Source organism: Homo sapiens, chromosome 6 (assembly GCF_000001405.40).
Source record: "Homo sapiens chromosome 6, GRCh38.p14 Primary Assembly".
NCBI classification, from domain to species: Eukaryota; Metazoa; Chordata; class Mammalia; order Primates; family Hominidae; genus Homo; species Homo sapiens.
In genome coordinates, this window is record NC_000006.12 from 61475633 (window position 1) to 62629065 (window position 1153433).

The 1153433-nt window shown below is 35.3% G+C and overlaps 1 protein-coding gene and 2 pseudogenes across 7 annotated transcripts, besides 7 other annotated features; 1 reads left to right on the forward strand and 2 right to left on the reverse strand.

Moving 5' to 3' along the window:
- Positions 1-67037: 67037 nt before the first annotated feature.
- Positions 67038-810593, reverse strand: KHDRBS2 (KH RNA binding domain containing, signal transduction associated 2). Of its 7 annotated transcripts, NR_146870.2 has the most exons (16): positions 810226-810593; positions 701553-701680; positions 572246-572362; positions 502434-502580; positions 425612-425739; positions 419003-419201; positions 257050-257132; positions 221563-221621; positions 205255-205428; positions 203255-203315; positions 185650-185732; positions 183485-183518; positions 176623-176685; positions 130658-130813; positions 70752-70811; positions 67038-67235 (listed from the first exon to the last, which is right to left on the reverse strand). NR_146870.2 is itself a non-coding variant. In NM_001350622.2 (10 exons), the coding sequence occupies exons 1-10, from the start codon at positions 810314-810316 to the stop codon at positions 205331-205333; spliced, it is 1101 nt and encodes a 366-aa protein (NP_001337551.1). In that variant the 5' UTR covers positions 810317-810593; the 3' UTR covers positions 204329-205330. The 7 variants fall into 7 exon arrangements, 2 of the variants coding, with proteins under 2 accessions (NP_001337551.1, NP_689901.2); NR_146871.3 differs by lacking the exons at positions 67038-67235; positions 70752-70811; positions 130658-130813 and adding exons at positions 154602-154869; positions 231698-231771; NR_146874.3 differs by lacking the exons at positions 67038-67235; positions 70752-70811; positions 130658-130813 and adding an exon at positions 154602-154869.
- On the forward strand, positions 98471-98918 carry MTRNR2L9 (MT-RNR2 like 9 (pseudogene); annotated as a pseudogene).
- Positions 130025-130698: an enhancer, noted in NCBI's record as "OCT4-NANOG hESC enhancer chr6:62315562-62316235 (GRCh37/hg19 assembly coordinates)". NCBI's record gives its function as "activates a minimal SCP1, AML or CMV promoter by ChIP-STARR-seq in naive H9 embryonic stem cells {active_cell/tissue: H9 hESC(naive)}" and the evidence as "EXISTENCE:reporter gene assay evidence [ECO:0000049][PMID:30033119]".
- Positions 130312-130606: an enhancer, noted in NCBI's record as "tiled region #7997; HepG2 Activating non-DNase unmatched - State 24:Quies". NCBI's record gives its function as "activates a minimal TATA promoter and a strong SV40 promoter by Sharpr-MPRA in HepG2 cells {active_cell/tissue: HepG2}" and the evidence as "EXISTENCE:reporter gene assay evidence [ECO:0000049][PMID:27701403]".
- Positions 130912-131206: a silencer, noted in NCBI's record as "tiled region #774; HepG2 Repressive non-DNase unmatched - State 24:Quies". NCBI's record gives its function as "represses a minimal TATA promoter and a strong SV40 promoter by Sharpr-MPRA in HepG2 cells {active_cell/tissue: HepG2}" and the evidence as "EXISTENCE:reporter gene assay evidence [ECO:0000049][PMID:27701403]".
- Positions 465376-465875: an enhancer, noted in NCBI's record as "H3K4me1 hESC enhancer chr6:62650913-62651412 (GRCh37/hg19 assembly coordinates)". NCBI's record gives its function as "activates a minimal SCP1, AML or CMV promoter by ChIP-STARR-seq in naive H9 embryonic stem cells {active_cell/tissue: H9 hESC(naive)}" and the evidence as "EXISTENCE:reporter gene assay evidence [ECO:0000049][PMID:30033119]".
- Positions 810453-810542: a silencer, noted in NCBI's record as "silent region_17306". NCBI's record gives its function as "represses an Ori minimal core promoter by ATAC-STARR-seq in GM12878 lymphoblastoid cells {active_cell/tissue: GM12878}" and the evidence as "EXISTENCE:reporter gene assay evidence [ECO:0000049][PMID:35858748]".
- DHFRP5 (dihydrofolate reductase pseudogene 5) lies at positions 985111-985941 on the reverse strand (annotated as a pseudogene).
- Positions 1016686-1017186: an enhancer, noted in NCBI's record as "H3K27ac hESC enhancer chr6:63202223-63202723 (GRCh37/hg19 assembly coordinates)". NCBI's record gives its function as "activates a minimal SCP1, AML or CMV promoter by ChIP-STARR-seq in naive H9 embryonic stem cells {active_cell/tissue: H9 hESC(naive)}" and the evidence as "EXISTENCE:reporter gene assay evidence [ECO:0000049][PMID:30033119]".
- Positions 1110170-1110717: an enhancer, noted in NCBI's record as "OCT4-NANOG hESC enhancer chr6:63295707-63296254 (GRCh37/hg19 assembly coordinates)". NCBI's record gives its function as "activates a minimal SCP1, AML or CMV promoter by ChIP-STARR-seq in primed H9 embryonic stem cells {active_cell/tissue: H9 hESC(primed)}" and the evidence as "EXISTENCE:reporter gene assay evidence [ECO:0000049][PMID:30033119]".

Consider the following 1153433-nt stretch of genomic DNA (forward strand, 5'->3'; position numbering starts at 1 on the left):
TGTGATGTGTGCATTCATCTCACATGGTTGAACCTTTCTTTTCACTAAGCAGGTTGGAACACTTTTTTTGTAGAATCTGCAAACGGACATTTGAAAGCGCATTGAGTCCTATGGGGAAAAAGGAAATATCTTCAGATAAAAACTAGAAAGAAGCTTTCCGAGAAACTGCTTTGTTCTGTTTGCTTTCATCTCCCAAAATTAAACCTTTGTTTTGGTTCAGCAGTTTGGAAACACTGTTTTTGTCTATTCTGTGAATGGACATTTTGGAGCTAATTGAGAGCTAAGGTGAAAAAGCAAATATCCCAGGATAAAAACTAGAAGGAAGCTCTCTGAGAAATGGCTACGTGATGTGCTCACCCATCTCACAGAGTTAAAACTTTCTTTTCATTCAGTAGTTTGGAAACACTGTTTTTGTAGAATCTGTGAAAGGATATTTTGGAGCACATTGAGGCCCATGCTGAAAAAGAAAATATCTTGAGATGAAAACCAGAAGAAAAAAACAAACAATCCCATCAAAAAGTGGGCGAAGAATATGAACAGACACTTCTCAAAAGAAGACATTTATGCAGCCAAAAAACACATGAAAAATGCTCATCATCACTGGCCATCAGAGAAATGCAAATCAAAACCACAATGAGATATCATCTCACACCAGTTAGAATGGTGATCATTAAAAAGTCAGGAAACAACCAGTGCTGGAGAGGATGTGGAGAAATAGGAACACTTTTACACTGTTGGTGGGACTGTAAACTAGTTCAACCATTGTGGAAGTCAGTGTGGTGATTCCTCAGGGATCTAGAACTAGAAATACCATTTGACCCAGCCATCCCATTACTGGGTATATACCCAAAGGATTATAAATCATGTTGCTATAAAGACACATACACACGTATGCTTATAGTGGCACTATTCACAATAGCAAGGACCTGGAACCGACCTAAATATCCAACAATGAGAGACTGGATTAAGAAAATGTGACACATATACACCATGGAATACTATGCAGCCATAAAAAATGATGAGTTCATGTCCTTTGTAGAGACATGGATGAATCTGGAAACCATAATTCTCAGCAAACTATCACAGGGACAAAAAACCAAACACCACATGTTCTCACTCATAGGTGAGAACTGAACAATGAGAACACATGGACACAGAAAGGGGAACATCACACACTGGGGACTGTTGTGGGGTTGGGGGAGGGGGAGGGATAGCATTAGGAGATATACCTAATGCTAAATGATGACTTAATGGGTGCAGCACACCAACATGGCACATGTATACATATGTAACAAAACTGCACGTTGTGCACATGTACCCTAAAACTTAAAGTATAATAATAATAAAATTAAAAAAAGAACCTTTCTGAGAAACTGCTTTGTGATGTGCACATTTATCTCCAGAGTTAAACTTTTCTTTTGATTCACGGGTAAGGAAACACTGTTTTTGTAGAATCTGCTAAGGGATATTTGGAAGCCCATTGAGGCATATGGTGAAGAAGTAAATATCTTCATAGAAAAACTAGAAAGAAGCTTTCTGAGAAGCTGCTTTGTGATGTGTGCATTCATCTGAAAGAGTTAAACCTTTCTTGTATTTCAACAGTTTTGAAACACAATGTTTGTCCATTCTGTGAAGGGATATTTGGCAGCTCTTTGAGGCCAATGGTGAAAAAGGGAATATCCCAGGATAAATACTATAAGGAAGCTATATGAGAAACAGCTTTGTGATGTTTGCATTCACCTCACATAGTTAAACCTTTCTTTTGATTCAGCAGTTTGCAAGCACTCTTTTTGTCCATTCTGTGAATGGACATTTAGGAGCTCATTGAGGCCAAAGGTGAAAAAGCGAATATCCCAATATAAAATCTAGAAGGAGGATATCTGAGACTGCTTTGTGATGTGTGCATTCATCTTGCACCATTAAAACTTTCTATTCATGCAGCAGTTTGAAACCACTGTTTTTGAAGAACCTGTTATTGACATTTTTAAGCACATTTAGGCCTATGGTAAAAGAGAAAATACATTCAGATAAAGACTAGAAAGAAGCTTTCCAAGAGACTGCTTTGTGATGTGTGCATTAATCTCAAAGAGTTAAACCTTTATTTTGTTTCTGCAGTTTGGAAACACTGTTTTTGTCCATTCTGCAAAAGGACGTGTTGGAGCTTATTGAGTACAAGGGTGAAAATGCAAATATCCCAAGATAAAAACTAGAAGGATGCTATCTGAGAAATGGCTTTGTGATGTGTGCTTTCATCTAGCAGAGTTCAAACTTTCTTTTCATTCAGCAGTTTGGAAACACTGTTTTTGTAGTATCTGTGAAGGTATAGTGGGAGTGCATTGAGTCCTACGGTGAAAAAGAAAATATCTTCAGATGAAAACCAGAAAGAAGCTTTCTGAGAAAGTGCTTTGTGATGTGTGGATTTATAGAGTTAAACCTTTGTTTTGATTCAGCAGTTTGGAAATACTGTTTTTGTCCATTCTACAAATGGACATCTGGGAGCTCATTGAGGCCTATGGTGAATACGGGAATACCCCAGGATAAAAACGAGAAGGAAGCTATCTGAGAAACGGCTTTGTGAGGTGCTCATTGATCTTGCAGAGTTAAACTTTCCTTTTCATTCAATAGCTTGGAAACACTGTTTGTGTAGAATCTGCTATGGGATATTTGGGAGTGCATTGAGGCCTATGGTGAAAAGGAAAATATCTTCAGATAAAAACTAGAATCTTCCTGAGAAACTGCTTCTTGATGTGTGCATTGATCTCACAGATCTTAACATTTCTTTTGATTCAGTAGTTTGGAAATCTGTTATTGTCCATTCTGCAAATAAACATTTGGGAGCTCATTGAGGCCAATGGTGAAAAAGTGAATAACCCAGGATGAAAACTAGAAGGAATCTATCTGAGAAACTGCTTTGTGTTGTGTGCATTCATCTCACTGAGTTAAACCTTTCTTTTCATTCAGCAGTTGGAAACACTGTTTTTGTCCATTCTGTGAATGGACACTTGGGAGCTCATTGAGGCCAGTGGTGAAAAAGCAAATATCCCAGGAAGAAAACAAGAAGGAATCTATCTGAGAAACAGCTTTGTGATGTGTATATTCATCTCACAGAGTTAAACCTTTCTTTTCATTCAGCAGTTTGGTAACACTGTTTTTGTAGAGTCTGCGAAGTTGGGAGTGCATTGAGGCCTATGGTGAAAAAGAAAATATTTTCAGATAAAAAATTGAAAGAAGCTTTCTGAGAAACTGGTTTCTGAAGTGGGGATTCATCTCACAGAGTTAAAACTTTCTTTTGATTCAGCCCTTTGGAAACACTGTTTTTGTCCTTTATGGAAATGGACATTTGGGAGCTTATTGAGGCCAATTGTGGGCCACAAGGCACCCAGGTGCCGAGGCAAGAGACCAAGGGCATGGGCTGTTCCAGTATAATTAAATATATAAAATAAAAATAGTTATACTAGATATAGATCATAGATGCAATTATATATGAATATCATTAATCATTAGTTTGTAGCAATTACTCTTTATTCCAATATTATAATAATCCTCACTCTACAATCATAACTTAAGTAAAACCAGACCATACAGAGATAGGAGCTGAAGGGACACAGGGAGAGGTGACCAGAACACAAGAGTGTGAGCCTTCTGATATTCCCGGACAGGGCCAGCAGAGGGATCCTTCATCTAGCACTAACGCCAGCATCTGGGAAGACGCCTGTTGCCAAGCAGACCATGGTCTAGTGGTAGAGTCAGTGCCAAGTAAAAGTACCCACTACTTAGCAGACTGGAAAAGGGAGTCTGCCTTTCCCTGGGGTAGTTTAGAGAAGACTCTACATCCCCAAGTTTTGTGGAGGGCCTGACATCAGTCAGGCATGCCTGCAGCTATCCAGAGGCCTAACAGTCTCCCTGTGATGTTATGCTTCAGTGGTCATGCTCCTAGTCTGCTTTCATGTTCCATCCTGTACACCTGCCTCTGCCTTTTAGATAGCAGTAGAAAAATTAGTGAAAACACTAAAAGTCTCTGATATGAAGAAATAATGTTGTCAGCTATCTCCTCTCTCTCCACCTCGGCTGGCTGCCAAAAAGGGAAGGGCCCCCTCTCCAGTGGACAAGTGACCCACCTGACCTTACCTATCATTGGAGATGGCTCACACTGCTTAGCCTGCCCTTTTGTTTTGTATCCAATAAATATCAGCACAGCCTGGCATTTGGGGCCACTACTGGTCTCTGTCTCTTGGTGTTAGTGGTCCCCCAGGCCAGGCAGTCTTTTTTTTATCTCTTTGTCTTGTGTCTTTATTTCTACAATTTCTCATCTCCACACAGAGGGAGACACACCGACCCTGTGGGCCTGGACCCTAGAGCCAATGGTGAAAAAGCCAATATCCCAGGATAAAAACTAGAAGGAAAGTATCTGAGAAACTGCTTTGTGATGTGTGCATTCATGTCTCAGAGTTAAACCTTTCTATTCATTCAGCAGTTTGCAAACACTGTTTTTGTGGAATCTGCGAAGGGATATTTGGGATCGCATTGAGGCCTATGGTGCAAAAGAAAATATCTTCACATAAAAACTAGAAAGAAGCTTTCTGAGAAACTGCTTTGTGATGTGTGCATTCATCTTACAGAGTTAAACCTTTCTTTAGATCTAGCAGTTTGGAAACACTGTTTTTGTATGTTCTGCAAATGGATATTTGGGAGCTCATTGAGGCCAATGGCAAAAAAGTGAATATCCCACGATAAAAACCAGAAAGGAGCTATATGAGAAACCGCTTTGTGATATGTGCATTCACCTCACAGAGTTAAGCCATTCTTTTCATTCAGAAGTTTGGAAACACTGTTTTTGTAGAATCTGCTAAGGGATATTTGGGATTGCATTGAGGCCTATGGTGAAAATGAAAATATCTTCAGATAAAAAATCAAAAGAAGCTTTCTGAGAAACTGCTTTTTGATGTGTGGATTCATCTCACAGTTAAACCTTTCTGCTGATTCAGCACTTTGGAAACACTGTTTTTGTCCTTTATGTGAATAGAAATTTGGGAGCTCATTGAGGCCAATTGTGGGCAGCAAGGCAGCCAAGTCCGAGGCAAGAGACCAAGGGCACGAGCTGTTCCAGTATAATTAAATATATAAAATAAGAACAGTTATAGTAGATATAGATCATACATATGATTATATGTGAATATCATTAATCATTACTTTTTAGCAATTACTCTATATTCCAATATTATAATAATCATCACTCTACAATCATAACCTAAGAAAGAACAGGCCATACAAAGATAGAAGCTGAAGGGACATAGTGAGAGGTGAGAGGTGACTAGAACTACTGAATCAAAAGGAAGGTTTAAGTCTGTGAGATGAATGCATGCAACACAAACCACCTTCTCAGAAATCTTCTTTCTACTTCTTATCTGAAGATATTTTCTTTTTCACCATAGGCCTCAATGTGCTCCCAAATAGCCCTTTGCAGGTTGTACAAACACAGTGTTTTCAAACTGCGGAATGAAAAGAAGGGTATAACTCTGCGAGATGAATGCACACATCACAAAGTGGTTTCTCATATAGCTTCCTTCCAGTTTTTATCCTGGGATATTCACTTTTTTGCCATTGGCCTCAATGAGCTCCCAAATGTCCATTAGCAGAATGGACAAAAACAATGTTTCCCAACTGCTGAATGAAAAGAAAAGTTTAACTCTTTGAGATTAATGCACACAACACAAATCAATTTCTCAGAAAGCTTCTTTCTAGTTTTTATCTGAAAGTATTTTCTTTTTCATCTTCATCCTCAAAGCACTCCCAAATATCCCTTCGCATATTCCATGAAAACAGTGTTTCCAAACTGCTGAATTAAAACAAAAGTTTAAATCTGCGAGATGAATGCACTCATCACAAAGCAGTTTCTCAGGTAGCATTCTTCTAGTTTTAATCCTGGGATAGTCACTTTTTCACCATTGGTCTCAATGATATCTCAAATGTCCATTCACAGAGTGGACAAAAAGAGTGTTTCCAAATTGCTAAATCAAAAGAAAGTTTTTAATCTGTGAGATGAATGCACACATTACAAGGCAGTTTCTCAGAAAGACTTCACTTTTTCTCTGAAGATGTTTTCTTATTCGCCATAGGCCTCAAAGTGCTCCCAAGTATCCCTTCACAGATCCTACAAAAAGACTTTATCTAAACTGCTGAATGAAAAGAATGGTTTAACTCTGTGAGATGAATGCATACATCACAAAGCAGTTTCTCAGATAGCTTCCTTCTAGTTTTTATTCTGGAATATTCACTTTTTCGCCATTGGCTTCAGTGAGCTCTGAAATATCCATTCACAGAATGGGCAAAAAGAGTGTTTCCAAACTGCTGAATCAAAAGAAAGGTTTAACTGTATGAGATGAATGGGCACATCAAAAAGTAGAATATCAGAATGTTCTTTCTAGTTTTTATCGGAAATATTTTATTTTTCACCATAGGCCTCGATACACTCCCAAATATCTCTTTGAGGATTCTGCAAAAACAGTGTTTACAAACTGCTTAATGAAAAAGAAAGGTTTAACTCTGCGAATTGAATGCACACATCGGAAAGTGGTTACTCAGAGAGCTTCCTTCTAGTTTTTATCCTGTGGTATTCACTTTTTCACTATTGACCTCAATGACCTCCCAATGTCCATTTGCAGAATGGACAAAAAGTGTTTTGAAACAGCTGAATCAAATGAAAGGTTAAACTCTTTGAGATGAATGCACACATAACAAAGCAGTTTCACAGAAGCTTCTTTCTACTTTTTATATGAAGATATTTTATTTTACACCTTAGGCCTTAATGTGCTCCCAAATTTCCCTTTACAGATTCTGCAAGAAAAGTGTTTCCAAACTGCTGAATGAAAAGAAAGGTTTAAATATGCAAGATGAATGCACACATCACAAAGGGGTTTCTCAGATAGCTTCCTTCTAGTTTTATCCTGGGATATTCACTTTTTTGCCATTGGCCTCAATGACCTTCCAAATGTCCATTTGCAGAATTCACAAAAACAGTGTTTCCCAACTTCTGAATCAAAAGAAAATTTTAACCCTGGGAGATGAATGCACACATCAAAAGCTGTTCTTCAGAAAGCTTCTTTCTACTGTTTATCTGCAGATATTTTCTTTTGCACCATAGAACTCAATGACCTCCAAAATATGCCTTCACAGGTTCTACAAAAACAGTATTTCCAACCTACTGAGTGAGAAAAAAGGTTTAACTCTGTGAGATGAATGCACACATCAGAAAGCTTTTTGTCAGATAGATTCCTTCTAGTTTTTATCCTGGGATATTCACTTTTTTGCCATTGGCATTAGTGACCTCCGAAATGTCCACTCTCAGAAAGGACAAAAACACTGTTTCCAAGCTGCTGAGTCTAAAGAAAAGTGTAACTGTTTTAGATGAATGCACACATCACAAAGCAGTCTCACAGATAGTTCCTTTCTACTTTTTATCTGATGATATTTACTTTTCACCATCGACCTCAATGCACTCCAATATATCCCTTTGCAGATTCTACAAAACAGTGTTTCCAAACTGCTGAATGAAAAAAATGGTTCAACACTGTGAGTTAAATACAGACATCACAAAGCAGTTTCTCAGATAGCTTCCTTCAAGTTTTTATCCTGGGATATTCACTTTTTCCCCTTTGGCCTCAACTAGCTCCTAAATGTCCAGTCACAGAATGGACAAAAACAGAGTTTCCAAACTGCTGAATCAGAAGAATGGCTTAACTCTGTGAGATGAATGCACACATCACAAAGCAGTTCCCCAGGAAGATTCTTTCTAGTTTTTATCTGAAGATATTTTCTTTTTCACCATAGGCCTCAATGCACTCTCAAATATCCCTTCACAGATTGTACAAAAATAGTGTTTCCAAAGTGTTGCATGAACACAAACATTTATCCCTGTGGGATGAAAGCACACATCACCAAGCAGTTCTTCAGGTGCCTTAATTCTAGTTTTTGTCCTGGGATATTCCCTTCTTCACCATTGGCCTCAATGGGCTCCAAAATGTCCATTCACAGAATGGACAAAAACAGTTTTTCCAAACTGCTGAATCAAAAGAAAGTTTTAACTCTGTTTGATGAATGCACACATCACAAAGCAGATCCTCAGAAAGCTTCTTTCTACATTTTATCTGAAGATATTTTCTTTTTCACCATAAGATACAATGCGCTCTCAAATACCTCTTTGCAGATTCTACAAAAACAGTGTTTACAAACTGCTTAGTGAAAAAAAACGTTGAACTTTGTGAGTTGAATGCACACATCAAAAAGCAGTTTCTCAGATAGCTTCCTTCTAGTTTTTATCCTGGGATATTCACTTTTTTGTCATTGTACTCAATGTGCTCCCCAAAGCCCATTCACAGAATGGACAAATAAGTGTTTCCCAACTAAGGAATCATAAAAAACGGTTTAACTCTGTAAGATGAATGCACACATCACAAAGCAGTTTCTCAGAAAGCTTCCTTCTAGTTTTTATCATGGGATATTCACTTTTTCGCCATTGACCTCAATAAGCTGACAAACATCCATTCACAAAATGGACAAAAACCATGTTTCCAAGCTGCTGAATCAAAAGAAAGGTATAACTCTGTGAGATGAATGCATACTTCAAAAGGCAGTTTCTCAGAAAGCTTCTTTCTACTTTTTATCTCAAGACATTTTCTTTTTCACCATAGGCCTCAATGTGCTTCCAATTATCTCTTTACAGATTCTACAAAAACAGTGTTTTCAAACTGCTGATTGAAAAAAAGGTTTCACACTGTGAGAAGAATACACACATCAGAAAGCCTTTTCTCAGATAGCTTCCTTCTAGGTTTTTTCCTGTGATATTCACTTTTTCTCCATTGGTCTCAATGAGCTCCCATATGTCCATTCACAGAATGGACAAAAAAAGTGTTTCCAAACTGCTGAGTCTAAAGAAATGTTTACCTCTGTGTGATGAATGCACACATCGCAAAGCAGTTTTTCAGAAAGCTTCTTTCTACTTTTTATCTGAAGGTATTTTCTTTTTCACCTTAGACCTCAATGCACTCCCAAATATCCCTTCACAGATTCTACCTCAAATAGCTTCCCTCTAGTTTTTATCCTGGGTTATTCACTTTTTCATCATTGCCTCCAGGTGCTCCCTATTGTCCATTCACCTGACTGACAAAAGAGTGTTTCCAAACTGCTGAAACAAAAGAAAGGTTTAGCTCTGTGACATGAATGCGTACATCACAAGACATTCTTTTGTTGAATCAAAAGAATGGTTGAATTCTGAGGTAAAGGCAGACATCACAAAGAATGTTCTCAGAAAGCTTCTTTCTAGTTTTTATCTGAAGATATGTTCTTTTTCACCATAGGCTCAATGTGCTCCCAAATATCCATTAGCAGATTCTACAAAAACAGTGTTTCCAAACTGCTGAATGAAACCAAAGTTTTAACTTGCAAAATGAATGCACACATCACAAAGCAGTTTCTCAGCTAACTTCCTTCTAGTTTTTATCCTGTGATATTCTCCTTTTTGCCTTTGTCCTCAATCAACTCCCAGATGTTTATTTGCACAAATCACAAATCAGTGTTTCCAGACTGCTGAATCAAAAGAAAAGTTTAACACTGTGAGATGAATGCACACAGCACAAAGTGATTTCTCAGATAGCTTCCTTCAATTTTTTATCCTGGGATATTTGCTTTATCTCCATTGACCTCAATGAGCTCCCAAATGTCCATTCACAGAATGGACAAAAGCAGTGTTTCCAAACTGCGGAATCACAGGAAATGTTTAACTCTGTAAGATGAATGCATACACCCAAAGCAGTTTCTCAGAAAGCTTCTTTCTGGTTTTTATATGAAGATATTTACTTTTTCACCTTAGGCCTCAATGTGCTCCCAAATATCCCTTTGCAGATTCTACAAAGACAGTGTTTCCAAACTGCTGATTGAAAAGAAATGTTTAACTCTGTGACATGAATGCAAACATCACAAAGCGGTTTCTCAATACCTTCCTTCTATTTTTTATCCTGGGATATTCCCTTTTTTGACATTGGCCTCAAAGACCTCAAAAATATCCATTATCAGTATGGAGAAAAACAGAATATTTGAAACTGCTTAATCAAAGGAAAGGTTTAACTCTGTGAGATGAATGCATACATCACAAAGCAGTTTCTCAGAAAGCTTCTTTTAGTTTTTATGTGAAGATATTTACTCTTTCACCATAGGCCTCAATGGGCTCCCAAATATCCCTTTGCAATTCTACAAAAACAGTGATTCCAAACTGCTGAATGAAAACAAAGGTTTAACTCTGTGAGCTGAATGAACCTATCACACTATCACAAAACGGTTTCTCAGCTAGCTTCCTTCTAGTTTATATCCTAGGATATTCCCTTTTTTGACATTAGTCTCAAAGAGCTCAAAAATATCCATTTGCAGAATGGAGAAAAACAGTGTATACAAACTGCATAATCAAAAGAAAGTTACAACTCTGTCAGATGAATGCACACATACAAAGCAGTTCCTCAGAAAGCTTCTTTCTACTTTTTGTCTGAAGATATTTTCTTTTACACCAGAGGCCTCAATGTGCTCCCAAATATCCCTTCTCACATTCTACAAAAACAGTATTTCCAAACTTCTGAATTAAAGGAAAGGTTTAACTCTGTGAGATGAATGCAAACATCACAAAGAGGTTTTTCAGAGAGTTTCCATGCAGTTTTTATCTTGGGATATTCTCTTTTTCTCCATTAGCCTCAATGATCTTCCAAATGTCTGTTTGCAGAATGCACAGAAACAGTGTTTCCAGACAGTTGAATCAAAAGAAAGTTTTAATTCTGTGAGATGAATGCTTACATCACAAAGCAGTTTGTCAGAAATCTTCTCTCTAGTTTTTATATGAAGATATTTTCTTTTTCACCATAATCCTCAATGCTCTCCCAAATATCCCTTTGCAGATTCTACAAAAACAGTGTTTCCAATCTGCATTATGAAAATAAAATTTTAACTCTGCAAGATGAATGCACACAACTGAAAGCAGTTTCTCAGATATCTTCCTTCTAATTTTTTCCTGGGATATTCTCTTTTTCTCCACTGGCCTCAATGAGCTCTTAAATGTCCATTTGCAGAATGGACAAAAACAGTGTTTCAAATTGTTGAATCAAAAGGAAGTTTTAACTCAGTGATATGAATGTCCACATCATAAACCAATTTGTCAGAGGGCTTCTTTCTAGATTTTATCTTAAGGTATTTTCTTTTTCAACATAGGTCTCAATGTGCTCCTAAATGTCACTTCCCAGATGCTACAAAAACATTGTTTCCAAACTGCTGAATTAAAAGAAAGGTTTGACTCTGCGAGATGAATGCAGACATCACAAATCAGTTTCTCAGATAGCTTCCTTGTAGTTTTTACCCTGGGATATTCCCTTTTTTGCCATTGGCCTCAAAGACCTCACAAATGTCCATTCGCAGAATGGACAAAAACAGTGTTTCCAAAATGTTGAATGAAATGAAAGGTTTAATGCTGTGAGATGAATGCACACATCACAAAGCAGTTTATGAGAAAGCTTTTTCTAATTTTCGTCTGAAGATATTTTCTTTTTCACTATAGGGCAAAATATCCCTTCACAGATTCTATGAAAAAAAAAAAAAAAAAAAACAGTGTTTCCAAACTGCTGAATGAAAAGAAAGGTTTAACTCTGCCAGATGAATGCACACATCACAAAACCATTTCTCACATAGCTTCCTTGAAGTTTTTATTCTGGGATATTCACTTTTCTACATTTGGTCTCAAAGAGCTCCCAAATCTTCATTCGCACAAAGGACAAATCAGTGTTTCCAAACTGGGGTATCAAAAGAAATATTTAACTCTGTGAGATGAATGCAGACATCACAAAGCAGTTTGTCTGAAAGATTCTTTCTACTTTTTATCTGAAGATATTTTCTTTTTCACCATAAGACTCAAGGTGCTCCCCAGTATCCCTTTGCAGATTCTACAAAAAAAGTGTTTCTAAACTGCTGAATAAAAAGAAAGGTTTAACTCTATGAGATGAAAGCACACATCACAAAGCAGTTTCTAACATAGCTTACTTCTAGTTTTTATCCTGGGATATCTCTTTTTTGCCATTGGCCTCAATCAGCTACCTAATGTACATTTGCAGAATGGACAAAAACAGTTTTTCCAAACTGTTGAATCAAACAAAAGGTTTAACTCTGTGAGGTGAATGCACCCATCACAGAGCAGTTTCTCAGAAAACTTCTTTCTACTTTTTATCTTAAGATACTTTCCCTTTAACCATAAGCCTCAATGAGCTCCCAAATTTCTCTTTGCAGATTCTACAAAAACAGTGTTTCCAAAGTCCTGAATGAAAAGAAAGGTTTACCTCTGTGAGATGAATGCACACATCACAAAGTGTTTTCTCAGATAGCTTCCTTGAAGGTTTGTGAGACAAAAACAGTGTTTTGAAACTGCTCTATTGAAAGAAATGATTAAATTGGTGAGATGAATGCACACATCACAAAGCAGTTTCTCAGAAAGCTTCTTTCTAACTTTTATCTAGATATAATTTCTGTTTCACCATAGGCCTTAATGCACTCCCAAATATTGCTTCCCAGATTCTACAAAAACGGTGTGTCCAAAGTGCTGAATGAAGAGAAAGGTTTAACTCTGTTAGATGAAAGCACACATCACAAAGCAGTTTCTCATAAAGCTTCTCTCTACTTTTTATCTGATGATAATTTCTTTTTCACCATAGGCCTCAATGCACTTCCAAATATCCCTTTGCAGATTCTACAAAAGCAGTGTTTCCAAATGTTGAATGAACAGGAAGGTTTAACTCTGTGAGATGAATGCACACATCACAAAGCTGCTTCTCAGATAGCCTACTTCTAGTTTTTATCCAGGGATACTCACTTTTTTGCCTTTGGCCTCAAAGAGCTCCTAAATGTACATTTGCCGAAAGGACAAAAACAATGTTTCCAATCAGCTGAATCAGAAGAAAAGTTTAACTCTGTTAGATGAAATCACACCTCACAAAGCAGTTTCTCATAAAGTTTCTTTCTACTTTTTATCTGATGATAATTTCTTTTTCACCATAGGCCTCATTGACTCTGAAATATCCCTCTGCAGATTCTACAGAAGCAGTATTTCCAAATGTTGAATGAAAAGGAAGCTTTAACTCTGTGAGATGAATGCACACATCACAAAGCTCCTTCTCAGATAGCCTACTTCTAGTTTTTATCCGGGGATATTCGCTTTTTCGCCTTTGGCCTCAAAGAGCTCCTAAATGTACATTTGCAGAAAGGACAAAAACAATGTTTCCAATCAGCTGAATCAAAACAAAAGATTAACCCTATGAGATGAATGCACACATAAAAAAGCAGTTTCTCAAAAACCTTCTTTCTACTTTTTATCTGAAGCTAATTTATTTTTCACCACAGGCCTCAATGCACTCTGAAATATCCCTTTGCAGATCCCACAAAAACACTGTTTCCAAACTGCTGAATGAAAAGAATGGTTTAACTCTGAAAGGTGAATGTGCACATCACAAAGTGGTTTCTCAGATAACTTCCTTCTAATTTTTATCCAGGGATATTTCCTTTTTCACCATTGGCCTCAGTGAGCTACCAAATGTTGATTTGCTGAATGGACAAAAACCGTGTTTCCAAACTGCTGAGTGAAAAGAAAGGCTTAACTCCATGAGATAAATGCAAGCATCATAAAGCTGTTCCTCACAAAGTTTCTCCCAACTTTTTATATATAGATGTTTTCTTTTTCACCATAAACCTCAATGCACTCTCAAATATCCCTGCAGAGATTTTACGAAAACATGTTTCCAAAAAGCTGAATGAAAAGAAAGATTCAATTCTGTGAGGTGAATGTGCAAATCACAAAGCAGTTCTTACATAGCTTCCTTATAGTTTTTATGCTGGGATATTTCCTTTTTTGCCATTGGTCTCAATGAGCTCCCAAATGTCCATTTGCAAAATGGATAAAAACAGTGTTTCCAAACTGTTGAATCAAAAGAAAAGTTTAACTCTGTGAGATGAATGCACACATTGCAAAGCAGTTTCTCAGATAGCTTTCTTCTAGTTTTTATCCTGGGATATTCTCTTTTTTGCCTTTGGTCTCAATGAGCTCCTAAATGTCCATTTGCAGAATGGGCAAAAACAGTGTTTCCATACTGCTGAATCAAAGGAAATGTTTATATCTGTGAGATGAATACACACATCACAGAGCAGCTTCTCAAAAAGCTTCTTTCTACTTTTTATCTCAAGATATTTTATTTTTCTCTATAGGCTTTAATGCACTCCCAAATATTCCTTCACATATTCCACAAAAAGAGTGTTTCCAAACTGCTGAATGAAAAGAAAGATTTAACTCTGTGAGATGAATCCACACATCACAAAGCAGTCTCTCAGAAAGCTTCTTTCAACTTTTTATCTGATGATATCTTCTTTTTTACCATAGGCCTCAGTGCACTCCCAAATATCACATCATAGATTCTACAAAAACAGAGTTTCCAAACTGCTGAATCAAAAGAGAGTTTTAACTCTGTGAGGTGAATCAACACTTCACAAAGCAGTTTCTAAAAAGCTTCTTTCAACTTTTTATCTGAAGATATTTTCTTTTTAACCATAAGTATCACTGCACTCTGATTTATCCCTTCACGGATTCTACAAAAAGATTGTTTCCAAAATGCTGAGTTAAAACACAGGTTTAAGTTTGCAATATGAATACACACTTCACAAAGCCATTTCTCAGATAGCTTCCTTCTAGTTTTTATCCTGGGATATTCACTTTTTCACCTTTTTCCTCAATGAGCTCCAAAATGTCCATCCTCCGAATGGACAAAAACAGTTTTTTCAAACTACTGAATCAAAGAAAGGTTTAAATCTGTTAGATGAATGCACACATCACAAAGTAGTTTCTCACAAAGCTTCCTTCTTTTTATCTGAAGTTATTTTCTTTTTCACCATAGCTTTCAATGTGCTCCCAAATATCCCTTCACAGATTCTAAAAAGACAGTGTTTCCAAACTGCTGAATGTAAAGAAAGTTTTAAAACTCTGCCAGATGAATGCAAACATTTCCAAGCAGTTTCTCAGACACTTCCTTCTAGTTTTTATCCTGCAATATTCACTTTTTTGCCAATTTCCTCAATGAGATCCCAAATATCCTTTCGCAGAATGGACAAAAACAGTTTTTCCAAAATGCTGAATCGAAACAAAGTTTTAACTCTTTGAGTTGAATGAACATATCACAAAGCAGTTTCTCTGATAGCTTCCTTCTAATTTTTACCCTGGGATAATCACTTTTTCTCCATTCACCCAATAGGCTACCAAATGTCCATTAGCAGAATAGGCAAAAACAGTGATTCCAAACTGCTGAATCAAAAGAAAGGTTTAACTGTGTGAGAAGAGTGCACACATCACAAAGCGTCTTGTTAGAAAGCTTCTTTCTAGTTTTCATCTGAAGATATTTTCTTTTTCACCATAGGCCTCCATGCACTCCCAAATATCCCTTCATAGATTCCACAATAACAGTGTATCCAAATTCCTGAATGAAAAGAAACTTTTAAATCTATGAGATGGATGCACACATCACAAAGCAGTTTCTCAGAGAACTTCCTTCTACTTTTTATCATAGGATTTTCTCTTTTGCCATTGGCCTCAATGAGCTCCCAAAAGTCCATTTGCAGAATGGGGAAAAACTGTGTTTCTAAACTGTGGAATCAAAATAAAAGTTTAATTCTGTGAGATGAATGCACACATCACAAAGCAGTTTTTCACAAAGCTTCTTTCTAGTTTTTATCTGAAGATATTTTCTTTTTCACCTTAGGCATCAAAAGACTCCCAAATATCCCTTCACAGATTTTACAAAAACAGTGTTTCCAATCTGCTGAATGAAAAATAAAGTTTAAATCTGTGAGATAAGTGCATTCATCACAAAGCGGTTTGTCAGATAGCTTCTTTCTACTTTTTATCCTGGAATGTTTGATTTTTCGCCATTGGCCTCAATGAGCTCCCAAATGTCCATTCACATAATGGACAAAAAGAGTGTTTCCATACTGCTGAATGAAAAGAAAGTTTTAACTCTGTGAGATGAATGCACAAATCACATGAGAGCTTCACAGAATGCTTCTTTCTAGTTTTCATCTGTAAATATTTTCTTTTTCACCATAGGCAACACTGCGCTCCCAAATATACCTTCAAAGTTTGCACAAAAACAGTGTTTCCAAACTGCTGAAGGAAAACAAAGGTTTAACTCTGCAAGATGAATGCACACATCACAAAGCAGTATCTCAGATACCTTCCTGCTAGTTTCTATCCTGGGATATTCGCTATTTTGCTTTTGGACTCAATGAGCTCCCAAATATCCATTCACAGAAAGGACAAAAACAGTGTTTCCACTCTGCTGAATCAAAGGAAACTTTTATCTCTGTGAGATGAATGCCCACATCACAAACCAGTTTCTCAGAAAGTTTCTTTCTAGCTTTTAACTGGAGATAATATCTGCTTCACCATAGGCCTCAATGTGTTTCCAAATATCCCTTCGCAGATTCCACAAAAACAGTGTTTCCAAACTGCTGAGTAAAAAGAAAGGTTTAACTGTGGGATGAATGCCCACATCACAAAGCAGTTTCTCAGAAAGGTTCTTTCTAGCTTTTATCTGGAGATAATTTCTGTTTCACCATATGCCTCAATGCACTCCCAAATATCCCTTTGCAGATTCTACAAAAACAGTGTTTCCAAAAAGGCTGAATGAAATGAAAGCTTTTACTCTGCGAGCTGAATTCATATATTACAAACTGCTTTCTAAGATAGCTTCCTCCTAGTTTTTAACCTGGGATATACGCTTTTTCACATTTGGCCTCAATGAGCTCCCAAATGTCTGTTCACTGAAAGGGCAAAACCAGTTTTTCCAAACTGCTATATGAAAAGAAATGTTTAAATCTGTTAGATGAATGCACACGTCACAAAGCAGTATCTCAGAAAGCTTCTTTCTACTTTTTATTTGAAGATTTTTTTTGACCATAGGCCTCAATGTGCTCCCAAATATCCCTGCACAGATTCTACAAAAACAGTGTTTCCAAACTGCTGAATGAAAATAAAGGTTTATCTCTGCTATATGAATGCACACATCACAATTAAGTTTCTCAGATAGCTTCCTTCTAGTTTTTATCCTGGGATATTCTTTTTTGGCCATCGGCCTCAATGAGCCTCCAAATGTCCATTTGTAGAATGGACAAAAGCAGTGTTTCCAAACTGCTGAATCAAAAGAAAGTTTTAACTCTGTTTGATGAATGCACACATCACAAATCAGTTTATCAGAAAGCTTCTTACTAGTTTTTAACTGGAGATATTTTCTTTTTCAGCACATGCCTCATTGTGCTCCCAAATATCCCTTCACAGATTCTTAAAAAAAATGTATCCAAACTGCTGAATTAAAAGAATGGTTTAACTAAGCATGATGAATACACACATCACATAGAGGTTTCTCAGATAGCTTCCTTCTAGTTTTTATCTGGGAATATTGGCTTTTTTGCCATTTGCCTCAATGAGATTCCAAATGTCCATTCACATAATGGACAGAAACAGTGTTTCCAAACTGCTGAATCAAAAGAAAGGTTTTACTATGTGAGATCAATGCACACATCACAAAGCAGTTTGTCAGAAAGCTTCTACTTTTTATCTGAAGATATTTTCTTTAACACCATATGCCTCAAAGTGCTCCCAAATATCCCTTCACTGATTCTACAAAAACAGTGTATCTAAACTGCTGAATAAAAAGAAAGGTTTAACTCTGTGAGATGAATGCACAAATCACAAGGCAGCATCACAGAATTCTTCGTTCTAGTTTTCATCTGAAGATATTTTCTTTTTCACCATAGGCAACAGTGCACTCCCCAATATCCTTTTGCAGTTTCTACAAAAACAGTGTTTCCAAACTATTGAATGAAAAGAAAGTTTTAAATCTGTGAGTTGAATACACACATCACAAAGTAGTTTCTCAGATAGGTTACTTCTAGTTTTTGTCCTGGGATATTCAGTTTTCTGCCTTTGGCCTCAAAGAGCTCCCAAATGTCCATTCAGAGAATGGACAAAAACAGTGTTTCCAAACTGCTGAATAAAAAGAAATTTTTAACTCTGTGAAATGAAAGCAAACAACACAAAGCAGTTTTTCAGAAAGCTTCTTTCTCCTTTTTATCTGAAGATATTTTCTTTTTCACCATGTGCCTCAATGTTTAATGAAAAGGAGGTTTTATCTCTGTGAGACGAATGCACACTTTACCAAGCGGTTTCTCACATAGCTTCCTTCTAGGTTTTATCCTGGGATATTCTCCTTTTTGCCATTGGCCTCAATGACCACCCAAATGTCCATTCCCAGAATGGACAAAAACACAGTTTCCAAATGCTGAACCAAAAGAAAGGTTTATGTCTGTGAGATGAATGCACATATCACAAAGCAGTTTTTCAGAAAGCTTCCTTCTAGTTTTTACCATGGGATATTTGCTTTTATGCCATTGGCCAAAATGAGCTCCCAAATGTCCATTCACAGAATGGGCAAAAACAGTGTTTCCAAACTGCTGAATCAAAAGAAAGTTTTAACTGTGGGAGATGAATGCACACATCAAAAAGAAGCTTCTTGGAAGGCTTCTTTCTAGTTATCATCTGAAGATATATTTTTTTCACCATAGCCCTCAATGCACTCCCAAATAACATTTCATAGATTCTACAAAAATAGAGTTTCCAAACTGCTCAATCTAAAGACTGTTTTAACTCTGTGAGATGAATGCAGACATCACAAAGCAGTTTCTAAAAAGCTTCCATCTACTTTTTCTCTGAAGATATTTTCTTTTTCCTTAAAGGCCTTGATGTGCTCCCAAATAACCCTTCACAGATTCTCGAAAAACACTGTTTCCAAACAGCTGACTGAAAAGAAAGATTTAACTCTGTGAGATGAATGCACATATCACAAAGTAGTTTCTAAGAAATCTTATTTTAGGTTTATCTGGATGTATTTTCTTTTCACCATAGGCCTCAAGGCACTCCCAAATATCCCTTTGCAGACTCTACAAAAACATGATTTCCAAACTGCAGAATGAAAAAAAAGGTTTAACTCTGTGAGATGAATGCACAAATCACAAAGCAGTTTCTGAGATATCTTCCTTGAACTTTTTTTAAATCCTGGGATATTATCTTTTTCACTTTTGGCCTCAATGAATTCCCAAATGTCCATTCACAGAATTGACAAAAACAGTGTTTTCAAACTACTGAATCAAAGAAAGGTTTAACTCTGGAAGATGACTGCACACATCACAAAGCAGTTTCTCAGAAAGTTTCTTTCTACTTTTTATCTGAAGATATTTTCTTTTTCACCATAGGCCTCCATGCACTCCCAAATATACCTTCATAGATTCAACAATAACAGTGTATCCAAACTCCTGAATGAAAAGAAACTTTTAACTCTATGAGATGGATACACACATCACCAAGCGGTTTCTCAGAGAGCTTCCTTCTAGGTTTTATCCTGGGATATTCTCTTTTGCCATTAGACTAAATGAGCTCCCAAATGTCCATTTGCAGAATGGGCAAAAATTGTGTTTCCAAACTGTGGAATCAAAAGAAAAGTTTAACTCTGTGAGATGAATGCACACATCACAAAGCAGTTTTTCAGAAAGCTTCTTACTAGTTTTTATCTGAAGGTATTTTCTTTTTCACCTTAGGCCTCAAAAGACTCCCAAATATCCCTTTACAGATTCTACAAAAACAGTGTTTCCAATTTGCTGAATGAAAAGTAAGGTTTAAATCTGTGAGATAAGTGTGCTTATCACAAAGCGGTTTGTCAGATAACTTCTTTCTACTTTTTATCCTGGAATGTTTGCTTTTTTGCCATTGGCCTCAATGAGCTCTCAAATATCCATTCACATAATGGACAAAAAGAGTGTTTCCAAACTGCTGAATGAAAAGAACGTTTTAATTCTGCGAGAAGAATGCACAGATCACGTGAGAGCTTCACAGAATGCTTCTTTCTAGTTTTCATCTGTAAATATTTTCTTTTTCACTGTAGGTAACACTGCACTCCCAAATATACCTTCACACAAAACATACCTTCATACAAAAACAGTGTTTCCAAACTGCTGAATGAAAATAAAGTTTTAAATCTCCGAGATGAATGCACACATCACACCACAGTTTCTCAGATAGCTTAGTTCTAGTTTTTATCCTGGGATATTCACTTTTTTGCCTTTGGCCTCAATGAGCTCTCAAAAGTCCATTTGCAGAATGGACAAAAACAGTGTTTCCAAACTGCTGAATAAAAAAAAAGGTTTAACTCTGTGAAATGAATGCACACAGCACAAAGCAGTTTCTCAGAAACCTTCTTTCTACCTTTTATCTGAAGAAATTTTCTTTTTCATTACAGGCCTCAGTGAGCTCCCAAATATCTCTTTGCAGATTCTACAAAAAGTGTTTCCAGACTGCTGAATGAAAAGAAAGTTTTATCTCTGTGAGATGAATACACATCACAAAGTAGTTTCTCAGATAGCTTCCTTCTAATTTTTATCCTGGGAAGTATGCTTTTTCACCATTGGCCTCAATGAACTCCCAAATTTCCATTCACAGAATGGACAAAAACAATGTTTCCAAAGTGCTGAATCAAAAGAAAGGTTTATTTTGCATGCATCATGAAGCAGTTTCTCAAAAGTTTCTTTCTACTTTTTATTTGAAGATATTTTCTTTTTCAACATAGGACTCAATGCGCTCCCAAATATCCATTCACAGATTCTATAAATACAGTGTTTCCAAACTTCAGAATGAAAAAATGTGTTAACTCTGTGAGATGAATGCAGACATCACAAAGAGGTTTCTCAGATAGCTTCCTTCTAGTTTTTATCCTGGGATATTCACTTTTTTGCCATTGGCCCCAATGAGCTCCAAAATGTCCATTCACAGAATGGACAAAAAGAGTGTTTCCAAACTGCTGAGTCAAAAGAAATATTTAACTCTGTGAGATGAATGCACACATCACAAAGCAGTTTCTCAAATATTTCTTTCTAGTTTTTATCTGTAGATATTTTTTTTTCACCTTAGGCTTCCTCTGAGACCAGCACTTTCTGGCAGACTCTAACCCAATGGCACTAGAGGAATTAAAGACACACAAAAAAATATAGAGTTGTAAAGTGGGAAATCGTGTGTCTCACAGCCTTTAAAGCTGAAAGTCCTGAATAGAGATTTACACATGTATATGTTAACAGCAAACTAGTCATTAGCATTGTTTCTGTAGATATTAAATTAACTAAAATTATCCCTTATGGGATATGAATGGATGGGCCAAATTAAAGGAATAGGTTGGGCTAGTTAACTGTGTCAGGAGCATGTCCTTAAGGCACAAGTTGCTCATGCTATTGTTTGTGGCTTAAGAAAGCCTTTAAACGGTTTTCCACCATGGACAGGCCAGGTGTTCCTTGCCCTCATTCTGGTAAACCCACAACCTTCCAGTGTGTGAGTTAGGGTCACAAAGCACATGTCACAGTGTTGCAGAGATTTCATTTATGGCCAGTTTGGGGGCCAGTTTATGGACAGATTTTGGAGGGCTTTCTCCCAACCTGTCCCCATTCTTTGATTTGCAAATTGATAAAAGCAAAGGCAGCTTTGTCACAGTGAGTTCCTTCTCACAGGAGTCACATCCACAACTACAGACTACACAAAGAAAAACAACATAGATTAAAAGCACAATCATCATTGAAATCACAGAGCTTCCAAGTGTTTTTATCCATTTTAATGGGTTACTAGCTGCTAATTTTTCTTCAGCTCCTTTAAGCACTCAGTTTCTGGCATTAATGTGAGGTGTGCCTGGGATGCTTTAAATGTTTGTTCTTTTAATTTTGGCATATCCAAAAACAAGTTTGTAGAGTGTCCTTATAGATTTTTTTTATCCTTTCCCAAATTTTGATCTTATTAAGAGCATTTAATAGTTTCCGCAAATCCTTATGTTAAGCTCCCAGTGCGGGCCATATCATTTGAGGTTGAGGTGCCACAATACTGCCATGGTTCCAGATAATAGGAAGTTTTGTCGTACTTCTTATCATATCTACCATCTGACCACTTGGTTCAGATCATCTGAACATAGTGTGGCCACGGCACACAGACTGAGAGGTGCAATTCAAGCTAAACCTCTCCTTAGGGGAATGATTAATAATGATTCCATAGGAATCATTGTGCAGCACCTCTGCCTGTTCTGCAATGCAATCTTCCTAAACAAGTACGTTCATTTTTTCTAACTGGGTCCAATCCTGTTTACAAGTAGGTTTAGATGAATGCACACATCATGCAGCAGTTTCTCAGAAAGCTACTTTCTAGCTTATATCTGAAGATATTTCTCTTTTCACCATAAGCCTCAATGCACTCCCAAATTTCATTTTGCAGATTCTATAAAAACAGTGTTTCCAAAGGGCAGAATGAAAAGAAAGGTTTAACTCTACCAGATGAATGAACACATCACAATATGGTTTCTCAGATAGCTTCCTTCTAATTTTTATCGAGGGATATTTGCTGTTTTGTCATTGGCCTCAATGAGCTCCAAAATCCCCATTCTGTGAATGGACAAAAACAGTGTTTCCAAACTGCTGAATCAAAAGAAAAGTTTAACTCTGTGAGATGAATGCACACATCACAAAACGGTTCCTAAGAAAGCTTCTTTATACTTTCTATCTGAAGATATTTTGTTTTTCAACATAGGCCTCAACATGCTCCCAAATATCCCTTTGTAGCTTCTATAAAAACAGTTTTTCCAAACTGCTGAAAGAAAAGAAAGGTTTTACTCTGTGAGATTAATGCCCACAACACGAAGCAGTTTCTCAGATAGCTTCCTTCTAGTTTTTATCATGGGATATTCACTTTTTAGCTATTTGCCTCAATGAGCTCTGAAATGTCCATTCGCAGAATGGACAAAAACTGTGTTTCCAAACTGCTGAATCAAAAGAAAGGTTTATGTCTGTGAGGTGAATGCACACATAACAAAGCAGTTTCTCAGAAAACTTCCTTCTAGTTTTATCTGAAGATATTTTCTTTATCACCATAGGCCTCAAAGTGCTCCCAAATATCCCTTCACAGTTCTACAAAAAAGTGTTTCCAAACTGCTGAAAGATTAACTCTGTGAGATGAATTCCCACATCACAAATCAGTCTCTCAGAAAGTTTCTTTCTATTTTTATCAGAAGAGATTTTCCTTTTCACCGTAGGTCTCAATGCGCTCCCAAACATCCCTTTGCAGATTTTACAAAAACAGAGTTTCAAAACTGTTGAATGAAAAGAAAGGTTTAACTCTGCAAGATGAATGCACACATCACAAAGCATTTTCTCAGACAGCTTCCTTCTGGTTTTAATCTTGGGATATTCGCTTTTCTGCCATTGGCCTCAATAAGCTTCCAAATATCCAGTCACAGAAACACAAAAACAGTGATTCCAAACTGCTGAATCAAAAGGAAGGTTTAACTCTGTGAGATGAATGCACACATTTAAAAGCAGTTTCTCAGAAAGCTTCTATCTACTTTTTATCTGAAGATATTTTGTTTTTCACCATAGGCCTCAATGCATTCCCAAATATCCATTTGTAGATTCTACAAAAGCAGTGTTTCCAAAAAGCTGAATGAAAAGAAAGGTTTAGTTCTGTGAGATGAATGCACACATCACAAAGTGGTTTTCAGATAGCTTCCTTCTTGTTTTTATCCTGGGATATTCTCTTTTTTGCCATTGGACTCAATGAGCTCCAAAATGTCCACTCACAGAATGTAAAAATACAGTGTTTCCAAGCTGCTGAATCAAAAGAAAGTTTTATCTCTGTGTGATGAATGCACACACCTAAAAGCTGTTGCTCAGAAAGCTTCTTTCTAATTTTTACCTGAAGTTATTTTCTTTTTCACCATAGGCCTCAATGCGCTCCCAAATATCCCTTCACATATTCTACAGAAACAGTGTTTCTGAACTGATGATTGAAAAGATAAGGTTAAATAAGTGAAATGAATGCACACATCACAAAGCAGTATATCAGATAGCTTCCTTGTAGTTTTTATCCTTGGATATTCACTTTTTCACCATTGGCCTCAATGAGCTCCCAAATGTCTATTTGCAGAAAGGACAAAAGCAGTGTCAGCAAACTGCTGAATTGGAAGAAAGCTTTAATGCCTTGAGGTGAATGCAAACATCACAAGGCAGCTTTTCAGAAAGCTTCTTTCTAGTTTTTATCTGAATAGATTGTCTTTTTCTCTATAGGCCTCAATGCACTCCCAAATATACCTTCATAGATTCTACAAAAACAGTGATTCCAAACTGCTGAATGAAAACAAAGGTTTAACTCTGTGAGCTGAATGGACCTATCACCAAGTGGTTTCTCAGATGATTTCTTCCAGTTTTTATCCTGAGATATTCACTTATTCACCATTGGCTTCAATGAGCTCCCAAACCTAATGCACAATGGACAAAAACAGTGTTTCAAAACTGGTGAATCAAAAGAAAGGTACTATAAGAACAGTGTTTCCAAACTGGTGAATGAAAAGAAAGGTTTAACTCTGCCAGAAGAATGAGCACATCACAAAGGTTTTTCTCAGATAGATTCTTTCTAGTTTTTGTCTAGGGATATTTGCTTTTTTGCCAATGGCCTAAGTGAGCTCCAAAATATCCATTTGCAGAAAGGACAAAATCAATGTTTCCAAACTGCTGAATCTAAAGAAAGGTTTAGCTCTATGAGATGAAGGCACACATCACAAAGCAGTTTCTAAGAAATCTTCTTTCTAGTTTTTATCCGGGGTTTTTCTCTTTTTCGCCATTGGCCTCAAAGAGCTCCCAAATGTCCATTTGCAGAATGGACAAAAACAGTGATTCCAAACTTCTGAATCAAAAGAAAGGTTTAACTCTGTGAGATGAATGCACACATCTAAAAGCAGTTTCTCAGAAAGCTTCTATCTGCTTTTTATCTGAAGATATTTCTTTTTCACCTTAGGCCTCAATGCGCTCCCAAATATCCTTTCACAAATTCTACAAAAACAGTGTTTCCAAACTACTGAATGAAAAGAATGGTTAACTTGTGTGAGATGAATGCACACATCAGAAAGCAGATTCTCATATTGCTTCCTTCTAGTTATTAATCTGTGATGTTTGCTTGTCCACCATTGGCCTCAATGAGCTTCCTAATATCCATTCACAGAATGGACAAAAGCGGTGTTTTCAAAATGCTGAATCAAAAGAAAGGATTAACTCTGCAAGGTGAATGCACACATCATAAATCAGTTTTTCAGATAGCTTTCTTCTAGTTTTTGTCCAGGTCTAGTTGTTTTTTCACCATTGGCCTCAATGAGCTCCCAAATGTCCATTCACAGAATGGACAAAAACAGTGTTTCCAAACAGGTGAATCAAAAGAAAGGTTTAACTCTGTGAGATCAATGCAAACATCACAAAGCAGTTTCTCAGAAAGGATCTTTCACGTTTTCATATGAAGATATTTACTTTTTCACCATAGGCCTCAAAGGGCTCCCAAATATCCCTTCGCAGATTCTACAGAAACAGTGTTTCCAAACTGCTGAATCAAAAGAGTAGTTTATTTCTGTGAGATGAATGCAACATCAGAAAGTAGTTTCGCAGAAAGCACCTTTCTACTTTGTATCTGAAGATATTTTATTTTTCACCAAAGGTATCAATGGACTCCAAATATCCCTTCACAGATTTTACCAAAACAGTGTTTCCAAAAAGCTGAATGAAAAGAAAGGTTTAACTCTGTGAGATGAATGCACACATCACAAAGCAGTTTCTCAGATAGCTTCCTTCTAGTTTTTATCTTGGAATACTCACTTTTTCTCCATTCACATCAATGAGCTCTGAAATATCCATTTGCAGAAAAGACAAAAACAGTGTTTCCAAAATGCTGAATCAAAAGAAAGATTTACCTCTGTGAGATGAGTGCACACATCACAAAGCAGTTTCTCAGAAACTGTTTTTCCTTTTGTTTTTATGCTTTTGTTTTTATCTTATTTTCTTTTTCACCATAGGCCTCAATGTGCTGAAAATTTCCCTTCACATATTGTACAAAAACATTGTTTCCCAACTGCTGTTTGAAAAGGAAATTTTAACTTGGCAAGATGAATACACACATCATAAAGTGCTTTCTCAGAAAGCTTCTTTCTAGTTGTTATCTGAAGATATTTTCTTTTTCACCATAGGCCTCAATGTACTCCCAAATATCCCTTTGCATATTCTACAAAAACAGATTTTCTAAACTGTTGAATGAAAAGTAAGGTTTATGTCTGTGAGATGAATGCACACATCACAATGTGGTTTCTCAGATTACTTCCTTGCAGTTTTTGTCCTGGAATATCCCCTTTTTTTTGCCAATGGCCTCAATGAGTTCCCAAATGTCCTTTCACACAACGGACAAAAACAGTGTTTCCAAACTGCTAAATGAAAAGAAAGTTATAACTCTGTGAGATTAATGTACACATCACAAAAGAGTTTTTCAGAAAGATTCTTTCTGGTTTTTATCTGAAGATATTTTCTTATTCACAGTAAGCCTCAATGCAATCCCAAATATCCCTTCACAGATTCTACAAAAACTGTGTTTCCAATCTGCTGAATGAAAAGAAAGGTTTAACTCTGTGAGATGAATCCACACATCACAAAGCAGTCTCTCAGATAGTTTCCCTCTAGTTTTTATCCTGGGTTATTCACTTTTTCAAATTATGCCTGAATTAGCTTCTAAAGGTCCATTTGCAGAAAGGATGAAAACAGTGTTTCCAAACTGTTGATTGAAAAGAAAGGTTTAACTCTGTGAAATGAAGGCCCTCATCACAAAGCAGTTTCTCAGAAAGCTTCTTTCTACTTTTTATCTGAAGATAATTTCGTTTTCACCATAGGCCTCAATGTGATCCCAAATATCCCTTCAATGATTCTACAGAAACAGTGTTTCCAAACTGCCGGGTGAAAGAAAGGTTTAACTCTGTGAGATGAATGCACACCTAGCAAAGTTGTTTCTCATATAGCTTCGTTCTAGTTTTTATCCTGGGACAGTCACCTTAAGTCAATTGGTCTCAATGAGCTCCCACGTCTTTTCACAGAATGGACAAAAACGTGTTTCCAAACTGCTGCATCAAAAGAAAGGCTTAACACTGTGAGATGAATGCACCCATCACAAATAATTTCTCAGAAAGCTTCTTTCTATTTTTTATCAGAAGATATTATCTTTTTCACTGTAGGCTCAAGGCAGTCCAAAATGTGACTTCTCAGATTCTACAAAAACAGTGTTCCCAAACTGCTGAATGAAAAGAAAGGTTTAACTCTGTGAGATGAATGCACACATCAGAAAGCAGTTTCTCAGAAAGCTTCTTTCTACTTTTTATTCTAGGATACTCATTTTTTCACCATTGGCCTCAATAAGTTCCCACATGTCCATTCGAGGAATGGACAAAAACAGTGTTTCCAAACTGCTGAATTAAAAGTAAGGCTTAAATCTGCAAGTTGAGTGTGCACATCAGAAAGCTGTTTCTCAGACAGCTTCCCTCTAGTTTTTATCCTGGGATATTCGCTTTTTTACTAGTGGCCTCTATGAGCAACAAAATGTCCATTCACAGAATGGATAAAAACAGTATTGCCAAACTGCTGAATCTAAGGAAATATTTAATTCTAAGAGATGAATGCACACATAACAAAGCAGTACCTCAGAAATCTTCTTTCTACTTTTTACCTGAAGATATTTTCTTTTATACCATAGGCCTCATTGCTCTCACAAATATCCCTTCGCAGATTCTACAAAAACAGTGTTTCCAAACAGCTGATTGAAAAGAAAGGCTTAACTCAGTGAGATTAATCCACACACCACAAAGCAGTTTCTCAGATAGCTTCCTTCTAGTTTTTATCCTGGGTTATTCACTTTTTCACCTTAGGCCTCAATTAGCTCCCAAAGGTTCATTTGCAGAAAGGACAAAAACAGTGTTTCCAAACTGCTGAATCAAAAGAAAGGTTTAATTCTGTGAGATGAAGGTACTCATCACAAAGTAGTTTCTCAGAAAGCTTCCTTCTATTTTATCTTAAGATAATTTATTTTACCCATAGGCCTCAATGTGTTCCCAAATATCCCTTTGATGATTCTACAGAAACACTGTTTCCAAACTGCTGAATGAAAGAAAGGTTTAACTCTCCAAGATGAATGGACACATCACAAATCAGTTTCTCATGTAGCTTTCTTCTAGTTTTTATCCTGGGATAGTCGCCTTTTGTCAATTGGCTTCAATGAGCTCCCAAATGTCCATTCGCAGAATGATCAAAAACTTGTTTCCAAACTGCTAATTCTAAAAAGGTATTAACTCTGTGAGATGAATACGCCCATCACAAATAATTTCTCAGAAAGCTTCTTTCTATCTTTTATCAGAATATATTATCTTTTTTACCATAGGACTCAAAGCACTCCAAAATATTACTTTGCAGATCCTACAAAAACAGTATTTCCAAAATGCAGAATGAAAAGCAAAGTTTAACTCTGTGGGATGAATGCACCCATCACGGAGCAGTTTCTCAGATAGCTTCCTTCTAGTTTTATCCCAGGATATTCACTTTTTTATCATTGGCCTCAATGAGTTCTCAAATGTCCATTCACAGAATAAAGAAAAACAGTGTTTCAAAACTGCCGAATGCAAAGAGAGGTTTAACTCTGTAAAATGAAATGCAAACATCAAAAAGTGGTGTCTCAGAAAGCTTCTTCCTACTTTTTTATCTGAGATAATTTCTTTTTCCCCATAGGCCTCAATGCACTCCCAAATATCCCTTCACAGATTCTATGCAAACAGTGTTTCAAAACTGCTGAATGTAAAGAAAGGTTTAACTCTGTGAGATGAACGCACACAACGCAAAGCAGTTTCTCAGATAGCTTCCTTCTAGTTTTTATGTTGGGATATTCACTTTTTTGTCATTGGCCTAAATGAATTCAAAAATGTACATTTGCAGTATAAACAAAAACAGTTTTTCCAAACTGCTGAATGAAAAGAAAGGTTTAACTGTGTAAGATGAGGGCACACATCACAAAGCAGTTTCCCAGAAATCTTCTTTCTACTTTTTTATCTGAGAATATTTTCTTTTTCACCATAGGTCTCAAGGCACTCCCAAATATCCCTTTGCAGATTATACAAAACAGTGTTTCCAAACTGCTGAATCAAAAGAAAGGTTTAACTCTTTGAGATGAATGCACCCATCACAAATAATTTCTCAGGAAGTTTCTTTCTATTTTTTATCAGAATATATTATCTTTTTCACTATAGGCCTTAAAGCCCTCCAAAATACTACTTCGGAGATTGTAGAAAAACTGTGTTTCCACACTGCTGAATGAAAAGAAAAGTTTAAATCTGCAAGATGAATGCACACATCACAAAGCATTTTTTCAGAAAGCTTCTTTCTAGTTTTTATCCTAAGATACTTGCTTTTCACCATTGGCCTCAATGAGTTCCCAAATGTCCATTCACAGAATGGAGAAAAACAGTGATTCCAAACTGAAGATACAAAAGAAAATTTTAACTCTGTGAGATGAATGCACACATCATTGTGATGTTTCTCAGAAAGCTTCTTTCTAATTTTTATCTCAAGATATTTTCTTTTTTTACCATTCTTTTTTACCATTTGGAGCCTCAATGTGTTCCAAAATATCCATTCACAGATTCTAAAAAAACAGTGATTCCAAACTGCTGAATGAAAAGAAAGTTTTAACTCTGTGAGATGAATGCATATAACACAAAGCAGTTTCTCAGATAACTTCCTTCTAGTTTTTATCCTGGAATATTCACTTTTTTGCCATTGGTCTAAATGAGTTCCCAAATGCACATTCACAGTATAAACAGAAAGACTGTTTCCAAACTGCCGAATCAAGAGAAACTTTAAACTCCATAAGATGAATGCACATATCACAAAGCAGTTTCTCAGAAATCTTCTTTCTGATTTTTATCTGAGAATATTTTTTTTTCACCACAGGCCTAAATGCACTCCCAAATATCCCTTCGCAGCTTCTACAAAAACACTGCTTCCAAATTGCTGAATGAAAAGAAAGTTTTAACGCAGCGAGATAAATGCACACATCTCAAAGCAGTTTCTCAGATAGTTTTCTTCTAGGTTTTGTCCTGTGATATATGCTTTTTTGCCAAGCTTCTTTCTAGTATTTATCTAATGATAATTTGTTTTTCACTTTTGGCTCTATGAGCTCTTAAGTGTACATTCACAGAATGGACAAATGCAGTGTTTACAAACTGCTGAATCAAAAGAAAATTTTAACTCTGTGAGATGAATGCACATATCACAAAGCAGTTTTCAGAAGTCTTCTTTCTATGTTTTATCTGAAGATATTTTCTTTTTCATCATAGGCCTCAGGGCACTCTGAAATATCCCTTTGAAGATTCTACAAAAACATTGTTTCTAAACTGCTGAAGGAAAAGAAAGGTTTAAATCTGTGAGATGAATGCACACATTACAAAGCAGTTTCCCTCCTAGCTTCCTTTTAGTTTTTATCCTTGGATATTCCCCTTTTTTGCCATTGCCCTCAATGATTTCCAAAATGTCCTTTCTCAGAATGGACAAAAACAGTGTTTCCAAACTGCTGAATCAAAATAAAGGTTTAACACTGTGAGATGAATGTGCACATCATGAAGCAGTTTCTCAGAATGCTTCTTTCTTATTTTTATCTGAATTTATTTTCTTTTTCACGATAGGTTTCAATTTGCTCCCAAATATCACTTTGCAGATTCTACAAAAACAGTGTTTCCAAACTGATGAATGAAAACAAAGGTTTAACTATGCAAGATGAATGTATGCATCACAAAGCAGTTTCTCAGAGTGCTTCCTTCCAGTTTTTATCCTGGGATATTCACTTTTTTGCCATTGGCCTCAATGAGCTCCCAAATGTCCATTCGCAGAATGGACAAAAACAGTGTTTTGAAACTGCTAAACCAAAAGAAATGTTAAACTCTGTGATATGAATGCACACATTCAAAGCAGTTTCTCAGAAATCTTCTTTCTCCTTTTTGTCTGAAGACACTTTCTTTTTCACCAGAGGTCTCAATGGTCTCCCAAATTCACAGATTGTACAAAATATAGTTTCCAAACTGCTGAATGAAAAGAAAGGTTTAACTCTGTGAGATGAATTCACACATCACAAAGCAGTTTCTAAGATAGCTTCCTTTTGTTTTTCTGCTGGGATATTCACTGTTTCACCAATGGCGTCAATGAGCTCCCTAAAGTCCATTCATAGAATGGACTAAAACTGTTTCATAACTGCTGAAGGAAAAGAAAGGTTTAACTCTGTGAGATAAATGCACACATCACAAAGCAGTTTCTCAGAAATCTTCTTTCTACTTCTTATCTGAAGTTATTTTCTTTTTCAACATAAGCCTAAATACGCTCCCAAATATCCTTTGACAGATTCTACAAAAACAGTGTTTCCAAACTGATGAATGGAAAGAAAGGTTTAACTCTATGAGATGAATGCATGCATCACAAAGTGGTTTCTCAGATAGCTTATTTCTAGTTTTTATCCTGGGATATTCACTTTTTCACCATTGGCCTTAATGAGCTCCCTAATGTCCATTTGCATGTTGGACAGAAACAACATTTTCCAAACTGCTGAAACAAAAGAAAGGTTTAACTCTGTGAGATGAATGCACACATCAAAAAGCAGTTTCACAGAAAGGTTCTTTTTAGTTTTTATCTGAATATATTTTCTTTTTCAACACAGGCCTCAATGCGCTCCCAAATATAACTTTTCAGATTCTACCAAAACAGTGTTTCCAAACTGCTGAATGAAAAAAAGGTTTAACTCTGTGAGATGAATGCAAGCATAACAAAGCAGTTTCTCAGATAGCTTACTTCTAGTTTTTATCCTGGGATATTCACTTTTTCACCATTGGACTGAATGATCTCCCTGATGTCCATTCACAAAATGGAGAAAAACAGTATTTCCAAACTGCTGAATCAAAACAAAGTTTTAACTCTGTGAGATGAATGCAAACATCACAAAGCCGTTTCTCAGAGAGCTTCCTTCTAGTTTTATCTGAAGATATTTTCTGTTTCATGATTGGCCTCAATGCTCTCCCAATTACCCCTTTGCAGAATCTACATAAACAGTGTTTCCAAACTGCTGAATGAAAGAAAGGTTTAGCTCTGCGAGATGAATGCACACATCAGAAAGAGGTTTCTCAGATATCTTCCTTCTAATTTTTATACTGGGATTTTCCATTTTTTGCCATTGGCCTCAAAGAGCTCCCAAATCTCCATTCACAGAATGGACAAAAACAGGGTTTTCAAAACTGCTGAAACAGAAGAAAGGTTTAAATCTGTGAGATGAATGCACACATCAAAATGCAGTTTTTCAGAAAGCTTCTTTTCAGTTTTCATCTGAAGATATATTCTTTTTCACCATAGGCCTCAATGTGCTCCCAAATATAACTACACAGATTCTACAAAAACAGTCTTTCCAAACTGCTGAATGATAAGAAAGGTTTAACTCTGTGATATAAACTCATGCATCCCAAAGCAGTTTCTCAGATAGCTTACTTCTAGTTTTTATCACGGGATATTGACTTTTTCACCAACGGTCTTAATGAGCTCCCTAATGTCCATTCTCAGAATGCACAAAAAACAGTATTTCCAAATTTCTGAATCAATAGAATGTTTTAACTCTGTGAGATGAATGCACACATGACTAAGCAGTTCCTCAGAATGCTTCCTTCTTGTTTTATCTGAAGATATTTTCTGTTACACCATAGGCCTCAATGCTTTCTGAAATATCCCTTCACAGAGTCTACAAAAACAGTGTTTCCAACTGCTGAATGAAAGAAAGGTTTAACTCTGTGACATGAATGTACACATCACAAAGAGTTATCTTATATAGCTTCCTTCTAGTTTTTATCTTGGGATATTCACTTTTTCTCCATTGCCCTCAATGAGCTCCCAAATGTCCCTTTGCAGAAAAGAGAAAAACTGTTTTTCCAAACTGCTGAATCAAAAGGAAGGTTAAACTCTATAAGAAGAACGCCCACATCACAAAGAAGTTTCTCTGAAATCTTATTTCTACTTTTTGTCTCAAGATATTTTCTTTTTCACCATAGACCTCAATGCACTCCCAAATATCCCTTCAAATATTGTACAAAAACAGTGTTTCCAAACTACTGAATGAAAAGGAAAATTTACCTCCATGATGTGAATGCACACATCACAAAGCAGTTTCTCAGACAGCTTCCTTCTAGTTTTTATTCTGGGATATTCACTTTTTCACCATTGGCCTCAATGATCCCCCTAATGTCCATTCACAGAATTGACAAAAAGAGTTTTTCCAAACTGCTGCATCAAATAAAGTGTTTAACTCTTTGAGATGAATGAACACATCACAGAGCCATTTCCCAGAAAGGTTCTTTCTAGTTTTTATCTGAAGATATTTTCTATTTCACCATAGGCCTCAATGAGCTCCAAAAAATCTCTTCACAGATTCTACAAACACAGTGTTTCCAAACTGCTGAATGAAAAGAAAGATTTAACTCTGTGAGATGAATGCACACATCTGAAAGCAGTTTCTCAGATAGCTTCCTTCTATTTTTTATGCTGGGATATCTGCTTTTTTGCCATTGACCTCAGTGAGCTCCCAAATGTCCATACGCAGAATGGACAAAAACAGTGTTTCCAAGCTGCTGAATCAAAAGAAAGATTTAACTCTATCAGATGCATGCTCACATCAAAAATCAGTCTCCCAGAGAGGTTCTTTCAGCTTTTTATCTGAAGATCTTTCTTTTTCACCATAGACCACAATATGCTCCCAAATATCCCTTTGCAGATTCTACAAAAACAGTGTTTCCAAACTGCCAAATGAAAAGAAAGGTTTAACTCTGCAAGATGAATGTACACATCACAAAACTGTTTCTCAAGTAATTTCTGTAGAGTTTTTGTCCTGGGATATTCACTTTTTTCCATTGGCCTCAATGAGCTCCCAAAAGACCATTCACAGAAGGGACAAAAACAGTGTTTCCAAAGTGCTGAATCAAAAGAAATGCTTAACTCTGTGAGATGAATACACACATCACAAAGCAGTTTCTCAGAAAGCTCCTTTCTAGTGTTTATCTGAAGATATTTCTTTTTCTCTGTAGGCCTCAAGGCTCTCCCAAATTTCCCTTCACAGATTCTACAGAAACAGTGTTTCCATTTGCTGAATGAAAGAAAGGTTTAACTCTGTGAGATGAATGCTCACATGACAAAGAGTTTTCTTAGATAGCTTCCTTCTAGTTTTTATCTTGGGATATTCACTTTTTTGCCACTGCCCTCAATATCCCACAATAAAAACTTCAAGGAAGCTATCTGAGAAACCACTTTGTGGTGTGTGCATTCATCTCAGAGTTAAAATTTCCTTTCCATTCAGCAGTTTGGAAACACTGTTTTCCTAGAATCTGGCATGGGACATTGGGAGCACATTGTGGTCTATGATGAAAAACAAAATAAATTCAGAATTAAAACTTTCTTTTGATTCAACAGAATAAAAAAACTGTTTCTGTCCATTCTGTGAATGGACATTTGGGTGCTCATTGAGGCCAATGGTACAAAAGCAAATATCCCAGGATAAAAACTAGAAGGAAGGTATCTGAAAAATGGCTTTATGATGTGTGCATTCATCTCGCAGAGTTAAAACTTACTTTTCATTCAGGAGCTTGGAAACACAGTTTTTGTAAGATCTACAAAGGGTTATTTGGGAGCACAATGAGGCCTCGTATGAAAAAGAAAATAGCTTCAGATTAAAAGTACAAAGAAGCTTTCTGAGAAACTACTTTGTGATGTGTGCATTGATCTCACAGAGTTAAAACTTTCTTTTGATTCAGAAGTTTGGAAACACTGTTTTTGTCCATTCTGCAAATATACATTTGGAAGCTCATTGAGGCAAATGGTGAAAAAGCAAATATCCCAGGATAAAAACTAGAAGGAAGCTATCTGAGAAACCATGTTTTGATGTGTGCATTCATCTCACAGAAATAAACCTTTCCTTTATCAGCAAATTGGAAACACTGATTTGTAGAATCCACGAAGGAATATTTGGGATTGATTTGAGGCCTGTGGTGAAAAAGAAAATACCTTCAGATAAAAACTAGAAAGAAGCTTTCTTAGAAACTCCTTTGTGACGTTTGCATTTATCAGGCAGATTTAAAGCTTTCTTTTCATTCAGTAGTTTGGAAACACTTTTTTTGTACAACCAGTGAAGGGATATTTTAGAGCGCAATGAGGCCTATGGCAGAAAAGAAAATATCTTCAAATAAAAAGTAGAAAAAAGCTTTTGAGAGACTGCTTTGTGATGTGTGCATTCATCTCCCATAGTTAAAACTTTCTTTTGATTCAGTAGTTTGGAAACACTGTTATTGTCCATTCAGCAAATGGACAGTTGGGAGATCATTCAGGCCAATGATGAAAAAGTGAATACCACAAGATAAAAGCTAGAAGAATCCGATTTGAGAAACTGCTTTGCAAGCTGTGCATTCATCTCACAAAGTTAAACGTTTCTTTTCATTCAGCAGTTTGGAAACACTGTTTTTGTAGAATCTGTGATGGGATGTTTCAGAGCACTTTGAGGCCTATGATGAAAAAGAAAATATCTTCAGATAAAAACTAGAAAGAAGCTTTCTGAGAAACTCATTTGAGATGTGTGAATTCATCTCACAGAGATAAACTTTTCTTTTGATTCAGCACTTTGGAAACACTGTTTATTTCCATTCAGTTAATGGACATTTTTCTAGCTCATTGAAGGGAATGGTGAAAAAACAAATACCGTAGGATAAAAGCTGGAAGGAACCTATCTGAGAAACCACTTTGTGATGTGTACATTCATCTCACAAAGGTAAACCTTTCTTTTCATTCAGCAATTTGGAAACACTCTTTTTGTAGAATATGCAAAGGGATATTTTAGAGTGTCTGAAGGCCTATGGTGAAATAGAAAATATCTTCAGATAAAAACTAGAAAGATGCTTTCTGAGAAACTTCTTTGTGATTTGTACATTAATCTGACAGCTTTAAATTGTACTTTTCATTAAGCAGTTTGGAACCCGTTTTTGTCAATTCTGTGAATGGACATTTGGGAGCTAATTGAGGCCAAAGGCAAAAAAGCGAATATCCCAAGAAAAGAACTAGAAGGAAGCTATCTGAGAAACTGCATTGTAATGTGTGCACTCAACTCGCAGAGGTAAAACTTTCTTTTCATTCAGCAGTTCGGAAAAACTGTTTTTTAGAATCTGTGTGGTATACTTGTGTGTGCTTCGAGATCTATGCTGAAAAAGAAAATATCTTCAAATAAAAAGTAGAAAGAAGGTTTCTGAGAAACTGGTTTATGATGTGTGCATTCATCTCCCAGAGTTAAAAATTTATGTTGAGTCAGCAGTTTAGAAAACTGTTTTTGTCCATTCTGTGAATGGACATTTGGGAGCTCTTTGAAGCCAAAGGCAAAAAAGATAATATCCCAGGATAAAAACTAGAAGGAAGCTATCTGAAAAACCGCTAATTGATGTGTTCATTCATCTCTCAGAGATAAAACTTTCTTTTCATTCAGCAGTTTGGAAACACTGTTTTTGTAGAATCTGCAAAGGCATTATTTGGGAGTGTATTGAGGCAGATGGTGGAAAAGAAAATATCTTCAGAAAAAAACTAGAGAGAAGCTTTCTGAGAAACTACTTTGTGATGTGCGGATTTATAGTGAAGAGTTAAACCTTTGTTTTGATTCAGCAGTTTGGAAACACTGTTTTTGTCCATTCTATGAATGGGCATCCGGGAGCTCAATGAAGCCTATGGTGAATACGGGAATAACCTGGCACAAAAATGAGAAGGAAGCTATCTTCCAATCAGCTATATGGTAGCTGATTGAGGCCAATGGTAAAAAAGCAAATATCCCAGGGTAAATCTAGAAAGAAGCTATCTGAGAAACCACTTTGTGATTTGTGCATTCATCTTGAAGAATTAAATCTTCCTTTTAATTCAGCAGTTTGAAAACACTGTTTTTGTAGAATCTGTAAATGGACATTTCAGAGCACGTTGAAGCCTATAGTGAAAAAGAAAATATCTTCAGATAAATACTACAAGGAAGCTTTCTTAGAAACTGCTTTATGATGTGTGTTTTCATCTCACAGATTTAAACCTTTCTTTTAATTCAACAGCTTGGAAACACTGATTTTGTCCATTCTGCAAATGGACATTTGGGAGCTCATTGAGGCCAATGGATGAAAAGCAAATATCTCAGGATAAAAACTTCAAGGAAGCTATCTGAGAAACTGCTTTGTGATGTGTGCATTCATCTAGCAGAGTTAAACATTTCTTTTGATTGAGTAATTTGGAAACACTGCTTTTGTAGAATCTGTGAAGGGATATTTGGGAGCATCTTGAGACCTATGGTGAAAAAGAAAGCATCTTAAGATAAAAAGTAGAAAGAAGCTTTCTGATAAACTTCTCTGTGATGGGTGCATTCATCTCACAGAGTTAAAACCTTTTTAAGATTCAGCAGTTTGGAAAGACTGTTTTTGTAGAATCTATGAAGGGATATTTGGGAGCCCATTGGACCAATGATGAAAAAGTAAATATCTTCATATAAAAACTGAAAAGAAGCTTTCTGAGAAACTGCTTTGTGATGTGCACATTCATCTCACAGAGCTAAACCTTTCTTTTCATTCAGCAGTTTGGAAACACTCTTTTTGTACAATCTGCAAAGAAATATTTGGGAGTGAATTGGTGAAAAAGAAAATATCTTAAGATAAACAGTAGAAAGAAAATATCTTAAGATAAACAGCAGAAAGAAGCTTTCTGAGAAAGTGCTTTTTGATGGGTGCATTCACCTCACAGAGTTAAACATTTATATTGATATAAGAGTTTGGAAAAAATGTTTTTGTCCATTCTGCAAATGGACAGTCGTAGCTGATTGAGGCCAATGGCAAAAAAGCAAATATCCCAGGGAAAAAACTAGAAGGAATGTATCTGAGAAACCACTTTGTGATTTCTGCATTCATTTCACTGGGGTAAACCTTTCTTTTCATTCAGTAGTTTGGAAACACTGTTTTTGTAGAATCTGCAAACGGATATTTTGGTGCTCATTGAGGCCCATGGTGAAAAAGAAAATATCTTCAGATGAAAACTAGAAAGAAGCTTTCTGAGAAATTGCTTTGTGATTTGTGTTTTTGTCACATAGAGTTAAAACTTTCTTTTGATTCAGCATTTTGGAAACACTGTTTTTGTTGATTCTGTGAGTGGACATTTGGGAGCTCACTGAGGCCAATGGCGAAAAATCAAATATCCCAGGATAAACACTAGAAGGAAGCTGTCTGAGAAACCACTTTGTGATGTACGCATTCATCTCCCAGAGTTAATCTTTTCTTCTCATTCAGCAGTTTGGAAACCCTGTTTTTGTAGAATCTGTTAAGGTATATTTCTGAGTGCATTGAGGCCTCTGGTGAAAAAGAAAATATCTTCAGATAAAAACTAGAAAGAAACTCTCTGACAAAAGGCTTTGTAATGTGGGCACTTATTTCACAGAGTTAAACCTTTCTTTTTATTCCACTGTTTGGAAACACTGTTTTTGTCCATTCTGTGAATGGACATTTGGGAACTCATTGAGGCCAATGGAGAAAAAGCGAATATCTAAAGATAAAAACTACAATGAAGCTATCTGAGAAATTGCTTGGTGATGAGTACATTCATCTCGCAGATTTAAACCTTTTTTTTTCATTCAGCGGTTTGGAAACACTGTTTTTGGAGAATCTGCAAAGGGATATTTGGGAGCGCATTGAGTCCTATGGTGAAAAAGAAAATATGTTAACATAAAAAGTGGAAAGAAGCTTTCTGGGAAACTCCTCTGTGATGGGTGCATTCACCTCACAGAGTTAAACCTTTCTGTTGATCCAGGAGTTTGGAGACACTGTTTTGTAGAATATGTGAAGGAATATTTTGGAGCACATTGAGGCTTATGGTGAAAATATCTTCAGATAAAAACTAGACAGAAGCTTTCTGAGAAACTGCTTTGTAATGTGTGCTTTCATCTCACAGAGGTAAAGCTTTCTTTTGATTCAACAGTTTGGAAACACTGTTTTTGTCCATTCTGAGAATGGACATTTGGGAGCTCATTAAGGCCAATAGAGAAAAAGGGAATATCACAGGATAAAAAGTACAAGGAAGGTATGTGAGAAACTGCTGTGTGATGTGGGCATTCATCTCATAGAGTTTAACTTATGTTTTCTTTCAGAAGTTTGGAAACACTGTTTTTGTAGAATCTGCAAAGGGATATTTGGGAGCCCATTGAGGCCTCTGGTGGAAATGTAAATATCTTCACATAAATCTAAAAAGAAGCTTTCTGAGAAACTGCTTTGTGATGTGTGCATTCATCTCACAGAGTAAAAATTTCTTTTGTTTCAGCAGTTTGGAAACACTGCTTTTCTCCATTCTGCAAATGGACATTTTGGAGCTCATTGAGGTCAATGGAGAAAAAGTGAATATCTCAGGATAAAAACTGTAAGGAATCTATCTGAGAAACTGCTTTTGGATGTGTGCATTCATCTTGCACAGATAAACCTTTCTTTACATTCAGCAGTTTGGAAACACTGTTTCTGTAGAATCTGTGAAGAAATATTTGGGAATGCATTGAGACCTATGGTGAAAAAGAAAATATTTTAAGATAAAAAGTAGAAAGAAGCTTTCTGAGAAAGTACTCTGTGATGGTTGCATTCACCTCACAGAATTCAACATTTCTTTTGTTCCAGCAGTTTGGAAATGCTGTTTTTGTAGAATCTGCAAAGGATATTCCATAGTGCATTGAGGCCTTTGGTGAAAAACAATGTATCTTCAAATAAAAACTAGAGAGAAGCTTTCTGAGAAAGTTCTTTGTGATGTGCACATTCACCTCACAGAGTTAAACCTGTCTTTTGATTCAATAATATGGAAACACTGTTTCTGTCCATTCTGCGAATGGACATTTCGGAGCTCATTGAGACCAATGGATAAAAAGTGAATATCCCAGGATAAAAACTTCATGGAAGCCATCTAAGAAACCACATTGTGAAGTGTGCATTCATCTCACAGAATTGAACCTTTCTTTACATTCAGCAGTTTGAAGACACTGTTTTTGCAGAATCTGCATAGGGATATTTGGGAGCACACTGAGACCTATGTTTAAAAAGAAAATATCTTAAGATAATAGGTAGAAAGAAGCTTTCTGAGAAACTGCTTTGTGATGTATGCATTCATCTCACAGTGTTAAAACTTTCTTTTGATTCAGCAGTTTGGAAACACTGTTTTTGTCCATTCTGCAAACGGACATTTCAGAACTCATTGAGGCCAATGGAGAAAAAGCAAATATCCCAGGATAAAAACTACAATGAAGGCATCTGAGAAACTGATTTGTAATGAGTGCATTCATCTCACAGAGTTAAACCTTTCTTTTCATTCAGCAGTTTTGGAACACTGTTTTTGTAGAATCTGCGAAGGGCTATGTGGGAGTGCATTGAGACCTATGGTGAAAAAGAAAATGTCTTAAGATAAAAAGTAGAAAGAAGCTTTCTGAGAAAGTGCTCTGTAATGAGTGCATTCACCTCACAGAATTCAACCTTTCTTTTGATTCAGCAGTCTGGAAACACTGTTTTTTTTTTCATTCTGCAAATGGAGATTTGGTAGCTAATTGAGACCAAAGGCAAAAAAGCAAATATCCCAGGGTAAAAACTAGAAGGAACGTATCTGAGAAACTGCTTTGTGATGTGTGCATTCATCAGGCAGAGTTAAACCTTTCTTTTCATTCAGCAGTTTGGAAACACTGTTTTTGTAGAATCTGTGAAGGGATATTTTGGAGTGCATTGAGGACTATGGAGAAAAAGAAAATATCTTCATATAAAAACTAGAAAGAAGCATTCTGAGAAACTGCTTTGTGATGGGTGCATTCATCTCAGAGAGTTAAAACTTTCTTTTGATTCAGCTGTTAGGAAACACTGTTTTCATCCATTCTGCAAATGGAAATTTGGGGGTTCATTGAGGCCAATGGTGAAAAATCGAATATCCCAGGATAAACAATATAAGGAAGTTATCTGAGAAACAGCTTTATGATGTTTGCATTCATCATGCAGAGTTAATCCTTTATTCCCATTCAGTAGTTTGAAAACACTGGTTTTGTAGAATCTGTTAAGGGATATTTCAGAGTGCATTTAGGCCTATGGTGGAAAAGAAAATATCTTCAGATAAAAACTAGAAAGAAGCTTTCTGACAAACTGCTGGGTGATGTGTGAACTCATTTCACAGAGTTAAGACTTTCTTTTGATTCAACAGCTTGAAAACACTGTTTTTCTCCACTCTGCAAATGGACATTTGGGAACTCATTTAAGCCAATGGGGAAAAAGTGAATATCCCAGGATAAAAACTTCAAGGAAGCTATCTCAGAAACCACTTTGTGATGTGTGCATTCATTTCACAGAGTTAATCCTTTCTTTTGATTCAGCAGTTTGGAAACACTGCTTTTGTAGAATCTGCTAAGGGATATTTTGTAACCCATTGAGTCCTATGGTGAAAAAGTAAACATCTTCATATAAAAACTGAAAGAAGCATCCTGAGAAACTAATTTGTGATGTGTGCATTCATCTCACAGAGTTAATTCTTTCTTTTGATTCAATAGTTTTGAAACACTCTTTTTGTCCATTCTGCGAAGGGATATTTAGGAGCACATTGAGCCCTATGGTGAAAAAGATCTTCAGATAAAAATTAGAATGAAGCTTTCTGAGGAACTCCTTGTAACGTGTCCATTCATCTCACAGAATTAATCCTTTCTTTTAATTCAACAGTTTTGAACCACTGTTTTTCTTCATGCTGTGAATGGATATTTGGGAGCTCAATGAGGCCAATGGAGAAAAAGGGAATATCTCAGGATAAAAACTCCAAGGAAGCTATCTGAGAAACCGCTTTGTGATGTGTGCATTCACCTAGTAGAGGTAAACCTTTCTTTTCATTCAGCAGTTTGGAAAAACAGTTTTTATAGTATCTGTGAAGGGATATTTGGGAGTGCATTGAGATCTATGGTGAAAAAGAAAATACCTTAAGAAAAAAAGTAGAAGGAATCTTTCTGAGAAACTGCTGTGTGATGTTTGCATTCATGTCAGGGGTAAACATTTCTTTTCATTCAGTAGTTTGGATGCACTCTTTTTGTCCATTCTGCAAATGCACATTTTGTAGCTGATTTAGGCCAATGGCAAAAAAGCACATATCCCTGTATAAACACTGCAAGGATGCTATCTGAGAAACCACTTTGTGTTGCATGCCTTCATCTCTCAGAGTTAATCCTTTTTTCTCATTCAGCAATTTGGAAACACTGTTTTTGTAGAATCTGTTAAGGGATATTTCAGAGTAGATTGAGGCCTATGGTGAAAAAGAAAATGTCTTCAGACAAAAACTAGAAAGAAGCTTTCTGACAAACTGCTTGGTGATGTGTGAACTCATCTCACAGTGTCAAATCATACTTTTGATTCAACAGTTTGGAAACACTGTTTTTGTTCATGATGTGAATGGATATTTAGGAGCTCATTGAGGCCAATGGAGAAAAAGTGAATATCCCAGGATAAAAATTTAAGGAAGCTATCTGAGAAACCACTTTGTGATGTGTGCATTCATCCCACAGTTAAACCTTTCTACACATTCAGCAGTTTGGAAACACTGTGTATAGTCTTTGAAGGGATATTTGGGTGTGCATTGAGGCTATGGTGAAAAAGAAAATATCTTCAGATAAAAAGTCGAAGGAAGCTTTCTGAGAAAGTGCTTTTTGATTTGCACATTCATCTCACAGAATTAAACCTTTCTTTTGATTCAGCAGTTTGAACCAGTGTTTTTGTCCATTCAGCGAATGGACAGTTTGTGGCTCATTGAGGCCAATGGTGAAAAACTGAATATCTCAGGATAAAAACAAAAAGAAGCTATCTGAGAAACTGCTTTGTGATGTGTGCATTCATCTTGCAGAGATAAAGCTTACTTCTCATTCAGCAGATTGCACACACTGTTTTCATAGAATCTGTGAAGGGATATTTTGGAGTGCAAGGAGACCTATGGCGAAAAAAATCTTCAGATAAAATGTAGAAAGAAGCTTTCTGAGAAACTGCTTTGTGATGTGTGCACTCATTTCACAGAGTTAACCATTTCTTTTAATTCAGCAGCTTGGAAACACTGTTTTTGAACATTCTGCAAATGGACATTTGGGAGCTCATTGAGACCAATGGCGAAAAAGTGAATATACCAGGATAAAAACTAGAAGGAAGCTAACTGAGAACACACTATGTGATTTGTGCATTCATCTCACAGAGTTAAGCCTTTCTTTTTACTGAGCAGTTTGTATACACTGTTTTTCTCCATTGAGTGAATGGACATTTGGGAGCTCATTGAGGTAAAGGTGAAAAAGAGAATATCCCAGGATAAATACTAGAAGGAACCTCTCTCAGAAACTGCTTTGTGATGTGGGTATTCATCTCGAAGAGTTAAAACTTCCTCTTCATTAAGCAGTTTGGAAACACTGTTTTTGTGAAATATGAGAAGGGATATTTGGACCTGCATTAAAGCCTATGGTCAAAAAGTAAATATCTTCAGATTAAAACTAGAAAGAAGCTTTCTGAGAAATTGTTTTGTGATGTGCATTCATCTTGCAGAGTTAAACTTTTCTTTTTCATTTAGCCATTTGGAAACACTGTTTTTGTCCATTTTGTAAAAGGATATTTGGGAGCTCATCAAGGCCAATGGTGAAAATGCGAATATCCCAGGATAAAAACTAGAATTAAGCTATCTGAGAAACTGCTTTGTGATATGAGCATTCATCTCACAGAGATAAACCTTTCTTTTCATTCAGCAGTTTGGAAACACTGTTTTTGTAGAATCTGCAAAGGGATATATGGGAGCTCATTGAGGCCTATGGTGAAAAGGAAAATATCTTCACATTAAAACTAGAAGGAAGGTTTCTGGGAAACTGCTTTGTGATGTCTGCATTCATCTCACAGAGTTAAACATTTCTTTTGATTCAGCAGTTTGTAAACACTGTTTTTGTCTGTTCTGTGAATGGACATTTGGGAGCTCATTGAGTCCACTGGTGAAAAAGCAAATATCCAGGGATACAAACTAGAAGGAAGCTACCTGAGAAACTGCTTTGTGAGGTGTGAATTCACCTCTCTGAGTTAAACCTTTCCTTTTATTTGGTATTTTTGAAACACTGTTTTTGTAGAATCTGTGAATGAATATGTGGGAGTGCATTGAGGCCTACGGTGAAAAAGAAAACATCTTCAGATAAAAAGTAGAAAGAAGGTTTCTGAGAAACTGCTTTGTAATGTGTGTATTCATCTCACAGAGTTAAAACTGTCTTTTAATTCAGCAGTTTGGAAACACTTTTTGACAATTCTGTGAATGGACATTTGGGAGATCCTTGAGGCCAATGGTGAAAAAGCGAATATACCAGGATAAAAACTAGAAGAATGTTACCTGTTAATATGCATTATGATTTTTGCATTCAACTCACAGAGTTAAAAGTTTTTGATTTAGCAGTTTGGAAACACTGTTGTCATCCATTCTCTGAATCTACATTTGGGAGCTCATCGATGCCAATGACAAAAAAAAAGAATATCCCAGGATAAAACCTAGAAGGAATTTATCTGAGAAACAACTTTGTGAAGTGTGCATTCATGTTGCACAGTTAAAAGTTTCTTTTCATTCATCAGTTTGGAAACACTGCTTTTTAAGAATCTGTGAAGGGATATTTGGGAGCACATTGAGGTGAAAAGAAATTAACTTCAGATAAAAAATAGAAAGAAACTTTCTCAGAAATGGCTTTGTGATGTGTGCATTTATCACACAGAGTTAAACATTTCTTTTAATTCAAAACTGTTTTGAAGAATCTGTGGAGGGATATTTGGGAGCACATTGAGGCCTATGCTGAAAAAGATAATATCTTCAGATAAAAACTAAAAAGAGGCATCCTGAGAAACTCCTTTTTGATGTGTGCATTCACCGCACAGAGTAAAACCTTACTTTGCCAGCAGCAGTTTGGAAACACTTTTTGTAGAATCTGCAAAGGGATATTTGGGAGTGAATTTAGGCCTATGGTGAAAAAGAATAAAGCCTCCAAGAAATATGGGACTATGTGAAAAGACCAAATCTACGTCTGATTGGTGTACCTGAAAGAGACAGGGAGAATGGAACCAAGTTGGAAAACACTCTGCAGGATATTATTCAGGGGAACTTCCCCAATCTAGCAAGGCAGGCCAACATTCAAATTCAGGAAATACAGAGAACAACCACAGAGCAACTCCAAGACATACAATTGTCAGATTCACCAAAGTTGAAATGAAGGAAAAAATGTTAAGGGCAGCCAGAGAGAAAGGTCAGGTTACCCATAAGGGGAAGCCCATCAGACTAACAGGTGATCTCTCTGCACCTGTTGGGGGCCAATATTCAACATTCTTAAAGAAAAGAATTTTCAACCCAGAATTTCATATCCAGCCAAACCGAGCTTCATAAGTGAAGGAGAAATAAAATTCTTTACAGACAAGCAAATGCTGAGAGATTTTGTAACCACCAGACCTGCCCTACAAGAGCTCCTGAAGGAAGCACTGAACATGGAATGGAACAACCGGTACCAGCCACTGCAAAAACGTGCCAAATTGTAAAGACCATCAATGCTAGGAAGAAATTGCATCAACTAATGAGCGAAATAACCAGCTAACATCATAATGATAGGATGAAATTCACAGATAACAATATTAACCATAAATGTATATGGGCTAAATGCCCATTTAAAAGACACAGATTGGCAAATTGGACAAAGAGTCAAAACCCATCAGTGTGCTCTATTCAGGAAACACATCTCACATGTAGAGACACATAAGATAGGCTCAAAATAAAGGAATGGAGGAAGATCTACCAAGCAAATGGAAAACAAAAAAGGCAGGGGTTGCAATCTTAGTCTTGGATAAAACAGACTTTAAACCAACAAAGATCAAAAGAGACAAAGAAGGGCATTACATAATGGTAAAGGGCTCAATTCAGCAAGAAGAGCTAACTATCCTAAATATATATGCACCCAATACAGGAGCACCCAGATTCATAAAGCAAGTCCTGAGTGACCTACAAAGAGACTTAGACTCCCACACAATAATAATGGGAGACTTTAACAACCCACTGTCAACATTAGACAGATCAATGAGACAGAAAATTAAAAAGGATATCCAGGAATTGAACTCAGCTCTGCACCAAGCAGACATAATAGACATCTACAGAACTCTCCACCCCAAATCAACAGAATATACATTCGTTTCAGCACCACACCACACCTATTCCAAAATTGACCACATACTTGGAAGTAAAACACTCCTCAGCAAATGTAAAAGAAGAGAAATTATAACAAACTGTCTCTCAGACCACAGTGCAATCAAACTAGAATTCAGGATTAAGAAACTCACTCAAAACCACTCAACTACATGGAAACTGAACAACCTGCTCCTGAATGATGACTGGGTACATAAGGAAATGAAGGCAGAAATAAAGATGTTCTTTGAAACCAGCGAGAACAAAGACAAAACATACCAGAATCTCTGGGACACTTTCAAAGCAGTGTGTAGAGGGAAACTCGTAGCACTAAATGCCCACAAGAGAAAGCAGGAAAGATCTAACATTGACACCCTAACATCACAGTTAAAAGAACTAGAGAAGCAAGAGCAAATACATTCAAAAGTAGCAGAAGGCAAGAAATAACTAAGATCAGAGCAGAACTGAAGGAAATAGAGACACAAAAAACCCTTCAAAAATTTAATGAATCCAGGAGTTGGTTTTTGGAAAAGATCAACAAAATTGATAGACCGCTAGCAAGACTAATGAAGAAGAAAAGAGAGAAGAATCAAATAGATGCAATAAAAAATGATAAAGGGAATATCACCACTGATCCCACAGAAATGCAAACTACCATCAAAGAATACTACAAACACCTCTACGCAAAAAAAAAAAAACTAGAAAATCTAGAAGAAATGCATAAATTCCTTGACACATACACCCTCCCAAGACTAAACCAGGAAGAAGTTGAATCTCTGAATAGACCACTAACAGGCTATGAAATTGAGGCAATAATTAACAGCTTACCAACCAAAAAAAGTCCAGGACAAGATGGATTCACAGCCGAATTCTACCAGAGGTACAAGGAGGAGTTGGAACCATTCCTTCTGAAACTATTCCAATCAATAGAAAAAGAGGGAATCCTCCCTAACTCATTTTATGAGGCCAGCATCATCCTGATACCAAAGCCGGGCAGAGACACAACGAAAAAAGAGAATTTTAGACCAATATCACTGATGAACATCGATGCAAAAATCCTCAATAAAATACTGGCTAACTGAATCCAGCAGCACATCAAAAAGCTTATCCACCATGATCAAGTGGGCTCCATCCCTGGGATGCAAGGCCAGTTCAACATATGCAAATCAATAAATGTAATCCAACATATAAACAGAACCAAAGACAAAAACCACATGATTATCTCAATAGATGCAGAAAAGGCCTTTGACAAAACTCAACAACCATTCATGCTAAAAACTCTCAATAAATTAAGTATTGATGGGATGTATCTCAAAATAATAAGAGCTATCTATGAGAAAACCACAGCCAATATCATACTGAATGGACAAAAAGTGGAAGCATTCCTTTGGAAACTGGCACAAGACAGGAATGCTGTCTCTCACCACTCCTATTCAACATAGTGTTGGAAGTGCTGGCCAGGGCAATTAGGCAGAAGAAGGAAATAAAGGGTATTCAATTAGGAAAAGAGGAAGTTAAATTGTCCCTGTTTGCAGATGACATGATTGTATATCTAGAAAACCCCTTCATCTCAGCTCAAAATCGCCTTAAGCTGATAGGCAACTTCAGCAGTCTCAGGATACAAAATCAATGTGCAAAAATCACAAGCATTCTCATACACTAATAACAGACAAACAGAGAGCCAAATCATGAGTGAACTCCCATTCACAATTGCTTCAAAGAGAATAAAATACCTAGGAATCCAACTTACAAGGTACATGAAGGACCTCTTCAAGGAGAACTACAAACCACTGCTCAATGAAATAAAAGAGGATACGAACAAATGGAAGAACATTCCATGCTCATGGGTAGGAAGAATCAATATCAGGAAAATGGCCATACTGCCCAAGATAATTTATAGATTCAATGCCATCCCCATCAAGCTACCAATGACTTTCTTCACAGAATTGGAAAATCTACTTTAAAGTTCATATGGAACCAAAAAAGAGCCAACATTGCCAAGTCAATCCTAAGCCAAAAGAACTAAGCTGGAGGCTTCATGCTACCTGACTTCAAACTATACTACAAGGATACAGTAACCAAAACAGAATGGTACTGGTATCAAAAGAGCGATATAGACCAATGGAACAGAACAGAGCCCTCAGAAATTATGCTGCATATCTACAACTATCTGATTTTTGAGAAACAAGACAAAAACAAGCAATAGGGAAATGATTCCCTATTTAATAAATGGTGCTGGAAAAACTGGCTAGCCATAGGTAGAAAGCTGAAACTGGATCCTTTCCTTACACCTTATACAAAAATTAATTCAAGATGGATTAAAGACTTACATGTTAGACCTAAAACCATAAAAACCCTAGAAGAAAACCTAGGCAATACCATTCAGGACATAGGCAAGGGCAAGGACTTCATTTCTAAAACACCAAAAGCAATGGCAACAAAAGCCAAAATTGACAAATGGGATCTAATTAAACTAAAGAGCTTCTGCACAGCAAAAGAAACTACCATCAGAGTGAACAGGCAACCTACAAAATGGGAGAAAATTTTTGCAACCTCCTCATCTGACAAAGGGCTAATATCCAGAATCTACAATGAACTCAAATTTACAAGAAAAAAACGAACAACCCCATCAAAAAGTGGGCAAATGATATGAACAGACACTTCTCAAAAGAAGACATTTATGCAGCCAAAAAGCACATGAAAAATGCTCATCATCACTGGCCATCAGAGAAATGCAAATCAAAACCACAATGAGATACCATCTCATACCAGTTAGAATGGCAATCATTAAAAAGTCAGGAAACAACAGGTGTTGGAGAGGATGTGGAGAAATAGGAACACTTTTACACTGTTGGTGGGACTGTAAACTAGTTCAACCATTGTGGAAGTCAGTGTGGCAATTTCTCAGGGATCTAGAACTAGAAATACCATTTGACCCAGCCATCCCATTACTGGGTATATACCCAAAGGATTATAAAACATGCTGCTATAAAGACACATGCACACATATGTTTATTGCGGCACTATTCACAATAGCAAGGACTTGGAACCAACCCAAATGTCCAACAATGATAGACTGGATTAAGAAAATGTGGCACATATGCACCGTGGAATACTATGCAGCCATAAAAAATGATGAGTTCATGTCCTTTTTAGAGACATGGATGAAGCTGGAAACCATCATTCTCAGTAAAGTATCGCAAGGACAAAAAACCAAACGCTGCATGTTCTCACTCATAGGTGGGAATTGAATAATGAGAACACATGGACACAGGAAGGGAACATCACACACAAGGGCCTGTTGTGGCCTCGGGGGAGGGGTGAGGGATAGCATTAGTAGATATACCTAATGTTATATGAAGAGTTAATGGGTGCAGCACACCAACATGGCACATGTATACATATGTAACAAACCTTCACATTGTGCACATGTTCCCTAAAACTTAAACTATAATAATAAAAAAAAGAAAATACCTCCCATTGGGTTGCTTAAAGAAAGAGAATTTGTAATATCAAAGTTCTGGAGGCTCAAAGTCCAAGACTTATTGTCAGGCTTGGTTTCTCCTAAAGTCTGTCTTTGGCTTGCAGACAGCTGCCATAGGGTTGCATTCATTCCCACTTGGCATTTCCTCTGTATGCATATCCCTGATGTCTTTCTGTCTGTCCAGATTTCCTCTTCTTATAAGAACCCATAAGAGACCATTCTAATGGCTTCGTATGTGCCCATCCTAAGGGCCTCATAACCCAACCATATCTTTACAGGACCCAGCTTCAAACAGTCATATTCTTGTGTACTGTGGTTTAGGGCTTCAACATATGAATTTTGAGGAGTCACGATTCAGCCCATAACACTCACGATTTGTCACTGCAGACTGGGACAAACTGTAATTTATCCACAGGCAGCAGTCATGCCCAATCTAATGTCCTGGTACAATAATTTCTCTCTACTTCTTCTGTCTACTTTGTTACCTAGATTTCTTATGTTAATGTACTTGTTGAACTGAATGTCTGTAATTAGAAGATAACACAGGATAGAAGGTAAAAGTCAGTCTGTATTTATAGCCTTAGCTTCACCTATTGCTAGGAATGAGATCCTTGAAGGTCTCTTGCTTCAATTCTCTTATCTTTAAGATGGGTATAATAACAGTATATATGTCAAAGAGTTGTCATTTCCATTAAATGAGTTAATGTACATAAAGCTCTTTGCACCAAACACGTTGTAGTATCTATATAAGTGACTGTTATATATAAACTAATTTTATGCAACACATTTGTGTAATATGATTTTTAAAATGTATGAATGAATAAAACATAAGCAAATACCTAACTGGTGACATATTTTTAGAATGCCACCTGAAATAGATTATAAATACATACTTGTATTCACAATTCTTTTAACCTGATAGTTTATCAAATCTTCATTCCATAGCTATATTTCCTTTGAATTTCCTTATTTTGTCACTTCATTTGGATAATGTACATTTTCTCAGTCATCACTAGAAGCCCCCTACCTGCACTGCTTTACCTCCCACCAGCTTCTCCAAGGCCACTACAGAACTTGTCACCTAACTCAGCAAATACTATTATATCTATGTTTCATATATGGAAATACAAGTTTGGGAATCGCACTGCTATTACTCTCCCGTGGTCAGCAGGTTCCACTTCTCCTGCCTAATGCTCTGTGGATGCTTTACTGTCAATATCTAAGATGATTTATACACTTTGGGCTACTATTATGAGAAATAGAAATGATCTATTTCTCATTTCACTTTGTGCTACTCAGATCTGTGTCTATAGAAATGATCTTCAGGCTTTTGTAGGATTTTCTTATTTCAGCATTGCTGACTTTGGTCTTTTTCCTCTGTTCCAGGTGGTGTGCTTCCTCTATAAAGCAAGAAGCCTCAGACTTCATACTGTGATTTTCAGAATAAGAATGCAATAGACTCAGTACAACTCACTACTATAGTCTTCATTTTATCCCCTTGCCCTACTTCTCTGCTGACAACTTTGCTTCCTATTTTATTGACAACAAAAAATCAGATAATGCCTTCTTGTTTTTCCCCAGCTCCAAAACAAATAGCCTATCTGGACCTGTGCCCAGGTCTTCTGCTCCTTCTTCTATCACTATAAGTTATCACCAATCCTGCCCTCCCACTGGTTCCAGACAGCCCTTCCTTCCACTGGTTCCCAGACAGTGCCACCTTCTTGAGGACTTGGATCCTATAATGATCCCTCTTCTTATATCATCATCTTCTTCCTCTGTATTGGATCATGTTTACTAACAAACAAAACATAAAACCAAAAATATTTCCTTGACCCCAGGTCATTGTCCAGTTATTGCATTACTTGCCTGCTTTTCTTGATAGCTGAAAGACAGCAGAATATCCAATATAAAATATGCCACTTTGGCTTAAGAATTATTTTGAGCTGAAGGAAATTCAGAAGCAGATACAAGAAAAGTCTCTGCCTCTTCTCTGCTGGGACTCACAAAACAATATCCCAAAACAAAGGCCTCAGAAGCAAAAGTTTTTCTCTGAACTTCTCCAACCCTCCTGTATCTCAGTCCCATTCTCTGCCAAGGCTAGCCATAGAAACTAGAATCCCTCTTCCTCAAGTAGGGTTATAGAAACCAAGAACCCTTTTTTCCTAAAACCAGTCATAAAACCTAAAAATATTACTCTAACTTTCCCTTTGCCCTATCTTTGTAAAAGCTGGTCATAAAGAAATTATCTGACCTGCACTGTTTCACTGTGTCCTTCCTTGACCACCCATATTTCTACATGGCTGTCCATACTTTGTTGACCTTCAGCATAAAAATGAGCAATTTCCTCTGTATCTTTGGGTCTTCATTCTGAAGGCTACTGTGTACACGTGTTAAACACATTTACATGTCTTTTCTTGTACTAATCTGCCTTGTGCAAGCAGATTTTTCAGAGAACCTTCCAAAGGGGAAGTTCCCCATTGGCCCCCACACTCTATTAACCTAAAAGCAGGACCTACATTTAAAAAGTGTCCCTCCATCCCCCTCTACCAGGAAAGACAGGCTGATCACTAGAGATTACTTCAGACCATTACAAACCTGGATATGGAACCAGAGGAATCTATATAACAAACTTCACTAACTACCTTTTATCTACCATAAATTTCCCATATCTGGCCTCCCCAACACCCTTCTTTCTTTCTTTGAGTTGAAGATGCTGTATCACAGCCAGAGTTCTAGGCTGCCTTGTTGAGATATGCTCTTTTCCCCTATCTCCCATGTATATATGAGATATACATGATAAATCTGTTTGTTTGTTTTTCCATTAGTAAACTATCTTTTTCCTAGCTAAGAACTATGAAGGATAGAGAGAAAATTATTTTTCTCCTCTCCTACACAGTCAAATTCTCTAAAGATTTGTCTACCATCAATGTCTCCATTTTCTCACATTTCATTCTCTCTGGAATCCACTGTAATCAAGAATTCAGCCTCAACAGAACTTTGAAACTGTTCCTTTCAATGCCAATAGTGATCTTCTGGTCATAGCCAAAGGTCAGTTCTCACTTCCCTTATTCAACTTCTCAGTAGCATTGAACATGGTTGAACAATCCCTGTTCTTGGACCTTGCTTTACTTGGCCTGAACAGCATGGACATACCAAAAATACCACAAATTTTAGAGTCAGGCAGATGTAAACATAAATTCTGGATTTTCTACATTGTATTTGCTTGATGTCTCTGAAATTATTGAACCTCACCTCAATTTTTTACATTTCTATAAGATAAAGATAACAGTACTCTTCCTGTAGGAGTATTAAAGACAGTATATATAAAACCTCAGCTTAATTTATGGCACACCATAAGTACTCAATAAATGATAACAATAATCATTATTGCTTTTTTCTTTACTTCTTGCTTCCATACTTCTGTTTATATTTTTACATCTGTGTGGTAGGCAGTGTTTTATCCCCAAAATTTATTTCACCTGTGGAAATCCCACCCTAACCTTAAAATCCATCTCCAATTTATTTTTTCCATGAAGTCATCCTTGTTTGTTTCTGAAAGAAAATGACCCTTCCTAGGAATCATTAGTTGCTTATTTTATCTGTAATTCCTATAGCATCCGTGTTATATTACTTTAATTCATGAATGTGTTTTATTGCCCTTACTAGTTCTAAGTTTCCAGTGGGCATAACCAGCTATGTAGAAGAAATCAGCTAAAATTTGCCTGGTAGGTTTTATAATTTGATGTTTCAGGTTTGGAAAGTTGTTTAAACATTTGCTCAATATAGTAATACTACCTAATCAAGAACCCATGAAAAAAATATTGAAATTAAAAGAAAAATTTATCCAACAGTCATTGAAAGCCAGTGCCTCCAAAAAAATGGAAAACCATTCCATGTTCATGCATAGGAGAATCAATATTGTTAAAATGGCCATACTGTCCAAAGCAATTTACAAGATTCAAAGCTATTCTTATCAAACTACCAATGACATTCTTCACAAAACTATAAAAAAACTATTTGAAATTCATATGGAACCAAAAAAAGAGCCTGAATAGCCAAAGCAATTCTAAGCAAAAAGAACAAAGCAAGAGGCATTACACTACTCAACTTTAAACTGTAACTACAGGGCTATGGTAACCAAAACAGCAAAGCAGTGGTACCAAAACAGACACATGGACCTATGGAACTGAATAGAAAGCCCAGAAGTAAGGCTGCATACCTACAATAATCTAATCTTTGACAAAGCTGACAAAAACAAGCAATGAGGAAAGGACTTCCTATTCAATAAATGGTGCTGGGATAACAGGCTACCCATCTGCAGAGAATTGAAACTGGACTCCTTCCTTACTTCATGTATTAGTCAGGGTTATCTAGAAAGACAGAACTAATATAAAGGGGAATTTATTAAGCAGTACTGCCTGACACAATCATGAGGTGAAGTCCCACAATACACCATCTACAAGCTAAAGAGCAAGGAAGCCAGTCCGAGTCTGAAAACCTCAAAATTAGGGAAGCCGACAGTGCAGTCTTCAGTCTGTCATGGAAGGCCTGAGAGCCCCTGGTAAACCACTGGTGTAAGTCCAAGAGTCCAAAAGCTGAAGAACTTGGAGTCTGATGTTTGAGGGCAGGAAGCATCCAGTATGCGAGAAAGATAAAGGCTGGAAGAATCAGCAAGTCTGTTCTTTCTATCTTCTTCTGCCTGCTTTATTCTAGCTGCACTGGCAACTAATTAGATGATGCCCAACCAGATTGAAAGTGGGTCAGTCTCTCTCAGTCCACTGACTCAAATGTTAATGTTTTTTGGCAACACCCTCACAGATACACCTAGGAACAATAATTTGCATCCTTCAATCCAATCAAGTTGACACTCAGTATTAAACATCACACACTATATACAAAAATCAACTCAAGATGAATTAAAGACCTAAATGTAAAACCCAAAATGGTAAAAATATTGGGAAGACAACTGAGGCAAAACCATTCTGGATATAGGAAAGGGTAAAGATTTCATGACTAAGACCCCAAAAGCAATTGCAACAAAAACAAAAATTGACAAATGGGACCTAATTAAATTAAAGAGCTTCTGCACAGCAAAAGAAACTATCAACAGAGTAAACAGACAACATACAGAATGGGAGAAAGTGTTTGCAAACTGTGCATCTGACAAAGTTCTAATTTCCAGCATCTACAAATAACTTAAATAAATTTATAAGAAAAAACCCAAACAACCTCATTAAAAGGTGGGCTAGGGACAGGAACAGACACTTTTCAAAAGAAAATATACATGTGGCTAACAAGCATATGAAAAAAAGCTCAACATCACTAAGCATTAGAAAAATGAAAATCAAAACCATGATGAGATACCATCTCACACCAGTCAGAATGGCTATTAAAAAGTCAAAAATTAACAGATGCTGGCAAGGTTGTGGAGAAAACAGGAAAGCTTATACACTGTTTGGTGGGAGTGAAAATTAGTTCAACCATAGTGAAAAGCAGTGTGCTGATTCCTCAAAGACATAAAAACAGAACTACCATTCAACCCTTCAATATCATTGCTGTATATATATCCAAAGAAATATAAATCATCGTATCATAAAGATACCTGCATGCATATGTTCATTGCAGCACTATTTAGAATAGCAAAGACATGGAGTCAGCCTAAATACCCATCAATGGTAGGCTCGATAAAGAAAATGTGGTATATATACACCGTATGTATATGTATAATACAAAAGAATTAAATCACGTTCTTTGCAGGAGCATGGATGGAGCTGGAGGCCATTATCCTTAACAAACTAACACATGAACAGAAAACCAAATACCACACTTTCTCACTTATAACTGAAAGTTAAATGATGAGAACACATGGACATATAGGGGGGAACAACAGACACTGGGGCCTACCAGAGGGTGTGCGGTGGGAGGAGAGAGAGGGTCAGGCAAAATAACTTAGGGATACTAGGCTTAATACTTGGGTGATGAAATAATCTCTACAACAAACCCCTGTGACATAAGTTTACCTATATAACGAACCTGCACATGTACTCCTGAACTTAAAAAAAAAAAGAGAGAAAAGGATGGCTGGCAAGATAGCCAAATAGGAACATCTCTGGTTGGCAGCTCCCAGCGAGATCAATGCAGAAGGTGGGTGATTTCTGCATTTCCAACTGAGGTACCCAGCTCATCTCACTGGGACTGGTTAGAGAGTGATTGCAGCCCACGGAGGGCAAGCTGAAGCAGGATGGGGCATTGCCTCACCCTGGAAGTGCAAGGGGTTGGGAACTCCCTCCCCTAGCCAAGGGAAACTGTGCGGGATTGTGCCTTGAGGAATGGTGCATTCTGGCACACATACTATGCTTTTCCCATGGTCTTCACAACCCACAGACCAGGAAAGTCCCTCAGGTGCCTACACCACCAGGGCCCTGGATTTCAAGCACAAAGCTGGGTGGCCATTTGAGAAGACACCAAGCTAGCTGCAGGAGTTTATTTTCATACCCCAGTAGTGCCTGGAACTTCAGTGAAACAGAACCACTCACTCCCCTGGAAAGGGGATGCTGAAGCCAGGAGCCAAGTGGTCTAGCTCAAGGAATCTCACCCCCATGGAGCCCAGCAAGCTAAGATCCACTGACTTGAAGTTCTCACTGCCAACACAGCAATCTGAAGTCCACCTGGGATGCTCTAGCTTTGTGGGGGAGGGGTATCTGCCATTACTGAGGGTTGAGTAGGTGGTTTTCCCCTCACAGTATAAATAAAGCCACCCAGAAGATCAAATTGGGTGGAGCCCGTTGCAGCTAAGCAAAGCAACTGGAGCCAGACTTTCCCTCCAGATTCCCCCTCTCTGGTCAGGGCATGTCTGAAAGAAAGGCAGCAGCCGCAGTCAGGGGCTTACAGATAAAACTCCCATCTCTCTGGGACAGAGCACCTTGGGCAAGGGGCAACTGTGAGCACAACTTCAGCAGACTTAAATGTTCCTGCCTACTGTCTCTGAAAAGAGCCTCCAATCTCCCAGCACAGCACTCAAGCTCTGCTATGGGACAGATTGCCTTCTCAAGTGTGTCCCTGACCCCCATGCCTCCTGATGGGGAGACACCTCCCAGCAGGGGTTGACACGCACCACATACAGGAGAGCTCCAGCTGGCATCTGGCAGGTGCCCCTCTGGGATGAAGCTTCCAGAGGAAGGAACAGGCAGCAATCTTTGCTGTTCTGCAGCCTCCACTGGTGATGCCCAGGCAAACAGGGTCTGGAGTGGACATCCAGCAAACTCCAGCAGACCTGCAGGAGAGGGGCCTGACAAAAGGAAAACTAACAAACATAGAGAAATAGCATCAACATCAACAAAAGGACATCCACAGAAAAACCCCATACGAAGGTCACCAACATCAAAGACCATAGATAGAAAAATCCATGAAGATGAGGAAAAACCAGTGCAAAAAGGCTGAATATTCTAAAAACTAGAATGCCTCTTCTGTTCCAAAGGATCACAAGTCCTCGCCAGCAAGGGAGCAAAACTGGATGGAGAATGAGTTTGGCAAATTGCCAGAAGTAGGCTTCAGAAGGTGGGTAATAACAAATTCTTCTGAGCTAAAGAAGCATTTTCTAACCCAATGCAAGGAAGCTAAGAACCTTGAAAAAAGGTTAGAGGAATTGCTAACTAGAATAACCAGTTTAGAGAAGAACATAAATGACCTGATGGAGCTGAAAAACACAGCAAGAGAACTTCATGAAGCATACAGAAGCATCAACAGATGAATTGATCAAGCAGAAGAAAGAATATCAGAGATTGAAGATCAACTAAATGAAATAAAGCATGAAGACAAGATTAGAGAAAAAAGAATGAAAAGGAACAAAGCCTCCAAAAAATATGGGACTATGTGAGAAGACCAAACCTACGTTTTATTAGTGTACCTCAAAGTGACAGGGAGGATGGAACCAAGTTTCAAAACACCTTCAAGATATTATCCAGGAAAACTTCCACAACCTAGCAAAACAGGTCAATATTCAAATTCAGGAAATACAGAGAACACCACAAAGATAGTCCTCAAGAAGAGCAGCCTCAAGACATATAATCGTCAGATTCACCAATGAAGAAGTGGAGGAAAAAATGTTAAGGGCAGCCAGAGAGAAAGGTCGGGTTACCCGCAAAAGGAAGCCCATTAGACTAACAGCAGATATCTCTGCAGAAAACCTATGAGCCAGAAGAAAGTGGCGGCCAATATTCAACATCCTTAAGGAAAAGAATTTTCAACCCAGGATTTCATATCCAGCCAAACTAAACTTCACAAGCAAAGGAGAAATAAAACCCTTTACAGATAAGCAAATGCTGAGACATTTTGTCACCACCAGGCCTGCCTTACAAGAGCTCCTAAAGGACACACTACATATAGAAAGGAAAAACTGTTTAGAGCTGTTGCAAACACATATTAAATTGTAAAGAACATCGACACTATGAAGAAACTGCCTCAACTAAGGAGCAAAACAACTAGCTAGCATCATAATGACAGGATCAGATTCACACATAATAAGATTAACCCTAAACCTTAAATGTAAATGGACTAAATGCCCCAGCTAAAAGACACAGACTGGCAAATTGGATAAAGGGCCAAGACCCATTGGTGTGCTGTATTCAGGAGACCCATCTTAATGCAAAGACACACATAGGCTCAAAATAAAGGGATGGAGGAAGATCTACCAAGCAAATGGAAAGAAGAAAAAAAAGAGTGGTTGCAATCCTAGTCTCAGGTAAAACAGATGTTAAACCAACAAAAATCAAAAAACACAAAGAAAGGTATCACGTAATGGTAAAGGGATCAATGCAACAAGAAGAGCTAACTATCCTAAATATATAGACACCTAATACAGGAGCACCTAGATTCATGAAGCAAGTTCTTAGAGACCTACAAAGAGACTTAGATGCCCACACAATAATAATGGGAGACTTTAACACCCCAATGTCAATATTAGACAGATCAACAAGACTGAAAATTAACAAGGATACTCAAGACTTGAACTCAGCTCTGGACCAAGGGGACCCAATAGAAAACTACAGAACTCTTTATCCCAGATCAACAGAATATACATTCTTCTCAGCACCAGATCACACTTATTCTAAAATTGGCCATATAATTGGAAGTAAAAAAAGTCCTCAGCAAATGCAAAAGAATGGAAATCATAACAGTCTCTCAGACCACAGTGCAATCAAACTAGAACTCAAGATTAAAAAATTCACTCAGAAATGCATGACTACATGGAAACTGAACAACCTGCTCCAGAATGACTACTGGGTAAATAAGGAAATTAAGGCAGAAATAAATAAGTTCTTTGAAACCAATAGGAACATAGACACAATGTACCAGAATCTCTGGGACACAGCATAAGCAATGTTTAGAGGGAAACTTATAGTACTGAATGCCCACAGAAGAAAGCAGGAAAGATCTAAAATCGACACCCTAACATCACGATTAAAAGAACCAGAGAAGCAAGAGCAAACAAATTCAAAAGCTAGCAGAAGACAAGAAGTAACTAAGATCAGAGTAGAACTGAAGGAGATAGAGACATGAAAAACCCTTCAAAAAATCAATGAATCCAGAGGCTGGTTTTCTGAAAAGATTAACAAAATAGACCACTAGCCAGATTAATAAAGAAGAAAGGAGAGAAGATTCAAATAGATACAATAAAAATGATAAGGAGATATCATCATTGATCCCACAGAAATACAAACTACCATCAAAGAATACTATAAACACCTCTACACAAATAAACTAGAAAATCTAGCAGAAATGGATAAATTCCTGGTCACATACACCCTCCCAAGACTAAACAAGGAAGAAGTCAAATCCCTGAATACACCAATAAAAAGTTCTGAAATTGAGGCCATAATTAATAGCCTACCAACCAAAAAAAAAGCCGAAGACCAGATGGATTCAAAGCCAAATCCTACAAGAGGTACAACGAGGAGCTGATACCATTCCTTCTGAAACTATTCCAATCAATAGAAAAAGAGGAACTCCTCCCTAACTCATTTTATGAGGCCAGCATCATCCTGATATCAAAACCTGGCAGAGACACAATAAAAAAGGAAATTTTAGGCCAATATCCCTGATGAACATTGATGCAAAAATCGCCAGTAAAATACAGGCAAAATGAATCCAGCAGCACATCAAAAAGCTTATCCACCACGATCAAGTTGGCTTCATTCCTGGGATGCAAAGCTGATACAACATAAACAAGTTAAACGTAATCTGTCACATAAGCAGAACCAATGACAAAATCACACGATTATCTCAATAGATGCAGAAAAGGCCTTTGATAAAATACAACACATCTTCATGCCAAAACTCTCAATAAATTAGTTATCAGTGGAAAGTATCTCAAAATAGTAACAGCCAATATCATACTGAGTGGACAAAAGCTGGAAGCATTCCCTTTGAAAACCAGCACAAGAAAAGGATGCCCTCCCTAACCACTCCTATTCAACATAATATTGGAAGTTCTGGTGAGGGCAATCAGGCAGGAGGAAAGAAATAAAGTGTATTCAGATAGAAAGAGAGGAAGTCAAATTGTCTCTGTTTGCAGATGACATGATTGTATATTTAGAAAACCCCATTGTCTCAGCCCAAAATCCCTTAAGCTGATAAGCAACTTCAGCAAAGTCTCTGGATGCAAAATCAGTGTGCAAAAATCACAAGCATTCCTATACACCAATAATTACAAACAAACAGAGAGCCAAATCATGAGTGAACTCCCATTCACAATTGCTACAAAGAGAATAAAATACCTAGGAATACAACTTACAAGGGATGTGAAGGAACTCTTGAGGGAGAGCTACAAACCAAGGAAATAAGAGAGGACACAAATGGAGAAACATTCCATGCTCATGGATAGGAAGAATCAATGCCATGAAAATGGCCATATTGCCCAAAGTTATTTAAGGATTCAATGTTCTTCCCATCAAACTACCATTGGCTTTCTTCACAGAATTAGAAAAAAACTACTTTAAATTTAATATGGTACCAAAAAGGAGCCCATATAGCCAAGACAATCCTAAACAAAAAGAACAAAGCTGGAGGCATCACACTCCCTGACTTCAAACTATACTACAAGGCTACAGTAACCAAAACAGCATGGTACTTGTGCCAAGACAGATATAAAGACCAACGGAACAGAACAGAGACCTCAGAAATACTGCCACACATCTGCAACCATCTGATCTTTGAAAAACCTGACAAAAACAAGCAACGGGGAGAGGATTCTCTGTTTAATAAACAGTGTTGGGAAAAGTGGCTAGCCATATGCAGAAAACTGAAACCGGACCCCTTCCTTACACTTTATACAAAAATTAACTCAAGATGGATTAAAGACTTAAACATAAGACCTAAAACCATAAAAACCTTAGAAGAAAATCTAGGCAATACCATTAAGAACATAGGCATGGGCAAAGACTTCATGACTAAAACACCAAAAGCACTAGCAACAATAGCCAAAATAAACAAACAGGATCTAATTAAACTAAAGAGCTTCTGCACGGCAAAAGAAACCATCATAAGAGTGAACAGGCAACCTACAGAATGGGAGAACATTTTGGCAATCTATCCACCTGACAAAGGGCTAATATCCAGAATATACAAGGAACTTAAACAAATTTACAAGAAAAAACAACCCCATCAAAATGTGGGCAAAGCATATGAATAGACACTTCTCAAAAGAAGACATTTATGTGGCCAAAAACCATATGAAAAAAAGCTCATCACTGGTCGTTAGAGAAATGCAAGTCAAAATCACAATGTGTTACCATCTCACACCAGTTGGAATGGCGATCATTAAAAAGTTAGGAAACAACAGATGCTGGAGAGGATGTGGAGAAATAGGAACGCTTTTACACTGTTGGTGGGAATGTAAATTAGTTCAACCATTGTGGAAGACAGTGTGGCGATTCCTCAAGGATTTACAACCAGAAATACAATTTGACCTAGCAATACCATGACTTGGTATATACCCAAAGGATTATAAATCACGCTACTATAAAGACACATGCATATGTATGTTTATCGCAACACTATTCACAAGAGCAAAGACTTGGAACCAACCCAAATGCCCATCAATGAGAGACTGGATAAAGAAAATGTGGCACATATACACTATAGAATACTATGCAGCTATACAAATAATGAGTTCATGTCCTTTGCAGGGACATAGATGAAGCTGGAAACCATCATTCTCAGCAAACTAACACAGGAACAGAAAACCAAACACAGCATGTTCTCACTCATAAGTGGGAGCTGAACAATGAGAACGCATGGACACAGGGAGAGGAACATCACACACCAGGTCTTGTCAGGGGGTAGTAGGGTAGGGGAAGAATAGCATTAGGAGAAGCACCTAATGTAGATGACGGGTTGATGGTTGCAGCAAACCATCATGGCACGTGTACACCTATGTAACAAACCTGCACATTCTGCGCATGTATCCCAGAACTTAAAGTATATATATATATAGAGAGAGAAAACTCATGGCTCATAGAGATGTCTCAAAACTTACCTTGTTTTGACTGAGCAACAATATCCATGTTTTGAAAGAGAATAGACCCCTGAAGTCCTCTTTTTAATCTATAAATGTTTGTTATTGATTTTTGAGTATTCTGCTTATTAGATATAGACAATTTACTTTTAATTATCCAGACATGTTTTGGATTAAGCAATAGAGTAAAACAAACAAATGTACTTTAAACAATAAATTGCAGTCCTGCAACCTGAACTCACATGTAAAACAAAGAATGGATGAAATCCTACTTTAAACTCTAAATGCCTTTGCGTAAGTGTTTTCCTACTTTATATTCATAAGTAAATGTAAACTTTAATATCAATTCCATTGCAGCCCTTTCTGAAAAGATTTCTTTGTATTGTTGACTTCAGGGGTAATTTGTTCTTCAAGCACAGACAAAGTTATATAAGTTACTTAGGAAAATATCTCCATGTTAGATTGTAACCTACTGCTTTTCTTTTCATGGAAGCCATGCAAAGCTATATGTGGTAGGGTAGATTGAGGGAAGCCCAGCCAGTGTCAACCTGTTTCATGAAGAACTAATGATATGCCTGCATCTTTACTGAGGATGCTTTTGTTGCCAAGAAAGAACACAATTGAGGGATGTGGGCACTCAATGTCTGCCTGACAGCAGATGTGAATCTTTTCTAACAGGTACATAGCAACAAAGCTTTAAATAGAATCCAGCAGCTGTTAAATCAAGAACAAGAATATTTACTTCACTTTTTCTATAGTCCCATTATTCTGTAATTCAAACGTCAACTCACCCTATTTTATTTTTAAGCTGTAGCTGATAAGGAGCAAAATTCCTCTACTATCCAAAGGGCTTTGAAGGGTTCTAACCTCATTTCACAGATTAAGTTCAGGCAGTTTACTCAGATTCCTTTTTAGGACTAGAAACTGTTTTTCCCATTTACAGCGAACAGTTTTAAAAACGTGTATTTCAGGGGTAAACAGACATCATCTCTGAACAGAACTAGGTTAGAAGTAAGCTTAGAGATTTGTCTAGATTAAATTTAGATTTGCTTTCAGTTTCAAAATGACCCCATACATTCCATTTCAGGATTACTTTCTTTTTCTGCTGTGAGGTGGATTGGAGGCTGCCTTCCCTAAGATTTTCTTTTCATTTTTTGAGTATGCAAGTGACATTTTCCTGTTCATCCAAAGAATGAAGTAAACCCGATTAGATTTGTTCTCCATCTGGGAGCAGGAAATTAACTTTGAAAATGATTTAAATCTCTTGCCTGGGGAGGGACTTTTACTGCCCTGAGTTCAATAGTTCAATTTGACAGAAGCCTTCACCAGATTTCTAATACATAGTTGTGTTTAAAAAAAGGATGAAAATGAGGCTGCTTTAAATTTCATTAACTGAATTCTTATATCAGACTGAATTTGGAGGCCTGTCAGGCAGAATAAGTTGGCCCAGTAAACATTTTAAGTAGACAGATATTATTATACTAGTTTCAAAGAAGAAAAAAAATACATGCTTTTGTATATTAAGAGAAAATCTTTAGGACTGACAATTATGCATTACAATTTTTTTCTTATTTTGTGACCATAAGAACAGGCAGCATAAGCATGAAACCATGAAAACTGGTTGAACATGTTTAGAGTTTATTTTGGTAATCAAAACAACAAAGCTATTCTGACATACTTCTAATGATATACATAATAGTTGTGCTGAAAGATGACAAAATGTCCACACAAACAACTTTATTTTGAATATTTATTTGCAGATAGATGTCACTTTTAGGATTTTTTTCTCACTTTATTTGCACATATCTATAATTAACATTGATGATGACAATATTCCCAATGACTATGAACATCATGAAAGCAGACATTTGTCACATTCTCTCACGCACGTTTATGTTTATATATACCATAGTCCCTCTAACTGGGGTTTCTTTGCTTGGGATACTTTGTCCAAAGACAATATTGGCAATATTTGCATATTAAGAAAATATTTGTATATTTTTTCCATGAAAACATAGTAAACACTAATTGAACATCTTCTGTGTGCTAATCATGTTAGTATTGGTGTCATGAAATAATTATAAGGACTTGAATTAGACATTTCAAAAGCCTAGGGTTAATACCTTGACAACTAATCTAAAAGACACATGTTGATTGCTCCCATAAGAGAGGTGTATATACTGGGGTATATCTGAAAAGGCTTTCCCAAGAAAGTGATGCATGAACTAGGTCATGAATAATAGAATTGTGAAATATTAGAAAGATCTGTATAAGAAAAATTATATTCCCAATATCATTTTTTTCTTTCATGCATTCCCATCCATACTGTTTTCCCCTCAAACCAAGGAGTTCTTGTTCAGTATCTACTCAGCAGAAAATAGTTACTTTGGCCCAAGTTAGGCTGTTGCAGCAAATGAGTCTCAAATTTCTCTCTCTCTCTCTCTCGCCCTCAGCTTTGTTTCTTGCATCTAATATATGTCCATTGGGGATTGAGTACAGTTCTACTCTATGTCATTTTCTTTCCAAGACTCAGGATTATGGATCATATTCTATCTGGGATATCATCAGATTTATGGCACAGAAAAAAAGAGCAAAGATGGAACCATAAGATGACTTCTAAATCTTCTGCTTGGAAGTAGTACACATCACTTCCCTCTTTTTAATTGGCCAGATCAAGTCATGTTCCCAAACCAAATCTCAATGGACAGGGAATATAATTATCCCACAAGGAGTGGCTTGACAGGCAGGAATCCTAGATATTTCAAATAAATGAGACTATACCCAAAATTAAAACACATTTTATATGACCCAGTATCCCAGCATATATGTGTGTGTGTGTGTGTGTGTGTGTGTGTGTGTGTGTGTATATATATATATATATATATATATATATATATATATATATATATACATGTTAACCAGTGCAGGGAACATAGTAGGTGCACAATAAGTATTTTTTAAATGGATACATGAATGATTATATTAACCAAGAAAATATTATATGATGTACTCTGATGTTTCTAAGATATTGTATCTTTTGTATTATATTCTATTTTATTTTTGTAAAGTGCTAATCATGGCCCACTAAATTGATTTCATGAACCACAATTTAAAAGCATTCATTAACAAATATAAGAATGTGAAAGCAATATTATTTTCAATGCTTGATTCTGTTTTTTTTTATCCTATGAAAACACAGGAAACATTAATTGAACATCTTCTGTGTGCTAGTTTTGTCAGTATTGGTGTCATGAAATAATTATAAGGACTTGAATTAGACATTTAAGAAGTCCAGGGTTAACATCTTCACAACTAATTTAAAAGAAACATATGGTAATAGCTCCCATAAGAGAGATGTATAAACTGGGGTAGATCTGAAAAGGTTTTCCCAAGAAAGTAATGCTTAAACGAGGGCATGATAATGAATAATATGATTCTGAAACACAAGAAAGACTTATATAAGAAAATTATAAGTAGCATGCAAGCTTTTGGTAAGTTTGAAGAAGCATAAATGGTGCAAGAGAAGGGAGATCAGACATATTATTGGGAAAGTTAGGGTTTTACACATCACCAACTAGCTATTCTTCAACTACTAGATATGTCAAGAATTCCTGGTATGTAATTCTATCTTTAAAAAAGCAAGTGAAAACAGAGCAGGAAAGTGGTGGAAATCAGAGTTTTGTTTTATAAACAGGTCAGATTTAAAGGTAACAAATTCCTTATCTCACATAGATATGAGTTTCTTTTGTCTTCTAAGTATATTGGGCTGATTTTTTTCTTTTCTTAATTTCTCAGTTGGGATTTGCACTGTACCAATTATTTGGCCATAAAACAAATCAGCCTCCATTTTCTGATCTATACACATAAATGCATAACATTATATTTCCATGCCATTTTTGAAATATGTTTGGCAACATGTAACAACAACAACAAAATGGTTTAGATTTTTAGTCACATGAGATCTATGGGAACAGGCCAGAACAGATAGAGTGGTACAAACAAGAACGTTTAGGCTGAGATCAATGTGATCCCGTGGCATTTCCCTCATGCTCAAAGATAATCGCTGGGCCTTCAGTTATAACATCAATTTATCAAGAACAAGAGGAGGAGGAGAAAGAAACTAGGAAAATGGGGCAAGCCTATATTAGAAATCCCCAGCCAACTTCCACTTGCAAGTAATTGGCAACAAGACCATATTCATATCACGTGGCCTCTTCAAGCTTCAAAGGAGGCTGGGAAATAAAATTTTTAAACATATTCCTGCTGTGAATAACATTAGAGTTCCCGGTATTATAGGAGGAGAAAACCATAACTGCTACATCTTCTTACCTCGCAGGGTTGTTGAGGGAATCAGAATGAGAGTACTGGTGTAAAATGACTTGAAAAATTTCAAATAATTATGAGCAAGTAAACTATTTTTAAAAAGTAAGAAGTGTACAAAACTTAAGCTAAGCTAATTAGCCATTTCTGCCATAAAATATTTGAAAATTCCAACAGCAATACAAAAATACACACACATGCACTCAATCGTTCATACACATAGCTGCTGTATTAACGTGTATAGTAAAAACATGTAGTCATCTATGTGTATAGGCCTACATATTATTTACAGAAAATTAATATTAGTTTATAATTAACTTTAACACACACACACATATAAAATAAAGTAATGGTGAAAATCAAAGACACTATCTTTCCTCTTAATTTTATACTACTGAAGACACAAAATTTTCCATAATATTGTGCTTATTTCAAGATCTCAAATCAGAGTGTTTATTATTTACAAGGCATCTTTATTGTTTCCAAGGAAAACCCTGATACCAATTAATAATGGGGGAGAGAGGAGGCAGATATATATATTCACCACAAAATTCACAGACAATCTGCAAAACTCACAGAGTCAGAAAATTTGAGTGGAGTTTAGGAGATTTGGCCCTGCTGGAAACAGAAAAACAAGATAAAAAGAAGATATGATAACTCTCAGGTACGTAAAAGTATGCTATAGAGCAGTTAAATAGCAATTATTCTATAAGCTGATTAGGATAGAACATGGTATAAAGACCTCAAGGCTATGAAACTCCTAAAATAAACATCAGGGAAACTCTCTAGAACATTGGCTGTGGCAAAGATTTCTTGAGTAATACTCCACAAGCACAGGCAACCAAAGCAAAAATGGACAAATGGGATCACATCATGTTAAAAACCTTCTGCACAGAAAAGGAAACAGTCTACAAAATGGACAGACAACCCAAAGAATGGGAGAAAATATTTGCAAACTATCCATCTGACAAGGGACTAATAAAGTATATAATGATCTCAAAAAAACTCTACAGGAAAAAATCTCATAATCTGATTTTTTAAATGAGCAAAAGATCTCAGTAGACATTTATCAGAAGAAGGCATACAAGTGGAAAATAGATATATGTAGAGGTGCTCATCAATGATCATTAGAAAAATGCAATGAAATATCATCTCATCCCAGTTAAAACAGCTTTTATCCGAAAGACAGGCAATGACAAATGCTGACAAGGATGTGGAGAAAAGGGAACCCTCATACACTAATTGACTAAATATTAATTAGTACAACCACTATGGAGTACAGTTTGAAGGCTCCTTAAAAAAACTAAAAACAGAGCTACCATATGATCTTATCCACCAATCCCACTGCTAGATATATACCCCAAAGAAAGGAAATCAGTATATAGAAGAGATATCTACACTCCCATATTTCTTGAGCACTATTCAAATATCCGAGATTTGAAAGTAACCTAATTGTCCATCAGCAGATGAATGGATAGCAAACATGTGGTACATATACACAATGGAGTACTATTCAGCTATAAGAAAGCATGAGATCTTGTCGTTTGCAATACCATGGATGGAGCTGGAGGTCATTTTGTTAAGTGAGATATGCCAGGCACAGAAACACAAACTTTGCATGTTCTCTTATTTGTGGGAGCTAAAAATCGAAACAATTGAACTCATGGAGACAGTGAGGAGAATGATCATTACCAGCAGCTGGGAAGGGTAATGGGGCTGTAGGAGTAAGTGTGGATTGTTTGTAGATACAAAAAAAAGTAGTTGGAAACAATGAATTAGATCTAGTATTTGATAGCCCAATAATGTGACTACAGTCAATAACAATTCAAGTGTACATTTAAAAATAACTAAAAGAATATAATTGTATTCTTTGTGCTGCAAAGTATAAATGCTTGAAGTGATAGATATGCCATTTTCCTGATATGATTATTATGCATTGTATGCCTGTATCAAAATATCTCATGTTCTCCATAAACATATACACCTAAAAATTAAAATAAATAAAAAGTATAAGTTTTAAAAAAGCATTATTCTTACCAAATTAACTAGTAGCTTCAAATTAACTAGTAGCTTCAGCAGATTTCATAATCAGCACCTTAACTAAGAGTCTTATGGAACCGTTAATCTCATAAGTAAAAGTTGAGGGCTTTTTGTATTTTAAAATCATTTTTAAAAATTTTCAAGAGTTTAAAAATAAAATGTTCTTAGCCTCCAAGCTAAAATAGCAAATAGCAAATAAATAATAAAGGGCAAAGCAATCTTTTGTTTAAAATGCTTATTCCTTTCCCAACTAGGTTTAACTGGGGAAAGTGGTAGGGAAGAGAAAATCTTGAAATCATTCATTTACTTCCTGACTCTCAGGTGTGGCTGAATGAAAGATTTCCTGGGCACTACATTAGATAAGAGGCTCAGTAAGGAGTTCTTTACAAAAATTTGAGTTAGAATGATAGACTGGATTAAGAAAATGTGGCACATATACACCATGGAATACTATGCAGCCATAAAAAATGATGAGTTTGTGTCCTTTGTAGGGACATGGATGAAGCTGGAAACCATCATTCTCAGCAAACTATCACAAGGACAAAAAACCAAACACCGCATGTTCTCACTCACAGATGGGAATTGAACAATGAGAACACATGGTCAGAGGAAGGGGAACATCACACACTGGGGCCTGTTGTGAGGTGGAGGGAGTGGCGAGGGATAGCATTAGGAGATATACCTAATGCTAAATGACGAGTTAATGGGTGCAGCACACCAACATGGCACATGTATACATATATAACAAACCTGCACGTTGGGCACATGTACCCTAAAACTTCAAGTATAATAAAAAAAATTTTAAAAAAATTTGAGTAGGAAGCTGCTCCATGACTAGCTCAATGTTTTGTCTGGCTTAAGAAGTGATAATTGGGGCTGGGCATGGTGGTTCATGCCTGTAATCCCAGTACTTTGGGTGGCTGAGGTGGGAGGACCACTTGAGGCCAGGAGTTGGAAACCAGCCTGGGTAACAAAGTGAGACCCCATCTTTATAAAAATAAAAATACAAAAAGAAGTGATAGGCACTAGGCCATCATCCCCAGTTGCTTCTTCCTTTCCCAAGATAGATTTAGTCTTCTTAATTTAAGCCTTGTTCTTATTATGTGGATCCTCTGCTTCAACATGTGCTTTTGACATAAAATTTTAGGTCATTGTGAAGGAAGGTGGAGGGGATTATGTTAGCTCATACGTAAAATATTTTTAGCTAATCTCTGTGTGTGTGTGTGTGTGTGTGTGTGTCTTTCTCTGCTTGTATATATTTCTTTCTAATTTTCACACACATACATCAATTCATGCTCAAAAACAGTATATGTAGCATACTGAATATGTTGAGTGAGAAAAGCAAGGTATGTGATAAACTGAGATCCTCTCTGTTATAGACTGAATGTTTGCATCTGTGTCTCCCCCACCCCAAAATTTACTATGTTGAAGCTCTATTTCCAGAGTGAGTGTATTTGGAGTCTCTAAGGAAGTAATTAAGGTTAAGTGAGATCATAAGGGTGGTAGGTCTGATGGGATTAGTGGTTTTATAAGCAGTGACACCAGAGAGCTCTCTCATGAGTGCCTGCACCAAGGAAAAGCCAGGTAAGCACAGAGAAGGCAGCCGTCTTCAACCCAAGGGGAGAGGCCTCACCAGAAAGACGCATCGCTATTCCCTGATTTTGGACTTCCAGTCCCCAGAACTGTGCAAAAGTAAATTTCTGTTGTTTAAGCCATACAGCTCCTCATATTTTGTAGTAGCAGCCCAAGCTGACTAATACAGTCTCTCTAAATATTTCTTCTTTTGACAAACACGTAAAGATATATGACATTAAACCAAAAATCTTTATCTAGTATTTCTCTCCTTTAATCTGAGGAAGTTGCCAATGACAAGTTTTCTGACAAAATTTTAAGTATATCAATATTAAGATATCTATTACATTTCAAATTATATATTAATAAGTAGGATGTACATATTTGATCAAATATTAAGTATATTATAAAATATTTATGAAATAGAATGTAAAAAATAACAGAAAATTTTAAGAAAAACAAAACTTTATATAACCACAGGTTATTGTGCTAGGCCAATTTGTGTTCATGCATTAGGCTCACCTGAGATTATGTCCAGTAAATCCTCACATAATGTCATTGATAGGTTCTTGGAAACTGTGACTTCAAGCAAAATAACATAATGAAACCAATTTTACCATAGGCTAATTTAAACAAGAGTTAAGTTTCTATGGCATATTTCTAGTCACAAAAATAGCATCTTCAATTTCTAAAGACACCAAGCAATTCTAATATTAAACATTGAAATAAATTTGAGCTATACACACATTTAAGAAAGGTTAATAAAAAACAAGTAAGATAATTATTTATCCCATGTTTGGTGAATCAGTGAGTATCAGTGGTCACAGCGGTGGTGGGGTAAATCAAAGAATAAATATTCTCAAAGCAAAAATTATGAGGAGCACCTCCTACCACCACACAGTTCAAATACCAGCACTCACAAATAGGGTAGTGTCACTGACTGCTTTTGTACCACATCGTTTATTATCATGCATTTGTATGATTATTATATACTTTACAAATTTCTGTTTTACAATAATTTGTATTCATTCATTCATCCATTTTCCAACCAGATTATTCCAGTTCAGAGTCAAGGGTGACTGGACCCTATTCAGGCAACTCAGGGTGCAAGGTTGAGACCACCTCTGGACAGGATGCGATTCCATTGCAGGACATACATCCACACCCACACTCACTCAGATTAGGGCAATTTAGATAGGCCAATGAACCTAACGTTCACATCTTTGGGATGTGGGAGGAAACCAGAGTACCCAGAGAAAATCTACACAGATATAGAGAGAATGTGCAAACTCCACACAGACAGTGGCTCCGACAACTCTCAATATTATAATGAGAAAGCAATGTTGAATCAAACAACGTTGAGGACCAGCTGTATTTGTATTTTTGCCTCTTCTTGGAGGATAGGTTTGAGAAAATTGCCAATACATTCACCCTTACATTCTTTTAAGTGTGCATGCAGACTTAACTTAAAATTTGCTATTTATTAAACTTTCTATAATTTATTCCATAGTGTAACCTCATTATCTTCCTTCAATATTTTTGCTGTTTTCATAAAGGCAGGTTGAAAACAAACATTTCCATACTTCTTAAAGATATGTAACTAAATTTGATGGACCCAGCTAACAAATTTAATCACTTTATATACTAGTACCCAGGATAAGTAGACTCCTTAATGAAAGATACTCCTGTTACTGTGTGGCTGACCAAGTCATGTTTATTTTTGGCTTTGTGCTTTGGTAGAGCAGTGACTCTTAATCCCTGGTTTGCATCACTTCGAGAGTTTGAAAAAATACAAACACATGAAAACAATGCTGGACCAATTAAGCCAGTGTCTCTAGGAGAGGATGCCAGTACTCTAGGTTCTTAAAATCTTCTCAAATAATTCTGAAGTGCAGTCAGGGTGAGATCGGCTGCCTTAGAGGGACTTGTTTAAACTCCTATAAATTTGTTAATACATTTTATATGCATTCTTCTTCCCCAAAAAGTCCAATTTCTCTGTCAAGCTCTTGAACCATATGATAGTAAATTATGTTGGCCTTTATAGACAAGGGCTTGGAATAATTCACAGAAATCAAAGGTACAGCATTTTAACACTTTACTAATTTAGTAACACATAAAAGTAATCTCCAAATCAACAGGGAAGAAAAAATATGCACCAACTCTGACTGATCATTCCACAGAGCAAAGAATTTACACATCAATATTTTCAAGGAGACAAAAATCTAATAGGAACTGAAATGATGAATCTAATACTTCAAAAGAGAATAGAAAATCTGTTTTAAAGAAAATGGATTCTGAAAATACATAGAAATATTTCAGTATTTGGAAAGAGACTTCAACTAACTATGGAAAAATAACATTGAAGACAAACTAAGGAACAAGCCAAAACATGAGATATTTTGTCTAATCATAACACATTTTATGAGGGCTATATATATAGCAACAATTTTCCAATAATAAGGCAGGAAGCTGAAATCATTAGAGCTCAAATTACCCTAAACCAGTGCTCAGAAACATGGTTTCCATAAGAATCACCTGGGGATCTTGTTAAAATGCAGATTTGATTAAGTCTAGGATGAGGCCTGAGAGTCTGCATTTCTACCAAGATCTCAAGGGATGTAGAAGTTGCTGTCCAAGAACTACAATTTAAGCACTAGCAAGGCAAACTATTAATCTTTAAAGTCCTTGCAGATAACATTATCCAGAAGATAGTCAAATTTAAAATGTAAAGTGCATAATATGAACCTGCACTTCAAAAGCAAATAATATTTGATTCATTTTACAGCTTTGTCTCTATAACACACTGAGGGTCCAAATGGGTGACTACTAGATAGAGATTGAAAAACAGAAAACAGACGGACTCTAATTTTTGATTAGTGATATCAATACCATCACCACAGATAAGTTCTGGTTGAAAATAGGAAAAAGTGGAGTTATCTTTTCTCAAAAAACACAAATCATTGGCCATTAATATCAACCTAGACCAGGGTATGTTGGAGTTGGCCACTACCACTCAGGAGAGTAGGCTGCGTGCATCTCTTTCCAACTCCAACACCATAAATAGTTACGTCAGTTTGGTAGCTTAAAGATCTCAGCAAACACTTGGAATGGGGTCTTAAAAAAAAGTCCCCCAGAGTGGGTTTGCCAACATAGCATGGCATGTAGCTTCTGGTCTAACACATGATTCTGAAAGAAAAGAAATGTAAACATAACGTGAAATACGGTGAATAATGCAATGACCTTAGGATTGTCAAGATTAGAAGACAATAGGGAGATTAAGGAGGGCATCTTCTTGTCTAAACAATGAAAATAGATATTGGAAAAACCATAAAGTATGAGATATAAGAAAAAAATACAAAAATAACAAATGGATCAATCTAAATTGCATTAAACAGTGGTATAATGTTAAACAATGTGTTTTAGTTGTCTGTGGTACTGTTTCAAACACATTTGGTCTCAGGACTCCTTCACAGTCTTAAAATTTTTGAATAACTCAAAGAACATTTATTTATATGATTATTTCAATTGTTTATCATATTCAAAATGAAAAGAGACAAATTTTAAACTTGTTTGTGTATTAAGTTGCTTATGAATAACAGCAATAAGCCCATTGCATGTTAATATACTACTTCTGAGGAATAATTATATTTTCCAAGACAAATAAAATGTAATGAGAAGAGTTAGCTCTAATAACAGTAGGATCCTCCTGTTTGGTTCTGCCTGCCTTCTATTGCTATATGTTTTGGTGGAAGTATATGAAGAAAATCAGGCCATACAGAAATAACTACTAGTTGGAAGAGAGAAAAGCATTAACTTTTTCAGACGATTGTGAATATTTTTCTTGATTTTACACCAAAACTTGATAAGTAACCTTTTCAGATGATTATGAATATATTTTCTGATTCTACACAAAAATTGGGATAGTTTTAGTTTCAACCTAGCAACTAATCTTTAATAAACCATATCAATGAACTTTTTGTATTGTTACATTAAAATCTATTAGGTTATATTCTAGGTTAAATGATTCTTTTTGGTCATTTGGAAAAATTGTTTCACTGAGTTATGCAGAGCTTCCAAAGATTGACATGTTTTATGATGCACTATACAAAAACCATTCTTTTTTAATGTAAAAAGACATGAATATTTATTTAATCCCTCTATGCACAGAGTTTCTAAGTTTAAATTTCTTTTGAATTTTTATTTTAGGGTCAGCGGTACATAGGTAGGTTTGTTATATGGGTAAATTGCATGTCATTGGGGTTTGGTGTACAGATTATTTTGTCACCCAGGTAACAAGCATAGTACTCGATAGGTAGTTTTTCAATCCTCGCCCTCCTCCCACCCTCCACCGTCAGGTCCCAGTGTCTGTTTTTCCCTTCTTTGATTCTATGTGTACTCAATGTTCAGTTCCCACTTAGTAGTGAGAACGTGTGGTATTTGGTTTTCTGTTCCTGTGTTCACTTAGGATACTATCGTCCAGTTCTGTCTATGTTGCTGCAAAGGGCATGATCTCATTTTTTATGCTGCATAGTATTCCATGGTGCATATGTACCACATTTGCTTTATCCAGTCTACAATTTATGGACATTTAGACTGATTCCATATCTTTGTTATTGTGATAGTGCTGCAAGGAACAATATGAGTGCATGTGTCTTTATGGTAGAATGATTTATTTTGCTGAGGTTGGGGGATGGTGGCTTACATACTTAAAATGGGATTGCTGGGTCAAATGGTAATTCTGTTTTATGTTCTTTCAGAAATTGCCACACTGGTTTCCATAATGGCTCAACTAATTTACATTCCCAAGAGCAGCATATAAGTATTCCCTTTTCTATACAACCCCTCCAGCACATATTTTTTTTTTACTTCTTAATAACAGCCTTTCTGACTGGTTGAGATGGTATCTTTTTTTTTTTTTTTTTCTGTTTTTGAGATGGAGTTTTGCTCTGTCACTCAGGCTGGAGTGTAGTGCATGATCTCGGCTCACTGCAGCCTCCACCTCCTGGGTTCAAGTGATTCTCCTCCTCATCTTCCCAAGTAGCTGGGACTACAAGGCACATGCCACCACGCCTGGCCAATTTTTGTATTTTTTGGTGGAGATGGGGTTTTACTATGTTTCCCAGGCTGGTCTGGAACTTCTGGCCTCGAGTGATATGCCTATTGCGGCTCCCCAGGTTGCTGGGATTACAGGCGTGAGTCACCATGCCCATCCAAGTTGGTATCTCATTGTGGTTTTGATTTGTATTTCTTTAATGGTTAGTGATAAGCACTTTTTTCATATGCTTGTTGGCCACATGTATGTCTTCTTTTGAAAAGCGTCTGTTGTCCTCTGACCTTTTTTCAATGGGGTTGATTGTTTTTTGCTTGTGAATTTGTTCAAGTTTCTTATAAGTTTTGGTTATTAGACCTTTGTCAGATGTATAGTCTGCAAATATTTTTTCCCATTTTGTAGGTTGTCTGTTACTCTGTTGATAATTTCTTCTGCTGTACAGAAGCTCTTTAGTTTAATTAGGTCCCATTTGCCAATTTTTGCTTTTGTTGCAATTGCTTTTGGCATCATTGTCATGAAATCTTTTTCCATTCCTATTTCCAGAATGGTATTTCCTAGGTTATCTTCCATGGTTTTTTAGTTTATTATTTTACATTTAAATCTGTAATCCATCTTGAGTTGATTTTTCATATGGTATAAGGGTGGGGTCCAGTTTCAATCTTCTGCATATGGCTAGCCAGTTACCCAGCACCATTTATAGAATAGGGAATCCTTTCCCCATTGCTTGTTTTTGTCAGCTTTGTTGAAGACCAGATGGTTGTAGGTGTGCAGCATTATTTCTGGACTCTCTATTCTGTCCCACTAGTCTATGTGTTTGCTTTTGTGGCATACCATGCTGCTTGGGTTACTGTAGCCTTGTAATATAGTTTGAAATTGGGTAACATGATGCCTTCTGCTCTGCTCTTTTTGCTTAGGATTGCCTTGGTTACTCAGGCCTTTTTTTTGGTTCCATGTGAATTTTAAATTAGTTTTTTCCTAATTCTATAAAGAATGTCATTATATATCCCATGTGAATGGGATTGCATTTTTGATTTGGCTCCCAACTTGGATGCTGTTGTTGCATGGGAATGCTACTAATTTTTGTACATGGATTTTGTATCCCAAAACTTTACTGAAGTTGTTTATCAGCTCAAGGAGCTTTGGGCATTTCTATATTATATAGAAATAGCATTGAATTTATAAATTGCCTTTGGTAAATGGCCATTTTAACAATATTGATTCCTCCTGTACATGAGCATGGCATATTTTTCTATTTGTTTGTGTCATCCCTGATTTCTTTGAGTAGTGTTTTGTAATTCTAATTGTAGAGATCTTTCAATTCCCTGGATAACTGTATTCCTTGGTGTTATTCTTTTTATGGTTATTGTGAATGGGATTGCATTTTTGATTTGGCTGCCAACTTGGATGCTGTTGGTGCATGGGAATGCTACTGATTTTTGTACATTGATTTTGTATACTAAAACTTTGCTGAAGTTATTTATCAGCTCAAGGAGCTTTTGGGTGGAGACTATGGGATTTTCTAGGTATAGAATCGTATTGTCTGAAAACAGGGATAGTTTGACTTCCTCTCTTACTACTTGGATGTGTTTTATTTCTTTCTCTTGCCAGGTTTTCCAGTACTATGTTGACTAGGAGTGGTGAAAATGGGCATCTTGTCTTTTTCTGATTTGCAAGGAGAATGCTTTCAACTGCTCCCCATTCAGTATAATGTTGGCTGTGCATTTGTTATATATATGTCTTATTATTTTGAGGCAGATTCCTCCAATGCCTAGTTTTTTGAGGATTTTTAACATAAAGGGATGTTGAATTTTATCAAAAGCCTTTTCTGCATGTAACAAAATAATCATGTGGTTTTTGTTTTCAATTCTGTTTATGTAATGAATCACATTTGTTCATTTGCATGTGTTGAAACAACCTTGCATCCCAGATATAAAGCCTACTTGGTCATGGTGGATTAGCTTTTTGATGTGCTGCTCAATTTGGTTTGCTAATATTTTACTGAAGATTTTTGCATCTATGTTCATCAAGGGTACTGGCCTGACCTGTTATTGTTGTTGTTATTGTGTCTCTGCCAGGGTTTTGGTATCAGGATGATGGTGGCCTCATAGAATGACTTAGGGAGGACTCCCTCTCCTCAATGTTTGGAATAGCTTCCATAGGAATAATACTTGCTCTTCTTTATACAAGTGGTTGAATTCAACTGTGAGTTCATCTGGTTCTGGGCTTTTTTGGATAGTAGGCTTTTTATTACTGATTCAAATTCAAATTTTGAACTTATGATTTGTTCAGGGATTCAATTTATTCCTGGTTTACTCTTGGGAGGTTGTATGTGTCCAGGAATCTATCCATTTATCCTACATTTTTTCATTTGTGTGTATAGAGGTATTTGTAGTAGTCTCTGAGAGTTTTTTTGTTGTTATGGGGTAAGTGGTAACATCCCGTTTGTCATTTCTGATTGACTTTATTCTTATCTGCCCTCTTTTTTCATTATTAGTCTAGCAAGTAGTCTGTCTATCCTATTTATTTCTTCAGAAAACCAACAACTCCTGGATTCATTCATCATTTGCATGAGTTTTATGTCTCATTTTTCCTTCAGTTCTGCTTTGATTTTGGTTATTTCTTGTCTTCAACTAGCTTTGGGGTTGGTTTGCTCTTGTTTCTCTAGTTCTTCTATTTGTGATGTTAGGTTGCTGCTTTGAAATTTTTCCAACTTTTTTATGTTGATGTTTAGTGCTATAAATTTCCCTCTTGTCACCTTAGCTGTGTCCCAGATTCTGGTATGTTATATCTTTGTTCTCATTAGTTTCAAAGAATTTCTTGATTTCTGCCTTGATTTCATTATTTACCAAAAAGTTATTCTGGGTCAAGTTGTTTAATTTCTGTGTAATTATAGGTTTCCAGGGACTTTCTTAGTACTGATTCCTATTTTTATTGCACTGTGATCCAAGAGTGTGGTTAGTATGATTTCAAGTTTTTAAGTGTTTGTTTGGAGATTGTTTTATTTCCAATTGTCTGGTCACTTTTAGAGTGTGTGCCATGTGCTGATGCAAAGAATGTATATTCTCTTGTCTGTGGGTGGAATGTTTTGTAGATGTCTCTTAGGTCTATTTTGTCAAGCATTGAGTTCATGTCTTGTATATTTATGTTAGCTTTCTGCCTCAATGATCGTCTTATATTGCTATTGGGGTGTTAAAGTCTTCCAATATTATTGCATAGTTATCTAAATCTCTTCATAGGTCACTAGAACTTGCTTTATGAATCTGGGTGCTCCTGTGTTCAGTACATATAATTTAGGATAGTTAGGTCTTCTTGTTGAATTGAGCCCTTAACCATTAAGTAATGCACTTCCTTGTTTCATTTTTTTAAAATCTTTGTTGGTTTAAAGTCTGTTTTATCTGAAATTAGAAGAGCAACCCCTGTTTTTTTTTCGGTTTCTCATTTGCTTGGTAAATTTTTCCCCATTCCTTTATTTTGAGTCTTTTGGTGTCACCACATGTGAGATGGGTCTCTTGAAGACAACAAACCATTTAGTCTTGCTCCTTTATCTAACTTGTCAATCTACACCTTTCAATTTTAAGGGATATTTAGCCCATTTACATTCAAGGTTAGTATTGACATGTGCAAATTTCTTCCTGTTATCATTTTGTTAGTGGGTTATTATGCAGATATTTTTGTGTGGTTTCTTTATATTGTCATTGACCTATGTACTTGTGTGTTTTTGTCGTGGCTTGTAACTGTCTTTCCTTTCCATGTTTAGCCCTCCCTTCAGGACCTCTTGTAAGGCAAATCTCGTGACAGCAAAATCCGATAGCATTTACTTGCCTGAAAAACATTTTATTTCTTCTTCACTTATGAAGCTTACTTTGGCTGGATACAAAATTCTTGGTCAGAAATTCTTCTCTTTAAGAATGCTGGATGTAGGCTCCTAACCCCTTCTGGCTTATAGGATTTCTGCTGTAAGGCCCACTGTTAGCCTGATGGGGTTCCCTTTGTAGGTGACCTGCCCCTTCTCTCTAGCTGCTTTTAACATTTTTTATTTCATTTTCACCTTGGAGAATCTGATGACTATGTGTCCTGGAGGTGGTCTTCTTGTTTCACAGGGGTTTTTTTTGCACTTCCTGAATTTGAATGTTGGCCTATTTAGTAAGGTTGGGGAAATTTTCATGAATAATAACCTGAAATATGTTTTCCAAGTTGTTTTCTTTCTCTTCCTGTCTTTCAGGAATGCCAATGAGTCATAAATTGGGTCTCTTTAAATAATCCTATATTATTCAGAAGTTTTGTTCATTCAACTTTATTATTTTTTTTCTTTATTTGATCTTCACTGTGTTATTTCAGAAAACAGGTTTGGAGCTCTGAGATGCTTTCCTCAGCTTGGTCAATTCTGCTGTTAATACTTGCAACCGTATTCTGAAATTCTTGAAGTAAGTTTTTCATCTTTGTCAGTTCAGTTTGTTTTTTTCTGAAAATGACCATTTCATCTTTCATCTTCTGTATCATTTATTGTATTCTTTAGAATCCATGGATTGGATTTCAACTTTCTCTTAATTGTTGATGATCTTCATTCCTTTCTATCTTCTGAATTCTATTTCTGTCATTTTAGCTATTTCAGCCTGATTAAGAAAAATTGTTGGGGAACTTGTGTGGTCATTTAGAGGTAAGGAGACACTCTTGCCTTTTGAGTTGCCAGAGTTCTTGCACTGATTCTTTTACATCTGTATAGGCTGATGCTCCTTCAACTCTCGAAGTTGCTGTCCTTTGGACATTTGTTTGTTTCGCTTGCTTGTATCTTCTTTGATGCCCTTAGGGGTTTGATTGTCGCATAAGGTGGGTTCAGTTGACTGGCTTCACTTCTGGTAGATTGTTTTTTGGAGGGCAAGGCTCAGATCAACACTCCTGGGCTATATGCTTTAACTTGGGGGCCTGTTATCTGGCCCCCAGCTTTCTTCTCTGGCCCACTGAGGTTGGGAACCTGCTGTGCTGGAGAGGCCAAGGTTTTCCTGGATCACTCGCCACAACACTCTAAAGGACAGTGTTAGCCAAAGCAATTCATTGGGCAGTGGCAGTGGGGTTCATGCTCGTTTGCACATGCCAGCTGCAGTGGCAGCATTACAGGATGAGTTCTTGTCACCTGGGGCCACTGGTGGGCCTAGGGCTGCCTGCATCCATGTGGGCATTGGCAGTGGCAGCAACCAAGGTGCAGGATGGAGGAGGGAGACAGAGCTACTGGGGTCCATGCGCATTCACTCCTGCAGTGGTGGCAGTGCAGGGGCATGGTGCTGGCCACCTTTGTGTGTGCATTAACACCAGCGATGATAGCAGCATCGGGCAGGGGGCAGAGCTACTGGTGGCCATGCGTGCATTCACACTGGTGGCAATGGCAGTGCAGGGGTGGCGGCGGGGGTGCCAATGTCCATGCTAGAAAAATCACATTTTTTTAATCACTCTGGATCTCACCAAAAAATCAATAAGAATGGGAAAGAAGTCAAGCTTATGGTGACAAATACAAGTTTTTCACAATTCTAATTTTTACTCCAAAATTCAAATACATTCATTGGCAAAGACATTCTAAGTTGTCTTCTTTGAAGTGATAGGCTCACTTCATTCTTCTTGAGAAAATGCCTACCAAATACCCAAGTCTCAAAAACCATAGTTTGTCAGTTTTTCTTTCAGGAAAATATGGAGTTTAGCCAAAAAAGAACCTAATTCAGCTTACAGCATGGTGTTTTTCTTTCAGGAAAATATGGAGTTTAACCAAAAAAGAACCTAATTCAGCTTACAGCACAGTGTTTTTCTTCAAGATGTTCTGGGAACTTTGGTGTCTGGTACAAGTGCTTTAAGCCTTCCTCACCTCCATTTTCTCATACAGAATATTCAAAAGGCATGTACTAAAGGGTCAATATTTAATAAAATTAATAATAGTTACTGATTTATCAAGGACATCCGTAAGTGAAATTGAGATTTTTTTTTTTTTTTTTTTTTTTTTTTTTTGCTTTACTGAGAGTGCATAGTGGTGAAAAATTCAATGACTACCAATAAAGTTTGTTGCCAACAGCTTTATTTATGCTGAGGTGTTAACAGTTTTATTCATTATAGTTTTGCACCATCAGTGCAAGTTCCAACACAATAAAAAAGGCAAACAATATTGTCATATTATGGTAAAAATACTTTTGCCCTCATGTACCACCTGAAATAGTCTTGGGACCCCAGAGATCTGCAGCTGCAGTTAGAAGTCCACTGCTTCACACTAGTGCACCAGCACAGGATTTTGTTTTAGAATAGGAGCATAATAATATTGCATTATATATGCTTATACTTTTTTATAGTATTTTGTAGTTTAGTAATGCTCTTCACAGATATTATCTTACATTAATCACAGTATAATAGCATAAAGTTCCCATCCAATTTTTCTAGTAAATAAAAACAATAATGAAGAAAGCGAAATAAAGTGTCCAGAAATACAGATAGAATATATATAGAGAGTGTCTCTCCTGCCATGTCAGACAGAAGGCTGTAAAACAGCAATAATATTTTCCCTGAATATCTCCATTGTGAATGGTAGGACACTTCTGGAAGCTTTCATTGCCTTTCCTTTCTGTTATTTAGTAAAACACTCCTTGCTAGTATTTTGTTGAAAATTTTTGTGTCAATGTTCATCAAGATTATTGGCCTGTAGTTTTCTTTTTTTGATGTGTCTTTGTCTGGTTTTGATATCAGGATAATAGTAGTAGCCTCATAGAGTGAGTTTGGAAGTATTCTCTTCTCTATTTTTCTTAATAGTGTAAGCAGGATTGATATTAGTTGTTCTTTAACAACAACTGAATTTGGTAAAATTCAGCAGTGAAGCTATTGGGTCCTGGGCTTTCCTTTGCAGAGAGACTTTTTATTACAACTTTGATCTCTTTACTTGTCATTGGTCTGTTGAGGTTTTGCATATCCTCATGGTTCAAACTTGGTAGGTTACATGTGTCTCGGAATTTTTCCATTTCTTCTAGATTTTCCAGTTTATTGTCATACAGTTGCTCCAAGTAATCTCTAATGATCCTTTGACGCTGTATCAGTTGTAATGTCTCCTTTCTAATTTCTGATCTTATATGTTTGGGTCTTTTCTCTTTCTTAGTCTGGCTAAAGAGTTATCAAATTTTTAATCTTTTTTTTAAACAACTTTTTGTTTCATTGACCTTTTGTGTTGTTTCCTTTATTTCAATTTCATTTATTTATGCACTGATCTTTATTATTTATTTTCTTCTTCTGTTTTTGGGTGTGATTTGTTCTTGCTTTTCTAGGTGTTTAAGATGAATCATTATGTTGTTTATTTGAAGTTTTCTTACTTTTTTGATGTAGGTGCTTATAGCCATAAACTTCCTTGGCTGGGTGCAGTGGCTCACACCTGTTATTCCAACACTTTGGGAAGCTGAGGTAGGTGTGTTGCTTGAGCCCAGGAGCTTGATACCAGCCTGAGCAACATGGCAAAACCCTGTCTCTAAAAACTACAAAAAATTTAGCTGTACATGGTGGTGCATGCCTATCGTTCCAGCCACTTGGGAGATTGAGATAGGAGGATAGCTTGAGCCCAGGATGTTGAGGCTGCAGTGAGCCACGATTATACCATTGCAGTCCAGCCTAGGTGACAGCAAGAACCTGTCTCAACAAACAAACAAAAATCTGTTTTTGCTATATCTCATAGGTTTTAGTATGTTGTGTTTCTATTATTATTTATTTCAAGAAATTTTTCAAGTTTCTCCTTAATTTCTTCCTTGACCAACTGGTTATTCAGGAGTATATTTTTAATTTCCATTTGTTTGTATAGTTTCCAAAATTTCTGTTATTGCTGATTTCTCGTATTATTTTATTTTGGTCAGAGAAGTTACTTGACAGAATTTCATTATTTTTGAATTGTTTAAGGCTTGGTTTTGGGGCCTAACATATGGTCTATCATTGACAATGAGTCATATGCTGAGGAAAGGAATATGTGTTCTGCAGCCATTGGTTGAAACGTTTTGTAAATATCTATTAGGTCCATTTGGTCTTAGTGTAGATTAAGTGTGGTGTTTTTGTTGACTTCCTGTCTGGTGGATCTGTCCAGTGCTGAAAGTGTGATGCTGAAGTCTCCAGTTCTTTTTATGATGGGGTCTCTCTCTCTCTCTCACTAGCTCTAATATTTGTTTTATATATGTGGGTGCTGCAGTGTTGGATGCATATATATTTACAAGCATTATATCCATTTGCTGAATTGATTTTTTATCATTATATAGTGAACTATTTTGTCTTTTCCTAAAGTTTTTGTCTTGAAATCTATTTTGCCTGATATAAGTATAGAAACTCCTGCTCTTTCTGGGTTTCCATGTCATGGAATATTTTTTCCATCCTTTTCTTACCAGTGTATGCATATTTTTATATGTGAATTGTGTTTCTTGTAGGCAACAGATTATTGGGTTTGGGTTTTTTTTTTTCTATTCAGCCAGTCTATGTCTTTTAATTGGAGAGTTCAGTCTATTTAGAGTCAATGTTATTACTAATAAGGTAGGACCTACACCTACAATTTTGTCATTTGTTTTCTGGTTATTTTGTGGTCTTCTCTTCTTTCTGGTCTTCATTTTAAAGAAGGTAATTTTCTCTGATGGTATGTTTTAATTTCTTGCTTGTTACTTCTTGTGTATTCATTGGATGTTTTTTCATTTGAAGTAACCATGAAGCTTGCAAATAATATTTTATAACCCACTATTTTAAACTCATGACAACATAACACTGATTGCATAAACAAAGAAACAAGCAAATAGACAACTTATAAAAACTCTACACTTTAACTCCAACTTTTTAAACTTTTTGTTGTTTCTCTTCATATCTGATTGCACTACGTCTTGAAAAGTTGTTGTAGTTATTTTTTTGATTGGTTCATCTTTTAGTCTTTCTGCATAACATATGAGCAGTTTACATACCACAATTTCAATGTTATAACATTCTTTGTTTTTCTGTGTTTACAGTTAACAGTGAATTTTGTATTTTCAGATGATTTCTTATTGCTCATTAACATCCCTTTTTTCAGACTGAATAACTCCATTTAGCATTTCTTGTAGGACATGTGTGGTATTAATAAAATCCCTCAGCTTTTGCTTGGGCAAATCTTTATTTCTCCTTCATGTTTGAAGTATATTTTGATTAAATAGGCTATTTTAGGGTAAGGTTTTTCCTTCAGCATATTAAATATGTCATGCCACTCTTTCACAGCCTGAAAATTCCCACTGAAAAGTTTGCTGTTAGACATATTGGAGCTCCATTATATGTTATTTGTTTTTTTACTCTTGTTAAAAAATCAACGATCCTTTCTTTAACTTTGACCTTTAGAAGATTAATAATTAAAGGCCTTGAAATAGTCTTCTTTGGGTGTAGTCTGATTGGTGTCCAATCAACTTCCTTGTACTGGAATACTGATAACTTCTTCTAGGTTTGGGAAGTTCTGCTGTTATCCTTTTGAATAAACTTCCTACCCCTATCTCCCTACCTTCTCCTTAAGTCCAACAACTCTTAGGTTTACTCCTTTGAGGCTATTTTCTATATCTTGTAGGCATGCTTCATTCTTTTTCATTTTTTTAACTTTCATTTCCTCTGACTGTGTTATTTTCAAATATCCTGTTCTTAAGCTCACTAATTATTTCTTCTTTTTAATTCATTCTGCTGTTAAAGGACTCTGATGCATTCTTCAGTATTCCAATTGCATTTTTCAGATCAAGAAATTCTGCTTGATTCTTTTTAGTGTTTTCAATCTCTTTGCTACATTTCTCTGATAGAATTCGGAATTCCTTCTCTATGGTATCTCGAATTTCATTAAGTTTTCTTAACATAGCTATTTTGAATTCTCTTTCTGAAAGGTCACTTATCTCTGTCTGTCTTGGATTGTCTCTCATGCTTTATTAAGTTCATTTGCTGAGAACATGTTTTCCTGGATGGTGTTGATGCTAGTACATGTTCTTCAGTGTCTGGGTATTGAAGAGTTAGGTACCTATTTTAGTCTTTGCAATCTGAGCTTGTTTGTACCCCTCCTTCTTAGGAAAGCTTTTCAGGTATTCACAGGTACTTGGGTGCTGTGATCTAAGTTTTTGGGCACTGCATTCTTATCTGTATTAGGTAGGCACCCCAAACCCAGTACCGACGTGTCTCTTGCAGACTCAAAGAAGTCTCACCATGGCAGCCTTTAATAAGATCTAGAAGAATTCTCTGGATTACCAATTAGAGACTTGTCTTCTCTTCCCTTACTTTCTTTCAAATAAATGGAGACTCTCTCTCTCTCTCTCCTTCTCTGTTTCTGTCTCTCACTCTGTCTCTCTCCTGAGCTGCCTGAAACTTAGGGAGGAATGCCACAAGCACCCCTGTGGCTACCATCACTGTGACTCCACTGAGTCAGACCTGAAGCTATTACAGTACTGAATCTTACCCAAAGCCCACTGTATCTACTACCTGGCTACTGCCTGTGTTCTCTTAAAGCCCTATGGCTTAAAAATCAGTAGGTCCTTCTACGAAGGGCAGTGAGTTTTCCTGGGCCACAGGCAAGTTCAGAGATGCTGTCTGGGAGCCAGGACCTATAGTAAGAAACCTTAGGTACCTACTTGGTGTTCTATTCTACTGCAGCTTAGCTGGTACCCAAACCACAAGATGAATTTCTTCCCACTCTTTCCTTCCCTTTCCACAGGGAGAGGAGCTTCTCCCCATGGTCACCCCCACAACAGACACATGAGAGTATTGCCATGGTATCACTGATGTTCACTTAAGGCCAAAAGACTCTTCGGTCAGCTTGTGGTGAATGCTGCCAGACTTGGTACTTACCCCTCAGGGCAGTGGGCTCCTCTCTGGCCCAGGATAGGTCCAGAAAGACAGAATAGTAGTTTTGAGTCAGTCTACCAATCCACAATTTTGCCTACCACATATTTGGTCTTCATTTTATGCAAATCTATATCTCTTCCCTCCCCACTCCCAACAGCCTACTCTCTAGCCACTTAGATACCAAGATATTTGCTAGTCACTTCTTTTGCCAAAACAATACTTCCAGTTATTTCTTGGCTGCTTCACATATGTCTTCACAGATAAAATCACTATAAACCAAAAAAATGGCCAAATGACCATGTTTAACCAACTCTAGGAAAATTTTCACACTGTTTACCTCATAATGACATAAAATTCTGACAACATAATTTGACATCATATATTCAGTTAATTTTTCTTGCATATATGTAGGGCAAAAATATCATAAAAATTCAAAACTTTTCTCAAATCATCTAGGAAAATCGACAGTCTGTGAAGATGTGATGTTTATCCTAACTTCATGCAAGATCAGAGACTACTCTAGCCTGAGAGGCAAAATCAGGGAGGGAACTCAATGTTATCTAATTTGGACTTTGGTAAGTTATGCAACCAAGAGTTTCCAAGGGAATATCTCTGTTATGATCCTTTAGGGATCTTCTCACAGGGTGGTCCTCAAGTGTTGGCTGGTTTCATGTATATGCTTCTAGTATAAAGACTAATACATATTAAAAATAAGAGGGTGAATTCTCCCTGTTGAAAAGAAGGGAAGAGGTTTTCCTTTCCCCCTTTTTCTTAGAGTTTTTACTCTTTAAAACTTTGTAAGTACTTTATTCTCTCTTTGAAATGTATATAAATCCTTTAGGAAACCAGATAGGCCTTTTGTCAGTACTATGGCCTAGAAATGTCTTTCTTAGGGACCTCAGAGTCAATTATTTGAAATGCAAACATCAAGGAAGATAGAACCCCCATCTTCCAATCACTGTGGGAGAGCAGAAACCTAACTTTGAGGGTACCTTGGTCCAAAACACGAAACTATCTCCTGTAATGAAAGTATGTGAAGTTTGTTTTTCCTCTGGATAAAGCCACATAGCTAACACAGATGGTTACTCCAATTATGTGTTAAAGTTTTTATAAATTATTTTTGACAAATGCTGTCAAGTCCTCTTACATGAGGATGAGTTGTTATCTATTTTAAAAACATGTATATAATGCGTTATATCTGTTTGGCTATTTCAAAGGGAAAGATTTCCTTCTGTTTTTGCATTTTAGTGGATTACCTGTGCAGAACATACTGGCTTAATGCTTATTCAATAATAAGAGTGCTTCCTATCACCACCTTTGTCAAGAAGATTTCCAAGTTAGGAGAAGATATTGTTTTTAATTATATTTCCCTAACACTGGTTCCCCAGCTATCTTTCTCCTCTACCAGTTTCTTCAAGACTTTCTGGTATCAACACTAATAAGTATTTAGTGTTTTCAGGTTTGGTCCGAAATTGCTCAAAATCAAGTCTTAAAAATATCACGTTCTCAACTACATTTTATTGCTTTTGTCATGTCAATTTCCCTGCTACTAGTATGCAAATATGAGGTCCTTGGGAAGTTCTGCTTTCAGTAAGAATGTATTTGGAAAGACCATCTATGAAATCACATCTTATCTATACTCCTGAGTTAGAAGGTTTTAAACCTCCTTAATTTTAGGTATAAAAAGAATACCTTCTGACGTTCTCTAATTATTGCCTTACAGAGATTTCTGTTTTAAGAGGTAAACATTAATTCCTAATCTTGGGTTGAATTTTAACTGATTGCTGACCTTTACTCTACTAATGGTAATATTGATAGGAACAATTTAGCTTATTAATGAATAGAAACAAGGTACAGGCATTACAAATAAGAGTCACAGTCGATGGAATATGGATTTATAGGAATCAAGGGCAATTTTAGTCACAGCCCTTTTTACCTCCTGAAAGGCATCCTTTTTATCAGTCCTGTAGTTGCACTTTTTATACAAAATGTGTAGTCATTAAGATATATTCTAAAGATATTATTGTTGAGATCTAGTCATAGAAAGTACATTATACAGCGACGTTAGAGCCTGAGAGAGGATAAGATAGTTAAACAAAAAAGCTCACTGCAGTGTGTGAAAAAGTGTTTTGAAGGTCATTTGCACTTAAATAAAGTTTGCTTCTCCATTATACAAGTTAAAGTTTTAAAACATGCAGCAATAGAGGAATGAGAGTCCGCTTATGACCTTGGACAGTTTATTAGTGCCAGTAGTCCATCTTAGTTTTCATGTAATACTCATCATATTCTGGTCAAGAAGAAGGATTTTGTGTATCTCTGTGATTACTGCCACAAGATCGTCAGTTTGGAGAAAACAAGTAGTTGTCTCTGTTAAATGCCTCAGCCATGCAGAAAACAAATTTTTCTCAAAATCTTAAAAAGCACTAATCAGCTACTTCTTCTCTCTAGCTTTAACAAGCATGGCAATTCATTTAAGTTCAATTTAATGGGCATTTTATTAAGCATCTACCACATGCTTTCATGAAGTGTTCTGAATACTATAAAGGTAGTAGAAGGTAATGTTTCTGTCCTTCAGAAACCTTAATATTCAAACAGAATTAGAACAAACTGGGCAGAAATCCAGAAATAATTTTTCAACTTTTCTTGTTTTTTAAAATAATGATTTATGTTAGCTCCTCCAGGTGGGGCCAGCTTTACATGGCCCACATTTACATAATAGCTTCCCTTTTGCTTCTTTTGTTGTCGTAAGTCATTGTTTGTCTATAGCATTTTATGGTTCTCTGGTGAGTACCTCCCTCCTTTATATAAAATGAAGGTGATCTGGTATCTTCCAAAGCATAAATGTAAAGTTGAGGATAGTATCAATATCCGAGAGAATGAAAAAACAGAACTACAAGACAGAAGCAAGAAATATCCACTCCTGCCTCTGTTGCTCATTTATTAAGGACAGGGAGGCTGTGGAGCTGGAGATAGGGCATTATTGTGTAAAATGTTTCAGTATTGAATAGTGGCTCTCAGTTGGCCCTGACATTTTCCCTTTCTAGGTCAGGCTTGTCTCTCATAAATATTATGTAGACAAAAAAAGGTCCCATTCTTAATGGCCAAAGCAATCCTCAGCAAAAAGAACAAAGATGGAAATATCATATTACCTGACTTCAAATTATACTACAGAGTTTAGTAACCAAAATAGTATGGTGCTGGCATTAAAATAGACATACAGACCAATGAGACAGAATAAAGAAATAAATTTACACATTTACAGTCAAACCCAGAAATAAATTCACAGATATACAATAAATTCATTTTCAACAAAGGTGCCAAGAACACACATTAAGGGAAGGGACAGTCTTTTCAACAAATGGTGCTAGGAAAACTGGATATCCAAATTCAGAAGAATGAAACTAGACCCCTATGTCTCACCGTATACAAATATAAAATAAAATGGATTAAAGACTTAAATGTAAGACCTGAAACCATGAAACTATGAGAAGAAAACATTGGGGAAATGCTTAGGACATTGATGTGGCAAATGATTTCTTGAGTAAGACAGCAAAAGCACAGGCAATCAAAGCAAAAATGGACAAATGGGATTACATCAAGCTATAAAGCTTCTGCACAACAAAGAAAACAATCAACAAACTGGAAAGACAACCTACAAAATGACAGAAAATATTTAGAAGTATTCAACTGACAAGGGATAAAAACCAGGATATAAAAGCAACTCAAACAACTCAATAGCAAAAAAACAAATAATTTAATTTGTAAATGGGCAAAAGGTCTAAATAGATGCTTTTCAAAAGAAGACATACAAATAGCCAACAGGAATATGCAAAAATGCTCAACATCACTAATAATCAGAGAAATGCAAATCAATCCACAATGAGATATTATTTTACCCCAGTTAAGATGCCCTTTATCAAAAAATAATGAATGTTGGTGAGGATGTAAAGAAAGGAGAATGCTTGTACCCTGTTGGTGGGAATGTAAATGTGGGAGACTATTGTATAAAATGTTTATACACATTTTTATAACACAGGGAAAACAGTATGAAGATTCAAAGAAAACAGTATGAAATTTCCTCAGAAAACTAAAAATAGAACTACTTTGTGATTCAGAAATCTCACTGCTGGGTATATATCCAAAAGCAAGGAAATCAGTATATTGAAGAGATATCTACACTCTCATGTTTATTGCAGCACTATACACAATAGCTAAAATATTTGAAATAAATCTGTGTCCATCAACAGATGTATGGGTAAAGAAAATGTGGTGTGTGTGTGTGTGTGTGTGTGTGTGTGCATGTGTGTGTATGCAATGGAATATTATGCAGCCATACAAAAAAAATCCAGTCATTCACAATGCCATGGATGGAACTGAAGGATGTTTCATTGTAAAATAAGCCAGACATAGAAAGACAAATATCTCATGTTCTCACTAACATGTGGGAGCTAAAAAACTTGATCTCATGGAGGTGAGAATAGAATGATGGTTACCAGAGGCTGAGAAGTGCAGTGGGGAGGCGAGGATAAAGAGAGGTTGGCTAATGTGTACAAAAATTACAGTTAGATAGTAGGAGTGAGAACTAGTGTTCTGTAGCACAATAGGAATGATTATAGTTAACAATAATGCATAATGTATTTTAAAATAACTGAAGGAATGCATTTGGAATGTTCCCAACACAAACAAATGATTAATGTTTAAAGTATTAGATATCCCAATTACCCTGATTTGATCATTACACATTCTTTCTTGTATCAAAATATCACATGTACCCCATAAACATTTATAATTATTATGTAATCATGATGTAATCACCACACATAATGAATACCTTCCCAAGGTTAGTTTGACCTACGCCCAGGAATGAAAAAGGAGAGCTTAAAGGTTAGAAGCAAGATAGAATATGTTAGGTCTGATCTCTTTCACTGTCATAATTTCCTCAGTTTTAAATTTTGCAAAGGTGGTTTCCATAACTTTAAAAAACGTTCGCTCTTTTTTTGAGCCAATCAAACTATGTTTTCAATAATTTATTCAGGGATCTAAGGGCCACAGATCCAAGGGAAGTAAATGGGTGCTGACACTCACTTCTTAGAGTATGCATCAAAGATGTCCTAAACTAAGAGTAATGGCAATGTAAAAGAAAAATTACATCAAACCAGCTCAAACCAAAACAGTCAAGAAAGACTTTCTTTAAGACTAATGCAATAGGGAAGAAAGACTGAACCCAACTCTACTGAAACAAAAGTCAGCAAGATTTTTAAATGCTGGAATGAGCTAATGGGACATTACTAGAGGACTTCAGGGAGAAGGCTGGGGAATGTGATTTGGCCATCTGTGTTTGCTAGTTATCTCTTATTGAAATTAGCTCCTACTCTACCATACAGACTGAGAGACAAGGATGCTATCTGTTTCAATGATTACATTTCAAAAGGATGGATCCCATGTTCTTGAGAAAGATATTTCTGGGTTGTGGAAGATTTATATCTCAAAGGGGGAAAAAAAAGAATTTACAGCTGCAAGTTTTCTAAAGTAAATGTCCTAAGAAAAGGGAGGCCAAGGGCCTATATTCAAGAAGGTCCTAGATCTAAAGTTTAGTCAAGGTGAGGGGGAACATTAAGGCTGTCTTGGTCACAAAGATAAATGTAAAATACATCTTAGACTGTTTAGGTGGTTGAAGCAGTATTGCTTCAGCCTATTCGTTTGAGACCAGCCTCAGCAACAAGGCAAGACCCTGTCTCTACAAAAAAAGTAAAAATAAAAAATTAGCCAGGCATGGTGGTGTGCACCTGTGGTCTTAGCTACTCTGGAGGCTGAGGCAGAAGGATCACTTGAGCCTGGGAGTTTGCGCCTGCAATGAGAGGTGTTCGTGCCACTGCACACTAGCTTGGGCAACAAACAGAGACCTTGTCTTAAAACAAAACAAACAAACAAAAAAAAGGATTTTTTTCTTTCTCTCCCTCCTTTCCCCTTTCTTCTTCTTCCTCTCTCCCTCCTTCTCTTCCCTGCTCTTCCCTGACACAATACTCTCTCTTTCCCTTTCTCTTTTTCTACCTCTTTCTTTCTTCATCTTTTCTTTTTTAATCTATGAAACCAAGCCTTAGTACATCCAATACATTAATATAGTAGCCTTTTTGGATGTGAGGGTGATCTAGCTGTGATCGCCAGGGATGATTCAGAATTCAAATTTTTTTATCTATTCAGAATTTTTTTCCATGTTTTCTTCCATCATTTTGTAGTTTCATGTCTTAAATATAAGTCTTTAATTCATCTTGAGTTAATTTTTGTATATATAGAGAGATACAGGTCCAATGTCATTCTTCTGCATGTGGCTATCCAATTTTTCCAAGCACTATTTATTGAATAAAGTGTCCTCTCTTCAGTGTATATTTTTGTTGATTTTATCAAATATCAGTTGGCTGTATATTTGTGGCTTTATTTCTGGGTTCTCTAATCTGTTCCATTGATTTATGTGTCTGTTTTTATGCCAGTACTTTGTTGTTTTGGGTACTATAGCCTTGGATGATAATTTGAAGACAAGTAAAGTGATGCCTTCCACTTCATTCTTTTTGTTTAAGATTTCTTTGGCTGCTCAGGCTCTCTTTAAGTTCCATATGAATTTTAGGATGTTTTTTTCTAACTATGAATAATGACACTGGTGAGAGGGTGTGTTAAGACAGCAGATAAGAGACAGGGCTAATATGCAGCTCTGACTTGGATGAACAGAACAGCATGTGGAGACTCACAGTATGAACTTTTGTCCAAGAACCACAGTAGGAACATACCAAGAAAACAGAAAAAAATCACAGATCCTTTGAATGTTACTGCAAATTCTACAAGGCAGGTGAAAAACTGTGACTTCCCAAAATGTGAGAGTGGGAAACCTGACTTTGAACATACATCTCACTGGAGAATCTGAAAATCCACATCACAGGAGAAGGATTTGTACCTTACCTAGATCTTACATGGATTTAGGGAGCTGTGTGAAATATAAAAGTAGAAGCAGCAGTGGAAAGTGCCTTACAGGCACTCCCAGTCTCCAGCTCAAGCCCAGGGAAGCCATCCCTGACTATCTCTCACAGGGGCCCTCAGGGAAGGCAGCAAGGGTAACTAGAAAGGGGGTCAGAGGGCAAAAGAATCTTCCAACTGAAATTAGTAACAATTTTGACTGAGCATGAATTTTCTTGAGCAGAATCTGGGGAGAAAATGGGAACTACTGCAGATATAAGCATAGGAGTTGCTGCTGACAGAGTGGGCATATGGGGAAGTGTGAGGTCCAAAAGCCATGCTTGCTTTCTTGGAAGGGAAGCTCATGGCATGGGGCAGGGTCTGATTGGGGCACTGTGGGAGTGAGACTAGCCTCAACAACTGCATGGGAGCTGGGTGAGGCCTCTCGCTACTGGCTATCCCTCACTTCCCTGGCACAGCAAAGGCAGCCAAAATCCCCTCTGGAACATAACTCCATGGGTCTGAGAACCACCCTCCCGTTCCCCACAGTGGCAACAATAAGCCCTGCCCAAGGAAAGTCTGAGCCCAGACCCTCCTAATCTTGACCCCAGCTGATGGTGTTTTTCTACCCACCCTTGTAGCCAAACACAAAAGATAGACTCTCTTAGGGGCTTTATGGCCCTGCCCATCACCTGAGAAGCTAAAATACTTACACTGGAAAAATTAGAGCAAGCTTAGATCCCCCTATTTCTGCTGCAGCTGGTGCTCTCTTTAAAATGCCACCTCCTGGCTGGAGGCCAGTCAACTCAGGCCATTATAGCAACTCATGACAGACTAACCCTGATCCCAGAAAAGAGAAATCAACAGCTAATTCCACTGCCTGCAACATCCTGGCTAATCAGAGGTCCATGCGACAACTTCACAGCTAGCATAACCAGCATTCAAGGAAGCCAGCACACTAAACATATCTACAACCAAAGACTTCCACAGAGTCCATGGCACTCTCCTAGCACCTCCACCAGAGCAGGTGCTGGTATCTACAGCTAGAAGACCTGAAGACAGATCTCATTACAGAACTCTTCACAGACATTCTGCAGCATCAGCCCAGAGCCTGGTAGCCTGGCTGGGTGGCTAGATTCAAAAGAACAATAACAATCATTGTAGTCTGGCTCCTGGGAAGTCCCATCCCTAGGGGAAAGACGAGAACACCATGCCAAGGAATTACCCCATGAGACAAAAGAATATGAACAGCAGGCCTTGAGTTCCAGACCTTTCCACTGAAATAGTCTACCCAAATGATAAGGAACTAGAAAAGTAATTCTGGTATTATGACAAAACAGGGTTTTATAGCACACCCAACAGATCACACTAGATCTTCAGCAATGGTTCCAAACCAAGAAGAAATCTCTGTAGTTCTAGATAAAGAATTCAGAAAGTTGATTAATAAGGTACTCAAGGAGATCCCAGAGAAAGGTGAAATCCAACTTAATGAAATTTAAAAATCAATACAGGATATGGATGAAAATTCTCCAGAGAAATAGAAAAGAAAAACAATCACAACTTCCAGAAATGAAAGACACATTCAGTGAAATACAAATTACAGTGCAAAGTTTTAGCAATAGACTAGAACAAGTAGAAGAAAGAAATTCAGAGCTCAAAGACAAGGTTTTTAAATTAAGCCAGTCAGACAAAAACAAAGAAGAAAGAATTTTAAAAAACAAAGCCTCCAAGAAATTTTGGATTATGTTAAATGGCCAAACCTAAGAATAACTGTTGTTCCTGAAAAAGAAGAGAAATCTTAAAGTTTGAAAAACTTATTTGAGGGAATGATTGAGGAAAACTTCTTTGACCTTGTAAGAAATCTAGACATCATCTAAATACAAGAAGCTCAAAGAACACCTGGCAAATTCATCGGAAAAAAATCATCACCCAGGCACATAGTCATCAAGTTATCTAAAGTCAAGATGAAGGAAATAATTTAAGAGCTGTGAGACAAAAGTATCAGATAACCTATAGAGGAAAACCTATCAGATAAACAGCAGATTTCTCTGCAGAAACTTTACAGCTCAGAAGGGATTGGGGTCCCATCTTTAGCTTCCTAAAACAAAATAATTGTCCGCCAAGACTTTTGTATCCAGAAAAACTAAGCTTCATAAACAAAGGAGAGATAAAGCCTTTTTCAGACAAACAAATGCTGAAGAGTTCACCACTACCAAAAGCATACAAGAACTGGTAACAGGAGTTCTATATCTTGATACAAAACCTTAAAATACACCAAAATAGAATCTTCTTAAAGCATATGTCTCACAGGGCCTATAAAATAATAACACAATGAAAAAAAAACAAGGTATTAAGGCAACAACTAGCATGATGAACACAACAGTACCTCACATCTCAATACAAACATTGAATATAAATGGCCTAAATGAGCCACTTAAAAGATACAGAATGGCAGAATAGATAAAAATCCATCAACCAAGTACCTGCTGTCTCCAAGAGACTCGCCTAATATATAATGACTCACATAAACTTATGGTAAAGGGGTGGAAAAAGATATTCCATGCAAATGGAAACCTAAAGCATGCAGAAGTAGCTATTCTTATATCACACAAAACAGACTTTACAGCAACAACTGTAAAAAAGACAAAAAGGGACATTATATAATGATAAAAGGTTTAGTTCAACAGGAAAAGATCACAATCTAAATATATATGCACCTAATACTGGAGGTCTCAGATTAATAAAACAATTACTACTAGACCTAATAAATGAAATAAATGGCAATGCAATAATAACAAGGGACTTTGATATTCCACTGACAGCAATAGTTCATCTAGACAGAAAGTCAATAAACAATGGACTGAAACTATACCCTAGAAAAAAATGGACTTAACAGACGTTTACAGAACACTTGACCCTACAACTGCAAAATACACATTCTTTTCTTCAGTACAGGGAACATTCTCCAAGATACACCATATAATAGGTCACAAGACAAGTCTCAATAAATTTAAGAAAATTGAAATTATATCAAGTATCCTCTCAGACCACAGTGGAATAAAACTGGAAATTAACCCCAAAAGGAACTCTCAAAATATACAAACACATGCAAAACCTCTGGGAGACAGCATACATTGTACAAAAGCAGTACTAAGAAGAAAGTTAATAATATTACATTCTTACATCAAAAAGCTGAAAGAGTGTAAATAGATAGTGTAAGGTCACATCTCAAGGAATTAGAGAAACAAAAAGAAACCAAACCCAAATCAGCAGAAGAAAAAATTTAACAAAGATAAATTCAGAACTAAATGACATTGAAACAACAAAAAATACAAAAGATAAATGAAATAAAAAGCTGGTTCTTTGAGAAGATATACCAAATTGATAGATCATCAGAAATATTAACCAAACAAAGAAGAGAGAAGATCCAAATAAGCTCAGTTAGAAATGAAATGGGAGATATTAAAACTGATATCACAGAAATACAAACGGATTGTCCAAGGCTACTACAAACACCTTTATGAGCACAAACTAGAAAATCTAGAAGATGCAGATAAATTCCTGGAAATATCCAACTCTCCTAGATTAAATAAGGAAGAAATAAAAAAATCTGAACAAACATATAACAAGTAGCGAGATTGAATCAGTAATAAAAACAATTGCCAACAAATAAAAGTTCAGGACCAGATGGATGCACAGCTAAATTCAATGAGACATTCAAAGAAGAATCAGTACCAATCTTACTGAAATTATTTCAAAAGATAAAGAGGGAATCTCCCCTGAATAATTCTATAGAGCCAGTATCACCCAAATACAAAACCAGGAAAAGACATAACAAACAAACAAAAAAAACTACATATCAATATCCCTGATGAATACAGATGCAAAAATCCTCACAAAAATACTAGCTAACCAAATCCAAAAGCATATCAAAAAGATAATACATCAAGATCAAGTGAGTTTCATAACAGGGATGCAGCGATGGTTTAACATATGCAAGTCAATAAATGTGATAGACCACATAAACAGAATTAAAAGTAAAAGTCATGATCATTTTAATAGATACAGAAAAAGCATTTGATAAAATCCAGTATACCTTTATGATTAAAGCCCTCAGCAAAATTGGCACAGAAGGGACATACCTCAAGGTAATAAAAGCCATCTATGAAAAACCCACAGCCAACATTACATTAAACAGGGAAAACTTGAAAGCATTCCCCTTGAAAACTGGAACAAGACAAGGATGCCCACTTTCACCACTTCTATTCAACATAGTACTGGAAGTCCTAGCCAGAGTAATCAGACAAAACAAAGAAATAAAGGGCATTCAAATTGGTAAAGACAAAGTCAAACTGTCGCTGTTTGCTATTTATATGATTGTGTACCTAGAAAACCCTAAAGACTCAGCCAAAAAGCTCCTAGATCTGATAAATAAATTCAGTAAAGTTTCAGGATACAAAATCAATGTACACAAGTCAGTAGCACTGCTGTACACCAACAATGATGAAGCTGAGAAACAAATCAAGAACTCAATCCCTTTTACAACAGCTGCAAAAAAATAAAATACTTAGGAATATACTTAACTAAGGAAGTAAAAGATCTCTACAAGGAAAACTACAAAACACTGCTGAAAGAAAGCATAAATGACACAAACAAATGGAAACACATTCCATGCTCATGGATGGGTAGAATCAATATTATGAAAATGACCATACTGCCAAAAGCAATACACAGATTCACTGCAATACCATCAAAGTATGCCCATCATCATTCTTCACAGAACTAGAAAAAAAAGAAACAACTTAAAATTGATATGGAACCATAAAAGAGCCAAGCTGGGCATGGTGGCTCACACCTGTAATCCCAACACTTTTGGAGGCCAAGGCAGGCGGATCACCTGAGTTCAGGAGTTTGAGATCAGCCTAACCAACATGGAGAAACCCTGTCTCTACTAAAAATACAAAATTAGCCTGCTGTGGTGATGCATGCCTGCAATCCCAGCTACTTGGGAAGCTGAGGCAGGAGAATTACTTGAACTCAGGAGGTGGAGGTTGCAGTGAGCTGAGATTGCGCCACTGCACTCCAGCCTGGGCAACAAGAGCGAAACTCTGTCTCAGGAAAAAAAAAAAAAAGTAAAAGTAAAAGAGCCTGCATAGCCAAAGCAAGACTAAGCAAAAAGAACAAACCTGGAAGTATCACATTACTCAACTTCTAACTATACTAACTAGTTTACAAAACAGAACAGTGCTGGTATTAAAAAAGACACATAGACCAATGGAACACAATAGAGAAGCCAGAAATGATGCCAAATACTTACAGCCAACTGATCTTTGACAAAGTAAACAAAAACATAAAGTGGGTAAAGGACACCCTATTCAACAAATGGTGCTGGGATAATTAGCAAGCCATATGTAAAAAAATGAAACTGTATTACTCCTACTGTTAACCCAACACAGGCATGCCCACAAGGAAAGGTTAAAAAAAGTAAAAGGAACTCGGCAAATCTTACCCCGCCTGTTTACCAAAAACATCACCTCTAGCATTACCAGTATTAGAGGCACCGCCTGCCCAGTGACATATGTTTAACGGCCGTGGTACCCTAACCGTGCAAAGGTAGCATGATCACTTGTTCCTTAAATAGGGACTTGTATGAATGGCTCGACGAGGTTTCAGCTGTCTCTTACTTTCAACCACTGCAACTGACCTGCCCGTGAAGAGGCGGACATAATACAACAAGACGAGAAGACCATATGGAGCTTCAATTTACCAATGCAAACAACACCCAATAAGCCCACAGGCTCTAACCTACCAAACCTGCATTAAAAATTTCGGCTGGGGCGACCTCGGAGTATAACCCAACCTCCGAGCAACATATGCTGAGACTTCACCAGTCAAAACGAGTTACCACGTACAATTGATCCAATAATTTGACTAACGGAACAAGTTACCCTAGGGGCGTGGTAGCTCATGCCTGTAATCCCAGTGGTTTGAGAGGCTGAGGCAGGTGGATACCTGAGATCAGGAGTTTGGGACCAGCCTGGCCAACATGGTGGGTGTTGGCCCATCTCTACTAAAAATACAAAAATTAGCTGGGTGTGGTGGCGGGGGCCCGTAATCCCAGCTGCTTTGGAGGCTGAGGCGAGATAATTGCTGGAACTCAGAAATGGAGCTTGCAGTGAGCAGAGATCATGCCATTGCACTCCAGCCTGGGCAACAAGGGCGAAATACCATCTCAAAAAAAGAGAAAAGAATGAAACTGGATCCTCATCTCTCACCCTATACAAATGTCAACTCAAGATGGATGAAAAACTTTAAGATCTGAAACTATAAAAATTCTAAAAGATAACATTGGAAAAACTCCTCTAGACATTGGCTTATGCCAAGAGTTCATGACCAAGAACCCAAAAGCAAATACAACAAAAACAAAAATAAATAGATGGCACCTAATTAAACTAAAAAGCTTCTGCACAGAGAAAGAAATAATCAGCAGAGTAAACAGACAGCCCACAGAGTGGGAGAAAACATTTGCAAACTATGCATCTGATAAAAGACTAATGTCCAGACTCTACAAGGAACTCAAACAAATCAGCAAGAAAAACACAAATAATCCCATCAAAAAGTGGGCAAAGGACATGAATAGACAATTCTCAAAAGAAGATATACAAATAGCCAAGAAACATATGAAAAAATGCTAAACATCTCTAATTATCAGGGAAATGCAAATCAATGAGATACCACCTTACTCCTGCAAGAATAGCCATAATTTAAAAATCAAAAACTAATAGATGTTGGCACGTAAATGGTAAAAAGCAAACACTTTTACACTGCTGGTGAGAATGTACACTAGTACAACCACTATGGAAAACAGTATAGAAATTCCTTAAAGAACTAAAAGTAGAACTACCACTTCATCCAGAAGTCTCACTACTGGGTATCTACCCAGAAGAAAAGAAGTCATTATATGAAAAAGGCCTTGCACACATGTTTACAGCAGTACAATTCACAATTGCAAAAATATGGAACCAGCCTAAATGCCCAGCAACCAATGAGTGGATAAATAAAATGTGGTATATATACACCATAGAATACTACTCAGATATAAAAAGGAACAAAATAATGGCATCTGCAGCAACCTGGATGGAGTTGAAGACCATTATTCTAAATGAAGTAACTCAGGTAAAAAAGACCAAATATCATATGTTCTCACTTATAATTGGGAGCTAAGCTATGAGGACACAAAGGCATAAGAATGATATAATGAACTTTGGCGAATTAGAGGGAAGGGTAGGAGAGGGGTGAGGGATAAAATACTACACATTAGGTACCGTGTACACTGCTCAGGTGATGGGTGCACCAAAATATTGGAAATTACCACTAAAGGCCTTATCCATGTAACCAGAAACCACTTGTTCCCCCAAAACAAAACAAAACAAAAATAAATAAATAAGTGACACTGGTATTTTGATAGGGATTGCATTGAATCTGGAAATTGCCTCGGGCAGTATGATCATTTTAATAATATTGATTCTTCCAATCTATGAGTGTGAAATGTTGGTTCATTTTTTTGGGTTATCTAAAATTTATTTTATCAGTGTTTTGTAGTGTTCCTTGTGTAGATCCTTCACCCCCTTGATTAAGTGTATGCCTAGGTATATATATTTTTTGTAGCTATTGTAAATGGGATTGACTTCCTGATTTGTTTCTCAGCTTGATTGTTATTGGTGCATAGAAATGCTACAGATTTTGTATGCTGAAACTTTACTGAATTCATTAATCAAATCTAGGAGCCTTGTGGAGGAGTCTTTAGGCTTTTCTAAGTATAAGATCATATCATCAGCAGAGAATTAACTTCTTTTTCAATTTGGATGCCTTTTATTTCTTTCTTTTGCCTGACGTAATTAAAAGATGTTTTGTTCACAAATTTATTTAGGCATAATTAACACATTTATTCAAAATTTTGAGCTTTTGAGAAATAGCTTTATTGAGATGTAGCTGACACAAAATAAACTGTACATAAACTATATGCTTCGATAAATTTTAACTCAAGACTATCCCTGTTATACCATTATTTACATCACGATAGGGAACAAAGTCTAAAAATTTCATCATCCTCCTTTGTAATCCCATGAAGTACTTATTTAGCAACCTCCCACAAATTCTAATATGTTTTATTTTTATTTTCATGCAGTTAAAATACTGTCTAATTTCACCTTTGGAGAAACTTAGCTTGACTACTTTGTTTCCTATTTCTCAGGATCACTGTACATTGTTGCCTGATTCTAGTGTTCAGAAAAGTGTTGATTTATAGATCATGTCTAGTTTTTCAGATGGGAGGATAAGTCCAGTCTCTTTTACTGTATTGTGGGTAGAATCTTATGTAATTAAATTTAACAGTCTTTCCTCTTATGATACCTGGTAGTTGTGTTTTATTTAGCAAGGTCTCTAACACTCAGTTTTTGTTTTTTTTGTTTTTTTTTTTTAACCATCAAGTTTTCTTTTAGTACTTTTTGGTTTGTCTTTCTGAAATTTATTTGGAGTAAAATATGAAGTGTAGAGCCAGGATCACTACTCTTCACTTTACAAATGCTGCAGGTTGGTGTACCTAGCCCCAGCTACCCCATTCAAACCACCTTCTTCCACGCCTGTGTAAGGTTGCACAAAGTACTTGAGATCTCAGCCTGAACTGGAGGAGGAAACACAGATTCATAGCAGCAATTTTGTGAACATGAGGGAAAGGCCTACACCGTGTCAGAGACATTCACAATGCTATTTTAGGGTCACTGATCCAATACCAGCAAATTGCACCATCTCCAATCTCAGACTTTTGATATGGAAAAAAGAAAATATTAATATGTTGCTTAGAAGACTTTGAACGTTTATATAGGATGATATGAATATTTTTGGTAAATCATATATTTTAAGGCTTCTTTTCCAAATTATGACTTTTCAGCAAAAATATACCATGTGGATTAACAATAGTAAAATAAGAAATATACTAATAACTGAAATGTTCTTTATACAATATATGTTTTTCATAGAATTAGGAACAGAGTATAGAAATAGTATTCTTACAGTAAAATATTTATTTTTAACATTTTATTGTAACTGTTCTGGGGCAGCTAAAATACTACAGTCATTTTGTTTTTATTATCCTAACATGTCGAACATGAGAGCTGTAAACATTTTAGTTACGGAATGAGAGCATTTTCCTCCCAATTTTTAATTCAATGATGATTTCACAAAAGTTAAACTTGACAGCAAAATTAATATCATCAAACACTATAAGTAAATACTTGAGAACTATTTACTTTTAAAAGTCTCTCTTCATTAATAAAACTTCACTCATTATTTTTCTAATACATAAAGAAATCTCATGTCTTGAAGGTAGAAGACACTGGACTGACTCCCAGAAAAAAGGCTGAATGTTAAACGTCCTCAGCTTGGTTAAAACACTCAGAGCAAGAGAAGGTGGCAGGGCTGAAGGGTTGTGGGATGAATAGTGGGGAGATCAGGTCACTTTAAACAGCAAACACCGCAATTACTTTTGCACCAACCTAATAGCTCATTACTGGCACATTGCATCAACATTTTGTCAGGTGTTTGTGGTATTAGGTGCTTATTTTCACTTAAGAATTCAGAGTGATCTTTCCGCAAAACAGTACAGTAGTCAAAAGTGTGTGTGAGAGAGATTTTAGCAACAATTATGTGTCATGATTGCATTTGGAATTGAAAAGACAGTGTAGCTGTAAAATCCCGGACTTTTATAGAATGAATTTTGCAAGTCTCTAGTTTATTAGGTCAGCTTCTTGTATCTCCACAGCAGTAAAGCTTTCAGTCGGGTAAAATGTTCCAGATATCATTGCCCTCGTATTTTACAGTTCATCTTAAAGTGCTTTTATCTGCCAGTAAAAATTTGCCTTATAAAAACCAAATTGGATTCATCAAATAAGAAGTGGGCCTGCCCCATTGCGTTCGTGTCATAGTCATAGTGATAAGATATTTTTAATGTAATAAAGTTATCTTTTTACAGATTTGTCGGTAGTAAAGCGATTATAGTCGGATGCTTGGACAGTGAAACTATCTTCACCAATTAAATAAAGCAGATTCCAATTTACTGAGGGCAATGAGAAGAGGATTTTCTTTTTCTTTCCTCATTGTCTTCTTTAAAGAAGACAAATGTTAACATTTGGCTAGCACTTTCCTTTCGCCTCTAATATCTTATACTTTCCATGGGATTTACATGTTAGTGGTAATTTCCTCTCTTGGCCCAGGAGGAAGTTTGGTAATAGTTTTATCCCTATTCAAACAAACACAAAGTGTGACAGCTTGTCACAAACTATTAATTGTTTTTAGCCCCTGCAGCAGAAAGAGAGGGAGGTGGGCTCCAGTTTTAAGTTTAAATGCAGAATAAGCACATGCGTAGGCTCAGGATTACCAGTAGTATAGAGAACACATTAGCTATTGATAGAAACCTCCCTCCTTTGCTTTACTGTCCTCAGAACTTCTTTTAGGATCTTTATTCTGTGCCCAGCTCAGTTCTGCTCACAGAACTCTGACCTCGGCTAAACTTCTCTTCGGTAATGAAGAATAAACTATTTGGACTCCGTGTCTGGAAATGCTGGTATCTTCTTCCTATACAAATTATTAATACCATATTACAACTATCAGTAAATATGTGTGGTTGAAATAGAGATACTGGGGAACCAAAGCAAACTCCTTAGAAAGGTTGCCACAGCCTGAAGCTGAAAGACTGACCTCACACTTCTCATTTTGTTTTGTTTTGAGTCTCTATTTACTTTGTTTTCCACATGCTTTAGGTTGATCATTGTTTACTCAGTAATGCAGAAGAGATAGAGTGATAGGAAGAAATTACCATGGCAAATCATGATGGACTGATGACAGCTAGTGACCGAATGTTATTTGAAACAAGCCGCAAAGTTGGCAGGGTAAAAATTTATATAAGAAAATGCAAAATTTGTGTAATTCATCCCTGAGTTATGAGAATTTGGCTTAACCCTGAGAATTTCTCTTGAATAGGGACATTGGGTGATCTTCTATTAATCCCCTAAGCATGACTCCAAAGATTGAAATGTGAAAGGCAGGCTGGGTGTGGTGGCTCATGCCTGTAATCCCAGTACTTTGGGAGGCCGAGGTGGGTGGATCGCCTGAGGTTGGGAGTTTGAGACCACCCTGACCAACATGGAGAAACCCCGTCTCTACTAAAATTAGAAAATTAGCCAGGTGTGGTGGCACATGCCTGTAATCCCAGCTACTTGGGAGGCTGAGGCAGGAGAATCACTTGAACCCGGGAGGTGGAGGTTGTGGTGAGCCCAGATCAAGCCATCGCACTCCAGCCTGGGCAACAAGAGCAAAACTCCATCTCAAAGAAAATGAGAAAGGCTTCTTCTTGATGAATGAAAACAGAGATCTTACAGCCACAAAAGAGAAGATTGATGGGTCAAACTTTTCTTAGCTATGATTGAAGTAAACTTTGACAACTAATCACTTTTTATTTTATTTAAGAATTCCCAGCCACCAGTAAAAGTAAGAGGTGAAGCCAGCTGGGCTTCTGGCATGGGTTGGGACTTGGAGAACTTTTGTGTCTAGCTAAAGGATTATAAATGCACCAATCATTACTCTGTGTCTAGCTAAAGGATTGTAAAGGCAACAATCAGCACTCTGTAAAATGGACCAATCGGCACTCTGTAAAATAGACCAATCAGCAGGATGAGGGCAAGGCCAAATAAGGGAATACAGGCTGCCCTCAGCGGTTACCAACTGGGGTCCCCTTCCATGCTGTGGAAGTTTTGTTCTTTCACTCTTCACAATAAATCTTGCTGCTGCTTACTCTTTGGGTCTGCTGCTCACTCTGGGTCTGCACTACCTTTATGAGCTGTAATACTCAGGGTGAGAGTCTGTGGCTTCATTCCTGAAGTCAGCGAGACCACGAACCCACTGGGACAAACAAACAACTCCAGACACCAGACCATGAACCCACCAGAAGGAAAAAATAACTCTGGACACACCACTGTTAAGAGCTGTAACACTCGCTGTGAAGGTCTGCGGCTTCATTCCTGAAGTCAGCGAGACCAGGGACCGACCGGTCCGGACACATCTGAACATCTGAAGGAACAAACTCTAGATGCACCATCTTTAAGAGCTGTAACACTCACCAAGAGGGTCCATGGCTTCCTTCTTGAAGTCAGCAAGACCAAGAAGCCACCAGCAGGAATTAATTCCAGACACAAAAGTACAAACCTGACTTATAAGGCATATAATAAAAAATATAATACTATGAACTAATTTAGTACAAATAATGAAACATAATATAGAAGGTAAGCACTTTAAATCTACGTTATCAGGTTGGGTCTTAAAAAGAGGGAGAAGGGACATCAAGCATTTAGAAATCAATAGGAATTCCCCTTTTCTACTCATCCCCAATACAAACTCTCTGCTTCACTCAGGCTGTAGAACATGTTCTTTCCAAACCATAGGTAGATTTTGCCATGCAAATGTGCCATGCAAAAGTGCATTGCCATGCAAATGTGCATGGCCATGCACAATGTGCATTGTGTCCTCAAAATTGGATGCTTGTGTTCTTTTTTTCTGTGATTTGGTGGTTTAATTCTTCTGAGAAACCTCAATATCTACTAACAAACTTTTACTTTTGAGTTATTTTATTTAATCTGTGTTTCTGACCACAGAAATTAAAAATGTTAAGCAATATATGGCTAAATATATAAAAAACAGCAAAAATGGCAAAATTAATGTCAAATTTGAATTAAAAGCATAAAGCATCCAGGACAAGTAGTGAAGACATAAAACTTGTGAAATAATGTATATATAATATAGATTATAATATAATATACAATATACAATACACAATATACAACAATATACAATACACAATATACAATATACAATATACAATATAATATATAATATACAATATACATTATATTTAAATATAGTTAAAAATATAAGACAACTATAGTATTATAAGGAAAAATAGAAAGAAATAAATTGACTTCAGAAATCTGAAAACATCACTGTTTTTGAGACAGCCCAAGGAAACAGAAATGGATATATAGTATTAAAATGGAGAATCTGAATAACACTAAAGAGGCTTGTTAAAGAGATATGCAGATAGCTTTATACCCAAGATCAAAAAGAGTATATGAAGTGCTCATGAATCTTCAAAAATTTACCCTTTAAAAACTTACAAGAAAAATTAGAAATTATAGCAACCATATTCTCTAATTTTAAATCTAGACATAAGTAACAAGGGTGTAAAGGGAAAATGTTTCTAAACTTAGAGATTTTTTAAAAAGAAATAAAAAGGAATCTTAGTTTTCAAAAAAGATAATATTACAACTTCTAATTATTTAAGTAATAAAAAGCAAGTGAACCCCTTTTGGAATAGTAGTAAAGTTATGATCTAAAAGTTTTTATATTAAAAGTAAAAGTGAAAATAGGGTGGTAATATGTGAGCTAAGCATTTAACTTAAATAATTAGACAAAAGTAATAAACCAAACATAAGAACAATAAATAGAGGAAAATAAGAAGCAGTAAATAGTTATTTAGACTGAACAATGAAAAATAATTTTGCTTTAGAAAATGATACAAGCAAAAAAGCCTAGCAGGCCCATAGAAGAGAAGAAATTTAAAACAATAATATACAAATAGATACAGATGTTAAAAATAAAAGTATATAATTCCAGAAAACTATAAAAATTCCTAAATTTAATCAGAATAAAGTATAATGCCAGAATAGACTATTAAGCAGATGACTAAAATAGTGTTCAAAATATCACTAATAAAGTGATTCAGAGAAGAGGTGGTTTTAATAGATAAATTTCTTCAAAGTATAAAGAACAAAATTTCTATATCATACAAAATGTTCCAGAACTTAAAAAAGATGGGAAAACAGCTTCTTTTTACAATTTTATAAAGCTAGCATAACATTCATGATCCAACAAAGATAAATCTTCATATTCCTTATGGTAGTTATTATGTAACTTTTTTTTTTACTGCTTTTTGTTTTAGAAGCACAGAGATAAATTTAAAGCTTTAAGATATATATGGTTGCAGATTTGTAATAAACTTTTCTTGGTCCTGTTTTTCTCTAGACCTCATTTTACATTTTACTGTATAATTTATTTTATGCATTCTTGTATAATTATAATTTTGTATGTATTCTTGCTATAAGTCTTTTCAAATCTTTTCATAATGAAAATTGGACAAAATTAATTACTTTCTTCAAAAAACCATTTTATGTAAGACAAATTTTAAGCCCACAGAAAAACACTGGAATAGTAATGTAAACTTCCTATGTTTTTGATCTATATTCACTGATTGTTAACATGTAGCCACATTTTCAGTCTCTTTCACTCTCATAGGAAAATAGGATGCATATCAAGAATAAGAACTTTTCTACCATTCTACAAAATTCTGTCATGCCCTTTTTCAATGAACTGATATCTCTGAGAAGTATGATCTGATTTGTATCACCACTGGTTAATTTTACTTATTCTGGAATTTCACTGAGCCAAACAGTGTCCACCTTTTTTGTTTCTAGCTTATTTCATTCAGCAAAATATTTTTGAGATTCATCTATATTGTTGCATATATAAATTGTTTGTTTCTCTTTATTGCTGAGTAGAACACTATTTTGTAAAATAACACAGCTTATTTATTCTTTGATGGACCTCTAGGATGTTTACAGTTTGGGGCCAATATGAATAAAGCTATTATGAATTCAACAAGATTCTTTTTATATGGATATCATTTATTTAAGAGATCTTTATTTACCTCAATGAATTACTTTGACATCATTGTTAAAGTTATTTGACCATATATGTGTAAGTCTAATTTTCACTCTATTTTGTTCCATTGGCCTATTTGTTCATCCTTTGCCACACTTACTTGACTATTGTAGGTTTATAGCAAATCTGGAGTCAGGTAGAGTAAGTTTTTCAATTTTGTTCTTCTTGTTCTAGGTTATTTAGGCTATTCTAGTTCCTTTGTTTTTTTAAAATAAATTTTTAAATTAGCTTTTAAATTTCTAGAAATAATCTTGCTAATATTTTTATTGAACCTGTACTGAACATATGGATCAATTTGTGGAAAATTAATTCCTTAACAGTATTGAGTCTTCCAACCCATAAACACAGTGTATCTCTCATTTAGTCCTTTTTAAGTGAACTATAAAATGTTTCATAGTTTTTAATGTAGCTATCTTATGTATATATATATCTTTTATTATATTTTTGCATAACTGTTTAATGTTTTGAATGCTATTGTAGATGGCATTTTTAAATTTCAAGTTCAAATTTTTCATTGCTAGCATACATAAATACAACTGATATTTATATTCTTTGTATCCTGTGTCATTGCTATATTTAGTTATTAGCTTTAGTACTTTTCTCATAGATGTCCTTAGAACTTTCTAAATAACATTATCATGTTATCTGCATGTCAAAGATAAAGACAGTCTTAGTATTTCTTTTCCAATCTGCATGTCTGTTCCTATCTTTTCTTGTCCCATTGCACCAGCACTAGCTCTAGCACAATGTTAAATAGAAGTGATGAAAGTATACAACCTTGTTTTGTTCCTGATCTTAAAAAGAAAGCGTTTAATATTTCACTGTTAAGTATTACATTAGCTCTAAGTTTTTCATGGATGCTCAAATAGCTTGAGGAAGTTTTATTTCTTGTTTGTGGAGTTTTTAATATAAATGGGTAGTTATCAAAAACACCTATTTGTATTATTATATGACCTTTCTTCCTCAATCTGCTAAAGTGATTAACTATATTGGCTGATTTGCATATGGTAAACTAATCTTGCATTTGTAGAATAAACCCCATTTAGTAAAACGTTTATCATTTTTTGTATATTGATGAATTTAATTTGCTATTTTTAAGGATTTAGGCATCTACAATTTTAGGGATATTAAAAGGATGACTTAACAAACTAACAAGAGATTCAAGATCATTAGAATAAAAATATGGTAGCAATGTGAGTGCATACTTCTTGTTTAGTCATCCTACATAATACCTCCTCTAGGCTTATTTATTGACCCTTAGTGAACAGAATCTGAAGTAGAGATTGGGAATATTCAGTGGTATCAGAAATCACAATATAACAACTTTAGAGTTTTGCATGTTTTTTTCATGAAAACAAACAAAAAAATTTTAAAGCGTAATTTTTGAAAGCATAAAATTTGCTTTATAGAGGATTTTATAATCCTGTTGCAAATTTTCTTTTTCATATTGACACTTGAGATTTTTTCTATGTAGCTGTGTAAATTTATACCAAAATTGTAAATTTTCTTTGAAACTATTCTTGTATTCCTTTCATGGAAAAATAGGTAATATGATGTAGAAATTATGTGATTTTGTGGAGCGTCGAAAAGAGCTGCAGCAAAACAACTTGAATGCAATGTTATTTTACACATAACTAATCATTTTTACTTAAAACCCATTGTGGATTTGTGCCTAGGACCATCTTTCATTCAGTGCATGAAAGAGTGATAAAAAAAAATGTTCAGTAAAACTAGAGAAACCATCAGACAGAGCTGTGGTTTTTAAAAAGTCCTCAAAAAAAAGACCATAAAATAGAGAAAAATGGTACTTCATCATTTGTAAGCCTTCATCCAGTGATGAAAGCATTTTACAGTGTTCCAAAACTCATGCAATAATAATTCAGTGGTACTGACTACTGTCTCAATCATGACAAGGAAATACAAGGAAAGTTTGACTAAAATTATAATTATAGTACATGCTAACTATAGCTTTTGAGAAGCCATTTCACCTTTCTGAACCTCTTTCCTATTCTCTAAGATAAGAGGCTTAGAAAATACGATTTGCAAGATCTTTTCTGGACATCAGATGTACCACAACACTTTATAATAACTAATAATCATTGTGAGGACTCTGAAGCATTATAAAGTCCTGAAATGTGCTTGAGTCATCAAAGAGGTTATGGTAAAATTTTTTATTTTGAACGTTTACTGTTTTTGCCCACTCAGCATCTATTCTATCTCTTGGGAACAGCACTTAAATATTTCTTTGATAGTCATCTTACCTCACATAGTTCATTGCTTCAGGTTGATACCAAGGGCTCAAGCTTATAATAATTGGTATAATTCAATTTCTCTGATTTCAGTGGTTCACTGGGTATCTAACTGATATCCAATTAATTCAATTAGACTGAACCCCAGATCTCTTATTTAGAAATTAGAGAACAATTAACTTCTGTGCTTATCATGAATGAGAAAGCATGATAATCTGAGAGCTATTGGTAGCCTTCTCCAGACTATGAAGGGGAAGTTTGTTGATGGTGGAGCCAACACTGAGATAACACTGAAAAACAAAGAACCAGAATTTAGGTCACAGTCACTTTGTTTGAACTTCTAAATCAAGCCTTGCCATAAGACACCAGAACCTTTGGATTTTTTAGTTACTTAAATCCTTTATTTGCTAAGCCAGTTTGCTTTGGGCATTTGTTACTTACAATAAAAAAGATCCTGCTGATATTAATTAGGAAAATGCTTTGATTTAAGATACAGCTACACAAGCTTCAAGGAGCATGTGTCTCCCGATATGTGTATTTGTCCCAATATCAGAACATTGCCCCTTTAGTGGTGAGTTCTGTTTCTTTTCAGTGCATTTTCCCACTCTGCTTCTTTATGAAACAGATTGATTTTTGGGAAGAATATCTTCCACGTTTTCCACCTCACTTCTGGGACCAGTTTTCACTTTCTCTAAGGAAACTCCCTAGCTCTCTCTAAGTGGCTCTAATAATGCCTGTAATGACAGTGTCCAAGACTTTTGTGTTAACTCAGGCCAATCAAAGAATCCAACATTCTTGGCAAGGTGACTAGTACAAGACTGGACATAGGACTCTATAGAGGAATTAGAATTTTTCTTGATATCAATCTATGACATTTGTAAAGAGAAAGGTTTTTTTCTACTTGAGGTTCTAGTCTGGGAGGATTTGAGTTTAGGGATCCAGCGGCCATGTTCCCAGTCACTTGAAAGAAAATATATATGCAAAAGGAAAGAATAAAGCCAGCCCAGAAAAAAAAGAAAGCAGGAATGAGGGAGACGGAGGGCCCTGAAGATAGCATTCAAGACCCATATTCTCCACATGCCTGAAGCCAGCTTCATCCTTGAACTTCTCTGTTCTTCAGTTTGTTACATTCCCTTTTGAGGTTAATCTAATATAAATAGGGTTTTTGCATTTCTCAAGTCCTGACTAATAATACATGAGAAAACTTGTTCAAATTTCTTTGTGCATAAAGATACCTTCTGACTAATTTAGCTGCACACCCGTTCATTTCACTTTCTCCTTGCCATTTTTATTCTCTTTTCAGCATTTGATGCTGTCATGAGTTGGGAAAACTGAGAGCACTGCCTACTCCCCCACCAACACTCTGTGCTGCTTATCACTCTCCTGATAGCAAGCCTCCTAATGAGGAAGCAGCCACAGCTGGCTTTTTGCATCACAGCTTGGGCCTTATATCAACTAGACTTAGCAGATACTTCTTTTGGAGCTGCCAATTCAAATATACTAGCATGCGTATGAATTGTGTTGTAACTGAAATCTCACCATCATTTTCCTAACCATGTGTCCAGGGACAGTCAGCTGGTGCTAGGGAGACTATGAAGAGACAGCTTTTTTTTATCTCTCTCTCTCTCTCTCTGCAAACAGGTTTCTGGGGGCAGAACCTACTGTGAGAGCACATTTCCAGACCAACAGGAACATCTGCACTCGCCTTGTGTAATACTAGCTTAGTATTGCATTTTACCCTTATTTTTGTGGTATTTCAATAGAAAACCTACATTTTTCACTTTCAGACATTCAGAAATAACACTAAAGTTGGCATGGATGTCCCAGTCTTCCTCCGTGTGGAGTCAGTCTAATACAATACTAGCACTGTACTAGTACTAGTTTTGGCCCCAGAGTTGAGGCCAAAAAAAATGATATTTTTGATTTGACAGATTGTGGTTCTTTATGCTATAAGAACAATGGATTGGTTAACTTTCAGAATGTCGTTGGTTACAGAACATATCTTTACACTAAACTGTCTCTGTCTTTCTCCGATTTCATCTTTCTCTCAATGCCCTTACACTGTCCCATGCATACACATCATTTCAAATGACTAGTCTCTCCCTTCCAGAGATTGATGTTACTATCTAATTATAGATGCTTAGAAAACTAACGGTAGACATCTTTCCCATGTATGCATTCAAATCTGTGCTTAAGAAACAGCATTTTCAGGCAATGGACTTCTTCATCTTTTGTCACCAATTTCTAGTTCATTTAATTGACAGATATTTATGAACTGCATATTCTAAGCCAGACACCGTGGCAAGCAAGAAAAGGCCACACCCTACCATCATCAAACTAGTTGATAAAAGATGAGTTGGGAGCCCTTAGTTCCATTTCCATTTAGTTAAATGTCCATTTATTAGGGTTTTTAATGGATTATCCTAATTATGATTCATGTAACTACTGCTTGTTCACTTTGTAAATTTATAAATCTCCATGCAAATATGAGTGATTAATTGTGTCAATAACTCTAAAAGCAACAGTAAGATAAAGAGGACATTCATTGCAGCTGCTGCTGTCTGTTTTGTATTCATTTCTCTCTCCCTTCCTCTACCTTCTCCTCTTTTGAGGTTGCAGAAATTTAAGAAAAATTAAAGTTTCTTTAACCTCCATTATGGTGACTATGATTATTGTTGCATTGCCTGAGAATGTGAGAGTGATACTTTGTGGATCACATGATTTAAATTGGTAAAATTCACAATTATACTCAGATATAGTACTTTGTTAAAAAGTGGAATCCTAGCACTTTGCAAGGCTGAGGTGGGAGGGTTGTTTGAGACTGGGAGTTTGAGATCAACCTGGGCAACATAGTGAGACCCTTGTCTCTACAAAAAAACAAAACCAAAATTAGCTGGACATACATGGTGGCACATGCCTGCAGTCCCAGTGGCTTGGGAGACTGAGGTGGTAAGATCACTTAAGCTCGGGAGGTCACGGTTGCAGTGAGCCATGACTGTGCCACTGTACTCCAGCATGGCTGACAGGGCAAGACCCTGTCTCAAAAAAAAAGACTTGGAACCAACCCAAATGGCCATCAATAATAGACTCGATAAAGAAAATGTGGCACATATAAACCATGGAATACAACGCAGCCATAAAAATAATGAGTTCATGTCCTTCACAGGAACATGGATGAAGCTGGAAACCATCATCCTCAGCAAACTAATGTAGGAACAGAAAACCAAATGCTGCATGTTCTCACTCATAAGTGGGAGTTGAACAATGAGAACACATGGACACAAGGAGGGTAACATCACACACACTAGGGCCTGTCAGGGGGTGGGGGTAGGGGGGCAAAGGGAAGGAGAGCATTAGAACAAATACCTAATGCATGCAGGACATAAAATATAGATGATAGGTTGATAGGTGCAGCAAACCACCATGGCACATGTATAACTCTGTAACAAATCTGCATGTTCAGCACATATATCTCAGAACTTAAAGCAAAATAAAATAAAATAAAATAGGTATCAAGATTTTATAGATATCAAGTTAATTTCATGATTGCAGTTAGATGGTTCAGATAATTCTAGCTTTGACCTTTTAGATTCTCAGAAAGAATGAAAGTCACTAAGGACACCTTTTGGGAGACAGCTTGCCTATTCAGGACAACACCTAAATGTCTTCCTATAGTTAAGAGTAAGTATGTATTTCAGCAACTAAGTTTAAATAAGGTTTTTTTATTGTTTGAGTAACTTTTTCTAAGTTCAAGTAACATTTTCTTTACTTATTGTACAAGTTTCTCAGGATAATTTGACCTGAAAACATTATGAACTAGCTACATCACTCAAACATATTCAGAATACCCCTTCTTACTATTTGGATATAATTTGAGCAAACTGTGGACTGGATAGGAACAAGTTAAGGGTGCAAGGACTCCCAGTCCCACCAGTGGATGATTTTCTGTTTCTATGTCTTCCTTGCCCCAAGTATTTGGTAATAGAGGAAGAGAAATTCATTTGCCAAAAAGAGATGTTTGTGGATGTTGGAAAATAATCTTTTTAGTGATATTTCACTTGGAGTTTTATTTCCCTTACAGAGGACTATAAATAATCTCTCCCACATTCCCTATGAGGGTTATAGTCAGTCCCGTTCACCAACAGAGGAAGGAGGCAACCTTATGATATATTTTCAAATTCCCAAATGATCAACTGCTCAAAAACAGTCCCCCCACAGTAACAGAAAAACCTAGCACTGAATGGGACTCTTGGATGTGGTTAAGTGTTATGTATCCAAGAGGCATCTGCTGGTAAAAAAAAATAGCAGCCAAATAGAAACAAATATTAGATGAGGAAGCTCAATAGTTTAGCCTATTTAATATGTGTTTTTGCCCATTTTTTTTGCATTCCTGGATTAGTCATTCTGCTCAACAGGCCTCGGGGACTGGGATCTTGAAAAATAAGTTGCAATAATGAAAAAAGATGGGGACTATTAAAAGTATGGAGCACTTTTATGATGCAGAATTTCTTGGTATTGAGTTTGCACTCCAGAAAGCTACAAATACTAAAAATTCATTCACTACCAGACACATGGAGATGTCTTGGGTATTGTCTCTTGCATACATAACAGCTCTGCGGTCTCCCAAGAGACCATCAAGGTGACATTGACCTTGGTGCATCCAAAGTCTTATCTGAGAAAATAAATTCTGCAAGTTACTCTGAGATAAAATATTTTTGGAGTCAAATAAGTTTATCTATATATCATATACCACTATTAAAGACTCAAACATGATATATATAACATGTTATGGGATCTAAGAAGATATAAATTAAATAATCCTGTTTAACCTTTGTTTCTCACAGTAGGACTTCTCTTCTTTGAAACATTTAATATCCTGTGGGTTTACTTTGGGAAATAGGACTTATGTGAATTTACTTTCTGGTCTTTTGTCAATATTTATAAAGTACAGTCTATAAGCCAAACTACTTTTTTATGATGAGGGGACTGAGCTAACAATATGACATAGTTATTCAATGAAAAATCTGGAATTCATACTCTGGATATTTGGTGCCAAAGTCCAGACTTTTGATGATTACATATCCAAGGTCTAATTTTCAACATTAAATTTTAAGAAACTTAATTCTGTTCATAGTCATGGGATGCTTCATCTTTAGGCTTAGAGGAACATGAGACAAAATCCACAGATTAATGTTTCAAACCAGAATGAGTACTTTATAATTTACAATAAGAAATTGCCACCATACAGAGTAGAACACTCAAAGAGCATCATTTACATTCTTTCTATAGGTAGAGACATATGGGAAGCCAGAACACATTTAAAATGTTGCAGGATGAGAATGAAATCACAACAATTGATCACTGTTTCTCATACTGTGCTTCAGGGACTTGCACTTGTGGGGAAATAATGTGCCTTGGAATTCCTTCATCATTGACAGAGTGTCAAGTTTTCCCATAAAATTATCATCAGTAGCAGGGAGATTGCACCACAATGAAAAACTAAGAATATGTGCCTATTCACTTTCCCTTCTAAAAGCCAATGAAAATATATAACAATTAATTTATTCAATGAATAAATCCATAAGTATGGAGAAGCTATATAGAATGTCATTAGAAAACCAAAACCATTATGAAATTTCCAAAATATAAAAAGCAAACATAAATGGATAAATGAAAAGTAAAACAATAGGAAAACAAAATACAAAACATGATCTGAATACTTCTGAGGTAGTGATATTTCCTGTTGGAGAAACCATCCTGTTGGTCAGGATGATTTCACTGGTGAGCTGTATCTCGTGCACCTAGAGTAACTAAACTCTAGTAACTCCCTCTTTTCCCTTACTTGATCAAGCAGTGGTTTGTGTGTCCCTTGGTCACAAGATGAAGCAGGAAACCAGATCAGGGTCCACAGAACAGAATTGTAAAATCAAGACAAGGAGTTATTGATTTCCAAGAAAGACAAAGTTGCCTCTACCCATAAAACAATTTAAGTCACATCCCAAATTTACCACAGCCCTGCTCTTTCTTTTTCAGTAAACATCAGGGGCAAGCAGTAATCATCAAAGCAGGGAAGGGGTCAAGGTAAAACTTTCCCTTTGCCTTCTGAAAGTTTGCTGAAAATCAATTGACAAAGAGCAGATTAAAAGGAGAAAAGGGGCCAGGTGTGGTGGCTGACAACTATAACCCCAGTGCTTTGGGAAGCCAAGGCAAGAGAGGGTCATGTGAGCCAAGAAATTCAAGAACAGCCTGGGTAACATAGAGAGACCCTCATCTTTACAAACAACAGAAAAAACTAGCCCAGTGTGGTGGCTCAGGTCTGTAGTCCCAGTGACTCTGGAGGCTGAGGTGGGAAGATGGCTTGAGACCAGGAGATTGAGGCTGCAGCGAGGCATGATTGTGTCGCTGCACTCCAGCCTGGGTGACAGAGCAAGATCCCACCAAAAAAAAAAAAAAAAAAAAAAAGAGGAAAGAGAAGAAAAGAGCTACAGATTTTTAAAGTGCACACGTGTGCATGGAAGTCATACAAAATATGAAAATTCAAAGAAAAGGCCAGATGGTTTATCCTTTTATATCATCTTGAGGTTACAGTAAAAATAAGGGCCTGAACCATGGCAAAACAGGTTATGGGAGAGAAGGAGAAACAAAGGTAAGGCCAGCAAAGATAGTCTTGTTATGCAGATGAAGCCTCACAGGTAGCAGACCTCAGAAAGAATAGATGGAAGCCTGTGGTGGAGTTCATCTTTCCTAGATCTCGATAAAGGGGCAGGCCTGAGAGAAACTTGGTAGTTTATTTCACTGAAGTAGATTTTTCTCAACAAATGCAAATATTTTCCATAAAAGGCAGCTTTTCAAGGCTATTCCTGTCTGCAGGCTCTCTGAATAGCTAACTCAAAATATTTCAAAGAAGTATATTTTAGGGTGAAATATTTTTGTTTTTTTTTAGTCTCCCAGCTGAAAGTTTATTTTCAGAAAGTTTCATATATTAAGTTGGGATTGGTGGCTATAGAGAGAATTGGCTTAGAGATTGTGAGATAAGAGATTGGCGAAGAAAAACAAAAGCATGGATTAGGACCAGCAGCCAAATCTTCTTGAATCAAACTCAGTCTTGAGAATATGAGAATCTGTCAGGTCAGTTAAATAGTTGAGTCTCATTCCAAGAGTTAAACAGTTGAGTCCCATTCCAGGAGGTGGCATTGCAGATGAAAACACAAAGCTAGGCATCTATATATGATTTATGCAAACAGATCTTTAAGGGGAATTTCTATAGAAATAGAAGAAGAAGAAAAAAAGGTTAATGTCTGGAGTAGTCTATAAAGTAGTTTTTCTAGAGTCTCTGAAGCATCTTTAGTTGGATTGGGCAGGCAGTGGCAAACTGACAGATGTTCTTAGGTTGTAATTTCAGTCAAGTGTTCTAGTAAACTTTCTGCATAATTCATAAGTCAATAGGCGTGAAGGCTGCTTATAAGTTGCTATAACAATTTCTCCCAACATTTATGTCAAGTTGTCTAGTTTCAGTTTGTAGGGCTTTAAGAGAAGCAGTTTTAATCTCTAGTGATTTTAAGTCAGAAGGGTAGGAGAAAAGTTGGAAATGTTAATCTGGAGAGTCACAGCCAGATACTGGAGGAAACTAAAAATTTAGGATTTAGTCTAGATTTCAGATAAATAATAAAATTTCATTTTAAAAAGCCACAATGAGCTGGAATCTCATTACAAATGTACTATAGGTTTTTTTTTTTTTTTTGACACATAGTTTTTCTCTCCTTAGTCTCTCACTTCTACTTCTACCAAAGATAAATTATAGTAAGACTAATTTATTTGCAAAATAAATTTTAGTCTTATTATACTTGTCCTGATTATTTGTATAAAGTGCAGCAAGAATAGTACTTGTCATATAGATTATTTTTAAGTTAGCTTTACGGAACTTTTTCATAAGGACTTTTGAATTAGACTTTGGAAAACTTCTAAAGGCTTAGGAGCCAAACCAAAGACAGTGTCTGTAATATCTGTATGAATTGGGTGAATTCTTCTTAAGGTCCTCAAAATATCTTGAGTTTCCTGGGCCTGTCACATTCTTTACTTACTGCAAGGTCAGAAACTATGTAAAGGAACTATATAGACAAAGTATCAGGTTAATCTTTCTCCAAGTCTATTGGCTTTATAAAGTCAAGCTGAACACCTCAAAGCAGCCTGGTCACATTTGAAAATATGACATTCCAGTCAAAGCTTTGGTAAAATAACAGTATCTCCAATTGTGACTTGTAATAAAAGAAAAAATATCTTTATTGAGCTCATACAAATATGTATACTGCCATAAAATAAGAATAATCCCAAACAATTTACAAATTCTGGAGGGATTAGGTAGTGAAAAAGGTAAACATTTCAATTTTACTCACAAAAGTATGATTCATCCAATTCCTGTAAGCTACAAATTGCATAAAATAAAAAAGTTTTCTTAACTCTAGAAAAGAAAACATTAAAAAATGAGCAACAGTTTAAACAAAAAAATATAAAAATCATTTCAATTATTCATCAGTTCAGTCCCACATATTTAATTCTTACTGTGCTTGATGCTAGGTTGGTAATTTTATGAGTCCTGTTTTCTAATTGGAGTTTTCAAAATTCTTACCTAGTCCAATTGTATGATCTTAAAGTTGTCAGAAACCTGTATTTCAGGGTACTTTTTGTAGTCTTTTCCATAAACTTCCTTGAAGACACAATACTTTAGCATTTGCAAAAAGTTTTTAGGAAAAAAAGCATCAGAAGAAAGCAATTTACTGCAGACAAAAGGCTTAAAATGGCCATGGTTAGAGATGCAATTGACAAACTCCTTTAGTTATTTTCTGTGGCCTACAATTTAATATATCAGATTTTTAAGAATCTCATACAATTTTGGAACACATTTATGCAAATATAATGCAAAGAAGAGTCAACATTATTACTTTTTGGACAATGCTTCCCATATAACTTAACATATCAAATAAATATGTTTACTATCTCTTTTTCAGATGCCTCAGGGGCTGTCTGTAACATCCCAAAGTAAGTTTGAGGTCAAAAAGACTTAATTTTGATTTGTGAAATTTGATTTTGAGAAGCCTGTCAAATATGTCAAAGGCTTAAAATACTTGACCAAAATAGGATCACAAATCACTGTAAAATAACAGTCATTCATTTAGCCACAGTGATAATGAAAAGGTTTCAGAAAGCAAAAATCTTCACCAAGAGAAGAGACTCAGTTCCCAAATAATCAAAAGACATAACAAAATCAGCATCAGACATACAGTCTCTGTTTCCTTTTCTCTCTCCCCACTGTTTTTTGAGTTTACTCAAAGGAGGTACCACAATCTTTTACTATTTCTTTTTAATACTATATAAAATTCTTATTAAAAATCAAACTCTAGTTTTTCATTAGTGACTTTTGCTATTAAGCCTCAACCTAAAAACTCTTATAATAAAGCAATCCCATTGCTAGGTATCTATAAAAAGAAAGGAAATTAGTGTCTCAAAGAAATATCTTCAGGCCCATGTTTATTGCAATACTACTCACAACAACCAAGATTTAGAAACAACCTAAGTGTCCATTAAGAGATGAACGAAGATTTAATGTTAATGAATATTTAGTCACACAAAATTTAGAAATTCCCTTTCCCTAACTTTCTGTATCCATTTCCCCAACTTTTCAAAGTAGAAATCTATGTCATTTTTTTCTTCGCTGAGAAACAAAACTATTTTTTTAACAAACACACATCTTCATGCATTTATAACTTTCCTCAACAAAAGCATATCTTGCTTCTCTCATACACTTTGCATATAAAATTATTTCTCTTATTTTAATACTCTTAATTACATATAATAATTTAAATTTTGACTTTTGGTAGCTCTAATTTCTAGTGAAAACCTAGAAAGTAATTTTGAGCTGTTTCATATTTTCAGATGAATTGCATTTCATAATTTTTTATAAAAATGTTTTCTCAATTTTTCATTAATTAACAGATCTAAGTTTAGCTTTATGATATAAAACGATGTCAAAGTATATAAACAAACATATTAATAACTAATGTTTTAGTATTTAACTTACAAATGACTCAGACATTTTATGATTATTACTTAATTTAACATAACATGACTTTAATATTTTAAATTACTGAAAATAATTTTGAAACTATGACAGAGGTACCCTCCCAAATATTTTTTCTAGTCATCTTGGGTTTCAAGTACCCACAAAAGGCATCATCGAGGATGGCTGTGAAAGGCAGGACCCACCTGGGTTCTGAATTCACACACCAGGTGTGGAGCTCAGAACAGAAGACAGAGCTGTGAAGATGGCAGCTGGTGACCCAGGTGCTGTAGACACACCTCTCCATGGCCACCTGTCCAGATCTGAGAATCCAGAGGCTCAAAAACAAAGACATAAGCTCACAGCAAGATGTGTGCAAGGCTTCAGGGGAGCCCAGCAGGCAGCCCTTACAGCTTCAGCTTATGGAAAAACCAAACAAATATAAAAAAATTACAGAGGCAACAGTTTCATGATCTTAAGACTGCTAACAGGGGAAGCCAAAATCTGATCAATAGTCCCACGCAAAAAATTTTAAATTATTTTTAGTACTGAAAATTCTAAAGACATTTTATTTTACCAACAATTTTTAAATTAGCTGTATTTACCAAAGATTATCTCAAATTATATAGAAATATCATGTATACTTAATACACATAGACATGTAGTCCTATAGCTACTCAGACAGAAGCCGATCTTCTAGGTTTGGATAAGATTCTTTACTTGCCAGCTTCCAAAGAGTGTTTCTTTTCCTCATTTAGAACATAACTATTCTGATGACCTGTTTTATTGCTCTAAGTAGTTGTTAACTAGGCAACCCTACATTTGTACTTCTTTTTTTAATTTAATTTAATTAATTTATTTATTTTTCAAATGGAGTCTCACACTGTCACCAGGCTGGAGTACAGTGGTGCAATTTCGGCTCACTGCAAATTCTACCTCCCAGGTTCAAGTGATTCTTCTGCCTCAGCCTCCTGAGTAGCTGGGACTACAGGTGCATGCCACCACGCCTGGCTAATTTTTGTATTTTTAGTAGAGACGGAGTTTCCCCATGTTGGCCAGGATGGTCTCAATCTCTTGACCTCGTGATCCACCTGCCTCAACCTCCCAAAGTGCTGGAATTACAGGTGTGAGCCACCGTGCCCAGCCACATTTGTACTTCCAAAGGGATGACTCTTAGGTGAAACAAAGTAGAAATTTATATCTCAAAGACACAGAGCTTAGATCTAAATATCATTTTTTTGCCAAGACAAAGAACGGCATAGGTAAAGGCCTAGTTAAGGCATGATAGTCAGGAAAAGTATCTTAAACAAAAGTAAGATAGTTTTTTATGTAAACGTTTAAGTCAATATCTTTCTCATGTAAAAATTTCTGGTGGTTTAGGTACAGAGGAGGAAGATGCCATTTCAAATAAAGATTTTCTTTTTAGGTGTAAATTTCTTTTACAAAGAGTTTAAAAATAGCCAAATGCCAGAAAGTTGTACTTTGGGGACCAATTTAGTTGGGAGGTGACTTTAATTTAGATTCTGTGTCTTAATTGGATATGCAATTTAAGGCGGAGCCCATTAATGAATAAAGCTAAACCAACTCCTGACCCCTAGGGCTCTGTGAGGTGAACAAGGGACCCAAGAAATGGCCAGTGGCACCTTGATTGTGTTCCTCAAGAGGTCTCACAGTCACTGGAAGTCTCTTTTAGACCCTTTATGTGATAACTAGAACTCTCATATTTGTTCTTACTAATTCTTATCCATTAACCATTGAATGGAGAAAGTAGGGGTTTGCAGGGTAACTTATCAGTGATTAAAGGAAACTGGATGGGAAATTGAAGGTGGCAGAATGGGGGACAGAAGTAAATGAAAGAATGAGTCCTAGAGGAGCCAGTCTGGGGAGATCTTAAGCTTTCCAAAAGGACTAATGGAATTTTGCACCTTTTATATATATATATATATATATATATACATATATATATATATACACCAAGATTATTGCCACCGGGAAAAGAAGTGGACCAAAGGGACTAAACATTTAAGAAGGGGTTTCAGTTGCCAAAAACACACAAACAAAGAAACATGGGGAAATAGGATCTAAAGGAAAACATAGAGGTTTTTTTTGTGTTTTTTTTTTTAATGGCCTAATACCAGCTTTTAATTAAGCTGACTTTTGACTCTTTTAAAACAAAATTAAATATCTAAGGAGCAAATATTTTGTACTCTGAGCAGCCAGCCTTTCACTGGAGCAGAGGGAATGGGGGTGCTGGCTGTGGGAGCAGTGTCTCCCCCACCTCCACCCACCCCACTCCCTGCCACAAGACCCTGCTGACTGTGAGGAGTCTGCCTTGCCTGCTCACTAGTTCAGTTCCCAGTGGCAGTGGTAGCCATGTCTGTCAGGCTCAATATAGGAAACAAGATAAATTGGGGAAAAAGTTGCTACCATACTCTAGATATAAACCAAAGTTTTAAACAAGAGGTATACCTAAACAAATGACTCAAAGCCAAAACAAGCATATGTGAGACTGATAACATAAGGCCCTTTATGGCTTTAACCAATGCCTTTCCCAAGATTCAGACCATTCCCGATGACAGCTCAAAGAAAGGAAAGTTTTATTAGCCAAATGAGGTACATCCCACATTTCTGTCCAGTTGTATTCTATAGGGTCTCAGATTCTCAGATGACTGTCTACTCACACATACTCCATTACCAGTGTGCCCCATAGACAGAAGATTAAAAGAGAAAGTCAGTAAGACAGGAGATCAAAAACTTTTTCCTGGGGGTAGAAAGAATTGCAAATTGGTACCCAAAATAGTCAAGAGTTATACAAATATACATCCAAAGCAAGTAATTCAAACTAACTTTTATAAACGTTTCTTTCCTGACCCAACGGAATCTACTTAAGAATTTATTGTAGAAGTTTACATTTCAAAGTGGTAAACTTTACATCTCTCCCTGGTTCCTTGACCTAGAATCAAAGCTAGGCTGCAGCAGTGACAGCCAAATTCTAAACTCTAGAATAAAGGGTAGAGTGTCCTTTTTTCTTTTCTTTTTTTTTTTTTTTTTTTTTGCACATCAGGGTATTCAAAACAGGCAGTTGAGCATTGAGTGTACAAAGAATTTAAATTGTGTTTTTGTTTTTCTGCTTGTTTTTGTTTCTTTTGAGACAGAGTCTCAAACTGTCACCCAGGCTGAAGTGCAATGGCGTGATCTTGGCTCACTGCAACCTCCACCTCCCAGGTTTAAGCAATTCTCCTGTCTCAGCCTCCTGAGTAGCTGGCATTACAGGTGCCTGCCACCACGTCCAGCTAATTTTTTGTATTTTTTAGTAGAGACGAGGTTTCACCATGTTGCCCAGGCTGGTCTCGAACTCCTGACCTTGTGATTCACCTGCCTCGGCCTCCCAAAGTGCTGGGATAAACTTTGTTGTAAATCTGATTTATACGCTCTTTTTGATATTGCCAAGGGAGTTTCTGAGGCTGTATTCCAATAAAACAGCTGTTTAAGATGAGAGCTCTCTAAATAGTATTCTTTCATATATAGTCAGCTTATTTGTTTCATAAATGATTCAAGCCAATGAGCCTGTTTTCATACAAAGTCCCAGAGGTAACTTTTAAGATTTTGAATACCATGGACATGAGTGGATTTTTAAAAGTGGGTGCAGAAGATGTAGCCCCCCCAAAAAATTTTCTCAAAAATTCACTCCAAGAAATAAGCTAAGATAGTGAAACACTCTTGTTGCCACAGATGGTTAAGGATAGTGTTTGCACATATGGTGTCTTCAGTATTCCATGAATTTATGGAGGGTTGGCAGTCATAGAACCATTAAATCTGACACCCAGTAGGCCCTCCTAGGATTGAACTTTCCCAGGATTAGCCAGGCAACAAGGGTTGAGACAACAGAAACCTTTCATGGATGGGATTTCTTATAAAGACAAACTCCTGTGAGAACTTAGCCCATTCAGAAGACAGAAGGTGCTGCTTAATATCTGATGACTCTGTTCCCAGTCCTTTCACACTGGCCACTGGAAAGAACCTGAAAATCAGGTCCCCCAAATGGCAGAGACCAGTAAAGAGTGCTGCCACTTGGTCACAAGCCAAGCTATCAGGAATGTAGAACAAGATGAGAATGACTCTACGACAAATGACACAGAAAGAGACAAAGGAAAAAATAAAGACTATTTCTGGAAGGAAAAGATTCAGACAGTATGAAGATTCATATCAAAAAATTACATGACAGTTGGTACACTTAAGGCTAGTCTGCATAAATGCTTTTCACTTGTTAATCTTAAATTTGGAAAAAGAAAAAGAGACAAATAGTGATTTATTTATTTATTTATTTTGTACCATTCCTTGATGGGTTCCACAGGCTAACACCTGGGAATATGAGTGGTAAGTGTCAGGCCTCTGAACCCAAGCTAAGCCATCATATCCCTTGTGACCTACATGTATACATCCAGATAGCCTGAAGTAACTGAAAAATCACAAAAGAAGTGAAAATGGCCTGTTCCTGCCTTAACTGATGACAGTCCACCACAAAAGAAGTGAAAATGGCCAGTCCCTGCCTTAAGTGATGACATTACCATGTGAAATTCCTTCTCCTGGCTCATCCTGGCTCAAAAGCTTCCCAACTGAGCACCTTGTGAACCCCGCCCCTGCCAGCCAGAGAACAACCCCCTTTGACTGTAATTTTCCACTACCCACCCAAATCTTATAAAACAGCCACACCCCTATCTCCCTTCACTGAGTCTCTTTTCGGACTCAGCCCACCTGCACCCAGGAGATTAAAAAGCTTTACTGCTCACACAAAGCCTGTTTGGTGGTCTCTTCACATGGACGCGAGTGAAATTTGGTGCCGAAGACCCGGGTCAGAGGGACTTCTTCAGGAGATCAGCCCCCTGCCCTCACCCTCACTCCATGAAGAGATCCGTCTACGACTTCTGGTCCTTAGACTAACCAGCCCAAGGAACATCTCACCAATTTTAAATAGGATAAGTGGCCTCTCTTTACTCTCTTCTCCAACCTCTCTCACTATCCCACAACCTCTTTCTCCTTTCAATCTTGGCAACATCTTTCAATCTCTCCCTTCTCTTAATTTCAGTTCCTTTCCTTTTCTGGTAGAGACAAAGAGATGCGTTTTATCTATGGACCCAAAACTCCAGCGCCAGTCATGGACTCGGGAAGACAGTCTTCCCTTGGTGTTTAATCACTGCAGGGACGTCTGCCTGATTATTCACCCACATTTCATTGGTGTTTGATCACTGCAGGGATGCCTGCCTTGGTCATTCACCCACATTCCCTTGGTGGCAAGTCAATTGTGGGGATGCCTGCTTTGGCTGCTCACCCACATTGCAGCCCAGGGCTGCTCACCCAACCCTTTCTCTCCATTTCTCTACCCTCTCTTCTCTCCACTTTCCTGGGGGGCAAGCATCCCCCAACCCTTTTCCACTTTCCTGGGGGGCAGGCACCCCCCACCCCTTCTCTCCATGTCTCTACCCTCTCTTTTCTCTGGACTTGCCTCCTTCACTGTAGGCAAACTTCCACCCTCCATTCCTCCTTCTTCTCCCTTAGCCTGTGTTCTCAAGAACTTAAAACCTCTTCAACTCACATCTGACTTAAAATCTAAGCATCTTATTTTCTTCTGCAACACCACTTGACCCCAATACAGACTTGACAGTGGTTCCAAATAGCCAGATAATGGCACTTTCAATTTTTCCATACTACAAGATCTTGATAATTCTTGTCATAAAATAGGCAAACGGTCTGAGGTGCCTGACGTCCAGGCATTATTTTACACATCGGTACCTCCCTAGTCTCTGTTCCCAATGCAACTCATCCCAAATCCTCCTTCTTTCCCTCCCACCTGTCCCCTCAGTCCTAACCCCAAGTGTTGCTGAGTCTTTCCAATATTCCTTTTCTACAGACCCATCTCACCTCTCCCCTCCTCCCCAGGCTGTTCCTAGCCAGGCTGAGCCAGGTCCCAATTCTTCCTCAACTTCTGCTCTCCCACCCTATAATCCTTTTGTCACCTCCCCTACTCACACCTGGTCCAGCTTACAGTTTCATTCCGTGACTAGCCCACCCACACCTGCCCAGAAATTCCCTCTTAAAAAGGTGGCTGGAGCTAAAGGCATAGTCAAGGTTAATGCTCCTTTTTCTTTATCCGACCTCTCCCAAATCAGTTAGCATTTAGGCTCTTTTTCATCAAATATAAAAACCCAGCCCAGGTCACGGCTTATTTGGCAGCAACCCTGAGATGCTTTACAGCCCTAGACCCTAAAAGGTCAAAAGGCCGTCTTATTCTCAATATGCATTTTATTACCCAGTCTGCTCCCAATATTAAACAAAGCTCCAAAAATTAAATTCTGGCCCTCAAATCCCACAACAGGACTTAATTAACCTAGCCTTCAAGATGTACAGTAATAGAGTAGAGGCACCCAAGTAGCAATGTATTTTTGAGTTGCAGTTCCTTGCCTCCACTGTGAGACAAACCCCAGCCAAATCTCCAGGACACAAGAACTTCCAAAGGCTTGAACCGCAGTGGCCAGGCATTCCTCCAGGACCGCCTACCCCAGGATCTTGCTACGAGTGCCAGAAATCTGGCTGCTGGGCCAAGGAATGCCTGTAGCCCAGGATTCCTCCTAAGCTGTGTCCCATCTGTGCAGGATCCCACGGAAAATTGGACTGTTCAACTCACCTGGCAGCCACTCCCAGAGCCCCTGGAACTCTGGCCCAAGGCTCTCTGACTGACTCCTTCCCAGATCTTCTCAGTTTAGTGGCTGAACACTGACACTGCCCGATCGCCTCAGAAGCCCCCTACACCATCACTGACGCCAAGCTTCAGGTAACTCTCACAGTGGAGGGTAAGTCCGTACCCTTCTTAATCAATACAGAGGCTACCCACTCCACATTACCTTCTTTTCAAGGGCCTGTTTCCTTTGCCTCCATAACTGTTGTGGGTATTGATGGCCAGGCTTCTAAACCTCTTAAAACTCCCCAACTCTGGTGCCAACTTAGACAATACTCTTTTAAGCACTCCTTTTTAGTTATCCCCACCTGCCCAGCTCCCTTATTAGGTCAAGACATTTTAACTAAATTGTCTGCTTCCCTGACTATTCCTAGGCTATAGCCACACGTCATTGCCACCTTTCCCCCCAGTTCAAAGCCTCCTTCACATCCTTTCCTTGTATTTCCCCACCTTAATCCACAAGTATAGGACACCTCTACTTCCTCCTTGGCAACAGATGATGCACCCCTTACCATCCCATTAAAACCTAATCACCCTTACCCCGCTCAATGCCAATATCCCATCCCACAGCATGCTTTAAAAGGATTAAAGCCTGTTGTCACTTGCCTGTTACAGCATGGCCTTTTAAAGCCTATAAACTCTCCTTACAATTCCATTTTACCTGTCCTAAAACCAGACAGGCCTTACAGGTTAGTTCAGGATCTGTGCCTTATCCACCAAATTGTCTTGCCTATCCACCACGTGGTGCCAAACCCATATACTCTCCTACCCTCAATACCTCCCTCCACAACCCATTATTCTGTTCTGGATCTCAAACATGCTTTCTTTACTATTCCTTTGCATCCTTCATCCCAGCCTCTCTTTGCTTTCACTTGGACTGACCCTGACACCCATCAGGCTCAGCAAATTACCTGGGCTGTATTGCTGCAAGGCTTCACAGACAGACCCCATTATTTCAGTCAAGCCAGAGTTCTTACACAAGAGCCGGGACCATGCCCTGTAGCCTTTTTATCCAAACAACTTGACCTTAATGTTTTAGCCTAGCCTCATGTCTGTCTGCAATGACTGCCGCTGCCTTAATACTTTTAGAGGCCCTCAAAATCACAAACTATGCTCAACTCACTCTCTACAGTTCTCATAACTTCCAAAATCTATTTTCTTCCTCCCACCTGATAAATATACTTTCTGCTCCCCAGCTCCTTCAGCTATACTCACTCTTTGTTGAGCCTCCCACAATTACCATTGTTCCTGGCTGGCCTTCAATCCAGCCTCCCACATTATTCCAGATACCACACCTGACCACCATGACTGTATCTCTCTGATCCACCTGACATACACCCCATTTCCCCATATTTCCTTCTTTCCTGTTTCTCACCCTGATCACATTTGGTTTATTGATGGCGGTTCCACCACGCCTAATCACCACTCACCAGCAAAGGCAGGCTATGCTGTAGTATCTTCCACACTTATCATTGAGGCTACCGCTCTGCCCCCTCCACTACCTCTCAACCAGCCAAACTCCTTTCCTTAACTCAAGCCCTTGCTCTTGCAAAAGGACTATGCATCAATATTTATATGACTCTAAATAAATATGCTTTCCATATCCTGCACAGCCATGCTGTTATAGGGGCTGAAAGAAATTACCTCACTATACAAGGGTCATCTATCATTAATACCTCTTTAATAAAAACTCTTCTCAAGGCCACTTTACTTCCAAAGGAAGCTGGAGTCATTCACTGCAAGGGTCATCAAAAGGCATCAGATCCATTGCTCAGGACAATGCTTATGCTGATAAGGTAGCTAAGAAAAGCAACTAGTATTCCAACTTTTATCCCTCATGGCAGTTTTTCTCCTTCTCATCTGGTCACTCCCACCTACTCCACCACTGAAACTTCCACCTATCAATCTCTTCCCACACAAGGCAAATGGTTCTTGGACCAAAGAAAATATCTCCTTCCAGCCTCACAGGCCCATTCTATTCTGTTGTCATTTCATAACCTCTTCCATGTAGGTTACAAGCCGCTAGCCTGTCTCTTAGAACCACTCATTTCCTTTCCATTGTGGAAATCTATCCTCAAGGAAATCACTTCTCAGTGTTCCATCTGCTAGTCTACTACTCTTCAGGGATTGTTCAGGCCCCCTCCTTTCCCTACACATCAAGCTTGGGGATTTGCCCCTGCCCAGGGCTGGCAAATTGACTTTACTTACATGCCCTGAGTCAGGAAACTAAAATAACTCTTGGTCTGGGTAGACACTTTCACTGGATGTGTAGAGGCCTATCCCACAGGGTCTGAAAAGGCCACCATGGTCATTTCTTCCCTTCTGTAAGACATAATTCCTTGGTCTGGCCTGGCCTTCCCACCTCTATACAGTCCAATAATGGACTGACCTTTATTAGTCAAATCACCCAAGCAGTTTCTCAGGCTCTTGGCATTCAGTGGAACCTTCATACTCCTTACCATCCTCAATCTTCAGAAAAGGTAGAATGGACTAATGGTCTTTTAAAAACACACCTCACCAAGCTCAGCCACCAACTTAAAAAGGACTGGACAATACTTTTACCACTTGCCCTTCTGCGAATTCGGGCCTGTCCTCGGGATGCTACAAGGTACAGCCCATTTAAGTTCCTGTATGGATGCTCCTTTTTATTAGGCCCCAGTCTCATTCCAGACACCAGACCAACTTGGACTGCACCCCACAAAACTTGCCATCCCTACTATTTTCTGTCTAGTCATATTCCTATTCACCATTCTCAACTATTCATAAATGCCCTGCTCTTGTTTACACTGCTGGATTACACTGCTTCTCCAAGCCATAGCTTAGTACCATACCATAGCTGATATCTCCTGGTGCTATCCCCAAACCGCCACTCTTAACTCTTAAAGTAAATAAATAATCTTTGCTGGCAGGATATGCTGAACCTCTTTGGGCACTCTCTAATTGGATGTCCTGGGTCCTCCCAATTCTTAGTCCTTTAATACATATTTTTCTCCTTGTCTTATTCTGTTTAGTTTTTTAATTCATATAAAACCATATCCAGGCCATCACCAATAATTCTAAATGACAAATGTTTCTTCTAACAACCCCACAATATCACCCCTTACCACAAAATCTTCCTTCACCTTAATCTCTCCCACTCTAGGTTCCCACACTGCCCCAATCCCACTCAAAGCAGCCCTGAGAAACATCACCTATTATCTCTCCATACCATCTGCAAAAATTTTCACCACCCCAACACTTTACCACTATTTCATTTTATTTTTCTTATTAATATAAGAAGACAAGAATGTCAGGCCTCTGAGCCCAAGCTAAGCCATCATATCCCCTGTGACTTCCATGTATACATCCAGATGGCCTGAAGTAACTGAAGAATCACAAAAGAAGTGAAAGTGGCCTGTTCCTGCCTTAACTGATGACATTCCACCACAAAAGAAGTGAAAATGGCCGGTCCCTGCCTTAAATGATGACAATACCTTGTGAAATTCCTTCTCCTGGTTCATCCTTGCTCAAAAGCTCCCTGACTGAGCACCTTGTGAACCCCGCCCCTGCCAGCCAGAGAACAACCCCCTTTGACTGTAATTTTCCACTACCCATCCAAATCTTATAAAAAGGCCCCACCCCTATCTCCCTTCGCTGAGTCTCTTTTCGGACTCAGCCTGCCTGCACCCAGGTGATTAAAAAGCTTTATTGCTCACACAAAGCCTGTTTGGTGGTCTGTTCACATGGACACAAGTGAAAGTAAGAAATTCTTACCCTTCTGCTGACTTGTCAGGTCCAGTGTTCCTTTGACTTCAGCTTCCAGAAGAGCAGAGTGGGTTTGGTTATCTTGCTCACAGTGCCAAAAATGAACGGGCCAAGGGAAATCTTCCCTTTTGCCCTTCCCCTTCAAAGTTTTGCTGAAAATTAAAACTGACAAAAGGAAGGAGAAACAGGAGAAAAGGCATAAAAAATTTTTAAATGTGCAGAAGTGTGCGTGGAAGTCATACAAAATATGAAAATTCCAAGAAACGGCCAGATAATAGATCCTTTTATATCATCTTGAGGTTATGGTAAGAATGGGGGCTTAGAGCATGGCAAGACAGGTTATAGGAAAGAGAAAGAAAGAAAGGTATGGCTAGCAAAGTAGGTCTTGTTATGCAGATGTAACCTCACAGGTAGCAGCCCTCAGAAAGAATAGTTGGAAGACTGGCTGAGTGATCTTTCCTAGATCTGGATATTGAGGAGGGCTTCAGAGAAGGCCTGGCAGTTTGTTTTTCTCTACAGGTGCAAATATCTTCCACAAAAAGCAGCTTTTCAGGTTTATTTTTATCTGCAGGCCCTCTAAATAGATATCTCAAACATGTCAATAAAGTATATTATGGGGTTTAATATTTTTGGTTTCCTTTAGTGGTCAAGGGTTATCTGATTTAAATGTGATCAAATAGTCAAGAATCACTGAATGCATGGAGGAAATTAAAACCATAAAATAGAGTTATCAAATAAAACATAAGTCAAATAACACCTGACAAAATAGAGTAATATAGAAAATAGGAAAAAACTTCAGGATACGCATGATTAATTTTTTTTGGAAAAAGTTAGTTACAACAGACTATTATAATCATAAAAAAGGACAAAGTAGAGATTTTGGACATTAAAAGTTTGTTGAAATAAAGAAAAACAGAGGGAAGAGATGTAAAATAAGCACAACTAAAGACCATATCTGTGAGCTGAGAGAATAGCTAACATTTTCCCTAAAATTTCCATTAAAAATTAAAAATAATATAATACATAACATGCTAATACTGCACAATTTAATAAACACACAGAAGAGGGGAGCAAAAATTAGTTCAGATATAAAATAATTAAATATAAACATCAAGAGAAAAAATTAGTTGATTTTAAAAAACAATAAAATAGATAAGCCTCTGAAATAATTTTTTAAAAGAGGAATATAAAAATAAATTACATTAGACTTGAGGTAGAAGCATACATATGAGTTCCAAGCAAAAAAAAAAAAAAAAAAAAAAAAAGATGTGTGAGAAATTCTGTACAACTCTTTGCCAAAGATTAAAAAAATCTAGACAAAATGGATGATTTTTAAAAAAATTAACACTTACTGAAATTAACTCAAGAAGATGTAGAAATTATGAATAGCCCAAAAATCATTAAAGAAATTTCTTTTCTTTTTTTGAGGCAGAGTCTTGCTCTGTTGCCCAGGCTGGAGTGCAGTGGTGCAATCTTGGCTCACTGCAACCTCCACCTCCTGGGCTCAAGCAATTCTCCTGCCTCAGCCTCCCTGGTAGCTGGGATTACAGCTGTGCACCACCACGCCTGGCTATTTTTTGTATTTTTAGTAGAGATTGGGTTTCACCATGTTGGCCAGGCTGGTCTCAAACTCCTGACCTCAAGTGATCCGCCTACCTTGGCCTCCCAAAGTGCTGGGATTACAGGTGTGAGACACCATGCCCGGCCTAGAAATTTCTTTAATGTAGCCAATGATTTACTTCAAAATTGATCTTTAAACTCAATGCAATTCCTCCCTAAATCCCAACAAGGTGTTTCAATGCAACTTGACAAACTGATTTAAAGTCCACATTGGAAGACAAGAATTCTAAGAATAGCCCAGATACTTTTTATGAAGGACAATGAAGAGAATACTGAATTATGAATTATCAAAGCATATTATAGCTATATCAGTCTAACATTTCTGCTTGTTTTATATATATATACATATATACACATATATACTCACATACACACATACTCAACTCTCTCCCTTTATATGTGTGTATATATATGTGTGTATATATATACATATGTGTGTGTGTGTGTGTGTGTACACCTGTAAAGGGAGAAGAAGAAGCAATTCTATGGATATGTATGAAAATTTTGTTTAAGATGGTATTTAATTTTTTTTCTTTTTTTCTTTTTTAATTAGGTATAATTAAGTTCTGGGATAAATGTGCAGAACATGCAGGTTTGTTACATAGGTATACAGGTGCCATGGTGGTTTGCTGCACTCATCAACCCATCATCTACATTAAGTATCCCTCCTAATGTTATCCCTCCCCTTATCCCCCACCCCCCAACAGGCCCCAGTGTGTGATGTTCCCCTCTCTGTGTCCATGTGTTCTCATTGTTCAACTCCCACTTATGAGTGAGAACATGCAGTGTTTGGTTTTTTGTTCCTGTGTTAGTTTGCTGAGGATGATGGTTTCCAGTTTCATCCATGTCCCTGAAAAGGACATGAACTCATCCTTATTTATGGCTGCATGGTATTCCATGGTGTATATGTGCCACATTTTCTTTATGTAGTGTATTATTGATGAGCATTTGGGTTGGTTCCAAGTCTCTGCTATTGTGAATAGTGCTGCAGTAAACATATGTGTGTATGTGTCTTTATAGTAGAATGATTTATAATCCTTTGGGTATATACCCAGTAATGGGACTGCTGGGTCAAATGGTATATCTGGTTCTAGATCCTGGAGGAATCGCCACACTGTCTTCCACAATGGCTGAACTAATTTACACTCCCATCAACAGTGTGAAAGTGTTCCTATTTCTCCACATCCTCTCCAGCATCTGTAATCCCAGCACTTTGGGAGGCCAAGGCAGGTGGATCACTTGAGGTCAGGAGTTCGAGACCAGCCTAGCCAACATGGTGAAACCCCATTTCTACCAAAAATACAAAAAATAAGCTGGGCATGGTGGTGTGCACCTGTAATTTCAGCTACTCAGGAGGCTGAGGCAGAGAATCGCTTAAACCCAGGAGGTGGATGTTGCAGTGAGCCGAGATTGCGCCACTGCACTCCAGCTTGGGCAACAAGAGCGAAACTCTGTCTCAAAATCGGCAATGACGACAACAAAAACATTAAAGTTATTTCAAAAAGAGTAACTATAATGATGTATAATCTATTTACCATTTTTATGTAGCTATTTATAATGTTGGTGAATCCCTTTCCAAGATTGCTTCTAGTGCATATAATTTTCACATTGTCACAATTATATTTCATTCAAGGATTTAACATTTTTACATTATGTAGACTACGGGCTTCATAGCTATCATTTGTAAAATTTGTATGCTATTCTACCATTTTCTAAAATCAGCTAGTCACTGGTTTTTAGGTAAGTTTTAGACCCTGGTCAATGGAACTAGAAAAGGGTTAATGAATTAGCTTCTTTTGAGTTAGCTTTAGCTATTCTAAGTAGAAGTCATATAAATAATCCTTAAAAGCTAGGAGAAAGCTGGTAAATTTCCAAGCAGTCAATTCTAGCAGTGAGAGGGGAGTGAATATGTTTTAAAATAGTTTTTCTCAGAATATATCCTGAGGAATACTAATCTTTCACGATGTTCCAGTTTAAAAATTTTGAAAACAGGCTGGGTGCGGTGGCTCACGCCTAAAATCCCAGCATTTTGGGAGGCCAAGGCGGGAGGATCACGAGGTCAGGAGATAGATACCAACCTGGCTAACACGGTGAAACCCCGTCTCTGCTAAAAATACAAAAAAAAATTAGCTGGGCGTGGTGGTTGGTGCCTGTAGTCCCAGCTACTCGGGAGGCTGAGGCAGGAGAATGGCGTGAACCTAGGAGGTGGAGCTTGCAGTGAGCCAAGATCACGCCACTCCACTCCAGCCTGGGTGGCAGAACGAGACTCTGTCTCAATATATATATTTAAAAAAAAAAATTGAAAACAAAACTTGAAAAAACTTTGGCTACTATATTTTCCTATTAGGAAATCACATTCACAAATTATATTTCAATCTAGGGGAAAAATCATACCTATTTAGCATGGTTTTAAAAGAGATTTGCTTCATATATTTAAAACTTGCATTTGTTTTATATTGCTGTATAACAAATTATCTGAAAATTTAGCAACTTAAAATCATAAAAAATTATAATCTCACTTTTTTTGGGATAAGGAATTTGGGAGCCTTTTATCTGGGTGTTTGTGGGTCAGAATCTCTTATGGCTTTGCAACTAAGACAATGGCTGAGGCTGTAGTCACCTAAAAGCTTAACTGGTCCTATAGGGTCTGCTACCAGGATGGCGCACACACTTGTTGGCTGCAGGTCTTAGTTCCTCACCATGTGGACCTCTGCTTAGTGTTACTCAAGTATTCTCATGACACAGTAGTTGTCTCTCCCTAGAGCAAGCAATCCAAGAGAGAGAACAAGAAGGAAACCACAATGTCCCTCTTCCTTAATTTTCCCAATGCCTTCTAAGACAGTGTTTTTAAAAGCTAAACATTGTTCAAAACAAGTAGCTACAACCCTTATTCAAGAGGAGGGGACTTAGGTCTCACACGTTGAGAAGTACCAAATAATTTGTGAACACATTTTAAATCCACTACTATAGTCACGGAATCCACTCTTATAACTTAATAATACCTATTAACATGCTAAGGACCATTCTGGAAATACTTGGTTGTTGGGATTTAATACTGAAGAAGGCCCCTATGATATCTTTCTGATGGAGAAAATGGCAGGAATTGGCTGGCTATGTATTCATATCTAGATGGAAACTGCGTTTTGCATCTCTTTGGTAAAAATATTTTATAAATAATGCATAAGTGGGTTACTTATGACACTTTTTCAAAGACAGTGTAGTTAAATACAACTCAAAACAATCAATGACATGTAAACCCTGTATAAAATCAAGCAATTGGGACAGGACATTTGTTAGATATCTTGCACTTCTCTAATATTCACTAATTCTTTCATATAGTCATTTACCAATCTGTTCTTGAGAGCTTTACATTCACCTGGGCTATTGCATATACTGGTATACAAAGCCTAGTGAAAAAAGTACCCAATCACCTTATGAAAAGCATCATAGTTTTATAGAAAGAGACACATATGGAGCCATTTGCAAAGAAAAGGCTAAAGTAAATACTCTTACAGAGGTAAGACTAAGAGTTTGTGAGCAAAAGGATAGGATAAGTAAGTATGCCTGGAGAATATCTACAATGAAACCTTAAATTTAAGTTTTATCTCCTCTACTACTTCTGTTGTAACTTGTAAATCTTAGCATTTTAAGCTTTCATTAGAAGTAGCAATCTAATGTGTGAGTCGTTTATGTACATGGTGGAATTCATCTAGTTAGTGAGTCCTATATACAATCATTTGATTCTTTGTTCAAAATTTCAGCTTTTATTTTAGATACAGGGAGTACTTTCTTAGTGAGTCCTATATACACTCATTTGATTCTTTGTTCAAAATTTCAACTTTTATTTTGAACTTTCGTTACATGGGTATATTGCACCCAGCTACTGAGCATAGTACCCATTAGGTAGTTTTTCAACTCACCTTCCTCTCTATTCCTCCCTCTCTAGTAGTCTGCCATACCCAGTGTTTCCATGTTTATGTCCACGTGAGCTTAGTGTTTAGCTCCCAATTATAAGTGAGAACATGCAGTATTCTAGAAAGCATTATTCAGGAACAATTTAGCACATCAACCATATAGGAGAGAGCTAATAGAATCAGGTCATATCAAGTATGTGCTTGTATACATGTGCATATATAAATTATATACTTGAACATATATAACTTCTGTCTTGTCATGGCCATATGCAAAAAGTAAAGTACTAGAAAAAATCTTTAAAATATCCTGAAAATTTCCTATGTAATTTTTTTTCAAAGTTTGCTACAGTGAAAGCATATATGTTCAGTATCTCTACAAACTCTCTCATTTGTTCTCCTTTATGAGGCTAATGAGGACACTTTTTCTAGATCCTCAGAATTGCATATTATTTGTCACTTTTTAGCACTGAACATGGAAAGCTCAGATAACAGGTCTTTTTATAAAACTGTGGTTGAAAGAAGATCATAAAGTCTAAGATTTATGGCAATCTTTTTGGAAGGGAAAGTGGTTTGTTAGAATAAATATAGACCTTATGGTCATTTCCCAACCAGCTCAATATTGCTATCTATGTGGCACTGTTATTTAAACTCCTCATGTCACAGTTTTCTTAACTTTAAAATGGTTATAGTCATGTCTACTCTCAGTGTTGTTGCAGAAGGGCAAATAAGACAATGCTTCTAAATGCTTACCATAGTGCCAGGCACAAAAGAGTTAATAAATGACAGTGGCATTATCTATTATTTATTGAGCAACTATTTTGTCCCAGACACTGTGCCAAGCACTTTACATATATTATTTCAAAAATTCTATTAATTTATGGACAAGAATATTGAGAAAAGTTTAGAAACTTGCCCAAGTCATCAACCAATAGTAAAGCATTTTTATGGACCTAAATATTACAGCTGCACACCACCACACCTCTTCTCCATAGGCAAAGTAGTCTAAAACTGTTCAAAATGCAGCCTTTTTTTTTTTTTTTTTTTTTTTTTTTTTTTGAGACGGAGTCTTGCTCTGTCGCCCAGGCTGGAGTGCAGTGGCGCGATCTCGGCTGACGGCAAGCTCCGCCTCCTGGGTTCACGCCATTTTCCTGCCTCAGCCTCCCGAGTAGCTGGGACTACAGGTGCCCGCCACAACTCCCGGCTAATTTTTTGTATTTTTAGTAGAGACGGGGTTTCACCATATTAGCCATGATGGTCTCCATCTCCTGACCTTGTGATCCTCCCGCCTTGGCCTCCCAAAGTGCTGGGATTACAGGCGTGAGCCACTGCACCCAGCCAAAATGTAGCTTTTTACGTATTTGTTTATTGTTTCTTTTTACTGTTTCCTCCTATAGAATACAAGGGTCAGGAGACCAAGAACCTTGTGTGGCATATTTCCTGCGATAACTTCTGCTCCTAAAATGGTACCTGGCACTTACTAGTTGCTCAGTAAATATTTCCTGGATGCTTAAGTGAATGAATGTCTACGTGTAATACATAATTTAACAATCATTTTTTGTCAAATCTTGATAATATCATAGAATGCTTGAGGCCTTAGGAATCAACCTAGTCTGTTACCCTTATTTTGCACATGTCACCAGCAGCCCCGACAGATGACATTTGTTGTGTAAAATCACATCCTAATTATTATAGGATGAGAAATTAGGTCTCATATCTGTCCAGCTAAGGCATTTCTGCATCCACATTTCTTTTTTTCTTACACCCACTCCCTACTATTTTCTTTCTGCAGTCATTACAATCTTGCTTTATTTGGCTATAAGAAACTCTCAGTGATTTTTTAGTGTATGTAACTTTAAATGAAGACATTTCTTGATTCAGGGTATTAATTCTACTGAATAATGCAAATTTGTGTCTCAAAGAATTAGAGGAAAGCTGTTACTGTTCATACTAACCAATTGTAAATGGGAGATGTTTGGCATTCTACAGCAATCTTAGTATAAATTCTTCCCTTGAACCTACAAATAAATAAACAACCAACAGCAACATTGGGACATTTTTACTCAAGTAGTTTACCAGATGATATTTTCTGACCGTCTCTCTGTTTCCTAGATTAACTGGCCTACTGCATGACTAAATCATCCTCCAGACCAAAAATAATAAAGACAATTTATAGTTCAATTTATTTTGATTCAAGTCAAAAGTATTTTAACCCAGAAATGGTGCTTGACACTTTAAAGCACATTATTTTATTCGCTTCTTTAACAGCACCAGTAGCTTCATTTTGAACTTGAGAGAATGAGGTTCCCAAATAGTGAGAACCTCACTACTTACAGTCACATATTAAGTAATAAAGTCAGGATTTGAAGCTAGTTTGCTGAGGTTGTCTATTAAACATGTTGTGGTCTTACTCTCCTTCCTGCAATCTCCCAAGGTTATGGTTATGATGGGTGGGAATCAGAGAGGTATCATGTGCATTCTGGTAGTAACATAAATAGTCATGCTGACTCAGCTATCAGTTCACCTGCCATGATGATTATCAGAATGGATCTACAATCTGCTAATATTTTAAAAAAGAATCCTTTGCTAGGGATAATAATACTTCCAAAGATTTCCTAGTGTGACAACCTCAATTCACTACAAAATAATATAATTTTATCTTTATTTCCTCTGATTAAATTTAATTGTTTTGTCTGTATAACAGTAGTTTCATCTGTTCAGTGATTTTCTATTCAATCTTTTAGGGTGGGACTTAAATTATCTTGACCATTAATGACATTCTGGTCTACATCCAGATAAAAGGAATGGTGAAATGGAGTTCAGTTAGTCCACTGACATTTTTATTCTAGATAGAGGCATCATCATGAACAACAGATTCTTTTACTTTTTTCACAGAGTGTGGGGAAGTTTTTGCTGTATTTTATTTAAAAATTGTGAACTGGGGATTTTTCATCCATATTAAGAGCGCAGGTTCTGAATGCGGTATGACCTTGGTTTGGCTCTTGGCCCTGCAACGTAAGAGCTCTATGACTTAAGCAAGTGAACCTCAAGGAACTGCAGTTTTTTGATCTTCAAATAGGAATAAAAATCATCATAATATATTTCACATGTTCAATATCAAGATTAAATGAGTTACTATAGGCTGGGCATGGTGGCTCATGCCTGTAATCCCAGCACGTTGGGAGACTGAGGTGGGTGGATCATCTGAGGTCAGGAGTTTGAGACCAGCCTGGCCAACAGGTTGAAACCCCTTTCTACTAAAAATACAAAAATTAGCCGGGTGTGGTGGTGCATGACTGTAATCCCAGCTACTCGGGAGGCTGAGGCAGGAGAATCACCTGAATCCAGGAGGCAGATGTTGCAGTGAGCCGAGATCACACCACTGCACTCCAGCCTGGGTGACAGAGCAAGACTCCATCTCCAAAAAAAAAAAAAAAAAAGAAAGAAAAAAGAAAAAAAACAAGAAGAAGAAATGAGTTACTAGTTACTACAGATAATGCTCTTAAAATAGTGCCTGGCTGTTTGTAAGCATTAAATAAATATTATTATTTGGTTCAAGTCTACTTAGCAAAGTGCTGAACCTTTTCTGTTCTTTGCTCACTTTATTTGAGATGTTGTGAGTGGATATAGTTCAAAATTTAACAATACAAAAAATCAGAACTAAAAATAAATGAAGAAACAAGTAGTAGTGTTATTTCTTTTTTATACTCTGCCCACTCTCATCCCTAAAATCAGCTAACCTCTTCTTTTTCCTTGGAAATACCTGAATTCCTTGATGTTATTGATGAATGGTACAGATTGCATATCCCTAATTTGAAAATGTAAAATCCAAAGTGTTCCGAATTTGAAACATTTTGAGTGCCAACATGACGTTCAAAAGACATGCTCATTGAAACATTTTGGATTTTGAATTTTCAGATTAGGGATGCTCAAGTGGTAAGTATATATATTGCAAATATTCAAAAATCTGAAAAATAAATTGACATCCAAAACACTTCTAGGCCAAGCATTTTGGATAAGCAATACTCAACCTACATCCTACATGCATTACCTACCAGAGGAAAAATTAGAGATATGGCCCAAGTCTAGCTTAGGCATTTGTAGTATCATTTGGATAAATTCAAAGTTGACCAATCCATAAAAGTCTATGAAAAGGACATTAGGGCTGTTCCAAGTATATTATAAATGATACCAGTCATTTTTTCTTCAGAATGTCACTATTTCTGTTAAAAGACAGAATCCTGAGTTAGACAGATTATAGTTCTGTATCAAAATGGCATTTCCTTTCTGAAAGGAACTAACTATAGACAAACGTTTATGTTCCTGTGTCTCCTGAACTAGCAGCATCATTGAATGGGCTAAGTGAGAATGAGAGTTTAGGTGTAAAATGTTGGTGACTCAAAAGTGTAACCAAACTTCCTATTTCTTTTAAAATACACTATTAGCCTCCCCTATCTGAAGGCTTTCTGGAAGACTAGGGCATATAATTACACTGTAATGTTAGTGCAATAGTTATTCTTGTCCTCAATGACTATATGTGTGGAGTTGAGGGTAAAATAATTGGGCAGTGGTTAGCTGGAAAAATGAAATGGGATGACCCTATGCTAAGATGCTAAGAATGTTATAACAAAATTTTACTTTTACAATGAAAGAATATACATATATATATATATATATATATATATATAATGCTATTGCTTTCTAAACCATTAATAACATAAATTTTTTTAAATAATATTTGTAGATGATCAAGTGATTTAATTAATTTGATTGATTGATTAGGGTAGATTCTTGGCATCTGCAAAGGTCAAATATGAATGATAAACTTACATATATTGCACATGTAGTGTTGCCTGTTACTTTATTTCTTTTTGCTTGACCCCAACAACCCTTTTGAGAGGTGTATTAATGAGAAGACTAAGACTCAAAGGGGTCAAGTGGCTTGCAAAGTCCATTTAGCTGGTTAATACAAAGCATGTAATAGACCCAGCTCCCCGATTCTCCAGTTCAGCATTCCTCCCTGACTTCCCAGTCTAAGTGGAGAAAATTTGAAAATATTCAAGAAAATCCTCATTTGGAATATTATATTTGAACTTGCTAAAACTATCAGTTAAGATGACTACTTTAATTCTCAGGGACAACTTATTTTATTGAGTACTTTTTTTTTCTGTATTCTTTTTTCTGTATGTGGAACATTGGAATGAGATCACAAATAAAACTAAGTTCCAGTTGAGGCTACTTTCAGAACAAGAGAAATGAGGATGTAGATGCAGATGCAAAGCAATTAAGTATTTTCACCACACGTAATTGGACTATTGGGATTTAAAAATATAACTGATCTACTTTGATATATGTAATTGTTGGTTTTTACCTTAAATTTAGAAGCATTAAACTAGTTCCATATCACATTTTAAACTGTTCTGTCGCTATAGGTCTCTACACCTAGAATTTAAAGACTGATTCATAAAAAATCCTTTCATTTTAGACTTCTAAATGATCAGAATGGCTATCTGCATGCACTCTGGGTAACAATTTTGAAGGATAACTATGCTTTGATCTAGATTATCAGTCTCATTGTCCTAGTTATCTATCATCTTATTTTGATTATCTTCTTTCTAAAGTACTATCTATTATTAAAATAATGACATGATTATTTTGTTGCAGCAGTGCTTTATAACATTTATAACATTCTAATATCTTGTAAACCAGATTTATTTTGACATGTTAGGCAGTGAGGGTATGTGATTAGAATTAAATGTTAAAATACAAATTAAGAAGAATGTTAATTTATTTTATTCTGAAAGCTTATTAACTGAAAAAGACTGATTTTTTTTATCTATTTTGAGTATCTAATGTCAGCAATAGCATGTTCATAGCATACCTCATTAACTAAAGTAATTTAACAAAGAATTGTGTCCAAATGAATGCTAATAGCTTATAGAAGCACAAATAAAATTGAATTTATGTGAAGTATTTGCCTATGTCGAGGCACTAGGTAATTAATTTCTACACATTCCCTAGAAATAATTAGAGAATTTCATCAAGTTTTACTTAACCTTTGGATTTTCAAGAATACTACATAACATAAAAATTTTTTTAAAGCAATAAATCCTTTTTTCCCTAAATTGCTATTTTTCCAAGAAAATTTGCACTATTTTAGAATAATTTGCCATTTATTTCTTTAGCCTATCTTTGCATTGTTTTCCACATTGATACAAATTTTTAAAATATTGAAGGAATTTGAACCTAAATAGAAAGTCAAAATAATAAGCAATGTTTTTGTTGTTGTTGTTGTTGTTGTTTTCTAGCAATGATAACACTTTTGAAGGCAAATCAGTCTGAATGCCTGAATCAATTAATCAACAAATAGAGACTCTACCTTTTGTGGGGCACTATTTTGAGTCCAATTCTGTACCAAGCACTGTGTCTTTGGGAAATGACTGTCTTTTCATGATGATCTAGTTACCTAGAAGTTCCAGAATTCAGTCTACCACTATACATGGAACATTCTTTAGGCCGCATGCATGACATGACCAATTTTAGATTGATTATAAAGGATGGTTTTTAAAGACATTTTTAACATATTTTAACTTTCACATTACATTTTCCTGTTAGACAATTACTAGCCTTTACTTATTTATGTATTTGTCTATTTATTTTAACTTTTATTTTAAGTTCAGGGGTACAAGTGTAGGTTTGTTATCTAAGTATAATTGTGTCATGGGGGTTCGTTGTACAGATTATTTCATTTATCTCCCAGGTATTACACCTTGTACCCATTAGTTATTTTTCTTGTTCCTCTCCCTCTTCACACCCATCACACTCTGATAGGCCCCGTTGTGCATTGTTCCTTTCCGTCTGTACATGTGTTCTCATCATTTAGCTCCCACTTCTAAGTGAGAACATGCAGTATCTGGTTTTCTGTTACTGTGATAGTTTGCTAAGAATAATGGCCTCCAGCTCCATCCATGTGCCTGCAAAGGAAGCTAATTAGCCTTTCAGTTGGAGCTCTTTTACAGGGCATCTGCTGATATCTATAGATCCGATCTTAATTGTTTTCCCATGTATAGCTCTTTCTCAAATGCGTTATTTATTTATATTTATCATTTCTTGGGTTATTTTCTTATTAGAATGTAAGTGCTATGAGGGCAGAGTTTTCTGTCTATTTTGAGTTATGGTATATTCCTCAGCAGCACATTGAACAAAACATTTTCCCTGTCTTTGTGGAACTAGGCCATTTTAAAAAATAATATTGAAGAGTAAGTGAGCTAAGTTTGGTGAAATTGAATATAAAAAAAGTTTAATTAAAAATTTTTTTTCAATAGCTTTTGGGATACAAGTGGTTTTTGTTATATGGATGAATTATATAGTGGCGAATTCTGAGATTTTAGTACACCCATCACCCAAGTAGTGTACATCGTGTAGTTTTTTATCCCTAGCTCCCTCCCCACCCTCCCCCTTCTGAGTCTCTAAAGTCCATTGTATCACTCTGTATGCCTCCGTGTACTCATAGCTTAGCTTCCACTTATAGGTGAGAACATACAGTTTTTGATTTTCCATTCCTATGTTATTTCACTTAGAATAATGGCCTCTAGCTCCATCCAAGTTACTGGAAAATACATTATTTTTGTTTGTTTGTTTGTTTGTTTGTTTGTTTTTTGAGATGAAGTTTCACTCTTGTTGCCCAGGCTGGAGTGCAATGGTGCAACCTCAGCTCACTGCAACCTCTGCCTCCCGGATTCTAGTGATTCTCCTGCCTCAACCTCCCAAGTAGGTGGGATTATAGGCATGTGCCACCACGCCTGGCTAATTTTGTATTTTCAGTAGAGAAGGGGTTTCTCCATGTTTGTCAGACTGGTCTCGAACTCCTGACCTCAGGTGATCCACCTGCCTCGGCCTCCCAAAGTGCTGGGATTACAGGCATGAGTCACTGCGTCTGGCCTATTTTTTTTTAATGGCTGAGTAGTATTCCATGATGTGTATATACCACGCTTTCTTCATCCACTCAGTTGATCGGTACTTAGATTGTTCTCACATATTTGCAATTGTGAATTGTGCTTCTATAAACATATATATGCAAGTATCTTTTTCATATAATGAGAAAATGTCTAAATTTTAATCAAAGTCTGTTATTATGCATTAAGACCTTCAGTCTGTAATCTTTCATTTCGATTACTTGTGTAAGGGTTGTTGTGAGGATAAAAATATAGTTATGGATCACTTAGAAAAATGCTTACCACATAATAATTTTTCCATTGCTGTTGGCTATTTCCCCTCAAAACTCCACGTGTAGTTTTTATTTGCCTAAATCAGTTTTAATTAAAAATTCTATTTTAAAAATATGCAATATAAAATGAATCAAAAAATAAAACTATAAGCATTCAGAAGTTTAAATCCACTTTCTTAATTCCTTTTCACTGACTTTGGTAATCATTAAAAAAAAAATTCTTAATCTACCAGTGACCTTTAAGCAAATAGACTTAAGGAGCCTATTTCATTAGTAGTATTATTGATTCTTTTAATTGAGATTTTACATATTTATATATTATGTACTTAAAACAGTATCTATTCTTTCCAAAGTTCCTTTGCTGAGCCAGAGAGTATACAGTTAGTAATTACAGTGTTTTATTGAAGAGTCAGCATGGCTTCTGGATCCAGACTAACTTGAATTAAAGTTCTATCTCTGCAGCTTACAAGATGTATTGTTCTGTGAAGTTACTCAATGTTGCTAAGTTAAATTTCACCATTGCAAAAGGGAAACAATAACATTTACAGAGAGTAAGTGAAATGTGGTAGCCATGGAGTTGTGACCCTTAGATCTTCCTTCAGGAGAAACTGCTGCAAAGAGAGCAGTTGGGAAGAGCCTCCATCTGCTGCTTCTTCCCACTCAGCATTCACCTAGAGGCTACTATTACTCTAGGCTACTCCCAGCTGATAGCTGAAATCAGAAGGGACTTATAGCTGGGCTACTCCTGCCCAATGCAGGAGTTTGCTGATTGGCAATCTTTGCTTTGGGATCTCCACAGTGAAAGCTAAAATTATTATTTAAAGCTCCTGCTACCCATTCTTCCTTCCTTGCCTCACTCCATTTATATATGTTAGATCTGCATTGCAATCTGAAGTCTCCTTCTCTATTCCTACCCCTCTCTTTTATCCCTAATATGTATCTCCAATAATTCTCTTGCACTTCTGCCTCTCCCTTGGAATCTGCTTCTCATAGGACTCAAAGTGACCCCATTAATATAGAAGCAGTTCGAGAAAGGATGCAATATGATGGGGCTGGGGACTACATTGCTTACTGCCCAGCTGGCATGAAGGACACCGGCCTGAGTAGAATGTAGGGTACAGAAAATCCGTGGCAGAAGATGGAGGCCTAATTGCTGAAAAGGCATCCACTGATAACCTAGAAAACCATCCCGGTGGAGGGGAATCCCCTTGCCAGTACAATAATCCAGTCATTTGAAATATATAAGGAAGAACAATGCCTACACAGATGGTGGAGTCATACATTTATTACTAACTTGTATTGACTCCTGTAAAGGGAAAATTAGAAATGAAAACTAATTGTGGGTAGCAAGTAGTTAATAGATAGACATGAAACCAGAGGACTTTTTGGTAGCTTAGAAAGAGCCCCTTATCTCATTCAGTGAAAGAGCTGACACAGCTGAGTAGCAGGCTAAAGGTCCCACAGTTAATAGCTCTCAATTAAGAGCTCCGGAGACATTTAAATACACAGCCAAATGAGGTCTGTTCCAATAAGGGAAAATCTGGCCCACTGAAACATTGGATGGGACATCTGGGTGGATGGTCTGAAATATTTTTATACTTGTGGTGAACACACTCTAAAGTAACCCCCAATGATCCACGTTCTTGTATAATTCCTTCTCTTTTAGTGTGGGTAGGACCTCTGACTTGCTTCTAATCATAACAGAACATGGCAAAAGTGGTAAGATGTTACTCCTGTGGGTATGTTTCATTTATATAAGACTCACATTTTAACAGATTGGAAAGAGAGCTTCTCTTGCTAGCCTTGAAGAAGCAAATAGCCATCAATGAACTGACCACAGAGGGGATCCCATGAGAAGGTATTTAGGTATTCTTTAGCACCTGAAAAAAGCTTCACCATAGAGATAGTAAGAAGCTTCGACCTCAGTTATACAGCCAGAAGTATATAATTCATCACAGCCTGAATGAGCTTGGAAGTAGATGTTTTTCCCCAGCAACGTTTTAATTGTAGCCTTGTGAGAACCTGGGCAGAGGATCTAGCTAAACTCTACACTTTTGACCTACAGGAACTTTAAGATAATAAATGTGCATTAAGTTGCTAAGCTTATTGTAATTTATTACACAGAAATAAAAACTAATGTAGCATGGTAAATTCCTTTAAACCTTAACTGCTTGCAAAGGTGTTCACATCTCTCTATTAAGGGATTTCCCTATGTGTGAGGACACTATGAAGTTCTCTCCTCTGTAAGGCAACAGACACCCCTTCAGGAGTTGCCTCATCTCCCCTTTTTGGCTATTGGGTCAATAACCAGCATTAAATCTCAGCATAACCTGGCTAGAAACATGCTGAACCTGACAGTGGAGGAAAGAGATTATATCCAAAGGAACTGCAAAAATTCATTAACATGTACCAGATAGATTCAAGAGAGTGCCGATAAGATGGATTTTATGATTGCTTGATCAAGTAAGCCAGAATGTAAGTCTGAATATGCAAAGATGTCTTCATTGACTGGGGTGTCTTTTATTGGAACAAAAGATTTAACACTACAGCAAAGACCATAGGGGATAATGCAAACTCAGCGTTAGAGGGGCAGTTAGAAGCCTGGGGAAAGTGATGGCCCATTCTAAACAAAGTGGAAATGCCTGAGTTTCCCCGGCAGGAAGTGAACATGCTTGAATGGCTGTAAGACCCGAAAACCAAACAGAGGATTGTATTGCATGGAAGAGCCCAGAATACACACCATTCATTGAGGTCAAGAATGAGAATATGATAGGGGCATCTGCATCACCAAGAACGTCAGTGGTAGCTCTCCTCTGCAAGCCAGGGCTGATGGTCAGATAAGTGTTCACAGAACTGGCTTTGTTAATGGCAAAGGGAATAATGGGACCTAAAGAAAGAGAGCCAATTTGGAGGTGTTTGATTGCCTGAAGCTGGGAGATCACAGTTACTATAATGATTGGCAGGATAGGAAGGGCAGCCATGAGGACTTGACTTGCAAGAAATTATGGGGATGCTTATGGCATCTCTAGGATAAAATTAGATGGACAGTCAATGAGGGGGCTGTTTTACATTTACAAACAGAAGAAGGCAAACATGAAAGAACATGAGTCTAAAGGCAGTTGCCCTTATTAAAAGTCATGATCCCTTGCTCAGTTCCTGAATCCGAACATATTTTCTGGTATAATGCCTATTGAATAAGAGATATGGGTTCCAGGAGGAAGGATGCTGTAACAATGCAGCAAGAACAGACTGTAAAGGTTCCTCCAGTTCTGTGGCAAATCCTACAGTGTTGGAAATGTCAGTGGTGGGTAAGTATGCAGTATGGTATTTATAAGCCTTAGTGGGAACATTATAACACAGGTCTCTGGAGTTCTGGAGCCATCTGTGGCAGAATAATATATGCCTTCTGAGAAACAGCTCCTGCTGTGTTGCTGAGCCCTGATAGAGACATACTGTTGTCCATGGAGTAATAGGCAGCCTTCCACTCAGTATTACTTATTAGAAACTGGATTCTGTTGGACCCAGAAATCATAAAGTTGAATGGGTCCATTAGCATTCCATTTATTTTAAGATGGAAATAATACATCATTGATTAAGCCTGAGCAGAATAAGAGGGCAGGAGTATGAAACATAAGCAGGTAGCCCTTTTAGGGTTCATGTTACCCACCACAATTGCTTCAGTGCCTGTGCTCCAGCTTGCACACATGGCCTGATAGAGTTTGTCCCCTATGACCGACTGAAGAAGGGAAAATAGCCTGTCTAGCTTATGAATAGGTCAGTTTGATATGTGGGAGTGAACTGAAAATTGGTAGTGGTTGCATTACAGTCACATTCAGGGATGGCTTTAAAACACAGTGGAGAGAGAAACTTTTCCTAATGGGTAGAGCTGCAAGTTAGTCACCTGGTTATCTACTTTGTAGGAGAGGAAGAGTGTCATGAGGTGAAAACATATACAAATTCTTGGCTAGAAGCCAATGGCCTAACACTGGAAAAGAAAAAGTTTAGAACATTAAAGACAAGGAGGTCTGGGGTAGAAGTAGCAGAAAGACATATGGGAGAGGATACAAAGTTTGAAGAATTTTGTATCATATGTCAATGCCAAGAAATTTCCTACTACAGCAGAAGTCCTGAATAACCAAGCAGACAAAACGATTTGTCCAGTGACTTCAGAAAGCCTTTTTCATTGACCCTCCAGAGATGGCATGATGGGCAGATGAACAGCCTAGCCACAGTGGCCTAGATGTGGCTATACACTGGCTCTGTGGCCACTTAACCAAGGCTTATCCAGCTATTGGCACCTCTGAATGGTCAACCTTCCAACAACAAACACCAAGTGGACACTTGTTGACAATTCAAGTACATTGGTGTTGTTCCTTTCTAGAAGAACCAGGAGATCACCCTCACAGGGATAGAAATACTTTTATTACGAGTAGGGGTAATACTTATGGCTTTGAGTTTTCTTTCCACAGACTTAAGTCCGCACCATTTGCCTACTAAAATGTTGATCCACAGACATGGAATCTGTAACATAACATCCAACAAGAGGAACTACTTCATTACAAGTATGGTACAAAATTGGGCTACTGATTGAATCACATACCACAACACCCAGAGGCAGCTGGTGTCCCATAATGCTGGAAGGCACTTCTATGGCACCGCTGGAGTGACACCTTGATGGCAATGCTGGACAAGGGTGGGTTGGTATACTTTGGGACACGATATATACGCTAAGTCAGAGGTCTAAATAGGAAGGCTATATGGACCCAAGAACCAAGGGCTGGAGAAAAAATGGCACCCTAACCATCTGCCATTAGTTCTAATGACCCACTTGGAGGTCCTAGTCTGCAAAAGGGGCAAACTCTTGCCAAGGAAAACAGCAGAGATTCTGTTAAACTACAAGATAGAGCTGCTCCTGGGAGTGTTAAACTTTGTATCCAGAAGACAGCAGGAGAGAAGTCATCATCCTGGCAGGAGAAATTGAACCTGATCTCCCAAATGAGGTGTTTGCTTTTACCGTAAGGGGAGAGAGGTATGCGTGTGGAATCCAGGTGATCTACTTTGATGCCTTGTGGGATTCTCTTGTTCAATTTTAATGGTTAATTGACATGTGCAGCACTCCTAGTTTGAGAAAAGTATGATTACCTCAGGCTGACCTATCAGGAATGAGTATCCAGGTCATGTCACCAGGTAAACGAGCAGGACCTCTGGGACTAACTACAGAGATGGGGTTGTAATTTGTCTTCCTAACTTTCCTCTTTTAGAATTTCTCTCAGGGAGAGTGGCCCACAGGAATGAGGGAATACTTCCTGAAAATGTGTGCAGAGACTCTGAGGCATTCGAGATGGACTGTGGTGGCCATGGAAGTGTACCACGCAGATATCTCCTTCAAGAGAATCTGATGCAAGAATAGTTGGCAAATAGCTTCTAGTTGCTACATTTTTGGATGCATCACAGTGTTCATGTAAAGTTCATGCTCTTCCTGGGCTGTCCCTAGCCCAGGAATAGCCTGAGGACAGCAGAGCGACTAGGGCCAGGCAATTCCTGCCTGACACAGCACTAAGCTGAGAGCCCATCTTTGCTTTCGGATTGTACTGTTCACCCTACCCAAGCTCTCCTCTTTTCTTCTCTGTTTTCACAGATGTCAGACTTGCATCAGAAACTGGAGGCTTTTCCTGCTCCTGCTCCTCTTTTTTATTCTCTGCAGTTATTTCTCCCAGTAATCACTTACACATCTAATTCCGTCTTGGAATCTGCTTTTCACAGGATTCAAACGGGCACATCAGATAAGCCTATGAAAGTTCTCATTGTGATTAAAACTAAGCACTCTAATATGTGATAGAAATGGTTTATTTCTTAAACAACTTTCTAATAACTCCTAACCATGGAATTGTGAATAATTTGCATGCATATACATTTTGATTATGTGAGCAAATGGATATAATATTGCATTTATTAATTTGAAATAACAGACATGTTCATCTATATTTGCCACATGTCCATAATCTATTAATGAAGTATAGAGAAGCAAAATTCCAATATAGTGTATTATAATTTGTCATACAGTATATTCCTCTTCTACTTATAGACATACTTTAAAGGAAGTCATATTCCTTCTGGAATCCAGCTCTGATCATTCAAAGGTTGAACAATAAATAGCCTAAATAGCAATATATATTTTATATAGTTTTTAATTGTGCGACTGTTGCAGAAAAAGATAAAAAACCATATTTTTAATTTGCATAAAATCCTCTTCAGAGGTAGATACATGTGAGTATTGTTGCAGGTACAGAGGGTAGGCTGGTTGGTCTTCTGTTGTTTCTTAGCTGAAAACTGCAGTATTCTGTGACATTGAATTAAAATGAGAACATGCCAAATAGGGTAATTACAGCTAAGTTTCCACTGGTATGCAATGCAGAAAATACAGTGAGCATTAATATTTTTGACCTCATTACTTTTGCATTTGTCTAACAAGAAAGAAGTATTTAAGTCACTGCTATGTTAACTTTGGACTTATGTATTTTTTGAAATCACTCTTTTTTTAGAGATTTATCTGCTCATAAAAGATATATATTCTAGACATTTGGTTAAGAAAGGAGATGCAAAAAGAGTTATTTCTATTCAAGATGAAGTTAGTGTCAGGCTAAAAGTTGATTTATTTAGAAAAATATGCTGTCTATGTTCGGGTGGCTTTTCCTATGCATACTGTCTTGTCAAGGACTCTGCCCTCAACTGCAGCACTTGCTGAGTAGCTATGAAAAATGAATTATATATCATGTGACCTTTTACTTTGTGGCTGAAGCCACATCTCTAGTCTTCATTTCTCTCTCTCTTCAGTTTTTTTTTTGGAGTTTCATCTGCCTGCTGGAGTTTCCACCTGAAAGAGCTAAGAGTTACCTCAAATTCATTCTGTTGTGTAGTAAAGAATTTGGCTGGGGCCGGGCGCGGTGGCTCACGCCTGTAATCCCAGCACTTTGGGAGGCCGAGGCGGGAGGATCACGAGGTCAGGAGATCGAGACCATCCTGGCTAACACGGTGAAACCCCGTCTCTACTAAAAATACAAAAAATTAGCCGGGCGTGGTAGCGGGCGCCTGTAGTCCCAGCTACTCGGGAGGCTGAGGCAGGAGAATGGCGTGAACCTGGGAGGCGGAGCTTGCAGTGAGCCGAGATCGCGCCACTGCACTCCAGCCTGGGCGACAGAGCGAGACTCCGTCTCAAAAAAAAAAAAAAAAAAAAAAAAAAAAAAGAATTTGGCTGGTTTTTGTCTTTGGTCCTTGGGTGGAAGCCTCCAAACCCTTGGATTTCCCACGTGATAGGAGTGTTTGTTATTTATGGTTTATTAGCATAAACACCTGAGTTTATGCTAATGAGATGATTCATGGAGAACCTCTAGATAGTTTATGCTGATTAGATGAGTACAGATTGGGGCTGGCCATGCCAGAAAGTCCTATCATGTGATTACAGGGTTGGGGCTTTGAGCCATGTGATCTTGGCCTGACTTCTGGCTTAGAAGAAGAAGGAGGCTGAATTTTGAGTTCAACTTTATGGCCAATGAATCAATCAGTCATGCCTATATAATGAAGCCCCAATAAAAACTCAATACAATGAAGCTCAGTTCAGTTTTCTGGTTGGTGATACACATTGATGTGCCAAGTGGTTGATGCATTCTGGGGACATGGATGATTCATGTTTGGAAGCCTCTCAGATCTTGCCCTATGCATTTCTTTATTTGGTTGGTCTTGATTTTCATCTCTTCTAACAAAACCGTAATTCTGAATTTTCTGAAGTATTAATATAATTTCTTGAACTCTGTAAGTTGTTCTAGTGAATTTTCAAACCTGAGGGGTTAGTGAGAACCTCAAAAAACATAGCCGGTTGGTCCCAAGTATGGGTGGCCTGGGAACTCTAGACCTTGTGACTGGAGTCTCAAGTGAGGGTAGTCTTGTGGGGTCTGTGCCCTTAACCTGTGTAATTTGACCTAACTTGGTTTGTTAGTATCTGAACTGCATTGCATATTCTTTAGATCCTGAAGCATAATCCTTTCCCAGAGCCAACAAGCTTACCTGCTGAACTTTGTTTCTCTTCCCACATTGTCAGCCATGCAGTCTAATTTCTTCCCATAAACCTCTTATGTGCTTTGGCTTCAGTTCATGTCCACTGGTACATGTGTAGCCTTTTTTTTTTTTTTTTTTTTTTTTTTTTTTTCAACCTGGGCTGTTTCAATACTACTTAAACTGGCTTATCTTCACGGTAATCTATTCTGTATTTCCCAGTGAAGTTCATCTTCCTCACACTCTCTTCAAACTCAAATATCTTTTTCAGAGATGTCTAGCTAGTACCCACTGCAACATCTCTCAAGTAGCAGGCACACATGTATATGTTGAATAAATGTCTCCCTGTTGTCCAAACTCCGCAGCTGCAGGGGAACCTGCAATTGTCTCCTACGTACCTCTTCAACCTTATCTTCTCTTCCTTCTGTAAATGAATCCTGTGTTCCAAACCAATTACTTTACTCATTACTTTGCTTACTCTCAAACACTATGGATCCATCCCCTCTCCACTGACCAAACAGTGCCTGTCAAAAAGGCTCTGTCTCCCTTTGTACTAAGTTCCATCTCTGCTGTGTGTCTTTTTACAGTTCTCCATTCCTTAGGGATAGCTCTCACTTCTGAATTTTTGTAGCACTTATTGTATGCATACTTCCATACTGTATGTGTTGTGTTGTATGTGGTTATCAATTGGCTACTAGTCTAAACCACACAGGATTTGGGTTATTTTCTATTATTGCAGGTTATTTTGTAAAACTATACCATGGACTTATGAAAACAGGCAAATATAACTTTTTGTGATCTCAAGGACATATGTAATAGATGCATACGTTTTTCAGTTTTGCTGTAATAGTTTCTCTATTGACTGTCTAATTAGTACAGTCAAGTCTGATCTGTAAAAACAATGAAGGTGAGAAAAATATTTTAGCTACTAATTCTTAATATATTCTAATCAACCCAATAATTTAAATGTCCTTGAAATTGTAGAGATAGCATTGTCCATATTGTCCTGCTGATAGCCACAATTACAGAGAAATTCATTTGCTGATATTCATTTGCTGTTCTTCATTAGGGCATGTGTGATTTTTCGCTTACTTGCTCTAATCTAAACTTTTCTTACTTGAATACCCAGATAATAAAGGTTCACTTCTCCCACCATAGAACCAAGCAAAATTGCACCTTTAAGTATAATAAGGTGACCCCCTCTCTTTCTCAACAGAGAAAGAATCATGTCCCAAACATCATTTAAGCAATATAACATTTTCAGGCAGCTTTGCATCTATAATTTGGCATATATTCTTACACTACCATATGCCCATATATAACTGAAGACGAAATATTAGCATTCAATTTTTTCATTTTCTGGTAAAGAGAAAATAAGACTTCAGTCTCGCTAGTCAAAAAAGATACACGATTCAGCATTCACTTAATAGAAAGAGACATACCTTGTGCAGAAATGGCCCTGGTTTGAGAAAACACAACTTTTTAAAGAAAGATAAAGTCCTATAAGTGACTGCAGGGAATTCACTAAGCTTTTTGGGCAAATGGGCTCTGCAGCATTAGGTCTATATTTGCTTTAAAGAGGTTTATACATTCTGAACCTGACTGATCAATAATAATACTATTGAAAAACTATAACGTTATAAAGCTGAATTTTAAAGTGTAGAACACCTAATCTGTGAATAGAGATGAATGTGTTTGAAAATAAAGATGAAGTGAATAGTGAAAATTTACTTTTCTGCAAAGCTTTCTCTGATAAATTTCAAATTTCTTTGTAAGAGTCCACATTATTTTTACTTACTGTCAATGAAAATACATTTTTTCAGATCTTGCTTTGTCAAATATAATCTTGTAGTTCTTCTATATTCCTACACCTGAGCTAATGATTTCTCTCAAATAGTACTTTCAACCATTTACAGGTTTGTGGGTCAATACGCATTTTAAAATGTCCAGTAGGAAATCTTTAAATTAATTTCTATCAATTCAAAGGGATAGCAAAACTATGTGCTGATATAATAGTCTATAAAATGACATGGTGACTGAAAAGTTCAATTATTTTTACTATCTTATTCTTGCCTCTTGAGTTAGTTAAGCTTTATATTGAGCTAAAGAGAAATGAGACTAGTAGAAAGAAATACAAAAAAGTACATATTTTAAACACTTGTTTATTATCTAGTTTTACAGTCATGTGATAAGGTTTGGTAACTGAAGACTATCTTTGAATCAAAGTTGACCTCGGGAGTGAGCCAATGAACATTTTTTGTAGGTAGAGCAAAAGCAAAGGTGAATGGCTGCATTTTGGTGAAGGCCCCCAGCAGCAAGGTGAATGGCTGCATTTTGGTGAAGGCCCCCAGCAGCAACCACTGAAGGTTTTAATGTCTTCCATGGTGAACAGGATTGTATTTGGAGGAAAGTATCTGCAACCAAACCAGACATACATGGATTCAGAAAGGCTGCCTAGGAAATGTCTCATATGCAATCAAGCATTGTTATGGCAATGGTGAGTTGTATGCTTACAGAACAGAAATTCCCAAATGATGCCTGAAACAAGGAAGTGTAGAATAGCTACCAAAAAAGTGAGGTTTCCTAGGAGTCCTCAGACATTGAGCCAGAGAAGAGAGTGGCCTGGAAACAGTGGCAAGAGTATTGAACAGGGGAAAGATTTCATCACATTGCAAGGGAGGGGAGCTTGGGCTCTAAACATGGGGGACATAAACTGTCCCAAAGATGACATTTTGGAGTTTGGTGTATATTTTTAGTGCTGAGTTGAATAGTGAACTCTTATATCACGATTCTGCATACGCTATTTGTCTCTTTGTATTCTGTGGTTTTTTAGACTCTTCAGTGAGAGGCAGGATTGCTTTGGAAACAAATTGCTTTGTCTCAGCTTGGGTTCTCAAGTAACACTTCGTCTTTCTTTGAAGAATACCTGATCTTTTCCAAGGAAGTTAAATTTGATCCAAATTTTGGAAGTGGGAAGAAACATAAAGAAAGATAAGAGGGAAAGGCAGCCATTTACTAGAAGAGACATATCACTAAGTTTTTGGCATCAGGATCAGCAACACGAGACTTATTCAGGACGTGCCATCATTTTAAACAAACAGTTTATGAGCACTGCTTACATGCTAATATAATGTTAGATATTGGAGCTATAAAGACAAATAGTTTCCTTCTGCCCTAAGGAAACTTATATCTTTACAGGGGACACAGACGAATAAGCCAAAAAAAAAAAAAAAAAAAAAAAAAAAAAAAAGACAATACAGTGTGTTACATTTTCTGGTGGTAAGTTTGCTGGAGGTACTTTGGGAGAGGCATACCTAACCCACTTCAGGAGCAAGGGGGAAGGGTTAGAAAATATTTTCAAGGAAGTAGTGGCTGAATTAAGTCTAAATATCAAATATGTCTTTGTGAGTGTTTGTGTAAAGGGCTATCTGTTGAATTGCGACAAGTAATTATAGCAGTGGTGTTCAGAGATGAGTTGGTATTGTGTCTTGAATGTCAACCAGAGAATTCTGACTTGATAGAAATAGGAGATCATTTAAATTTTTAAGCTGGGAGCAACAATATGGCAGAAATCCTTCTAAAGCTTTGTGTCCATAGATCAATCAGATGGAAAGGGGATTGGAAATGGAGACGTAAGTTAGTTATTTTGTTAAACAACTTGAGTGTAGGGCAATGGAAACCTGAATCTAGGACGGTGGTTATGGGGAAAACACAAATCGTCTGAATGTGAGTCTGGATTCTGAGTTTGTCTCCAGTGGCTTTTCCTTAGGAATGGTCATTTCATCAAAACTAGAGGAGAGAAGAAAACTATAAATCAATCCGCAAGAGCATCCAACTGATAACTGGTTCAAAGACTATCTGTGAAACTCTTTTGTGATGTAAATATAGATTTTGAAAGGGACATGAGAATAAACATAAACAGAGAACAAGGTAAAAGTTGGTTTCTAGATGAAGGTACTAGTGTCCACTTACATGCCCTTTATCCTTTTGTTTAACATTGCTTCTGCTACTGTTTTTTCATCATTATGAAAATTTCTTAAAAGAAGATAGGACTATGTGAAAGGATTGGCACCAAGTATTATGAGTATGGCCAATAGAAACTTGTAGTCAAAATAAATTTTGATATACCTAAATGTTATTTGGATACCAAATGATCTTTAGAAGAAAGTGATATGTGATACTTTAGAAGAAAGTCCTAGTATGAGAATCTAGTAAACTCAAATAATTTATCATGATAAATATCAGTGCAGTAAAGGAGGAAGAAAACACTTAAGGAGACTTTATACTTCATGCATTGTACTAGGCGTTTTACTAGAATAAAAATACTTCATGAATTAGAATGTGCACAGATCATATTTTATTATCTTGGTTGAGAAATTTAGTAGAATACGTTAGTTCATCCTAACAAATAAGATTAAAGCATAAACAATTTTGAAAAATAATTTAGAAATCAAAAAGTAAAAGTTCATATGAAATTTAAAACTTTCAGGCAATTGATTGTGAATGGCATATTCTTGATTGCATGTATTTTCTACTTTTGTTTATATGTAATTCTGTTGTTGCCTATGCTTTAGGTCAATCCCTATGAAGATGGTTAATTTTCATTGCTCTGTTGGTTGAAGCTACTTCTTCTGGCAGGGTCACTGCACATTTTCTCAGGGGTGGTTCACCTCAAATTCATCGCTGCCACACGAAAATTAACAAAGCAGATATCCCACAGATCTCAGGTCACAATAATAGTTTTCCCATACATGAAGGGCAGTGTGCAATTACACAAATATAAATGAAAATTAATATTCTCTTTGCTTAAAAATTCTAATTTATCTCTCAGTTACCTCTTTTGAAGTATTCATGTTTTGAGGTTAAAAAAAGAACTGAGTAAAAGCCTACTTATAACAAAATAAATTACCCTTTGATATCCAGTGCAGCAACCTAGTATTTGAGAAAAACAGAACTCCACAAAGGCTTACTATATTCAGAATTTGACAAAGTGTGACCCATTTACAGAAGCAGAAAATGCACCACAGGTAATTTAGTGTTTCTTATTTTTCTTCCAAAAGCAGATAAATTGTATTTACCAGCCAAATAAAAGAACTGTTTCCAAACTTACTTGTTTAGAGAAAAATAGAGAAACAGGGGGGGAAAATACAATAATTTTGACTGAGAAAGATACTCTCGAAATATGAAATGTGGAGGGCTTCAAAAGATCTCATAAGAATGTCAAAATATGGGAAGTATTTGATGAACTTATTTTAAAAATAATTGTTGCTATAGATCCCTACAGACCCTTTACACACTGTGAGGATATTGAACAATTTACAGATGCCACATGTTCACACTGCCACTTTTATAGGTAATTTCTAAGATTATTGTCAGAATTTTAAATATACTGGAAAAAGAAAAAACAACATTAAAATACAAAATCTGCAATCTGGCTTAGGTATTCTCCTAAGTGCTCATATCTACAGTAGCACTTTTTCTATTTTTCTGCATGTGCCATTTTAATTTTTTCTCCTTTATGAGAACATCAACTCCTTAAAAATGGGGAACTCTGTCTTGCACATCCTCATGTGCCCAGTCCCTTGTACTGCACTTAACACATAATAGATGTATCCACACATGTTTGCCAAATATAAGAATGAGCAAACAAACACTGGAGCCCAAGGGCAATTCTTTATTAAAAGAGTATATATTAATATATAGATTGAGATACCTTTATATTACTCAAGTGTTGAAAATAGTTCCATATGTTCACTGATGTTTATATCTTCCAGAAGTCCTCTCAAAAAGGACTTACATAATACTCATTTGTATCATTTAAGTTTTATAAAGTACCAAAATAGCATGCCATTGTAATTAATACTGTAATTAATATTACTTTAAAAATTCTAAGTGGTGAACATTATGTTGATAAACTGGGACAATGGCAGAGACGTCATTTATTAACCACATTTTTAGATTTCACACTGAGCTACGTATGCTTTAAGTCTAAGTCAGAGTTGGGACTAAAATTGTTTTTGTTTTTTATTTAGTTCAATATAAACTTAAAATTATATAGAAGGATTTAAAAAGGCTTTCAAATGCAGTTCCTTTATTTGTCAACAATCACTCCCAGTGGCCGGGTCAGACAGATCAGATGTGGCTAGAATGACTTGTGTCCACAATGCTGCAGATCAAATTAAAAAAAAAAAAGTTGGAAATGGCTTTTGGGACCCTTGGAAACCACTTCCAGTCTAAAGCCACAAGGACAGAAATAATCAATAATGGTAGCCATTTGGTTTCATTCATTTCTTTTAATGAACATGCTCACAACTCACTAAAAGCATTCTTACTGGACTGGGATGGATTTCAATTCTCTGGTGACTGACAAAAATAGAGCCTTTGATGAAACCTGTGGTGTTGCATTGCTCTCCATTGTCTTTCCCTGTCCTAATAGACACTGGTGTTGTTTAACTCCGAAAATTGCCATCTTGGTAGAGACTGACAAACAGTTGATCTGTAACTATTAGCTAAATTCTCCCCATGATTTTTGATTCAATTTATTTTAGGAAAGCATCTACAAACTGCAGAGCAGTTTCAAATATGTAAAATCTGTAAACGTAGGCATAAAGGTCTCAAGAAAAAATGGGCTCAGAGTTGATTTAATCAGTGTATTAATATTCAATAGGATAATTTCCATTTCTGTAGTCACTGCCCTAGTTCAAGTAAGCATTAATTTGTATCTAATAAAGTGTCATTAATACTGTGGATACTTAAAAATTGCTTTTGATAAATGAACAACATCTGGCTTATTGCAGCAGCCTCTTAACTTGTCTCACTTTATTTAAGTTCCTTCCAATTATTATCTATTTTATAGCTAACTGCCAAAAAAAGAAGCTTTCTTGTAATTTTCCAACATGGGTAATTTCTTGCTTATGAAACTAGTTTTCTTTTTTTAACAAAATCAAAATTCCTGTGCTTGAGATGAAATTTTCTCCATCAATTTTCCTAGGTTTTCATTTCTTACTATCCAATTAATCTCATTACTTCATTGCATCAGCATTTTTCAAAAAGTATGTTTTAATTTTTTGATGACAACTAAATGTAGTCATCATTTTAAAAATGCAGTTTAAGAATTTCTAAAATAAGTATACCAGCCCATTGGTAAACAAAGAATAGAAGGTCTCTATGATTTCAGAAAATGCCCTTTTCTCATATCCAAGTCAGAATGACTTGGGCAAGAATGGGAGAAGACGTGAAGATAAAAGGGAAGTGATGACTGGTCTGTCTCTGTCAGTTGCTTCTTTTTCTCCCTAATTTTAAAACCGTAATGTCTGCAAATGAAAGGATTTAGTGTTCAAAGGGATAATACATCTTTTTAGAGGGAATGAACAGTATGGTTACTGACCAAGTGTAAATTTACTTAAGTGCACATTTAGGGGCTTCTCAGGGGTTCTAGTATTATGGTTGCATATCACCTGAAATTGAATTTTGTCCTGCCCTAATGTTTCATGTTGCAAAGGGGGAAATGAAGATAAACTGAAATGAATGACTAAATCTAGGCTTTTTAATAATTATTTTTCTTCAACAAGATAATTCAACTTAAATCTCAAGGCCTGGAACAGAAAAGGTGTTCTTTACATACCTACTATCCATGTTGAGGTTCCCATCACACAAACAAACTTTCAAAACTTGTTAAATAAAAATCATTATTAAAAAGCCTATATTCATAGTTTCTAGGTCACTGGAGATTTATTATTGAGAATGATATCATCTTTTCCTTTACCATTCTAATTCATCAGTTACAACTTTTCACTTTATGGAGTCGCAGAGAATCTGAGTACATCTCCCAAACAGGTCTAGCATCAGGTATCAACTGTATTACAAGAAATCAAGCTCAACAACAATTTCCAAGATCAAACATAGAAGAAAATTATAGAGTTAACTTTTTCACTTGTCTTCCTTTCTTATCCTATGCTGGGAAATACATATTCCACAATATTCCGTAGTTTCTTTCAAATTATGTTTTTAATGGAATCCCACACCTAAAATGAACTTTTTTGTATGGTCAAATCATTCTTCCCAGAACTGCCATTATAACATTTTGAAAATGATGCTTTATTCATTTCATTTACATGTTCAAATGACATCTGCAAAATGAGAAACATCCTCTTTACTTTACTTTCAAGAACCTCCATAATTTGATTTCTATTTACTGTATCAGGTTTTATTTACTAATCACCTCTAAAACATTGAATTCTATGACTCCTGAACATAATTTAAACTTATTAATTTGTCTCCCCATCTGGAGTTTAGCCACCTTCTCTGTTCTTGAAATGCTCTCCTCTTCTCAACCTATTCATATTAGTCCTCATACCTTTATGGACTTCCCTTGATTCCTCAAATGGAAATTGTTCTCATTAACAAAATGTATATAGGACTTTCCATCTAATCTTGTGACTCAATACTGCATGTGATTTTGCACTCAGCTCCCAGGGGACATTTGGCAATGTCTGGAGACAGTTTTGGTTGTCACAACTGGGCAGATGCTATTGGCATCTAATGGATAGAGGTCAGAGATGCTGCTAAATATTCCACAATATATACGATGGCTCTCCACCACTAAGAAGTATCTGATTCAAAATGTCAGTAGTGTTGCTGTTGAAAAATCCTAACCTAATTCAATCTTACACCTCTATTTCAAACCTGCCTATAATTTTACTTCTATATGTATGTGTTAATCATCTGTAGTAGAATACAAGCCTTTGAAATACTAGGACCACATCTCATGCATAATTTTATTTCTTCAAAAGGCCTAGCACAAAGGCTGGTATATGCATGGGCACTCAAAAATATTAAAAAACCTATGTGACATAGAATATCTAGGTCACTATTTGTTGAATAAACATACAAGAAGACACTAACCAATAAAGCTACATTAAGTTCAACATATACTTTTTTCTTTTTTTATTTATTATTATTATACTTTAAGTTGTAGGGTACATGTGCACAATGTGCAGGTTTGTTACATACGTATACATGTGCCATGCTGGTGTGCTGTACCCACTAACTCGTCATCTAGCATTAAGTATATCTCCCAATGCTATCCCACCCCTGTCCCCCCACCCCACAACAGTACCCAGAGTGTGATGTTCCTCTTCCTGTGGCCATGTGTTCTCATTGTTCAATTTCCACCTATGAGTGAGAATATGCGGTGTTTGTTTTTTTGTTCTTGCGATAGTTTGCTGAGAATGATGGTTTCCAGTTTCATCCATGTCCCTACAAAGGACATGAACTCATCATTTTTTATGGCTGCATAGTATTCTGTGGTGTATATGTGCCACATTTTCTTAATCCAGTCTATCATTGTTGGACATTTGGGTTGGTTCCAAGTCTTTGCTATTGTGAATTATGCCACAATAAACATATGTGTGCGTGTGTCTTTATAGCAGCATGATTTATAGTCCTTTGGGTATATACCCAGTAATGGGATGGCTGGGTCAAATGGTATTTCTAGTTCTAGATCCCTGAAGAATCGCCACACTGACTTCCACAATGGTTGAACTAGTTTACAGTCCCACCAACAGTGTAAAAGTGTTCCTATTTCTCCAAATCCTCTCCAGCACCTGTTGTTTCCTGACTTTTTAATGATCGCCATTCTAACTGGTGTGAGATGGTATCTCATTGTGGTTTTGATTTGCATTTCTCTGATGGCCAGTGATGGTGAGCATTTTTTCATGTGTTTTTTGGCAGCATAAATGTCTTCTTTTGAGAAGTGTCTGTTCATGTCCTTTGCCCACTTTTTGATGGGGGTGTTTGTTTTTTTCTTGTAAATTTGTTTGAGTTCATTGTAGATTCTGGATATTAGCCCTTTTCAGATGAGTAGGTTGCGAAAATTTTCTCCCATTTTGTAGGTTGCCTGTTCACTCTGATGGTAGTTTCTTTTGCTGTGCAGAAGCTCTTTAGTTTAATTAGATCCCATTTGTCAATTTTGGCTTTGGTTGCCATTACTGCCCAAGGTAATTTACAGATTCAATGTCTTCCCCATCAAGCTACCAATGACTTTCTTCTCAGAATTGGAGAAAGCTACTTTAAAGTTCATATGGAACCAAAAAAGAGCCCGCATCACCAAGTCAATCCTGAGCCAAAAGAACAAAGCTGGAGGCATCACACTACCTGACTTCAAACTATACTACAAGGCTACAGTAACCAAAACAGCATGGTACTGGTACCAAAACAGAGATATAGATCAATGGAACAGAACAGAGCCCTCAGAAATAATGCCGCATATCTACAACTATCTGATCTTTGACAAATCTGAGAAAAACAAGCAATGGGGAAAGGATTCCCTATTTAATAAATGGTGCTGGGAAAACTGGCTAGCCATATATAGAAAGCTGAAACTGGATCCCTTCCTTACACCTTATACAAAAATCAATTCAAGATGGATTAAAGACTTAAGCCTTAGACCTAAAACCATAAAAACCCTGGAAGAAAACCTAGGCATTACCATTCAGGGCATAGGCATGGGCAAGGACTTCATGTCTAAAACACCAAAAGTTCAACATATACTTTCTTTGATGACTTTGATAATTGAGCTGTCATTTGAAGATCTTTTAACAGTAAAAATCAATTAGCATTATTCTGGTAAAGAGAGAATTTATAGTTCAACATATATAATTATAGCTGAGAAGCAGAAAAATATTATAAACTTCAACATATTTTTATAATAGATGAAAAGTTTGGAGTTTGAGGTTTGCAGAGCTAATGTATCTATCTTTAATAGAGTTATCTTCTGTCTCTCCTATGTTAAATGTGTCGAGTTGTTGTTGTTGTCTTAATGTGCTACAAACAACTAATACTTGCTTTATGAAGTTCTCTCAGCTGCTATACAGTAGGTGCTGGTTAAATCAGCTCCAATTTGTTTGCATTCCTCTAAGTGGAGCATCTAGCTGTTGGGCAAAATAAAACATTAAATTATCTTGTGAATTTGCTGTAAATATTTGAAAATGATTGCTATTGGAATACATAAACAGTTTTTTAAGTTCCCTTATGAAATGAGCTGATGCATTTTGCTTACTAATTAAATATCTATGTTTACATAATGTCCTACAGTCTCCCATATATGGAAAAATGAATATAGCTTAGTGACTGCCTGCTCTAAAGGACACTGTTCAAGCTTTTTAGCTTGCCATTCAATATCCTGCCAAAGCTGTCCTCTACTTATCTTTTAGGCATATCTCTTTCATAAATATTCTGCTTCTGCTGAATTATTTTACTTATAATTTCTTGAATATATTTCTTACTTTCCTCACCTCTAATATTTATGTCTTTTTCCCTCTTAAAATCTATAGAATGAACATTTTTCTATCACAGATTGAGCTTTCTCTTTTTACCCTTCTCCCAATCCAACCTCCTCTTGAATTGCTGGTCACTGTAACTCATCCATCTCACATGCTAACTCTTCCAAAAAGGCCACCCCTCATCTTCCAAACCATACTTCTGCTTTTGAAATGATAGTCCCTATACTACTTAAGTTCTGCTGTCATGTTGTCATTTTATTTGTGCATTTTTATTTTTCCTTTTCCTCAGATGGTAAAGTCTTGGGGGTAGGGACCATGATTTACAGACATCTTTGAATCACACTCAGCACCTAGTAGTACACTGTCCTGTACATAGTAATTGTTCATTATACAGTAGTTAAATAAATGTTGAATGAGTTATGATAGTTATGATATTGCTTTAGAATTGGAAAATGGTGTGACAACCTGGTTATAAAACATAAAATAAAGTGTTTTTCTGATAAATAAATGTCCAGAAAAAAGAAGAGGGGACTGTTATAGATATAATAACCAAATAATCAAACCATAATATGTACAGACATAGTAACCAAAAGTGATGTGTGGACCTTGTTTGGATTTTGATTTGAACAAACTAACTGTAAATGGGCATTTTTGGCACAATTGGTGAAATGCGTAATGGATGATACTAAGAATCTGTGGTATGAGAAAGGCATGCTCATTATGTCAAAATAATTATCAGTTAGAGATGCATACTGAATAATTTTCAAATAACAAGTTTGATATTTGCTTTAAAATATTAGATAAAAAGTATGAGGAATAATAAAAAAAACTTGGCAGCATTTGCCATAATGTTGATAATTATTGCAGCAGAGTAAAGGGTACATGGTATACATTATACTATACCTCTGTAGTTTAGTGTAGGTCTAAATATTTCCATAAAAAGTTTAAATATACATAAAGTAAAATGCCGTAGAATAATCTTTCAGTCATTCATATTGTAGGAAAGTAATTATTCAGTTATTTAAGACACTGACTATAAGAGATTCTATGACTTGAATAAATTTTCATTTCACAGTGTGTAACCCAACACCTAAGACCAATTCAAATACAAAAACATTCCACTGGTCGCTTAATGTCCTACTCTTTTGTATACCACACAAGGCTATTGAATGCTTAGTGAGTCTGGATTTTCACTGTTCTCTAAGGACCCATCATTGTTACTCATAACTGTCTGGCTTAAGAAGGTTGGATTCAACACAATAGATAGTTGCTGACCCAAAAGGATTTACTCTCTTATCCTGAGAATGACCAACAGCCCTGTAAAAGACAGAGCACTTCTTTTTCTTTGCTAGCTGAACTGGATCCATTCATCCTCAATGTCACAGAAGAAAAACGATGTGATGAAAACCTTTCTTGAATAGACATACCAGAGATCAGGTAAGAAATTTTGGACGTGGCCAAGTAGCAAACAGTAAAGAAAGATGGCATTCAAAGGCAGAAAACAGATGAATTGGTGATTTCAACTTCAGACTTACAAAGTCTTTCAGTTTTGTTGCTACTTTCTTAGACAAACTCCTCTTTATTACTCCTTCAATTGATCTGAAACCTCTACTTGGTTATCTGTTAGTATGCTCAAAACCACCCCCACAAAAGCATAAAATCTAAGTTATATTCTTGTGTATGCTATGGGAACACAACCTCCAAAGAAGTGCTCTGCCTTCCCAGTTTTCAATCACCATTAAGCTCTTCCCTCCATTGTCAGAGATGCACCTCCATTTTCCTATGGATTACTTCAGTAAGTTCTGTATCAGTCTCTTGCTTCCAATATTTTCTCTCTGCAACACACACTATGGGGTGCTTTTAGGTTAGGCTTCCTAAAATACAGCAGTTAGCATGCCACTCTCATATTCAAAAGCTTTCACTGGCTCACCATTGCCTATTAAATAAAGCACATTTCTGTTCACTCAGTATTTCAGACCTCACAAATCTGTCTGAAGTCTACACTCTAATCTTGACTTTCTTTAAGCAACTTGAAACTGTAAACCAACTGAACTAATTGCAGGTCCCTGAAAATACTCTGTACTTTTGGGTCTCCATTCTTTCTTCCTATTAAAGCATCTCTTTTTAAACATTTCCACTCAAGGTATCCTCCAATTCTTCATTTCATCATCCCTTAGCATGTAACCTTGTCAGAATTAGCCTCTTACTCTGTAAGAATCTATAGCTTTTCATGTGTATCTTTCTTAGCTATTTCTCTCACTGGTATTATAACATGCTATGAGCTTCATTTCTCTGGTCAACCATAAGCTCTTTGAAAACACAACTGATCTGTTTCATCTTTGTATCCCTAGTCTCTGGCATAGTGGTCTGTACTTACAATATGTTTAGTAGACATTGGTTAAAGGGCTGATAGAAAGAATATTAAAAGTTCTATGCAAAGATAGAGATAGAGGCCAAGCCATGCTTTCACAAATTGAAACATCATGATATTTAAATTCTAGTTATGAGATAAATTATTATCATTCAATTAGGGCAGTGCTGGAAATTGGATTAAGTACATTCTTTGTTTTGTCACATTTAGTCCTCTCAATTCTACAATTTTAGAGATGTGGGAACTGAGATTTGGAGAGATGAGGTAGCTTGTTTGTATGCCGCCTGAGATTCCCTTTCTAATTATACTATTAACATGTCTACGGAGCTCTAGAGTTCTGATGACATACCATGAGGGACACCTCAAACTAAAACAGAAAATAATCCCAGTTCCTATTCCCTACTTCTGTAACAGAAAAATTTCTGTTTTCTTTGTTTCGTATAGTGAAATTTTTTATTTTTTATATTTTATTTGTACCTTAAATACCTGGAAGATAGGTCATTCACTTTTTTATTTGCCATTATATCACCTATTACCTTTGTCTTATACCTGATAATTTGACATATTTAAATCATTTACTTGAATGCACTGAAATACATAACTCTTCACTTAATGTACTAAGAATAATTTTTAGGCCAGGCGCTGTGGCTCACACCTATAATCCCAGCACTTTTGGAGTCCAAGGCAGGCGGATTGCTTGAGCCCAGGAGTTCAAGACAAGCCTGGGCAACAAGCTGAAACTCTGTTTCTATATTAAAAAAAAAAAAAAAGGTTAGCCGGGCATGGTGGAGTGTGCCTGTGGTCCCAGCTACTGGGGAGGCTGAGGTGGGAGGATGGCTTGAGCCTGGGAGCAGAGGTTGCAGTGAGCTGAAATCACACCAATGTACTCCAGCCTGGGTGACAGAGTGAGACTCCACATCAAAAAAAAAAAAAAGAATAATAAATTTTAAATAAAAATTATAAGTTGCATTTAATTCCACAAAGCAGGCATGTCATGAGCCTATGTGCCTACATAAATAATGCCATCATGTTCCAACAAATATGTTCTAATCCACTTTTGGAACTGTTCTAAGAATCAATATACGTCTCATAAGAAAATACATTTTATTACTTTATAGTCTAAATTCCTACTTGTCCCAAATAGTTTTGGTTCATTAAAGAAATGTTTTCCACCCTGAAAGGATAAAACCATTGTGAAAATACTTAAAATGTGGTTTTTACATCCAGTGCCAAAAATGACATTTAAAAATTATTTGGGAGATGCATGGCTCACAAAGGTGGCCACTTAAAAGAGAGCTTGAGTGTGTAAATACTGATATGTGTGCATGTATACATATATATTCTGATATGTATGTTCTGATATGTATATACATATACACACACTGTATATTTTTATTTCCCTAGTTATAGCTTATATCAGAAATATCAAGCAAATTCTGTATATAAAAGTTTCAAAAAGATTTGATATGAAAAATTTCTTCTGGGAATGAGAAAGGAAATTTTTTATGATAAAATTTAGCAAGGTTTCATGTTAAAAACTCTCAATAAACTGGGTATTGAATGAATATGCCTCAGAATAACAAGAGCCATCTATGACAAACCACAGCTGACATCATACAGAATGGGCAAAAGCTGGAAGCATTCCCTTTGAAAACAGGCATAAGACAAGGATGCACTCTCTCACCACTCCTATTCAACACAGTATTGGAAACCCTGGCCAGAGCAATCAGGCAAGAGAAAGAAACAAAGGGCATCCAAATAGGAGAGGAAGTCAAACTATCCTTGTTTGCAGACAACATAATTCTACCTCCAGAAAGCCCTATAACTTCAGCCCCAAATCTCCTTGATCTGAAAAACAACTTCAGCAAAGTTTCAGGACATGAAATCAATGTACAAAAATCAATTCCTATACACCCTAAGAGCAGCCATGCCAAAGCCAAATCAAGAACACAATCCCATTCATAATAGCCACAAAAAGAATAAAATACCTAGGAATACAGCCCACTAGGAAGGTGAAAGATCTCTGCAATGAGAATTACAAAACACTGCTCAAAGAAATCAGAAATGACACAAACAAATGAAAACACATTCCATGCTCATGGATAGGAAGAATCAATATCATTAAAATGGTCATACTGCCAAAAGCAATTTACAGATTCAATGCTATTCCTATCAAACTACCAATGACATTCTTCACACAACTAGTAACATTATTTTAAAATTTATATGGAACCAAAATAGAGCCCAAATAGCCAAGGCAATCATAAGCAAAAAGAACAAAGCTGGGGGCATCAAGTTACTTGACTTCAAACTATACTATAGGGCTATAGTAACCAAAACAGCATGGTTCTGGTATGAAAGCAGACACATAGACCAATGGCACAGAATAGAGAGACCAGAAATAAGGCCACACACCTACAACCATCTATTCTTTGACAAAGCCAACAAAAACAAGCAATGGGGAAAGGACTCCTGATTCAAAAATGGTGCTGGGATAACTGGCTAGCCTTATGCAGATGATTGAAACTGGACCCCTTTCTTACACCATATTAAAAATAATCAAGTAACAATGGATTAAAGACTTAAATGTAAAACCCTGAATTATAAAATCCCTGGAAGACAACTTAGGCAATATCATTGTGGACATAGAAATTGGCAAACATTTCATGAAAAAGACCCTAAAAGCAATAGTAATAAAAGCAAGAATTGACAAATGGAATCTAATTAAACTTAAGAGCTTCTGTACAGCAAAAGAAACTATCAACAGAGTAAACACAACCTACAGAATGGGAGAAAGTATTTATTTACAAATTGTGCTCTGACAAAGGTCTAATATCCAGAAATTACAAGGAACTTTGAGCAAATATACAAGAAACAAAAACAACCCCTTTAAAAAGTAGGCAAAAGACATGAACAGACACTTTTCTAAAGAAGACATACATGTGGCCAACAAGCATATGAAGAAAAGCTCAGTATCACTAATCATTAGAGAAGTGCAAATCAAAAAAATAAAGAGATACCATCTTATACTAGTCAGGATGGCTATTATTAAAAAGTCAAAAAATAACAGGTGCTGGCAAGGTTGTGGAGAAAAGGGAATACTTATATACTACTTGTGGGAGTGTAAATTAGTTCAACCACTGTGGAAAGCAGTGAAGCAGTGTGGTGATTCCTTGAAGAGCTAAAAACAGAATTACTATTCAACCCAGCAATCTCATTACTGGGTATATACTCAAAAGAATAAAAATTATTCTACCATAAAGACACATGCATGCCAACATTCTTTGCAGCACTATTCACAATAGCAAAGACATGGAATCAACCTAAATGCCCATCAATGAAAAATTGAATAAAGAAAATGTGGAACATATACATCATGGAATACTATGCAGCCATAAAAAATGAGATCCTGTCCTATGAAGGAACATGGATGGAACTGGAGGCCACCATACTTAGCAAACTAATGCAGAAACAGAAAATGAAATATCACATGTTCTCACTTATAAGTGGTAGCTAAATAATGAGAACATATGGACACATAGAATGGGAAAAGCACACATTAGGGTCTATCAGAGGGTGGGGGTTGGGAGAAGGAAGAGGATCAGAAAACTAACTATTGGGTACTAGGCTTAGCACCTGAGTGATTTAAAAAAAATCTGTACAACAAACTCTTGTGAGATGAATGTACCTACATAAGAAACCTGGACATGTACACTTGAACCTAAAAAAAAAAATTTAAAAACAAAAACATAAAACAACAACAACAAAATACTTTGGCAGCCATAAAAAAAAAAAGGTATTTGAGTAGTCCTTGGAGCTTTGAAATAGCAGATGGATAACCTATGGATATTTCAGGTTAATATTTTCAAAGTGTTTCCTTGAATGTTATCCCCAAAAGATGTAACTGTGTGTGGAAGTTGGTGGAGAAGAAATTGGTAGTTAAATGTGTTGGTCAGATACATCTCTGAAAGACCTAAGGAGCATAATAACACATTAAAGGCTTAGAGACATTTGTCAAGAAAGAAATCTTTAACATCATGTTTCCAATACCTTTGATAATGAATCACTTTTTAAAAATATAACCTTTAATAACATCCTCAATATCTACCTTAAGTAGAACCACAACAGTTAGGCTGATGATTGTGATGGTGGTATGGAGGGTGGTATGGCGGCATCACTCATATTCCTTTTAGTAAACACATATATTTTTGTTCCTTGAACAGTTTCCTGTGCTTGTATCCATCTTATCATTTACCAGTTGTATAACTGTGGCAAGTTATTTAATCTCTGAGTCTCAGTCCTTTTATTTGTAAAATCAAGATAACCTAATATCTATTCATAAGGTTTTAAAGGATTAAACGAGTCAGTCCATATAAAGTACTTAGAACTGCGTTCAATCACTCTATGGTGTGATCTTGGACAATTCCTGTGGCTCAGCTACAAAACATTAATACTTCCACATAATGGCAATCTTTCTTTCTGGCAGTTTTTAGTTATAGGAATGTTATGTAAATGAGCACACACTGCTATAAACAGAGGTATTGTTTTCTACAATGAACACTGAGCTCCCAGAGTAACAAGTCTCTTAACACAGTTTGTGTCCAGATCCCTTGGCTCCCAGATCCAGAGGAGTAGGCAGATGCTTTCAGGGCCATATTTCACAGTATATGTCTTTTCCTCCAAGGACAACTACTTTCTTTTCTTCTGTGTTGCTTTTTGTCAGTTAAAAAAATACAGAAACATCATTATTTGGGGTGTGCAAAAAAATAGCATTTGGTAATTATGGAGACACATGTCAATACATGTTATTCATTTGTCCATTATTAAGAAAATGATTATCCTGGTTTCTTGAACTTATAAAGTTGTGAAGAACATAGCCTCTGTAATTTGGCTTTCACATATGTTCAGAAAAGTCCTTGGAGTTCCCCAGTTCCCATATCATCTTTACCTCCCAGAAAAACATATTTCACTCACCTATGTATGCAACCAGAAAAGTTTATTATATATTTGAGCTCTTTTGTGTCTGACTTTTTATTAGCAAAGAACAAGCAGAAAATGAATATATATGCTACAATTTTATTTATTTATTTATTTTTTGAGACTGAGTCTCACTCAGTCGCCCAGGCTGGAGTGCAGTGGCGTGATCTTGGCTCACTGCAACCTCCTCCTCCGGGGTTCAAGTAATTCTCCCTTCTCAGCTTCCCAAGTAGTTGGGATTACAGGCACCCACCACCATGCCCGGCTAATTTTTGTATGTTTATAGAGATGGGGTTTCACCATATTGGCCAGAGTGGTCTTGAACTCCTGACCTCAGGTGATCCACCCGCCTCGGCCTCCCAAAGTGCTGGGATGACAGGTGTGAGCCACTGTGCCTGGCCCATATGGTAAAAATTTAAATATGCAATTGATCTTTATCGTCTTTACAACCTTTACTCTTATGAGTCTGAGGATAAAATAAGATCAATGAAAAATGATGGTGAAAGTATTTTATATATGGTAAATCATTCTGAAAATATGTTTACTGAGAGCAATAATAACAACTTAGTGTGTGAGGGTTTTCATACTTAGGTTTATAATATTACTTGTTTTATATTTCAAAGGAGGGATCAACCTTAGTATTTTCAAAAACAGATATCGACAAGTCAAAGAAACATGGTGTTTATGTAAGCTAATGTGTAATTATCTATAATTATCTATAATTGTAGATAATTATATAACATGATACAGAACTCCAATGTTTGTTAACCATTCCTCCCTGCCATAGATATGAATCGTCTTCAGTTATTAGTTGTGATGCACAGGATTAAAAAATAGATTATAAGATGCACTTAGTTTCTAAATTCTGAAATCAGGCGCTTCTCATAATCAATATTCAAAAAATTGCTGATTATATTTTATACAAAAAGTTTTCATTTAATGTATGACATGTATTGCAACCAACTTTGTTTCATAGCTAAAGAAGTAGAGGATATTGTATCATCATTTTTCCAGAGATCTTTTGTGGGTATGTTTGTATCACTCAATTAGCCTCCATGATCTTTTATGCATTCCAGCTATTTATTTTTGCTATGAAGTACTTATTAACTCTTATTCTACCTTAATCAGTAAATGCCATGATGTAGAGGTCACAGACTTCACAATATTAGTTAGTTTTGGTTTTCAATGGCCAAATTATGAACTATGAACAAGTATCTTGGTAAAAAATAGGTGGAAGCAATAACCTAAGTCATAACATGCTTGGACCAACCTTGCTCCCTTAAATAAAAGTAAAAAAATAACAGCACTGATATCACAAAGGGGGGTTCTAATTAGGAATAGAAAATCATCTCAGATTCAGATCTTATATAAGTTGACCTAAAATCCTATTTTTTCTTTTATTTTACATTTAAGAAATCAAAACCAAATTAATATAATAATATTATAAGATAAAATTTAAACTAGCCCTCAATTATGCCATCTTGAGTTTTTATGGAACTAGGTGCCTTGCTAATTGCTTGAGATATTTTTATATTATTCCATTTTCTCCCTATATTATTCCTGTGGTACAATACATGTGAGTTCAATATCCTAATGTCTTTGTTTAGATAAGGCTAGAATCTAACTTCACATTGAGAAGAAAGAATGGATAGTAATACCATCATCATGAAAATGAAAAGTATCCTAACCTTCCCCAGTCATTTGAAGTCCTCTATCACTACATTATCATCATGAGCCTTTTCCACAGCTATTCTAATATGTTCAGATTGCCCATTCATTCAGAAAATATTTATTTTGCCCTGTGTGTCAGGTGCTGTGCTAGATTCCTCGAATTTAGAGATGAACACACGTTCTGCCTCCAAGGACAGCACCATATGAAGACAGACAATCAGAGACTTTCAATAATATGTGGCAAAGCAATTATATAGAAAAGTCATAGAAACAGAAAACAAGGCGGTCATTCTAACCATCCTGACTGGGGAGGGAAGGAGACAGTTTTATCTCAAAGAAGCCAACGTGTGGCCTGAGTAAAATATAAATAGAAATTGATCAAGTGGTAATATTTGTATATTTTTCCTTTTTACTGGATCTCAAATTTTATAACACGTCAGATTTAGTGCGGCCCTCCTACCTTATTTTTAGGCACTCTTCCTGAAGTAGTATCATTGATTCTTTTGGCCTTAATTTCATCTCTATGCTAAGTATTTCCATCCCTATGCTAATTATTTCCATCCAGATAGATATCTCCAGGGTATATCTTTCTGAGCTTTTGTAGGGGATTTTGTGGTTGATCAAGGGGAAAAAAATAAAGGTGGCAGTAGCTTTACCGGGGGCTGCTTTGACAGGTTCTCACGTGGAGGAAGTCCTTCACAGCAGGAGTCTGTCTAGTAGCTAAGGGTCAGGGTCACCACTCAGAAGGGAAGGAGTGCAAGGGAACTCCTAGGAGAGAGGGGGCTTATGTGTTAAGGCAATGTTGCTCAGTGGCATGGTGGGGAGTCTGTGTCAAAGAGCTCCAAAAGGCAGTAGTGGCTTGGGTCTTTATGACCCATGGGATTTAGCTACTGCTAGCAGATGTGGGGTGAAGTTTTGTGGGATATGCAAAACAGCCAGATTTTAAATGGCTAAAAATATGTTTATGTAGCCTATTTTAAAAACAAATGCATGTGTAAACATTTGATTTAATCCCCTGGTGGGCTTTTGGGCTAGTGGGTGTCAGCCTATATTGAGGAAGTAACAACCTGGGGGCCAATACGCAGAGGCCATCTTTGGCTCATTTATATAACAGCTTCACATCAGTATAAATCAGTATAATCAAATGCCTATTTATCATCTCCACTGGGGTGTCACATAAATATCATGAAATTAACCTAATGAAGATAGAACTGGTACTTCAACAATTTTTCTTTCTTAGTAAATAGAACTATCATGTAAGACTTGAGGCAGAAACTTAAGGATCATACATAATTCCTCCATTTCCAATCCAAACCATCACAAAATTCTTTCATTTCTACCTCCTAATTGTCTCTCATCTCTAGTTATTGATAGCTACATAACCAACACTCAAGGCTAAGCTACATATATCTCTTGTTTGGATTACTCTAATGTTCTGCTAGATTGTCTTCTTATTTTGGTCATATCTCCTTTCCATAGGTTCTTCTTACAGCAACCAGGGTTATCTTTTGAAACATGTAGAGATCATGCTAGCTCTTTGCTTACGTACCTTGTAACAGTGCCCTGTTCCACCCTGAGAATATGCAAATTAGAAAAACCCTGCATCTTCAGACCTGTAATTCTCCCTCCAAGCCCCAGTTGCTCACCAGTGTCCAGCTACAGGCTCAATGACTCATGCATGTTCTTTTCCATAGCAGGGCCTCTGCACTGCTATTCTTTCTGCCTGCATTATGCAGCTCCAGCAATTTGAGTGACTGGTTCCTTTTCTTCCTTCAGGTGTTGCTTAAATGTCACTTCCTCAGAGATGCCTTATGTAATTTGCCTAACACTTCCCTCAACCTCCCCACCTCTCATCCCCATTATTTTCTCTCCTGCTTTCCATTTATTTCTGGCATAACAATGATTTCAGTTTGTAACTTAAATATTATGTGTTTTGTTTATTGCTCCAAACTCTCTCTAGGCTTCATGCAAGCAGATTCTTTGTCTGTCATGCCTTGTTCACTGCTTTTTTTAAAAAAATGTTTTTTTTTTTTAATCAGGTGTCTAGTGCAGTGCTGGCACACAGTAGAATCTAACTAAATATTTGTTAATTGAAATACAAACATAAATTCATAAAAATAAGTGAATAAGCACAGTCAGATGGGAAAGGTCTCTCTTTTTAAGGGTTAACGATGTTATTATCTTATGCTGTACAGTCAAATACATGAAAAACTTAATGCCTTTTTTTTTTTTAATTAGGCCAAGGATCTAAACAACTATGGGGACTATGAATAGCCCTTGAATGAACACATTTGAAAATCATAGAGTTAAACCAATTACAATTCCTTAGCAAGGCTGGGGGTACTAAAAAGTACATTGTAATCAGTTGTTCTCCAAATTTTGTAGACCAAAGAAGATAAAATAAGAGTAATTATCATCATTAGGTGTCTAGAAGATGTATGAGGAAAAGTTTTCTATTGGGGGTAAGAATTAGAAAGAAAAACTTTATTAACAGGACATAAAAATATCTGAGAATCCTGACTTTCTACCATGCTGTTTTACATTTCTGAGGCATCTCTGGCTATGTTCCCTTTTCCTTCTTACTATTTCCAATGTGTACATTCTCTCTGTTTTCCTTGCTTAGTCTTAATGGAAATTCAACCATTCTGTATTAGAAGTAAAGCTGTCTTAATGTGGAGATGGTGACAGAAATAATAATACAAATAATAAGAATATGATTGATAAACATTTATTGAGTGTTTCCTATGTGCTAGACATTATTCTAAGGGCTTTAGGTGCTCTAACTGGTTTAATGCTAAAACAAAGCCTATGACTTAGGGACAGAGTGAGCATTCCTTATTTGAAATGCATGGGAATAGAGATGTTTTGGATTTCAATTTTTTTTAGATTTTGGAATATTTGCTATAATAGATACTTGCTACATAATGAGATATCCTGGGGATGGAACCCAAGTCTAAACATGAAATTTATTTATGTTTTATGTACATCTTATATACATAGCCTGAAAGTAATTTTATTTTCCTCTTGGGGATGCTGAATAAACTATGTGTTTTGCACCTACATTTTGACTGCAACTAGTCACATGAGGTCAGGTGTGAAATTTTCCTCTTGTGGCATTATATGGTGCTCAAAAAGTTTCAGATTTTGTAGAATTTTGGACTTTGGATTAGGTCTGCTTGGCCTGAATTATTATGATGTTCATTTTACAAATGAAAAAACAGAGGCAAAGTAAGATTACATATCTTGTCCACAATCTCACAGCTAGAAAATTGTGGAACCAGGACTTGAAACCAAGCCTTCTGGCTCACAATCCTTGTCATTAATAACCACAGTCAATACTTACTCCTGTAATTATGTTCCACTCTTGTTTAGTCATCAGAATTTTTTATTTAGGAGGAATAAGTGCATATGCTATAAGTATGTTCTAAAGATATCCAGATTGTACTGGTAAAGAAGTGGGAGGCTGTAACAGTAGATATAGGAATGCCCAATTAGCTTTTTTGCTATACTACTTGGAAGTCATTAGCTTTTTAATTGTAATATTCATAGATTTCATTTGTGGGTAGCACCAACAGTGGACAGCAGAGATTTTCTTTACTTCCCCTTTCCCTTCTCCAGGTAAAAACAAACTGAGACATCTGGAAACTCCTTTCTAGGATAAGACATGTTATAAACCTATGAAATTTTGGAGTGGAGAGAAGAAAATTGGCTCGTTTGTTTTTCCCTGTTCCTAATTCTCTCCTCTCTATGCTTTTTGTTCAGTAAAACCTAAGATCTGATATAATTAATAATTGGAAAGAAATCTTCACTGTCGTAGATACATTCGTTCACCTTTTATTTATTTAACAAATATTTATGATACCTACTTCTGTTAGGCTCTGTGTCAGGCTTGGATCCGTAGTGGTGAGGTGAGTTGAGATGAAGAAAATCTGTGGAGAAAAAAAGAAGATGAAAACATGAAACAAACACAGATGTACGCTCATAGGTATGATGTGATTTTTGTATGTATTACTTATACATATACATGCATCTACTTTATATTTACTATATATTTTACATATTTATATATAATTTAAACTTATTCACTTTATGTGCTTATTCTATACATGTTTTACATGTGTATATAGTTACAAATTATCACAAGTGCTATGAAGGAAATGAACAGGTTATTTGACAGATAACAAATTATTAATGATGGGAACTACTAGAAGGGCAACAGTGAGTCCCTGGAAAGAGCCAAGTTAGGAATATTACTTGATTCAAAGAAAAGTGGCAAAGGGGACTTGAACTCCCTGTGCTTCATAGCCTAGCTCCCAGAATCCCTGGTCTGGAATAAAGGAACCACCCAGAGCTGTGTCCTGTGTGGGTGACCAAAATGCCCATGGATGTAGCCATGGGCACAGAGTGAGCACATCAGTGTGCTCATTTTGAAGGAACTAAACATACCAGCACAGATTGGTAAAATCTAGAAGACATTTAGTTTACAAGCCTCTGTTGTGAACATGCCGTGAGGAGATATAAAAGAAAAAGTACCTTTGACTGCAAAGCTCTGAGTCTAATTGGGTAGAATAAACAGATGCATGAGAAATGACACCGGAGGCAATGGACCAAAATGTGCAAAGAGAGCTATTATAAATGGAATAAACAGAGCATGGCTGAGCTCATCCTTTTTAAAGGAAATGAGTTAGAGACATGGCATTTACTTAATTGATGGTGGAGTCAGTGAGAATATATTTAGATGGACACTGAAAATAACAGCTTAAATTTAGGAAGACAAACACAGAGAGAGGATGCAATTTCTAGTGAAAAATAAGGTAAACAAGATAAGGAGTTGAAAAGCTTTGTTCTAAACTTGTTAAAGTGCCTCTGTTCCTCTGAAGTGCCTGTTTACCTTATGTATCAATGATATTCAACAAAGATAAAACTTCTGTGGACAGGGTATAAACACTAGGCATCTTCTGAAATAACAAGTCTGTTACATGTTTGTTAGTAAATATTCCTAGTTCTAAAAATATTTTAAAATAAAAACCTTCTATTTGAAAATCCTAATACTAAAATTTGTCCAGCATGAGAGGCCTTGGAACTTTCAGTGTTGTTCAGAATGAGCTTAACAAATACTATTTGAATGATTTCTAGGTGCCAAGGAAGTTAGTGGACACTAGGAATGCAAAGATAAAACAGTCCTTCCTTTATGGAACTTCAAGTCTAATGTGAAACTGAGAGACAGAGAGAGAGAGAGAGAGAGAGAGAGGTAAATATACCATTTCATAAAACGCTCTATGGAGGCACAAATTGAGGCTACAAATCAATGCTTCCCAGACAGTGACTGGGAGAGTTCAGAGAATACTACTGCAAGGATAGTTACTTGGCTTAGAATTTATAACATAGCAAAAGAAAGTAAAATAAAAAAGATCATTTGGGGAAGAAGGAGCAGTGTAATAGGACGGGTATACAGAAAAATGGTGAAAAAATTTATAAAATACTATTTTTAGAAACTCAGCAAGATCGCAATGTTTCAACATTCAAAGTCCAAAATAAGTTTAACAAATTCATGGAACACACAACCCTACTTTGGCAGCTTTGGATTAAGAATATATTTACAGGATTAATTTAAGCTTTTAAGATACTACGTTGCTTTGTGGCCCAAATTTCCTTCCTCAAAAAAAAAGCATAAGGAATAGAATTTTAGAATGATAATAACTAACAGGTCCATACTTCAGTCCTGCTATTCTCATATGTGGAAATAGATCTGGAGACCCTATCATTCTTTGTGAGTTACTAGAAAGGGCGCTAACATTTGATAGACCAACCACCTATAAATCAGTTCCTTTCAGTGAATTTGAGGGATGTGGCCTGAAGAAGGTTAATAATCGAGTATAATTTTTGAGTGTCTTGTGACACTAATGTTAGCAGAAACATAGAAAAATACTTTCTGCCAACATCTCAGGAATATAGTGCAGACTCAAGGTAGAATCATCATTTAACTAGAGGAGGAGAGCTGTAAAGGGAACAATGATTGCTAGTGTTCATGAACCAGAAATCTCTGGAATCTTCAGGATGGATACGGGAGAGAGAACTGCACTTCTGTTGTTTGCTCAAGAATCCAGTATGGGCAAGTGACCTGTGTCAGACCTTGGGTCAAACAGGGTTCAATTAGGAAAATAGGGTTCAGTTGAAGTAGTTAAAGGACTATAATGCAGGGGCTTAGTTACAGCAAGAAATGGGTAATGAAAGAGACAAGAAACCAATAGAGAAAAGGTTCACTTCTTGTCTCTTTCATTACCCATTTCTTCTCTGAGTTGCTCAACTCAGAAATTAGTAACAGGAGCAAGTCGTAACTAACCCTAAGCTGGAGGGACACAGGACAGGACAAGAAGATGCTTCTATAAATAACACAGGAGCCTTGGATTACCTGCTGGGAACTGGAACTGTGGCAAACTTGAGTCGTGAGAGGCAGAGTGGGGAAAAGATACAGCTGCTGCTGGGGAAGGCGCAGGAGGCAAAGTGAATGTTGGGAAAATAACCTGACTTCTACCTTTTTCTCAATCTCATAGGCTCCTGCCAGGGTACTTACCCCCAAATCCTCATTGGCAGAAGCCAGTTGCAAGCTAGCTGAGACAGCTTTCTGGGAAATGAAACCTCAGGGGTCAGATCTCCCTCCCGCTAACTGAGCCAGAGAAAGGGCAAAAAGTGGATTCAAAGGCAAACATGCCCAGAAACAACACAAAACCCAATAAGGAGAGTTTAGGTTATAGAAATCCCAGGACTATCCTGTGGAATAGGAAGGTCTGTATTCCAAACACTAGGTTCTTAGAACGTTTAAATACATACATACATACACACACACACACACACACACACACACACACACACTATTTATTTCTTGAGAAGGAGTTTTGCACTGTCGCCCAGACTGGAGTGCAGTGGTGCAATTTGGCTCCCTGCAACCTCCACCTACTAGTTTAAGTGATACTCCTGCCTCAGCCTCCCAAGTAGCTGGGGTTACAGGTATGCGCCACCACATCCAGCTAATTTTTTGTATTTTTAGTAGAGACAGGGTTTCACCATGTTGGTCAGGCTGGTCTTGAACTCCTGACCTCAGGTGATCCATCCGCCTTGGTCTCCCAAAGTGTTGGGATTACAGGCATGAGCCAATGTGCTTTGCCTAAATACGTATTTTTAAGACATATTTTTTTTCTGCTTTATGTGACCAGAAGGGCAATGGGAAAAGGGAACGTGTCCATGCACAACCAAAAAATTACTTTTAATTTGGCTAGAAATGCTCATCACAGAAGACAAACTGATTTATTTTTCTCTAAAAGAAATTGCAATGTTAATATCCTATTTTATAAAACTTAGCCTACATGTAAGATTTTTTATTTGTTGAAGTAGTCCATTTCACACATCAGAAAATCCTTGAATTGTCAAAGAAAGGCTTATTTGCCTAAATAACTATGTTGGCCTGACACTGAGATGTGGAGTTTGTTTGAAGTTTTTGTACATTTAGTGACCAGAGGTATTTTGATAAACGCCATTGCCTCAAAGTATTCAGTAGGAAGTTTGGGCCCCATCTGTGTTTGTTTCTGTAGGAGCAGTAACTGCCTAGAGAGAAATCTGATGTTCATTTCAGATATGCAGTATAAACAAAATTCAAGATGATGCCTTTAACATAATTATTCCACCTTTCATTTACATAGTGCTTTATGCATTTCAAAGAGATTTGATGTGATTTCATTTAACGGATCTTTACAAAACTTGTGGAAATTGAGTATGGGCTTCTGAGATATAAAAGCTCAACAAGGAAAATAACACTGAATTTAGGCAGTCTTTTAAGAGAAGATTGTAAAAACCATATAGCCTCATCTCTTGTTGCTACTAATAGAATATACTTATTGAGAACCTTCTCTGGCAGGCACTTTTTTGAGTGCATCATATATATTAACTCATTCATCATCAGAAAAATCCTATGAAGTTCTCATTTTAAGGATAAGAAGACAAAAGGACAGAGAGGTTAATTGACAACTAATAAAAGATTTGAGCCTAGGCAGTCTAACAAAATACTGTGTCTCTTAAGCAGTGTCTTCTTTAAATATTTACTCAGCAAGTAACATCCCTAATTACAGAGACGTATATTTATATTGCGTCTCTTTTTACTTCTAAAATGTGCATGTAACTCAGTGGTGTGCTGGTAAACTGGCTCTCTGCAAAATAATTAAAAAGTCCAGATTTGTAACATTCCCCAATTTCTATGGTATAAGTAGACACACCAGGGTCTACTTCAAGCTACCAAAATGAAGTCATTGAACTTTAGTTGAGAAGAGATGCACACGTTTGGATCCTATGAGCTTGTATGCGCCGGTGCCAGCACATCACTGACTGATTAAAATTACGGTTGTATTCAAGATGACGTATATACCATGCACGTGATGGCCTACTTTTGAAACATTCCTAAAACAGAAATTCTTTAGATTTTCAGCTGTTTTATGCCACCCAATATGAATTAAACTGTTTTAGATATGTTCTTATTTAATCATTGCTTATAAAGAATTATGTAATCATGTTTATTTTGGATTTGTTTTCTCCTGAGGAAAAACAGACTTGTCTAGGGTGAAGCAATCACAAGGCACCTGGAGAAAGGAGTGGGGAAGCCGAAAAAGTGCAACTACTCAAAAGATGGTCCATAGAGAGAGTAGATTACAGGAATCCTGTCCTGTAACAACAGCTTCTGCCCAAGCTCCATCCTCTGGATCTTACCTGTCCCTTTCCTGATACCAAAGTAAGTGGCTGTCATCATTATCAAAGTAGTCTCACACTGAAAATGTTTTTACACATGGATGTCCACAGCTAAGCATTGTAAGATGCCCTCGACTTTTACCCTTATTTTCAAAAGTAGAACAATGAAAATCAAAGCTTTCTATCATCAAGTCACCGTACTATTTTCCCATCTGTGTTTTGTTTTCATTCTTTCTTCTTCTTATTTTCACCCTATGAAACTGTTTCCAAAAGTATTGTAAAATTCCACTGGGAACATATGAACATCTGACATCGTTTCCACGACAACAACCAAAAAGCAAAAGAACCCTGGCTTGACTGGTGCTGGAAAGACATATGCAACATAAGCAAAATAGTTTTTGTGATCTTTTCACTGTGCCTTTAAAGCTCCATTAACACCCCAAACCAAAACAGTGACAAAACAAACGTGTCCTACAAAAAATGTTGGTTAGCAGATAGAGCTTGGGAAAGCTTTGGAAGCCTTTCTCCTGATCATTGGCAGGTTTGGTGACTTCAGTGCTCCCTGTGGAAGGACTGATCTGAGAAGAGTGGTTTACCAGCTGCTGTGGGCATAAACTTAGAACGAGAACTCTCCTGCTGTTAAAAAGGAGCTCTCCTGCAATTCTCATATGCCTTTTCCACCTGTCCTTCCTTCCCTTGTCTTTTTCTTGGAAAGAAAAAACCTAAAAGCTTTCTCCTATAAGCTAATGATTGTGAGTCTTTGTCAGAACATTGGTTCTGGGTCAAGAAACAAATAGATGAACAAACCAAAACTTTCATAGCAAAAGTTCTTAAGCCTTCAAATGGACACCAGTGAAATTTGCCCCACAAGGTGGAATAAATAAAGCAAATAAATCCAAATGTCTAATTCATTCAACAAACAAATATATATTATGCATAGGCTAGTCCACTATGCTAAATATCTAAGAATTCAAATTTGAATAAAACATAAATCCTGCCCTTTGGTAGTTTGCAGCCTAAATTGCATTTATTAGCTGTGATTAGATTTCCTTATTATTGATATTAATATAAATACTATAATATACAAGTTTTCAGGCAAGCTTTCAAACCTGATTTTCATATAGCCATATCACAGATATATTAGAAAATAATTGAACATTTCCAGGTATTTATTGTTTTATTTACTATTCCAGCCCAATCCAATTAGGAATGTGAAATGCAGATAAAAACCTTAAAGATAAAATTTTATTTTGGGCTAAATAAGAAAAAGAAATAAATGTTTCTTTTACTTTCTGTCCACATCTGACCTTCCATTCAAATCCTATCTCTTCTCTAAAGCCATGTTTTTATATCCCAGCCAAAATTAATTTTTAAAATCTGCATAATTAACTTATCAATATGTTACACATATATTTTAATCCCCTGGTTGTTATCCATAGTACACCTCAAAATCACCTGTGGAATTTTAAAAACACACATTTCCAGGTTCTAACCTCAAAACTTACTTAGTCAATGCAGTAGGGTCCTGACATCTGTAGTTTTAAAACACACCATGCATGATGCTGATATGCATACGCAGTTAAGAACCACTGTTCAGATTACACTATAAAATTTGGCATTTTAAAATAGTACACAATCCACATTTGTGGATTTATATTCTTGTATTCCCAAGTGAATTGTAATCATCTTTTGCATATAGGCACAGATTTACATTAACTTTGTTCTTTGCAGTATACAGAACTTACTCTGCACTAGTAAAAATTTCCACACTTTTTATTTGAAAATACGACAAGGAATTTCAACAATCTCTATACAACACTATTATATCTGTTTTTATATTGATATTCTTTATACAGTCGTGGAACAAATTTGATTATCAGCAAATGTTATTTATTCATGTTTAATACTGCTTTTCAGAAAAGTTCCTAAATTATGGTAATTTATAGAGAGTTTCAGAGACAGATGATCTCTCTAGCATAGTGGAGTTAAACTTACATTGGTTCAAATCCAAATTATCTTCTTTTTTGGCCTATGGTAAGGAGAAAAATAGAAGAAAATATGTTTACAAAAATATATAAAGTGCATGCCCTTATTAAGCACTCAATGCACAATAGTTAATATAAACATGAGGTGCTGAGTAAGTCCCTTTGTCCCCAAGAATTTTTCCTAGCATCCAGATTCCATGTCTTATATCCTGATAATCAAGTACTCCTAGAGACAGCTAGGGATAAGAATGTCAGAGCTGGAGAGGCCTGCTGAAACGAGTTAATGCCCCAAGCTTCATTTGTAACCTATGAACCAATTTAGGGCTCATAGTTAAAGCAATCATATACATTCATGGGGTTCAAATGTTCTGCCTTGCACTGCTGTTTTTAGGGTCAGTGATATAACAAAGGGAAAGTCCCAATCTTGCATAAACTAGTCACTCAACAAATCACAGTTATTTTTATTAATATAGTAAAATTAATATCCTGAACTAAAACCCAAATGAATTTTAGTTCACTTCGGTGTTCTTTTCTTGCATCTTAAAATCCACAGTCCTTATAAAAATATAGTTACAACATCTAGGAAGAATAGCAAATGAGAAGTATTGATAATCTTTGAGTGTATTAAAAAAAAACAAAGCTAATTCTATCAGCCAGCAAAGAAGAAGATAGCATAACCATCTTCTGGCACACGATGTTATAAAGTCAGACCTTCGTCTGGATTAAGGTTGGGCCCATTATGTGAGCAGGCCATACTGTTTAACCTCTTTAACTCTTTGTTTCTTCTAATGTAAAATGGGGGAAATAAAATACTTGCCTCACTGGGTTATTATGAAGAATTCATTATACATGAAAGCACTCAAAGTCTCTGACAAATAGCAAGCTTCCAATAAGGTTATTGGTTATTATTGTTGACATGTTATTATTATTTATAGATAAAACTACCATAATTTCTCATCCCTACTGGGACACATCTGAGAGTAAAATGTAGTGCTAATGATTATGACCCTAAAACAACAGGCGTAAACCAGGACGTATGGTCACTTTATACACAGTGTAGTTCGTAACTGACAGTGAATTCCAAAGAGAGTGTTATATTGTACAGGAGAATTTACGTGGAACTCTGAAAAGAGTTTGGAAAGATGTTAAGTATGGATCAGATTCAAGATGGTCATAAAGAGAAGATACTGTTTTCTTCCAAACTCCTCTGAGACAAAATGGAAGGAGGCACAATGTTTCTATAGTATCCATAACTGTTCTCAACTCTTCCCTAAGGTCTTTCTGAATATCAGGTCCTGGGAAATGTACTTTCATTAAAAAAATTACTTAAGTTCTTTTAAGAAAAAATTCCTGAAATATATCTTACACAATTTCCTATCTCATTAAGCAAATGTAAGTGTAATTTATACTCCCCAGGTAGTTATTTTAAAATACAAGAATATACAAGGAAGAAAACAGAAATGTATCTTCCAAATCATCTGTATCTCTGATCAGCCATACGTTTATTTCTCCTTTTGTTTCAGAACAAATTAGAATTAAAGGAAGGAACAAATAATTATAGTCCTATTCTACTGGGTTCTGTTCTACCCTACTCCATTCCATCCCATTTCATTCTACAAAGATTTATTGGAAGTCCCTATATCTTGGCCTTCTCCAGTGAAATTGAACTTCTCCTCTAATAAAAAAAGGTGATACTTGGCAGGATGAGTACAGTCATACTTTAGGCAAAGGCTCGATAAAGAGCCATCATGTATGGTGGATGACATTTCTTCTCCACAGAAACTTTTTGTCCCCCATCCTCCTTACTGTGAAAAACAGTGTGAACATTCATCACATTCTCTGAACAAAATATATTTTTTTATTAGTTGATTATTGCTTTTGTTTTTCTTTGTAATACAGGAATTTATAACCTCATGTTCTGATGAATAAGACACACAGAAATTGTGTGCATATGAAAGTCACCACATTACCACTATGCTGCTACAATGTAGAATAAAACTAAAAGAGTTTCTCACTGGTTTGACATTAATTTAATGTCTCCACTTAGCTTCCATCTGATGCAAACAGCTACTTTATCCATTTAAACATATATGTCTGGGTCCATAATGAAGTGTTCTGTACCTGTCTTGTAAGCAGAGTTCATAAATGAAATCACAAATAGATGAAGGGACTCACCTCCATTGTTAAAAACATTAAACCTCCAAACAGCCAGTCTTGGGTTTATTCCAGTTTTTCGTTTTTCTATCATACATCTTCACCTACAGTCCCAGATGAGCAGAACAGCTTTAAGCATTGTGCAATTACACATACAGGCATCTATAAGGCATTCTCATATTGGATGTCAATCAGTCTCATGGCAAATTTAATAACAGTAGCAGTTGTCAAGCATACCCAAAATAAACTAAATTATCCATCCAACCTTTTGTATTTAAGGGCTTTTTATATTATGTGTTTTAGAAAAACACTTTCACTTTCAGCAGTGTCCTATCTATGATCAGTCTCTCCTGAGAGGTTTTTTAAATAAGATGGAATGATTCACAATTGCTTCACAGAGAATAAAATACCTACGAATCCAACTTACAAGGGACATGAAGGACCTCTTCAAGGAGAACTACAAACCACTGCTCAATGAAATAAAAGAGGATACAAACAAATGGAAGAACATTCCATGCTCATGGGTAGGAAGAATCAATATCGTGAAAATGGCCATACTGCCTAAGGTAATTTATAGATTCAATGCCATCCCCATCAAGCTACCAATGACTTTATTCACAGAATTGGGAAAAGCTACTTTAAAGTTCATATGGAACCAAAAAAGAGCCCGCATCGCCAAGCCAATCCTAAGCCAAAAGAACAAAGCTGGAGGCATCACACTACCTGACTTCAAACTATACTACAATGCTACAGTAACCAAAACAGCATGGTACTGGTACCAAAACAGAGATATAGACAAATGGAACAGAACAGAGCCCTCAGAAATAATGCTGCATATCTACAACTATCTGATCTTTGACAAACCTGAGAAAAACAAGCAATGGGGAAAGGATTCCCTATTTAATAAATGGTGCTGGGAAAACTGTCTAGCCATATGTAGAAAGCTGAAACTGGACCCCTTCCTTACATCTTATACAAAAATTAATTCGAGATGGATTAAAGACTTACATGTTAGACCTAAAACCATAAAAACCCTAGAAGAAAACCTAGGCATTACCATTCAGGACATAGGCATGGGCAAGGACTTCATGTCTAAAACACCAAAAGCAATGGCAACAAAAGCCAAAATTGACAAATGGGATCTAATTAAACTAAAGAGCTTCTGCACAGCAAAAGAAACTACCATCAGAGTGAACAGGCAACCTACAGAATGGGAGAAAATTTTTGCAATGTACTCATCTGACTAAGGGCTAATATCCAGAATCTACAATGAACTCAAACAAATTTACAAGAAAAAAAACAAACAACCCCATCAACAAGTGGGTGAAGGATATGAACAGACACTTCTCAAAAGAAGACATTTATGCAGCCAAAAAACACATGAAAAAATGCTCATCATCACTGGCCATCAGAGAAATGCAAATCAAAACCACAATGAGGTACCATCTCACACCAGTTAGAATGGCGATCATTAAAAAGTCAGGAAACAACAGGTGCTGGAGAGGATGTGGAGAAATAGGAACACTTTTACACTGTTGGTGGGACTGTAAACTAGTTCAACCATTGTGGAAGTCAGTGTGGTGATTCCTCAGGGATCTAGAACTAGAAATACCATTTGACCCAGCCATCCCATTACTGGGTATATACCCAAAGGATTATAAATCATGCTGCTATAAAGACACATGCACACGTATGTTTATAGCGGCACTATTCACAATAGCAAAGACTTGGAACCAACCTAAATGTCCAACAATGATAGACTGGATGAAGAAAATGTGGCACAAATACACCACGGAATACTATGCAGCCATAAAAAATGATGAGTTCATGTCCTTTGTAGGGACATGGATGAAACTGGAAACCATCATTCTAAGCAAACTATCGCAAGGACAAAAAACCAAACGCCGCGTGTTCTCACTCATAGGTGGGAATTGAACAAGGAGAACACCTGGACACAGGAAGGGGAACATCACACACCAGGGCCTGTTGTGGGGTGGGGGGAGGGGGGAGGGATTGCATTAGGAGATATACCTAATGCTAAATGATGAGTTAATGGATGCAGCACACCAACATGGCACATGTATACATATGTAACAAACCTGCACATTGTGCACATGTACCCTAAAACTTAAAGTATAATAATAATAAAATTAAATTAAAAAAATAAAAATAAAAATAAAATACGATTGAAGATAATGACAAACATTAGTCATTACCATTAGCATAAGGCATGAGACACCATATATATATATATATATATATATATGCAGCTGGGACATGGCAGTAGAAATCTGACTACCTATGGCTTGGGCAAGCTTCTGACTACCGCTGACCATTATTTTGTAAAGTGAAACTGGTTAAGTCTGGTAGCAGTATCCTTAATGGCACGTGTATCATAAGACCTTATTGTTTTCCACCACACGGTATGGAGCTTAATGTCCTCTATTAACTGAAAACAAACAGTTATACTGCTTAATGACTGTTCAATTAATGTTTATGTGCTACTTTTACACCCTGAATTATTTGATGAATAAACTTTAAGATGTCACTTGAAAACTAAGTTTAATGAAACCTCAACTACTATTAAAAATTCCTGGGATTCTTATAGTATCTCACATTATCAGTTAGGGAGTAAAGAGCATATATCAATATTCAAAAATGTACACTCATGTAAAAATGAAAGAAAAATCAAAAGTTTGGAAAGAATTGATGTATGTGGCTTGACTCTTGCTGCCTTGTAATTGAAAATCAAAACAGGGTTAAAATAGAAATAACCGGGTCAAACCAGTCAAAGGTGAAACTTGGTTTATTATACCAGAAAGGCTTAACCTTTGTATTTCAATTGTTTTCTGAACTTGTAACACCACACTTACTGATCTTTCTACTTTTCTTATATAAAAGCTAGCATTTTAAAAGTACAAGCAGATTAGATGTTTTAATTCAACACCCTTCCTTGGGTAGAAGTTTTATAAAATTACTGAAAATATAGTATCAATGGAAGGTTGACATATTTGAATTTATGAGAAAAAATGACTTCTGAATTTTGTAGCATTTTGGATATAGCAGTATTATATTTATCCATTGTTATTCATTCTAATATATCCAAATACTGGGAAAATTAGTTAACAATACCCCTTATTGTCCCAAATTTAGTTGGGAATCATCTGACATAGGAAAAAAACAACAACAAGAACTGAGGAAAAGACAGTGCCCATTTCCTTTTGGAAAACAGGCATCCTTTAACACCATGCATGGTATTTGCAAATCCTGATGTATACATATTTTAACAGAACTGTAGCCATCTTCTCCTTCCTGTACTGTGGTTTTACAGATCAACATTAGGTTCATAAACACGGACAAATTAGATGCAAGTTTAAGAGATGTCAAGCCTTCTTGATAACTTCCTGCTAAGAACACAACTGGAAAATGACAAATTTATCATATACCTGATGGGTAGAAGAAGTTTAAAGTTGACTGCTTTTGATTACAAAGCAATGAGTTTTTCATTCTTTAGTATATTTTGCATTTCTTAAACACTGTTTCACTGAAATATATTTGGTTAAATTGATTTGAATTTGATTAGTTTAGCACTATAGTTTTAATATCTGTAATAAATAAAGGTGTGTCTATGGTGTTACAACACATTAAAAATATTTTGGCTGAGCAATTAACTTACTTCTAATTTTTAAATATATACCTATTGGATATTAACACAATTTATTTGTAATTTAAAAGATATACTTTTTCTAATTCTACATATTGTTAGCTAATATAATTCATGCTCTAATTCATGTCTAGTCTATTTTTGATGTTACATAAAAATTTGTGTTTGGTATGCATTTCATAAAGGAGTTGAATTATAAATTCTAATTTTACTTCCAATTAAAAATAAATATAGTATGTTTCTCCAGTTATTTTATAGCTAATTTTCATATGTCAGAAATTAAAATAGAAGAAAATATTTTAGGAAATAGAGTATTGGACATACGGTTTAGGTATTATCATGTTAATATAGGACATAAATCACTGGTTTTAAATGTTGCCAGAAGTATTAGGAAATATTTAAGTGTTTTACTACAATGTAAGGGTATATTTTTAAGTGTAAGAGGAGTTGCATCACTTATAAGTAATGCTTGCATTCTCAGAAAAACCAGGGAGAAGAAAGAGTTAACAGGTTGTTGGCTAATTCTGGCAAGTGTCCTATTTGAATAGATGATCAGTTCAATAGATAATACTTATTTCTAAACTTTACTGGCTTAATGTAGAAAAAAATAAACTTTCAAAACTGTGTAATCAATAAAATTAGAAGGTTGGTAAGTATATGATATAGAAAATAGAAAAATTACATAAATAATGTTCTATTAAAGTCTGAAATACAATCTTATTCATTTATGTAAGTAAGTGCTGGTAAAATCTGAATATCTTTTGAAGGAAAAAAAAATCCAGAATTAAATGTATTACAAAACTGATGTTCTGTGTAATATAAAGAATACTTTAATTTTTAATTATAAAGATTATTCACAGTTTTTACTCTAATAATTTAATTTTGAAATTTAATTCCATCATAATGAATAGTTATCAACAAATTAATAGATGGTGCTTAGTTCTGAAATTTCTGTTCTCAAGTTATAGTTTCACATTTTATACATTGAAAATAATTTTAAAAAACTATTATACTTAGGAACCAAAAGTCTGACAAGTTGAATAGTTATATTTTGATGTTGCTTATGATTTTATTAAGATCAAAACTATTAGTCATATATACAAATCACTTGAGAAGTGAGATATGTGTTATTTCTGTTACTTGATAAGTCTATGAATTGACTAAATGCAGCTGTAAAACATTAATGCTATCATAGCATTATTTTGAGAAAGAAGGTATACTTCTATTGCAACAAAATAAATCCTACTTGGAAAATAAATACAATAGAGCACTTATGTCTTCACATTTCTAAAAACATATCCAGAGAATAAAATAATGCCTAAATATTTACCAAATATCATTATCAAATAATTTAGCTTTATAAATAAATACACATTCTAGAAACATTCTTTAGCATGTAAAATATTATTATAGTATTTTTGCTGTGGACATTGTAGACATACTTGAAGTTATTTTTCATTTACACTGTGTTTCTAGACCCTTCCTTCTACGTTGCAGGATGAGAATAGGTGGTGGGGGAAATTTTATTACCAAATATATATATTTGTTTCACAATTTGCAACTTAGGGTCCACTTCCTAATACAAAAGTGCATTTCCTGATTCTTGCAGTTAACCAGAAATCTGTCTGCTTCTGAGTACACCAGACCCTGAAGTGTACAGCACAGTGGAACTATCTGACCACAGGAATGAAAATTCAGAAACTTGTGTCGAATTTGAAAATAGAGTAAGCCTAAGACTTTGAAATATGTTGCTTTTATATTGAAAAAGCTTTTTTTCTTATTAAACAATATAATACAGCAAATTAATTGTAAAACACTAAACTCTCTAATTATTTGCCATGTATTGCTTCAACAATGGTTTTGTGACAAATAGGTATTTCTGGGTCCTTGCAATGCACTTTAGCAATAAAGGTGGACAGAGATAAATTAGATCAAATAGTAGAATCCTCCAGATGGCTACACTTTCATGGAAGAAGCCCAAGTCTCTGAACTGCTAAATGAAATTGTTTAGTAAATTAAATTAAGATCAACTGCTGACCTGTTTAATTTAGACACAAACCTTCTGGGTTTTTTTTTTTTTTTTCTCAAAAGAAGGATTCTTGGTTGAAAATTAGAAAACTTCTGTGAATGTTCTGGCTTTTGCAAACCAAACAAAAATTAGACTTTTAAACTCATTTAAAAACGTCAATTATCCAATAGCCGCAAAGTACTTTTTTTTTTTTTTAAGATGGAAGGACAAATGTAAGGAAGTATATAAAAATAATGACAAAAGTTATGTTAATTTTTATCTAGTGGTAGAATAACAACTATATTCTCTTTTTTTAATGAAGTTCTTGTAATAGTAGATCCTAAAGAAATGAAATCACAATTCTGATATTTTAAACATAAATTAGAATGTTTCCATTTATTTATGACTGTCTCACATTTTTAATTAATTTCAATTCTATTCTTCCCCAGCTAAAGTTTTATGCAATTTATCAAAAATCATAAACAGTACATAAGAAGTATTTTAAGACCAGAAAAGATGGAAGCATATTGATATTTATTCATTTAATTAAATTTGAAAAATGTCTCTCTTCAACTTGGACCAATATACCAGTTAAGAAAAAAACCATTAAGCCTTTTCCTAAGAGGGCTCCAATTTTTGCATCAGAAAGGTAAAGCCTGGCTGCTTTTCTGCAAAATATTTCTTCGTCATCTTTAAACCAAGATACTGCAGTTGATGTCATTTTTCCTTATGTGACAGCTAGCAATATATTTAGCACAGCAGACTATTTGGCATTCACTGAATATTTTTTAACTAAATTGTCATGAGGCTACTTTCTTCTGAACCTACTTCATTTAGTCACAGGCTAGCATTACTAGCATTATTTGCAGGGTGAAGTGTTTTCTTGGGTGATACAATGAAATGGTAGAATTAGTGATGGAAAATTATGTGGATTCAATAAATCATTTGAATATTACTTAAAATATTCAAATATCTTGGAATTAAATCCTGAGAAAATTAGTGGTTATCTCCTACTTCTGAGGAATCAAATAAACTCATCACTAAGTTTTACCTATGAGTAATTAAGTTTTTAAAATACTCTATGCTAGGTATTTCCTATTAATCTAAATATAACAAATAAAAAATGCATTTTTATCGAGAACTTTATATTGTTAAGGCTTGCAAGAGGGTCTATTTTTTACCTCACAATATATAGTATTATATACCAAAATACAGAACTCTTAAAATGTAGGTTCAAAAACACTGTCTCTCAAACATCAATATATTTATAAAATAGTGTGGTAAAATGACTTTGGTATACCTTTGGCATGCATAGATTTAGTAGTCCTATTTTTTAATATCTCTGGACAAATCTTAAGGTGCATAATATGCAGTATTTATAATTTTCTAAAAATACAAATTTTATTTAACAGACAAGTGAGAGGCTGGTATAAATTTTTATTCTTTACCTAACACTGGACACAGACATTTTCCAAAATGATAAAAGAAAAATCTGCTGGTGGAAGTAAAAGGAAAGTGTGTAATGGTCTAAGAAAGTAATTATTCTGAGACAGAAAAAAGAAGCTCCAGATGTATTCAGGAGTTGAATGTTCTTTTTTCACTGTAAAGGGAATGCATATTTTAAGTATCTAACGTTATTGTTTTATGTGATAAACAGTACAAGATGGCAATTTATGAGAATTATTAGATCTCAGGACATTACATTCCCTAAAGGATGTAAGGAGAGGTGTATCTTTTGTTTTTCACATTACTATCTGTTTAATCCCAGCACTTCTAATGGATATCAGCTTTTAAGCTACATTCTTTTTCTTTCCAAATCTTTTTCCTTGTTTTTATATTCACCTTCACTTTGGTATCCTATTACTAAATATAATAAGGTATAAAATATATTTTAGTAGTGGGTATCATCAGATTGGAAAAGAGATAAATGGAAAACTCCATTTTATTTTTGCAGTCACACAGACTGGGACAAATCAATACAATACAGGATGCTGTTAGTAAACAAATAAGTAACCATGACTATTTTTCTAGAGGGACAATTTCCCATTTATTTTCATTTTTCATGGAGATTTTATGTTATTATATTGTTTAGGATATCTCAACCTCCACAAAGCCTAAATTCTATACTTAGATACACATAGCTTCCATTTAATCAATGGTAAATAGGCAAATATAGACAGGCATAATATACATGATGATTAGGGTTACTGTACAGGACTCAATATCTTGAGCCAATATCAACTTTATACTTAGGGTTGTTGAGAAAATAAATGAAATAATTCTCAAAAACACAACAGTCTTGACAGGTAGTATGCACTTAATTATTTAAAATGTCTTTTTCTTCAGATTATTATTATTACGGAAACAATTGTTAGTCTCACTTTCATTTTTACCCCTGACTCTTTCATTGTAAACAATATATATGCAACATCATTGTAAGGATTCTTATATATAAACATACCTTATAGTACCTATTATAAATACATCCAATATATATTTGCTTATAAATATAATGATGATTTCTTAACAACTTCTAAAGGCTACATTAGCTAAATATTTTAAAGAGAACATTATAAAAATGTTTAAGGTGTTTAAATGTTAAATATATTTAAACATATTAATATGTTTATAGACTTAATTTTTATTTACACGTTTGATATATATCTTGGATATTTTAAAGTAAAAATGTTAGCCCAAGAAAAAATAACTAACTTGGGGAAGATATTTACTAAACTTGGGAGAATATACACAAACCTGCATGATTTTAATTAACATAGCTCATAATTCTATGAGTATGTACTATTATTATCACCATTTTACCTATAAGAAATTTAAGCTTGAAAAGATAAAGATATTTTGCTCACACTCTAGAGTGTGTACTATGGATTAGTTCCATAGTACATGATACAACTTTAATCATCCCCGCATACACAAATCAACCTATTGGAAATGGGTATTAGCTTATTTTTCACTAAGAAACAAAATTCAGCTCACTTCTGAAAATTGAAATTGCATATATTTACACACCAGAATCCCACTTCAAATAAATAAATAACAAACAGCTGAAGAATGGAGGAGGAAATGAAGGAAAGAAAGACAAAGAAATAGAAAAGAACTATAAACCAATCTATTAACAGCTATCTCTGAGGAGTAGGATTATACATTTCTTATTTTTAAACTACATATTTACTTTACATACTATTTTTGTTTACCTTGAGAATGGACTACTTTGTAATCATAGTTGACAATGTAAAAACAAAGAAGCCCTCCAAAAGTACTAAGTTCCCATTAATTCTGTCAAATCCTAAGACAATCATTATTTGTACCTGAATTACTCACTAGAAACAAAAAAATCTTTAAAAAGTTATGCCAATTTGTGCTTCATTAAAGGTTATCAGGTGATAAAAGGATTCCAGAGAAGTTTCTCTGATGAAATGTGATATTACTTATTTTACAAATTATTGCCTTACAAGAAAGCATAAAGCAGCATATCTACATAAATTCTAAATAATTATTTACTGGTCAATAAATTAATTTATACTCATAAACCCCTAACAAGAAAGTTAAAAGACACAGTTTAAAAATTCAACATTAATTTCATTTTAAAGAATATCTTCAAGCAACATATAATTATAATTTTCCCTGTTTAAAGATATTTAAAACTGCCTTCATTCCAGTCACAGACTTTATTTAATGGTCTTTGTAAATTCCGTAAATAAGTGTTCATTTCTAATTTTAAAGTTTATACTTTGAAAAAATTACAGAAGTTGGACAAATCAGAGATGTTTGCTCATCTAGTTCATCCTCTTATACTTTATAGATAAGAAATCAAAATTTTATGAACAGAGATTACATATTAATGTTAACAGTTGTTATTTTTCCATTTTCATTAAATATATTTCTCTTTCCTTTTATAATTTCTGGTTTACAATGGACACGTATTGGTTTCATAATTAACTCAATAAACATTTCTCATTGTAGGAGCTCTGTTGAATAGATTGGACACTGCACTCTCCCACATAGCTGTCAATTGCCTTTCTCTTTGTCTTCTCATTTCCCCATATGGTATTGCGAAAATGACACAAGACACTGAGAAGATAGGAGCATGATGACATTACAGTAGTTGAAAAATTTCATCATGTCTAAAAAAGTAGACTGTGAATTTAGAGGATACGAAATATGGTGTACCATTGTGAGACAAAAGACAATGAGACAGAAGAGAGGGAAAACAGTAGAACGTTTTTCTACTGATGTAAGTCATCCTGAGAGGCATCAAGATGATAGAAAACCTGTGAGATCAAGCATCTCCAATTTTCTCCTGGGTATAGATCCTTCACTATATTCCATGGTGAAGTATGAAGCATCGTGGAACAGGAACTTAAGATTAGTGTTCAGTAACTAGTTGCCAATTTTTAAGTTGGTTCATTCTGTATTTTTTTGTGTTTGGGTATAAAGAAAGATAAGCCAGCTGTTGTTAGGGCAACTGGTAGTATATGAATCAGACAACTATTTCTCCTGTTTTCTCAATTCCTCTCATAATAAAGTGTAAGAGACTGAGAAAACAACATATCAAGTAGAGTGACTTTCTCCAATGCACACTGTAAATATTCTTTTGAATAACAATTAATAATTTCTACATAAAGAGACTAAGAAACTAATTTTAATGATGGATTTGGAAAACTGGTACCTGTTACCAAAAACAGCTATCTTATTGTTACCTCAGATATTTAATTGGAAACTAGAATTTAACTAGAATTTTGCCAAATGTTACACATTATATCGACAACAGGAAATGCCTTTTAAAAATATTTAACACTGAATGGTATCTTCACTTGGGTTCTTAACACATGACTGCATGGCTTATACAAGTATATTTCTAGTTTGAAATTGACCCTTATTCTTTTTTTAAATTTATTTATTTATGATTATTATACCTTAAGTTTTAGGGTACATGTGCACAATGTGAAGGTTAGTTACATATGTATACATGTGCCATGCTGTGTGCTGCACCCACTAACTCGTCATCTAGCATTAGGTATATCTCCTAATGCTATCCCTGCCCCCTCCCCCAACCCCACAACAGTCCCCAGAGTGTGATGTTCCCCTTCCTGTGTCCATGTGTTCTCTTGTTCAATTCCCACCTATGAGTGAGAATATGCGGTGTTTGGTTTTTTGTTCTTGGGATAGTTTACTGAGAATGATGATTTCCAATTTCATCCATGTCCCTACAAAGGACATGAACTCATCATTTTTTATGGCTGCATAGTATTCCATGGTGTATATGTGCCACATTTTCTTAATCCAGTCTATCATTGTTGGACATTTGGGTTGGTTCCAAGTCTTTGCTAATGTGAATAATGCCGCAATAAACATACGTGTGCATGTGTCTTTATAGCAGCATGATTTATAGTCCTTTGGGTATAAACCCAGTAATGGGATGGCTGGGTCAAATGGTATTTCTAGTTCTAGATCCCTGAGGAATCACCACACTGACTTCCACAATGGCTGAACTAGTTTACAGTCCCACCAACAGTGTAAAAGTGTTCCTATTTCTCCACATCCTCTCCAGCACCTGTAGTTTCCTGACTTTTCAATGATTGCCATTCTAACTGGTGTGAGATGGTATCTCATTGTGGTTTTGATTTGCATTTCTCTGATGGCCAGTGATGGTGAGCATTTTTTCATGTGTCTTTTGGCTGCATAAATGTCTTCTTTTGAGAAGTGTCTGTTCATGTCCTTTGCCCACTTTTTGATGGGGTTGTGTGTTTTTTTCTTGTAAATTTGTTTGAGTTCATTGTAGATTCTGGATATTAGCCCTTTGTCAGATGAGTAGGTTGCGAAAATTTTCTCCCATTTTGTAGGTTGCCTGTTCACTCTGATGGTAGTTTCTTTTGCTGTGCAGAAGCTCTTTAGTTTAATTAGATCCCATTTGTCAATTTTGGCTTTTGTTGCCATTGCTTTTGGTGTTTTAGACATGAAGCCCTTGCCCATGCCTATGTCCTGAATGGTAATGCCTAGGTTTTCTTCTAGGGTTTTTATGGTTTTAGGTCTAAGGTTTAAGTCTTTAATCCATCTTGAATTGATTTTTGTATAAGGTGTAAGGAAGGGATCCAGTTTCAGCTTTCTACATATGGCTAGCCAGTTTTCCCAGCACCATTTATTAAATAGGGAATCCTTCCCCCATTGCTTGTTTTTCTCAGGTTTGTCAAAGATCAGATAGTTGTAGATATGTGGTGTTATTTCTGAGGGCTCTGTTCTGTTCTATTGATCTATATCTCTGTTTTGGTACCAGTACCATGCTGTTTTGGTTACTGTAGCCTTGTAGTATAGTTTGAAGTCAGATAGTGTGATGCCTCCCGCTATGACAAACCCACAGTCAATATCATACTGAATGGACAAAAACTAGAAGCATTCCCTTTGAAAACTGGCACAAGACAGGGATGCCCTCTCTCACCACTCCTATTCAACATAGTGTTGGAAGTTCTGGCCAGGGCAATTAGGCAGGAGAAGGAAATGAAGGGTATTCAAATAGGAAAAGAGGAAGTCAAATTGTCCCTGTTTGCAGACGACATGATTGTATATCTAGAAAACCCCATCGTCTCAGCCCAAAATCTCCTTAAGCTGATAAGCAACTTCAGCAAAGTCTCAGGATACAAAATCAATGTACAAAAATCACAAGCATTCTTATACACCAACAACAGACAAACAGAGAGCCAAATCATGAGTGAACTCCCATTCACAATTGCTTCAAAGAGAATAAAATACCTAGGAATCCAACTTACAAGGGACGTGAAGGACCTCTTCAAGGAGAACTACAAACCACTGCTCAAGGAAATAAAAGAGGATACAAACAAATGGAAGAACATTCCATGCTCATGGGTAGGAAGAATCAATATCGTGAAAATGGCCATACTGCCCAAGGTAATTTACAGATTCAATGCCATCCCCATCAAGCTACCAATGACTTTCTTCACAGAATTGGAAAAAACTACTTTAAAGTTCATATGGAACCAAAAAAGAGCCCGCATCGCCAAGTCAATCCTGAGCCAGAAGACCCTTATTCTTTAAAGCAGAGTTTTGATCTACAGATTGACGAATAAAAGCTTGAAGTTGCTTTCATGCTTATTTAATCATGTGAGTGGTTTTCTTAAATGTGAAAATGGAATTTAGATTATAAATGAATTCATTTGTTCCACCAATGACTGTAGTCATGCTTTGTGGCAAGTGTGGAATACTTTCATCTATGTTTTTCTATGATGAAATCAGAATGATGAATGGGGAAAGATCAAAGTAAAATGACTGACTTCAAGTTAAGATGTTTTGTCATATCATTTTTTACATCAATATTCTTCATATTGCTGCAGAACAGAAATTATGTCAAGGCTACCTGGAATTCTGTCTCCTCTTTTTGATCAAATTTATTCAGTTAGAAAACTCCACAGTATTTTGGAAAATGTGTGGGTTATCAAACTTTGTTTTAAATTTTGGCTTTGCTATACATCTTAGCAGTGTGACACTACTTCCTCTTCTGTAAAATGAGTTTAATTATACTTCATTTGCATTCTTGTTCAAAGAATTACAGATGCTTCAAGTAAGTTTTTATGTGAAAATTCTAGTAACTTGTCCAGCATATATGCTCAAAAACCAGAAGATTCCACTATCATTATTGTTATTAATGCTATATACCCTTATATCAATCATAAATCATGTAATCAACTTTAACAACTACTATACAATTCAGTATTTTCAATCATTTACTTACTACATGATTTTTTTGCAGTAAAAGTTAAACATTGTTTTAGCAACAGGCCTTTTGATACTGAAACTTTGTATGTGATACTCAGCCAGCTCAAATTACTGATCACTTTTCTCTCTTCCCTTTAGAAACAAGACAAAACAACCCTACAAACTTCGGTATTACATGAACGAAAATATAGAGAGAATGATATAAGGAGTAACATTTTAAAATTTTATTTATTGTTATGTAATAGAGTACATATTTTTGGAGTACAGGTGATAATCTAATATGTTCGTATAATTTGTAAAGATCAAATCAGTGTAATTGGGATGTCCACCACCTTAAATATTTGTCTCTATTTATGCAAGAAATGTTTGAATTAATCTCTTCCAGCTACTTTGAAATGTATGATAGATTATTATGAACCACAGTCACCCTACTGATCTATCAAACACTTGGTCTTATTTCTTCTAACTATATATTTTTACTCATTAGTCAAACTTAAAAAGTTACATTTTAAAAAAGCATTGTAGCTTTTAAAATACTAGTCTATATATTTTCATGTAAAGACCTAAAAGAACAAGAGTAATCATTTAATAACATAGTTTTAAAAATAATTTCCTTTCAAAGAATTCTTGATAACCTTTCATATGTCATTTTGTGACAACTTTATTTAAAAACTGTTAGTGCTTCAACTGTTATTAAGCTAAATGGTCACAGTTCTATTAATACGGTATACTAAAAGTGAAAATTATCTAAATATTACACTAAATATTATCTAAATATCATTTTGTGACAACTTTATTTAAAAACTGTTAGTGCTTCAACGGTTATTAAGCTAAATGGTCACAGTTCCATTAATACTGTATACTAAAAGTGAAAATTATCTAAATATACATTAAATATTATCTAAATATTACATAGTGACCTCAGGGCACTATAAGACCTCAGGACACCACTATTCAGTTTCCTAAATGGCATCAAATTGATTCTGATGTAATCATATTTGAGTTCAGTAATACTTTTTGTTGCCCAGATATTAGTAGGCACAAATAATTTATTCTTAATTTTATTATTACTAAAATACTTTGTTTAGTTAGTCTGATTGTCTAGTTTTTAGCTAATCTGATTTGTTTATTTAATTTGATTTTTCAGTGAGGTTTCCAGTTGTTATGGGATCATCTAACCAAGAGTTAGAGCATTATCTGAAAATATACATAGACCACGCATACAGATAACTTTAAAATATGCTTAGGCTGCACTATTATCTAAAAACCTTAAAATGCCATGCAAGTTTGTGTCACTTGCATGAGGTGGATGTCAGACATGATGTTTGACAACTTTGGGAGCCATCACATTGAAGATCATGAGGGCAGACATGATGCCATGAACCCATATGGGACCAGCATTGTTTCCTGATACTGACAAGAGAAGGCATCCTCTGTTCGTGCATATGCTTGCCAGTTAGGACTACTTGCTGATGGTTTTTGTTCAAATAAAAGTTGCCACTAAAAGGATACTAACTTAAAGAAATTATCACTCTCTGTCTCTGGAGAAGCCTAGCATATTCATTTATGATTATTTTAAGAGTGAGGCAAGTTATGACTTGCCTATAAATGTCTCTGCTATATATAATTATATTTTTCTAAACCTTAACTTGATTTCAAACTTAAGTCTCCATTCCGCTGAGTGCAGAAAAATCATCCCAGCCAATTCAGATTAATTTTGATCAGAAGTTCCTTTGTCAGGGATTTATTTTTCCCCTTCTCTTTTTCCTGGCTTGGATTTAAGTTCTGGAGGCACTGGTGGCAGGGAGCAGCTGATCTTCTCACCTTTCCATGTTATTGTGTCCACTGACAACATCTGCATCCTGGCCAGCACTGGTCTATGTTGAAGCTACTGCATCCTCCCTGCCTTCCTGTGAAAGCAATTGTGTGTGCAGTTTTCTCTGCCAGACTTGCTTCACTCTTGCTAGTGCAGTGAAACATCCTATAGATACTTCTACAGGATTGCGCCTCACACAGAGTGGTGTGGACAACTCTGTGAGGCTTGCTGCCTCCCAGACTCCCCTTTAGTCAGAGGTCCTCTCTGTGTTCCAAACCCATCTGAGGCTTTTATTGGATAAGTGACACAGTGTATAGAACCCATATTAAAGGCCATGCTAATATTTTAGATATTGCTGCCTCTTGAGCTCTCTTCTGAGCCTGGACAACCTTTATCTTGCAGACATATGTAGGTAGGTAGTAGAAGTCTTTTATATCTACTGTTTAATGCATAAACTTTATGTTCAAAGTAAATCAGGCTTACGTTACTCAAAATGAAGTTATCTGAAAATCAAAATTCCCTTTCTTGCAAATCATTGTTTTTGTACTTAAAAATAATGTTCTCTTTTCTTGTTCAACACTAATTTTTCTGCTGCGATAACCCTGCCCTGAGTTAATGCATATAAAGATCTAGTCTGAATGGTGAGAGAGTCATAGGTTTATAAGACCACAACAACAATCAAATAATTACAGTGAATAAAAAGTCATATTGATTAACACATCAAAAGAATAACAACCTATAGCTGGTTGTTCTTTCATTGCTTTATCAGATCAAGCCCACTGTTTGAAATGGATAAAAGAGAATAATGAGTAGGATGTCTGGGTGAGAGATTCTTTTTCCTCTTGCTTTACAAAAATAGTGACAATTTTTATACTCAAATATATATGAAATGTTACTGATAAGTAAAATTTCAGAATTTAACTCTGTAATTTTTGATGTGCAATCTTGCAGAGAAAAGAACTTTAGTTGAAGCAATACAGTATCAAATAATTGTTTTAAGAGTTTGAATTTTAGAAAAGCTGTCTCAGGTGAAGGGGCAGTTAGTAATGATAAAATTGACTAAATGTGAGGTTTATCTTGTCTTACGGGGGTAGTTTTATTAGGAACAGCACTCATTCTTTACTTCAAACCTGTAATAGCTTCTTCTTCCTTTTCCTTATAAAATTTGAACAATTCAACACAGCACTTAGTGACAACTGGGAACTGACTTGAACCCATAGTATTTTCAGGCTTTGCCTTTTCTCTGTGTACTTTTGTAAGTCTGCCCCTCAGGGCCCACTGGGCTTCTGCTTTCCTCTCAAACACATTGAATTTTTCCAGCTGCACAAACTGAGACAGCCTATTCCCCTCACCAGGAGGTGTTGCCTTCCTCACAGCGAATGAGCTACTCCTTTCCTTCCACTCCACCTCATATCTCTCTCAGTCTCTGTCACTGCCCCCTTTTCCCCCATCATAAGGAATCTCCAGGCTCTCTCATAGCTCTCCTACAGCCGATCATTAAAGTTAACATATATTATGGATATTTATGTAGTAAAAACAGGACTAGACACAGAAGATTAAAACTTGGGGTTTAAAACCCTGCTTTAAACATCAGACCAAGTCGATCATTAAAGTTAACATATATTATGGATATTTATGTAGTAAAAACAGAACTAGACACAGAAGATTAAAACTTGGGGTTTAAAACCCTGCGTTAAACATCACACTAAGTCATTTCAGTTCTTTGAGCATCAGCTCAGCCTGTGGATTTCATAACTGTCCCTGCACTCTTTTCAGTTGAAGTTTATTGGCTAAAGTTTTCAACTTCTCGTGTACGGAAACCAAGTCTCAATTTCAAACAGCGATTTTACTCCGTAACTATCTGCTAAATAAAATGGAATGCTGGATGAGAAGCAAAAAGCTTACTGATCAGTCTAATGGGATAACTGGGGAAAATAATGGTAATGTTTAGTTATTTTATTTTATTCTTATTGACAAGGGATAGGTAAGGAGTTGGTCAGGGACTACCCTGTCCCTTCCCTTTATTTTAGCCAATGATTGTGAGTTCCTTCTCCTATAACCAAGTTTTATTGCGCTTTCTTTGTAAAACTAAGGAGAGGTAGAATATAGTAGTTCATAGCAAAGAAAAAGGCAGAAGATTAACTACTAATTCACAATTCACTTGACAAGCTTCTGATTAAATTCACAAAGTCTTGCCAGGTAAATACTAAATCATGCCACTTTATTTCAAAGAGGACAAAAAATACTTCAATTTCTTGACAACAACCTAAGCCTTTTCAGTAGTTCAACAAGTGGCATTAGGTGTTTTAGCTCATCACTATAGCTTCACGTTTTATCATGGGTTCATGCTGATGAGATTATCTATTTCAAATAAGACAAAAAATAAGCTTACCTCCATCCTTCTTAGCAAATCACATCGGTTATTCAATTATGTGTTCTTTGTTTGTGGGTACCTGAAATAATGAGAAGGAATAGAAAAAGAAAATTAAATATAACTCAACAGCATTTTGTAAAAGGCAAATATTTACAATTTTAATTGATGACAGACACACACTTCATAATACGATTAGCATGCAACTCCAGCTGCAAAAACTGAACAGCAATATGCCTAAGCTGGTTAGCAGCAAAAAAGTAAACCAATCACATCGACAAAAAGCCACCATAAACAAAAAAACTGTATTTAAAAGATTAACAGTTTTGGCATTCATCCCTAGCATCAAGTCTTTCACTTTCTTTTTTTCCATCAAAATTTAGCTTACATTTGAAGTTAGCAAGAGTTGCATTACTATTATTGTTAATTTTAGTTCTGTTTATTGCCTTGAGGGTTATATAATGTCAAATAATTTTGGTGCCTCTAGTTAATTTTAATTAGTTGTTTTAATAGCCTATAGACCTATTTGTTATATTTTTGTAGGTTTACTTTTTTAACTATCAGGAACTTAATAACTGAGAATATTTAACATTACTGTTGCATAGGCAAAATTACAGAGTTACTATTAGTGTTACCTGTTTAACGTTTAGTCATCCTTTGAGTCCTGCGACATATTTCCTTAATAATCATCAGCCATCAAGTCTGATAGTCTCAAAAGAAATATCAGCCCTCTAAACTGCCTTCTAGGGCGGTGATATTTAGCACTGAAAATTACAAATAAAGTTTTTGAGGTTGAATAGCAACAACTGGCCAGTGACACTGATGATTTGTTTGTCAAAACAAATTGTTATAAACTACGCGAATGAAGTCCACGCACTCCTTTGAGTGAAAACAATAAAGTGAATCTACGCAATGCTTACATGTTGGATGGGATATTTAATGTGCGGGGAAACTCAAAGGTTGAAGAACTAGGCATTTAGACAGTGGTAAGTGGTAATCTTACCTCTTTATACTCCATTACTCTTTCTCACGAGAGACATGCTAATGCAAACAAGTCAATCAGAATTTGTGTTTAGCAAGATAAAGCTTAGAGGATAGTTTAAAATCCATTTATTATTCTAAATCCATTTTTTTCCATTAACATGTTATACATTAGTGTTTACTAACCATGATTCATGTAACAGTTTAGTTTGTTAACTTTTAAATTATTTAACAACCATAAGTTATTAATACATTTTTAAGTATTACACAAATATCTTAAAACAGACTTGGGTTCATTTTTGTAATTTTTAAATAGAAAACATTTTAGGCATCTCTTGAAGAAGAAATAAAGCAGGCATTTAAAGCTAGAAAACAAGTAATTCCAAATTTAATTTTTACAAAAGTTTTCAGCTTTATTGACAAATTATGGCAAACATATTTGACAAATTGTGGTTTCCTATTTAGAGAAGCTTACACATGGAACTTTATGTGTGTTTTTTTTTCTTTTTTAACAAATACAGGTTAAAACACTGAACAAATTCAGTTAGCTACATACATACAGTAGCTGCTTGTTTTCAACCCCATTAAAACAGCATTAAAATTAAATTTACAAACTTAATATCAAACATCTTTGTCTAACTAACAGATATTAAAAGACAGGTTAAAACATCTTATCTACAACTTTATTATCAGCTAGTTCAAAAATCATATTACAGTCTTTTAGCAACCCTAAACAAAGTTTCTGCTAGTTGGTTGAGACTCAAAATCTGTTAACAAATTCATGCTTTTCCTCAAAAAAAAAAAAAAGAAAAAGAAAAAAAAAAGATTACACACAACAATGAAAAACAACCAAGAGAATATCATCCTACTGAAAGGTTTATAGACTATGCTTGCTAATGTCTTTTTCAGTCTGTTTTGTAAAATAATACTAGTGTCAATGTCACGCCAACAGTACAGAGGGAAATACTAGAAATATATGGGAGTAATCATGAGCAGTTATCCCTAGAATAGAAACAAACAAACAAAAAAAGGACTATTACTTGTCTTGTTGCTGTTTATGTGGAGACCACAGGCTATGAATTGTCTTTGAGGTGAGGTCACAGGTGGGAAGGACCTTCAATATCTACCATAGGGGTGTTCCCTGTATCCCCCTCTGGCTGACCTTTGCGGTGGTGCCTTCAAGCTAGAGCGGGTTGTGGCCCATTCTTCTGGTGCTGTGAAAAAGAGAAAGATAGTAACACACACATGACTTCACAGTTACCAAAAATAGTCATTTAAGACACAATAGTTGACCGAGAAAAAGAAAACAAAAGATCTCAACACCGAACGCTAAAGCCTATTTTTTCCACATCGTGAGACCATCAAAAAAGTGTGTGTATATAAATGTGTACTGTGTATTTATTATGTGTTAGATTTAAATGCCACAAAATAGAAAGAGGAGTATCAATGTAAACCCCTGCCCATAAAATCTTTTTACATAGAATTCTTAAAAATAAATAAATAAATTGGATATAGGAAACCAGTAGTCCTTAGCCCTTGAATAACTTGAGAATCACCTGGAAATATTAAACAATCAAAATAAAAGATAACTAACACCTGCTCTCTGTCCCCCAAATCTACTGATTAGAAAACTCTATGGGCTGGGACCTACGGTTTGGTATTTTTCAAATACTCCCCAGATGATAGTTATATGGTCCAGGGTTGAGATCCATTGTGTTAAATTGTATAGAGAAAGTGAGAGACAAGCAGAATATAGAGTAGAAAAAACCTTAAGCAGCAAAATCAGTAAACAAAACAAAACACAAAGATATCAGTTTTTCCAAGTAAACAACTCAGTAAATAAAGAAGTATTAGTACACCAGGAAAACTCCATTTACCTGCTAATTTTGGCTAGGTTCCAAAACATTGAGGGTAGTAGAAATCTATTATTCCAAAAAAGCAAGAAACAAGTAACCAAGCTTTTGAGTACTGTGGAAAATAGCTATTGTAAAATCTGTGTCCCCAGAAAAGAAATGCAATTCTTCTTTAAAATAACTCAATGTTGGCTTTATGGTGACATTTTATGTGATTCCAGCAACTAGGTTATTTTGGTCTCTCAATCAGAATTTAGTTCCTCATCAAGAGCAGATTTCATGCATGGGTGTGTAAAAGGAGGTGCAGACAAAGGAAAGAAGGTTACTAGAGACGCATAGATATTGATAATTGATATATAAAAAAATGGAAATATTAACTGGGAAACAATTGCAGATTGAGGGCAACTAATGTAGGGCATTTGCCCCCAGATAGTTCCTCCGATCATAAGAATTAGTTGAGAAAGACTACTAGAAAAGCATAAAAAATTTCAATTGTACTCATTATAATATAGAGCAAATGAAAACAATCTACTATGTAGAAAAATGATCAAAAGTTTATCATTGTTGGGAAAAATGGCACTTAAGTGGACAAATATTAGTTTTTTGAGAATATTCTCACCAGGGCATTATTATTACAACTGATACCTGATAATAAATAAAAAATTATATCTCTTTCACTGTTTAGTCTTTTATAGGATATAAAATAGGAGTAAGAAAGAAATAAATATAACAAATGTTCCCATTGCTCAAAATACAGGTTTACTTGGATCAGAGGTTGGCATACTCTGGCCTGTGAACCAAATTTGGCCAGCTGATTGTTTTATAAATAGTTTTACTGGAACACAGGCATGCTGTTTATTTACATATTGTCTATTGCTGCTTTCACGATACAAAGGAAAAGTTCAGTAACTGTGATAGAGATTATACTGCTTGAAAAGCCTAAAATATTTATACTCTGGGCTTTTACAGAAAAAGTTTACAGATCTGTGCTCTAGACCATGTTGTTTTTGGTGGGAAAATGCAGATGTTGGTCTTTCTGATGTAATCTTTTGAGGGCAGGAATTTATCCCCAAACCATTTGACTTTATCAACATAAAAATGAAAAGAATTCCATGTATTTGCTTGATTGGAACTAAATAAAACTGTTTTTGGTGTACTCAAAGGGAAAACACATTCAGTGTGTGCAAGCTTGAAAGTACCTTCTTAGCCTTATGTAAAATGAATATTTACACCACGTTTATGAGATAATCCAGGCTATATCATTGTTTTTGTCCTCTGATGGTAAAATGTATCCCAATTTATCATGGTTTTTAACAAAAAGAATGTACTACTTTTTGCTCCAATTATTCCAGAGTGTTAGAAATCCCTGGGTTTCACTCTACAGGATTTAAGAGCTGAGACAATAGAGGCTTCAAGTTTTCCCAGGAAATAGAAGTCCCAGGTCCTTTTTTAGATTCTGAATGTTCCTGAAAAACAGCTAAACAATCATGAGCGGAGTGACAGAATACTTGTCACATACACTCCCAGATTTTTTCAGAATTTTAAATTGACATAAACCTAGGGACTTGCTACAGAGGACATAAGTGTTTAATAACTACTCATCAACTTGGCTTCAGTTGACTTTTTCTAAATCTCTAGGGCAGTTAATTGATGAGCTAAAACTCTTCATTTCCTAAATGTTAGCCAACATTAGAATAGGGACTGTTGCTATTCACTGTTGTTTCCCAAGTGCCTGGGAGAAATTCAATGCCTAGTTAGGGCTGAATGTAGTGAAAGGTTACATGAAAGAAAGGATGGATGAATGAACAAGGGAACTATGCAGAAAGTTCCAGTGATAATTCAAAAAACAGAAACAGTTGAGCTAAAGAAATTTAACATTTATTTAAAAAACTCTTTAATTAGAAATCTTATATATTTGTTATAGAGTTAAAGATCAGACTTCTTACTCAAAAGGGTTATCTAAGTATCAAAAATATTTCACTATTGAATTCAATGAAGTAATCGTAGTGCGATCTCATTATTAAAAAGTACAAAAGTATCATATTTCATGGCACAAATATGTGCTCTTTTATAACGCTCTGCTTCTATGTGAATTAATACTATGCTCTTTCTCCTTGCTCAAGGCTAGGAAAATGGAAATTATTGTTAGTTCATGATACTTGTACGTGGAAAAGTAAATCGCCAGCCAAAGTGATTTCCTATCCAAGCAAAAGTAAGTTTCTAATTTTCCAAGATTCCATACCATTAGCAGAGGAAATTAAGGACTTATTTCACTTAATTCAGACCTTGCTTCCATTGTTTACATGTTCTTGGTAACAATAGCAAAGAGAGATCAGGAAAAGTATTATTTTTATTTGTGTCCATCTTTATCTTTCCTAATATCAGAATGTTTATGTATAGTTACACATTTACAATTGCCACATGATAATGCACGTCAGTTTTTCTTAGTGAAAATATGTTCTTTGGATTGAGATTGGAGAGTACTGAACCAATGAACGTTTTTCCAGTGCCACCATAGAGTGTGTCATTGAACTTTATATGGTTGGCCAAGCCCCTCATTGCTCACCAGCGATATTTAGGCCTCTGGATTTCTTCACTGCAAGTACCACATATAGAAGGGATTCTAACCTGAGTCCCATGGAACCTTGAGCATGGAAGAGGCCCAAACATAGGGAGAGACAAATCATGACTGGGTTCCTCATGATGGGAGTTTCTCTGAAATTTGAAGTTGTAAAGACCCACGAATGAACTTAGAATTTATCTGTCCTCTTGGGTCTCTCAGTAGACAAGCAGATTCTAAATATTTAAAGCCTTCCTACGAATTTTAGAGTCCTGTTTTTTTCTAGTCCCATGGTGTGGTCTAAGATGTCATTTAAAAACTCATTGCATCCAGTGAAATTTAGAAATTTCTTTATCCTTTAGGGAAATGATAAAATAAGTAAGATTCTCTCAATATCAGGATCATTGTCACATGAGAAGCACTGGCTAGGCTATGAATTAATCCAATAACAAATTCCTCCTCAAAAAAGGTACCAAATAACTATACGCCAAATTGAAATTATGGAATGGGTTACATAATTGTGAATCTGAAAATAGCAAATCAGGATATGAGAAACAGAAGTTAAGTGACTTGATCCAATTGCCACCCTTTTTTGGCTTCCAATTCAGGCTTTAAAGTATCATATATTATAAGAAATATTAGATAAATTTATATTTATTATATGAATAATAAAGCATCACTAAACACATTTTTTATTTATTGAAGATCTCCTATATGCCAGTTACTATACTATGTCCTGCATATAAGGACAGTTTAAGGGGCCCATAAAAGACACAGGAAAAAATGAACCTGAAATTTCATAGGTTATGACACAATTTTAATTGATGTTTTAAGAAAATGCTGGGGAAAGCACAGGGAAGGGAGGTCTAACTTTCATCATTCAGTTGAACTTGCATTGAACTCTAACATTTAATCATCTCAAAGAAGAGATTTTCTGAGCAAATATACTTAGTAAGAACACAGGTGCTGTTTAACTTATCTAAGAGAATTCACTTTCTTTAAAGACTTTCCTGTGTTAATTATTTTGTATTATCTGGCCTTGTTTCTAAACTGGACTCTAAGATCTATGAAAGGAGAAATCGTCTACAGTGGTAGACACTGAATAAGAGCAAATAAGAATATTTGTAAGCTGCATATAAATAAATGGTGCTACTAAATAAAAAAGGGGTTTCAAACCAATTATGCAAAATAAGTAAAATAGAACTTTTCAGAAAGGCATTATTAGCAATTAGGTTGTCATGTTGCATGTATACAGTATATGTCAATATTTCTTTCAAAAGTTCTATCTGTTTTTTATTAACTTAGGCTGCTATTTTACCCAGTGAATCAGGTTTTACAGACTGCCTAGAGTGCATCTCTATTTCATGGTAGTCAGCGTCACTGAGGAACATTTGACTGTGATAGAAGAATGTAAATTACCTAGGTAACTCCTGTGCATTAAATATTACTGTGACTTCAAAAGTTTCTGTATCTCAAATACTGTGCGAAATGAGGCCTATTAAGTGCTATGCATTTGTCAATGTGTTCTTATTTCTGCAGTGGGACCAGGTACCTTGGGGAGCATTCACAGTGGGAAAGAAAAATCTGGATGATTTTTAAAGTTGCAAAACTGTGTTCTCTGATAGTTCCAGAGATACTGAGGTAGTTGGGAAAAACATGAAGCATAGGAACGAGGGGTCAATTCAGGAAAAGTTGACATTATTTAAGTATCTGGAAAGCAAACTTTTAATGTTTATCTTTCAGGAAGTAGTTTTAAAATGCCACCTAAGAGGAAATTAATATTAGAGATCAGTTCAGAAAGGATAAAGGAGATCATGGAGCTTACTGAGTGCAGTCATGATACTCTTATTTTGCTATCTTAGATAGCTATTTGTCTGTATATCTGAAATATGGAAAAGAATCTAAAAAGAAGCTTGTTAAACCCACAGCAAAACGAAGGAAGCTCATGCGATTTTTGGTACACTGTAAATCAATATGCAAAAATCACAACTAAAGTAGGAAACCCAAGTTAGTCTCTACCATTACAAACCGCTAGTGTTTTTGCTTTGCAAATCATATAATGGCATTACGACATGGTTGATTAAAATTCATCCTGGCTTTGAGCCACTCAGTTTGTTCATCTCAGCTAAGTTTCTGATGTTTCTAAGGAGTATTATTCTATTTGAAAGCACCTTTCAAATATATGTTTGTTGTTTTGAGGCTATTTAATCCCAAAGAATATGTTAGGTTAGATGTTTTGCTATTGTTGCAACTCACTATTATGATAGCATCCATTTTATTTACTTAATGTTTAAACACCTATCATATTTTAAAAAACTCTATCACAACTTTGAAGGGCCTATCACAGTGCTAGGTGTTTTGTGTATATTATTAGCAAATATCACAATTTTCCTACAAGGTAGCTGTTGACACTACCTTCTTTTTAAAGCTGAGGAAACTATGACTCAGAAAGTTTAGTTGTTGGGAAAATACAGAATTTTTGTCTCTAAATGTCTCACTATCTATTCACCAACCCTTTCTCTTTTTCCTCTTTTTTTCCCCCTATAAAACAAGACTTAATTTATTTTACTTCCCTTAAATTATATAATTAGTATTAATTATATAATAATTAGTGTTGATTCCAACAACAATTAATTAGCCAAAAAAAATGAGATTTACTGTAGTTTTAATTTTGTTAGCAAGAATGTGGGCCGCTTCAACTGAATTTGTGAAGGTGCAAATCCAAAGTGGAATGCAGAGTTCTCTGCACTGCTCTGAGCATTTTAAAATATTAATGGAAATTTGCAACTCAATGGCTCAACCATTTCAACTGTACAACATGTATTCCCACTATTTGTAATTATATAGTTTATTATTTTAAGATGCAGAGGGTAACAGAAGAGGGAGAAATATGGGTGACCAGCATCTCTTTTCACAGATGAACATGGTGCATTATGTTCCAAGAAAAAGGGTTGCTAACTTTGAGTTCACCATCATTTGTCCTCTCAGAAAATTCAATCAGCTTCTGGGAAGCATTTACAACTTTTATCACTCTTTCAAATTTTTAATTAGATGTCCTCTGTTAGAAAAAATGTATCACTTGGGATAATCCATTCAGAGAGTAACAAAGGACTTAGCCTTTCTTTGAACTCCATTCTCAACCCTAAAATCTTACCATGCACATGGCAGGCACTCAGTAATCATTTACTCAATAAATTAATTATATTTAAATATTTTGCATCTTCCTTTCAGACCCATAGGCTTCCCTCAGATGGATTCCTTCACTTTTGAACGGTAGTTCCCAGAGTCTTACAGATGTTCTGCATTTGCATTACTATCCTGCCTTTTTCTTGTTGAAAGATTCCTTTCTGCAATCTTAAAACCATTTTTTAACTTTTCTGTATTTTTATATTATTGTGCTTAATATCTCCAATTTACTTTATGTATATACCTAATTTCCATATTATAACCTGGTTTCACAATTTTATCTTCTGTGCCTAAGCTTAGTTGGTTTGAATTACTGCTATATTCTAATTGTGAACTCAAGGAAGCTTAAAAAATATTCCTGACAAACTTCAGGCTGTGCCAAGAACAATATTCCAGGTAGTTTTGCATGTGATGCATAATTTTTATCAGCTTCTGTTTTCCCAGGTGAGGCCACTGTGATTTGCAATATTAGAAAGAATCCCCATAATTCAAACTTCTTGGTGGTAGTGGTGGTGTTTTCAAATTGCCTATTCAGTTCTAGTCCCTGTCCTATACATTATTGTATTTAATAAATTGACTCAATCTGTACCATTTTATTTCTAATTATCATCCATTAATAATTGAAAATTATATATGTCATTAAAATTTAAACAAACATATTTTATGCTTGACTCTGCTGTATAGTATCCTGCAGCTGTAGAATAATACAGGCCAGTGGTTCTTAACATTTTTAAATAAGTGTGTGTCTATCTTATTGCTATGGAGTTAATAACTCATTTAAATAAAAAGGAGACAAAGAAGCTAGCTAGAGAAAGGATTTTCAAAATGGAACATACAGAAAAAATGGTGAATGATAATTTGGCACAATGTAGAAGGTTATCTGACTAAAGTCTAAAACGTACTTTCATTATTGTCAAATAAAATGCTGAATCATTCAAAAGACTGCGGAATTCAGCTAGAGGCTTTTTGAAATGCACATAAGGAGTTTATAATATGAGGAATAACAGAAGGGAGAATAAAAATGGTGGTATAAAGTAATATGGTATAATTCTCTTCTCAAAGAATTCCAATACTCCCTTTAACTCAGTGAAGAAGGTAGGCTTGGTGACAGAGCTTCATAGACAGAGATTACATTTGTAGTTACCTGATTGTCTTACTCCCCCTACATTCTTCATTTTTCTACCTAAGAGCAGAAATGAGCCATAGTTATAGCAATTAGAGAAAATCAGGTTTTCAGCTCTACAAATGTTAATCTTTCTGTATGACCTACTCTAAGTGCAAGTGCCTGTGTTTATACCACAGTGTGCCTTTCCCTGCTTTTCCAGGTTGATAAATTGGCTCCCACCACTTGTGAAAGATCTTAGTTAGTCTTTGTCCCTGGTTACTGGGAGGTAAGCTCTAAATCCTAAAATTTCCCAAGTGATTGGAGTGTCTTTGTTATTCATGGTGAGCCCCTTCAACCACACCTTATAGTTTATACTAAGGAGATGATTCAAGATGGCAATGGTCATGCCGGGAAGACTAACCATAATATTAGAGTTTGGGCTTTGGCCTATGTGATATCAGCCCAACCTGAGGAGTGGAGAAGGCTGGATATTGATATGATTTAATCTATCATGTCTATACAATGAAACCATAATAAAATGTCTGGACACTGAGACTCCTGTGAGCTTCCCTGGTTAGCAATACTTTTATCTATTATTACATAATGACGTGCCAGGAGGATAATGTGACCCAGCAGCTGTCAGAACCTTCATGTTTGGGATCCTCTCAGACTGTGCTCTTGTCATATGTGTCTCTCTCTTTGACTGGTTTTGATTTGTACCCTTTTGCTATGATAAAACTATAATCATAAGTATAGCACTTTCCTTTTTCCTTTGAGTTGTTCTGAAAAATTATTAAACTTGATAAGACCGTGGGAACCCCCGAATTTGTAGCCAGCCGGTCAGAAGTAAGAATAGCCTGGAGTCCCCCAAACTTGTGAGTGTTGTATGAAGTAGAATTTTGTGGAAATTTTGTGGAAAACTGTGCCCTTAGTTTGTGAAGTTTGGCCTATCTATGGGCATCCCCTTTGTCTCTTTGCTTGCTCTCTCCAATCTTCTCAGAAGTGTAAATCTTAGCTCTTGGCCCATGATTGAACCTATCTGTGCCAGAACTTCTGGATACCAAAAGCCTCTTGAGTTATCTGCCTATTACCTGCTGCTGCACTCCCCTGAGCATGAGGGAGCTTCTACTGGGATCTTCCTGGACAATCGCAAACTTCAGAGAGACTGATCTAACTATTTTAGTTGTTGTCTTTGTTCGTCTATTTTCTGGCATCTCTTGTTACCCATTGAACTAAAGGTTTGATAAGGTACCAGTACGGTTAAGTCATTTGTTCAATACAAGAAGACACTGATTGTGAGTCATATATACATGTATATATACAGATATACATAGATACATATATATTTGCAATGTTGGGAAGAATCCCTGTAATTCAAACTCCTTGGTGGTGGTGATAGTTTTTTAAAATGCCTATTCTGTTTTAGTCCAGAGCATTTAACAATATTCTAGTCCAAAATACTTAGCAAATATGCCATCATTCAATAAATTATGATGCTTGATAAATCAAGTGTAGCACATTTATTTCAGACCAACGTATTTTGTCTTTTTTTCTTTTAATCATGCTCTCTTTTAATACACATAAAAATCTCCCAAATTCTGGAAATTCTGTAATGATTTCCTAAGGTGGCATATCCCTGGATATATTTTTTTTCTTAGCTGGCATACTTCCAAGTGGGCAAAATTTTTCACCATGTTCATATTTTGTATTCTGTACTTTGTGCTTTATAAACAATTCATTTTTCATATATTCTAAATATAAATCTATATCCTATTGAATATCCTTTCTTGTACATGATCTGTTCATCCCAAGAGTTCGACAATAAGTCACTCAACTCTCCCCTCCCTCTTAGCCAAAATGATTGTGCCATTAACTCAGCAGAAAAGGAAGTGATTAAAAAAATAAAAAACACCTTTCCTATGGCTTGTTTTATTGTTTCAACAAGAGAGTTGTTAAACACATGTGGACTATAATTTTTTGTTGACTCTACCTGTTGGGTAAATTTTTTAAAAAGTCAAGGTTGAGATTTAACTGTTCAACACACAATTGTTCAAAAAGGTAGTTACTTATGTTTATTACTACTTAAACTTACAGTTTTTATAAAGTGGACTTAAAATATCAGGTTCTCTAACAAACACAATGTTTGATTACAAAATACCCAGTGTTATAAAAGGAGCCTGCATATAAGTTATGTATCACCTTCAAAAATGCAAATGACTGGCACAGTTTGGCAATTCATCCTTTCAGTAGTCATGAGAAGCAGATACTGATAGGAAAAAATAAAAGGGCTTCAAGTACAATTTGGTCTTATTACTGTAAGAGAAATTATAAAGATAATTATCAAAAAATGGATATTACCAATTAAGATCATAGGATCCTTTGAATGTGCCCCCATGCATGTGGCTATCTAAAACTTATTCTCAACCTTAGCTTACAATGGAACCACCTATGAAGCTTTTAGATAATTCTGATGGCTAGTTCTCATCTCCAAAGGTTGTGATAGATCCAGTCTGGTATGGAAGCTGAACGTTCGTATTTTTTTCAAAGCTCAACAGGTGATCCTAAAATGTGTAATCACGGTTAATAATCTCTGAAACACTCAATAGCAGATTTCTTTCTCACCTAAAACTGTTGGATTAAGGAGTGCATTATTCAAAACAAAATTGAAACTGTAAATACTTTGAACCTAAAATAAGCAATACAAGCATTGATGTAGTGGTGCACTGCTCTTTTTCATTGTTTCTTGCCTAGGCAACATGCTCTGCACTTATTACCAAGGCTAATTGGATTAGATATCAATCTAATGGCAACCCCTGAAATAGCAAAAAGAGAAAGCTAATTTTAAAATTAATTTCACAAATGAATTTTAAAATACTTTAGAAGCATTATTTCACTAGGCTTTCTTCCTTTTAATTACAAATAAAGTTTAAAAATCTATATGAAAAGTAAAGCACAGTCCTATTTTCCCCATAACCTATTATGTAACAACTTTAATACAATAAATCTCAGAAAAAATAAATTATTTGCATATATTATTTTTAAATGACTGATAAATTATTGCCAATATTAAGAAATCTCATTTCCATTTGTAAGTCAATTTTCCCAAATTTATATTCTATTTACTATTAAAAATAGACAGTCTTTGTTCTTGAATTAAATGGCTGCCACAACTGCCAGTTAACTTCATTTTCCTTTGCTGTTTTCACAGATTAATCAATGCAGGCCTTATTTTCACACAGGGAAAATAATCATTCCAGCTCCTCAACACAAAATGAATACATTTGTGTTCCACAATTGACTTGAAGTGAGGCACTCAAATGCCCTAGAATATGGCACAAAATTTCTTTTTGCTTTCATTCATTTCAAGATAGTGTATTAATATTATCCTCCTTGCTTCCACACAGCTGTCATCTAAAATGCCACTAAAGAATGGATGCATAATTAACTCTTTAGCTCATACATTAAATACATTTTAATAAATAGCTCTTTTCTCAGAGAAGAGAATATTTCTGTCCATTCTTAGCTATCAGTCTCAGAGAGAACTTAGAGAGTATTTCTTATGTGAAGCAGTGCTTAGCCAAGCTAATGTAGGCACTGTATTTAAAATGCAGCCTTAGTGAATTATAAGCCATTCTGACTCATCTGAAACAATTATAGTGATTCTGATAAATTAAGAAATATTTTTAAAATGCAGAAACTGATTTGGAATTCCTGTAAGTCAAATATTCATGCTCCAAAAACAAATTCAAGTGATGAGAAATGTAATATTTAAATGTTAATAGTAACCAATTGAAAATTAATTAAATATTTAATAAATACCAATGCATTAAACATTAATATTTATAAGATAATTATATGTTAATAAGTCATTTATAATTTTAATATTTAGATGTTATTTACATTATAATGAGCAAGATAGTTTAATATTTAATATTAAATTATTTGCAAAGATCCTGAATAATTTAACTGTGATAAAACCTAAAATAATACATTATTTTCTCAAAGTCAATATATTTATTATTTCAGTGATAAAATATAGGCCCCAAGGAGACAAATACAATTTCAGTTTTCATACACAAAACATAATGTATGAAGATTTAGAATGAAGTGTCCCACTGAAGGACTGAATTTTTATTTCTGCTGGCTTATTTCAAATCATTTCTAGAGGAAGTCCAAATGAGAAGCTCCATCTCTGAGTCTTTGGAATGCAGAACCCTGCCATTCGGGAGAGCATTCCTTCTTCCTCTCCCAATGCCTTCACTTGTCCCCACAGTTCTTCCTGCCAATGTGAGCTGCAGAGGAAGGTGCCTGGGACAACTGACTCTGAGACTCCTCACATAACTCTCCAAGTCTAGGGGGTTGCCAGGAAACTAAAAATTGAGGCTATTAGTTTTGTAAAAATACAGACATTCCATTGGAATTTAGTATCAGTCTACGATACGACCACAATGTAACACAGAGGAGTTACTGATTCAGCATGAAAGTGAATGAATAACTGGAGATATGAGATTTATATTTTGGAATAACTATTATTGATTTAAAATATTGTGTACCATTGACTAAAGATAAATTATAAATAGATAATAGTTAATATGTAAAGTATGGACAATTAATAAAAATAATCAATTGATATTTGACTTGTGTGGGTCCTCAAATCACTGCTCATCATCTGTATTTACATTTTATCATCTGCCTATTTGGATATTTTATTATAAGCAACTTATCACCAACTACCTAATACCTAATATCCTACTACATGATATCTAATACCACAATCTGAGTGCACATAATGCATATTAATTTAATTGGGCTGCAAGGTTATGGTGCTGAGCTCTTACTATTCTTTGTCCTCTTACTTTGTCCTTGCTCTATTGCCTGCATAGGATATGAGAGCAAGAAGATTCTCAAAATTCAAATCTCATGACCATATGAATCTAGAGCAAGTACTTTAGTTTTTGGCTGTGCAAAAAGAGGAATGAAATTTAGTTAGTAAAATAGGTAAATACAAGTTATTAGGTAAAAATTGCTGCCTAATTAATATCTTCCTTATTCTGTTCAGACAGTAAAATCCCTTTCTACATTTTCCTTATTACTTTATTATGAAGAATTTATTGGCTACTTTCTATGTGCAGAAAATTTCTTGTTGGTAAGTGGTAATTTGGCCCAGAATGAAATTTAGTGCTTATGAGCAGTTAGTTCTCCTAAAGTAAAATGCATTACTTCTCTCTAGACTTTGCAACAGCAGGAGAACCAGACTACAAAGAAAGTACAATATAAGACTCGGGATTATAGAGGTGAGCCCTGGCCCTCCAGACCATAACCCTTGCATCTCCATTAAAAGGCTTGAGAAGCAAGAGTTGTATTTAAACACTTTTTCCAATAGCATTACGTGGCATTGACATTTCAAAATGTAAATAATTCCGAAATAGAAATCTCATCTCTTATCACCAGTGATCCTGCCAGATATCATCAAATTTATCCTTTCCTTTGATCTCAGTGCATGTAATTCTGTGAAGCTCATGAGCATGATTTTCCTCAAATTGATGTAGCAAGTGTAAAAAATGATTGTATTTTGCAAGTAAAAGTTTGATTTTTCAAAAAATGACTACTTACAAATAATAATATGCCTTCTCATCAGAACATAAGCTTCAAGAGATTGTTCACTACAACATCTCTAAGATTGAGATCAATGGCTTACATGTGTTAGCCATTAAGTAAATACTTGTTAAATGAGTAATGTTCTCTAAACGTGTATAAAATTATTACTTAAAATGGTTTAAAATCTGGTGCAAACTTTTATATGTAGTTGTAAGTTTCTCAACACCAAATAGCAGAAACCAAGGAGGGACAATGTCCACCCTGTACATCATCATGTTCTCAGAGACTAGTGATACCTATATGCAAATTTTCAATGAATTAAAGAAAGGCCCAGTTTGTGTCTTATTCATTGATCATCCTGTGTAACCAATTGTACAAGGCTTGCGGCCTCATTCCTATATGATTAAGAATGTGCTTGGAACAATAGAAATATATTTATTTTTGTGTTGAACTCAAAGAGTGCTGCAGGGGCAGGTGTGGATGCTCTAAAATGCTAGGCAATCTTACACCTCAGCCTGGCTGGCCCCTGGTGTGGCTTTGGAGACAGCCTGGGATTTGGATGCTAGTGTTTTTATTAAATACCATCTAATGCCTTTGACCCCTTCCTTCCAATGAGTGGAAATTATATAAGGAACAAAATTATAGCTGCACTTCCTATGGCAGCTTATCAACTGAGCCAGAACTGTGCAGACTTGTTCATCACTTGTATTTCTGTGAAATAATTTCTGAAATTATGTTAATTTGTTTTGGAAAATAGTTCTGTCTCCTATAACAGCAAAATATTAGGTTAATTTGATTAGTGCTAGAGAAACTTAGATTTGGGAGAGAGTAAGCCTGGTGCTCATTTTGGATTAATTATTTACTTTTTTTCCTGAAAAATAGTATAAAAGATCTCCTTCCCCTTAAAATAGTGAAATAGCAAGTGATAGCATTTTGAGAAATCCTAATTTAGGAAGGACGATTTAGGATTTAGGAAGGAAGCTGAACGCCTTTCCTTTAAACAAACTCAGGTTTAAAGTACCACATCCTGTTCTTTTTACCAAGTCTACTGAACCCTGCTCCCACCTCCTGACAAAACAAACAAACAAACAAACAAACCCCCAAATAATCAGACACACTTGAATTCACATTCTTGTTCTGTTACTGGCAAATTGTTGAACTGAGGCAAGGTACTTAATGCTCTCAGTCTTAGTTTCTCACCTGAAAAATGCAGATGACAATATAAGTGTGCATCCCAAAGTCTTATCTGTTTCCCATCCTTCTCTAGAGGATTCTAATGGAGGTTAGAGTAAACAAATAGATAGATGTATAATTTCTATAAGGATTACTTCTGCAATTGCTAATCCTTATTATAAAATGCTTAGTACAGAGCCATAATAGGTACTCCATGTGTGGTAGCAGCAATTAATAGTATTTCAACCACCGATGAGAATATAAGAACAGAAGTTGAGCTTCATAGCCATACTCTCACATTGACTTCACCTTTGTTGTTCAGTTTCCTCATAAAAATGGAGATAAAAATACTTAATATTTCAATTTACTTTAAAGAAATAAATACAAAATATCTGTAACTAATCAGCCCATGGTTAGCAATAATTGTGGTGGTGGCTTATTTTTCTCCTCCTATTTCTGGGCTTGGCCTTGTGTTAGTCAGTTTATGACTGGTTTTAAGGAAGATACTCTTCTTCCTTTCCTCTCAGCATCAGGACGTGCCCTTCGCCAGCCTGATGCAGCATCATATGAAGCCCCAAACACAGCAATAACCATTGTTTCCTTTTCTCTTCCCCACAGAGAGGAATAAAGTGAACATGGTATTATTTAATTTATTTATTTTTGTTAGAGACCGGGTCTCACTATGTTGCCTAGGCTGGAGTGCAGTGGCTATTCGCAGGCATGATCATTGCACAATTATGGCTTCAAACTTTTGGGCTGAGGCAATCCTCCTGTCTCAGCCTCTGGAGTAGCTAGGACTACAGTCATGCACCAATGCCAAGCAGCCTTGGTATTATTTTAATAAAAATTCAAGACTATAAATATTTAAATTAGTAACATTTTTCAAGGTGGTCAGCTAGTGATGCCATATATGTATTTTATTTATTTATTTATTTATTTATTTATTTATTTTTGAGACTGAGTCTCGCTCTGTTGCCAGGCTGGAGTGCGGTGGCACGATCTCGGCTCACTGCAACCTCCAACTCCCTGGTTCAAGCTATTCTCTTGCCTCAGCCTCCCGAGTAGCTGAGATTACAGGCATGCGCCACAATGCCCAGCTAATTTGTTTTGTATTTTTGGTAGAGACGGGGTTTCACCATGTTGGCCAAGATGGTCTCACTCTCCTGATCTCGTGATCCGCCCGCCTCAGCCTCCCAAAGTGCCAGGATTACAGGGGTGAGCCACCACGCCCGGCCACATATGTATTTTAAAGAATCGCAAACTATGTCTCAAACATGATGTACTGTATTGATATATCATAGAAATTCAATAGATCTTAACTGAGTATAATTATGATTAATTTTAAGTGGCATTTTAATTAAGGAATATATTTTTTAAATAAATTGATTTTATAGACTGACATCCTTATTGACTATCAATTTTTTTGAGCCAAGCATTATTTGGCTATGCATGCTAGAAAAATAACTTGAGAGTTATTTTATAGTAACAATTTCTGCCCTTAAAGTTTGTAAATATTTTAAATGTATGTTACTCTGATGATCTTTTGACAGCAGAAAAGACACAATATTGTTGCCAAATCAATGAGTCAGACAATGAACACAGTTAAACATACAAGACGCTATTCAGAATGATCACTGTTGCTGTTGAAAATGATTTATGATTGTGATTAATTGCTTTTAAAATTTTGATCAAAATTGATCTGTCTAATTTTCTGGTACTAGCTGTGTAAGTCAAATCTCACCCTGGAATTACATGAATCAATTTAGTCTAGACTTCTGGAAAAACTAGGGGGAGAAAGATGGAAATAATGTTTGAATTGTCGGTGACTGATGGATGTTCCGATTTCACAGTTTTAGTAAAGAAAAGGTCTTACCGTAGCTGTCATAGGCATCCTCACTTACTCCATGACCGTAGTCATAGTATTCAGGCACACTGCAACAAATTTAGATAGCAATCAATGTTACTATAACCAGGAAATTCAACCCAGAAACTCATATGGAATTTGAAGGCAAAATGTGTGCTGAGGTAATATTCCAGGAACTTCAAGGCATAAAACACAATCCTAAATAAATCTTCAGTAAGAAAAACACAGGTTATTGACAAGGAGTGCTATGATTTTTTTTAATGCCATCTCAGTATTTCTTTCTCTCTATCCACCAATTTGATAAATCAAATTTCCCCTAAAACACAAGTATAACACTTCAAAATCTGTCAAGAAGAGAGTTATAAAAGGCCTATTTCCAAGAAAAAGTGCTCTCTAAGATGACAATCTGGTCAATCATGTATAGCTTTTAATGCTGTTATCTTAAGAAATATGCATCATTTTTTCACTTTGAAACACTAAACTGTATTTATAATCCCCTTTATCCCTTTTACATCATGTCTGTGCACTCCCCAAATATATAAGCTATTTTGTTTCACTCGATATTTTGCTAGATGCTTCCATATTTCAATAACTGTCAAAGGTGTTCTTCCTCCATTTCTTACTCAAAGGAAACTCTCTCTCTGACTCACTCTGCTACCCCTTTACAATTGTCCTCACTGTTTCCTGCTGCATCCACTTCCCCCTTTAAGGCATAATGCCTATTAGCACTCCAAAGTCTTACGTGTTTCTTATCCGTAAAAAGCTCTGCCTCATCCACATAATTCCTTCTAGCAACTATCCCATTTCTTGAAAAGAAGTGACTTTACTCACTCTTTTCACTGACTCTTCTCCATAGGCATTTGAAGACAATCAGGCTGTCGTTCCACTGCTCCACTGAAACAGCTCTTGACAAGATCTTAACATTTTCACATTCAATGGTCAAGACTTAGTGTTCATTTTACTTTAGCACCATTTAACACAGTTGATTATTTCATGATTCTGCAAACATTTCACTTGCTTCAGATATCTCCTCTTTCATGGGTCTTCAAGTGCACTTCATTTCTTCATTTTTCCCTATGGTTACCTTCTCATTTTTCCAATCACTTATTCCTGGAGACCACTAGGGCTCAGTTGAATGTTTCTCTTTTCTATTCATACTTACTCCCTAGGCAGTCTCATCTGGTCCTAATGTTCTATCTAATAGCAAATTCACTTCGAATTGCAAAATATATCCAGAATCTGAACACGTCTAAACATATCCACAGCTATCACTGAGTTAAAGTTATTACTATCTCTCATTTAAATGAGTATGCTATCCTTCTAAGTGGTTTCTAGGCCCTGATTGCTCTGTTTCTATTATCGATGTAGCAGTCAAAGTCATTCTTATAGAAGTAAGTTAGATCATATTAGCTCCCTACTCAAAATTCACAAATAGCTTCCCCATAGTCTTTAGGAGAAAAATAAAAAATTCTTATTTTGCTTACACCATTTGTCCCCCCCTTGTATTTCTCAGACCTCATGCTCTAACACTTTCTCCTTGCTCACTCACCCTACTCAGGGGGCATGGCCTCCTAGATGTTCTCTGAACATTACAAACACATTACTGCCTCAGGGCTTTTTCATTTGCTGTTTCTCCTACCTGAAACAGGCTTTCTCTAAATGTCCAATTGTCCCTTTTCCCATTCTTTCAGAGCTCACTCAAATGTCACTTATGAGAGATTTCCCTGATCAGTCTATTTAGACCAGGGACCACCTACCTTGCTTTGCTCACCTTAGCATTCATTGATCATCACCATACATATTATATAAACAAACACACAAACACCCATTTGCTTATTTATTTATTGGCTGTTCCCCTCTTCTAGAATATAAACTTCTTGTTATAGAAAATTGGTCTCTCATTTATTTCATTTATTCATTTGCTGTCGTTGTTCCAAGCAGATTTTCTAGAACAAAGTTTGGCACATAAGAGCTGCTCAATGAATATTTATAGGACAATAGAATAAATTACTCATAGGAAGCCCAGACACCATTTAATTGAGTAGCCTAATAAAACCACGTCACAATTTAAAAAAATAACATGCAAAAGAGAAATTTAATTTAATTTAATTATTATTGGGCTAATTCATGTATTTTTAATCTTACTGAGGGATCTATAAATATTGATGATACATTATATTTTCCTTCAAATACACTTCTTGGTTTAAAGTTAGATGTCAAGCATTGCCCCCCTATATAATTCTTAATTTATAAGTTACCTCAAGGTCAGTAATTCATTTTAACTATATAAAAGTGTATCAAGACAATGGCTGAATATCAAAAACCAAATCATATAAGGGCTGAGGGTAGGGGATAGATGCCAAAGGGTTAGGATGGAAGGAACGACAGAAGGGCCTAAAATTAGATGTTCTCTGAATGTGGTTATTATTATCCCACAAAGCAATTCCATAGGTCTCATTATTTTAAGTACTTTTGATTTTATTGATAGTAAAGCAAGAGAAGCAGAAAAAGAAAAGAAAAGTCTATATATCAGAGATAAAAAGAGGGGCAGAGAGAACTTTGGTCATCCTTATCTTCCTTGGAGGCAATTTATAATGCATAAACTTCAACATAAGTGTAAAGAAGCCGAAAAAATGATTGCCTAGCTCAGCCCTCACTGCCCAACATGTTTACATTCAAACTGTCTAAAAAATTATGGTAATGTGTTCTCTTCATCCTTCGAATGACTTGAGATTGTAGAAGGCTAATGGCATTGGCTGGAATCTGGATGTGTATCTCTTCTTTCACATACTTGACATGATAAAAATGATGCAACCCAACTCAGAGTCCTCATATAGGGGTAGCAAATTCCTGAGAGTTGTTAAATTGATTCCTTAAATGATTAAGAGGTGGACTTCATGAGAAAATAATTTAACAAGCAGCAGTCCCACTTATAGCAGCATAGAGGAAAATGCTGGCATTAAGGGAAGCTTCTCCTTCCCTTGTCATCATCAATACATTTTCTATGAGTAAGCCCCGATCATGTTCCCCAAAGTGTGCTATGTAGCACTATAACAGCATCAAGTGGTATTAATATGTTTCTCACTTTTTATTTTAATTGCTTAAGATAAGAGACAGAAAAAGAACAGTAGTGGGAGAGAATATGATAAAGAAGCACAGTTATTGTCTATCATAAGTGATACATACACAGCAAGAGGGAATTTTAACTTTCAGAACTCTAAACAAGGGAGAACAGAGCATACTAGATATTTGTAAAATAATGGAAGATAATGGAAAATGATGTATAATAATCAAAATGGACTCTGCCACAGTCTATACCTTAGATTATTAAAATATAACTTCTCATTTCTTCCATAGATAAATGTTTACTTGGACAAATGGCTGCACTAATAGTGAATACACCCTTTCAGCTAGATGTGCCACCCTTTCAGCTAGATGTGCCCTCGTGACTAAGTTAGGACACATGGGATGTGTGCAGAGATGGGAGTGTAAATTAAGATCCTTTCCCGTTTAAGAATAATCTCCTCATCCTGGGCTTGTGCACATTTACCTTCTCAGTTGGTAGAAGGCATTCAAAGTGATGATCTAGTATCTGCAATGCAAACAAAGACAATGCCTTAAGAAGTCATCAGTTGCAACACGGGAGGTACCTCTGCCTCTAAAAGATCACATGGAGCAGACTTATTTTACACTACTGCTTGCCTCGGGGATTGTTAAGAGAAAAATACATTTTAAAAATATTATTTGAGTCACTGAATTTTGAGCCTCTGTTACAACAGAGTAGATGAATACAGGAATAACTATGTAGAAATGTGGAATTACCATTTATATCCCAAACTATAGGGCATTATCTTAGTGGGAGGGTGGTGGGTGCAAAGAAAAAAATACTTTAGGGTGAAAAACTGATGGCCCTTGTTATGCCATTGCCAGTGACAACTTGGAAAGCAGGCTATGGGCCTGGATATACTTTGCTCGAGAAAAATGTTGAACAAAGCCCAACTATTGGTGATCCTTGCTACTTTTTAGAAAGGTTTACAAATTATAAGAGCTCAAATAAGAATGGTCATTTTACAAGATGAAACAAAAGTGAACAGAACTTTACTAAGAGTGGCTTTTTCTGATTTCTGTGTTAGTTCTATAATTTAAATTGATAGAAGGTTCAAAAATTTGAGGCTTAACAGGATACAGTGAAGCTAGTTACTTCTCTATTTCAATCGCAAGAGATAATATACAGTGCTCAAAGATGTCCTCACATCTTTCCATTGGACTTTGCTACCATATATGACCCCTAGAACAATCCTTAGGCTTCCAAACATACACCAGAAGAAAGCATGCTGCAAAAATTGTAAAGTTCCCAAGGAGGGCATACTCTACTTTACTGGATTAAGATACGGCCATGGATAAGTCCATTTATCCACTGGGATAAAGAAGACCCTTCCAGGGTATCTGGCTTAACTCCCAGAAAAGAGAACTGAGGTTGCCAGATGCGCTTATTAAAAAGACAAAACAAAACAAAACAAAACAAAACATTTCACTGCTGTTTCTAGGTGCCTTTACCTCTTGGCAGGATTTTATAACTGTTATTGCCCACTGAGTCTTATGTGTTTTCTTCTGTTTTTCTAATGATAGTTTCTATTGCAGTTATTCTGTTCCCCTTTGACCATTTTACATTGTGTGTTTTGTATGGGGTAGAAGGTTGAGAATAAGAAAGATAATCTAACATTTTTCAGGTTGCCAAATTGTAAAGAACTACACCAATACTTAATGTGGAGATGTGCATATTTTCTAGAGGTCCTGGATTTTGGACTGGTTGCAGTAATTGGAATGAAACTTAGATTTTCTTTGTTGGGAAGAAAGTAGGTATTTTTTTTTTAACAGAAAGAAAGATAATCACTCACATGTGGATGACTAGAGCATTGGGCTATAGAAGACTTCTCGTTGTTCCCCTCTACAACCAATCTGTCCCTTATTCCATAAGAGATACTGATCAGCTCAAGACTACATTTTCTAGTCTCCTTTACCTTTGAGTGTCTATGTGCAGAGTGATGTTACTAATTTTTTACGACTTGTTTATCCTCTATTTCCTTTCAGTTTTCATGTAACTGGCTGGAAATGGCAATGGCTAGAGTAACTTTGGACTCATGTTAATGATGGCTTCTCACTAGCCTGGATCAGTGAATGATGCCATGGAGCAGAGCCCACCTACCTGCCCTAGCCTATTATGTAGGAGAGATAAACTTTTCTCTTGTTTGAGCCACTGAATTGTGAGACATCCTTATTATGGAAGCTTAGTCCATATCCCAAATAATATAGTTGGCAATTAATACAATCCCCTGAAGACTAACAGACATTCAGTAACATTTGTCGAATGAATGAATAAATGTTTTAATTTTAAAGACTGAAACTAGAGATCATTGTATTTGAACATGAATAATCTTAGAACATTTTAAAGGAAATTTGTTTATAGAACTTTGTGTATGCTTTAGCGGGATGTCCACTTATATTGACAGCAATTGGAACAGTAAAACAAAAACAACTCATGTCTTTTCTGATAAAAATAAAATTCAAATAAAAAGTAATATATTAATCTGCTATTGGCTCCTGCCTCCTTCACTCCACTTATTTACGTATTAATCTATTTCATTATTTTTAGTGTCTAAGGTCTAGAAGTCAAAAAGCCAAAATCGTGTGTAGAATTTTACTAATAATTAGATATATTTTGAGTCAATGCAGCTAACATTATATATCTTGATTTTAAGTATGTGCCACTTCCTAGAAAAATTATACCTGCTATAACCACCGAAGTAATTAAGTTCCAAATCACTGATAATTGCCATAATTTTAATTAAAATCTCTGTAATTGTAACAATGTGTTTAGAAACCTTAATCACTATATTTCTAGAATATAAAATAGAATAATAGTGAATTAAAAATTAAATAACCAGGTTGTATTTATATAAAATCCATTTGTCTACATTTATTCCTATTTCAACATGATTAAAGAACATGATAAATGAAACAAATGTAATAAAAATAGCAGCTTTCTGAAATAATGAAAAGTATACAGCCAACTTTTGCCAGTCAATGTCACATATTTTAAAAATTCATTTTATTATTTTATTGCATATATTTATGGTTTAAACACGAGCTTTTGATATACATGGTGAAATGGTTACTATAATCAAGCCAATTAACTTATGTTAAAAATATTATGAAATAACAATATGAAAATTATATGTGAGGGATATATATCTAACTATTTTTAGCATTTAAGGGGGTATTCTTAAATTTTGTTCTCATCAGCATTTACACTGAAACCTTATTATACTGTGCATTTATATTGTATTGATAGAGATATTAGTCAAGCAAAGATAAATTTTCAGCCAGGTCCCCATCCTCAAATTGCAAATTGATAGTGCCTTTATTTTTATATCCACTTATGTGTCTATCAAATTATTCTATTAAGCTTCCTAAAGCTCCAAGAAAGTGCTATTTAAAAAACATTAAAACTACTGTGTAGATGAATGAGTATAACACACATGTAGATATATCAACTCTCACCACCAACCAGAACCCCCTCTTAATGTCATTCATGGTATTCACTAAACACTGATAGATTGAAGGAATGGGAAACCTTTCACCAAATAGCTCAAGACTCCACAACTTCCATCCACATCTCAGTACTGTTGTATTATCTGCTAATTCTGATGGTTATCCTGAATCTTCCCTTGGAGGAGAACATCTATGATTCCCAGTGCTGAAGGTGAAGTTAACCAACAGTTCAACTTTATGCCTATGGTGGGAAACCTATACCTATGGAATGCTTATGTTGGAAAACCTATTTGCAGGTAGGTTTTAAAGATGATTTTCATTTGTCTATTCCTTCTAGACAAAGTCTTACCTTCCCATAGAAACTAGCTGCATGTGTCTTTCCCACCTTCACCTATCCCAACACATTCTTTCATTTTCATTATCCCTAACTATACAAAGTAATAATATAACAACCATAAAACAAAAACAAATGCCTAGTAGCTACATATACATACATTCAGTCTGTTTTTTAAAACACTAAACAACAAATAAATGGGGCTGAAAAAGGCTTCACGGAAATTACAGTCTAATAGAAAAACCATTAAACAAGTGTTAAGGAGTCATTAATTCATTCTTTTTGTTGTTGTTGTTTTTCATCGTATATGGAAACCCTAAAAATAAGTAGGAATTTCCTGGGTAAGATGGAATGAAGAAGCCTTATGGTAGGGGGTCAGCACCAACCAAGTCCCAGAGGCAAGAAAATGTGTGCCATTAGCAGCTACTTTGCTGGAGTGACCGCGTATCAGTATTAGGGAGAGAGGGGCTCAATATTCAATCTTGAGACATATACAGGGACCAAATCTTGAAGGACCTTGTCTTAACATGGTAAGCAGTTTGGATTTTATATTAGGAGCCATTGAAGACAATGAAGGATTTAAGAGGGAAGCATGATTATATTTTGGCTTAAACAGGTCACTCTGCGGGCAGTGTCTTTCCTTTTTGATGCCTTATCATCAACACCTGGCACATTATTCAACACATAGTAGTGCTCTACAAATATTTATTGTGTAAATAAATGTATAAGCAAATCATTGTAGTATGAATAATTTTCACAATTGATCTCTGCTTTGTGTTTTTACACCTATATTTCCTTTATATCCATGAACTTGGGCTTTTTTGTTAAATTAAAACGTGAGAAAATTGACATATTAAGATAAATGATTTGTAAACACAATTTATAATATCTCAGGTCATTAGATGCTACATTTAGGATCCATAATTAAAACTGCTAAATGTAGTTTTTATACAACTTTGCAGGATAATTCTGGGCTAACTTCACTCATCAACTCAAAAGCATTTTGAAAGGTTTGTAAAATCTGATATTTTGGAGGCCCAAACTCAAATGCATAGATTATTAAGAAGCAGGATTTGCTTAATTCTCTTTTTGCCAAAATTTTAATAACATCTGCAGTGAAAGAGAACCTATATCCATTATATGCTAATTCCTAATTGATTTTACTCTTTCCGACTCCCTACCCCTCTACCAACTGATTTCTGAATTTTAAAATAAGAGGGGGCCTTAAACAACAAATTAAGTAATCTGTATCTTTAACATTCTTCTACTTCTTCTCCCCTCCAAGAAACAAAAATAACCATAAAAAATATATATTTAATGCTTCTCTGGCACTTGGTACACACCAAACACTGCTAAGAGGTTTACATAACCTTTCTTATTTAATTGCCACAATTTTTGAATGATAGTATTAGCCCAAGACCAGAAAAGAAAATTTATTTTTAGCTAATTAAGTTACTTGTCCTAAACTAATCCAGCTTTGCAATTCATCCAGTCCATAATATGCATCCAAAATAGTCACTCTCATTTGTATTTGCATAATACCAGACTTAAAAAATGGGTAACTATTTACAGTATGATCTTGAGCTGATTGAGATTAGGAATATTAGATGAGCTGTGAGCTCCTCTCTACATTTAACTGTCCTGCTCTTCCTTCTCAGAAAAATCTCAGCTACCATCAAGAACAAGGTCCTGCCCCAAGCACACATGCTTCTCAGCACCCTCTCAATCCCTTTCAATTTTTTCCTCCTCTGGGAAGCTTTCTCAGATACCCAATAACCCTACAATGCCTACAATGCTATACACCTCCTATAAATAACATGGTATTGTTGAAAATCCATCTTTATATGTGCTATTATTTGCTTATCTGTCTTCCCTACTAAAATGTGATTTTCATGAGGTCAGGGCTATTTGCATCATCATTGTATTCCCAGGGGGCAACCCAGTGCCTGACACATAGTAAATGGAATATTGGCCAAATGAATAAACTGAAGTATTGGAACTTCTGTGCTTTATATTCATTCCAACTCTAAACAGCTACCTCCTAACCTGCAATCCTCATCCAACAACTCATTGCATCACCATTGATCACCACCCAGCCCTCCCTGTGTACTCTCCCTTTCACTACGCTTTCTACTTCGGGACCCTCATGCGATCTTATGCCACTGATCAATCACCTTAGCATTCAGTTCTATCTGGAACAAGCTACATAATTTCCTTTACCACTTTCCTTGACTCTTCCACAACTTCAATAAGAGTCAACTGTCTGACTATATTTAAGAAATGAGTGGGAGAACCTAAAGGTTTTGAGAAGTTTGTATCTAGAAAAGTAGACTTGGCTATTAGACAGCTCCTAAGTGATAAGGAAAAGATGCTACTCAGAGAGGATAAGACATGGGCTGAGAGATTTAGATAAGAAGACTGGAAACTATGCCAGGTAATGAGGCTTGGGTTTAAGGTATGGAAATTTGAGATCATTCTCTTTTACTACTTCTCATGGGATTGAGGACCAAAGCCTTTGCCTTCTATTTACCTAGACAATTGTGATCACATAAAAATCATTACATAATTCAATAAGTATTTAGAGTACCAGTACTATTCTGGGAATACGAAGTGGAAAAGATATATTAACATACCACTTAGATATGTTGGAATAAAATATATAAATGTTGCAAGGTATGCATGAACAGAATAATATTGTGAATGTTTTCAACCTACTTTATCTCAGTTTATGTGACAAAATTTATTTATAACCTATTATGTGCCAGACATTATTCAAAGTGTTAGGAAATACACAGTGAACAAAATAGGCAAAGATTATTTGCCCTCATGGAGTTCACAAGTAAAATACTATACAAGTAAAAAACAAAAACAAAAACAAAAACAAAAACAAAACAGTTATAAGTGCTAAGGAGAAAAGACTAAATCTGGAAGGGGGAACATTAAGTTTTGGGATAAAGGTAAAATTATAGTTAAAGTGGTTGGGAAAGTCTTTACAGATGACATTACACTGAAAAAAGACCTGAAGGAGTTAAAGGAGTAATCTTTGGAAATTCAGAGGAAGAGCATTCTAGGAAAAAAGAATAGAAAACATAAAGGCATTGAGGGAGGGGTGTACTTAGGATAGTCAAGGAATGGCAAGAGCCAGAGTGTCAGGGCAGAGGAAGCAAGAGAGAGTTGCAGATGAGGTGGGGGATCAAGGATTCTACTCCATGTCCACCCCTAAGTGCAGTCTTTCCCAAAGTTGTATCATGAACTCACTTGGCTGTCTATCTTCTTCATCTTTGCCATCAGGTCCATTCCTAAGCCTTCATTGACCACAAACTCTGTAAGTTCTATAAAGAAATTTCCAATATAAAAATAGAAGTTGTAACATTAGCATCAAAGTGGCATGACTGTTTAAAAATATTGGGTTTAATTCTGTTAAGGTTAAAAATATACATTTTCCATTCAAATGCTAAAAGCCAATTATTTTAGTTAAATGCAAAATTACAGTGATTTGGGAAAACATTAGTTTATTTGAAAGTAACCACATTCAAGCAAGCTTGAATTTTGATAACTAAATTAAATAAATGAGTAGTAGTCTCCGAATCCGGTCATGATTAACACTATCAATACTACAAGCTAGTATTAATACTAATACTGTAAGTAGATAGAAGTGAAGTTATATACTATTTATCGGCTGCTGTTAATTTCAAGGGATGAGAAATGAAATGCTCTGAGTCATTAAAATAGATAGGTATAACAAACAAGTATGATACATCCAGTCATAATGGAAAACCATGGGAAAGATAATATATTCTATACGTAACTGCTATTATGAGTTAATTCCTATAGAGTTAAAAATTCTTAAACAATCTCTTTTTATAATAAAATCACAGGTGCCAATATCATTGGAATGGACAAGCTATTTAAATATAAAAAATATATAGCTTATTTAGCCAGCATTTGGTGCACATATTTTAGACAGTTAATTTTTCATTCAAGATTTTTTCCATTTAGAAATTGGCCTTTAATCTGAGGACTTCAAGATAATTAAAACATACAAGTTAATCTCTCTGATATTAGAAATTAGTGCTCACATGTGTGATTATTTGCTTTGCTGAGAATTCAGTTTCCTTACATTCACATTGTTATGAAAATAAACCACATCAACCCTTTAAACTCCCTAAATAACTTTTATTTTACACATTTTAAGTATAGGAATATTAAAATATATTCAAAGAAGCAGAAATATCTCAACAATTTTTACTCAAAAATTGAAAAATTGATCATTTTGTGTACTAAAAAATATTAAATAAAATATATTGTCTTTTTGCATGTATATGTTTCAATCCAAATGCAAATACATCTCTCTGTGCTCAAATATCACTGGCTCTCACAGACTAACAAAGCAAAGATCATGGGTTTTATTAGTATATTTCTAAAGTATCTTTGAAATTCCATTAAGATTAAATAATTTTTAAATATTTTTGAAATTTTATTACTGTATTATTTACTTATTCAATGCATTCAATGAATAATGTTACATGGAAAGCCTTGTGCTACAGGGCAGTCATGTTTGTGTATAAATGTAACATAACTTTTTGTCTTCCAAAATTAACGAGTACACTAAATACATTAAACATAAATAGATATATAGGTATATTGATAGATAGATAGTAAACAGTATAACTTCCTGCAGTTGTTTTTCTGACTGGTTTGTTTTGAGAAAGTCAAAGATGTAAATCTCCCACTCACAGCCAACTTATTGTGAGACAAGAAAAGACCATAGTCTCATGATGGAGAATAGCGAAGTCTCCATTCTGGGTTCCACTTGGAATACAATCAGTACTTTTTCTAAAAATTATATACAGAATCCAAAAACAGTATTTGAAATTAAAATTGAGAATTGCTGTGTGTCATTTTGGACAAATCATTTAATCTCACCAACTCCCAGTTTCCTGATCTTTAATATGGGCAATAGTGATGTCTACTTGAAGTATCAATGAGATAACCTGTGATAGGGCTGTTTTAAGTGTCTAGTACATATCAGGTGCTCAATAACTATTAATAATTGGTATTTGTCAACTCAGTAAACATATAGAAGCAAAGCTTCTCTTTTTCGTATGCATAAAGGTTGCAGCACTGGAGAGATTTCATCTTCTTGAAATATTCTGAAACATGAAATAACCATATATGCCCTCTTAAGTTTTAGTTGATGGTATTTAATGTTCACAGGATGAAATATAGGCGGATTATTCATGAGGACAGTGACATATTTGCTCTACTCATAGATTAAGAATCAAGATAGATGATCTATATAAGGCATCTAGTGTAGAATTATGATCAGCTTTGCAATGATTCCTTTTATAAAAAATGGGTATTTTGCCTCATTTGAGGCAACTTCATACCTCAAATAAGAAGGAAATATATTTATATATGCTTTTGCTTTTTGAATATAACAATGTGCATACAATTCTGCAAATTATCTCCCTTTATAAACACTCTTCAATATCTTCTTTTCAGTTTAGCTTTTATTTTTTGCTTACTTTGACCCTTTATTACATGAATGAGCGGTGAGCAATTTTATAACAAAACACTAATCTTTTGTTTTATTATGTAGAATTATTATTAGAACATAGCAAAAATTTTCTATAAATAATGCTTTCCACTGACTAATTAGGCTCAGTGGTACATGACGTTATTAAATGAACTGTTACATGCTTTTGGTACAAGTATATAGAAGCTATTGAACCCTAGTTTGAAATGGACATAATTTTAACTATATCACGTGTTTCTTTGGCTGTCACAATTCATGAGTTGTCAGTAGGATTTCAGTGCTGTAAATATCAGTATAATCTCTAGTTACTTCAATACTTTAATCTAGTTGACTTTGCTACTGAATTCATTGGTGCAAGCTGCACTACAGCTGTGTGTTAATAGTGATTTATATTCTTCCTCATTCAAGTCCCAAATGGAATCTCACCTGTGTTTGCATGATGTTCCAAAATCACTTGTTACTTATTAAGAAAAAGGTTATTTTCATGCATCAGACTTTAGAAATTTAAATGACCAGAGTCTGGGGAAAGAATATGTGAGTTGACAACAATGATTTCATTTTGACAGTTTTTCTTTGTGTAAGAAAAAAAAATGTCACATTCACCCAGAAACTCTTGGCATGTACCGAAAGTCAGGTGAAGTTTTTACTGTTTTGTGATTAGAAGCATTATAAAGCCTGCTTACTACAAAACATTAGTAATAATGCCAAATTACTGCAAAGAGAAAGGAAATCAGAATTCTGTTTGTCTTTGTTTACCATCACTGCGGCATACTTTGAACTCAATTTTAATTATGTATTTTCATGTCTTCCTCTTTTCTCAGACTGTGAGTGATTATTCCTTAGCATTGAGCACAAGTCCATTTTCTATGTTTTAATTCTACCCAGCCTCTTCCCTGTCACTTCTCTCTTAATATACTCTGTATCAAGGCATGGTGGAGTGTCTCTTAAAGACCCCAGTTTTTTTATGACTCTATGTCCCTAACTATGGTAATCTTTTTCTACATGGAACTCCTTCTACTTGTTCATCCAGGAAGGTATTCATCATCCTCCTGAGATTCAGCTCAATGGTCAGCTTTGTGTTATGTATTTACCCACCCTCCTAGGCAAGATTCACCCTTTCTCACTTGTCTTGTGTAAGACTCTGCTCATACCTTCAGGTAGATCAGCTCTCATTGTACCTGAGCTCTTTTTTTTTTTTTTTTAATCTTGATCTCATTCTTTATCACAATGGTTTTTAACATCTAGTATGCATAAGCATTATAAGGATGTTGTGCGAAAAATGCAGGCCTCTGAGCCCCATTCTTCAGATTTTGATGCAACTGGACTCAGCAGGGGCTCAGAAATCTGGAGTTTCATTTACAGTGTTCCTAATGCAGAAGCCCGAGATCATACTTTTTAAAAACCTATAGTAACTGTGAATTAATCAAAGCCTGAGCAATACCTTATTTGTTTCTGCATACATAAGTCAAGAATAGTGATATTCAATAAATATTTGTTGAATAAATGAATGAGTAATTTAAAAATACTAAATAATTTCTATGTGAATAATTTGTAAGCTGACTGACAGTACAGACACATAGATTTGTGGCTATGTTTACAACTGTTCTTATGGAACTTTAACTACCAGTCAATGTCAATTTAAGGGTTGCTACTAAACTTAATTCTTGGTATTCTTTTTTCCTAAAATTTTTCCTGAATAGTACTTGAATAAAAATGATAAATATAAGATGTGTTAGGAAGTATAACTAGTATCCTGTTTTAAGAATTTATATTCAAAAGATAGTTCAAAACCAGCAATAAGAAGCTTAAACAACAAGGTGAAATGTCACAGAGATAAATGTGCATTTCTAGGTTTAGGTTAAAAAAATCAATTGTGAAAACTCAAGATAATGTTAGAACTGGTTTGACAATAGTTAATTTAGAAACAACCTAAGTTTTCAGTTGGTAACAAGTTTAATAAAACACAATAATATGACATAGCCACTTAAGAAAACTACAACTTCAGATTATGTTGAAGGACTTTTGAAGAAAGAAACACAGGATGTAATAGTGCCATTTTTTTGTGCCAGTCAACTCTCATCTGATATATCTCAAGATCACTGAGCCCAACTTTAAGATGAACACTAGGACCACTGGAATGGTTTCAGAAGAAAACATCTAAGATATTTGGTGAAATGGGAATTATGATATACCAAGAATAGTTGAAGGAAATCAGGTCTATGGGCAATTATTCTTGATACCAGTTTGTTACTGGTATAGTAATGCTGCATAACAAACAACTACAAAATATCAACATCATACAACAATAAGAAATTACTTAGCTCATGTGCTTTTGGTTTCGCTGGAAGTTGGCTGATCTAGGCTGGGCTTCCTGTACTCTGTTCTAGCTATGCAAAGAGCTGGGCTTGGCACTCCCTGAGGTCTGAGCTCCTCATGTGTTCAATCTGAAGCCAAAACTAAGAGAAAATCAGGCACATGGGGGAGCTCTTTTCACGGCAATGGCAAGAAGACAAGCGGAAACACATAAACCTCCTAAGACCTAGGTTACCTAGAGGTGACTTTACTGTATCAGTTGAGGCAATATACATTACAGCAAAAAGTCAGAAAAACATACTCTGCCACTTTATTGAGAGGTACTGAAAAATCACACAGCAAAGGTCATGAAAGTAGGGAGGGGTGAAGAACTGTAGCCAAGAATACTCTACCGCATTCTGGGTTGGATATTGACAGAGGGATATTTTCTTCTTTAAGCAAGGCTGACATGTGGATGCAAAAACAACCTAGATTCATTTATGTGTAGGTTTACATGACACATTAGAGACCAATGTATGCAAATGGAGATTACAAGGAGGTAGGTGTTGTTTCAGTTTTAGAGTTTCCCAATAAGCTGAGGTGTTTAAAAAATAGAATGAAGTATTTGGGAAGCAATATGATATTAGGACAGAGAGTCCATCTTTGGAACTGGACAGAAACCAGTTTAAAGTTTGGACCTTTTACTTATTAAGCTATAAAGTCCTGAACATGGCAAACATTTTGAATCCTAGTTTCTTTATCTGTAACATGAGGATAAAATTATCTACTTCATTAGATAATGTTTACACAGTACTTAATACAGGCATCTGGCACATAGCAAATGCTTAGTATTGTAGCTATTATTATTAGTAGTAGTAACGTTCTACCTTTAGATATGGTTGTGCCCCCCACCTAGCCTTTTATACTTCTCTTTTGCTTCTTTCATATGTCTCCTATAATTTAATAGTACTGAATATTATGTAACTCAAGTCCACAATTATTTATCCTCAAATTCCAAATCCAAAAGCTATAAAACCAAAAGTTTCTTCTTAAATAGGGTGTCTGAAAGAATTAAGCAACAAAATTCTGACCTAAAGTGATAAAAAGCTATTTATAATGATTTATATCTTGCTTAGTATAGTTCTTCATATATTAAATACAATAATATTAATATATATTTTTGGCCCAGATGTCACAAGTAGTGATATGCAATATACAAAATATGTGTTGTATTGTCTTTCTAAAATACAAAAAATTCTGAATATGAAACATCTGGTGTACAGCATTGCAACTGGAGGATTGTGAACCTATACTTTAATGTACCATATTTGTTAACCATTCTGTTTCTAGCACCTAGCAAAATAGCAAACCCTTAATAAACATGAACTTAATAATATATCAAAAGATGTTGAAGAAATTTGAAATTCTAATTATAAAAAATAAATAATATCTGTATCTTCTTTTGACTCTATCCTATATTTTTCCCAGATAAATTTGATTTTTCTTTTCTGAGGTTCTCCAAAGATATAAAGTGTGTTGTTATTAGTTTTCCAATTCTATGATTTAAGATCACAAAGATCTATCTTTTTCCATGTGGACTGCAGTGTTAGAAGAGAAATATCTTCCTTATCTATATCCTTGTAGTACAATTTGAAGTCAGGTGATCTGATACCTTTAGCTTTTTTTTTTTTTTCCCTTAGGATTGCTTTGGCTTTTCAGGCTCTTTTTTTGATTCCATATGAATCTCAAGCATATAGTAAGCAAACAGCATGGGACTTGTATACAATATACACATAGATCAATGAAGCAGAATGTAGAACCCAGATATAAAACCACATATTTACAGCCATCTGATCACTGGCAAAACTGACAACAATATAGACTGGGGAAAGAACACACCTTCTTCAATAAAGGATGTTAGAAAAAATGGATGGCCATACACAGAAGAATGAAACTAGATCCCTATCTTTTACCATGTACTAAAGCCAACTCAAGATGTATTAAAGTCTTAAATGTAAGACCTGAAACTATAAAAGCACTAGAAAAAAACTTAGGAAAAACTCTTCTACGCTTTGGTCTAAGCAAATAATTCATGACTAAGACCACAAAAGCACAGGTAACAAAAACAGAAATAGACAAACGGGACTACATTAAATTAGAAAGCTTCTGCACAGCAAAATAAATAATTAATAGAGTGAGCAGACAACCTGCAGAATGGGAGAAAATATTTTAAAACTATTCATTTAACAAAGGACTAATATCCAGAATCTACAAGGAATCTAAACAACTCAACATAACAACAACAAAAAAACCCCCAAATAATCCCATTAAAAAGTAAGCAAACACATAAATAGACATTTTTTCAAAAGAAGACATAAAAATGACCAACATCAACATTACCAATCATTAGAGAAATGCAAATTAAAACCACAATAAGATACCATCTCACATCAGTCCAAATGGCTGTTATTAAAAAGTCAAAAATAGCAGATGTTGGCAAGGATGTGGAGAAAAGGAAATGTTTATAAATTGCTGGTGGAAATGTAAATTAGTACAACCTATATGGAAACTAGTATGTAGATTTCTCAAAGAACTAAAAATAGAACTGCCATTTGATACAGTGGTCCCACTACTGAGTAACTACCCAAAGGAAAATAAATCATTTTATATATACGTATAAAAAATACCTGCACTCATATGTTTATCACAGCACTATTCACTATAGCAAAGATATGTAATCAACCTAAGTGTCAATCAGTGATGACTGCATAAAGAAAACACAGTATATGTACACAATGGAATACTACTCATCCATAAAAAAGAATGAAATCATGTATTTTGCAACAACATGGATGGAACTGGAGGCTACTATCTTAAGTGAAATAACTTAAACACAGAAAGACAAATACTGCATTTCTCCCTTATAAGTAGAGCTAAATAATATGTACCCATGGATGTAGAGTGTGGAATGGCAGACAATGGAGACTCAGAAGAGTGGGGGAACCAGATGGTAAGTGGGTGATGAGAAATTACTTAATAGGTCCAATGTACAATATGTGGGTGATGGTTACCCTAAAAGCCCTGACTTCAATCTATGCATAGAAGAAATTACAACTATGCATAGAACAAATCTATGCATAGAACAAATTACAACTGTACCCCATAAATTTATACAACAAATATAAAAACATCTCTCTTCTCTCACTACCAATGTGCAAGTGCAAAATAACAAGACCTGGAGGCTGTTTTTTTAACATGCAAATTGACTAAGAAACCAAAGAAAACAACGAACGCATAGAAATGTTGCTCAAAAAAAGGATGGAATGGCAACCAATGGAGAATTTATTGAGCTCAGATAACTACATTGGCCTGGTGCAGAAAAAAGATGATTTTTTCCAAACATGAATTTGGTCTTGCTAAATTCTAGGTTTGATGATAACCTAAAACTCTATCCCAATACCACTTTTTTTCTTTTTTCCTAGTGGTATATTTAGGCTTTCTTGTTTCCTTCCTATCGCCTCAGCTATATGCCCCAACACTTTCAAATATCTGATCTGCCTGAAGAAAATGTAATTCTATAGTAATGAATCATATTCTCATTTCTTTGTCTTTGCAAGTGATGAGGTCCTTGCCTAAGTTTCACTTAACATTACAATCTCAGCCTGGCATCAGCTCTTCTGAGAAGCCTTGTAATACTTTCTCTTCACCCTCTATCTGTGTGACCTCCCATGCTCCCTCATGTCCTCTAACACATCCTCCCAGCACAGTACTTATCACATGCTATGTGTTTATTTGAGTGTCTCTCTTCTTCTCTAATTGTTTACAAATAGTCCTCTGTATTTTAGTAAGTCCTTCCTACTGTGCCTTTGGAAGAATTTCCTGTATACTGAGTTTTTTTTTTTTCTCTATCTTGATTATTTTGTGTTGGACAGAATTTAGAAAATCAGGACCATAGCTATCTATAGATATATTTGAATCCTTAAAATGTTTAATTTCTTTAAATTAGTTGCCAGTATCTAAAAATCAGAGTATTGCACAGAAAAACTGACGTAGCAGGTTATATTTTTTTAAAATGGCTACATTTTTTTTTCCATTCTCGAACCATGCTGTCACCCACTGACAGGTAAAGACTATTATCCCTTCTCTTGAATCTGGCTGGACTTGTGAGGTGCTTGTAACTACTAGCATGAGGCTAAGTCATAAAAAGTAATGCAACTTCTCTTTTGCTTTTCGGGATACTCATATCTGGTACCCTGAGCTGCCATGCTATGAGGAAGCCTAAGTGACATGGAGAGGACTGTATGGGTGTTCCATGCAGCAGTGCTAATTAAGGGACAAGCTGACAGCCAGCATCAACTGCTATATATAATATGAGAAGAATCCCCAGGTGATTTCACATCCCAGCCATTGAGTCACCCTTGGCTTCTGAGCCTTTGCAGCTGCGGCCCCAGACATAGTGAAGCAGAAACAAGCCACCCTTGTTGTACTTTGCTAAGACTCCAGATGTATAAAAAAATTCCTGAGCATAGTAAAAATGGTTGTTCTATACTACTAGGTTTTGGGGTGGTTTCTTGATGCAGGAATAGTAACTGGAAAATCTAGACTTCCAGCTCTTCTTGGGGAGGAAAAGATAACAAGCATTACTGACCTTCATTTTTTTAAAAAAACCTAGGCTACATGGCCACAATATCCTAATGTTGAAAAAACGATAGTCGCTTTAGATAGGGCACATACATTCCAGTCTGCCACAGTCTCTACCACTCCTTATTGCATACTTTGACAGTCGTATACATTCACAAACATTCCTGATTCCTTAAATATGTTATTCATATGTTAAACTTTTTTGTGTGTGTGTGAAGCTAGGCTTCTCTTCACCTACCAGTGAAACCAGAATTTCACCTTAGGTTCTTTCTGTCCTTAATGCTGGGCTTTTTGCAACACATCAGGTTCTTTCAGAATTTAGGATGATCTAATGCTTCCTATTTTTGAAGCACTGATTGTGTATGGTTTACCCAATACCTTCTTGTTTCCTCCTGAGGAGTGTTTCCAATTCTAAATTAACCTGGTGAGGAGAAATGACTGGCATGTTGACATGCCTTGATCTCAATAAAAGATTAAGCAGGTTTCAGTTACTATCTAAAACACTTCCTTAGGTTTTCTTGAGAGACTTGTCATTCATGTGAGTAGAGAAAATGGTTTTTCTAACTCTTCTTATTAGAGTTTCATAAAAACTATTTTAATGGTATATTTTTAAATACAGATTGACTATTTAAACTACTTAGGCAAGTAGTTTAGTTATTATCAAAATTAACCTTAAATTAATTAAAAATCGACAAATACAATGTATACATACTGATAATTTGAGGAAACACATTGTTTCTTTCCTAAAACTAACAGTGGTTCTCTGAAGTGCCTAAAATAAATACGTCAAATAAGAACTAAAAAAGAGAGAGAGAAAAAAAACAGTGTTTATTGAGAGCTGAATTCTCATCCTGTGATGGTAAATTCAAACAATATCAAACCTACTGTTTATGCATGCAGAGGTCTGTAGATGGCAGGAACATACAATTAAATTGTAGAATAACTGTGGGAAAGTAATTAAATCCAATAACCTTCTGTAAATTCAATCTCATCATAGACTATAGCATTGAGACATTAGAGAAATAAATTACAAAACGAGGGCGAGTGACTTTATAGTGAATAGTGCCACTTAAATGAATAGGACAAGCTTAATATTATAACTTTTATTAAGTTACTGGATAACTGCAGTGTTTCACACTTTAGTTTTCATTAGAGGGATTTCTGTAGACTCAGTATCAAATATAAGGACTTACATTAAACATATAGCCTAAAAACAGTAAATAATTTCTTCTTTTTTTCTTGCTCAGAAGTATCTTTTGGTCAGAACTTTTTGCAAAGCATGCAGATAGCTCCCTATTTTCTTATATTAAATGCATATTCTCTCTGGCCTTTTGAGGTACATAACAGACGTCTGAATTGATTTAGGTTTTCAGGTAGTAGTATCTGTTGGTCTTTATGTCTAACACCGTGGAGTTGGCAGATATGGGTTCAAATCCAACATTTACTATTTAAATATATTATACTTGGAAAAATCACTTAACATTTCTAAAATTTAAATTTTCTCTATATAAAATGAGGAAAAAAATACCTGCTTCATATGTTGTTGCAGGGATTAAATGAGATAAAACACCTCCCAACACTTAGCGTAGCAGCTAGCACAAAATGATTGTTAGCTATTATAAACTGATAGCTCCAAGTAGTGTTTGAGCAAAAAAAGCAGTGGCTCCCATCCTATAGGCTCTGACCCTTGAGGAGCTAAGAAGTTTGTGCGAGGGGTTTGAGAACCTATTTTTCCACCAAATGTAGATATGTATATTCACTGTATATTCTTTCTTTTGCTTTCTCATAAATAAAATATACATTGTATTTAAAAGCATTACTGTTTCCATAACAATTTCATATCATTATTTATATGTTCAAGCAACTGGCACTAATATGTACAATTACTACTTATTGAAGTGTGATAAAAATTTTAGATGTTGTGCTGGATCTTTTCAATTTGCTGTCCCACTTTCTTTCTTGCCTCCATCCTGTTCTCTCCCTAGAGGATGACTAATGGCAACACCGTCTATTGGATTGGTTTTCCTCTGCTTCCTACTGGGTCCATCCAGTGGGAGTAATGGTAGGAGACTGGCAGGAGAAAGGAGAGTGAGATCAGGATAGAAACTCCCTGTACTTCCTCCTGTAGGATGGCCGTGGTTGCCATTCTGAAGTAGAGGTCTCAGTTCCTGTCAGGTGGCCTCTCCCACAGCTTTCTCTGTTTCCCTTTAATTTCTATTTTTGGTAGTAGAGCACCTCACCTTATGGATACTATCTTCAGGGGACTAAATTGTCCCTTGTGGTACTCGTCCACTGAAAATAGTTCCCTGGTTAAACTCTCCACAAATTATCCTAATTTAGGAGTCTAATTCCCCGCCCCCACACTGTTTCAGCCCTGATAACTACAAATATTCAAAAAAGGTTTTCATTCTAGAACACTTTATAATAATGCCTTATATTTCAGAGGGAGGTGTCTATCTACATCTATATCTATGTCTAATCTACATCTGTATCTATACATCTTTGCTCTCCTAGTACATTCTCCACAGAAGGGAGGCTTCTTTTCCTAGGTTGTGTGAGTTCCTCACCTGATACATTATTTAAGAAAAGCAAAGACTTCCATTTAAATATTTTGCCTATTATACCAATCTACAGTTAAAATTTTACATTGGAAGATTATAAATTTTTAACATTTCACATCCAAATTAAATTACTATTAGAATCAAAGATCTGAATTGGTCTTTTGGCTTTTATTTGCAATATTGCCACTTGTATCTAAGTAAATGAAAACCACTTTTTTTCTACTTGTATAATTTGGTTTGGTAGAGCTGTTTTTCTTTTTTTTTTAATTTGGACATTGGGAAATGTTGACAAAATCTTGTGAATTTCCATGATTTCAGAAGGTTGACCTTTGAAAATGTTAATGTCTTTGAGGAGTATGTAGAAAAAAAAAGGTTATCAGAACATGAACAGAATTTAAATGTTTGGTCCAATTAAAGGTGTTAATCCCAGGATGTAACTTGCCTTAAGTCAAAACTTCAAGTATGTGAGTTCCCCTGGAAACTGTAATACTAGCCCTGCAATTTGAAGCTTGCATAATCAACTCATCAATTTATTTCTTTACTTTTTCTCCTCATAGACACAGGGTAAGAGAAAAAGATGATGGTCAGAGACACCTTATATCATTGTCATCTTTACCAGTCATTAATGTCATTCAGTTAAGCTGCCTCCTATGGACTCTTTTTTTTAAATTTATTTATTTATTATTATTATACTTTAAGTTTTAGGGTACATGTGCATAATGTGCAGGTTAGTTACATATGTATACATGTGCCATGTTGGTGTGCTGCACCCACTAACTCGTCATCTAGCATTAGGTACATCTCCCAGTGCTATGCCTCCCGCCTCTTCCCACCCCACAACAGTCCCCAGAGTGTGATGTTCCCCTTCCTGTGTCCATGTGTTCTCATTGTTCAATTCCCACCTATGAGTGAGAATATGCGGTGTTTGGTTTTTTGTTCTTGCGATAGTTTACTGAGAATGATGATTTCCAATTTCATCCATGTCCCTACAAAGGACATGAACTCATCATTTTTATGGCTGCATAGTATTTCAAGGTGTATATGTGCCACGTTTTCTTAATCCAGTCTATCATTGTTGGACATTTGGGTTGGTTCCAAGTCTTTGCTATTGTGAATAATGCCGCAATAAACATACGTGTGCATGTGTCTTTGTAGCAGCATGATTTAGAGTCCTTTGGGTATATAACCAGTAATGGGATGGCTGGGTCAAATGGTATTTCTAGTTCTAGATCCCTGAGGAATTGCCACACTGACTTCCACAATGGTTGAACTAGTTTACAGTCCCACCAACAGTGTAAAAGTGTTCCTATTTCTCCACATCCTCTCCAGCACCTGTTGTTTCCTGACTTTTTAATGATTGCCATTCTAACTGGTGTGAGATGGTACCTCATTGTGGTTTTGATTTGCATTTCTCTGATGGCCAGTGATGGTGAACATTTTTTCATGTGTTTTTTGGCAGCATAAATGTCTTCTTTTGAGAAGTGTCTGTTCATGTCCTTTGCCCACTTTTTGATGGGCTTGTTTGTTTTTTTCTTGTGAATTTGTTTGAGTTCATTGTAGATTCTGGATATTAGCCCTTTGTTAGACGAGTAGGTTGCGAAAATTTTCTCCCATTTTATAGGTTGCCTGTTCACTCTGATGGTAGTTTCTTTTGCTGTGCAGAAGCTCTTTAGTTTAATTAGATCCCATTTGTCAATTTTGGCTTTTGTTGCCATTGCTTTTGGTGTTTTAGACATGAAGTCCTTGCCCATGCCTATGTCCTGAATGGTAATGCCTAGGTTTTCTTCTAGGGTTTTTATGGTTTTAGGTCTAAGGTTTAAGTCTTTAATCCATCTTGAATTGATTTTTGTATAAGGTGTAAGGAAGGGATCCAGTTTCAGCTTTCTACATATGGCTAGCCAGTTTTCCCAGCACCATTTATTAAATAGGGAATCCTTTCCCCATTGCTTGTTTTTCTCAGGTTTGTCAAAGATCAGATAGTTGTGGATATGCGGCATTATTTCTGAGGGCTCTGTTCTGTTCCATTGATCTGTATCTCTGTTTTGGTACCAGTACCATGCTGTTTTGGTTACTGTAGCCTTGTAGTATAGTTTGAAGTCAGGTAGTGTGATGCCTCCAGCTTTGTCCTTTTGGCTCCGGATTGACTGGGCGACGCGGGCTCTTTTTTGGTTCCATATGAACTTTAAAGTAGTTTTTTCCAATTCTGTGAAGAAAGTCACTGGTAGCTTGATGGGGGTGGCATTGAATCTGTAAATTACCTCGGGCAGTATGGCCATTTTCACGATATTGATTCTTCCTACCCATGAGCATGGAATGTTCTTCCATTTGTTTGTATCCTCTTTTATTTCCTTGAGCAGTGGTTTGTAGTTCTCCTTGAAGAGGTCCTTCACGTCCCTTGTAAGTTGGATTCCTAGGTATTTTATTCTCTTTGAAGCAATTGTGAATGGGAGTTCACTCATGATTTGGCTCTCTGTTTGTCTGTTGTTGGTGTATAAGAATGCTTGTGATTTTTATACATTGATTTTGTATCCTGAGACTTTGCTGAAGTTGCTTATCAGCTTAAGGAGATTTTGGGCTGAGACGATGGGGTTTTCTAGCTATACAATCATGTCATCTGCAAACAGGGACAATTTGACTTCCTCTTTTCCTAATTGAATACCTTTTATTTCCTTCTCCTGCCTAATTGCCCTGGCCAGAACTTCCAACACTATGTTGAATAGGAGTGGTGAGAGAGGGCACCCCGTCTTGTGCCAGTTTTCAAAGGGAATACTTCCAGTTTTTGCCCATTCAGTATGATATTGGCTGTGGGTCTGTCATAGATAGCTCTTATTATTTTGAGATACGTCCAATCAATACCTAATTTATTGAGAGTTTTTAGCATGAAGAGTTGTTGAATTTTGTCAAAGGCCTTTTCTGCATCTATTGAGATAATCATGTGGTTTTTGTCTTTGGTTCTGTTTATATGCTGGATTACATTTATTGATTTGCGTGTGTTGAACCAGCCTTGAATCCCAGGGATGAAGCCCACTTGATCATGGTGGATAAGCTTTTTGATGTGCTGCTGGATTCGGTTTGCCATTATTTTATTGAGGATTTTTGCATCAATGTTCATCAAGGATATTGGTCTAAAATTCTCTTTTTTGGTTGTGTCTCTGCCCGGCTTTGGTATCAGGATGATGCTGGCTGGTGAAACACCTTTTCTGATTCATTTGAAATTTTCCTGAACTAGCAATACCTTGCAAAATAACTGGGGGATTAATTAAAATTGTTATAGCTGCTGAACTTCAGGTGAACCTTTGTAGGATTGTTACCTTGTGAACCTCCTCTAGAATCTCTACTGAGGATGATATAATTATTCCATTTAGGCATCTTCCAGATTCTATTTTATAATCTCACAAATTCTATGTTCACTTATGCTAACTAATCAGTTAAAGTCCATTTTCTCTAAATATTTTTATCTTTTATCTTAGTTCTACTAAGTCACACATATTCTACTATTTTATTTTCACAATTCAAAATCAGCATTTCTTCTGATTTAGACTGTGACAGTGCTCATATAATATTAATATTGTTTGTAAATGCTGGAGGATGATTCTAATTATATATTTCTATTTTTTTTTTTTTAGATGGAGTCTCGCTCTGTCACCCAGGCTGGAGTACAGTGGCGCGATCTTGGCTCACTCTAAGCTCCGCCTCCCGGGTTCACAACATTCTCCTGCCTCAGCCTCCTCAGTAGCTGGGACTACAAGCGCCCACCACCATGCCTGGCTAATTTTTTGTACTTTTAGTAGAGATGGGGTTTCACCATGTTAGCCAGGATGGTCTCGATCTCCTCACCTCGTGATCTGCTGGCCTTGGCCTCCCAAAGTGCTGGAATTACAGGCATGAGCTGCGGCGAGGAAGAAGCAGAGGAAGAAGCAGGCTGCCATCTTTGATGTTTTGCAGCTTTCACTGGTGATACCTTCAGGTATGGGAAAAACTGAGGCAACTAGGGTCTGAAGCAGACCCAAGCAAACCACAGCAGGACTATAGACAAGTGGCCTGACCATAAAAAACAAACAAACAAACAAACAAACAGAAAACAACAATAATATCAACAAAAAGAACCCACAAAAACCCCATTCAATGGTTTGCAACCTCAAAGATCAAAGGTAGATAAGGCCACAAAGATGAGAAAGAATCAATGCAAAAATGCTGAAAACTCAAAAAGCCAGAGAGCCTCTTCTCCAAATGACCACAACACCTCCCCAAGGAGGTCAAAGAACTGTGCTGAGGCTGAAATGGCTGAATTGACAGAAGTAGACTTCAGAAGGTACGTAATAACAAACTTTGCTAAGCTAAAGGAGCAAGCTGTAAAACAATTGCAAAGAAGCTAAGAATTATAATAAAACAATACAGAAGCTGCACTGCACTCCAGCCTGGCAACAGAGAAAGACTCCATCTCAAAAACAAACAAACAAACAAACAAACAAAAAAACAACAATACAGAAGCTGATAGGCAGAATAGCCAGTTTAGAGAGGAACATAACTGACCTGATGGAGCTGAAAAACTCAATACGAGAACGTCACAATGCAATCAGAAGTATCAATAGCAGAATAGACTGAGTGGATGAAAGACAGAGCTTGAAGACTATCTTTTGAAATAAGATAGGCATACAAGAATAGAGAAAAAAGAATGAAAAAGAATGAACAATACCTCTGATTAATATGGGATTATTTAAAGAGAGCAGACCTATGACTGATTGGGGTACCTGAAGGAGAGGGAGAATGGAACGAAGTTGTAAACTTGAATATCATCCAGAAGAACTTCCCCAACCTAGCAACACAGGCCAATATTCAAATTCAGGAAATGTAGAGAACCCCAGTAAGATACTCCATGAGAAGATCAACCCCAAGGCACATAATCATCAGATTTTCCAAGGTTGAAGTGAAAGAAAAGTAATTTAAGGGCAAGCCAGAGAGAAAGACCAGGTCACCTGCAAAGCAAAGCCTATCAGACTAGTGGAGAACCTCTCAGTGGAAACCCTATAAGCCAGGAGAGATTGGGGGCCAATATTCAATATTGTTAAAGAAAAGAACTTCTAATCCAGAATTTCATATCTGACCAAACTAAGCTTCATAAATGATGGAGAAATAAGATCATTTTCAGACAAGCAAATGTGGAGGGAATTTGTCACCACCAGGCCTATATCACAAGAGCTTCTTAAAAATAGACTAAATATGGAAAGAAAAAACCATTACCAGCCACTGTAAAAACACACTGAAGTACAGACCAGTGATACTATGAAGCAACCATGTGAACAGTCTGCAAAATAATCAGCTAGCATCATGATGAAAGGATCAAATTTACATATAACAATACTAACTTTAAAGGTAAATGGACTCATTGCCCCAATTAAAAGACAGAATGGCAAGCTGGATAAAGAGCCTAGACCCATAGGTATGTTGTCTTCAAGAGACCCATCTCATGTGCAAAGACACACATAGGCTCAAAATAAAGGGATGGAGGAGAATTTACCAAGCAAACGGAAAACGAAAAAGCAGGGGTTGTAATCCTAGTTTGTGACAAAATAGACTTTAAACCAACAAAGATCAAAATGGACAAAGAAAGGCAATACATAATGGTAAAGGGTTAAACTCAACAAGAAGAGCTAACTATCATAAATATATATGCACCCAATACAGGAACAACCAGATTCATAAAACAAGTTCTTAGAGACCTACAAGGAGACTTAGGACTCCCATACAATAGTAGTGGGAGACTTTAACATTGCACTGACAATATTAGACAGATAATCTAAACAGAAAATTAACAAAGTTATTCAGGACCTGAACTCAGCTCTGTATCAAGTGGACCTGATAGATATATACAGAAATCTCCACCCCAAAACAAGAGCATATACATTCTTCTCATCATGACATGGCACTTATTCTAAAATTGAGCACATAATCAAGTAAAACATTCCTCAGCAAATGCAAAAGAACTGAAATCATAACAGTGTCTCAGACCACAGTGCAATCAAATTTGATCTCAAGATTAAGAAATTCACGAAAAATCACACAACTACATGGAAATTGAACAACTGATCCTGAATGACTTTTGGGTAAATAAGGCAGAAATTAAGAAGTTTTTTGAAACTAATTAGAACAAAGAGACAATGTACCAGAAACTCTGGGACACAGCTAAAGTAGTGTTAAGAGGGAAATTTATAGTAATAAATGCCCATATGTAAAAGCTAGAAATATCTCAAGTTAACAACCTAACATCTCAACTAAAAGAAATAGAGAACCAAGAGCAAACAAACCCCAAAGCTAGTAGGAGACAGGAATAACCCAGATCAAAGTGGAACTAATGGAGATAGAGACATGAAAATCCTTTCAGAAAACAATGAATCCAGGAGCTGGTTTTTTGAAACCATTAAAAAAATAGATCAACTGTTATCTAGCCTAATAAAGAAGAAAAGAGAAAAGAATCAAATAAACACAATCAGAAATGATAAGGGGGATATCACCACTGACCCCACAGAAATACAAACGACCATCAGAGAATACTATAAACACCTCTATGCACATAAACTAGACAATCTATAAGAAATGCATAAATTCCTGGACACCTATGCCTTCATAAGACTAAGCTAGGAAGAAATTTTATGCCTGAATAGACTAATAACGAGTTCTGAAATTGAGGCAGTAATAAATAGCCCACCAACCAAAAAAATCTCAGGACCAGAATCTCAGATAGATTCACAGCTGAATTCTACCAGAGGTACAAAGATGAGCTAGTAGTGTACTGAAAGTATTCCAAAAAATTGAAAAGGAGGGACTCCTCCTAAACTCCTTCTATGAGGCTGGCATCATCCTGATGCCAAAACCTGGCAGAGATACAAGAAACAAAGAAAACTTCAGGCCAATATCCCTGCTGAACATCAATGCAACAATCCTCAATAAAATACTAGAAAACTGAATCCAGCAGCACATCAAAAAACTTATTTAACATGATCCAGTTGGCTCCATCCCCAGGATGCAAGGTTGGTTCAACATACAGATATCAATAAATTTGGTTCATCGCATAAACAGAACTAATAGATGCAGAAAAGGCCTTCAATAAAATTCAACATCCCTTCATTTTAAAAACTCTCAATAAACGAGATACTAAAGGAACATACCTCAAAATAATATGAGTCAGATATAACAAACTCACAGCTAATATCATACTAAATGGGCAAATGCTGGAAGCATTCCTCTTACAAACTGGCACAAGACAAGGATGCCTTCTCTCACCACTCTTATTCAACTTAGTACTGGAAGTTCTGGCCAGGGCAATCAGGCAAGAGAAAGAAACAAAGCATATTCAAATAGGGAGAGAAGAAGTCGAACTCTCTTTATTTGCAGATGACATAATCCTATATCCAGAAAACTCATCATCTCAGCCAAAAAGCTTCTTAATCTAATAAGCAACTTCAGCAAAGCCTCAGGATACAAAATCAGTGTGCAAAAATCGCTAGCATTCCTATACATCAACAATAGACAAGCAGAGAGCCAAATCATGAATAAACTCCCATTGATCACTGCCACAAAAAGAATAAAATATCTAGAAGTCCAGCTAGCAAGGGAAGTGACGGATCTCTTCAAAGAGAACTACAAACCGCTGCTCAAGGAAATCAGAGAGGAAGCAATAAATGGAAAAACATTCCATGCTTATGGATAGGAAGAATCAATATCATGAAAATGACCACAGTGCCCAAAGTAATTTATAGATTCAATACTATTCCCATTAAAACTACCATTGACATTCTTCACAGAATTAGAAAAAAATATTTTAAAATTCATATGGAACCAAAAAAGAGCCTGAATAGCCAAGAGAATCCTAAGCAAAGAGAACAAAGCTGGAGACATCACGCTACCTGAATTCAAGCCATACTACAAGTCTACAGTAACCAAAACAGCACAATACTGGTACAAAAACAAACATATAGAACAATGGAACAGAATAAAGAACTCAGAAATAAGACCACACACCTACAACCATCTGATCTTCTGATCTTCAACAAACCTGACAAAAACAAGCAATGGGGAAAGGGTTACCTACTTAATAAATGGTTCTGGTAGAACTGTCTAGCCATATGGAGAAAATTGAAACTGGACCCCTTCCTTACACCATATACAAAAATTAACTCAAGATAAATTAAATACTTAAATGTAAAATCCAAACTATAAAAACTCTAGAAGAAGAGCTAGGCAATACTATTCAGGACATAGACACAGGCAAAGATTTCATGCTGAAAATGCCAAAAGCAATTGCAACAATGGCAAAAATTGACAAATGGAATCTAACTAAAGAGCTTCTTCTGCACAGCAAAATAAACTATCATCAGAACGAACAGAATGGAAGAAAAATTCTACAGAATGGAAGAAAAATTTTGCAACCTATCCATCTGTCAAAGGTCTAATATCCAGAGTCTACAAGGACCTTAAACAAATTTACAGGAAACAAACAACCCCATTAAAAACTGGGCAAAGGACCTGAACAGATACTTCTCAAAAGAATACATATATGTGACTAACAAACATGAAAAAAGCTTAACATCACTGATCATTAGAGAAAAATCAAAACCAAAATGAGATAACATCTCACACCAGTCAAAATTGCTATTATTAAAAAGTCAAAAAACATGCTCGTGAAGTTGCAGGCAAAAACAAACACTTTTACACTGTTGGTGGGAGCTTAAATTAGTTAAACTATTGTGGAAGACAGTGGATTGATTTCTCAAATACTGAGAAGCAGAAATACCCTTTGACCCAGCAATCCCATTACTGGGTATGTACCCAAAGTAATATAAATCATTTTATTATAAAGATACATGCACACATATGTTCACTGAAGCACTATTCACAATAGCAAAGACATGGAATCAACCTAAACCATGTTGGGTTGATTACCCAACATGATAGACTGGATATAGAAAATGTGGTACATATACATCATGGAATACTATGCAGCCATAAAAAGGAATGAGATTCTGTTCTTTGCAGGGACATGGATGAAATTGGAAGCCATTATCCTTAGCAAACTAATGCAGGAAGAGAAAACCAAAAACCACATGTTCTCATTTATTAACGGGGAGCTAAATGATGAGAACACAGGGACACACAGGGGGAGCAAGACACACTGGGGCCTCTTGGAGGGGGGTTGTGGAGGGAGGGAGGGCATCAGGAAGAATAGCTAATGGATGCTGGGCTTAATACCTAGGTGATGGGATAATCTGTGCAGCAAACCAGCATGGCACTTGTTTACCTATGTAATACACCTGAACATCCTGCACATGGACTCTGAATTTAAAATAAAAGTTGAAGAAAAAAAAAGATTTAGCTACAAAGATATTAATCACATATTTGTTTAGAGTTATGAAAAACTGAAAATAACTTAAACATTTAACTGTACTGGAATGATTAAATTGTGATCAAATCATAGAATGAAACAATGTACAGCCATTAAAGATTATGTTGTAGACATTCATTTATTAACATAGATAGATGTTCTTATGTGCTGGAGAGTTAAACTTAAATTTCAAAACAGTTTGCAGTATATGATTTCAAATGTAGGTAGATGTATTAACACACATGAAAGATAGATAAAAAGATGATACATTGATAAATAGATACTCCAAAAATGTTCACAACAGCTGTTTCTGGGTGACTGTATTTATCTTCTTCTTTTTTTACTATATTTTCTTTTTAAAAAAACTTTTAAGTTCAGGGATACAAGTGAAGGTTTGTTATTAGATTAGTTCAGCCATTGTGGAAGACAATGTAATGATTCTTCAAAGACCTAAAGCCATAAATACCATTCTACCCAACAATCCCATTATTGGGCATATACCAAAAGGAATATAAATCATTCTGTTATAAAGACACATGCACTTGTATGTTTATTGCAGCACTAGTCACAATAGCAAAGACGTGGAATCAACCTAAATGCCCATCACTGATAGACAGGATAAAGAAAATGTGGTAGATATACACCATGGAATACTAGGCAGCCATAAAAAAGAATGAGATCATGTCCTTTGTAGGCACATGGATGGAGCTGGGGGCCATTATCCTTAGCAAACTAACACAGGAACAGAAAACAAAATACCACATATTCCCACTTATAAGTGGGAGCTAAATGATGAGAACACATGGGCACATAGAGGGGAACAACACACACTGGGGCCTTTTGGCCTTCAGGAGGAGGGAGAGGATCAGGAAAAAGAACTGATGGTACGAGGCTTAATACCTGGGTGATGAAATAATCTGCACAACAAACCGCCATGACAGATGAATGTTTTCATTTCACTTGGGTAAATACCGAAGAGAAGAACTGCTGGGTCATATGGTAAATGTAGGTCAACTTTTAAGCAACTGCCTAACTGTTTTCCAAAGTGGTTTACAGTTTTACATCCCTATCAGCAATATATGAGCATTGCAGTTGCTCCACATCCTCACTAACATTTATTTGATAATTCAATCTGTTTAATATTAGCCATTCCACAATCTGTGTACTAGTATCTAATTGTGGTTTTAATTTCAATTTTCCTAATGAATAATGATGTTGAACATATTTTTAGACTCTTATTTGCAATTTGTATATCTTCTTTGGTGAAATGTCAGTTCAAATTTTTTTGCCCATTTTTAAAAGGCAGGTTATTTATCTGATTCTAAAGTTTTAGCAGTTTTTGCATATTTTGGATACAATCAAAGATATTCTTTAGAAATATATGTTTTGCTAATATTGCTTCACAGTTTGTAGCTTGCCATTTTATTTAATAACAGTGTCTTTTAGAGAACAAAATTTAATTTTGATAAAATACAATTGATTAAAAAATAATCTAAAGGCAAGCATTGAACACCTGATCTAATAAGAACTCTAGTGTGTATCTATTTCTATTAGAAATTGGCACGATATTAAAAAATTATTTTTCACAGTTTTCTGAAAAAAATAGTTTACTAATTAGTGCATGTACTCATTTTCATTTATTTTTTCAACAAATCTTTACTGAGAACCTCTAGTGTTTCAGAAACTATACTAGTATTGAGGATAAAATTTTGACCAAAATAGGCATTTTATCATTATTGTAATATAGACATTGGTATCACTGCAACTAATTTCATCACCTACTTTCTTTGTCCCTCTGGCTTAACAGTAAAGTATCAGAGAAGCACATAAATATTCTGTCAGTATTCTCTTTGAAGAATGAGGCTCTTATTTTGTATCCCCATGGTGTAGAACATATTAGGCTCGACATTCACATACTCAACAATTATCCCTTCAGTGCATACCCCATGAAAGACTTTGTACCTAGTATTGTGAGAGAGATGAGGCTGTATTAGAAAAGGATTTGGAACAAATAACGAAAATGATAGGGGACATGTACACAAATAATCCCAATGTAAGGCAGAGAAATAAATGCTATAGAAAAGTAAATATATGGTGCTATTGGAATTCAGGGCAGAAACAGATTATTCTCCAAAACACAATAAAGAAAATACTTTTTAGAAGAGTTGGCTTTTGAGCTGGGGCTGGAAGGATGGGAAGAATTTAGCTACAAAAATTGAGTGGATAGGAAAGGAGACAGGGAAGGCAGCAGAAGTGTGTAGAAAATGTCCCTTTACATATAAATTATACTTTATTAAAGCAAGTTTTATTCTAAAATTATTGTATACAGCCATTATATATATGTGTGTGTGTGTGTGTGTTCAACAATTCTAACATTCACTTTTCAGATATTCAAAGCTAAATTATCTTAATCTCATATTTTTCTTCTTGTTTCTTAGGGTCAGTTAAGCTCACTTAAATCTCACCAGAAGAGAGAATGTCCCTCATTATCAGAAAATTATTCCAAAATTTCTTCTATTTAATTGTAGCTCTACAGAGCTGCATCAAGGAATTATTTTAGTCTATTCTAATTGTGTTTGTCGAGTGTAGTAACTACACTTTCTATCAAGGGTTTCTGAAACTAGTTATGGAACTTTGTTATCACTATTTTTATGTGCTAATGTATAATGATAAACTAACAATTTGATTGAAAATATTAGCAGACAGTCTAAATATGTAGCCAATTTGCATATAATACTCGGTTCAATATCTGTAATGTGATGCAAAACTTACCCTAAGCCTAAATGACTGTGTTGTTTTCCAATATGTAATTGGGACAATTAAGATATTACAGCAAAAGCGCTTGGCTCATGATGGCTTCTCTATTTAGCTTACTAGAAATTAACCAATTATTCAGTGTCAGCGATGGTCATTTCTACAGTGATAACTTAAATCATACTTAGTTTTAAAGATATCAGTTCACACTCATCTTATTTCTAATTGCCCACAGTATTCCCTCTAAATAAAATTTATCTTCAATACTTTTACTGTGCTGTCACTCAGGCCACGGAAAATCCAAACTTCCACAATACATGTAGATTTATTCTAAACTATAATGACCTTTAAGTTGTTTTCTTCTTTGCCACCTCAAATATTACTTAAGTCCTAAAGGAGGTTTATTGCCAATAAAGTTGGTCAAGAAATGATCAATGCTATAATGATTTTGCAACAGTAAGTTCCATTGGCTTCTGTCAATCACATAAATGGGAAACTCACTTAACTCATAGATCCCCCTGTATTTTCCTGTGAAATTTGTAACACTTTTAAGAAAAAAAAGTGGGTGATTGAATTTTCTAAAAATGCATTTGTTTTACACCTATTTTCTTCATAGTTAACAAAAATAAAATCCACACTCAAAATGTTACATTATTATATTGTTTCTTCTTACAAGGTGTTCTAGAGAAGGTAAAACTATGGTAACAAAAAACAGATAGTTGGTTTCCAGAGCCTGAGGATGAAGGAGAAGTTAACTACAAAGGGCCATGAAGAAGCATTTTTGGATGGTGAAAATGCTCTATATCTTAATTTTGGTGGTCATTACACAGTAGTTTGCATCTGCCAAACGTATACAGCTGTATTCTAAATGGGTAAAGTTCATCATATATAAATAACATCTCAATAAATCTGACTTTGAAGACATAAAAAATCATTTATATCACAAATTTTGGGTCAATCTAACGAGATATATTCAACAATCAATATGAGACCTATCAAGAAAGCAAAGGAATTCTTGATTCCCTAAGATGTTTCAGAAATTTCCCTCTTTCCAGAGTACCAATGACATTTTATTATCTTTTACAAATAAATGTGATATTTTAGGAAAAAAAAAAGCTACATTGAACAAGTGCCTTACTTTTATTATTGTCTTTTAAAAAAATCTAAAAATAACATTTAGTTAAATACAAGCTTATTTAACGAGTTGATTGGTTGCCATAATCATCTAGTCTTAGAATGACACACTACTATTTCTTTGCTTGCAGTTGCAAGGTTATTATAGTTTAACTCTCACAGTCTGGTAAGCAACTTGATAATTCAGAAAGATAATGGAGAAAAAACACTACTAGAAATTCTCACATGATATAATTGACATTCAGATTCAAGAAACAAAATTGATTAGAGATAATCCTGAGAAGGCTGCTTTAGATAGCAAATGCCTTACCTTTGTGTTTGGGTCGCATAGCTGTTATCATAAGTCTCATAGGTCTGGTCATCATATTCACCCCCGTAGCCATCATCATAACCCTGAGACAAAAAAATGGTAGAAACACCTGTTAGTCAATTTGATTAACTTTGATCTGTTTTCAGTTAGCACAATTTTATACAATGTGATCTTGGTTTAGATTTCATGTTGGGTAAGTATCCATATATCACATTTTACTAGATTAATGATTCTCACATAAACTTAAATAATATTTCATGGATCAGGTATCAATGTTTATTAAACTCAGCATATCATTGAAGCAGCAATACCTACTCTAAGACTTATTTAGAATTTTCATCAATAATAATGACTATTTAAGAAATTCAAAATAAGTTTTTCTATTTGGGTATACAAGAACAACTGTGCTAACTTTATGGTGGTGTTAACATGTTTGTTACTATCCCACTGGGAATTTTTTCTTCTCCTTTTAATAATCATAATTAAGATAGAAACTATAAACTACAGGATCCTTAAACTGTAGTCAACTTTCAGTAAAAATTATGGAGTCATTACTGATTAAATAAATAAATAAAAGAAAAAAAGAGGGAACTAAAAAGGAAAGAAGGAGTGAAATAAAGACTTCGTGGCCGGGCCTGGCGGCTCATGCCTGTAATCCCAGCACTTTGCGTGGCCAAGGTGGGCAGATCAGCTGAGGTCAGGAGTTCGAGACCAGCCTGGCCAACATGGTGAAACCCCATCTCTACTAAAAAATACAAAAAAATTTAGCCAGGCGTGGTGGTGTGCACCTGTAATCCCAGCTGCTCAAGAGGCTGAGGCAGGGGGAATCACTTGAACCTGGGAGGCAGAGGTTGCAATGAGCTGAGATTGTGCCATTGCACTCCAGCCTGGGCAACAAGCATGAAACTCCATCTCAAAAAAGAAAAAAAAAAAAAGACTTTGTGTACATTATATGATTTTTAAATCTCATAAGTAAAATAATTATGTGTGATGAGACTTATTACTCGAGTAAATTACACTAACAAAGCTAATGCAGATTTGTCATAGCAGCATGTTCAAACAAGCTAGTAATTATACACTCCAGTTATCAATCACTCTGAATGATTTAGTTTTGTTTCTCTTTGTGGTCATTAATTTTAAACACTAGCCATCCGTCTCGATTATTCCCTACTTCTGGAAAAACCTTCAGGTTTTCTGTGCCTGGTGCTGGCGCATCTCTTTCCCTGGAATACACTTCCACCCTACCCTAGCACTTCATAAATTCTTTTCAGTCTGGAGGCTTACAAATCTCTCTTTATCTTGTTCAGGAGTTTCAGCAGAAAATACCTACATGTGAAATCTTTGACATTAGTCTTGACTAACACTTTTAAGCCCATTTAATGAAAAGACTAATATATTTATCAACTTAAGAAACTTCTAAAAATTTTATTTCCTTATTTCTTCATTTTCACGTGGTCTTACCATCATATAATGCTATTATTTACATACGAAGCTTTCTGAATCTAACTTCCATCTCTTGTCATTTTTCATTATATTTTTGCTCTGCAGTATGAAATAGTTTCTCTATTTGTTCCTTGAATACCCTAATTAGTTGCTATTGAGTTAAATTTTGTTCAATGTTCTAAAGTTAATTTTAGTATTTATAAAACAATTACATGCAGATTATTTAGAAATAATACAAACAAGCTTATGTCCCCAAAATAGTAGTTCCTTGTCTTGTTCTCCTTTAACCTTCAGCTCTCTTTCAGTATTTTCATCTATTATTTTAGTATTCATTTTTGTGTTATTAAGTAATATAGCTAAGTTATTGTTGTTGGATTTATAAATTTTGTCATTTTCTATTGGCTGTCCATTCAGGTTGTTAAATTTAGTTCTATTATTTCCCTTACTTATCTTCCCAATATAGTTTCATCATAATTTTTCATTAGTCAATATTAATATTATTGAGTGAGAATACATAATTGTATCCTCTTATGACATAAATTATTTAATATAATTCTGTTTTTATTCTCATACACCTTTTCCTTTCTTCCAACGTTAATAATTGTTCATTCATCTTATTATTTTCTTGGTTTTCCAAATATTTAGAAATGTCTTCATCAATTGTCCCAATGGTCATATTAAACTAGCAGTAATATTTCTAAGATTCAAAGACATCAGCTCATCCATAATGTTTTTATGTGTAACATGGAGACTATCACCTGAAGAACTGTGTCATTGTGCTCTGGTCCACATTGATGAATTTCTAGGCCTGAAGGCCAAGGTGTTTTCCTAAGGCCTCTTTCACCATTGTTGGTAGTGAATTTCCTTTGGCCAGATTCCATCTTTTCCTTGCTTTAATTTCTTGCTGAAACATCTCTTTCAATAACCTCTATTAAGAGGTATTTTGGAGAAAAATATTTTGATTCTTTCTTGTTTAGCTTTACACTGCCCCCCTACTCACTGTAGCTTTTGTTTTCATTTTTTTGGTGATAAATTTAAATTATACAAAAGTTGGAACAAGATGTTAATGGAAACTCATCTACCCTTCACCTAGATTCAACAATTATTGACATTTTGTCTCATTTGTGTTATCTTATATATATATTTTTTAAGAAACCATTTGCAAATTAGTTCCAGAAACATGATATTTTATCCCTAAATACTTCAGCTTCTATCTCCTGAGTGTAGGGACATTCTTCTACATAAATGTATTATTATTACTCCTTAAAAATCACAATAAATTCACATTACTGTGAAGTCCCCAGTTAAATTTCTACAATTGTCCCAAGCATTTATGAATTTTGTAGCTATTTTAATCTTGCATAGCTATTTTTCAAAAATCAGAACCCAATAAAGAATTTTGAATTGCATTTGATGATTATATCTGTTTAGTGTTTTTAGAGCTAGCATAGTTCCCCAACCTTTTATTGCTTCCCAAAATATTAACTTTTTTGAGTGGTCCAAACCAACTGTTTTGTACACCATTCCACATTCTGCATTTGCCTGATTATTCTCATAATTACATTCAGATTTAATATTTTTGAAAGAATGTTACATATGTGATATTGTATTGTACATTTATGTTACTGGAAATTTTTCAATTGTCTCATACTTAATTGGTTGGGTAGAGAAGTCTAGGCTGAAAAAAAATGACTTTTAATCAGAATTTTGAGAGCTTTGGTACAATATTTTTACTATTCCATGTTAAAGTTGAGAATTCCTATTACTTACATGTGACCTAGATTTGTTTTGTCTCTTTTTTATTTCTTCTGGATGCTTTTACAATTTTTATCTCTGCTGTTCTGAAATTACAGAATGCAATGCCTTTGTGTGTGTGTTTCTTTTCATTCATTGTGTTGGGTGCTCAATGAGCTCTTTCAATCTAGAGGCTTATATTCTTCAGTTGTGGAAAATGTCTCTCCATTTTTTTTCTTTCTTTCTTTCTTTTTTTTTTTATAACCCTTACTAGTGAGATTGAGTCTTCTCGGTTGGCACAGTAAATTTACTTTTTTGTCCTATATGATATCTCTTATTCTTTTTACTTTACTTCACACACACACACACACACACACACACACACACACTAACAACTGTTAGGATGTGGAGTGGATGTTTTGTGTTCTCAGGTATAGTTTAAGCATCCCATTCTTAGCCCAAGGTCTCATCTCCTTTGTGGTGGGACAAGGGTTAATACCATAATTGGAGCTTTCTGGAGCTGCAAGATTCAGGGCAGTCCAGCACTCTATCTTGAGGATCTGCCTGGTCAGTTATGAGGACATCCACAGGTGCTCCAAGGGGTGCAAACTTCTTTTTAGGAATCGGGCTTTTGGTCCTTCACCAAGATTATAAAAATATGGCTTTACTCACCTTTATTTCTTATGCAAGACTCAAGGTCTCTAGCTTCCAACAGGAGGCAAGGCAGTTTTAATTTGTTTGTTTTGTTTCACTTTATTTTTGTGTTTCTGTTTCTGAGCAGGGAGGTACAAGAACCAGGGATGGGAGTAGGTACTTGTCTTCAGGGCTCCAGGGCTCCTGAAATCCCTATGTTTCCCCCATTTCCATCTGTTGAAATGCTACTGATTCCTCAAGGTCATTTTACATAATATCATCTTTAGAAATCTTTTCCTGCTTCTAACAACCATATATTAACCCTTAGTTCCCCGAATTCCAATAGCATGTTTTCTCTCATTGTTCTTAAAATACCTAAACATATACTATATTTCTTTTTCTATAATTTTCTCTCTTTTTAGAATTTAAGTTTCTGAAAAGCAAGGACTATATCATAGTTTATCACCTTTTTGATGTATTGTAGTACTTAGCATAGTTTATCCCATAGAATAGTCATTTAACAAATATATATTGAATTGTTTAATTAGCCAAAGGAGACTACTCTTATCCACTGTCTAGATATGGATTAACACAAATTAATCACAGCTAAAAGATAAATGTTTCAAATGATAAATATATAGAGCTATTATCTCTATTTATGAAGAATATCTTTACTATTTGGCCCAGGAAGATTATTTCATTTTACTCCCTCACTTACTCTTTTACTTCTTTAAATGTTACACAGAAAATCCCCAGAGTAGATGGAAATCTGTCCTGCTAACCTAAACTTTCATAAAGCATATAGTGCAATGTTCCCCACATAGCTGTACTTACTGTAAAAGGGACAGTAAATGGGCATATTTTTCCAATACTTGATATATTTTTAAAACCATCTTTTTATTAAGAAATATGTATACACATAAATATTTGTAAATATATATGTATGTATGTAAACGTATAGTACTGCAAAACAGTAAACTATCATTAGACAACCGTCACAAAATGAAAAGCATAACAACGTTTAAGATGTCAACACTGCATCCTACATGTTAAAAACAGACCGTAAGTTAATCATTGGTATATCCTTATTGCATAAATCAGATCGTTTTCCTAATGCCAGCACTAAGGAAGTAGTAGGTGGATTTCTGAAGAAGTGAGAAAAAAGCAAGAGTGTTCTAGCAGCTAGGGTAGGGAGAGACAACCGCAGAGCCATAAAAGGCATGGACTCCGGCTTTATTCTGTCTGCATTCAAATCCTGAATCCTAATAAGATTCCCAGATGTGGAAACTCATAAGACGTAGGGAAGAGTAAAGGTAGAACATGGAATGTTTTACATAATACAGTTTTTATTAAGACCAATAAAGTTGTAGAAAAAGAAAACCATAGTTCCAGGAAACCATATTTACGTGGTTTTTTTAAGTAAAAATATGCATTGTGCTGATGATGGTCTAAGATAAATCACTAAAATAGACATGCTCCCTAAAAAGCCAGTCAGTATCTGCCTGAGATTTAAGGTGAATATGAATATTGAATTAAGAAATCAAAACATAAAAGATCAAAAATTCTGAAATGATACTTTTTCCGTTTTTGCTTCATTGTTTTTGCTATTTGAAGACATTACTTTCTTATCATGTCCTGGCTTATTAGTATATTTCTACTAAAAAATACTACTTTATTACTTAAGTTATCAGTCCCAACGCAGAATTTCCTCAAGTACAAAGAGCACATCCGATGTGTCCAGTAAAAGAAAACCTTCTAAATAAATTAACAATTTTAACTTTACTTTCTTCTAGCTGTAGACAGATGATTTGATATCTCCCACAAAAAAGAAAATACTCAAGGAGATATGATTCATTCCTCCCTGGAACATGGTCATGAAAAATATCTCTTCTAAGATTTCTTTCTATCTGTGAAGTTATAAATTCTTTAGTTTTCTATTCTTTGAGTCAAATGAGACAAGTCCTTATAGGATCCTTGTGAAACACAATCTTGGCTTCTTTCTGAGTCTTTGCTAAGTCCTCTACAATATACTTAAGGCACAATGTGAAGTGTGGGTCTAAAATGAAGGCCTGAGCTATAATGAAATAAGGCAATTTCTTTGTAGCTTGCTATGAATTATAGACCACTTCACGCATTTGGGTATTGGGCAAAGCAACATACAGGACAAATACGTGTGTGTTACCATAAACACATATGTTTACAAAATGAGCCCTTTTCAAATCTACCCTGGAAAATGCATTTTTTGTCTTTAATATTCCTACTAATTTCTCAAATTAATGAGGTCATTGACTTAAACGCTTATTATTGAACTATGATTTCTATTCCAATTTTAGGTTGTCAAATCTAATACTGGCTCTGCATATGAGCTTAAAATAATAGTAATTCATCAGATGTTATATTAACCACTGAATTACCTATTATCCAGGCATTAAACATAAGAGAAGATTCAGACATAAGTCCTATCTTTAAGAAGTTTTTATCCAGTGTAGTTCTGGTAAATGCTTAATAATTGCCTCTCCAAAAAATTGTATGCACGTGTGTCTATGCACATATACATACAAATTCATTAAACCTTTTACTGACATAAAGCATATGATTTATAACTAAAATATAGAATTTATTATACATTCTATAAACATATAACTTCAGTGTGACTTGCAAAATTTTTTGCAAAATCCACTATAACTTTTTATAATTGCATTGCCACAATAGAATCCCAATAAATCACAGCACAGATAAATGCTTGCTTATTATCTGATTCAGCAATGATGTCAATGTTATTGATAAACATGTATGGTTCTGACATGACTGTTATTTGACATTTTTATTTATGTTGACCAGTAAAATGAAAGTGAAATCTCAAATATGTATGTCAGAATCTTACTTGTTTCTTAATGATAGGAGCAACTTTGCTCTGAATTAGACAATGGTTTTGACATACTGGAAGAATATTTCCTCAATTTCGTGTTCCATTTACAATGTAAAGGTTATAGGAATAATACACTTTTAAATAAATAAAATGCTCTGAATTAGACAATGGTTTTGATATGCTGGAAGAATATTTCCTCAATTTTGTGTTCCATTTACAATGTTAAGGCTATAGGTATAACTAACTTTTAAATAAAATCTGCATAATTAACATTTTCTCCATAGCTTTCTTACATTTAGATAAGGAATAAAACAAAACGTCAAGTCCTGGCTTTTAGCATTTGTCAATATCTGTAGTGTAAAAACTCTTATTACAGCTGATTTTAAGCTATCACCACATTAGCACTGAAAACAGACTTGGGAAGAGGTGAACATTAGCACACCATTATATGTTATTCCCACCAAACAGATACACTAGACATAAATAACCAAAAGAGCACAGATTCTAACATAATACATACTGATGAGTCTGTAAATGTTTATCTTCAATATAATCTATTTCATTTAAAGTTGTGTAATTCAATTTTTAATAATGACTGTGTTTAACAATCAATTTACAAAATTCCTAAAAATTTTACAAATCTTGTGAGCCAGTATGAGTCACCTCTGCTCTTGGTTACTAGAAGATATCAACAAATGTATATGCAATTGAGATACCAAAGAAAGCACTCCAAGAGTATGTAACAGGTGCTATGGAAGCACACTGGAGGAATGGCTAAATAGGTCTGAGGATTTCAAGGAGAATTTCCCCGAAAAGTTGTTGTTTGAGATTGGTATTTCAAGATAAATAAATGTTTTTCAGATTGATAAGCAGGTAAAATGAGAGCATTCCATTTCCAGGTGCACCAAGTGTGAATGCATGGCATTATGAAACTAAATTGTGTTTTGTGAGCTGCTAGTAGCTAGATCTAACTAAAGCACAAAATGTCTAAGAAACAGTAGGGAGTTGGACCAAGGAGCAGAAAGGGTCAGGTCTGAATTGTTTTCTATAACATGGTAAAGGGTTTATCTATATCTAGTCGACAAAGAAGCCATTGAAGGGTTCCAGGTGGTAGAATGACAAATTTAGATCAACATTTTATATATTTTGACTCAAAAATAAAAATTACCAGGGCTTTGTAGAGTAGGCTCCATTTTCCCACTATTTTCTTGAACATGTTATCATAGTTACTGTAAAGTCCCTGAATGATAACTCTAACATCTGAATTACCCATGACTATTTTTTTCCTCTTAGTTTTTATTGTTATTGTTTTTAACATGTCTTATGGGTTTTCACTGAACTGTTGATATAGTGTAAGGAAATTTGTGAAAGCGTTGGCTGATGGTATTTTCTTCCAAAAAGCATTAAGTGTTTTCTTGTCAGGTCATTAGGATAGCAACAGGTAACCGTGATACGATTAAGAGTTGGTTTCAGGCACCTGGATATATGAGTTTGAAGCTTAGACAGTTTGAGCTAGAGATATGGCTCTAGTAGTCATCAACATATGCATGGCAACCATAATAACCACCATTGTCCACTGAGAAGACAAACTTAATTTACAGAAAGCTCTACGTGAACACAATGTTCCAAGCACTACTTCCGCTCTAGGAAATGAGGGCACAAGGTCAGCTGTAATAAATATATTTTGTACAGGAAGACCCCATTTAAAAAAATCAGCCTTGAATTTACCCAAAAGATATTATTTCTTGAAAGGCCTTATTAAATCCCCATGCCAATGTTTTTTGTTTTTTTGTTTTTGTTTAACAGAGACCTGTGAAAATTTCTGGCTCTACTCTTACATGCATTACTACCCCATAGACACAGAATCAAAAAGTTCTAAAAAGAAAAAAAAATGGAATGGTAAACAGAATATGTTAAATTACCTCTAGATAGAGCTTTTCTAATCAGTACTAGTTTATGGAGCCTAAGATATTTGAAGGTTGCTTGCAACTCAGAAAAGGGAATCATCACATAAAAATAGTTTAGAAACATCTCACCACATATTTTGGGAAATAAATATGTTTTGAAACTATTTTATTACATCACTGACAGTTCAGATAATTTTAAAAAATAATTTCAACTTTTATTCTAGATTAAGGGGGTACATGTTGACTTTTGTTACATGAGTATACTGTATTTTGCTGCGGTTTGGGGTATAAATAGCCCTATCACCCAGGTAGTGAGTATAGGACTCAATAGGTAGTTTTTCTTTACCTATTTAAAAAGTCAAGTAGGACCACAGGAAATTGCCATTTTTGTAAGTCAAAAATTGTCAGATGTTGGCAATTTCCTAAGTTCAACCTAACACTAATATTAGAAACTGTGAAATTGACATGTTTTTGTCAACTAAAGAGAACAGAAGTGTCTTGTGATACCAGTAAGTCATTGCGGCTTCTAGAAGAAAATCATTTAGAAATTTAAATGATATGAAATGTCATTCTGACTCTGTTATATACCCACATTTTCTGTGAAGACTTTAAAAATTAACAAGTCTTTGTGACAGATTTAGCATCTGTTCATTATTTTCATTTGGATTTTATTTTCTATAAAAGGTCAGCAGGCATTACAATAAAATACATAAATTAAGGGAAATAATGTGGAATATTCTTATGCAGTTGAGAGAAAAATAAAGTGAAAAGAGCAATAATAATCAAGAACCATTAAATATTCTATAATTAAGTAATTTAATTATGAGGGTCAAGATAATAAATTGTCACCAAAAACTAAAATGCTAGGCACAAAAGTGATTTGCAAATGCTGCCCTTTAATATTATTGAATATAATTAACAGGTCAGATAGGAACTTAACATTTAACTTACTTTATGAAGTGTGGTTAATTCTTAAAAACGTGTCCCTGTCTTAGCTTATTTAAACCATAAGATGCATAGAATGTCTACTTCATATATGATCTCTTGTTACTACAAAAGCACTTCATGGTAATAATCAAAAATTTAAAACATAAAATATTACTACAACAAAAACTAACTGTACAATGCCAATATTTTGATAGTTACTATTTCTTTAGGATATAAATTATTAATGCTTGTGTATTCTCTTGACTATGGGTTACTTATAATTTTCCATGTATTTTTTCTTTAAAATGTTACATTCTATCTGTGGTATTGTTACATTCTCTCTCTGATATTGAATAGATGAACTTCTGATAAAATAAGAAATATTTTAATAGTCTCTTCCATCTCTTTTTTCCCACTGAAAGCATGACTAGATTGCTGGCTTGGGATGATATGGCAATGGTTACTCCCCAGTATGCAGCTTTTGTTACTGATGCAACATGGGAAGTCATTATGTATTCAAAACCATATGAGATCATAAAGGTACACATCCTCAGTGAGGTCATTAAACCTAACAGTTTAGCTCTGCAATTAGGCAATATACTTAAATCTTTGGAGTTTTCTATAGAAATCAGTAAATCAGTCTCTAATAAAAGGAAGCTATTCTGTACCTTCCTTTCCTATGTAGATTGTAGCTGCTAAACAATTTTCCCTTATATATGTACACTCAATATAAAGGCTGGAAATTGCATATTTCTGAAATCTAGATTCTCTGGAAATTAAAAGCTCCCAAGGAACTATAAGACATTCTCTGCCAGCCATGCATATGCAAGACAGTATTCTACATTAACAAATTAATCTCTGGGGAGGCTAATGCTAACTTTTCAATCAGCCCAGTAAAATCAAATAACAAACCTCAAGAGACATACGTGGAAGTTGTATATATTTAAAAATAAAATTAATAATATACAATTCAAGTGAACACCATTCATAAACATATATAACAAGCATGCATTGGGAGACCAGTAAAAGCCAGTATGTGACACACTTACATACACAGTTACTTTGTTAAAAACCAAAATCAAGCCTATATGGCATGTTCTGTATCTTTACACCTACTTAACAGATTAGGAAAATGAGAAATAATTTCAGGAGATCACAGCCCACGAGGAAGTGTCTTGGCTACAATGTAAACTCAGTTATCTGGCACTGTCTAGTATTTACTCTCTAGTTGCTTTACTAAAGGCCTAATATCATTAATGGCAAAATACAATTCTCATGACTTTTTAAATAATTTCGTTAAGTTTACAATAGTAACACAAACACAATTTGGGATTTTACCTGTTAAAACATGTACTGAAGAAAAATGAAAAAAATTGGGGTTAATAATTTTGTATTATATTTGTAAAAATCAGTGTTTTATCCTTATTTTATTTTTTTAATTTTATTATTATTATACTTTAAGTTTTAGGGTACATGTGCACAACGTGCAGGTTTGTTACATATGCATACATTTGCCATGTTGGTGTGCTGCACCCATTAACTCGTCATTTAGCATTAAGTATATCTCTTAATGCTATCCCCCCCCTCCCCCCACCCCACAACAGTCCCCGGTGTGTGATGTTCCCCTTCCTGTGTCCATGTGTTCTCATTGTTCAATTCCCACCTATGAGTGAGAACATGCGGTGTTTGGTTTTTTGTCCTTGCGATAGTTTGCTGAGAATGATGGTTTCCAGTTTCATCCATGTCCCTACAAAGGACATGAACTCACCATTTTTTATGGCTGCATAGTATTCCATGGTGTATATGTGCCACATTTTCTTCATCCAGTCTATTGTTGTTGGACATTTAGGTTGGATCCAAGTCTCTGCTATTGTGAATAGTGCCGCTATAAGCAGTTTTATGAGAATATAAAATGTAAAGAACTATGCATATCTGAGATTTTAATATACTTTAAGTTAATAAGCTAGTCTATTATTGTGTCATGGATGCTGGCAGAAGACATAACTCTTGGGTCAAAAACAAGGACTCTATTACACACCATAAATTAAAAGCCAGGCCTTCATATTGGCTTGCCCTACATCCCACAGGGCAATGAAAGTGTGTCCAGGTTAGATGCCTGTACACTAAGTGGGTTATATTGCAGGGTAGGAACAGTGAGCTCATGGAATGTAAAGTAAGTGGAAGCAAACCTGCTCTTACTTTGGGGATAGATGCTATCCATTCTTTATGTTACTAGCTGCAAGTGCAGTCCTGATAAATCATCCAAGTAAAGAGTAATTAGGGCCTTGTATTCTTGGCATAACCAGCCAGAAAGCACAAGGATGCTCAGGATCCATAGCAAATTGTGTCTCCTACCAAGAGATGAGCAAAACACATGAAAACTGGGAGTCCTTCAAAAGTGATTTGCTGTATTGAGGAGGGAAGGGCAGATGGTTATACTGTTTCCTTGTTTATTTGATATCTCCAGCAAATGACAATATGTGCCTTTACTTTTGTCTCTTCAGCTTTATCCTTTTTATCCTTTATCCTTTTTTTTCTGGATTCCTTTGTCTTCTAGAGTTCTATATAACATTTTACCCAAGGGGAGTACAAGCCAGTAATCTTTTCTTATTAGGAGAAACAAACCTTGTCAATTGTCAAACATTGTGAGATACTATCTCCTAACAAACATGGCTATTTTAGTAAGACTACCCAGTTCCTACAGAATATTAACATTTACTACCGAAACTTTCAAATCTGTTTTCCTTTTTTTGGGAAGAATGACTGAACATTAATTTCAATAGTTTTACAAGTTTCAAAGCTCATCTAACTATTTTTGGTGATGAACACTATTTAATGTGATTTAGGTTTCCAAGTAGGTGACTCTTAATCATGAACAGCTGCATTTCCTGTTTAAAAAGGAAGCAATATAGTAAACAAAAGTACATTTTAAACTCTGGATTAAAAAATAATACAACTTGGCGCTTGGTGGGGACAAAAGAAAATTTGGCTATTTAGAGATTGCTTCTAGGCTATAATTAAAAGGAGATATCCTGAAACATTTTAGTAATTTTTCTCTAGTATGATAAGAAAGGATGTTAACTTTGTATTTTTTGAAAATATTCGGTTGTCAGTAGGTTTCCTTCGACTCCCATTTTTTAAAATGCTTTTTAACACCTTAGAAATCAGGTAGCAATCTGTTCAACCCAGTTAATGAACAGAACTATGACTAATGAAACTGGAGTTTAGAGTAATGAAGTGCTAGTTTGCTAATGGATCTATTTTAAATGTGTTAATGCTTTATGTACTTCATATTGTAGGCATCCTTGCTGCTTCAGGATAGAACCCAAAGCAAATGCTGTAAAGTCAGTGGCATAAGTCTCTAACGCCTTCTAATACACTCACCAGAAAGAGACAGATAAAATTGTTAATGCTGTCATGACTAAGAACAAGATCAAGTTTTAGAAGCCAACTTGTGTTTTTCACTTCTAAGTACCAAAAGGTTAAAGATGAATAAAAGGGCATAGACATATCTTACTATATTTCTAATCATAGAAATCCAGCGGACTGGCCACACAAGAGGAGAGTTGTTGTTTCTAAAAGGGTCTTTTTCACGGCCAATTATTTATATAGTGCCTTGACGTTGCTGCTGTGTGTAAAATAAAATAAAATATTTTATTTTATTTTATTTGCTCACACCTTTAAGTGGGGTTAAAAATACTTGATAATTGTGTTCTCCTTAACTATATTGTCCTTAAGAATAAAGAGTGCGTGTCTTACATTTCTTTAGAACTTGCCCCATTTCTGTTGTCCCACTAGTCACTGAGACTTAGTACTTAACGTTTTTTTCCCAAAAAGATTTTATTTTATTTTAGTTTAGTTTAGTTTAGTTTAGTTTAGTTTTATTTCACTTTAAGTTCCGGGATACATGTGCAGAATGTGAAGGTTTGTTACATTGGTGTACATGTGCCATGGTGGTTTCCTGTTCCAATCAACCAGAAAGAGACAGATAAAATTGTTAATGCTGTCATGACTAAGAACAGGATCAAGTTTCAGAAGAGAAGTTTAGAAGACGTCATCTAAGGTTTAAGCCTCGCATGCATTAAGTATTTGTCCTAATGCTCTCCCTCCCCTTGCCCCCCATCCCCGACAGGCCACTGTGTGTGATGTTTCCCTCCCTGTGTCCATGTGGTCTCACTGTTCAACTCCCACTTATGAGTGAGAACATGCTGTGTTTGGTTTTCTGTTCCTATGTTAGTTTGCTGAAGATGATGGTTTCCAGCTTCATCCATGTCCCTGCAAAGACATGAACTCATTCTTTTTTATGGCTGCATAGTATTCTATGGTGTATACGTGTCATATTTTCTTTATCCAGTCTTTCATTGATGGGCATTTGAGTTGTTCCATGATTTTGCTATTGTAAATAGTGCTTCAATAAACATACATGGGTATGTGTCTCTATAGAAGAATTTATATTCCTTTGGGTATATACCCAGTAACGGGATTGCTGGGTCAAATGGTATTTCTCAATGGTATTTCTCAAATGATATTACTCAAGATGGATTAAATACTTAAATGTAAAACCCCAAACCATAAAAACCCTAGAAGAAAACCTAGGCCATGCCATTCAGGACATAGGCATGGGTAAAGACTTCATGACTAAAACACCAAAAGCAATGGCAACAAAATCCAAAACAGACAAACGGGATCCAATTAAACTAAAGAGCTTCTGCACAGCAAAAGAAACTACCATCAGAGTGAACAGGCAACCTACAGAATGGGAGAAAATTTTTGCAATCTACCCATCTGACAAAGGTTTAATATCCAGAATCTACAAGGAACTTAAACAAATGTAAAAGAAAAAAAAAGAAAAAAAAAAACATCTAAAAGTGGACGAAGGATAAGAACAGACATTTTTAAGAAGAAGACATTTATGTGGCCAACAAACATATGAAAAAAAAAGCTCATCATTTCTTTGTGTTTTATATTGCTATTTTAGGACATGAGAAACCAAAGCTTAAAATGTTGTTGGCATCATCATAGCTGATCTGATTCAAATTATCTAATTCAACTGGTGTTAGACAGAGAATGAATCAGGAAAACCAAAACAAAAACAGCATAAGAAATCAACATCCCATAATGATTCCTGCCAAACTTCTTGGTGTTATGTTGGTTGTTCAAAAGGAATTTTGTAGCTTTTAAACAAGAGCACGATGACATGATGCACCTATTTAATATTTTTAAGTTTTTGCCCCCAAAATACTTCAGTTCTGATCTTTAGTAATATTTTTTCAATTAGAAAGAATTTAAGAACCAATCACTTACATTGATAAATGTAAAGCAATTTTTACACATTATTTCACACAACTATCACTTTCTAGTAAATTATGCATGACAAATGCATATCAAAATGAAGTAATTAATTTTCTATAAGCCAGTTAAGTAATCTTCATTTCCATGGTGGCTATTTTTCTATCATATGGTACCGAATGTTACAAAAATTCCTTTGTTATCCTGAAAGGAAGGCATTTTTAATTGTTTTGGTATTCTTATCATTGGAAATATATTAACAATGCCCTTGTAGTCATCTTTAACCTCTGGTACATAAGAGTAAAAAGCATGAGTTACCTTCTAAAATTTAATCCTGTTCTTAGTCATGACAGAATTACCAATTTTATTTTCCCAGAATGTTGTTTTCTATTTAGCAGTGCTGGTTAACAGATAAAATGTAAATGTTCAGGTTGTTATTAATAAAAAAGTATTTTGATATTATTTGAATAGGGAGGGGCCTCACTGCTAACTTAGGTTTAGTTCTGATCCTTAATATTCTTTTTTGAGACAGAGTCTCACACTGTTGCCTGAGCTGCAGTGCAGTGGCATGATCTCAGCTCACTGCAACCTCTGCCTCTTGGGTTCAAGCGATTCTCCTGCTCAGTCTCCCAAGTAGCTGCGATTACAGGCACCTGCCACCATGCCCAGCTAATGATTTGTATTTTTAGTAGAGACGGGGTTTCACTATGTTGGAAAGGCTGGCCTCAAACTCCTGACCTCATGATCCGCCTGCCTTGGCCTCACGGAGTGCTAGGATTACAGGCGTGAGCCACCACACCCAGACTTAATATTCAAGTTTTTAAATTACTCTCTCCTACTCTGGTAAGGGTATTTATTTACTTATTCATGTATTTATTTATTTTTGATACCTCAGATTTTGCTTAGGGCTGATGACTTAGGGCTACCCTGGATACCAGCAGTCCTGGAAGCCCACCATGTGAGCAGGAAGAGGCCCTCTATCAATATTGCAAACTCACCAGGTCTATATTAAGTTTCACATAAGATGTCTTTGAATAATTGCATCTGAAAAGTTTTCAAATATGTTGGTATACAACATTCTGCTGTATTAATAAACATTTTTATATATTCTATTGTAACTATCAAATGTAACTTATATGGGCTAAACATATCAGTTTGCCATACAGAGACCAAAATTTTCATCAAAGGACAATTCAAATTGCTGTATTATTCTATTAACTATTTATTTTCTGGGTAGTGATTCATTTCTTTCCAAATTTCGCATTGTGTTTGTTTATAATGTTAAAACTCCTGTTATGTATCACATTTGGAGACTTCATATATGCTAGTATAGTGCTGTCCAATAGCTCTTCCTGTGCTAATGGAAATTCTCTATGCCCTGTGCTATCCAATATGATATTCACTAGTCAGTGTGGTTAATGGGCACTTAAATGTAGCTAGTGTGACCAAGGAACTGAATTTTAAATTTTATTTAATTTTAATTTATTTAATTTTCAATATTTCTTTTTCTTTTCTTTCTTTCTTTCTTTTTTTTTTTTTTTTTTTTTGAGACGGAGTCTCACTCTGTCGCCCAGGCTGGAGTGCAGTGGCACAATCTCGGCTCACTGCAAACTCCGCCTCCCAGGTTCACACCATTGTCCTGCTTCAGCCTCCCGAGTAGCTGGGACTACAGGCGCCCGCCACCATGCCCGGCTAATTTTTTTGTATTTTTAGTAGAGATGGGGTTCCGCCGTGTTAGCCAGGATGATCTCGATCTCCTGACCTTGTGATCCACATGCCTCGGCCTCCTAAAGTGCTGGGATTACAGGCGTGAGCCACCGTGCCCCGCCTTTCAATTTAAGTAGGTACAAGTGGCTACATGTGGCTACTGGTAACCATATTGGACATAGAATAACTAGTAAATAGCTGTCTATGAAAATAGCTGATCAGAAATTTTTAAAATATGTTTTCTTCTTTAGTTCAAACTTTACTGTAGAAGCATAAAAAGCCAAAGCACTTAGATTTATAAATGATGTCAGTTTGAGAGCAAAATTATACTTTTTGAATCTGCTCTTCATTTCTCATTCATCTTTTCCTGTCCTGTTGTTTAAATTATCCTTGATTTTCTCTTTTGTGATTTTAAATGATTCAGTTTTTCAATAAATGAGATGAACTAGTAGCTTGGATGACATTTTCTATATGATTCACTTCTTTGGTAACACTGAAAAATAAAACGGAGAAAACATTAATGACATCATAATCTCTGAGAGTTCTGGGGAACGTTTCAATATGCAGACACCGAACAATATCTAAGAGCAATCAGCCTGGGGACATGAAAAATACTTCTTGACTCTGCACATATCCTTATAAACATTTTAAAGAATTAACAAAAGGGAAAAAATCAGATCCATATTTCCAAGTCTTTGATGATTAAAAGACTGTTATTTTAAAGAAGAATCTTGTGTTGTCAGTCTATATTTGTTATTGTTTTCTTATAAACTAGTAGAATGACCTCTAAATTTTATGCCTAAGGAGGGTTTCAGCACTCATAAAAATAATAATGAGGAGTTATTTTTAAGAATATAAAGGATCACTGTGTGAAAAAGAGTAGAAGATATCAGATATATCTTACATGTTATCTAATTTTTAAAAGCCACAGCACCAACAAGATAACATTCTTAACATGAGGAATATCTTAAATATAGAAAGAAGAAAACAGAGATTGACAAAAGCATCAAAAGAGACAAAAGGTCATTCTTTTAAAAGTCTCTGATATACTTAAATCTGAGGAAGGCTCATGAATACAAGCTTCCTTTAACTCCAGTGAAAAATGGAAATTGACATGAAATGAGCAGAATAATTGTGATCGTGCTTATACAAAGACTGGTAAAGTGGGAAACAAGAGGAATAAGCCAGGCCAGCCTATGGGGTTCAGGCTGTTTCTAACTGGATTTCTGTTCAATCTTGATTAAGACTTTTAGCTATGCAGCTTGTAGTGGGTTTTGTCTTTCTGAAATTCTGCTGTTCTTATATTTACTGCATTATGTCTGGATTCTTATGTACCAGCACCGTCAGTTTCGCCTGTTCAATCTGCTAACCCACCAATGGTGCTTGGCTCACTACTTCTACCACATTTCTTGGGAAAGTAACCAACCAAGTGTCTTTAGACAAAACCGTCTTCTGATTCTAGGTCTCTATATCTTGTTTTCAACTTTCTTTGTTTCCCTTTTTCACATTTTGCTTATTTACCAGGGAGTAACTGCCTTTCTTCTTCTCATTTATGACCAGAGAAAAAAGTAAAAAAAAAAAAAAAAACATCTAGGAGGCAATACATCATCACGGGAGTAGTCAAATTTGGCAAATGTTACAGTTCCTTCCAACATGGAATTTCTATGTTTCTAGTTTTATTTTGAGTAGCCTGCATAGGAAGTGTTAATATATCTCTATTAAGAATAAGGTAAATGATGACAAAAATTATCACGATTGCTATTATTATCATATACGACTAAAAATACAAATATATAATTTTATATTACTTTATGTCATAATATAGTAAAAGAACTTTGATTGATATATTTTAAGACCTGTACTAAATACTTGCATAAATTATTCCATTTATTGTTAAGAAGCTGCTACTTATACCCATTTTATAACTGAGGATAACCTTGTATGATTTCTAAAGTAAAATTGTGACAGTCTAAAGGAACAGTGGCTCAATTTCTGATGTTCTTGACTATACCTTACATTTTCCATCATACTTTTTCAAAATTTATACACAGTTTTCTAACTGCTGCAATTACTAATGGCTTCTAAATGTTGATTCCTACATAAGGGATAATATCTTCACATTTGTAATCATCTGAGTTCCAGGGGCTACTGATAATCTGCTAATCTGGCAAAGGGGTTCATCCGTGGCAGAAACAGTAAGAATTGTGTATGAGATAAACTTCCTCAGGGGTCACACACAGAACAATGTGCCCTATTGCAGGAGTGCACTTTACAATGTAAAACATAAGAAGAATGTGCCGAGAAAAGGGGACAAGGCCATCTGCTACATGACACAAGTCTGAACTGTCCATGCTGCAATTCATCCTGAGTCCTTCACATTTTCACTTAAAAACATAACACTTAAATGTTGTGTAGTGCTGTATTTTGTCTGGAAAAGTAGGAAGGAGCTGCTATTTTAATTTTAGGGATTAACCAAATTGGCACAGTCTGATTGAAGGAATGGCCTGTTAGTAGAAAGAAGCTAGAGAAAGTATTAATTTCCTAGAGCTGCCATCAGAAAATACCACAAACTGGGTGTTTTAAACAACATTCATTCATTTTCTCACAGTTCTAGAGGTTACAAGTCCAAGATGAAGGTGTCAAAGGTGTCACACAGCTTGTTTGATTTCTTCTGAGACCTCTCTCCTCAGCTTGCAAATGGCTGCCTTCTCATTGTGTCATCACTTGCTCTTTCCTCTGTGTACACACTTCTCTGTGTGTGTGTGTGTGTCATAATCTCCTCTTCTTAGAAGGACACAAATCATATCCAATTAGGGTCCTGCCTAATGACCCCATTTTATATTAATCATCTCTTTAAAGGCCCTGTCTCGAAAACAGTAACATTCTGAGGTACCAGGTATTAAAGCCTCAACATATGAATTTGTGGGAGGAAGACGCAATTCCACCCATAAGGAAGTGAGGCATCGTAAATCACAGGAAGGGGTGGAAAGGCACTGAGAATCATAGGCCTGGAGATGGGGTTTGGGCCAAGTCTAGTCAGATTTCCATGAGTAAGTCCTATGCAACATTTAGATGACATCTGGACTGTTCTGCAAGATAAGGATGACTTTTTCTATTTCAAAGGTGAGAAGAATAAGGCTCACAGAGTTTAGCAACATGCTCAAGATCTCACAGATTCATAAATAGCAGACACAGGAATTGACCTAGCTTTATCTGACTCTAAATGCTAGTCTCTTTCCATTAAATCATGTTGCTAAATCTGCTTTTCTCTAAGCTCAAACATACAAAATAATTATAGCTGAAATACAATTAGGTATTCTATTCAATCGTATTATTCTTAAATTTGCATTCCATTAGCTTCTTCTAGTATTTTAATTTTCATTATAGACTTTAACAAGCTAAAAACCTAATTATTTCACTTGACATGTATGTTTTGAGTCCCTGAAATGTGCCAGGCACTATTCTAGTGATTGTGGTATACAAAAAAAAAAAAAAAAAAAAAAGAACAAAAATATCCATGCTCATTGAGGTCATATTCTAGTTGGTGGTTTAAGATGAAGACAGAGAATAAACAAAAAGATTAAACTGAGTATATATTATACTATATGGAAATAAATACTATAGAAAAAATGAAGCGAATTATTTGAGGTGAGGGGTCGGTATGTAAGTTGTAATTAATGTAGTCAGAGCAGGCTTTCCTGAGAGGCTGAATACACTGTTTGAATGAGAGGATATGTTCTGGATTAATAGAATAATAATAATTTTAAAAGCAGACTTGCAGAATTCTATGGGAACCCAAGCTCTTAGTTACCTTTCATTGGGTATTTTATTCATAAGCATTTTATTCCTCACTCTATTTGTATCACACAACCAGCTAGAATTACATTGGACATAATAATTCACATAATGGAAGGGAAGGCAGCACTAGGAACACAATAAACTCATCATTCGTGTTGCTCTTTCTTTCTCTCTCCCTCTCATTTTCCTCTCTCTCTCCTCATTCTCCATGTATCATCCCTCTTTGTCTTTCAGCCACCTCCACTCAGCAGAAAACACAGCCATCTCTGTAGCTGCTTTGCAGTCACATTATTCAGTGGCCAACCAATGAGAGAAGAAAGCTTCTTCCTCGATCTCAGTTTTCAAACTGACAAAGGAGGACCCTAATTAGCTTAGGTCACAGGACTTGACCGGTGGTGGTACCCCCACCCCCCCAAACCATATGAGCATTTCTCAGATAAAAGAGGGTGATATTCTGGACAGATAAAAGTAACTGTTTAGTAGAATGATCATAAACATCTTTCTTTAAGCAGAGAGAGAATTGCAATTCATAGTCAGCTCTGCTGAGTTAATCAATAGGATCTTTTGTGGATCTTTTGCTCATATGTGTGTAGTGTTCGAATTTTTATTTTCCTCCTTGGGGCTATATGGAAAAGGAAGAAAGCATGAGGATAAGAGGAAAAGTGGGGATATGGCAGCCAATCCTATAACCCTTCAACTCTGCTACCCACATCTACAATTAATGTGTGTTGTAAAGTCGTGTGGTAGACTAATAATGGCATGAATGGTTATGTCCACATCCCCATCCCAGGAATCCCTAAATGTTACCTTATTTGTAAAAGGGTTTTTGCAGGTATAATTGAGAATCTTGAGATGAGGAGATTAACCTGTACTATCCAGGTAGGCTTTAACTACCATCAGAAGTGTCTTATAAGAGGGAAGCAGAGGGAGATAAGACATGTGGAAAAAAGATGGAGATAGAAATTGGAGTGTGATGCAGCCACAGCCAAGAAATGCTGACAGCCACCAGAAGCTGGAAGAAACAAGGAAGGATTCTCCCCCAGATCCTCCAGAGGGAACAAGTTCTCATGACACCTTTATTTTGGACTTCTGGCCTCCGGAACTGCGAGAGAATAGATTTTTGTGGTTTTAAGCCATCAAATGTGTGGTAGTTTGTTACAGCAGCATTAGGTAACTAATACAGATTTGGATGACTAAAAAATACAGCTGGAGTTCTCGGCAAGCTGAGACGTTAAAAGCTGTCTATGTTAAAACAAAACAATTAAGCCAAGGGGTCTAGTGAGGGACCACAAAAAAATGGAGCAATGACCTGACCCATTATTCATGAGTGGGGCCAGAGAACATTACAGGATTGAGAGCTCACCAATCTTCAGTCGTATGTGTGCTGTAGACTTAACGCTCAATAAGTGAGCAAGTGAGCCTACTATTACATCCCCAAAGTTCTGTTGTCTCTAAACTGAGGTACAAGTTTGAGAATCAGGGGTTACAAACCTGGACAACAAATCTGTCACACAGAGACAGGATTTCATGAGTTTATAAAAGTGACTGTCTTTAAGGATATGAACTATGTTTTATGCTTTTTTTTTTTTTTTTGGTTTCAGTCTTTCCCTTGATTCTCCACCTTACATAGGACTTTGCTCATGGTTTTATACAAATCTTTATAATTGATTATTGTAAAAAGATTCAGTATAGTGTGTGGAGGCTACTTACTTCCTGTGGACTGGATGTAAATCAAGAGATGGATGCAACAGAAAAAATGAAAAAAAGATAGGAGTGCATAGAGAAATCAATAACCAAGATGCATACATTTAGGGATATCTTTCTTAAATTATAACTTTGAAGGTTAGTGTAAGGTGTTGCTCTGCTAAAATGAAAATAATAGCAATGATTTGCAGCCTTCAGAGTTAGTGGATAGAACACTTTCAACATCAGGTATTTCCTCCAGCAATTTTCATTGCAATTTTGATGTAAATACCAAATTTATAATAGAATCTAGTAAAACATAATATTTATTTGAGCTAAAATTATATACTTATCTATTTTACATCTAATAAATCAATATTTCAAGGGATTTTGCAAAGGTTACTTTCAGGCAGTTTCTTCTCTGAACAGTTTGACATGTATCGGTTTATGTTATCCTCCATGCAGGATATTATTTTTGAGTTCAAGAATGTGTGAAAATAGAGCATCTTTAGGGATTACCTATAAAGTATTTTTAAAAGAATTATTTAATAGAATATCTTGATATTTTATCTGGGCCCCATCCCAACATTATGACTGAATTGATCTGTTTTAGCTACTGAGCATTGGTAAGTTCTTAAAGTTCTTCAAGTTATAGAGATAAATAACTAGTTTGGGGAACCACTGCCTTAGAGCCTTATTAGTCCTGGACTATGAAGGAAACCTCCTAATGAGGCTAAAAGTTCATCAAAACTAGTCTGCAGAAAAACAAAGCTTATCAGAAAATTGAACTGCCATGTTCAGAACCTAAGCAGCTCCTGAGGTCATCAACTTGAATATGTGTATAAAATTCAGGAGATTGGCCAGGCACAGTGGCTCATGTCTATAATCCCAGCACTTTAGGAGGCTGAGATGGGCGGGTCATGGGGTCAGGAGTTCGAGACCAGCCTGGCCAACATGGTGAAACCCCATCTCTACTAAAGATACAAAAAATTAGCCGGGTGTGGTGGTGTGTGCCTGTAATCCTAGCTACTTGGGAGGAAGTAGCTTGAACCTGGGAGGCGGAGGTTGCAGTGAGCCGAGATAAGGCCATTGCACTCCAGCCTGGGCAACAGGGCAAGACTCTGTCTCAAAAAAAAAAAAAAAAAATCATTGGATTATTTTGAAAAATATACTATAATAATTAATTGAATGGAGTGAGGGTCCAATAAAGACTTACTGGGCCAGTAGGTGGAGTTAGAGTCCACCAATGCTGTGATTTGAAAACTACTTGTTCTGAGGTCTTTCACTTTTCAGTGATTAAGCAACATCTTCCAGTTCATGTATTGCTTTTAGGGAAAGTAGTGGGTATTGGTAAGAGTGACATATAATATTATTGTGCTCATATATCAACATTATTATTGACTAGCATATTACAGTGGCTTCTGGCAGGGAAAGTTTATGCAGTGACACATTTTCTAAACCAGACATATTGTTTGACAAGTCTAATAGACTCACAGATATAATAATTGAATTAGAAACTAATTTTTTATTCATGCATATTTATGGATGCTTACTATATGTAAAGTTCATTATTAATTTTATTTAATTAATTTATTTTTTTTTTGAGATGGAATCCCGCTCTGTTGCCCAGGCTTGAGTACAGTGGCACGATCTTGGCTCACTGTAACCACCAGCTCCCAGGTTCAATCAATCGATTCTCCTGCCTCAGCCTCCCGAGTAGCTGGGTTTCAGGCTCCTGCCACTACACTTGGGTAAGTTTTGTGTGTTTAGTAGAGAGGGGGTTTCGCCATGTTGACCAGGCTGGTCTCGAACTCTTGACCTCAAGTGATCCGCCAGCCTTGGCCTCCCAAAGTGCTGGGATTACAGGCATGAGCCACCATGCCCAGCCTCATTATGAATTTTAGTGTTTCAGAGTTTACATATGAGTAATCTTGGACACCATTCATTCTCAACTTGTGGAACTCTTTAGGAAATAAACAGCAGTGCATTTTGCTAAATGGTTAGACTTGAAAACAAAATAGTTTAACTTAACAGTAATTTCACAGACATTTTTCAAGTGTACAATTTGACATAGGTGCAAACTAGTGTGTAGACACAGGTATGCACCAGTGAAACTATCACCACAATCAAGATGATGAACATATTAAGCATCCCCAAATGTTTTCTCTTGCTATTTTGTAATTCCTCTCTCCCTTCCCTCTGCACTCTAGCCTCTTTCCTCAGGCAACAAATGATCTGCTTTGCTACTACAGATTAGTTTGATTTTTCTAGAATTTTATGTAAATGCAACAACATAGAATGCACATTTTTTACAGTTACCTGCTTTAACTCAACGTAATTATTTGGAGCTTCCTCCGCATTTTGATTTTTATCCAAGTCTATTTTATATTGCTCAGTAGCAGTTTATGGTATGAGTTTGTTTATCCTTTAATCTGCCCCAAGTCAACTTGAAAAAATATGTATATTCTGCTGCTGCTTGGTGAAGTGTTCTATAATTGTCAATTAGGGCAGAGTTGGTAGTATTGTTCAAGTTTTCCATATCTTTGCTGATTTTCTGTATACCTGCTCTCTGTTATTAAGAGAGGTTTTGAAACTCTTACTATAGTTTTTGATTTATCAGTTTCTCACTGCAATTCTATTAGTTTTGCTTAAAGTATTTAAAGATTTTACCTTCTCCCCAGTAATGTGTAGGGGTTCCAGTTTTGTCACATACTCCCCGTCAACTTACTTTTTGATTGGTGTTAGAATAGTAGGTATACTTTTTTGCATCCTTTATAATTAACTTATTATATCTTTAAGTTTAAAATGTGTTTTTTGTAGGCTGCATACAGTTTGGCCTTTTAAAATTATTCAAAGTGACAATCTATGGGTTTTAACTGGAGTACTTAAAATCATTTACATTTTGTGTGATTGTTGACAATGGTTTAAAACTATCATCTCGCTATTTGTTCCCAATTTGTCCCATTTGTTTGTTCTTCCGTTTTTCCTCTTTTTCTGACTTCTTTTGGAGTAACTCAATATTTTTGTGATTCAATTTTATCTTCTTTATTGTCTATTTTTCCTTTTCAGTTTTGCCTCTAATAATTATTAGGTGGAACCAAAGCAGTTCTCAGTTTAGGGCTCATTGTTTCTTACTACTTAGTAAGATCTTTTTATATACTCTACACAATGTCCCATTAATAACGAAAGGTGTTTTCCAGTATGACAATTGAGACATTATTCCCAGTCCTGTGCGAATGCTGGACACAATTACCTCTGATATTTTAGGCAGTCATTTTCCCCCGAACTCAGTTATTTATTCCCATACAGGTACTGATCAATATTCTGCAGATACCTGGAATTCTCTCCTTGTGCATCTCTCTCCTGTCTAGTACTCTTACAATTTTTAGCTGCCTTGGTTTCCTTGAACTCTCACTTCTCTGTTCTCAATTCAGGAAGTTTCCCAAGCTTTACCTGGGTTCCTCCTCACTATGTCATAGACTGGAAACTTTCTGAAAAGCACAAACTGGGGAAATTGTAGGGCTTATCTTATTTGTTTCCTGTCTCTCAGAGATCACTGTTCTTCCCTATCAGATGTCCAATATCATGAAACACTTGTTTCATATATTTTGTATGTTTTTTGTTGTTTTAGGTCAAAACGTAAGTCTAGTTCATGTTAACTACATATGACCAAAAGCACGTGCCATCTAACCTTTATTCTGCTTGTAAGTATAGCTTTGTATCCCTATCTTCCACTAGATCATGAATGTTTGACAAATAGGTTCTTTGTCAATTTCCATCTTTATTTCTGTCCCCATGGCTTATACAGTATTTTATATGCATTAAGTACTTAGTAAATGTTTGTGGAATTTGAATAAACAAAACTTCAAGTTGGGATTTGTTCAGTGTTGTACTTGGTAGTTTACATAACTTAAAAACATGAAAAGTTAGACTCTGTCCCCCAACCTCATTTTATAATTGTACCAAATATGGCCCACAAGAGTACATAACTTTTCCAAAAATAGAGTCCAACATAAAATATACTCATGCTGTATGATTTTAAGCAAAATCCTAATCAACCTATGGTTTGGTTTTCATATCTATAAAACGAAAATAATAATACCAGCTCTAACTAAATGATTGCTGTAATAGCAATTGTTATGTAAATATATATTTAGGGTATAGGAGACATGTACATTATTGAATCAACATACTCTCACAGATGCTTGAAGCCATTCAGTTGGTTCACAAATAATGTGCCATATTTACCACACTGCAAATAAAATTTCTCATTTTTATGGTAAATGGTGGAAACACATGGACAATACTATAATGTGCCATGATACCATAAAATTACAAAGAATTTATGTGGCATAGTGTTCTCTTAGCAGCCATCTAAAATATTAATGGAAACAATGATTTTACATATAAAATGTTTGATTTTCAAAGGACTTCAAGCCTTTTAAAGCATTTAATGGAAAAAAGCATAAATGAATAGTCACTATTTCTTTGTTCAAAAGAGAAAATAAAACATTCTTAACTAGACATCTGCTTGTATATACAGGTTAGCAATATTGGTAACTATGAGAGATACTGATCCATGACTCATCTAACAACGTACACCAAAGGTATTTATATTTCCATATAGTCGTATTTATGGTTTTGCATTTTTGTCTATTTTTTGTGATCCTTTATGTGCTTCTTAAAAACTTGAAAGTTAAAATGCAATGCCCATTCCCTTTGTACAATACATTTCTAAATGTATTTAAGAAAGCAGTTTTAATAGTAATTTAAACTTTATTACATCTCATAATTTAAAACATTATGAAGATACTATTAAAATAGACTTACTGATTTTAATTATTTTTGAAGGGTTTTTTTTTTAGATATAGGAATTTTGTTTAATCTGTTAGGTTTCAGGGGTACCCCCAAAGTTAACCAGCTCTCTTTGAAGATGCGGTCAAACTCACTAAGCCATATGCTTCCAATAGGTAACTTATTCCTTAGCTAAACACTAAACTATTTGGGAAAATGTTTGATCTCTTTCATTTCCCTTGTTAGCACGATTCAGCCTCAAGTCATGCTAAACAGGAAGGCCCTCTGATACAATGATGAGCATCATAATAGTAGTAGGATTTGGCTAATCAACAAAAATTAAATGAACACTAGCAGCCTAAAGGAGCCAGAATGTGTGAAAAGGATTGTTTCTTTCAGCTTTAATTAACTTTTGTCTTTGCCCAGAACATGCTGTGTTTTAAGCCTGGCCAGACTTTCTTAAAGGTCTGAGCCTTTGGGCAGGCACTAAATGGAAAACTTGATTTACTGTAAACAAATTCAGCTTTCTTGTATTTGTTTGCTTACTCACAAAATAATATTGAAAAAAAATAACATGCATTTACATTAAATACTTTTTCCTTAATGTTGAACCTCATCTAAAAAAATGAGTTATTTAAAATGAATGCTGTATTATTTTTAAGGGGTAATTCAATTATACATTGTGCTAAACATCCGGAAGACATTTTAGGGAAGATAAACTCAATAAATTTGTGATTGTTTTTCTAAAAACATTTGTATTGTTCTCATAGAGAAGGTCTGCAAACAAGTATAGAAACAAAAGAACAAGGCCCCAAATTGTTATTGATACTAGTAAACCAATTAGAGCTTTAGAGAGGATGGTTTCTAAAAGAAAAGCCATTACTGGGCTGGATGCAGTGGCTCATGCCTGCAATCCCAGCACTTTGGGAGGCCAAGGCAGGTGGATCGCTTGAGCACAGGAGTTCAACTTCAGCCTGGGCAACATGACAAAACCTCAACTCTACAAAAAATACAAAAACTAGCTGGGTGTGGTGGCATGTGCCTGTAGTCCCAGCTACTTGGGAGGCTGGTGGGAGGATCACCCAAACCTAGGGAGGTGGAGGCTGCAGTGAGCCTGGATCATGACAATGCACTCCAGCCTGGGCAACAGAGTGAGAACCTGTCTCAAGCAGAAAAAAGGAAAAAAAGAAAAAAAAAGAAAAGCCATTAGCAATGGAATAGAAAATTATACATCTTAGAAATATTTTATGACATTCCTGGTTTTAGCTTATTTGAAATGAAAACACCGAATCACAGAAATTGATAGAAAACCAATAATTTGGCAAAGCACCTTCACATTAAGCATACAATTTAAATATGTTGGCAGGCATAATACAAATAGGTTTATTCAATGACACATTTGGAAATGTCATGAAGAAATGCTTGAACAGTTTTGAAATTTTCTTCTATAGTTGAGAGGAAAAGATTACTGCTTTTTGTATTACATGTTGTTTATTATTAGTATAAAGCTATTTTTAGTGGTAAGATTCAGGCAAATAGGGTTGAAAGGTATTGAAAATGAAATTTGCAGCAGCTTTGCCTTCCGAATATCTTCCCCAGCTACATTTTCGTGGATGAGCTTCATATGCTATAGGGAATAGCTATTTCTGTTGTCTTTTAGGTAAGGTTTTCCAGAGAAATTGTCTTTAAGCTTAAAATGTGTGGTCAGTGAAGAGATGTAATGCCTGTCTGATGCAAATCAGGATGCAGATCAAGGAAAGGTGTTGTCAGTCATACAGTCTGGCCTCTTTTGGAATTAATCAGGTGTCTGGGTTTGAATTTAACTGACACTTTTGACTAACATGTAAATGTTTTAGAAAACAAGTACATGTCTGCTAAGGTATTCCTATAAACACCTATTGATTTTGTACCAGCAACACACAGTATTTGTTTATATTTTCTATTATAATAATATGCTGGTGATATCAGCTTATAAAATTCTAATGGTTCATTTTAATCTAGGAGATTTAGACACACCAACTAATATGTTCCTGAATATTTACAAAATGGAATTGCAGATCATTGCATTAAGGTATCTGGTACTATTTTTTCTGAGGACCAACACCATAAATGTCAAATAAATATCACCTAGCACAGGTTCTTTAAACCTACTAATGGAAATTATTTCAAATATATACATATGTACTAAATGGAACTGCCATTATAATATGATGCAGTAGAGAACTACAGAATTTGAGATCAGATTAACCCTTATTTGAATTTTGGCTTTACCACTATTCCATTTTGTAAAATGGTGATACTAATACAAACATTGTATTTGGGGTGGTGGAGAAGATTTTGAGTTAATTTGCACAACTAAATTAGGATGCCCTGACACCGTAAAATTGCATAGGATCTAATTCATTCTTTTCAGGTTTAAAAAATCATTTTCTGTAATATCTGTTATTACTAACAAAAATATCAGTTCAGCTATAATAAATAATGAAAATATAAATCAAAATATTATGTATTTCCCTTGGTCTAAAGGGTAATAAGAATGAAAATTCTTGGTGTTTTTCATTGCAAATGAGCAATATTTAGATACTAATACAAAATGATTTAAACTAGCAAAAGGGATTATTCTTATTTGGTTATATTTCATACACTTCAATGACCAGCTTAGCATAAGTCAAGGACACAGTATTCTATGAGAATAAAATAAATTGAGAATTTGGGGAAATCCCCTAGAAAGATAAAATCCTGCACAACTTTTCCATAATTGATTCTCAGATATGAGTCTGGATAAACTGGATACTTTTTCCTCCCCAGTTTTTTGACCTGGGAAGAGTCTACTGAGGACTTGCATATCCCAAACAGAACAGGGATGGATTGTAGCCAGTAATATAGTTTGGATATTTGAGCCTTCGAAACACATGTTAAAATTTCATCCACAATGTTGGAGATAGGGTCTAATGGGAGGTGTTTGAGTCATGGGGGCAGATTCCTCATGAATGGCTTGGTGCTGTGCTCGTGGTAATGAGTGAGTTCTTGCTCTATAAGTTCCCACTAGAGCTAGTTGTTTGAATCTTGCACCTCCCTCTCCTCTCTCTTGTCTATCTGTCTTTCCAAGTCATCTCTGCACATGCTGGCTACTCTACACCTTGTACCGTGATTGGAAGCAGCCTGAGGCTTTCACCAGATGCTCAGTTTTCTAGCCAGCAGAATTGTCAACCAAATAACTTTTCCTTTATAAATAACCTTAGCAACACAAATGAGCTAAGACAGTCAGTAACGGCATGGTTTCACACATATAGAAGCTCACATTCAATGTCAATATCCCAGAAAAACAATCAGCATTGAAAGTCTCTCAAACAGGTTGCAACAAAGGCTATTTCAGAAACCAGAAGGTTCTATTGAAATTTTATTTACCCATCTCTTTCTCAAAGCCGTTGCTTTTTTTTTGCCTTCCCCCGACTCAATCAAGCCAGCAGCAGGAATGAGGGGTAGAGAGAAGGCAGTTCTTCTGCCTGTTTCTTGGCTTTTACTTTCACTTCCTCACTCCCTGTTCTGCCTTTGGGATCTATTCTGTCTATTCTTCAATGAGCTTCATGATCTTGCTAACCTATGTTAATATAACCTCCTTCCAATTGCCCAATTCCCATCATATGTGATCTCAGTTAGAACAAGGGAAAGCCCAGGAGCTGAGCAGAGAAACCAAAGAAATCTGCTAGACGTGGGGAGTGGAAAAGAGTCTTGGAGACTCCGACAGTAAGGGTGTTTGTTTGATCACTAGAGTGTTCTTCCACCTTGGGGATTTGAAACGGGCTTTATAAATATCATGGAATAAATAAATAATTGGATAAACAAATGTTTATACATTAGGATTCTGATTCCCAATGCTGTTGTAACTCTAACTTGTATACTGTGGAGGCAGTATACGTATGCTTCTCAGATTTTATTGTGAAGAATTTGGAACATCATCTGAACATAGATGGAAGGGGCAGGGCTAAAATGAGAGGCCAAATGTTCCTGAGACTTTGTGCTGAGCAGCAGTAAATGTGAATTTCCGACCAAGTTCTAAAACGAATGGAGAGCATTAGGAATCAAATATGAGATCATTAGGAGCCCTTTTAGAGTTGAAAATGGGCAAGTGTCCAGAATAAAACCTTTACAGGTATCATATTTTATACAATGAAAGTACATGAGGAATACCAATAATAATAGAGAACTGCAAGTTTTTAAAATTAGAGGTGACACCTTGCCACTTTAGACTTATGTGGAATCCTTAAGTCATTTTATGATTGTCCTTCCACAATGACCAATTGTGAATTTCTCTGCACAACTGGGCTGATAAAAACTATTTTTATAAAAAAATTTATTTTATTTTATTTTAAGTTCCAGGATCCATGTGCAGGACGTGCAGGTTTGTTACATAGGCAAATGTGTGCCATGGTGGTTTGCTGCACCTATCAACACCCATCACCTAGTTATTAAGCCCCGCATGCATTAGCTGTTTATCCTGATGCTTTCCCACCCCCTACCCTCCCCTTGACAGTTTCCAGTGTGTGTTCTTCCCCTCCCTGTGTCCATGTGTTCTCATTGTTCAGTTCCCACTTACAAGTGAGAACATGTGGTGTTTGGTGGTTTTCTGTTCCTGTGTTAATTTGCTGAAGACAATGGCTTCCAGCTCCATCCATGTCCCTGCAAAAACATGAGCTCATTCCTTTTTAGGAGTGCATAGTATTCTGTGGTGTATATGTACCATGTTTTCTTTATACAGTCTATCATTGATGGGCATTTGGGTTGATTCCATATCCTTGCTATTGTGAATAGTGTTGCAGTGAACATATGTATATATGCAACTTTATAATAGAACGATTATATTCCTTTGGGTATATACCCAGTAATGGGATTGCTGGGTAAAATGGTATTTTCTAGTTCTAGGTATCTGAGGAATCATCACACTGTCTTCCACAATGGTTGAACTATTAGGTTGGTGCAAAATAATGACAGTTTTACTATTACTTTTAATAATTTACATTTCCACCAATAGTGTAAAAGCATTCCTATTTATCCACAACCTTGCCAGCATCTGTTGTTTCTTGACATTTTAATAATTGCCATTCTGACTTGTATGAGATGGTATCTCATCGTGGTTTCGATTTGCATTTCTCTAATGATCAGTGATATCGAGCTTTTTTTCATATGTTTGTTTGCTGTATATATGTCTTCTTTTGAGAAGTGTGTATTCATGTCCTTTGCACACTTTTCAATAGAGTTGTTTGTTTTTTTTCTTGTAAATTTGTTTAAGTTCCTTGTAGATTCTGGATATTAGACCTTTGACAGATAGATAGATTGCAAAACTGTTCTTCCTTTCTGTAGGTTGTCTGTTCACTCTGATGATAGTTTCTTTTGCTGTGTAGAAGCTGATAAAGACTATCTGTTGGTTCATGTTAGTAGGTCACATTTCAGGTGTGCATTGTTGTACTTTTTAAAAAAAATCAAAAACTTAATAGTTAAATTAAATTTTCAAAAAATTAGATTACATTTACATTGAAATCAAGATTAATAATAATAGAACTATTCTTCAATCGAACTTCAAATTACGAAAGTCACTTCTCAGTTGTCAACAGAAGGGTACAGAGAATTTAAAATGGTGAACTCATTGGTTTTAAAATGTGGTTCAACTTAAAGGGAATTTAGAAGTAACTGGCCAGGCATGGTAGCATTTCTATAATCCCAGCATTTCTATAATCCCAGCATTTTGGAAGGCTGAGGTTGTAGGATTGTTTGAGGCCAGGACTTTGAGACCAGCCTGGGCAAAATAGGGAGACTAGCTCAACACAAAAAAAGTTAAAATTAGCTGAATATGGTGACGTATACCTCTAGTACTAGCTACTCAGGAGACAGGTGGGAGGATAGCTTGAGCCCAGGAGTTTGAGGTTACAATGAGCTCTGATTGTGTCACTGCACTCCAACGTGGGCAACAAAGCAAGACCTGGTAAAAAATAAACAATAAAAAATAAATAAGTAAATAAGTAAATAAATAAAGGATCCTACATTCTTTTTTTATTTTTAATTTTTATGGGTACATAATAGGCATGTATATTTATGGGATATGGATCTTAGAGAAAAGACTGTTAGTTTTTCCCTGTTCAGAATGATACTAGCTGTGGGTCTGTTATATATGGCCTTTATCATGTTGAGGTATGTTCCTTCTATACCCACTTTTTTTGAGGGTTTTTTTAAATCATAAAGCATTGTTGAATTTTATCAAATGCTTTTTCAGCATCATTTGAAAAGATCATATAGTTTTTGTCCTTCATTCTGTTCACATAATGTATCACATTGATTGATTTGCATATGTTGAATCATCTTTGCAATCCCACTGAGTCATGATGAATGATCTTTTTAGTATGTCTTTGAATTCAGTTTGCTAGTATTTTATTGGGGATATTTGCAGCAATGTTCATCAGGTTTATTGGCCTGTAGTTTTCTTTTTTTAGATATTCCTTTGTCTAGTTTTAGTATCAGGGTAATACTTGCCTCATAGGATGAATTTGGAAGTCTTCCGTCCTCTATTTTTCTGAATAATTTGAGAGGATTGGTGTTAGTTCTTCTTTAAATGTTTGGTAAAATTCAGCAGTGAAGCCACCGTGTTCAGGCTTTTTTTTTGCTGGAAGACTTTTCATTATAGCTTCAATCTCATTACTGGTTATTGGTCTGGTCAAATTTTAAATTTCTTCATGATTCAATCTCGGTAGGTTTTTATGTCCAGTAATTTATACGTTTCTTCTAGGTTTTTCAATTAATTCACATATAGTTGCTCATAGTAGTTTCTAATAATTCTTTGAATTTCTGCTGTGTCAGTTGTAATGTGTCCTTTTTCACCTCTGATTTTATTTATTTGGGTCTTCTCTCTTTTTACTTAGTCTTGGTAAAGGTTTGCCAATTTTATCTTTTCCAAAAAACCACATTTTTGTTTCATTGATATTTTGTATTTTTTTGTTTAAATTTCATTTATTTCTCCTCTGATCTTTATTATTTCTTCTACTAATTTTGGTTTGGTTTGCTCTTACTTTTTTAGTTCTTTAAGATGCATTGTGAGGGTGCTTATTTGAAGTTTTTCTACTTTTTTGATGTAGGCATATATAGCTATGAACTTCCCTCTTAGTACTTCTTTTGCTGTATCTCATAGGTTTTGGTATGTTATATTTCCATTTTCATTTGTTTTGAGAAATTTTTAAATTTTCTTCCTAATTTCTTCATTGAACCACCGGTCATTTAGAAGTATATTGTTTAATTTCCATGTGGATGTATAGTTTTAAAAGTTCCTCTTGTTACCAATTTTTAGTTTTATTACATTGCGGTCAGAGATGATACTAGAATGATTTAATTTTATTTGAAATTTTTAAAACTTGTTTTGTGTCCTAATATATGGCCTGTCTTTAATCAATGTGCTGAGGAGAAGAATGTGTATCCTGCAGCCATTGAATGAAATGTTCTGTAAATACCTATTAGGGCTATTGGGTCTATGGTGCAGATTAAGTCCATTGTTTCTTTACTGATTTTCTGTCTGAATGATCTGTCCAATGCTGAAAATAGGGTGTTGAATTCTGTAGCTATTATTGTTTTGGAGTCTATCACTCTCTTTAGTTCTCATAGTATTTCTTTATATATCTGGGTGCTCCAATGTTGGGTACATATATATTTATAATTGTTATATACTATTGATGAGTTGACCACTTTATCATTACATAATGATCTCCTTTGTCTTTTATAGTTATTGTCTTGAAATCTATTTCATTTAGCTATTAGTATAGCTAGCTACTCCTCCTCTTTTTTGGATTCCATTTGCATAGAATACTTTTTTCTATCCCTTTATTTTCAGTCTGTGTGTGTCTTCATAGTTAAAGTGTGTTTCATGTAGGCAACATATCATTTGGTCTTGTTTTTATTTAATCCATTCTGCCACTCTATGTCTTTTGATTAGAGTTTAGTGTATTTACATTCAATATTATTATTGATAAGTAAGGATTTACTCCTAATTTGTTTTTGGTTTTCTTTTTTTGTCATCTTTTCCTCCCTCCCTTTCACCCACCTTCCTATTTTCCCTCCTTCCTTTGTTTTTGTGAAGGTGATTTTCTCTGGTAGTATATTTTAATTTCTTGCTTTTTATTTTTTGTGTATCTGCTATATGCTTTTCCACTGAGGTTACCATGAGGCTTGTGAATAACATCTTATAACCAATTATTTTAAACTGATGACAACTTAACACTGATTTCATAAACAAACAAGCAAAGAGAAAACTAATAATAACTCTACAGTTTAATTTTATCCCCTACTTTTAAAGTTTTTATTGTTTCCATTTATATCTTATTGTACTGTCTGTGTCTTGAGAAGTTGTTTTTATTTTTGATAGGTTCACCTTTTAATCTTTCTATTCAAGATATGAATTATTTATACACCACACTTATGATGTTATAATATTCTGTGTTTTTCTGTGTACTTACTATTACCCAAGAGTTTTGTATCTTCAGATGGGTTTTTATTGGTAAAGTCCTTTTCTTTCAGATTGAAGAACTTCCTTTAGCATTTCTTACAGGCCAGGTCTGGAAAAGTCTTTATTTTTCCTTCTTGTTTGAAGCATATTTTTACTGGCTATCCTATTCTAGGATAAAAGTATTCTTCCTTCAGTACTTTAAATATGTCATGCTACTTTCTCCTGGCCTGTAAGGTTTCCACTGAAAAGTCCAGTGGAAACCTTATGTCAAAAGCCAGACGTATTGGAGATCCTTTGCATGTTGTGTCTGTATTTTCTCTCAGTGCTTAGGATCTTTCTTTATCCTTGATCTTTGGGAGTTTGATTTTTAAGTGTCTTGAGATAGCCTCCTTTGGGTTATATCTGCCTGGTGTTCTGTCACCTTCTTGTCCTTAAATATTGATATATTTCTCCATGTTTAGAAATTCTCTGTTATTATCCCTTTGAATATACTTACTACACCCATCCCTTTCTCAACCTCATTTTAAAGGCCAATATCTCTTAGATTTGCATTTTTGTGGCTATTTTCTAGATCTTGTATGTATGCTTCACTCTTTTTTATTCCTTTTTCTCCTGTCTCCCTGATTGTGTATTTTAAAATAGTCTGTCTTCAGGTTCACTAATTCTTTCTTCTGCTTGGTCAGTTATGCTGCTAGGAGACTCTGATGCATTTTTCAGTGTGTCAATTGCATTTTTTTAGCTCCACCACATGGCTGTTGCCAGGGTTTGGGGTAGGAGTAGTGTCAACTATTCAAGACAGTCTTTCCTACCCTTTTCACTGCCCTTGATTTGATGTTGCAACAAGGAACTCCGATCATTTACCTGATTTTTTGGTCTTATAAAAGTGCTTTTTTGTGTAAACAGTTGTTCAATTTGGTGTTCCTGCATAGAGAACAATTGGTGGAGTGTTCTATTCAGTCACTTGGTTTTGTCTCCTCCCCCTACCTTCTTATTGATTCAAAGTATATCTGTATCATTTTCCTCTGCATGTGAAAGAATTATATTGCCAGTCCTTTTTGATTTCCAGCCTTTATTCAATGTCTTTAGTATATTTTATTTATAATGAAATTAAAATGCTCAGATAAAGAGAATGGTCTTTTAAACCATTTTTACAGTTTAATATGTTGCATTTTAGGCTGACGTTAAATGAAAGTCACCTAAAATATTTATGATTAAAAAATTCCACTGGGAGGGAGGAGCCAAGATGGCCAAATAGGAACAGCTCCGGTCTACGGAGCCCAGCATGAGCAACACAGAACACGGGTGATTTCGGCATTTCCAACTGAGGTACCGGGTTCATCTCACTGGAGAGTGCCAGACAGTAGGTACAGGACAGTGGGTGCAGCGCACTGTGCACGAGCTGAAGCAGGACGAGGCATCACCTCACCTGGAAAGCACAAGGGGTCAGGGAATTCCCTTTCCTAGTCAAAGAAAGCAGTGACAGATGGCACCTGGAAAATCGGGTCACTCCCACCCTAATACTGCGCTTTTCCAAAGGGCTTAAAAAACGGCACACCAGGAGATTATATCCTGCACATGGCTCAGAGGGTCCTACTGGCTTGGAGGGTCCTACTCCCATGGAGTCTCGCTCATTGCTAGCACAGCAGTCCAAGATCAAACTGCAAGGCGGCAGCGAGGCTGGGGGGGCGGCGCCCGCCATTGCCGAGTTACTTGTTTGATTAGGTAAACAAAGCGGCCAGGAAGCTGGAACTGGGTGGAGCCCACCACAGTTCAAGGAGGCCTGCCTGCCTCTGTAGGCTCCACCTCTGGGGGCAGGGCACAGACAAACAAAAAGACAGCAGTAACCTCTGCAGACTTAAATGTCCCTCTCTGACAGCTTTGAAGAGAGTAGTGGTTCTCCCAGCACGCAGCTTGAGATCTGAGAATGGGCAGACTGACTCCTCAAGTGGGTCCCTGACCCCCAAGTAGCCTAACTGGGAGGCACCCCCCAGTAGGGGTGGACTGACACCTCACACGGCTGTGTACTCCTCTGAGACAAAACTTCCAGAGGAACGATCAGGCAGCAGCATCTGCGGTTCACCAATATCAGCTGTTCTGCAGCCACCGCTGCTGATACCCAGGCAAACAGGGTCTGGAGTGGACCTCTGGCAAACTCCAACAGACCTGCAGCTGAGGGTCCTGTCTGTTAGAAGGAAAACTAACAAACAGAAAGGACATCCACACCCAAAACCCATCTGTACGTCACTATCATCAAAGACCAAAGGTAGATAAAACCACAAAGATGGGAAAAAAACAGAGCAGAAAAACTGGAAACTCTAAAAATCAGAGTGCCTCTCCTCCTCCAAAGGAAGGCAGCTCTTCACCAGCAATGGAACAAAGCTGGATGGGGAATGACTTTGCCGAGTTGAGAGAAGAAGGCTTTAGATGATCAAACTACTCCGAGCTACAGGAGGAAATTCAAACCAACGGCAAAGAAGTTAAAAGCTTTGAAAAAAAATTAGACGAATGGATAAGTAGAATAACCAATGCAGAGAAGTACTTAAAGGACCTGATGGAGCTGAAAACCAAGGCACGAGAGCTATGTGACGAATGCAGAAGCCTCAGTAGACGATGCGATCAACTGGAAGAAAGGGTATCAGTGATGGAAGACGAAATGAATGAAATGAAGTGAGAAGAGAAGTTTAGGGGAAAAAGAATAAAAAGAAATGAACAAAGCCTCCAAGAAATATGGGACTATGTGAAAAGACCAAATCTACATCTGATTGGTGTACCTGAAAGTGACAGGGAGAATGGAACCAAGTTGGAAACCACTCTGCAGGATATTATCCAGGAGAACTTCCCCAATCTAGCAAGGCAGGCCAACATTCAAATTCAGGAAATACAGAGAACGCCACAAAGATACTCCTCGAGAAGAGCAACTCCAAGACACATAATTGTCAGGTTCACGAAAGTTGAAATGAAGGAAAAAATGTTAAGGGCAGCCAGAGAGAAAGGTCAGGTTACCCACAAAGGGAAGCCCATCAGACTAACAGCGGATCTCTTGGCAGAAACTCTACAAGCCAGAAGAGAGTGGGGGCCAATATTCAACATTCTTAAAGAAAAGAATTTTCAACCCAGATTTTCATATCCAGCCAAACTAAGCTTCATAAGTGAAGGAGAAATAAAATACTTTACAGAGAAGCAAATGCTGAGAGATTTTGTCACCACCAGGCCTGCCCTAAAAGAACTCCTGAAGGAAGCACTAAACATGGAAAGGAACAACTGGTACCAGCCACTGCAAAAACATGCCAAATCGTAAAGACCATCAAGGCTAGGAAGAAAGTGCATCAACTAATGAGCAAAATAACCAGCTAACATCATAATGACAGGATCAAATTCACACATAACAATATTAACTTTAAATGTAAATGGGCTAAATGCTCCAATTAAAAGACACAGACTGGCAAATTGGATAAAGAGTCAAGACTCATCAGTGTGCTGTACTCAGGAAACCCATCTCACGTGCAGAGACACACATAGGCTCAAAATAAAGGGATGGAGGAAGATCTACCAAGCAAATGGAAGACAAAAAAAGGCAGGAGTTGCAATCCTAGTCTCTGATAAAACAGACTTTAAACCACCAAAGATCAAAAGAGACAAAGAAGGCCATTACATAATGGTAAAGGGATCAATTCCACAAGAAGAGCTAACTATCCTAAATATATATGCACCCAATACAGGAGCACCCAGATTCATAAAGCAAGTCTTTAGTGACCTACAAAGAGACTTAGACTCACACACAATAATAATGAGAGACTTTAACACCCCACTGTCAACATTAGACAGATCAACGGAACAGAAAGTTAACAAGGATAACCAGGAATTAGACTCAGATCTGCACCGAGCGGACCTAATAGAAATCTACAGAACTCTCCACCCCAAATCAACAGAATATACATTCTTTTCAGCACCACACCACACCTACTCCAAAATTGACCACATAGTGGGAAGTAAAGCACTCTTCAGCAAATGTAAAAGAAAAGAAATTATAACAAACTGTATCTCAGACCACAGTGCAATCAAACTAGAACTCACTCAAAACTGCTCAACCACATGGAAACTGAACAACCTGCTCCTGAATGACTACTGGGTAAATAATGAAATGAAGGCAGACATAAAGATGTTCTTTGAAACTGACGAGAACAAAGACACAACATTGAACACATTGAACACATTGAAAGCATTGTGTAGAGGGAAATTTATAGCACGAAATGTCCACAAGAGAAAGCAGGAAAGATCTAAAATTGACACCCTAACATCACAATTAAAGGAACTAGAAAAGCAAGAGCAAACACATTCAAAAGCTAGCAGAAGGCAAGAAATAACTAAGATCAGAGCAGAACTGAAGGAAATAGAGACACAAAAAACCCTTCAAAAAATTAATGAATCCAGGAGCTGCTTTTTTGAAAAGATCAACAAAATTGATAGACCGCTAGCAAGACCAATAAAGAAGAAAAGAATAAAATAGACACAATAAAAAATGACAAAGGGGATATCACCACCGATCCCACAGAAATACAAACTACCATCAGAGAATACTATAAACACTTATACACAAATAAACAAGAAAATCTAGAAGAAATGGATAAATTCCTTGACACATACATCCTCTCAAGACTAAACCAGGAAGAAGTTGATTCTCTTTTATTTTATTTTATTTTATTTTATTATACTTTAAGTTTTAGGGTACATGTGCACAATGTGCACATTAGTTACATATGTATACATGTGCCACGCTGGTGTGCTGAACCCATTAACTCATCATCTAGTATTAGGTATATCTCCTAAAGCTATCCCTACCCCCTACCCCAACTCCACAACAGTCCCCAGAGTGTGATGTTCCCCTTCCTGTGTCCATGTCTTCTAATTGTTCAATTCCCACCTATGAGTGAGAATATGCGGTGTTTGGTTTTTTGTTCTTGCGATAGTTTACTGAGAATGATGATTTCCAATTTCATCCATGTCCCTACAAAGGACCTGAACTCATCATTTTTTATGTCTGCATAGTATTCCGTGGTGTATATGTGCCACATTTTCTTCATCCAGTCTATCATTGTTTGATATTTGGGTTGGTTCCAAGTCTTTGCTATTGTGAATAGTGCCACAATAAACATACGTGTGCATGTGTCTTTATAGCAGCATGATTTATAGTCCTTTGGGTATATACCCAGTAATGGGATGGCTGGGTCAAATGGTATTTCTAGTTCTAGATCCCTGAGGAATCGCCACACTGACTTCCACAATGGTTGAAGTAGTTTACAGTCCCACCAACAGTGTAAAAGTGTTCCTATATCTCCACATCCTCTCCAGCACCTGTTGTTTCCTGACTTTTTAATGATCGCCATTCTAACTGGTGTGAGATGGTATCTCATTGTGGTTTTGATTTGCATTTCTCTGATGGCCAGTGATGATGAGCATTTTTTCATGTGTTTTTTTGGCTGCATAAATGTCTTCTTTTGAGAAGTGTCTGTTCATATCCTTTGCCCACTTTTTGATGGGGTTGTTTGTTTTTTTCTTGTAAATTTGTTTTGAGTTCATTGTAGATTCTGGATATTAGCCCTTTGTCAGAAGAGTAGGTTGCAAAAATTTTCTCCCATTTTGTAGGTTGCCTGTTCACTCTGATGGTAGTTTCTTTTGCTGTGCAGAAGCTCTTTAGTTTAATTAGATCCCATTTGTCAATTTTGGCTTTTGTTGCCATTGCTTTTGGTGTTGTAGACATGAAGTCCTTGCCCATGCCTATGTCCTGAATGGTAATGCCTACGTTTTCTTCTAGGGTTTTTATGGTTTTAGGTCTAATGTTTAAGTCTTTAAACCATCTTGAATTAATTTTTGTATAAGGTGTAAGGAAGGGATCCAGTTTCAGCTTTCTACATATGGCTAGCCAGTTTTCCCAGCACCATTTATTAAATAGGGAATCCTTTCCCCATTGCTTGTTTTTCTCAGGTTTGTCAAAGATCAGATAGTTGTAGATAAGCAGCGTTATTTCTGAGGGCTCTGTTCTGTTCCATTGATCTATATATCTGTTTTGGTACCAGTACTATGCTGTTTTGGTTACTGTAGCCTTGTAGTATAGTTTGAAGTCAGGTAGCATGATGCCTCCAGCTTTGTTCTTTTGGCTTAGGATTGACTTGGCGATGCAGGCTCTTTTTTGGTGCCATATGAACTTTAAAGTAGTTTTTTCCAATTCTGTGAAGAAAGTCATTGGTAGCTTGATGGGGATGGCATTGAATCTATAAATTACTTTGGGCAGTATGGCCATTTTCACGATATTGATTCTTCCTACCCATGAGCATGGAATGTTCTTCCATCTGTTTGTATCCTCTTTTATTTCATTGAGCAGTGTAGTTCTCCTTGAAGAGGTCCAATCATGTCCCTGTTTGCCGATGACATGATTGTATATCTAGAAAACTGCATTGTCTCAGCCCATAATCTCCTTAAGCTGATAAGCAACTTCAGCAAAGTCTCAGGATACAAAATCAATGTACAAAAATCACAAGCATTCTTATATACCAATAACAGACAAACAGAGAGCCAAATCAGGAGTGAACTCCCATTTACAATTGCTTCAAAGAGAATAAAATACCTAGGAATCCAACTTACAAGGGACGAGAAGTTGAATCTCTGAATAGACCAATAACAGGCTCTGAAATTGAGGCAATAATCAATAGCTTACAAACCAAAAAGTCGAGGACCAGATGGATTCACAGCCGAATTCTCCCAGAGGTACAAAGAGGAGCTGGTAGCATTCCTTCTGAAACTATTCCAATCAATAGAAAAAGAGGGAATCCTCCCTAACTCATTTTACGAAGCCAGCATCATCCTGATACCAAAGCCTGGCAGAGACACAACCAAAAAAGAGAATTTTAGACCAATATCCCTGATGAACATCAATGCAAAAATCCTCAAGAAAATACTAGCAAACTGAATCCAGCAGCACATCAAAAGGCTCATCCACCATGATCAAGTGGGCTTCAACCCCGGGATGCAAGGCTGGTTCAACATACACAAATCAATAAATGTAATCCAACATATAAACAGAACCAAAGACAAAAACCACATGATTATCTCAAGAGATGCAGAAAAGACCTTTGACAAAATTCAACAACCCTTCATGCTAAAAGCTCTCAATAAATTAGGTATGGATGGGATGTATCTCAAAATAATAAGAGCTATCTATGACAAACCCACAGCCAATATCATACTGAATGGGCAAAAACTGGAAGCATTCCCTTTGAAAATGGGCACAAGACAGGGATGCCCTCTCTCACCACTCGTACTAAACATAGTATTGGAATTTCTGGCCAGGGCAATCAAGCAGCAGAAGGAAATAAAGGGTATTCAATTAGGAAAAAGGAAGTCAAATTGTCCTTGTTTGCAGATGAGATGATTGTACATCTAGAAAACCCCATCATCTCAGCCCAAAATCTCCTCAAGCTGATAAGCAACTTCAGCAAAGTCTCAGGATACAAAAATCAATGTACAAAAATCACAAGCATTCTTATACAGCAATAACAGACAAACAGAGAGCCAAATCATGAGTGAACTCCCATTCACAATTGCTTCAAAGAGAATAAAATACTTAGGAATCCAACTTACAAGGGACGTGAAGGACCTCTTCAAGGAAAACTACAAACCATTGCTCAATGAAATAAAAGAGGATACAAACAAATGGAAGAACATTCCATGCTCATGGGTAGGAAGAATCAATATTGCGAAAATGGCCATACTGCCCAAGGTAATTTACAGATTCAATGCCATCCCCATCAAGCTACCAGTGACTTTCTTCATAGAATTGGAAAAAACTACTTTAAATTTCATATGGAACCAAAATGAGCCCGTGGTGCCAAGTCAATCCTGAGTCAAAAGAACAAAGCTGGAGGCAACAGGCTACCTGACTTCAAATATACTACAAGGCCACAGTAACCAAAACAGCATGGTACTGGTACCAAAACAGAGATATAGATCAATGGAACAGAACAGAACCCTCAGAAATAATGCTGCATATCTACAACTATCTGATCTTTGACAAACCTGAGAAAAACAAGTAATGGGGAAAGGATTCCCTATTTAATAAATGGTGCTGGGAAAACTGGCTAGCCATATGTAGAAAGCTGAAACTGGATCCCTTCCTTACACCTTATACAAAAATTAATTCAAGATGGATCAAAGACTTACATGTTAGACCTAAAACCATAAAAACCCTAGAAGAAAACGTAGGCATTACCATTCAGGACATAGGCATGGGCAAGGACTTCATGTCTACAACACCAAAAGCAATGGCAACAAAAGCCAAAATTGACAAATGGGATCTAATTAAACTAAAGAGCCTCTGCACAGCAAAAGAAACTACCATCAGAGTGAACAGGCAACCTACAAAATGGGAGAAAATTTTCACAACCTACTCATCTGACAAAGGGCTAATATCCAGAATCTACAATGAACTCAAACAAATTTACAAGAAAAAAACAACCCTATCAAAAAGTGGGCAAAAGACATGAACAGACACTTCTCAAAAGAAGACATTTATGCAGCAAAAGAACACATGAAAAAATGCTCACCATCACTGGTCATCAGAGAAATGCAAATCAAAACCATAATGAGATACCTTCTCACACCAGTTAGAATGGTGATCATTAAAAAGTCAGGAAACAACAGGTGCTGGAGAGGATGTGAAGAAATAGGAACACTTTTACACTGTTGGTGGGACTGTAAACTACTTCAACCATCGTGGAAGTCAGTGTGGCGATTTCTCAGGGATATAGAACTAGAAATACCATTAAACCCAGTCATCCCATTATTGGGTATATACCCAAAGGACTATAAATCGTGCTGCTATAAAGTCACATGCACACGTATGTTTATAGTGGCACTATTCACAATAGGAAATACTTGGATCCAACCTAAATGTCCAACAACGATAGAATGGATGAAGAAAATGTGGCACATATACACCATGGAATACTATGCAGCCATAAAAATTGATGAGTTCATGTCCTTTGTAGGGACATGGACGAAACTGGAAACCGTCATTCTCAGCAAACTATCACAAGGACAAAAAACCAAACACCACATGTTCTCACTCATAGGTGGGAACTGAACAATGAGAACACATGGACACAGGAAGGGGAACATCACACACCAGAGACTGTTGGGGGGTGGGGGAAGGGGGGACGGGTAGCATTAGGAGATACACCTAATGCTAAATGATGAGTTAATGGGTGCAGCACACCAACATGGCACATGTATACATATGTAACAAACCTGCACGTTGTGCACATGTACCCCAAAACTTAAAGTATAATAATAATAAAATATAAAAAAAATTCCACTGGGTCTAACAAAATACAAATTTACAGTTTTTATTTTTAGAAGAGGGCTTGAATTAAGGAGGAAAACAGTGCAGTTTGCCATGCTGTGTTGTCAACTCATTGATGAAGACTCAGCAATGCTAGAGGAGGTTATCAACACAGAGAAAGAGTAATGAACTTATTTTGCTTCTCCCTTGCAAATAAACATGAAGACAGAGAATGCCAAAACTTCTGGAAAAAAATTTAAAACTCATTCTATTCCTCATTTGGGAAAGTACAGAGTAGAATTTTCAAGTGACACAACAATGGAAGCCTCCAGAGAGTTCCATGATTAGAGAGGAAAAATAATTACATAGGACATTAGTACATTGATGCTCTCTGGTGATAGAAATCTTAAAGGAAATACCTTCCTTAGTTTGGGAAAGAGCATAAAAACAGATTCTTGATATCTTTCAAAAATTCCAGCACTCTTATCTTAAGGGTATAAAATAAAAATATCACATAGCTGTAAAAACGAAGATTAAGATTTTATTTATTTATTTATTTATTTGCTTTCCTTTTTAACTTTAATTTTAGGTTCGAGGTACATGTGAAGGTTTGTTGTAAAGGTAATCTTGTGTCACAGGAGTTTGTCGTATGAATTATTTCACTACCCAGGTATTAAGCCTAGTACCCAATAGTAATTTTTTCTGCCCCTCTCCCTCCTCCCACCCTCTACCTTCAAATAGTGTCTGTTGTTCCCTTCATTGTGTTCATGACCACTCCTATTCAACATAGTATTGGAAGTCCTAGCCAGAGCAATCAGGCAAGAAAAATATTTTAATCTTATATCAGCCTTTGTACCATGTAATAAAAATAATTTATCAAAGTTACCTTTGAAACAATGAGCAAATACTAAAATAGATTAGAAAAATCTCCAAGAGTCATGAGGATTCGTTTAACTCCGTGGATGAACAGAGCCTCTGTCACTAAGACATTTGGGTCAAGGTGGCACTGCCTTTTATGCCTGGGACTGTGCAAGACACATTCTCTTTCTTGATCTCAGTTATAAATCTTTATCATAACTCATTGAAACAACTATTTTTCATCCAAATTACAGCTGAAGAAACTTATAGAGGTGATAATTTACCCAAAAAACATAAAACTGGCTTATCTCACAAGAAATTCAGGTACCATGTAACCTTCCAAACAGAAAGGCATAGTAAACATGACTTACAGAGGAGAATATTAGAAAATAAAATGGGCAGTTAAAAGAAAAAGATAAAAAGACAAATTCTGAGGATACAGGTGCCACGTGATGCCATAATGGACAGTTTTCTAAAGTTACACAAAGCACAGATGATTCCTCTTTCCTGGGACATAGTGCCACCGTGCCGCAAGTTGCTTTTTTGCATCTTCTTTTGCTCTTCCATCAGTCCTAAATGACATATGCCAAACCCTTAATGCCAAGAGGCAGTAGATTATATTTTTAATCTCTTTGCTCCACCAGTTTAAATGATAAAATGCCAGAAAGAATGGACTAGCTATTGACTGGAAGCCTAACCATTTGGTCTTGATTTCAGACGCTTAGCAATTTGATTCTTCTTGCTTCTGTAGCCTTATCTTCCACTGCTTTGCTCACTGACAATTTACTACTCATTGCCTGCCTAACTGGGAAATGGGCATCAGACCCATTTCCACACTGACGTTTCCTTTCTATTTTGCTCATTGCCAAAATGTACTCAAGTTTCTAATTGCTTTAAGGAAAGAACTGGGGGCATTTAGTTTACTTGGTGATTTGGGATATTGGTAGACATTTAAACCAAATATCCTCCCATCATGCCATACATTAACAATAGTAAGATACAACTTCCTCTATTCAGAAATATTACATTAAATATATAAATGTAGTATACCAATTTTTTTTTATTTTAATGTCACAAAAAATATTTATATAGTCTTTCTTGGATCCACTTCCTAACATCTGAAGTCCCTTAACTCAGAAATATCCTCCCATTGGGGCCATAAAAAATAACCCATGGAGTTTCTATGGTATGACAGGATATAATAGTGAAAGACAGATTTTTGTTTTAATAAATGTAGTAATAATGTAAGGATGAAAATAGTATGGGAACCACTGGATTAAGAAAGCTGATTTTTAGATGAGGGTGTGGTTCAAAAAAACTTTTAATTAACATCACAAGAAGAAAAAAGTATGGTAACCTGTAGAATATAGTGGCAAATAATATACTTTCCTTAAATGGATTAAATTGGAAAAGAAGTTAAAGAATGACTGAGAACAATATTTGATCAGAAAATGTACAAAATGCTTTATTTTTTGAACCACCCAACCAAAAAATAAACTCAATTAGAAAATATGGCACTGCAGAAATGACGTGTTATAATTAAATTTTATATTAATACTACTACCAACTAATATTCAATGAGTGTGACGTTTCAGGCATTGTGCTACATTTTTTACCTTAACAATTGTTGTTCTGCTTATAACCCCAGGAGGTAGGGACTATTCATTCCATTGATAAAATAAGGCATAAATTCCAATACCACATAGATAGAATGCATCCAAGCTGGCAATCAAATTCAAGTCTGTCTGACTCTGAAGCTTAGCATTCATGGATGGATCCCAATTTCAAAATACTGAAAAAAAAAACTTACTATATTGTAGCAATTTATTTCCTCTCCTAAGCTAAATTTCAGTACACTACTGTTTTGTGCATCTTATAAAAACAGACATGTGAGAAGTATTTTGAAGTACACGGTGTACCCTCAGTATATTTTTCTCCATGAAATTGAGAATTTCTTTTAACCAATAACTTAAGAATAGTGGTCTGAATAATTACATTCAGTTATACTTAAACTATTCTTTTTAATTTAAAAATTTAAAAAATATACCTTCAGAATCAAACTATAAAACACTTGTTGAAGGCCGGATGCGGTGGCTCATGCCTGTAATCCCAGCACTTTGGGAAACCAAAGCAGGTGGTTCACTTGAGCTCAGAAATTCAGACCAGCCTGGGCAACATGGTGAAACCCCATCTCTACTAAAAACACAAAAAATAGCCAGGTGTGGTGGCGTGTGCCTGTAGTCCCAGCTACTTGGGAGGCTGAGGTGGGAGGACGGCTTGAGCCTGGGAGGCAGAGGTTGCAAATCACACCAGTACACTTCAGCCTGGGCGACAGAGCCAGACTCTTTCTGGAAGAGTCAAAAAATAAAATATAATATAATAAAATAAGCAAAACAAACAGCAAAAAACACTTGCTGGTTATTTGGGAGAATATTCAACACTGTATTCTACCACATGTGACTAACATTTTACTTACTGAAATCACTGAAGCTATCCATGATCATTTTTACCCACAAAACAAATCTAGCTGTGGCTTTCTAATAATTTCTTTGTAACAAACATTCATCTAAATTTAATTATGGATCTTCTTTCTGAAACCTAGATTGTAGCTGTTTGACAAAATAGTAAACCATTTATAATAAATATATACCTCTTGCTACCCACTGTTGCTATGTGAAAAGCAAACTGCCTGTCATCAGGGTGTCTGCCCTTGTGAGTGTTTCTTGGGCAGGCCTATCTGAAACCAGTTTGTGTTTTCTCAGTAGCATCTTTATGCATATGAGGCATCCTATTTAGCAGGTGTACAGGTCTTTCCTTATATATCAGTTTAATTTGTTATAAAAGAAAATGGCCTTATGCTTTGAGATGTCTGATAAAGTTCTTAAAGTGACAATTATGTAAGCCACAAGCCAATATTTTAAAACAGAACATCCCAAACATATTTTCTAAATTTGAGGAAAATATGTCTAATCATTTTTACATAATGCAATTACACAAAGGCAGAAATTTCATTTGATTTACATTCTAGTATCCCTTGCATTTTATCTCCAAATGCCACAATTATATTAATCATTTTAAGACAGATGTGATTATAATTTAGCATCCCAGTAACTCTCAACTCCATATTTATATGTAATGGTTTTCCAAAATAACTGATAAAGTTAAAACTGGTAAAATGTGAATAATATTCATAATATAAATGAAATTTCCTCTTAAAAAATCAACTTTAAGAAATCTAATCTTAAAAACCCAGGCTAACCCTTTTCTAGAAATTTGTTTTTGAAAATCACATTGTGTAGACAACTCCATGCCATAAATAAGATCTATGATTCAAGAGAAGCAAAAAAGAACAAAATAAATAAACAAAAAACTAGCATTTCCCCATTAGAAATCTGCAAGCTTTTGCTTTTCCCAAACCTTCATTTTTTATAACCTTTTCTCCCTGTTTATTTCATTTATGTATTTTATCTTTACAAATTTATGGGATACACATGCAATTTTCTTGAATGCATAGTTTGTGTAGTGGTCAAGTCAGGGCTTTTAGGATATCCATCACCCAAATAGAATAATGTACATTATAACCATTAACTAATTTTTCATCATCCACTCCTTCCCTCCCGAAAATTTTGGAACTGGAGGGTAGACGTTATCAATAAATCTCCAGGGAGATAGAGAAGAAACCTTTTATGATTTGACTTTGTCCCCCTCACTCTGAAAACTTTTGCATGACAGAAAGAGAAATGAATTGTGTCTAGGGAATGGAAACATGATACTGAGCACCTATAATGATGCTTCTATGCCAAATTAAGAATTTTGGACAAATGTTGGGAAGGGGACACCTTTGAGGAACTCCAGGTAGGGAATTTTGGAAGTGTTTTTTGGTTTGTTTCTTGGCTTTTGGGGGGTGGGTTTAGAGATGAAGATCCAGTCTCTGTCATATATTAGCAAATCAGTATGGCAACTAATTGTGTTGATTGGCTGGGGATATTCGGGCTGTTTCGTTAGGTACTGTGTGGGCAATGATCTGAATTTCCTTTATTTGTTTTTCTTTTTTTCCAGGAGAAGGTTTTAATGAATAGATGAGGCAGCAGTTATTTAAATTCTTGTTTTATCAGGATTCAGATTTGAACCTCTGTCATCAGGTGGGATGCCAAGGCCAAGTTATGTCACTTCATGGGTTTAAGATCAACCAACTCATTCGAGTTGCTAGTTTTATGCTCCTGATAAAGACTATGAAATACCATTTTTGAAGGGCTCAAATATAGCCTTTTGCACCAGGAACTCTTAGTTTATTTTTGCAGTTCGAGTGGAATTACGTGGAAGTTTAATATGATTTATATAAATACAGACAAATCTAAATCTCAATAAACGATCACAGATGAATTAAAGTACTTTCTTCTATTCAAAAGATTTTTATAGATTTCCAGTATGGTCACATTTGTGCTCAAGATTGTGTATTATTCAGCTATTATTGCATAGCAAAGACCGTAAAATTTTAATAGCATATAACAATAAGTATGCATTTTTTATACCTGTGTATAAAGGTTGTGTATATATATATATATATATATATATATATATATATATATATATATATATACACACACACATATACATATACATATACATATATGTCTGTATGTGTATATATGGTCGGTCTGATCTAGGTTGAGCATGGCTGGACTTACTTCAAACTGATGGTTGGGTCCACATGTCTCTCATTATTCTTGAAATAGATGGCTACTCAGGCCATATTCTTCTTATGGCAATGGCAGAAACAGAGTGGGACACAAGAATATTCCATGTCTTTTCTTAATTTATACTGCATTACATTGGCCAAAGTGATTTACATGGCCCGGTCCATAGTTAAGGGGTGAGGATGTATACTGCGCACCATGAGGCCATGCCAAGTTATGGATGTGTAACATTATTACAGGGGAATGAATAATTGAGTACAGTACTTGAAGCTACCACACTTTCAAGAGAAAATAATTGTTTAATGAAATGCACATCACTTTCTTAGAAACAATAAAGATATTCAGCTTTCATCTATATATAATTTATTTGTAATCAGTTACTTCCTATCATTCATTTCCTATACATTCTCACAGACCGCTCCTTCTCCTAGAATGTCTTGGTCTTTCTTCTTAGCCTGATACATCTTTACTCATCCTTTAAGCTCAGCATACGTATCACTTTCTATAAGAGGTACAAGTCCTCTAGCCCAGCGCTTTCCATGTTGCATTGTCATGATCTATTTGTCAGTCTCCGCAGAAGACTGAGAGCTCCTTTGAATATTTTGTTCCTAGCACTGCATCTAGCATGTAGCAAGCACTCATTATATATTTACTGAAGAAAGAAAATACATAAAAGCAAAAGAAGTAAGATAAAAAAGACATAGCTCCTGCCTTCAAAATTCATGCTCTGTGCTCTAAAAATACATTGTGTCAATGGTTTTATACAGTGAATTTGAATTATAAAATCAAATCGATTTTCTTGCTGAAATAAACTTATATAATTAAGATTATCCATGAAAAAATTTAGAACCCCACCATCTCTTAAGAAAAAGGTGAAATGTATTTATTTTCTAAAACTAATTAAATTTTTATTTTATATAAAATTACAATATGTATAGGAGATTAATAATAGTAGTCATTACCTATATGAGCTTGGGCTTTGTTGTTCATCATATGTAAACTACTGACTGTTGTATTAGGAGAAAAATACAGCATTTAATTATGTGAATGGTTGTTAAAGATTACTTGATAATATCAGGCATCATTCTTTTAAATTATAAAGTGTGAATCACTGAAGCAATTGGATTACAGCATTCATTTCTTATTAAAGAAGCATGAAAACAAACCTTAGAATGACTCTGTCAAGTAAGTTTTCTTTAATTCAGTTAAAAAATAAACCCTAAAATTAAATCTAACAATAAGTATAGGCTTCCCAGCTAGAAATATTTTTTAAAATAGTTTTCCAAGCCTGAATTACTTTAATATTTGGATTCAGAGATTTATTAAAATGTTATTTAATTTGAAAACACATGTATATTCCTAAAAATTTTTAGTATTTTAGGAATCATAGACTCATGTTCTGAGGTATAGCTTCTCATTAAGCATATGAAAAGTATTTATTACTCTAATTATTATAGTAATTGGATAAGTTTAAAAAATTATCTACTTCATTTAATGACTTTGTCAAGAGGTGCACTTTGTAATTCAATAATTATTCTATGAAGATGATTTCAATTATTTTGAAATGGTAAACTAAAAAATTCTATACAAATGTAATATGAGAAATAACTCACAACATGAGTAAGAGTGCTTTATTTCAGAATAGAATTTTTCTCATTGCATACCAATTTTGTTTTTGAATCAGTTTAATCTGGAAATTTATATGGTATGAAATACATCTTCCAAATAATAACTGGTGTGAATATTTGATACAATTAAATGTATAAATATAAACTGTTTCACCTTAACACTCTTCATATAATTTCTGGTGAATACATTAGGTTGAACCACATGAATTGACAATATCTACTGAAATTTTTACCTACAAATGATAATTTCACATGGTTCAACTTAATTAAAAATGTTTTCTTAAAAAATTCTAAATCTACATGTATCCGTACAGTAATGTTAGTGTTTCATTTTTAATTGTTACCAATATTAGGATTTTTAAGTTGGTACAAATTTTACAAGCTTTTAAAAATATATGCATGCACTGGGCACAATGGCTCACTCCTGTAATACTAGCACTTTGGGAAGCCAAGGTGAGCAGTTTGCTTCAGCCTAGGAGTTTGAAACTAGCCTGGGCAACATGGCAAAACTCTGTCTCTACAAAAAATACAAAAATTTGCAGGGCATGGTGGCGCATGTCTGTAGTCCCCGCTACTCAAGAGGCTGAAATGGGAGGATCACCTGAGCCTGGGAAGATGGAGGCTGCAATGAGTCATAATCGTGACACTATACTCCAGCCTGGGCGAGAGAGTGAGACCTTGTCCTAAAAAAACAAACAAACAAACAACAACAACAAAAAAAAACAGACAATCAAAGAAAACAAAAAAGAGGGAAGAGTGCAAACATGCTACTCAGAATCTAATACTTAGAGAAATGCTAATTTATAAAATAAGATACCACTTTTTTGGCCTCTCATCTCAACAAAAATGGCCAATAACCATTATTATTCACAATGTAGGAAAAGTAATATTCCTATTTTTTGTAAGAGTATAAATTTGTATAAATATTTTGAAGAGTAATTGGACAACAGTTATCAAAATTTAGTATGTACATACCTTATTACCTAGTAATATATTTTTAGGACTTTATTTCACAAATATGCTACTAAGGTGAAGTGCAATTTGACCCTTTTTTGAAAAATAAAATGTGTGTTTGTGTATATGCATATGAAAATTGGAAAGACATAAAAATTGTTAAAAAATAACTGTCTATGGGATTGGATAGTGAGAGGATTCTCTTTTTTAAATCATATGTTCCAACCACAATAGGAAGATGAAGAAGTATTGGGATTACGTATATTTTACATTATTTTCTGTATGTTTTAAAAAATTGTCTATATTTAAAATGTATTGCTTTAGAATATATTTTTTAAAAGTTATCCATCTCTCACCTCCAGATGGAAAAAAGAGAAAACAAAAGTATATACATTTTTTGCTTACGTAATAATAGCAATAGTGTGAAATGAGCTTTCATTGTCAAATGTGGTGAAACTATGCTTATTTTTTTTCTTCCAATTGTATTCAGTTTAACTTATTCAGGCAAATATAGTCACTAATTACATATATCTGTTTTTCTGCTGACTATATCCTTGGCTAATATCAAATCAAGACATATAGACACACAGGCACAGAGTCTTTCTCATTCTCTCTCTTTCTCGTTCATACACACACACACACATAGTTCCCTGATACCTCATGTAATCAGTACCAAGCACTCCTGTAAGGCAGTTTGAAAAGTGTAAACAATGCTAGCCTTTAAATTGAACTTTTATTTAGTTTCTATAATCCAATAATGAAAGAGGGAGAGGGAGAGAGAGAGAGAACAGAGGAAAAAGGAAAATGTAGTGCAAAGTGGAAAAATTTGCTATTAAATTAATCAAACCGCATCTTCTGAAAAATATTCCATATCCCCCAAACATATTAGCTTATTTAAGTGAATCTCTTATGAAACAGTCTTTTTCATGATTAGGGGTCATATTTAATCACTGAATATAACATTTTATTTGCTTAATAAGCAATTTGAATGAAATTAACACATGTTCATTGGAGAAATTTGTAAAATACTTTTGAAAATTAAAATATCCATAATTTTGTCAAGAGAGTGCTAGAAAAGCAAAGATCAAACAATCTGCTAAAGGAAACAAAGCTAAATTTATTTATGATTCTAAATAAAAAATTAAAACAAAGTAACTATGGAATCTGAAGTGATGAACTGAGTAATCTTGAGGTGGGTCTTGCAAGCAAGGGAATTAGGTGGGATCAGGCAGATTTTACGACCTAATAATTCTATATTGGTGGGTAGAAAAAAGTGAAGATCTTAAACTCTGCTTTTATGAGTAAGCAGTTAGTCGTGGTAAGTAAACTTTTTAGTTGGTTCAAGGAGCAGGTGCAGTAGTTTAGATCTTTTTGCTGGTTTTCAATATTGCCCAGCAAATACTCACACACATGTACATGAGGAATATGTGCTTTGTCATAGAATTGTTTAGCACAGGGATAGGAAATTATTTTGAGCTTATTTTAATCCCATAATCCAAAAAGAATCCCAATAACAATTTAAAAAATGTTTCATTTCCCATAATTTCCTTCACATAAATATCTTTGTATATTTTATACAATTGTCAGTATATTTTATATTTTATAATGTAGTTTATAATATTATATAATTATATATAAATATGTATATTAAGCAAGTTATTTTCTTTATTAAATATTCTTAAAAGTATGCTATTTTGGTGCATAGAGTTACGGTGTTGTTAGAAATGTCCAATGATTTATTTTACCAGGTCTCTTTTATTAGATACTTTGTTTTCAACATTTGGCTATTATAAAAAATGCTGTAATGAACATCTGTGCACATAAATCTTTGACCTTATCGCTTATTATCTCTTTAGTTCACATTTTTAGAAATAAAATTAACTGCCAAAGGGTGTCCATCTCTATTTAATATAAAACTGAGTGAAATTATGTATGACTTCACTATGATCACAGTTTCAACTTTCTTGTAATTTCTGAGGATATTATATGACAGATACTATTCTACAATGTGAATAATTTACACATTTTATCTCTTGCGGTTTTTCATCACAAATAAAAACCGTGGAGTAATTTTCTTTAGAACCTGATTACTCAGCCTTACCTATGCCTTTTATTAAACAAATGTCAAAGGTTTCATATTAGGCACTTCATCCTTCCTCATTAATTTTTTTGTTGGTTTTGTTTTGGCTTTTTTACTTTGTAAATTGCTCTGACCCATTATGAATCTAAAAAGCCCTGGTATTCTTCACTAATATCAAGGTCTTAACCTGTGTTCCAGCCCAATGACAATTTGAGTAATTGCATATTTCCTGGTTTCTTCCAATCAGATTCATTTGGAAAAGTTATTACCTTCTTTCTTGGAAATGACAGTGTAATGTTACTTTTATAGATGAGTTTTTATAAGCAGACTGCATTTTAACAGTAAAAGTTTATCATAATCTCAGCTCAGCTCAGGAAACTTACAAAATAAGTCTGTTCCCTAAAACTGTACACCTCTAAAGTTACTTTATGCATAGTTCTGAATAACAACACATAGGCGTGCACCACATAATATATCATTGTTAGAGACATTCTAATGCATTAACTAAGTACTATATTTTAGTGAAATTGAATTCATACATTTGTTGGGAATAATTTTTTAAGTGCATCCTAAATCAGTGTTGGCCAACAATTTGAGTAGTTTTCTATTTACAAATACGGACAAAATAATGGTCTCATATGTTGTTACAAAATAAAATATTGCATTAGATATATTGGCAAAGAAAACCTTAGTCAGCTACTTTCATGATCTAAAATACTATTGTGTTTTAGACTTTGGCCTATTTCCATGACTAATGAAAGAAATATTGGGGAAGAAAAATTACTGAAGACTTTTACCACTTCTAGCTTTTAAATAAGGTTTCAGTGGTGATTATTTCTACACTTAGTGTCATTTCAAACAAATCATTTGCTTAACAACATTGTATTCTAATAAGAGACAGAGAATAGGTTTTCTTCCAGCTGGGGTTCTAATGTTGCTTTATTTTATCATGCAAAATATGTATGAGAACAATTTGTTGTTATACATTTGACATGTAATTGTGAGATATTTATGTAGTATCTCACATATTCCTATTTGGTTTTTGAAAAAGAGTTTCACATATTTTATGTGAATGTAATATTCCCCTTATTCTTAAAGATAGATACCACATATCTAATTAAGTAAAACTCTATTACAGAGTAAATTCAGATAGGCTAATTTTATTTAAACGGAAAACTCCCAAGTTTTCTGATTTTCTTTTTTAAACTAGAATGCTGATTATAGGAGAATAATTTTCAATTACAAGTTTTACTGAAACCAAATTGAAGTTTATAAAGAATATGCCATTCCTAGGAAGTAAAATGTTCATAGATTATATTTATAAATATTATATATCATGATGCCTGAAAAAAATCTATACAAAATTTTCCAATAAATTTTAAAAATATATTTAACCCAAGATACATATAAAAATAGTGAAGATAAATTAGAGATACAATAGGCTGAAAGTGTTAATAGTAAGATTTCCAAACTGAAAATTCTAGTGTTTTAATCATCGCTTTATCACTTAGTTACTTGGCAAGTTCTTTATCTCTCTATGCCTCAGTTTTCTCATCTGCAAAATCGTCGTAAGAAAACGAGTAGCTATCTTGTAATTTATATAAAATAGAATAGTGGTTGGCATCTAATAATCTTCAAAATATTAATATGACATTAGTACTACCTTACTTTGAAAAGTTATATATCTACTTATTAGTTAATATTTGTAGAAAACCCAATATTAGCAGAGCAGCATTTAATAGACATTAGCAATTTGAAAAGACAAATTGAAAAAGCAAAACTTGAGTATTTAAAATAGAAAGTAAAGTAGTAGGAGAAAAGTATTGGCATAGCAAGAAACTAAATGAAGTTATTAGAATAATTGGTAGTAAAAGCAAAAATCAATATTATGTAATAGATTTAATAAATATGAAAGAATAAAGAAACAAATTTAAAAAGTGAAATTGCTAAGCACACAAGCATGGAAAGAAAAAACGTATAGTATTAGTGTTTCAAAAAGAATTATTTGTATAGGCAAGTAACATGTTTGGAAGACCTATGTATAGAGACTAGCCTCAACAAAACTCCACCAAATAAATTGGAGACCTTGTAAGGTATGCGTTTCAACATTTTGTTTTTGACACACAAAAAACAGGCTTTGGGGTGGCTCTTATAGGAAAGGCCCTGGTTTGTCGTAATTTATTTACTCCTAAATGACTTGTGAATAGGAGAATAATTTTCAAGTTATTTCTTTGGGTCTAGAGTTTCAGACTTTGGTTAGTAAATAAAATAACTTTAATGGATGCATGGCCACATGTATACTGGTAACAAGTGAAAAGCTGTTGAAGTACATTTATCTCACCTAATCCTCACAAAAATCCAGTGAAGGCACCACTATGCTTACTTTATTGTCAGGGAAATAAAGTAAGGCTCAATTATTAATTAGGAATTGCAAAATTCCATGAGATGATTATTATAATGCTAATTGAAATTCTTGTGAAATAATGTTTTATAAAGATGCAGTATAAATGATTATCTATTATTTATGTTGGTTTGGGTGCTAGTGAATTGACTCAGGCATATAACCCCCTGTAAAATCAAAGACATTTTATATCCAGAGCAAGATTATGGATTGTACTGACCAAAATGAAAAACGTGTTTTCCATTTAGGGGTGCTTTTCAGAAGATGTCTTTATAAGAAATAAAATACAAATCTGTGTAAAAGTAAAATATTAGAAGGATTTCCTCATTGGGTGCTCACCAGAGTGCTCTTCTAATTTTTTCTCTACTTGTTTGGAAGAATTTGTCCTTTTATTTCAACAAGATTTTCAATCCGTTAGATTTGAAAGATGCTTAAGTGAATGCAATTTAAAGCAGAAATTGCTAAAGAAGTTAATCAAAGCTTTCACAGTACACCTTACTTGGGACTTAAAAAAAAAAAAAAACAGCAGAGGCAGACAACAGCAGCCTGAACCAATAAGAATAATTCTTTAATGGCAATTCAACTTAACAAGCTCTTTACCTGGATGGTTTCACATAGTCCTCAAAATAACTAAGTTAAAGAAAAATCACTTACTTTTTTAATCTGTCCTTGGGATGAGGTTATTTATGGATTTTAAAACTAAATCACCTTGTGTTCTTGGGATAAATCTAACTTTTACATGATATATTTTCTTTTTAAAATTATTGTTATTCATTGTTTAGGAATTTTTGCATCTGTGCTTATGCACAGTAGCATTCAGTAATTTACCTTTCATGCACTGCTCCTCAGGTTTTGACATCCAATTTATGTAGCTTCAATGAAATGAACCCTTGAATGGTTTACCCCTTTTCTATATTCTGGAATAGTTTGTGTAAACATTGGCATTTATTATTTGAATGTATAACATAACACATCAGTGAAGTCATTATGGTCTAGAATTTTCTCAGTAGAAAAGATAGGTTATGATTTGCAACATCTCTTTAACAGCTATAGGGTCACTTGAATTTTTAGTTCTTCTTTAGCCAATTTTGTCATGTTATATTATTCTGGAAATTTGTTCATTTAATCTAAATTTTCATATTTATTGGAATGACGTTCCTTATAATATATTCATTATTTTAATGTCCATAGTTTGATCTCCTTAGCAAATTTTATTAATCTGTGAGTTTTCCCTTTTTTTATTATTTAAATCAGAGGTTTGCGAAATTTATTGCCATTATTTAAATGATCAACTTCCGGCTCTGTTTTTTTCCCCTGCCTCACTCCGGAATGTTTCTATTTCATCGTTTTCATTATTCTTTTTTTCTTCTACTGTTTTCTTTGGGACCGATTTTCTTTTCTTCATCTTTCTTTCAAAAAAATATTTGCTTGGCTCCTTAAATTTTAGCCTATGTTCTTTACTAATATGTGCTAAGTTTATGTCCAAGTATTGCTTTAACTACATTCTCAAGTTTTAACGTGTAAGATTTTTATTATCATTGAATTATAAATATTTTTTCATAGCCATTTGAATTTCTCCCTCAAAGCATTAGTTATATACAAGCTGTTTCTTATTTCTTCAGAGATTAAATTAATTGAGATCAAAAATTATATTTTAAAGTTTTTTGAAATAGGATGTATTTGTTTTAGAGTCTTTTCATGATAAATTATCCTAAATGAACGCATGCGCTTGAAAAGAATGTGATTCTGCAGTTGCTGGATGCAGATCAAAAATAAAAATGAAAATCATTACAACTTATAGGTGTACTGAAATTTTTATCATTATGAAGTTACCCTCTGTCTCTAGCAGGGCTTTTTTTGGCCTTACTCTCATACTGCTCAGATATTAACATAACTAGTTGTGTTTTCTTTTTAAAAATTTCCTGATATATACATATTTGATATAAATATTTCCTATTACTTTATAATATTTGCCTTTTAATTTAGTCCATTTATAACTATTATAATTGTTGATATATTTGAATTTAATTCCTACCATCTTATCTTGTTTTTTTGATTTGTCCTTCATGGTCTGTGTGTTTCTTTCCTTTTTCTTAAATCTGCCAAATATTTTTTTCTTCTCTTTTAATGTTTTGCTTCCTGCTAGTTTAGAAATTACACTCTGTTTCTATTCCTTGTCTCTCTAGCTTACTGAAATCTTAATTTGGCAATTAAATTTTAATTAGTATACTTAATTCATCAAAGTCTGAAGTCTAAAGTTGAAATCTGTACCTACTTCGTAAAAAATAAGACTTTACAACATTAGAACATTGTAATTCCATCCACCGCTCCTAACCTTTGATGCATATGCTGCTGGTTTTTATATTAACTTATATTCATATTTATTTCTATATTAGTTTCTATATTAAATATTTCTATATTTAATCACATATTAGTTTTCCTACATAATCAAATTTATTTATCTTTTTAAAGCATATGTCAATCCTCTTATTTATTCTTGAAATTCATAATTTCCACTTGATATCACTTTTCTTTTACATCATTTCAAAATTTTCTTTATGAGCATCTGTTGGTAGATATACCAATTAGTTTTTCTTTACTAATTTGGCTCTTATTTTGAAAACACTGAGTTTGAAATTGTATGTGGTATACATAGAGTATATCGTTGTAGAGTGATAGTTTTTTTTTACTTTTGGCACTCTGAAAATATCATTCCTCTCACCTTACTTTCATTGTTGCTGCTGAAAAGTCACAATGACAACTGCGAATTAGAAAACACACCAAAAAAACTTTCAAGCCCCTCTTCTTCAAATCTGTAAGTTAGCTAGGAGTTGTAAAAATATACATTAATTTAATATAGTATATTTTGAATGAAGAAATATAGCATGTTCCTGAATAGAAAGACTCGGTATCAGAGAGATGTCAGCCTTTCCCAAATTAATTTGTGAATACAATGCAACTTTAATTAAAATTCTAAAAGGTTTGTGGCTTGTGTGTACCTGTGTGTATCCATACCAAAATTCAGAGACAAGTATGAAGAGCCAAGAGGGGCCAAGAAAACAGTTAAGAAGATTAAGACCAGTAATGCAGGGTTTCCTCCACTCAATATCAAGATATTACAAAGCTTCGATGATTAATATCTTTAATTTTACTTAGAGATAAACACAAAAGAAGAGAATGCTCAGAAACAGATTCATGCCTACAAGGGAACTTGCTGTACAACAGTGTGTAGATATTAGAAACCAGTGGTGAAGCAATGTGCTATTTAGCAAATATGTTGGGACAGTAAACTTATTGCTGAAAAAAAGGAAAATCTGAAACCCACTTCACAATATTTATAAATAGATTTCAGATAAAAATCTAAATCCAAAAAGTAAAATGTACAAAACGAACAAGTAAATGTAGGAATATATATGTCATTGTGTAGGGTCAGTTTTTATCTGTTGATACACAATATGTGTACATGTTTATAGGGTATATGTGATATAAATAAGACACAAATATCTCAATTATTAAGGAATACTATGTTTATGGATGCCTGTAGATGCAGTAAAAGAATAAAAATATAAACAGGAACTTATCAACTTAGGTAAACTAGTTACTTCTAAGGAGGGAAATCAGGATAAGGAGAAGTGAAAAAGAAGTTTCAACAAAACTGTAATGCTTTATTTTTTCAAAATAAATCAACTAAATACTGAAAATTTTTAATATTAAGTAAATGTATTTGGGGAGTCTATGGGGGTATGTTATATTATTCTGCATATCTTTCAATATGTTAATAATATTTCATAATTTAAAAAAGTTAATTCAGAAATATAAACCTGCTTTGCAAATTGCACCAGATGCCACAAACCAAATCAAACACTTATTTTTGTAATGGTTATGTGCAGACAGTATTTTTGTTCCTAGTGCACACACACTGATTTCTCCAGATGCTACCTCATAAAAAAAGATGATAATCGTCAACAAATGTAGTGTTATCTTTGAATTAGAGGGGTGTTAATGCCATATATTATGATAAGAACAGTTCAGATGGCAATGGGCTATGGCAATTTACCTACATGATGACAATTTCGGTACTGTGTTATGATTCAAATTCAGCATGCTACCAAGATAGGAACAAACATTTAGTATTTATTTGCTCAAAAAGGTGTTAAATATATAGAATGCTAAAACAAGATTATAAAACAATAATAATTAAGGTCTAGAGAGTTTTGGTATTACTAAGACAAACTGAAATCTTTATAGTACAACATTAATAAAAGCTCAATTTACTGAGCCCTCATTATGATAGACAGTCAAGAATTCTACATACATGATCTCATTTGATTTTCACAACAATCCTGGGAAGTACAATATTACCCATTCCACCGATGGGGAAGCCAAGATTAAGTGTTCTAATACGTGTAAGACATCACCATAGGTGGCAGAATCCAGCAAATGCAGCCCAGCCTAGCTCCAAATCATTGGCCATGAGGAACAACTTTATTATTATCAAATAACTAGTTTTTGTTTTCTATGGCATGTTAGCCAGCTGTATTTTAAGCTACTGAAGCATTTGTACGTTTTAGTGGTGGACAATTTTTACCTAGTGCAAAATTTTAAAAGTAATAGGTTTTTGCCTGACTGGATGAGAATTAACTAATAGATCAAACATTTTCTTAGTTAATATTTTTTTCTCTAAAAATATTTGAAATTTCATCAAATGCCATAAAAAACAACATGGAATCAGAGTAGTGGAAGCTCTGCAAATTAGGAGACCATTGACAATTTGAAATATGGGCAAGATTACACCATACAGTACCAACCAAAGTGGTTCTTAACAAATTTTAGAAAGTTATAGGCACAAATACATGTTGCTGTGTTTTTTTAACATAGTATATCCCTCAATAATGCTTAGTCAGTGAATTTTGGTAAATCTGACAAATTCTGCTAGAAATTGAGAAAAATATATTCAGGCCGGGCGCAGTGGCTAACTCCTGTAATCTCAGCACTTTGGAACGCCAAGGCAGGAGGATCACTTGAGGTCAGGGGTTTGAGACCAACCTGGCCAACATGGTGAAACCCTGTCTCTACTAAAAATACAAAAATTAGCTGGGCATGGTGGTGGATACCTGTAATCCTAGCTACTTGGGAGGCTGAGGCAAGAGAATCACTTGAACCCGGGAGGTGGAGGTTGCAGTGAGCCGAGATCGTGCCACTGCACTCCAGCCTGGCGACTGGCAACAGAGCGAGACTCCGTCTCAAAAAAAAAAAAAAAAAAAAAAAAAAGAAAAACATATTTTAGTTTTTCTACACTACTTTCTAATTATACACATAGGTCTCAACTATATAACAGCAATGTTGAATTCAAAGTACTGAAAGTCACACTATTAAGAAATGTTGACTTAAAGAGAATGAATTATTGTGTATGGCTTACAATTCAGCAAAAACCCAACACAAAAAGCACTAAAAGGGAGGCATGTCAACTTATACACAAGATTAAATCTCCTGCTGTAAAACATTTCTCAGCCAATAACTTGATGGGAACTCTATACACTAAGAGCTGTGTTTGTCATACACAAGTGCTTGCACATCTTAAAAAAAAAAACTGCTTTAGTTGAGGAAGGCATATTGAAGCCACTGATATAAATTATATTTAAAAAAATCAATGCTCACTAATGTAAGAAGAAAAGGATGGTTTTCATGCCACTTTTGTTCTAGTTTTATTTCTCTTCCTTTAATTTCATGGCAGGTTTTACTTGCCACAATTTTCTTATGTGAGTATGCCTGCTCCAGATCAATGCAACTTATAATTTGTTCTTCCCCTGAAAATCATTTTTACATTTTGCCTCTTTCTTCTTGTTGCAGAGTATATATTTGAGCAACAGATAATATGCTATATTCATTGGCTTGTTTACTTTGTCTGCTCCAGTTCAATAATCTTAATTTTCAGTACACTTGATTACTTTTTTTGCTGAAATAATAAGAGTTATATTTTTACTATCTTAGGATTCTCCAAAGTTAGGGTGTTTTAAAAAAAAGTGAAGAAAAAAAGAACAAAGAACAAGTGATAAAGTCCAGTAGTTAAGATCATGAGGATGGAATAAAACAGAATGGGTGTGAGTCTCAGTTTTGTCACTTTTAACTGAGTAATCTGACCCCAATCAATTGTGTTTCCTCATTTGTAAAATGAAAATATGATTCAATCATGCTCTAAGATTAAATAGGATTTAAATTCCATTTTCTAGATAATAGAAAATAACTAGTCTTTTGTAGTTTCACTTATTGATTGAAATCATCATGATTTGGCTTCATTATTATTTTTATGTAAATGTAAGAAAAATAAATAAGCTTGAAACATGTTATTTAACTCTTTTCTTTCAATGTAAATAATTGGGAGTTGGCTTTCTTGGCAGATCCTGAAGATTATATAATAATGAATGATTATGTAATTAGCATATAATTATAAAAATATGTAATAATTTTAATAAGTGCCCTATAGCATTCAACATATATCTTTCAGTGATGTACTTATTCAAAAATATTAACAGAATATTCATTATCTGCCAAGCATGATTCACATTATGAGAATTTGGTATTAATTTCAGAAGGCATATTCTTACATTTACAAACCTCGCTTTTGAGTCTATTTTTCTTAAAGGGTACATTAAAAACTATTAGTAAATGATTTTATACAAATAAATAAAATATCATGTAATTGGAAAAGTAATATAGTGCATAATGACAAAAGAATCTACACAAATGCTTAAAAAATTTGAAAAAAGTATTTAATACCTAGCATGGGTATAATTTTGGTTATGTACAAAACACCCTTTACACTTAAAATGTATGACTATTTCTGAAAGGGGCTATATACTTGATTCTGACAGACATTTAAAAGATGCAATTTTACCCCACATGTTGTATGCCACAGCAATGGTTCATAGGAAAAGATGGTTGCATTTGAAAATATATCATGTAGTATGAAGACTGCCCAGTAACTAATGAGAGTTATTTATAACTCTGTAAAATCCTGATAGTGCACTTGAATTTCCAAGTTATCTGTATTTTATGTTTCCATTTAAAATATACAGAACAAATATCACTTCAATTTTCTAAATAATATAAGTGATAATACAGAATAAAACGAAGTAGTCTGGTCTTTATAGAAATAAGCTTCTGGTTTAATACAGCATTTTCAGATGTATTCTTAAGAAAAAAATAAAAAAATACTAAATACCCCTGAGGAACCTAGCTGAACATATATTTTTGACCACAAAAAGGAGGAAAGCGGAGGTTCTGTTTCACATAGCAGTTAGGGGCAGTAAAAAAGAAATTGAGTGAAGGGGAAATGCTTGTTGAAGATGATGCCAAAAACAATGCTATGATTTCCCACCTTTGCATAATGGCATTCTAATGGCATATTTGAGATGTATCTTATTTCAATTAATTTTCATCACAAGCCAGTAAGGTAGGTATTTATATCTCCATCTTTACACCAAAGATCACAGAGAGCCTTTAACTGGCAAGAGGTGAGAGAAGCATAAGTATGTCTGGCTACAAGAAAAAATGATAACTGATTGTCAAGATTCAATCATTTTCATCCCAAAAACATTTTTAAAGCACTTAGCAAGTACCAGGCCTCTGCAAAATATGTAAGTGCTTTTCCCCTTCTACTGCTGGCCTCTGAACTGTCAGAGCCTCCCTGGGAAATGTCAAATGCCAAGTTCCACTTCCACTGGTTATACCCCACATGCATTAACCCAACACACCTCATTGTAACATAATGCTCCTAAGAAAGAACAAAATAACCTGATAACTGATACTGTGTCAGTATGGTGTTTTGTGTGTGTGTGTGTGTGTGTGTGTGTGTGTGTGTGTGTATGTATATATATCGTATATAATTTATATATTATATTGAATATATTTTTTCAGATAAAATACATGAATTTGTAGAGGGGACTTCAGTCATTTTATTTTCCTTTTCTCAACTTTTATTTTAGGTTCAGGAGGTATATGTGTAGTTTTGTTAGATGGATAAGTTGCATGTCATTGGGGTTTAGTATACAAATGATTTTGTCACCCAGGTAATGAGCATAGTACCCAATAGGTAGTTTTTCAACCCTCACCCTCCTCCCACCTTCTCCTCTCAAGTCAGCCTGGATATCTATTGTTACCATCTTTGTGTCCATGTATTCTTGTTGTTTAGCACTCACTTATAACTGAGAACACGTGCTATTTGGTTTTCTGTTCTGCGTTAATTTGCAGTCTTGATTCACAGGAGAAATATCTCATGCCACAATTAGTGAAAATATCTCCATGAAGAGTGGTCATTTTGATGCACTCATATCATACTATTAGTCTATGTTTGTAGTTCATTCTGCATATGAGTAGAAACATTAAAATGCAGAATCAAAGAACCTCCTGCAAGGTGAATTATTTCACTTCCATGCTCAAAAGCCTGAAGGTCCCTTAATCTGTGTTCATACTGACAAAGCAGCAAAAAGAATATGAGACCACATTCTTTACCAATAAAAATTATTTAAAGCTATGTACACCATTAGAGAAGAGTAATTAGTCACGGTCAGTTTGGTTAAAGAATACTATGGTTAGTTGATAAGTATGAAACATAAATGTTTTGCAGTACAAATGCATTTTATGCTCTCTACTACAGTAATCTATAAAAGATGATTTTAATGACATCAGAATTATTTCTAAATGTAAATGTTTTTCTACTTGGCCACCACAATCATCATAAATGCAAATAATTATCTTTTTCTTCTTATTACACTGATATTTTGGGTAAGGAGGCATTTTAGCTTATTTATTATTTAAAAGATAAAATTGGAAACCACATTTTTTATGTTTTCCAGTGCTTTTACTCTCAAAAGTAGTCTTCCTTTTTAAAAAATGCAACATATTTTTATAGTCATACATACCTTTATTATATATAAGGCAAAAAAGCATTCAATATATTTAATACTTTAAGTAAATAGTTATATATTTATAATGGTAAGTTGTTAAAATTCACTAGAAATGAAAGGAAAATTAAAAGAACTGATGATGATGACAATGATGAAGACAGCCTTGAATTTTGTAGATATTTGATATCCATCAAAAAAGGAGCCAAAGGAACAGGTGAAAAACTAGTCTGGACTTGAAGCATCTTCCATAAGGCTTGCTATTCTTTTACTGGGCTATGAGGCATCAGTCGTGAATTACAGTACAGTAAGCTTTTAATGCTGCAGTTCTTTGTCCCCAGGTATCTGTTACAAAACATTATGCTTTTTTAAAAAACAAAAAAAGCATTAAATAGGCAGTCAGAGATGTAAGTAGGCAGAGATATAAGCTACATAAGCGCCTTTTTCTTTTCATAATTTTGAATAACTCGAGGGCTTTTCATTGCAGATTCCTACTGTTCTGACCTATAAAAATGCATTCTTATTACTAAGAATAATAGTTATTTCTTTTTGCATAGTTTTTTCTTTTTTACATAGTTCTTTTTCTTTTTTACATAGTTCATGATTTTGTTAATAATGTATATCTGAAATAAAATAATCAGGAAATATTACCATCATTATGACATCTTAATGAAACAAAGTAATGTCTTAAGAGTTTCTAATAGAAATCAAAATATTTTCAAACACATAATCACAGATCTTCCCCTTTTGGAAAATTACTTTTCAGTTGTTTTCCTTCCAACTAGAGTTCCGCAAATAAATCCTTCCCACATAAAACCAAAACCTGCCATCAAAACTACCCTGACCCTTATTCTCTCCATAGTGTTATATATATATAATGTTATATTCATTCAGGGTTAGAATGTATTGAGATAGTGCTTAGAAGACAAAAAAACAGTTGGATAGACAGTAAAGAGGAGATTGAAGGATAATCCTTAATTTATTCATCCTTCTATATCCACATTCTTCCACTGTCAAGACTATACTAATTCCACTGTGGTTCAATAAACCTATGAAAACATTAGTTTTAAGTATTATGTATAAAAGTGATGAAGTAGTAAGTTCATGTGTATGCATGTGTATGCATCAAAACACATGATATCTAAGTTATATATATGCTAGTATTCATATATACACATTATATGTTTGTATAAGTGTATATACACACATTTTTAAGTAACAAGATTTATTCTATAATATGCCTATAAGTATTATTGCTACAGCATTTTGTATACATGGTAAAATTTAATTCTGAATTGTAATACCACCACTTGGACTTGTTCTAGTGTCTAGGAGTTTCCCTAACCTTTAAGCTAAGAATCATAGTTCTTGATCCCTAATTAATCTGGGTGTAAAACTTTTTCAAAGGGAATGATTAAGAACTAAATTTTATATTTTTGTTATTCAAATCCTATATGGATAAAACTTCACATTGCTACATAGTGTATTGTTAGAATAGAAAGTCAGGTGGTCCAGTCTAAAAATATATTTGAATGGCAGTTCCTGTCATCATTAATATGAGGAGCTTTAGTGAGGTGATCATAAATGCTCCTGTCTGCATTTATGTCTTGGTTCTCCAAGTTCTTCCACACAAACTGCAAAGCAAAAATATTTCTTGTGTCTCAGAGTTATCATGTCCAAAATTAACCTGGATCTATACTGGGACATAGTTGTGTAGTACAACAGTTCATTTACTTTCTTTTATATATACTAATGGGGGGAAATCTTAACTCTGATGTCTTGTTTTTAGGATCTTCCTGACTCTGGACTTTTTTCAACTTAACAGCTGAATCTATGTCCTTCTCCAGATATGGGGTCTATTCTACTTGCAGGCAGGGGACATAGCCTTCATGTGTCCACCCTTATTTCTGACCTAAGAATTGCATTCCCATATCCTGCTATGGAAGTTTATTTTTAACTTGTTCTACCTTTGCTGGAATCTATTTGTTAGTTTCCTCTCTTTTTAGGATTGGGACAACATCTTGTTCTTGTCAGTCTCTCACACCTGGACAGCTTCCAAACACCTATGACTAAGGCCCTCCTTCCTAATGTGGACTGCTTTCATGGGTATCTAAATATTATCAGTTCCTAGATGCTGTGTTGCCATAGCCCAGTCGCCTGCCTGGCAGGACATCCTGGGTGCATATACTGGATTTCCTTTAGGCCAAATACATGCCTGCATTTGCACCTGTCTAAGGATGATAACAGGAGCAATAACAACAGTTATTATAATTTCTACCCAAATTCTAATTCATCAACATATTTTGTACATTACACTACATCAATAGTTTTCATTCTTTGCTTTAGTTTTAGGTAACATAATATATGAAAACATATATTTTCTCACATTTCCACTGATTTTTTTTTATTTAACAAATAATTCCAGAGCACTTTTATTTTGCCAGGTCATATCCTAGGAATTATAGACATTGATTTCTATCCTTAAGGAGTCTAAATACTACTTGGAGAACAGAATATAGTGAAATAAAATGGTGCTAAAAGCATACAAGAATTCCCTAATTAAGGAAAAAAGAAAAGTAGTATGAGTTAGAGCTTTCTAGAGAAGGTGCTTGCACTTAAGCTGAGCATTAATGATTAAGTAAAATTTAAGAAAATGTGCATTGGATTTGTATCTGCTTCCATATATCTCTACTTAAACTGATAATTTATAGGAATTATATTTGATAAAGAAAGAACACTGATGAATAGCTCATTTGTCTTATTCAATTTTGTTGCATTTCAGCCAAAGCAGACTGAAGGTGCCGCTGCTCCCTATCTTCTATTGATGATGGTAATTATAATGACATTGGTGATGATGATGATAGCAAACAAAAACTTCCTGAGTGTTTATATATTCCAGGAGGTTTGTTACAATGGCTTTATAGCCTTATGGTCTTTGTCCCATTTCATTCTCATAATAGGGATAATATTAAGACAGCCCTCAATATTTCTGGCCATTTCTGGACGTAAAACTTCTCTTAGTTATTCAATCAAATACTAATCTTGCTACTGCTGTGAAAGGATTTTACAGATGTAATTAAGACCTCAATTCAGTTGACCTTAAGATAGAGGATTATCTAGGTAGGTCTGAACTGATCATATGAATCCTTTAAATCTGGGTCAGAGACACTGGAGTCAGACAGATCCAGAGCATGGGAAGGATCAATGCATTATTGGTGGCTTTAAAGATGGAAAGGGTCACATGAGAAGAAAATAGGTAGACTGTAGGATTTGAGAGCGACCCCTGGCTGACAACCAGCAAGGAAATGGAAAGTCAGGGGGCCTTAGAATCAACTGAACTAAGAAAATGAATTCATGACCACATGAGCTTGAAAGGGGATGCTGAGCTCCTGCCCACAGCCTGACTAACACTTTGATTTTAGGCTTGTGAAACCCTAACAGAAAAATCAGTTAAGTCTGACTGGACTTCTGACTTACAGAAATGTGTGATAATAAGTCAATATTATTTTGATCTACTGACTGTGGTAATTTGGCATGCAACAATAGAAAACTGATGTAATGCTCTCAATCATATAAATTGGTAACATTATTTTAAATAAGGAAAGTGAATCTTAAGGGCTTTTGCTCATATTTACCATACATCAGTAGGGCTGACAATGCAAAACACAGCACTATTGTGAAGATAATGTTTTCATATTATGGCAGTTTTACTTTTGATGTTAGAACTAAGGACTCTTGCCTCCTAATCTGTACACAATAAGTTATATATTATTTTCTCCTAAATTCTAGTTTCAAACAGAGACACAGAAGCTTGAAATGGCTCCCATGTCCCTAAGTACCTAAGGCAATATTTAGAAAATGCTCCCAAGTTCATTAGGGTTAAGGTAGGGAGTTACAAATTTCTTTTCTTCAGTATTTTTCTTATAATTTTACACATTTCTCTGGGTACAGTTTGTGGCCTCAGGCCTCACAAATGCTTTGTTTTCATCTACTTGTCGGCAAATCTCTCATCTTAGCTAAGGCCTGAAAGGGTCACAGAGGAGAAACTTAAGGAGCACTACATTCATGTCTCCATCCTTCCCATCCCAGAATGAAACAGCCATGAGTAAAAGAGGTAGCACAGTTAATGGCTCTCCACATCCTAATAAAGAGCAGATAGAAAGATTTAAGGCAATTATCTTGAAAATTTATGGGGATAAAAGCAGGAAAATAAGGAAGGTTTATTGGCCTAAGCATTTTGACAACCACATGGATTTAGTTTAAATCTTGACTTTGTTTTCACAGATTCAAAATGTATTTTCTGAGTCACAGACTAAATCATGATGCCTTGCTTCCTCCTACTCCTCATAATCAATTCTTTAGTAGTTGTTTGAGTAACTGTGAACTGGGAACAAAACAATTTGTCAATTGGTTTCAGACTCAAAGACACAATTACTTTGCAGGCAGTACTGTTGCCTATGGAAACAATGATTATTAAGAAGTGTAAGAATCAAGGTGATTCCCAGCACACTGTTCAGAGAGGGACTGAATGGTTATGGGCATCCTTTGAAGAAAAGGTATTAAAAGCCTGCTGACCCTGCAGCTGTGTGTTGAAAAAATTACGTATTACTGAGAAGCACATGAACTCTTATATATTTGTATACTTTCAAGCTTCATAATAATACCAGCCAACACTAAATTGTACGTACTATATGCCAGGAATTGTTCATGGCATTTTTACACATATTATCTCATTTAATCTTCAAAATAATACTATTGGGCAGTGTATTGGTCCATTCTCACGCCCTGGAGACATTTTCCCCATTGTCTTGGTAATTAACATTTGGATCCTCATTACTTATGCCATGAAGAAATGCTCAAGACTGGGTAATTTATGAAGAAAAAGGTTTAACTCACAGTTCTGCATGACTGTGGAGGCCTCAGGAAACTTACAATCATGGCAAATGGCACTTCTTCACAGGGTGGCAGGAGAGAGAAGTGCAGAGTGAAGTGGTGAAAATCCCCTTATAAAACCATCAGATCTTGTGCGAACTCACTCACCATCACAAGAACAGCATAGGGGTATCAGGTCCATGATCTAATCACCTCCCATGAGGTCCCTACCCCAACATATGGAGATTACAATTCAAGATGAGATTTGAGTGGGTACACAGAGCCAGACCATATCATTTGTGCCCCTTGCCCCTCCCAAATCTCATCTTCCTCACATTTCCAAATACAATTATGCCTTCCCAATAGCCCCCCAAAGTCATAATTCATTTCAAGATTAACCCAAAAGTCCAAGTCCATAGTCTCATTTCAGACAAGGCAAGTCCCTGCCACCTACGAGTCTACAAAATCAAAAGCAAGTTAGTTACTTCCTAGGGAATGGGGGAAATTGGCCAAAACGAAGGGACTACCGGCCCCTTGCAAGTCTGAAATCCAACAAGGCAGTAATTAAATCTTAAAGCTCCAAAATAATCTCTTTTGACTTCATGTCTCACATCCAGATCACGATGATGCAAGAGGTAGGTTCCCATGGCCTTGGACAGCCCCATCCCTGTGGCTTTGCAGGGTACAACCCCCCTCCCAGCTGTGTTCATGGGCTGGCATTGAATGTCTGTGGATTTTCTAGGCACATGATGCAAGCTATTGGTGGATCTACCATTCTGGGGTCCTGAGGACAGTCGCCTTCTTCTCACAGCTCCACTAAGCAATGTACCAGTGGGGGCCCCAACCCCACCTCTCCCTTCTGCACTGCCTTAGCAGAGGTTCTACATCAGGGCTCTTCCCCGGCAGCAAACTTCTGCCTGAATATCCAAGCATTTCCATACATCCTCTGAAATGTAGGTGGAGGTTCCCAAACCTTAATTCTTGATTTCTGTAGACCTGCAGTCCCCACACATGTAAGCTTCCAAAGCTTATGGCTTGCACCCTCTGAAGCAACAGTCTGACCTGTACGTTGGCCCCTTTTAGCCATGGCTGGGATGCAGGGTACCAAGTCCTAAGACTGCACAAAGAAGCAAGACCCTGGGCCTGGCCCACTAAACCATTTGTTTCGTCTTAGGCCTCTGGGCCTGTGATGGGAAGAACTGCCACGAAGGCCTCTGACATGCCCTGGAGACATTTTCCCTATTGTCTTGGTGATTAACATTTGGCTCCTCATCCCATATACAAATTTCTGAAGCTGCCTTAAATTTCTCCTCAGAAAATGGATTTTTCTTTTCTATTGCATCATCAGGCTGCACATTTTCCAAACTTTTATGCTTTGCTCCCTTTTAAACATAAGTTCCGATTCCAAACCATCTCTTTGTGAATACATAAAACTGAATGCTTTTAACAGCACCCAGGTCACATCCTGAATGCTTTGCTGCTTAGAAATTTTTTCCTCCAGATACCCTAAATCTTCTCTCTAAAGCTCAAAGCTCCATAGATCATTAGGGCAGGGACAAAATGCCACCAATTTCTGCTAAAGCATAGCTAGAATCACGTTTATTCCAGTCCCCAAGTTCCTCATCTCCATCTGAGACCACCTCAGCCTAAATTTCATTGTTCATATCACTATCAGCATTTTTGTCAAAGCCATTCAATAAGTCACCAGGAAGTTCCAAACTTTCCCACATCTTCCTGTCTTTTTCTGAGACCTACCAATGGTTCCAACCTCTGCCTGTTACTCAGCTCCAAAGTCACTTCCACATTTCCAGATATCTTTATAGCAGCACCCTACTCTATGTGGTACCAATTTACTGTATTAGTCTGCCTTCATGCTGACATGAAGGAACACCTAAGACTGGGTAATTTATGTAGAAAGAGACTTAATTGACTCACAGTTCTGCATGATTGGGAGGCCTCAGGAAATTTATAATCATGGCAGTAGGCACCTCTTCACAGGGGAGCAGGAGAGAGAAGTGCAGAGTGAAGGGGGCTAAAGTCCCTTATAAAACCATCAGATCTCAAGAGAACTCACACACTATCATGAGAACAACATGTGGGAACAACCTCTATGATCTAATCACCTCCTATGAGGTCCCTCGCCCAAAATGCGGGGATTACAACTCAGATTACAATTAGAGATGAGATTTGGTACGGACACAGAGCCATACCATATCAGGTAGTAAACACTATATTGCTGTTTCAGAGAGAGGAACATAGAGGCAGTATGGATAAATAATTTGTACACAGTCACACAAGTAATTAGTGGTAGAGGTGGGATATGAACCCAGGAAGATAGGCTTCAGAGTCTATGGTCTATTCACTGATGCTGTGGCAAATTTTATTTTCCAAAGATATTTACAACAATATTTCATATCCAACTCATTTTTCTTACAATGTGATCATGACACATTTCCTCAAGAAGTGTGGTCTACATTCTCCTTTTTCTTAAATATGATAAGGTCTGGGACGAAGCTGGAAATGACATTGAAAGTTTCAAGTCTAGATCATAAAAGATGATACAGCCTTCACCTGATTCTCTGTTGGGGTACTCATACTTGCAGCCTGAGCTGCCATAAAAGCAGCCTGATATCCTTGGGACCACTATGGCATGAAAAAGCCCAAAGCAGCCCATAGGAAAGGGCTACGTAGTGAGGTCCTGAGAATACATAAAAATGGAGAGATGCCCAGGAAGCTACCAGTTGCTACAGAATCCCCACTATTTCAGCACCAGTCACAATTTGACTTCAACCACGTGAAGGATTTGAATCAAAATTGCTTTGCCAAGCCATTCCCAAATGCAAATGGATGATTTGAACACCCATTATATAGGAGATAAGTGGACTTCATTTAAAATGAAGCAATATAATTACTTTTTAAAAATGTGTTTTAATTATGTTATTATATTGGTATACGGGTCTGATTTCCCAAATTTCCCAAATAGAAATATTCTTATTATGATATTATCACATTTGAATTTTAAATGTTGATGTAATCTAGTTACTAGTTTTGTTTTGCCTTCTATTATTTCAAAAAAAAGGCCTAATTTCTATAGATACTGGCTAAATTTTACAAGCTGTAACTTATTTTTCAATTTTTAATTTTTATTTTGTAATTAAATAAAAATTGTATATATTAATGATGTACAACATAAAGTTTTGATACATGTATATATACATTGTGTGGTAGCTAAATTAAGCTTATATTGTACTCACTGTCTTTAATTATGTCAAATCATTTTTTTTAGGATGAAAAGTCTACATTACCTTGAAATATCCCCTTCTTGTGATGAAACATATTTTACTTTGTGAATAAGAAGCCACAGAAGACATACAGATGGCCAATAAGCATAGGAAATAATGCTCAAGATCGCTGATCATTAGCAAAATGCAAATCAAAACCACAGTGAGATACCATCTCACCTAAGTCAGAATGGCTATTACTAAAAAGTCAAAAAATCATAGAGGCAGGTGAGGTTGTGGAGAAAGGGAATGCTTATACACTGCTGGTGGGAGTACAAATTAGTTAAGCCATCGTGGAAAGCAGTGTGGAAATTCCTCAAGGAACTTAAAGAATTACCATTTGGCCCAGCAATCCCATTATTGGGTATATACCCAAAGGAATATAAATCATTATACCATAAAGACGTATGCACAGGTATGTTCATTGTAGCACTACTCACAATAGCAAAGACATGGACTCAACCTAAATGTCCATTAATGGTGGACTGGATAAGAAAATGTGGTACATATACATCATGGAATACTATGCATCCATAAAAAGAATGAGATCATGTCCTTTGCGGCAACATAGATGGAGCTGGGCGCTATTATCCTAAGCAGAACTAATTCAGAAACAGAAATCCAAATACCACATGTGTCTCACAAGTGGGAGACAAACAACAAAATCACATGGACACTAGGAGGGGAACAACAGACACTAGGGCCTCCTTGAAGGTTGAGGGTGGGAGGAGGGAGAGGATCAGAAAAAAATTTAACTATTGGATATTATACTTATTAACTGGGTGACTAAATTATCTGTACACTAAACCCTCATGGCACACAGTTTATCTATGTAACAAAGCTGCACATGTACCCCTGAACCTAAAAGTTAAAATAAAAATAATAATAATAAAGAAATCATATGGCAGTATGTAACCTGACTCTGTTACATACTCAGTGTGTTACATACGGAGATTGTAACAATCCAGCCATAAGACTCACACTGGATAACAATATTAAATCAAGTGTCATGTTACGGAGAGATCTGAAGAACAAATTAAATACTTTTTCAGTCACTTAAAGCAACTGCTTGGATGTTCACCCAGTAAGCTCCATCTTATTGCTCAATGGGCATCTTATTTGAGAAGTAATGTTTCCACTGGCAAACCTATTTACTTATTTAAGCTTTATTTAAAATGATTTTAAATATATAAAGTCAAGTAATATGTGGGGGTGTAAGCTCAACCACTACTAGTAGTTTAAATCTATGAAACTGATTAATCTTAAATATTTGAAAGTAGAATTCATTTTCAAGGGACAATCACATTCAGTACCCAGTTCCTATGTATGTCCACTAGAGATATGTAGAAATTGATACTAATCCATTAATATGAAGTTGGAGTATTCAAATGTGCCCTAAAAGAAAACATAAAACTTATATTTTATATGTTAGGTTATAAACATGAAACTATATCCAGAATTCTAGTTCTAGTTCCATTAAATACATTTATTACTAGAAGTCAGTGTAATTACAATGAAACTGAGTTTTAGCATTAGGTTTCTGAAGAAGTATTGATCAAGGGTAAATGTGATTTCTCAGTGAGATGATCAATTTTCTCCTAAATATAACTCTAAAATGGCTACTGCCAGAGTCATATCTTTGGAGTGTGTGCTCATTAAGGATAAAACATCAAAAAATAGATAAGTGAGAAATGAATGTTTTAGGTTAGATTTGGATTACAGTCTTCATTTCTGTATTTCAATGACTGCAATTGTAACTAAATGAAAAATTGAACATTTTAGGATTTGAAATGAGATAAAAGATTACAGGAATGTAAAAAATACATCTGTATTGATATTTCATGTATCTTTACTTTTTTTTAAATTAAATTCAAATTTTCTTTTTTTCTTTCTTGATTTTTACATGAATTAAAACAAAATACAAATAATTATATAAAAGGAATAAAGGGAAGAAAAAAGTAGAATGTTAAATGAAATTCAATTAAATTTGGCATAAAATGTGTTTAGAAAATTTGTTAAACGCAATATCTATTTCTTTATTTCCATGATTGAAATAAAAATTGTCTATAATAATGATTTTCTGAATATGTATTCCTTATCTATGTTTTAGCCAGTGAACTCCACTGGGAAAAAAAAAAGAAGGTAAACTGTCATGCAATGGTATCACATCTAAGCACTAGCCTCTTTTTACTATATTTGCAGAAGTCAAATTTACTAATACCAGTCTAATGTTTTGTAGTTCCTTCCTGTAGATGGCAGCAGAGCAGGCATAAAAAATCAATAGAACAAATTGTCAGACCAGTAATGTGGCTTCTGTTGTTCTGCTTCTCATTAAAGGCAATGGCAATAGAAGAAAAGCTATTACTGCAACCAGAATTCTTAATGAGTTTTGCTACGAATTAGTTTACAGCCCAAGTACATGCTTTGACATTTGGTTAGCTAGAAACTTGGGCAACTTTTCATGCAAAAGGATATTACTGCACACAAGCCTGAAATGCTTAGCTATTGTAATATCTGAGCTGTTATCAGAACAGGTCTCTACAAAATACCTTAAGAAAAAAATTGACCTTCATACTCCTGCCTTCTTCTGAGCTGATGTCAAATCAATAAAAAAAACCTAAAGCCAATGTTTTATTGATACTTGAACTAATGTGGTTTGCAAAATCTTTTTATTAAGCTTTGCAAACCAATGTCAGGTTAAACTGCTGTGCCCAGAAAATGGCAACCTCAAAAACTTATCTGACAAATGTGATGGAGCTTCTTAGACACATTCTGATCAAGACCCTACCTGACAACCTCTTCTTTTCAATAACTTCAAGGCTATGAATAAATATTGCAGTTTTTATACTGTAGCAAGGATTTAGCTGTATAAATCATGCGGGAAATTCTGGAGCACCAGTCACTGAATATTTTTAGTTTCATCATTGTGAAGATTCATAATGTAAAGACAATTTTTGTAAAGTATAAGAGAAAAATATATCGCTTTTAGCAGTATCTCAAGAAAATTGATGTTGAAAAGAATACTACAGGAGCAAGGATTGAGAAACTGGAGGTCCCACAGGGTCTTAAATAAGGTAGACTATGACAGATAAGATCCAGAATCACTGAATTGGACACTTCTAGGAGGCAAATGGCTTTGAGGTACAGCATTCTCCATCCGTACCTTGGTTTCTCAGTGTGACTGTGATACCAGCCAGTGGGTCACCAGTGAGTGTCCTGCAATGGCCTCTGTATGGTAATATTGATCACTCCAGAATACTGAGAGCGAGGTCAGGTTACTAACTAGCCCAGCAGCCTTTAGACTATGCCCTGAAGGGACATGATCAAGTGACATTGCTGAGGTCAGGCCCGAGGTTGATGTGTGGTGTTGAGAGATGACCAATTCAATAGCAGGCCAGAATGGAGTGGCAGAGCAATCATACTTACAGGGCCTTGTTGTATGTATATAAGCCTTGGGCTTCCTACACCTCTTCTCAACTGCCTAGCCAGTGTTAATTTCTCCAGAGCAGCATTTTCCAGCCATCAGGTCACAACATACTTGTATATTCTAATAAATAATAAATGCTTTGTTATTATAATGAAGCCTACAAATTTGTAAATAATGTAAAAATTTAATAAAAATGTATATTAGAATGAAAAAAAATACTAATACTGCCATACATAAGAGACTTTGGATAGATTATCAAATATGTACTGCTTATTACACATTTAAAAAGAAAATAAAGACAGCAAAAATACTGACTTCAGGTACAAAACTCTTATAGAATATTTAGAGAGGGACTGAGAATTGAATAAAATAAGCTACATCTTTAATAAATAAGAATAGAGTAAAATAATGCACTGTGATCTAAAGATCAATGAATGAGTGGGCTCTTTTGGGGGTACAAAGGAAAGGGAGATTTAGGACTAATGTGTTTTTTAAATGCATTTTTGTTCTTACTCCCTAGTCCTATTCCTCCCCATGGAAAACCATTTTATTTTATTATTATTTTTTAAGTTAGAATTTCCATTTTTATTTTAGATTCAGGGAGGTACATACTCATGTTTGTTACAGGGGTATATTGTATGATACTGAGGCTTGGGCTTCTATTTATCCTGTCACTCAAGATAGTGAACATAGTACCCAATAACAAGTGTTTCAGCCCTTTCCCCCTCCTTCCCTTTTTTGGAGTCTCCAATGTCTATTGTTTCCATCTTTATGCCCTTATATACTCAAGATTTAGCTTTCACTTATAAGTGAGGACATGTGATATTTGGTTTCCTGTTTTTGCATTAATTTGCTTAGGATAATGACCTCCAGATGCATTTATGTTGCTGCGAAAAACATGGTCCTTTTTATGACCACATAGCATTCCATGATGTATATGTACCACATTTACTTTATCCAATCCACCACTGATGGGCACCTAGGTTTATTCCATGTCTTTGCTATTGTGAATAGTGCTGCGATGAACATCCAAGTCCATGTGTCTCTCAGGTAGAATGATTTATTTTCCTTTGGGTATATATCCAGTAATAGAATTGCTGGGCCCAATGGTACTTCTATTTTAAGTTCTTTGAGAAAATTCCAAACTGCTTTCCACAGTGGCTGAACTAATTTTCATTCTTACCAACAGTATATAAGTGTTCCTTTTGCTCTGCAGCTTTGCCAACATCTGTTATTTTTGACTTTCTAATAGACAGTCTGACCGTGTGAGTGAACCAACATGTTTCTTGATATCTCAGCTTCAATATCATTTGCTCAATCTTGTTCCTCTCTTCTTGATTTTTTTTATTCCCAAGATTAAACACATTTAACATTTTTATAGTTGGCTTTTACATATTACCAAATCAGATACCTAAATGTCACAAAATTCCTTCTTTTACTCCTTTGAGACTTATAGTCAGCCCACGATAAAATCTGATGTTTCTTCATGTACAATTCGGTTTACACTTATTCCAGTTCCAGTGTGATTTAATCAAAAGTTGTCTAGTTTCTAGAAGAAAATGCCTATAGCACAGACTTTATATCTTTTCCATTAAAATTATCTTCTTTAATTATTATTGTAAAAAGTTAATGAAGTTCATATCTTTATCTTATAGCATATGGAAAAGATCTTTGTATCTTTCAGGATTCTGTATACATTTTCTTTTTATTCTATGTTGATACTAGTGGGTGCCCTGCTAATTTTAAAATTTACCTTCCTTTATAACCACAGTGACTAATTTCACTTACCTTCACCATCCTTCTCTTATCTACTTCCAACCATCGAGACAAGACAGCCTTTCAGCACTCTTTAAAATAACCCATGTGATTTTGCATTCTCCAGATAATTAAACCTTGAAATGTTCATTAATAAAAAGTGTACTATACCTCTTTAACTTCCTAGTACTGTGAAGAGTGCTTGTCACATGGTAGGTGCTCAATAAATGTGTGATAAATAATAACTCCAAAGACAATGCTTATTAAATGCCAGACCTTTCATGAGGAGCTTTAAGTGAATCATCTGTTTTAATCTTTCCAACAACCCAGGAGGAAACTAAAACTTATAAATATTAAATAAGTGAACCAAAGTCAAAGGTAAGTAAAATAATTAGTATAAATGCATCGTATATTATAATGAAAAATAAGAGCCATTAATCAGCTAGTTTATAACTTTTAATGGCTAATACCTTTGAATTTCATATTAAGGAAACTGTAACATCAGAAAGATTCATAATACATTTCACATAGTCAACTTTGGCAATAAAAGGATAAAATATAAAACAAACCACTACTCTGTAAAACAGAATAAATACATATTTAATGTGGTAACATTCCTTACAAGGAAACAAAAACAAAAAATATTGATAATAAACCATAGTCTGAGAGTTGAGATATACTCATTTATATATTTTTCTAATACCTTTGGCCTCAGTACATTTTCACATTTGTACCTTGGCCTCGGCGTATTTTCACATTTATATGTATATAGTTGTCTTTTCACATGTATGTTAAGATCATGATAATTTAAGTTACTTGAAGACACTTATTATTTTATTTTGGAAGCCTCTCAAAATCTAACATAGTTTGCAACAAATAAAAAGATTTTGCTTCTACCATTATATGTAATGTGCAAAGTAAATGTGTATATGTAAATTATATGTATTATTAAAATGTAATGGAAAAGAAAATGAAAGTAACAATTTTAAGAAAATCAAATATAAGAACATATACAGGAATTAGAATGGAAAAAGTATTCTGGTATTATGAAAATGACATACAGGAGGAAAAGAAAGATGATCCAAGATGAGAAAGTTAGAGTTGGTTCAGTTAATGAGGCATAGACTACTCTGATGGAAGACCATCTTTTTTGCTGTAATGTGACAATACTGTGTTCAGAATTATTCTTGATATTATACTACTAAAGGCCATTGGAACCCAACTATATAGTTTGTTAAACTAGGTTTAATAGCATGCTACTGCAAGGAGACCACATCACCAGGGAGACCATTGAATTGGTAGGGATCAGGCAGGATTTGCAAACCTAGGAATTTCTGGAACCACATTAATCTGTGAGGAGTTACTATTGTCTGTGGTTTTGAGATGGTGTATATAGATTTAAGTAAGCTAATATTAGAAGAGTATGCGTTTAGATAGTTTTTGCATGTCATTTGCAGGATAGATAGTCATGCATGTCATTACTTGGTATAGTTCTTCTGTTTTATAAATTATAGTACAGTCTTGCATAGTGTAGTTTCCATTTGAATTATCAGCTCCCTGCTCAGTTCTACTAGCAGAACTGCTTTTACTTTATCAATATTAATATAGTGAAATCCCATAAGAGTTAAATGAAATTAACTCATTGTCTGGAATAAACTAGATAGTGGTTAATTATAACAAAGAAAAAGTATTTTTCCTCCTTGGTGACCTTCCAGTGCATAGAAGTAGTAGTATGACACACACTAGGCACTTTGCCTCCATTATTACTCCCTGCTTTTACTTACCTCTTATTATTGTTCAGAATCCTGATGAACAACTCAGTCCCACTCCCACCTCCATGCCAGTAAAAAAAGCTTCGTCCTGGGTTAAGTCTGGTTGAACTCCAATTAGATTAATGAAATAAAGCAACATATTTATTCATTTATTTATGAAGCTGTGGCTGAAAATTTATACTAGCTGACTTTTAAGTCCACTCAAATGAGTGATTCTATGATTCTTTGAATCCTGTAGCAAACAGATATCAAGTGAATTCTTCAGGATGGAATGGTGTTTACTTATTGAATAAGCATCAGAACTTTGAGCTGCTGCTCTCTTCTATTTTAGTATTATGTTATAATTCATTATGACTGAAATTAAAATAAATGAACACACCCCAATCTAAGAACTAATTAGTTACATTAAAAACTATATGTGGCCGGGAGCGGTGGCTCGTGCCTGAAATCCCAGTTTGGGAGGCCGAGGAGGGTGGATCATGAGGTCAGGAGATCGAGACCATCCTGGCTAACATGGTGAAATCCTGTCTCTACTAAAAATACAAAAATAAGCTTGGTGTGGTGCTGCGTGCCTGTAATCCCAGCTACTTGGGATGCTGAGGCAGGTGAATCGCTTGACCAGGGAGTTGGAGGTTGCAGTCAGCCGAGATCGCACCATGGCACTCCAGCCTGGTGACAGACTGAGACTCCATCTCAAAAAACAAAAACAAACAAACAAAAAACTATATATAGTGTTAATATGGTTTCACTTTACCCAAAGTTTAGAATTGTATGGGTTTGTTTGGGTTCAAATGAGTGTGGTCAGGGGTGGGCATAAATAACACAGTGAAAATACAGTAGTCTCCCCTTATCTGCTGGGGATATGATCCAAGATCCCCAGCAGATGTCTGAACCTGTGGATAGTACTGAAAGCTATTTATACAGTTGTTCCTCAGCATCTTTTGGGGATTGGTTTAAGGACTCTGCAGGTTAACTAAACTTGAGCACAAAAGCTCAAGTTCCTTATATAAAATGGTAAAGTATTTGTATATAACCTACACACTTCCTCTTGTAAGCTTTAAAACATCTCTGGATTACTTGTAATACCTACTATAATGTAAATGCTAGGTAAATAGTAGTTATACTGCATTGTTTAGGAAATAACGACAATAGTCTGTACATGTTTAGTACAGGCACAACCACTCATTTTTTTTTTTCAAATATTTTCCACCCCAGGTTGGTTGAATCCATGGATGCAAAACCCATGGATACAGGGGGAAAACCTAACTATGTTTTTTCCTTTACAGTAGCAAGCATGTGGCATATACAGCATGTATATGCTAGACGAAGGGATGATTCATGTCCCAGGAGGAACAGAGTGGGAAGGAATCACACTACTTGGAATGGCATACAATTTAAAACTTAACAAATTTTTTATTTCTGAAATTTTCCATTTAATATTCTCAGACCATGGTTGACAGCAGGAAACTGAAACTGCAGTAAGCAAAACCACAAATAAGAAGGAACTACGATAATATTTTAGCTTTCCAAATGCCATTTTTTACCCACAAGTACAAGGTATGTACTTTATGGTTTTAGCAAAAGTAACGAGTTCTTGCCAAACTATTCACATATTTAAAATGATCTGGTGACTTTGCATTTACAAGAGGTTGGTTGGGATTATCTCTAGGATCAATGGCAATGAACAAGAGGGAAATAACAGAGCATATAATTCCATGACCTTGGAAATATGGCCTCTGTGAACACTTCTATCCCTGAAGTAATTATTGAGGAAGAAAATATTTTTGTCCTTGCTTTTAATGAAATCTGTAGAATTAATATACTCAACCAAGCAAATGATCCTGGACACTGCTTTCACTTTGAGTGGCTTCTTTATTCTTGATCAGGTTTTATATAACTTGTCTCTGGTACTTACCATAATACCATATGTTGATAATAACCTTTGCATTGAAAAGTCCTGATAAATGTATTTTTAAAATATGTGCTGCTATAATGCATATTTATATTAAAGCTGAATCAATAAACACAATATTTTATTGTGGGAAGGATTTTCAACCATGCTGCTTAGCTTAACAGAGCACTCATAAATACCAAAAGTTCCTTAGTAAGCCCAAACTCACTCTACCAAATCTAAAAGCACACTGTTTTGAGATGGAATAGTATCCCTTAGACTTCTATTTGTTAAAACAATAACTAAATTTGAGTTAAATAATTACACATAGTGCTTACAATGTATAAAATACTTCCACAAAAAAGTTGTTATTGGTTAAATTGTGTCCCCAAAAAGATATGTTTTAAATACTAACCCCGGAAAACTGTGAACATAACCTTATTTGAAAATAGGGTCTTTTTAGATATAGTCAAATTTGGAGGCAGATCAAATTTAGATATAATCAAATTTGGATCCATGGGATTAGCATGGATCCTAATTCCAAATGGCTGGTGTCCTAATATGAAGAAGGAAGATGCCCGTGTGAAGACAGAGACATACAGCGAGAATACATGTGTAGACAGAGGAAGAAACTGGAGTAATGCAGCTGCAAGCCAAGGAATGCCAAAAACTGATGGCCAACAGTAGAAGTCAGGGAGAGGCAAGGAAAGATTCTACCCTGTGTCTTAAAAGGAGCACGACCCTGCTGACATATTGGACTTCTAGCCTCCAGAACTATGAGAAAAATAAATGTCTTTTGTTTTAACTCACCCAGTTTGTGGTACTTCGTTATCACAATGCTATGAAACAAATACAAGCGTTATCTGTTTTGAAAATCCAGTTTTGCAAAGACAGACTCATTTATTCTTAAAGAATAAATCTACTAAAATGTAGAATGCCATATTACGTAATGAAACAAAATTAACTCACCATATTCATTCAAGGTGACATTTAGAACTCTCCCACATACATTTTATATTAATATTTTAGTGTGAAAAATATTCCTCTTAAATCTATGAGTGTTGTCCTAATTTAAACCATACACTTTTACAATTTATGCAGTAGCTAGAAGTTAGTCATTTCCATCTTTAGCATTTCTACTTGAGACAACTTACCTGGTGAGATTTTGCCACCGTATCAAAAAACAAGGAAAGTGGTAATGATGGCTGAAACATTAAGGAGAGGTACAGAGGTATGAGTTCTATATTTGTGGATAATATTCAGGTTTTCTAAAAAAACTTTCCACAAAGCAATCACATTTCTCTAGTTTTTCTACAAAGAATGTAAATGCTGCCCACTGAATGATGACTCAATTCCAAAATGATGATTCCATTTCTTGAGAATTACATTTGACAGTACATTACTGATGATGGTGTTCAAGTTTTTTAAAAAAGCACTTATTGTGGAAAATGGTAAGATGAAAATCACCACTTTATGATTTTCTTGTGTCCACGTAGGAGCCCAGAACTATCCCAATACATATTAACTTTCTTTATTTAGTCCTCCATTTGTCACTTATGGTGTCAAAATATCACATTAATTTCATTGCTGTACCATAGAAGAATGGCAATTATAGAAATACTAAGCACTATATAAAAATACTCACAGTGTGCTACATATCCAATGGTATATTAGACTTTTTTTCCTTTGCTATAAGAAAAATCTAAATATCTCTTTCTAAAGAAAGTAAAATGCATTAGATTTGAAAAATACAATGCTATGTTTTACACAGTCTGTTTAAATACCTTCGATTTTGGAGAGAATTTTTAGTTCATAAACTTTTCTGTTTTTATGAACCATTATGGCTTTGGATATTTATTAGTTATTAGCCATATTAGTGCCAACTTAAAGCTGTGGTTTTGTATACAATGCCCTGAAATTTCACCCTACTAACCTTTACATAGACTTACAAGTCATTGGTGCATAATAAGTATAGCTTCCACTTAATGAAGCTAGCTCTTTATATTTTTAACACTCATTTGGAAAACCAATTAACTCTGGCTCTATTGAATAAATTGAACAGGAAATAAATCAAGTGTTGAAACATTGGTGACAGGCCAGACTTTCTGTAATTAGAGTGTTGATATGCCTAAGGCTGTCCATGTGGAGTTCTGTATTTTGATCGACAACTCCCATAGATTAAAGTCATTAAATATTTTTAGCACATTGTCCACATCTCCCGTCTTAAAACCCAGAGGCTTGAATCACAGGGAAAAATCCCTAAAAGTGCCACAAATTTACTTAGGAATTTCACTTATTATTTCTTATTCAACTTGCCAAGATAATATCTACTATGATAAGTAAGATGCAACTCTACTGTTCTTCACATCAGTTCCATTCAGAAAGGATATTTTGCTGCCTTCCTTTTTAAAAAAGACCTTTCAATTGTTAAAATCAGAATATTGGGCAGAGAAAACCTCTGTAAGTAAAAAAAAAAAAAAAAAGGATAGTAGGCAATGCAGAGACAGGGGAAGAGAAAAGGATAGAAAAAAGACGTTAGGGACTCAAGAAGTTATTGAAATTTAATATAATATACTAAGATGAATAGAAGAAATAATGATTAAAAAGAGAAGTGGAAGCACCAATGCTAAAAAATTGGGAGTGTTAATTCTGCACTATCTCTGACAGACTTAAGGAAGTAGTATCCAGGAAATGAAGGATCCTGGTCTCTTCATACTGGGTCTGGGCTAGAGTGAATTCATATGGTTTAACAGTGCCTAGAAGAAATGCACTTCAAGATCATGTTGTTGTTCCACGTTCACCACACATTTTTGACACTGGACAATGGAATGACAAAAAGGTCATTGAAAATGTGTGCCTCTTTTTGTAAATGGTGAAATTAATATTTCATTATACTCATCCATTTCCTGTAGGTTTGGTTACTGTAAGCCATTTTCCCAGAATCTGCTAAGTCCTGAAGGATAGTAAAACTGGATTTCCAGATCCCCAAAGTGAACAAAATAAGCATAAAAATTATACCAACCAGTTTTATCTCCCCCTAACAATGTTTTTCCTTGTTACTTTGAGCGATATTTTTTCCTCAGAATAATGTCCTCAAAATCTGATTATTAGGTCAAAGAAAATATACATTCTTATGTATGTTACTAGGAATTGCGTTTTTGGAGCCCAAAAGGTTCGGGAAAATCTATAATACCCTCAGTAGTTAGTTTAGTGAATAATTGAATTAACTACTTCCTCTAATTTCTCTTTTTTTCTCTTAATTTTTTCCAATATATTTTTCTTCTAAAAATGCTTATTTTAGCTATAATATCTTAATGCATTTTAACCACTGAGAAATCTTTAGCCCTTTTGAAAGGCAGGAGGTATTTAATGTGTAAACTATAAAATGATTTCATTCATACAAATCAATCTTGAGGAAATGAATATTCAGATGAGGCCAAATGAAGGGTTAAGAGAATAAGGGATTCAGGAAATAATTTTTACACCAAATTTTAATTGATAATTTAAATAAAAACATTTCAATATTAATTTCTCAAAATATTTTCAAATATAATGTAACTTAAGGAAATAAAACAAAATGTTGGAGCTTACTTTGTCCCTACTGTGACTTTCTTCCCCTCTTTCTTTCCTGAGAGACATACACAGTTCTCAAGTTGATACATATCTTATCTGTCCATTCTTAATGCTGTATACAGATATATCTATAAACAATATCAATATTGTGTTTTCGGCATTTTGTTGCTTGTTTTATTGATTAGTAACTGAGTGCACTGTTCTTTCTGAGATAAAATGAGGTCCACAAACAATTTTGTTCTTCCCAAATAGGGCCTTACATTAAATTTGATTCATGTTTATAAATATTGTTTTCAATATTAGAGAAAGCAAATTTTCCATTTCCTAGCACTTAGGTGAAGACATACAGAAAAATAAACAAATGAACATGATAATTGATGATGTTAAGAGATTTGAAAGAAATAGGCAGGCAGATGAGGCAAGATAAGTCTGAACAGCTGACTTCTAACTGAAACCAACTGATAAGAATAAAATGGCCAAGCCAAGAGCTGGGAACAAGCAGTCTGATTAAAGGAACTAGCAGGTGCCAAAGTCCCAAATAATGAACAAAAGTGAAGTTCTCAACAATAAAAAGCATTGTCAAACACCCTGTGAAGTGTGTAGCATTTTATCCTTTATTTTCAGGTAAGGCACAGGAAGGTTCATTAACTCGTGCAAACTAGAAAGTGGTAAAGCCAAGATGCAAGCCTGGGCAGTCTGTTTCAAGAACCTTGCTCTCAATATGCACAAAGCCACTTGTCTGAGCCAGAAAGAAAGTTAATGGAGATGCTAGCAAGTAGCTTTGGTCAGTTGTGAAAAGAGTTGTGGTTAACTTTTTCAAATTACCATGGGATGACATTGAAGATCCATTAGATGACACTAGAAGACTTTCATGAGATTCTAGTTGAGGGATGATGATGGCTCAGATCAGACCACACCATGGATGGGGACATTCAGGATGCGTTTTGTAAGTGTAACCAAAATCACTTCTTGATGGATTTGATTTGGGAGGTGAGAAAATAGAGAAACATAGAATGAAATATAAGATTTTGGGCTTGAGCAGTGGGTGAATAGAGATATTATAGAGAAGATGAAGAATATTCAAGAAAAGATAGGTTTGACAGGGCCTGAGGTTATAGAACAGAAATTATATTTTGGCTATTTTAAGCAGTTAGTCAGATTAACAAATTCAGATCTTAGGGAGAGTTTACTTCTGGAAAATCAATTTAGAATTGATGAAATATAAACTAATTAGAGGGTCAAACCAATCCCTGCTTCCTGTCAGGAATAATTTTTGCTCATAGGTGTTTTCTGGAAGTCACATTTGTATTCCTGTTTTAATGTAAATTTGCAGACTACAGACATACACAATCCATTTATGCAGAAGGGATCTCATTTGCTGGCAGATTTCTTATGGTCTTCTCCATGCATGTGGGACACATTTAGTCAAACTATTTATTAGGTCTGTGGTTTTTAATAACAGGTTATTTTGGAGATAAATTGAATGGTAGTAAACAACAGATAATTGAGAGAATCAATGTGCTACCTGGATAGCCATATACGTGTGGCACCCTTTCCTTTTATGTTTCTTACATCTACTCTAATGGGGCTGACTAAATTCCTACTGACTGTGTGAGGAGAATTTCACTCAGAATTGGGAAATCTGTATCGAATGACTATGTAAGCTGAATGAATTGAGATTTAAACCTGTTTGTCTATTATTTTTTCCCTTGGTTCCATAAGATTAAGCATTATTAGAGATATCTATGTTTCCTCATCAATTAAACAACTGCACCCCTCAGGAACCTGAATACTTGACTTTCAACTCTCTCTTACTTTAGAGGTTTTCAAAATGTAGCTTGTGGACCACCTCTGTTAGAATCTACTGGGGTGCTATTTAAACAATATAAAAACCTGGGTCCTACTAGCAAGACATCTTACATCAGGAAGTGTAGATTAGGGTTTGCAACATTGCATTTTAGTAAACTTTCAAGATAATTTTTATATTTGCTAAAATTTAAGGATTGCTTTAATGTCCTCTGTAGAACTTGTGTAATTGCACTGCATCATTAGTGGACACAGGATATGAGTGAGGACTCAGCTGGATCTATGTGGAAACATTTTAATGCTAATGCACAGGTATCAATGACTTAAAATGCTGAGAGCGTATAAAAGGTAAGATGACACTTCTAAGATCAACTATCTGAATTGAAGATGAAAGTTCTGTTGGCAAGCAGACTCTTTCTATCTTTCCTTGGCTATGTTCCCACTACGCATCTGCAGGTTGCTAGAGTGATGAGTGTTGGAGACTCATTTTACTGCTGCAATAAAGTTTTTTTTTCCACTTATAAGCCTTGGAAACTATGAATTTATTTTAGCTAGGTTTTAGATGTCCTATGGATTGCTTCCATTTTTAGTGGGTGTCACATTGTTAAGATTTTTTTTTCCATTAGAGACCAATGACTGGTATTTCTGTTAGAGTAAGAATTCAACATAGTACAGATTATATAGGTGTCTGAAGTTGTTTAAGGCTTGAACCTACTAGTATGCACACTCCAGATAAAAATGTCTTCATTTATGTAGTCAGAAGACATAGTTGACCCATTGTGTCAAATTTTCTAAAGAATTTTCATGAATTCCCTTGAATGTGTTTATTTGAGATTCTTCCATTTTCTCTTTTCTTAAAATACTCTCAGAAACAAAATTACCTGATTCATTTCAATGACTTCCATAGCCATCTCTAGGGATAAACACCAGGTGTATGGTTCCAAACCAACTTTTTCTGATAAACTTTAGACCTGTATTGCCCACTGCCAATTAGTTATCTTTTCTAGGCTAACCTATAGGTACCTCCAAATCAGTCTATCGAAAACGAAGTTCATCTTCTTTTCCCAAATTGTTTCTTCATCCTACTGTAGCCTATCCCAGCAAATTATGTCGACATTTACCCAGTTTTCCAAGTCAAGAAGACTGAACACTCTAACCTCCTCCCTTTGTATATCCAGTTAATCACTGAGTCCTGTTAACTTTATTCTCTAAATATTTCATGAATCTCTTGACTTTTCCTCAACTCCAGTACCTTCAGCCTTGTATTAGATCGCCATTTTCTATCATCTTCATCAGTGCTTCAATGTTCTAATGTGGTTTCCTTTTCAATCTTCTACTCTTCTCACTAATTCTCCACAAAACTCAGGTCTCATTCTAGCATACTTAAAAATCTTCTCATGGTTTTCCATGATTCTTAGGATGAAGTCTAACTTCTTAAATCACCCTAAAATTTTTCTTATTTATTTATGTGGCCCTAGCTTAACTCTCCAGCTAACCTATTTCTATTCCCTACTCTAGGCTTTTGTGTTCAGTTCTCTGCACTATGTCAGCAATGTAGTCTTACAAACAAGCTCTCTCCTTCTCAGACTCTATCTTCATTCTCTAAGCTGTGACATGGGCTATAACCTCAACTAAATACTCTCTCACATCCCCTCAGAAGAGATCAGTGTCTCTTTTCTCTGTACCCATGATAAGTCATATTATTTCTACTACAATCCTTGAAACAGTGTATCATAATTAGCTCTCTGATTTGTAACTCTATATTCCACCAGTTGGTCATCTCCATAAGGACAGGCACCATTCCTATGTGGGTAGTTTTTTTTTACTATTAAATCTCCAGTGTCTGACACAATGCCTAGGTTAACATATATATGCTAAATGATGCATGATGGGGTCATTCTAGCTGATAGGTGTTGGTTGCTGGGTTTTACTGAGTTAAAGTAAATTCTATGTTTCTGACTAGACTCAGTTGCAAAGGGGCCATGAGAATGCTTTAATATTCCACCACAACCAAGGAAGGAGGGTTGGGGAGACATACATAACACATTGCTGACATCTCTTAGTTCTCACTAAAGGTTTTCCCCAGATCATCAGTGAGGAAAAATTCAGTTTATATTGGAACCCTATAAAAAGTTGTATATAATTTTTGATATTAAGCTAAAACCAAATACATTTTCTGATAAAGCATGTGTATTCAGTCTTTTGCAGAATATCATTGCTATTCTTTACACAAATTTTATGTAAAGAAGTCCTCTCTTTATATAAAAAGATTGCAGAGATTGGGAAGAATTTATCTGATGGTTAAAGACATAGTCTAATGTGCCAAGTGAGCAAGTTCAGAAATAGAATATTTCTTCCAGGATATTGTCTTAGTATGCGATATTTCTCTCAGAACATGATACTCATTATAACAAATCAGTTCATTTTATGATTATCCTCATCAGTGAGGTAATTGCTTCAAAATGGTTTTCCATTATCTATTGCTTTTCCTGAATGTTGGGATGTATTGACGAATTGTTGCTTCCTTGTAACATACATTTTATCTTCTGAGTATGTCGATTTAAGATGACCTTGTACCTGAAGTAAAGGTTGTTCAAATTTACAGTTTTCAAAAATGTGTGGCTACTCAAAATTTGCAGATTATAAAATTAAAACTGAGAAATCAAAAACCAGTAAAACATGTATATGAGTCTCTTAATGAAGAAATAATGTCTGAAATAACATGCTCCAAAATGTGAGATCCAAGTTAAATCATGTAGAAATATTAACAATCAATTCTTTTTTAATTTGGTGACACAAAAACCAAACAGAAAATATTTACTTTTATCTTCAGAGTTTTCCCAAAAGAAAATTTTTTAATTTTAATAATACAAGATATGCATGACTTTAAAAGTTCAAAGAGTATTGTCAGAGCACTAAGCAGTTGTGTTTACAATAAACAAAGCTCTGAATCTGGTAAAGCTTATGCTCCAATTTTTATTCATCTTGTCTAGTCAAATGATATGGTTTGGCTCTGTTCCCACCCAAATCTCATGTCAAACTGTGATCCTGAGTGTTGGAGGGCCTGGTGGGAGGTGAATGGATCATGAAGGTGTTTTTCTAATGGTTTTGAACCATCCCCCTTGTGCTGTCTCGTGATAGAGTTCTCACAAAATGGGGTTGTTTGAAAGCGTGTAGCACTCCCCCTTCATGCTCTCTCTCTCTCTCCTGCTGCCATGTGAAGATGTGCTTGCTTCCCCTCAGCCTTCTGCCATGATTGTAAGTTTCCTAAGGCCTCCCAGCCATGCTTCTTGTTAAGCCTGTGGAACTGTGAGTCAATTAACCCTCCTGTCTTCATAAACTACCGAGTCTCGGGTAGTTCTTTATAGCAGTGTAATGGACTAAGACATCAACATCTGTTGAAAGTGCAGGATTCTACTTTGCCCTAAAATTGGAACATGGAAAAACATGCATTTTAGAATTTCCACTTTCAAATGCCTCAGGAAATTTAAGATACTTTGAAAATTTCATATAACATACATAACTAGGGAGGCTTTAAGTTTTATTAATATGACATTAAATCATTTCTGTTTGTTATAGATAACAGTATAATATGGTCAAATTCAGTTGTTAAATTGATTGTCTGCAAATACCTGCTTATGCACAATATTTAAATATTTACCAGAAATCTAAGCTTCCTAAAAATCAAATTTACTACACATTTTAAAAACAAGAGTAGTACATTAATCATAGTCATGTCATTCAAATGGCTAATTGTCCACATTGCCAAATATTCACCAGTATTAAAACTGGGAAAATTCCTATGCTATAGGTTATTAAAATCTATCATTTCACAATTCTTATCTGGAAAATTTTCAGAGATACAGACCTTTTTATCACAAAGTTAATCTTCATTTTAATATTTATGTTATTTTAGCTGAAATCAAGGAGGAAATTATTTCATTAGACAAAAGCATGTAGAAAAAGAATATATAGTCTGAAAATGAAACTAATTTATGCTAAAACAGTATTTCTATAAAATGTCATTGCAGCCTTTAAAAATTATGTTTTTCAAAGAATTGTCATCTGACAAAGTGCACATTTTCTTTCTTGTGAAATGAAATGAATTATCAATTTAAAATAGTGTTTCCATAGGCAAAACATATTCTGAGTCCTTGGGATTGATGGTGTAAATGCTGAATTTGCTCACATAAATAGCTGCCATAATTCTGCATCTAATCATGCTTAATCCTCTAATATACCTCTAAATTTCTAGCTCTGACAAATAGCACGCCAACCTATGTGTACTTACACCAAAATTATCCTAAATATTTTTTGTAGTTAGTTTGATTTTGAGTAGAAAATGCATTTCTTCTTTAAAGGTCTTAAAAGTAAATGAACGCAGTTAAGAGGGTTGTAAAAATTCATCTAAGAAAAATCATTCCTTTTGATCTGTTGACATAGTTACCGTTTAAAATTTATATGTGCTTGTGGTCATGCAACAAGTCCCCCATAAGGGTGTGGCACATTATAATGGCTAGGAACACAGACACTGCAGCCCAAGAATCTGGGTTCAGATGGTAGCTCCACCATCTGTTGTCTATGTGGGCTAGGGAAAGCGACTTTACCTCTTTGAGTCTTGGTGTCCTCGTGTACTCAATGGGGATGATGAGAATAGAACCTAGTTCACATCACTGTATGAGGATTAAATTAAATAAGTCAATATTTAAAAAATTTTTAGAGCAGTACCTGCCACATACTAAGCATTGTAAAACTGATGGTTAAATAACTTTGTAAGAAGCAGTGCTAGATTCGGATGCCAACACTTGGATGATTTCTCTGTCTTGGAGGGACAGGACATTCTTAACCTGACAACATAGATGTAAAAATACTTCTGGGTTGCAAATAATCAAAGAAGGAGTTTTCCAAATATTTTATTTTTCCCCTAAATTATTTTAGTCCTTGGACCTGGTCTTCATGTAAAGAACTGTGGCATTTTTTAGGGGTTTTATGGGCATATTTTAGGTTTTGCTTCCCATAGTTAAAATTTGTCTCATCCACTCTTCTCTGTACACCAGGAGACCTCTCTAGACTGCTCTGTTAAGACACCCAAGCTCTCTTAACACCTGGCTTTCTCCTATGTTAAGCCAGGAGCAGGCACTGGCAAGAAATCAGAGGGAAGGAAGGGAAAAAGATGAGGATGTATATCTCCCTCTGCCACATCTGCTCTCTTCTGATGGGCCAAGGTTTGACAGTGGCTCCTGTCTGATAGCCAGTCTCTCATGGTGGCTGCTTTTACAGATTTCTTAACATTGCCTCCTGCTTGCCCTTTCAGAGAAGGGGTTTTAAAGCTTCCTGCTGTTACTGGCTTCTGGCTACTTCACCATCCCTAGTTGAAATGGACCCTTTGTTGAGCTCTTTTCATTTACCCCAGTGAGTGTGTCATCTGGTCGATGCTAGCAACCTGCCCCATACAGGTAGTATTCGTTAATTAGTTATAAATTTGACCTTTTTGGCCTCTAAAGAAACTCACGTTGAGTGTTTAAAATAATAGGATGATTCACTATTTCCTATCTGCCCTTGAAACAATTATTTGTATAAAATGCAGTGGCTCTTTGGGAGACATTTCTACTCACAAACCCTTACCATAAAATTTGGGAAGTTTTTTGAAAGCAGAGGACTTTCATAATTTTTTTAGTGTGAGTTACAGAACCCAAAGCAATATTAAAGGTGAACACATCCTAACACGACATAGCTAGCTAGAAGATGCCAAGGCCTGTGTTCTTTTCCTCAATTATTCGATATCTATCAGAACATAATTTTAGCAAGGAAATAATTGAGACTATATAAAATTATATCAACTGTTTACTTCATTAGAAAATATATGACAGCCATGTCAATGATTATTTCAATCACCTCGTGCTGGAAGTATATACATTTTGGGGTTTCAGGGAAGCATATTTAGAACAAACAAATGTAAGTTATAGTTTCACCCATTAGGTAATAAACATCATTAGGTCATTCTTTGAATAGCTCTGCACTAGACGACTTGCAAAGCCCAGGATTCACCGTGGTGCTCAAAATGCACAAAGTCCCTCTCTTCCTCTAGGTTACAGTTGGGAGGAGGATGTTAACGCAGGCTGCCTGTGATCCCCCGACTAACTTTGTAGAAGTAGGGATGTGAGTGTTGCTCTTTGGGGAAGGAGAAGAAGTCAGAACTTCATTTATTTTCTTATCCGCTGGACCTCCAGGTAAGCTGACACATGATGCCTGTTAGGAGGAAACAATTTTCTATATTGAAAATGCTAGGCAGGATGTTCCTGCTAAAAGATTCATTATAGTCAATAAATCTAGTACCTATGGATTTTTAAGACATAGTTCCTTGGACAATAAAAGTAACTTGGACAGCTCTCTGGGGTATATATTTGTCCACTCGGGTTGCCTTAACAAAACACCATAGACTGGGTGGATTAAACAACAGAAATTAATTTTCTCACAGTTCTGGAGGCTGGTAGTCCGAGATCAGAGTACCAGTGTGGTCCGACTCTGGTGAGGACTCTCTTTCTGGCCTGCAGATAATACCCTCTTGCCATGTTCTCACATGGCTAACAGAAAGAGACAGCAGGCTCTCTAGTGTCTCTTCTTATAAAGGCACTAATCCCATCATGAAGACCTCACCCTCACAACCTCATTTAAACCCAGTTATCTTCCAAAGGCCTTATTCTCAAATACCATCACATTGGAGGATAGGAGTTCAGCATATGAATTTGTGGATTGTGGGAAGGGCATGATTAGGTCCACAGTAGGTATAAAGTGGAGATTCTGCACAATTTAAATCCCCCCTGTTCTGTGAGGTAACCCTGTGGACCTCACCTACAGACATCACTGATCATTCTGGCACTGACATGCATGTCTGATGTGAGAAAGAAGGATCTGGGAGACATCTATGATGTTCAGACCTCTCTATCCTTTGCCCAAGCCTTCTGGATTTCCTGAATCCTTTATATTCTTAACAGATATTCATGCTGGGTACAATCTCTGATCAATGGATTCAATGTGACAGTCTGATCCTGCATATTAGCTCAACCATCTCATGAGGCTTCAATGCACAAATAAGCACAGAGATCACATCTGTTTCCCAATTTTGATAAAGTCTATAAAGAAAAGGTGCTGGTATCTTAAGAGGGTAGAAAATAAGGATTTCTGAGAAGGCAACTTCAGGAGTAAGGCCTGAAAGGTTCCAATTAGCAAAGAGAGCTACAGGTTACAGGTGCGGGTGAAGGGTTATAAGTGCCCTTTCATTATTCTTTGTATGGTTAATTTTTATCAATTATCTTTCATTTCATTATTAACCCAGCACTTGATAAAACATCAAGAGTTTATCATAACCAGTGAGTAAGTCATTAAAAGATATTATTCTTTAAATCTTAGCTCAAAAGTTCTTTCCTCTGTATACCTTTTGGGTATCCCTCAGGCTGCTGAGAGGTAATTATTTCTGCATTTCAGCAAGTCCCCTCATTCTTCTCTGCCCCTTGCCCTGTTCTTTGATGTGCTTCTTAAAGTATTTATCACACTAAACATTTGTCACAAGATTTTACACTGACCATCATAAGACCTTTGATGGCAGATACAATATTTTATTTATCTTTGTATATTTTTGCTATTTTTCATTTGTCTTTTATTTATCTTTGTATACATGACACATAGGTGATGCTTCACATTAGTTTGTCAAATTAACAAATGAACCTTAAGTTGTGTTGAAAGCATTTCTCTTCATTAGTATACAGTGGGTTAGGATTATTAATTTACTCTGGAAACCACTAAGTACAAGCAAAATGATTCTTTAAAAATTTATGCAGCCTTTAACTCCAGAGAGTTATATAGAGGTATTTTCTATTCAAACTAATTTTCTAATATCTATTAATATAACACAGATGTACGTTTTAGTGTGTATATAGCTGACATTGTGTGCATGTGTGTGTGTAGTTGGGATTGAGAATTTTGTTGTAGTTGTTGTTGTTGAGACGCAGTCTCGCTCTGTCGCCCAGGTTGGAGTGCAGTGGTGCAATCTCGGATCACTGCAACCTCTGCCTCCCGGGTTAAAGCAATTCTCCTGCCTCAGCTTCCCGAGTAGCTGGGACTACAGGCGCCCACCGCCACGCTCAGCTAAATTTTTTTGTATTTTAATAGAGACGGGGTTTCACCGTGTTGCCCAGGCTTGTGACTAACTCCTGAACTCAGGGAATCTGCCTGCCTTGGCCTCCCAAAGTGCTGGGATTACAAGCATGAGCCACTGCGCCCTATTGGATTGAGAATTTTAAGGAGATTGCTTTGTTATTGGCTTAGAAAAATAAACTGAATTGAGCAAAAGATTAGCCCAAGAAGCTTAGATGGTAAAAAAAAAACCTAGTAAAAGATAATACAGTAAACTTATTAAAACTATTTATCAGCAGGTCAATTAAGCACTGTGGGAAACACAGATATTTATATAGTCACATTACAGGTAATGCAAGAAGTAAAGCAGAAAATGGTGTCCATAAACTCATGTGTCAAATCATTTTCATGCAAGCTAATAGTGATATATCAATGTAAAACCGGAGTCATACATAGTATAAATCTTTGGTGCAGTAACAGTAGTCAGGACAAAGACTGGACCCATAGTCTGGGACCCAGAGAGAACACATCGGAGTGAGAGAACAAAAGGTGTCATGGCCAGATTACTCCAACTGCAAAGCAACATGCAGATAGGAGACACATTTAAAAACCCACTTTTTCCATCTTCCCCCATATGCCTGCTCATACATGCTTCAGAAAAATTTCAAGGGAATTAACTATTTACTATTCCTATTCAAGTTGTCTACTACTCTGAATCTATTTTAAGTTAAAAAAATAGATAATTGCATGCTGAATATAGATGATAGTCTGAGAGCCTGAAGGAAAAGAAATATAAAATATAATATGAAACCACATTTTCCATGTCCTCTCTAATTAAATTCTCCAAGCAGACAATACTGGAAAGTGGAGGATATATTGATATGGGTAGAGCTTATTCTCAGGGTAAAGGAATGTGGACTCACACTCAGCCTAGCGAAGTTTTGAGTGGTTTGTTTTTGTTGTCTTTTCCTGTTTGGGGTAAGCCTGGAGTGAATTTCAAGAATGATAAATTGACAGCTATACATTCAGGAGTTATTGTTAGAGGTCTTCTCTGATACCTATCTAAGTCTTCTCTAAATGTGTCCTTATACAACTCACTGTGTAAGAAAGAAAATTGGAAAATATAATTGGTAAACCATAGAACATTTTGGAAACCTGTCTTCAACTTTCCCTAATGTGATAAAGAGAGATGAATGTTGAATATTCCACTGATTATTGAATTCTGCAATTCTGCATTCATCATACAGAATTTAGTTTTGAAGCTTTTAATTCCCATTTCTTTCTCTTCTAGTTGACAACGAGGCTGGCAGTCCAACCTTTTCTCATTAGCCTGTCTGCTTTAACTTGGCACTTGTGTCTTTGGTTTCCCATTTGAGGTCTAATGTCATGTCCTGGGTACAGGTTAAGGCTAGCTTACCATTCTACCTTTGAGCCAAATGGTAAAGTGGAAGTTGGAATACATGCTTGAGCTTATTGGTAATAATATACTGTAAAGCTTGCTATTAGTCATGATAATAAAGTAAACATGATATTAGTGATGTAGATAATTTAGACATCTGTAACATTTTATTCTGCAAAATGTAAAATGATGATGATAGACTATTATTTTATATATCATTAGGGGAAAAATGTTCCTAAATAAATTTTTGTTCTAAAAGTGTACTTCTTTTTCAGGTATATTAAGATATAAAAAAAAGTCCGAAAATTTGAGAGAAACTGTAATTAGATCAGATGTACTTCTCTTAACATACTTAAAAATGCACTGAACATAATAACAGGTCAGAAGATCAGTGCTTTTCTTCTTTTTGAAGTTGGTAAATCTTTGTGATTAGCATTGAGGCTCCTTAAGCCTTTTTAAGACATGTTCAGTAATTTCTATACCAAAGGAACTCAGAGCTTTAAAGGACATTTCAAATGACTGGCTTATTGTTAATGTCTTATTACATTATGGACTAAAAAACCACAAATGATAGAAAGGTTACATATCTATTTACCCCTAAAGCATTACCAGTTGTCCAACTCCTGAAGATAAGAAAAATGTGTGTGTGGTGTGTGTGTGTGTGGCATTTTAGCATTAAGTTTATAATGTACCCTTACTTTTACTTAATAAAATATATTTCTATCAATATTATTATTATTTCTGTGATTCCTTCATCTATACCATGACTTAAAGGGTCGTTTGAAAGGTATTCTGATTGAGTCAATATTCATAACGTTATTTTCCTGAGAAAAATTGAATTCTGAGCAAATGACTAATACATGAACCTTCATAGTATAACCCAATTAAAAACTGAGAGATGTCTGTATCTTTATGAATGTAATTAATATGCTCAGTGCACATAAAATGTACATAATATGATCAATAGATTTATCTAAAATTTCTCAAATATCTTCTTAAATATCACGGTGAAAATACAATTATATTAAGAAAACAATTCCTTTTTGGCAAAGAAAATGAAATTATCTATTCAAAATATGCCAATATAGAATAACTTAAGGAACAATTTAATTATAGAATAATTTTCACAAAAATGTCCAAAGGCAATTTTAACTGTAGTAAACTGTGAGCATATTCTGAGCATAATTAGGGATAAGTCATTATATGAGGTGAAGATATTTGTACACTAATAAAAAAGGAAAGTATTTTTCCTGGTGTGGTGGATCATGCCTGTAATCCCAGAATTTTGGGAGACCAAGGTGGGAGGACTGATTGAGTCCAGGAGTTTGAGATGAGCCTGGGCAACAAAGTGAGACTCCCATCTCTACAATAAATTTGCCAAGTGTGCTGGCACACATCTGTGGTCCCAGCGACACAGGAGGCTGAGGCAGGAGGATCACCTGAGCCCAGCAGGTTGAGGTTGCAGTGAGGCATGTTTGGCCTACTGCATTCCAGCCTGGGCAATAGAGCAAGACACTACCTCAAAAGAAACAACAAAAAAAGGAAAGTATTGAATGGTCTAAATTATTTTTAAATATCACAATAAATATATGTTTAAGGATTGACTTTAGAAACAAGGCCACCTAATCATGGTTTGGAGTATGGCCTATATACCCTCTTATCTATAGGTCTCTTCTCTCTTGTCTTGTGTGTGTCTGAAAAGCTTCAAGTAACTTCAAAAGTGCAAATAATTTGATAAGGTAAATAAAAGCTGCAACCTGACATCAGGAAATTTGAATTCAGCTGCCATTTCTGCCTTGGGAAAGTGCTGGCTTTATTTTCCTCAAAGGAAATGATGTAAATACTTAACTAAAATGATTGCTGGGAGGGACATGAGAAAAAAAAAAACTATCTGTAAGATTCTACTTTAAACTGAGAAGTGTCATGTTAGGCAACTAGCACTTTGTTTGTTAGGTCTTAAAGACAACTGGCTGATTACCAAACTCCTTAAGAACAGTCCAAATGGAGAAAGATACAATGATTGAAGCCCAGTCATGATCTGGCTGCTGATGTCCTGTGGTGTATCTGGAACCTAAGATACCTGTGAGATGGCAGTCTCAAGTCTTTTTGTGTCCAAATGGCTTGCGTGATTGAACCATGACTTTTTTGGTTTTAAGTCTACAGCAAAAAAATATAATTTATAAATGTTTTTGAAGAGTATATTTAGGGTTCATACTTTTATCTTCATAAACTTAATACTTTGATTAAAATTAATTTTTTATCAAAACCTTAATAGAATACAAATACCTTCTGGACTTGGCATATGTAATTTGTGCTGATCCTTACTTATATGCACAAGTCATAATTTAGCAATTTAGTTTTGTTACAACTTTTCTATAAAACACCATGACTTTTTTCATATTCCAATGGATTTACCAGAATAGGTGCTTAAAAGACAAAATGGTCAGGCTCTTTACCTTAGCTATCTCAGTGTATCTATGAAATTATAGTTTGTGGAGCTATTATTGGCATTGGTATGAATGATGTCTATAGCACAGAGACATAACAATTTGTTAGTAATGCTTTCTGGCCTGAGTGACATTTTTCACATTACCTATATTCTTTGTCCTGGAGTCTTTTCAAAGCTCTTGCTGTTGATTAAATTCTAGGCCAGACAATTGCTAACATCTCCCAAATGGAATATTTTTGAAATAGCTTTGAAACTGCTATTTCATTCACACATTCTGGAAGAGTTTCTTTTCCTATATAATACCATATGTTCAGCTTCTATCATATATTCCCAGTTCAAAAAACCTTCTGTCTTATGATGTGTCACATCAATCAACAAGGTGTTTATTTGGAAGACATTTGGTCGTGAGCTATAACATTCCTTCCAGATACAAATTACATGAAACCCCAGCATATAGTTCTCCATCATTCATCATTCGAGGTAGTTAGACAAGACAGGCTTTAATGACTTGAAAAGCTCTTCCAAGGGCAAATGCATTTCCAGATATTTTGGTGTGAAAAATACTATGGTTACACTGAACTTGTGCCCATATTCTCTTTTGTAAAATATATTTCTGGAATTCTTTAAGAAAACTTATTGAAAGAACATAATATCCCTGAGCAATTCTTACAATTTCTTTAAAATTTGTTTAAAATTTAAAATTTTCTCTCTCTGTTTGCCTCTCTTCTTCCTCTACCCTTCATTTGAATGTTTTTCAAAGGATTGTGCCACAAGTGTTTCTATGCAACAGCCAGAATTAGACTGAAGGCTACATATGGATATAAAAGAGAAATGGACAAACATTTGATAAATACTGATGACTTGATTTATGTCTGTTGGTAGATTTTTCTAAATGGAAAATCATTTTACTTCCACTTTCTGTGCAAACATAGCCTTCACCTATAATTCCATTAATCTCAGGAGTATTTGTTTTACTCTTTAAATCATACATATTATTTCTGTGTATATTACTAAACATTAATATCTCCAAAAAATTCTCTCAGGGTAGAATTAATCAAATAAAGAGAGCTATTTGGAGGTGCCAAATGAATACTTGGCACCTCATTTTTGGAACCCAAAGACACAAAAGGCATTTTCCTTACTTTCTTCAATATTGTTATTTAAAAACAAAAATATGTATTTAATCAGCATATGAAATATAAAATACAATGAAACTACATAATGAAGTCAACATGTAAATGTAATCACTTAGCATTGTAAAACTAATTAACAGCAGATAAGATGAGTTCTTTTACCTTTGATAGCTCTGATTCTGGTTTAATTTTCTTTATCATAATTGAAGAAAAGAATACTCTCAAAAGCTAATTCCTTTTGGTTTAAGGGCATCTATTGTGTTTGCATTTTTTACATTTGTTCCTCTGGAAGCAAATGCAAAGATGTCACTATGCCAAAGTCCTTAGCTGATGGGAATCACAAAATAGAGACTTGGTTACCTTCTCTGGGTTGTTTGTATGGTTCATCATTTAATTCTTCTCATTACAAAGGGTGCACTAAAAATAAGTCTCCTTTTCTAAGACAGTAACATAAAATCAATAAATCTTAATGCATAGGAGTCTTTTGTAAAATGGATAATTTAATAGAGAAAGTACAAGTCTATGTCTACTTACAATTTTCGGTCAAGCTTACTTAATACAGATTTATTTTAAAATTTGGTGTCGTAAATTTCTTGAATACAAATATATGAATTATGGTTTGTTGATAGAAATGTTATGTTACTTAATTCATGTTTATCCTTTCTTTCAAACATTAAATTCCCACAATGAGAAAAGCAAAGGGATGAAAAGTACATTTGTCAGGGTTTTCAACTGGATATTTTTCTGCCAGAATGATACCTTTACTTATCACAGATTTTACTTTCATCAGGTTTTTAAGTTTGCCAATTTCATTAGGAAAGTGAGAAAAGCTGGGGGTTTATTATTCGAATTTTGGAGCTTTTAACCTTGGAGAGATGCAGCCAAAATCCACCGCTGACATTTTAACTAATGCAGATGGAGATGACAACTTCAGACTAGTATCAGTTGAAGAAAGTTCCTGAAAATCACCCTTCTCATGCCTACGTGGCAATTCTAAATGAAATGTTTCTTATTAATGTATCTTAACTGCAATGGCAATGAGGCATGAAAAGAGTATATGAGTAAGTGTCAGAGGGTCTTTTACTAATCAGTTGTGTTGTGTGATCCCTGGATACAGCTCATCAATCATAGCGTTTCATTTCTTTCTTCCATAGTACAGAGATATTGCCATCAGCTACAGCCATTTCACAGTGCCACTGCCAAGATCTACTGAGATAATGGATATGAAATAGCTTTGAACAGTGCAGGGTACTACAGAAAGACAAGGACTTATTATTTTAACACAAATTGTACATGATGCTTTCCCAAACCCTTGAGGAATTTTGCTTATGGCCTTACAATATAATATTTCATTGACATCATTTACAGATTCAAAAATATAAATATACTGCATCGTGCAGCTAATGTTGATGTGTGCGTGTGTGTGTGTGTGTGTGTGTGTGTGTGCATGAGAGAGAAAGATTGAGAGAGAGAGAGAGAGACTTCTAAGACAAATTTCAACAGAAGCAGTTAAGGTACTAAGAAAATTAATAATATGCTGTAATCTTATTAATGAATTACCTAACCAGTGTTGAAAATCTGATGACCATCATTTATTTCCTCAACGCTCATGCACATATAGGACACTTGCTGTTTATTCTACTATTTTTAAACTAGAGGATATTTCCCGGGATAACAAACATTGTGAACAGCTTAATACACCGTCTATGTCAACCTGCTCTCCTTAAATTTTGAAGCGACAAAATGAGGTTCAAGAGAGATTAAGTACTATACTCAAAGTCATCTGACTTAGGAGGAGTAGAGCTGAAGTGGCAATACCCTCTAATTTTAATCTAGTTTTATTTTCACTATCTACCACATGGAATCAGAACTGTCTTGGAGATTTATGCATCTGAACAATAATATTTAGAACATCATCTCGTCTTTGACACCACTTTGTTCAACACAAAATGGCTATTCAAACTACTCTGGAACCCTGTCTTGTCAACCAATGCAGGAATCTTAGTTAATGTATTCCATAAACACACGCAGGTTTCCCTTAAGCACAGACTCCATGTAAGACAAGTTTCATACTTTTTCATTGTGAAAGATGCAGGTACTATTGGATGGATCTGAAGAGTTGGCAAAATGACAGGAAGATCAGGCAGGCTGCCTGTTTTTAACTTTATGAAATTTTTCATGTTTTATTATCTATCTACTCAGATAAAATTAGGTGGGACACATTTTTAATGCTTCCAATAAATAAGAAAAATGTGCCTGCAGCATGAAAAATCCTTTGACTGCCTTGTGTTATTTGCAACAGATGAATCTAATTTGTATTCAGACATCAGTGCTATAACTAACTAGAGAAATAAAATGGATGTCTATGATCTCTCTTCAATTATTTAGTAAGGATGAAGTGTCAATTGGCTAAAAGTAATAACACCATGGCTGTACTTAGTGTTACACCTATTAGGTAGAAATATACACACATACACGCATATATACAACAGATTAATAACACAGAAGTTTAAGCAATCCAAAGTCATCATATTACTTTTGGAGGCCAAAGTATTTATACTTCAATTAGTTGGTGTTGACAAGAGGCTTACGATTCTATCATATTATGCAGATAGAATGCTATTTTTTAAAACAGTTAAATATTGGAAAATAAATTGGTGGAAATATGAAAATTTATCTATTGTGCAGTACTGGCAGAATTCATTTATCTGTGACAGAGTCCTTCCAAACCAGGGATCTAGGGGGTCATAAAAAGATCTTAAATGTATGATAAGGAAACTATGGAAACCTTAGGTGTGGAGAACCATTTTGGGTTTAACCCTAAATGATGTTAGGCTGATACTCTTGTAACTTCTAAAAAGCAGGAAGAAAATATAATTCACAAATCAGGACGTATCTCATTCTATCTATCTAATATTTAAGACAAAGCATTACTATTTGAGTGTCACATAAGTATTCAAAGTGTTCATTATTGTTTCATGTTTCAGTAGCTACTGAAATAATCCTGAATATGAATGATTTTGCATGCTTTTCTCCATCTGTTATCACACAACTTGGTCTCTGAAGACCATATCTTCCTTAGGCACCAACAGCTAGACATGAGTCAGCTATTGTTTTACTGGAGGAGAGTGTCACAATAAAACTTCAAATTGAAGGTAAGAAGAGATTTACACTATGAAGTAAATAAGCAGCAAGCTTTATTGTAAGACAATGTTCAAACATTTACTTCCAGAGGCAATAATGCTGCCTTACTTTCCCTTTCCTCTAATGTCATAATTATGGGTCATAATGGGTGGAAATAGGTGATGAATGACCACACTGGCAAAAGTAGCACCTGACTCAAACACTACAAGCATCAAAAAATGTAGGGCCAGTTACCACTTTTGTTGTCGTCTGGTAGGAACAAACAATTAACAGCATACAGCAGACTACTGCCTTATGTACAGCAATATTCATTCCAACCAACTTCTGTGAACAACCCTCATTTAACAACTCAGGAGACCTATATAACACCTGCATACCATCCAAACCAGAAATATGGTCAAAGAACCTGGACAACTATGAGAGCAAGAACCTGTGCACCTATGACAGCAGTATGGTAGATGCTCTATCAGCTGATCAAAGAAGAAAAATATATAACTGAGAATTATCTTGAATCTTAGCAGTTGACAAAAAGATCCTCTTCTAGTGCTGATATGAGAGTCAGAAAGAATCTAAACACAGCAAACTTTTCTTCAGGACTAATAAAATAGAAAGGAAGACATTCTGGAAAAAGGAAGGGCACTAATTTAATCAAATTCTTTCTACTTTGCTGTGGATTTTTCCATAAGGATTAATCAAAGATTATCTTGGTGCAGTGTTTATATGGAATACTTCTCACATATATAGGTTACAAGTATTGTGAAGTTAAAATTTGGGAATGCAAGTCCATTTTATTTAAAAAGCTTGTGTTGTTAAACATATTTTGTAAATATCAATTTTTGAGATGTTCAAATTAAAACATCATTAATAAAGTTACATTTATATTTGAGTAATGCCTAAGGCCAAAGACATAAGAAAATTAAAGAAAGCATACTATCATATCACTGAGCCATATCAAAATGAAGAACACGCTAATGTTTATATTATACTTATTTCTTGAATCCTGGGAATATTTCTTCTATGTACAATTTATCTCAAAATATTAATATATACTATTGTAATAATACAATAATAAAAACATCTTATTGTCTCTTCTAAGAAATCAAAGCTCCTTAACTTATTTTGCCTTCTTCAACCTATATATAGTCTTGAATTCAGGAATGATATAAAAGAGACACTAGAGCTCAGAAGGAATCTGTGATTTATCCAGGCTTCAGTGAAGGATAATAAATATAAACATACCTGAATCCATCTATTTTGACCCAGCCCCAATACCACCACAGCAAGCCAACTTGCTATCATCCTTCACATGGACTAAATACAATGGATTCCTAACCGGACTGTATTTCTGTACTTGCTTACCTTCAATTCACTTTCTATGCCAAAATTAGGGTGATCTTCTACAATCCAAATGCATTCATACATTCGCTTGTTTTGCAAGTTTAAAGTTTTTCCCTTGCATGAGATTGAGAAGTTACTCAATATGAGCTAAAAGTTGCTGAATAATCCATCCCTGTCTACCTCTCCAGGGTCATTACTCACCACTCTCCTCCAGTATCACAATGCTCCAGAAACTCTTTGCTCACCTCAGGGATTTCGCAGATACCTTTCCTTTGGCTGGAATGCACTTCCCTCTGCTACAACTGGATAATTTTTCACATCTTCTAGATCTCATTTTATAGAGATGGGGTGGGGGAAACCACAGAAACTTCTTAATCCATAAGAAGCGTCTGTGTCTCCAATCTTAAATAATTGTTCATCTTATATTATCTCATTGCAATATCTACTTTTCTTACATAGAAAGTTGATTATAATTTGTAATTATGTATTTATTTCTGATTATTTGTATCATTTCTCTATCTCCCCACCCCTCTCCATGACTGTTTCTATTACTTTCCATTAAATACTCTGTGCCTTACAAGGATATGACCAGTAGCTAACCAGCAAGTAATAGATATTTGTAACAGGGTGAAAAAAACGACTGAGGAAATGGATTGGTAGATAAATGGATAGAGTTAAGGCTAATATCCAAATAGGCAAATGTGTTTAATAGTCAACTGTAAAGGATTCATTGTTGGTTAGGTTCAAACATAACTTGGCTATTTATTTTCTGGGTGACTTTGGACAAGTTAATAAACTCTCTTACTCTTCTAATTTACTTTATGTTTTTGGCTTTACCATAATAGTAAAATTGCAATGATTTGGGGGATAATATCATCAGCAAAAAAAGATACAAAGTGAAGAGAATGTAGGGAAAACTGTGATATTAACAAGTTATTGAAAGTGGGTGAAAGATCAAGAACACAGGTGTTTTGATATCCTTAGAAAGAATGAAGCAGAAATGCTGCCTGAACAGAGAAAGAATATTGTATGGATATTGAAAGAAAGAAGCAGGAACAGGTAAGAAAGAAATATGAAGGAGAAAATAGCAAGTATTTCCTCTTCTTTTCAGTTCATGACTGATGGCTTCTAGTTTTGTGATTCCCTTCCCCATTAGAATGAATATTTATGTTAGAATGAAAATAGTGCATATTATTTATGCACTAATGATTAAGCAAAGTGTTTTCAGTAAAATAATCTATTCAGTTTTTTGTTACCTTTTATAATAATATTTGTCTTCAATTATTACTAGAACAAAAATGTTTTGCATGAGTAAAAGGAAAGGTCACATTCAAAGCAGTTCTACATCATTTTCAATTCAAATGGGTAGACACTTGAATAAAAATGTACCAGGATTCACACTGTAAACTGATATTAAAATTGCATGCATTAAAATATATAAGTTTGCCAATGTCAAACTAGTAGCAATGGATCTTTTTTGACATCATTATAAATAATAACTTTTGCATCACAAAGCAGGTAATATAAAAATGACTGTGGTTGCTTGCAACATCTCAGTTCATATATTTCAAGATTCAGCATATAACTTAGTACCTTTAGAAAACAGCAATTGTTCTGTTGATAATCAATATAATATAAATAATGACTAAAGCTACTTTAAGTTCTCTGGACAAGTGCTTCCTAAAAACAACACCTCCTTAAATAATCAAATAAAAGTAAGTGGGGAAAATCTGAAGCTTAAAATCCTCCACAACCAAGATGCCACCAGATAATAAGAGTAGCTGATTCTAACTAGCCTATCTAAGCTGACTTTCTAAAGACAAGGGCAACTATTGGTATCTACTGAGAGAGAGGGACAGTGACATTTCTCATTCAAGTGGCATGTGTGATGGCACATGCTAATGCTGGCATAACTGGTGACTTCTGCTCCAGCTGCATTCTACGGTGAATCCTCAATGTTGCATCCCAACTGAGCTCATTAAGTTCAGAAATTTGAGCCAAGAAGAAACAAAATTCTTATCGTGTTTTTACATGGGAGTAGAAAAAAAGAGCTCACCAATTCTGTCTAAGCTCTCATGTTTCATTCCCGAAACATGCAGAAATTAATCTTCATAAATGGAAATGGAGACATGCAGTCCAAGTAACAGGCCTCAGTGACCACTGGAGGCCAACTGTTTCATGTGTTTTTATTATATTCTGGAATTAAATTTGAGAGTTACAGTTTTTATCAAAATTAACCCTAATTTGTAGTCTATAGTGGCCCTTACAACATTTAAGTTTTATAATCAAGGCATTTTAGCTCTGCTAATACTAATAAAAAGAAAAGAAAGCTTTCTTATTTTTAAGGTAAATTAAGTATCTAACAAGCTGTAACTGGAATCAGTCAGTCTCAGTTTAAATATTCATTTTCAACTTACTCTTCTTTACTGCTACTTAAATACTTTGAAAACAGGTAATAAATGCACTAAGCATTGTTTTGCATGGTCCTAAACTCTTTGAGGGCAGACTCCATGTCTTTAAATTTACCTCCTTTCCTAGAATTGTGCTTTCCATATGGGAAATTTTGGGTACATACTTCTTGAATACATTTATGACATAAAATAATTCAACTTGAATACATTTATAACATAAAATAATTATTTTAAATAATTCTGTTTAAAATAAAGTGATGAAGTAGAAATAGAAAGTAAACAAGATGCAGAAGATTAATTTGGCTTTACAAAGATTAAAGTTACTCTCTGATTTTAATAATGACCTCATTAATAAATATTTATTAGATCTTTACTAATGACATGGTCTTAGTCTTGGTACTGTGCATTAGACTCATGTTATTTCCATATACTTTGTTAAAACAGGATTGACTACATCTTCCTAAATGAGTCCCACAATTGCATCTTCCTGGGCACGGTATGAATCATTTACAACACTTAGCATTGAAAAGCACAGTTGATGTGGTGGCATTTATTATAAAGCATACCCATTTGAAGCAGTAATTGTTCTGCTACCAGGGCACAACGCTTTATAACATCCCTTAAAGAGTTTTTTTTACAAAGATGGAACTTTAATTTTTTTCAGTAGCTACCAAGTGCAATGCTTGAGTACCTTTCCTCATTTGTGTTTTTTATCATGAATCACTACCCAGAGGCAATCATTAGCTAATTTGCTGATTTATGGTTGCAGTTTATGAGCTTTAAACAATGCTAAACCACTTTTGTTCCTTCCTCAGTGAACTGACAGATGAAGAATGTCTGTCCTTTATATTCTTAGCTGTGTAAAGTAAATGCACCTCACTCTATGTGTTCTTGGCTTCTATGACATCTGAAATTGCTGCCTTATTACTTTCCTGCTGGATCTTAACTGAAAGCAATGTTTACCTAGCTACCCAATCTGAAAGCTGCTAAGGTTCTTTGTGCTGCCACCTATGACAGAACAAGGTCAGAACATCAGTTTAGTATGGGAATCTAATAGCTATTACTTATGCAGTATTCTAGTGACATACATACTGAAGAGCAAAATTGGTTGCTGCTGTGTAGGCTGACAGGGCCTGGCATCCTGGCTGTGTGAGACATGTTTTCATTATTCAATGAGACACAAACATACATTCAAAACTTGTTTTGAATAATCACAGTCTATATTACCTTTGCATGTGTGATCCAAATTTTATACTAAAGAGAGGAAAGATCTTGAATGCTTCCTGGGGCTGACCTGCTAGCTGTGTCATAATTATCTAAAAAGCTGAAAAGGCCACAGTGTGAAATAGCATTAGTATGCTTCTAAATTTTCTGGCCAAATACACACATCAGATAGACAATAACAAGTGCTGGCAAGGATATGGAGTAATTGGAACCCTCATACATTGCTATTGAGAATATGAAATAGTGCAGCTGCTTTATGAAAAACAATCAGGCAGTTTCTCAAATACTTAAGCAATTCCACTCCTAGGCATATACCTAGAGAATTAACAACACATGTCCACACAAAATCTTGTACACAAATGTTCATAACAGCATTATTCATAGCAGCCAAAAAGTGAAAATAACCCAAATGTCCATTAACTGATGAATGCATAAACAAAATGTGGTATATCTGTAATCTATACAGATAATCTATAACTTATCTCTATAGATACATATAATCTATACAGATAAACTATCTGTATAGATTACAGATAGATAATCTATCTGTATAGATTACAGATATACCACATTTTATATTGTTCAGCCATAAAAAACAACAAAGTTCTGATACATGTTAAAAAATTCATGAGCCTTGAAAAAATTATTCTGAGTGAAAGAAGCCAGATACAGAGCCACAAATTATACAATTCCATTTATATGAAATGTCCAGAATAGGCAGATTCACAAAGACAGAAAGTAGATGGCTAGGGATTGGGGGCGGTGGAGGAGGAATGGGACGTGACTGCTAATGGGTACAGGGTATCTTTTCGAAGTGATAAAAATGCTCTGGAATTAGATTTTGGTGATGGTTGCACAACTTTGTGAATATATTAAAATTTACCAAATTTTTTAGAATGACAAATGGCATGGTATATGAATTATATCTATTTTATTATTATTATTATTATTATTATTATTATTATATTTTGAGACAATCTCACTCCCTCACCCAGTAGAGTGCAGTGGGGTGATCTCAGCTCACTGCAACCTCTGCTCCAGGGTTCAAGCCATTCTCCTTGAACTACTCTCAGCCTCCCGAGTAGCTGGGATTACAGCCATGTACCCCCACACCTGGCTAATTTTTGTATTTTTTTAGTAGAGACGGGGTTGCCATGTTGGCCAGGCTGGTCTCAAACCCCTGACCTCAAGTGATCCACCCACCTCAGCCTCCCAAAGTGCTGGGATTACAGGCGTGAGCCACTGCACCCAGCCTATTTATACTATTATTGATATCTTCATGTGCTATGCATCTTTGTATTAGTAATTGTTAGGCCTTTATTTTTTTCTTTTCACATGCATATAGAAAGCTTATTTGGATTAATTTCTTTTAAGAAGCACTTAAATTATATTAACCACTATTGTGCATTTTTATCAAACAGCCCAAGATTTAGTTTTTAATATATGTTTCTAATTATCATTTGATCTATTATATTTGATATTTCTCACCTCTTTCTATCGAATGAACCCTTAATTCTATTTGATTTTCTTTAATATGCTTAAGTGTCAATCTTTTCTGTTTCAGATAATGAGAATTACTCCATTGCTCATATTCACATAGGTTTAAAATCTGAGCTGTTTTAAAATTTATCCTATTGCCTTTAGGGTACAGGGATGAAGGAGAAGGATGTTGTTTCTACTTTCTAATTCTGTTTCTAGAAGACTACTGGAAATAAAGTTCTACCTCCCAGGCAAAAATAAATATACTTTAAAGGCCTCAAATTACCATATTTCTCAAAATATATCATTACCTTTCCCTGGGACTATAAAAATAAGCTATTAACTGGCATCATCCAACCTCTGTTCCGACCTCTCTAATTTATCCTACACTTTAAATCTTCACTAAAGTACATTCCATTATAATATTTCTCTCCTCAAAAACTTTCAGCAAATACTGCTTTCCTATTAAAATTAGTATAATTTTCAGCATATTTCAGCTTTTCTGATCTTCCCATCCCATATTTTACTAATTCCTGCATCTATCTTATAAATCAGATGAACAGGTTCTTTATTTTTCCCATTCCCACACATTCTTATAATGATCCTTGTGATAACCTACTGCCTGGAATGACCTCACTTCTAGTACCTTTGTTGATATTTTATGTTTCTTATGGCTCATGAAAAATCACAGGTAATACAAAATCTCATAAAAGCAAGAACTTTGTCTTATTCCCTAGTTAACTCCAATGACCAGAACAGTGTCTGGCACAAAGTAGAAATTCAATCAATCAATCAATATTAATTTATAGTTAAATGAAGGAGCTAATAGCATTCATATATTCTTGATACTCCTGTTCACTGTCCTTCTTCTGAAATCATGTAAAGCTAGCTTTTTGTTATATTCTGCCGTACATTTTAGTTATTTGACTATCTTTATTTATTTTCCTTGTAATTGTTCATTTCTTATTTCCTGAATTTTGTAATACAGCACCTTACACTTGATCTCTGTTCAGTTAATATTCGCTGAATTAAATTAATCAACAGATGCCAATATGCTCACTTTGGAAATTGTATCTGCTTTATATTGTTTTTGCTGCAGGCTGATTTACATAAATATTACATGCTTAGAAGGAAAAAAACTACTTGACAAGATAAACTCTAGATATTTTAATTATTCAGTTTTTACTTAAAATGGTAGATTTCATGACATATTTTGTTTCGGAATTATTGAATCATATAGAATGTGCCTTTTAAAAATAAACATGATTGACATATGAGTTCACACTTGTAAAAATAATTCAAAAACGTGTAGCTTTTGAAGCCAAACATATATAAGTATTTACCCATTTTGCCAATACTCAGTGATAGCAGAGGTCCTCACTACCCAGTTCTGATTCAAAATGAGGGATACAGTTCCTTGTTTTTTTTTTTTTTTTTTGAGATGGAGTCTTGCTCTGTCGCTCAGGCTGGAGTGCAGTGGCATGATCTTGGCTCACTGCAACCTCCGCCTCCCGGGTTCGAGCGATTCTCCTGCCTCAGCCTCCCGAGTAGCTGGGACTACAGGTGCATGCCACTACGCCCAGCTAATTTTTGTATTCTTAGTAGAGACGGGGTTTCACCCATGTTGGCCAGGATGGTCTCGATCTCTTGACCTTGTGTCGGCCCGCCTTGGCCTCCCAAAATGCTGGGATTACAGGCGTGAGCCTCTGCACACGGCCCAATGAGGGATACAGTTCTTCATGTCACCTTTGAGATCAGAGTTGGTGCCAATGGAATTTTAAAACACTTCTCACTAAACTACTACTGGTTGGTTAGGTCGTTGGTGGTGAACGTGGAGAGAATAAATCTGAGAAAGCCTCTCTATACACCATTCTTTCCAAAGAACAGTAGTGTTTCATAGATGCAGCACACCTCTTGTTTCTTTACTACAATTGTAACTATCATTTCCAGGTGATATTGTTTGGAAACTCGTCCCTACCCAAATCTCATCCTGAATGTTGGAAGTGGTGTTTGGTGGGAGGTGACTGGATCATGGGGGCAGATTTCTCATGAACTGTTCAGCTCCATTCTCTAGGTGCTGTCATCGTGATAGTGAGTTTTCATGAGATCTGGTCATTTAAAAGTGTGTGGCACCTCTCTCTCTCCTCTTTTGCTCTTGCTTTCACCATGTGAAGTCCCTGCTCCCATTTGGCCTTCCGCCCTGAGTAAAAGCTCCCTGAGGATTCCCCAAGAGCAGATGATCCTATGCTTCACCTGTACAGCCTGCAGAACTGTGAGCCAATTAAACCCTTTTCTTATACATTTCCCAGTCTCAGGTATTTCTTTATAGCAATGTGAGAATAGACTAATACACTAGGCAAGAGTAAAATAGACTAAATTATAGACTACTGATTAAATTGCATGCTCCATAGGGAATATTCTATATGTAAATGTATAAGTAAATCTATCATATAATAGAAAATCTAACCACAGTTGCTACCTTTACCCCAAAGTGGCTATAAATTCCATAAAATGAGTCACATAGACGTGTTTCATTCATGTATTACTACTTTCCTGATCGGTTACCTAGGGCATGGGTGGTGTCTATATGTTGAGAATAAGCTCAGAAAAGTCTGCCCTGAGCTGTATTTTGCTATCCAACTCATCCTATTTGAAAATATTTCCATTGAGAAAGAAGAGTTAAACTTTTAAAACTACTACTAATAAATGATTTGCAAATACAAATTTCTCTATCCACTAAGAAGTCTTGTAATGATTATATATATTTATAACTCATTTTTCTCAAAATAGCAGACTTTCCTTGTAACTGTTAAATAATTGCACAAGGTAAGAACTCCAAAAAAGAAACACTGTGGAATTTGGTAGTTCTAAATATGATATAGCCCTTGTAAGTACATATATATATATATATATACCTGATAAGCATAGGATATTGTTGATTAATTTATTGCTTAAAAAGTGCAACACATCTTAAAAATTACATTTACAATAATTTTTCCTTCAATAACTTTTAGAAAAAAAGATGCTATTTTGTTCTAGTAATATGATAGCTATCAAATTTGTGTTAGTGTTGTGGAGAAAGAGTGTAAGTAAATTACAACTGTCATAGTTTTTCTTGAGAAATATACCTTGATTTCAAACATTTATTAAGAAAAATTTTATTTTATTTAAAGTATATTTGAACATTTTATACAAACCTAGATGAAGAAGTGGTTCTAACTTTATCTTCTATTTTGTAAGTTTTCACCATGTTTTTCCTAACGTTTATTTTTTATAGGGTAAGGACAAATACAATGAAAAATAAGAGACTAAATTCTCACTGTTGAAAATAAGGGAAGAGATTTCTTTCTTCTCCATTTTCTCAGAGACTTTACTTTAGAAAACTTATATTTGTAAATACTTTATCCACTCTTCGAAATGTCCAAAAATCCTTTTGAAGACTAAGTAGGCCTATTGTCAGCTTTATGACCTAGGACTGTCTTTCTCAGGCACTTGGGAGCTAACTTTGGTGGGCATTTCACTCTAAGTTGCAGAACTGCCTTGTCATAAAGATATGAGAAGTTTGTTTTCATCTGGTTTAGTCAATTAGCTACCACACAGTCAACTCAATTACCATGTAAAGTTAGGATGAGCTATGTATGTGTGACAAACAGTCCTCAAGTACTCTTACTTGAGGACTGGCTATTGTTTATGTTCGAAAACATGTACGTAACAGGATGTATCTGCTTAGCTATATAAAACAGGGAGTTTTCTTTCTGTCTTTGTAATCTCCTAGTGGATTACCTGTGATCTGCATCATATTTTGGTTTAGTGATCATTCAATAATAAAAGTGTTTTCTTTCTCTACTTCCTTCATGGAGAGGGTTTCCGGATTGGGAGAATATTTTATTTTTAACTATATTTCTTCAATAATCTGTAAGTTACTAACATATATAGGTATGTTACTTCAGAGCAATGAATGTAAATCAATCAATTACATTTTAGAGGTCAGAATATATTTAATAAAGACTTTAAAATGATTTTTTCTGCTTAATGTTATGAGCTAATTCTATTGTTACTAAACTGAAAAGTCACTGCCCTTCCATAATTGGTATTTGTTAGATACTTTTGCATTTCTCTTCTACTTGGGTTACTGACTGGCAGCACACTCTTAATAATCACTACCTCTGGCCAATCGTCTGTGACCATACTAGCTCCTGCAGTTCAGTTTAGTAAATAATTGCTTGAGTATCATAATTGCCATGTTATATTCAGGTACTTGGGGTACAAGTCAAGGCAAGATAGTATTTTGGGGAAGTGGTTTCAGGAAACTGTCTTTTCAACAAGTCTTTTAATTCTGATGCAGGTAGCCTGTAGCCCACATTTTATGAAACACCATTTATGAAATTGACTACCTTACCTCTATTTCATTCCACATTCAAAATCCTAGAGCTTGAAATACCTGTAGAAAAGTGCTTATGTAAGTGAACAAGCAGGTCGCAATGTTGCATGTCCAACACTAAGATGTATAACACTCCCCCATCTAGAAATGCAGATAGAAGGAAATGCTCCAAAGGTTATATTGAGAGAAATGGAGGTTTTATATATATATATATATATATGTATATATATATATATATATGTATATATGTATATATATATACATATATATGTATATATATACATATATATATGTATATATATATACATATATATATATATATACTTTTTTTTAACTCGATTCCAGGCTTTTTTCATATGTCCTATCTGTTCTTCAATGCACTATATCTCAACTGATCTCTCTGAAGTACTTTCCTGGTCACTGAAACCTTAAATCACTGGCCTACCTCGAAATACTGCAATCACATATTTATATCTCTTTTATGATATTTACCATAATAATTTGTATATTTATTTCCTTTTTAAACTGTAAGCTATTTAAAGACAGGGTAAATTTTTAATTTATATTTCGACCTATGATAAGTTGAAAAGCAGACAATTTTGAATAGTTAAATAAATGTATCTTTACATAAACTTTACATAAACTTGAATTTAAGCATTTCGTTGCCGGAAAAATTATCCAAATCTTTGAAAGAAAGCAAAAGGATGGGCAACACAATCATTACATATCACACAGGGCAACAGCTACCCAAAGTTTTTCTAGAGATGTATGTGGTTCATTTCACTGTTTTCTCCTGAGTTTGCTTGTTAACAGCAGATTTTCTTCAGTAGAGATGCTAATATTTCCTGCCTAGTGGAACAGATAACCACAAAGATTGATAGCTTGTTAGAAATTAACCAGTTTGTATCTTATCCTAATATTTCTTGTTAAATCGACTATAAATAGCCTAGCTTCTTAAATGTTGCTTGAACTGATCATAATATCACTGGTTCTCTAATTAATTAATTAGTTAAATAGAATTCTTGACACAGGTTCCTGTGATATTTGTCTGAGAGTAATGATTTCACCTCTTCAGAAATTATTCCTTCACACAAATATTTTCCTTATTAACAGAACAATTTATATTTCCAAATATCACTTAGAAGTTGCTTACATGTACTAAAAGTCATGCTATTTTGAAACATCTACATTATTAAATAGAAAAAATAAAGTACATAACTTAAGTCCTATTCCAATCAAAAATCTCTTTAATGAGTTCTAAAATAGGAAATTTAACATTTTTCTTTGGTTTATCAATATGAACCTGTTTTAACTATTACCTTTTCAGTGGCCTGACAAGTAATGTACTTCAGAGAAACAAAGTTTTTTTTTTTTTTCCTAAACTAAATCTTTCCCAAAGACCCAGAAGGAGCTTTCCATGAGATTCATAAAAAGCTATTAATATGAATCATAGACCATGATTAAGCCTCTTTCGAATTTTATAGCAGCTAAAGATCTCTTAAGATCCCCTTGTGGTTCAAGGTTTATTAGAACTAATCTTAACCTTGTGGTAGAAACAGAAAATAGCATGTTGCCCAGCTGTCCTGTGGATGAATCCTATGGCTTACTGAATAGGATGGAAGTGCTAGTATCCAAAACTATTTTAATTTAAATTAATTTACTAGCATCTCAATTAACTTAATCTGTCTGAACTTTGACAAACAAAAATATTTTTAGATAATAAGACTGGCACCCACAAATGCTTTCTAAAATCCAAGCTCCTCAGAGTAGCAAATTAGTCCTTGTTACTCAAAGATGTGGGTTAACTCTAAGCCTTTACACTTGTTAACCCTCCATCTTTGGATTACCTTTCAGAGCTTCAATCTCCTACAAGGTAGAATGGAGATTTCAAATCTCTATTTTAATGTTGGGAGGACAGACTGAGAAAACTAATATTATTTATATTAGTTTTTTGGACTAGGCAAATGCCTAGTCCAAGACCTGGTAACACAAATCAGACTTTTAATATATCTCAGCTATCATTTAACAAACTCCTTTGGCATCTGCTTTTTGACTAGCCCTAAGCCAATCCTAACTAATTGTAGATGCCTAGTGCTTGGGAAAAAAAAATAGTCATTTTTATTGTACCATAGGGAAATACATTTGCATTTATTATAAGCAAATAATTAGCACGGAGAAAGTTACTCTTGGAAAATTAGTGAATCCCAGCCTTAAGGCTACTGCTGATATTTCCAACTTCATCTAATCATGTGATGTTGCTATGGTATCTGAAGAGCCTATTTAAAATAACTCACTTATAATTGTATCAATCACACTTCAGAAAAGGTCAATCATGAAGGTCATTTGACACAAAATTTATGTAAAACACACAGAGAATTTTTTCCAATAAAATTTAGTTATTGTAATTTCAGGCACTAGTTTGATTTCAAACTGTCAGCTACCTAGGATCAAGCTCATGTCAATCCAGCTGAGATAACTGTTGAGGGGAGGCTGAGGCAATACCTTTGAAGGAGACAGTCATGAGATCTAGGGGTGGGGTGGGCCTAAGAGAACCAACAGGACAACACGAGGCCTTTAGAACCTCAATCATTCTCCCAAATAATTGCTGTCACAAGTCACTACAACCAAAGGGATTTTGTTATATCCTCCAGGCTTGTTCTAGTTGGGAGAAAGTTGCAGATTACTTGTCTAAGAAATAGAAAACCTCCCCTGAATGACTACCTCACCTGGTACCCTTGCCTCAGCATGGTTGAGGACCTCAGGCTCTTCCTCCTGAACTGTAGCAGCAGCCTCACAGTTGGTCACTCATCTCCATTTTTTCATTATAGACTCTGCCCTCTACAATATTGTTAGGATTAACTATCCCCAAATAATTACAATTATTTCACTTTCTTGCCTAAAAGCCTCTGTTGAAAAAATGAGAAAAAAATATATATATACACACACACATATATATGTGTATATATGTATATACGTGTGTGTATATAGGTGTATATATATATGTGTGTGTATATGTGTGTGTGTGTATATATATGTGTATATATATATCTCCTACTTACTTTAATACAACATAAATTCAGGCTTTTGGCATCTGTATGTTGTTTGGGACTGAACTGTGTACCAAAAAATTCATATGTTGAATTCCTAACCCCCAGTACCTTACAATGTGACTGTATCTGGAGACGCAGCTTTTAAAGAGGTAATTAAGGTAACATGAGGTCATATGGATGGGCCCTACTCCATTACGACTGGTATCATCATAAGAAAAGGAAATCGGGACACAGACAATACATAGACTGAGAGGCAACTAAGCTAAGGACACAGCAGGAAGATGGCCAGCTACAAGTCAAAGAAAAAGGCCTTAAAAGAAACCAAATCTGCTGACAACTTAGTCTTGGACTTCTAGCTTCCACAACTGTAAGAAAATAAATGTCTGTTGTTTATAGCACCCATTCTATAGCATTTCGTTATGGCAACCTAGTGAACTATAATACAGATGTGTTAAAAAAGATATTCAATATGTTTTACTATTTATATGCTACTGCATCAGTGAATTAGAATACAGTGAGAGATAGGTGAAGGATATCAATATGCAATTTATAGAATAACTGAAATCACGATATAAGTTTAAGAAAATGTGCATATTCTGAATTAAACGAATGTAAACCAGGCTGGGTGCAGTGGCTCATGGCTGTAATCCCAGCACTTTGGGAGGCCGAGGCAGGCGGATCACCTGAGTTCAGGAGTTCAAGACCAGCCTGGCCAACATGGTGAAACCGCATCTCTACTAAAATTACAAAAATTAGCTGAGCATAGTAGTGGATGCCTGTAATCCCAGCTACTCGGGAGGCTGAGGCAGGAGAATCACTTGAACCTGGGAGGCAAAGGTCACAGTGAGCTGAGATCATGCCACTGTACTCCAGCCTGGGCAATGGAACAAAACTCCGTCCAAAAATAAATAAATAAATAAAATAAAATGAAGTAAACCAGAAAAACATTGACTTTATCATTTATCAAATAAAGATTTTTTCACGCCTGTAATCCCAGCACATTGGGAAGCCAAGGCGGGCAGATTACAAGGTGAAGAGATCGAGACAATCCTGGCCAACATGGTGAAACCCCATCTCTACTAAAAATACAAAAATTAGCTGGGTGTGGTGGCTTATGCCTATAGTCCCAGCTACTCAGGAGGCTGAGGCAGGAGAATCATTTGAACCCGGGAGGCAGAGGCTGCAGTGAGACGAGATCGCACCACTGCACTCCAGCCTGGTGACAGAGCGAGACTCCGTCTCAAAAAAAAAAAAAAAAAGATTTCCCCCCCTTTAATTATTCTGCTAATACCCACTGTGATTAAAGGAGGCCAAATCCATTACTGTTGACAGTCTTTTTTGTTACAGCCTTTATGGAAAGGATTTATAAGGCTATCTTTATTTTTAAGAGAATTTTGTAAACAGATTTAACAAAAACATAAACTATACAATGGCTTAGCAATTCCACTTTTCTTAAATAATTTATTAAAATAATCTTAAAAATTGAGTGTGTGTGTGTATATGTGTATGTAGTGAGTTCTGTTTACTTTTCTTTATTGAAATATTATTTACAATGAAAAATCAAAAACCACCTACATATATAACAATAGTATATTAAAGATCTTAACTCTACCCACCATACCTAACCATTTAAGCTAGAACAATCTTCTAAAAGGCTATGGCCCTGTTTCCTCCATCTTCACACAACCACACACATATTTTTGGGATACTGATCTGTTGCCATTGGATCTTGCCCCTGAGCTCTGAGCTTCTGGCTATGAACACAGATTCTTTTGTCTTTGGCCTTTACATATTTGGCATCTGGTACCAATATTTTCCTTGACCTTGGATTCAGCCCTACTCTATGGATTCAGCTTTCCTGTTCTCTGCTTCTTGGGCATTATGTGTTTCAGTGAGTTTTTGCTTAAGCTACAACTCTCTAGAGTCTATCTCCAAATCTACTCACTGAGCTGGTTATTAAGGCTATTTTTATTTCCCTATCACATTATATAGCTATTAAATGTATTTACCACATAATTTAACAATTTATAGCCATTGAAATTTTTATTAAGCCTGTATCATACTGTAGAAAAATGATTATAATAAAAAGTTGCATAAACATAATTACAGTTATGTGATCAAAAACCTAGGCATAAAAAAAAGACTAGAAGGAAATGTACTAAAATCTTAATGAGGACTTTTGTCTCCTCCAACCTTGCATCCTGCTGACATTGTGGAATCTCCTGAATGTAAAAATGGATTGAAAAGGAAAGGTTGCTTAAGCCAGCATTTGCCATTTGACATGTCATCTGAAGTAAGAATAACAACATTTTATAATTGCTAGATACTGTCTCTGTATCCACTAGGATTAGGTTCAGGGGCAGAAAAAATAAATCCCCAAATAAAGGTAAGTTGAACAAGATGAAATCGTATTGCTCTTTCACATGAAAAATCAAGGTGGATGGTTTTTGGGCTGATGCAGTTTTTCATACATCAGCTCCTTCTATTTGTTGCTCTATCCTGCATGACTTTGATATTAAGGTCTGTGAAAGTAGCATCTGTTTTTCATGCAGCTGGCTGAAGGAAAAGAGAACGAGAGATAACCTTTCATACTGTCTTAAGAATGTTTTTTAGAAACTGCCACAGAATATTTTACATTGGCCAGACCTTGGTCACATGTCTCTATTTACCTAGCTGCAAGGGAGTCTGGGACATCTAGTCTCTATTTGGGATTTCCTTGGCCACAGTTATATATCTGTTTGTATGAAAAATAAAGAACAAAGTTAATAAAGAGAAAACTCACCATTTCTGGAACTCTCTAAAGAATTCTGAAAATTTTGAAAAATCGTGTAGAATTCAAGTCCTGGAATTTTGTTTGCTCCATGGCAATTTCATCATAATACTTGAAATTTTTTTTCTGTCTCTTTGTTTTAACATCTTTGACTTGTATTATCTTGATTTTTAAGTTTCTTATTTCATATTTTTGCTTAGTTCTATCTTTAATGTATGCCTTTTATAACTTAACTATTGCATTTGCTCATAATAGAGCAAAATTTTTATATATTCAGTTATTAAAATAACTAAATGTATATATACTCAGCTTAAAATTGCATGTAGATACTTTTTCTGATAATATTCTAATGATTACCTTGCCAATATTCTTGAACCATTAACTGGCATGATACCTTAGTACTCTGAAATCATTACAAAATGTTTTAAAAAAGCACAGTTTGAGCAAACTTGAGCTTTATGAAACAAAATTATAATTTCCTTCTTGTAACTCATCTATATCTCACTCACTATTTTACGCCTACAACTTGTTTTAATCAAAACTTGATCTTTATCATTTTAAGAACTTCAGGCCTAAGATGATTACATAGTGAAACACCAAAGTTATTTACAGAATAGATTGCTTTTGAAGATGAAACAGAATAAAGTGAGGTATGAGAATATTTACAGAGGAAACAAAATTTGTCTTGATAATGAAAAAGGTAAAATACATTCACCAAGTCTTTGAAGACCATAATTATCTTAGAGAAAGTTGAATGAATTGATGCATATGGTGCCTTTTGGATTTAATAGTGCAAGAGACCTTCTTGAAAGACCATATATCTTCTGTGCTGCATATGCCATGCATGGCTCCCCATATTAACTAACCTGTATTCACACGTAGGACTGTCAGAAGTCCCCAAAGCAATGACAATGAATTTAACCTCCCCTAATGTTCAAAGTATGTAAGAATAAAAAAGATTTTCTATTTATTAACCAGTCTGAATGAACTGAAACCTCAATTTTTCCATATAATGACTGTCTCAATTTTTGGGGGAAGGAGTGTTGTCCTTTTATTGACACCATAGGTAGGCATTACTAGGAGACATGCCATATCCTTTGTAAATAAAGATTAATTCTGTAAGTAGCTCTATACTCTAAATTTTAAACATCATAATGCTGTTAGGATATGAAGATCATTTGATTTTTGTAAATTTTTAGGAACAATTATTATGTCAAAAATACATAGTCTTTTGAAACTGTATTTTAGTTCAAATCCCAGCTCTGACCATTACTAGTTGTTTTACTTCTGGTAATTTACTTATGTGCCTTAGCTTTTCCATCTGTAAAATGGTAATGATAATAATAGGTGCCTCCTAGGTTTCTTTGAGAATGAACTAATTTTAGATGTGTGTGTATATGTATATATATATATGCATACTAGACCCTCATGATATATTAGAACTACATCTCTTTGGTACATCTTATTTCAACCCAGCTGAAATTGATGATTCTAGGCACACTGCAAGGTTCAACATCAAGTATATGCCTGGTGCTTTGTTTTGTTTTGTTTTGTTTTGTTTTGTTTTGTTGTTTTTCCCTGAAGTCTAAGATACTCAAGTCCACATAGACATAACCCAGAGGTTCCAGGGTACTCAATGTCCTGGGGAACAGCAGTCTATAGATAAATGTCCCAGTGTCTCTTTCCTTTGGCGGGGCAGTTCTGAAGCGCTTTCAACATGGTTCCTTAGGGAGTGAGAATGAGCTCCTCTTTCCCAAATAGTAGCTGGCTTATTAGCACACCCTTCATTGCATTTTTCCCTTTCTCTCACTCAGCCCACTCCTTCTGTTTTGGTTATTGGGATCTCCTCTTAATAAACTACTTGCACTCAAATCTTTGCTTTAGGCTCTGCTTTTGTCATAATAAAAATGGACAGATATTACCATTATTATGTCCTATTTGAGTCACATCTGTGATTTTCATCCAACTCTTCCTAGTCTCACTGTCTTTCCTTTTTTGTTGTTATGTATAGTTTTCATACAGTGTTTTCCCATCTCCCAGATATTTGATGTTAACATTTCACTATGTGCTTTCATACTCCATTTAGCATTTTAATTTGTTTATTCCTCCTCTTTCCTGCCCCTTGTATTACACTGTGTCAACATTGGAATCCTTGTCTTGTGGCTTCACACTTTAGTGTCTAAGCTTCACTGCTACTGTAATGGAGAACAAGTAACATTGATTTGCCTGAAACCTGCTGGCTATTATATTACCCTGATAACAACAGAAACAAAGCCTCCTTTATTTTTACTTCTATGCAATAGTCACTTACTTATTTTTACTCAGAGCAGAGGGTGGAGTCTGAAGAAATTTCCCCAAATCTTCATAAACTGTTTAAATGTCTCCTGTTTTTACTTTACTTGAAAATAGAAGAAAACTATTGGATATGATAAAAATAAAAATGCTTGGATTATGATTGCTTTTTTTTTTTCTAAAAAAAGAATTGTGAAGTATTTCTTATTTTCAAGATAAGTTTTATTTTGCAGAGTTTCTTTTGCCTTTAGGTTTTGGAAGAAGATTTAGAAAGTAGATGTAGAAGGTCTGTTTCCAGGTTACTGAGTTGGTATGTTGTTTTGTAAAACCGTCATAGCCTGTCCTCTTCCTTCCCCTAGGTGTACAGGTGCATTTTCATGCTAAACTCCAACTGTAGTGGCTTTTAAGACTGGCAGGCACTTAAAGAGGTCAAGGCATATCCCTCGGATTGCTGGAGGTAGAGTGGGGCCAGATATATGCAGTAGTTTTGTTAATCCTTTCATTTTACTTATAGTACTGGTAGAACATATTGGGAAAAAAACAGTTTCTTTGTCCAGAAAATGAGAACAGTTATAAGATTGAAGACTCTGGCCTTCCTCACATATTGTGCTGAAGTGCATAGCACCAATGTGAAGAATGGATTTTAAAAAAAGGATTCTTGTTTTAGGGCACACTTCATCTGATAATCATATATTCATAGTAATTCCAGTAATGATAATAGTGCCAAATAGACTTTTATTAAGTAACTAGCCTTCACGGAGGTCCTTTTCTTTTCTTTTTAAGATTCATGGATTTCAGTAATTTTATGAACTACATATTTCATCAGTAAATGGGAAAATTTTCTGTTGAATAAATCCTGGATATAATTGCATATAACTAAAATATTTCAAAATATAACTTTCACTACAAAAGTTGACAGGATGATTAAACATCTCTCTTAAATTTCCATGACTTTCTAATGATGTTCCTTTTTATATCAATCATCCACTTAACTATAACCATGGCTTAAAAATAGTCTCAAATGATCAACCACATTCATGATAAGAAATGGGCATGTATGGTGGAGGAAATTTTTTTTTTCAAATCAAGGCTGGCATACAGATATTTTCTTCTCTTGACTCTTCAAAATAATATTCTCTGGGTTCTGATATAACTTATAATCAATGTTTCCATGGATAATGGAAAATGTGATTATTTACTTCATATTTATTTTTCATAACACTTTTAAGAAAAAGCCATGTTAGCAACATACGGATTTTGTTGCCAGAGTGAACCCCAGCAAGTTATATACACAGAGCTTCCCCTTGTAGCTTTTGGAATTGATTGAACAGTATGATCTCATAAACCTCAAGCAGGGCAATGCCGATGGGACTATAAATCATTCGTGGCAACTCCTGCTCTCTGCAACACCTTGAAATTACTGGTATCCAATAACCTCCTTTATTAAAACATAGAGTGCAACATGATGGGGATTTTTCAGATATTAAGTGATATGTATGACTTTTATATATAGGACAAATCTATTCAACTTGCCATATGATTTAAAATTTATATTATAATACGTCTATTATGGCACACTGTGTTATATAACACATATGTTATATTTGCATAACATCTAAGAAATGTTATAGGTCAAGTAACATGGACTCACTGTGAAGAATAAAATGCATTCAAGATTGACATCATGGTATAGATTTATATTAGTCAAAGTGTCAAGCAGCTTGACTTATTTGGTTGATTTTTCTACCTTTGATACAACCAAATGAGCACCTCAGAAGCATTTATTCCTGTTACCCATTTTACATTCTCTTTAATGTCTTTTGTATCTAAGAGACTTAATATTTTAAGAATCTCTCATGCAATTTAAGAAAAAAAAAAACTATATAATGTAATTCAACATTTTTCCGTATTATGCAAAAAGGGTAAATTTACTCTTGAAGAGATATAATACTAGATATGTAACCTTATTACTCCATTTTCTGTTTTTACCAAGTAAGCAAATTAAAATCTGGCATAAGTTTTTTTATTTCTCAATATTAGTTTTTTTCTGTATAGTACCATTAACATCTCCCCCATAATTTTAAATTTTAACTGAAAATGTTTTTGACCCTTGTAAAGATGTAACATGAAATTTTGTGAAAAGACATGTACTTACACTAATTTATTGCAATATAAGATCATCTCTTACTTTACAAACAACAATGGCTTCCTATTTTACTGTATCAATTTTCCGGCATAGCCAGGGTCATACAAATCCTCCTAAAGGTTGAAATTTTGCTTAACTTTTACTGAAGTCTATAAGGAAATCAAATTTTCCACTATTTATTGCCTGTAACTAAGGAAATCAGTAGGTTTAAAAAATTGAATTAAATTTTTATATTCAAAGATGTATCTTCTCCAAGATACTAACTTTACAATGTAATATATAATAGCTAGTTTGTACATAACAGTCGTATATTGGCCAGATTATCGGGAAACCTATTCAAGTAATATAAATTATTTGATTTAATATTCAACTTATTGTATAGTTGTATATATATTGCAATTCATAAATTTAAAATTACTTCTACACATGGATAAAGACTGGAAAATATGGAACAAACAGAAGTTGTTCTCAACAACACCATTGATGAGAAATTCGGTGAAAGCTCTTTTACATTGTGTTGGACTTTAAAATGAGGAACAAAATACTATATTGAAATACATACATTTAAAACTATATAAGTACTATTTTAAAATATATGTATATTTAAAATTATATAGGTGGGCAGATATAAAGGAATTCCTCAAGAGCTTCAAATGATTACAAGGTGTGATTCTGGAAAGTATGTTAATGACTCCAAGTTTTTCCTCAGAGTCTCTACTTACCCATGCTGCCAACTGTTTAATTTTTAGCAGGCTACATATACGCTTGGGGCAGGAGATGTACACATTAGCACAAGAAAGGTAAAAATCATGTAAAAAATCCCACAAAATGTTAAAATCACTTTTAGGGTGACACATTAGTGGGTAAATAGGAAATATATATTGTTTAAGAGATAAACACGACAAAAATAATTTCCTGTAAGTGTCTTATCTCCAAGTCAAATTAAAAAAAAAAGTCGCCCATTTATATGGGGTTTGGGCATATATTCATAATACTAATTGATCCAAATCCCTGAAAATAAAACAGTTGCTTACAGCCTCTTTGGCAATGCTCCCAGAAGCCTGGGAGATATAAGTGTGTATACCTTTGCACTTTAAACCCAGGTCTCAATGGAGTTCCAAGGGTTCTCAGCTGGCACTTCATTAATCACACAAGAGAATAAGTCATCATGAATATGAATCAACATAAACATGCAAGTGTGCGTATCAAAATGACAGAAGTGATATATGTATATTTAACATATGTATATAAATAGAAAAAGGCAATTGAGAAGAGAAAACATGAGGCAATAAAATTTGACCAAACTGGAATACAGAAGTTTTAGAAGCTGAAGATATAATAATTATAACAAGGAATTCAAATATCATATTAAAAGAAATAAATTGCAAGAAAGATTTGAGAGATTATACAGAAGCCTGAGAATGAGAGGAATATGGGACATTATTTGAGACATAGAGAAGAGTGTATGAAAGTTCAGTGTATCATAATCAATGTTTGAGAATAAAATTAGATGGATTGAGAAAAGGGAATTTTTGAAATTACAAGAGCTCCTAGAATGGATAAAAAATGCTAACCCACAGATCTAGTCAATCTTAAAATCCAAAGTAGAATAAGTAAAAAATAAATCCATACTTAGACACCTCATGGTAAAAATAGTAGGACATCAAAGATGAAGTTTAAAAGCAACCAGAGACACAAAAATTCCCCACAAGAAGAGATAGACTCATGGTTAATGTCTTTTTTTGTGTGTGTGTCATGGGGGTTGGTTGTACAGATTATTTCATCACCCAGGTATTAAGCCTAGTATTCATTAGTTATTTTTCTTGATCCTATTCCTCCTCCCACCCTCTGCCCCCCGATAGCCTCCAGTGTGTGTTGTTTCCCTCAATGTGTCCATGTGCTCTCATTATTTAGCTCCCACTTATAAGTGAGAACGTGTGGTATTTGTTTTTCTGTTCCTGCATTAGTTTGCCAAGGATAATAGCCTCCAGCTGCATCATGTCCCTGCAAAGGACATGATCTTGTTCTTTTTTATGGCTGCATAATATTCCATGGTGTATATGTACCACATTTTCTTATCCACTCTATCATTGATGGGTATTTAGGTTGATTACATATCTTTGCTATTGTGAATAATGCTGCAGTGGACATATGCATGCATGTGTCTTTAAAATAGAATGGTTTCTCTTCCTTTGGGTATATATCCAGTAATGAAATTGCTGGGTCGAATGGTATTTTATCCCTAAGTCTTGGAGTAATTGCCACACTGTCTTTCACAATGGTTGAACTAATTTACTCTCCCACCAAAAGTGTAAAAGCATTATTTTTTTCTCCACAATCTCGACAGCATCTGTTCTTTTTTGACCTTTTAATAACAGACATTCTGGCTGGTGTGAGATGGTATCTCATTATGGTTTTGATTTGCATTTCTCTAATGATCAGTGATGTTGAGCTCTTTTTCATATGTTTGTTGTCTGCATGTATGTCTTGAGAAGTGCATATATTCAGGTCCTTTGCCTACTTTTTAATGAGGTTGTTTTTTTCTTTTAAATTAGTTTGAGTTCCTTATAGATGCTGGATATTAGACCTTTGCTGGATGCATAGATTGCAAAATTTTTCTCCCATTCTGTAGATTATCTGCTTACTCTGTTCATAGCTTCTTTTGCTGTGCAGAAGCTCTTTAGTTTAATTAGATCCCACTGGTCAATTATTTGCTTTTGTTGCAGTTGCTTTTGGTGTCTTTGTTATGAAATCTTTGCCTGTGCCTGTGTCCTGAATGGTAATGCCTGGGTTTTCTTCCAGGGTTTTTATAGTTTGGGTTTTACATTGAAGTCCTTAATCCACCTTGAGACAATTTTTGTATATGGTGTAAGAAAGGGGTCCAGTTTCAATTTTCTGCATATGGCTAGCCAGTTTTCCCAATACCATTTATTAAATAGGGAGTCCTTTCCCCATTGCTCCTTTTGGTCAGGTTTGTCAAAGATATAATGGTTGTAGATGTACAGTCTTATTTCTGCGTTCTCTATTCTGTTCCATTGGTCTATGTGTCTTTTTTTTGTACCAGTACCATGCTGTTTCAATTACTTGTAGCCGTGTAATATAAATCCAGGTAGCACGATGCCTCCAGTTTTGTTTTTTTTTTTCTTAGGATTGCCTTGGCTATTCAGGCTCTTTTGGAGTTCCATATGAATTTTAAAATAGACTTTTCTAATTCTGTAAAGGATGTCAATGCTAGTTTAATGGGAATAGCATTGAATCCACAAATTTCTTTGGGAAGTATAATCATTTTCACGATAGTGATCCTTCCTATCCATGAGCTTGGAATCTTTTTCCATTTGTTTGTGTCATCTCTGATTTCTTTGAGCAGTGGTTTGTAGTTCTCCTTGAAGAAGTCCTTCACTTCCCTTGTTTGCTGTATTCCTAGGTATTTTATTCTTTTTGTGGCACCTGTGAATGGGAGTTCATTAATGATTTGGTTCCCTGCTTGTCTATTGTTGGTGTATAGGAATGCTTGTGATTCATGCACATTGATTTTATATACTGAGATTTTGCTAAATTTGCTTATCAACTTAAGAAGTTGTAGGACTCAGATAGCTGGGATGGGATTTTGTAGATAAAGGAAACCTTTGCAACCAAAGGTAGTTTGTAAGCAAAGATAGTTTGACTTCCTCTTTTCCTATTGTCATCTGCAAGCAAAGATAGATCGACTTCCTCTAATCTTATTGTCATCTTCAAGGAAAGATAGTTTGACTTCCTCTCTTCCTATTTGTATACCCTTTATTTCTTTCTCTTGCCTCACTTCCCTGGCCAGAACTTCCAATACTATGTAGAATAGGAGTGGTGACAGAGGGCATGCTTGTCTTGTGCAGGTTTTCAAGAGGAATGCTGCCAGCTTTTGCCCATTCAGTACGATATCATTGGTGGGTTTGTCATATATGGCTCTTCTTACTTTGAGGTATCTTACTTCAATACCTAGTTAATTGAGAACACTTAACATAAAGTGAGGTTTAATTTTACTGAAGGCCTTTTCTATATCTATTGAGACAGTCCTGGGGTTTTTGTCTTTAGTTCTGTTTATGTGATGAATCATGTTTATTTATTTGCATATGCTTAACCAACCTTGCGTCCTGAAGATGAAGCTTACTTGATCATGGTAAATAAGCTTTTTTGATATACCGCTGAATTCAGTTTGCCAGCATTTTATTGAGCATTTTGGCATTGATGTTCATCAATGATATCGGTCTCAAGTTTTCCTTTTGGTGATATCTCTGCCAGGTTTTGGTATCAGGATGACGCTGGCCTCATAGAATGGGTTAGGGAGGAATCTCTCTTCTTCAATTTTTTTGGAATAGTTTTAGTAGGACTGGTACCAGCTCTTCTTTGTCCCTCTGGCAATATTCATCTGGTAAGCTATTTATCACTGCCTCAATTTCAAAACTCATTATTGATCTATTCAGAGATTCAATTTCTTCCTGATTCAGTCTTGGGAGGGTGTATGTCTCCTATTTATCCATTTTTTCCTAGATTTTGTTATTTATATGTATAGAGGTGTTATAATATTCTCTGATGGTTGTTTGCATTCCTATGGGGTCAGTGACAATATCCCCCTTACCATTTCTGGTTCTTTTTATTTGAATCTTCTCTCTTTTCTTCTTTATTAGTCCAGCTAGTGGTCTTTTTCCTTATTTTTTCAAAAAACCAACTCCCACATTTGTTGAGCTTTTGAAGGGGTTTTTTTTTTTTTTTGTCTTTCAATCTCCTTCAGTTCAGCTCTGATCTTGGTTATTTCTTTCTTCTGTCAGTGTTAGGGTGCCTTTGCACTTGGTTCTCTAGTTTTTTTAGTTGTGATGTTAGATTATTAACTTGAGATATTTCTAGCTTTTTGATGTGAGCATGCAGTACTATACATTTCCTTCTTAACACTGCTTTTGCTGTATCCGAGAGAATCTGGTATGTTGTATCTTTGTTCTCATTAGTTTCAAAGAACTTCTTGATTTCTGCCTTAATTTCATTATTTACCCAAAAGTCATTCTAGAGCAGGTTGTTCATGTAGTTAAATGGTTTTGAGTGAATACCTTAATCTTGAGCTATAATTTGATTGTACTGTGATCCAAGAGACTGTTTCTAACTATTTTAGTTCTTCTGCATTTGCTGGGGAGTGTTTTACTTCAGATTATGTGGTCAATTTTAGAGTAAGTGCCAATTGGCAATGAGAAGAATATATATTCTGTTGTTTCTGGGTGGAGAGTTCTATAGATATCTATCAGATCCACTTGCTCCAGAGCTGAGTTCAGGTCCTGAATATCTTTGCTAATGTTCAGACTCAATGATCTGTCTAACATTGTTAGTAGGATGTTAAAGTCTCCAACTATTATTGTGTGGTAGTCTAAGTCTCTTTGTAGGTCTCTAAGAACTTGCTTTATGAATGTGGGTGATCCTGTGTTGGGTGAGTGCATATATATTTAAGATAGTTAGGTTTTTTTGTTGAATTGAACTCCTTACTGTTATGTAATTCCCTTCTTTGTCTCCTTTGATCTTTGTTGATTTAAACTTTGTTTTATCAGAAACTGGGATTGCGATCCCTCTTTTTTCCTGTTTTCCATTTTTTCTCCTTCCCTTTATTTTGAGACTATGTGTTTCTTTGAATATGAGATGGGTCTCTTGAAGACAGCATACTGACAGGTCTTGGTTCTTTATCCAGCTTGCCACTCTGTGTCTTTTAATTGGGGCACTTAGGCCATTTACATTTAAGGATAGTATTGTTATATGTGGATTTGATCCTGTCAACATGATGCAAGGTGGTTATTTTTCAGACTTGTTCATATGGTGGCTTCATAGTGTCACTGGTCTGTATACTTCAGCATGTTTTTGTAGTGGCTGGTAATTATTTTTCCATTCCTTTCTTCAGGGTCTCTTGTAAGGAAGGTCTTGTGGCAATGGATTCCCTCAGCATTTGCTTATCTGAAAAGGATCTTATTCCTCCTTTACTTATGAGGCTTAATTTGGCTGGATATAAAATTTGGAGTTGAAATTTCTTTTCTTCAAGAATTTTGAATATTAGCCTCAATCTCTTCTGTCTTTTAGGATTTCCTTGAGAGGTCTGCTGTTAGTCTGATAAGCTTCCCTTTGCAGGTGACCTGGCCTTTCTCTCTGGCTGCCCTTAACATTTTTTCTGTCATTTCATCTTTGGAGAATCTGATGATGATGTGTCTTGGGGATGATCTTCTCATGGAGTATCCTACTGGGGTTCTCTGCATTTCCTGAATTTGAATGCTGTCCTGTCTAGCCAGTTTGGGAAAGTTCTTCTGGATGATATTCTGAAGTATGTTTTCCATTCTCCAATTGCTTCCATTCTTGATTGGTGTCTCTTTCAGGTACACCAATCAGTTGTAGATTTGGTCTCTTTATATAATCCCTTATTTCTAAGAGGTTTTGTTCATTCCTTTTCATTCTTTTTAACTGTTCTTTTCTGCCTGTCTTATTTCAGACAGTCTTCAAGCTCTGAGATTCTTTCCTCTGCTGGGTCTCTTCTGCTATTAATACTTGTGACTGCATTGTGAAGTTCTTGTAGTGTGTTTTTCGGCTCTGTCAGGTCAGTTATGTTCCTCTTTATACTCACTGTTTTGGCTATCAGTACCTGCATTGTTTTATCATGATTCTTAGCATCCTTGTATTGGGTTACAAGGTGCTCCTTTGGTTCAGCAAAGTTCATTTTTATTCACATTCCGAAGCCTACTATATTAGTCTCTTTTCATGCTTCTGAAAAAGATATACTAGAGACTGGAAAGAAAAAGAAGTTTTAATGGACTCACAGTTCCATGTGGCTGGGGAGGCCTCACAATCATGGTGGAAGGCAAGGAGGAGTAAGTCATGTCTTATATGGATAGCAGCAGGCAAAAAGAGAAAGCTTGAGCAGGGGAACTCCTCATTATAAAAACCATCAGATCTCATGAAACTTATTCACTGTCACAAAAACAGCATGGGAAAGACCTCCCACCATGATTCAATTACTTCCCACTGGGTTCTTCCCACAACATGTGGGAATTCAAGATGGCATCTGGGTGGGGACACAGCCAAAACACATCAATCCACCCCTCGTCCCACCCAAATCTCATGTCCTCACATTTCAAAACCAATCCTGCTTTCCCAACAGTCCCCCAAAGTCTTAATTCATTTCAGCATTAACTCAAAAGTCCACAGTCCAAAGTCTCATCTGAGACAAGGCAAGTCTCTTCCATCTATGAGCCTGGGATAAATTGGCCAAAACAAAGGGGCTACAGGCCCCATGCAAGTCCAAAATCTGGTGGGGTAGTCTAATCTTAAAGCTCCAAAATGATCTCCTTTGACTCTATGTCTCATATCCAGGTCACGCTGATGCAAGAGGTGGGCTCCCACAGCCTTGAGCAGCTCCAACCCTGTGGCTTTGCAAGGTAAAGCCTTCCTCCCAGCTGCTTTCACTAACTGGCGTTGTGTGTCTCCAGCTTCCAGGTGCACATTACAAGCTATTGGTGGATCTACTATTCTGGGCTCTGGAGGATGGTGGCCCTCTTCTCACAGTTCCTGGTGGCCCTCTTCTCACAGCTCCACTAGGCAATGTCCCTGTAGGGACTCTGTGTGGGGGCTCCAACCCCACATTTCCCTTCCACACTGCCTTAGCAGAGGTTCTCATGAGAGTCTGCCCCTAAGGCAAACTTCTACCTGGACATTCAGGAGTTTCCATACATCCTGTGAAATCTAGGTGGAGGCTCCCAAGCCCCAATTCTTGACAAATGTGCACCAGCAGTCTCAACACCACGTGGAAGCTGCCAAGGTTTGAGGCTTGCACACTCTGAGGCCACGGTCCGAGCTCTATGTCGGCCCCTTTCAGCCATGGTTGGAGCAGCTCGGATGCAGGGCACCAAGTCCCTAGGCTGCACACAACATGGGGACACTGGCCCTCTGGGCCTGTGATGGAAGGGGCTGCTGTGAAAACCTCTGACATGCTCTGGAGATATTTTTTCACATTGTCTTGGTGATTAACATTTGGCTCCTCACTACTTATGTAAATTTCTGCAGCCAGCTTAAATTTCTCTTCAGAAAATGGGATTTTCTTTTCTATCACATTATCAGGTTGCAACTTTTGTGAATTTCTGTGCTCTGCTTCTCTTATAAATCTGAATGCCTTTAACAGCACCAAAGTCACATCTTGAATGCTTTGCTGCTTAGAAATTTCTTCTGCCAAATGCCCTAAATCATCTCTCTCAAGTTCAAAGTTCCACAAATATTTAGAGCAGGGGCAAAATGCTGCCAGTCTCTTTGCTAAAACATAACAAGAGTCACCTTTGCTCCAGTTTCCAACAAGTTCCTAATTTCCATCTGAGATAATCTCAGCCTGGACTTTATTGTCGATATCGCTATCAGCATTTTGGACAAAGCTATTCAACAAGTCTCTAGAAAGTTCCAAACTTTCCCACATTTTCCTATCTTCTTCTGAGCCCTCCAAACTGTTCCAACCACTGCCTGTTACCCAGTTCCAAAGTCACTTCCACATTTTCAGGTATCTTTTCAGCAGAGCCCCACTCTACTGGTACCAATTTACTGTATTAGTCCATTTTCAATGTGCTGATAAAGAGGTACCTAAGACTGGGATGAAAAATAGGTTTAATGGATTCACACTTCCACGTGCCAGGGGAGGCCTCATAATCATGGCCAAGGGCAAGGAGGAACAAGTCATGTCTTACATGTATGGCAGCAGGCAAAAAGAGAGAGCTTGTGCAGGTGAACTAAAGCCATGAGATCTCGTGAAACTTACTATCATGAGAACAGCATGAAAAAGCCATGCCCCTCATGATTCAATTACCTCCCACCATGTGCCTTCCACAACATGTGGGAATTCAAGATGAGATTTCGGTGGGGACACAGCCAAACCCTATCACTTACTTCTGTCATTTCAGCTGTCTCAGCCTCAGCCCAGTTCTGAACTCTTGCTAGGGAGGTGTGGTCATTTGGAGGGAAGGCGGCACTATGACTTTTTGAGTTTTCAGTGGTTTTGCACTAATCCTATCTCATCTTTGTGGGCTTATCTGCCTTCCATCTTTGATGTTGCTGATCTTTGGATGGGGTTTTTTGTTTGCTTGTTTGCTTGTTTTTGTGTTGTTTGTTTGGCTTTTAACAGTCTGTCCACTCTTCCATAGGGCTGCTGCCGTTTGCTGGCCATCTGCTCTAGACCTTAGTCACCGCAGCTTTTCCAGTACTTGGAGGTATCACTGGTGAAGGCTGTCAAACAGCCAAGATGGCCGCCTGCCCCATCCTCTGGGAGCTCCATCCCAGGGGGTTACTGACTGGTTGCCAGCCCAAACGTACCTGTAGGAGGTGGCTGGGGACCCCAGTTGGGGTTGGGAGTTCTCCCTAGTCAGGAGAAATGAGATCAGGGACCAGCTTAAAGAAGCAGCCTGGCTGAGTTCTAGTAGAGCAGCTGTGCTATGTTGGGGGATCCCTTCAGCCCTGATCAGCTTGGACTCTCCAAGGCCTGCAGGCTGGACCAGCTGAGATGCCCAAACAGCAAATGTGGCAGCCCACCCCGACCCCCAAGCACTCTAGGGAGAAATTAGAACTCTGTAGGAGGTGTAACTCAAGCAGGGGTGGCTGGGAGGACCCACCCAGGGAGGAAGAATGGAATAGGGTCCCATTTAAAGCAGTCTGGCCACACCTCAATAAAGCAGCCAAGCCATGATGGGGAACTGCCTCCACCTGCATCATCTTGGACTCTAAAGCCCACAGGCTGGAATGACCAATTCACCCAAACAGCAAAGGTGGCAGACCTCCCCTCCCTGCCAGGCACTCCATCCCAGGGAGAAATAAGAACTCTGTCAGCCTAGAGTACCAGCGACGGTGGCTGTAGGCTCCAGTTGGGAGATCCCGGCCAGTGAGGAGGAATGAATCAGGGTCCTGCTTAATGTCCCAGGGAGAAATAAGAACTCTGTCCATAGAATACGGGCAAGGGTGGCTGGAGGCCCCAGCTGGGAGGTCCTGCCCAGTGAGGAGGAATGGATTGGGGTCCCACTTAAAGAAGCAGTCTAGCCGCATTTTGGTAAAGCAGCTGCACTTTGCTGGGGGCAGGGGTCGGGGGAAGGTCCCTTCCTCATCCAGGCCATTTGGGCTCTCCAAAGCCTGCAGCCTGTTTGGCTGAATCCTTCAAATAGTAAAGGTGGCAGCCCACCCCTCCCCCACCAAGGAGTTGGGTCCAGTCTCAGGTAAGCCACAGGCTGAGGCTGCTCAGACCCCTGCATTCAGCCCCCTTCCAAGGGGTATTATGGACCTCCGGGCTTGCCTGAGTTGCAGTCGCCTTTTCCGGGGATCCTTGGACTGGAGCATGTAAAGGTCCTGGGTCTCTGTGCTTGCTGAGCCGCTGCTCTGCTGAGACTCCACATAGCTCTGTATGTTGGACCCAAGGCCCTGGTGGAGTGGGTTCAGGAGGGGATCTCCTGATCCGAGGGTTGCAAGGATCCATGGGAGAAGCTTGGTTTCCCCGGGGGAGTTGCACATTCATTCACTGCTTCCCTTGGCTGGGGAGGGGGGTTCCCTTGCGTCCACATTACTCCTGGGAAGCCCATCACCCTGCCCTGCTTTTCTCCATACTCCATGGGTCAAGTTGTTTTCCTGATCAATCTCAGTGTGAGTATCTGGGCATTTCAGTTGAAGGTGCTGTGTTTACTCAGCCCTTTCATCCCTCTCTGTATATGCCATGCACTGTAGCTGCTTCTTCACACAATTTTCTATTGTTTTTGCTAATTTCTTAATAGCAATGTTAGAAGCAAGTGGAATATCATCAATATAGTGAGAGAAAATATTTGATGACATATAATTATATAACCAGTGATAGTATATTTAGTAACAAGGCAAAATAAAAATATTTTAGGTAAATAAAAACTGAGAGACTTACTATTAACAGACTGACAAAATGAACTTCTAAATAATGTACGTTAGGCAGAAGAAAATTTATCCAAAGAAGGTTTGCAAGCAAGAAGACATGATGAAATAAGAAAATAGAGAACAGATTGCTGGCAAGATGGTAAAATAGGAACAGCTCCGGTCTGCAGCTCCCAGCGAGATTGACGCAGAAGACGGTGATTTCTGCATTTCCAACTGAGGTACCTGGTTCATCTCATTGGGCTAGACAGTGGGTACAGCTCATGGAGGGTGAGCCGAAGCAGGGTGGGGTGTCACCTTACCTGGGAAGCATAAGGGATTGGGGAATTCTCTCCCCTACCCAATGGAAGCCATGAGGGACTGAGCCTGAGGAACCGTGGATGCCGGCCCAGATACTGTGCTTTTCCCACGGTCTTCACAACCTGCAGACCAGGAGATTCCCTCCAGTGCCTATGCCACCAGGGCCTTGGGTTTCAAACAAAAAACTGGGCAGCCATTCGGGTAGACACCGAACTAGCTGCAGGAGTGTTTTTTTTTTTTTTTTTTTTTTTCCCCATACTACAGTGGTGCCTGGAATGCCAGTGAGACAGAAGTGTTCCCTCCCCAGGAAAGGGGTGGGGCTGAAGCCAGGGAGCCAAGTGGTCTGGCTCAGTGGTTCTCACCTCCATGGAGCCCAGCAAGCTAAGATCCACTGGCTTGAAATTCTCGCTGCCAGCACAGAAGCAGTCTGAGATGGACCTGGGATGCTCGAGCTTGGTGGCGGTGTGGAGCGGGGTGGGCATTTGCCATTGCTGAGGCTTGAGTAGGTGGTTTTACTCTCACAGTGTTAACAGCCACTGGGAAGTTCGAACGGGACGGAGCCCACGCAGCTCAGTAAGGCTGCTGTGGCCAGACTACCTTTCTAGATTTCTCCTCTCTGGTCAGGGCATCTCTGAAAAAAAGGCAGCAGCCTCATTCAGGGACTTATAGATAAAACACCCATCTGCCTGGGACAGAGCACCTGGGGGAAGGAGCGGCTGTGGGTGCAGCTTCAGCAGACTTAAACCTCCCTGCCTGACAGCTCTGAAGAGGGCAGTGGACCTCCCAGCATAGTGTCAGACTGCCTCCTCAAGTGGGTCTCTGACCCCCATGTATCCTGACTAGGAGACACCTCCCAGGAGAGGCTGATAGACACCTCGTACAGGAGATCTCTGGCGGGCATCTGGCAGGTGCCCCTCTGGGACGAAGCTCCCAGAGGAAAGAACAGGCAGCAATTTTTGCTGTTCTCAGCTTCTGCTGGTGATACCCAGGGAAACAGGGTCTGGAGTGGACCTCCAGCAAACTCCAGCAGACGTGCAGCAGAGGGGCCTGACTATTAGAAGAAAAACTAACAAACAGAAAGAAATAGCACATCCACTCAGAGACCCCAACCAAAAGTCACCAACATCAAAGACCAAAGGTAGATAAATGCACAAAGATGTGGAGAAACCAGTGCAAAAAGGCTGAAAATTCCAAAAACCAGAATGCCTCTTCTCCTCCAAAGGATCACAACTTCTCTCCAGCAAGGGAACAAAACTGGACGGAGAATGAGTTTGACGCACTGACAGAAGTAGGCTTCAGAAAGTGGGTAATAACAAATTCCTCTGAGCTAAAGGAGCATGTTCTAACCCAATGCAAGGAAGCTAAGAACCTTGAAAAAAGGCTAGATGACTTGCTAACTAGAATAACCAGTTTAGAGAGGAACATAAATGACCTGATGGAGCTGAAAAACCAGCATGAGAACTTCGTCAAGCATACACAAGTATCCATAGCTGGATTGATCAAATGAAAGAAAGGATATCAGAGATTGAAGATCAACTTAATAAAATAAAGCGTGAAGACAAGATTAGAGAAAAAACAATGAAAAGGAATAAACAAAGCCTCCAAGAAATATGGGATTATGTGAAGAGACTAAATCTATGTTTGATTGGTGTACCTGAAAGTGATGGGGAGAATGGAACTAAGTTGGAAAACAACCTTCAGGATATTATCCAGGAGAACTTCCCCAACCTAGCAAGACAGAATAACATTCAAATTCAGGAAATACAGACAACACCACAAAGATACTCCTCAAGAAGAGCAGCCACAAGACACATCATCAGATTCACCAAGGTTGAAATGAAGGAAAAACTGTTAAGGGCAGCCAGAGAGAAAGTTTGAGCTACCCTCAAAGGGAAACTCATCAGACTAACAGCAGATCTCTCGGCAGAATCTCTACAAGCCAGAAGAGAGTGGGGGCCAATATTCAACATTTCTAAAGAAAAGAATTTTCAACTCAGAATTTCATATCCAGCCAAACTAAGCTTCATAAGCGAAGGAGAAATAAAATCCTTTACAGAAAAGCAAATGAGGAGAGATTTTGTCACCACCAGGCCTGCCTTACAAGAGCTACTGAAAGAAGCACCGCATGTTCTCACTCATAATTGGGAACTGAATCGTGAGTACACATGGACACAGGGATGGGAACATCACACACTAGGGCCTGTCAGGGGGTGGGGGGGTAGGGGAGAGATAGCATTAGGAGAAATACCTAATGTAGGTGATGGGTTGATGGGTGCAGCAAACCACCATGGTGCGTGTATGCCTGTGTAACAAAACTGCATGTTCTGTACATATACCCCAGAACTTAAAGTATAATAAAAAAAAGAAAGAAAATAGAAAACAAATGGGTAAATCTAAAGCCAAAATGTCACATAAAACAATAAATTCAATATCTATATTTAGGAATAAATTGAAAAACTCCTAAATAACAGCATACAATTTGAGAGACATTAGAATTAAAGCAATCTTAGTTCCCTGTGTTATTCAGGAAGCAGTTAAAAAAACTGGTAAATTGTATATTTTGTTAAGTATAGTGCATGTGAATCCAAATTTGTAAGCCTAAAGAATCTTCGGATCATTAGAAAATATAATAAATTTTAGAAATATTTCTGGATATAATATAAACACATAAGAAAAATAAGAAATATTTCTGGATATGACATGAATATCCAAAATTTAAGTTGCTATACAATACATATAAACAGAATAATGACATTGATAATTTTTAAAAAGTTGTAAGGTATTAAAGTAACATAAATATAGGACACCTAGGCCTAAAAGATGTGAAAGGTATGTAGAAATATATTAAACTTTATTGACAGTAATTAAAGAAGAGCTAAGTAAATAGAGATATAGGCCATGAACAAGACAAATAACTCGATATCATAAAGACGTTAATTCTTTCCCAAATAATATATCAATTCTATTTTTATGTGGGAAAACAAGACCAAGGTAAGCTAAGATGGTACCAAAGAGAAAAATGAACCAAGACATGTTGTGTGACCAGTGCCAAGATTCAATTAAAAAGATATGAAAATTAAGTTGGTGTTATATTGGCTTATAGAAAGAAAAACAGAGACCAGAAAACTTGGAATCTGATCTTCACATCTATAAAACTGCTCTATATGAGATGGTTTTGCACATTTATAGGTGAAAGAATAGACTAAATACATTGCACTGATAAAACTGGTTATCCATGAAGGGGGAAAAATGAAACCTAAATATCTTCACATACCATGTGTAAAATCTGTTCCTGCTGAATTAACCTGGAGGAGAAACAATATCATTTTAAAAAGATAACATAGGAGAAGATTTTTATGACCTTGGAATAGAAAAGAATTTCTTACATAAGACATAAAAATCATGGTCTATTAAAAGAAAACTTAAATATTCTACCACATTTAAATAATAACCTCTATTCACCAAACATCACAAAAGAGAGTGAAAAGATAGAACCACAAATCAGTGGATGATTTTTTAAAAATATATAAATGGCAAATAGTATCCAGAACATATAAAGAACTCTTACAAATAAATGCAAAAACAGTAGAAAAACAGGCATAGTTATGCAAGCATTTCCAAAAAATGGAAGTAGCAACACCCAATAAATTTATGAAAATATAACAAATTTCATTAGTAATAATAAAAATGTTAATTAAAACAATAATAACATTTTATTTCATACTTGATTAGTTGGCAAAACGTGGAGAACTAAGGACAGTAATAACATACTAGGTAATTTAGTATATCTGCCTAGAAGAACAATTTATCTCAAACAGTTGAACATTCTCATTCTTTATGACCTAGCACCAGGAAGCAAGCACAAGAATGCTCATGTTGTTCATAAAAGCAAAAAAAGAAAAAAAAAAAGAGAAACTATCCAAATGTTTATATACAACAAAGTGGCTTTTTAAAATTCTGATATTTTCATTAGTGAAAATGAATAAGCTATGCTACATGCATCAATATGAATAAACCTTAAAACTTAAAATATGCATAGTATGAGTCTCTTCTTTTTAAAGTTTAGAAAGAAATAAACTAAACAAATTAATCATTAAGAGATACATATATGCAATAAGAGAAAAGCAAGGTGAGAATTAAAATCAATTCAGGTCAATATATCTGAGGAGAATAATGGGGGATATGATTAGACAAAGATGCATGGGGGGCATTCAGACTTGTTTTCTAATCTGTGTACTTTATGAATATTTTATGAATATTATTTTTAAACTATACATTAATGGTATGAACTCTCTCTATATATAATTCTTCACATTAATAAAAATAGTGAAAGCTACTGTTTAGCTAATGGGATTAATATATTTTTATTGTTTGATAATTGCCTTTGATTATGTAATTTTTTATATGAAATGCTAGAGGAATTTATTCATTTGAAGACTTTTTTTCAAATAAGAAATAGTAACTAACATTTATTACACATATACACAAAAATAGCTTTAATAGTATATGTCTTCACCAAAAATAAATGCTGAGAATTAATTTTTTAATGAAATCTAATATTTGATACCTCTTTCAAAAAGTACCTCACTTAGAACATTTGTCAACATAGTATAAGAATTCATGCTGATTAAACAGAATAGCTAGCAGAACAAGCACAAAACTAGTCTCTAACGTGTATCAGGAATTAATGTTGTTTAGCCCCCTCCTTTCTAAATGTGTCTACTTTTTCCCCCATTCTTCATCACCAGTAATCACTACTACACATACACTTTATTTTCCCTATCAGTAACTAGTCGGTATTTGCTTGGATGCTTCTTTTCGTATATCCACAGCAATGTTGACCCTGGTAGAGAAAGCTGTGTCTTAAAGAATGCAGAGCTCAACATAGGTAATGAGAAAAGCACCTATCTAAATGTGTCTGAAAGAGCTTCATAATGAGAGTCAAACAAATCTGAACAGCCAAGTCCGAACAATCAAGGAAATTGAGTAGAGGTTAGCTTAGAAGCACGTGGCACAATCCCCTCCTCTATACACCCATCCCGGTGTCAGTAAAGGAGTCTAGTCAGAACTGATGCCATGATGTAAAGTCCTCCTGGTATTTCTTAAAACTGTCCAGCTCCTGGCAGGGATTCCACATCTCTTTAGAACCAGCTATCTAGCTGATAAAAGTCAGTCATTTAATTGATTTTTTTGATTGAGCACTTATTTGCAAAACAATATAGAAAATAAATGAGAATAAACACTAGCATGTCCTCGGTAAGGCCTACCATCTAGCAGAAGAGACAGGCAAGTATGTAACTACTACATTAAAGGCTGACTGGACTAAGCATTGCTTTTTAAGGTGTTAGCTAAGGAATGGTAATGTGAATTTTGATTTGGGGACCTGATAGGTTGAATAGATCCCATCACAGGTAAATGTGTGAGTTCGTGTGTGTGGGCGTGGTGGGGGCAGGGAGGGAGAGAGAGAGAGAGAGAGAGTGGTGTTGAAAAGCAGAAAGAATTCCATGCAGAGTAAAATCAGGGAGGTGCGGAAACCCATATAATGTTCTGTGCACAGTAAATAGAACAGGCCGAAGCCAGGCTTATAGAGTCAGGATGTGGTGGAAGATGGAGCAAGAAGCTAAGCTTGTCCATAAAAGTCCAGTTCCAGGGTAAACAAAAAGGCCCTGTAAGTATGTTACACATGCCAATAAGTGAAATCCTTTCAATCTGCTTTACTCAGACCCTACTCTTGCCTAAAGATGACACTTTTCAGAAATTATACAACCTACACTGTCAGGACTGATTCAGGCTTAACTCTGAGAAATAGGTTCCATTACAGCTATATAACTGTTTGTCCTTCACAGACCAAAGGAAACCTTGAAACAAGGAACTTTCCACTTTTCCACAAAGTATTATATCTATCCTTCTATTGAATTGTGTCATGACTACAACACATGTCATTAAAATCAACCTTCTAACAGGCACCAAATACAAATAAGACTTTTCACCTTCTGATGCTAATGTGATAATTATTTTATTCTTCATGTCCATAATAGTTAATTTTACAGTTCTTTATTTCTGAAGTCACACTAGCAGATTTGGTTATAACTGTCCAACTTTAAATGTTATAATTACCCTCTTATATTTATTTATTAAATTATTATTTTATACTCTTTTTTGTCATTTTCTGTATGACTTGGGTTTTTGTTTTCCTGCTGACCTGTGAAGTTGGAGTAATCTTAAAAGATTCAGGTATACTCCTCTCATATTTAAAACAATGTCATAGAAAAAGACATTATTTATTTATTTATTTGTAAATGTGGAGTATCCTGGAGCAGAAATAGTTGACAAATAAATGACCAACTTAAAAGATTAGGTTTTGCAGCATCTTGCAATTTTTCACTTTATGGCCTCCAAACCATTACCTTGAAATTCAGTTGTTCCCTCTATGCCTTACTGATTGCTGAAGTCTCTAAGTGGCCTTAATGTCAAATCTAAGGTGCTAAATTTTATAACAAGATCAATTTCCACAACATTTTTACTGCCAAATACATTTTTAAAGGATGCATTAAATTTGAGTCTGTCAAAAGCATGAAGGCTAACAGGTTCTTTCAGAAGAAAACAAGTAGTGCACTTGTGTGAATATTTATCTGACAGTAGCTTACAATACTAGATTATTACAAATGGCAGACACCTAGCACTACCAGTGAGGTGACACAGAAGAATTTATCATCAGAAGTAGGTAGCTTTATAGAATATTGGTATTAGTGTACCTACATTCTTCTAAAAAAATATGAGGATCCAAGCTCATTTATCATTTAGCAAGACACTCATCTGCCTGGTGCCTTCATCACCTAGACTTCTGAGGCTCTGCTGAAAATGAGATTGTTTTCTCCTTTAATGGCATTCAGTTGTTGCAGTGAGCAATTTGGCAATGTGCTGCATCACTTATGTATCTTTAAATTAAAAGGACGGGAGGAGCTTGAAATCAAAAATAAGTATATGCAAACTGCCATCTCTGGGAATTGATAGAGTAAATTTGACATGGTTTTATGTAATGTTTCATCCCACCTCTGTGTCATGCAGCCCCTATGAGAAAAGGAAATAAGTGGCCTTGGGTAATTTAACCAACTTAAAATTCCAGGGACTTCTTTTTGCCATCATTGCCGAAATATGTTCCTTGTAAATTTGATTCTGATATCTGTCATGAGACCCAAATACAATAGGTGGTATACATTAGACTGGGAGTTGGCAAACTATGACCCATGGGCTAAATCCAGCCTTGCCACCTGTTTTCATAAATAAAGTTTTACTGGAATATAATCACTCTATTCATTTGCATATTGTGTATAGCCACTTTTGTGCCACAATGTCAGAGTTGAGTAGTCATGATAGAGACTACATTGCCCACAGAGCTTAAAATATTTACTATCTGGCCTTTTATTTATAGGCAAAGATTGTTGACCCCTGCATTGGACCTCCAGTCTCACATACGCTCTAAATTTTCTTGTTCGGATCTGGCTAAAAGACCCAAAGGAACAGAAAGAAAATTAGGAAGCCAGAGGACATAGAAATGCCTAGAAAATACATTAGAAAAAAGATAATTACACACTTCCTATAGAGTGTCTTTTAAATGCTTTACTGGGAGCAGAAATAGAAAATTCAGTGGAGGATTTATGGAAAAGGAAGATGATGTTTCTTAGTAATCAGAAAGTTTTTTTTTTGTTTTTGTTTTTGTTTTTGTTTTTCCCTCTCCCTTTCCCACATTGCTTCCCTCCTTTAACTCTAAGTTTATATTCTCAGGGGATTACAGCACACACAAACCTACACTGCTCCCCTGAGGAGCTGCAGAGGCTCTGCAAACAAAGAAGTAATTTCTGACAAATAATAAAGATACAAACTACTTTTAAAAAAACTATTATGCAACCGGAGCAAGGGCTAAAATTGCCTTTGACAGATGGGCACCTCTAAAAAAATGGTGTAAAAAACCACTGTGTTTCAGTGATATTATATTTAAAACATCTCTTTAGAAAATGGTTCAAGCATTTGGCTAAAAAATCTGTAGTCATTACATGATTATCTTACATTATTTTATTTGTAGTGAAAATATAGATATTATTTTTCTTTTCTAAATCTTTTTTAAAAATCTTGTGAAGATTGTTTTTTCATAAAAATTATCTAAAATGTTTAATAGTTGAAGATTTTATCATTATGTGGATGAATTAAAAATGATTTATAGTAAAAAGAAATATGATAAAATTAATATTGAATAGCTTTCCATTTTTAGATTATCTAAAATGTCTTATGTAATGAGAAAAATTTTGGAATTATTTCCAGAGCTTGGTCCAATTAATTTACTACATGTTCCATAGTGTTTCCCATAGTTCCCTCTTTTCTATTCCATTCTTATTTAGGTCATTACATAACTTCCAATGAGGCTTCCTCTCTGCTTGTCTACCTGCTCCAGTTCCTGCTGCCCTGCATAGACACATTAATCTCCATGAAGTACAGCTTTTCTCAGATATCTCAGAAACATTGAACAACCCTCCACTAATAACCAACTTAATTATTAAGTTTTCTTCTAGGCAATTCTTTTTCACAATTCATTGTACTACTTTTCCCCTAACTTATTTTTCAAGCTTTTTCTCCCAACAAGACTTTGTTTTTATATGTTCACTTATAGTCCAGGTAGATTGACCAAGTGGTTCCTTGAAGTATTTTACTTATTTCTTTTCCTTTGGTATTATCTGTAGCTGACTGTCTAAATGACACTTTTGTTGGTTCCCCAGGGATAGCAGAGCAGCATGAACTAGAGCTAGACCGCTGGTTTTGAACTTGCTGTTCTGCTGCTGGTTGCCCAGATGATATTGGTTGAATTATTCAATTTCTCTGGACGTAAGCTTTCATATCCAGCACAGGAATAATACTTACACAGATGCCAAGAAAATAACTTGAGTCTATATGTATACAGCACTTAGACAAGCACCTGCCATGTGTTAAACACTACATTGTTATAGCTTAGAGGCTATGAGCGCCACTTTTCGAATCAAACCTATGACCACTGGCTCTGCCACTTACTGGCTAGGCAACTTTGAGCATAATACTTAACCTCTTCAAATCTGTTTGTAAAATGGGCATAATACCAATAAAAATATGGTTGCTGTAAAATTAAGTGCTGAAGGTAAAGAATTTTGCCTAGTTTGTAGATCATAATAACTCCTCAATTATATTAGTTGCTTCTATTATAATTTTCATTATTCCCATTGTTTTGTGTTGCTACTATTAATATTCTAGACTTCTAAAGAACTTGACTATACATCTAATTGCCCTAGTCTTTTCTATCCTGACTACTATAAAGTTGAAGATTATTGGTTGCTGCCCTTCTGCCAAATTCCTATGTACTTACTACATCAAATAGAAAGCAGTATATACCTACTTAGTTCTTCAGGCTTCCTGAGTAGAAGCAAGGCTAATAAAAAACCTTACAGATATATTTAGTTTAATGGGATTTCCAGCTGGTACTACTTCACACCCACTTTATGAAGTAAGTCAAGAAAATATCAGCATATATCTAACAATGAAGTCTGGAGTTCACTCTCACAAATTATATTCTGCCCTGTATCTGTAAGCTTTGTTTTTGTCCAGCTATCTTACCTGTTTCCTTTTTAAAGCCATGGACTCTGCCTTTTACATCTTTACATGCTGTTAGCTTTGAAGACAGACCTGTCTGGCTCTGTTTTCAGGCCTATGTCTGATATATCTATCTAATTATTAGACCCTAAAACTCCTTAATTAAAGAAACAAGAATTAAGCCTCTTAACTTTTATTATTGTGATATTAAAAACTAAAGCCCTAACATTTTTATCCTTCATTGCCTCTGCCTGTGGAAATTAGCATAACAGAGAATGGAGAGTCCATAAACATTAAAGTAAATTTAGTCAAATAGCTCAGTATCCTTTAACATACTAACATCTTAAAGTTGCTGCTAACTGTATGTACTATATAAATTTAGGACTTTTGTCTCTTGTTCATCCATTTTAAATTATTTTTGTCAAAATCTTATTTGAAAATGAAAAACATTAGTCAATAATAAGTTCATCTTTATCTTCTCATAATATTTATCTCATAACATTATATATCTTTATCTTCTCATAGTATTATATATTTATATATGTGAAAATTTGAAATGTTAGCCTTTAGGTAACAGGAAGAGATTGATGTTTTTAAACAAATAAGTGATAAGATAAATTTAGCATTGTAGGAAAATAAATCTGATTTAATATTTGAGACAAAGCAAAGAAAGAATCAAAATATAATTTTTAGATTTTTTGAGGCTCAACTAAGTTGAAGTAGGCAAATCAGGAGGAATTCTAAATTGGGATTGTTTGATGAAATCAGGTTCAGATGCATAGCATAAGAAGAGAGGTACTCCGAATGGAAAAGTACACACAAAATTGAAGACTCTCGAACAGATAAGACAATAGAGACAGTCAAGATTTAAGATAGTTTTGGAGATGAAAGCTGAAATTGTGGTGTTATAATAGCCCTGTAAAAACTTATAATAGAAAAAAATACAAAATATAGCTGGAGGAAAATTGTTAATTTGGGAGCAAATTTTAATGGAGGAGATTGCATTCTGGAAGGGAGAGGATTTGGTAGATTTATTTTAGGGGTAATATCTGCTGCCTAAGTGACATATGAAACAATCATATTCTGTTGTCTGGATCTTAAGTGTATATTTTATGTAAAAGAAAATCTCAAACAAAATCTAGATAGGAAATGAAATATATTTGTGCTTCATTATATTTACAGATCTCTGTGTGTAATTCTGTTCTGTACCAGATATTTTGCTTAAAACATTTTAATTTATTTGGAATATAAAACAGACACATTTTTTAAAGATCTGGTTTCAAATATATAAGGGATCAGTTCCTGCTTAATGAGTAAGGAGCTACTTTTTAACCAACTAAATCCCCAGAAATATCTCCTAAAATCTTTTCCTGCCTCCCAGTGTGTTTTCTGTCTTACAGTAAACTATACTCCTGTCTTCACAACTATAACTTCTTACTTTTGGGTGAAGTCTTAGAAAGAAGTGACAGAATATATGCAGGAAAGAATATTCTTACATGATTTCTATCAATCCTGTTTCCAAAAAGAAACTACTCTGATAAATAAAGGAAAACTAGGGTCCTTCATTTTGTTTATGCTGCTGACAAACATTTGCTTCCTTAGGAGTGTCATTAACTAAAAAATAAAAGGTAGAGGATGTGGCAGGGATTGTGTGCAGCTTCTAGATGGCCATTAAGTTTCAGAGGAGGAAAGATAAGAGGAGAAATTTGGGCCACAGAAACCTCGTGGGTATATGTACTTGACATAAGGGCTCAAACATTCTCATATATCATGCTCTCAGCTTACTCCCTGTAATTTTAGAAAATCCTGAACCTCAGATCCACATGGGTGCCAGATGACTGACCTGGAAGGCCCATGTTTAAGTGCATTTGTGCCTTTTCTTCTCTCCTTGCAATATCCATTGGAAAAAGAGTTGTAGGGAAAGTCAGCAAATCTATGATTGGCATTGCCAGTGGTGTGACTTTAGTCAGTTACTCTCCTAACCTTAATTTCTCCAACATTAAATTAAAATAATGAACTTGAAAAGACCTTTTTTTAATATTCAAAATGCATGATAGTCTTTTGCATTCAGGAGATTCTATATAAATTCTAGAGAGAGGTAGTGAGGTCCATTAGATTATGTTCAACTCTCTTTACAGATGTGGGACACACTGAAAGACCAAGGAAGAGACAGTGAGAAAATTCAACATCTCGACAGGCAGAGTACAGGGATTTCTGAAGTCACAAATGGCATCAGCACTAACTGTGACCACAAGAGATTCTGGTGCAGTGCAACCACCTGGCTTAGACATCTGCTTCAAGGACTTCAATAAGGAATCCTCCTAATCTCTAACTTAGTTGACTTAATTTGTCTAGTTGGGAACACCTGTAATGCTGAATTTCTACAATTCACCATTATGGAAGTGTTACAATATTAATAGTCAGTATGGCTAAGGCACCAACAAATTGAATCGGAGGTCTGACAACAACGGGTGCTCTGTACCGGTGCAGAACAGCAAAATATATTGGCTGGGGCACCAGTTACTATTTTGGTTGGTTATTTATTATTCTGCAAAGGCATATATTGTAGCTATATTATTTAATCCAAAAATATTGCAGTATAAATGGCCTCCAGAAATTACAACATGGGCTAAATTACAACAAAGGGCATCAGCTTTTATTTTCAAATAGTTTACAACATCCAGTACTACTGCACAAGAGGAAGAAAGTGAGAACATTAGAAGCAAAATATCTCTTGTTCTCTTTGATACACAATCTCTGTGATTCTTAACATGTGAGGTGTTCTCCCCCTATACCAAGAGTAGAAAAAAGTAGGAAAGGTTTCAGGCTTATTTGTAGATGTTGAGAAGAAGAAAGAAAAGATCACTTGAAATAACAAATTACTCATCCCCCAGCAACCTGAACCTTCTATCTGGCACTCACACCAGTTGTATCCGTACCTCTCCAACTCTGTTAGTATCCATGATAGTGTAAAATAAAAACTCACTTCATACGGGTGTTTATAAGTCAGAGGTACTGTTGAAGAATGAATGTGAATATGTGAAGAAAGATGAAAAAATAAAAAGCCCATCAGGATATTCTCCATTTGGTTTCTAAGCAATGCAGCCTATTCTCTATTTGGTTTCTAAGAAATATGAGGCAGAAGGAATAAACGAGGGTCCTTTCTGTGTCCTTCCTCTACCAAATTGATCAACAACATGGTTTCATATAAAGGAAAAGTGTGATTTTCCATCGTCAACAATGAAGAGAAATAGTCTTAACTCAAATCTTGAGATTATTACAAGTTATTGCAAAGAACATCTACAGCATCCCTAGTAAAAGCCTTTGGATCATAAGATATTATAGAAAATAATCACAAAGATCTGTTTCTGATAGAAGGATTTAGCAGCCTCTATTTTCCACTAAATAGGGAATCCATAACAGAAAAGGCCCAAAATGTGGAAAAGATCTCAATCCTCATTAACCATTCCTGTAAGGCTTTCTGCAAAGTCAGTGACAATCTTACTAAGCAGGCAATTTGTATTTACATTTTCCTTGCCAGAAAATTATAAGGGTGGTGCTGTCAAAACACAGCAATTAATGTTTTTCAACCAACAAAATCCAAAGTGAATTTTAGGATTCTTAGATATGATTTGTAACCCAATATAGGGTGTTAATTTTTCAGTGGGAGTATAATTGTCAAAACTATAATGAACTCAGAAGGAAAAACATGATTTAAAATTATTAATTTGTACCCAGCATAGCTTTTTAGGAATATACCCATAGAAATAAATCAAGGCTCAAATCACTTTCATTTTTAATCCTTAGGCCATGTGTATGATCAAAAGATAGAAAATAATATAGCCTAAAATATACAAATAATGTTTCAAAAAAAAGATAGAACTCCCTGAGGCTGAGATGGCAGTTTGTCATTTTTGCCACTGCTGTCCTCCCCGTGTCTACAGCACAAATTGCATAAAGATCACGGCATTTTTTACTCCAACAGAGCCTAGAGGAAACTTTAAAATACTTTATGATATAATACTTTACAGCAGCTAGAAGCCATCTCAAAATGGCACAGGGAGAAACCTATTTTCATCCTTGTAAGTGTTACAAAAGACATTAGTCATCATGTTAATTATAAAGTACAGGTTTGGATATAATTCTGAGTATTGTAGCCAATAGAAGAATCTGCATCTTTTCTAAAATGACTTAAAATTTAAATAACACTAGAAGAAGGATGGCTTATTCAAACTTCAACTGCAGAGAAGAATATACACAATTTTAAAAGGTGACATCTTACATAACTATGGGAAATAAATGTAATATTTTAACAGTATTTACATACCGCTACCTTTTTCCATTCTATGAATAGTTGAACCATAATAGTATTATGTCCGTCCTATAGTTTCACAATACATTTCATTAACCTTGCATGTTTTAGTTATTTTAAATATTAGTTACATTTCAAGAAACAAAACTCTGCAATGCATCCTGGTAAATTAGTCTCTAAAAAATGGGGACTAGAGCATGAAACTCAAACAAGAATGTTTAATGGAATACAAATATCCAGTCTAAAAACTCTAACAAAATCTGCTTTCTTTGGGTAAAGGCTCTTGGCTATTACACAAAAAGCCACACGTGGCTCCCCTCAAAATGCCTTACAGATCAGGCTCATAATCTTTCCTTGCACAAAAATGGCACAAGAATTGATTTCAATTATCATTTAATACCTATTTCCCTCTCCTGTCAAAAAATGTTCCATACACATGAAACTGAGGGTTGGCAGCCTGAACTCATTTATGGAACTTTTAAGGACTATTGATTTACCAGTGAATTTTCTAGTTCTCTCATTGTTACTGGAAGGATGCCTCAGAGTCTGAATTAGATGATAGGATAGGCTGGAATGCCGATAGGCTTACTTAAGGCTGATGAAAAGAGAAACTTCTCAAAAATTTGTCAAAATGCTTTTTATACATTAGGTTAGCATGATTGATTATGGAGTCAAAATTTCTCATGTCGTGCTGAACTGAATTTTAATTATATCTCTTCTTGCTTTGTTGTGTCCCGATACACCTCCTTGATGTCTGGGTGTTAACCCTTAGAGAAAATATGAAGTAATTTAAAAATAAATTAAACGTATGTCTTTAGAAACTGGAAACTGTTTTGTCTACCTGAAGTGTCTTTGTTTTTCTTTTTTATCTGCTTTTTTAAAAAGCTACACCAACATATGAGTTACAAGAGAGTGCTTACATAAGCAGATTTTTATGTTGTCAGCGTGTCTCCACAGGGTGAAATGTTCTGACAGACACTTCCAGAAGCTGTGTGCCTTTACCTGCACATAACAGTAACCTTTGTTACTGTTACACTATGTAACCTTTGTTAAAAGGACCGCATTTCCACAAGGAAATTAACAACACTAACTTGGTTCTAGCTAAGCACAGAACAGACTTTTAGTACCAGCAAGAAACTAAGGTTACACAGTCAGTTTTTTCTTTAAACAATCTCTCCCTGCTCTGTCCCCCCATAGAGATGTGTATTTTCCTATAAATGTTGCCATTATTTTCCTCTTCAGGGTGGGATGCAAAGTTTGTGGGGCCTCAAAATTATATAATTTTGCATTCCTTCTTTAAGAAAAAGATTTAAAAAATTATGTATCCATAGTTGGCAGGAAAGTGAATATTTATTTTGAATGAGAAAAGCAATAACAAACAACTGTAAATTTTCTAAACCTGAAAACACTATTAACATCACAAAATCTAGAAAACAATATAGAATTTCTGTTTTATTAGTCAACAAATCCCTATGCTTTTTGGAGGTCTACGTTTTGATCATCTTCTAATATGACAATGATTTTGATAATATTTTCTATAGACAGGAAACAAAATTAAGGATTTTTCTGTAGCTGGTTGATAGAAAAAAAAAAGAGTTGTTATGGATAGTTTTAAAAAGCGCATTTCTGTTTCACAACTCATTGATGGTTATGTTATAGCCATTGGCATTGTTCTGATATTTGGGGAAACTTCCGTCAAGTCTCTTTCATAGCTGAGCTGAATGATATGAAAGAGTTTTCCACAGAGCATATTCTGGCCCAATACAATTCAAATCTTATTTCTCCTCCACTAACCACATCCTTCCCGTATCAGTGTTGTAGTTCACAATGGAATAGCAGTAAAACCTCTATCTGTGAATACTTGTGTCACAACACTATGTGAGATGGTAGGAGTATTCCTGGAAATATTTATACAACAGAACAGTAGCAATATCTAAATAATGCAAACAAAATATTCCTCTAAACCCAAACTAAATGAATTTCTAACTAACTATTCTTCACAGATAGTCATGCCCACTCTACCACCATTTGACACAAAGGGCAGTGTGACAGGTGAGGATGTCACCTGGGGATTGCAGATAAAATACCTTACTTTTGCAACAAAGAGAGATGACCATGTAAACACATTTATAATCCCCTCCCACAGCCATGGAGGGAGCTTCTTTAGCATCAAAGTCACTCCTTCACTGTCCACCCCTCCCCACTATGGCCTTCCTTCCTGTGCCTCTTCCTTTACCCATTCCTGTGTACAAACATAACTTTGAGTGAGGCCTGCTTGCTTTTTCTTACTCCTCCCAAATGCATTTGCCATCAAACCCTATTGTTTTTACCTTCAGCTTTACCTTTGGCCTGAATACCTCCAATACCATCCCTGTTGTCATAGCTAGGGCCACATCTCAGTCAGTCTCACTATTGTTAATTCCCTAAATCTTCTTCCTTCATCCTCTTCTTTAATCCACCCTAGACAACTGAGAATTATAAAATTCCCCAAAACCTCAGGTTGCCTTCTGCTGTGAAATCTTCAGGTGGCATTTTATTATAAGTGAAGTTACAACCTCAGCCTTGAGGGTATACGTAACTCTTCTCTACTTTTCTCTCCATTATTTCCCTGCTATCTTAAACTATATTTCACCAAATTGTTCTTCCAGATTCTTTAGACTTGCTTTGAAAGTTTCCTTTTCTTGTCTTTGCTTTTACCATCCCTTCTGCATGGAGTTTTCTCCCTCTTCTCTCTGCTTCTAAATGTTATAACTATTATCCTGGTCTCCTTGCAGTCGTTTTTCTTACCCTCTTAGAGGTTTTCTAAAACAGCCATATAGCCATCTGTGATAATTCCCTTTCCTGGAGCATGCATAGTTTCTATTTGGTACTTATTATATGCTGTGTTCTACTGTCATTATATATATGTTTATATATGTGTTCGTGTGCATATGTATAACCTTTTCCCCCAAATATCATAAGTAGGTTCAATTCAAAGCACTTTACTTAGAACTGAAAAGATAAAGCAAATTTAAGAAACACTGCCTTTAGGATGTATAAAATCTTGTAAGTGAGATAACAGCAAATGACTTCTAATAGAGGGTAGAGTAAGATAAGAGCCCTATATAGCAAATACATATATGTTAATTGTTGGACTAATGCTATCTCTCCCACTAGATGGCATCCTTTTTAGAGTAGAGATAGTTTCTCTTTAACTACAGTTTTTATATTTCCAGCACTTAGTTTCTGGAGGTATTGAGTTCTCTGTAGTTGGAGGTCTTCATGCAGGTATAAATACTGGGAGATGTCCTAAGTATTGCTGAGGGGACTAAAACACTGGCTAGTGGTCTAGATGGGAGTATGAAGTACAAATGATCTGTGTGAAACTGTGTGAGTTCTTTGTGAGATAAGTACTCTACAGGATACCTTATGGTTCTTTACCGAGAGGAAACACAATGTATCAGATAGAGAATTTGTAGAGACAGAAAAGTGGATGCAATTCTCAGTTTCAAGCTTCAGTTTCTTTACCTACTAAAATAGTAAAATCTAAAACTAGTTGATAGTATTATCCTGAGATTAAGTGAGTTAATACACAGTGACTGGAACCTAGGAGGTATTCAAAAGTGTTAGTTTTAATTTATTCTCTTTTAACATATTATCCACTGGTAGAGCTGATAATGCTTAATATTTTGTCCTATGGGAGTTTTTGTTGAAATATTATTTTTGATTTTCCAAATCTACTTCAATCATGAAGATGGATCTGTAAAATGTAAATTTACTCGTCTTAGCAGAAGGTCAATGAAAAAAAGCTTTAAAATATTTAAAGTCTGGGTTACGATGTGTAACAAACTAAAATTCAAAATTTTTTAAGACTCAGCTAACACTAATGATGGGTTTAAACAGCATTCTCAATTACAGTAAGCTGTTTCTTGTCAGGCCAGCTGCAAGGAGTGGATTTGATTACTTAAATACATTCCATGTGGTCAGAAATTTAATGCTGAGGCTCAGCAGGGGAGAAAGAAGTCTGAAGAGTGAATTGACTCATAGAGGGATTTATAATAAAAGGAAGCTTTACTAAGAAATTTTATCTGAAAGTTAAGAACTCCTTTGAGATTTTCACCATCAACTCAACATGGTGCTATTATTTTGTTATTGAAACACTTAAACTTTTGTTTTTCTTACCCCTTGCAGAGGAATCAATAGTCTAAAATTAGAGCAGAGAGTAGCAGCTCTTGAGTGCTAATCTGGGTTGGGCACTAAGGATTTCAAAGATTGCAGCCAGCAGCCTATCAGTCACGTATTAAACCTTACTCATTAAATTGTTTTTAGAAACAAAAATAATGAAAATATAATACAAGACAGGTTTTCATAAAATATGCTATTAACAGTTTTTCAAAAATATATCTATATACTTTTTACTATTATCAATAGTATGTTCTCCTAGATACGTTTTGGGATGTCTGCCAAGCTCATAATACATTTTCCTCTCTAAAAATTAGTGTCTCCCCATATTGTCCTTGGGGCTGGGTCCCCAATAACTATGTTTATATTGTGCAAACTTCTCCCCTCCTCTACCTTTGCCATTGGTGGCTGATGAGTGGTAGATCCCAGACCTAATTTCAGTTGACTTCTTCCCTATGGTTAGAGGTGACCGATTAGTGCTAGACACCTGACAACCCTGGCTGAATGCCATTTTCCCACCTGGGGATATGGCACAGAACTGAGAGGCTAGTATCTGTTGGTGACTAGAGCTGAACATAAAAACATGGCAGCCCTGGGTGGAGGTATTGTACTATATGTAAGTCACATTTTCAGAGAAGCCAAAAAAATATCCAGTATGTAGATAAAACGGAAAGGAAACACATATGCAGAGAAAACAGAGATGAGATAGGAAGAGAGATTCCTTATAGTTTTCTAATTCCTTTTTTTTTTTTTTTTTTTGAGACGAGTCTCTCTCTGTCACCCAGGCTGGAGTGCAGTGGCGCGATCTCGGTTCCCTGCAAGCTCCGCCTCCCGGGTTCAAGTGATTCTCCTGCCTCAGCCTCCCGAGTAGCTGGAACTACAGGCGCCCGCCACCATGCCCAGCTAACTTTTCGCATTTTTAGTAGAGATGGGGTTTCACCGTGTTAACCAGGATGGTCTCAATCTCCTGACTTCGTGATCCACCCACCCCGGCCTCCCAAAGTTCTGGGATTGCAGGCATGAGCCACCGGGCCCGGCTGGTACAGACCTTTCTTAAGCCCAGATAGCATTCCTGGCATTCCTATGGCAGGATTTTATGAACCTATATTCATATGACACTTCCCCCAGAGCCAGCTTTTTAAAAATTTTACTAAATGAAGTTCAAAGTGCTTCTGCTTTTTGCAATCAATAATGCCTAAGTAACTCACAAAAAATAGATTATTAATATCTATGACTTCAAAGGGTCCATAACTTATCACAAGCAAAAATTAAGGAATATTATATATGATAAAATTTTATGTAATAGTTACCTTTTATTAACAACAATATTCTAGGTATTTATGCATGCTTATAAGTGCTTATGAATATTTATTTTTAATCTTCAATAGAGTCTTGAGAGGCTGAAACGATTATTCCCATTATATAGAAGAGATCCAAACCTCAAAGTGTTTGTAAAATTACACAGGTAGTGTCACAGTTAGAATTCAGACCTTGAGGTGCTGCTGTCTGTTTTGAAGTGCCACATCCTGTCCACCCAGTGACACTCAGGAATCTCAAACTGAACCTTCAACTTCCCTCGTGATATATTCATTTCAACAAACAGTGTCTCAATTTAACCCAGTCGTTCAGTCTAATCACCTTTACTTCATAAACACATTCCTTTACTCCTCTCTCTTTCACACATCCACGTATTTTCCATCATCAAATCTTAACAGATGATTTTTGCAGTACACTTAGAATTGAACCTCCTCTCATCCCCTCCATCATCCTGTCATGGGGTGGGTGGGGGGGCAATGCAACCAGTTAACAGTCTCCTTGTTTCCACTTTTGTGCCTACCTCCACCCGCATGTTCTATTATCCATGATGTAGGCAGATTAAACCTTTCAAAACATAAATCTAATCATGCCACTTTCCTCCTCTGCACGCTCCAACAGCACCATGAATTGGCCTGTCCACTGCCCCAATGTTATTTGCTACCTCTCCCTCACACATTCTGCTCCAGCTTTAATGTCCTCCTTGCTGATCCCCAAATATTTCAAACAGGTTCCACTTCAGGGCATTTATGCTTGCAGTTTCCTCTACCAGGGATATTGTTTACAGAAGCAGCCAATTGGCCAAGACCCTCAATTCATTTAAGCATTTGCTCAAACGTCTCCACTTCAGAGAGACCTTCCCTAACTGCCCATTTTCTGGAAGTGGACTCTCCTCACCTCTCTCCGGAGCACTTATCTCTACCTCATTAATTTTTATTCATTTGTTTACATATGTTTATTTTCTGTCTCTTCCCACTAAAATATAAGCTTTATGAAAGCAGACATTTGGTTTGATTTGTTCACAGATATGTCTCCAGGACCTTCAGAACACACCTAAAATAAGATGGAGGCTCAGTGAGTGACTGATTGAATAAATAAAAGCAAGTGGGTACTTTAAAATCTAAATAATAATTTCAGATTACCTAATATTTAATATTTTACTATTTTCTGTTATCTTTTCTAAGGAACATACTCACCTCTTAAATTTTCCCATTTAGAATATAACCCTTTTCACCCACATTTCCATAAACTCTTTATGCTTTTGTTGATTACTCTTGACTCATATTCTACTGATGTATTCACTATAAATTGGAACACACGAGAGGCTACAATTGTTTTGCCAGTCTTCTCTTTCACAGTCCCAAACATGCTGAGTAAATTCTTCTATTAATAACAATGCTAACTACTATTACCTGAAAAGTTTTTCTCTCTTCTTAATTTTTAAAAACTGATCTGTTTAAGCCTCTATTTGGAGGACAAAAACACCATAGTGACAACGTACATAAAGATTGTTGAGCTACACAGTTCCCCAAAGATAAAAAGTGATCCTACCACCCTTGTTGTGGATTTTTAATTCATTTAAACAAGTCCTTATTTTTCACATACTATGTCTCTGGCAAGAAATGGCAGAACCAGGGCTAGTCCCTGAGTTTTTTTTGAACCTTGTGGGTTTGTTTGCAGAGTAGAATATGATTTCTGTTTCTGGTTTTGCAATTTTAAGATTGTCTAAGGTTTTAAATATTGATAGTTGATGTAGTGAAGATACTTAGATGAACACATTTCACCTGTTCAAGTAGAAGTGGATTTTTACACTTAGTAACATTATTCCTAAAAGGAATACATGCTAAAAATTAATATACTCTTAGGATTAGCTATAAACTATGTTTACTTTATTTTATAGTTAAATTTTGATTATTAACCAGTCCATATGTTTTGAGTGCCCAGTATGTGACAGTAACTATATTTGAAGAGTTTACATTTAAATGAGCAATAATTTACATAAGACATTGAAGAGGACAGCATGTTTATGGATAGTTGAATGAAACAAATACCTAGATCAGGAGATGGACATGCTGGAGAGGTTAAAGGCAAAATAAATCATTTTCATAGTACAATGATCTGGCTTGCATCAGTTAAATTTAATATTTACAGAAGACCATGGTGGATAAGCTTTTTGATGTGCTGCTGGATTCCATTTGCCAGTATTTTACTGAGGATTTTTGCATCGATGTTCATCAGGGATATTGGTCTAAAATTCTCTTTTTTTGTTGTGTCTCTGCCAGGCTTTGGTATCAGGATGATGCTGGCCTCATAAAATGAGTTAGGAAGGATTCCCTCTTTTTCTACTGACTGGAATAGTTTCAGAAGGAATGGTACCAGCTCCTCCTTGTACCTCTGGTAAAATTCGGCTGTGAATCTGTCTGGTCCTGGACTGTTTTTGGGATGCAAGACTGGTTCAACATAAGCAAATCAATAAACATAACCCAGCATATAAACAGAACCAACGACAAAAACCACATGATTATCTCAATAGTTGCAGAAAAGGCCTGTGACAAAATTCAACAACACTTTACGCTAAAAACTCTCAATAAATTAGGTATTGATGGGATATATCTCAAAATAATAAGACCTGTCTATGACAAAACCACAGCCAATATCATACTGAATGGGCAAAAACTGGAAGTATTCCCTTTGAAAACTGGCACAAGACAGGGATGCCCTCTCTCACCACTCCTATTCAACATAGTGTTGGAAGTTCTGGCCAGGGCAGTCAGGAAGGAGAAGGAAATAAAGGGTATTCAATCATGAAAAAAGGAAGTCAAATTGTCCCTGTTTGCAGATGACATGATTGTATATCTAGAAAACCCCATTGTCTCAGTCCAAAATCTCCTTAAGCTAATAAGCAACTTCAGCAAAGTCTCAAGATACAAAATCAATGTGCAAAAATCACAAGCATTCGTATACACCAATAACAGACAAACAGAGAGCCAAATCATGAGTGAACTCCCATTCACAATTGCTTCAAAGAGAATAAAATACCTAGGAATCCAACTTACAAGGGATGTGAAGGACCTCTTCAAGGAGAACTACAAACCACTGCTCAATGAAATAAAAGAGGATACAAACAAATGGAAGAACATTCCATGCTCATGGGTAGGAAGACTCAATATCATGAAAATGGCCATACTGTCCAAGGTAATTTATAGATTCAATGCCATCCCCATCAAGCTACCAATGACTTTATTCACAGAATTGGAAAAAACTACTTTAAAGTTCATATGGAACCAAAAAAGAGCCTGCATTGCCAAGTCAATCCTAAGCCAAAAGAACAAAGCTGGATGCATCATGCTACCTGACTTCAAACTATACTACAAGGCTACAGTAACCAAAACAGCATGGTACTGGTACCAAAACAGAGATACAGACCAATGGAACAGAACAGAGTCCTAAGAAATAATGCCACATATCTACAACTATCTGATCTTTGACAAACCTGAGAAAAACAAGCAATGGGGAAAGGATTCCCTATTTAATAAATGGTGCTGGGAAAACTCGCTAGCCATATGTAGAAAGCTGAAACTGGATCCCTTCCTTACACCTTATACAAAAATTAATTCGAGATGGATTAAAGACTTAAATGTTAGACCTAATACCATAAAAACCCTAGAAGAAAACCTAGGCATTACCATTCAGGACATAGGCATGGGCAAGGACTTCATGTCTAAAACACCAAAAGCAATGGCAACAAAAGCCAAAATTGACAAATGGGACCTAATTAAACTAAAGAGCTTCTGCACAGCAAAAGAAACTACCATCAGAGTGAACAGGCAACTGACAGAATGGGAGAAAATTTTCACAACCTACTCATCTGACTAAGGGCTAATATCCAGAATCTACAATGAACTCCAACAAATTTACAAGAAAAAAACAACCCCATCAACAAGTGGGCAAAGGATATGAACAGACACTTCTCAAAAGAAGACATTTATGCAGCCAAAAGACACATGAAAAAATGCTCATCATCATTGGCCATCAAGGAAACGCAAATCAAAACCACAATGAGATACCATCTCACACCAGTTAGAATGGCAATCATTAAAAAGTCAGGAAACAACAGGTGCTGGAGAGGATGTGGAGAAGTAGGAACACTTTTACACTGTTGGTGCGACTGTAAACTAGTTCAACCATTGTGGAAGTTGGTGTGGCCATTCCTCAGGGATCTAGAACTAGAAATACCATTTGACCCAGCCATCCCATTACTGGGTATATACCCAAAGGGTTATAAAGTATGCTGCTATAAAGACACATGCACACGTATGTTTATTGCGACACTATTCACAATAGCAAAGACTTGGAACCAACCCAAATGTCCAACAATGATAGACTGGATTAAGAAAACGTGGCACATATACACCATGGAATACTATGCAGCCATAAAAAATGATGAGTTCATGTCCTTTGTAGGGACATGGATGAAGCTGGAAACCATCATTCTCAGCAAACTATCGCAAAGACAAAAAACCAAACACCGCATGTTCTCACTCATAGGTGGGAATTGAACAATGGGAACACATGGACACAGGAAGGGGAACATCACACACTGGGGCCTGTTGTGGGGTGAGGGGAGCGGGGAGGGATAGCATTAGGAGATATACCTAATGTAAATGATGAGTTAATGGGTGCAGCACACCAACATGGCATATGTAAACATATGTAACAAACCTGCACGTTGTGCACATGTACCCTAAAACTTAAAGTATAATAATAAAAAAAAAAACATTTACAGAAGACTTCCTATTGTTACACTATTAGTAAATTTTCCCTTTTTACATATTTCACAATCTAGTCGGAGAAATGGACACAAGGACCACAATGTAATTAGTGGAATACTGACAATCAGAACTAAAGGTTAAAAGATGTTTAGATACATAAGATGACCAAAAGATACAGTAGATAGGAAGGGAGGGGGATGCTTGGAAACACTGCATTTTGTCTATTCATTGTATATTTTTTTGAATTTTTTATGCCAATCCACATCTTTAATATGGTGAAAGAAAGAGTCAGGATATATAAATGAAAGACCAGCCACACGGTCTTACAATACTCCCAAAGTTTATAATATAATCATATTATATTTGTTAAATATTTCTGAGTTTTATGCTAATCTTTGTCAAGTTCCAGAAATCTCTGAATACATGGCAATTCACCTTTTGTTTATAATTATTTCTCATTTGAAATCTGATCAAACTTCCTAAGGATAAGTTTGGTTCTTAAAATACAAGCTCTTTAACTAGCACTAACAGTGATGACACCTGTAAAATGAAACCTTTTCTCAAAATGCTCTCATTTAAATGCACTGCTTAAATTCTGTTGTAAATGACATTCGTTTCTGCAACAAACATTACCTGCTATATTCACGGTATATGAACAGTTTGAGACGTAGCTTGTTAACTAATCAATTTAACTCATCCTTACAACTTATTTCTTAAGAGTACTTACATATTCTTCATAAGCTTCATGGGCTGGAGGAGGAGGTGCCCTGTATCCTGGCACTGTTGGTGCCCCCCGGGCTCGAGGGGTAGGGACACCTCTTGCTACAGGTGGCACTGGAAGCGCTCCACGGGTTACAGTGCTTCCCCGAGGGGTGAGAACACCTCGTCCAGGTGGTGGGGGAGGAGGAATGGCACCCCCACGGCCCCTAAGAGAAACAAGTCATGTATAGATGAGAAACAGGTGATGAGAGAAAAGGGCCTATCACAGAAAAAGTTTTCATCTCACAGCCTCCATACAATGAAATAAATACAAATTTCTCTCTCTCTCTCTGTGTGTGTGTGTGTGTATGCATTTAATAGAAATTATATAAGATATAAAGTGTGTTGATATCTATAGAAGACAATAATTGTAAACACTGACTATGATTAGTTCTTATAAAAACCATGTAAAATACTTTGTTATTGTCTTTTATATAACTAAAAACCCAAAGCCAGAAAAAAAAAAAAAACCCAAACAAAAACCCACTCTGAATATAACCCCATTAAATTCCAAATTCTCGAAGAAGACACAAATCAGAGCATCGTCTGATATATGACTCACTGGACCATCTCTGAAACTGAGCGGTTTCAGATGTCTGCATCTCCTTTATGCTGGGGATTACAGATAGTGATGGACAATGCTGTCATTTACCAAAAAAAAAGGTGGCTGCACTTAAATAAAATGTGGGAATCTAACCATAGTGATATCATTCTGTTTACTATAGCTGCTTAAGTTTGAGATTACTTGAAATCACAACTCTTTGTCACTGATTTATCATCATGCCTGTAACCCCCTGAACTGGTGCAGTCCCTGACAGAATATATTTTCTTAACCATAACTATGGTGTTAGAGGAATACTTTAGTATCTGTAATAAAAATAACAGACTGAATACTCTGTATTGCAGTTCTTGATACAAAATTGACTTGCACTAAAAGTGTAAGATCAAATGGTTGTGGCCAATTTTTATGGCATTTTGAAGCCTTTAGAATGGTTGAGTGTTTGTCTGAAGTCTTTGGGCAAAAGAACAGTTATTTCACTTTTTATTTTGTCTGAAAGGTTGGCCTCTAGATAGCACTGCTTTCAGTGGGAACACTAAAGCTTTGGGGAAAAAAATGATGATCATTGAGATGTCAACAATCACAGTATTTGGCTGTAGGCACATATGGGGACATAGGTTATGCTGTCTGCTATGAATAGCAGTCAGATGGCTCTTTCTTGCTTAAAATAAAAGTGAGCATTTATAAGTGAAGGGTACGAATGCTGGCAAAACCTTTAAAATTTTTAAATAGATTACAGAGCTGATGAATAGAGAAATGATGAGAGAATTTATTGTGAGTCTAATGTATAAAGAATACTCTCCTAGATTGGGAGAAGGTGAAACACAAAGACCCAGAGGCCCAGTGCTGGCTGCAAGTACAACATGGCTAAGAATACAGTATTCTGTATTACCATGATAATACATAAAGGGATGTAAAAACCAATTTTGCCTTCACTGCTCCTCCAAGCACATTTCTGTTTCCTCATAAGCAAGATGAGCATATGTCCAGGTTTTATAACTGTTGTCCTAGCTTCCTGTTCAGTTTAGCATTTTAACACTCTCAAAAATATCCATGTGTGGGCAATAAATTATATGGTCACCCTACTCTATTCACGAGCCTTCGCTATACCCTTGAATAGTCATGGGTAAGTATTATAACTACCTAGGCTTAAGATAGATATTTTTTTTTCTAATGAGTAAAATGCAGATTTCTAAATTTATAGTACTTCCTTCTGCTCTAATATTATATGATGCTCATATCAAATCTAATTTTCCATTTTCTTCCTTCATCAACTGACTACCAGACACAGCCCTAGCAAACCTGCCTCCTGAACCTGACTCATTACCTCTTATCCACTATGTTCTTTCCCTGGAATATTAACCTCATTGTTCTCTCCTCCAATTTAATTCAAATCACTTTTTTTAGGATACTGCCCCTGGCTAAAACCACACCACAGTATCCTGTCGTTTATTTGTCTGACTTGCTGAAAGAATATTTTCTGTTTAATTCTTTACTTCCTCTACATTCCTGAACTGAATGTTATCAGTCTAGTTCTTGCTTTCACCCCTCTGTTGAAAATGCTCTTGGCTGAGATCACCAGTAGCCTACTGATTTCCAAATCCACTAGATTTCTTTACAGTCTCCATGCCACAGCACCTTTCTACTATTTTTAAGATTGTGGACTATTATCTGGAAAATGTTTCTTTGGACTTTTATGACTCTGCTTTTCTCTACTTTTCCTCATTCCTCCTTATTCGTTATCCTCCTTCACTGGCTTGTATTCCTGGACCCACTTTGGAATCTGGATGTCCCCAGTTTCTATCCTCGATCTCATGGTTGCACCCTGCAATCCCTACCTCTGATGATGGCTATAATCTGTTTTCTTCCTAACATAATGCCATATCTTGGCTTGTGTTCCTTATATCAGAAGTTTCTTAACTTGCCTGCATGTTAAAGTTACTTGAGGATCTTTTGAAAATTCCAAATTCCAGGCCATACCCTAGGCCAATTAAACCACAATCTCTGGAGACAGGGAGCTCCCAGTGATTCCAAAATACAGGCCAATTTGGGAACCACTGCCTTAAATGAATACTCCAATTTAAGCATCTTGACAAGCTTGTCATGTGGGCAGTTCTAAGTTTTTTAAAAATACATTGAGATATTAAGGCATGGAGAGAACAAGTCACCTGCCCAAGGTCACACCAGCAATCCACAGAGCTCAGATTATTTACAAGAATAATTATATTCTTCATTTAATTTGATCCTTCACCTACTCTTAGTTAATGATATCATCAATTTCTCACCAGGCTAGACACCAAAAATTTATCTTTCTCTTGGGGAACTCTTCTTCTCCAACGTTTAATTGGCATTAATTCATATAAATGTTAATCTCTAATCTGGCCCTATCCCTGTCTATTCCAAATGCTGCTCATTTTTATCTGCCTTGGATGATGGAATTGTTTTCTCATTGGCTCCCCTGCCATAAGACGGTTTCTCTGTCTCTGTCTCTCTCTCTCTCTCTCTCTCTCAATCACTGTAACTCTTCTGCATCAACCACAGTGATAATTGAGTAGTCTTTCGCATAAACAAATATGACTACTCTCCTCTTTAACAAACTCTATTAGTTCTATGTATTCGTTCTCAACGTGGTAAACAAAAGCCTTCAAAATTTACCCCGATGTTTCGTTTTTCAGTGACTGCACTCACTGCAACATATAGTGGTGATGTGTGTTAGAGATGTCATATATTTTCATTCATCAATTATGCAAAATAAATTATTATTACAATATATAGATGTAATGCTTTGTTCTCTGGTATACATTATTATTGGAAAATTAGAGTTATCATAGATAGGATTATTGAAATGTAAATTGTTTTAATTAAATACACTTTCAACAAATTATAGAGCTTAAAATATTCTAGACATCATCTTTTTGAATATAAGTGTAATTAAATAACTTCATAAAGTAATAATTTCATAACAATTCAAATTAGGAATTGTTAACTCATGTTATGCAAAGTTCTCTTATTAATAAGATTTTCTATTTTGTAAAGCTATTTTCTTTTTTTTTGTGGGCATTTGGTATGACCAATCTTTAATTTTCAAGCAATAACAAATATATAGTATCGAGCACTTACTAAATATCCGATACAGTTGTAAATGTCTTTACATGTAATACATTTAATGTTTTATTGTAAGTCTCTAAGTGATTATTGTATTAATTAAATTGTAACATATAATTACATAACATATCCAAGGTCAACATTTTAACTTATTGTTTATCTCATTCATTATGAGATACACAATTATTTTATCTTAACACTATGAGAGAAAACACTGAGTTAAATTATGACTATGCCATGTATGTCAAGAAGACAATCACTTTGAGATGTCAAAATGTGAAAAACATGAATCCTTAAATTGATGAAATATAATAACATCTAGTAAGTGGGAGAACTAGGATTTAGAACCCAGGCATTCTCTTTCTAGAGCTTTTCTGCTTATTCATTCTACTATACTTTCATGCACAAAAGGGTTCAATCGATAAGAATTTACTTATTAAAAAATGCACAAGGTCAACACATATACCAACTATCATACTTACTTAATACTTTTAAGGGAGGTATTTAGGAGCAATAGGGAGGTGAAAAAATTGAGATGAAATGGAATTATGTGAAACAATATCTAACTCTTTTCTTGATTGAAAATTATTGGGTAATTAATGAATGCAGACACTTGATATGCATGAAATCAATATTTGTAGAGGGAATGATCAATTAGTTGTGACAAACCAAACTAACATAAAATGTTCATAAATCCCTTTTTACTTTCAGTTATTATTTTCTTTTATAACATTGATTTGTAAGGGAGAAAACATAACTTCTTACTAGATGTCCAAAAACAAAAGAAAACAAAACAAGAGCAAAGACCTTAAACATTCTTTCCCAAATTAAGGTTAGCATTCTAGTAATAAGAGTATTTCTACAATGTAATAATGTTCCTATTTACATATTCCATACTTTATATTGTATCAGAGATATTTCTCTTGAAATTTAAAAGGAAAAGAATATCTCTTATTCATTTTAAATTGTAGATACAGTTCAACATATTGTTTGAAACAGAAGACAACAAAATTCTGTTTCATTTCCTTTCGTTAATGCTAGCACCACTAATGATATCAGTACAGCATTGGAAGTGAAATTTAATTTTTAATGCTAATTTTCTTTTCTTTTTATGTATATAGTATCAGATCTGTATGTTATATGGGATTAAATAGTGAAATCTTTCAATCAAATTTTTCTTCTAAGAAGATATATTAAAATCCAGGCCATAAAGCACTATCCTGTTTTCAATTATTTAAATGGATTAAAATCTTAGAATAAGGTTTCTCTGAAATTAAAATCTTATATGGTCCACTCAAAAATGCCAGATGCAAAATTCTACTAACGGATATCCATAACAAAGCAAAATCTATTACTATGATGATTTCATAAAATCAAATGCAGATAAATTCATTGTTTTAATGCCCCCCCCCCGCATTTTAAGGCATACAAAATAGAAAAGTGTGTGCCCTCTCTAGGCATCCTAAATTTATACTTACGTTCAACCACATAAAGCTGTAAAATTGGCATTTGTTGAACTACAAAAGTTGCAATTTCATATGATTCAACTTATGATTAAATCCATTAAAGATGACTAGCAATGATGTCTTTTTTACCTCATCAAGATGAGATTAGAAATGTACACGGTTTTACAAAACAACCCATAAAAAAGTACAGTATTGTATTATGTCACATTAATTCTTAGCATAAACAAATGATCTTGAACAGCATTAGAGAGCTTATTTTTGATTTTTTAAAGATAAAATATAAATAAGCTCTAGAACACATTCAGAAGTTTTGCTTTTAGTGAAATAGAATTTCCAGAATTACCCCATTTTACCTCTAGTAAATAATATTCCTTGATATTTTATTTGAGAATTTATCTTTCTTAACTTTTTTTTCTGACCGGTGAGAAACATTTTGAGATATTTTTGATTTAAGTGTTACAAACAGTGGCTATGTTGATAGTGGTGGTTGAAAGTATTTGAGGTATAATTTAAGTAAACAAACTGAATCTGAAAAGTATCTTAGCATATCTTAAGATAATTTTATGTAATATATGAAATAATATTTAGATCTCTGTCCTTTAGAGATTTAAAAGCCAATTATAACAAGATGAAGAGAATGATTAAATCACATAGTTGTTCTCTGAAGGCTATGAGTATTTTTTATATTAACTCTTTTCAAACCAATGCCTTCTATTAAAAGCTTGAACAATTCAGAATCCTGCAAAACAAATTCTAATACAAAAAGATAGCAATTTCTTTGCAAAGTAAGCAAAATCAAATAAAATCCTCTCTGATCACCAAGAAGAGCTACAAATACCCTCTGAACTTTAAATATCCTTACCATCAGCCATGCAAGAAGTGTTCTGGCTTTCTGGGCTGATGGCATATATGTTATCTGTATCTATCTCTGTATCTCTATCTATCTACTTCCTTATCTGGGAAGACTATATCAATTCAAGAACCATTTAAAGCACAGAAAAAGTTTATAGTTTTCTCTTCATACAAGGGTATCTTGGTTTGAAGAGGTGAATAGTTGTATCATGCGTGTGTTCTAATCCTGAGGATAGAACAGTAAAGTAGAAAATCTCTGGTTTGCTGCCTTATTTTCTAGAGGTAGTTGTTAAAAGTATAAAATGTGAATTCTGGAGTCAGACTGTCTACGTGACCCCAGGTAAATTTCATACACCTTTCTCTACTTCAATTTCTCACCTGCAGATGCTATTTATCTCCTAGTATGGAGGATTTGGTGACTTAACATGTGTAAAGCTCTTCTGTGCCTGATAAGCTTTCATCGTTATTGTTTTTGCTGTGGTGGTAGTGATTGTGGCTGATGTTGTTGTTTACTGCTAGTGATAATCATGACATAAAGCAGGACAAAAAAGGCCTGCCATCATCCTTAATTTATTTAAAGTAAGAATGAATGTACCTTGAAGGAGCTGTGGGAGCTATTCTGATCCCTCTGCCTCTAATACCTCTGCCACGACCAGAGTCCTCTGAGCCATTTAAGTAAGATAATTCACGTAGTTGTTCCTGACGAATTTCATCATTGTAGTCCTGGAGAAAAAACATGATGTGATGAGTTAAAAATGGGACATGCCGTTCTCAGAGTTGGAAAAAAAAAAAAAGAAACAAAACAAAACGCAATAGGAAATAATTTTTTTCATTTGTTTCCTGGAACTTTATATGCAAAAATATAAAATGATATTAAAAAGTGTATATACTTTAAATTCCTATTTTTATATAGAGAAATTGAAATTGCTTCTTTTATCAAGAAAGTACTCAGCAGGACATCACATTAGATTTGCTGAGATATCACATGATGTGTTAGCTGGAAAAAGGAAGATAGCAACATAAAATGAGAACTTGGAATGTGCTAAAGTTATGATTGTTAATATGACGATTACTACAAAATAACTTCATTTGAATGAATGTGTGTAGAATATGGATGACTACATGATATTCAAATAGCTTCTGATGCATAAACAAAAAAGAGCAATCCCAAGGGCTCAGAGTAGATACTGAGCATGTATTACAACCATAAAGAAGTATGATAGTATGTCCCTGCTTCAGACAACAAGCAGCTGCAGAATCCAACTAAACAGTTTGATGTGAAATATTTATTTATTTATTTTCATTATTTATTTATTTATTTACTTTTTTGAGACACAGTCTCTGTCGCCCACGCTGGAGTACAGTGGCATGATCTTGGCTCACTGCCGCCTCCGCTTCCCGGGTTAAAGCAATTCTCCTATCTCAGCCTCTGGAGTAACTGGAATTACAGGCACACCACCATGCCCGGCTAATTTTTGTATTTTTGGTAGAGACAGGGTTTCGCCATGTTGGCTGGTCTCGAACTCCTGGTCTCAAATGATCCACCCACCTGGGCCTCCCAAAGTGCTGGGATTACAGGCATGAGCCATCGTGTCTGGCCGCAGTGTGAAATATTTAAACACAACAAATTTTCTATGAGTTCCAGTATTAGGCTAAGGGAAAGTGAGAGCCAGAGAAAAAGGTAAATTTCACAATAACAACCAGAGATTCAGTCAAAGTCAAAGGGACTTTTCCTTTATCAGGGTGGAAATACACCAGCCAATTCAAGAGGACCCAAGAGTGGAGCTGAATCATTACAGGTAAATGCTACCTTCAAAAAACAAGTGCCAGTATCACCTGTTTCTCTTTTTACTAATCAACACACACACACACACACACACTCTCACACACCCCTGGTTGAATAGTACAAAATTGAGTAACTGGTTATTTGTGCCAAATGGCCAATCTGATCAATTATTATTCTGGAAACATAGTTTAAGTGAAATCAATCTAGTGGCTCTTCTAGTGGTGAAGAGAGGGGTCCAGGAGTTAACACTATATTTGTAGAGGTTTGGCTAACAGATATGATGTTTGAGGCCTAGCAGTGAGACTAAAAATTAATATTATCATCTGCACCAAACGATGTCAACGTAGCTCTGCATATGTGTGGTATTGATGAAGACTGTGTAGGGTCACCCACACACCTCTGTCTAGAAAATGGCAGGGAAGCATTCAGCCTACAAGGATTTCTTTGGCACAGCTTTACCTCATGCTCTAGAAACTGCCTTGATTACAAGCAAAAAGCCCTAAAGCATTTCACTTAATTTTATTTTTAGCATGTTGCTTTCATGTTTATATTCTTCAGCACCTGATTATAGTGATAATAGCCTCAACACAGTTAGCTGACAAAAGAGACATAGAGTAGAAAATTATAGTTTCTAACAAGCCATATATTATTCAATTTCTACCTCATAATTTTCTCATTCAAACAACTAAACTTAAGAATAAACATGTCTATTATTTTATTAGAATCAGGAAATATAATGAATTGCCACTACTGAGTGAACTGACCAGGTACTATCAAAATGAAACATTAATCCCATAATTTTGCAATGTAATGTTTTCCAGTTTCAAAGGGGATCTTTGCAGCTTCTTCTCTGAGGAAAACACATGGATACTCGGGGTGCTTATGAGTTGTAGGAAGAGATGGATTGTCATTGTTGGCAAGACTGAGGGTTAGAATAAACATTTTAACAAATTGCAATTGAATTCAACATATATAGAAGTGTACCTTAGAGCATAAATATTTTTTACACCAGAATCAGAAAATATAAGAATGTAGATATGATCTTATTCATTTTATAATAATAAGATGAAGAAGAAGAATGAGGAATAGGAGGAAAAGGATGAAGTCAAGGAGGCTGGGGAAGAGAGAGAGGAAGAGCAACATATTAATCAGATGGTGTCACAGACTAAGCCAATTTGTTCAGGATTCCCTGCATCCATATCCTTAGATAGTTTCCACCACACTGACTCTGAGATTTGCCATGTGATTTGCCTTAGCTAAAACATCATGAAAAGAAGCAGAGATTAGAAAAGTGCTTGTGTATTGGAGCTCTCCTTTTCTTCTTACTGGAAACCCTTATGCCACCTGGTGAAGAAGGCTAGGCTAGCTTTCTGAAGGATGAGAGGTAACGTGAAGAAAGGCTCCAGTCATCCCTGCTCTCCCTGCCATCATGTCCGAGCACCCAAACATAACAGTGAGGATTGAATCTCCAGATATCCTAAGCCATCCTGTCCCAGTCAAGCTGGTGCAGTCAGAAAAATCACCTGGCCAACCCCAGAATCTGGAGAAATAGATAATAAATCGCTGCTTTATGCTAGTAAGTATTGCGGTGGTTTGTTTTGTGCAAAAGCTAACAAATACAGAGGGGACCAGTCAGCATGGTACATGAGAGATATATTTCAGGAGCGTACTTCAGCAGCCTCTCTCCAGCCCTGCCTAGAGGGGGAGTTCTTGGGTCCATGTGTGATCTGAATGTTTCTTGGAGCAGGTGTAGCCTTAGTTGGAGGTGAATATATCCGAATGTCATATCTGGTGTCACTACAGTTTGAATTGCCCATTTAAATCTTTGCTCAGAGTCCATGCTCACCAATTCAACTGCATTGGAGTTCAGCTCCTAGACAGAAATCTACTAACATGGAGGGGATTTCTTATTCTTATTAATATGAATATTTGACACTGCAGGTTAATTAGTAGTGTAAGCAAAGCAACTAATATAATGTAACCAAATTTCTTATGAGCTTAGCTAGAGGGCTATACTTTGAGAAATAAATCACCTGTGAGAGTTGTGGTGGCCAAGAGAATACAGACCAGCAACTACAGATGTAATTGACCAAAGACTTCAGTTGCTGTGCTCTAAAATCCTATTGCTTCCAAGGCTATGCTACCCAAAAGCTTCTCCCAGCTGATAACCAAATGTAGTTAAATGCTAACACAGATCCATTCCTGGCCACACAGGATTCCTCTAACTATGCCTCTGGGGATTCCTTAATAGCACTGCTGAACTTACCTTATAACTTCATTGCACCAGGGCAATCCGTAAGGATTCCACCGCTCTTTCCTCGAGGTCAGACATTGTAGGGTGAGGGGTCTCCAGCCTTCCTTGGCTCCTTCTTTTTTTGTCACAAGAAGATTTTCCTAACATAACTCTTATATGTTCAATCCCATTATTACATCTGCTTCTTGGAGGACCCAAACTAATATATAGGCTGCTGATAAAATCAAGTTCCTAAGATCACAAGGCTGAGAGCTTTGGTAAATCCATTCATGATAATGATAGTTGAGCCTATCCCATTCAACATACTTTATACTATGTATGATTAAATTGGACTGCTTGTTACTCTTTTACTTTAAAGTGGTTAGAGAATGGTTAAACATGAAACTGATTACTGACGACCAAAAAGGATAGCAATGAGTATTTTTAAGAAAATAAATTGTATGTTGCCCAATTTTTTCAATACTTTACTTAATAAGAAAATAACAAAGACTCATGAAGATGGGCAAACACAAACCATATTTTGAGCCAGAGATTGGAACAAATTGGCTGACACAGAGAAATTGTGGCAATAATGAAAAGACTAGTGCATTCATGTGTGTAGTAGGGTATGAGAGAGAGAGAATATGGGCAATCACAGGCCACGTAAGAGTGCTCTAGTAGAAAATATATGGTATGAATGGGAAAGGTAGAAACAAATGAAGTTTCTAGGTGCAGAAATAGCTAGACGTATAATGACTCATTAGCCAGAGAAAAAGAGGAATGAAAAAAAAAAATTGAAGGTGGAGCATTCATATTTGATTCGAATAACCTTACGTTTAAAATGTCAGAGAGACCTTCAGGCTTATCTTAGAAATTCAGATCTGGGTTAAAGGAGTATATTTGAGTGTCAACTACACATACTTGTGATAACTGAAGGATGAAGACTGTAAGAAAACAGTAAAATTATGTATAGAGACAGAACTTTTCTAATCATAATTTTAATGCAAATTTATATCACAGAAAATAGTTGATTTATCATTTGCAATATCTTTATCATTAAATGTTAAATTACCCAGATTTTTAATAAATTCTGGTTTTCCTGATTAGACAATCAAAACATATGTGCCACATTATTTATAGCAATGAGGCACCTAAATGCTTAAAAAAAATATGGAACAAAACTTTTCTTTTTTTTTTTTTTTTTTTGAGATGGAGTCTCACTCTATCGCTCAGGCTGGAGTGCAGTGGCATGATCTCGGCTCACTGCAACCTCTGCGGCCCGGGTTCAAGCGATTATCCTGCTTCAGCCTCTTGAGATTACCGGTGCCCACCACCACGCCTGGGTAATTTTTGTATTTTTAGTAGAGACGGGGTTCCACCATCTTGGCCAGGCTGGTCTTGAACTCCTGACCTGGTGATCCACCCGCCTCGGCCTCCCAAAGTGCTGGGAATATAGGCGTGAGTCACCGCGCCTGGCGGAAAACATTTTTTAAAACGTCCAAATCTAGGGATAGCTGAACTCTTAAATACTGTCTAGACTGAACATATTCTGTGCATTATAATTTTTGCTATTAAAATTTTTATCTTCAATTATTATGGGTATATAATATGTATATATTTTTATAGAGTAAATGTGATGTTTTGATATAGGTATATGATTTGTAATAATCACATCAGGATAATTGGGGTATCTATCACCTCAAGCATCTGTCATTTCTTTGTGTTAGGAACATTCCAGTTCCACTCTTTTAGTGATTTTAAATTATACAATAAATTATCGTTGACTATATTCACTTCATTGTGCTACCAAATACTAGATCTTACTCATTCTATCTAACTATATTTTTGCACCCATTAACCATCCCAACTTCCCCCCCTCCTTCCCACTATTCTTCCTGGTCTCTGGTAACCATCATTCTACTCTATCTCCATGAGTTCAATTTTTTTAATTTTTAGCTCTCACATATGAGTGAGGACATGTAAAATTTGTATTTCTGTGCCAGGCTTATTTTGCTTAACCTGACGACAGTTTCCATCTACGTTGTTGCAAATGACAGGATTTTATTCTTTTTATGGCAGAATAATATTCCATCCTGTATACCAACCACATTTTCTTTTTTCATTCATCCACTGATGGATGCTTAGGCTGATTCCAAACATTGGCTATTGAGAAGGGTGCTGCGATAAACATGGGCGTGCAGATATCTCTTTGATATACTAGTTTGCTTTTTTTTTTTTCTTTTGGATATGTATACCTAACAGTGGAACTGCTAGATCATATGGCAGTTCTATTTTTAGTGTTTTGAGGAACCTCCATACTGTTCTCCATAGTGCTGGTACAAATTTACATTCCCACCAAACAGTGTATGAGGGTTTCCCTTTCTCCAATTCCTTGCCAGCATTGCTTGTCTTTTGGAGAAAAGCCATTTTGACTGGGGTGAGTTGATATCTCATTGCAGTTTTGATTTGCATTTCTCCGATGATTAATAATGTTGAGCATTTTTTTCACATACCTGTTGACAATTTGTATGTCTTCTTTTGAGAAATGCTTATTCAGATCTTTTGACCATTTTAAACTCAGATTATCTGCTTTTTTCCTATTGAGTTGTTTGAGCTCCTTATATATTCTGGTTATTAATCCCTTATCAGATAGGTAATTTGCAAATATTTTCTTCCATTCTGTGTATTGTCTCTTCACTTTGTTGATTGTTTCATTTGCTGTGCAGAAGCCTTTTAGCTTTCTGTGATCTCATTTATCCATTTTTGTTTTAGTTGCCTGTGCTTTTTGAAGTATTACTCAAGAAATCTTTCCCCAAACTGATGTCATAGACAGTTTCCTCAATGTTTTCTTTTAGTAGTTTCATAGTTTGAGGTCTTACATTTAAGTCTTCTATCTATTTTGATTTTATTTTTGTATATGGTTAGAGACAGGAGTCCAGATTCATTCTTCCTTATATGGTTATCCAGTTTTCCCAGCAACATTTATTAAAGAGACTGTCTTTTCCCTAATGTATGTTCTTGGTACCTTTGTTCTTGTGCATTGTTTTTAGAACATATACAATTTTCTAAACCCTCAAAGTTTTATATTATAGTGCTTTTTTCCAGTCCTTGCTTAAGCATTAAGTCTAACTTTGAATTAATCTTCATTCATTAGTACAGGAGTCTAGCTGAAACTAGAACATCCTGTTGATGTTTATTTGTTGCATGTGTTGCTGATGCTTCAGTTATATAAAACTTTACAGATTTGAGTAAACAAATTATTCCAAGTTTAGCTTGGAAACATTATCATCAGAAATATACTACATATTAGTTCACTTGAATAGTATTGAGTTCTAAGATTTGGGAGTCATACAACACATATGAATGAGTGGTTATAGTTTTATAGCATTTATAAATTTTATGCTCAACTTGCTAACATAGATATTCATTAAAAAGTAAAAATATGAGTTCATAAATGGTAATGAGATAATTTATACATACATAATATTATTTTAGTATTGTTTTATTACTTTAGTATTAAAACATCCTGGAGAGATAAAGAGTTAGAGATAGACAAATATTTACCTAAGTATGTGAATAAGGACAAAAGAGACAAAGGAAGGTAAAGCTATGGCAATTTAGAATGAATGGAAAAATTAATTTTTAGTGGAAAATTTAATTTCCAGTCATTAAAAATCAATACATAGGCTGGGCGTGGTGGCTCATACTTGTAATCCCAGCACTTTGGGAGGCCGAGGCGGGCAGATCACAAGGTCAGGAGATCGAGACCATCCTGGCTAATACGGTGAAACGCAGTCTCTACTAAAAATACAAAAAATTAGCCGGGCGTGGTGGTGAGCGCCTGTAGTTCCAGCTACTTGGGAGGCTGAGGCAGGAGAATGGCATGAACCCGGCAGGCGGAGCTTGCAGTGAGCTGAGATAGCGCCACTGCAGTCTGGCCTGGGCAAAAGAGTGAGATTCCGTCTCAAAAAAAAAAAAAAAAAATCAATACATAATAAAAGAAAAATTGACATATGTATTCCATTTTTCTGGAAAACTAGAATAGTACAAAATTTAAATAATCCCTAGGCCTACCCGTATTATGAAGATAATGCTCCACTTGTCAAAAAAATGTAAGTTATATCTAGGGATAAACCTTAATGGTATGTTAGATAGAATTACAAATTACCGGGATTCCACACTTCAAATAGTAAAGAATGCTTTACTGTTTTGGCATATACCTGCAGTAAATAAAATATCCACACTCAAAGAAAATTCCTCTTACAAGATGAATTATAAAGTAGCTTTAAAAATGATGATTAGTTTAATCTATGGCTTTGATTTCAGACAGAAAAGACTAAAATTAGAGTGAACCTTTAAAGAATCTACTGGGGCTTAAATAGCACATGCGTATCATATATAGATTTTTTTTTTTTTTGAGATGGGGTCTCTCTCTGTTGCCCAGGCTGGAGTGCAGGAGCATGATCTCAGCTCACTACAAACTCCACCTCCTAGGCTCAAGAGATTCTCCCACCCTGGTCTCCTGAGTAGCTGGGACCACAGGTGCAGGCCACCATGCCCAGCTAATTTTTTTGTATTTTTGGTACAGACAGGGTTTTGCCATGTTGCCCAGGCTGGTGTCGCACTCCTGAGCTCAAGTGATCCGCCCGTCTCAGCCTCCCAAAATGCTGGGATTACAGGTATGAGCCACCGTGCCTGGCCTCATAGATATTTTTTATAATTGATCTGGATTTTATATTTATTTTCCTGTAATGTCCAAATAATTCGCTTTTTTGCTACCAAAATAAATTTTAAAACCTTGTTATTTGAAGTAATAGCAAAGATATTCACAATAATTTTACATGTTCCTTTTGTCCAAGGTAAGGCCAATTCCCCCTATGAAATAATTTCCATGAAATTCATGACTGCTCCTTTTTGCCTCTCTGACAAGGCCCTCCCATCGTGACACCATATGGTGTAAACAGTATACACAAAAGCTCAGAGCAGACAGATGTTTGGATGTTCCAAAGGACTTAGCTCATAGTCTGCATATTTAATGTATATGCATAATTCCCCAGTTACGTACACTCATGTCCATCTGTTATGATGGCATTTTGCCCAAATACAAATTGGGAAGATTATTTCACTTGCATATGGATGCCAGGTAATGACAGGTGTAGACAGGCTACCTGGTGGTGCAGTGAGGGACCATTTTCCTGCCAAATTCCTTCTTCTGAGGATACAATGGACGCTGGTGCTGCACATTTAAAACTGTGTTTATAGCCACTGGTAACATGTGAACATATACTCAGCTCTGGCAATGCCAAGACTTTCAGAAATCATCGGAAATGATACGTAGGGAAATGATATGTAGTCTTTAGCCTTTCTGGGCCATGACAAAGAGAACTGGAATTTTCTCAGCTCCTACAAACAGATTAGGGCGCTTTTACCGGAATAGTAAAGAAGGTGTGGGAAGTGTTGGGTCCTGCACAATATCAGACTTGCAACTAAGTTGGAATGGGTAGGAAGCTATTTCAGAAAACAACTAGCGCTGTGGTGGATGTTATTTAGCAAAACAGAACATGCTATTAAATAACATCTCTTAGCCAACACAGGGTGAGTTTTAATCAGCCCAGGCTCAGAACCAGAAAAAACGCATTATTAAAATGTAGTCAAAGAGCAGTCAATTAAGATTTATTAAGCATCTGCTTGGTGCATGGCTCTGCATAAGTTTTGTATAAAGGCTTTATAAAACTTATTCATCAAGGAAGATTGGATATCACAAAGTCAAAATGTTGTTGGCTTTGTATCTTAAATGGTGAGTGACTGTAAATGTCTGTACCTAAACAATGTTTTATCTTATTTTCCCATTACTAAGGTCACATTGCCCATTACTCATCATCAGAGAATAAGATAGTACCAATACAGACAGTATGTAGACATTTTGCAGGAAGATTGGAAAGGCTTATTTTCTATCTTGTTTTATTTGATTTTATTTAACTTTGGCCACACAAGGTTTTAAGGCCTCAGACATTGTGAATGAGCAACAAAAAACTTACGTACTTGGTGTTATGCTTTTATCCATCCTACCCTAGAAAATCAATCACTCTTCAGGTTAAATTCAGGATAGTAGATAAATGTTTAGATAATATTAAACGACAGATTTGACTTGTAATTCTGAAAGTAACAAGTTCCATTTGTCTAGGTAAAGTCAAAACAACTACTTTTTTCAATAAATTTTCTTGGCAAATTATTGTACACATGATATACGAGCTTTATTTCATTTAAAGTCAAAATAGGCGTTGATTTAATACTTCAGCAAGTTATCCACCTTTATTTAAAAGTATATAAAATGAACTCTTTGTTAACACAGAATTGATAGTTCTCAGTATGATCTCTTGGGCCCAAATTCTTAACAAAGAAACTATAATGATAAAGAAACACTGAGAGAAAAGTGTACACATTCTATGCATAAAAGAGGTTGATAGGATATAGGTCCCGTGGGTGATATTTTACCAATAACCTAGGAATTCTAGGCCTTCCTCTGGACGTGGAAAATTTATATATTCAAGACAGGGATGCATTTAACCTGTTAGATGTTTTTAAGTTCCTGAAGGAGTTTTGCTAAATAAATCGTCCTTTTATGTAGTCAGTGCATTTCTGAGGAGCAAATAAGTAGCAGCCACTAATGTAGGTTCTGGGGAGACAGTGGAGGAAAGTTCTGATCCAGGGGAGTTAAAGTGCATGTAGATGACTAGATCCCTACACTTGTTCATGTAATGTAATGGTAAACAACAATTAAAGAAACATTTCAATAAAATAGTACGCAAGGATCGAAGCCTTCTTTAATACTCTCTGAATCAGTGCATGCTCAATTCAACTTTGATCCTTTTTGTTGGTTTAAAATATTTAAATTATTTACAATATAATACCAGTTATTTAGTGGCTGCTGCTTTTTGTTTTATTTTTAAAGTGTTAAATTCTACATTTTTGTTTTAGAAAGAAGGACATTTGCTATATTTCTTCATGAGAAAATCCCTCCTAGAAATTCTCCTATATTTTTCCCCAAATTAAAATGCTGTGATTATTCCTTCTAGCTGTATTTTTGACAAGCTACTCTGTCATAGCAACTTTCTTGAAGCTCTTTGTAAAGAGTATACAATATTGCCATGAATGCCACTTCACAAAAATTATCCTTTTATTTGGCTTGCAGTTTCCAGCTCCCCCCAAATTCAATATTGAAAAAAAAAACACCCTGCATACTATTCATACTATTCTTTCCGAATATTTAATCATATTAGAATAGGATAGTCCTTAAAAACAATTATTGCGCCACTTTTTCTAACCAACATAAAGCAACAACAATTGTCAGATGGGGAAAGTGAATCTAACACAGAAAATTAGCAAAGCCAAGCAAGAGGGAGAGAGAGCAGACAAGGGTTAAGAATGTTAAGTGAAGCATTCTAGCTGATAAATACTTACAAAATAAAGGAGAAAATGATGAAAAACTTTATTTCCATTGTCAGTAACTGAAGAAATGAACTTGTAAAATGTAATACAGTACAATACAGTGAAAAAGTATTTGGAAAAAAATACATCAAAAAGATGTGTCAAAATATGATGTCAAAGTTCCCCCCAAAAAAGATAAATTAGAATTACAAAATGAAAAGAACACAGATTTATATTTAGAAGACCTAGGTATATGTCATTTATTCTTTTCCTTGCTTCCATTGGTTCTGCCTCAATAGGAAACATCTGTTGAATTGTTCAGCTGGGCTTCTTGTCCTCAATTAGCTGAGTCCTTTCAATGGTTGTAAATTGTATTTGCCTGTCTTTGAGGTGAATTCACTCAGCTTCCAAATGTGTCTTGTGTTCAAGCCTTTCTAGCAGGGGCAAATCAAAATAGGGAAGACCTGGGTTCTTTGCTCTAGTGGGCCCATGACAGAGCAACTGGTACAACTAGGTTCTCCTCTGAAGGGTGATGTGACATCTCTCTGCTCTCAGGCTTTCCCCAAGATCTGCTAATTCCACAGACCATCTATATAGCTCTCTGCAAGAGCACTACAGTCAGCTGAATCAGGCAGCCCATTTTCTGTCCTCTGCAAAATAGACATACATAGCAAGTGGTCAGACTCAATCCTATTCTGTATGTTACAGAAAGGATTTACGGCAAAGAAGTTACAAGATATTCTTAGCAATCATGGGAATGATTGTTGTTTTCTAAGGCTCCTTTCAGTTCTTGGATCTCTTCCGTCTCCAACGCCATATCTCAAAGAGCAACCACAACGCCTGCTCTCTTGGAATCACTCTCAATATGAGGTACTTTAAGACCATTAAGCCAAACTGCTAAGCTGCTTGTGTCTATCAAGTGCCTTCATCACAGACATGGGAGAAGACCATGCTATCAAGAGTCAGAATGCAAGTCATAAATTTTCCCCAACCCCTTTCCTTATTCGTTTTTAAAATTCATTCTTCAAACTCTGATTAGGAGAAGGTAACCACTTAGTTGTATAAGGCCATTTATATACTCTATGATTAATGTACACTTTGATTCTTTTTCATCCAATAAGAGAAATGATAGGATCTCAAGAAGTGGAGATCAGCTAAAGGAAATTCAGTTTTAATCAATATCTAGATACTACCCACAATGCTCCTGTCCTTTGCCTGAGGTGGGATTTTTATATTGTTCTAAGATGTGGAGTACTGGAACAAGCTCATACTGCTCAGCACTGGGGGCAGAAAACTGGGTTTCTGTTGAACTTGTGCAAACATAACCAGGCATGCATTCCAAAGGGCAGGAAGGGAGCATTTGGGATTCCTTTATTGCCTTCCTCAGTGAAGAAATATATTATTATTAAATATATGAATATTATATATAGTAAATAAAACAAATATGCTTGCTTATTTATATATACGTTCTAGGTGATAAAAATACAGTAAAAAATCCCTCATTGAGCTTACATTCTAATGTGGGGAAAGACTGAAAAAAAGGAATAAGTAATCTTAGTTCAGAGAGTAATACTGTGAAAAAAAGAAACAGAGCAACAGGATTGAGAGACTGGGGAGGCTGGTTTAGATGGGAAGTCAGCAGTGCCCTACTCAAAGAGGTAATATATGAACTGAGACCCAAATGAAAAGGAGTCTGTCATGTGTGGATCTGGTTCACTAGTCTTCCAGGTAAATGGAATGCAAAAGACAGGAAGGAGCTGAGCATCTTTGAGGAACAGGGAGAATGCCAGTGCATATGTATCAAAGATTTAGTGAGCAAGGGTGTAAATGATATTAGGTCAGACAAGTAGGTAGGCTCTGTATCATGGTAGTGCTTCTGGACTTTATTGTAAGTATAACAGAAGGCCTAAGGAATATTTAAGATGGACAGTGAAATAACCAGTTTTTATCTCAAAGAGAGTATTCTGGCTGCCATGACACAAATGGATTAAAGTAGGACTAGACTGGAAACAAGGAGAGAGGGGCTAAGACACCATTATAAGCAATACATGCATTAGGCACTGCAGTCATCTTTACCAGTACCATTATAAGTGGTGGAGAGAAAGAGCCATTAGATCATTGCTGATGGATTAGATATGGCAAATAATGAAAAAAAAATGAACTTAAAGCTGTCTTCCAAATTTTTGGTTTGTGCAACTGATTGAATTGTAGTGCCATCACTGAGCTGGAAAAGTTACTGAATGTGGGCTTCCCTCTTCTCTATCTCTAATTTTAGATAGGGAAGCAAATCATTCTTAGCAAACTATCGCAAGGACAAAAAACCAAACACTGCATGTTCTCACTCATAGGTGGGAACTGAACAATGAGAACACATGGACACAGGAAGGGGAACATCACACACCGGGGTCTGTTGTGGGGTAGGGGGAGGGGGGAGGGATAGCATTAGGAGATATACCTAATGTAAATGACGAGTTAATGGGTGCAGCACACCAACATGGCACATGTATACATATGTAAGAAACCTGCACGTTGTGCACATGTACCCTAAAATTTAAAGTATAATAATAATACTTTTTAAAAAGCATTTCTAAACAAAGAGACTTCTTAAATTGGGAATATTTCAGTGTGATGTGATTTCTGTCTTCTGTAGATAGCCTGTCTTCTGAGTAGACTGGAAAATCATGAATAATCTTGCTTAGGAAAAAATTAAAAAGACAAAATACATAGTCTGTTAATCATAAAAAGGAAATAAATATGTTTACATGAAGACATCCAATGATCAAAAACAGAGTTGAGAACTTGTCAGTTAAGAGATGAAAACGAGCAATCCAGGTAGATGTCCATGTGTGAAGTCACGAAGCCATGACAGAAAAGTAACGGAGTTAGAAGATAGTTGTGACAATAGTCACAATAATAATAATCCAATCCAAAATAATAACCCAGTTTTCCTAAGCATTATGTCAGGAGTGGACAGTAGAAGGGTGTGTAGATGGAAGCCAGGCTGGAAGATTGGAGCCTTGTGTTCTTAAGGTAATGAGTCCTCACAAGAAGGCATATCACCACAATGGCCTTTGGAAGGATCACTCTTAGGAATGTGGATGAGGAACTGGGGTTGGAGGGATGTCAAACAGTTCTACAGAAACCCAATTACTACAGAAGACTCTTATAACAATCCAGACAAAAGGCAATGGAAGTTGGAATGAGGGCAGAATTCAAGTTTTGCTATTAACTAGTTTTGTCCCTGTGAACAAGTCATATCTGTCCTCATTTCTGTATAAGGAAAATAGGAAGGTGGTCATAATGACTCAACTAAGTATTTCTCAAGGTGTCGCCATAAGATCTTCTCATGAAGGGGCTTTTTGTGATAGCAAGAGGAAGGCAGGCTACTGAATTTTTATTGTCCTATAGTAGAATCAAAATACAAATGATTAGGGTGCTATGTACACCTGGAAATGTGGCCGAATGCCTATTTATATAATAATTTATTCATAAAACTCCTACTCAAATAACAATTTGCTTTCCATGCCATCTCATTTTATGCACTTCTTTGCTGCAAAGTCAGTGAGGGAAACAGAAAAGAATATTTTTAAAAACCAGATTTAAAAATACTATCAACAAACCCTCTCGAGGAGAAAGATAATGTTACAAAAAGAGTTTTATGCTTTGGTTTGTTGTATCAGCTTTAATGTTGATATAGACTATGAATTGAGATTGAAGTCTTAGGACTTTAGTGGTAGCAAAGGGCTTTTGTGGTATTAAACACCTCAATTTTACTCAGGCATTTAGCAAACCACAAAAGCCATTAATTGGCTGTCTTCTGTACTGTCGTGGATATTGCTTCCAAAGCATCAGTAAGTACAGAGCAGATCTGTGATCTCTTCCCTTTCTCACCATACAGGTAATTTATAAATTAAATATGCATACCCCGATTCTTATTTTGTAATGGTCAAAAACATTTTCCAAGAGATTTGATTTCCACAGGTTTCCGAAACACTTAATTCTAAACTTAATTCTCCTGATGCCTGCAAATCAGCCATCTGAGGCTTAGAATTCAGTTTGAGAGATTTTCATATGGCCTTGCTCTGAAAAGCTAAAAGATATTTGTAAAATGTTGTTGATCTACAGACCTGTATTGTTTTAAGTTATTGAATTTTATACAGGCAAAGCTGTACATGTAAAGACAGAGAATTCTATTCTCAAAAAACTACTCTTGCTATTCCTTTAAATTATTTGCAACACAACTGGAGTTTTGGGACTCCACCCAAACTTTCCAGATATCTCAACCTTTGTTTTATCCATATTTAGAATGTAACTGTGGTATATTTATACATATATATATATGTCACTATTAGAAAAATTGTCAAGTTCTGCCTCAGTATTACAAAGGAACTTTTATATTTATCATTGCTATCAATGCAAACACTAACTTAGTTAAAAAAGTGAAAAATGATGCAGGATGAATTTTTAAATGTATCTGGATTTCAAGAGAATGAGAAGACAAGCCACAGACTTGGAAAAATATATCTGCAAAAGACATATCTGATCAAGGACTGTCATCCCAAATATACAAAAAACTCATTACAAATCAACAAGAAGAAAACAAACAACTTAAAAGTGAGCAGATCTCAACATACACTTCATCAAAGATGTACAGACGTACAGAATTTAGTGAGCAAGGGTGAAAGTGGTATTAGGTCAGACAAATAGGTCAGGCAAGTAAGTGTATGAAAAGATGCTCAAAATCATATGTCATTAGGGAATTTCAAATTAAAACAGTGAGACACCACTATGTACTTATTAGAATACGGAAAATCCAGAACACTGACACCACCAAATGCTGGTGAGGATGTGGAGAAACAGGAACTCTGTATTTTTTTTTTTTTTTTTTTTTTTTGCTGGTGGGGATTCAAAATGATATTGAAACTTAGAACCACAGTTTGACAGTTTCTTAGAGAACTAAACATACTCTTACCATATGATCCAGCAATTGTGCTCGTTATCTATCCAAACGAGTTGAAAACTTACATGCGCACAGTAACCTGCACACAAATGTCTATAGGCAGCCTGATTCATAATTGCCAAAACTTGGAAGCAACCAAGATGTCCTTCAGTAGGTGAATGGACAAGTAAACTGTGTGCATCTAGAAAATGAAATGTTAATTCAGCAATAAAAATAAATGAGTTTGTATGAAGCCAAGGAAAGAAATGGAAAAAGCTTAAATGTATATTTAAAGCTCAAATGTACTTAAATGTATATTAAAAGCTTAAATGTATATATCAAGTGAAAGAATTCCATCTGAAAGGTCACATACTATATGATTCAAAATATATGACATTCTAGAAAAAGCAAAATTACAGAGACAATAATGCATCAGTGATTGACAGGGGTTAGGGGAAGGATGGAATGAATAGGTGGAGCACAGAAAATTTCAGGTAATGAAACTATTCTATATGATACTATAATTGCAGATAGATGTCATGCCTTTGCCCAAACCCAAAGAATGTACAACATTCACAATAAGCCCTAATGTAAACTATGAACTTTGAGAGACAATGATGTGTCAATGTATTTCACTGATATTGTAACAACTATACCACTGTGGTGCAGGTTGTTGATGGTAGGGAAGACTGAGGGAAAAGGGGTATGTAAGAGATCTCTTTACCTTCCTGTCAATTTTGCTGTGAGTGTGAAACTACTCTAAAAATAAAAGATCAATTAATTTGTTTTGATTGATAAGAATATGATTTCAATAGCATAATGTTATGAAATATCGACCATTTCATCAAGTTGAAACAGCCTATTCAAGATTTAAAAAGTCATATTGCTAAATAAGTACTTTCTCCCTCCTCTTTAGGGATAGGAAGATATTGAAGGCTCCTCCATATACATTTCTGATCTCCAAAGAGCCCTAAGTGCATCTAAACAGACCAAAGTCATCTTTATGGCGCATCGGCGAATGATGAAGTATTGGAGGATTATTACCCCATTTATGGACTCAGAGGTTAAATGATAAATGTGAGTCAAATCACAAGCAGGGATTATGTGGTAGAAAACACTTTCAATGGCTTGCATTTCTCATCTTTATACCATTTAAGTTATTCCTTTTTTAATTTTCTTCTTGTTCTGACATTTTGCCAGCTGAGACCTATTCAAAACGAAGAACTCCGAAATCAATAGCTCATAGATGCCTAAATCAGAGTTTTAAGTCCATTACTCTGCATACATTATAAGGGACTATGCTATTGGCTGAATTATGTCCCCCTCCCAAATTCAAATGTTAACTAACCACTCATGTGATATTATTTGGAGGTGGGGCCTTTGAGAGGAAACCAGGTTTGGATGTTGTTAGGAAGGGGACCCTCATGATGGGATTATTGCCCTTATAAGGAGATACACCAAAACATACTCTCTCTTTCCCTCTCTCTCTCCACCATGTAAAATCACAGTGAAAAGGTGGCCATCTGCAAGCTAGGAAGAGATCCCTCACCAGAACCCAACTATCTTGGACCTCCAACCTTCAGAACTGTGTGTTGTTTAAGCCACCCAGTCTATAGTGTTCCGTTAGGACAGTCTGAGCTAAGACAGGCTGTATGGGTGCTATTCTGAATCAATGTGCTCTTTCTGAGAAAAGAAGAGGTAATCAAAGAATATAATATTGCCTTTGCTGTGAAACTGGTATTATTGCTGCTACTGTTGGTGCTGGTGGTGGTGTATGTGTGTGTTTGACATGCATGTAAAATGTGTGCATTTTAGCTGTCTAATGAATTGAGACTAAGTAAGCAAATTACATAGATAAATTAGATAGGCTGCTTTTTAGGCCTGAACACAGGAATTCTGAGCTCTAGTTTAGAGTCTATGTGGCATTACGGAAATCAGGTTTCTTCTCTCTACAACCTGTTTTTTAAATTTCTAAATAGAGTTAAATAAAACTTGACCCCACTTCTGGAGATTTGAAGACAATTCAACTATATGGCGAGCTTCTAGGTAACCACATACCATCCTCATACATGTTCATTTACATTTATGTGTGTCTATTTAGAACACATTTATGGGAACAAGACTGTATGAAATTAGAAAGGAAATAAAAACTGAGGGCAAGGATTAGATGAATAGATATGTCAAATACACAGCAGAATGGGTTTATATAAAATATATGATTGCATATGTGAGTACAATTTTTTAAAGAAATACAAAAGGAAGACATCTGAAGAATCCAAAAAAGGGTTAGCAAAGCAGTAGAAATGTGGCTAAGGGCATGAGAAAAATGGGGTTGAGTAGCTCACATTATAGCAAAATGGGCAATAAATGACAGTATAGTCATTTGTAGGCACATTGGGAATCGACTGTGCAGAGCTTGATGAGGTCTAAATTCTACAGTGTGATTAGATAAAACTGTAATGTCACAATCATTTTTGTAAACCAGCTAGCTCAGAAGACCATTTTTTTCCTCAATTCTAATGTATTGACTACTTTTTTGTATAACTTCTATTTGTAGAAACATGACTACAACATGGTCTTTCATTTAGTGTCTTCCTTCTAACAGGTATTATTTTGTTTAATTTCTTCATTTTAAATTATTTCTGGCCATGTTCACTGTGATGTAAAATCTTAAAAAAACCTGAAGAACAACAACAACAAAAAAAAACCCCACCAAACCATCACACCTTTCAAATTTTGAAAACCACTGGTTGGCATACATAAGCAATAATAAAAGAAGATCTGCTCTGTCTTTTTGGGAAGATGTAATATCTACTATTCTACACATGGTACTCTTAACACTAAATGTTTCAAAGGCACATGGGGTAAAAATATCACTTTAGTACTCTTTTTTTCCTCTTTTATGATTCTACGAATGGTTTGAGAAAATCTATTTTTATGGATTTCGAGTTGGAACCAAAATCAATTGAAGATATATGACCCCAAGAGCTTAAAGTAGATAAAACGCATGACTATAGCATTACTATACAGTGGTAAAATTTGCATTGCTTAATTTCATGATAAAATTTATTTGTGTCATGCCAATTTTCAGAAATTAAATTTTAAAACTGTGAGCTGAAATTATGTGTATTAGATTCTGGAGAGGTTGTTTCATGCAGCAATTATGAATATCACTGTGTGGCCCCATTGCCTGGGTGAGAGACATTGACACTTTGTGGCTTACCGTGAAATGCTAGTCATTCTGGGGCCTAAATTTACATATCATAAAATAGATCAATAATAGTAATAAGCAATATAATATGGATGTTAGAAGGATTAAACATGTAAATTGCTCAAAATGGTATCTAGCACATACTGAGCACCTGATAAATGTTAGTTCTTATGCTCCCCAGGGGGATTACAGAATTGCCTACTCTCCTATACCACCTATTTGAAACAATAAGGTAAGTCTGTTACATCTACCTTACCTTATTTCTTTAAAGAATTTTAGTTAAAAAATAAATCATGAAGTGCTAAGTATATGTGAATGCACTTTTTAAGTTGTAGAGAATCTTTGGACTACAACAAATTATGAAATGTAAAAAATGTTTTTTGGCTATTTATCCTTGGAAGATTAAGGTCTAGGGTGAGAATATTTTTACAGGCAAATAGTTGAGTCAGAAGCTATTCTTGACTGAGTAGTTGGAAAGGATTCAGTCCTAAAAAAGTGCAGTCAGAGTACGTTTAGACATAGTGATTTTAGTATCACTGGTATGAAATGAAGGTCTAAGGAAGACCAATAAAACAAAATACTGACTCAAGTGAAGATTTTGTAGAAATATAGATGGAAAGAGGGCAAAGTAAAATGCTTATAATAAATTAGGAGACTCAAGCAAGTCCCTCCATAAAGGCAAAAATTAATAAAATGGCAACGTAAGTGAAAATAGCTATTCAGGGAAAGGAGGCAGGTGGATTACATATTTCAAAATCAGTTTAAATGAAAAAGAAAACTAAAAGGTAAAGAAAAGTTTGAAAGAACAGAAATGCTCAAGAAAAAACTTTTAAATTCAATTCACTTAGGAGAGATGTATAAACAAAGATAATGTAAATTATGAATTCATTAGTGAAAACTGGTAATCTCATCTTAAATTGCATGGTAATATCCTTGGGCAATGAGCCATACAAGTCAAAGATACAGGACATGTCAAAACATTTTAAATGCTCCTGTCATTTCCACTGCCTTGTTTTCAGAATAAATGCTAAATTGTACCAATCAGCAAGTGTTCTTATATTATTCATCTATTGAGTAAATTTCTCTTGCTATTCTAGATGAACAGGAGATTATATTAACTCCCAAGTTTCATTATGCACACGTTAAAGCAGCCCTCTTTATTGATATTTTTTCAATATGTGGGTGAATATTTTAGCAAATTATATTGGACTCTGGTTGGCAACTTTCCTGGAATTTTTAAATTGTTATTACATTTTTTAAAAAATTGTGAAAGCAATACCTGCTCAGTATAGGAAGTAATGTGAGTCAAATATAAATTCTTTTAGAAGTTAATATTATCTTTTTATGACACATCTCCAACACACTCTTTTACTGAACAATACATCATGACCATTGCTCCAAACCAATGAGACAGAACTCATTCTTTTTAGTAGCTAATTAGTTTTCCACAGCATACCTGTAGTTCACTAATACATTCGATTATTTATTTATGGATGTTTTAGAGTTTTCCACCGTTTTGCCACTATAATTCTATGATTATCATTCTATTACATGGTTCCTTTATATCCTGAGATTAGATTCTCTAAAAAGGAATTATTGTGTTGAATGATGTGTTACTACTTTTAAATTTTAATGCACATTGCCAGACTTTCCATAATGATCATATTATACGACTATCAACAGAATATTAAGGTGCTTCTTTCTTCAAACATAAAGATTCTTTCTTTAGAGTGGCAAGCCATCATTTTTTTCTTTGACATCCATATCGTTAAAAAATTATATCTCATAGTAAATATCATTTTATATGTATTAGCCATTTGGATTTTCTCCTTTTTGAATTGCTTATCTATATTGAAATATTTATAATTTCTAAAAATCTATTTGTAGAGACTTATGCTTCCAGTCAAGATGGAGTAACTTGGACCACATTTATCTTCCCCTCTGAGTCAAGCAAAAAAGTGGGCAAAATATATTTTTAAAAAATTTCAAAGCAATGGACATCAGGCAACTAAGGCTAGTGATCCCTGAAGTATGGGGAACAACTGTGGTAAGCCCTATGTCTTATTGCCTTGAAAAAGTCTCCAAATTATGGCACAGAGAGGAGTAATCTAGGTAGAGTCCAGCAAACTCCCTGAGTGGTAGAGACACTGTTGACCGTCAAGGGAGACCAGGGTGATTAGACTTCCAGAAAGAACAACAAAGAGCTGCAAAAACAGACAACACTGGAGATCTGAAGAGGATCTTTTTTGGAGTATTCAACAATTCAGTGCCTGTGTAGGAGGAAGCTATCTAGGGCTAGGAAAAGAACCACCAGAAAAGACTAGAAGGAACAGTTCACTGCACTCACAGGGAACCAGGAGTGGAGGAGGACCAACTAGACTAGAAATGCCATAATTCACATGGATATCAGGTAGACTGCTCAGAAAGATCTTGCATCAGTGATAGGGAATAATTATCTCTACGAGGGTGAATAATTATCTCTATATTAAACAGCTCTTCAGTCTTGCCTTTAAAAAGTTATAAAAGCAAGACCTAATAGAGTCCAACAATTTACAAGTAACTTAATGGCATTCCAGAATAAAGTTTGAGAATATTTATAGAAATAAATATGTTTATCACTTAATATGGCAAGATGCACAAGGTGGTAATCAATTCAGAATCACCAGGCATGCGAAGAAGCAGTAAAATATGATACATAACAAGGATAAAAATCAGCACATGTAAATTGACCCAGAATTGATACAAATGTTAAAATTAGCTGTCAAAGACATTAAAACAGTTATGATAAAATGTATTTCACATAATGAAACCGTTAAGTAGACATTGATGACAAACAGTCTAAATTGAATTTCTGAAGATAAAAGCCATAAGGTTGAGATAAAAAATAAACTAGTTGAGATTATGACAGTTTAGACACTGCAGAAAAGATTAATAAATGTAAAGACGTAGCAACAGAAACTATCCAAAATGAACACTAGAGATAAATAAGAATTACTAAAAAAATTAAAAAGAGAAGACACAAATTTATTAGCATTAGAAATGTGAGAGGTAATATCACCGCAGATTATGCAGATATTAAAAGTATAGTAATGGACTATTATAACTATGCCAATAAATTCAACAATTTAAAGGAATTAGAAAAATTTTTGGAAGGCAAAAACTTCCAAAGTGCACTTAAGAAGATATATGTAGTGGATACTTCAAATAATACTTTGTCTATTAAAGATATGTAAGGCCGTATGGGCTTTATCCCAGGAATGCAATATTGGTTTAATATTTAAAAATCAATCAGTGTAATTTATCATAATGACAAATTAAAAATGAAAAACCACATAATAATCTCAATAGATGTAGGAAAAACATTTAACAAAATCCAATATTCATTTCTGACCACAAAAACTCAGCTAAAGAGAAGTAGAAGAGATCTTGCTCAATTCAATAACAGTCATTATGAAAAACCAACAAATATCATAGCAGTGTGAAAGACTGAATCATTCCTCTGAGATTAGGGAAAAGGCAAGTCTGCTCTCACCACTTCTAGTCAACATTGCACTGGAGGTTCTGGCTAATTGAACAAGGCAAGAAAAGGATAAAAGGCATTCAAATTAGAAACAAGTTAAACTGCATTGGGATATGACATTGGTTTATGTAAATCATTTAATGGAATCTTTAAAAAGTAAATAGAAGCCATTAGTAAATAAATTCATCAATGAAAAATAATACAAAAAAGATACAGAAAAAATTGTATTTTATTTACTAGCAATGAACAATTAGGAGTTGAAATTACAAAATCATACCCTTTGTAGTAAAAAATTACATAAATTAGATATAATCTGGCAACAACATTAAAGACTTCTACACTGAAAATTAGAAAATCTTGCTGAGAAAACCTTGCTGAGAAAAATTCAAGAAGACTAAATAAAAAGAGACGTACACTATGTTCATGGGATGAAGGAAAGATTCAATATTGATAAGTTATCAATTCTCCTGAAATTGATTTACCCATTTAATTCAACCTAATCTATGGGGCCTTCCTGCAACAGTAAGTGGGCCATGGTAATAGCTAGGAGGAAGACATTTTTTTACCAAGGGCCATAAGAAAATTTTAGGGGGGATGGAGAGATTCATTATTTTGACAGTAGTGACTGTTTCACAGCTGCATACATCAAAACATTAAATTATCTCTTTTAAAGGCTACAATTTCTAATCAGGTTACAATAAGTCAAATTAAAAAATTAATTTTAGTTACTTCTTTTTATCATGAATATTAATCTTTAAACTGTGATGAACACTATAATTTTTAAAAGTCTAACAGTAGTCTTTTGATTTTATTCATTGTATCTTTTACTGTTTATTTTTATCATTGTATAGATAATATGTCTCATCAGATACATTTATCTAGTAATTTATTTATATAATCTGCAATTCCTAGATTACATTACAATACTGGCAAAAACTAAGGTCATATAAATATTTTCTTATATTCTATTTAATATTTAGTATTTTATTTTAAACTTCATTCAATTTAGAATTTAATCATTTATTAATTATTTCCAAATAAATATGTTTTAATTGTTATATATGGATTATTATTGCTAGTAGTTGTACAAAATACATGATAAGCTAACACTTGTAACTTCATAGTTAAGAGAGCCCACTCTCTTTGGCTTTACGTTTGTAATTGGGTAGGGTGGTCGGACATTCATAGGTTGAATTAATTAAAACCAAAGGCATAATATGAGCTTGCATTTAAAACTGTTAATACTAATGTTAAGCCATTTAATTATTTCACATTAATGACCATCTTTTTTATACTGTGGTGCCTCAAATAGCATGTAATCTTGTAATTGAATTGGTTCATATTAATACTTGCAAAATTAGCTTGCTAGAAGAGTGATCACTAAGATTTCCAACAAAAGGTAGAAGAGTTAAATGGATGCTCTATTTCAAGTTATGTACTGTGTGCTGCAGTTGGAAAAATGTGTTCAATCCCTACTCAGTAGTGATTATATTATCCAATTTACATTGCTATATGTACAATCCTCACTTTTTGAAATAAAAAAATAAGATTCAGATTTACCAACATAGAGATGTAGAGATGTTAAGGAATAAATAACTAGTCCACTGGATCTCTCACAGTTCCAAAGGTAAATAAGATGTTATATTTTCATCAAGCAATTTATAGTTTGGTCAGGCACAGTGGCTCACACCTCTAATTCCAGCACTTTGGGAGGCCAAGGTGGGAGAATTGCTTGAGCCCAGGAGTTCAAGGCCAGCCTCGGCAACGTAGTGAGACCTTGTCTCTAACAAAATTTTTAAAAAGCCAGGCATAGTGGTGTGCACCTGTACACCTGTAGTCCCAGCTTCTAGGGAGGCTGAAGTGGGAGGATCGATTAAGCCTGGGAGGTTGAGGCGGCAGTGAGCCTTGATTGGACCACTGCACTCTAGCCTGGGCAACAGAGTAAGGCTCTCTCTCTCTCAAAAAAAAAAAAAAAAGAAATTTGTAGTTTTGTGGGGCAATGAAAACATTTTTAATAAAGATTAACATGTAAGTATTACATAGAACTTTTATTGAAGGTAGTTCCCAGTGTTGTGCTGCAATAGTAACAGATGGTTAGCACACTGCATTATGGAACATTTATTGAGTACTTATTAGATACTAGGCATTATGTTTTGCATGTTTTAAATCTCCAGTGTCCATATGTCTATAATGTAGGTAGTAATATTATTGACATTTTAATAATGAGGAAGCCGACATTGAGATAAAATGTATGTCTATCAAGTAGTATAATTATGAAAACTTAAGTATTTATACAGAAATAATTATAGTGTTTTAATGTTATATAAAAGTACTGTGGGTTTATAGAAGAAAGTCTGAGGGCATGGAGGAGCCATAGTAGAGAAAACGTAGGTAGAATCTGGGTGACAGAAAAGAGGCAAATCATGATAGGAGAAACCATATGTGTAAAGGGACAATGTATTTTTTAAATAACTGTGCAGGAAGTATTACTTTTAGATGAGTGGTGTATAGGACTGGGTGAGCTTAGAAGGGAAAGGGAATTAGCTTGGAAAGGTAGTTTGGAAGCTGACTGTGAAAGTAAGATTCTTTGGAGTTTGAAATGAAACCTCTGCAGGCAAACGGATTACAAAGGCTTTTTATCTAGAGTGCTTTTGAAAGACAAGAATTGAAAAGGAGTAGAATTGTCTCCTAAACTACTGACTTTATATAACATGCTAGAAGATGGAAAACAAAAACGGACCAATTCAGAGTGCAATTTTGGAGATATTAAACAAGGAAAGAATGGCACTCCTAGGCAGGTGTTCAAGTCCAAATCATAGCACTCAAGGGGCTGCAGCAAACTGGAATAGGTTGGGCCAGTAATCATCTTTAAGGGTGTTAGTGAGCAGCAGGGATTTAGGATTATTGGTAACATATATTCTTGGTATCAAGTAGCACTGGGTTAGGTATTGAGTCTGTAGGTTTGAAACTCAGGAGATAATTTGAAACAAGAGTTTTTGGTGTCATTCACAAGTTGGTGAGAATGACAGCTAGTAGAGCAGAGGATATCACCCAGAAACTTCAAAGAGAAAGAGACAGATGAGCCACAGACTAAACACTGTTTTCCTGGATTTCTTAGTTAGGTTTTTTTTTTCAAGCTGTTCTCTTATATGTGTGCAAAATGAAAAACTTTGGGGAAGATTTCAAATAAATCTCTAGCATCCTGATGTTATTCACCACTTCCATTATCCTTAGCAATCATCTAGTGCTTATCCAGGAGCAGGGTCTGATTGACCCTATGTCACTCAGAAGAAACTGCCTAAGATTAGGATTATGGACAGTTTTAGGTTACTAACTTTGTCAATGAATAGCTGGGTAAATAGGAAAATTTCCTTAACTTTTCAGAGGCAAGAGTAACAACAACAACAATAATAATATAATATTATTCAGCTTTTAAGGTCCTTAGGAGAATAAATGATAATAAATGGAAAGTACAACTTTGGCACATAATAGATTTACAGATTTATTTTCAAAAAACATATGGTATAAATATTATAAGCCAAATATTGGTAATATTATTATGAACAAGTAACTATTTTTACTCTCAAGCAGCATAAAATCTAAATGACAAATTATCCTATAAGACATATAGTCATGTCAATGTTAGTCATCAAAATTTCAGAAGTACTCTCAACTAGGTACTGACAAATTCAAAAAAGTGGTGCTTGGTACCCAAAGTGTTGTTATAGAAACCTTTTACGTAGTCTCCAAGTCAACTATCTTGAGACTATTGCTCATTTAAATATATATAAAATAACATTCTGCAATCTTGAAAATACAATTTCCTTAATTGTCTAAAGTAAAGAACTGATTGCCCAAACTCCCCAATCTATTGCTTGAACACCCTAAAAATTTGGTAGCCCAAGGTAGTCTTGTAATCACATTCATAATCAATCACTTTGAAAACACAGGTTGACTCAATTCACAATAAATCGATGAAAGTATGCTGTAATGCATAATACCATATAATGCCCATCTGTTCCATAGAAAATGGGAAAACACAAAGATGACAAATTTATTTTAATTCTTACAGCTGAGATTTTCAATCAGCTATAAAATTGTGGCATGTGATAGTTATCTATCTACAAATTAAGTAGGCTATGAAAGCAGATAATTATTGGAATCTGTTATGCAGATACAGAGATTGATACAGTGACCTCACTGAGCTCTGCCCAATCTTGGATACTGCTTACACAGTATCTTTGAAAGATATGAAGTATTTTTCTGGTGGTCAGAGGAAATACCTGCTGGGTTCTGCTTACTGCTTGCATTGACAAGTCATACAAATCATGTTCTTGTGTTTACCTTATTATATAAAATGCTGAGAATTTTCACAGGAGAAATGAAGTTTCCTACAGAAAACAATGTGATTGTTATCAACTCACATTTTGATTGCCTATTCAAATGCAGCATATAATGCAACAATTCTTGTTGGCTTCTGTATTCAAATTTATGCTTGCTTAGTAATTGTAGTCTCTGGAACTTATTTGGTGTAAACTGCTAAGCAAAGCTGAATGAATTCAAGAGGAAATAATTCCTTATTCCTTCTTCTTATTTACAACTTTCCAATCCTCAGAGGAGAAAAACACTATTTTCATGATAAAATTATAAAATCACTGTGTGGAAATAGGTTAGTAAAGAGGAATTATGAGTCTATTATTTGTATAATTCTCATTCTATTGATGCATGAGTATTTTAAGTACTAAATTATTCATATTGTTATTCACAATGATCAAATATCATACAATTACTTCATTTTATTTACTCTGACTCTACTCACAATACATTTTTCTGCATATTTTAAGATGATATAATCATAACAAATATTCATTTTAATAGAGTGGCACTGTATGCAATGGATTTAAAAGAGGATTACATGCAAGCCATTACATTTTAGCAATATAGATAGAACAATTATTCATATAGGACATATATGTTTTCTTAGGTTTTATCATGCTTGAGTTTTCTACCTATGTTTAAAGAAAAGATAATTTATGATATATCCCATATTTATGGCTGAAAATTAGATTTTATGATGCTTTAGAAACATATTATAAAACTAGGATTGTTTGTTATACTATAAAATTTATTTTCTTTCTGATTCCCTTTTCCATTGTTATCATTATTTTTTAAGACTAGTGGAAGCTCTTTGGTAGTGAAATTTGAAAGGGAAGAGTAATACTTATCACACAATATCATATTTTAACAGTTACATAAAAATTACAAGTCTGCTACAAGCAAATTTCCTTCCTCTAAAGATGGCTGCCAAAAAACATTCAAATTGGGCAAGGAAGTACAATATCAATCTATGGGAAAGTTGAATATAATGTAGGTTTGCTCCTGTGTGGTTATAAAAGTCACCAGAAAACAATGGGAAGAAGTGCTGAAGTGGGAAGCCATAAAGCAAATATGGGGTTGTGTAATCTTTTAATTTCAAGTAATTACCAGAAAAAATAACTTTGGAAAAATATTCTAATTTTACTGATGGTTGTACTATAGTAGTAAAGTCTTCATACTGATTTTTCATAGCTGTCTTTTAACAGGTGTGATAGAGGCCAAAATTAAAAGTGAACATCAGTTTTTCAACCTGCACCAATTTGGCTTAAGGAATATTTTATTACAGTAACTAATTTTCATCACTTAGTCATCGTAATAGCAATGTAATGTGAGTCTGCCCAAAGGCCGTTCCACCACCTGTATACCTGTTATTTAGTAAGACCCCCCTCAGTCATTCACATTAAACTTGCTGGGAAATAGGAGGAAAATCCAGAGATATTAAGAAGATTCTGGCAGTTTGAAACATATCACAAAGAGAGATAAAATTGCTTACTCAAAATGCACTAGTTTAGTATGACCCTCTGATGTTATTAAGTTCCTGAAATATAACAAAAAACACACTGCAAATCTGGATTCCATTATAAGCAGAAAACTAAAAAGCTAAAAAGAGATATTATTTTCCTTCAACAAATGTTAATCTACATTTCCTACAGATATATATTATATTCAAAATTGTTAGATGAAGTTGTTTGATTTAACATAAACGTGTCATCTCTGGGTTGCCTCAGTCTCCTCATCCATTAAATACATAATCACAACTATTTTATTTCTTAACCTCCCTCCTTCCTATGGTCTGAATGTGCCTGCCAAAATTCATATGTTAAAACTCCATTGCCAATGTGATAGTATTAAGATGTAAGGCCTTAAAGAGGTGATTAAGTCATGAAGGCAGAGCCTTCATGGATAAAATTAGGGTCCTCATAAAAGGGCATGAGGGAGGGGGTTCATTGCCTTCCACCCCTTCTGCCACTTAAGGACACAGTATTCAGACCCTGCAGAGGATGCTGGAACAAGATGCCATGTTGGAAGCAGAGAGCTGACTCTACCAGACAACAAACCTGCAGGCACCTTGATATTAAACTCCCCAGGCTCCAGGACAATGAGAAATAAATTTTTCTTCTTTATAAATTACTGAGTCTGTGGTATTTTGTTATAGCAGCACAAATGGAGTAAATTAACACCTTCTTCAAATCAAACATCTTATGACTTACGATTTCTATTTGTAAAGACAATGAAACAGAAGTGTTAAGAAAGAACTAGTTCTCATAATTGGCAATTCTTATATGAAATGCTCAAGGGGAATAACTTCTAGTTATCACTGTGTGCCAAGTGTAGACTTTCTGAATGTATTGGGAAGTGATAATGGACCCTATACCGCCCCTAAAAAAAAAAAAAAAAAAAAAAGAAAAAAAAAAAAAAAAAAAAAGGCTAGTCTAGTCTAGTTACTCGGGAGGCTGAAGCAGGAGAATTGCTTGAACCCGGGAGGTGGAGGTTGCAGTGAGCCAAGATGGCGCCACTGCACTCCAGCCTGGGCGACAGAGTGAGACCCCGTCTCAAAAAAAAAGAAAAAGAAAGAAAGACGGCTAATCAATATAAGTCAACATAAGTCAAATGAAAATTAATAAAGAGACTAATAATAAATACAAATAAAGGATGAGTTTACCTAAGCAACTTAGTTCATGAGTTGCCTGGAGGAAGCTAAGTATCAGGCTTTAGTAGAGCTCTGTTTCATTTAAATGTTAAACCTAATACCACATTTTTTACTCAAAGAAAGATTATTCAAATTTAACAACTGCAATTTTTCTACTCAGGTGGATAGAAATATTCTGGTGACAATTTTTGTTTCAAATAAGCAACTCTTCTGCATATGTAATAAAATACCACCTAATTTTACATAATAATGTGAATCAACAAAAAATTCAATCATATTACACATATACAATAAAATATTTTTATATTCATCCTTATAATGAAAAAAATACTTATATTTTGTTAAAAATATAAGAAGTTTCATCCAAAATACTACTTACGCATCTTCACTGAAAATCACTATAAGAAAATAGGGCTTGATTCCTTACATACTACATGAAAGGAGCTAAATAAAATTGATTTAGAGTATATGTTCATAAATCCGTAACCCTCTGAAGGTCATTTACTGAAACTTTCAGGTAACTAAACTTTTTATAAAGGTTGGAAGTTTTATAAAAGATGAAAGTATAGTATTACCCAAAAGAAACTAAAGAAACCTGAAATGTTGGACTTAAAAACTATATAAAATATTAAAGATGTTAAGAATATATACATACACACATATATATGTGCTAAAGATATATATATACATAATCCTTAACACTTGATAACATATTATCACTTATATAAAAATATACAATATTCAAAGAAGAATTTAAGTGGTTTTATATGCTCATTTATTAGTAATAAAGCTTTAAATATAATTTTATGCTTTTGAGAGAGTATTGCAAACTAGCCAATTTTTAAAAATTGACAGATTAAAATTGCATGCTTTTACTGTGTACAACATGATGTTTTGAAGTACAGTTACCCTTGAACAACACAGGTTTGAACTGCTCAGGTCTACTTATATGCAGATTTTTTTTTAAAGAAAAGTTGCACTGAGTGTGTCTGCCTATCCTGCCTCCTCTTCCACCTCCTCCACCTCTTCTGCCTCTGCCATCCCTGAAACAGCAAGACCAACCCATCCTTTCCTCCTCCTCCTCCTCCTCAGCTTACTCAACATGAAGACAACAAGGATGAAGATTTTTATAATGATCCATTTCCACTTAATAGTAAATATATTTTCTCTTTCCTCTGATTTTCTTAATAACGTTTTGTTTTCACTAGCTTACTTTATTGTAAGAATACAATATATAATATGTATAAAATTTTAAAAATGTGTCAATTGACATTTTTGTGTTTATGTTATTGGTAAGGCTTCCAGCTAATAGTAGGCTATTTGTAGTTAAGTTTTTGGAGAGTCAAAGTTATACATTGATTTTCGACTGTGCAGGAAGTCAGCACCCCTAAGCCCCTATGTTGTTTAAGGGTCAACTATACATATACATTGTGGAATGGTTAAATCTAGCTAATTAACAAATATGTTAGTTTACATAGTTATAATTTTTGTAATGAAAGAATGTAACATTCACGTTCTATGTTTTTCAGGAATACATCATCATTATAGTCACCTGGCGGTACAACACATCTCTTGAAATTTATTCCTCCTATCTAACTGTAATTATGTATTTTTTGACCAACATCTCTCTCTCCGCTAACCACTCCAGCCACTCATAACCATCATTCTACTCTCTATTTCCGTGAGATCAACATTTTTAGATTCCACGTAAGAGTGAAGTCATACAGGCCGGGCACGGTGCCTCACGCCTGTAATCCCAGCACCTGGGGAGGCTGAGGCAGGCGGATCACGAGGTCAGGAGATCCAGACCATCCTGGCTAACACGGTGAAAACCCATCTCTCTAAAAATACAAAAAAATTAGCCGGGCGTGGTGGTGGGCACCTGTATTCCCAGCTACTCGGGAGGCAGGAGAATGGCGTGAACCGGGAGGCGGAGTTTGCAGTGAGCCGAGATCAGGCCACTGCACTCCAGCCTGGGCGACAGAGCAAGACTCTGTCTCAAGAAAAAAATAAAAAATAAGAGTGAAGTCATACAGTATTTGTATTTCTGTACTTGGCTTCTTTCCATTAAAATACTGTCCTACGGGTTCATCCCTGTTGTTGCAAATGGTAGGATTTCATTCTTTTTATGTATGAATTGTATTTCATTGTGTATATAGATCACATTTTTTAACCCATTCATCTATTGATAGACACTGTATTAATCTGTTCTTGCAGTGCTATAAAGAAATACCGGAAACTGGGCAATTTATAAATAAAAGAGATTTAACTGGCTCACGTTTTCACAGGCTGTACAGAAAGTATGGGTGGGGAGGCCTCAGGAAATTTCAGTCATGGCAGAAGGCAAAGGGGAAGCAGGCACATCCTACATGGCTGGAGGAAGAGGAAGAGAGAGAAGGAAGGTGGTGCTACACACTTTTAAACAACCAGAACTCCTGAGAACTCACTGTCAGGAGAACAGTCAGGGGGAAATCTGCCCCTTTGTTCCAATCACCTCCCATGAAGTCCCTCCTCCAACACTGAGGATTACAATTTGACATGAGATTTCAGTGAGAAAACAAATCCAAGTCATATGAGACACATAGCTTGATTGTATATCTTGGCAATTGTGACTAGTGCTGCAAAAAACATAGGAGTGCAGATATCTCTTTGACATACTGATTTCAATTCCTTTGAATATACGTTATGCACTGCTTAACCATGGGGATACATTCTGAGAACTATGCCATTAGGTGGTTTCATCACTATCCAAACATTGTGGAAGGGATTTACACAAACCTAGATAGTATAGCCTACCACACACCTAGGCTTATATAGTATAGCCTATTGCTCATAGGCTCTAAACCTGTTCAGCATGTCAGTGTATTGAAAACGGTAGGCAACTGCAACACAATGGTAAGTATTTGTGTATCTAATCAGAAAGGCATAGTAAAAATACAGTATTATAATTTTATGAGACCACCGTGTATATGAAATCTATAATTGAATGAAATATTGTTATGCAGTATATTGCCATATAACCAATAATATGGATTGCTGGATCATTTGGTAGTTCTATTTTTAAGTTTTTAAGGACCTTCCATATTATTTGCCATAAGGACTGTACTAATTTACATTTCTACCAACAGTGTATAAGGGTTCCATTTTCTCCATATCCTCATCAAAACTGGCTTTCTTTCATAATTTTTTGATAATGGACACATGGACATTCTAACTGGGGTGATGTGATTTGTGGTTTTGATTTGCATTAGTGATGTTGAACCTTTCTTTCATGTACTTGTTTGCCATTTGTATATCTTCTTTTGAGAAATGTCTGTTCAGGTCTTTTGCCCATTTTTTAATGTGAGTTATTTGTCGGGTTTTTTTTTGCAGTTGAATTGTTTGAGTTTCTTATATATTTTGGATATTAACCCCTTGTCAGATATATACTTTGCAAATGTTTTCTTTTTCTTCTGTAGCTTGTCTCTTTACTCTGTTGTTTCCCTTGTTGTGCAGAAACTTTTTGGTTAGATGTAATTCCATTCGTCTGTTTTTGCTTTTATTGCTTGTGCTTTTGAGGTCTTATCCAAAAAATCCTTGCCCAGACCAATGTCATGAAGCATTTCCCCTAGGAGACTAGCTAATTTTTAAATCTAACAGAAAAGTGAGATATCACACTGATACAAGCTGTAATAGAGTATATGCATTGTCAGTCTAGGATACTTATAAACATACCCAATAAATAACATCTATTCAAAGTCAGTAGATTATCTTTTCACTATGAATTGTACAATCCAGTGTAACATAAACTTGTATTTATTTAGTTTTGATATTAATAGGTCAATTTTCTTGACTAACAGAAAAATAGTTAAGAATGTCATAATTTACTATATTAGAAACTAAAAGAAATAAACTTCATGTTGTGATTGTATTATTATTACTTTAGTGGAAGGAAGAATGCACTCAGAATCCCAAATTGGGGTAACAGGAACTTGCAGTTTAAGAATTCTTGCAGAGTTACTGGAAAAACAATTCAGGAGATTGAGGATTTACAGGGATGTAAAAACAGACACCTAGACAATTAGGAAAAGCACAGAAGACTGAGTAAACCCATGGGATTTCTTTAGGGAAACTGGAGTGATCTCAAGAGCTTCATCATTGCTACTAAGTATGGCTTCTAACAACTTTGTCTGTCTCTCACAATCAGTTTCTTCCATTCTCTCTCACAATTGCCTTGCCATTTGAGGTGCTCTGAATTTTTAGAGTTCTAGCAAGAAAGGAAGAAGAATTGTGGATGAAGGGGAGTCAAACTTGTATGAACCCTCTTTCTATTTCTAAAACCCCTAATTTGTCGCTAAGGAAATTTAGGTAGATTCTTGAGGGTTGGAATTTCTATACCGACATTTAAAAGAGGGAGTAGAGGGCATGAGGTAGTAAATGTTCCCTAAGAGATAGCATCCCTGGAATGTAGGAAAGTATCAGTGAATTTTGAATGAAAGATGTTTAAAGCTCATTTATCCTTCTTTTTCCCCTGACCATTGCCAGTATCACCTCTGTCAAGTCTGTCCTGGACTAACAACAGGACAAGAGAAAGAGAAATAATGGCTAAGGGATATCCAGCTAGCAAAGGCATGAATCAGTGGAACTCAGCATGACTGGTGGTGAAAGAAAGCCCACGTTATTCTTCAGGGATCATCCATGAACAATACTTTGCATTGCAGAGGTCAGAACATGCATGAATGCTTAACATTTTATTACCCAAACAATTACAGTCACAGTTAATTATCTGAGGTTTTACAATACTATCATAGAAATTATGCACATTACTCTTCAAATGGGAAACAAATTCCCCTGAGTGACATTGCTTTGCTCAGTGCTGCTAAATCTTCAGTATTATTTATGTTCTGCACAGTGTGTTAGGATTGAATGAGGGTTGTGAGACAATTTAGTGCAATCTACTCATTTTAAAGTTAGTGAAATATGAGAAATAGTAAGATAAAACCCATTTATTTAAGGTCAAAGATGGAGATAAATTGCATGGTTCTGCACCACATCTTTATTTTGGGAAACAAAATTGAATTTCAGAGACCATCAGAGAATGACAATCTCATCATATTGATTTCATCATAGTTTATACAATAATAATGTTAAAATGGAAATTTCTAGTTCTTCAATACCATTTTATGTCCTCCTTTTCCAGATGTAAATTGAATGTCCATCTTTCTAATTCATGATTTTAAATTTTAAATCTATCTCTATTCTATCATCTGTCTATGTACTCAGAAACAAGAAACCATGTATACTCTGAAATCTTTTCGCAATGTGCCCTTTCAGTTTTTAGTCAAAACTGTTCTTAAAGCTCTATCTATATTGACACATATAAATATGGTATGTACATACATTTTACCTTTTATTCTTTGCTTCCTCTCCAGTTCTATTTTGTACCTTCCACTAGATTGATCACATTTTCTTTCTTTTTTTATTCCGTGTAATAATTTGGGAAATACATGTTTTGTTTTATACTTTAAACAGGCAAACTGGCTTCAAAATATTCCAACAAAATATAACATTAATATTTTTATTCGGCCCCATAGGGCTGCTCCACATTCTCTCTCCTCCTGAATAGGCTTGTACTTTACTTTGAACTGTCATCCATTTTTATTTTTCATTTAGTGTTATCCTGTATCTCCCTCTACATTGCTTTAACCATACTCCTATATATTCTCATTATTCTTTTTAAGTTAGATTTTTTTTTATATTTGAATATTGTGTTTTCTCAATTTGGGACTCATCTTTATTTTACATTCCATTATTTTATCTTATGTTGGTTTCCTTCGGGCTTCAGCTTATCTTGTCCAGTTCTTTCAGTGAAGTTTTGTAGTTGATAAACTCTTGTTTATAGGTTTGAAAAATATAATTATTGTTCTCTAACTTGAATGACAATTTAGTTTGATATTGAACTGAAAGTCAATAATTATTTCCTGTCAGTGCTTTGGAAATAGTATTCCTCTATCTTCTTCACTAAGTTTTGCTGATGAGAAATTCACTGGTGAGAAATTTGTCAGTAATTTATATTTATTTGTAAATCTTTTTTTCTCTAAAAGGTTAAAAAACTTCATTTTTTTGTTGTTCTACAGTATAATACACATGTATCTAATTTATCCATCTGAAGACTTTAAATTATTTTTAGGACTTACTATGTTTATAGTTTTGAAATTTTTTTATAAAATATGTTTTCAAACAATAAATTGGCCCCATTTTCTTGATTCTCTCCCTGACTTCCTATTGGACATGTATAGGACCATCTTATTCCTTCCTTCATGATTTTCTCTTCATCTCATGGTGCTGCATTCTGGTCATCTTCTCAGGTCCATCTTTTGGCATATGAATATTATTCTAAATTGTGTCTGGTTCACCTTTACCCATCCCATTGAGTTTTTTATTTCAATTGGTTTTTTATTGTCTAAAATTTACATTTGGGTTTTCTGCAAAGCATCCTTTTTCTTTTTTTATTATACTGTCCTGTCTTGTCTTGCAAATCTTATTTCTTCTTTCATTTATTCAACCATATCAGATATTCTTATTTTAAAATTTATTTAAATTCTTCTTGTACATAGAAGATACTTCTACTACTCTTCTAGTTGTTATTTCTAACTACTACACAACGTCACTAGGCTTCCTATTTCCTCATGTGTTTTGTAATATTTTATTGTTGACTTATCTTTGGTCTGATGTGTCTTATGTTTATTGAACTTCTTGGGGGATTTTGTTAATTTCTTCTTTGAAAACTTCTACTATATGAGTATCGGGCAGGAATTTAGGTCACACACCTATTTGTGTTATAAGGCTGAAAATCAGTCATTTCATTTGACTCTGTACTTACAGCCTTGCGCCAGCAGGCTGAAGTTTTTCATTAGGACCTCCTTTATCCTATAATTAGATTTATAAAGGAAGATCAGGATTAGTAACTCTTAGATACAAGAAGCCTATGGTCTTTATTCTGACCTCTAAACAGAATTAAACTCTATCCTTTAAGGCTTATATAGGGACAGCTTTATACCCATGAGTTACATGGGTCCACTCCTAGGCACTGCTGTAAATTTCCTCTTAATTTCTGGCACGTGAAGATTTCATTGTCTTACTTTCCATTTTTATTACCTCAAATTTTTCAGTCTAGTATTTGTATGTGAATTGGGTAATAGGAGTTGTTTCTTAGGTCCATGTCAGCTAATTTCACCATCTTAACCAGAAGCTCCAGGACACCTTCTACAGCCCCAAGCAATCAACACAAACCACTAATCATTTATTGTCTACCTTTTGGGTTTACAGCACTGGAGTCTAGGCATAAATATAAATATAAATATAAGTCTCAATATCGCTCTTCAAGGGGTTTACAATCTGTTGGTGGTCTAAATGAGAGAAAACACATTTTTCAAAAATATAAAATGTGCTAACATAAGATCAGTGTGTATTCAGGAGAGTTGCAAATGACAACAACAACAACATAAAAAGGTTTCATGGAATAGTTAGAAATCTTAACTTGCTAGAAAAACGTATAGATTTAGGAAAGCCATAGAGTTAGGAAGTGTTTCCAGTTAAAAGAAACAGGATATGCTATAAAGATGAGGATGAGCAAAGTATTTTGAGACAATCATGATTATATCACTGGCCTTGAGCAGGTCAACCACATTGGAGAGTAAATTCTAAAGTACTTTATTTTTCAGATTTTTGAACTTTGTTTATTGAGAATATTTTATGTAAGAATGTTATAGGGTGAAATAATTGCTCTGAGAAGGTTACTCTGGTAGTGTTCTACATCATGGCATGAGAGAACTGTGAAAGGAAGGCATGGCAGTAACTCAGTTCTAAAAGGATGAAGGCTCAGACTAGTAGATTGCTAAGGGGAGTGGAAAACAAAGGAAAACCAACAGAGGCAGTTTAATGTATTTACATCTCCTTTTGTCCACAAAAGGTTTGGTGTCTCTTTGAGAAAATCCAGAAGAAAAAATGGAAATAGTAAGAGGGGATTCTATAAAGAGAAAAAAGCAAAATTGTTGATCTCGTGGTTCTATAGTTTCTGGCTGGCAGTGCAAATATAAAGATGTTGCACCAAGTGTCCTCCTCAAGGGCAGTACATTTTTTTTTCTAGAAAAAAATTCTGAAAAGAGCTCTCCTATTCATGTTCATCAGTGGTTCTTCAGTGGAGGCTATTTGCCTCTTTAGAGATATTTATCATCATTCAGAGACATTTTTGATTGTCACACTGGTAGGAGGAGGGTGTGCTACTGGTACCTAATGGCTAGAGGTAAAAGATGCTGCTAACATAGCCTACAGTGCACTGGGTGGACCCCACACCAAAAATTATCTGGCCTGAAATGTTAATTATGCTGAAGTTGTGAAATCTAATACACATCGATGTAATGGACTTTGCTCTCACAGCTGTTTTCTTAAGGAAATAAAATACATGCTTAACATAGTTATGTATAGACACATTCAAGTATTCAGTCGATTTGGGACATTAAACAATCCACTGTAACCTGCTCTATTTTTACCATTGTACTTATCAACATCACAATTTCTTACTCTTATTTCAAATTCGAAATTAATTATTTTTATGGTTATTTTTAATTTTCTGCTTACCCCCTGTAATTCCTCAAATGTAGGCTCCATCAGCCCAAGGATCTTTGAAAGTTTTTTTTCACAGATATTTTGCATCACTAGTGCTTGTCAGCAGTAGAATTTTAGTGAATACTTTTTCTATAAATGAACAATGGGTAAAAAAAACAGATTTATTGTTACCTAATGTCATAGAAATTTGGAAATTAAGGAACTTGGATGAAGAAGAAGTGGGTATGACCGTAAATTATCCTCCTTACACATTATTTCCTGCTTTTACATTTATAAATGAAGCTGAATTTTAGACTCCAAGAACAGCCTTTCTTTGAAGAATCAGCATGATAGAATTATTCAATGTGAATTATAAAACTCTGGAAAGAAACCAAAGTACATACTGGTTCATTAGACATTGAAAGGAAGACAAAAGCGGTTGAAGGCTATGGAGATGCAAAATTATAGATTTCCTATCAATCAATTCAGAAGTATTCTAATACTTTTCCTAGTATACACATTAGAGCAGAATGTTTTGTTCTTCTGATATTCAATTCATAAAATAAATGTACCCTTTTTTTCTTGTTACTTTTTCTAAACCCATATTATTAGCCATAAATGATGCTGCTCATGATGATATTAAGTAAAAAGAGAAACATAAGAATTCATTATTGGGAAAACTCCATTCACATATTCAAATGTATAAGCTTTTAAGATAAATAATGTTAATTTTATTATTTATCAAAGATAAAGATAACTACTAATTAAAATATATTTAACGGAACAACAAAATGTTTGATATCAGAAATATATAAATTGCAGTTAAAAGGTCTTTGAAAATAGTGTAGTGGTAAATAAAAGTTCAAAAAAAAAAAAGAATATATTGCCCACATTAAAAACCTATATGGAACAAGGAGATCAGCTGGAAGCCAAGAGACACTTCCCAATATGGGGAAAAGGTAAGTCAGTGGTCCATATTCCCACCATGGACTCCTGCAATCCTAGCCATGGAAGAGCACTGCAATCCTCAATCCTCGCCGGCCCTACAACTAACATAGGGAACTTCCAGGAGATTGTGCAATGGAACTGCTCCAGGGAGTGGAGGGTGGTTGTGCTGGGTCCCACATGCTCCATGAGACTTGGCCTCAAGCTATCTTCCCAACTTGGCCTCTCAAAGTGCTTAAATTACAGGTGTGAGTCACCACTCCTGGTCAGAATTCAAATTATTGATTCTAAAGAAGCTCAATCAGCTATAGCAAGGTACCATTTTAGAGCCCTGCACCCAATGGACTGCACACTGTCCTGGAGCCCAGTGATGCCAGGTCTGAGATGCAATATAAGAGTGGCTTCTACTTCCAAGGTAGCAACCTGAAGCTTAGGTGCAAGTGATCATGGGCTAACATACCAGGGGCTGAGATGTGATCCAAGCATGGACTATTGCTGTTGAGGCTTAGGCATGAGCAAACTGCCAGCTACTGCAGCAGGGCCTGAGGCTTGAGAACTGCCAGGGCTGAGTCGTGAGTATGGGGCATCTCCTCACCTGCTGGCCTAGGATGTTCAACACCAAAAACAGCACTGCCTTTCCCATTTGCAGGGAAGCAGTTAGGCTGTTGCCACCCTCTCCCAAACATTTCACCAGTGGCTGGGGGTTGTCCTCCTGCCTACCATGGCTGGCATCTTCATTTACAATTGGGGGCCTGAGAACAAGCCCGCCCAGCTTGGCTTTGCCATAGCCCTGTGCCAGGGCATGCAGCCTGGGGACAAGGGGATTGCCGAGCTGAGTCAATAATCATTGGCATCTGAACCTTCTCCAGGGGGACCTGAGGTTGGGCATACACACCATAGCTGGCACCTACCTTCATGTGCTACCTGTTGGCATGGAGACTGGCCTGCACATTACATTACAGTCACCACCAACACCAGCACACAGCACTCAGAATTCAGAGGGCTATCCTGCCACTGACAATGACATTGCTAATTCCATGTCAGTTGGCTGGGGCCCCAAGAACCTGCCCACCCACCCGCTACATTACTGCCATTATTAGCATCTGAGTAAGCCACCCAGAGGCCTAAGAATAGGCCAAACTGGACCCATTAACACCAGTGCCAGCATATACTACCCTGCAGCCCAAAGACAGACATGCTTAACCCACCACCTCCACCACTAGGGCCTGAAGACTGATCTAACCTGGTGCTGCAGTCCGCAGGAAAACTTTACCACAGCCTCCACCAATAACTGCTCCCTAAGCCACCAAGAAAATCAGAGACCGTGGATGCTGTTCACAGCTGAAGGAATGATACAGAGACTACATTACTGCATGGACACAGAATCAAAGCCAAAGTGTCCTACATAACCAACACCGTAGATACATCTTTAGGAAAAAGTGTTCTGCTATTAAAGCAAATTTAAAAACTGGAAGAAGCAACTGTTACACCAGATGTGCAGATGTCAACATAAGCATAAAGAAAACATAAAAAAGCAAGGGAACATGGCACCTCCAACGAACATAATAATACTCCAGCAAAAGATCCTAATGAAAAAGAAATTCAAAACATTCCAGAAAAAGAATCCAAATTATTATTATTATTGTATTATTATTATTATTGGGACTTGTTCTGTGACCCAGGCTGGAGTGCAGTTGGTATGTAATAGCATGCTGTTGCCTTGAACTCCTGGGCTCAATCAATCCTTCCACCTCAGCCTCCTGAGTAGCTAGGACTATAAGCACACCACACCTACCCAATTAAAAAAAAGAAAAATGTAGAGACAGAGTCTTGGTATGTTGCCCAGACATGTCTTGAACTCTTGGCCTCAAGTGATCCTCTTCTGCCTCAGGCTCCCAAAGTGCTGATAATATAGGTGTGAGCCATCACACTTGGCCAGAATTAAAATTACAGATTCTAGATATGCTCAATTATATATAAGACAATCTTGAGAATTAATACAAAGAAATCAGAAAAATAACTTTAGATATGAATGAGAAATTTACCAAAAAGATAAATATCATAAAAAGAACAAAACAAAAATTCTGCAACTGAAGAATGAAATGAAGGAAAAAAAATACTTTCAAAAACTTCAATAATACACTAGATTAAGCAGAAAATGAATGTTAAAACTTGAAGACAGATCTTTTGAAATAACCCAATGAGGCAAAAATAAAGAATAAAAAAGAAAAAGCAAAGGCTTCATAACATATGGGACACCATGAAGCAACCCAATATTTGAATTATCAAAGTCCCAGAATGCAAGGAGAGAACAAAAGGGAAAGAAAACCTATTTAACAAAATAATACATGAAGCATTTCCAAGTCTAGCGAGAAATTTAGAAATCCATATACAGAAGGCTCTGAGATCCCCAGAAATGTATAAAGAGGTCCTCTCTACAGCATCTTGAAGTCAAACTGCTTAAAGTGAAAAACAAAGAGAGAATTATAAAAACAGAAAGATAAAAGCATTTAGTTACCTATAAGGAAACCCCAATCAGACTAACTGGATTTCTCAGCAGAAACCTTATAGGCCATGAGAGAATGGGAAGATATGTTGGAAAGAAGGAAAGAAAAAGAAAAAGAAAGAAAGAAAGAGGAGAGAGAGAGGGAGGGAGGGGGAGGTAGGGAAGAAAGAAAGAAAGAGAGAGAGAGAGAAAGGAAGGAAGGAAGGAAAGAAGGAAGGGAGGGAAAGGAAGGAAGGAAGGAAAGAAAAGAAAAAAGGAAAGAAAGAAAGGAAGAAAGAAAGAAAAGAAAAAAGAAAAGAAAGAAAGAAATAAAACCTGATAGCCAAGGATAATATATCCAGCAAAATTATCCTCCATAAATTAATGAGAAATAATCTTTCCCAGGGAATTCTTCATCATAAAGCAGACCTAGCAAAAATGCTTAAGGGAGTCCTACACCTGGAGGAAAACAAACAATGTTTACCATCATGGAAGCATATGAAAGTACGGTAAAGCAAACAGACAAATACCAAAGAGAATGGACTCAAATGACACCATTAAAAAAACCACCAAACCAAAGTGATAGACAATGAAAAGAAAAAAAGGAACAAAGACTATAAGAAACAACCAGAAAACAACGAGCAATATGACAGAAACCTCACATATCAATAAACTTGAATGTAAATGAATTAAATTCTCCACTTAAAAGATACAGACTGGCATTATAAAGTTATAAAACTACTGAAGAAAACACAGGGAAAGCACCTCACAACATTGATCTAAGTAAAGATTTTATGGCTAAGAGCTCAATAGCACAGATAACTGAAACAAAAATAGTCAAATAGGACTATGTTATACAAAACATCTTCTGCACAGAAAAGGAAACAATAAATAGTGAAGAGAAAACTTATTGAATGGTAGAAAATATTTGCAAACTATGCATCCAATAAGGGACTAATATCCAAACTATGCAAGGAATGCAAACAACTCAACTATTAAAAAGAACCACACAAATAATCTTATAAAAAATGGGCAAAGGACAAGCATAGGTATTTCTCAAAAGAAGATATAGTGACGACAAAGAGGTATATAAAAAATGCTCAGTATCAGTAGACATCAGGGAAATGCAAATGAAAACCACAATGAGGTATCAACTCATCCCTGTTAGAATAGCTATTATGAAAAAGACAAAAAACAAACAAACCCACGAATGCTGGTGAGGTTGTGGAGAAGAGGGAACACTTATACACTACTGGTAGGAATGTAAATTAGTACAACCACTATGGAAAACACTGTGGAGATTTCTCAAAACAAAAATTAGAACTACCATACAATCAAGCAATCCCACTATTGGGTATCCAAAGGAAAAGGAATCATTATATCAAAGGAATATCTGAACTTGGACGTTTATTGTAGCACTATTCACAATAGCAAAGATGAAATCAACCTAAGTGTCCATCAGTGAACAGACGGATAAAGAAAATGTACACACACAATGGAATACTATTAGTCCATATAAAAGAATGAAATCATTTCATTTGTAGCAACATATATTGAACTGAAAGTTATTATGTTAAGTGAAGTAATCAGGGCACAGAAGGATAAATACTACATTTGCATGCATATGTGCAAGGTAAAAAAAAAAAGATCTCTCAGAGACAATAGAATGATAGATACCACAGGTAGGGAAGGGTGTGAAGGTCAGAGGGGGAAGTGAAGAGGTGGTAGTGAATAGGTACAAACTTACAGTTAGAAGAAATGCGTTCTAATATTTGATAGCAGATCAGGGTGAGTAGCAGTAAGCAACAATATATTAACATATTACAAAATAGCTAGAAGAGAGGACTTGAAATGTTGCCAACACATAGAAATGATAAATAGCTAATATGATGGATACCCCAATTACCCTGACTTGATCATTACACAGTCTTGTATGTAAAAAATACTCACATGGACCCTATAAATATGTAAAATATTACGTATCAGTAAAAAACATATGAGGCTGGGAGCAGTGGCTCACGCCTGAAATCCCAGCACTTTGGGAGGCAGAGACAGGTGGATCACCTGAGATCAGGAGCTCAAGACCAGTCTGGCCAACATGAGGAAACCCCATCTCTACTAAAAATACAAAAATAAGCCGGGTGTGGTGACACTTGCCTGTAATCCCAGCTACTCGAGAGGCTGAGGTAGGAGAATGTCTCCAATCTGGGAGGCGGAGGTTGCAGTAAGCCAAGATCGTGCCACTGCACTCCAGTACGGAAGACAGAGTGAGACTCTGTCTTAAAAAAAAAAAAAAAAAAAAAAGTATATATATATATATATATATATATATATATATATATACACACAGACTTGTCTTGATAAAGTTTATTTTTAATAGTAAGATTTTATTAATGATTAAAAATTTAAAAACTCTCATTTAACATCTCAATAATTTAAAACCGTATTTTTAAGATGAGTAAGTTTCACGAAAATAAAACAGGATTACCTTATTTAGATCATTTATGAAAATTTTCATAAACAGTATTTTTAAAAAGATATAATTATGCCCTAATATTTATTGTACTAAACATTTTGCTAAGCATAGCCAGAGGCAGAATTTATTACCACTTCTCCATCTGTATCAGTTTCTCCATTACTACAAGCTTTATTTATATTTCATAGCAAGATACAAACGGCACAACTTAAACCACATCTGTATTTTTTACTGAATTTAATATTCAAACACATGTAGGAATATTTTAATATAACATTTTATTTATTTAGAAACTTTTTTGCAATGTTTTCTACTCCATTCCCTGAAAATCAGATTTTTATGGATTTAATTTTATACATCTTTCCTTGATTTCAATTTTTTTCTACTATTTTTATATAAAACTAAGCCAAAAACACCTTTCAAAGTAAATAGAAATGTCTTAGATATAAATAAATATAATTGAGACCGTCAAGCAAAAACCCATGAAAAAAAAATATGACAGGATTCCTAAAATAGTAACATCAATACATAAAGTCCATTTATGTCCATTAATAGCAAATACTTATTCATACAAGAATGATTTCCCACTTAGAAAAAAACACTAAAATTGCACACAAAATGCCACAGTCCAGGTAAATAAAGAACTAGTAAGTCTTGCATTATAAATCACATAAATATTTTATCATTGTGTTTGCTTATGTGTGTGTGCACACTCAAACTCAGAGAAAGAGATTGAAAGAGAGAGAGTAATGAGAGATAATGCAGGCATCATCTCTTTTACACAAGTACATCATCCTCCTACACAAGAACTGGGAAATAAACTGCATAGGCATAAGATGCAATTCAGAAATCTTAAAGACCAGATAATCAATGCCCTCCTCTACATCTGAAACAACTGGACATTATAAACATATTTGTGTACTACTCTCTCCTCTTATTACTTCTTAGGTCCACAATGAATTAATCACTCAGGTTACATTCTTTTAGCAATATCATAATGAAAGAATAGCATGTATTTAACAACGCACCAAAACCACCTCTTAAAAATTACATTTTGCCCTCTTTCAAGTTTAAAGATAGAATGGCATAAAGCCTTAGGTCATCCATGCTGCTGTCTTGCTTGGCACTAGACCTGTGTACAGGAGAGTGCTCTTTTACAATTGTTTTTAAATAGTGCAGAATATTGTCCTAAAGTCAAGCCTCACCTAAAATGTTTCAAACCTACTTTTTAAGTTAAAAAATGTCCTGTATCAGTCAAATCCGGGCAAGAATAAAAACTTACCTCAGATGACTCATATGAACATATTTTAATGGAGGGGCTATTTGAAGAAGTGTGGGCTAGAGAGGATAAGCCATCCTGAATCTAACAAAATGGCAAGCTATGACCATCGCTGGTACTGAGGAGATGAGGGTAGGAAATAGCTGTTAGAGCGCTAGCATTATGGAGGAGGAAGTGCCAATGGAAGTTAGTCCTAAGGAGATGTAGCTACTGCCAAGGATGTTGATCTGAAGCAAATAGAACAAATGCATGAAATATCCAGACCTCTCTCTTTCTTCTGACTATCTGCTATTGCCTTTCACTGGCCCAACTCAGATACTCCATCTAAGTCAGCAGGCTAGGAAATAAGGGCGTACAAGATTCAGCGGTCGTCCTTCCTTGTTTTATAGAAGAAAAGAAAGAAAAGGATCTTGGGCGGGCAAATGGATAAAAATCCAACAGAAATATCATCTTTTAAAATTGTATTCTTGTTTCACTCTAGAATCATATATTCAGCCAATTAAAGAGATCAAGAATGAAGAAGATCTTAAGCATCTATCTAAAACTATATGTCAATTTTGTCTTTTACATCTTGTCCATTGACATTAGACAGCTGACAATCATCCATTTCCTACCAGTAACCACTATTATAAGACATCTGCAAAATGGAGGTTCGTGCTCATCAGTCAGTTAATGTGAATTGGCAATGGAGAAGCTCAACAGAACACAACAGTCTCTAAATAATAATTTGGAAAAGACTGCACAAGATGATCCAATTTCACTGTTAAAGATGCTGCCCAATTCATTACTCAACTCCAGGGCACAGAAAATGACAAGCATTTTCATAGATCCAGTTCCTGACACAGTATCAACAAATATTAAAAGCCCACTAAATATTTGTAGGATTAAGTTCTGTAGTATGAAGTAGAGATATTGTTAATGAAGAAGTGAGTTGTTTAGTGAAGAGGAGAAAAACAGAAGTGGAAGGGCTAAGGGGAAATGCAGTATCAGGTTTTGCAGCCAAGAATCCTTGACAGAGGAATTGAAAATTTTATTCTAGGACAGTGTGGGTCCTAGTGGATCACAAAATAAACTTAGTGGGTTTTGAAAAGGGTTTTAAATAAAGACATACAAGAAAAAAAAGTAGTGTGAATTTTCAGCACACAATGCAAGTAGTAGGAATATGCATAGTGAAACATTTGCTTCATATTTATATGCATGAATATACTGAGTCATAATGTGAAATGCATGTCTTATTATGCCCTCATTTCAAAATCTTTGAAAACCACTGGCACATGGAAGTTAGGCACCTCCTTGATTTCAGTTAGGAACAAAAACCAGAGGCATGACAAAACCCCCACACACACACAAAATAATAATAATAATAATAATAATAATAATAATAATAATAACAGAGGAATGACAAATCATGAGAACATGAAGTTCAGGAGAGCTGAAGAAAGATAACATAAATCATAAGAGTACATAAAGGGAAGGCAATTTGCTAATAATTCACCTAAGGACAATATATGAGAAAGCAAAGCCTGTGAAGCCTGGCATTTTAAATTTTATACTGCAAAGCAGATACTTGGAAAGAAACCATTCCGAGAAAGCAAATGACAATAAGAAATAGAAATTATAGAAAATTCAACCAACTATGAAGCAAAATCAGAACATTTGTACAGATAAATCATGAATGTAGCTAAGTAAGTGGCTTTTTAGTCTAACTTTTCATTTGCTTTAATATTTGTTCATTATTTTATCTGTGTGATTTATGTAATTGCATTTTTAAGCTATAATAATTGCATTGAAAACGATTTAAAATCCACAGTTTTCTTTTTTAGCTGAAGAAAAACTTAGTCAATGTTTAAAATGCATACTTTTGCCATTGGGTAGTCATTTCTTTAAATTACAGCAATGATACCCTGATAATTTAAGAATCAAAAGAATGAGTTTGGCATATCCAACCATCTATGCACCTCTGAGCAAGTTACCTAAATTCTCTGTCACCCAATTTCCTTTCTTATAAAATGAGATTGTAATTCTTGCCATAAAGCAACATTGTGAGGGTTAAGTTAAAAATAATTGTGTTGATAAGCACTATATTCTCACATTATTATTATTATTATTATTATTATTATTATTATTATTTTAGAGATGAGGTCTTGCTATATTGCCCAGGCTGGTCTTGAACTCCTGGCCTCAAGTGATCCTCCACCTCAGCCTCCCATGTAGCTGGAACTATACGCACATGCCTCTTCACCTAGCTTATACCTCATATATTCCAAACCCTTACAAATCAGTGGCTTTGGTGATAGTGCTGATGGTGAGAATAACAATGTGATAAAGCCTTTATGCCCCACTTTTCAGATTTCCACGTGTTATGCGAGCGGAATACTTCAGTTCTCTCCATCCACCCATGGGAGCTACCTGCAACTTAGCTGATATACAAGAAGAAACTCGACTATTCAGCTCAATCTCTTCTTCCTTCCCTCTTTTGGGAGCTAACCTTCCTCCAAAAGATCGTTCTCATCTTCCCCATGCTATAAACATCCAGGACCAGGCCCCATGGAAGAGGCTGTGATTGTCATCCTGTCCCACTGAATAGTGGTAATTATGTTTAAGTAGGGGTGAGAATAATTAACCTCTTTTGACTGAATATTTAAAGCTACTCAATTTATCTTAAATGAACCTGGTATTATTTTGACTTGTGACTTGATTCTCAATCTGCTTTGAACTCAGAAGGAAAAGATAGGGAGGTTTATTAGCCTCCTGCATTCTAAAGTCATGGTGACTAATACTTCTATACTTGTTTTATTACATGTTGCATGCTTTTTATGGTGAACAAACAGAATGACCTTCCCTTATTAGAGACATTGTCTCAAGAGAGATGAAATCAGTCTTATCTTCAGCTACAGGACATATTTCACAATTATATGGTTTTACATATATGCTATAACTTAAAGGCTATCCATCTCTGTTTACAGGAACAATATACTATTTTTTTCAAAAAGTTTTGCCCCCAAATTCCTGTTACCTCTTACATTGGAAAATACGTTGGTAATGTATTTTTATACATGACATACTAGAAATTTTATCTAAATCCATTAAATTTACTATCCATTGTAATTTTATTTATAGATTTATGTTTATAGATAGTATTGTTTTTGTGTATTTGTATAAAAGTATCTGGACAAAATTTTAAAAGAATAATGCATATCAACAGCAATTTATTTATATTATCAGGAATAAATATTTTATAGATCTAAATATATCTTCCTAAAAACAAAAACATCCATAAATTATTTTATCTCCCATTCTTTTACCTCATGTTTTAAACTGGAAATAGAAATTGGCAATATTAGCTATCACTAGTTCAATTGTTGAAAATGAAATTTTTTATTGAGTCAGTAAAAAGTTTATTATCACAATATTCAAAATCAAAATGTGGTGTTTCATTACAGCTGATAGTTCTGAAAGCTGGTTGTTGTTATTTCTTTCAAAAAAGCCTAGTAACAGAATCAACAGGAAGGTGGGGGATTGCATGACTAAAAATTCCTGTATGTTTGGGAATAGCACTCTTTGGCAAGTTTATTGGGTGACAGCTGATATACTGTAGGAAAAGACTCTCTGTGTGAAAATGCTATTTTGTTGCATCTTAATTTTCTTTCCTTGGATACAGTACAGCTCCAAGACTTGAATGGCTTGCTATTTAACAGTAAGTGCTGATGCTGAAAATTCAATATATTACTTTGGTGTAAATGATCGTATAGTAATCACTACTGATATCACCAACTTCCTTCTGAACAGATGCTAGGAAATGAATTTCCTCAATTAAGATAGTAGAATGTTGAAATGCTCACTAAAAGTTAACATTCCAGATGTTCCAAGACTTTTAATTCCAGATTTTTTTTCATATAGATAGAGCTTCCTTATGTTTCCCTGATGAATCAATGATGTTGATATGCTTCTGGATTCTGTGTAAATATACTTCATTTTGAGGGCTATGAAAATGTATATTTTCCATGTAATTCTCTTATCTTGATGGATTTATTTCAACTATGCTAGTTTTGAAGTTATTGTCTTCCCTGGAGTTGGATTATTTGTCTTTACAAGACTTACAATGCATAAAACGAGGTATCTCCTGAGGAATTTAAGTGATATTTTCCTGAAGCTCATTTTCCTTAAGGTGAGGCTGAATGCCAAGTCAGAGAAGGAGAAGAATCTGAGTTCCATTGCCATATCTTTTGTGTGGTTGTATTTCTTTATGTATACATATTAATAAACGTAAATATGAAATGTACTAAATTCTGTGATGTTTACAGTAAATGAGAATCTCACTACTAGTATTTTCATAATTAGGAAATGTATGTACAAATTTGGGATGATGGAAGTAACAAATATCTCAGGCATACATAAATGCTGAGAGCTAAGCTGTATGACTTTTATATTTTTCCTTCCAGGGAAGCATGAGGCATGAGATGGAATGGAGATTGGCTGCAAATTTCATGTTATATCTGTTCTGTTCTATGCAGAAATAGATAGAACATTCTATGGTTCTATAAATACTTTCAATATTTCAAAAATGGGTAAGAATGAGTAAGAAAGAAACTTTGTGTGATGTCAATGAACCTGTATAAGGTGCAGATTTGTCACACCAAGACAATTACTAGAGAAAAGGTGTCTTTGCTGCTCTAAAAAGGTAGACTTGAGATTGACAAATGGCTCCATGTGCAAAAAGGAAGTAAATTCTCTTTGGAGAAGAAATTCTTCATGTGACTGTAAAGTGGTGCTAAAATATATTGGGCATGGGAAAGTAACTGGACAATTTATACTTATCAATCTACCAATCATTTTAAATTGACATTCAACAAGTACATTTTAATTTTTAAAAGCTTTATCTACTAGTATTGTACCAGAAATTCTAGTATCATTGCTACCTTCATTATCATAAACATTTCTTAAGATGCTTAAGATTATGCCTCCTAACATATGGTCAATAATTTAAGGCATTTGTATAACACCTTGGAATGCTAACATGTGTGATTGCTTACTCATGCAGTTCCTTTAAATCTATTAGACACACAGTAAAGGTACTTTAACGAATTCAAAGACAGAATTAGAAAAATCAGTGTACAGTGTAAATTACTGAACACTCACAGGAGCCACTGATCTTGGGTTAGTGGCCATAAAGTGACCTTGACAGAGCCATTTATGGCCATGGTTAAGGTGCATAATTTAACCTCAAGTGACATCAGTGTCTCCATAAGCAATCCCTCATTCTCTTGTTGAGATTTTTTTTTAGTTGGCATGCTGTCAGACAAGTTCAAAGGACACATTAGAGAGGTTCTGTAGTTACAATTTTTTCAGTTTAAATTCAGTTAAACATTATCTGTACAATCAAAGAAAGCCACTCCTTAGACCAAGAGCTAAACTGTTGATCAGAATTCTGAAATTATACTAAAAAGTTTGCACTGGAGAATAATGATGTAACCTCCATCAGTGACACTGTATTTATTTGATGATAATGACTAAGGCAAAATTTGTAAGATTGCATAAATATTTTCCAATTCATTTTTATTTACAACTAAGCATAAGCATACATAGCAGAACACTTTGTTCCATTTTTTACTTTCAAGAAATTATATAAAACTAATTGTTTTTAAAGGGTGGGTTAGGAGAACTTTTCAGTTAAAAACTACATTGAAAAGGCAGACTGGGAGCTACACAGGTCAGAAGCATCACAATAAGGACAATTTATCTGGGGACAATGGCTTTAGTGTCAATGCACCACTGACACATTGAACACTGGAATCACAAAACATTTTTGGATCTTCCACCTAATCTTTTTTCTATAATCTTGTCATGATAATTTTTTAGTTTCCCAGTTTGGACATTTAGAACTTTTCACTGAGTGCACTGAACATAAATTCAAAACTAATAAGTACCATACAGATGTGTTTTTATTAGGTTAGTGCAAAAGTAATTGTTGGTTTTTTGCAATCATTTTCAATGGCCAAAACTGCAATTACATTTGCCCAAACCTAACATAAGCTCATGGATTATCCTATGACTCACATCTATCTTCCCTTACTCCACTCACTGTAGCTTCAAGCCAAGTACAATTTTCCACCTGGATATCATTACATACTTGAAATAGAACTATGAAGATTGCATGATTATCATAGCCTAATGTGTCAAGTGCATTACACATGTTCTCAAAATGTTGCCATGACTTGCAACTGCCATTAATAAAGTTAAACAAAATAAACGGGTAAAACAGTTTAGTATTCCTACTAATCATTTTACCACACTTCAACTCACAACACACATTATCTCTGTGTATATTCTATTGTCTTCTCCATTCACATTCTGTCTTGGGGAGCTCTGTTCCTGTAATATGGTTTCTTTGTATATTCTGAATCATATGCCTTAGAACTTACTCTTTTTGTTATATTTGTAAACATTTTAAATATATTAATTATACTTACTCAAAGTTAAAATAACTCAGAGTTAAAAAAATACCTGTTCATATTTGGCCCAAATTAGAGAATTCCCCAAAATGTTATGTAATTTATTTATAATGAAATCTTATATTTATCTAGTGTTTTCAAATCACTTTCTTATATATTAGGTAACTGGAGATTTATAATGACCCAGTGAAAAGTAGAGAAGCAATTATCATTTCTGTTTTAAATATGAAGAAATTCTGTCTTAAATGATGCCATCCAAGACTTTATACATTCTAACCCCAAACGATCTTGTGTGAGTTTTCAAAAACTTACAAGACTTGTAAAAATTATAGTTAGTCCTTGATAAGCACTAGAAAAATAAGGATTGGAATGGCCAGCATTTTTGAAATTTCCCCCATCTCTGCTTGTTACATGCAGTGATATACATGCTGACTCAGAACCATCTAAACTGAAAAAGGTAAATTGAAATTTAGGAAAATCGCTATATTTTTTTAAATTGTGTAAGACTTTATATTGCTAGCATTTTGACATAGCTGCTCCCTTCAGCCACAGACTGAAAAAGCAGGCTACTAGAACAATTAAGTATAGCTCTCTGAAACAAAGTTGTAAAAATATAAAAAATGAAGATCTCTTTTCATATTCATGAAATTCATTTTTCTGCGGGAAAATAAAAAGCACATGACCCACCCATGCTCTAGAAATCAAAACAATTTGCTGACACTGTTGGAGAGAGATAGTGCCACGACCTCTCTGCCTACTTAGAAGATACAAGTGCAGCTTGAGAGAGAACAAATTTAAAGGCTGACTCAGAAAGAGTGAGGGGAAGGGCATGGGCCCCAGGCAAATAAACCTAAACAAGATATCACAGTTAACTTTGCAGCTAGCAGAGAGAAGAGAAAGCTGTAAGTAACTTAAAGAAGACCTATGACAAGTTTCTAGACTGAAAAAAAGAGACCAGAAAAGGAAACAGATGGTGATACAAACATGACAAGTGAATAAACAAGACATCAGGACAATGTTGCCACAAAATCAAGGTCTGTCAAATAGTAACAGAGAAATATTCTGGCAGAGGGAGGCTCCACAGGCATCTCAGAGTGCCACAAGGCATAACACTGAGAAATATGCTTCAGTAGTATGTCATTGTTTCCAGAAGCACCTGCCAAGGTCTGGGACTGTCTTGGTTTTTTCTACAGTCTGATAACTCAGTCAATAGGGATGTGTGTGAATGTGTGTGTCTCTGTGTGTATGCCTGCATAGAAATGTGCGTGTGTCTACATATACACATATATATACATATACATACATATATACATATATGTATAGATAGATATACATATGTATGCATACATATATACGTATGTATGCATGCATACATATATACGTATGTATGCATGCATACATATATACGTATGTATGCATGCATACATATATACGTATGTATGTATGTATACGTATGTGTATATACACATGCGTATGTATGTATGCATAATATATATGAATATATACACATACATACGTATGTATACATATATATGTATATATACACATACATACGTATGTAGACATATTTATGTATATATACACATACATACTTATGTATACATATATATGTATATATACACATACATACTTATGTATACATACATATGTGTATATACACATACATACTTATGTATACATACATATGTGTATATACACATGCATACTTATGTATACATACATATGTGTATATACACATGCATATGTATGTATACATACATATGTGTATATACACATGCATATGTATGTATACATACGCATGTGTATATACACATGCATATGTATGTATACATATGCATGTGTATATACACATACATATGTGTATATATGTATATATACACATACATATGTGTGCATACATATATATGTATACACATACATATGTATGTGTATACATATATATGTATATATACGCATACATATGTATGTGTATACATATATAGACATACATATGTATGTATACACACATACATATATACATACATGTATGTATACATATATGTATGTATACACATATACGTGTGTATGTATGCATACATATATGTATATATACACATATGTGTATATATGTATACATATGTATATACACATACGTGTGTATGTATGTATACATATGTGTATATACACATACGTTTGTATGTATACATATATATGTATACATATGTGTATATATACACATACGTATGTATGTATACATATATATGTATACATATACGTGTAAATATACTCATACGTATGTATGTATACATATATATGTATACATATACGTGTATATATACACATATGTATGTATACATATATATGTATACATATACGTGTATATATACACATACGTATGTGTATGTATACATATACGTGTATATATACACATACGTATGTGTATGTATACATATGTGTATATATACATATGTGTATATATACACATATGTATGTATGTATACATGTGTATATATACACATATGTATGTATGTATACATGTGTATATATACACATATGTATGTATACATGTGTATATATACACGTATGTATGTATGTATACATGTGTGTATATACACGTATGTATGTATGCATACATGTGTATATACACGTATGTATGTATGCATATATGTGTATATGTACACATATGTATGTATACATATATGTGTATATATACACATATGTATGTATACATATATAGACAGAGAGAGAGGTAGACAGACAGAGAGAGAGAATGTAACCACTGGCATTTACTAAGTATTTTTAAGTGCCAATCATGTATTTCAATGCTCAGAAAGATCCTATGAGGTCAGCACTATAATTATCTCATTTTCTTCTTATTCAATTTTAGATTATGAAGCTGAGACACAAATAAGTTAACTTTGCCCATAGCTACAGCTAGTAAGCAAAGGAGCAAGAATTTGAATGCAAGAAGTCTAGCTATAGATCTCATACGTATTGAGATCATCCTGGCCAACATGGTGAAACCCCATCTCTACTGAAAATACAAAAATTAGCTGGGCGTGGTGGTGTGCGTCTGTATTCCCAGCTATTCGGGGAGGCTGAGGCAGGAGAATCACTTGAACCCGGGAGGCACAGGCTGCAGTGAGCCGAGATTGCACCACTGCACTCCAGCCTGGCAACAGAGCAAGACTCCTTGTCAAAAAAAAACAAAAACAAAAAAACAGACACTCTTTATGTTCAAAGCATAGCACACCAGTATATGTAATTATTTTCCAGCATATGTAATTCTGATTCTTGTGAACCAATGTTATTGACTTGGTTTTTCTGTGCACCATCAACTAGCACACTTAAAAGACATCATAGGGGGTAAACTGATAAACATCTCATGATTCACTGACAAAATTGAAGACAAAACATTTTTTTCTCTTTGATTTCATGAGACACAGTTGTAGTGCTTCATTAGGTCATCTCAAACACCTTCAGCCAGTACATCTTTTTTTACTTCTCCAGGATACTAACCATTACAGCCACTGTCAGAGCCACAGTGAGCACTCAGGAAACAAATCACAGAACACCACCAATCTCCCTTCCCTCCCTCTTCACCTATACACAGAGAAAAGGCCACAAGGGGTTAATCAGTCTAGTGTTTAAAAAATGAGACCAGGTAAATTCTCCATTCTCTGCACACCCCTATATTCTTGGCCACTGAACAAAGTTAAACTCCACCAATCTTTCTGGCTTCTCCACATACCAAGCTATGTGACCCAGACCCAAAACACAAAAAGTATCTGTGCCTTAAACACGTTTTAAAATGCAAACAAATAATATCTCATTTGATTTTTTTAAGGTCTGAGTTAAGTCGCTTAGAATAGCACCTTATGCATAGCAAACATTCCATAGTTATTGGTTTTCATCATCATCATCATCATCATCATCATCATCATCATCTGTTGTGGGAAGTCAGGGACCCCGAACGGAGGAACCAGCTGAAGCCGTGGCAGAAGAATATAAATTGTGAAGATTTCATGAACATTTATTAGTTCCCCAAATTAATACTTTTATAATTTCTTACACCTTTCTTTACTGCAATCTCTGAACATAAATTGTGAAGATTTCATGGACACTTATCACTTCCCCAATCAATACCCTTGTGGTTTCCTATGCCTGTCCTTACTTTAATCTCTTAATCCTGTCATCTTTGTTAGCTGAGGAGGATGTATGTCACCTCAGGACCCTGTGATGGTTGCGTTAACTGCACAAATTGTAGAGCATGTGTGTTTGAACAATATGAAATCTGGGCACCTTGATAAAAGAACAGGATAACAGCAATGTTCAGGGAACAAGGGAGATAACCTTAAACTCTTGACTGCCGGTGAGCCAGGTGGAACAGAGCCATATTTCTCTTCTTTCAAAAGTAAATGGGAGAAATATTGCTGAATTCTTTTTCTCAGCAAGGAACAACCCTGAGAAAGAGAATGCGTCCCTGAGGGGAGGTCTCTAAAATGGCTGCTTTGGGGGTGGCTGTCTTTTACGGTCATAGCTGTGGGACGAAATAAGCCCCGGTCTCCCGTAGTGCTCCCAGGCTCATTAGGACGAGGAAATTCCTGCCTAATAATTTTTGGTCAGACTGGTTGTCTGCTCTCAAACCCTGTCTCCTGATAAGATGTTATCAATGACAATGTGTGCCTGAAACTTCATTAGCAATTCTAATTTTGCCCCAGTCCTATGGTCCTGTGATCTCACCCTGCCTCCATTTACCTTGTGATATCTTATTACCTTGTGAGACATGTGATCTCTGTGACCAACACCCTATTCATACACTCCCTCCCCTTTTGAAAATCACTAATAAAAACTTGCTGGTTTTACTGCTCAGGGAGCATCATGGAACCTGCTGACATGTGATGTTTCCCCGGACACCCAGCTTTAAAATTTTCTCTCTTTTGTACTCTGTCCCTTTATTTCTCAGACTGGCCAACACTTAGGGAAAATAGAAAAGAACCTACATGAAATATCAGGGGTGAATTTTGCCCTATAATCATCATTATTATAATTCACTTTTATCCCCTATTCTCAATCATAAAGTTCTGATTGACCTAGTCTCTAATCCAGCAACTGATTTCTCTATTGACATCAAAACCATTTCCCTCTGTTCTCTGTACTCCCATTCTATCGTTTAACAGAAGACACACAGAACAATATCCCTTCTATTCTTAATTTCTTTGTGGACACAATTTCCATTTTCTTAACTGAAGCCTGGCTTCTTTGCAGTCCAGTTAGTACATGCTGTTTCTGCATATCCTGTATCTGTCAGGGTCAAGAAGAAGAGGAGTAGGTTCCCCTCTCCTCATCAATGTTGCTTCCATATAATTACTTTCCTGTTTTGGGGATAAAAATGCCCACACCCTTGAAGAGAAAGCCATTTGGCCACCCTTCATGCTGTTGTCTGTAAGCTGCCTGGATGTAATTTCATTCATTTGTGATTGTAAAATTTGGTTTATTCTAACAAACTATTCATTGATATAATAATTTTCCTCTCACCAACAGTGATATTTCTCTGTATTCCACTTCAGTGATCCATTGTAATCATCACACCCTTGAATTTGCATCACTCGGAATTGTTTCACTTCTTAAATATTTACTTTTGAACACCATGAGCCTTGTTTACAGAATTGTGCCAACTCTGTCTTAAATATTCTTACTTTACAGAACCTGATCTTACATAAAATACTCTATTTCACCTAATGTCTTATTTTTTGCTGTAGCCCTCCTGTCTTCTGTCTTTATTCTCTGCTCTGTTGAGCTTTGACCCTTTGATCTATAACTCAATCTGTGCCCTTGACAATGCCTTCAGTTCTCTGGGCTCCTCATTCCTACATCAAACAAGCCTGACATAAACCCACTCTGAGTCAATCCAAATCTCTGTTGCTTAGTATCCATACTTAGATTGCTGTGGTCAGTGAGAGGGACAGACAATGCTGCAGAACAATGCACTTCAGTATCAATGGTGCCACTACAACCTCAACTGGTGTCACTTCAACAACGTCTGTTCTTCAAATGTTTTTGTGTTTGCCTAGTTTCTTCTATTGTCCACAATGTTTAAACATTTTACACATCTTTCCCGGTTTCCAGCCCAGTTTCTCTGCCTTCACAATCAGCAGATAACATTGCCTTCTACTTCACAGGGAGTTATTGGATGAGATTGTTAAGAATAGAAAATATTGATTTAGGTTAAAAATATAAGGGCATACTCTTAGTTACCACATCACTTGCCCCCTGTATTTACAACACAAGTAAATCAAGTCTGGTAGCTCTTAATAAAGTCAGAGAAGAAATTAAATGGAACAACACACACATTTCAGCCAGATTTCTTTTGGCATTAACAGGCAGTAAAATGATCCACCACACACTGCCAAGCTGCAGAATTTTGTAGACCAGTTCTGAAATGTAGTATGTAGTTTGTGGTAACCATCTGCTGAAATCTCTTTACTTCCTGTCATTCGGCTCACATGAAATTAAAATATCGATAGAAACAATTTCTGCAGGGAAATTGGAAAAGTTAATAGGTAAGTCAATTAAGAGTTTCATGAGATTATATAGTCTTGTTTCTTGATACTTCTACTATTCTTAATTATATAACAAGACTAAGAATAGAATATAAAATGCAATAGAAAGTAGACTCTGCCAAGTACAAGCAAAATATGTACTTATGGGTTAAGTTATGGGTTAGGTAGAATGCAATACGATATTAGATTCACAACAAAGTTAAGTCTGCATTCACTGGCAGCCATATTCATAGAAAATTTCTAATAACAAAGTAAATCTTAGCTCTACAATAAGATATTAAATATGCTTAAATGCTTCTGTTAGAAATTCTTGGCTCCCTGCCTCTGTGCTCCTAAATTCTAGCTAGGTATATGTTTTTCCTTTTCAACGGACTCAAGGCTTGGTTCTGATTTCATTTAGAAAAATAAATAATTAAGAATCTTCTGTTTCAGAAAACATTTCATCACTATCAAGACTAGTCGATGAAATGTAAAGTTTAGAATTTGTGTTTAATATCTTGTCCCTTCTCGCCAAATATTTCCCTGTACTTTTCAGGCCCTTGCTTGGCTTCACAGCTCTCTGTGATGATCCCCAGGGCTCAGAAAGTACTCACCTTAAAACCCCCTATTAATGTATTTTCTGTTTGAGCTAATCTGCACCATACAACCTGCTTCTCCACCTGGGCTTATAGTACCTATTCTCTTGTCCTTAATCTAGTAATCTGTCTCTTTCTACTCATATTGAGACAAGTAGCAAAAACTGCCCAATTCTAAGAAAGATTTATTTTAAAAAAATCATGAGCCCTGAACCTTTTGGAGCAGTTACAAATAAGAGTGTTAAATATTTTTCTAATGTATATTTTTAAAGCAACATAGGAAAAAATTGCATCTAATTGGTGCAGGGGGAATTTTACACTCAACTAACCAATTATTAACTATCACAATTATGTATGACTGCAATAATGTGGTGAAATAAAGTGAAATATTTCAGAAGCAATAAACATATTGATCCTTAGATCAATAAAAACATGACTAGCTTATAGGGATGGGTTTTATAGCACAAGCACAAAAGTCCACATTTGTAACATTTCAACAAAAAGCAGAATGCCTCCATTAACAAAACTCGAAATTCAGTTACAGATAAATTATTCTAAGCATTTTAACAAATTTCCTGCATGAAAATGATCAATTTTTCTTCCTATACATAAATTTATTTTTGATAGACATTATGTACATTTGAGAACAAATTTTAAGATTAAAGGCTTAATCTTCATGAGGTAAAGAGTAGAAGAATTCCAATGAGGTATCTCGTTCAGGGTAAGATGAAATGAGCACACTCTGCAATGTTTTACCCACTGAGTGCATGAAGCAGTTATTTGAAGACACTAAAAAGTAAAGAGCATCATGCAGACTGGGGAGTAGAAATCAGAATTTATAATACAATTGAAGTAGTGTTCAGTTTATCACTTTCTTCCCTGCCTTTTTTCCCTGGCCCAGACTGAAGTTAGTCCACAGCTTAGAAGTGAGACTTGTATGGATAAAGAGAAACTTGAGAGAAATTTTCCTTATGAGATCCCAAGAAAGTGAGCATTATATATCCTATGTTGCAACAATAGCTTTACAATAAACTTTCATTCGTTGATTAAGCCAACAATTATTCACTGAGTGCTTACTATTGCCAGGGATTTTTCTTATCTCTAATGATAGTCAATGAATAAAACATCCAATAAAAAAATGGATTGTACATTCTAGTAGGGGAGAATGTAATAGATAATAAACAACAGCAATAATTAAGCTTCTTGTAAGGTGGTTTAGAAGGTGATGAGTGTGAAAGAAGGAAAGAAGGGAAGAAAGAAAAAGAAAGAAAGAAAAGAGAAAGAAGGAAGAGAGAGAGAGAAAGAAAGAAAGAGAAAAAAAGAGATGGAGGAAGGAAGGAAGGAAGGAAAGAGACAGTACTACAGGGCAAGGGGAATGAGGAGTGCTGGCAAGGGGAGCAAGATGTTTTAAGTAGGGTTGTTGGAAAGGCCTCATTTGAAAGAATGACATTTGAACAAAGATTTGAAAAGGCTGAAGTGCTGAAATGGAGACTTGTGGGGAGGCTTTCACACTGAGGGTTCGCTCAAAGACCCTAAGGAGAGAGCAAGCCTGACTTGCGCATGGGTACAGTGAAAAGGTTAGAGTGACCAGAGGGAAAAAAGGGAAGACCACGGCACATGAGGTCAAAGAGAAGTTGCTGGGTGGGCAAAATCATACAGGGCCTTGAAGGCCATTATAAATTCTATAGCTTTCACTCAGCATGAAGCAGAGAGCCAGTGCTGGACTTTAAGAACAGGACTGACATGATCTGGATTACAGTTTAAACGGGATCATTCTGGCAGCTGTGTTTAAAATAGACTATGTAGGTACCATATAATAAATACAATAGCATATTTTATGTGGAGATATATATATATACACATATAATAGAGAACCAACCAGAACCTGTGTTCCATGAAAAATACTCTAGGAAAGGTAATGCATGAATGAATTGATGCTCTAAAGGCAAGTATATCTTACAGGCAATCTTCAATAAACACTATTTCTCACAAGTAAGCTTTGATAGAAATTGGGCAGCTGAGTGGGTTTATAATCTCTGGCAGAAGTTGAATGGCAGTTCTATTGTGTTGCTAATCAAAAGTATAATGATATGCTTTGAAAGTTCATGGTTAGGTTCTAAAAAGCTGGTCTCCCTAGGCTCCTGCTTCAGTAGAAAGAAACATGACTTCTCTTGATCAGCTTGTGATGAAGCAATAACTGTGGGCACAACCAATAATATTCTCAAAAACTTGCTGCTCTAACACACGAACAAAATAGTATGTGTGGCCTGTAGATCTGTGCTCCATTTCAGTAGTTCCCAATCTATGGGCTGCACACTCTAAGTGATTGTATTTTTTATGTGTGGGAGGGGTCAAAGTTTTGCAAAGTTATTTTTTTTAATACTAAATTTGGATGTGACCTTTCAACTAATACAAAGTACAACTATTACACTGTAGAAGATCCACTAACTTTTTCAACATTAAACTTGTAAAATTTGGGGAGTTCTTTTTATAGTTAGAAGATGCTTACAATCAATAAATTAGGATAAATAAATCTGGAGGATAACTGTCAAAAATGATCATTTTCATTATCAATTTTCATCTTCGCTTTCTGACAAAAATTATATAGTCATGACTACAGTCTAGGCCAGGCCACTCCTAGGGGTGACAATAAAATATCATGTGAATTTTATACAAATCAGATTTAGAACCTTTGTTCCATCAACTATCAATGTGGGATTTCGGCTCTGGAAGCTCAGATTTTCAGTTAATAAAAAGGGAAACACATTTACATTTTATGTGATAGTAAATGTGTGAATAGGTCTTTGTTGGTGAGCATGTATGATTAAAAGGAAATGAGTCTCAATGCTAAATATTTGTGCTGGCCATTCTGTTTTTATTTCTCACACTGACAGCAGCAGACTTATTCACTACCAAACACCACATAAGCTGGTTGCTATTTAATAGTGAAATAAAACATGGCAGTAAACATGATTGCAGGGAGTAAGGGTACCATCACAAATATATGCAAAGCAAATAATATTCCAATATCAGTTTTGTTACCTGAGGCTATGTTCTAAACATGAGATAAACTCCTGGTTTAATGTAATTATAAATTATGGTATTTAATGATATGGAATATGATATGAAAACATGAGCAATTACATTTTAGCAGTCTAAGAAAATATCTGAGGATCCAGAAATTTCAGAATGAGGGAAATGCTACTGTTTTAAGAACTAACTCACTTTACAAAAGCTGAAATATTGCTCTAATATAACAATCTCTAAAGTATGTTGAGATGAAATTAGATAACTTCCTGAACAAGGACTACTTGGCCAAATAAATATGCAAACATTGGATTGAAAAAGTTTAGCTTCTTCACTGCAGCACTCCTCAGAGTCTTTAAATGGTAATTAGGGATGTGACTCTATGAAAGGGGAACACTGAAGAAAGCATTTTGTAAACTTAATTGAGTACAGGGGCCCTCTCACTCTTTCTTTTCCAATAGAACACTCTGTGAAATAAGTGTTCCAAATAATATTTTGGGAAATGATGTCCTAACCCAATCTAAATTAAGGAAAGTTCCCTAATACAGTCTAATTGGGACACATAGCCGGCAGGATTTTACAAGGGTTTCTCCTCATCCCTCACATTTTGATGTGCAATCATGTACGTGGGCCTGATAAATCCAAGTGAAAGGTTTCTTCTCGATAACTAAAGGAGATAACTTCTGTGATCTATAAATTAGAATAATTTCTTACCAAATATTAAAAATTAAGCTGAGGAAAATATTGTTTCTTCCTTTACACCTAAAGTTTAAAGGAGCTTTTCCATAACAAAAAGACAACTTTTAAGATTCTCATCTTGTTCCCAAAGGAATGACCAGTTTTAATTCTGTTTTCCAGTTGACTTTATGAAGGGTAATGTCATCTAAAGACATGTACTTCTTTTCCTCTGAATATATCACAGTACAAAATATCGGACCTCCTTGCACTGCGGCTCGTTACCACAAGTTCACTTACAGAAAAAAATCGAGCATGAAGCCAAGATTTATCACTTACAGTTTGTTGTATCAATTGGTGCTACAGAGGAGTAATGCTGCTTTTTAGGAGCCCACACATATATATGTTGTAGAAGAATTTCTGGCTAATGAAAAAATTCAGTTAAACATTTTTAGCCTGTTCACATTGTAAGAGGCTATGTTCATCAATCAATATTTATTGAGAATGACGGCACAAGCAATCGCATCAGGCAGCATGGGGCTTATAAAGTATAATCCAGCTTTGATTTCTGACTTCAGGGAGCTGAATTTCATTAGGGAGAGAAGAGAGACACATTTGCAAATAGCATATTCACTGTCAACTTATATGTCTCCCCAGCATATTAGATGTCCACTAGTGTATTTACACATCGAATTTTTAATTTATGAAAGCAAATTGACTATTTCTAAAAAATAAGCTTTTTTCTCCTTGAAATTAAAAGCCTGTTATTGCTTGTGATTTGATTTTTGAATTATTTTAAAGTAACACTTGATGAACTTAATTAGCTAATGTGATTTACAGATACTGAGTTATCTAAAAAAATAAATTGAGGAATCATTGTCTTGGTCTAGATTTCAAGTGATTCTGACATTTGAGTTGTAACATAAATAACAGATGAATGAGCCAAACAGCAGTGGCAGAAATGTGCTTCAAAGGAAAAGCACTTAAACAGATTTCCACACAGGTGTTTAGGCAAAAATACAGTCTACCAACAGGATAAAAGATACTTTAGTCAAATATCTGTACATTTTGTTCTACACATGGGTAAACATCTGTATACCCAGAAATATTTAGATATTTTAATGTTTCACTTTATATTTCAGTATACTTGTATATTCATGAATATTCATGTATGTTGCACAGAATTTGTTAATCTTTGCACTTGGGTGAATGTAAACGAAGTTCTGTTGCTTTTTGGAAAAGAGGAGTTTGATGTTGGCTTTCTAGGGCTGAGATGTAAAAATTAAAAGGGAAATGCTAAATTCCAGTGACAAGAGTCCAGAGAGTTTCCACTCTGCTCTGGGAGGGCTTATGGTTTGCCATGTGCCAGGGGCCAATTTCAGGGCACTTGAAACATCTGCTCCCCCTACTTACAAATCAATCATAGCCTTTATGGGTCTGGAAGCTTCAAAGTCTTGGAAAGAGGCAAGAGGACCCAGTCTAGACTGCTGTGGGTATGGTCAACCGCTAGGACTGGGAAGGAGACCAGATATTAGGCATCCTGCTCATTCCTGATCTCTAAGTATTTACCAGATGACAAAAGTCAAGTTGGGTTTGGAGAAACGTGTAGTTTTCGGGTTAACATTATTCCCTACAGTTTCTTCTTTTTATCTCTGAAAACTGCATGATCAGTGGAGGCAAATGGGGATTAAAAAGCAAGAGAGGGTAGATATTTTCCAGATTGGTTGAGGGTCAGGTAGTGAAAAATCTGATATTCTAAGAAGAGTCACTCTGGTTACCAATATATGTTAGTATTTATTTTGTTATAATATTGTACAGTTATTTTTAATTTCCAAAGAATCATAAATAAATAATATATATAATGTATAAATATGGAGATTCTGGACTATGGTAAAGTTGTCCTACTTTAGAGGATAAGTTAAGGCATTTTCTTGCAGAGGAGAGTAGAGAGCAATGGGAGTACTGATATTTTGATGAATAATGTTTAGAAAGTCACTTAAATTGGAAGGAGACGTTTGAGTGACTGCAATAAGTTAATTTAAAATATAATAGACATTCCACAGTCAAGTTTCCTCACCTTTGTGTATATTCTTTATAATGAGCTACATTTCCTGATTTTACTACTTAGATAAGAAGTTTAGGGTCAATCAGCAATAGACAGAAAAGCCTCCTATTATTCATAGTGTACCTCCTCTCATTCTTGCTCCTGCAGACCAACTGTTATGATTGATATCAGGGGAAAATAAATCTCTGGATGCAATACATTCTAACTGTACTATAATTGACATAGAATTTGTTTTACGCTTAAAATGAAATCTGAAAATGAGAATTACACTGAAAGGTAATGAATTACAGTTTGGTAGTAAAATTATCTCATCGTAAGATAAAACATTCATTTAAGAAGATAACTGTAAGAAAATGTACTTTTCTATTACAACTATCTTCGGGTAGTTTGAGGCAAAATGATCTGTACTTTTCAATATAGATCATATAATTTTCTAATATGAAATAAATTTAGCATTTTAATGCAATTTTAGTTATGCATTTTAATATTTCTTTCTCCCATACTATGACTGTGATGCTTCTAGTGTAAGTCTCCCTCATCTTTGATCCATGAATGTGAATTCCCTGGACCTCTGTTGTCCAGGGGACATGATAATTTGCATGTGCATTTTTCTGGGCAGAGAATCCAGAGGTTTCTTCTCATTTTGAAAGTGATCTCTAAGTGATCAGTGATCTACTTGACCACGGAAAATACAAATTACACAATATCTTAAGAAGCCAAAATCCAGCAGCCCAATTCTTCATGCTGTCACTAGTCACATGGCATTCCACAGCACCCCAAAACTATTCTAACTTCTAACTGTAACTTTATTGTTGTTATTATTATTTTTTGGAATACGGGTTTTGAGAGTCTTAAGCTTCCATAAAACCACTAGGATCAGGTTAGCTTCCTGGCTCAGACATTTCTTTTTATTTTCCTTCTTTTTTTCTGCCTCTCCCTATCATGCACTTAGAGAAAACCTCTCCTTAAACAGTACAATAGTCAGAAATGCTCATTCATTCATATATTTATAATCCTAAAAATGAGCCTAATTTAAACTAAAAACATTCAGTCGATTTATTTTAAAATTCCTAATTATGTTTAATAAATGAATGGGATAGTTTTATACACTGAGATCTACAAAAATTATGTATATTTTTAACTGAGATAAATTTAAAAAAATAGAATTATGGTAGTTTCCTTTATAATTTTAAAATTATCTTGTTCATTTAAAGTCATACAAATATAACAAGACACATGAAATTACAATTGTGTGCCATGTTTAAATGATTAGATTGGAGTAGGATTTCTTTCCACTATGTTTACAAAAAAAAAAAAAAAAAAGGATAAATGAGCCCACTGAAATTTCAGACTTAAAAGAAATAAAACAAAGTAAAAAAGTGAAATACTTTATAACAGTAAATCATAGTATATCTGTGAAATTTGAGAGAAAAGACAGTCATTTATTTGAAAGTGCTTGGAAATGTAAGCCATTTTACAAGCTGTATGCTGTGAAGATAGATGATAGATAGATAGACAGATAGATAGACAGATGGATAGATTGATAGATTGATATAGATATAGATAGATATGAATGAAAATAAGAAGCAGCAGGGTGGGCTGTAGCTGAAAGGAGAGTTATAAAGGGTCAGTGGGGAAAGGAGAGGGCAAGAGCTATTATAGCAAACCCAGATTCAGAGGAGTCCCAAACCAGGAGTGAGTAGAAGCTCTGAAGTCAAGAAAGCAGAGTGGAGGTAAGCAAGTCGGTTGGGAAGAGGCTGAAAGTGAATAAGCACACAGAGAGAGGTGGATTATTTTAATGTTGAAGTTATTTATTAGATTTCCTACACTGTCTAGGACTCACAGTTCTCTGTGAGGCTCTACATTATTATTTTGCCTGCTCTTAAAATTTCCATGAGAATCTCCCTTCTCTCTCTCTCTCTGGCCTTTTCTCTCTCTCTCAATACATACATACATACATACACACATACACACACATACACACAAACATACACACACACACACATATATATATACACATGCATACACACACGTATATATATATATATATATATATATACACACACACACACATGCACACACACACATACTGAAAATATACCCCCTCTCTCTGCACTCCTCACAGTGCATGGCACAGTAGTTAAATCTATAACTTTATTACTCAGAGAAGAGGATCTTTAAGCTTTAGAATGTTACTGTAATTTAAATAGTATTTTCTTTTATTCCTGAGAATAACCAATGATATATACACATTACCATGCCAGTCCCTCTTTTGCTGCTGAAGTCTAGTTTCTAAATATATTTCAGTACATTGCACTATTAACCATTCTTACTGTGAGAATGACCACATTATAATGTAAAAAGGCATCATCTTGCTTCTAGATATGAGAGTATTCCTGAAAATGTTTGGCAATGCATAATTCCAACATATGATATGTTCATGCCCCTACACCTACCACAGTTCTGTCACATACTCCTTGCCTATGTTTAAAACAACCGTGAAGTGATTTCACGAATGGGTGTAATATGTTTCTGCCATGAAAATAAGAAAGTGAAAACAAGAGGTCCCCAAATAGAACAGCCTTATGAATATATTATTGAATTAATGAGTATCTAAGAATGTGCAGGAAAAATTGCACCTGTGTTACCACTAAAAGCAATATTGGCAAGTGCTTGCTGAATGGTAATAAGTCCAGAGTTGTCTATGTAACCATAAATAGGCATTATATGATTCTCTAAATACAGAGAAGCCTAATACTAATTACACAAACCATGCCACCTGCAAGTTACTTATTTAGTGCCCTTCAATACAGCATGAGAAAACTTACAGCATCTGGGCCTGCATATTTTGATAATATCCTTGATGAGGAGGCATCTGATCAGGCCCTTTTTTGTTGCCTGACCTCGGGTAGTTTAAGTAACCATGCTGGCCTTTAGTATCCTCACTGGTAAAATGAGGCTTAGATTCCACCTGTGGTTTTCAAATAACCCTCTTTGGAGCTCTGTGGCTTCTGAGAATTCTTTAGAGGATTGACAAAAATAAAAGAAAGAAAAAAATAATGAATTTCAAGTATTTTCTTCCAAACATTAATATTTATATTGCCTTAGAAACCTGTTAATTGTTTTGAGCTTAAGTATCCCTTCCAGTTCTATAATTATAGAAATGAATCCACATAGGTATTGAGATAAAAGCTTTTACATATAAGATCTTTTCTGTAATAAAGTGAACTGGGCTTAATGCAAGGGTAGCAAGTTTATCTAAATAAAGAATTTTTGGATAACAGATTATTGTTGCTCATAGAACTTAAGGTTGATAATGTAATTCTTATAAGAAGTGACCTGTGTTTTGCCACATTTTGGTGAGGACATCATCTAGGTTCTAGAGAAAAGGTTATTCTCCTTGTATCACTAACATGCACAGTTACTAGCAGATTGTTAATCATAACAATTCAGTACACTCTCTAAACAAAGAATATTATAAAATATGTTTTATGCAGTGGGTTTCTTTTGTTGTAACAATGTGTCTGGTCTAAAAAGATGTCTGTACTTTGCATGAGGACTAGTTTTAACTGAAATCTTATCCTAACTATAACTTGTCTATGTATGGGTTTAAGGAGAGTACTCATATACCCTTTATTTGTAAAACATTTCTTTTTTCACTTATAAAATCATTTTCCTCTGATTCTGAAACCTATCCTGGCTTATAAAGTGTCTTTCTAAAGCTTCAAATTCCTCAAATAAGAAGTAGATTAGGAATAAAAAGAAAAGAACAGAAGAGGATTAAAATGTAATTTATGTTGGAAAAATGCAATAATTTCATCAGATGGCATTTTCAATCCCTTCAGTATGCTATGGATAACAGACAAGACCAGTGAAATTGGGTGAAATTATTATATGAATTTGTGTATTCAAATTTTATTCTGACTTAAATAAAGATAAATACTAGTTGGAGGCCGTAGAATTCTAAATGAGAGGTGTGTTTCAAAAAAAAACATATAAAATCTCTTAAAATTTTAAGATGTTATTATTCTTGGTATAAGAGAGCAACTAAAGTTTCCATATTATAGAAGTCAAGCCCTAAAATTCTAAAGTTCAGAACAGAGAAAACGAAGAAAGGGAATGAAAGACATCTGAGAAATAGTAGCAATATAAAAGGAAACAGATTTTGGAAAGTTACAATTGACTCATTTATGTAGATAGAAATAACATAAGTGATTGTCTTCTCTCTATATATGTGTGTATCTATATATAATATCATGCAATCTTGTTGACTGATTAATTTAAAATGGTGCTCTTACCACCATCATCATATATCAATAATTCATTATTGAACTCCCATGTTACTTGATTGGGTCATTTAAAGAAAAGTTTCTTGTTTGCATGAATAAAGTAAAGAGCTGATTAGTTAAAAAAAAACTGCATATTTTCAGACTCTTTCAAATGCATTTAAAAAAAAAATCCCATCATTTTATTTCAAGTATGGGCTGATGAGAAAAGAGCAACACCTGAGCATATCTTGGTAAAATGCTTGAATTCTAAGTATAAGGTGAACTACAGCTCTCATTCAAAACGACCAAGTTAAGTACACAGAAGAAAGCTCACATGCAACACTGGATGCAGGAAGATGGTAACCTAGCATTTAGAGATTACTGAGAGAGAACACTTCACTGTGAGAACTCTGAACACATCGAAGAGTCCACTGAGCTAAAAGGAAGAAAGTCATTTGAGGATTTGCAACAGTTCTACTGGTCTATCATTCACATACCCCAACAGGGGAAAATATTTGAAATTAAGACTCAAACCAACAAGGCCAACTAGATTATTACAGGACCAGTGTTACGCCTCTCTTGCTCTATGTTCACATCACCTACCAGTCTCATTCTTCATGACCTTTTCACAAAGCTCTTGGAGCACTAAAAGCTGGAGACTGTACAAGGAGATGAATGAGTATAACATGCCCTCTTCCCACTGCTACTCCCCAAGCTGTAATTTGTTCTAAGCCTGTGGGAGGAGAAGAGTTTTGTATTAGATTTGAAATGGCAATTATAAATTGGAAATAAGTGGGCTTCTTAAAACCTCAAATGCCTAAATTGAGACTCTTCTTATAGAAGAAGGAGTAGAAAACTATGTTATTTGTTCAAGCTGAAATTAAGAATAAGAAGGGGAGAATGACAGTTGTTAAGAAAAATAAAGCCAAGTCCTATTTGTATCACATTGAGTACAGACCATCCAGTAAGCCATTTGTACTTGTATTTTAAGGCATTGTTATATATGCATCCTTACATACACTACGTAGAAAGACTGGCGTGGAGTGAATGAGAAGGGAACAACAATAACAACAAAAATACTAAAGATGAGATAGAAGTTATATTTTTGGTACAATAGGGATTCTCTGAAGTTTCCTGGCTATCTAGTTTAAATATCATCTGGAAGAATCAATACATTTTTCATTGTAGCTTGCTGAGTTTCAAAGTAGTAAAATGAGATCACTTAATCAAGGAAGGGCAATTCAAAAAAAATGTTTTATGTTATTTAGCTCTTTAAAAAGTAAGAATTAGTTGCTAGAAGTTGAAGATACATTTCAGAAATACATAATTTTGTTAAAAAATCAGTTTCAAAATATGCTATACTCTGGAGGTGTTTCTTGGTGTATTTTAAAATGTTCACTGTGAAATAGAATCTTTGGCTGTGGGTCATCAATATTTTCAAGAGGCTAATCGAACTCTCTTTCTCTCTCTCTTCCTCTCCCCCTTCCACTTTCTCTCTTTGTCTCTGTCTCAGTAGATAAATTACCCTTGTTTGTATGGTGGTGGTCTTTGCCAGCAATTGATTTTCGTTGACCCTAGGAATATCACTTTCTGTTTGATCAGTGTTTCCTGCTCTATTGTTGCCACCATCCTTCCTTAAACACATTACTATCCAATCTGGTTTCCCATTTCCAGTAGCTCTCAAATAAGTCTTTATAATCTTTATCTTTTACATTTTAGAAATAGTTTTTCTGGTTCTTAAATTCTACTAGGTCAGTGGCTCATGTACCATACATTGCTAGAATTGTGCCTGGCATATATTTGGTGTCCAGAAATATTTGTTGTGTTAATTAGTATGATCTATTCACCTATTTCCAATTCTTATCTCAGATAAAAATTATAAACCTTACTTAACAGATTCTGATTACTGGGCACCTTTTCTGCTCAATCTCCAGTAATCATGAGTCTTTTTGAGTCACATTCATCTAAAAGCTATTTGCAGGTCAGTGTTGACATATGATTATTATGCCAACTGCTTCTTTTATCTGTCTTCCAAGTTATGTCAATCAATTAGCAATGATACAGTAGTCCTGGATTTCAATAATAATAATCATGATTCTTACTATTATTCTATTCTAAGAACTAATAAGAATTTTAGTTTTGTTCTAATAGATCTGTATTATCTATTACAACTTATCAGATAAGAAGAAATACTCCATAGATGATTACAGATGTCTTCCAAGAAAATCAGACTATTATCATAGTGCTATAGCACTATAGCAATACAGGAAATATTTCTGAGCAACTAATAATTACATAAATACATGTGGCTTTGTGCTTACTGCCATTAGCTACCACACTATTAGAATATGGTTAGTTACAAGAAAGAAAAGGGAATTAATTGGTTTTGAGATAGCAGTATGAGGGAACTCTTGACAACATTTTAACAACCACAACAATGAAGGAATGAAATCTGGATTATGGATTCTGCTTCCCTCTCTGCATTGAACTTTGTTTTTAAATTCTGTAACCAATCATTCTCTTGCTTGTAGGATATTATTGCTATAAATGTTGAACTCCTGCCGTCAGCCAGTCAAAATGTATCTGCCATCTCTCACCTTTTAGGTCTTGCCATTTATCAGTTACTTTTGCTGGCTGGTGGGGTTTAGTTGAATACATTGTTTTCCCTATATATTCACCTGCATAAAAGACTGATCAGCCAGGTGTGGCGGCTGATGCCTGTCATCCCAGCATTTTAGGAGGCTGAGGCTGGTGGGTCATCTGAGGTCAGGAGTTCAAGACCAGACTAGCCCACATGGCAAAAGCCCATCTCTACTAAAAATACAGAAATAAGCTGTGTGTGGTGGCATGCACCTGTAATCCCAGCTAAGGCAGGAGAATCACTTGAACCTGGGAGGAGAAGGTTGCAGTGAGCTGAGATCACACCACTGCATTCCAGCCTGGGTGAGAGAGTGAGACTCTGTCTCAAAAAGAAAAATAAAAAATAGACTGATCAAATTTTCACTTTTTCTCAAATTATAGCATCAATTTCAGGGACACATTTTTATATTTATCATCTTCTAAAACTTTATAACTTTTTTTTAGTGTATGAAAGTTTAGATCTATCTACTAGACTGAAAATTCTGCTTCCCTTTTCTATTTTTCCTTACATTTACTTACTTACCAGTATGATTGCTGTTAGTAATCAGTGACATTTTCCAATTTCAGAACTAGGATTACAGTGTTTGAAGAAGGGAGGCAAGAATATCCTCCATTTGCTTTTGCCATAAAGAAGAAAAAGGTTTTACTTTTCCTCCATAGTCAGGCTCTTGGTAGGTTTCCCAGATGTGTTACCAGTATCTCAAACTTGAAATGAGATAATACACCCTAATTCCCCCATTTCAAGAATCACAGCTATCACTAAGACACACATCCAACTAATGCAGGAAAGAAAGAAACTGGAATGATCTATATTTTTTCTCTCTTAAATTGACTTAAAATCTTATATATGAGTCTAGTAACAGTTACACACATACACACACACGTTTACATAAGTATATAAGTTATATATATATCTTTCCTTTAAATTATATAGACCTCTAGTGATAATCATTAAAGACTTAAGCCTGGCATGGCAAAATTTTTCAAGTTCTGTCAACTCTGCTAATATTGTAACGCTGTGCAGCATGCTGTGTTGGGAAGATTCTGGGCCATGATGGGCCAAGGTAGAAAAGAGAATCACAATCTCTTAACTATGTCAATAGGATAGTTATTGGAAGATGTAAAAAAGCAATCTATTTGTTATCCATGACCTAATCAAATTATCTGTGCAAAAACTCCTCCTTTCATCTTTTTAATGAAAGAATATATAAACACACAATGAGCAGAATTTCATGCAACACTTCATAATTTCTAATTATGAGACAATGTACTATGTTTCAGTCATGAGTTAATAATTAAGCATTAGTAAAACTTATTAATTCAATTGAATTGAAGGTGAGAATAAGCCAATTTAGGAAAATAAAACAGTGTTATCATTTTGAAGTAACATACTGAGAAGGATTAGAAATAGGAAAGTTGTATTCATGGTCCTAGGTAGTACTATTCACAAACTATGGTGTAAATGTTACCCCCTAGAGTTGCACAAGACACAACTCTCACAACCATATGTGGCAATCCTGGTGTCTGAACTATGAAAGAAAGAAATAGTATAAAATACAATAGTGGCAATACTTGCTTACCTCTTTATAGAATATAAAGAGAGGAGTGCATCAACATTATTGAAGCATATATTAGTTTAGGATTTTATATCCTGTTTCTCGTTACTCATCAAAAAATTTATTTTACAATTCTAACCTGTATTTTTAAGATAAATAATCAAATATAATGAAAACTTTAATACTTCACCTCCCAAAAGTACTAGAGATTTAAAATTAGCCATGTTCAAATTAAAGGTGTTTTATTGACCCTTGACACTCTATTTGTTTTGAAAAGACTATAGTGTGTCTGGGTGTGGTGGCTCACATCTGTAATCCCAGCACTTTGGGAGGCTGAGGCGGGTGGATCATGAGGTCAAGATTTCGAGACCAGCCTGACCAATGTGGTGAAACCTCATCTCTACTAAAAATACAAAAATTAGCTGGGCATGGTAACATGTGCCTGTAATCTCAGCTACTCGGGAGGCTGAGGCAGGAGAATCGCTTGAACCCAGGAGGTGGAGGTTGCAGTGAGCCGAGATCGTTCCATTGCATTCCAGCCTGGGCGACATAGCAAGACTCCATCTTAAAAAATAAATAAATAAATAAATAAATAAATAAATAAATAAATAAATAAATAAAAGACTACAGTGTGTGAATGGAGACCAACAGGCTGGAAATTTTCCCCAAGGCAATAATAATTCTTTTGTCTTCAGCAATCCACTTAAAATGCTGAAAGTGGGTTGTTTACCAGCATCCTAAAGCATTCAGACAGCTCACAAGGAGTTCTATGTTCTAAAGTTGGTTATCTTAGACAATTACAACCCTTGGACATACAGCAGGTTGAGTAAATTCTGGATAACATACAAGAGGTAGAAGAAGGTAAAAAGTCCTACCATGGAAAATTAATCCCTTTCGCAGAAGAACAAGATGTCAGTGGAATTCCAGAGTCTTGCCCTATATAAGCCTTCTTTGTTGTTCTAGCATGTCTCTTACTGCCTAGAATTCTTCATCTACAATGTTTGCAAATGTTAATGTATAGAAACTTTAGCATTTCTGTGGGCTTTAATATAAAATATCAAAAGAACCTTAGATCACCAAGTCATTTCATAGAATAAAAAAAATTGGCAGTTCATTTTTGCCCCTTGCGGTTCTCCCATTCTTTGCTTTCTGCTGATGCAAGCAAGGCAAATGGGATAAATTTATGACTTTCATTGATGGGAAAATTTACTAATAAAACATTGAGAGACATATCAGAATAGCCCTCATGACATTCATATTCTAGCACAGAAATCAAAGATAAGCAAGATGCACACACACACACACACACACACACACAGAGAGATATAAAACATCTGAAGGTGATAGGAGCTATGCGGAAAATAAGTGAAAAGGACTAAGGTATAATGGAACAATGAATTATAATGTTAAATAGAGTGGTTAGTGATACTACGTTCAAAATATAGTAAGACTGCATGATAGAAGGTAAAGGGGGCAGCTACTTTAGATTGTGTGGTTGGGGAAGAGTTTTCTACAAAGCTAACCTTTAAGCTGACAGCTGGATGCTAAGGAAACAGCCATGTCAACACTTTGGAGAATAATCTTCAAAGGTGCTTAATGAGCAGTGAGCCTGGACTGTTGAATGAACAAAAACCAGCATGTCTGAAGTGCAATGAATAAGAAGTTAGACATACAAGATGAAATCATAGAGGTAGGCATGGCCAGGTCACACCAGCCATGGTAATATTTTCATTCTTCATCTGAGTCTGTATATATGGTGCATCTTGACTGTGGGGTATTAGCCCCCAAATTTTACCTGGATAGCTATTTTATCCCCTGCACCACTCCTCATGCCTATAGGCAGCCATTCCATCATTCCATCAGTCAAACTATCAAGTAAATATTTATTGTGCTAGGCATGATGCTAAGATGGGGATACAGTGTTGGCCAAAGGAGATACTGCCAGCCAGCCCTATCCTCACACAGTATATATTTCAGTGGAGAGTATATAAATGAAATACTTACAAGAATCATTCTGTCTAGGAAGTGAGCAAGCGAGATGTATTACTGACATTTCTAATAGAGGAGTGTTAACTTAGCCTACAGAGTAGGATATACATATATGTATATATACATATGTGTGTAGATATACATATCAATTAATAACTATGCAGAAAATCATCCCTTGATATTTCTATTATATTTTCTACAATATATTTAAACCATCCATTAATATTCTGCTTTATAATTTTCTAAGTCCTTTCATATGCATTACCCCATTTAATATTCATCATAACTGTGATAGAGGCTGGTCAATGATAATTATCTTCATTTTAAAGATGAATAAACTGAAGCTTTGAGAATTTAAATGACTTGAAGTCATGTAGTATGTTAGTAATGTACAGTCCTAGTCTCATTTTTATACTATGTATGCTATCAGAGGTCTGGTCTGAACTAAATACAGTAAAATTCCTTACTCAATACAGCACTAGGCATTTAGTTTGGAGGCAAAAGGAAAATAAAACGTAGCATCCTCATTCTTAATAAATATGAGATCTAGTTAGGGAGATGTTCAGATGAGCATCAGATAATAAATTGTGCAGAAATTCAGTGTGCATATGAAGTTAAGAATAATCAGAACGGTCTGCAATTATTCTATAACCTTGCCTTGACAGAAATTAATTTTTAAACTGGACATATAAATAGATTATGTGACTAGATCTTGATGCTTTTAAATTCTTGAAATTCTCTGGTTTTATTTTTCTTTTCCCATTCTTAAAATCACTGCCAATCAATGAACCTTACCCACCATTTCCTCTTAGTTTATTGCTTATTTAGAAATCTGCAGTTTCTTCATTGTGCAGATCTATCTTAGCTGTGTGCTTTCTCTGTTGAAGACTCTGCCAGACGCTCCAGAAAACTGTACTCAGCATTCTCTTCTAATTGTCTTATTCCCAGCTCCAAGCCTGATGCCAAGATTTCTATTTGAATGACTTCTTCCTAGAATGCTAAATTGTCAATCTTTAGGAAAGCTTCATTCATTTAACCTTCCTCTATTTCTTAGAAAATCAGTAGAGAATTCTACCAGTATGCAACCCTGAATTTGTTGCCCTACTAAATAAACATTCTCTGTTGCCCTCACATGGTAGAGTGAGTTTATTTTTCCAATTTTTGTTTAAAGTCAACAGATGTCTGGCTTTACTAATATTGATGATTTTATATTATGTTTTATTATGAGGCAACACCTGGCATGCCATCACATGAAAATACATTGGATATGTTTAAATGATATCATTGTCTTATTTCAAATTATTACATATCTGATCTCTTTCCCTTTCCACTACACCAGGAAATAATTTCCCTATTAATTGTAAATTGCAAACGATAAACTTTCAAGTGATGGAGATGCAATAAAAAAGTATACAACTTCAATTATATATTTCTGTTTATAAACATGTCTTTTTCTTCATGACTATGAACCGATGCATGGCATGACACCAGCATGACAAACATTGCTATGGAACCATCACTATATGGCAACACGCCAGGTCCTGTGTTAAGTGGTTTTGGTATCCTATTTTATTTTTTAGCTTTGTATCGACCTGTGGATAGATCATTGGTTTGCAATATGAGTTTCCTTTTAAAAAGTCAGTGAAGATCAAAGGTGCATTTTAAAATAGAAGCTGATAAGAAACATCTTTGTAAAAAATGAAAGACACTTACAGGAACCAGGAATTTTTTAATCTCTTCCAATGCATGACTCATACGTGAATAAGCTTCCCCAGGTGGAGCAAACACTTCAATTAATACATGAAGCTCATCACTCAAGTGGGCATATTTGGCTTCCCCACTCTTCCTTAGTTCTTCTTCCTGTGAAAAAGGTTATTTTTAGAAATACAAATCCACTCATTTTACATTGATTTAACATTTACTGAGAATATGACAAAGGTGTATAATTTAAGCAAATTTTCCATAATTTGCTTCCATAATTTTCTCAAAGAAACCCTTTGAGAAATAAAAATCTGCTACAAGCCATTTAAAGATTTTAAAATCATTTTTGAGTGTTTGAATGATTTTAAAAACCGGCATAATTATCATCTACAACAGATTTTAATCAGCTAAATGAAAATGCTAAACCCCTGAAAATAAGTCACAGAATTGCCATTAACACTGTAGTCTACATGACTACATTCTGGAAGGGAAGAATTGTTTTGTGCTTGATGTTCAGCATTTTGCAGATGGTAAGTGAAAGATTATCACTGTGTTCTTTAAGAAAACTAAAACTTTCTAGCCACTTTTTGAGAAGTTAGGAAGGTTACTTGATTGTGATAAAAAGTAGGGTAACTATACAAGTCAAGGCTTATTTCCAAGTCTATGTTCTCACCAGCCCAGATTATCAGCAAGCCTTATACCCACAGCTTTTCTATCGCTTGCTGCCTTTATTTATTTATTTTGTCAACAGGGGAATATTAAAGGGTGGTTTAACATTTTGCTGGCATTGATTCTGCATGGGCTACGTAACTTCTGGTTAACCAATAATACTAGGTTGGTGGAAAAGCAATTGCCATTAATTGCTTTTAATGGCATTATTTTTAATGGCAAAAACCATAATTGCTTTTGCACCAACCTAATACATTTCTATTGGAAGAGACTTTTCCTAGTATTGTGCCCAAGCCATTATTGAAACCTGGTTAATTCAGTGCAGGTGTACAGCAAATCAATATGTGATCCATATATTTTGTTAATGTATACTAAGTATTTTATACATATCATCTCTAATCAAAATCATTTTGTACATATTCACATGTTTCAGATTATGAAACTGTGGTTAGAAGACTTAAATAGCTTCAGCCAATTCAGATCCAGACCCAGTTCATTTTGCAAGCAGATTTGCATTTTTTAGAATTTCAAGATGTAAAATGTGGCAGAAAAGTTAACATAAATAACATTAATTATGTTTTATCTTTCTTGTCCCTCACAGAAACAACCAGCAGCTACTTCACTAAATTTCAAAAAATAAAACTAAACATGTAATTCTTGGTTTTATGTAGAGATTAGAGACATGACATGAATAGACCTTACCTGGATTTAAAAAAGAACAAATTTGCTGTTGATGTCATGTGAGTTAACTGTATAACCCATGTTAATGTGAGTGTTTACTTGATTAGAAATGCTCATTGTTTTAAAAGATGAAGGATCCATGAAAGAGATGGGAAGGCATCCCTGCGTTCCTGTATATATACCCTTCACCTACTCAAATACTTCTGATAATAGCACCTTGCAGCCTGGAAATCCATTCTTCACTTCTCTAAGGATACTTTCAAACTCTACCTAGGACTTTTCAACTTGAGAGCTTTTCTTAGTGCCCAATTATCAGTTTGGGGAGGAGAGGCAACACTACACTGAATGAAAATACTCTCATGAGGTGTAGTAAAGATTTCTTTTCTCTTTGGGTCCTGCTAAGGTGCAAGCTGCTTGTTTATTCTGGGGCCAGCTGGTTTGGGCATACATGCTGAAATAATTAAATCAGAGATTTCTTGACACTGTCCCTTTCTATTACTTCCTATGTTGATTCCCATTCAGTTATTTTTGTGTTACCCTCTCCTTACACCTAGAATTTCCTAGGGAACTGAAATAATTTTCAACTCTATTAAGCAAAATAATATGGTCATTGAGTGACATTTCCTAGAGTGACATGACTAGCTCATTATGGAGCTCAATAAAATAAAGAAAACAGCAGTTAATTGACCCTACTCTCCTTGGAAGATCATCATTTGCTACTTGGGATGACCCTTCGGAATCACATCTTCCATAAGCAGTGTATCCAATAATTTTATAAACCCATACTGCTCTTTGTAGGAAGATTATTGTGCAGGAAAGTGATCTAAGTTGTCAAGTTAAGAATAGTAGCTACCTGCTTTTTGTATTTTTATGAAGAATATATCATAAATTGTTCATAATCTAATGTGGAACACATATTCCTCCTTTGTTCTACTCCAGGTGCTGGTATTTTGCCCTTCTAGATCCTCCTGTGAGGCATCACACCATCACCACCACCACCAGAAAAATAACTCCTGAAAGTTTAGAATGTTAGTGGGAAATAACTCTTATATTGCATTGATATGAAAAATTGTAGAAGTTTTATAGAAAATAAGTCTTATGTTGCCTGGTCAAAGCTGGCTACATTTGAATGGGTTTCTTTATAAAAATTTGTTTTAATAGACTTGTGATCTGAGGGATCAAAATTGATGCCCATTTATCAAACAAGATGGGCCTAAGGCTAAGGAAACAAAAGTTACTTAGGAGTCCAGTGTTCAGGACCCAGATGGCATGGCAAATTTCCAAATTCCTACCACTATAAGGAAAACTACACCTCAGCTAAACTTCTTAACAACAGAGCTCTCAGGCTGATTTACAGCCCAAACCACCACAACTCTGCAGGACAGAGGACTGACTTTACAAATATTCTTTTCTGATTAGCTATTGCAGAACTTAAGCCAGTTTCAGCCAGCTTATAGGGACTGCACACAAACTGTCTTTGTGTACTACAGTTCACCTTTTGACATAAAGAGCTGAATTCCATGTCATTTCAATGCTAAAACCTCACGTCAGAGTGAACATGGGATGTATGTTATACACATGTTTACCCACTGGGCATGCCCTCTCATAAATACATATAGCTTTTCCCCCAAAACATGCTGAATATGTATAATACAGGCCCTGTGAGGCATAAGACCTAACCTGTCATTCCCTTCTTTAAATAAAGAGCACCTTAGATCCACACTGGAGAGTTTCTCTTCTCAATTTGCAAGTTAATGCCAATAAAGCTCTCCTTTCTACTATTTAGCCATCCTGGTGGTCTTTCAAATGACAAAATGTATATCAAAAGATTACTGATTCAAAACTAGAGTTTGGTTTTTCTCTGTTAAAACAACAAAGTTTTCTTGGATTACTGGTCTGCCCTTAATAAGAAATTATAAAACTTTTTCTTTACCTGTTAAGTAATCTGCCTAGAAAACATTCTGTGTCTTATCAGAATAATTTCCTACGCTTTATGTTAACATTTATCACATCTTTAATTATTTATGAGAACCAAGTCCTCTCACTTAAAAAAAAAAAACTGAGTTTTTTTTTAATTTATTTGTTTGTTGTTGCTGTTTTTCTCTCTGCAAGTATGTTACCTCGTATACTTACTTTTGAAATCTTGTATTGTCACTTAAGTAAGTGGATAACTAAAGTATTGTTTCACAGTGACCTGTGATCCTATTTAATGCAGTGTTCAATCTTTTGACATTTTTGACAATTTGCAAAAATCAAATTCTAAATGAAGTCTGCTTGACCCCAAACCAACTTAGATTTTTCAGAGAGCCCCTGGAAAATCTCTAAGGATTCATGTTCTCTCACTTTGTAAAAAGAGAGATGTTAAACTAATTAGGTTCATTTGATATGTTAAAATGTATGGGAAGCATTGTCAAATAAGAAGAGTTACTTAAATTTCCTTATATTTGTATGGGTAGATTTTATTGTTTCAGAAATTTTATGAAGTTCCTAGGAATTGGTCAATAACCTTGATCTCCCTGATACGTCCTGGTATAATGTAGTCAGTCATAATTCTATGATTTAAATTCCATAAATTAAATATTGTATTCCACAGAAACCACCAAAATCCTTTGTCAACTGTGTTATAATGAATTCACGTCAGATATTTAACATAGCCATTTTAAGCTTTTTGTCATTCATAGGTAGTTACTATTAATACCAAACTAAGAAGCAAATGCTCCACTCAGATGTGGCTGATGACAACAGTGTCAAATTCTTGTGAATTATGTAATTTACCCTAGGTAATGTGATGAAGAAATAAAGTCACTGCAAATATATATATATATCTTACTCTGATGCTTTCCTGAAAGCTCTTGGAAGCAGCTACTGGATAGCATGCTTTGTCTTTACAAAACGGGATTCCCTCTGAGACCCACGGAAATGACTATAACAGGTACTCTGGGATGCAACCTTCTGATGTCATTATTTAAATACTTTTAAGAAAAGGGGCCGGGCGCGGTGGCTCACGCCTGTAATCTCAGCGCTTTGGGAGGCTGAGGAGGGCGGATCACGAGGTCAGGAGATCGAGACCATCCTGGCTAACACAGTGAAACCCCGTCTCTACTAAAAATACAAAAAATTAGCCGGGCGTGGTGGCGCATGCCTGTAATCCCAGCTACTCCGGAGGCTGAGGCGAGAGAATGGCATGAACCCGGAAGGTGGAGCTTCCAGTGAGCCGAGATGGTGCCACTGCACTCCAGCCTGGGCGACAGAGCCAAACTCTGTCTCAAAAAAAAAAAAAAAAAAGAACATACCACAAGACTGATTAAAGATTTTCAGAACTATAGTGGAGACACTGAGGAGTTCATAAGACCCCTCATAAAGTTAAGCAGAACAAGAAGTAATTATATGGGCCTCAGTAGACTAAGAAAGGGTGATTATAATTTGTTATGGCCTTTGTTTGAAACAGTACTGGTTCTTTAATGTCCTGTTTTCTGAATTTAAGGAACTCTTTTCTCTTTTCTCAAGCTATTTATACTTCATACCATTTGAATTGATGATACTTTTATAAACAGAAATGAAATATTTATCTTTTTCTCTTTGTCTAATTCCTTCAGAATTGGGAAACTCTTATTGAATATTCTTATTTTCATGGCAATACAGTTGCATAAGTCCAATAGGAATGGGAATCTGTTCTCAAAAAAAAAATTGGAAACTCGTTATATAACCATAGTTTGGACTGGAATGTCATATTTGAGAATTATGTGCATCAAATCAGATGTGATCAGGCAATTTTGAGTAATTAAAGTTTTTTTCATTTTCTTTCTTTCTTTCTTTCTTTCTTTCTTTCTTTCTTTTTTTTTTTTTTTTTTTTTATAGTGACTAAGTCTCACTATGTTGCCCAGGCTGGTCTCAGACTCCTGGGCTCAAGTGATCCCCTAACTCTGGCTCCCAGAGTGCTGGGATTATAAGCGTGAGCTACCACACATGGCCATAACTAAGACTGACTTTATGGAGCCACTGCTTACAAAGGCCTCTTGGGAAAACTGGCCTGATACTTAGATTACAGGGTTTCTAGCCTTTAAGATAAGTAACAAAGGTCACTTCTGGATGGGCTTAGGATACTTGGGATAGTCTGGGGACCTCGAGAAGAGAGGAATTCACCAAAATTTATAGGTACTGCAGGTGAAGTAGGGTGGTTGGTTCTTGGCTTGGTTTCATAGCATTGAGAAGGCTTTTAAAAGTCCAATCTGAGATTCCCTATGTTAATAAAAAACTCCAGCAGAGGAAACTTAAAAAGATCCATGTGGTCAGTTATCATTATTGCTTCACTTAGGTTATAATCAAGCCAAATCAAATGTAATCAGGACTTGTTTTGCAAACAAGAATAATTTTCCTTTGATTATCATTGATTAAAAATGAGGTGTACTGTAAAGACAAGGTTTATGTTTCAATGGAAAACTATAAACCACTCTTACGGGTTATTAGATTCTAATCTTTATTGTTTTTTAGCTACTTGCATCTCTTTGTAAACTGGGTCCTACCATCTTCTTAATTTTGTCATCAATTAACAGTTCCACTTTTTCTACCACCCTCCTCACTTGGAATCACTGAGAACTAAAACTGCCACTTTCCCAGAATCCTGTAACAAAAGCTTTCTGACTTCACATAAACACCAAAAGATTTATTGCTGAAACAGTTTGGGCCACTCAAAAATTTCACCAGAACACTTGCACCTTCCATGCTGTGCTCCAGAAAATAACCATGACTACAGCCATACCACTTCTGTTCTCACTTAAGATACTTAGAGCTCAACATCAAGAACTCTTCTCAGTGGGCTATACTATGAAGTTAAAAACTGGATTTATCCTATGCTTCAATCATTAATCTTTTTGTTTCCCTTTTACAGATATCATATTTTATAATTTTTAACCTGAAATTTCTCCCCAGAGCAATCAACCTAGCTTTTTTTGTGAAATTTCTAGCGAAGTTTCAGATGGGAAAAATGTGGAGACCCATTTGGAGCCCCAGGATTCACACAAATGTTATTTTAAAGTGAAAACAGTTGAGCTAAAGAAGCAGAAAAAAAATACGTTCTGAACATCCATAATCTTACTGAAACAGAGATTTACCAAAGTCAGCTACCACAACCCCTGACTCTGGAGTGGTCTCCAATCAGGGAGGCTCTGGACTTAGTCACTAGGACATTCCAAAATATTGTGTAAACAAGGCTTATCAGAACCATCCATTCATTAAAATCTGAAAACTTCCCTTCCCTAAAGTTTGGTATATAAACTTTATCTCTGGCTATTCAGTGAACTACTCAGTACTGAGCAACTGCCACATGACTGTGTAAGTAAATTTTGTCTTTTCCTCTGTTAATCTATTGTCTGTTAACTTGCAAGCCTCCAACTGGACCCAAGTTAGAATAGGAAGTGTTTCTGCCAACATTAAATATGCATATTCAGTTATAATTCATTTTAAGATAAAAAAACTACGCAATTAAAGTATGTACCACATTACATATTTGTTCTGCAATTATAAGCACAAACACAGGCTATGTAAATAAACAAACAATAGAAGGTTGTAATCCAAAAGACTATTGTGGTGCTCATAAAAAAATCAGGATAAGTAACCTTTTTGACAATAGCCTCTCCCACCTAGTCCCTCCTGTGGCTTGTTACCTTACTGGATAACGGTATGGGCAGTTGCATAGGTTCTGATTAGGATATTTCAACTTTAGGAGAATCAATAGCTGTATAAATATAATGCTTACTCTTTTTTGCCCTGAAATCAACCTTATGAATCTTTACAGTCTAAAGAGAAAGGTCCTAAAGACTGGAAACTTTTTAGTAATATGGGTTAGCCTCAACTGCCATGATTTTAAAGACCGAAATATTTTATTTATTTATTTATTTTACTTCTCTCTGTGTATTAAAACAAATATTTCAAAACTCAAATTTCAATATTTCAAATATCAACCTTTTCTGTAGAGATTCTTATATAGCCCAGGGTCCAGCAAGAGCCTTGACCAGAAGTTAAAAGCTGCCTTAGAACTACTAACTGTGGGAAACTGCAGCAAGTAGTTTGCTCTTGTGGCTCCCAGTTACTTCGTACGCAAAAGAAGAGGAGGTAACCCAAGAGGAAGTTTTCAAATGTTGTTATAGGGAGTCACAGGGTTTCCAGGAGACACTTCAGGGACCACCTTGGATCAAAATGATGATCCTTTCCTATGCATTCAATGACATCAGCTCAAGTTGGACCTCGTTATATGTAAAAATTTCAGGTGAGACGATAATGTTCTGCAAGTCCAATAAACCAAAAACAATAGGCAACATTAGACATGATGATGTCTCAGGTTTCTCACAGCTTCAGTAGTTTATGACTTAGCACGTGACTTCCCTTCACGGGCATCCTGATACTGAGAACTTCAGTATTAGAAAATACTACGATCCAAATACAGTGTCTTCTATGATACATGACCAGCAAAATTAAAAATAAATGACCGCTTTTATGTTATTATTTAAGCATCTACAGTAAAGACTTTCCTGCATATTTTATGTACATATGTAATTTAATGTTTATAGAACCATAGAAACATTGGGTGGATTTTGGAAGCACTAGAGTATAGTGGTTTAAAAAAAAAATGAATTTTGGAGTCAGATAAATCTAGATTTGAATTAATAGCTCTGATATTTATTATCTGTGATGTTTGAAGAAAGTTGTTTAATTTTTAAGCTTTAGCTTCTTAATCTGTAAAACAGGGAGACTGCGGACCTCTCATGAAAAGATGAAATGAGGTAACATACATAAATTGCAAGTACAGTGCCTGGCATACTATAAACACTCAAATAAGGTTAAAGTTTTTCTCTCAGAGAAGCTAAGTAACTTGGTTGTGGTTATTCAGTTAGTAAGGGGTTTGAAAATGGTCTGCCCTATGCCAAAGCCACACTTTTATGTTAATGAATGTTTATTCTGTACATTAAATTCACTTGAAATAATATAATTACAAAAGTTTCCAAATTAAATTTAAATAAAATTAAATGTTACTTTGGTATAAGGAAGAGTGTATCAGTTTGATATTGGTTTAGTTATTAAGTTAATTTAAATGTATAACTTTAAGGAAATGTATACTTGAAAATTATTCTAAACCAAAAAGCTCAAGTGTTTTAGAAAGATAAGGAAAAATAAACATCACTATATTTCTTAGTCTGGTCAGGCTGCTACTGCAAAATACCATAAACTGAGTGGCTTAATCAACAGACATTTATTTTTCATAGTTCTGAAGGTTGGGAAATCAAAATCAACATGCCGGCAGATTCCGTTCCTGGTGAGGGCTCTTTTCCTGGCTTGCAGAAAGGTCACCTTATTTTTGTATCCTCCCACACATGGCAGAAGAGAGAGGGCTCTGGCACCTCTTCTTACAAGGGTACTAATCCCACCATGGGGGACTCCACCCTTATGATCTCATCTAAACTTAATTACCCCCAAAGGCCCCACTTCCAAATACCATCATATCAGGGATCAAGGATTCAACATATGAATTTTGAGGGACACAAACATTTAGTCCACAGAATCATGTGTACTTTCTTGAATTTGTACCTTTCAAATAGACTGTAAGGTTATTATCTACAATATGTTACATGGATCACATAACATGGACCACATATCATGGCAATTAACAGTACAGTTTCTATTTCATGATGGCCAGAATTAAAAATTCCAGCTTTTCCACTTAATACTGTGTAAACTTGGGCAAGTGACTCCACTATTTCAGCCTTCGAATTCCTCACCTATAAAATGTGGGTAGTTATAACAGTAGTAACACAAGACCAAATCCAATATTACTCTTACTAAACAGTATTATAGGAAGTATCTTAGTTTTAATACAATATGCTAAATTATATATGAACCAAAAGAGTTAAACTTCTAAAATCCCAATTAATTTCACAGGAGTAGCTCTTCCAATGACAGGAATAAACCAAATAATAAAAAAGTTGAAAACACATGATATACTGTATATCCAAGTTTTGTACTTTTATTTTTGCTTTAGCAATTATTATTGCCATATTTTACCTCAGAGTTATAATTTACTAAAGTGCTTTTTGCAGGCTTTTTCTTCTTGATGCCCCAGGGAACTTTCTTTTAACATAAATCTTCTTCAGAAATAAATAAATCTATTGTCTGCACAGCTTTTACCATCAAGAAATTCAAATAAACACACATTTATTATTTATACCTTAGCCTGAATGGGATTGTTCTGAATCCCCAATTTAAAGACATTTTTAAATGGGCATATGTGGAAATTCTTTCCTGACAGAACAAATTAGTTGCCCCAAATTTACACACACAAAGGGTTTTTGTACAAATGGATGCATATAAGTGCATGATAGAGAAGCAATAGCTAGATCCTGAAGAGCACCTCTAACTCTTGTCACTTCACTTCCAAATGCCTGCTATCTTTGAATTAAATGTGGCAAGAATTCTTCCAGGATCAGGCCATCCATACTCCAAATGGTCATCTATGAGAAGGGAAATCTTCACAATTGCACATCCACACAATACTCACTAGATTCATGAAGGGCACAGAAAGTACTACAAGCATCAAAAGAACCAAGGGTGATATTTTAAAAAGTAGCCCAGGATTCTGAACACAGAGATGTGGTTAGTGCCAAACACAAGTGATTAGTGCCAAACACAAGTTTACTTATCTTGGGTTTGTAGTCTGTGGGTTTACTAGAGAATAGGAACATTAAATCATATACTCTAGGCTATATCAAGGATGGTTAATTCCTCAAATAATAAAAGGGTGTTGTCCAAACAGTGAAAGAGTGTCTTGATATAGTAAGAGCAGCTGTTTAATCAAGGAAAAGAAGGCAATTAATCTTGACCAAATGGAATCTACAGAAAAGTTGATAGGTCTTCACTCTGAATTAACATATGAGAGACTTGTTTTCCTACATTTCAGTTGCCTATTAATTAGTGTACTCACAAATACTTGTTTCATGGAACAGGGCAATATGGGAGTACACTTATCTCAATGATCTTCTCTTATCTTTTCTTTCTCAATTCCAACTGGATACAAATGGGCTTTCTTAGGGTTCAGTAGAAGAAACTGGTCTAGGACTACAGAGGTGCTTGGAAAACAGTGTTGGAATCTAATGACAAGACACAGAAAATGGGGAGTAGGTGCTGGGAAGAAACTGGCACTCAGAGATCTCTGGACTCGCAGAGGAAGTGCATGTAAGTGTACTAGTTCTCCCTGACCTCAAAAGCTGAGAAGAAACCAAGAAACTGGTTGAGTACACTTTGCCTTTGAGATTGGGAAAAATCAGAAAAACCAAAGAGCAAAGGTATCAGGGCATCACAGGCCCACAAGGGTGAGAATCACTTTGGTTTCCACTGTTTGAAGGATTCTAACACTATTGCATTTCAACAACCATATCTACACTAACAAATAAAAACAGCAACCAATACTAGCAGTCATAAAGAGGAAAAGCAGAAAGAACATTTGAACACATGCCATTTAAACACATGTCAACTGAATTGCTGGAAAAAAGATGAACGCTTGAATAAAAACATTTTTAAAAGAAGTTGAGGAGATGAAATTCAGACACAAAATGTATGGTGTTAAAAGACATGATTTACCATGTACAGACAAATACAAATTAAAAATCAGAGGCTAGATTCTCCCTGTTGAAAATAGATTTCCCCACTCTCCTTTTTCTCAGAGCATTTATGTTAGAAAACTTGTAATTATAAGTGCTTTCTCCTCCTTTTGAAATATATATAAACCCTTTTGGAGACTAGATAGGCCTTTTGTCAGGTTTATGACCTAGTAATATCTTTCCCAAGGGCTCAGGAAACCATCTCTTTAAAATGTAAACATCATTGGAGATAGCATCCCTGTCTCCCAGTTTCTGTCAAAGGATAGGAGCCTAACTTTGTGGATGTCTTGTTCCAAGTTGCAAAACTACTTCCTGTCATAAAGACACAAGAAGTTTGTTTGTTTTTCCTTTGGATAAAGCTAATTAGCTAATTCAGATGCTCACCCCAATTGCCAGGTAAGGTTAGGGTGAATTATGTTTGACAAATGGTGCTGTCACATTCTCTTACTTGGGCCTACTTATTGTTTTCCTTGAAAACACATATGTAATGGGTTGTATCTGCTTGGCTATAAAAAAATGTGAGATTTCTTTCTGTCTTTGCAATCTCTTAGTAGATTGCCTGTGATGTGCATCACATTCAGGTTTAATGCTCATTCACTAATAAAAGTGTTCACTTTCTCTGGAAAGAGGAGAGTTTTTCTGGGTTGGGAGAAGATTTTTGTTTTTAATTGTATTTCTTCATCACCCACTGAAACAAATGGTAACAGATGCTGTTGATACTCTGCTCATATCCCCCTGCCCTACTATCTCCATGCAATCAGCATTGATTTGTCTTTTTGCCTGAGGGCTTGCTCTGGCCTCTGGATAGCTCCACCTTAGCATAGAACAGGGAAGAAATCTGCTTTCCAAGTCTCAACTAGTGACTGGGGTGGGGTTGGGGAGGAATTGGTGTATAAATAGGCAAGGTTGTTCAACCCTTGCATGGGCTAACTTGTATGTTCTTTCTCAGAGTTCTGTGGTGGAATAAGCACCAGTTGCCCACAGTTTTAACTTGCTTGAGAATGCACCCTCTCTGGGTTCCATTCATTTTCTTATTTTACTTCCTCATGCCTCTACGTGGACCACCAGAGATCTTCCAAACAAACCTCACATAAGTAAATTTTGCCACAGTCCCTCTGCTGGGGGAACTCAATCCAAGGTAATTCAGTAGATTAAATTAAGAAGAAGATAGCTGAAATCAGATTTTTTGTCCAGAAAGTTTAAATGCAAAATAAAGCCATGAATTAACAAAGATGATGAAGGAAACATTAGGGAAGTGGAAGGTAGACCCAGGAAAGTTAATATGGCAATAATAATTTTTTAAAAATCTACTTATATAAATTCTACAAAGAGAGATAAGAAATAACAAAAATGAATAATGAATGTGATGATTACAATGGCTTATTTAATTCCACACTTAATTGGAAAGACTCACAGGGTATATCACATTAAAATCTCTGAACATGAAGTAAAACAAAAACAAACAAGAGCTCATACAAGCTTCTAGAAGTAGAACTACAAAGAAAAAAATCAACTGGCATTGAACTTCTCATCTATGAAAATTTGAATTTAGAAATAAGAAGAATAACATCTTCTGAACAGCAAGCTCTGTGCTGAGTACTTCACACACATAATTTTATTTTGTACTTCAGAAACAGTACCTAGCATTGGATAACCTTTTTTTTTTTTTTCCTTTTGAGACTTGGTCTGTCACCCTGTCACCAGGCTGGAGTGCAGTGGTGCGATCTCGGCTCACTGCAATCTCTGCCTCCTGGGTTCATGTGATTCTCCTGCCTCAACCTCCTGGGTAGCTGGGACTACAGGCACGCACCACCATGCCCAGTTAATTTTTTGTATTTTAGTACAGACAGGGTTTCACCATGTTGGCCAGGATGGTCTCAATCTCCTGATCTTGTGATCCATCCGCCTTGGCCTCCCAAAATGCTGGGATTACAGGCATGAGCCACTGCAACCAGCCTGATAACCCTTTTTTAGCATTGAGAACTACATGACTCCTGAGTTCCCAGGGCCGTGGATGATTATAGTATAATAAGGTGATGTGTCATCATTTTGACTTTTCCACTATAAAATATGATATTCTTCCAGGAAATACAACGTTTAGACCACCTGGAATTAAGTCCATTAAAAAATTTTCACTAATGCAAACAGAAAAAGCCTATTTCTAAGAAGTCTCAATAGCCTAAAATTAGTGAGAAATTAAAATGCTTGAGTGTATGCCAAATAAAGTAATAAGCAAATCAAAAGCTGTTTGTCAAGAACATCTTTGTAGATAGTATTTTGAAATCACTTTATGTAGCACGCTGAGTCTTAGGGTAGTTGGGTCCTGTTTTCTATTTCAAGAAGAGGAATCCTCATGAAGAAAAGGCTTAATGAAGTCTGAGACAGGCATGCTTTGAGTTTGGAATAGGGCCCAGGAAGAAAGATGGGTTGAAAAGAAACCTACGAAACCAATTAAGAAATGAAGTGAGCTGGGCAAGAGGATCTCAATAAAGTAATCTTCCCCCAGTAGATATTGCCAGAATCACTTCTGAGCCTTATGATGTTGAAAGGGTGAGTCGTCACTGCCAACCAATAATGGAAAAGCAAACACAAGTGAGTCTCAGTTGGCAGGGAGCAATAGGCCAAATGCCTCTTTTTGAAATAAATTTTCAAGGTGGAATATCAGTTTCCGGGAGGACATCTTGTTTGTGGAGGAGCCAGCAGCAGGATGCCAAGACAGCTCTGACCCAGGGCTCTGAATGGAGTGACTAAGCCAGAGAGGGGAAAACAAGTACAACACAACGAAAGACTACAAAGGCTGCTGAAGAAGGTCTTGCAGAATTGTATAGATGTTGCCCACTGGGAAGGCAATGGTTGCAGACTGATCAACATGGCCCTACACAATGTCATATGGAATGTTTTACTTTGGACAGATGCATTATGCTGTTCATCAGGCAAACGGACTGAGAAGTAAGCACCATTAGGACCTATAAAGTGGCTAACCACTTACTAGAATATAGCTGGTATCAGTGTGAAAGGGCATCCAAATTTACAGCATGTACTCAAAGTCAATAAATGCCAGGGGCAGAAAATATATACTGTTGCTACTTTTAGCTTTTGAAAATCAAACTTGATCATATTAGTTCCTGCTTACAAGTCTTGGCTAACATCTTGTTTACCTAAACTTCAACAATTTTATCCTGGCATTTCAGACTTTTAAAATTTGACACTGGTTTAGCTTACTTGTTCCATCTTCTGCCATCTCCTTTGTGAACACCATTTTTCAATCATAAGAAAATACTCACGTTTCTTAGAAATTACCATCCTCTTTTAAACCTCTATGCACATTTCTTCTTCTTGCAAGGTTCAGATTGAATATATTTAGCTAGACTCCACAGACTCAGCAATGCAGAAGTGATTGCTCCACAGTATCTTCCATGTAATATCTTCTAAATGATATTAGTTCTTAAATATTTGGTATTATGTTACTAATATCAATTGTATCCTGCCTCAGAATATTTGGCTCCATGGGACCATGGAGTATGTTTTTCTGTAGGGGTCTGATGTGTGTGTGTGTGTGTTTGTGCGCGCGTGCGCACGCTTATATGTGTAACCAGAGTGGGAACAGTATAGTTAACTGAGGCTTTTAAAATCATATATAAATGGTTAAGAACATGTATAATCTCTACACACATTTGTATTAATCATTTTAATCAAAGAAACAGCTTTCTGTTACCTGGAAAACAAGTATTTTCCAGGGGGAATGAAGGACACAGAAATTTGACCTCTTAAATATTGCAACGTCTTATCAAATGATCTTTTTCCCTTTCTATCCTTTATTTTTGTAAACTTAATGAATGCTCTACCAATACTGGAAAGTACACTCCTAGCACCAGAGATGCCTGCGAACCTGTAAGAGACGGCGTATATGGGAGGAAAGGTGTACTGGTGCCCTTCTGTAACTAAGCTTCAAGCGCAGTTGCTTACCAGGAAACTGATATGATATTGAGGCTGCTACAAAATTTCTCTTGGGCCCCGAAAAGCCCCTTTGCAGAATGTTTTCTCAAAGTCTGCAAAATTGATGTTTTTGGGAAAAGTGTAAAGGCAGAGTATGGGAGGAAGAGCAAAGGCCTGGATATAGGCTCCCCATAATACTTTATACTTGTTGGCACACATCTTATTTCATGTGGCCCAGAAAATATGTTTGCCAGGAGAGAAACTTTTCCCTACTAGCCATGACAGATGTTTTCTTCATAGTATCACCGAAAACCTTTCATCACCACCTACCTATATTTACATAGGGCTTAGACTCGCTCTTTCTTTACTCCAGGGCAGCAAGCATATTGAGATGCTACATAAACAGAAAGAAAAATAATAGCTTAAAATAAAAAGTATTTGTCCTATAGAACTGATAATTATAGAAGAGATATAAAAATATTAATAGAGTCTGCAAAGTTTTAATCCAATCTCTTCTGAGCATATCCCCCTCCCCACCACTGCTAGCCTCAAAAGCCAGCTTGCCTACAGCTATGGCAGTCAACAGTAATTAACATATCTGGAGAAATAAGATCATGGACAGGAGGGCTACAACTGCCCTCTACTCCTTCAGTCCCATAAAATCATATATATATATATATATATATATTTTTTTTTTTTGATGTGAGCTTATATATTTAGCTGCTTGCTCCTGGTGCTAACATTGCTATAGCTCTGAAAAGAAAAATGAATGTATATTGGCTATCCACAATGTCCTACAACAACACTAGGGATTTTCTCACCTATGAAGTTATTTAAACCTTGTAATAGGTTAATGTTATCTGCATTTTGACTCTTAAGGAAACAAAAGATTTTTTGACTATACCAGACTAAACTTTAGGAAATTGATTGACTCAAATATTCAGCTCAATGATAACTGTCAAACTCACACGTGATAATCATATTTTACCTCATATAACAAAATAGAAAGTAAAGTCAAGCCTGAGGCTGGATCCTGATCTACAGAGTATTTTGCTGTTTACCTCGCTGCCTGCTGCTCAAGGAACTGACTGGCAGGAATGCAGCTGTTATTGGTACACAAGAAACTCCCCTTAGTGAGCTAAATTTAAGGTGCCAAATAAATTACAATTTTCCTAATCTCAATGGTCTCAGGAATTCTAATAAAGCCTTAATTCTCAGGGAGGATTTCTGCAAGGAGGCGTAATCCAAGGATATGGTCACTTCAGTCTTATAGATTCAAAGACTCCCTTTGACCAGAATAGGCATTGGGATAGAACTCACCTCTAAAAGAATGTCTTTCAAGACCAGCATGAATTGACAGCAGATTACCTTTATTCCAGACTCAGACTGGTAAGAAGAAACTAATCATTTTCTTAAGAATCCTCTACCATTCCCCTTTTGAGACTGCCTACATCTGCCTGAAACATAAGGATCTGGAAAGATGGCCTTGATGGTTTTGCTCTAAACAGTCACTAACATAATGTTAATGTATTAATGTAATAAATATTTAAAATGCACCTTCTTGTGAAGACTCTGTGTTATGAGTTTTTGGGGGTGGTCTCTGACCTGAGAGAGCTCATTGTTTATACATAGAGAGATAAGGCAACTACATATAATAAATTCTGGTATGAGATAAAGGTCAGAAGAAAAGTTATGGGACGTTTATTCATGGGCTTATATACTCATTCAGCAAAGTTTACTGAGTAAGGATGCAAAATATTTATTGTAAGTGCAATAAAAGAAACAAAAGGAGTGGGAAGATCCTGGTAAAATGGTGTACTATTTGGACAGAGTGCGTGTGGGGTCTTCGTGGTGAGTAATGAGAAGGTGCTCACCTCCAAGGACCCCAGGGGCAAGTGGGTGAAGCAGTATTGCAGGCACAGAGGAGAAGGGAAAATATTCTAAGGGAGGCAGGAAAAAAATGGGCACGTCTGAGGAATAGAAAGAAAGCCCGCGTGGCTTGAGCATAGGGAATAGAATAGAAAATGGAAGCAAATAAGGTTTGAAGTAGAAGATGTAGACAACTATATAGGGCTTTGTAAGGCCACAATAAAGGGTTCATTTTTCCTGCGTTTGAACCCTTTATCATGGCCTACAAAGCACTATATTATGTATAATATATAGGGTATCTATATGTTGCTTATTAGGGGAGATGGGGACCTTGATCCTGAATTTTGCACATGTAGCTAAGTGTATCACAAAAGGTACAATTAATTGAGAAGAGTTGAATGGTAAGAAGTGTTCAATTGTCAAGTGATAAAATTGCTAATATATCAAAATATTAGAAAAACAAGACTTTATCCTAGAAGTGACTATTTTTGCTTTACTTTTTAACATATTTAATGTCTACTTTTCTAACATACAACGTATGATAGAAGAGGTATTGGCTCAGCTAGGCTTTGAAGAATGTCTGGGATTTAAAAATGAGCAGGGAGCAAGGAGCAAGTCAAGAAGAAGGAACATCAAGAATGTAATCTCACCTGCCTGTTTGCTTTGGGAAGTCCAGGGTTATAACACTGTTTTTGTCCAATAATTAATGGTACTTCCTTTCACTCTCAGAAGCCACTCAAAAGGCAGGCATGCAAGGGGTCCATGTGATCTCATGTGCAAAAGTCAGGGTGAGTCTGAATGTGGGGACTCTGTAGTTATAACTGAGGGATTGGACTTTAGTTATTTTAACTAAGAGTGGGGAAGGATATTGAAGATATATGAGGAGGGTAATTAGCACTATGTTTCAGAGAAAAAAAAATCAGATAGTAGTTTATAAAATGTATCTGTCCACTTTTAAGTTGATTCACCACTCTTCTCCCCACCAATTATCTATTTGTAAATAGATGCCTTAAATTTATGTCTTTTAAGTATTATCTTACAAGGATCTTTATCAGTTACTTAATTTTAAATGAAAAATTACTGTTTGTGAAAAATACATTTGTCTAGACTTCCATCAATGCATGCTAGCTTGAGAAACTTATAGATCATCTAATAACACTGGTGAAAAAGGAAAAGAGACAAAGAAATTGAACACAAGTATAACTACTTCTGGATCTATGACCTCATGACTGGCTATGTGAACTGTCCTTCGAAGACAACTTTTAAAAGCAATATCATATTTAATCTGTCTACAGGGCAAGTGTTAAAAATGTTTTAATACTTTATAAAAGGGTATCTGTGACTTGGAATGAAATCTCCAATTAGAGCATCACACAGAGTTTCAAAAAGTATTTACATGAAAATAATTTACATGAAAATGAAAATGATGTGCTAAGGAAAGCTTTTAAATGACTCAGAGATTAGCCAAATGAGATACTGATGTCAAGAGTTTGAAGACATTAAATACAAGAGACAAATAGAAAAATAAAACACTATTTAAATCTCTCTCTATCCAATTTAGTTAATATCATTAAGTGGATATTTGCTATTATATCTATATTCCTACATGTCTTGATAATCAAGTTTGCTAAATGTTTTTTTCTGGGCCTTTTTATTGGCAAATTGGGTATTCACTTTGCATTTTGGATTATGTTATATCAAGGAATGGTTAGTAGAGGGCAAAATGGAAATGTTCCTCCTCTGAAAAGGCAACTTTCTCCAGTTCAGGCACTCTGATTTATCATCATTTTCTCTAAATTGAATTAAGCCCAATTGAACTTTTTACTTTAACCTATTGCTCTTTTTGAGTCACATATAACTTTAATATCTTTTCATTGTGATAGCCTTTTAAATATTAAATAAACATACACACTCTCTTTTACCCCTCCTCCCCCCCTCACCCCCCCGAGATAGAGTCTTGCTCTGTCACCCAGGCTGGAGTGCAGTGGCATGATCTCGGCTCACTGCAACCTCTGCGCCCGAGTTTAAGCAATTCTCCTGCCTCAGCCTCTGGAGTAGCTGTGATTACAAGTGCCTGCCACTATGCCTGGCTAATTTTTGTATTTTTAGGAGAGACGGGGTTTCACCATGTTAGCCAGGCTGGTCTCAAACTCCTGACCTCGTGATCCGCCCACCTTGGCCTCCCAAAGTGCTGGGATTACAGGCATGAGCCGCCATGCCCAGCCCATCCACACATATTTTTAAACTAAAACATTTCCCATTATTTGTTTTCTGTGTTAAAGCATGTTTTGCACTTTTCACCATCCTGGACTCTCTAATTCTGATAAATTCTAGATTGTTAATATTCTTCTTAAAGTGTAGCTTTTAGCTGCCTACAAGTTTAAATGTATTATTTTGTCACAGGAAAGAGAAAATAACTATCACCCTATTGATTCTGAGTGCAAAGGTACATAAATACTTGATAAGATAGGATTGCCCCACACTTGACTCCTCTTTGACTTATAGTCAATGGAGACCTCTAGGATTGTCACATGTATTGCTGGATGCTCGTAAGTAGTATCACTGATATTCTGAAATTAGCTGTTAAAATTTTTAATTGAAATAACTAAATGCAACCCATTATTCAAGTTTAACTATACCAGTTTTTCCCAAACATCCCTCTCCAGGTCCCTTCTCTTGCAAATTCGGTAAGGGTGTGATTGTCATTGCCATCTAAGCCCACTGATAAAATGACCTTACCTAAATTTAGGACCTTCTTCTAATTTAACACCAATCCATGTAAATGAGCACTTTTAGGGTTTAACCAGCTATGGATCCTCCTAATCCTCAATAAAGCCCTTAAGGATATAGTGAGCAGCATCATATATACTGACTCTGGAGAATGTTCTCTCAAGGCCTTGTTCCCTACTAACTCCCAGCCCAGCTTACATGTTATTTTCCTAAGCTCCAATGACATTCTGTTGCCATTCTCCAAAGATCAATGACACGATTCTATAAGAAATGTACAGTACTACAGAAGAGAGAAATAACTACTGCACATTCAGAAAGAGTTAGATATTCCAAAATATGACTAAGAAAAATGCTTAGAACAAAGAAATTGGAGCCTAAAATCAACTGGAATTAACCGGCCTGGTTTACTAATGTTCTCTAAAGTTTGGAGATACAGCAATTGTAATTAATTTTAAACCTGAATTATAGGTATAAATTAACATTACATAATTTACTTATTGTGCACACAGTGGTACTGGAAATAAAATACATTTACTTTTAAATACATTTAGTTAAATGAAGAACCTGAATGAGGGAGACTTACTGAAAACTTCAGAGTAGTCTCAAAAGCCATGAGTAAAATAAAAAATCTTTAATGCAGTTTAATTAAGGCAATTTTAAAGAGTGAGAAGAAATTGAATTAATTCACTGAACAACTATTTCAATCAACCATCTTGTAATCATACTTCATTGACAACATTTTACTCATACTATAATAAGTTGCTATTTCTTACACTCCTGAAAAATTCAGTCAAAGGTGTCTGGAAGACATTTGATTCCCTCTAGCAAAATGAGATTTTCATTTTGTCATAATATCTACATTTTGGTTTTAATTAATACTCAATCTCTACCTTATGAACAAAATGAAATGGGCCAAACATGCCAAATTTCATAGGATTTCTTTCCCAGAATGGAAAACACGTTTTCTTCTTTATCTTTATTTTTGGAGGTCACTTTAAACCAAAATACGTAGATACGAGTTCCAGAAAACATTGTTTTATTCTTTCTTTCTGGCATATATTTTTAGTATATTTTTTGTGTTTGTTTTCTCCTTTGTCCTTCTGCTTTCCAAATTCATGCCAATAATTAAAAAGGTCACCTTGGCTAGAAATAAAAGGAAATAAAAACTTTGATCCATTTGAAGTAATCTGCAAAACTCCACGACAAAATGGCTTTCTGCTTCTCTTGACCTTTCCTGCTTCAAACATTGACCTTGAAGTCATACAAAATACTGCCTGTTCATCTAAGTATAACTTTATCCTGTATATAAACATATACATATCACACATATACACAAATATATGTACACATATATTTCAAACTATATTTAATAAGCTTTAGGCTTAGCTATATTTCTAAAATTTGTGTTTTCTTTGCCTACATTTTCTCATTTATTTTGTTTTGAGACTTGTTATCTTTATGTACTTACAAGCTGACTAAAATTCTTTCTTGCATTAAGGCAAACTATAAATCAATTTGAAAATATTCAGTAATTGGGAGGAAAGAAACAAAACTACACTTATAAATTGACCTAACAAATGACCTGACTCATTTACATTAGGGTAAAAATTTGTTCACCAATTTCCAACCTCCAACCCAAATAAAAGCATCCTCGAGTGATTTTATTTAAATGCTCAGAGAAATGCTAACTTTTCTTTCTGTATTAGCAAACAAGCATTCCTGTAAATAAAAATTCTAATCAAGGTTTGCATAGTTACTGAAATGGATATTTATTATGTTATGTACGTATGGAGAACAATTTCTATAAATTTGTACCTGATCAAGCATCATTATCATGAGTAATAACGCTGATATAACTTAAAGTTGTTTTCAGTATACTTCTTTCCTTTATATACTGTGGCACACTTTGGGTATACCAAAAACACATCCTTTGGATGTGTTATGGCACATACCTTTGGATTTTGTGGATCCAAAGCTATGATCCTTCTTAAATTTCAAAAATAGTTTCTACAGTGCTTAAAAGTACAAATATTTTTAATATCCAACAATTTGCATAAATTTCACTCTACCAACTTAAATCAGATAAAAAATTATTAGACCAGGTGAGTTTTGGTAATAATAGCACAAAATGAATTTTAAAGCCAGAGAAAAGCTGTTAAATTATGAAAAGGCATCTTTGTCTTTTATAGTTTTTTCTTCCATCAAACTCACTGTAATGAGTTTGAGTTTTTATTTGATAAAAAACATTGTATTAATAACATAAAATATATTAGAGCATCATTATTAAAATCAGAAACAAAATTAAAGTTAGAATATTAGATATCTTATGGTGAAAATCAGTACACATTAAAGTTATTTTCCCACTACTATAATAGCAAAACAAAAACTATTATACTGTATTCTCATCTTAAGATCCTTAACTTAATTACATCTGCAAGTCTCTGTTATCATATCAGATAATGTCTTTACAGTTTCCAGGATTAGGATGATATGGACATCTTTAGGGGGCCCTCATACAGACTACCACAATTGTGTGAGTGTGTGTGTGTGTGTGTATGCACATGCACACATGTGTTTGCTGGATCATGACATAAAACATGCTTCCTATAGTGAGTTCTGGTTTAAAAAGATCTGAAATACTCATTTAGATCCAGTGATAGGCAGATATGCAGAAGAACTTATACCATTTCCCAAGTTATACTGCCTGGTAAATGTCACTAATTGATCTCAATTTTTTTTCCTGCTAAACTCAAATGTAACCTCAGAATCCTTCTCAACACAGAGTCTAACAAAATATTAGTTGATTGGATTTGGAATGTAAGTTTTTCACTTTTTACTGTCTCTCCTAATTGCATTATTGTTGAAAGAATAAGCAACAATGAGATCTACAATTAAACTGAAAATTTGATATTTGTCAAACAAGTGATAGGAAAGTGAGAAAAAAATATCAAATTAAGCACCTTAAAGATTCGTAAGAGTTAAATCAGTGTTCTTGTAAGTGGTCAATGTAGGCTTTACAGATGTCCAGTAAAAGGGTGTAGGGAATCAGAGAAAAAGATGCCGGAGGTTTCAGCTCTGGGAAGACTCACTGCAGAAAGTGGCACTTGGCAAGATTTATACAGGTGGGCAGGAAGGTAGAGCACTTCAGCAGAGAGGCGGTCTCATGAGGTTCTTCCAGAGTAGCTGTGCTGCATGACCTCAGTCAGCATCACATGTTCAAAATATTTTGAATTTTCAAACAATTCAAAATTGGAAAAGTATGGTCCTTCAATAGCAAAAATAAAAACAAAGTTGGCTATTATGAAAAATTAGTACTATTAAATCAGTCAAAAATTCAGCAGAAATATGTTTAGTTGACATACAAATAGTTCAAAAGAAAAATTAAGAACAGGAAGGTGCTGTTAAAGTAACACAAAGTGACTTTGACAAGAGTCACCATTTGTGCTTGAGCAATAATGTGTGGTGTTTGAGAAGCAGCCCTTCCTGGCCTCATTCAGACATTATTGGAATAGCTTCTTACGTTCTGGTCACCTTACTTGAGGACAATTTAAATAATTAGTGAAATGTAAAACAGATAAGCAATTTAAGAGCAAAGTCCTTAAAGAATATGCAAATTAGGTTTTAGCCTAATTAGTGGAGTTAATGGGTCAGTAGTCTCAGGGTTAAAGTTTAAAAACCATCAACTATACAGAGTTTCATCAAACAAAGAAGGTAACACACTATTATCTATGAATAGAATATTAAGTAAGTTTATTTTGTGGGTGTATGACGTAAAATTGAAATCCTTACAATCATTCATTTTTTTTTTTTTACATATTGGTGCTCTTCTTACTGTGACACTACATTAAAACATGGAATATATTGGAAAAATGAAAAATATTTTTCAAAATAACAGATACTTTTAAGAAGAATAGGATAAAATTGCTAACTTGAAACTGCCCAGGGTGGAAAAAAATTACAGAAAACCAAGACAACAAAGTGATACTTACCATGTCCATATTCTTAATAACATTATTATTTTAACAGCTGGTAAATATATTCACTTTTCAATGTTAATGCAAGTCATTCATAGACTCTGCTGGTATTACTTCTAGAATTTGTTGAATATGAACAGACGAATTTGGTCTTTCCATGAAATACCACACAGAGAGTCTGCAAACATTAATGATACATACAGAAGTTGAACCAAAATGACACTCAGGTGAACAAATCTCAGAGGTGAAAAGTTATTGAATTTTTGTTTCAATTTTCTTTGTGCTTACTACTGACACATCTATTTCATCTTTAGGTTGAAAAGAAGAGGATTATCTTGCATGGCTTTTACTGAAAGAAGGTTATTTGAGAAATTATTTTCAAGAAGCAAGTGAACTTGCAAAGTAGATCAAAGGGAAAATTAAATTTTAGCGTTATGACACTGTACTCACTTTAGCTGAAGCATAGAAAGTGTAATGTTCCCTAATATCTGTAAAGCTTTTACTGAATAGTTAGAGCACCTTTTTTGATTACCTTGAGTAATCAGAAAGTGCACACATTTGAAACCATTCAATTTTGACATTTTAAGCTTCCTTTATGGGCATTAAGAAGCATAATCACCACAGTGATTAAAAAAAAAAATTCCACCAAAGGTGTTTGATATTCCTGGGTTTCTAAAATTTCCTATTACTAAGAATAAATCATGAATGAAGTAAGATGATAATATTGGATAAGTGCTTTTCTCAGTACATTGCTATTGCTTGAAATAATAAAATAAAAATGAAGGTTTATTTATTTATTATATATCTGTGCATCAGCTAGTATTGGGATACTTTTCTGATAAAAATATATTTTCAAATGTGTTCATTAAACATCATAAATGTCTTTTCTATCATTTTTGCTATCTGTAACAATTTCTATATTAATAATAGTTATAAAATTATTTAATTTTCTCTTTTATACCCACATCTCTCTAAATAACAGCATTTAACCTTTTAAATACTATATTACTCTTTTTAAAAATAAATTGTTTATCTGAAGATTTCAATCGTAATGTAGAATAGAGCAATGTAAAAATCATTATAATTATTTTAAAATGTCAGTGACTCAATAAAAATTACAAAGAAGGTAATATAAATGGCATTATCATGAAAGTCTCATCTATTGCATGTTCTTTTTCTATAATTACATTTTAGTCACAAATGTCATAACACAAAGATAAAATATAGTATAGGTTAAATTTCTTATAATTTAATTTTCTTAATTATTTTCATTATTGTTATATCCTACATGTTAAGTTAAAATATGAGATTCTATAACAGAATTTTAAAATAATAACATGCAATTTAGAAAACTGAGACAATTAAAATTTCATAATTCTTCCATTTTATCAAACCATTCTGAGGATTTGGTAATACTATTAATTCATATGTAAAAATTTCATAGTTAAACCTAATGTATATAAAATCTAATCCCTTTTCTTTTTGGCAAAATTATACTTTTTTTTCCAACTGATTATCTAACTCATTTTTCTTTGCAGGTAAACATACTTCCAATTCAGACAATATTCCTTATCTTTCTTAATAACACTGTCTCCAAGTCATGGGTTTCTAGTCCCAGCTGAGGTGGGAGGATGACTTGAGCCTGGGAGGTCAAGGCTGCAGTGAGCTACTATTGCACCACTGTACTTCAGCTTGGGTGACAAAGTGAGACCCTGTCTTTCAAAAAAGTAAAGTAAAATAAAATAAAATAAAATAAAATAACATTTGTACCCACATAGATGGATATTATATTTTAGGACAAAATCATTTATTCAACTAAAATGTAATTCTTGTTAGCTAAACTCTCAAGTTATTTCTTGAGAGGAGAACATCTTTCAACTTCATGATTGAGCAACAAGAAGAGTTAACTATCCTAAATATGTATGCTCCCAATATAGGAGCACCCAGATTCATAAAGCAAGTCCTTAGAGACCTACAAAGAGACTTAGACTCCACACAATAATGATGACAGACTTTAAAACTCCACTGTCAATATCAGACAGATCAAAGAGACAGAAGGTTAAAAAGGATATCCAGGACTTGAACTCAGCTCTGCACCAAGCAGACCTAATAGACATCTACAGAACTCTCTACCCAAAATCAACAGAATATACATTCTTCTCAGCACCACATCACACTTATTCCAAAATGGACCACACAGTTGGAAGTAAAGCACTCCTCAGCAAATGTAAAAGATCAGAAATCACAACAAACTCTCTCTCAGACCACAGTGCAATCAAATTAGAACTCAGGATTAAAACCACACAACTACATGGAAACCAAACAACTTGCTTCTGAATGACTATTGGGTAAATAACAAAATGAAGGCAGAAATACAGATGTTCTTTGAAACCAATGAGAACAAAGACACAACGTACCAGAATCTCTGGGACACATTTAAAGCAGTATGTAGAGGGAAATTTATAGCACTAAATGCCCACAAGGTAAAGCAGGAAAGATCTAAAATTGACACCCTAACATCAGAATTAAAGGAACTAGAGAAGCAAGAGCAAACAAATTCAAAAGCTAGCAGAAGGCAAGAAATAATTAAGATTAGAGCAGAACTGAAGGAAATAGAGACACGAAAAATCCTTCAAAAAATCCATGAATCCAGGAGCTGTTTCTTTTTTGAAAAGATCAGCAAAATAGACCACTAGCAAGACTAGTAAAGAAGAAAAGAGAGAGGAATCAAATAGACGCAACAAAAAATGATAAAAGGGATATCACCACCCATCCCACAGAAATACAAACTACCATCAGATAATACTATAAACACCTCTTCGCAAATAAGCTAGAAAATCTAGAAGAAATGGATAAATTCCTGGAGACATACACCCTCCTAATACACCTTCCTAAACCAGGAAGACATTGAATCCCTGAATAGACCAATAACAGACTTTAAAATTGAGGCAATAATTAATAGTCTTCCAACCAAAAAAACTCCATGACCAGACGGATTCACAGCCGAATTCTACCAGAGGTACAAAGAGGAGCTGGTACCATTCCTTCTGAAACTGTTCCAATCAATAGAAAAAGAGGGAATCCTCCCTAACTCATTTTATGAGGCCAGCATCATACTGATACCAAAGCCTGGCAGAGGCACAACAACAAAAAAAGAGAATTTTAGACCAATATCCCTGATGAACATTGATGCAAAAATCCTCAATAAAATACTGGCAAACCGAATCTGGCAACACATCAAAAAGCTTATCCACCAAGATCAAGTTGGCTTCATCCCTGGGATTAAAGGCTGGTTCAACATACACAAATCAATAAACGTAATCCATCACATAAACAGAACCAAAGACAAAAACCACATGATTTTCTCAACAGATGCAGAAAAGGCCTTCGACAAAATTCAACAGCTGTTCATGCTAAGAAGTCTCAATAAAGTAGGTATTGATGGAACTTCATGATTGAGAATCCTAGTTGTCTTTTCCTTTAATTTAAACAAAGGCTAAACACTTCATTTTTAGAGTTCATTTAAGAGATTTGAAGTTCTGATTACAATCTCTTGATGTTCTTGGTGTATATATCATATTAATGGTCATTAATCAGTTGAGTTATGTCTGCCACAACAGTAAGTGATTTTTCAATCCACTCCTCTTCCTCATCAGCAAAGTAACACTTGCAAACTACCTACTTCAAAGGAAAATTCAGATACATAACTGATTTTATTTATAACTAAAATATAACTGACATGAAAAGATGTTATTATTAACCTTGTTATTTTTTGTTGTTTGCTATTTCTATTCCTGTCATCATTATTTTGAAGCCACTGCAACACTCTCCAATTAAAAAAATTTATTTGTACTATAAGAAAATAAAATCAAATTATTTAAATATGCTTTAATAATAGAAAAGATTAGATATTTCAGAGAGCTATCTCCTAGAATATGAATTTCCCTTGTAGAAATTACAACAAGCATAACTTTCAGTACATTTATAGACTTACAAAAGAGAAAGGAAAGTCTTTAGGGACCAAAAATCAAATTCATTTAAATAATAGTAACACTAAAAAAATAAGCTTTTGCAAGTGAGTATGAAAAAAAAATCAAATAGTATAAAAACTGAAGTCTTTGGAACTTGAAATTGTGAATAAAGAATATAAAATAACAATATATTTATAAAGTTCTAACTGTAAATCATGCAAATAAAAAACCTATAGTTATGAAATAAAAATAAAAAATGATAAAGCAGATATCAAAACCACTAAATAGAGCTTGCTGAAATGAAAATAGCAAAACCAGTAAAATATATAAAATTCAATAGATTAACCAATCTTGAGATAATACACAGTTTAAGCGATTACTAACATTGACGAAATTATACCAAATGCAACACAGAGATACAAGGAGACGAAAAATTTGAAAGCAATATTAAGAAATGGAATATGCAATAAGACTGTTTAACATATTTTCCATAGCAGCCTCCAATGTAGAAAACAGAATTGAGAAAACAAAATATTCTATGGGCTGAGAATCTCTAAAAAATGAGTCAAGAATCAGAATAAATCTCGTGCAGGATAAATTTGTAATATTTCACTCTAGACAATACAGTAATACAACTGTAAAACAGCAAAGAAAACCTCTAAAAAGGATGGACTATGCATGAACTACAGAGACTGACACAGACTTCTTAAAGGCAACAATGGAAGACAAAAAGAAATGTAGTAATAAATTTGAAATTCTGAGAGTAAAACACTGCCAATCTAAAGTTATATATGCAAAAATGAATCTTGTAAGACAAAGAGCAAGACAAACATTTTCAGGTAAATAAAACTAAATGTCATTTTCTCCAAAGAAATTGCTAAAAAAGTATTTCAAGAAGGAATAAATCAAATAAAAATGAAGGTCAGAGCTGAAGGTAGAATGAGCAAAGAAATTCATAAGCACAGTGATACATCTAATCAGAGACTATATAAAAATAACAACTAAACATGGCTTAGAACACACACACAGCTAAAATACTGAAAATCATAACATTTAGATTCAGCTAACAATAATAAAGTATCTTCAATTCTTCTATTGCTCATGGGTGAAATAAAAATACTGATCCGCTTTATCCTATACAAGACCATAGTAAACGTTTTAAAGGTAACTAATAAAGTATAATATAGAATGTATAACTTTCAAACATATATACAGAAAAATTAAATAGTAAATTTCCATTAATTTAAAAGAAGACAAAACAAGAAAAAATAATAAAGCAAATTATAGATATCAAAGGATGATGGTGGAATCATCAAAATATATCAATAAACATAAATAAAATAAAGCCTCAAAATATAAGGCAGGAGTTATTAGATAAATTTTTTTTAAATTCAGCTTACTGTTCTGAAATTCAAATGTACTGAAAGTTAAAAAAATTTCAGGTCATGACAGGCAATATTAACCAAAATAAAACTTGTACGTATGTGTGTGTGTACATACATCTACATGTAAGACAAACTGGACATTGCTTCTGTGATCAGACAGGCTACCTTTCATGTTTCTGCTCCCATTATAACCACAAGGGTTGGGAAGGCTCGTCAAACAAAAAGCTAAAGAAAAACAAATATTTCCCAATCCAGTTGTACTTTTTCAAAAATTAAGCCTCTTCCATTTCTCCAGAGTCTTCCATTAAGCAGAAGTTCCATCTTCTGCTTAACCTTTATTACTTTTCAACACCTTTAAATAAGTTTTCTGTTTAAACAGTTTGTTGTCCAGTAAAGGTCCAGTTCTGAGGACCTTTACTCTGCCATGATTATCCAAAGTGGCTATGAGAGATTACTTTGTTGGTTAAAGCTCTTTTACATTTTGATGTTTTTTTTTTTCTTTTGTCATACATAGGCTTTAACTGTTTTTTATAAAATGCATGAATTTACTTCTCTGCCTAATCGGGTGTATGAAAACTGATGACACAGACCACATTTTTATTTATGCTTAATTATCATGCAAACTTTAATCTGTTTAATTAATTATTGTGTCTTAAAAAAGTAAGTGAAACTAAATGTATAATTAATATTCTGAAGAAAACCATTAAAACACACAGCTTTGAAGGTAAGGAATAAATATATACCACACATATGCCTCTTTAGGGAATATCAACTAAAATTCACAAGAAGAAATTTAGTGGCTGAAAAATAGATGTATAGTCAACGAGGAGGCTTTTCACAAAGTCAATTCTTCAGTACCATAAGTCAAAAAAACCCCAAACCTGCTGCTTTATGTCTTCATATCTATGATATATTTATAAAGGCGTATTTGATGCTGTAGAAACAATAAACTAGAACACATATGTTGTGCATCTCTACTGTAAAATGGCAAAATATGGTAGAGATAACCTGCAAAAGTATAGAAAATATCAAGTACAAATTGATTTCTGAATATACAAGATAAAGATAAAAAATGATATACAAAATGAATTTCATATGTTAAAAAATGCCAAGCATTGACTGTATGTAGAAATGGAGCTTCACAAATTAAAAAGCAGAAAAGGTAACATATTCCTGATTAAAACACCACACAATTTTACTGTTGGATGAATCACAAAAGTTCTCATTAAGGAAGAAATAATGCTTGCATTCAGGGTCAGTTAAGCAAATAAAATGCAGATTTGCAGCTGGATATAACCTGCCTCAGTACGGTATTTTTAAAAAGTACCAAGTGCTTAGGGTTTTGTCACATGAGAGGAATTTTTTTTTAAACCTAAACAAAAGACTCTTTTTTCCTAGTCATGTGACAGTCAGTAATTTATGTTATATGTTTTATTCTAATGTCCTTATGAAAATGAGGACAGTAATAGTAAATGTCTCATTGAAATTTTGTGAGGAATAAAATATATATGTACATAACTTTTAGAATAATGCTCAATAGTTAACTATGATGGCTATGATTATCCTTATTACAAGTCTACAGATTTGAAGTATAATCAATACAGGATTCCACTCCTAAGTGGTGTATATACAAGCTAATTTTGGGGATGGAATTATCAAACAGTGATCCCCTTGATATGATTTGGCTCTGTGTCCCCATGCACATCTCATCTTTTAGCTCCCATAATTCCCATGTGTTGTGGGAGGAACCCCATGGGAGATGATTGAACTATGGGGGTGGGTCTTTCCCATGCTGTTCTCATGATATTGAATGGGCCTCACAAGATCTGGTGGTTTTAAAAAGAGAAGTTGCTCTGCACAAGTTCTCTCTTTGCCTGCTGCCATCTGTGTAAGATGTGACTTGCTCCTCCTTGCCTTCCAACATGATTGTGAGGCCTCCCCAGCCACGTGGAACTGTAAGTCCAATAAACTTCTTTTTTTTGTAAATTGCCCAGTCTCAGGTATGTCTTTATCAGTAGTGTGAAAACGGGCTAATAGAGTAAATTGGTGCCAGTAGAGTGGGGTACAGCTGAAAAGATACCTGAAAATGTGGAAGTGACTTTGGAAATGGGTAACAGGCAGAGGTTGGAACAGGTTGAAGGGTTCAGAGGAAGAAAGGAAAATGTGGGAGAGTTTGGAACTCCCTAGAGACTTGTTGAATGGCTTTGACCAAAATGCCGATAAAAATATGGACAATGAAATCCAGTCTGAGGTGGTCTCAGATGGAGATGAGGAACTTGTTGGGAACTGGAGTAAAGGTGACTCTCGTTATGTTTTTAGCAAAGAGACTGGTGGCATTTTGCCCCTGCCCTAGAGATTTGTGGAACTTTGAACTTGAGAGAAATGATTTAGGGTATCAGTTGGAAGAAATTTCTAATCAGCAAAGCATTCAAGAGGTGAGTTGGGTACTGTTAAAGGCATTCAATTTCAAAAGAGAAACAGAGCATAAAAGTTTGGAATAGTTGGAGCTTGACAATGTGATAGAAAAGAAAATCCCATTTTCTGAGGAGAAATCCAAGCCCACTGCAGAAATTGCATAAGTAATGAGGAGCCGAATGTTAATCACCAAGACAATGAGGAAAATGTCTCCAGGGCATGTCTGAGATCTTCATGGCAGCCGCTCCCATCACAGGCCCAGAGGCCTAGGAGGAAAAGTGGTTTTGTGGGCCAGGCCCAGGGTCCCCAAGCTGTGTGCAGTCAAGAGACTTGTTGCCCTGTGTCCCTGCCACTCCAGCTGTGGCTGAAAGGGGTCAAAGTAGAGCTCAGGTCATGGCTTCAAAAGGTGCAACCCTCAAGCCTTGGCAGCTTCCATGTGGTGTTGGGCCTGCAAGTGCACGGAAGTCAAGGAATGAGATTTGGAAACCTCCACCAACATTTCAGGAGATGTATGAAAATGCAGGATATCCAGGCAGGAGTTTGCTGTAGGGGCAGGGTCCTCATGTAGAAGCTCTGCTAGGGCACTGCAGAAGGGAAGCGTGGGGTTGGAGCCCCCATACAGAGTCCTCACTGGGGTACTGCCTAGTGGAGCTATGAGAACAGGGCCACCGTCCTCCAGATCCCAGAATGGTAGGTCCATTGACAGCTTGTACCATGAGCCTGGAAAAGTGGTAGACACTCAATGCCAGCCCATGAAGGCAGCCTGGAGGGAGGTTGTACCCTGCAAAGCCACAAGGACGGAGCTGACCAAGACTACAGGAACCTATCTCTTGCAACAGCGTGACCTGGATGTGAGACATGGAGTGAGTCAAAGGAAATCATTTTGGAGCTTAAAGATTTGACTACCCTGCTGGATTTTAGACTTGCATGAAGCCTGTAGCACCTTTGTTTTGGCCAATTTCTCCCATTTGGAATGCCTGCTCCCCCATTGTATCTATTAAGTAACTAACTTGCTTTTGATTTTACAGGCTCATAGGTGGAAGGGACTTGCCTTGTCTTGGATGAGACTTTGGACTGTGGACTTTTGAGTTAATGCTGAAAAGAGTTGAGACTTTGGGGGACTGTTGGGAAGGCATGATTGGTTTTGAAATGTGAGGACATGAGATTTGGAAGGGACCAGGGGTGGAATAATATGGTCTAGCTCTGTGTCCCCACCCAAATCTCATCTTACAGCTCCCATAATTGCGATGTGTTGTGGGAGGGACCCAGTGGGAGATGACTGAATTATGGGAGTGGGTCTTTCCCAGGCTGTTCTTGTGATAATAAATGGGTCTGATGGTTTTAAAAATGGGAGTTGCCATGCACAAACTCTCTTTGCCTGCTGCCATCCACATAAGATGTGATTTGCTCCTCCTTGCCTTCCACCACGATTGTAATAGTTTAAAAAAACCTCATCTGTTAAATATTTTAATGAAACCTGCTTTTTTAAACTGTTAATTACCCAATTCCTATCCAAAATGTTTACTTTTTAAAAATTCACCTTTCTAAAAATAATAAAGAAAAACCTATCAGCAAATAAAATTAGGGCCCAAACATTCCACCTCCTGTATTAAAAAAATAAACATTTGTCCCTCTTATTTCAGAGATTTTACTTTAAAGTGTTTTGTTTTGTTTTTTATTCCTGCACAGATCTTCACTTTGTGGTTTCTAATGAAGAGGTTATTATTAAATAATAGTGAGGCTTATAATGTCAGGAACATTTTGATGACTTATATATATGTCTAAAAACGTACAAACAGGTTGGTGTGAAAGAAATTATTAGAATTCATCTTAAGGTTTTGCCTTCCATTCAGAATTACACATGCTAAAACTCAAGGAGCACCTAGAATTTGGAATGAATGAGGTAGAAATGAGTTCTATCATTTCTCTGATAGTGTTGACAAAACCTGTCATGAAAAAGTCAAGTAAAAGTATTTACAAATGTAAATTCTACTGTGAATCAACACTAGAAAGCAATAACACATTGCACACGAAAATAAAAACCGAAAGTAAACAATGATGTAGAAATGTGAAAAATATTCACATTACAATGAATGAAATATGGCAATACAGGTAAATTCCATAACTCAATACTGCCTAAATAACATGATTTGTGGAAAATCATTTCATTAATAGTACTAGGACAATATTTGTCTCCTTTGAAAAACTAGTATGTTTTCTCCATATTAACCTCAAGATTTATGTCAAATGCATTAGACGGTATCTACTTTCACACCGGGATCAATGACAGTGATACCATTAATACTCTTGGCTAGCCCATTTGCTCCTTCCTTATTTCTAAGGTCTTGATTTCTTATTTTTATTGGTAGTTTTTTTATGATTTTTGTGACTAATTTTGGTAACAGACCTCTGAAAGCATTTGTAGGAATTCTTGACACATACTAAGTGCTCAATGTAAGCTATGTATCATTATTACTATTTTAGTTTTTCATTCACGTTCACTTTATTATAAATTTTCTCAAATGTACTATAGGAAAACAAGTTCAACAAACAGGTTAAAGGTGTTAAAACTGTTTTTTAAGAGTAGCACAGATTTTAAGTGACTTAGGAACAGATTTAGGGGCATATTTACATACACAAGAAAAAAGTGGTAGGGTTATTTACACAAAGTAAGCAAATAAAAAATGACATCTTACAAATGTTTCTTGATTTGAACCCAGGTACTGACTTCTCCCCAGATCTTTACTCATATAACAATCCCCTTCTTGACGAGTCCATGTGGAAGTCAGCAAGACAGCTAAAACTAAACTTTACCAGTACAAACCTACCTGACAGCAATTGTTCATGTTTCCTCCAGAGTCCAAGAGTAATCTTGATTATTCACTCTTCCTCATTAACTATACCTCAGCTATCAGTAAGTCCTGCAGATTCTGATCTCAAAACACATTCCAAAATCATGCACTTCTCTCTTTTTTAGAGTTCTAGGCTTCTAGTCCAAGTCACTAGCATATCTTGCTTGTCCACTGTAGCAATTTCCTAACAAGTTACCCTGTATCCACTCTTACTCATCCACAATCCTTTTCCACTAAACAGGAGAAAGCTGTGTTTTTAAAATATAAATAGAATTCACTTCAAGTCCTTTCTATTTCACTTGGAGTAAAATCCAAACGCTTCTTTCTGGCTTAAACGGCCTATTTTATCTAGATACCACTGACCTCATCTTGTGACACTTTTCTACTTATCCTTTATATTCAAGGAAACTTAGTTAAAGTCCTCCAAACACACCAAGCAAGTGCCTTCCTTTTGGTCTTTGCATTCACTCTTCCCACCACCTAGAGTGCACTTCTGACCCTCACATGGCTGGCTTTTTGTGATTCAGCTTAGTACCTCAGCTTCATTGCCACTATCTCAGAGAGGTCTTTCTTGACTACTCTAACTACATCAGCCAACCAGGCATTCCTATCACACGGAAGCATTTTAGTAACATACATAGCACTACTCACAACCTGAGGCATTTTCCTGTTTGCTTGCTTATCTATTTTCTTTCACTTCCACTGTACTCCCAAAGAAAATTTAAGTTTAGTGAAAGCAGAGATGTTTGTCTTGTTCAGGCAATATCTCCAGCAACTAGGAAATGAACATATGGTGTTGTGGAAGAAGGACTGGGAACTGCAGTGACACTGAGAGGAGGATCACGTCATGCATTGTGCTCCTAGAAATTGAATAGCTTCTTCACTGTAAAAATATAGTCTGGTTGCAAAATTAAAAGGAGGACTTTGATTTCTTTGGAATTCAAATGAGATCCTATGGAGCCCATGTTAATTGACAAGATTTCTAAGAAACTTTAATCAGTTGGAAAGTTATGAGCATTTTATTCATACTTCTAGATAGCAGTATGGAAAGCTATAAGGCACAAACCAAAGCTAGAAAATATGATGTGTACCTAGTTATAAACATGAATAGAATTTATTGAAAAATTATTCCTAAATTTGAGTCCATTTGAAAAATAATAAATGATAAGGTACTTAAATTATTTCAAATAGACCTTAAATGTATCAATTAAAATTTACTGATATAAGTTGATCAAACTGAAATGGAAACAAAATTTTATTTTACATCTTCAACATTTTGGCCTCTTTCATTTAAAATAATAGAATTTTATTATTTGATTTTAGCAAAATTTTAATAATTATAATATCAAAAATGTGTTTAGTACAATGTAAAATCATAGCAAAATCAATTTTATTTAAATTACTATTATTACATTATTATTATAAAAATGAGGCAAGTTGAGGATTATTATGAACTAACACTCAGTCAGACACTGTTCTATGTGCTTTTGGAAACGCTATGTTAGCCATGCCTTTACAGGCATCCGTCCTTACAGTAACTCAGTGAGGTTACTGCTATCCTTTGGCAGTGCGTTGCCTCACACCAGACACCATTCCCACAGTATCACCATTAATGTTAATACCTCTGTGTTTCTGGAACCCGATGACATAAACACTTCAGTAAAGATCACTGATGTGGCAAATCGCAGAACGGTTTAAATAGCAGAATTAAGTCAAAGAGGTGCTAGCAACCACAGGAAGGAAAGAGATGTTCCCTGCTCCACAGTTCTGTACCATGTTCGTTTCCTAGGTTACAAAGCAGTTATGTGTGACGAGAGTGTCACTACAGAGTTTTGATTGACAGGTCTGAAAACTAAGTGGATTGTTGCAGAGAGTATGAATGACACTGATTAATATTTCTAAGAAAATATTGTTAAAACATGAGATTAAATGTGTGGTGTATGTACTAATTGCAAACATATTTTAATAAAATTAGTTATTCTCCATCTAATTCTTAGGTGGTATATCTACTCTCAATGAGTTCTTCTAAATTTTTTCAGTCTACAATATATTAGTTTCAAATGTCTTTGATAAGAATCAATTACATTTAAATTTTCTTTCTTATAGTTTCTCATAAATAAAGGATAAATGTTCTGGAAGATCTTGCTTTATGTCCTCTTAGGGATAAAAAAGTGTTTTCTTTCTGGTTTTTAAAACCCAATCTTTTGATTGAGGATTTAGTTTATCAAAGGACTCCCACAATTTGTCAAAATGCTGGTTCAAAATTGTTTATGAATAAGTAAGTAACAGGTAAGTTTCCTGAAAGTATAAACATAACAAATTGCTGTCTCTGATTTCTTTTGAACACTGTATGACCCTACTGGCTAGCTACAGTACAAGTGTCAGAATAAATGACAAAAAATAATTCAATTCATATAGTAATGAAAGACCTAAAATTATTATTTAAGCAACATGAAATCCAAATAATTTTACTAACAAAATAAAGATTAACTGAATAATTTCTCTTAAATAATATTCAACACTTAATTTAGATTCTAGAGTTATATCTTTCCTAAATGGAACATCCTGTATCTTACTTCTGTCTAGTCATACAGCACATGAAATATTTTCATGGGAATGTTACTATTTTTGACAACTTGTCATATATTTGATAAATTACATTACATAAGAAAATAATTACATGATATAAGAAAATAATAAGAATGTGGTTTCGTTTAGGAAGATTCTTAATACACAAAGATATATCTGCAAATATATTTTCCTAGCTTTGGTTTTCTTATGTGGATTTTTTTACCTTGGCAAACCATACGTGGAAGGTATTCAAGGAAAGGCTAGAAACATTTATGAGGACAAATCATAATCAGTAATTGAGATTAGGGCTGGTTGTCTGAATGTTAATGCAACAAGGGACACATTGAAAAGTAATTGTTATCTCTTTTTTCACCTTTGAAATTTACATAATTGAATCATCATTATATCACTGGTTCAATGATATTTTAAGGTAGTATACTTATAGATTAATACACACATAAAGTACATATGACATAACAGAGTTAGAGGAATTTTCTATTTATACAATTTGATTTTTACAGATAAAGACACTGAAGTCTAATAATGTTAAAAGTTTTATTAAAGTTCATATTGTTTGAAAGAGCTAGAGCCCAGCCCAGAACCCATGTCCTGCTGCTCTTGGCTTTATAAGATGTAAGGGAAAAGTGGTGGAGATGCAGGTGCATGCTTTCTGACTGCTGCAGTATTTTCACACCCTGCCACTCTTTACCTTAGGCAGTACTATGTAGTCTATATTCCTCTAGTAAAAACATCTTAACCAAAAATGGTCTAGTTCATGATCAGCCCTCCATCTAAAAGTCCCCTGATCCTTCTTTTAGCACACTGACAATTTCCAGAGCTCCAGACAAAAACCGAAAAGCTTTGTTTCTACTCACTAACTCCACCTCTAGTTTCATGGTTAGATACTCAGAGATACACAAAGCAGTCTGCAGAGATGGCAAAAACAACAGTTCCATATAGATATAAAATGTTTGAAAAGATAAAGGGTTTACATTTTCCAGTCCTACTGATGAAAGCCAGAATTATTATCCACAGATCAGAAAATTAGATGGATTTCATGTTATTTCTGCATTTCTCTTAGGAAAGTACAATTAGCATTCCCTCTTGAATCACAAAGGTTAAATTGTTTGAAGATTTTCCTTCCTGCTCTGATAATTTCAATAATTTTATTCCAGTGTCAGCAAAGAGAGATGGTGCCATTTATACTTATAGTCATTAGCCTTCCTTCTGAACCCTCAAGCTTGTTCATCCAGGTTTAGACTTTCAAGTATGTTTCTAAATCAATCATTAATTAGACCCAGAAAAAAAGAACACAAATTATGAAAACTAAAGAGTCCTTCTCAAAAAGGCTCTTTCCTTTTTCTTTCACTTTTTTTCCCATGGATATTTTAGTTTCTAGTGGTTCTATAAGCTTATACTTGGGAATTTCACCTTTAGACCCCAGGATATATTTAATAGTAGAATGAGGTAGGATCCAAATAAACCAATCTCAAAAGTTTCATCACATGTAATAATTTTTAGAAATAATTTGTGAGACTGAATTGCTTGTATCCTTATCTAGTACAGAAAATTTACTTCTAGTCATACTAGCAGAAATACAAGAACATTCAGTATATAAATGACTATACAATAAGTGTTCCGAAAATACTTGATAACTGTTGACTTTGATAAAAGTTTAGTAAAATATTTGGGTGAGAAGGAAATAAGGAAACATATACACATATGTATATATATATAGTGTGGATATACACATAGATAATATAAATACCTATTTATACATTTAGATGTATAAGTATATTTATATAAATATAAGAATATTTGTATATAAATACATTTATATAATATGTAGTACACATAGGTATAATATATATACTTGGATATTAATATTATATATAATCTTATTTTATATATAGTCTGATCGAGAGTGACATTTAAAGTATTTAAGATCTGGTACAGATGGGTAATGATCAATTAGCAATGTGTACAGACCTAACATCACTGGACACTGAGCAATCCAAAGAGATGCTGGTCATAAACAGTGGCCATAACTGAGCTTCCATTAAATGTCAGCCATGCTATAACATTACTTCTTCAAAGGTAGGGTGTCCCATCTCAATATTATATAAAGTCAGTAAACCCTTTGTTTCTCTTATTTAAATTTTACCATTTAAAAGAATGCAATACACACTAAAAAAATATTCAGCAAATCAAAACAAAATAATCAAGTGAAAAGAAATGCCCTGTATTGGTAGAATCAATCTGTTTTTCTTTTTTAATTAAATAAATTTTTTCTCTCATCTCACTTCCTCATCGCTGGTTTTGTTTTATAAGGTATATCAAATGAACCAAACAAACACAAAAACACAAAACTCAATAATATATACTACGTTCTTTCTTCCTAATCTTCAGATTGATGGACCACACCTATAGGAGGCTGTGCCTAGGGTCACATGACATGGTGTTTTCAGTAGCACTCTGGTATCATTGTAGGAAGGTAAAAATTGCTTTAGACAGGAATTGATTAAATGACATGATGGAATATTTAGACTTGCCACCAGAACATGATAAAATCCTATAAGAGGAGTAATAAAAGAAACATGTATCATAAAATAGTAATGACAAACACAAAAGTTCATCAGTGAAATATGATCTGAAATAATTATCTTTTTAAAAATCAATCCTCAAATTGCAAACTAATAGGGTTGTTATATGAGAAAAAAATAATGCTACCCATTTATTGTCTTTGAACTGACTCTTCAAAACTCTGAAAAAGAAACTATCCTATGAAAAACTCTTAAAAAATGTTGTATTCTGATGAGATGATACCTACTACTATCTTCATGAGTGGCATAAATTAAATAACAAAATGAGATGATCTTTTTTCCCCATTTTACCAAAAGAAAAACCCATAGAAATTAGTATTGAAATTTGCAATAATGTAGTGTTCAGAGATCTAGAGCTAAACTGCTCTAAACTTAATTTAGAACTGTAATTTTGGATAACAATTTAGATTGTAATATTTTTCATTCTAAAGTATAAGTAAGTGGCAAAATAGCACACACATCCCAAGTGTAAGGATGTTCAATTATTACTTTGATTTGAATTACATAATTGTGGAGAACAAAGAGCAATTTTTAATACATCAATTTGCTTCAATTTTTCATACATCAATTTGATATAAAAAATTTATTCTCCACTGCAAGTTACCGAAGACACATGATTCCATTAATCATGTGCCATTAGAACTTATTAGGATTTACATTTTTAGAATTAATAAGTATTAGTAGTATAAATAAGTACTACTAAAATTAGTACTTATAATGGTAATAAAAGAACAATAATAGCTAACACTTAACATACATATTACCGTTACCATTTCTGCTATAAATATTACTACTTTTTTTTTTGAGACGGAGTCTTGCTCCGTCTCAAAATATACAAATATAAAAATATACAAATATTCTTATATTTACGTAAATATACATCTAAATGTATAAATAGGTATTTATACTATATATGTGTATATTCACACACTATATATATATATGTGTGTGTGTGTGTGTGTGTGTGTGTGTGTGTGTGTGTGTCCTTATTTCCTTCTCACCCAAATATTTTTTATCAAAGTCATCAGTTATCAAAACCAGGCCGGAGTGTAGTGGCACGAACTCACCGCAAGCTCCGCCTCCCAGTTTCACGCCATTCTCCTGTCTCAGCCTCCGGAGTAGCTGGGACTACAGGCGCCTGCCACCACGCCCGGCTAATTTTTGTATTTTTAGTAGAGACGGGGTTTCACCGATTAGCCAGGATGATCTCGATATCCTGACCTCGTGATCCGCGCGCCTTGGCCTCCCAAAGTGCTGGGATTACAGGCGTGAGCCACCGCGCCCGGCCCAATATTACTAAAAAGGAGCAAGCCAAACTATCCCAGGATACCAACAGAAGACTCATGGACATAAGACTGAGTAGACAAGAGAAAAATCCGTTATTAATTTGAGATTACTTTAAAACTTTCTCATTACAAAAATATTTTTATATCATTTACTGATTTTCCCATTAAATAGTACAGATTTTAAAAAGATTGAAATTCACTTACTTTACTATTATCTAATAATTGTTTTAATAATATACTTTGTTAGGCTGCTGAGTTATATTCTGACCATGTGCACATAATTTTTCTAATGTTATTAGTTATACATATATTCTTTTTTAAAATTGAAAAGAATTTTATCTCTGACACTAGTGAACTTTAAAATGAAGACACAATAAGCTAATTTATGTTAAATAGATAGTAACAAATAATCCATTATAAGGTGAATCACATTTTAGTCGTTGAAGGCACTGATCTGGAATAGCATCTATTTTCATTTAATAACTCTGATGTTTCTGGTGGAACTGAGCACTAGAATTTTAGTTAGGTTTATTTTTAGAATAAGTACTAATAAAATTCGTATTAGTAGTATTAGTAAGTACTAATAAAATTAAGTATAATGTTAACTGCAGGTTTTGCATAAATGCTCTTACAAGTTTGCAGAAGCTTACATCTATTCCAATTTTACTGAGAATATTTTTATTAAAAATGGTTTTTGGATTTTACCAAGTACTTTTCATGAATCAATTGAGATTATCATATAGTTTTTATTTTTATTTTTCTATGTGTTTTATAATGTCCTTTTCTGATTTTGGTATCAGGGCAATGCTGGCATCATAGAATGAACTGGGAAATAATTCTTTCCTCTTTAATATTCTGGTATATCTTGTGTAGAATTGGTATTATATCTTCCTTAATTGGCTGGTAGAATTCACCACTGAAGACATTTGGCATGGAGTTTGTTTGCGGAAGGCTTCTTAGTACAAAATATAATTCTTTGGTAAAGGGATGTCAGACTATTTCTTCTTAAATAAACTTTGATAGTTCAAATATTTTTTAAACATTTTCTATTTCATATAATCTGTAGAAGGTACTGACATAAAGCTGCTCATAATTTTACTTGCTTTTCTTTTTATATCTGCTAAATCCATGGTAATGTCATCTTTCTCATTCTTGATATTGAGAATTTATTTTTCTCTTTTTTTTCTTGATTAATCTAGCTGCAGGTTTATCAATTTTGTTGATTTTCTCCAAGAACAAGAATTTTTATTCATCATTATTTTTGTTTTGTATTTTATTTATGTTCAATCTGATCTTTATTATTTCTTTTCTTTTCTTTATTTTATACTTAATTTGGTCTTCTTTTCCTAATTTTAAGGTGGAAGTTGAGGTCATCGATTTTACATTTCTTCTTACATAAAGTATATGTTTAATGCTATGAAGTTCCACCTAAATTTGATTTAGTGGCATTTATTGTATTCTGATATGTTATATGTTCATATTCATTCAGTTAAAAATAATGCCTATAGTCCTTTTCTTCTTAAACTTATGGATTATTTAGAAGTGTACTATTTAATTGCCAAATATTTGGGAATTTTTCCAGAGGTATTATTTTTCCAGAGGTATTATTTTCCAGAGGTAACATATTTATTTGCTTATTGATTCCTAATTTATGTGGTCAGACAATATCCTTTTAACACTTCCATCCTTATTAATTTATTGATAGCTGTTTTATCACCCAGAATGTGGTATACTAAATGTTCTATGTGCACTTGAGAAAAGAATGTATATTCTGCTATTGTTTGGAGTGTGGGGTATTGTCTATAAATGTCAATTAACTCAGTTTGGTTGAAAATATTGTTCAACTCTTCTCTATCCTTAATGATTGTCTACATGATCTATAATTTACTGATGGAGGGCATTTCTCAGCTATAACTGTGGATATGTCTATTTATTAATGCACTTTTGACAGTTTTTGCTTCATGTACTTTGTGGCTGTCTTTATGTGCGTAAACTTTATAATTTTTATATTTTATTTATCAACTGACCCCTTAACATTTAAAAGACCACCTTTAACCTTGATACTATTCTTTTATCTGAAATCTAAGTTATCTGATATAAATATGGTCACCCCAGCTTCCTGTTGATTGGTGTTATCAAATCTTTTCCCATGTTTTCACTTTTAACTATTTGTTAAATTTCAAGTGTGCATCTCAGAGGCTTAAAACAGAACTTGATCCGGCTATCCCATTACTGGATATACACCCAAAATAATACAAACCGTTGTATCATAAAGACAAATGCATGCATATGTGCATTGCAGCACTATTCACAATAGCAAACACATGGAATCAACCTAAATGTTCATCAATGTTAGACTGTATAAAGAAACTATGGTACATATAAACCATGAAATATTATGCACCCATGGAAAAGAATGAGATCGTGTCCTTTTCAGGAAAATGGATGGAGCTGGAGGCCATTATCCTTAGCAAAACGACAAGAACAGAAATCCAAATACCGCCTATTCCCACTTATTATTAAATCCAAATACCACATATTCCCACTTAGTGGGAGCTAAATGATGAGAACACATGGACACATACAGGAGAACAAAAGACATTGGGGTCTAAAAGAGGATGGAGGGTGGGAGGAGGGAGAGATTCAGAAAAAATAATGAATGGGTAATAGGCTTAATAGCTGGGTGACAAAACAATATGTACAACAAATTCCCATGACACAGGTTTACCTATATAACAAACCTGCACATGTACCCTTGGACTTAAAAGTTAAAAAAATAAAAATAAAAATGTGTGTTTCTTGCAGTATCATACAGTTGGGTCTTGTGTGTGTTTTTATCCATTCTGACAGTCCTCTTTTTACACTTGTAAGTTCTTCTGATCATTTTACATATATAAGTTCTTTTGGCCATACTGTCAGAGTCTATGTCCTGGTGACATAGTAGAATCTCATTTCTGGAAGGTAATGAAACCCAGGGACCAAGGTTTATGTTATCTAGTTATTCTTAATTATATTCTTAAGATAAAATGTGTCACTCTATTTTGCCCAGGAAAATCAAAGATCTTTTGATACCCTTTTGAAATTTGGATTTCTGAATAACATGATATAAATATTAAAGGATAATCTTTCACTTTTGCAAACTAATTCTTTAAAAGGACAAATTGCCTCACACATTTTTCTACTGACTTTAGAGACTAATTAATTGTAAGAAAATTTGATGTCTTTTTTCAAAATTTAAAGAGACTACGGGTAAATATGCTTTGTGAAAAAAGGTTTTTTGTGTATATATATATATATACACACTATATACATATACACTGTACATATATACACACACTATATATATTATATATACACACACTATATATATATACACACACACAAACACTATATATATATATATATTCTGTAGGGGAGAACAAAGTTTTCCAAATGCTAGATCAAGTATTAGGAAAGCTCTTGATAATTGTTAGGATTTAACATTGAAAGTAGATTATCCCTCGGGGTTGGAAAACAAATTTTTCCTTATTAAGTAAACATGTTTAATTAAAAGTAAAAAAATGTTTCCTTATGAATTAAAAATGTTTAAATAAAGAAGTAAAAATGTTAAAAGTAAAAATGTTTAATGTTATGAAGTAAAAATGTAATTTATGAAGTAAAAATGTTTAGCCAATTGCATTGGGAATTTATCATATCATGAAGCATCCTGAGGTTTCCCAAAGGCTGTAGACCTGTATGAGTTAACCAACCTGTCTGTGTATCAAAATGGTAAAACTGGAGAGTGTGTTTTCTGTGTTTCAATTTCTCAGTAACCACAGGTTAACATACTGTATTGGCCATCTTACTAGGTGAAGAAATTCTGGGCAAATTATTTGTGTACTATATCCTAAAAAGACAACTAAGTTTATAATGACAATTGAGATAATTGTTTATATGTTGCTTAATTTTTATTTCCAACTTTTCATTAGAATTCTTTTCTATTGTTAATTTCATCCTGATGAAATTCATGAGCTCCCTCTTTGGGCTATTATCTCAGTTTTTAGTTTCAAACTTACCATAAAAAACATTCAAAGACCAATAGAATTTCAACTTCAAGAAATTTCTGAATTCTCATTTCATCAATGTAATCATCCCATATCATGTGCGTAGTATATATTTTTCTCTTACGAGTTAATATTTTGTTTATTGCAATAGTGAAATTCCTTAATTTTTGTTGTTTTCCTGTTAATTTGCCGTGTCACAAAGCAGTAAAAACATGTTAAGAGCTCTCAGGAAACTGGCAGCAGCTTTCAAATTGAAGTAGCAAGAAGCTATCATCTTCAAAATTAAGATAAAGGAAAGACATTAAACTTTTAAAAGCTTGAACAAAAGGGCAGGCTTGTATGACCTTGGAAATATTGAAGGATGTTTAGCTTAGAACGTGAAAAAGAAAAAACGCAATACCTTAAAAAACAAGTGTTTTAATCTCATCAAAACCTAGGAGGTCAAAGTAAGATTAAGATAATTTACTTCTAAAATTATATACTAATCCATATGTAAGAATGTTCCATAAAAACAGCTTATTAAAATGTGTGTCAGATTTTTAAACAATATTAATTTACCAAGGAGATCTGTCTACCTCAAGAAACAACCTGAGTATGTGCTTATATATCTTTGTGATTCATTACAAAATAACAAGGCCAGATGCTGGGCACTTACAGTAGGTTCCATGGTCAAATGGACTTCATTAATGTTGGTTTTCAGCATAGATATTCTCTAAAGCATTGTAATTCATCATACAGACAATTTTGCTTTCTAGCCCTCATTTTTCATACTAAATTAACATTTTCTCTTTTCTAGTTTCTTGTTTAGCTAAGAGAAAATAACCCCAAACAATAATTTATGTGGAAAGAAATATTTTTATTAAAAATAATTTTGTGACTATTGTTTTTTAAATGCCTAAATGAGTAATATCCAATGTTCTTAGAGATTAAAGATAAACTGTATTTAATGTAATACATTAATTACTAATATAAAAAACAAAAACATAAAAGAAAACAAATTCATGGTTTTCATAACACTTTGCATCATCATGTGAACTAAATTTTCAGTCAGCAAATTATATGTAATATGAAAGAATTTAGAGTAAGACTGTAACCATACATTTGAGAATATTTACAGAATCATTATTCCTAAAATTACTTAGATATGCGCAAATAATTTACTATGTAAAGTATAAATATTGCTAAAAAAACAAAGCAAGAGGCTTTTTTCACCTAATAATACATATTATTTAAAACTATACCATTTTTTAAACATCTATGTAGTTATTTGCATCATCATGGAATTATATCATTGTTTTCTAAGATTTTTGACCAAGAGTCTCTACCAAAATAATTTGTTAAACATTCAATCCCAATATAAAAAAAAGTTAAATATGTATACAATAGGAGTTAATATATTATTATAAGATATCTTAATATCTTTCTCATAAAAATTACCAATAGAATTTATAATAGTTTTTCTTCTCCACTCATTCATCATCTTGGATAAATCTAAGGCCTGTATACCTAACTGAATATTACTGTAATAACTAAGTAATGATTTGTGACTGTAATATTCAAAATAATTAAATCGAAATTTAGAGATAAAAAGAATGAGAATGATAAAATGAATATGATTTAATCATTTATTCACACTATTTTTAAAACATTCACCTGGAAAACATGCATTTCAAAATTTTTTTGTAACATTATTTTCCATTCTATTGTCAGGCATGTGCATAGTAACTGAAGCACACACTACAAAATTTTCTTTAAACATATATATTTTTGAAAACCATAAATTACTAAAGTTTTGTCATATCTCACCCTATTTAAAGTGATAAATTTTAAATTAAAATAATTCACCATGGATACATTTGAAAGCAAAATATTGTGATAGTAATTTATGAAAATAAAATAATTTTATTGACTTATCAAACTTTCTAAAAGAGATCATTAATCTTTTATGGTGTTATTACAAACAAAATAATTTTGTTTAGTTATCTAAATTCTCTTTATCATTGTCTTGAATTGTTTGTCAAGGAATCTAATTTATCTGGGCTCTAAAAAATTGCCGCTTTGACCTTTTATTTTTTCATCATTCTATTTCATTGTAATCTGTAATTTAATGAAAATGCTGTCTCTATTATAGCATTACAGGATTTCTTGTAACAGTAACCTATTAAAGTATATTAAAAGTATTTATCATGGTCCTCATGAGTAACAATAATACAACAAATAGAAATCTGGGATATACAATCAGTACAAATAATTTAGAAGAATCTGCCTCCATTTATCAACATATAAAACAGTCAAAACAATAACCATTAAACTGAAGAGTAAAATTAAAACTTATTTTTATAAAAATCAATAAAGTATTGAAATTACTAAATATGTCTATATCTAGAAATCAGGAAAAATCACTCTAATGAATAGCAAATTTCTTTAAATTTGCCAATATTCTCAAATTAGTATACTTAATGAAACTGAAATTTAATTTTGACAGATTTTTATCCTTTTCCAGCCAAAGAGACAGTCTGAATTTGGCATATTTTTGTAAAAATATTATGTTAATGGCGATTTACATTGTATTGTCTTAGAACATAAATTTTCAATTTTTCATGTTTCCTTCATCACTATTTTTTCAAAATTTATACCGTCACTTCCTTACTACATTCTTTTTCCTAATTTTTTAATGAGAAAAACTTTAAAGATATTGGTGTCTTTCTACCTCTGAAAGAAATATCTTATTTTTTTAAATTAGAATATACACTATTAACTTATTTTCATATAAAAATATTCTTCTACATATGTACATTTTAAAAAAGTGTATCTCTATTTCAGTATGTATTTATAAAGGATAAATTTTTTTTAAATAATACAAGACCTCAATACCATTATCACACATAATAATTTACAATAATCCTTTTGCTTCAACAAATAACAAGTTTGTATTGATTTTTCCAATTTTTTTTAATACTTTTTTTGGTAGTATCAGGGTTGAAATTTGGTGCACGCACTGTGGTTGGTTTATAAGTTTCTTAAGACTCTTAACTTTTATGTTGGTCCTCAATATCATTTATTTTCTCGCATATCTTTTCCTCGTAGAAGACACCCAGACATTTTTTCCTGTGGTGTCATGACAGTCCAGCTTTTGCTTATTATTTCACTGTTGCATTGTTAACATATTCCTTCTCCTTTAGACATAAACTTTAATTACATCTAAAGGCTCGATTAAATTCAGATTCAACTTTTTAAAAAGTATTTCTCATAAGTGACATTGTATGTTTCTCTCATAGAATGAAAAATATTTGTTTCAATTCAATGAATTTATTAATTCATTTAAATGGATTATTATTAGTATTCAAATTATTGATATTCAAATTGCCCAGTCTTTTTTAACAGAAGGAGTTACTTCAAGTTGGTTCCTGAGAACTATAGGTTTAATTCTATTCTTAACTTCTATTATGATGAGGTATTTCAAGCTGTAAGTGTCCATTTACTTACTTATATTAATATTTATACTTCTCTTTTCTTATATAAATGACAGAATTCTATAACACTTTCCCCACTTGGCAATATGCAATGGAAGTGACTCAGTAAGCCTATTACACCTGATCTCTGTAGTGAATTGCTCATAAAAAAACCGTGAGAACAGTATACAATATTCCCTTAGTTCTTGCAGGTTACTGATCATATAAGGATTTTCTTTTCTTTCTTTCCTTCTTTAACTAATTAATTATTTTATTTTATTTATTATTATTATTATTATTATTTTTTTTTTTGGAGAAAAGGTCTCATTCTGTTGTCGAGGCTGGATGGCAGAGGCACAATAATGGCACACATTAGCCTCAACCTCCCAGGCTCAAGCAGTCCTCCTACCTCAGCCTCGCAAGTAACTGGGATCACAGGCATGCACCACTGTGCTTGGTTAACTTTTTTTTTTCAGAGCTCAGATCTCATTATGATTATGTTGCCCCAGCTGGTCTTGAAATCCACCTGCCTCAGCCTTTTAAATTATTGGGATTAAGGTGTGAGCCCCCAAGCCCAGTGCTTTTCTGCATAAAAGTTAGTATGATTGAATAAAAAGTTACTGGTTCACATTATCTTTTCTTAAGCATATTTTAAAAGTTATGTGCCTAACTCTGGCAAAAGCCATTGGTGAGGTAGCCCGATTTTGCCTGCATGCATACATCCTCTTTTTTCAGCCTAATTTTTTTTATTAGTGTGTCTAATACTTTTTGGCCAGTATAGCTAGATACATGGTGAATACTTTGGATGTAGTTTCAAGTTTTGAATTTTGTCCAGGAAAATTTTATTCCAATTATGGTTTTTAATTCTTATTTCCTTTTTTTTTTTCATTTCGAGAACTCTTATTGTACATGTGGAGAATGTCTTTGCTTTATTTTAGATTCATCTCTGGAACTTAAGAAATAACTGTTCACTTTAGAAATAAGCAGCCCACTAACTACCTTTGTTTCGACTGTAGTTTGAAGGAAGTGAGGGAATAAAGCTGGATTGTAGTGGTCTTTGTGGGGAGAGTGTGTTGACAAACATTATCATTATAAAATTCATAAAACCATAGCAAAAAATGTAACCTTTATTTTCTTAGTGCCAACTGCATTTAATATTTAAAAATTAAGTAATCAGGAAAATATAAAGACAAATATGTAGGACTGTGATATAGTAAGAAATATATATTTGATCTTCTTCCCTGTCCCTGGTTTCTAGCATGGAGCTCTTAGAAACCTCAGAATTTTTTAAGTGGTAAAAGCAATAAAGGTGAAAGGAATATCTTTTGTTATTCATAACACATCCCATCTCTTTTCTTCACACCTGAGTTTATGTTAATGAGGTGACTTTTGGAAAGCCCCTAAGGATGAGGGGCTGATTGCCAGGGTAATTTATCATGTGATTAGAGGGTTGGCTTTTCCAGCCTTACTCCCCTAACCTCCTAGGAGTGGGAGGGGCAAGGGTTTAAAGAATGACTTAATCATACCTTGTCAATGATTTAATAACATGCTTATGAAATGCAGCCGCCATAATAACCCAAAAGGACAAAGTTTGGAGAGCATTCATGTTGTTGAACACATAGAGGTGGTGGGAGGGTGCCGTGCCTAGAGAGGGCATGGAAGTTCTATGCCTTTTCCCCATAACTTGCCCTATGCATTTCTTCCATCTTGCTGTTCCTGAGATTTACCCTTTTATAACAAACCAATAATCTAGTTAAGTAAATTGTTTTCCTGAGTTCTGTGAGCCAGTCTAGCAAATTAACAAACCCGAGGAAGTCGTTGTAGGAATCTCCAGTTTGTAGCTAAGTCAGTCACAAATTGTAGGTAACACAGGGACTTACCACTTCTGACTAGCCTCTGAAGTGAGGGGGGCACTTCTGTGGGATTGAGCCCTTAACCTGTGAGATCTGTACTAACTTCAGGCAGTTAGTATCAGAATTGAGTTGAATTGTAGGACATCCTGCCAGTGTCAGAGAATCAGCTGGTACTGGGAAAAAACTCCACACATCTGCAGTCAGAAATGAAGTCTTGAGAATAGTAGCAGAGTATAGAAGAAATGGGAGTTTTTTTCTTTTAAAATGCAATGTATATTTTATTTGTAAAAACACTATAGAAAACTATAGATTTCATAAAATATTGAGCTTAGCAGGATAAAATCTGGATAAGACTTAAGATTCCTATTAATTCTTTTTGTTCAGTGTGTTTTGATGAAAATACTTGAGAACTCAATATATTAAAACGTCATCTGTATGTATTTTGGCAGATTTAATCCTGTGTTGATCGTCTGGTTAACCTGAAAATGAGCTACTTGTTTCATATGGATTTTTGTGCTTATACATGGTAAATGTAATATTCTTATGGCCAGTATATAATTAGATATGAACCATGAAATCTATATTTACTCTAAAGACACTGGTTTCCACATATACTTACATTCTCCATATATCTTTAGAAAAACTTTACAGTCTTGTGTTTTTTAAATCATATTTGGTTTTTATACAAGAACATGTTTGTTTGCATGTGGATATGTGTGTGAACTATCACAACTAGCAAAACTCATTGGCAATTTGTTTTCTTAAAGACATTAGCAAATAACCTGATTAAATAAAGTTATGCTCAACTTTCAACTAGTCAATTTCAGAGAAAGTGAAAATTTACTTGTCGACACATGTGAGAATTCACAGGACCTCTTTGTCTTAGTGTATGAAAAACATGTCTTCAAAATAACTAAAATTAAGAAGTGATAATTTTTTTTCTTCTGCCTTGAAGTAACTTTCTCCATTGTACAACTAGAATTCAGTTCAATTATTCAGGGAAACAATAACAATAGTAATATGTTTATGAGCACATGTATCTGGCAAATTACATTCTTCAAACCAAGTTAGAAAAGACTTGGAAAAGTTAACTGTAGTTATGAATTACATTATAATTTACCTAAGTATGGGTAATGGTATTTATATTTTAAATTTTTATATAACAATTATCTAAACATAATTTTTAATAGCATATACTTTAACAATGTTAAATTAACAAAAATTCATGGCAAAATGTTAGTAACAGTTGCAAGAAAACATTAGGAATACAGTAACAAAATTTATTTTTCAACATTAATAGGACATGTACTGCTTGACATTTGGATGGGGACTTTTTTTTTAACATGAATTATGTATAGTTGAACAAAACCTTCAAACAGCTTTTAAGATATGCTCAATTTATCTAACATTCTTCTTATGAAACTGTTTCATAAAAAGTATCAAATATTTTCTAACAGAATAAGCTAAATCTAGCATATATTATAATGTGCAAGATATTTATGAATAAGTAACATTATCAGGAAACATAGCTAGGTTTACGAATTCATTTTTAATTCCTGTGCAATAGGCCACGGAGACAAACATTCTCCAGATTAATAATCCAAGCATATTTATTCTCCATTACGTAAAATAGCTGAGTGATTCATCTGCATTCAGTACCAGAAATACAGCACAAAGGAGAAACAGATCAGAAATATAAGCTTCAAAGATAAAAAAACAGAAAGGAGTGCAGCATGTTAGAAGACCTGTAGATTTTCATAATAAATCCATCTCCAAGATTTCTGCAAGTGAAGCACTTATATAAGACATTCAATGGATGGATTTTAATGCCATAGATAAAATTCTATTAATATTATATATAGATATTGCATTTTTGTTTACATTAAGTGAATGTGCACATGTAGATATAAGCTCCTTTACTAAGAAATAAAATTCTAAGTGAGAAAAAAACAGATACTATCATCTGAAATAAGCCCTTGATTTTCTATTAGAGGAAAAGACCATTTAGAGTTCCAACAAAAGACATGCACTGAACTTAATGACTAAAATTTAATTTTACAGTACAGTAGAAAATGTAAGCGAAAGCAGAACTTTTCTGGAACAGCCACAAGAGATTCACCAATAAAATGTCAGAGATGAGAAATAGGAAATCTGCTTTAACATCAGATGTGAGGGAGGAGATGAAGATTTCTAATATCACCACTCTGGTGTACTAGTAATAAGACAAGAATCTTGCAGCATCTGTTCAAAGTCTGATATAATTCTTTGGTGAGTACTCCCTTAGAACAATATAATTTTCTAAAGTATCAGCCCTAGAGGGTGCAATTCTTCAGAGAAGGTTAAATTTTCCTCTTGGTTATAGAGTTTGAAAATGCCACAGCTAATTACATGAAAATATTAGACATTTCATGAATCAATTTGGTAAAACTGTCTAAATTGATGCAGATGGCTTCATTTTTCTAATAAATCTAGTCTCTCTTACTAGGGAATGAGAATCAAGTTAATTTCTGAATATTGGTACCTTCATTTAGGGTACTCCTGAAAAAAAATATTTTCCAAATCTTAATTTAGAAATGATTATTTGCAGAATGAAAAATGAATAATTAAGAAGAGTCTTTCCTAGAACTAATAGATGTTACTAACGTCAAGTAAACCAAACCAAAAATCAGAGTAAATATTTAGCCGAAACATTAGTACTTTCTAACTTTCTAAAAAATTCATAGTCTTGTGATAAATACATTAAAATAATAAAAAAGATTATATAAATGTCCTTGTGCTTTAACTTTTGATGAATAATTCCCAAATACTCTACTGTGAAAACATATGTCCACACAAAGACATATATAAATCGTCATAGTAGCCTTATTTATAATAGCCCAAATTGGAAACAACCTAAATTACCATCAATAGGAGAATGAGTAAATAAATCGTGGTATAGGCACATGAAGGAGAAATTCTCAGTGACATAAAACAATGAACTACTGACATACACAACAACAGGGATGACCCTCAAAAGCATTATGTTAAGTGAAAAAAGCATAGACAAGTCAATACATGCCTACTTATGCAATACTAGAAAAAGGATAGAAGATAGCAACAGAAAGCAGATTAGAGCTCACCAGGGACCAGGGGTGGAGGGAGGCTCAAATAATTTTTTTTGGCCAGACAGGGACCTGCTGCCTTAAAGGGAAGGTGCCAGTCTTGGCATGATTAATCACCCGCTAACTAAAGAGCCCTTGAGCCCGGAATAACCAGCAATGATACTCAGACACAATGTCAAGAAAATTGGGTAGGATTCTGAGAATTGCTGGTTTCAGGAGAGACTCAGTACATTCCCAGTTGTGGCAGCTATGGGGCAATTCTTCCACTTAAAAAAAGTGCAGTGAAAAGTAAGGTAGAATTTGTCCTGTACCTTAGGTGGGCCACAGTGAAATACAGCACCAAGTGAATTCCTGAGATCCCCAATTCCAGGACTTGAATCTTAACATGGCATTTCTCAACCTTCCCTGGGCCAGAAAACAAAGCCTAAGTGTGAGTCCCAGGCCAGGAAGCATTCACCACAAGCTGAATGAATGCCTTGGGCCTTAAGGAAATATATCAATGGTAGTCTGACAGTACACACCATGAGCCAGTGGTGGCAGTGGCCATGGGTAAGGCTCCTCTGCCTTTGGAAAGTAGGGAGAAGAAATGTGTCTTGTGGGTTGAGTGTCAGCTCAGCCACAGTACAAGAGAACACCAGGTAGACTTATAAGGTTTTTGACTCTAGTGCCAGGCTACCAGTTGATACTTCTGCACCCACTTGGGGCCTGGGGGTCATCACCACCCAGAAGGGAAGGACACAGACCTGGTGAGCTTTGCCACCTGCTGATTGTAGAACCCCAGAGCCTTGAACAAACATAGGCAGTAGCCAAAAAGTGGTTATAGAAGGCCATAGGCAAGATCTAGCACCTTGCTGGCTTCAGGTTTGACCCAAAATAGTCATAGTGGTGGTAGCCACAGGGGTGCTTGTGTTACTCCAACCCCAGCTTTAGGTGGCTTAGAAGAGAGACAGAGATTCTGCATGTTTGGGAGAAAGTAAAGGAAGAGAACATAAGTCTCTGCCAGTTAATCCAGAGAATTCTCCTGGATCCGGTCCAAGACCATTGTGATGGTTAATACTGAGTGTCAACTTGATTGGATTGAAGGATAAAAAGTATTAATCTTCTAGGTGTGACTGTTAGGGTGCTGCCAAAGGAGATTAACATTTGAGTCAGTGGGGGGAAAGGCAGACACACCGTTAATCTGGGTAGGCACAATCTAATCAGCTGCCAGCGCAGCTAGACTATAAGCAGGCAGAAAAATTTGAAAAGAGAGATTGGCCTAGTCTCCTAGACTGTATCCTTCTCCCATGCTGGATGCTTCCTGCCCTCGTACATTGGACTTGAAGTTCTTCAGTTTCAGAACTCGGACTGGCTCTCCTTGCTCCTCAGCCTGCTGATGGCCTATTGTGGGACCTTGTGATCGTGTGAGTTAATACTTAATAAACTCCCATATATATTCATATATATACATATATATTATATATATGTATATACATTTCATTAATTCTGTTCATCAAGAGAACCCTGACAAATAAAACCGTCAAGATGGTACCTCTATGAGTCTGCAAGAACCACAGTATTACAGGGCTTGGGGTACCCACAAAAGCAGAAACAACTTATATCACAAAATCCAAGTCTTTTCAAATATCTGGAAAGCATTCTCAAGAAGGACAGGTACAAACCAACCCATATAGTTAAGACTATAATATATACCTAACTCTTCAATGCCCAGACACCAAAGAATATCTACTATCATTAACACCATCTAGGAAATGTGACCTCACCAAATGAACTAAATAAGGAACCAAAGATCAATCCTGGAGAAACAGAGATATGTGACCTTTCAGACAGAGAATTCAAAATAGCAGTGTTGAGGAAACTCAATGAAATTCAAGATAACACAGAAAAGGAATTCAGAATTCTATTAGACTAATTTAACAAGAGATTGAAATAATGAAAATGAATCAAGCAGAATTCTGGAGTTGAAAAATGTAACTGGCATACTAAAGAATACGTCAGTCTTCTAATAGCAAAATAGATCAAGCAGAAGAAATAATTAGTGAGCTTGAGCACAGGTTATTTGAAAATACCCAAACAGAGGAGACAAAAGAAAAGAGAATAAAAACAAACAACCACAACCGTAGGTTCTAGAAAATATCTTCAAAAAGGCAAAATGTTATTGGTCTTAAGAGGAGGTAGAGAAAGCGATAAGGGTATAGTTTATTCAAAAGCATTATAACAGAGAATTTTCCAAACCTAGAGAAAGATATCAATACTAAAGTACAAGAAGTTTATATAACACCAAACAGATTTAACCAAAAGAAGACTACCTGAAGGCATTTAATAATTAAACTCCCAAAGATCAAGAATAAAGTAAAGCTACTAAAGCAGCAAGATAAAAGAAACAAATAACATACAATGGAGCTCAAATACATCCGGCAGCAGACTTTTCAGTGGGAATCATACAGGCCAGAAGAGACTAGCTTAACATATTTGAAGTGCTGAAGAGAAAACACTTTTACCCTATAATAGTATATCTGGATATATATATCCAGATATATATATATTTGGACATTTATATATGCAATATATATATGGCATATAGATATTATATATGCCATATATATATATGCAAACATGAAGGAGAAATAACAACTTTCCAACACAAACAAAAGGAAGGCTGAGGCAGGAGAACTGCTTGAACCCATCATCAAGAGAGCAGAAATAATTTAAATTGAAATGAAGAAAATTATATGAAATATCCATGAAATAAGAAGTTGGTTTTTTGAAAAGTTAAAAAAATTGACAAACCTTTAGCCAGAATAATTAAGGAAATATATACATTTATATATTTAGAAAGAGAGAGAGAGAGAGAAGGTCCAAATAAATAAAATCAGAGATGAAAAAGGAGACATTACAACTGATACCACAGAAATTCAAAGGATCATTTGTGGCTATTAAGAGCAACTATATGCCAATATATTGGAAAATCTAGAAGAAATGAACAAATTCCTAGACACAAATAACCTACCAACAATGAACCAGGAAGAAATCCCAAACCTAAAAAGACCAACAACAAGTAATGAGATCAAAGCCATAATAAAAAGTCTCTCCATAAAAATTAAATAAATAAAAAAGACCAGAACCCGATGGCTTTTACTGCTGAATTCTGCCAAACACTTAAAGAACTAGCAGCAATCCTATTGAAAGTATTCCAACAAACAGAGGAGAAACGAATACTAACAGACTCATTCTATAAGCCCAGTACCCTGATACCAAAACCAAAGATGCACCAAAAGAAGAAAACCACAGGATAATATCTCTGATGAATATTGACACAAAAATCCTCAACAAAATACTAGCAAACCAAATTCAACAACACATTAAAAAGATCATTCATCATGCAAGGATGGTTCAACACATGCAAATCAATCAACATGATACATCAGTTCAACAGAATGAAGGACAAAAACCATATAATCATTTCATTTGATGCTGAAAATGCATTTGATAATATTCAACATTCCTTCATGATAAAAACACTCAAAAATTGTGTATAGAAGAAACATATCTCAACATAATATAAGCCATGACAGACCCATGGCTAGTATCATTCTGAACAGAAAAAAAAAAAAAAAAAAAAAAACCTTTCTCCTCAAATCAGGAAGATGACAAGAATGCCCACTTTCACCATTGTTACTGAACATAGTACTGCAGGAAAAAAAATCTAATAATCTGATTAAAAATGTCCAAAAGATCAGAATATGTATTTCTGAAAAGAACATATGTAAGTAGCAAACGAATATATGAAAAGGTGTCCACATCATTGATCATCAGAGTAATGCAAATTAAAACTACAATGAGATATCATCTGACCCCAATTAAAATGGCTTATATTCAGTAGTTGGGCAATAATTAATAAATAATAGCAAGGATGTGGAGAAAAGGGAAGCTTTGTACACCTTTGGTAGAAATGTACATTAGTACAACCATTATGTATAACAGTTTGGAGGTTCTTCAAACAAGTAAAAATAGAGCTACTACATGATTCAGCAATCCCACTGCTGGGTACATACCCTAACAAAAAGGAATCAGTATATCAAAGACATATCTGCACTTCTATGTTAGATACAGCATGGCTCACAATAGCCAAGAATTCCAAGCAACCTATGTGTCCACCACCAGAGGAATGGATAAAGAAAATGTGGTACTTATACACAATGGAGTACTATTCAGCCACAAAAAAATGAATGAGATTCTGTCACTTGTAACAACATGGATGGAAATTGAGGTGATTATGCCGAGTGAAATAAGCCAGTATAGAAAGACAAATATTGTATGTTGTCACTTATTTGTGGGGTCTGAAAATGAAAACAACTGAACTCATGGAGACAGAAAGTAGAATGATGGTCATCAGAAGCTGGGAAGGGGTTAGTGGCTGTGGGGAAAGGTAGGCATGGTTAATGGGTACAAAGCAAATAGAAAGAATGAATAAGACCTAGTATTTGATAGCACAACAGGGTGAATATAGTCAATAATAAACTAATTGTACATTTAAACATAACTAAAAGAGTATTATTGGATTGTTTGTAATACAAAGGATAAATGCCTTAGGCGATGGATACCCCATTTTACATGATGTGATTATTACACATTGCATCCCTGTATCAAAACATCTTATGTACCCCATAAATATATACACCTATGTGCCCAGAACAATTAAAGTAAAAACATTTCTAAAAATGTAACAGCGTGGCTCTGGTCATTTTAATAAAACTAATGGTCAAACAGGGAACATCTGCACTAAGGTGGCACTTTTGGTTTACAACTTAATAATTTATAGCAATGTGACAAAAATTCTTCATTAGATGTGCAGTTAAATATACTTTGATCAATTTTCTAACCTACAAAACTATACAGGGAAACTCTCTCCTCCTAAAAAGAATATTCCAGGCTCTAGACATGAAGATTTCCCAGAAGAGCCCATGTTGCTCCAAGTCTTCTCCTAAGGGTGGGGCTAGAGTTGCAGAGAAGTGGTGATCTAGTTTCTCTGCTTGTACCTCACTATTTGCAGAGAGCTGTCAAATCAAAGTATGTAAACTGTTGACTTAGGCACCCTGAGTACAGGGTGCACATCATCTGTGGCAAACAGAAGAGAGGACGGATAGCAACATTTTGTAAATAAGTCATATCTAAACCACTCAACTTTATAGAGGCCATATTATAATGAACCAGTCAACTCAATCTTCTATGTCCTATAAGTAATTTTACAATATTTAAAGTAATTTAGAAAGGGAAAAATAGATACAGGGCCTATTTGAGGGTGGAGGGTTGGAGGATGGTGAAGATCAAAAAACTACTTATCGGACACTATGTTCATTACCTGTCTTACAAAATAATCTGTACACCAGACTCCCATAACACACACGATTTACCCATGTAGCAAACCTGCACTTTTATTCTCTAAGCCTAAAATTATAAGAAAAAAAAGTAATTTGGATCCATTTTCTATTTATTTAACTTAGGTTGCAATAGTTAAAGAAACATCAAGAGAAGGCTTGGAAAAGTGTATTTCTTCCAATGTTTTGGTTCCTTGATGTTAATCTACTAGTGAAAGCAAGCTGATTTCATAAAATGACCTTCATGTTTATGTTTTGGGGTATTTCACACCCAATAGTTAAATATGTCCTAGTAATTGCCCAGTAATCTCAAGCAAATTACTGTTTCATGGGCAACAATATATTACAGCTATACAAATGAAATAATTAAACTAGTATCTTTAGGTTTTCTGCCAGCTTTAAGATTGCATAAACTAACTTACTATGAGTATTATGACATAAAAGTACATAGGTTATTCCTCAGACCAGATGAAGGAAACTAACACAACCCCACAGTTATCCTCATAATATTCTGAAACTAAATGTTGCCCAAGTTTAATTCTTATGCCCCAGATTATTATGTTAAAGCTATAGAGTTGCCAACAAAGCATACTCTTGCCTTACTCATATTATAAAATCTTTCTTAAATGATAATAATAATCATCATAATACAAGTTTCTACATAGTTTCTTTAGATTATTAGTATTAAATAAAATGTGGATAAGACTTTGAAACCTAAAATTTATAGAACTGGAATCCTGAAAATATTAACTCAGCAAAGGTAGGATATGTCTGTTTTTTAATGGCTTGCCATCTTATACTGCATCATTTATATTCCTGTATAGGTAGGAGTGACTGTGGTCTTAAAGGACTCGATTTGAGTGAATCTGATATTGACGGTGTTGCTGAGAAAACAAAAATCTCTCACACATTCAAGAAAATAAAAATGAGAGTCATTTGGTGTTTCAAATTCTGAAAAAAAAATATTCTGATAATTATTTAGCTTAAAATTTTTAGGCGAAAAAAAAAGAAAATGAAGACTGGGAAAAAATATTCCATAAGAGTTTAATGATAGAAATAAAATACTGCAAAACACCCAAAAACGAAGAGAAAACAGTAAGCCCACTATTGAGGAACAGGAAGCAGCAAATAGAGGGCATTACAAGCTTAGAAATGTAAACATCACAGCTTCTGGAAATGTTCCAAATTCTTTAAATTAAGGCTCACATTTTGTTTGCCTTTTTTTAAAACCCTATAGTGATGCTAAAATTGTAGATGCTAGCAATTACATACCTATAGCTAAAGGATTCCTTATCTGGAAAAAGGCATATGCAAGAATACTGGCATAACAGATTACTGTCCATCTCAAAACTCTGACCTCAAAAAGCAAAGAAATTTAATGTTAGTATTTTCAAAATTAAAACAAGATGCTAAGTTTGCACAAAAATATGCAAAGAGTAAACTACTTTGCATATAATATTTTAAAAGGAAATCTATTCATAATGGGTGTTAGTGATTTCTAATATTTAGATATTAAGCAAAAATACATAAATGTGTTTCCTTTATTGGCATTTGGTATGCTTGTTTCTATGACTGGCTTAACTGCCACAATGGAACAACTCAGAGGCACTATTCACATGAAATGCCTCGTGATCAGCATCCCCGGAAGTGCATAAAACACTGTCCTGCTGCAAAAAAAATCAAGTGGTCCAATCGTTGTGTTTACATCAAAATATGTAAATTTTTATTTGTATCCCTGGCATTTCATTTTCCTCAGTGTTTTTGACTTCACTCTTGGTGAACCCATACACCCAGAAAACAATTAAAAGTAAACTCTGCGGTGTTGTTATTCATTAGATTGAGAAGCTGCTGATTTTTTTTTTTTCTTTTTTGGTCTTTCTTTGAGCTCCGTTTAGTGTCATTAACTAAAGCCAGAAAACAGTTTTCTACTGTTTAACAATGATTGTGAAGAGCCCAAATAAATTTTCAAGCATTCATGACAACTCTACTCAAGTAAGGAATGATTCAGATATTTATGACTGACAAAAATAGATTACTATTCAACTTTTGAATGACTTGTGAATTTAAAAAACTGGTAAGAAAATAGATCACTGTCAAATAAACATCACTGCAACTAATGAAATTCAGAATCTAAATTACTGCTGATGACGCACTTGAGTTAAGTGCAGAATTTTTCTCGTTAACATTCCCACTCTGGGCCCATTATCCTCTTAATTGTACCTCCAAATTCCCCAAGCTATGCTAGAACAAGTTGTCTAAGTTTCTCTTTAAAAAACATGGCTTATATTGGGGTCATTTCAACTATTAAAATAAACACTTAACAGGATCTTTCTAAAACCATACAAATAATAACAACAACAACCTTTGCATCAAAGATTTTTCTAAGAGATTAAATATCCTTATTATTTTGCTTTTTCAATAACCATTCCCACAGGGTTTGACATTAAAATTACCCATTAATTAATAATGTATTGTATGTTACAACAAGCAAAATAAAGCTATTTAAGTAAATTTTCTTTCTAATATTCAATTATATTAGAACAGTAACTTATTAATGTGGGTCTTGGCTTTGGTTACTGAATTTGTAGGCAAAGCAAAGATAGAATCCAGTATAAAAAAATTAAGCAAATCTTAATATTTTAAAAAGTAAAATATGCAACACAGAACTTGAGAAATTATACATGCTCTAGATTTGTTTGCTATACAACTATGGGTGTTTTATGTGTTGATCGGTGCTTTCTATTAAATAAAATAACATGTACATATCTATATAGATACACAGGCAAACACACACACACACACACACACACACACAAACACACACACCCCTCTAGAAATTATCTGTCTGCATTGATCGCCATTAGAGGACAGCAGAAATATATATATATAGAATTTCATACAATTTTGAATTTCATTCTAAATTCATATATATGTATGTATGGAGAGAGAGATTATCTGCTAAATAATATGTATGTGGTACTAAATATATATTAATAGTATACAAATATATATTTCTAAACTTAATTGCCTTTGGATTCTCTCATTTTTCTCTAATATAACAATCTGGTTAAAATAAATAATGTAATGGGCACATATATTCCCAGTAATCTTGGTCTAGGTATTGCACAGACTGATCTCATATCTAAATTCTTCCTTCAATAAAATGTAAGAAATGACTAATGATGTAACAAGCTCAGTTAATAGTCTCCCCACAAAAATACCATATTGAACATTTTGTTGATCAAGATAAATCTTCAACAATCTAAAATGTTCAAAAGGAGGAACTAAGAAATAAAAACTCTTCCAGTCTTGGTCTGAGGCAGTACTTTCTGTGTAGTGCCATTTACTTTCGCTTTTGGGATCCATCTAGCATCCCTAGTAAAATGCTAGAACACTTGCTTTGTCAAGTTGTAGTAAAATTAAGAAGACTTACAGAGAAACTGGAATCACCTGCCCAATTAACCTTGAGTTTTGTGACATTAAATCAGATATCCAAAGGCAGAAAGACTTTAAACCAGCTTTATGACTAACCTAATGCTTTTTAAACTAGAGCTTTCTATTTTTGATGTCTAGTATCTCATAAAACGTCTCTACCAAGAAGAAATGTTTGAATTGCCTCTCTTGGCAGCCTTTTATTTGACAAGTTTTAAATAAAATGTTGACATGTGCTTCAATTATTTGACGGTGGGAGAGGCAAATTCAAAATAAGTTGTAAATACAATACAATACAATACAGAACAAAACTAAACTAAAAACAAACACCCAACAGACACACGCATGCACGCACACGCACACACACACCCGTCTAGAAATGATCAATCTGCGCTTATCGCCATTAGAAGGCAGCAGAAATGCAAAAAGAGAATTTTACATATAAAGTAGTAATAATGTGTTCCAGTTATTTATTGTTGCATAACTAACCATGATACATTTAGTGGTCTAAAATAATGATTTTAATATTATTATCATATACATGGTTTCTGTGGGTCAGAAATTTAGGTAGTGTACCATGAATACAGCTTGCATCTCTGCTCCAGGATTTTTTGGGCCATAGATAGGAAGACTTGAGTAGCTGATCACTCAAATGGCTAAGGACTGGAATAATTTGGTGAATTCTTTGCTCGCATGTGTAAAGCCTGCACTAAGATGACTCAAAGGCTGGACTAAAGTAGGACTGCCCACTGGCACCTATACATGGCCTTTCGATGTAATTTTGGCTTTCTTCACAGTAAGCAGCATCAGGATTTTCAGAATCCTTTCAAGGCACCTTTAAACTCTAAGACATAGTGTTTCTGCAAATGAGAAAGAAGGTACACAGCTTCTTCCAATGTAGCCCCCAAAATCACGAACCAACACTACTCTGCATTCTATTGGTTACAAGCAAGTCACTGAAACTATCCAGATTCAAGGGGAAGAGAATTGGACCCTATTCATCTCTCTCTAAAATAAATGTCAAATAATTTGCAGCCATTTTTAAAAGTTCCACAGAATGTGAAATTTAAAATATTGTCCAGATATATAACCTGGCCCCTTTCCATATTGGTTATATTGCATTTGTACTTTTACTATAATATTTTTAGGCCAAGCACGGTGGCTCACACTTGTAATCCCAGCACTTTCCGAGGCTGAGGCGGGCAGATCACCTGAGGTCGGGAGTTCAAAACCAGTCTGGCCAACATGGTGAAACCCTGTCTCTACTAAATATACAAAAATTAGCAGGGCATGGTGGCGGGCGCCTGTAATCCCAGCTACTTGGAAGTCTGAGGCAGGAGAATCACTTGAACCCAGGAGGTGGAGGTTGTAGTGAGCCGAGACTGCACCACTACACTCTAGCCTGGGCAGCAAGAATGAGACTCCGTCTCAATAAAAAAAGAAAAAAAAATTTCAGATCAGCAGTAAAGCTTATGACCTAAAATAATAGACCATCCTCAGTGGTAGAAAAGAACTACATCATTATAATTCTGGCTTATAAATTGTAAAATGTCTAAAAATTTCTATTTTCATACATTCTTTTTTAATAGCTTAGTAAACAAAAATGTCTTACAATATGGTGGGAGAGACCCTGATTCTGTGATTCTCTCATTTCACTCTTCTAGGGAAATAAGGGTACAGTACAAATAATGAGTCACAAGTGACAATGAGGACAAGTTACTATACAAGTAGCATTAATAAAATGTTTTCTGTATATAAAACTTGGTTTATGGCTGTGTCATTAGGTCCCTGAAAGTTTCCAAGGAGCAGGTCTTAATTACAAAAATTAAAAGGAATTTGTCTAGATGCGAATAAAATCAGATGAGAGGAAATCAATGATTTAAGATAATATATAACTTTGATTCAAAATTCATAAAACATTACTACCCCATATCCTGTTATTGAAGCTTATGAAGAACTTGAGCCCAGATAACTTTATGGCTTTTTTTTCTTTCTAAGGTCACAGGCACACTACACTGAATGATAAATTATTCATACAACAAAAGATGAAGATGCTAATTTGAGAAATTGTCTCACAAATATGATGATATACTTCACTCCTCAAATCAAACCTAATTAATTATTTGGTCATGTATATTCCAAATATAACACATACTGAAATAATCTATTGGTTAAACGTTGCAACATAAGTTTCATTGTATTCCCACAAATATATATATTTTAACACAATGCTTCTTATCACAAGAGCTATGGTTCAGGAAGGACCTTTCAGTCTGTTACTCCTACTCTAAAATTCAAATCAGAGAAACAGGAAAGTTGAATGAATCAAACATAAATAAAATTCCACTTATCTATATTTTATAATACTCTGCTTATGTTTCACAAACACAAATGATATTTAAGCAAGTTATTATGCTGATTCCTTTAACTCTGCTGGAAGTCAAAATGAGTTAGGCATTCTTTCCTTCAGAAGGCCAGTCAAGAAAGAAATGTTGTTGATCTACTGTGCAGTTCATTAGAGGCACAGCTAAAATGAAAGTCAGGGTGTCTGGGCTCTTGATTTTGTAGGATTATAAACTGCTTTGGTGTTCAAGATATTAAAGAGTTGAAACAGGAGTCTATGTAACCAGTCACAGCCTGACTGACAAGCAATGAGCATGACTTCACCCCTTCAGGATTTGAGAGACTATTATGCTGTTTGATGTTAGGCAGAGCCCAGAAGCCAGATGAGAGATGGCTGGTGCTAGGTTCACACCCATATTGCCCACTAGGCAGCCACATCTCTTTGAAGGTTTTTTGTTGATTTTACTGTTGATGAAAATCAATTTGCCATGAAATCAGAAAGAATTTACTAAAGTAGTCATCACCAAATGCAGAAGAAATATTCTAGAATAGAAACTGCACATTATTACTGCATCAAAGACAGAAAAGCTTGCCTTGAGAAGTATTACACATTTTTCAAATAAAAATCCACCAAACAGCACTGTACTTTTAACATATAATCATGAGACTGCTTTAATACCCCATTTCGTAATTTCAGCCAAGCTTATTAACAGAAATGCCAAAATACCTTTCATTACAACATAATTTGTTCACAACATGTCCATTTGTGATTTCCATTTAAGGACAATAGGTGAGTCTAAGAAATTTGCTTTCAAGATCTCCTATTTTCCTCACTCTTGTCTGGGTGTGTTCAGCTATTGTCTGATTTTCTCTAACCCCTCTAACCTTTTTTCTTGGAGAGAATATGTTTATTTGTCACAGTTTTCAAAAATAAGCTTGTAGAACCACTGCTTCCTCTGTTCTCCCTCACCAGTCTTTGCCATCAACACCCCCCAAAATAGCAACACTCTATCTGAAGCTACAGTAAGTTACCCTGAACATTGCTCAGAAGCAACTACCAGTGAAACCAGCAGCTTTGTGGTTGTTTAGAACCAGCTGGCCATATGGTATATGAAGGACTTAGACTTTAAAGAACTTTCTAAACTGCTAGTTAATTTCCTGAGGTATTTTGAAATATTTCATACATGCTGTATATTTTCCTTTCTAGATTTCTCTAAGAATACTTTTTCTTCTCACAATTTAAAATGTAGCTTCTGTGCAAGCATTCCTGGCTGGTCTTAAGTAGGATGTGAGTTCATATATTGTGGGATCTGACCAATACGAGAAAGAAATCATGACTATATGGTAGGATTTTGCTACTGGTATTACCTTGAATATTATTATATTTTACTTTGTTTTCATTTTCTTTTTCTGCTTACAGAGTTATCGGCTAGGTATAACTAAACAAAAAGTAATGTTTCCCCAACACGAGATAACACAAAGAAAAACATTAAACTTGAATCTTCTTATTAGATACCACTAGAATTATTTTATATATGATGCAATTAACTTTATAATGATCTGGAAACATATCTTAATACTTCGTATTTTCTTATGTAAGGATTAAGAAGTATTATTAGATCCACAAAAACAAAACGAAATGAGTTTGTCATTCTATCTACCTACTAATCCGAATGACTGTTATTTTCTTAATTTTTTTTAAAAAAATGTTACACTGGTCAATATGTTTAATTAAGTATCAAGCTTTGTGACTCATGTCTAATACTTTTTATATAGCATAATATTGAATCTATTCTTGAAGTAATAGTAGATATGGAATAAATATTTTTGATTTTTTTCCCTGACTTACACAACCAAATATCTTCTTTTATCATGAAGTAAAGATCGAGTTTAAGACATACTTTGTATGTCTTATGTCCAGCCTCCAGTCTCCCGCTTAAGTGCTCACAGTGGCTCACATCTATAATCCCAGCACTTTGGCAGGCTGAGGCAGGAGGATCACTTGAGGATCACTTGAATCCAGGAGTTCAGGACCAGCCTGGACAACAAAAGGAGACTCCATCTCTACAAAAAATTTTAAAATTAACCAGGTGTGGTGGCGTTCACCTGTAGTCCCAGATACTTGGGAGGCTGAGGTGGAAATATCACTCGAGCCCTGAGCCCAACGGTGGGTCAAAGCTGCAGTGAGCTGTGATTGCACCACAATAGTACCACTGCAGTCCAGCCTGGGCAACAGAATGAGACACTGTCAGAAAAAAAAAGAAAAAGAAAGAAAAAGAAAAAAGACATACATTTTGTAGTACCTTAGCAGCATACCCAACATAGAAAAGCAATCTGCATTATCATGTCTTATAAAGGTGAGGCAAACATGTTTATTAAACAATATATCCTGCAAAGTCACCTATCTATGAAACCACAGAGAAGAGTGCCGACCCAGGCTTTGTAAAGCACACAAGGAGCCCCTCATGTGGCTTCAGTTATTTAGTTTTTCTGTTGGATAAAAAGATTGGCAGTTGCATGTTGAACTTCTTAATACTTGCTGATCTAAATTTTAAACATGGCTAATCTTTGTAAAGTCAGGCAAAGTTGAGAAGAGGATTCTGAGAGGCCTGCCTAAGTTTGGTCAAGGAGAGTCTTTGTCAACATACATACCCATACATACTTATGTGTATGTAGGTATGTGTCCTTGGACATATTACATTTCAATGCCTGTTACATCCACATTGACATGTTGAGTAGGTAAATATATAAATTTAGCATCTAGCACTTAAGGGGGAGACTGGAAGCTGGACATAAATTTGAGGTTCAGAGCACATTGGTGCTATAAGAACATGAAGGAAAAAAAGAAATCTGAAGACCAAGTCTGGGCTTGGAGGTCTGGAACAAGAGGATCCAGTCACAGAGACTGAGGAGGGGAACAATAAAGAATGAAGGTGAGCCAGTGATTGCGAATTACTTTCCAGGAGTTTTACTATAAAGAAATCAGATGGTAGCCAAAGGGGAATAAGTATATTTATTAAATAAATATATGGCTATAGTTGTCATAATAGTTTTAGATATAGCTATGGTTATACATAAAGTACAGATTCTCCCTCAGGGCCGTCACACTTGGCATTCTCTCTCCTTTCTGATATTTCTATGTTTGGCTCCTTCTCATCTTCCAGTGTTCTTTCTACTTGATCACTGTATCAAAATTTGCTCCCAACACCACTAACCTCTTTTCCCTGCTTCTGTTTCATTTAAATCCATAAAAATTATCAAGTCCTAAAAGTATAAAATGTATTCATATATTTATTATCTGTCTTTCCCATTGGAATGTAAACTCTAAGAGAGGAAGACCTTGTATTCATTACTATAAATTAGAACTGTGAATTACATAAAATGTGTTCAATAAATAATCAATGCATGAACATATGCCGGTTTGTATGGATTCACACATATACACTTTTATTGCACAATCCCATGTGATGTATTTAATAATTAGAAAAAACAAAATTATGTAAAATCTTCTTTCCTGTTTATGTCGTGATGCAGAGGCAAAATAACAGCATCATAATCAATAATTTACCAAGGATTTATCTTTTATTTTAATCAAGTGTTTACTAAGGTAGATTTTTCATATCCATGCCTGTGATTTTATTTCAGCTAGGTGTCCAATACTTGAGAAAGTTAAGACCTTATCATTCAAAAGCAAGCAAGTGGAACAAAAAAAAAAAAGAAAGAAAAAGAAAGAAAAAAAGGCCTTATCTTAATTCTAAAAAATATTTTGCAGTACAATGTATTATTATTATTTAATATGTTATTTTATTTAATTTGGTAAAAAGTGAAAACACTCAAATCATAGTCAAACATGATGGATCACACAAAGAGTAATAAGAAACTGAATTGTAAGTAACAGGTAATATTAGTAAATTAAACCTCATGGAAACTTAATAGAAGCAAATTTGTTTCCTATTGGATTTTCCAATACTTTTGCTGGTACCTAACATGCTCACAGGGAAAAACAAATTTAGTTTAAAACTTTATGAACAGGAAAAAATGTCCAAATATATGAGAATTAAAAATATGTATCCATCTGTTTTAAAAGATATAGAAATACTACATGTAGATTCTGCATGTGCAAAGCTAACTAGAACAGTTCTCCATCCTGGAGATAAAAACAGATACAGTAAAATATGTTAAGTGATAAAAGAGTACTTAGCCTATTATAGGAGTTCAGGGAAGCCATGCTGGGGAGATGATGACAAGCTGAAATCTTAAAGAATGTGTGAGACCGTAAAAACACACAATATGAAGTTTATAATATAACAGTATGAAGTATTTGGGAAATTCATAACAAAAACAATATTAAAGAATACATGAAAGTACAGACATAGGTAATTATGTGTCATTTTCTCCTCTTATATAAAGAAAATCTAAACTTGTGGCAGGACAAAAGCTTATCTCATGTCTAGATGCTGGTGTGCTCACCTCTTAAATATTTGTAATATTTATTTTAAGTGTAGTCAGAGAATCTAGAGGCAGGAGGATTGGCAAGAATACAGTCGTTGCTGAAATTGTACACAGTATAGAGTAATCAAAAGTTATCCCAAAGAAAGGGCTAGTAAAAATCATTCCGTCTGTGACTTTCTACAGTTGATTATTGAACCATTCTAAGAAAGCACCCAAATGGAGAGTTTTGCTAAAACTCCTAATGTAGACTTACTACAGTAAAGATACTTTATGTATGATATATTCACCAGTTCAGTGACATTTCACACTATAAATTTCCTCATTTAATATGTCTCATTAACACAGATGCAGGACTCCTGAGCAATTTTCTAAGGATTCTCATACTCAAAAATAAATATTTAAACATTTCATTCTCCATAATAACATTACCAAGTCACAAAAGTGTGGCCTGGTCAAATGATACTACGAAATACATCCCGCCTTTCGCAGTGAATCCTCAAAGATCCTTTTGGAATAAATCTCTACAAATTGTCATTTCTCCCAAACACTGAATTCTAACACTGAGAAAATTGCTAACACTTTATAAAATAAGAAATAATGTAGTACAGATGTGAAATAAATCATTTCAAACATCAAACTTGATAGATCTCTTATTGTTCTTTTGGGGGTCAGGTGAGTTGTTTAATATCATTGAAGCATTTCAAGAAATAAGCAGGATTCTCTTAGATTTGCAGATAAGTATTAGAAATTGCTTCAGGTAAGAGGATCAAAGTGAAATAGAGCAGAGAGATAAAATGAGAGAATGATACAATGGATGTTATTAGGTGATATGATTGAAGAAAGAAAAAGGAACCAGCGAGGGAATTAAAGAAAATGAACACAGACATATAGAAACATTCTACAGAGGACACAGAAAAAGTGAAAAGATGTGACAGCAACCTACACAAAGGACTAAAGAAAATGAAAATATAGAATATACTTTCTGGAAAGAAAAAGAAGGGAGGCCAATAATTGATTTTTAGGAAGAGAGAGGAGATAGCAGAAAGTGACACAGGGTGATCCCAGGAAATGGAAATCATAGGAAATGGTGAAAGAGCAGTTCAGGCATGCTTGTAAATTTGGCCTTCAGTGTTATAGGTAACCTCCTGAATGTGGTAAATATTAGATTCAAAGTTCAGTACCTTAGCTTTATCTCTCATTGATCCTTTGCCCAGGATAGACATTTTAGCACCTGTTTCTTCCTGTAGCCTCTTCAAGGAGTTTCCTCTTGGTCCAAGCAATTTCCCCACAAAATTGAACTAGGAAACAAAATCAATAGAATGTCTGTTTTAAGGTACAATAAAGTGATTATTTGCACCAAGAGTAATTGATAGGTTATAGGTTTTCCAAACTTTACCACTGAGAAGAGAGTCATGCCATAAACATACACACACACACACACACACACACACACACACACACAAACCCCAAACCATTTCAGATATCTAATCTAACACTCATTTTAAAAGCTATATCTCTTCTTAAAAGAATGCCAAAGTGAAAAGTATGTTGAAAATATCATTTACATATATAATCAAATGAATCATTTATTAAGGAAAGAAACTAAGGACAATCATGCTGGTTTACAGAATTTCTAAAGGCTTTTTCTCTCAAACTATATTATTGAAATAAGAGATGATTTTAACGTAAGTCTATGAACCTTCAAAATTGTAAAAGTTTGCAATCAATATTTTAAAATCGATGCTTTAAATTAGTATCTAAAATAAAATTTGATATTCAAGTTTGTTAAGCATTGTCTGGTGACCATAACTTTCTATTACAACTTTCATAATCAGGAATAAAGGGACTCAATTATTGTTCAATCTTACATTGTCTATATTAAAGAGTTGTTTTAGTAAATAAAAGATATGAGCACATAAAAGTTAAAAAACAGTACTTATAAAGCATATATACAAAACACTTTGTCGAAATAAAAAATTCTGGGGTTCCACATAATTTGCTTAATCATCTTGAAACATAAATAAGAACAAGTGAACTAAGAGCAGTTACGAAAGCATTTATGTTAGCTACTAAAAGGAACATTTCCAAACCAAATGACCGAGGTAATAATTTGTGCCATAATTCGTCGATTAAACTAAAAATACAAAGAACATAGAATGCACCAAAAACTATCTTGGGAACATAAAGAACAATGATAAGTAAGACTAAGTAAAATTGCTTTCTATATCAGAGATTTTCTTTCCTTCTCTTTTCTTTTCTTTTCCTTTTCTCTTCCCTTCTCTTCTCTTCTCTTCTCTTTTTTCTTTCTGCCATAATCCCTCAGTAAGAAATACACCATAGTTAATGGTATAAAACTCAGTTTTTTTCCCAAGTCCAGAATAAAAAGAAAGATGTCTGCTCTTACCCCTTTTATTCAATTTTTTTACTGGAGTATGGATTGTTGTACGTATAGGTAAATAGATATGGTATGGTATAATGCCCAAAAAGACTATACATAGGTGGTCAATTTATTGTCAGCAAAAGTGTCAAAGCAACCAAATTTGAAAAGTAAAGTGTTTTCAACAAATGGTAATGAAACAATTGAATATCAGTATGAAAAAGAACAAAACAAAACAAAAAAGGAAACAAAAAAAAACTTTCATGACCTCTTTCACACGTAGGCAAACCTTATTTTGAGATCGATCATAGAACTATATGTGACAACTAAAATTATAAAGATTCTAAGAAGAAAGCATTAGAAAAACCTTTGTGAACCTAGGCTAGGAAGAGATTACTTAATTAGAAAGCAAAGAGCACCAAAAAAAAAAAATCCCTAATGTATCAGTGATGATAAGCTTTTATTCATATGTTCGTTGGCTACATAAATGTCATCTTTTGGGAAGTGTCTGCTCATATACTTCACCCACTTTGTGATGATATTTCTTTTCTCTTGTAAATTTGTCTTTTCTGTTCCTTGAAGATTCTAGATATCAGACCTTTGTCAGATAGGTAGATTGCAAAAATATTCTCCTGTTCTGTAGGTTGCCTGTTCATTCTGTTGATAGTACCATCTTATGCCAGTTAGAATGGCAATTATTAAAAAGTCAGGAAACAACACATGTTGGTGAGGCTGTGAAGAAATAAGAATGCTTTTATACTGTTGGTGGGAGTGTAAATCAGATCAAACATTGTGGAAGACAGTGTGTTGATTCCTCAAGGATCTAGAACCAGATATACCACTTGACTCAGCAATCCCATTACTGGGTATATACCCAAAGATCTACAAAGCATTCTACTATAAAGACACATGCACACTTATGTTTATTGCAGCACTATTTACGATAGCAAAGACTTGGAACCAACCCAAATGCCCATCAATAACAGACTAGATAAAGAAAATGTGGCAGCACATATACACCATGGAATGTTATGCAGCCATAAAAAAGGATGAGTTCATGCCCTTTTCAGGGACATGGTTGAAGCTGGAAACCATCATTCTCAGCAAACTGACATAGGAACAGAAAACCAAATACTGCATGTTCTCACTCATAAGTGGGAGTTGAACAATGAGAATACATGCACGCAGGGAGGGGAACATCACACACCAGGGCCTGTGGGGGTAAGGGGAGGGATATCATTAGGAGAAATACCTAATGTAGATGATGTGTTGACAGGTGCAGCAAACCACCATGGCATGTGTATACCTATGTAACAAACCTGCACATTCTGCACATGTATCCCAGAACTTAAAGTTAAAAAAAAAAAAGGGGGTGAGAAAAAAAAGCCCTACTGATGCAAACACTCATTAAAAAATTGAATAGATAAGCCACAGGCTGAGAGAAAACACTCCTTACCTCTGAAAAATGACTAATATCTATAATCTATAAAGAACTCCATCGAATCAATGGTAAATCTCACACACACACACATATATACATACCCCAGAATGGCTAAAACTAAAGGAAAACTCATGGTAAATGCTGATGAAGATGTGTAATTACTACTGCAATTGCTGTTGGCAGTTTAAAATGATACAGTAGTATCATTTTAAGACTGGCAGTTATTTATAAAGTTAAACTTACAGTTCCACTATGATCCAGTAATTCAACTGCTAAGTATTTATCCCAGGGAATTAAAAACATATGTTCATAAAACAACTTGCACGTGAATGCTCATGACACTTTATTCACAATCACCATTAAGCCAGATGTAAACAAGTGCTCATCCTAGAAGTACGGACAAACAAGTTTATATGTAAACAGAAAGAAACTAGCCACTGATTGACACAACAACCTGGATGTATCTAACAGACATTTGAGAAGCCAGATATAAAAGAATACATTATGTTAGGTTCCACTATTACAAAATTCTAGCAGCAAAAATAATATATGGTGTTAGACTTCATAAGAGTGGTTGTCTGTTGAGAACAGAGCCTGAAGTTGAACTGGCTGGAAAGCGGCATGAAGGAAATATCTGGGGTGACAGAAATGCTCTATATTTGTTGGAGGTATAGGTATACTTTTATCAAAATTTATCAAGCTGCACTCTTAGGAACTATTATTTCATTGTATGCAAATAGCATTTTAATTGAGAATGTGAAAAACAAAATGAAAGAATAAAAACTCATGTAAAATATTTTTGAAATAACATCATAGTTTCTGTTTTTACATTTAGGTCTCATCCGTTTTGGGTTATTTTTTGCATATGATATATAATAAAGGTCCAATTTCATTCTTTTGCATATAGAAATCCAGTGTTTTTTTAGCACAATTTATTGCAAAGATTATCCTTTCCTCATTGTGTTCTATTGGTGCCCTTATAAAAAAAAATCAGTTGGCTGTATATGTTTAGATTTATTTCTGAGAAAACATAGGTTCAAAACCTCTGAAGGCTGGCCTTGGTAAAGAATTTTTGGATGTCATACCAAAAGCTCAAGCCACAAAAGCAAAAACAAATAAACGGGACTACATTAAACTAAAAAACTCCTTCAGAGCAAAGGAAACAATCGCCAAACTGGAACAACAGCCTCTGGATTGGGAACAAAAGATATTTGCAAAGCACACATCTATTAAGGGTTATTATTCAAAATTTATAATGAATTAAGACAATTCAATGGCAGAAAAACCGATTTAAAAATGGGCAAAAGATCTAAATAGACACTTATAAAAAGAAATAAAAATAAACAACAGGTATATGAAAAGATGCTCAACATCATTAATCATCAAGAAAATGCAAATCAAAACCACTACGAGATACCACCTCAACCTCATACTTATCAGGATAGCTATTTCCAAAAAGTCAAAAGATACCAAATTTTTACTTGAGTGAGCAGAAAAGGGTATTTTTTGTAGACTGCCCATGGGAATGTAGATTGGTATACCCAGTACAGAAAATCCTATGAAGGTTTCTAAATAAATTAAAAATAGAACTACTATATGACCCAACAATCCCTCTCCTGGGCATATACCCAAAGGAAATAAAAATCACCTTGTAAAGATACCTGCACTTTAATGTTTATTGTAGCATTATTCATGATACTAAAGATATGGAAACAATCTAAGTGTCCACTGACAGACAAATGGATAAAGAAACAATATAGTGGAATATTATTCAGCCTGAAAAACAATGAGACCTTGCCATTTTTGCCACAATGTGGAGGAGCTTGGAGGACAATATGTTAAGTGAAATAAGCCAGACACAAAAAGAAAAATATGGATGATCTCATTTATATATGGAATCTGAAAAAAAATACCAAGAAAATGAAACTGTTTACCATGGTTGGGGTGGAAATAAGGAAACGTAAGTCAGAGGATAAAATGTAGGAGATATGTAGGATGAACAAGTCTAGAGACAGAGTGTACACTGGCAATCCTCAACCTTTTTGGCACCAGGGACCAGTTGCGTGGAAGACAATTTTTCCACTGGTGGGGTGGGGGTGGAGGAGGGTGGGGGTTGGGGTGGAGGAGGGTGGGGGTGTTTTGAAATAAAACTGTCCACCTCAGATCATCTGGCATTAAGATTCTCATAAGGAATGCAAAACCCAGATCGCTTGCATGTGCAGTTCACAATAGGGTTCCACTCCTGTGAGAATCTAATGCCAGGGTTGATCTGACAGGAGGTGGAGCTCAGGCAGTAATGGTAATGCTGGCTTGCTAGCTGCTGACCTCCTGCTATGCGGCCTGGTTCCTAACAGGTCACAGACCAGTACAGGTCTGAAGCCCAGGGATTGGGGACCCCTGGTGTACACAATGTAGACTATAGGTAATAAAATTGTTCTGTATTTGGATTTCATCCTAAGTAGATTTTGGCTGCACTTGCCACAAAACCTAAAAAAATAATGGGTAACTGCGAGATGATGGATATGTCAGTTTGCTTCACTACAGTAAACATTTTGCTCTCTATATTATCCCATTACATCATGTTGTATACCTTAAATATATACAATAAAATGTATTAAAAAATAAAATCAGCATAAAATCATAATGAAATGTACTATAAAGAAATACCAGTCCCATTAGTTGCACAAAGGGATCTCTCTAGACTTATAGGAAATGTATCATTCCAATCTATGCACCAGAGAAAAAAATGGAGAAATATCCAAGAACTCAGCAGGAGAATATAACCTTCATACCAAAACCAAATCAGAAAAGGAAATGCATAGACCAAAGCCACTCATAAAAGAAAAAAAAAATGACATGAAAAAACCCACTTGGCAAAATAGTATCATAGCTAAGTCCTGTTGTATGTACAAAATACATCATGATTGAGTTTTATTTATCATAGGTATACAAGTATTTTAAGATTTATAACCTCTAATTGTAATTTACCCATTAACAAATTAATGAATAAAAAGGCTAGCATTTTATTTGTTTGGAAAAATGATTTGATAGAATTTAAACTTAATCATTATACAAACTCACATCATCTGAAAAACAAAGGAAACATCATCAGTCAATAGAAGGCTTCTATTCAAAATTCATAGGAACAGTAGATTTACTGATTTAAAAAATCTTAAACAAGGTAAAGATGCACATTCTTGACACTTTATTCAGCACCAACGACTCAAACAATCTACTAAGACAGATAAATATTATAAATATCAGAAAGTAAAAAAATGCCATTTATATAATTATATACATAGAAAACAAAGTGTTTTCATAAAAATATTAGAATTAGTAAGAGAGCTTAGCAAGGTGCTGTTATACAAAAAAGGTTAATTGTATTTTTGTATGCCAGCAGCATATAATTAGAGAATTTTTTTAAAGGAGATACCATTTATATAGGAATTTTAAAAACTAGATTTTCTAGAAATAAATTTAGCCACAGATGTTCAAACCTTTACAGAACATGTATAAAATACATTTTGTTGAGAGATATATTGTGTTCATAAATAGGAACTCCCAATGGCGTATAGATTTCTAGTCTTCTAAATTTCATCTGCATATCCAATGTAATTCTAATTACAATCACCATAGGGTTTGGATCAACTTATTAGTTGGTCCTAAAATTTGTTTAAAAAAGTGAAAGTCCAAGAAGAGCCAAAACCATTCAGAAGCAAAAGAACAAGTCAAGAACTATTCCTTCCACATATCAAGATTCATCATAAACCTGTGTTAATTATGACAGTATGAAGCATCCAGTCCTGGGGCACAGATAGACAAATAGAGCAATGGAATCCAGAATCCATTAACAGACTCCTGTGTATGTTAAAATGACATTTGACAGAGGTAGTGTTACAGATCACTGACTGAATAATGGTCCCCTAAAGATGTCCATGTTCTAATACCAAGAATCTGTAAATATGTTACTCTACATAAGAAACTATATGGGTGTGATTAAATTAGAGATCTTGAGATGAGGGATTATCCTGGATTACCCAGCTGTGCCTAATGTCTTTTTAAAAGAAAGAAGGAGGCAGCAGGGTCAGAGAAGGAGATGTGATGGCAATAGCATGGGCTCGAGGGATACAATTGCTGGCTTTGAAGATGAAAGGAGGCCATGAGCCAAAGAATGAAGGCAGCTTCTATTAGGTGGAAAAGTCAGGGAGCAGATTCTGCCCTAGAGCCTCTTAAAGGAATGCAACCCTGCAGACACCTGGATTTCAGCTTCAAAGAAATCATTTCAGACTTCTGAACTCCACAACTGTAAAATAATGAATTTGATTTGTTTTAAGCCATGAAGTTTAAGTTTGTGGTGATTGTTATAGAAGCGATAGGAAACTAAAATACTAAGGAAAGAAGGAGCTACGTAATATATAGCATAATAGGCTATCCATAGTAAGAGAAATAAAATTAATTCCTACATCATAACAGAAAAACTAAATTCTAGATGGTTTATAGACTTAGATGTGAAATATAAAACTTTAGAACTTCTAGAAGAAAATTTTCTAATATTTTTAAAATGATGAAAATACAATAACTGTAAAATAAAATTTGATTAAAATTAAGAATATCTGCTTGTGAAAATGCACCACAAAGTAGGTGAAAACATAAATCACAAATCTGAAGATGGTTGACATTACATGTTACCATTAAAGCAGTAGTTTACAAAAACAAATATAGAACTAAGGAAAAGAAAAAAGACTTAATAGATAAAGGATAAAGTCATAAATGTGTCATTGAAGGAGGAATGGGAATGGAAAAATCTTATGAGAAATTCAATCGCATTATAATTTAAACAAATCAAATTTAAGACCATGATGACATAATTTTACACACACTATATAAGAGGTCTATGACTATGAAGAGGTCAGACATCAAGCATTGGCCAGAGTGTGGAGAAACATGTACTTATATACGCACCTGTGGGAGTGTAAATGAATACAACCATAATGGCAGTGTCTTGTCAATCTGTAAATCCATTTACCTTATGCCTCAGCAATCTCATTCCTAGATATATCATCCAGAGAAATCTTGGCACATGTACAAGAGTATTCAGTCTCAATCCTTGCAAGAGCAAAAATAGTGGGGAAAAATGATGATAAATTCAAGAATAGTGTGTTGTCAACTCCACACCATAACCAGCATTTTTATGTCTCAAAACAACTTTTCAGATCCCTTTCCACGTAGGTTCACTTTCGTGGTGGGTTTTGTCAATATCAAGAAGTTGCATCACATTTGGAAGACGGACATGAATTGGAGTCCATTATTCCTCGCAAGTCATAGAGATCAGACGTGGTGCTCTGCTGACTTCTATGTGAGTGCTCACTCCGTGGATGTGGCAGCCCCACAGACCTGTCCACAAATTCCCAGTTCTTGGTCTTGGCAAGTTTTGCAAATCTTTCCTCAAACTTCCAGTCTGTGATCATGACAGGCTTCATAGAATATCCTGGAGCTCTGGTTTCTCCCCTGTGCTCTGAGGCTTTAGGCTCCCATCTTTACGGCCTGTTGGTGGAACTTTCCTGAAGACCTTTCCTTCATCTCTTCCCACAGTTATATTAGCCTTGAATTGTGGGTTATAACTATTAAATATAGAGTGGCTTTTGTTTGCCTGTCAGAATCATGACTGGTACAAATGAATAAATAAATTGTGACATATTACTATGAAATATTACAGATCAGTAAAGATGAATTACTCATAACTATATAAAATTTCATTAATCCTAGAAATAAATTTTTGATTGAAAATTCATCTACACATATAACGCTTTACATAAAACTCATAAACAAGTAAAATTAAATAATATTCTACTATGAACACATGCCTATGTAGCAAATACATTTCTTAAATAACAGGGATAATAATAAACACAAAATCCATGATCTTGGTAATCTCTGGGAATGGGGAATAGGGGACATGATCAAAGAAAGACATAAGGTATTATAAAGCAAAGGGTGATATTTTAGACTTTGGTTTAACTTATGGGTTCAAGAGTGTTCATTTTATTTTGTTTTATACTCCACACATGAAAGTTAAACATATTATGTTGGATGTATTAAATATTATGTAACTTTTAAAAATTAAGAACAATTCAAGTTGAGTTAAATGTCACTGAACTTCTCTTTCATATTATGTTACAAAACCTTCTTTCCCCTTTATTGATGACAGTAAAACATCAAACTCAGAAATACCAAGTCATCCAAAGTGATGTCTCCACCAGGAATGCTTAAGACTATGAAAAGAGAAAATTTCACACAATCCCGGCTGAGGACAGATTATTGACAGAATAAATATGTGGTACTTACTTTCAGAATTTTCTATTCTCTGCCTTGATTCTTGCGACACATTTCCCAACACTTCTATTTCAATAGTTATTTTATTTTTAACCAATAATCAAATTGAAACCAAACTGTGAAGCTGAAAAAGAATCATGCCCTTAAATTCTTTTACACACTCTGTTAAAATAGAACACGAAGAGCCAGTAGAATGAAGATGTTGTATAATCAGAGACTGAGTTTCACAAAGTGAGAGAAAGTTGGCTTTTATGAGCAACATTAACTATATAAAAGTATTTTAAGTAAGCAACTTTTCTTTTAATGTGCATGTTTTAAAATTTATAAAAGTACAATCTACCATTTGCTCTTGCTCAAAAGTATTTACCTGTCACAGTTTAAGTCTATTTATGTGATTCTATCCCTGCCACAATTTCTGAAGTTTTTGGAGACAACACTCTGGAAAGGCTCAGAAGGCTTTTCCATGAAAGATCAGATACCATTTCTATTTGAGATTTAAAGTATTAGAAAAAAAAAGTAATCACTAAGCTGGTTACATATTTCTGATGCTGTTCTTAGTTCTTGGAAATTTATTTTAAGATAAACTGAAACTAGTCAACACAAAAGTTGTTCTACTAAGATTTTTTTCCACTTACTTTCAACCTATACTCAGTTCCCCTTCAAACAAAACCAATTGACATAATCATGACAGGTGAATTATCAGTTCACAGTCAGCAATTGGTTCTAACCTTTTCTTTCAACCTCTTTTGAAGACAGAAAATAAATCAAACACTACACACCAGTGTCTTCAATATTTAACCATAATTTAGTAACTTAGAAATGTCTAAGATTCTTAAGGCTTAGCAGAGTGAACACAGCTGTGTTTTCAGTGGATTAAATATCTTCAAATAATTTCAAGGTATTTTATTCACACGTGTTTAAGACAATTAAATTTGTATAAGTCAAATTCATTTATGCTTGTCATTAAACAGTTGTTTTGTAATAACATGTCTATTAACCAAAATAATATATTTCAATGGATTTGAAAAGCAACAAAACATAATTGGTGGCAAAACGAGTGATTATCATAAGTGTCAGGCCATTTTAAGAAAAATATTTTAGGGACATTTTTAACATAGTTTACCCAACAACAGTTTAAAATTAAGTCACATCAATAATATTGGGCATATATATTTTTAAATTCTTCATTATTAACATTATTTCATTAATACATTAAAACATCTTTTCTTTTTTTACACGTGGCATTTTTCTGGTCACATGTTTATAAACTAATTCCATCAAGTCTGTCCTTTCTCAAATAAGATAGGCAATACAACTACTCTTTCACTTTTTATGGGCACTGAAACTGTATCTGCTATGTGATGCAAGGCCAGTGTTGCTCACTGGCATCACCTGTGAAGAATTCCTGAACAGCCAATCTCTCCTGCAGAGAGAATTCTTCATTTTTCATTTGATACAGCTGGTCTTGAATTCCATCATTCGTTGATACTCAAATTCCTTTTGTCCTAACAATTGAAAATATTGGAATGTTACTTTCACGTCCATCATATTCCTGATTTGGGGATGAATCTCCTTTTTAATCAGTGGGAATTCACACAGCGACTGTTCTGTGCTTTGGCAACTCAACATTAAATCATACTTTAGTGCTCTATCCTTGTGTTTGTTGCCATTAAAACAAATTAAAGCAATCTAGGGCAGATTGCACTAAGTGGGACCGTAGACACAGATCAAAAATATTCTTCTTGTATAAATAGAGAGGAAATGACAACATTTCAGGTATTCATAGTACCAATCATCAAAAAACATTGGTGAGCAAGAGAATAGTTTTATTAGAATAGAGTAGAACATTATTTTATTCTATTGCAAAAATATCAAGCTATGCCTGTAAAATTAATTTCATTTGGAATTTACAGAGGTTTCTACCAAAGAAAACCAATCCCAGTGTAGCAAAATAGACAATGATGAGTATTGAAGAAAACAGAGAAGAAAAGCAGAATGATTTAGAATTAACCATTAAAGCTAATATCAATATATTACCACAAATATAATTTATTCAATGGACATATTTGTATAAAATAAAATATGTAAAATTCATATAAAATAAAATCAGTTCAGTCACTCACAAGTAACCACATTTGCTTAGCACCTGAAACTTAGGAAACATATGAAAGAACCAAATATAAATACCTCTTTCAGAAAACTTAGAACTCCACTGAGGGGAAAGGGGCTGTACATAAACAATTATATTGTAGTTTAAACAAAAAACTAATAGTGCCATAGAAGCAGTACAGATTAAGTGCTATAGAATTCAAAGGAAGAAAAAATTATTTCCACATAGAAAAGTTAGGAAGTTTTTTTTTTTTTTTTTTTTTTTTTTTTTTTTTTTTGTGCTGAGCACTGAGCACTGAATAGGGAGCTTGAAGCTGGGTATGGAAAAAGGCAGTGACAGAAACAAGTTCCAAAAAAGAAAAAACATATGGGGCAGATGTAGTGGAGCAGGAAAAAGCTAAACATGGCAGAGCCCATGAGAAGTTGTTTGGTGTAAGCTCGATAAATGATAATGGGAACATGAAGCAGAATGATGACAACAGAAGAAAGAAAAGGAGATGAGACTGAAGCAATATCCTCAATAAGACATGGCAATTTATTATATTAAGTTGGAGGGAATATGAAGAGAGTAGTGTGAAGTAGTAATCAAAATAAATTCTAATCACAGATAATTAGAAAGATAGTGTACCATTAATAAAATTACGGAATACAGGAACAAAAACGTTAGAGAAAAAATTGGAGTATATTCCATTTGAGATGCCTTCCAAATGGAGAAACCTAGCAATCATGTATGGGTAGACCTTGAGAGATAAATCTAAGATGAAAATATATACGTTGTAATTTTCTATACAGGGGTAGTATTTCAAGTCATGAAATTGCTAAGGGAGAAGGATAGCATAGGAAAGAAACTTGAGGAACACGTATATTCAGAAGAAAAAATAAGGAAGAAGGGTAAATAATTTCTGGAAGAATACAAAATTTAAAAAAACAAGGGAAAACTTTTTATAAATCAGTTAATCAGCAAATATGTATCATATGACAATTATGTGCCTAACTATGTGCAAGGTAAAGTCTAGAATTCTACAGGAATGTATAACCAGAATCAGCAGGAAACCTTCCCTGGAAAGGAAGCATTTCTCTAGCTTTAAGCTAAGATGTATGAGAAGTTGGGGCGGGGACAGGAGAGAAGGGTGCTGATGGGGACTTTCCTGGCAGAAGGAGTAACATGTGAGAAAACCCCAAGAGCGTAACAAATTTGATAAACAGAAAGTAATTCGTTTTGAAGGGGTGATATAGAAAAAAATATTCAGGCACTTATTGACCCTGTTGAAAATTCTGATCTTTAGGTAAAAGCAATGTAGTTCAATTGAAGGGTTTGAATTGAGGGATGGGCTGGGGGTGAGTGGGAAGTAGGCTGTGGTATGATTAACATTTACATTTAACGCTGACTTTAAATGTAAATTTAAACTCTGACTGCAGTTTGAGGATTGGAAGACTACACAAAGACCTATAGAAATCTGGAAACCAACATGACAGCAAAGGCTATAGATGGGAGTAATTTAGAGTTTGAGAAAAAGTGAAATAATTCACTGGATTTGGCAATTAGGAAAAATGATGATTCTAGGCCAAGATACCAACCTTACAATATACTTAATCTCATAATTTGTATAACATTATAAAATGAAATAGTAAAGGTCTCTCTCTCTCTCTCTGTCTCTCTCTCTCTCTCTCTCTCTCTATATATATATATATGAACTAAAACAAATTTAAAAGAGAAATATCTACCACAAGTATTAAAAACAATTGCTCTTGTCTGCTATAAGACCCAAAAATCCCACTTGGCATTGCTCTATTGAAGAAAACACTTGAATTTGAAGAAAGTACACATAGTTGGAGAATATAATTCATTTATACTAAGTAGAAAAATGTGGGTCCTTTCAAATCTGTTGATTAGATATATTGTGTGCTTAATCAATATATGCCCCAGATGTTTCAAAATAACATGGTCTATGTTAAAATCATATTATACTTTACAGAATGATCCATGTTTTGATCTTTGTTGGTTTAAAGTCTGTTTTATCAGAGACTAGGATTGCAACCCTTGCCTTTTTTTGTTTTCCATTTGCTTGGTAGATCTTCCTCCATCCTTTTATTTTGAGCCTATGTGTGTCTCTGAAAGTTAGATGGGTTTCCTGAATACAGCACACTGATGGGTCTTGACTCTTTATCCAATTTGCCAGTCTGTGTCTTTTAATTGGAGCATTTAGTCCATTTACATTTAGAGTTAATATTGTTATGTGTGAATTTGATCCTGTCATTATGATGTTAGCTGGTGATTTTGCTCGTTAGTTGATGCAGTTTCTTCCTAGTCTCGATGGTCTTTACATTTCGGCATGATTTTGCAGCGGCTGGTACCGGTTGTTCCTTTCCATGTTCAGCGCTTCCTTCAGGAGCTCTTTTAGGGCAGGCCTGGTGGTGACAAAATCTCTCAGCATTTGCTTGTCTGTAAAGGATTTTATTTCTCCTTCACTTATGAAGCTTAGTTTGGCTGGATATGAAATTCTGGGTTCAAAATTCTTTTCTTTAAGAATGTTGAATATTGGCCCCCACTCTCTTCTGGCTTGTAGGGTTTCTGCCAAGAGATCCGCTGTTAGTCTGATGGGCTTCCCTTTGAGGGTAACCCGAGCTTTCTCTCTGGCTGCCCTTAACATTTTTTCCTTCATTTCAACTTTGGTGAATCTGACAATTATGTGTCTTGGAGTTGCTCTTCTTGAGGAGTATCTTTGTGGCCTTCTCTGTATTTCCTGAATCTGAACGTTGGCCTGCCTTGCTAGATTGGGGAAGTTCTCCTGGATAATATCCTGCAGAGTGTTTTCCAACTTGGTTCCATTCTCCCCATCACTTTCAGGTACACCAATCAGACGTAGATTTGGTCTTTTCACATAGTCCCATATTTCTTGGAGGCTTTGCTCATTTCTTTTTATTCTTTTTTCTCTAAACTTCCCTTCTCGCTTCATTTCATTTATTTCATCTTCCATCGCTGATACCCTTTCTTCCAGTTGATCACATCGGCTCCTGAGGCTCCTGCATTCTTCACGTAGTTCTCGAGCCTTGGTTTTCAGCTCCATCAAAGAAGGCCATTACATAATGGTAAAGGGATCAATTCAACAAGAAGAGCTAACTATCCTAAATATATATGCACCCAATACAGGAGCACCCAGATTCATAAAGCAAGTCCTGAGTGACCTACAAAGAGACTTAGACTCCCACACATTAATAATGGGAGACTTTAACACCCCACTGTCAACATTAGACAGATCAACGAGACAGAAAGTCAGCAAGGATACCCAGGAATTGAACTCAGCTCTGCACCAAGCAGACCTAATAGACGTCTACAGAACTTTCCACCCCAAATCAACAGAATATACATTTTTTTCAGCACCACACCACACCTATTCCAAAATTGACCACATACTTGGAAGTAAAGCTCTCCTCAGCAAATGTAAAAGAACAGAAATTATAACAAACTATCTCTCAGACCACAGTGCAATCAAACTAGAACTCAGGATTAAGAATCTCACTCAAAGCCGCTCAGCTACGTGGAAACTGAACAACCTGCTCCTGAATGACTACTGGGTACATAACAAAATGAAGGCAGAAATAAAGATGTTCTTTGAAACCAAGAAGAACAAAGACACAACATACCAGAATCTCTGGGACGCATTCAAAGCAGTGTGTAGAGGGAAATTTACAGCACTAAATGCCCACAAGAGAAAGCAGGAAAGATCCAAAATTGACACCCTAACATCACAATTAAAAGAACTAGAAAAGCAAGAGCAAACACATTCAAAAGCTGGCAGAAGGCAAGAAATAACGAAAATCAGAGCAGAACTGAAGGAAATAGAGACACAAAAAACCCTTCAAAAAATCAATGAATCCAGGAGCTGGTTTTTTGAAAGGATCAACAAAATTGATAGACTGCTAGCAAGACTAATAAAGAAAAAAAGAGAGAAGAATCAAATAGACGCAATAAAAAATGATAAAGGGGATATCACCACCGATCCCACAGAAATACAAACTACCATCAGAGAATACTACAAACAACTCTATGCAAATAAACTAGAAAATCTAGAAGAAATGGATACATTCCTCGACACATACACTCTCCCAAGACTAAACCAGGAAGAAGTTGAATCTCTGAATAGACCAATAACAGGATCTGAAATTGAGGCAATAATCAATAGTTTACCAACCAAAAAGAGTCCAGGACCAGATGGATTCACAGCCGAATTCTACCAGAGGTACACGGAGGAACTGGTACCATTCCTTCTGAAACTATTCCAATCAATAGAAAAAGAGGGAATCCTCCCTAACTCATTTTATGAGGCCAGCATCATTCTGATACCAAAGCCGGGCAGAGACACAACCGAACAAGAGAATTTTAGACCAATATCCTTGATGAACATTGATGCAAAAATCCTCAATAAAATACTGGCAAACCGAATCCAGCAGGACATCAAAAAGCTTACCCACCATGATCAAGTGGGCTTCATCCCTGGGATGCAAGGCTGGTTCAATATACGCAAATCAATAAATGTAATCCAGCATATAAACAGAGCCACAGACAAAAACCACATGATTATCTCAATAGATGCAGAAAAAGCCTTTGACAAAATTCAACAACCCTTCATGATAAAAACTCTCAATAAATTAGGTATTGATGGGATGTATTTCAAAATAATAAGAGCTATCTATGACAAACCCACAGCCAATATCATACTGAATGGGCAAAAACTGGAAGCATTCCCTTTGAAAACTGGCACAAGACAGGGATGCCCTCTCTCACCACTCCTATTCAACATAGTGTTGGAAGTTCTGGCCAGGGCAATTAGGCAGGAGAAGGAAATAAAGGGTATTCAATTAGGAAAAGAGGAAGTCAAATTGTCCCTGTTTGCAGATGACATGATTGTATATCTAGAAAACCCCATTGTCTCAGCCCAAAATCTCCTTAAGCTGATAAGCAACTTCAGCAAAGTCTCAGGATACAAAATCAATGTACAAAAATCACAAGCGTTCTTATACACCAACAACAGACAAACAGAGACCCAAATCATGAGTGAACTCCCATTCACAATTGCTTCAAAGAGAATAAAATACCTAGGAATCCAACTTACAAGGGACGTGAAGGACCTCTTCAAGGAGAACTACAAACCACTGTTCAAGGAAATAAAAGAGTATACAAACAAATGGAAGAACATTCCATGCTCATGGGTAGGAAGAATCAATATTGTGAAAATGGCCATACTGCCCAAGGTAATTTACAGATTCAATGCCATCCCCATCAAGCTACCAATGACTTTCTTCACAGAATTGGAAAAAACTACTTTAAAGTTCATATGGAACAAAAAAAGAGCCCACATCGCCAAGTCAATCCTAAGCCAAAAGAACAAAGCTGGAGGCATCACACTACCTGACTTCAAACTATACTACAAGGCTACAGTAACCAAAACAGCATGGTACTGGTACCAAAACAGAGATATAGATCAATGGAACACAACAGAGCCCTCAGAAATAACGCCGCATACCTACAACTATCTGATCTTTGACAAACCTGAGAAAAACAAGCAATGGGGAAAGGATTCCCTATTTAATAAATGGTGCTGGGAAAACTGGCTAGCCATATGTAGAAAGCTGAAACTGGATCCCTTCCTTACACCTTATACAAAAATCAATTCAAGATGGATTAAAGATTTGAACGTTAGACCTAAAACCATAAAAACCCTAGAAGAAAACCTAGGCATTACCATTCAGGTCACAGGCATGGGCAAGGGCTTCATGTCTAAAACACCAAAAGCAATGGCAACAAAAGCCAAAATTGACAAATGGGATCTAATTAAACTAAACAGCTTCTGCACAGCAAAAGAAACTACCATCAGAGTGAACAGGCAACCTACAAAATGGGAGAAAATTTTCGCAACCTACTCATCTGACAAAGGGCTAATATCCAGAATCTACAATGAACTCAAACAAATTTACAAGAAAAAAACAAACAACCCCATCAAAAAGTGGGTGAAGGACATGAACAGACACTTCTCAAAAGAAGACATTTATGCAGCCAAAAAAACACATGAAAAAATGCTCGTCATCACTAGCCATCAGAGAAACGCAAATCAAAACCACAATGAGATACCATCTCACACCAGTTAGAATGGCAATCATTAAAAAGTCAGGAAACAACAGGTGCTGGAGAGGATGTGGAGAAATAGGAACACTTTTACACTGTTGGTGGGACTGTAAACTAGTTCAACCATTGTGGAAGTCAGTGTGGCCATTCCTCAGGGATCTAGAACTACAAATACCATTTGACCCAGCCATTCCATTACTGGGTATATACCCAAATGACTATAAATCATGCTGCTATAAAGACACATGCACATGTATGTTTATTGCGGCATTATTCACAATAGCAAAGACTTGGAACCAACCCAAATGTCCAACAATGATAGACTGGATTAAGAAAATGTGGTACATATACACCATGGAATACTATGCACCCATAAAAAATGATGAGTTCATATCCTTTGTAGGGACATGGATGAAATTGGAAATCATCATTCTCAGTAAACTATCGCAAGAACAAAAAACCAAACACCGCATATTCTCACTCATAGGTGGGAATTGAACAATGAGATCACATGGACACAGGAATGGGAATATCACACTCTGGGGACTGTGGTGGGGTGGGGGGAGGGGGGAGGGATAGCATTGGGAGATATACCTAATGCTAGATGACGAGTTAGTGGGTGCAGCGCACCAGCATGGCACATGTATACATATGTAACTAACCTGCACAATGTGCACATGTACCCTAAAACTTAAAGTATAAAAAAAAAAAAAGAATGATCCATGTTTTACCAAAATAACAAAGAAACTAGAATATGCTTATAAAAATGATTCAACATGAATTTTAATAATGTCAACACATACACAATTCATGTACCATTCATTCTGCTATAAATAATTATTTACTATGCTTCTGCATTGTTTTTTTGTGCTAATCATATTTTTCTTTCATAGAGACATCTAAAGAGCCTTTGGTCATGTTTTAAATGTTTTTCATCCTGTGTGGAGAGTCCTTAAATGTATTCAAAGACACGTCTTTGCCATATTTATACAACTGTATTAGGGGTACATTCTTCAAGCTCAAGTTTTTACTCAAAAAGATTCATTAAAAATATCATTATTAAGTGAAAACTATTATATTAACAAACAGTCCTAATCTTAATTATAACTACAGCTCAAAAGCAAACCCTATTTTTTCAGCCTATTCAATTGTCTGAATAAAAATGTTTCTAGAGTTCTATACAGTTCATAAAATCATCTGTAGAGGTACCTGACTGAATGTACACTCAGTACAGTGAAATGTGGCTGCACAATTCCATTTTTATCTAAATCTTTGCCCTTTTAATACTTAACAGATATTTCTTTAGCCTTTCAAGTAGTCATAAAAGTAACATCTTAATGACAACTGCACTCTAATATTTTAGAATTTTGACTTTCTTTAAATGAGCCATAATGGAGCTATCAGATTTTTCATTATTGCATGAGATGAAATATTGGCTTTCTAAGTAAATGTTTTGTTTAAATGTCACATAAGTCTCTTGTATGTTGTGCTTACATGTGCAAATTAGAGATGTTTGTTCTTTAAAGAAGTTTTCCATCTCTATATAATTTCATGAAATAAATATATATGCTTATGTTTGATAAGGACAAATTAATCCATTAAGAGGGGCTTATTGAGCATACATTATGTGACAGGCAGTTTTCTAGGGGACATAGAAGCAAATGAAACAATAATCTTTGGCTCTATGTAATTTACATTCTAAATATAAATTCATTTCCAAGTGAAACATTTTAAAATAAGTAACTGCTTTTTTGTCCTGGATGGTATCTAGATTATTCAAGGTTTGGGCTGCTTAAAAATTAACTATAGTGTTGTTTATTATTTTATTGCATACCATACAGATAGTTCTAACCATTATAAAAAAGATATGCCTTTAGTTTCTTAAGGTTAAATATTAATTCAGCAGTGGGAGTAAATTAAAAAGTTAATTTTGTAACTTAAGTTTTAAATTTTAACTTAATATTTTAAGGAACAACAGCAAACTGTTTAGTATCTCATTTAAATATTGTCAATCTGTTCAATTAGATAGAGAATTGGGGACTGAGCAGATTACTTAGGTTACTTTTTACCCAATTCCAGTTAGTATTCCCATCCGCTTTTCTGAAATCCTTAACTAAAAATGATATGGATCTGTTAGAAAACTAAACAGGAAATCCAAATTTCTTAATACCCATTAAGTTTTTCTTAATACCCACTTAGCGGTATTAGAAACTAGTAAAGGTACTACATATTTTAAAGGAAGTTTTTTACACCAGTAACAGAAATGTTCTATATTAAACTCAATGTGTCTCATGCTTGTACATGATTCTAGTAAGACAATAGGCTCTGTCCAAACTAATTAAGAGCTCTGCTGATAAATTTAAATTGTCATGGCTGCTAACTCTTCATTGTACTGAGTGTACATTCAGTCATGTACCTCTACAGATGATTTTATGAACAGTATAGAGCCCTCCAGAAAGTCTCAGACTATTGGTTTGAATATTTTAAACATATTTATTGATATATAGTTTACGTACCATAAAATTAGTTCATTAAAAGTGTACAATTCAATTTTTTACGTATGTTCACAGGGTTATACAACCATTGCCAAAATCTAAGTTTAGAATGTTTAAGTCCTCTGTAAAAAAATCCCATACTTAATACTAGTTACTACCCATTGGACCCCTACACTTAAACATCCATTAATCTACTTCCATCTCTATACATTTGCTTAGTTTTACCTAGACTGCACATTTTATTTAAATACGGTCGTACAACATGTGGTTTTTCCTTTAGCTTACTGTCTTTTAGGTTCATACATGTGTTGGAACTTTATTTATTTATTGCTAAAAATATTCAATTATGTGGATATATTTTGTCTATTTAACAGCGGACACTTGAGTTGTGTCCACATTGTGGCTATTATAATAATGTTGTTAGAAAATTTTGTGTACAGCTTTTTGTGTGAGTTGAATACTTTTATCTCTTATGTTTAGAAGTGAAATTGCTGGATTATATGGGAATTCTAAGTTTAACATTTTGAAGAAGCATCCAATTGTTTTCCAAAGTGGCTGCAAGATTTAACAGTCCCACCTGTAATGCATGTGGGACTGTTTTTCCACTTCTCGGTCAACACTTGTAATTGTTTGTTTTTGGATTGTAATCATCCTAGTGGGTGTGAAGTTGTTATGATTTGAAGTTGACTGATGGAAAATGATATTGAACATCTTTTCATATGTTTATCGACTTTTATATACCTTCCTTGGATAAATGTCTATGCAGATTATATATCCAGTTTTAATTTTTTTTTCTTATTGAGATATGAGTTATTTACATGTTCTGGCTATAAGACCCTTATCAGATACATGATTTGCTAATATTTTCTTCCATTCTTTGGGCTGTGTTTTCATTTTCTTGACGGCTGTCATTTATAGCACAAACTTTTAAAAAATTTTAATAGTCTAACTTTTTTTTATTTTGTTGCTTGTGATTTTGATGTCATATCTAAAATACCACTGCCTAACCTAGATTTACTCCTATGATTTCCTACAAGAATCATATAGTTTTAACTCATATATTAAGATCTATGATCCATTTTGAGTTAGTTTTGGTGCATGGTGTGAGGTAGTGCTCCAACTTCATTGCTTTACATGTGACTAACCAGTTTTCCCAGTACCATTTGTTGAAAACACTATTCTTTACCTATTGAATGATCTTGGCATTATTATAAAAAATCAATTGACCACAGATTTATGGATTTATTTCTGGAATCTCAATTCTATTCCATTAGTCTTTGTTTTAATCTTTATGCTAATACCAAACCATCTTGAATATTGTAGCTTTGTAGTATATTTTGAAATTAACTGTTTGAGTTCTTTAAATTTCTTTTTCATTTTCATGATTGTTTTGGCTATTTATATTTCCATCTTAAAATTTCATGATTGGCTTGTAAATTTCTGGAAAAAAGATACTAGGGATTTTGATACAGATTGGATTGAAATTGTCATCTTAGCAATAGAGTTGACCCTTGAACAACATGGGGGTTAGGGAAACTGACCTCTTGTGTAGTTAAAAATCTACATATAACTTTGGAGTCCTCAATGACTTAACCACTAAGCCTACTGTTGACTGGAAGCCTTACCAATAACTAGACAGTTGATTAACTCATACTTTGTATATCATATGTGTTATATTCTGTATTCTTATAAAAAATAAGCTGAAGAAAAGAAAATGTTACTATGAAAATCATAAGGAACAGAAAATATATTTGTAGTATTTACTATGTTTATCCAACCGTAAGTTTATGTCACCTGTTTAGAAGACGCATAGTCTGTGTGAAATGGCAGGCAACTGCAGCTACAGGCCTCAATCTACAGTACATATCAAGTTATTATTTTTTTCTTGTAATATCATGACTTTGCTTTGCTTTCTGAGAGGACTTACAGGATCACTAGTGGCACTTCATATAGGTCTCATGGTGTTATTCAAGGTTTATGATACTACATTTAACAAAATGAAAAATACACCAGAACTGTGAGAGATCACTTTCCACTGGAATATGCAATTTAGTTGAGAGACATATTGCTCATGCAAAGATGATTAACATTATACAATATGTAAAATGGATGCCTTCAACCCTTGAGTTCACTGCAATAGCAACAAGGAGATGGTTATAAATTATTACAATAGGATAGTTTGTACTGCCATTAATTTTATGCACTTAGGATTTTATGTTTGTTTATATTTCTCTCAATTGAGAATGGTATCATGGTCTGTGTTTATGTGAGTAAATTTTAACTTTTTATAATAAATTTGAGTATATTTTATAGTAGTAAATGATAAAGTACACTAGTATCTACATACATTTTATGCATTGATGGATACCCTTTCTCTGGATAAGGTCATTCCTTTCTATTCCTAGGATTTTTAGTTTGTTTTGTTTTTGTGTCTTACCATGAAAAGGTGTTAATTTTTGTCAGACACTTTTTCTCCGTCTATTAAGATTCATATGGTTTTTGCTCCTTATTTAATTACTATGGTATATTACATTAATTGATCTACAGAAGTTAAACCTATTTGCATCCCTGAGAGGTCCCTCTTTGCAATAGTGCACAATCCATTTTATAGGTGCTGGATTTGGTTTGTAGTATTTTGATGAAGACTTACACGTATATTAATAAGGGATATTGATATATAGTTTTCTTTTTCTGTCTTTGTCTGGTTTTGGCATTAAAAAAATACTGGCCTTGTAAAATAAGTTGGAAAGTGTTCACTTCTTTTTTTTTTTCTTTTATTATACTTTAAGTTTTAGGATACATGTGCACAATGTGCAGGTTTGTTACATATATATACATGTGCCATGTTGGTGTGCTGCACCCATTAACTCGTCATTTAACATTAGGTATATCTCCTAATGCTATCCCTCCCCCCTCCTCCCACCCTACAACAGGCCCCGGTGTGTGATGTTCCCCTTACTGTGTCCATGTGTTCTCATTGTTCAATTCCCACCTATGAGTGAGAACACGCGGTGTTCGGTTTTTTGTCCTTGCGACAGTTTGCTGAGAATGATGGTTTCCAGCTTCATCCATGCCCCTACAAAGGACATGAACTCATCATTTTTTATGGCTGCATAGTATTCCATGGTGTATATGTGCCACATTTTCTTAATCCAGTCTATCATTGTTGGACATTTGGGTTGGTTCCAAGTCTTTGCTATTGTGAATAGTCTCGCAATAAACATACGTGTGCATGTGTCTTTATAGCAGCATGATTTATAATCCTCTGGGTATATACCCAGCAATGGGATGGCTGGGTCAAATGGTATTTCTAGTTCTAGATCCTTGAGGAATGGCCACACTGACTTCCACAATGGTTGAACTAGTTTACAGTCCCACCAACAGTGTAAAAGTGTTCCTATTTCTCCACATCCTCTCCAGCACCTGTTGTTTCCTGAATTTTTAATGATCGCCATTTAACTGGTGTGAGATGGTATCTCATTGTGGTTTTGATTTGCATTTCTCTGATGGCAAGTGATGATGAGCATTTTTTTCATGTGTCTTTTGGTTGCATAAATGTCTTCTTTTGAGAAGTTTCTGTTCATGTCCTTCGCCCACTTGTTGATGGGGTTGTTTGTTTTTTTCTTGTAAATTTGTTTGAGATCATTGTAGATTCTGGATATTAGCCCTTTGTCAGATGAGTAGATTGCAAAAATTTTCTCCCATTCTGTAGGTTGCCTGTTCACTCTGATGGTAGTTTCTTTTGCTGTGCAGAAGCTCTTGAGTTTAATTAGATTCCATTTGTCCATTTTGGCTTTTGTTGCCATTGCTTTTGGTGTCTTAGACATGAAATCCTTGCCCATGCCTATGTCCTGAATGGTATTGCTTATGTTTTCTTCTAGGATTTTTATGGTTTTAGGTCTAACATTTAAGTCTTTAATCCATCTCGAATTAATTTTTGTACAACTTGTAAGGAAGAGATCCAGTTTCAGCTTTCCACATATGGCTAGCCAGTATTCCCAGCACCATTTATTAAATAGGGAATCCTTTCCCCATTGCTTGCTTTTGTCAGGTTTGTCAAAGATCAGATAGCTGTAGATATGTGGCATTATTTCTGAGAGCTCTGTTCTGTTCCATTGGTCTATATCTCTGTTTTGGTACCAGTACCATGCTGTTTTGGTTACTGTAGCCTTGTAGTATAGTTTGAAGTCAGGTAGCGTGATGCCTCCAGCTTTGTTCTTTCGGCTTAGGATTGATTTGGCAATGCGGGCTCTTTTTTTGTTCCATATAAACTTTAAAGTAGTTTTTTCCAATTCTGTGAAGAAAGTCATTGGTAGCTTGATGGGGATGGCATTGAATCTATAAATTACCTTGGACAGTATGGCCATTTTCATGATATTGATTCTTCCTACCCATGAGCATGGAATGTTCTTCCATTTGTTTGTATACTCTTTTATTTCCTTGAGCAGTGGTTTGTAGTTCTCCTTGAAGAGGTCTTTCACATCCCTTGCAAGTTGGATTCCTAGGTATTTTATTCTCTTTGAAGCAATTGTGAATGGGAGTTCACTCATGATTTGGCTCTCTGTTTGTCTGTTATTGGTGTATAAGAGTGCTTGTGATTTTTGCACATTGATTTTGTATCCTGAGACTTGGCTGAATTTGCTTATCAGCTTAAGGAGATTTTGGGCTGAGACGATGGGGTTTTCTAGATATACAATCATGTCATCTGCAAACAGGGACAATTTGACTTCCTCTTTTCTTAATTGAATATCCTTTTATTTCCTTCTCCTGCCTGATTGCCCTGGCCAGAACTTCCAACACTACGTTGAATAGGAGTGGTGAGAGGGCATCCCTGTCTTCTGCCAGTTTTCAAAGGGAATGTTTCCAATTTTTGCCCATTCATTATGATATTGGCTGTGGGTTTGTAATAGATAGCTCTTATTATTTTGAGATACATCTCATTAATACCTAATTTATTGAGAGTTTTTATCATGAAGGGTTGTTGAATTTTGTCAATGGCCTTTTCTGCATCTATTGAGATAGTCATGTGGTTTTTGTCTTTGGTTCTGTTTATATGCTGGATTACATTTATTGATTTGCATATGTTGAACCAGACTTGCATCCCAGGGATGAAGTCCACTTGATCATGGTGGATAAGCTTTTTGATGTGCTGCTGGATTCGGTTTGCCATTATTTTATTGAGGATTTTTGCATCGATGTTCATCAGGGATATTGGTCTAAAATTCTCTTTTTTTGTTATGTCTCTGCCAGGCTTTGGTATCAGGATGATGCTGGCCTCATAAAATGAGTTAGGGACGATTCCCTCTTTTTTTATTGATTGGAATAGTTTCAGAAGGAATGGTACCAGCTCCCCCTTGTACCTCTGGTAGAATTCAGCTGTGAATCCATCTGGTCCTGGACTTTTTTTGGTTGGTACGCTATTAATTATTGCCTCAATTTCAGAGCCTGCTATCGGTCTATTCAGAGATTCAACTTCTTCCTGGTTTAGTCTTGGGAGGGTGTATGTGTCGAGGAATTTATCCGGAAAGTGTTCACTTCTAATCTTTGAAAAGATTATGAACATTTTATTTAATTCTTTCTTTGAATGGTAAAACTCATTAGTGAAGATATTTGAACCTGGAATTTTCATTGTGGGAGTTTTAAATTATTAATTTTATCTGTACATGTCATAGTTCTATACAGATTTTCTATTTTTTCTTCAGTCAGTTTTGATAATTTGTATATTTTTAACAACTTTTCATCTCATCTACATTATTTAATATGTTGGCATGCTGTTGTTTGTAATATTCTTTCATAAACCTTTTTACTTCTCAAAGGTTACTACTAATGTCCCAGTTTCATTTTTTATTTTAGTAGTTTTGTTTTGTCTCTTTTTCCTTTCAGTCTAATTGTTTGCTAATTTTGCTCATCTTTACAAAGAGCCAGATTATGGTTTGGTGATTTTTTTCTTTTTTCTTTTTTTTTTTTTTTGTTTTATTTTCTATTTCCCTTCTATTCTAATGTTATTTCCTTCTGTTTGCTTGCTTTGGTTCTAGTTTATTTTTTCGAGTTTATTAAGGTGGAAGTTTAGTTCATTGATGTGAGAACTTCCTTCTTTTTAATATAGGCATTTATTGTGATCCCAGAAGGGCATTTCTTGGCTACTATTTCCTGTTTCTCTTCATGAAATTTCTGATTGCTATCCCATGTTGTTTTTATCATGCAGCTCTCAGCCTCCTCCTAATAGCTCTTCACCAAGATCGACATTAGTTGTCAACAATCTAAATCATGTATTTCTCCACTCTCTATTCCAAATAAAGTCTATCCTCAAAAGAAGAACGGCAGATCACTTTGGATTTATGCCCTGCTTTTCCCCTAAGTGGTACTCCTGCACTACTGCACCAGAACTGAGTGGGGATCCACTTTTTCTACGGAAACATATCTGCTCTGTAATATGGATCACAATCAACTCAGAGAGTTGATAAGGCTGTGAAGATGTGCTAAGCTGCACCCATTTAGGAGCCATCAGAGCAGAAAATGTGGCAGACTTGAGAGCATTCCCCAAACCACACATAAACCTATCAGCATGAAGCTGTAACTTCACTGACACAAGGATCTTAAACACAATCTCTAATCAAACACAAATTAAATAAGCTAGGATCCAGTTAAGCCATGCCTGGACTTCTGAACCATAGAAATTGTGAGATAATAAATGTGTGCTGTGTTAAGCCACTACATTTGTGGCAATTTTTGGAACACAGAGATCCTGCACCCAGCACCATTCCTGCATGTCTCCCATAACAAGTTTCCCTTTAAAAACTCTATGCAAATGTTAAAATTTAAGATGGTCTTTGTGACTATAGTCCACCATCTTCTTGGTTTTGATGGCTTTCCAAATAAACATAATTTTTCTCCCGCCAACCCTCACCTCTCATGTCTGGCTTTTGAGTGGCAAGCAGCCAAACCTAGGATCAATAACAATTTCTGGTCACAAATTCATTTTGTACCTTCTACATATTTATACTAACTTTTATTTTCTATCTTCTTGAGATGAATGTTTAACTAGATCAACGTTTCAAGAACTTTAAAGTTTTTAAAAAATATATATGTTATCATGGCTAAACATGTCCAGATAGAGCTTTATCACACATTCTTAGTCATGTATTCAAACATGCTCTTTTACCTCCTTCTATAACTGCTATTAGACTTGAGCTAAATGTTCTCTTCATATCCTCTAGGACCTTAACATATTTTATTATAGTTTCAACATTTTTACTTCTCTGAACTACATCCTAGAAAATTTTCTCAGATTACTCAGTAAATGTATTATGCAAACTATGACAATTTTCCTGTTTAATGTCCCTACAGTTTTTGAATTTCATCTTTAGAATCAGTTTTCTGATACTTTTAAAATTATGATTTTGATTAGTTATTCTCTCTTTAGTTAAAATGAACTTGTATGTGTGTACACGTGAAATACAGAGATACTGAGACAAAGTGAGAGTAACACTTACATTTTGTAAATAGAGTAGTTTAATGTTTGCTTATGTTTTAACTCTTATGCTATGGTCTGAATGTTTGTGTCCTCCCAAAATTCATATGTTGAAACCTAACCTCCAAGGTGATGGTATTAAGAAGTGAGGCCTTTGGGAGGTGATCAGGTCACGAGGGACACATTGTCATAAATGGATTCCCTTATAAAAGAGGCCTGAGGAAGCTTGTTCACCCCCTCCACCATGTGAGGACACAGAAAGAAAATGCCATTTATGAAGCAGAGAGCAAGCTAGACAAAGAATTTGCTGGTGCTTTGATTATGGACCCCACAACCAACAGAACTGTGAGCAATAAATTTTGTTGTTTATAAATAACCCAATCCTAGTTAAAGCAGGCTGAAAAGACTAAAACATCCTGGTATACCAATGGTCCTGGTTCAATTTTATACGCACTTTAATGGCTTTAGTTTGAAAAACCAAGTGGGAAGATGTACACAGATTACAATTTGCCTTTGGCACAGGATTGGGGTTTCAATGTATAAGTTACTTATTTTCCCATTCCTGTTCCTATCAGCATTAAATTTTTTCCTCCTGCTTTCTTTGTGTAGCTGGCATAAGTTTTTTGGTCCAATTTTGATAGATGAGTAACTCTATCATCCCAGGCTTTATGCCATGAGCACAATTTCACTTTGACATTGTGGGCATATTATGAAAATCTTAATTAAGGTAACACTCAGCCTCTGTAGGTAATAGAGCCTCTGTTTTCAGTCTCCAGACTCCAAAGCCTCTCTGTGGTCTAATCTCTGTATATACCCTGCTGGTGGCCTGGCAATCCCTATCTCTCCCTATCTCTCTCTCTCTCTCTCTTCTATTTTTAATGGCACCAAGGAATTTTTTTGATCAATTTGAATGTAGATTTTTTTTGCTGTTATGCTTTTACTCTAATTTCTATGTGCATGTGGTATGGATGCGTTTGAATATGGGGCAGGGGAGTGGGTCTCATCCACATATCTCAATATTGCTTATTAAGCAAATTAACTCAAATATCTATACTTATTTCTCCCCAACCCCATATATTTCTGTCAGCCCTAGCATAGCGCAAACTGATTTTTGGATTAAAGAGTTTTTTCATAGATGATAAAAATGGATTAAAACACTATATTGCATTAAATTACACAAAGTCATATTGAGTTCTCACTCAGGTTGTGCCAGCAAATGTGCTATTGTGGATTACACAAAAGGAGAACTCATCTCATCTTAACAGAGCTATGATTTCATATGTTGACATGATTAAATTATAATTAATACAAAGCACATGATAATAAGTGCTAAAAGAATTGTGTGAAGATGAAGAGATTGTGATGTTGGGAATTAGGTAGATGTTCATAAAAGGTTCAAAGAAGTCAAGGTTCATTAAGTGGCTCTGTAAATTGTGTAAATCAGTAGATAATGTTGGTTGTAGTGAAATGTGGGGAAAGGATTCACTTCCAGGAATTCACTGTGAAGCCTTTTTGTCTAGAAAGTTAGTTGGGGTCATAAAATTAAATTATTTAAATGCCAGATTAAAGGGTCTTGATGTCATTTAGCAAATAATAGGGACTTTAAAAGTGTTTGCCTAGGAGGCAATTCTATTAGTTCATCTTCATGTCTCCATGTCCTGACACTGACGAGAATGGAAGGGATGCTCAATAGTATTTGCTGAAAGACCAAATAAATAATAAAAATAGCTCACACCTGTAATCCCAACACTTTGGGAGGCCACTGAGTTGGTAGGATTGCTTGAAATTAGGAGTTTGAGACCAGCTTGTGCAACATAGTGAGACCTCATCTCTATAAAAAATTTAAAAATTAGCCAGGTGTGGTGGTGGTACACCTGTAGTCCTAGCTACTCAGGAGGCTGCGGTGGGAGAATCACATGAGTCCAAGAGTTGAAGACTGCAATGAACTATGATTCCATCACTCTGCTCCACCCTGGGCAACACAGCAAGATCCTACATCTAAAAAAATATAAAAAAATGAATAATAAATTTACTCCAAGATCTTGCAGAACCTGTAGAAATATCTGTTGAATTTATCATTGCAGAATACATTTTTTATTTTGAAGAAAAATGCTGCATTTGACAAAACTTAATTTACTGAAGAGCAAGGACCATATTAAGTTCATTCTTTTATTCTTACTAGTGTACAGCACATTTTAAGAAGGCTGACTCCAGGCCAAGATCCTATGTATGATCTTTCAGACCTACCAGAAGCAATTATGAAATTGCCTGCCAGGCCTTATGGGGATGGGAGGGAAGCTGCCCTTCCCACATCAGCCTTGTTGTACAGCTAATGCACTGCAGTTTTCTGAAAAGTGTTGCAGTCAAGGACTCAGGCCTTCAGGCTAGCCAATACTCATATGTACGTCTGCATTCCTAGTTCCAGGGACCTCTGTGATGACTTCTTTATCTGGGATCTTGAATGAGGCAATTTTCCAAGGTCTGATTCAACACTCAGTCCAGTAAGATAGGAGCCTTTTGTTGGGGGCTTCTTGTCAGTGAGACAGTTTGCCTCATCTGTGCTGCATCCATCTGATACTCACCTGGTGCCACCCCTTGGAGAAAAATGGCCCACAACACCTTTCTGCCTTTTGATTGAACTACCGCAGCAACTGAATGAGGGCTTGATTATACCTTCGGTTATGCTCATTGTCCTAACAGACAACCTTGACACCTGTCAGCTGGACACATAGTAGTTACTCTGTTAATTAAACTGAAGGAAAGAATTAATTGATAAATGAATAAGAAAGCTATATCACAAAGCAATATGAGACTGAGGAGCAAATAAATACATCAGAAATGTACAGTGCCAGTGGCCATAGCATCTCCTCTGATTTAAAAAATCCATTAAGAAATACAATGTTTGTCTTTCTAAGTACGTTTACAACATAAGGGAAAAGGCATCATACCATACATTTGAAAATGCACACGTAGCATCATTACAATGGCATTTTTTTGTTGTTTTCAGCAAAGCAATTTAATAAATGTTGCTGGCTAAGAGTATCTGCATAACACCTTGCTTGTAAAATCACCTAGTCTCCACAGTTTTGCGATTCACTCTAATCATGTAACACCCTGACATAATTTATCAATATAAAACTGTCCAAATGTAAATTCTAAGTGATTGAGAAATTCAGAAATGTCTGGCTATGCTTTAGGATCTTATGATCAATATCATAAAATAATATACAAGTAATAGATGATGCTATAAAATAATTGTGGGTTTTTTGGTGTGTATGTGTCTCATCTCTTATTTTATCAAAGTTTTCAGAAATTTATCAGTTACATGGCTTTATCAGAGAGGATAACATGTGTATTAATAAATGTGTAAAGTATTTTAGATTATTTAAATTATCAAATTTTATAGTACAAAAATGTTATGATTTTACCTCTAGGAAGGGAATAATTTTTATGACTATTTTCCCCAAAACAAAGATAAAAATACTGATTACTTGACTTCTAAGAGAAAAATATTTTAATTTATAATTTCATCTGTATTAGAGGAAGTGAGAAAAAGACTACTATTTGTAATTATTTATACCATTGAAGTCATGACAGAAATTGAAAGGAAAATTTAGTAAATTCATGAAAGTGTGCATGAAATGTAATAATTATTCTATAGCTAAGATCTAATATTCTGAAGAAAATTATACCACAGAAAGTACATTTAATGTACTTTAGTTTCTACTTCCATGATGTTAAAAGGTTTTAAAGTGCTTTGATGCAAAATGGCAAATGACATACTTCAGAGACAATCAATATGTTTTGCATTTGCTACTAAAAGGGAACATTTTTTGTGTGTCACTGTTGGAAGACTTGCTCTTAGAGAAGTCAGCTATATTTTTAAGCTATTTCTACACAATATTTTTATCATAATACCTAACTTCTCCAAAGGCAAACTGCATTCCTTCCTAACTGACTTGCAAAGGTATGATAATCAAGGTAGCAAAGCCCACTAGAAAAATTCAGCGGGACATATCTAAAAAAATTGCTTTAAATCATGAACTAAGCACAAACAATAATTCACCATGATCCATAACTAACTGTCTGCCCACTGTGAATAAAGTCATCTTGGGTTTCTCTGTGTAAGGAAATGCTTTTCATTATATTTTTATTTATCATGCTGTTTTGTCTCTTATTTTAAATGAAAAGTGTTTTTTTCTATTAATCTAATACACAATTATTTACAGATTTACATGTTAATCTTTCTTGTGAAATATAACAGAGAAAGATGGCTGTATTTAACATAACGGTCACCAGAACACAAGTTAGAAATCCTGTAGGCAGCTACTATGTATGTAGCATTATTGGACAGCCTGGAATCAGGTTTCAGCATTTAACAATAATTAAAAAAATTAAAATATATTTTACATTTGTCACTGCAGAAAATTCTAAGACAAATTCAATGCTGCATAGGTAGTTTTAGAAAAACACTATACAATATTTGAGCATCTTCGTAATGGCACTGGATTCAGTTGTTGAATTTCAAACAACAAAAAGGAATTTCACTGACAAAGCAAAATTGAAAATTTAATCCAACCTGTTTCAAATATTTGTTTCGAATTACTTAATCCCATGAAACTTTGAAAATACAGAATTATTCTCACAAACAGAGTGATATCTAATATAATTAGAGAAATATTAATTGTATTCCTAATGCCTCTGCTAAGAGGGAGGATGAAAGGACAGACATATCCTAAGTTTCCACATAATTAAATCCAAGTCTCAGAAAGATGTATTTATTTATGTTTATAGTTCTCTTACCTTCACAATAGGAACTCTTCCAAATAAAATCATACAATATAACAGTTTAAAAATTAATGCCTACAGACATTCAAGCATGGAGGTACTGCAAGGCAGCACATTTGACCATGAGTTTTCTGTGGCCAAAACAAAATAAAAGATGATGAGTTATAAAATGTACAATGTTTCTGATGAATAATATATATATTTATAAATAAAATGCAAATTTAAATTGTAATTATAAAATACATAAAACGTGAAATAAGTGTTTTATGACTCTATAAATAGATTCTCAATTACATAAAGTAATTTATTCAGAGACATGTTACCTAAGGCAGTTTCTTGTTGCATTCCTAAAGTAAGCTAAAAACATAACAATATTTATTAAATGTTTGTGATGTGCCAAAGCACCACATTAAATGGTATATATACATTATTTTACTTAGTTCTTAAGACAGCCTATGATGCACAAACCTCTATAGACAAATCTATTTTACAGAGTGCCAAAATGGAGGTATTGACTTATGTACCCAAGTTTTCAAGGATAATATCAAAAACAGTTCAAAGTCATTTTTTCCATTAGAAATGACAATTTAGAAAAAATGTAGCCCCTTTAATTATGGGGATTGATTTAGAGATAACATATGGACTTCATAAACGCATAAATGATCCCAAAGTCCTATAATATAGAATCCATTCTATTCTTCCTTCTCAATGAAGCATGTGATAAAATCTGAGCAGTGATGTGAATGTGGTTATATTTTGTGGCAACATACTGGATTGAAGACTTTATATGTTAATTATTGTTCTAGATCATCTCAATTTGTCCATTTAGACCCACTGACTACCCTTCAGTATCGTGCTCTGTGTCCTGAGCTTCTCTGTGAAGTCTGTGAAACCTGACTTGCCATGCTCCTTCCCTTTGGGTTATTGATGAGCTTGGCCAACTGGAGACAATTCAAGCACCTGGAGAGTAGGATAGAGTAACTGGAGTGCTTATAACCCTGGCTCCCACCTTGCTGCATCTTGGTTTGGCAATATTAGGTTCCTCTATTATTAGAGTATACAGCTCCCTTATGGCAGCCTTCTTCTATAGCTTATGGTCTCTCTTCCTTTGTCCCTCTAGGCCTAGGAACGGTAAGGCTCCCCACTGTTACTATCCTGGAAGCACATCATCATTTCTTATTAGCTTCCTTTAATACTGACCATACGTTATAGATATCCTCTTCATTAAATTCTTGTAAATCACCACCTTTGAATGTGTCCTATTTTCTTTTGGCATTCTGAATATATCTAGGAAGAACAAAGGTAATGTTGATGCATTTTTAACAATTAAGATACCTTAAAAAGGCTTATATATGTAATAGATGAAAATGTCACATTTATACAGAAATGTGCTAAAAGATACAGTACAATAATCGGAAAATGAATATAATAATGAAGTTTCTTGGGGTTAAATGACTTCTTAAGTGAGATCAAATGTAGCTGGAGGGTCTTGGAAAGACTTCTAAAGAAAGTAAAGTGTTATACTTGAAGGACAGAGAGGATTTAAGTGTTTCCCTAATATTTTTCAATGGGAAAATTAAATTTCTTGAGTATTAAAGTTGTGTCTAAACAGAGAGTGAGTTTGACAATTGTGAATGACATATGCTGTCAAAGACATAAATTTGGGGCAACAATAATTTACTGAAGTTGCTTAAATGGAATCATGCAAAATTAGAACTCAGTAAGACAAAAGAATAAAATCAAGTTCTCTGTTAAAGCAGATCAAGGAAAGGAAAGATCTTCCAAAATCAACAAAATGTACTGAATGGTAGCACATTTCAAAGAGTTATTCAAACCAGAACATATCTTTATGTAAATATATTCACTACTAGAGTATAAAACTATGCAATTAAATTGTTCCTTTGTATTGTTTTTTTCATTTATCATCTCATATTTGCAGTTATCAGCATGGTTTGTTATTGTTAAAATTTTTTAGATGTTCATACATTTTTGGACACTTTTTGGGAGAAAAAAGAGAAATTATATATAATATTATATACACAAAGTCACCTACTCTTCTTCCTGTAGCCTCTGAAAAGTCAGATTTAAGTATTTAGTATATGCATAATATTGTTGCCAGTGTTGGATGGAAATAACTAAAGGAATTAATTGCAATATTGAAATACATCAAAAACACAATAGGGTATTGATCTCAGAATTTAGAATGAAGAAAATAGTTGTATGCCCAATGGGAATTGATAATTTACCATTAAAACAGCTACTTTAGGAGGTGACGAATCCAAAATTTAAGACTCATCTCTTAAAAGGGAGCTAATGGAAGTGTAGGACTGGGGCTGGATTACTGCCCAGTTAATCTGACTTCCAGACTAAGAAAAATTAGGAAACAAAATGATTAAAGATTATTAAAACCCATCTTCTGACAAGAAAAAGGGCCAAAATGAAATTCTTAGTTTAAAGAGAGAGCAAATACACACTGGTGTGTGTGTGTGTGTGTGTGTGTGTGTGAACAACCCAACTTTATTACATATCACAGAAGAATTCCTAGGAATATTTTGCACATTTATGATAAAGTGGTTTCTTTTTGTCTTGATTTGAGTTGAAGATGAAGGAAAATGATGGATAAATCTTAAGGCTGTCCAGTGGATACCCTTCTCCCTCCATATTATGTGCTAGACTTCTCCTTTCATGGAAACGATTTCATACTTTTATTACTACATCTGTCTTCTAACATTTGAATGGTACAAAGATAGATATGTGACCTGATCAACAAGGACATTTTCTTGGGATGTTTAAAAATTGGAATTGGGACAGAGAACCTCTCTTCTGATTTGAGATTTAAATATGAAATTCAGAGCTAAGTGTAGCCATGTTTCCTGTCCTGTGTAGGAAACAGGTATAAAATAGAGGACAATAAAGCTGAAATCTAGATTAAAACAGAGATTGGCAATGAAGAAAAGCTTTCACGCTTTTGGAATCCTGCTTACTAGTTGCTCCTGAGGCTCAGCTGAAGTCCTCCATGTTCCAGAATTTAAATACTCAATCCTTCCTTCAAGTATGTGAGATACCCCCGGAATCCACTTATTAATTCCTCCTATGATAAAGGTACTCTAAGTTGAATTCCCGTCATTTACAATCAAAATGATATGGATAGGAGGCAGAGAAATACTAGTAGAAAAGGGCAGGGTCCCTGGTGAGGATTCCACCCTCAAGCCTGGACCTGTGGCCTAAAGTAAGAACATGCATTCCTGTTTTCCCACCCAAATGTTGCCTTTTCCACAATGACCCTGGCCTGCCCTGCCCCCGATTCTGTAGCCATAAAAACCCCAGGCTTCACTGGGAGAGGGCAGAGCATCACAGCAGAGAAGGAGAGAAGAGAAGAACCAGCTTAACATCGGTGAGAAGCAGCTTGACTCCAGAGGGATGGCTTCATGGTGGGAACTCAGAGAAGAGTTCAGCCAGGGACAGCCATACTCCAGGGGAAAACCACCGTCCTACTCCATCCCCTTTCCCCATCCTATTGAGGGCCACTTTCACTGGCAATAAAATCTTCTGCATTTACCATCTTCAATTCATTTGTGCAACCTGATTCCTCCTGGATGCCAGAGAAGGACCCAGGTGTGGGTGCAGGAGGCTGTCACACTGACCCTCCACTGAGCTGTTTACCACTTAAGCCATCCACGGACAGCAAAACTAAAGGAGCACATTGTAACACATGCCCTCTGGGGTCCAGGGGTTTTAGGCAACCCCTAGACTCTGTTGCAGGCCCACATGGAGTTCTGCTCCTGCCAGTTGCTCAGAAGTGCTCATCCCTACCTCTGCACCCACTCACCTGCATGCTCCACCTCCTGTGAGGGGTTGAGAGCTGTGGGCTGAGTAAATGAGCTAACTCCTTTGCAAGTCCTGCAAAGGGGTCAAGGGAACTATCCCGTTTCAAAAAGTATCCTGAAAAATGCAGCTTCAGTAGCAAACTATTATACATACTTTTGTATTTCATAGGCTTGTGAAAAGCTGTTTATCACCACAGTGCTTCATTACACTAGTTGTTTTCCAAATTTATTATTGTCCTATTAGAAACAATTAGGTAGATCATAATGGATACCATCAAGAAGGATGTAGAAATGCTATATGTAATTATGAACCAAATTCCTTGATAAATAAAATGCATTTCTAATTTTCATACGTTAGAGAATGATATAACCAGATATTTTGTTATTCCTTTCTTGTACTCCTCCAATTAGTACAAATTTTTGTGTGGCCATATAGTCCTGTGAGGTATAATCCCTAACGAGATATTGAATAATGGAGATTGCAGATGCTTCCTGTCTACCTTTGGTATCTTTGTATAATATTGGACTGAAGGAGGGGGGATGAATTTTGTAAAAGAGAAGAAAAATGAAGGAGATGGTTTAATGTCTTCCGTCTTCATCTTCATGGACAGGCTTTTACCTTCTGAAAAATAAGAGACTACATACAAAAGCCAAATAAATTTTTAAAGATTTAACATTATCCAATGATGTTGGGGAGCTCTGGTGATAAAACTCCACCAAAGTTGATAACAGATATTTTCCCCATTTCTGAGTGGAATAAAGAAGAGCTCCCATGAAAAAATCAGTAAAGAAAAAAGTTATGACACTCTGCTGTGTGTACCCTGGGGAGAGACTCTTTCAGAGATTAGCATTTTCCCAGAGGAACAATAGATAGCCAGAGAATTCAGAGTTTGAGTCTGGAAATATGAAAATTGTTTATGGGGCTATCTCAAGGCATGAATAAAACGACAAGGTTTTCTCTGAAATCAACACAATTATTCTGAACTAATAAAGATATTTTTAGGGTATGAAATTATTAATGTTGTATCATTAAAAATGACAAATGTGTTTTCTGTAAATAGACTTAATGAAGTATTATGTGGATTTATAATCATGGCTTCTCACATTTCTCAAAATATGCTTCAGCTGAGAAAAGTACCCCCAAGAAATAGTTCATTAAATGTATTTCACCCATTACAGAAATACGATTTTCATGACAAATTAACTTATGACTATTTTCCTTTGCTTTCAAGAAAGATAAGTGATTTAGTGAATTCTGAATTCTTATGGCACATGTAAATGAATATTAGTGTCCACAAAAATAATTCTAACAAAACACTTAAATGTGTGCAGGCAAAACTGAAACATCTAACAATAAAATGGCACCATAAAATTATCTGCACAATAGTAAATTTCCAAGAAATCACATTTTAAATATTACTCTATTAGAATTCTAAAGGAGTGCTATTTAGCACCTACTCATTCTGATATTAAGAACTGATTATATTTGAGATATTAAGAATATTAGGATGCTTAAGAAATATTTACATTATTTATTTGAGACACAAAACATGGTGAAGCTAGCTAGATGAAACTGTTGGCAAGGTTAGATGAAATTCTGAATTAAGGCAATGGAGAATGTGGATTGAAAAGAAGGCATAAATGCAATGGCTAAACCATGAAAAATATGTGGAGTGAGATATAAAAAGCATAGGAAATAAGGCTGAGAATCATTAAAATATGGAGGGTGGTGAAAGCAGTGGAAAATTATCATCAAAGGTAACTGAGAAGAATAGGAAAGATTAGTGTTAAAGAAGCAAAGTGAGTTTCAGAAAAAAAAGGAAAAGGCAACAGGAAAACATATTACAGAAAATCCAAGGTCTTTAATATGCCACAAAAATGACTGCATCTCTAGAAGTCAAGAGTTTAATGTATAAATGACGTGTTATATTAAGCACAAACAAAATGCTGCTGAGAAACCAAGTCCATGAATCTTAGCTCTTAGGAAATTAGCAGAAGTACTGAGGAATGTATTTTTACCAGAATAATGAAAGGCAAAGGTCTTTAGCAATGTATTGACAAATAAATATAAAATAAGCATTAAGGTTAGAGTTAGGGTTAGGGTTAATTAGAAGACTGCAGAATCATAGAATGTTGTTACATGTTGAAAATTCATGAAAAAGGGGCACTGAAAGACAGTGATGGGAGGGAAAAATAATTTACTTGAATAAAGTTAGGGTTAAGATTGGGAAAAAGAGTATCTGACAAAGTGGATTTCCTTTGGGAATTAGCAAAATATGTGATCTGCTAATAGTTAAGAGGAGTGGCTGAAGGGCTTCTGAAGACTGGTGATGACTGAGAATTTGCTATGGAGAATCTGAAAGGGTGCTAAGTGGAAACAAACAAAAGAATTACCAACGTACATCAACAATTCAACTGGATGTTTGAAAGAGTTTGGAAATTATGTATAATTGTGTCTGGCAATTCCATTTGCCAATTTTCAGTGACGCTTGATAGATATATATAAGGGTAAAGAAGCATGAAATTTAGCTTAAAATATAATGGGACTTTGACAGGAATTGTTTTGAAAAAGGAAAAGAAGACTAGGGAAATGACAGCACTACTGAGTACTTCAAAGTGATTGATTAATCCCAGGATTCTGTCTGAATAGCAAATGACTCAAAGGCTGAAAAAACAGGAAGGGGTAGAAAGACTTGAAGCTTTGATAGCTATAAAAAATATTTAATTAAGCAAGACAGTGGGAGATGCAAAATTATAGAGAATGTATAGTGGAAATTTAGAAATTTGGTTTTTAGATATAAGAAATCTGAGAATATTGTGAAAGTGGAGGCAGTGGTGGTGGCATAGTGTTGAAATCTCCTGGAATGCTCTCATAAATACAAACTGAGCAACTGGATAGCAAATCCATAACAAAACGAGGTGACAAGGATTCCCCTTGAACCACACAACATAAATGATGGTAATCTGTCTTTTATTAGCATCTGTTCAGGATAAAGGAGAGAGAAGCAAGTTGTCTGACAAAGCTGAGAATAGGAGAATCCCAAAATCATTAAATTGTATTCACTGGAAAATGTAGTGGGCCAATTTGAGATCAGCAGTTGAACATGAGAGGAGTTTTTCTGAACACAGTAGCAGGTGGGTACAAGGCACCCACTGTAAGTTCTAAAGAGCAATGCAGCCACTATACCCTCTCCAAATTGACAGGCAGGGATCCATTTCATCATACTGAGCAAAAATTACCAAGAGTAAAGTCAAAATTGGAGCAGAACAGTGCAATAACTGAAAAAAAAAAAAGGAAAAGATATAGGTGAGAAAAGGGATGAGAGCCAGGAAATGACAAAAGCAATCCACTATATTGTTTAACTCAATACAAAAACAACAAAAGAAGGAACTATGTAAATTTATAAGACATGTATGAACCTTGTCTCTTTCTAGAAGATTCAGAAAAATATAAGTTCACATGAAAATGAGCAAAAGAAAAGGATCAAATCCAGTCTCATGCAGTTATTATAACTTAAAAAGAGAATATTGATCCATATAACATTCCACAAACAATGAAAGCATACCAGAAGGATATGGTCATAAAATACAAGAAAACTGTTTTTCACGATTCTAAACAACCTAAAAGACATTAAGAAAATTATATTGGAGTTAAAGATAAATCAGAATTAGGAAGAATAATGTTTTAGGATCTAAAAAATTAGATTTTAAAACTAAGGCAAAGATTAGAAATAAAAAGACAATTTCATAAATTTAGACTAATTTAGAAGACACAAAAATAAAAATTATGAAAAATAAAAGATAGAAATGAAAATTTAAAGGCCAAAAAGAAATAAAAAAAGATATTAAATAAAATTTAACAGAAAGTGAAATACTGAAGGTGAGTAAAATATTTCCAAATAGGATGAGATGGTTCCCTGAGAAGAAAACAAACCCGACCTTTCTCTCTAGTTGCCCTTAACATTTTTTCCTTTATTTCAAGCTTGGTGAATCTGATCATTATGTGTCTTGAGGTTGCACTTTTTGAGAGGTATCTTTGTGGTGTTCTCTGTATTTCCTGAATTTTAATGTTGGCCTGTCTTGCTAGGTTGGGGAAGTTCTCCTGGATAATATCCTGAAGAGTGTTTTCCAACTTGGTTCCATTCTCCCTGTCACCTTCAGGTACACCAATCAAATGTAGGTTTAGTTTTTTCACGTAGTCCCATATTTCTTGGAGGCTTTGTTCATTCCTTTTCATTCTTTTTTCTCTAATCTTGTCTTCATGCATTATTTCATTAAGTTGATCTTCAATCTCTGATATCCTTTCTTCTGCTTTATCGATTTGGCTATTAATACTTGCGTATGCTTCACGAAGTTCTCATGCTGTGTTTTTCAGCTCCATCAGGTTATTTATGTTCTTCTCTAAACTGGTTATTCTAGTTAGCAATTCCTCTAACCTCTTCTCACAGTTCTTAGCTTCCTTGCATTGGGTTAGAACATGCTCCTTTTGCTTGGAGGAATTTGTTATTAGCCACCTTCTGAAGTCTACTACTGTCAATTCGTCAAACTCATTCTCCATCATCCAGTTTTGTTCCCTTGCTGGTGAGGAGTTGTGATCTTTTGGAGGAGAAGAGGCATTCTGGCTTTTGGAATTTTCAGCCTTTTTTGGGCTGTTTTTTCCTCCTCTTCATGGGTTTATCCACCTTTTGTCTTTGCTGTTGGTGATCTTCTGATGGAGTTTTTGCATGGTCATTCTTTTCGTTGATGGTGATGCTATTGTTTTCTGTTTCTTAGTTTTCCTTCTAACAGTCAGGCCCTTCTTCTGCAGGTCTGCTGGAGTTTGCTGGGGGTCCACTCCAGAACCTCTTTGCCTGGGTATCACCAGTGGAGGCTGCAGAACAGCAAAGATTGCTGCCTGTTCCTTCCTCTGGAAGCTTTGTCCCAGAGGGGCACCTGCCAGATGCCAGCCAGAGCTCTCCTGTATGAGCTTTCTGTAGACCACTGCTGGGAAGTGTCTTCCAGTTAGGAGGCATGGGGGACAGGGACCCACTTGGGGGGACATGGACCCACTTGAGAAGGCAGTCTGCACCTTAGCAGAGCTCGAGTGCTGTGCTTGGAGATCCACTCTCTCTTCAGAGCCGGCAGGCAGAAATTTTAAGTCTGCTGAAGCTGCGACCGTAGCCACCCCTTGCCCCAGGTGCTCTGTCCCGGGTAGATGGGAGTTTTATCTATAAGCCCCTGACTGGTGCTGCTGCCTTTCTTTCAGAGATGTTCTGACTAGAGAGGAGGAATCTAGAGAGGCAGTCTGGCTACAGTGGATTTGCCCAGTGGCAGTGGGCTCCACCCAGTGTGAACTTCCAGGCAGCTTTGTTTACACTGTGAGGGGAAAACCACCTACTCAAGCCTCAGTAATGGTGGACTCTCCTCCCCTCACCAAGCTGGAGCATCCCAGGTTGACTTCAGACTGCTGTGCTGGCAGCAATAATTTCATACCAGTGTATCTCAGCTTGCTAGGCTCTGTGGGGGTGGGATCCCCTGAGCTAGATCGCTTGGCTCCCTGGCTTCAGTCCCCTTTCCAGGGGAGTGAACAGTTCTGTCTGGCTGGCATTTCAGGTGCCACTGGGTTACAAAAAAAAAAAAAAAAAAGACTCCTGCAGCTAGCTCTGTGTCTGCCCAAATGGCCACCCAGTTTTGTGCTTGAAACCGAGGGCCCTTGTGGTGCAGGCACCTGAGGGAATCTCCTGGTCTGTGGGTTGCGAAGACTCTGGGAAAAGTGTAGTATCTGGGCAGGATAGCACCATCCCCCATGGCATGATCCAGCTTCCCTTGGCTAGGAGAAGGAGTTCCCTGACCCCTTGCACTTTTCAGGTGAGGTGATGCCCCACCCTCCTTCTGCTCGCCCTCCTTGGGCTGCACCCACTGCCTAACCAGTCCCAATGAGATGAACCGTGTACCTCAGTTGGAAATGCAGAAATCACCCAACTTCTGCATTGGTCTCGCTGGGAGCTGCAGACTGGAGCTGCTCCTATTCTGCTATCTTGCCCAGGAATCCTGGAAAGTTCTGTCTTTAAACTGATAGTAAGTACAAATTTTCTGTCTTATAATTATTCATTAAGACACATATTTGTTTTGTGTTGTTTTCTGTATCTATATTTTAATTCACTCTGAAGTAATTACATTTTTTGAAGACTATTGTTTGTGTAATGTGTGTAAAGGCTGAATAAAGATGTAGAGCCACTCTAGGTCTAAGAAAAACTTAGAATAAAGCCACAGATAAGGGGTCTGAAGTACAGTAAATAGTGAAGGCCAAGGAACTGCAACGTCTGCATGTTGACTGGGGCGTCCACACAGGCGAAAATGATTCTCACATGACAGTGGTGGAATAAAACTGCTCAAGGTAGAAAAAGCATTAGTAAATGTGTGGAAGTTGCCCAGGCTTGGTATATGATGGTGAGAGAGGTGAAGAAATGACAGTAGAACAAAGATAATAACAAAAACAACAGAAACAAAAAAATTATTTCAAAAATAATCTGAGGCTTGAGTGGGTATTAACAAGAACTATTTAAGGAAATGGCTCCTTCACCATACTAAAGGAATTGGTCCTTGAAAAGGTTAGAAATTTTTAATGGGATTTATATTTTCATTCACAGTTGCTAGTTTTAAGGGCCCAAGCATAGTTGCCTCTAAAGACAGACAAGTTTGTCTCAGGAAAACAGAATAAATTAATACTCATTATCAACTAGTATGTATTAATCAATAATTCTGTGCTTGGCATTGTAAGTGCATTACATTGTCAGATAATTCAGTGTCAAAACAAATTCCCATTTGGTGCACAAATCGTATAAGAGCAGGGCTATATCTGTTAATACCAATGCAATTCTCTACCTCCCAATAACACCTAGTGGTTATAGGAAAGGTGTTTTTTTTTTTTAATTTTACTTATTTAATTTTTTTTAACATTTACTGAGCACCAGTCATGCATGATGCTCTAAAGAGAACTGAAAGTGTTTATGTGCCAGAGAGAACAGGGGTACTGTTTTTATTATCCAAGAGTCTGATTTAAAAAGAAACAGAAGTTGCTAAAATGAAGTATATATGACAAATGTTACCCTTCATTTAAGTGTAATTTTTTTCCAATGAACTCAATGTTCTGTTATTGCTTTAAATTTTGTTTCAAAGTCTCCTAAATGGAGGAGGAAACATCATTATATTCCTGAGGTATATTTAGGTACCCGATTTTTGCAAGTGTCACAGGGAATATGGACCAACAAGCAGCTTAAGTACCACTCAGCAGGGTTAGAATGGCAGAGCTCTTTATGAAAAATAGTTACTACGGGCATAATCTGATTTCCACAACCTATGGGTGACACTGTAATTGGGAATGTCAGGGCCTGTCATACTGTTCATTGCAACCTAGCTGTTGCTCTGCCATCTGGAACAGAGCAAGAATACTATCTGGGTGCCTGATTGGATGACCGTGGAGCACAACACCTCTGTAAAAGGACAAGAACTGCCACGTTCTTGATCCCACTGGACAGTACTCTTAAATTATCCCATCAGGGTCAAATCTTAGGGCTAGAAAGAAGCCCAAAGGTCACTGAGTCCATACATGTAGCTGCTAATATAATTGTACCACAGTATTTTTTATTTTTCATTAGATTATGTAATACATACAGATTTCTAATTTTCTAATAATTCTTAGTATAAAATATCAACCTGTATTTAATTACTCTGTTGCTATTCATAAGGAAATCTGAGGTAATAGTAATGTGTTTGAAGCTACAAATCCCTTGGCGTTTAATAGAAAGCTACCAAATTAAGTTACTTAAATGGGGCAGTCATTCCACAGTGATTGTAGTTGTTGACAAGTTTCATTTTCCTTTAATAAACTGTATTTTTCTACAGTTTCTTAAAAGTCCATATGAGTGCAACTTGTTGTTGCAAGTTGGCTGACAGAATTACCAACAAATAATAGATTTCAAATTTTCACAACATTTGAAAAGATACCACTTTTTCAAATTTTCACTTTGAAAAAGTATCAAAATTTACAGGTCATCAAAAAGGAGAGTACAGGAGAAAAAAGTTACACATGCTGGAGCCAGATGACCTGGTCCATCCTCGATCTGCTCCATGAGTCCTTGGACAAATTACTTAATGGAATACTGTTGTTTGTTGAACTATAAAGCACGGTTGATAGTAACACTATGGTTTGTTATGTAAAGCATTCAGAACAGTGACTGACAATTCTCATTACGTATTAATTATTAATTATTAACTACAATTATTATCCAGGTTTTGGATTAAAGAGACTTCAGTAAATCAAGGAGCCTTTAAGTGGATGCACCAAGTTGGGTTTTTGTAGTGAGCATGCTGCAAAGATAATATAAAATTACCCTTACTTGGTAAGTAGGACTCTTGTTACTATTCTCTATTCATATCCAATTACACATTTCCTAAAGTTTTGCTTGATGTCTCCAGTTTTTTTTTTTAATCTTCTGCTCAGCTTCCACCAGCTCTCTACCATTTCCAGCAACCTGAGACTCTTGTTCATTCCCCTTCATGTCAGACAGTGAATTTGGGGTTTGACGCCTGCAACCCCACTGCATAACTCACCCAAATGGCATTTACCAGTCTACAGTACCACAAAGAGACCTATCAAATCATATTCTTGAGAGTAGAAATACCTGAAAATACATAATATCTTTATTGAAATATCTTCATAGAGGTAATCAGATTCAAATGTTTTCTCTTAGCTCTCATTCACATCAGAAAGTATAAGCACAACCGAATCAAAATGTTACAAATAACCATTTTGCCAGATTCTTTAAAAGTTTCCTATAAAGTTGGAATGGTAAGAAGTAATGTGTAAGTAATTTTATTGCCCCTCTGGTTTCTGCCCGTGGGCAAAATGGATATTTCATGTTAATCATAATTGTCTACCTGACTTAAGTAAAAATAATATTTCATTGTAACTCTGCCTCTTCTATTACATTGTTTCCTAAAGTATTTCTCCCTGGAATAGCTATGAATTTATAAATGACCTTTATTTTCATCAATCTTCTGTGACTTTAATTTACAGGCAAAGTGTAAAAAGCATTTAACAATGAAAGGGCAAGGTAATCACTTAATTTTCATTACAGAAAAAGAAATTCTACATTTAGGTTAAATTAGCAATTAATATGTAAGCCATATGAATCCTGGATAAGGAAGAAATAAGGAACATCCACCCATTAGCCCCTCCTCTAGCTTTCATTGAGATATTTAGATAAAACCATCAAGAATCATCAGACAGGTTAATTTTTAAAGGGCTGATAGCAAGATTAAATGAGTTTTATATTATGGTTTTATTTAATACTGGGAAATCAATGGAAAGATAAGCATTTTATGTTACTTATTTTGTGTATCTTTATTAATACATATTTGTATGTCTTATTCAACTATAATCTTTTGGCAAATAAAATCCTCTACTTTTAATTAATTAGGCATAAACTCATTAAAAATCCTAAAGAAACTTTCAACAATATGTACAATAAAACAGGATAAAACTAAGAAAATGGAGAAATTATCCTGACCTTAGATAAAGTAAAAAAAAAAAAAATTAAAAGAAGGAATATGCAAAACACAAGTCTCAGATGGCTTTACTAAATCCAAGAATAAAATTTATAGTTTCAACTTAATGTTTCAGGCAATTTTCCCAACTAAGCTTTATTTTATAATGGACACATAATAATTATACATATTTGTGGAGTAGAATGTGATATATCCATACATGTATAAGTTATGTAATGATCAAATCAGGGTAATTAGCATGTCCATCACCTTAAACATTTATCATTTCTTTGTAATGAGAACATTAAAAAACCTCTCTTCTTGGTACTTTGAAATATACACTGTATTTAACAATACATTATTGTTAACTCTAATCATCCTACTATGCAATGGAACACCAGAATTTATTCTTATCTAAATATAGCTTGGGGCTTGTTGACCAATCTCTCATCCCTCCTTTACACCCTCCAAATCCTAATGATAACCACTATTCCACTCTCTACTTCTGGAAAGACAATGTTTTAGATTCCCATTTAATAAACTCATGTGGCATTTGTCTTTCTGTGCTTGCCTTATTTAATTTAACATAATGCCATTCAGATTCCTCCATGTTGCTGCAAATGACAAGATTTCATTCTTTGTTATGGTGAATAGTATTCCATTGTTTTGTGTGTGTGTGTGTGTGTGTGTGTGTGTGTGTGTGTATATCACATTTTCTTTATCAATTCATCCACTGATAGACATTTATGTTTGTTCATTCCATATCTTGGTTATTGTCAATAGTGCTGCAATAAACATGAGAGTGCAGATATCTTTTTGACATACGGATTTTATTTCTTTTGGATATAATACCCAGTAGCGGGATTGCTAGACCTTATGATAATACTATTTTTAATATTTTGAGAAACCTTTACACCATACTGTTTTCCATTATCGCTGTATTAATTTACAACTCCAATTCCACCAGTAGTGTGTAGGGTTTCCTTGTCTTCACCTTCTCCCCAACATTTGTTACATTTGGATTTTGTAATAGTATCCATTCTAACAGAAGTAAGGGGTATCTCATTTTAATTTTGATTTGAATTTTTCTGGTGATTAATAATGTTGAGCATTTTTTCATATGTCTCCTGTTCATTTGTATGTCTTCATTTGAGAAATCTCTATTCAGCTCTTTTGATCATTTCTTAATAAGGTTATTTTTGTTGTTCTTGAATTATTTAAATTCCTTATATATTTTGGATATTAATCCCTTATCAAACATATAGTTTGCATATATATTCTCTCATTTTGTAGGTTATCTCTTTGCTCTGTTGATTATTTCCTTTTCTGTGCAGAGGCTTTTTAGTTTGATGTAATCCCATTTGTTTGTATTTGCTGCCTATGTCTTTGTGTATATTTTGTTGCTTTTCAGGATACTTTTGACTTCTTATCCAAAAAATCCCTGCCTAGGCCAATGTCATGGAGCTTTCCCCCTACTTTCTCCTAGTACTTTTGTAGTTTCAGTTCTTATATTTAAGTCTTTAATCCATTCAGAGTTGATTTTTGTATATGGTGAGAGTTAAGAATCTAGTTTGATTCTTCTGCATGTCGATATCCAGTTTCCTCATCACCATTTATCGAGGGGTCTCTCCTTTCTCCTTTACACATACTTGGCATTTTTTGCCCAAAATAAGTGGACTGTAGATGTGTGGGTTAATTTATAAACTTTCTATTCTGTTCCATTGGTCTATGTTTCTGTTTTTATGCCAGTACCTGCTGTTTTGGTTACTATAGCATTGTAGTACGTTTCACAATAAGGTAGTGTGCTACCACCAGCTTTGTTGTTTTTGCTCAGAATTGCTTTGGCTATTTGGGGTCTTTTTTGGTCCATACGAATTATATGATTGTTTTTTTCTCTGTTTCTATGAAGAATGCCATTGGTATTTTGATGGAGATTGCATTGAATCTGAAAATATTCTATATGTTTTCTACATCTGAAAAAGAAATAAAGAAAGCAATCCCTTTCACAATAGCTATGAAATAAATAAAATACCTAGGAAGAAATTTAACCAAGAAAGTAAAAGGAGCTCTACAATGAACAATATAAAACACCGATGAAAGATATATAATGAAATTCTCATCAATGAAAGACTGCACATACAAAGGTGGTCCCATAAGCTTATAATGGAGCCGTCCTATGCAGGTATATAATTTTTAATCTTTTATATCATATTTTTCCTGTACCTTTTCTATGTTTAGATACACAAATACTATTGTGTTACAACTGTCTACAGTATTAAGTACAGTAACATGTTCTATGGTTGTGTAGCCTATTAACAAATATAGTCTACATATTTAGAAGACTATATCAACTAAGTTTATGTAAGTATTCTTCATGATGTTTTCACAATGAAGAAATCACCTAACAATGCACTTCTTAACTTATCCCCATCATTAAGGGACATATAACTGTATATGATCATGTTGTCTCCAAACAGGGACAATCTAACTTTCTCATTTCTAATTTGTATACCTTTTATTTCTTTTTCTTGCCTGACTGCTCTGGCTAGAACTTCCAGTACTATGATGAATGAAAGTAATACAAGTGGACATTCTTGTCTTGTTCCTGATCTTAGAGAGAAAGTTTTCAGCTTTTCCCTGTTGGCTATGATGTTAGCTGTGGGTCTATTTTATACAGAATTTATTACATTGAGGTGCATTCCTTCTATTACTAACTTGTTGAAAGCGTCTATCATAAAGGGATGTGGAATTTTATCAAATGTTTTTTTATTCATCTATTCGGATGATCATATAATTTATGTTCTTCATTCTCGTCATGTGCTGTATCACATTTATTGATTTGCGTATATTGAACCATACGTATCCCTGGGATGAATCCCATTTGATCATGATGAATAATCTTTTTGACGTGCTTTTGGATTTGGTTTGCTAGTATTTTGGTGGGGATTTTTTGCATCTATGTTCATCATGAATACTGGTCTGCGGTTCTGTTTTGTATCCTTGTCTCATTTTGAAACCAGGGCAAAGCTGGTCTAATAGAATCAATTTAGAAGAATTCCCTTTGTTTCAGTTTTTTGTTGTTGTTGTTAAAACAATTTGAGAATAATTGATACCAGTTCTTCTTTAAAAGTTTGGTAGCATTCAGCAGTGAAGCCTTCTGGTCCTAGATTTTTCTTTGATGGGAGACTTTTTATTTCTTATTAATTTTCATTCATTTTTGGTCTTATAAGATTATCTATTTATTCATGATTCAATCTTGGTCAGCTCTATGTGTCCAGGAACTTATGCATTTCTTCTAGCTTTTCCAATATGTGGGGGTATAATTGTTCACAATAGTCTCTAGTGATTCTTTGTATTTCTAAGGTGTCAGTTTTAATGATTTATTTTTTATCTCTGATTTTATTTATCGGAGTCTTCTCATTTTCTTAGGCTTGCTAAAGGTTAGTCAATTTTGTTTATCTTTTCAAAAAACCGGGTTTTCATTTAATTGATTTTTTTGTATAGATTTAAAAAATCTCTATTTCACTTATCTCTGCTCTTATCTTTATTATTTCTTTCTGTTTATTTGGGTTTGGTACATTCTTGTTTTTCTAGTTCCTTGAGCTGCAACATTAGGTTGTTTATTTTATTTTATTTTTTTCTGATATAGGCATTACAACAAAAGTAGTTTCAAGAGGGAAGTTTATAACACCTAAGTGAATGCTATAATTTTGGGAGTACTATAGATTTGGGAAGGATGTGTTTCCATTTTCATTTATCTCAGTAAATATTTTAATTTCTTCTTTAATTTCTTCATTTACCTATTGGTTGGTCAGAAGCATGTTTTTAAATTTCCATGTATTGGTATAGTTTCCTAAGTTCTTATTGATTTCTAGTTTTATTGCATTGTGGTTAGAAAAGATACCTGATATAATTTTGTTTTTTTTTTTAATTGTTGAGACTTACTTTATGGTTTTCCATATGACCTAACCCGGAGACTATTTCATGTGCTGTTGAGTAGAGTGCGTATTCTGAAGCTGTTGAGTAGAATGTTCTGTATAGGTCTGTTAGGTTCACTTGGTCTAGGGTACAATTTAACTCCACTGTGTCTCTGCTGATTTCCTATTTGGATGATCTGTCCATTGCTGAAAGTGGGGTATTAAAGTCCCCTACTATTATTGCATTTGACTATTTCTCTCTCTTTAAGTCTAATAATATTTGTTATATATACTTAGGTGCTTTTATGTTGGGTACATATATATTTACAACTGTTAACATCCTTTTAGTAAATTGACCCCTTTATCTTTGTAGAATGACCTTGTCTCTTTTTACAGTTTTATATTTAGAGTATATTTTATCTAATATAAGCATAGCTAATCCAGCTCTTTTTCAGTTTCCATTTCCATGTGTATCTTCTTCTATGATTTCACTTTTAGTTTATGTGTGTCCTTACAGGTGAGGTGAGTTTCTTGTATATATTTGGATCTTGTTTTTTCAATCCATTCACTAACTACATCTTTTAATTGGGAAATTTAATACATTTATATTTAAGGTAATTACTGCTAAGTAAGGCCTTACTACTGCTATTTTGTTATTTGTTTTCTTATGTGTTTGTGTATTGCACACGTTTATATGCAGTTCTTTGTTCCTTTCTGTCCTCCTTTGTGGTTAGGTGATTTTCTCCAGCGATGTGTTTGCTTTTTATTTTTAGTGTATCTGTTATAGGTTTTTGCTTTGTGGTTATCATAAGTCTTACCAAAACATCTTGGATTTATAACAAGTTATTTTACACTGATAACAACTTAACTTTGATCATAAAGATAGGAAATGAAACAAACAAACAAAAAAAGTCTACACTATAATTCTATTCCCCCCACATTTGGAATTTTTAATGTTCAACTTTACATCTTTTCAAATTGCCTATATTTTCACCATTAATATAGTCATTTTTAACAATTTTGTCCCTTATCTTCATTCTAAAGATATGTCTAGTTTACACACAATGTCTATAGTATAGGAGTATTATGAATTTGTTCATATACTTACTCTTACCAGTGAGTTTTATAGCTTCAAACGTTTTTTTTTTTTTTTTTGTTACAAGTTAGAACCTCTTTCTTTCAGTATAAAGAACTCTTTTTAGAATTTCTTATAAGACAGATCTGGTGGTGATATACTCTCTGAGCTTTTGTCTGGGAAAGTATTTCTCTTGCTTCTGAAGGATAACTTTGCTGGCTCCAGCATTTTCTGTTGACAGTTTGTTTTGTTTTGTTTTTCCTTGAGCACTTTGACTATATCATCACACTCCCTCCTGGCCTGTAAGATTTCTGCTGATAAGTCAGCTGCCAGGCAATTTGGAACTTCCGTATTAAATATTTGCTTCTTTTCTCTTGTGGCTTTCAGAATCCTATCTTTGTCTTCGACCTTTGAGAGATCAATTATGATATGTCTTGGGGAACACTCATTTGAGTTTAATCTAAGCGGCTTTTGGCCTTCCTGTGTCTGGATTTTGTATATTTCTCTGGGTTTGAGAAGTTGTCTGTTACAATTTTTTGAATATTCTTTCTACCCCTTTGACATTCTCAAATCCCACTTAAACCCAGAAAACATGAAAAGTTGCTATTTTGATGCTACCCAATAGTTCCTGTAGGCTTTCTTCATTCCTTTATATTATTTTTTCCCCTCCATGTATTTCAAATAGTCTGTCTTTGGGCTCACTATTTTTTTCTTCTAATTGATGTAGTCTGCTGTTGATGCTCTCTATTATATTTTTTATTTAGTTCATTGTGTTTTTCACCTACAGGATTTCTGTTGGATTTTTAAAAAAATTATTTTAAACTCTTTGTTCAGGTTTTTCTGACAAATTATTCAATTGTTTCTCTACATATTCTTAAGGTTCATTGAGTTTCCTTGAACAGCTATTTTAAATTATCCGTTTCTAAGAAATTACATCTTCATTACTTTAGGGTCAGTATCCGGTACCTTATTAGGTCTGTGGGGTGAGGTCATGGTTCCCCAAATGTTCTTAATGCTTATGAGTATATAATGATGTCTGCACATTCAAGGATTTGGTATTTATTTCACTCTTCAGAACACAGCTTTGTTTATGCCAGTCCTTCTAGAGATTCTAAACAGGCTAATTACTATGTTCTCAGAGCCTGTGATCACTACCACAGTTTCACCTCTAAATAGTGCCCAAAATCCAGGTTTGCCAAGAGTCTGCAGTTAGTATGTTGCCACTTTTTCAGCAGTAGGAGGTGTCCTAAGCCTAGGTTTATCCCATATCCTCGGTTGGTGTGTTGTTCCCTAGAGGAGGGCCAAAGATGGCAATATATTCTGCTGGGTCTGTGAGTTTCTACCTGTTGCTAGGAAAGGTCCAGATGCCCTGTCCATGATAACCCACTTGGGTCAGGAACCGTGGGGCTGTGACCCATGCTGGACCTCCCTGGTGAAGGGCCAGCACTGGGCTCCAAGGTAACATCTTGTGTCCACTGCTGTCTCCTTCACTCAAGCAAATGATGTCTCTTTTCATGCTTGCTTCACAGTCACAGAGACCAGCCCAGCAGTGTGGTACATCCAAGGACCACATGCAGTAGACCTACCTGCTGCTGAGGTAGGTCTCAGGACCACCACTCATTGACAACACACCTAATCACCCAAGAACTCTGATGGAGATGTGCGGGGATATTAATGTTGTTGTAATGCCTACTAACACAATATACATTCTACAGTTCATGGATCAAGGAATAATTTCAATTTTCAAGTCCTATTAATTAAGAGATACATTTTATTAGGATATAGCTGTCACAGATAGTGATTTCTCTGATGAATCTGAGCAAAGTAAATTGAAAACCTTCTGGAAAGGATTAACCATTCTAGATGCCATCAAGAACATTTATGATTTGTGGGAAAGGTCAAAATATCAACATCAACAGGAGTTTCAAAGAGTTGATTCTAACCATCATGGATGGCCTTGAGGGTTTCATGACTTCAGTGGAGGATGTAACTGTAGATGTAATGGAAATAGCAAGAGAATTATAATTAGAAGTGAAGCTTGAAGATGTGACTGAATTGTCACAATTTTATGATAAAACTTAAATGGATGAGGAATTGCTTTTTATAAATTAGCAAAGAAAGTCACTTCTTGAGTTGAAATCTATTCCTGATGAAGATTCTGTGAACATTGTTGAAATGACAACAAAGGATTCATAATATTACATAAATTTAGTTGATAAAGACATAGTAGGTTGGAGGGAACTTCCTCCAATTTCAAAAGAAGTTTTACTGTGAGTAAAATGCTATCAAACAGCATCACATGCTACAGAGAAACATTTCATAAGAGGAAGAGGCAAGCGATGTGGCAAACATTATTGTGTTGTCTTTTACAAAATTACCACAACCACTCTAACCTTCAGCAACCACTACCGTTTTCAGTCAGCAGCCATCAAGATCAAGTCAAGACCCTAACCAGCAAAAAGACTGACTCACTGAAGGTTCAGGAAATCATTGGCATTTTTATCAATAATTTATTTTATAATTAACATATGTACATTTTTTAGAAATAATACTTTATACTTAAATAGACTATAGTGTAGCATAAACCTAACTTTTATATGCACTGGGAAACCAGATAATTTGTGTGACTTTAGTACAATATTCATTTTATTGTGGTGGTCTGTAACCAAGCCCATAACATCTCTGAGGTATGCCTATACTTGCAGACTAAAGAAAGAGATGAAAGCTATTGTATTACAGCTATAGATTTTTACAAAAAATAGCAAATTGATGAGAATAAACATTCAACACTCAGAGCAGTCCTCCAATAGTTTTACAGGCAGAAAATCTATCTCTAGTATCTGCAGGAGCATGAATTTTAAACTCTTTTTTACAGCAAGACAAGCATTATAGCTCATTCATAATGTGGCCTTGAGTTTAAAATGTTCAGGCAGTTGTTTTTTATTTATAATATGAAGAGAATAAAACACGCAAGGTATGAAAATCTAGGCTTGCACAATCAAAATCTCCAAGTTTATACCTATGATAAACTTGTCCTAAAATCTTTTTTTTTCCTACCTAGATGCTATGGTCAATCTCAGGTTATATTACAAGATATCAACATCCACAGTTTTGCAGCAGTGGATGCTGCAAACTCAAAGGAGTTGACTGAGCTTAAAACAGATTATGTAGGGCTTTCTAAGTAACTGCAAGGTCTTGGATTTCATGGGGTAAAATGGAGACCTCCACAGGATTTACGTAGAGGTAGGAAAAACTCCAGTTTAACAGATCACTTTGACTGCTGTGTTGTGAATATATGTCAAGGTACAAGGAGGAAAGCAAAGAGATGGTTTAGGTCACTGCAATAATCTTGGCAAGAGATGACAGAGGCTCAGACAAGAGTGTCAGCCAGGGAAGAATAGTAGGATTCTGGATATGTACTCTAGGTAGAGCTAGCTGGATATACTGAGTGATGGATATGGAGCATGAGGGAAACAGGTATCAAAGATGTTTTGGTCTAAACAAATGAAAGAAACATAAGTAAAGGAAATTAGAGAATGGATAGATGATCAGTAATTCAGTTTTGGAGATAGATATAGGAATGTTAATTTTTGTATATGAACATTTATTCTTAAAGACCTAAAATTCAATGCAAATACCACATGACTTTCTTCTTTATTTCTGCATCATTCTTTTATTGTACACATCTTCAAAAATTCAAAGAAACAATTATATTAACATAACATGGTCTTCTCACAGTCTTTAAAATGCACAAACAAGTATTACAACTCTACCATGAAGTTTACTCATATCTGTGGATCTTTTTCCTTAAGTCTATAAGACTTTAAATGTAAGCAAATACACTAGTTATGTCATTGTTTCAGGTAATAAGCAACATTCTTTGATTACAATAACTAAATCATTTTTTCTATGTTTATTTTTCCATTTATAAAACAATAATAATGAACTATATTCTAATGGTAATTATTTAATAGGACTTGAAAATTCAGGATCCTTTAAGAATAAACCCAAAGTTTTTAAATATAATTAGAGGGTTTCATATGATAGTTGAGTTGTTAACGCATTACATATTGTATTAGTCTCTTCTCACATTGCTATGAAGAAATACCCAAGACTGGGTAATTTATAAAGGAAACAGGGTCAACTGACTTATAGTTCCAGCTATGGCTGGACCAGGAGTACTGCAAGTGGCTTCCACTGCAGGCACCAGGCAATTCAATGGCACCCAAAACCTCAGAGACACCAGGGATTGCAGAGCCCCAAAGAGGGTGTTACAGCATGTCACACTCCAGACATGGGGAGCCCCGAGGTCTCGGCCCCAGAGGGCTGAAGCTCTTCTCTCCTTGCTGCCACAGAATGATGAGTGGGGTGGCAGGAAATGTGTGTTTCGGCCCGTTTCTGTTACACTCTTTCAGTCCTGCTGCCTGACTCTGGCCCACGGCTCCTGGGCTGGCCTGGCCCTGACAACACTAATTCCTGTCACATGGGGTGGCTGCCAGGCACCAGCAGAGGGTGGGAAGACTATAGTGTTATAGCAACTCTGGCTTGGGAAACCCCAAGATATGGGCCCCCAGAAGGGTCACCACTCTTCACTCCTGCAATCTGGGAGTGTGTCACTGCTTGCAGCTCAGCCACCCAGTAAGGAATGTGTTAACAGCTCCTTTTGCTCACAATGTTTGGTGGGTCCCAAATTTTTTGTGCCACATCCAGGAAGAATGAGGTTACATGGACAACTGGAGGGTGAGCATGGCAGAGAGGAACTTTATTGAGCGACACAGCTCTCAAGAGATCCGAAGTGTGTACCTCCCTTCCACAGGCAGTTGTACCTGATTCTGACTGAGTCTGGGGTTTTTATGAGCTCAAAATGGAGAAAATGCATGCTGATTGGTCCATGGACAGCCATGGGAAGGCCTGGAAAAAGTACCATCCAACCAGCCAAAAGGCATCAATGAAGTTCTCACTCCTGGTTGCAGACTTCACCCAGAACTTGCAGCCCAGCTTCCAGGCTTCCAGTCATCCCTGACTTGAAGATGGGGTTTCACCAAGGACCTGTCCCCTCCCACCTAGAAACCTGTCTGCCTCTTGCTGAGATCAACATGTAGTCTGCTGGGCCCCGGTTGTCCACGTGAAGGGGAACAGCCTTCAGCCCCCTGGCCTGTCGCTCATGCTAATCAGCACCCAAAGTCCAGAGGGCAGTGAGGGTATGACATGTCAGAACTGTCCCCAGCATGCACACTGGCTGGGCTGCCACAGTGCCTGGGCTTGGTCACAATGTTGTTCTGCATGGAGTGGGCACTGGGAGCAGAGAGAGGACAGGGAATGGCAACAGGCACTTCTTAGCCTGCGAAAGCAGGGAGCTTCCCGCCCCCCACCCCCACCTCTGAGAGCACCAGGATGTCTGGTCTGGGTCCAGAACCAGGCAGAAGCAGCTGCGCCCAGGAGCGCAGGCTTCCACCCCAACAATGGGGCTCCCTCTGGAATCACCTGTTCCTGGCTCCCTGTGGCTCTGCAGAGAGTACAAGCCCCAGCCATGTCTCTCCCACTACAGCTGGCGACCTTGCAGTGGCCCCTCCAGGCAGGCTGCTGCTGCCATCAACAGCAGTTTTCTCATCAGAAACAATGAAACAAGACTGATACCAGTAGTGAAAGAAATAAAATTGTCAGCCTATAATTCTATTAAAAGTGAAATAGCACTAAAAATATATGTGAAATAAAGTCATTTTAGACACAAAAGCAGAAAATATTAATCAACAACAGATCTTTACTATAAGAAACATAAGGTCATAAAGGATGACCATGGAAAAGAAAAATGATACCAGAGGGAAATACAGATATACATAAGGGGCTGAAGAACACAGAAATAATGATAACCTTATAGAAAAATATATAGGATTTTTATTGCTTAAATTACTTTAAATGATTGCTGTTTAAACAAAAGCACTAACAATTTAGAATATCAGTAAGGTATAAAAGACTTAAACAAAACTTTCAATTATGTTGACCTTATTGATATCTTTAGAACACTCTATTCAAAAACAGCATATACACATTCTCTCCAGTGTACCTAGAACATTTACACAAACTAGACCATCTTTTTATCATTAAATAAGTCTTTTTTTTTTAATTATACTTTAAGTTTTAGGGTACATGTGCACATTGTGCAGGTTAGTTACATATGTATACATGTGCCATGCTGGTGCACTGCACCCACTAACTCGTCATCTAGCATTAGGTATATTTGAAATCATTCAAGTCATGCATCGTTATGTTCTATTACCATAATGGAATAAAATTGGGTATCAGTAATTAAAAAAATCTTGATTATTCCCAAATACTTGAAAAGTATATAATACATTTCTAAATAACATATGAGTAAAAACATAATCAAAAGAGAAATAAAAATGTATTCTAAACTGAAGGAAAATCAAAACTCAAAAAATCAGAATTTGTGGCATATCACCAAAACAATCCATAAGGATAAGGGATGGCAATACATGCCTATAATAAAACAGAAAGTTCTCAAATCAATGACCTCAGGTTACAAATTAAGAAGTTGAAAAAAAAGAACAAATTAAATATTATCACTTTAAAAATTCGTAGTTACAATAAATGAAATAAATAATAAGTTACAATAAATGAATAGATAATAATAGAGTAAAATTAACACAACAGTAGTTCTTAGAGAAGATCAATAAAATTTATAAGCCTTCTGTGAGACTTGTAATGAAAGAAAAGGAAAGATAAAAACTACCAGTAACAGAAGTGAAAGAAATGACATCCTTATAGATTCTAGAGACATTTAAAGGAAAATAAGAGAATATCATAAACAATGCTGTGTCTGTAAATTGAAAACAGAAAACGTGGACAAATTCATTGAAAAACAAACAACCATTCTCAACAGGAAGAAAATGATCATTTGTACAGTCCTATATCATTAAAAAAATGAGCTTTTAGTTAAACATTTTCTCAAAAAATAAGTCAAGATGGCTTCAATAGTGAATTCTATCAAACACTTAAAATAGAAGTAATGCTAATTCTACACCAATTCTTCCAAAAAGTTGAAGTAGGGCAAGAAACACCCATCTCATTCAAACAGGCTGGCATTACTCTGGTATCACAAACAGAAAAAGAAAATTCACACAAATATCCCTTATGAACATAAATTCAACATTTCTAAACAAAATTTTAGTTAATAGGAACCAACAGTTGTGAATCCATCTGGTCCTGGAGTCTTTTTGGTTGGTAAGCTATTGATTATTGCCACAATTTCAGAGCCTGTTATTGGTCTATTCAGAGATTCAACTTCTTCCTGGTTTAGTCTTGGGAGGGTGTATGTGTCGAGGAATTTATCCATTTCTTCTAGATTTTCTAGTTTATTTGCGTAGAGGTGTTTGTAGTATTCTGTGATGGTAGTTTGTATTTCTGTGGGATTGGTGGTGATATCCCCTTTATCATTTTTTATTGTGTCTATTTGATTCTTCTCTCTTTTCTTTTTTATTAGTCTTGCTAGCGGTCTATCAATTTTGTTGATCCTTTCAAAAAACCAGCTCCTGGATTCATTAATTTTTTGAAGGGTTTTTTGTGTCTCTATTTCCTTCAGTTCTGCTCTGATTTTAGTTATTTTTTGCCTTCTGCTAGCTTTTGAATGTGTTTGCTCTTGCTTTTCGAGTTCTTTTAATTGTGATGTTAAGGTGTCAATTTTGGATCTTTCCTGCTTTCTCTTGTGGGCATTTAGTGCTATAAATTTCCCTCTACACACTGTTTTGAATGTGTCCCAGAGATTCTGGTATGTTGTGTCTTTGTTCCCGTTGGTTTCAAAGAATATCTTTATTTCTGCCTTCATTTCGTTATGTACCCAGTAGTCATTCAGGAGCAGGTTGTTCAGTTTCCATGCAGTTGAGCAGTTTTGAGTGAGTTTCTTAATCCTGAGTTCTAGTTTGATTGCACTGTGGTGTGAGAGACAGTTTGTTATAATTTCTGTTCTTTTACATTTGCTGAGGAGAGCTTTACTTGCAACTATGTGGTCAATTTTGGAATAGGTGTGGTGTGATGCTGAAAAAAAATGTATATTCTGTTGATTTGGGGTGGAGAGTTCTGTAGATGTCTATTAGGTCTGCTTGGTGCAGAGCTGAGTTCAATTCCAGGGGATCCTTGTTAACTTTCTGTCTCGCTGATCGGTCTAATGTGGATAGTGGGGTGTTAAAGTCTCCCATTATTATTGTGTGGGAGTCTAAGTCTCTTTGTAGGTCACTCAGGACTTCTGTTATGAATCTGGGTGCTCCTGTATTGGGTGCATACATATTTAGGATAGTTAGCTATTCTTGGTGAATTGATCCCTTTACCAGGTACAAGGAGGAACTGGTACCTTTCCTTCTGAAACTATTCCATTCAATAGAAAAAGAGGGAATCCTCCCTAACTCATTTTATGAGGCCAGCATCATCCTGATACCAAAGCCGGGCAGAGACATTTTAGACCAATATCCTTGATGAACATTGATGCAAAAATCCTCAATAAAATACTGGCAAACGGAATCCAGCAGCACATCAAAAAGCTTATCCACCATGGTCAAGTGGGCTTCATCCCTGGGATGCAAGGCTGGTTCAGTATACACAAATCAATAAATGTAATCCAGCATATAAACAGAACCAAAGACAAAAACCACATGATTATCTCAATAGATGCAGAAAAGGCCTTTGACAAAATTCAACAACACTTCATGCTAAAAACTCTCAATAAATTAGGTATTGATGGGATATATCTCAAAATAATAAGAGCCATCTAAGACAAACCCACAGCCAATATCATACTGAATGGGCAAAAACTGGAAACACTCCCTTTGAAAACTGGCACAAGACAGGGATGCCCTCTCTCACCACTCCTATTCAACATAGTGTTGGAAGTTCTGGCCAGGGCAATTAGGCAGGAGAAGGAAATAAAGGGTATTCAATTAGGAAAAGAGGAAGTCAAATTGTCCCTGTTTGCAGATGACATGATTGTATATCTAGAAAACCCCATTGTCTCAGCCCAAAATCTCCTTAAGCTGATAAGCAACTTCAGCAAAGTCTCAGGATACAAAATCAATGTATGAAAATCACAAGCATTCTTATACACCAATAACAGACAAACAGAGAGCCAAATCATGAGTGAACTCCCATTCACAATTACTTCAAAGAGAATAAAATATCTAGGAATCCAACTTACAAGGGACGTGAAGGACCTCTTCAAGGAGAACTACAAACCACTGCTCAGTGAAATAAAAGAGGATACAAACAAACGAAAGAACATTCCATGCTCATGGGTAGGAAGAATCAATATCGTGAAAATGGCCATACTGCCCAAAGAAATTTATAGATTCAATGCCATCCCCATCAAGCTACCAATGACTTTCTTCACAGAATTGGAAAAAAATACTTTAAACTTCATATGGAACCAAAAAAGAGCCCGCATCGCCAAGTCAATCCTAAGCTAAAAGAACAAAGCTGGAGGCATCATGCTACCTGACTTCAAACTATACTACAAGGCTACAATAACCAAAACAGCATGGTACTGGTACCAAAACAGAGATATAAATCAAGGGAACAGAACAGAGCTCTCAGAAATAATGCCGCATATCTACAACTATCTGGTCTTTGACAAACCTGAGAAAAACGAACAATGGGGAAAGGATTCCCTATTTAATGAATGGTGCTGGGAAAACTTGTTAGCCATATGTAGAAAGCTGAAACTGGATCCCTTCCTTACACCTTATACAAAAATTAATTCAAGATGGATTAAAGACTTAAACGTTAGACCTAAAACCATAAAAACCCTAGAAGAAAACGTAGGCATTACCATTCAGGACATAGGCATGGGCAAGGACTTCATGTCTAAAACACCAAAAGCAATGGCAACAAAAGGCAAAATGGACAAATGGGATCTAATTAAACTAAAGAGCTTCTGCACAGCAAAAGAAACTACCATCAGAGTGAACAGGCAACCTACAAAATGGGAGAAAATTTTCGCAACCTACTCATCTGACAAAGGGCTAATATCCAGAATCTACAATGAGCTCAAACAAATTTAGAAGAAAAAAACAAAGAACCCCATCAAAAAGTGGGCGAAGGACATGAACAGACACTTCTCAAAAGAAGACATTTATGCAGCCAAAAAAACACATGAAAAAATGCTCACCATCACTGGCCATCAGGAGAAATGCAAATCAAAACCACAATGAAATACCATCTCACACCAGTTAGAATGGCGATCATTAAAAAGTCAGGAAACAACAGGTGCTGGAGAGGATGTGGAGAAATAGGAACACTTTTACACTGTTGGTGGGACTGTAAACTAGTTCAACCATCGTGGAAGTCAGTGTGGCGATTCCTCAGGGATCTAGAACTAGAAATACCATTTGACCCAGCCATCCCATTACTGGGTATATACCCAAAGGACTATAAATCATGTTGTTATAAAGACACATGCACACGTATGTTCATTGCGGCACTATTCACAATAGCAAAGACTTGGAACCAACCCAAATGTCCAACAATGATAGACTGGATTAAGAAAACGTGGCATATATACACCATGGAATACTATGCACCTATAAAAATGATGAGTTCATGTCCTTTGTAGGGACATGGATGAAATTAGAAATCATCAGTCTCAGCAAACTATCGCAAGGACAAAAAACCAAACACCGCATGTTCTCACTCATAGGTGGGAATTGAACAATGAGAACACATGGACACAGGAAGGGGTACATCACACTTTGGGGACTGTTGTGAGGTGGGAGGACGAGGGGAGGGATAGCATTAGGAGATATACCTAATGCTAAATGACGAGTTAATGGGTGCAGCACACCAGCATGGCACATGTATACATATGTAACTAACCTGCACATTGTGCACATGTACCCTAAAACTTAAAGTATAATAATAAAAAAAAAAAAGAAGCCAACAGTTGTATAAAAAGGTTGAACAAGGGACGGTTGTCCTAGAAATGCAAAGTTGTTTACAATTTGAAAAATAGGCAATGTAACTCACCATATTAACAATCTAAACAAGAGAAACCATATGAACATTCTGATCATCTCAAGATGCTGATGAAACATTTGAAAATATCCAATATCCATTCCTAATTTTTAAAAAAAGTACTTTCCAATCTAGAAAAAATGAAAATTCCTTATTTTTTTCAAGAGCATCTTCAAAAATTCTATAGCTAATATCATACTTAGTGGGACAAGAGATTATATAAAGATTTTTGGTTTTAACACTTCTAATCAACATTGCCAGGGAAATCAGGCAAGAAAAAGAAAAAAGCCATTCAGGTTAGAAAATAAGTCTTTATTCACAGATGACTCTCAACTGTGTAGAAAATCCAATGGAATCTATATAAAAGCTACCAATAGATAAGTTTGGCAAGGGTAAAGGATAAAAGATCAATATATAAAAGATCATATAGTGGCAATGAACAATTGAAAAATACAATTAAAATACCAGTTACAATAGCATCTAAAAATGTTAAGAATAGTCTTTTTAAAAGGTTTTAGAAATATTTCATATGTATATGCAAAAGAGGGAGAAGAAGAAGGAGAAGGAATTAAAGGAAGATAACAAGGAAGAAAGAAAGGAAGGGAGAGAGAAAAAGAGGGAGAGAAGGAAAGGAAAAATAAAAATAATTTCAATTTATATCACACCATATATAAAAATTAACTAAAAATAGATTCCATACTTTAATTTAAAACATAAAACTATAAAACTTCTAAAAGAAGACATAGGAGGAAACTTTCATGACTTTGGGTTAGGAAAATATTTCTTAGATATGAAATGAAAAGCCAGGTCATAAAAGGAAACTCTAATACAGTGATAAATTGATCTTCATCAAAATTAAAATTTCTGCTCAAGTGGATAAAACGACAAGGCCCAGGAAGGAAGAAAATATTTCCAAAGCATATATCTCATAAAATGATACTGCTACCTACCTAATAGAATTGTTTACATTAAAAAGAATGACTATATCAAATACTGGTGCTAATATGAAAGAACTTCCATACATTGTTGATGGAAATATAAAATGATACAACTACTTTGGAAAACAATCTCACAATTTCTAAAGAATCCAACATATATCTGTCATATGATTCAGCCATTCAAATCATAGTTAATTACCCAAGAGAAAGAAATATCTGTACCCATACAAAGACTTCTACACTAACATTTGCAGCAGTTTTATTTGTAAGAGCCAAACTTGGAAAGAAACCAAACCTGGGAACAACCTAAATTTGTTCATCACATCAATGAACAAAGAACCTGTAATATAGCCATACAATGGAATACTATTCTGCAATAAAAAGAAGTGACCTATTTACACATACAGAACATGGATAAATATTCAAATAATTATGTTGAGTGAAAGAAGTCAGACTCCTCCAGAGTCCTCTCTCCCAAAAAACCCAATACATACTGCATGATTCTATTTATACAGATTTTGAGGATACACAAATTTATGTATAGTACTGAAAAGCGAAACAGTGTCCTGGGGACTAGGTCAGGTAGAGGAGGCAAGGAGTGAGGGATTACAAAGCAATCTTTTCAACAAGAAAAACTGGGTGTTGAAGGATTTAATCATTATTTTGGTTGTAGTAATGATTTCACTGATGTGCAAATATGTAAAATCTTACCAAGCTGTGCATATTTTATATGTGTAATTTCAGCTCAATAAAGCTGTTAAATTAAAAAAAAGTAAAGTGGTAATTTAATGGCCCAGTGAACTAGCACTCATGTGTTAAAATTTAGAATTTGTTTTTAAGTATAACAGACCTTTATAATAACTCCATTAAATATATAAAGTAAGTATTTTTATTTTTCTGGATTATCTAAGGATCTAGGGAAACTGCTTATAACTTGTAACAACCAAGTTTAGAACTAGATCAATTGCTGCAATTTAATTGTATTTTTCACACTATATGCTTTGTAGATATTTTATGTGTCTTTTATAAGCTAAGGTATCCACATACCTTGAATTCACAGATAGATTTAAATTTATGAACATTTTAAAAGAAATTTGCAATGTATTAACACTTCCCTTAGACACAGATAACAATATTCAAATATGCTTCATTTTGGATCATTTTTAGAATACTGAAATTATACTACCACTGTAAAGCCTAAATGAACTAAATGAACTGCACAGAATTCATTCATTCACTCAACAAGTATTTTTGAATACCTATTCTGTGTGTTGCCTCTGTCATGGTATAGTATCTTATATTAAATTATTTGATGGTGATGTCTAACAAGTATTCTGTGGAATTGAACAGTACATTTAGGCAATTTAATCATGTCAAGTCTCATACCCAATTTTTCTTTGGTAAGTTAGATGATTTATTAAAGTGATTCTCAAACTCTAGTAGCATCAAAGTTAACTAGACAGTTTAAAAAACAGACTGCAGGATAGATACAGCAGCTCACACATGTAATCCTAGCTCCTTGGAGGATCACTTGAGGCCAGGAGTTAGAGACCAACCTGGGAAATATAGTAAGACCCTATATCTACAAAAAATTAGAAAATTAGCCGAGTATGGTGGCACACTTCTGTAGTCCTAGCTACATATGAGGCTGAGGTGAAAGGATCACTTGAGGCCAGCAGTTTGAGGCTGCGATGAGCTGTGATCATACCATTGAACTCCCGCCTAGGTGACAGATTGAGACCCTGTCTTTATACAAGACAAGAAAACAAAAGTCAGATTGCTGGGCCCCAATCATGAAGTTTCTGATTAGGATGTCTGAGTTGGGTCCAAGAAATTTGGATTTCTAAGTTTCCTGGTGAAGCTGATGCTACTAGTCCATGAACCATACTTTGAGAACTAATCATTTACTGGAAATTATTTTTAACTGATACGTGAAAAATTAAGACCATAGTTCATACTTCTAAGTATAAAGGCAAGGTGCCTCAATGGAAAATAAATATTACCTAGGAAGCACCTATAATTCATCTTAAATCTCACCTTTCATAATGTATCTAAATCACAAATGTGAAACTCTATAGTTAAACTAAGCCAGAGCTACTAAAGTTGACATTTATACTTGCAAAATTTCTTTTATGAGATTGGAATAAAATTTCTATAATCCTCAAATATTATTTCCCCAGTTAATGGAAGAGCCAAATTAAAGCGGCTTTGATGGGGGAAATGATTACTGTATGTTTGAGCACCCTTGTGGCTTGAGCCATCTATATCTCTACTCTAAGAATATTAAAATATCACAGTAGAGCAACAAGACTAGATGAAACCCTTTTGGCATAAAACATTCAGGCAACACTCAATAAATAGGGCATCTCCACTAGGATTTACACACCAGCAAATATGTTCACTGAGTTCCCATGAGGAGAATAAAATAGATGACTGGAACTCAGAAAAAGGTAATAAAGTCAACTACATAATATGAGAATCCTTTTCATAAATGAAAACACTTATATAATGAAAGAGTGGTAGCAAAATCTATTAAAGATGGTGAATTATTTGGTAACCTTCCTCTGATTTTTATGTCACTGAAATGTACCACTTTGTGGTGACAAACAGGAATACTGTCCAACAAAGTGTTCAGTGGATTCTGTACCTTTAGCAAAATGGTGCGATATAATATTGTTAGAATAACAGAGCAATTGGTGCATCAAAATTATCTTTAGCTAGTGATCTTCCCTGGAATTATCATGTAGGTGAAAAGATTTCACTGAAAAACTAAAATACACGCCAAAGTTGTGTTGGCTCTCTCTTCATCAATCCGTTCACCTATCCATCTTCTCACCCACATACCTATATAGCTACCTATCATTTTTTTTAAAAGTATCATTTATGTATAACACATTACATCCAAAATGATTTGATGTTATTTGGTTAAAGCCAATGAAGCTGCCCAGTGAATGGATTGCCTCAAATATCTCATTTGAAATTTAAGCCAAGGGAACTGTGTCACTATAAGAGCCACATATTAAATACTGAAGCCTAGAAGAACCCTCCCATTAAGAATGGACATTCTTTAAGCACATATTATGTCCCATATTCAGGCTCTGGCTGAACATATGATTCATTGAATATACTGACTTCTACCTAAACTCAGGCAACCAAGATCTAAAAATAGGAGAGGAGGAAAAACAGTGTCACAGTATATTTGAATTGCTACTGACAGTTGAGAACATAATTTTAATGTGGTTAAAATATATTATAAATTCCTGAAAACCCAGAATTACCAAGTGTTAATTTGGAGAAATCATTTTAGAGCCAGGTATTTAGGCTTAATATATGAGGTACAGAAAAATAAAAAATATTGCTTTGTTTTGATCTAAACTCCCTGAGAGAAACATGGCAAGTGATGTGGATGTGGAAATAACAAACCTTATCATCTTTTCATATTATCCCAAATGCTATTTTTAACACAATCGCATGGCCTCTGTGTTCTTAATTGAGTAATATTGTGAACATCTGTCTCTCTCTAGAGGCTTTTTTAAATGTGTAAAATATCTTGAATATTTGCTATTTATCAGAAGAGGAAAATTAACTGACAAATCAGCAGGAAGGGTGAGAGACTTGACAAAATATATTTACTAACAGGGAATTTACAAATCTCAAACTCTAACATTACAACAATTGACACACTTGGGAATGAATCTCAGGAGCTGACAAGATGGCAACATTACTGTATTATTCCCTTCTCACACTGCTATGAAGAAATACCCGAGACTGGTTAATTTATAACAGAAGGAGTTTTAACTGACTCACAGTTCCGCATGGCTGGAAGACCTCAGGTAACTTACAATCATGGCAGAAGGGGAAGCAAACACATTCTTCACAAGGCGGCAGGAGAGATAAGCGCAAAGCAAAGGGGGAAAATCCCCTTATAAAACCATCAGATCTCATGAGATCTCACTCACTATCATGAGAACAGCATGAGGGTCACTGCCCCCATGATTCACTTACGTCCTACTAGGTCCCTCTCATGACACTTGAGAATTATGGGAACTACAATTCAAGATGAGATTTGGGTGGGACACAGCCAAACCATATCAATTCCTATCCTGTGGAATTAAACAAGGTGCATAAGATGCTTCAGTAACAAAATCCAGTATCTCTTGCATAAAACATTTATTTGTATAAAGGAAAATAAATAGGAGTTAATAGGGCTGTGAGTTGTGACCTGAGTAAAAGAAGAAACAACATGTTTTAAGGAACTGCTTCTGAAATGTAAGAGTTTTGTGACATTGATCAGTTCACTAAACTTTTCTGAGCCTATATTTTTCTTATTTGAGAAACGGAACAGAATGATATCAATTATAAGGAGTATTAAATAGAATAAAACAGGTAAAATTATTTTAAAAGATTCCTCTGTACAAATAATATTCATCATCCAATTATATTATGATCTAAGTGATGGGAGGCAGAAATCTTGGTATTATAAACAATGACAAAAATATCTTACATTCAATATGCGTTATCTTTCACTAAGTATTGTTCCAAGTACTTTACATATACTAAATACATTAACATAGTAACAGTTATATTTTGCCCATTTTACAGACAAGGAATCAAAGGCATTAGTAAATGTTGGCTCCAGAGTCTGAACCCTCAACCACCCCAATTTTATTATCCTAATTTAATAAACAAACAAAGCCATACAATAAATGCATGTTGATTACAATATGTAATAATAATAAACTTTTTAGAAATTTATGTTAAAAATGGAAAAAAACTCTCACTATTGAGAAAACATGGTATTTAATATTTAGTAAGTAATTTTCAAATCTATGAATATTTTTGTCGGCGTAAATATTTAACACAAGAAATTCTTATCTGACTTTTGAAACTATTTATCAGTTGTCAACCTATTTGCGATCATTCGTTTTAGGAGTGACTAAGTTGGAGTATTAAAATGATTCTGAATTTTCTTGAAAAATATACACAAAGAAATGTAAATTCTCATTTCAAAATTAATGTTTTCATAGCTGTCTGATTTCTTTCAAAAGTCAGTTTTACCCCAAAAGAGAACTGGTTTGAGTATGAAGCACAATTAAGTTTTATAGTAACAGTATTCACATGAGGCCATACATAAGAGCCAAAAAATAACATGCTTATATTCTGCTCAGCACCTTATATACCAATGGACCAGCTCACCCCAGGCTGACTACTTTGATATCAGCATAGGCTGCTGGATGTGTGTGCTACCATTATCCAGTTTTACAGAAAAAAATATTTATTGACTTCAGAGAGATAAAGTTAATTTTTCCAAGGTCACAAAATCAAATAGCAAAGCTAGGATGAAATCCAAATGCCAAGCTCTTAATCACCTTGATGAACTTAGTTAATCCTACAGTTATGAGATGATCTTTCATAAAAATATAACAATGGCAAAGTAAATCATAGGGGGAAATATCTGTTTATGTATGTATTGGCTTGCTTTCCGCAAATGATTGCTAAAGGCAGAACAACTTTGGAAAACCCAGAGACTATTCTTTTTCTAATTAACAGAGATCAAATTTTGTGAGGCTAATTAACAGAGATCAAATTTTGTGAGGCTATTTCTACACATATAGTGAATCTCTCTGTACTCTCTTTTTTGATAGATACAAATTTACTTTTTTAACGTTAATTATATATTGAGTTAAAGAGATATGAGAAATCATATAAAACAAAAATTACTAATCTGAGATAGAAAAAGAAAGGCCCAATATTAAGAAGCTAATGAATATTCTCTTAAATAAAACATGGAGACAGAAAATAAATACAAAATACATTAACAACATTTTGAAAGTAATTGATATGAAAACAGTATCCCCAAGATGGGCTACTGTTAAATCAGAAATTATGTTTATAGGTAAATTCATGACTTCAGATATTTCATCATCAAAATAGGAAAAGAAAAAATAAGCACTGTGCTTATAATTAATTGTAAATTGACAAATTATATTGTATGCATACAAACTGGAAGGATTAAATCAAGCTAACTAATAGATCCATTACCCCAAATATGTATTATTTTTGTGGTAAGAACATTTGAAATCTATCCTCTTAGCAATTTTGAAATATAAAATACATTATTATTAACTATAGTCACCGTGCTGTGGAATAGCTTTCCAAAAACATATTTCTCCTGTCTAACTGCAACTTGGTCCTCTTTGACCAACATCTCATTTCCAACATCCCCCAGCCCTCCTACTCTTTGTTTCTGGTTTCTGAGTTTGTTTTAAATTCTGCATATAAATGAGTCTATATGGTATTTGTCTTTTTGTGCCTGGCATATTTTTAAATGTTTTGTCAATTTGTAACTGATACATAACAATTGTACATATTTATGGGGTACATGTGATATTTTGATATATGTATATAATGTGTAATGATCAATTCAAGGTAATTAGAATATCCATCACACCAAATATTTATGTCTTTGTGTTGGGAACATTCTAAAGCTTATGTTTTAGTTATTTTGAAGTATACAATAAATTATTTTTAACTATCATCTCCCTACTGTGCTATCAAACACTAGAACTTGTTTCTTCTATCTAACCATATATATGTATAAATGCCAGTCTCTCTTCATTTTCTTTTCTGCGCCCTCCCACCCCTCTCAGCCTCTGGTAACTATCACTCTACTCCCTATGTCTGTGAGATCAATATTTTTTGGCTCATGCATATGAGGAAGAACAAACCATATTAGTCTTTCCATGCCTGGCTTTTTTCACTTAATATAATGACCTCCAGTGATGGGATTTCACTCTTTTCTTTATGGCTGAATAACAATTTATTGTGCATATATACCATGTTTCTTTATCCATTCATCTATTAATGAACAATTATGAAGTCAACCAATTACATATCTTGGCTATTGTGAACAGTGCTGCAATAAATATGGGAGTGCAGATATCTCTTCAATATACCGATCTTCTTTTAGATATATACTCAGTGGTGAGATTTCTAGATCATATGGTAAATCTAGTTTTATTTTTTTTTGAGGATCCTCCACTCTGTTTTCCATAGTGGCTGTACTAATTTACATTCCAACCCACAGTGTACTACCAGTCTTTTCATTTTTCTACATCCTTGCCAGCATATGTTGTTTTTTGTCTTTTTGATAGTGGCTATCTTAACGGGGGTGAGATGATATTTCATTGTGGTTTTGATTTGCATTTCCCTTATGATTAATGATGCTGAGTAATTGTCACATACCTGTTGACCATTTGGATATCTTTTTTTTGAGAGATGTCTATTCAATCATTTCAAATTTTTAAAATCAAATTATTTGTGACTTTTTGCTATTGATGTCGTTTGAGTTCCTTAAGTATTTTGGTTGTTATTTTCTTGCTGGATGAATAATCTTCAAATATTTTTTCCTATTCTGTGTGTTGTCTCTTCATTCTGTTGATTGTTTCCTTTGTTCTGCAGAAGCTCTTTAGCTTGATGTAATCCCATTTCTATATTTTTGCTCCTGTTACCTGTGCTTTTGAGGTCTAAACCCAAAATGTGCTTTCCCAGACCAATGTCCTGAGGTGTTTTTCCAATATTTTCTTCTAGTATTTTCATAGTTTCAGGTCTTAGATTTAAATATTTAAGCCATTTTGACTCAAATATTTTATTTTTTTTTTGAGATGGAGTCTCGCTCTGTCACCCAGGCTGGAGTGCAGTGGCGTGATCTCAGCTCACTGAAACCTCTGCCTCCTCGGTTTAAGTGATTTTCCTGTTTCAGTCTCCCGAGTAGCTTGGATTACAGGTGCCCACCACTACACCTGGCTAATTTTTGTATTTTTAGTAGAGATGGGGTTTCCCAACGTTGGCCACGCTGGTCTTGAACTCCTTACCACAAGTGATCTGCCCGCCTTGGCCTCCCGAAGTGTTGAGATTACAGGCGTGAGCCACCGCGTCTGGCCTTGACTCAATTTTTGTACGTGGTGAGAGATAGGTGTCTAGTTTCTTTCTTCTGCATACAATTATCCAGTTTTCCAAGTACCAATACCCAAAGTATGTTAATGGTGTCTTTGTCAAAATGACTTGACAATCAATTTGTGGACTTATTTCTAGGTTCTCTATTCTGTTCCATTGTTCTATGTGTCTGATTTTATGCAAATGCCATGCTGTTTTAGTTACTATAAGTTTGCAGTATATTTTGAAGCCAGGTAGTGTGATGTCTACATGTTTGTTCTATTTGCTCAAGATTGCTTTGGCTATTTGGGGTCTTTGTGTCATCATACAAATTTGGGGACTTTTTTCTTTTTTTATTGCTAAGGAGAATGTCATTGATGTTTTGTTAGGAATTTCACCGAATCTGTAGATCACTTTAGGTAACATTTTCCTTACTCTTTATTTTCAATGTTTCTTAAAATACCAGTGTGATGGTTAATGGAGTGAAGGATACAAAATATTGTTTCCGGGGGTGTCACCAAAGGAGATTAATATTTGAGTCAGTGGACTAGGAGAGGAAGACCTACCCTCAATCTGGGTGGGCACCATCTAATCAGCTGCCAGCATGGCTAGGATACAAGCAGGCAGAAGAATGCAGAAAGCAGATTGGCAGAGTCTTCCAGCCTTCATCTTTCTTCTATGCTGGATGCTTCCTGTCACTAAAGGTCAGACTCTAAGTTCTACAGCTTTTGGACTCTTTGGCTTACCCCAGTAATTTTCCAGGGGCTATGAGGCCTTCAGCCACAGACTGAAGGCTGAACTGTCAGTTTCCCTACTTTTGAAGTTTTGGGACTCAGACTGGCTTCCGGCTTGCAGACAGATGACCTATTAGGGAATTTCACCTTGTGGTCATGTGAGTGAATACTCAATAAACTTCCCTTCATAGATCCATCTATCCTACTGGTTTTGTACCTCTAGAGAATCCTAATACAGATTTTGGTACCAGAAGTGGTTCTAGAGGAAGAGAATTCAAAGATAGATTTCTTTAGTTGGTTTTGGGGTTACTGGAGTTGGGTGCTAAATATGATTGGACCCCAAAATGCTAAGGACTCTACTTCTAATATTATGGAGAACACTGATAGAACTTGGCATAAACTGTTTAGAGGGATATGCAAAATTAATGCACTTGATATTCCTCATTCACTGCTCTTAAGAGTCAAGAAGTTTAGTGACTCTATACATAATACCTTCAACCATATGTGGGTAACCAAGGAATGTAATGAAGTTGGTTGGTTGCTCTTAAGTTCGCTGGACAAAGTGATGGAAGAACTCAGGGATTCTAACTCATGGTTCCAGAAGCACAAACTAAGCCTCACATCTAACATTGTCCTGAGTAAGAGTTTTATCTCCTGTAGATAAAGGGCTGAAAATGTGGGAAATCAGACACAAGCTCTTATCATGCAAGTGGCTGACCTACAACAAAAGGTGTATGCTCAGCCTCACCACCTGTCTACTGATAAAGTAAGGGCAATGATTGGAAAAGAATGGGACCCTGCATCTTGGAATGGGGAAATGTGGGAGGACCCTGATGAAGCTGGGGACGCTAAGCTTGTAAACTCTGATAAGCCTTTCTTGCCAGAGGAAACAGCCTCCCTGCCCCCAGTGGTGGCAACATTCCCTCCTCCACTCACACTGCCATCAGTCTTGCCACCTTTGACTGAGGTGATTAACCATACACTGCCTGAGGCAACAGTGATGGCCTCTCTTGAGGCAGTTGCCAGGCAAGATAATGCTGATTCTCCTCAGGAACTACCCCCAACACCCCTGTTTGCTTCTAGACCTGTAACCAAAGTCCTGGCAGGCCTCAAGAGGTGAGGTTCAGAGTGTGACCCACAAGGCAGTGCACTACTCCCCAAAAGAACTGCTTGAGTTTTCTAATTTATATAAGCAGAAATCAGGAAACAGGCATGGGAATGGATATTAAGGGTGTGGAATAATGGTGAAAGAAATGAAAAGTTGTATCAGGCTGAATTTATTGATTTGGGCCCAGTATGCAGGGATTCTGCATTTAATGTTGCAACTCATGGAGTTAAAAAAGGTTCTAATAGTTTATTTGCTTGGTTAGCTGAAATAGGAATAAAAAGGTGGCCCACTGTGAATGAGCTGAAAATGCCTGATCTCCCTTGGTTTAATGTAGAGGAAGAGATCCAAAGGCTTAGGAACATAGGGATGCTAGAGTGAATTAGTCACTTTAGATCTACTCATCCCAGCTGGAAAGGTCTAGAACACATACCTTTCACCAATACTTCGTGAAATAGATTTGTGAAGGGAGCATCTGCATCCTTGAAGAGCTCTGTGATTGCTCTTCTCTGTATGCCAGATCTTACAGTGGAACCACAGTCACTCAATTAGAAAATTTAAAAGCAATGGGAATAATTGGATCCCGAGGTGGCAGGGACCAAGTGGCAGCACTCAACTGTCAAAGGCAAGGTGGGCATAGCTACCGTAATGAACAGAAGAGGCAAAGCAGCAATCAGAATAGTCTGATTCATGTAGAGCTCTGGCATTGGCTAATTAATCATGGTATTCCTAGAAGCGAAAATGATAGGAAGCCTACTGCATTCTTACTTAATTTGTAGAAGTAGAAAACTTCCAGGTTGAGTGGACAAATGAATAATTTAAATTATAAAAATAGAGAATCATGGCCCTTCAATCAATTTAGGACTTGAACCAGTTTACAGACCCAGAACCCCTTGAATAAAGGGGAGGCCAGGTCTACTCGAGGAAGGACCCCACTACATTACCAACAAATTATGATGTTAATCTTTTTCCTATCCTTCCCCAACAAGACCTCCAACCTTTCACCAGAGTAACTGTGCAATGGGGAAAGAGGAATGTTCAGACTTTTTGGGGATTATTGTACACTGGATCTGAGTTGATGTTCATTCCAGGGGACCAAAATGTCACTGTGGTCCTCCAGTTAAACCGGGGGCTTACAGAGGTCAGGTAATTAACGGAGTTTTAGCTCAGGTCCTACTTAGTGGGTCCAGTCGGTCCCTGGGCTCATCCTGTGGTCATTTCCTCAGTGCCAGAATGTGTAATTGGCATAGACATACTTAGCAGCTGGCAGAATCCCCACATTGGCTCCCTGACTGGTAGGATGAGAGCCATTATGGTGGGAAAGGCCAAATGGAAGCTTTAGACCTACATCTACTTAGAAAAAATAGTAAATCAAAAACAACATTCCATCCCTGGAGCGATTGCAAAGATTAGTGCCACCATCAAGGACTTGAGAGACTCAGGGGTGGTGATTCCCACCACATCCCTGTTCGACTCTCCTATTTGTCCTGTTCATAAGACAGATAGATCTTGGATAATGACAGTACATTATAACAAGCTTAACCAAGTGGTGACTCCAAGTGAAGCTACTATACCAGATGTGGTTTCATTACTTGAGCAAATTAACACATCTCCTGGTACCTAGCATGCAGCCACTGATTTGGCAAATGCTTTTTTCTCCATTCCTGTCGATAACACCAACCAGAAGTAATCTGCCTTCAGCTGGCAAGGCCAGCAATATACCTTCACTGTCCTGCCTCAGGGGTATATCATCTCCCCGGCTTTGTGCCAGAATCTTGTTTGCAGAGATCTTGATCACTTTTCCCTTCTACAAGATATCACATGGGTCCGTTACATTGATTACACTATGCTGATTGGATCTAGTGAGCAAGAAGTAGCAAACACACTGGAGTTATTTATGAGACATTTGTGTGCCAAGGGATGGGAAATAAATCTGACTAAAATTCAGGGGCCTTCTAGCTCAGTAAAATTTCTAGGGGTCCAGTGATGAGAGGCCTGTCAAGATATGCCTTCTAAGGCGAAGGATAAGTTGCTGCATTTGGCCCCTACTACCACCAAGAAAGAGGCACAACACCTAGTGGGCCTATTTGGATTTTGGAGGCAACATATTCTTCATTTGGGTGTGTTACTCCAGCCCATTTATCTAGTGACCCGAAATGTTGCCAGTTTTGAGTGGGGTCCAGAACAGAAGAAGGCTCTGCAACAGGTCTAGACTGCTGTGCAAGCTGCTCTGCCACTTGGGCCATATGACCCAGCAGATCCAATGGTGCTTGAGGTGTCAGTGGCAGATAGGGATGCTATTTGGAGCCTTTGGCAGGCCCCCATAGATGAATTACAGCAAAGGTCTCTAGGATTTTGGAGCAGGGCCCTGCCATCTTCTGCAGATAACCATCCTCCTTTCGACATGCACCTCTTGGCTTGTTATCGGGCTTTGATAGAAACTGAATGTTTGACTATGGGTCATCAAGTCACCATGTGACTTGAACTGCCTATCATGAACTGGGTGCTTTCTGACCTATCTAACCATAAAGTTGGGCTTGTGCAGCAGCATTCCATTCCGTCATCAAATGGAAGTGGTAAATATGTGATTGGGCTCCAGCAGGTCCTGAGGAAACAAGTGGGTTTCATGAGGAAGTGGTTCAAATGCCCATGGTCCCCACTCCTGCTATCCTGCTTTTTCCCCTCCAGCCTGCACTGACAGCCTCATGAGGAGTTCCCTGTGATCAGCTGACAGAGGAAGAGAAGACTAGGGCCTGGTTTATGAGTGGTGTCTGCATACGTGGCTCTGCACAATATGAAGACACCACCTGAAAGTGGACAGCTGCCGCAGCACTACAGCCCCCTTTTAGCCAGTGTCCACTCAGGTGAGTGGAGGCCAGTTTTAAACAAGGCCAGTTTCATAAACATCATCAGAGTACTTGGAATAAACTGTAATTTTCTTTTAAAAAGGTTTTATTTTTTCAATTTATTTTATTTTATTTATTTACTTTTTGACGTTTTTTAATAAATTATACTTTAAGTTCTAGGGTACATGTGAACAACGTGCAGTTTTGTTACATAGGTATACGTGTGCCATGTTGGTTTGCTGCACCCATCAACTTGAGATTTACATTAAGTGTTTCTCCTAATGCTATTCCTCCCCTAGACCCCCAACCCCCAACTGGCCCCAGTGTGTGACGTTCCCTGCCCTGTGTCCATGTTCTCATTGTTCAACTCTCACCTATGAGTGAGAACATGCGGTGTTTGGTTTTCTGTCCTTGTGATAGTTTGCTAAGAATGATGGTTTCCAGCTTCATTCACATCCCTGTAAAGGACATGAACTCATCCTTTTTTATGGCTGCATAGTATTCCATGGTGTATATGTGCCACATTTTCTTAATCCAGTCTATCATTGATGGACATTTGGGTTGGTTCCAAGTCTTTGCTATTGTGAATAGTGCCGTAATAAACATATGTGTGCATGTGTCTTTATCACAGCATGATTTATAAACTTTTGGGTATATACCCAGTAATGGGATGGCTGCGTCAAACAGTATTTCTAGTTCTAGATCCTTGAGGAATCGCCACACTGTCTTCTACAATGGTTGAACTGAAAAGGTTTTATAAAACATGCCACAAAATGTATCCTGCACCCTTTAATCCTGCCTACTGTTTTGTAAATGGTATAGCCAGCCTCTTAATATCTTAGATATATTGAGATGCATAATTTTTTAAATAATTTACACCACTCAGCAAACTACATTTGTTCAAAGTTGTGTTTAATTTTTCAGAGAGCATTAGGCCATAAATATGAAAACATTTGAACCTTATCACTGATAATGCCACTCGATGAGATGCATTTTATATGATTATGTTCAGGTATGGAAATCCTACAGTGCTATTTGACATCAGGCAGTCTGGGACCTGTGGACACTTATGAATATTGCTCCTTTTGTTGTTATGTACTGTTTTGTTGACACATTTGCATTTATCAATTAAAATATAAACTAATGAGATATATTCCTTGTAAAACAACTGCTCTTTTGAAAGTTGGTAACATGCAGAATAGATAAAATCCTATTACACTGATTCATTGATTTTTCCCCCCTTATACTTGCCCTTTTCATTGTATATGTTTAAACTGCTTTGGCAAAGGTTACAAGTAACTTCAAAATTGCTAAATTTGATGGACCCTTTTCTGCTCTCATCTTACTTGACTGCTTTGTAAAGACATGGGGAATCTAAATATCAGTACCCCCAGGGATCTGAGCATAGCTTCCTACTCTTGCCTGAGAGTGACCTTGTTCATCTCCTTGGCTTCAAGTGTCATACAGTAAATGTGTACTTAGAACCTCAATCCTGAGTACCAATTTCAAGCAATTTATAACTTCCTACAAGAGAGAAGTTGCTCATAGTTCTGTCATGTCTGCAAAATAAAGTCCAAGGTTTTCTGAGATGGATATATGGTCCTTGTGTGATCCTATTTCCAAAAACCACTCTCTGGAGAGCTCCCATCAACAGACACCACTTTAAACCAGGTGCTGTGGACTCACAAAAACATGCAGAGATTCTTATCATGCAAACCTGTTTTGTGTCTTATTAACATATTTCACTTTTCCTGGAATGTACTCTACTTAATTCAATAGGAACTTGCTCAATTTAAGAATCAGCTCTATCATGAAACCTTTTCTGAACTATACTACACACACACACACACACACACACACACACACACCACCTTTATCCAATCATCTGTTGATGGACACTTAGGTTGATTCCATTTCTTTGCTATTGTAAATAATAATATGATAAATACACAAGTGCAGGTATCTATTTTATATGATTTCTTTTCCTTTAGGTAGATACTTAGTACTGGGATTGCTGAATTGAATGGTAGTTCAATTTTTAATTTTTTTAATAAATCTCCATACTGTCTTCCATAGAGGTTGTACAAATTTACATTCATACCAGCCACATATAACTGTTCCTTTTTCCTTGAATCGTTGCCAACATTTGTTATGATTTTGAGTTGTTAATAATAGCTATTCTGACTGGTGTAAGGTTATATCATATTGTGGTTTTAATTTGCATTTCTCTGATAATTAGGGACACTGAACATTTTTTTTCATGTTTCTTGGCCACTTGTTTGTCTTTTGAAAAATGTTCATGTCCTTTACGCACTTATTAATAAGGTTTTAACTTCATATCACTGAAAGAGGCACTGAAGAGGGTAAGAAAGACAGTCTTGAATTGCCCATGCCATGCCTCCCAAAACCCTAGCAGCAGCAGTAGCTGTGTGGCAGGGAAAGAAAATCTGTGTGCTTGCGAGAGGAAGAGGGCAGTGATTATGTGACTCTGCATTGTCACAATAGAAAGCAACATCGAGAACTCAGCTGGCTTCCATAGTGGGAGGATTTAGACCTACCCAGAGGGGAAATGCCCATTCCAGTTGTCAGAACCTGAGTTTCAGTAAGCCTTGCCATCCTCGGCTTAAGTGCTCTAGGGTCCTCAGTGAACCTGAAAAGTAGTCTATGCCACCAGCCCTGAAATTTCTGGGCAAGTCTTGATGCTATGTTGGGCTCAGAGCCAGTGGACTTGGGGGGCAAACAACTCAGTGAGATACTAGCCGGGGCAGCCAAGGTAGTGCTTGCACCACCCATCCCCAGCCCCAGGCAGCACAGCTTCAAAAGAAACTCCTTCTTTCCACTTGAAGAGAGGAGAGGGAAGAGTAAAGAGGACTTTGTCTTATGACTTGGTTGCCAGCTCACCCACAGTAGGATATAGCACTGGACACAATCCTGAGGTCCTCATTCCAGGCACCAGCTCTTGGATGTCATTTCTAGACATACCCCAGGCCAGGAGGGAACCTGCTACCTTGAGAGGAAGGACCCAGTCCTGGAAGAATTCTTCACCCGCTGACTAAAGAGCCTCTGATCCTAAATAAGCAGCACGGGTAGCCAGGAAGTATTCACCTTGGGCCTTGGGTGAGACTCAGAGATGTGCTGGCTTCAGATATGATCCAGAATATTCCAAGCTGTGGTGGCTACAGAGAGGGATTCCCGCTTGAGTAAAGGAGCGGGAAGAGTAAAGGAGACTTTGTCTTGAAGCTTAGATACCAGCTCAGCCATAGCAGGGTAGAGCATTAAGCAGTCTCTTGGGGTCCCCAGTTCCAAGCCTTGGCTATTGGATGGCATTTCTGAACGTGCCCTGGGCCAGCAGGGCACCTACTGCCCTGAAAGGAGAGTCCTAGGCCTGGCAGCATTTACCACAAGCTGACTGAAGAGGCCGTGGGCCTTGAGTGAACATTAGCGTAGCTTGGCAGTATTTGCCGTGGGCCTAGGGCAGTGGTGGCCGTGGGGAGAGATTCCATTTCTTATATGAAAAAAGGAGGGAAATGTGGGCAGAACTTTATCTTGTGTCTTGGGTGCCAATACAGTTGCAGTAGAATAGAGCACCAGGTAGATTTCTAAGGTTTCCAATTCTAGGCCCTGGCTCCCGGACAGCATCTCTGGACCTGCCTAGGGCTAGGGAAAGTACTTTGCTAAAGAATGGATGGGTTCACCACCTGCTGATTGTAGAACCCTAGGGTCTTAAGCAAAGATAGGCAGTAGCCAGACAGTGCTTACCAAGAGCCTTAGATGAAACCCAGTGCTAGGCTGGCTTCAGAGACAACCTAGCACAGTCCCAGTGGTGATGGCCACAAAAGTACTTGGGCCACCCCTCCCTCAGCTCTAGGCAGCTCACCACAGACAGACTTCATTTGATTGGGGAAAAGTAAGGGAAGGACTGGTATATTTTGCCTCCTTCTTAAGAAGAATATATTTTCTATGAAAGGCTTGTTCCTCATTTCAAAGTTTTCCAATCTTCATAAAGCTAGACAGATCTCTCCTTTTCTTATTTTATTTGTGATCCTTGAGACTACTGATGTAATAGTTATTTATTCAGAAAGAAACTTCCCAACTTCAGTTTAGCTTTAGAACCATGATTTATTTAACTTTATATATAGGTTTCCCTGGCTGATCAACAATGAAACATGTACACCTTTTAGTAGCTTGAGTTATTTAGTTCTATCTTTTCCGTGTATCAAATCAGGCTTCCTATGGCTGAATAAGTTATTAAATAATGCTGCACCATCTTTCACAATAAGGTAAGTAAATAGAGGGTAATTAGGGAGCTATTGTCTTACTCTCACCAACTCCTAAATAGAAGAATTTAATTTGGCGTGGTTTAAACTAGGAGGACATGGTGGCAAGTGAGTCTCCTTACTTTAAATACAACTTCAGATTCAAAACCTACAGTATTGAAATACAATCACATACATAATTGTCATGTATATATTGAAAGTGTTTTGAAGATAGAGATAGATATTCATAATTCTATGTGTTACCAATGTTGCTTCAATTTACGTATCAAGCCCTATTAGGAGTATGGGCTTTCAAAAGGAATAAAAAAAACAAACTTTGGCCACTATTAAACTCCCTCTTAAACATAAGAGTGAAAATATATATATTGCCAAGCACTTGCGAGGCAAATGAAGATTAAAACATAAAACTGGTCAGTTTTATCTCTGAGTTGGTCAAATAAAATAATCCTTACTTTAAAATCTCAATAATATATTAATAGGTTAATACTGATAGTCTAAAATACATCTAATTTGAATAATGGTTTTTACTACACTAAGTTTTTTTTTCTTACATTTTATAAATTCAAATTGAAACAACTCTTATCTAATACTTTCTTATTTTCTGTTAGAATCTGCTAGGTTGTAATTTCTACTAATTTGTCTTAATTTTTCTCTCTGGAGCCACACAGAACAAATCTACTGTCTTCAATTATTTGAAGGATTTTTACTTGTAAGAAGGCTATATTTGTCTTTCAAGTCTAACATTTATAGTTTCCACATAACACTTCAAGATTCCCTCAACATTCTGGTTATGATTTTCTGTAAAGTCTCTCATTCAGTGATTGATCAATTCGTTGATCATCTAATTGGTTCATTTATTCAATCATGCAATTATCAATTAGTTAACATCTGCCAGGGACCATGGCTTGTGCTGAGAAGCTACTGACAGTAGTCAATCACTAAGGCTAAAACAAGAGTACCTGTCTTACATTTTTCCCATCTTTTATAGAATTAGCAACTTTTATTCTTTTATGTCCCTTTACATGATTCTAATGCAGAAACAGTTACTTCCTTGCATCTAAATATTTACAAATCTTTCTCATCGTATTAGTGTATCACAAGGCAGAGACTATTAGGTGATAATATAATTATAGTTAAGAGCATGAAATAGTGAGCAGGACTAGGTTCAGATCTTTACTCTTCCCTTTACTCCCTATAGAATTATGGGCCTATGACTCTGGGCTCATTTTCCCACTGTAAAATGGGGATATAATCAGTGGCTACCTTATAAGGTTGTTGTGAGAGTTCCTGTGATTGGATATTTCAGTCTACTTTTAATGGCCATGCAGGTGGTGAAAAGATCTTTGTGTTCCTGTAAATAGGTAGACTGACAGTCCAAGTATTCATCATGTAAGCTTTTTCTCTTTAAGAATGTGTTTTAATAGATATCTTACTGGAAATACAGGAAAGGTAACTTTTAGGAATGAGACACCATTTAAGTCAAAAATTTAATGATCTCTAAATTTCTTTTAATGATCTCTCTCTCTCTCTCTCTCTCTCTCTTCCTTGAATATTCTCTTTTTATGGCGAATGTAGAAGTAACACTGTCTCTTAAAATAAAAATCTCCTTTCATATCTGTTAGATAAGTCAACTGCTTTAATTTTTTTTTGTTCAGCTTGATAAATTGAAGTCATATATTTCTAAATATATTTTTAGTGTAGATGTTTATAAGCAGCACAGAATTAATCTTTCCTTCTTCCAGATGTAAACAATTACAACGACACAATAAAAAATCAACAAATTAAAATCATATCCCAGCCAACATATAGATTAATATAAAATTAAAGGCAAATTTGAAGTAGTTACATTCTGCTTATATACTTAACATGATTATAATTACTTTGTTTTAGATAATTCCTATGCAGTAACATAACAAAGTTTCAGAAAATAACTTATTCCATATAGACATGATAAATATAATGTGTGTGACTATCACTGAATGATAAATAGGACCTTTTATATTCATGAAGTTGGATGTCAGACTCAACTGACAAATGTGTATCATATTCAATGTATTTATTCCAAGGCTTGTTAAAATTACTCCATCTTGCTGCAGATGGATAAAATAACAACTACTTTTCTATATTTTATGGATTAAAACAGTGTGAAATGATGGCTTTAAATTTCCTCTGTTTACAAGTTTATTAAAACCCCACAACAAGTTATATACTTGATTAAAGATTTATAGAAGACACACTGCATTGCATTCTTACAGGTAAATGTCATTCATGAGTGAACTGTCTAAACATTGTAAGTACTCTGACAACATCCATCACAGGTACAGAGAGGAAAGTTCCAAGGTGAAAAAAAGTGCAGTCATGAAAAATATAACACAGGAACAAAAGGAATATGTCATTAGATTCAAAATACATAAATGCAACTATATTTTTGGTAGAGTGGGTTAAATTAAAATAGCAATAAAACGGAACTTAAGAAGAGCAAAATCTTTTTAATGGCTTAAATATCTTAACAACTTCCAAGTTTAAAAAGAACACAGTTTTAAAATATTCTTAAAATATGTCAAATAAAGAAGTAGTGACAAAAGAATGTTCTTTAAGGTGCTTTACTGAACTGTGCTGTCCAATAAGATGGCCACTACTCAAGAGACTATTTAAATTTAAATTAATTGAATTAAAATAGCATTAAAATTTTTTTTTCACTTTTACTAGCCATATTTGACATGCTCTATAGCCATATGTGGCTAGTGACTACTGTATTAGGTAGTGCAGATAGATGGTTTTCATGAGCACAGTTTTATTGGAGAATGGTATTCTAGAATTTTAAGAAAATACCATATAATAAAATTGCAATTATCACCTGTAGGCAATGTTCTAGATGTTTAATATGATATTTAAAAACTGAGGAAAATTAGCTGAGATTATTTGTATATAATTAGTTGAAAGAACACCTGTGCATCTTCTACTGGACACGTATTTGTGCATAACTACTAATTCCAGATAATTTTTTAAAAACTAGCTTAATTGCTTATGGTTATCATTTTTAATTCCAAAATGCTCAGAAGGGACACAGCTATGTCTATGAAAACTAATTTATAAAGAAATAAAAGCAGGTGAAATCATTCATTTCACAGCCCTTCACATGAGAAGATAAATTTAAAATTAGGGCCATAATTGTGGTAGAATCATCCCCTTTAATGAGTAAGTAGAGATGTAAGGTAAGGTGAGAAAATTGAGGCAGTAAATTGGGGACCAAGTGATAGTTTGCTGCACCTCACCAATAATCATCCAGAGGTCCGCTGCATAGTGCAGGATTCAAGAGCATGGGCTCTGTAATCAGATACCTATGCCGCTGAACTAAAGTATACAATCTTAGTTAAGTTACTTAAATTCTTGATTCATTAGTTTCTTCATCTGTAAAAGGAGAATAAAAATACTACGTTTTTCATTACAATTGTTATGAAGATAACTAATAGGGAAGATAACAATTGTTAATGAGCAATGGTATTTATAAAGAAACTTTTATTAACATAATTGTTTTTACTATATTAATATATTGATGATTTATATGTTAATATATAATGAATAATATATAGATGCTCCTCAGCTTACAATGAGGTTGTGTCCCAATAAACCCATTGTAAGTTGAAAATATTAAGTAGAAAGTGTTTAAAACACCTAACATGCAGAACATCATAGCTTAGTCTAACCTATATTAAACATACTCAGAACACTTACATTAGACTACAGTTGGTCAAAAATGATCTAAAAAAGCCTATTTTATAATAGTGTCAAATATCTCATGCAATGTATTAAATACTGTACTGAAAGTATAAAACACAATGATTGTATAAGTACTGGAAGTACAGTTTCTACAGAATGTACATCATTTTCATACCATGGTAAAGTTGAAAAATTATAAGTCAAACCATTGCAAGTTAAGGAAGACCTGTACTAGTATGATTACATAATTATTATAATAATGCTATAAGAATTAATATTATTAACATTATTATTTTAAGAAAAACCTGGGCTATTTTTAAAATACAGATTTTTAAAACTTGTAATATATCTTGTAATCAGAATTTATGAGGATGAAGCTTACTAATCGACGTTTTACAAAGTCCCCTAGTAATCTTATATGTTTGCCCACACTTGAGAACCTTTGATAGTAGAAAAACTGTACTTTTGAGAATTGAGACTGATTTTGAATCTAGACACTGCCACATCTCTTGGAGTCTTAGCTTTCTCATTTGTTAAGTGAAGAAATATTTCCTTAATTAAATCGTTACAAGGATGCTTTTATTAGCAAGGATCTCAACAAATTCCACTGAACTTGCAATAATTTAAAGAGAGCTTATTTACAGAAGGGCTACTTATGAAGATTAGAGTAGTGCATAGGGGCAGTACAAGTGAATCCCCATGTGAAGCTAGCAGCATCAAGCTGTACCTTCACCAAGTCTGAAGGAACGAGGGAGCCGAGGTTAGCGGAAGGAGTGGGAGTTGTGTAGAGCAGGCTACTATGAGAGGAACAGTGACACTGATGAAACATAGACATTCTAAGGGAATTTCACAGGGAAGTACCAGGGAAATAGATATCCTCCCCTTACTTTCCATTCTCTTCTCATCCTCTGGTTTCCTATTGGGGTCCTAATTGGCTGAACCCAACAGTAGGCCAGAGGTCATAGAAGCCTGTTGATGCAACACATGTATATCAGTCTCCCATAGCAGAAAACAGGGAGAAGACAAGTAAAGAGTAGATATGGAGAGAAGTAAATGAGAAATACATGTTATACATTTAAGGTGTCTAGTACATTGTCTCATTTTCAATGAATGGTTTATACTTTTTTTGTTGGGATGTGTTCTGAATGAGTATGTGAAAGGTTCTAACAATATAAATAACATCTGTTCATTCAAAATGCATTGAGGATAAGATGAAGTAGACATTCTGGATAGAAATCAGTGAAATCACTCAGTATATTTTGATGAACTACATCTCTATAAACTTGCTAATCTTAACATTTTGGTAAATATCTTACACTTTAATAGTAATTTTTTCACATTACTAAGTAATCAAAAATACTTCCAAATAACCTTGTAAGGAAGGTAAAAGTTCATCTCCATCCTCTATTTAATTATGATAATTCTGAGATTTTCATTGATTTGATGAATACATGGAAGAGTATATTTAAACCTTATTTTGCTTAAATGATTAATCTGTCAGCTAAGTCATTCTTAAAACAAAATGTACACATGAAGATGTCATGTAGGACACCACTTGTTTTTTCATCACTGAGTAAATACCTTAAGGTTGTAGTCCTCAAAGTATGGTTCCTTGACCAAGCACCCAAATCATTACCTCCTGGGAACTTATTAGAAATGCATATTCTTGCCTCTCCCAGCCCCACTGAATCAGAAATTCTAAGGATGGAGACCAATATCTTGTCTCGTTACAAGCCCTCTGGTGACTCAGATGCAGCTGAAGTTTGAAAATCATTCCTTTAATGGATTACATTTAATCACCTGCAAGCAGCTACCATGGTTGAAGCCTGCGTATCTGGAACAAAACAAAATATACTGATGAGGGTTTTTCTATGGTTTTAGGCTGATTTAAAAATAAATCTGCCCCATAAAAACCTATCAACCATTATGTTGCTGTTTCCTGAAAGATGCTTAGTAGAAACATAAAACATGGCATTATTATTTTCATTACACCATTGAGTGTAATATGTTTAAAAACTATCAGGTTTCTTATTCTCTTCCCTTCTAATGGATTTTATGAAAATCCCATAAATTCCAGCATCAAGCCCAGAAATCATATATCATAATACAGATCCAAATAGTTTTAAATCAGATCAACATGGCTTGCTTTGATCTAATTTGCTCATAAAAATTAGTTGAGGATATAAGGTATGACTCAACAGCGTTTTTCCATAAAGGGCCACATAGTAAAGTATTTTGGTCTTTTCAGACCATGTGGTCTCTTGAAACTATTCAACTCTGTCATAACACAAAGCAGCCATAGACAATACATATACAAACGGGCTTTTTTTTTAAATAAGGATGACTGTTATTAAAAAGACAAGAGATAACAAATGTTAGTGAGGGTGTGGAGAATGGAAGCATTTCTAGATTTTTAGTGGGAATGTAGATTGGTGATATGGTTTGGTTGTGTCCCCACCCAAATCTCATCTTGAATTGTAGCTCCTATAATTCCCACGTGATGTGGGAGAGACACAGTGGGAGATAACTGAATCATGGGGGCAGCTTTCCCCACACTGTTCTCGTGGTAGTAAGTCTCATGAGATCTGATAGTTTTATAAGGGGAATCCCCTTTTGCTTGGCTCTCATTCTCTCTTTGCCTGCTGTCATGTAAAATGTGTCTTTTGCCTTCCACCATGATTGTGAGGCCTCTCCAGTAAGTGGAACTGTGAGTCCATTAAACCTCTTTTCCTTTATAAATTGCCCAGTCTCAGGTATGTATTTATCAGCATCATGAAAATGGTCCAAGACAGTAAGTTGGTACCAGTAGAGTGGGGCACTGCCATAAATATATGTGAAAATGTGGAAGTGACTTTGGAACTGGGTAATAGAGGCTGGAATATTTTGGAGGGTTCAGAAGAAGATAGGACAATGTGGGAAAGTTTGGAGCTTCCTAGAGACTTGTTAAATGGCTTTAACCAAAATGTTGATAGTGATATGGATAATGAAATGCAGACTGAGGTAGTCTCAGAGGGAGATGAGAAACTTGTTTGGAACTGGAGTAAAGGTGACTCTTGCTATGTTTTAGCAAAGAGACTGGCAGCATTTTGCCTCTGGCCTAGAGATCTGAACTTGAGGGAGATGATTTAGGGTATCCGGTGGAAGAAATTTCTAAAAAGCAAAGCATTCAAGAGGTGACTTGGGCGCTGTAAAAAGCATTCAGTTTTAAAAGGGAAACAGAACATAAAAGTTTGGAAAATCTGCAGCCTGATGATGCAACAGAAAAGAAAAATCCCATTTTCTGAGAAGAAATTCAAGCTGGCTGCATAAATTTGCATAAGTAATGAGGAGCCAAATGTTAATCGCTAAGACAATCCAGGGCTTGTCAGAGACCTTTCCAGCAGCACCTCTTATTACAGACCCAGAGGCCTAGGAGGAAAAAATGGTTTTGTGAGCTGGGCCCAGGGACGTCTTGCTGTGTGCAGCCTAGGGACTTGGTGCCCTGGGTCTCCGCTGCTCTAGCCATAGCTAAAAGAGGCCAAGGTACAGCTTGGACCGTGGCTTCAGAGGGTGCCAAGTCTTGGCAGCTTCCATGTGGTGTTGAGCCTGTAGGTGCACAGAAGTCAAGAACTGAGGTTTGGGAACCTCTGCCTAGATTTCAGAGGATGTATGGAAATGCCTGGGTATCCAGGCAGAAGCTTTCTGCAGGGCCGAGGTCCTCATGGAGAACTTCTGCTTAGGGCATTGTGGAAGAGAAATGTGGTGTTGAGGTCCCCACACAGAGTCCCCACTGGGGCACTTCCTAGTGGAGCTGTGAGAAGAGGGCCACCGTCCAACAGACCCTAGAATGGTAGATCCACCAACAGCTTGCACTGTGTACCTGGAAAAGCCACAGACACTCAATGCCAGCCTGTGAAAGCAGCCAGGAGGAAGACTATACCCTGCAAAGCTACAGAGGCAGAGCTTCCCACGACCATAGGAACCCACCTCTTGCATCAGCATGACCTGGATGTGAGACATGTAGTCAAAGGAGATAATTGCTTTAAGATTTGACTCCCCCACTGTATTTCAGACTTGCACGGGGCCTTTAGCATCTTCATTTTGGCCAATTTCTCCCATTTGAAATGGGTATATTTATACAACGCCTGTACTCCCATTGTATCTAGGAAGTAACTAACTTGCTTTTGAATTTACAGGCTCAGGCAGAAGGGACTTGCCTTGTCTCAGATGAGACTTTGGACTGTGGGCTTTTGAGTTAATACTGAAATGAGTTGAGACTTTGAGGACTGTTGGGAAGGCATGATTGATTTTGGAAAATGAGGACATGAGATTTGGGAGGGACCAGGTGCAGAATGATATGGTTTGGCTGTGTCCCAACCCAAATCTCATCTTGAACTGTAGCTCCCATGATTCCCACCTGTTGTGGGAGGGACCCAGTGGGAGATAATTGAATCATGGGGGCAATTTTCCCCATACTGTTCTCGTGGTAGTAAGTCTCATGAGATCCAATAGTTTTATAAGGGGAATCCCCTTTTGCTTGGCTCTCATTCTCTCTTTGCCTGCTGTCATGTAAGACACACCTTTTGCCTTCCGCAATGTGAGGCCTCTCCAGCCATGTGGAACTGTGAAGTCCATTAAACCTCTTTTCCTTTATGAGTTACCCAGTCTCAGGTATGTCTTTATCAGCAGCGTGAAAATAGACTAATGCAGCTGGTACAGCCATTATGGAAAACAGTATGGAGATTCCTAAAAAGTATTAAAAATAGAGCTACTGTATGACCCACGTATACCTCTTCTGTGTACAGACCCAAGGGAATTAAAATCATCACCTCCAAAACATATCTGCACTCTTGTTTATTACAATATTACTCAGTATGGCTAAGATATGGAAACAACCTCAGTGTCCATGGATAAATGAATGGGTAAAGAAATAGTGACATATATAAATATATATATGTACATATGTGCAAATATACACACACACACATACAATGGAACATTATACAGCCTTAAAAAGGAAAGAGATCCTGCCATTTACCACAGAGTGGATGACCTAGAGGATATTATGCTAAGTAAAGTAAGCCAGACAAAGGAAAATACAGCATAGTCTTTTTCACATATGGAAAGTAAAAAAACAAAAAAAGGACTGTAAGAAACAGAGTAGAAAGGTGGGGTGGGGGAGAATGGGAAATATAGATCAAAGGGCACGAAGATGTAGTTATCTCAGATGAATAAATTTAGAGATCTAAGGTATAGCAAGAGGACTATAGTTAATATTTTATTATGCACTGGAAATTTGCTAAGAAACTAGATTTTAGGTATTCTCACCACAAAAAAAAAAAAGGAAAAGAAAGGTAACTAGGTGAGATGATAGATAGTGAGATGATAGATTTACTTGACTGTAGTAACCACTTCATTGTGCATATGTATATCAAAACATCATGTTGGATACCTTAAATACATACAATAAAATTTTTTAAATGTGTACATTAGAAAAACTTTATTTATTGAAACAACTCATGGAATTTGGTCCACAGGCCACAGTTTGTCCACTCTTGGTCTAAGGAATCTTGTGTTCTAATGATAACACTTTACATAAGAAAAGTGGAACTAAGGCAGGTGAAGAATTTTGTTCAAATCATATAGCTGAACACGAGGCAGTTTCACTAATTGATTCTCAATCAGGTGATACGCTCCTTTAAATATGAAAAATGCGTTATAGCTAAAGTTTCAGCATCATTCATTACCATTAATACATTTTATTCTTTATATTTTATTCTAGATTATCTTAATTTTGTATGACTGTCACAAAAGAAATGGCATTTGCTTTTGCTTTAGATGATAGGTTTCGTTTTTGAAATTATGTTTTATAATGTTATGGTTTGTATTTTTCTCTTCTATGAAAATAACACAAGAAAATCAATTACAATGTAAGAATATCACTAATGCTAAAATGTCAGTGAGAAGTTGGCCCCCTACCACAATGAACAGCCACTATCACATGAGATTCTTGGCTTCTGCCTGGCAAACACTTATCAACCATTTTAAAAGCACAGCCATTTAGACACACAGCCATCCATACTTTTCCCTGAAGCAAAGAGCCTTGCTCTTTGTTGACATAAGTAAGAACTTGCATAAGGTGATAACATTCGCAAAGTTGGCTTTGTTTCTCTATTTGAAATGTATTCCTCCTCTTTCCCTTCTATTTGGTCTGACCATTGGATGCTAAACCTCCTGTGACTGACTTTCAGCTTTCTTTCTTTTCTTTTTTTTTTTTTTTTTTTTTTTTTGAGACGGAGTCTCCCTCTTTTGCCCAGGTTGGAGTGCAGTGGCGCGATCTCGGCTCACTGCAAGCTCCGCCTCCCGGGTTCACGCCATTCTCCTGCCTCAGCCTCCTGAGTAGCTGGGACTACAGGCACCCGCCACCATGCCCGGCTAATTTGTTTGTATTTTTAGTAGAGACGGGGTTTCACCGTGTTAGCCAGGATAGTCTTGATCTCCTGACCTCAGGATCCGCCCGCCTTGGCCTCCCAAAGTGCTGGGATTACAGGCGTGAGCCACCGCGCCCAGCTCAGCTTTTTTTCTTAAATCAATATAATTCTCAGATCTTGTGCCTAATTGTTCTTTTAGATTTCTGGCATGTAAATAGACATGCCAGACATCTGGGATAACTCATTTTAGACATTTAATTTCAAATCAGTTTTATTTAGAGCAGAATTATAAACACAAGGTCTTCAGAGCCAATGCAATGAAGAATGATAATTATAAATGGTACTTATAAATCAAAAAGCATTGCAAGATTTACATTAAGTGACAACTGATAGTTGGTCTTAGTATTAGTGAACAATAGGGAGTGGTGGATATTGGGCAAACTGGAGAAGGCATGTTCTGTATAAAGGAAAGAGCCACTGCTTTCTACCTACCTGAGACTATAAAATCCCAGGGTACTCTCTTTTCCAGTTTTTTTCATACTCAAGTCTTAAATGTTGTCTACTAATTTCCCCCAAGGCAACGTATAAAGTTTTTTTTAATGTAAAACACTGTGAGGACTGACTGCTCATAGACTACCACTTTACAAACTTTGATTTGAGTTTTCATACATTATTTAAAATATCCCAGTTCATATTCTGGTGTCCCAAAGTTACATGAACAAAGTTTAAGTGGTTTAATTATTATGCAGTGAGATTTAGCTGTGATCTTGATATCACATCAAAATTTCACAATGTGCTGTCTTTCCATGTTTACTGTTCTGCGTGGTTGTTTTGCTGTAAAGTTCACTTAAGGCATTTTCTATTCTCTCATTGCCTAGGACCCCAGCTGAAGGATTTTAACTGACGTGTGGGCTGACTCTGCCACAGAAGCACAACCACAATTGATCACTATATTCTGAATAAGACTTGGAGTTCAAGCAATCATATGAAAAGGCACTCAATAACCTTCTGTCTTCCTTGATTCCAAATACGGTATACATAAAGGTTATCATATACTCCTCTTCAGCTAGCTAGGTTATCTTGACATGCTTCAATTATTTTGTAATTGCCACTGTTTTTCAACAGCTGTGCCCTTGAAATGCATTTTCTCTTTTGACTAATCAGATAATTTGAAGATGCAGTGCCACTTCTGCAATAAAGCCAATATTGTTAAGAGCCATTGGTGTTTTAAAGGATCCATATTTCAGGAGAAAATTATACCATCAACTGTAATTTATGTGAAATTGTGTTAAAGCAAGTGTGTCTCTAAATTTCTACTCGAGAAAAATTTAACTAAAAATGTTGTCTTTTATTTCTGTGACCAACTCAAAGTCTGATTTTAAAAAGTGATTCTACAGCGAGTCGCTCATATTGCATTTTCACTTAATCCTAAAATAGCAGTCTGTTGCCAAACAATAGAAATAACAGAATAACTGAAGCTTGTCAAGACCATCTAGGAGGTTGATTAAACCTAGAGATGGTTCCCTGTGAAACTGACTATGAACTAGAATTTATGAACCCATTATACTTTGCAGATATGACTTATATAGATTAATCCTCAAGAAAAATTTAAGGAAAATAAAGATATGTTACCAAAAACTATATGTGTTGCTATTATAACAAAATACAAGGTTAAATATAAACAAACCTGCATCTTCAGTGTTTTATCTTATCACAGTGCCTGCATGTTTTTAAAGTAAGAGTGTAAAATTGGTTATTTTAAATTATTCCCCCAAGGCAGTGTATAAAAACGGCCATGGGCAAGTCATAAGTAATTGTTTGCAATCCACTTTTCCTTTAGCAAATACAATGCTGTTCTTTTTATCATGAAATGGGTAGTGCTGAAAACAAATTGCTTGATTTTTTTTTTAGATGGAAAACAATTTGAAAACATAGGATTTTTGAAACCTTTAGTTTCAGATTTTATTACTTTTCAAGAAGCCATTCACAAAAATTTTCAGAAAAAAAATTGTTCCCTAGATGCCAATGGAAAGACAAGAGAATAAATATATATATTACTTTGCAAAAAGAACTATTAATTTGAGTTAAAAATTTTAAAAAATATTCATATGGGCCAGGCGCAGTGGCTCACACCTGTAATCCCAGCACTTTGGGATGCCGAGGTAGGTGGATCACGAGGTCAGGAGATCGAGACCATCCTGGCTAACACAGTGCAACCCCGTCTCTACTAAAAATACAAAAAAATTAGCCGGGCGTGGTGGCGGGCACCTGTAGTCCCAGTTACTTGGGAGGCTGAGGCAGGAGAATGGCGTGAACCCGGGAGGCGGAGCTTGCAGCGAGCGGAGATCGCGCCACTACACTCCAGCCTGGGTGACAGAGTAAGACTCCGCCTCAAAAAAAAAATAAAAAGAAATTTATATGTAATGACAAATTTGGAGGAAATACAAATATATCTTTTGACTACTGTTTATTGCCCCATCTCTTAAATATTGATTCAATATACATATTTCACATTATATAACACCCTCTCCAGGACAATATACACTTAATCTGAGCTATGCAATACTGATGAGAAGAATAAGTTCATTGACTTTTAACGATTATGCTAACTTGAGGTAAGTCAAACCATTTATTAATTGACAATCACGTAAGGGCTGCTTTAGTTGTGGGTAATTAACCCAGATTCTCTACACATGAAGTATGCTTTGCTACTGCCACCTCCCCACTCCCCGCCCACCCGCCGCCAATGCCAGTTCCACCTTTCGCTTTTGTCCTGAGACCTTACAATCACTATTCCTTTACCCAGCCCATTTTATTTACTTTCAAATATTCAGTTAAAATATCGTAAATGTCTGGGTATAAATAAAAAATAACCTAAACCCTATGGTTTATTAATCTTATTCCATGATTCCCAGGAAATCTTTTCCTTCACTATTACTTTCCTTCCATATTTTGCTTAAGCTCCTAGACTACTGTAGTTTCCAATAAAAATTCCAAATTTCTTAGCAATATCTTTTAAAAGATTCAATATTTTTGAAACAAGCAAGGTAAAAATCATTAATACAATGTTTGGTTCATTGTAAGCACCCCATGAAAAGTATTTCTGTGTAGGAGATAACAAGAGATGAGGCAGAAGAGCTAGGTACAGACGGATAGTGGGAAGCAGTTAATGTCGATCTTAGGTTTAGCAATCAGATTTCCATATTAGATAAATAATTCTGACAGCTAAATAGAGGATGCATTTGTCGGGGCAAGACTAGAGGCAGGGACAGTCGGGAGACTTTTGTAGTGAACATGGAAATAAATTCTATAAATTTGAGGGTTATCAAAATGAACCCAGTTAAAGAGAATAGATGATTAGGGGTTCTTAATTAAAATCCATTAATGAGTCTCAAATAATTCATAAGCTTTCTGAAATGTACATATAATTGTCTATGCTTGTATGATACACATATTACCATCCACACTTTCCGTTTTGGGACAGATTCTAAAAGAGATGTTCAAAAAAACCCAGAAGTATTAAGAACCTCTGTTATTGAGTGTTACATGCGTGCCATGGATTAAGAATGTAACTCTGAGTAACACTGATATTTAAGTGGCAGATCAATGAAAAAAGGCAAAGAGAAAAACCACAGAAGTATAAAGAGAAATTGGTGAATGCACTGCTTTAGAATCAAAGGAAATATAAGCTTTCAAAAAGGAGAATGAGTCTAATTGTGTGCAATGCAGCATGGAAGTCTTGCATGCAAAGAAACTTCTATTGGTGTTCACAATTAGAGTGTCACTGAGGACCTTAAAAGTCACAGTTTTGAAAGAACAATAATTTATAATCAGGATAATTCCATCTCATTAAGGGGTGTTTGGAAATATATGACATGTTTTCATATTGTTATAACTACGGAAATTTAATTCACAGGATTAAGAGATGCTAAACATTTTCAAAATATATGCAACTATCTTGAACAATGAAGACATAAGCATGAACGTCAGAATAAACTTGATGACTAATGGCAGTGTAAAAGTGAAGATGTTGAGAGTAGAATGCATATTGTAAAGCTAAAATGAGAAAGAGAGAAGATATTAGACAGCAGCTAGATGTATGCTTTCTTCGTACAATGGGGAGGATTTAAACATATATATTGACTAAAGAGTAAACAATATGTAGAGAAAGTGATATAGAAAAATAATATAAGAGACCAAGGCTCTGGAGAAGTTCACTGCATGATAGAAGAATTGGCAAAATATAAATCATTTGGCCTTAGATAGGACAGAAAAAACTTCATCCTATGTGACAGAGGAAGGAGATGCCCTTGGGTTTTATGACTTTTCTCCATAAAATACATTTGAGTGTTAGTGAAGCAGATGATTTCTAATTTTTCATCTGTTTACTGCAGTACATTGAAGGAAATCTTTTCCCTGTGCCTAATGAATAAGATGCTGCATTTTTAGTTCTTTGAAAAAATGTATCATAGGCTCATGATTATATTTTTATAGTCGGTCTTGATATATACATGCAATCCCTCTATATAGTAAACATTTCTTCTTTTTCTGAGCATTTACTCTATCCTAAGTATTACTCAGGCCCTTACTAATGAAAAGGGTAAGTGGATTTCCTTCGATAATTTTCATGTACATGAGTGCTAGTACAATTTTACCCTCAGATCTTAAGTTAGAAGTTGATCTGCAGAGCTTTCAGTCAAATGTATTATATCTAAAACATATTATCTTGTGTGATTTTCCTGGGCTTAAAAATATGCCTTTCCTAAGCTTTATCAAACACTATATGAAGGCAAAAATATCACTGAGTAATTTTAAGTAGCCCTTACAAAAACTCACCAAAAGTAGAGGAACAAAATTTAACTACCGGTCCTAGAGCTCTTTGCATACTAGACGACCTCTTCTCCAGTAGCAACTCTATGCTTTTCTTCTGAATATACTGAATTTGTGGGAAATAGAGAGAGAAGAGTACTGATGAGGGCAAGCAACTGGGGTTGATCTGCCAAGATACTCTAAAATAACAGTGGGTAAACTGTAGTGAGGTTCCTGGTTGCCAAAGGCCCAGGTCTAGGTGAAGAGGATATAAAATTGAAGCAGGATGAAAAACTTCTGCCTTTGTCCTTTTAAATTGTCTTGTTTTAGGTCTCTGTTTGTGTTTTGATGGGTAGAAATGTGTCTTGTAGCCTGAAAATTTGCTGATTAATATTCCTGGAGTGTACAACTGTACAACCTTCCATCTCTCGGATAAATTTACATATAGATTTCAATGAGAACCTTTAGGTGTCATCCATAACATGATTAGCTCTTCTAAGTATCAAACCACTGTGTTCGTTTTACGTGCAAATGTGGGTTTACTTTCCATCTAAAACTGTTATCAATGTAATTATTCTTAAGTAAACATCAGTAGCACTGTTCCTAGCTCTAGAACACCACAATGAAATAATCAGCATGAACGTTTGAAAAAATTTCATGATAAAGAGGATATAGGACTACTTTAAGTCCCGATGAATATGTCTATAAATTGGGAAGGTCTGGATAACTGCTGAAGCATCTATCAGCTATATGTGTATACTTTTTATAAAAAATGTATTTTGAAGTCCTAAAAATGATCTTCATATTTCAAACAAGCAGGTGGCAAAATATATCCAGAAAACATTATTATTATATATAATATTGAGAAAGAAAAAATATATATGGTTTATAATAATATTATATATCATCACATTATTGAATGACTGAATTGACTTGATTTGTGTTTCAATGATTTGTAACAAAGAATTTATTTTAATTAATCAATATCCCCATAACAAAGATATCATATATACTGGAAAACATAGGTTTTAAGTTTGTATAAAATATTGAATTTTAAAATCACTTTAATTTCTGCATCTGTGAAATCTTAAGCTCAATAACAGAGTTACCTTAAAGCTAATTATAACATAATTGACTTATTCTGGTTTAAAAACGATGGGAAAATACATCAAAAACTACAGTAACGTTTCTGCATATACTTGATGTTTCAGTCTTCTGACAATAAAATTTATGCAATACCAGTATGACATAAATTTATTGTGACTAAGCTGATGGGTATAATTCCTAACTCATCTATACACCTCCCACAAAAGCTTTCTTTTCATTAATGATTACACATATTTTGTATTGTACTGAACTCAGAAATGAATATAGGCTTTGCCTTTTATATTATAGTAGATAAACTATTTTAACATGGATAGAATTAATTTTAATGTATATATTTAATAGACAAAGACAGCAATCTATTTCATTCATATAACTTTGCATTGGGCTGCAATATCTCTGTTATTTACCACCCATTAATATTAGGGACTTCATAGTCTACAACTAGTCTATGGCCAGGTATCACTCTTAAGTGTTTGAACACTGCCTCATTTATTCTCCTCTGGAGTCTTCTCTTTTCTGTGGTAAATTTCCAGTTCCATGCACTTTCTTCTATAGGACGTGATTTTGCAACACTCCAATCGTAATGGCTATTCTCTCCTGGCTAAGTCTCAGATTATTATTTTTTTTCTCTATTTCAGAATGTTAGACTTAGAACAGATTGTAGTATTTAAGAGTCTGAGTAGTGCAGAGTAGGATTACTGACTCACTTATTCTGAATGGTATGCTGCTCTTGAAGTTGTCCTATATTATGGATTCATGTTGACAGTACTTCTGACATAAGTGTTGGGAAAAATTACATGGTCTTGTATTTATCCTTTTGAAATTTATGCTTTTTTAAGATACAAAACTTAACACTTAATTCAGATATTCAACATAACAGCCATCCTTTGCCAGTTGAAAAAACAAAATATAAGCCCACTCTCTATCTCATCTAAGCCAGTGATAAACTAGTAAACATAGCTCTGTAGCACACCAAAAACATCTTTCAAAATTGACTATTAAAATCAAGCACACTATTTCAACCAGTTACCATCTTCTTAATTTTACCTGTGTTTCATATTTCTCTATTTACTATATATTAAATAAATTAGTGAAAACCTCTTAATAAAGACAAGAAATGCTGTCTATTCTATTTTCTTACCTAAAAAACTAGTTTGACAGGGTTTGCATTTAGAAACCCCAACTACTTACTTATAATCACACATTTTTCCTGTTTTAGATGTTAACAAAATATTTATTTTTAAAATTGCATTCAGCATTGATAGCAAGTCATCCAGTTAATAATCTGTAAACTTGACTAATATAGTTTTGAAATTAATAGGCAGTTTCCCACATTTAGTCCTTCATAACTCTTCCTAACCTCATGTTTTTTTTCCTCAACAAACATTGACAGTAGCTCAATAATCTTGTCTGCAATCTCCTTTAATACCTGTATACGTAAATTCTAAGTTCTAGAAATTTGGAGTTCACGTGAAACAGCTACATGCTCTTTACAAATATATTTAATGATTTGGATCTCATTTTCATCTTACCAATCGATATTTACTCTAGTATTTTAAATAATATGCACCATTTAATTTAGTTTTTTAAGAAAGTCTCCTTAGCAAAAATAACATCTAACCTAACAGCTCAAAGAAAAGCAGTTTTTAGTTAACAGTAAGTACAGTGGAAAGAATATCCCAGCATGAAGGTGCAAGGTACGTGAAAGATCTGAGATAAGATTATGCATGACAGGTGGTGCCATGGATGAAGAATAATAATGAGTAATGAAGACAGTAGCATGCCTACAAATTTAGGAAAGAAGGTCATGTAATAGACCTTGTTAAACATTAAAGGTAAGTCCTTAGTGCATTAGGGAGCTACCAAATTGTTTTGAACAGGATTCATAATTGAATTTATATCTTTAAAAGATCCCCCACTGCTGGTTCCCTTTCAATTCTGCCATGAGCAGAAGTATGAGGGTCTCACCAGAAGCATATTCTAGCACCCTGATTTTTGTACAGCTTGCAGAGCCATGAGCCAAATAAAACTCTTTTCTTTATAAATTATCCAGGTTCAGGTATTCCTTTACAGTAATGCAAAAAGACTAAGACAGTTGTATATATTTCTTTATAATTTTTATGTTTTCAGTTCTCAAAATAATGGTTACATCCAATATATCATTCCTACTGCTTTCTCTTTTTTGTTTTTTTTTGGTAGGCTTGATATTTTCACAGTATCAGTTCATGAATTAATAAATTTATTTTATAGTTTTCTTTCTAATTTATCATTTTACTTCATTATATTCAATTAAAGCTTACATCGCTTTTTCACTTTTTAATGCATTTCTAATAATTTCCATTCTTAATAGAAGTAATTTATGATAATGACTTTTGTATGAGAAAAATTTTGCCAGTATCATATCTTTTTCTAGGTACAGTGTTTTCTAGCCAATAATTTCAGTTTTAATTTGCTCTTGGACCAATGTGATGTTAAAGTAATTCTTTTTCTTTCTTTTATTTTTAGGTTTACTTCCAAGTGTTTAGGAGTTGGAGTTCACCTTAGCTATTAATTCTAGTTTAATCATATTTTAACACATCAATGTTAACTGTATCATGTCTACTGTAGAGGCTTAATCAAACTTTTCATTGTAATCTAACACAGATGGAGCATCTGTGAATCTGAAAATCTGAAATCTGAAATGCTCTAAAATCTGAAACTTTTTGAGTGCTGACGTGACACCACAAATGGAAAATTGTACACATAATCACCTAACACAAATTTTGTTTCATGCATAAAATTATCTAAAATATTGTATAAAATTACCTTTAAGCTATATGTGTAAGGTATATATGAAACATAAATGAATTTTGTGATTAGACTTGAGTCCCACCCCCAAGATATTTCATTATGTATATGCAAATATTTCAAAATATATCTTCCTTTCAGTTTCCCTACTCATAGGTCAGCTAAGAATCCTAGAAGATTTGGCAATTATGTTAATAAAATAGTGAGACCACTGTCTGTTTTGATTAAGTCTCTTCCATATCTCTGTCTTCAGAGATTTCATTTACATACATCTCCCCTTGAGAATTACATTTCTTCTCTATTCTACTGAAAGGGCAAAACTGGCTACTACCCTCAGAGTATCATTGATTATTGTAAATTAATACCTCCTAAAAACAAAACAAAACAAAATCTGCTATAGCTTTTAAACTTTCCTCGCTACCTGTTTCCATAATCTCTCTCCAAGGTGGCATACGATCCAAGGTTGTATCTTGGATGACCAGTTTCCCAAATCACCTAAACAAAGAAAAATATTTTAAAATCCACTAGTTGTTGTCTCTTCTCTCTACTATTCCTTACCTCATTAAATCTTATTTTTAAGTAGCTACTTTATACATGGATTTTAAAAGAAAAAAAAAACGGTTTAAAAATTCCCTTACATACTTGTCAATTTGGAAGGATAGCTTTTACATAAGCTTCTACAGATTTGATTTCTGTAAAATATGTTCCTGTAAAATATGTTCTCTACTACAATGCTTTTAATCTTACTGCCAAGGTCTCTTATCCACAGGGTAATAGATTTATTTTTTTAAATAAAAATAAAGGAAGCCATATGCACATAAACTCCATTTATGTGCCAAAATGTGTAAAGAGACCAAAAGAAAGCTGTCCCTTAAATAGCAGGGCAAGATTTTTCTCTTCCTCTCCAACCCCAATTCAAGGGTTGAGAAAAAAATGGTACGCTATACATCTATGGCAAGGCTAACTTTTGATATGTCACCAGACACACTCAAAAAAATATTTTTGCATTATGATGTGAGCATAGGCTTCTCCATGGGTAAAGGAGCCCAATCTGTGATCCAGTGAATGTGGATATGAGCAGCTCCCACTGTAAAAGGTTATATTTTTATGCCCAAACCCATGCCCCCAGCAGTTATATTTACACTCAGTTGTTTAGATTCCTTAGTATTAAAAATGCTTATAAGATATACAAAAGGATAGTCACATGACTATATGCACATTTATTCAGCCCTACAATTGGTTTCTGTTCAGAAACTGCACTTTGAGTTTCTATTAGTCATTCTTATGTATCCTAGTTCCAGTTTCCTAGTTCCAGTTTAGAAGTTTGCACTGTGTTGCCTCAATTTTCTAGGATGATCAATCTTAGGGCTTCAAGGACTTTGGAGATGGCCCAAACTGAAGTCAGCAAAAGTCTTTTTTTCTATCCCTTCCCAGAAAATGCTCTACTAAGCAGAAGAGCTTCCTTAAATCTGCCAAATAATAGCAATATGTTTAGTGAGCTAGTGTTCTCCAATTTTATAAATTACATTATTAATATCTTTTAAAGAGACAGAGAAAGAGAAAACATACCACTTCCCACAAGTCACTGGGCATTGCTTAGTTTCCCTTTGTTCAGTTTCCTCAGTATTTTTTTTTTCTGTGCAGAGAGGTTGCAGCTGTAACTTCTCGGATACCACATCAGAAGCTGCTACTCAAAGGTCCTTTAGAGTAATTATGTGTTACAAGGGGAATGTGATATAACAAAGAATTAAAGTAATTGTTAAAATCCTAGAAATTGCCAACATTTTTGAAAATGTGCCCTTGAATAATCTGGAAAGTCCAGTGGCTGGAGGAGATAATGAATGTAATCATTAAACCACTTACAGTGCCTTGTTAAGAAGGGCCGTGTATGTATGTGATAATAGTGACAGCAGTATCTTTTTCTCTTTACACGAAAGTTTCTTTGCTCTTCTCTATACCTGGCACGGTTGCCTGAGAAGATCAGATAGCCTATGATTAAGTAATTCATTTCAGCACTAAAACGTTTGCATATGCAAGGATAACACAAAGCTCTTAGAAGTTTTATCCATTTTGGAACTAGGAATAAATAAACATAGATACATTCCACAGGATGTAGAAAAAATGTTAAATATTCTGAAGCAAGCAAGCTGAAAAAATAAATATTATTCATGGCAAATGTGTTAAGAGATATTTTTACGTTAACATTTACAGAGCAGACTGACTTCGTGACTTGACTTTGGAAATTAATACAAAGTTGGTGTAACTGGATTATTCTGGTGATATTTTTAAATTGATTAGAGCAAAAGGACAAAACAAAAATCTTGGTGTCCTCTTTTTAAACAAAGTCTATTCTCTGACCATAGACCAAACCTCGAGTTCTTAGTACTCATAAATAAAAATAACAAGGCCCATAATACAGGCATAAATTAGCTAAACTATCTAAACACTTGTTAACTTCACTTTATGAGCTGGACACTCTATTCAACAGTAAGAATACTATGAATAAAGATAGTCCTTAACCTTAAGAAGCTCTTGAGTCTTAGAGACAAGGACAATTGAATGAACAGATAGAGTACAATATGGTAAGCAGTATATAGCTAAACACAGAGTCCATCATAACCACTGTGAAAGGAAAATAAATCTCACGATCCCAGAATCACTTAGACAAAGGAAAAAGTCAAGCTGAGAACTGGGTCACACAAACCTGCCTCCAATTTTGTTCCTAAATAAGATAGCTATAAATATTAAAAACAACAACAACAACAAATGAAAAACAAGCCTCAGACCTCTCTCACCATTTGCTCACGAAAAAAATCCGAGGGCCTCAAGAACTTTACCCTAAAAAAGCTCTATTAAGTTTCACCCTTACAATGTAAATTGATAGCCTGTCTTCACAGGTACTGGACAAAGGACAGAACTCAAAGTCAATCTTCTGCTCACCTGAGACAAATATATCTGATTGTTTCCTCTGCCCTATGTTTATTTTATCTTACGTAAAAATTCAGATTCACTGAGCTAGGTGAATGCATAAGTAACTATTTCTCTACCCCCTTCACGTGTGAATGGCTAATCAAAGACTCAAAAGAATGCAACCACTTGCCTCTTATCTACCCATATCCTTTTAAAAATTTATCCCTCTTTCCCCAATAACTGCCCTATTTCCTTTAAATATTGAGGTCCTTAGATTTCCTTTGAAAAAAGAAAGGACCACAATTTTTCCTGTGGATCTGTGTTCTTTCCCAGACACAGCCTTAAACTTGACAAATAAACATAAACGATTGAGACTCACTGCAGTCATTTTTTAAAAATTTACACCATTAAAGGAAGACCTCCTCCCTTAAAAAATACCCACAATTCTTTCAATTGCACTCAAAGTTGCTTATAACATCACAGCCACAACATACGGGCTTTTACGTACTCACTTTTAATACAATGAATAATCCTATCCCTTCACCCTTTCTCTTTTCCTTTCTTTCCTCCTTTATGTGTTAATTCCTAAACATCTCAAATGTCTTTGAGATCCTATGAGGAGCCTTTCCTTATTCTGAAGTCTAGAGCAACAGCTATCTTACATGCTACCAAATCACCCTGCAGTTCACCTCTCAGGGTCCATCCATACTGTACTGTAGTGGTCTGCTTCTTTGTCCATTCCCCCAACTAAAAGGTCCTTCAAGAAAAAGTGAACATTTAAAAAACAAGTATTAACCCACTGGTGTTTGTTGTTCCACTGCCTAGCATAATTTTCTTAACAAATATTCATTAAATAGGTTAACTTCTGAATAAATATGAGAATTAACTGATATAAAAAAAGCACTTTGAAAGAATTTGACAGTCATTTTATAGCTAAGTTAAATAGGGTGCAGTGATTTAAGAACTTAAGTCACAGACAAAGAAGGAAAGATTGTTTGAAAATCAGCTTTAGTTAAAGGTATACCAGAAGCATGGTGATGCACTCTATCTTTCACCAGCATTTCATCAGCATAGGCCTAAATTAGACAAAGTTGTGTTCCAATCTTTTACATTTAAAATGTATTAGCAGTGGATCGTAAGAAGCTATCTAATTCAACTGAACTCCTTTTTTTTCATGTGTGAAGTTTTAATGTCTAGATCACAAACTATTAAAACAATGAAATGAGATAAATGTAAAACACACAGCTCTGTGGCTGGTACAGAGTACATCCTGAATTCAGGCTAATCTACCTTTCTTCATTTTAATTCATGGTAAAAGCCAATCAGTATAAGGGAGTCTTAGAGAGTCATCCAGCCAACGGGAATTACTAGATTCAATCCAGCTGTGTTGGGTTGGTTCATCCATTGCCACATCCAGTTTCATCATGTAAAGGAATAATGTCTCTTTTCAGTAATGGCCCTGACAGTATTTTTGCTGCCACCATGTGGCTGGTGACAGTTGATGCAGGGATCATGCTTAAGAGATTGTGGAAAAAAAAAAAAAGTCTAGAAATTGTAGCATACATGGTCTTGCTTACCATGTTCAAAAGATGTGTTAAGTGTTTGACATATACTATCTAATTTAATTAAAAAATGCTAAGTAGGTGCTATTTATATCTTCATTTTGTAAGCGGCCACTGATCACTGAGGTTAGGAGGAGACAGTACCTTCCCTGTCTATGGAACTAGTAAGTGATAGAGTTGTACAATATTTGAATTCAGAGAAGTCCCATTTCAGGGCATAAATACCAAACCATAATGTTTTATTTTCTTTCTAAATGGTGTTCCACTAAAGATTGGAATCTGAATTATTTAGAAAAATACTTGAACCAACTGTACAACTTTCGAAGCACCCAAATGAAAAATGCCGATTCCTTTCCCTTCACTTATTTGGGTGTGTTCTCTCAGTGTATATGTTGTTTTTCTAAAAGTAGTTTGTCCTTTGTTATCTCAGCTTTGTGTCACAGAAGGCTTTACATTCCCACAACCCAGTGAATATTTATAAAGGAGACATCAAATCAATGTGTTAACAATTTTAATTTATACTTCTGTAAGCAACTGACAGATCTCTGTCTTGTTCTTACATCCATTTAAGAGCCAAAGGTAATCCTTATTTATAATTCATGTTTGATCTTAATCTCAATTCTCCTAGGACAATCTTTAAGCTTTACTTTGTAAGATTTCCCCCCTTCTCACCCCATCACCTCACCCGTCCCTACCCCATACTTCTATCTGCACCTTTTGCTACAAGGTAGCAGGGTCAGGGGTGGGAGCATATATGAACTCTGGACTCAGAACCGTCAAATTCTGGCTTAGCCATGTACTATCGATCACATACTATTGATGAATTGCCGAGATATTTAATGAATTTCCCTTAGCTTCAGTTTCCTCATCTCTAAATTGAACATAAGAACACAAGGCTAAAACTTGCCCCTGATTAAGTGGCCAATAGATAGTTGCTGATAGTTGCTCTCCCCTCCTCTAGCACAAAAACCCAAGTTGGATTCACATAGGGTCACACACAATCCATCTGTTTCTACACTTCACAATCACAGTCCCAGAATTAATCTCTTTCTGTCTGGGAATATTCCTGATAACCCACTTTTTGAAAATATATTAAACAATAGTGCTGGCTCTATATTTAAGATATTCCTCTTTAGTGATGAATAGGGCATCTTTAAAATGTATCTTAAGTAAAAGAAGAAACATTTCAAAAGTTACCCAAAAAAACCCCACCACAATTTAATCTTCTCCAGGCCTATATAATCTGAAACAGACAATGGCACCCATCTTGGAGATACAGATTAACTCAACAACCTCTGAAGGAAGTGGCAGTGGCATACTCAACCTGTTAGGTGGTGAACTGAAGTCCTTATTAGCACAATAAGAAGAATATGGTATGTACACACACACACACACAACTTCAAGTAATGCAACATAACTGAAAACTGTCAGTAGATTGTCCTAGCAAAGAAGTAGCACTGGTGAATAATTTCAAATAAAGATAGAGTGTAACGCAGCAAATATCAATCACATGGATAAAAAATGATAACGGGTAACATCTGCCCATCTAGTTTATAGCACAGTTAATATAAGTATGTGGTCTGGAGTCAGATTGCCTGGGTTTAAGAACCACACCCATATCTTAATAGCTATGTGATGGGCAATATTTTATTTCTCCATACCTTAGTGTTTTCATCTGCTATACGGAAATAATAGTGCTTACTGGCTGGGCACAGTGGCTCACACCTGTAACCCCAGCACTTTGGGAGTCCGAGGCGGGAGGATCACCTGAGGTTGGGAGTTCGAGACCAGTCTGAACAACATGGAGAAACACCGACTCTACTAAAAATACAAAATTAGCCGGGTGTGGTGGTACATGCCTGTAATCCCAGCTTCTCGGGAGGCTGAGGTAGGAGAATGGCTTGAACCCGGGAGGCAGAGGTTGAGGTGAGCTGAGATCGTGCCACTGCACTCCAGCCTGGGCAACAAGAGTGAAACTCTGTCTCAAACAAAAACAAAAAACAAACAAAAAAATACTTACCACATGGGGTTTGTGTAAGGCTTGAGATAATACAAATAAGTCAGCTAGCACAGTGTCTAACACTTAAGAATTCACTAAATGTTAGTTCTTATGCACATTAAGACAAATGGGATTGATAATCTCGTTTTAGAGAAGGCATTGTTTTAGTTACTTAATAATCACTGACTCTCAAGAAAGAATATAAATGACAAAAAATTCTTCTTAGTGTGATATACACTACTCATCTAATCTATCAGATTATTTTAAAAGTTGCAGAAGTAGAATTTGCATAGGAGACTGACTAAAATATTATTAAACATGATGATGAGAAATACATATTCAAATCTTGACCTGACTAAATCCTCATTGAGGTCCATTTATCCCTTTGCCACCTGCTTGCTCCACAGAGATGGCTGGTATAAATTGGTGCAGGCTGCTCTGTGGCTGTCATTCACATACACACACTATCCTCAGGAGTGACTGAGAAGTAACTTGTGCATGACAAGCAACCTCAGGGACTATAACTTAGATCTGAAATAAACAAATTAATACCTTGAGCCTGTTACAGGCTCTTCAAATTGCATATTTAGATTCTATGAACACAGCAGGGTAAAGATACAGCATCCCGGATCCACCTGATAGCATCGGGACTTTGGCCCACATGTGGCTCACTGGTGATTACGTATGTGAATGAACAGCTTGGAGGGGAAACCCTGGATTTTGAAACATTATTTCACAGTTTATAGCTTGCTCAATGGCAAAAACATTAAATTGCACATTTTAAGGTCATATCTGAAGGATTAGTTTCACTCTCTTCCAATACTTAAATTAATTACCATAAACTATGAATGAATTGAACATTAGGGAATAGCCTACTTAGTATTTTAAACAGAACATGCTGCAGAGTCAAATTCCAAATCCTAATTTGCTTGTACAACTCTAATGCTGAGCAAATGATGAAATTCCTTAATGTCTGTTTATTGTAAAATAAAATCCAGTTAGTAATAAAGAAAAAAAAATGAGTACAGAATCAAATTCTTGGAGTCCAAGCATATTTCATCTCAAATAGCAAATGGACACCTTCTTTTTGCATTGTACTGCGATTCATATTATGACAAAATAGTCAATACTTGGCTCTTAGAAAACGTTTCAGCCTTTATATTTTTTTTAAGCACGAAAAAGTAACTAAGCACGATGCTTCCTCCCTTTACAAGAGTATGGATTTAAAACTAAATTAAATAAATATGAACTCTGATATTTATTGTTGTTGATTTTAAAGCATGGGGAGAAAAATGGCCAAATATGATCATTGCTACCTACTAGGGCCATGCTTACTTACATCATGGTGAGTTGCTCAGGGTGGTAGGGACCTAGGAGCAGCTACTGTCAGACTCACTCAATCCTACTGCCTTTAAAAAAATTCCTGACATAAAGTATACTTAGTTCTCTTGAAGCATGTATATAGTCTAAGGGAGATTCTTTGGCTCCCCTCAAAACTCTCCATCCAGGCTTTGCCTAAAGCATTCACAGTATGATTTTAACAGGAACAGTCTCAGGCATTTCTCACACAGCATCCACTATGTTATCCACCACCTGCCTATCCTGGAGTCACAAAATAGGCCTCTCTGAAGGAGTTTGAGGTACTAGAGTCCTGGGTGTTTGGTTTCTTTGTTTCACTAGTAGAAGCGTTTCTTTCTTTTATTATTGAGTTAATCATCTTGGTAGTATATGATCACAGCCCTTCCCAGACAAGACAAAATGGGGAAAGCCAAGGAGAGTACCAAGTGAGAGGCTGTATGAAAAGGTATCAGAGAAGACTTTGTAGAAGACATTGGAAAAAGCAAGTGTCAGGTTAGGAAAGGTGGGCATAGCAGTGAAATAACATGACCAGGCTCCAGGGACACACCACCACTCAGGTGTCACGGAGATTCTCTCTGTGTCCTTTCTGGATAGCTCCCTTTCCCATCCCTAATTTCTTTTGCCTTATTTTGCCTGCTGCATTACTTCCTAGTCTGGATTTGAGTAGAAGAAAAAGGAAACAAAATTCCCTAAAATTACTTCACCAAAGTGATTTTATAGGACTTCTAGTCAGATTACTTCTTGAAGATATCAAATTTTAATTTATAAAAATAGTAAGTAATATAAGACCTGGTTTTTATCTATTGAAAAAAAGTAGGGTTCTGATTTATAAGCCATCTCAATCTCTGCTCATTTTCTCTGTATGAAAGAAGATTACTTCTTAAAATTTCCTTAGTTTCTCCTATTCATCTTAGAGTTGAGACATAAAGGAAAAAATAAAAAAGGGAATGAATGATTCATGGATAAAGGAGTTAAAAAATCAAGGGAGCAAAAATGATAAAACAATGAGTATGTCACAAATGATATTGAGGAGAATGCCAGCTGAAGGAACACCATATTCAAAATACTACCACGTAGCTTTATCTTATTTAGTTTCTGGTTACACAATGACACCAAAAGCTTTTAGTTTTGAAAATTACTCATGCCACAATTAAACCAAAACAGGTAAGTGACTAATGGCACAATTCAAGGGAAGAAGGGACCATGCAAGTCATACAAAAATTGTCATGAAGACTGAATTCAGGCAGTGGAGAAATACTGAAGGGTCTTCCACCAGAAAATGATATTATTTTAAAATCCTCACTAAGACTTTTGTGAAAAATAAATCAGAAAGAGAAAGACTGAATTCTGCAAAACCAGTCAGAAGGCTGTAGCAGAAATGTATACAATATTTATACTGGGAGTCTGGGAGATGGTAGTCTGGAAGACAGGGGTGGCAGTGGGGCTGAAGAAATGTAACTGGATTTGAGCTGGGTTTAGAGAAAAAAAATGGACAGGATTTAGTAAATGCAGAGTCAAAGCAAGAGTTAAAGATGACACCCAATTCTGACTATATAACAAAGAGAATAAATTGATTGGAATAGGGATAAAAAAGTACCAGCAGAAATTCTAAGGAAAATAAAATCAATTGGGTTTGAATGTGTTGAGTTTGAGCCATCTTAGAGACATTCAGGTGGAGATATCAACTAAGTTACTGAATATATAAATCTGGAGGTCAAGAAAAAGTATCTGCTTTTGGGAAAAGATACAAGTTTAGGAGTCATTAGCAAATACATGGATCGGAAAATCATGGCAGAAGATGAGATTGCCTGGGATTGGTACAGACTAACATAAGGGACCTAGGTCAAGATCTATGCATATGCCTTCTGCCTTGCATGCTGTCTTTAAGACCACTAAGGTTTGGTTCTGGCCCCAACACTGTCCAAGACATAGTAAAGTATGCATGCATCATTTTATTCAACTTCATTGCTAAACTATTGTTTCTGTAACTCATGAATACTATTTATATAATCAAAAACAATTCCCCCATATAGTTGTTTTTAAAATGAACAGTAGAAGCTATTCCCATATCCGTTTTCCACAGTTTACAAAAATACAAGAGTTCACATAAGTCATTTACATGAAGGGTGAAAATGGGGTAAAAAATTAAAAAGTGAGTGTTTCTGCATAATCTTTCCATTTTTGTGAAGATTGGAGTGTTCTGTCCTGCTGGTGTATTTTAGGGGAAAAATCCCATCATAATTTCAGAGTGCATAATGGGCTCATTCTTTTTGCTCACACATGTGAAATAGGTTTGCAGCAATTTCTCTGTCTAGTTATACAATACATTGTTTGGCAGCCACATTTTGTATGTTAATTTATGACATTTCCCCATACATTTTCCAGGGTGTAGTCAGAAAAAAATTCTTTATATACTAAAAAATAAAAGGATCTTAGCAATGCCATCAATCCAATTACACTTCATAGCTCAGGTACCGAATCACTGTGTGTAAAAAACTTTTAATAATTTCAAAGGATCTGTGGCAAATATAAAAATAATAAACATGTGAAAAATGTTTCCCAAGTTCTACTAAAGTATGTACTTTTTAATGTATTTTGTACTACCTATTTTTTATTAACCAAAAACTTTTATGTTAATACTCAATTTCAGAGAGAATTTTTGAAGACTACATTAAATCTTACAATAAAGCATTTATTTGGCCAGTTCGGTAGACTTAGATTGAACTAAAAGCAAGATGAAGTAATGGCATACATGATCATATGTTGGTAATTAAGTCAACCACCATATTAGTATAAAACTATAAAATAAAAACTTTTAAGACTGTACAATGGGGAATATTTTTCACATTTTGTTAGATTTCATTTGCTGATAAAGTCATAAAAATGTTACTAGATTTTTTGTTGTTACCATTTAGAGGTACTCTTCTAAAAAGTTAATTTTGTAGCTTTTGTTTGTTTGTTTGTTTTTGTTTTTTGAGACGGAGTCTCGCTCTGTCTCTCAGGCTGGAGTGCAGTGCAGGCTGGAGTGCAGTGCAGTGGCGTGATCTCGGCTCACTGCAAGCTCCGCCTCCCGGGTTCACACCATTCTCCTGCCTCAGCCTCCTGAGTAGCTGGGACTACAGGTGCCCGCCACCACGCCCGGCTAATTTTTTTTTTTTTTTTTTTTGTATTTTTAGTAGAGACGGGGTTTCACCGTGTTAGCCAGGATGGTCTTGATCTCCGGACCTCGTGATCCGCCCGCCTCGGCCTCCCAAAGTGCTGGGATTACAGGCGTGAGCCACTGCGCCCGGCCAATTTTGTAGCTTTTTATGACAACATGAAATTAATACTTTTTCCATTAGGTTAAATATAATAACTTACTCTTAAAAGAATAAGAATGAGGGCCGGGTGCGGTGGCTCATACCTGTAATCCCGACACTTTGGGAGGCCAAGGTGGGCGGATCACGAGGTCAAGTGATCGAGACCATCCTGGCCATCATGGTGAAACCCCGTCTCTACTAAAAATAAGTAGTCCCAGCTACTCGGGAGGCTGTGGCAGGAGAATCCCTTGAACCCAGGAGGGGGAGGTTGCAGTCAGTGAGCCAAGATAGCGCCACTGCACTGCAGCCTGAGGACAGAACGAGACTCCTTTAAAAAAAAAAGAGGTAAGTTAAGCCCAATGTGCGTATAATTTAATGCATGTTTGTGAAGGTTCAATATTTGTTTCATAGTTCTGGAACTACTCAACATATATCCAACTAACTGAAATGTAGAACATCTTGCTCTCCTTTAGTTAGCACGTGGAATTAAAATTAAACCAGTTTTTGGGGTAATAAGCAACAGCATCAATTTTATCTCTGAGATGTGTCTTCAGATGGGAACACAGGAAATGTAGTATTGAAGTACGTACTCATTTATTTTAATTCCAAGTGGCATATGAGTCAGAGGTCTAATACATAAAATACAATAATAATAGCATGTTTATATAATTTTTATCATTTCATTATTTAATATTATATGTAGATTATTCATTTTCCAATTTATGACACTTCACAAATATCAATCACCACTTCCAAACATTTGAACAAAGAAGCAGCATAAAGAGAAATAATGTTTTAAAACTGTATTTAAGATGAATATGGCTAAAAATTCAGTTTGTAAATAAGCAATGCAGATATCAAAGTAAGATTTATGCATAGCTTCCCCCTTTTCTTCAATCTTGATGCATTTTCAAATGTCTATGTGAGTTTCAATAATTGAATTAAATGTGCCTCAATCTTCTCTTCTGTACAGTATTTATTCCACAGATATTAAATGGATTTAATCAGGTAATAATATAAATCTCAAAGAAAAGTGATTGATACATAGTAAGCAGTCAGCAAATCACAACTTTTATTACCTGTAATGTAATCATTATCTCCTTTCATCCATTTCATCCCTATTCTTATTAGTGTCTTAATCATTCTCTCATTCAGGAATGGCACTAAAGAACTCTTAGATAAATAATTCCAACTATCTGTTTTATTACACACACATAGAATCTGGCACAGAGTAGGTGATCCCTCCAAAAAGACTGTCATTAAATGAAAAAACAGAAGAAGCTAATATTTACTTGATGATTATACTTGTGTCAGCTTACACCATGTGCTGACACTATGCCAGGTATGTACATAAATGTTCATGTATTCCTGATGAAACCTCATGGTATGTCATTATATTCATGTTGAAGCTGAAAAACAGTTAAGATGAAGGTGTTTATGAAACTTCCCACTGGTCATAGTTAAACGATAGTGCAGCTATGGTTGAAACTCAGGTCTATCTAGTTCAAAATTTTATTTTCCCATTATATTACATTATCTTTCCACAGATCTCATTAGCATCTCAAAAACTCTATATCTTAATATATTCTTACAGATTTCTTTCCAGAGAGAAACTTTACAGGCAAGGAAAGAGGCCAGACATAAAAATTACCATGTTACAAAGACATCCATATAAATTAAGGTTTCTCTTATTGAGAGAACTTGAGAGTAGGAAGATAAATCTTACCCTGATCTTACTTCTCTGTTCCTCTCAACACTACATTCTAAACAATACCTTCTCTTTCTTTGCTCCATGTTTTAAAAATAATGACCTATTTTTTTCATATTCTTGCTTTTTTTTTAAACCTTAGCCTCTAAATAATCAAAAACAATCTGACTTCAAGCTTCTATGCAAACTAATACAATCTCAAAGTTTCTCAATCCAGCCTACTGTGAGATAAAATTAGGAAAACTGTTCAAATGTACTATAGCACTTATTTAGACCAGTGATAGCAGCTTTTTCATTTTCACATTTATTAAATGCCATGTGACCGTCATACAGATCCAAAAAATATATCTTGAATGATTTAATGAATTAATTGGAATTAATATTTAAAATGATGACATGGAGGATGTGTAGGCTCATTTATAAAAGGTCAAATAATGTTCAATATGCTGCACTTAGTAAAAATGGATAGTTAAATAATGAAACCATAATATTCAGTAATGACTTGAAAGTGATTCCTGAGTTAACCTTTTAACTTCATTTTAACAAGAAAATTTGGTTAAGCAAAGTAACCGATTAGCTAGGCATTACAGTTGAGTAAAATTTGCACTGTAATTGCTTTATTCTTATACTTTAACTCTCTCTGCCAAGATTAGAGTAGGATTGAGGCAACTGTCATCAATGAAAACAGCAATATTGAGCCTCTTTCGGAGTACTCATGATGTCACTGCTGCAACTGTGACAGGTCCCTGGAAATTCTGTAAGATGACAAAAAGGATTATCAGGTGATCCTTGTTCTGAATCCATTATACAGTAACTGTGCTTCCATAAGTGGGAGTATCTTAGAGAAGAGACTACATAATTAAAGTTGATCCCTAAATGACAAGGGGGTTGGGACATCTACTCCTCACAAAGTTGAAAATCCACATATAACTTTTGACTCCCCTAAAATTTAAATACTAATAGCCTACTGTTGACCGCAAGACTTACTGATAACATAAAGTCAATTAACACATATTTTGTATGTTATATGTATTATATACTGTATTACTACAATAAAGTAAGCTAGATAAACAAAATAAAATGCTATTAAGAAAATCATAAGGAAGAGAAAATATATTTACTACTCCTTAAGTGGAAGTGAATCATCATAAAAGTCTTCATCCTCATTGTCTTCATATCAAGTAGGCTGAGGAAAAGGTTGAAGAGGTGGAGTTGATCTTGCAGTCTTAGGGGTGGCAGAGGTGAAAGAAAATCCATGCAAAAGTGGGCCCAGTAGTTCCAACTTCTATTGTTCAACTGTCATTTGTATTCTATATCCTTTCATAAAGTATTTATTGAGCACCTACTATGTGCTAGACATTGTTCTAAGTGAGTGGGATACACGAGTAATCAAGAAAGATGAACTTGCCATTTTGCAACTTTACATTCTGACATGAGGAGACCATAATATAACAAACAAACAAGACATTTTGCAACTTTACATTCTGACATGAAGAGACCATAATAAAACAAACAAGCAAATTACAAACTACATTAAAAGATAATATATGCTATGGGAAAAAAGAAAAACTAGTAAAAGGTAAGGGGATTGTGAGTACTTGAGTAGCGATGGATGAAGGCTGCTATATTAAATAGGTTGCCTAAGTTAGACCTTGTTAAGAAAGTGTTATCCAAAGAGTGGCTTTACATGAGGTAGGTCATTTTGTAAATATATGAGGGCCAAGTGTTAGGAATGCTAGCCAGCCAGGGTTGCTGCACAAAATGAATAAACAAGGCAACTTAGAGATGGTAATGGGCAGTTAGCTCTTGTAGGTAATTGCAAACCCCTGTCTTTTACTTTGAGTAAAATGGAGGACCACTGGAACTTTTTGAGGAGTCACATGATCTGTATGGCCTATATGTTTAAAGATGACCACGGCTACTCTGTTAAGGATTGTAAAGATACTTGTATAGGAGCAGAGAGCTGGGTTGAAAGAAGATGACGACCTAGGCCAGGTAATAGCTCAGTTGAGAGAAAACGATGACTTAGGCCAGCATAAGAGCCCAGTTGAGAGAAGGTGATGACTTAGCCCAGGGTAACAAGAGTTCTTTGTTCCAATTTTTAAAAAATTTTGGGGAAATACATATAAAATATTACTATATTTACCATTTTTAAGTATACAGTGTAGTGGTGTTAAACACATTCATAATGTTGTACAATCATCACTATCATTCATCTCCATAACTCTTTTTATCCTTGAAACTGAAACTCTATATCCACTGAACAATAACTCTCCACTCATCCCGCTGCCAAGACCCTGGAGGTTACCATTCTACGTTCTGTCTTTATGATTTTGACTACTTAAGTACCTCATATATAAGTGTAATCACACAGTATTTCTCCTTTTATGAATGGCATAATGTCCTCTTGGTTCATCCATGTTGCAGCATGTGCCAGGATTTTCTTTTTTTCACCTTCGATCTACTTGTGTCTTTGGATATAATGTGAGTCTCTTATAAATAGCATATATTTGAATCACTTTTAAAAATCTATTCTGTCAATCGCTTTTGATTGGAGAGTTTAAACTGTTTACATTTAAAGTAATTACAGTTGGCCCTGCATATTCACAATTCCACATCTATTAATTCATTAAACCATAAATTTAAAAAAATTGAAAAAATAAAATATAATAATATAAAATAACACAAATAATATCCAATAAAGTATAACAATAATTTACATAGTATTAGATATTATAAATTATATACATGGGATAAGTTATTATGAGTAACCTAGATATCATTTAAAGTATATGTGAGAATTGCATAGGTTGTATGCAAATACTAGGCCATTTTAAATAAGGAACTTGAGCATCCGAGAATTTTGGTATTTGCGGGGGGGGGGGGGGTCCCAGAACAAATCCTCTGAAGATTTCAATGAAAAACTTTACTGATAAGGAGAAATTTACTTCTGTCATTTTGCTACTTGTTTTCTACATGTTTTATAGCATTTTTGTCCCTCATTTCTGGCATTATTGTCTTCTTTTATGTTTAGTTCATTTTTTTTGTAGTGAAGTATTTAAATTCCTTTCACATTTCCTTTTGTATATATTCTATAGCTATTTTCTTTGTGACTGCCATGGGCATTACATTTAATATCTCAAAATTATAACACTCTAATTTGAATTTATACCAACTTAATTTCAGTGACACACAAAACTCTGCACCTTTACAGCTTTATACCTGTTTCCATTGTTGATGTCACAAAATTACATCTTTATATATTATATGCCCCAAAACATAAACTAATAATTATTTAAGTACACTAATCTCTTTAATTATATAGTAAAAAGTGAAGTTACAATTTTACCAGCTTTTAAACCATTTAAAAATGTTATTAGTCTCTCAAATCTGTAGAAAATAAAAAAATGGAGCTACAAACCATTGTTAAGATAATACTAGCTTTTATAATTGCTCTTTATTTACCTTTATTAAGATCTTTATGTCTTCATCTGGCTTCAAGTTACTGTCTAGTGTCTTTTAATTTCACCCTGAAGGACCCCCTGAAGCATTTCTTGCAAGGAAGGTCTAGTGGCAATGAACTCTCTCTGAGCTGTTGTGTGTGTGGGAATGTGTCAATGTATTACTTTTAAAGAACAGTTTTGCTAGATATAAGATTCTTGATTGACAGTATTTTCATTTTAGCACTTGAGATATATTTTCCCACTGCCTTCTGGTCTCTATAGTTTCTGATGAGAAATCTGCTGATAGTCCTATTAAGTATACCTGTGTGTAACAAGTTGCTTCTCTCTTGCTGCTTTCAAGATTCTCTTTGCCAGGGGATAATGGTTGGGAGATGGATAGCTACTACTGTGCTAACAGTTGAAACGGATCAAAATTAATGGCAATTTACTACTCATGGCTTCCCCTGGAATTTGCAATACTTCAATAGGCTTCAGTAGTTACAGAATAGTTACATCAGACAGATTCTGCAACTGCAATTGTTGTCTAGGTAGGAAGACAGATTTCTGGTGCCTCCTACTTCATCATCCTCCCACAGTCCCTTCTTAAATTCATGGTATATTTTGAACATAAGACTACTAAGTTTGCCTGGCACATTGGATAGAATGTGCAGGAGAAAGAGAGGAGTGAAGGGGGTGTCCATGGTTTTTGACATGACCAAGTAAAAGGATCAGGTGCCGTCACCAGCTGAGACAGTGTAGATGACAGGTAGAGTAGAAACGGGGTAAGAAGAATACTGGTTGAATCTGAGATATCTAGATATCCATATGTTGATGTCAAGTGGGCAGTTTCAAGTAAGTAAGTCTTGGAGAGAGGTCTTGGCTGGATCAGAAACTTATGTAAGGGCATGGCACAAGTGACGTCACAAATTTGTAGACAGAGAAGAGCACCATAGATAATCCCTAGGGAACTTAAATACTATTAAGTTGCGTGGAAGAGTAGAAACCAGCAAACTAGGCTGACAAATACAAGCAGTTTTGCAACAGGAGATAAAAATAGTCTTGTCCTGGAAGCCAATGAAGACAATGCTCAATAATAGTTAAAGACAGACTTTAATTCCCGTGATTTCTTTATTGCTGCAGAGGCAAAACCAGCACCAGTGGAAACTTACAGGAATAAGGATCATATTTCAATGAGGAAATGGAAAAACTGAACAGCAATGTCTACACAATATGCTCAATATTAGATCCAACTGGTTTATGAGGCATTGAACTTTCTTTTCAATTCTAGAATTATTCATATACAGACTGATGAGTAGCACAAATACTGTAGAAATGATTCCTAAATTGGGTAGAACATTTAGCCGTATGACCTATGAGACACACTCCCAACTAATGAGTAGTTTATTTCTGCCTCACTTAGCACCAGAGGAGAAATACATCTGCTTTTCCGTCTGTGGGCCTTTGAAATCTTAGCAGTCTGTGTCCACAATTATCTCAATGCCTCCTCAGATAAAAGAAAGTGAATTATACAATGGTTTAATGCAAAGAGGATCTTTGGTGCAGACAGACCCAGGTTCAAATGTTAACACGATCATTAATATATTGGGGGGCTTTAGGAAAACCACTTACATATTTTTAAGCCTTACTCTCTCCTTTAGAACACTCACAATGTACTTCAGAAAAGAAAATAGCAGTTCATTCTGCTTTTCTCAGTGTCTGACATATACAGGGTAGTCATAAAAACTGTAATTCTCTTAAGTGTGAGGTCCCAGGTTTAAGGACTATTTTACAATGTTTTAAAGTTAAGTCATTCCTCTAAGCTTGAGTTTTAGACTATGCTCTTAATTTAAGCACCATATCTACTCATAAACCAGAAATAAAACGTGCATTTTTTTTCATAAAGACAAAATCTGAATGTGGTTTTTACATTCATAATAGATTTTGATGGGTTTTGGAGTCATGTCTGGGGTTAAATTTTCTACTGCACGTTTTAAGATATGATATGCTTAAATTATAATAAGGAACTATATGATGTAATGAGATAAAGGCAACAGGCTGTAAACTTACTAATGTTATTATTTTAGCAAGTCAGTTCCTATGAGAGTTTATATAAAATGGGAAGGATAGTATTATTAGAATTTTTGTGACAATCAAATGAGTCATATGTAAAAACTATAAGGTATTCGGCATATAGACAACACATAATAATTCTTAGTTTTAATTATTTGTTCCTCCATTCTAGGAAAAAAAGCCTCTACATAGAACCAATTTTTCTACATTAATTGCTTTACATTAGCCCAAACTATTTTTAAAATGTCTTTATCATTAGGAAAGTAACATTAATAATAACTAATTCAAACAGCACAAAAATGCCTGCAATAAAAAGGGAACCCCCTTTTACTTCAAATTATCTGTCTTACATTTATTTATATGTAAATGTATGCACATGTATACACATGCATGTATACCTTTTATACTCAAGGGGAACAAACTCATTTGTTTCATGTAACAATATGTATTTTTACAAATATATAATTCTAACATAAATTGCTAGATATGCAACTGCTTTCAAAAGTCTGTGCCTTTGTGATATTAATTAATTTTGCAAAATTGCCCTCTAAAATACTTGAGTCTATACTCTCTGACCAAGACACTATGAAGTGAAATTTTCCGCATGCCCTAAAATCATTATTGATTATAATCCAAACTTATCAGTCTGATAAAGAGCAGCAACATCTCAAATTAATCATAACTTGTATTTTTCTAAGTGAGGTTCACATTTTTTTGAAATTTCCCTTACACTATACATGTGTGATAGGAACATTAGCTTCTTGTTCAGTTAGAAATATGAATTCTTCTGTATAGAAAGGCATGGATTTTCTGTCATGTGTTTCAAATATTCATATACATTTAGAATTTTCTTTTTGATTTTAGTAATTAATTATCAACATGACTTTCCTTGTGCAGAAGTTTTAAATTTATGTTTTAAAATAATTTATTCATTTACTTATGGCTTCAGTCATTTCAATCTTTTTTTGGAAACACTTTCCCCCGATTAAACTTTATGAAATAAAATTGCCCATAACTCATTCTAGTACATTTATTTATTTATTTATTTATTTATTTATTTATTCATTGGCGCTTAATTTTAATTAGACACAGAATTTTTTTTGGTGTATGAGATAAGATAGGGATCTGGTCTTCCTTTTTTTTTTTCTCCAATTGTCTTACTGGTTATCTCTCTAACACTTTTTCAATAAATTATTTATTCATATTGTTGTTAATATATACTAATTACATGCGTCCATGTTTATTTAATAAGAAATAGAAACTTGGCTTTATTAAATGCATCTTCTGATCTAAAAATTAGTGAATTTGTTTAAATATTTTTAAAAACTAAATCAATCTTGCATTCCTGAAATGAACTACATTTGAGTGTAATTTACTATGCTGATAGATGTGTGCTACTAAAATACATTTGGTAATATTTTTGAAATATTTCTTATTATTGTAAAATAGACAGCATAAAATTTACCATTTTAACTATAATAAATATATATCACTGTCATTATTATTTTTAGAGACAGGGTCTATATTACCTAGGTTGGACTTGAACTTCTGTGTTTAAGTGATCCTCCAGCCTTAGCCTACCCAGTAGCTGGGAAGTAGCTGCATGTCACTATACCTAGCCCATTTTAACTAATTTTAAGTGCACGAATACGTGGCATTAAGTACATTCACAATGTTATGCAACTATCCACTTCTAGAAGTTTTCATCACTCCAAACAAAAACTCGGTACCCATTAATGAACAATTTATCATTCTTTCCTCCCCACAATCCCCTGTAACCGCTATTCCACTTTCTGTCTCTATAAATTCACCTGTTCTAGGAACTTCATGAAAGTAGAATCATATATTTGTTCTTTTTGACTGGTTTATTTTATTTAGCATAATGTGTTCAATGTTCATCTATGTCGTAGAATGTAATAGAATGTAATGAAATTCTATTATTCTAATAATTATAAGGCTGAATAACATTCCATTATATGTGTATACCACATTTTATTTATCTACTAGTTTGTTGAGGATATTTGGGCTGTTTTTATCTTTCGGCTATTGTGAATAATACCTCTATGAACAAACACTAATGCTCAACACTTGGTAATATTTTACAGTTTTCCAATTGGTATTCACAAGTGAGGTTGTTCTACAGTTTTATTTTTTGTGACATCCTTGTGAAACCCATATATTTTTAAGAAGGTTCTTTATAAAATGGCATAAATCTGAAATTGTGTATTACATAAATTTATGTTCACAATGGTTTATCTTAAAAATGAAAATAAAAGTTACTCCTAATTTCTCTACATGGATCCAAATGTCTTTCAACAAGTTGGCTGCAGTCAGGTCCTAACTTAATAAAAGTATTAATAATCCCTTATCTACATGTTTCTGGGTAAAAAGCATTAATTTTTACTTCCTTATTGCTCATAGAAAGTTTTATTTTTCTCCGAATCCCCCAAAATACAGTATTTAAGTTGATATCAAATTCACTTGCTTCCACTTTTCAAAATCAATAATAAAATGGAAATCCATTCCATTGATAATGCAATGTCTCTTGATTATAATGGTGATATTTCTTTTCTGATCTCTTAAACATCTGTCTACATAAAAAGCCACTCCTACTGCAACAACAAAAGAAATAGCAGAAGATCCATCCGTGAGCTAATGAGTGTAGAGAAGCTTACTGAAGGCTCACTGAGTTAAACAAACAAACAAATGAACAAACAAACAAATGAAGAATGGCAGGATTGTAGAGAGGGCCATGAGATGAAAGATTTTTTGGCTGTCATGGGGCCCTAAAGAAAGAATACGGGTTTGGACATTTTTCAAAAAGCACCTGCATTTTAATGGTCCTTTTGAAGCAGTCTTCAGTTTTCCAGTTGAGGGTAAATGTGAAAATAAGAAGCAACCCTCCCAAATAAGGTAGAAAATATTGGCCTGAGGTATGAGAAGGAAAGGGCTAGGGGTTTTGTTGCAGAATGAAAACAACTAGTTAAAACAGGCTGAATATTCACTAGATGTAGAAAAGAAGGAGAGACTGGTATGATTTCAGGAAAATCAAGGACATATTCGTAAGGGGTCATAAAAAATGATGTGAGTAGAAGCACAACTAATTCGGAATTAGAAATGCATGACTCAATGTGGGATGAAAACATAAAAATTAAAAAAATACAAAATGGAAAAATAATATTTGAAGTACATGGGTTGGGCATTAATTAAAAGGATGGGTAATCAGAAAAGACAAATTCTAGACATAATACCACTGAAAATTTCTAAATTTTTCTAGAAAACAGGATTATTTCAAATGCCATTCTATTGGAGAGAATATGGTCTACAGCAATTTGAATTTTTTTTCCTCATAAAAATGTGAATCAGTGTCATATCATTTTCTCAATTAAAATTTAAATTCACAAATGAGGAGTTGGGAAACTGATATGAATGAAACTGAAATCACAAAGCCCATCAAATCCTCTCTTCCATTTACTTTAGAAAAATAAAAAGCAATGCTGTGCAGTGGTCTGTGGTAAAGATAAAACAGGTTTAAGCTGTAAGCTACAGAGTGGCTTCTGAAAAACCATATTGCTTACAAAAATAGACATGTTTCCAAGATTATAAGTGGCTATATTTGGCTTTGAGTCGTAGTTTCCATAGGAGTCGTAGTTTCCACATTTAGGAACTATTCTTAAATGATCTGATAACTACTTTAAAAGTCAGAAAAATCACACTCATCAAGTACTTGGACTTGGGTATTTCATCTTTTGATGTATAAAGAAGGAAACGCACACTCTGTGGGAAGACATGGAAAGTTGCAACCGAGGATGAGACTTCTTCCAACCAAGCACAGAAGGCTGCCCCTTTTTCTGGGACTGAACAGAATAAGAAGAAGTATAGAGCAAGTGAGATGGTTTTAAACACATTTTGGAACTTCAGTTTTCTGCATTAATCTACATAAGAAATTTATTTGAAAACCAGCACAGGGGAATGTGGCTGCATTTGATCTTAAAAAAGGCCAAATTTGGGGCAGTTTTACACTCCTGGCAATATATTGCTTTAAAAAGTTGGCAGTAACTCAAGTCAAGAAATATAAAGTGGGCCTTGGGGCAAATTTAATTGAAGAAAAGGTCTGATGTATTTCACAGAATTCTAAAAGTACATCAAAGAGATACTTTTAAAGGCACTGAGAGGCTGAATTGCCTAGGTGAACAAACAGGTACACCAGCAAGCAACAAGTAGATACCCTCTTACAAGAGGAAGCCGCACATTCCAGTCCTCTAATGGTCTCTCGGTTTACCCAGACATGTGCCAAGCATTCCTTTTGCATGTCTAGTAGTAACGAAATATAGCACAGCTTGTGCCATTTAGGTATATCTTGGTTTATTAGATCCTGCAAGGCACTTGTTTGTTGTGGCACAAGAAAAAATGGAATTTTAATCATTTCTCCAAGGGTAATAATTGTCTTCATTAATATCAACTTTATACCCTAAGCTATGTGTTTATTCTTTTGGTATCTGTAACAGCTTTGCATTTTACCACTAACTCATGATGTAATTGTATTGAAGACATTTAAAACTGCAATTAAACTCAATACACATAGTTCCTATGCTACAAACAACTTACTATAAGAAGCCAGTACCACATTCACACATGTACAGACAAAAACAGTGAGCTATGATCACTGAATGCCTGAAAGACATTGTATTATGATGCTGACTGTAATATGCACTATAGGTGGAGATGTTAAAATTTGAAAGAAATGGTATATTCAACAATGAAACATAGTATGTGTGGAGAAGAAATAGCTAATGTTAAGAATAGTGTTTGTTCTCCAGTCATATATATATATATATATATATATATATGTATACATGAATATAAATATATACACATTTATATTTATATATACACATATATGTGTGTATATATACATATACACACATATATGTGTGTATATATACGTACACATATATGTATATATGTATATATACGTATACATATATGTATATATATGTATATATACACACACACATATATATGTGTGTATATATATTTCTTTTTAACTGCTCCTTGCAAAGCTGGGCTAACTCATAGGCAGTGCGCCTAGAATCAACCTCCAGAGTCTTTTACATGAATGTCTTAGGAATATGGAGGAACATATTGACAAATGTTGCCTTTGTAGAGGCTTAACTATCAAGAAATAATTGGAAATTGGGTCAAACTGATGTACTAGAAGCAAGAAGCTCATGTGTACTGCTCTCATGGAGAGGAAAGAAAAGGGCTAGTGAACACTGACCCAACGAGCTGATCACTTAAGAAATCGCTTTGGGATCCATCAAGGCAGGAAGAGGACACAGCAGAGAAGAACAAAGCTGGGCAGTAGCCCTTATGGAATCAATGTGTAGACAGGAGAAGCTCCCCATATGGGAAAGGGTAAGTGACTAGGAGTCCCATGGGAGATTCACACTCTCTTGACAGGGACCTGTGCAAGACTAGGGATGGGAAAATGCCCCGGCCCCACTGCATTACACCACACACTTCTAAACTGAGGCAGAGAACTACCAGTAGTTTTGGCAAAGGTAAGTCTCAAGTCCACAGAGGCCTCTGAAGCCTTAGACCCTGGAACAGACTAGCACCAGTGCCACAGCCCTGACGGAAGCCACAGTTGCAATGTGTGGGAGCAGTAAGATTGATCCATCCACCCTCACCAGACAAAGCTTGAGGCCAGCTTCTGTCCCAGTGGTCCCTCTTCTGCTTGAACTCAGCTAGCAGGTACAGCCTTCTTACAGTCTTAGAAAATACCCAGATAGCAGGGCAGGTGACTTCACCTACCCCAAACACTGGTAGCAATGTGCGCCACGCCTGCTAGATCTTTTAGCCCACTGTCTTACTTCTGTCCAAAATCTGTGGGAAGGCACAATCGTGTTCCCTGGGGAAGCACCCAGACAGTCATCTGACCCCACCCACTCCCACAGCACCTAGCTGAGTGGGACCTGCCAGCTTGGTTGGTGACTAAGCAGGGAGGAGCCTTCACTGAAAGAAGTGAGACACCTGTGTTCACAGGCTGGTGGAGGATCAGGGCATGTCTCCCTCCACAAGGCCAACTACAGCCTGTCTATGGACCACTGCCGCTACCTGAGAAAGCCCCATGGACCAAAACATCCAGCAGAAGAAACGCAGGGATGGAGCTTGATTGAAGGGGGCTCCTCCAAGGCCTGGGAGCAGACTGTGTGAGTGGGCCATCCCTCTCCAAAGCATCACAGAGAACTACTGCCAACTGTGCCAAAAAACAGAAGAACCACGCAGGACAGTAAGAGCCTATCCGCTGGCTAACACTCTTAAGTGCCACCTACTGGACTGTGGCCAAAAAATACAGGACTGAAATATTTTGCCAGGATATCCCAGCCAACACATGTGCACCCTGCTATACCACCATGGCTGCTGGCACATGAGAACAACCATGGATCCCACTGCCACCACCCTGATGAAGTACTTTGGCTGGCACTCCCCATCAAACAGTTGTGGCCACAAACCAGGATCACGTTATCCTCCCCAGCACAGCAGGTTCCTAAACCTCAAGGGGCCAGAGAACAAAGATGGGGACCTGGGTACCAGCCCACTCAAGGTAAGAGCATGTAGCCCAGGAGTGCAGAACTGAGCTGTGGCCCCCTGAAATATTCCAGAATCAAAGCCAGTTGACTGAACCCGCCTTATACCAAAGTCAAAATGCCAAGGGCATCAAAGAAGATAAACGCAAAAAAAAAAAAAAACCAACCAAAGGACAGTGACTTCAAATATTAAAGGACCATTTACCCACACAGAGAGAAAGAACCAGTGTAAGAACCCTGGCAACTCAAAAAACCAGAGTGTCTTCCTACCTCCAAACAACTTAATTAGTTCCCCAACAATGGTTCTTAACCAGGCTGAACTGGGTGAAATGGCAGATACAGAATTCAGGGTATGGATAGGAATGAAGATCATAGAGATTCAGGAGAAAGTCAAAATCTATTCCAAGGAATCTAAGGAATACAAAAAAAGAACCAAGTAATCTGATAGAGCTGAAAAATGGACTACAAAAATTTAATAATACAATCACAAGTATTAACAACAGAATAGACCAAGCTGAGGAAAGAATCTTAGAGCTCAAACACTGGTTGTCCAAATCCACTCAGTCAGACAAAAATTAAAAAAAAAAGAATAAACAAATATGAACAAAACCTCTTATAATATGGGATTATGTAAAGAGATCAAAACTACAACTCACTGGCATCCCTGAAAGAGAGAGAGAAAGCAAGCAACTTGGAAAATGTATTTGAGGATATTGTCCGCAACAATGTCCCCAACCTTGCGAGAGGCCAACATCCAAATTCAGGAAATGCAGAGAACCACTGTAAGATACTATAGAAGATGACCATCCCCAAGACACATAGTCATCAGATTTTCAGTCAAAATAAAATAAAAGATATTAAAGGCAGCTAGAGAAGGGGCAGGCCACCTACAAAGGAAACCCGATCTGGCTAACAACAGTCCTATCAGCAGTAACCCTGTAAGCCAGAAGAGATTGAGGGCCTATATTCATCACTCCTAAAGAAAATAAACTACAACCAATAATTTCATTTCCTACCAAAATGAGCTTCATAAGCAAAGGAGAAATAAGATTCTTTTGAGACAAGCAAATGCTAAGGAAATTCATTAATACCAGACCTGCCTTACAAGAGGACCTTAATAGAATACTAAATATGGAAACAAACGACCATTATGCACCACCACAAAAACACACTTAAGTACATAGACCATTTACACTATCAAGCAACTACACAATCAAGTCTGCATAATAACTACCTAATAACATGATGACAGGATCAAATCACACATATCCAAACTAACCTTGAATATAAATGGGTGAAATGCCCCAACTAAAAGGCACAGAACGGCAGATTGGATAAAAAAGCAAGACCCAACTGTATGTTCCTTGAAGAGACCCATCTCACATGCAATGACATCCATAGGCTCAAAGTAATGGGATGGAGAAAAATCTACCAAGCAAATGGAAAGCAAACAAACAAACCAAAAATCAGGGGTTGCTACTCTAATTTCAGACAAACAAACTTTAAGCAAACAAAAATCAAAAGAGAAAAAGAAGTACATTATATAATAGAAGGGTTCAATTCAACAAGAAGACTTAATTATCCTAAGCATATATGCATGCAACATAGGAGTACCCAGATTAATAAAGCAAATTCTTAGAGGCCTACAAAGAAACCTAGATAACCACACAACAATAGTGGGAGACTCCAACACACCACTGACAGTACTAGACAGATCATCGTGGCAGAAACTAACAAAGATATTCAGAACCTGAACTCAACACTTGGCTAAATGAACCTAATAGACATCTAAAGAACTCTCTACCCCAAAATTTCAAAATATATATTTCTCTCTGCACATGGCACTTTAAAATTGACCACACAATTGGCCATAAAACAATCCCCAGCAAACTGAAAAAAAAAAAAAAAAAAAAACCTGGAATCATACCAAGCATGCTCTTGGACCACAGCACAATAAAAATACATATCAATGCTAAGAAGATTGCTCAAAATCACAGAATTACGTGGAAATTAACCTGCTCCTGAATGACTTTTGAGTGAACAATGAAATTAAGGCAGAAATCAAGAATTTCTTTGAAACTACTGAGAACAAAGATAGAACGTACAAGAGTCACTGGGACACAACTAAAGCCTTATTAATAAGAAAGTTTATAGTGCAAAATGCCCATATCACATAACTAGGAAGATCTCAAATTAGCAACCTAACATGACACCTAGAGGAAGTAGAGAAACAAGAGCAAACCAACATCAAAGCTAGCAGAAGACAAGGAATAAACAAAACCAGGCCTGAACTGAAGGAAGTTGTAACATGCAAAAAACACAAATGTTCGCGTCCAGGAGTTGGTTCGCTGAAAGAGTAAATAAGATAAACCACTAGCTAGACTAATAAAGAAAAAAAAAAAAGAGATGATCCAAGTAAACATAAACAAATAACAAAGGGGACGTTACCACTTTAGGGATCCCACAGAAATACAAAAACCTTCAGAGACTATTAAAAACACCTCTATACACACATATGCTAGAAAACTTGGAAGAAACTGGTAAATTCCTGGACACATACAACCTCCCAAGATAGAACAAGGGAGAGACTGAATCCCTAAACAGACCAATAATGAGTTCCAAAATTGAATCAGTAATAAACAGACTACCAACCAGAAAAAGCCCAGGACCAGTTGGATTCACATCCAGATTTTACCAGATGTATAAAGAAGAGCTGGTCCCATTCCTACTGAAACTATTCCAAACTCTAACTCAGTCTATGAGTCCAGCATCATCCTGATACCAAAACCTGGAAGAGACACAAAGAAAACTATTAAAACTTCAGGCCTATATCCTTGATGAACGTAGATGCAACAGTCCTCAACAAAATACTAGCAAACCAAATCCAGCAGCAGGTTAAAAAGCTAATATTCCACAATCAGGTAGGCTTTATCCCTGAGAAGCAAGGTTGGCTTAACATATGCAAATCAATAAATGTGATTATTCACACAAATTAAAATAAAAAACCATATGATCATTTAAATAGACACACAAAATTATTTCAATAAAATTCAACATCCCTTCATGTTAAAAACCCTGAACAGACTAAGCATTGAGGGAATATATTTCAAAATAATAAGAGCCATCTATGAAAAACCCACAGCCAACATACTGAATGGGCAAAAGCTGGAAGCACTCACCTTCAAAACCAGAACAGACAGTGACACCCTCTCTCACTACTCATATTCAACATAATACTGGAAACTCTGGCCAGGGAAATCAGGCAGGAAGAATAAATAAAAGACATGCAAATAGAAAGGGAGAAAGCCAAACTATCCTTATTTTCAGATGATATGATACTGTACCTATAAAGCCCCATAGTCTCTTCTCAAAAGCTCCTAGATCTGATAAGGAACTTAAGCTAAGTTTCAGGATACAAAATCAATGTACAAAAATCAGTAGTAGCATTTCTATACACCAACATCAAAGCTAAGAATCATATCAATAATGCAATCCCATTCACAATGGCCATAAAAAAACTAGAAATACAGTTAAACAAAAAGGTGAAAGATCTCTATAATGAGAATTATATATTTATATTATAAAAATATAAAGCCAAATACGAAAAACTGCTCAAAATAATTTAATATTATAATATGACATATTTCCCCAAGTTAAATTATTAAACGTAAAGCACCAGGGCTAGATAAATCATTCTTAAAGAGCATTTTTATAATTTTTATAAATTAAATTTTAAACTTCATTCAATTTCTTGTAGCATTCAACTAAGTCAGCAGATTAACTTGAATTTGGAGAGTAACTGAAACACAATCTATCCAAAAAAAGTCATGTAGTAAAGTCTTGAGAGGGCCATTTCCCCAAGAATTCCCATAGTCATTTATTGCTCTTTGAGAGGACTGTGTCATCATCACATTAATTATTGGTACAGACAGCAGTTGTCAAGGGGAGAAATGGTTCTGAGAGAAAGCTGTATAAAAGAAGTCTTTCACCAGTGTGGCCCCCTGAAGGATAAATCACTTTTTTATTATAAAAGATTAAATTTTAAATCCATAAATACTGTTGTGTTCTGCTTAACAGCTCATAGTATTACACCACATCACATATTTTACAGATCATAAATGTACATCAAATACAGATGAAGTTTAGTGATCATAATCTTAACTATCTCACTGATATTTTTCTAAGAAGTGGAAAATGAACAGCAGGAAAAAAATCACAACTTTTGTAATAAAATATGGTTTGTTTTCAAAAGATTATTAAATATAATAAGACATAGTTTGTTTTCAAAATATTATGATTTATTGTTGTACTATAAAAACCAGAACAAGGTAGGTCAACTTTGATAAGCGAGTATAAATCTGCTTCTCAGAATTTCACTCTTTTTCTATCAAAAAGCTCTAAAGTTATCTTATGTGTGATAATTAGGTGAAATGAATATTCCTTTAAAAATAAAGGAGTTTGGCAGGCTATTCATAAGTTAAAGAAATGGTAAATTTTCTCAAGCATGAATTGTTATTTGAGACTATCCCATAAAACTATTATATTAAACATCAGGTGTTATCATTTTTCACATTCTTCCACACTTAACATGAAAAAGTAATGCAAATATGTGGGCATGATCAGTCAAGTTAAAAATGTAATGGTTCACCGAAAATGAAGAATCTAAAATTATAGTAACTGCACTAAAGATTTCCATCTATAACAGAAGCATGACCTTGAGCAATTCATACTTTTTCAGTTGCCTCATCTGTAAAATAAAAGTTTTATATATTCTGTGATTTCCAAGATTAGTTCCAGCCTAAGCATTCCATGATTTTAAAAATTATAAGAGAGACAATAGTTTGCTGGTGATCCGTGGTCCACGGCAGTTAAGAATAAGCAGTTTTATTGTTGGAGCATTTTCTTATACATTACAAAATAAAACTTCACACAAAAATTTGACATCATAGAATATTCTTATTTCGGTATTCATCATTCTGAATCAAACATAGATCTGGTAATAATCAGCATAAAACCACTCATATGGGAACTTAAAGAGCCATCAAGACTTTAAATGCCTTACATACCTTGCCAGCTTAATTTGATCAGAGACTATAGAACTACATTTTTATTTAGAGGCAGGTATTAAGTCTGTCATTGACTTTCCCATATCCAGAGATAAAAATATGTTATTCCAAGAAACATCATCAAGTTATACCATATTTAAATGTATGATTTATGAAAAGAAACTTCTATTCAAGACTGTAACTGGTTAATTGATCAAGTGAAAAAGGACACATTATTCTTTATACTCCAACATATTTCTACCTTATTTCACTACTATGCAAATTTTTCATGTACATTTCTAAGACTGCCCAATTTAATATTCAAGAGAACATGATTATAAAGCAAATCTAATAAAGTTTATTTTAAAAACATATACCTATGTAACACAGCTTTCATGCAATAGAGTCTAGCTCAAAAAAATTCCATGCCCAAAATACTTCATCTCAAAGATAAATTTTATGGTTTGCTGGGCTTTAACAATTTTATCCCTGTTTGAAATAATTGTAGACAAAGCATCTAGTTAATTATATTTACTAAAGTTTATCATATTAGAAGACAATTGGTAAACCAGAGCATTTATTTCTGTAATCGTTACTATTAGGATAATTACATGGTCCTTGCTTCACATTCACTCTTCAGAAAGTAAATTATCAGCTTGAATCTTTGAGTTTACATTTTAGTTTCCTTCATTCATTTGACCAAAAAAAATCCCTCTGTTTACCCATTGAAATGTATGAATATAATTGATAAAACCATGCCACTGAATGCTATCTTTTATAATCAATGATCTATTGGTGAAAAAATAGTTTAAAGAAAGATGTAACATTAAGAATGATATCATAATTATTTTATGAATAAACTTTGATTATAGAAGACTATAGGTTATAATCTAAGAGTCTAATAACCACCATGTGACTTTCTTAGATATATTAGTAATAATTCCCTGCTGATTTTCTAATGTTACATATTTAGTATTATTAACTCTACTCCGTTTTATAGTAAGGATATACATTTTAACATGAACCAAAGATAATCAAGTGGGTGTACATATTTGGAAAAATTGATATATCATTTATATTTTGAATAAATGATTAAAATATCTGATTATGCCTCCTACATTCACAGAACAAAAATGCTGTAGCCTTCAGTTGAAAATTACCCTCACCATTGCACTTTCAAAAGTTTTCCTTCCCCTATGTCAGTATCATGTGCTTGCATACACTTACATTATGAAGCTTCAAATATTTATTTTATAAAAGTGAATAATTAAAATACCGTCTTCTTTTATCATTTCTAAATCAATTATATGAGAACAAAGTATATATGGTAGTACCTTTGGATACTGCTTGACAGGAATCAGTACTCTTTCTGAGAGCTTTATGTTTTTGTTGCTGATGACATCAAGATACTTCTTTTCTTCGTCTTCCTTTTTTCCATCAGAACCTTGAAACTTTTCAATTTCTGGAAGAAAATCACAAGAAGAAAACAAGTGAAATGAGGAACAATGTTATCATAAATATGCTGAAAAATGTTATCATAAATAATATTCATATTACTCCTCTTCTCAAATAAGATTTTGATGAATATTGATAAAAGGCCTGAAACAGCATCTCACCAACAGTTATGTGAATGCTGCTACTGTATGTAAGAGAACCTCTGTCAACTCAAACTAAAAAGCGATAATTGAAGATGTGACTGTGTCTTCTGTGAAAAAATTGATGAATTTAATTAATTTTTAATATCTTCAAACACAACAAAAAGGTAATATATGCCCTTTGACTATTTAAACTATTTTAGCAAACTTAATTTTTTCCAGGAGCAATAAATAGAACAAAATACATTTTAAGGATATATGCTTTATTTTTACTCAGAATTATTCCTAAGAAAATAAAAATAATTAAAATGGTAATTATTCAGTTAGCTAAAATAGGTAGTAAAGAGAAATTGCATGATATTTCACTAGGAATCATAGAAAAGTCATATAAATGATTAAATCTATAAATGCTAACATTCATATTCATCAATAAGACATTATATAGGTGTTTAAGAAAAATATTAGAATATTACCAAATTCGATATTTTGGAGCATACTTATCCACTCCTTCATTTTTGAATCAATTTATTCCATAAAAAATATTAAATCTCTACTAGGTACCAGAAATACAACAGAAAACAATAAAATGTCTCTGTTTTTATAGACTCTATATTCTAATGTGGAAAAGGAACAGTGAGAAAATGAATATATGGGCACACATACAGTTATGGCTGGGGGCAAATAATAAACACAATATGCTGTTAAGAATACAAAGGAGACTCAAGCAGTGGCTATTACTTCAGATTTGAAGGGTGATATTTGATCAAAGCCCTGAATGACAGAGAAGAATAAGCCATGAGAAGACTAAGAAGAGCTTAACAGTCTGATGAAAACCAAGCTTTGCTTGCTCTTGGAATAGAAGAAGCAAGAAAGCCTGTGTGGCTGAAGAATAGTGAATGTGGAAAAAAGGCTTGGTAAGTGATTATAGGACAGATCATGTAAGAACCTGTAGAATACATGATGTTTTCTGCTTTATATTGTGACTGCAATGGTAAGCCTCTGGATCACTTTGAAGAGTAAAGGAAGGCAGCCACATTGTATTTTTATTTTTAAAGATAACATAGTATGTAATATGCAAAATCAATCACAGCAGAAGGCAAGCAAAAAAGGAAACCAACTTACATTTGTCTAGTTGAGAAACGAGGCTGACAAAGTAGGAATGAGACGTTAAAAGACTGTGTAGTTACAACTACAGTCATCTCATGCAATGCACTATGTAAAATAAGTGTTTTGGAGAATTGTTAAAAATTCATTTTAAAAATTACCTTTATGTTTTTTATATAGTTATTATAATGATCATAACATAATCAGTAAATATTTCTTTTTGTTCTTTGCTCTTAGTCAATGTACTAAAATACTAACTAAGATAAGAATGTGACAGTGTTTTACTTTTGCTATGGATAGAACAAAACATTATACTTTTGTTATTTTGGAGTAGAGAAAAGGTGATGATAGTTATTAAGTATGAACATGTTTCATATAAATTTATTTATATTGCATTTTACAACAATTATCTTTTAAAGGTCTGACTATTTCCAAAGGTAAGGGGAATATATATTTTATCTAATAGTTTTGTTTTTTGTTATTCTATCTTTAACTAACATTTTTCCCCCAAATGTTTTCAAATGGCTTAAAGAAAAATTCCTAAAACATTTCAATTAGTAATCTTTTCGCATACTATTTATTTGGGCTGTGTGGAATTTAAAAGAATTATTTTGGAGTAATATTACATTACTTACCCAGGTAATACCTGAGTGAAATCTACACTGCATAATTTTTACGAAGTCATTTATAATCATCTTATCAGTTACACGGTACAATTTCCCTAAAGACAAGTATCTTGAACTAAACTGAATTGTTTGAAAATAAGTTATATGTCTATAATTTCTACTTAGTGTGATAACATCAGATTCCTATATTCTACATGGAAGTATTAACAAGCCACTTTAACTAACTGACTTGTTAAATTGAAAATCACTTTATTCCAACCTTTCCATCCCTTATATAATTAATACAACCACAATTATGATAATTGCAAAGAAAATCCATTCATCATGTCCTCTGATACTAAGAATAAACTTTTGATCACTGCCCTATGGGTGTATACACCTACATAATGTCATACTTTGTAGCTTGCTGAGGTAATCGTAATGTGGAACACAGTGAAGAAGCTGACTCAATTCCTGATCTATAATACATATGGCTTCTCCCTTGTTACTTTTTCATAAAAATAAATTGAATTTGTCTGAAATTATTTGTCAACCACAAAACTACTACCTTAGGCTTTTTTAGACATCTGCAATTTGATCAGGCCAGGATTAATTCTAATAACCTTTCCATCAAGAAATGGAGTTAAATGAAATATCATTTCCACTGCTATTTCTGTTCAATTCTACAATTTTCTTCTGAAGTTTTTTGGTATTATTTTGCCCTCCTAATACTTTCAGGGAGTTATCTTGTCTTCTTTGGCATATCTCCATGACTAATAGATCAATACTTGTATTTGTCAAATGCATAGTAACAAAATGGTATATGCCAAACTTGCCTGAGTTTAAAACCAAAGAAAGCTTCATCCATGTCTCTGCGAAGGACATGAACTTATCATTTTTTATGACTGCATAGTAAACCATCATCCTCAGCAAACTAACACAAGAACAGAAAACCAAACACTACATGTTCCAGAGATCCAGAACAATGTGGGGATGCCCCGTCTTACAACTTCTATTCAACGTACTACTGGAAGACCTAACCAGAGCAATTATGCAAGGGGAAAAATAGGCATCCAAATAAGGAAAGTAAAAATAAAGATATCTGTTTGCAGTTGACATGATCTGATATGTAGGAAACGCCTAAAGACTTCACGTAAAAACTATTAGAACTAATAAGTGAATTCAGGAAAGTTGCAAAATATAAAATCAACATCCAAAAATCAGTTCCATTTCTATATACTAGCAACAAACTATCCAAAAAAGAAATTAAGAAAGCAATCTTATTTAAAATAGCATCAGAAAGAATAAAACACTTGGGAGTAAACTTAGTTAAGCTGGTTAACGACTTGTACGCTGAAAACCAAAAGCATTGATGAAATAAATCAAAGGAGACAAAAATAAATGAAAAGACACTTTATGTTTATAGATTGGAAGAATTAATATTGTTAAAATGTCCATAATACCCCAATAACCTAAAGATTCAGTTCAATCTCTGTCAAAATCCCAATGACATTTTTTACAAAAATAGAAAAAATAATCCCCAAATTTATATAAAATGATAAAAGAACTTCAAATGGCCAAAGTAATTTTGAGAAAATACACAACTGGAGACATCACACTTCCCAATTTCAAAATATATTATAAAGTCATAGTAATCAAAACAGTATTATACTGGCATAAAAACAGAAATATAGACTAGTGGAACATAACATGGAGTCCAGACATGAATCTATACATGTATGTTCAATTGTTCTTTGACACAGGTGCCAAGAATGTACAAGGGAGAAAAAAAGTCTCTTCAATAAATAGTGTTGAGAAAACTGGATGTCCACATGCACAACAATAAAATTGGACTCTTCTCTTACACTGCACAAAAAAAAAAAAAATCAACTCAAAGTGAATTAAAGACTTAAACATAAGACCAGAAATTGTAAGAGTCCTGGAAGAAAAAGGGGTAAATGCTTCTTGACATTGGTGTGGGGAATAATTTCTTAGCTATGATCACAAAAGCATAAGCAACAAAAGCAAAAATAGACAAGTGGGATTATATCAAACAAACAGTTTCTACACAGCAAAAGAAACAGTCAACAAAATGAAAATGTGACTTACAGAATGGAATGAAATATTTGAAAACCATATATCTGATAATAGATCTGATATCCAAAATACATAAGGAACTCCTACAACTTAATAGCAAGAAACCAAATAATGAATTCAAAATTGGCAAAGAACCTGAATAGGCATTTCTCCAAAGATGATATGCAAATGGACAATGGCAATATGAAGAGATGCTGGACATCACTAATCGTCAGAGAAATGCAAATCAAAGCAACAATGAATTATTACTTCACACCTGTTAGGATGGCTATTATTGAAAAAAGAAAGTTGGCAAGGATGTGGATAAAAGGGAATCCTTGTACATTATTGATGAAAATGTAAACTGGTGAATCCACTAACTATGAAAAACAGTATAGAGATTCCTTAAAAAAAATTAACCTACCATATGACCTAGTTGTTATGGTCTGAAAGTTTGTGCCCCCACCAAATTCATATGTTCAAATCCTGACTCCAAGATGACAGTATTAAAAGGTTAGGCCTTTGGGAGGTGATTATTTCATGAGAATGGAACCCTCATGAATGAGATTCATGCTCTTAAAAAAGAGGCCTGAGGGAGAGCCCCCAACACAACTTCCACCATGGGAACACAGCTAGAAGGTAAGGAGACAGCTACATGGCAGCATCCACAAAACAGAAAGTGGGCCCCTACCCAGATACTGAATCTGCCAGCACCAAGATCTTGGACTTCCTAAACTTCAGAGCTATGATAAATAAATGAGTAAGTTAAGGGAGCTCATTCACCCCTTCAACAATGTGAAGACACAAGAAAAAAGCATCATCTATGAAGCAGGAAATAAGCCCCCACCAGAAACCAAACCTACTGGATCTTGGAATTTTCCAAGATTTTGAATTTTCTTGGATTTTCCAGCCTCTAGAATTGTGAGAAATAAATGTTTATTGTTTGTAAGGCACTCCATTTATGGTATTTTATTATAGCAGTCCTAACAGACTAAGAGACCATAAATTTATATATGAGGAATCTACAATAGTCAAACTCATAGAAGCAAGAAGTATGGTGATGACGGGGACTGAGAGAAGGAGGAAACAGGGAAGTGTTGGTTAAGAGATACAAAGTTTCAGCTGTAAACAATGAACAAGTCCTAGAGAACCACTGTACAACATAGTGCCTATAGTTAACATTACTGTATTGTTGGCTTAAAAATTTGCTAAGAGGGTAGATCTTGTATTAAGTGTTTTACCACAAAAATAAATAAATGTAGTGGGATGAAACTTTTTGAGGTGATAGATAATGACTATGGTATTGGTTGTTAATGGTTTCATAGGGGTATACTTCTCTCCAAATTCATCAAGCTGTATATATTACATATGTACAGCTTTTTGTATGTCAGCCATATCTCAATAAAGTGGATGAATTTTTTGAAGGTTTTGTTTTTTGTTATTTTGTTTTGTTTTACAATAAAGGATTATAGAAAATAGGAGATGCAATTGCGTGGACTGGCAAGTCATACTATATAATTCTTTTATATTAAGAATGTTTCTTCATTTTGCTGAAGCTCTTTCAAAAATATTTTTAATACCTCCCCTATATGTATAGTTTAGTATAGTCTATAATTTCAAAATTCAGTGTCAAGGTAAAGATTATTTAATACTCTTTCTGAAAATACGAGTAATATTTCAGTGAAAGGAGCTATTTGAATATGTGAATCTTTACCTTGTCAAGTTACTTTCTTAACCCATGTGATTTTTTTCCTGCAACAAAATTCATACTTCCTGAACTAGCTACACTAAATGTTTAACACTGGCTTCCCACACACTTCTAGTATTTATCGGACCTCAAAATAGAATTTGCTTAAGATTTTAGAACCCTTAATAGCTATAAAATTAACATATTAAGATTGTGTCTGTATTTTGATGCTTAACACAAGTTATTTTGTGGTGATTATATTTCTTTTTATGATTGGCACATTGTTGAGGCTCATATTTTTAAATATATATGACATAATTACACATGCACAAACGCAGAAATCACAATTATCTGCTTATATTTTAAGTTGGTTATTTAAGATGGATTTTAAAATTATATATTTTCCTCTAAAGTCAAAATTTATGTAAATTTAAATAAATGAAGTGTTTCCCAGTCATTTCAAACACAACATAGAGCTATATAGAACTAAATATTAAATAGTACTAAATATGTACATCAAGTACCAATTACATAGAACTATTTATGCCTAATTTCTTTATAGAGGGTGAATTACATGGTCTTCCAGATATTTATATTCCTAAAATTAAAAATAAAGAGAAGAGACAAATTTACAATATGTGCAAAAAGAAGTTTCTAGTTCTATGGAAATTTTCAGAATCCAGATACATTTAATTATCGAGAAGACTTCAAAAATAATCTTTTGACACTATATAAAAGAACATTTACATGCAAGATATAATTTTAGAATGTATTTAATGAAGAACATGGAATTCGTCTGTGAAGAAAATATTTTTTGTTAATGAAATGAAAATGACCTTGAAATATAACAATAGGGTAGAATGCCAGTATTCAATGTTTTTGAATTTTTGCTCATCTATGATCAAAATTCAATGAGAGGTTGTAAAACACCTAACTTTTCTTTACGAATATTTTTGGAAGGAACTTTAACTATTTTACAAATGATACTTAACTACCTGGTAATTAAAACTCATTATAAATGGAACACGGACAACTTATATTTAAATAATATCACCAAGTAAAGTTTATACCACTTTTTTCCACTCTGAAATTATGCTTTTTTAGTTTCCAAGTAAAAATGCATTTTGCTTTTTGTATTTGAATACAGAACCAAACTTTTAATAATTAGTGTTAATAGAATAGAATAATGCAACACAGAAGAATAATTTTCATCTTCCTTTTACAAATTTTCACATGAAAATTTAGAGATTATGTATACTATATTATAATAAGCTTCCATCACTTCGAAATCTAAGTCCAGAATAAAAGGGCAAATAGACTACAATTGTCATGAAATAAAAACCTAACATGAATCACAGAATACAAGGAAACGACTTTGCACAAATTTTACCTCTTTGATACTCACGAGAAAGATAGAAAATTTCAAATTTCAGTATCAAAAAATGGGTGAAGAAACATCAATGGAACTTTGCCACGAATATCTGCATTATAACCCTGTAGAGTCTGTAACAATTATCCCACTTTCCAAATAAAGAAACGGGAGTTCAAAGAGCATATATAATACATATTATAAATACATAAAAGAAAAGAGAGAAAAAGAATGTAAAAATTGAGGAGTCCTTAATGTAGCTTTACATTTAATAATGCAAACAAAAGGGATTAAACAGAAGCCAATCTTTGCTTTAAAATACCATTTAGAAATTTGTCTTCATATAAAACATTTTCCAGGGAGTGGGCAATTAAAGTTCATGTTTTGCCTTAACTACTTCTAGGAAGCTCAAGGCTAAGTCTGTCTTCAAATAGCTCTAACTTTCCTCAGATAAGGATTTCTTGCATAATTCTTTTTCTTTTCATCATATTTACAACTTTTTATTTGTTTTATTCTGCAGGAATACTTTATTTTTATCTTGTACTTGCTTTTATATAAGGTGCCTCAAATTCACCTCAGAAATAGGTATGTGATTAAATGCCACTTTAAAATTATTATGCTGCATTAATAATATTAATCCAACAGTCCACACTAATGCAAAATTTCTTTGAGCTCCCTTTGCGGTTTTTGGAGTTAAATCTGGGTGCTAAAATATCTTTGTCACCTGCTGGCTACATGATCTTAAGCAAGTTAGTTAGCCTCTGTTTACTTATCTTTTTAAAATAAAGTAAATCTTTCAAATGATGTTATTATAACGATTAGCATTTTGTGCATTGTTGTCTGGCAATAATTATTGCATTGTTTTGATATTATTACACCTCACATTTGTCTCCCTGTATTTTGTAACCTCTTAGCAGGAAGTTTATTTTACCCATCGTTATAGCCTCGGTTATTAGGCCAAAGCAGAATAGGAAATTATACCCTAAACCTGTGTTTTACATCATAGAAAAATAAAATGGGTAATTTCTCACAGAACAAACCTTAAATGATAACATGCTAACCTTAAATCTGAACTATGTTGCTAGCAAAACAGATGGTCCTAAGTCATGGATCTCCCAGGCTAAAGGTCAGCAGGTCATAGTTTAGTGAATACTGGTCTAATTCCACAACAATTTAAGGGATGGAAAGTTGTTCTTGAATATAGAATCATATTTTCCTTTTTATTGAAGGCATAAGAGACTGTCAGATCCATTAATGACAAATCAGTGCTAAATAATATTAAGTATCTTCACAAGTAATTATTTTTGATTATTGAAGTAGAAATAGAGACATTAACTGCTAGACAATTTAAATATGATCCAGGCATTTATTTTCAATGATAATTAATCATAAGATAGTTAACTGTTTTAATCACTACTCATTTATTTTAATGCCCTAAACCCACTAAAATTCTGAAACTATCTGATACTCCAATCCCCATTTCCTGTTTGCTTATCCAAATTATAACCACTTCAAGGCTTGGCTTACAGTTCCTCTCCCTCATGGAGTTGTACAGAGTAACTCAGAAATTTCACTCTTTATAAACTCCTACCACCTAATTCGTATGTTAAATATTCAGGTTGTACTATTTTGCGTATAAGATAAGACCACAACCTAACACAGTGGCCTTGAACAAGTCACTTAAGCTTTCTGGACTTCTATTGTTCCTCCCCACCCATTCACCCTAATGTGGGAATCAAATCTTATGAGGGGCATCCTAGTATATTCTTAAGAATGCAGGCTTCTGGATACAGTATTGTATCTGCCACTTGTTAACTGTGTGACACTTGCCAACAAGTGATGATGACAGTTATTGCTTTCTAAGCCTTTTCTATGTATTAGGCAATGATCAATTTCTGCACATATTCTAGTTCATTTACTTAGTTTACTTAAGTTTTCTGCATCACATTGCTTAGTTTAAAACGGGAATAATATCCTCCTAAAACGGCTGTAAGGATTAAGTGAGTCAAATTTTCAAAAGTACGTAGAATAGCATTTGGTACACAATAAGAGCATAACGAATACTAGCTATTATCATTTTATTTACTTGCATTTGGGGGCTGGACATGAGACTTCACTGAAGTTTTGTATCATTAAAACCAAACATCGTGACAGTCAATGTCATGTATTTCACAAGCTTACATCTTGTCTTTAAGTAGATTGTTAATTATTGATGGTATACCCATGACTTACATTTGAATGTGTCCTTTATCAGACTAATATCATTATATAAATGCTAGGAATATCATACATATTCATTTAAATATGAAATAGGACAAAATGAAGGAGAAAATGCAGCTATGGTGATGATAAGAATAGGGTGTGGTATAAATTTGCTGAAACTATCATCAAAAAAATGTTGGAATCTTTTGGATAGTATTGTCATCTAACATTAAGCAGTGGTACCTCACAAAAGGCAAGAGTTAAAGATTTATTTATTTTTAACTGTGTTGAGACTCAGACACAAATTCTTAAATTTTAATGTTAAGAACTTTAATGGGTTTCTTAAAAGAATAAAACATTTTATTGATACTCATTCCATATATATCTACATGTAGTCGTCCCATTTCGGTCCCTTTCTTTGAATGTATTCAGTGTTTTGAATTAGTTCTTGCTAAGTTAAATACACATAGATTTCAACACAACAAAAAAAAATTCAGGACACATATTTCTCCTTGCTGAGCAACCATAATCATATTACATAAGAAAAGTAGCAGATCTTACATTGATATTCCACTTTGTGTGTCAGAGTTCCACAGTCCATCATGCTGGCAAAGACAACATCAAGTTTCCTTAAACTTGCACCTGGTGCAAAGAATTGCTCAAGTGATTTGTATGCATTATATCATTCCATCTTCATATTAACTCACGACGATATAAACAAATATTACCTACATTATACAAAAGGAAAACCTGAATATTAATTTTTCCAATTGTACAGCAAGGAAAGTAAGAGATTTGAATAATAAAGCCCAGGTTCTGAACCATTATATCAATCATTCATATTCTTACTCATGCACTCTTTCATTTAATAATTATTTATTGAAGGCCTACTATTGTCCCAGGCACCATCCCAGAAACTGAACACTGTGGTGAAGCAAAATCTGTGCCTTCTTCAATCTTACAGTCTAGGGAGGTAGAAAGTAAATGAATAGGTAAATTATAATGTAATTCAGAAAGATATTTTTTAAAAGTTTTACTAATGTAAGTTTATATACAAAATATTGAACATATTTTTATTATTATATTTTGATGACTTTTAACATATGCATACAGCCATGACTCCATCACTGCAATTAGTATACTAAATATATTCATCATTTCCAAAAATTTCCCTGTGTTCTTTTGTGTGTGTGCTATGGTTTGGTTTAATTTTTTTGCGGGGGAGGGGACGTTGTTTGCTCTTTGTGTTAAGAATACTCAAGGTGAAATCTATCCTCTTAACTTATTTTAAAGTACACAATGCTGTATTGTTAATTGTAAGTACTATGTTGCACAGCAGTATATTTGTCCATTTGCATTGCTATAAAAGAATACCTGAGGCTGGGTAATTTATAAAGAAAAGAGGTTTACTTGGCTCATGATTGTCAGCAGTAGGAACATGGTGCCAGCATCTGCTTGGCTTTTGGTGAGACCCAGAAAGCTTTTGGTCATGGCGAAAAGGAAGGGGAGCCAGCATGTCACACGGTGAGACAAGGAGCAAGAGAGAGAGGAGGAGGGACCAGGCTGCTTTAAACAACCAGCTCTCAGGTGAACTACCAGAGCAAGAGCTCACTCATTACCATGGGGAAAGCACCAATCCATTCATGAGGGATCTGCCCTCATGACCCAAACACCTCCCACTAGCCTCCACCTTCAACACTGGGGATTCTATTTCATCATGAGATTTGGAGAGGACAAATATTCAAACCATATCAAGCAGGTCTCTAGAACTTATCATCTTGTATAATAAATATTATATCCATTGAGCAACAATTCCTACTTCTCCCTTGCTCCAGCCCCTGGTAATCACAATTCTATTCTTTGCTTCCATGCATTTGACTATTTTAGATATCAGATGTAAGTGGAATCATGTAGCGATTGTCCTTCTGTGACACGTAGCATAATGTCCTCCAGGTCCATCCATGTTGTCACAAATGGAAATAAATGTTGTGAAAAATGTAAAAGAGGGTAATGGCATATAAAATGGTGAGAAGTGAGTGATGTTTAGATAAGCGTGATTAAAAATGGCCTCTGAGAAAGTCATCCTTGATCAGAGACATTAATTAAGTATGGGAAATAAATGCATGAAGATCTGGGGTAGAGTTTTCAAGGAAAATGAAACAACGTGCAAGACATCTCAGGCTGGAAAGAATTTGGCACATTTAAGAAATTGCTAGAAGGGTGATGTGTTTAGTGTGGCATGAATGTGGGAGAAAGGGACAGAAAGTCTACCACTTCTGAAAATAGGTCATTAGAAACACTGTGGTTCCCTTTTCACTCTTTCTCTTAGAAAACGTGTCAGTAGGCTGGGTGCGGTGGCTCACGCCTGTAATCCTAGCACTTTGAGAGGCAGAGGCAGGTGGATCACTTGAGGTCAGGAGTTCAAAACCTGCCTGACCAACATGGTGAAACCCCATCTCTACTAAAAATTCAAAAGATTAGCCACGTGTGGTGGCATGTGCCTGTAATCCCATCTACTCAAAGGGCTGAGGCAGGAGAATTGCTTGAACACGGGAGGTGGAGGTTGCCGTGAGCCAAGATTGTGCCACTGACCCCTCCAGCCTGAGCGACAGAGCAAGAGTCTGTCTCCAAGAAACAAAAAACAAAAAAAAAAGAAGAAGAAAGAAAAAGAACATGCGTCAGAGGGAAGTCAGGTACCATGTCCTGAGAACATTCAATCAGCCCTATGTAGAGGTCCATGTTGTGAGGAACTGAAGCCTTTTGCTAACAGCAGTGTGAGAGAGCCACCTTAGAAATAAGTCCTCTCTCAACAGTAAGGCTTTCAAATGACCACCACTTCTTTTTTTTAAATTTTTTATTTTATTTTATTATTATTATACTTTCACTTCTTAAGAGACTCTGGGCCAGAACTGTGCATCCAGGCTTTTCCAAAATTCCTTAACTATGGAAACAGCCAGATAGTAAGTGTTTGCCATTTTAAGCGCTTAGGTTTTGAGGTAATTTATTATGCAACAATAAGTAACATCATGAGACAGAACTTTTATTTTCTTCTAAGTGCAATGCTAAAATTTTGAAGAATTTTAGCACAGTTTTAATCTGATTTGAGCAGAGGCAGGAAGATCAGTTGTGAGGCAGTTGCACTAGACCAGGTGAGATATGATGAAGGATAAAGTGTTAGAGGTAAAGGTCTACAAATTGGTTGGATTATTTGGAAGGTAGAGGTTTGCTGTAGATAGAATGGAAGTCTAAGAAAAAGGGGAGAAATCAACAGTGACTCTCAGGTTTTTGGCTTGAGTAAGTAGGTGAGGAGTAGCAACATTTACAGATATAAAAATGACTGGCAGAAGAACAGGCTTGGCTGGGAAAAATGTAAGTTGTACTTTGGCTACACTTAGGTGAGACCTAATAAGAGATGTAGAATCAGGAGTTGGATGAGGAATTCTGGAGCCTAAGGAAAAGGTTGGGGGTTGACATGTAAATGTTTGTGTCATTAGCATATGATTGATGCTCGAATTTATAGGAGTGGGAGAGAGGAAGGAAGATCGCCAAGGACTGAGCCCAGTGATACTCTAATATGCAAAGTTCAGGAAGAGAATGAGAATCCAGCAAATGAAGTAAGAAGGGGCAATGAATGCAAGAGGAAGAAAATCAGGAAAATGTAGATCACAAGATTCAAGTGCAGAAAGTATCTTAAGAAAAAGAAAGAAATCAACTGACTCATCCTACTGAGAAGTATAGTTAAATGGAAGCTGAGTTTTGACTACTGGCATTGGCAAGGTGAAAGATGCTGCGTATCTTTATAAGAACAATTTTAGACACTCTTTAGAGTGGATTTATGAGAGAACAGGTGAAGAGGATGTGGCCACAGTATGAAGCTTCCTCCTACACCTCAGTAGGGTTACCCTGGTTCATTGCCTTCCTGAACCTTTTTCTAAATTCTTGAGACCATCAGTACTGCAGTTCCTTCAACCAAATAACATTTTCCCCTTTCCTTTTATATTTGGAACAAAATCCTTTTGTTGAGGTCGTCTGCGCTAAGGACACTTCCAGTTGATTTCACCCATTGCGATAATACACATCTACCATCTTTCATCTTTTTAGACACCAAGCCCAAACTACCTTCCTGGGTTTCATACTTTTTTCAATATTTTACTCTATATTTACATTCTAAAATTTTTAATACAAATAAAACTCAGCGCATCTCAAACTGTACTTTAAAACCTATTAGCTCTAAAACCTATTCTTTCACTATCTTCTCTTTTACCACAATCTTCCTAAGTCACCCAAGAACAACAAAACCAGAAATCTCAGCCATGTGAGCAAGAGTTACTCCCTGGTACTCCCCACTCTATATGCAGTAGTCAAGGAATCCTGTTGATTCCATCTCTGGAGCTTCTCTCATATGGAGCTTCTCCACTCAGATACTCTCTCACTGCCTCAATTCACTTTCCCATCATTCTCACCTGAATAGGCAGGACCCCTTCAACCAGTTTCCCTGAAAATCCATATAAAACTTGTCTTCCACATCCAAGCTGTCTTTCTAAAACACAGATCTGAGCATTCCACTTTTCTCTCTTCTGTTGGAGTATGGTATCTGAACTGTGTTTATTCCCTGGCTGTACTAAGCATTCAAATCTTTGTTGAATGAATGAGTGTCACTACCCTGACATGTACCTGCTTCTCACTGTTGAAGGTTAAATTCTAATTTTTATCTGGTCACTAAAAATTGATCAACCGTTCTAGTCTTATTGCTCACCACTTTCTAGTCTTCTTTCTTGCCATCCTGAAACAGGCACGTTGTAGTCTATCCTCATACATACTCTGAGCAAACGATACTCTCAAAGTCCTTAGGCTTTTGCTGATGATCTTCCCTCCTTCCTCTGACCAGTGGAGAATTACTCCATCTTTAAGGCAGGCCCAGTTTTAATACTCATTTTGCATGACTGCCCCATCCCAGGTCTCCCTTAGCACTTTGTACTCTAAATGCAACACTTTTGTCACTTTTTAATGTGCTATTTGCAAGTGTTTTCCTCATTAGACTATGACTTCCTTGAAGCCAAGGACCATATCACATTTATTATTTTTCACTCCCAGCACTCATTACAATAGATAACTTAGAATTTAAACTCAGTCAGGCCCACCCATCAGCCTGTCCCTCTGAATAAATCTTTCTAGAAGAATATCACTTGGTTTTTAATGTGAAAATTTCATAAAACATACACGGCTCTCAACACAATGATTTTTACACTGCTGTTTACACCAGAAAACTTACATTTATTTCCACAAAACATGGTACTAAACTTTAAAATTCATATTTATTTCCACAAAATGCAATACATTTTTAAAATCTGGATTTTTTAAATATCATGTACGCATCTTGGAAACCACAACAAAAGAGTGACATCTAAGAGGTGACACAAATTTAAAAAAACTTTTTTTAACAACCTTATTGATCAGTGATTAGAAAGTGATATTTTATGCATTTTAAAACCTAGCATAATCTCTTGTTACTTATATGTTAATGGTTAAGTATAATTTGGGTTATATTGTAGAAAGCTGTCTGAAAGTTTTGGATTGACATGCAATGCATTATAACTTTTTCATGTAAAATATTAGAAAATAAGCTCTCAGAGAGCTTATTTTATTCAATATATCTGATCAATCAGTAGATCTGATATTGATATAAAAAAGCAATAAATCTGATTTTTTAAATGAATTATTAATTGGGAACAACCTGTACTCATTACTAAGTTATTTCTGATTTTCTCACATTCAAATTCAATTGCATTTATTTCCAGAACATGAGTAGAACATATGTCCTATGTGTGTGTAAAAAAATAAGAGGCTTTACTGTTGCCAAAGATATCTTGAAATTTACTATCTTAATGAAAAGAAAACAACACATTTAAAATCAGCAACTCAAGTTGCATTGGTTTGGTTCAAATGAAAAGACTTTTTTCCTGATCCTACTTCTACTGTGATGATTATATAAAATGGCATTCACCATTTAGACTCAATTTACAGAAATGCTACAAGCAGATGTGCTTGAATTTGTATTAATTTATTTTCAAGATGTTCAGAAATCTAATTACATTAGGCATTCCTTGTGTTTAAAACTCAATTTTCCTGAATATATAGAGGTGGGCCATTATTCATTAGAGTTAAAAATTCCAACTCTGTCAATAGCACTAGGTATTTAAATATAACTGAATGTGACCTGCTTCACATACATCTTGCCCCAGGGCACAGTTTCTTCATCAAATAATTTCATTCACTCAGCACATGTTATAGAGAGCATCTTACTGTGTATAAATTATTGGGAAGTAGAAGGTGATGCAACACTGGTTTAAACTGCTGGTTATCCAGTGACCATTCATTGCAAGTGTCACAATGAAACAGTCATTACGCTTGTTGCTCATACTACTCCTAATTTCTTACCTGTACATTTCAAGAAGCCAAACTTACATAATGCAAATTGAGAAGTTTATTAAATACATTTCTAGTATTTACGAATGGCTTAAATATAAATTGGAAGGCCATCTCCCTTAGCATCAATATTTTGGCTGAATATAATAAATACTAATACTATCACAATTGAAGAAATCAAGAGATTCCCTTAAAATATATTTAAAACGAATATATATGTATATAGGTATGTGTATATCTCTATATGTATAGATATACACAGTATACACATTTATATTTATATATGTTTTCCAGGGATAAACACTTCACCAAAGATTGTTCCTCTGTTAAATTTAAGGTGTACCTGAAATCTTATATGGTCCCTTTGTTTTAGGTATATAGGCCACCATTTTGTAAACTGATTCTGTGCTTGGAGACAGTAAATGTAGGATAAAACAGCCACAATTTTTGAAGTCAGACTAATCAAATATGTGTTCTAATTTTTATGGGCCTCAGAAATGTAAATAGATCTCATATAAAACGATGAAACCACTTCCTAACTTGTTGGGTGGTTTTTGAAAATTAAGCCTAATATATGTAATTTAAGGGCTTGATATTTGTGGTGATTTTTAATCTCTAGGAAAAGATTATACATCCTTTCCCTTTAAACATGTCCCCTTCACCCAACTCTAAAGGAGAAAGCTCCTCTAATGCATTATCTTGGGTAGATTCCTGCAGGTGGACATTTTGAAAAACTGCTAAAATGTTTTCCAAAGTTACTGTACCATTTTACAATCACATCAGCAATGTATGAGGATTCCAGGATCTCTGCATCTTCACTGACACTTGCTATTGTCTGTCTTTATTTTAGCCATCCTAGCATGTATGCAATGTTATTTCATTGAGGATTTGATTTGCATTTCTTTAATAACCAATGAAGTTGAGCACATATTAACATTATCATTGTAAATTTGCTACCTTCTATAAATAAATGTCTACTCAAGTCAGCTGTCAATTTTTAACTGAATTATTTGTCATTTTATTACTGAGTCATAAAAGTTCTTTACATTCTTGGATAAGAGCCCCTTATCAGAAAAATAATTTGCAAATATTTGTTCCTATTCTGCATGTTTTCTTTTCACTTCCTTGATATCATTTGCACCCACAAAAGTTGTAATTTTGATGTAGTTCAATTTATTAAGTTTTTTTCTTTGCCATTTAACTTTCGTGTCATATCTAAGAAACCACTGCCTAACCCATAGTGGCAAACATACTTCTATGTTTTTTTCCAGGAGTTTTATAACTTCAGCTCTTACATTTATTTCTTTTATCCATATTGAGCTAAATTTTTATAAACAGGATAAGAGTCCAACTTCATTTTTTTTGCATTTGGATAAACAGCTGTCCTACCACCACTTGTTGAAATGACTATTTTTTTCCACATTGAATGCTCTTGAAACCCTTGTAAAAAAAACCAATTAACCATGAATGTGTGAGGGTCTATTTCTGGACTTTCTAAGCAATTATATTGATCTACATGTCTGTCCTTATGTCCACACTACACTTTCTTTTCTTTTCTTTTCTTCCTTTTTTTTTTTTTTTTTTTTTTTTTTTTTTTTTTTTTTGAGATGGAGTCTCTCTCTGTTGCCCAGGCTGGAGTAGACAGGCACAATCTCAGCTCACTGCAACCTCCGCCTCCCATTTCAAGGGATCCTCCTGCCTCAGGCTCCCAAGAAACTGGGATTAAAGTTGCGCCCGCCACCACACCACACCCAGCTAACTTTTGTATTTTTAGTAGAGACAGGGTTTCACCATGTTGCCCAGGATGCTCTCAAACTCCTGATCTCAAGTGATTCACTCATGGTGGTCTCCCAAAGTGTTGGAATTACAGGTGTGAGTCACTGCACCCGGCCTACAATTTCTTTATTATTGTATTTTTGTAGTAAATTTTTAAATTTACTACACAAAGTATGAGTACTCAAAATATGTTCATCCTTTTCACAATCGTTTTTGTGATTTTAGGTCCCTTGGATTTCCATATGAATTTTTAGATTATTTTGTCAGTTATATAAGAAACTACCTGAAATGTTGATAGGGATTTCACTGAATCTGTAGATCAGTAAGGGATATTATCATCTTAACAATATTTAGTCTTTCAAATGATGAACATGGGATACATTTACATTTAATTAGGCCTCCATTAATGTCTTTCAACAAAGTTTTATAATTTTCAGCATACAAGCCATGCCCTTATTTGTTAAATTCATTTCTAAGTATTTTCTCCTTTGATGCTATTGTAAATGGAATTTTAAAAATTCATTTTCAAACCCTTTTGTTGATGTATAGAAAAACAATTTATTTTTGTATGCGTTTGCATCCTGCAACCTTGCTAAACTCACTTATTAGTTCTAATATTTTTGTGTGAGCACCAAAGGATTTTCTACATCAATTATATTTTGATATTTATATCCTCTTAGCATTCTATATTCCTTGTTTCCCACAACATATTTTTGAAAGAAGTGTCATTTCATTTTTCTTCCATATCAGCAAAAATTTTTAATAAAATAAACTTAAGGAAGAAGCAATGGCTGAATGAGAAATTTCTTAGTCAACAAACAAAAGTTCTCCCTTAGAGAAATAAACACATTTGTTATAAAGCATGGCTCACTATTTTTTTATTCTAGTAAAATTAAAATTAATACTGTGAAATAATGGCAGCACTCAGAGACTCTTTTCTGAGCTAAGGAATGAATAAAAATCCCTTGGCCATTGGGTACTTGATAAATCTTCAGTGAATGAATGTAAAAGTGAATGACATATATAAAAATACACAAAGTGTGCATAGTCCAGCTAAAAAAAGTCAGTGAATTCTCATCCCCAAATAAAGGTGTCAGTGTGGAAAAACAGCCTGCCACTAATTTTTGGCTTAGGCTGGCCAGTGAGAACACTGAGCCCTGTTTCACATGAATAAATGAAGAAAAAAAGAACAGAACTAAACATTAGAAATAATGTTTTAAAATGTAAATTAATTAAACAATTAGAAACATTGCTTTTAATGTTGTTGAGCTGCCTGTTTCTAAAAATATTAAAACAGAAACAGAATAAGCATCTGTTATGGATTCTAGAAAGTGATTTCCCATTCTGGGTGAGTGAGTGGAGCCAATGACCTCAAGGTTTCCTTTAGGATCAATAACTTATAAAAAGAGTCAAATTTTCTAACAAATAGTTAATACTGATTTTAGAAAACAGAATTTGAAATCCCTGTATAGACTAACTTCTAACATTTGTAGAGCCTAGGGTAGTGGTGCAAATGGAATCTCCTATAGAATAAGTTGAAATATTTGGAGTTATAAGCCAAGTTAACAAACTGTCAAATAAAATAAATTCTATACTTCTACTATGACAAATAGACCTTCTTATTCATATTGACTTTACATTCATTACTTCCCAATAAGTATACTTCCAATTAGGCAAAGAGCCTTATAGAATTTAGATTTCTAGAACTCCACCTGTGCCAGAACAGATAGGTATGGGAAGACCTAGACTCATTCTCAGTTCTGTACAGTACTACAAAAGGTTATGCTCACATTTGTGTGGGCATCCATTCCCAAACCACCAAGCTCCCTGTACAGACTCATGTCTTGGGATTCTTTAGGTCTGAGGTATGTACATCTGTGGTATGGTCTATCCTTGGGAAGATGGAACACTCAACCCACATTGCCAGTTTCAGTCACACATCCCCTGCATATATCCACTTCTTGGAAACTCTTCAGACTTAGATGTTCATTCACTAGCAATGAGGTCTGCTCACAGGTAGATGAGCTTGAGGGACAAACTTAAATAGGCCCTGGAGGTGGTTTGGGGGCCAAACAGGCAAGGACTTGGGGGATTTCAGGTGCTCAGAATATGTACTAGAGAATGACGAGGGGGATGCTGGCTCGACATGCTCACACCTGGGCCCTATGAAACTCCTTGCCTTATGGTGTGTGTACAGCCAGAAGAGAACCATAGGAAGCGCCCATAAAGCATAGATGTCTTCTCTAGCCCAGGTCTAATAGGTCCAGTACTATGTCGTTCATTCTATAGTCTACTTTGCCCTCTAGCACTGCAGTATAAAAATCACAGTGTAGTATAAAAATGAGTATATCATGCAGTATAAAAATCACACTGACAAAAGAAGTTTCACAGTAAGTAGAGCAACAATTTAATCTTTAAATCTTCTGGAAAAATTTCAGAACAAGGATGTAGAATATGAAGACTTCCCTTCAAAAATGGGTATTAAATTATAGTAAATGAATTTGTCATATATAGTAAATTTAACAGTCTTATGTAGTCCCTAAAATTCCATCACAAGCTGATGCAAATGGGATAAAGATAGGTACTGTGATATCAAGTTAAAACTTGCAAACCCAATTTTGAACACAGATCAAACAATATTTGTGAAAACCTGTATTGTACTGAGGGAAACCTATGGTTACAATCAAATCAGCATGAATTTTAACTGGTATTATATACAATACATCACCAATCATCTACAGAAACTGTTCTTTAAGATTACTCTAAGAACACTGCTTCTATGGATAATGGGTCTTGAAGGAGTTTACCGTTCTTATAAGACATGCTATTTGCCAATTCAAGTATTTATCACACTCAGCATTAAAAATGAGCTTTCCTGAACCCAGTTTTTCAGACTAATAAACATGAAATCCCTCTAGTGTGTCTAGTGGAGACAAAGTCCACTAACTTATAAATATACACACCACTGTCAACATTAGACAGATCAACCAGACAGAAAGTTAACAAGGATATCCAGGAACTGAACTCAGCTCTGCACCAAGCAGACCTAATAGACATCTACAGAACTCTCTACCCCAAATCAACAGAATATACATTCTTTTCAGCACCACACCACACCTATTCCAAAATTGACCACATAGTTGGAAGTAAAGCACTCCTCAGCAAACGTAAAAGAACAGAAATTATAACAAACTGTCTCTCAGACCACAGTGCAATCAAACTACAACTCAGCATTAAGAAACTCACTCCAAACCACTCAATTACATGGAAATTGAACAACCTGCTCCTGAATGACTACTGGGTAAAAAACGAAATAAAGGCAGAAATAAAGACGTTCTTTGAAACCAATGAGAACAAAGACACAACATATCAGAATCTCGGGGACACATTTAAAGCAGTGTGCAGAGGGAAATTTACAGCACTAAATGCCCACAAGAGAAAGCAGGAAAGATCTAAAATTGACACCCTAACATCACAATTAAAAGAACTAGAGAAGCAAGAGCAAACACATTCAAAAGCCAGCCGAAGGCAATAAATAACTAAGATCAGAGCAGAACTGAAGGAAATAGAGACACAAAAACCCTTCCAAAAATCAATGAATCCAAGAGTGGTTTTTTGAAACGATCAACAAAATTGATAGACCGCTAGCAAGACTAATAAAGAAGAAAAGAGAGAAGAATCAAATAGACACAATAAAAAATGATAAAGAGGATATCACCACCGATGCCACAGAAATGCAAACTACCATCAGAGAATACTATAAACACCTCTACGCAAATAAACTAGAAAATCTAGAAGAAATGGATAAATTCCTCGACACATACACCCTCCCAAGACTAAACCAGGAAGAAGTTGAATCTCTTGAATAGACCAATAAAGGCTCTGAAATTGAGGCAATAATTAATACCTTACCAACCAAAAAAAGTCCAGGACCAGATGGATTCACAGCCGAATTTTACCAGAGGTACAAGGAGGAGCTGGTAGCATTCCTTCTGAAACTATTCAAATCAACAGAAAAAGAGGGAATCCTCCCTAACTCATTTTATGAGGCCAGCAACATCCTGATACCAAAGCCTGGCAGAGACACAACAGAAAAAAGAGAATTTTAGACCAATATCCCTGATGAACATTGATGCAAAAATCCTCAATAAAATACTGGCAAACCGAATCCAGCAGCACATCAAAAAGCTTATCCACCATGATCAAGTGGGCTTCATCCCTGGGAAGCGAGGCTGGTTCAACACTCACAAATCAATAAAAGTAATCCAGCATATAAACAGAACCAAAGACAAAAACCACATGATTATCTCAATAGATGCAGAAAAGGCGTTAGACAAAATTCAACAGCCCTTCATGCTAAAAACTCTCAATAACTTAGGTATTAATGGGACGTATTTCAAAATAATAACAGCTGTCTATGACAGACCCACAATCAGTATCATATTGGATGGGCAAAAACTGGAAGCATTCCCTTTGAAAACTGGCACAAGACATGGAGGCCCTCTCTCACCACTCCTATTCAACATAGTGTTGGAAGTTCTGGCCAGGGCAATCAGGCAGGAGAAGGAAATAAAGGTCATTCAATTAGGAAAAAAGGAAGTCAAATTGTCCCTGTTTGCAGATGACATGATTGTATATCTAGAAAACCCCCTTGTCTCAGCCCAAAATCTCCTTAAGCTGATAGGCAACATCAGCAAAGTCTCAGGATACAAAATCAATGTGCAAAAATCACAAGCGTTCTTATACATCAATAACAGACAGAGAGCCAAATTATGAGTGAACTCCCATTCACAATTACTTCAAAGAGAATAAAATACCTAGGAATCCAACTTACAAGGGATGTGAAAGACCTCTTCAAGGAGAACTACAAACCACTGCTCAATGAAATAAAAGAGGATATAAACAAATGGAAGAAAATTCCATGCTCATGGGTAGGAAGACTCAATATCGTGAAAACGGCCATACTGCCCAAGGTAATTTAGAGATTCAATGCCATCCCCATCAAGCTACCAATGACTTTCTTCACAGAATTCGAAAAAACTACTTTAAAGTTCACATGGAACCAAAAAAGAGCCCGCATTGCCAAGTCAATCCTAAGCCAAAAGAAGAAAGATGGAGGCATCACGCTACCTGACTTCAAACTATACTACAAGGCTACAGCAACCAAAACAGCATGGTACTGGTACTAAAAAAGAGATATAGATCAATGGAACAGAACAGAGCCCTCAGAAATAATGCCACATATCTACAACTATCTGATCTTTGACAAGCCTGACAAAAACAAGAAATGGAGAAAGGATTCCCTATTTAATAAATGGTGCTGGGAAAACTGGCTAGCCATATGTAGAAAGCTGAAACTGGATCCCTTCCTTACACCTTATACAAAAATTAATTCAAGATGGATTAAAGACTTACATGTTAGACCTAAAACCATAAAAACCCTAGAAGCAAACCTAGGCAATACCACTCAGGACATAGGCATGGGCAAGGACTTCATGTCTAAAATATCAAAAGCAATGGCAACAGAAGCCAAAATTGACAAATGGGATCTAATTAAACTAAAGAGCTTCTGCACAGCAAAAGAAACTACCATCAGAGTGAACAGGCAACTGACAGAATGGGAGAAAATTTCTGCAATCTACTCATCTGACAAAGGGCTAATATCCAGAATCTACAATGAACTCAAACAAATTTACAAGAAAAAAACAAACAACCCCATCAACAAGTGGGTGAAGGATATGAACAGACACTTCTCAAAGGAAGACATTTATGCAGCCAAAAGACACATGAAAAATGCTTATCATCACCGGCCATCAGAGAAATGCACATCAAAACCACAATGAGATACCATCTCACACCAGTTAGAATGGCGATCATTAAAAAGTCAGGAAACAATAGGTGCTGGAGAGGATGTGGAGAAATGGGAACATTTTTACACTGTTGGTGGGACCATAAACTAGTTCAACCATTGTGGAAGTCAGTGTGGTGATTCTTCAGGGATCTAGAACTAGAAATACCATTTGACGCAGCCATCCCATTACTGGGTATATACCCAAAGGATTATAAATCATGCTGCTATAAGGACACATGCACATGTATGTTTATTGTGGCACTACTCACAATAGCAAAGACTTGGAACCAACCCAAATGTCCAACAATGATAGACTGGATTAAGAAAATGTGGCACATATACACCATGGAATACTATGCAGCCATAAAAAATGATGAGTTCATGTTCTTTGTAGGGGCATGGATGAAGCTGGAAACCATCATTCTCAGCAAACTATCGCAAGGACAAAAAACCAAACACCGCGTGTTCTCACTCATAGGTGGGACTTGAACAATGAGAACACATGGACACAGGAAGGGGAGCATCACACACTGGGGCCTGTTTGGGGTGAGGGGAGCAGGGAGAGATAGCATTAGGAGATATACCTAATATTAAATGGTGAGTTAATGGGTGCAGCACACCAACATGGTACATGTATACATATATAACAAACCTGCATGTTGTGCACATGTACCCTAAAACTTCAAGTATTATTAAAAAAAATTTTAGAGTAGGGACAAGAATTCTAATGCTGATATAAACAGAAGAAAGAAAGCTTATACTAAAATAGAACAGAAAAGGTATAGTTAGAATGTAATAGATGTGGCAGACATTTGAAAGGCATTTTGAAAGTTGTAAGAAGGGGCTGTGAATCATTTAACATGCTTAGAATATTAGTGTGTAGTTTTTATTAAAATATCCAAAGTATTTTATGACTGTGCATAAATGAAATTTACCTAGCATATAAATAGGAGACAATGAGGTACACATAGAAAATACACGCTTCTAACAAATTTCACAAATGAAATCTACCAAGTATATTAACAATAGAAGACAGTGAGCTACAGGTAGAAAAATACATGCTTCTTACAAAACTAATTTGCAAATTCAAAGTTTCACTTTCGCTTTGGAAAAAAATTGGTTAGAAGAATAAAATAATTTGTTCCATGACTTTAAAAGACCATAAACTATTATATAGTCATTTGTGCCTAATACCTTAAGCTAGTGGGGCAAATAAGTCATTTTTATTAAAAATAGATAATATTCATTTTTATTTAAAATAGATCATCATCAATAGACTATTGACATGACAATAGACATGTCAATGTTTACACAATTCAAAGTTACGCACGTTCGTAAGATTAAAGACATAAATATTTAGAGCATATGAAATATATCTCCTGGATTTCAGAAATATTTATTCTTATGGATATGTAAAAATTATCTATAAATAACCTTTAGGGTTGAAAACTCTAAGTAATTACTTAAATGAAGAAACAATAAATATTCATTTTTTAAAAAGTAGTTTTCAAGCATATAATACGTGAAAATAATCTTACAGAGAAATTGTAATTGGGTATAGGACTTGTATTTATTCTGACTATGCACTTCAAACAAGTATACAAATTCTATTTTAATTGAAAATAGCAGTTTAAAACACGTTATACCATTCTCAAATATGTGTAATCAGTAAATAAGAATTTTGAAATGAATTCTTTAGAGACTGTGTTCTTAGAGACTCCCACACCAACTGTGACTAATATTTGACCTTCCAATCCAACTCATCATCTGTTGGTAACCTAAAAACATAGAAACTGTGTAACATCCTTAATCTCAAAAGTTTTTATCTTTATATATCTAAGACATTGCTCAATTTTCCCAGTTTCCTTTTAAAATATTTTCAGTATACTCACACAATACATCATATGCAATCATAAGACAAAAGTATTATGCTGTATAATACAGAAAGAGAAAAACAGAGAGAGAGATTTTTTTTTTCTCCCTACTGACTAGCTGACTGGGACACATCAGTGAATAAAATAGAACAAAGTCTCTAGCCTTGGGTAGTCTACTGTTATGTGGTATTCATCCTAGACCCAAGATATGTTATGGAAAAGGAAAACCAAAGTAGTTCCTTATGGTCTGCTTGGTAAGACAAATATAAATCTATTAATACATAACTCAATACAAAGTCATGATCATGGTAAGTGCCACTAAAGAAAAGTACATGGTTCTGTGAGAGTTTACAGTGAATGGGTTCAGTCTATGATTTCAAAGGAGGCAATCTCAAGCAAGGGATCCCTGTTCTGAGAAATGAGGGATGAGACAACTGTGTGAAAAGGGTATGAAAATTTATTCCAGGAAGTAAAAACAGCATGTGTGATCAGCTTATGGCAGAAAAGGTCATAGCAACTATAATTGATTGTATTTTATTATTTCCTGTCTGTCTTTCCTCAAAAGAATGCAATCTCTGAGGACATGAATGTTTGCTGTCTTTGTTTACTGCTATAACCCCAGCTCTTGGAATACAATTATTGTTCAGTAAAATTTATTGAAGGACCAGTGAAGTGAATCTGCAGTAGAAGGAGCCAGGGGAAGCAAGCGTGGGAGGAGAGTGGAGAGGTATCCAGGAAAAACATCTTGCAGGTAATTTTAGGATGTGGTAAGGAGTTTTGTCTTCATCCTCATGGCAATGGGATGTTAGGGAATATTTTAAAGAAGTTAACATGAGCATATTTACCTAGAAAAACTGAAATACATGTTGGGGCGGTGGGAGGGCAGGGCTACAGATAGGATGCCAGTGCAATGTTTCAGGAAAGAGAAGAGCTAATGATGGTTTGGACTAGGGTGGTAATGGAGAGAAGTGAAATAACTTGATATTTATTTAGAAGATAAATTTCAAAATACTAATGGGCAGAAAAGAGGAATATATAATAAAAGACTTCTGTGTTTTTGTTTTGCACCACTGGTAGTTGCATAAAATTCACTCAGAACAGGAGCACTGTGAAAGAATGAGTGTGCATCTTGTGGGTGGGGGAAAGGAGGGAGGAGAACCAGGAGATTTGTGTAAGATGTTATGAGCTTGAGATGTTTGAAGCATCCATATGAGGTTATCCAATGCAGGTCAGGAGTGCACAAGGGGTAGCCATAGCTGAATCATAAAAGACTTTATATAAAAGTTACGTTTAAGACGGAATACTGGAGGGAATTGGCAAGATCAGATTATTAACTGAGAAACAGCTATAACTAGCATTTATTTGGCACTTCCTACATACCAAGTGCTATACTTTTGATGTTTGTCCTCCCGAACATTATGTTGAAATTCAGTGCCAAATTCTGGAAGGCCTAATGGCAGACGTTTGGATTATGGGGGCAGAGGTCCCAAGAATGGCTTGGTGCCTTCCCTGTGGTAACAAATAAGTTCTCACTCTATTAATTCACATGAGAGCTGGTTGTTAAAAAGTGCCTGCCTTCCCCTCTGCTCCGCTTGCTTCTCTCATGTGATCTGCACATCCCAGCTCCCCATCCCCTTCCACCATGAGTGGAAGCAGCTTGAGGCCCTCACCAGAAGCAGATGCTGGTGTCATCTTCCTTGTACAGCCTGTGGAACTGTGAGCCAAATAAATCTCTTTTGTTTACAAATATCATGCCTCAGGCATTCCTTTGTAGCAACACAAATGGATTATGACATGAGGCAATATAAAATTATTGGAAACTTACTAAAAGAGGATGAAGTGATATCAAAGATCTGTTGGAATGCACTGCAATATGTCAGTGCTAAAACTAAGACTGCAACAATGAGTTTGCTTAGCAAAGAACTGATTCATGAAATCCATGGAAAGTAGCTTTATGCAATGAGGTAAACTGGATATTACAAGTTGAGTATCCCTTGTCCAAAACTGGTTGGGACCAGAAGAGTTTTGGATTTGGGACTTTTTCGGTTTAGAAATATTTGCATTATACTTAAAGATGAGCATCCAAAATCTAAACATCTGCAAAATGTTTCAGTGAGCGTTCTCTTTAAGCACCACGTCAGCACTCAAAAAGTAACCTATTTTGGAGCATTTCAGATTTTGGATTTTCAGATTTGGGATGCCCAACCGGTATTAGAATGCTAGATATCCTCTCATGTTTCTGTACTTTTTAGGAGAAAAGGTATTGACTGCTTTTATTCCAGACTAATTTTTTGAAGATGTTTACTGTGGTCTTTTGGTACAAATTATGGGTTGGTACCAGAACTCCAGTGTATACTCAACCCATGACTGTGAGGAATCAGCATATACAAAAAGTTGGTCCTCACTATATGCAGGTTTCACATCCTGTGATTATTGTATTTTCCATGTGTATTTTGTTAAAAAAAAAATGTATAAATGGGCCTATGTAGTTCAAGCCCATGTTATTCAAGGGTCAACAGTATGTAGGAAACAGCCTCAGAGGACAGAAATAGTGTCTTCCTCTGGAGCAAAGGGAATGTTTGTTAATTAATTAATATAACGAAGATCATATCTTCTTTTGGGGCAAAGTCAATCAGCTTACTGCCAATTTTAAAACATTCAGATTGCCTAAACTTGAAGTTCATCTTGTGTAACATAAGCCACTGCATGGTCAGGAATCATGTGGTCCATTTCAAAATACCTTGTGGGACCTGGAATTTAGGGAATTGGCACAAATGCTAATACTCTGGCTACTGCTACTACTATGAGTAATAAAGTCTTTCATTAATGACCCAGGAGCTTTATGTATTCTGACAATGTCCATAAAAATGTGGCAGGCTAACTTGTTAGTACACAAGTGAGGCAAAATGAAAGATATTTATAGTTCTTGACAGTATTATGGTTAAGGGACCCAGAAATATTTGAATCTAGCCTTACTCAGCCACCATATCTTTCCTATTAGATCCCCAAATTTATAAGATTCAATGACAACACAAAGTACGGTCTTCTTTATTACTGGCTGTGTTTGTGCCCCAAATAACAATAAAGCATTCTGTCCAACTAGACAGAAATCACAGGTTAAAACCTACTACGGGTCTCCTTCCCTTTGGATAAGCCCAGATTTAATTTCAGGACCAGCTGATGGTCAGGACACAGGAAAGACAGAATCTGTGCATTAGAGAGAAAAGAAAAGAGTAGAGATGCAGGGTGAGGCAAAAATTAATGAAAAATAAGACAGGATGAAGACAGGTTTCCTTTCTCAGCAAGTTTCCTCCTCCCATGCCTCAAATAAAATCTGCACATCTTAGAATATAGGGAATGGTAGACAAGATTGTGTGTAGGATCATATCAAACTGTCTATCATGGATTACTGAATACTTTGTGATTATATTAACTGTGACAGGAAATGAAAGCGAAAGAGCAGGTTTGCTGGGATGGAGAATTTGGCTTTGGGAACTTGAGCATCCAAGAAGTATGGCAAAAGCAAAAAAGGATCAATAGCAAAAAATTGGGAAATGATGAATTTTAGTTGAAGAGAAGAGAAGCCAGCTTGCTGAAGGAGCTTAAGAGGAAATGGTCAAATGCTTAACAGTGAATAATAATATGGTTTACATATTAGAAATAAACATCCATTCATGCTATTTAAAATACTTGTTGGAGACTGAAGAGTCCGTATACAACAGAGAACCTCACTAAAAGTATCTTCAACAGAATATCCATTTAATTTTCAAAACTATGCATAAATTTAGAAAATCATTAACATGATAAGTAGAGTTCATTGAGCAAGTCTACTGAGGTTTCATTTTTCAACCTAAATGTTTATGCACAAACAGGTCATAATAAATCTAGAAAATGCTCACAAAGGACATCTCTAACTGTGTAGCTTTTCTCAAAACGTTCTTTGGTAAAAAGAAACTGAAACATATATTGATTGAATCCATTGATTGTAAATAAATGGCATTCTCAGATGCCTTGTTATTAATAAGGCCACTTGTGTTTAGAAAATTCTAAACACTAATATTATGTTGAGTTCTATTTTTGCTGAATATTCTAATATATTTCACTATTCTTTCATTTGTTTAAATGTTTAAGTACCTTCAATAAAATAGGAAGAGTGATGCTTTCGGATATTCCTTATAAATATAGAAATAAAAACTATAATAAGATTTTCAAGTCAGGAATAATTTTGATAATACTAACATAATTAATTACTCTTCCCAGTAAGTTTCAATTCTTTATGATTCTATATCTGTTTTTCTGTCCCAAATTTCTGTTTTAGTTTGTTCCTTTATAAGTCACGTATATGTGTGGCAATAATGACTCTTACGTGGACAGTATATGAGGACAAGAACTGGGGACAGAAGCTAAAGAATATTTTGTTTTTCAGTGCTTGTGATGAAGAATAAAGTTTGACTTCAGTAAAAATTCCTTAATTTGTTTTAACTTGAAATTTCAATCCTAAGATTCATTCCCAAGAATAAAAAAAGTCCGTATCTTCTCTCTTCAAACTTACATGTACAGGTACATATACATGCCTGCAGATGTGTGTGTGCATAAAAACATCACAATGTAATGTATGAAAAAAGCAATGAACTTTAATCCTGTAAGACTTTAATTTTGTAGGGTTAAGTAGCTATCCTAGCTGTGATACTTCCTATCTGTGAGTTGCATTTTTCTTTTAAACTTGTTCAACATCTAATTTTCTAAATTATAAAACAGAATCATGTCTATGTTAAGAAAATCAGAGGAAAAAAGTGTAAAGATTCTGTAAATGATAAAGCATTATATAAAAATTAGAAAATCACATATGTACATATAAATACACTAATAATATCAAAATTAATGATTTTAAAGGGTCTGCTATACTTCAGTATGTATTATCAATGTCTGCTTTATCCACAAATGCAAAGGCTGATGTGGTTTATACGATAAACAAGACTCCTGGACCTACCAGTTTAAGCTTATAAACTGTAAAAGAAACCAGAGCCATTACATTACAAAACCTGATACCTACTTAGCCCTGAAGGTGAGTATGTAAAACCTGTACCAATTTATCTTACAAACTGCCTAAAGCCAAAGTAAAAATCCATGTGAATTTTAAGTTCAAAAAACTTGCAACTAATAAAAGATACACATAATAAAACAAGAACATTTAATAGGAATCCACAAAGCTCTTTACTGTTAGCTAAGTGATATTACAACAGGATAAGCTGCCTTTGACATCTGTCAACCCCATTGATTGTCATATGGCTAAACCTAATGTCATCTCTATATTTTGAGAAGCATTCCATACAAAGATTAAAACGATACTGGATTTTTTAAAAAATAATTATATTATCTATATTTGATGTTTACAATATGATGTTAAGGAATACATATAGATACTAAGACGGTTCCTATAGTGAGGCAAAATAACATACACATCATCTCACATAGTTACTTATTTTTTTGACAAGAGCAACTAAAATCTTATTTGACAAAAATCTCTAATACAATTTTATTAGCCTTTTGTTGTACATTAGATCTCTAAATGTGTTCATCCTACACATCTGCTATTTTATAGACTTTGACCCACATCTCCTCATTTTCTCTGCCCCCTCTCACCCATGGTAAATGCTGCTTCATTCTCTATATCTGTATAGTTGAATTATATTCTATATAGAAGTGAGATCAGGTAATATTTTTATTTCTGTATCTGGCTTATTTCACTTAGCATGATGTCCTCCATGTTCATCCATGTAGTAACAAATGGCAATATCTACAAATTTTTTTCTTGTTTTTTACAGACAAGGTCTCCCTTTGTTGCACAGGCTTGAGTGCAGTGCTATTCACAAGCACAATCATAGTGCGCTACAGTCCTGAACTCCTGGTCTCAAATGGTCCTCATGCTTCAGCCTCCCAAGTAGCTGGGACTACAGGGCACACCATCTTGTCAGATAGGATCTCCTTTTTAAAAGTGAAAAACAACAGTAAAATATTATTGTATATGTACACATATTACCACATTTTCTTTATCTATTTGTGCACTGATGGACACTGAGGTAGTTTCAGTATCTAGCCTGGTGTGAATAATGCTGCAATGAACATGGGAATGCAGATACCTTTATGAGGTGGTTATTTCACCTCTTTTGGGTATATATTCAGAAGGGGGCTTGCTGGTTAGTATAATGGCTCTATTTTTAATTTATTTAAAAACCTCCATACTGTTTTCCATAATGGCTGTGCCAGTTTACATTCCTACCAAGAGTATACTAGGATTCACTTTTATCCACACCCTTGCCAACATTTGTTATCTCTTGTCATTTTTATAATAGCCATCCTAATGAGTGTTAGGTGGTATCTGATAGTGGTTTCAACTTGCATTTCTCTGATGATTAGTGACGTTGAGAACCGTTTCATAGATATTGGCCATCTGCATGTCTTATTTGGAGAAATATCTATTCAGGTCTTTGTCCATAGGGGAAAAGCCCCTTGACATGGACCTTGGCAATGATTTTTTGTATATCACACCACAAGCTCAGGCTACAAAAGCAAAAAATAAATAAATGGGACTACATCAAACTAAAAAGCTTCTGCACAACAAAGGAAACAATCAATGAAATAAAAAGACAACTTACAGATGGGGAAACATACTTCTTAGCCACATATCTGATAAAGGTTAATATTCAAAATTTATAAAGAGCTCCAACAACTCAGTCACAGAAAGCCAAATAACCTGATTAAAGGGAACTGTAGTTTTGACAGCATAAAGCAGTAAATAATTCCTTAGAAAAGGAAAAATAGAAACATACTTTTCAATATCTCTTTCCCCTACCACTCCTCTTTTGGTAGTGGAAATAACAAAGTCAAAAGAGAAAAAGATTTGAAGAGAACAATTAAAGACAGAAAAAACAGAGGCAGAACATATTTTGTTAAAGGAAATGAGCTTCATTTTTGTGATTTACAGCCCATTTCTCAATGAATTGTGTAAGCTCTCCATGTTCCATATGTATATAGATGTGTTTGCGTGTATACACACATCAACACACACATACCCGTCACTACCATGTTACCATTATAAATTGAGAATGCTACACAGATTGCCATTTAGAACTAATATGCCCTATGTGATGGTTAATATTGCCAACTTGATTATATTGAAGGCTGCAAAGTATCGTTCCTGGGTGTGTTTATGAAGGTGTTGCCAAGGGAGATTACATTTGAATCAGTGGACTGGGAGAGGCAGACCCACCCTCAATCTGGATTGGCACCCTCTAATCAGCTGCCAGCTTGGTTACAATAAAGTAGGCAGAAGAAGTTGGAAGAACTAGACTTGCTGAGTCTTCCAGCCTTCATCTTTCTCCTGTGCATGATGCTTCCTGCCCTCGAACATCATACTCCAAGTTCTTTAGCTTTTGGACTCTTGAATTCACACCAGTGATTTGCCAGGAGCTCTCAAGCCTTTGACCACACACTGAAGGCTGCACTATTGGCTTCCCTACTTTTGTAGTTTTGGGACTCAGACTAGCTTCCTTGATCCTCAGCTTGTGGATGGCCTATTGAGGTACTTCATCTTGTGATTCTGTGAGTCAATACTTCTTAATAAACTCCCCTTCATATATACATCTATCCTACTTGTTCTGTCCCTCTAGAAAACCCTAATACATCCTAAGTAAGAAAAATTGAAAATATCTGTGCTTTTGTTAATCTGCTAAAAAAGTATATTATCAAAGAATCTCACGACCACCTATTTTTTAGGTGGAAGAATATAAAATAAAGAAGATGTTCCTCAGAACTCTCAGATTTAGTTCTGATAAGCAGAAATAATATATTTCTGACACTTAACACATACTAGCTGCTAAAGGAAAATAAAAGGCACATTATTCTAGCATTCTTTTTTTTTTTTTTTTTTTCAAGACGAAGTCTCGCTCTTGTCCCCTAGGCTGGAGTTTGATGGCACAATCTTGGCTCATTGCAAACTCCGCCTCCCAGGTTCAAGCAATTATCCTGCCTCGGCCCCCAGAGTCACTGGGATTACAGGCACACACCACCACACCCGGCTAATTTTTGTATTTTTAGTAGAGATGGGGTTTCACCATGTTGGCCAGGCTGGTCTAGAACTCCTGACCTCAGGTGATCCGCCCTCCTCGGCCTCCCAAAGTGCTGGGATTACAGGCTATTCTAGCATTCTTAAAATCACCAGTAAACAGATTATTCCTTTTCTATAAATATCTTATTTATTCACATTTTTCCAATTAAGAATTATTCACAGAACACATTATTTTAACAGAGAAACCTGAATATGAATAGTTAAATTAACACTCTGATTCAATAAATAATAACATAATCATTAATTTAATTCATTGATATTAAAGATGAGGTTAGGCAATTCTCAGAGAGTTACCCTCTAAAATAAAGATAAGAAAGTGAGGCTGAGTACAGACCAGAAAGCCAGTGAAGCTTTCTTAATAATAGTTTAATGGACTATAAGGTTTCATTTATAATAAATACTAAAAAATGAAATAAAGCTATCCAAATGTCAAACCCAACCTAAATTCTTTTTCTTTTTTCCTTCCTAAATATACATATGTTCAAACACCCATACACAGTTCCAAATGATCCCTTTTAGTTTATGCCTTATAGTGGGATACAATACACCAGAAAAAACAAGGCTACACCATAAATAAAGCATTTAAATTCCTGTAATTATAAGTTAGTCTCTACCAAAACAGATAATCTGTACTCCTTAATTTATAACATCACCTGGGATCATTAAATTATTTTACAAGCAGGATATTATATAAATAAAATGATCAAATCTAAGGTTTAGAAGTTTGCCTAAATTTAGTTTCCAGAGTTATGCAGAAATAGTTGAAGTGGAAATATTATTGTTACATAGACTAATAATGCATTAGTTAATATATATAAATTAACAATCTTTTGGAAAATAAACATTGTGACATCATGTGGAACCACATTTTATTTGATAACATGATTTCTGGTTGATAAGAGATGAAATGTTTTCCTTTACAAAAATAAAAGTTATTTGTATATCTATATTGTCAGTTGGGTCACATTAACATTATACGAGGATTAATGGCTGACAGAGATACTAAACTCTAGACTAATTACTTGTGATGATGATATTTTTGAATACTGGTTCAAATGACTTTTTAAAAAAACATTTATTTTAAGTTCAGGAATACATGTGCAGGTTTGTTTCACGGCACTTGCAAGATTGTGGAAGAAAAGGAACTCTTATACACTGTTGGTGGGAATGTAAATTAGTTCAACCATTGTGGAAGACAGTGGGGCGATACCTGAAAGACCTCAAGAGAGAAACATCATTTAACCCACCAATTCTATTTCTGGGTATATACCCAAAGGAATATAAATCATTCTATTATAAAGATACATGCACACGTATGTTCATCACAACACTACTCACAATAGTAAAGACATGGAATCAACCTAAATGTCCATCAGTGGTAGACTGGATAAAGAAAATGTAGTACATATACACAATGGAATACTATGCAGCCATAAAAAAGAATGAGATCATGTCCTTTGCAGGTACATGGATGGAGCTGGAGGCCATTATCCTTAGCAAACTAATGCAGGAACAGAAAAGCAAATACCACATGTTCTTATTCATAGGGAACTAAATGGTGAGAACAAATAACTCTAAACTCTGTGCTCTGTGTGCTGATTTGCTCTAGAGAAAGGCTAAGTCAAATTCAATGTAGAACTTTCATCTCCTATATATGTTACATATATAGGTAGGTAAATGCTATACATAATATATGTAAAACACAAACTAAAAAGTGTTCAATCACACACATATGAAATACATAAAATATTATACCATATATGTATATACATACAGAGGGAGAGAGAGAGTGAGAGAGAGAGATAAATGAATAATAGAGAGATATAAGATTTAAGTATATGAGAGATAAGGAGGAAAGGGGAGAGAGGGAGATGGTATGGGTTGAATTGTGTTCCCCCTGAAATATATTAATACATTAAAGTTCTAACCCTCTAAGTACCTCAGAATATGACCTTTTTGGAAATAGTATTATTGGAGTTGTAGTTAGTAAAGTTAAAAGGATAAGGCCATATTGGAATAGGGTGGACCTTTAATCCAACATGACTAGTGTCCTTATAAAAAGAGGACAGACAAGCAAAGAGAGAATGCCATGTGAAGACAGAGGATTAGAATGATGCAACTACATGTCAAAGAATACTTGAGATTACCAAAAGCTAGGAGAGAGGCACAGAGCAACAGATTCTTCCCTAGTGCCTTCAGAGAGAGCATAGCCCTGCCAGCACCTTAGTTTCAGACTTCTGGCCTCCAGAACTGTAATACAATAAATCTTTGTCGTTTTAAACTATACAGTTTTTGGTAGTTAGTTAAGGCAGCCCTAGCAAACTAATACAGGAAGACTGGATGGGGGAGAGAGGGAAGGGGGTGCATAACATGTACCAGGATCTGTACTAGAAAATCACCTACTAGAAGATTTAGATATATGAATAAAGTGATTAAATATTTCAGTAGAATATGGAAGACTTAAAGACAGGGGAGAGTGTAAAAAAAGCTATTCAGAGATCAGTTCAGAAAAAAGAAATATTGCTACCTGGCTCATCCAAGTCAGCAGACGTAGCAAGTGTAGGATTCCAGAAATAAACAGAAGGGGAAATTTTAATCCGTTCATAATAGCTATCAATATAATGCTGGGGCATTGATAATGTGATTATAAGATAAGTACCTTCTCAGTTTCAATATTTTTTTGCCTTTCATTGAGATGATTATTTGAGAGAGAAAACTCAAGAGTAGAAGCAAGTTTGGGGGAGAAGATGCCAAAGTGTTTTTTATGTCCCGAGATTGAGGTTGCAGTTGCATAGCGCAGAATATGAAAAAAAAAATTCTGAGAATAGGGGTCTGTGGATCCCCACCTCTTTTAGGGATCCAGCAGAGGGGGGATCATGAAGGTTAATGAAAAGATAAAAGTCTTAAAAATCAAACGAAAATCGGAAAAGTGAAAGTAAGAAAGGCTTTCAGCAGGGATAGAATGTTGGAAGGGCTAACCTTGATAGAAAATACTTAGCAGAATCATGGGGAAAGAAGAAACCAAACTGTAGTCATATTTCAGAGATGAATCAAGTCTGGGGCATGGTATCCTTATTAAAATAAAGAATGGGAGGCTGAGACGGTCGGATCACAAGGTCAGGAGATCAAGACCATCCTGGCTAACACGGTGCAACCCCGTCTCTACTAAAAATGCAAAAAATTAGCCAGGCATGGTGGTGGACACCCGTAGTCCCAGCTATTCCGGAGGCTGAGGCAGGAGGATGGCGTGAACCCAGGAGGCGGAGCTTGCAGTGAGCCGAGATCACGCCACTGCACTCCAGCCTGGGTGACAGAGCGAGACTCCATCTCAAAAAAAAAAAAAAAAAAAAAAAAAAAAAAGAATGAAGTATCTTAGCCAACTTCTAATACATGTGTGTTTGTTTTCTCAAATAGATTTTCTAGCAAGAGAAATACATGATGATAAAATATTTAGCCATTTAAGTATAAAATTTATTTAGAAAATAGCTAACAAACTAATATTTTATCCATGGCAAATTGAACAGCTTTATCTTCTATCTCTTGCAGGTCTCTCTGTATGTTCAAATCTTTCTGATGCTTCACTTGTTTACTCTTGAGATTTGATTTATATTTCTGAAAATCCATCCATGGCAAAATTTCTTTGTGCAAAGTATATTGATGTTGTGACTGCTGATATACCCTTTACTTTTTCAACCACAGTATAGACATTTTATATCATTCTTCCATATACAGGAAAGGATTATATATCAAATTAGAACAGCCATTAATGATTATAACAATGCAGGTAAGTATGAAATTAATGTATTATTAGTTTTTTAAATACTAAGAATCATGACCCTAGAAAACTGTAATAATAGGAAATTTCAGAGGATAAAATTTCCTAGAAATAGTAACTTACAAAAATTATACACCCATTTAAAAGTTGACTGTTTTTAATGGCTAAGACCTAACCAGACCAATCCTCCCACAGATAACAAAAGTAAGCCCAAGACATAATCAAGAAAAACAGCCACTTGAGGGCACTGAAAAAGAAACAGAAGCAGGACTGGAAGTGGACAAACAATATTTTTACCCACATCTCTCTGACCAGAACTCATTCACATGACTGCAATTTATCTGAAAGGGAGACCTAGGAAGGTAGATTTTTCTCTGTGCTCAAAAGAGGAAACTGGATGAGCATCATCCAACAAGTCTCTGTCACATACAGATTTTACCCAGAGCAGCGAAACTAGCTGGATGCTAAGTACGTCTCACATATGCTTTTCTTCTTTCTGTAACATATCACAATAATCAATTTTCCTTTATTTCTTCCAAAGCTGAAGAGCTGAAAGCTTTTGTCTCTTCTATCAACAATTCCAACTGTACGTTCTTCTTCATTTGACATTCACATTTTTATTCATTCAGTTACTTAAGGACAGAAGTATACATACAAATCAAGACATAAGATAAAAAAATTTAAAATCCATCCAAAATCTCAACAGTTTTGTTGAATTTTCCATTGTTTCCTTAGAAAGCTAACAGAGGTCTGTCTAACAGGTAGCATACCTTTTCTCTATGGGAAGTCAGAACCAGTTGAAAAATAACAGTGAAGCAGCAGAAAGACAAAAATATCAGATTATTACTGTAAAAGAAACTAAAAAAATATAACTTATATACACAAGAGAGTTTTCCAATTCTGAGCTCTAGAATTAGACATATGTCCCCCCTCACCTACCCACATGCAGTGCAATATATCCTCACTTGCATGAAGAGTGTTGCCCATTACAATCCAGAGCATGAAGGTGCAGAGCAAAATACACCTTTCCTATGGGAGAGTAGCTTACTGTAGACGGAAGGAGATAGAGACTGGTTATGATTACTCAGCTCCTTCCTCCAACTCAACCATATAAGCCACTCCTCCCTGCAGATAGAAGGAACTGAGAAACTGGAGAGCACTCTGGAGCTTTAAGTCATTGGAGGATCTTTCACATGAAAAGAAATAGGAGACATTGTGAAGATGCCAGCCCCAACCACAATAAAAAAATACGCCTTTTAAAAATAATACATATAATATTTAAATTAGAAAATAATTACTTCCTTAGGTTATTTAAATTATTCTGTTTATGTATCTTCCCATAATCTTCTCAACCCACCGGAATAAACAATGTTTTTATAATTTTGGTTTCATAACTCCAGAATACCAGTGATCAGCCCGATTATGAAATACAATCTTTAATAAATCATAGATTTTCAGAATCATAGGTTTTATAATCATGAGGACTTATGTTGAAGAAGCCAAAGTTGCAAACAGGTATTACCTTCATTAAATTGGGATCTTACTTAAATGAGAGATAATCAATGTAAATATTAATACAGTACAGGAAAAGATTAATATGATACTCTATGATTGTTTATATGTCATAAACTATATTTCCGTGAAGTTGGTATCACATTCAGAAATAACACCTATAAAAAGAAATATTTCTCATAATATATAGCTTTTAATTTTAAAGATTTTGTACTTTATAAAGATGTTCATGCATGTTGGATTGATCTTAACCCAACTAGATTCAACATTTTAATCCTTACTTAGCCAAAAGGTACATGAGTTGTGCCTGATTTGTAAAAATTTTGATTTGACTCCTTTTAGATTTTACATTTAAATTCCCAATAAACCCAAGAAAACTCGCTTTCAAGGATTAGAATCACTGTATGAAAAAATTTACATTGCCACAGAAGATACTCAATGACAATTTAGAATCATTCAACAAAAGTTTGAATAATATGATCAAGAATAGGTTGATTGACACTTTTGCATAAAACTAATAGTACAATGATTTCTTTCGTGGACCTCTAAAAGCTCTCAGCAGAGCATATCTAATATGTTTGTTTTAAACATGGAATCTAAAAGTTCTTATGCAACACACAGAAATGTTTACTATGCCATAATACCAATAGCTACCTAAAGGTTAGGGATCTAAGAGGGCAAAATAAGACATCATCAGTATTTAATATATATTCATTCTAAATGTCTCTGTGAAAGTGAAGTTCCACAGGAGTCTTTATAATGATGCACTGAGATGGTGGTGGTCTTGGGAAGTAAAGAAAAGAAAGCCACATGACTAAGGTTTGATCCACCTGCTTCAAATAATCTAAACATATTTCTTTCTCCTCTTTTTTTTTTTTTTGTTTTATTAAGCACTTAACGTTTTTCTCCCAATGAGAGAAGTACCAGTTTCAAGTAGACCAGGATAGACTTTAGATGACCAAAAGCCTAGATCACTTCGGTGAGATACAGGAAAACTGAAGTTTGCACCTCGTAAAATTAGACCATATTTACTCATTTTTAGGCTTCTGGGAAGCCAAATACTATTATTAAAATCAGGGACTCAACACATTTAGCAGGGGTTATAGGGTTTGGTATCAGAAAGATGTGAACTAACAGACTATAGAAATTTCCTGGCCTGAGAGTCTTTATATCTTCTCAGAAAGAGATGATCTGATTAAAAAAAAAAAAAAAAAGGTGCCAAAGAACAAACCCTGACACTATGTTATTTTCATCTACAACATCTGTGTTACATTATTATTTATTTCAAACACTAAATCAATTCAGAGAATAATGCATGTGCTTAATGCAGAAGGAGCAATGTCTCTTCGCCGTTTTCAATAAGAGCTGAGTCTTTCTCATGAACCTAAAATCATACTGTCACTAATCCAGATCTTTAACAATCAATCAATCCTATATTCAAATGACCAGAAAAAAAAGCTAAATTCATATATAGAAGCCTTTCACAACTGGGTTGTGACTTTTTTATTTAAGGAGTATATATTCAACGTCATGTAATTGATTGTTCTCAGTCAAGATTTCTGACTTAGAAGTAAACATATATAATTTATTTAGCACTTACTGTGGACTTACTAAATTCCAAATGCTGTCTTAGACTCAATCTTTATAATTGAAGAGTTGCTTTTCAAACACATAGTTGGTAATACAATATGGTAAATGTGATTTATAAATTAGCAAAATACTGAAGAAGCAGCAGAGATTGAAAAATAATTAGGTAGAGTACTTGGAGATAGGCTTACAAAAATGACATTTAGGCTACATTTTCTTGAAAAATGATCAACTGATGTCTTGATTAGAACAGTCTGAGTCTAATAAAAGTGTCAAATTGTCTTACATATGTAACAATAAAACATAAGTTGTTTTTTATAATTATGAGGACTTATGTTGAAGAAGCCAAAGATAAAACTACAGTATCATAGAATCCATAAAGCATCAAAATATAGAATCCTGAAAGTTTATATAAGTGAAGTTTTTAAATTAATGATTGATTGACACTAGGGCAGAGATTCTGTTTTCAAAACTGTCCAACTGGATAATTTGAACCAATCCTTCAAATTGATTTAATACTTAAAAATCTTATTAAAAGCAACAAAAGACTAATGAAGAGGAGGAATCACTCGGCCAAGGTCCCAGAGAAGAGTGACTCTGGAGAGATAAGTCTGGCATTTGGGTTTGCTTTCACCCTTGGGGCATCTTGCCAACACGGGAAGAGACAACAAAGGGACTGCACAGCATGTTCATTACCTCTCATGCTACAGGGATGAAATGTGGAGTCAAGAGTAGTCAAATGGAAAAAGAGTAAGGATATACCAAAAGAAAGCAGCCCTCAATGGATGGTAGCCAGGCTGCTAGTCATCTGAGTAGACGAGAACAATCCCAAGCCTTAAAACACGATTAAAGTGATTTTTAAAATCTCCAATGTTCTGGGTATCTAAAAGAGCAAAAGAATATCCCCTTTAGAATCAGATATTATCATCTTAGACATATAATTATTTCCTCAAGCATTTTTAATAACAATCTGCAGCACACAATGGCAGGTATACAAGCAAAGATAACATGACATGAACAGAACCAACACAAACAAAAGAAAATGGGCAAAGGCCCAGAAAGAGTACAGAAGTGAAAATTATCAGAAAAAGACAGATATCAAATATGTATAAAGATAAAATTTGAAACTAAAAACTTTAGCCAGGAATTGGTAACATTTAAAGAGGTATGTTATAAATTTAAAATAAAATCAAACAGAATTTCCAGAAAATAAATATTTAATAAATAAAAGTAAAAACTAGCAATCTCAACATGGGGTATCTATCTGAAGGAAGTCATTTTATCAAAATAAGTATCTTCACTCACATGTTTATCACAACACTGTTCACAGTAGCAAAGACAGAATCAACTTAAGTATCCATCAACAGATAACTGGATAAAGAAAATGAAGTATATATCCACAATGAAATACTGTTAAGCCATAAGAAAATAAAATCATGTCTTTTGCAGTAACATAAATGGAATTGGATGCCATTATCTTAAGTGAAACAACTCAAAACAGAAAGTTAAACACTGTGTATAATTGGGAGCCAAATAATATGTATGTGGACATACAGTGTTGATTTACAGACACTAGAGATTCAGAAGCACAGGGGGGAAGAAGTGGGCAGGGTAATGAGAAATTACTTAATAGGTTCAATATGTATTATTTGGTTGATGAACACACTAACAGCCAAGACTTCACCACTATGCAGTATAAGGATGTAACAAAAGTGCACTTGTATTCCTTAAATTTATACAAATAAAAAACTAAATAGGCAGATTTAACTGCAGATGAAACACAGCTAACTTGAGAATTAATGAACTTGGAGATTTTGTAGAAGGAAGTGTAAAGACCAAAAAAGAGAAAAATATATATGATTATAAGAGATACAGAAAGCAGAGGGAAAGGAACTAACATAAATTGAATCAGAGTGCCAGAAGAACAGAACAGAGAAAATAAATGGAAAAAACCATAAATAAATAATAGCTTAGAGTTTCCAAAACTGATTAAAGACATCAATCCACAAATTCAATATTACAATCAATTCTAAAAATGACAAACAAAAACAAATTCTCATGTGTGATTATATCAACATGAAATAGCGAAAAATAAATACAAAGATAAATAGTAAAATAAAATTGAAAAACCCATTACCAACCTAAAAGATGCATATTAGAAGAAAATTCACTATAGAAAACATTTTTGAAATAATTTGGGATTTTAAAATATGGAATCGATATTAGATAATATAGGTTTATTTTTCTTAAGAGTAATAATGCACTATAGTTACATAAGAGAATGTCCTTATTCTTAGGAGACACACACTGAAGTATCTAGGGCTGAAGTTGCACATCTTTAATTTATTTTCAAGTTTTATATATATATTTTTATTTACTATATGATATATAGTTACTATATATGATAGTATATATAATTGTATATATATAACTTGAAATTATGTGCATAGTTTTATATATATAACTGTATATACAATCATTTTATATAGATCTATACTTGAAATTATATATATATATTAATAGTATATATATAACTGTATATACTATCTGAATATATAGTACATATGTATATATTCTGTATGTTTGAAATTTTTAAAAATAAAAAAGACAAAGAACATACTATAAGTAGGGAAAAAAGAAATTTCTAGGGAGGAGCATGAGATGGACTGACATAATTTCTCAGTAACAGCAATGTAAGCCAGAAGCAATTGAATGATGTTCTCAAATATTCCAAAAAAAAGTACAATCTAGAATTCTATACAAAATGAAAATCTTTCAAAAATGAAGGTGAACTAAAGACCAATTCAGTCAAACCAGAGAATTTGCCACCAACAAACTTGTACAATTTAAATAGTAACATATTTCTTCTTCAGCAATAAATGATCTCAGATGAGAGTGCATAGATGAAAGGACAAAGCACAGCAATGAAATAGTAGCTACATGAGGAAACCTAAATAACAATTTTCTTTAGTAAAACAGTAACAATATTTTGGTGGAAATTATACATTGTACACATATACACAAATATACATAAGTGTATGTATGTATGCAAGTATGTATAGCAAATGCACACACAAGTACATAGTTAAAATATACAGTAAAATTGGCATATAATCTTAAGAGGGTAAATAACAGTAAATGGAAATAGAGTGTTCTAAGGTACTTATATTGATCAGGAGGAAGGTAGAATTAACAATTAACATTAGACTATTATCATTCAACATTAGAAATTACATATTGTAATTTCTAGGGCAATGAATGAAAGAATACCATAAGAACATAGAGATTTATAACACATAAAAATAAAATATTGAAATAATCAACAGAAGGGAATCCAAGAAAAAATATGGTAACATCAAACAAGTAAGACAAATAAAAACAGAATATGATAGATTTAAAAGCAAGTATGTCAGTGACTATTTCAATGGAAATGAAATTAAAGCTCCAATTTAAAGAAAAAATTTGTTAGATTACAAATAAATGCTTAATAATTTACTGTTTATAAAGGACATAAATTAATCATATGACCCAGAAATCTCTATTCTGAGTATATACCCCAAAGAAATTAAATCACCACCTTGTAAAGATATCTGCATTTCCATGTTCATTGCACATTATTCACAATTCCCAAGATATGAAAGCAATACGTGTCCACTGACACATAAAGGAACTGTGATGCATATATACAATGAAATATTACCCAGCCATACCAAAAAAAAAAAGATTTTGCCATTTGCCACAACATGAATGAAACTGGAGGACATTATGCTATGTGACATAAACCAGACATAAAAATAAAAGTTGTATTATATCACTTATATAAGGAATCTAAAAATTAAAAGGTTGAATATACAGAGATAGAGAATGAAACAGTGGTTACTAGGATTAAGGTAGAGGGTATGGGGAGATATATGTCAAAGGATATAAAGCAGCAGATAGATAGGCTAAACAAACCTAGAAATATAATGTACCACATTAGGACTATAGTTACTAATACTGTATTCAAGATTTTTGCTAATTGAGTAGATATTAGCTGCTCTTGCCACGAAGGAGAAAAAATGGTTAACTATGTGAGATGCTGGATATGTTCATTTGCTTCATTCTATTAACCATTTTGTTATCTACATGTATCTGATAACACCAACTTATATGCAAAAAAAAATTTAAAAAGAACATAAAACTGTAAAAATAAATTAATAAACAATCGCATTGGCTCACCATACAAGAAGTGAAAACTGATGGTGCTATATGTAAGAGAAAATAGAAAAATCCACCATCACTGTTGTAGTCAAATTTCATCCTCTCAACAACTGATAAGTCAATCAGAAAAAAAAGGACTCAATACTTTGAGAAAACTATTAAAAACTTGACTTCATGGACATATCAACCATTGATTTTTAATGATATCACTGCCAACACTCTATATAAGCACACCCTGAGAATTCACAAATTTTAAAAAACTGACCCTAAACTAAAAACTAATTTTTACAAATTTTAGTAACTAAAAAACATACCAATAATCCACAGCATGCAATCTGTTACTATAATACAATTAAGTCCTAAACAAGTAGCAAAAATAAATCAAATCACTGGAAACCTCTGCATATTTGGAAGTTAAGACATGTAATTCTCCATACACCATTGACCAAAGATATGATATTGAAAATTAGAAAATATTTTAAGCTGAATAATAAAAAAGTTAACACTTCTAATTGTGTGATAAACAGTAGAAAGGGATTAGGTGTGCCTCTCACGCCTTAGTATTTTGCATGAATACTGCTTGAGATGGAAAAAGAGAGTGAGGGAGGGAGAGAGAGACAGAGAGAATGAGAGAGAGAGAGAGTGGGGGTCTTGGGGAGAATGTATTACTCCACTTTCACACTGCTGATAAAGACATACCCAAGACTGGGGAGAAAAAGAGGTTTAATTGGACTTGCAGTTCCACATGGCTGGAGAGGCCTCAAAATCATGGCGGGAGGTGAAAAGCACTTCTTACATGGCAGTGGCAAGAGAAAATGAGAGATGCAAAAGCAGAAACCCCTGATAAAACCATCAAATCTCATGAGACTCATTCACTGCCATGAGAACACTATGATGGGAACTGCCCTCATGATTCAAATTATCTCCCACCAGGTCCCTCAAACAACATGTGGGAATTATGGGAGTACAATCCAATATGAGATTTGAATGGGGACACAGCCAAACCATATCATACCTCCCCTGGCCCCTCCCAAATCTCATGTCCTTGCATTTCAAAGTCAATTGGCCTTGGGTAAATATTGCTGTTCTAAATAAGAGAAATTAGCCAAAACAAAGGGGTTACAGGCCCCATGCAACTCTGAAATACAGTAGGGCAGTCAAATCTTAAAACTCCAAAATAATCTCCTTTGAGTCCATGTCTCACATCCAGGTCACGCTGAAGCAAGAGGTGAGTTCCTATGGTCTTAGGCAGCTCCACCCCTGTGGCTTTGCAGGGTACAACCTCCCTCCTGGCTGCTTTCATGGTCTGGCATTGAGTGTCTGTGGCTTTTCCAGACACACGGTGCAAGCTGTCAGTGGATCTACCATTCTGGGGTCTGGAGGACAGTGACCCTCTTCTCACAGCTCCACTAGGTGGTGCCCCAGTAGGGACTCTTTGAGTGGGAGTGCCAACTCCACATTTCCCTTCTGCACAGTCCTAGCAAAGGTTCTCCATGACAGCCCCACCCATGCAGCAAACTTCTGCCTGGACATCCAAGTGTTTCTATACATCCTCTGAAATTTAGGTAGAGTTTCCCAAACCTCAATTCTAGACTTCTGTGCACTCGCAGGCTCAACACCGCGTGGAGGCTGCCAGTGCTTGGGGCTTGCGCCTTCTGAAGCTATGGTGCGAGCTCTGCATTAGCCCCTTTCAGCCACAGCTGGAGCAGCTAGGAAGCAGGGCACTAAGTACCTAGGCTGCACACAGGTTGGGGACCCTGGGTCAGGCCAACGAAATCATTTTCTCCTAGGCCTCTGGGCCTGTGATGGGAGGGGCTGCCGTGAAGACCTAGACTTGCCCTAAGGACATTTTCCCCATTGTCTTGGGGATTAACATTTGGCTCCTTGTTACTTATGCAAATTTCTGCAGCCAGCTTGAATTTTTCCTCAGAAAATGGGTTTTACTTTTCTATCACATTGTCAGGATGCAAATTTTCTGAACTTTTATGCTCTGCTTCCCTTATAAAAATGAATGCTTTTAACAGCACCCAAGTCACATCTTGAATGCTTTGCTGCTTAGAAGTTTCTTCCACCAGATACCCTAAATCATCTCTCCCAAGTTCAAAGTTCCACAAATCTCTAGGGCAAGGGGAAAATGCCACCAGTCTCTTTGCTAAAACCTGAGAAGAGTCACCTTTGTTCCAGTTCCCAACAAATTCCTCATCTCCATCTGAGACCACCTCAGCCTGGACCTTATTGTCCATATCACTATCAGGCTTTTGGTGAAAGCTATTCAACAAGTCTCTAGGAAGTTCCAAACTCTCCCACATTTTCCTGTCTTCTGAACCCTCCAAACTGTTCAAAACCTCTTCCTGTTACCCAGTTCCAAAGCTGCTTCCACATTTTTGGGTATATTTTCAGCAACTCCTCATTCGCAGTACCAATTTACTGTATTAGTCTATTTTCATGCTGCTGATAAAGACATACTGGAGACTGGGAAGAAAAAGAGGTTTAATTTGACTTCAGTTCCATATGGCTGGGGAGGCCTCAGAATCATGGCAGGAGGTGAAAGGCACTGCTTACATGACAGCAGCAAGAGAAAATGAGAGAGATGCAACCCCTCATAAACTGATAAAGCAGAAACCCCTGATAAAGCCATCAGATCTTGTGAGACGTATTCACTACTACAAGAACAGTATGGAGGAAACTGCCTCCATGATTGAAATCATCTCCCACCAGATCCCTCCCAAAACATGTGGGAGTAATTCAAGATAAGATTTGGGTGGGGACACAGCCAAACCATATCAGTGGGTGTGTGTGTGTGTAAAGTGTAGGTTTGTATGGGAATACGACTCCCTAAACACAACTCTTTCATCTGGTATTAAGATGAACAAATGGCTAAACTTTCCTAATATTGTTGGAAACACTGGTTATGTAGGACTTAACTGAGAAATGTAATATCATTTTTCGCACTGGCACCATCCTACGGATTTCAAGAATTATTTTGGCATACACAATTTTCTCCCTATATACTTTAGAATTTCTCCTATGTAATATTTAAAAAGGTATCAGTCCAATCTATCTGAGAAATTTTGTATGAAGTGTTAAAGAGCACAGTGTTTAAGAGTGGAAACATGGCTTAAGTTTCCACCATTACTAACTAAAAATTAGCTAAAAGCAAAAGCCTTTTATATGCTACTTGGTGAATATCTGAGTCATACTACCATAGAATAAAGTGATAGCTCACTATCCAAATATTAGTAGAAAGAAAAGTTTCATGCTCAAAGATATCCCTACCTGATATATCATATAAAAACATACTTCCTGTGGCTTAACCATGATCCCCAAGTTGGGCTAGTCTTGGTTTTGACATTCCCTGTGATACTGGTTAACCCAGTGACTCTTGATTGAAGGAGATTTTACCCCTAGGGAGCACTTGGCACTGTCTGAATACATTTTTTATTTTTCATAACTGAGGAAGGTGCTACCAGGATCTAGTGGGTAGAAGCCAGGCATGCTTCTAAACATCCTACAGTGCACAGAGCAGCTCCCCATATAAATAAATGATCTAGCTCAGCATGTCAATAGTACTGCACTGAGAAACTCTGGTCTAATCTGATCAATCCAGGAGGGTTCACTTATCCCACTGATCTTTGTGTGACAGTAATGTTGCATCACTTTCTGTCAGGTTTTCTAGATTAGATGAAGAGTATCTTTAAAATTAAAAATTAAAGATAGTCAAAACCTTAAGGTATAAAATTGGGATATACTTATTCTCATCAATTGTGGACTTAATCTATTAATCAGCTATTCAGATTTCCTGAAAAGACTTTTTAAATTATAAATCTGACAAATGGAAGAAACATGATTATGATATCAATTTGGGATGTTTGTTTAAATAGGAATCTAAACTTAAAATTAATTTATATATTTTATTTTACTTTAAGTCCCAGGAGGAGACAAGTGCAGAACATGTAGGGTTGTTACATAGGTATACATGTGCCATGGTGGCTTGCTGCACCTACCAACTCGTCATGTAGGTTTTAAGCCCTGCATGCATTAGCTATTTTTTGTAATGCTTTCCTTACCCTCGGCCCCCACCCCCAACTGGCCCCCATGTGTGTTTTTCCTCTCCCTTTGTCCATGTGTTCTCATTGTTCAACTGCCACTTATGAGTGAGAACATGCAGTGTTTGGTTTTCTGTTCCTGTGTTAGTTTACTTAGGATGATGGCTTCCTGCTTCATACATGTCCCTACAAAAACCATGATCTCATTGCTTTTTATGGCTGCATAATATTCCATGGTGTATATGTACAACACTTTCTTTATTCAGTGTATCATTGAAGGGCATTTGGTTTGGTTCCAGGTCTTTGCTATTGTAAATAGTGTTGCAATAAACATACATGTGCATGTGTCTTTATAGTAGAATGACTTATAATCCTTTGGGTATATACCCAGTAATGGGATGGCTGGGTCAAATGGTACTTCTGGTTCTAGATCATTGAGGAATTTCCACAATGTCTTCCACAATGGTTGAACTAATTTACATTCCCATCAATAGTGTAAAAGCACTCTTATTTCTCCACAGCCTCGACAGCATGTATAGTTTCTTGAGTTTTTAATAATCGCCATTCTGACTGGCATGAGATGGTATCTTATTGTAATTTTGATTTGCATTTCTCTAATTATCAGTGATGTTGAGCTTTTTATCATATGTTTGTTGGCCACATGAATGTCTTCTTTTTAGAACTGTCTGTTCATATCCTCTGCCCAATTTTTGATGGGGTTGTTTTTTTCTTGTAAATTTGTTTAAGGTCCTTGTAGATTCTGGACATTTGACCTTTGTCAGATGGGTAGATTGCAAAATTTTTCTCCCATTCTGTAGGTTGCCTGTTCACTCTGATGATAGTTTCTTTTGTTGTGCAGAAGATCTTTAGTTTAATTAGATCCTATTTGTCAATTTTGGCTTTTGTTACCATTACTTTTGGTGTTTTCCTCATGAAGGCTTTGCCCATGACTACGTCTCAATGATACTGCTTAAGTTTTCTTCTAGGTTTTCGATTTTACTTTTAAGTCTTTAATCCATCTTCAGTTAATTTTTAGATATAGTGTAAGGTAGGGGTCCAGTTTCAGTTTTCTGCATATGTCTAGCCAGTTTTCCCAGCACCATCTATTGAATAGGAGATCCCTTCCCCATTACTTGTTTTTTTCCAGTTTGTCAAAGATCAGATGGTTGTAGATATGTGGTGTTACTTTTAAGGTATCTGTTCTGTTCAATTGGTCTGTATGTCAGTTTTGGTTCTAGTACCATGCTATTTTGGTTACTGTACCATTGTAGTATAGTTTGAAATCAGATAGCATGATGACTCCAGCTTTGTTCTTTTTGCTAGGATTATCTTGGCTTTATGGGCCCTTTTTGGTTTCCTTTGAAATTTAAAGTATTATTTTCTAATTCTGTGAAAAATGCCAATGTTAGTTTGATGGGAACAGCACTGAATTTATAAATTACTTTGTGTAGTATAGCCATTTTCACATTATTGATTCTTCCTATCCATAAGGATGGAATGTTTTTCCATTTGTTTGTGTCCTCTCTTATTTCCTTGAGAAGCGGTTTGTAGTTCCCTTTTAACAGGTCCTTCACATCCCTGGTTAGCTGTATTCCTAGGTATTCTATTCTCTTTGTAGCAATTGTGAATGGGAGTTGATTCATGATTTGGCTCTCTGCTTATCTTCTGTTGGTATATAGGAATGCTTGTGATTTTTGTACAGTGATTTTTTTATCCTGAGACTTTGCTGAAGTTGCTTAGCAGCTTAAGGAGTTTTTGGGCTGAGACGATGGGGTTTTCTAAATATGTAATCATATCTTCAGCAAACAGAGACGATTTGACTTCTTCTCTTCCTATTTGAATGCCAATTATTTCTTTCTCTTGCCTAACTGCCCTGCCCAGAACTTCCAATACTATATTGAATAGGAGCAGTAAGAGACAGCATCCTTGTCTTGTGCCAGTTTTCAAGGGGAATGCTTCCAGCTTTTGCTCATTGAGTATGATATTGGCTGTGTGTTTGTCATAAATAGTTGTTTTTATTTTGAGATATGTTCTATCAATAACTAGTTTATTGAGAGTTTTTAACAAGAAGCGATGTTGAATTGTATCGAAGGCCTTTTCTGCATCTGTTGAGATGATCATGTGGTTTTTGTCATTGGTTCTGTTTATGTGATGGATTACATTTATTGATTTTCATATGTTGAACCAGCGTTGACCCTAGGGATGAAGCCAATTTGATCAGGGTGGACAAGCTTTTGATGTGCTGCTGGATTTGGTTTCCCAGTATTTTGTTGAGGATATTTTCATTGATGTTCATCATGGATATTGGCCTGAAATTTTTTGTTGTTGTTGTTTCTCTGCCACATTTTGGTATCAGAATAATGCTGGCCTCATGAAATGAATCAGGGTGGAGTCCCTCCTTTTCTATTGTTTGTAATAATTTCAGAAAAAAATGGTACCAGCTCCTCTTTGTACCCCTGGTAGAATTCAGCTGTGTATCCCTCTGGTCCAAGGCTTTATTCGGTTGGTAGGCTATGAATTACTGCCTCAATTTCAGAACTTTTTATTGGTCTATTCAGGGATTCAACTTATTCCTAATTTAGTCTTGGGAGGGTATATGTGTCCAGGAATGTATCTATTTCTTCTTGACTTTCTAGTTGATTTGCTAGAGGTGTTTATAGTACTCTCTGATGGTAGTTTGTATTTCTGTGGGGTCGGTGGTGATATCCCCTTTATCATTTTTTATTGTGTCTATTTGATCCTTTTCTCTTCTCTTCTTTATTAGTCTAGCTAGGAGTCTATCTGTTTTGTTATCTTATTTTTTCAAAAAACCAGCCCCTGGATTCATCGATTTTTTGGAGGGTTTTTCATGTCTCTGTCTCCTTCAGTTCTGCTCTGCTCTGATCTTAGTTATTTCTTGTCTTCTGCTACCTTTTGGATTTGTTTGTTCTTGCTTCTTTAGTTCTTTTAATTGTGATATTATGCTGTTGATTTGAGGTCTTTCTAGCTTTCTTATGTGGGCATTTACTGCTATAAATTTCCCTCCTAACACTGTGTTAGCTGTGTCCCAGCTAATCTGGTATGTTGTCTCTTTGTTCTCATTGGTTTCAAAGAACTTCTTGATTTCTGGCTTAATTCCATTATTTACCCAGGAGTCATTCAGGAGCTGATTTGCTCCTGTGCCTGGAGATGTCACTCGAGGAAGCTGGAGAACAGCAAAGAGGTGTGCCGCTCCTTCCTCTGGGATCTCTGACCTCGAGGGGCACCGAACTGATTGCCAGTAGGAACATTCCTGTATAGGGTATCTGACAACCCTGTTGGAGGATCTCACCCAGTTGGGTGGCACGAGGAGCAGGATCTGTTTAACAAAGCACTTTGACTGTCCCTTGGTGGAGGGGTGTGCTTCGTTTCGGGGGGAAACACAATCATCTGGGCTGCCTGAATTCCTCAGAATTAGCAGGAGGAAAGTCTAAGTCTGCTGGTTTGTGGAGACTATGGTCACCCCCTTCCCTAGGGGCTTATGCCCAGGGAGATCAGAGTTGGGTCCCTAAGCCCCTGGATGGAGTTGTCAGAGTTCCTTCAGGGAGGCCCTGCCCAGTGAGGAGGGATGGGCCAAGGTCAGGCCTGAAGGGGCACTCGGTCTACAGTATGCCACGGCTCCTGCGTTGAGCTGTGGGGGATAGATATCTCTTGGGACCAAGCCATCTAGCCTCCCAGGCTTCAGTAGGGGAAAAGTGTGACCTGGAGCTATAGAGATGGCTGCTGCCCTTCCCCCGCTCTGGGAGATTAGTGTGTTAGGCAGCTATCAGTCCCAGTGTTGGACATTGCCCCTCCCCCAAGTAGCTCAGATGGTTTAGACAGCAGGCCTCTGCAGCTGTGGTGCTTGTTGCCCCTCCCCACTGGAGCTCGGCTGGCTTATGCAGATTCTAGCTTAGTGGCTATTGAGAATCTGTGCAGCTCCATGGTTGGGAGCCTGGGCCCCGGTGGCGTGGGCTCACAAGTGGGATCTTCCAATTCGTGGGTTTCACAATTCCGTGGAAAAAGCATGTTTCCCCAAGCTGGGTAGCACGCTCACTCACAATCTCACTTGGCTGGGGGGTAGGGGCTCCCCTGCCCCTTGTGGCTCTCAGGTGGGCCGCCATACCACACTGCTCTTCCTTTCTCTTCCTGGGTCACACCAGCCATCCAGTCAGTCCTGATGACAGAATCTGGATACCTCGGTTGCTGGTGCAGGATTTGCACACTGTGATGGTTCTTTTTGATGGGAGCCTCCAATCTCTGCTGCTTCTAATGGGCCACCTTGGCCCCAGCTCCCAGTTTATTTATATTTTATACATTGGCATTAGAAACATAATGGTCCTTCTGAAACCTGGACATTCTCTTTTTGTGTCTAGAGATCACGATTCTAAAATTGCTGTAGCGGTGGTGGGCAAGCACCTTCCTTGCTGAAAATCTGAATGTAGTATGTCCTTTAATATGTAGTACACACACCTGAAAAGCCTTCCTGTATATAATGTATTTCAACTCCTTTTCTTCTTTATTACTTTAGGTTTATAAAACACTAAAGCAAGAAATGTTTCATAAAATGTTACAAAATAGTTTCAGGTTAATTCTGAGTTATATTTAGCAGGAAATTAAATGACAAATATGACAGAAGTAGCTAAAAAATGAAACTTCTGCAGTGTTCTTCCACCATTAAGTGACTCATAGGCTCTCTAAATTGATAGAAAATTGGTAGAATTTAAATGTAAGTAAATTGTTAAAAAATTAAAACTCCAAGATTCATCTTGGACATCCATTTTATAATAGGGCAATGACCTTCCATCTTTTTAAACATTGTTTTGAACAGACTATAGCAATATAAATAATGGTGGCTATCACAGAAGTTAGAGCCCCACTCCCATTGATCAATTTCTGGCTTTGCTTCTTTAGAGGAAGTTGCGGAAAGTGATTACAACAGCTCCTAGCACTTAGAAGCAAATTTCTAATTACTATTATATATTTTACTTAATGTTTAATTATTACTATCTCCAATTTGCTACCCTCTAAAACCTTTTGAAAGTTAGGGGGAATGATCAATTAAGATTCACAGGGCAATTAAAAATCCCAACTATGATGTTTCAGCTTGATTAAATCAGACTATGCTGCTACTATCAGGAATTTAACAATCATAAATGTTAGAAGCTTTATTACTTTATTTTTTACTTAATAACCTATGATGACCCCATGATCAGAATTGGTTAAGAATTGTATCAAAACAAATTCAAAATGCTATCCTAGGTAATTTAAAAAAATATTATAACACTACATGTGTAAGGGCTATATTTATTTGGTTAAGTACTAAGTTTGAACTTTAAGTACACATTTGAGTTATTAAACACATGAGCTATTATACCTTCAAACTTGCTTTAAGCTCATTTAGGGGAGATTAACAAAAAGGCAGATTTTCATTTAATATAATATTAGAAATGCCTTGTTTTTATCTGTAACTGTCTCATAGTCAATCACTTTTTGAGAGATCCAAATGTACACACAAACGTACATTGTCCCAGTGTATTAGTCTGTTTTCACACTTCTATAAAGAAAGACCCAAGGCTGGGTAATTAATAGAAAGAAGAGGTTTAATTGACTAACAATTCTGCATGGTTGGGAGACTTACAATCATGGCAGAAGGCGAAGGAGAAGCAAGGACCTTCTTCACATGGCAGCAGGAGAGAGAAGTTCGAGCAGGGAAATGCCAGACACTTATAAAATCATCAGATCTCATGAGAACTTACTCACTATCAGCAGAACAGTATAAAGAAGCCACCCCTATAACCCAATCATCTCCCTCCCTCTACCCTTGGGGATTAGAGGTCCTTTCCTTGACACACGGGGATTACAATTTGAGATGAGATTTGGGTGGGGACACACAAGAGCCAAACCATATTACCCCGCAATATAAAACATGCCAAGATTATTCAACAGTGAGAACAATAAAATCATCAAGAGTACATCAAGCCTAATAAATTATGCATATCAGGTGCAGCTGAAAATAAATTGGTAAAATTTATAAAATATTGTTTGCACTACAGTTTAATTTCCAAAGAAGATCTTTAATACCTTTCATTTTTTCCATTTGTTTATTCTTCGTGAAGAATTTTCTTTCTCTGGAAGCATTTACTCTCAGTATTTATTTAAGATAAAGTAGAATAAATACTGTAACTATATATGATGCACTACTCAAGACACCAATCTGTCTTGATTGCCTCCTGATGAATTCTTACGAAGCACTGTTAAAATATTTCTTATAAACATCAATTTGCAATATTTCATTGAAATGAATCTAAACAGGGTTTCCTGGTTTAATATGTTTTGAAATAATTTGCCTGTCTAATGTTACTCATTTGCTGTACTCTTTGAGGGCAGTATTAAACCTGAGTTACACTGTCATTTTTAGTCATGAAAAAATAAGTTATTGGGAAAAATAATATTCTTAAAAAGGAGAGACCTTTTTGCTTCTTATTTACACCAACTTTCAAACTTACATGAACAGTACAGATACAATAACACTGTAATATGATATTATGTTAGGTATCTAGACTTATAAGCCCCATGAAGGAAAGAATTCTGTTTTGCTGAGATCTGTATTCTCATTGCTCAAAATATTGCCTGGTAAATAATAGTCACTTAATAAATAATTATTGAATAAATGTCAGAAAATAAGTCTAATTGTCCTCTCCTTATGTAATTGAGAATGATTTTTATCCTACCTAATCCCATTGTGTATAGAATGGAGATTATATTTTTGACCAGATCATTGCTCAATTATGGAATAATTCTAAGGAAGTAAGTTCAAAACAGGAAAAGATACCAGTCACTTCCCCAATGGAAAAAAACCACCAACAACAACAAAACATACACCTGAAATACACACCTACACACCTGAAATACACACACATGCTTATTTAAAATATGCAAATGTACCTGAAATACACACACCTGAAACCCTGTGACTGTGTTGTGCCTAATACTTTATTAAACATATCCCTACGTATAGCCAGGTAAACAGATTATTATCTTCTTTTGTCCAGTTTTTCTATTGTGAAACTCTCCCAAAATGTCTTCAAAGGGGTCAGTTAAGTTGGTTTTAACTGCAAGTAACAAAATACACACTCAAAATGGCTTCAAAATGGTAATTATTTGACATTTTAAGAAGCCTAGAATTAAGGTAAGCCACCACGGAACTAGAAGTCACCAACAAAGTACAACAAGGTCAAACAGACCTTGATTCTCCTTGCTCTGATACCCAACCAAAGAGTAGCACTTACAGTCACAGCTCTGTCACCTCTTACACAAAGAGAAAGAAATCCATCTTTGAACCACAGCCATAAGTCCTTTCATTTAGCCTCACTGGACGATATTAAGTTTCTCACAGTTGCTTGGAAAATGTCACATAAAGATTAACTTAGGCTAATTGGGACTAATTCCCTTGAAGCTAGGAAGAGGGTAGCTTCCTCAGAACTACAGAGCTGTGTGAAGGAGGCTCAGATGCCAGAGGAAAATCTGGCTTCCATTGAAAAGAAGGAAGGTGTAATGAGTAAGTGGGTAAAATATACATCCAACAATAATCTCCTTCTCCTCCACCCCACACCATGATTGTCTCAATGTTTCTCACTCTTGAAGGTGTAAAATGGAAACTTAATGGTTCTCATTAAAAGCTGTCAATATCACATTCATTTCAAAGAAACTGAAGATTTAACTTCTCATGTCTAACCAATACAGTTAAATGTTAAGCTTTTAACATTTAAAGGAGATTTAATCTAAGTTGTCTTTAGTAACAGCATAGTTAACAAAAACTGGTCTTTTCAAAATTTAACTTTTGAGTTCAGGATACATGTGCAGGTTGGCTATATTGATAAACTTGTGTCATAGGGGTTTGTTGTACAGATTATTTCATCACCTAGATATTCAGCCTGGTACGCATTGGTTGTTTTTCCTGATCCTCTCCCTTCTCCCACCCTCCACCCTCTGATTGACCCAGTGTATGTTGTTCCCCTCTATGTGTTCATGTGTTCTCATCGTTTAGCACCCACTTCTAAGTGAGAACATGTGGTATTTGGTTTTCTGTTCCTGGGTTAGTTTTCTAGGCATAATGGCCTCTAGCTCCATCAATGTTCCTGCAAAGAACATGATCTCATTTTTTATGGCTGCATAGTATTCCACAGTGTATATGTACCACATTTCCTTCATCCAGTCTACCATTGATGGGGATTTAGGTTGATTCCATGTCTCTGCTATTGTGAATAGTGCTACAAGGAACATATGTGTGCATGTGTCTTGGTGATACAATGATTTATATTTTTTTGAGTGTATACCCAGTAATGGGGTTGCTGTGTGAAATGGTATTTCTGTTTAAAAAAAAAACAACTGGTCAATAAAAGCAATATGTTCAGAAAACTAAATTCCAGATTGATAACTGCCTATAATAATCATGAAATAAAATCCTTTTGGGATCTCTCCAGGATCCTCAAAAAACAGCACCCTTCTATGCTTTGGAATGATCAAGGTAAAAACATCTCCCAAACTAGCACCTACGGTTGAAAGAAAATAGATTCAAGTTCTAGTTTACTACATACTAGTTAGGGTGACTTTGGAAAAGTAATCTGATCTTTCTCTCCCTTCGTGCAATATAGGTTTATTACTAATTACAGCACAATTTTGTTATAAAGATTAAGCAATCTGCATATGAAAGGTCAATTTAAATGAAAGTAATTTATTCAATCAGTCGGAAATACTTAGAGAACTTTTTATATGCCAGGTATTGCATACACAGTGATGAAAATGACAAATACCATTTCATTATATCCAATATTCTTCATCATACCTCAACTTGGAGCTTAAAAAATAAACAATGGGTTTAAAAATACGGTTTTAAAAATATAAAAATGTTGTAATAAAGTGAAGAATGCTAGTTTGAAAAGTTTCTAACTCAATAGCCTAAGAGTAGTCTGAGCAAGTTTGAGAGAATAGGCCTTAATTTCATCAAATACCTAATGTCCATTTAGCACTGACTACCTCATTACTTGACTTGGGAAGTGAATGGTGACCATAGGAGTACTTGAAAAGAAATCATCCAGAAGAACTTCTAACACCACCACACAATCTTTATCTATAACATTACAGTGCTATCTGTAATGGCTAAAGTAGATTTGACAAAGATTAAAACTGAGCTTCTAGGTCAGAGTAAGTCCCATGAGGTTCCTATTCTGCACCAAAACTCAAATAAAACAAAATTTTGAACTATAAAAATTATAATATTTAAAATGCTAGTATATCTAATTTTAAGTGGTTTTATTCATGATAAAAAATGAATAAAAATTCCCAAAACTTATTCTATTAAATGATAGAACACATTATTTTACAAACTGAGATGTTTCCATTTAGGCTTTTTTTTTTTTTTTTTTTTGAGCCAGCTCAAAATAAGGAAACATTGGACTAATGCTTACGTGATCCATTTCTATTTTAGGTTTTCAGTTTAAAGTTGACCAAACACTTAACACACGGGATGGTAAATTGTTCAAGAAATGCTGTTTTATTTATACTTTGAACTCTGTTTTATATTTATCTCTCCATTGCCTCTAGAGATTCTTATACTGTTAGATCTTAATCTTCAGTTGACTGGTACCACAACCTTCCAAATGCTCCTAGATAGACACTTTCTTCTGCCACGTGTTAGTTTTCTAACCCACCTATTTACCAGTCTGCATTCTGTATTTATTTTAGCAAACTTGAAACTGAAAGTCACATTATCTTCTCATACCTTCCTGAGTTTAATTATTACAGAGAATTTTGTTTCCTTTTAATTTTATCTTCTGGACCCAGAATTTTATTTATTTCCTCTGGGATCAGATATTATGTACATTTATCTTGTGCTTTCTCACTGAATATTTTTAAAGTCTGTCCCAGGAAGGCAGTGGAAAATCAAAATTTCCCTGACAATTTGATGTAATAATACAATATTTTCAGTGACACTTATTTAAAAGATGAAAATAGAAAAACATTCTGAGTCCATTTAAAATTTAATAAAATAAATGGTGATATCAGCAAAGTGTTTCCCTTCCTCATTACCATTTACTTCTCCAAAATAAACAATATATCACAACTCTTCCATGGTACAATTTCGAGATTTCTAAAACATAAAGACCATGTTAATTACATTGAAAATAATTTATGAACCCACAGAAGTGACAGATTAAACATTTTTATTTAACATTAACTAGCATTATAATCTCAGGTAAATCACATTATTTGCCTCAAATACCATTTTTTATTCTGGAGGAGGAAAATTAGATCAACTTTAATGTCTTTCAATAGTCTATTTCTGTTTATAGAATTTGCTTGATGAAAGTAAAAATCAAAATCGTTCATGGTCTTGGCACAGGCCAGTAATTCATTTTCAAAATAATTTTCTTGATTGCTAATTATTTTTGACACACCATAAATATACCACATAATATAATGTATTAGAGTTCTTTATAAACTGCTTATTATTTAGCACTCTCTATACCTTAACAATAAAAGAGGGATTTATTTTCTTTTGAAAGCTTCATTGATATCATGTTCTATGCACATAGCTTTAGTGGAGAAAAACTCTTCAGATTAATCAATAAATATTAATAGTTTAATCTCAAAGTGTTATCTAGCAGTATAATAAAACAAGAGAAATGAAAAGTATTAATGAAAAAGTTCTCTATTTCTGATTTTCAGGATTTACAACATAATTCTACCAGAGAATTAGAGGGTTTTAGGTATGTATACATATAATATTAAAATATTTAAAATAATCTATTAGCAGAATAATTTTATATATTTTTGAGAATGGGGAGCATCAAGACCTCCATGTAACTTCACCAACAAGTATTTAAAAGGATAAGGCAATTTCATACAAAAAATACTGTAAATATGAGTTCTAACACTAGCCTTATCACATTAGCTTTTGTTCTCTGTGCCTCAGTTTCTTCGTCAATAATATGGGGAGGGTAATAGTACATTTTTTCGAATGCTTATTCTAATAATTAAAAAAAGCAAATACATGTAAAATACTTGAAAGTTGCCACAGAAAGAGTATCCAATAAATTGTTAGGTATATTTCTATATTGATAACATGGCATGATGCTAAACATGTGCTTGGCGTAACTTACAGTACCAGAAGATTTATAGAAATGTAAATTAAAAAATAACTTATTGGTAAATCCTCAATAAATTCATCATTTGGAATTATCTTCATTTTTTTCATACAAAAGAACAATTTTAGAAGTTTCACACTATCAAAAGAGATTATTTGATGACTCAGGATCTATTTTTGAGCTTCAATAACTATCTTGTCCTGAATTACAGCAGTATACTTGGAGCCTATGACTTGCATATGATGGCTTACTTCCTCACTAAATGACGCAAGGTGGCTTACTTTGTTTTCCAGATTGCCATTGCGTCACACGTGCTGTTTTATATGGAAGAGACTCTAAAATCACATAAGCATAATTCTTTTTAAAGAACGTGTTAAGAAGATAGAGGCTCTAAAAGTTGTATTTCTTTGAATTTCACAATCTGTACCTAATAAAAAAATTCATAATGGCTGTGTGGTGGACTTACTACATAACAATTATAGGTTGTGTTATATAAATATAAGTATGCTGTAAGTGGTCTATTATTTTGCATAGTTAAAGCCAGGGAAAAATAAGTCCAACAACTACTCTCTAAACTCAAAAACAATTAATTTTAATAAATCACCTACTCAAGGTCCTAATCCTTATCAGGATCCAAATGCATAATTGGATATAGAGGTGTCTAAAAGAGTTCTGGCTTGGATTTATTGTTTGCATAATGCTATCAAAAAGCAGAAACATGATGGGTGAAAGAGAATAAATGTCTGAACACTTTAGAAGATAGGTGTTTTGCCTAAGAATAAAAGTATTAGCGTGAGAAGATTATAAAAGTATTTTATAATATGCACAGGGCAATGAAAACGAGTGAGAAAATATACCAGTCATTCCCACTAGAGGGAAAATGTACAACACATCTGGAAATCAAGCTTGTTCCATCATTGCACTGTCTCATATCAAGAAAAATATTGAGGCCCGGTGCAGTGGCTCACGCCTCTAATCCCAGCACTTTGGGAGGCAGAGGTGGGCAGATCACGAGGTCAGGAGTTTCAGGCCAGCTTGGCCAATATGGTAAAAGTCCTTCTCTACTAAAGATAAAAAAATTAGCTGGGCGTGGTGGTGCATGCCTGTAATCCCAGTTACTTGGGAGGCTAAGGCAGGAGAATCACTTGAACCTGGGAGGCGGAGGTTGCAGTGAGCAGTGAGCAGTGAGCAGTGATCGCACCATTGCACTCCAGCCTAGGCAACAGGGCAAGACTCTGTCTCAAAAAAAAAAAAAAAAAAATTGATATAGTTTCTTGGTAAAAGCAAAGATAGCGCTTAAAAATTGTCAAATTAATTAGATGTAAGTTTCACTTGGTATATTTTAATTTATACACCCACATGGTCTAGCATACACTATTTTGCACAGTAGCTTATTAATAATATGTATGAAAAAATATGCATCTTTGTGTACAGGGTTGTCATTTAGTGCTTCCCGTTATTATTCTCCCACAAGAAGCCTGGGAAGGAGACAGAGTGGGATTCGAGTTTGATGACTGTGTCTTATATGAGTACATTTTTAACTTTATAAGAAACTCCCAAACTGTTTCCAGAAAAGGTTTTTGTAATTCCAACACTTTATTCCTTTTTTCCTTTCTTAGGGGATGACCTAAACATGCTATATTTAAAAGGATACCTATTTGTAAAATAAAACTATATTTTCTGAGAAAATACATAACATCTAAACTTAGTTCTGGAGAGAAAGAAAAACTCTTATTTACAGAAGAATTCAAGTTTCTTAATGTGAAAACATGTAATTATTAAATTACCATATTCAACCCTTAAAATAATAAATAATTCAGGCAGTCAGCATTGATAAATGCTAAGATGACTGGATGAAAGGCTTTTAAGTTTTATATACACACACACACACACACACACACACACACACACACATATATTTGAGTACAGACTCAAACTAACAGTCCACAGATTATTTATTACAGTGGGAAAATTTTTATTTTTTTAAATTGATATATCTGTACCATCTTAATCAAGTTAACAAACTTAGCTGGAGCAATAATGTGCTTTCTCATGTGATATCATGGGAGATTTATGGCTTATCTATAATACTTTACCCAAAAATGTTTAACCTGGATCTAATAATGAGAAAACAATCTAAGCAATGTAATGATGCTATGATATAACTAGATGGAACTGTTAAAAAGAATTCAATGTTATGAAAGACAAAGATGTTAGGGATTAAAGAGACATGACAACCCAATGTAATATGTGAATCTTGTTTCAAACCTGATTTTTAAAAATGGACTATGTAAATTAAGTATTATTGAATCAATGTTGAATTTCTTGGTTATCATAGTGATATTGTTGTATATGAGAAAGTCCTTGTTCTCAGGAATACATACTGAAATGCTTAGGGTAGAGGTGAAATTGTCTTGATGTCTGTAACTTACTTTCAAGTGGTTTGCAAAAACATTTACACACATTGAAAGCACAAGTATGGCTGAGCACGGTGGCTGACACCTGTAATCCTAGCAATCTGGGAGGCCGAGGAGGGTGGATCATTTGAGGTCAGGAGTCCAAGACCAGCCTTGCCAACATGGTGAAACCCTGTCTCTGCTAAAAATACAAAAATTAACTGGGAGTGGTGACACACACCTGTAATCCCAGCTACTCGGGAGGCTGAGGCAGAAGAATCGCCTGAACCCTGGAGGCGGACGTTGCCGTGAGCCAAGATCACGCTGCTGCACTCCAGCCTGCATGAAAGAGTTAGACCCCATCTCAATTAAATAAATGAATGAATAAATAAATAAAGTACAAGTGTGCTTTTGGGGGGAAAAAAAGGGGCATACTGTCAGTTTAGATGACAGGTGTATATTTCTTAAACTATTTATTTATTTATTTATTTATTTTTGAGATGGAGCCTTGCTCTGTCACCTAGGCTGGAGTGCAGTGGCGGGATCTCAGATGACTGCAACTTCCACGTCCCAGGTTCAAGCAACTCTCTTGTCTCAGCCTCCTGAGTAGCTGGGATTACAGGTGCCCACCACCATGCCCGACCAATTTTTGTATATTTATTAGAGGCAGGTTTCACCATGTTGGCCAGGCTGCTCTCAAACTCCTGACCTCAGGTGGTCCACCTACCTTGGCCTCCCAAAGTGCTGGGATTACAGGCATGAGCCACAGTACCAGGCCTTAAACTTTTTTTTTAAATACAAAATTTTATTTCAGAATACATAGTACAGAGTACAGAAAAGCTCTGAAGATGGTACAGAGTTCCCATATATCACACACCAGTTGCTCCTATTATTAACATATAACATTAGTATGGTACATTTGTCACAATTAATGAACCATCATTGATACATTATATTTTGGGTTATAATCCAATATTGGTTTATTTATCTATTTACTCAAGTTGCTCCAGATTTGCCACTGGGAGTTCTCTCAGTAGGCTCCTTTGTGCTTCTAATATATCCCCATCACTGTGGGTGTTTTATTTTGAGAAATTCTTTACTTTCTAGTACTAAAAAATGTTTAGGCTCATCTTGTATACATTCTACCCAGTCCTACCATCAGCCATTTCTCCAAATATCCTGGTTTCCTTTACTAGAGAAGTTTAGCAAAAATTAAGTTGTGGGTACTGGGTATGTTTGTTGCTCTTGAGGTGTCATTGCTTGCAGGCTAGTTGAGCTGAAAGAACAAGGAAATAAGTAGGTGTACACTAATTTCATACACACAATTAGATATATAATATTTATAAGCATCTGTCACTATATATACATATACATATATACATAATACATATACATACATATATCTACATATACACATATGTACACACATATATGTGTGTGTGTATGTGTGTATGTATGTGTGTGTGTATATATATATATATATATATATATATATATATATATATATATATAAACATGAGTTCATACTAATGTCTTTAACTCAAAACCTTTACCATGGAAATTATTCTAGTCTTCTCCCCTTTCTTGTCTGTAACTTCTCTTTCCAACTCTGTCATCCATCATAGATTTAATTCATTTTACAACTTCAGTATACATATAGGGTCGTCTCACAACTGTTGACCTCTATCTCCATAGGACACAACTTTATCAATAGAGCACAATGTTTATGTGCAGTTCCTTTTGCGTTTAATCTTACATACTTCACTCATTTCCAAAGATAATTAGATCAGCACCTCTTCCCTTAATATGGGTGTTTTGTTATTACCTCTTTGTCAGTTTAAAGTGTTTCAAAATTTTTTAAGTATGGAAAGAATAAAGTAAAACATATTTTGAAAAATGTATAAAATTATAAAACTGTGCAAACCCATCGCTAGGGGCTCTCCTAGTGTCTCTGAAGAAAGCATGCAAAAGAGACTCTGAATCTTAAGCTTTATTAGCTCCTTAGTATATTTGTGGTAACTTAATGAGGAAAAACTATAATGACAGTGAAACTACATATCGTATAAGGATGCAGAATAAGGTGCTCTGCAAGAATTAACTTTAAAAACACCAATAACTGTCTTTTTACTCTTTTTTATATGATAAAAGATACAAGGTCATTCAAAAGTAAGAATCCCAAGATAAACTTGAAGAAAGTGCTGAAAGCACTAAATAGTTCATTTAAATAGAAGGAAATAATAAAATAAATTGATTACTAAGAAAACCAGCTGAGGTGAAAAAATACATTTACAAGTGCACTGTTCCACATAGTTTTATGTGATTTTTTTTTTCCCAGCAATGCTCAGTTATCCTGGATAAGTGTGTTGACGGCATAGCACACCATCGTGGATAAGAGTTCAGGTCTAGACCCAGATGGTTTGACTCTCGGTTTCACCATTAACTAAAAGAGTAACTTTAAATAAATTACTGAAATATATTATGTCTAAGTTTTTATTTGACCACAGGGATAATAAAGCAGTTGGCATGATGCCTGGGACATAGTTATTGCTCAAAAAAGTTAGCAATAATTATCATAATTATCCAGGATTCAAGATTTGTGAGCCAAGTACAGTAGAAGGGCAAATAGGTATTATATATATGCATATAGTCTGGCTCCGAAAATAATGTTTTGCTGCATTGGTCTTCTGTTCTCCAGGAGTGGTGTTCTTTTTTTGGAAGTTGGTCAGGAAAGATCTCCCAAATGTCAACTTGTAGCATTTCAACATCAGGAAGTTTAGATTGTCCTAACTTACAGATTTTTGACATGACAACTGAAAACTTCTACTTTGTAGTCTGTATCAAATGACTTTACACACTTTTCACTTTACTTTGAAAAAGAAAAACAGGTATTTAGCATCATATTATTAAAATTTACACTGGAACTGGCAATCCAAGAGAAAGATCACTAAGGGTACAGAGGATAAAACTATGTTTACAGACTTAAGAACCCAGTTCACACATGTCAGCCATTCTGCAGGAGTTTTAACTTACAGAACATTCTATCTATATCAGCCTAAAGCAGCCCGGACTATCAAAATCTTAAAATCAGGTTATTCATTTTACTTGATGACACCTTTTCTTCCACTTACTGAAAATAAAAGATACATTTTTGAGCAAGGTTTCTCAACTACTGACATTTCAGGACAGGTAATTTTTGTTGTGGTGGTTACTCTGCACATTACAGGATATTTAGCAGCATCCCTGGCATCCACTCACTGGCATCAGAATCCTTCCCCTGTTGTGACAAGCAAAATAGTCTTTACGCATGGCCAAATGCCCCCTGGGAGTAATATTATCCAGGATGAAAACCAATACTTTAGATGAACGGTATTTATTGAATTTAAAAAGGAGAACCATTGGTAATACAGCAAACAAGAAAATCTTAATTTAAAAAAAAAAATATTTTTCCCCTAGGAGTTAACTACATTTTATTCCAAAATACAGTCTTCAGTAGCACTGAGGAAAAAAGAAAAATATATTTCCCTTAAAAATTACATCCTTACAAGTGGAGAACTGAACAAGGTAATCTCTTTCAGAACTGATGCTTTTCTTGTTTCTTTAAAGACATCTGCCCTTATGGCAGTGACACAATTTAAAATCCAATCCAAATCTGGCCCACATGTTTTGCCTGCAGGACATGCTTTTTTGCTATCATATACTTTGTCAGGTGCCACAACCATAACACTCACAGAATGACAAAAGGTATGAAAGTAACAGTGTGTGTACTCAGATCATTTTTTGCAGAAACACTTTTCCATTTGGTAAGCTTTGCATCAGTTTACCTCTGTGTCTGAAGCTAAAAGGAAGCCACACAGTGGCCTAACTACAGGGCTCAGTGTTACCTGTTTGAGCACAATGCAAGTTGTTCTAGAAATACAATACATACAATATATGCTCTAGAAATACAATATAATATATATATACACACACTACATATATATATCTATATATCATATCTATGTATGTATGTATCTATCTATCTATGGGAATATTTGTTGTGAAAATGTTAATGTTTTCCAGACAGTAAACACTGAGTTTCTATATGCTTCTATAATGGTCAGTGAACTTCTTGATAGTGACTGACATGGTGCAGTTATATGTGCTCATGGTTCAATTTCAAATTTACAATGCAAGTATTATTCCTATACAGCAGATACCCTAAGATTCAGTAACCTCAACATAGAAATCTAAAATCAAAATGATCACACTGCTAGTCAGGCTTGTAAGCCAATTACAGACACATGATGTGTTAAGATGCCCACCCTCAAAGATTATTATTTTACGTGACACTTTTACTCTGAAGTGTAAAGAAAAAGCACAGTATTCTGTAGACTCAAACATAATACATCATACCTATACAAAAAAAAAAAAAACTCATTATACTAAGAACAAAGGTAAATAACCGCTAGAAAACAGAATTGCTGTAATAAGGAACTACTAGGAAAAGCATGGGTTTCAGTCACATCCTGAGGGTTCAAAAACCAATTCTCAGTTTATAATCATTTGGGGCTTCATCTACGAAGTGAAGATGTCATCACCAACACTGCAGAGCTGCTGAGAGGATGGGTTAGGTGGTATGCCAAAAGCCAAGCTGAGAGCCTGACATAGTAGATATTCACTAAATGGTGGCTGTGAATCTTTAACAGATTAAGGAAGTATCCTATACACAGTGTACTAAAAATCTATTAGATTTTAATGTCTTTTTTTGAATTTTCTAGAGTATATCAAGTATTATTTTCCTCTTTAATCAATTAGTGTGATAAATTCTATGAATCGTATTTCTAATGTTGAGTCATTCTGTCAGTCTTAGAACAAAACAAAAACAAAACAAAACATTGCCTGCTCCTGTCATCTGCTACTTTAAAAAAGATTCCTGAGTTTGCCAACAGTTTATGTAGGGTTTTTGTATCTAAACGTACACGTGAAACTATTATATTTTTGCTTTGTTTGCTTTATCAGTTTGTGTTAGGTTTTGCTATCATAAATAAAACCTGAGATATTTCTGTATTTTTCTATACTTAAAAAAGTATTTATATATCATAAATATCATAAGTTCCATGAAAATTTGATGGAACTTGCCTGTTTTTAAATGACTCTTCCCACTGTTAAATGATTATTCTTTTTAAAAAGGATTTAAAGGAAGTTTAAATTCATCTGCCCGTGCTCCTAGTTCTGCTTTAAAAAACAAAGAGAATAGAGAGAAGTGAGAGAAGAGTAACAAGTGTCAACATTATGACATAATAAAGAAAGCACATGGCTATTGTCAAGTATTAATTAAAATAATATCTTGAGAATAAATTAAGGACAATTGGCTAGATCTTTGGAGAAGCATAGCTCAGATATTTACACAATTTTTTTTTCATTTTTCAACATCTTCTTTTTAGGCAGGTGAATTGAGTCACCATAGTACCAATCCAGGGTCCCATTGTAGGCTTATAAATAGAAATAGATTAAGCAATAGATTTAATCTGTTTCAATAAATCTTTATCACAGATCTCCGAAGTCAGCCTTTTTGTATCTACTGTCAGGTCTTTAGAATGTCACCTCTAAGGAACAGAGCAGTTTACATTTGGCCGGCCATGTTTTCACATTGTATCTGCAGACGTTTGTGATTTTGAATAAAATAATGGGCAGGACCAGCCAAATAAACATCTGGACTTCACAACCTCAGGGCTGTGGTACCCTGGGCCACGCAGCAGCAAGTGCAAACCTTGCTCACACCAAGAAGGTAAAGGTGACTTTCTGCTGAGGAGGAGAATATAATATTTTACAAGTTCTACAGCATATTCCCAAGATCCCTATATACTAGAAAACTGAAAACAGACCCAACATTCTCATGCGACTAGAAGGGTTTTTGGAGACTCATTACTGAATACTTGAACACAACATGGAAAGTGCAAATCAAAAATGTTCTTCATCATGTTAATGCTTCCTAGAAGATTTGCTGCATTCTCTTTGTTTCTGCTATTCTCCCTGTTACTTTTCAACATATTTTTGGTTGTCTTTCCAGTATTTTAATCTCATAAATGTCATCTCTGTTGCCCAGAGACATTAAAAAGAAAATTTTAATTGAATGTTTTAACCCTACGTAGTCCATGCAAAGAAAATCCTGGCTTCACTACTCAAAAAAAACCTTTGTGGATTATGTGGCTAATTCAAAACAGTGGCTGAAATCCTTTGAAAACCTGACATCAAATAATTATGTTTGATTTTCTTTCTGTTTCTACTTCAAGCAATTTTAGTTGGCCATAAAGTTCAGGCCTAAATAAATGCAATTATTGAAATAACTATTGGCCAGGATCATCCCAAACAATGTTTATTTATATCTTTAAAAGATTCAATATATTTTAATATAAAATAGGATAAATTATGTGCCAATGCCAGTCTGTTGAAGACAGTTTATAGGAATATGAGTGTCATACAATTTACAGACACATCATATATGAACTTATGTGGCAAATAATAATATGTTCTAATTGAAGATTAGATAAATAGAAATAGATTTAGAAACAGATTTAATCTGTTTCAATAAATCTTTATTACAGATCTCTGAAGTCAGCCTTTTTGGATCTTCTCTCACGTCTTTAGAATGTCATCTCTAGGGAATAGAGCAGTTTGCATTTGCCATTCTATGTTTTCATATTGTATCTGCAGAGGTTTGTGACTTTGAATACAAGAATGGGCAGGGCCAGTCAAATAAACATCTGGACCTCACAACCTCAGGGCTGTGGTACCCTGGGCCATGCAGCAGGAACTGCAAACCTTGCTCACACCAAGAAAGTAAAGGTGACTTTCTGCTGAGGAGAATATAGTATTTTATGAGTTCTACAGCATAGAAACATTAATTCAATCAATTTTATATATATATATATATATATATATATATATATAATCAATGTTAAAGCTACTCAGATAAGCTAGTGCTAACCTTGTTTTATCTGTAAAAGAGTGCACAAAGAAGAGGAATGTATATTAAAATAGGATGTTCTTATCATAGTGAAGTATCTACAAAAGAGGATACAGGCAAGTTCTTTTTAAAGTAGTCAGCAAATTATATAGGCTAGCTGGACTTACATAATTTTGTATGTCACAAAACATATTTTCTCTGCCAACATATATCTGAGATACTCTATAAGAAAAACATTCACTTCTCCTTTCTTTTCTACTGCTAATAGTTCATTTTTCACATGTGGTTTCTTAGATTTACTTATCATTTAGACAGGGAGGCTATATAACCCAATTCTGTTCTTGTTCTTTGCAGTGTACAGCTCACAAACTTTAAATATCCTGCTTTGCAAAATAAAAGAAATAAGAACCTTTCAGTGCATAGTACATAGGACATTTAATCAAAGTCAACTTTAGGAAGAAAGACATAGAGCCATTTTCAAATGCTGACAAAGTAGGAATAGAAAAATCAACCCCCATGTATCTTTAATGAAGCTTTCAGGGAAATATATCTATACATATTTTAGTGATTTCTGATATTAAGATATTTTTTCCTAATTTGGTAAGTCAAGATATTACTCAGCTGTGAGTAATGATTTCAATTTCAATGAAATAAGCCAATTATATATAAATATAATTTTTTAAAAGAAACTAAAATTTAGCAAGTAAATCATAAAAAGTAGTAACATTGAATAATTACCTGACAGCAAATTACTTTAAGTATTATTTATAAAACATGTTGACTGCCAAATCCTAGGCCAAAAGATATGTTTGAAAGAATTTTATCAACAATTCATTATCAAGATCAAGGCTATTTGTTCAATTTCCAAACATATTCACACAAACTGTCTCCTGGGAGAGAAGGGAAGCAGATTTCCTCTTAAAGTATAGAGAAATAGTAACTCTTTGGTCTCACACCTGTGGATACCAGCAGTATTAAAGTTAACATTTCTGGGCATTTAAAAATCTACCTACTAGGGCCACAACTCTAGTATAAAGTTTAAGTTCTATTTCCAGAGATATTATAATACAAATTATTAGGATGGTGCAAACATAATTGTGTTTTTTGCCATTAAAAGTAAATAACATGAGATATAGTGTAAGCATATATTCTTTTTGGTGCTAGGTTGATGCAAAAGTAAGTGTGGTGTTTGCCATTGCTCCGCATTACTAGTGCGCCAGCCTAGCACCAAAGAGAGTATATACTTATACTGTATCTCATATTATTTAACACAAACAAGAAATTTCTAGCTTTTGAAGAGAAAGAGGAGATTTTTCAGAATTGTACTAAAGTAACAATGGTATATCTTAAATAGAGAAACCAACTACACTAAATATTTCACAAATCTCTTATATCAAAGTTATTTAAAATGTAGGCTTTTGAGGCCCAGCAAACTTGGATTCCAGACCTTCCTGCTCCACTTACTCACTGTGTTGTCTTAGGTTCTCTAAGCATCACATCTTTCATTTGTAAAAGAGAGCAAATGATGGCTCCTACTTCCCGGAGCAATCATCGCTATGAAGAGATAAAACCTATAAGCCTTTTGCACAATAACAATTAAATTTCAATTAATTCTACCAATAATTGTAAAAGATTAGAATACCAAGGAACTAATACTTTCACTCCTCATGTCAAAGAAAAGGCCATAGGTAGGTATTTTCTATTCAAGGAACTCCCCAGAGAATATCTCCATTTTTTAAAATCCATAAAGTTTCAGTAGAGATTAAAAAGAGTTTTCCCAGAATGCTATGACTTTTTCTTTATATTTCCTTAAATGGAATAGTAGTCGAAAACAAGTAGAGCATTTCAAATCTCAGCCTCTAAATTATTTTTAGATAAGTTTGCTAAACAGGAAATGTTACCCATAAATTAATAATTATCAGTTATTAGCCTAGAGTTGTTAGCTCCACTTTACACCTAGTTGTAGTCACAAGATAAATTTAATTAAATTAGCATAAATTAAGGTTGTGAGTATTCTAGCTTTCAATACCTCTATAATTCCAAAAATAAAAATAAAAGGAAAGAAAGAGACAGTTACTAACACAAGAGAATGGGTAATTAAATGAATTAGGACAATAAAGGACAGCTTGTGGTATTTTAAAAAAAAAAAACTGGGGCCCAGCAAAACATCTAATCCAGTTTCAATATTATTTTACTTTTATTATTTTTTATTTTTTCATTTTTTTTAACAGAGTCTTGCTCTGTCACCCAGGCTGATGTACAGTGGTGCAATCTCAGCTCACTGCAACCTCTACCTCCTGGGTTCAAGCGATTCTCCCACCTCAGCCTCCCGAGTAACTGGGATTACAGGTACGCACCACCACGTCCAGCTAATTTTTAAATTTTTAGTAGAGACGGGGTTTCACCACGTTGGCCAGGCTGGTCTCGAACTCCTGAACTCAAGTAATCTCTTGCCTCAGCCTCCCAAAGTGCTGGGATTACAGTCATGAGTCACCTTGAATTATTGAAGATATTAGTGTCTTCAATATTAATGAGGGCATTGTATCTTCATCTTCAAAAGACTCATGGGGAGCTCAATTGAATTGTCTGATTTTACTTTGAGGAAAACTCTAAATGGCAAAAGGTATATTACAAAATAATTACAAAGTAAACATGCTGTACCATTGCCACTGCAAACACAGCAAGACAACTACAGGGTAAGCGAAGTCAACAAACATAGATAGTAAAAACTGTGCTCGAAAGACAATGAGGGCATTTAAATTTAAGAACCTGGGATAGAGAGAGAAGAGAAACAAAACTAGCATAGATGCTATCATATTAAATGTAATATTTTGGATAAATAATTCTTTACATTTTGACCATGTACATTCAGGAAAATGTCTGTGGAAAAGTAATGAGGCTAATCAATTTTTTTACAACTCAGTGCTGAAGAATCTGTTTCAAAAGATGCTTTGAAGATGTCCATTCAGTCATTTCTATATAAATTCTTTGAAGTAATTTATAGGTCAAATGTGTAAAAATTCTCAGTAAAGCTGCTCCACTATTGCTTAAATGCCATAATTATGGATATAGGTACATGTCATTTCACCGTATCTATAGTCACACTGATTAAAAGTACAGAAAATCAATAAGTCCTTAATGAATATCTCACCCTATAAGCTTCCCTCAGTAGATTTTGTAAAGTATAGTATAAGGCACACTTTACAAAATAATAAGAGAATATTTTAACCTAAAAGTTATTTTCAAATATCAGTTTCCAAGGAAAATTATTGAACACTAAAGGATATTCATCATAAATCACATATATTAATGTACCAAAATCTTGTCTAGATAATTATATAGTTAAAGCCTACTTTAATTTTTCAAAAGAAAATATACAATATTGGGCAAACATTAATTTTCTCTTCCCTTAACTCATAAATATTAAGTAACTTAGGAAATATATAAAATACAACAAAAAAACTAACTTTCACATTTACCTCCTATAGTTTGTGGAATGCAGGCGGCCATTTAACTGTAATTGAAAACCGCCTGCTTGCTGTCCATATGAAAACCAATGCATGACTTGTGTTCTATTTCTCTATAAAAGCACTCTTTTCTATGTGGAATTATTCAGAAAAGTAGCTTTCATATTTAGGAAAAGAACATGCTCTTCCACTCTCAGCAAATGATTAAAGTCATGATGAACACTGCCATAAAAAACCTTGCTTTAAATAACTAATATAAATTTATATAATTAAAGTTCACATTTTAAAAGGCAGCTTCCTAGGATGTTCTGAAGATCCACTAAGGCACCAATTTTATCCCCATGTTGTCTCTTAATTATCTTCTTTATTAACTGTAGCACTCTGTTCTTGCATTGAGTACTAGAATTAAATTACAGAAAAATACTTTCGTATGCTTTAAGATGATAAATGGGAACAGTTCTAGGGGCAATAGTCTGCTATCCAGAAAACTTTCAAAAGTCAGTCCTAAGGAATACAAAGTGCACGCTGACTCTCCTGACAAATGAAGAAAAGTTCACTTATAAAAGAGGACAAACGATCAGCTATTGCTAATGAAATACTGTAATTATAAATTATTGTTTAGACATGCTTATCCACATACATAACATTATCTCTTGATATTTCCTGTAAATAATACCATAAAATGACAAACTTTAGTACACAACTCGCTTTGACTGATCTAAGTTAAAGTGTAATTAGACAAGTGTCTTGTAATTCTAATAAAACTGTTTCTATCCATTTGTTTTGTGTACTTAAATAGTGAACTTCTATGAGGAATTCTATAATGTAATTTAGGAAACATTTCAGATATAGAAAATTAGAGCTCATATCAAAAGAAAGGCAGGAAGTAAAGAAGGAAGGAAGAAGGGAGGGAGGGAGGAAGGCAGGAAGGCAGGAAGGCAGGAAAAGGGAGAGCCCTTGCTTTTAGCAAAATGTTGAAGGCTGGCTGGTATATGTGGAGGGAGTGCTGTAGTTGGAAAACCAACATTTTTTTAATCTTCTTAGTAAAGACTAGACAAGATATGAATTATCAATGGATGCTAAATCTAGGAGAAACTAGATATTTTCACGGTATTGAAGCGTCTCATCACAGACTCACAAGTTGTAAGGGAGAAAAAAATATTAATTACAAAAGAAATAAGGAAGGTTATTTCTATTTAAAAAGGGGTGATAAAATGTATTCTTCAAAAATATCAGTCATCAAATACAAAGACAAGTTATAGAAAATGTTTTAGATAAAGGAGGCTAAAGAGACTCCTCAATAGATCATTTGGTCCCAAGCTGGATGCTGTACTGAAGGAAGAAATACTACAAAGAATATTACTGTGTTAATGATACAATCTTATTAAGATTGGTAAAGTATTGCATCAAAGTTAAATCATTGAGGTTGATAACTAAACTGTAGCTATGTAAGTGAATATCTCTACTTTTAGATAATACACACTGACCTACTTACGGGCAAAGAATCATGATGTATATAACTTATAAGTTATATTGAATATCTTGAATATTCTTGAATATAACTATAAGTTATATTCAGAAAAGTAGCTTTCATATTTAGGAAAAGAACATGCTCTTCCACTCTCAGCAAATGATTAAAGTCATGATGAACACTGCCATAAAAATATTGAATATATTGAATAACTTGAAGATAAGTTATATCTTCAAATGGCTAATTAAAAAACCACAAATATGTAAAAATATGTAAATTTGGGTAAAGGGTATATTGGTGTTTATGAACTATTTTTATTCTTGCAATTTCCATCTAAGTTTGCAATTATTTTAGAATAAAATATTTGAATGTGGAACAGAGAGGTTAACAACTGGATCCATATCACATAGACTGTAAATGGCAGAGGTGAGATTAAACCTAAGCAGTCCAAATCCAAAGTCCCTACACTTACAACAATTCTGTTTTGTTAAATAATAGAATATTAGCTTGTTATACATAGCAAAGGAATCTGAGGAATTTCAATAAATAATTGAAGTAGTACAATTATCCCCAAAGATAGGTTAGAGGATGCCTACTTAATAACAATTGCAGGTATTAAAACTCTTGCCTGCATATATACCTAACACTACATTTGATGTAATCACACAATATGGAAATAATTTTGAAAATCAACCAAAAATAGGTTGTTTCCTGCAGATATGCAAAGCCTCACATTTTTACTTAAAATTTGCTATTATTAAAAAATAGTAAATGTAGTATTAAAGATAAAGCATAAATAATATTAAAAGTTGTGAGGATAATAAAAATCCTACTAAATGTTAAAATATTTAAAAATACAATTCCACAACCATTTATAATACCTCAAAGTGGGGCATTTGTGAACATGAATGAATAGCTTCCCTAGGAGGAGGAGAAGATTCTTGGCATAGCATTTCACATAATAATATTTATTGACTAAATTTATGAGGAGAGGTATAATAAAATTTTTAGAAATGTGTTCCTTCCTTCAGGTTTTGATATTTTTAATAGGCTTTGACAAAAAAATAAATATTCATTGCTTGATGATACCACTCAATATTATCAGTACTAGATTTACTCGAGAAGAACATTTCATGGTAGACTTGTTTGCAGCAATACTTCATACTTTTGGGGTCTTTATGCTTTCATTCTTATCAACATGCCAGCCAGCATCATATCACTGCTGGTCTTCATTCATCCGTTAAGATCAATTTTATCTTACCTATTTGAATAACACCTTTCCTGACTATTTCAGACTCAAATGTTTTCATGTGTTTAGCAATAAGTATCATTTTCTATTATGTCTTTTAATTATTACCTTGAACAGCTATTCAAATCTTATTATAGATATTGGATTTTTTTTACCAGTTCTATCATTTCCAACCAAACAGATTATGTACTCCTTGAGCTAAGGACTGTATCAGATTTCTTTTCATTAATCATAATGCCTACTAGCCTCTGGATGAGTCAGCTCAATACTTATGTACTGATTTTATTTTTACCTGTCTCAAAGTTTCACAGAGAAAGTTAAAATAACTTTCAATCTTTTATGACAGCACTTTTGATTATTTAAAAGAATAGAAAACAAATGGCACAAATGCCCTTCTTTTTCTCTGCTCAAAATATTCTATTTCTAAAACTCCTATTCAAATGAAGATATTTTCACAGAATTTTCCAGTTTCTCTTCTTCTTCAGGTCAGTCTATTGATAATTTGAATCTGAATCATAGATTTGTAAAATCTTAAGTAGAATATTAAGTAAAACCCACAAAATAGAAACTGCATGTAAATTATGATCATAACTATAAAAAACCCAAGTTATACTATAGAGCAACTGAAGCAACTAGAATGGCATATATGAAGATATGATCAGTAATAGCCTCAGAGTGTAACACTGGGTGGCTTTTCTCTTGTTCCATGGATCACCTACCCCAGAGATTTCTATAAACAGCATATACAACATTATATTCTTTACAAAAAACAGAGCAGGCTTTATAATTATTGTTTGTTTAACCTATCCCAAATGTCATTATGAGATTTTTGAAGCCAGTGAGTATCTTTTATTTCTGCAACATCATTTCCAGGAATGTTTGGTATACAGTAATGCTATCAAGTATCAAGATTGTCTTACATTTTAATCAAGGGAGGTTTTTTGCTTTGTATATGTTTATATATGAATTACACATAATTTATCCATATTCGCACAAAATTACAGACTGTCCTCTATATGGTCCTCCCCTGAAAAGGGCTAGTTGAGCCAAAGCTGGGTCAATGAGACCCATCCCTAGGGTTTTTGTATTTAGGATCAGAAAATTCATTAGGGCAATCTCTCTCTGTCTCTATTCCCCCTGCAACCCTGCCTCCTCCTCTTTGGCCTTTTCTTCCGTCCCTCTATCTTAGCTAAAATGCAAGTTGTACAGTTTGAAAGCTGTTTGTTTGAAATCCAGGTTTCTTTTCCTCTAAAAAAAAATCTATGAATGAATAAAACTGACACACAGAAGAAGAAGGGGGAGGAAGAGGAAGAAGAAATTCCTATTATATTTGCAATATATTTGTAATGATTTTTACTGTAATAATTATTACAATAACAGCCTGTGTCCCTGGAGTCCATATTTCCATCTGACCCTGAGGCCCAAATGCATTCTCACCTTTCCTTAAATAATCTTAAATTACTTGAATGTTGAACTTACACTGCAATTAGCATTATTATTGCAAAATCATAAAATTTTGCTATTTCTGGTATAACAGTGGAGAATATTTTTTCTGCATTTACATAGCCCTGAGGACTGGATGTCAGAGTTCTTCTTTTATTTGAGGAATTATCCCATTAGCAGCATGGGGAATAACACAAGCAAGAATCCTAACTTTTAACAAAGACTGAAATGACTGATCCACAACATCACTGTTGACAGAAACTCATTCACATGGGAAGTAAAGGTGCAACAAGCAGTAAAGTAGGAACAGTGTTGAAAAAATAAATGTCAAAAAACAATTACATGATAACATTTGTTTTATAGTTTTGTTTCAGTTGCTGTTCCTGCATTTTATATGTCTATCACCTCAGAGCACAGAATACTTTATATTAAAGTGCTACAGAGTCCTGCCACTTTACTATGCTCAAGATAAAGGAGACATTTGTAACCTTGCTAAACTGTACCCACTATTTCATTCAACAAATATTTGAATCACTGATATATTCCAAGTACACTTCTAGGTACAGTGAACCACAAGGAGACAGGCGATAAGATATGCATAATTTAAGACATTTAAGTTAGTGACAAATGTTTTCAATAAAAGCAAATATGATTATGAGACAGAGGGGAGTGAGGAGGTTACTTGATTTATACCATCCACAGAAAACCACTCTGTGCTGAGGCAAGAATGATAAGATGGAATCAGTCATGCAAAGATCTGGGACTGATCTTTGAAAAGTAAGCAGATCTTTATCAGAAAAGTAAGCAGCTACTATAATGGCCCTAAGACAGGAGAAAGCCAGTATTTAGTCAAGCAAGAAAGGAAACCCACACTGCTGGCATAAAATGAGCAGTGGAATGAACGTGGTATGAAATCAGGTCATAAAATAGACAGCAGCCAGATGCGGGAGTAGAATAGGACACTGGATTTCATTCTAACTGCAACAAGCAGTTCGAGCTTGGAGAAGACTGGCAATATGCTCTAACTTCTGAAACTTCTGAAGGCAACTGAAGGAATGGATTACGGAGGGATTATAAAAGGATAAGAATAATACATCATGAAACAATTGTTCAACTAAATTGATAATGCATGTAAAGTATTAGTAAAGTACACAGCACATTGTATATCCAAAATAAATGTTAGTGATAAAAATATATTGCTGTTGTTTCTCCCATGAGTTCTTAAATATGTGCTGTGAGTCAAGACCATACCTGAGAGTTATGCTAAGATAAACTCTGCTCAAGATCATGCAAATGTAATCACTGTAGACAGTGGCACTATTTAATATGAGAAAAATAAACAGGCAGCTTTCAATTTACAAATAGATCATCTTCCCAAAGTCTCCTTAACATCCATCCTTGGAAATCCAGAACACATTTTCTCATAGAAACAAAAAATGTAGCTACTTTTTTAGGGTAGCCTGGAGAATTCTATCTGATCTATAATGTGTTACCAACACTAGTTTTGATTTTGGAGTCAGAAGTCCACATGACATATCAGAGGAAAATAACAACTTTTGTTATTTTGATTGGATGCTAAATAAGTGCCAACATTATTCTAAGCACTAATTAATTGAAGCTTGTTGTAATTTCATGAGGTAGATACTATTGCTATCTCCATCTTATGGATGTAACACTAAGAAACACAGAGGTGAACAACTAGCCCATGCACTAGCTGCAGAGCAGGGAGTCGAACTCTCACAGTTCAAAGGAAGTAACCATTTCTGTAAATACTATTAACAACCATGCAGTGCTGTATTTACCCTCATTCCTCATGCTTTAAAACACACACACACACACACACACACACACACACACACACACACACACACACAATGTAGAAATAGTTGTTGTTTGCCTGTGAGTCCTTACCAAACCCTTTTGGAATTTACTGTTATATCCTGGTACTCCATCTCAGAATACTAGGTATACTACTAGAGTACCCCAGGTAAAACCATCCTATACGCTTTTACATAAACTAAGTTGGTAAACTATATTGACACAAATTTTCTTACAAACTCAAAACAAGGCCAGTTGTGGTGGCTCACACCTGTAATCCCAGCACTTTGGGAGGCCGGGGTGGGCAGATAACTTGAGGTCAGGAGTTCCACACCAGCCTGGCCAACATGATGAAACCCTGTCTTTACTAAAAAAAAAATAAAAATTAGCCAGGCAAAGTGATGAGCACCTATAATCTCAGCTACTCAGGAGGCTGAGACTGGAGAATCGCTTGAACCTGGGAGGCAGAGGTTGCAGTGAGCCAAGATCACACCACTGCACTCCAACCTAGGGGACAGAGTGAGACTCCAACTCCGAAAGAAAAAAAAACCCTCAAAACAATAATCTTCATCTCAGCATTAGGGAAATATTTTAGATTTTGAGTCCCAGCTACAGGGTCCACCTCTGCCCCGACATTAGATTCCAAGCTGAATAAACCCAGGGAACCTTGTAAACTGTTAGCATTTTTCCCAGCTTCTTACTTTGATATAGTTTGGCTGTGTCCCCACCCAAATCTGATCTTGAATTGTAGCTCTCACAATTCCCACGTGTTGTTGTGGGAGGGACCCAGTAGGAGGTAATTAAATCATGGGGGGTGAGTCTTTCCCTTGCTATTCTCATGATAGTGAATAAGTCTCACTATCTGATGGTTTTATAAGGGGGAGCTTCCCTGCACAAACTCTCTTCTCTTGTCTGCCGCCACATGAGACGTGCATTTCACCTTCTACCATGATTGTGAGACTTCCCCAGACACGTGGAACTGAGTCCATTAAACCTCTCTTGTAAATTGCCCAGTCTTGGGTATGCCTTTATCAGCAACATGAAAACGGACTAATACATACTTGTATCTACTTTAGAAGAATTTAAATTATTCCTCTCAAAAACTGCCAGAGGGGCAGCATTGTTACTCCAGTAGTCAGGGGAAGGAGATTGCAGTAGTTATTTCTGTAAATGCAGGTTACACTGAAGAGAAACTATATGGAATATGGGAACAGAAACTCTTGGATCCATATAAACCGTGTGACTCTGAGCTAGTTACCTATATTCCTTAATCCTGTCTCCCCATATAGGGTTAAACCAGTGTGTGCACCATTAGTTGGTTGTGCAGATGCTTAACAAGGTAGTGGTAGAGGAAAACCAGCCTCGGCTATCTCACTAAGCACATCCTATGCCATGTGCTTTATTAAGGCTTCATACAGATCAATCCTCAAACTGCTAAACATATTAGGTCAAATGTAATTTCCATTTCACAAAAGAGGAAACTGAGGTTTGCAGAATGATAAGAACTTTTTCCAAGGTAAATTAAGGTGTAAGTATTAATACTGGGATTTGAACATTGGCAATGTAGATCTTCTGTCCCAATCTTAATCACTGAAGTGCAGCATTCTTCTAGACATATAGTTTGCAATAAAATGCACTGTTATGATTTTTGTTGTCATCCCTATCATCAACTCTATTAGTGGGTTGTTAAATGGATTTAAGGAAATGTAAAACACTGCAATATTGACTAGCACATAACCAGTGCTATACACACTGATTCCTTCTTTTGTATAAGGTTGCATATTATCTGTTTGGCTCTATTAAAACTATCAAACTCAAAAATATTTGAAATAAATAACAGAGCAGATTATTCTTTATAGCTGCATGAAGCAATTAAGCCTTCTACAACAGGCATTCATTTATTGCTAATTTTTACTTTCCCTCGAATAACTCATATTTATTTTCAAAAGTTACTGTGAATATTAAGTTAGTGCCTGAAAGTCTTCAAGCAGTTTGTTTTCCTCTGATATCTGGGCAGAGGTGGCCCCTGTAGCTGGGGGCTATTTCCCCTGCTCAATGAGAAAAGTCCATATTTTGCTTGCTTATAAGTTGCACCACTACCTTCAGCCACATATTTCCCTCTTTTCCTGACCTACTTTAAGAGTTTTAAACCTATCACTCAACCTGCTTCCCAATAAGATTTTATTTGTGAAACGCTAAAACTATGGAGCATGTACCCTGCTTTTTTTCCCCAGAAGCATAAACTCACATCCATCTTCTGGTCTTTACCCAATTACAGAAAATTTTTTCTCCTTTTGCTCTCTACGACGACCCAGCTTCTGTTCAAGCCTGAAGCATGTTTAACTAGTTACCAATAGAAATTGAGTATCCCTAATCCAAAAATCCAAAATCTGAAATGCTCCAGAATCTGAAGCTTTTTGAGTGCCGACATGATGCCACAGACCAGAATACCTATGTTAGCAGTTAAACAGCAGTGGCACAAACAACAGCAGGTTTTCAGTTTCCATCTATAATGCTGTGTTTTGATTAAAGGGTTACTGTGCACTTACTTTACTGTTCTAGGTGAGAAGAAACATGAGATGCAGTTGGGGGACCAGGAAGTGGATCCCTGAAGGATAAAGACGCACTCTGCTAGATGGGTTTTTTAAACGTTTCCTCCAGTCTATAGTAACACAGTGTCATAGATAGACTGAAAGCCTGGCACTGCTTGTTGTTGCCGTGGTTTAATGGTTAATACGGATATTCTGGTGATGCTACTGTGTTGCTTAGTTACCCTGAACAGATGAATGACCTTTTTCATTGTATTAATGGTATGTCATACTTCTTACTGTTAAGTACTTACGTATGAACAGGTGTAAGAAAATGGCTGAGGATCACGGGCATGTAAATTTAGAGTCAGAAATGACAGTGATGCCAGACAATCATACATTGTCCACAAGTGTGGCTGACAGAGTGACACCTTTGCTTTCTGATGTTCAATGTACATAAACTTTGTCTCATTCATAAAATTATTAAAACATATAAAATAACATTCAGGCTATGTGTATAAGGTACATATTAAATATAAATGAATTTCATGATTAGAGTTGAGTTTTAGCCCTAAGATATCCCATTATGTATATATAAATATTCCAAAATCTGAAGAAAAAATCAGAAATCCAAAACTCTTCTATATTTTAGATACGGGATACTCAACCTGTACATGAAAATAAGTAATGTTCCTATTGGTGACCCTTGGGAGGCAGTTCAAGCTCTGCACATGTCCCCATCAGGGTGACCTCTCAGGCATGACAGCATTCTGGAGCATACCCAGTGATGGTACAGAAATAGACCTCAGGTGCAATGACTTCACTTCAAAGAGAAGAAAATTAGGAAAAGGGAAATTGTTCTTCTCCCAAGTTTTCACTTACCAAGGCACAGCCCAGGAGAGAAACCAGTCTTGTGCTCTAATAGATAAGGAAGCAAAAGAGGATGTATTTCAAAAGACAAAGAATTATGTCTATTAGAGGCAACAGGCCAGAATAGCAAGAGTTTGTTTTTAATAATATTTTTCTGATTCTAAATGAAATGTATGGCCATTGTAAGAAAACTGGAAATTACCAAAACTATAATGAAAATAATCATGGATAATTTCAGAATTCAGAACTTTAGGTATATACATTCCAATATTTATGTCAGGATCATATTGCATATATAATTTTTGTTCTATGATTTTTCTTATCATTTAGTCCTTAAATTTTCTTCAAATACTATATTTTCCTTCTATATAGTATTTCATGCAAAGGTACATCACATGACAACTGACTGGGAATTCAGTTTTATAACTTTTTTTTTAATCACTCCATTGCCTCATTCCATCATTCAATTTATAATTTCATTATTCATTACTTCATTATATATTACTATGATGAATAAACACCCTTGTACATAAATAATAGTAGTTTCTCAATGTTTTATTTTGTTAATATAGTCAGGAAAATAGAGGAGAATGGTTTAGATTCACTGAAATAAAAATCATATGACAGAAAACATTTCTCGATTGAAAATAATAAATCTTGCTCTGATCACCTGATTAAATAATCAGCTTCATATTTTATGATAATTTTTGTGATAGTAAATTCTGGACCACAGAAAGGTAAAAGCCACTCCAAGGCAATTTTTTACCCACCATATTCATTGCCACTTAGCCCTAAAAATATTATTATTTGCATCAATAAAGCACAAATAAAAAGTTTTAATCAGAATTAGTTTTTAAAAATGTGTTTTTAACTGTACTCTGATATGGAAAATATGTTCAAATACATTGTACAGTTCTATAAGTCTAATTTTCAAGGCAGTTTTATGTGGTTAACATTATACAGGGTAGAATCTGTTACATGTAGGTGTGGCTATATGACGAGGATCTTCCACTGCTGTCAGGAAGGCCATGTAGTGCTATACATAGAACCTAGGCTTTGCTGCCAGTCAGAGCTGGGGTCCAAGCTGAGCTGGGACACTCCCTAGTTGCATGGACCTTGGCTCTGTCATCAATGAGAAGGTAATACTAATATTTATCTCAAAAAGCTTTGTTTGAGGCTCAAATGAAGTAATAAGCACCAGTTACCTGCCTTTTATAAGATCTTAAAGATTAATGTAGATTGTGCTTATCAATAAAAGGACAGATGAGTCTCAAATAAAGTATTAAGTGCCAGGTACCTTCCTTTTACAAAATCTTACAGATTAATGTAGATTGTGGTTCTTGATGGAAGGGTAGAATGACCTTTTGTCAATATAATTCTTAGTTCTATTACCAAAATCTGATTGTCAGAGAGGTCCAAGCTAAGCTGTGTGTTTAGACTAAATGGAACACAGTGGCAGCCACCCATGGATTTAACAATTCCACACTATTTCCAAGTAGTTACCAACAAGCCTTTGATCTCCAGTTCTCTTTTGTCCAAGAAAAAGCCATCTTAGATACAGATCTGATCTCTATAATGAACTGGTATTCAGAATTTTTTTTAAAAAAAGAAAACTTCATTAATCTTGCTTTTTTACCTGGAATTCCTGGTGATCTCTTTCAAGAACTATATTTGTAGATAAATATATCTAACTCCGAAGCTACATTTTACAGGAAAATCACTTTAGGAAGAGTCTCAATCTCCCTGTAGCAAGTTTAACCAAAGCTGATTGTGGGGAATTTTAGGTCTGAGTATTTCCATTCCTGTTGTTTTTAAGTATAATGAGTATGCACAATACCTAAATAAAAATATAAGAACCGGGCAAAATTAAGACATACTTGTTAATAACAAAATCATAATTTAATAACAATTCATAATAGTGTTAGTGTAGCTTTTGTTTCCCAGTATCCTTTTTCAGGGATATCTGAGATATTTTCATTTCTCAGAGCCAGAATTCTCTCCTCCTAAAATCTGGTCACTGGCAATATATTTCTTTTAGACTACCAAACAGACATATTCACTTGTATTCCATAATGACAGCTTTTAATGTGAAAAACTGAAGGGATCCCAAATGAATGTGCTAAAGTTGCTTATTTAAGTAGCATTAAGCAAATATAGTAATTTTACTCCTTTACTTAAGATCTATAATTGCTCCTTATTACCAAAAAGATAAGTACTCAACTCATTAGGGCATAAATTTCTTCATGATTTTGTCCTTGTCAATTTCTCCAGTCTCCTCATTCCACATGTGCCTATGCTCCAGCTCCATGGAACTACTTAACAGTTCTGCACTGGAAGATTATAATTATCAGTATCATTAGCAGTGTTTTTAATTTTGACAGAAGCCCACCTGTCTCAATGAGTTGTAACTAATTAGTCCCATTTTATAACATGAGCCATGCATTACTATCTGCTAAAATAATACCAAAAAGCATTATATAAAGTGTCCTATGACTAAAGAGATGTGTATATGCTTTTTCCAATACTATTTATGTAGTATAAAAGTAAATAAGCTTCTAAATAAGAGACAGATGAACCATTTCCCATTAGTGGCAGCATTAGCCAGCAAGTGCTACAGAAGGAAGAAGTAATGTCTTTTGTTACCATTTTAGGTAAATCAAATTAGACCCTAGGCTAGAAATTAGCTTGCTAAATCGTATATTACCTATCTTCTTCAGAGGCATTTGGCTGATCATATAAGACATTTTTGGAATTCATTAATTTTAACACAGTAAAGATTAACTATAAAGCTCATGATCACTGTCTTGTATTTAGTATACTAAACAGCTCATAAATTGTATAATAATTCTGACAACACTTATGTAACAATGAGATTTTTCTCACTCCAAAGTCCCCATAAATATCAGTTGTGGAAATACATGAGCGTATACCTGGTAGTTTTCATTTGTGGCATTAGATATATTTATTTTAAGAACTGACAACTTTGGCCAAAGTTCTAGATTACCCTTAAAAGTGTAAGATAATAATTTCCATTGAGTTATTTTTTTGGATTTAGGTTTATGTAGAATGTAAAGTGCATCAGAATTTCATTAAGGTCACCTATCCTGTGGTATGAATTTAGTGCAACAAAATTTCACATTCTGTATCTTCTCTCAGTTCATTTTTTTCCACTTATCTTTGAACTTCTATATATTTACTTTCTTTATTTTATCAAGATGTGGCAGGACACATACCACAGTATTTGGATACAAATATCTGGATAACTCTGGAAATACAACATTCTCTTAGTACAAAACCACTGAAATGAGGACTCAGGAATCGTGCATTTCCAGCACTTGACCTCACCGATTGCTTTATAAAAAGATCTCATTTTGTATATAACCAGGTGAAATTAACCCCAACTGAAATTACATTGAAACCCATCTGTCAGCCAAACCATTTGAGGTTATATCACAGAATTAATCGTTTCTGTCATTGTCAGCAAAATCAAATACTCATATTAATCCATATCATGAAATAATAAAAGTAGAAATAAAGTTGGAACACTAAAAGAGATTTCTCAAGAATTTGAAATATAGGTTTTAACAAACATTTGTTGAAATTAATCAAATCTCAGCTGGAATCTAACCTATCTGAAATTCTGATAAATTTTTTTGGGGGGTTAGTGGACTTATTTTTAGCAAGTATTGCTTTATTATCTTTGATTCCTACATCTAGCACAGTGCTTAAAACATGGTTATACTCAATTAGTATTGGCTAAATTAAATTATTAGAATATGTTTAATACATGAAAGTATCCACAAGTATGTGTACATTATTGTCAAAAATAAAACAAATTTCATAGAAAAATAAATGACAAATACATAGAAAATATATAGTAAAATTTTTCTCTAGAGAGAAACCATTCTCTCTAAAAACAAATACATGTAAAACTGATACCTTGGTCAGCTTTACCTGTGTCATACTGACATTCAATCATGCCTTACAGGCAAGCAAGCAAAAAGCAAGAAATCAAAGCTTGAGTATAAACACTAAAATTACATGAAACAAACCTGATTTTCATACACTGCCATATATTGTGTCTTCCAAGAAAACTCAAAGGAAAGACTCATTAGTAATTTACAATTTTATATTTGCATTTTCCATGCCATTTGCAGTAAGTGTACTTTGTTCAACCTAATTTTAAAAAACACATTCAGTGCTATGAAATTTTCACAAAAAATACCACTTACTTTCTAATTTTATAAATTATTTCTTACAAATATGTAATTCACCAAAGAATATGGAATATTTTAATGCTTTTTAAAAAACACAGTGGTATTTTTAGTATGTTTGGGATCTAGCAGCTACTGTAATATCAATTCTTTTTTCCATTACTTCAGTTATCAACTACATTTTTTGAAAATATTTTTAAAAATAAGAGTTGCTGCATATTGTCTCAACCAAATATTACTGATACATGATTAATGTTTACTGTAATGGAAACAACAAACTATTTTTGTTTAGCAGAGTGATAATCTGTTAATTCCCACTAGAATAATTCATATCAATTGTTTTCATATTTTATGATCCAAACATATTACTGCAAATACAACAATATTTTTCTTAACTTTGTAACAGGAAAATCTGAGCATCTCTTCACAAAGGTACATAATATAGTGAATGCTTTGTGTTTCTTATAAAATGAAGTTACTTTAAATACTAATGTCTATTTACTAAATTCTCTTAATTACTACTTCATATTCAATAATTTATAAAAATGTGCATCAAGCCTTGAGGTGAAATGGTCTTGACACACTGGTTTTACATCCTTGCCATAGAGTAACATTTATAATTAATTCTTGCACCTAAATGAATAGCATATTTTGTGCAAATCAGAAAATGCTTTAATTTCAGGGATATCATTTTAACCTCCAGGATGAAAGCCATGGGACATCATTGTCCTTATTGTTATCAAATAAAAGCTCTAGGGGAAGCTTGGATTTTCAAAATGCAGAGTCAGGTACACGGTTTTGCACAAAATGCAATCTGAAAACATCAACCAGATATTATTTCTCATTTGACGTCAACCTGCCTTTATCTGACATGTAAATTGGGTATACAGCCAAATACACAGAAAAAAGATGTAAACAATATATATTCTTTATGAGCACCTGAAATTATGTCCCAAAGTCAGCAAATATAGGAAATGATTGAGTCACATCATTTTTTGAAAAAATACTAACTGATCACTTTAATATGCTTTATGTTCCTTAACGCTAGTTTTAAAAATAATAATTATCAGCATTTCAGGCATCTGCCAAAGGGCTCTTTGTTGTGACATGTCAAACCAAAAATGCTTATTACCTATTCCTTTAATCAAAAACTCTAAGACCAAAATGAATATATCCATAATCATTTTTTATTCTATGTACTCGAATATAGCAGTTACATTCCAATTTAAACAGAAAGCCAGTTTGTTTCTTCCCATAGTGATTTTCAAATTCAACTTGGTGACTTTTTGAATCTACAAAAGAGCATGGGTTGGCTATTTTCTTTTCCTTTACTATAGCCTTTATCCTTTCTTATCCCAACAGGCCTCTCTTTTTGCAAGAATTCACAAAAGACCGTTAACAGTTTCAAATGATCTTATTATTATTGTGACATGCAATAATTGACCGATTTTACACTTATTGAGACATATAGAGTAGGGATTTATTACCACATCATTCCGACTGCCTTTCTTTTTTTCTGAAATACATATTTTGAATCATATATATGATAAATATATATTTATCATCCAATTTATTAGGCCTTTTTCCTATTGCTTATTATAGTCATTGAATCAAAAAGCTAACATGAAGCTCAAAAATTAGGTGGCATTAAAGGTCCTGCTGTCTTCCTAGGAGTCCCACAAATACAACTTCACATGACTAACAATTGAATAGCTAGTATCCTGTTTCACATCCCTGCCCCTACCCACTGAAACTCATCAGATTAACAATTTCAACTATCTAATATGAAGATATGTTCTAAAACACAAATAGATCTTCAGGAGTAATCACAGGAAATTTGCATTTTTGTTAAAAGAGAATGATTAAGTGAGCTTGGGCTCACAAACTATCAGAGAACTATTAAGCTTAAAGTTTTACTTACAACTTAACTAAAAGATGCAATGGGGACCCTCGGAATACTGTTGTTGCAATATACACTAAAATATTATTTATCTAGAAAATGAGCTATTTGATCTTGTTCATACAATAAGTGATTAAATGATAGAGGGAAAGGATAACATAGACCACTGAAAAGACTGTCTCCTGCATGCCACCTTTGCTAAAAGAGCAGCTATGTCCTTTAATTACAAACCAAATTTGCTAATTAATTAGTTTCCACTTTGATAGGCAGAAATAACAGGATTACAGTGAGAGGAGTGTGTGTATGTCTGTGTATGTGTATGTGTATGTGTGTGTATTTGAGACATATCATTAGTAGTGAAATTAAATGAACTCCTCCAGATTTAACACATAAAGATGAATTTAAAAAGATGGAACATTTTAAAAAGTTAAAGCTAATTGAGGAAGGATTAAGAAAATGAATCAGCTAAGTGTTATATTTTCAAATACATTTAGTTTAACCAACCCCAAAGCCTATAAATATTACAATAGTAAAATGAAAGACCTTGTGACTATTTCACAAAAATTCTTTTCTTATTTTCTTTCTCAATTAGGAGTATCTTGTATTCACCTGTTCATTGCAGGCTTTTAGCTCCCAGCAGCAAATGGAAAGGCAGAACATGGCAATGGGCCTTTTGAAACCAAAAGAAAAGATTGTCACTCCCAAACTACCAGCTATTTCTCTTTTGAATACAAACATACTATTTGAAATAATTCATTTAGCTTTTTCTAAAAGCACCTTGTATAACCTTGCAAGTGGTGATTTGTAATATGGCAGGCTGTTATCAGGCAGCTACAATATTTTACCTCAGCTCAATAAAGAACAGCATTATTCTAAAGTTCATTCACACAGAAACATTTCAGGGGTGGTATTTTCCAAGCCTAGTTCATGTTTATTCATTTCTTGATTTGGGGGTGGTGTGGGAGGAGGAGATGGGGCTGACAAGCCATCTTCCTCCTCACTTAGGTGACTGACTTTCAACTCACGAAGGACTCTGGCAGGTTTTATCTGTATTACACAGCCAAAAGGGATTAAAATAATCTTACATTATAGCATCCTATGCATTGCAGTGTCTGCATTTGACTACCTTCCCTTATCCTTTTGGCTTCAGTGCACATCTGTCCACCTTCTACGAGCCAGGGCCTATATATTTCTTGCTTGAGGGCTGGCTCTGGCTGGCAGAGCCTGCTTCTTTGCCCCTACATGACAAGCATGACATATCAGCGAATTATTGCCTCCTAGGAGCTGCTCTCAATCTAAGGCTGATGAAATTCAAGTAAATATCTTAGCTCCCTCACCTCTCCACTTGTGTATGCTTACCTTCTAAAGTTTCCCAGTGTGATTAAGCACCAGTTACCAATAGCAGTAACTTGCTTGAAAATAAATTCTATGTGGGCTCCTTTTTTTGCAGGTCTAGTTTCCTCATTTCCTGAGATCACCTCAAAAATAAATTACCTGCATTTCAAATGATTTGTCTCAAAGTCTACTATTTCTGGGGGAATTTGTAAGACACTGTGCACCTCTTACTAAATAAGTTTGGGCCTAACTTCAGCCAAAATGAATGAAGGGCAAACCTGAGATACATATTTACCCTAACACACAAGCAAAAATAAAGATGTCAACAGAGAATAACTGCATTTTTTCTCCTTATTTTTATCTCCGAGGATTAGTAGAGTTTGAAAAGGAAAAAATTTAAATAATAGTGTACAATATACAGATGTTTTTAATTTATACATAATTACAATTAGACTAGCAAACATTCAAATAAAAAATATTTTTTCTTTAGAAATTAATAAGGTTTGTTTGGCATCTTAGCTAGTTTCAGTGCTGGGAATTAGTAGTAGTACAAGTAAGTTTCTACACTCAAGTCCTAATTTCAATGTCTGCTTCTGGGAGAACCCAAACTGAAACATTATAAGAGATTGCTGTTATCCTATGACCAGTCCTGTTCTCCTTTGCAACCCTTTTGGTTTCAAATAACATAAACCAATTGAAGCCATCTTAAACAATCATCAGAAAAGGACATATCTTGCAAAAATTCCGGGGTTTCTCAAGAGACCAAGGTCAGCCAGGCCCCTTGAAAGACTTTGTTGGAAGGCCACAGGAAAACAAGGAAATTCTCCTTCATCTCTACCTCACTGTTCTGTTCTGTCTGAAGATTAGACCTACAGCTCCAAAGTTTACATGTCCTCTATATTAGGAATCAGCCCAAACTGGTTTGCTTCCTCTCAGTTTTAATGCCAAGTTCCCATCAGAAACAGTCTTTTAGCTGCTCTGAGCCATTTGGCTGCAGCCAGGTGAACAAGGGTCCAAAATAAAAGTGTTCAGAGAAGGAGACAGGGGTTCTAAAATGGGTCAAAACAAACTTGGACAATCTCCTTAAAAATCTCATAAAACATCAATGATATAATAATAACACATACTAGGGAATAGAAAGTGGAGCACGTAAGCAAATTGTATTTATTTTTTGTTTGTAACTGGGAGTCAAAATGAGCTACAGACTAAGTCAAAATGAGCTAAAGACTAATGATAAATGTGGAAATGCACCAGAGATTTTATTCTCTCCTATTCCCCCCATGTGGATCTTAAACTGACTAGTACTGCAAAAATTTGATAAAAGTATAAAAAGATGCTTTCAGGGATTCAAATCTATCAACTACTACTTAATATCAAATCATACATTCATACACAAAATATTTTGTGATTAAATTTCAAAATTGTTTTGCTTTAATGATAATAAATTATTGTTCAATACTATGAAATTGTAAAAACATAAGACGAAATCGATATTTATATGTTATCTAGGCAAAAGTTCCATTTTCAAGAAAGTATCAACACATAGCTTTTGAAGAAAACAAAGTATTTTTCTTTTCTCATAAATTTCTATAGAGGGTATTAATCCTATGGGAACACATTTCAGTATTTTATAATTTTGTATTGCTTGATAGCATCTAAATTCATTTCTCTTCCTGTCCTAAATGCAAACAAAGATTTTCCACTGCAACACTATCCTAAACCCCATTATACAGGTTCATTTGCTTTTGGGGGTAGTAGCTTTCATGCCCATAAAAACATACTTCTTTGAGAATTACCTCACCAAATGCCAGCACTGATATATTCTGTCAGTCTAGATCATTGTTAAATCTTCTTTTTGGTTATTAGTGTTGACATGATGAGTACATACATGCTTACTAAATGATAGTGGTTTAGTACTTGAGGGATAAGCATAAAGCCACCAGTCACTTATGCTGTTGGGCAATTTCAAGAAATTTATGTCACATTTCAGGGTGACAGCAATGCTGGCCGCTAACATGCCCCTGAAGATGAAGATATAAAGATGAGCTATCATCGTGGATGCAGATGTAGGTCTCAGTTGTTAGTCTACAAGTACATCTACTCTACCAAGGGTGGAGATGCCAATTCTGTTTGTATAAAATATATTGTTTTCTTGAAAAAGTGTAAAAACCATACAACATACTGTCTAAGCTTACACGGTCCTTTTTAATGGAAATGTTTAACGTGTTAATAGAGGAAAAAATGTTTCCTCAATTTTTTTTCACACCAGAGCCTACTTTGCTACTCAGGACAGTGCAGTGCTTAGGATTTACTAGATAGGATTACATAGCTATGTATAAATTTAAAGTAGAGTATAAACAAATACCATGCTTAATAATCTCAACAGAGTCACTGTCTCCTTCAGAATTAAAACAGTCATGCAGAGGGTCAATATTGAAAAACAATTCATATATTCATAAAACACTATAAAATTTATTTTGGCAGATTTCATATATTTAAACACAAACCTTCATTGTATTTACACTGTATTTTTGAACAATTTAAACACAGCATTGGGCAGAGAAAATTTTTTTCAGCAAATGATTCTGGAACAACTGGATATTCCAATTAAAAAATACTTTGACTATCTTGACAACACATACAAAAATTATTTCTAGATGGGACATAAACCTATACTTAAAAGCTAAAACCATAAAGCTTCTAGAAGAAAATATTGAGAATAACTCTGTGACCTTGATATAGGCAAAGATTTCTTAGAGAGGACACACATAGGACTAAGTATGAAAAAATTATAAATTGACTTCAGCAAAATTAATAACTTCTCCTCTCTGAAAGATGAAAATATTAAAAGCTGAGCCACATATTAGGGAAAAATATCACAAAACATATTTGTAACAAACGATGCAAACCCAGAACACAAATAACTGCAACAAGAATAAAAGACCCACAATCCAATTAAAAATTTTTCTCAGCATTCTAGGCACTCATTTCAAATAAGAATACATATAAATGAGCCCCCCAAAAGCACATGAAAGCATGCTCTTCAATATTAATATTCAAGGAGATGCAAATCAAAACCACAGTAAGTTACCACTGCAAACCACTGAAGTGGCTGTTGTTAAAAAGACTGAGAACGTCAAATGTTGGCAAGGAAATGCAACAGCCAGAATTTTCATACATCCCTGGTAAGACAGTGAGATAGTATAAGCATTCTAGAAAACTGTTTGGCAATTCCATATATTATAATAAAAGGTTAAGCATATATATGCTCTAAGACCCAGCAATTACACTCCATGCAAAGAAAACATGTCTATAAAAATCCTGTACATGAACTTTTATAACAACTTATCTATAATCAGCTAACACTGAAAGGAGCCCATATGTACAGTCATGATACTGAATAAACAAAATGGTACATATTTGGTCAACGGTGTACTTCTACTTCTCAGCTATAAAAGAAATAAACTATTAATAAATGCAACAACATGGATGACTGTCCAAGGATATACTGAACCTAAGAAAAAGGAAGAGTATACACTACATTATTCCACTCATATGAAGTTGAAGAACAAAATTTTCTCTAATAACAGAAATCAGAATAGGTGGTTCTTAAAGGAATTGGAGGCGATATAGTTTGAATATTTGTCCCCTCCAAAATCTTATGTTAAAATGTGATCCACAGTGTTGGAGTTGGAGCCTGCTGGGAGGTGTTTGGATCCATGGGAGTGGATCCCTCATTAATGGCTTGGTGCCTTTCCTACAGTAAAGAGTAAGTTCTCACTCTATTAGTTCACACAAGAGCTGGTTGTTTAAAAGGGTGTGGAACCCCATCTCTCTCTCTCTCTCTCTCTCTCCTCTCTCTCTCTCTCTCTCCCCCACCCACCCCCCGCCCACCTTTCTCTCTCTCGCCATGTGACATATCAGCTCCTCTTCCATTTCTGCCATGATTGGAAGCTTCCTGAGGTCCTCACCAGAAGCAGATGCTGGTATTATGCTTCCTGTGAGGCCTGCAAAACTGTAAGCCAAATAAACCTATTTTCTTTATAAATTACCCAGCCTTGAGTATTCCTTTATAACAATACAAAAAAGACTGAGACAGCAGGTTATGGAAAGGGGTCACAAGGGAAGTCTCTGGGCTGATAGAAATGTTCTCTACTTTGCCACGGGTATTGTTCACACAAGACTATACAATTACCAAAACTCATTAAGTTTTATACTTAAAAACTGCATTTCACTGTTGATATATTTTACCTCAACTTTTTTAAAGTAAGAAAACCAAAGTAGATAAGGAAAAAAATCTTTATTAATTTCTGCTATCAGATGAATATGGCATATATACTTGCATAGGATTCACGAGATGACTGGATGACCTATGAGATCGTTGGTAAGAACCTATGTCATAGATGAGGAAAGAAAGGCTCAAAGAGATTTAGAAATTGGCCCACTGTCACAAAGCTACCAGGTTAGCAGATCTGGCACTCAAACAGTAATATTTTGACTTTACCTACCATGTTTTTTCTACTATAACGGTAGCTTTCAGCATTTTTTACCATATTCCACAGTAAGAAATGCATTTTATATAATGACCTGGTAAATCCACAAACAAATTCCATATACACACACAAATTATAATAAATGTGTCAGAAAGTTATGTTTAACCTTAAGTATATATATAGTATACATACATATATACACACAGGTATGCGTATGTATGAATAAATATGTATGTGTATGTGTATATATAGTCATATGCCACATAATGTTGTTTCAATCAACAATAAACCACATATAACATCGTGGTCCCACAGGATTACAATGGAGCTGAAAAACTCCTAAGGTTTAGCCATCCTAATATCTAGCACAATGCATTACTCATGTGTTTGTGGTGATGCCGGTGTTAGCAAACCTACTGTGCTGCCAGTAGTATAAAAGTATAGCACACACAATCATGTATAGTTTATAATACTTGATAATAATAAATGTGTTACTATTTTATGTATGTATTATACAATACTTTTTACTGTTATTTTAGAATATGCTCCTCAACTTACATATTTTAAAAATTACTTGTTAAACAGGCTCAGGCAGATCCATCAGGAGATATTCCAGAGGGAGATATGATTATCATAGATGATGACAGTTCCCTATGTGTTATTGCCCCTGAAGACCTCCCAGTAGGACAAGATGTAGGGTGGTGGATGACTGTGAAATTGATGATCCTGATCTTGTATAGTCCTAGGCTAATGTGTGTAGCTGGGTCTTATTTAACAAAAAAGTTTAAAGAGTAAAAAAATAATAATAATAAATTTAAAAATCAAAAAAGCTTACAGAATGAAGATATAAAGATATTGTTTAGCTAATTGCAAAAAGTCAAAAAGCTTTTAAAAATTAAAAAGCTTATAAAGTAAAAAAGTTATAGTTAGCCATTAATTTATTATTGAATACTTTTTAAAAAATAAATGTAGTGCAGTCTAACTTACAGTGTTTATAAAGTCTACAGTAGTGTACAGTAATGTCCTCGACCTTCACCTTCACTTACCACTATTGACTAACTCACCCAGAGCAACTTCCAGTCCCGCAAGCTCCATTCATGGTAAATGCCCTATATAGGTGTACCACTATTTATCTTTTATACTGTATATTTACTGTACTTTTTCTATGTTTAGGTATACAAATACCATTGTGTTACAATTGCCTGCAGTAATCAATACAGTAACATGCTGTACAGCTTTGTAGCCTAGGAACAATAGCTGTACCATACAGACTGGGTGTGTGGTAGCTATTCCATTTAGGTTTGTGTGAGTACACTTTCTGATGTTCACACAATGATGAAATCGCCTAATGACACATTTCTCAGAATAGATCTTTGGCACTGAGTAACAAATGACTGTATTTGAAATGATACACAAGCACATCCTTTTTCTTAGGTCCAACACAGTCATGATTTCCTCCAATACTGAAACAGACCTATGTAGCAGGCTGAGTTGAAAGATAATACATTTATCTTTTCATACTATATCCTCAGTAAGAGAAATGCTCACATTACAAGAATCAGTAAGGATCCAACAGCATGCCCACTGAGGCATTCCATCTCATGCTCACCATGGATCATAGCTTCACTGACCCCAATGGAGGCAGTAAATTTCTGTATTGAGTATTGGAGGAAAAATACAAAGGAAAAAAGTATCAAGATGTTGGCAGTGAGTGGTCAGCAAAATCACATACGCCAAAATGTCAGTAAGAATTGTCAAAGGAGAAAGCAGACTCCTGCAATGGATATGAGAGAGGAAAAGATTCAGGATTCCAAGAACAGTCCTATAAAAGGAGTCAGAATTAATTTTACAATTTTATAATATCGTATGTAGTTTTGTAAAAGGATGTTCCACATTACACTGAGCAAGTTAGAAAGGTGGAAGTAGACAGGATGAAGAATGGAGATATAGAGAATAGGAGACTACAGGAGTTCTGTTGTAGTTTACAGTGAGCAAAAGAAACAATATGCAGCTGTCATTACCTTTTCAGTTTAGAACTAAGAGTGTACCCAGTTTGCACATGAGGAAAAAAAAGGGATACATAAGTTAAAGTACTTCACTCAGAATAACATGGGTCTTTAATTCTAGGAAGAAATAATGGACTTAGGGAGTCTAGCTTCAGCATCTGTTTTCAGCCACTACCCTCAAATGCCTCTCTCATTTTACTGTCCCCATTTATAAATTAAATCACACAAAATTGCTATTTTTTCAGGTCAAAATGATGAAATATTATCAATTTCATACAGTTCAACATATTACTTACTCCTAGCTCTCCTCCCCTATGAAGTCAAAGTTCTTCAGTGAGTTCTCCTACCTTCTCTCATAGCCTCACTTCCTATTCATTCTTCAACTTGCAGAAATAAGGGATTTTGTCCAACCCTTCTCTCAGTCTGTTCTTTGTTGCCAAATCCATTAGAGGCCCTTAATCCTTGTCTTACTTGATCTACTGCAACATTTGAAAATATTGAACAAATCCTTCATTCTTCAAATACCCTATTTACCCGATACTGAAATTACTTGGTCTTTCCTACCTACATTCTAGTAAAGTCCTTTTAGTCAACTTTGAAGATGAGTTTTCTCCTGTCTTTCCCTTAAATACTGTTATTCCTCAGAGTTTTATCCTAAGTGTCCTTTCTATTGCATTTTATATGTTCTCTCAGGGTGATCTCTTCTACTCCAAAGGTCAATTATCACCTAGATGCTAGTAAAACGTAAACCATTGTCTGCAGCACCATCTTTCTCCAGACCCAACTCTCCACCTGCATTTTTACTTGAACACTTCACAGTCCCTTCAGTGTGTATCCAACTGAACTCAGCATTAACCTTCTTTTAATAAATATCTCAGTAACTGACACTGTCATTAACTAATTACCAATGAGCAACCTAGATAGCCAACTTGACCACCCTTTATTTTTCAGCCCCTCTATCCAACCCAACACTTTACATTTTACTTGAATTCTTTTATTTTTTATTTTTTTGAAATGGAGTCTCTGTCACCCAGGCTGGAGTGCAGTGGCGCGATCTCAGCTCACTCTAACCTCCGCCTTCTGGGTTCAATCAATTCTCCTGCCTCAGTCTCCTGAGTAGCAGGGACTACAGGTGTGCGCCACCACACCTGGCTAATTTTTGTATTTTTAGTAGACACGGGGTTTAACCATATTGGTCAGGCTGGTCTTGAACTCCTGACCTCGTGATCTGCCCACCTCAGCCTCCCTAGATCTGTCTACTTTTCCCTGTCTATGATATTGTTATTTGAATCCAGGCCACTGTAACTTCTCTCTCGAACTGTTGCTGTAGCTACCTGATGGCCTGCCCATGTCTTGTACCTATCCAATCCAGTCTCCAGCAATGCAGCTACATCATACTTTAAATAAAACTCCATCACACTTGCCCCTTTTTAATACCTTTCAATGACTTAGCATTGCTTGTAGCATAAAATCCAAAATTCTTAACATATTTTACAAGGTATGTGTGATAAGCCTCTACCACTCTCTCTAGACACACTCTTCTTGATTCTTTCTCCTTTACTATGTCTCCAATGATGCTTAACTTCTACCAATTTGAATAAATATTCTCTTTCTTATCAGATTTTAGAGATGTTGTTTACCACATCCATGTATAATTCTCTCCAATTTACAGCTGCTTCATCACTGAATCCTGGTCATATTCTACTTATTTGTAGAATCTCAACTAATATGCCCCTTCCTATGGAAGCCTTTCATCTCCATAGGCTTGTTTAGGTGTCCTGCCCCGAACTCCTAAAGCATCATCTACTTCTCTTATCATTGTATTATGGAGATTTTTATGTATCTCCTTCCCCCTCCTCAAACTAAATGTAAATCTCAAATAGTAATGAAAAACACAAACAATAAGAACCAATTGGGTCAAGTCTGTATTGCTTCTCTTTGATTCCCAATTAACGTATGCTTAACAAACACAATATATACATATATCGCTCATCAAATATATACACATCCCAATTAACGTATGCTTAACAAACACAATATATACATATATCGCTCATCAAATACACACACACACACACACACACACACACACACACATATATATTCCACTCATTTTACTCAAAGGGAAACCATTTGGTTTACTGAAACTCATTCCAAATACTTATCTGACTTAATTAAATTGCTTTTAATTATCATAATGTTTTATTCTAACAGATTTTCCCTATGTAGAGATGACACAATATCCAATCTTTCAGTAATTTCAGAAGACTAGCTTAATACATAACCATTTATCATACTGAAGTCCATTCCAAAGCAATATCATAATAAAATGCCATCTGCCTTAGCATACCAAATGTTCTTTCATCTTCCCACAATTCCTTAAAGGCCCCCTTTTCCACAAGGTCTTGGATGGATAAAAAAGTGGCTTCTACTTTTTGCCAGAAAAAAAACTTAAAACTGTCTGGAGACATGGATGATTCTTAATCCAATTTTACACTTACTAATGTCTTTCCATTTATCATTTTCAGGAATAAACATCATGGTAAATGTATTCTATTATTTAGTCATTCATCTACTGTCTGCATTTTATAATACTCTTTTATAAAATGAATGTACTGGTGGATGTAAATCAAGTTCCAGAAAACAATTCCTTAAATTTCCTGGAGAAAATTATTTTAAAGGAAACAACAATTTCTAAAGTAACCTAGTTAGTTCACTCTTCTAAAAGTTTATCAAAGCAAGATTTTGCTATTCCCTTAAACAAGTTATGTTCTTTAATATTGTTTGATGTTTCAATGTATAATGGCTGCTTTTTGACACTCTTTCACACTTTTATTGGACATTTGCCTAACCTCTGATTTATTGCTTTTTAAAAAATCCAAATTGATTGTACTACCTTGTAATCTTCCTTTTTATCTTTTCCTATAAAATAGGGACAATATTAGCTGCCTCTCAGAATATAAAGACCTAAGCCACTGTATATGTTCAAAAAAAGCAGCCATTACTTGAGTCATCCCTTTCTTCTTCTCAAAATTAAACAAATTTCTTCTCATTCAGCCTCTTTATTGTGTTTCTATCACAGAAGCTCCCTCTCCTGAGTTGCAGTCAGGGCTCATCATTATCTAGCATACAACGCTATGAACCTGCTAAAAATATCTACGCTCTAGAGAAAACACACTTATTCTGGTTTTCTGTAAGAAGAGTAAAATCTAATCTTTAATGTTTTAAAGGAAACAGACATCGATCGTGGCATTTCTGATAACAGTATAATAACACCAGCCAATCTGTTTCAAAGTTATTAAATTCTAATACCTCAGAACATACAGATAACATTTAAATCAAGCTATACTGTCTTCTGTTTCTGATCAAACGTAAAATTTGCTCACTTCTAAATGTTAAACAAAACCCTGACTGCCTCAAGACCCAAGAGAGGGCCTACAGTTGTTCTTTGCTTCTAGAAGAATTCAGCAAATGTAAGCAGTTCTCTAAAAAATGTGGGGAAAAAAATGCCTCAGCAAACCACACAAAATTATCCAATCACTTTTTGGGTCCAAAGAAGTCTGAAATGTTCCCTCTGCTCTGCCACCACATCACTAAGCTCTCTAAGAAGCAGTCAATGTAAGTCATTCAGAAAATGTAGTAGGCTGTCTTGATGATCCTTAATTCAATTCTATACTAAGGTAAATTCCCCCATTCATAAATTTATTTGACTTTTATAAGCTATACTTATATTTTATGATATCATATAATAATTCATCCAATATTTGTATTCAGAAACATATTTTAGAAGTTAATGGCAACAACAACATTGATCTTCTAGATAAAATGTGCATACTAATAGCTGACATTCTTTCAAAGCCTAACATTGGGTCTCTATCACAGGAGACAATGTGGTGTAATGGTTACACGTGGCATCTAGGTGAAAAGGCCTGGGTTTCAACTTTACAATTTCTTTGCTGTGAGACCTGATATAAATTAATTTATCTAAGCCTTAATTTGTTTAATTTGTAAAACTAATGCTAATAACTACACAATAAGGTTGGTGGGTAGATTACTTGTGGTAATGCATCGTCTAGTACAGTGTCTGGCAAAGAGTAAACTCAATAAATGTTGAGATGATGATAATGGTAATAATGATAAATCTCTCATTACCATAAACAACAGAAGTTATGACTTTCTCTGAATTCCTATATCAGTGGTCTCTAAAATTTCTGTAAAATCTATCAGACCTTCCATATACTTATTTATATCATATATGTATATATATAAATATCTGTCTATATATGTAGTTGAATCCCCTATAGATTATAAACCCCATAAATTAAACATTTGATACTTCATTTATTAATAGCACATATCATATGCAGTTTTTTGGGTTTTTCTGTTGTTTTTGTTTTGTTTTGTTTTGTTTTTGAGACGGAGTCTTGCTCTGTCACCCAAGCTGGAGTGCAGTGGCGTGATCTCGGCTCACTGCAACCTCCACCTCCCGGGTTCACACCATTCTCCTGCCTCAGCCTCCCGAGTAGCTGGGACTACAGGCGCCCGCCACCACGCCTGGCTAATTTTTTTGTATTTTTAGTAGAGATGGGGTTTCACCGTGTTAGGCAGGATGGCCTCGATCTCCTGACCTTGTGATCCACCTGCCTCGGCCTCCCAAAGTGCTGGGATTACAAGCGTGAGCCACTGTGCCCGGCCCATATGCAGTTTTTAACAACACACATTCAAGGGCATATGTGATTGTGTAGTCAAATGCAGTAGAGTACTAGTCTGATGGAATTAATCCTCCAAACTATAACTAAAATATAAGGTAAATAGCCTAATGCTTTTATGATTGTTTATTATCTCTCTATACTGCAAAATCTTTTTGGAAGTACTGTTATGAGTCAAATGGAGGATGTGCTAAAAATGACTTCTTTCCTCCAAAAAAGTTAATAACAATGGAGCAAGAGGATGCTTGGCCATGACCTCACAAGTATTTGGCAAATAAAAGATGCAATCACTACAGAACTCTGCACTTGAGAAGATGAGGAAGCCATATAATATGGATATTTGCTAACATTAATGTAGAATATCATCTATTAGTGGTTATTCCACCTCTAAAAAAATTTCCAAATTCAGTTTATTTTATTGGAATTCAGCAGTTTGTGGGGAATAGTACCAAATTTTGATCTATGAAATATATTAAATATTACACGGTTTATAGCTTTAAAAAATCAAACTGATGCCAGAATATAATTCCAATGAAGATATATTTCTCATAATATAGCCAAACCAAAAAGAAAGATCAAATTCAGTGCTCAAATAAGTGCAAAAGGAAAGCTGATGATACTACACAGTTATTTCCAGGGGTTTCTAAAAACTACCTCCAAACCTCACTTCCTCCCCTTGTACAGCTGCTGTGGGAACAAACAGCTTCACTATAGACTGTATACATAAAGAGAAACTGAGAATAATGATCAGTTATGTTCCCATTCTCAGGTACCAGGCCATAAAAAAACCTTAAAATCAGATAAATATAGAGAATACTACTGTGTCCATTATCTAGATGAATTTATCGTGGTCATGCTCATTCCTATATAACTAGTCAATGAAATATTAATATTAATGTACAAGGCCTAATAGTCAATCAAAAGAAAATTTCATAAAAATATAAATTAAAACACATAAATGAATGCGGATGGGACATTACAGATAAACATAAGAAGACTTTCTTTTCTAGAAAGTGGAAAAAAGGAGGCCAATTGTCTCAGTACCACAAGATTCGGGAATGACATTTCAATGGTTTTCTTAGATTTTCTTTGTGCCGCGTATGTGCCAGACTGAGTGCTAGAAAAGCCAGCAACTCAGAAGTATTAAAGGCAGACACGGCCAGGCGTGGTGGCTCACGTCTGTAATCCCAGCACTTTGGGAGGCCGAGGTGGGCGGATCACGAGGTCAGGAGATTGAGACCATCCTGGTTAACACGGTGAAACCCCGTCTCTACTAAAAATACAAAAAATTAGCCAGGCGTGGTGGCGGGTGCCTGTAGTCCCAGCTACTCAGGAGGCTGAGACAGGAGAATGGCCTGAACCCGGGAGGCGGAGCTTGCAGTGAGCTGAGATTGTGCCACTGCACTCCAGCCTGGGTGACAGAGCCAGACTCCATCTCAAAAAATAAATAAATAAATAAATAAAAATAAATAAAAAGCAGACACACACAAAGCCTCAATCCAAACAACAAAGAAACAAATGGGCAGATTCTCAGATACCTCACAGAGTAAAGAAGGACTTCCCTGTACTATCTTTCCAACTTCCTGCATATGAATAATTTTTCAAAATTGACTTAAAAACAAATGGAAACTTTCAAAGTGGCCTCCTGAGGTTTTGAATTATGCAAAGATAAAATATGACTGAATTAGTATTATCATTGTAAGTGACAGAATTACTGAAAAATTGTTTCTGGAGATATCTTCTAAACACATGGTAGGAGAAAAAGGAAGATATGAGGTCAGCATCATTCAGTTAAGAAACATTTATTGAGGCCTTCTACATATAAGACTGAAGGCAAGCATTAAAAATTCAAAGACAGAAGTCATAGTATGGCCCTCAAGCTTAGAGGGGGAGACAACCAAGATCAAAAAGAATTGCATGTTGCAATGTAGTAGTGGTGGATAGGTTGAAAATAAAACCAGAAGTGCACTTAATTTATAATGAATTAGATGAGAAGCCATTATGAAAGGCTTACTAGAAGAAGGAATAGCAGTACTCAGTTTTATTGGATGAAGATAAATTATAATCATGGAGAGAAGCTAGAAAGGGCATTCTAAAGTGAGGTCTTAGCATGTGCAACACCTTAGAGATAGGAGAGGACAGAGAGAAGAGCAAGTGTTATTCACATGCGGAAGAGGTAGCAGAGGGGCCAACAGGGGGCTGGTTCTCAAATCTGATGGAGAAAAGCCTGTTTGGCCTCTACCTGGCACCATCACATACCAGGCACTGTGAAAAGTGCTGCTAATATAGTGATGAAAAAGACTTGGTTCTGCTCCTCAAGAGGAGACAGAGAGGAGCTGTTTCTCTAGTGAGAGAGACAGGCACAACCTGATCATTCTAAAATAACAGTTTGAATAGTGATCTAGAGGCGTTCGTTATGGGAATGAGGGGAAAATATCTAGCTTTCTGTGAATAGGTATGGGAATGTCAAGGGAGTGTAGAGAGTGAATTATAAGCAGTTTGGTATACCTGAGAGAAATTAAGCAGAAAGGCTGAAGAGATGCTTCTGGAGAGGTAAGCATATTATAAGAACGTCAAGGGGTATGGACTACGCCTTGCAGGCAATGGAAATTATTAAGAAGTGTGACATGGTGAGACTTTAAATGAATTACTGTGACAGCATTGTGTGTGTTGGTGTGGGAAGGAGGGAAATGAAGGATGATGAGGGCAAGAAACGGTCAAAAAAGGAAGTAAAACCAGTAGAATATAGTGCCCAGAAGACAAGGAAGATGGAAAGAAATCAGAAGAAGGTCAACAGTGGAAAGTGCAGCCAAGAGACTTGATAAGGGGTCAGAAAAAATTTACTCAATTTGGCAATATGAGATTATTCTGTCACTAGGGTCATCAGTTTCAGGACAGTGATGAAGACAGAAGCCAAACCGAATAATTCTAAAAAGGTAAATTAAGAAAGTGAGGCAGCTAGTATATACTAGTATTATCAGAAGTTTGAAGGAAACAAGGAAGGACAAATGTCAAGAGAGATTATTTTCCAATATTTGTGGCAAGTGAAAGAAGTATTCTATTTCTTCAAATTATTCACATTGAATCATGTTGACAGCTGCTATAAAGAAAGAGTCGATCGGGAGAAAGAGTAGGAGATACAAATAAAGGATTTAACTACAGAATGAGTCCAGAGATGAAGAGCATTTGGGTCAAGGATATGGATGGCAAGTCAACCCTGAAGAAAAGAAACATTTGGTCTTCTGGGAATGAAAGACAATGACGATGGCTATGGAAGTTTTTAGGTGGTAGGAGGTTGAGGAATAGCAGAAGAGAGATATCCATTTCCTCCAATAAAACAGATGATGAAATCACCTGCTGAGAGTGAAGAACATGTGGGTTTAAGATGAAGCCTGAATAGGTCTGAAATTACTCTTGAAATAAATAGGACCAGGGCTAATCAAGCCCATGGTTAAAGACTGACAAGTGATCATTTACTAAACATGATATTTTTAAAACCCTCAATCTAATCCTTTTTCATAAGGTAATTTATTTCATAATTTGCTTTATGAGTTCAAATGTAACTCAGCAGTAATCTAAAGTAAGGCAGTGTTTATTTTACTTATTTTCTCAAATTGAGGTGCATCATCATGTTATGTTTGTTTAATTTCTGCTTATATTTTTGTTATACACATAAAAATTATTGGCCGGGCACAGTGGTTCATGCCTGTAATCCTAGCACTTTGGGAGGATGAGGCAGGTCAATCACAAAATTCGGAGTTTGAGACCAGCCTGGCCAACATGGTGAAATCCAGTCTCTACTAAAAATACAAAAATTAGCCGGGTGTGGTGGCACGCACCTGTAATCCCAGCTACTTGGGAGGCTGAGGCAGGAGAATTGCTTGAACCCAGGAGGCAGAGGTTGCAGTGAGCCAAAATCGCACCACTTCACTCTAACCTGGGCAACAGCGCAAGGCTCTGTCTCAAAAATAAAATAAAATAAATTTTTAAAATACGGCTTATGTTATCACAAGCATCACAAGCAGAAGTTGTTTTTTGTTTGTTTGTTTTTGTTTTTGTTTTTTCATCTTAAAAGAACCCTGCCTGGTAGGTATCACTTTTCCTGTTATATAGATGAAGAAACTGAGTATCAGAGAGGTGGAAAAAAAATGACACATCCTTTATTTCCCAGTAGGTAGAAGTGTCAATAATCACTCCCAAGTGTTTTTCTTGTCAAAGTAGAAATTTTCCACTATATCATAAATTGTCTTAATTGAAGATCAAAGATAACTTGAATTTAATTTTTTGCCCATGTTTGTTTTGTATTTAAGAAACATAAGATTATCCCAAGTCTATTGGGAGAAAAAGGTGATTACGTTAATCAAAAGAAAAGTCACTTTAAAGAGTCACAGGAACACTATTTTTTAACCAGAAGCTGTTTTAGACATGACACTAATAACTTTCCTTAATTAAAAAACTTATCAAGCTTTATGAAAAATATTTAAGAAACACGATCTAACTAAAAAATGGTTCTTATTGATAATCTAAATGTAGTTAACTCACAAGTTTGCATGTGTGGTAAGTATTAATCCCTCTTTTCTTAATATTTTTAAGATCTCATTTATATCTGCAGAAATAAAGGCCAAGTCTAGATGGCAGGTCAAACTTTTTACTAAAGTTTGAAAATAGCGCCTACAGTTTTTTGAAAACCATTCGAACTGCTGGAATATTTGGCAATATTTGACATCGTCATATAATGAGTCAACCAAAATGGTTATGATTATTTCAGTGCTTGCAAAGATTTCAGGCTAGAAAATCTTCCCCAAACCTCTCTTAATTGGACAAAAATTTATAATGCTCCTAGGAGTATGGAATCACCATAACTGAATATATAAATCTGAACAGATCTATGTCTGTCAGCAGACACAGAATATTTCCAGATAATATTTTCATGTATATACATTTTTGGCCTCAAACATTAATAGTAGTTCAATAGACTTAAGAACATAAATCTGTCCCCAGTACCCAAAATAAAGTATATGCCTCAAATTACATTTTAGTGCCATAAATATATTATTAATCATTAAACTAGGAAAGAATGAAAAAAGTTTCAAAAATGTGCAGCCATTGAATTTTTGTTCCGAATATACAAACATCACTTCGTTGTATCATCAGTAGCCTGAGACTTAATTAGAATTGCAAAAAAACATATACATCACTTAGTCCAACTCCTTAATTTGAGAGACAAGGAAACTGGGCCCAGGGAAAGAAAGCTTACCCAGATTCAGTTGAGGTTAAAGTGGAATTCAAATCTAGGTATCTAGATTCACAGTTTAATGCACTTCCCAGAAGCAGAAAAGATATAAATAAACTTATGTAATTTCATCTGGCAACCAAATTCAGACACTGAGTAGAACTTTAAGGATAGTCCTGAGTTTGCTGTTTTATCATATTCAAAAGCACCTACCATAACAAGTGGATAACTAAACAACATTATAATCGCAGGATGAACATTATTTTAATTATTTAAGCATATTATAAACAAACTTCAAACTACATTATTCAAGAACTCTTCTGAGTAACAATCAACTGAAATCATTCTCATTGAAAACACACAGCACAAACAAGTGAAATAAAACAAACTACAATGGACCCCCCAAAAACCCCAAATAAACATCCAACTAGTACTTTCAACCCCACAGCCTTCAATTCTACATGAAGCACTGTCAATTGAGCACTGATTTGCCTGTATCACCAATCAAAATGCAAAATAAATCATTGTGAAATCTCATTGGTTTATACTACTGCCTTTATATATATTAGCTTCCGGAAAATCATTCTGAAGAACTGAATCATCTGTATCATTTTTACTACTCACTCAGGCTTGACACTGTCTGCACAGTACTGACTGAAATGTACTTTGCACCTTCTTTCCAAATGAATATCTATGTCAGGTTTATTTACAGCCACTCCCTTCAATCAGTGCATTCTCAGGTATGAGAAATAAAATAATCTCAACCATACTCTTCTATAGAGATCTGAAACTAAGCGTGGACATCTTGGCAACTGGCCTTTGGAAAGATAATGAAAGATCTATACCATAAAATATACATTAAGATTATTGAGATTCCAAGAACAATCATCTTACACTCTTTAATTAGCACATGTAAAGAGCCCCAGGTACAGAGAGCTAATATAAAACCTATGCACCCTTTTGCATAACTCTTTAGGTACTCCAAGATTATTATAACCTCCTCCATTCTCTTTTCCTCATTCTGATTTCTCTGAAATTTGGGTAACCTCTTTGTTTCTTACTTAGATGTTTTTCTCTATTTAGGAGCTTTTCCTTCTAATTCTTTACAAAAGCAGGGCATGCTTCCCCCTGCTGGGAAAAAATCAAATTACAAGGTACATCAGAACATGTTCCTAAGTATTATATCAAGAAATCAAGTTCCTAGGAAAGATAAAATGTTAAGGAACCAAGTGCATTCTCTGACTGTTTTACCAGCCACAGAAATACTTATGCACTCTGTTAAGAGTTTCTTGTATGCATTTATTTAGCTTGGCCGTCTTCAAGTACAATAACTCATATTAATGACTGATGAATTAATCTTTGAGCCACTTGTCTCAAATAGAACTCCAATTAGCGGGTCAGAGAGAATGATCAATTTGTAACTTTTTTTTCACTTTAAAGACATATTATAAGCTACATAAAGAAAATTCTGGAAAATATATTGAAGACTATTCAAAATATATTAAAGATACTGAAGACTGGTAAGACTTGCCTTTTAAATCATTTCAAACAATCTTAAACATCTATTAACACATTATTTTGCTATTATTTTTATGTAGTTGTCTTTTTTGGGAAAGTAAAAAAAGTTCGTTTTTATTGACTTTACTTTTCCACTTTAATTTATATTTTTTTTCATTCAGTAACCAAGAAAGTAGTAGGCATAATTGTATTTCACCTTCCCACTTATCTATAAAACTAGCTTTTTCCCTGAAAACAGTTTAGTTATTTCACATGTTCCATGTTTTGAATATAAATCTTTTCCTAATTGTTTAGTATTTAAACATAGAAAAATACCTTACACTTCATTGTTAATATAAATAACAATTCATAAATTAAAAAATATAGCTAATGCCTATTTAAATCATATATTGAGGAGCAGAATTTATTCTTCCTTGGTACAACTAAGTCTCAAAAAAATCTTTTAATACTGAGGAGCTTGGGTAGAGGAAGTTATCCGTTTTAGTTTTTTGCTGTATGTAAGTCCATAACAAACTTAGCTACAAAACTGCATTGTAACCAATTTGATGATGAAGCAATTCATTATTAATGAAGCATTCATCTAAAAAAAATCTGCAGATGTTTTAAAAAGGCATGGGTAAGTAACTACAGATACCATAGGTGTCTTTAGTATTTAGATGGCATTATTATAACATAAATGGAGTAATTCGGTTAATAAAGTTCATGTGTCTTTTTTCAAAAAAAAACCTTTCAAAGCAATGCAAAAAACAAGACATATGTGTTCCTCTAGGAATGAAATCCCCTTTAACATTACAGGTACACAAAAGAAAATGCACACTTGGTAAAACAGTTGATCAATTATAGAGTGTTCCCAGGGACCAATATCTCACAGAGTACCCAATCATCACACTTCAAATAAATGTATAAGCACTTTAGCCTTTACTTACCACATTAACATACATATAAGAACATGCATAGTTTAATGCATAGGTTAATTCTAACACTTTCCATAGGATAGACTTTGATTAAAGGGTATCAAAAATCACTTCCTAAATGCAGCAAAAAATAAAAATAAAAATACCGATCTGTAGCTACGAAGCTCTTAGAACACTACATTGATCACCATTTACTTCCAAACTGCTTTCCCTTCCCTCTGCGAAGTGAAAATGTCCCTGTAGACCGCGTTACATACACTTTATGGTTTCTCTATCAATGATCCTAACAGGTCACATCGCCACTGCCATTAGATCTCCGTAGCTTTGGTCTTCTCCAAATTAAGACGTGGAGAAGGAGCACTGCTGTCCGCCCCAAGAACGGGGTCTGTCCGCCCGAGCTCTAAGGCGAGCATCTTCAGGGGGACAGTTTCTGCGAAGGCGGGGAGAGGAGTCCCTCCCCAACTTCACTCCCCTAATCAAGCCGCGGGTGAGATAGGCAGCCGGCGGTTTGTGCCCATCTGTGGGGGCAAGTCCTACCTTCTGCCAAAAGGCGCGACGCATGCACAAAAGATGGATCCAGGCTATCTTTCTCTGCCATCAGCTCAGGCAAATATTTCTCCTCTTCCATAGCGCGGACTTCGGATTGTCCCCGGGCGAAGCGCGAGGTTCCGCTCGCTCGGACGCAGGCAGGGTCTTGGGGCAGCGCCTGGCTCCCGCGCTGCTCCTCCTCCGCGCGGCGAGGGATCTCTGTGCGTCCTCACTGGCCCATGCACCCAGCACCTGCGACTCCCGCCGTCGGGCTGCGTGGCCCCGCGCCCACACCTGCCCGTCCCTTCCGTCGTCCCTCGCTCGCGCAGAGCCCCGGCTCACACCAGCGGCCTTAACTGGAGAGGCGGGAACAGGACGCGGCCCACCTCCGCCAACCACTCATTGGTGGTGGTGCCAGGAGAGGCGGGGCGCTGGCAGAAGGCCGCGGGCTCTCATTGGGCGGTAGCGCAAGTCGGGTGGCCTGACTGGCAGGAGGCAGCTGCAGAGGGGAAGGGAGCTCGGAAGATGCAAACGCTTTCTTCTTGCGCCCAAGCCTTCCCTGGCTATTAGGCATGCCCAGTTTTGTGGAGTTCTCTGTGTCTTCAGCTAAGGCGCAGAGGAGAGAGAGCGCGGGAAAAGCGCAGGTTAAAGAGAGAGGTCTGAGTACAAGTGGACAGGGGAGATGGAGATGAGAAGTGAGCCACCCGAGAGGGTGGAAAAGCGCCAGGGAAAGTCTCAGGAAGGTAGATGGGACTTCACCTGCGTCCCTAAGGCACAGGTGTCTCCTTTCCCTCACACAGCTCAGGCGCACTCCAGTTGTGCAGGAATCAGCAGCGCACTGGGTCTGGAAATACAATGAAGACTGCATGTGATCGGCAGCTGGTATTTCCGATGACCTACATCTCAGGGACGCAGTAGGATGTTCATTGATAAACAAATAAAGCGGCTCGAAGAAATATTGTGCAGAGACATGATTGAGGTGTACAATCATTAGGATATTGAATTAGTTCTGGTAACCTATCCGTGCCTCCTTTCCCCAGACCCTATCTGTGGAAGGGAGGTTGGGAGGGGCTGAATTTAAAAACCAAAAACAATATGATTCATTAGTCACAGTTTGTGAAAGAATTGGGAAGACATGTAGAAGAAAGAAGAGACTAGAAAATAGGTAACCACGTTTGCTCTAATTTTCCCCTTTCTCCTAGTTTTAGATGTGCCAGTCTCTTTCACCAGGTACTGTTGCTGAGCTACTTTGTATTATCCCACCTCTATTTAAAGGAAAGTTAAACCCTCATGATATCACCAAGCGTGGAGGCAAAGCCCATCCTTCTTTTACCAATGCGGCTATAAAATGTAACTTGCATGCCTCAATCGCTAGGAAACAATCTTTCCCCAAGTCTTGGGTTCTCGTTTCATAAGTAGTCATTTCCTGATTCTTCTCTCCCCCATTATTTTTGGTGTGGAAGAATGAGGGCCAACTTTGCTACAAATAAAATGTGCTGAAATTTTTCCAACTTATCTTACTGTATTTAAATATTTTCCTTTTAATTTTTAGATAAATTCGGGAGATTAACTTTTATTTGTATAATGTTTAAATAACGTAACGTGCCTCACATTGATTATTTCAATACGTCCTCACAGAAGCACTCTGAAAAATGCCAGCCAAGTATTACTTTCTCTGTTTGTATAAATATGGAAACTGAGGCAAAACAGAGAAATCGTCTCATGTCTAGTTAATGCTGAAGTTGAGATTAAAATTCAATTCTATATTAGCACCATTTATATCCAGAATATACTGCTTCAACCTACCTTTCTGTGTGTTATATATTTAATTTATTTGTGCATGTGTGCATTCAACAAATGTTTATTGGATACTGAAAAGAGTCTAGGGACAGTACTTAAAATTGGAGAAACATTGGTGAATAAGATACATACACATTCATTCCTTGTCATCACAAAGATGTTTTCTAATGGGAGAAGATAAATAAAACCAAGTATACAAGAGGAATGGTAATTGTTGACTGCAATAAAGGTCAAGAATGAACCAAGGAGTTAAGAAAGAGAATACAAGGGAAGACATTAGTTTCTTTATTTTTGACTAGGGTAAACATACAATCTCGATAAGCAGCTGATATTTACGGTGAAAACTCATGGAAAAGAATGAACCAAGTGAGTACAATGTGCAAAGAAAGACATTCCAAGCAGGGGAACTTGCCCCTGAAAAAGCCCTGTGGTGGAAAGAACTGTGCTGTCTTTTGGAATTGACTGAGGTCAATGTGACTACTGTAATATGGGAAAGAATGGAATCAATAAGGGAGGGGGGATTGATGTGTACAAACACTGAAGATTTGATGAATGAAAATTATTTGGATTTTATTCTAAGTGTAATAGGGGACCATAAAGTATTGGTATCTTTCTGGATGTGCTTCTTAATCTCTTTCTGATTCTTATGTTACTTTCAAAGGAGCTATTATTTAGAATTGAGTATATATACAGAAAGTTCTTGCTATTTTATCTGTGTGCAGAATGTTTAGTAGTTGAAGGGTCATGCATCCTGCACCTGGTCTGCAACAGGGATATAAAGGGAAAATATGCTTCAAACTTAAAAGAGGTGGCTACGATTTGCTATGGTAGTAAAGGGTGAATACGATGCCAACCACAGGCAAAAAACTGTAAATGTTTTCGAATAAATGTAAATTAGAACAAAATATTTTACAATTACAATAACATTTTGCTTTGCAGCATATCAAGACATTAAAAGCATATGGTGAGGATGGAGACGTGCAGAAACCCAGTTTCATGAATGAAGAAGGTGTAGTAACTCTTATAATGTCCAGCAACAACAACTACTTTATTATTCACAGCCATCTTTTCCATGATTACAGGATTAATAAGAAGATACCACAGCGAGCTGTCCAAGTGCTGACTTTATTATACAATGTCTTCAAGTCATTATAAATACAGTCAAGTTAATATTTTCTAGTTATTATCAAAACTAAAGATTTATTATTTGTAGTTCTTCAGGTAATCCCTCATCAAATGCCTAAAATGTATTCTAACAAAGCAATATATTTATGCAACTTAAAAAATCAAAAGAAAATAAACTCTAACATAATCTTTAGAAAAGTTTGTGTACTTACTACATGATGGACATTGTAAAATAAAGATATATAAGTATATTGACCCTTAAAAATCAATATGCTTCAGAATTATCTCACAAAATGTTGCCTATTTTTAAACAGAATATGACTAAATAAAGGCAAACACCAAGGGCCCTACATATACACTCATCCAGCATCAGATCCACGTGTTTTCAATAGATGGCTCTGTGTTACTGCATGTTCTCCATTTATTTCACATGCAAATATTTTACAGGTACAACATTATCCTTTAATATTCTCAGAGAAACCTTGAAAATGCAAACATTTTATAAACATAAATGTAAACAGAAAAACTTTAAAAAATGATTGTTGAATATAGAATATTTTGTGTCTACCCTTGAATAAATTATAACTGCTGTTTAACCCACCTCTTCTAATGATATGAATAACCTAAATCACCACTGAATTGATTTGCCTAACTTAAGTAAAGATTTATCTTATTTTAAACATGACTTCTAGCCCCAAAACATTTTTAATGGAGTTCTAGTAACTTTAACATTATTTTTAAAATGGGATATTATAGAAAATTTTGCCCCAACCACATTTGGTTTTGAAGGATGAATAAGTCATGCACCATAGAATATGTTCTGTGGTTAAAGCACAAACTGTATATTCAATATTTTCACACACCCTTGTAAGAAAGGTCAGGCTAAAGGGCATTTAATCAGACTAATCCTTGCAAACTAATAAAAAAATACCCAGCCTGCATTATCAAGTAGAGCACAGTTTCTGTTGCTTCCAGAGTTCTTATTAACTTTATGGATACCACATTAGCTACTCTTGACTAGTTACTCCAAGGATTAACTAACTCTTGACTAGTTACTCAAAGGATTCAGTAAAACCAACTCACAATAAGAACCCTATGTTTCCAAAATTGTCCTGGCCCAATAATTTACATAATGATAATGGAGAATGATGGTGTTAATATTCTTTTAGCAATCTAATGCCTTGGTGCCTAGAACAGAGTATAATAAACTATAATAAAGGACTGGCCCACTTATATTTACTGTAGAGCCCAACAGAACTTATTATATAAAAGATGCTATTTTAATATCTTAATTTCTTTGAATTTCACTAACTACACAAGTGAAATCAGTTCCAGTTTCTTTTAGAACTTCTATGTTATACTTTAGGATTGTAAGAAAAGACAAGGAAATGAGGACTTGGCTCTGCTGATGACCAATAGTGGTAATTGCATGTGTAGTAAGAAATTTCTAATATGTAATATGCTCAAAGATAAAATTTATGCTATATGATAATATATCATAGTACCACATAAATATTCACCACTTAAAGCTTGTGTGTGTGTGTGTGTGTGTGTGTGTGTTTTCTAATTAGAAAGCATTCTAGTTATTTAATAGCATATTATATTTAAACTGATACAAATATATAATTAAAGAACAACAGAATAGAGACAGAAAGAAAATTATTGACATTTGTTGAGGGTCTGCTACTGTGTTAGAACACTGCTGTTCTGAATCCTCACAAGTGGGAGGAAGGAAGGAAGGCCAAGGAAGAAACTGTTCTTAATTCTAATGTGGCTTAGCCCAGAGAAACTATTTCTGAGGTTTAAATTATCTGTGTTTGAAAAACTAACAGAGTTGATGTCCTTGTATCTCCATGAACAATTGTTGCACTGCCACATTTTGGGTGGCACTCATAGCAGCTGAGGAGCAGTACTTCATTAGAGGAAATGGGAATGGGGCTGTTGTTCCAAGGTGAAAGCTATTTACTATATTCTTAAAATTAAATCCTTGAATTGTAGCTCAAGTATGGATTATTTCTGGAGATCAATATGTTAAGGTAAAAATCACATCAGTAAAATATATTTTTCTTACACATCAAATGAAGATCTAATCTCTGTTGTATTCAGTATGCAATAAAAATATGAAGGCTAGGAGACGATTTAATAAAAATGATAATAAAGTACGTTAAAACTTTTGCCAGACAGGCAGATGTATAAGCAATTGTTTTATATCATGAATAATACAAAAAAGGAAGCATGGATTAAATTTCAATTTAATTTGGAGGTTAATTAAAAAATTAGAAAACTATTAATATTGAAATAGTATTTTAAGAGAATACCATCCCATTCAAGTTTTTATATTACAACAGACACTTGTTTGGTATAAGTTTTTGTCATTCTGGTCTCTCACATTTAAAGACATTACCACGCATATAACAATCATTATGAAATCTACTGTATAAAATAGTTCGTACAAAGCAATTGCCAGGCATTTTAAGAGAATGATAATAAAATTAGAATATACAGTTCCAAATTTAAGAGTTTATCAGTTTCAAGAGAAGAAAACAAAATAATAAAATCAAAGACACATACATTGTATGTGATGCTTGGTGATAGACTGTGTGACCATCCAACCAGCACAGAACTAATAAATATCATAAAAATTATCCCAATACATTGAAAACAAATACAAGTGTAATATTGGATTATATCCTAGATCAGATTTTGTTTTTATTTTTATTTTTCATGAGAAAGAAAATTAGTGAGTTAATTTGTTAAATGTAAAAAAGGTCTGTTGTTTAAATTTACTGATTTTGCTGATGTACTGTGATTATATAAATGAATGTATGAGTTTTTAGAAATACACGATAAAGCATTCAATGGGTAAATGGGCATCAGATCAGCCACTTACTTTCAAATAATTAAGAAAAAAAATAAATGTTTATGGATACACATAAAGGAGGTGGGAGGGAGAGAGACATAAAAAGACAGAAAAAATGGCAACTTACAGTAAGTATGGTGAAATATTAACACTTGAAGAAGTTTGATAAGGGGTATATTTAAACTTTCTGTATTATTTTTTGCAACATTTTTGTAAATCTGAAGTTATTGCAGAATATAAACATAATTTTAAAATTAGCTAGTTATTAACAAAAATAACTTCAAAGTATTTTATCCACACTTCAGTTTAAGTATCATATTTTACTAGCCAGCCATGGAGTTCATAAGTCCATATTTATATTATATAACCTTTGTTATAGTGTGAATTGAGTTCAGAAATTTGGCCACAAAATGATAAATTTTGTTTAAAAAACATAACTTTACATATCTTACGGAAAATACCAACCACACGTGTGTAAATTACCTATTTATCTTTTTTTCCAAATAAAGGATAATACAAATAATTGTGTTGGCTCAATTATTTCTTTTAAAAATCCCAATGGCATCGATTTGTCAAACAATAAACCATTTATTTTGAAGAGATATAAGAAGTAACTACAGTTCTGACTGGGCGCGGTGGCTCATGCCTCTAATCTCGGCACTTTGGGAGGCTGAAGCAGGTGGATCGCCTGAGGTCAGGAGTTCAAGACCAGCCTAGCCAACGTGGTGAAACCCTGTCTCTACTAAAAATACAAAAATTAGCTGGGCGTGGTTGTGGGTGCCTGTGATCCCAGCTACACGGGAGGCTGAGGCAGGAGAATCACTAGAACCCGGAATGTGGGGGTTGCAGTGAGCCAAGATCACATCACTGCACTCTAGCCTGGGCGACAAGAGCAAACCACCGTCTCAAAAAAACAAACAAACAAACAAACAAAACAAATTAGAAGTAACTACAGTTACATTTTAATTATAGATGTAAACATGGGACAAAAGCTATAGTTTACATGCTTCTTGTATATGATCTTGGGCTTTGAGTGTTATGATATCCCTGCATTTCTGATTTTACCCTGTATCTTCTAAATGCTTTCATTCAGTTTGTTAGCTGCCATAGACAAAGTGTATTTTTTTTTCTTCTATCATAATGTGCTCTACATGTCCTTGAATGCATTCAGTTGGCTAGTTCAGAACCTAGGTGGAGGAATGGAATAGAGCAAAGTAACAAAAGTTATTCCTGTCTTATTGTGACAAAAGTTTATCATTGTGGCAAATGTTTAGAAGCAGTAAATACTGCTGTATTATTGTGACCAAAGTTTGGGAGCAGTCACCCCATAGATATAGATAGATAGATAGATAGATAGATAGATAGATAGATAGATATATGCACACACACACACATAAAACTAGGAATAGTTAGCAACTTTCTCAATATGGTAAAGGGCATTTATGGAAAACCCAGTATTATTGTACTCAGCAGAGCAAGATAGTTTTCCCACTAAAATCAGAAATAAGGCCAGCCTGCCTACTTTCACCACCTTCATGCAACATAATGTTGGAAGTACTAGGCAGAACACTTAGAAAACAAGAAATTAATGGAATCTAGATTTTAAAGGAAGAAGAAAAACTCTTATCTATTCAGAGACATAATCCTGTAAGTATAAAATCCCAAAGAATCCACAAAAAACTACGAGGTAATAAACAAATTCAACAAATTTGCAAACACAAAGTTAACACACATAAAACAGTTGTTACTATACACCTGCAATGAACAATCTGGAGAAGAAATTAAGAAAAAAATTATAGTTACAATAGCATATAAAATACCTAGGAATAAATTTAACCAAGAAGATGAAAGACATACACTGAAAACTACAAAACATGATGAAAGAAATTAAAGACCTAAATACATGGAAAGACATCCCATGTTTATTGATTGAAAGACTTAATATTGTTAAGATGGCAATACTCCCTAAACCAATCTATAGAATCCATGTAATTCCTGTCAATACTCCAATAACACATTTTGTAGAAATGTAAAAGCTGATTCTCAAATTTCTGTGGAGTCGTGAGGTGCGCCAAATAGCCAAAACAATATTGAAAATGAAGAGCAAAGTTGGAGGACTCACACTTCTTAAGTACTTACTATAAAGCTACAGTAATCAAAACACGGTGGTAGTGGCATAAGAAATAGAAATTAGAGTCTGGAAGCAAATCCATATCATGGTCAATTAATTTTCAACAGTGATGCCAATGTCATTCAACTGGGAAAGAATAGCCTCTGACAAATGGTGCTGCGGCAACTAGATATCTACGTGCAAAAGAATGAAGCCGGGCCCCTGCTTCATACCACACACAAAAATTACCTCAAAAATGGATCCACAACTTAAGTGTAAGATCTAAAAACATAAAACTATAAAACTCTTAAAAGAAAACGTAGGAGTAAATCTTCATGACCTTGGATTGGCAATGAATACTTGGATATATCACAAGCACATGGATTGAAATAAAAAATAGAGGAATTGAGCTTAATCTAAAAATGTTTTGTTCGACATTATCAGTAAAATTAAAAGACCTACACAAAGGGAGAAATATTTGTAGATTAAATATATGATAAAGCTCTTGTCTCCAGAATAGATGCTCAATATCATTAATCATTAAGGAAATGCAAATTAAAACAATAGTGAGACACCAGTTCATATCCACTGGAATGGCTATAATTTTTATAAAAACAAGGAAAGTAACAATTTTTGACAAGGATATTGAGAAACTGGAATCCTCAATACTTTACCAATGGGAGTGTACAATGCAGAGGCTAATGGTGCAGAAGCTGTGGAACACAGTTTGGTAGCTCTCCAAAAAGCATAAAATTACCATATGATCCAGCAATTCCTATCCTATGTATATATATAAAGGAAAAGAAAACTGGTACTCGAATTAATACAGGTACTCACATATTCATAGCAACACAATGCACTATAGCTAAAATGAGGGAATAGACCAAATGTTCATCATCCATTGGATCAAGAAACAAAATGTGGGATATCCATACAATGAGATATTATTCAGTCATAAAAAGGAATAAGATATCAGTATATGCTATGTCGATGAACCTCAAAAACACTATGCTAAGCAAAAGAAGGCAGATACAAAAAATCACATATTGTATGACTCAATTTATATGAAATATTTAGAATAGGTAAATGTATAGAGACAAAATGTGGATTGATGGTTACCAGTGATTAGGAGAAAAAGAAAATGGGGAGTGACTGCTTAATGGATGCAGGATTTACTTTTGGAGTGATAAAATGTTTGGGAACTAGATAGAGGTAATGGCTGTGAATGAACTAAATGTGACTGATTTTTTTTCTTTAAAACTATTAATTTTGTGTTACATGAATTCACATTTCAATAAAATTTATAAAGTGAGATGAATTTTGTTAAGTGTTTAGGTGCAAAAAATGCTACAGTAGGATCTCAAGCTTGGGAATATGCATAATGCGTCTTTGTTTATTCTATTTATTCAAGGGGATTCTAGGGCTAAGGAGTCTCTCACTCTATTCATTTTGTTTTCCGGTTAAGCTGCCATCCCTTTCTTTTATTCAGATTATTTTCTCAAAGTCACTAACTAATAATATAGCAGAATTGGCTCAGTTAGTTGAGAGATATTTATGCTTTTGCGCATGCAAGCAACCCTCACGCAGACACACACACACTGGGAATAAAGACTTCAGCTCTGTCCATACATGATATAAAACCATGATTGCTAATTGCATGAAAGATCTTGGAAAAATCAGGTATTTCTTGAATTATGTAACATAAAGACAGCAGGATGGCAGCATAAACTTGTTAAACTAACCAGGGATTTTTGAAATTTAAAGGAATAAAATCAATCTCATATTTATCCTGGATTCAATAATTTAAGACTCTTAGGAGTTATGTTATTTAAATAAAAATATAAATAAAATAAGAAGGCAATCAGTACTTTCAAATTTAGTCCTAATTTGCCCTAAGTTGAAAGTAGACAAATAATATACACCCATAACATTCATTAAACATTACGTCCTTAGAAACCAAACCCATCAAAAGTTATTTATTTGGCAAATCAACGACCAATAATTTTTTATGTAGGCTTCACCACAATTAGACACTATAAGTTTTGTTTGTACATAAACTAGTTTTCCTGTTTTATTAATAGGTTCTCAAAATATTTTGCCCTGAAGGCCTGTTAAATAATACAATTCATTACAAAATGGTGAATCCTTAATGCATTCACCTACCACACACACAGACACACACACACAGACACACACACACACATGCTTATCCTTCTCACTTATTAATTATGAGTTCTCACATCCAACTCTGTTGGGCTCATCTGTCCACTTTCTCTCAAACTAAACTTAAATGATCATAATCTAACGCTGAAGGCAGAAGTCATGACTAGGACCGTGATCCTAAGCCTACTAAGAAACAGACATGAGCAGAGCCCCAAAGAAATACCAGAGACACAAACAAGCCTGTGCGAGCAGGAAGACTTACTCTACAGAATGACTAGGTTGGAATACTCATCTTTTCCCTTTGGAATGGGAACTCCTAAGTTCCCATGGATGGGAAAATATTTTATATATATATTTATATTTTAATTACTGCATTAATTATCTATTATTCAACAAATAACCACAGCATTTAGCAGCTTTTAATGATAAACATTTAATATATAGGTCAATTTCTGATAGTCAGAAATCTGAATCAACTTAATTGGGTGGTTCTGGTTTAGGGTCTCTCATGAGGTTGCAGTCAAGGTTTTGGCTAGTATTATAGTCATCTGAAGCATTGACTGATATATCGAACTTCTCCAGCATAGTTGTTAGCCAGAACCCTCGGTTTGTCGTGACATGGGTCTCTCCGCAGAGAGTTTGAGGATGGCATCCACAAATATAGAAAGGCTACATTGAATTCCTTTTGAAGTACGTACTATTACCATCCTCTTCATTTTACAATGAAAACAATTGAGGCATGAGAAAGTTAAGTTGGCCAAAGTGTCTAAGCTAACAAGTAACAGAATTAATACTCAAACACAGGTGGTTGGGTCCAAGGGTCTGTGCACCTAAGAACCACATGTGTTAAAAAATAACATAACTAAATGAGGCTAGTGCTGATAGCACAGAGAGAATTTCCCCAGCACTTCTGGGAAATGCAAACAGTTCTTATATTACCTGTAGTCCATGTTACTTTAAAGGCCATCTCTTTGTGGATATCTATCTTCAAAATAAAACATGTTATCCTCTTCCTAAGACTTGTTGTTAAGTACTAGTATTAGTCACATACCACAAAAGCTATACTTTACAAGAAGAATTTCAAAATGTACAATATAAAATCAAAATATATATTTTCGTGGCTTGCAGTTTATTGTTTTAACTAAATTTAACTCTTTTGGGATAAAATCGAATTATAGAAGCAGAAACTTTCTCTGCTTGCCAGGGATTTGTAGATACTAAATCAAAGATTATGAATTTCTCATTAAATGTATCTGAAAACATATAAAATGTATTACATCTCACAGTAGTCACTGTGATTTCCTTGAATGTTAACAAAAGCAAGGCAGTGATTACACACAAATCAGTCAATAATTTTTTTCAGATGTCAAAGCAACCAAAATGGTCTCAAGAATAGTGAAGAGAAGCCACAAACATATTTTTACTATGCTCCATGTAAGCACACATTTCCCATGATCTGGATTATTTCACCAGATGTATTATGTATTTAAGACTTTTCTAAGTGAATGAAACTTTTTTAAGTGAAAGAAAAATGTTATGAGATAATTCACTAACCAGTTTGCTGTTTTTTTTTTTTAATGGGTACCCATATTAGTTTTCTGTTGCTGCTGTGACAGATTACCACAAATTTAGCAGCTTAAAACAATAAAACATTGTTATTTTTCAGTTCTGTAAGTCAGAAGTTTTAAATGGAAATCCTTGAGTTAAAGTCAATGTGTTGTCAGAGCTGTATTTTGTTCCTGTAATGTGAGATCTGCCTTTTCAGCTTTTGGAGGCTGTCTGCATTCCTTGGCTCATGGTCCCCTTTCTTCACCTTCAAAGCCAGACACAGTGGGTTATGCCTTTTCCACATTGCATCACACTGACTTCCTCTTTGGCCTCCTTTCATTTCAGAGGCATTTGTGATTTAATTGGGGTCATCTATATAATCCAGAATAATCTCTTTATTTTAAGGTCAGAGGATTAACAATCTAAACTCTATCTGTGACTCCAGTAACCTGAATAATGCCCCAGTGTCCACATTCTAATACACAGAATTTGTGAATAAGTTACTTTAAATGGTAAAAGGGATTTTGCAGAAACCATTAGGTAAAGGACCTTAGAAACAAAAAATCTTTCAAGATTATAGAGGTGAGGGTCTAATGTCATCATAAGGGTCATATAAAATAGAAGCAGGAGGATCAAGGAGAGAAAGAGAGAGAGCAGTGGTGGTGGGGGAGAGAGATTGATTTGAAGGTGTTATTCTGATTGTTTTGAAGGAGAAAGGGACCACCAGCCAAAAAAAATGTATGTAACCCCCAGAAATTAAAAATGGAAAGGAAACAAACTTTCCCCTAGATAATTCAGAAGGGACACAGCTCTGCCAACCCCTTTTACCTTCTGACCTCAAGAACTATAAAATAATACAATAGTAATGTTTTGAGCTACTAAGTGTGTGGTAATCTCTTACAGTAGCCAGAAGAAACTCACAAATACAATGTCTCCATGTTTACAGGTTCCTAGCATTAGGATGTGGATATCTTTGAGGAGGCCATTATTCTGCCTACCACAACATCCATATTTTTAGGTAAATGAGTTCCTAAGTATGCATGCTTGTTATTGTATTTGTCAATGAAGAATCATCTTCTACTTAGGTGAAAATAATTTTCATATATAATGATGACCACTGCATCATTTGCCAGTGGCAGGGTAATGGCTTTCAAATGCTCTTTTCCTTTTTAAAAATTTTCTGATAAGTTCTACATAAAAAGAAAAATTATTTCTACACAGCAGCCAAATGGAAATGTGACTGAGCTCAAAATATATAATATTCTCCCATGAATACTAATACATGCTTTTATTAAAAATAAAATATAGCTCAGCTAAAAGTATTGGCAGTACACTGTTTCACAAATGTTTATGAAGCTTTCTTTGGCATAAGTTTTAAAAAGGTACTAAAGTTTCTAAGATGGCCTGTGGAAAGTAAAATGAAGGGAAATTTATATTTCCTACAAAGCCAACCAAAAGAAGAAGTGAAACAAAGCCAACCAAAAGAAGAAGTGAAACCAAATCAAAAAAAAAAAAAAAGAGAGAGAGAAAGAAAAATCCAAATGACACACGAACATAGTATAACAGAAGAAAATATTTAAATAAAACTAATTAAAGTACAGATTGCAAGGCTAAGAGCATTGAGAATAGTCTTATGCTAGTCAAGATAAATATTGCTTTAATTTTTTTATATTCATTACTGAAAGTAAAACTGCCATTCGGAGAAAGGCAAAACAAGATACTACTATTGACAGTTGAACACAAACCAAGTTTAAGAGAGATGTTTAAGATTGAAAAACTTTCATAAGGTAGTCAGGAACATTTAATCCAACTGGATTGATTTTTAGAGGAAATAAATGATCGTGTATGTAATAGAACACTTTCATACTCATTACCACACAGGCAAAAGGCCTTTTAAAGTAATTTTACTTTCTTACATACAATTATAGCAGCAGACAATTGTAATTCAAATACACAAATTTAATTCCTATATTTTTGTGCTTGTATTTGCAGAGAGACCTGTTAGCCTTTACTCACATACCTTATTCTAAAATGCATTCAAGCCATTTTCTTAGGAGGCATTGTCTAAATATGATTTAAAACTCTTCATTCACCCTGTTCCATTTTCACTTGGAGAGTTGAATCCAGTGGGTATTGATTTTATAATATTATTTTGAAACAGCAAAACAGAACTGAAAAATCAGTGCTGATTGTTTTTCCATTTAAGATCAAATTATTCACTCAATGAATGTTTGTTGAATTAGATGTATCTTTTTCTGAACTATAACTGTGAGGCAAAGAACATGGAAAGTGTCCAAAAGGCATGTGAAAGCCAAACAATCAGTCTATAAAAGATAACAACATACCTGGGTTTTCAAATAAATTTCTATTTTCTATTTTCCTTTATTTATTTCCATTTTTTCCTCCCTCCCTTACTTCCTTTCTTTTCTTTTTTTTCTTTTTTTTTTTCTAATACCAGGCTTTGCACACTGAGAAAAAAGAAACACAGTCCTCTCACAGACCTTTTTTTAGACTAGAGAGTGAGATAGACTGAAATCAAACAAGAAAATGGACAATGATTTTTATGAAGAATAAAAATGGGCCCCCTGAGCAAGAGAAACAGATCGTTGATGAGAGGTAGCAATTTTGATTGGGTTATCTGGGAAATCTATCTGAAAAAGCTGCATTAGAGCAAAACCTGAAAGACAAGTAGTTATCCAGCGGCGGAGGGAGGTGGGAGATGGAGTTGGAACCTCCTAGGCAGAAAACATAGTGTGTGCTAAGATCATAAAGAGGGAGAAACCTTAGTATACACTTAGATGACTGAAGTGTAATAGGAGCATATTGAATCATAATTTAGAGAGGTAGACAAGAAGCAGATAAAAACAGAAGCCCAGTTCTTAGTGAGTCACACTGACCTAGAAGCATTTTACAGGCTCCCTTGCAGCTAATTGAAACATGACTAATTTCTGGCCAATATACTGAAAATTGAAGTGTCATATGTACTTATAGGTGGTCTCTTTAATGGGAGGAGCAGAGTCTTCTGCTCTACTTCCTCCATACTGCTGCTTGTGATAGCTGGAGTTCTATCAGTCTTCATAGACTATAACATAGGCTTGGGAATCACACCTACCTAGTGAGCTCTAGCTTAATTCTTTCTGACAGCTTCATAGAACTACCATACCAGTTCTGGATTACTTAACTTTTCATTTATTTTATGTTAGAGAGAAAACAACTAACTTTTAAAGTAATAGTTATTTTGGATGTTTCTATGATTGCAGGTAATACTTAATTCAGGAGACTAATGTAGTAGCTCAAATGAAAGGTGGCAATGGCTTGTGCTATAATAATAGTGGGTAAAAGGAGAAGAGGACAAATTAAAGATATATTTTGGAGGTAGAGCACAAAGGACTTAAACAAAAGATTGGGTATAGAAGAGTGAGGGAAATAAAAATATCAAAAATTAATCCAAGATATGTGGCTTGAGCAATCATTTTGTAGATGGTGCTATCACGAGTAAATAGGGAAAAATTGAAAAGGCACCAATTTGAGGCAAAATAAAGACTTCATTTGTGATATATATTAAAAATACCAAATTCTTCATATTTGTTTTAAATATGTGCTAAGTCCATCAGGCAAAACTGAATACATCTGCAAAATTTCTTATAACATTCATAGTTAATTATAATTTTACCGGAAGACCTGTAGCCAGCTTAGGAAGTCTCGCTGAACTTAGTTTATTTTTCCTTTATGTTACTCAGAAGTAGATTTGGTTGCTGTTTGCTTTATGTTACTCATAAGCAGATTAAGTTGCTGTGCAAACATGCAATTTACTCTTTTTTGGTTGCTATGTATTCCAGAGCAAAAAACAAAAACAACAACAACAACAAAAACCAACCGCCACCACCTAGATTTAGGCCAGTAGATTCTCTAATTTTTCTTAAGGGGAATACCAATGTTTTTGAAGGCTTTCTACCATGTTGGTGATTTACAATGTTATTTAATTTGGACCTTAGCAATATGGCTTGCCATCATCATTTTCCAGACTCAAAGAAATTAAGTAACATAGCTAGAAAAATGCAGAACAAGAATTCAAAGCTAGGTCTGCCAAATCCCAAGGCCTGTTTTGCTACTACTAAAAATTTCTTCTTTCTTGTATGTTCATCCTGTAAATAAAGCCATAAAAATTCCAAGATATCTTGTTATCATCATGAAAACTACTTTTGAAAATATATTTACATATTTATCCACACATATTCATGTATATACACTCTAAATATTTTCCAATAACAATAATATATAAAGAGTTGAACTAGAGTAGAACTTTTTGTGAGCAAACCTGTATCTCTGGGTAGCCTCTGGCATTGATTAAATTGAAGTTTAAAAAATTATAATTCAGTTCCATCTTCAGACAGTCCATTATCAAAGCATAATGCCTTTTAAATGAGTTGAAAAAAAAGCCCATAGGCAGTAAAAAGTAGTAAAATCAAGAATGATCATCTAGTGCATGATATTTAAATGAGAAGTGAAGGGAGTAAATTAAAGGACACTGCCAATTCTAGCCAGGGAAATTACAGTGCATCCAGTAGGGAAAAGGCTGGAATGCATTTTCATAGAAAATAATAATTTAGCTATATAGAGAGTTCTTTTCCCTAGATTCTTTTTTTAATGTCCTACTTTTCTTTAGCATATCATTGCATAATATCTTAAAATTCTACTATTTGACTATCTATACAGAGTAAACCATCATGCAAATTGCTTGTTCTTAGTATTAGATTCAAATGTAAAGACGTTATATTCAAAAACCAAACCATATCATGCTTACAGTCATTAGGTACTCATTATATAAAAGGATTTGTACTAGGTGATGAGTGGATACAAAAGAGAAATGAATAGCTGAATAGCTTCTCGTCTGAAGGAGTTCACATCCCACTGAAATAACATATATGTATACGCAAATAACTGTGTTCAAGTGAAGCCTGTCATTATGTTTATGCTATACTTCTAAGTCAACAAAAACAAGCTTAACTGCTCATGAACTTATTTAGTATATCATTCATTGTTAATGGTTATGTCAAAGAAGTAAACAATAATTTGATCCATACATAAATTGTGCCTTTAGAAGTAACCTTACATTTACAATTAGTTTGCATATTTAAACACTGTGTATTGCCAACCCAGTGATTTTTAACTCCAAGTTAAGTCTTTTAAGCTGACTGTTGAACAATTAGGATGACAGCAATTATTTACACACCACCCCCTCACTCATTTCCTTCCCATTGATGTTTCCTAATGTATTTGGGGTTTTCATAAGGCTATCCACCTCCTACTTCATCTTCTCTTTTGAATCAGGAAGGTACACCCTCTCAGTGATGTACAGATATCTTTTCACCTACAGCTTTCCTTGTTGTGCCCATATAACATAAAAGGTGAGTACCTGGCTGGACTTCCTTCCTGTGGCGTTGAGGAAATATATGTAGCTGGCCAATGGCTCATACCCTGAGGTTGCTACATTTCCTTCTTGAACATAAGTTAGCATCCTTGCCCTCTCCCAAATTTTATCCTTGCCTTGTGCTATCTTAACCCCCAATCTTCCAGGTAAATATTATTTTTTTTTTGTATATTTGACGTTACTTACATTTCTATTTGATGATATTCTCACATGAAAAAATGTGTGGTCCTTGTGGTTCCCCACCCCCGCCTTGGGACAAAACTTTTCTCCATGTTTCCTTTGTTGTTTTTTTTTTTTTAATTTACTTTGATATTTTTTTAAAAAGAAGTATATCTTACTGGAACTTATCATTTTCATCAAATCAGAAATTATATTTATCAATTAGAATAAGTTTCACTGGTATCTTCTAGCATATTTTATTACATTGAGAAATGAAACAATCTTTAGATTATTTTGAATTTTCTTCATACATGTGGTATTACTGCAATAGGACAATTATATTACTTATTTTTTAGTCCTTTTGATTTTTTTTTTTAAGCAGGGGAGACAGTTTTTCTCTGTCACCTAGGCTGAAGTGCAATGGTGCAATCTTAGCTCACTGTAACCTCTGTAACCTCGAATTCCTTAACCGAAGATATCGAAGGGTAGGATCAGCCTCCAAGGTAGCTGAGACTACAGGCATATACCACCACTAATTTTTAAAAATTTTGTGTAGAGATGGGTGTCCAGCTTTGTTGCCTCCACTGATCTTGAACTCCTGGCCTTAATCCTCTTGCCCTGGCCTCCCAAACTGTTGGGATAACAGGAGTGAGCCACTTAACTTGACCTTTAAAATTATCTGTCTTGTTTTCTTTTTTTCCCCCCACTGGTTAGTTTTTCTAGTACATTATTGAATAGAAATGGTGCTGCACTATCTTATTTTTCTCTTCTCAGGAGGAAATGTCTCAATTTTTCATGATTATTTATATTTGTTAGAGTGATTCTGTTGAATGTTTTTTGATTAAAGATACTTCACTCTATCTTTGTTTGCTACAAGTTTTTACCATGAATTGGTGTTTATTATTATCAAATGCTTTTTCTACAGTTTATTTAAAGATCAACTATATATTTTCATTTTAATATTAGTATAGTGAATTAAATTAAATAATTGTCAAATAGTAAAACCTTTTACATTTCTGAAATAAAACCTATTTGGTTGTGACTGGGATTTATTGACCAACAATACTGTGTTTGTCATTTTAAATAGCTATTTTGAAGGACCATCATTTGGCTTTGTTGCTTTTCTCTTTCATATACTTTTTCTATTTAATTAATTTCTATTTTTATTACCATCTATATTTTAATGTTTAGTTTGCAGGTATTTTTTCTAGCATTTGAGATGACAAGTTAGATCAATGGTTTTCAGATTTTTTTTTTTTTTTTTTGAGACTGAGTCTTGCTCTGTCACCCAAGCTGGAGTGCAGTGGCGCGATCTCGGCTCACTGTATCCTCCGCCTCTTGCGTTCAAGCAATTCTCCCGCCTCAGCCTCCTGAGTAGCTGGGATTACAGGCGCCCGCCACCACTCCAGGCTAATTTGTGTGTGTGTGTGTTTTTTTGTTTGTTTTTTGTTTTTTCAGTAGAGATAGGGTTTCACCATGTTGACTAGGCTGGTCTTGAACTCCTGACCTCAGGTGATTTGTCCGCTTCAGCCTCCCAAAGTGCTGGGATTTCAGGCACCTGCCACCTCTCCAGGCTAATTTGTGTGTGTGTGTGTGTGTGTGTGTGTGTGTGTGTGTGTGTGTGTGTGTGTGTTTTGTAGAGAGAGGGTTTCACCATGTTAACTAGGCTGGTCTTGAACTCCTGACCTCAGGTGATTCGTCTGCTTCAGCCTCCCAAAGTGCTGGGATTACAGGTGTGAGCCACTGCACCCGGCCCAGATGTTCTTTTATTGTACTTGCATTTAAGATTACAATTCCCCTCTGATCACGTATGATCTGCATCCTACAAGTTATGTTTTTGTTGTCATTCAGTATAAAATATTTTCTAATTTACCTTTTATTTGTATTTGAATCATATATGATGCATATGAGTATTACTTAATTTCCAGCCTGTTTGGGATGTCCTAGTTATTGACCTTTAATTTAATTCCACTGAGGTCAGAAGGCACACTCTGAATCAATTTAATCATGTGAAATTTGTTTAGGCTTTCTTTATCCCATCACTTATAGTTTTGGTAAAATTCCTTATGCTGTTAGAAAGTTTGTGAATTGTCACTGTTAGCTTCAGTATACAACAGGTATTAATATGTCAAAGTTGTTTAAGTCATTTGTATACTTACTAGTTTTTAAGCAATTTGTTCTATCAGCTCTTGAGAGAGTTATGTTAAAAATTTTCACCGTGATTGTAGACAACTATGTTTATCTTTTTAGTTATGTCCATTTTTGCTCTATATGTTTGAATCTATTTTATTATCTAAATAAAAATTTAGGATTATATCTTCCTGCTCAATTGACTCCTTTATCAAATCCCACATTTTCTTTTGATATTTCTGTTTGAAACAATTTTTCTTAGTTGAAAATTCTGTCAGTATTTCTTTTAATGCAGGTCTTCGATATGTGTTTATTTGACAGCGTATTTACTGCCTTTATTCTTGAAAGGCATTTTCAGTAAACATGGTACTCTACAGTGACAGAATTTTTTCACAGCACTTCATATATGTCATTTCAATGTGTTTACTCTTGTTTTAAGTCAACTTTGTTAAGGTGTAACTTACATATAATAAATTTACCCATTTTGAATGTACAGTTTAATGAATTTTGAGAAACTTACATAAACCCATGTAACCACTACTCCAATCAAGATGTATAATATATCCAACACCACAGAAGTTTCCATTATGGTCCTTCACATTTACTCACTCCCAAGTCCTTGGCTTCAGATACCACAGAAAACATTTCTGTAATCGTAAATTGGTTTTTGTTTTTTCTAAAATTTTGTATAATTAAAATCACACATTACACAATCCATTGTATTTGGCTTCTCTTGGTTAACATATAATTTCTGAGGTTCTTCTGTAATACATGGTAGGATGTATCAGCAATTTTTAAATTTATTACTCTTATTATATTATATCACAAATTGATCATCCATTTATTTGTGTGGACACTTGGATTACCCAGTTTTCTTTTTATTATTTATAAAGCTAGTATGAGATTCATGTACAGGTCTTTGTGTAGATATATATTTTCATTTCTATAGAGAAAATTCTTAGGAATATAATTTCTTCATGTAATCATAAGTAAATATTTAATATTATAAGAAGTGGCAAACTTTCCAAAGGGTATTTTGTTTGTTTGTTTTATAATTCTTACTAGCTAAGTATGAGTGTTCTGGTTACTCCTAACCCCATCAATATTTGATACTATCATTCTTTTTTCATTTAATTCCAATGATTTTTAATTTACTTTAAAAGTCTTCTACCTGTGCATTATATGAAGAATATTGTTTACATTATAAATACTTGAAGATTATCTGGATATTTTTCTGTTAATAATTTCTTATTTAATTTTGTTTTGGTAGAGAACATACTCTGATGTGAATAACCTTAAATTTACTGAGACACATTTTAATTTTCAGTACAAGGCCCATCTCTGTTAATCTTCCATGGATTGTTGTTGGGTAGAATGTGATTATCTATTTATCTATCTATCTATCTATCTATCTATCATTTATCTATGCAACTATCAATTAATCAGAGAAATCTCCAACATACTTAACTGATTTTCTATTTCTTCTATCAATTTTTGATGGAAGTTATTGAATTCAAATTATGATTTTTTTTTTCTATTTATTCTTTCAGTTCTATAAATTTTTCTTCAGGCATGTTGAAGCTCAGTTAAGTGCATGTACCTTTAGGATTTTTATGACCCTCAGATAAGTTGACTCCTTTGTCATTATGAAATGACTGAGGTTACCTCTAATATTCTGGGATATTAGGCAATTATTGCTACTATATATTTCTATGGTTAAGGGGTTCATACTTTATAATTTTCCAGTCTTTCAATTTTACCCTTTACTTTTATGCATATAAAGTTGTTTATTTATTTATTTATTTATTTATTTTGAGACGGAGTCTCTCTCTGTCGCCCAGGCTGGAGTGCAGTGGCGCGATCTCGGCTCACTGCAAGCTCCGCCTCCCGGGTTCACGCCATTCTCCTGCCTCAGCCTCCCGAGTAGCTGGGACTACAGGCGCCCGCCACCTCGCCCTGGTATTTTTTTTTTTTTTTTTTTGTATTTTTAGTAGAGACGGGGCTTCACCGTGTTAGCCAGGATGGTCTCGATCTCCTGACCACGTGATCTGCCCGCCTCAGCCTCCCAAAGTGCTGGGATTACAGGCATGAGCCACCGCGCCCGGCCCTAAAGTTAGTGTACTTATAAACAGCATAAAATTGGGTCATAAGTTTTTAGTCTCTCTGATAATATCTTTAATTGGAATGAGTACACCATTTACATATTTTTAAAACGTATTGATATGTAAGACTTGTACATATTTTGCAGCTACATGTGATATTTCGCTACATGTATAAAATGTGTTACAGTCAAATCAGGGTAATTGGGATCACCAGCTATATTTGGATTTAAATCTACCTTGTTGAACTATCAACTTTTCTATTCGTCCATGTTCTTTTTTTCCCTATTTCCTGCTATTTAATAAAATAATTTGTTAGGTAAGTCTGAAGCATTTTTAAGTCTAGGACTGCTTTTTATCCACTATTTGAGTAAGCCTTCCTGAATATTCTACCTAATATTCTGTAAATTGTGAGTTTTTCTCAGGCTGGTTGGTTGGAACAGGTACTATTCCTGGCTTTCTTGAGTGTTGGGCACTGTTTCCTTTAATCCTTCCAGATGGTTCTTTCTCCCAGCTCTGGATATTTTCCTCACACTCATTAGCTCATCAGCTTTTTCTTAAATAATTGATGGGGACCTTCTGTAGATGTCTGGAATTCTCTCTGTATGCAGCTCTCTTTGTGAACAGTAACTTCCTTGGTATCTCTGTACTGTCACCTCTATCTCCGTATGGGTGCTCCTTATTGTATCTTGGCTTAAAATTTTTCTCGTGACATTCAAAGACATATAGTAATCATAGAGCTTATCTTTTTTTGTTTTCTATTTGTCCAGATTCATTGTCCATTATTAACTTATATCCACTATTTTTTATTGTTTCAGGCAAGAGAGGACATTCAGTACCTGTTTCTTCATCTAGATGGAAAGCTGAAGTCTACAAATGCATTTTAGAATAAAAACTGAACATATTTATTTTAGTCAGTCTCAACAGGAAGTAGATGGCAAAATCAAATGTGAAAAATGTGAAGACTGTTTATATCCAGGGTGGGGGGGAGATATTTACAGAGGTTTAGTGGTTTATAGGGGAAACCAAAAGAAACAGTATAAAACTCCCAGGTTTTTTTTGTTTGTTTGTTTTTGTTTTTGTTTTTTAGCAGAGCTGTTATTAACCGTAGTCTTTTGGGGTGTAGGACCAAAAGTCCTTAATAAAACTCTAAAAAAGAGGGTCAAGGGAGCTCCCTCTAAAGAATTCACAAGCTGAGGTGACTCTGAGGAGGGGGCCAGGCAACAACACTCACCTTACTTGGTTCCTTCTCTATTTTCTTTTACCTATAAGCTAAATCCAAACCAGAAGCCAAAGGACAAGAAGACACCTGCAATAGTTGATAGAGGCCACCTTTCTAGAGCACAGAGCAGGGGGATTTGCAAAGAAAATGGAAGATATCCAACATAATAAGCTCCTCGGCATTCCTCTACCCTCTCAGTTGCACAAACCAGTGACCTGGTAGTATTTGATTCCTTCTTGTTCCTCACCTCCCCACATTCAACTGGCCAACAATTCTGTAGGCTCTACTTCTTAATATGTTACATATTTATCACTTCTTCTCCAACTGTAGTCCTGCCACTGTCTGCTTTTATGTCATTACCATTGTTCCATATACTTTGCTATAACTTCTTAAATGCTTTCTTGGCCTCCCAGGTTTACTCCATCCTCTTCAGTTCATACATTGTTTAAAGATAGTGTGATTTTTTAAAAATTCCATTCTGATCACACTATTTCCCACCTTTGTGTTTTTGAATTGTTCAAAAACTTCTTAACGTGGACTTCAGGACTATCTATTTTCTGGCTTCTACCATTGTTACAACCTTAAAAAAGAGGCAGTCATAAAATACGACCTACACAGCTGGCTGTTTTCAATAAATACCTCTTGATACCTTCTGATTCCCTAGTGTTCAAATGTCATCAATCTTCGTATTGTTAATTCTAGGTTAACTTTTCTACACATCATTGTACTAGCTTACTACATCAACCAAGTAATGCCTCTTTAATGCTCATTAAACTAAGAATTACTTCTGTTAATCTTTATATGATTTCTCTTAAAAGAATCGCTTGAACCCGGGAGGTGGAGGTTGCAGTGAGGTGAGACCACGCCACTGCACTCCAGCCTGGGCAACAAGAATGAAACTTGAGCTAAGGACATGCATAGACAATTCTCAAAAGAAGATACACAAGTGGCCAACAAACATATAAAAAGTGCTCAACATCACTAATGATCAGGGAAATGCAAATCAATACCACAATGCAATACTACTTTACTCCTGTAAGAATGGCCATAATAAAAAAATAATAAAAAATTAAAAAACAGTAGATGTTGGCATGGATGTGGCAATCAGGGAACACTTCTACACTGCTGCTGGGAATGTAAACTACTAGAGCCACTATGGAAAACAGTGTGGAGATTCCTTAAAGAACTAAAAGTAGAACTACCATTTGATCCAGGAATCCCACTACTGGGTATCTACCCAGAGGAAAAGAGGTAATTATTTGAAAAAGATTGTTGCATACCCATGTTTATAGTAGCACAATTCACAACCGCAAAATCATGGAACCAACCCACATGCCCATCAATCAATGAGTGGATGAAGAAACTGTGATATATATATATGAAGGAATTTATATATATATATATGATGGAATATATACATATGATGGAATATATATATATGATGGAATATATACATATGATGGAATATATATATGATGGAATACATATATATGATGGAATATATAAACCAAATGTCGTATGTTCTCACTGACATGTGGGAGCTAAGCTATGAGGATGCAAAGGGATAAGAATAATACAATGGATTTTGGGGACTTGGGGGGAAGAGTGGGAGGGGTGAAGGATAAAAGACAACCAATATGGTGCAGTGTATACTGCTCAGGTGATGGGTGCTCCAGGATCTCACAAATCACCACTAAAGAACTTATTCATGTAATCAAATACCACCTGTACCTCAATAACTTATAGAAAAAAAGAACAGAGTAGAAAACGGGTGATGTTTTGCTTATTTACTTGTTTGCTCTCTCTCTTTTTCCATTCCAAATAAATTCCATGATGACAAGTTCTTATGACAATGTTTTTAAATTCTATCCCTATGCCTGGAGTAGAAAAACAATAATTATAAAACTTGGCATTTATTCAGAAAGCCCAGATTCTTGTCACCCTTTTCCATTCTATTTCCCTTTTAACTGACATCTAACCCCTCACAACTCTGCTCTCATCTTTTCATTACTTTTTTCAAAAGTTTAATCATTTCTAGAATGTCTGGGTATTCACATAATTCCACCACTTATTAGCTTGTGACCTGTGGCAAATTCCTCTTTGTACCTCAGTTTCCTGATCGGTAAAATAGGAATAACTACTACCTAAGGGTGTTGTTATGAGGAATAAATGAGTAAGTATATTAAATATTTAGATCAGTGTTTGGACTATTGGAAGCAATCCACAAGAGTTACTTGTTATTATAATGAAATCAAATCTAAGTTTTTATTCTGTCCCTTCTCCTTTCTAAGGCCAGTCAGTCCATCTGATTAGCGTTATATTTCCCCATTAATTTTCACCTCATCTGGTACCTTGCTCTCAATTATTTTATTCTTCTGGATCTTCTACTTCTCTCTTTGCACTGGCTCTCTTTCATCAGCATTTAAACATCTGAATATTTCTTCAGCTGGAAACATGCTTCCCCTTGATCTCAATATGACTTATGCCCTCACTTCATTTAAGTCTTTGCTTGAAAGTCACTTCATCAGAGAAGCTGTCACTGATCACTTCACTGAAAATTGCACCATCTCTCCCTACGTCCTTTTCTACTTTCTTACTTTATTTTTCTCCATGGCATTTATGACCATCTCACATTTTGCCTACTTGTTTATTCTGTCTCGTCTTCCACTCTGACTAAATTCCATGAAGGCAAGTCCATATGCCATTCTGTTACATTCACCACAGTATTCCAGTATCTGATATGTAGTAGAAATTCAATGAATATTGATTAAATTAAGGAATGTAAGAAAAAAATTAACAAACTTATCCATAGAAGGCCCAAATGCTCCAGCTACTAACATCATTTGCTTCACAGAGCAGCATCTACAAAGAATTCTCTGTTCTGATCTCTTTTTATTTCCCATTCATTTCTCATTCCTCAGGAAGTTGACCTCCATTCCCTCTATTTCACTTAAGTGGCTCTTGGAAATTAAGTTTATATGTTGCATCTTACTAATGTTATAGAAACATCTATGAATTTTTTTTCTGTTAACTTCAACTTTAAACAAAGCAGGCTCATTGTTTTTAAGAAATTAAGTTCTAAAGTATCAAAAAGTTTTCTAAATAAAGCAGATATCATATAAAATAACTAGTACTGTATTTCAGACATTAACAGTAAATAGAATTTGATGCTTAGATAGCTTTGATGCTTAGATCCCACCTTGGGTAGGATAGGGAATGACAGTGTGAGAGGAACAAAACAGTAGAAAACGTCAATGTACAGGTAAGACATAGGTTTATTGGAGAAAAAAATTCCAGATAATATTCAGCATCAAAGGATCTGGCAATAGGCAATAGGCATAGATCCAGGTAGTTAGCATAAGAACAGGCTGCCTATTATGGAGTGAATGGTGTCTTCCCAAATTCATAGGTTGAATCTCTATCCACTAGTACCTCAGAATGTGACTCTATTTGGAGATAGGGCCTTTAAAGTGGTGATTAAGTTAAAATGAAGCTGTCCAGGGCAGGTCTTAATCCAATATGACTGACATCCTTATAAGAAGATTGGTGGAGCCAAGATGGCCGAATAGGAACAGCTCCAGTCTACAGCTCCCAGCGTGAGCGACGCAGAAGACCGGGTGATTTCTGCATTTCCAACTGAGGTTCCGGGTTCATCTCACTGGGGAGTGCCAGACAGTGGGTGCAGGAAAGTGGGTGCAGCGCACCGTGTGTGAGCAGAAGTAGGGCAAGGCATCGCCTCACTCAGCAAGCGCGAGGTGTCAGGGAATTCCCTTTCCTAGTCAAAGAAAGGGGTGACAGACGGCACGTGGAAAATCGGGTCACTCCCACCCTAATACTGCACTTTTCCAATGGGCTTACCAAACGGCACACAAGGAGATTATATCCGGCACATGGCTCGGAGGATACTATGCCCATGGAGCCTCACTAGCACAGCAGTCTGAGATCAAACTGCAAGGTGGCAGCAAGGCTTGGGGAGGGGCACCTGCCAGTGCCCAGGCTTGAGTAGGTAAACAAAGCAGCCAGGAAGCTTGAACTGGGTGGAGCCCACCACAGCTCAAGGAGGCCTGCCTGCCTCTGTAGGCTCCACCTCTGGGGGCAGGGCACAGACAAACAAAAGGCAGCAGTAACCTCTGCAGACTTAAATGTCCCTCTCTGACAGCTTTGAAGAGAGTAGTGGTTCTCCCAGCATGCAGCTTGAGATCTGAGAATGGGCAGACTGCCTCCTCAAGTGGGTCCCTGACCCCCAAGTAGCCTAACTGGGAGGCATCCCCCAGTGGGGGCGGTCTGACACCTCACATGGCCGGGTACTCCTCTGAGACAAGACTTCCAGAGGAACAATCAGGCAGCAGCATTTGCAGTTCACCAATATATGCTGTTCTGTAGCCACCGCTGCTGATACCCAGGCAAACAGGGTCTGGAGTGGACCTTCAGCAAACTCCAACAGACCTGCAGCTGAGGGTCCTGACTGTCAGAAGGAAAACTAACAAACAGAAAGGACATCCACACCAAAAACCCATCTGTACATCACCATCATCAAAGACCAAAGGTAGATAAAATCACAAGGGTAGATAAAATCACAATCTACCTTCCCCAAAGGTAGATAAAATCTAGGGAAAAAAACAGAGCAGAAAAACTGGAAACTAAAAATCAGAGTGCCTCTCCTCCTCCAAAGGAACACAGCTCCTCACCAGCAATGGAACAAAGCTGGACGGAGAATGACTTTGACGAGTCGAGAGAAGAAGGATTCAGAAGATCAAACTACTCTGAGCTAAAGGAGGAAGTTCAAACCAATGCAAAGAAGTTAAAAACCTTGAAAAAAAATTAGATGAATGGCTAGCTAGAATAACAAATGCAGAGAAGTCTTTAAAGGACCTGATGGAGCTGAAAACCACAGCACAAGAACTATGTGATGAATGCACAAGCCTCAGTAGCCAATGCAATCAACTGGAAGAAAGGGTATCAATGATGGAAGACGAAATGAATGAAATGAAGTGAGAAGTTTAGAGAAAAAAGAATAAAAAGAAATGAACAAAGCCTCCAAGAAATATGGGACTATGTGAAAACTCCAAATCTACGTCTGATTGGTGTACCTGAAAGTGATGGGAGAATGGAACCAAGTTGAAAAACACTCTGCAGGATATTATCTAGGAGAACTTCCCCAATCTACCAAGGCAGGCCAACATTAAAATTCAGGAAATACAGAGAACGCCACAGAGATACTCCTCGAGAAGAGCAACTCCAAGACACATAATTGTCGATTAGGAAAAAATGCTAAGGGCAACCATAGAGAAAGGTTGGGTTACCAACAAAGGGAAGCCCATCAGACTAACAGTGGATCTCTTGGCAGAAACTGTACAAGCCAGAAGAGAGTGGGGGCCAATATTCAACATTCTTAAAGAAAAGAATTTTCAACCCAGAATTTCATATCCAGCCAAACTAAGCTTCATAAGTGAAGGAGAAATAAAATCCTTTACAGACAAGCAAATGCTGAGAGATTCTGTCACCACCAGGCCTGCCCTAAAAGAGCTCCTGAAGGAAGCACTAAACATGGAAAGGAACAACTGGTACCAGCCTCTGCAAAAACGTGCCAAATTGTAAAGACCATCAAGGCTAGGAAGAAAGTGCATCAACTAATGAGCAAAATAACCAACAAACATCATAATGACAGGATCAAATTCACACATAACAATATTAACCTTAAATGTAAACGGGCTAAATGCTCCAATTAAAAGATACAGACTGGCAAACTGGATAAAGAGTCAAGACCCATCAGTGTGCTGTATTCAGGAAACCCATCTCATGTGCAGAGACACACATAGGCTCAAAATAAAGGGATGGAGGAAGATCTACCAAGCAAATGGAAAACAAAAAAGGCAGGGGTTGCAATCCTAGTCTCAGATAAAATGGATGTTAAACCAACAAAGATCAAAAGAGACAAAGAAGGCCATTACATAATGGTAAAGGGATCAATTCCACAAGAAGAGCTAACTATCCTAAATATATATGCACCCAATACAGGAGCACCCAGATTCATAAAGCAAGTCCTTAGTGACCTACAAAGAGACTTAGACTCCCACACAATAATAATGGGAGACTTTAACACCCCACTGTCAACATTAGACAGATCAACGAGACAGAAAGTTAACAAGGATATCCAGGAACTGAACTCAGCTCTGCACCAAGCGGACCTAATAGACATCTACAGAACTCTCCACCCCAAATCAACAGAATATACATTCATTTCAGCACCACACCACACCTATTCCAAAATTGACCACATAGTTGGAAGTGAAGCACTCCTCAGCAAACGTAAAAGAACAGAAATTATAACAAACTGTCTCTCAGACCACAGTGCAATCAAACTAGAACTCTGGATTAAGAAACTCACTCAAAACTGCTCAACTACATGGAAACTGAACAACCTGCTCCTGAATGACTACTGGGTACACAACAAAATGAAGGCAGAAATAAAGATGTTTTTTGAAACCAATGAGAACAAAGACACAACATACCGGCATCTCTGGGACACATTCAAAGCAGTGTGTAGAGGGAAATTTATAGCACTGAATGCCCACAAGAGAAACTCGCAGGAAAGATCTAAAACTGACAACCTAACATCACAATTAAAAGAACTAGAGAAGCAAGAGCAAACACATTCAAAAGCTAGCAGAAGGCAAGAAATAACTAAGATCAGAGCAGAACTGAAGGAAATAGAGACACAAAAAACCCTTCAAAAAAATCAAGGTATCCAGGAGCCGCTTTTTTGAAAAGATCAACAAAATTGATAGAACGCTAGCAAGACTAATAAAGAAGAAAAGAGAGACGAATCAAATAGACGCAATAAAAAATGTTAAAGGGGATATCACCACCGATCCCACAGAAATACAAACCACCATCAGAGAATACTATAAACACCTCTACGCAAATAAACTAGAAAATCTAGAAGAAATGGATAAATTCTTCGACACATACACCCTCCAAAGACTAAACCAGGAAGAAGTTGAATCTCTGAATAGACCAATAACAGGCTCTGAAATTGAGGCAATAATTAATAGCTTACCAACCAAAAAGAGTCCAGGACCAGAAGGATTCACAGCCGAATTTTACCAGAGGTGCAAGGAGGAGCTGGTAGCATTCCTTCTGAAACTATTCCAATCAATAGAAAAAGAGGGAATCCTCCCTAACTCATTTTATGAGGCCAGCAACATCCTGATACCAAAGCCTGGCAGGGACACAACAAAAAAAGAGAATTTTAGACCAATATATTTGATGAACATTGATGCAAAAATCCTCAATAAAATACTGGCAAACCGAATCAAGCAGCACATCAAAAAGGTTATCCACCATAATCAAGTGGGCTTCATCCCTGGGATTCAAGGCTGGTTCAACACACGCAAATCAATAAATGTAATCCAGCATATAAACAGAACCAAAGACAAAAACTACATGATTATCTCAATAAATGCAGAAAAGGCCTTTGACAAAATTCAACAACTCTTCATGCTAAAAACTCTCAATAAATTAGGCATTGCTGGGACATTTCTCAAAATAATAAGAGCTATCTATGACAAACCCACAGCCAATATCATACCGAATGGACAAAAACTGGAAGCATTCCTTTTGAAAACTGGCACAAGACAGGGATGCCCTCTCTAACCACTGCTATTCAACATAGTGTTGGAAGTTCTGGCCAGGACAATCAGGCAGGAGAAGGAAATAAAGGGCATTCAATTAGGAAAAGAGGAAGTCAAATTGTCCCTGTTTGCAGATGACATGATTGTATATCTAGAAAACCCCGTCATCTCAGCCCAAAATCTCCTTAACCTGATAAGCAACTTCAGCAAAGTCTCAGGATACAAAATCAATGTGCAAAAATCGCAAGCATTCTTATATACCAATAACAGACAAACAGAGAGCCAAATCATGAGTGAACTCCCATTCACAATTGCTTCAAAGAGAATAAAATACCTAGGAATCCAACTTACAAGGGATGTGAAGGACCTCTTCAAGGAGAACTACAAACCACTGGTCAATGAAATAAAAGAGGATACAAACAAATGGAAGAACATTCCATGCTCATGCGTAGGAAGAATTGATATCGTGAAAATGGCCATACTGCCCAAGGTAATTTATAGATTCAATGCCATCCCCATCAAGTTACCAATGACTTTCTTCACAGAATTAGAAAAAACTACTTTAAAGTTCATATGGAACCAAAAAAGAGCCCGCATTGCCAAGTCAATCCTAAGACAAAAGAGCAAAGCTGGAGGCATCACACTACCTGACTTCAAACTATACTACAAGGCTACAGTAACCAAATCAGCATGGTACTGGTACCAAAACAGAGATATAGATCAATGGAACAGAACAGAGCCCTCAGAAATAATGCCGCATATCTACCACTATCTGATCTTTGACAAACCTGACAAAAACAAGCAATGGGGGAAATGATTCCCTATTTAATAAATGGTGCTGAGAAAACTGGCTAGCCATATGTAGAAAGCTGAAACTGGATCCCTTCCTTACACCTTATACAAAAATTAATTCAAGATGGATTAAAGACTTACATGTTAGATGTAAAACCATAAAAACCCTAGAAGAAAACCTAGGCAGTGCCATTCAGGACATAGGCATGGGCAAGGACTTCATGTCTAAAACACCAAAAGCAATGGCAACAAAAGCCAAAATTGACAAATGGGATCTAATTAAACTAAAGAGCTTCTGCACAGCAAAAGAAATTACCATCAGAGTGAACAGGCAATCTACAGAATGGGGGAAAATTTTTGCAACCTACTCATCTGACAAATGGCTAATATCCAGAATCTACAATGAACTCAAAACAAATTTACAAGAAAAAAACAAACAACTCCATCAAAAAGTGGGCGAAGGATATGAACAGACACTTCTCAAAAGAAGACATTTGTGCAGCCAAAAAACACATGAAAAAATGCTCATCATCACTGGCCATCAGAGAAATGCAAATCAAAACCACAATGAGATACCATCTCACACCAGTTAGAATGGTGATCATTAAAAAGTCAGGAAACAACAGGTACTGGAGAGGATGTGGAGAAATAGGAACACTTTTACACTGTTGGTGGGACTGTAAACTAGTTCAAGCATTGTGGAAGTCAGTGTGGCGATGCCTCAGGGATCTAGAACTAGAAATACCATTTGACCCAGCCAGCCCATTACTGGGTATGTACCCAAAGGATTATAAATCATGCTGTTATAAAGACACATGCCCACGTATGTGTATTGCGGCACTATTCACAATAGCAAAGTCTTGGAACCAACCCAAATGTCCAACAATGATAGACTGGATTAAGAAAATGTGGCACATATACACCATGGAATACTATGCAGCCATAAAAAATGATGAGTTCATGTCCTTTGTAGGGACATGGATGAAGCTGGAAACCATCATTCTCAGCAAACTATCACAAGGACAAAAAACCAAACACCGCATGTTCTCACTCATAGGTGGGAATTGAACAATGAGAACACATGGACACAGGAAGGGGAACATCACACACCGGGGACTGTTGTGGGGTGGAGGGAGGGGGGAGGGATACCATTAGGAGATATACCTAATGCTAAATGACGAGGTAATGGGTGCAGCACACCAACATGGCACATGTATACGTATGTAACAAACCAACACATGTACCCTAAAACTTAAAGTATAATAACAATAAAATTTAAAAAAACACTAAAAACATAAAAAATAAATAAATAAATAAAAAGAAGATTAATTTTAAACACACGAAGGAACACCAGGGGCATGTATGCACAGAGAAATGGCCATGTGAGGACACAGCAGGAAGATGGCTACCTGCAAGCCAAGGAGAGAAATCTCTGAAGAAGCCAAATCTGCCAACACTTTCCCCTTGGACTTCCAGACTCCAGAACTATGAGAACATAAATTTCTGTTGCTTAAGCCACTCAGTCTCTGGTATTTTGTTAGGGGAGCCCTAGAAAACTAATGCACTGCCTTGGTACTTCGTATGGAACAGAGGGTTAGGAATCCTTGTAGGTGCTAAAATAGATGAGCTTGACACAAGCCCTGAGAAAAACAGAGAAACACTTCTATTAATTGCTATAACAGGTCTGCTGGTATTGGAACCCTTCCATGTTAAATAATTATTCAAGCTACATATTTTATAGTGTATAATAACTGTTTAAAATAGTTATACAATGACAAATATAGGGTTATAAGCCTTGACAGAAAGGAGGAAACCAAGTTAAGCAGGTTTCTTTGTGAGAACTTTTTCAAATGCAACTAACATGCGAATATTAAGTCATCAATATTTCTTAGTTACATCATCTCAAATATAGTTCTTCTTTTATCTACTCTCAGCCTTATAGAGTTTATTTTCCACACAATAAATAGGGTTAAAAAACAAAATCGAACACCTTTAGTGGCATCCCATCACCTTTAAACAAATTTAAATTCTTTGCATGGCTATAAGACCATATAAGAATTTGCTTTCACAAATATCTGCAACCTCTTTCCCTTGTCCCAGCTACATAGGCCTATGTTCTCCTCCTTAAATAAAGCAAATTTGTTATCTCCTTGGGCATTTTCTTAGTGTTTTCTGCATGAAAGACCCTGTTCCATAACTTGTTTCTTTGCCATTATATCCCAGTCAAAGATATTACACAGTTAGGCATTTTTAGTCTACCTGATCTCAATTAGCCCCCCTTCCCAGAAATAACCTAAAACTATCTGAAATTTTTAATTTTAAAAAATTTTATTTTTGTCTTTTACTACATTTGAAAAAAAAAAGTTTGTCTTACAATCGTACACCTATAGGCTAGATTGCAAAAGCTGAGCACTCAGAAGTGTAAAATTTCAAGTTAAAGAAAAGAACAAGAAGAAAGAAGAGGCAGATGGGGCAACATAGAAGTAAGGGGATGGCATGAAAATGATTTAACCAAAAAGGAAAAGTTTTGGCAGGATTTTGCTTGATATTGCACCCTTGCCTGCATCACCTTTTTTATTCTGCTTCCACCATTCACTTAGTGTTTAATAACTTGCACATTAATTCTTGTTAATGTACTGCTCCTGAATAGCTTAACCTAAGATAAATCCTAATATTTAATCCAGTTTTATTTATCATTTAAAAGGAAAAGAGAAAATCAAAACCAATTGCTAAGTTAAATATTTAATAATGTCTATGTGTTCTTGCATAAATACTGTCAGAGTAAAATCTGGGAACCTCATAATTTTCTGAGCAAATCAGACTTGGAGAGATGAGTCTCAAATATGCTAGGATTGGAGAGGTACTGGGATTCTAAGCCAGTGTTGGATAGAGAGGCAAGGCTATGAAATGATTTGGTGGTCAAAAAAAGAAAAATGTTTGTCTTGCAATTGTATCCCCTATAAGCTAGATTGCAAAATCTGAATGCTCAAAAATGTAAAGTTAAAGAGAAGGATAAGGAATAATAAGAGGCAGATTGGGAGATACAGAAGTAAGAGGATGGAATAGAAATGATTTAACACAAAAGGAAAAGGCTTGGCAGGATTTTGCTTAAAATTGCACCCTTGCCTGCCTCACCTTTTTTATTCTGCTTCCACCATTCACTTAGTATTTAATAACTTCCACATTAATTCTCGTTAAGGTGCTGCTTCTGAGTAGCTTAACCTAAGATAAATCCTAATATTTAATCCAGTTATATCCAATTAGAGCCATGATAAAGAAGAGAACAAGAGCTTAGAGCCTGAGAGATCATTTCAAATATAGATGACCATTTACAGATGTATATTTGCTGATGATAAGACTTTAATAGCACCCTCTGAATGGTATTTGTTATATGCTTGGGTGAGCATTATTTAGGAAAACAGATAACCATGTAATACAGAAAAATGATTTTTTAAAAAGTAAGGTAAAACAAATATTTATAGTGTTATGAAAATAAAATAAAGCAAACAAGGGAAACCATATTAAGGTGGAAATTGTCATCATTAATTTAGCTGATATTCTGGAAAAATTATAACATTTTAATCGATTTGAAGTTATCTCCTTAGTCAAATATATTTAGTTTTATTAAAATTAGCTGCAGTTGAATATTAATGTATGACTTTTTAAAGAAAAGGTATCACTTTATTCATTACTTTCTCCTCTCATCTGTTCTATATTTAATTAATATATGTAGAGTATAGGCATATATTATGTTCAATTAAACATATAAATTATATATTTAATTAATATATATCTATAATACACATGCCTTAACTCTATAAAATATTGCTCTTTTTTAGAATTAAGAACTATGTTGTGCCAAAATTGACTGTGTATATACATATATATCCACATGCACACAAGATTATGTGCTAAAATTTATATTCAAACATCACATTTCATTAGAAAAATGCAAATTAAAACAGCAATAAGATATCACTACACAACTATTACAATGGGGAAAATCTAAGGTACTGACAACATCAAATGCTAGCAAGGATGTGGAGTGATGGGAACTCCCATCCATTGTTGGTGGAATGCAAAATAACACAGCTGCTTTAGAAGACAGTTTCTTAAAGCCTAAACATTGTCTTACCACACGATCCAGCAATTGTTCTCTTTGGTATTTATCCAAATGATTTGAATGACTTATGTCTACACAAAAACCTGCATATGGAGTTTTAGAGTAGCTTTATTCATAATTGCCGAAACTTGAAAGTAGCCAAGATGTCCCTCAGTAAAATAGGTAAATAAACTGTGGTATATTCATAAAATGAAATATTACTAAGCACTATAAATCAATGAGCTAGCAAGCCATGAAAAGGCATGGAAGAACCTTCGCAGCACATTAATGGATGAAATAAACCAATCCGAAAAGGCTACACATTATATGATTCAAACCATTATACGACATTCTGGAAAAGGCAAAACTGAGGAGGTAGTAAATAGATCACTGGTTGCCTGGGGATTGGGAGGAAGGCGGAAGGGATGAGTAAGTGGAGTACAGATGATTTTTAGGGCAGTGAAACTATTCTGTATGGTACTATAATGGTGGATACATTTCATTATACATTTGTCAAAACCCATAGAATGTAAACACCAAGAATTCACCTAATGTAAACTATGGTCTTTAGTGATAATAATGTGTCAATACATAGGTTCATTGGTTGTAACAAATGTACCACTCAGACACAGGATATTGACCATGGATGAAGCCATGCCTAGGTATAAGGGAACTTTGTGTATTTGCCACTGTTTTGCAGTGAACCTAAAACTGCTGGAAAAGTCTTTTCTAACAAAAAGAATGAAAAAAATCTATATTTAATTTTAATTGTTTCTATGCAATGTTTTTGATAGTGCTATATGAGAACTTACTGTTTCTTAATTACCTAGACATCTGCCTAAGCTTTGTGGATAAAAGTAAGAAAGTCATGCTCACTATGCTCATTAGAATTCATACTACCTCCCTCTCACTGGAGTCTTAATGATGCAGATAAATATTTTTATTTCTTTGTGTTGGATTCTTTTCTTCTTCCCTATAGGAGACATTGTTGTGCTTCAAGTATCAGCTTGCTCTTTCTTCTTTAGTTCCAGATGATGGCTTTGTTGCTAATTTATGAAATTTGGCTATCCAGTGTGAGTCTCACGTACATGGTTGTTTTTCCCCTCTTTAAAATATCTCTGTCCTAACACTTTCTGTACTTCCACAAAACATCCTAGAAATTCTACTTATTTCCAGTTTTCTTGCAGACTACATTTGACATTGCCCATAACCCTTCCAGGATAGGACTGAGTCTCTGGTCTCCTCATGCCTGAATTTGGAGTTCATATGTCACTTAGGACTCCTCATTCCTTTAAACTTTACCATTTCCTTCAGCCCTCCTGCTCTTCCCTCTGCTTAGTTATTTTCCACATTGAACACTTTTCCTTAACCCTTCTGTCCCTACTTCAGTCCAATTCAATAAAGAGTTAATTAACCAATTAATTAATCATTGTGGGAAAAAATGAGTAGCATTAGTGGGACTAAGTTCCAATGTTAGGGTAATTTAGTCTCTGATAAATTTAATTGTACCCATATGTAATTAGTGATCATGAGAGTAAGATAATGGTTTTTAGTGATTTACAGACCAAGTACAATGGGAGACCAAGAGACCTGATGCCCCACTACAAAGATTTGCTCAGAAATGTATTAATCATGAAGACACTATTTCAAATAATTTTAAAGACGAAGTAGTAAATCAGTAGGATGGCAATCAAGGTGGAAAGAACTGCAGAAGATAAACTATGGTATCAGACAAACAACAGAAATTGCTCAGGAATTATTAAATAGAAAAGAATAGAAGGAAATAGGGTGATAGGAAATAGGTAGATAGTTTCTAAAAAATGAAAAGTCTGAAAGTGTAAAGAGAGGCAGTTTTACTTAATTGTGAAGACAATGAACAGCTATTAAAAGTTTACTGTGAAGCTGATATAATTGAGGTTTCACATTTTCACAAAATATTTCTTACAGCAATGTTTAGAATAAATTAGTGTTGTGAGTGACTGTCAGTTGGAGGGCAGGATTCAGGCAGGAGTCTAATAAATTGTTCTTCTGAGAAGTAACAAATATCTCTGTGGAAGTTAGATAAGTGCATGTGTAAGACTTTGGACTCTGGGGCTACACTGTTGTTGGTCAACTCCTTGCTTGATTGTTTATTGTCTTAGTGATTTCAAGCAAATAATTAATTCTTTTTGAGTGCTATTTCCCAATATTTTGGAAAACAGTGACTAAAATTTTACCTCTTTTTCATATTTGTTATGAGGATTACCTAAGAGTAGTCATGAAAGGCCCTTCATGCTTTAGTAAGCACCTAGTAAGCACTCACCAAACACGAACAGCTATTGTCAATAATGCTAACTAAAAAATGGTTGTAGATGAAAACTGGAAAGCAGAATATGGCAGGTAAATGTAATTGAGGATTTTTCAACTTATAGGATAAATGTGAAAAAAAGTCAAAGATGCCTCAAAGGTTTAATTCTGGATAAGTCAGAGACTGCAAGTGCCATTAATCCAAACATGCAAGTCAACAAGAGTTGCTGATTTTGGAGCCAAAGCAATAAATTTGGGTTTGCTCAAGGTCCATGTATGTCATCCAAGTAGAGTGGTTATTATGCAATTGAAAATGCATTTTACAAATCAGGGATAGAATTATAAATCCTAGAGTTTCATGGACGGATTGCACTGCTGAAGGGGGAACGACACCTCTTACAAAATAAATTATAGTTCCAGAAATGAAGGAATCCCCACACCTCAATTGCCCCTAAGTCTTTCTTTTGAATGGTACCTCTCACATAGGTTTTATAAGTGAATCCTCTTGGTTTTCCTGTAGTGGCGTCACCATTTTCTGCCACATCTACTTTAGTTTATTCGCTCATAGCTCATTTTTCTCTTTAGGCCAAAAAACCAGCCACCTGCCCCTGCGTGACTGTGTTTACACAAAGCAATCAAAGGAATTGCAGACAGCATTCTTTTTCGCACCCCTTCATGTGTCAATGAAATGGCTCTTTTGTGGTGTGCTTACTCTCACTCTGACACACAGACCAAATCCAAAAGAGATAGACAGGAAAATAATTCATGATGCTGTCACTACGCTATATTTAGAAACTTTTGTAGAATGACAAATTTTCTCCCAGGGGATTTTTTAGTCCATGTTTGAATTCTTAATCTATCATTTCAAACAGCCCTCCAGGGACAAAGTGAACTTTTCCAGTATTTTCTGTTTCCTATCGCTTTATCTTCATTCTAAGAATGAGCAGCTAGACCACTTCCACAGATGCATTTCTATATTTTAGCTGCTCATGACTTTTCTTTTCGTATCCTCAAAGATGTATCCTCAGAACTTCAGGCTGTCCAGTACTACATCAATTCTCTCACTATCCTAGAAGTGGCCACTGGGACAAATGTTTTTTCTTAAATTTGATGTTGAAGAAAAATATTCTGTGACCTTGGTAACTGAGAAACTAGCAACATGCAGACCAGCTGGGAAACTATCTTAGTAACTTGAGTGAGAGGCTAAAACAGCACTATAAGACTAAAAATCCTAAACAACAACAAAAATAACTTAGAAATATTTTGAGATTTTGTCAAAGAGATTTATTTCGCTATTTTAAGTCAAAATTACCAAAACTCTAGAGATTTTACAAATCTTGGTGTCTGTTTCAGATAACTGCATAAGAATTATGGTTAAGAATTTTTGTTATATTTAGTAAATTTGTTACTTTTCTTCTGCAAAATTCTAGAGAGCATTGTGTGATATAGGGATGTTAGTATATTGACCATCATTGATTTATTTTTCTATCTCTAAATACCAATTTAATTTATTTTCTTCCTAGCTTTCAAATGAGACATTTAATCAATCGATTACATAGGGTCAACTCTCACATTGGACATTGCTGATAAGCCTGAGGTAGGGGTCATGACCAACATAAGGAGGAGACCCTAATGAACTTCTCTTCCTTGGGTTTACAAAGAGCCTGAAGCTCCAATCAAACTACAAAAAGGAAGATATGACTCATCCATTGCCAGTATTTTGCTCACTTTCCTTTCAAAAGTGAAACTCTGTGCCTCAATATAAGTTTTTTTCTTGTTCATTGTTTGCTTGTCTTGCGATTTGAGGGGAAGCAAAAAGGAATAAGAAGAACAAGGAAGAAGTATTTTCAGATTCTGACTAAAGAATGCCCCAGGAATAACTGAGTGAATCGCAGCGTGTAACTGGATATAAACACAAATACAGCTCTAGAAGCTGAAAATAATTTATTTGAGACATTTTTTTTCTCTAGCCAGTTCTGTTGAAAGTGGATTAAAAAAAATATATTTACACTATGTTTAGTAGATGCCAAAACATCTGGTAAAATAAATCTTTTAAGTAATTTAATATGCTTTATTTTAACTGCATTTTAAAATATTTTTTGTCTCCAACTATATAATTTAATTTTCTACACAGAATAATGGTTCAATAAATAAGTTACTGTAAGGTACTGATTTATCTTTGGTATTTACTATTTATGAGATTATATAAACTGCAAAATGTTCTGTATTTATATTTTTATAATTTTGATAATAAACAAATATTTATTAAGTGTGTATTATGTGCAGGATATATACAAGACCTGGGGTAGACAATAGTGACAAGTCAATTGTCAGCACCTGTCTTCTTGGAATTGTAGTCCAATGTGCAATTCATATGTGCATTTAGTCTATAGAGTAATCTGTTGGGGAAAGTTAGTTTAGCTGTGGGAGTATAGTGCAGGGAAGGCCAATCTGAAACCACAGATAAATCACAGTTCTCTGTATTAAGAAACTCAATGTCCACTGGAAAACAATACATAACGAAAATCAAACACAACCTAGATTTTCAATAGGATTTTATCATGTAGAGGATTTTCACTTTGAGACTTTAAAGGAAAAGATGTTTACAAATATATAGCTATATATTGCTACCCCTTAATGATTACTTATTCTCTGGTATTGTTTTTGAATTTATTTTTATCTGGAATATTATAATGCTTATAATCTAAAATCATGCCTTTAACTTCTTGAATTTCATAATTTATGGTCTTCTATTCAATTAACTAAATGTTTATTCAATGCTTACTAAGTGCCAGGCATTGTATTCTGTGCTGAGACTAAAAATATACCAAAGACAAGGATTCCACTTGTAAAAAACTATCGTCTAATACACACATGGCCTTGTAAATGTCTCCAAGTATTCTTGGTTTCAAAAATAAATATTTGACCAATCCTAAAATATAATGCTAAAATAAAAAATGTAATATCTAATGACTCAGTGAAAATAGTAAATTCATATTATATTTGTTACAATTAAATTTGTGAGCAAGGTAAAAGGACCCATATTGGTAAATTATAAAAAATTAATTTAATTTAAATATTTCAATAACAGATTTATAAAATTACTCTAGCAGAACAGCTGTGGCATGGTGGATGGAGCACTGGACTTGTACTCAGCAAGTTCTTGTTGATTTACTTTGTAAACTTTGATCTGTAAATTAGATGGACTTGCAAAAAGTTGAAATAGTATAATATTTATTTTACCTAGATTAAAGGGCTATTGTGAAGATTAAATGCGATCTGTGATAATTTATCAAGTGTAATACACGTGCAAGACATAATTATTATTTCATTTCTCATGGAAACCTCATCATAGTCTTGTAGCTAATGCTGACTCAATATTTTATTATCTATATTGTCAGTACACGCTCTGCAGAAATAAATGCAGATCTTTTACAAAACAAAATAACATTACACTTATTTTCACTCCTAATACAATGCACAGTATACATTGAGTATAGGGTCCTGGCAATAGAGTAAAATCTTCCAACCTGTATGCTGAGTCATACTTTGCACCTAAGATGTAGGCCAGAAACATCAGGGCTGAGACAGATGTACTTTTAAAATGCCCTGACCACATTCCCATCTCCACTCCCTCTACAGGGCCAGCCATTGCAAAAGACTGTGTGATGATTTGCCTTTGAATCCCTTCTATTCTCTTGGTATGACCAATTATCAATCCAAAAGTATATGACAGAAGAAAATTCACTCCAGGTATGCCCGTGTATCATCCCTCTTTTGGAATTAGAGGATGAGGAGTTAGGATTGCAAGGTAACTTTGATTCTAGTTACTTCATATAATACTACTTAAGTTACTCAAATTTCAGTTTCAGTAAGCCCTTTAGGACTCATTTTACCTCTCTACTCTTAGCTTGAGAAACAAAGGGCTATCTCATGTTCCTTTTACTTTTGTCCACCAGGCAGTGGCTACTCAATAACGTATGCTCTCCCTGCCATCCCAAATTTAGCCAGTGAGTCAGTGTGTATTATGCCTCTCTGTCTCTCTCTCCCTCCATCCCTCCTTCCCTTTCTGCTTTCCTTTCTTTTTTGATAGTCTGCTTCTCTCTCTGAAGAAAAGTTGGCAGAACATTCTCATCTTTACATCTTTATTTTCCATATCAACAAACAACACCGAAGGAGTCTATCATATTTTTCTTAAGGGGTAGAGTCACTACAGACAATTTCTTTGTATAAGGAGATAGAGAAATTTCAATCTCTGCTCTAAATATGACTTTCCCAGAGCACAAGAGAAAAGCACCCCAAAGTTAAACTCCATTTAGATATCCCATTATCTGTTCTTGCTACCCTGTTCTCAATATACAACTCTCTGGTACCTCCTTTTTCTCATCAGCCTGGGAGGAAACCTTATTACTGTAGAGGTTGCCTCACTGTGAAATCCAGCTTTCTTTCTAATATGTGTATTAATCAGCTCAGGCTGTCATAACAAAATACCATAGACTGAGTAACTTAAACAGACATCTATTTTCTTACAGTTCTGGGAGCTGGAATTCTGATTAGAATTCCAGCAGGGTTTGGTTTCTGGTGATGGCTCTCTTCTTGACTTGCAGATGGCCTCCTTGCTGTGTCCTCACATGGCCTGTCCTTAGTGCATCCACATGAATAGAGATCGCCCTCTCTCTGTCTCTGTTAATGAGGCCACCAATCCTGTCGAATTAGGACCTCACCCTTATGACCTCATTTACCTTAATTACTTCCTAAAACCGTTCTCCAAATATAGTCACATATGAGCATAAGGTTTCAACATAAGAATGGGGGGAAATACAATTCAATCTTTAGCAGTTTGTTTCTACTGATGTGTTTGATCCAGTGGGTCCCAAACTCCTAGAGGTGTCAGGGAAATGACAGACATCCAATGCCAAGGCCACTGAGAGGCCACCATATCAGTGTATGCAGCATCTAATGGCTGCATACATTTATCTGATGTTTTCTGCTCAGTACCTGCCTTCTGTTGTTGCTTCCCTGTCCTGTCATTCTTTTCTATGTCTCTCTCTCTCTGCCTCTCTTTTCACTTTCTCTCTCTCTCACACCACACACACACACACACACACACACACACACCTTCCAAGGATAAGTATTAATTTTCAGAGACAACATGTTCTAAGCTCCAGGACACAAACTAGAAGAATGCTGCCAGAGCCAGCAAGGTAATGTAAATATAAAATAGGATGAATTCAGCCTCTTTATCCTGTCTATATTCCTTTGTAACCCTTGATCTAAGTACATTAGAAGGAAGAGAAATATCTTCCTAACTAACCCATGATTGGTAAAACCAGCTTATTCCCAGAGGATTTTGTATCTACCATAATAATGAAGAACTAACAGGGTTATTTCTCTTCCTTTACCTGTCACCCTGCACTCCTTTCAACTGCACCCACTCCGGTCTGTGGAAAGAATAAGTGAGAATTCTTGTTTCACTGGGTGCACCCTGAAACCCTCAAAGTGGAAGTGAGTGTTTTTAAGTGTTTGGTTATATTCTCAACCAACTACCATTCTCTCTACTCTGTTTCACTCAGGGGTGGGGTTGGGTTGCTTTTCTTATTCCCACGGAATCCCTACTGCTTCCAGAAACAAAGAAAGCACAATGGAAGTTGATCAAAGTCTTGTTCTGCTGAGAATTGTTTCAACAGTAAAGGGCTGAGATGACATTGGGGAGTTTCTCCTTCTGATCAGCAATAAACACCCTCTCAGCTGCACCCCTGGCTCTCAGCCAGATGTAGCTTCATAAGGGCTCTCATCTTTAGATTGTCATGCAAATCTATTCTTTCTTCTTTTCTAGAGAGTAACCTAGGAAAAGCATCCTTCATGGAGTCAAATAGTTTCTTTCAGACTCTGTGCCCAGTAAATATTAGGTCTTCATGTATCATGTTATTTTGCCTTCATGTATCAAGTTCTGTAAATTATTTGGTCTTCATGTATCATATTCTGTAAACACAATGTCAGTTTCTTAATCTACCCTGCACTGTGCCTACCCCATGTCTACATTGCAACCCCTGCATGCTCACATACATTGACGTGAGCCTATCTCCAATATTGAAGGGCCTGAGACAAAAGGACAAAGGGAGGCCACATACCATAGGTTTAAATGTACTTATAAATTAAACTAATAATATTCAACCAATATGTTCCATTCTCCTACTCTCAAAACATTCTGGAAGCTCGTGTTTGAATTTAGAATTCTTGGACTTTTCAGAATTCATTGTGGTAGTGTGGGGAGCATCACCCTGTCCACACTGCACTGCAACCCACCTTCTTGTCACCTCCTAACTCTGTTTCAAATGTCAGAACCCCACCCACCGCCTGCAAACACGCACAGGTGCTTGTCCATTTTGGAAGAGAATGATAAATTTGAACCTCAGTTTATTTAGGTATAATATTAAACCCATGATATGTATAAGATAGAGCTGTCCAGATACTTAAATTAAGTGTTTTGAGCACTGGGTTTTGTACATAGCAGGCTCTCAATAAATGGTTGTTTTCCTCATTTCTTGTAATTTTCCCTTCTCACGTACTATTATTCTATGTCACAGTTGAAGAAATGGAAACATGGACAAAGAATGGGTTTCAATCCACATGTGATATCCTGCCCCTTTTGTGTTAGGCATGCTATAATGAAAATGCTACATGTCCAAGTACAGAAAACCTTTTAACATTAATTAAAAACTTCAGTGCAGATCCATATGGAAACCCATACCTTTCTCCCCTAATCTTCCAGACACTAATCTACTTTTTCTGAAAAGTAGACAAGAGAGGAAATACAAAAAGGAACAGGAATAATAACCAAGTCTCAGGGTGTGTATGTGGATAACTTTTTAATTAGGAGAAGGAAACAGTTAAATTTAGCCTGAGATGTGGGACTCCTATTTTTATCACTCACTTTTCTAGGAAAGCTGATATTTGGCTTTGCCAATAGAGAAAAGTCACATGTTATGAAGATGGCTGTGAAGGTAAATTTCAACAGCTATTCAGTACCTGCTGGTAATCCCAGATGTCAGGTAGAAGATACTGAGGTGAGAGTTAGTAGAAAAGGAGGGGAAGCCCACAGGTTAGCTTCCAGAGGACGTCCTGGGCTTTCTTTTTTTTTTTTTTTTTTCTGTTTGCTCTTTCTTTATTATTATTATTATTATTATACTTTAAGTTTTAGGATACATGTGCACAACGTGCAGGTTTGTTACATATGTATACATGTGCCATGTTGGTGTGCTGCACCCATTAACTCATCATTTAGCATTAGGTATATCTCCTAATGCTATCCCTCCCCACTCCCCCCACCCCACAACAGTCCCCAATGTGTGATGTTCCCCTTCCTGTGTCCATGTGTTCTCATTGTTCAATTCCCACCTATGAGTGAGAACATGCGGTGTTTGGTTTTTTGTCCTTGCGATAGTTTGCTGAGAATGATGGTTTCCAGCTTCATCCATGTCCCTGCAAAGGACATGAACTCATCATTTTTTATGGCTGCATAGTATTCCATGGTGTATATGTGCCACATTTTCTTAATCCAGTCTATCATTGTTGGGCATTTGGGTTGGTTCCAAGACTTTGCTATTGTGAATAGTGCCGCAATACATGTACGTGTGCATGTGTCTTTATAGCAGCATGATTTATAATCCTTTGCGTATATACCCAGTAATGGGCTGGCTGGGTCAAATGGTATTTCTAGTTCTAGATCCCTGAGGAATGGCCACACCAACTTCCACAATGGTTGAACTAGTTTACAGTCCCACCAACAGTGTAAAAGTGTTCCTATTTCTCCACATCCTCTCCAGCACCTGTTGTTTCCTGACTTTTTAATGATCGCCATTCTAACTGGTGTGAGATGGTATCTCATTGTGGTTTTGATTTGCATTTCTCTGATGGCCAGTGATGATGAGCATTTTTTCATGTGCTTTTTGGCTGCATAAATGTCTTCTTTTGAGAAGTGTCTGTTCATATCCTTTGCCCACTTTTTGATGGGGTTGTTTGTTTTTTTCTTGTAGATTTGTTGGAGTTCATTGTAGATTCTGGATATTAGCCGTTTGTCAGATGAGTAGGTTGCAAACATTTTCTCCCATTCTGTAGGTTGCCTGTTCACTCTGATGGTGGCTTCTCTTACTGTGCAGAAGCTCTTTAGTTTAATTAGATCCTATTTGTCAGTTCTGGCTTTTGTTGCCATTGCTTTTTTGTGTTTTAGACATGAAGTCCTTGCCCGTGCCTATGTCCTGAATGGTACTGCCTAGGTTTTCTTCTAGGGTTTTTATGGTTTTACATCTAACATGTAAGTCTTTAATCCATCTTGAATTAATTTTGCCTTGTCATGTCTCCAACCTCAATTTATATCATTCTAATTCAGCCATGCAGGCTTGTGTTCTAATGGAGCTTTTTATAAAACAAACAAAAAAACCCCGACTTGATTGAGATATAATTCACATACCATATAATTCATTCACTTAATATGTATAATTTCATGATTTGTAGTATATTCTCAGATATGCATAGCCATACCACAGTCTATTTTAGAATATTTTTATCACCTCAAAAAACGGTATACCCATTAGCTACTATCAGTTCCCTATCCTGCTATCCCCCACCTCCATCACTAAGCAACCACTAATCTACTTTATGTTTCTTTATTTTCGTATTCTAGATTTTCACATGAATGAAGTAAAGTAATAAGTTTTCTTTTGTGACTGTCTTCTTTCACCATAATGTTTTCAAGTTTTATTTATATTATAGCATGTATCAGTCAGTACTTCCTTTCTTTTTATGGTCAAATAATATTCCATTGTATTGATATACCATACATTGTTTATAAATCTATTAATGTACATTTGGGTTGTTTCTACCTTTTGGCTATCATGAATAATGCTGTTATAAGCATTCATGTCCAAGTTTTTATGTGGACATATATTTCCACATCTCTTTAATATACTTCTATTAGTAGAATTGCTGGGTCATATGGTATCTATATGCTTAATTGTTTTAGAAACTATCTATCTGTTTTCCAAAGAAGTTGTGCCATTTTACATTCCTACCCACAGTGTATGACAATTCTAATCTCTCCATATCCTTGCCAACACTTGTTGTTATCTGACTTTTTAGTTATAGCATCTGCAATGAACTGAATGTTTATGTTCCCCCAAAATTTATATGTCTAAATCTTAGATCCCAAGGTGATAGCACTAGGAAGTGAGGCCTTTGGGATGCAATTAGATTGTGAGAACAGAGCCGTCATGAATGGGATTCGCGCCCTTATAAAAGAGATCCCAGAGAGCTAGCTCACCCTTTCCACCATATGAGGATGCAGAGAGGAGGTGCTGTCTATGAGGAAGCATGGCCTCACCATACTTCAAATATGTTCATGCCTTGATCTTGGACTTCTCAGCCTCCAGAACTGAGGGACATAAATTTATATTGTTTGCAAGCCACTCATCTTAAGGCACTTTCGTTGGAGCATCTTAAATGGACTAAAATATCCTACTGGATGTGAAATGTTATCTCATTGATGTTTTCATTTACATTTCCTAGATTACTCAAGACAAAAAGCATAATTTTATGTACTTATTGGCCATTTTTATATTGTCTTTGGAGAAGTGCCTGTTCAAATTCTTTCTCTATTTTTAATTGGGTTGCCTTTTCAATATTGACTTCTTAGAATTGTTTATACGTTCTAGACAGATTATGATTTGCAAGTATTTGCCCTCATTCTATATATTGTCTTTTCACTTGTTTGATGGTGTCCCTTAAGCACAATAGCTTTTAATTTGAAGAAGACTAATTTATCTATTTTTATCTTTTGTTGATCTTGATTGTGCTTCTGAAATTGTCTAGGACTTTTTTTGCTAAATACAAGTTCATAAAAATTTATCTCACTGTTTTCCTCTAAGAGTTTACAGTCTTAGCCTTTAACTGTTATTTTCTCTGCCTCAGATACTTTTCATCTGGCACTTACCATGGTTAGTGTTTTCACTTTTCAGATCTTTTCTCAAAAGTCATGTCTTCAGAAAGGTCTTTGTTGAGCATTCTATCTAATTTTGACTTTTCTTTCCATATATTTCTTTATCACAATACCATAATTATTTCCTTTAAAGCAGTTTCCACAATCAGAAATATATCATCTATTTACTTACTTACTTATTGTCAGTTTCTACCTACTAAAATATAATCTCCCAAAGTGCTGGGTTATGGTTGGCTTCCTAGCACTAGCACTTCTTATATGCCCAATAAATAATACATTAATGAATGGAGAGTGACAAAAAGAAAACTCATGCAGGGTCAGAGACAGGGGGAAATTCCTGATGAGCCTAATAGTAGGTGAATCTATGGCTTGTGTTAATATATTCATCTATTAAGCAGATATTTAAAAGATGTGTTCTGCCTATATTTGAAGATCAAGGTAAGACACTGGGATCAGCATCCAAACAGAAGTTTAGAAAAAAATAAAAGAGATAATTAAGCAGCAGAAATCGGGATACAGAAAATGAGGCTGATATTTAAAGATCACCTTGAAATTATTGATCTAGTCACAAACGGTCAATTCTGTGAATACAGAAGTAATTTACACAAAGTAAATGCATTACAACTTGAAATAATTTCCACAAGATAATGCATATTCCACTAAAAATTTAATTAAAAATAAATGATTATGAAACTCTGTTCTTTGAATATAAAATTCTTTTTTTCTGAGAACTTGTAAAATTTTCTAGCTTTCAACAACATGAGTAAAAATGCCTTTCTTACATCTTCTCACACAAAATTATGCTATACTATAGGAGCTATCAATCTCTAGGTCCATGATTCTTAAAATTTTGATATTATCTTATATCACCTTCTGAGTGTACACCATTCTGTTTACTATCAATTTAGACATTATTGTTTCCTGATGTTTCTGCCACAATAGTTTTCAGGGTCATCTACAATTACCAGCCTAGATCATGACATCAGTAGGATTACTACATCTTTCAACCAATATTTCTGCTTCTAGATATTTTCCACTGCAGTCTCTTTTTCTCATTCTCACCTGAAATATATTTCAGAAACACTAGTTCATTTCTTTACTTCCTCATCAAGGAAGCTCTTCCAGGTATTTTAATTGAAATCTACCTCCAGGCTAGAATTTCAAGCTCTTGGTGAACTACGCCAAATTTCTGTCTCTCTGCTAGTTATGGTTAATTCTTCGCTATCTGTTGGACTTGCCAGGATTATTCTTCCTTTGCCCATTCTTTCTTATCAATCTAGAACACCTCTCTGCTTCCCTCTGTTTATCTAAATTTTATTTTGTTTTATGGCATTTGACAATTTAGGTCTCATTTTCCCTGTTCCTGCTCTTACCCGCTCTGCACAGCTAGAACCACAGATATCTTAATGTAAAGGTTCAGTCTCTTTCCAACCAACAATCCAGTCTTAACAAGAGTCAAAAAATTTTCAAAGGAATATTATCAGTTTTTAAATGGCTTTTAAAAAGGAAGACATTTAAGCATGTTTTTACATAGAAGAGGGGGAACTAGAGGCGAGAGAGCAAATAAACTTACAGTCAAGATAGAGAAGGATTCCATGCAAAAAGTATAGAGGAGACAGAAGCAACAAAGAAATGGCAGAGTGATAGTGATGGTATATTTAATAGTGATAGAAAGGAAAAAATACATTTTTTCCACTGTGGTAAAAAGAAGAAAGACTGCGTTTAAATTAAGAGAGAAATTGAGGTTGTGAGGAAGAAAATTAGAGAAACTCTTGTTAAAGCTGTACCACTTAGAAGATCTTATATGAGAGCTGCACAAAGGATTAAAGTGGAGTCAATGATGTATATCAAGCAGAAATAAAAAATATTTTAGTGTAGTGCCAGCTTCTGCAGGGTCTCTAAAATTAGGTTTGTCGCACTGATTATGGAGACAGACTGACCTGCATTTTACTCTTAAAATTGACTCTGCAGTCCTTGACAAACTAGGTCACTGAAAATGCTTCAGTGTCCTGATCTGTTGATTGGGTCTTTGTGAGAATTGAATGAAGTAATGTATGTGAAGTACTTAGCACAATGTTTGGCACATGGTAGGAACACAATTGATTTTGCTGTCATTATTCATCAATCAGTTATCTGAAATGCTGACAATTTTCTGAAACATCGCAGTTTTTTTTTTTATGAGACCCAGAGGAATCCCGTACCCATAATTAAAAATGTATCAGGGAGAAGACTTCCCCTAGAACAAGAGATGAACGACTAAGAAAGGTACATGCTTCAGTTTACATTTTTGCATTAATGGCTTAAAATGACTAAATGATGTTTGTCCTAATTAACATTACATGATAATTATATGTATAGGATCCTTTCATTCACAGTATTCTTTGTCAGAGAAAATATTTATTAGTGAAATTCTAAACTTCATGAATTAAAAAGAAAAAATACATGCAAGCTATATTTGTGACCAATGGCTCATGTGCAGAGCAACAAGGGAAGAAGAGTTAATTTTTAAAGGAAAAAGTTTTAAAATTGGATCATATTGAGGAACTGTAATTCAACAGTCCATGGGATTTACCAACAAAAATATCAAGAAAATAAAATAATAGTTTCTGTTTCAGAGAGAGGAATACTACAAGTTGATGAATAAATTCTGGGAATTACTCAAATGCTGAAAGCAGCTTTTAAAGTTCAAAATTAGTTCTAATGTTATCAAAAACACTGCAGTAAGATGCCTCAATTTATTCAAAAAGAATAGAATGAAAAGATTTGTTAGACAGAAGAATGCAGGAGATATTGGATGGGAGAGTCCCTGGAAGGCCCTTGAAACTCAATCAAGAGCCATATTCCATGTTGAAATAATGAATCCTTAAATGTCTAAGAGAAAATTACTTCATTTTTCTAACATTTGAAAAATGCATCTCTTCAGCCATTCAGTGTCTATTCTAGCCCTTTGGGTGTACCAAGGTAATAAAGAAATGGCTGTGTTTGCTTGTGAGAAGTTAAAGAGAATATTTTTAATGACACGGATATTCTAGTGACAGTGAAATAGACAGACATGGAGGATGGTTTTATTGAACATCATTGTACATACTAGGAGCATGTCTGGGCACCTCTCTTATGCATCTCTTCTATCCTCATAATCCCACCTCTTACCGTGGCCCACCTTTTACCCCAGCCATCCCTCCAGATGCTAGTTTCCCAAGGCATGACTAGCTTCTCACAGGTGCAATCTAATAGGCCCTCCCTTGCGCCTGCACACTTTCTGCCCCAGTGTCTTAGAAATCTATTTGGCACTCATGTAGAAGTGTGGGGTTTTGGCCAGGGTGGGTACATTAGACCAATAGGAAATGGAAGCCAATTCTGAAGTGCATTTTATAAGATTCCTCAGCAGTGAAGTACTCATACTCTCTACTCACAGAATTGGCCCCCAAGATAGATAGATGTTTTTGTTCCTACTTTTTCTCTGTGTACTCAAGTGTCCCTCACTCTTGCATCCTAGGCTTACATTCCCAAATAAATTAAACCCAAGTCTCCATCTCAGCCTCTACTTCAAGAGAACGCAGGCAAAGACAGAGCAGTTACTTCTGCCTTTTACACAATAGTTTTTCTTTTTTATTCATTTTCAGAAAATAATCAAAGTTAGTTTTTGCTCCAGTAACCATATAGCTCTACATACTTTATTTAATTGGTTATTCTGTGTGTTTACTTTAAAACGCAAACGACAGGCAATAAAGTTGAATCTACATTAGATAGAAAAAAAGTTCTCAAAACTAACACCATTGTCTTTCTTTGTGCCAAGACAGATTTAATCCATAGCCCATGTGTAAATGTCAGTTTTATGTGTCCACTTGGCTAGGCTATAATACCCAGTAATACAACCGAACACCAACCTAGGTGTTGCTGTGAATGTTATTTTGTAGATATGGTTAACATCTACGATCAGCTTTCTTCAAGTAAAAGAGATTACCCTGGATAATGTGGGTGGGGGTCATCTAATCAGTTGAAAGACTTTAAAAGCAGAAACTAGATGGCTGGCTAGAAGCACTGGTGGTGAGGCTCTCACAGAGAGGAAACGGAGTGGTGAGTAAACACTAGCTTTTTAAGTGCATCATCCAGGGGGCCACATTGGGATTCATTAAGGAAGCAATGTCAATCCATGGATAGCAGAGAGGAGTGAGGCAGGACAGCTGCCTCTCTGGGATTGATGTGGAGCGAGGGGAGATGCCCTATGGAGGGGAAGGGTGAGTGAGTGAAAACCCTCAGAAGCCATACTTCTGCCACTGATCTTTGTAATCCCAGGGACAGGAGGTCCCCCTGACCCACTCAAGACCTCCAGACCAACATGGAGAGCAGCTCAGGGCAAAGCCACTGCTCAGGCCCACATGGAGCCCCATGAACCTTGGGTCCATGAGCAACCTGGAGCCAGCTGCTGTAGACCTGCCAACAAGAGAGGCTACACTCTTGCATACCCCCAGCATAGGGGCCACATCCACGGTGCTGAGGAGAAGATAGCCTTCAGGCTTCATCTCTGCTGCACCTCGCCAGGTGTATTAGTCTATTTTCACACTGCTGATAAAGACATATCCAAGACTGGGCAATTTACAAAAGAAAGAGGTTTAATTGGACTTACAGTTCCACATGGCTGTGGAAGCCTCACAATCAAGGCAGAAGACAAGGAGGAGGAAGTCATGTCTTATACGGATGGCAGCAGGCAAAGAGAGAGAACTTGTGCAGGGCAACTCCTCTTTTCAAAACCATCAGATCTTGTGAGACTTGTTCACTATCATGAGAACACCATGGGAAAGACTTGCCCCTATGATTCAATTACCTCTCACCAGGTCCCTCCCACAACACATGGGAATTCAAGATGAGATTTGGGTGGGGACACAAAAGATGAGATTTGGGTGGGTGATATGGTGGGGACCATAACACCAGGCAAACTCCCCCGGGCAACCACCCCAAACCTGTCTGAGTACTCCATCTGGTTCTCCATTTCCCTGGGAGGGAGTAACCAGAAGTAACCAACAGGCCCACTAGGATAGCTTGCTGCCACCACTGGACCCCTACTGCTCTCAGGCTGGGGAGAGAGCAAAGAGCCTGAGAACTGTCCCAGGCCTCTGTACAGAAAAGCCCCAGGGCTGTTTTCCACTTGGGTCCTTGTCCCTGCTACTCCTCACTCGACAGGAGGGATGGCCTACTCCTGCCTGCCCTACCCCTGCCTGATGACTTCAGTGGTGGTGGCCTTGCATTTCTTTGGGGTGGAACTCCTAGAGCCAACCAACAGGCTCTCTGGCATTGCTGCCACAGCAGTACCTGCCCTTGCTGCCATCAGGCTAGTGAGGAAACAAAGACCCTGATTCCCTGATTGCTTTGCTGGCACCCCCAGTAGCCACAGCCACCCTATGAGTTGAAGCCCAGCCTGTCCTCCCCACAAACTGCTGCCGCCCTGCTCCTCACCAAGCAAGCCTTTCCAACTTCCTCCATGGGCCCACAACCTAGCTGTTCCACCCTCAGCTGAATATTCCTATTGGCAATGGCTTTGTGCATCTCTTCGGTGGTGCTTTCAGAGGCAACTAATAGCCCTTCTGCCACTGTCTGGTGCTGTGCCTGCTCTTGTTCACCTCAGGCTGGGAAAGGAGCAAAAAGTCTCTGCTTTACTTACACCTACAGCACGCAACAGCCACCCTATAGAGAGGAGGCCAGATTGTCTTTCCTGAGAGCCCCTCCACTCTTCCCCCTGCTCTTTTTCAGGCAGAGCCAGTTCAGCTTGGGCCAGCAGGTAGCCACCCCACCTCCAGCTGATCATTCCAATTGGCAGCAGCTCTGTGTTCCTCTAGGGTGCAGCTCCCAAAGACAAGTGAAAGGCACTCTGTAATTGTTACTGCCAAGGCCCTTGCCTCCGCTTCCCCCAAGCTGGGGAGGGAATAAAAAGCCTGGCTTTGCCCCAGGGCTACAGTGCACAGCTCAGGAGTGTCAAGGTAAGATCTGTGGTCAGCACGCGACTAAGAGAAGCCTACACTCTTAGAGGGGTAGATTGCTTGGGTTTGGGTGTGTGCCATGGGAGTGGGGTGTGCCTCCCTCTCCAGGGTTGGCCTGGAAAAGGTGAGACCTATTTCCTTGATGTGGTGTCTGCCCCAGAGAACCCCACATCCTGGAACACCTAACAAAAGAAACATGGGTGCAGTGCTAGTGATAGAAGTGGGCTCCCCTGAAGTGCAAGAGTGGATCTTGTAAGGGGGTCACCACTCTCTGCCTGTCACCACAGAGCACGGCTGCAAACATGAGGAAATACAGAGGAGCAGTGTGGATATGTAAGAGCCTATCCACCAACCACTACTCTTAAGAACCATATAATGGATCACAGCCCAAATGACAACACTGAAAATATTTTTCTGATATACAGTCTTGTGAAACCAAGGGCAAGAAGTCAGCCACAAATAAAGACACTGCACAGATCCTTGGTCCTCTGAAAACATCCAGAAATAAAGCCAACTGACTATACCCATATTACACCACAGTTAAATGAACACCATTCCTCGCATATGAGAAAGAGCCAGTACAACTGTGGCAATGAAAAATTTCGGTGTCCTCTTACCTTCAAATGAGTCCACTAACTTCTCAGTACTGCTTCTTAAACAGTCAGAAATGACCAAACTGAGAGACATAGAATTCATAATCTGGATGGTAGGGAAAACCATCGAGGCTCAGGAGAAAGTTGAAATCCCAAATCTAGGAAAATTGTTCAAGAGCTGAAAGATGAAATACTCATCTTAAGAAAGAACCAAGCTGATCTTCCAGAGCTAAAAAAGTCATCACAAGAATGTCAGAATGCAATCGGAAGTATTTACAACATAACAGACCAAGTGCGAGGAAATAATCTCTGAGCTTGAAGACCAATAATTCAAATCAACTCAAAAAAAAAAGAAAAAATTATTTTAAAAAATGATCAAAAACTCTGAGAAATATGGGATTATGTAAAGAGACCAAATCTACAACTCATTACATTCCTGAGAGAGGAGAGAGAATAAATAACATGGAAAATATATCTGAAGATATTGTCCATGAAAATTTCTCTAATGTCACTAGAGATGTTGACATATAAATTCAAGAAATACCAAAAACCCTGGTGAGATACTATGAAAGACAACTATCCTCAAGGCACATAGTCATTAGATTAATCGAGGTCAACACAAAAGGAAAACATCTTAAAGGCAGCTAGAGTTAAGGGTCATGTACAGAGGGAACACTATCAGGTTAGCAGCACACCTCTCAGCAGATACACTGCAAGCCAGAAGAAACTGGGGGCTGATTTTCAGCACCATTAAAGAAAAGAAATTCCAACCAATAATTCATATCCTGCCAAACTAAACTTCGTAAGTGAAGGAGAAACAAAATTGACAAGCAAATCCTGAGGGAATATATTTCAACTATGCCAGCTTTAAAAGAGATCTTTAAGGAAGTGCTAAACATGGAACTAAAACAATGACACTTGCTACCATAATGACACATTTAAGCACATAGCCCACAAGCACTATAAAGCAATCACAAAATCGTCTATTTAACAACCAGCTAACAACATAACGGGGTCAGAATCTCACATATAAATGTGAATCCCAAATGTAATGGGTTAACACCCCATTTAAAAAACAAAGTGGCAATTTGGATAAAAATCCATGATCCAACCCGCTGATGTCTTCAAGAGACCCATCTCACTGTAAGGAGACCTTCAGGCTTAAAGTAAAGGGATAGAGTAAGATCTACCACACAAATGGAAAACTTAAAAAGAGGAGTTGCCACTCTCATACAAGATAAAATGGACTTTAAATCAATATTAAGAAGGATATTACATAATGATAAATGATACAATCAAAAAAGAAGACTTAACTATTTTAAATATATATGTACCAAACATTGGAGCACTCGGATTCATAAAACAAGTTCTTCTTGGCATACAAAATGACTTTGATAACCACAAAATAATAGTGGGAGACCTCAGTACCTCACTACGGTGTTAGATCAATCATTGAGGCAGAAAACTGATAAATAAATTCTGAATTTAAACTCGACACTTAACCAATTGAACCTAATAGGCATATATGGAAAATCCCACCCAACAACTAGAGAATATTCATTATTGTAAACTATGCATAGAACATATGCTAAAATTGACCAGATTCTCAGTCATAAAGCAAGTCTCAATGAATCCAAAAAAATTTGAAATCATGCCAAGCATACTCTTGGACCACAGTGCAATAAAAATAGAAATTACTATCAAGAGGATCTCTCAAACTGCACAAATTCATGGAAATTAAACAACTTGCTCCTGAATAACTCGTGGCTGAACATCTAAATTAAGGCAGAAATTAAAAATATATATTTGAAATTAATGAAAATAGGGATACAAGCAACCAAAATCTCTGGGATACAGATAAAGCAGTGTTAAGAGGAAAGTTTATAATGCTAAATGCCTTCATCGAAAAATTAGAAAGATCTCAAGTTAATAATCTAACTTTGCACCTACAGGAACCAGAAAAAAAATCCAAAGCTAGCAGAAGAAAAGAAATAACTAAAAGTAGAAAAGAGCTTAATGAAATTGATATGTGAACAGTCATACTAAGGATTAATGAAACCAAGAGTTTCTTTTTTGAAAAAATAAATAAGATCAAAGACTGTTAGCTATATTAACAAAGAAAAAAATAGGAGAAGATCCAGGTAAGTACAACCAAAAATGACAAATATGACATTACAACCAGTCTCACAGAAATACAAAAGATCCTCAGAGAATACTATGAACAACTGGATGCACACAAATTAGAAAATCTAGGAAAAAAAAGGATGAATTTTTGGAAACACACAATCTCACAATGAATCAGGAAGGGACTGAAACCCCGAACAGACCAATATCAAGCTCTGAAATTAAATCAGTAAGAAAAACCTACCAACCAAAAAATTCCCTAGACCAGATGGATTATCAGCTGAATTCTACTAGACATGCAAAGAAAAACTAGTATCAATCCTACTGAAACTATTCCAAAAAATTGAGGAGGTGGGGCTCCTGCCCAGCTCATTCTATAAAGCCAGTATCAGCCTAATGCCAAGATCTGGCAGAGACACAGCAACAATGAAAAAGAAAAAGAAAAAGAAAACTTCAGGCCAATAGCCCTGATAAACATAGACACAAAAATTTTTAAGAAAATACTATCAAACTGAATTCAGTACCACATCAAAAACTTAACACACGATGATCAAGTGGGCTTTATTTCTGGGATGGGTATGTAAGGCTGGTTCAACATACACAAATCAATAATGTGATTAACCACATAAGCAGAATTAAGAACAACAACTATATAATCATCTCAGTAGATGCAAAGAAAGGTTTCAATACAATCCAGCATTCCTTATGATAAAAACCTCAGATGAGGCATTGAAGGAACATATCTCAATATAATAAGAGTCATCTATGAAAAACCCATAGCCAACATAATACTGAATTGAATGGGCAACAATTGGAAACTTTCCCCTGAGAACCAGCACAAAACAAGGATGCTGACTCTCACCACTCTTTTTCAATGTATTATGGGAAGGCTTAGCCAGAGAAATTAGGGAAGAGAAATAAATAAAAGGCATTCAGATAGGAACATAAGAAGTCAAACTATCTCTCTTCACTGATAATATGATCCTATACCTAAAAAGTCCTAAAGACTCTACAAACGACTACTAGAAGTATAACATCCAGGCTTATAATAAAATCAAGAACACAATATCACTTTAAATAGCCACAAATAAATGAAATATCTAGGAATACAGCTAATCAGGGAGGTGATAGATCTCTATATGGAGTACCACAAAACACTGCTGAAAGAAATCAGAGATGACACAAATAAATGAAAAAACATCCCATGCTCATGGATTGGAAGAATCAATATCATTAAAACAGCCATACTGTCCAAAGTTATTTACACATTCAATGCGATTTCTACAAAACTATCAATGCCATTTTTCACAGAATTAGAAAAAGCTATTGTAAAATTCATATGGAACCAAAAGAGAACCCAAATAGCCAAAGCAATCCTAAGCAAAAAGAGCAAAGCCAGGGGCATCACACTACTCAACTTCAAAATATACTGTAAGGCCACAGTAACCGAAACAGTTTGTACAAAAACATACTCACAGATCAATGGGACAAAATAGAAAACTCAGAAATAAAGCCTCACAATTATAATCATCTGAAATTCAACAAGGCTGACAGAAACAGGCAATGAGGACAGATTCCCTATTCAATAAGTGGTGCTAGGATAACTGGCTAGCCATGTGCAGGTGAATGAAATTAGATCAGTACCATTCACCATATGAAAAAATTAACCAAATGGATTAAATATTTTATTTATTTATTTATTTATTTTGAGATGAAGTCTTGCTCTGCCATCCAGGCTGGAGTGCAGTGGTGCAATCTTGGCTCACTGAAACTTCCACGTTCCAGGTTCAAGTGATTCTCCTGTCTCAGCCTCCTGAATAGCTGGGATTACAGGCATCTACCACCAAACCCAGTTAATTTTTGATATTTTTTTAGTAGAGACAGGGTTTCATCATGTTGGCCAGGCTGGTCTCCAACTCCTGACCTCAGTTGATCCACCCTGCTCGGCCTCCAAAACTGTTGGGATTACAGGCGTGAGGTGACATGCCCGGCCACAAGTGGAAGAAATATTTAAATGTAAGACCTAAAATTACAAAAATCCTTGAAGACAACCTTGAAATATACTTTTGGTTTGACCTTGGCAAAGATTTTTTGGCTAAGTCCCCAAAAGCAATTGCAACAAAAACAAAAATTGGACCTAATTTAATTAAAGAGCTTCTGCACAGAAAAAGAAAATATCAATAGAATAAACAAACAACCTATAGAATGGGAGAAAATTTTCACAAACTATGTATCTGACAAATGTTTAATATCCAGAATCTATAAGGAACTTAAGCAAATCAACAAGCCAAAAACAAATAAGCCTATTAAGAAATGGGTAGAAGACATGAAGAGACGCTTCTCAAAAGAAAACATACAAGAGGCCAATAAATATAAAAAATGCTCAGCATCAATAATCATCAGAGAAATGAAAATCAAAACCACACTGAGATACCACCTCACACTAGTCAAATGGCTGTCATTAAAAAAATATATAAAAACAACACATACTGGTGAGGCTGAAGAGAAAAGGGAATACTTATACGTTCTTGGTGGGCATGTAAATTAATTCAGCCACTCTGGAAATCAGTTTGGAGATTTCTCAAACAACCTAAAACAGAGCTACTATAACATTCAACCCAGCAATCCCATTACTGGGTAGACTTTCAAAGGAAAATATATCAATATGGGAAAAAAGATACATGCGGTGGGGTGTGGTTGGGGTGGGGTCGGGGGAGACAGGGGTACCAAGAAAGCCAACTAGAAGCAACTAGTATGTGCAACTCTCACAGAGAGGGTGTGAGTAAATATAGCACTTTCAACTAAAGTGGAACAGAACTGTGAGTAAATATAGCACTTTCAACTAAAGTGGAACAGAACTGTGAATAAATATAGCACTTTCAACTAAAACATCTAGGTACATGCATGGGGACTAATCAAGGAAACAACTCAACCTATGGAGAATGGAGAAAAGCAAGGCAAGACAATGGTCCACCTGGGAGTGACATGAAGCCAGGGGAACCTCCTCCATCCAAGTAAGTGGCGAGTGAATCTGCAACCTGAGAACCCGTGCTTCTTCCACAGATCTTTGCAATCCTCAGGTCAGGAGATCTGCTCATGAACCCTCTCCACCAGGACCTTCAGTCTGACACACAGAGCTACGTGGAGTTTTGGCAGAGCAGACACTTAGGCACATGAGGAGATGGGAAAGACTTTGATACACAGGCTCTCCAGGCTTCCTGGCAAAAGCAGCTGCAACTCTGGCAAAACAGGAGTTCAGACCCTTGTACATACCCCTAAGAAAGGGGATCAATCCAGAGGGCTGAGCAGCGATAGTCTGCATGCCCCACTTTGATGGCACCTCACAGGATAAGACCCAGTAGCTTAGAATTCCAGCCAGCCACCTGTATCTGGCATTGTACCTCCCTGAGATGGAGCTTCCAGGGGAAGAGGTGAGCCATCATCTTTGCTGTTTGGGTGACTTAGCTGTTACAGGCTTAGGACTTTGGGGAGTCCAAGCCAACTAGGGGCAGAAGCAGTCCCCCAGTACAGCTGCTCTACAAACGCGGCCAGATTTCTTTTTTAAGCAGGCCTCCAATACAATTCCTCCTCACTGGCCAGACCCAACCAGGGTCTCCGGCCACCTCCACTGGTGTTGTTCGGCTGAGAGAAATTTGAAACCTCCCTGGGACAGAGCTCCCAGCGGGAGGGGAGGACCGCCACCTTTGCTGTTTGGGCAACTTAGCCATTTCAGCCTCTGTGCTTTGGAGAGTCCAAGCTGAGCAGGGGTGAAAGTGGTCTCCAGCACAGCACAGCTGCTCTATGATAACACGACCAGCCTGCTTTTTAAAGTGGGTCCCTAATGCCATTCTTCCTCACCTGGTGGGACCTCCCAACTGGGGTCTTTACTCATCTCCTACAGGTGTGTTTGGGCTAGCAACAAATTTGTATCCCCAGACAGAGCTCCCAGAGGGAAAGGCAGGCCACCAGCTTTGCAACTTTGCAGCCTCATTGTTGATACCTGCAGGAACTGGAAAATCTGAGGTGAGTAGAGACTAGAGCAGGCTCCCAGCATACCACAGCAGCCCTATGGAAAAGTGACCAGACGGTTACATGGTGCCTGTTCCCATATCTCTTCACTGGGCAGTTCCTCCAGGCTTGGACCGTCAGCTATCTCCTGCCAGAGCTATAGAGCCAAGAACAGCTTGTCAACTTCCTGGACAGGGCCGCCAGGTGCAACTGAAAGCCTCTCTGCCACTGCCTCTGCAGTGAAATCTCTGCCTCTGCATTTGCTATCCTCAGACTAACAAAGAAGCAAAGATCTTAAGGGTCTTCTCCACACCTATAATAAGCTGCAGTCAACCCAAGGAGAGGAAGCCAGTCTATCTCCCATGGGTTCCAACCCTACCCCACTGCTTGTCACCAGACAGAGAACTCCTGGCTTAGGCCCACAGCACGAACCCTCCATCCTGGGCTCATTGCACTGAGCAATTGCTGACCTGCATCTCTCTAAGGGGGAGCCCCTAGGTGACAAGCAAAAGACCTTGGCCACAACCACCACGAAGTTCCTTTCTTCTGCTGCTGTCACACTGGGGAAGGGACATAATACTGAGATTACCCCAGAGCTGCAGTGGACAGCCCAGGCATGCCAAGCTGTGATCTACATCCAGTAATCAAGGGGGAGAAACCCACCCTTTCAGATAATTGAGAGGAAATATGACTGCAACTTTTAAGAAACACAGGGGAGTCACACAACCAAGCAAGGGTCTACCAACTGGCCAATACACCTAAGTGTCACCTATTGGCTCATTCCCCAAAGGTTCAACATCAAAAACACCTTGCTAATATGCCCCCTCTGAAACCAAAGACAAGAAGTCAGCTTCAAATAAAGACCTGCACAAAGCCTCAGCCCTGTGAAAACAACCAGAAAATAAATTTATTGACTGTACTCAATCTATGCTGCAGTTAAAGAAACACCCATATGCAGAGATGAGAAAGAATGAATGCAGGAACACCAGTAACTCAAGTGGCCAGTGTCGTATGTCCTTCAAACAACCACAGCAGTTCTTAACAAGAGTTCTTAATCAGGCTGAGGTTGCTGAAATGACAGAAATATAATTCAGAATGTGCATAGGAATGATCATCAAGATACATCAGGATGGCAAAACCCAAGCCAAGGAAACTAAGAGTCACAATAAAACAATACAGGAGTTGAATGATGAAATAGCTAGTAAAAGAAACAACCTACTCACACCAGTTAGAATGGCGATCATTAAAAAGTCAGGAAACAACAGGTACTGGAGAGGATGCGGAGAAATAGGAACACTTTTACACTGTTGGTGGGACTGTAAACTAGTTCAACCATTGTGGAAGTCAGTGTGGCGATCCCTCAGGGATCTAGAACTAGAAATACCATTTGACCCAGCCATCCCATTACTGGGTATATACCCAAAGGATTATAAAACACGCTGCTATAAAGACACATGCACACGTATGTTTATTGCGGCACTATTCACAATAGCAAAGACCTGGAACCAAGCCAATGTCCAACAATGATAGACTGGATTAAGAAAATGTGGCACATATACACCATGGAATACTATGCAGCCATAAAAAATGATGAGCTCATGTCCTTTGTAGGGACATGGATGAAGCTGGAAACCATCATTCTCAGCAAACTATCGCAAGGACAAAAAACCAAACACCACATGTTCTCACTCATAGGTGGGACTTGAACAATGAGAACACATGGACACAGGAAGGGGAACATCACACACCAGGGCCTGTTGTGGGGTGCGGGGAGGGATAGCATTAGGAGATATACCTAATGTTAAATGACGAGTTAATGGGTGCGGCACACCAACATGGCACATGTATACATATGTAACTAACCTGCACATTGTGCACATGTACCCTAAAACTTAAAGTATAATAAAAAAAATTTTTGTTCAAAATTACCACATACATATTAACACCATTTATTTATTAGTGTATAGGACTATATCTCTCTATCTCTAGAATGTTATTTTTTATTCTTTTTTATATTTAACTTTTACATAACATTCTTACATTTGGATGGCTGTTCTTTAATTATATAATTTTATGCAATCATAACAGCTTCATGTCTTCTTATAAAACATAGATTTTTAATATGAATTGTGCTTTATTCTTAAATATTTAATGTACTCTTAGGAAGAAGTTATACAGAGTATATTCTATTCTCTGTGTTACCTGTGTTAAACAGTCTCATGTTGGTTGTTTAGGGATAATGGTAGGATAGAGTTTGGTTGTGCATAGCCAAAAAAAAAAAAATATGCTTCCCAAAAATGTAAATAACATTAAAATCACTCATATTTGCCTGGGCCCAGTGGCTGACGCCTGTAATCCCAGCACTTTGGGATGCCGAGGTGGGAGGATTACCTGAGGTCAGGAGTTCAAGGCCTGCCTGGCCAATATGGTGAAATCCCATGTCTACCAAAAATACAAAAATTAGCTGGGCATGGTAGCACACGCCTGTAATCCCAGCTACTTGGGAGGCTGAGGTAGGAGAATTGCTTGAGCCTTGGAGACGGAGGTTGCAGTGAGCCGAGATTGTGCCACTGCACTCCAGCCTGGCCAACAGGGTGAGATGCTGTCTCAAAAAAAAAAAAAAAATCACTCATATTTATTAAGAAAGCCTGGAGCTAGACAGTCCAGGTATGTTATTGTTGCTTCCTGGTGTCATCAGAGATTGTGTAGTAAATAGTTTAACCTTACTCAAAGAGAGGTCTATTCTTTTTCCTTGGTTCCTAGGCAGAAATCCCTAAATCCTTAGAATATCCTGCCTGATGAAAGTCTGTTTCCCTGGGGAGTTTGGGCCAGCTATATATAACAGCGTGGTTTACAGTGAGATATATATACAGGTTGAGGACCTTAGGCTGGACCAGATAGTAACAAGACGATTTAGGATGCTGGCTTTGGGTCACAATATCAGTTGACTTCCAGAAGAGCTGGAGACGGAGGTCAGAAACATGGGTGATCACCAAGATTCACATGATAGACTCTAGACACCAAGGCTCTGCTGAGCTTCCTGGTTAGGCATAATCTGTGCATATTGTTACACTTTGTTGATAGGAAATTAACATTGTCCACAACTCCAAGGGGAGATGACAACTGTAAGTTGGAAGCTAGACTCTCTGTGTTTGGAACTTACTTGGGCTTTCTCTTATGTGCCTCTTCCCTTGACTTTATTTAGTCCTTTAACTGTAGTATTACCATAACCATAAGTAAAAGAGCTTTAGTGAAGTCTGAGAGTTCTAGCAAATTATCAAACCTAAGAGTGGTCTTGGGCAATCCTGAGATTTGCAGTTGGTGTCAGAAGTAAGAGTGTTCTTGTGGATTATTCCTCTAATTTGGCAGGGACCCAGTTTCTATTTTTTGTTCTTCCCAAGGAATGGCTTCTATCCTCTAGTTTACTTTATGATCCAAGGTGGATGCTAGAATCCCAGACATTGTATCATCGTTTAAGCCTGAAAGAAGTAGCAAAGGTATTGTGGCAAGGAACAAACATTGTTCCTTTTTCTATACTTACTTTGTATATAACAAAAAATATTACCATCTGTATAACAAAACTATTTATATGAACTTTTTCATTGTTGTATTCATGGACAAATGACATCAAGACATATTACCCTTGCTTTAAAATAAAACAAAGCCATTCATCTCGTTACTTGTTCCCAAAACATGACATACAAAATCATTCTTTAAAAAATTGTTTTTGTAGTTGTCATCTGCATACATCTGAGAGAGACTCTACCATGTTTTGCTCATTTCAAATAACTCTGTCTAGCATTTCTTTGATATGAAGATCTATTTTTAATTTTATTCACCCCTAACACAGAGGGGAAGTACCTATCTTCACTGACCCAAAGCTTGGTAAACTTGCTCTATGCAGCCCTCCTAGAAATTCTAAACATCATATTTAGTTACAACTCTGGCTGAGACTCAGTCACATGGCCACACTTAGCTACAAAGGAACTTGGGAAGTATTTTCATTCAGGTGACAACATATCAAGTAAAAGTCAAAATTATGTTCCTTAAAGAGAAAGGGCACATAAAGCTTGGGTTAGATAGCTAGTGATCTCTGACACATGGTCTACAAATAGTCTCTTTAATGTAACATAAGGAATATATGTAAATAAACTGAGAAATAAAAAGTATTTTTATAATACCATTTTGATTATGGAAATAAAATATTTCAATATTGGACACATGGTTTTAAGAATCAATTATATAAAGTTACCCAATAAAAATATAAACAAAAAGACTCATACACAAATCTGCAGTATTATTCATAATAGACAAAAACTGGAAACCATCCAAATGTCTGTCAGCTAGTGAGATGTTTTAAAAATATGGTAAATTCAACAATGGAATACTATTCATCAATGAAAGGGAATGAACCACTGATTTTAAAATAACATGGATTTATCGCAAATCACTATGCTAAGTGAAAAAGCCATACAAAATACCGTTGTGCATGATTTCATTTACATGGAATCTCCAGAAAAGGCAAATGTGTAATGACAGAAAGCAAAACGAAGGCAACAAAAAGGCATAAGTAAATTTTTTGGAATAATGGGCATATTCCTAAAATTTGATTGTGATAATGATTACATGATCCAATAAAAGTTCTAAAAGTCTTGAATTATATTCTTACAAGTGAATTTTACAGTACATAAATTTTGCTTCGATAAAATTATTTTTAAATAAATTAATTATGTGAACTTTCAAGGAATATGTATCTAGGAACTTCCCAACCAAAAGGACAGCCCTGTAAAAGTGAGTGTTCTATAGCAGTCATATGCAGTGATTCTTAAGTCTACTTGAGGACCCCTCTATATTATAATTCTATAATGAAGTTTATTACAGATAAAAATTCTTGTATCTTATCCTGCCATCCTATGTTGGAGCCAGATAATCTTCATTTTAATGAGCTATTGAAGCAATTATTTTTCACACTAACATTTGAGAACAGCTGGTCAAAAGAGATAGGTAATGTGGGTTAAGAATGTAGTACACTGAGGATTTGGGTTAGGAATAGATGGAAAGTTGAACATTTTTAAGCTCAACTAGGATTTCATTTTTACAGCATGATGCTATTATTAGTGTCAAATATAAAGAAAATAATAAATCTCTTCATATAAATAGAAATGAATTACTTTCAAGTTTCAGAACCAAAATATCTTATAAAATAATATAAATCTATAAAATAATGTAAAGGCCTAGAACAAAATAAATACTTTGATTCAATGAAGGAAATATCAACAAAAGGAAGAAAGGAATTTTGGGTGGGGCTGAATGGGATTTAATTATAATATGCCAAATGGAATTTCTTTAAGTTGTTGACATAGTTCCTTTTTTAAATGTCAGAAATGTAATAAAAATATTCTAAATGCAGAAAAACAAGTTAATGACAATATAAAGAAATACTAATTTTTGTCTGAGCTCTAGGGAGAAATATGATACTGGGTGGTTTCAAAATAGGAAATTAGTTTAATCAAGATTAAGAGGTCACAGTAGTGACGCTGTTGTAATACTAGATACATCATCTGCTTCAAAAGGCAGGGACAGTACATCCATTTTTGCAGAGAAACTTGTCAGTTCAAAGAAGGTAAAGAGAACAGATATTAAAATATAATAACCATGATTTAATCCTGAATGACTGAATAAATGATGGTAATTTAGAAAGTGATTAAAAATGAGGTATGGAGTTAAAGAGCTTTGGGGAGCAAAAATAATTATCTCTCAAATAAAATCAGTGACAAAGAGGGTTGCTATTTTTCATAGAAAATTCTACATTATTCCGGAGAACAGAGAAAATAACAAGCAATTTCTTAGCACCAAAAAACATCACTTAAAAAGTTCTTTGCTTGAAATAGCAATTAGTAAGACTAATTATTACCTCAAAATGATACAGAGAAACCTAAAGTGCTCAGAGAAGGCATCTCAAATTATTTGGATTCTTACACTTGGAAAAAATGAGAACTTAAATGGGTAAGTTTACTTGCTTATTTCCTCATTCTGTAAAATGTAGCTGGGAATATAACCTTCTTCAAACTATTTTGTGAGGATAAAGTTATATGACATGCAAAGTACTTAGCACAACTAGCTACCCTTAAACAAAGGATAGTCATTATTATTATTCTTATGATGACTATTCTAAGGTAATCTAAGGACATCTAAATAAAAAGACAACTCAATACATTTTTATTCACCAAATTTGAAGACATTACAAATAGCAGTCATTCTCTAAATGTCGTTTTGAGAGGTTTATCTCCCAGCAACTTTGAGCTGTCTTTAGTTTCCAGCACCACTGATTCATGCTTCTCTCTGGTTTTAATCACATTTTTTTCCTCTGCTTGGAATTTCCATTTCTTCCTTTATCTTCCCCTACTTCTAACTGCCTAGCTTCACCTCGAGTTTTCTGACTAGCTTGAAAACCTGTGGCCCCACTAGTACTAGTTAAGTGTTCCTCCTAAAGGGATCCTATAATACTTTTTGTGTAATTTTACCAGTTTTATCACTCTTTCATAACAATGTTTATGTTAGCCAACTGTCTTAAAAACAAAAGATGCTGTTTTGTCTCTGTATCTCTTTGTCAGAATAGAGGCTGGGTTTATCATAAGTGCTTGGTAAATATTATTTGGATTTAATTGGCTTAAATCAGTATATTAAAGCTGTGATACACATTAAAACTATTAATAGGTTCAAGAAGCATTTGAAAAATACATAGATGGAGGACTTATAAGAAGTGGATAAAGCAATACAGATATACTTAAAGATTATTATCATGGAGAACATTGCCCTCTAGGCAAATGCCCCATCATCAGTGGGTTGGTAATATTTAATTAAATAAACCATGGGCCACTTTCATTCTGGTAATTCTTAAGTTCTGGTTTATACTTATTCTTCTTTCTTTACTCTCTACTAATTTCTCATTCATTAGCCAAAGGCAGTAATATTTAAATAAATGTACTTAGAATTAAATAATCCCTTGATTTGTAAAATAAACATTTTCGTTGGCAATCTTTAATTGTATAAGAAATTATTCTTGTTCTTACAACTTTCAATCCTTAATTTTAAATATAGATTGTGTCCAACAAAATGTGAAACTTACAAAGTGACTTACTACTCAAATAATTTGCATTTTTAGTACGAATTTGAATAGCAAACTGAAGGTTTCCTTCTTTCTTTACAAAAATTCTTTTGAAAATATTTTCCATTTATTTGGTGTTGAAAGCAATTAAATTTATACTACCTTTCAACTCAACAGGTATGTATCTATTGATTAAGGAAAATGTAATTACAATATGATCTCTGAATTTATGTAATGTTCAACCTAGAGGGGAAGACCTTCATTCATTGACATGTTATTTTTGTCCCTGAAAAACAAATTTGCAGGGGTCTTCAATGGAAGACATTTATACTGAAAAAAAAAAAAACTGAAATAGATTCAAAACAAGAACTCAGGTGGCTTTAAAGGGAAAAGCTGGATGAAGAAAAACCAGTTAGATAATTATTGTAAATTATTGTAACAAAGTAAGAAAATATAGAATTCAGAAATAGGTTAGTGGCTATATTCTTTAAGAATAGGAGCTTCATTTTTTAACATTACATAGCACCTAATAAACTGCCTTGCATAAAATCAGTGTTTAAAAAGTATTTCTTGATAGAATATAATTTTAAGGAATTTCCTCATATCCTAGTTTTATATTCTCTTTTCAGTATATGATAGGACTTAAGATGCTATGAATTCAATTTTAATCTCTTCATATTTTTTAGGTATTAAGAATAGATTCCTTGAAAGTATGAGTATATTAACTCATGTACATTATTGAAAGAATGTGGATTCTCAGTATAAATTTAAATACAAAGCTTAGATTGCAAACTCAAAAAGCTTAAAGTATCATGGAGAAATAATTTGCTACAGCTGCTATATATTTAGAACTCAAAACTATCCATGAGAATAGCAACAATGATATTTAAAATATTTTAGGAAATGAAGAATATTTTCCTCACTTTTGCTGTTGTAAGAAATATAGACATCGCACTACTGAATAACTGATTGCAAAAATTCTTTTCTGTGTATATATACTGTCTTTTCTCTATCTTTTCTGTTTTTTTTTCCTATTTTATTCATTATTTTAAAACAATCTTTGTAGGATGCAAAACTATAAGTCTTTATTTTAGGCTCCATGTTAGAGGCTGAGTTTATTTTTCTCTTTGATGTTTGAATTGAAAGATTATTCCCTGGAATTCCAAAAAAAAAAAAAAAAAGTTGGAGCAGCTATGCAGACCTCACCTCATGGTGGTTTGAATGATTTCCTTTATCTGTCTCCTTACTGCCAATATCTCATACTTGTCCATTGTAGATAAGAGCAAGTGGGATTTCAGTTTGGATATTATTGAATAGAAGCTGTCAGAAAGAATTTGAACAGTTCAGCACTCCTGAAATGTTGTATTACCCTCTTTCTAGTCCTCATTATCTACACTTCCCACATCTACGCATTGGCATCTGTGGCCCAATTCTAAAGTAGGCTGTTTCTGCTTCCTGTGAAGTTTTTAGCAGCAGAAATATCATCTACAATTCTGTTACTACTCCCAGCATAATTTTTTTTCAACCAAGAACTCCTGAGAGTTTATTATCTAAGGAAAGTATATCATTCTACCTTTTATTTATTTTCACCCTTTTAACTTCTCTTTTAATTTTGTTTTACACTTGATTTTTGTCAAGGTTGTGACACTAAATCATTAAGCTTCAGCTACAAGGAGATCTTTAAGATAAAGATCAAAGGCAAATATGAAAAATCCCAATAGTGAAGTGTCTCTTCAGTAGGGAACACAAAATGTTGTATTATTAACACCATACACATGGTAATAATTAATTACATCTAAAATGAAAAGTGGGAAATCCCTTGCCAATGGAAATCTGAACTTGCATATTAATTTCCTAGAGAATCCATGGAGGTTTTTAAGCAAAGCAACGTATCTTCAGCATTTCTTAGAAAAAAAAAATGGAATGGATCTTTCTTAAGCTGAAATATTGCTCTAATAAATAAGGCTCAATTGTTTTGGCATCGTTAACTGAAAACCATCATTACAATCTAAGTTTGTCTTGCATCAAAGAAAAATGTTACATTATTTTGAGAAATAAATTTTCTCAATCAAAAGGTTCTTGGGAACTCTAAAAGTTAAGTCTGACTCTTGTTGGTCTGTAATTGTATCTGCTCTGTCCTCATGAAATCTGTAGTCTCAAGACTGATAGAGAGGATGTATATCCTATTACATTTTAAAACTCCAACATCATCAAAGTTATAAAAGATTTAAAATAGTTATTTTATATTCAAGGACTTGATATAAAGACATATTCAGTAATACATACAGTACATTTTATTTTCCAACACAATTATAAAAAGATGAAATGTTTGTATAATGAATATATTAATGCACTTTGATTATTATATTATTATTATTATTATTATTATTGGAGACAGGGTCTTGTTCTGCTGCCTAGGCTAGAGTGCAGTGATGTGACCATGTCACACTGCAACCTCAACCGCCTGGGCTTAAGTGATCCTCCTGCCTCAGCCTCCTGAGAAGCTGGGGCTACAGGTGCACACCACAATGCCTAGATAACTTAATTTTTTTTGTAGAGACAAGGTCTTGCTATATTGACCAGGCTGGTCTCGAACTCCTGGGATCAAGCAACTCTCCTGCCTTGGCCTCTCAAAGTGCTGGGATTACATACATGAGTCACCACACCTGGCCTTTTATGGTATTTTAAAAGGAGATTTATAAACTATAACCAGAGTCAAACGGTCTTCAAAGATAGAGAATTTTCTAAATTTAAAAAAAAAAATTTAAATTTTTAAAAAATTGGTGAAAGTAGCATATATTTATGATGTACAGTATAAATATACACAGTATATTTTATGTTGATTTATAGAAAATGGAAAACTACATTAGTTTTCTTTCAGAAAACTGCTTAAATTTATGGTAAGCATTATCATATGTAGAGAATGATGCTATCAAGTTCTTCATAGTTGTGTTTTCTACTTTGTCTAATTAAATGCCAGTAGGATTTTAGAAAAAATAATTCTTAAAACATGTGGCCCTTTATCTTGTTACATTTACCTTTTACATTGACTTTTTACTCTTTTTTAAGCATGAATGAAATTACTTAAGTTATTACAGATCAAGGAATTACTGCTAAAATATGTTTGTTCAGTTGGATTCTGAAAATTACTATGAAATATTCAGAAAATAGAGCATTAAAATCAGCTTTCAATTCAAAGCCTCACTAAAATAAAGTTCACCTAGCACAAAATATAGGGAAATTTAAATTATTTATCAAAAGGTTGAAAAGAAAGAAAGAAACCTTTATTTAGAATTGTTTTGCCATGATTAGCTGAAAGCCACCATTAATATTTAGGTGTTGTTTGGAAAAGATGAATGCTGATACATTTTCCGTAAGACCTTTTTGGGACATATTCATGATGGAATTTTATTTCTCTCTCTCTCCCTTACTCTCTCTCTCTCTCTCTCTCTCTCTGTGTGTGTGTCTCTCTCTTTGTCTCTCTCTCTCTCTCTTTCACACAAACACACACACACATACACACTAGGAAGAAATAAAGGCTAGTAGTGTCACAAAGAATACAGAAATGTCCTGAACAGACACTTCTCAAAAGAAGACATACAAGTGGCCAAAAAAAATATGAAAAAATGTTCAGTATCACTAATCATCAGAGAGAAGCAATTCAACACTACAATGGAATACCATCTCACACCAGTCAGAATGGCTTTTGTTAAAAAGTCAAAAGACAGCAGGTTCTGGTGAAACTGTGGAGAAAAAGAATGCTTATACACTGTTAGTGGGAATATGGTTTCAGCCACTGTGGAAGCAGTTTGGAGATTTCTCGAAGAACTTAAAACAGAGTTACTATTTGACCCAGTAATCCCATTAGTGGGTATATACCCAAAGAAGAATAGATCATTGCACAAAAAAGGTACATGCACTCCTATGTTCATCACTGCACTATTCACAACAGCAAAGATATGTAATCAACATAGGAGCCCATCAATGGTGGATTAAAGAAAATGTAGTACATATACACCATGGAATACTATGCAGCCATAAAAAAGCAGGAAATCATGTCCTCTGTAGCAACATGGATGGAGCTGGAGGTCATAATCCTAAGTGAATTAATGCAGGAACAGAAAATCAAATACCACACGCTCTAACTTATAAGTGGGAGCTAAACATTGAGGACACATGGACACAAACATGAGAACAATAGACAATGTGGACCACTACAGGAGGGAGAGAGGAGCGTGCGCATTGAAAAACTACCTCTTGGGTACTATGCTCACTACCTATGCTCACTACCTGAGTGCAATATACCTAGGTAACAAACCTGCACATGTACCTCTGCATCTAAAATAAAAGTTGAATCTTTTTTTTTTAAAGAAATGTTCTGACAGGTGTAGGTACCTGAATATATTTACTGATAAAAATTTTTTTATAAAAATCTATGATCAATCAGCCTATACATATATGGCAGATACTGAACAGGTAAACTCAGTGCCTTTAATGTTTTTCATTTTATATTTTAAAAATCTGAGCTTTGAATAAGAATTTTATATACATAGGTTCAGGTTAATCAAAACTTTCTTCCATGTAACTACAACATCCATATGTTTAAACTTTGCCCTTAATTTTGCCTAAATCCCTATTTACAATATTACACATTTTTTTCTTAACTTCTGCATTATTTATTCCTGAAATTTATAGATAATTGCTAAGTATTATTGACATATTTTGGATTATAATAGAACATTTATTTAAATTTGTACTAGAACCAGCTTAAATATCATTCAGCTAATTATCACATTAGTTATTGAAGACTCCAAATGCCTAGTTTTTCCCCTGTGGAATAGGAGAACATGTTTTCAGTTTGGCATTCTGGCCTTCGCTTACCCCTATGTTCCTCAAATTCCTAGTAATACCACATTTCTGGTTCCTCTGACTTCTCAAGGACTATACTGTTGCTCTCTTCCGGCTTTCAGATGTTCTCATTCCCTCACTGCCGTCTTTTCTCTCTTCTTCTGGCTCCTGTTTGACTACAAAATTGCATAAATCTCGATCTCGGCTAAAAACATCTTTCCTTGACTTGAAGGTGGTTTTCACTGTTTTGCCTCTTTTCTTTTCATCTCGAACTTTTAGAAGGCATATAAACTCAGAAATCATTACTCACACCATTCTCTCCTTGATCTTCTGTGATGTTGATTTTGTGCATGTGACTGAATCCAAATTGTTTTTCTTGTCTCAATTTCTGCTTTCTCAAGTTCTCTGACTTACGCCACAGTATACTCTCACTCAGAGAATTTGCTATGCTTATTTCCTATACCTTAATTACAATTAGCTCTTTTGACAAAAAAGAGCCCAATATATAAAAGGAATATATTATGTTTGTGTGTATATTTTGCACATATAATGACACACCTTATGTTCCTTAATATATAAAAAAAATTCCAGTAACATTTCTTATACTATTATAATTTGGGCATAAGTTTGGCTTAAGACTGTTTATCTATTGACGTATGTCTGGTTAGCTTATCTTTGGCTTCTCTTGCCTTTATTCCTTCTATTTTTCTTCCACACTCACGGCCTCAATTCTCACGCCTATTAATCTATTTTCTGGCCCATACATGTCTTTGTACACTTCTTTCTAGGAATTATTTCAGCACTTCAAATTCAATTAGAGAACATTAGGGCATTTCCTTCCCTCCCAAACCTGTCAATGCTCCCTTCTTTCGTATTTCGTTAAGAGCACCACCGAATTAGGGGGACACTCAGATACAAAGACAAATACTCAGAGTAAATCCTGCTTGCCCCTGTTTCTCGAGTATAATCATCTATGAACTCTGTTGGATTTAGTCCTAATTTTCAGATAAATCTCTACTTCTCCATTGTCACCTTTTTCATTTAGGGCTTAATTCTCAATTAAAATACTTTTTCAGAGCCTTAACTGATATTTTTACTTCCATTCTCTTTTCCTCATTAGTCTCTCATATGTAAAATTATCTCGATAAAAATATAGTGTTATATATTCTGATACAAATCTTGAAATATGTAAACCAGTATATTCTCTTTGTACTTTTGCAGCACTTGAACTCCTCTCTGTGGGAGGAAATACATATTCTGAAATATCAGAAAATTTGAAATGTGTCTGCATTTTTATGTGGACAACAACAGAATAACTGATATGGGGACTGTCTTTAAATATCTGAAAAAAAAATAATGTCTGACAGCTAGCCAGTTCTTACTCAGTGTCCCACATCTATTTAGAGTAAGGGCTAGATGGGTTCTATTGCTATCCCTGTTTATGTGAGTAAACTTCAGCTTGAAGAAGTTAATGACTTTCCCACAGCCCTCATCCTATTAGGCTGTGAAACAAGGATTATAAATAAATGACTCTAATTTTAGAGCCCTCACTTATGTTTGATATTTTATAGCCATGTCACTCAGTAAGTCTCTGTTGAAGAAATTCAAATGCTACATGGAAGAAGATTGTAGGAGCATCAGACTTAATAGGAAAGATAAGAAGATGTTCAGATTTAGATTCATTAAGCTTATGAATGAATGTGCTGTGGATAGTCTTTTAGAAAGAAACCCTATCAGTAAAAATAGATACTTTAATGTTATTCCGTTAATATTACCATCTTAATTTATCATAGAATAAAACCTCTAAACATCAGAAAAGCTGAAATAATCAAATATGAACTATAGCAAACTCTGAAATAAGAGTGCTCACTATAAGCAATGAAGAAATGAGGAAGTAATAAGAGGGCATAGTACCTATGAATGAAAAAAAGAATTAAACACAGAACTAAAGTCAACATGTATGCCAGGTGGACCTCTCTAGAAGTATCAAAACTGCGGAAGAAAAAAAAGGAGCTTAAATATCTAGTAGGTCCTCATTAAATGATGCTCAACATTACTAATCACTAAGGAAATGCAAATAAAGAGAGTGAGATACCACTTCATACCCATTAGGATGACTAGTATCAAGTCAGAAAATAACACATATTGGCAAGGAGTGTCAATATATTGGAACTCTTGTGCACAACTGATGATAATATAAAATGGTGCAGCCACTGTGGAAAACAGTATTTCAGTTTCATAAAATATTGAAAACAGAATTACTATATTATCCAGAAATTCCACTTCTGGATATATACTCAAAAGAATTGAAAATAGAGTATTGAAGAGACATCTGCATTTCAGCATTTATACCAGCATTATTCACAATAGCTAAAAGGTAGAAGATACCCAAATATTCATCAATGGATAAATAAATAAGAAGAATGTACTATGTACATACTGTGCAATGGAATATTATTCAACCTTAAAAGAGATGGAAATTTTGACACATGCTACAATATGGATGGACCTTGAGGACACAATGCTAAGTGAAATAAGCCAGTCACAAAAAAACCCCGCAAATACTGTATGATTCCATTTACATAAGGTATCTAGAGTAGTCAAATTCATAGAGATAGAAAGTAAAACAAGGACTACCTGGGGCTGAGGGAAGGAAGGAATGGGGAGTCGTTTAATGGCTATAGGGTTTTAGTGTCATAAGATGAAAAGAGTTCTTGAGATGAATGGTGGTGATGTTTTTGCAACAATAATAATGTACTTGATGCCATTGAATGGTACACTTAAAAAGGGTTAAAATGTAAATTGTATATTTATTTTATCACAATAAACAAAATTGAAAAAAAATAGTGGGCCTTAAGCAAAGGAAGCAGAAATTGTCAGCCACAAAACACTTCCTGCTATATCAAATTATTCCTTATGAGTCTATTTTTTGGTTACTAATCTGACAAAACAACCAGAGCAATTAGTATGTACAGACTCAGGCCTAACTTGTCAATAAAAACTAGATTATACTTTATTTTCCTATAAAATGAAAAATTGATACATTACAAGATGATTTTTATCTTGATAGATTTTTCCCTTTTTTTAAGGAAACAGGCAAAATGGTAATATTAATGCTAAACAGACATTACTTAAAGTTATAAACAACTTTCTGTAACTCCTTTTATGACCAATTATAGTTACATTTGTAGAAATTTTTTAATGAGTGTCATAGCTAATAATTGTAGTCCCCCTCATCTGATCTGGTATTTTTTTTTTCCTTGAGCTCCACTGAAATATAGTTGTGAGAGAGTATTAAGACACATATGCATGCACTTCTGGAAAAAAAAAAGTGGCTATTATATGCAAAGACAGAAAACTGGAGCTACTCCTATTCCTTTCCAGGAACATTATATGTTATCTGATGGCTCATCACTTCTGAAAAACCCAGGGGTAAAAGCACCAGACAGTTTAAAAGATCTCTGGTATATTCTCCAGACACCAAAAGGATTTATTACATGCAAATTTCCATTAGTGCTAATGGGAGTTATTATAAGTGATTCATACTTTACATATATAAACTAAAAGGTCTTTTCTATTTTGCTCACATTGAATGAATCTTTTGATTTACAAAATTATAGAAAAGGTGAGGAATAAGCATCAATATTTTAAATATTTAAAAAGTAACTATGGGTGAAATAGTGCTCTTTATAGTCAAATAATTTCAAATGTTAATTTTTAAATTCCCAATAGTATGGCCTTAGCATTGCTTTCTCACTCCTCCTAGTGTGTAGTTAGGTAGTGCAGACCAATATTAATATTAGATTGATATACTGCTGTTATTAGTCATATAATACATGACAAAGCCAAATAAAAAGAAGGTTTTCTTGGTACCTTAACTTTGAGTATAATTGAAAGCAAATTATCCTATCTTACAATCACACCATTATTTATTGGGAAACTTCAAGGTACTGAACTATATTATCTAGGATAAAAGCTTTGATGTCTTATTGGAGAAGCATATGATTTGGTAGAAAAATATGTTAGTTGAAATATGAATGCAAGTTTCCTTTGCTTCTATCCCCAATATTGTCATAATCCTAAGGCCTTGCTTCTTTGAATTAGATAAGGCATTATGCATGATCCGCTCCAGGAAGAAATGATGCAAGAGAATACAGAACAGAAAAAGTTATTTCTTCTATTTCTGAATTTCAAAAGCCTAGAATTCCAAGGAATCATATAAAGGGCTCATAAGCAGGGTCAGGTGGTATTGAAAAATGATGATGTATCAAAACAAGATTTTCCACTCCTGAGACTAGATAACAGGCTCCGGGGGCAGGAAAAATGAAGGCAACTGAGGAGAGTTAAATAATCACCTGTCACTGAGCACAGGGTTATTACTCTGTCAGGTCTCTGTCAAGGATTGAGTGAATATAAGGAGAATACTCACTTAGGTTTAGAAATTAGACAATGGATGGAATCTGCACCTACTTTCCCTATAGAGTCTGGGTAGCCTGGCAGGTCTCCAGAACAGAAATATTGGCAGGTGTACCTAGAAAAGTAAGAATTAGCTCATGGGATCTCCTTGGCTCAATATGATGCAATTTTAGAATGTTCTCTGAGTTTCTAAAAGGAGGTCCAAAAGTATTCAAGAGATAATACATTAAAGGAAAGCTGAAATAGCAATGGATTGAACTGACTTAAAGCCAAAGATTAAGTAAAAAATAAAATTCATCAAAGGGTGTCCAGAAAAGTAGAAGTGACAGAATTTGACAGGAAGAGGCAGATTACACCACCTCAAAGTCTTGAAGCCCCCAAAAGCCCTGTAGTGTTTATGTTGCAACTAAGAGGTAAGGAGAGGACAATTAAAACTTAGCCCAAATTAAGTTTCCTCCTAATGCTGAGTGAGAGACCCCTAAACTGATAGTGAGTTGTGTTATAGAAAAGTGAAGCTATACATCTCTGCTATCTGAGAAGTCTATCTGCTTCCTATTCATACTACAAAGCAAAACATGATCACTCCATAGTAGGAGTAAAAAATAAGCCTTATGGGAATTTGGAACCATTATACAAGAAGTGTGTAGAGAAATATAAATATTTCCACTTTAACTATTTATGGCATTATTATAACAAAGCAAAGCAACACAAAACAAAAATTTACAAATGTTTTTGATGTGCCAGAAACTGTGCTAAACATTGTAGTTGAAATACAAATAAAGTTTTTCTTCCAAAAGAGCTCAAAATCTACCAATAGAGATAAATATATTATTAGCTCTGGTGCCTTTAAATATACCTTTTAAAATAGGTTGTTGTGGATAGAATACAATTCTCATTATTGGCTATCTCTACAGAATCTGAATAATTACTAGATGGAGATTTTAGAGGATATTCTTGCATGCTGCGGAAGTTTGGACAAGTGACCACTAAGATTCCTCTTTATGATGATATTCTGTGGTTTTATGGTGATAGAATCCTGAAAAATAAGGTTGAAATGCTAGACAATTTATTGCATGTAGATTTATGTTTAAAGCCAGTTAAACCACAAATTATTTGGATTATGCTTACTGATTTTGAAGACTCATTCCCAGCCTTTTTTTTTTTAATTTTTCTTTTCCAATATACATTGGGCTATATTATTCTATTTTTAGTAGTGTTAGCTCATAGAATGAAACTCATTCCCATTTACATTATGTCAATAAATATTTCAATCCCAGAAATAAACAAATCTCTAGAAATTTTGCTCATATAATGGCCTAATGCCAAGTTTATAGTTTTGTTGAGGAGCTTACACATGGCCTTTGTCTAGGTGCAAATAAGCAAAAAAGCTTTTCAGAAAACCAATCATTTTCACAGACTGCAACTTCCAAAATTAATAAAAAATTTTAAGTAATGGTTCAAAATGTATACCGATCTTGATCACATATGCAAAGATGAGTAAAATCAATTTAGCATTAAAGGTACAGGCTGCAGTTTCAGATTAGTAGCTGGCGTAGCAGGCAGACATGGTTTTCTGCAAATTTTCTGCTCTGAGATGAGCATTTGTGATTCAACTATATGGCTTTGAAAGATTTTCATAAAAATTCAAAAAGGAAACTTTATAGAAAAAATAATACATGTTCAATCAAAAAAGCAATACATGGTTTTAAGTTAGATTAAAATGTCTGGTAAGGATTGAAATATACTCTTGTTTTTGGCTTGAATATACAAGATATACCTACATGTTTCATAAATATTGATATTTGCATCATGATGGTGTCTGAGCCAAAGTTCTTATAGAAATAATCTGATGCAATTCAATAAATATTTCAGAGAACTTTGTATTTTTATATATTCTGCTGGGCATGTAAAGGTAAATGACAGAGTGCCTGTCATTAAAGAGTTAATGGTTGAACATGAAGTAGAATACTGACATAATCATATAACACACATACACACTCACATTGTGTGAGTGTGTGTGTATGTATAAGACAAAGCACAGAAATTATGAGTAATAAAGTGAAGTGAAAACCTTAAAAATAAATAAAAGGGAGGTCGGGGGTCAAGTGAGATAGCCTGAATGAAGCTCTTTCATTGGATATACATGACAATTCTACCCTCCTTGTAACTTTCTTTTGTCATTTTTTTAGTAGCCGTGTATCTCATCAGCTATTCCTTTTAGATCCCTTTCTTCGATGTGTTATTAATATCTCTACACACAATCTAAATGTTGGAGAACCTTAGGAATGAATACTGGTGCTTCTTTCTTTACCTCCTATCCTTGGTTTTAAGTTCCATCCATATTCTGACGACTACTTGAATTTTACCCCCACACTATTCCTCCCCCGTTAGGCTGGTATATTCTACTGTCTATAATATTTGGCATCTTCACATGATTTTGTTTCTACTATCTCAAGTATATTCAAATATTAATTAGAAACTTCTTCCCCAATCAGCAAACCCGTTTTCACCACGTTTCCCCATGTCAGTGGATGATGCCAGTGTTCACCATGACTTCAAACCCAAAACTGCGGGAGTAATCATTGAACTCTTTTTACCTCCCATCCTTCAAAACCAAAGCAACATCAAACCATATTGTCTTCCCAAAATATCATATCAACTCAGTTCACTCTATTTCCATTTCTATTATTAGACTGCAAGCCCAAAGCAGGCCAATATATTGATTTCGATTCACAAAAATCAATCTACTTATAGCCAACATGTTAAAATTCAATTGAAGTATTTCTTTAAGAAAATCAAATAACTATTACCAAAATAAATTTGTTAAGTAATCAGTTCACTCACTGGCCAGTTTACTAAATTTCCAAATGATTAATTTACCAAAACTTTGTTTTTCTAAATAAACAAATTTGCTTAAAATCAATTATTTAAAAGCCAAATAATCAAATTACCAAAAATTACCAAAAATGCAAATTCACTCAAACTTTTTTTTTTTTTTTTTTTGAGATGGAGTCTCACTCTGCCGCCCAGGCTGGAGTGCAATGATGCGATCTCAGCTTACCGCAACCTCCGCCTCCTGGGTTCAAGCAGTTCCCTGCCTCAGTCTCTCAAGTAGCTGTGTTTACAGGTGCCTGTCACCACGCCCAACTAATTTTTGTATTCTTAGTAGAGACGGGGTTTCACCGTATTATCCAGGCTGGTCTTGAACTCCAGACCTCGGGATCCATCCACCTCGGCCTCCCAAAGTGCTGGAATTACAGGCTCAAACATTTTTATATTAAATATTTATATAGTTTCTAGCATATTGTTTTACATACATGGTTTCTAGAGGATTTTTGAATTGTAAGATGAGTTGATTCATAATAGTTTTGAGACTGCTGAATTTTACTTACTCCAGTTGTTTGTACTGAATTTGTTGTACTAGTTTACTCAAATGTCTACTTTAAGAGGGGTTCACATTTCAGACTTCAAGAAATCCTCAAATATTCAGCTAATTGAGCTCACAAATGATTATATGACTGAAAATTTATTGAAAAACAGAAACTTATTCTTTCACTTTAAAATCCCAATATTGAATATATGCCACATAACTGTCATTAAAAATGCAGAAGTTATTCTTATTCTCAAATCAGGGAATAGTAGAACAACCAGGCATACACTAAATTTTGGCTTGCTAGAGTAAAATGGATCATAATAAATAAAAATAAACTGGATATAAAAATAGACAAATAAAAACAAATTGACTAAAACATCTCAGAAATTTTTAAAATTAAAATCATTCATATCAAAATATCTCTAAACTTCATGAATACATAACATTTTCTAGTAAATTGATAAATTTGACAAATTAATCATTCAGTATATTTATGAGTTATTTTTTAAGGATTTGGTCATTTTATAATTGATATATGTTTTCCCTTGGGCAAATTGAAATTAAATGATTCATTCACTGTATCTTCTTTGGAGTATTACAATTCTTCCTAACTAGTTTCCATTCTTATTTTGTTCTTGGGCATTCTAACAATTCTATCTCTACCAAGCTGTCAGAAATATCATTTTTAAATTCTATGATGACCATGTTGCTACTCATTTAGAGTCTATTCATGGAGCCCCAATTTACAAAGTAAAATCTAAACTTCTTACCAGAAGCCTTCAGGTATTTTGGTGATTTCACCCCAACTATATCATCAACTTCATCTCATGCCACTCTCCTCTTTTTTACCATCACGTAGTCACCTGGCTTTTAGTCCCACTCCAGAACAAAATTAAATATTTTTGTCTAAGGTCGTGGCATTGTTCTCTGCACCTGAAATGTTCTTTTTCTGGTTCTTCCCTTAGTTGGCCCCTTTTAGTCTAAAATATCACTCCCTTAGATAATCATTGCCATTTATCTATTTAAACTGCCTCTATTATTCTTTACCATAGCAACCTGCTCTTTTCCTTCCAAATTATACTTCCTTCTAGGTTACTTTTATGTATGTATTAGGTGATACATTAATTTTGTATGTAACTCCTTGTAATATAAATTTTATGAGAAAAGCAAACTTGTCTATATAGTTTAATATTGCACTATTGTTGGGTTTAGCACATGGTAGGTGGTCTATATGTATTTATTATTTTACAGAATAAAAGCAATATTATGATATTTGGGACAACAAAAATAATCAGATGGAAATAAGGGAAATTGACTTTTAATATAAAAAATGGATTCTAGAATCTATCATATCAGACCAACATGTTTGATATCAACATAAAAATTCCACAATGGATTATCACATAAATTTGCTAAGATATGCAAAAGTAATATCAGTAGTGATCATCCTTGCTAGAACATATGTAAAATTAAGTTGACTTGCTAAATCCTGATTAGATCTTTAGACCTAGAAAGTGACTGCTGCATAAACAGTGTGTTTTTATTTTAGTCTACACACAGCATAATATAAATAATTTTACATATAAGGTGTAAAAAATAAACACTAATTTATATTATAGGCATTTAGATTCATGGCTACTTGTGCAATCTTCTCAAAAAAAAGAGTATTGATTAATGAAATGTCATTGTAGAGAAACTGCTCTAGTGAAGTATGTCATAGGATTATATTTTGGCTGTTTTTTAATTTTAAAATATCAACAATATTTCTGAAAATGTGTAAAGCAAGCAGATCAATGTTATAAAGCAGTAAGAACTGTTAAATATTGTATGAAAGAATTAGGCTAAAACTATGTGAAAACAGGAGAGAATAATGAGCGAAAAAAAGCAGATAAATTTTGTTAAGAATAAATATAAAAATTTATATTAATGTGTGCAATTAATATAGATATTTGGTGAGGGAAGATTGTTTAGCAGCTCTTTGAGGAGTGGCAGACAGAATGTTTCAGTGGAACTCAAGCTTAACCGGAAGCCACATTATTATGTTTGCAATGGGGAAAGGGGAAGTTAGAAAGGTTCTATTAATAGAATATTATTCAGACAAAGAGAGAGCTTAGTCTCATTTCAATATTCAGGAGTCCGACCACTTTAAACATAGTATATCTAATTCGGACGTTTACATTTTAAATATGAGATTAAGACACAAAAGCTTATCCAAAAGGTAAAAATGCTTGGGAATTGTTATTTAAGCTCCAGGTATATAAATTGTAAGCCAGAAAGCAAAGCAGCCATATGATATGAGAAGAAGGTTTAGACAGATAAATTAAAAATTTTTAAGGGGTTAAATGTTTTGATTTTATTATAGTTAAAAAGTAATTTTTAAATGTTAAACAAAGAAATAATATGAACAATAGTTCCACAGGAAATGGTAGTATTATAATGACAAAAGCTGTCATTTATTAAGCATTTAGGTGGCATGTTTTATAGAATGTAGTTTACATGCATTATTTCATGTCACTCATACAGAATATCTTGGAAAAATCGATATTATTTCCCATGTTATGTAATTAGAAGCACAAAATAATTTCATAATGTTTTCCAAAGTTCAGAGTAAGAACGTAGCAGCATTGAAATTTAAGCCTAAATGTGCCGGATTATCTAGTTTGTTTTTAATATGATAGGTTATTTTTTCCAGATTCTTTACATTATTTATATTTTATGTCTTTGTAATGAATATGGATTATTTTGATGAAATGTGTTTAAACTAAAATAATAAAAATTCAAAAAGTATGGAATTGGCAACCTGAAAGTAAAAGCAGAAAATGATTTGCAAATGGAGAGAGAAACATTTCTGAAGACGAAAAGTGTATTTTTCTCTTAAAATGTTTATATTCATTAATCTTCATTTCATGCATTTTTTGAAGTGACTAAGAGAATATTTTTAATATCCAGCATAAAATAAATATTGTCTTATGTTCTCATAGAAAACAGTTTCAACCTTTGATTATTTAATACACGCCATCCTCAGAAACCTGTCGAGGCTCAACCTTTAAATTAACAATTAACATTTGTGTTAATACTTTGAAGTTTATTTATTTTTGTTGGCTAAGCATAGTGGCACATGTCTGTAGTCCCAGCTACTTGGGAGGCTGAAGCAAGAAGATTGCTTGAGCACAGGAGTTTGAGGCTGCAGTGAGCTATGATACCGCCGCTGTATTTCAGCCTGAATTAAAAAAAAAAAAAGTCAAAACTTTTTCCCATTTGATTCTCATACAATGCCTCCTCGTTTTACAGAAAAGAAAACAGAATATCAGAAAATCAGAAAATTTAGAGGCCACAGAGGACACAACTGGTATAACAAAACTACAATTCAGTACTTCTGACTCCAAATTTTGTTTTATTCACCATGTAGACTCAAAATAGCAAAGGCAGGAAAATGCACATAAAATAATACAAAAAGCCGTATGTCATAAAAAGCAGCATTATTGGTAAGTTTTCGACGTCAACATCTTCAATGCTGAGACTTTGAGACTCTTAGAGAGTGCCCTTGTCCAGTTGAACATTCTTAAATGTCATGTGATGACAAATTGAATAACTGTATCGTATTCAAACCCATCTTTATTTTACTTATCTTTTTATTTAACTAGTAATTATATTCTAGGAGGGGAAATAGAACACTAGCCATACCCTCTTGAAATAAATTCTGTATTGTCCTTTTATACAGATTGGTTTTGTTAAGAGTTAAATTGAGCCAATGTGTTACCAAGTTTGTGGCATAAAATTAACTCCATATAGAAAGATGGTTTCAACTTTGAGTTAACATGGTTTTGAGAGGTGAAGCCAGCTGGGCTTCTGGGTTGGGTGGGGACTTGGAGAACTTTTCTGTCTAGCTAAGGGATTGTAAACACACCAATCAGTGCTCTGTGTCTAGCTAAAGGTTTGTAAACGCACCAATTGGCACTCTGTAAAAACGCACCAGTCAGCGCTCTGTGTCTAGCTAAAGGTTTGTAAACACACCAATCAGCACTCTGTAAAAATGCACCAATCAGCACACTGTGTCTAGCTAAAGGTTTATAAATGCACCAATCAGCACTCTGTAAAAACGGACCAATCAGCACTCTGTAAAATGGACCAATCAGCAGGATGTGGGCAGGGCCCAATAAGGGAATAAAAGCTGGCCACAGAGCCAGCAGCAGCAACCTGCTTGGGTCCCCTTCCAAGCTGTGGAAGCTTTGTTCTTTGGCTGTTTCCAATGAATCTTGCTGCTGCTCACTCTTTGGGTCCGCACTACCTTTATGAGCTGTAACACTCACCATGAAGGTCTGCAGCTTCACTCCTGAAGCCAGTGAGATCACGAACCCACTGGGAGGAACAAACAACTCCAGACACGTCAACTTTAAGAGCTGTAACACTCACTGCGAAGGTCTGCAGCTTCACTCCTGAAATCAGCTGGACCACGAACCCACCAGAAGAAAGAAATTCCAGACACATCTGAACATCTGAAGGAACAAACTTTGGACACACCGTCTTTAAGAACTGTAACACTCACCGCAAGGGTCCGCAACTTCGTTCTTGAAGTCAGGGAGACCAAGAACCCACGGGAAGGAACCAATTCCGGACACATTTTGGCGACCCAGAGGGGACACAGTTGTACATAACAAATATCATAATAAATTTTTCTTATAACTAATACCCTCGTACCCTCTAGCTATTACAATATAGAGGGTATGAGTCAATAATCCTTGACAATATTAATAACATTTTTCAATATTTTAGGAAAGCTCTTTGCTCTAACAAAAGGATCTAGATGGAACTTCAGATTTATGTTGCTAAAATACATAGTATATTTAGATTTAATTTACATTTTAAGGTAATGGTTAAAAAATTTGCTAGCTTATTTCTTAACTGTTTTTCAACAGGATGAACTATCTAGCACATGGGTTGTACTCTCAAATTACCCATGTTAAATATCTACCATTCTTCTAAGATTTTTTAAATTAACCAGTAATGAAGTTATACTTTCTAGTGATGGCTAAATTAAAGAAAATAGGGATTATAATTTTGTTTCTCCTGATCTAAACTTAGCTTTGTAAATTCAAATGTAGGATACTCCAGGGAATGGCTGAATATAAATTAGAAGTATCTGAGAAAAAGAGAAAATTCTTAGCAGATCATATTTTTGTCATTAACATGAATACATGAATGTACATGTGTAAAGCATGTGAGTATATAACATCATATAATATTTAATTAGCTCATACAGATTAATCGTGCCACGTTTTGTCCTGAACTAATTTGACCTATGTTCTCGTTTTGTTTTTCCCTTTATTGTCTTCTATTGACAAGAGTATTACGTAAAAATTAACTTTGAGTAGAAAACAAATAACTAATCAAAAACAAATTAAATTATTTGATTCAAAACTCATAATAAGATTCACCTCTTTGTTTTTGATTCAGTACTTCTGTTTCAAAGTATATTACTTTAATAAATGTTTAGTAATTATTATGCAATGGTGTTTATAATGATAATGAGTCTAAAGTCCACTAAGGTGAGAGACAGCATCATAGCATAAAACATAAGATCTTTATTGGAGACAGAAAAAGAAAACCTGATTATTGAATTTTACTATTTTGGCTAAATATCATTAAACAGCATGCTTTCCAGGAAATAGAGAACAAAATAAAGAAAGGCAGCATGTTCCCAGGGGGACTAGCTAACAAAATATGACACTAACAGAGCAAAATGCTCTTAGCCAAGCTAATAGCTCACAGAATGGTGTTAGTATGCAATTTATAATTTGACTGTGAGGCCTAGATTTTCACAGATGCCACTCTAAATGTCAGTACTTTCACCACGTCACAATGAACAAAAGGTAAGCCATTAGATGAAACCAACAGCTGTGTCACTATTGAAACACATCTTAAGTAAATAATATATTGCAGATTTATGATGACATTGAAACAGATTCAGGGATGATGCCATTTGTTCAACTTAATTGCTCAGTAGAGATATTACACGTTTTGGGTCCACCATTAACAAGACAAACCCCCATAAATCCTGTGCCAACCAAATCGTTGGGACACATTCAGTTACAATGAAGTCAAATAAACTCAACCTAAAATTGAATTACAAAGCGTTGTTGAATAACTGCTTTATGCAAAACTGAGAACAACCAAAATCAGGGTAGAAACAAGAAATTCTATGAGGACATGCCTAAGCATAATTTTGAGCAACAGGGCATAGCCAATGACTGAGAAACCATAGCAACAGGAAGAACAAGTTGGCATGTTAGTAATCTGAGATAGGATGATTCTTACAAAGGGAGGAAGCTGAGCTGTAAGCAGAATCAAGAGTGTAAACATAAAACAAGCATGCTTCCTCACCTACAGATAGGAATGCAGCTAATAGATGTCAGTAAAAAGAGCACCATCATTAAATCCTGGAGCCCATACCTTTAGAATACATGTATCAGGACTATTTTATAAGGAAATAATTTTGACAATTCAGTAATTTAGCCCCCTTGGATGCCATTTGAGAAAAAATTATACTTATGTCAAAAATAATAAAGGATACTATAAAAAGGATTTAACATACACTAAGTTAAATGCCAAAGCATGTTATTTGGCAATCCAAATTTGGAAATTGATGATGTACAAAAATCCTAAAAGTGACAGCTTTGTCATACACTGGAACAAGAAAATTCAACATATTTGAACAAGTCCTGTTTGGCAAAAATGGAAAATTTCATTTCCTCAAGGTAAATTGTGAGACGATGAGGAACATGTAAGTATGTAGAAATTGAAACAATAGGATTATTTTTATATTTCTACAAAGGAAAATACTTTCTTCTTTTTCATGTCTACTATAAGTTGTTTAATCTGCAGTATAATGTAAAAAGAACCAGTGAGGTATTCTCTGTATTTCTTCCCATTTTTACGGTCCTGAATATTTATAAAGCTGGACTACACATTTTCCTGCATGAATTAGCTGTAAATCTCAAGTCATATTTTAGCCAAGTAAATACATCTTCAAGGAAAGACCTTTAAGGAAAGGAAAAATGGGATTTTAAAGCCAAATTTTAAGTACAACTTCCTGGATAGTATTTTATTTGAGATACTCTGCTGCGTTATCAGTAAAGATAGAAAATCACAGTGAGGTTGAGCCTTTTTTTATGAATTGCGATTGAAAGCAATTAGGTTTATAATTGTTTCCCAGCTGATAAATAAATGTAAAAGTCTAAATATTGTGTTGCATTTATAATCAGATTAGTCTAAGAAAATCAGAATTGTAAAAATCGTTCTTAATAAATAGTACTAATAGTTATAAATGGGTTTAATTCTGACAAAGTGAGATAGTTTAAATTTTCTTTACTTTTGTTAAATCTTATAAAATACAACAAAATGAACAAAAAATAGAAGAGCCCCTTCTTTAATGCAGGCGTTTCGTGCTTCTTTAATGAAGCAGAAAAAAATAAAAGATTATAACCACAATTCATACCTTATACTGAAAAGCTGTCAAGTACTCTAAAATTTGAACCAAAATGCAGAGAGACAACAGTTCACCTGTATGTCCTTAGACATGGGGAGGTGGGAAAGTGTTAAGTTACCCCTAAAAGTATGAATTAGCTTCCTAAATGGTATGTTTAATGATTGTCAAAAATATTGACACAGGTGGTCATAGAAAAAATATGGGTGTTGCCTCAGTTTGGCACATTATAAATGTAGGAGAAATTAGAATGGAAAGATTATAATAATTATCAGTTTTTGCAATTTAAGGCAGACATTTAGCTAAGAAGAGATCTGAAATAAATTGCAAGAAAGGAAGGAAGAAAAACAGTTTTTATAACTTAAAGGCTTCATGAATTAAGGGGCTTTATTATAAGTCATATCGACCAACTTGTATTAGTCCGTTTTCATACTGCTATAAATAATTTCCTGAGACTGGGTTATTTATAAAGGAAGGAGTTTTAATTGACTCACAGTTCAGTTTGTCTGGGAGGCCTCAGGAAATTTACAGTCACGTCAGAAGGTGAAGGGGAAGCAAGGCACATTCTTCTCAGGGTGGTAGGAAGGAGAAATGCCCAGTGAATGGAAAATGGCCCCTTATAAAACCATCAGATCTCATGAGAACTCACTATCACGGGAACAGCACAGGGGAATCACCCCCATGATTCAATTACTTCCACCTGGTCTCTCCCTTGACACATGGGGATTATCGTGATTACAATTCAAGATGAGATTTTGGGTGAGTACCCAGCCAAACAATATCACATCTGAATGTAAACAACTGAGGGAGGTCATGTCCTGGAGGATAATAGACTTAAGAAATTTAGGATTCCAGACAACAGTCATAATTTAAAGCTGTGGTTGTCCCCAGATGTCGTTCACACAATCCTTACACTATTATTCAGCAAGTGATTGGCTTGAGTCAAAAATAATAAAGGAAGAGAAAGATAAATAAGGAACTACCCTGGCATTAATGTATGGATATGACCAAAACTCAAGAGATAGAGAATAAGAAACCTACAAAATTAAGGTGAAAAATATGGTAAATACGATCAGAAAGAGGAATAATTTATATAACAGCTCTCCTTAGTGTTTTTGTTTGTTTCGTTTTTGAGACGGAGTATCACTCTGTCACCCAGGCTGGAGTGAAGTGGCGCGATCTCGACTCACTGCAAGCTCCGCCTCCCGGGTTCACGCCATTCTCCTGCCTCAGCCTCCCGAGTAGCTGGGACTACAGGCGCCTGCCACCACTCCTGGGTAATTTTTTGTATTTTTTAGTAGAGACGGGGTTTCACCGTGTTAGCCAGGATGGTCTCGATCTCCTGATCTACCCACCTTGGCCTCCCAAAGTGCTGGGATTACAGGCGTGAGCCATAGCGCCAGCCTCTCCTTAGTGTTTAACAACACACATGTTTTTCACAAAGAATGGATCCAATACAGCAACACACACACACACACACACACACACACAAACAAACAAATTTGTATCAAAATACACAAAAAAAATCGATTATAGCTACTTGAGATAAAAGATAAGGAATTGTAATTTAGGAAAGGCAAGGGCTGATGGTGGATAATAGATCAATGGTGGTTAGCATAAAAAGTACTTAGATTTGAGATACATACTAGGGGAGAACGGGGTAGAATTTTAATGGATCCAAAATGGGGGTAAAATGAGTAAAGTGAATCCTTTTGATAACTCATAGCATTCACTTCACCAGACCTCGTGAAATTATAATGCTGCTTTGATTTATATATTTATCTCTTTCACAACCAGCCCATCTGATTCCTTCAAAGTTGGCTCTATTTTCATTTTTAGGACTGATACAAATTAGTCTTAATCAATCAGGATAATCTCATCCTCCTCACCAGATACAGAATTCCAATCACTATTTGCGATTCTTTTTTCTTTTTTTTTTTTTGGTTCATTGGTCCAGAAGCAGACATATGCCAACATTTTCTCAAATCATACTTAAAAATAAGACCTTTTTCAGATGAATTAAAAAGTTTATTTTTCACAGGATGTGAATGTCTTGGATATGTTGATTAGACAATTAAATGGATAAACCTATTTTAATATCCTGGGCAAATATGTTAAATTGAAAATCAGTTGATTATATGTAACTGTTATGTTGAATAAGAGCTCATGGAAATTATTTATAAAAGAAACTTTATTTTACTTCTCAGTATCTCTTTACTTGCATACTATGACTTTTCTAATCAATGTAAGGCAATAGAAAAACCTGTGGTTGTGTAAGAGTTAACATAGTCTCAAAGCAGTTATTGAAAATGTGCCATCTCAATGATAATAAAAACAGAATTTGATTTAACAAAAAATATGCTCCTCTTCTCTTACTCCCTGAATAAATGGCTGCTTGATGTGGGAAATAGGAGTGTAATCCTACTTCTTTTTTTCTCTCTAAGCCTACTAAGTGTGGTTTCAAACCAGGTCTAATCAAAAAGAGGGAGTTAAGTGGGGAGGAAAGTTCTTACACAGATTAATCACTTGTTAAGATGGAATTGTGTTCTCTGGGTTTAGTGTATAGTTTTAAATATGTCTTTTTATCTCTCTTGGACACTTTCAAAGGTTCTTTAGGGACTCCCCACTGGTGATATCTGACTGTACTTAATGAAACATGGAACAAGCGTTTTCCTTGAATCCTCCTTTTTAACAATTTGACTCCACTCCTTCTTAGTTTCCCATTCCCCCTCAGACAATCTTCTGAGAAGATTTAAACTGGCTTCAGGTTATCTTTCTCTGATGAATCACACCCCTCTGACCCATGGAAAACTTTCAGGTATTTTTTACTGTCCATTTCCAAAAGTCAGGCCAATTCTATTGTAATAACAAAGCTCCTTATTACTTTACTCAAGTTGTTAACCAAATAGTCTTATTCTTGAAAAGCAGTCCCTGGATGGGAATCAGGCACCAGTCCATTCAGCCTCTACAATTTTATCAAGCATATATTAAACTCCTAAGCAGAATTAATAAAAAGTACTAGTTCTCAGATTCAGAAAACCCAGCAAATGTCAATCAATATAAATAAATGACATAGCTAGATACTGGAGGTTGAAATTGTTGATTTTCTCTTTCACGTCTTTCCCTTTGTCTCAAATATCCTACGTTCTGTATAATTTCTTCATATACAACTTCCAAACAGCTATCTTTCAATGGTGCTTAAAGAAAGCAGAATAGCATAGGAGTGATGGGTATTTTCTGGATCCGGAATGCATGACTTAAATCCTAAAACTAATTTATAAACAATAAGTGTGGGGCAAAACACTTAAATTTTCTGGTTTTACTCTTTCCCTTTATGACTTCATAAATATTTTCTTTGATTTTCTACCAGTACATCTTTGCAGAGAGAGAGAAACAATAATTTGGAGATTAATATGCGAGTTTAGATAGTAGGAAAAACCTAAAGATACATAAGTAAATGAATAATGTCATTAGAGTCATAGGGAAGAAATGTTAACCCACAGCCAGTGTGCTTTCTGTATTGGTAGGCTAAATATTGCATCTGGTGACCTCAATTAGAATGTAGCCTATATCCCATATTAGAATATATAGCCTATGCTTAGGAATATCTAAAAATTCAGACAGGAGGTATTAACAACTTGTTCTAGATTAGAAAGGATAAGATTGTATGAGATGAGTCATCCAAAGAATGTTGTAGAAGCTATTGCGTGTAAGGAGTGAGGTGCAAAACACTAATAATTGGAAAAAGGAACCTAAGAAAGAAAATGTGCTTAATTTATGCACATTATATCTGAAGTCTCAAGGGTACACTCAGGTTGGTGTATCCAGTATACCAATATTTATGTAGATCTATAGTTCAGAGTCAGATGAAATACACAAAAATAATAGCTAACACTGCTAAGAAAGAGAATGTGAAGAGAGAAGAGTAAGGGACTAAGGGTACCAACATATGCTAAGAAATTAATGAAGCTTAAGCTTCTTGTCCTCTCACTTGCATGGATTCCTTCTGAAGCCATGGGAGGGTCCTAGGAAGGTGCTCACATGGTGATATATTTTTGTAAAATTTGCAACACTAGATTTTTTAAATTCTTGTTACTTTTTCTGTAAAAGCCTCATATATATATATATATATACACACAGACACACATATGCCTATGTATAATTATCTATACAGTTGACTGTTGAAAATATGAGGGTTGAGATGCCACCCACCAGCACATTAAAAAATCCATGTATAATTTTGACCCCCATAAAACTTAACTAATAAAATATTGCTAACCAGAAGCCTTACCAATAACATAAACTCTTGATTAACACATACTTTGTATGATGTATGTCTTACATATGATATTCTTACAATAAAGTAAGCTAGAAAAAAGAAAATGTTATCTAAAAAATTAGAAGAAAGATAAATATTCAGTATTCATTCAGTCGGAGCAGATCATCATAAAAATCTTCATCCTTGTCATTTTCATGTTGAGTAGGCTGAGAAGGAGGAAAATTTGGTCTCATCTCAGGGGTGACAGAGGCCGAAGAGGTGGAGTAAGTAGAAGGAGAGGCAGGAGAGAGAGATGAATTCAGAGTAACTTTATGGAAATACAATCGTACTTTCTGTATTTTTTTTTCATTTTTTTTTTTTGCTTTTTCATTTTTCTAAAAATGCTTCTACATAGTAGCAATCCCTCTTCCACCATTTGCTTTAGTTTCAGTGCCCATATCATAGAAAAGATCATGTCATAAAACAAGTCAAAAACAGTCTTGTATAATCAAAACGTTTCTGCCAGATTGTCTAATGTCAATTTGTTTTCTGGCAATGCTTCTTCTATGTCTTTATCTCATCATCTGGTACTGGATCAGAAGCACTCATCTTTATCAAATAATCTTCTGTTAATTTTTCTGGCGTGGTGTCTATTAGCTTTTGAATTCCTCTAAGATCCATATCTTGAAATGCTTCATCCTCCACCTTTTTTTTTTTAATTTTTTTGCCATATCCGCAATCTCTTATATTTTCTTGATTGGCTGTGTCATAAATCCTGTGAAGTTATACACAACATCTGGACAGCATTTTCCCCAGCAGGCATTTATTGTTTGGGGTTTGATGGCTTCCATGGCTTTTTCTACAATAACGATGGCATCTTCAATTGTAAAATCCACCCAGATGTTTATAATATTCCACCAGGATTCTCTTCCATACTTTTGACAATCCTTTTCATAGAGTACCATATATAATGAGTTTTAAAGTTTATTATGACCCTGTGATCTAGAAGCTGAATTGAAGACATGTTTGGGGGCAAATAGACCATTTTGATGCCTTTGGTGTTGAACTCACAGAGTTCTGGTTGCCCAGGGGTATTGTCCAATATCAAAAACAAAAAACAAACAACCTAAAAACTTTCAGACAGTCCCTTACTGATAAGGTACTTCCTGACTTCGGGGACAAAGGCAAAGTGTCAATTAAATCATCCAGAAAAAAGTGTTCTCATTGCTTAGGCCGTCTTGTTGTACAATCACAAGACTGACAGCAGGTGTTTATCTTTTTCCTTCAATGCTTGGCAGTTAGCAGTTTCAAAGGTAAGGACAGTCCTGACTATAAACCTGACTGCATTTTACAAAACAGAATAGTTGGCCTATTCTTCCCTGCCTTAAAACCTTATTCGTGCATCTCTCCGTTACTAATAAATGTCGATTGTGTCATTTTTGTTCAGAATGGACATTTTTTCTCTGCATTACAAACCTGTTCGGACAGATATCCTTTTTCCTGAATGATTTTCTTACTGACATTTGGAAACTCATTTGCTGCCTCTTCGCTGGCAGAAGTTGCTTTTCTTTTTATGTTCACTTTTTTTTTTTTAAGGCAAATCTCTTTCTAAAATTATCAAATCATCCTTTGCTGGCTTTAAATTATCCGGCTTCAGATCCTTCACTTTTCTTGTGCTTTAAGTTATCATATAATGATTTCACTTTTTCTCAAATCATAATATAGTCTATAGGCATGCCTTTTCTTATAGCAATCCTGCACCCACATAAAAGCTGCATTTTCAATATGAGATAAAAAGATATTTCAACAAAAGAGCAAGGTTTTCATGCCTGCTGGTGTAGATGCAATAATGATGTCATGAATTTCCTTTTCTTTCTTTACAATGATACTTACACTGGATTCATTTATCTTGAAATGGAAAAACTGAGAACATAGGACACATTTACAAGAGACATCTGCTTCAATCCTGTGGGTCTCAATGTAAACTTTAAAAGAATACCCATAATTAGAGTAAAAAAGAAGGGGAATAGTAAGAAAATGAGAAAAGCTTAAGTAGTATAAGTACCTGAAGAGAAATAAATGAAAGCAATATTAGCAAAACAAAGAAAAAAAGACTGTCACAATGAGCCTGGTCAAATCTTCAACCTCAGAAGTGCTCAAAAATGAGACGCTCTAAGAATGCTGTCAAATTGGGTTTATGAGAGACCATAGTTGACTATATAAATATAAATTTAATTGTATAAGTGGATCAGAAAGGCACCCTAAAAGCTATAAATACTTTCTCCTGCATTTTTTTTTTTTTTTGAGACAAGTCTCACTCTGTCACCTAGGCTGGAGTGTAGTGGCGCCATCTCGGCTCACTGCAAGCTCAGCCTCCCGGGTTCACACCATCCTCCTGCCTCAGCCTCCCAAGTAGCTGGGACTACAGGCGCCCGCCACCACGCCCGGCTAATTTTTTGTATTTGACGGGGTTTCGCCGTGTTAACCAGGATGGTCTCAATCTCCTGACCTTGTGATCCGCCCGCCTCGGCCTCCCAAAGTGCTGGGATACAGGTGTGAGCCACCGCACCTGGCCACTCCTCCTGCATTTCTAAGCTAATCATTTTCTGAAAATCTTCCTGCCCAAACACCTGTATGTTTCCGTGATATTAAATGAGTTAATAAAATTCTTAGAAAATCTGGTACATTGTAGGCACTTTTGAACAATTATCTACTATTATAATAATTATCAAGAAGATTCTAAAGACATTGTGAACAAAGCAATAGGAAGAACAATAGATATCAGTTTAAGATTGCTAAGAAAATAGCAAGTCTTCTCAAATCAGAGAAGACTATGTTGCAGTGATCTCTAGAGTATTGGGAGGTCAAGACACAAAGGGGAAAGAGGGATGATGGGGGGAATCCAGGTTCTAGGAACAGGAGAAACTGGGAAGATCAAGAAGAATATCAGAGATGGGAACAATAAGAAGAGTATGGGCTGCTTATAGCTGGTCAAAAAACCAGATAGGCAAAAAGTTAAGAATTGAAGATATGGAGACTGTTATTAGAGAAGAATTTTAGAATTGAAAATATTGGAAGCAGAGCAATTCTAATCTCCATAGGCATAGGTGACAGTAGACCCGAGATATCCAAAGTAGAGTGAACATTTCATAATCAATATAATGATAACACAAAATTATACTGTACAGCTCACAGAGCTTCACACTTCTCAAAGTAATGCATACAAATTCACACACACACACACATAATGCATGCACTTATACACATACAACACACTATACGCATGAGGATATCTATTATCCTAAATTAGCAGGAAGCTGAAAGTTTGGAAAGATAATAAGATAGTTTTAGCTTATTCTACCAGCAATTATAGTAATGATTTTTCCTTCAATCCTTTATTCTAATTAACAGAACATGACTAGTTTACAGATATCATTTTCTTATTAAGAATATTTTACAGAAATATTTTTCATAGTCTCTTATAAAATATGAAAGTACAATGTATCTCAATGTCCATGACTAATAGGCTCTAGCAGATACTCTTAAAAAATTAACTTGATAATTTTCTTCTCCTTCATTCGTGTGTATTGATGACTTTTTTAGTTTTAAATCCTTTAAGGAGACCTCAAGTTTCTCTTTCATATACCTATATTGCTTTGTACTTTGAAATAAAGAATTCTTGGCCGGGCGCGGTGGCTCATGCCTGTAATACCAGCACTTTCGGAGGTTGAGGGGAGTGGATTGCCTGAGGTCAGGAGTTCGAGACCAGCCTGGCCAACATGGCTAAACCCTGTTTCTACTAAAAACGCAAATATTAGCTGAGTGAGGTGACGCGTGCCTGTAATCCCAGCAACTCGGGAGGCTGAAGCAGGAGAATTGCTTGAACCCGGGAGGTGGAGGTTTCAGTGAGCTGAGATTGTGCCACTGCACTCCAGCCTGGGCGACAGAGTGAGACTCTGTCTCCAATAAATAAATAAATAAATAATTCTTATTTGTTGCAACCTAATCCCTTTTGATTTTTATAGCAGTTTTATGCACTCTCAGTGTCTGCTTAAGAATTACGTTATCTTTTTTGACCAGTAAGCAAATACTGGAATGTTGAAGATGCCTCTAATTTTAGTACAGAGAATTTTTTCAGATTATAAGCACTGGCTACTTTTTTCATTAACACAGACCATTATACTCAAAGACACATTCACCTCAATGCCTTCCAGTTTTCTCAAAGGTTTATTTCAAAGTATAATTGTTTTATACAAAAAAAAAAAAAAACACTCATATGTTACCATGGTATTGACTGTTACAAATCAATATGAATATGCTCTAACTATCCAAGCAGAAATATTGAGAAAGGCACATTATGCTCTCACATGGGTAACAATTCCAGGATGAATCTTCACTGTGGAAGACTAATTTCATGTCATGAGCAGCCCTCGATGAATTAGTATGTGAATCAACTAGTTACTATCTCTACTAATGCAGAATATTTTGTGGAAACATCTTTTACATGAACTTTGAACATAAATTACTGCAATGAAAATTGGAAAAACATCCATATCACATCACTAGAAAAAGAACAAAATGAATTTTTCTAGTCATTTAGGAAATTTTTAACCAAATGTTTTAAAGCTTTTTTTTTGGAAATTTATTAAATTTACTCTATTTGTCTTATCAAATAAGTAGCAAGATAAGAAACTACTGATAAAATATACCTTTCAACTTACACATGCAATGAGATGATCATTGTTCAATGGCCTTGTAACAAAGGAATTCAGCATTCACATTCTAATAGGGTTGTAATTTGAATTCAATGAAATTTCCATTAGTAAAAGATACTCATCTAATTAAACACAAACAAATACATCTTAATTCATACCCTCAACAGAAGTAATCCCTTTATATCACAGCCAACTTCAATGCTTTCAAAGGATTTATTTATTTATTTATTTTTATTTTATTATTATTATACTTTAAGTTTTAGGGTACATGTGCACAATGTGCAGGTTAGTTACATATGTATACACGTGCCATGCTGGTGTGCTGCACCCATTAACTCGTCATTTAGCATTAGGTATATCTTCTAATGCTATCCCTCCCCCCTCCCCCCACCTCACAACAGTCCCCAGAGTGTGATGTTCCCCTTCCTGTATCCATGTGTTCTCATTGTTCAATTCCCACCCATGAGTGAGAATATGCGGTGTTTGATTTTTCATTCCTGCGATAGTTTACTGAGAATGATGATTTCCAATTTCATCCATGTCCCTGCAAAGGACATGAACTCATCATTTTTTTCTGGCTGCATAGTATTCCATGGTGTATATATGCCACATTTTCTTAATTCAGTCTACAGTCTATCACTGTTGGACATTTGGGTTGGTTCCAAGTCTTTGCTATTGTGAATAGTGCTGCAATAAACATATGTGTGCATGTGTCTTTATAGCAGCATGATTTATAGTCCTTTGGGTATATACCCAGTAATGGGATGGTTGGGTCAAATGGTATTTCTAGTTCTAGATCCCTGAGGAATCGCCACACTGACTTCCACAATGGTTGAACTAGTTTACAATCCCATCAACAGTGTAAAAGTGTTCCTATTTCTCCACATCTTCTCCAGCACCTGTTGTTTCCTGACTTTTTAATGATTGCCATTCTAACTGGTGTGAGATGGTATCTCATTGTGGTTTTGATTTGCATTTCTCTGATGGCCAGTGATGGTGAGCATTTTTTCATGTGTTTTTTGGCTGCATAAATGTCTTCCTTTAAGAAGTGTCTGTTCATATCCTTCGCCCACTTTTTGATGGGGTTGTTTTTTTCTTGTAAATTTGTTTGAGTTCATTGTAGATTCTGGATATTAGGCCTTTGTCAGACGAGGAGGTTGCGAAAATTTTCTCCCATTTTGTAGGTTGCCTGTTCACTCTGATGGTAGTTTCTTTTGCTGTGCAGAAGCTCTTTAGTTGAATTAGATCCCATTTGTCAATTTTGGCTTTTGTTGCCATTGCTTTTGGTGTTTTAGACATGAAGTCCTTGCCCATGCCTATGTCCTGAATGGTAACGCCTAGATTTGCTTCTAGGGTTTTTATGGTTTTAGGTCTAACATTTAAGTCTTTAATCCATCTTGAATTAATTTTTGTATAAGGTGTAAGGAAGGGATCCAGTTTCAGCTTTCTACATATGGCTAGCCAGTTTTCCCAGCACCATTTATTAATAGGGAATCCTTTCCCCATTGCTTGTTTTTCTCAGGTTGGTCAAAGATCAGATAGTTGTAGATATGCGGCGTTATTTCTGAGGGCTCTGTTCTGTTCCATTGATCTATATCTCTGTTTTGGTACCAGTACCATGCTGATTTGGTTACTGTAGCCTTGTAGTATAGTTTGAAGTCAGGTAGCGTGATGCCTCCAACTTTATTCTTTTGGCTTAGGATTGACTTGGCAATGTGGGCTCTTTTTTGGTTCCATATGAACTTTAAAGTAGTTTTTTCCAATTCTGTGAAGAAAGTCATTGGTGGCTTGATGGGGATGGCATTCAATCTCTAAATTACCTTGGGCAGTATGGCCATATTCACGATATTGATTCTTCCTACCCATGAGCATGGAATGTTCTTCCATTTGTTTGTATCTTCTTTTATTTCATTGAGCAGTGGTTTGTAGTTCTCCTTGAAGAGGTCCTTCACGTCCCTTGTAAGTTGGATTCCTAGGTATTTTATTCTCTTTGAAGCAATTGTGAAAGGGAGTTCACTCATGATTTGGCTCTCTGTTTGTCTGTTATTGGTGTATAAGAATGCTTGTGATTTTTGCACATTGATTTTGTATCCTGAGACTTTGCTGATGTTGCTTATCAGCTTAAGGAGATTTTGGGTTGAGACAATGGGGTTTTCTAGATATACAATCATGTCATCTGCAAACAGGGACAATTTGACTTCCTCTTTTCCTAATTGAATACCCTTTATTTCCTTCTCCAGCCTAATTGCCCTGGCCAGAACTTCCAACACTATGTTGAATAGGAGTGGTGAGAGAGGGCATCCCTGTCTTGTGCCAGTTTTCAAAGGGAATGCTTCCAGTTTTTGTCCATTCAGTATGATATTGGCTGTGGGTTTGTCATAAATAGCTCTTATTATTTTGAGATACGTCCCATCAATGCCTAATTTATTGAGAGTTTTTAGCATGAAGAGTTGTTGAATTTTGTCAAAGGCCTTTTCTGCATCTATTGAGATAATCATGTGGTTTTTGTCTTCGGTTCTGTTTATATGCTGGATTACATTTATTGATTTGCATATATTGAACCACCCTTGCATCCCAGGTATGAAGCCCACTTGATCATGGTGGATAAGCTTTTTGATGTGCTGCTTGATTTGGTTTGCCAGTATTTTATTGAGGATTTTTGCATCAATGTTCATCAAGGATATTGGTCTAAAATTCTCTTTTTTGGTTGTGTCTCTGCCCGGCTTTGGTATCAGGATGATGCTGGCCTCATAAAATGAGTTAGGGAGGATTCCCTCTTTTTCTGTTGATTGGAATAGTTTCAGAGGGAATGGTACCAGTTCCTCCTTGTACCTCTGGTAGAATTCGGCTGTGAATCCATCTGGTCCTGGACTCTTTGGTTGGTAAGCTATTTATTATTGCCACAATTTCAGCTCCTGTTATTGGTCTATTCAGAGATTCAACTTCTTCCTGGTTTAGTCTTGGGAGGGTGTATGTGTCGAGAAATTTATCCATTTCTTCTAGATTTTCTAGTTTATTTGCGTAGAGGTGTTTGTAGTATTCTCTGTTGGTAGTTTGTATTTCTGTGGGATCGGTGGTAAGTGCTTAATCAAAAACAGCTAGTTATTTCAATTAACTTTCTGTTTAACATGAATGACGCATCATTTCCAATGTCCTGTGCTATAAATGGTGACACATTATTCGTTAATCTGCTGATCCGCCAATAAATATGGAATAACCACTACATCAGTTCCAGGCGACTTCCAGGTTCTTAGAATTTCCTTTATCAGGACAACATTGGCCCTTAAATTGAATTTTTTTACAAATTGGCATTTTTTTTTTGTTAAGATCATGCATAGAACCACTCAAAACTTTGGGAGTTAAAAACCAGAACCTTCCAGGAATCAAAGAATATAAACTCAAATAGAAAATAAAAATCATGCACATAATTAACTGTAACAAAAAATGTAAATGTTAAATTGATAACTTTTCAAAATTTAAAATATCTTAATTTCATGCTGTTCTTGTCTCTATAATCATTATAATACACTTTAACATACCTTTAATTTTGAAATTTTATTTGACCTGTTGTATGATAATATCTTACCAATGATGATGGTGGTGGTGATGATGGTGATGATTATGGTGGGGATGCTAACTAACAGTTGTTGGACATTATGTGCCAGTCACTGCTCTAAGTAGTTGATATGTATTGACTTGGTAAATTCTCACATCTGTATGAAGTAGATGCTATTATATTTAGAATTTAAAAGCAGGAGACCTGAAAGACACAGAGGCTAAATAATCTGCCCAAGTTCCCACAGCCAGTATGGGCAGAGCCAGGAAGAAATCTAGGCTATCTGGTTTTAAAAGTTACATTGTCAACCACCACACAATATTGTCCCTTAAATCATCATTGCAAATGTCATAAAATATCATGAAATATGTTCTGTATCAAATAACTCATACAAAGAAATATTTCTCTATAGTAGGATTCAACAAACTTCCTAGTAATGGTCTAGATAACAAATAGGCTTCGTAAACCACATAATCTCTGTTTTAAATATTTTTAAAATATATATAAATAAATGGATGTGGCTGTCCTTCAAGAAAACTTTATTTATAGAACAGGTAATAGGTTGAATTTGTTCCATAAGCTAGTTTGCTCACAGCATACAAGTATTAGAATATGTTAATGTTTTGATTAATTAAATAGCATTATTTATTTCAACGTTGAATTGCTGTTGAAATGTTTTCTTAAATGAAGGTGATTAATAAGACTAAAAGCAGCAATACTTTAATTGAGCTGGATATCCCCAGATAAATATTAGAAAATTATTTTTAAAGATGTTCTAGTCTTTCACACCTTCAATTTGCTCCTTAAAATTCTTCCCAGTGAATTCTATAGTTTGGATTAATTATTTCTGCCCACCTGCTATGGGACCTTAAAAAATTAACGTTTATAGAAATTTACAAGTTTCACAGTCTGTAAAATGAATCTAATAATATAATTGTTCTATTTCATCTGAGATTTCCAGGAAACTTCCAGGTTTCTAGAATTTCCTTTATCAGGAAAATATTATCCCTTAAATTGAATTTTTTCACAAATTGGCATTCTTTTCTTAAAATCAATTTTATAAAGCATAATTTCATTATAATGCAATGTATTTATATGAAGTATATATTTTGATGCATTTTGACAATTTATACATCAATGTAAGTAGTATCACAGTCAAGATATAGAACATTTCCATCACCATACAATGTTATTTTGTGCTCCCAAAAGGTAACTACACCAACCCCCAGCACTAGACAGCTACTGGTCTGCTTAATTTCACTCTAGATTATATTTTTCTTTCCTGTAACCAGTACTTCTTTAATGTTTGTTGGTAGAAATTCGGTTGCTTCCAGTTAGGGACTTTTATGAATAAAACTGTTATAAATATTCATACATATATCTTTATATTAGCATATATTTCTCTATATTATTAAAATTTGGGATCACATGAAATGCGTGATTTTAACTTTAAAAGAAATGTCCCAACTGTATTTAAAGTGAAAAACATTCCCATCATCTATATGTGAGAGTTCCACCATATACTTCATCACCAAAACTTGATATCGTGTCTATTTTTAGGCATTTTAATGATTGTGTAGTGACATTTCATTGTGGCTTTCACTATTTTGAATTACCTTAGTGGCTAATCTTGAGCATCTTTTCATTGTACTTATTTGCTCTCCATACATCTGTCTGAATGCCTGTTCAAATATTTGTGTAGTTTTAAAATTCGCCTTTTATTTTATTGAGTTGTTAGAGGTTTCTGTATCTATTCTGGACCATCTCCATAGATGTTCATTTTTGTAGATTCAAATTTCTGTCTCATATCATATTTATTCTGCCTGCAGAACTTCCTTTAACATTTCTTATAATGCAAGTGTGCTGGCAATAAAGTCCTTCAATTTCTTATATTTTGAAATGTCTTGTCTCCTTTATTTTTTAAAGACACTGTCCCTGAGTATATTATTCTAGGTTGATATTTGTTTTTATTTCTCCATTTTAAAATATGCCAGTTTACTGCCTTTCTGCCTGTATAGTTTCTGATAGAATGTTTGCTGTATTTTTTTTTATCTAACTTACCCTGCATGTAATATGTCTCCTGCCTCCCTGCCCTGCCCTGCCCCACGGTGCCTTCAAAACTTGGTTGTTACCTTTTATTTTAGCTGTTCGAATATAATGTATCTAGGTGTGTGTGTGTGTGTGCGCGCGTGTGTGTGTGTGTGGTTGTACTCACCCTGTTTGAAATTATCTGAGGTTATATCTGTACTTGGTGTCTTATAATTTTTGTATAATTCTTGGCCATTATCACTTCAACTATTGACCGTTATCACTTCAAATGTTGGTTTTCTCCTCTCTTTCAGCTAGCCATTCTAAATAAATGTAAAATAGGCCACTTGATATAATCTTACATATTTGGTTTACATTTTCTCTCTCTCCTCTCTTTGTGCTTCAGGTTGAATAATTTCTACGGACCTTCTTTCAAATTCACCTGCTCTATCCAAGTTTGTGTCACATTTACTGATGAACCTATTCAAGATATTCTTCATTTGTGTTAGCATTATTTTTCTAGCAATTCAAATGGAGTCTTTCTTTTAGCTCTCGTCTCTCCCCTGGCATTATCCGTCTGCTCTTCCATGTTCTGTACCTGGTCTACCAGAGTCTTTACCACATTAATCTAAGTTATATGAAAATTTTTGTCTAATGGTTCCAACATATAGGTGATCTCTGAATCTTATTTTATTCATTGCTTTGTATTTTTACAATGGCTTCTTTATGTTTGCATTTTGTATGTCTTCAGTTTTTCATTATATTTCACATATTGTGTGTATGACAATATTAACATTGGTAAATTATTTTTGACCTGGAAACAGGCATATATCTCTTTTTCTACTTGGCACTAAATGTGAGGAGGAGAGTCAATCTAGTCACATGTTGAGATGGGTTTGGATTTTTATTATAGGTACCCTCAGTGCACTTCCAGTTTCAAATTTGCCTACCTTTACCTTGTAAAGCGAGAACTTGATTGCCCGGTAATTTTGCTCCATCTTTCTATTCCACCCTAAGTACCTCATTACCTCTCTCAAGTCTTTTGCTCTTCCCTAGCAGTAGACAGAGGCTGCTGGTTTCTTGGTGTTTGCCAGTCTGGTTGTGGAAAATACGTTGGGTGCTCTACTGTATCTAGCTTTAGTCTTAAATTGGCCCTCCATCTCCGTGTCTTGGTGGTGGAGGCTTTTGAAATAATTCTGTTCATCCTCCAGCTGTAAAATACAAACAAATTCTAATGGCCTAGGTTTAGGACTATGTCTTATCTCTCTTCCAAGGGTAAAGGGAGTTTTACTATTTATTTTTTTCTAAAAAAAGAAAAGGAAAATAGATGAAATAATATGCTACCATAATCCAGGAAGTCACCTGGTGGTTTGCAACTTTGTGAAGTATCAAAAAGTAATTATGTCAGGTATATATACAACTAGTACTGTATAATTGCATTTATATAAAGTTCAAGAATAGGAAAACTAAACTGTAATAATATAAATAAGAACTGTTAGTCTCTGACAGGGACAAGTGGGTGGAGATTGTCTAAAAATAGTTGAAAAGGAACTTTATTATATGATGATAATTTCCTTTATATTTATTTTCATAATGGTTAAATGGTGTACATTTTCAAAACTCATGATACTGTGGTCTTAAAATCTGTTTGATTTATTACATGTAAATTATACTTCAATTAATGTTGCTATAACCAGACAAAAAATAGGTAGAATTAAATTCAGAGACTAATTACCTTAGAAATATTGAGATCAATAGAAAGTTTTACTTCTACAATTTTAAGTAATACTTATAATTTTAAAACAGTTTAATGTGCATTATTTTATTTAATCTTTACTATACTGGTCATGTGTATTATTATCTGCACTTTATATATGAGCTGTTCTGACTTTGAATATGGTTCTGTTGAAACAGTTGGCTACATCATGAATCAGAAATATTATAAACTGTAGAGTAAATACAATAATATCTTACTGTAATCTACAAAGTCACCTGGGAGGTTTGCAACTTCACCTGGTAGAAAAAAGAGACTGTATCCTCTTTTTTCCTATATTGCACAGATGAAAGTGAGGCTCCCTATTTTATCACAAGAACCTCCACAGTCTAAATAGATATGAAAATGTTATTCTTTAGTAAATGTCTGCAATGAAATACATTATTATCATTTCCCTCTTCAAGTTAATTGACATGAGCATTTTTGGACAATGCAATTAATTCAGTGTTTCTAGAACACCTATCAAACAATGGGCCCATCCTGTTATTAAGCTAGTTAAAAGCATTTATTTGATAGTAGATTTGTTCTTTTGCCTACCAGTGTGTTTGGGATACTTTAATGGGACTATTTTCTCACAAATTATAACAAGAAGGACTAAACCTATAATTATCTAACTAAAACATTGCATCAGTAAAATATATCCCATTATCAGATAAATGACACTAGTCAGGCAGTCCTTCACATATCAAAAGGATTTATTCAGTGTATGCTATAATCACAGTTTATAATATGGTTCTTAATTCCATTATTAATAAGATAGGGTGTTATTGCTTATTTATGTTCACTTTGATTTAATGTTCATAAGAAGCACTTGCTTTTAAAAATGACCTGAAGTTCAAGTATGGTAATGGCTGTCCATTTGCAATTTCAAAGGTACAGAGACCATATCCAAATAGCCACTAACTTATTGAAACATGCATTTAATAATCCAAAAGCCATCACTATCATTAAGTATGTCATAAGTCTTATAGTTTTCCCTATGTTTACTCAGAGCTACACCTGCACACAGAGGTGGAGCCCAATGATGGAAATAACTGACTCATATGATTACTTACAGGTTGGACTCAGAAAGTGAGTCATAATATGCCTCATGGATGGCCAGATAATTTAGCTCAAATTGAGCTTTCTCATCTCTAGTTGCTACACATACTAGTCCTGGCTTCCTACTGTTGTTATTTCCTAGTTGTTATTTCCTCAAAACATACTTCCTTCTGGCATTTGCTCTTGTTTCCAGTGAAGCAAAGATGTGAGCATTTGTTTAGTGTCAGAATATTGACCGCCTCCCAGGACATCATTATCATAGGATTTTTTGTTTCATTTAGTACTGATTATAGTACCCAAAGCCCTTGGCAAATTATTTTCAAAAGAACCATATCATTTTATTGTGAAAGTAAGGTTTTATACCATAGTTGGAAGATACTCTTAAAAAATGCAACACTAAAAGGAAATGGCTAAGTAGCTGACAATTTCCTCTCAGACACTATTGCTTATGTTTTATTAACTTAAAAAAGACTTTCTTCTAATCTGGTTCCACATTATAAATGAGACAAAATTAAGAAGTGGTTGTGACTCTCAAGGTCACAAAGTTTGTATTTCCTCCTTGGTCACATGGCAGATAGCTAATGGCCATTCAAACACCAAAGCCACTCTCTTGTTTCTTCTGATATGAGGTTAACAGCATGCTAAAACAGAATTATCTTCCTCTGTCTCAGTTTCTTGATTCCTATTTTTGTCACCTCACTAATCAATAGAGTGGTGAGAGAGCCACTGAGATAGTAAATCAAATGCTAATGTCCCTTTTTGATTTGCCAGGTTAGATTGTTTATCACTTCTAAGTGGTTGGTTTTTGGCATTCTATATAAACTTTGAATTACTTACTGAAAAAAAAAAACTGTAAGATGCTGCAAGCAGCAGGTATTTCCTCTTACTTTTTTTCTGAGACATAACAATTGCATACTCTAGACTGTAAGTATCAATGATGGAACAGAAACAGAGTTGTCCTAAGAGAGACAACCACACACACCTGAAATCCGACTTTAGAACATGTTTCAGTCTCAGTTCCTGCTCTTTTCAATGAATAATTAAAGCGCATCAAGCATCAAATTGTATGTCTTTATTTTTGATGGTAAGTAGTTCAGATGAGTTCCTCCATAATGAAATCAACACATAATTTTCAATGTTCTCAAAAACATTTATTCACAAACCAATATATTATATGTTTTCCAAAATCCAAGTCCCATATCTGAGTTTGCTTGAAACCTTTAGAGGTAGGTCCTCCCACCATCTCACCAATTGCACTTTCACGTGGTGGACACAACCATGATATATATTAGGAAAGGCATTGATCTTGAAGTGGACTCAGCTTCAAGTTCCACTACTAAAATGTACTACCTATGTGGTTTGAAAAAAATGTGAGTATTATTTGCAAGTCTCAATTCCTTCTTTGTAGAATAGTAAAATCATTTACCTTACAAGGTTATTTGGGAGATGGAATGATGTGAGACAGTGTGCTCTGTAATTAGTTTTATATTTGAGAAAGTTAAGGTCTGTTAGAATAGAATTCAATGTACAAATAATCTCATTACCATGGAGTTTTAGCTACAAATGTAGGGATGAATTGATAATTAGCATATATTATTTGATGATTATAGTTTTCTAAGAAAAACAAACCTTCTTTAGTACTAAAATGTCTCTGTTTGCTTTTGCATTTTTTTTTGTATATAGTGATAATCAGAGCATTGTTGAAAACTAACAACTCCCAATACTGAGAAAGATCCCATGCAGTCATCATGAGAGAATTTCATCTCCAGCTTTGCCTCTCTCAGCAGTAAGCCATTAGCTCTGGGAATAGAGCCGACAGTAATTTAAGATGGTGTCATATCACTGGGGCCACTTTTTGGAAAATTATAGGATGTTGTGTTCCATTTGTGTCAAATTTGGTGTGAAGGGATGTCAGAAATGCGACTGTTGTTACCAGAAAACCGCTTTTCTGCTCTTTGACAATGAGAAAACCAGCCATGTTTCTTAGAGACATAGATATGGTGATGACAATCTGTCAGTCTGAGGAGCTCAGAAAGTACTACAAAACCAAAAATAGTATATTTTTCTTCACTTTGATTTACACTTCTGAAGACTTTTCCTTTGCTTAACCACTGGTGTGATTTATTCAAGAGTTACAATAAATGTAATACACTTTTTAATTTACTCTGCCTAAGTCTTTCTAATTAGATAGTTACAACTACTAAAATATTCACATGGAGAGTAATCATTCAAAGAGCTTTCACAGGAAGCAATTGTAAGATGCCTATATTTTGTGTAATTACATAGCTCATTCTTTGTCTTTCGCAAGAGAATTTTGTATGGGATAATAACTTCAGAATATGATATTAATATAACTGATGCCAGAGTTATTACCAATCTTAATTTGCACCTTTCATGCTACTTTGAATATTTTATTTATGCTGAAATGTCAACTATGCATCTGAAAATGGCCCAAAAGGAACCTTAGCTATCCAACTCTTCAGATAGAATGTCCCCATATCATCCCCGATAATATTAAATCCTCTAAGATTCTGTATACCTTTGTGCTTATAGATGATTGAAGAAGATCAAATGTCTCATGGATAATTTATTCCTATTTTTGTAAATCTCCAACACAAACTCTTTTAAAAGTAATTGCGAGATACCGATTGAGGGCTAACTCAAATAATGCAGTGATTTAAGTGGAGATACAAAGAAGTTGCTAAATGCTCTAGAATTAGAACAATACCTGTTTCTTCATATAAGATTCTTATGCTCTCTGGTATTAAAAAGGAAGGTTAACCTTTTTTTGGTAAACTTTACTATCAACATACATACACACACACACACACACACACACACACACACACACACACACATGCTACACCAGAAATGAAAAAGTGTGGTCTTTAAAAAAAATGTGATTTTTATAGCAGTAACCATCTCATCTGTTTTCCTTTCATTTTCTCCTGTAGAAAGTGCCTGAAACATGCATTTGCTAAGCTTTTATAAGTGATGTCCTCTTATCAGGAAATTGCTGAAACACTAAAACAGCTCAGTCTTTTCCACTGTGAGGGCACAAAAGAGGCAAAGAAGAGGAGGTAGAGTGGAAATTAAAGCCTAGATTCTCTCTAATTAACATATCAATGGTAAGTCCTTCCTCATGGGTCTCATAGACACTTTGGATGGTTCCAGGGGCTTAAGCATTCTTGCCAATTCCTCCAAATGGGCCACCTACTGGGAGAATATCCCAACTGCACAAGGCTGTAAGGTAGATAGCTAGAGGCAAGGTTTGGCATGAGGAAGAAAACAAGAAGTTGCACTTCAAATGGTTCGTCTATGCCGGGAGATCATACAGGGAGAGAAGCCAGTTCGTTAACAAACCAGAAAAATGCATCACCAAGAGTGAGATGGCATTAGGACACACGAAATACAGAAGAAGAAACAAAGACCTAAACAGTGCAAGGCAAAGAAATAATGAAAACTAGCAACACTAGAGCTTCCTCACAATCATTTATATGTAGGGTATGGGGCTACTCACATTGTCCTAGCCCACAAGGCTAAGTGCATAAAGAAATGTCATTGCCCTCTTTACCTGCTGCACCAAGATGAGAGTAAGAGTGTTGGAAAGAGCCTACTGTGAAAGGAGAGACCACTGCCCTCTCCAACCCTCACAACTGAAGCTCTTAGCCTAACATCTCTGGGATAGAGAAAATGAATGTTTTGAATGAAATGTAAAATTGAAGAATTTAAATAAACAAGACCAAGTTTTAATTACTGAAATAAGACATTTTGAATAACCAAAACAACAAACACTTTATGGGCTCAGGCAAAGTTATTGTTAAAGTACATGTCAAACACAGAAAAGGGGCACTTAACAGAAAACTCAGCAATAGCAGTTCCTACAAAAAATAAAACATAATTTTTTCATCAGTAAGTTAAGATTCCTAAATTAATCTGGTTTAGAATTTTAATATTGCAGTTATAAATTTTGAAAGATTTTACAAACACAAAATTATCAATGTATCTTTGTGTATAAACCTAAAACTTTAAAAATAAATTCTTTTATTTTATTTTCTTTTTTTACAATTCTGTCCAGAAGGCTTTTTTAATTTTTAATTTTTGGGGGGTACATACTAAGTGCATATATTTATTGGGTACATGAGATCTATTGAAACAGGCATAAATGCATAAAAGTCACAATAGAGTCAATTAGGTATCCGTCACCTCAAGCGTTTATCCTTTCTTTGAGTTACAAACAATCTAATTATATTCTTTCAGTTATTTTTAAAGGTATAATAAATTATTGTTGATTGTAGTCACACTGTTGTGCTATCAAATACTAGATCTGAATTATTCTAATTATATTTTTGCACCAACTAAACATCGCCCCTAGGCACACCCTTCTACCCTTCCCAGCCTCTGGTAACCATTCTGCTACTATCTTCATGAGTTAATTTTCCTTTTTTTTAATTTTTAGCACCCACAAATAGATGAGATATATGAAATTTGTCTTTCTGTGCCTGGCTTATTTCACTTAACATAATGACCTCTAGTTCCATCTATGTTTTTGCAAATGACAGGATCTCACTCTTTTTTATGGCTGAATAGTACTCCATTGTGTATATGTACTATATTTTCTTTATACATCTTTTGATGGACACTTGGTTTACTTCCAAATCTTGTCTATTGTGAATAGGGCTGCAATAAACACTGGAGTGCAGATATCTCTTTCATATACTGATTTCCTTTCTTCTGAGTATATAGCTAGCAGTGGGATTGCTGGATCATATGGCAGCTCAATGTTTTGTTTTTGAGGAACCTCCAAACTGTTCTCTTCTCCAGTGTGGCTATATTAATTTGCATTCCTACCAGCAGTGTTCGAGGGTTCCCCTTTCTCCATATTTTTGCCAGCATTCATTATTTCCTGTCTATTGAAGAAAAGCCATTTAAACTGGGGTGACATGATATTTTGTTGTAGTTTTGATTTGTAGTTCTCTCATAATGATGTTGAGCACCTTTTCATATACCTGTTTGCCATTTGTATGTCTTCTTTCAAGAAATATCTATTCAGATATTTTGCTCATTTTTAATTGGATTGTGAGATTTTTTTTCCTATATAGCTGTTTGAGCTTCTTATATATTTTGATTATCAGTCCCTTGTCAGTTGGGTAGTTTGCAATTTTTCCCCATTCTGTGGATTGTCTCTTCACTTTGTTGATTGTAACCTTTGCTGTACAGAAGTTTTTAACTTGATGTGATCCCATTTGTTCATTTTTGCTTTGGTTGCTTGTGCTTGTGGGGTATTGCTCAAGAAATTCTTGCCCAGTCCAATGTCCTGGAGAATTTTCCAAATGTTTTCTTTCAGTAGTTTCATAGTTTTGAGTCTTAGATTTAAGTCTTTAATCCATTTTGATTTGATTTTTGTACATGGCAAGAGATAAGGGTCTAGTTTCATTCTTCTGCATATGGATCTCCATTTTTTTCCCAGCACCAATTATTGAAGAGATTGTTTTTTCTCTGGTATATGTTCTTGGCACCTTTGTCAAAAATGATTTCACTGTAGATGTATGAATTTGATTCTAGGCTCAACATTCTGCTTTGTTGGTCTATGTGTTGGTTTTTACACTGGTACTATGGTATTTTGGTTACTATAGCTCTGTGGTATAATTTGAAATCAAGTAATGTGATTCCTCTAGTTTTGTTCCTTTTGCTCAGGATAGCTTTGACTATTCTGAATCTTTTGTGGTTCCATATAAATTCTAGGATTTTTTTCTATCTCTGTCAATAATGTTATTAGTACTTTGATAGGGATTCCATAGAATCTGCAGATTGCTTTAGGTAGTATGAGCATTTTAACAATATTCATTATTTCAATTCAAGAACATGGAATAGCTTTTCAGTTTTTTTGTGGCCTCTTCAGTTTCTTACACCAATGTCTTAGAGTTTTCATCATAGAGATCTTTTGGTTCTTTGGTTAAATTAATTCCTAGGTATTTTACTTTATCTGTAGCTAATTTAAATGAGATTATTTTATGATTTATTTTTCAAATTGTTTGCTTTGGCATGTAGAAATGCTACTATTTTTGTACGTTGATTTTGTATCCTCCAACTTTACTGAATTTGTTTAGTAATTCTAATAATTTTTGCTGGAGTCTTTAGGTTTTTCCAAATATAAGCTCAAATCATATGCAAACAAGGATAATTTGACTTATTCCTTTCCAATTTGGAAGCCCTTTATTTCTTTCTCTTGTATGATTGCTCTAGCGAGGACTTCCGGTACTATATTGAATAACAGTGGTGAAAGTGGGCATCCTTGTTGTGTTCCAGATGTTAGAAAAAAGGCTTTCAGATTTTCCACTTTCAGTATGATACTATCTGTGGTTCTGTCATATGGCTTTTATTGTGTTGAGGTATGTACCTTCCATACACAGTTTTTTGATCATAAATAAAGGCTGAATTTTGTCAAGTGTTTTTTCAGTAAAATTGAAATGATCATATGATTTTTTTGTCCTTCATTCTGTTGCAATGATGTATCACATTGACTTATATATGTTGAACCAACCTTGCATATGTTGAATCAACCTTGCATCCCTGGAATAAATCCCACTTGGTCATGATGAATGATTTTTTTAATGTGTTGTTGAATTTGGTTTTCTAGTATTTTATTGAGGATTTTTGCATCAATTTTCGTCAGGGATATTGGCCTGTAGTTTTCTTTATTTGAGTAGCTTTGTCTGGTTTTGGTATCAGGGTAATGCTGGACTCATTCACTGGTTTCCTAGAATGAGTTTGGAAGTATTCCCTCTTTCTCTATTTTTTGGAACAGTTTGAGTATGACTGGTATTAGTTCTTCTTTATATGTTTGGTAGAATTCAGCAGTGAAGCTTAGGGTCATGGGCTTTCCTTTCCTGGGAGATCGTTATTACGGGCTTCAGTCTCATTACTTGCTATTGGTCTGCTCAGGTTTTGGATTTCTTTGTGATTCAATCTTAGCAGGTTGTATGTGTCTAGGAATTTATCCATTTTTTCTGAATTTTCCAATTTATTGACATGTAGTTGCTCACAGTGGTCTTTAATGATCGCTTGAATTTCCATTTTTTTTTTTTTTTTTTTTCTGACGGAGTGTTGCACTGTCGCCCAGGCTGGAGTGCAGTGGCGCAATCTAGGCTCACTGCAAGCTCCACCTCCCACGTTCACTCCATTCTCCTGCCTCAGCCTCCTGAGTAGCTGGGACTACAGGCGCCCACCACCACTCCCGGGTAATTTTTTGTATTTTTAGTAGAGACGGGGTTTCACCGTGTTAGCCAGGATAGTCTCGATTTCCTGACCTCGAGATCCACCCACTTCGGCCTCCCTAAGTGCTGGGATTACAGGCATGAGCCACTGCGCCCCGCCCGGTATTGGGTTTAATGTCTTCTTTTCCATCTCTGATTTTATTTGTTTATGTCTTCTCTCTTTTTTTTTCTTATTTAGTCTGGCAAAAGAGTTGCCAATTTTATTTATCTTTTCAAAAAACCAACTTTTCATTTTGTTTATTTTTAATTTTTTTTCATTTCAACTTTATTTCTGTTCTGATATTTATTATTTATTTTCTAATGTCAATTTAGGTTCAGGTTTGCTTTTGTTTTTCTAGTTATATAAGATGCATTGCTAGGTTGTTTATTTGAAGTTTTTCTACTTTTTTGATGTAGGTGCTTATAGCTATAAATATTTATTTTTGTACTGCTTTTGCTGTATCCCATGGGTATTGGTATGTTGTGTTTCCATTATCATTTGTTTCAAAAAATTTTTTTATTTTTCTTTTTCATTTATTCATTGACCCACTGGTCATTCAGAAGCATATGGTTTAATTTCTATGTGTTTGCAGAGTGTTCAAAATTTCTCTTGTTATTGATTTCTAGTTTATTCCATTGTAGTCAAAGAAGATACTTGATATAATTTAAATTTTTTGAATGTTTAAGACTTGTTTTGTGGCCTAAAATGTGATCTATCTTTGACAGTGATCCATAAGCTCCAGGACACAATGTGGGTAGACATTGGATAAAATGTTCTGTAAATATCTGTTAGGTCCATTTGGTTTATAGTGCAGAGTAAGTCTGATGTTTGTTTGTTGATTTTATGTCTGAAAGATCTGTCCAATGCCGAAATTGGGGGTGTTGAATTCTCCAGCTATTATTGTATTGGGGTCTATAGCTTTCTGTAGCTCTAATAATATTTGCTTTATATATCTGGGTGCTCCAGTGTTAGGTACATATATGTTTATCATTGTTATATCCTCTTGCTGTATTGACCCTTTTATCATTGTATAAAAACCTTCTTCTTCTCTTTTTATAGTTTTTTTCTTTTGCTTGAAATCTGTTTTGTCTGATATAAGCATAACTACTCCTGCTCTTCTTTGTTTTCTATTTGTTGAAATATCTTTTTCCATCCCTTTATTTTCAGTTTATGAGTGTCTTTTAAAGTAAAGTGTATTTCTTGTAGCTAACAAATCACTGGGTCTTTAAAAAAAAATGTTTAACCACTCTATGTCTTTCTGATTGGAGAGCTTACTCTATTTGCATTCATGTTATTATTGATAAGTAAGGACTTACTCATGCCATTTTGTTATTTGTTTCATGATTGCTTTTTGGTCTTCTCTTCCTTCTTGTTATCTTGAGGCTTGCATATAATATCTTATAACCCATTATTTTAAACTGATATCAACTTAACACTGATTGCATAAACAAACAATGAATGACAACACTAACACAATTTCTACGGTTTAACTTTGTCCTCCACTTTATAATTCTTTGTTGTTTCTGTTTATATCTAATTGTATTTGCTATATCTTGAAAAGTTGTTCAGTTATTGTTTTTGTTCAATTCTTTTAATCTTTCTACTTAAGATATGAGTAGTTTATACACTACAATTACAGTATTATAATATTATCTTTTTCTGTGTACTTACTATTCCCAGTAAGTTTTGCACCTTCAGTTGCTTTCTTATTGCTTATTAACATCCTTTTCTTTCAGATTCAATAACTCTCTTTAACATTTTTTGTAAGACAGATCTGGTGTTGATGGAATCCCTCAGCTTTTGTTTGTCTGGAAAAGTCTTTATTTCTCCTTCATATTTGAAGGATATTTTCACTGGATATACTATTCTAAATAAATGTTTTTTTTTCCTTCAACTATTTAAATATGTCATGCCAATGTCTCCTGGGCTTTAAGGTTTCCACTGAGAAGTCTGCTACCAGATATAATGAAGCTCCATTGCACATGGTTTGTTTCTTTCTCTTAGTGCTTTCAGGATCCTTTCTTTATCTTTGACCATTGGGAGTTTGATTATTAAATATCTTGAGATACTCTTCTTTGTGTTAAATATGCTTAGTATTTTATAATCTTCTTTTACTTGAATACTGATATTTTTTCTAGGTTTGAGAAGTACTCAATTAATTATCCCTTTGAATAAAGTTTCTACCCCATCTCTCTCTCTCCCTTTCCCTTAAGGCCCAAAACTCCTAAATTTGCCCTTTTGAGGTTATTTTCTAGATCTTGCAGGCATGTTACAATTTTTAAATTCTTTTATCTTTTATACATAATCCTTTGATTATTTATAATCACAGTCCTTTGTGTATTTTCAAATAGCCTGTTTTCAAGATTACTAATTATTTCTTATGCTTGATCACGTCTGCTGATAAGAGGTTCTGATGCATTCTTTAGTATGTCAATTGTATTTTCATCTCCAGAATTTCTGCTTGATTCTTTTAAATTATATCAATCTCTGTAAAATTTATCTGATAAAATTCCAAATTCCTTCTCTGTGTTATCCTGGATTTTGTTGAGTTTCCTCAAAACAGCTAATCTGAATTCATTTTCCAAAAAAAAAAAAAAAAAAAAAAAAAAAGGTCACATACATCTATCTGTCTCTCCAGGATTGGTCCCTCATGCCTTATTTAGTTTGTTTGATCGAGGTCATGTTTTCCTGGATGGTCTGAATGCTTGTGGATGTTTGTCAGTGTGTTGGCATTGAAGAGTTAAGTATTTATTGTAGTCTTTGCAGTTTCAGCTTGTTTGTACATATCCTCCTCAGAAAAGCTTTCCAAGTATTCGAAAGGACTTGAGTGTTGTAATCTGTTTTTGGTCTCTGCAGCTGTGTCTACATTAGGGAGCACCCCATGCCTCATAACACTGTGGCTCTTCCAGACTTGTAGGGATATGATCTTCATGGTCTCAGATAAAATCTGGAAGAATTCTCTGAATGACCAGGCAGAGATCCTTGCTCTCATCTTTTAATTTCTCCCAGACAAATGGAGTCTGTCTGTCTGTGCTGACCTGCCTGGGGGAGAGATCATACAAACACCACGGTGGACACCATGACTAGGATTGTCAGACCTGAAGCCAGCATGGTATTTGGTCTCACCCAAGGCCTGCAGTAACCACTGCCTGCCTACCATCTATGTTCACTCAAGGCCCTAGGGTTCTACAATCAGTAGGAAGCAAAGCCAGCTAGGCTTCTGTCCTTTCCTTCAGGGTGACAAGTTCTGCCTTGTTCCAGGCAGGTCTGGAGATACCATCGAGGAGTCAGAGCCTCGAGTTGGAAACCTTAGGAATCTTCCTAGTGCTGTGGCTGAGCTGGTACCAAAGCCGCAAGACAAATTCCTTCTCACTCTTTCCTCCACAAACAGAGGAGTCTCTCCCCATGGCCACCACTACCTCAGGCCTGTGGCTGGCTATTGTTGAGAGCCAAATTATATACCTAATGCTAAGGTATATAGCATAAGGTGTATAAGAATGCTTGTGATTTTTGCACATTGATTCTCAGCAAACTATCACAAGGACAAAAAAACCAAACACCGCATGTTCTCACTCATAGGTGGGAATTGAACAATGAGAACACATGGACACAGGAAAGGGAACATCACACACCGGGGACTGTTGTGGCGTCGGGGGAGGGGGGAGGGATAGCACTGGGAGATACACCTAATGCTAGATGACAAGTTAGTGGGTGCAGCACACCAACATGGCACATGTATACATATGTAACAAACCTGCACATTGTGCACATGTACCCTAAAACTTAAAGTATAATAATAATAAAATTAAAAAAATTGAGATTATAGTACTATTAATTCTCACAGTAATATTTTTATACTTTCTTTTTCTGGCTTTAAAGATTATTTTATATTTCTTTCAAAAAAATCATAGTTTTTAATGTTTTGTATGTTCTTGAAAATGCTTTGTATTATTAACTTTTCGAGTAGATTTTTACATATAGTCTATTAGATCAAGCTTGTAGTGTTAGATAATTCCTTTAAATTTAACTTTTTGCACACTTAATCTACCACTTATAAAACATGTAAAAACTTCATACTACATATCTATTTCTTACCACAATTATGTTAATTTTTGACTTATGTGTTATATAATTTGATGCTATGCTAATGAATCATACATGATTGATTTGTTATAATTTTCTGCTAAATTAAAATTTTAAGAAATCTTTTTGGTGATCACTTTATCTCTAGTTATAACTTTTGTTCACAGTCATATTAGGAATTATAGTTAAGTTCTACAACTTATTTTTTGTTTGTATTTGCCTGCTAAATTTTAATTTTGGATTGTTTTAATATGAATCCTTGGAATTTTTTTGCTGAAAATCTTTGCTTTGGGCTGAAAATATTGTCTGTGTTTTCCTGTCTTATGCTTTCTTTTGGACTTATGTTCTTCCTTTTCTGGACAAGTTTGAAATCAATTCAGTAGACATTCACATTCTATTTCTCTTCTCAGCACTTAGAAATAATACTCTGAGTTTTAACATTTTTTATATGCTAGATAAACACACATAACTTACCACATTCTAAAGTTAATAAATGTATTTTTTCTCCAGAAAAATATAATCACTGTATAATATTTAATTCTAAATATTCTATTCAAAATTTCATAGTAATATTTTCCAGTATTTGTATCTATCTCTTTTTTTGTTGTTTAAATCTCATAGGCCTATAAGACATTATTATCATTGTTTTACTCAGTCAATACTTACTTGATTTGGCAACAAATGTACATCTTTGTGCTCATCTTAATACTTGTATCACAATGCTTCCATCTGGGACTATTTTCTTTCTGACCATAGAATTCATTTAAAATTTCTTTTATTGGAAATCAGCTAGTCACATACTTTCTCAGTTTTTTTTAATGTAATTAAGTGTATTTAATTTAAAAATCTTGGTGTTTTGTTAATTTCTCGTGGGTAATTATTTTCCTGATGTCACATTGAGTATTTTTTTCTGATCTCTAAAATGGTCACCGAGTAAATGATGCCTTCTAGTATTTATACCCTTTTGTAGACAATTTTTTTTGAACTGGTACTAGCAGTATGACTAGCTTTTTACTAATAGAATGCAGAGCAATTGATACTGGGTGACAATTAAGGCCATATCTTAAGAATCCTTGCAAATTATCATGTGGTGTTAGAATGTTTACTCCAGGGGAATATCAGCCCTATGTAAAATATCTCCATCACTTGAGGTTACTATTCTGTGAATAAACCCAAGATAGCCTTATGGAGAGAGAAAGGGATAACACATTGTTTCAAGCCACAGATTTTTGAGCTGGTTTATTATGAGCAACAAATAACCGGTATAAAATCAGTCCATTCCCTTTTTGTGTTTATTTGTTTATGAACATTTTTTTTCCTTAACTAATCTAATTGACATTCCATTAGAGTAAAACAGGATTGAAGTGCGTTAGAGTTAACCAACTGCAAAGTTTGAAGGAACAGACTATACAAAACCATCCTCAATTGCAGGTTTAGAGAGCTCTCAAAACTTTCCTCAGTTTTGATAATTTGCTAGCACTCACAGAATTTACTGAGAACCATTATACTCATGGTTACAATTTATAACAGGGAGATCGGGGTACAGATAAAAATCATCCAAAAGATGAAATGCATAGGGCAGAGTTCAGGAGGGTTCCAAACTTCTAAATGTCCTTTCCCGTTGAGTGATAGACAGTGGTAATGCTATTTGGAAATGATGTGTGACAATACACATGGAATATTTTGAACCAGTGAAGCTCTTGGTGTCCAGTTTTTACTGGGGTTCTATCACATAAGCCTGGTTGACTCCCCAAGTGGCTGACCTCAGTCTCTAACCTCTCAGGAGGTTAAGGTGACCCAATGTCCAGATGCTAATTACATTGTTGGTGTGGCTCAATTCTCTCACCCAAATCACAGTATTACTATCTAGCTGCCCCAAGGCCCTTGAACAAACAAAGATAGTGCTATTAGGCATGACACTCTAATGGCTCAGAGATTACCTCCTAGCAGTAAAGGACAAAAGCCAGATGCATTTGGGATTCACTAACTGTATTCTACTAAGTCTTCTTTAAATGGTATTCTAGCTTTATCATTATAGCATTTTTTCACCATGTTTCATAAAATGCTGCCACAAACAAAAACAAATTGCACTATCTTTGCATAAATCTAACTCCAGCTATCAGTTTTCTTCTTTTCTTTTCTCTTTTTGCCGAATAGGCCTTAATCATTTCCAAATATTCTGAAGGCCATGAGACAGCATATCATGGAGTGAATCTCAGGCAATAGTAACAGAATTGTTGTGCTTAATGCTCATAGTTTCAAAAGAGTAGAGCACTTAGAGGGGGTAAAATATTTAATTATCATAATCTACTCTAGGAGTACTCTTACAGTTAGGCTTCCCAAGTTTACCTATTAAAAATACAAGAAAATATTTAAATTTGAAATTCAGTTAACCAATATTTTTAGGCTAAGACTGTGTGAAGTATTACATACATATACACTATAAAAATTACTAATTGTGTATCTAAAAATCAAATAGAAATGAGTATTTTTCTGGAAATCCTACTTCAGCTATTCTTTCAATCTAGTGATAGTATGAACTAAGAAAAAATGTGATCATTGATTTGGACTTGTAAAACATTCTTGAAGGTACACAAAAATGTTAAACTAAATATATACCTATATAGAGTATTATCATTTATTACAACAATTTTGAAAAGAATAAGCTAACTATAGAGTTGATTATTCCCCAAAGATTTATATCAACTATTTAATAAGGCTAATTTCAACATTGATTTCTGCTTTTCTGTAATTTCTCAATGCCAAAATAAATAAGAAAATGTTAACATATGGTGAGTTAAAACGTTATTGATACTTTTAACATCTCACAAATGTTATTTTTAGGGTACTTCCCTAAAAGCACCCAAGCAATTAAAGCTTTAGGTGACCTACCTGATGATTTAGTCCATTAATGTTGGACAATATTCATGGCTGTGTCATGAGCTAAACTCTAGTTACTCTTAACATTTGATTTAAAATAATGCATAATTAACCTTAGCTTCTTTAATAACATTATGCTGTGTTTTTACAACCAAATAATGAAACCTTACCGTATAACTTGTATTTTACTGGGATTGACATACATACCAAAAATAATTGTTACATGCCTTCTGATAGTTCCAATTAGTTAGCATCATAAAGAAATAGCTGTAAACAAGAACAATATTCCAGCCTGAATCATGAATTATAAATTTACAAATTGATTTTCTTACGCTTCTCCATTGACTTGAACCTTAAAAACATGGCATTGACTGAGTAGGTTCTCTGTTGTGTATGATGATGAGAAAGAAGCTTGAAAGGACTGACATGACAAAAAATGTTGCAATGCATTTATCTTAACAAGAACTATTGATGGGGGAATCTACTTATTCTCCATTTTTCTAGCCGATCCAATTATTGGAACCCTTTCATTATACTAAGCCATAATATATGGTATGTTCTAAGAGATTTTGTGAAGGCAAGAAAAAAACCGTAAGAAGTAAGAATAAGCCAAAAATGTATCTATTTTTGTCTTTGCAAAAATTATAGACACAAGTAGTGCTTAAAAATTGTCTTTCTAATGCTTCCTGTAAGAAATGTGGCTTTCCATTATTTTGTCCCTTTATAGTCATGTCATTTACTCACCCCTTCATTTTTTTACTATTTCAAGTATGGATTGAATTCTTAGTACAAAACCACATAGAATGCTATGTTCTGACTATTCAATGATGAATAAGTAACAATAGCTTCTTTCAATACATTTATAAACTAGTGGAGAAAAATAGACGAGAAAATCAATTATTGCAGCAAAAAGTAAAAACTGCTAACATCAGAGAAATGTACAGTGAGAAGAGAGGAGAAGTTTTTTTTCAGACTGTGTGTTAGTGAAAGGAAAGTATATCATAAAACATTTCCACAAGGACATCATATAAGCTAAGTAATTATTCTACATTATTTTTGAAAATTATTTTCCTAAATATCTATCGTGGAAGAGAATATTGGTGTGTAGAGTTCAGTCATGGGGTGGGATAAAGTTGAGGGAAAGAAAAAAAATTGTATGTGTGTTAGGAATTTCACCCCAGGTCTCAAAAAATATAATATGGGGAAAAACTCAAACTTTAAAAGTAGGCTAAAATACAGGTCATGAAGTAAAATGAGCAAAGCAGTGTTTTGCCTGTGAGTTGTCAGCTCCCCAGTCCTGAGATAAAAATATTTAAAATCCATACATATTAAATTACTGTTTTAACTTACATCTAGCAATTTTTATTTATTGATTTAGACATTTGAATCAAAGCAAAAATTTTAAACTTTTGTTCACAAAACCATCTCACACTCCCAGGTGTTGACTTTTATTCTCGAAAACTCTTCTCCTTCAAATTAATTCCAAGATATAATCTCAACTGAGAGACACAAAATATATAGGCAATGTCATTTTAAAGATCTGTTGAGTGTTTTTGTTCTGATATTTTGTGGTAGGGCTTACTTAATGACATTTGTTTTATGCCATTAATAAATTATAAGTCTAGGCTTTGCAATCCAATATTACACATAGAGGAACAAGTGGATTTCAGACATGTTTATTCCTTTCTTAATCTCTTTCCTCATTCTTTTTTGTTGGTTGAAGAGTGACAAAGATTGTAAACAATCAATTGGCATCTTTCAAGCTTTAGAATATAGAAAAGTGTGGTTGTGTACTAGATACCCTGCTAAGCATTTTTAAAGCTATATATTTATCACAAAGGAGGTGGTAACATTATTTTTTCCTGTATTACATATGATGAAACTGAAATTTTGAATTGTTGAGTAACTTAACCAAGGTCATATAGTTAATAAATTGCAGAATTTAAATTACTTTTTGGTTCTATCTGACTCTAGGGCCCATACTCTAAAATATCATGCATTAGTGCATGCTGCACCTGCAACTTACCAAGACCTTATGCCCAGGGGAGGGAGGGAATATCTCTTTGTATAGATGTACATTCTGAGAAAAAATTATAAAATTAGTGAATCTTCTTATTTTTCTTATTTTCTTGTTTCTGTGTCTTTGTGTGTATGCTTTTTGGTCTTTCTATTTCATTGTTTTTGCATCTTTTCCTGAGTATCTTTTTCTTTTCCCTCCCTCCTTCGCTCCCTCCCTTCCTTCCTTCCTTCCTTCCCTTTCTTTCTTTGTCATGCTGTCTAATGTTCTTTCTTTCTCTCTCGCTCTGTCTTTTGTGCATGCACACGTCATGATGTTTGGATCATGCCGCTTTATATTTAATAAAATCACATAAAGGAAAATAAATGAAGGAAAAAATGCATCATTCAATTCTCCAGTTTTCCAAACTAAGCAATTCATGAAAACTTATGATAGCAAAGAATGTTTGTTTAATCTTATGTATTTCTTTCCCTGTCAAAAGAATTTGAAATGATATCACCATTAGACAAAGTCAACTTAAAACGCAAAGGAGGAAAAGTAAAATTATAAGATCCAATTAATTCATTTCCAATGGAGTTTCAAATAAATATAGTTTGTATTTAAGCAAATTCGCTACTTATTTGAATTGTACAACTGTAATATCCACTGGTTTATTAAAAGGAGACATGGGATAATCTACACATAAAAAATGTTTCTGAAACCCATAGACCTTTAGAAAAAAATATTTCAAACACTGACTAGAAATCATTCCAAAGCCCTGGTGTTCTGCATCACTGTAGGGTGAACATGATTAACTACACTTTATTTTATATTTTGAAAAACTAGAAGGGAGTATTTTGAATGTTTACAACACAAAGTAATGATAAATGTATGAGGTGATGAATATACTAATTATTCTGATTTGATCGTTACACATGGAATACATGTATTGAAATATTGTTCTGTATCCTATAAATATGTACAATTATTACATGACAACTGAAAATGAAAGGAAAACATATAACTAAAGAGAAATTATTCTAAAGTTAAAATGTAACAGATATAAATCATTTTGAGAAAAAAATCTTTATCTATAAAAGCTGTGTAGTGAATAGTTGCTTGTTTCATGTGAATTAAAAAGTCCTGTTCTAGGAAAACTCAATTAATGATTGAACCATTGTGGAGGTCCATTTCGGAAGTTCTGATAAATAAAATAACATCACTTTCTTTAAGTGACTGCTAGTAAGAAGAGCCTTGCCAGTGGGAGCAAATGCCTATTTTCTTCTCGTTGTTCACAAGGAGAACGGATGTTTTAGAAAAGATCAATGGATTACTTTGCACATAACCATAATGTAGCTGCTCCAACAAGAATTTTGGGAAATCAGAGTTCTGTTTCTTTCTTTTTTATTATTATGTTTTCAGATCACAGTTTTAATAAGAACATGTCAGAATATGTACTACATATAATTGTATGTTATATGAACAAATTAAAAAGCATTTGGAATAATTACTCAACACAGAACAATTTTGTATTATAAAAATAAAAATTTAGATTCCACTCAAAATAGAAAAATACAGTCCAAAGAAATCAAAATTGTTTAAATGCTGTCTCACTTTTAATAGTGTTTATTCTTTGTAAAATATTTTATAAAATACCTTAAAATTCAAAAAGTTCAGCATATACACTATCGAATACTATGCAGCCATAAAAAAAGAATGAGTTCATGTTCCTGGTAGATACATGGACAGAGCTGGAGGCCATTATCCTTAGCAAACTAATGCAGGAACACAAAACCAAATACCGCATGTTCTCACATAGTGAGAGCTAAAAGATGAGAACACATGAACACATAGAAGGGAACAATACACACTGGGGACTTTCAGAGGATGGAGGGGAGGAGGAGGGAGAAATAATCTGTACAACGAACCCCATGACACAAGTTTACCTATGTAACAAACCTGCAATTGTACCCTTGAACTTAAAATAAAAGTTAAAAAAACTTCAACTTTTAATATTTATGTTGAACAAAAGCCATGATAATCATGAGCAATATATATTTTGGAAAGCTTATAATGAATCCCCTGGAAATAGAATTAGGACAATCATATGGATTTTTTTCCTAAAGCCATTTTTTAACCGAATATTCATTATTTTGGGCAGTGAAAATATGACCCTGAAAGGAGAAATAAAATTGCAGTAATTTATGCACACTATTTTCATTTTCTCATTTAACAAGTCGTGTAGATTTGGTGATATGGTGAGATTTGAGCTTATTCTCTCTGCTTAAACATAAAGTTTAACATTATTCATGTTTTTATAACTGCCAAAAGACAACTAAACAAGATTTAAGCAAAACTCATGAACAAAATTTATAAAAAGGAACACTAAATGCTCACTGTCATGACTAACAATAGAATTTGGAACATACAGGGTGGGCACGGTGCCTCATGCCTGTAGTCCCAGCACTTTGGGAAGGCCCAGGTAGGTAGATCACTTGAGGCCAGGGATTCGAGACCAGCCTGGCCAACATGGGGCAAAACCCCATCTCTACTAAAAATACAAAGATTAGCTGGGTGTACTGGTGCATGCCTGTAGTCCCAGCTACTTGGGAGGCTGAGGCATATGAATGGCTTGAACCTGGGAAGTGGAGGTTGCAGTGAGCCAATATAATGCCACTGCACTCCAGCTTAGGTGACAGAGTGAGACCTTGACTCAAAAAAAAAAAAAAAAAAAGAATTTTTGTCTTTGTGTTATACATGTATATCCTCAAAATTTGCTTTTTATAAAAATTTATTTATACTCAAATAAATTATAAGTTCAGTTTAATTACCTATTATAGTAAAACAAAAGAAGAAGTCAGAAATTTCTTAACATTTAATAAACTGACTTATCTTTTAAATATTTTCATGTGTGTATAATTAAACTGACTTAAATCTTGTTAGGTAAAGAGCTCTTTCATTTGAAAACCACAGACCTGGGATTTCCACTTGTTGCCCAGCTGCATTTGCCGCTAATTAATGACTCAGACCATAGACTGAGAATGAAGACCTCCTAGACCCTCCTTAGTGCACACCAGTGACTTACAATATTATTTCTCCTGCCTACAAGGCAGCTCTGCTGTACTTTTGTTTTGTTTTGTTTTTTGAGACGGAGGCTTGCTCTGTTGCCCAGGCTGGAGTGCAATGGCACAGTCTTGGCTCACTGCAACCTCTGCCTTCCAGGTTCAAGCGATTCTCCTGCCTCAGCTTCCTGAGCAGCTGGGATTACAGGTGCCCACCGCACGCCTGGCTAATTTTTGTATTTTTAGTTGAGACGGGGTTTCACCATGTTGGCCAGGCTGATCTTGAACTCCTGACTTCAGGTGAACCACCCGCCTTGGGCTCCCAAATTGCTGCAATTACAGGCATGAGCCACAGCGCCTGGCCTGCTATACTTTTTTCTCCTACCTTTCTGACTGCCTCTGTTACTGGTGCTCCAAATGTGTAGGAGTATTTACTCCCTTCATGATTACACCTGTTTTTAAGATTCACAAATGGAAGGGTGGCACTTCTCGAAATTAGAACATGTTTACTGGGGACCAGATTGGGCAGTAATTTAAGTTTACAACTCATCGCAGGAAGGGTTATTCCTTGATGCTCATGACAAACTTTGGTCTCAAGCTAAGTTTTCTGTTTGGTTCCATCTCACTTAAGATAAATTTCCTCAATGCCCGACTATAAAGATTGATTACTTAAACTATGGATTATCCACATAATTGTATTTTCAATGTATATGATGGTAATGAGTTATTAGAGAGTCTCTATAGAGGATCAGTATTTTAAAGATAAATGTATGAATTTGTACTTTTAAGAGTTCTGAAAGAGGCCAGTGTAGTGGCTTATGCCTGTAATTCCAGCACTTTGGGAGGCGAAGGCAAGTGGATCACTTGAGTTCTGGAGTTCGAGACCAGCCTGGGCAACATAGTGAGACCCCATCTCTACAAAAAATATGAAAATATTAGCCAGATGTGGTGGCAGGTGCCTCAGACTCCCAAGTAGTCCCAGCTACTTGGGAGGCTGAGGTGAGAGGATAACTTGAGCCTGAGAGGCGGAGATTGCAGTGAGCAGAGATTGTGCCACTGCACTCCAGCCTGGGCAAAAGAGTGAGACCCTGTGTCAAAAACAATAACAACAACAAAAACAACAACAACAGAAGTTCTGAATGAAACAGATTCTGACCGTTCATACTGATTCTCTTTGATAGGGAAGATTGGGGTTAATTTTCTTCATGCTTATTTATATGGTCTATTTTTCTGTAGTAGACTTGTATATCTTATATAATTAAAATAATTATTTAGCCATTTAGTAATTGATACATGATGCAGCTACATAACAAGTTCAAAATTCTAAGTGAAAATATTTTTGTGGCATGAGAATTTATAAAAGTCTATTTTATTTTCACATAATGAAGGATGTTAGATAAAGAGCATTATCCCCAGAGATTAGTCACGTGTTGCAAACAAATTGTTTTGATAGTAAAGTAAGGAGTAAAGAAATGTGTACTCTCTAAAAAATAAAGTTCTTATTAAAGCACCCTCAAAAAAAAAAAAAAAAAAAAAAGATAAATTTCCTACCTGTCTGAAATCTTTATGTTCTAGAAGTTGGCATATCTTCCATTAAATTTCTTTTATGAGTGTTTATGATCATGAAGAAAACCTAAAAATTAGTCCAAAAACTTCTTCATTAATATGCAAGGTGTATATGTTTTGACATCTCAGCGCCCTGACTCAATGGTTTAAATTTCTTTTATGGACAAACAATTTTTTATCTCTCCACTCTGAACACCCACTGTACTTACTTGTATATGGCTTCCTTCTTTATATATCTTATGACATTTGCTGGATAAAAAAATTCTTTCCTATCTTTCTGTCAAAAACTGCACCCTATTAAATATCACCTTATTAGTAGAAAGTGAATTGCACTTTTCCATTAGTATGATAATAGGAAATAGAATGGGTATTGAAAGTCCTAGATTGTGATCTAGATTCCTCAATTAATTATCTATGTGAGTGGACAAATTGTTTGTCATATTTGATCCTCATTGAGTAATAAAAATTTTGAAATGGTTTTGTTTTTAGATTTTATCAAATATATGTATTAAGTAACACTCTTTATTCAGCTTTACTTTTATAATTCTGTGACAGGCCCAGATCTAAAAAAGAATGAAATATCTAATATCTTTAGCATTAACAGTAAGAGAAAAGTGAGGAACTCTGGGGGTGTATTAGGGCTCTCCACAGAAGTAGGACCAAAAGGCTATATAAAGATAGCTAGACATAGATGTATATATAAATATAAATATAGACACAGGCATATCTCAGAGATATTGGGGGTTCAGTTCCAGACCGTCACAATAAAAGTGAATATAACAACAAAGCATGTAAAACAATGTTTTAGTTTGCCAGTCATATAAAAGTTATGCTTACACTATACTGCAGTGTATTATGTGTGCGATAGCATTGTCTACACAAATTTGCATACCTGCAGAAATTTAACTTTACTACATTCTTCTCATTGCCACATAGCATGTACTCTAAAATTGATCACAGAATTGGACATAAAACAATCCTCAGCAAATGCAAAAAATAAAATAAAATAAAATCATACCAACCACTCCCTCAAACCACAGCAGAATTAAAATATAAGCCAATGCTAAGACTTTTTGTAACCACAGAATTACATGAAAATTAAACAGCCTACTCCTGAATGACTTTTGGGTAAACAATGAAATTAAGACAAAAGTCAAGAAATTCCTTGAAAATAATGGGAACAAAGATACAACATACCAAAATCTTTGGGACACAGATAAATCAGTGTTAAGCAGGAAGTTTATAGCACTAAATGCCTATAACAAAAAGCTGCAAAGATGTCAAATTAATAACTTAACATCACATGTAGAGGAACCAGGAAACAAGAGCAAACCAACCTCAAAGCTAGAAGAACAAGAAATAACCAAAATCAGAGCTGAACTAAAGGAGGTTGAGACATTAAAAACCATTCAAAAGATCAGTGAATCCAGGAGCTAATTTTTTGAAATAAAATAATAGACCATTAACTAGACTAATAAAAAAGAATAGAGAAGACACAAATAAACACAATTAGAAATGACAACGGGGATATTACTACTGACCCCACAGAAATACAAATAGCCATAAGAGACTGCTTTAAACACTTCCATGCACACAAACTAGAAAATCTAGAATAAATGGATAAATTCCTGGATAGACACACTCTCCCAAGATTGAATCAGGAAGAAACTGAATCCCTGAACAGATGAATAATGAGCTCCAAAATTGAATCGGTAACAAACAGCCTACCAACCAAAAAAAAAAAAAAAAAAAGCCCAAGACCAGATAGATTGATTCACAGCCAGACTTTATCAGATGTACTAAGAAGAGCTGGTACCATTCCTAATGAAACTATTCCAAAAAATTGAGGAGGAGTGTCTCCTCCCAACCTCATTCTATGAGGGCAGCATCATCCTGATAGCAAAATCTGGCAGAGACCCAACCAAAAAAAAAAAGAAATGTTCAGGCCAATAACCTTGATGAACACTGATGGAAAAAATACTCCATAAAATACTAGCAAACCAAATCCAGTAACACATCAAAAAATTAATACACCATGACCAAGTAGACTTTATTCCTGGGATGCAAGCTTGGTTTAACGTATATGAGTCAATAAATGTGATTCATCACATAAACAGAACTAAAGACAAAAACCACATGATCATCTCAATAGATTTAGAAAAGTCTTTTGATACAATTCGACATCCCTTAATGTTAAAAACTCCTAACAAACTAGGTATAGAAGGAAAATACCTCAAAGTAATAAGACACATCTATGACAAACCCACAGCCAACATCATACTGAATGGGCAAAACCTGGAAGCATTCCCATTGAAAACTGGCACAAGACAAGGATGACCTTTCTCACCACTCCTGTTCAACATAATATTGGAAGTCCTAGACAGAGCAATCAGGCCTGAGAAAGAAATAAAGGGCATCCAAACAAGAATAGAGACAGAAACTATCCCTGTTTGCAGCCAATATGATTCTATATCTAGAAAATCCCATAGTCTTGGCTCAAAAGCTGCTTCAGCTGATAAACAACTTCAGCAAAATTTCAGGATACAAAATCAACATACAAAAATCGGTAACTTTCCTATATATCCTAATAACAACCAAGCTAAGAGCCAAATAAGAAACATAATTTCATTCGTAATAGCCACAAAAAGAATAAAATACCTAGGAATACAGATAACAAGGGAGGTGGAAGATCTCTACAATGAGAATTACAAAACACTGCTCAAAGAAATTAGGGATGCAGCAAGCAAATAGAAAAAGATCTCATGCTCATCGATAGGAAGAATCAATGTTACCAAAATGGTCATACTGCCCAAAGCAATTTACAGATTCAATGTTATTTCTATCAAATGTCCAGTGACATTCATTACAGAACTAAAAAAAAAATTTAAAAATTTACATGAAACCAAAAAAGATCCCAAATATCCAAAGCAATTATAAGAAATAGGAACAAAGCTGGAGGCATCATGCTAGCTGTCTTCAAACTATACCACAGGGCAACAGTAACAAAAACAGCGTGGTACTGGTACAAAGACAGACACACAAACCAATGGAACAGAATACAGAGCCCAGAATTAAGGTTGCAAACTTACAACCGTCTGATTTTTGACCAAGCCTACAAAAACAACCAATGCAGGAAGACTCTTCATTCAATAAACGGTGCTCGGATAGCTAGCTAGCAAAATGAAGAAGATTGAAACTGGACACCTTCCTTATACCATATACAAAAAAAAAAAACAAAAAAAAAACCTTAAAATGGATTGAAGATTTATATGTAAAACTCAAAACTATAAAAACCCTGGAAGACAACCTAGGTGATACCACTCGGGACATAGGACTAGGCAAAAATTTCATGACAAAGACTCCAAAAGCTATTGCAACAAAAGCAATAATTGAGAGACAGGATCTAATTAAACTTTAGAACTTCTACACATCAAAAAAAAAAAAAAGCTACCAACGAAGTAATCAGACAGCCTACAAAATGGGAGAAAATATTTCCAAATTATGCATCTGACAGAAGTCTAATATTCTACATCTATAAGGAACTTAAAATGGCTATTATTAAAATATCAAAAAATAATCGGTGCTGATGAGGTTGCAGAGAAAAGGGAACATTTATACATTGTTGGTGGGAGTGTAAATTAGTTCAGCCATTATGAAAAGCAGTGTGGCAATTCCTCAAAGAACTAAAAACAGAAATACCATTTGACCAAAAAATCCCATTACTGGGCATATACCCAAAATAATACAAACGGTTCTATTCTAAAGACACATGCACACATATGTTCATTGCAGCACTACTCAAAATAACAAAGACATGGAATCAACCTAAATACCCTTCATTGGTAGACTGGATTAAAAAATGTGATAGTATACATGGTGGAATATTACGCAGTCATAAAAAAATAAGATCGTGTCCTTTGCAGGAACATGGATGGACCTAGAGGCCATTATCCTTAGCAAAATAATGCAGGAACCAAAAACCAAATACAACATGTTCTCACTTATAAGTGGGAGCTAAATGATGAGAACACATGACTAAATAGAGGGGAACAAAGACACTGGGGCCTATCAAAGGGTAGACGGTGAGAGGAGGGAGAGAATCAGAAAAAAATAACTATTGGGTACTTGGCTTAGTACCTGAGTGATGAAATAATCTGTACAGAAAACACCTGTGACAGGAGTTTACCTATATAACAAACATGAACATGTACTACCAAACCTAAAATAAAAGTTTAAAAAAGGAAATTTTAAAAACATTCTCTAAAATTTCATACTATAATAAAAACATACTATAAAATAAGAAAATAAAGGATGCAATTTTGAGTGTTGTTCTTGAGACATTTCAAATTAAATATTCAATTAAAGATTTTGAAGAAAAATTCCAGAATGCCTCTCCAAAAATATCCCCAAGAGAAATATTTTAGTAGTAGAAATGAAAAGAAGCAAAATTAGTAACCAGTAAAAAAGAGGTTCAATATTAAAATGTTTTTAAAAAGACAAATAAGAAAGTAGTCAGAGGAAAATATCAGAAAATAAAATCACAAGAACATTTATCACAACTGAAAGTGCCTATGAAATAACTATGAAATAAGGGAAAATAACTCCCATCAAAGTTACATCATTATGACATGTACAACACCAGTAGTAAAGGAAAACCTAAACACTTCCAATAGGAAAAAAGTTGAAGTAATATGAAAAGAAGTGGGAATAAGAATAGTACCCAAATAGTCAACAGATACTACAGTTGAAAAGCTGGGATATACATGCCTTCAAAAATATGGAAGAAAATAATTTTCAATCTAGAAATCTATAGCCTGTCAGATCATCATTCAAATATTATTCTTGTAGAATTAAGATATTTCTCAGGTTCAAGGACTCAGAAAACATGTCTTCCATTTACTGTTTACTAGAGACAGAGAGAAGTGTGCAAATGATAAACAAAACAAAAAAGTTGAAAGGGAAAAAAATTAAAAATTTTGTTATAGTATTGGGCTTAACAATGAAAGATCTATATAGTCAAAATAAAATAAATACTGACTATTTAAACAAAAATATAATATAAACATCAGGTGTATTGGGAAGTAAAGAGGAGTGGTACATGATATCTAAATTCTTAATAATTATCACATACACCCTCCCAAGACTAAACCAGGAAGAAGTTGAATCCATGAATAGACCAATAACAGGCTCTGAAATTGAGGCAATAATTAATAGCCTCCAACCAAAAAAAGTCCAGGACCAGACGGATTCACAGCCCAATTCTACCAGAGGTACAAGGAGGATCTGGTAGCATTCCTTCTGAAACTATTCCAATCAACAGAAAAAGAGGGAATCCTCCCTAACTCATTTTATGAGGCCAGCATCATCCTGATACCGAAGCCTGGCAGAGACACAACAAAAAAAGAGAATTTTAGACCAATAACCCTGATGAACATTGATGCAAAAATCCTCAATAAAATACTGGCAAACTGATTCCAGCAGCACATCAAAAAGTGTATCCACCATGATCAAGGGGGCTTCATCCCTGGGATGGAATGCTGGTTCAACATACCCAAATCAATAAATGTAATCCAGCATATAAACAGAACCGAAGACAAAAACCACATGATTATCTCAATAGATGCAGAAAAGGCCTTTGACAAAATTCAACAGCCCTTCATGCTAAAAACTCTCAATAAATTAGGTATTGATGGGACGTATCTCAAAATAATAAGAGCTATTTATGACAAACCCAAAGCCAATATCATACTGAATGGGCAAAAAACTGGAAGCATTCCCTCTGAAAACTGGCACAAGACAGGGATGCCCTCTCTCACCACTCCTATTCAACATAGTGTTGGAAGTTCTGGCCAGGGCAATTAGGCAGGAGAAAGAAATAAAGGGTATTCAATTAGGAAAAGAGGAAGTCAAATTGTCCGTGTTTGCAGATGACATGATTGTATATTTAGAAAACCCCATCGTCTCAGCCCAAAATTTCCTTAAGCTGATAAGCAACTTCAGCCAAGTCTCAGGATACAAAACCAATGTGCAAAAATCACAAGCATTCTTATACACCAATAACAGACAAACAGAGAGCCAAATCATGAGTGAACTCCCATTCACAATTGCTTCAAAGAGAATAAAATACCTAGGAATCCAACTTACAAGGGATGTGAAGGACCTCTTCAAGGAGAACTATAAAACAGTGCTCAATGAAATAAAAAAAGATACAAACAAATGGAAGAACATTCCATGCTCATGGATAGAAAGAATCAATATTGTGAAAATGGCCATACTGCCCAAGGTAATTTATAGATTCAATGCCATCCCCATCAAGCTACCAATGACTTTCTTCACAGAATTGGAAAAAACTATTTTAAAGTTCATATGGAACAAAAAAAGAGCCCACATTGCCAAGACAATCCTAAGCCAAAAGAACAAAGCTGGAGACATCACGCTACCTGACTTCAAACTATACTACAAGGCTACAGTAACCAAAACAGCATGGTACTGATACCAAAACAGAGATATAGACCAATGGAACAGAACAGAGCCCTCAGAAATAATACCACACAACTACAACCATCTGATCTTTGACAAACCTGACAAAAACAAGCAATGGGGAAAAGATTCCCTGTTTAATAAATGGTGCTGGGAAAACTGGCTAGCCATATGTAGAAAGCTGAAACTGGATCCCTTCCTTACATCTTATACAAAAATTAATTCAAGATGGATTAAAGACTTAAATGTTAGACCTAAAACCGAAAAAAACCTAGGCAATACCATTCATGACATAGGCATGGGCAAGGACTTCACGTCTAAAACACCAAAAGCAATGGCAACAAAAGCCAAAATTGACAAATGGGATCTAATTAAACTAAAGAGCTTCTGCACAGCAAAAGAAACTACCATCAGAGTGAACAGGCAATCTACAGAATGGGAGAAAATTTTGCAATCTACTCATCTGAAAAAGGGCTAATACCCAGAATCTACAAAGAAGTCAAACAAATTTACAAGAAAAAAACAACCCCATCAACAAATGGGCAAAGGATATGAACAGACACTTCTCAAAGGAAGACATTTATGCAGCCAAAAGACACATGAAAAATGCTTATCATCACCGGCCATCAGAGAAATGCAAATCAAAACCACAATGAGATACCATCTCACACCAGTTAGAATGGCGATCATTAAAAAGTCAGGAAACAACAGGTGCTGGAGAGGATGTGGAGAAATAGGAACACTTTTACACTGTTGGTGGGACTGTAAACTGGTTCAACCATTGTGGAAGACAGTGTGGTGATTCCTCAAGGATCTGGAACTAGAAATACCATTTCACCCAGCCATCCCTTTACTGGGTATATACCCAAAGGATTATAAATCATGCTGCCATAAAGACATGCACACGTATGTTTATTGCAGCACTATTCACAATAGCAAAGACTTGGAACCAGCCCAAATGTCCATCAATGATAGACTGGATTAAGAAAATGTGTCATATATACACCATGGAATACTATGCATCCATAAAAAATGATGAGTTCATGTCCTTTGTAGGGACATGGATGAAGCTGGAAACCATCTTTCTCAGCAAACTATCGCTAGGACAAAAAGCCAAACACTACATGTTCTCACTCACAGGTGAGAATTGAACAATGAGAACACTTGGACACAGGAAGGGGAACATCGCACACCGGGGCCTGTCATGGGGTGGGGAGCAGGGGGGAGGGATAGCATTAGGAGATATACCTAATGTAAATGACAAGTTAATGGGTGCAGCACACCAACATGGCACATGTATACATATGTAACAAACTTGCACGTTGTGCACTTGTACCCTAGAACTTAAAGTATAATTTTAAAAAAATTATTATTACATAATGACATCTATAGATTTTATCTGAAAGTTAATAAGAACTATTGTTATTCAAGTTATTTAGATAAACCTTTGTTTTTCTTTTTCTTTTTTTTTTTTTTTCTGGAGACAGAGTCTTGTTTTGTTGCCCAGGCTGAAGTGCAGTAGCACAATCTCGGCTCACTGCAGCCTCCGCCTCCTGGCTTCAAGTGATTCTTCTGCCTCAGCCTGCTGAGGAGCTGGGATTACAGGCATGTGCCACCATGCCCTGCTATTTTTTTGTATTTTTAGTAGAGACAAGGTTTCACCATTTTAATCAGGCTGGTCTCAAACTGAGCTCAGGCAATCTGCCCACTTCAGCCTCCCAAAGTGCTAAGATTACAGGTGTGAGTGACCGTGCCCAGTTTAGATAAATTTTTTAGTAGTAATTGGCTTTAAAAATATTTTTATAATTTGGATGAAATTGAGAAATTATTTAAATATAAAAGAATGACAAAATTAGTACCTTTGTGCATTTGTATTGAGCTTGTTAGCTATTAAAATTTGCTTAGAGTAAGCTGTCAATAAGGTATCCTTAGGATTGTTAAGAGATCTAAATGGTCAACAGTGAAGACTGAGTTGGTAAAACCTTGGCTGGTCCTCTACAGTGATGTAAGTGAAACACTTACATCTGGCACAGAATTTAGGATGGTGACAAAAACTCAGGAATCAAGATAATTGGAAAGCATAATTTTTTTAAAAAAATTGAAATTAATGCAAAAATCCATAGTGGAAAAATATCAGTAATTTATATAAAGATAGGATCTAAATCTCTACTTGGCTCACTTGACTATACTCAGCTCACCCTAATTCCTTCCCTGAGTAAACCTAAACTTAACTGTCCTATTTCTTCCAAAGAATCAGTTTAATTTCCAAAGACAATAGCACTTTCTTTTCCTTTCAAGGTAGTAGACTGCAGAATGGAGTGTTGGGAAGAGCGATATTATTGGAATGAAGTTGTGGGTGGGGGTGTTCTATTTACAAATTTCAAACCAATACTTTCCTTTAGCTCAATCTCTTATTCTCATTCTTAACTGTAATCTCCTTCTTATGGTTTGGAGCCTCTCTGTGATTTTTGTCAGGAAAAATATTATATTCGATAAGATAAAGTCTAAGCTGCTTTAACAAAGACACTCCAAAATACAATTCTTTAAATAAACAGAAACTAATTTATTTCTGACATAGAAGATAAGAAGTTTGTGTACAGTTCATGGCTGATAGGTGACTCCACTCCATGACATTCATAGACCCAAGCTGGTAGATTGATTTTGCTATACTTGGCATAAAATTTCTGTCTTGGAGACCAAGGCAACTCCTTTTTCCTGACAAAGTAAAGCAGAAAGAGGATAGAAAACAATAAACTTTCACTTTAAGATTGTAGTTGAGACATTTTACATGAAATTCTGCTTACATTTTATTGATCTGAACTTAGGCACATGGATGTATTTAGCCATAGGAAGGCTAAAATATGTAATTCCTAGCTGAGCCGTATTTCTTGTTAAAAATGAGAGGCTAGATGTCGAAGTGCTTTAATTTTCAAAAAGGAAGAAAAGCAGAAATACCAAGGGAAATTAGCAGTCTCTGCACAGATGATAGTTCCTTCCTCAGGTGTATCAACTTTTGCATATTATTCTAAGTGAGATTTATTTTCTTCTACTCCATCAGTCAACACTCTTTTATCAGATTTTCTTCTTCCAAAAGTTTGTAGAACTATCGTCCAACAATATTATGTCTTTCATTTACTCATTGTTAGTATACCATTAAAAAGTATCCCTTCTTGTCATTATATTGGATTATCATCATAAGGAAGAAAGAAATTTATATTCATAGTCTTTAAGCTTAAATTAGTTTGTAAAATCTATAATTCTTCCTTAAATCTCATTTTATGAAAAAATATTTATTCCATATTATTCAAATAAAATGGCTTTAATATATGTAATAATGAATGAAATTAAAAGTGTGGGATTAATATTCACATTTTTATAAGCTCATTATAGTAAAAGGCAACATTGTTTGCACACTCTTGTGTATGTGCCTCAATGTTTATGAATGGGGAAGAATTGAATGGGATAAGGTCAGAAAATTCAGGAAGGTGATTTTGACCAGATGTTGTGCTATTGCTGAAATTTTTCCATGTCTAAAATTTATTCTATCTGCAGTTAAATCTGGAATCTTAGAATAGAAAAATTGAACTATTTTAAAACTTGAAATTTTGTACATTAGAGATACTGTGAGATAGTTATAAATGGCAAGCATTTTTTACCTGATGAACTAAGATGTGCCATTAGGAAGCTTTCTCAATAAAATTTTCCTAGAGAGCTGGAAATTTCTACTAGCTTATTCATAAAACCTCTCATCATGATTAGAAGTGTTAATAATAGTACTTATAATTAATATGCATAATATGCTAATTTTGTATAAATTAACTCATGATTCTTACCAAATAAATTGCAACATATTTTCATACTATTATTGTTTTAGTTTCGAAGACATAAGAAAACAGGCACAGATATGTTAAATACATTACAGAAGATTATAAGGAAAGTCAGAATAAGGAATAATACCAAGGTCTTCTCACAGAAAATGTCACTGCAAGCAGAGAAATGGTAAATTCACTTGTTAGAACAGAACCTATGTCCCATCCATCCATCCATGTCTCTCTACCTGTAGGATAATGTCTGCAATTGCTTGTTTTATATACATCCCAGCTAGCAAATTTTTCATTTAAGTTGTTGTACTTTTCAGGTCTATAATTTCCAATTGGGTGTTAGTATAGATTTCATTTCTCTCTTATTTTTAGCATATCATTATTTAATTCTTTGAGCACATTTATCATAGCTGTCTTAATTTTTTTTATTTATTTATTTTTAGCTAAAACCAATGTCAAAAACCAATCAGAGTCAGTTTATACTGAATGCCTCTTATTTTTCCTGGATTTTGTTCACACTTTTTAATTAATTATATTCCTACCGATTTTTGAAAACTGTTCATCATAGATAAGATATTTCAATATTTCTAAATTTTGTGTTATTCTTCCAAAGGATTTTGATTTACTTACTTGCATGGACTTAAACTGCATAACTATCTCCTTTACAGTATACAATCATGTGTGTGTATGTGTGTGTGTGTGTGTGGGTGTGTATGTTTGTGGGTGTGTATGTATCCCCATTTAGGGCTGTCCCCTGTATAGTTTTGTTTACTAGTCAGCCAATAATTTGAGCTGGGGCTAAGAGTCTATGATCACATATTTGGGACCTGTAAACCTTCCACTTTCTGCCACCTGAGTTGTACGTGGGTTGCATAATGCATTGCATAGTGCAGCATTAAAGGTGTGGCAAGTTATAAAGTCTAATTTGAATTTGAACTTTCTGTCTAGTGCTTTGAGGTCTCTTCCTTGTACATGTAGTTTAATAGCAAGCCAGGATTTTGGTGGAGAGTTTATTATGTCAGTGCTTCTACCTCTCCCTCAATTCCAGGATCTGTCTGCTAAATTTATGCCTAATCTGCCATTGGTCTAAACTGAAAGCAAAGTTTATACCTATTAACTTGGAATGTATTTATTTATTTATTTATTGTGTGTGTGTATGTGTGTTTGGCGTGTGTGTGTTTCTGCCTGTTTTGAATCCACCACTTGTAGATAGTGGACACCACATGCCTCTGATAAAGCTGATTTTTTGCATCCTGAATTAGAGCTGAATAGAAATAAAGATAGCTGGAGACTTACAACCATTACTACCTGATAGGGAACCAATTTGTAAGAATATGTTTCTCTCAGGTTTTTATCATTGTATTCTGCTTAATGCCTTGAAATGGTTGTTTTTGACATTGTTATCCACTTTTATACATTTCTTCTACAGAAGGAAATTTCTCAACTTTTTCAGGATGCCATTACCAAAAATATGTTACCCAGATTGCATTGATATGAAGTTCAGTAAAGCTAATACAACATGAAAGAAATAAAAAATAAAGGGTCTCAGTATACAAAATCAATGTGCAAAAATCACAAGCATTCCTATATATCAATAACAGACAAATGGAGAGCCAAATCATGAGTGAACTCCCATCCACAATTGCTACAAAGAGAATAAAATACCTGGTAATACAACTTACAAGGGTTGTTAAAGAACTCTTCAAGGAGAAGTACAAATCACTGCTCAAGGAAATCAGAGAGGACACAAACAAATGGAAAAACATTGCATGCTCATAGATAGAAAGAATTAATTTTGTGAAAATGGCCATACTGCCCAAAGTAATTTATAGATTCAATGCTATTCCCATGAAGCTACCACTGACCTTCTTCACAGAATTAGAGAAAAACTACTTTAAATTTCATATGGAACCAAAAAAGAGCCTGCATAGCCAATGCAATCCTAAGCGAAAAGAATAGAGCTGGAGGCATCATACTACCTGACTTCAAACTACACTATAAGGCTACAGTAACCAAAACAGCATGGTGCTGGTGCCAAAACAGATATATAGGCCAATGGAACAGAATGGACGCCTCAGAAATAATGCCACACATTTACAACCATCTGATCTTTGACAAACCTGACAAAAACAAGCAATGGGGAAAGGAGTACCTGTTTAATACATGGTGTTGGGAAAACTGTCTAGCCATATGCAGAAAACTGAAACTGGACCCCTTCCTTACACCTTATACAAAAATGAACTCGACATGAATTAAAGACTTAAACGTAAGACCTAAAACCATAAGAAAACCTAGGCCATACCATTCAGGACATAGGCATGGGCAAAGACTTCATGACTAAAACACCAAAAGCAATGGCAGCAAAAGCCAAAATTGACACAAGCAATCTAATTAAACTAAAGAGCTTCAGCACAGCAAAAGAAACTATCAGCAGAGTGAACAGGCAACCTACAGAAGAGGAGAAAATTTTTGCAATGTATCCCTCTGATGAAGGGCTAATATCCAGAATCTACAAGGAACTTACATTCACAAAAAACAAAACAAAACAAAACAAAAACAGCCCCATCAAAAAGTAGGTGAAGGATATGAACAGACACTTCTCAAAAGAAGACATTTATGTGGCCAACAAACATATGAAAAAAAAGCTCATCATCACTGGTCAGTAGAGAAATGCAAATCAAAACCGTAATGAGACACCATCTCACGCCAGTTAGAATGGCGATCATCAAAAAGTCAGGAAACAACAGATGCTGGAGAGGATGTGGAGAAATAGGAACACCTTTACACTGTTGGTGGGAGTATAAATTAGTTCAACCATTATTGAGGACAATGTGGTGATTCCTCAAGGATCTAGAACCAGAAATACCATTTGACCCAGCAATCCCATTACTGGGTATATACCCAAATATTTATAAATCATTCTCCTATAAAGATACATGCACATTTATGTTTATTGTAGCACTGTTCACAATAGCAAAGACTTGGAACTAACCCAAATGTCCATCAGTGATAGAATGGATAAAGAAAATGTGGCACATATACACCACAGAATACTATGCAGCCATAAAAAAATGAGTCCACGTCCTCTGCAGGGACATGGATGAAGCTGGAAACCATCATTCTCAGTAAACTAACACAGGAACAGAAAACAAAACACTGCATGTTCTTAGTCATAAGTGGGAGTTGAACAATGAGAACACATGGACACATGATGGGTGGAGAACATCACACACTGGGGCCTGTCGGGGAGTAGGGGGCTAGGGGAGAAATAGCATTAGGAGAAATACCTAATGTAGATGACGGATTGATGGGTGCAGCATACCACCATGGCACATGTATACCTATGTAACAAACCTGCACGGTCTGCCCATGTATCCCCAGAACTTAAAGAAAAAAAATACTGGTAGTCAAAATGGGGATTGATCTGAGTAGAAAAGAAATCAAGAAAATTTCCTAGAAAGATGAAAAATTTGTTTATTGTGATAGATACATGAGTTACAAAATTGAATAGCTAAGATTTATACATCATAATACATGCATGCAGAATTTATCCTTTCTTAAAGAGAGATCTCATCTTTGTCCTTAATTCCTAGGAGGTCACCTCTTAAACTCTTGGAATTTTTAAAGTTGTGGACACTTTGGGTCACACCTTATCAGCCAGACCACCAAGGATGGAGGTGAGGTCTAGAGACTGAGTTCAACCATGTGGAAAATTAGTCAATCATGCCTCCATAATGAAGGGGCAATCAAATCTTCAGACTTTTTAGCTTGGGTGAGTTCCCTAGGTTGGCAATAGTTTTTCCTAATGTCGCACATCAAAGCCAGACTGTAATGTCTCCCTGACAACAATGGAAGTTTTGCATTTGGAATCTTTCCAGACTCTTCCCTTAGCTGATTTTAGTCTATCCTTTTGTTGTAATAAACCATAACTTTGAATATAATTGCTCAGTGAGTTCTGTCATTTCTTCTGGCAAATTATTGAGCTTGAGAGTGGTTTTAGAACTTATCGTTACCCTCTCAAAACTTGCAAAATGCCTCTGAAATTTATCTTAAAAAGTAATAAAGAAACATAACAATCTCGTGGAAGGATGAAGTGTGTATGAAACTAGATAATACAAAAATGACAGATTGTTGAAGCTACGTAAGGAAAAGATAAGTGCTATTAGTTTTACTTCTATTTTTGTAATTTTAATATGAAAAAGTTAAAAAGTCTCAGTCTTCATAGTTTTCTCCTTTAGATTAGAAAGATCCAAATAAATACAAGATTTAATTGCACAATAATTTACTTACTCATTCTATGACTTTAAATATAGCAATCAGCATTTTGATAGGTAATGACAATAAAGAAAACACTATAAAATTATCATTAGTTGTTTTTTAACTAATTTATATAAGCTTTATTTTATTATCTAAATCATATTTGATATAAGAGTTTTGGTCAATTCACTTCACGTTCTTACTCTGTAGTATTTCTCTGAGCATCTCTAATCAATAAAATCGATTTAAACTTCTTTGAAGTAGTCAATTTACCATGAATGAACACAAAGGAGTAATCAGATTCTTTAAAATGAAAAATAGAGGTAGAGATAAAAATTCATTCAACAGAAAAATCCTCTGTCCTTGTGAATAATCATGCCCTATATCACTCACCACCTGGAGATGTCAGTGTACAGGCATCAGCAGTTGTCAAGTGACTGATAATGAGTGAATGGTGCCTGAAATCTCTTTCCCATTCATTAGATCAACATAGCATATCAATAATATTGTATTTAGGGACCAAATTCTAACAACAGTAGGGCATTAGGATCACCTGGGGAACATTTTCGGAACAGGAATTCTTCAACTTCATTCCATAGGTATTTGGAGGCAAGAGGTCTAGGATGGGAGCCAGGTACATGTTCTTTATAAACCTTCCCAGGTAATATTGATGTGCATTGCAATTTAAGAACATCTAACTTATGGGTTTAGTCTGCATTTGTTGGCTGAGAATTACCTGTGTTCCCATTTTAAAAAATGTAAAATTAGATCGTTTCTTTCTAATTGATATATCTGTTTTAAAATAGCATGATTTTCAACTTGTTGATTATATTTTGATGTGTATTAATTGACAATATGGTTAAATACCTGTTGTTTTTACCATAATTTTCATTTATTATCTTGCATAAATCATCAGAAATACATTGTAACTTGGAATCAATAAATCATTCTGCTCTGTCACACACACACAAAATCTTTGCATTTCATTTCTAAAAAAACCCTGCAGTTTCAATTATATCTTTCAAATCTTCATGTATACATATGTAACTAACATGTGCGTTGTGCACATGTACCCTAAAACATAAAGTATAACAAAAATAAAATTAAAAAATAAAAATAAATTTAAAAAAAATCTTCCCTTCTACCATTTCTCAAGTTTCACTATCCATAGGACTTGCTAGACTAATTGTCTGTCTCATCTGAAGAGAATAGGAATTATAATCTCTGGATCGAAATGGGAGCTTGTCATACTTCTCAACAGCTATTCAATTCATACTTCAAGGGAAGTTTATCTCTTTGTACCTCAGTCAGAAGATAGTCTGCTTTTTTTTTTTAACTCTGGCATTTTCAAGGAGAAAAATATGCCTTTTGGGATTAGACACTACAGAGTAGAAAGCATTTTGGACAACAAATTCAAAGATCTGCATTCTATCTCTGGTGTTGTCAGCAACTCTGGCAACAGGGAAGTCTTTTTTTATTATTCTTTGTTGTCCTCATATGAGTGATGAGAAATGAATTATTGGCTATATGAATTTAGATATTTGGTCATGCATGCCAAGACCAAAGTCTGCTTTTTCATTAATTACTTTGCATCAGCAGATTTCGTCCTAAATAATTCTGATGTAACTTTTGGTGAAGCTGACCAGTAATTGTTCTTTTATATACAGCAAGTTAGGGTAATCAGATACCTAACCCTTTTATAATCAGAAGGATTTAGACAAGCAAAGGTTCTGAAGTCATGCTCCCAACAGCCATGTACAAAAAAACCAAAGTTATATGATCTTCATTTTATATTCAAAAGAAACAAGATAAATAAAACGCTATCAACCATGACATATTTTAGGGAGGATATTAGGTTTGTTATTAATAATTATTTTCAAGTCCCCTTGGATAGCATGTAAGTCCCCAAGGACTGAATGTAGAAAAAAATATTTCACAATAGAAAAAACTAGAAGGCAAAGATATCGGGGGTGGTGGGGGTAAGGTGTAAGATGTGGAATATGAAGCCAGTAATATGGTAGAAGATGATTTAATTTTCATTATTTAAAAATCTTCAGAAAATTTAATAAGAGTAAATTTAGTGAGAGGATATATTTGTGAAACCCAGAAAAGGAGCTAACTTCCCAAGCAGAATGATAGTAAAATCAAGAGAATCCCATGTAGATCCAGAAGCAGAGAGAGAATGTGAGTAAAATTGAAAAAATTATGTAAAACAATAAAAAGTGTGAGCAGAATTTTATATTCTCTTGGATAATGGAATTGAGATTTAGGCCTAGTTTAAGCAGATCTTTAAGAGACAAGATTAATGATATGTAGATTATGCAAAATAAACACTTTAAGGGTCTCTATTCTCAGGTTTCATTATCATGACCCCTCAGAATTCAAATTATTAGTCATCACCACCTGTGAAAAAGGTGGAATCTTGAGTCATAGGATCTATTCCATCCAGAGATTTGTACAGATATTTACTTATTACTATCTTTTAAGCCCCTCTGATCTGTGAACTTGTCAGATTCTGTTACCCTACCCTCATCTAACCTTCTTCCTTCCATCTTTATGTAACCAATATATGCAGAAACTTTGAGAAATCAACTGATGATGCAGTAGGGAGTGGATTGAGTGGTGACTTCACACAATGGCCTATTATTGTGATGGCTGATATAAATGTATCTGTCTCAAATATTTTTAATCTATAATTTTTAATTTGTAACCTGTATTTGTTTCTTCTTGTTTAATCACACTGGCTAACATCTTCAACTAAATGTTAAATATTATGACAAAAGTCTATGTCTTTATCTTTTTCTTGACTTTATCAGAAAAGTCTCTGTTATTTCCCCAAGTGACATGCTAGAAACTGCACTAAGTTATGTAAATTTTATTATATTAAAGGAAGATCTATAAATTCCTCTTCTATACATGCTTTAACATAAAGGATAATTGAATTTTGTCAGATTCTATTTCTGATATTCATGAAGATAATCATATGATTTAGTACCCCTAAATAGTTTTTCAAATTCCAAATAATTTTAATTGAAGCACTAAGATTATTATGAAACTTGACCAATAATATAAATTTATATAAACAAAAATATCTTATGAAAAGGGTCATATAGATGCTACAAAAGAATAATAATGAACTGAAACAAATAGGCTCTAGATGATGTTGAAATAGATTAAAAGACAGTATAATTAAAGAGATTTCTTAATGAAAGGACTAGGCAAGTCAATGGAATTGAACATGAAAGTACAAAACCAAATTTGAGTCAATTTTTGAATTTGCTATATGATAAAGTTAGTATTTTATCAGTTAATGAAAGATAAATTTTAAAAAATGATGGGGCAACTGGTAAATGTTTAGAAGAGTATAATTATTTGGTAATGTACATTTAATAATACTCATACTAATTGTTAATATTTTATACTAATTAATATTTTGCATGCTAATTCTTTGAAAATAATGTGATTTTTTTTCAGTAAATTCAGGGAACGGTGGGGGAAAAATCTAGAAAGATAATTAGAGACTAAAAAAGTGCTTCCAGTTTTAGAGCATTAAAGAGTAAAGTAAGGAAAGTTAACAAAATCTGACATGATATTTAAATTAACACTAAAGTATACAGCTACCTCTGAAAGCTGCCTAGGTGATTAGATTCTGCTCCTTATGAGATTAATACAGTAATAGAGAAAAGTATTAGGTTGAGAATAAAGGAGGAAATGAAATGGAGGCAGAACTAAGGTGAATTTTGAAAAAATATGGTGCAGTAAAATATAAATGAAGTGATGAAGAAATGCAAGTGGAATCTAAACAAATAGCTGAAATGAACAGGAAATCTTTAGGACTTATTGGTTAAGGCAGATATATTTTATTGCACCATAATTTAGCTGAAGTCAATGTAAATAAGGTAAATGTTCCTGTACTCATATCGCTTCTCTTGTTCTGCTTGGGAATTAGGACAGACAGAAAGAGAGCCATCTGGGTTTGTGTCACAGTTGTGCCTTTGCTATGGAACAAACTGCTCTAGAAACCTATTTGTTTAAAGTAAGAACTGTTTATTTAACTCATGATTCTGTGTATTAGCAATTTGGAATGGGCTCGGCTGAACAGTTCTTTTTGTCTAAGATGCTATCGTTTATATTTCTGTGTCAGCTGCCAGTCTGTTAGGTTCGCATTCGTAAAACATTTTTGAGAGAATATGAGGAGCAGTGTCTATCAGTCTGTCAAGCTGTTATCAATTATCTCCTCTTCTTCCTCCTCATTCAGTTTTCTTCCTATAGAGACTTCATTTTGTTTTGCTTTGTCTTCATTGGTTAATTTTAATTTTCATATTGTCTTAGATAACTTAGGCTGCTATAAAAAAGGCCATAGACTTGGTGGCTTAGACAACAAACAATTATTTCTTACAGTTCTGAAGGCTGGTAAATCCAAGGCACTGGCTGATTTGGTTTCTGTAGAGGGCCTTCTTCCTGGTTTGTACAGGGATACTTTCTTGTGTATCATCACATATTAAAGAGAAAGTATGAAAACTCTCTCATGTCTCTTTGTATAAGGGCACTAATCCCAGCACGAGGACTGCACTTAAAGCCCTAATTACTTCCCAAAGGCTTCATCTCCAAATACCATCACATTGGGAATTACGATTTCAAAATAAGTTTTCGGGGGCACATTCTGTCCATAGTGTGTGTGTTTACTTATTTACTGGGAAGGAGAGTGTGCTTGTTCAGTGTGTCACACTTGAAATTAATTTAAGAAATAAAATTTGATTGGTTTCTGTAGTATCTCAGACATCTCTTTGATAATACTACCTTTTAATCAGAGTAACATGAAATAAATATAGCTTTAAAAAGACATTTAGCTTCTGATACTGAACTTCATTCATTTTTCTTAAATGTTTAAGTAATTTCAATGTTTGCTTTTTATACAGGGAATACATGTACAGATTTGCTACATGATATTATGTGATGCTGAGGTATACTCTCTAGTAGTCCACAGTGTCTATTGTTCCCACATTTATGTTTTTGTGTGCTCACTGTATAGCTTCCCCTTGTAAGTGAAAACGTGGTATTTTGTTTTCTGTTCTGGCATTAATTTGCTTAGGATTGTGGCCTCTAGCTCCATCAATATTGTTTTAAAGGACATGATTTTACATATTTTTGTGGCTGCATAGTATTCCATGGTGTACTACATTTTCTTTTTCTAATCCACCATCCAAGGACGTCTAGGTTGATTCTTTGTCTTTGCTATTGTGAATACTGCAGCGATGAACATACGAGCATATGTATCCTTTGGTAGAATGATTTATTGTCTTTTAGATATATACTCAGTAATGGGATTGCTGGGTCAAATGGTAGGTCTGTTGTAAGTTGTTTAAGAAATCTCCAACTGCTTTCCACAGTGGCTGGACTAATTTACATTCCCATCAACCGTGCGTAAGTGTTCCTTTTTCTCTGCAGACTCACCAGGACCTATTGTTTTTTGACTTTTTTAATAATGGCCATTAACTGATGTGAGATGATATTTCAGTGCAGTTTAGATTTGCATTTCTCAGATGACTAATGATACTGAGCATTTTTTCGTGTGTTTTTTGGCCACTTGTATGTCTTCTTCTATGTCAAATGCCTGTTCATGTTCTTTTTCTTAATGGGGTTATTTGTTTTTATCTTGCTGAATTGTTTAAACTTCCTATAAATTCTAAATTCTAGATCTTTGTCAGATGCATTCTTTGATTCTATAGGTTGCCTATTTAAACTGTTGATAGTTTCATTTGCTGTGCAGAGGCTCTTTAGTTAGGTCCTATTTGTCTATTTTTGTTTTTGTTGCAATTGCTTTTGGGGACTTAGCCAAAATTATTTGGCAAGACTGATATTGAGAAGAGTTATTTCCTAGGTTGTTTTCTAGGATTTGTATAGTTTGAGTTCTTACATTTAAATGTTTAATCCATTTTTAGTTAAGTTTTGTATATGGTGAAATTTAGAGATCCAGCCTCAGTCTTTTACATATGGCTACCCATTTATCCCAGCACAATTTATTGAATAGAGAGTCCTTTCCTCATTGCTTGTTTTTGTCAGCCTTGTTGAAAGTCAGATGATTTTAGATGTGCAGCTTTATTTCTGAGTTTATTATTCTGTTTCATTGGTCTATATATCTGTTTTGTATCAGCAACAATCTGTTTTGGTCACCGTGGCTTTATAGCATAGTTTGCGGTTGGGTAGTGTGATGCCTGCAGCTTTGTTCTTTTGGCTTACGATTGTTGTAGCTAGTTGAGCTCGTTTTTGGTTCCATACATATTTTAGAATACCTCTGTATAGAATGATATTGGTAGTTTTGTAGGAATAGCATTGAATTTATAAATTGTTTTGGGCAGTATGGCCACTTTAACAATATTGATTTTTCCAATCCATATGCATGAAGTGATCTTCCCATGTATTTGTGATGTCAAACTGAATTTCTTGAGCTGAAAATTTCACTACAATAACTGCATAATACAACTAGAATTATTAACTGCAGAACAGAGTAAGCTGAGGAAAGAATCTCAGATCTCAAAAATCAGTTATCCAAATTAACTGAGTCAGATAAAAATAAAGAAAAAAAGAATTAAGAAAAATGAGCAAGGCCAGGTGTGGTGGCTCACACCTGTAATTCCAGTACTTTGGGAGGCTGAGGCAGGCAGAACATGAGGTCAGGAGTTTGAGACCAGCCAGCCCAACATGGTGAGACCCCGTCTCTATTAAAAATACAAAAATTAGCCGGGTGCAGTGGTGGGTGCCTGTAATCTCAGCTACTCAGGAGGCTGAGGCAGGGGAATTGCTTGAACCCAGGAGGCAGAGGTTGCAGTGAGCCAAGATTGTGCCACTGCACTCCAGCCTGGGTAACAGAGCAAGACTCTGTCTCAGAAAAAAAAAAAAAAAAGAAAGAAAGAAAAAAAGAAAAAGAAAAATTAACAAAACCTCTGACAAATATGGGATCATGTAAAGAGAGCAAATATATGACTCGTTGGCATTCTTGAGAAAGAAGGAGAGAAAATAGGCAACCTAGTAAATATAGCTGAGACTACAATCTATAAAAATTTCCTTAATCTCACTAGAGAGGTCAATGTCCCAATTCAAGAAGCACAGAGAATCCCAGGCAGTTACTATACAAGATGATCATCCCCAAGGCACATAGTTATTCACCAAGGGCAGCGCAAAAATAAAATAAAAAGAAATTTAAAAAGTCATAAATGCAGCTAGAGAGAAAGGGCAAGTTACCCACAGAGGGAACTGCATCTGGGCAGCAGCAGATTTCTCAGCAGAAACCTTACAAGCCAGAAGAGATTGGGGCATATTTGCAGCATTCTTAAATAAAAGAAATTCAAACTAAGAATATTATATCCAGCCAAACTCAGCTTCATAAGTGATAGAGAAATCCTTCTCTGACAAGCAAATGCTGAAAGGAATACATTTCAACTGGACAAGACTTATATGAAGTCTTTTTAAGGGAGTGCTAAACACATATTTGAAAGAGTAACACGTACTGCCACAAAGCACACTTAAACACATAGTCCACAGCCACTATAAGCAACTACACAATCAAGTCTACATAACGACCAGCTAGCAACATGATGACAGGATCAAAATCACACATAGCAATACTAAGCTAGAATGTAAACAGACTAAACACCCCACTTAGAAGACACAGAGTGGCAGCATCGTTAAAGTACAAGACCCAATCATCTCTCTTCTTCAAGGGACCTATCTTAGATGTTACTACACCCACATGACTTAAAGTAAAAGGGTGTCATAAGATCTACCATGCAAATGGAAAACAAAGAAGAGCAGGAGTCACTCTTCTTACATCAAATAAAACAGGCTTTACATCAATAAGAATTAAAAGGATAATAAAGGGCTTTATACAATAATAAAAGGTACAATGCAAAATGAAGATTTAATAATCCTAAATATAGACGCACCCAAGGATGGAGCACCCAGATTCATAAAACAAGTTCTTGCTACGAAATGACTTTGACAATCACACAATAACAGTAAGAGATTTCAACACCCCACTAACGTGTTAGACAGATCATCGAGGCAGAAAAGGAACAAAGAAATTCTGGACTTAAGCTTGACACTTGACCAATTGGGCCTAATAGACACCTACAGAACACTCGACCTAACAACCACAGAATATAATCCTTCTCATGTATGCATGGAACATATTGTATAATTGACCACACACTCAGTCATCAAGCAAGCCTCAATAAATTAAAAAAAAATTGAAATCATACCAAGTATACTCTTGGAACACAACACAGTAAAAATAGAAATCAATAACAAGAAGATATCTCAAAAGTACACAAATACATGAAAATTAAACAACTTAATTCTGAATAACTCCTGTATAAAAAGGCATAAATCAAGAAATTATTTGAAATTAATGAAAATAAGGACACAGCATACCAAAATCTCCAAGATTCTGCCAAAGGAGTGTTTGGAGCAAAGTTTTAGTACTAAAAAACTTCATTAAGAAGTTAGAAAGATCTCAAATTAACAATCAGATTTTGTATCTAAAGAGACTAGAAAATAAAATCAACCTTAAAGTTAGCCAAAGAAAAGAAATAACTGAAATTTGAGAACTTAATGAAATTGAGATACAAAAATTCATACAAAAAATCAGTGAAACCAAGAGCTGGTTTTTTGAAGAAATAAATAAGACTGATAGACTCCCGCTGGATTAACAAAGAAAAATAAAGCAAATTTCCAAGCAAGTACAATAAGAAATGACAAATATGATATTATAACCAATCCCACAGAAATAGAAAAGACCCTTACAGACTACTATGCACAACTCTGTATACACAAATCAAGAGGAAATCGATAAATTCCTGGAAGCAGTTTCCCAAGATTGAATCAGGAAGATACTGAAACACTGAATAGACCAATATCAACTTCTGAAATTGAATTACTAATAAGCAATCTACCAACAAAAAGAAGTCTTGGACCAGATGGACTCGCAGCTAAATTCTACCAGATGTAAAAAGAAGAACTGGTACCAATCCTAAAGACCTATTCCAAAAAAAAAAAAATCAAGGAGGAGAAGCTCCTCCCTATATCATTCTATGAAGCCAGCATCAGCCTAATACCAAAATCTGGCAGAGACACAATGAGAAAAGAAAATTTCAGACCACTCTTCGTCATGAACATAGACACAAAAATTCTCAAGAAAATACTAGCAAATTGAATTCAGCAGCACATTAAAAAGTTAATACTGCATGATCAAAAAGGCTTTATCCCTTGGATGCAAGGCACTTCAAAATGCACCAATCAATACTTTTGATTTATCACATAAACAGAATCAAAAGCATACAAACATCTCAATAGACATTGAGAAAGCTTCCAATAAAATCAAACATCCTTTCAGGATAAAAGTCCTCAACAGACCAGACATCAAAGGAACATACTTCAAAATGATAAGAACCATCTATGACAAACCCACAGCCAACATTATACTGAGTTGGCCACAAACACTGTATAAGTGTTTCCTTTTCTCTGCAGCCTCACTAGCATTCATTGTTTTTTGACATTTTAATAATAGCCATTCTGAATGATATGAGATGGTATCTTCTTCTGGCTTTGATTTGCATTTTCCTAATGATTAGGGATGTTCAGTATTTTTTCCTATGCTTGTTGGCTGCATGTATGTCTTCTTTTGAGAAGTGTCTGTCCATGTCCTTTGCTCACTTTTTTTATGGGGTTGTTAGTTTTTGATCATTAATTTGTTTTTGTTTTATAGATTCCGGATCTTAGACCTTTGTCAGATGCATGGGTTGCAAATATTCTCTCCCATTCTGTGGGTTCTCTGTATGCCCTTGATAGTTTCTTTTGCTGTGCAGAAGGTCTTCAGTTTAATTAGGTCTTATTTGATAATGTTTGGTTTTGTTGCAATTGCTTTTGGCACCTTTATCATGAAATCTTTGATCCATCCTATGTCCATAATGATTTCCCCTAGGTTATTTTTCAGGGATTTTTATACTTTTAGGTTTGAACTTTAGGTCTTTAATCCATCTTGAGTTGAGTTTTATAGATGGTGTAAGGAAGGGGTCTTCTGCATATAGATAACCAGTTATCAAAGCACCATTTATTGAACAGGAGATTATTTCCTCATTGCTTGCTTTTGTTGACTTTGTCAAAGATAAGATGGTTGATGGTTGATGGTGCAGCATTATTTCAACGTTCTCTATTCCGTTGCATTGTTCTATGTGTCTATTTTTGTACTAGCACCATGCTGTTCTCATTACTGTAGCTTTGTAGTGGCATTTGAAGTCATATAAGATGATGCCTCCAGCTTTGTTTTCTTTGCTTAGGATTGCTTTGGCTTGCCAGGCTCTTTTTTTTTTTTTTTTTTTTTTTTGCTGTTCCATGTGAATTCTAAGACAGCTTTTTTTGTTTGTTTGTTTTCTGATTCTGTGAAGAATTTCCTTTACAGTTTAATAGGAATAGCATTGAATCTGTAAATTGCTTTGGGCAGTATGGCCATTTTAACAATATTGAATTTTCCTATCCATAGCATGTAATATTTTTCCATTTCTATGTTATCTCTGATTTTTTTTTCTTTTTTTAAAAATTTCAGTAGGTTTTGGAGGAACAGGTGGTGTTTGGTTATATGAATTAGTTCTTTAGTGATGATTTCTGAGATTTTGGTGCACTCATCACCTGAGTAGTATACATGGTACCCAATGTCTAGTCTTTTATCCCTCAGCCCCCTCTCTTCCACATGTGGCTTGCCAATTATACTAGCACCATTCGTTGAATGGGGTGTCCTTTCCTCAGTTTATGCTTTTGCTTACTTTGTGAAAGATCAGTTGGCTGTAAGTATTTGGCTTTATTTCTGGTTCTCTATTCTGTTGCACTGGTCTATATGCCTGTATTTATACTGGTACCATGCTGTTTGGGTGACTACAGCCTTATAGTATAGTTTGAAGTCAGGTAATGAAATGCCTCCAGATTTGTTCTTTTTGTTTAGTCTTGCTTTGGCTATGTGGACTCTTTTTTGGTTCCATATGAATTTTAGGATTGCTTTTTTCCAATTCTGTAAAGAATAATGGTGGTATTCTGATGGAATTGCATTGAATCTGTAGATTGTTTTGGCAGTACGATCATTTTCACAATATCGATTCTACCCTTTCATGACCAGGGGATGTGTTTCCATTTGTTTGTGTCATCTATGATTTCATTTAGCAATGTTTTATAGTTTTTCTTGTAGAGACCTTTCACCTTCTCGAATAAGTATATCCCTAACTTTGTTTGATTTATCTATTTATTTATTTATTTATTCTTTTATTAATTTTTCAGCTATCATAAAGCAGTTGAGTTCTTGATTCTCTGCTTGGTCACTGTTGGCATACAGCATAGCTAATGATTTGTGTACATTAATATTGTATCCTGAAACTTTGCTGAATTCATATACCAGTTAGAAGCCTTTTGGATGAGTCATTAGGGTTTTCTAGGTATACAGTCATGTCCTCAGCAAACAGTAACAGTTTAACTTCCTCTTTACTGACTTGGATGACATTTATTTCTTTTTCTTGTCTGATTGCTTTGGCTAGGACTACCAGTATTATGTCAAATAGAAGTGGTGAAAGTGGGCATCCTTGTCTTGTTCCAGTTCTCAGGGGAAATGCTTTCAACTTTCCCCACACTTAGTATTATGTTGGCTGTGGGTTTGTCATATATGGCTTTTATTACATTGAGGTATGTCCCTTGTACGCCAATTTGGCTGAGGATTTTAATCATGAAAAGATGTGAATTTTGTCAATTTTTTTCTGCATCTATTGAGATGATCATGTGATTTTTGTTTTTAATTCTGTTTATTTGGTGTATAATGTACATTGATTTGTGGATGCTAAACCATCTCTGCATCCCTGGTGGATCACCTTTCTGATATGCTGTTGTATTCAGTTAGCTAGTATTTTGTTGATGATTTCTCCAGTATGTTCACCAGTGATATTGGTCTGTAGTTTTTGTTGTTGTTGTTGTTATGCCCTTTCCTGGTTTTGGTATTATGGTGATTCTGGTTTCATAGAATGATTTAGGGAGGATTTCCTCTTTCTCTATATTTTGGAATAGTGTAAATAGAATTGGAAACAATTCTTATTTGAACATCTGATAGAATCCATATGGTTCTGGACTTTTTTTTTTGTAACTTTTTAATTACCGTTATAATCTCACTGCTTGCTATTGTTCTGTTCTGAGTTTCCGCTTCTTTCTGGTTTAATCTAGGAGGGTTGTATATTCCCAGAAATTTATCCATATCTCTAGGTTTTCTACTTTATGTGTGTAAAGTTTTCATAGTAGCTTTGAAAGATCTTTTGTATTTCTGTGATAGCAGTTGTGATATCTCCTGTTTTATTTCTAATTGAGCTTATTTGGATCTTCCCTCCTCTTTTCTTGGTTAATCTTGCTAATGGTCCATCAATTTTATTTATCTTTTCAAAGAACCGGATTTTTTGTTTGTTTGTTTCAAATTCATTTATTTCTGCTCTGATTTTGGTTATTTCTTTCCTTCTGCTGGGTCTGGGTTTGTTCTTGTTTCTCTAGCTTCTTCAGGTGTGCCCTTAGATTGTCTATTTGTGCTCTTTCCGACTTTCTGATGTAGGCATTTAATGGTATGAACTTTCTTCTTAACATGACCTTTGCTGTATCCCAGAGATTTTGATAGATTGTGCCACTATTATTGTTCAGTTCAAAGATTTTTTTTTAATTTCCATCTTCATTTTATTGTTGATCCAGTGATCATTTAGGAGCACATTATTTAATTTCCATGTATTTTCATGGTTTGGAGCGTTCACCTTGGAGTTGATTTCCAATTGTATTCCACTGCAGTCTGAGAAAGTATTTGTTATAATTTTGATTTCCTTAAATTTGTTGAGACTTGTTTTGTGGCCTATCATATGGTCTATCTTCAAGAATGTTCCATATGCTGATGAATAGAATGTATATTCATCCCTTGTTGGGTAGAACGTTCTGTAAATATCCATTAAGTCCATTTGTTCTAGGATATAGATTAAGTCCAATGTTTCTTTGTTGACTTTCTGTCTTGATTAGCTGTCTAGTGCTGTCAGTGGAGTATTAAAGTCCTCCAATATTGTATTGCTGTCTATCTCATTTCTTAGGTCTGTAGTAATTGTTTTATAAATTTGGGAGCTTTAGTGTTTGGTACCAATATATTTACTATTGTAATATTTTCCTGTTGGACTAGTCCTTTTATCATTATATAATGTTTCACTTTGTCTTTTTAACTATTGTTTCTTTAAAGTTTGATTTGTCTGATATAAGAACAGCTACAATGCTCACTTTTGGTGTCCATTTGCATGGATTATCTTTTCCCACCCCTTCACCTTAAGTTTATGTGAGTCCTTATGTAAGGTGAGTCTCAGGAAGACAGCAGATACTTGGTTAGTAAATTCCATTTTTCCTCTCTGTATATTTTAAGTGGAGCATTTAGGCCATTTACATTAAATGTTGGTATTGAGATGTGAAGTACTCTTATATTCATCATGCTATTTGTTTCCTGAATACCTTTTTTTTTCCATTGTGTTGTTGTTTTATAGGTCCTATGAAATTTGTGCTTTAAGGAGATCCTATTTTGGTGTATTTTGATAATTTGTTTTAAGATTTAGAGCTCCTTTTAGCAGTTCTTGTAGTGCTGGCTTGGTAGTGGTGAATTCTCTCAGCATTTGTTTGTCTGGAAAAAACTTTATATTTCCTTCATTTATGAAGCTTAGTTTCACTGGACACAATACTTGACTGATAGATGTTTTGTTTAAAGAGGCTAAAAATAGGACCCCAATTCTTTCTAGCTTGTGGGATTTCTGCTGAGGAATCTGCTGTTAAACTAATAAGTTTTCCTTTATAGTTTACCTAATGCTTTTGCCTCACAGCTCTTAAGATTCTTTCCTTCGTCTTGTCTTTAGATAAGCTGATGACTATTTGCCTAGGTGACGATCTTAAGATTCTTTCATTCATCTTGTCTTTAGATAACCTGATGACTATGCACCCAGGTGATGAATTTCCCAGGTATTCTTTGAGCTTCCTGTATTTGGATATCTGGATATCTAACAAGGCCTGGGAAGTTTTCCTTGATTTTTCCCTCAAATATGTTTTCCAAACTTTTTCCTCAGGAACTCCAGTTATTCTTAGGTTTGGTCATTTAATATAATCCCGAACTTCTTAGAGGCTTTGTTCATTTTTTAAAAACTATTTTTTCTTTCTCTTTGTCAGATTCGGTTAATTTGAAAGTTGTGTCTTCGAGCTCTGAAGTTCTTTCTTCTGCTTGTTTGATTCTATTGCCAAGACTTTCCAGTGCATTTTGCAATTTTCTAAGTGTGTCCTTCATTTCCAGAAGTTGTGGTTGTTTTTTCTTTATGCTATTTATTTCACTGAAGAATTTTCCTTTCATATCCTGCATTATTATTATTTTTTATTTCTTTAAGTTGGACTTCACCTTTCTCTGGTGCATCCTTGATTGGCTTAATAGTCAAACTTCTGAATTCTTTTTCTGGTAATTCAGAGATTTCATCTTGGTTTGGATCCATTGCTGGAGAGCTAGTGTGATCTTTTGGGGGTGTTAAAGAAGCTCGTTTTGCCATATTATGAGGATTGTTTTTCTGGTTCCTTCTCATTTATGTAGACTATGTCAGAGGGAAGACGTTGGGCTCAAGGGCTGCTGTTGAGATTCTATTGTCCCATAGGGTGCTCCCCTGATGTTGTGGTCACCCCTATCCCCTAAAGATGGGGCTTTCTAAGAGCCAAACTGCAGTTATTGGTATTCCTCTTCTGGGTCTAGCCACCCAGTGGAGCTACCAGGCTCTGGGCTGATACTGGGGAATGTCTGCAAAGAGTCCTGTGATGTGATTAATCTTCAGTTTTCTCAGCTGTAGATACCTGTGTCTGCTCTGGTAGAGGTAGCAGAGTCAAGTGGTCTCTGTGAGGGTCCCTGGTTGTATTTTTAAGTGTGCTTTTTTTTTTATTGTTGTTGTTTGGCCTCTAACCGAAAGGTGGTGCTTTCAAGAGTGCCTCCAGTCAGGAGGTGGTGCTTTCAGGCAGTCGGCAGGGCCTTTAGGCACCCAAGATATATGTCTTTCATCTTCAGCTACCAGGGCAGGTAGAGAAAGATCATCAGGTGGAAACAGGGTTAGATGTGTCTGAGCTCAGATTCTCCTTGGGTGAGGCATTCTGTGGCTGCTGTGATGGATGGGTGTGTGATTTTCAGGCCAATGGACTTATGTTCCCAGGGGGATTATGGCTGCCTCTGCTGCATCACACAGATGGCCAGGAAAGCAGGGGCAAGCTGGCAGCCACAGGCCTTACCCAGCTCCCATGCAGCCCACAGCCCGAAAGGCTAGTCTCACTCCAACTGTGTCCTTCCAACAGCACCAAGTTAATTTTCTTGCAGCTGGTGAGCAGAGCTGAGGACTTGCCCAAGGGTACAAGCCTCCCAGCTGAGAAAGCAAGCAGACTCACAGTTCCTGGCTGTCACATGGAGCCTGCAGGGGCAATACACCTCCTTCAAAGGTTCTGTGGATTCTCTAGACTTTCTTGATATGTTCCTGCAGTAGTTCTTCAAGCAAAAGTTCACTGTGTGAGTCTCCATACACTACTGTCTTTGTTCGACTGGAAGCTGCAAGTTAGTCCTCCCCCCATCTGCTATTTTCCCTCCTATATTTCATCTCTGATTTCTTTGAGCAGTGCTTTGTAATTCTTGTAGAGATTGTTAACCTATCTGGTTAGCAGTATTCCTAGGTATTTTATTCTTTTTGTGGCTATTGTGAATTGGTGTTCTTGATTTGCGCTCAGCAAAAATGATGTTGGGTATAGAAATGCTACTGATTACTGATTTTTGTACATTGATCTTCTATCCTAAAACTTTGCTGAAGTTGCTTATCAATTTTAGGTGATTTTGGACAGAGAGTGTGGGTTTTTTAGGTACAGAATAATATCATCTGCAAACAGGGATAGTTTGGCTTCCTCTTTTCCTATTTGTATGCCCTTTATTTCTTTCTCTTGCCTGCTTGCTCTGGCCAGGACTTCCAGTACTATGTTGAATAGAAATGGTGGAGAGAGCATCTTTGTCTTGTGCCAGTTTTCAAGGGGAATGCTCAGGTTTTGCCCCTTCAGTATGATGTTGGCTGTGTAATCTTTATAGATAGCTTTTATTATTTTGAGGTATGTTCCTTTAATACCCAGTTTGTTGAGGGTTTTTAACACAAAGTTGTGTTTAATTTTATCAAAAGCCTTTATTCCTTCTATTGAGATAATCATGTGCTTTTTTACTTTAATTATGTTTATTTGTGGAATCACATTTATTTATTTCCACATGTTGAACCAACCTTATATCCCAGGGATAAAGCCTACTTAATCATGATGGATTAGCTTTTTGATGTACTGCTGGATTCAATGTGCTAGTATTTTGTTGAGAATTTTTACATCTATATTCATCAAAGATATTGGCCAGAAGGTTGGGGGGTGTGTGCGTGTGTGTGCGCGTGCGCCAGGTTTTGGTATGAGGATGCTGCTGGCTTGATGGAATGAGTTAAGGAGGAGTTTCTCCTCAATTTTTTGGAATAGTTTCTGTAGAAATGATACTGGTTCTTCTTCAAACATCTGGTAGAATTCAGGAGTGAAGTCATCTGGTCCTGGGCATTTTCTGGTTGGTAAGCCTTTTATAACTGACTTAATTTTGGAACTCATTAATGGTCTGTTCAGTGATTCAGTCTGTTCCTGGTTCAATCTTGGGAGGTTGTATGTTTCCAGATATTTATCAATATCTTATACGTTTTCTAGCGTAAGTAAATAGAGGTGTTGTAGTAGCCTCTGATGATTTTTGTATCTCTGTGGCATCAGTGTTAATGTCCTCTGTCATTTTGTATTGTGTTTATTTTGATCTTTTTTTCTTTGTTATTCTAGCTAGTGGTATATCTGTCTTACTTATTTTTTTCAAGAAAGTAACTCATGAACTCAAGTTTTGTATGGATTTTTGTGTCTCAACATCCTTTAGTTTAGCTCTAATTTTGGTTATTTATTGTCTCCTGCTAGCTCTGGGATTGGTTTGCTCTTTCTTCTCTAATTCCTGTAGGGTATGATGTTAGGTTGTTATTTTGAGATCTTTGTAGCTTTTTGATGTGGACACTTAGTGCTATAAACTTCCATCTCAACAATGCTTTAGCTGTGTCCCAGAGTTTCTCATATGTTGTATCTTCATTTTTATTAGTTTCAAATAACTTCTTGATTTCTGCCTTAATCTCATTGTTCACCCAAAAGTCATTCAGGAGCAGGTTGTTTAATTTTCATGTAATTCTGTGGTTTGAACAATCTTAGCATTGACTTATATTTTCATTGTATTGTGGTCTGAGAGTGTGTTTGCTAGTATTTCTTTTTTTTTGCATTTAATGAGGTTTTCTTTGTTGTTGTTGTTGTTTTAATGGCCAATTGTGTGGTCAATTTAGAGTATGTGCCATGTGCTGATGAAAGGACTGTATAATTTTCATTTTTCAGTAGGCAATTCTGTATATATCTATCAGGTATATTTGATCCAGTGCTGAGTTCAGGTCCTGAATATCTTAGTTTTCTGCCTTGATGATCTGTCTGATACTTTCAGTGGGGTACTGAAGCCCCCCTTTATTTTTGTATGGTAATAGAAGTTTCTTTGTTGGTCTCTAAGGACTTGCTTTATGAATCTGGGTGCTCCTGTGTTGGGGGGCATATATTTAGCATAGTTAGGTCTTCTTCTTGTTGAATTGAACTGTTTAGCATTATGCAATGCCCTTCTTTATCTTTTTAAATCTTTCTTGGTTTAAAGTCTGTTTTGTCTGAAAGAGGATTATTATCCCCTTCTTTCTTCTGTTTTCCATTTTACTGGTAGATTTTTTCCAACCTTTTACTTTGAGCCTATGGGCATTATTGCATTTGAGATGCGTATCTTAAAGACAGTACACAGTTGGATCTTGCTTCTTTATCCAACTTGCTACTCTGTGTCCTTTAATTGGAACAATTAGCTTGTTCACATTCAAGGCTAATATTAATATGTGTGGATTTGATCATTCTGTCATCATGTTGTTAGCTGTTTATTGTATGCACATGTTTGTATCATTGCTTAATAGTGTCAATGGTCTATGTACATCAGTATTTTTGTAATGGCTGGTAATGTTCTTCTATTTTCATATACAGCATTCCCTTCAGGACCTGTTGAAAGGCAAGTCCAGTGGTAATGAATTCCCTTAGCATTTATTTGCCTGAAATGGATCTTATTTCTCCTTAGCTTATGAAGCTTAATTTGGCTGGATATGAAATGTTGGAGTTTGCTTTATTTAAGAATGCTGAATATATGCCCCCAGTCTCTTCTGACTTGTAGCATTTCTGCTGAGTGGTCTTCTTTTAGCCTAATGGGGATCCCTTGTATGTATCATGCTTCTTCTCTCTAGCTGCCTTGAACATTTTTTCTTTCATTTTGACCTTGGAGAATCTGATTACTATGTGTCTCGGGTATAGTTTTCTTATGTACTATCTTCTGGGGGTTCTCTGCATTTCCTGAATTTGAATGTCAGCCTCTTTAATGATGATAGGGCTATTTTCATGGGTGATATTCTCAAATATGTTTTTCAAGTTGCTTGCTTTCTCTCATTCTCTTCAGGGATGCCAACGAGTCATATATTTTATCTCTTTACATAATCCTATATTTCTCAGAGTTTTGTTCATTCTTCTTTAATTTTTTTTCTTAATTTTTGTCTGAGTTATTTCAGAGAACTGGTTTTTTAACTCCAAATTGTTTTCTCAGACTGGACAATTCTGCTTTTAATACTTGCAATTGCATTGTGAAATTCTTGAAGTGAGTTTTGCAGCTGTATCAGATCAGTTTGATTCTTTCTTATAATGACCATTTCATCTTTTATTTTCTGCATCATTTTATTGTATTCCTTAGAATTTTTGTGTTAGGTTTCATCTTTCTCTAGGATCTTGATTATCTTTTTTTCTATCCATACTCTTAATTCTATGTCTGTTATTTCAGACATTTCAGCCTGGCTAAGAACCATTACTGGGGAAGTACTATGGGCATTTGGAGGTAAGAATACACTCTGGTTTTTTGAGTTGCCAGAGTTTCTTGTTCTGGTTCTTTCTCGACTATGTGGGCTGATGTTTCTTTAATCTTTAAAATTGCTGTTCTTTAGATAGGTTTTTTTTTAAATTTTATCTTCTTTGATGCCATTGAGGGTTTCATTGTAGTATAATGTGTGTTCAGTCAGTTGACTTTGTTTATGGAAGATTATAGGGGCCCAAGTCTCAGTTAACGCTCCTGGGCTGCATGCCATAAATTTTTGGGGCTGATATTGGGCAAGTAGCTTTGTTCTCTGGTCTGTTTAGGTTAGAAAGCTGTTGTGCTGGAAAGGCCATGGTGGTCCTAGACTACGGGCCACAGTGCTCTAATGTGTGATGCCAACCAATGTGCTTTGTTTGTGCAATGGCACTGAGATCTCTGCTTATTTGCACATTCCAGCAGGAGCAACAGCATAACGGGGTACATACAGGTTGACTGGGATGGGGAGCTAGTGGGCGTGGGGCTGCCAGCCTCCCTGTGCATGTTTGCAGTGGCAGTGGTGGCACCATGGGGCCAGGGGCAGGGCTGCTGGCATTTATGTGCTTGTCCATACTGGCAGCAGTGTCGGCACGGTGGTTGGGCACTGGTAGGCTGCAGGGCTGCTGGACTCCATGCACACGTTTGCTCCCACGGCAGTGAAAGTGCAGGCTGGGGAGCAAGGCCTCTGGCATCTGTGCACATGCACATCAGCAATGGCCGCTCAACCAGGGTACACAAGGATGTGCTTACTTGAGCAGCAGTGAGATGGGGTCCAAAACGGGTTGGGGGTGGCCGTAGCTGAGTGCAAAACAGGAGATTTTTAAAGATGAGAACTGGTAAAGGGAGACTAGGATACCAAAGGAAGCAAAATATGCCAATTCACAGAGATTTAAAAGAACAGGTTATGTTTTCCAGGGTATGAAGGCACAAAGGAACACAAAGGAAGAGTGGAAACACAAAGGAGGATGTTAGTAGAAATAAGATGGATAAAAAATTTGTTCCTAAACTCATAATTAATTAGTCTATATTACTTTTTCAGGGCATATGCTGCAAGTAAATATATTAAAAAGTAAAATTATTCTATTTATTTTATTATTCTCTAGTAAAGCCATCCCAAGCCTCTCAAGCATATTAAGTATGCTTCTAGCTCTCGGGCTCTCATCAAAGAAGTAAATGAAGACACTGCTTCAATTCACATTTAAAATCACCAGTATTTTCTACCAACATATGTAAGAAGACTGGTAGGAAGTCTGTAAGTGCAGGACATGAGTACTATCTGAAGATTATTCTATCTCAAAGAGAACAATAGATAATTCTGGCGGGACTGATAGCATTTGTATAGTCTTCTAGAATTTGAGAAAAAACATTTTCACTACTGACCCTGATTTTTACCTACACATTGAAAATAGAAGAGAATCACTATAACTATTTCTCATCTCAAAATGCTTTTTATCATAGACATAAACTGATTGGCAAAATTTGATGTTCATCAGCTGGTGTTTTACATCATTTGAATGAGATTTTTTTCAGTTGTCTGTCTTATCTAGAAAGAAAGTGGAAAAAGTCAACCTCAGAACTTAATGCAGAACAATTTAAACAGGGAATGCTAAAGTTCAGGTAGATGAGCCTAGTTCAAGAACTTTGTTCTTTGGAGCAAAACAGTGCTCTGTTGGAACTGATTTTCAATGCAGAAAGACTTTGAATTCTCTAAGGCGTTTTACCAGTTCTATTAAGTCAACAAGCTTGTCATTAAACAAATAGGTCAAGGTCATTAAACAAATAAAGAGATAAACTTCAATTCAAATCCAGATTTTGCTTACCTCAAAATCACAACATTGTATTACTATTGAGTACATACTCTGTGTAAAATCTTGTGTACTAAATGTGGTATGAAATACAAGAAACAAGGGAAGATTAAGCATGGTGATAAGATATAATTTTCCACTCTCTGAACTTTTCTTCTTTCATTTCCCCTTTGCTAATCTCTATGTTCTCTATAAATTTACTCTATCTCTATTCTTTGCACTTGCTACTTCCTCTCTTTCAATCACTCCTTCCTTAGACAGTGAATGTCTTGCCTCCTTTAGGCAGTCAGATCTCAACTTTTCTTTCTCCACAAAGAGGAAACTTGTAATCGCTCTTGATTTTCTTAGTCTGCTTTACTTTTTCTATAGTATTTATTTCCTGCAATTATAGTATATATTCATGTTTGTACTTATTTATAACCTGACTTAGCTACATTCTGGAAACTCTGTGAAGGCAGGAATTTTTGTCATGTTCACTATTTTATTCTCAGGGCCTATAACAATTCTGAGCTCACAATAGGTGCTCATTGACCACTTATAGTAGATAATCATTGATGTATACCTGCAGGTATTCATCAAATGAATGAATAAGTGATTCAATTAGTCGGTTTTCAGAGAGAAATACATTTGTAAAAATAGACTAATTGTAAGACAGAGAGAAATACATATGATAATATTAAAATTAGATCTGTAAACAAAATCCTGTGGGATTCTAAATAAGAAAGCAATTATTTCCAATTTGGGATTCATAGAAGGCATTACAAATGAACTGAAATTTGAGCTGACTTGGGAAATAAGTATTTCAGAAAAAGAGAGCATGATGCATACAGAGGCAGGGCAGAAAATGATTTAAGTGATAGCATTTATGAAGGATTTTTGTGGGAAGTGAGCCTGGAGTTACAGTTTTGCCTCCAGTGTCATGCAAAACCAAGTGAATACTTGCATGCATTGGGAAGCTGTGGAGTTTTACGGAAGAGATGAATATACCTGTCTCACCAACTGGCTCTATCTGGCAACAACGGGCAATCGTGCACGTGCAGTCATATAAATATAAGTGCATCCATTAATCCTTGAGACAAATCAACAGAAGTAGGAACTTAATGACTCTGATCTCTTGTTTACTCGTTTGACTTTGGTGAAAATACAAGTTCTTGGCCTTATTTGAGAAATGCTTATGTTAATTAACTTGAAGTTAACTGTTTATACTTCGTTAGTGTGTAGTGACATGTTTGCAATTAAAATATAGCACATTTTCCTGAGCTATAAACTGATCAGACATGGAGATTCTGGCAAATTCTAGGCAGTATCATAAAAAAATCATTTAAATAGCTCTCTTCTAAGGAGATCTGAATTCCAGTGTAGTATTTATCAACAATATATAGAACAAACTGTTTCTCAATTTATATTTAAAATGAAAACATCACTACCCTATACTTCTAATTCTAACAGAAGAAATAAGATATTTCATGTAAACTAATACTAAAGGTAAGTAACAGTAAACAATACAGAAAATAAAATATATACATGCTAGGGCAAGTGCTTTTCTTGATGCTTGCTAGTAAATGCATTGTATTCATCCATCTATTCTTAAATGATGAATATTCACATTTTATTTGTTAAAATACATAGTATACACTGCAGCTATAAAGAGATATAAAATATTGCCTGATCTTAAAAAAAAAAACTCATTTCTAAGGACAAGAAATATGCATTACAGGTGTTAAGTTGAACTTTAAAATTAAAACCAGTAAAACATTAAAAAGGAGCACCTTTTTCAAAAATATTTTCATTGATATAGTGAATAGATATATAAGCTAAACAATATATCTTAGAAATTTAATCAAAGTTCATCTCCAGCATTACCTATATTCTTTGTAAATAAAAATTAAGAAATTATTTGTAAACAATGATTCTATGGATACTTGTCTATATATATATATATATAATAATATATATATATTATTAAAATGAAGTGAGTTGTAGAAGTGCCGATAGCAAGATGGTAAAACTAATTTTTATTAACCGAGAGATTGACTTTATTTCAATTATATCTATATACTTTCTGCATCTAACCTAATAAAGGGTTATCAGCATAAATGTACAACAGATAAAACTATGCATAGTTTAAATGAATCTTGGTGTTTCTTCACTGATTGTGGCCCGTAAGTTCTAAAGATATATCAGCCTTATTGTTTTTATCATTAATAGAATGTCTGCGCAGAACAGTGACTGACTTGAATGGATACTTGCAGCACTCTAGTGGACATTCTGCTTAAGTGCGAAGACACCTTGTAGTAAAATAAATCATAGTACATGACACAAGATGTTCTTGAAAAAACAATCTCTACCTAAATACTGATATTTCACTTAAATCTATTCTTCTTGCACTGTATGTAATTAAATTTAAAATTAGTGTATTTATCCTGTTAATTCTTTTTAAATGCTGCGCATTTTTGGAAATAACACTTGAGAAATATGGAAGTGCAAAGTGATCAAGGAGGTGAGGAATTCTAAAGGTTAAGGAGTTCATTGAAGTTAAAGATGTTAGACCAGTCTGAAAGGCATTTTGAGGTCAATATTGTGTTGAATTATAAACGAAGGCAGATGAATAGCTTTATATTTCTGAAGTTCAATTAATTTTGTGCCTGTAATTTTGTTTGGCTGAGGTAGAGTCCTCAAACTTAGAAGAGAAAAAGTCAATTGAAGGAATACCATCTATAGAATATGTCAAATTGTTTACCAAAGGTTTTATTTTACAAGATGGTTGATCATTGAGGAATGAGGAAGAAGTAGTGGTTTTGTGGTGGGGGGTGGTAATATAAATTGCTCAAGAAATAGATGAGGGAGAAAATATATTAAACATAAAATATATTAAATAGAAAAAAATAGATACAGAAACATGTGAATAAAAATCCAGTGACAAATTCATATTCTGATAAAAATCTATATATATCTATTAAATTATATGTTTGTCTATGTAGTGGATACTTTTGATTAACTTGCAAATGTTTTCTTTCATTTTACCATTGATTGACTTTAAACTTTCTGAAAGATAATAATTGTTGAAAAATGTTTTAAATAATTCATCAGCTGAGATTTAAAATATCATTCTTGCCATTTGGTAATGAAATACATTTGGTGATAAAATGAAAGCTGACAATTGGGCAGATAAAATGATGTTTAGATAAGCTTATCTGTTTTCTTTAGCAGACATGTATGCATTAAAGTTGCACTTTACCTCACAAATAACACACAGATTTTTAAAAATATTTATTCAGGTTAAAAAAAGAGCTTTATAGAATAGCAGAAAAAATAAAAGATAGTATTTTATTCTAAACAATCTTATTTTCTAACCATAGATTTAAATACAAAATAAAAGGTTAAAAAAGTTTTTTTAACCATAGTAATATTTTTCTTTTTTTATTATTATTATACTTTAAGTTTTAGGGTACATGTGCACAACGCGCAGGTTTGTTATATATGTATACATGTGCCATGTTTGGTGTGCTGCACCCATTAACTCGTCATTTAGCATTAGGTATATCTCCTAATGCTATCCCTCCCCCCTCCCTCCACCCCACAACATTCCCCGGTGTGTAGTGTCTACACTCACACTCACACACACACACTCAGGTGGGCATACATGCACAAGTCAAATGTTAAAACAATATTTCTAATGCTAAAGCATTTAAACCATTGAATCAAAGAGTGTTCATCTGACATATGCAATACACATTGAAATACACAATGAGATACACATTGAAATGATTCCATACCTAAACAGTTTCTGAAGTATCTTTTTAAATTATAAGAGAAAAATGCATATTGTGAAATTCTTTCCATATAGTTTCCAACATGCAAATAAATAATTAAGGGGGTGAAAGGTTGAAATGAATGTGTCTTTATCAAGCTCAGTAATAATATTAATTATTATTGACAATATTTATGTAAGCCCTGTCTACATATGATCACGATTACAGAAATGTAAAACTAGTGAGAATATGTTTTAAAAATAAATAAATAATGCTCAGTTTGCTTTCCACTCCTAAATATATGGAATTGTCTTGCCTCAGTGGTACATGCTTTTTCTGCTGCGAATTGTTGAATTTAGATGAAATATGCACACACAAATCATAATGACATATTTCAAAGTCATCTCTACAAGATATTTACCTCATATTAAATTCCTTTTTGATAGTAGATAAAAACTATGTTATTTAAAACAAATGCCAAAATTTAATAATTTCAAATCTCGTGGTTTAGATTATTAGATTCTTTTCAAGAGAGAGAGTGGGAAAGTAGCAGTAAAAAAGGAAAAAAGATTGCATAAAGGCAATTACCAGTAACAAAGAAATATTATTCTGACACTAGTTAAAACATGAGGAAGACTTTATGCAGAATTATTAGCAATAGATGTCATGATTTTTGCAATAGATGTCATGATTTTTGCAATAGGGTAAAAAGAGCAGACTCAACTCCAAATACAGGAACAACAGCTGGGGATTTGTAGACAATGAGCAAAGTGAAGGCATCAGTAGATGGAAAATTAATCAGAGAAGGATTCTTGCTAAACTGACTTAATGGGATTCTTGTTGAAGGCAAGCCAGATGATTAGATATCAAGGGTGGGGAATTCTTGTTAAACTGACTTAGCAAGATTCTTTGTTTTAATTTTTAATTTTTATGGCTACATAATAGTTGTACATATTTATGGGATACATGTAATATTTTGATACAAGCATACAGTGTGTAATGATCAAATTAGGTAAGCCAGAAATCCATCACCTCAAGCATTTATCATTTATTTGTGTTATGAACATTCCAATTTTACCATTTTAGTTATGTTGAAATATAGAATAAACCATTTAACTATAGTCATCTTATTGTGCTACCAAACATTGAATCTTATTCTTTCTATATCTGACTGTATTTTTGTTCCCATTAACAAACTCCCTTCCCATGACCCTTCCCAGTAGCCATCATTCTACTCTCTATCCCTAGTTCTCTTTTCTTTTTTTTTTTGGTTCCCACCTATTAGTGATAGCATATGATGTTTGTCTTTTGTCTTTCTGTGCCTGGTTTATTTCACTTATCATTGTCCTTCAGTCCCATCCATGTTGCAAATGAAGGATCTCATTATTTTTATGTCTGAATAGTACTCCATTATATATAGATGGAGTACTATATATATACTTACATTATATTACATTATATTTTATATATATATATAAAGAAGATATGGAATTCACCTAAATGTTCATCAATGGATAAATAGGTTTTATTTAATGTGGTATACACACACACACACACACACACACACACACACACTGTGTATACCACATTAAAAAAAATTATCCATTGATGGTTGATTCCCTTAGGTTCAGCCTTAGGTTTATTCTGTATCTTCATTATTGTGAATTGTGCTGTGATAAACATGAGAGTATAGATATCATTTTGATACATTGATTTTCTTTCGAGTATATACCAAGCAGATTTGCTGCATTATATGGTAGTTATATTTTTAGCTTATCGATAAAGGGCTATAATGTTCTTCATAGAGGCTGTATACTAGTTAGCTGGATTCTTTTTTTCTTTTTTAGAAAGACTACTTGTTGAGAGCAGTTTTATGTTCACAGCAAAATTGAGAGAAAGATACAGAGATTTTCTATATACCCCTGCCTCCACACATGCACAGCCTCCCTCATGATGAATATTGCTCACCACAGTGGTACAGTTGCTTTGATGGATGATCCTACATTGACATTTAATCACTCAAAGTCCATAGTTTACATTAGGGTTCACTCTTGTTGTTGTACATTGCATGGCTTTACACAAAGGTATAATGACATGTGTTTATCATTACAGTAACATGTAAGGTATTTTCACTTCCCTAAAAACCCTCTGCTCTGCCAATGTATTCTTTTCTTCTCTTGCCAATCCTTTGACAACCAGTGATCTTTTTACCATATTCATAATTTTGCTTTTTCCAGAATGTTGCGTAGTTGGAACAATGCAGTAAGAAGCCTTTTCAGATTGACTTCTTTTACTTCGTAATATGCAGTTAAGTTCCTCCATGTCGTTTCATAGCTTGATATTTCATTTATTTTTATCACTGAGTAATATGCTATTATATGGCTGTAACACATTTTACTCATTCACCTATTGGAGGATATCTTGCTTGCTTCAAAAATTGGTTGAATTTATACATCCATGCTCATGAGGAAGTTTTCTTATTTGTAAAATCCTTGTCTGGTTTTGGTTGAGGGTAATGCTAACATTATTGAATGGGTTGGTATGTACTCCTTTTTATTTCTGGGGGAGAGTTTATGTAAAATTATATTATTTCTTCCTAAAATATTGGTAAAACTTAGCAGTATAGCTATCTGGGTCTGGAGCTTTTTGTAGGAAGGTTTTCAACTATGGCTAAATTTTCTTTTATAGATATAGGGCAATACAGATTATCCTCTGTTGATTGAGATTCGGTAATTTTTATTTCTCAAGGAATTTTTCAATTTTGGCTAAATTGCCATATTTATTCACATAAATTTTGTAATATTGCCTTGTTTTTTAAAAGTATCTATAGAATCTATAATATTATCACATTACTCATTTCCAAAGTTATTAATTTGTATCTTCTTGTTTTCCTGAACAGTCTGACTAGATAAAGCTTTATTACTTTTCTTGAACTCCTCAAATTCTTTGGTGGTATTGATATTTCCCACAGTTTTTCTGTTTTATTGGTTTCAGCTTTGACATCTTAGTCTTTTCATCCTGCTGTAACAAAATACCATAGACTGAGTAACTCACAAACAAAAGAAATTGATTTCTCACAGTTCTGGAAACTGCAAAGTCCAAGATCGAGGTGCTGTCAGATTTGATGTCTGGTGAGGGATCACTTCATGGTTCATACATGCATTATCTTCCCCGTGACCCTACATGGCAGAAGAGGTTAAGGGGATCTCTTGGGTCACCTGCTTAAGAACATTGATCAACTTATGAGGGCTTGGCCCCCATGATGTAATCATGTCCACAAAGCCCCACCTCCTAATAATGTCACCTCTGTGATGTGGCTTTATCATATAAATTTTGGAGGAACATAAAAACTCAGACCATAACATGTATTTATCATTTCCTTTCCTCTGCTTCCTTTGGGTTTAATTTTCTCTTCTTTTTTTCTAGTTTCTTAAGGTAGAAGTCAAAGTCATTGATTTGAGACTCTTCTATTACAGATATCAGTGTTGAAAATTTTTATTTAAATACTGTTGTAGCTGCATTCCACAATTTATGATATGTTGTATTTTCATTTTCACTTAGTTAAAAATACTTTCTAACTTCTATTTTTATTACCTCTGACCCAGGGTTATTTGGATCTGTGTTACTTGGTTTCCAAATGGTTGAGTTTTTCCAGATATAATTTTGTTATTGATTTCTAATTTGATTGCTTTTTAGTCAAGGAATATGTTTCATATGACTTAAATCCTTTTGACTTAATCATTTTATTAAGATATATTGTATGAGCTAGAGTAAGCTCTATTTTGGTAAGTGTTCCATGGGTACTTGAGGAGAATGTATTCAAGTCTCCTCTATTCTTGCTGATTTTCTGTCTCCTTGTTCTATCAACTGAGTAAAGGGATACAGAAATCTCAGACTATACTTTTTAATTTGTCTATTTCTTTTGCAGTTCTGTTCATTTTCTTTGTATCATGTATTCGGAAACTTTTATGTTATTAGGTACATAAATGTATAGGACTGTCATATCTTCTTGATTAATTAAAACTTTTATCATTATGAAATGACCTTGCTTATTGCTGGTAATATTTTTACTATGAAATCTACTGTAGTATTAAATAGCCACTCCCCATCAGCCTTCTTTTGTCAAGTGTTAATGTGGTATATCCTGTTCTATCCTTTAACCAATGTGTGTCTTTTTATTTAAAATATACTTCTTGTAGGCAGCATTTAGATGGGCCTTGCTTTTTTATACATTCTGACAATCTGCCTTTGTTTTTTTTTTTTTAGTTTTTGTTTTCTTAATTTTATTTTAGGTTCAGGGGTACATGTGCAGGTTTATTATATAGGTAAATTGCATGTTGTGGGGGTGTGGGGGTTTGGTGTACAGAGTGTTTCATCAGCCACATAATAAGTATAGTACCTGACAAAAAGTTTTTGATTCACACCCTGCTCCCAACCTCCACCCTCAAGTAGGCCCTGGATCTTTGATTCCCTTATTTGTGTCCATACGTATTTAATGTTTAGCCTCCACTTAAAAGTGAGAACATGTGGTATTTGTTTTTCTGTTCCTGTGTTGGTCCGCTCAGGATAATGGCCTCCAGCTCTATCCTTGTTGCTGCATAGGACATAATTTCATTCTTTTTTATGGCTGTGTAGTATTCCATGGTATCTATGTTCCACATTTTCTTTATCCAGTTTACCATTGACGGGCATTAAGTTCATTCCATGTCTTTGCTATTGTAAATAGTACAGTGAACAGGATTCTTGTTACAATTGGGATGGGCTTGGGGACCAGGCCCAAGGATGAGGCCAAGTTGAAAAGAGGGCTCAGAGAAGCCCATCTACGGTTTGGTCAAGGAGAGACTCTGTCACTTGCAAAATAATTTTGAAGGAGACTTAATTGCTATCATTCATTTATATAATGCTGGGTACTCGAAGCATGAGAATGCAACAGTCCATGCCTTTTTCATATTCATTTTCATGAGGTACATGAAATATATAACACTTTTGGATATTTGTTACCACACTCAAAAGTTTTGCATCTTCTATATTCTCTACTAATGAATTTACATTTATGCATGGTATGCTTGATTAGTATTTGCATTGTGCTTTGAATTTCTAAACATGTTGAAATAATTGATTAGTTATTTCTCCCATAGCCCCATATGAGATAAGACTAATGCTTAGTTCTTATGTAATGTTTCCAACATCAGCGCTTTTAATAAATATCACCTAGTTAGTTTTGATATCACTCTTGAAGGCTATTATCTCCACTTTATTTTATTAAAAAAAACAGAAACAGGATGAATAAACCACTTTTCTGAACTGATAAAGGGAATAATTATGAGGAATAGGAAAATTGGGTCTCAAATAGAATAAAAAATAAGGGAGAATCTATAAGCACTTTAAAGATCTTATGAGCTTTTTTGTATAATAGCCCTCAATGCAATCTAAATAGAAAAGAAATAATTTAGGAATCATATAACATCAGCTAACTTTTATGAAAATTTAGGATAGTCACTTCAACTTACTTTGCTACATTTTCTTTACCTGTAAAATTACAATGCTTATGCCTTACTGACCTTTTTCAAAAAATTGTAAAGAAATATCAATTAATGCATGTGAAAAAATCTTCAAAGAACAGTATGATTAACAGTGTCACAGTTTTAGAATGCAAAGGTATATCTGTATCTTGCTTTTGAATAAATTTGTTGATTCACAAAAGCCTGAATATATCCCCAAATTCCACCCACAAGATGAGGACCTAACTTTTTTGCATGGCTAGCCAGTCCTTTCAAGTACCATCTGTCTAGCCCCTGCATGATCTGTTCCCTGAATACCTTTCAAGCCTCATTTCTTGCCAGTCTCTGTTCTTTTCATTATGCTCTAGGCAATCTGACCTCACTAACCCTGCAAAAAGCCTACTTCAGTTCCTTCATATGTACATTTTTCCTCTTTCTGAATCCCTGTTTTCAATTGCCTTCACCTAGTTACTCCTACACATTCATTAAAAGGCAATCACTCAGCAAAGCTTTCTGATCTCCCACACCAGCCAATTCTTCTCCCTGTATAAATAGAAATTATTATATACTTTTCCTTTATATCATTTATCAGAGTTGTAGTTAAATACATATATAGTCACATATATATTTGATTTGTTTAAAATCTACTATCTCCCACTAAACTGCGACCTCCATGAATGTGTAGTGTAGTGCAGTGTCTGGTGTGCTCAGGGCTTTAATTCCCAGTCTCTAGCTCAGTATCTCATGTCTAAAGGTATTACCTGAATATTGTTGAATATTGTTGTTATGTTGTACCTCTTTTTTTTGGAGAGGAATTTTTTTATTTTAATTTTTTATTTGACTTTAAGTTCTGGGATACATGTGCTGAATGTGCAGGTTTGTTACATTGGTATACATGTGCCGTGGTGGTTTGCTGCACCTATCAACTCATCATCTAGGTTTTAAGCTCTGTGTGTATTAGGTATTTGTCCTAATCCTCTCCCTCCCCTTTTCCCACATGCCCCAGAAGGCCCCAGTGTGTGATGTTCCCTTCCCTGTGTCCATGTATTCTCATTGTTCAGCTCCCACTTATGAGTGAGAACATAGGGTGTTTTTCTGTTCCTGTGTTAGTTTGCTGAGGATGGGTTCCAGCTCCATCCATGTCCCTGCAAAGGACATTAACTCATTCTTTTTTATGGCTGCATAGTATTCCATGGTGTATATGTGACACATTTTCTTTATCCAGTCTATCATTGATGGACATTTGGGTTGGTTCCAAGTCTTTGCTGTTGTAAATAGTGCTGCAGTGAACACATGTATGCGTGTGTCTTTATAGTAGAAGATTTATAATCATTTGGGTATATACCCAGTAATGAGATTGCTGGACCAAATGGTATTTCTGGTTCCAGATCCTTGAGGAATCACCACACTGTCTTCCCCAGTGGTTGAACTAATTTACACTCCTACCAACAGTGTAAAAGCGTTCCTATTTCTCCACATCCTCTCCAGCATTGGTTGTTTCCTGACTTTTTCATGATTGCCTTTCTAACTGGCGTGAGATGGTATCTCATTGTGGTTTTGATTTGCATTTGTCTAATGACCAGTGATGATGAGCTTTTTTTCATATGTTTATGAAAATGCTGCATAAATGTCTTCTTTTGAGAATTGTCTGTTCATATCCTTAGCCCACTTTTTGATGGGATCTTTTTTTTAATATATATATCGTACCTCTTAGCTCCCTTTCTCTTCTAGATCACAAATATGCTATTGGAGGACATAGAAAAACCAAGTATATTTGGGAGCAACAATTTAGCTAATGTTAGAAAGAAAAGTAGGAAAACTGCTGCTTTTAGTCCCTATTTAACCCAAAATGCTGAATTCCTGGACTTTTGATGTCAGTTTACCTTAGTTATCAAGATTGCTTAAGGTGTAAACAGGGGATCCTAAATTCATGCACAAGGAGTGTCTGAATTCAAGAAAACTCTAATATCATAGTTGGGGGTATGGTGTTTGAGGGAATAATCAGGATAAATAGACATTTCATCATTCATATCATGGGCAACAGAAAAGAATGGTTATTGGGAATAAACATTAATTTTATGAAGAACACATTAAAAGATAGGGTAATAATTTTTTACTGAGATGAGATTTTTAAAAAGGTAAATAAAGTTAGAAATATTACAAGGAACCACAAATTATAATGACACAATGCAAAAAAAAAAAAAAAACTCCTTTTGTACTAGTAAAGGTAGAAATGGACTATAGAAAGCCAAATAATTTGTATGGGAATAAATATGGTCAAGAGATTTAGAGAAATATCAAATAGATGAAAACAGTTAAAGGTGATAGTAATGAAGACAAGGAAAAAATCTAATAGAGTTATGTTGGTTTTTTTGTTTGTTTGTTTTGTTTTGTTTGAGACGGAGTCTCACTCTGTTGCCAGGGCTGGAGTGCAGTAGGCGCGATCTTGGCTCACTGCAACCTCCGCCTCCCAGGTTCCAGCGATTCTCCCGCCCCGGCCTCCCGAGTAGCTGGGATTACAGGTGCCTGCCACTACGCCCAGATAATTTTTTGTAATTTTATTACAGACGGAGTTTCACTGGCCAGGCTGGTCTCCAACTCCTGGCCTCATGATTCACCCACCTCAGCCTGCCAAAGTGCTGGGATTACAGAAGTAAGCCACCGCACCTGGCCCCAATAGAGTTTTCGTACGTATTCTTGAGGACAATGTGTAAACAAATAGAATAAAAATAATAAGTATATTTGGTAGAAAACTAACTTTCTCTGCTAAAGAGAAAATTCTGTACATCTAAAAGAGTCCTTCACATATTACAAAATACAGAAAAGATAAATTCTCAAGTAAATTCTATTAAAATTATTTAACTATAAGTTAAAAATTATATACTGTGTAAGCCCAGAGAGCAAACTTGTTTTTTCAATAAGAAAACTGTTGCTTGTTCTTAGGTTTCCTTTCTGCTTTGTTAAACAAGAGAAGATAATGGAGAGGTTAGGGGGGAAAACAGCCAAAATGACCTCTCCCCAACTACCTCGTAATGCCAGAGGGCTTAGGATGAATAACATTCACTTCATTCAATTAAAAAATAAATGTAAAAAAATCACCACAAAACTCCAGAATGAAAATTTGCGGTCTGAAAGGACAGGTAATGCAATCATTATTTAAATAATTGTTGAAAATATGGTTACACATTTTATGAAAGCAATTCTGTTTGAAAGTAAAGATATATAGCAAAAAAATGAAAGTAAACAATAAAATTTATTCTAAAATCCCAAATTATACAGCACAAATCCAATAGTATTAATTCCAATTACTAATCATTTAAAAATAACCAAAGACTTGGATGCAAAAAAAAAATTTTGTTAAAATGTTTCTTGCAAATCTACATAGTAAAGTAAGATGGAAAACAAATAAAATGCTCCATTAAATAGGATTGGATAAATAAATTGTGATATATCCTTAAAAACAAAAGGCTCTTCCTCTTCTAAAACTCATGTTTTATCAAAGTATTTAATGAAATGTAAAGACAGGTTACAACAGTGAGTACTATAACTATTTCAAATCATTGTGTAATTCACTGTAATAAGTTTTTTTGTTTGTCTTTTTTTTTTTTTTTTTTTTTTTTTGAGACGGAGTCTTGCTCTGTCGCCAGGCTGGAGTGCAGTGGCGCGTTCTCAGCCCACTGCAACCTCCACCTCCCGGGTTCAAGCGATTCCCCTCCCTCAGCCTCCAGAGTAGGTAGGACTACAAGAGCGCGCCACCACGCCGGGCTATTTTTTTTTTTTTTTTTGTATTTCAGTAGAGATGGAGTTTCACCGTGTTAGCCAGGATGGTCTTGATTTCCTGACCTCGTGATCCACCCGCCTCGGCCTCCCAAAGTGCTGGGATTACAGGCGTGAGCCACCACGCCAGGCCAATAAGTTTTAATAAGAAAAGTTAAATAATTTTTTTTATAAATTGTTTTAACCATTTAGATATGCCTGAAGTATGTCTAGAGTTTAAAATGGGTTAGATCAAATTTGAATATGTAGAAAAGCTTGGGGGCTAAAATCCCATATCTATCCATTTCAACTATGTTGATTATTAAAAACCAAAAAAAAAAAAAAAACAGAAAAATATGTCTATAATATTAAGATAAAATGAGTTGCAAATCTAAGTCACAAAAAGATACTTATTTGTACATCTTTAAATATAAAATTAAAATCAGGAAGTCATCTGAGGTGTACCATGTTTCAGTAACTGGCAAACTTCACATAGAATTCATAAGTGTCTTTTGATGGATAACCTGGGAAAATTTTATGATTAATAATGAAGATTTTTCTTCAAAATTTTAAAACGTATTTTCCAAAAGGGGGTGAAAAAGTAATGATGACAAACAGGTGCAAGTATATATAGCAGGAGTCAGAAAACAAGCTTATGTAATCTAACTCTTTTTTTTAAGGATATGTGCATCTTCACCTTTGATAAATACTGCGAACATTTAAAAACCTGACAACGTCAAGGACTGGTGAACGTGTCACATGTGATGGGTGTGAAATGGCATCTCTCCGCAGCAGGTGCTGGAGACAGTTTGGCCTTAGAGAGGCACTTAGTTATAGCAAGAATGTTTTATAAATGGTATTTGATATAGTCTAATTAAGATTAATGGGGAATAAAAAATGCTGCTTAGAAATAATAATTCATAGATCTAAAGTCAACAAAATCTTTTTATTTAATGTAACAATATATAAGATTTTACAGAAAGGGAGAACAACTTGAAATAAATCAGGAAACGCTTTTATATTAATCATTCTTTTCATATACTTCAAATTTGTACTTAATGCCTTTCTCCTCCTCCACATCAGAGACAACACCTTGTGGGTATTCTGGGAGAAGTTTATATTTCTCTAAATCACCTTCTAGGGGAAAAAAACGTGTCACTTTGAAAGTCCTGCATGATCCATGTCACAAATAGTTTAAAATGGTCTCAATTCATGGATTCCTTATAAACAGAACTGCCTCCCACTGTAAAAAACACGTCTTGTTTATTTGCTAATTTTAGTTGCTCAATACGTTTTAAGGCATCACCCAGACTTTAGTCAAGAAAAGGAGGTCTTTGCGGTGGTTCCTTGGATTCTCTACTGACAACTAAATTAATTATATACTTTAAAGGTTGATTCTTCTCAGTAATCGAGAACCAGTTCTTCCTAATTAAAAATACTAAATTTTCTTTACCCTCTGCTGAAGAGGGTGTGGTCATTCTTTGGAATCGAATTTATTTTTGAGCTGAGGTCAGGGCAGGTCCCCATTCCTGATGATGCCCATCTTCTGGGAAACATTGACAATGCAGTTTAGCGGATGAACCATGACAACAGCAGTGAACACCTATGAGCTGGGTCACAACACCAGGATGCAAGACCAAGAATCATGCGAAATTCTAACTCTTGTTTTTATATTGCCAATCATTATTTCCATTTCTTCCTTGGATTTGGGTTACTGTTGATGATTAAGATTATTGCTAATATTTATAATATTTTATCAGAATTATATTTTGTGATTAATAAGAAATATTTTAAATCCATAAATTAGATAATGGGTTCACCTATAAATATTTTTAACCAAATAAGAAATTTAAAAATTTACAGGATTAAGTATAGTTATAATATTTGCTGTTTTCAGTTGCATGAATGTTATATGGGGAGAAGAGTTAACCTGTAAATAAATAACTATTCAACCTTGATTTTTACCTTTGTTTACTTAAATTTATATTTTCAGTCTTTTGGCAAATTTATTTTTGATAATGACTTTTTTGTTTTTTTTTTTGTTTTGATTTTGCTTTTTGAGTCATGGAAAATGTTTTATAAAGAGAAATACAACATGACTGTCTTTCTTCCAAAAGAAATATAAGACTTGCATAGAAAAGTTTCAACTGTGAGGCAATATCTACCACAATCATTAAGGCAGATGGTTTACCTTCATGTAATATTCAATTATCTCTTAGCTACCTATACTTTAAGTATATAATGTGAAGTGTTGAGTGCCTGATATTTATTCCATACAAACTTAACAGTATTATAATTGCTTCACCTTTTTGATTCATATCATTTTAGTTTTGATGACGTTAGTGGTCTACTGAATTAAAAAAAACACTTTTGTTTGTACCACATATTCCTCAGATAGAACAAACAAACTATCGATGGAGGCTGCTGGCTGTCTTCGGTTTCTTGGGGTTTTCTGTGTGAGTTCATGTGTATCTACCTATATACACCAAATTAAACTATAATTCTCAACGAATCTTAGAATTCCCTCCAAGTAAGAGAGATGAGGAGGGGCTTACACCCTCCATGATACTAACTAAAAAGAACACCTCATTTATACTCAATCTTAATCTTTTTCTGGCCTTTATTTAATCTCAATTTGCAACTAATTTATTTATTTGATTATTTGATAAATGTCTATCCTCCCCACTGTGTTTTAAGCACTGTCAGAGCAAAGATCACATCTCTTTTGTTCACCATTGTACCCTAACACTTAGGGCAGGGTTTAGTTGAAGAAAATTCAAAGAAGAGAGCTACAAAGAGAATATAGGCTGCAGAATTATTGGCCTAACTCCTCAGGGTCCTGTCAGGGGACAAATCAACTTTTTCCTTATCTGTGTTTTTATGCTCTTTGACTCAAAATGCCCAGGAAAAAAAAAGTGCTCAAATTGTTCTGGCCTGAGTCTCTTGCCTGCTTCTTGGCAAAAAGAACACAGGGCACCTGAACTGATAGACACACAAACTGTACAATAAAAGAATAATAATTCCTCACAGAAAATCCAGGTGTTGTTACCAGACCATAGCAGGGATGGATACCAGGAAAGCAAAACTGAGAGATGCTCATTACAGGGAATAAACAAATGGTTCTGTATTTCCAATAAGTTCTTCACAATAGCAATACCAGAAGATGTGCAAAAAAAGCTGTCACATTTCCTTTAATGTCAGTTACCCCTTACAATAACCAACAGCAAGTTAATTCATTTTTTATTAAAATGTTTGTGCCAGCAGATATTTTGGAAGGATTATCTAGACTGTATACCAAGATGGCTCACATCCTTAAAGCATTTTTTAAATATTATGAAGTGTTTTTCCCTTACATTGCTACTCCATGAAGGCAGAGACCATGCCTATTTTGTGTACCTCTATATTCCTAGTACATGCTCAGAGCCTGGCACAAAATACACACCCAGATATTATTGAATGACTAAATCAATGAAGGACTACAGAGGGTTTCTAACTGTATACAGGCATGTTTGATCTGTTTCCCTTGTGGGAACTAAAAATAAGTTAAGACTGGAATTATTTTAAGATGTTTTTAATACAAATTTGAAATACAAGTTAGATACAAATACTTTAAATTTGCATTTAAAAACATCTTAAAATAATTTCGATCTTAATTTCTGTTTAGTTCTGATAAGGGAAACAAATAAAGCCAAACCTATAGTTTCAAAAGGAAAATATCAGTGTCACTTCTGGATTATGTTCAGCTTAAGATTCTCATGAAACTTTTTAGGAGGATAGAAAATCATGTAAGATGATCTTGTGCTAGTTTGTCTCTGCTCTGAGGCAGAAAATAAGATCTTCATAGACAGGTTTGAGAGCTTAAATTCCTACAAAATAGTTCTAAAAGTATGAGGGGCTAAATCTTGACACTAATTCACCTAGTGTGGTATTATTTTCCTGAAATAATCCTCCCTGGCAACTTGTCATGAAAATCTATCAGACGGACACATTTCTTCATCTATTGAATTTTTTCCGTTGACATCTCCGTTAAGTGATATTATTAATTCTGTTCAAAATGTAATTCTTTTTCAGTTGTACTGTCTACTGGGGCCTGAAATATTCATACTGACTGTTCCTCACATTTTAATTTATTTTTTGCTAACTGTAGAATATGATTTCCTTGAAAGCAAATAAGCTTTCTTGTGCTTATTCCTGGTTTCATTGGTTTACTACCCTACAGCCACATCTCTAGCAAGAAATTATTTGACTTTGCTGTGTCTTTGGTCAGATGAAGGCCCATTCAAACCAGTGCTGTTGATCATATAGCAACTAGGTAATAGGAAGAGTATTATGCTGAATTAAAATCTTATTAATAACTCTGATATGTATTATATATTTGCCTTTGGAATGCCTTTTTTCGTAATATTTGAATCATTATTCATGGAATGAGAGCAAGAGTATAAATAGTAGATCTGTTATATCAAATGGAATACCAGATAAGAATGGCTAGCACACTGACAGAATCATGACAAGTATTCGAAAATGGTTATTTTCTTCCTTCACTTCCAAACAGAAAATGGCTACACTTTTTCTGACCCAGTAGACTACTAATAACTGAAAAGTGTTCCTCAGCTATAAGGTGGATATGCATTGCCTAATAAAGACTCTAATCTGCTAATAATCCATATAGAGACTACATGAAAGCTTATGCAGAAATCTAATGGAAATTTTTCTTCTAGCATCATTCAAGGCTGGACATGAATTTGTCTTTGTCTACCTTATACCTGCAAATAATTATATTAGATCAGAAGCATTTAATTTCTCCTTATTTGATATGTGATATTGTTGTCACTTTGTATTTGAAACTGAAATGGTAAGATTAAAGACTGTGTCAAACAGCTAGATACAACTACAGTATTTAGCCAGCATATAACCATGAACTAACACAGTGCCTAGAATCTATTGGATACTCAATAAATATATATTGGAGAAATAAAATATACAAATGAATAAAGTTGTACTATCTACTGGGACCTGAGATAAAATATGAATGATGAAGATTTTTCTGTGTTTATATCCATATATCTAAACATAATCTTCGAACCTTCCTTTAGGGAAGCTCTCACTGCCCACTACATACCAATAAATCATAGACACTTCAATCCAGCTCCTTATGCCCAGAATTAGACTGACAGTACTAAGTACTTTGTTCAATAATGCCTACTGCTTAATAAAATATACAAATCATGCCAAGTAAATGTGACATAATATGTGCTAAACAGTGCTATTCATTTTACCCACAGTGTTAAAGACAGAGTATACAACTTTAGCATTTTAAAATATTATATGTTAAAGCAAAACCAGAAGAAAATAAATGGGATCATTTGATGGTTTGCAGCAAGCTAATTTTGGGAGAAAAGCCCTTTGTAATAAAGCTAATGTGATCTTGGGTAAAGGAAGCTATCTGCACCTGCACTGCAGAGATAACTGCGAAAGAAAGCAGGCACAATGCCAGGGAGCACAAAGAAGAGTGTGAAACCCAAACTGGTGGATAAGGGCGTTGGAAGATGAACTGTCTGGTTGAATATTATAGAACAGGCAAACTTTAAGTTACATATGGGAATTTTCACAGGAAAGATTGGGAAAAGGCATTCCAGGAAGAAGAAGCAACATATATTAAGATACAAAATAAAAGATAATATGTGGTATATAAGAAATGTGAGGTATGTGGTTTGAGGGCAGCTGAATGATAAGCTAGACTCATGATAGGCCTGATTAGTGTGGCTAAGACATTTGGGTTATAAACAAAGTTAAAGAGAAGACATTGAGAATTTTGAGCAAACAATAATGTATCAAATCTATGTATACAGTTGTTTCTCTTGGTGTTTGTGGGGGATTGATTCCAGGACCTTTTGGGAATACCAAAACCTAAGATGCTCAAGTACCTTATATAAAATGGAACAATATTTTCATGCTCTGTATACTTTAAATAATCTCTAGATTACTTAATAACACTTAATGCAATGTGAACATTATGTAAATAATTGTTATACTGTATTGTTTTTGTGTTTTTTCTTATATTTTTATTATTTTTTAAAAAATATTTTTCATCTGCACTTGGTTGAATAGAAACTGCAAAAACTGACAAGATTAGAAATATAACTCTGAACAGAAATATAGATAACAAATTTGTTCATGAGTGGAGAGAGGACTGGTCAGACTTTAGGTATAAAAAAAGCATGTAGAATGTTAAAAATAATGCAGTAGTAGAGAAGAAGATCTAGTAGATGAGAAGGATTACAGTGATTTTAAAGAAGCCATTATCTGGACATGAACTGGTTGAATTGAAGAGGAAATGGAGTATCTTTTTCGCATGGACTAAATGAAATGAAGGAATATCATAGCAAACCTGTTTACTTTGTTATCAGGATCTTGAATTTGAAGGAGTTCATGAAATAAATTCAATTTAACCCATCCATTTAGAGTCAGAGAAAAAAGGAAAAAGTCTATTGAAAGTGACTGTGGTGGATGTTGTGAAAGGGGCTTAAGAAAAATGCAAAGGCTGGAGAGATTGTTGAAGATTAAAAAAATGATAGAGTTAGCTAGGTAAGACACAAAAGGATTCTCTATGCACACTGAAGTTTCAAATGAGGCTGAAGGCTAGATTTGCAATGGCACTGATCTACATAGCTACATAATTTTTGCCCTAGAAGATATCAATTTGTTAGATATTATGTATATACATAAGACAATTTTTGGGTTAGTCAAAGGAGTTTTTATCAGATCAGTGCAGCAAGGTACTTGCGTAAGGTGGGGCATGAAAGTGTGTTGTGAAAGTGATACGGTCAATAAGGGTGTAAAGTGAATAAGGTGGATAACTAGGGAAAAATAAATGGGTTCTACAAATGTAGATGATGTCATAGACTAGAGATGATATAGGAAAGCTAAAATAGGGGAAATGGTAATTACAGTGCAAAATATTTGAGTGTACTCTTTCAGACATGGAGAAATGTGAAGCCATAAGGAATTTTAAAGATTAATTTGTAATGAGTGGTTAAAAAGTTTCAGAGGTTCAGAAAGGGAAAAGAGATTAAAGTGAGCTGAAATGTTTTTGGAAGTATTAATGGAGGAAGAGAAACCTGAGCTTGAAGGAAAGACAGTAGAAGCATATATTTATGGAGTATATGGGGTATTTTGGTATAGACATACAATGTGTAATAACTACGTCAGGGTAAATGGGTATTCATCACTTCAAGCATTTATTCTTTGTGTTACAAACAACCCAATTATACTCTTTTAGTTATTTTAAAATGTAAAATTAAATTATTGTTGACTGTGGTCAACCTGTTGTGCTATAAAATACTAGATGTTATTTATGCTTTAACTGTTTTTGTACTTGTTTAACCATCCCCACTTCTCCTTCATCCCATTATTATTCTTCCCAGCCTCTGGTAACTACTTAGCCATGGAAGGAAGGAAGGAAGGAAGGAAGGAAGGAAGGAAGGAAGGAAGGAAGGGGAGACAGAGAAAAAGAGAGAGAGAGAGTGAGAAAGCAAGCAAGCAAGAAAGAGAAAGAGAGAGAGAAAGAAAGAGAGAAAGAGAGAGTAAGAAAGAAGAAGGAGGAAGGAAGGAAGGAAGGAAATTTGATAATCAGGAAAAGGATTTGCACTTTGTTGTTTAGGCAGTGTTAACTGTTCAGTTACAAATGTTTAAATTAATTAATAAAATGCTTAACAAAAGCTGTTCAAATACATTTTCTGCCCTTTATTCAATTCCAAATAATTTCTGAAAATATACAATAGAAATATCAATGCAAAGGATCATCTGAGTCACTTTCAACTGAACTCCTTTGTGCTATTTATAATGCTATTTATCAAGGTGATTAAGGGCCAATTGATTGTCTGTTAGTATAAATAGTAAAAATTTATGGTCATTATGTCATTTCAATTGGGAGATTTTCTTAAGACATCAGTCTAATTGACTTATTTATTTGGCAAATGTGCCACTAAAGTAGTAATATGCTATAGAAATATCATATTATATTTTCAGTATCTAATATAACTGTTGTTTTAAAGTTAAATATTTTTAATTTTCTTATTAAATATATTATACTGCTTTTTTCAATATTTTATCAAGACTATATCTAACTAAATTTGTTTGTGTAAATTATATTTAAAGAGTTAAATATTACAAAAACATCATTTCTCATGGTAAAATTTGTGGCAGAAAGATAGTGGATTATATATTATAATGTTCCCTATCTTATTTTTTTAAAAAAGTCTCCACATATTTTATAACTTTAAATAACCAAATAACTAAAAAATAAAAATGTCAAATCCTTAAAAATAAAAGACAGATTCCAAACTAGAATAAAGATTCAAGTTATAAAAGATATATAACTCAATAAAACAAATCAATATTTTCTCTAATCAAATGTAAATATGTAATCAGCTGTAGGTAGCCAAAAATTAATTACTACATTGCTCTGGATATGACTACACAATAAAGAGCAACAATGAAATTGTACTGATATTTTAATAAATATTTCTGTACTCATTATTTGCAAAGAATTAAGATGTCTTTTCTGTCCTCAATTAGTTTATACACTTATTGACAAATTTAGTCAGTTTGATTTGTAACTAAAATCTAAGACAGAAAGCCATACATAATATGAGAAGCACACAAGTAATTTCTATGAGCACTGACTTCATTATTTTTTTACTGGAAGGAAGTAGGGCACACTGAAAAAGGGAAAAAGTGAATTTTCCCAAGAAGGATTTCAAAACATCCTCATTTTTCTAAAAATTTAATTTTAAGTAAATGCAAACATATAGTCTTAAATTGCTTTTGCTTGATGATATGGTTTGGCTGTGTCCTCACCCAAATCTCATCTTGAATTGTAGCTCCCATAATTCACACATGTCCTGGGAAGGACCCAGTGGGAGGTAATTGAATCATGGGGGAGGGTCTTTCCCATGTTGTTCTTATGATAGTGAATAAGTCTCATGAGATCTGATGGTTTTATAAAAGGGAGTTCTCATACACAAGCTCTCTTGCCTGCCGCCACGTAAGACGTGACTTTGCTCCTCCGTTCACCTTATGACATGATTGTGAGGCCTCTCCAGCCATGTGAAACTGTGAATCCATTAAACCTCTTTTTCTTTATAAATTACCCAGTCTCAGGTATACCTTTATTAGCAGTGTGAGAACAGACTAATACACTTAAGAAAGGAAACATTGACAATCCACTGTGAAATGACTTTTAAAATAGCTAGAGTAATTAAGGGAAGGTATAAGGGGTTAATTTAAAAATTTCTTAACATATCTGTATAATTTAAGCTCAATTCTAGGCATCTACAATGGAAAGAACTAGTATTTTAGATGGGGTAAGATTTGATAGTGAAGATAAGGATAACACCAAATATCTACCTCAGTGAATCATATATCCCTGGTCCCAGAGAAAAACAATTTGCAATCTGAACATTTTCCTGTTAATGGATTGCAGGAGAGTTGATGGATTTTTTTGGATTGAAGATTAACTTCATACTAATCCCAGGTCTTCTGGGAGTGTTGGCAATAGGGTGGTAGGATTTGGTCACAGAAAGATTAGAGCAAAAAATATCATGGAAGACAGTAAGGAAGCAGCAGGTCTGGGTTTTGTGAAACATGAAGCTCATACAATTTCCAATATTCTACAAAAGCAAAAGAACATAGACTAAGTACAACACTGAATATTTATTTAGAAAGAGAAAATATTTCCCATTTTTTTGAAATTCCAAATTTTAAAAAGCTGACAAATATCAAAGGTATTACAAAACATGAAAAAACAACACATTTTTATTTAACTGCCTCATCTATCCCCATAATAATATCTCATTTTTTTAATATTTTGCAGCTGTAGCCTTTGATAGCTTTTTCATAACAATAAATTGAAAGAATGAAAAATATTTTTTCTTTAGCATAATCAAAAATTGTTTCTTATTGGTAGTTGAGAAAGTTACTTTCAGCTTTATAGCTCATTTTTTGGTAATATCAGGTAAATATTTAGAATTGTTATAATTTACTTCCATATATGAGCTCTTATATTTAGACCTTCTGAAGATCAGCTTGGAGTTGTAAGCATTTCAAACCCTATTTCTCCTGCACTACCTACTTACTTGTGCTTGGAAAGGTAGGATTTGATCATATTTCTTTCACCTGCTGGGCAGGAGTCCCTGTGTCAGAATATTGAGGTTATGGAATATTGTAACCACTCTTAGACTAAGACAGCAGCAACAATTTAATTAAAGATAGAAGTGATCACGAATTGCAAAATTGTACCTGTTAAACTGTAACTGAATATATCTGAACTCAACGTCCCTATTGTTGGATCCCAAAATTGCCTATACCTAAGCCAATACCACCCAAGAAAACTGTAGATTGGCGCTATTTTAACCAACGAGTTACTTTTGCAATGTTACAAAAACACATGACTTGTTTGAACACATTAATAGGATATCTACCAAGAAAGAATCTTTGAAAATGAGGGGCTGTAAACCATGAAATTTATCAGTTTCATGGTAAATATGCTTCTAAATAGTGGTCCTAATTTATGGTTTGTTATCTATGATCAGAGTTTTCTGGGGTTAAAACCTTTCTTCATGTTTCCCACTTCGTTCCATCAGTTGAGGACCAACCACTTTAACTCTCATTCAGAGCAGCACTTATCCCTTCTCTTTCCCCAGCAAGGATGCCAACTTGGAAATTAGGGCTTAGTATATTTTGGACAATTTACTGCCAAGATCTATTCAAATAAATGGAGACTTGCTTCTTGTTGGGAAAACTATGTTACAATACTTACAGAAGGAAATAGTTTCCTAACACAAAGAATCAAAATATTCTTATGGCTAGGTATCATTGACTAGATAAAGTTACATCCCATTTTCATTGTGTGTATCAAATAAAATTATATTCAATGTCACTTTTAATTCTCCTGTTTTCGACACACTCTTTATGAAATTCTCTTGACAGAGCATGAAATGTTCTCATTTAACCTTCTGTTTCAAATACACATATAACACTGCCAGGATGCAAAAATCACAGAAAGCTAAATTAGAAAGTTAAAATTAGAGATATTCAATCTTAAGAAAAATTCCATAAGTAGCATTTTTCTTAACCCCCTAAACTAAATTATAATCCCAATGAGAAGCTGCAACTCCCTTGAAAATCTAGTCATAAGTATGCGCTTGGGCTTCTGTTGCTTGTAGACATGGGTTTTGTAAGATGGATTGCAGAATCACAAACCTATCAGAATTGCACTGTAATTTGTCATGTTTCACTGACCTTCCCAGACATTTTCCAATCACACACTGTCTAAAATACTTGATCGATTATTTAAAAATTTCAAAAAGCCCAGAGTAGGTGATTTCTTGCAATCATAATTGTTGAATGTGTCCCCCATTATTCTGAGGATGGATTCCAATTCCTGTAAATACATTAGATGCCCTTCTCTTGAAAGGGGTACAGATCATAACCAATTAGGCCTTTAGGAAAGGAAAAAAAATTGTCAATTCCATAGTAGGATATTAAACATGTTTTACAATATAATGTTAAATTTTAAATTAATGTCAGGACTAAGCTTTCAAACTAACATTTTTGCATTAAGAATATGTAGATTTTAAGTAATTTTTATTTGTTTTTCATGGGAAAATAATTGAGAATGCTGAAGGCAATATAAGTTAATCTTTGATTTAATTGACAAAAAGTATCTGTGGTCCAAACTATGTATTCTTGATATATGTTAAAGACTTCACAGTGTTTAACACACTGCTACTGCTAAAATTGAGTGAATGTAATTTCATGTCATATACCCATTCAGTATTAAAATGTATCTAATTATACCTTAAGTCATACTCCTTTCAATTATACTCAAATTATTTTCAGGTACCCAATAAACTGAGTGAAGTTCCTCCTTCTATAAAAAAAAAGTAAGTGTTCTTCTCCAAGTTTATAAATATATGTAATATGATTTTATTCTATCAGATAAAAAATAATTTAAAACATTGAGTTCTCTTAGATTACTATGTTTTTAAAAAAAGAAGACATTTTTATCAACTTTACCAAAATTAAATTATTACCTTTATGGTAAGTCTTTCTTCAACATATAAACTCAAGTCACACTTCATCTTCTGCCTTCAGGCACATTTTGTAGCTAGCTCATCCTTAGATATAATTAAAATTGATACTTAGCAAAGGCCATGCCAATGTATAGGAAGTAAGGCCTTTTAGGGACCCTTTAGCAAGCTGGTGGGGATGCTGAGGGCCAGAAATTAAAACTGGAGGAATAAGTTCTACAGAGTCCAAATGGTAAAAAGTTTAAATAATCGTATGTAAAGCTGATTGTCAGTCTCAGCCTGGATGCACAGTTGTGAAAATATCTAAAGGAGTCAGATGTAGTAGTTAACATAATGCCATAGGCTGTGATAATCTTTAATATCTAGAATGTTTGAGTAATCATGTTTGTAGTAGGGCTGATTAGTCTCTATTTGCCTGCTCCAAATCCATTCTCACCTATTCCTGGTATGGTCCACTGCACAACAGAAAGAACCAACAAAAGATTCAACTATGGAAGGAGGAGAAAGAGTTTGTAGTTTCCTTGTTACACTCCACTTCTTCCCTGCACCTGAATTATTTTGGCTGATAAGAAGAAACCAGTAGAGGTTGAGTGGTTAAAAACTCACAACAAAGCAGGAAACTAATTAATAAGAGTGGGATCCACGGATACAGCCCATTGGGGTTCCCATTCTCATGGCTTTTACCTCCCTACAAACTCAATTAAAACAATTTCTTCTGTTGCCCCTTTAATTCATGTAATAATGCTTCCTAATATTCCCATACCCTGGATACTTCACTAAAACTGGTTGTTTCTTAAACGTGTCCATACTTTTAATAAACTAGTCTCAGTTAATGTCAGAATGTGCCTCTGTTCCCTGCCAAAACTCTGATGGACACTGAGCTATCTTCCTGGTTTGAAGAAGAGCCTAGATACCCTCAGGAGTGAATGAGCAGGGACAGGCTTCTGAAATAGAGGAGTGGGGAATGAAGTAGATATGCTTTCTGCCAAAACAGTCACTTAACTAGAGAAAATTATCAAAAAAAAAAAAAAACCATTTAAATTTCTGGACATTGTTCTAAAGATATACAGCTTCTTGAGAATCATCCCTTCAAGAAAATTGACTAAATCTTGGTAAGAACTGAGAGTCTAAGGCATTTGAGCAGTAAATCAGCTCCATTGGTAATGCAGCAGGCTGATACTGTGCCTGATTACCCTGCCTCAGATTGTTTGTAGGGAAAATGTTTCCCCATTAGAAGGGGCAAAACAAGAAGTTTAGAAGCTGCTACCACCTCCAGCACCCACTTGTGGAGCAGGAGTGTCACTCTAAAAAAAGTGGGCCATTTTCTCTGCTCCCAGATTCTATGTAATGATGCAGAAGTTCTGTCAGAATAAGCAAGCCATAAGGACTAACAGTTCTTCAGCATGTTGAGGGGACTCATGTTATTTAGAAGAGAGGGTGAAGAATTCAACACCTAAAAGTATTGTTGAAAACGATGGAGATTTTGTAGAAAATAATGAAGAGGGCACTCATAATACTATGATACTTATAGAAATAAGGAAAATGGCAGAGCAATAAAAACTTTGAGGAAAAAAAAAAAGGTAAACAGCCAAAAAGAACTCTCCTGAAATCATAATCAATTCTGGGGATTGGGAAGGCTTTGCACAAGCACTAATTTGCACCTAATCTGGAATATTCTGAATAGACTCAATGACATTCTCCAAGCCACATGCAGATGTATCAGTAAAAGTCAGAAACCTAATTGATACGAAGAAGGGGTTTGAGTACAACCCCTAACCAAACATTGGCTGAATGAGAAGCTACCCTGAACCAGGAACAACTCCCAGGACAGAAGCCTTAAAAACAAAATTGCAGTCATCTCTGGCAGTCTGGAAGATTGTGTGGGTGTCCAGGGCTGTGCCTTTTTAGGAGAGATCAGAGAGGAAAAATTTAAGCTACTAGTACCTGGCAGAATGTGGGGAAAAAATGTAAACTTACTGAATTGTGAAAACCACTTTTAAGCCACTTACACATCCAAAGGTAAAGGGTAAACACCTAACTGTCTAAGAGAGCTTAAGCACAACATTTAACAAATAAGTCTGCATCATTCTGATGCAGAGAAGACCCCAGTGTATCCAGGCTAACTGATAGAAACAATAACAAAAATGTTCTAAGCAGGAATATCAGAGGCTGTACACAAAGGAAATCAGCCTCACAGTTAGTTTATTCAAATCACTTACGAAATAAAAACATGACCAAGCAAACAACAATATTACCTCAGAGGCTTGGGCAAATTAATATTCAGAGTTGCTATGCTGTATTATCTAAAATGACCAGTTTTAAATAATAAGAATTGTAAGGAAACAGGACAGTATGACACATATGCAGGGGAAAAAAGTTGATAATAGAAATTTTGTTTGATGTAACCGAGGTGTCAAATATAGTAGCTAAAGACTTAAAAACATTGTGGCTATATTCAAGGAACTAACTAAACAGAAGTAAATAATTAAAGTGAAGTTTGAGGATAGTGTCTCATCAAATAGAAGAAAAAAATCAAATAAAGAAAGTATAAAAACAATAAAATGAAAATTATGGGCCAGGCACGGGGGCTCATGCCTATAATCTCAGCAATTTGGGAGGCTAAGCCAGGCAGATCACCTGAGGTCAGGAGTTCAAGACCAGCCTGGCCAACATAGTGAAACCCTGTCTCTACAAAAATACAAAAATTAGCCGGACTTTATGGCGGGTGCCTGTAATCCCAGCCACTGAGGAGGCTAAGGTGGGAGAATTGCTTGAACTTGGGAGGTGGAGGTTGCCGTGAGCCAAGATCACGCCACTGCATCCCAGCCTGGGCGACAGAAAATGAGACTCCATCTCAAAAAATTATGGAGTTGACAAATAAAAAAAAAAATTAACTAGATTAACTGAAAGTACAATTGAACTGGCAGAAGGAAGAATCTGTAAAGTAGAAGATAGTTCAATAGAGATTATGCAATCTGTAGAACAGAGAAAAAGGGAAATTAAGTAAACAGAGACTCATGGAAATGCATGAAACATTTAAGTGCACCAACATATGCAAAATGGGATTACTAGAAAAAAGGAGAAAGGAGCCAAAAAAATTAAAAAATTAGTTCCTGAAATCTCCCTCAATTTGATAAAAAGCATTAATCTACACATATAAGAGGCTCAATAAGGTCCAAGTAGGATAAACATAAAAGATCCACACCCAGGCACATTAAAATGAAAATGCTGTTAGCCAAAAACAAAAAAATTTTGAAAACAGCAGGAGAAAAAAATGACTCATCACATACATGGGTACTTCAACAAGATTAATATCTGACTTTATATTAGAAGCAATGGAGACTAGAATGCAGTGGGATGACTTTTTCAAAGTGTAGGAAGTAAAAATGATCCACAAAAAAAGTCATATATATAGCAAAACTATCTCTTAAAAATAAAGGAAAAGGAAAGAATTTCCTAGAAAAGCAAAATCTGAATCAGTTGATACCAAAATCAGAAAGATGTCACAAGAAAGAAAAACTATAAACAAATACTTCTTAGGAATTTAGATGAAAAAAATCCTCAACCAAATATTAGAAAACTAAATTTAGGAACATCTTAAAAGATTAAATGCCATAACCAAGTGGGATTTGTCCCAGGAATGCAGAGTTGGTTTTGCATCTGAAACATCAATTGGTGTAATATGCCATATTAAAGAATAAAGGAAAAAATTCACATGATCATCTTAATGGATGCAGAAAAACGATTTGCCAAAATCAATTACCCCTTTCTTGATAAAATCACACACAATCTGACCAACGACATTTATGAAAAATCAGTAGTTAACATCATTCTTAATGGCAAGGTTGTCTGCTCTCACCATACCACTCAACATTTTACTGGAGGTTCTAGCCAGGGCTATTTGGTCTTGTTCCCCACCCCCCAAAAAAATTCCAGATTGTAAAGAAAGAACTAAAACAATTTGTATATGCAGGTGATATGATCTTGTATATAGAAAATTCTAAGGTATTCATAAAAAAACTGTTAGTCTTGATAAATGAGTCAAGTCAATTTGGCAGGATAAAAGACCAATATACAAAATCAATTGTACTTATATGCATAGAAATCAACATTATGAAAATAAATTCTAAAAATTTCTGTAACAATATTATGAAAAAGAATTACTTATCAAGAAATTTAACAAAATAAATGTAAAATGTTCACACTGAAAATTATAAGCATCATTGTTGAAATAAAGAAGATTTAAAAACAGAAAGATATTTCAAGCTCATGGATCAAAAAATCATGAAGATGGCAATATTCCCCAAATTAATTTACAAATTTACTATAATTTCTATGAACATGTTAGCTCCATTATTTCTTCAGAAATTGACAAGCAGTTTCTAAAACATATGTGGAAATTCAAGGGCTCCAGAATATACAAAACAACTTTGATTACACAAAGACAAACAACAAAGTTGGAGTACTAACACTTCCTGACTTTAAAATTTAATACAAAGCTATAGTAATCAATAGAGTGTGGGACTAGCATACAGATAGACCTATAGATCAATGGAATTAAATTGAGAGCCCAGATATTTGTGGCCCATTGATTTTTGAAAAGGGTGTCAAGACAATTTAATGGGGTCAGGCAGGGAACAAAGTACAAATGGTACTTAGAAACTAGATATCCACTGGCAATAAATGAAGTGGAATCCATACCTCACATCATACACAAAGTAACTCAAAATGAATCATAGACCTAAATATAAGTGCTAGAAATTTTAAAAGTCTTAGAATAAAACCTGAGAGTAAATATTACTGACCAACAGTAGGCAATGGTATCTTAGATATGATATTAAAAGCACAAGTGACAAAAATCATTACATTGGATTTCATAAAAATTAAAATATTTTTGTGCAGTAAATGATAAATCAGGAAAATAAAGAAATAACCCCTAAAATGGGAGAAAACATTGCAACTCATATATCTGATAAAAGATTATATCTAGAATACATTACAAAAACACTGTTACATCTCAGTAATAAAAATACAAATAATCCCATTAAAATGGACAAAGAATTTGAATAGACAATTCTCCAACAATATATACAAATAGTAATCACATAAAAGGATGCTCAACATCTTTAGCCAGTTGAGTAATTCAAATCAAAACTATGATGAAATATCACTTCATACCCATTCAGATGACTAAAATAAAAAGATAGGCAATAAAATATCTTGGTGAGGTTGCAAAGGAACTGCAAATCTCATTCATTGTTAATGGTAATGTAAAACTGGGCAGCCACTTTTCAGAAACGTTTGATAGTTCCTCAAATTTTAAAATCAACTTTATCATATCATCCAGTAGTTCTACTCCTAGGTCTTTATCCAAGAGAAATAAAAACATATGTCCATACAAAGATGTGTACATGAATATTTATAGCAGCATCATCCATAAACAAAATGTGGAAATAGTCCAAATGACCATCATTTCATGAGTGGATAAATGATCATATACAAAGAAATATTATTTGGCAAGAAAAAGGAATAATGTTCTAATACATGCTAAAACATGGATAAAGCTTGAAAATAGTATTTTAAGTTAACCACATTGATGACAGAAAATATTTTTAAGAAGTTAGGTTGGAAAGGGTTAAGTGGCATAAAAGGGTAGCAGGTGGAGAGGAGTCTTTTCTGCCCAATACAGAGGCAATAAGACTGGATTATCTATAGAGAATTTTAAAACAATAATACAGTTGACTAAAGTCTGTCTGTTTTTATTATAACTGTGCATAGGCAATTCGATGACAAAATATTATTCTCAGTCAGAGAAGACCACTCATCTCTACCATTTTCTCCCAACACCACTGAGTAAAATAAAAAGGAGGGCAAGAAGTTAAAGGAAGATTTGTGATTTGTTTTGTTTGTTGTTATAAGAAGGGAAATACTTGTGTATGTTTAGATACTGATATGACCAAGACAGCCATAACATTTCCTTCAGCTTGGCTAAGCTTTAAACAAACTTTTATTTATTTATTTGTTTATTTATTCCTTGCTTGCTTGCCTTTACACCCCTGACCTTGCTTGCTCTCATCCTGGCAGTTAGAGAATCTAAATATCCTAACCACAGAAGTCTCTCCCTTCCCTTTTCTTACAGCATTTACTTTAGAAACATTGTATTTGCAAATTCTTTCTCTGCCACTTTGAGATGTGAATATTTTTAAAATCCTCTTGTTAGCTTTATGACCGCAGACTGTCTTTCTCAAGGACATGGGAACAATTCCTTTGAAATGTGATCATTAAGGAAAATAGAGTCTCTATCTCCCAGTCTCCCTGGGACGGTAGAAACCTAACTTTGATGGGCCTTGCTTCAAGTTGTAAAATTACCTCCATTTTGAAGACATCAGAAAATTGACTTCTTTTTGAAGGCCAGTTAGCAAACACAGATGGCCTATGATCCCCCAACTCAAACTACTAGGAACTCTCATGCCTTCACTTCAGTGGAGTTAATACTGTGTTCTAGTCCCTCTTGTCCATTGTTAAAGGCTGCAATAAAGTTTTCCTTACTTATTTAACTTCACTGGTACAAATTTTACTTTGACAGGAAGGAATGAGTAACAGTTGTAGATACAGGAGAGTGAAATGATAATCAATAGAACAGAGTTTCTAAAAAAGACAGGATAAAAACATATGTAGAGAGATTTACATTAGCCTAGAGGACAGCCATCCCGTGGTTTGTAATCTACTGGATATTCTTACAAATGACACCAGACTGGAGTATTTTGGCTTTATGTTTGGGAGTAGGTAAAAACACTCTTATTTTTTGACAGGAAAGTGACTACTTTGACACCTTTATGTTAGATATCTAACTTAACCACAGCACAGATGGGCATTAGTTAATTTCACCGTCACAATTTTTAGTGTTATTCTAATTACCTTCAAAGTTTGTTTAAAGAAGACAGTATTTTAGGGGAAACACCAATTTTTTTCTATTCTTAGCATTCATTTAATAATTATGTATATTTCACAACACATTTTAAATAGTGTGTATTTTATTGCAGAGAATCCCTAGTTTTAGTTGAAACATCATAAACTGAATTACTAACACCACTGCATCTCAGACCAGCAAAGAAAATCATTAATTGAATTCAGATTTAATGTTAGGTTCTTTACACTTTAATAAAAAAGACTTACTTATTTACGCATTTTCCCTCAATAAAAGGAGGAATTTTCTAAGAATTAAATTTTCAAGCGTGGAATTATTTGCTTTTCAGTGGAATAAAATATCTACTGGATATTCTTGGAAACTATGAATTTAAGCGAAATGACTTACAGTAGGTGCCCAAATAATGCCATTTCCTTCAATATCATTTCATTATAACATAGATGAGAAAAAAATGGTTTGTTATATGTTGTTTCACTTAAAGATGCAGTTTCCAAGAACCCATGGGTGATGTTAAGTGAGGACTTACTTTAATTGAGAGACCATTACATTGGTTCTGTACTTTCTAAGTGTGTGAATTGAACATATTACCTAAATGTACTGGGCTTCAGTTTGTTCATAATTAATTTACTGGAATGTTGTAAAGTTCAAATAAACTAACATATAACTTGTTTTAAAAATTACAAATGAATATATGCACCATTAATGTTTTATCAAGTCATCATTATACATTTCTTATTTGCAAATGGACTATTTTATATAATGTTATGCAATACCCAATCATGATATCTAGCTTTCAAAAGATGCACTATTCTTATTTCTAACTATAATTGACGTCAGATGCTTAGTATGGAGAAGTGCTATCAAGCACTCATCCCCAACTTCTTTTTCTAGTGTTTTCTGAAAGTCAGGCTTTCAAAGTTGCTGGGATCTCTCATTAGCTGGCATTTCAACAATCCTAAGTATGCCCTTCAGGGTTGATTCATGTTGATCCAGGTACAAGAGGTGGTCATGTTTCAGGAGCAAGTTTCACATTTCTAATAGTGAAAATGCTCACAAAAGGCAATAAGAGCTTATAAAAACAATGACAGGTTCATGCACTCCAATAATTATACTCGGTTTTTACTTTGAAAGAAACCACAATGTCTAAGTAATTGAATTTGCCAGCAATGTCTTTGAATCTGGAGTAGACAATTCTGGTAGGAGAACGTAAATGATGATTTAACTCTACTAGTGTTAAAAGCACCGCATTCTTAAATTACTTCTACTGAAACTGTATATCCTCTCCACAAAACATGCTAGGACATTCACTTGAAAACAAAAACTGAGAGATTTTAGACTAACGAAAAACCAGGTGTTTAGTTTTATACAGAAAAAAGTGTTTAAAGAGATAATCTAGTACAATAAAGGGTGGGGAAAATAACTTGCTGAAGGAGAGCGTCCAAAGAGCTATTTTGTCCTTCAAGAAAGAGGATGGCAAATACATAAATTAATTACACTTTGGCGATCCATGGGCATTAAATAACATATTTTAAATCTGCTTGCAACTACATTTAAAGCCTCCAAATGAGGACCAATTGTCTCAGCTTTTCTCCTTCTCTCCTTAGCTCTAGATTTGTCTGGAATTTGTGTGCTTGGATGGTTCAGGTATTAATTAGAACTATAAAATGAAGTTTGACTATTATCTGTGTTAAGGTAAATTCAGCCATGTATCTCTAATGTTACCATTTATTGGTTATGTATAGCTAAGACCTTTTATAGATACTGTATTCTTTCTGGCATATTAGTCACCAGGTGTGACCATGCACGTGCTTCAGTAATCACATTTTCCTCAGATTCCTCTCATATATTTCAGAGGTGTTGTTAGGAGAGGTGTAATATCAGGTGATAAAAGTTAATGTTAACCTTGGAAGATAAGAAATTCTGAAGTAGTTTTCCAAAGAAAGGAATAAGAATCTGAATATTGATGGACTTTATGAAAAAAAGTTAAATAAATATTAGAGTATTCGATTTGAGTTACCAGATCTTGCATTTGATATCAGTTATCTACGTTTTGAATTTATTTTTCATATAGATGGCATATATACCTAAATATGCTTTAATTTTTGTGAGTAATATATAATTGCATATATAGCTGATATCATCTCATAATTTGTAACAAACGTTCTTTTGTTATTACCAATCATTTATTCTTATTTATTCAAAAAAATCCTCAAAATTAGAGAGTGTTGAAGTTAAGAAACATTAATATTGATATCAAATAAAGATTTTATACTCCAACGATATAACTATTTTAATCCTTTTTCTGCTGTGTTATGAATCTATTCTGCTAGGTAATTGTATGACCTATTGGCAAAAATGTATTCTAGGCTTACTTTCTGCTGTATTTAGATGCAGGGTTTAATCATTTTATGAGTAGACAATCACTTCTAAAACTTTTTATTGAGCTAATTTAAGACATTACTTTTTATTTAAATTGTGTAATTTGATACAAAACAGTTCCTGTTTTCTGTTCACTAGGGAGGAAAACTAGTAAGGAATACAAGATAGAACTCAAACTGAGATATGGAACTTAAAAAGAAAAAATTCAAACATTCTTAAATGAAGGCACAAATTTCAATCCAATTCACTAAATGGCCTCATGAGCTTTGAAACAGTCATCTCATATTAGTTAAGAGAGTGAAGGAGTACTATGGGAAGACTCTTGAATATGCAAATTAACCAGTATTAATTAGCTCCAGCAGCCATATATTTTAAGTTTAAGTGTTAGAAGTTAGCTAAGGCAGTAAGATCAAATTAGGTCTCAGTAATTTACATTTTTATAGTTCTTCCTAAAGCAATCTGGGATTGACTGTTATTGCCAAGAGAGGGCATCAACTACTAGGTAAAATGCACTGTACTCTAGGCAATTCGTTTAAGTATGATTCCATGTCGATTCTCAAGATTTCTGCTTAAACTGGTAATATTTTAATAAGACATACTCTTCTATGTTGTTAAACTATGGTAAATAGGATCTCTGAAATCGAGTGACATTTAAGAGATGACAATAGTAATTCCTGTTCTTTGGAATTTGTTCACTTTCTCTGTTTTCATTTTCATCCTTGCTGTCCTCATAAGGCACAAACCACAATCTCCTTACAAGCATTTTGTTCAGCCTCAACATTAAAGCAAACAGTCAGGACTGAAACAGGCTAACATGTTTCCTTTTATTTATTTTTTAGCCATGTTGCTCAAAAGTTCATAGCAAGTCACACTCAGTCATCTCTGATGTAATTTTATCCTATACGTAGAATGTTTAAAATCACTGAAAATGGTATTTTACTGAGGAAGGTGAGAAATTCTGCCTGGCTCAGTCCAGCTGCATGATTGTAGACTGCTCATTTTCCCCTACAGAATCCTGCCCATTCTACAGGGGCAATTATCAGCAATTACCTATCTTAAAGAGATAATGTTAAGAGGTTGCACTGCTCTGTTCTAGATAGACAGTTTCCAGGAAGGTAAGTTCCGGGTGGAGATTTCAAAGAGTGGAGGTTCTTAAGCTGTGTATTGAGAAGGTTTATTTCATTTCACATATTTTCAGTATATACTATAAAGTGGACTTCTTACTTCCAAGGCCCCTAAAGTGTAGCATCATTTCCCCCACATTCGGTCTAATTTACTACTGATGGGATAAGGATAAGCAACTAGATTTTGTAGCAGAGGACTGCACAGGATAAATATCCGTTGTCAAAAAGGTAATGGGGTCACCAGAACCACAATTTAAAAGTGATATGGAAGAAGAATTAGCAATGAGCTGTGACTTCAAGGCATTCTTTATTCAGATTGGGGATTATTCTATCCCATGTAATTTATTTTCAACAAGCACATCTGAAGCCATAAGACAGAGACCTTTGCTCCTCCTTCATGGCAAATCAGAGTTTTCAACATTGGATTATTGTTATTTTCCAAGAAGGAAGTGTTTTTAATGGTCCAGATTACCATTTCATCTAGGTCTGTCCTAGCGAGTACTGCTATCCTCCAACCTACAAAGGTAGGAAAGACTCTTGTAAACCTTCTAAGGAGTATCACAAAATTCACAGAGAACAGAGAGAACACAAATGAGGAAATCCATTATGATGGTGAAATGCAAAGAGTGAAAACTTTGCTTCTGTTGTCTGTTTTGGTAATCAGGAGTAGAAGGCATCATTGCCTAAATACAATCAGATTAAAATTAGTCATTTATTGGCTACTCTAAAGCCAGTTGCAGTAGTCTAGTCCCAGTTACTAACTCTAAATTAAAATAAGCTAACGGTTTTTGCTTAATCATAATGAGAACCTTCTTGACATTTCACTGTGAAAGGTAATCCAATAATGTCTCTTAAGAATTATTTTTGTGCAAGTATTATATCTGAACGTTAGCAAGTTATTGAATTATGAAAGAAGCATTGACTATGATTTAGGAGATGTGACTCTGAGTACCAGTCTCATAATTCAGTTATACCATTAAGTCCTAAATATGCATTACTTTTTGGAGCAAATATCTTCATATTGTACTCCAAAAAGCAGAAGCTTTTGGATAGGAACAATCACTCTTTATGTAAGCAAAGAATGTCCTAAGAATTTTAATTATTAACTTGCATTTAACATAGTTTGCCTGTCAATAGACAGAACTGCTTATAAAGCAGGTGGAAATTTTCTAAAATAAAATAAACAGGAAGATAATCCATCTGTCAGAACCCAGTTACTTCATTTATTAAAAAAAAATGAGTCAATTCCTAAATATTTTCCCTTTGCTAATATAAGACTCTAAGACATAGGTGTGTCTTTAAAAAAACAAGGCTTTTTAAAATTTGAATAATAAACACTACCACCACTAGTGTGGGTGCCTATCATATTCCTACAGAAGTGACTAAATTCAAGGATATGAAAGTAAACTCCTGGTCAAAATTTTCCAGAACTCATCATTATTATTAATGTTGGGTAGCAAATAAATATTGAATTTTTATTTTTTTATTCAGCATTAACATCACATGTCATGAGTTCCACTATTGATTTTAAAAATTCATCTAACTGAAGACTCAACTGAAACTAAAGACAATTCTTAAAAATAGATAAGAACAAAGTTAACAATGTGGCATAAAAATGGTCTAAAAATAAAAACAAAAAAGTTCAGGAAAGAAAAAATGGATAAAAATAATCATAGGAAAATGGCAATTAATTCCATACAACATTATTGTTTTGATCTTTTGGGATAGTGAACAGTTCTATAATATTTAGTGTTGTAAAGCCTATCACAAACAATACCACATATTCCATAAATTATAAATCAATTATTGTTTGAAGTCAATTTTCAATATCCATCAAAGCCTTTGATCCCATAATTAACCTGTACTCAAAGATACATGACCACCAGATTAATTATATCCAAGTTTGTAATAGTAAAAATTGTGTATAAATCAAATTTCCCTCAATAAGGAATAACATAAATATGGTATCTATACAAGGGAATACTGAGCAATAATTTTAAAGGCATGTATACAGACAAGAAATGTCATAAATATTAGAATACGTATGACACAAATATTAAGAACAAAAGTTTACAACTATAGTAATTTTTAATAACAGGTAAATATATGAATATAAAACAATATAAAAGTATATAAACATATACATGTAATTGAAAATCCATAATTGAAAGTTTATAATAAAAACAAACATGTTAACAATGTTTATATATGAAAAAGAAAGTAAAGTAGATGCACGGCTATAGTGAAGGCTGACCTGGTTTTATATTTTCTATACAGTTTGGCATTTTCAACAAATATGTACTTAGTTATAATTTGTGTAATCCAAAACACATTAAAAGTTAAAAAATGAACACCATTTTTTAGGTTATAAATTATTTTTTGCATTGTTCATATGTACTCTTGTTTAACCTAGTAACATTAATGCTATGCAATATTACTACTGTAGATTTCACGCCATTATCTTAAATTTACAAATTACTTATAGTTTTAAATATACTTTATATCTTGATAGGAAAATATCTTTTTGAAAACACGGCTACTTAAATTAGAAGACAGTATTATTTTTAACACTTTAAATGTCTTGATTTTATTTCATATGCTCTCAGAGAAAATAAATACACTAACTTCAAGAAAATCACTTTTCTGTATCAGAACAACTTAACCTTTCTGTTCAATCACCCTGCAGTTGTGTGTTTATGTGTATATGTAAGAGGGCATGACTCTGTGTGTGCATAAAGAATAAAACTCAAGAAAAGCAAAGGACTCTGTTCTATAATATCCTTGAGCAACGTGACCCAAATTCAGACTCTCAACTCTCTTTAAAATTAGCCAGACTCTCAAGAGCAGGTTTGTCTAAATCTGGACAAATGAAGGCTTTAGGCCATTGACACACTGAAAATGTACTTATTTAATATCACTCAATGGAAGGTTTTTCTGCATTACAAATTAATTAGCAAATGCAGTTAATTTTTCAGAATCTATTTTTAAAACTTAATTAAATCTGTCTTTGTTTTCAGTATTGCTGTGTCTTTGGAAATAAAGTCATGGAAAGATTAGTCTCTTGCGAAGATTATTATGAATATGAATAATTAGCTCCTCCATCATGCATTATACACATGTTAAACTTTTCCATAATTGAATTTTTAACCATTACTGTAAATACTCTAATTTAATTTGCTATAAAGTGTCTTACTAAATAGCCCAAAGGTGTTGACTTTTATAGAAGTGAATCAGATGATTAAACTATGTTTTAGTTTAAAAGAAGAAACAAAAACATCATGATTTTTTTCTTTTTTTGCTTTTTGATGCTTTTTATTTGTATGTCAATTCAAACTTTTGGAAAAATTGTAAGATTACAATAAGAAAACTCTAAATAATACTCTCTTTTCCTCTCATATTTTGGGATTAAAATTGCACATACTTTTGATGGCTTGATGTTGCATCATAGGTCACTGAGGCTCTGTTCACTTTTTAAAAACTTTTTTTTTCTCTGTTTTTCAAGTAGGTTAATTTCTATTGCCCTATCTCAAAGATCACTTACCAGTTTGTGTTGCCATTGCCAATCTGCTTTTAAGGCGATGGAGTTGTCTTTTCATTTATCATACTTTACTCTTTAGTTTTACTTTTTTAAAAAATGGTTTACATTTCTCTGCTGAGATATCCCAATCTTTTCATTCTTTATAATAATATTTACCTTTAAGTTCAAACCTTTTTATAATATTTGCTTTGAAGTCTCATTTCCTAATTTCAACACTTGGGTAATGTCAGGTTTGATTATCATTGACCGCTTATTCTCTTATCTAAGGATCACATTTCCCTTCTATTTATGTATTTAATGTGTTTGTGTTTTACTTTCTTGTGAGGTGGGTATACTAGGCACTGTGAATAAGGCGCTATTGACTCTGAGGTCTGTTAGCTTCTTTTAAAGAATGATGAGTTTTTTGGTTTTTGTTTGTTTGTTGTTTGTTTTTGAGATGGAGTCTCAGTCTGTTGCCCAGGCTGGAGTGCAGTGGCACATCTCGGCTCACTTCAACCTCCGTCTCCTGGGTTCAAGCAATTCTCCTGCCTCTGCCTCCTGAGTAGCTGGGATTACAGGCGCACACCACCACTCCCAGCTAATTTTTGTATTTTTAGTAGAGACGGGGTTTCACCATGTTGGCCAGGATGGTCTTGAACTCCTGACCTCGTGATTCACCCACCTCGGTCTCCCAAAGTGCTGGGATTACAGGCGTCAGCCACTGAGCCCAGGTGAATGATGAGTTTTGTAGTATCAAATAGTTAACTTGGCTAGACTTTAAACTCTGCCTCTACTGCAGTGAGAAAGCAGTTAAAATCTCTGTTCAGTTCTTTCAACCTTCTATCCACTGCTATCTGCAAGACACTTTGATAATCCTTTGTATGTGCACAGTTCATGAGAGAACCAAGGATGTAGGCAAAGTTTATGTGCAGATTTGGGGGCTATTCTCTCTGTTGTTGCCTTTCCTTAATTTCCCCGTGAAGTTGTAATTCTACTGGAAGACCTGAACTCTGGTCTAACTTCTCAATACAGCTGGATTTGGACTTTCTGTTTGAGCTCAGGCTACTCCCTACTGTATGGACAGAAAAGCCACAAAAACTCAAATATTACCCAATGATAATCCCTCTTTCAAGGATCGTTTATCCTTCAGTTCTGCCTGCTTTAAGTGTATTCTGGTTCTATCAGTGGTTGTGTTTTTTGTTTGTTTTTGTTTTGTTTTGTTTTGATTTTCAGATTTTTCCAGAGTTTTTAATTGCTATCTATAAGAGGATTAGTTTCATATAAGCTTTTGATAATTGATATACCATTCTCAAGAGTGAAATGAATTGTTATTAATTAATAGAAGTTGCTTTCAATTTATTTTGTGCAGGTATTGCAATTTGAAGCATTGAATACTTACTCTGTAAATATTTTGCAAAGCATTTTATCTCTGCATTTAAATTATAAATAATTAGACTTTAAACCCTTTCACTTCACAAAAGTAATAAAATAGAAGTGCAACATAGGAGTCATTTATTACAGTATTTAGCTTCAGAACATCAACATGAACTGTATGAGGTAAGCATTATTATTTCGATAACGAGTAATGGAGGGTCAAGAGTTTGGTACTTTGCCCAAGGTCAAAAACATGCTGGATTCTACCCTAAAATGATTAATTCAGGAATCCAGAGTAACTTAAACATGCTAAATTTTCTATTAAAAAAACAGATATTTCTTTTAGAAATATGACTATATTCATTTTGATGAAACTATACCACAAAACTGAAATCTGATGGGAATTCCAACAAAAAGTTTTCATTGGCTAATAAAGAAGCAATACAGTTTTTTAAATTTAAAATACTGTGGAAATCATAGAAATATTATTTGGCATTAAAATGAAAGACCAAAAATAAATTATCTCATTGGGCACAACTTTTATTCTTCTAAATTTGTCTAAAGCAGCCTGCAATTTAAGCCATCTCTTTTAATGCTTATCATATTGGTATGAAAATGAAGAAATTAATGATATAACTCATTATCAGCCAGTTCTTAGGCCATTTTTTATGAAAATTTTCAAAATTAATCGTGACATTGAAAAAATTTCTGTTGGACTTTTAGACTGAATTCCTCTGTATTAGCAAATAGGAGGCTGGTTGCAAACAATCTCTAGATTTCCACACTTGCTTATGACAGGAAAATTTTAATCTAGTAATAATCGTAGTCACACACTCAATGATAAGCTTTTAGGAGGTCAGATTATTATCTGTATCATATAAACTATCTGAGCAAATAAAATTCTTCATAAATTGGTTACATTTAATTTAGAGTGTCCACTTCCAAACTCTTTTACTATATTAGAGACCAGGGCTCAATAGAATAATCATTTACTAACTTTATCATTGGTTTTCTCTCCTGCATTCTCTCTCTCTCTCTTTTCTATACACACACACACACGCACACACACACACACACACATCACAGTATCATACACAATATGTGAATTTAATTCTAGTATTATAAAGGAAATCAGAAGAGTGAGTGGATTAATTTTACCTGTAAATACTGCTAAGGTAACATTTAAATGAACTTTTACAAAGGAGGGGCTTTTTGATAGTCAGGGAAAGTATATATATTCTACAAAAAAAATATGAAAAATGACATGAATTTATCAATGAACTATAAAAATTTGGAGCCACAAATCTTTGCCTAAATACAGAGTGTATGAAGCTGTCAAGGCAGGAACTAGTGCTGGGATACGACCTGGGATAGCATTGTAAACAGCTTTGAAAGCTACATTAAAGTGGGCAGAAATTTTTTCCGGAGACTATGGGAAACCATCTCAGTATAGTTTTATTATTTTTTTCCAAAATGAAAAAAAGGATCATAGCTGGTTTTTCCAATTGCATAGATGATATTTACTTTTGGTTAATAAGTAAAATAATACCATAAAATATAAATGAGAAATAAATGTTGTGTATACTCTCACTAGACAGAGGTAACAAATGCCAATAATTTGGTGAGTGCCTTCTATGTATGTTCCCACTTACAGAGTTTCTATATACCATAAAACAGTTTTTACAAACCTGTTTAAAACTTGTTAAATATGTAATAGATTTTACAGGCACGTTGTAAAAACAATTGAAGAAAAAAATAAGTCCCGAGGTATTATTCTGCCATTTTTCTTACTTCACCATCCAAAAATTACAAATATGATTCATACTCTCAGAAAAAGCTATGCATATACAAAGATATTTATATAATTATGCTCCCCTTTTAAAATATATTATTGTAGCATATTATAAACATTGCAACATGTAACATTACACTACACTGTTTTTTCATTTAATAATTTACCCTGAAAAGTATTAGATATTAAAACACATGTTCCAAAGTACATAGAGAAAGTGAGAAGTAATATAAGCATATGAATTATTCATTTCTGCTTCTATTACTAATTTTCCCATTGATTTGTTGTTTCATTACATTATAAACAAAACATAATATTCTCACTATTTTTACTGTTGAATTAGCTGAGCACTTTTTGTCAAATACTGTGACAAAACTATGGGTGTTGGGAAAGTGTAAATTTTTTTATGGGTGTTGGGAAAGTGTAAATTTTTTGCTCAATTGAGCTGTATCGATTAGATCAAAATAAGCAAGAAGGTAATTTAGGTCTTACTTATTTTTTTCCCCAATCCTAGGCTTAGAGTAGCCCATACTGATAAAATTTTCTTTATAATTGTAATTTTTTGTATGTAGATCATGACTATAAAATTTTCAATGTGGATCCAGTATTTACTTTACATAAAGTCCTTATTTTGTGTTTAACCAAAATTATGTATTACGTTGTATGAATAACTGACCCCTAGAAAAACTTTTAATATTCAGCTTCCTTCCATGTCTTTGTCTACCCTTTTACTTTCAACCTTTCTGACTTCGTGTTTCCAGTCTGTAACGAAGAGTAGGATTTTGCTTGATTATCCCATGTGAGCATGTGTTTTTCTTTCAGTACATAAACAGGCCAGGCACAGTGACTCATGCCTGTGATTCCAGCACTTTGGGAGGCCGAGGCGGGAGGATAACTTGAACCCAGCAGTTCAAGACCAGCCTGGGCAACATAGCAAAACCTTTTCTCTACAAAAATTTTTTTCACAAAAATAGTTGGATGTGGTGACATGCACCTATAGTCCCAGGAACCCAGGAGGCTAATGCCAGAGGATTGCTTAAGCCCAGGATGTTGAGCTTATAGTGAGCCATGATCACGCCACTGCACTCCTGGGTGAGAGAGCAAGACCCTGTCTTAAAAAAAATAGACAAGCAAATCTCATTTATGGAGATGAAGTGAATGCTTGGTCTTAGTTTTTCCATCTTAATTTATGTTATTCTTTTCTAGCATTCATGTTTTATTTATTTCTCAATAAGGTCTGTGCTTCCTTTATTGTTTTTGTTTACTTGTGATAATTTTAAAACTTTATACTCTTTTAAAGTCATTATGGTGGTTTATAACTATGATTTATTTAGTGAAATGAATTTATTTCTCTACCATTGCTTATTCATTTCCCTCTGCAAGGTTTACTGAGTTTATTATACATCGATTTTCTTCCACTTTTGTAACCTCCATTATTCCACATTATGTTGTTGATTGCATAATTCTTGTTTCTCTTCGAGGGTACCTTCTTACATTTATACACAGACATACCATTTGCTTGCTTTTCAAGATGTAAACAACACACATCTTTTCCCCAACACCCACATTTACTTACGTGAAAACTACATCTTATCTGTAGATTTTCTTCCACTCTGCCACACAGTTGCAAAGATGGAAAATTTCATGTCACTTCTGCTTCCTTTACAATGTTTTCTATGAAATAAATGAGGAAAATTATAGCAGCAGTTGTCATCATTGAAATAAATCTGCTTTTCCAAGTAAGGGATCTTTGATTTTGCCCTTCAGGATGGCCCTATGTCTTTGAGAAGCCACTATCCCAAGATTTCTGCCTGAAATCACCAGCAGCAGGCATTCATCTCATCCTTGCTTTATCTTATATTACGAAGTGAAGTATATCTATATCTGGATATGTTTTTTTTCTTGCCATCAAGATAGATTTCTATTTATCATTCCTGTCATTCATTAGAGTCAGACAGGAAAAGAAGAAATAGGTATCTTTATTACATCTCAAAGCCGCCAGAAATCCATTTAAGGGTTTAAGGTTGTGGGTTATCACAATCATGATTGTATTTTAGAAAGATAACCACAAATATATAAAACCATTGCCATATGTCAGGAGTGGTGGCTCACGCCTAGAATCCCAGCACTTTGGGAGGCTAAGAAGGCTGGATTACATGAGCTTAGGAGTTTGAGACCAGCATGAGCAAAATGGCAAAACCCTGTGTCTACAAAAAATACAAAAATTAGCCGGATATGATGGTGTGCATCTATGGTCTCAGCTACTGGGCAGGCTGAGGTGGGAGGATCACCTGAGTCTGGGAGATTGAGGCTACAGTGAGTTGAGATCATGCTACTGCACTGCAGCCTGTGTGACAGAGTGAGACCCTGACTCAAAAAGTAAACAAACAAACCAAACCCAAAAAACCCATTGCCTACATACTAATTCGGTTGTGATTTTTACAACATCTACAAATATTTCAGATATCATTGACTTTATCTAAAGACTATTCTGTTATGAGATGCCTGATGAATCACAATATAATTTGTATATTTTATACAGTAAGTGATTTAAGTAATCCAAGCATGGCAGGAATCTAAAAGCCCATAAAATTGATTCCCGGGCAAGATGGCCGAATAGGAACAACTCCGGTCTGCAGCTCTCAGGGAGACCAGCGCAGAAGGCAGGTGATTTCTGCATTTCCAACTGAGGTACCTGGTTCATCTCACTGGAACTGGTTAGACAGTGGGTGCAGCACACAGAGTGCAAGCAGAAGCAGGGTGGGGTGTCGCCTCACCCAGGAAGTGCAAGGGGTCAGGAAACTCCTTCCCCTAGGCAAGGGAAGCCCCGAGGGACTTTGTCATGAGGGATGGTGCTATCCAGCCCAGATACTATGCTTTTCCCATGGTATTCACAACCCACAGACCAGGAGATTCCCTTGGGTGCCTACACCAAGGGCCCTGGGTTTCAAGCACAAAACTGGGCCGTTGTTTGGGCAGACACTGAGCTAACTACAGGAGTTATTTTTTCATATCCCAGTGGCACCTGGAATGCCAGCAAGACAGAACTGTTCACTCCTCTGGAAAGGGGGCTGAAGCCAGGGAGCCAGGTGATCTTGCTTACTGGATCTCACCCCCACAGAGCCCAGCAAGCTAAAATCCACCGGCTTGAAATTCTTGCTGGCAGCACAGCAGTCTGAAGTCAACCTGGGACACTCCAGCTTGGTGGGGGGAGGCGCATCCGCCATTACTGAGGCTTGAGTAGGTGGTTTTCCGCTCACAGTGTAAACAAAGCCACCAGGAAGTTTGGACTGGGTAGAGGCCACCCGCAGCTCCGCAAAGGTGTTGTAGCCAGACTGCCTCTCTAGATTCCTCCTCTATTAGCAGGGCATCTCTGAAAGTAAGGCAGCAGCCCCAGTCAGGAGCTTATAGACAAAACTCCCATCTCTCTGGGACAGAGCACCGGGGGGAAAGGACAGCTGTGGGCACAGCTTCAGCAGACTTAAACGTTCCTGCCTGTCAGCTCTGAAGAGAGCAGTTGATCTCCCAGAATAGCGCTCCGGGTCTGCCAAGAGACACACTGCCTCCTCAAGTGGGCCCCTGACCCCAGTGCCTCCTGAAGGGGAGACACCTCCCAGCAGGGGTTGACCGACACCTCATACAGGAGAGCTCCAGCTGGCATCTGGTGGGTGCCCCTCAGGGATGAAGCTTCCAGAGGAAGGAGCAGGCAGCAATCTTTGTTCTTCTGCAGCCTCCACTGGTGATACACAGCCAAACACAGTCTGGAGTGGACCCCCAGCAAACTCTAGCAGACCTGCGGAAGAGGGGCCTGACTGTTAGAAGGAAAACTAACAAACAGAAAGTAATAGCATGAACATCCACAAAAAGGATGACCACACAAAAACTCCATCTGAAGGTCACAGCAAAGACCAAGGGTAGGTAAATCCATGAAGATAAGGAAAAACCAGGGCATAAAGGCTGAAAATTCCAAAACCAGAATGCTTCTTCTACTCCAAAGGATCACAACTCCTTGCCACCAAGGGAACAAAACTGGACAGAGAATGAGTTTGATGAATTGACAGAAGTAGGCTTCAGAAGGTGAGTAATAACAAACTCCTCTGAGCTAAAGGAGTATTTTCTAACCCAATGAAAGGAAGTTAAGAACCTTGATAAAAGGTTAGAGGAATTGCTAACTAGAATAATCAGTTTAAAGAAGAACATAAATGACCTGATGGAGCTGAAAACCACAGCACAAGAACTTCGTGAAGCATACACAAGTATCAATAGCCGAATTGATCAAGCTGAAGAAAGGACATCAGAGATTGAAGATCAACTTAATGAAATAAAGCATGAAGACAAGATTAGAGAAAAAAGATGAAAAGGAATGAACAAAGCCTCCAAGAAATATGGGACTATGTGAAAAGACCAAATGTATGTTTGATTGGTGTACCTGAAAGTGATGGGGAGAATGGAACCAAGTTAGAAAACACTCTTCAGTTTATTATCCAGGAGAACTTCCCCAACCTAGAAATACAGGCCAAAATTCAAATTCAGGAAATACAGAGAACACTACAAAGATACTCGTTGAGAAGAGCAACCCCAAGACACATAATTGTCAGATTCACCGAGGTTGAAATGAAGGAAAAAATGCTAAAGGCAACCAGAGAGAAATGTGGGGGCTACCCACAAAGGGAAGCCCATGAGACTAACAGCAGATCTCTCTGCAGAAACCCTACAAGCCAGAAGAGAGTGGGGGGTCAATATTCAACATTCTTAAAGAAAAGAATTCTCAACCCAGAATTCCAGCCAAACTAAGCTTCGTAAGTGAATGAGAAATAAAATCCTTTACAGACAAGCAAATGCTGAGGGATTTTGTCACAACCAGGCCTGCCTTACAAAAGCTCCTGAAAGAAGCACTAAATATGGAAAGGAAAAACCGGTACCAGCCACTGCAAAAACAACCCAAAATGTAAAGGCCATTGACACTATGAAGAAACTGTATCAACTAATGGGCAAAATAACCAGTTAGAATCATAATGTCATGATCAAATTCACACATAATGATATTAACCTTAAATGTAAATGGGCTAAGTGTTCCAATTAAAAGAGACAGACTGGCAAATTCGATAAAGAGTCAAGACCCATCAGTGTGCTGCAATCAGGAGGCACATCTCATGTGCAAAGATACACATAGGGTCAAAATAAAGGGATGGAGGAAGATTTAACAAGCAAATAGAAAGCAAAAAAAAAAAAAAAAAAAAAGCAGGGGTAACAATCCTAGTCTCTTATAAAATAGACTTCCAACCAACAAAGATCAAAAAAGACAAAGAATGGCATTACATAATAGTAAAGGGATCCATGCAGCAAGAAGATCTAACTAATGTAAATATATACGCACCCAACACAGGAACACCCGGATTCATAAAGCAACTTCTTAGAGACCTACAAAGAGACTCAGACTCCCACACAACAATAGTAGGAGGCGTTAACACCCCATTGTCAATATTAGATCAACGAGACAAAAAATTAACAAGAATACTCAGGAGTTGAACACAGCTCTGGACCAAGCAGACTTAATAGACGTCTACAGAACTCTCCACCCCAAATCAACATCATATACATTCTTCTCAGCCCCACATAGCACTCGTTCTAAAATCGACCACATAATTTGAACTAGAACACTCATCAGCAAAGGCAAAAGAAGGGAAATCATAACAAACAGTCTCTCAGACCAAAGTGCCAATAAATGAGAACTCAGGATTAAGAAACTCACTCAAAACCTTACAACTCCATGGAAACTGAACAACCTTCTCCTGAATGACTACTGGGTAAATAATGAAATTAAAGGATAAATAAATAAGTTCTTTGAAGCTGAGGAGAACAAAGACACAATATACCAGAATCTCTGGGACACAGCTAATGCAGTGTTTAGAGGGAAATTTATAGCACTAAATGCCCACAGGAGAAAGAAAGACAGAACTAAAATGGACACCATAACATCACAATTAAAAGAACTAGAGAAGCAAGAGCAAACAAATTCAAAAGCTAGCAGAAGACAAGAAATAACTAAGATCAGAGGAGAACTGAAGGAGATAGAAACACGAAAAACTCTTCAAAAAAATCAATGAATCCAGGAGCTGGGTTTTTTTTGAAAAGATTAACAAAATAGACCACTAGCCAGACTAATAAAGAAGAAGAGAGAGAAGAATCCAATAGACACAATTAAAAATGATAAAGGGAGATCACCACTGATCCCACAGAAATCAGAGAATACAATAAACACCTCCACACAAATAAACTAAAAAATCTAGAAGAAATTGATACATTCCTGGACACATATACCCTCCCAAGACTAAACCAGGAAGAAGTCGAATCCCTGAATAGACCAATAACAAGTTCTGAAATTGAGGCAGTAATTAATAGCCTACCAACCAAAAAAGAAGCCCAGGACCAGATGGATTCACAGCCAAATTTTACCAGATGCACAAAAAGGAACTGGTATCATTTCTTCTGAAATTATTCTAAGCAATAGAAAAGGAGGGACTTCTCCTTGACTCATTTTATGAGGCCAGCATCATCCTGATACCAAAACCTGCCAGAGACACAACAAAAAAAGAAAATTTCAGTCCAATATCCCTGATGAACATTGATGCGAAAATCCTCAGTAAAATATTGGCAAACTGAATTCAGCAGCACATTAAAAGCTTATCCACCATGATCAAGTCAGCTTCAACCCTGGGATGCAAGGCTGGTTCAACATAAGCAAATAAATAAACGTAATCCATCACATGAACAGAACCAAAGACAAAAACCACATGATTATCTCAATAGATGTAGAAATGGCCTTCAATAAAGTTCAACACCATTTCATGCTGAAAGCACTCAATAAACTAGCTATTGAAGGAACATATCGCAAAATAATAAGAGCTATTTGTGACAAACCCGCAGCCAATATCATACTGAATGGACAAAGCTGGAAGCATTTTCTTTGAAAACTGGCAGAAGACAAGGATGTCCTCTCTCACCACTCCTATTCAACATAGTATTGGAAGTTCTGGCCAGGGCCATCAGGCAAGAGAAAAAAATAAAGAGTATTCAAATAGAAAGAGAGGAAGTCAAATTATCTCTGTTTGCAGATGACATAATTGTATATTTAGAAAACCTGATCATCTCAGCCCAAAAACTCCTTAAACTGATGAGTCACTTCAGCAAAGTCTCAGGATACAAAATCAATGTGCAAAAATCACAAGCATTCCTATACATCAATAATAGACAAATGGAGAGCCAAATCATGAGAAAAAATCCCATTCACAATTGCTACAAAGAGAATAAAATACCTAGGAATACAACTTACAAGGGATGTGAAGGACCTCTTCAAGGAGAAATACAAACCACTGCTCAAAGAAATAAGAGATGACACAAACAAATGGAAAACATTCCTTGCCCATGGATAGAAAGAATCAATGTCATGAAAATGGCCATACTACCCAAAGTAATTTATACATTCCTACCATTCCCATCAACCACCATTGACTTTCTTCAAAGAATTAGAAAAAAAAATACATTAAATTTCATATGGAACCAAAAAATAGCCCACACAGCCAAGACAATCCTAAGCAAAAAGAACAAAGCTGGAGGCATCACGCTACCTGACTTCAAACTATACTACAAGGCTACAGTAACCAAAACAGCATAGTACTGGTACCAAAACAGATATATAAACCAGTGGAACAGAACAGAGGCCTCAGAAATAACACCACACATCTACAACCATCTGATCTTTCACAAACCTGACAAAAACAAGAAATAGGGTAAGGATTCCCTACTTAATAAATGGTGTTGGGAAAACTGGCTAGCCATATGCAGAAAACTGAAACTCGACCCCTTCCTTATACCTTATACAAAAATTATTTCAAGATGGATTAAAGATTTAAATGTAAGACCTAAAATCATGAAAACCCTAGAAGAAAACCTAGGTAATACCATTCAAGATATAGGCATGGGCAAAGACTTCATGACTAAAACACCAAAAGCAATGGCAACAAAAACCAAAATTGACGAATGAGATATAATTAAACTAAAGAGCTTCTGCACAGCAAAAGAAACTATCATCAGAGTGAACAGACAGCCTACAGAATGGGAGAAAATTTTTGCAATCTATCCATCTGACAAAGGGCTAATCCAGAATCTACAAGGAACTTTTAAACAAATCTACCAAAAAAAAAAAAAAAAACCAACAACTTAATCAAAAAGTGGGAGAAGGAGATGAACTGACACTTCTCAAAAGAAGACATTTATGCAGCCAAAAAACATATGAAAGAAAGCTCATCATCACTGGTCATTAGAAAAATGCAAATCAAAACCACAAAGTGATACCATCTCATGCCAGTTAGAATGGTGATCATTAAAAAGTCAGGAAATAACAGATGCTGGAGAGGATATGGAGAAATAGGAACCAATTTTACACTGTTGGTGGGAGTGTAAATTAGTTCAACCATTGTGGAAGATAGTGTGGCGATTCCTCAAGAACCTAGAACTATAAATACCATTTGACCCAGCAATCCCATTACTGGGTATATACCCAAAGGATTATAAATCATTCTGCTATAAAGACACATGCACACCTATGTTCACTGCAGCGCTATTCACAATAGCAAAGACTTGGAACCAACACAAATGCCCATCAATAATAGACTGGATAAAGAAAATGTGGCACATATATACCATGAAATACTATGCAGCCATAAAAATATAATGAGTTCATGTCCTTTGCAGGGACATGGATGAAGCTGGATACCATCATTCTCAGAAAACTAACACAGGAACAGAAAACCAAACAACGCATGTTCCCCCTCATAAGTGGGAGTTGTACAATGAGAACATATGGGCACAGGGAGGGGAACATCACACACTGGGTCCTGTTGGGGGGTGGGGAGAAACAGGAGGGATAGCATTAGGAGAAATACCTAATGTAGATGACGGGTTGATGGGTGCAGCAAACCACCATGGCACATGTATATCTATGTAACAAACATGCATATTCTGCACATGTATCCCAGAACTTAAAGTATCATAATAAAAAAAGCCCATAAAATCACCACCATTTTTTGGTTAATATATAAATTTCTACTCATAGATCTTAACAGCCTATGCATATAAGCTGGATTTTTTTACATTAAAAAAATTTTAACATTGAGATAATTGTATGTGTTTATGGCATACAATGTGATGTTTCAATATACACATACATTATATAAAGTTCAAATCAGGGTAGTTAGTCTATCCATCACCTCATGCATTTATCTTTTTTTTGAGGTGAGAACATTCAGAAACCTCTCTTCTAGCTATTTTATAATATACAATTCCTTACTGTTAACTAGTCATCCTGCTGTGCTGCAAGAGAATACCCAAATTTATTCCTCTTATCCAACTGTAACTTTCTACCTGTTGGTCAACCTCTCTCCATCATCTCCCACCCCACTGGATCGCTTTTAATCTAAGAACACCACTGTTACTAACAACACTATATCTGAGAATCAGTTTTCTCATACCTTAACATTTAAAAAAATGTTGAGAAGAATTTTTGAGAGGGAATTGAATAAAAGTGAAAAAGATATGGTTTCTGGGGGTGGTATGAGAAATTAAGATGAGGAATGAAGTATGTTCTAGTTTGAAAGAAATGGGCAGCTATAAGAACATGGAGAAATTACTTTGGAAGTAGGAGAATCAGAAATAAAACTTCATTTTAAATTTACTATTTTGATACCAAAATTGTATCTTAAGATGTTTGGATGCTTTAAGGCAAATGGAAGGTATTTTCAAAAAGTGAATTCTAGATGAAAGGAGTGATATGCTCCGAGTCTCAGATGTTAGAAATATGAAGTAATTAATCTGAGTAGACAATTTAAAAATGAGTGGATAGAAAGACACGTGTTAGTAGTTTTATTTTTCAGAAATCTTAAGTAACAGTGATAGAAATTCAATTTCAATGAGATAAGGCTTAATGGAGAATGTATCATCTCTTGGATTCAAAGCACAGGCAAGTGAAAAAGCTGGCCTCAAGGTTAGCAAGAAGAGCCTTGCACAAGTAGCAGGACTTTTTCTATCTTGTATCCTTGCACAAGTAGCCGGATTTTTTCTATCTTGTATTTCAGTTCATCATAATTCTTCAAATATGGCCTAAGACATTCAATTAAGAGCAACTTAAACCAGGGACTCGAATGCAATTAGGATTTTCCTGATCTCTTCTGTTTGTTCCTTTCTGTAGTTTCACTCCATGCTCTAGCTTTAGTTTCTCTATGAAGCAGGGATAATGGTCAGAGACAACAATAATTGCAAACATTTTTGCAACAACAAAAAATAGATATCTCTTCCACCAAATATACTGTGGAAATCCCTAGGGAAGACTGACCTACTGTCCAAACTCTGCACCTCACATAAGCATCGTGTCTAGAGGATGGCCAGAGTGTGAAAGCAGTAGTGATGGCCTGACCATGTGTTCAGGGTAGGAGGGGTTAGTTAGTAAGGAATGAGCTAAAAGGAGTATTGAGCACATGATAGTAACTCCTGTGAAATACATTAGGGAATTGGAAAATGGAGACAACTCTTGTCTATTGTAATTTGTTTGTCCTCTGAATTAGACAGAATAATTTGCCTATTTTTGTAGAGTGCTTGAGAAACTAATAGAGTTGAGAAAGATTTGCAGAAAGGAATGAAAGATATGTCTCATTGGTAACAGTTTCTCTTCTGCAAATCCGAGATGCTAGAAAGAATTCAAATTTGTTTATTTTGTCTTACAAATTCTGTGTTGCAATACTTTGATCTTCTCTTCAAACTTCTTTTCAAAGTTAAATAAACATGTGAAATACAATCTAAGATAAAGCAATAAAAATTCAAGATAGTTCAGTTGTTTTATCAATTTACGATTGTGTGGACTCAGTGGACAGTCTCATCCCATCAGCAAATTATCTCCCTGTTACAAACATTCCTAATAATCTGAAACCTCCCATCCAAGCACATTTTTGATACCATTTTGGTTTCACAATCTGTCACTTGAAGTAGCTTCATAAGACTATCGTAACAAAATGAATCTTGCTTTCTTCAGAGATATGAGTTGTTAGTAATAGAAACAACTGAAAAATATCTAATGTTCCCATTTTCTTCAGGGAAATAAAGATACTCAATCTTATTTATGACCAAAAACAAAAACAAATATTAGAGTTTTTAAAAAAATAAAATAAATGATAAAAACAATGCAAAGAATGCAATTATTTTTCACATATTCATAAAAAGCAAGGGTAAATATATTTAAAAAGAAATAAACTATTCTTCTGCAGAAAAAACATTACAAATTTTAATATCATAAAACCACCCTAGAATTACATTTATAAAATACTACACCCAGAGAACTACAGAAAAATGACAGGATGGTCAACGCTAAATGTGTTTGTATTTAAGACACTTTCATTTCTCTAATGTTGGCATGGTATAATTTTGCAGTTAAAATTTGTCATCACCCATTTGGTCTTGAATTATCTGATAGAAAGTTATAATTTGAGAGTTATTTATAACAAGATTTGGGAAAACACATAAGATAACTTTTAGAATTTATTGTTGCAAAGACTACAGGCATGTACCGTTCCCCACTTTATACTGAACTTAAATCCAATGAATAAGCAAAAAACCTGAAAATCTCTGACAAATTGACAACACCAATTTCCATGATGATACTTCTCTTGGAAATAACTGCTAGTGCAAACTATTAATACCAGTGACAAGCAAGATGTCAATTGATTTGCGTAAAGCATATCCAAGGTTACCTAAGCAATTTGTTTCAAATTGAAACTAAGAGATATTACTTATAACAGGAGAATAAATTCAGAATCTATAACTAGAGTGAAAGAGACTAACATTTCCTGAATACCTGTATTGTAGTGGACACCTAAGTACTCTGAGAGACGAAGGGGTGGTACTAAAAAATGGTGATGGAATGTTTATTGGAGAAAAAGAAGATGATTAAAAAGTCTTTGTGCGACTAGCATTATACCAGATAGTTTTATGCGTAACGTCATATTTTTACTCACTACCATTCCTTTTTATTTCTTCCAAGTTCTACAGTGTTTGTTTAATGAATATCTAGACTTAATTCCCATTGGTAGGTGTTTTCTATATCCACCCTAGTAATTCATTTTTATTACACAGACTTTCTGTCCCTCAGCACTCATTTTTTTTTCCTGAAACATTCTAATACAATAGAAATAATTTTTGCCTAATATAATAGTTGCCTATTGCTGCCGTAACAAATTACCACAGACTTAATGGCATAAAGCAACACAATTTTATTGTCTAACAGTTATGGAAGTAGGAAGCCTGAAATAGGTTTTACCAAGACAAGACTCTGGTGTCAGCATGGTCACACTCCCTCCATCTGGAGGCCATAGGGGAGAATAAGCCTTTATGCCTTTTTCGCTTTTAGAGCTGGATTCCTTGCATTCGTTGGACTATGGCACCTTCCTTCCTCTTCAAAGCTAGCAGTGCAGTGTATCAGATCTCCTTCTGTTTCTTCCTTCAAATCACCTTCTGTCCCTTTGATTCCATGCTTTCCTCTTATAAGGGTCCCTGTGATTACATCACGTCCGCCTAGATATTCCAAGCTAATATCCCTATCTTAAGATCTTTGTTTTAACTATATCTGCCAAATCTCTGTTACTGTATAAGGTAATATTCATAGGTCCCAGGAATTCAGACCTGGATATCTTGGTGGGCTATTATTCAGCCTATTAAACCTAGGTTATGCTTTTATGCCATGCGTAGTACTATAACAAATAAAGTCTGAATCATCTCATTTCAAAAAAATGTACTTTGTAATGAGTAGCCATTGAAAGCCTAATGCAGCTTTGCCATTGCCAAGAACATGACACAATTATTTGGTTTCTTCAGAAACCAATTCTTCAGGTAACCAACATGATAGAAACATCAGAAATATTAGTGCTATGCCACTAATATTTTCAGTTACTGGAGATTTTATTGACTGTCTTTAGAGGAGTTGGCACTGTAATTGCTATTGTCTAAATATTGATGCTCCTCCTAAAATTCATATGTTGACATCCTCATGCCCAAGGTGATAATGTTAAGAGAAGGGACCTTTGGGAAATTATTAGGTCATGGTGGTTGAGTTCTTATGAATGATATTAGTGCCTTTAAAAAGAGGCCTAAGAGATCCCTCGCCCCTTCTACCATGTGAGGAATACAGAGAAGGCACTATTCACGAGCCAGGAGACCAGCCTTCAGCAGGCACCAAATCTGCTGGAGCCTTGATTTTGGATTTCCCAGTCTCTAGAAGGGTGAAAAGTAAATTTCCATTATTTATAAGCTACCCAATCTACGGTATTTTGTTACAGCAGCTGAAAGGACTAAGACACCATATACTTTTAAGAAAAATCTAAAAGTTAATTACAGTATTTTAAGCTATTAACCAAATTATAATTTTTTAAAGAAAATTATTGGTTAGAATGAAAGTTAACTGGCTATGCTAGATTTATAATTTTTTACTCTTCTTCCCTCAATGCACAATAGGGTGCAAAGCCTGCAACACTAGAAAAATGTTCCAATTTCTAGAAGGAGTTTCCATTCACTAAAACATAGATGCATAATTTATCAGCAAACAATTAATGACTAGAAGACAATTGCATCAAGTGTTCCAATAATAAGAATTTCAGGTTTTAAATAGTATTACCTAGTAGCTCCTGAGATAGTTTCTTGTGAGTTGCTATGAAAATTGAGAGATGACATGAAAAATGGTGAGCTATAAAAAAATTACAACACCAAAAACCATGACTGATGGCCTATTCTCAGAACCCAGGAAGAATTTTCATCGCTTTTAATAGCAAAGATACTGGATTGAGAAAATTACCGGAGACCACATATGCATTACTTCATGTCAACAAACTATCCTAACTCTCTGAATGAAGATAGCAAGATACATAATGAATTACCTATTTTCTGATCCTTAACCCAAGCCCAGAAAATACTGCATTCATCTCTCTGCTATATATCATAATATTTTTGAAGAACTTAAAGTATGTTAGTAACTCCAACAACTTTCTACACTTTGCCCCATCTTGGAAAATAATTGGCAAATGGGTAGTTGAGTTGTATAGTAAGCAAATCAGTGCTTCCTGAGCATAAAGTCAGTGCTTGAAATGTAATTGCTGAAAGAAAGAATGTATGAGGAATGTATTTATTATCATTACAAGTAAAGCAGCCTTGGTATAGAAAGAGTCTCCAAGCATAATGTAGCTATTAGGACTGCATAAAGTTTAAAATATAAGAAAACCCAACTTTCAGTAGTTTGACTAAATAGGAGTTTTTTTGTTTTGTAAAAGAAAAAATTCAAGCATTAGGCTATAGTGCCACTGATGTCAGAGACCTGGCTTCAGGTAGCTTACAATCTACCCACTCATTTTGTAGTTTTGATTCTAATGCTTGTGGTGGTAACATTCATCAAGAGATAGCTGTTGAGCCTTCATGCATTGCATCCACATTCAATAGGAATGGGCAAAAGGTAGGACTATTTCTATCTGATCTTTTTCTTAGGAAAGCAAAAGTCTTCCTAGAAATCCTTGCAACAGACTTTCTACCAGATATCATTGGCCAGAACTAGGGCTAGGATCACATCAGGTTTTGCAAATACTAAACAACCTACATTTTACTCTCCCATAGAAATTATGGAATTCAACTAACTTTGAGGTAGGGGAGATCTCTCTTAAAAAAAAGTATAATGGTTCAATATATTAAAAAATAACTATAAAAATAGAAAGAGAAATAAACTGGTAAGCATTTTTCCACAAATAAAACAGGAAAAGAGTTGATATCCTTACTTTCTAAAAATTTCTGCAAAGTAATAATTTAAAGTGTCACTACTATCCCCAAAAATATGAGCAAAGGTTATGGATGTTCATAGAAAAAAAAATGCATGTGACTAACAATGTGTTTAGAAAATATCCAACAACTTGGTAATGAAAAAATCAAGTAAGTTAAATGTCATTTTTCACCTATCATATTTTCAATCCATGATAGCAAAGTATTTTCTTAGATGAAAAAACCTTATATACTAACTGTAGTGGCAAAGTTGGTGCAACATCCCTGGAAAACAATTTGAAATATGTAGGAAATAATTAAAGAGCATGCTCATTGAATAAGTAACTCTGAATCCAGGAATCACTTCTTAGCAAACAATCATTTGGTAGACAAATAATTCTTCAGAAACCTCATTTCTTAATTTGAAACAATAAAAAAATCTTTAAGATAAAACAATAAGAAAACATCTAATATAAAACAACCAGAAAACATTTAAGATAAAAATACGTTTCCAGAATACCTATGGCAAAACTACACGGATAGAGAACACATTTGTGGCTACCAGAAATTAGAGGGAGGAAGTGGATGTGACTACAAGGGTTTAAATGAGGGAATTTGGGGGGATGTTGGAATTAGTCTGTATTCTTTTGGTGAAGGTGATTACCAGATTCTATGAATGTGTTAAAATTCATAAAATGCTATACCAGGCCGGGCGCGGTGGCTCACGCCTGTAATCCCAGCACTTTGGGAGGCCGAGGCGGGTGGATCATGAGGTCAGGAGATCGAGACCATCCTGGCTAACAAGGTGAAACCCCGTCTCTACTAAAAATACAAAAAATTAGCCGGGCGCGGTGGCGGGCGCCTGTAGTCCCAGCTACTCGGGAGGCTGAGGCAGGAGAATGGCGTGAACCCGGGAAGCGGAGCTTGCAGTGAGCCGAGATTGCGCCACTGCAGTCCGCAGTCCGGCCTGGGCGACAGAGCGAGACTCCGTCTCAAAAAAAAAAAAAAAAAAAAAAATGCTATACCAAAAAAAAAGAGGAAGAAGAAGAAAAAGGAAAAGAAGGAGGAAGAGGAAAGGGAGGAGAGAAGAGAAAATAATTATTTATCTCTACATAAATTTTAAAAAATTGTGACCAATATGCATAATATATGTGTGTTGGGAGAAAGCTGGAAAAGAAAACCAAACAAAAATGGAAAATATCACTCACTTCTTAGTATTCTCTTCCCAAGATAGTACAATTAAGAGCTAGTAATAGCTAGAAATCTTTCTATAGCCTTTACTGTATACATATGCACTCATATCTATAGATAAAATATATATTTGAATCATACTGTATTTAGTACATACTGCTTTATCATATATAAAATAGATATTGTTATATAATTACATTTTATATACACACTATATAATGATTAAATATCATAGCTTATGAATGTAATTTATTTAACCATTTTGCATACTTAATGATATAATTATGATCTCTATTTTATTTACATATTCATATATAACTATTTTAATCATAAAGAGATATAAATATTTTCTAACAAAATACCTGACAATATTCTTGAAGAATGGTTGCTACGGTGATTTTGGTTTAGCTATAAACAATCTTAGGTGCTTGTTATATTCCTTTTTCACACCTGTCAAGGTGCTGCCAGGACAGCCTGTCTGGCATAATATACTGCTCTTTTCTTTCTTTTGCTGTGAACTACAAATGTAGTGATTGCAAAATGGCCACCTTATATACTTTTTTCACACTCAGTGAATTAAAAAGAACAACGAAATATTTATTAAGGAAGATTGTTAGTCTTTGAACATTATCAAAATACAGAATTTTAAAGCTCTAGTATTTACAAATATGATATACTTTTATATAATTTAAGCTCTGTGGTAAATTTGTTAATTTCCCATGTTGCAACAATTGTAAAGATATATAAGAACTACTATGCTGTTTGAAGGGGCAGATCTTTGAAAATTATAGTGCATTTCATTATGATACCAAAGCAAGAGAAACTAAATTATCAATGATTTATATGTACACAAAACCCAATAGCAGTCAAATTTATTAAATTCAAGAAGAGACTGATGGAAAATAATATAAATTATCTCCATGCATATATGTACCACTATTCCAGGCAGTAACTCTGATATCAAAGAAAGATTGTTTTTTTTGCAACAAGCTTTCCTACCTTTTCTCTAAGGTGTAGTGCAAGGTCAGAGGGCCATCTTATAATATCCAGGTGGGAAGGGGGTGCATCAGGGGTATGTATTGCATAATGGAGCATCCAGTTATCCAGTTTAATTTTCACAACATTCAAAAAGTGTACAGTTCAGAGCCTGGTTATCAAGTCCAAGCAGGCATAAGGGAAAGGGGCTGGAGCCCCTTTTTTTTACACTCTTGCTGAGTGTAAAATATCAAGCAATGAAGTAGGCATGAGGCAGCTGCATGGTGACTACCAGGGGCTCAAGGACTACAGCTGCTGGATTGCCTTCCCACACTTCCATCAATCCAGCCAGTAGGAGAAAATATGACCAAATGAATTCAGACAGTTTATTACTTTCACAGACAGCAACAGCAAAATCAGTGTGCTGTCACCTCCCTTCATCCTAGTCCCACATGAACACACCAAGTTACAGAGGTTGCATGACAGGCAGCATGGGTGCTGGGCAGCTCTAACACCAGAGAGTCAATGTTAACCTACAGCCAGATAGTTTAAAGCCTGCAGTTGTACCCTAACAGAGGGTAAGGTAGAAAGTCTGTTGCTCAACTGAAACTAGTAAGATGGACTAGAAACAGCCTAGTGGTAGTTTCCCCAAGATAGGAGAAGTAGCATGGTCTTGTGACAACTCCTCATCAGGTGGATTGTTTTTCTGTGCTCAAGAGAAATTATAAGGCAATCTGCAAAGATGGTTACAATGCTGTCAAGCCTTTCCCACACAATCTATGTGGACATGTTCAAAATTACCAGGACTCTGGGAGCTGTTCCCTACATAGAATGACTTATGAGATGTTAAGCATTAAAACTATGACTAGCAAGATGCTGCAAGATCCTTACCTATGGATTCTGAAGCCAAAGATACCAGCATGTACTAAGTTGGTGAGTTTTTAATCATGACACTGGCATATCTTTCATACTAGTAAGCAATACATGAAAAGAATGAATTTGTGAATAACATATGTTTTTTAATTAATTTGTGCACTGAGCTGCTATGTATTAACCAGGCCCGGTTGGCCCTAAGCCACAATTAATTTGCAAATAGATTAATAGGCTAATCTGCTTTTTGTCACTTACCCCCAACCTGTGAACACACTATAGCTCAGGTGCAGCCCAGACTCTCTGACTGGAGAAAAGTCCCTGTCCACATGCCAGATGTCTCATTTCTGCTTGAATACCTATGAATCATGACTTCATAGAAGCTTCCTTACATTATTAAACAGTTGATTGAGACCAATGCTGCAACTTTTAAGTTACTTCTAAGTGCAAAGTTTGGTTTTTGTTTTTCTTTTTTTCCCCCCTCTACTGGCAAATACCAGATTAACATGCTACCTCTTATACATGGTTGTTCTCAACAAACTAAGACATGCTTATCTTCATTTTCTGGTTATCTGCTCCCAGAAATTGTAGGGGCCAGAGAAAAGAGTGTTCCAGCATTGATTGTTTCCTCCAGCACAGAAATATAATTCACTGCTCTGACTTTCAAGACATAAGTCATAGGCAAAATCAGAGAATCTAAATAGGTAGCAAAAGAATGCACAGCTTTTAAATCTCTTACACTGCAGTTATAGAAGGTAGCCATAATAATAACATTTTAGTGATAAGTACCTGACAGGGGACATGGCATCTCCTGTTCCTATGCTGACTTCTGACATTGTCTCCTTTCTCTTTTTAAAATTGTCTACTTAAGTTTATGTCCTGGACCTGTGAATCCATCTAGTTGGTCAACACATAATTATTGAACTAGGTTGAGAACTGTTGTAAATTTCTGCCTTGGTTAAGTGTGATTTTGTAGGAGACAAACAATCAACAACTCAAGAGAACTTCAGTTCATAATTGTAATGAAGACAATGAAATTGGCGATATGGCCAATAGTTGGTGGAGTGTTTCTTTAGAGGTCTTCTAGATCTGGATCATCAAGCTCTTCACCATCAGTTTCTAAATCTCACAGTGGAAAAGCAACCAAAATAGAGACACTTTTATGAAAATAGAACTTTATATGCTGCAATTTTCTACTTAGCGCTATTAATTCAATTTATCCAAGATTATCTTCTGGAAATATTGCGAGCCTATTGCATATAAGAAAAGTTATAGAATATACTAATTCTCCCTATTGGATCAAAACCAAACCATTTGAATGTGGATGCTTTCAATGTGTAATATCGTTACCTTCATTTTATAATCTTATAGCATAAAAATGACCTTTGCCCATTTTTTTGCCTGGTACGACTTTTACTAATTCTTTTAAGTTCAGTTACAATCAATCCCATTTAGCAAGCAAAATCTTCCAGTTCTGTTAGAACTCCAACCTCCCTGTAAGTGCCTCTCAGGCCTGAATTATCCATGGGGTCTCTGTGTCCCTTACTAGCCTATGAGCTCTCTGAGGCTGGGCAGTTCCTAGCCCCCTGGGAGAGATAAACAAAAACAAGAAAGAATAAATGACTAGGCAATGTGAGAGATCATGTGCGGTCTAAAGGAAACAATAAACTTTTAAACTAATATTGGAGACAACTGCATGTGTGACAAATGACTTGTTTTCCATTTACAATTTTAAGTTGCAAGTCAAAAATCAGGTGTTGCTTACTTATGTAAGAAATAGGTTTAAATACATAGTCTAGGAATACCTTTGCTTCTCTAAAGACCTGGAACATTTACTCCTCATAGATAATGAGAACTGCATTAACTAACATTTCCCTTTTTCTTTGACTTCTAGGGATATCAGACACAAATTTATGTCTCAATTATAGCATCGTCTTTGGACCTTATGTTTGCTTATCTGTGTTCTCTTTTCCCCTTGGTCTGTTCCACTTCTTCTGATTTATATTTTCCCTGGTCCTGATATTTTATTTATGTTTTACTATATTGTTGGTTGTGTTTTTATAAGCCATTCTAAATCCTTTGTGAATTAACTTGGGATATAAATACGCTACTTGCTTAAAACTGTTCTGAGTGCATTACCTGTACCATCTCTAAGGCACATGAATTCTCCAAAAAACAAAACAAAACAAAATTCCAGGTTTTAAAGTTCTTTTTCTTGTAAGTTTTTTTAAAGAAACAGTAACACTTTTTAAAACAACATTGTAAGTAATTTCATTTGTAAAATATGAACTAAATTTTAATTACTATGAAATTTTATTCCCTTAATTCTAAGCCCCTCTCAAAGAAAAAAGGGGTTATTTTAAATATAAGCAGAAATAATTCTTCCAAGGTCTTATAACTCTCATTTTATTTTCATTTTAATTTGTACATCTTCACTTTCATGTTTATTATTTCTGGGTATGATTATGGACTTGTTCATAATCTACATGTATCATTCCTATATGATAATTTCAGGACCTAGCTTGACTCTCATGAAATAATTTAAGACAAAAAAGAGAAAATGTATAATAACATAGAAGGTATTGATAGCTTTGTGTACATAAATTTTAATCACCTGTATGGAATTACAAGAAATTTTCAAATGCAAAAGAAAATCTAGAAAAATTAATTAATTCACATGGCTAACTAAGGGAGAATTTCTTTAATGGACAAATAGCTCTTTCAAATTACTAAGAAAAAGAGTAATAACTCAAAAGGGAAATAGTTAAAGTATATAAATATGTAGGTCACAAAAACTGAATAAAAATATGAAAAGATGTGTAGCTTCATCATAATAAATGCAATGAAGATATAAAAATCAATGAGCTGTCACTTTTTATTTATCAGACAGGCAAAAATTAAGTCATTTGATGACCGTACATTTTAACCAGGATACCAAGGAATAACCCCTCTTACCTTCTATTGATAGCATATATAGCTGCGAATTTCAGAAGGCAATGTTATTAACATTTTCAAATGTACATAATCTTTAATCCAGTCAATTGACTCCTGGGGATTTTTACATACATATTTGAAATATAAATATTTTAAAGGAATTTTAATTCCATATTACTTGTAATCCTGAGGTAACTAGAAAAAGTATTTACCAAAAAGTGACTAATTACATTTGATTGTTTGCTTAATAAGTAATTATTGATCACTATGTGCCAGGCTTAGTTCTAGGTTTGGTAACCCACCGTGAACAAGATAAAAGCTTATATTCTAGTGGGGTCATACATGTGAATGAGTAACAAATATACATATTTATATACATATTCATATACAAATTCAGATTGTAGCCCATACCATAAAAGAAAGCAAAACTAAGAAAAGTGCTGAAGGAAGTGGGTGGCTTACATTAGCATGGTCAAGGATAAATTTTGAGGAGGTGGCATTTGAAGTATGACTACAGGAGGAAGGCACAAGCCACATGAAAACTAGAGGAAGAGTGTCATGGCACATTCATACAAGGCTGCTCTTAAAAAAAATTAACAGGTCAATCTAATTGGGATTACTATAGAATGCGTTCTATAATTCTTTCCTGTTAAGCAATTGTTAACTGTCAACGACTGTTACATAAAAGTATGTATTATATAATTATTTTTGGTTAGATGAATCTGTGCATGCATGCCTGTGTTTCTGTGTGTGTGTGTGTGTGCATGCACTTCTGTGTTCGTGCATGCATATCCATAGAAAATTCCTGAGAATTATCAAAGAAACTATCAACAGTGGTTATCTCCAAGGTGCAGAAAGCAAATATCAGAGGGTTTTAAAAATTTATCTTATGCTCATTTTTTTGACATTTTCATTATAAGCATGTGTTACTTTTAAATAGTAATTTCAGTGTCAGTATGTCATATATACGTATATATTTATTTATATATACACAAAATAAATAAATAATAGGACTAGGAAGAAACAATCTTTAAACAGCTCCTTTTGAATGCCATTCCAAGTTTTCAGGTCTTTTTGGTCCTGATTTTATTAATACAATTTCTATCAACCTATTTGTACTGTCACCTTACACCTATATGAATGTATTCTAGAATAAACCTGACACATATCACCATTTTAATTTGCTGAAGTAATATTACATTTTTTGTTTCAAATAGCATGTTATTATTGCCTGACAATTCATCTTTGCATTTAAATATAATATTAATGTGGGCGTTGTAAATTTACTAATGAATTACAGCACTAAACTTGAATAAGATTGGTTATTTTAAATACTTATTAATTATTTGTGTCTTGTTCAGAAGAGGACCACCAGAAGGATCTTTCTTCAGAATGGAATATATTAAAAACTTTGTTTAAATATATTTAAATAAATATATTAACTTTTGCAAAGCACATCTGTATTTATTTCAATTTGAATGTCACTTCCTAGGTGAATCTATTTCTGACCCACCTGTCTTCTCTGGAAGAGCACATTATCTTGATTGTGTTGTTGCCCTTGCCCTATTATTATAATATATATTTATTATGTTATTTGTCAGATTTCCCTACAATGTTGTGAGTTCTTAGAGGAAAATTGATATATTGCTTAAAGCAAAAACAAGGGATAAAAGAGAGCTTATTTCTTTAAGCCAAAAGTTCTTTGAGTCTAAGTAAGAAAAAAAAAACCATATAATCTCACAATTAAAAGTGTGCTATTTCCCACATATTAAGATTTTTACACAATTATATGTTATATGTACAAAAATATTACATTATGTTGACTCTTAACCTGCATTTTTGATGAAAGAATATATCATGGATACGTTTTTGTCATTACGTATTATTCTACAAGGGCATCTGATAGCTACACAAGTCTACTGCATACACATGAACATTGTTTTAATCTTCTAACAGCAGAATATGTGATTATTTCTAGTGTGTTTTTTTCTTTTAGAAGTAAATAGCTATTAGATAAAATAAAATATAAATCTAGAGAATAAAGTAAAACGTGTGGCAACAGCTAAGATTGGTCTTATCTGCATTGGATATTTTATATTTTCTGTGCGCCATCACCTACTCCCAACTCACCTAACATGCCCAGTCCCTAGCTGCTGTCAGCTCCGGAATCTTTTCTGATGTGTGGAAGCTGGACCTACTTTACTTCTATTCCTTGTCCCAGCATTGACGACTCCAGCTGACTCCTTTCTAGAACATGATCAGAAGAATATGGCTTGTTACGGTTTGTTATGGCTATTTAAGCCATACACAGGCCAGTGTTTAATGGGGCTGTTCTGTAGCTAGAGTAAAATCCTGGGGGAAATCTTTCTCATCTCGGCTTTTCCTGGGCTTGAAGTAGCAGGCAAGTACTGTTGCTCTTTTCAGATGGTCAGCAGACTCCTTATTAGTAAAGCTCCGTGGCCAATGTGTAAACAATTTTGTTCCAAGGATGCAAATGTGGATGAAATTAGAAAGCTTTAAGATAATTGAGTACTGAGGTAGCACGCTCAGGTGCCTGAACTTTAATAAAAGCCTAGACCATTTTGCCTAAATAATAATGCCTTTCAACCCTCTCCTCACAGAGGCAGATGTAGCATGAACAGGTGCATTGGCTTTGCTGATACTAAATACCCATTGGGATCTGATAACTTAAAAGACCAGATGAGAAGGTTCTCATACCTTGGGACCCACTGATTTTCGAGATTCACTTTATACTTCTCTGTAGTTGGCTGCACCATCATGCTGTGCCCTTCTGGTAGTGGCAATAAAGTAACCATGAATATGTGTTTGTAATTATATAAAATCTAAAAGCAAAGAAAACTACAAGCAAATGGCTTCTGCTTACAAATTCAATTTATACAAGTGCCAACCTATAATTTAGAATGGTGGCTTGAGTGCCTCTTCATGCAGAAATTTGCAATTGATGGGGACATATACAGAATCAAATAAGGAAACAATGTATTCTTATTGCACCCCATTGTCAGAGGTGATGAATAGATTTGAAAAGCGGCAAAGGAGCAGAGCAAAATTCTGCACCACCTGGAATGTTCAAGGAGAGAGAGAAGAGAACAGGCATTCTTGATGGGTCAAGTTGACCTTAGGCAGGCTCCAGATGTAGCTATAAAATATCCTCATATCCTTGATACTTGAACACCCACTATTTTAGCTTTATCTTCAAAACAACTGAAACTGATCCCCAGGCTAGAGAAGGATTTTCTAATTATGGTGCTGAATATCAAAGATTAGCATTTGACTAGGTTGTCGGAGTGAGAGGTCATGGAGAGAGGCTACATCATTTTGAGTTTTTATGTCAGGTTTAAAGCACACATTTCCTCAAATGAGAACCCCTGCTTAACATTATACAGCTAAATAATGGCAGAGCTGATTTTTTTTTCAACTAGGAAACATAAAATTGTATTTGCCACTTCCCATGTGGTAATTCCAAAATGATGTGATTTATATATAGTTACTTATGTAGACCTCACAGTGAGCATATATAGAAGGTATTTATTTCGATTTAAACTTAAAGATTCTTAATTTTAAATTCAAGGATACATGTGCAGGATGTGCAGGCTTGTTACACAGGTAAACGTGTGCGATGGTGGTTTGCTGAACAGATCATCCCATCATCCAGGTATTAAGCCCAGCACCCATTAGCTATTCTTCCTGATCCTCTTCCTCCTCCTACCCCGCTGCCCTGTGACTGGCCCCAGTGTGTGTTGTTCCCCGCCATGTGTCTATGTGTTCTCATCATTCAGCTCCCACTTATAAGTGAGAACACATGGAATTTGGTTTTCTGTTCCTGAATTAGTTTGCTAAAGATAATGGCCTCCTCTTTTTGGAATAGTACATCATTTACTGTACTTCTCAACATTTCAAAAGTGGGACAAATTCTATATTCTACATCTCCACCTCAAATTCTTCTGTTGGTGAGGTTTTTTGTTTGATCAACTTGGTCATCACAAGTTTCAGCTTCTTTTTAGAGGTTACTGTACTACTTTTATTTGTGGCGATGTTACTAATTTTACAGATTGGAAAAGCATAGAAACGTATTCATTTAAAGTAAGGAGGAGTGTTTCAAAAAGCCTGGCAATGTTACAGCAAAGGATCTCCTGAAATCCTTTATCTCCTGAAATCATATTGGGATGAGGTCTATTATCTCAGAAATACTGTTATAGCAAAAGACTTTTAAGTAGTGAGGAAAATGCTTAAAGTGTAGATCTTTTTATGTTTCTATTTTTACTATTTTTAATTTGCCCACATATATTTATATGCTTTATTTCCTTTTTACAATGCCTTTCCTTGGGATGAAATATAGCTGTTTTAAAGTCAATACATTTTAATTAAATTAATATATTTGCATATCTCATATTCAAATCACATATTCAGAATGCAATCTGACTTCTGCTTAATCCTAGAACAAACCAAAGTTAAAAAAAAAATGAAGAAAACTTTGTTTACCCCAAGCAAAACTGATCTCTGATAAATAAACATGTCCTCAGAAAATGGGATTAATACCTTTTAGATGTCTTCTTCTTGTTCATCTTATTTTAAACATATCATCCTTCTCTTTTTAGACATTGTTTACTTCTTTGCAGGCATAATAGTTTCATTCTGTCTCTTTCAAGAACTCTTCCACCCAGAAGTCCGTACTAGCTTTCTATCTACCCATTGAATTCATTGTATAGAGACCTTTTCGTTTCCAAGAAAGGCTACCAAGGCCAAAGCCAAGTTTAACTCAAAGGACAGGGCACATCATTTTGAAATACCAGATGCTTAGATGACTGAATATATGATGTTTGGAGGCAGGAAGCCTATTCGCTTGACAATCTATACCACATTACACTGGTTTATTTGAAGGTTACTTCTTTGTTAAAGCACACATACTTCCCAGATGATAAGATTTGCTTAAGGTTACATAGCTAGCTAATGAGAGAATTGAGCTTTTCCTTTGATTAGACCATACTACCTCCTGTACATAAAATTGTATTAAAATAATTATTTTATTTCTAATTTTAATCACCTGTTTTACCTCTGTACCAATTTGTCTACAGATTTTCATTAAAATAAATATCCAAGGATGGTGCTTTGACATCATGTGTACTATTGTCAAAATTATATGTTAGTTGCTGGTCTCTGAATTAAGCACTCTATGCATATTTTCGTATTTAGTCTGCCTATTAGCAATACTGAATGGATAGGCCTAAATCTAGGTTCAAAGCAATTGAAGAATAATAAGGATTTTCATTTCAGTGTTAATATTTCTGCTATAAAATTGTTAACTGATTTAAACAAGAATTTTAGCCTTGTGCAGAAAACTTACTTATTTGCAGCATACTTATTTACAACAATTTTAATATGATAATCTTAGAGTAGATTAACATTTGTTAATGTCTCATGTGTTGATTGTTTTTCTGCCAAATATTTTTAATATCAATATTAATGTCTGAATATAGTTTGACCTTGGTGATATGATTCTGTATAGTAGTAAGTTGTGTCATAAGAGAAGTCTCACTATAGTAGCACTTTTCCTGACATAGTTTTTAAAAATTAATTCATTATTTTAAGGTATTTCTTTCAATTTTGGGGGGTTTTCATAAAAAGAGAGTTCTAATTTGAATACTAGTAAAATCCAAATTTAAATTGTGCTATCCCCATTGGTTCCTAGGTTTGGGTTTATTTTTATTTTATGTTGTCTTTTATTTCAGATCTATTACATCCCTAGTTTTTGCTAAGTTTATCTAGCCAATTATTAGCTAGAGTATCATTACATTCCAGGGTAAATTATTTAGTAGCATGAAACAATGTATTCTGAAAATGTGGACTGTGTATCAGGGAGCTCACAAGCTCAGTGTAGTTTGTCAAACTTCTAAAGAAAACATCTCAGTGAGTCATTAAAAATGAGAAAGGAAGGGTTTGGTAAAACATTGCTTCTCATTAGTATGGCAAGTCAGTAAGTATTTGGGGTTGGAGGAGGGGCCCTGCTGATGGATGAATGTGCTTTTTGGGATATTCCTGATTAGTTAGTAAGTGGTGTTTGTTACTATTTTTTCTGAGAGTTGCATCAGACTATAATAAAAGTGGCCTATGTTTTTGTTTTTAACAATTGCAGGTAAACGATGAAGGCCAAGGCTCTAAGAAGTATTTAACCCAGGAAACCAACCACCATCATGGGAGTTAGAAAAAGGAGATCTGAATTCTCAACTGAGTTCTACCACTATCAAGTTTGTTACCTTTGACAAATTATTGATTACTCTGACCTTCAATGTATTTTTTTGAAAATGAAGGGAATAGACTACGTGGTATCCCTACTTCAACTTTTTTTTTAAACAAGGTTCCTGAATTGACTGTATGTAAAAAGACACTAAGAAAGACCAATTAATATGAAAATCTAATTTTAGAAACAAAGGCCAGGCAGGAAGAAGGTTTTCTTTAAATTACCCACAACCAAGATAGCCCTCAAACCTAGTGGGCTTCCTCTTGTCAGTTCCAGCAGCGTCACAGTTGCTGGCAGGAAACAGGTCTCCTGAGAAAAGTATTTGCATTACAGAAGCAGCTACTGTGGCAGTAGCAGAAGGAATAACAGTTCCCTAATGAAGGTCAGCACAGACTGAACAATCAGCCCGTGTTTTCCAAAGAAGTACCTATCAGGATTTTTCAGGCTGCATTTTAAAATCACACAGGGAGTTCTGAAATATAGTGATACTCAGGCCACAGCTAAAAACAAGGAAATCAGAACTCTGTGACGGGGCACAGGCAGAGATGATTTTTAGGTAATTGTCAGGTGCCTCCAGCACACAGACTAGACTGAGAACCACTCATCTCAAGCAAGACTGGAAAATTCACTTCCATTTTAATTATTTATTCAATTCAATTGTTAGTGGGAAAAGATAATAGATGTCTGAATCAAGACGAATTCTGAGATCACAGCTCTGTTCAGCATAAGAAAGAGCTGTGATCAGCTGATGAGGAATATCACAGGCAGAGAGAGCAGAATGAGGGCATCCTGCTACACGTTTGCCATCTCTGCATTAGAAGGTGTTTTTTGTTTTTGTTGTTTGGCTCGTGGTTTTTTTTTTTTTTTTCCCCCTACACTAAAATTCTTCAAGCAACAAATAGCGTCTGATCACTGAGGGTTTTTTGGAACAGCCATAAGTTCTTCAGAACCTGCTGAAGGTTCTTTGGAACAACCAAATAGTTAAGAATGCAAGGAAATAAGACAAATTCACAGGGGGAAAAAAAAACACAACTTTTTAGTTTTATAGTGTCTTTGTAGATATTGGTGAATTGATTCTCACAAAAGACTTTAAAAATATGAGTTATGCTCATTGTGAAAGGCTAAAAAATCAATGACCACGATATAAGTGACTTTTACAGTTATGTTAAAAATCACCTTCTCTTTTGTCTTCAAACCTACAGCATGCACATATCTTTCCATGTTAAAACAAAAAGTAATTTGAACTTGCTACGTTTCTTTCTTCAATATTTATGTCTTCTTTATACTTTCATAATTATTTTTCAGAAAGAGAAAAGTAGCCTAACCTATTGCCTCTATATTTTTATTATTGAGTCCTTTAGACCCTTGCAGCTGACTACTAGTTACTGCATCGTGTAAACTATTAATTTAGGACTTCGATATCCAGAGAGTAGAGTGATGCCAGATCAAATCATCTTCCTACTCCAATGCACAACAACAAGTAAATTTGATATTCTAAGACAAAAATTCACTAGTATTAAAACACAGGAAGTTTAACTTAATACCATAAACCTCAAAATGTGACAGCGAAGAAAAGAACTAGAAAATTCTGGAGTAACATTATTTCTAACATACCTGTAACCCGACCTCTGAGTAAACAAAATTGTCACAGTTCTGACTTCGTTTATCAAATGTGTACATAATTAGGCTTAAGGGCATCATTTTTTCCCCTTCTTGACTCAGGGATGAGAATTTTTAAAAATGAAAGGTTACAAGATGGTGGAACCTTTGTACGTTTTTGTACCACCACACAAGATGGTGGTGAAAGTACAAATAGCTGTCAGAGAGTCTTGTTAAGTGATGGAAATGAAAAGTGGTACCTGACTCTGACAGCAATAGAGCCTCTAGGGTCTTTTGGAAAGTTAGGGAGCCATCAGAATTCATGTACCTCCTCATAATGACTGGCTGCATTCCCTGCTAGATTGAAGTATAGGTGGCACAGGATAGTTAAAACAGTCTCAGAAAATAGTACAGAGGTATATGTAATTCCAGCTGAACTCATCTTAATCAGGACAAAACTGCTTAAGTTAAACATGAATAAGATGTAAAGAAGAGGCATGATGGCTCCTGAAAAACCTACTGCTGTAAGAAGGTGATAAAATAAAGAAACATGACTCACAAGAGAAAGATGAAGTACTCACCTAGGGAAAGACACTCAAATGTGAACATTTCTCCTGAATATTTTAAGTTTTAGTAAACTTTACAAGAGCCCAAAGACCAATGATAAAACCATATAACAAGGTAACTCCATGTTTCGGCCAGGCGCGGTGGCTCACGCCTGTAATCACAACAATTTGGGAGGCCAAGGTGAGTGGATTACCAGAGGTCAGGAGTTCGAGACCAGCCTAACCAACATGGTGAAACCCCGTCTCTACTAAAAATATAAAAATTTGCCAGTTGTTGTGGTGGGCACCTATAATCCCAGCTACTCAGGAGGATGAGGCAGGAGAATCACTTGAACCCGGGAGACGGAGGTTGCAGTGAGCTGAGATCACACCATTGTACTCCAGCCTGGGCAACAAGAAAGAAACTTCGTCCTCCAAAAAACAAGAAGAAACGAACAGAAAACTCCATGTTTAATCCTGTCCTAGAATTTCAGAATAAGAAAACCAATAGTCAAACTCACATCCCCAAATGGATACATACTAAACATCTCAGAGTTAACGGAACCATAACTGAATTCTTCAATCCTAAAATGTACTTCACCTTCAGTCTTCCTCATTACAATAAAAATCAGCCCAACCATCAATTTGCTAAAGCCAGAAGTATACTCTTTTCTTCCTCCTTCCCTTCATTCTGACGGCCAGTTGATCATCAAATCTTATTGAGAGTTATTCCTCCAAAATTGAGCAAGAAAACCCCAAAAACCTCAACTCTTCAAAGTTTTCCTGATGTAACAACTGAAAAGCCGAAGAAAATGTAAGGCAATACTCCAGATTGAATAGATGTATTTATAAAATTATTGATCAATGGAAAAAACTATATTGAATACAAAATTTTAAAACTAGAAACAGAAATGGCAAATAAAAATGAAAATTACAAAAAATTGGCCAGGCATAGTGGCTCATGCCTGTAATCCCAGCACTTTGGGAGGCTGAAGCTAGAGAATCACTCGAACCCATGAATTTGATATCAGCCTAGGCAACATAGTGAGACCTAGTCTCTAAAAAAATAATAATAATAGCTTAAAAGAAAAAAAATTGTTAGAAATAATATATATATCAGAAAACATGAAATTTCAAATTGCATATGAAAGACTAAACTCAAATGATAAGTAAGGGCTACTGAGAAAAGTAAAGCATGTGCTAAGGATGAAAAAGAAAGAACCATTGAGACAGAAGAAATTTTAAAAATCATAAGAGACTACTCACATTCACTCCATGTAAATACATTTGAAAATATAATTGAAGCAGATAATTTCCTGTGGAAATACAGATTTTCAAAATTAATCCTATTGAAAAGCATAAACAGACTGATTTTCTTAGATGAGACAGAGAAAGTAATTAAGTAACTTCACCCTCTTTCACCAGGAAAATGCTGACCCAGATATTTCCAAAGTAAAATTCTACCAAACCTACAAAAACCAGATACAGTTAATACTTCATAAATGGTTCAAGATAATTGTTAATGAATCAGACTGTCTATTTTTATCAAGTGAGTTAACATTGATAACAAAATTTGATATAGAAACATATTTGTGAATATTAATACAAAATACTAGTTAAAATATTAAAAGGCTGAGTCCAATAGAACATTAAGAAAATAAAATAATACACGTGATCAGATAGAATTTATTTCAGTAATGTAAATTTTGTTAACTTAGGAAATAATGAACTGTGATAATATATTAAAGTATAAAATCATGTAAATATCTCTGTAGATGCTAAAAAGACTTTGACAAATTTAACACTTCTTCATGAAAACTCAAGAAAATAAATAATATTTTAGCTCTAAAGCAAGTATGTTATGGAATAAAAACATTAGGAGTATTTTGCTAAGATGAAGAGCAAAGCAAGGATGCCCACTATCTGCACTATTCAATATTCTACCATATAGATTAGCACCCCCAAAAAAGTAAACCAGAAAAGATAAATCAGCTAGAGGCAAAACATTTAGTAAAGAAGAAAAAAAAATCTCTACTTGCAGATGATATGATAGTGAACTTTGGAAACCCAAAAGAAATGATAAAACTGATCATTGAACACTAAAAACGTAATAATATAAAACAATAAAACAATTCAGTAAGGAACAAAATTAACAACAAAAATCAATAGCTTTCATCTACATAGACAAAAACCAGCTAGAGGACATACTATTAGAGAAAACTCCATTGCAACAGCAACAAAGATTAAATACTTAAAAAATTTAGGCCAGCTGCGGTGGTTCACGCCTGTAATCTCTGCACTTTGAGAGGCCGAGGCAGGTAGATCACCTGAGGTCAGGAGTTCAAGACAAGCCTGGCCAACACAGCGAAACCCCGTCTCTAGTAAAAATATAAAAATTAACCGGGAATGGTGGCGGGCACCTGTAATCCCAGCTACTCAGGAGATTGAGGCAGGAGAATTGCTTGAACCCAGGAGGCAGAGGTTGCAGTGAGCTGAGATCACGCCATTGTACTCTAGCCTGGGCAACAAGAGCAAAACTCCTTCTGAAAAAAAAAAAAAAAAAAGAAAAGAAAAGACATATGCAAAATTCATATGAGAAAACTTTGAAACACTTCTGAAAGACACAGAAGTAGACTAAAAATTTGATGTCGTCTGCTCTTGAATAGGATGACTCAACATCATAATCATGCCACTTCTCCCAAAGGTAATTTATAAAGTCAATGTAATTCTAATAAAAATACCAGCAAGCTTTTACATAAAGTTAGACAATTTAATACTAATGTTCATACAGTACAACTAAATATGCAAGAATAGCCAGGAAAACACTAATAAAAAGAAAAACTACATGGGGTAGTAGCCCTACTAAAACTTCAGATATATTTTCAAGCTCTTAATTATAACAGTGTTGCACTGGCATATGACAAATAGAACAGCGGAATAGAATAGAAGGCCCTGAATTAGAATCAAATACACGTGGAAAATGAGTACACAATAAAGGTAGCATCCCAAATCACTAATCTTATGGTAAGACTAAACAGGCAAGAATAACTTAAAAAATAACTTAAAAATAGATTTGAACAAATGGTGCTGTGACAACTTACTAGCTATCAGGAAAACTATAAAATTACATTTGTACTTCATACTGTACACAAGAATAAACTTCAAATGAATCAGGATCTAAATGTTAAAAAGGAAACAATATAAATATTAGAAGAAAACACCCTAACTCCTATGTCGGAAATGTATATGCGGATATAGCCATATTTCTATAAGTGAATACAGCAGATTGTAAAGACTATCTGTGCTGTTATCTTTCATGTAAGAAAGAAGGAGATAGAAGAAAAAAAAGGTATCTGTGCAAAAGAATACTAGAGGAATAAACTAGAAACTAATGAGACTGGTTACTCATTAGAGATTGGGTGGCTGGGAGTAAGGTAAAAAAAATGCAGGAAATGTGAACAGGAGAGAAATAAGAAGAAGAAAATGGCACTCCTGTGAGCATGACATACATAATAACATATGTACATATGCATATATACATAAAAGTGTGTGATTTATATGCATATAAACACATATATACATACACACAGGTATATTTAGAAATAGATACAGATACGTTTGTACACCAATATTTTCTAGTTGTGAGTACTCAGAGGGCAATGTCACTCCAGTAACAAAGAACATACTTAGCATCTAGATCTTGAATTTTAAATAAGATTTATCACTAAAAGTAAACTAAAGTTTCTTGGTGATAGGGTTTATTCCAGCATTGAGGTGGGGAAAATAGAGGAAAACCTCAGGATATTTTGTAGTGCTAGAGAATGGGAAAAGATCATGGAAACATGCCAAAAGGAATAAGGAGCCTCCTTGAAAGAGCTCCCAGTAGCTAAATCTGGGAAAAATTAAACATCAAAACCAATAATAATAGCAATATATTATAACCCATAAAATTAAATAATTACCCATGAGTACCTACTCAGGCAAATAAATGAGTAAATAGTTAAACAGGAAGACTGACAACTCTTACAGAAAATTTCAATTAATGAATGTAGAGAAGATTATGGAAATATTAAATTAACATTTGGAAAATAGCACAGTAATAAATTATTCAGACAAAAATGATTAATAGAAGCTAAAATCTGTAGGTGCGTATTTGTGTAATCTCATCGTATCTTTCCTCAAGATATTTATTAATAACAAGGAGAAAAATAGTGACTATAATGAAGAAATCATTATCAGATCCAATCTACCCTTTATTGATTTCTCTGTAAATATCTCTCCTTGGCCAGTTGGCACAATGTTACGTTTTCTTCTTAGTTCTGGTTCTGGTGTGCTTCCTTTGGTGAATTCTTGCGAGGTGCATAGCATCTGCTGAAGTGCGTACTCCTGCAGCATGAAGATGTCAGCAGCATCTGTACCCCCTCAAGTGGTTGCTCAACAAGTGTCATTGCCTGGCATACCCCCACATACAGAGTCCCTCAAAATACTCTTATGTGGCTTTGCAGCAGGTTCCCCCATGTATCATCTCCTAATGGACAGCTTCCCTTGAAATCCCAAAAGGTATATTTCTAGTCCCACCAGTGCAGACCTCAGTGAATTTCCCCACCATGCAGGAAGCTATGACTCTACCCTCTCCAAAGAGATCTGGATCTCAGCCCTGTAGAAGGCTCTCTTCCAGACTTGTTCCTCCTCTGAGGGCTCTGTATCAACCCTAAGTGTACTGGCTGGTTTTTTTTTACATCTACTATTCCTGTATTCTTCAGCATTCTCTTTGTCTCTTACTAGCAATCTCCAATTACTTCAAACCACGGTTATACTTAATATTCTTTATAATAAAATTTCCCTGATCAGATTATTAATGTATTTTCTGTTTCCTGGTTGGACCCTGACTGATACACTACACTAAACAAGTAATCAAAGTTCATATCATCAGCAATAAGACATATTGACCTCATGTGCCTCCTGATATGTGGCCTCTCCCTCTTCAGAGCATCATGCCACATTTTAGAATTCTTGCAAAAAATGAATAACCTGAATTCAAGCAGGAGGAAACATCAAATAGACCCAAATCAGGACACTATTAAAAAATAATTAGCCAATATTTCTCAAAAGTGAAAGACAAATATTTAAATGAAAAATAGTATTTTAAGCCTGCTAATGATCTATTATCACACTTATGAATACCCCCAATTTTTATAGAGCCCTGTATTATCTTGCCTCTGTTTCTTATCTCTGAACTCATTTCATAGCACCCTTCCCTTTCTTCAGTATGCTGAAGCTATCTGGCTTGATATTGGTTAATGCAGTTTAACTATTCCTTTACCCTGCTGTGTTTACTTCTTTCATACTCGGTAACTCCACAATCAAATTGAATCTGTCTCAAATAAGCTCTCATTAGGAGCCACTCTTCTATAATGCAAACTCTATGAAAGAATCTTGTCTCCCTTGTTCCTTGTTATCTCTCTGGCTAGTACACTGCCCGGCATATTCTAAGTACTAAATAAATATTTTCTGACATTTATTGGCATTTGTGACCTCAACTGGTAAATTCAAGTTTGTTTTTCTTCTTGCTAGTTGATTACACTGTGGCATTTGACTCTGTGGTCAAGCTGAGCTTCTTTAAATTCCACTCCTCCTTAGCTTTTGTGCCACTGTTTCTACTTCCCTTCTTACCTCTCATATCCTTTCTCTTCTTCATAGCCTTGCCTTCTCCTGCCTTCCACTAAATAACTTCTGCAGAATTCTGCTGGGCTAGAACACAGATCATAAGGAAAGGAACAATGCCTCAAAGTGGAAATATAATACATAACAAAAATTCACACCTCTTATAATATGACATTTTCAACCTTATTAAAAATATCATCTGCCTTCTTGCATTACAGTAACAGTAGCTGTTGTAACAAGCAATCCCCAATATTTCATTAGCTTAACTGTGTAAGAGTATGTTTTTCGTGTTCATGTTGCTGTCAACATGTATATGCTGTTCTAACATCCTTTAGGATTTTGAAATCATTTATGTACAGAGTAGATGGAGAAAGAGCATGAAGGGAGATTACACACTAGGGAGACATTTATAGGCTAGGCCTGTAAATGTTACATCATGTATTCTTATATGATGTTGATTAGCACTTGGTCACATTGTCAAACTCAACAGCAAAGACTCTGGGAAATTTAGTGTAGCTGTGGGCTCCGGGGGGGTTCAGGAGGAAGGAGACACAGGCTTCATGAATAGATAGTAGTCTTTGTCGTACTCTATTTGGAAAAATGGTGGAAGCCTCCAGGGCAAACATGATACTAGTTGGTAGTTAACCTGATATATGAGGAAGCAATAAAATATAAATTTTATGGGCATGCTTCAGTCCTCAGTGAAACTGTTTGATAGGATATGAATGACCTGGATAGAAGTTGTTGGGTTTTTTAATTTTATTTTTAGTGTTACCCAACAGATCATCAAGCAGTACATATAGCCTCCCTCTGAATTTGGGATTTGAGAGCTACATTCATGGAGAATGTTAGCCTACCACCTCACGTGGTTTCTTGGTTTAGAAATTATAGTGTGAGATTTCCCAAATCTAGAGTGTTCCTCTGATTCCTTTCCCAGCTTTGAAAGGCAAGTGGTTCCTACCTGTTCCATCAGCCTTTTCTTCATTTGTGCACACAGAGGAGCTGTGGTCTATGGCCCAGGACCAATTCACTCATCTTAATGTCTTTGGTCTTTGTATTGCCCTCCCTTAGCAAGCTCAGAAACAGGCCTACCATCAAACATTCTCTATGCTCTCATGGCATGAAAACTCATTTTTAGAGTTTCCCTTATAGGACTACATCTGTTTCTTGATCTAAGTAGGATGCTGTACCTGTAGTTAAAGCTGTGAATGCTGAAATTAAATAGACATATCTTGGATTCCTCACCTGTCACTTAATAGGTGTATGACCTTAAGGAATTTACATAACCTCTCACAGCCTTAGGTTCCTCATCTGAAATAGAAGTGCAGAAGTGATGGGAACCTGCTGCTGTTAACATTATCCAATCATAATAAAACCTGTAGATGATATTTCCTTTCTGTGTTTCTTATTCTAATTAAATGATGAGTACCCACTAAATTGCCCATGAGAAATCTGCTTGTCATACTGAACATCTTCCCTGTCACACTTCTCCCATCTAATTCGTTTTCAAAATCTATTAATTTTACCCTTGTGACAGATACTGCAGGTTGTTCAGGAGAATTATTTTCTTTTATTTCTGGACACATGGCTAGATTCCATTTTTCAGACTCTGTTACAGTGAGGTGTGGTCCTAAGACTGATTTCTAACCAGGGAAATGTGGGTTGAAGTGATATATGGACACTTTCAAACTTGGCCTATAAAGAATTGAAGATTCGATTCACTATGCTCTTCTCCTTCTGTCTGCGGGGTTTGGACTCCCAGGGTGACCTTGGACATAACTGGTGAAGACAGCAGAGTGTGCCTCACTCTGGGGCTGTGACTGATGGTATAGAGTAGAGCACTGTCACACTTCCATCTTTCCAAGTCAAGTTAATTTAGATCTGTCTCAGATGTTTTGGATTTTTTAATTGAGAAAGAAATATACTTGCATTGTGTTTGGAACTGTCAAATACTTAGGGGACTATTAGTTACCTTGGTGTGACTATTTTTAAAGTTTTTTAAAAGTTCTCTACTACAATACAGGACACTATATATGACCAACAAGGACCTACATTATCACTAATTTTGCTGTTCCTTCAAACTTAACTCCCACCACCCCTCTGTGCACAGTGTATTATATATCTATACCAAATCATTTCACTGACATGATGGAGCACATGTCATTTCCCTTTATAGGTTTTCCCTGTATCTACAATGTCCCTGAACTTTTGAACTTTTGATTATTTAAAACAACAATTTTATTTTGCTTACAATTTCAAGGGTCTGAGGTTTGTGAAGAGATTGACAGTTTATCTTTCATCCTTGAAGAAATCTTCTGGGGTGGCAGGTTGCTGCTGGATCCTCTTCCAGGATGGCTGCTTCATTTGCATTTCTGAGCCTCAGAACTCCTTGGTCCATGTCTGTCTGCCTGTCTCTTTTTCTTTTTCTCTCTTTATGTGGTGTCTGATCCTCTAGCGAAGGTCCACAGAGATGCTTCTCACATCATGGTAGTCTCGGGATCATGGCACTTCTTCATGGCAGCTGGATTTGTGAAGTACCCAAAAGCACATGTTCCAAAAAGTCTGAGTAAAATTTACAAAGCTTGATATGGTGGAGCCTCAAATTCCCAAGATGTCACTTTTTATATATCTTATTAGACAAGCAAGTTATAAGACAAGCATAGTTTCAAAGGAAAGGAAATTAGACTCTATCTCTCGGTAAAGGAGTAGCAAAGAATTTATAGCCACAATAAAAACTGGATATACTAGGTATGCTATGGGTCTGAATGTTTGTGTCCCTCCAAAATTTATATGTTGTAATTCTCATCCCCAAGCTGACGGTATTAGAAAGTGAGACTTTTGGGAGGTGATTAGGTCATGAAGACAGAGCCCTCATGATGAGATTACTGCCACTGTGAAATAGGCCCCAGAGAGCTACCTTGCCCCTTCCACCATATGAGGAAACAGTAAAAAGACAGCCATCTATAAACCAGGAAATGGGGCTTTCTTCAGATCCTGAATCTGCTGGTTCTTCCTCTTGGACTTCTCAGCCTCAAGAACTGTGAAAAATAAATATCTGTTGTTTCTAAGCCACCTAATCTAAGGTATTTTGTTACAGAAGCCTGAACAGACTAAAATAAGGTATATTCTAACTAAGTTATCACAATCTGAGAAATGAATATATCCATAACTAAAAATAAAATCTCAAAAAATTTTCATTATAAAGTTAAAAAATTAAACACTCATGTGTCCAAGGTATAACCCTAGTCAGGCAAACTAAATAATCTGTGGGTTTTGGGAGTCAAAATCTGAAAGTGGATATATATGTGTATTAGTCTGCTTTCATGCTGCTGATAAAGACATACTTGAGACTGGGAAGAAAAAGAGGTTTAATGGACTTACAGTTCTACACGGCTGAGGAGGCATCACAATCATGGTGGAATTCAAGGAGGAGCAAAATTACATCTTACATGGATGGCAGCAGGCAAAAAGAGAGAGGTTGTGCAGGGGTACTCCTCTTTATAAAACCATCAGATCTCATGAGACTTATTTGCTATCATGAGAACAGCACCAGAAAGACCTGCCCCAATTCAATTACCTCCCACTGGGTTTCTCCCACGACACACGGAAATTGTGGGAGCTACAAGTCAAGATGAGATTTGGGTGGGGACAGAGCCAAGCCATATCAATATGTAAGTGAATCATAGTTACATTTAATGTACAAAGACAGTACATAATTTTATCTGAAATGAATTTAGTAAAAGACTAAAGTGAAAATATTCACAGAACAAAAAATTGATTTTAACGTTAGCTAGTAAGTCTAGGTCCTTAAGAAAATAGATAGCTTTTTAAAACATGGAAAAGACAGAAATACCATTCAACCCAGCAATCCCATTACTGGGTATATACCCAAAGGAATATAAATCATTCGACTATAAAGACACGTGCTTACATGTTGTTCATTGCAGCACCATTCACAATAGCAAAGACATGGAATCAACCTAAATGCCCATCAATAATAGACTAGATAAAGAAAATGTGGTACATATACACCATGGAATACTATGCAGCCATAAAAAATGAGATCATGTCCTTTGCAGGGACATGGATGCAGCTGGAGGCCATTATCCTTAGCAAACTAACACTGGAACAGAAAACCAGCACAGCATGTTCTCACTAATAAGTGGGAGTTATGTGACGAGAACATATGGACACATAGAGGGAAAAACACAGTGGGGATTTTTGGAGAGTGGAGGGTGGGAGGAGGGAGAAGATCAGGAAAAATAACTAATGGGTACTAGGCTTAATACCTGGGTAATGAGATAATCTGTACAACAAACCCTCATGACACAATATTACCTAAGTAACAAAGCTTGACTTATACCCCTAAACTTAAGATAAAATTAATAAAAGAAAGAAGTTGGCCACACTATGAATAAAAATAATAAAATAAATAAAATAAAAACATGGAAACCACAGAAGAATAAATGTGTGTATAAGAAATGTCCACTTTTGTTGTATTGGTAAAAACTAAAATTTTTCTGACTTAGTATTCTGCAGACAGGTATAATGATACAATTACAGCTTGCTCTGATATAATAATTACTAGTATTATAAAGAAAACAAAGACAACATAAAAGGGATAATTTTTATTTAGGAATTATGTACATGTCAGTTTATATTATGACTATTTGGGAGACACAAAAAACTTGACTGTGTAGGGAGGTATCAACTGAAAAGAACTGATGTCATTGTCAACTATCGGCATGGGGTCACTTCTAGAATAATAAATGAATTAGGTTTCTGGAATAGCAAAGTAGAGGAATTCCTTGTTTTTCTATAATTTGATACTAACAGTTCTCTGATTATAAGACAGGATGTGTTCCATAACTATTTCAGGAATGATATTTAGGTATTTTTTTTTTTTACCATGTGAAAGCAGTTTGAGACTAAGATTACTAAAGTAGGCGTAGTGTTCATCAGTGATAGCAACAGCTGCAAATGCAATGAAATGATGTAGAAAAAGTCTCTGAAGCAAGCTAGGTTTGAGCAGCCATGAGTAATACTCAAAATGAATATCTGTCTTAGTTCAGTTGCAGGAAACAGCAGTCGCTCTAGGTCACTCTAGCTATTTTAGGAGAAAAGGATTTAAAAGAGGAAGTTGTTGTGAGGACTGTAGACTGAACATTCAGGAATGAAGCCCTCAAAATACATTATTTAACTGGCCTGCCAGAAGAACATCTACCTCTGTCACAATGGGAATGGAGGGGGCATTGGGAGACTGCTCCTTAGACAGTCAGACTCAGGTACATACCGCTGCAGCAGTGACCCAGGGACCAAGGAACTGCCACCAGTGTACTTACCTCTTAACAACCCCAAAGCTAGTGAATGGAGCATGGCCCTGGGAAAACATTCCACACATCCATGGCCAGTTTGCCAGCAGCAACAGCAGAAGCAACCTACTTCTTCCCTCTCTTGGGAATGTATTTAATTGGCAGATTAATTTGCATCCATGACTCTGGCTATCAGATAGACTGTGAAAAGTATTCAGTTTTCCAGGCTGTTGCAGTTCAGATAGGCAATTAGAGGAGGCTGCAATGGCTGATGGTTGCCACTTCAATTCAACCACTACAAGGTGGTCCTGAGCTCCTAGGAGTGAGCCTCCTGGAGTCACACTTTATGTGGAAGAAAGGCACTGTCCTCTGCCCAAGACTGTATTGTGGTCACCAGCAATTATCACACAAGAAGCCAACTCTCTGGGCCAGGCAGCTGTAGGAAGAGAAGCCCCATAGTAAGGATGCAAATGCTGGAGAATAGAAGGACTGAGGAAATTCTTTCCAGGGATAGCTGGAAAACACACCTGGGTTAGTTTTCTTTAATTAGGTTACTGTAAGTCTTTTTCTCTGATAGCTTGTTTATGTAAGGGAAATACAATTTGATTTTGTTGTCATACATTGGTGAGGCCAGGGATGTGGGATTGAGTACAGTTCCTACACTTACAAAAACATTCAAAAGCAAACTTTGAACTCAAACTTTCACAACTCCCAAGCAAGATGGCAATAGAACCTATTCTACTCTATCTAAAGCCACGGCCAAAACAAGGCCATAAAATGTATGCTCAGAAGCATTTTAAAACTTATTTCCAAATATTAAGGACATTATGTATCTTTATTGAAAGGATAATAAACTTTCTTTTTGTTGTTTTATAAAAACAAATTGTATGTCAAGCCAATATTGAAATAAAATGGCACAGTTTTTCTGACTTATGAGAACACACAACACCTAGTTTTTAAACTGGGCAACACCGGATTACCTTTTAAGGGTAGCATTTGGAGTAAATTAAAACAGATGATGAAGCTGCACTGGGATTGATCTCATTGGTACTGGCTGAATGAATCACAGCTACAACCAAACGTATGAGCCTACAGATTGCACTGCTTTGTGTTAGGATTAAAAACAAAAACAAATTGATAAATAAATATGTTATTGAAATAAGAATGTACTCTTACTCTAGCTATGTTATGAGTCATTCTTTCCAGGAGAAAACTCTTGCTTAAAAGGACTCTAATTATCTTCAACTGTGTCATTCTATTTAGTATGAATGCAGCCTTAAAATGAATAAATTATTAACATTGGTAAAATAGCGTACATAAATGAGAATTATTATCAGTGAACTAGGGATTGTTTTTACAAAAATAAAGGTAATTATTTAAAACCTATAAAACTAACGTTCAGATTCTAGCCTCGTAAGTTCTGTCAAGTTCTTACTAACACTACCCTTCACATAGTCTCCCCCTAGTTTCCATCACATCTTATGTATTCCTCTATTGCAGTATGAAGTGCCTTGAATTTTACAGCCAATATTTCTGCCTATAATTGTGTTGGAGACAAAAAGTTGACATACCAATAGGAAATTTATATAAGATATCAACAGTGGTGTACAATATAATCTATTTGACGGATTTAGGATTCAGTATAACACTTAATAATCCAGAGAAAGGAGAAGAAGTATCAGATATGTTTGCAGATAAGTGATAAAATCTTTCCTGAATAAAGAGATCGAACTAAAGTTACCATCTGACTGGATATTTCTCAAATTTTTGCATTAGTGAATATTTGTTAGGCACCCACTGGGTAAATATTTGTTAGGCACCCACTGGGGAAGATAACACTTTTGGTTCCGTAACCAGTGCCAAAATATGAGATAAAAACAATGGTTCTCAACTTACAGGTGGTAACCTTCTAGAATTCACAGGGATAAAAATAGGAAAGGAAATGGAAATGTAGGTATTCTTGAAATACTGTTGCTTTGTTTGTTTTTAGTAAATACTTGCCTCATGAATTATGTATTGTGCATGAGTAATATCTAGAAGAATACTAAGGTTATTACCAAACACAAACAACTCTTATCCTGACCCCTAAGAAAAAAAAGCATTAGTCCCGGGTTAAAAAGCAGATACCTGAAAAGCAAATAATAGGCTACAAAACATGAGGTAGGACACAGAGTGGAAAAAGGGCTGGATATAAATAATACCAAAATTACCAAACTGGGTCATAAGAAATTAATTTCATTATATAAATTAAATATTTTTTTCTTTTTCTTTTTTTTTGAGATGCAGTCTCGCTCTGTCGCCCAGGCTGGAGTACAATGGCTCGATCTTGGCTCACTGCAACCTCCGCCTCTTGGGTTCAAGCTATTCTCATGTCTCAGTCTCCCAAGGAGGTGGGATTACACGCACCTGCCACTACGCCCCGCTAATTTTTGTATTTTTAGTAGAGATGGGGTTTCGCCATTTTGGTCAGGTTGGGCTTAAACTCCTCACCTCAGGGAGTCTCCCCGCCTTGGCCTCTGAAAGTGCTGGATTACAGGCATGGGCCACCACACCCGGCCTGAATTAAATATTTTTAATTTGAATTTTAGATGCTTGACTCAAGTTAAGGTTATTATAAATTGACACAGACTAAATTTTAGTGTGATTATTCTTCACTTCCTCTTCCTTCTTAACTCCTGAAATAACTTATAAGCCATATTGAGGAACAACCAACACAATTAACTTATAAAAACTGCATATTAAATTAAATAAATAACATGATATTATTTTTTCTCTGGGTACTTGCTTTGATGCAGTTACTTCCCTCTTAATTTGGTATCACAGATTATTCTTTTTTTTGTTTTTTTGTAACTCATCCACTTTATCTTATTTATTTATTTTTTTTCACTTTCTCTTTCTTTATTTTTTAATATTATACTTTAAGTTTTAGGGTACATGTGCACATTGTGCAGGTTAGTTACATATGTATACATGTGCCATGCTGGTGCGCTGCACCCACTAACTCGTCATCTAGCATTAGGTATATCTCCCAATGCTATCCCTCCCCTCTCCCCCCACCCCACAACAGTCCCAAGAGTGTGATATTCCCCTTCCTCTGTTCATGTAATCTCATTGTTCAATTCCCACCTATGAGTGAGAATATGCGGTGTTTGGTTTTTTGTTCTTGTGATAGTTTACTGAGAATGATGATTTCCAATTTCATCCATGTCCCTACTAAGGACATGAACTCATCGTTTTCCATGGCTGCATAGTATTCTATGGTGTATATGTGCCACATTTTCTTAATCCAGTCTATCATTGTTGGACATTTGGGTTGGTTCCAAGTCTATGCTATTGTGAATAATGCTGCAATAAACATACATGTGCATGTGTCTTTATAGCAGCATGATTTATAGTCCTTTGGGTATATACCCAGTAATGGGATGTCTGGGTCAAATGGTATTTCTAGTTCTAGATCCCTGAGGAATCTCCACACTGACTTCCACAATGGTTGAACTAGTTTACAGTCCCACCAACAGTGTAAAAGTGTTCCTATTTCTCCACATCCTCTCCAGCACCTGTTGTTTCCTGACTTTTTAATGATTGCCATTCTAACTGGTGTGAGATGGTATCTCATTGTGGTTTTGATTTGAATTTCTCTGATGGCCAGTGATGATGAGCATTTTTTCATGTGTTTTTTGGCTGCATAAATGTCTTCTTTTGAGAAGTGTCTGTTCATGTCCTTCGCCCACTTTTTGATGGGGTTGTTTGTTTTTTTCTTGTAAATTTGTTGGAGTTCATTGTAGATTCTGGATATTAGCCCTTTGTCAGATGAGTAGGTTGCGAAAATTTTCTCCCATTTTGTAGGTTGCCTGTTCACTCTGATGGTAGTTTCTTTTGCTGTGCGGAAGCTCTTTAGTTTAATTAGATCCCATTTGTCAATTTTGGCTTTTGTTGCCATTGCTTTTGGTGTTTTAGACATGAAGTCCTTGCCCATGCCTATGTCCTGAATGGTAATGCCTAGGTTTTCTTCTAGGGTTTTTATGGTTTTAGTTCTAACATTTAAGTCTTTAATCCATCTTGAATTGATTTTTGTACAAGGTGTAAGGAAGGGATCCAGTTTCAGCTTTCTACATATGGCTAGCCAGTTTTCCCAGCACCATTTATTAAATAGGGAATCCTTTCCCCATTGCTTGTTTTTCTCAGGTTTGTCAAAGATCAGATAGTTGTAGATATGCGGCGTTATTTCTGAGGGCTCTGTACTGTTCCATTGATCTATATCTCTGTTTTGGTACCAGTACCATGCTGTTTTGGTTACTGTAGCCTTGTAGTATAGTTTGAAGTCAGGTAGTGTGATGCCTCCAGCTTTGTTCTTTTGGCTTAGGATTGACTTGGCGATGCGGGCTCTTTTTTGGTTCCATATGAACTTTAAAGTAGTTTTTTCCAGTTCTGTGAAGAAAGTCATTGGTAGCTTGATGGGGATGGCATTGAATCTTTAGCAGGCATTGAATCTTTAGGATGGCATTGAATCTAAAGTAATAGCAGGGTTTGAGAGGAATTTAGAATGCACAGTGAAGGAGGGAGAGGATGAGTACCACATGTTCTCTGTGGCCAACCCCAGTGATGAGAGTGATCATTCAACCAACTTCCCTCTTCTAGGTCTCTCCTCAGGAAGAAAAGCCCACTTAAAATATGGGGGAGCTCTTCTTGAAGAACTATTTGTGGAAGTAGATGTGTGGAGCTCTAGAATTGGACTGTGGCAGCCATTAAAATGCTTCATTCAGATCTCCTGCTGTGGAAGTGTAATTGACTGGTGGTCCTAGCTGCTGCCATTTCTTACCTACGGGGTGACCATTTATACTACATTTTGAGTAGCTGCTTTCACAGGGATACTAAAGCAGACCCACTCTTGCAAACCTAGAATGCCTTGAACAACATAGGCTCAGGGACTCCCCATTATCCCGCCAAAGGTGTCTTGCGTTGTACAGCCCTTCCTAGTCAATTCTCCTTCTTGCTCCTTTTTATTCTCAGAGGTCAGATGTGTAGTTTGGTCTGAAGGCTCTCCTTACCTTCTGTGGCTCCTTCTCCTTTCTCCTTCACAGGTATTTTCCCCAATAAATCTCCTGCATGTCTAATCTTTTATTAACAACTGTTTCTCAAAGGCTCAAACTAAAATGCTGTTTTTCTACAGTGTGGATCACAAACTGGAGGGGCAGTAAATGGATCAAATAGGCAAACCTCAAAGTTTTTAGAAAAAACTTGAAAAGTTTCAGAATTTTTGAAACCTAACATTATTTGTCAACTATATATACTGTAATAAAACTTTTTACTTCTCCATTTTCTGCAAAAAATATAATTAAGAGATCTCTATCATAATTATATATGAATCACCAAAATATAAAATTGGACATTTGATTTAAACATTGTTAATTAAGTGCCTCATTTGCAAAATTATAAATTTTGTTCCTTTCATATTTCAATTGTTTTCATTAATAAGAAATGCCTTAATTTTCTATTCTTCTCCAGTGTCCTTAAAATATTATGAATCTGTTAAATGCTGTGGTTAATAATTCAATTTATTTCTGTTTATGGCTTAAATTGTTTTTTTTAATAAAAGATTGCACACATGAACCTGCAACACGAAAATAGTGGCGTAAACGCTCACATTCCATGCTTTAAAGTGGATAGAAACAACACTAATATCCATCAAGAGTAAAACTGATAAATCAGTAAATATCCACACAATAAGAAAATAATAATGACAGTGAATAAACACCTGCTAATACGCAATAACATGGATAAATCACAAACATAATATTGAGTGAAAGAAGGCATATGCAAAAGAATACATAAGAATTCAAAAGAAGCAAGAGGATAAAAATTCAAAGAAGCAAATGTTAGGCTTCATGACAGAAGTGAAGATAGTGGCCCTATGTTGGGAGATGGGAAGGTGAAGTGATCAGGAAGGAGCCTGAAAGGGGCTCCTAGGGTATGATTGATGTTCTGATTCTTCACTTGTGATGCTGTATAGGCATGTAGCTATTGGGACTATTCTTTTGTGATTTGTATACTTTTCTGTGTATATGATATGTTTGGATAAAAATGTTTAAAAATAAAGGTTAGCATTGAGATTGTGAGTTATACTTATACACCGCAAGTCCTTACGCATGTGAACTGACAGGATTGGTGTGTCATGCAAACGTGTTCAGTTCCCTAGTAAAGAGGATACGTGTATTTCCCTAAGGTTAACTAATTGCCATATAATATGAAGATCATCTTAGATGCTTTCAGAGGCCTTGCTTTGCTACTGGGACAAAGTTAAAACTCCATTATATGCTACAAGTCCTACATTATCTAGTGGCCCAGTCATTCTGGCATTCTTTCCCATTTTGCTTCATACTCTGGATAAACTTGGACTCTTTATGCCCCTTGCACACTACAACATATTGACATCTGCTGTTCCACCTGTCTGCGATGCTCTTCCTCCTCCATCTTAGTTAATTCTCACTCAGCATTTTGATTTCCACAAGGAAGGCTTTCCTGATTTTCTAACTAGTGTAAGTCTCCATAAAACTCTTGTGTTTCAGTGTTTTGCTTCATAGGACTTGTTACAGTTAAGGTTTTTCATATAACTTGTGATTGTTTGCTTAAGTCCTGTCCAAGTTTGTATATTGTAACACTTGTGAGAATAGCCACCATGTCTGTTTTTGTTTGCTTGTTCATATTACTTTTTCATAGTTTGACTCACAAGCAGTTGTTAACGTAACTACAGAGTTTCCCTGTACCCTTCATGCAGCTTTCTTCAATTACAGAAGCTTAGATAACCATAATACATTGTCATAAACAGAAAACTAATATTGGTACAATATTATTAACCTAAATAAAATGCATGACTTTTAAAATTATCACTGTACATCATTAATTTCTTGTATAGTGCCTTATACATAATTGGCTCCACACAAATATTTTTAAATCAGTTTTGGCTAGATGAGAATATGGAAAAATCCTAACCTAAATTTCCTCACCTATGAGAGCATAAGACTCCCTTACAAAACACCTTCACTTCCAGATTCCATGACTCATAAGATAGTGCCACTATCTTCCCTGAAAGTAATGTCTATTTATATTTTTCCAAAATTCTGATGTTTTCTTAATTTCTCTGCTCAATTTTTCCTAATGCCAATTCTCTGAAGTCAGAGTTAAAATATTGGATTTCAAGAAACTTCTACACTAAAGAAACAAAGAGCATTCATTAACATTCTATTGTATAGAGTTAAGTAGCTCTGTAGGTGAGGTGGAATTATTCCCAGAAAAAGGAAATATTTGAAAGATCTCATTATATGAAAAAAAAATCATATGAGGCAATTTAATTCTAAATTTACTTGAGACACGGAACAGACCTGGGCACCATTAGATGGTGTTATAGGAATGTAGAGAAGACTTTCATCTTTCACCTTGATCCCCTAATATTATTTTTCTCCACATTGCTTACCTATAACATCCATTGATGCCCCAGCCTGCTCTGTTTTCCAAGAAAACTCAGAATTAAATAATCCAGATTTAAATGTTTGATGGTTGTTTAGTCATGACCACTAAACTCTGGATTGATACTTGTATATACTTATTACCAGTAAGACCATGTACCTAATTGCCCAAGGAACACATTTTAGGGTTTATTTTATTATATTCACATTTATGCATCAGCACCACCAATTCCCTAAGCCTTCCCCTACCAAGTCCAACCTCCAAATAAACATCTTCTTAATAGATGAGTTTAAAGAACAGAAGTATTAGATACCTTCTTACTTCCTCTTCTTTATTTTCACCCGTTCTTACCTAGATATATCTAAATACCAATCTGCAGTTTGAGTAGGCTTTTCTAAGCCCTGACTTTTCCAATCTTCTCTAAGGGAATACAACCTAGCCCTATGCCCTAACTCAGGGTTGAAGGCTAGCAGTAATATCTAGTTCTACTTGATGAATTCCTGTGCATTAACTATTGTAGGGATTCTCTAGTTCTACCCTCCTTCATAATATTAAATTGTCTTGTCTTGAACAAGCCTGGAATTAAGATTGAGATAGTTTTGCCTCTTTATAGATGGTGTTCAGCCTATGAAGCTTCTCTGAAAGCAGTTTTTGAAGGGAATTCATTCCCTGTCTCTCTACCATCATGATGTGCAAGTCTGGAGTCACATAATTCTGTCATAGACTCTCTACACCTGTTCAGTTTGTTCCTACTTTATAATCATAAATGATGAAAATAAGAAACTTAATAAATTTTTTTTCTAAAATGAAAAAAATGCTATTTCTTGTTTTCCATTAAGAAAATATCAATTTCTCCCAAGTGCTAAATATAAATAGCGATTTCAATAGCTGGGAGAGAGAAAAGTATATTCACTGCTAAATTCTATTTAATTACCTTTTTGTATTTCACAGCATGAATATATTCATCACTGACTGTTTACAAGTGACTGAAGTAATTATCAGGAAAAATTATTTCATTTTGATTACTAGAAAAGCCTCTTTTAAGTTATTAAAATCTTCAGGCAAATGCAAAACCTATAATTATGCATTTGAAAGCAAGGCAGCATTTCACAGCCATTAAAACACCTCTTTCCTGAAGGAAGGAAGGCAATGTTACTGTTATTTACGTTGTAAAGCACGGTCCAAAGACAGGACCCAGAGAGCTTCAAGAATTAAATACTCACCAAAGGATATTAGCATGTGCCATCAGAGTGTAGTCTAAATGGTTGATCCAGAGTCCCACATGCCTGATTGAATTAAACTACATTCAGTTATTAAAAAGGTAAAACATTCCAAATTATCCATGCCAAAGAGATATCAAAATGGAATAATTTAAATCAATTCTTTCTGAAGTTAAGTCAGGAGACCAGAAGGCATTCAATATGTGAAATATTCTAAGAATTACACATTATATTTACTTTTAACACAGAGTAACGGAAGTGCAAATAAGGTTTAAGTACGTATAACCTAATTTTAGTTTAAAAAATTGTGTGTACTCTTCCTGATAGTGGCCATTCTTGTATTATTATCTAAGTGAAAGCAATATAAAAAGATTTTTTCCATGTCCTGATTTAATGGCCATAATCTAAATACAATCTTCACGATGAGTATAATTCTACTACATTTTATTTCTTGTTGAAATTTTAGCAGCTACCCCCAAAAAAATATATATTTTAGCCATTGTAGCATATGAAAAGCCAGTGGAAACTTTATTGCATAGACATAAACATTTTGACCAGAGAGGATGTTTTCATCTTTTTATACATATACCTGGAATCTGCTTAATTTTTCTGATCTATACTGGCCCATTTACTTGTGTTTTCTTATTAAAAATCCCTTTGAAGAATCACATATAGGCCGGACTCAGTGGTTCACGCCTGTAATCCCAGCACTTTGAGAGGCCAAGGCGGGCGGATCCTGAGGTCAGGAGATCGAGACCATCCTGGCTAATACGGTGAAATCCCATCTCTACTAAAAATACAAAAAAAAAAAAAAAAAAAAAAAAAAAAAAGCCGGGCGTGGTGGCGGGCGCCTGTAGTCCCAGTTACTTGGAAGCTGAGACAGGAGAATGGCGTGAACCCGGGAGGCGGAGCTTGCAGTGAGCCAAGATCGCGCCACTGCACTCCAGCCTAGGCAACAGAGCAAGACTCCGTCTCAAAAAAAAAAAAAAAAAAACACATATAATGTAGCATAAGATACTAAAACAAAACAAAAGAAAACAAAAGAAAACAAAACGAAACATGGTATTAACAGCAGGCACTAGGCAATAGCGTTTGAGTTACTTTGCCTGATTCACAGCGGTGCAAGGGGCTGCTGCATAAACCTTTCCAGGACTGAGAAAAGAGGTCAGAGACAATTGGTAACTAAAAGTAGAATCTATAAAGAGTTTGGTAATGATCTAATTCTATACTGAAGATGTGAAAAAATATGTAAACAGCTAAACCATATAAATTAGGGGGAAAAAAACTATGTTTTCAGAATCAAAAGCATTTGAATCTTGCTCCTTGTAAGTGGCACTATAATGAGCAAGATGACAGTTTTTATTTTATAATGAGAAGTTAGGTGTTTGTAATTTGAAATCTATGAGATAAAAAGGATGTTTTTTTATTAGAAAACCTTACTGAATAAGTTTCAATTATGTGTAAGAAAAAAATATGAAAATATTCTTCTCATTTCTTCTCCACAGGATATTTTATTGAGTCATGATCTGTAATAACAAGTTAATAGTAAGTTAATAACAGTTTTACGTGAGCTAATTGGGAATCTTTCTTATTTAAAATAATATTGGTAAAATAGAAATTGGTTATAGAATCTACTAACACAGAATAACATAGAAATAGTCAAACATAAAGAAATTGTGACATGATAAGCACATACACAGAGTAATATGTGGACATACACATTACTCTGAGTTAAAAAGACAGCCTGAGAGAGCTGTTACATAAGAATGCAATAGTTTTGATAAAACAAATCAATATCTCAATGCCATGTTTGTTACATGAGAAGATGTGTAATGTTACAATCTCTAGGAATGTATAAAGTGAGTGTTTGAGTCAATTTTTAATTGCTATTAGCTAAGTTATTTCTGAACATATTAGCCTTATAGGTTAGCAAAGTGAATGTCAATTCTTGGATTCATGAAGTTGAAAGCACAAGGACTTCGGTCAGATATTTAAAACCTAGCTCCACTGCAGCCGAGTTGTGTGACCATGGAGAAAATACTGTATTTTCCTGTGCCTGCATTGCCTTATCTACAAAGTTTCTTTCAAAAATTGTTTTAAGAATTAGGTAAAATAATGTTTGAAAGGGTTCATTATTTATATCTCTGTTACCTCCTGTATTGTGAATAATGATATATAATTAAAAAGTGTTTGTGTTTTTGAGAGCATATATAAGGACTTAAAAGTATTGGAATGTTTATCAATCAAGAAGCTTGTTTTGGGAGTTAAAACAAGATTTGCTTAAGTTTTAGTCTTAAAACTCAGAGTTGCTGAGGAAGAAGTACTAAACATCATTATGGTTAACTCTACTGACTAAATTTATTTCCTCAACACTTTTCTTTAACGGCATACATGCATTTTTTTCTGATTTTCCAAGGCTACTGGGCAATGAAGGAACTGTAGCTGTGCCTGGGGCAGCATTGGAAGAAGAGGTTGAGAGTTGGGTTTTGAGCCTGTTGGTTCTCAAGCAGCTTGAAGATGTTCAAGTCAAGATGTCAGATAGACAGTTATGTATGTGGATCCACATCTCAGAAAAAAAGATTTGGATTGATGAGCTGAACTTGGAAATCATTACCATATGGTTACAATTACAACCACAATTACAGATAAGTTGCCTATAAAGAAGAGTATGCAGAGAAGAGAAGAGAAAATTGATCAATATTCATTCTTGTCAGACCCACAATCTAGGGGAAAATAGAGCAGAGGACATGCAGTGGAGTCTGGACTGAGAAAGAGTAACAGGAAAAAATGAGGGCAATCAGGAGAGAACAGGGTCAAAGACCCCACCACTACATAAAGACATCTGAAACTAAAGTTATTGTGGACCTCAGGCATCCTCTTTTACAAGTTAATAAAAACATATCTCCTACACAATCCTTGATTTCATTCCCTGGTGCTGCAGTCCACAAGCTAAATTTCTTCCTCAGAGTGCTTTCAACTGGTTGGAAGAGACCCCCGCCAATTTATTAAGGGTAATCTTTATTTAAAGTCAACTGATGATTGAGGAGGGGCTTCAAGATGACCAACTAGAGGAATCTGGTGCTCCTTTTATCTAAAAAGGAGAAACAAAATAGTGATGAGATAATCATATTTCAAATAGATTAGATAGATATAACACTGGAATTCAACAGAGGAGTGACAGGAAACACCTAATGCAAAGAAGATGAGGGAAGTGAGGCAGCCTGCTTGGCCTGAATTGGCTGGGAAACTGGAGATGCTCCCCAGTGTGGGGAAAAGGTAAGTGAGACATCCCCAGTTGCCCACAATCCTATTGCAGACTCCTGCAGTCTTAGCCACAAGACAACCCCTTGACCCTTTTGGGCCCTGAGATTAACAGAGAGAGCTACCTGGAGTCCACATGAAGGCATTGCCCCAAAGAAGATCATGATGGGTCCCCACATATTCCAAGTCCTAAGCAGCTACAGCAAGGTGCCATATTGAAAGCCCAGCCCCGACCAGACTGCATCTTGCCTGGGGCCCCACAGTCCATATATCTTCACATCTCTGGAGCCCTATTGACATTTCCCACCTGCAGTTACCACCACTGCTGGTTGCTGTGGCCAAGCCCAACATATGAGCCACTGGCTTTGATCCTGCCATTCCCAGCAGTGGACTGCCATGCATTACAAGCACCCTTGAGACAGGGTAGCTACCCTACCTGAAACTACCACCTGGGGCCAAAGCACATGCTCTCTGCCACCTGCCTAGAGACAAAGCCACTGAAAGTAACCCTGCCCTCCTAGCACTAGGGCCAAAACTCACCTCCTTCTGCCTTGAACATTCCAATGCAGGCCCGGGGATAACCAACCTATGCCTATCATGGCCAGCACCCACTAGTGGGACTGAGGACATGCCTGCACGTCCCAGCTCTGTAATCCCCAGTGTACAAGCATGCTGTCCATGGGCTGGGAAGGTTCTCAGCCCCATCCGCCACTATTGGCACCTGAGCGCTCCTCCTGGGGGCCTGAGATTGGGCCCACCCAACCTGCAGCTACCATTACATCATGCACCCACCCACAAGTGTCACATCTGGGCCTGGGGACTGGCCTTCTCAGACTGTTGCAGTCAACACCAACATCAGCAGAAACTGCCTGAGATCCAGAAGGTTGTTCCTCCACTACCACTGCCATCACCCATGCCACATCCACCACCTAGAGTCCCAAGAACCCACTCACCTGGTTGGCCCACCACCTCCATTGCTAGAACCAAGGAAGCTGTTCTAAAAATAATTCTTACTAGTTACTAGTGTAACAATTTCCTACTGACAGATTAAGACAATTCACATGAGTAACTAGCTGCAAAACACCAGAAATAAACTACCCCATTCCTCTCACATCCCTTGAAACTCAATACAAAAAGCAAAACAACTATATTTTAGACTCAACACTGCTTTCTGAAAAATCTCACCATGTAATAATTTTAATATATTATAGGAAAACAAAATAATCGTTTGTAGAATTTAAAATCATAAATTCCTATTAACAGTACCTATCATGTTCACTAATACACAGAGGTAATGTAGCCTAGTCGTTAAAAGGGTGAGATTACCCATGACTCCTCTGAGATATCATGATATAAATACTAACTGGATATTAAATTCTGTAGTGTTATTTCTTACTATCAGATATTGTGAAAAACAACGTAGGAACCAAAAGAGGATCTAAGGTATGTAATTACAATGCTATAGGCACACAAACATCTTGTCATAACCTTAACTATCAGGCCACTGGCAATGAAATGAATTTACAGTTTCTTTCTCAGTGTTTATTTTGCTTTCCCAAATATCTTCAACATCAGTAAAAAAAAAAATTCACCTTGAGGGTATGCTATTATTCCAGAACTGTACATAAAGGATATTACAGCATTTGTTCTTTTGTTCCCAACCACATAACACACCTCACCTTTATGACTGCAGGATAATAATGCAAGTCCCAGACAAGGAGCCTGATGCTTTTATAGGTGATTATATGGAAACCAGGTAATATCTAGCTATGTACTTTTTTACAGGACATTTTACATTCATTAGTCATGAAATTTCAGCATAATGTGATGTTATAGTATATTTCTGTGTTCCAAAATCTACTAGAAAGAAATTCAATAAAGTTTAGAAGACTACAAATGTAAAACTACATGATCAACACAATGATCTGTAAAACCTTTGTGTTTGGAGGGGATCGGCACTTGTAAGAATCAGATCAGTGACAATAAAGAAAGATTCTGTGTTGACTGCATCAGAGTCGTCAAAATGCAAAACAATAAAATTGCTTTAAGTGTTTAAGAATAGCCAGATCATAGTTCATAGTTTCAGAAAAAGTGAGTTATGTGTCTGAGCTTAGATGCTATGAGATATACTGCCAAATTTCAATACATATCTTTATACACTTATTACAAAAAATATATTTACAAAAGCATCCTCTCCAAGATTTATGGGACAGATAAATCAAAGCAATAGTTAATAGATTTTCAGGGAGAAAAGTACTGCAGTAAATAATTTTTACCTACATTCCAGGCTTGTGATAATCATTGTCATAATTTCTGGCATGCTCTAAATTCCGTATAATAATTCCATTTAAAGAAAAAGAGAATTCTTATGATTATAAGGAAATGTCCTAATCCCGATTTTTAAATGTAGACATTTGAAATTTTCTTTTGCCAATAATCCATGTAGTGTTTATTATATGTGAGAAGATATGAATAGCAGTTTAAAAAACGTGTTAGAAAAAAATAGCGATATAGCTGATAGAGTAATTTAAAACTCTGACATTTACATAGAGTTGGCACATTTCAGATCTATCCATATTTTTTTGGTACTTGTGAAATTTGTAAAGCCAGCTAAGAACTTTATTTTATAAGAAATATCTCACACTATAAGCTTATCTAGTGGTTGCTACACTCTCCAATCAGTGAGTTGTATTTTCCTTTTTTTCTCAGGGCATATTCCAATAAAATATATAATAAAACATATAGCCAAAAACTTTTAAATGCAAACTGAACTATTATAGCTTTTGACAAACGGAGAGCTATCCTTATTTTCATTATGACACTCTAAATAAAACTCTGAGGGTGATCACCAGAAAAAATAACAAGCTTTGAGATTGTTTCCCAGGGTGGAAAGTTGTCATAAGCACCCAGGTTAAGAACACAAACCCAGGTTAGGTGATGCCATGGGGGTGAACATTCCTGAGGATATATTCTTATTTAGGGGGCCTCTGATCTGCATGATCTCACCTTTGTAACTCTTAAAGACATCAGACGTAAATTTACCTATCAATTTATGAAGAGAAGCACCCTGACAAGATGCACAATGTTCTGGATCAAGGGTTAGAAGATCTATCTTCGGACTGGGCGCGGTGGCTCAGGCCTGTAATCTCAGCACTTTGGGAGGCCGAGGAGGGTGGATTGCCTGACGTCAACAGGGAGAAACCCCGTCTCTACTAAAAATACAAAAATTAGCTGGGTGTGGTAGCCCATGCCTGTAATCCCAGCTACTCAGGAGACTGAGGCAGGAGAATTGCTTGAACCCGGGAGGTGGAGGTTGCAGTGAGCTGAGATCATGCCACTGCTCTCCAGCCTGAGTGGCAGAGTGAAACTCCATCTCAAAACAACAGCAACAACAACAACAAAAGATCTAACTTCTTGTTTGAATTCTGCCATTGTGTAATTTTGGCATGACATTGTATATCAAATATAATCTGAATACTGTACAGTAGCTATAAAACAAGGAATTTGCCAAGATAATGTCTCTTCTATCTCTAATATTCTGTAATTTAAAACGTTAATGTATATTTAGCAGACTCTGATCATGCTTGGAATTGTGCCAGTTACCAGAGGTTAAAGAATGACAGTACTAAAGAAATAATGATATTGCCTTCAAGAAACTTAATTTAGCAAAGACATACTTGGAATAATTATGGACTGTCAGAGAAACATTGTAGAATGTTTCTAAATGTTTAGAAGTAGAATGTACAGAAATAAGTTAGTTAGACAATCGTTGCAAAAAGAGAAAAGAAAGAGAGGGAGAGAGACTCAAAGACCCTCTAGAATGGGTAAAATCCAAAAGACTGAGAGCACAAAATGCTGGCAAGGATGTACAACCACTAAAGTAATTTTACGTGGCTGAGAGAAGAATAAGGGAGATATTTTCGATAACTCTTTGGTTTTTCTTTAAAATAATTTTATAACAGTTCCTCTTGCTTGGAGTTCCAATTTACTTGAATAAATTCCATTCACTCAAAATAAATAAAAATATATGTCAAAAAAAGGGCTCATACAAAAATATTCATAGCTTTTATTTATTTATTTATTTACCTTTCTTTCTTCTTTCCTTTTTTTTTTTTTTTTTTTTAGACAGGGCCTTGGTCTGTCACCCAGGCTGGAGTGCAGTGGTGCAATCACTGCTCATTGCAGCTTCGGCCTCCCCACCTCAAGCACTCTTTCTACCTCAGCTTCCCAAGTAGCTAGGAAAACAGTTGTGTGTCACCTCTCCTGGTTAATATTTTTAAAAATTGTTTTATGGTAGAAATGAGGTCTCACCATGTTTCCTCGGCTGGTCTCAAAATCCTGGGCTCAAGCAATTCTCCCATCTTGGCCTCCCCATTACAGCTTTCTTATATTTTAAAATATAAATTTTTCTTCAACTTCTTTATCAATACATACAATACATATATTATATATCACATAATATACATAATATAATTATATATTATGTAATATATATTATAATATATATAATTTAAAAAGATATAGGCCGGACATAGTGACTCATGTCTGTAACCCCAGCACTTTGGGAGGCCAAGGCAGGTGGATGACTTGAGGTCATGGGTTCAAGACCAGCCTGGGCCAACATGACAAAACACTGTTTCTACTGAAAATATAAAAATTAGCTGGGCATGGTAGCATGTGCCTGTAATCCCAGCTACTCGGGACGCTGAGGCAGGAGAATTGCTTGGGCCTAGGAGGCAGAGGTTGCAGTGAGCTGAGACTGCACCACTGCACTCCCAACTGGGCAACAGAGCAAGACTCTGCCTCAAAAAATAAAAGATACATACATATATATATAATTTATTATAAATATCATAATATATAATATATAATGATATATATTCTTATAAGTATAAACTTATAAGAAAGTATATTATATGATTATAATATATAATATATAAAGATATAATATATAAAATACATATATCTTATGTTAATGAAATTTTTTATTTGTAGTATTTATATATTATATATATTTATATTAACAAAATTATATATATGTTATATGTAACAACTTATGCTTTATAATTATATGTAATTGTATAATTATAGTTATATATTATATAAAATATAATTAGTATATAAATATACTTATGTATAATATAAATATTATATCTTTATAATTATATTATATCATTATAAATATATATCATTATAATATAAATAATGTTACATTATATATTATACATTTTATTATATATTATATGTTTATATTCATTATATATTATACATTTATTATATATTATACATTTTATTATATATAATATAATTATATATAATAACTCATGACAAGATACTTTAAAGCAAGTAAGTTTAGGAATAACTTCCTTTTAATCCTTAAATATGAGGCAAAATATGAGCAATCAAATTAGCCTTTCATAGTATTATGAATTAACATTTGTGTTTTTCAATGAGCAATCAAATTAGCCTTTCATAGTATTATGAATTAACATTTGTGTTTTTCAGGTTGTGTGGAACTCATATCCAAATCTAGTAGGCTCAACCATAACTGACACCAACAATAGTTTTAAAAATGTGAAACTTCTTTGATTTAAACACTGCACCCCTGATAAACTCATGAAAACAATGAAATTGAGCCACTCCCTTTATAGAAGCACTGCAGCTGTGAGAAATATTTACTTTGTTCAAGCATTAATTATGGCTTTTCTATTAAATATTCCTTGAAATCATTAACAAAAAGAATAAGTTAGAGCTGGTGGGCCACCACACCCTGCTAATTTTATAATTATATATAAATATATATAATACATATATTTTAATCCTTAAATATGAGGCAAAATATGAGCAATCAAATTAACCTTTCATAGTATAACCAATTATCAATGTTAACATTTGTGTTTTTCAGGTTGTGCGGAACTCATATCCAAATCTAGTAGGTTCAACCATAACTGACACCAATAGTAGGTTTAAAAACATGAAATTTGTTTGATTTAAACAAACACTGAACCTCTGACAAACCCATGAAAACAATGAAATTGAGCCACTTCCTTTATAGGAGTACTGCAGCTGTGAGAAATATTTAGTCTGCTCAAGCATTAATTATGGCTTTTCTATTAAATATTCCTTGAAATCATTAACAAAAAGCATGAGTTAGATCAAGGACCTGCCAACATGGGCCGCAATCGCACCAAAAACCGTGAAGAAGGTGGCCCGGGTCATCATGTGGGTAGCAACTTCCACAGGAACAAGCGCGTGTGTAAGGAGATCGCCATTATCCCCAGCAAGAAGCTCCGCAACAAGAAAGCAGGTTTATTGTGGCACTATTCACAATAGCGAAGACTTGGAACCTACCCAAATGTCCAACAATGATAGACTGGATTAAGAAAATATGGCACATATACACCATGGAATACTATGCAGCCATAAAAAATGATGAGTTCATGTCCTTTGTAGGGACATGGATGAAGCTGGAAACCATCATTCTCAGCAAATTATCGCAAGGACAAAAAACCAAACACCGCATGTTCTCACTCATAGGTGGGAATTGAACAATGAGAACACATGGACACAGGAAGGGGAACATCACACACCAGGGCCTGTTGTGGGGTGGGGGTATGGGGGAGGGATAGCATTAGGAGATATACCTAATGCTAAATGATGAGGTAATGTGTGCAGCACACCAACATGGCACATGTATATATATGTAACAAACCTGCACATTGTGCACATGTACCCTAAAACTTAAAGTATAATTAAAAAAAAAAAAAGAAAGCAGGCTATGTCACACATCTCATGAGGCAGATTCAGAGGGGTCCGGTGAGATGTATCTCCATCAGGCTACAGGAGGAGGAGAGAGAAAGGAGAGATAATTAGGATCCTGTGGTCTCAGCCCTGGATCAGCAGATCACTGAAGTGGATCCTGACACTAAGGAAATGCTGAAGCTTTTGGAGTTAGGCAGTCTGTCCAAACTGCAGGTCACTCAGTCTATGTTAGGATTAATTTCAAAATGCCTCCTGGAGCTGGCTGAATCTTTCTGCAATGCTGTAACATTTTCAATAAACCTGGGGCAACACCAAAAAAAAAAAAAAATGAGTTAAACCAAGATATGTCAATGTAAATGAATTGTTCAAAAAATTATATATGAATAAATACATGAGGGAGCTCTCAGCATGCATTAGGAGGCCCATAGTTTGTACATGGCACACTCAGTGATACCAATGGTTTGGCATGATTAGGACCTAATTATACTGTAAATAGCTGCATTACTATCAGCTCTCTCTCTCTTCTCTTTTTCTTGCCTTCCATTTCCATCCCCAGTGAACTAATTCACTCAGGCCTTCCTGTGCTAAGAAGCTAGAATATTTTGTTTTTCTGTATTCAAACAACTAAAAACTGCACATAAAACTAAATCATATCAGCATGTGATTTTTTTGGCATATATACATGTAAGTTAATGCAAACAATTAGCACATAATATATTGCTGGACTAAAACTGTATCTTCCCTTAATGTGTGTATTGTGGGGCAGAGACCCCAGGACATTGACTACATTGTATTCCTCTAGGATATCCTTATTCCATATCATCTGAAAATAGTAATACTTTATTTCTAGTTTGCTGTAAACTAAATATACTTGCTCTTCCCAGCTTCCTTCTGTTACTAATAAGTGCTTACATAAGCCCTCTTGACACAATTACACAAGTTCTGCTTATTATGGTAAATCCAGTGAAAGCCCCCCCAGAGATCCTTCTCCCCTTTATCCCATGCATCGGTTAAGCAGTTTTATTTGTGTCCTCATTTTCCAGTAAAGCTTTCAGAGCCATCTCAGCTTGTTCTTTTCTAAACGCCTGAGTGTCATCTAAATGTCAAGTGTAATTTCAATGGCTTCAATGTGGGGATTCTTTATTTCTTCTTTTTCATACTGGGTTCAGCCCAGTCATTATTCATCCTTTTTTCTGCAACTAAAAACAAAATTGTTAGCACCATGTCTCAGGATGGCCCCATGACATTCTTCAATATAAATTTAGAAATAATTTTTATGAAATGCTGTATAATCAATAAAAGTAGTTTCAACTATTGAATAATAAGAGATAATAGCTAGGTAGTCTTAATTTTCATCCAAATTGACTGAGACACATATTTTTTATTTTCATGTTTCACTCATATCCTGGGAAAAATTAATGTCATTTTTTAAATGATCTGCTCTACACTGTCTGCGACAGTAATTCATACCAGATTAGACTTTCTGCTATAAACACTATAAAATGGAAAAAATATTTTAAAACAACTTTTTGCAGATACAAGATAACAGACATTTTAGAAACATGATTCTTGAGAGATGAGAAATAAGCAAATGATCCCTATGATCATCCCAACTCTGTGCCTTGAGGCACTTTCGACTCTGACACAGCAAGGGGTAATGCAAGAGTGTGAAAGTCTTAGTAAGCTGCAAGTAAATTAAATCAAGTACCTACCAAAACAAATTCAGCTATCTACAAGGAAAACAAAAAAATCTAGACCCTCAATATCGTAATATTCACTTCAACCTCCAATAATAAAAGACCTAGACATGAGAAGTAAAATGTGACCAAAAACTATGAGAAATTTGAATATATAGAAACAGACACAGAACTGAGAGGTGATGTAAGTAGCCAGCCAAGACTTTAAACATTATTATAAATGTGCATGAGAAACAAATAAAAAAACACACATAATGGGTAGATGAATGAAACATGTTAAAAAAACTAAATAGAAATTTTAAACCCCAAAAATGTAAGCTCTATATTAAAAAATATACTAGATGGACTTAATAGCAGATTCAATTCTCTAGATGAAAGCCTTGGTAAACTTGAAGACAGCAATAAAACTAACCAAACAGAATGACAGAGGAAAAACTGCTGAGAAAATGTATAACATAAACAGATTCCCATGATCTGTGAGAAAAGATTAGCAGTATAACATGCATGTGACTGAAGTCCTGGAAAGGAAAAAGGAAGTAAGAGAAGGGAAGACAAAATATTTAAAGAAATACGACTGAAAATGTTCCAAATTGTATGCCAATCATGAAGAAGCCCAACAAACTCCAAGCTATAGCATACAAAGAATACTACATCAAGACTCATTACAATCAAACTTCTGGGACCATTGACAAACAGATAATATAAAAATAACAATAGTAGGAAGAAAACACATTGCATAGAATGAAACTCAAAATAAATATTATCATTTACTTTGCATCAGAAAAAAGGCAAGCCATAAGAAACTAGAAGAGTACTTTTATAATTCTTTAAAAATGTAAAGCTGTTAACCTAGAGTTATTTTTTAATTTTATTATTATTATACTTTAAGTTTTAGGGTACATGTGCCCAACATGCAGGTTTGTTCCATATGTATACATGTGCCATGTTGGTGTGTTGCACCCATTAACTCGTCATTTAGCATTAATTAGGTATATCTCCTAATGCTCTCCCTCCCCACTCCCCGCACCCTACAGCAGTCCCTGATGTGTGATGTTCCCCTTCCTGTGTCCATGTGTTCTCACTGTTCAATTCCCACCTATGAGTGAGAATATGCAGTGTTCCATATGAACTTTTTGTTTTTGGTTCCATATGAATTTTAAAGTAGTTTTTTCCAATTCTCTGAAGAAAGGCATTGGTAGCTTGATGGGGATGGCATTGGATCTATAAATTACCTTGGGCAGTATGGCCATTTTCACGATATTGATTCTTCCTACCCATGAGCATGGCGTGTTCCTCCATTTGTTTGTATCCTGTTTTATTTCATTGAGCAGTGGTTTGTAGTTCTCCTTGAAGAGGTCCTTCACAACCCTTGTAAGTTGGATTCCTAGGTATTTTATTCTCTTTGAAGCAATTGTGAATGGGAGTTCACTCATGATTTGGCTCTCTGTTTGTCTGTTGTTGGTGTGTAAGAATGCTTGTGATTTTTGCACATTGATTTTGTATCCTGAGACTTTGCTGAAGTTGCTTATCAGCTTAAGCAGATTTTGGGCTGAGACGATGGGGTTTTCTAGATATAAAACCATGTCATCTGCAAACAGGAACAATTTGACTTTCTCTTTTCCTAATTGAATGCCTTTTATTTCCTTCTCCTGCCTGATTGCCCTGGCCAGAACTTCCAACACTAAGTTGATTAGGAGTGGTGAGAGAGGGCATCCCTGTCTGGTGCCAGTTTTCAAAGGGAATGCTTCCAGTTTTTGTGCATTCAGTATGATATTGGCTGTGGGTTTGTCATAGATAGCTCTTATTATTTTGAGATACATCGCATTAATACCGAATTTATTGAGAGTTTTTAGAATGAAGGGTTGTTGAATTTTGTCAAAGGCCTTTTCTGCATCTATTGATATAATCATGTAGTTTTTGTCTTTGGTTCTGTTTATATGATGGATTACGATTACTGATTTTCATATGTTGAACCAGCCTTGCATCCCAGGGATGAAGACCACTTGATCACGGTGGATAAGCTTTTTCATGTGCTGCAGGATTCGGTTTGTCAATATTTGTTTTTTTGAAAAGATCAACAAAATTGATAGACTGCTAGCAAGACTAATAAAGGAGAAAAGAGAGAAGAATCAAATAGACGCAATAAAAAATGACAAAGGGGATATCATCACCGATCCCACAGAAATACAAACTACCATCAGAGAATACTATAAACACCTATACGCAAATAAACTAGAAAATCTAGAAGAAATGGATAAATTCCTCGACACATACACCTTCCCAAGTCTTAACCAGGAAGAAGTTGAATCTCTGAATAGACCAATAACAGGCTCTGAAATTGAGGCAATAATTAAGAGCTTACCAACCAAAAAAAATCCAGGACTAGATGGATTCACAGCCGAATTCTACCAGAGGTACAAGAAGGAGCTGGTACCATTCCTTCTGAAACTATTCCAATCAATAGAAAAAGAGGGAATCCTCCCTAACTCATTTTATGAGGCCAGCATCATCCTGATACCAAAGCGTGGCAGAGACACAACCAAAAAAGAGAATTTTAGGCCAATATCCTTGATGAACATTGATGCAAAAATCCTCAATAACCTACAGTTGTATAACAAAACAAAAAAATAAAAAATAATAGTGAATATGAGATAATAGAGATATTTATTTGTTTCACTACAGTTACCATTTTACTATATATATACATACATATATATAAGATACACATATATATGTATCTCATAACACTATGTTGTATAACTTAAAAATTCACATATTTATTTAAATAAAAAAATTGAAAAATTTAAAAAGTGTAATAAAGACACAAGCAAAAGCTAAGACTTAATTTTAGGCAAAACTGTACTTACGGAAATGTTACATTCTTTAGACTGAAGGAAAATGATACCAAATGAAACTCATATATACACTAAGGGAGCACAAGAATGGTAACTATTTCCCTGCTAGATGATTGGTTAGCCTAAGGAAAGTAACAGAAACTGGTGAAAGGCAAACTAGAATAGGACCAAGAAAGATGCAATAAGACCACACAGGAACCCGAGAATTTACATGCAGGGTTAAGATGAGCTTTCATCATGCTAAATTATGTTATGGCCCAAATAAAACAACCTGAAACAAAAGTAATGACAAACTGCATATAAAACTAGTCGACAATATAAACAACTTACATACATGTAAATATCCTTGTTCCCAAAGATGACTTCTAAAGGTACTTACTTACCCAGCATAGTAAAATACAATCATAGATACATTAATCCCACAAATAAACTTCTGTGCCCATTGTGACATCTGATGGGACAGGCTGCTGTCAACGGTGAAGCACTGAAGGCAACGGAATATAATCTAACCCAATTATAACCATATAACAAATAAAACTATAACTGTATAACTATAACAATTGTATAACTATCTATATGACTCTCAGGGAGAGTCAGCTCTGATGGCACATCATTCTTATTTGGATGATACCCTAAATCCCTATCTCTCCCATCTGTGTGTGTGTGTGTGTGTGTTTTTTTCCTGGATAAAAACAACGTTTGAAAGAATCGAGTAGAATCAAGCCATAAATCAATATTGTAAAAATGGCCATACTGCCCAAAGCAATTTACAAGTTTCAGTGCTATTCCTTTTAGACTACCATTGAGATTCTTCACAGAACTAGAAAAAAACTATTTTAAAATTCATATGGAACCAAGAGCCCAAATAGCCAAGGCTATCCTAAGCAAAAAGAACAAAGCAGGGGGCATCATGCTACCCAATTTCAAACTATACTACAGAGCTACAGTAACCCAAACAACTGTACAACTTGTACAGTGGTACTCATACAAAAACAAACACATAGACCAATGGAACAAAATAGAGAACCCAGAAATAAAGCCACACACCTACAACTATCTGATCTTTGATAGACCTGACAAAAACAAGCAATGGGGAAAGGACACCCTATTCAATAAATGGTGCTGGGATAACTGGCTAGCCAAATGCAGAAGATTGAAAGTGGACCCTTTCCTTACACCATATACAAAAGTTAACTCAAGATGAAATAAAGAGTTATATATAAAACCCAAAGCTACTAAAAAAACCTGAAAAACAACCTAGAAAAGTTAACTCAAGATGGAATAAAGAGTTATATATAAAACCTAAAGCTATAAAAAACCCTGAAAAACAATACCATTCTGGACATAGGAATGGGCAAAGATTTCATGATGGAAATGCCAAAATCAATTGCAACAAAAGCAAAAATTGATAAATGGGATCTAATTAAACTAAAGAACTTCTGCAAAGCAAAAGAAACTATCAATAGAGTGAACAAACAACCTACAGAATGGGAAAAAAGAAGAGTTTTCAAACTATGCATCCAACAAAGCTCTAATATCCAGCATCTATAAGAAATTTAAACAAATTTACTAGAAAACAAACAACCCCATTAAAAAGTGGGTATAAAACATGAACACTTTTCAAAAGACATATATGTGGCCAAGAAGTATATGGAAAAAAAAGCTCCACATCACTGATCATTAAAGAAATGCAAATCAAAACCACAATGAGATACCATCTCACGCCAATCAGAATGACTAATATTAACATGTCAAAAAATGACAGATGCTGGCGAGGTTGCAGAGAAAAAGAAATGCTCACACACAGTTGGTGGGAGTGTAAATTAGTTCAACCATTGTGAAAGACAGTGTGGTGATTACTTGAAGACCTAAAAACAGAAACACCATTTGACCCAGTAATCTCATTACTGGGAATAGACCCAAAGGCATATAAATTACTGGGTATATACCCAAAGGCATATAAATCATTCTGCTATAAAGACACATGTACACATATGTTCATTGCAGCACTATTAGCAATAGCAAAAACAAAGAATCAACCTAAATGCCCATCAGTGATAGACTAGATAAAGAAAATATGGTACATATATACCATGGAGCCATAAAAAGAATGAGATCATGTCCTTTGCAGGAACGTGAATGGAGCTAGGGGCCATTATCCTTAGCAAACTAACACAGGAACAGAAAACCAAACACTGCATGTTCTCACTTATTATAAGTGGGAACTAAATGATGAGAACACATGGTTGCATAGAGGGGAAAAACACATTGAGGGCTTTTGGAGGGTTCAGGATGGGAGGAGCAAGAGGATCAGGAAAAATAACCAATGGGTACTAGCCTTAATACCTGAGTGATGAAATAATCTCTACAACAAACTCCCATGAGACAAGGTTACCTATACAACAAACCTGCACATGTATTCCTGAGCTTAAAAGTTAAAAAAGAAGAAATTAATTATCAACAAAATGCATCCCTGAGAGAAAATTCCTTGAAAATACTCTGCTCGGCTGGAGCCAAGAAGGCCATATAGGAAAAGCTCAGGTCTACAGCTCCCAGCATGAGCGACGCAGAAGACGGGTGATTTCTGCATTTCCATCTGAGGTACTGGGTTCATCTCACTAGGGAGTGCCAGACAGTGGGCGCAGGACAGTGGCTGCAGCGCACCATACATGAGCTGAAGCAGGGCGAGGCATTGCTTCACTCAGGAAGCGCAAGGGGTCAGGGAGCTCCCTTTCCTAGTCAAAGAAAGGGGTGACAGATGGCACCTGGAAAATCAGGTCACTCCCACCCCAATACTGTGCTTTTCCGACTGGCTTAAAAAACGGCGCACCAGGAGATTATATCCTGCACCTGGCTCAGAGGGTCCTATGCCCACGGAGTCTCACTTTCATATCCAGCCAAACTAAGCTTCATAAGTGAAGGAGAAATAAAATCCTTTACAGACAAGCAAATGCTGAGAGATTCTGTCACCAGCAGGCCTGCCCTAAAAGAGCTCCTGAAGGAAGCACTAAACATGGAAAGGAACAACCGGTACCAGCCACTGCAAAATCATGCCAAATTGTAAAGACCATCGAGGCTAGGAAGAAACTGCATCAACTAACGAGCAAAATAACCAGCTAACATCATAATGAGAGGATCAAATTCACACATAACAATATTAACTTTAAATGTAAGTGGACTAAATGCTCCAATTAAAAGACACAAACTGGCAAATTGGATAAAGAGTCAAGACCCATCAGTGTGCTGTATTCAGGAAACCCATCTCATGTGCACAGACACACATAGGCTCAAAATAAAAGGATGGAGGAAGATCTACCAAGCAAATGGAAAACAAAAAAAGGCAGGGGTTGCAATCCTAGTCTCTGATAAAACAGACTTTAAACCAACAAACATCAAAAGAGACAAAGAAGGCCATTACATAATGGTAAAGGGATCAATTCCACAAGAAGAGCTAACTATCCTAAATATATATGCACCCAATACAGGAGCACCCAGATTCATAAAGCAAGTCCTGAGTGACCTACAAAGAGACTTAGATTCCCACACAATAATAATGGGAGACTTTAACACCCCACTGTCAACATTAGACAGATCAATGAGACAGAAAGTTAACAAGGATACCCAGGGATTGAACTCAGCTCTGCACCAAGTGGACCTAATAGACATCTACAGTACTCTCCAACCCAAATCAACAAAATATACATTTTTTTCAGCACCACACCACACCTATTTCAAAATTGACCACATAGTTGGAAGTAAAGCTCTCCTCAGCAAATGTAAAAGATCAGAAATTATAACAAACTGTCTCTCAGACCACAGTGCAATCAAACTAGAACTCAGACTAAGAAACTCACTCAAAACTGCTCAACTACATGGAAACTGAACAACCTGCTCCTGAATGACTACTGGGTACATAACAAAATGAAGGCAAAAATAAAGACATTCTTTGAAACCAACAAGAACAAAGACACAACATACCAGAATCTCTGGGACACTTTCAAAGCAGTGTGTAGAGGGAAATTTATAGCACTAAATGCCCACAAGAGAAAACAGGAAAGATCCAAAATTGACACCCTAACATCACAATTAAAAGAACTAGAAAAGCAAGAGCAAACACATTCAAAAGCTAGCAGAAGGCAAGAAATAACTAAAATCAGAGCAGAACTGAAGGAAATAGAGACACAAAAAACCCTTCAAAAAATTAATGAATCCAGGATCTGGTTTTTTGAAAGGATCAACAAAATTGATAGACTGCTAGCAAGACTAATAAAGAAGAAAAGAGAGAAGAATGAAATAGATGCAATAAAAAATGATAAAGGGGATATCACCACCGATCCCACAGAAATACAAACTACCATCAGAGAATACTACAAACACCTCTACACAAATAAACTGGAAAATCTAGAAGAAATGGATGAATTCCTCAACACATACACCCTCCCAAGACTAAACCAGGAAGAAGTTGACTCTCTGAATAGACCAATAACAGGCTCTGAAATTGTGGCAATAATCAATAGCTTACCAACCAAAAAGAGTCCAGGACCAGATGTATTCATAGCCGAATTCTACCAGAGGTACAAGGAGGAGCTGGTACCATTCTTTCTGAAACTATTCCAATCAATAGAAAAAGAGGGAATCCTCCCTAACTCATTTTATGAGGCCAGCATCATCCTGATACCAAAGCCTGGCAGAGACACAACCACAAAAGGGAATTTTAGACCAATATCCTTGATGAACATTGATGCAAAAATCCTCAGTAAAATACTGGCAAACCGAATCCAGCAGCACATCAAAAAGCTTATCCACCATGATCAAGTGGGCTTCATCCCTGGGATGCAAGGCTGGTTCAATATATGCAAATCAATAAATGTAATCCAGCATATAAACAGAACCAAAGACAAAAACCACATGATTATATCAATAGATGCCGAAAAGGCCTTTGACAAAATTCAACAACACTTCATGCTAAAAACTCTCAATAAATTAGGTATTGATGGGATGTATCTCAAAATAATAAGAGCTATCTATGACAAACCCACAGCCAATATCATACTGAATGGATAAAAACTGGAAGCATTCCCTTTGAAAACTGGCACAAGACAGGGATGCCCTCTCTCACCACTCCTAATCAACATAGTGTTGGAAGTTCTGGCTGGGGCAATTAGGCAGGAGAAGGAAATAAAGGGTATTCAATTAGGAAAAGAGGAAGCCAAATTGCCCCTGTATGCAGATGACATGATTGTATATCTAGAAAATCCCGTTGTCTCAGCCCAAAATCTCCTTAAGCTGATAAGCAACTTCAGCAAAGTCTCAGGATACAAAATCAATGTATGAAAATCACAAGCATTCTTATACACCAATAGCAGACAAACAGAGAGCCAAATCATGAGTGAACTCCCATTCACAATTGCTTCAAAGAGAATAAAATACCTAGGAATCCAACTTACAAGGGACTTGAAGGACCTCTTCAAGGAGAACTACAAACCACTGCTCAATGAAATAAAAGAGGATACAAACAAATGGAAGAACATTCCATGCTCATGGGTAGGAAGAATCAATATCATGAAAATTGCCATACTTCCCAAGGTAATTTACAGATTCAATGCCATCCCCATCAAGCTACCAATGACTTTCTTCACAGAATTGGAAAAAACCACTTTGAAGTCCATATGGAACCAAAAAAGAGTCCGCATCGCCAAGTCAATCCTAAGCCAAAAGAACAAAGCTGGAAGCATCACATTACCTGACTTCAAACTATACTACAAGGCTACAGTAACCAAAACAGCATGGTACTGGTACCAAAACAGAGATATAGATCAATGGAACAGTACAGAGCCCTCAGAAATAACGCCGCACATCTACAAGTATCTGATCTTTGACAAAACTGAGAAAAACAAGCAATGGGGAAAGGATTCCCTATTTAATAAATGGTGCTGGGAAAACTGGCTAGCCATATCTAGAAAGCTGAAACTGGATCTCTTCCTTACACCTTATACAAAAATTAATTCAAGATGGATTAAAGACTTACATGTTAGACCTAAAACCATAAAAACCCTAGAAGAAAACCGAGGCAATACCATTCAGGACATAGGCATGGGCAAGGACTTCATGTCTAATACACCAAAAGCAATGGCAACAAAAGCCAAAATGGACAAATGGGATCTAAGTAAACTAAAGAGCTTCTGCACAGCAAAAGGAACTACCATCAGAGTGAACAGGCAACCTACAGAATGGGAGAGAATTTTCGCAACCTACTCTTCTGACAAAGGGCTAATATCCAGAATCTACAATGAACTCCAACAAATTTACAAGAAAAAAACAAACAACCCCATCAAAAAGTGGGCAAAGGATATGAACAGACACTTCTCAAAAGAAGACATTTATGCAGCCAAAAAACACATGAAGAAATGCTCACCATCACTGGCCATCAGAGAAATGCAAATCAAAACCACAATGAGATATCATCTCACACCAGTTAGAATGGCAATCATTAAAAAGTCAGGAAACAACAGGTGTTGGAGAGGATGTGGAGAAATAGGAACACTTTTACACTGTTGGTGGGACTGTAAACTAGTTCATCCCTTGTGGAAGTCAGTGTGGCGATTCCTCAGGGATCTAGAACTAGAAATACCATTTGACCCAGACATCCCATTACTGGGTATATACCCAAAGGACTATAAATCATGCTGCTATAAAGACACATGCACACGTATGTTTATTGTGGCACTATTCACAATAGCAAAGACTTGGAACCAACCCAAATGTCCAACAATGATAGACTGGATTAAGAAAATGTGGCACATATACACCATGGAATACTATGCAGCCATAAAAAATGATGAGTTCATGTCCTTAGTAGGGACATGGATGAAATTGGAAATCATCATTCTCAGTAAACTATCGCAAGAACAAAAAACCAAATACCACATATTCTCACTCATAGGTGGGAATTGAACAATGAGAACACATGGACACAGGAAGGGGAACATCACACTCTGAAGACTGTTGTGGGGTGGGGGGAGTGGAGAGGGATAGCATTAGGAGATATACCTAATGCTAAATGACGAGGTAATGGGTGCACCACACCAGCATGGCACCTGTATACATATGTAACTAACCTGCACATTGTGCACATGTACCCTAAAACTTAAAGTATAAAAAAATAAATAAATAAATAAAAAGAAACTACTCTGCTCAGGAAAACTGAAATAGGAAAATAGGAGGTGGTAAATTGTGCTGATTTCTTCTTTGTTATTCTACTAAATACATGTTTCTATTTTCTTTCTGAAGATTCTGGAATTGAGTGCTCAATATATTAAATATTATGGATGGGTTGTAGAAAATTAGAAAGAGCTAAAATATAGAATATTTGCAATGACCTCCAACCTCAATTTTGCTTATACCATATCTCCTACTCCCTTATGGAGAAATTAGAATTTTAGAATTGGGAGGATTTATCTAGTCAAGGCAGTTAATATACAATTAAGAAAAAGGGCATCTCCCCTGCAATGTTAAATATGCAAGATCCTCTGAATTGACTTCTGCATGAAGGAGTTGACAATAATTAGCTTAAATAACTGATTTATGAATCTCTCCTTTTAATCAATAGTGCCGTTTAAAAGGAAAATGCATTAACTCACCGCTTTGTACAAAAGTTTTCTTCTGAACTAAAATATCAACTTTCACTCAATTACATTTAATATTCTTCATTTTTCCCCCTTGGGGGGGAAATGAAGCATTTTGAAATAACTCACATATTCTTTTTGATTAAAAAGAGACAAGAATATTTTTTCTTGTTTCTTGGAAAACCTGATCTAAATTAAGTCTCACACCTTCATAAAATATAAATCTTCCTCCCATGTTATATCCTCCTCTACAATTTCACACCTCCTCTTTGCCAGTTGCTAAGCCATTGTCTCCTAGCTTTAAATCTCCCTTCCCATTTCTACACTCAGGTTTGTAATATGGCTGTTAGTAGTCTACAAATCATATTTTGGCTTTTCTATTAGATTCTACCCAAAGGGGTTGCTAGATGAAACTGGAATACTGAGGAAGAAAGAAGGGACCATATTATTTGCTATCTCTTTGCTTCCTGTCCCTCTCAGTATCACTTGAGCATTACTTCTTCATTAAGCATTAAGAGTTGATTCCTGTTTGCAGTTTTTTTGGCACTTACAGATTCAGACTTATTGTATACTCCTTTGGGACCTCTGACACCAGCTGGCCAGTGTTTCTTCCTCAGATACCTGAGTCCAGCCCCACAGGAATCATCCTTCAAGTTTTTAAATTGTAATAATTCCAACATCTTCCCTTTTTTCTCCTTGGTCCTAGGGTTTGCAGCTGCTTTCTCCACTGTTGTTTTTGTGAGACTTTATTATTTCCTTTTCCGCTTTTAATTTTTTCAATTCTGAGAAATACTTTATATTAAAGAAGTTCAACATATTAAAAAATTATTCTCTATTGTTAGAATAAATGGGTATTTTCAAGTCTCTTGACCAGACCCTAACTAAATTCACACCTCTTATAACTACTGCTATTTAAGTTCTACCATGTTTCTAGGACTCAGACGTGTCAAAATAGAATACTGTGGTAGAGTCATGGCTTCTTTCACGGGGCGCAAGTAAAATTACACTTAAAGTGGCAGCATTTTCTATCTCTGGATCCTGGTATTTCAGTGTTCACAATTGTCATCCAAAATGATATATCTGTAAATAAAAGGGTGTAAGGAAATTAGAAAGAAGAAAATGAGTGCTTCATTGTTCTCTATTCCAGGTTCATGTAAAGCTAGTACCTCCCCATGCCAGCTTACTATTTGATCTTCAGAGATACACTGGCTCTCTGGCTCTTACTTTATGTTTCTCCTACAACATGAAGGTTTAGACAAACCTACATTTTGTATATTTAGTTAATCAAATCTTCTCATTTTGAAATTGAGTCATCTGCGTCCGAGGGGTTAAAATAACCTGTTTATAGACACACAGCTAGTAAATGAATGCTGAAAGTCTATCTGCCTCTCACAAGTCGATTTCCAGTATATTCTTTTACAAGTATAGAAATAGCTGATAATCCACAAATTATTTTTTGTTACATAAATGTAAGTTTAACTAAAATCTGACCGCAGATTAGATTGACTGTCCCAGCATTAAAACCAAAAGTAGTTGTATCTTCATGGTTAAATTTGGCTTCGAAATCAATATCCCTTGTTATGGTTTGAATGTTTGTACCCTTGAAAATTCATGTTGAAATGTAACTGCCATTGCAACAGTATTAAGAGGTGGAACATTTAAGAGGTGATCAGGCTATGACAGCTCCACCCTTACCAGTGGGATAAGTACCATTATGAAAGAAGAAATCTGGCCCTCTCATGTGCTTTCCCCCACCTGCACCCTTGCCTTCTCCCATATGAATGTTTTCTAAATAGGGTCCTTCTTCCTCTATTGTAAAGGACAAAGCAGCATTTTTCAATATAGTTGTTTATGTTTTCAATATTTGCTCAAAATTTAAAAATTAAGTATTTATACAAAGATTCATGGCAAACTCCTTGCCAGATTTTTAAAATCTTGTTATTGGCAACAGAAATTAAAGGTGTTGTAATAAGTATATTCTTTTTGCTTGGAATCCTCAGATTAACCTATTTTATGGTAATAAATCAAGCTTGATGTGAAGAGTAAACAAGTAGGCAGTATATCAGATAATTAGTGGATACAAATCTCCATTCAATGCCAAGTTTGTGAGTCTAAAGTTAGTCATTTTAATGACTATAATACATTAGTAATAGAACAAATGATCAAAGTTGTGAAAAATGTATAGGAAAAAACACAGAAATGATGTTTCTGTATTGTAATCTTGTGAGCAATAAAAAGTAAAAAATACATTATGTGAGAAAGGGGCTCAAGGTATCATTCTAGTCTTTACTCTGCTGTAGCATAAAGTTATTCTGGGTAGAGAAGAAGCTCTCTAGAAGCCTTACGCATTAGATGGGAAGCTGAAGAATGCCTCTAGTCTGGCTTAAGTAAAGTTTTTATATTAAATTATGTCAAGCTATGTATATGGCTGGATTAAAGAGCTCAAGAAGTATCACTGGATTCTTTCCCTCTCTATCCCTCAGTCTTCTTCTGTGTCATAGACATAATTAGACCATATTCTCTAGCCTGTCAGCCATAAAAGAAAGAACACGTCTTCTCTGACAAGAAGGAATAGAGCATTCACAGAGTTATCTGGTCGGCCAGTTTGCATCACAGGCACACCTTTATGAGGCAATTCTAACTGGTAGGAATAGTTCAACACATCTTCATAAATTACTAAAATTTGTTATTTAATTTTGCATATTTTATTCCAAAAATTTTGTGAGTAAAGCTGGCTATTATTATCACACATGTCTCACTTGGGGAAGAAACTGAGGCTCAAGAAGGTGATGGATATGGGAATTTATCTGAGATTTTCAAATTCCATCAGTGAGCAGAATTGATCATTTTAAAATCCTATATATGAGAACTTGGAAGATGCTAAGGAACTAGTAAAATAGACCAGACAGATAAGAAGAACATTCTAGAGCCATGGAACAGAAGAAACAAGGACAATTTTAAGACATAGAAAGATGGAAGAAACTACATAATGATTAAAGAATAACACTGAGACAAGACTACCAGATTTTAAAGATGTACGTGAAAGAGGGAAGGTACACTGTAATAAGATTATGTTGAGGAAGGCTTGGCATCTCAGATATTGACATTTGTGTGGCTTAAGAATGGTAACAAGGAAAGCAATAGGACTGTATCCCAAAAGAATGAGATACAGCAAGAATTTAAAATTTTTATTTATTTAGTTAGTTAGTTAGTTAGTTTTTTTGCTGTTGTTGTTTTTTGAGATGGAGTTTCACTCTGTCACCAGGCTGGAGTGCAGTGGTGCAATCTCGGCTCACTGCAAAGCTCCATCTCCCAGATTCAAGGTATTCTCCTGCCTCAGCCTCCTGAGCAGCTGGGACTACAGGTGCGCACCACCACGCCCAGCTAATTTTTGTATTTTTAGTAGAGACCGGGCTTCACCATATTGGCCAGGCTGGTCTCAAACTCCTGACCTCGTAATCTGCCAGCCTCAGCCTCCCAAAGTGCTGGGATTACAGGCGTGAGCCACCGCACCAGGCCAGAAAATTTTTTTAAAGATTTGTTTTGCTTTCAAGATAGCAGAAATCAACTTTTATAACATGTGAGCAAATAGAAATAAACACATATTTAAAATATTTTAGAAATACAGTTTTAAAGTATTGAAAACATTTTAGAAATAAAATTTAAAATTATTGAAAATAATTTAGAAATAAAATCTTCATTAAAAAGTATGTGTTCATTCAAACTGGTTTTAAATAACTGTGTTAAACTGAATGTAAAATTTCTGATAAGCTGTCAAAAATCGATTTCATTTCCTTGTAGGTGACTACTCCCATCCCATGACAAACCACTGACTAGAAACAGATTCAGTCTCCTGTGCTCTGAGGTCTAAACAGCAGTGACCAGGCCTTCATCTATTATCATTTCTTGATTGTAACAGAACAAGTAACTGCTAGAGTTTATCAAGGGTAAACTTTTTACCTTTACTAAACTGTCACAAGCTTGGTGATTTTAGTGATTTTGGTCAATAAGCTGTCTTCTCTTGAGTTGCCCAGAAGTATTTCTGGTGTCAGTTTGGGGCATTCTCTTAAGATTTCTAGACTCCAACATTCTAACTAGACCTTTTAGTTTTTTTTTTTTTTTTTTTAAGTCTCTGACAGGTGCTAAACCCTCTTAATTAATTTGAGTCATTAGAAAGAATAAAAGCACAGTGAAACAACTTGATGCCTGCATTTAGCTGTCTTTTTTGCTTGCCTGGGTTCTGATTTGGGGCTTGTAATAGGGGTATATTTGACTTCATACTGAATTTTTGTATTTTTTTTAATTGCATATCCAATGAGATTGTGTCTTAATGGAAGCATTTTATTCTGGGATAATCCTGAAAGTCAGCACAAGGTTAAAACTGTTAACCTCTAAGGAAAGAGAAATCTGATTTTTGACAAAATTTTATATTTCTATGCTTGTAACATTTTTGTCTGTATCACATTTTGAATGCACTCACTACCAGTAACAACTCATCTTGGGCCAAGTGAAAATTTAATGAATGAGTAGAAAGAGCAACTACTGATGCTACAGGTAACAAAGTGCCTCTTTTCTGAATTTGGAAAAATATCTTAATCTTAGTTTCAGTTCTTTCATTCATTTAAACAAATAATAATATAGTAAAGTAAGTTAATAATTTTATATTTTTATGGAGCCCAGAACATTTATTTCCAACAAAAGCTTATACAGATCACCAGCCAGATATTAATCAGGTATGAATCGTTTTTGGAAAAGGAAGATTGAGCCCACAGTCCTGTCTGACTAAATCCAGTGTGAAAAATCACTGAACTGGACAGATGGCATTCAAAATAATTTTTACTTCTGAATCTTAAGGGCAATGTACTAACAATGGTCATCTTGGATTTTAGGCAAGTGTTGAGGGTGGCTGGGAAGAGGTGAAATATATGGTTTGCGTATATACAATATAGTTAATGTTTAACTTTTTTGAGCAGAGTAGCAATTGACGTTATTGGAAATACCAAAAATTTAAGGAGTATTCATTTGGAAAAATAGTCTTTACTCTGGTTTTTAGAAGTACTAAACAAAAAACGATTTTGTCTGGGTTGAGGCAAAGGTTATTCTATTTGAGTACAGAGGCAATGATATTGTAAACTCAAGGTTGGGAAAAAATGCATCATTCTGTGAGATAATAAAGTTCACTCTGATGGTAGTCTATATTTTTTTTCCTTCAGGAATCCCTCTTTTGTCCTGATATGGATACTCTTTCCTCTAAAAAGGAAAACAGCTAGCATAGCAATATAGTAACAAGCTGGGCAATCTTTGAAAGTGCAATGTCCTCATTTAGCACTTAGAGAAAACATGTTTGTATTCAATGAAAATAACTGCTTCTAAGCTATTAACAGGGACATTTTTAGGGTTACATCAGATAGAAGCTTGTCAAAATCATATGATCTATAGCATAACTCTATTATTATTTTATCTCCTATTACTACAGGTTTTCATTCAAGGAACATATCACAATTTTTCGTATGCATTTTCAAAAAATTCCTAAATTTAATACCTTATTACTTCACTCTTTTGTTCACCCAGTATCAAGCATTTGGAGGTGCTCAATAATTTTTTGAGTGAATGAATAACAAAAGAGTTCCTATGAAGAGCTATAAACCTGTAGAAACTGTGAAGGAAATTGAAGGGAAATGAATAGGTAGTCAAATGGACCTACCCATAGAGATCAAAGGTTAATATATTTACCTACTTTCCCAATTTCAAATTGATGACCTCATTTAATTCAAACTTTCCTCTGGAGCGGGAATTTTTTCATGTCAACTTATTACAATAGACTTGACATTTCATGGCATGTAATTAACTTTCACTTCTGCTGAGTCACAAATTTGAGGCATGGAGGGGGCTGGAGAGAAGGAGCAATAATTTTTTTTAATCTTTCATGAATTAGACTAGGCAGTGGCAACTTGTACTTTCTACACTGCAATGAAGGTTTGCTTTTCTGTACTCATTGGTACAAAAACTCTAGCTTTCATAATTTTTTGCCAGTTTTATGAAAATAAACACAAAGAAGAACTCTATAAAAATAGAACTCAAGTAGAGTGTATTTAAATATGTTTTTAGTGATTTTCTGCTTAGAATCATTAAAGATTTAATGGGAACCCACAAATACTTTTCAAGTATGGTTTACCTTGTGGAAAAAAAAGTATTTACTATAGTGTTATTAAGGAATTTGAGAATTCCAAAGCAATTAATACATATCCTTCATAATGTCAGTGATCTACTGAGCAATTTTACAATTCAAGTTAATCAAGATTCACTGAAGTTATATTCAAGTAAGTCTCATTAAGAGAGCATATAAGTGCATATGAGAGGGTTCTTTCATCACAAATGAATCCCAGATGATTTCTTTCTTTGTTTAAAAACCTGGAAATTCTACTTGCTTTTATAACTTCTATACTTAATACTAAGTTTCCATAGCAATTTAGGAAATGTTTATGTTGGAAAAATACTTAACAGGGAAAGAAAAGTTTTGAGGACAGAAAAATGCATCTAGCAATGTGCCCTGCAGCCTAGAGTATAATTGCTTTAAAAGCCAGGGAATGGAAAACAGTTAAAGTGTTATACTGCCATACATCTTACAGGGATTAAAAGTTATCATTTTTCAGATTTGTGCAGGGCAGTTTGTTTCGGCATGGTACTCTGCCACATGGTGATATATTTGCCTGCAGAGATCACACTGAGGTAGTATAATACCCAGTCCTGCTTTGGATTTTCCCTAAAGGCAGACACAATCACTACAATAATGTGATAAATTGTGTGGCATTTTGCTGAACAGCAAGAGACTCCCCCCAGTTTTGAAACAGTTTGAGGCAGTTTGACTGTGTTTTCTTTTTTTTTTTTTCAGTTATTCGATTATGTTTTCCAAAGAAAATACTGGTACCAGGATTTCACTGTAAATGCCAATAACATAAACATTTTGTTCCATGACCTTTAAAAGTTTTTGCCAAAACTTTTTGCATTCCAAATCATGGTTCGGTTAAGGCAAAAGATAATGTATTTTCATATTTTAGTAGAAATTGGACTTTGAATTATATCTATTTCTTAGTGAGATATAATGTGTTTGACTAAATCAGTTCATTTCAGACAACCAAAAATGTTGAGTCCCTTCAATGTGCCAGATAATGGACTAATTGTAGAAGAAACTAAAATGAATATCCTAACCATCAAAAATTTTTCAATTTTAGGCCCAGCACAGTGGCTCATGCCTATAGTCTCAGCACTTTGGGAGGCAAAGGCAGTAGGATTACTTGAGCTTAGGAGTTCGAGACCAGCCTGGGCAACAAAGTGAGATCCCTATCTCTACGAAAAATAAAAGTGAATTTAAAAAATTATCCAGTCAAGGTGGTGTGAATCTATAGTCCCAGCTACTCAGGAGGCTGAGGTGGGAGAATCCCTTGAGCCCAGGAGTTCAAGGCTGCAGCTAGCTATGACTTCACCACTGCAGTGCAGCCTGGGCAACAGAGAAAGACACTGTCTCAATTTAAAAAAAAAAATCAGTTTTAGAGCATCTTGTTATGAACTCAACATGATCACGCTGTCTTCTTAATCTTTCAATGGCAATGCTCATGAATGAATACAGACTTCATCATTTGTTCTACCCTCTATTTATAACAATCACTTATATCTGCAGCAAAGGGAATGTTAAAATCTTATGACACTCGAGAATTATTTCTGCATCTGAATATGGATCAAAGTAAAAAAATGTGTGAGAATGACCAGTACACATATTCAAGTAAGGACGACATGCATTTCAATAATGCAGCTTTATTAGACTAAACTTTCATTTCAAAAACTCAGAAAAATCATATGAAATTAATATATCTATAATAACAATCATAGTTGACCATATAAGGGAGAATAATGTGACAGCACAGAGAAGATTTCCTCTTCCAATGTAGGCAATGAGAACAGGGTAGTTGAAATCCATAGTCAAAGGAGATTTGTAGGGCCATTGAGGTCAGAAGTGATAAAAGGAGTTTTTCATAAAATGGCCAGTAGGACACTTTAGGAAAAACTAGGCAATGTGACTTTTACTGAGCCCATGTGAAGAGACTAGAAGCATCAGAAAGAAATCTCAGAAAGGTTCACTTTTTCTCTCTCAATATTTCCTTTGTTGGCATTTTTACCATATATTGGGGTTCCAACTGTCTCTTTTAAAATGTATCTCTACAATCATTCTTCCAAATAACCTTTTGAAATCCTCATCTGTTTAGGTTGGTGCAAAAGTTTTGCCATTAATGGCAAAAACCACAATACCTTTTGCACCAACCTATAGATTTTCAGCGTCTTAAACTCATTCTGTCAAAACCTAAATTAATTATCTCCCCTTTTGTTTTACCGCATCAATCTTCTCCCAATGTGTCGAATTCAAAATTCTATGTTTTTTTTCTTTTAGATTTGCATTACAAAATGAATTTCTATACCCTTCTCCACCTCTCTCTTCCTCCTGCCACTGTCTTCTTTCAGATTACATCCAGGAATAGACAACACAATATTGTGGAAAGACCACAGGTTTGCAGACTGGTTTTGTTTTGAGTCTTTTCACTTCTCTCAGCTATATAATCTTGTGAAATAATTTCATCTCTCCAGCTTTAGTTTTATCACTTTAATAAGTACGAAGTGTAGCTTAGTATTAAAGGAAGGAGTCTCCTTGATAGATGTCATCATTTGATTAATCCATTAAATAATGTATTTATTATTTTAAAAATATGTGTTAAGTGCCTACTGTGAAGTAGAAACTATGTTAGGCACTGGAATTATTCAACCTGGGAGCATATTGTTGCCATTAACAGGGATGAGGAGCATTGGAAGATGCCTAGGTTTTGGTGGCATAAATCAGTGGAGTAAAGAGGAGAAATATATAAGACATTTGATTACAGGTTGTGTTTGAAACCAGAGATATAATGAGGTTTTATGAAGGTAGAATACGGTGAAAAAAAAAAAAAAGAATGGTCTAGCATTACCATAACGAACTCTGATTCTTCATAGATAGAAGAAAATGAATCTGCAAAGTATATGATGGATAAATCAGAGGAAATGTGGAGACTTAGCTCATAGAAGTTGAACTAAAAATATTTTAAGAAGGAAATAAACTGCCGATTTTTGTTGAGAGATTCTACAAGGGGAGGATGAAGAAACTACCCATTTGATTTAGATTTATGGACATAATCACTTACCCCAGTAAAAGTTATTTTGTAGGAGTGATGGAAATATAAAACGGGAGTATTGGCAGATTCTGCTACATGTCTTCCATATGCTATTTTCTCTTGCAGGATAATAAAACTTCCTATTTTTCTCTGTGCACCTACAAAATTAAGCAAACATTTCCCAACCACCATTGTAACTACATGTTATCATGTTGTTAATTTATAGATAACATAACAGAACTTCCTGATAATGCTTTTCCTTTTTCCTTTTCCCTTGTCCAGTGACTGGGATGTGAACATAATAGTATGCTACCTTTGACCATGCAGATAAAGGCAAAACTTTATAAACATCAGAATAAGAGAGAATAAACATGAGTTTTGAAATTTTATCAGAAGGATGATGTCACACCAGGTTTTTTTTTTTTTTTTTTTTTTGAGATGGAGTTTTGCTCTTGTTGCCCAGGCTGGAGTGCAGTGGCACAACCTGGGCTCACTGCGCAATCTCCGCCTCCCGGGTTCAAGAGATTCTCCTGCCTCAGCCTCCCGAGTAGCTGGGATTACAGGCATGCGTCACCACGCCTAGCTAATTTTTTTTTTTTTTGTATTTTTTAGTAGAGATAGGTTTTCTCCATGTTGGTCAGGCTGGTCTCCAGCTCCCAACCTCGGGTGATCCACCCTCCTCGGCCTCCCAAAGTGCTGGGATTACAGGCGTGGGCCACCTCGCCTGGCCATCAGCTTCGATTTTTATAAGCAAAATATAATTCACTTTTTTTAAACCTTTGTTAATTTTGGATCTCTATTGTAGCAACCAGACTTACACTCTTACCAGTACATAGATAATATCGTAATGAGAGTATGTTGAAAAACATGGAGACAGCATTTTAGAAAACTTCCTACAATTTGAGCTAAGAGGCAGAATAGAAAGCTAGCAAAGTAGCTGGAGGAGAATGAGGGGAAAAGTGGCTATAACAAGGTGTATCTGTTTTCAATGGTAAAGATTTGAGTATGTCTAGAAGCCAATGGGAAGAACCCAGGCAACAGGTAGAGGTTAAGAGTGTTATTCACCTGGTATACTGTTTCCAGGCTCAGATATTATGACTCTCTTGTCCTAGTAGGTGATGCTGCAAAGCCTGCGTGAATCTGGCATGGTTAAAATGCAGATATCTAAGAGGTTGATCAAAAGTCTGATACTGTTTCCTTTCTTTTTCATATCCCCTTTTTCTCTGCATAGGATGCATGGTACATTGCTTTTTTGCTACTTCAATGAATTCAAGAAAATTATGTATAACATAGTAAGAACTCAATGTCTATTTTTTTAATGAATGAATGTAAACCCATTCTATCTAAACTTCACTCTTTTGGGATTTATATACCTAGAGTTGAGTGCTAAATACCACAAAATTACAACCTATGCAATGGAACCACAAGCAGATCTAAATAGGCAACAAAAGCATTCCACATTATAATTTCTCAGGGGGAAACACACGTATTCCTTATCTATTTCATTATACTGTACTCAGAATTGTCATTGAGATTTTTAACCTGTCTGTATGTAGTACAGGCTGATGAAATTATATTTAATGATTGTATTTTCTATGCTTCACTCATTAGAATTATATTCAGATAGTTTAAATACACTATTGTTTCTTTCTCCCTCATAATTAAAGTCAGGATTCCACTTGATCATGATCAGTTAGACATTCTGGAAGATCTCTGTCAACTTGCATTTAAATATCTGCTCCAGTCTTTCCTTTGGGAACAACCTACTCACTGGCTTGTCTATCAGCTGTGGCATTTCTTTGCAATGAGTCTCTGGTGTAACTTGGCTGCATATGTTTCTTCATGTTTTCCTAGTAACTGACACAAAAGAAATACATCTTGAATGCAGCCTGTAATGGTCATTCAATCCTTTTTTTCTATTTTTAGGTGTTTTTCACTCAAAGAAAATACATTTTTTTAGTTAACCTGAATTTTTTGACTTTTTTTTAATTCCAAGGGATTAGAGCATTTGTATAAAAATAAAACTGAAACATATAAATATGTCAGACAAAACTTCGTATTTTGAAAATGTCTCCACAGAGCTCTATAGATATCCATGGGTGTAAGCACTTGACAGAATAATAAATTAATCAATAATCCTCTGTGAGCACTAAAAACCATGTTCACTTTTTCTATACCAGGCTTTAGGAGGTCCAACTTTTTTTCTATTTTTTTTTTTTTAGACAGACTCTCACTCTGTCGCCCAGGCTGGAGTGCAGTGGCACCATCTCAGCTCACTGCAACATCTGCCCCCAGGGTTCAAGTAATTCTCCTGCCTCAGCCTCCTGAGTACCAGGGACTACAAGCATGCACCACCACTCCCAGTTAATTTTTGTATTTTCAGTAGAGAGGGGGCTTCACCATGTTGGCCAGGCTGGTCTCAAACTCTTGACCTCAAGCGATCCACCTGCCTTAGCCTCGCAAAGTTCTGGGATTACAGGTATATGCCACCACACTCAGCCGAGGAGGCCCAACTTTTAAGTGCCAAAGCCATTATAGAATTTAACCTCTGACCCCCGGAGATTCTAGATCCTGTAAACAATTTTGAGAACCAACAATCAGAAAACAATGCCATCAAATGCTTATAATATGTTTGTGTGCTTATGGGAAGAGGAAGACCAAAGGGATCAAAAGTAAGAACACGTAATCCCAGCCCTTTGGGAGGCCGAGGCAGGAGGATCATTAGGTCAGGAGATCAAGACCATCCTGGCTAACACAGTGAAACCTTGTCTACTAAAAACACAAAAAATTAGCCGGGTGCGGTGGCGGGCGCCTGTAGTCCCAGCTACTCTGGAGGCTGAGGCAGGAGAATGGCATGAACCTGGGAGCCAGAGCTTGCAGTGAGCCAAGATCGCACCACTGCACTCCAGCCTGGGCTACAGAGTGAGACTCAGTCTCAAAAAAAAAAAAAAAAGTAAGAACAAAAAGGGGAGGAAGATACAAACCTATTACCATTTCTGAAATAAATGCTCTTTTGTTGTACAGACTTCTTGTCACTTTGGATTTCAGGTCTCTTTGGTCTTCTCTGAGTAGCTCACTTATATGAACATTTTATATTACAGTAGTGACCCCTCATCTTTGGTTTTGCTTCCCGTGGTTTCAGTGACCTGCAGTCACATGAGGTCTAATAATACACACAATGCAGTACAATAAGGTATTTTTGTGAGAGACCACTTTTACGTAACTTTTATTACAGTTTGTTGTTATAATTGCTCTACTTTATTATTAGTTATTATTGTTCATCTCTTACTGTGCCTAATTTATAAATTAAACTTTATCTTAGGTATGTATATATAGGAAAAAACAAAGTGTATATTGGGTTTGCTACTATCTGCAGTTTCAGGCATGCACTGGGGGTCTTGGAATGCAAGTCCAAACTTGCATATTCGAGGCACCTAAAATGATTACCTTACTCTAATAATACACTCAAGTGGAACCAAAGAGAAATTGAAAGGGTAAAAGGAGGATAATGGCAAAGGAAAAAAGAAAAAAAAAATAGGATGGAATGCAGAGAAGTGGAATAAATGGAAAAATTGTGTGAAAAACAATATGGAAAGTAATAATTGAAGGCACAAATTATTGGGCACCTAATGCAATGAACAGATGAATGGACATTTCCACATGCTTAATTATTCTTTAGTTGTGATGAATCTTTCCTGAAAGCAGTTTTCTTACCTCAGAGCTGTACTTTTCTTTACTTATAGCTACTGTAATGGTCTAAGAAATGTCTAAGTGTTGGAATAATATCAGAAATGCCTAAATATTTATATGAAACCAGTAATTACAAGAAAAAGGAACAATGGAATTTGCATGGTTTAGAAAATTGTAATATATCACCCTTATGATTATCAAATGATCTCCCTCAAATTCATTTCCATTCCCATTTTTCAGTTGCACGATTCTAGGAATAAAGTGTAATCATGGTCAAACCTAGATATACTTGGTCTGAGAAGCTTAGAAACGAAATGTTTATAGTTTGGATGAAGGAGTATAGTATAATTTTCACATACGCATACATATATATACATACACAAAGACACACACATAAATTGAGGTGTGAAAATTCAGTGCATAAACAAATTTAATGAAATTGTATATCTAACAAATAAAAACCATCTTTATGTGCATATTACCTTCCATAAAATATATGCTAAATATTTTAAACAAAAATTGTATTCATAGATAGCTTTATTTTTGACCCATTTTCATTATATTTAGTCTAGGTTTCCATATTATTTGATGTGACTTACCTTTACTAACATGTGAAAACCTTCTGCCAGATGTCTCTGTAATAAAATATTAGAAAGATAGCTGCTAATAAATGCTCATTACTCTTATTTTTCTGGGATCTCAGATAACATGGCAGGTCACTGGCTTTTAGTTTCTCAAAAACTGTACTATTGTTCATTGGTTAGAATGTTTTAAAAATGCATATTTTATGTGACTAACATTGTATGTATAGCCTATTCTCTGTCAAAAAGTGAATCTTGAAAAAATAATGAAGGAAAAAAGGATTTTTAAAAGAAAATGTAAATTAAAATGTTTCATTGATTCATGACTATTTTTTATTTTAAACAATGTAAATCTAGGAAGTCCTCTATTTGCATAGTATTGTATCATAATAAAAATGACTGTGCAAGCTGAATGATCTTAAAAGTGATCTTAATAGCCAATGAGAAATTTATGATTGTTCCATTACCTTTAACAATTTTTGCCGAAATATTAAAATATGCCAATTATAAATGTACACAGAAATGAAAAATAGTAAATTTGTAATATTTATGCTGTAATTTAAAATAATGAGAACATTTAAATTAAAGTGTTTTATGTCTTATAAAAATACATGTCAATAGTAGTTTGCACACACAGTGAATAGTCTTTAGCTCCTTCTTTTTGCATAATTTGCAATATGGAATGAGCATCTGTTCTATACTTTGTGAACTGTCATACTCTTTTCTAATCTGGATCCACTTCCAATACTTTATCTTTTGTTTCTTCAATGTCATGAAATACCTCTGAGAAACCTCCAGAAGTGCCTATGTCAATTATGGGACATCTTCATCTTTTTCATCACAATCACATTTTTCCTCACTTATGTTTATAAGTCGGCCTTCACTAAGTTCTTCTGGATGCGTATCTAGTGTCCCTCAAATAGCTGCAGTGTTAACATTCCAACAGTTACCTGTTTCTGCTATAACCTCATTTACATTTGACTCATATCCTTTAAAGTTATTTGCATGGTAGAGTAAAATTATGCCATACTGCATGCATCTTACTTCCTATTACTTTCTGCCAATACTTGGATGTTTTCCATTGCTTTATGCCTTATGTCATATTTTCTCCAAAATTCAGCAAAAAAAAAAAAAAAAAAAAAAAAACAAAAAAACTCCGTGATCTTCCTTCATAGCATTAATAGCCTTTCCAAAAGTCAATTTGTAATAATGGGCAAAGTTGAAATAAATTCCAGGCCCATTGATTGGATTGATGAAGTTGCATTTGGGGTAAAAATTAAATGTTCACATTTTCATTCATGCTACAAAGAGAATCAAGGTGACCTGGAACATTTTCCAATGGTAGTAGTACTTGAAAGTTATTAGTTTGCTTAGACTCTTTCTACATCTAAGAGATAAAGAAACACAACTATACACTTTGCTCTCTGTATGTGAGCTGAATAACAGATGTGCAGTGTATTGCCAAAAGTTTTTGAAGGAAATAATAGCCATGTATCACTTAATGATGGCGATACTTCCTGAGAAATATGTCATTAAGTGATTTTGTTTTTGTACAATCATCATAGAGGATACTTACAAACACCTAGATGGTATAGGCTATCACACATCTAGGCTATATGCTATATCCTATTGCTCCTAGGCTATAAACCTGTACAACATGTTACTGTACTGAATACTGTAGGCAATTGTAACACAATGCCAAGTATTTATGCATCTAGACATTTAAACATAAAAAGGTACAGTAAAAATACTGTATAAAAAGACTTAAAAATGGTTTATCTGTATAGGGAGCTTACCGTGAATAGAGCTTAGAGAACTGGAAGCTGCTCTTGGTGAGTTGGTGCGTGAGTGATGAGTGAATGTGAAGGCCTAGGACATTACTATATACTACTGTAGACTTTATAAACACTGTACTCTTAGGCTACACTGAATGAAAAAAACATTTTTTTTTTTACTAATAAGTTAACCTTAGGTTACTGTAACTTTTTTTTATGATCTTTAACTTTTTTCAACTCTTTGACTCTTTTGTTATAACACAGCTTAAAACACAAACATATTGTGCAGCTGTACAAAAATATTCTCTTTATATCCTTACTCTATAAGCTTTTTTCTATTTTAAAATTTGAAAAAAAAATAAACTTTTTTGTTAAAACCTAAGACAGAAACGCACACATTAGTTGAGGTCTGCACAGGGTCAGAAGCATCAATATCACTGTCATTCACCTTCACATCTTGTCCCACTGGAAGGTTTTCAGAGGCAATAACACATGCGGAGTTACCTCCCATGACAACAATGTCTTCTTCTGGAATACCTTCTGAAGGAAATGCCAGAGGCTGCTAATTTACAGTTAACTATTTTTTTATGTGAAGGAGTACACCAAATAAAATGATAAAAATATTGTGTAGTAAATGCATAAGCCACTAACAGTCATTTATTATAATGTATTGTGTACTGTATCTAATTGTATGTGCTATACTTTTATATGCCTAGCAACACAGTAGGTTTGTTTACATCAGCATCACCACAAACATGTGAGTAATGCATTGCACTATGACATTATAAGGGCTACCATGTCACTAGGTGATGAAAATTTTTCAGCTGTATTATAATCTTATGAGACCATTATTGCATATGTTACTCTTCATTGACCAAACCCCATGTGTCACATGACCGTATGTGATTGGGTCACTGATTAGAATGCACTTTTGTTATTTATATAATGGTTTGTATACCAAACGGCCAGAAGGAAAGTTTATACTTTATGTAATTACTCACAGTTAACATATGTTAGTAGCTGAAATTTGAATTGTATTACTAGAGAACTGGTGTTATTTAACTAAATGGTGTTAACTGAAACACATATATTGTATCATGCAAAGTGAAGGTCACCTATATTTTAAATGATACTGTTTCTAAAAGTAAATAACGCCACTAAGTTTTGAAGCTAATTTTCCTAATAATATCTTTGAAATAAGAATAATTTGATTGTGTTTTCAAACTGAAACACTTAGAATGACAGTCTGCTAAGCAATGAACAAATTTTGAGTGGCTGGAGGACAGTAACCATAACTCAATTATCAATTCTCACCAGAACCTAATTGTGCTTGTATGGTAGATGGTTTGAATGAATTAATTAATTTAAAGGAAAAAATACTTACTCTCAATATGTATAATGTATCTGATAAAAATATGTTTTATTTAATGAAGTTAAGAAATATGATATCTCATTTTTGTATAAAATTATGGACATAATTACATTAACGTTATGAAATGTGCATAATGTTATAGGATCGTAACAGACATAGTGAAACTATTTTTCCCTTTGAATGTTCCCAATAAAAAAATAGAAGACATATTTATATGTCATGTTTGATGTATGAATAAATTTGGGGTTGGCAGCTATCCTTCTCATATTATTTCTTTCTTAGGCATTTTTTTTCTAGAATATGAATGCCTCCTTGGTCTGAGAAAAGATATTTGTGTCTATAACCACATTTTTGCTTCCTGCAAGCTCAGTAAAGCTTTTATGTTTTTCCTCTCTAATCAATAGTGTAAGTTGATAGTGGTCTGGATGTATTTCTTTTACCATTACAATGTTTCTGGGCTAGTGATTGATGTGTTTCTTGCCTCTCTAAAAATAAGAAACCCATATTAGATTTTACTGTCCTTATGCATCTCACTTTGAAAATTATAGATGACTATATGTATCCAATATACTCAGACAAATAAAAAGTAATGAAGCATAAATTCGGGAAACCAAAATACTATGGTGAATATAATGTTATTTCTTTTTTTTTTAAGGATAATTTATTACTTTTATTGTAATATTCAGTAAAGTCTAATTAGAATCTTTTTTGTTTGTTTGTTTTATTGTTATACTTTAAGTTTTAGGGTACATGTGCACAATGTGCAGGTTAGTTACATATGTATACATGTGACATGCTGGTACACTGTACCCACTAACTCGTCATCTAGCATTAGGTATATTTCCCAATGCTATCCCTCCCCCCTCCCCCCACCCCACCACAGTCCCCAGAGTGTGATGTTCCCCTTCCTGTGTCCATGTGTTCCCATTGTTCAGTTCCCACCTATGAGTGAGAATATGCGGTGTTTGGTTTTTTGTTCTTGTGATAGTTTACTGAGAATGATGATTTCCAATTTCATCCATGTCCCTACAAAGGACATGAACTCATCATTTTTTATGGCTGCATAGTATTCCACGGTGTATATGTGCCACATTTTCTTAATCCAGTCTATCATTGTTGGACATTTGGGTTGGTTCCAAGTCTTTGCTATTGTGAATAATGCCGCAATAAACATATGTGTTCATGTGTCTTTATAGCAGCATGATTTATAGTCCTTTGGGTATATACCCAGTAATGGGGTGGCTGGGTCAAATGGTATTTCTAGTTCTAGATCCCTGAGGAATTGCCACACTGACTTCCACGAGGGATGAACTAGTTTACAGTCCCACCAACAGTGTAAAAGTGTTCCTATTTCTCCACATCCTCTCCAACACCTGTTGTTTCCTGACTTTTTAATGATTGCCATTCTAACTGGTGTGAGATGATATCTCATTGTGGTTTTGATTTGCATTTCTCTGATGGCCAGTGATGGTGAGCATTTCTTCATGTGTCTTTTGGCTGCATAAATGTCTTCTTTTGAGAAGTGTCTGTTCATATCCTTTGCCCACTTTTTGATGGGGTTGTTTGTTTTTTTCTTGTAAATTTGTTGGAGTTCATTGTAGATTCTGGATATTAGCCCTTTGTCAGATGAGTAGGTTGTGAAAATTTTCTCCCATTTTGTGGGTTGCCTGTTCACTCTGATGGTAGTTTCTTTTGCTGTGCGGAAGCTCTTTAGTTTAATTAGATCCCATTTGTCAATTTTGGCTTTTGTTGCCATTAACGGTGCTGGGAAAACTGGCTAGCCATATGTAGAAAGCTGAAACTGGATCCCTTCCTTACACCTTATACAAAAATCAATTCAAGATGGATTAAAGACTTAAACGTTAGACCTAAAACCATAAAAACCCTAGAAGAAAACCTAGGCATTACCATTCAGGACATAGGCACAGGCAAGGACTTCATGTCTAAAACATATAATGTTATTTCTGTGGAGAATGTGAATTATACTCCATTTTGGGTACAATAGAAAGGTGTGTGGAAATAGCATTTCACATTAAATAAAGGGCAGTATGATTAATTCCACAGCAATGAGGTAAACTTTGTCTTCAATATTTGTGGCTAATTAGCAAGCAGACATACTTTTGAAAATGAGCCTTACTCCCTTGGTACTACATATTATGAATTTGTGTCCTATTCATAGTAAATTCTTTGAGGTATACATACACATTTGAAGTGGCTCTCTGCATAACTAATCATAATTATGTTGAAAATATTTTTTCAAATCAAATATTTAATATTGGTCAAATAAAATGAATTAATATTTGTTTAGAATAGAAGATAAAATCTTTTTTTAAAACCTTATATTTATTTGTTCACTCTTTCTGTTTATTTATTAGACAACAAAACTAGTGAAAATGGGTTCAATCACCCCTTCTGGTTTTCTAACATCTATTTTCCTTCAAATTGGTAAAAGAAATCGAAACAAAACTTAACACAAACAAAAAATTTTATGATTCCACAGGCAATGAATATATTAAAGAAAATTAGAAAACAACTACTAAAACTCTAATAGTGGAATAAACTTTTTAAATTATTTCATTTATTGATCTGTTTCTGAATTAAACCTGACTAAATTTCAATATTCTACATGGCAAAATGTTTTTATATTCAAGGATTATTTTAAAGACAAAATCTTGAATTAATTCTTAATGAATTGGGAATTTTCCATCTATTGCTGAAATTTTAATATCTCTGAATTCTCTTATTTGAACTAAGTTGTGGATAAAATTTATTGAGTTTGAAGTGATGGAAAGATGAGAAGTAAAAGCACTAGTTGTAATTATATCTGCTAAAGCAAGGCCATGACCACAATATTTTCAATATCCAAGGTGGACATACCATTTATCCTCCCATTGGGACATTTTTGAGAATCAAAGGAAGTGCTATCATAGTTACATTTGGAAAACAGGAACAAATTAGTACTGCCCTTAGAAACCTGAATATAAGATTATTCCTCTGGACAGCAAACATTTATGCATTATGGGCAGAGATAATGAATTTAATTTATTTATCTTTAATGCACACATCTTTAAATTTTTGAATCCTACTATGTTTCACATTGATATGGTTTGGCTGTGTCCCTACCCAAATCTCATCTTGAAATATAGCTCCCATAATTCCCACATGTTATGGGAGAGACATGGTGGGAGATAATTGAAACATGGGGGTGGTTTCCCCCTTACTGTTCTCATTGTAGTGATAAGTCTCATGAGATCTGATGATTTTATAAGGGGAAACCCCTTTTGCTTGGCCTTCATTCTCTCTTGTCTGCTGCCATATAAGACATGGCTTTTGCCTTCCACCATGATTGTGAGGCCTCCCAACTACGTGGAACTGTGAGTCCATTAAATCTCTTTTTCTTTATAAAACATCTTGGCTATGTCTTTATCGGCAGCATAAAAATGGACTATAAACAAGCATTCTGTGTTTTTTTTTAAAAAAATGAAATAGAGTAGTGGAAAAAATCATAACATTGTAAAGAAAGAGAAAAGAGAGGAGAGACAATGAGAGGAGAGGAGAAAGAAAAGGAAAGAGGAAAGTTTAATAGAAGACCCCATGTACCACTGACTCAAAAGAAGAGACCCATAATATATGTATTTAAAAAAGAAGGAAAGGAAATTTGAAGAAATTTTTATTTCTAGATAACTCATGTTTTCCTTTAGGAAAGAAACTGAGATATTTTAAGTATGTGTGTAATGAGAGGCAGAAGAAAAATGAAACCTACAATTTGCAGAACACATGATTTGCTGGTACAACGTACCATTAATCTGTTGATAGTTTCCATCCTAATTTTATCTACATCAAACACTGTTTATGAATGAACTATCTTTTTTCAAAATCATGTGTTTAATCATACGGTAATGCTTATCATGGGGGACCTTGTAAAATGCTTTTCCTAAAGTCTAATGTGAATCAAAATTAGTTTCTTTTTTAATTTTATGAACTTCTGTTAACATAGCAAAGCTTTTGCAAGAAAGTCTATATCAGATAGATGGAAGCAAAAAGACAAAATTTTCCTTCATAGAAAAACTAAAGATAGGTATTGAATGTAAAATAGTATAAAATAGCCTTTGTGAATACAAATACTTTGTATACTGAGCTTTTTCCCTGCAGTCATAGATATATTTAGTTATTGCAACTGTTTTTCATTCATTAATATTTCATATTCAGTTACAGTGACACTCATTTCACCATAGGCTTTTAAAATTATAGTCATGAAATTTCATCCTACTCCAAAAAAGAAAAGATAGTTCTCCCATTAAGTGAAACCTGTTAAGTATCATTTCCACAGCCTGCAAACCTCATAATTCTCATTGCATATCTAGCAGTCTTCCTCCATTTCTCGGCAGCAAATCATTAGCTGAGAACTAATTATCATTCACACTAACCTATTTTCACAAAATGTGTTAGAAGAAATTTACTGGTCTACCTGAAGCATTATTAAAGAATTGTTACCAAACTACATTTGTCAAGATAAATGAACACAGTACACTTTGTGATATGATCTTCATTTTCAATCATGTTTGCTGGCTTGTTCACTAATTCATACAAATCAGTAATTGGCAATAGATTTCTGTCATTTATGTAAATTTGGCCTGGCCTTCTGTAGCTTTGGTATACCAACAAGCCTAGAATTTTGTAGCTATTTTTAACACTTAAAATGTAAATGTAAACACCTGTTTGTCAAATACACTTTTGTTATTTTTGACATAACATAATACAGTGTACATTAGCGGAGAACATGTTTATAATACTTAAGAGAAAGCAAGATATTTCTAAAAAGGAGTTACTATCTTTCAAATTTGATAGAATAAAATTAAAAGGTCCTAAATAAAATAATTACCAAAAATCAAAGGCAAATGAGAACCTGAGAAAAATATGAAAGCTAACTAGATAAATTTATGGATATACAAAAACACAAATGCACCAATAAGGTAAGGATTGACAGCTCAATGTACAAAACAGCAAAATAAAACAAAATATAAATGGAAAAAGAACTTGAAAAAATGATGACTTTTATTATTATTAAACAATGCAAAATAAAATAACAATGAAGTATTATTCACCTAAACAAAATCTTAAAATATATTTAGATTTGATATGAATGAACAAAGGCAGTCTCTCAGACACTGTTAACAAAAGTATAAAATTATATACTATTTTTTGATAAATGCTTGGAAAAATACAAAGGAAAAAACCCTAAATATGCTTTCTCATCAATCAAGCAAGTTTGTGTACATGTAATATATGTAATATAAGTTTGTGATTTGTGCATGTTTTCATGCGTAGAATGTCACTACATATTTATATTGGCCTACTCTGGAGTGTCGGATTCACATAGACTTTTAGTTTTTGAAGAAAATGGCAAGACTAGAAATTTTACTTTTACCTTAAGTTCTTTTGTTCTTTATTATAGCTTAAATATAAAAAATGAAAAGGTACTAAAGGTAATGATGATTTTTAAATTGTTACTATACTTTCCCTAAATGATGATAAGTTTTTGTTCCTCTCTTACCATTCATATTTAATAAGAAAAATATATTTTAATCTCTGTTTTTCTAGTTCAAAGTTAAAGTAGCAAGATATAAATAGGCTATGTTTTTTCATCTACAATGCCCAGAATCATCTCATGTTTACACGATATCTATTTTAACCTTTTAAAAAAATGTATACCATGGGCATACAAGACATTTACTGAGAAGTCAAAATTCTGTCAATTCCTAGCCACAGAGAGAGAACTAATACTGAGAATACTCTCTATCAAATAAGACAATCCATTGCAGGGATTTCCTTACAGCAAGGAATGAAAAATTGGTAAACCACATCCTTATTACCTCAAATAATAAATGTAAAATTACCACCGGACAATCAGGCTTATTATCAGGGAATGTAATTAGACCTAATTACATTCCAGACTTATTTTCCCTAATATTTTATTCTCCTGGTACTCATGCATATTGATTATACCACATAATCACAGGCGTACTGACTTGTTGCCTTTTAATTGGTCTCTAGTGTTTCACTGATATATAGTTCTTATCACTGTAGGGCTGTTTTGTTTTTTTAATGCATTTCCCACATTCCTTAGTAAAATTGACAATCAGGAAATGTTTCTGTAATGAAAACATAATGAAGGAGAAGCAGTTCAGCATAGCCTATTAAATCGCTTAACTATACAGAAAGAAATCCAACATGGAAGGTAAGATTCTAGTGGTCAATTGGATAACAATAAGAGAAGATTAAGCGATAGTTGTATAGGGAAGGATAAACCAAGGAATCTAGGTCCAACGAATTAAATAGAAAGTGAGGAATGGTCACATTAAAACAACTTTGAATAAATGCCATATCTAGTCATAGGAAGAGGGGGAAAATAATGCCAGGTGTTTACATGGCTTATTTTTCAGGACTAAGTATACGCATTTTTAATGACCTATAATAAAATACAAAAATATCATGAGTTCCTCTTATTGAAAGGACAACTTTGTCAGATTCAGTGTTTTTCCGTTGATTCTATGCATACTTTTTACAATCTTTTTTAAAAATTTCAAACAACAATAGGGATACATTTTCTAAATCACTTCTTTATGCTTTGATCATTGTAACAGTATATATACTGATCAATGTCATACTGTAGGATTGAACAGAAATTTAAAAATAATGAAATTAAGTGTCAGATAAAATCACATGTATATGAAAAGCCTTGAAAATTGCAATGGAAAGTGTTACTCCATAGGCAATATATGTGATATGCAACTTTCAAATATCTGGAAAAATTATAATCTTACTATACCCAATTTATTCAATCTTATCCACTGAGGGATAGTTCCATGCCAAGATTAAAATTTTAATGGCTATTCTATGCATCACCTAAATTGCATTATGAAAAGCTTCTAGGAATTCAATGACTAGGAATTCTAGGAATTCAATGTCTAGCACTCAGTGACAAATCATATATGTATATATTTTTTTACTTTTAGTTATTGAACAGTCACTTTTATTTATTGAACAATTTGACCTACACTATATTTGTTTCTGTGTGTAATCAATAACAACCATAATGTTTTCCTGAAGTTGTTTAAATTGCAAATACCTTTCCTTTTCTCTATGAAAGCGGAATGTGATTCTTTTCAAATACAGAAAAATGTAAATGTAAGAAAGTGTGAGTTGAGATTGTTATCTTTGTGAGGACAGGAACTCATCTTTGTATGAGTATGGATATAAATCCAGGTTGAATCCCAAAGTGGTAGTTTTGTTACATATGCTTCACATAACTTGCTGATTCATATAACTTCCTAATTCAGGACTAGAGTTCAGTAAAATGTATTTCTCTCTTTCTCTACACACACACACACACACACACCTGTATATATGTGTATATGTTTGTGTATACACATACATATATGTATATATGTATGTTTGTGTATACACATACATATATGTATATATGTATGTTTGTGTGTATAGATTTTATGTACATATGCACATATGTAAATGTAAAATAAAATTCAATTTTCCTATACTTACACAGAATTATTTTTTCATAAGTAAGGAATTATAATTATCTGATCAATGATTCCTTATGTTTTTCCTCATGATAGGGAATAAGATTTAATAAAAACATTCACTCTGTTCAGATGCACCTCAGAATCCTTTTCAACACAAAATTTCAGTTACCATTACCAATATACTGAAAATGCTATTATAAGAAAAACATTCATAATGTAATAACTACAATAATAATTTGTTTCCAATATTTTAAAAGTTGTGTTATCAACTATTATACTCATTTCATAGAAAGCATTTGTAAGTTTCCTTTGTTTTTCTATGTTTCTGAACATATCAGTGAACCTTGATATCAACTATTGAGATCATTTAGTCTTTAAAGGTTTCATGTTATTTGGTGCAAATACATACACAGACTGTTAGAACCATTGTGAATTGTAATGAATAAGGGTATGTTTACTTCATTCAATATTTTCTCACCAAAATCTAACATTTCTGATAACAGAAAATTCCACTTTCATTTTGTTTGCAGTCACCTGTAGGCTTTTGCTCACCTGTTTATTTTAATGTTTAAGAATCAACTTTCATAGGTAGATGTCTATAGCACAAAATTTGTGAGCCAATGTAGAAATAATTTTAATAGGTGAGCCATTCTCATTTACATTATTGATACAACCAGTATATATGTAAATATTACTTTCACTTTATCTAACTCTTTAAATAATATGTGTTTGTTTTTGTGTGATGATTTAGTTCTAATATTTAATACAGTTCACATTTTTATTCTAGAGGTTACATTAATACTATTTGCATATAATTTATTTTGTTTCTTGTTTTTAGACACTGTCTACTGATTTCTTACTCTGGCAAAGGAAATTTATTTGTTACCTCTATGTCTACCTCTGTTCTTTTTCCTGTACCACCCAATTTTATTTAATGACATTATATTACTTAATGTTTATCATTTAATATACTTAACATATTGCTATTTATTGGATTTAAGTGACATTTTATCTGCCACCAATTACCTAAATGAAAATCACTTGGATTATTCTTTTTTATTGTTAGAACATTTTATTTTATTTATATATATATTTTTATTATACTTTAACTTCTAGGGTAAATGTGCACAATGTGCAGGCTTGTTACATATGTATACATGTGCCATGTTGGTGTGCTGCACCCATTAACTTGTCATTTACATTAGGTATATCTCCTAATGCTATCCTTCCCCCCACCCCCCACCCCACAACAGGCCCTGGTGTGTGATGTTTCTCTTTCTGTGTCCAAGTGTTCTCATTGTTCAATTCCCACCTAAGAGTGAGAACATGCAGTGTTTGGTTTTTTGGCCTTGTAATGGTTTGCTGAGAATGATGGCTTCCAGTTTCATCCATGTCCCTACAAAGGACATGAACTCATCATTTTTATGGCTGCATATTATTCCATGGTGTATATATGCCACCTATATTTGTGTAATTTTATTTCCAAATATGAATTTCATTTCCAAATATGAATGTTTTCCACCTATTAAATATATTTGATGTTCGTCAACAGTCCCAGTGTTGAGGTTTCCTAATCACATTAGTGTCAGGCCTCTGAGCCCAAGCTAAGCCATCATATCCCCTGACCTGCACGTACACATCCAGATGGTGGGTTCCTGCCTTAACTGATGACATTCCACCACAAAAGAAGTGAAAATGGCCTGTTCCTGCCTTAACTGATGACATTCCACCACAAAAGAAGTGAAAATGGCCTGTTCCTGCCTTAACTGATGACATTGTCTTGTGAAATTCCTTCTCCTGGCTCATCCTGGCTCAAAGGCTCCCCCACTGAGTACCTTGTCACCCCCATTCCTGCCCACCAGAGAACAACCCCCCTTTTTCCTTTACCTACCCAAATCCTACAAAACGGCCCCACACCTATCTCTCTTCACTGACTCTCTTTTGGGACTCAGCCCGCCTGCACCCAGGTGATTAAAAGCTTTGTTGCTCACACAAAGCCTGTTTGGTGGTCTCTTCACACAGATGCGTGTGAAATTTGGTACCGTGACTCGGATCTGGGGACCTCCCTTGGGAGATCAATCCCCTGTCCTCCTGCTCTTTGCTCCATGAGAAAGATCCACCTACGACCTCAGGTCCTCAGACTAACCAGCCCAAGAAACATCTCACCAATTTGAAATCCAGTAAGTGGCCTCTTTTTACTCTCTTCTCCAACCTCCCTCACTATCCCTCAACCTCTTTCTCCTTTCAATCTCGGTGCCACACTTCAATCTCTCCCTGCTCTTAATTTCAGTTCCTTTCATTTTCTGGTAGAGACAAAGGAGACACATTTTATCCGTGGACCCAAAACTCCGGCGCCAGTCATGGACTAGGAAGGCAGCCTTCCCTTGGTGTTTAATCATCACAGAGATGCCTCTCTGATTATTCACCCATGTTTCAGAGGTGTCAGACCACGCAGGGATGCCTGCCTTGGTTCTTCACCCTTAGCGGCAAGTCCTGCTTTTCTGTGGGAGGGGCAAGTACTCCAACCCCTTCTCTCCATGTCTCTACCCCTTCTCCACCTTTCTGGGGGGCAAGAAACCCCCAACCCCTTCTACTTCACCCTTAGCAGCAAGTCCCACTTTTCTAGGGGAGGGGCAAGTACCCCAACCCCTTATATCTCTGTGTCCCGATCCCTTATTTCCGTGCCCCAACCTCTTATATCTCTGTGCCCTGATCCCTTATTTCCATGCCCTGACCTCATATCTCTGTGCCCTGATCCCTTTCCCACTTTTCTGGAGGGTAAGAACCCCCGAACCCCTTCTCTCCATGTCTCTACTCTCTTTTCTCTGGGCTTGCTGCCTTCACTATGGGCAAACTTCCACCCTCCATTCCTCCTTCTTCTCCCGTAGCCGGTGTTTTTAAGAACTTAAAACCTCTTCAACTCTCACCTGACCTAAAATGTAAGCATCTTATTTTCTTCTGCAATGCTGCTTGACCCCAATACAAACTTGACAGTAGTTCCAAATAGCCAGAAAATGGCACTTTCAATTTTTCCATCCTGCAAGATCTAAATAATTCTTGTCGTAAAATGGGCAAACGGTCTGAGGTGCCTGATGTCCAGGCATTCTGTTACACATCGGTCCCTCCCTAGTCTCTGTGCCCAGTGCAACTTGTCCCAAATCTTCCTTCTTTCCCTCTCACTTGTCCTCTCAGTCCCAACCCCAAGGGTTGCTGAGTTTTTCTAATCTTCCTTTTCTACAGACCCATCTGACCTCTCCCATCCTCCCCAGGCTGCTCCTCACCAGGCCAAGCTAGGTCCCAATTCTTCCTCAGCCTCTGCTCCTCCACCCTATAATCTTTTTATCACCTCCCCCCCTCACACCCAGTCTGGCTTACAGTTTCATTCCCTGAGTAGCCCTCCCCCACCTGCTCAGAAATTTCCTCTTAAAAAGGTGGCTGAAGCTAAAGGCATAGTCAAGGTTAATGCTCCTTTTTCTCTATCAGACCTCTCCCAAATCAGTGAGCATTTAGGCTCTTTCATCAAATATGAAAAACCCAGCCCAGTTCATGGCTCATTCAGCAGCAATGCTGAGACACTTTACAGACCTAGACCCTAAAAGGTCAAAAGGCTGTCTTATTCTCAATATACATTTTATTACCCAATCTGCTCCTGACATTAAATAAAACTCCAAAAATTAAATTCCGGCCTTCAAACCCCACAACAGGATTTAATTAACCTCACCTTCAAGGTGTACAATAATAGAAAAAAGTTGCAATTCCTTGCCTCCACTGTGAGACAACCCCCAGCCACATCTCCAGCACACAAGAAGTTCCAAATGCCTAAACCGCAGTGGCCAGACATTCCTCCAGAACCACCTTCCCCAGGGGCTTGATCAGGCCTCCTCCCTTTCCTACACATCGAGCTCAGGGATTTGCCCCTGCCCAGGACTGGCAAATTGACTTTACTCACACGCCTCAAGTCAGAAAACTAAAATATCTCTTAGTCTGGGTAGACACTTTCACTGGATGGGTAGAGGACTTTCCCACAGGGTCTGAGAAGGCCACCGTGGTCATTTCTTCCCTTCTGTCAGACATAATTCCTCAGTTTGGCCTTCCCACCTCTATACAGTCTGATAACGGACCAGCCTTTACTAGTCAAATCACCCAAGCAGTTTCTCAGGCTCTTGGTATTCAGTGGAACCTTCATATCCATTACCATCCTCAATCTTCAGGAAAGGTAGAATGCACTAATGGTCTTTTAAAGACACACCTCACCAAGCTCAGCCTCCAACTTAAAAAGGCTTGGACAATACTTTTACCTCTTGCCCTTCTCAGAATTAGAGCCTGTCCTCGAGATGCTACAGGGTACAGTCCTTTTGAACTTTTATATGGATGCACTTTCTTGCTTGGCCCCAACTTCATCCCAGACACCAGCTCTCTAGGTGACTATCTTCCAGTCATCCAACAGGCTAGATAGGAAATTCATCAGGCTGCTAATCTTCTCTTGCCTATTCCAGATCCCCAGCCATATGAAGACACCCTAGCTGGACAATCAGTTCTTTATAAGAATCTGACCCCTCAAACTCTACAACCTCGATGGACCGGACCCTACTTAGTCATCTCTAGTACCCCGATTGCCATCGGCCTGCAGGATCCTCCCCACTGGGTTCACCATTCCAGAATAAAGCTGTGTCCATTGGACTGCCAGCCTAATCCCTCCTCTTCCTCCTGGAAGTCGCAAGTACTCTCCCCTACTTCCCTTAAACTCACTCATATTTCTGAAGAACAGTGATAACCCTTATGAGCCTAATACATCCCTTCATTCTATTAGATCTGTTCATCCTTACCCTACATTTTCAACAGGGCTTTACGATGTCACTCCCACCACTTGGGCCGAGCACCAAAAAACTTGTCATCCCTACTATTTTCTGTCTAGTCATACTCCTATTCTCCATTCTCAACTACTTATAAATGCCCTACTCTTGTTTACACTGCCGGTTTACACTGTTTCTTCAAGCCATCACAGCTGATATCTCTTGGTGCTATCCCCAAACTGCCACTCTTAATTCCCTCTTAGAGTGTGTAGATGATCTTTGCTGTCAGGGCACTCTCCAATACTTCCACCCTGATGAAGTTCTATTCTTTACTTTTATACTCACTCTTATTCTCATTCCTATTCTTATGCCACCCTTTACCTCTGCCCAGCTATCTTCACCACACTATCAACCTTGCCCATTCTCTCCTAGCCACTTCTAATCCCTCCTTAGTGAACAACTGCTGGCTTTGTGTTTCCCTTTCTTCCTGTGCCTACACAGCTGTCCCCGCCTTACAGACAGACTGGGCAACATCTCCTGTCTCCTTACACCTCTGAACTTCCTTTAACAGCTCTCACCTTTACCCTCCTGAAGAACTCATTTACTTTCTAGACAGGTCCAGCAAGACTTCCCCAGACATTTCACATCAGCAAGCTGCCGCCCTCCTCTGCACTTATTTAAAAAACCTTTCTCCTTATATTAACTCTACTCCCCCCATATTTGGACCTCTCACAACACAAACTACTATTCCTGTGGCCGCTCCTTTATGTATCTCTCAGCAAAGACCCACTGGAATTCCCCTAGGTAATCTTTCACCTTCTCGATGTTCCTTTACTCTTCATGTCTGAAGCCCAACTACACACATCACTGAAACAATTGGAGCCTTCCAGCTCCATATTACAGACAAGACTTCTATCAATACTGACAAACTCAAAAACGTTAGCAGTAATTATTGTTTAGGAAGACACTTACCCTGCATTTCACTCCATCCTTGGCTACCTTCTGCTTGCTCATCAGACTCTCCTCCCAGGCCCTCTTCTTGTTTACTTATACCCAGCCCCGAAAATAACAGTGAAAGTTTGCTCATAGATACTTAACGTTTTCTCATACACCATGAAAATTGAACCTCCTCCTCTATGCAGTTACTCCATCAGTCCCCATTACAACCTCTGACAGCTGCCGCCCTAGCTGGATCCCTAGGAGTCTGGGTACAAGACACCGCTTTCAGCACTCCTTCTCACCTTTTTACTTTACATCTCCAGTTTTGCCTCACACAAGGTCTCTTCTTCCTCTGTGGATCCCCTACCTACATGCGTCTACCTGCTAATTGGACAGGCACATGCACACTAGTTTTCCTTACCCCCAAAATTCAATTTGCGAATGGGACGGAAGAGCTCCTTGTTCCTCGCATGACACCGACATGACAAAAAAGAGTTATTCCACTAATTCCCTTGATGGTCCATTTAGGACTTTCTGCCTCCACTATTGCTCTCGGTACTGGAATAGCAGGCATTTCAACCTCTGTCACGACCTTCTGTAGCCTGTCTAATGACTTCTCTGCTAGCATCACAGACATATCACAAACTTTATCAGTCCTCCAGGCCCAAGTTGACTCTTTAGCTGCAGTTGTCCTCCAAAACCGCCGAGGCCTTGACTTACTCACTGCTGAAAAAGGAGGACTGTGTATATTCTTAAATGAAGAGTGTTGTTTTTACCTAGATCAATCTGGCCTGGTGTATGACAACATAAAAAAACTCAAGGATAGAGCCCCAAAACTTGCCAACCAAACAAGTAATTATGCTGAATCCCCTTGGGCACTCTCCAATTGGATGTCCTGGGTCCTCCCAATTCTTAGTCCTTTAATAACCATTTTTCTCCTTCTTTTATTTGGACCTTGTATCTTCCGTTTAGTTTCTCAGTTCATCCAAAACCGTATCCAGGCCATCGCCAATCATTCTATACTACAAATGTTTCTTCCAACAACCCCACAATATCACCCCTTACCACAAGATCTCCCTTCAGCTTAATCTTTCCCACTCTAGGTTCCCACACTGCCCCTAATCCCGCTCAAAGCAGCCTGAGAAACATCGCCCATTATCTCTCCATACCACCCCCCAAAAATTTCACCGTCCCAACACTTTACCACTATTTCATTTTATTTTTCTTATTAATATAAGAAGACAGGAATGTCAGGCCTCTGAGCCCAAGCTAAGCCATCATATCCCCTGTGACCTGCACGTACACATCCAGGTGGCCTGTTCCTGCCTTAACTGATGACATTCCACCACAAAAGAAGTGAAAATGACCTGTTCCTGCCTTAACTGATGACATTGTCTTGTGAAATTCTTCTCCTGGCTCATCCTGGCTCAAAAGCTCCCCCACTGAGTACCTTGTGACCCCCACTCCTGCCTGCCAGAGAACAGCCCCCCATTTTCCTTTGCCTACCCAAATCCTATAAAACAGCCCCACCCTATCTCCCTTCACTGACTCTTTTCGGACTCAGCCCGCCTGCACCCAGGTGATTAAAAGCTTTATTGCTCACACACAGCCTGTTTGGTGGTCTTTTCACACGGATACGCATGAAAGTTAGTTTAATAAAGCTGATCCTTCAGCACGGTGCTGTTCTGTATAGCTTCCTCCAATGATGGAAATGTGGTGGTGTCAAATATGGTAGGCTCTAGTGGATGTTATCTATTGAGTACTTGAAATCTGGCTAATGTAATGAGGAGCTGAATTTTTAATATAATTTTATTTTTGTTAATTGAAATTAAAATTCATTTTGGCTACATAGAGCTGGTAGCTACTGTATTTCACAGTAGTACAGCTCATAATATCCTACAAAAATAGCTCATGGGAATAATATGAATTATTTTCTAGCATATTCAATATTGTTTGTCATTAACTGTGTACTTGATAGATTGCTCAGTTGAACACAAAATTGTCTAATCACACTTTGTTTTACTAAAAGTATTGCCAAAATCCCAACAAAATTGTAAAGGATTCAGGGTGGGTAGAATTCATAGTACCCCTATCTAAGCCCTCTGTAAAAATCAACATGTCATAGTAGATGAGAGTGAAGTACCAAAACATTAACCAAGCAGTAGCTCCAATTGCAGCTACTGTGCTGTATGGTACATCTACATTGGAGCAGATCAGCACAACTTCTTTTGCTTCAAGGGTGACTGTGGTGACTGTAAATGTGTTCTTCTCAGTACCTGTAATAAGTATTTCACTTCCTTGGTTAGGTTTATTCCTATGCATTTTATTCTTTTTTTACATTATTGTAAATGGGATTGTTTTCTTAATTTCCTTTTTGGATTTTTGTGTCCTGTAACTTTACTGAATTCATTGTGTTCTAACAGTTCTTTTGTGGAATCTTTAGAGTTTTCTACATATGAAATCATGTCACTTGTATACAGAAATAACTTCTTTCTTTCTGGTTTGGATTCCTTTGATTTCTTTTTGTTGTCTAATTTCTTTGGCTAGGAAGTCTAGTCCTTTCAGGAGTACAAGTGATGAGAGTGGTTATTCTTATCTTGTTCCTGATCTTAGAGAAGATTCTTTATCTTAGAGAAGATTCTATTCTTGTCTTGTTCCTGATCTTAGAGAAAAAGCTTTCACATTTTCACTGTTGATTATGATGTTAGCTGTGGCATAGTCACATTTTGTCTTTATTATATTGATGTATATTTTTTCTGTACCTAGTTTATTGAGCATTTTCATTACAGAAAGGTATAAAATGTTCCCAACTTTTATCCTTCATTCTGTTTAATATTGTTAAAATGTCTATACCACGCAAAGTGATCTACAGATTGAGTGCTATCCCCATCAAAATCCCAATGGCATTTCTTTTTACAGAAATAGAAAAAAATTCTTTTTTTTTCTATTTCTGTAAAGATAATATGGAAGCATGAAGCACAAAAGACCCAGAAGAGCCAGAGAAATTTTGAGAAAGCAGAATAAAACTGTGGCATCACACATTCTGGTTTTAAAATATATTACAAAGCTACAGTAACCATAACAGTATGGTACTGACATTGAGACAAACATATAGACCAATGGAGCAGAATAGAGAGCCCAGAAATAAGCCCACACATATATAATAAACTTGTGTTCCACAAAGATGCCAAAAGCAAGCAATGGGGAAAAATGGTTTTTAAAAAGTGAATGGTATCAGAAAAACTGGATATCCACACACACACAAATAGAAATTAAATACCCTATCTTCCATGAAACACACACACACAAAGGCAAAATGGTTAAAGACTTAAATGTAAGACTTGAAACTACACAATTCCTAGAAGAAAGCATAAGAGTAAAGCTTCTTGGCATTAATTTATCGGATATGGCCCCAAAATCACAAGCAACAAAAGCAAAAATATTTATGTGATGTTGTGGAAATATATCACATAAGAAAGCTTCTGCACAGCAAAAGAAATAATAGAATGAAAAAGCAACCTTGGGAATGGGAGAAAATATTTGCAAACCATGTATTTGATAAGGGATTAGTTTCCAAAATACATAAGGAATTCCTATAACTCAACAGCAAGAAAACAAATAACCCAATTTAAAAATAGGCAAAATAGGCAAAGAACTTGAATAGGCATTTCCCCAAAAACATAAAAATAATCAACAACTATTGAAACGCTGCTCAACATTAACTATCAGGAAAATGCAAACCAAAACTGCAATGAAATATCACCTAATACTTGGTAGGTTGGCTATCATCAGAAAAAGAAAAGATACTAAGTGTGAAGATATGGAGAAATTGGAACCTGTATACTATTGTACACTGTTCTGGAAATGTAAAATGACACAGCAGTTATGGAAAACAGTATGGTGGCTCCTAAAAAATTTAAAAAATAGAACTATTTGCCGGGCGCGGTGGCTCATACCTGTAATCCCAGCACTTTGGGAGGCTGAGGCAGGCGGATCATGAGGTCAAGAGATGGAGACCATCCTGACCAACATGTTGAAACCCTGTCTCCACTAAAAAATACAAAATTTAGCTGGGCGTAGTGGTGCGTGCCTGTAGTCCCAGGTACTCGGGAGGCTGAGGCAGGAGAATCACTTGAACAGGGAGGCGGAGGTTGCAGTGGGCCGAGATAGCGCCACTGCACTCCAGACTGGTGACAAAGCTAGACTCAGTCTCCCAGAAAACAAACAAACAAACAAACAAACAAAAAACCTATCATATAATCCAGCAATTCCACTTCTTAGTATATTTCCGAAGTATAGAAATAAGAATCTAGAAGAGAAAACTTCATTCTCAGGTCAATTGCAGAATTATTCACAGTGTCTAAGACATGGAGATAACCGAAAAGTATATTGACAGATACACAGATAAAGAAAATGTGGTATATACAGGCAATGGCATATTATTCAGCCTTAAAAATAAGAAAATCATTCTGTTATTGGTTCCACGTGTAAAAAAATTGAAAGTTAATTATAAAGATTAAAAAATAGAGAGAGATATATTATGCTAATCCTAATCAAAGGAAACTAGGAATAGCTATATTAATTTCAAACAAAGCAGACTTTAAACCAAGGAAAGTGATCAGGGATAAAGATGGTCATAACATAATGTTATGGGTCAATTCTCCAAAAAGATATAAAAATTATTATCATGTATGTGCCCAACAATAGAGCATTAAAATATGTGAGGCAAAAACTGGTGGAAGTGCAAAGAGAAATAGATAAATACAACATTATAGGTGGAGACTTCAACAATCCTTTTTCAGAAATGGACACATCGAGTAGACAGATAATTACGAAGGATATAGCTGAACTCAAGAATATCTTCACAATCTGTGTACTTTAAATTTCCTTTTTTTTTTGTCTCATTACATTAGTTGGGACTTGTAGTACAATGTTGAAATGAAGGGGTATAAGGGGGAATCCTTGCCTTGTTTCTGATATTAGTGGAAAATTTTGAGTTTCTCACCATTAAGTGTGATGTTAGCAGTAGGTTTTTATACATATTCTTAATCAAGTTTGTGGAAGTTTCTCTCTGTTTCTATTTTAATGAGAGTTTGTTATTATGAATGCGTGGTGGATTTTGTCAAATGCTTTTTCTGCCTCTGTTGATATGATCATGTAATTTTTCTTCAGAGACTTGGGAACCTTCACCTAGATTTCGGAAGATGTATGGAAATGCCTAGATGTCCAGGTAAAAGTTTGCTACAGGGGCAGCGCCCTCATCGAGAACCTCTGCTAGGCCAGTGCAGAGGGGAAATGTGGGGTTGGAGTCCCCACATAGAGTCTCTACTGGGGCACCACCTGGTGGAGCTGTGTGAAGAGGTCCATCGTCCTCCAGACCCCAGAATAGTAGATCCACTGACAGCTTGCACCATGCACTGGGAAAAGCTGCAGACACTCAATACTAGCCCATGAAAGCAGCCGGGAATGGTGTTACACCCAGGGGCAGAGCTGCCCAAGACTATGGGAACCTACGTCTTGCATCAGCATGACCTGGATGTGAGACCTGGAGTCAAAGGAGATCATTTTGGAGTTTTAAAATTTGACTGCCCTGCTGGATTCTGGACCTGCATGGGTCCTGTAACCCCTTTGTTTTGGCCAATTTATCCCATTTGGATTGGTTGTATTTACCCAATACCTGTATCTCCATTGTATCTAGGAAGTATTTAGCTTGCTTTTGATTTTACAGACTCATAGGTGGAAGGGACTTGACTTGTCTCAGATGAGACCTTGGACTGTGGACTTTTGGGTTAATGCTAAAATAAGTTAAGACTTCAGGGGACTATTGGGAAGGCATGATTGGTTTTGAAATGTGAGGACATGCGATTTGGAGGGGCAAGGGGTGGAAAGACATGCTTTGGTTCTGTTTCCCCACCTAAATCTCATCTTGAATTGTACTCCCATAATTCCCACATACTTGTGGGAGGGACCCGGTAGGAGATAGTTTGAACCATGGGGGCGGTTTCTCCCATACCGTTCTTGTGGTAGTGAATGAGTCTCACAATATCTGATGGTTTTGTCAGGGGTTTCCACTTTTGCATCTTTCTCATTTTTCTCTTGCCACCACCATGTAAGAAGTGCCTTTCACCTCCTGCCATGATTCTGAGGCCTCTCCAGCCATGTGGAACTGTAAGTTCAAGTAAACCTCTTTTTCTTCCCAGTCTCAGGTATGTTTTTATCAGCAGCATGAAAATGGACTAATACAAGTGAAGAGGCAAAAGGCCAGTAGAGCTTTGTATATCCCTCCAGAGGGTGTCTACTACAGAGAAACCTCTGTAACTAGGTAGAAAGTATGACTTGTCCTGTGAAATTCAACCAGTCTCTTTCCTTACTCACATCATTGTTTTCACAAGGGGCTCATGAACAAAGTTACCATAATGGTGGAGATGGATGCTCTTTGCGATCCAGACAGTATGGGCTTCTCGTTAAGGCTGATTTATTTACTGAAAATCCTAAATAATTACCTATTGAGGAAAGAGACATCTTGCCCTCAGTTTGACACTATTTCTAAAGGAGATCACTCAGTAAGTTGGTGGGGAGGGTATATATATATATACACACACACATATGATTTCTATCCTGGGGAAGGTAGTAATTCACTCCTTGCTGGAATATACAGCTATTACAAATATGAGTGTGACTTCCCTAATTACAATGCTTGGTCTATTCAATTTACAGGATACCTGATCTATGAGCTTGATATCCCCTACAATATTGTCTCAGATCAACTGGCTCATTTCGGAGGGAGTCTACAGTGAAAATGAGGACAGAAGAAAACATGATCCATTGTCTTACCACATACTTTATTGCACAGATGCATCTAACTAAATCCTAAAATAATGTTGAAATGCCCAATTATGATGCAGTAGATGCACTGAGTAAACAACTAACATATTACAGTGTTGTGTTTCTAATAGAATGCACAGGTCCAGAAACAAACTGGTTACTTTCATAGAGCTTTATGTACTAATGCTCTCATCCCACCCCCAAACTTGGGGTCTTTCAGGTTAGTGGTCCTAGTTCCCAGGGCCATTAGAGTCCTATGAGGGTAAAGAGAAAAATCTTCCACTACACTTGAAACTGTAATTTCCTCTTGATAATTATGGGTTACTCATGACTATGGACCAACATTTTAAAATTTCTGTGTGGTGGGGAAGGGGAAATCTACTCGGATCATTACGACAAACTAGCATTGCTTTTATATGTTGATTTGTGAAACAGTATGCATGAGACCCATAGAATTTACTAGGCACTTCTGTACCCAGTAATAATGGTGACTGGGCAGTTAACACAGCCTAACAAGGGCATGGTGACTTAGGGTCCAAAGTAGTTGAAGTGCCGACTGAGGATGAAGGAAACCTAGAATAAGTGGAGAAGTGAAATTTTTGAGAAAGATTTGTGCCCTTGAGAAGAGGTGAGAATTGTAGCTTATTTCAATAACTATACTATATTAAGTCTTTGCAGAGACTGCAGCTACTTACCTCCCTGAAAGAGACTAGAATTACATGAGAAATTCTGAGTGGTGCAAAGAGTGGATTATTAATATCTCATATGCACATTAAAGTTTCTATTGGCATAACTAATTATTTTTTCCACTACTGTGGAAATCAGTTTCATGCAAATTCTCACCAGGATCACGGTTACAACCTGACCTGACCATGGTCTCACTTAAGTCTTGTTTTTCCACTCTTCTTGCTTGCTCCCCCAGAAATTAATAGTTGACATCAGAGGGGAGGATACCTTGGGAATGAGTTAAGAACTCAAGCATGTGCAACCTAGAAGTTTCAGGGACTTAATGCCCTGTGGAGTAAACCTGTGATTAATAAGGAAGAAGAGTTAATGGTTAAATACTTTCTCCTTTTTTTTTCTGGGACAGAGGATCATAGTTCCTCAAATGGCCGCAAGTCACTGAGCAAATAGACACCCCAGCAGTGGCCAACTAAATAACCTGTCTTTGTATTGGCTCTCAGTTCTTCCTATTTTGTTCTCCTGTCCCATTCATGCACTTTGAGCAATAAGTCTTGGTAAAACCCTTACATTTAACCATGTGTTTTAGGCTCTGATTTCTGGGAACCCCGGTACAGACATATATTAACAAGGATGTTAATTATATCAGTGTTCTTAACAGTGGAAAAAGTTAGAAACAAGTAGCAGTAGGGGCAAAATTGAATGAAATTCAGAGTGCCTTAATTATGAAATGTTATTCAACACCTCAAAAGACTAAGTTAAATCTTCATGAATCAGAAGACAAATAGAAATGATAGAAAAACAGGTTAGTGTGGTTCAATTGTCATTTTAATACCAAATCAAAGTGTATACTTGTGCATATGTTATTGTACACAATTTTATAATGGGAAAACACAAGGAAAGTAAACCAGCAGATTATTTTTGGAGAATTTTTAAATTATATATTGACAAATTATAGTTGTATACATTTATGGGATACAGAGTGGTATTATTATTTTTAATACAATGTGGAATAATTAAATTAGTCTAATTAACATATCAATCACCTCAGATACTTAACATTACTTGTGATGAGAACGTTACAAATTTACTTTGATATTGAAATGTACAGTAATTATTATCTGTGATCAGCATATTGTGCTATTGATTTATAAACATCAGATGTATTCCTCCTATCTAACTAAGGCTTGATATTTTTGACTATTATTTGCCCATTTCTCTCATTCCCAGCCTCTGGTAACCACCATTTTACTCTCTGCTTCTGTAATTTCAGTTGTTTTAGATTTTACACGTAAGTGAGAACATGTGGTATTTGTCTTTCTGTGTTTGGCTTATTTCACTTAGCATAATATTTTCCAATTCCATCTATCTTGATGCAAATGACAGAATCTCTTCATTTTCAAGACTGAATAGTATTTCATTATACATATATGCCACATTTTCTTTATCCATTTACCCTTGGATAGACATTTGGTTTGATGTCATTACTTGGTTATTGTGGGTACTATGGGGGTGCTGATATCTCTTTGACATACTGATTTTAACTCTTTTGAGTAAATACCCAGAAGCAGAATTGCTGGATCATATGGTAATTCTATTTTTAGTTTTTCTGAGGAATCTCCATACTATTTACCATAATGGTTGTAGTAATTTACATTCCCATCAACAAGATACAAAGATCCCCATTTCTTCACATCCTTGCCAACACTTGTTTACTTGTCTTCTTGGTAATAGCCATTCTAACAGGTGTAAAGTGATGTCTTCTGGTGGTTTAAATTTGCATCTCCCCAATAATTAGTGACATTGAGCATTTTATTTATCTGTTAACCATTGACATGTCTTTTTTGTTAGAAAAGACAATAGGTTTTTGACATTTATTATTTCAGGAGATGAAATGGAGAATCATTAACTTTCTTTATATTCATTCTCAAATTTATTTGTTGTAAAAATAAATAAAGTAATAATTTAGAATTTGAATGTAAAACAGAAGAAATAGTTGTGCCATTCTCCCGATCATTTTTATAAGAATGAACTTATCACTGAAGTTTGCAAGACAGTCATTGGAAGAAATGTATCACATGGGAACAAAAGCATAATTAAAATTGTCTGAAGAGAAAATGAGAGGTGGGGATTTTTTAAAAAACTAATGTAGTCTATGCTTTTGAGGAATTTCTGCTATAAAGAACAGTTGACATGTAGTGCAATTAAAGTGAGAAGAAGATAAATTCAAGGAAGAGAATCATTAAACTATTAAAATAAGAATTAATTTGCATTTTCACAGGTAGATTCTTGGTGAGGTAAGAAACTGATGATATAAGAGAGAGGAGAGAATTCCTTGAGGAAATCATTGAGCATCTAGTGTAAGAAAAGTGGTGCTAACCTTCAGCAGGTGTGTGGTCAGGAGGGAAGGGAGACCGTCAAAGAACAGATGCAGATGGATTCATACAGTTAGCATTGCTTAGGTCGGTCACTTTACTAGTGAAATAGAAAATAAAGACATCATTCAAAAGTTGGGAGCGTGGAAATGGAGATGGAATTTTGAGGAAAGATGAAGAAATGTGGAATTTATAAAAGTAAGAGACAATTGACTAGGAGGAAAAGAAAGGATTGCTAAGCAGTGCTTAGCTTGAAGAATTTGGTTGTAATTTAATATCAGTCCTTAGAATCCACATAGGTTTATTTTTCCAGCATGGTCATCTATCTGCGTGGATCTAGATCAAAAAATAGTGCTATGGTTGGATGTTTATCCCCTCCAAATCTCATATTGAAATTGCATCCCCAACGTTGGTGGTGGGGCCTATTGGAAGGGGCTTGGGTCATGGGAGTGGATTCCTCATGCACACATTAATGCCCTCCCTGGAGGTGAGTGAATTCTCACTTTATTAGTTCCTGAAAGAACTGGTTGAAAATTATTCTTCATCTCCTCTTCCTCCTTCTTCTCCTTTTCCTCCACCTCAGCCTCCTCCTTCTCCTCCCCTTCCTCCTCCAACTTCTTCATCTCCTTTTTCTCCTGTAGTTTTTCTTCCTTCTCTCTTTCTTCTCCTCCTCCTCTCCTTCACTAAATAACTGAAATAAAATTTAGACCAGATTCTATTAAAAAAAAAAAAAAGCCTGTGATAACTCGGTTGAATAGTAGTTCAACTCTTAGTTCTCGGAGAAATCTTCCAACTGCTTTCCACAACGGCTGACCTGGGCAATATATTTATTTGTACTCAGAACTTCAGCATCATGCAATAAACCTTTGTATTAAACTTGCATATATACCCCTGATTCTAAAATAAATGTTGAAAAAAAAGAGCCTGGCACCTCCCCACCCCCATTTGCTTCCTTTCTCACTATGTGGCTTCTGCACATTCTATTCCCCTTCACCTTCTGCCATGAGGGGAAACAGCCTGAAGTCCTCACCAGATACAGATGCCCAATCTCAAACTTTCCAGTAATCAGAATTATAAGCCAAACAAACCATTTTAATTTATAAATCACCTATTCCAGGTGTTTTTTAGAACAACACAAAATGGACTACGACAGGTGCAGTTTGGTTATGCAAATAAAATAAATAATAAGCTAAAATATAAGATTTAGCACTCAATTACATAGTTGAGCCACTTTCTTTCTATTGTATTGTTATTAATAGTTTCCCTTACTTTCTACTATAATAATCTTTGTGTAGCAGAAATGATGAGAGGTGCTACTTGTTGGTGCAATGGCTTCTAAGTGTCTGTCAGGTTCCTCTGCCCAGGAATGCCTTCCATGATGCTAGGAGATATTGCATGATCTGTGCAGATTTGATTTAATGATAAATATCTTTGAGGCTAAGTCCTGCCTGGTAAGCCTAACTTCATAATGTGAGAATGCCACCGTGATTTTTCACTGCTCATTACCAATTTCCTGTAGTCAAGGAACCTTTTATCTTTAGGCTCCTGTAGCTCAGCAAGATGGGATAAAAGTTTATTTTCTCCTCACTATATGTGGTTTATATTAATTAATTAAGCATTTTCTTAACACAGTGTTTGAGAATTCCCCATGGCATTAGTAGAAACAAATTTTTTTAATATAAAATGGTATCATGTATGATGAATATTCTTTTTTATTAATTGCTTAACTCCAGGAGAAAACCATTTTTTTCATAAACAGTAGGATAAGGGTTTACTACAATTGTTAGAATTTTACATCTATCTTAAGTTGTGATGAAATACATAATGTTGCATCCAATAAATTAGATTTATTTGACGTATATGTTCACAGTAGTTTCTATTTTTGGCTGTTTCTGTAAGATAGTATATATGTAAATATATACACACACTAAATAATGTCTAACTAGAACATAACTTAAAAATAATTTATTCTGCTACTGTTCATCATTTATAATAGAGTAAATTTGAGGAAAAATTTGCCTGTTGACTTTTTTTACCTCTTGTTATAACAAATTTCAGAAAGAAAGGATTTTTGGTTTAATAAGATATAGTCCTAGAGATCTTGAAATATTGAATATGAACAAAGCAACAAAAAGTACATTTTAAATTTCTTTACTGAGAATTTCATATTAAGTATAGTCTTTCCATAATGTAACCTAGGGAACACACATCACCACAATAATTAAATACAGTCTTTTCTTAAATTCTGGTAAAATATGTACATATAAAGAAATTTACTATTTTAGTGATTTTTCTAGTGTACAATTCAGTGGCATTAAATACATTCACATTCTTGTTCGATCATAATCACCATCCATCTCCAGAACATTTTCATCTTCAAAAATCAAAACTCTACCTGTTAAACAATAACTCCCCACTCTAACTTTTCCTCAGCTCCCGGCAGCTACCATTCTATTTTCCAACTCTATGAATTTGACTGTTATAGTGATCTCATGTAAGTAGAATTATACAGTATTTTTCCTTTAGTTACTAGCTTGTTGCACTTAGCTTAATGTCTTCAAGATTCGCCCATGTTATAACTTTTGTCAGAATTTCCATTATTTTTAAGGTTGAATAATATTTCATTGTATGTATATACCAGATTTTGCTTATTAAATCTTCTGTCTTCGTGATCTTCTGAAGACAGTAACATCATTTAATTTTTGTCATTGAAATAAAAATATTTGCAAACTTAAATCTGAATTATATTGTTTGTAGTTTCTTTAGCGGAATTGTACTGAAATAAGAATAGAGAAATAAATGGCCCAAGAGTCCAGTAGATGAGAAAATCTATAAATTTACATGTCTATAACATTAACTTTATGCTTTTTCTTCAATATGAACATGAACAGTAGCCAAAGTTTGCAGCCAAAATATTAAATAACACTTTGGAACCTGAGCTGTTTTTTATCCCAGGACCTTTACACTTGATATTAAACCAGAAACACTCTTCTTCCACAGCCTTACATATTTGATTCTTATTCAGCCTTCATAACTCAGCTCCAACATCACATTTTAGGGAGGTCTATGTTGATCTACCTGTATAAAACGCTTCTCACTCTTTGCCATTCATTACCCAAATCAGATTCCAATTGGCTTTATATTATATCACGGAATTTACAATTGAATAAAATGATATGTGTGTCTACTTGGGTATTGGAATTTTTAACATTCCCAACTAAATGTGTACTCCAGGAAGGACTTTGTCTTTTATATCTGAATCTCTAGTTCCTAGAAGAGTAGCTATGATATAGTAGGTAATGAATGAAGCATTTACAGAATAAATGAAGTGAAATGAAATAATGTTTAGGCTAAAACTTCTAATAAAATCACACCATTTTTCAAATTATTGAAGTCAAATACTTTTTTTACTAATTACACAATCAAATATAAAACTTTTATACATGGACCATTTTTAACTTGTTTTATGGGCCTGTTTATTGGTCCTGATGGAAAATACACTGTCCACATTTTATTTTTCTTGGTGAATAGAATCTTGTAATTAGTTGTATCTCAGTGTCTATGATAAATGCTTACTTTCTGTCCTATCTTTTAGACCTCTTGGCCACAGAAAATATATATTTCTCTCTGATATTGGAAGAAAATATTCTGCAATTTCTTAAGCTTTTGAGATTAATTTAATTTTCTCAATCCTTAGTTCCTCAACTCAGAAACACTCAGTAGTAAATCATTTTCTATTTCTAAGAACTGTGTATGAAACAAATGAGACATTTAATAGTATGGTACCATTTTTCAAAATCTATGCAACATTATTTTTACCATTACTAGGGAATCTTATAATTTAAGAAAAATTTAGAAACTAATTTCAATTGTATTTTTCCAAGTCTGTTAAAAGAGCTACACTTACATTAAATAATTAGCTTTTTTAATATCATGGTTATAGAGAACTGCTGCTTTAAATATGTCTCACAACATATCATTTTAAGGAAAAACTGGCCATTGGTGCTTCATCTGTTTAGACAATATTAAGATCTTTTTCAATTTCTTGTTAAGAAATAGCTCAAGCTCTTCTTTTCTCAAAAGCACTCTTTCATTTGAGCAGAATGATACATTGGAAACAATCTTTCCCAACTTGAAATACTAAATACCAGAGTGATTATTGAGTGATGGAGTGTTTCCAATACTTTTTGTCTTGCAGACAGTTTTTTGTATGATTAATTTTTTAGTGCAGACAGAGTATTGCAATATTCTGAAGTGCAACCCCTTTCCCAATGAATCTCATAAATCTCATGCCCATTGTGGGCATGAATTATAATTGCAGATATTTCTGGTCCAAAGACAAGTACTTTTATAAGATTTGTTTTCCTTGTTGTGATTACATAAAAGGAGGCATTTCAGGAAGAATTGTATGGCATAGCATGACCGGCTCTGGTTAAGCGGTCTGCAAGCATTGTTTCTGATTGAAGTTGAACTTGGACATAACAATTTCTTCCAGGAGAGATTCACATTTAAAAAGGAATAATTCTGCCAATAATGGTGTTCTAACTTGTACTGATGAAAGTAAATACACTGATACATTGTTTTACAAAAATAATAAGGAAAATGTTTTCTATAAGAGAAAATCATGACTTTCTAGAAAGCCTCTGCCTGAATAGTTTTTTGACATTTTTGACTCAAATTAGGAGGACAATCTCATCTACCTTACTAGAACATTTTTTTTTTTTTGGAGAAGATAATAATTACCAGGTTGGCATTCTAATCTGGGGTCCTCAAAATTAGGTCTCTTCAGTTGGTAACACTGGATATTTAACGTGGGAACCAGTAGTTTGAGGCACCCAAAATACAGATAACTAAAGATTGAAAAAAACATTTTCAGCTTCCAGCAAAAGCTTCTGTAAATGAACATGACTTTGAAAGTATCTCAAGAAAGTGGCCTCAGAAAGATCTACTTGTAAATGGCTAATAATAACTAATAATGTTGCAAACTTACTATGTGCTCATTTCTAGGTAAAGGAGATAAGAACTACTGGCAGTGTCATTTTCAGCACAAATATGTGCCCTCTAACATTTCGAAGAATCTAAGAACGTAGGTTGCAGGTTTTATGTAAACATACGATATTCAGTAAGGTCCTAAATAAGAAGACAAGAAGCAAATAATTTACTAGATAATCTTTTCAAAATGTGACATAATTTAACTTACAAACACATTTAGTTTTTCCTCCTCTTAATTCAAGCTTTAATCGAAGATACATATTAAATACATGTATTTAATATAAGTAAACATCATTTGATAACTGCTTTGCTAAAAATGACTGCTTTGCTACTGAAATCTCTTGGAAAATATGTATTTTTAAAAGCTCCAATTTTGTTTAAGAAGATTACCATGCTAGCAATTTTCTGGGACTATTTTTTTACATTTTGAATTGAGTGAAATTTGGGATACTCATTTTTAATTCTGTACATTAACTCTTGATGGTATATTTTTGCTAATTATTTTAACCCAGATGTTTTTTATCATTCCATAATTTTATTTACTATATTGACTATACATGTTAGTAATGCTTAAATGATTTATTATTTCTTATTTTTTTCCAGGAAGCTATAGAATAATAGTCATTTGTGTTGAAAATGGGCAAAATATTCTAAGACATCTTTTATAAGGATTTAAATTTTCATTAATAATAGCATCTATGAGGAAAGTAAGCACAGCAAGCTGTTTTGGAGGTGCAGATTTTTAATTATAAAATATTATTAACTGTTTATGAATACATAGAACAGTGCTTTAACTACAGAAAAAGTAACACAAAATTGGCATAAAACTGACATAACTCAGAAATTATAATTTATTAATAGTGCATTGTTATTCACCTTAGGTACGTAGATGTTATGTAACTGCTAATTTTCTCTTTTAAAACTATTTTTACACTACTAAATAAATTAAAACTTTAAAATAATGTCACTATATTAAACACATACAATTACTGGAGTTAAATTGAATCCTTGCACTTCTTGGGTATATTCTTTTCTCAACAAATTAAATCCTTGTTTTCATATTGTGCCAACCTGAAGGAAGAGGAACGATCTATTATGTACTTTCTGATAACATTTTTAGCAATAATTATTTTTTAGAATCCCTAGCTAAAATATATCTTTTTACATAGATTTATTAATGTTTCTGCTGTGAAAGGCAATCAATACTATATAACTTTTAAAGTTTATAACATTTTAAATGTATTTATTTATTTTACATTTGCTGGTTTATTGAAAAGACATTACGAAGGATATGGATGAAGAGATGTTCAGGGTGAGGTATGAGGGAAGGGGTGCAGAGTGGAGCTTCCATGTCCTCCTTGCGCATGCCACCCTCCAGGATCTTCCACGTGTTCAACTATCTGGAAGCCCTTCAAACTCTGTCCTCTGGGTTTTTGTGGAGGTTTAATTATGTAGGCATGATTGATAAAATCATTGGTCATTGGTGATCAACTTGACCTTCGGCCCCTCTCCCCTCCCCAAAGGTTGTGGGTTGGAGCTGAAAGTCCCAACACTCTAATCTGGCTTTTGCTTTCTGGTAACCAGGCCCACACTGAACCTATCAGACAAAGGACACACAAAATTCTGACATAAGGTTTTAAAATATTGACTGGACATGGTGCCTTACACCTGTAATCTCAGCACTTTGGGAGGCAGGGTGGGCAGACTGCTTGAGTGCAGGAGTTAGAGATCTGTCTGGGCAATGTGGCAAAACCCCGTCTCTATGAAAAGTACAAAAATTAGCTGGCCGAGGTGGTGTGTGCTGTAGTCTCAGCTACTCAAGAGGCTGAGGTGGAAGGATCAATTGAGCCCAGGAGGTCAAGGCTACAATGAGCCGTGATTGTGACATTGCACTTCAGCCTGGGTGACAGAAGAAGACCTCAGTTCAAAAATAAATAAATAAATAAAATAAAAACATAGTTACGGCTTCATGCTTAGAAATCATCCCTGCTTCCAGTACTTGTCGTAGGACCGTTGCATCAGAAAGGAGAAAGAGAAAAAAAAATTATCTTTGAGGTGATCTGGGGAAAAAAGAAAACTATGTAGTCTTTAAATCAGTGTACTCTTTCCTCAGCAAAAATTGCATAGTCATTCCACCATACTCCCCATGCCGTCTTCCCCAGATAAACCAGAAAAATAGAAAAATCTAGTGGAGACACTCCTTTAGTCCTACTCATGTTGAATGAACACACACTTGCAAAGGCGTGTAAGCTAGCCTTTCATGCCTTTGTCTCCCTTTCCCTCTGTTTCAAACAACAATGTTTTAATTGCCAGTTCCACTTTTCTATAAAACTATTACTGGGAGAAGGATATCTCTCTGCCCATTGTTGTGACCATTCAGCATCTTTCTTAGTCTGAAGAAATGACACAGGCAATCCAAATCCACGCAATATCTTCTGCTATTTTGTTTGTTTATTTTTATTTTTGTTTTATGACACGCTGGGCATTTTCATCTTCCACAAGGGAAGCAATGCCCACTCTAGAGTTAGTGTCTATTCCTGTCAAGATCTATTTGTAGCCCCCAGGGCTACAAGCATCAATCTCACTTTCCAGCTGTGTTCAGGGCTTTCCCACCAAGGAATCTCCCATATAGCCATCGGCAGTCTCTGTCCCTTTTCTGAGAAATAGAAGTCTCATTAGCATTATGTGCCTGAGATGGTACAAAAGGAACATGTTTAGGTTCAGTCCATCTCCACACTGCTTCAGCTTCCCTGAATCCACTGATTTTATGGGCCCAGGAGGCCACATCAAGGGAGCATATGGGGTCAATTCCAGTCACCTTCTGAATCTGGAAGGGATTCAGAATGGGCATTGGGATTCTGGAATGGGCATTGACTTATTCTACTTTAATGCACCCCTCAATTTTCCATAGGACCATGCTCCTTACAGGCATCTCTTTAATCATCCAGGTTTCCATTGTCCTCTCACCTGAATGCATAGCCAGGCCATTAGTAACTACATATAAGTCAGTAAAAACCCAAACACAGGGGCTTCTACAATTGTTCAATTCTTCCATTACTCTTAGGAAAACAGCAGGCAATTCAGCCCACTGGGCAGATCTGTTTTTACCTTGTTTGATCAAAACAGCAGCCTTCCAAACATTTACCTTGGAATTGCCATCCATGAACCAAGTAGCTTTCTGTCACTCAGTTGAGAGCTGTTTATCAAGCTCTGTTGAATCCAGCAGTTTCTTACACAGTTCCACAGTCCATTGTAGTAGAAAAGATACTCCTTGCTTGGGGTATCTCCTCATTGCATTCCCCAGGTAGCACGATTCTTTATAAATGATTTCCATTTTATTATAGACTACTTCTGGGAACTGCCATTCCCATCAAAATGTTTCTCTGACATCACCCAAGACACTATGAGTAGTTCAAGTGTCATAAGGATAGCTTCAGCTAACACTTCACAGTAAAACAGTAAATGCCCCTCATGTTGAAACTGTCTAGTGCAAAGTATCAGTAGTTGTTTTTTGGAGGTGCTCATAGGCCTTTGCCATAATTTTAAAAATGCTTCATAAAGGACTGTTAAATGGAGAATTTGTCCCTATCAGTAACCTAGTTAGTTTCTACTCTGCACTGTGCAGACTTGGGCAACCTTACTGGTTACCATTTAGCGTGTCCAGTTAATATTGCTTGAAGGGCAAATTGACATGCCTTCTATTTTATGGCACTAGGTAGAGAAAACATTTCCCAGTTAGATACAGTGTTCATACCCATGATACAATCAAGTAAAAGAGATGCAACCACTTCATATGAAGTGTGTTCAAATATGCCAACTTTCATAATCCTATCAGCTCTTGCATTTTTATGCTCTAGTTCCAAGAATGTCTCTTCTTCACCCCTAGACCATTTTATACTTCCTTGTGCAAAAGGCTTTTGGTCCCCAGCCAGAGGTTGGACCAAAGGACTCTGACTCTTTTGTAAATCCTTATCTTGATTAATTTGTTGGACTATTACCCCGGGCAATTTCGGATCAGATTTCTCATTATAATCTATGCCTTCTAGCTTTTAAAAATTTCTCCAAAGTGAGGGAAATACAGCAACCTGGTTTGGGGTCCTTTAATGTTGGGGGACTAGGAGGGGCTCCTTTGAGTTCACCAAATCTTTGATAATGTTTTAGTAAGAGCTTTGTTTTAATGCCATCAATTTACATTTTATTCATCGATTTTCTTAATAACCATCTAAAGATTTCCATCTTGCTGGGATTAGTCCAATGAGTCTTCCCTTTCTTTTTCTTCTTGGTTTCACCCCTATCAATGTTTCCTTTATTTGCCTCATTTCTTTAATGACCTCTTAAAAATTTCCACTTTCCTGGGATGAGTCCTTTGACTCTTCCTTATGCCTTTTCCCTTCTCTTGTTAATTAACCTAATGTTTTAATTAACATCTGCAAGACCCTTTGGGAAAGCTGAGAATGCAGCAAATTTGATGAGGCTTCTCAAACTATTGTTCCATTCTGCAGGAGTAAGGTCACATGGGGTGCCCAGGTAGAAGGGGTACACTTAACCACAGCATTTACCATAACCTAGGTAACAGGCATGTTCAGTGAGTGGATATCCCTGTCATCATAATGCCAGTCCTACATGGCTTGTATATGAAGCATTTTAGCTGTTCATCTGGGGTGCTCCACCAGGCAATTATAGGGGGAGTTGGGCAGTCACCTTTCTCATGGTAAACAGACCTTAAAGTAGCTTTCATTCAGTCCTCAAGGCTGGCTGTTCCCTCAGGAATAACCCCATCTGTGTCTGGATCATAGATAGCCATCTGCACTTGTTCAATAGTGAGCTGTGGGTCCTGCATCAACCTAAACATGCTTTTCCACTCTGCAGCATTTAAAACCAAAGACACTGCCCCAAATTAATTATTTTTATAATCCATTTTAGAAAACGTGTTCAGGAAGTTGATTATGCCCATCTACAAATTGAAGCAATTCCTTCCTACTATACCCTCTGGTTTTAATCGATTCTGAAGCCACGGCCTGAGCTATACCTTGACATCTTCCAGCCACAGCTGGAGCTGGAGCAACTGGGTGCTGGGTGCTGTGTCCCAAGATTGCACAGAGCAGCTGGGCTCTGGGCCTGGCCCATGAATCCATTTTTCCCTCCTAGGCATCCAGGCCTGTGATGGGAAGAGCTGCCAAGTAGGTCTCTGAAATGCCCTGGAGCCATTGTTCACACTGTCTTTGCTATTAATATTCAGCTTCTCTTTATGCACATTTCTGCAGGATGCTTGAATTCATACCCAGAAGATGGGTTTTTCTTTTCTACCACATAATCAGTCTTCAAATTTTCGAAACTTTTATGCTCTGCTTCCTTTTTAAACATAAGGTCCAATTTCAGACCGTCTCTTTATGAACATATATGACTATATTCTGTTAGGAGCAACCAGGCTACATCTTGAATGCTTTCCTGCTTAGAAATTTCTTCTGCCAGATACCCTAAATAATCTCTCTCAAGTTCAAAGTCCCACAGATTCCTAGAGCAGGGGCAGAATGCCACCAGTGTCTTTGGTAAAGTATAGCAAGTGTGACCCATGTTCCAGTTCCCAATAAGTTCCTCATCTCCATCTGAGACCACCTCAGTCTGGACTTCATTTTCCATATAACTATCAGCATTTTGATCACAACATTCAACAAGTCACTAGGAAGTTCCAAACTTTCCACATCTTCCCATCTTCTTCTGAGCCCTCCAAACTGTTTCAACCTCTGCCCAATTCCAAAGTCCCTTCCACATTTTCAGGCATCTTTATAGCAATTCCCTGCTCTCCTGGTTCCAATTTTCTCTTTTAGTTCATTCTCATACTGCTATAAAGAACTACCTGAGATTAGATAATTTATGAAAAGAGGTTTAATTGACTCACAGTTTCACAGACTTAACAGAATCACGACAGGGAGGCCTCAGGAAACTTACAATCATGGTGGAAGGCAAAGGGGAAGCAAGCACGTCTTACCATGTGCAGCAGGAGAGAGAGAGTGAAGGGGGAAGTGTCACACACTTTCAAACAACCAGATCTCATGAGAATTCACTCACTATCACAAGAACAGCAAAGGGGAAGTCTGTCTGCATGATTTAATCACCTCCCACCAGACCCCTCCCCTAATACATGGGGATTACAATTTGTGATGAAGTTTGGGTGAACACACAGACCAAAACCATACCAGTCCAACAGAATCCATTTTACTGTAGAGCTGAGATTGGCAATCTGCAGATGTTAAATGTAATTAGCAGGCGAGAGCCAAAAATTTTGAGTACTTCATGCATTTGGGTATTCTTGACAAAACTGGATGGATTTATCGTGCAACGTTCCTTGAGGATAGGTCATATTTGGAGGTTTAGGGATTAAACATTTCCCAGTTCTTGAGGATGCTTTTATTTGAAGAACATGTTCTCTGGTATGGGAACATGATTAACTATGTGCAAAGAGAGAACAGAGAAGGGAAAAAGTGTCCCTCCTGGTTTACTTACTTTTTCCTCTGCTTATGGCAGACTGGAGTGAGCAGTGCCTTTCTGGTGTATTATAGGAGTTCCTGCACTTATGGCAGACTGGAGTGAAAAGGATCACTCATCCTAAGGGTCCCAGAATGAATCAGTGCTTGCCAGGTCCTAACCTTGGTCCCATCTTGTTTTATGGAAGTGTGGTTACTCCTCCGCAAAGAGATAAAAGAGGAGAGAAGGAAAGAAGATGGCATCCCTGCCTTATTCCCTTAAACCTGTGCCTATGGCAAACCAGAGAGAGCAAGGTGCCCCCATCCATTAATTCTTGGAGTTCTGAAATGAACTGCTGTTTACCAGGTACCCCATCCCTGGTTCCGTCCCATTTGGGGGACCAGCCTTTATCTCTGTTCTGGTGATAATCAGTTTTGTGCTTTTAGCCTGGGACCAGTCTTTATCTCTGTTCTATGAGTAATTTGGTCTCCTGTGCTTGCGGCCTTGGGCCAGCCTGTATCCCTGTCTCCAGGACCTTGTAGTGACCTGCATCCAGAGCATCCTAGCAATGACATGGCTTCCCATTCTCTTGCATTTCCATTTCCCAGGTCCTTTAGGTAAATGAGGGCCCTGTTCCTAGCCAGTAGCCATAAAGAGGCCAGATTTCTTTTTCCCTGTATGTACATTTGGCGATCTTTGGGCATGTTGAGAAGGAAGTTAGAAGAAGATAGGAAAATTTCATCTTCCATAGGCAATATGCAAAAGATAGTTTAAACAGGCATGGCAATCCGTCTGTAATGGCTGGGAAGGGAAGGAAGCATGACAGATGCTTGTGGGAAGCCTTTGTTTTTTTCACAGAAAAAAACAGCCTCTAGTGCCTAGGGGACAGTGCTTGTCTGCCTTCTTGAAATAAAGGAGAAGCCTCTGGAGAAACAGGGAATTTGGAATAAGGGCTCTTACTAGGCAGAGGAAAGATTGTCCCATTTCCCAAAAAGGAGCTATCCCCAGTATTGAGATAAGAGGTGCTTTTAGTGGACTATAAATGGAGGCCCTGTAAAGGTGGAGAAACCTCCTCAAGAGCCACTAGAAAATTAATCTCAGGGTGTGGTAGAGATAAAAGATGAAGAGTAAGTAACAAAGAGTGAGTGGAGTCAGGGCTGTGGCCAGTGTTTTTCCTGACAGCCGGCCAAGAGACAGGGAACGGGCTGGAGATCATCTATCATCCAGATTGGAGGGCTGAAATAGAGTGTAAATCTCTGGGGACACCCATAAATGTGCCTGTCTGTTGGCTGCCAAGCAGACACAACAAGAGCCTGAGTGTTCAAACAGCAAATGGGGAGTGTATGTTTCAAGCAGGAAAGGAATTCGTGTGGCACACAAAGTGAGAGCAGAGAAGAGGTTGATTTACCTCTGAGGTGAATGGTCCAGTGAGTATGCAAAGCCATTCCAAAATATACAGAAGAGAACTCAGGAGAATAGATAGTACAGGTGTGGGTTTTGAAAAAAAGCTAATTTTAGTTGAAGAAGAAGAAGAATTCTCCAGATATTACAGAATCTAGGCTTAGCTCTACCATACTCGCAAGCCTCCTGTCTAGGAGGAGCACAGTAACTCAGATCTACTCTTTGGGGTGTGTACCACACGGTCTTCCCACCACTGCAGGTCACCTGTCAGCATGAACTGAGAAATTAAGCAAAAGAAGCAGAGTCACTGTAGTAAAGGGGAATCATTCAGGAGAGTGATTAGTAGGGAGGTGATATGGTTTGGCTGTATCTCTACCCAAATCTCATCTTGAATTTCCATGTGTCACAGGAGGAACCTGCTTGGGGGTAATTGAATCATGGGGGTGGGTCTTTCCTGTGCTGTTCTCGTGATAGTGAATAAGTCTCATGAGGATCTAGTGGTTTTACAAACAGGAGTCTCTCTGCCATCATGTGAGACATGTCTTTGACCTTCTGCTATGATTATGTGGCCTCCCCAGCCACAAGAAACTGTGAGTCCAATAACCTCTTTCTTTTTTAAATTGCCCAGTCCCAAGTATGTCTTCATCAGCAGCATGAAAATGGACTAATCCAGTAAATTGGTGCTAGTAGAGTGGACTGCTGCCGAAAAGATACCCAAAAATATGGAAGCGACTTTGGAACTGGGTAACGGGCAGAGGTTGAAACAGTTTGGAAGGCTCAGAAGAACGCAGGAAAATGTGGGAAACTTTGGAACTCTCTAGAGACTTCTTGAATGGCTTTGCCCAAAATGTTGAAAACAATATGGACAATAAACTCCAGGCTGAGGTGATCTCAGATGGAGACAAGGAACTTACTGGGAACTGAAGCAAAGGTGACTCTTGTTATGTTTTAGCAAAAAGACTGGCAGCATTTTGTCTCTGCCCTAGAGATTTGTGGAACTTTGAACTTGAGAGAGATGATTTAGAGTATCTGGCGGAAGAAATTTCTAAGCAGCAAAGCATTCAAGAGGTGATTTGGGTGCTGCTAAAGGTATTCAGTTTTATAAGGGGAGCAGAGCATAGAAGTTCAAAAAATTTGCAGTCTGACAGTGCAATAGAAAAGAAAATTCCATTTTCTGATGAGAAATCCAAGCTGGCTGCAGAAATTTGCATAAGTAACGAGGACCTGAATGTTAATCTCCAAGACAATGGAGAAAACGCCTCCAGGGTATGTCAGAGGTTTTCACCCCAGCCCCTCCCATCACAGGCCTGGAGGCAGAGGAGAAAAAAGTGGTTTCAGGGATGGGCCCAGAGTCCCTGTGCTGTGTGCAGCCTAGGGACACGGTGCCCTGCATCCCAGTTGCTCCATTCATTGCTGAATGGAGCAAACATAGAGCTAGGGCCATGGCTTCAGAGAGTTTAAGCTCCAAACCTAGGCTGCTTCCATGTGGTGTTGAGCCTGCCAGTGCACAGAAGTCAAGAATTGGGGTTTGGGAACCTCTGCCTAGATTTCAGAGGATGTATGGATATGCCTGGCTGTACAGGGAGAAGTTTACATCGGGGCAGGGCTCTCATGGAGAACCTCTGCTAGGGCAGTGCAGAAGGGAATTGTGTGGTTGGGGCCCCCACAAAGAGTCCCTGCTGGGGCACCACCTAGTGGAGCTGTGAGAAGAGGGCCACCATCCTCCAGACTCCAGAATGGTAGATCCACTGAGAGCTTGCACTGTGAACCTGGAAAAGCAACAGACACTCAACACTAGCCCATGAAAGCTGCCAGGAGGGAGGCTATACTCTGCAAAGCCACAGGGTGGAGCTGCCCAAGACTTTGGGAACCCACCTCTTGTGTTAGCATAAACTGGATGTGAGACATGGAGTCAAAGAACATCATTTTGGAGCTTTAAGATTTGACTGCCCTGCTGGATTTTGGACTTTCATGGGACTAGTAACCCCTTTTTTGGCCAATTTTTCCCATTTGGAATGGCTATATTTACCCAAAGCCTGTACCTCCATTGTATCCAGGAAGTAACTAACTTGCTTTTGATTTTACAGGCTCATAGGCAGAAGGGACTTGCCTTCTTTCAGATGAGACTTTGGACTGTTGACTTTTGAGTTAATATTGAAATGAGTTAAGACTTTGGGGGACTGTTGGGAAGGCATGATTGGTTTTGAAACGTGAGGACATGAAATTGGGGAGGGTCAGGGATGGAATGATATGGTTTGGCTGTGTCCCCACCCAAATCTCATCTTGAATTTCCAAATGTCACTGGAAGAACCTGCTGGGAGGTAACTGAATCATCAGGTGGGTCTTTCCCATGCTGTTCTCATGATAGTGAATAAGTCTCATGAGATGTGATGGTTTTAAAAAACAGGAGTCTCTCTGCACAAACTCTCTTCTCTCATCTGCCACCATCTGAGATGTGCCTTTCACCTTCCACCATGATTGTGAGCCCTCCCCAGCCACGTGGAACTGTGACACCAATAAACTTCTTTCTTTTGTAAGTTGCCCAATCTCAGGTATCTCTTTATCAGCAGTGTGAAAATGAACCAAAACAGTAGGAGAGTGAAAAGGAGAAGAAATCATGTATGGGGGTTGAATGCTTACAGCCGAAGACAGCAAGGTATAGCAGTGACTTACCACTAGATAGTGGATCCAAGTTAGGTGGCACCAAAGAAAGTTACTCATGGCAAGTCCACAGTGATCTTGGCCCTTGTCTCTCAGAGGAAATATTTCAACTGAGATACCAGGCAAGTTTTAAAGTGGAGGCAAACTTTTAGTGAAAGAAGCAAAGTACACTTGGAAGATAGCTAAGAGGGCGACTTGAGAAATCAAGTGCCCTGTTCAGCCCTTGGCTTGGGACTTTTTTACATTGGCTTGGTTCCAGGGTTTTCTTTTCCCTCCCTTTGGGCAGGCTGTTGCTCAATTGATGCATGCACAGTGGCCTGCCAGCACTCTGGAAGGGCCATAGGCACAGTGTATTTACTCAGGTTGTGCATATGCTCACTTTGGGGGTGATTTTTCCCTTACTGATCAAGCACTCCCAGACAAAGGTCACATACCAGTCAAACTCCACTATTTCGCCCCCTACTGCACGTGGTTGAGACCTTATCAGAGAATTGTGTTTTGCTGGCTCCTGATATTTTCTATCTGTTGGAGAACTTCTGTCCCTCGTGCCATCAGTCATAGCCCCTTATCATTTCAGAGAGACAGTTTTATGATCACCTGACCATCACCTAATGAGTGGCTGCCATTGCTTAGGGCCCTCTCCTACTTTGCTCATATCTGTCTGACTACCTACTTTAACACTATCAAAGAGTATACCAGTGTTATTGATGATAAAAATTTAAAATTCCTATTATAGCTCTGTCATTTGTTTCTTTTGTGTTTCTGTAAACAGAAGTAAAATATAAATACTGCAAGGGTAGTCATTGTGCAAGATGATAGAGCTGAAAAGAAATACTTTCAACTTTGCCTAACATAGCACTCAGTAGGTAAATGCTACTGGGAGTCATTTTTTTTCCCTTAAGAATTGGGCTGCCAAATTCATTATTGAGTCAGAAATATCACTGGATTAAAATGAAAAAACAAAAAGTCAAAGAAGTAAGCCATTCATGTAGAATAGAATATGCATTTTGCCTGTCTCTAAGCACATACATATGAATTAGAAGAAATTTGCCTGTAGCAAACCTTGCCACTCTGCCCATGAACATTAAGTTTTCTTAAAATAACATCATTAGCCCTATACCTTTGTCTATCCAATCTATTCTAAAAACATGCTTTCAATTCCAGGAGCAGCCTTCATCTTGCCAAAGTCAACAGTCACTACTTTGCCTTCATATCATTCAATCTCTCATCAACACAGATGGCCACTGCTTTTTCCCAAAACACCTTCCAGTCTTAGATTTCACAACACAACATGTCTCTGACTGTTCTTAAATACCACAGGCACTTCTGCGACAATTCCCTTTCTGAAATCCTTCTGCTATGACTGACCTTTAAATGTTAGGTTAAGCCATAGTTTCAGTTTTAGTTTCTTTAATATCTATATCATTTCTCTGTGATCATAGCTTTAAATATTATTTATATTTAGCTGACTCATAATTATTTACCTCCATATTTATGTTTACCTTGAGGCTAAGATTTAAATATTCAGTTGTCTATTGAAAACAAAAATAAAATTCTGAGCCCCCGCAAATGATTGATGAACAGCAAGGGTACTCCAAAGTCCGCAAATGATTGATGAACAGCAAGGGTACTCCAAAGTAAACCTGAAAAGCTAGTTCAGGCCGTGATGGGAAGGGAGGGGTGGGGCACACTCATTATATCCTCCCCCTTTAGAATTCAGGCACAATTGAACAACATTAATGTTAAAACAGAGATCTCAAGACTGACAAATCAGATACTTGTAGCAATGAGATACCAAATTCCAATCTGACTCTAGTATAGTATCACATGACAGATAGCAGGCCCTGAAGGAAACTGACTTACTTTTATTTTACGCCAAAATATGTTTATTTAACATATTTTGTAATGGCCCTGAAAAGCTATCGCTTGTGGGGAAAATCTACATTCTGTAAAGAATCCCCTTCCCTTTTCCCTGATGCAGGAGAGAGTTAACTAAACGACTCGCACATCATTAGGTCTGATAAGGGCTCTGAAGCCTACTACCTGGAGGCTTTATCTGCATAAGGAATCCCTTATCTTAACCCAGACACTCCCTTCTATTGATCCCTGGTCTTTAGATAACAACTTAAGTCTTTTAATCAATTGCCAATCAGAAAAGCTTTGAATTCATCTATTAAGTGGAAGCCCCTGCTTCAAGTTGTCTCACCTTTCAGGACTGAACCAAAGTACACCTCTTACATGTATTGATTGATGTCTGCTTGTAACTTTTGTCCACTTAGAATGTATAAAGTCAAACTGTAAACCAACCACCTTGGGTACATGTTCTCAGGACCTCCTGAGGCCGTGTCATGGGCCATGGTCCTTACATTTGGCTCAGAATAAATGTCTTCAATTATTTTACAGAATTTGACTCTTTTTATCAATTCTTACTACACATTTCATTTAGCTGAATATTAGTCACCTCAGATTTGACATGTTGACTACAGGGCATTTTATGCATCCCATTTAATATCCCAAACCTATAAGTATACACTTTTCTGGCTTCCTTGTATAGTAAATGGAACTAACTGAAAGATGTGGTAAAACATCGGAGAGCGGTCTTTAATTAATCTCTTCTTCCTTTCCTAAATCTAACTAATCTATAAATACTATTGACTTGATTTCCAAAATATATCTTAAATATATATGTTTCTCTTCATCTCTCTACTGTCAATCGCCTGTTTCGTCTCATTGTGAAATGCTGAAGTTCCCGCTTTATACTTATGCATCTCCATACTCGACACCTACCATCTATTCTTCAAAGAATGAACAGAATAGTCTCAAAAAGTAAGTTGAATCAAATCACTCCCTTGCTTAAAAACTTCCTCAAATTTAGAATCAAATCCAGACTCCCTTGGCTCACAAAATCCTATATACTTTGTTTGGATATCAATTTAATATTATCTTCCAAATCTCTCCCCATTCTCTTCATCTTCCAGTCACACTGGCTTTCTTCCTGTTCCTTAAATGTGCTAAGAAGGTTTCTGTCTCAGTGTCCTTGCACTCATTGTTCCTTCAACCTGGAATTCTTTTATTCAGACTCTCCATGTTCAATTTTCAGTCCTAATTTCACCTCCCCAGAGAGTCTCTCTCTGCCTTACCTACCTATGTTAGCCAGACCCTCACAATATACCTGCCATGAAAGAAGGAGCCCTGCCTGCGTAGACTGTTGCTTAGGATTGTGTTGGGCATCTAACTTTTACTTAATAAACAGTGGTTGATTCAATAAAGATGTTAAATGAAAGCTTTCAGAAAGTATTCAGAATGTATTCACACTGATTTAAGAAACATTTTAAATTTGTTATTAAATTTTTAACATTAAGAAATAGAAATTATTTTAAAAAATTTGCTACTAAGAATTTGAAGTGCCCTTCATCAGATGGTGGCAGGATTTGAGAGGTATGCCGTAAGACATACTGGGTCCTTAAATAATATTCATAAGTAATTCCTTCTAAGGTTCGTGACAAAAATATCCAAGGAAATTGCACTTGCATTTTCAATCATTTTCATTTTCCAATTTGCTTCCATTTTTAATGGTATTTTATTTGTTCATAAGTGATTCACATTTAATTTATCAAATTGGGATAAAAAAATGACACCAAAGGAAACAGCCTATAATATTAAAACAAAAATGAATTTAGAAGTATTTGTATCTCCATGCTTTTAAACATATTTTAAATACATTCTATCAAGTATGGGAGTTACAGTTAATCTGAATTATAGAGTTATAATTCCACTGATGAATTCTTGAGGTACAAAACCATGGGTCATATCGTATAGATTTTAATATGAAACTCTTTTCACAGTTAGAGGAGTTCCACTTGAAAATTGTGAAGACAGGTTGTGAATTAATAGTCATAAAATGCATTGTTCTATGAACCCCATATTGAATTAATAAAAGAAATATGAGTCAGGCTAGTGAGAGAGGAAGGTATATTTTCTGGTTTAATGAAAGAATATATTAGCACCATATTTTAGAATTAGAAATGAATGCTATAATTTTCTTTAAGCTATAATAGTCATATTTAAAGAAAATATTTTTACTCAAATAAGTAGGAGCTGAGGCAGATAAAATATTTTGGTGTTACAAATTCTAGGAAGTGAGCAGCTACCAGAGACAGATGGACAGTCTATTTTAGTTTTACTCATCGTACCAATGTCACATACAAGTAATTTTAAACTAAACTTTTGGTATTCTCTCGGTAGAATCTTCAAAGAGACATGAATTGAAGGATTATTTGATTCAGTCTCTCAATTTTTTTATGTGAGGATATTTAGTCTGAAATAAGTCAAATGACAAATAGCATTGGATTGGTGAATAGGCTACTTAAGACTGAATGTGACCTTTTGCAAATTGCTTAACCTCCTTCCTTAAACTTGGTTCCTCATCTGTAAAGGGGGAACATTTTGTTGCAGATCATTTTGTAAGTAAATAAGGTTTTATATATATATGTATATACATATATATATATAACTAGATATATATAACTAGTTTTTCTATATAATTAATATATATTCATTCTACATTATAGCAATACCTTTCTGTCCATTTAGTTTTTAAATCTTCATTTTTTATTTTGTTGGCAGGCTTATTTTCTATTTTCTTTTAGTTATCTACCTTTAGAAAAGACAAACTAAGTCTTATCTAGAAAAAGTGGACATCAAATTATTAAACAGCATCAAAACAAAAGCCACAATACTATAAAAAGAATTGGGCTAAATACATATATTTTTAATTTTCTTTTACTTGTATTTAATTCTTATTTTTATATTTTTATAATTACATAATTTCACAGAGAAAAATATTTTAATATTGTTTCAAGGCAATAAAGAGTTTCTGTATACTGAGTAGAGATGAGAGGTGTTATGCATGAAAGTCATGATTTTTTCATGGGTTACTGTCTTGAAAAATGTTTCCCACGGAAAAATGTTTACCAACATTAACAATTGGGGGAATGTAAATTAAAACCACAATGTGATACCATTACATTTCCATTAGAATGTCTTAAGATTGAATAGACTGATCAGAATGTGAAGATATTAGAGCACTTACACACTTCTGGTGGAAATGTAAAATGGTACGACCCATTGGAGAAAATGTTGGCAATTTCTCAAAGTGTTAAACATTCATCTATCATATAGTTCAGCCAATATTCTCTTAGATATTTACACGGAAAACATGAAAGCACATGTCTATACCAAAACTTGTAACAGCCTCTAACTGAAAATAACCCAAATGTTCATCAGTAGGTGAACGGATGAACAAATTATGAGATATCTACACAGTACTCAGATAGAAAATGATTCAACTATTGATACACATATCAACATGGAGAAACTACCATGTAATTATGCTGGATAAAAGGAGCCAGATAAAAGAAAACATGCTGTAATATTACATTCATATAAAATTCTAAAACATGCAAATAAATCAATGTTAGTAGAAAACAGGTCAGCATTTGCCTAGGTATGCAGATAGTGGAAATAGGGAAAGTTTTGGAAAGGAGGAAATCCAGAAAAGCATACGAAAACTTTTAGGGGTTATTGATATATTCACTTTATTGATTGTGATGGTGGTTTCACAGATATATATGTCAAAACATCAATTATACACTTTATGTGTGGTTTATCATATGTCAATTACACCTCAATAAACTTGTTAAAAATCAAATTGAAAAAGTAGATATAAAGGCAGCACGCAGTAAAATTGCAGAAGGAAAATAAAATTTAGAATATATTTGAAAAATTTATTTTAAATATCTTAACTATTTTAAACAGGGTTTCAATAGGGACCATTGTTTAGTACTTTATACTCATTCATACCTTTATTAATATTTTTCCTCTCTCACCCAACCATACTAATTTATTATTTAAATTAACATCTTTAATAAAACACACAATTTTGAAATGCAGTAATTTCACAGTTAAAGATGTCATCCTCCTCATGGATGGAGATGGAAGCCATTATCCTCAGCAAACTAACGCAGGAACAGAAAACCAAACATTATATGTTCTCACTTAAAAGTGAGGAGCTGAACAATGTGAACACATAGACACAGGTAGGGGAACAACACATTGTGGTGGGGTGAAGGAGAACATCAGGATTAATAGCTAATGCATGTTGGGCTTAAAACCAAGGTGATGCATTGACAGGTGCAGCAAACCATCATGGCACACGTTTACCTATGTAACAAACCTGCACATCCTGCACATGTGCTCTGGAAGTTAACATTTAGAACAAAATTAAAAATAAAAATAATTTTAAAAGAGTGAGTTGTGAATACAGAGTAACCACAAAGTCCCTATGTTTGAGATTGTCTCCTCTGCTAATAATTAGCAATGAAATCTATCAGAGACTGATTTAATGTCAGTCTCTGATAGACGTACATTAAAAAGAAAGTCATCCTCCTAATAAGCCAGATTCCTTTTATTTTGACTTGTATCAATTAACATATTCATGTTCTTCTGGACACCAGAATTAATGTCCTTCCTTTTCTATAGATACATCTGAAAACAGTTGAAGGAGGCTATTAAATATTCCTGATAACATCCCTTTTATGATAAAAATTATACCCAGTTTATTCTGTCATTTTTGAGACATATTATTCTACCCTCTTCATCTGATTCAGGATTCCCTTGAGTTTATTAGTGTCACTCTTAAAATATGGAACCCCAAACTGGAAGCAATGATCTGGATTTAATATGATCAACAGAGAGCACACAGAGACTATAATCTCCTTTGTTCTGAACCCTACAACAGCCAAAGATTGGATTACCGTTTTTAGCAACAGAGTCATGCTGTCAGCAACTATTGAACTTGAAGTTAAGTAAAAGTTCAAGTTTTTCTTATTTCAGTAGCACAGCTGTAAATTCTATTTTCTACTTTTTTATTTATATAAAGCCAAGTGTTCGAACCAAAGTGTAAGAATTTGTATTTGCTCCTGTGAAATCACATCTTGTTTTATTCTTCTTGTTTCTGCCTATTGAGATCATTTTGAATCCAATCTTTTCATCAACTATATTTATAGTTCATCTTAGCTTTGGGTAATTCACAAATCTCATACACAACATTTTATTTTATGTGCTTTCCTTCAGCCTTATATTCCCCTCTAGCTACCAATTCACCTTTCACCTTCACTTCACAATTACAGTAGACCTATGTTATTTACCGCCCAAGGTACATTTCCTTAAGAAATCATTTATTCTCTTTTGTGGAACTGGCAATTTCAGCACACCACTCTTCCTTCACTAAAGAAAACGTGATCTGTACTGGTCAGTTTGAATCTTCTATTTCCAAGGCTGCTGTGATTTGTTCATGAATTGGAATATTACCTGCACTGGGTCAATCAGTATCCTCTGCAAGACTTATACACTAAATTAAACATAAAAGACACATTTAAGTCACAATACTGGGAGAATGTGATTATCCTATTAAGAAAAAATGATGGAAAACTGTTGAGATTAGGATAGCAAAAAACCAACTCACAGTCATAGGCAGTTGAAGGGAAGACGAGAATTGTAACAAATTGTATTAACCTCTGAATCCAACCATAACTAAAGCCACTATCATGCCTCAACCTCCTGAAAATATTAGCTAATTAATTATGTTTTTGTATAAACTACTTTGGGTTGAATGTTATATAACCTCACTTTTCACTCTTGTTAATTCTTAATAATAACAGTGCTATATTTTTATTGTAGGAAAATTACAAAGTATAGCAAAGCAAAATTTACCTATATGAAGATATCTAACACTATATTGTAGATAAAGCCTGTATATGAACAATTACTTTTTATTCATTAACTCCACTCTATGGAGAGTCAAATGTATGTTGGACGTAGCATATAATGTCAGTAGTATAGTTCTGCTCTTCTGAAATCTAAGATTCCAGGCACGCTTTGCACAGATTGAATTCATATTTTTGTAATTCATTACACAAGTAATCTCTTCATTCCTTTCTTTCCATCTAAAAACTAAGTAACAAATACTTGAAATCCATCACATCCTAATTATTATACCATCGTCTATGCTCTTGAGATTATTGGTGTTTGTATTATATGATGGAAATATTATATGGTTGCATGCTTTTGTGCATGTCCTCTGAACTCTCATTCAGTTACTTCATGATAAATGACATCAACCACGTTGGGAATATTTACACCACAGACACTGGAAACCACTACAATTCAAGCCTTTCTCCACACACCTGGTTATCAATAATTTATCAGCACACCAAGCAGTAGAGCAATAGAAATAGAAAGCAAAGCATGCCACCATTTGGTCCTTATATGTTAAGTATATTAACTCATTTAAATCTCACAATGACACTATGAGCTAAGAACTATTTTTATCCTCATTTAACAGGTGAAAAAACTAAGCAAAAAGAGGCTAAATAACTCCTTTGATATCACACAAGTAGAAAGTTGCAAACATGTCACATAAAAAGTCTCATCTCTGTCATTCCTTAGCATATACAAGAACATTTATGACCCATACTAAGGGTGAGTCACAAGAATGATATTTTATGTTTGTAAAGGGCTGGGCAATGATTTCTCCAGTTTAAATATTTGAAAGGACTTGCCAGACTCCATAGAGCATACTCATGAAAGGCTTTCATTTTCTTCCTTTTCTAGCTTGAACATTCTTAAAGTGAGAAACAACAAGCAAAAAATCCTTTAGAAATTATCTCTGGCTTCTAAAATCACAATCCTATAACAATTTAAGGTTTCCATGTCACTGAAATTTTCTATTTTTTTTTTTTTGTTTGACAGGTGTCACACTGTCACCCAAGCTGGAGTGCAGTGGCCTGATCCTCCCACCTTATCCTTCTGAGTAGCTGGGACTACAGGCATGCACCACTATACTGAGCTAGTTTTTATTATTATTACTGTTATTTTTGGTAGAGACAGGGTCTTGCCATGTTGTCCAGCTGGTCTTGAACTCCTGGGTTCAAGAAATCTGCCCATCTAGTCCTCCTAAAATGCTGGGATTACAGGTGTGAGCCACTGCGTGCCTGAAATTTTCAGTATATTTTCATGCCACTTCTTGGTAAGCATTGTCTTTGTTATTCAATACCCACTTCACTTTAAATTTAAATTTTATTCCTTTTTTTTTTTTTACAATATAATTACTTCATGGAGCTAATTGTTCATTATTACTTTGGGTATATTCCATTTCCTATTTTTCTTCTTCATTGAAATTATCCAGAATTAAACAGTCAGAGGTGGGCGCAGTGGCTCATGCCTATGATCCCAGCACTTTGGGAGATCAAAGCAGGCAGATCACCTGAGGTCAGGATTTCAAGACCAGCCTGGCCAACATGGAGAAACCCCATCTCTATTAAAAATACAAAATTAGCCAGGCATGGTGACACACGTACATAATCCCAGCTATTCAGGAGGCTGAATCAGGAGAATCGCTTGAACCTGGGAGGTGGGGGTTGTAGTGAGCCAAGGTCATGCCACTGCACTCCAGCCTGGGTGACGGAGCAAGACTCCATCTCAAAAAGATAAATAAATAAAAATTAAAAAATAAAAATAAACAGTCAGATTTGGTTTTGTTTATGGTGGGTTTTTTGGTGGAATTAGCTTGATGCTTGCGTCATAGTCCTTCTTACCTCTGCCATAAGACCATGGTTTCCTTTTCTTGAAATATTTAAAAACCCTTTCCTAAAGTCTTTGGTTCTTATGGTACTGTAGCCCAATATTTTTTCTTTGATTTTGTAAATATTAAGATAGCATTATTCTTTCCTTCTGTGGGTAACTGTTGTTTCTATAAACAATTTTCTATTTGTATTTCTATAAGCCTATATTTTCTTTCTTAGTAAAACTAAACTTCAAAGTAATAATTTTAATTATTGCTTTTATATGCTTGAAAATTATCAAGTCAAATGATTAAATCCTTTATTACATATCTTACATTTTGCCTATGTTTTTACTTCATGTAGATACCACTTCATAGGTGCATAAATATAAAATATAGTCAGATAATGATGAAAGAGTCAATCAGTCATGAACTTGAGTACTGGATCTATCTTTTACTAGGTTTAAAAACTTCAGCTGAAGTTTTATTATGTAAAAAATTAATAAAGTTGCATTAGGGACTACATTACTTTGTAGCAACAGTACTCCTGAAAACATTGTAATAATGAAGCTCCTGACATGCCTGACACATATTAGGTACTCAAAAGTATTGGTTTATATACTTATAAAAATGTTTCTTAGCGTTAACTTGAAACATTTTTTGAACTCAAAAAGAAAGTAATTTAATTTAAATAAAAATTCAGTTTATTTTTTTCATGGCAATAACTGGGAGAGATCTAGCCTTTAAAGATAACCAATAACCATGATTGTAATGTTGATCATGATAGTAACATGCATACTCCCTAAATTATATAGCAAATTCTACTCATATCACGTAAACATGCTACTCATATCTGCAAATTTGGAGTGTGTAAACTAGTCTCCTCATTTTACAAATGCAAAATGAGGCTCAGACTTTACATGTACGAATTGAATATTTCACATGTATTAATTCAGTTAATTCTCACCACAACAATGTGAGGTAGGTACTATTAGTACTTCCATTTTACAAATATGGCCCAGAAAATTATAACTTCCTTGAAACAGCATACCTGCTAAGTGACAGAACAACTGGCCCTGGAGGCTTCACTCTTAAGCACTACAACAAGCAGTTCCTCATCTGTGCCTTATTGCTAGAAAACGATAATGTCAGAATAAAAAATGGGCAGGCTACTCTGTCTGATGTTCTTAACCACGACACCACCTTTATCTATGAATGCCCCAAAATTACCAGGCTTTCAGCAGAGATGCGTACTTTCTCTCTGGGAAATCACAGAAAATCACTGATCTGCTGCACACATTTTATTTAGCCTCAAAGTTTTAAGACTTTTGCATCATATGTCTCATTTAAGTCATTTGGTCCTTTGCTATCTGAGATTTTACTTAAGTGATTCCCAAATTCCTACAAGTATCTATCTTCACTGTCTTCTTTATCATCGTGATCGTAACAAGTATTTATTTAATTATCCTATATGGGACGTGCCATATGTGCACGGTGGACAGGCGTTTTATTCAGTTCTCTACACAAAACAATAAAGTACAGGTGTGTAGAAAGAGAAATAGAGAGGACCTAGGCCCTCAGTGACCCTGTATGGGACATGAAAAATACACAGTTTTTGTGGGTTCTAATCCAGTGGGAATAGACTGCAGGCAGAGAGGTTACAAGCACTGTATAGTGCCCTGGTGCTAGGGGTTATTTACCTACCTGGGCCACTGGTGAAGCAGATCATATTTTCTCTGTCATTTTATAGATAAGCTTCATAGGGCTCAGTGAGGTTAAGCAACTTGGCCGAGTTAAGCTAAGACATAATAAACCCAGGAATAAACCTGTTGTACTCCCTGCAATCTACCAGGATCCATTCTCGCTCACTTACAGTAGACCAATTTAGGCTTAGCAGTTTGCTAAAGACTATGTCTGTATCTTCCATGTCAAAGCAAATGCAGAAAGGTATTTTGTAGCATATTTGATTGCATAGAACTTTTGTGAATTTCGTTTCGCTTGGGAAAGTTATGGTAGCTTTTAAAATTTTTTAAATGCTGTCTTTATCAGTACTTGTTGGCATGCAATGCTGGTCACTATTAAGGATCTCAGTAAATTTGCACAGGAAGAAAAGAACCTGTTGGAAGCAATAAGTTCTAGACTTTAATTCTTCATTTTTTTAGTTCAATATTAATAGAAATTATTTGATAAATTACTATCCATTGACAGGAAAGGGAACCAAGGGCAGCTAAAGAAAACTCACCAGGAAGAAAGGCAGTTTTAGTCTAGACTGGTTTCCTGTACTCCATAGAAGTCTTCTAAAGGTTTGTGGGGTTTGGGAGTTGATTGACTTTCTGAATAACGACTCATCCAAAAACTTAATGGCTTAAAGTAACAATCATTTGTTACTGCTCATAAATCTATGGTTTAGCTGGGTGGTTCTGCTGATCTGGGCCAGGCTTGACCGATCATGCTTGGGCCTGCTCACGTTTCTCTGATGGGTTGGCTGGAAACTGGCTCATCTTAAAGTCCTCACTTACTGTGAGGTATAGTGATGAGGGTGACATGTCTCTTTTCATTCTGGTGGCTAGCAGGGTGTGTTTAAATGGCAATCTCAGGGTTCTAAGAAACTGAAAAGAAGAATGAAAGGCTTTCTGAGGCCAAAGTTTGAAACTGGTACCAGCATTACATGTACCATATTCTATTAATCAAGCAAGAGACAAGACCAAGGAAGATTCAAGGGGTAGAAAAATAAACTCGTTTCTTGACGGAATAAGCTGTAAAGTCATACAGCAAAGGGGAGTAGATGATAGAAAGAAAGATGAAAATCTGTGCCTTTTATGGATCTATCTTGTCCTAGTGTGTGGGCATTGGAAACAACAGCTGAGCAGGTCAGTCTCGTTTAAAAAGCTGTAACTTTAGGAGCTGAAATGTGTGAAATACACTAAAATCTGTGAAAACTGACCTTACAGGGAGAGTTTTCATCAGTGCCCCAACGAAGCTTTGACAGAAGCAATGACAGTGAAACTGACCCTCCAGTTACCTCTTCACCTGATATTTGGCAGTGGAACTGACCTTTATTGACTGAAGAGTTCTCTGAGTTTGTAACTCAAGCCCCAGGCAGACTTCTTGAGAGAGATCTAAATAGATTGATATAATTTGATACATGGATGCTACATCAATTTATTTGAAAACTAAAATGGATTAGCAATATTCATATCTCATGGTTGTTAACAGCTGCTTATATCAGAGATACATGTTTTGACATTTTGTGTCAGTGATTTCCCCTTAAAATTATATCTGAGTCTCATCCTCTCATTTTGTCTCGTTATATCCCCTGCCTTACTACATAGTTTATTATCTTTTGATTCCTGCTTTAATGGTTTGTTTTTACGATTTTAACATAAACTTAAAAATATTATACTACAAATTTGACAAAATGCATTTAACTGTATGTAAGCTGATCAAACTTAAAATATAATTATCTACAGTCTTTTACCCAATCACAAAATGTGTGCTAAAAGAATACAATTGTTTTTAACTGAGGCCCAAAAGGATTTTAAAAAATAAGTGAATTAACAGTTTCTAACACAGATAAAAAGCTAAAGTAATTTGCATGACTTCAGTACTTTATAGTTTGAATACTTTATAAATTATTTTATGAAAGTAGTACATATTATGGAATATTTGGGAAAGGACAGAAAAATACAAAGAAGAAAATTAAAATTAACCAAACAAACAGAAAGCTGATGTTAATATTTTGATGTGTTTCCTTAATATATTAGATAAAAAATATTTTATGATTTTTAAAAGAATTTGTATATGACAGAGAGAGTTAATGCTTACCCAGTGCTCCATGTACCCCCTCTTGCATGCTCCTAGGACCACTTGCATGAGTGTGTGGAACATGCATCTGTTTCTGGATGAAAGACTGCATCACAAAGAACACGTAGCACATTTTGGTGCAGGTTTTTTGCTTCTCCT

What these genes read in the sequence shown, in the direction of transcription:
- KHDRBS2 (NM_001350622.2), bottom strand. Translation starts at nt 810,316, where the DNA reads ATGGAAGAGGAGAAATATTTGCCTGAGCTGATGGCAGAGAAAGATAGC. An exon ending in TTAAAAAATTCCTGGTTCCT is followed by an intron (nt 425,740 to 502,433) that starts GTAAGTGTCTTT and finishes TTTTTTCTCCAG; the next exon opens with GACTACAATGATGAAATTCG. An exon ending in ATGAAGCTTATGAAGAATAT is followed by an intron (nt 341,374 to 419,002) that starts GTAAGTACTCTT and finishes TTAATGTTTCAG; the next exon opens with CCATCATTACCACTTTCCTT.